The 1,153,433-nt window shown below is 37.3% G+C and overlaps 3 protein-coding genes and 4 pseudogenes across 5 annotated transcripts; 2 read left to right on the top strand and 5 right to left on the bottom strand.

The window, feature by feature from the left end:
* Positions 1-78,296: 78,296 nt before the first annotated feature.
* On the top strand, positions 78,297-105,998 carry IRS2 (insulin receptor substrate 2). 2 transcript variants are annotated; one of them, XM_054574389.1, is made up of 3 exons: positions 78,297-82,824; positions 94,413-94,636; positions 105,256-105,998. In XM_054574389.1, exons 1-2 carry the CDS (start codon positions 78,810-78,812, stop codon positions 94,619-94,621), a joined length of 4,224 nt encoding a protein of 1,407 aa, XP_054430364.1. In that variant the 5' UTR covers positions 78,297-78,809; the 3' UTR covers positions 94,622-94,636; positions 105,256-105,998. The 2 variants fall into 2 exon arrangements, with proteins under 2 accessions (XP_054430364.1, XP_054430365.1); XM_054574390.1 differs by lacking the exon at positions 94,413-94,636.
* A 122,355-nt stretch (positions 105,999-228,353) lies between these two features.
* LOC129071176 (ribosome production factor 1-like) lies at positions 228,354-239,216 on the top strand (annotated as a pseudogene).
* A 50,679-nt stretch (positions 239,217-289,895) lies between these two features.
* On the bottom strand, positions 289,896-296,571 carry LOC129071175 (transcription factor-like 5 protein). The gene is given in 3 exon segments (XM_054574321.1): positions 289,896-290,420; positions 290,423-290,728; positions 296,484-296,571. Coding segments are annotated over 3 exon segments (909 nt in total). The 3' UTR covers positions 289,896-289,905.
* Positions 296,572-540,476: 243,905 nt separating this feature from the next.
* On the bottom strand, positions 540,477-541,730 carry LOC129071163 (eukaryotic peptide chain release factor subunit 1-like; annotated as a pseudogene).
* A 20,014-nt stretch (positions 541,731-561,744) lies between these two features.
* On the bottom strand, positions 561,745-1,152,408 carry MYO16 (myosin XVI). Of its 2 annotated transcripts, none has more exons than XM_054574388.1 (35): positions 1,152,302-1,152,408; positions 994,963-995,226; positions 958,415-958,485; positions 950,172-950,315; positions 919,811-919,919; positions 915,034-915,158; positions 906,967-907,092; positions 898,917-898,992; positions 895,974-896,127; positions 873,236-873,386; positions 862,166-862,276; positions 852,471-852,536; positions 842,367-842,494; positions 839,370-839,475; positions 833,270-833,387; positions 822,663-822,810; positions 781,922-782,033; positions 778,214-778,331; positions 777,355-777,426; positions 774,515-774,656; positions 750,319-750,391; positions 738,384-738,536; positions 734,303-734,503; positions 714,650-714,725; positions 709,067-709,242; positions 706,618-706,698; positions 706,189-706,394; positions 662,862-662,964; positions 646,101-646,197; positions 640,795-641,041; positions 638,646-638,917; positions 626,110-627,252; positions 605,008-605,166; positions 590,680-590,771; positions 561,745-563,069 (listed from the first exon to the last, which is right to left on the bottom strand). In XM_054574388.1, exons 2-35 carry the CDS (start codon positions 995,186-995,188, stop codon positions 562,842-562,844), a joined length of 5,610 nt encoding a protein of 1,869 aa, XP_054430363.1. In that variant the 5' UTR covers positions 995,189-995,226; positions 1,152,302-1,152,408; the 3' UTR covers positions 561,745-562,841. The 2 variants fall into 2 exon arrangements, with proteins under 2 accessions (XP_054430363.1, XP_054430362.1); XM_054574387.1 differs by lacking the exon at positions 1,152,302-1,152,408 and adding an exon at positions 1,026,545-1,026,594.
* On the bottom strand, positions 589,764-589,863 carry LOC129071236 (uncharacterized; annotated as a pseudogene).
* Positions 844,911-848,776, bottom strand: LOC129071165 (COMM domain-containing protein 8-like; annotated as a pseudogene).
* Positions 1,152,409-1,153,433: the final 1,025 nt, after the last annotated feature.

The following is a 1,153,433-nucleotide window of genomic DNA, read 5'->3' as shown; positions in this document are numbered from 1 at the left end:
CAGCATGCCAAGAGGCCACCCTCATGTGCCCCACGCAGTCACACAGCCCCAAAGGCTGCTGCTATCCTTGTTTCTATCACTGTAAACTAGTTTGCTGATTTTGAAACTTGTAAAAATGGAATTGTATACTGTGCAATATTTTGTATCTGGCATTTTTTCTTAATATTACATTATTCAATTAATTTATAGTGTTGGGTATAGCTACACATCATTCATTTTTATTGCTAGTTTTCTATTGTATGAATATATTACAATTTATTTGTTATTTTACTATAGAAGGATATAATGATTGTAATTTGGGACTATTACAAATAATATTGTTAGAAATATTTTAATTAAGTCTTTGATATACATTTGTATGCATGTTGGACGGATATATTCGAAGTAGCAGAATTGCTGAATTGCAGAGTATGCACATGTTGAGTTTTAGAAAATATTACCGGATTTATATTATCTCCAATTACTCTGCATGCTCCCCATCATTCTGAATTGTTTTTTTTTCTTTCTTTCCTTCTTATTTACATGCTTCCTTCTCTTCTGTCTTTGCCTCTCTTTCTTCCCTTCTCTTCTTTCTTTTCTTTAAAAGAAAAGAACTTCACTCTGGTGAATGTGTACTTTTATTTAATTTTATTTTCATTTCCCTGCTAAGTTTGAGCATCTTCTCATGTCTTTATTGGCTATTTGAATAGATTCTCTGTGAAGTACCATTTCAAGTCCAGGCTTTTTTTCCCCTTTAGTTACCTTTTTTTTTTCTCTTATATATATGCAGGAATTCTTCATTTTCTGACACATCTCTTGTTAGATATATGTATTGCAAAATTTTTACTCACTTAGTAATATGCATTTTCAAATTCTTAATAGTGTCTTTACATGGCTAGAAGTTCTTAATTTTAGTGAAGAAAGGTTTATCTTCTTGCCTCTTTTTTTTGGCTAGTACATTTTGCATTCTATTTAAGAAATTTTTGCCTTCTTTAAGGTCAAAGATTCTTCACATTTTATTTTTAGATTTATAATCCATCTGGAATTAATTTTTGTGTACAATGTATGGTAGGAGTCAAAATGTATTTGTAAAACACAGACACATCACTGATTCTGTAGCATTGATTACAAAGATCATCCTTTCCCACTGTATTATTGTGTCACCTCAATTTTTATATTAAACAAATGTATATGAATGGGTATTATTCTTGGTTTTCTTTTAGTCTACTTGTTTATCCTTGTGACAGGTAACACGATATTTTAATAACTGTAACAGCTAATAAGGCTTGATATATTCAAGTACAAGTTTTCTAATTTTGCTATTATTTTTCAAGATTGTTTTGTTTATTCATACTTTCAAGACACCTGGTGGTATTATTTAAATTATATATATAACCACTGATATATAATATATAAAGTTAAGGCTATAAATTTCCTTCTAATTTTAATTCTTACTTCATCTCACAAGTTTTATTGTTATATTTTTATTAGGATTTAGTAAAAAATATTTTCTAATGCCCTTTGATATTTTCTTTAACTCATAGGTTTTCTATAAGTGTATCAGTTAATTCCCAATATTTGGCAGTTTCTAGTTATATATTTTGATTTCTAACTTATTTTCACTATGGTCACATATTGTGAGGTACAAAATAGATAGGGGGAGGTTAAGAATAGTATAGGAAATGGAGAAACCAAAGAACTTATATGTATGACCTGTGGACATGAACTAAGGGGAGGGATACTGTTGGGAACGGGGTGTGCAGCATGGAGGGGAATAAAGGGTAGAAAAACTGGGACAACTGTGATAGCATAATCAATAAAGTATATTTAAAAATTTTAAAAAAGATAGTCTTTATAATTTCATTGTTTTGGAGTTTATTGAGATGCGTTTTATATAACCCAGCACAGTTTTTGTTTATGTAAATCTTTATGTATGCTTACAAAAAAGTCATATTCCTTATTTCTTAGTCGGTGGCTGCTATTTTATTTTGAGGTGCAGTTAAAGAATACTTGTGTCCTGTAATCACTCTGCTGGCTTCCTGGAGAAGGAGAAAAGAGCTTTCAAGTTCTGAAAGTATAGGTAACCATTGGCAAAAAGACACATTCTGTTGATGGGACATGATATCAGTCAAGCAAAATGGCAGCCCAATATGTGAACAACAGAGCTGCTCTTTGTTTGAGGTCTGCATAGCACTGGGATATCTTTGTTCTTCCTGGTACAGGAGTGCAGAAATATTTTAGGATATCATAAAGGTGTGCTTTCCTTCCCGTGGTCCTAAGAACTCCCATTTACACTTTCTCTCTGTCTCTTGTACTTTCACTTTCTTTGATCAGGCTTTCATGGACCTTCTCAGAAAGGACTTCAAAGCTCAATGTCTCTGGTCTCTCACCTTTGCAGGTAAGATTGTGCTTAAAACCCAAGAAGGGCTACAGCACCCACATGTGTAAACTCTTTCAAGTAGCTTCATACAACCCATATAATAAAGTGCACACATACTATCATGGCATTTGAAGCCCCATGACCAAGCCCTACCCTTGTATCCTACCTTAGCATCTCATGTATTATGTATGTGGCCCAGCTCTGCCTGGCCACTGGATGTTTAACACAGCCCCCTCACTATTATGATTTTTTGCTATTCCATCAGTGTGGAATATTTGTCCCTTCTCTTCAAAGCCTGCTTATTTCTTTATGCTTCATCTCCATTTCAACATTCTTTCTGAAAATTTTCCTAACCCCCTTCATCATCTCATATTTTGTCTTTTCTTTGAGATTCTACCCCAGTTTGTCCCTATTGCTCCAGTTTTTTGTTCCATACACAGAATTGTGCATCTTTCTCTATCTGACTCACTCGAGTGCCAGCACCTGACATACAGGCCCCCTTGTTGAAATCATTTTTTGGTATTGGCACCAGTATTTTATTTACTTTTCCTCTCTTTAAAAAAATTTTTTTATTGTTCAAATACATTTGTCTCCATTTTCCTGCCACCACTTTCCCCTGCCCCACCCATCCCTACCTCCCACCCTCAATTCTTCCCCACTTTGGCTTTGTCCATGGGTCCTTTATACACGAAGGGGAAGGGTCAAATCAAGGAACATGTATAATGCACCAGTATTTTAAATGGACCTTTGCAAGCTCACTTAACGAATGAACGTGGAATTGAACTCTCTTGGAGTCTGTTATTACTCATGGTAACTTGTAAATTATATGCATCTCTTAGAAACAGTTTTCAAGCAAAATGAGTCATCTGAAGATCAGCTCATATCAATGTGATATTTTGTAAGTAAGTCTAAAGCAGGAAGCATTAAGAAAGCAGCAGCTCAGAGTTAGGGATAAACAAGATTAAGTAGAAAGGGAAGTATGCGTTGCCTTCCAACTCAGAAGATTAGAGTTTCCACTTTCTGTGTATTAAAAATATATCTATTATCTGAAATCAAAGGATCTGGTCAAGAGGTGTTCCCTCTCCCAGCTCCTTGGAGAGCTTTGTTTTCTGACAGGTAGTGTTTCAGAGCTTGCCTCTAACGGTCCCTAGTTCAAATACATCAGCTGCAACTTGAGATGGAGATAGCAGTTATTGAATTGGCCAAGAAGTTGTTCATGTCCTCATTCCTTTTGAAAAGAACGTAAGAAAACTCTTCGATTGTGTGCCATAATTCAGTGGGCTTCTCATTAACCCAGCTCCCAGGTTAGAAACATTGACTCCAGTTTCGATTCTGCATGTCCCTCATTCTCTTCTTCTTCTGACACAAACTGCTGTTAATTCCTCCCCGCACAGTGACCTCAGATTAATTACTTTCTTTCCATCCTGTCTCCTCTAGTCACCCCTTGCTTACATTGTTTCCTGTTGGTTCTCTTGCTATTATCTCTCCTTTTGAGGCCACTCTGCCTATATCTGCAGTTATCTTCCTTAACCAAGGTTTCATCATGTCATCCTGTTCTGAAGGGCACATAAAGGGTCTGTACTGCCTGTGCTACCGTAATGCATTTCCGCTGCCTAATTGTCAAGTTCATCCACAACTTGGGCCCATTTTATTTATCCAATTCTATTTCCTTCTTCTTTTCAAAATGCAAAATCTAGTTCAGAGGTTGTATGACACAATAGTTAAAAGTATGAATTGGGCTTCGTCACTTACAGGCTGTGATACCTAAAGAAACTCTATGTGCCTCAGTTTCCTTATAGGTAAAGTGGCTGTTACCATATCAACTTGCAAAGTTATGGTGAAAATTAAATGATCTAATATATATATTTTTATATAATATCAAATTTAAATTTGATATTATATAATTTAATATATAATAGCAAATCCTTGATTTTTTATTTAATATCAATATTAATTTTTATATAATATCAAATTTAAATATCAAATATAAATTTATATATATAAATAATATTTTATATATATATATGGCCTAGGATGGTATCATGCCTAGTCAATTTGGTAACTATGAAGACATAATTACTACAGTCAGGTAAGAACTACTTAATTTCATCAGTCCTGAATTTGCTCCTTTCTCTCCTTGTTTACAGAATTATCTAAACTCTGTTGCCTTTCAACTCTGTAACTGCATCCCTCATCACTCACAAAGATTTAGCTCTTCTCTTTGCTACATACTTCCATCTTGTTGTTGGCATTAGCTCTTTGCAGACAAACACATTACCAGATTCTTTTGTGATGGTTCATTTTATGTGTCGACTTGACTGGACGTGGGTTTCCCAGATTAAACATTGTTCCATCTGAGATTAGCATTTGAATCAGTGGACTCAGTAAAGCAGATCCCCTCTACAATGTGTGTGGGCATCCTTCAATCCACTGAGGGCCTGAATAGAACAAAAGTTGGAGGAAGGAGGAATTTGTTCCTTTTTCTTCCTGCCTGGCTGCTTGCACTGGGATACTGGTCTTCTCCTGCCATCAGACTTGGATTTATACCACCTGCTCCTCTGGTTTTCAAGCCCTCAAACTTGGACTGAGTGACACCATTAGCTTTTCTGGGTTTACAGTTTACAGATGGCAGATCATGGGACTTTTCAAACTCTATAATAATGTAAGCCAATTATTATTTTTATCTATCTTTCTATTTCTCTATCTATCCATCCATCCTGTTGGTTCTATTTTTCTGGAGAACTCAGACTAATACATCTTCCAAGGCGGTTATATAGATCTCCCAAATTAAATTTTAATCTTCATTCATTTATTAATCCACTTTCTCAACAAATATTTATTGAGACCATGTACCTGGCTTTAAAACCTCTTTTCAGTAAATGCATCATTGGTTTATTTGTAATCTGTTCAACATAAAATAACATAGCATACCATAACATAACAAGCTACTTTTAAAAATGTATTGTCGTTTTTATTTCAACAAATATTTACAGGCATTAGATATGAAGAGATAAGACAGAGTCCTAGCCTCAAAGAGCTCACAGTCTAATAGAAGATACAAATTTATGAACTTATAATTTTAGTATTATATCATTAGAGCTTACATTTAATTGTGTTCTGAAAATCATTGTATTTGCATTTTTCCCTTTCCATAAAATGTCATTTTATTTCTTTATATATATATTCCATAATTAAAATCCATTAACATATACATTCTCTATATACCAATTGTATATAGTTCAGGCTACTCCAGCTATTTCTATCTGTGAAAAATATTGATTGGTTAATGCTTTGTAGTTTTCACTATGCAAGAAGGGGTTCCTGTTCAAAGGAGTTTTGGAAGTGATGCATATTAGACATCCCTCTTTGAGATTTACAGTGAACATCAATAAGTCAAAGGCTATAAGCAAGATTTCGGTAAAGAAAATAATTATCTTGGTTTAATTCAGCATTTTCCAAACTTACATGACCCTAGATTTTTTCCTGGGAAAATGCAGTGCTAGAGTAATTATGCAGTGCTATCTCTTAACAAGGATTTATTGTGAGATTTTGTAGAACTGAATGTACCCACAATAGATCTGAAAAGATGAAATATTAAATGAATAATGAGGTTACCATGGCAATTACACTATTTGTGTACATCTGTGCACACACAGAAGTTATCTAATTAGGCTTATTATTTAAATTCCTAATATTCTGTTTACTCATTACCTAGCTGATAAAAATTAAAAAACATGAATGCATGTTAAGTTATATTCCTATAATATTCAAGTTTAGCTTTTTTATTTTTTTCCCCCTGAAAATGTTAGGAGCCTATCTAATTTGTCTGTAATTAAATTTGATTGGTTAATAATCCAACCCCAAACTATCCATAATTCCCTTATTTTAGTGATAGTTTTATTTTACTTTGAATTCTTATGGTGTTTTTTCTTTGTTTTTGTTTTTTCTTAACCAATTAAAAGAAGATACAGGCTTTTACCATAGAGTATTAGTACACTAAAATGGCCTTTGAGATGTGTGGAAGTTTAGAAAGAGCAATTTTTTCCTTGGGAAATGTATCTTTTTGTGGTAGACAGAATAATGAACCCCAAAGATGTTTCTGCCTGTCTACAGTACATGTGAATAAACTCATGTTGCAAGGCAGGAGGAATCAAGGTTGTAGATGGAATTAGAGTTGCTAATCAGTTGACCTTGAGATGGGAAGATTATCCTACATTGTCCAGGTGGGCCCCATGTAATCACAGAAGGGTCCAAGGTAATCTCTACAAGCAAAAGGGGGACTCCAAATTCAGAGTCAGTACAACACCATGTGGAAGAGGTTCAACCAGCCATTTCCAGGTGGGGACGGCAGGTGGCCAGAAGCCAAGGAGTGCAGCCCTGACAACATCTTGGTTTTAGCCCAGTGAGACCAATTTTAGACTTCTAACCTGAAGAATAAGATAAACAATGTGTACTTACCACTAGGTTTTTGGTCCTTTGTTATAGCAGCCACAAAAAACTAATATACCCTTAAGTGATTTGTAGGTGGGTAGTTGAGGAATAGAAATTCTCCTGAATGTCAGTGATGGTTCAGGCTATTTAGAGAGAGGGTTTTGAAAACTGGGTGCTTGTTACAGTGAGAAGAAAAAATACTACCATGCACGAGGCCAAGAAGTGGCATTTAGGAGGCACAGTGGTTTATCCAATTCCTTTGCTCTACAAACCCTTTTCTCTCACCTGAGATGCTCAGGAATAATCTATAGATCTTGTTTCCACAGGCTCAGGCCCTAATTCTCATGTCAGTCAGGGAGGTGGGAAAGAACAGTTGTTGGTATAAATTTAAAGGATTTCCCCTAGCCCACCTACTTCTCCTCCTGCTCAGAACATCCTACCAGAGGCTGAGAACTTATTTTTGTGAGCACACCAAATATACAAGGGGGTTCCCCTCAAAAACTGAAATTAATTATGGAGGGCAGGCTCCTTGTAGTACAGGCTTCCCCTACTAGGAGAATGTTCTAGGAACTCATCTGTGTCAGTGTACCAGCTGGCATTGTTGTGAGAGCTGTGTTTGGCTTCAGTGAAAATTTTTTGAAGACTTTTTCAGCGTGTTTGCTCATTTCATCATGGCCAATTTACAAGTGCACCTGCTCACACTGCACAAAGCATTCAGCAGTTTTTGATTAAGAAATTGCATGACCCCTGTGCACTGTCCTCTCTGTTTACCTGATCTCTGCCCAGAAACTATTTTTTGGTTTCCCCAGATGAAAAAGTTCTGAAAAAGAAAGGTTTTGCCAAAGTGGAAGAGGCAAAACAAGAAATGGCAGAAGCACTAAAAGGCATCAAACTTGACAAGGTAAAGAACTGTTCTGAGCAGTGGAAAAAGGTTCCGATAGGTATACTGCATCAAATAGAGAGTACTTTGAAGGTGATTGAAGATTAAACATGTAAGAATAAGGAGAATCAAGATGGCAGAGGAGTGCATGGAAGGCACACTGACCTACTCCCAGGACCAACCTGGAATTACAACCAAACTGTGGAGAAATCACCTGGTACAAACAACTGGACAATAGTGAGAGAGAAGCCTTGTAACCTCAGAAACAGAAGAATTGGCTATAGTGCAATCTAACTGGTAAGGAGTGTGGTACAGACTGGAGAAGCCTGGTGGGGTGCCCACAGGTGTCAGCACCAGAAGGATATTGAAAAGGCCAGTTGGATCCCCCTGAAGAGAGCAGGGTCTAAACCAAAAGCGGGGATCTCTAGCCCACAGCACTAGAGCCCAAAATTGCACGGAAAACAGCCAGCTGCAAAAAGTGGCAGGGTTGCTCTCTGCCAGAGACAGGCAGCTAGAGACGCAAAGAAATGTTTAAAGGGCCAAGCATAAATTTTGATTTTCAGCCACTTACCCTGGAAAGGGGCGGGGGTCTAGCGGGCTATAGACACCTGAGGAGAGACTGCGGAAGGAAGCTTGGGGGAGAGAACTGAGAGAGTGGCTGGCACGATCTCGGTGCTGACTCATCCCCCATGCGGCAGCAGCCATCTTGCTTAGGCAGAGACCACTCCCCTTGAGTGTCAGCAGTATCAGAGGACCCAATCGCCCCACCCTCAGGTGTGATTCCACCCAGGCCTGTGTGTCTAAGCTGCCTGCTGAGTGCAGGGTGGCAGCCAGAGATAGAAGATCCCTGGCTAAAGGGGGTGCAGAGAGGTCTGGAGACACTAGAGAAGAGACTGGTAATGGAGCGTTTGTGGAGAGTAGCCAGTAGGATCCCAATGCTGACTCCCCCCCGCATATGGCAGCATCTGTGAGAAGACCCAATACCCCTCCCTGAGGAGGAACTCTGCCCAACCCTGAGCTGTCTAAGGTGGCCTGCTGAGTGCAGAGTGCATAGGTTAACAGCTGAAGGAGACGGCCACAGACAGCAGATTCTTGAAAGTCTCAAACAGACTGCCTAAGGTCAGACAGGGATGACACATGACATCATCAGAGGCAGATCCAGAAAGTAAAAACAGCAGTCTCCTACCATAGAAGTTCACGCCTCAAAGTCAGGAAATCAAGACAGATCAACTTAAGGAGCAGAAGCAAAAGAGAAGAGTCTCACAAATAATGGGAAGACAAAGAAATACGCGCCACTCGAAGGGAAAGGAGGAATCCCCTCCTGTTTAGCAAGACAAAGAGAACTAAATGAAATGGAGGCAAGTATACTATCAGATACTGAGTTCCAAATAATGGTTCTAAGGAAGCTCAATGAGCTCAGTGGGCTCAGAGAGAATTACAAAAAACTACAGGGAAACTACAAGGAACTTACTGAAAACTATATCATCATGAAAAAGGACATAGAAACTATGAATAAGAGACAAGAGGAAATGAAGGATACCATTTCTGAATTGAAGAACACAGTAGAAGGAATCAAAAGCAGGCTAGAGGAAGCTGAGGACCGAATCAGCGAGCTGGAGGACAAGGTAGAAAAAAGCTCCCAGAAAGAGCAAGAAAATGAAAAAGGACTCAGAAAGAATGAAGAGCATTGAGGGAAATGCAGGACAACCTGAAACGTAATAATATCCGTATAATAGGGATACCAGAAGGAGAAGAGGATGAGGAAGGGATAGAGAACCTATTTGAAAAAGTAATGATGGAAAACTTACCTAATTTGAGGAGAGAAAAAGTCACACAAGTCCAAGAAGCACGGAGGGCCCCATTCAAGAGGAACCCAATGAGGCCCACTGCAACACACATCGTCATTAAAATGGCAAATATCAAAGACAAACAGAGAATCCTAAAGGCAGCCAGGGAGAAAGAGGTAGTAACATGTAAGGGAGCCCTAAAACACCTAGCATCTGACTTCTGAACAGAAACCCTGCAAGCCAGAAGGGAGTGGCAAGAAATAGTCCAAGTCATGAAAAGCAAAGGCCTGCAACCAAGACTGCTCTACCCAGCAAGGCTCTCAATTAAAATGGAAGGCGAAATAAGGAGTTTCCCAGACAAAAGATGGCTAAAAGAATACACCTCCACCAAGCCAGCACTGCCAAATCTGCTAAAGGGACTTCTTTAAGAAAATGAGGAAAAAGAGTCTATGAACACCCAGTTCCTTTCAGAGTTGCCAATACTTGATATTACCCATATTTTTTAATATGTATAATCTGATTGTGACAATGATGTGTTCTTTTAGTTGTTCCTTTACTATTTGTTGAAACTAAGCCTGTTTTTGTATATTTCTTGCCTATTTCTATTATTTTTAAAAAGCTTTAAATGGCTTTGATCATTTATTGATCAAAGATTTGTAGAATTTTTGCCCTAAGAAACAAAAAACAAACAAACCATTAACCCCTTTTTAGTTGTGTTGCCAATACTTTCCTATTCTATTACTCGTCGTTTAACTTTTTTATATGTATATTACTGTACAGTCTTACATGTTTAATATAGTCATATTGTCAATATTTTACTTTATAGCTTCTGGGTTTGAATATTTTACTTCAGGGTACGAAAAATATTAGTTTGTATTTTCTCCTGAAACTCCTTAGATTTTACATATTGACGTTTAACTCACCTGAATATTTCTTGTATAATGTGTGAAATAGGGCTCAATCTTTGTTTTATTTCAAGTAATAGTGGTCGATGCACCTTATTTGTTGAATAAGCCTTATTTTACCCATTGACTTGAAATATCAACTTAATCATACATATATTAATCAGATATATACGGTTGTCTCTAGAATGTTCATTATATTTCATTGATCTACTTGATTATTTCTGTGCTGGTGTCATGTTGGTTTAATTGCTGAGACTTTATAATAGTTTTCAATTTTTTAAGATTTTATCATGGATTTTGACATTTTAAAAAATAAATAGTCAATCTGCATTTAAGAAAGAAAGAAAGAGAGAAAGAAAGAGAGAGATGGAACTTCTATCTTTTGCAACAACATGGATGGAACTGGAGAATATTAAGCTAAGTGAAATAAGCCAGTTGATGAAAGACAAATACCACATGATCTCACCTATAAGGGGCCTCTATTCAACAAAATAAACTAATAAACAAAATAAACCACAGCATGGAAACATGGAGCAAACTGAAAGTGACCAGAGGGGATGAGAAAAGAGGACAATGGTGGAAAGAAGGGGAAGGGACTAGACAAAGAACATGTATGAATGACCCATGGACATGGACAACAGAGTGGGAATCGACTGTGGGAGTGGGGGGTGGAGGTGGGATGGGTGGAGGGGGACAAAGGGCAAAAAATTGAGACAACTATAATAGAACAAACATGATTTATAAATTAAAAACTATAAAAAACACTGGAAAAAAGAATAAATATGCAACTTTCTATAAATAAATTCCTGCTTTTTGGGTCCCCCCCTTACGTATGTTATATATAAAAATATGTGTTTGTATGTGTAAATTTTTTTTTGTATTTTTCTTTATTAAAAATATGCACTATCTCCCTAAAGCTAAGGTTCAAATTCCTAAGAAAGACATTCATAGTCATTCACAATCTATTTAAATCCTATTATTTTTCTTAGCCTCATCCTCTGGCTCTATGTTCTAGATTAGTGATTCTCAACATGGGCTGTACTTTAGAATCAGTGACAGAGATTTAAAACACCAAAGCATCAATGCCCAAGTCCTGCTTTAAATATGAAACTCTGGGAGTGGGGCCCCAGCACTTGTGGTATGAATATCAGAAGAGTAGGCGGGGTCTCTCAAATTCAAGGACATATGACTTCGCATGTCCTTCTAGCAGGTGACATCTTAAATCTCATTTGTGGGAAAAATGAAAGAGCAAGAGAACATTCTTCCATTTGCAAAGGCTGCCTTTCTTGTAATATCCATAATGGATTTCACTTTCATTCCAACTTAGTAAAGATGAAAGAAAATGTAAGAGGTACAGTAAAATATGATCTACCAGGAATTAAGACACGCCAGGGGATGCATTAACTTAATTGGTCTATATTAATAGATGAAGGAAAGTAACATAGTGGGCTTCATGGTGTATCACAAAAGAGTATTTGTTACTTCGGTTTTAAGAGAAATTCATAAAGTGATGTGTGCACGTGTGCACGTGTATGTGTGTGCATGTGTACGTGAGTGTGCCAGTGTGAGTGTGAGTTCCTGTGTGAGTGCATGTGTGCAAGTGTGTACGTGTGTGGTCTTGAGTTCTCTTTTTTAAACTTATGTTGTCTCTGAAGCCTGACTTCATTGATTTTCCAACTTGAAGTTTTTCATATCTTCAGTGCAAATTAGACTTAAATAATATTTTGAATGGTGATGAACACCATTTAAAAAAATCCCAAGTTAAAAGGAAAAAAATATTTTTTCCCCAGTATTCGGCTTATCTTTAATTTACCAAGATACCATATTGAGTTTCCATCATATTTTCTACTTGACTATTGGATTTGGCTCTTTCAAATAGGAAAATATATTACATTCAGTATCATCATTTTGATAGATTACCATCTTCCCAGTAAATCAGCAGCTGGTCAAAAAAGTTGTTCTTAGAGTAGTGGCAGTGCAGTTTGTGAATCATCTTGAATTCCCCCCCACCAATAAAAAAAATTCACAGGACAAGTACGAGAACACAGAAATGAAAGAAATGATGTTTGCAAAAAAACCAAAACCCAAAAGACAAAAACCAAAAACCAAAAACCAAAAAACAAAAACAGGACCCTCAGAATGTCAGAGAGGGACCAAAACAACTGCCATAACATGTGAGTGGCATCACAATCTGGCTGCGCGAAGGCAGATGGAGGCAGTGGGAGAGCTGATGGAGATGAGAGCAGGAGAACCAAGAGCAGCCTAGAATCACTCACCAGAAATCACAGGGGCCAGTCTGAGAACAGCAGTGAATATGGGGCAGGCTTTCCAAACTCAGCTTGTGGGTGAGCGCAAGGGGTTCACTCCCAACCTAGCCAGCCAACCTCCCTTCCAGGACAAAGCCCCAGACAGAAGAGAAGCTGCTGGGGACAGAATCAAAAATGAGCAAATCAGAAACAATCAGAGAAGAGAAAGATGGTGGCTGATGGGGAACACAGCCAGAAGTCTCAGCAAGAACCAGCCACATCCTGATCCCATGATTGTTCATAAAAACAAGAAAAGTGGGAAACTGAAAAAACTCTTTGAATCAATTTCCCTCCTGAAAACTCCAAAAAACTCATCTCAGGTAAAAATGAGCAACAGAAAAGGATCACAGTATAAATCCATACAGTTATTCTAAAAAAAAAAAAAAGGTAGAATAAGGAACAGAATAATGTTCCTACAGATAATGGGACTATGTACCTGAAAGACATGTCCAAAAAACCAGTGAAAAATGAGGCCCATAATATTTCAACTGAACTAAAGACATTAAGAAAATAGTAGAAAATATTAAAAATCAATGTAGCTCAGAATTAGTAAAACTCAGGAATGTGGTAACAGTATTCAGGAATAAATTAGAATTGAGAGAAAAATCATTTTAGAAATGAGAACTAAATGGGGAGAACCACACAGTGCCTTCACAGAAATGAAAAGGAAGATGTTTTAATGTTTTAAAATCAAAAAGAAGGGATTCAAGAAAAAGTGGTAAAAATAAATAATAGGCAAAAATGTTTTAAATCAATGTAATATAATTTCCCAAAGAAAAAAGCAATGAAACAAAGAGTAAAAACTACAATTCAACTAATCTGTCTTGATAAAAGGAGGACAAACTACATATTGAAATGGGGCATTTATGAACATATTAAACAAGCAAGACCATAAAATTAATAGAATTTTTAAAGAGAAGAAAAAATCCTTTGGACATCTAGACAAAGATTATTCAATGTTTTTATTTTATTTGTTTATTATTTTGTATTTGTGTTGTGTTTAAGAACACAATGTGAGATTTACTCTCAAGAGATTTTTTAAGGGTACAATACATTATTGTCATTTGAAGGCACAACGTTGAACAGCAGATCTCTGGACCTTTTTCATCTTGCATAACTAAAATTTTATACCAATTGATTAGCCAACTTATAAAGGAAAGAAAAGCACTGTCTTCAGAGTTTTCAACAGCAACTTTCGGTAAGATTTATATTTATGATACTCATGGAAAAAATATCAAAGATTTTGTATTTCAGCAATTGACTTTTAAATATAAATGTTGCAGTTATAAAATTATAGAAACTTGAGGAATACTGTTCTCATCAGCCCTCCCTGCGGAATGTACTGGACATTGAGCTTTAGACTACCAAATTATACCTCATAATGGGTGGTGAAAACTACCTGCGAAGTCCCCAAGTGAAACAGTGTGGATTTCATGGAAAGAAACATCTTTAATGACCTACCTTCAGTTATTTATTGAATGATTTTTTTTCTAGCCATAAACTTTGGTTGTGAAAGATACTTGTGAAACCAGCCCACAATACACATAGAAGTTTGATGACTACAGTGGGTATAGCTTGAACACCAGTTGGGCTATTGAGATAAATAATCTCCTATAACAGAAGCAGGAAGAACTCTGACCTTTTTTGATAAATTATAATTGGGAAATAATATTTTATTGAGGTTATAATTAGGAACATTATATCTTTCAGGTAGGCATGTGATGCTTTGTTTATACAATACCATTGGAATATTTCCTAACTTCTGTATATGTAAAAATAGTTTATAAGTGGTAATAAAAATTATTCTTTTCTTTCCTGTTTCTTTTGGTTCTTTCTGAAATTTCCCACCCTTAACATTTATTGGTTTTATATGCCTCAAAAGTTATTAAACATTGATAAGTGAAAAAATACTTAAAGTTAACAGATAATCACTTTAAATGAGCCAGTTTATTTGAGCTTTAAATTCTGTCAGTGAAATAGCTAGCTAAGGAAACATAAGAGCTCTAATAAGTCTAATTTAGCCAATGGTGGTATTAGAAATAAGAGATCAGGAGCCCCTTTAAGGAGAATATTGTAAACATTATGATCTCTTTGTTAGACCCAGTCTTTGGTGTGGTTTTTGCATAGGGATATTCACTACAGGTTTTCCTGTCTTCCAAATCATACATTCAAGATGTTCAATGAAAGGAAACTAAAGCTTGGGGAAGTTTATTTCTGCAGCAGATTTAATTGTACCTTGCCTTTTTTTTCTGCAATTAAGTAATGATCTTTGATCAGGAAACTCCTCAGCTTTGGGCAGGTAGTCTCAAATCCTCTGCTGGCAACTCCCTCTCTTATTTCAAAACAGTTCTCCCGTATACCTTCTCATCCACCTCAAAATGCTTTAAAGTTTTACCACTGACAACATTCTTCCCCATTGTCTTTTTGAGGCTAGCTGTGCACCCAGTGGTCATCCTGCCTCATCCGGTGGTCTTGTGGTTCAGTCCTCTCCCTCTTCTGGGGGCATTTCTGATGGTCAGTCACCTTCACAACCACATGTGCCTCCTCTCCTCTCTACTGCATTTTGCCTTCTTGCTCCGTTCGCTTTTACATGTAAAACTAAAAAAAATAAATAAATAAAATGAAACAAAGTCACCCCTGAAACAATTAGCAGCTCAAGTTGCATTTCTCTTGCTTCAAGGTAACTTCCCAACAGCGTCATTCTCACTCATGTCACCCAGCTTTCCCGTTTCTCCCCATGCTCCTCCCCTTAACTCTTTATGCTGTAGGTGTGGGAAACTGCTCTCTCCAAATAGTCAGATGGCTTCCAAATTTCCACACTCTCTTGTGGGATCTCTTGGTGCTCGGCTTCCCAAAGTCCACCCTCTTGTTTCTCCCAGCACCTCACTAAGTTCTCCATCTCTTCCAGTGTCTGAGACCCTTCCCTAACACCTTTCTCAAGCCTTCCAGAGGATATTACATGCATCTCACCTGAGGATATGTTAATTAATTTTAAAGAGAGAGACGAAGGGGGTGGGGAGAGAAAGAGAGAAACATCAATGTGAGAGAGAAACATTGATCGGTTGCTTCCTGTATGTGGCCACACTGATTGAACCTTCAACCTTTTAGTGATGGGACAATACTTCAACCAACTGAGCCACTTTATTTTTTCAACAAAACATGCTTAAATTGTTCTGTATTTTAAACCAGCAACTTTCAACAGGTGTGTCACGGTACATCGGTGTGCTGCAAGAATTTTTAAAACATGCAGTACCTGACTATTTGTCATCAGAGGGCATGGACCTCTTTGCTGTTGGATTGTTAAATAAAAAAGATGACAACAGCCAACACCACAATAGCTGTTTTGTGTGAATGAATAAAAATTATACCTATTTTTTTTGTCAAATCAGTAAAAACTATATTTTTTGGTGTGCCGCAAAACTTCAGTAATTAGTTTATGTGTGCCATGAGATGAAAAAGGTAGAAAGTTGCTGCTTTAAATTAATTCAGGTAGTTTGGTGTGCTCATGTGTAATTACCAGTAAGATAAATTAAAAAAAAATAAAAATGCAAGTGTATGTACTTTCACTATACATACTATTGTGATAGGCAGTCTGAAATTGACATCCAAAGATGATGTATTAATTTCTATTCCCACAAACTCTAGATGCCATTTCTTCATACTTTTTTCAACAGAATGTGTTTTTAAACTTCAATCTTTGTCAGTCTGCTGATTGACTAAGTAATAGTAGAATCATCTTCTGGTTTTAATATTCATTTTTTTCCTAATGTAAATGGTTGAATAACTTTTCATGTTTAAAATCTACCTGTGTTTTTTTAAATGGTGAGTTGCCTATTCATGTTGTTTGCCCTTTTCCTTCTTGGGTAGCAGATCCTTCTCTTATTGTTATAAAATACATTTTTGTATGTTATGGAAAATAAGATTTTGTCTATCAAATATATTGCACCTGTTTTTCTCAGTTTGCTCTTGTCTTTCAACTTTGCATTTGTTATCTTTACCAAGAAAACATAATCAACTTTATCAGCCTTTTTTATAGCTTAAGAGTTTTGTATCTTCCCTATATTGGGAGTTTTCTCCCACATATAGCTGCCTGTAGGACATCTCTAAGTGGCTTTTCTGTTTTTACTTCCAGTTCAAACATAGAAGAATTGAGTCCATCTTTGCCTCTGAACTTGCTCCTATGTGGACTTCTGCATTTTTGCCATCTTCATTGTTCTACTAGACACTCAGTGTTAAAGGCTTTTATGCATAAGGCTACTCTCCCTTCTTTTATTAAAAAAAAAGCCATCTTTGAGTTATAACAAAACTTGCATGGATATATTCTCATCATGTGTGAGCCCCCTTCAGTTTTCACAGTCAGTAAAGCAGCACAGCCTCTCTCCTTGCAATCCTAGACCACTGGGCCAGGGACAACCTCCCTGTACCCAATCCCATCCATGCCTCCATCAGTTTGAAGGCAAGGGGGGTTATCACAAATTTTTATTTAAATGTGTGTTATAGTTCAATATCTTGAATAATTATATGATCTTATATAAAATCTGCTCCATTTTTCACTGTTATAAGTGACATATCAAATGAGTTGGGAGCTAATAGAAGTTTATCCTGCTATATTTGTACTACATAATTGCAGAGTTTATACCAGTACAACAGCAAACATATAATATGATCATAAGATACTGATCTGAGTATTCTTACCTTCAGTGACAGAACTACTGAGTGACAGAACTACTTATTTGAGAAGACAACCAAAATAATTTTATTTCCTCATGTTGTTTTATTGCTGAAACAGTGTCTGCCTCATGCAGCTGTCCTAAGGCTTACAATCAAATAAATAGAACTTTGTAGTGTTTTTCTTTTTGATATATTTCAACTAGAACATATGGGTACATAAAAATGTGCATATATGTGTTCAGTTCAGGTATATGAGAATGTTAGAATTTAACATAAACATGGAAAAGAAACCAGTGAAGAGAATTATTTTAAAACTCTTTGTTTTGAAATGTGGAACCATAACATTACTGTGCTTTCTATGTTTAGGAAAACACATTTTCTTTTTGTAATGAAATTACCCAGACTGTCCATCTAGGAAAATCACTGCAATAAGTGGATATTGCCCACTTGGCACATTCTCACTCAAAGGCATTATCCAAACAAAGATCCATCGGGTGAAGAAACAGACCAGTGCAGTAAGATGAGCTGGCTCCCACGATAGTAAATTAAGGAGTTCTTAGGGCAACCCCAGCTCAGTGGTAAAGCAATACCCCCCTTAATTAAAAGAAAACAAAACTGTGTGGGCTGAAGTGTTTACCTATACTATTGACATTTATTTCCTGTTTGGAAATGTCATAGTATTTAGGGAATTGATAATGTTCACACCTGCTCTCCTTTCCTGTGACAGGTATTTTGATATTCCATTAATGAACAATATCATTTTGTGGTCACAGCTATTTTCACCATGGTACTTGTATACATTCTCTCATCCTTTTAAAATAAGAAACTAGTAGAACAATGAGACCCAATAGGATGCAGAATTGCAAATTTTCTTCAGTTGTGAAAAATAAAGAATGAGGATGTTATTAAAGTATATTCTAGGTATTTTTAAAAATAGCTAAATGGTCTCACACCAAAGCTGGTCCCTTAGCTCTTTCTGTGCGAAACTAAACAATGAATTTATTGGTAGAGAAGCTAGATAGATTTCCTTAAAAACAATCAGAACTGATTGAAAAAAATAATAGTTTCCCATCTTTTGGATCTGAAAATAGAAAAGGCTTAACTATCTTATGCATATTTAGGTGTGGAATTCCCCAAGAAAGAGACTTATCAAAATAAAATGGTTTATTATAGTAAAAATAAAATTGGGAAGAAATAAACAAGGGTTATTTACCCTATTTTTATTCTAAATTTAAAAATTTGTAAATTTACTTTTTTATTTAATTAGTAAACAAACTTTAAAGTCCTATAGGTAACATTCCAGAAAGGGTATTCAAAGTAAGAGAGTTACCAGAGAGGCTATTACAACTAAGCCAAATAATACTTGGTAAAGAGGGTATGTAAGGTATTGCCACACCTTAAAATTTCACAGAATATAAATAGTTTCTTAAATAATAAAATGTACCACACTAAAGTTATATTCTAATTTTACTTTTAAACTTTGTAAGTGCCAAAGTATAGCAATATCTCAGACTTATTTAGCATTTATGGAAATTGAAGAACAATAGGAAATCAAGGAACTATTTTTATGGAAAAGAATACTCGATGCTTCTTCTTTCCTTTCTTCCTTTGTGACCTCATCGCTTCCCATATGGTTTGGGAATTGGAGCTGTACCGGACCCCCTGCTGGTCTTTTCCAAGGCCCGCATTCACGCAGCCCTCCATTTCGGTTTCTGAAGCATGCGTTTACAGCCCAGTCTAAAGCCCTGAGATGACACTTCCACATACCATCATGTCCAAACTGCTCTCCTGGCATGTAAGACCCTCCAACATACAGGCCTAATCTACCGGCCAAGTCGTCATGAGGAGGTAGCTTCCCCAGACCACTGTCAGCCAGGGTGCTCACTGTTCCCACGCCATGCCTTCTAGCCAAGACATTCTTTCCAACAGGAATGCCCAATTCCACCTCAGTAAAGAAAATAAATGCCCATACACCTGGCCTTTATTCTTCTATATGTTTTCTAAACATCTATAAAATATACAAATTTATAATTAAAACATTTAAAAGGAGGCCATTCCTGCCCAATTTTCCCAGCTCTTGCCACTGTGGCCCATCTCTCTGATACCTCCAAATTGTTCAGCTAGAGCTTCTCTCCCCCTCTCCCAACGCTAAGGAAGTTTTTTTATAATCCAGGCTACTATGCCAACTGCCATGTGGTAGGTAGGTACTCGCATTGCGGATGAATCTTTGTTCAGGTGTCTTGAATATCCACATCTGACTCAGGTTTGTATCCATGAGGGTGAATCAGGACATGTGATAGACCTCGAGGCCATTATGCTAAATGAGAAAGTAAGACAGAGAAAGATAAATACTGTATAATCTCATTTACATGTGGAATCTAAAAAAGCCAAACTATACATATATATCTTACAAGGATGAAGATGGCAGAGGAGTGAGTAGAAGTCGCGCTGACCTCCTCCAGGACCAACCTGGAATTACAGCTAAATTGTGGAGAAATCACCTGGAACAATCAACTGAACAATAGTGAGAGAGGAGCCTTGTAACCTCAGAGACAGAAGAATCAGCTTTAGTGCAATCTAACTGGTAAGGAGTGCGGTACAGACCTGAGAAGGTAGGCAGGGCGCCCACAGGCGGCAGCACCAGAAGGATAATGAAATGGCCAGTTGGATCCCCCTGAGAAAAGTGGGGTCTAAACCAAAAGCAGGGATCTTTAGCCCACAGCACTAGAGCCCAAAAAAGTACACAGAAAACAGCCAGCTGCGAAAAGCGGCAGGGTTGCTCTCTGCCAGAGACAGGCGGCTGGAGATGCAAAGAGCCTCCTATAGGGCCAACGCAAAATTTTTGTTTGCAGCCACTTACCCTGGTCTCTGGCAGAGGTGGGGGAGAGTGGGCTAGAGACGCCTGAGGAGAGACTGGGAAGGAGGCTTTGGGGAGAGAACTGAGAAAGTAGCCGGCGGGATCTCGATGCTAACTCATTCCCCATGTGGCAGCAGCCATTTTTCTCAGGAAGAGACCACTCCCCCTGAGTGACACCAGGATCAAAGGACCCAATAGCCTCACCCCCTGGTGGGATTTCACCCCGCCCTGTGCTGTCTAAGCCTCCTGCTGAGTGCAGAGTGGCAGCCACAGAGAGTAGATCTCTGGTTAAAGGGGGCGCAGAGAGGTCTGGAGAAACTTGAGGAGAGACTGGGGACAGAGGCTTTGGGGAGAGAATGGAGACAGTAGCCAGCGGGATCCCAGTGTGGATTCCTCCACCATAAGGCAGAAGCATGAGAGGACCCAATAACCCGCCCCCAGGAGGGACTCCGTCCTGCCTTGAGCTGTCTAAAGTGGCCTGCTGAGTACAGAGTGACTAGATTAATAGCTGAAGGAGACAGCCACAGACAGCAGATTCTTGAAAGTCTCAAACAGACTGCCTAAGGTCAGACAGGGATGACACATGACATCATCAGAGGCAGATCCAGAAAGTAAAAACAGCAGTCTCCTACCATAGAAGTTCACGCCTCAAAGTCAGGAAATCAAGACAGATCAACTTAAGGAGCAGAAGCAAAAGAGAAGAGTCTCACAAATAATGGGAAGACAAAGAAATACGCGCCACTCGAAGGGAAAGGAGGAATCCCCTCCTGTTTAGCAAGACAAAGAGAACTAAATGAAATGGAGGCAAGTATACTATCAGATACTGAGTTCCAAATAATGGTTCTAAGGAAGCTCAATGAGCTCAGTGAGCTCAGAGAGAATTACAAAAAACTACAGGGAAACTACAAGGAACTTACTGAAAACTATATCATCATGAAAAAGGACATAGAAACTATGAATAAGAGACAAGAGGAAATGAAGGATACCATTTCTGAATTGAAGAACACAGTAGAAGGAATCAAAAGCAGGCTAGAGGAAGCTGAGGACCGAATCAGCGAGCTGGAGGACAAGGTAGAAAAAAGCTCCCAGAAAGAGCAAGAAAATGAAAAAGGACTCAGAAAGAATGAAGAGCATTGAGGGAAATGCAGGACAACCTGAAACGTAATAATATCCGTATAATAGGGATACCAGAAGGAGAAGAGGATGAGGAAGGGATAGAGAACCTATTTGAAAAAGTAATGATGGAAAACTTACCTAATTTGAGGAGAGAAAAAGTCACACAAGTCCAAGAAGCACGGAGGGCCCCATTCAAGAGGAACCCAATGAGGCCCACTGCAACACACATCATCATTAAAATGGCAAATATCAAAGACAAACAGAGAATCCTAAAGGCAGCCAGGGAGAAAGAGGTAGTAACATGTAAGGGAGCCCTGAAACACCTAGCATCTGACTTCTGAACAGAAACCCTGCAAGCCAGAAGGGAGTGGCAAGAAATAGTCCAAGTCATGAAAAGCAAAGGCCTGCAACCAAGACTGCTCTACCCAGCAAGGCTCTCAATTAAAATGGAAGGCGAAATAAGGAGTTTCCCAGACAAAAGATGGCTAAAAGAATACACCTCCACCAAGCCAGCACTGCCAAATCTGCTAAAGGGACTTCTTTAAGAAAATGAGGAAAAAGAGTCTATGAACACCCAGTTCCTTTCAGAGTTGCCAATACTTGATATTACCCATATTTTTTAATATGTATAATCTGATTGTGACAATGATGTGTTCTTTTAGTTGTTCCTTTACTATTTGTTGAAACTAAGCCTGTTTTTGTATATTTCTTGCCTATTTCTATTATTTTTAAAAAGCTTTAAATGGCTTTGATCATTTATTGATCAAAGATTTGTAGAATTTTTGCCCTAAGAAACAAAAAACAAACAAACCATTAACCCCTTTTTAGTTGTGTTGCCAATACTTTCCTATTCTATTACTCATCGTTTAACTTTTTTATATGTATATTACTGTACAGTCTTACATGTTTAATATAGTCATATTGTCAATATTTTACTTTATAGCTTCTGGGTTTGAATATTTTACTTCAGGGTACGAAAAATATTAGTTTGTATTTTCTCCTGAAACTCCTTAGATTTTACATATTGACGTTTAACTCACCTGAATATTTCTTGTATAATGTGTGAAATAGGGCTCAATCTTTGTTTTATTTCAAGTAATAGTGGTCGATGCACCTTATTTGTTGAATAAGCCTTATTTTACCCATTGACTTGAAATATCAACTTAATCATACATATATTAATCAGATATATACTGTTGTCTCTAGAATGTTCATTATATTTCATTGATCTACTTGATTATTTCTGTGCTGGTGTCATGTTGGTTTAATTGCTGAGACTTTACAATGGTTTTAAATTTTTGAAAATATTTTATACTTAACTTGGACATTTAAAAAAGTAAATAAAATCAATCTACACTTAAGAAAGAAAAAATAAAAAATAAAAAAGCCAAAATATAAAATCAAAGAGTAGAGTGGTACTTACCAAGAACTGGGGGAATTGGAAAGATGTTATTTAAGGGCAAAAACTTGCAGCTAGTAGATAAATAAGTCTTGAAGATCTAATGCACAGCATAGAGATAATAACTGACAATATGGTATTATAAACTTCCAAGTTGCTAAGAGACCTAATCTTGATTGTTTTCACCACAGACACACAAAAATGATAATTATGTGACGATAGAGGTGTAGCTAATACTAAGGTGGTAATCATATAGCAATATGTAAATGTGTCCAGTCAACACATTTACACCTTAACGTTACACAATGCGGTATGTCAATTATAGCTCAATAAAATGAATAAAGACAGTGAGTGACTTTTGTCCTGGAAGCTACATCCAGGTTCATATGTCTGTTACCTTCCAAGAGAAAAATTAACATTTCAGTAAAAATTGGTGATTTTACTAAAAAATGAGGAGCCAGGACTTTGCATCCAGGACTTTGTTGAAATGAGCTCCTGTTTAGCAAGACTCTACTAATGGAAGCACTGTCTATGTCTGGTTACCATAGTGAGATAGAGTGAAGTGTTACCACTTTGTCTTCTAACTAATTTTAAAGCCTCCAACTACCTTCAGATGCATTCAGTATCAATGGTGATCTACTAGGAGTTTTTGTTTCAATAGCAAAGTAAACCCCTAACTTAAATTAGGGTGTGTCCTCTACCACCTCAGACCCACCAGAAAACAATGTCTTACAAGAGGGTAAGAACAGGTGCTAAGAAATGTGGTCTCAGCTGGCCTGCTGCAGAAGGGATTAGATCATCAAGAATTCTTAGTATTTTATAAAACACTTGTGCAGTTTTAAAATTTTCTTGGTTTCCATCTGCTGCCTAACTTTGCCATCCCTTAGATTCTTTTGTCCTTTCACTGGCTATTCAGAACCAAAAAAAATTGGAGTTCTGGCCTATCATTTTTTAAGAGATTTTTAAAATAAGTTGGAACCACTAAATAATGGGCTTTATCATGAGGCAGAGTTGGGCATTGAAAAGAATAGATTGTGGACTGAGAAACCTGGGTTTAATTGCAACTCTGGCATTTTTAGCTGTGAAATTTTAAGTGGCTTTGTTGACTTTTCTGAGCTGCAACTTCATTTCTGTCAAAATAGGGATTACCACAACCTCCAGCTAATTTGTAGAAGAGAATCAAAAGAGATCAAGAATGCCCAGTGAGAATTCCTGGAGTCTTAGTTTCCTCCTTCTTCTGTTTCTTTCACTCAGCTTTGCCACCTCATTACCATGGATAATTGAAAGTGGGCTGTAGTTTTATATGTGTTTAAAATACTTTAATGTCCCTGTATATATCTCTGGTCAAAAATCAACTGACTCAAAAACCTTGCTTAGGAATGTGCGGCCACAGTACTCAGGATGACATATTTTCATACCTCGTGGTATGCAGGGGTTCGGGAGGGATTGGGGGGGTAGAAGGTCATCGTAGCCTTCACCTCAGACCAGCCAGACCAGCTGACTCAGAGCGAGCAGAGGAGACTGCTCTTCTTCCTCATGCACCCCACAGGGGTTCCTGAACCCGCCACCAGCCAGCCTCAGTCTTCTCCATGGGTTTCCCTTCTTCCACCTGGGGTTTCACATTGGTCAGCTGGGGTGGGCACTCAGGCACCCAGTGGTTTCTTCCATGGCACCACTCGTACTTCATGTTTTCCCAAATATGGGAGAGGCTGAGATTTTTCCAAAGTGCTGATGCTGGCTCACTTATGCTATTATTTGCACATGTTTTGAGGTCTAGTTTGCTTTCCTGTGAGTTAGGTGAATAACAGTCACTGAATGAATTTCATTTAAATGGCTCTTACAGAACAACGTATTGGATATTTTAAAATTAAGGCCTAATATGAAATAGCAAGTGTCTAAGTGCCAATTAGTTAGGTGTAGAAGTGTGATGTTATTCAACAAGCATCTGGACAATTTACCTCCTTCAGAACTCATACTGGACGCCTCGGTGTTTAAGATTTCTTTAGGGACTAAGGTTATGTCTGCCTAACATTAGGGTTAGTGTTATTGGGAAGATGAGTGCTGAATAAAACAGCTCTAATGATTCATATCCTGGAGTATGTTTGCAAAATGAAATGCAGCAATTAGATTTAGTGTTCCAAGCTATTCCTATGTGAGAGCAGTTGGGACCTAGCTTACCACTCTATTTTTAATAAATGAGGTCACAGAGTATTTATATGTGCTCTTGGGGCAGGCCCCAATTGAAACAGGAACCAACAAACTTACACTTTAGTGACCCCACTGCTCACCAACTTCTAGTTTCATTACATTTAGATCACTTTATTATTTTGGCACAAGAAAGTAGAGAAATGAAATAAAAGGGAAAAAATAATGGATAAAGGAAGCATTTTCTCTTTACCTTTCTCCAAAATTGTCATTTTCTTTATTTAAAGATAGAAGACAGATTAACAGACTTGAGTACATTCTTACAATGGAATATTATTTAGTGATAAAAAGGAATGAGCTATTAATTCATAAAAGGACATGGAGGAACTTTAAATGTGTATTGTTATGTGAAAGAAACCAGTCTAAAAGGCCATATACACTGTATGATTCCAAATATGTGACATTTAGAAAAGGCAAAATTATAGAGACAGTAAAAGATCAGTGGTTGTCAGGGATTAGGGAGGAGGAGTGATATATAGGTGGAATACAGAGAATTTTTAAGGCGGTAAAACTATTGTGTATGATACCATATAACGAATACATGCCATTACACATTTGCCCTGGTCCACGGAATATATAGCACCAAGAATAAACCCTAAAATAAACTATGGTTCTTAACTGACTCATCAGTTGTCCAGAGTATACCATATGAATCCAGGATGTTAATAATAGGGGAAACTGGTAAGGGTATGGGGTGGTTAGGGAATACAGTTGTCTCCCCTTATCAACAAGGAATATATTCCAAGATCCCCCCAGTTTGATGCTTGAAATCACAGATAGTATTGAATGAACCCTATGTATACTATGTTTTTTTATACATATGTGCCTACGATGAAATTTAATTTATAAATTAGACATAATAAGAAATTATTGACAATAATTAATAATAAAATAGAACAATTGCAACAATATACAGTAATAAAAGCTATGTGAATATGGTCTCTCTCTCTCAAAACACCTTATTGTACTGGACTCAACTTTCTACCGAAAGGAAGCACTTTATGAATTCTCTTTTGACATATTCAAATTACCAGCATCACTACCTCTTGTACTTTGGGGCCATTATTAAGTAAAATAAGGATTACTTGAACACAAACACTGCATTACCAAGACAGTGTATCTGATAACTGAGATGCCTACTAGGTGACCAGCGGGCAGGAAGCATGTACAACACAGGCCAGCTGCCCAAAGGGATGAGGTGGAAATGGTGTGACATGTCATCATGCTACCCAGAACCATTCACAATTTAAAATTTATGAATATTTTATTTCCGTAATTTTCCCATTAATATTTTTGTACTGTGGTTAAGCATGCATAACTGAAATTGCCACTGTGAAACCACAGATAAGGGAACTACTGTATATAAGAATTTTGTATTTTCCACTAAATTTTTCTATAAACCTAAAATGGCAGTAAAAATTCAATATTTTTTTTTGTAAATGAACACATAACTTGGAATTCTTAGGGTCTTTGCACTGTATTTTAAAGGGAACCTTTAGGACACTTGCTTCTTCTGCTTCATTTGCTCCTGCATTTCCCTGTCTTACTGCCCTAAAGAACCTTTCCCAGGAAGTGAAGTTCGCTGCCAGTTTTGTTCCTGGTCCTCAATGCACCAGGGATCTGAACACTCGGCTAGAGCTCGAGACGACTTTGGAAGCATTAAGCCCTTACTCCACCAGGATTTCTAGTGAAAATGTTTTGTCACCTTTAGGTGACTTCAGTAAAAACCAACACTTTCTGCCACATTCCTGATGTTGAGTGGAGCATGGACTGTTTCTTTACCTTCAAGATGACTCACCCTGGGAGGAGAAGAGGCGGGCAGTGGTCCCTGACACTGCTGAGCGGTGCCTGGATGGTGCCCCTTGGCCAGCACTTCCGTGGACAGAGTCCCTGGCAGACACTGACCCGGCCCTAGGCCTGGGTGTCTACTGTCATCTTCTGAGTGCCAAGCTCTGTACCAGGCAGAGGGTGGACACAGTGGGACACCAGATTTACCTCCAAGAGACTTGGCAGAAAGGGTGAATCCAGTAACAAGGTAAGTGCTATACAGAGAAAGGGGTTCTGTGAGAAGGGGTATTTAGGGACGGACCTGAAGGATCAGTAGGAGCTAGGCAGACCCCAAGGAGGGGACGAAAGGGAAGTTCTCCCTGGCTCCAGATGGTGCCCAGAGGCCCCACAGACACTCTCCCTGCAACTCTCAAAGCGGCAGGCTGCCATCTCCTGTCCCACCTGTTCCCCCAGCTCGGCTCAGCTCGGACATCCCAGCAGCACCTGGGGGTGGGAGGAAGTGCAGAGCAGGCCAGAACCTGGCTTCCTCCTCCAGTGGTACCTACCTTGTTTTAGGGATCTTTCATGGATATTCTTCAAGGGATCATTTCTAAAGTCTTTTAGGGCATTGCATTACTGAGTATGTCCCTAAATCACCATAACATGTCACATAGTATGAAAATCTCCATGCGAACTAAAGCTGAGGAACTGAAGTTCTGAAAGGCTGTCTGGTCAGGGCTTTTCCTACACCTCAGAAATATTCCTCAGGAGCAAAGCAAATAGAACAGAGAAGTCTTATGGACCTATCAGCTCATTGGGGGCACGTCATACTTGAGCAATGGCGTGTTTATGATGTCAAGGTCACAAATCCTCTGCTTTGAGATAAGCCCATAAATTACCATGTATGTATGTGATCTGACCTTTCTCAGCATGCTGCCCGCATTCCCTCATTCCTTGTTCACCTGGGCAAACAGCACAGGTGTGGGAACTTTTAGTGGCATGTGACAGTCCCTGATTCCCCAGAATAGTGATTCCAGCTAAGCTGCCATCACTTCTCCACCATCAGTAAGCACAGGGGTGCTGGCCAGAATTCCCAATGCAGATTCCCAATCATCTAGTGATGGTTAAGAGCAACATCCACTGAAGAAAGCATGTTTATTTTGCCTTGATTTACCTCTTAAGCATTATATGTTGCTTCATGTTTGTTCAATTAGTTTCTAATTTTCTTTGCCATGTGGCCTTAGGTGAAGCAAAACTGAGAAAAAAACAATACCAGCTTTGACATTTTGGGTGAGTGGCATGGTTGCTGACATCTTCAAACACAGGTGTCTGAAGAGCAAAGATCTAAGTGCTTTTTCCAGGCAACATTGCCAACAAAAGAAATTGTAATACTAAAATATAAGCGTTACATTTCTAAACTTTCAAATGAGTTTTATAATTGTGATAAAGAGAAGTTCTATTTTGTGTGATACCAATCTTGATATCACTAATGAAATATTTTGGTCATATGAGGGGGACCGCCCCCCAAAATGGAATTACCTTCTGGAGGGCTGGCTCCTTTTAATACAGGCTTCCCCAGCTAGATGAGTGTTCTAGGAACCCATCTATATCAGTGCACCAGCTGGCATTGTTGTAAGAGGCTGCATTCAGCTTCAGTGAATTTTTTTTGAGGACTATTTCAGCGTGTTTGCCCATTTCATGATGGGCGATTTATGAGTGCACCTGCCCACACTGCACTGAGTGTTCAGCAGTTTTTGACTAGAAACCACATGAACCCTGTTCCCCATCTCCCCTATTCACCTGATCCTGCCCCCAAGGAACTTTCTTTTTGTTTCCAGGATGAAAGACATCCTCAGAGGGAAACATTTTGCCCAGGTGGAGGAGGTGAAACAAAAAATGGCAGAAACACTAAAGGCATCCAAACTGATGAGCTCAAAAACTCTTTTGAGCAGTGGGAAAAAATGTCTTGATAAGAGCATTGCATTAAATAGAGAGTACTTTGAAGGTGACTGAAGTTTAAACGTGTATGAATAAATACACAATTTTTTATAAATAAATTCCAGGTTTTTGGGGGCTCCTCCCTAGTAAACTCCATGGGCTTCTGAAGCTGAAAGTATTTTGTCTGTACAGGTCCTAGTAACATTCAGAAAGAAATCCCACAGTGTAGGGAGAAGTAGGGCCTGAGTGGCTGTGCAGGGCAGGCCCGTGTCTCACACTTCTAATGACTCCTGAGCCACAGACTACCTCAGCCAAGTGCACTTCTCAAGTTACAGCTGTAAAGTGGCTGTAGCGTAAATGTCACCATTGCGTAAAACGTCACCACCCAAAGTAAGCAGGGACTTTTCACAGAATAGAGTGAGATGGACTAAAATAACATGCAGTTGTTCCAAGTGAATCTTAAATGTACACTAGAGAGAGGTGTAGACCAGGTACGCAAACAGGTGTGTGTGCAACAGAAATTGGTCCCTAGCATTAGCTGGCTCCATGAGCCCTTCTCAAATGGTGGCTGTAAACATATTTGAGAAGGAAGCAGGGTCAGGAGGTGCTTAAGCCACTGGGAATGTGGCCTGGAAATCCTGAGGACAAGGCTCAAGGTTTGTACTTGTCTTCCTTTATCTCTGGAACTTAGAGGGCGGGGTGCACGCACCACATATGACCTCTTGACACTTGCTTTAGTTTGACTTTCCAAAACCTGGCCATTCTTCTGCTTGCCCGGCTATACAGCTCCTCATTCTATGATTCAGTTTAGATAACATCTCTAGAAAAACATCCCTTTCCCTAAGACACTCTGTGTGCTATTTCTGTGTGCCCCCGAACCTTCATTCAGGGTGGCGAGTCATTATGTATCTATGTCCTGCTGTCCCACTCTGCATCCCCAGCATAAGCAAGGAGCCTGCTACATTCTAGGTGTTTAACAAACACTCTTCTTTAAGAAGTATTTGAGATGAGCAAGAGCCTGGGATTAGCATTAGCAGGACACAGACACGGACAGCCAACTCATGGTCCCCATGCTTACCCTTGTCCAAGCCCCACATTTGAGCTTCTGATCCCGACACCACAGGAAGTAGGCCCCTCACTTAATAGTGGCTTCATTGTCTCACTCTTAGGCTAATCATTCGTAAACATTCTTCCTGCTTTCTCATAAGTGCCTCTTGTTTTTCTAAGTATATATTTTAAAATGTTTCCTGTGCCTTTGTTCTTTTGATATTGGTTGTATTAATTATAAAAAGAGGCTGCCTTCTTAGATTAAGTTATATATCAGCCTAGGATACCATTTAAGTTATGTAACAGATATCATTTAAAATTGAATACTAATGAAAATGTTGCTTATTATACCCCCCACAATTTGTACCAAGGCCGATTGCTCAGGTTAATTTATCTAATATATTTAATTCATTCAAGACAAGTGCACTAATTTTTATTTTGCTCCCTCATTATTTCAATTAAGTGTCTTTTATTTTAGTATATGCCCTGCCCAAAATGGATACATTATGCTTAGCCACTAAAGAAAGATATTGTACAAGAATACCTAATGTCATTAGATAAAGCTGGCCATATATTATTTATTAAATAGAAAAATGTGTTAGAACCTCTATTACATTATGATCCCAAATATAAAAAGAAAAAATTAGTAATTATCTCAGATTAGTAGGCTTATAAATAATTTTAATGTTCTTCATGTTTCTCTAGATTAGGGAGTTTTCTTTGGTGAAAAGAAATTTCTATGTATCAAGGGGAGGAAAACTATTTTTAAAAGTCTTAGGCATTTGGGTAAGCTTAAACTCTCCTTTTTCTCAAATATCCAGAATGAGGGGGTTCCTGCCGCTCCCCAGGATGGTGGGCGATCCCCTCTTTCACGGGAGGTTTATGGCAAGGGGGATATCATTAGGGTTACAAGGTTGTGAAGCTGGATTTGGGAAAGGTAAGAGTGTTCTATAACTAAATAATTCATCAATGAGCAAGAAAGCCCATACACATGTTCAATCCATGTGCCATGAGGGGGAACTCATTTGTCATTTGGGGAACTCAGGTTAATCTTGAGGACCAGCCCTCCAGAAACTGTTACTGGGTCTTATCATAGAAGATCACCTTCCTCATATGGGTACATACAGTTACCTCATTAGCTATCTTCTCAGCTAAGTATAACACCTCCATAAGGAAGGATCACATCAGATGATGGCACAATGGGCTGACTGGTGCACTCGGATCACTCAAGACTGAAGTAAGGAGGTTGTCCTAGCACATCTGCAGCTCAAGATGCTTTTATATAGAAAGGGGGAAAATAACATTTCTAACTATTTACTCTGTAAACCAGGCATTTTACATACAGCTTTTTGCTTAATGTCTTTATATAGTGTCTTTGTTATACAGAGAAGGAAACTGAGGCCCAGGAAGGTAATATCTCTAGAGCTAGAAAGAGGCAGAGCCATAACTCATACTTGGTCTCAGATTCCATCCAAATTCCATGTTTTATCTCATGCCACATCTACAAAACCATGGGATAGCTGGATGGCCTTTATCAGGTAACTCAATTAAGTGAATTTTGAGGTCCTCTTTCACTCTCACATTTTATTATTCTTTAGCAATTCTCATATACTAACTAGAGTGATGGCTTAATACAAATTTTAATGAATGCTACATTCTTTCTGACATTAACTTTACACAGTCCCATGAGCAAAGCACAGCAAAGCAATGTTTATGCGTTCAGATAGAAGATTCCAGAAAGGACATAATTAGAACTGCTTTTCCAAAGGCTTATGCCTTCCCGCATTGAACAAGGCAAAAATGTTGGGGAAGTTAAAGCATTGCTTGTAGTGTTTGAAAGGGAGTTTCTGAGTAGTACATTTAATTATGCATTATATCATTGTACCTATTCACCTTCTAACTTTTACATGATACGTACAACTTGGTATACACAAATTATTGTCTTGCTTGAATTCTGATTTTCTTGAAGCCTTTGAAATAAAATTTCAAAATGGCAAATGGAATCACTTACACCTTCACTTTGATACTAAACTATGATTGAAATAAAAGTATCAATCTTACCAGCATGAAATAGTTTCAGTATGTTGTAAAGGATAGGAGTTTGTGAGATGGCTACAAACCAAGCCAGTTAACAAAAGTAGCACTTTAGACAATTCACCAGTTAAGCTCCTGTCTGGACTTTTGTTTATGTTATGCATTCTTTGGACTAAAGTTTTTCTTCTTATAATCATTATTAATGTCTGGAAAGAAGAATGTTTGAATGCAAAAATGTCAAAATTTCATTTTTTTAATCCAATGATAGAAATAGGAAATTCAGTCTATAATTTTATACAGTCATACAAATTATTTTAAATAATTCCTGAGAATTGTTGAGAAGTAGAAGTTGGACTTTTTGAATGACAACTATGAAGAAGAATATTTAGACTTCATTTATGTTCAAAAGCATTCAGAAAGTGCCTGGTTGGCTCATGTTTCTGATTGCAGTTGATGATCAGTAGTTTTGGCTTGGGGATCCAGGAAGCCTTGGTTGCTGATCTCGGAAGACAGTGGGGAGAGGTAGTCTAGGGATTATTTGGAATCTAGCTCTGAATTCAAGGAAGTCTGTGCTATTCAGAGGATGGCTGAGGCGCAGCAGTTGTGGGTTGGCATTAGCCACAACGCCATTTCTTTCTTCCTGAGCTTTGCAGATAACATGGCTTTCTGTCTCTCTTTTTAAAAACATCAGTCATTTGATGGGTTCTGCCAAATGCTCATTCTCACCTCAAGAAATTAATAGCACTTTCATTTTCTAATTTTGACTCTTCCTGATCCTTGTGTTTTTAGAAACTTGAGTTAGTAAATGCTTGTCTCCACCTGCCACAGGTCAAAGGTGGTGACTCTGTGCTGGCCTGCACAGTGGACAAGTGCACGATGGACAAACTTAACCAACAGGCAGAAGTTATCAGCCAGAAAGCCTTACTTATGTGGTTAAGGCAGCCTGCATGACCGTGATGAATTCTGAGAAGCGTTTTGACCAGAAGGCCATGCAGCGGAACAGGACATGAAGCAGACAGAACAGAGTAGTATGCTCTCTGATAAGGTAGAGGGCATGGTGGTTCACATGGTCACCCTTTACAAAATTGCAATTTAAACTCTCCCCCCCCCCCCCCGCCAAATTTGGTCACGAGTCTTTCCTGATTGTATGGCTAATCTTTGCTGGATAATATGCAACTCTTTAAGTAATTTTGTCATTTGTAAATCTGAAATAACACAATATAATATCAAAGATACTCTCTATAATTTGGGAGAAAATGATATTTATGATTTTTAAAAATTCTTTAAAGCCTCGAAATGAATCACAGTGCAAAGGCCACCATCCAGAGAACAATCTTGTCATTGGCTTGGAAAGTGGGTGGAAAGAATTTTGGTAAATGTTCTGAAGTCATGCAGTATTAATGAAAAGAGGCCATCTTGCACAATTCTACTCTTACAAGTATTGACTAATCTCCATACAGTCATAAAATGATAAATTCTGGGTTTTAAAAGTTAATCATTTCAGAGCATCCAAAAGATGTTGTCCTTTTATCTACTTCTCACTGAGGACCAGCAAAAGCACAGATGGACAATTTGTTTTTCTGACAGATTATTCCATAATTTTTACTTTCAGTAAAAGATTATGTCAGAATCAAAGGCTTACCCAGTAAAAATAAAGCTATCCTATGAACACTTCCTTAGGATGGGTCCATTACTAATATTCCTGACCTTTAGTATTTCATTGATTTAGTTCATGAGTAAGAATGTTATTTAGAATCAAACCATCACAGAAGCATTTTCATAAGAAATGTAATCATATGATCCATTATCCATGAGTGTGCCAAATTTTTAATCTTATTTAACATTAGAAACATTATTTTTAATGTTAAATATGCCTCAGATTCTGTTAAAAATATAACAGAACAATTGGGATTAAACTGATTTTTGGTGTTTTAACCTCAGGAATTATGGTGTACTTTTGATGACAATGGGAAAAGAGTGGGTTTTAGAGAAAATGGCCCAAAGAGCCTAGTTAAAAAATTCTTTAAATAGTTAGGCATAGGACTTGTTTCCATTGCATCAACTACCAAGGAAATCAAGCTGCCAGAAGAGACACAGTTGTTTCATTCGAGGGTTTTTTTTTTTAAAGAAGAGAAAAATATGATGATGTAACAACGCTGGTGTGTCAAAAGGCCAGATGGCAACAGAATACAGCTCTGTCTTGGAGAATCAGAGGATCAATAGAAAGAGCATTACATCAATTGCTGATTCGTTAATTAACTTTACAGAAAGACAGTTATGTTTCCTTACCTTGATCAACAATGACATTTCCTCATTCTGCTGAGCCGATATAGGGGATTGTTTCAAAAAAGCAAACCTTGGATACTTCCTGACTGTTCATTCATGCTATTCATATTTTGTCTCAATTGATTTGGATCACAGCTACTTATTTATCAATGGATCTCTACTTTCCTGTGAGAGGGAACTGCTCCCTTACCTCAGGGTATGCTGTTCATTGCAAAACTGTAATCTGGGAAGAGGAAGTGGGACTGGGCCACTGTCGTCGCTGAAATCCTATTCCCACCAGAATTCAAGGACAACCTGTGGGAGAAAGGGAGAAAGATGAGCACCTGGAATATCTCTTGGGAACATCTTTAAAAGCCTGGGGAATCTTAATATTCATTCTAGTTGTGGATCCTGCCTTATGGCAAAACTGGAGTCACATGATCATAAAGAGATCACCTGACTTTTTGGTTGTCAAAATTTGTCTTGGCAGCAGTTTCTCTTCTCAAGCAAACTTTTAAGCAGATCTTTAATATTACAAAATAAATAGTAAAGCTAAATAAGGAGCTGCTCTAGTGAAAGCAAGTGTTGAATAACTCACCTAGAAAGGCTCACTCTAGATGGTTCTTGATGATTCTAAATTAGTTCAAGATAAAAACAGCAAACTTGAAGATCAAGGAGAGAGCTAATGTGCTATTTTGCTGTTTGGCAATCTAGCTCATTGGTAACAAAAGAAGTACTAGAATCCAGTTCTTTTTAAAAGCACACTGGGGTGATATTCTTTCACGTACACATTGTGTCAATAAAAACGTGTGCAATTAACTATGGGTTATATTGTTTAAGCAGCTGAGAGATCTACATTTTACTTTAGAAAACTTTCTGTTAAGTGGCCAAATTAATATGTCAGCTGTTAAAGGATTCACCTTTACCTATCTAGACAAGTTATTCTCAAGAGAGGAAAATTTTATTTATATGACACTGGATAACAGGTGGCTTGATACATATATTGATAACAACACAAATATTTTGCTCTTGTTTTTTATGAGTACTCACACCTTTCAGGGCCTGGGGACCTCTGACAACAAAATGCATCATTTTTGTATCCTTCTCACCATGACCATCGTCAGCTCTCCTGGCCATGCCTTGGAATCTTCTCAGAATAGGAATATTGTGTCCCATGTCAACATGTTTCCCACTAGTTTCTCCCAGGATAACACCATCTGTGTGGTCTAAGGAAAAGGCTCAAGAGAGAACCAAGATGGCAGAAGAGTGAGTGGAAGTCACACTGACCTCCTCCCAGGACCAATCTGGAATTACAACTAAATTGTGGAGAAATTACCTGGTACAAACAATTGAACAATAGTGAGAAAGGAGACTTACAACATTGGACAGACAGAAGAATCAGCTTTAGCACAACCTGACTGGTAAAGAGTGGGGTACAGACTTGAGAAGGTAGGCAGGGCACCCACTGGCAGCAGCACCAGAAGCATATTGAAACAGCCAGTCAGATCCCCCTGAGAAGAGCGGGGTCTAAACCATAAGCAGGGATCTCCAGCCTACAGCACCAGAGCCCAAAAAGTACACAGAAAACAGCCAGCAGCAAAAAGTGGCAGGATTACTCTCTACCAGAGATGGGCAGCTGGAGACGCAAAGAGCCTTTTAAAGGGCCAACACATACATTTTTATTTGCAACTGCATACCCTGGTCCTCAGCAAAGGCAGGGGCATAGTGGAATAGAGACACCTGAGGAGAGACTGGCGAAGGAGGCTTTGGGCAGAGAACTGAGAGAGTAGCCGGTGAGATCCTGACGCTGACTCATCCCCCATAGTGCAGCAGCTATTGGGCTAAGACAGACCACTCCCCTGAGCAGCAGCAGCATGAGAGGACCCAATAACCCTGCTCCCAGGAAGGACTTTGCCCCTCCCTGTGATGTCTCTAAACCAGACTGCTGAGTGCAGAGAGACTAGATTAATAGCTGAAGGAGACAGCCACAGACAGTAGATTCCTGGAAGTCTAAATCAGACTGCCTAACATCAGACAACGATGACATCTGACATTATCAGAGGCAGATCCAGAGAGAGGGGAAAAAAAACCAAAACAGCGGTCTCCTGCCATAGGAGTTCAGGCCACAAAGTCAGGAAATCAAGACAGATCAATTTAAAAAGCAGAAGCAAAAGAGAAGAGCCTCACAAATAATAGGAAGACAAAGAAACACCCCCCAGTCAAAGGGAAAGGAAGAACCCCCTGAAAGAGAACTAAATGATATAGAAGAAAGTATACTATCAGATACTGAGTTCCAAACAACAGTTCTAAGGAAGTTCATTGAGTTCAGTGAGCTCAGAGAGAATTACCAAAAACTACAGGGAATCTACGAGGAACTTACTGAAAACTATATTGGCAAGAAAAAGGACATAGAAACTACCAATAAGACACAAGAGGAAATGAAGAATACAATTTCTGAACTGAAGAACACAGTAGAAGTAATCAAAAGCAGGCTAGATGAAGGAGAGGATCAAATCAGCGAGCTGGAGGACAAAGTAGAAAAAAGCTCCCAGAAAAAGCAAGAAAATGAAAAAAGCCTGAAAAAGAATGAAGAGGCATTGAAGGAAATGAAAGACAACCTGAAAGATAATAATATCCATATAATAAGGGTACCAGAAGGAGAAGAAGAGGAGGAAGGGATAGAAACCCTGTTTGAAAAAGTTATGATGGAAAACTTCCCTAACTGGAGGAGAGAAAAAGTCCCACAAGTCCAGGAAGCACAGAGGGACCCATTCAAGAAGAACCCAATGAGGCCCACTCCAAGACACATCATTATTAAAATGGCAAATATCAAAGACAAACAGAGAATCCTAAAGCAAGCAAGGGAGAAAGAGGTAGTAACATATAAGGGAGCCCTGATATGGCTAGCAGGGGACTTCTCCACAGAAACGCTGCAAGCCAGAGGGAATGGCAAGAAATATTCCAAGTCATGAAAAGCAAAGGCCTGCAACCAAGACTGCTTTACCCAGCAATGCTCTCAGTTAAAATGGAAGGTGAAATAGGGAGTTTCCCAGACAAAAGACGGCTAAAAGAATGCACCTCCACCAAACCAGCACTGCAAAATATGCTAAAGAAGATAAAAAAAAGTCTATGAATACCCAGTTCCTTTCACAGTCACCAAGACTTGATATTACCAATATTTTTAATACTTAGTAATCTGATTATGACAATGATGTTATTTTAATTGTTCCTTCATTATATGTTGAAAGTAAACCTGTTTTAGTATGTTTCTTACCTATATCTATTATTTAAAAAAAAAAGCTTTAAATGACTTTTTGTTATTCTTTATCCATTTACTGAGTAAAAGTTTGTAGAATTCTCTTCCCTAAAAAAGAAAAAACTATTAACCCTTTTTTAGATATGTGGCAAATACTTTCCTATTCTATTACTTGTCCTTTAACTTTTTTTTAATAGCTATATTACTATATAGTCTTAAATGTTTAATATAGTCATATTATCAATATTTTACTTTATAGCTTCTGGTTTGAATATGTAGCTTCAGGGTAAGAAAAATATTATTTTGAATTTTCTCCAAAAACTCCTTAGATTTTACATATTGATTTTTAACTCACCTGAATATTTCTTGTATAACATGTGAAATAGGGCTCTATATTTGTTTTATTTCAAGTAATAGTGGTCCATGCACCTTATTTGTTGAATAAGTCTTATTTTACTCATTGATTTGAAATATCAATTTAATCATATATTACATTTTTAGACAGATATATATACATTTGTTTCTAGAATGCTCATTTTATTTCATTGACCTACTTGATTATTTCTGTGCTGGTGTCGTGTTGTTTTAATTGCTGAAACATTATAATAGATTTAAATTTTTTAATATTTTATAATGGATCTTGACATTTAAAAAATAAATAAAATCAATCTGCATTTACAGAAAAGAAAGAAAGACAGATCTCCTATCTTTTGTGACATCATGCATGGAACTGGAGAATATTAAGCTAAGTGAAACAAGCCAGTCAGTGAAAGACAAATACGATATGATCTCACCTATAAGTGGGCTTTATTTAACAAAATAAACTAACAAACAGAATAAACCAGAGGCAAGGAAACATGGGGCAGACTGAAAGTGACCAGAGTGGATGGGGAAGGAGGACAATGGTGGAAAAAAGGAGAAGGGACTAAACAAAGAACATGTCTGAATGACCCATGGACATGGACAACAGAGTAGGAATTAACTGTGGGAGAGGAGGGTGGGGTAGCATGGGTGGGGGAAGGTGAAGGGAGACAAATTGAGACAACTATAATAGAATAAACATGATTTAAAAATAAAAAATAGAGAAAAGGCTCTTCCTTTCATAGTACTGTAGGGGATGTACACAGGACATGGTTAGTCATGGGATCAGGCATTATCAGAAGCAGGATAACTCCACATCAATGTAAGGTTTTATTGTTTTCATGGAGGAAACCAGTTGTAGAGAGCTCTCTGTCTGATTTTTGCAACTTCTTGTTACTTTATAACAATGTGTTAAAAAAGGTAAAACAAAAACCCCTGAAATCTCTTTCCTAGTTAGGACTTGCCCCTTCTCCCACCTTCCCTCTGGTAGCCCAGAAGGTCGGCAACAGTCGGCCAGGCTCCGGGAGAACTACACTTGAGAGCAGCACTGGCATCTGGAGAAGCTCAGGGTCTCCCATATCTTCTCCCCGACCTCCTCTGACTGGCCAGATCCCGGCTTTCCAAGCACATCAACCTTGTGCATGCCCATAATTTGTAATGTAGCTTTTGCTGTTTTGTATTCAGTATCCATGTCCAAGTCTATGTATGACAGACCTCTTGACCTGTTAATTTTTTTTTGATAAAAATAGACTACCATAGAGGAGAAACGCATGGTTTTTTCAACTTAACCACATGGCTTTCTAGGTACTTTTCAGTGTTGCACACAAATCCCTGTTGTGATAACAGATAATCAGAGGGTGCTCTGTGGGCTCACTGTGGGGCTATGGCCAGGAGCCTGGAACTCTTCCTGCATGGTTTGATTGGAGGTGCAGGAAATCTAGGTACTTTTTTTCCACCAACATTAAACTTCTGTGTAAAATGAGTAATATAAGACAACGGGAAAATCCAGTAAGAAATTTTCAAGTATTTTCCCAAATATGAATCCTTTGAAACCACTTGTTTACAGTGGTCACATTTATAAAACCTATGCTTGTGGCACAAAATGTGTCCATGGAGCTTTTCTCTCTGAGGTATGCAAGTTGTAAATCTGAAACAATGAAGCAGAATTCAAATATCTTCAACAGTGAAATGAAGATATTGCATTTCTGACATGTTGGCATTGTCACTTACTTCTAACTGTATCATAATTCTAATGTCTGATTTGCTGTTTGAAAAAGTTTATTTGTAAAAAAAATACTTCGGAAAACAGTATTTTATAATTCTCAAAACCTGACTGCAAATGAAGTGCATTTAAAATTTTCCCAGGGATTTGAGTGAATTATTAAAAAATTGAAAGTAAAGGGAAATAACTAATCTTGGTCTTTAAAGTCCATTTGAAATTTAATTGACCATTAGGCCACCAACTATCTTGGCACACGATCATTTAATAATGAGAAACTCAACCTTACATTAGGAATGAGAGAAGCATAATTCATCAAAAGCTGCACACCATTTACATTGCTTTTGCTTTCCATGGAGATTTCTTGGGGAAAGTGCAGAACACACAGTTTTAGTTAATTTATGAGCTTATTAGTAGTGTTATAACAATTGAGTTCTGGCAATAATGTAAATGTTTGTCAACAACTATGCTTAAATTTTATTTGACTTGGGCCATGATTGTGCCTTGTCTCCTGCCTCAAAAGCTCAGGCTGCAATGAATAAAGTTATTGTCGGGGGAGTTCTGAAAAAATTTAGTAATGCTGATAAACATAAACATCTTAAGTATTTAAACTAGGATACAGGAATACTTTATTTGTAAAATTGCATTGCTATTTTGACAAATCTCATTTGATCTATATGACTCCAATTGTTAAAATATCAATTTAATAATTTTCAGACTTGAAAAAGTATTACTCTCACATTAACCTTATGATATGCTTATCACAAAGAAACATGGCCCTTACCATGTTTTCAAGTTTCTTTCTGAAAATGGACATAACCCTGATCACTGGTGAACCTACATGGTGAGGACACTGAATCAGTCTGCATCAATTTCTCTCTTTTGAGAGGGCCAACAAAATATTGCAAAAAAAGCAGGGGAGGATTCTGCAAGCTGGATTCCGACTTTTCCTCTGATGAATTCTGTGGCCTTGAACTTAGCATTCAATTTCTCTGGACTGAAGATTCCAACCTGTGCTTCTAAAAATATCTCTGTCTGTCTCTGTCCCTATCCCTATCTTTATCTATATATCAATATCATCAGGACTTCTACTAAGTAGATGCATAATGTAGTATACAATAACACCTCAAAATTCTAAGATTACTAGCATATATGTGTGAGAAATGGAATTTATTCAGTCTATAAAATCATCAGAACTGTGACTCATTGAGTACTAATGTGGTAAGCATAGCATTAATTATGCACTTGACATTACAAGTGTACATTATTACTATACTTATTTTACAGATGAAGGAACTGAGGCCTTGAGAGATTAATTAACTTGCTCAAGGTCACAGAGTTAGAAAGATGTGGACATATTGAACCCTTGCAAATTACTGCAGAGTCCTAAACTCCCATGTTCCCAGACCACATGTTGGGTACTGCCTGAAATGACTATTCTAAGCTTCATCATTCCATTATAATGCTAGACTTTATGCAAATCATTCCTCACCAATCACAACATTAAATTAAAATACCATACTCTGTTTTATTCCACAAGCATTTGCCAACATTGTTAGAAACAGTGGTAGTTTCTAAATGTATGCATGATGTAAGTAAATAATTTAACTGTTTGGATGAACCTGTCAATGGTTAATAATGTATTTCTACTTTGATTCCATAAGACTTATAGAAAGCCCCAGATAAGAAATATAGGAGGCAATGTATTTTGGGAGAAGCTGGCTTAAGGTGAATAAAACAAATGATGACCTGAAACTCCTTTTCACAGACACTACTATATTATTTATCTATATTATTAGAGGTGTAAATGTCTCTAATAATATAGAAGCTTTCCAAGGTAAACAGTGACTGGGACTTTCCACTTACACTAATATTCAAGGTGAAATTTTTTTTGCCAGGATTTTAAGATATGGCCATATCGTCCACCAACATTTCTGTGAGGATACTCACGATTACATAATTTAGCAACTCTGAAATAATTTTAAGTGTCTCTACTAGAAGAGTCTTATTTTCTACTGTAAACTTGAACAGGTATAAGACACTACTTTTAAACTTATACCAACTAGAAACCAACTTACTTCTGATAATATTTGTATCATAAGTATAGCTCTATTATCTCTATTTGGATCAGACTCCTTAAGCAACTGTGTACTTGATTAATCCCGCCTGTGACTCAGGGCGACTGTTTTAACTATAGGACTTGAGTGTTGGGAGGGGTTGAGGACACAGTTGGGAGAAGGGGGTGGGGACTGTCCAGAAACTACAGAAAAGTGAATCAAGTACACATATTTCATCTCATTGTTATTTAAGTTTGACATTTTATCTAATCAAGAAATATCTTTCTAACATTGCACATACACATATGCATTGATATGATTTTCTAGACTGAAAACTGTATTCATACACATATTATCATCACTCTGAATAATATTAAATCATGTCAAATTGACATATTTTAGTGTATTGATCTAAATCCTAGTATGAAAGCTACTTGCATATGTAATGTATTTAAAAGAAATTGTCATTCCTAATTATTTTTAACCATGTCTTTTATTTATTGAGTTGAATATTGATTTAAAATAGTCCATAAGAGACACAATTTTCCTACAGAAATCTACTTATTCTGGAAGTATTTTTATGTGGTATAATTTTGCAGATGCCGAGGCTTCCCCTTTTGCCAACTTCTGTTTGGTATTTGAAACTTGACCAGCAAGTATTTACTGACACTTCCTATAATCTAATGAGCTGCAGAATTTTTTTAACAATGCTTTTAATAAATAGGAATATTGTCTCAATGATATTGAGATTGAAAAATAAATAAATGCTTCAAGAAAGTGTTTTGAGATGCATGAATATTTGATGCATACTTAGTAAGTACCAAGAGAATAACATGATATATCAACTTCACTAATTGAAATTACAACAACAAATACCCATCAACATATGTGTTGTTCTTCTAGTTACAAAAAAGGTAATACGTACTTTTTACTATTAATAGCCCCACATTTTTTCTATAAATAACATTAATAGAATATATCAGTTCTTTTACTTTTGACTGAATATATACCAGGCTGGCCTCTCAACTTTTGTTTTATATTAATTGGTTTCATTGAAGATTTTAGTTGTTAAACCTAATTTGTGGTTCATTAATATCATTTTAAAGAAAAACATAAACCAGTAATTTTTTTCAAGGGGGTATGTCCTCCAAAACATTTGACAGATATTTGGAAGGAGTTGTTGCATACACTGATAAATTAAACAGTTACTGAAGATCTACTAGGATACAGATAATCAGTATATTAGTGAAACAACACATATTAAATTCTAACAGTGGGAAATGCATTACAAACAGTGAAAATAATAAATAAACATATTATACTGCAAGTTACAAAGTGACTGCTGTTATGAAAAATAAAGTATAAATGGTAAAGAGAACCAATTAAGTGACATGTGAACAAAACCTGGAAGGAGACAGGAGACAAAAGGATATTCAGGGTACGATCAGCAAGGTCGAGCCATGTTCCCAAGGTGAAGTGTGCACGGGATGCAAAGATACCAACTTCACTGAAATAGTGGGTATAATGGGGGAAGAGAGTTAGAAGACAAAAGGAGAAACAGCTCCAGGACCTTGCAGACCATAGAAGGGCCTTTGAATTTTTCCCCAGAATGAAATAAGGAGCCAAGTGGTCATCTTAGAGAAAGCAAACTATGCAGAGGAAACAAAAAATAACAAGTCTGCTGATAGGGGTTTGAATTGTGTCCCTCAAAAAGATATGTTGAAATCTATTTCTTAGTACCTGCCATTTGGAAATAAACTCTATGATATATGATTAGGTTAAGATGAAGTCATTATGTGGACCCTAGTCCTATATGACTGGTGGCATTACAAGAAGATACAGAGACATTCAGGAAAAACACCACGTGAAGACAGAGGCAGAGACTGGACTATTGCGTCTTCACATCAAAGATCCAAGGCCACTACCAGAAGCTGGAAGAGGCTACAAGGATTTTCCCCTAGAACCTTCAGAGGGAGTATGGCCCTGCCCACACCATCATTCCAGACTTCCAGCCTCTAGAACTGTGAGAGAATAACTTTCTGTTGTTGTAAGCCCCACAAGTTGGTGGCATATAGTCACAGCAGCCCTGAGAAGCTCATACATCAGTAAGAGAGTGGGTGGGGCAGGAGGTGATGGAGGTTTCAGGAGACAGGAGAAGGAGCAGGGGAGTGGAAGGGGCACTGCTACAGAGATGTTAAATGGCTGTCCAGATATCTTGGGCTCACCTGATGTTTGTGTTTATGAATTTCATGGAAGACCAGTCAATGTGGTCTGTGTCTTCTCCTGCTGCCCTCAGCTGTCTGGTGCAGCTGCCCAGTGGTAGAGAATTGCACTTACACACCTGTGCGTTACAGGTGAGCATGGGGAAAGGCAACAGAGGGTATTTCCAAGGGAGTGATATCAGTAAGTTGATCTTGGCAGACAAAGAGATCTTTCTCATTCTTTTTCATTGTTGCACATGATACTCCCTAGTATGGATACATTGCAGTTGATTTAACCACTTCTTTATTGATGGGCATTTAGATTGTTTACAAGCTTCTGCTACTGTGATTTTGTTTTTAAAAATCTTTTTTTTTTTGTGAATGCAAATAAATGAGAGTGGTTGCTTATTTCTTGTTATCTAAAATTTTACAACATGTATACATATTTGATTTATAAAATTTTTTAAGAGAAAGAAAAATAACAGTAGTTTTATGACAATAAAAAATAAGTTTATCTTGGGATTAAAGCTTGGCATAGAGGGAAGAAGTAACGGCTGGGGGGTGAGAAACCATTAATGAATTTTGGATCCCACTAAAGTTAATTTTTTATTTTGCCTTTCCTGGCATAGCACCTCACATGTAACTCTGTCCAATAAGTTGGCTAATTGAAATAATAAAGCTCAAGAGCTGTATTGCTTGCAGAATTAGGTCTCTGGGTTTAAACATTGTAGAAGAATGCAATGTTTTAGAACAGGAAGGAGCCTTAGAAAGCATCTAACCAGATACCCACATATTTGTAGATGATGAAACACTTAGGGTAAATATATTGTCTTGTACATAGCTATTAAATCATAGAAGCAGAAGCAGAATTCAGGTTATTAGTTGCTGCCTATTGTTGCTGCCACATCTATTACTTACTTGACTTAAATGTTCCTCAAGTCACCCATGCTGGCAACAACTTTGAAATGTTCTTTTAATGTGTCTATTCATGGTCATTTAGAACACTTTACTTTACAGAACACACTTTAAGAATCAAGTAATATTAGAATAGAGAGTAACCAAAGTATTTATCTATGTTCTATTTTAACCTATTCGCTTTGGCTACTAAGTTACACCATAAAAGGAAAAAACCCTAAAATTATTTTTGTGTCTTTTAGTTATGTAAGCAAATGCAGAGTTACTAGGTGACTGCAGGGAGAAGGATGGGTATGGTGAGAAGGAACTGTATTCCCATGTAGTCATTTGCATTAAAATGTATACCAAATACTTGATGATAATTTATAGACAATGCCTTCCCTTGCATTCCCTTGGTTGTCACACACTAAAAGAAAAATATTAGTGATATGTGAGAAAATCTGCACTATTGGCCATATCTAATTTTGTGTTCCAATAACTACTTTGGAGCCGTCTGGCATTTCCAGCACTGTTTAGCATGTTTGCTATTAGCCTTCAATACACTGTTCCTTTGAGTAATTTACCTATTTTGAAAGTGTTAACACAGCCTCAGTGCTTTCATTTCCTTCCACTCAGCATCTCACAACTATAGAAACCAAGGAACAAAGATTAGAGAGGAGATGGGGCCGCATTTCTCTTTCATTGAAGATGGCAGCAAAGTGGATGCTAAAATGTAAAAGTACTTTCATCTTTTCTGAAGTTGAATCAAGAGCCTTTTGTGGTCAGCTCTTCCACAGACTGCTTCTGTGGTATGTCTGCTGTTGCCTGATTCTCAAGTTCATTGTCCTAATAATAGACAAATGTTATTTTATTGACCCCACACTTCTCTTTCCACTGGGGAACATTCCCTCACTCATCCCATGTGACTCTGGCTAGATGGTTAAGTCTAGGACCAACTGTCTGCAACCACAGAAAGGGAATAAGGCTGAGTCTCACGAAGCTTGGTATCCCACTTACCCTCTGTAGGGATGGGTTCAAGGGGAAGAGACAACTTCCAAGTAGGACCAGTCAGAGTCCTGTGACCAGTAAGAGAAAAGGGCTAGCTTGCCTTCGACCACGAATTATGAAGCTGGAGGGGGAAGTTGCCAACACTATCTTTCCCACCATGTGGACACAATAGAGCTAACAAGAAAAATGAAACATTTAATAGAATACCACTCGACCATAAAAAAAGAAGAAAAGTTTACCTTTTGTAATATTATGGATGGGTCTGGAGAACAATATGCTAAGCCAAATAAACCAGTCATAGAAAGACAAATCCCATATGATTTCACTTATATGTAGAATCTAATGAACAAACTGAACTAACAAGCAAAACAGAGACAGACTCATAGATGGACAGCAGTTGATAGCTAGTGGTAGGGGAGGTTAGGGTGTGGAGGGATTGAGCAAAAAGGAAAAAGGACTCATAGACATGGACAACTGTGATTTTATCATAGTGTGGTGATTGCTGATGGGATGGGGGTATGAGGGGACTAAATGGTAATGAAAAAAAATACCATAAAGATTAAATTAAAAAATAAAACAGAAATAAGCTGAGGGGGGTGAGGGGAGAAAGAGAATATTACACCATTTAAACTCCAGGTCCAAATGTGCATAAGTCCAGTCAACTGCTGAACTAAGCGCAATAGGTCAGTAAGTCTTTTCCAATTAAGCTAGTGCAAACAGTGGGCACCACTGACTTCAAACACTTTCTACATTCCCCCTCTCCCAACTCTCTGCCTCCTAAGTACACCTTAAACCAGACCCATAACTTTTCTGCTCATTCTTGGTTATTAGAACAGTCACATTCTCAGACAATAAAAATCCCGCTCCAATCTAAACAAAACCTTCCTCTTTCTTCCTGTTCAAACATCTCTGCCTCTGAGCACAGGGATTCCCTGAAATCCCAGGACCAGCAATAAAAAAAAAAAAAGGGCGGGGGCTGGCATGTGTCCTTCCATTCCTGGTGTTCCGGCTCTCCTTTCACTACTCTGGCTCCTCCAGAAGAAAAGGGAGAAAGTCTTACTTAAATGTATTTCACAATCTGGCTGTTGATTCCTTCTGTTTGCAAATGTCAACATGCTGGGTGTTTCTCTCCATGTTCTGGATTCAGGGGCCCCACCCTCAGCTGAGGACTGTTCCCTGGCCGCTTCCTTTTCCAGGCAGCCCTCTTGGGAGAAGTCTTTGAGCTGGGCTCCAGCTCAGTGGACTTTCCTGGTATCCATCTGGTCAACAGGAAAATTTGGCAGCCTTGCCCCTCCCCCCCCCAAATTTGGAAAGAACACATTTCTCCCACTGTTGCTCTGTCTTTTCATCCTCTCACTATGGGCCAGTACAGCCTTCCTGCTACTCCAGGTTAACAGTAAGTTAACAGTCTCTGTTCAAATACGCTCACCAATTCCACAGGGTGCTTTTTAGCTCCCTAGAAGCTCCTGGCTGCATACTTCTTGACCCAGTGCAGGACTTGTGAGATTTTATGTGTTAGGAGGACTTCTCTTCTTGAAAGTATGTCTTTGGTGCTCAAAGATCACAGGCATCCATTAGTCAACTTGGGAATGCAAATGACATAAAATCCAAACTAGACCAACAACTCCCTTAGAAGAAGGAAAGTGAGCTCAATAATTAGTCTCCTTGAATTCTCCTCTTCTTTTACATTGGCTTATGGTAATGGGCAAAGGATCTCAGAAAGGACCTTTTGCAAAGCCTATGGTTTTTCCCATGGATGAGGGCAATCCTGTCCCATTGTCCTGAATCTCTGAGGCCCTAGAGAGGTTCAATGTAATATTCGACTACAGTGACATCAGTTTAAGTTGTGCCAGTTATAGGCAAAGGAGTCTTGACATGTACGCCTCCTGTTTCTCATTCATTTCCGAGGCCTTGGGGTACTGTTTACAGACACTCTCTTCTGCCCTGGAAGGCCCCTATAAATGCCAGGTTTATTACAGCTGTGTTTCAATTCCCTACCATTCACTTGGCATCCCCTAGGAATTCCCCTCTGCTTAAAAAGAGGTCCTGAATATTCTCTTTCCCACTCCTTGGCAACAAGTGCTTGATGGATGCATAAATAGACAAGTCAGCACAGGAATCCACGCACTGCTATCATCCTGATGTACTCAGGCCAGTAATTTTCCATGTGAGAGTTCATGACCAATTTTCACTACTACCAATAGTCAGACCATTTTCCCTATGTGCACAGAAAAATTGCATCTGTCTCAATAAAGACGTACCCTACATGGAGAGGTAATCTCTATTAAATGATCAAAAAGACAATGAAAACTCAATTTGTTACAAGCTTGAAAACAATAAGAAAATGGGAGCATTCTTTTGGACAAGCTCATAAAACACAGATACCATAGTACACTCCAAATGTGGAGCTTAGTGAATCGTTACAAAGCCAATGTGTTTATAACAGCTAACAAGCCAGTAAGTTAAACCATGCCATTCTTCCCAGAAGCCCTGCATTTGTCCTTAACCCAGTCACAAGCTCTCACCCCCTCCAAAGTCACCACTATCCTCACTTTTATACTAGTCATTTCTTTGTATTTTTTATTGTTGTACTTAACTTGATATAGTCTTAAACTTACTCATCCCCTCCATCCTGTTGTTTTCTTTAAAATATTGGCCATTTCTTTTCCTTACAGTCCATTTGTAGAAGAATGTAGGCCATTTATCTTTTTGTGTTTTCCACAGACTAGACTAGCAACTGCTCATTGCTGTTGCATATAGGATTTATCCTGGATCTTATATAAGCAGCTGGATTCAGAGGTTTGATAAGATTCGGGTCTGATTCCTTTAGCAAGAACACTGGTGGCCTTGTGCTTCATCATTAGGAGGCACTTTATGCCTGGTTTTCACTCATTTCCAACAGCAGTAGCCATTAATGCTCAATGCCTCAATCCATAGATCCATTGGAGATCGGAAAATAGTCATTTTCTTAATTCTATCATTTTTTGTTTTCAATTACTAGCTAGCATAAATCTGTAAGAGACACTTACCCTCATCTAATCTTTAGACATATGACATGGGAACTCCCCCAAAGAGGAATTTAATTATTAAAAAATGCGTACTTATTCTTAAATATTTAAACTTCAGTCACCTTCAAAGCACTCTCCATTTAATGCAATACACCTATCAAGATTTGTTTCCACTGCTCAAAACAGTTTTTGAACTCATTGATTTTAATGCCTTTTAGTGCTTTGGCCATTTTTTTTTTTTGGTTCATCTCTTCCACATCAGCAAAACGTTTCTCTTTGAGGACTTCTTTCATTCAGGAAACAAACAAAATAAGTGACTCCAGGGCAAGATCGGGTGAAGAGGGAGGGTGGGGCATGGGGATCATGCTGTTTTTGGTCAAAAACTGCTGATCACTCAGTGCCGTGTAGGGCAGGTATGTTCCTAAATCACCCATCATAAAATGAGTAAACGCATTGAAAGAGTCTTCAAAAAAAATTCACCGAAGCTGAATGTGGCCTCTCACAGTATCACCAGCTGGTACACTGATACAGATAGGTTCCTAGAACACTCACCTGGCAGGGAAGCCTGTACTACAAGGGGCCTGGCTTCCAGAAGGTAATTTGAGTTTTTTTGGGGGGTCCCCCCTCATATATAGTTTGTGTAGGGTAAACATAATAAGTGCTTGAGTCTTTCTTTTTATTTACTGAGGTTTCCAGATAATAAACTCATTTGCATACCTTCCTCAAAAAAGTGACTAATTTGGCTTTTAGAAATATTATAATCACAGGCTTTAAACCTATATGATATATATCAATCTTTGTAATTTATACCCTATTGGAATTCAAATCTTACTCTTTTGGCCAGTAGGAATATGTCAAGCTGGCTCCTTAGTTCTTTAGAAATAAGCTCAGTCGTCTTTTATTGCTTCTTAATAATCTGGCATTTAAAAATGTTTTAGGCTAATTGTTTTAGTTTCCTAGGACTTCTGTAGCTAAGTACCATAAACTGATGGTTTAATGCAACAGAAATTTATTCTTTCAGTTCTGGAGACCAGAAGTCTGAAATCAAGATATTGGTAAGATCATGCTGTTTCACACCTTTTGTTTAGCTTCTGGTGTTGCTGAGGATCCTTGGTATTCCTTGGCATGCAGTCACATCACTCCAACTTTGGTCTCTCTTTGAAATGATTTCTCCTTGTGTGTCTTCACATTGTCTTTCCTCTGTGTGTACCTGTCTCCATGTCTCTTCTTCTCTTCTATAATAACACAAGTCATATTGGATGAGCTCACATAATATACCACATCTAGGTTGTGGTATAAGAGAGACACACATATCCATCTGCTCTCCTATACTAGTGCTTTTGTTTAAATCCTCACCTGAGGATGTACTTATTAATCTTAGAAAGAGAGAAAGGGGGGACAGAGAGAAAGAGAGAGAGAGAGACATAGATTGGTTGCTTCTCGTATGTGCCCTGACCCAGGACTGAACCTGCAACACAGATACATGTCCTAACCAGGAATCAAACCAGCAACCTTTTGGTGTATTGGATGACACTCCATCCAACTGAGCCAACTGGCTAGAGCATCCCTTCCACTGTTTGAGAATTCTGCATGGTATGCTAAGTCCCCCGCACTTCCAGGAACATATGCATGAGTGCTGGGAAGACATTGCCTTGCATCTGCAGTCCCAGAAAAGCCCAGGGAAGATCAAGAAATGAGTCCTTTGCATTCGAGTTGAGGTGCTGTCAGCGTGAGACCAGCCGCAGGCTCACTGAACTGCCAACCATCACTGTGGCTAGAATCTGAGATGAGGTTGGGAGGATTGGAGGTTTGCACAAATGCCTCCAAAACAGGGGCCTTAGATGGGCTCAATATCAACCCAGATGTAGGTGGTGCAGACTTGGAAGAGCAGCTCTGCCATTCTCAACACAAATCTTTCATCTCTGGTCCAAAGTGGTTCCAGAAGGTGCAGAAGCTAGGGAACTCATGCTCCTTCCCCAGAAAGGCCTGTCCTGAAAGTGTTACCCACAACATCCCATCAGCCAGAATGCAACGACTCACATACATTGGGCTTCAAATGAGATTAGAGAGCCCTTAGCACATGCAGCCTAGTGGTTTTGTGCTTTCCCAAAATCATCATCAAAAGGAGGAGAAAGGATTTTGGTGGACGTGGATGTCAGGACCTATAGTGGCAACGAACAAGAGCAACCCAGCAACAGGTAGAGGAGTGCTCTTGGTGTCCTGAGAACGATCAGCGACACTCAGGCTAGGACTGGAAGGATGCCCGGGGGATGCCAAGGTTATAAATCTGATGGAATGCCTTCCTTTCATTAGTTAAATATGATTCCAACGTGAAGGAGCTGGTATTCTCCCTTTTCAATACTCAGCCCAAACTGTGCTGGTTGATGCCTCTTCTTCTTTCTTGGCCAATACTCCTTTTGGGCTTCACCAGGATCTCTCAAAAACTGTCTCCCAGTCCACCAAATAGCCTGAGGCAAAATATATAACAACTGTTCCAAAGATTTATAGACAAAGAACAATAGCTTAAAAACATTTATACTTAGGCCAATTTTTCAAATAAATTTGCAGCCAGGTACTTCCAGGAACCTCTTAGCTGGTCACATTGGCATGCATCACAGTGATCCCAGTGCTTGGTACCAGGGCATATTCAGTGATGTATGTAGGGGTGGTTCAAGTCCACATTTGCAGTCAGACTCCCCAGAGTGCGTCCACCAGGGGCTGATTGGAAGGATCCGGACAAGAACCATCTGTGGATGAAGGTTCTGAGAGGTGGGCTAAATTCTGTGTCCCCTGGGGATTCAGATTGTCACTTGGCTTGTTGAAAAATCTATTCATCATTCTGTGAAACTCAGGGCAGTCTGCAAAACAAACTCAGCTCCTTCAAGAATTTTAGGGGTAAAAGTGGCCTCAGGTTGGCCAGTAACTACGCATTTCCCTCCTCTCTCCTTCCCTCTGATCTTCCTTGCCCAGAGCTGTTCCACTGGGAAGAAGTGGGGAGGCACAAACACAGGACACTAACCTGGGTTCTTGGAATAGAATAAAAACTTAATCAGTGTAGCTATTACTATTTCATCTGTTGCCTATCCAATTTTATTATAAGATCCTTGGGGCAGAATTCATGTGACGTGTTTCATTGTTCGTCCCCTCCCAAACACATAGCACAATGCATTGCACACAGTAGGCCCACTGTGATACTGTTTGCTTAGCCAATCATGAGAAAGTAGAAAGCACATTTTTGGCAATATTTACTGACTATTAGGTCTGCATCTGCCCCTGTGGCTGCGTGTATCACGCAGCTTCAGGAGGATATGACCCATCTGGCCTGCAGAGCTCAACCTCCCGGCCCTGAACCTTCACTCTGCTATTTTAGGGCCAGTGCCTCAGTTTCATCATCTATTAAGTGAGAATAATGATACATATCAAATACTGAGAACAATCCCTGGTATTCCTTCTATTTTCGTTACTCAATTTTGTGTCTTTGAGAGAAGGGGCCCTGTCTCATTTCTTTTGGGGTCCTCAGCAGCCAGGGTTTCTGCATGCAGAAGGTTAACAAGTACTCAGTGAACCAAATGAACCTGCGCTTACCGCGTCAGGTGTCAGTGATGAACTTCACAGCATCTGTTGAAGCTGCAGCACCTTAGGAACACTAACTATTGGGGCTGTGGTAGAGATGGTCATGCTCATTGGCACCTGGTTCTTCTTTCCTTCCAGTACACAGGAGGGTGCACTTCCCACATGCTGAGGCTGTTTGGGCTGTGGGACAAGGTCTAGCCCATTGGCAGTGAGAGCAGGAGGTGTGTGAAGCCAATGTAATTGTAGGTACCAGGCCCTCCACTTTCTTTTCTGTTGTTTGGGAAACAGGAACCTACAATTTTCAAGTGGCAGAACCTCCACAAGCTTGTTCCACAAATTTTATAGAGCTGAGCCTACACCAATCTTCAAGGACATGTACTATGAACTACTGACCTTGTTGTGTTTAGCCATTAGGATTTAGTAGTTACCATGGCATAGCCTAGTCTGATTAACACACCTAGAAAGGAACACACACATACATGCACACACAACTTAGGGATGAGAAAACTGAAATGAAGAAACAAACAATTCTGACTTGCTCAAGGTAAGTAACTGATCTTGTGACAAGAATCTAGGTTCTCTCAATCCCAAACCATTGTGTCCCTCCTTTTCCCAAAGTGGCCTCATAGTAAATGTGTCTCCCCACATTTACTGTACTCTCACTTGTGTTTAGGCTTTGCACATGTTTTTTTCTTCTGCCTAAAATGTAATTTTTTACTTCTTCAGCTTCTGTCAATTCCAGGCTCCCACATATTTGTCCTTCTGATCTCAGCATAGATAGCACTTCCTCTGGGAAGCATATTTAATCCCCTAAATCCTGGTGAGAGGCTTCTCTGCAACCCAATAGTGATCCATTGCCCCCCTCCTAAAAATAGAAAGGCCTGCATTGATGTGTATTTACACATTAACTTCTCTGTAATCTCTGACTAAACTGAAGCTGTGCCAAGTCAGAGGCCACAGTCTTTGCTCCCTGTGGCATCTTCTGGCCCCAACGCTGCATCTGTACACAATGAGCACTCCATGGATGTTGGCTGAATGAAAATAAGAAATAGTGTATTGACCGTTTATTAGGTGCTTATCAAGTGCCAAGTTCCATGCCTGCCTTTTCACATAAAGGACCTCAATTTTTAAAACAATCTTGTAAGGTAGATATTCCCATTCCATATTTAAAGCTCTGGAAAACATCTTTAAATCCAGAAAGACTTAAGATCTAAGATTTAAAAAACATTTTTAAGTCCAGAGAGATTAAAAAACTTACTGAAAGTAACAAAGCCAAGAGATGGTGGGTATGAGATGTGGACATTGGTCTTATTCCACCAGGCTACTCAGCTGCACAGTAGAGAGTACATAGAACAGCCAGCCCATGCTGTGTTGTGAGAGAGAGGCTGAGAAACCTGCATGCCTCGCAATCCACACTGGTTTTTCCAAAATAGTGAAGATGAATTTCAAGAACGTAGGGCTCAAATGTTACTTCACCATGAAGCTTTTCTTGCCCACTATAAAACATATTGCTTCTCCTTCTTTGAACATTCATAACCTATCCTTCTCAGCTCATGATTGTACAATTGACTATTCCTGTCTTAATTCAGTGCACACTCATTTCTAATTGACAGAGAACACATACTCGTGAGTGCTTCCATGGATGAACCTGTGCTTCCCTTTCTTCCACATAACACATCAGGTGCCTGTCGGGGGAAGGTGTGCTGAGTATAGGACAGCCAGATGGAGTCAAGACCAGACAGGGCATAACTCCTAACTTTATCTCTTGTGACAGTCCTAAAATTATGCCTAAATGCTTTCATCCAAAAATATAAATGATTCTGTTTGTCTTCTTCTTCAGACCACAAAGTATGCTTTAGGATCAAGGAAGTGATCCTTCTAAGATACTCCACCAGAAATGAGCTGATGCACTTGGGCTTATCGGCCTGTCAGATAATGAGGAGCTGCTGGCTACAGCAAGAGCCCCTCCCTTTGGCCCTGGCTGGTGTGGCTCAGTTGGTTGGAGCATTGTCTCCTAACTGAAGGGTTGCAGGTTGATTCCTGGTCAGGGCATGTACCTGACTTGCTGGTCCAATCCTCATTCCAGGTGTGTAGGATTCCAGGCCTGGCACATCCAGGAGGCAACCAATCTGGGCATCCTATGATTCTTGGTCTGAGTGCTCCAGGAGGCAGCCGATCAATGTATCTCTCTTATATCCATGTTTCTCTCTCCTTTCTCTCTTTCTCTCTCTAAAGACAAGGAAAAAAGTGTCCTTGGGTGAGGATATAAAAACAACAAAACAAAACAAAAAAATCTACCTCTTCCTTTGGAAAGATAGTTGGTCGGGGCCATCTCAAGACACCTGGACTCTTATAATGAGGAGCCTAAGGCCACTGCCCATGTCAATGAGGGTGCTGGCCCATACCTGCTCATTGTGGCCTCCTGCAGTCCCTGGAAAACCATCTGATGACCATCAGGTGCTATGCAGCTGAAGTCTTACACTGCACTTAGCAACATATTGTCACCGTAAGAGCCCCAGACATGTCTCCCACAGGGGCCGCTGAACAACCCTCTTAGTTCAGTAGAGGGCATTGGAAGTTGGATTTCAAAGATTTTTAACTTTCATGTGTTCCATTCAGCACACATCTACTTCATTCTAACTAGCAAGAGGTACTGCTATTGCATGTGCCTTACCAAGAATTTGATATTTCCACCACTAGCAGCCCTGTGTTAGGTCCTGGGATCTGCTGGTCCTGTAGGCAGGGGTCCCAGCCAGCCCTTTGCACAGTGAAAGCATCCCTGGGGGGTCACAGGGGAGCAGGAGGGGCTCTTCATGCCTGTGAGCTAGCACCTTCTAGCACTTTGTTAGGAGTCCCACATGGGTTCCATTGAGCCCAAACTGCTGGGAAAAGACCAGATAGTAAATATTCTAGGCTTTGTGGACCATATGGTTTTTGACACAGCTATCAACAGATGGGTGGGAGCCAGGATTCTAAGTCAAGTTTGTCTGATCAAAAGCCCCTGAACTTTCCCCTCTGGTTATCCCCAAAACATAGTGATTGCTTTCACTTATATGCCTATATATGCCAGATGTTGTGTTAGCACTTTTCAGAAAATGGCTTATGTGATTTACATATAGCAAGAATGTAACTGATTTGCTTCTGCCTAGGAAGTAAGAATGACCTTTATCTCCATTTTAAAAATGTGCAAACTGAGGCACAGAGAGTGATAGTAGCTTGCTTGGGTCACACAGCTGATTGTGGTAGTGCTGGGATCTGAACCCTGTCAGGCTGCCCAGAGAGTCTGGACTCCTAAACACTGTGCTAAACCACAGGAGAACCAAACATCCATAATAAAAGATGTATAATTTAATGCTAAATTGGCTAATAAAGACTCCAAGTGAGCTTGAGTTTAGAGAAAAGTCATGTGGACAAGAACCAAAAACAGTCCTCCTGAGTGAGGGGTGAAGTGGTGAGAGAGGAGGGAGGGGCTCCAGCCAGGGAGAGCGACTTCTCGCGGCAGCAGGGGACAGTGCTGGGCTCCATGGAACCGAGTTATTTGGTTCTCGTCCAGACACGTTGTATCTATCCATAAGTAAAACTTATCGAGCACTTAAAATGTGCCTTACCTCATTAAGCACTTTCATTGCCCTAAAAGACAAATTAATCTGTTTTACTACATAGATAATCAGAGGATATGAAAACTAAACATGGCTTTAAAAACTGTCTAGAGAGTTCCAGCTGCCCTCCTGAAGGGAAGATGGGCTCAGCACACTGGCATGGACACCTGAAAAACGGCTTTGCGTGCTGCACTGCCATCTTCTGAGAGGCTCATCAGGCAGAGCTTTTCCTTCTGTGGGTGGCAAACCATACACTTCGAACTGGCCTAAAGCAAAATTGTGGTTTATTGTCTGCAGACCACAAGGTCCAGAGCCACTCCCTTAAAGCAAAGTCGGTTGTGTTCATGAAGTGGGGGTGGAAACTGGTGTCCAGAAAGCAAGGTATGTCTGCTGCATTCAGTAGTCCCGGACTGGTGCCTCATCCTTGATTCTCTCCCACACCTTCATCACCTTTACTCCAAATACCTAAAAGGACTGAGATAGTGAATGTAAAATCTTTAAAACTGCGTTGTCATTTTGACCCCACCTGCACATTTTGTGATTCCTACCCTCTCCTCTTTACCTCTGCCACCACCACCAACACTGCAGTAGAGTTTTTTCTGACCAGGCCCAGACATTAGAAGGTCCCTGGGTTAGGAGTCCCAGGGGCTGAGAGGATGTGCCCATGAGAACCTTTATCATCATTCCGCTGCTTTGGAATGTGTTTCAAAGATCCTGGACTTGCCCACCAAACATGGCAAAATGCTAGATAGACATTCTTCTTTGGCAGGTGGAAGAATCTGAAGCAAAATGAAAGGTAGTTACTGTTCCCGTGATGTTATCTTTAACTTCATGTTGCACTGAGCTAAGGCAATGTTATAGGTAGCCAAGAAAGAAAGAGCGAATGGAAAGAATAATGCTACCTAATTCACTATTGAGATTAAAAGAGAGGAGAACAGTAGGAAACTAGGATGAGTAAATTTCTTTTACTGGTGCCCTTGGCTTTAACCAGGTTATTTGTATGACTTTATAATGTGATTTTAAGTTCTCTGTGAAGCTGAATGAGTGGCAAAAATCCAACAGAATTTGTACGAACTTTATAGGTTCTCTCAAAGATGTGCACAGGGGTGATAATAACATTTATATTTCCGTGCACATTATTCTGTTTGTTCGTTGCATCAACTCTACCATCACGATTCTCATTTCATAGCTGCATAACTAAATGCTCAAGAATGTCATCTGCCACAAGACCAGGGCCATCACTCTGCACAAATCCAGGAGCCACCATTCATAGTGCACAATGACCCTGAAGTTATGTGTGCCTTTAAGTGGTAGTCCCAAACAACCAGAAGTAAATGGTAAAAGATGGTGCTTAAAACTAGGTTTTGTCAGCTTATTCCAGGATACATGTTATTTAAATCTGTAAGTAAGGGAATAAAGATTTCTGCCCTATCCTTTGTCTTCTCTCATTACAATATATAATGTATATTGCAAATAAGTTTTCATTCATATATAACTTACTGAGGAAATTAATCCTCCTGTTAGACTCTATGCCTTTAGAATTTTAAGTAAGTTTATTCAAATATATTTTGCTTAATAATGCTATCTATTGGTGTGATATAGTATTCATATCAAATGTTGTTTAAAGAATACGTACAAAATAGCAGTTTTTTCTAAGTATAAAAGCAAAGGTGTCCGGATTGAATCTATATATTTGAAATTCTCTAGTTTTGCCTTTCCAGCTAACTTATAAATTTGATATTCTGAAAACTTCTGCTATAAACACCTGTAAGTTATAAAATATAATACAAATCCATATCTTTTTAAGTTTATATGAACTTGAAAGAATGTAAAAGAAATTCCCAGAGGACAAAACCAAATGGGGCAGGAACCTAGTGGTGGGGCAGTGCTATGAATAAAGGTTTGCTGGAGGTACCTGCCAATTTTCTGAAACTTTGTGCTTTGGGTTTAAAATCCACAAAGCAGCAGAAGAAAATACCTAGGGATCTTGGAAGGAGATTACTGGATCTTCTCTTGCAGGTAGACACTCCAAGAGGCCCTCTCAGTGAGAGGATGAACACACAAATGTTTCTGCCCTTCAAAGAGAGACAAGGTGACCTACACATCTAGGCACAAAGATTGACAGTCAGCAAACAAACAAACAATGATGATTCCGGCACACATACAGACACAAAGTCAGATATGGGACTTAGCATATACAGAGTACTTATTTTAAGGTCTCTTTTCATGGGAATCCAAAGTTAAAAAATGACCAGGGTGGATGTATTCTAGAAATGCAAATGTGATTTAACATTTGAAAATCTATCAATGTAGTCTCCCATACTACTACATTAGACTAGAATATCCTAAGTCCATCTCAGCAGGTGCTGAAAATATTTGATAAATGTTCACATCTCTTCAGCTTAAAATCATCAGCAGAAAAATTGAATCTACCAAAATCTCAGAGCAAACATTGTACCAAATGGTAGAATTTAAAACATTCTTTTTCAAAAAATCATGAAGACAGGCTGTCTTTACACCATGGACTGGTGGCTTGACATTTCAGTAAGATGAGGAATATAATAAATAAGAGTTTGAAAGGAAGATGCTAACACTTTATTGTTTGTATACTATCTATGAAGACATTCCTTTCAAAGATATTTAGAATACTCATAGGAATAACAGGGTTTAACAAAATTGCTAGATATAAGATAAATTACTCATATTTTGCTGAGTATAATGAGCACTTTCCCCCCACATTTTTAAAGGAAAAAAAAGATGCACATTATACATGGGTATAATGATTACATACCATGGGTATAATAATCCCATGTATAATGCACACAAAAACATGGGTGCACATTATACACAGCAAAATATGGTAAAAGTGAAGTTGATTTCTATAACCAAGCAATAAAGAGTAAATATGATGTTTATACAGGTGCTATTTATAATAGCAACAAAATATATAAAGTGCTAAGAATTAATCTAACAAAATATGTTTGAGTTCTCTGTAGGGAAAATGATAAAACTTTATTAAATTATATTTTTTAATCCCCTAGATGAATTGGGAAATGTGACATATTAGTGGGTAGAGGAGCTCAATACTTTAATGATTTTCAATCTTTCCAAACTTATTTTAATAAGGTGGTTTATTAAATTGTCAAGCTGATTCTAAAACTTACAAGAAATATGATTACGAATATTCAAGATGATCCTGAGGAGAAAGGTGAAGGAAATGTTTTTACCAGACAGTGAGATTGGTTTAAAAAAAAAAACAAGACAAACAACAATGAAAAAAACCCCAGTAGTTAACATAGTGTGGTACTGGCATAGGAATAAGCAAGTAGAACAGTAGGAAAAAGAAAGCTGTATTTACTGCTTGAAACATGGAGACTTGCTGTATCAGAGAGTTGCTTATTCAGACCTGTGGAGAAAAGCCAAATATCCAAAATATGCTTCAGAACGCAGAAGGAAAAAATGAAATCAAGCCTTCATTGTACACCATACACAAACATATAGTAAGGTGACTGACAGCCAAGGGGAAAAAAAGAAAAAGAAAAGAAAGGAAGGAAAAAATGTAGGAATTGAACTTTAGGGATTGGGAATTTTTTGAAATAAAACAAACAAAAAAGTACGCAACCCAAATGGAAAGTTTGATAAATTTGAATTCATTAAACTTTAGAATTGCTGTTCACTCAAAAGACAACATGAAGAAAATGAAGAGACAAACCAGGAAAATACATTTTTATAAAGTATCGATATGCATAATATATAAACAATGCCTACAAATCAATGAGAAAAAAACCAAACAACCTAGTAATGAAATGGACAAAAACTTGATCTTCACTTCACAGAAGAACTGTAAATGGGTAATAAGCCCATGAAAAGATGCTCACCCTCTTTCATAACTACAGAAAATAAAAATTAAAACCACAATGAGATGCTATGTTATATACATACAAACAAGAAAATTTAAAAGTTGATGATACCCTTCTGGTGGAATCTTCAGTTTACATACTCATTAAAAAAAATTTAAAAATGATTAAAGTTAAAGATGGGCAGAATTTAGACCAGTTATTCCATTTCCGTGTCGAAAACAATGTGCATAGAAAATATGTTTATGTATGAGTATGTGTTAAATAGTACTTTAATTGTTGAAAAGCTAATTGTTAAACATACATTTTTAACAAGTGAAGTGAAAATTAAAAATAAACTACAAATAACCTAAATTTCCATCAGCAGAAGTGAAAGATTGTTATATATTTGTTACAGTTTAAATGAACAACTGAAGCTACATGAATAGAGACACAAAGTGGATTAATGATCAAGAGGGGCAAGCAGAAGTGAGTTACTAATGAGCACAAGGTTTCTTTTGGGGGTAATAAAAATGTTCCAGATTTAGATAGTCATGATGATTTAACAACTTTGTGAATAACTAAAACCACTGAATTATACCTCTATATGGTGTGTGAATTATATCTCAATAAAAATATATACTGTTTAGTAAATAACACAGGTTGCAAAATCATACTTATAGCATAATACCTATATAATTCTTAAATAGAAGTATAATGCAGAAACATATTATTTTGTTTACATACATACATCATAAAGACAATCAAAGAACAGTAAAACAAAATTTAGGATAGCGGTAAGTCCAGTCAATGGACCTCAAAATATTGGTAATATTCTTCTTTTTTTTGGCATGGAGATGAGTATATTTATTTCAAATAATTATTTATAATTGACATAAGTGTTAAATATAATTATGTTGCATATTACAAAAAAATTAAGGTTAACAAAAAAAAATCCCGTTAAATGTGTGACAGAAATGTTGGAAGAGGAGAAATGATATCTGCCTCTTAAAGTGTGAAATATAGAAGATATAACAAGTCTCTAGCATATTACTTGATCAATAAGGAATTCAAAAATATTACCACATTTTGGATGGATTGGAATTGGGAGTGAGAACAATAGTAAGAATGACTAGTAGGCATTTAGCTTGCATAACTAAATATATGGTGACCTATTTACCAAAATACAGAACACTGCAAAATACAGGGGTGGGCAAAAGTAGATTTACAGTTGTTTGTATGGAAAATAATACAATAATGAATAAATAATAATACAAGAATAAACCCCCTGTTTTGTATACTCCAACTGTAAACCTATGTTTGTTTGCCCCTCTAATGTTTAATCAGTTCGGTTTAATTTTTTTTAATTTAAAAAATGTAATCATTAAGAAATTAGCAACAACAAAAATAAGCAAGTATGAGAGAATGGTTAAATGAATCATGGTACAATTGCATGAAGGAATAGTTGTGTAACCATACAAAATCATGTTTTAGGAAATTGATGGCATTTAAAAATATAAAAACAGTCTACTATCTGTATATACAGTGCAGTTTCCATTTTGCAAAATAATATTTATGCATATAAAGAAATGGCCAAAAAGTCCTTCAGGTGTTAATGATGGTTGTTTCTGGGTGATATAAAATTGTAACTAATTTTTATTTATGTAACTTTAATTTTATAACTGATTTAAAAATTATTACTAATTCTACCTTTCTTCTATTTGCTTTTTCATAGTCTAAAAATTTTCTACAATAAGCAATCATTTCCTCAATGGTCAATGATATATGTGGTATTTTACCTTGCAACTGAAATCATTGGCAGTCTCTTCAAGTGCATGTTAAGACATTTAAGTTGTATGGTGGGTTGCAAAGCCACACATAAAACTGTGCATGTGCTGCAAGATAGTGTGGGAAATAAATTGTAAAGAGAAGTGTATGTTTGTTATGACATAATTACTTAGTTGGGGTTTAAAAGCCTCTTTGGGCAATTAAATTACAGCTTTCAGTCAGACACTTTTACTGCATGATCCTAAGGCCTTCCTTTCAAGAGGATCCCAGGTGATTCACACTGAGCGTTCGGCACAGCATCTTTGTGCACAAAACCACCTTAGGAAAGAGGGCTTGTTAATTTATCAGAAACATTAAAAAAATCTGGTAGGGTTACAGGCACTGCTTCATTTTTCTCTTCTTAATTTTGGAATGTCAGAGCTTTGCATGTTCATTCCAGAATTGTTCATTTTTCTTAATTTTCTCTAACCTTCTTTTCCACTTTCCTTTCCTTTGTTCTTTTTGAAATAAGGACACCTTTTGGAATAAATATTATGTTTTAGTTTGTCTATTCATTATAGTAGGGAAACCACAGTGTTAGCTGGACCCTCTCTGTAGAGATGATGTGCTTTATTCATGGTAGGGATTTTTTTTTAAAGTAAAATACACATAAAATAACTATGTTAAAATATAAAATGCAGTGGCACGTAGTACTTCTTTATGGTAGGGGTTTTGTTTTTTTTTTAGATTTTAAGACTACTTTTTAGAGAAGTTTTACAAAAATAAATTTTAAGACTTTATTTTTTTAAAGCAGTTCACAACAAAAATGGGAGGCAGGTGTAGAGACGTTCCCCTGGCCCCGCACATACATAGCGCCCCCCGTTGTTAAACATTGCTCGCCAGAACGGCACTTTCTTTTTTAAAAACTAGCGATGAACCTACATTGACACATCATAATCAACCAGAGTAACTTAGGATTCACACTTGGCGTTTTCACATTCTATAGGTTTGGACAACTGTGTAATGGCATAGATCCATCATTATAGTATCATAGAGAATTTTCATTGCCCTAAACATTCTCTGTGCTCTGCCTGTTCATCTTTTCTCTCACCCCAGCAACCATTGATTTTTTTTTTATTGTTTCCATAGTTTTGCCTTTTCTATAATGTCATATACTTGGAATCTTACAGTATGTAGCTTTTTCAGACTGGCTTCTTTCACTTAGTGATATGCATTTAAGTTTCTTTCATATATTTTCATGGCTATATATATTAATTTATTTGAGTTTTCCTATAACCACAAAAATGTTTAATTAGAGGAAAAAGTATACAAGTATAATCTAAAAATGAAGAACAGTCTTGACGTGCATATATTGAGCATATCTACTATATGGTAGGTTCTATAGAAACAGTATCAGGTAAGAGTGAATCAACAAATATCCAGGGCAGGTTCAAGGTGCCATCAGGAGAACCTCTTTGTGGATGTGCAATCAAGAAAGGACAGTCTGTAGCAGGGAGGACAGGATGAAGATTGGGAATTAGTTTTCATGTATATTTAAAATGATGTCAATATTTGGTCCCACATGTTTGGTGGCATCTGACAGTCAATGGGCCAATCTCTGGAAATTATTGATGTGAAGGCAAAGGGAATTTCTGAATATAAACAAGTTCCATCCACTCTCAGGTATTATACAAATAAGTTTTAACAGGCTGTCAGCTTGAGAGCCAAGGAAAGGGGGAGTTTGATCCATATTCCAAAAATGGAAAAGCTGGAGAAAGGGCAAGATGATATTTACTTTGGGGGTAAGTCAGTAATGGGAGTCCCCAGCTTTACAAGGAAACCACAATACAGAGAAATGATGGAGACACGCTATGCAGACAGGACAGCTGGGTGCATGGATCCTGGGGTGCTGCCTCCTACAGAACAAACCCAGGCACAGGTGGATCTTTGCTCCTCCCTACCCCACACCAAGACCTCCATGGCTGGAGTCCCTCTACTCACCCATAGCAGCTTTGCTGCATCTATCATGGGTGCCAACATAAGCAACACAGAGAAGGTGGGGCTTGAGTGCCCCCACTAATGCCAGGCCTCACTTCCTGGCAATAGCTTAATTAGCATCTTCACAGGCACTATTTACACTCAACCTGCCAGGCATCCTATTTCTAAGCATAGCAGAAGCCCCTCCAGCCATCCCCCGGCTCCCACGGCTCCCACGGAGTTACCCTAACTGGCCCTTGCCTTTCAACCAGCCTCATTTCTCCTCCTTTATCTCCCAAACCCTTCCAGTAGGTTCTTTCGAGTGTCCATTCCACTATAAACCTGAGTCTTATCTGAAACCTGGTTCCAAATGTTCATTGCTCCCTGAGGATGCTGCTGTTCCCCACCCCAGCTTTCCTCAGGATTCAGTGCCTTTCTTGGTTCCCACTTTTCCTGCCAGTCCAGGACTTTCAACCCATAATAAAAATGCTTCACTCATTAAATGTCATCTCCTGGGAAGGTCTTTCACTCCAACCTTCCCCATCTCCACGAACATCTCACATGAGGAAACTCAGCACCTCAGGATCAACAGCGGCTTCCCCGTTGCTAGCTCCACCCGGCTGAACTACTGAGCATCATTATACATAGCCCACTGATTACTCCACCACGCTCTCCTCTGCTAGCTCCCCTGATTGCTAGTTTTCTCTTGCTTCAAGGACTGCTTCTTCCAGAGTGTTCCTTGTGGGCTCCTCTTCCTTTCCCTGACTTTAAATGTTACAGTGGTCTGGGCACAATCCTGGGTGGTCATCACTAGATCGTTTTTCACACTAAGATGTTTGTTAATCCCACAAACTCAAATGCAGTTGTATGTTCCTGACTCCCAAACTGCTATCTCCAATTCAAACCTCTCCAATAGTCTACCTGACATTTTCTCTTGCAGTGCAACAGTTATGTCAAACATCTGGTGTCTAGAGTCACTCTCTCTTTAAAAAAAAAATTAAATCATGTTTATTCTATTACAGTTGTCTCAATTTTTCCCCCTTAACCCCCTCCACCCATCCCACACTGCCCCCCTCTCCCACAGTCAATTCCTACTCTGTTGTCCAAGTCCATGTCCATGGGTCATTCATACATGTTCTTTGTCTAGTCCCTTCCCTTTCTTTCCACCATTGTCCTCTTTTCCGATCCCCTCTGGTCACTTTCAGTCTGCTCCATGCTTCCATGCCTGTGGTTTATTTTGTTCATTAGTTTATTTTATTGAATAGAGTCCACTTATAGGTGAGATCATATGGTATTTGTCTTTCATCAACTGGCTTATTTCACTTAGCTTAATATTCTCCAGTTCCATCCATGTTGTCACAAAAGGTAGGAGTTCCATCTCTTTCTCTTTTTCTCTTTCTTTCTTAAATGCAGACTGACTTTATTTTTTTAAATGTCAAAATCCATTATAAAATCTTAAAAAATTGAAAACTATTATAAAGTCTCAGCAATTAAACCAACATGACACCAGCACAGAAATAATCAAGTAGATCAATGAAATATAATGAGCATTCCAGAGACAACCGTACATATCTGTCTAACAATGTAATAGATGATTAAGTTGATATTTCAAATCAATGGGTAAAATAAGGCTTATTCAACAAATAAGGTGCATGTAACCAATATTACTTGAAATAAAACAAAGATAGAGCCCTATTGCACACATTATACAAGAAATATTCAGGTGAGTTAAAAATCAATATGTAAAATCTAAGGAGTTTTAGGAGAAAATACAAACTAATATTTTTCTTACCCTGAAGTAAAATATTCAAACCCAGAAGATATAAAGTAAAATATTGATAATATGCCTATATTAAATACTTAAGATTGTACAGTAATATACATATAAAAAAAGGTAAAGGACACGTAATAGAATAGGAAAGAATTTGCAACACATCTAAAAAAGCATTAATGGTTGGTTTTGTTTCGTTTTTTAAAGGGAAAAAATTCTATAAACATTTATTCAAAAAATGGATAAAGAATACCAGTCATTTAAAGCTTTTTAAAAATAATAGAAATAGACAAGAAATATAGTTTAGTTTAGTTAGAAATATAGTTGTAACAGGTTTAGTTTCAACAAATAATAAAGTAACAAAATGACACATCATTATCACAATCAGATTAATATGTATTAAAAAATATCAGTAATATCAAGTATTGGCAACTGTGAAAGGAACTGGGTGTTCATAGACTCTTTTTCTTCATTTTCTTAAAGAAGTCCCTTTAGCATATTTTGCAGTGCTGGTTTGGTGGAGATGTATTCTTTTAGCTGTCTTTTGTCTGGGAAACTCCTTATTTCACCTTCCATTTTAATTGAGAGCTCTGCTGGGTAGAGAAGACTTGGTTGCAGGTCTTTGTTTTTCATGACTTGGAATATTTCTTGCCACTCTCTTCTGGTTTGCACTGTTTCTGTTCAGAAGTTAGCTGCTAGCTGTATTGGGGCTCCCTTACATGTTACTATCTCTTTCTCCCTTGCTGCCTTTAGGGTTCTCTGTTCGTCTTTGATATTTGCCATATTAATGATGATGTGTCTTGGAGTGGGCCTCATTGGGTTCCTCTTGAGTGGGACCCTCTGTGCTTCCTGGACTTGTGTGACTTTTTCTCTCCTCCAATTAGAGAAATTTTCCATCATGACTTTTTCAAACAAGTTCTCTCTTCCTTCCTCATCCTCTTCTCCTTCTGGTTCTCCTATTATATGGATATTTACTCAGGTTGTCCTGCATTTCCCTAAATGCCTTTTCATTCTTTTTGAATCTTTTTTCATTTTCTTGCTCTTTCTGGGAGCTTTTTTCTACATTGTCCTCCAGCTCACTGATTCGATCCTCTGCTTCATCTAGCCTGCTTTGGATTCCTTCTACTGTGTTCTTCAATTCAGAAACTGTAATCTTCATTTCCTCTTGTCTCTTATTGGTAGTTTCTATGTCCTTTTTCATGGTGATATAGTTTTCAGTAAGTTCCTTGTAGTTTCCCTGTAGTTTTTGGTAATTCTCTCTGAACTCACTGAGCTTCCTTAGAACAGTTGTTTTGAACTCAAAATCTGATAGTATACTTGCCTCTAGTTCATTTAGTACTCTTTCTGGGGATTCCTCCTTTCCCTTTGAGTGGGGGCTGTTCCTTTGTCTTCCCATTATTTGTGAAACTCTTCTGCTTCTGCTTCTGCTTCTACTTCTTAAGTTGATCTGTCTTGATTTCCTGACTTTGTGGTGTGAACTTCTATGGTAGGAGACCACTGTTTTTACTTGCTGGATTTGCCTCTGATGATGTCAGATGTCGTCCTTCTCTGACCTTAGGCAGTCTGTTTGAGACTTCCAGGAATCTGCTGTCTGTGGCCGTCTCCTTCAGCTGTTAACCTATGCACTCTGCACTCAGCAGGCTGCTTCGACAGCACAGGACAGGGTGGACTCCCACCTGGGGGTGAGGTGATTGGGTCCTCTGATGTTGCTGTCACTCAGGGGGAGTGGTCTCTGCCTGAGCAAGATGGCTGCTCATGGAAGATGAGTCAGCACCGAGATCATGCCGGCCACTCTCTCAGTTCTCTCCCCAAAGCCTCCTTCCCCAGTCTCTCCTCAGGCGTCTCCAGCCCACTCTGCCCCCACCTTTGCTAGAGACCAGGGTAAGTGGTTGCAAATAAGAATTTATGCATTGGCCCTTTAAACAGTTCTTTGTGTCCCCGGTAGCCCATCTCTGGCAGAGAGCAACCCTGCTGCTTTTTGCAGCTGGCTGTTTTCTGTGCACTCTTTGGGCTCTGGCGCTGTAGGCTGGATATCCCCGCTTATGGTTTAGACCCCGTTCTTCTCAGGGGGATCCAATGGGCCCTTTTAATATCCTTCTGGTGTTGCCAACTGTGGGTGCCCTGCCTGCTTTCTCGAGTCTGTACCGCACTCCTTACCAGTTAAATTGTGCTAAAGCTGATCGTTCTGTCTCCAGGGTTACAAGGCTCCTCTCTTGCTATTTTTCAGTTGTTTGTTTGAAGTGATTTTTTCACAATTTAGTTGTAATTCCACGTTAGTCCTAGGAGGAGGTCAATGTGACTTCCACTCACTCTTCTGCCATCTTGATTCTCCTAGAGTCACTCTCTCAACTCCTCTTCTTGATGTTTCTTCCTTGGCCAGTCTCCCCTATTGCAAGGGAGGGCGCTGGTGGTTGCATAGTTCCTGAGCAAGACATTTCAGGAGTCATTCCGGATTCTTCCCTAGCTCCCTCACACTCAAACTGTCACCAAGGTCTACTGAGCTTTTAACAATTAAAGCAAATCCTTTGTACATTTTGAATAGTTAATAGGTTCTTGCATTACAAAATTCAGAAAATTGAAAATGTAACTTCGTGAAATGTGAGTCCTCCTCCTGTCTCCCAAGTCCTGTCCCACCCAGGTCTGCAACATGGCCAGCTTTGTGAATGTGTTTGCTGAGTGTGTATGCTTGTACACACACATTTCTTTTTTTTATTAAAATGTAGCACTCTACTATATACACTGTTTTGTCATATATTCCCACCTTACACTGTAATCTCAAATATCATGAGTCTGCATAAATAGAGCTGCCCCATTGATAAGAGAGTTGCACAGTGTTCTGGTATAAATATATACATACATTGATAGATAAATAGGTAAGATATATGTAGATATATCTACACACATATATGTGTGTGTATATATCTCTGTGTGTGTATAATTTGACCAGTTCCCATTGTTGGCATTTAACTTGCTTCCAGTTTTTTACTATCCTAGTCAAGACTGTAATGTAGAAACTTCAATGTATATTATTTCACATGAATATGTGTTTTTATTCTAAATGATAATGCAATAAATACCCGTGTAAATAAATCATTTCATATATGCACAAGTAATTCCTAGAAGTTAAATTGTGGGTCAAGGAATGTGAGCATGTGTCACTTTGATAGATATAGTCAAATTGCCTTGCATAGATGCTCTTTATGCTCTTTCAGTCTGTACCACCAGCAACCTTGTATGTGAACCTTTTTGGCAAACACACTGTGTGATCAAACTTCTCAGCCCATGCCAATCTGATAGGTGAATGATTGTAGGCCTGTGGTTTTAATTTGCATTTATCTTATTATGAGAGAGGTTAAGCAAGCTTTCATGTTTAACACTTTCTTGCATTTATTTTCATTATTATGAACTTCCTGTTTAGAACCTTCACCCATTTTTTTATATGTGTTTTTGGTCTCTTTATTAGTCTTATACAGGAGGTAAGGTATTAAAACTCAACCTGCCATATATTACACTTCTTCCCACAGAAGAAGCCACCTTAAGCCATCCATTTGCTCCCACAGGGTTACCCTAACTGAGCCTTGCCTTTCTTTTTTAATGTAAAATTAAATGTTTTTTTTTTTTTTGTTTTCTATTGCAGTTGACATTCAATATTAGTTTCAGGTAAACAACACAGTGATTAGACATTTATATACCTTCCAAAGTGTTAACCCTCAATAGGTCTAGTACCCATCTGACACTATACATAGTTATTGCAATATCATTGACTATATTCCCTATACTGTACTTTATATCCTTGTGACTATTTTCATAACTGCTTATTTATATTTCTTAATCCCTTTCAGTCACCTTTTTCACCCATTCTCGCAATTCCCTTTTACCTGATGACCATCAATTTGTTCTCTGAAGCTATGTTTGTTTCTGATTCCTTTGTTTGTTTATTTTCACTTTGTTTTTTAGATTCCACATATAAGCAACATCATATGTTTCTCTATCTGACAATTTTCAACAACATGGATGGACCTAGAAGGTATTATAGTATTTTCCTCCTTTATCTCCCAAATATTTCAGCAGGTTGTTTCAAGTGTCAATTCCACTGCAAACTTTTTAAATCCATCCATCCATCCATCCATCCATCCATCCATCCATCCATCCATCCATAGTTAGCACTTTATCTGTGATTCTGGCTGCAATTGCTTCCAAGTTTGCTATCTGCACTTTATCTTTGTTTTTACTGTATCTTTTCCTACAGAATTCTATTTCAAAAAGTCACATTTATCAATAGTTCTTTCATTTTCTCCTAAATTTTATGGTTTCATGTTTTAATATTTAAATATTTGATTCATTTGACATTTTAGTGGGAGAAAGGGATACAACCTTAATGTGTCTCTGATATATTTTCCAGTATGCCAACCCCATAATCTATCTTCTCCCCAATGAAATAAAATGTAAAATTTAGATAATACACTTATCTCCCCTAGGTGATTGAACCTATTTCTGAGTTTAGCACATTAGCACTTTGATTTGGCTATGTGCCTCTAGGCTCTCTCTCCCACTAGACTGTGAGCTTCCTGAGGGCACTCTGCAGGATCTGAGATTTCATTTCATTCTTCTTACAAACTGATCCATCAGCCTGCTGCTGTGACATGAATGCTGGCAAAGGACATGAGCTTTTCGGATCAGAGATTTCTGGCACAGAAACTTCCTTCTGTTCCTCTTGCCTCTCCCACACCCCCGAGCACTATGGAGGTGACATGGAGAGGCCCAATGGATGCTACCCAGCAGGGGCGTTGTTACAGCTGACACACCAGGCTTGGGGAATCCATCTCTTTTGTAGCAGGAAATAAACTAGCTGTTTATCCTGGAGGGAGCCATCACTTTATCTCTTAGGGTGACTGGCTGCAAAAGCGATCCCTAGAAATGGCTTAAGTACAAGGAGGCCAGAGACATGCAAATTACATTTGCCTTGCAAAAGGTTTGGAAACAGGAGAAACCCATGGAAGACTTCCCTAGCCGCTGGACAACCTGGGGGGCTGTTGTAGGTTTGCATTTTGGTGCCCACAGGACCGCACACAGTGTTTAACACAAAGCAGATGCTTGAAACAAATTGATAAATTTGACAGAATCAAATATTTCATGGGGTTAGTATGAATTTACCACCAGACAACATAACTGGGAATCATCTAATCACTATTATTCCATACTAAGTAGACAATTCCTTGTACAATAGATCTAGGCAGGATCAGTAGTACAAAACATTAGCTTTTAAAAAATTAACTTAAAAATAGACTAAATAGAATTACTGATGTTTGACTAATTAAAACTAATTTCCATGAAAAGAAATTTAGAGACTTTATTTACAATTTCATTCCCTGTGAAGTATTCAGCTGATAACTTTGAAAGCATGCACTGAGTTTAAGTGCCCTTAATAGCTTTTAAATGAGTGTGTCTTATTTATAAAATGGGCACTTGGTTATTACCATTAAAATGTTGTAATTATGCATTATTATGTTTGAAATTGTAATCTCATCATGACTAGGAATACCACCAAGAAAACAAGCTTGGGGAGGCTAAAAAATTTCCCCCTCCTATGAAATTAGTTAGAATGCAAACATCATTTAGAAGAGAAAGAAGTGAACTTGTTTAAAAAACTTAAAGCGGAGGGCGGGGGAAGAACCAATAGTAAAGAGCAGTGAGACACAACATCAAATAGTTTCATTATATTTAAGGAAGATTTTGAAATGAATGACAAGGACTTCAATATCATTAAAAAATGGAGTTGTTACTCTGAGTATTGAATAATGGAAGAACCACGGTGATGCCTCCAGGGGGCCACTGAAGACTTCAGGCAGCCAGGTGGACGGTCAGAGACCACAGGAAGCAGCAGTACTGAAAAGGGCTCTCAGGATCACTTGCAAATCAATGAAAATGCTGACTGCTCAACACCTAACATCAATAAAATAAAAAGGTATTTAAAGCGAGATTAATTAAAGTTGCCTCACTTTATCTTTTACTTTATCCCCTTTCTTCTAAGTGCAAACAAAATTTTAATTAAAACTTAGTTTTATTTAACCAAAAGGAAGTTCAGTTCTTCTTTTCTTACTACATTTTCATATCACCTTTTCCTAGAATTTTTCTGAATATCTAATCTGATGTGACATAAGATACTTCTTGAAACTTCCTGGGCTCAAAGATGAAAATCATTTTACCTACCATCTATAATTAGTAAGAAGGGGCTAATGTGGCAACCTTAAGAATTAAAATAAAGCATTAAGAACATTAAGAAAAATGCTAGATGATCGTTGTTATAACATATAATAAGTTTTGTTTCCAAATTATATGTGACAATATTGAAATAAAAGGTACAAGAAAAAGAAATTACTCAAACATAAATAATTTAAGGAAAAATAGTGCCTTATTATTTAAATAGAAAATTCAAGGGGCAAAGATCTGTTCTAGATAATTCCTAAAATATGTTTGATACTTAACAAATACTTAACACATGGTTATTAATTCAATGTTTGCTGATTTTTACATTTTGAATTGAGAAAGATATAAATTCACCTGCATGATAAACGATAGACCAGCTTTTTTATTATTCTATAACTGAAAAGTAATGAGGCACAATGACAATCTGCAATATTAATTTCCTTTTAAATGTATACTGTGAGGGTGTTATTTCAAAACTGGAATATACTTTAGTTTGTAGAAGTTTTAAAATGAGGTACACATTTACCAAAATAAAAACAAAAATATCATGGCTCAAAATACTCATGCATTTCATTTGCTGTGTGCTTTTCAATACGATGGAAAAACGTGACTTTTTAATTTCTACAATTTACTATCTAAAAACCCATTCGTAGAGTAGAAAATGTAATTTTAAAAAAATTTTAATGTAATTCTTATTTTTTAATCTCTTTTAGCAAGACAATAAGCTGTCATCTTAATAAAGAATTAGGAAACTTGAAAATGCAGGCTGATGTTTATACTTCCAGCAGTAATTCTTAGAATGTGTTTATCTAAACTGAAATCTCCATTTAACATTTAACAGTCCTCAGGAAATGGTAAAAGGTGGCATCTGCTCTAATTTCACAAGTTGTTGCTTTATTTATTTTCTTGTGAACCTCACTAATCCATATTTCTTCAAGTTAGTTTAGTATCATATTTGTTATTTGTATTCTAAACAAGGCAACAAGTATAATGTATATGCAAAAAGCTAATCATGCTTCTTAAACATTGTATGTGGACTCACAGGACAGGTTAGTAAAGATTACCCAGTAGGGGAATTAAAAGATCTAGGATTTATTTTCAGTTATGTTAGAATCATACATTTATAATACTGGCAATGTGGTAGAATAATATATTTTTCACTTATCCCACAGACTAGTTAGAATCAAATGACCTTAACTTACATAAAACACTGATAAATGTACTCTCGCTATTTATTATTATTGCTATTTTATATATAAGCTTTTTTCCAACCCACATATAAAGGCACCCTAAAGAACATGTTTGATAGCAAATAGTTTTCTGATGCCCTCAGTCTATTTGAACAACTTAACTCTAAATACCATCACCAATTTAAATATCTCTATCATATGCATTGCCTAAAAAGTGAGACTAAATTAAAAAAATGTAATTTATACATTCAGAGTTGATATAAGTACATAAGTTGAAATTATTTTAATAAAAAAGTTACATTAGAAATATAACAGCTCTTTGTTATTTATAATATTAAAATGTTTTTATTTTATATAGTTTTCAAAATATATTTTATTTCCCATCCATAGTTTTTTCAAATTTTGCTTTTCAGTATCTCTCAAGATGGCTTTGACTTTGGCTTATTCTAAAAAAATAAAAATAAAAAAGTGAGACTGATAGGCCAATTTAGTGGAGAAATCTAATAAAAGTTTACCTGTGAGATGAGCAAATATTGATTGCAGCTTTTAGGTTTGCTTTAGTAAACATTCCAAAATAACCTTAGTTTAGATTCTTGTTTATTTTTATTTTGTGGGCTATAGTGTTTTCTAAAATCTTATATGAACATTGATATACATTTTTATACAATAGCTGTCCTTTCTAAGTAAATATGCAAATTGAGATATAAAATGTATTAGAAAATGTGAACGTATTAGCTTGATACTTACCCAATCATAAAAAATAAGTTCTTGAACTAATATATCCATTCCTTATTTGTCATCTTATACTGTCCTTAGTCACTCATTGTTTCTTTGTTTTATTTCAAATTGTTCCTATCCACTTTATTTAAAGATTCGTGCAAAGAAAATGTGTGTTAGGTTGTAACCAGCTTTCTACAAAAGCAGACACCACTCAGGCTGCGACAACTCACAGGAGAGCTGGGTTCTGTCTTGGGAAGAAACATTGCCAGTTGGTGGCAGCATTCACAAGAGTGGGTCACATTTCCTCTGTTATCTTTGGGTTGGATTTCAAAACAACTCTAGAAAACAGACTCAAAGGCAAGCCTGGTAAAAGCACGTGAACTGCAGAAAAGTGGTAGATTTCCGACTATAATTCAGTTCCACAAAACACTGGTGCATCTGGTGAAAAGAGTGGCTTGTTCCCTCTTTACCTCCTGAGCAATTTTAGAAAAACAGAGTGAAATCTTGCTCCTAGAGCAAACAGTGGGATCAATGAATGTGGGCTGATCTTTCCCCTCCCAACATTTGCTCTCTGTTCAAGGACACTGACAGCCATCCTCACCGCTCATCGCCGCCCCCCCCCCCCCCCCGCCCCCCCGCCCCGGCCAACCCCCCCCTGCCGCCCCCCCGCCGAAAATATAGCTGTGTCATTTTTGACTTTTTCTTCTGTCATCTGCTCATTAACTACATATTGGGAAGCAATTTTGTTCTGCTCCCCTAGAAAACAACAACAAACAAACGTTTTCACTCAATAGCTAGAACGCTAACAAGGAGCATTATACAAGACACTAATTTAGTCATGCAAAATGTAATTACTACAGGACCAGCATTCCAAGGAAGAAGGATGTTCTAGAAGGAACTCCTTTTTTATGACTCAGTAAAGTATTATAGTGAAAAATGTAAACTTTTAATTTGTAAATGTAATTTTAATCATGGGAAGTCTTTGGAAATTCTTTTTTTAAATCTAGAAATACATCTTCAAAATTCAAACACAACAAAATCCAGAGGTGAATTAATAAGAACTTTAAGTTACTAACTGCAGTCACCTTGTAATTTGTTATTTATATGTTTAAATTTCTTCAACATAATTATACTTAAAATAAAAATGTTTTGAATATTGGCTTAGCTGTTTTTGTGCTGAGTATTCTTTAAAACAGGATTAATTTCATTTATATTTTACAGAAGTATTCTTATTGTAAAAGTTATAGTAGTTTGCTTTATCATATATGCACATGAAATATTCCTTTATTTTAGAAAATCCTTCTTCCTTAAATGAATATTTAAGAAAGAGTCTATTTGAAATATATCAGTGTTTTTAATGATCAGAATATATACTAAAGGGGAAAGTCATTACAATTTCCAAGGAACTGATACAATCTATTAACAAATCCTGATTCTTTAGACATTTGGAGTGCCATATATAAATACTAAGTGATCTGAACAACAGTTACATTCTCTCATATAAAGCATTCTGTTGCTCAGAATTAGCATGTTACAAAATTCTTGTGAAATTTCAGTTGAAACATATTAGCAAATATATTTGTGAAAAAAAATTAGCTGCTAAAATGTAGGAAGTCCCTTTATGAATCCTAGAAGAGGAAAAGTCTGCCTTTGCATGGTTCATTCATCAGAGAAAGAGAAATTTATTAAATGAGATAAGCTACTTAAGTGCATTATTTATAAAGCAAAATTGATGAAATTATTGCTATTCTTTTAAAAGACAAATATATATTGTGACATAAACCTCTAAAGTTAAAATCTATACCTTCTGAAATACTTTTTAATTTAAAGCTATTTTAACTGGTCGTATAGTATTCCACTTAATGATGTCCCTAGTCAGTTTTTAGGTAGTGTTCATCTACATAGGAAATACTGTCAAATAGCTACAGGGTTATGAATTTAAAAGGAAAGAAAAACCTTAAGCACTGAAATGTTATTTACTTTTCCTACACATGCCTTTCTTATATGAAACAGAAAAGAGTATAAAGGATACTTACTATTATTAGTAGCTGTATGGATTTTGATACATTTTTAATACCTACATTTTAATGAAATGAACTATTTTGTGAAAGATGATTAAATTATTCCAGAAAGGACTTTTTATTTTAATGAGTCATGACATACAATTAACTGCCCCCTGCGCCCCCTCCCAAAAACACTCCTTGCTAAAAGAGTGTTATCTACGAAAGGAAAAAGAACTTCTAATGAAAGATCTTAGACCATGAGAAAAAATTTCATCCAGGCTGTTTGCTGGCAACAGGCCACACGAGCAGTATCCAGCCCTGCATGGAGAGCAGGTTAGCAGATGTTGTTAGCTGACTTGCTGAAAAAGTATGGGAGAGCAGTTGGAAAATCACAAGGTGTCAAACAAGCTTTAAAGAAATAAATAGCTTATCTGGCAATTGAAAGGGAGAAAGACAATGGGTTCCTTTGCTGAAGAGGAGTGGGACATTTCTAATTACAGAGTTTCATGAACTGACTTCTTCATGAGAATGGAAATTGTATTTAGAGGTTCTAAAACTTTAGAATGACAATTAGTTTGCAGTTGTGCTGTAGAAGTGGGATCTACTTGTATGAGAACACCCCTAATACAGGTGACAATTCTTCACCCTTCCCTTTTCTGTCCCTGACTGGTGACTGAGGCAGTACATGTGGAAAGCACAAACTGCCAACTTAGAGCTTCTGACGCCTTCACTGCATCCTGGCATTTCATACTAGAGTAAGTTCCAATGGGGGAAAAACAAACAAACAAACCCAAAATGACACTGTTAACACCTGATGGGCACAGCAAGTAAATATTTAATAAATATGTGAAAATCTAATTTTGCATTAGTTAAATCAAAAGGAAAAGAATGAAGCAATTGCAAAAATACTTTTCAGAAGAAATCATTATTGCATGATGCTGAGAAGAGGCTGTCCCATGATCAGTGTCTGTTAGTGTTACTGAACATATAGGCAGGCCCATTTACATCCCTTATAAAGTGAGATGTAAATCATCACAAAGCCATTCCAACTGAACCGTATTTTCTTCAAGCTCTAATAATCCTTTCATCTGGGTAGGCATATTGCTACACAACATTAGTTAACATAGAAAGAGCAACAGGATCTATAAAGAATTAAAAAAAACAGGGTATAATGTCCATAAAAGTGGTTGTCCCATCACACGCATGATCATACATGTACAGACACACACCTATAGGTGTACATTTATGATATGTGTACACAAATGCATAGACACAAACAGGCACACACACCTGCATACACATGCACACACCTATAAATGCATATGTACACAAATGCATATATACACAGACATACAGGCACGCACTAAAAATGATATTCCTAGAAGTATTTTTAAAGTATTGTTTACAATAGAAGTGCAACTTCAAATATACTTCTTTGAGCAAATTCTATTATACTTACCTCACTCATTATTCTTCCCAAATTGATGGTACTCACAAATGTATACATGATAAAAAATAAAAAACACTATGATTTTTGTGTAAATAGGTTCTCTTGGAACACCATATTAACCAGCAGAATCAAGTCACATTCTTACAAATCCATTAAAATATATCACCCTCTCAAAAATTACAATTTTTAGTTATTTTCCTCATATTTAATATTTCGTTACATTTAATAAAATAAAGACTCTGATATTCTACAGAGGATATTCAAAGGCAAACTTCCAGGGCTTTATAAAAAATAACCAGCATTATTGTTTCAAATTACTTCATGAAGACACATTAAAAAAAAAAAAAGACTAGGATTTATTTTGTTAGCTTAGTTTCTGGAAGACCCTAAGCCTGCTACCATCTCAACCCAGGAACTCCCACCCTCACCAGTAGCCCTCACTTTTGTCATTTACGAGAAGCCTTCGCATGGGTTCCTTATTTGTAATCCACTTTAAAAGTCACAACAGCGGCGCAGATGTAAAAATTCGAAGCACTTATTCAAGGGCATCCTCAATGCAGCAGTTGCTGCCTGGTAAGGACGCACAGGTCTGGAGCCGCCCATCTCCTCCGCCTCGGTGCGGGGTACCCAGGACCTGGTGGGAGGGGGCATCCCTCCCGGGGGACCCGGTTCCTCGCTGGAGCCTGCCCTCTTCCCGGCACTATGGAAACTGCATTTTTTTTTTTTTTTTAAGCTTGCTGTCCTCCTCTTTCTCCTATTACATCCCTAACAGACGATTTCAACTTCTCGAGAACCTGACAAGTGAATAGCGCTGGTGACGCCCGGGCAGAAGCCCACGATCGGGTTGCAGGGGAACGGCCCCCCCCGCCCCCCCGCAGGTGGGACCCCGGGAGCCGCCCACGACCAGAGTAGCAGGGAGTTGGTAGGGCCGCGCCCCCTCCCTCACCCCGGCTCTCCTTCCAGGAAGGGACCTGAAGCTGCTATCGATCCCGAGCTCAGCGGTGACTAATGTGATGCTCGTAAACAAGCCGCCGGCGGGGCACTAGGGAACCACCCAAGCGCAAACCCGCTGCGGAGGGCGGGCGCGCGCCCACCCTGAGCCTGAGTGCGAGATCCGCTCCCCAAGTGTGTGTTGGTGGGAGGAGGTTACGAGAGGGCAGCCAAGTTCATTACCCCTTCTTGTCCCCTGCGTGTGCGGAGGTGGCGGGGAGATGAAGGGCCAGAATAGGGTGCTACCGCCCCATTCTTTGCGCCCAGCCCCCGCGGCCGGTCTCCGGCCTTGCGCCGCCACCGGCCCCAGCTCCCTGCAGTGCCTCCTCCCCCACCTCCGACCCCCTCCGCGGCGGAAGCTCCGAGCCCAATTAATTGAGTCAAAGGCGGGAGGGAAGGGCCCTGAGCTCAGCGTCTGGCCCCCGCCCCTTCTGCGCGCCCCTTTTCCCGCCCTGGGTGGCATCTCCTCCGCCGGCATCCACAACGAGCCTCTGATTAATGAGGCTTGGTCCGCCCCCACCCCGCCCGGACCCGGGCCTCCGCGAGAGAGGGAGGGGACGGCGGGAAACGCAGCCCGCGGAGAAAGGGAGCAAGGCGGGGGTGCGCGGCCCGCCTTACCCCCGCGCCCATTGGTCAATCAAGCCATCCGTCGGGGGGCGTGGCGCCAATGCGGGCAGCGGGGCGGGGCGGCCGCGCAGTGTGTGCCTGCGTAACGCCGAGTCACATGTTGTTTTGCTCTTCTTAGTTCAGTCACTCGGTGCGCGATGTGTTACTCACTGTGCGGCGGGGACGGCGACGAGCCCGGGTCGCCGTTGGCAGCAGCAGCAGCTCCGGCAACGGCACGGACCCCGAGTGCCCAGGCGCACCCCGGCACCCCGGAGCGCCGTGCGGCGGCGGGACTGGTGCGGCCGTGCGAGCCTTAGTCTCGGCCCCTCGACTTGGGGACCCCGACTCTCCACCCAGCCAGCGAGTCCCCAGGCGCCGCCCGAGAGGCAGCAGCCGCGGGCAGCCGGGCCAGGAGGCGGCCACCGCCGGCGCTGGGCATCCTCTGGGGCCCCGGAGCGCGGAGGGCGCTGCGCCACCGCTCGGCGCCGGCCCCCGCGGGCCTCTCCGAACCTTCCCCACCTCCTGGGCCCAAGGGACGCGGGCTCGAGAGGACGAGCAGGGGTGGAGGGAACCACCCCCGCCTGCGCCCCCTCTGCTGCCCCCGAGCCCCTTTACGCCGGGCTGGGCAGCGCGGCCTGAAGTGCCCGCGATGGCGAGCCCGCCGCTACTTGGGCCCCCCGGGCCGGCGGGCGGCGACGGCCCCAACCTCAACAACAACAACAACAACAACAACCACAGCGTGCGCAAGTGCGGCTACCTGCGCAAGCAGAAGCACGGCCACAAGCGCTTCTTCGTGCTGCGCGGGCCCGGCGCAAGCGGAGAAGAGGCGACAGCGGGTGGGGGTCCGGCGCCGCAGCCGCCACGACTCGAGTACTACGAGAGCGAGAAGAAGTGGCGGAGCAAGGCGGGCGCCCCGAAGCGGGTCATCTCGCTCGACTGTTGCCTGAACATCAACAAGCGCGCCGACGCCAAGCACAAGTACCTGATCGCCCTCTACACCAAGGACGAGTACTTCGCCGTGGCAGCCGAGAACGAGCAGGAGCAGGAGGGCTGGTACCGCGCGCTCACCGACCTGGTCAGTGAGGGCCGCGCTGGTGCCGGCGACTTGGCCCCCGCCGCCGTGACCGCTGGGTCCTGCAGTGCCTCTTTGCCCGGCGTCCTGGGCGGCTCGGCCGGTGCCGATGACAGCTACGGGCTGGTGGCGCCTGCCACGGCCGCCTACCGTGAGGTGTGGCAGGTGAACCTGAAGCCCAAGGGTCTGGGCCAGAGCAAGAACCTGACAGGCGTCTACCGCCTGTGCCTGTCTGCGCGCACTATAGGCTTCGTAAAGCTGAACTGCGAGCAGCCGTCGGTGACGCTGCAGCTCATGAACATCCGCCGATGCGGCCACTCGGACAGCTTCTTCTTCATCGAGGTGGGTCGCTCAGCTGTCACCGGCCCCGGCGAGCTGTGGATGCAGGCCGACGACTCGGTGGTAGCCCAGAACATCCACGAGACCATCCTGGAGGCCATGAAAGCGCTCAAGGAGCTCTTCGAGTTCCGGCCTCGCAGCAAGAGCCAGTCGTCGGGCTCCTCGGCCACGCATCCCATCAGCGTCCCCGGCGCTCGCCGGCACCACCACCTGGTCAACCTGCCCCCCAGCCAGACGGGCCTGGTGCGCCGCTCGCGCACCGACAGCCTGGCTGCCACCCCGCCGGCCACCAAATGCAACTCATGCCGGGTACGCACGGCCAGCGAGGGCGATGGCGGCGCGGCGGCGGGGACCGGGGCGGCAGGCGGAAGGCCCGTGTCGGTAGCTGGGAGCCCCCTGAGCCCTGGGCCGGTGCGCGCGCCCCTGAGCCGCTCGCACACCCTAAGCGGCGGCTGCGGCAGCCGCGCGAGCAAGGTGACGTTGCCACCGGCAGGGGGCGCCCTGCAACACAGCCGCTCCATGTCCATGCCCGTGGCGCACTCACCCCCGGCAGCCACCAGCCCAGGCAGCCTGTCGTCCAGCAGCGGGCATGGCTCGGGCTCCTACCCACTGCCGCCGGGCCCGCACACACACCTGCAGCATCCCCTGCACCACCACACGAGCCAGCGGCCCTCCAGTGGCAGCGCCTCAGCCTCTGGCTCCCCCAGCGATCCCGGCTTCATGTCCTTGGATGAGTACGGCTCCAGCCCTGGGGATCTGAGAGCCTTCTGCAGCCACAGGAGCAACACGCCTGAGTCCATCGCCGAGACACCCCCGGCCAGGGAGGGGAGTGGAAGCGAGCTATACGGGTACATGACCATGGACAGGCCCCTGAGCCACTGTGGCCGCCCCTACCGTCGAGTCTCAGGGGACGGAGCTCAGGACTTGGACAGAGGGCTGAGGAAGAGAACTTACTCCCTGACCACACCTGCTCGGCAGCGGCCAGTGCCCCAGCCCTCCTCCGCGTCCCTGGATGAATACACTCTTATGCGGGCCACCTTCTCTGGCAGCTCTGGCCGCCTGTGCCCATCGTGCCCGACATCATCTCCCAAAGTGGCTTACCACCCTTATCCCGAAGACTATGGCGACATTGAGATCGGGTCCCATAGGAGCTCCAGCAGTAACTTGGGCACGGATGATGGTTACATGCCCATGACCCCTGGCGTGGCCCTCATGGGTGGTGGCAGTGGCAGCTGCAAGAGTGACGACTACATGCCCATGAGCCCCACCAGTGTTTCTGCCCCTAAGCAGATCCTGCAGCCACGGGCTGCTGCTGCAGCCTTGCCCCCCACCGGACCTGCAGTGCCGGCACCTGCCAATGTGGTGGGCAGGGCCTTTCCAGAGAACGGGGCCAGCTACAAAGCTAGCTCCCCGGCCGAAAGCTCTCCCGAGGACAGTGGATACATGCGCATGTGGTGTGGCTCCAAGCTGTCCATGGAGAACACCGACAGCAAGCTGCTTTCCAACGGGGACTACCTCAACATGTCCCCCAGCGATGCGGGCACTTCAGAAACTCCACCCGACTTCTTCTCAGCAGCCTTGCACGGCGGTGGAGAGATGCTCAGGGGCGTCCCTGGCTACTGCTACAGCTCTTTGCCGCGCTCCTACAAAGCGCCCTACGCCTGCAATGGGGACAATGACCAGTATGTGCTCATGAGCTCCCCCGTGGGGCGCATCCTGGAAGAGGAGAGGCTGGAGCCTCAGGCCAGCGGCGTGGGGACCACGCAGTCAGCCAGTGTCTTCGTGGCTGGGGTCAGCGGTGGTGGGCACACCCAGCCTCCTCACTCCGTAGTGCCTTCTCCAGGGAGGCTTAGTGGCAGTGGCAGTAGCCGCCCAGAGGGCTTCCTGAACCAGCGCTGCCGGGCAGTGAGGCCCACACGTCTGTCCCTGGAGGGGCTTCAGACCCTGCCCAGCATGCACGAGTACCCTCTACCGCCAGAGCCCAAGAGTCCAGGCGAATATATCAATATTGACTTTGGTGAGGCGGGAGCACGCTTGTCGCCACCTGCCCCTCCACTGCTGGCTTCGGCGGCCTCGTCTTCCTCGCTGCTGTCTGCCAGCAGCCCAGCCTCATCCCTGGGCTCTGGCACCCCAGGCACTAGCAGCGATAGCCGGCAGCGCTCCCCGCTCTCTGACTACATGAACCTCGACTTCAGTTCGCCCAAGTCACCCAAGCCTGTTACCCAGACTGGCGACAGGGTGGGCTCCTTGGATGCCCTCCTGTCTCCTGAGGCCTCCTCCCGGTATCCGCCACTGCCCCCACGCCCTGCTGCCCCCTCTTCCTCGAAGTCACAGCCACCGCCCCCACCTTCCCCAGGAGAGTTGTACCGCCTGCCTCCTGCATCCACATCCCAGGGCCCCAGCGCTGCCTCCTCTTCGTCCTCAGAGACTGGGGACAATGGTGACTACACCGAGATGGCCTTTGGCGTGGCTGCCACCCCGCCACAACCCATTGTGGCCCCCCCGAAGCCAGAAGGTGCCCGCGTGACCAGCCCCACATCTGGCATGAAGAGGCTTAGTCTCATGGATCAGGTGTCTGGAGTTGAGGCCTTTCTGCAGGCTGGCCAGCCCCCAGACCCACACCGGGGGGCCAAGGTCATCCGTGCAGACCCACAAGGGGGTCGCCGCCGCCACAGCTCTGAGACTTTCTCCTCAACCACCACTGTGACTCCCGTGTCTCCATCCTTTGCCCACAACCCAAAGCGGCACAACTCGGCCTCTGTGGAAAATGTCTCTCTCAGGAAAAGTAGCGAAGGGGGTGGCAGCAGTGTCCTCGGTGGGGGCGACGAGCCCCCTCCCTCCCCCCGCCAGTTGCAACCACAGCTCCCCCAGCAGGCGCGGCCGTGGACACCAGGTCAGCCCGGGGGCCTGGTTGGCTGCCCTGGGGGCAGCAGCTCTCCAATGCGCAGGGAGACATCTGCTGGCTTCCAGAATGGCCTCAACTACATCGCCATCGATGTGAGGGACGAGCCAGGGTCCTCGCCATCCCAGCAGCAGCACCCGCAATCACATCCACAGCAGCATCCGCATCCCCAGCCTGGCGACAAGAGCGCCTGGGGCCGGACCCGTAGCCTTGGGGGTCTCATCAGCACTGTGGGGGCTGGCAGTGCTGCTGGGGTGTGTGGGGGGCCAGGCCCTGGAGCCCTGCCCTCCAACACCTACGCCAGCATCGACTTCTTGTCCCATCACCTGAAGGAGGCCACCATTGTGAAAGGTGAGGCCCTTTGAGCTTGTGGCTGGTGAGAGGGAGGGTGGGAAAGTGGCTGAGCATCTGTGGGTTCATTCCTTTTCTCTTTTTTGGTAGCTTGACCTAAATGCCAAAATTTTGGCCCTGGCTTCTTGTTTTGTTTTCTTTCCTTTCGGCGCCTGTGTCCTCCTGTTTCCCCAAAGACCTTGCCAAAAGCAGTCAGGTCACCTTTGAGTTGAATGTGAAGCTTCCTACTCAGGAGGCAACTATTTGTTTCTTTGGCCCAACACGTTTCTTCTTTCCCACAGTCCTCTTCCCATCTGTTAACAGTGGACATGCTCCCCCGGTCACCACCCCTAAGAGGCAGCAAACACAGCCTTCTTGGTTTGAGAGTGGGAAGGTTCTGCTAGGAGGGCCCTGCTTTGCTGACTGCTCCCCGGCTGGTAACCTTCCCTTTTTGTCCTCCTGGAGCCACGCCCCAGCTGATTCTCGCTGAGCCTAAAGTTTTTAAAAACAGGCCCAAAAGTCACTTAGGAAATGAACATCCATTTTTTGTGTCTGCTAAAGGGAACAATTAACCATTTATAGTTTACACACAAACTATAGGGGCTTTTTCTCTCAGAGACTTTTTTTTTTTCCTAAAGAAGCTGAAATAGTAATACTGCTGAAACAGCTTAAAAGAAGTTCTCAAACTTGAAAATATCTGGGAGTCACCTGGAGAGTCTGCCAACACCAGGGTGGCCAAGCTGTGTAAAGCCCCAGAGATTCTGATGCAGTGGGTCTGGGGCGTGGCCCAGAATGTGCATTTCTTAGAAGTCCAGGGGTTGTGCTGATGCTGCTGGTTGGGGGACCATCCTTTGAGAACGCTGCCCCAGGTTAGACTCACCTGAGGAGATGTGAGAAATTACTTATTGGGCCTCACCCAGACATATTGAGGTAAAACATCCAATGGGCAGAGCCCAGGCATGAGCATTTTTCAGTTGCCCAGATGATAATGTGGAGCCAGGATTTAGAATCAGTGCTTTAGAGAAAACAAATGAAGACAGCAACATGGGGCTTTTCCAGAACAATTGGATAGGATGGGGCCCCGTATGTTCTTCACATTCTCATCAAATATCCATGAGGAGAGAGAGACTGCTTGCTTTGCAGCTGGTGGTGCATTCTGACTGTCTCAAACTTTGAATGGTGACGGGGGAGGGAGAGAAATAAAGGGGCTGGGGATGTTCAAGAGAGTTTCTTCTTTAATTTTGTAGCTGGTTCTGTGCAGGGTTGCTAGTAAGATAGAGGCTCTGTGGGAACCACAGAACACATGGTAGAGGATGCCTTCCTAGGTGTTTGCCTGAGGTCAATAGCCTGCATAGGGTTTCAACAAGATGATGATCAAGGTGGCTTGGGGATCCATATGCCTTTTGTTCTTAAAGTAAACAGACCAGTTTAATGCTGTCTAAATGCACATATGTTTGATAATATCCATGGGATTTAAAATTGTAGCTGTAGGGTAAATACCCAGTTATTCTAATGTAATAGAAGAAAAGCTGTTTATGTTTTTATTAAAACCATAGGATAAAAGATGAAAAGAATTGCAGAATTATCAGGAGTGTGGTGCTTCAGCATCTAATTAAGTCACTTGGAAGTTTTCAGAATGTGTCCCATAGATGATGACTCTCAGCTGAAGGTCACTTTACTTGGAGTTACAATAAGCACTACAGGTACCCCTGAAAAATTGTTAGCGTGTCAGGGAGTTAAAGATTAGTTGCCTTTCCAGACATAGACCATACAAACCCACCAGCATAACTAGAATTAACTGGGGCAAAAAATACATACACACACAAATTTATTTGGTATGCCCAAATGGGTATATGCCACAGTGAACATGAAAGTACATTTTGCTGAAATCTGATTCTAATCAGAAAAACAGTCTGAGAACATAACACCTTTTACTGCTTTTGGTGAAGTAGGCGGTTAAAACCTGGACTGGATTCAGGAGGGCCCCAGGAGTGGGTTCTTTCAGTAACAGGAGGAGTGAGCTGGAGTGTGCGTCTGCAGGCCTAAAAGGATTCGAGGCCTTTCTGATAATGTAGACACATTCAGAAATGTGATTCATGTATGATATAATGCCCTTTTCAGACTAGGGAAAATTTTAAACTGCAAGAGATAAGTTTAGTTAGAGACCTGATTTAGCTTGTTTTGTTTAAGGTTTCCCACCAGTATAAAATTCCTTTCAACCTATAGGATTCAGGATTCTGAAATCAAAAAAGCAGTTTGTATGTTTCATGGTGGTTGAACAAAGATGAGAGATCATTTTGGTTGCTGTTTTTCCAAAGTCTGTGTGGGCGTGCTGGTAAACACTCTTTTAAGGAGGAAAAGGGCTCTTTTTAAGCAAAATTGATAAATGCAATTGATACATTGTGCCAAAACCACATTTTAAAAACTGGACCACATGCTAAATGGACTTCTAGTAAACTCATTTGAACACAGAGAATAGTCGAATAGGAAAGAGGAGTGTGTCATCTTAATTAATGTGGAAGCTGAATTGTGGTCTGTGAGGCCAGGGGAATATTTAGAAACTGGGAATGGACATCCACTTTTATCTGACTCATGTATGCCCATGGACATTTGTTTGGGGTGCTCATAAATAAGAAGTTCACAGGACATTAGTGTCCTCTGAGAGAGTGACTGCTAAAAGGAAGACTTGCAAAGGATTTCTTTGAAGATGAAATAAAAAAGAACTTCCTGGGTCATTGCGTGCAGTGCCCTGGCTCTCAGAAGTGGCATATGTTTGTTTCCACATCGAGCTTCTTGGGTTCTGCATGGAAAAACTGCAGAATAATTTAGGGTCACTTGGGTAGTGTTTGGTATTTGCATAAGTGGTGACAAAGATTAAGGTTCCCGCAATGTTTGATAGTTGTTTACAATAGAATTGGGAATGGGGTGGGGTTTCAATGCTAAGGGTAGGTTTATGTAAATAATATAAATATATTAGCCCAGAGAAAATAAACATTTACTCTAAACTGTGCATCTCATTTGGGAGCAGGGGAAGTTTATTTCCCATGCGTTTTGTGTGTGTATATGTAGAAAAATTGCACCAGTCTGTTAGTGTGTTGTTGTTGAAGTAGAAGTACATTACTGATTTGCTATGCTATAAAACTGCTTTTTAAAAATAATTTTTATATATTTTTGTGTTTTGTTTATAGACTGGTGCATATCATAAAATATGCTATTTTAATGTTCCTTTAGTGGGATTTTTATTCTAAAATTGCTTTTTCTGTGTGTACATGGCAGATTAGATAAGAATTGCCACTGAAAGCATCTGTATTTAAATTTTGTTTGATAAAAGGGACTGTTTATTCATATCCTATGGTAGTGGAATAAGAGAAATGTTTTTACAGGAACAATACAGTCATGACTTATGTTTAAAAGCATTGCCTGTTGAAGTCTTAAAGCAAAGAACTTGAACACTTTTAAAACGCCAGTGAGATTGCTTGACAAACCAACACCCTATATTTTTTCTGTTGTGCATGTTTTTCTGTTTTAGCTGGCTAGCTCTTGTCATAATAAGACAATAATGTGCACTGCTCCTACACTATTCCCAGGAACAGACAACTAAGGTGCCAATGACAGAGCTGTCATTTAGAATGGAAGGGCAGATAAAGTGCTTCCCAGATAAGGTCAAGTTAAAGGAGTTCATCATCACCAAGGCTTTATTATATGAAATGCTAAAGGGACTTATCTAAAAAAAAGATCAAAACAATGAATAGTAAAATGACAACAAACTCACAACTACCAACAACTGAACCTAAAAAAACTAGAACAAAAACAAACGAAGCAAACAACTAGAACTGGAATGGAATCACAGAAATGGAGATCACATGGAGGGTTATCAGTGGGTGAGGGAGGAGGGAGAATGGAGGAAAAGGTACAGGGAATAAGAAGCATAATTGGTAGGGACAAAATAGACAGGGGGAGGTTAAGAACAGGATAGTAAATGGAGAAGCCAAAGAACCTATATGTACAACCCATGGACATGAACTAAGCGGGGGGGGGGGGGATGCAGGGCAGAGGGAGATAAAGGGGAGGAAAAAAATGGGACAATGGTAATGGCATAATCAATAAAATATACTTAAGGAAAAAAAACACAGGCTTTTGTGAATGAAAGTCACATGACTTGTTCTATTTTCTTTATTAAAAGAGAAACCTTTACAAAATTAGTACTTTGCAGAAGGAAGCATGCACCGCCTGTGGAACACTAAACCAGAAATCAGGAAACCGGGTTTCTAGTTGCTGATCTTAATGAGCCATTGTGTGACTAGATGGAAACCATTTAATCCCTTTTTCTCACTTTCTCTGCCTGTAAAATGGGATAATTATAAGCCTCTCCCTTCTGTGTCACTGGGTCACTGGAAGGTCCAAGAGATAGTAAACATTAAGAGTGTTTAAGATCCTCCAAGTAAATGTGCTGATATATCCAGTGATGCTATTGATACTTACTACCTTGAAATTATGAGAACATACAGGAAAGACACTTTTGTAAATGGGTGTTTTAATTTTAAAAATGGAGGCAATCAATACCTTCTTAAATGTTTGCCTTTTCTGCTTGATTGCTGGTTCCACCTCAGTCTCCAAGAACCATTGTTTTTTTCCCTTCTTTATTTAACCTGAGATTTTTTTCATAGATAATTATCAATTGTAAGGAAGGAGTGTTTTAAATTACATAGTAAATTAACAAGGAAAATAGCGTGGTAATCCTGAAACTATACTAAGACCATACTTTTGATTACCTTTTTTGATTTGTTTACATATTAAGAGATATTGTCAAGCCTGGAGTTTCATTCTTTGGGTTGATTTAATTAGGGTGGGCACTCTTGCACTGTTTTGATTTGGTTGGTTGTCAAACACAGTAGGAAAACCTCTGGTGTTTGGTTCTTCTGTTCTTCCACAGACCCCCTCCCCCTAAAAGAAATTTTAATAGATAATTAATGTCTTATGTTCTTTTGAACTATTAGTATCAAAATGAAGCTCTTTCTGAAGTGGAGAACTTGAAGTTTTAGTAACAGCTGGGGTATAATGGGTTTTCTGTTAGAATTCCCACTAATGCATTTTCTGTAGAAGCATAGTTCCAAGAGCTAGTTAACTTTTGGTATCAGATTTGGCAAGTGGAGAGGTTTCTTTGTTTTGTTTTTTTGGGTAGCACAGAATCAAGTGTTCCCGTTTCACCTTAGAAACTTAAGGGAAAATGTAACTTTACTCTTTTATCTGCATTGCCAAGTAGAGTGGGGGAAATACTCAGAGGAAAGCAAAGCGCTGTGCCCTGCCCCAAAGCCAGTTCTTCACCGAGGCCACTGTAATGGTGAATTCTCTGCAGACTTTACTACAGACAGGAGCACAGTGTGTATTTCTGTGCAAGTTGGGCAAGGCATTTTCATGCTGGCATTTTAATAAATGAAGAAAATTTCTGAATCTCCGTAAATCAGTTCATGCTCCTTGTCAGTGTCAGGTTTTGTGGAAACAGTGCTATCCAAATTTAGATGGTAACACTCTTTCTTTGTTTTAATTTTGTTCATTTGAATGTGTTCTTTGAGATTGCAGTGGATATTTTGAATCATTCAGGGTAGATTACTGGAGACAGAGTTCAGTGGTAGATTTTTTGTGAACTGGTGAAGGCGTCACTCAAGGTGGAGGAAATGCTCAGGTTGATAACTGCTACTTACTTGATTTTTTTCTAGATAGCTACAGAGACTTATATTAACTGTGCGCTAAAATAAAAGACATAGAACAAAGTTTGACTAGAGGGAGTTAGAGCTTGTGTTGTGTATTGCTTTGTTAGTAGAGAAAATACAAGATACTTTTCTGTATTGTATTAGAACTGAATTCATTGAACTGTGCTGAAATATAATTTGGTAAAACTGATAAACTGCTTGTTTACACATGATAAAATAGTTTAAGGATTCTGATTTCTATTGGGCTAGAAAAATATTAAATTTGTACAGTTACTTACACATGTCCACAGACTTTATGAAACTTGGTCAAGAAGATGTATCTTCAAACTTGGTCCAGTTTTCTTATGCTATATGCAGTATTTATACACAGGGACAAAATTTATAAAATACTTCTTACTTACCATGCTGTTACTGAAATTTGGAATATTTGGTCAAATATTATAATTCATTATATACTTTAAAGATAAATGATCACATGCATAGCGTTTTGTAAACACTGGGTTTTTAATATTGATTTTAAAGAGCATTACATTTTCTAGAAATAAATATTTTAGGGTAGGGTATATGTGTTTCTGTAGTCCTGCTCTAAGAGGTTTGATGTGGAGGTTTTCATAACTGAAACTCAAATACCAAAGAATGATGTGTTCTCTAATTATGATAAAACTTTATAACCTGAAGTGTAATTATCGTCGTATATTTTAATCTATCCATATGGTATTGATATAAATACTTTAGTGAACGATTATGGGGTAGTGTTAAATTTCAATTTTTCAATGTGTAAAAATAGGGATTATAATAGATTTCATTATAGAAGTGATTTGAATGGTTACCTTAAAATCCATGTTTCTATGAAGAATGGCTTATGCTTTTGCATAGTATTAATGGATAACTTATAATACAGGGTGGGACAGAAATAGGTTTACAGTGGTTTGTATGGAAAATAAATAATAGTACAAGAATAAACTCTGTTTCACATACTCACAGCTGTAAACCGACTTTTGCCCCACTCCATATTTGTGAATGTAACACAGTGCTTTATCTTTACAAATTTAAAAGTAATTATTTAAATCAGTTTATCTTTTGCCTCCAAATTATAACTAACAATCCCAGAACTTGGTGGGCAATGAAGGATTTTTGAAAGAATGCTACTGAAATTGGAGGTGATAAAAATATAATCATTATTCTGATCAATATTAAAAGATAAGGAAAAAAGGTAAGTACAAACCCCTCTCCCCTTTGGAGCAAAATAATTATTTAAAGTTCAAGAGGTGTTTTCTTCACTTTGTAGTGTTAGGGCATTTTCATATGTGTAGTGTCATGCAATACTCCAAAAACTGTACGACAGAGGCGGGGCCACTTGGATTGCCATTTTTTTCTTTTTTGAAATAAGGAGCCTGCAGCTTGGAGAGGTCCAGTGACTTCCCCAGGATTCTGGAGCCACAAGGAGTAGCGTTGGGCTTAACTATGCAAAGATGTTCCACCAGCGTTTTCTTCCGGTTCCACCTGGTACCAGCTTCCAATCCCTAGACACATTGTATCTGCTTTGGAAGCTTCTATGCAACAGTTACATTAACATTTTAGTGTAGACTCTACCTTAGGCAACTTTCAAGTTAACATTTTTTTTATTTCACTTGGCTAATAGTTACTTAATTTCTCTTCTTTATGCACTATTCATTCAGAGGAAAATGGGGATTTCTAATTGGAAAGACTGGACATTGAAGGAAAGCCTCCTATTTTTTTAAACCAGTTTTTACACCTGCCAGTTTGAAAAGCTTAGGATTTGATATTACTTTCAAGGCTCATTTTGTCAGTGAATTTTAGGGTTCAGTGAAGTGGTTGGATGGTCATCTGTTCTGGGGGTTTCCTGTCTCACTTCCTGAACTTCTAGTGCTCTGGAACATGGAAAATTGATACTCCTTCTCCTTTTTGTTTCAGTAACGCAACTGTATATCTTACCTGATAAGATACCTCTACCCCCCACCCACCCCCACCAAATACATTGAAACTCTTTCCACACAGTGTGGTGACACTCAGAAAAAAAATATATATACAAGATTATTTTGAGGGGAAAGGGTTGGGAACCATTGGTATAATGTAACTTATTTTAAGGTTGTGAAAACAGAGCCCAAGGGAGGTCGAGTGTCTTTCTCAAGGTCACTGATTTAATTAGTTGGTAGAGATGTTTGTAAATATTATCAAGAAAGAGTAGGGAATTCTCTGTCTCTGTGAGTTTTCTGTGTAGTGATGAATAACTTTCTCCCAGGATGTGGCCTGTGCCCTCTTGAACAATTTAGTATTTGGGGAAGTGTTCTCCATCATTTTACTTTGGAACATTTTCGTAAATGCTTTGACGCATAGACCAGGTGCGCTAGTGAGTGGAAAGAGAGGGCGCGGAGGCCCCTTAACGAGGAGCATGGTGTAAATCAGCGAAACAGGGCTGCTCACAACTGTGTACAAGTAGTGTTACTGATGAGGCAGAAGAATGAAGTTTGGTAAACACTCATGATCGTTTGCGTGCTTGTTAAAAAAAAAAGGAGGAGAGAGAAAATTCTTGGGAGAATTCAATTTGAAAGGCCTCTGTTTGGGAAAATGTAAGCCCTTGCTCTTTGTAGATTGGTTTGCCCTGGGCTGCTGATCTGGTATCGAAGGGGTCAGCTGGTGTCTCTGTGGCTGCTTGAGGTGTCTTTACAACGCATTTATTCTATGAGTAGAATATTGTATACCCCTCATTCTGAACAGTCTTCTAGAAATGTACCGTTACCCTATTTAATGAGTTTATTTGAAAACCAACCCATTTAGGATTTGCCTAAGAAGACATAGTAACTCCTCAGTTATTGCTAGGTGTTCTGAGGAGGGGGTCATCTCACCACTGCCCCTTTTTCTAAAGATTTCTTTTTCTTGAGAAAACCATTTAACTGAATTTTTATAGGAAGAGAAATGGCTTTTCAGAAGGTCTGCCTTTCTACTGATATGACTCTAACCCCATGTTTAAAAGAATAAAGAAGACCTAAGCAAACATAAAAATTCATAAGCTGTCCGTATTTTTCAGAAATGTAATGAGGCATTGATGGCCTTGTGCTCCGGCAGGTGACTCAGGGTTTTGTTTACATTCGCTGTTTTTCTCAGTAGCATCCTCGGAGAGAGTACTTCCTCCCTAGCAGATGGCAGCCTCAGGGCCATGCGCCTGCCATTATAAGCAATGTGCAAGAGTAATGTACCCAGCATCTCTGTTGACAACAGGCATGGGATTAGAGACTGTCTGCCACACAGGACAAACAAAATAAGGGAAGGCCTTTTCCTTCTATCAGGGATTAATGGAGTGATGAAACTACTTTTCAGGTTAAGAGGAAAGGAAAGTTCAGAACCCCCTTATAGTATTGTATCAGTTGATCACTTACCAAGTTAGGTAGAAAAGCTGACAGGGTGAAGGTTCTGATGTGCTCTGTAGGGAATATTCATAAATTAGCCCAGGAGGCTGTCCCCTGGGTGAGGTTTGGAGTCTCCCGGTGAAATCTTGCCTTCCTCTGAGGACCTGGGCATTGAGCGCTGGCTGCCCTGCTCGGTGCTGGTGGTGGGGAGTCACCAAAAATAGGGACTGAAGTAAGTCACCGTGTGATGCCTTTGAATTCCCAGGTCTGTTGTAGGGGCCACCCCCAAACCCATCATGTGAGTTCCTCCACCCGGCTGTGGCCCTGCCAGGGCCAAGTGCACACCCGGCCGGCCTCCCGCTTCCCTCGCCTTGTTCAGGGCCCCCAGAGCCCCTTGGTGGGCGGATGAGTTGGGGAAGCTGTGAGGTTAGGGAGAAGTTTGGAAATAGGCCAGGATGTTCTTACTAAATTTAAAAACGATGCAAATAATACTTTAGGAGTTCTGGACAATAAGCAGGATTGAATAAGGCATGGATTAGAGTGGGATGAGCAGCTTGAATTTGGTAGAAGTTTAGAAGTGCAGGTACTAGCCCTCTGGTATACTGTGGACATTGTGGAGTTTTTGAACTTAGAAGACAACAGAAATGCCTAGAAAGGAAGATACTAGTGGCCAGTTTCTTACACCACAGCCTGGATACATTTAAAAAAACAAATTACTAAAGTGATTTGTGGTAATGTTATGCTCTTGTTTTATTCTTATATGACAGTAGCTTTTTAAAATTGTTTTCCAACATAAAAGTGACCTACAGTCACATTTTTGTATGTAAATAAAATTAAACAAATCCATAAACTTTTTATATGCTTTTCTCATTATATGTATATCAAATAAGTTTGGTGAAACCTCAGCAAAGAACTTTTGTTACTTCATCAAGTAGACTTCAAATAAATGGATAAATTGAAAATATTCAGGTGTGCTTTAGAAAAATACATTATTGCAAAAATGCAAGATCTAATCTTTTTTTTTCTTTATGGTATTATAAATCCAGGAGCGTAAATTTGTTATATAGTTAGTTTCAGAAACCTAACTTGAACTATTTGGGTAAACAAAAACAAATTTAGAACTTTAATAATGAATGGTATGGATATATGAGATAGGAAAGCCTGACAAACTTATAAACATTAATGAATTTTAAAACATTCTTTAGATCTTATTTATTTTGGCAGATTTTTGAAATGAGCATTTTCTTTTAAAGTTTAACATTTACATAGCTTCCAAAAGGCATTTTGGTGTTTGGGTCATATCAAGATATTAAAGGTGCCATAGAACTGAATCACCGTAATTCTGTTTTACTTCTTATCATTATTTGCTGTTTAGCTTATCAGTAATGCTGGTTTATTAGGAGTCTTAGTTCCAAATGAAATAACCACTGCAGTAAAATATCCAAGTTTCCCCAGCATGGAGCATTTAATTAAGTTTCTGGAATAACTCTGGGTGATAAGCATTCATCTTCACAACTCGAGTCTCCGCAGTTCAGCTGGAATCTTCAGGTGTCCTGGGGTCTTCAGCCATTTCCTAAAGCTGGAAGATGGTTGGCATTTACGCCAGTCAATTTATTGAGAAGTCATTGTATAGCAGCACAGGGGTAGGCTTGCTGGGGGGTTACAGGGAAATCGGAAGCAAGCCTCTGGCCACTCAGCACCTCTGTAGTCAACTTGGACAGTACCGCACTTAAGCTGGTTTCTGGGCAGCCGCTGTGAGCCCTTCACGAGGTGCCCGCTCGTCAGGCATCCTTGGCAGAAGACAAAGAGTGGAATGTCCCTGCTGGGGTTGTGGGTGCACTTGCTGGAAAGTTCTGAAGGAACCATTCAAATGTTTAGTCCCCTCCCTACACAGTCTTGGGGCCACTTCGAAGAGGTTGAAATTTATGGATCAGTTTTCTTCTCTGAGAAGCTATAGGTTTGATGTTGCTGGGGTCCCAGCTCCTAGGGGTTGGTCTGCTCTAAGCTCTTGGCAGCCTTGCCTCATAACTATCCCAGTGTTTCTCTTAGTGCCCAGACTTTGTTGGCGATGGTAGTATTCCAGAAACTTCTTAATGATGGGTTATGGGTTCCCTTACCTGTGTATTCCGAGTCTGCTCTGCTTACCCTTAACTGTTGCTTTAGAAAGATAGTTCCTCTTTAATCTGTGTGATATGATATCTTCCTGTCGACATCGCTTCTTCTCTGCATTCAGAGCTGCACATGTAAGAAAGCTCACATTGAAAATGGGTTTAATATGCTGCTTGCACACAACTGTGCCTTTCCACAGAAAGTAAACATTTAGATTTTAATGAATATTTTTCTCATAAGTAATCCACAAACATTTAACGTAATCTTCATTCTTTTTATATTTTATGCTTTAAAATTACTTAATTTTAATCATCCTAATAATTTCCAAATAGGATTATGTTTTCATAAGAAACACATATAATAATGTGCAGGTGGCTCTGAAGCCTTTTTTAAAAAACCGTGTATCCCGTCCTTTTTACAGATATCCATGATCTGCCCAGGAAAGCCCCCTTCTCCTCCTGTGCAGAGGAGGCCTCCTGGCCACCAGCAGCCCCCTCCACTCATAAGGCCGCCTGTTCTGAAAACCTGCCGCTGCTGGACGCTCTGCCCTCCGCCACAGCGGCCCCTGTAGTTGGAGGCGGGCAGTCCCATCTGGCGGGGCAGCTCTGTGTTACCAACCCATCAGGCTGATGGAGTCCGTGTCAGGTGAGTTTCCTGTCGTTCTTGCCTTTTACCACCTTTTATCTGTTCTTTCCAGAAAAAAAGAAATAAGCAAAAAAAAAAACGACAGGAACTTCACTTAAAGCCTGCTTGGGAGAGCCGAAGGGTGGGCTGTGGGGCAGGAGGGATAGGAGCAGAAAGGGCTGGATACGCCTTCACCTTTCAAATTCAACCAAATTGTTAAGTTTTCTTATTTTTCATTACGAAGAGGCTATTTATTGCATCCTAAATACTTTTAAAAAATATTTCACTCATTTGAACTATATTAAAGTACAGGACAGAAGAAAAAGGTTTGGTTTCCAAGCTAAAAAGAGAAAAACAAAGTACTGAGTCTTTAAGTCTACCTTTGAAACCTAGGAAATAAACGTAATTTTGAAATGTGTTCTGCATACGAAGTATTGTAGGTGGCAATAAGTGCTCTAGATAATAAAGTGGGGAAGGAAGAGAAGGAGAAGGTAACAACTTGAATGCAGTGAAGAAGCAAGTCTTGTAGACATTTAGAGGGAGAAACCATATAGGCAAAAGGAATGAGTACCCATGCAAAGCCCCTGGGGCAGAAGATTGCTAGTGTATGTGCCAGGATAAGAAGTAAACCTGTGTAAAGAGTAGCCGTGCAAAGGTCCTGGGGCAGAAGATTGATAGTCTATGTTCCAGGATAAGAAGTAAACCCATGTGGCTGACAAAGAGGGGTATGGATGAGAGTCAAAGTGAAGTGAAGGAAGTAATAAGGGGCCATGTAGAGCCTGGCCGGCCTTCGTAAAGATGTTAGTTTATATTTAACAGTGTAAGAGAACTGTGATCTCTTTGGAACAATATATAGAGCATTTTAAAACTTTTCTCCTGGGGCCATCTCACTCTGTCATAGTGCCTTTTCACTTAGCGAGGTATATGTCTACCCTTCAATGTCTTTTTCAAAAATAATACATAAGATGTGAAAAAACCTAAAAGTTTTCTAGTGGATTGAAGATACTGAGATGTAATTGAAGTAGGGAAGGCAGCCAGAAATTTTCACAAGATAAACAACAAAATCAGAGTGTTAAGTGTTTAGTCATAGAACTGCATACTTGATTACACAAACATACTCCTAAAGCACCTTATAATTTATAAAACATTTTTAAAATGGTATTTAATTCTCAGAACCTTCTTGAAGGGCAGGTTCTTATTATTATTCTTATTCTTTTAAGGAAAAAACCAAGGATAGGGAGGTCTAACCTTGGGTCTGCTGAGGCCATGCTGAGAGGCCTCCTGTTACCTGGTTCTGTGTTTTCTAGGTAACACAGTACCTTTGTGAAAAAAAGGGGAGGAGGAAGGAAGGAAGGGGAGGTGGGAGGGAGGGAAGGAGGGAAGCTGGGAAGCCGGGAAGCCGGGAAGCCGGGAAGCCAGGGCAGGGGCAGGGGCAGAGGAGAGAGAGAGAAAGAGGAATCCTGGGACAAACCGGACAAATCTCTTGAGCAGTGTGCCCTCTCACTCCGAACTCTCCCTTACCCAGGGTATTTGAATATTCTGCCTTCTTGTAAGCAGTGCTAAATTCAGCCTATAGAACAAATTGATTTGATGTTTCAGCTGGTTTGGAAACTAAAATGATTGGTTATTTATTAGTCTATATACGTATTTCATAGAAAGTCCACCTTAAGAAAGGGCTGATAGCTGATAGAGTGAGTTTGGAGCGAAGGGTGTAAAACCTGAAAAAATGCTAGTGTGCTGCTTGTAAAAGACCCTACTCTTCTTTTAGCCTGTCTGTGAGGAAAATGCACATTTCATAAACCGACTCGGGTCAGTTATGTCTTTATCTGCACCAGAAGAGTTTAAATGTCAATATCTATTTTGGTTCATCTTTGTGTATAACCCAGAGAAAACAGAAAGGCAGTGCCCTGTGCCTTGACTAATCAGAGCCCAGCTAGCTGATGGGCCGTCGTACAGGCTGGGCACATGCGACATGAAGAGGAATTTGCGCATTCTCTTTCTGTGCAGCTGCCTGCCCAGGGACACATGCGGCCCCTGTCCGGGCGTTTTGTTCCATCCACAGGGTGTGTAGAAAGCAGCTAGGCAAGGCGCGCTGTGCGGCGTTTGAGAACTATTAGCTTTACATGGCCTAGAGTTACCCCCAGACAAACAATTCTACTTCTGTTCTGCTTCTCTTCCATTAAAACAAGTTTATTCATTTTATTCCGGGAACTATTTGCCATTGTTTTTGTGCATTCATCAGTTGTTTATGTGCTCCTGAATTTGCAATTGTTCGTGATGTCATTCATGGATATAATTTTGAATGAAGAAAAAGCTGTGATGGCAAATGTGCTCAAAGATACCACGGCTGTGGCTCCACAAATTAGCCCAAAGAACAGGGTGGGAGGAGCCAGCTTTCTTTGGCAGCAAAGGGCTCCGCGGGCTTAAGAAGTCTTTGTAGTTCAAAACAAAACATGTGGTTACATGTGTATATCATTTAAAGGTGCACGAAGAAAGCAAAAGGATCCAACCACAAGATGCACGTCATGCCAGTAGCATGTGCTTTGTGGCATATGAAAAAAATATATGTGAATTGTTTATATTATTTATTTACAAATTTTATACATAAAATTTCATTTGGTAGTTTTACAATGACCCAGTGAAAAATTCAGGGCAGAAGGATAATGTCCCCATTTTCATAAGTGAAAACAGGCTGGTGTGGTGGTTCCTGGGCCTCAGGACCCTAAAGCTGATGGGGCCAGTGGGTTTCCACACCCACGTCTTCTTGAGCCATGGAACCAGCATGTGGTTTTAAGGTGTGGGCACGGCTTGCCCTGAGTCATTCCAAAGCTCCTAGGAATGCCTTTGTGGTGGCTCGTTGTGGAATGAGCACTCTGACCTATGCCGGGGCACAGAGTTTGCACTTCCATTCCTGAGTAGGGTTTGACCTTGAGCCTTGACCTTACCGGTACATCTCAAAGGGTGCCCATTTGTGCATGGGCTTTTAAGTTAGATACAGCCTTTCTCCCAAGAGACAAAGCTGACATCCTGTATTACGCAGATTTTACAGACCCTACACCAGGAGGGAATTTACCCACATTTTAGAAGCAGAGGCTGCTCAGGACACTGCATTTGTGCCCAGTGGAAGCTCAGGCTCTAGGAGGAGGATTGGCCCTCTCACTGGCTCAGTGGCGTGGGGAATAGGGGATGGCAGTGGATTACGCAATTTTTCTTTAATCTTTTTCTTTCCTAGAATGAAAGACAAGCACTTCACCTATTTTCAAATTACTGCATTTTTGTTAAAAGTATAAAAATCAGATTATATTTTAGAATCCCAGGGGTATACTTCCTTAAGTATACGCACAAGTATGTTACTTATTCAGTGATATTGTAGAGGGTATTTGAGTTGTATTGGGTATAATTTTAGACTTCAGAAAATACTTATTTCAATTTCAATGGCAAAAAAAGTAAAGGAATTGAATCATAAAACTAAAACAAAGCTATTGCAACTTTTAAATATTTAAACCTTTGAAAGAAAGGTTCATTTGTAATGACATAAAACAACAAGCTACTGGGGATAGATATATTTTGAACAAATTGTTATTCTATGTTACCTTAATTTCATAAAAAATACTTAGGTTTAAAAACTTCAGATATAAGCAACATAAACATTTTTGTAGTGTAAATAAAATACATATTTTTACATCAGTATAAAACCATAAGTATAATGTTGTTAAATCTGGGGAAAAATTATATTGTACATATGATATTTGCAATTTTGAGGCAAGTTATTATCACTTAGCCCAAATATTCTTATTGTTTTGTAGGGCAGACATGTAATGCTTATCTTCACATTTTCAAATGACCTAAGAAAGAGAAAAGATTTGGGCCCTTTTGAATTGCAGATCTAATGTGTATAATTTTTTACCTCTGTTAAAGTTGAGACGGTAGTAGTGTGGGATATATTTAGTAATAATCAGAGTTATTCAGTACTTTTGTGTTATGCATGCATGAGAAGCCACATAGAAGAACCATAAGTAGGGGAAATTAATTCCAAAAGTGTGCCGGCTTCATAAATTGTTTCATGACTTGCTTCCTCATTTTCAGTAGGGTCTGTAACTGGATAGCATGGTTTTTAGTAGATAGTATTGCATTTCTAAAGTACGTAAGCTTGCAGATAATTTTCCAAGGGGGTATCAATTAGTCTCCAGGTGTAACATACAGATGGAAATACACAGTGTTATTTTGACAAATTAGCTGTTCTTTCTTCTCATTGTCTTCCTTTTGTCGTGGGGCATACAGTCTCTGTCACAACCACTCAACTCTGCTATTAAAGTGTGAATGCAGTCATATGCAAATGAATGAACGTGGCTGTGTTCCAGTAAAACTTTATTTGTAGAAACAGGCAATGGGCCAGATTTGGCCGTACTTTGCTGACCTCTGTCTTAGAACACCACTCTCAGGCAAGGTCTTTTCTCTTGGGCCTCAACCAGTTCTAAAGTTTTATTCTCCTTTAGAAGATATTTTTTTTTAGCCTTTTTGCCTATGAGAAATGGCACAGACCACATGGGTTTTTGTTTCAAATTAATTCAACAAAGCTGTATAAGAACCAAACAAACATTGTGCCAGATGCTGGAGATAGGCATGGTCCAGCTCCTTGATTGGCAGAGGAGACAGATCCACAAAGCAGAAATTCATTGTCTGTGCAGTGTTTTGTGTCATTGGGGAGAGTTTTATAAAGAGCTCACAGGACCATGTAAATGTGTAAACTCTGAGCCCCCAGGTGAAAACTGCAGACCGCCTTCCCCCTCCTCCCCGGGCCCCGCCCCCCTCTCCTTGTTTGCAGACAGTGGCAGCGGTGGCCCCAGGTGGAGCGGTGAGAAAGGTTCCCTGTGAACGTGGGGTCTCTCTCATTCCCTGCTGACCTTCTCCAAGGCTTTGGGCAAATGACTGATGCTCCTTCGCCTGGATTTTACCTAGAAAAGGTTAACACTTTATAATTTAAGAAAAGAGCCCACCAGTAATTCAGGGGGCATTTTTGCCTCCTGGGTGTTTTGTGCTGAAAAATAATAGTGTTTCTCCTAAGATGTGGGACACTGCTGCTGCAGGTGTGGTGGAAACCCTTACCAAAGAAGGGTAGCTTTTTAAGAACAAGCATGTAAAAGAAACAAATACTCGTGTTCTGATATAAAGTCCGCTGAAGTTCTATGAACTATAAAATTAATAGAGATAACCATTTGGAGGAAATGTAAAGAGCAGTAGTTAACAGTCCAGGAGGCCTGGTTACTCTAGTCTTTGGTGATTAAGACAAAGTCTTATGTGAAGGAATAAACAGGAGCTAAAGAAGGAGAGATACCTTTTATTAACCCAAGCCTTATATGAAAACTAGATTTTCTCATTGTCTCATCCTGTTTCATGTTGTGTCATTAACGTCAAGTTACAACTTGATGCTAGAAAATTTCTTTAATAACAAGCATTCGGAATGAAATGATTTTAATTGTCAGTGGAAGTGATGAGCTCATATAAAAGAAAGTTTTAAATCTTTCACAAGCAGGGTTGGTAAAGTAATTTACAGCCCCCATTTGTCCTGGGGAACTTGTTTTTCCATATTTTCCTTTTAGGTGATTTTTTTTCCAATTTAAAAGAAAAGTTCCAGTAACTGTTTTTCTTAGAATCTCTGGCTTGTTTGTTATCACACCCAACCTTAACTTTTTTTTTTCTTTTTCCTTGTATATTCTAAGAATGTTTTGCTTTCAGTAAAGTAAGGAGATAGTGAATTATCAGGCTTATTTTTCTAGGAATTTCTCATGTAACTGAAAAGTTTTATTTTTTCCTCATAATGCTATGTTTAACAAAAAAGGTCTAAATAGGCCTGAAGGACATGTTTGGGCTCATGGAAGAGTTTATTTCTTAATCATAGTTGCTACAAAAAAATTTTTTTTTACAGTATTGTTTCATTTTGTCATGCGAATCAGTGTCTGTAGCACTCTTAATTCAGATATGCCTGAAAATGTTCCTGAATGGATTTGCACACTGGTTCAGTGTTGCTTACCAAAGGCCCACGAGGCCCTGTTCCCTTCAGCAGTGCCTTGGAGCCCTCCATGGGACTCTGTCTACGTGGGGCTGCCCGTGAAACTGCATTGAGCTCCAGGGGGCCTGCATGGAGCCTTACATGGGATGCAACATGGGCTCTACCTGATCTCTACATGGAGCCCTACATGGGAATGTATGTGGAGCTCTACCTTCTAGACCTGATGTTTCACTGTATTGTCCATTAATATGATTGGAATCATGGAGCCCAGCACCCAGGTGGTATGGCATGTTAGTGTTTTGACATTTGTGTGTGTGCAGCAAGGGAGCTTTCTCATTTGTTTTAATGACAAAGTTTGTCAGAGTCCTTCCGTCTTCCCTCCCCACCCCCCTTCCTTCCTTCCTTGTAAAGTAGGGTATATAGAAGGCCTGGTCCTTAATGGATCCCGCCTTTACTCGTCATTTGCATTCTGGTTGCTCTTTTAAATGGAGTAGAAGTGGAATTATCACTAGGCCCCCTAGTTATGACAACATTGTGATAACTGATACATGAACATCATTGGTCATATGTGAAAGAGCAGAAAAATAAAATAATGGGGAGTAGCTAGCCTGCATGACCTGCCATATGGAACAACTTTAATCTTTTTAACTGAAAGTTTTGTTTTAAATCAAATAACTCTAGATCAGTGCTTCTGTGAATGGGATTCTTTACAAAGCAATGTCTAAACTACAGAATTACACTGTAATTATATGACAAATTCAATGAGTATCAATAAGTTTATTTTTAGATGTGTTACCTCTAGGAGCAGAATCCATGTAGGTTGTTCTATAATTGCATTCATGAGCAACATGTGCTTCTTGCTATATTTCTTTTTTGTTTTGCTGCGGCACCTAACATATTCAAAGAATGTCTCCCATCTTAATGAATATTCAGTGTGGAGTGATCCTAAAATTAATCATTTGTTCTTTGCTTCTACTAGAATTAATATAGATAATAAAATAAATAAAATTTTGCTGAATCTCATCATTAGGAGGCATAAATATTTAAAGGTTGAATAAGTCAAATCAGTGGTGTTAGAAGACATTTTTTTTCCTAGTCTGGATGAACCAGAACAATTTTCAAGGGGAGGAATAATTTAACTTACTTTAAAAGTAAATAAAAAGGCAAAAGTATGTTCACCTTCCTAGGTTCCAGCTCCTGCCTCTCTCCTCTTTCTCTTGAGGATGGAGGATTGTCATCTGGGGAGGGGTTACCAGTGGCCTCCAGACCTGGGTTTGATGTCGGGATCCCCTGTCTGATGAAAGCGCCTGAGCGACACCACCTGCTAACGCTTTTAGCCCAGGCGTCTTTCCTGAGTAGTTTCTCACCGCCTTTTCCTTTTTCTTTGACTGGTTCCCTTCTTGTGGTGCTAGTTCAGGGTCCTTGATGACATGCACACCAGAGATTTACATCTGGCTCAGATTGGAAAGGATGCTTTAGATCTCCATTGAGGCACATATCTTCTGTCTCCGGCTTTCTTTCCCTAACATTAAAAAATTGTAGTTAGATTTTTGAAACAGACCCCTCTTTTTCTCTGTGCATTCTTAGTGAGTATTAACCTTTCACAGATTTTTGTTGGAATCCTTTTGCTCAGCAAGCCATAGTCTTCTCAGTCTGATATGGGGGTACTCCCAGCCTTTTCCTCGCTTTCTTTCTCTTGCATCTCAGCAAGGCTTGTTTTTGATGGCTAGGTCTTTTTATGTTTGGTGTGGGTGCTTCACCTGGGGGTAAATGTCCTAGGAGTCGGTGCTTAGGTGTTTCAGTGGCAGGCCACTGGGTCGTGTGGCTTGAAGTTCCATGGGCCATGATGAGGCTCACAGGTCTCAGCTTTTTCCCTTTGCAGTGATACTAGGTGTCCATGGAAAGCAGTTGTTTTATAACCTAATAGGAGACAGGTTGCGTCCACACTGGGTTACTCTAGTGCACATCTCTATATTTAAAAATGAGTTGGAAGCACTGCACACTTCATGCTCCAGCAACTGTCTGAGCTGGTGGCCGTCCTCTTTCTGGCTCCCCTGGACCAAGCCTGCCTGCTCCTATCCCAGGTGCCATGAACAGATTCCGCCCCCATGATTCGTACATATGTGTGTATTTATGAGTTTGTGCATGCCCAGTCATCAGAGGCTCTCCCTGGCCAACGTGTCTCTGTCCGTTCCATACCACGGAGACCTGGGGCTGCTTATCCTCCTGGGGAGTTGGGTTCCTTACTGTCCCGACATTAAATTGCATCACTGGGTCCCTGACAGCCCTCACTTCTGTTGCTCCTTTTGGGATAGCTCTCTCCTTTGCTGGTAACCACAGCCTGGCAGTCCTTCACAATCCAGGCGTTTCCGGAGTGCTGCACACATTTCAAAGGGCCGCTTTCACTCCCTCCCGAGAGAAGAGCTGTCACGGGACTCCCACTGGTGGGAATTCTCTCTCACTCATCAATATCCCATGGGCCTCAGTGAGGCCCTGCACCAGAGTAGATTTTTTTTTTTTTAATCTTGAAAGGTTATTGCATGAATAAATGCGTGAATGAATGATTTCTTTGCCTTTATCAGCTCTTTTCTTTCATAATGTTAATGCATAGAAATTAAGGTCTTGATAATTGTACTTCAGAAAATAAAATTATATGTTCAAATTGATGAGTGCTCATGAACATGTAATGATAGGACTTGTTTCATAGCAGTAAAGCATCCTTGAAACTGGAGTAAAAACGGCCGTGGCTCTGTGAGTTTGCAGATGAGAATGGAAAGTAAATTTCCAGCAATAATTAGCCACTCATTTATATGGCTATGTGTTCTAAGTTTGGGGAATTAAAGAACTTAACTTGTTTAGCTGTTTTCAAGATAATGGGGATAGAGTTAACAGGAGATAATTTAGCTAATCCTTAGTGTAAAAATAAAATAAACTGTGACTAGGAATCTTCCTGTATACACATCCACAGGGTCTGAATTACCTCCTCTGGGGGGGGTGGGGTTTGCCTCACAATCAAGACCTGAGTATGCAGTCACTTTAGGGTGAGAGGCAAACCCAAGTGGGTTTTAGCAAATGCTTGCTTTTTAAGGGATATGAACAATGGTCAGATTCTCACTGTAGTGTCTTAGAACTGGAAATGACAATGAATGAAATAGATGGAAAACACATCTTTCCTTCGGAGGACATTTTGGGTCCTGTTTTTTGTTAGGTTTCATTTGCAGAAGAGTTTACCTCTTAAGTCTTTGGAGTGACCTAAGTAAGGTTTTTTAAAAATAATAAGATTTTTTACTTAGCACTGCCTCAGAATGTCACTTTGTAGGGAAATTTTAAAAAGTCATGAAAAGATGCAATATTTCCGTTGTGTATAGACAGCACCCTGTCTTCAAAGGGTTTTGTTTGTTCTGGCCACACACACAGTGCAGTCAGGGCTTATAGTCTGTACCAGGGAACTGCCTGGCGTACAGAGCCCAAGTGGTTGCACATGCTCACTCCCAGTTGTTGGACACACTGGAAATTTCTCTCTTGCTGGGATCTGTCTTCTAAACTCAAGATGAACAGAAAAGAATGAGATTCACAAAGAAGTAAACCAGAGAGTGTGGTGAGCATCTAGAGCAGAATTCTAAATGATCAGAAATACAGGTTATATAAATAAGTGCAACTACAAGGAAGAAAACTTATCTGCTTGTGACAGGGCATGACCAGCTGGGCTCATGTGTAATCTAGTAGCTGCAATTATGAAGAACGGTGAAATGAACAATTCGGTATTTTTGTTAAAAAGCGTAGAAACTTTTTTTTTTTTTTTAAAAAGGTAATGTGCTGTAAAATGTCAAAGTCTGTCCCTTAAAGAAGGACTGTCTCAAGTAAGAATATGATGAAAGTGTTGGAAACTGGACAAAGTTAAAGGAGTTAGTCTTTAGTCTGGAATGGTGGTAGCAATACCATGTCTCCACTGTGCTCAGCATGAGAGTACATATCTTAACCTGGAACATGGGGAAGGTGGGTATATGAAGAAGGCTATATAACCAAGTGTGTCATTGTGGGAGCTTTTGGAAGCTTGGGTTGTTTTAGGAATAAGATAGATTATCTAACTGGAAGGGTTTTTTGAGGGCAGAAATGTGAACTCATAACTTTTCCCACTTTCTTCATATGATACACATTTGCACAGGCAGTATAATTTACAGTATACTGTAACACGTGTTGTGTTTTCTCATCTTCTCAGCAGTTCTCTCGGGAAGGCAGTGGGTTTTTCCCCCTTGAGGAATGAAGATACAGGCACTTAGAGGGGCACTGCTAGGTCGCAGAGTTCCTTTCTTTGAAGGGTAGATTATGCCTCAGTCTCTTGTTCAATGGGATGACTTACAAAAGCACATGTGAATAGTTTTCTTAAATTGAAAATATGAACTTTAGTGGCACTCTTACCCTATTAGTTCTGCCTCCAGGGAAGCTGAACAGGTGTTTACCCATCAAACTTATTTCTGGAAAAGGGAATGAATGAATGCTTGCTTCCCAAAGTGCATCATTTTATGAAAGTCACACAGATCAGAGAAGCAGGTTCAGGAGGATATTTTCTCTTAACTAAAGATTGTTCTGTCCTCGCAGCAGTCACTACAGACTTCTTTTTTTTTTTCAGAGTGAAGATCTGCTCGGCTTTATTACCATGATATCACACTTCAGAGAATCACATTAAAAGAAGAGGCTCAGCATTTTTTTTAATCTGAAGCTGCTCACAATTTTTCTTTTGGATCTGAGCAATTACTTCGTTTTGAAACATCTGTGACTGTATTAGACATGGAACCAACAAGGCAAGAATACCTGCCTTGCTCACTTGTTTCCACAGGGGGCGTTCACCCTTGGGCTGTTTGTGTCGTGTTTTGTTTTGCTCTTTTTTTAATGCAATTGCTAAAGAAGTTATTCTCAAGAAAATTGGATGATTGCATTGGCCTTTTAAATTGTGGCCAGTGTCTTAATTCCTTCTTACTTTCATTTTGGCAAAGCGAATTTGTCCCTCAGCATGCTAGGCGATACTACCAATACCCATTCAAGTGGTAAAATCTGGCATTTACTGGCATACACTCAAAACTACCACAGCGCTACCTCAGTTCCAGGTAAAGCCGGATTTGCATGGTTGGGGGCCCGCAGGACCTCCTGTGTTTCTCTGCTGAATGTGGCACAAGTGCGGTCATCAGCCTTATTAAACTGGTTCCAGTACACAGCTGCTTGTGGGACTCCAATCCAGGTACCTGCGTGTTTACTCACAGACAGAGCCCGGTGTGGGACTGACATTTCTCAATGGGAATGAAATTTGAGATTGGACTTTGAAGATGGATTAATAAATAATAATTATATGTAACTGAAGCAACCTACTTTTGAAAATCATTGACTGTATTGGGTAGTGGGGGTGGGAGGGGAGGGGTGTGGGGAAGGGGTGAATATCTCTTTTTACCTTTAACAGACTTGTTTAATCTTCTCTATGTAGATATTTATGTAGGTACTTCAAATTGCAAAAGCCTTTGATCCTATTTACAAGCTCAAATGTCTCTGCTCTCCTTAATCTTGAGCTTGCATTTCTTTAACCAAAAATTCACTTAGGCATGCTAGCAATTTAAGGGTGGTCACTGGTTTAGCAGATTTTTAAAAAATGTATTTATATCTTGACCATAATGCTATTGTATGGGTCGGCTAGGCTGCCCTGAACAACAACAACAGAAAAAGGCGGGGGGTGGAGGAAAGAAACTGATAAAAGAGGCATTTTGGCCCCTATGTTATTAATAGAAAAAGAAAAAAGAAGAAAAACCATCTCACCGTACATGTCACTTGTTGAAAAATTTCCTGACAAGACCACTCCGGTTTTATGTTTTCAGTGTTCGGAAAGTATCAGTGTTGTGGTGATTATCACAGGTGTCACCTAAAACTGCTGCCCTTGACCAGCAGAATGTCATGTCATCTCGCTGCTCCTTTGACACATGATGGAGGGCTGTAGACCTGTTTTTCCCATAGGTGCATCCCCAGTGCCTGTCTGCTCGGATAGTCCTGTAGAGGTTACACTAGTTCATTGGAGGTGTGAACTTTTTTTTGGAGAAAAAATATATATAAATATTTAGATATATATCACTATAGAATAATGCATTAATAAAAATGCGGCTTTTTTAAAGGAAGACCAAAAAATTCAATGTCTTAAAAATATATTTAATGGCAATGCAAAAGTCTTCCTGCTTCCATGCTGAACTTTTAGAACAGAGGATTGTATTGCAAGACAAAGTTGAATGTAAAGCGATACCCCTGAACATTTTTTAAAGTTTTACTTTTCTAAAATTACACATCACAACAGTGCATAGACCATTAAATGTTAGCTTGAAGGTCAATTTCAGTGTATAATATACATACTTTATAAAAATGTATAAAATGTCCTAGAGTTTTGATTTAGTTTTGGGACTAGGAATTGATGGGCGGTATTTGCTATGTGACTCCCCCCAGGGACAGTAGGACTGAACATGGACCCCACCGAATACAGTGTATGATGCGTATTTACGTAGTTCTCTATGCTTAGAGTAGTCATGCCACTATAAAATGGTTCATGTTCATACTGCAACTTTTAAAACAAGCAAAATAAAAAGTTGATAATATACTAAATTTTCCTCTATCCTGTACATTTCAAAAAAAGGCATATGCAATATTTACATTTTTAATTTAGTTTACAGAATGGAACCAAAATGTATAAATGTTATGTTTGCTAAAACTTCACAATGTATATTGGGTCTTTGTACATTTTGCCTGACTTACCTTAAATTTAAAATATTTTTTGCTATATAAACTTTAACAGTTATTAAACAGTGTTTTCTTTTTGGGTACGTATTATTTCTGGATATCAAGATGTTAAATATATTTCTTGCTATTGTGATATGACAAAAGACCTAATCTTGCTCTGTCTTCCACTGTACACGCTGTATATAAGGGTCAATGTGACGCTGCTGGAGACAAGAATAAATGGAACTAGAATAGTGCATTGTATTTAGTCTGTATTGATCATGGATGCTCTCCTTAATAGCCATATGCAATAAAATAAAATACATTATTTATGAAATGAAGAAAGCCTTGAGGGTATTTTTTTCTATGTGGATTCTGAATTTAACATAAAGCCAGTCTACTCCTGGTGTTTTCGAGTAAATAAGTAAATACTCAGCTCCTAAAGAAACTGATACCTCCCAATTTTAAAATGCTCTGGGAACCAGAAAATAATCCCCAAATCACAAAATTTTTAAAAAAGTAAATGTGTTAACAACAAAAAACACACTTATGTTGCAAAATAGAATACTTGCAAGATGCTGGGTGCTATTTTAAATGCTATAAAAGTATTAAATCCTTTATAGCACACAACCACTTCAGGTGTTAGGAATCACTATTCCCATTTTATAGATGAAGAGACTGAGGCACAAAGAGGTTAAATGACTTGTCCAAGGATGCAGCTCATGGGCGGCAGAACCGGGAAGGCAACCCAGAACTGCAGCCCCAGCATCTCTACTGTGCAGCCTCCCAGAGAAGCACACATAAGGATTAAACCAATGCAGATATCAAGAAGACATAGAGGAAAGACAGAGCCAGGAGGTCAATTTAGGAGGCAGAAAATATAAATGTGGTAAGTTGATTTTTACCAAGGACAACTTTATCTCCTTGTTAGAAATAATTTTGTATACTTTCTTTTTACCCTAAAATTACTATAGTAATGCAATAACATGAGTGTCATCTCTTTTGAACAAACAAAAAGAGGAATCTGGAAGATAATTTTAAAATAATGGCTCTTAATTCACAAGATGAACATGCACTATGTGGTCTGGGGGAGCTTGTATGTCACAGTGTGGCCTGTTTGTGCCTGGATGGATTGTTTCCCTGCAGAAGGGGGCACGGTCTGCAGGGTTGGAGATCCCTGAAACCCAACCATTTTCATGATTGGGTTTCATGATGAAAGGGCAAATGATGGATGCCATTCTGGGAAAGTCTTCAGGCAGGAATTGGTAAATGTATTGACTCAAAAGATACAATTGTAAATGAAAAAGTGAGGAGTTATTTCAAAGAGCTGTGGATCCTCAAAACCGTAAACTTTTAGGAGAAAGCTAAGTGTTGCATAACATAACAAGATGAAAGATAAAAATCGCACTGTACTGATTTTGGAAGTTTGGTCCTGACCCATTGATATTCCCTGTAGTCAGCTTGGAAGATGCAATTGGCTCTATGGTGCTGTCATTAGATTGAAGAGTCCAATAACTTAGAGCTGACCTGCAGGATCATAGTTAGTCCCTCTTGAAGTCATAGACCCAAGTTTAATATCACTTAGCAAGTTTCCAGGTTGCCTTGGGCAGACACTTCATACTTTTGTGCATCTAACCCTGAGATGACTAGGTGTACTAGTATTTGAGTGAAACAGCGTTACCATAGCAACTCTTAGATGCCACCAGTTGAAGAACAAAGGGCATAACTGCTTTTTAAATACGCAGTGTCTTTATCAGTATGTGGCTCTTCCACATTCCTCTGATTTACACAGCTAAGTGAAATATGTTTACAATCCTTGTTTTGGCAGTGATCTCTATATGATAGAACTATGTAGTCTCATGCGGTTGACAGTTTGAAAACTGAACATCCCTTCAGGATCTCCTGTTAAATTTTGACTCTTCCAGCTGCATTTCTGTTCTTGTCTCTTGAGCCCATTTTCACCCCATAGTTCCAAAGGACCCCACATAACAATTTGGTGGTTTCCCTAGCACCTCCTTGATTTCATACTGAAACTACTTTTCTTGAATCCACTTGAGCCCTCAAGTTACAACCTCGGCAACTGCATACAGAAAAAATTCTGTTCCCTTTTGCGCACTGGTTCTCTGACTAGAGCTGTATCTTTTAAGTCTTGCCTGCCCCACACCCCCCATGCTCTTATATGAGGTTTCCTCCTTGTACCTAGGAACTCTAAAAGCTCAAAAATTATACCAAAATTCCTTTCACTAGAAGAACTCCACTTCAGTTCTTGACCAGCCTACCTGGGTGGCCTTAAGCTCTTGTCAAAGAATATACAACTTCCTGTCTCTTCAGACCTTCCCATCCATGATATTGTAAGTGCTTGAACAATTTTCATGTAAAACAAAAATATCAAATTAATTGAGTTTTTCAAAAATACATAAAATACAAATACTTGTATTAATTAGGATATGTTTAGCTACAAATATTAAGGAATATTCAATGGCTTAAACCAGTGAGTGGTTCTCAAATTTTGGGGCTTATCAGAATCTCCTGAAGTGCTTTTCAGACCAGCTTTCTGGGCCCACTCCCAGATTTTCTTGTCAGTTGGTCTGGGTGGGGCCCAAGAATATGGGTTTTTAACAATTTCCCAGGTGATGCTGATGCTGCTGGTCTGGGACCACACTTGGAGAACCACTGAATAGTAAAGGAATTTATTATCTCACATAACAAGAAGTTCAGGGTTGGACAAAGAAGGCAGCTAAATGACATCATCAGGGGCCCAGGATCTTTTCATCTTTCTAATCACTCAGCCATCCTTTTGGATCTTGGCTTTTATCTCTCAGACTTGTCCCCTCATGTTTATAAGATGGTTATAGCAGCTCTAAAGAGCATTTTGTCACATAATAATACCCAATAAAGACAGTTTCTCTTCTTTGGTACCTTTGTGGAGCGATGATGCTAATAGTTCCAAAGCTACGCTTTTCACCCAGCTCTGCCTTGCTTCCATCGGCCAGAACCGGGCCTGCGCTGACACTGCTCCCCAGGGAAGGAGCTTGTGCTGTCGCTGATTTACACTCAAATAGCTTCACACTCTGGGCTGGGACACGCTCAGGTCAGTATCCCATGAAGCACCAGGCTGCTAGATAGCGCACGAAAGTTCTGTGTTGGGAACGCGCACTGAGAAGTGATGGTGTCCCTACGGGAGGCAGCTAGCGGCGTCTGCCACAGCAGCAGAAAATGAACGTGTGATCGAAACCCTTTCCAAATGCAATTATTCCTCAAATGTGTTCTCTCCACTCACAGTGCATGTACTTTCAATCTCCAGTGATTTTGAAAAGAAGGACTTATAATAACGCACAAGTAGAATAAAATAATTTCCCATTATCGAAAAACATAATAGGGATGCTGGCCTGTATATACAGGATTTTTATTTTCAAGACCCTGGACATAATTCCACTACTTTGTTTCTCACATATGTTTTGCTTTTGTTATTGAATCCTGTGCAACATTGAAAGCAATTTTGTAAAAGATCAAGATACAAAGGATGGAAAATTGGACCTTTGAAGGTACATGGAAGAGCAAGGACTATTTAGGTTGTAAAAGAGAAAGTTGTGGCAATTTATCAGCATCCATTATATTAGAGGCTATGCTAAAAAATGACTTATCAGCTGACCTTCTAGGAAATAGATATAACCACAAAAAAGGACAAAAGATAGTGGGGAAAAGTGGTTCTTTTCCTCACAAGAAATAACTTGATAATAATGAGGATTATTAAATACCAATATTTATGTCAAATGAATTTTAGATTACAGTCAAGTCTTTATTCTCAAACGTCTTGGTTCTCAAAACAATTTGGTTCTTGACCACACGTTCACAGAGGTTGTCTAACAAAACTTCGGGTCTCTGTTCTGATCTTGATTCTTTACCCGACAACCCTTTCATGGTGATACCAGTCACGTGTCTCTGGGGCAACAGACAAAGGAGGTTCTGTTTTTTAACAAATCACTTCTTGAACAGTTTTCCAGAACGAGTTAAGTTTGAGACGTTCCACTGTACATTCATTTTTTGGAGACTTTAAAAAAATAGGACTTTGTAGCCATTTTTGTTTGAAGAGATGAGAGAGTGGTGGGTTGGCCATACGAGCTCAACCTGCCCTTCCCAGAGTGGCCTCCACATTCCTCAACTCCAGAAGCAGGGGTTTCGCTCTCTTCTGTGCTCATGTCAGCAGCACCCTGGCCTTGTGCAGGGTGCAGCCTGAAAGCCCATATAGCCTGGTCCTGTTTCTTGTTCTGGCATATCTGAGAATTAGCACACCACTTGGCACTGGAATTAAGCAGGAAAAAGAGAATTATTATAGTGTGTCTTATACCTAGGTTACTTCATGATAAAATTATGTATCAACATGGTATTTAAGAATCTGAAGGAAAGATCTTAAAACTTGAAGAAATGATCAGGATTTTAGATTAATCTTGACTATTGTCTAGCTTTGTATAATCATGCTGATAAAGCATGACTCTAATTCATGCCATTTCAAGGAATTATAAAACACGGTGTAGCCAAATGACAATGATCTTTATAAAAGGCACATGCTAACATGTGTCCATTTGGGTTAAAAATCCTTTGGTCAAATACTGTTGTCCACCCTCCCCCGCTCCCATTATTTTACAGGATAAGCCAAAAATTCCTTAGCCTGGTAGACACAAAGTGCTTTATGATGTGGCTTCTGCCTACCTCTTTTGGCCTATTTTTACGGCTCTCTCCTCAATGTTCTACCCCTACTGTGAACCTATGCCCAAGACTTACTAAATTACATGAATTGCACCCATCTCATTGATGAAAGAAAACAATGAAACTGAAAAAAATTGCTGAACTTGAATTATTTATTTACCAAGAAGTATTTTTTCATAAAAAATCTCTCAAGAAAAGCTAATGCAAAATATTAGAAGGTGGAAGCATTTTTTTTTAAATACACATTTAAATATTACACATCATTTCTTCACTTCTTCCTTTAAAATCTGAGCGCATTTGCATTATTTCCTCTCACTGCCTCTTACTTCTTTCCCTCCTTATATTTTTTAGTTACATTATTATTTTGGCATTGTCAAGGTTAAAAAAATTATATTTGTTCTGTAACATAATCAACATGATTTTAAAATATTCAACCTCAACTTGAAGTGATTCATTTCCTGCCATTTGTCTTGAACATGCTTACTTTTTCATCCATCTATTAATTATCTGGATTTCTTTACTAAAAGCAAACAAACAGAAAACTCAAAACTCTTCAAGAAAACTTTATATATGCTATATTGCCTGAGTTCTCTCATACGTGAGGATATTTTTGCCTGTTGGTTGGGTAGAATATCCTTAGGTCATATGTTTTCTTTTTTTTTTTCAAGAAACACCAATTCGAAAGAACCAATGTTCATAGCAGCACAATTGACAATAGCCAAGTGCTGGAAGCAGCCTAAGTGCCTAAATGGATAAAAAAACTAAGGTACATTTTCACAATGGAATACTACACAGTAGAAAGCAAGAAAGAGCTTCTACCCTTTACGACAGCATGGATGGAAATGGAGAGCATTATGCTAAGTGAAATAAGCCAGGGGGTGAAAGACAAATACCATATGATCTCACACTTAAGTGGAACCTAATCAGGAAAACTAGTAAGCAAGGAAAATATGAACAGCAACATTGAAAGAAAGAAGAAACCAACAGGGACAGGAGGGAGGGAGGGAGGGAGGCGGGTAGCGGTGAGGGGAAGGGAAAAGGTCAGATCAAGGAACAGGTGTAAAGGACACATGGACACAGCCAATGTGGGGAAAGATTGACAGGTGGAGATGGGGATGGGTGAGGCAGGGGAAAGTGGTGGTGGGTAAATGGAGACAAATGTATTTGAACAATTAAATAAGTAAGTAAATAAATAAATAAAGAACTTTATATGTATTTCCCATTGCTTCCCAGCATTAAATATTTGTATAAAGAAATACTAACTAATCTGATGTTTTACTCTCAGTGATTTTTTTCCTTTTTGCTTAGATGCCTGATAAGTTCTGCCTTTACCTTTGAAGTTTGGTAACTTAACCAGGGTATGTCTCAATGTTGAGTGTTTTATTTCAAATACTCTTGACAATACTGTGAACTTTGCATTTGCAGATACAGATCTTTCTGTCACGATAATGTCCTTGTTTTATACCTTTGAATACTTTTTATTTTTAATTTTATTGAGCTCTTTAGGGGCAACGATTATCTTGATGGGCTTTCTCTTCAACACATTTTTATATCCATTTATTTAGCTTCTCCCTAAATGTCTTAATATCTTCTCCTTTTTCATCTGTCTGTATTCACTATGCATTGAAGTTTTCTCTGTGTCAGTAATTCAAGTTTCAGCCATATCTGCCCTGTTCCTTATGTTTATAATTTGTGTATTAGTGCTGTGTCAAGACTGTTTTGGTCCCCAATTCATTGACTTTAGGACTGCATTCTCCATTTTCATCTTATTCTGATTTTTGTTTACTAATTCATCTTTTAGCTCTTAATTTATCAAATCTAGAGGTCCTGCTGAGTGGTTTCTGAGTGTGAATCACTTTGGGTAATGGCCCTGTTAAACATACTGTCCCCTACCTACCTAACTTCAGGTTCAACTTCTGCCTCTCTGCCCCAACCTCCCAGTGTTTGTAGCAGTTGCACTGAACTTGTCACTGAATGTTAGCTCTTTTATAAATCTATAACTTTGCATTAATAATTCCATTTGCCCTAGAGTGTTTAAACCTCCTTCTTTACCTGGAAATGGGTACTCAACTATCATCTGGATCAGTTAGGGTAGGCTAGGTGATACTGCAGTGACAAGCAAACCCCAAATATCAGAAGCTAATTTCTCATTCATGGTATCTCCAGCATGAATGGGTGGAGGGTGGTATGGAGTCCGGCTTATGGTGCTACTAGAGACCTGGGCTTATGAAGGCACTATCATTTGTTTCCACAATCACTGCACAGTTAGTAGGAATCAGGGTAAATTGTTCAATGCCTCTTAAAATTTACACTCAGAAGTGAGACATGTCGCTTCTGCTCATGTTTTCATTGGCCAAAGCTGATTCTATGACCACATTTTCAAAGGAGATGGAAGGCAACCCTACCATGAGTCAGAAGGAGGAAACCCAGGCATATTTGCTGAACAGTTTTAATGAAAACACAACCTATTTTCAAGTTACCTGAGCAGAAGTAGTTACTCACTTCTCTGAATTCAATGACACATCCTGCTCCCTCCTGTGTCAGTGGATCTTCCAGGTTTCACTGTGTCATCTGTTTATGTATGTTTCACCATGAGAGAGCTCCTTGCTGGAAAGAATCACACTGTAGATATAGGAGCGACCCAAACTCTGTTATCATAACTGTGAAGAAATTGTCCTATGACGTTTATCTACATTCCCATTTCATATTAACAAACTCCCTTGGGCTAAGTGTTACTTAGAACACCAAACCTCAGAAAGATTAAATAGCTTGCTCAAGGTCACACAGCTAATAAACAATGAGTCAGAATTCAAAGCTATTATTCTAGGCCCCAGCTTTTCCCCATCGTGTTTGGTAGGCCTAACACAACACATGATGTTTAGCAGGTACTCAACAAATACTTGTTAAATATTTTGAATGAATGCATTTGTCTTATATATTACTAGAATAGTACCAGTCTAAGTTTGTTGTTTTTTAATGATTATAATGTGTACTTGCATTATTTCTTAATATTTACCTTGCTTATTGTTTTTATGAAGACATAGCTTTTTTCAGGGAATTAAAATACATTCTCTGAATTATAGTAAGTGACGGATATTGAATCTCAGTGCTCCCCCAATACCTCACATGTATGGGAATTACATTTAGCTATGTATAATAGTAAGCCAAAACAATGGTGGTTTAAACATATACAGGTTTATTCTTTCAGGTAAAACTAGACTAAATATGGGGATTCCAAGGTGAGTATAATGTTCTCATCAAGTTTCCCAGGACGTCTCTGTCATTTAGCTTTGCCATCCTCAGTGCACATGTTTTGTCTTCAAGTTTGCTTCATGGTCCAAGGTGGCTCCTGCAGCTCCAGGCATCACATTTGCTCTATCAACATAAAAGATGAATGGAAAAAAAAAAACACAGAAAAAAGTGCCCCTTCTGGCTGAGTCAGCTACTTTATAAATGAATCTTCTGCTTAAGTCTTACAGGCTGGACATTAAACACATAAGAGAGCTTCAAGAGATTCTGGGAAACAGACTTTGAACTGGGAACATGGTACTGCAAAACACAGTCTCTTAGTCTAAGAAGAATGGGGGAATGACAATGGGTAGACAAAAACAACCCCTCACATATCATATATGTAGCTTTGACTTCAAAAGGAGCTGCTGCTTTTACATTAACTTGATCATGTGTTTTTGTTAAAAATATATATCTTTTACTAGGTTTCTTTTTCTTTCAAGGATTTTAAAAATAGCATGACTTTGGACTAAGCAAAAGACTTAGTTTGAAGGCAGAGTGCTTGCAGACAAGTGCTGAGAGCCTTGAGCATAGCAGAATAATAGTTGAACTAGCATGCACTTACTTTGACCTAGGAAATATACATATGGATATGTCTATTAAAAATTGCATTACCTTATGTTGTAAGAACACCTCAGCTTTCCCAGGGAAAAGTGTACAAATTTAAATTGACTAAGATTATATGTGAACCTCAATTGTGGTAGGACAGTCTTAGCTCTGTTCCCTTACTCGGCTGCCTAGGGGCAACAGGAGAATTCATTTAACACTAATTCAGGGCAGGAACTGCTAGGCCTTGCAGCAAATTCACTCAGCTTATCCCCTTCCTCAGAAGATGTAGGAAAGCACAACCATTCCTGTCCAACTGCGAAGATAGTTGCTCTCAGGTGATTGAGAATCACCATCACAATATATGCCTGCCTATTTGAAACAGGTATTTGAACACTTCTTATCCATTATAAACTGATCATGCCTTCTCCATTATAAACTAATCACGTCTTCGACAAATGTTTATTGTATTCCTCCTCCATGTCTGCTCTTCTTCTGGGCATAGGATATAGCATAGTGAAGAAACATTAGTCCTTGCATTCACTGAGCTTGCTGCTAGTCATAAACAAATAAATAAATATAAAACATGAGATGAAGACAAGCAAGACAGGAAATAAATGTAGAGAAGGCTAAAGCTGGGGTGAATGGCATGAACACTAATTTTTGCCGGGGTGATCAGACAATGAATCTCAGAGAAAATCACACTTGAGCAGAACCCTGAGGGGTGGGAGGGACCCTTTGTGGAGATATTCTGAAGAAGAGCATCAGAGTCCTAGGGACCAGCATGTGGAAAGGGCTTGGGGTAGGAACATATTTAACCAACTGGAAAAATAAGGGGGAAGCCAAAGGCTTAGTTCCTGCTCCACCATTCCACTCCTCACTGTCCACTATTTAACTCTCGTGTTTAAATGAGATTTAATTATGCAAATAATTATCAAAGTTGTGCCATTTAAATATCACTATTAACTATATCATTATGTAACTAAATATCACTATATAACTATTAACAGCTCTGCTTTACTGACTGATGCAGAGAACGGGTGAACAAGGAGCAAGGACAGCCTTAAACAAACAAACAGAAACTTCCCTTGGTTTTGAGGGGTTATTCATTTGCAGGGCAAATATATTCCATGAGAAAGGAAGGGCAGGACATAGGTAGGCTGGACATTAGTGTAGACAGTGTGTATTCCAGGAGAGGGAAGGTATGATGTCCACATACACCAGAAGGGCCGTAAATGAAGTATCAAGCAACAGTAAAGTGCTCAGAATGAGGTTTCTGCTGGGAGAAACTGCTCTGCTGTTTCAACAAAGTACTTGATTTCCTTAGAGACCCAGAGTTTCCGCAGAAACCACAGCTGACAGTGCAATAATCCTCTTCATGTGGACATGCTGAAGGACAGCGTGTAGGAGCCAAGGTTCTCGGGGCCGGCATGCATGGTCATTGCCTGTGGACATGTGCTGATAATCTGGTGTCTTTGGCACAAGTGTCCTGCCGTGACCAGGATGGTCTCTGCTGCAGGACAACACACATGCCATTTCATCACTGGCTAATTGCATAGAGGCCATGGGTAAAATCTGCAGTTAAAAGGAGCTGGGCCCTATGGTAACAAGATCTTGACTGTGATGTATCCACCACCCTACTTTTAAGAAAATTGTATTAGTCAGTGAAATCTACAATTACTAGGCTCTATATTTTATTTATACACTGAGATAATTATTGATACCTCATATCTTAGTTATTATCACCAGTGACATCTGTTAAAAATGTCCATGCGATTGAAAAGAAAGCAAAATGCACAAAAACCATGGTCCCTGTTCTCACATAATGATGAGTACTGACATGCTGAGGAGGGGGGATTGGAATGTTCTGTTAAATAACCAGATATTAGGTTTTCAAAAAAGTGCCCGTTTTTTGTTGTTGTTCAAATACATTTGTCTCCATTTTCCTGCCACCACTTTCCCCTGCCCCCCCCCAACTCCCACCCTCAATCCTTTCCCACTTTGGCTTTGTCCATGGGTCCTTTATATACGCTCCTTCACTTGACCCTTCCCCTTCTTTTCCCCATTACCCCCCTCCCTCCTTCCCTCTTGTTACTGTCAGTTTCTTTTTTCTTCAATGTTGCTGGTTATATTTTCCTTGCTTGTTTGTTTTGTTGATTAGGTTCCACTTATAGGTGAGATCATATGGTATTTGCCTTTCACACCCTGGCTTATTTCACTTAGCATAATGCTCTGCATTTCCATCATGCTGTTGCAAAGGGTAGTAGCTCTTTTTTCTTTCTGCTGTGTAGTATTCCATTGTGAAAATGTACTATAATTTTTTGATCCACTCATTTATTGATGGGCACTTAGGTTGCTTCCAGTGCTTGGCTATTGTAAATTGTGCTGCTCTGAATATTGGGGTACATCAAAAAAAAAGGTGCCCTCACTCTGAATGTGTTTAAGATTTTATTTATTTTTAGCAAGAGGGTAAGGGAAGGAGAAAGAGAGGGAGAGAAACATCAATTTGTGGTTGCCCCTCATGCACCCTCTACTGGGGACCTGGCCTGCAACCCAGGGCATGTGCCCTGACTGGGAATCAAACCAGCAATCCTTTGGTTCACAGGCCAGCACTCAGTCCCCTGAGCCACACCAGCCAGGGCCCAATGTGTTTTTATATGACACTTCACTGCATCAACCAGCGATGTGCAAGAATGCCCAGGAACTGTCACACCCATAGTAACTTTGTGAGATTAGAGATTTGGTCTGTAACTGTTGTGCTGGCTGTGGGTGTGCAGGTCTCCCCCCAAAAGCAAGAGGATGGAAATTCACAATGGTAATAGACAAAGGACCCCGGAGCATGTCTTTACCAAGCTCCTTTATTCTTGTAGATGTGTTCACAGACTACTTGCTCAGAGGGAGGCAGGCCTTTAGCTAAGACAGAGCCAGGCCCTCTGTAAAGAAACCCGTAGACATTACCTGAGTGGTGACGGAACCTTGGCTATCATGTGAACAAGCTCCCTGGAGAGCCAGGAGCACCTGCGAGCAAGAGCTCAGGGTGATGCTGCCTCTTGAGACGTCTGAACCTGGGTTGGGCTTATCCCCAAACACCAAAACCATTCTGGACTCTTCCTCTGTGCCATGCTCACCCCATGGAGGCATGAGAAGAGCAGGGATGCCCACTGCCAGCCCAGTAACCCTTGTCCCACTGTCCCCTTGCAGCTCTATCGGTGGCCTGAGCTTTCGAGGATCTGTTGGATGTCAGGCTCTCCTTCTGGCAGGCAGCCAAGATTTTGTTTACTGCTCTCAAAGCAAACTCGCACTCCTTCCTCCTGTCCAGTCCATTTTTTGAAAACATTAAACTCTTGGCTCGCAGTCATCACTTCCTGCTTTCATCTGCTTGGCCTGCACCGATGACATCGGGCCAGTGGCCAGAGCCAGCCTTCCCTCCATGGGCAGCTCCTCTGCCCCCACAAATGCACAGAGACCCGTGAGCAGCATGTGGTGATTCAGAGAGCTCTGTGTGTTTCTTTTTCTTATCACCTCCCCTATGGTTACTACAATAAAAGGTAGCTGACTTCTGAACACTCCCTATGAAGGAGAGTGTGTCTAACTTGGGCCATGGTGATATGAAATTAATATAATACTGCAGTCCCCCTCATCCTCAAGGAATACAGTCCAAGACCAATGGGGGGTGCTGAAACAACAAATAGTACCGAACCCTATATACACTATGTTTTTTCCTATATATATGTGCTTATGATAAAGCTTAGTTTATAAATTAGGCATGGCAAGAGATTAACAACAATAACTAATAATAAAATAGAACAATTACAAAAATATACTATAATAGAAGTTATGTGACTGTGGCCTTTCATCCTCTCAGAATATCTTATTGTACTGGACTCACCTTTCCACTTAAAGGAAATTCTGAATTCTTCTCTTTGGCACATCCAAATTGACAGCATCAGAACAATTATTAAGTAATTAAAGGTTACTTGAATACAAGCACTGTGATACTATGACAGTCAATACGATGACCAAGGTGGCTACTAAGTGACGAGGGGGTGGGTAGTGTGGATATGCTGGACAAAGAGATGATTTGTGTTCTGGACAGGACAGAGTAGCAGGGCACAAGTTTTCATCACATTCTCAGAAAGACGCAATTTAAAAAGTATGAATTGTTTATTTCTGGAAATTTCCCTTTAGTACTTTTGGACCGTGATTGAAGAGTGCCGGTAACTGAAACCACAGAAAACAAAACCTTGGATAAGGAGGGGGTGGGGGGACCACTGTCCTTCTGCATCTAGGTTAATCATGTCATCCTGCCTTAGTCTTACACCATGTTTGCAAGATGGCAACCCCCTCTCTACCCCACCGCCCTGGGTTCCTCCAGAGTTCTGTTAAATCCTAGAGTCGCTCTGGTAATGGAGTTCTCTTCTGGCATCCTCTAGAAGCCTAATTGAATACAGCAGGAAGCAGTCACGAGAGCCTTTTAGCATGCCTGCCTCCTTCCAACTGCACATTTTTCAAATAGGAAGCAAAGTTGCTCCATTCTGAAGAGAGTAAGTAACCCCCTCCCTCCCACTTAACTTTCCCCTGCACATACATTTCCACATTCCAATTATTCAAAGCTATGTTGTTTCCACTCCACTAAAAGTTTTCTCCTAACTCCCTGGAGGCATCCAGGTGTGGCTGAAAATATGCTCAACCCCAGGAGTAAATATCTCCACCTCAGGGCAGTGAACAGCAGATCAAGACAACCTATGTAGAGAGCCTAGTGCTTACAGCAACCTGTAGCTATTTACCTGGTGACTCAGGAAAGATGAAGAGGCCAGATGGTTGGCATATTGCAAAGGCTGACGGGCACTTTCATTTGATTGCTTAAGAATAAGTTGAATGGAAAGGAGGTTTCACACGTCCTCATCCTTTCTGTAGTTCCAAAGTTTCATTATTATGCTGTTCTCTCAGCTGTTATCTCGGGGAAGAAATAAAACTTTAATTAATTATGTTTTCTTGGCACTCAAGGTCAGGTAGGAGGGTGAGACTTTTAATTCTTGAACTGCATGAAGGTGCACATGTAAGTAAATTTAAAATATATTGAAATAGTTTTGGCCATTTTCTACAAAATAATTGTGTCTCTGCCAGATTTATTTGTTGAAGTCCTCAGGTGACGGTATTGGGAGGTGGGAATTTTGGAAGGTGATTAGGACCTGTAGGGGATTAATCCCCTTATAAAAGAGGCACGAGAAACCTCTCTTGCCCTTCTACCAGCTGAGGATACAAGGGGAAATCAGCTGTCTGCAACTCAGAAGTGGGCTCTCACCATGCTGGCCCCCCGATCTTGGGCTTCCAGCCTTCAGGAATAGATTTCTGCTGTTTTTAAGACACCAGTTTACAATATTGTGCAGCCCATGGACTAAGACATTTGGAAAGTACCCACTTGTGATTATTATGTGGAAGTGGCTGAACTGAGACATATAAGTAAATGTCAAAACTAGTAGATGGCAAAAATGAGAGTTTGCTTCTCTCGATCTCTGGCATATGGAGATCACCATTAACTACAGTAGCAAAGGGCTTGGGATATAAATCCAGGGCCTGGGCCTGTGTCCTGCACAACATTGGGCTAATGGCCATCATTGCTCAGCTTAATGCTCATCAGCAGATGGTAGAGGGGAGATCTCTGAGACTTCTTCTGGGTCCGCAAAATAGTGAATGTACATAAGGGGACTCTTAAAAGAGTGAGAAAGTGCTGTGCCATGTAGGTAGTAAGGTCACATCAGCCACCAACATGAACATCTGCAATCTGCATTGCTTTGCCTTGCCTCTTTGGTTCACACCTAAAATAGCTCAAGTGAGCCCTTTACTGAAAGGTGAGGAATTTCTGTAGTTTCTAAGTATAGTTGTCATTTAATAATATATAATAGCACTTCTCAAACATTCATGTGCACACAGATAATAAATGCAGATTCTGATTCAGTAGGTCTACGGCAGAGCCTGAGACTCTGCATTTCTGACAGGCCCCCAGGTGATACTGATGCTGCAGGCATGGAGACCACATGTTGGGTAGCAAAGGTGTCTAATGCAAAGCATAAAATTAGTTTTACATGCACACTGGTAAGAGGAGCTGACTTCTAAAAGTTAGTGTCCTCTACCTTATTCCATTCTTCCTCAAAATCTGCCTTCTCCAATTCGCACAATAATAAGGCTAAAGAACCAGAGTGGAATTGGGAGGTCAACACATGACTTGGCACTAGGATAACTGTAACTGGTTATCTGAGGGTCTCTTCTCTAAGACTGAAGTACTGAGGGCCTTTGCCCTCCTGAGAGCTTCTAAGGCAGGGTAGCCTGGATTCTTCTGGCATAAATCATTCAATTGTATCACCAATGACATCATGTAGTGAAAAGGATCTCTACAAAGCTACTCTGAAACAGGGGAAGAGACCCTCACAATTAGTAACTGCTCTTTCCCTGAGCATCTCCTTAGGTCACCCACATGTCACAGAAGTCCATGCAAGAGTTGTTTTCTGGAGTTTGGGGAGAAATGATGATAAGGTGCTCATGATAAGAGCACCTTTCCTCTCCTTGCTGATTCCTGCACTCCCATTCCATTTGGTCACGGTATGACTTTCCTTCTTCTTTTCTGAATATTTATGTGAAAGTACCTTAGGAGTGATTACTAAATCAAACCCCCTTTTCTTATTTTTGTGCTGCTTGGTGGCCAGAATTTCATGCTTTGTATGAAAGGACAGTGACGCTAACCCAGATGTGAGGAACAGCTGCCCTCTTGATTAGAGTTTTTGTGACACAGCTTCTCTTATTAGCGCATTTTCCCCTTCTTGTCTTGTGAATCAGGGTTCTTAACTGACCCATTGTTCCCCTCACTCAATTTCCTTCCTGGATACTCTCATGCATTCTCATTTCTTCACCTCCTAACTCTATATCCTGCCCTTTATCCAGTCCTCATCTCTAAGTTCTATGAGTCTCCACTTAACTCCCAGATGAGCAAGTCATGAGGATGTACCACAGGCACCACAGGCTCAACACAAATCAAAAAAGGAAATCATATTCTTGCCTAGACCTGCTTTTCCTCCTGAATCTCCCATTTAACTATTCTTGCCAAATATTCTCTCTATCCTCCCCATTATCACCTCCCTCCAAAACACAAAGTTCAGATGGTGATCTCACAGAAACATATGGCCCCAAATACCATCCATATGCCAATGACTCAAATCTACTGAACATCCCCACCTGCATGTCTAACACATGCCTTGAAATCAACATGATCAAAAAAGACCTCTTTATTTAACACAGTCCATCCTACCCACCAGTCCTTCCACCTCAGTAAATAGCAACACCATCCATCATATACGGACGCCAAGAAGCTGCCAACCATCTTGGTGTCTTCTCTCCAGCTCATTCCCCACATTTAACCCTTCAGCAAATCATGATGTCTTCACCTTAAAAGTAGGTCCTGCCCTTAATCCCACCTTCTCACCTCCTCCCATCATAGTTTATGCCATCATCATTTCTTGCTTGGGCTACCTCCAAAGTGATCTTCCCTGTTGCACTCTCTGCCCCCTGCACCAATTCCATTCCATTCTCCATGCAGCTGAGTGAGATATAAGCCACATAGATCAGATTATATCACTCTGCAATGGGTCTCCAGCACACGTGAAGAAGAATCCATGCTTCTTTCCATGGTTTATGAATGGCTGACAATTTGTTACACCCATCCATACTAGTATAGGTCTATATAATCAATGCATTAATTTGGGAGGAATTGAAAATGGAAAAGGAGAGAAGGGTGATCTAATTATTATTAGATAATTAATATTTACCCATTCACTTAAATAAAAAATACATACATAGATGCATATCTGAATATTCACACAGACATGAAAGTTTTAAATACAACCAATATATGAATTTATATAATCAACTCATAAGAATAAGATTCATTGTGGGATAAATAGGATCTCATGTTTTCTTTTATAATGGTATGCCTACAAATCACATTTCAGCACCCACAGCTATTACTTGCTGATCACTTCTGCTACTGCTCCAGATGCTTCTAGTCAAATCACCTGTTTACCAGTTACTTCATGTGACACATGCTCATTCTGGAACCTTATCTTTGAGCTACTTCCTCTTTTCTTGACTATCTTCTGCAGCATGTTCTTCTGTGGTTTGGGGCTGGTCTTAGCAAAGGGCCATTATGTAGTTTGTGGATGGAATCCCCACTTGCTTCTTGACAAAGGGAAACACCAAGAAACAGATTAAGACTATAAACACAAGGATACTCTTTTACGAAAGCCTTTCTTGAATAAACATGGTATTAGTTGTCATGGAAAATTCTGTTGCTGAAATAAAAAGGTATGATAAAATAAATGAACAACATTTTTGTATTTGATTTACTAAACCATGTTGTTAAGTAATTGGCATAGAATCTGGTTTCTTATATGATAGGATAATCTAATACCACATAATATATCACATTAGCCACCATACTTCTTGGGGAAGATGGGTTAAACAAAAATTATGTGACTTAATGTTATTGTGACTTCAATCATTTCCTTTTTTCTATTACTTATACAAAACTTATTAATAAAGAGTGAAAAGGAGATGGGAACAACTAGGAAAAGATACTTCTCCTGTGACACTATTGAGCAAATTATCTTACCTTTCTGGGCCTCACTTTTCTTAAAAGTGAGTTATCTCATGGGTCATTAAACTTGACTCATTCAGTAAATATCTATAGTTTTCACTTGTCTTGTTTCAGGCTCAAGCCCTTCATGAAGTTCATTACTTTTATAATATGTCACAAACATTAAAATAAATCATAAGAAATGCTGAAGATTTCTTACCCAATAAACTAAATGACACTCTTAATGACAGATTATAGCATCAACTAGTAACTTCAAGATTTCCTCGTTAGGCTTCACCAGGAATTGAAAGTGATCTATCGCCAAAACTTCAAACTCCAAAGTCTCTTGCCTGACTACTCCCCCAATCTTGTTTTGTTCCCTCCCTCTACTTCAAGCTTCCTGTAGTAAATTGATCGCAAAATGGTCCTACATAATCCCCTTCTAGCTCTGCCCTATGTCCAGCCCCCTGGGATGTGACTTTGAGATTCCTTTCATCAAGAAATAGAGTCTGGCTAGACTGTGACTTGCTGTGGCCAGTAGGATTTGTGGAAGAAGTATCAGGTACAAGTCCCAATCCTAGTCCTCAAGAAACCTCCAACTTTTGCGTGCTTTCCTGGAACATCTTTCTTCACCATGGAACAAGCCCAAGCTAGTTCTGCTGGCTGACAAGAGACCACATGGAGTAGACACCAGTCAGTCCGGTTGTCCCAAACACATAAGAGAGCCCAGTCTAGATGAGAAGTCAACCAACTGACTCACAAACTCAAAGCAAAACCTTCAGAGCAAAGGTAAAGATGTACTGGTGTCTGCCATTGAGATTCTGTGTTCTAGTTTGTAGCATCATGTGACAATAGGTACTCCTCTTGAACTTGTATGCCAGTCAAAGGTTACTGCTGGTCCCTCACTTTTCTCTATTCTCCCAGCCCATCCTCCCTCAGTGGTTTCACATGCCTTTCTATCCACATTCATTCTGAAGCACGGTCAAGAGATCAGCCATGAAAGGCTTGGCAGATTTCAAATTCCTAGTCCTCAGTTAATCCTGTGGTCAGGGGCATTCCTGACCTGGGGTTGCAGGTGATATCCCAAGTCAAATGTATAAATTCTAATCTCAATTTGGGTTTCTTTGATGTTTTGTTATTTCTATCTCTTTATCTCTTTTACTGACACCCAGAACTTAATTTGAACCTGTTATATGACAAGAACACTGTATGGGCTTTCTCATTCCACCTCTTCTGTCCTCACTACCCACAGTGGCCCTGGTTTTGCACAAGTGATCCTTATTTCCGTACGATTGCATTCACCAAATCAGAGCTTCCTTCTCCCTTCTCTTCTTCAAATTCTCCCCCTTCTTCATGCACTCTTTTTTCCTTTCGTCTGCTTCATCCTTAGTTAGCCAGCTGTTCAACAAGCATTTCATTTGAACTGTTACATGACAAGGACATCATTCCTGTTTCAATCACTCTCAGTCTAACCAGTGTGGGCAGGTTGGTGGAAAACAGTATGTAAGAAAATGAATGACTGGATTATATCATTGGATATAATATAGAGAAGAAAGACCTATGGAGACATCAGAGGCTGGAGGCACTAATTCTGGTTTGAAGAGTCAATGAAAACTTCCAAGAGATAGATTGTCAGCTTGGAAGAAAGACAAAAAGACTTTTTCCAGGTCAAGAATGGAAGACAGAAATGTCACTCTATTTTCTCTGTATTCACTCACTCCCTATGCCTTGCAGTCTGGCTTTGGCTATGCCAGCCAGTGAAAATCGTTGTGTTGACAACCTTTTAGTTACCAAAACAATAGCTCATTGCTCTTGAGAAGGTTCCTCTGTTGACTCATCCCTACTTAATGAAGTCACAGCACCTTTTTTTGAGTGCTAGTTGTGGGCCAGACCTCCCACCAAACACCTCTCATCTCATTTCACCTTCACCACAACTCTTATTTAAAATATGATGGGCTGCTGACAGAGAGTTGAGACCAGTTTCCCAGGGTTTTATGACTGCAGAAGAGGAAGACCAGGGCTTGCACCCCAGTCTGATTTCAAACCTGTGCACACAGTTGCCCTGTCCTCTCTCCTTGGTCTCTGGTTGCTGAGCCATCCTCCTTCACCTCTTCTTCCTTCCTCTGCTCTTAAAACTCATCAATGACCTTATCAACCCTTAATTTTCCTTATCTATGACCTCGCTCTTTGGCTTCTACTTCCATCTCTCTTCAGCTGCCTCTCAAATCCCAGAAGCCACAATCTTATATGTACAATTGCCTGCAGGATACCTTAATTTGGTTTTCCTAATGGTATCCTAAATTCAACATGTCCACAATTGGGTCGTTGTCTTTCCTGAAAACCAATTCCATCTCCTGACTGTTTCCTCTGAGTCAGTGAGGCTAAAGCTTAGAGTGGGCGGCTTATTTCTGACAGCCTCCTTTGCCCTCCCCACATCCAATCAATTTCAGTCTTTGACATGTCACTGGACTCCAGCCCATTCCTGCTGATAACGTTGCTTTATATGCCTGGACTTCCTGTTCCAGTTTATCTCACTCCCCTTCAGTACACCTCCGCGTATAGACAGATTAATTGTGCTGATGCTCAGCTTGGATTGTGTCACCGCTCTATGCACAAAACCTTAAGTTTCCCTTTGTTACCAAGTAAAGTCCAAACTCTACATGTTAGTGCTGCAGGCCTTTATAGCTCCACCCTGGCCTGCAGCCTTATCTCCTGTAGCTCATCTGCACAGCCCCTGTGCTACAGCAGCCCAATGGCAGGGAGGAGTCAGGTCTCCTCTCTGTACATTTACACCTTTGTATCATCATGTTCTTCCTTGTCCCCTAACTCTTCCTGGTAAAAGCTTGCCCATTGTTGACGTTCTTTCTCCATTGTTACCTCCTCCATGAAGACTTCTCAGATCCCCTCAAACACATGACTGACCCACAACACTTTTTCTGGCCAATATTGGCTCCTAAATTCGGGTAACTGTTTTATCCTTCTACTAAAGTGTATGTTTCTTGAGGGTAGGAATGAATGACTGTCCCATTTGCCATGACCTTTGACTCTCATGGATGTACTTAGAAAATAGACTCAAAATAATAAGTGATGATTATAAGAGTATGGTGGTAACTATGATTTTATAACTCAGGGATAATCCCTTTAGAAATGTACAAATCCTTCAAAATAGTAAACTGGAGAGGTGTGCCATGTGGTTAATAAAGAACGAAGAGTTTCAGGGGAGCTTCAACTTCATGGGGTGTTGGTCTCTCAGTGATTGAAGTTTTTGCACCAATAGCATTGGATTTGTCAATGAATATGAATGTTTGGATCTCCAAAATCATTTGTTTGTGGGATTGTGGGTTGGTATGAAAAGGCAGTTCTGTAGGAAACTAACTTAGCATTTTGATAAGTGCCTTTTGTTCCCAGTTTGGGTAACTCAGCTATATTCTTCTATATATTTTGGTAGGTCTGTTCTTAAAAGATATGATTATGTATAACTCAGGCAAATATATCATAAGTGTGTATCCTTTTGGGGGGGCTATTGGATTTAATAAATCTATTCATAAAACAAATCCTAGATGTTTCTTTAGAAGATCTAACCAAATAATATTAGCGTTTTGAGAAATGCTCTATCTGAATTCCCTCATTCATTGAAAATTATGTTAAATCCCATAATATGCACATTCACTTTTTTTTTCCTTAACATGTGGAGATGTTACAAGGAATAATATAACAGTTTGAGTCAGGGGCAGCAGAGCCCAGCTTTTCCTCCCCAGGTCAAAGTAACTTAACAGAAAAAACAAATCATCCCCAAACTTATACTTCTTATCCCATCAGTGTGGCAAATATAAAGATTTCCTCAGTCTACTAAGTTGAATGTTTCATATTCTTTATTTAAGAGCAAAAACCCTGATTTGGTGTCAGAAAGGCAAATACACAAGCAAGCAAATAAGAGGAGATTTGTTTTAGTTTACACTTTCTTCTTTTTTTCCCATCTCTTTTATCCCCCCTTCCTCCTACTTCTCCTCTTTCTTTCACCCTCCTCTTCCTCCTCCTTCTTCCTCTCTCTCCTCTTCCCATTCCTCCTCCTCCTCCTCCTCTCTCTCTCTGTCTCTCTCTCTCCAGGTATTTTAGTCATGTATATTTGACCTAATGGCTGCCCCTGACACCAATGACCGCTCTCTTCTTCCAACACTTCTCTGGCTCCCAGCATAGCACACTTGTTCATGTTCCTCCTTTATCTCTGCCTGCTCTCATTTAGTCTGTTGGCTTGTTCCTTTACCGGCCACACCTCGCAACATTACCCTGCCAGCCTTGGGCCACAGACATATTTACTGCCTGTCTGCACCCTTCACCACGTCATGCCATCCAATTCCATGGCTGTAAATATGCAGACCCATCTACATGTCCGTGGCTCTCCACTTTATGTCCCCAGATCCGTATATCTCTAGGCCTCCACAAATTATCCATTTGCAGACTAATAAGCAACTGGAAGTTTAACGTGTCCCAAACCGAGCTCCTTCCCCTCTACCTCACTATTCCTCTTGCTTCTACAGCCCAGTCTATGGCAACTCCATTCTTTCAGTTGCTTAGGCCAAAAGAGGTGGCAAGGTAACCATCTTCCTGCTCTCCAGAGCAGCAGCAAATCCTGGGTGTGGTCTTTTCAGGTGGGTCTGCTGTCCATGGTTGAAGGCTCCTCAGCTCCCATCACTGGCAACTGGCCCAGCTGACTCCCCTGACCTGGGTTTTGGCTTTCTTCCTGACTGGTCGCCCTGCTTTTGCCCTTGCCCCCTTTCAGTTTATTCTTTATCAAGGAGCACTGTGATCCTGTTAAGAAAATAGGTCAGATATGTCCCAACTTCACTGGGAGTAAAAGTCTGTGTCCTGAAAACCTTTCTGGTTTGGTTTGGTTCCCAACTGCTTCTCTAAAAGTTTCTCCTTAAAACTCCTCTTCCCATTGTCTGCTGTGCTTTCCCAGGCACCACTCTGCTGTGTCTCTCCAAGTCACCTAAGCAGAACTTGGGACCCATCTGCATCCTCCATCCTGATGACTACAAAAGGCAGCACCCTGTGTGCCGTGACTTTCCGTCTCTTGCGTCCACGGTCTTTGTCTGAGGGAAACCCTGAGCTGCACCCCATGCTTATTTCACGGTCCTCAGCCACCTTGAGTCCCAGCTGCTCCAGTGCTAACTCTCTCGAGCACACTTTTCTCTGCGCTTTCCTTCCTTGTCCACCTCCCCACCTCCCCACTGGGCTTCTAGGAGCACTAAATTGTCCCTGATGCAAGGAATTGGGTTCAAGACATTTCTTTCCCAACAAGTATAACATTACAGAATCTTGGACTTAGAAGAAGCTTCAGGTGGGGTTGAGTCTTATTTTCTTCTCAGTGCAGGAACCCCTGATGACATTCCTGACAGTAATCAGTCATTTCCCTCTCTTTGGGTCATTCTTGGGATGGGGATTTGCCACAGATCTCAGTCGGTTTCATTAGACAAACATTTCTTAAGAGAACACTAACTTCAGACAGACCATATGCAATGAGGGAGGCTGGTCCCACCAGCAGTTGCTGGGGGACTACTCAGCTACCACTATGCAGTTGAATGATTCAGGGCTGACTACTGTGATGGCCTGTAAGGGAGATTTTCAGTGCTCATGAAAGGGTTTCCTAGCCCATGAAGAAGTCTTCTGGAAGCAGCTCGCTCAGTGGACATAAGTAGGCTCTCAGGGTATCAGCCCAGGATTCTAAGAGGTATGAGTGTGGGGACAAAGATAATGCAAGAGAGAAACCGAGGCTGATGACGCAGCGGACTCCTGGCTCCTCCACATAGGAAGCAGCCCTGCTTCTCAGTGTACAGCATAATAGGAGCCACTAAATTTCCTATTAATTAAACTAGCTTAATTCAGTATTTCTGCCATTCTGCTGGCATATGCACAATATGCAGGAGGGTTTTACCATAGACATGTTTCCAAGGAGTAAGTTAACAGTGATGGAATTTCTGATTTTATCACTATGGTATAGGGGTTACCTTTCCATAGCACCCCTAAACTCTCATCACAATGAATCCTGACCTGCATTACTTTCTCTTGAATTTTACAAATAAATGCTAAGTAGGGAAATATTAAGAGTAACTTTATTTTCTTTCAAAAAAGCAATAATATATACTTGTATGTACTGGGATCTACTCCCATGTGTAATACACCCATTATGTAAATTTTAGAATATTCTACTTTTAGGTATGTAAATTTAACTGCCTTCATTACAGATTACCAATTGTCCCTACATTTTGCTTTTTATAGTGTAAGTCACTTACAGTTGATTTTATAAGGAACAAAAGAGTTATCTACAAATCGCAAAGAAATGTGTTTATTTAACACAATCTAGGAAGTTTATGGATACAGTCCTAATTATAATTCAAAATTGAAAAGACTGTATTGGGCTAAAGGATCCAAAACCTAAGGAAATAACTGTGAGTTAATTTTATTATTTTGAGTGGCAGATATATTAACTATTTGTAGATAGCTAGAAAAATAATGCTGGCATTATTGTGTATCTTAAGCACATTTTTAAAAATGATATTCAAATTTGAAAATGGGGACACAGATTCTGACAATGGAACAAAGTGTTGGAATGGGAACTCTGTTGCACACTTTGGGTGATCTGATCTTTCCTAGCCTTCCAACTTTAAGCCTCCACAATTACCTAAAAATATATAGATTTAAACAAGCCAACTTATTCATAAAACGTTAGCTGTTTACAAAAGTTTTCCAAGCATTGCTGCAAAAAAAAAAAAAAAAAAAAAAAAAAGAGAGAGAGAGAGAAAGAAATGGGCTCATGAGTGAAGTAACCAGAGTTGGAGAAAATAGTTGGCGGCTTTCTCAACAATTTCTTCTACTGCACACTCCCCTAAATTAGCTCTGCACAATCTGTCTTTGGGGAAAAGAAACGATGACTTTTTAAAAACCATATTAAAGTGTGTACTCTCTACAAAGAAACCGGCGAAGGGAGGACTGGGGTCTACAGCAGACTTGGGAAAGTTTTAATCATTGAACTCTGTACAGCCGTGGCTGGGGCACAGCAGCGGGGAATGAACTGCCTTAGCAGAATCCAGCCAGCCTGCAGGCATTCCTGATCTGAGGAAAACACTTTAATTAATATGTAAAACAGCAGTGGGAAGAAAAGCAAGGTTAATTTCCAAACCACATCACTGCGGGCAGCATCCAGGTTATGAAACCCAGGGACACTTACAGCAGTTCCTGTTTAAAGGCACAGAGGTGCTTTTGTGTGTGAGCAGCTTCTTCTTACCTGCCCCCCACAGTGGTATTTCTCTTTTGGTGCTTAAAAACATTTCCTTTGAGTGGCAGGCTGGTGTTTCTAATTTGCCATTCGGCCCTCTGCTTTGTGCAGGGTTCCCAGTGGCTGCAAACAATTGTTTGGGACAAGTCTGAAGTCTTCCTTGTGGGAGTCGGGGTGAGGGGCTTGCTGACTTCCTTTCCCTTTCTTGCTGCTTCCTTTTTTCCTTCGCCAGGTACCTTTGGAATGTGTGAAGCAGGCTGCTTTGCACTGCTCAGGAAACTGTTCTGTACCTGGCCTGGGGTGAGGCTGTAGCTCATATCATGGGCTGAGGTCTCACACCCTGACCTGGCAGAGTATATCATATTCTCATTGTGGATTCTCAAGGCTGAGGATCAGCCTCTGGCTGAGACACAGATCTTCCGAGGTAAAGAAACAGAGCTGACAAATCTTCCCTAGGTTGAACTGAAACTGCTTCATTCAGTGCTTGAACAATTAATGTAATTAAAGAACACGTGCAGCTGCCTAAAGACTTGCCAACGTGTGAATGCATGTGCACCTCCTGACTCCTGCCTTTTCAATGGCTCCCAGACAACTTGAGCAACATATCCCCATATTTGGAGGAGAACCCTGTGGAGAAGGCAGAAGCTTGGAAATGATACTGTATTCCTTCATTATCCAATAAAATATCCAGTCCTATCCACGAGACATGCAAGCATCTCCAAAGTATATGGACAGTTTCTTGGATCACAGACGTTTTAAAAAATTAAAACTCTCAAGCAAATTTGCACACATTTTCATAGTTTTTCACATATCCCCTTCTAACCCAGTTGTCTGCCTAGGCTCTGCCACTCTTTCCAATTTCTTCTGCCATTGCCTCCATTTGGAGGCAATGCCTCCACTCACCACTGGTCTCTTGCCTGGATTGTTACTGTAGCCCTCCAGTCTCTGGCACCAGTTTCCTTCCCATCTACTGAGCTGGCAGAGGTGCCTAAGGGCTCTTAATGGCCTGTAGGAGGAAGCCCAAGCCCTTGTTTGATGTCACAGTCCTATAGAGTTCCTTTGTTACCCTCAGCATGCAGAATGCCTTGCATTTTCCTGAACTTGCTTATTCTTCCCTCCGGCTTCTCCCAGCACATCCCATTGACTCTGTTCTCAGATTGGATAGCTCATATTAGTGTTCTGATGCTCAGGTCATTTTCACTCCCCCCTGGAAACATTCTTTGCTCCTCTGATGGAATTGTATATCCCCCAATGGATATGGAGCACTTTGGGTCTACCTCCCTTAGTATATTCTACACAGTTGGTGTTGTCACTGTTGACTAAATGTCTGCCTTCTTCAGTTGGTTTTGAGCTTCTACAATCTTCTGACTTCTGTGTCCTCATCTCTAAGCCTCCCTGGGTAGATTTCTAAGGAGGACAATGACATGTACGGAGGTAGTGATCCAGGGAGGGCATTTGTTTTGAAGCTGAATTTTATAACAAATACAATGTTCTAACATAGTCTGAATATATTTGGGGTGACTTGAAGGGCTGATGGAGAATATACAGGGTGGGAGCTGAAGCCCCAATCCAACCTGGCAACTACTCCCTTGGGAGTTGTTGCTGTCAGCTACATTGCCTGGAATGTAAGGTGCTCATTAAACGTTTGTTGGATGAATAGATGCATGCCTCTGGAGAGACCTAGTGCAGATCTATGGGTAGAAAGAACAGAACCCAGCAATTGCAAGTTAGTCATTCCAACCTACCTCTGCCTTGAGCCACATGGTATTTCTCTCTCTGTCTCTCTCTCTCTCTCTGTGTCTCTCTCTCTCACACATACACACCCCCCCACATGCATGAGCCTCCCTACTTTTTCAAGGATGTTGGCTCATAGGTTATCCCTTCTCTTCTCACTTTTTCCTTGCTTTGTACTCACTTCTGTCAGCTTATACACATGCAGTAACCTCCCCTTCCTTAGAGCACGCTCTCCTCAGGCTCTACATTAACCGGCTGCCATCCATAGTGTACTTACCACTCCCAGGACAACTTCTCGTAGCATCTAGTAAATCACTTTTCAGGTTAGTTTGGCTCCCATCTCTCCCACCCTGCTGAACAGCTCACCAGCTTTTTGATTGGCAAATCCAAAGGACCGTTCTAAGGCCATAGTCTTTGACCTCTGGAAGGTGTTTTAAGTAATTGCCCACATTCTGCTTCACTGTGAACACTCTATGAAGTTGACCACCATGAAAGTAAGTAGGCACTGTCCCCTCATTCACTGTTCACTTTACTCTGACTTCCTTTGTGGCATCTTTCTGGGCCATACTTTCTCAGCTGAATTAACAAATGTAAAGATGTATTTTATTTCCGTCTCTCAAATCTTTCTTCAAATATTTCATTTTCTTTAATTTTTCTTCTTTGCCAGAGTGTTATGTTGTTTTAATTATGATGTTCTCCAATGGCCAGATCTATAGTTCTAGCCCCACTCCCCTCTTTGTGGCCCAAACTGCTTTCTGGTTAGCTTTCCTATGTCACAGGAACACAGATTCTGTATGTCCAGCAGTCCGTTCCACTGAGTCACACAGCACTTCCATCTGTGTAGCTTCAAATGGCTTCCTTTTTGCAACCATCAAGGGGATGTCTTGTCTCACATATGAACAAACAAAAAAACCCCTAAAAACAACTTCAAAAGAACATATGTATTAAAAATTTTATCATTATAAAATAATTAAATTTGCTGTGATTTACAAAATGACTAAGTTAATTTTTGTGAAAATAGGTCAGAACAGTCTTGGTTTTGTTTCTTTATTGTAATAAAGTCTATGCAAACAAACAAATGAAAAAAAAATCCAGGATTTTATTGGCTCATGAAACTAAAAAGTCCATGAATTGATCAAGTGCAGTGGTTTTCAAATGGCTCATGCACCAAGCTCACCTGGGGGCTTGTGAAAAGATGTCACTGGACTCCAGCCCCAGAGTTTCTAATTCAGTGAAGCTGGGTGGCTGAGAATTTGTATTTCCAACAAGGTTCCAAGTGAGGCTGCTGCTGCTGTTGCTGCTGCTGTTGCTGCTGCTGCTGTTCTGAGGACGCCACTCTGGACCACTGGCCCAGAAATTCTAACACTGCTGGATCCCCGTGTTTCATGATATTCCCAGGAAGCTATATCCCGCTTCAGCTCCTCACATTGTGTTCTTCCATGTTGATGTCCTGACACAGTGAGCTCCTGACAGTCCCAGGCCAACATCCTCTTTAGAGTTAGTAATTTCAGAAAGAGATTTTCCCAACATCCACACAAATGTCCCCAACATGACTCCAGCTCCACGAGACTCACATGCTTACTTCCTGGCCAGTGACTTGGTACCCTGTGGGATAACCCTTATGTGACAACTTCTTTAGCAGCAGCTCTCCTGCCCACCCACATTAGAATCCTATTTAAAGGAAGGAACATCAGGCAAACAAAATGTTATACATATCAACATACGTTAAGCTGGGCAAGGTACTCAATTTCTATGAACCTCATTTCACTTGTCCAGATGACTGATTCAATAATAGCTACATTTTAGGGTCATGTGGGGACTAGAAATTTGACCAGCTTAAAACAGCCAGCATATTGCCTGCCATATAATATATGTGGAATAAAAGGTAGTTAGGTATTAAGGGGAATTTGCTTTGTCTCTGATTCATGCCTTTCCAGGTAAAGGTAGTTCATTAGACGCCTGGCAACAGAATGGGTGGGCCCCATTGAGGATACCTGCCCTATCATTTGTTCTCACCCATCTCCTGCTCCTTGGCCGGTGACTATACCCTCTCTGTCCATTCATGGGAGGGCTGAGGTTCTTCACTGGAAAATGAGGCATATGTTTAAGGAGCATTCAACCATTTAGCACTAATCATGTATCTACTTCCCTTTGGTCAGAGATGCTTGGGGCTCCTTCCTGCTTCTAAGGTTCATTTTTGTGTGGTTCTCACTATTTCTTCTCCAAGACTTCAGCTTTTCACAGGTTTGCAAGGGTGCTGTGAGGTTAAAATTTCCCTCCTGTTTGAGCTGATAATTATGTCTTTTTTAAAAACAGATTTTATTTATTTATTTTTAGAGAGAAGGGGAAGGGAGGGAGAAAGAGAGGGAGATAAACATCTATCACCCACCCCCAACTGGGGACGTGGTCCAAAACCTAGGCAGGTGCCCTGACTTGGAATTGAACTGGCAACGCTTTGGTGTGCCAGACAGAGCCCAACCCACTGAGCCACACCAGTCAGGACGGATACTACATGTCCTTCAATCTTTCCTGCACATCTCTCCTCTGAGATCCAATAGAGAGAACTCCTAATAAAGCTGATATTAGGGTAATGTTAGGATACTCAGTTGTTTGAGAGGAAGGATGGGTCAAAGAACTCCATGTCCTTTGCTTCTCAGTTGTGGACTCCCGTATGCCACAGCAACCGGGAGGATAATGATAATAATAACTATTACTTGCTGAGCACTTATGTGTTGGCATTGAATCCTCACAAAGCCTGTGAGGTAGGTATTCAATTTTACAGATAAGGAAACTAAGCTTTGTGAGATAAATGGCAGACAGAGCTGGAGAGCCAACTTTACTCCAACTTGTCTATGAACGCCGACCTCCTGTTGGGTGCACTGTTCTTTAGCACTCTTCTGACCTGGGCTGGATTTCTCCCATGCAGAACCGGGAACATTAAGTTGTTGATGTTGTTCTAAATTGGATTACATATAAATTCTCTTTCCCTCCAATATTCAGTGAGATTTCTGGCAGTCACTGAAGACCCATTGCCTAATTGTTGCCATGGGTGATTTTCTCAAATCACTGCTCTGGGCCCTGGGCCATCACACCGATTCACCACACTGAAGAGATGCCTTTGTTAGTGCAAAGGCAACCTCAGGTAATACGTGTTTTGATGCACCTCTGATTTTAAGCACCAAATTAATTTCAGGAGTTGCCTAAGGAAAGGTCGACCCTTCTATTTTCTCTGGGTGTGGCAGCCACAGCTCTGCTTTGGGGTGAGCAGCCTCTGCCTTTGTCTCTGCCCTCACCCCACCTCTGCTTTCAATAGACCAGAACTGCATTTGGTGGGTGGAGAGTCTTGATGCCATGCCATTGGCAAGCATTTCACTTAGAATAACCTGAAGATTAAAATACTGGACTTCAAACCCCAAGAAGTCCTATTGTCCTGTCATAATCTATGAGGAAACTGAGCACTCCACTTCCTTTCTTAGCAGATGCATGTACGTACTTGTACATTATAATGCTTTAGAAAGTTAAAAATAGTCACAATTTGAGGGGCTCCTTGTGGTTTTTATACAGTAACTTCCCTGAAATTCTGCTATTATCATATATATGGCCTTGAAGTAAATGAGTGAATGAACGCTCTGAGCCTAATGAAATCAAACACTTGAGAATACAAATAATAATCAATATGCAATCTATTTCCTCTTCGGGGCCAATTGGAACTTCTTAAAATTTTGGGACTAACTGGAAAGCATTCACAATATAGGGAGAAAATAAATCACAATTTTCTGAATATCTGACACTGCAGTGGAAATCACATCTTACCTCTCTGAGAAGATTTAAAATAGCTCACTGCAAACCTAGTGCTGTATCTCTGTGACTGTGGAAGTCAGGACTCTATTTAGATCTGAATAGGTTCAGCAGAATGATGGTCACTTCTGCTGAGGTTTTATTAGACCTCTACAGGGGGAGAACAAAGCAGGTAACTACACTGAACTGTAAAACATCTTGTCTGGCCACATTTCTCACGTGCTTGTTTATTCGCCTTCCTCCCTTCCTCCCTTCCTCCCTTCCTCCCTTCCTCCCTTCCTCCCTTCCTCCCTCCCTTCCTCCCTTCCTCCCTCCCTCCCTCCCTCCCTCCCTTCCTCCCTCCCTTCCTTCCTTCCTTCCTTCCTTCCTTCCTTCCTTCCTTCCTTCCTTCCTTCCTTCCTTCCTTCTTTCCTTCCTTCCTTCCATCTTTTCTCTCTCTCTCTTTCTTTCTTTCTTTCTTTCTTTCTTTCTTTCTTTCTTTCTTTCTTTCTTTCTTTCTTTCTTTCTTTCTTTCTTTCTTTCTGTGTTTCTTCCTTCCTTCCTTCCTTCTTTCTTTCCTTCCTTCCTTTCTTCTTTCCTTCTTTCTTTCCTTCTTATCTGTCTCTGAGGAGAAGTATTTACCAGAGAAGAGAGGAATACCCATCACAATTTGACTGGGTGTTGAATCTAAGGAAGCCTGGAGGTGACAAGAGGAAATCTTACGATTGAACATTGCCTATTAATGAAAGTCCATATAAATCAAGGCTCACATGGCTCTTATATGAATAAAATATTATACCTGAAGGCAGGAGGACATGATATATTTTACTATCTTCATTAATCTGCAAGTTTGCTGTTCAACGCTCAGGCTACTCATCACTGCAGAGAAGAGACAGGCCCTTCTGTATTTCTGGTGTCTCAGGTCAAGAAAATGTTCTTTCTTTAGTGAGACAAATCTCTTTTCTCTGATAAACACATGACGATTTTTTTTTCCAGGATTTTACAAAATTTCTTCGATTTTTTCAGTTTCAGGGGATTGGTTGAGTGCTTGAACCATATCTTAAAGCATTGACTATCCAGCATTCTATGTTTTACAATAATTATGCCTTACTCAGTTATAGTCAGGTCAGGCATGTTATAATTATAAAGTCCATGGTTGGGGCAATAGAGTAACTGAGTGGATCTACAGACATGCTGCCCAGGATGCTTTGGTCACAGGCTCAGCTTTATAAATGAAGGAGTGAAGGGAAGGTTGAAGCTCAAGCCCAGGCCTTCAGTGAGGCAGTTATTGTGAACTTTGGAAAAGTTAATACATTAAATATTTTGGTATGGTCCAATCAGTATTCATGACCTCGTTTGACAGTTATTCAGGATGTGCAATAAGGTGATTTTTTCTTTTAAACTATCTTATCAACCAGCAGAGTCTTCCATGTGGCCAGCTGCTCCTTTTTGCAGCCCTCAGCTATTCTTGGAGCTAAAAAAATAAAATCCTGCTGTGGAAGAAAAAAATCAATGTGCTTCTCTTACAGAGACATAGATTTAATGTGTCACAGGAATAGATGCCATAGAAATACTAAATTGATAACACTGATTCTATCTCCATTTAATTGAGAGATCTTAGGGTAAATAAAAGATGGTTCAGTGTAGGGTTAGTCAGATTACTTAAGTTCTTGTTTTAATAATGAAGTTAGCAATTTTAGAAAGTAGAGTAAGAAACCTATAGCATTTTCACACTGAAAAAGATTTCAGACATATTTCCTGTAGTAACATCTTATTAATATTATTTTCCTGGTGTTTTAAAAATTGTGGTTCTGGGTGTAGTTTCAAAAATAAAAGCTTGGAATTTGGCTCCATTTGGGGTTCAGCAAATCAGTGCAGTTTGTTCTGGTTTGTGTGAGAGGTCTGTCTGGTACAGGCCCAGGAGCCGATGCCATGTTTGTGAACACGGCCCACTTTCATTTGAGAATGTAAATAACAGGAAAAACTAGGTTGGTGGCTTGCCTCCAAAACTACCCCCTCCACACACATTTACATTCATATCCACAGCTCTACACTGTACCTAGAGGTCAGAGCAGGGCTTCCCTAGTCTAGATTTTCAGGGGTGAGCTTAATTAAGCACACCGAGAGTGTCAGTCTGCAGATAAATAAAGACATAAAGATGTCTGACTTCTGCTCCCAGCCTGGCACACCTGCTGAAGGGTCCAGACACACCTGTCAGTGCTGGTGTTTGTCATTGGAACAATGCAGAGGTTTCTAAAAGAGAGGGAGCAGATTAGCCTGCACCCAATGTCTGTCAGGTGCCAGGCAGTGCCCTAAGCCCTCCCATGTGCATGAACTATGCTGTAGGCCATGTTGTCCCAATATTCACATTTGAGAAAAATCAGACTCAGAAAGGATTCATGTTTGAAAATCATATGAAAAAGTAGGGAAGTTTATTCAAATGCCTTTAGGCTACCAAAGCAGTTATGCTTTCTCTCCATAGCCTCCCTAAATACAGGTAGATGGTAGCATATAGATTGTAAACTTTAGCATTTTTATAGACCAAACATCTTTGAAAGCCGTAGTAATAGTATTGTAAAAATCTCATTTAAACAGAATATTTTAATATGGGAAAAACTATGTTATAACAACCATTTTTATCTGAATATAAATAGATGCACTACCGTTGGCCAAGCAGTATTTCTGTCAAACATAATCATAACTAACAAGCCTATTATTTTTTAAAAAAACTCTTTCCCTCATCATTGCTATAAAAATGGCCTTTTCTGGATAAAAAGTAGACTATGGAGAACCACCATATAATTTTTTGTTCACTAGGAGTGGGCAGACCAATGGGACTGGGGAAAGTAATACATTTACAATTGTTTCGTTAAGCCCCTTCGCCTCAACCCAAGGAGGTAGATAAGACACTCATCATTCATTCAATCAGATAAATCCTGAAACTCAACTGATGATTCTGTCACAATCTATGCATAAAATTAAATGTATGTAAATTTATACTTTAATTTGCTCTAAGTTAGTTAAATCAAGCAGGCAACAAGAATATGCTGCCAATGTAGGATATGAATAACAATAATAAATGAAGTTTTTATAGCAGCTGTGATTATTAACTTTAGTGTATAGTAAAATTCTTAGAATATGGTTTGCTGTACAGTTGACTTTCTTTGTTTTACTTTGGCTTTTTCATTTGTTTTTTTTAAAATAAGGAACAATGTTTCTATTTCATTTTCTTTCTTTTTTTTTTTTTGTATTTTGTAATTTATCTTCCTAGGTTTTCCTATTAGTTTTACCTACTTATACTTCTAACTCATCTTCCTTAGCTATGTCTTCATATATCATTACAGTAACACTTTAAGTGAACAAATGGTCCCTTTGAACCATGGAATAGGTGAATGACCTTTTGAAATAAACAGACACTCTGCTGCAATGCAGCCAGGAGAACCAAAAGAACTGACAGCCAAATACAAAGTGATTGGTTCAGTTGAGATACACGTGCCAAACCCACTCCCGGCTGCTAGCCGGGAAATTCTTAAGCATTTTCCTAAGTGACTACTATATAAAATATTGAGGCTGTGTGTATTTGTAAGTAACCATTGCTCTGATTTTAAAGAGCCTTGTTGTTTTATTTCTTGGAGAATCAAGAGTTGAGGGCTCACATATTGAAAATGAGGAACCTAATCAAACAGTGGCTTTTTCTTTAAAGTAAACAGAGCAAAAGCTATCGGTGGCAGATGCAACTAAGAGCTAGCTGTCTCTGTGCAGACAAACAGGAGATTATAAAAAACAAAAATCTCTTCCACTGAAATAATTATCTTTAATTGCAGAACTGCTTTTGATGTTTTTCATTTGCACAGTATTTTAAGGGTAAGTGATGCTGATAAATACTAATGAGAAAATGGGAAAGACTGGGCCGTGGATTTGGAGGCACTCAGAAAGTCCACCCTTCTCCTTTTGCCTACATGGACCCAACCTCCCCTTCAAAGCCCTGATGAGATCTTTTCTTTTTAGCCCCGACCACTCCAATCCTTTCCAAACTCCTCTTCTCTGTATTTCTGAAACCCACAAAGTCCTGCCATCAGCACAACACTGTGTCGTTTGGATTATCTCTTTCTCTTCAGCTGATGTCTTGGAGGATGAAAGCTGGTTCCATCCAGGGTTCTTATTTGAAAAACAAACTGAAAACCAGAATGCTTTTGATGAACTCTTTTCTGTTTTGCATGTCATTTCTGTCACACCATCTGCCCTGAAAGGAGAAGGGATATTTTATGTCTTTCCTCCATAGCCCCCAGTGCCATGCTGAATTGATTGTGAATACCTGATGGGTGGAGCAATGCAGAAATGTGTCCAGGTGACCGTGTTCTGGCTTTAAAAGTTCATTCAGATATGTTGAACAAAATCAGAGATTATCTTTAACAGGTAGTAAAATAGTAAAATTCAGTCTAGCCAACTAGCTGAAGGTGAATAAGCTGTGTGTAAAATTGCTCTAGAGTTATGCCTGCTGCCATCTCATAGAGACCTTGAACCTTACTCTGTGTTTCAGATGCCAGGGATGATCTCTGAAGGCTGTGTTGTTGTTGTTGTTGTGGTTGTTTGGCTTCTCAAGTCTGACTCTGGTTGGAGCAATTCTGTCTCCTGACAAGTTCTGAGGGGATGAGTTAAATATAGTGGATAAGTGTTGTAATGGGAGCTAGATGGTAGATGGTTCCTGATGACATCGCTGGACCCTTCAAAATCCCATGATGGGTCCCTTGTAAAAGTCCTTAAACAGAATATGGTCAAGATGTTAATAACCCTTTGGTAACACAGATACTGCCAATTCACCTGTTTGCCTTAAAAGCAAGTTCTTGTTTTAGATTCCAACATTTCTTACAGGTAGCATGCAAAGTTCTAATTTTCTTCTATAAAAGCAGTAGTCTCTCTTTTTTAGTGTTTTTTAAAAATTAAATTATATTAAGACCTTTGAAACACTCAATTCCTGTTGTGTATAAGAGACCAGCTATTAAGTTTCAGTGTAAAACTAAACTTTAATGTAAATATAAGCAAAATCTTTCAGCTCTTGTTATATACATTGTGTTAATGTATCTCCATTAATGATTACTATATGAAGATGTTATCACAGTATTAAGAAATAGATTAGATAAGTAATTATTATTAATATAGTGTATATATGTGATACCTGGTCTATATGTGGTATATACATATATAAATAATATAGGTAGATGTACTCATTGTATAAGTAAATGTATGTGTATGTGCGTATGTACCGTCAACTCTAAATCAACTTCCAGGAACAATTAATGCTATTTTCCAAAACCAATAGGAGAATTTCACTGCGTTTTTTCCCTCCCCCTGTTTTTTCTGCTTTTTCCAAAGAACTTCTTGTCTAGAATCCTTTTTATTAACCATCAGGGTCCATGTGTAAATATCTGTTAACTTGAATTTTCTGTTGCCCATAAGAATTTCTAAGCACTCCTTAACACAAAAAAGAAAAAAAAGAAAGCAGAAGTAGCCCAAAGGCTACTTACAATCATATTTATAATCAGCACATTGAATTAGGCATTTTGAATTAGATTGTGTGTCTGTCCCATTGATTTTATAAAAGGACATTCTTTTTCCTCATTTTTCAGTTGTGATTCAATCACAACTATTAAGGTACATATTAAGTAATATTATAATTTCTTAGGAAAATGAGTTTGGCCTTTGAAATAAAACAGATTTTCTCTTATATTAAAATCAAACAAAACAAGACCAAAAAGAAATCTCTAAGTATAATCAAATATCCATTGAGTCTCTTCCACTCCCAGGAAGCTTTTGCTTCCCCTTACTATCAACTCGGTAACAATGTAACCTAATTCAAAATAGGACCATTTCCTCTGGGTCACTTCTCAGGAAGGCTTCCTCAGGAGATTCTGAGGAGACTGAGATGGATGGTTGGGCCATCTCTTGCTAGCTGTGGTTTTATACAGCTTTCTCAGTGAAGAGTGCCCCGAGGCCTTCTCTAGCTCTTCCAGCAGTGATCACTAGGCTGCCTATGGCTATCGGAAGGGTAGAGAATAGTGGAAAGTTACATAATTGCAGGAAAGGAAAGAACCCTAACATTTTTTGTGTGCATGTGATATGTAGGCTCTAGCTAGACGTTTTATATATATATTACCCTATTGAATCTTTCAGTTCCAGAGCATTCAGCTTTGGCTGACCCTAAGCTTCAGAGAAGTTAATTAGTTTGCTCAGCCACAGAACTGGTAAGTAGAGGAGGTGGGAAAGGAACTCAGGTCAGCATCAAGCTTGCTTTCTTGCAAATTTCTTCCTGAAACTAATTCCTCTGTGACAGACATCCTTGCTTTGTCCCTCTGTTCCCATGTTCTTAGAACTGTGGGCTCTTACTGGGCTTCCTTGTTTATGTCTGCAATTCATTCCCCCAGTTGCTGGGACTCTGCCACTTACTCCAGCCCTGTTGGATATAAATCCTTAATGATATTAATATCCTACCCACCACTCACCCTTTCATTCATTCATGTATCCAAGGCATCTATTACATTCCAAGCGTTGGATAAGAATTCCCAATTTGCAAGACATGTACTTCCCTGGGATAACTGAACTTTGCTCCAAAAATGACCATAATAATTATAGTAACAATAACAATTACTATTATTATTTATAGCAACATTGTTCTGGGTTGAAGTGTGTCTTCTACACGTTTACATGTTGAAGTCTTAACTTCAGAATGTGACTATTTGGAGATTGGGTCTTTATAGAGAAAGTTAGTAATCTAAAATAAAGTCATTAGTGTGGCCCTAATCCAATCTGACTGGTATCTTTATAAAAAGAAGAAAGTTGGACATAGTACCGTATACAGTGGGATGATGGCATGAAGGAACACAAAAAGAAGATGAATAGCTATGAGTCAAGGAGGGAGGCCTGGACCAGATTGTCTATCATAGCCCTCAGAACAAACCAGCCCTACAGACACTTTGATTTTGGACTTCAGAGCTGTGAGAGAATACATTGTTGTTGTTTAAGCCCTGAGTCTATGGTACTTTGTTATGGCAGCCCTGGAAATGTAATAAAAACAGCAATAACTAAAAATTTTTTTTCTATCCATCTATCATTATGTATTGTATACCTTTAATATATACAAGGTGTGGTTTAAGATGCTTCTAATGCACCATCGCATACAAATCTCCCAATAACAATTCTACCAGTGCCACTGGGACTTAGAGATTATGAAACTTGCCCAAGACCACACAGCTAGTAGGAAGAAAATCCAGGGTTCAAACCGTACCTTTTACTCCAGCATGGTGGCTTATTCTCCTTAGCTTCATGAAGTCCTCCCAGCTGGCTGAATCTGAGCCCTATGTGTCCTCACTGTGAACTGTTCCTGTGTCTCAAATGTCAAAAATGTCATCAAAACAACAATGATTTTTTTTTCAAATCACTATAATGTTCAGGGGTCATTAAATTAAGTAGGGGTTCTCATATTCCCAGTCTCCACATAGCAGAAAAATCTGCTTGAATGAAGAAGGTAATCTCATTAGTAAACCATTACCTCAGAAACGAAGAGCAAGTATGGTTGTTTGTTATTTCTGGCAACAAAGGGTTTTGGTCTTGAACAAAAGAGTGTCTGGTGCAATGTAGTATATATTTTTATGAATAGCCTACTGTTTACAACATACAAACAAATGTTGGTTCAGAAACAGCCTGTCACGTGGATCAGGAAAATGTGGAGAAGGAGGATTTCAAGTTCCCTTCTGCCCCGACACCTTTATGAGGCAACTGAGGAAGGCCTTTTCCTTTTGGCAGACTGAGAAATTGATGTGAGGGCAGAACCAGAGTGAGGTTCTGAAAATCAGACATTATAGATTATATGTAATCTATATTAGCATGTTCATCCATTCTGGGTTGAACTGTGGCCTTTCAAAGTGAGTTTCTCTGGCTTGTTTTTCTCATGCTATTCAACATTTGATGCTTTTCTTTAAGACTTGCTGATATAGGAACATATAGCAAGGACTCATGGACAAAACCAAAGGGGAAGAGCTGAGGGAGGGAAGGTGGGAGGGGACAAGGGAAAGAGGTGGGGGGGAGGCAGAGACAAATGTATTTAAAAAGTAAATAAATTAAAAAAAATAAAAATAAAAAAACAACACACACACACACACACAAAGACTTGCTGATATAGCCCTAACCAGTGTGGCTCAGTTGGTTGGGATTCCTTCCACAAGGCAAAATGTTGCCAGTTTGATTACCAATCAGGGCATATGCCTAGGTTGTGGGTTTCTTCCTGAGTTGGGACACATGCAAGAGGCAACCAATTAATGTTTCTGTCTCATATCAATGTTTCTCTTCCTCTCTTTTTCCCTCTCTCTAAAAAATAAATAAATAAAACCTTAAAAAAAAAGACTTACTGATATCACAGAGATTTTCATAGGAAGATTTTTGAGAAATCAGAATAGATTTGTAACATTTACAGCTAACTAATAGATCTTTCCCCTAAAACTGTTTAAAGTTCAAATCTAATAGTAAGTGATCATCTCTCAGTTTTGGCAGCCTTACTTGAATCAGATCAATTTAATTACTGTTCCTGTCAATTTTGTGAAATTCTGTACTAACAAAGTAAAATACAAGCTGAGTCCAAGGGCTGTGTTGATCTTCATTACATATTTCTCTTATATTATTTTCAGAAGTTAAGATCCTAAACTGACAGCACATGCCTTCTTCAGCAAAAAATATGTGGTAGAAAGACTGGAGGCTACAGAGTCCTGTGGGATAAACCACATACAAGATGGAGGAGGTTTGAATGATATAATGGACATCTGATAAGCGATAGGTGCTTTAGCTAAAAATGCTAGCTTTCCCCCCTGCTCCATTGGACATGACTTTTACTATGGAGTCAGACATTTTGATCAGAAAGGAACCATCCCATTGTGGCCAAATGTCAGATTTTATGGGACAGAAATTTAAGAGAGGCACAATGACTTGTCCAAGGCCACACAAGTAGTAAATAGCAACACTGAGATTATAAGCTAAGTATCCTAACCTGTTCCGTGTTTTTCAGCAGAATTCCAATGTTATTAGTTATTCCATAATTTGGACCCAGTTTGCAAACTGCCACATGATGCTCTCTTGAAAGGCAATGGCTGTTCCTCCTCCCCTTTGATATGGATAAAACGCCCGTTTGGACCACTGGGAGCAGGCTGAGGGTGAGGAACAGGAGGGGTCACTGGGGGAGATCACAAACCACTGGGTGGGACATGAAGAGGCAGCAGGTTAGGGCTGCATTGCTTCTCCACTGTTGTGGTAAGATGGCAGCAGAAGGAAGTTCTGCAGTGAGCACGTGCAAGGCTAGCAAGATAATTGGATAAGAGGGAAAAAGCCTTCCTACCCTCTTCTGGTGCCAGATTAGGGGTAAGACTAGCAGAAGGCAGGCAGACGCACAATAGAAATTAAAATGGTGGCAGGGGGAGATGCCGGACCAATGAGGCTTGTCAGTCTAGCCAGGAGAAAGAAGAAATCGGTTGGGAGGTGGACCTACCCAAAGTGCACAAAAGTTTAAAAAGTTAATTGGTCATTCTGAGAAAGGACCTGGTCCATTCCACACTTGGAACTAATATAAACTCAGGGGAACCAAGAAATCTTTCTCTTACTCATGGCTTGCTGCTCAGGACCTGTACTTGGACAGTGCACGGACCTGTACTTGGACAGTTCACTGACCTGTCCTCCCCATGAGCCATGTAACATTAGCAATCACATGGCCCATGGTTTCCAGGAGAAAGTCTCTCTCTCGCTTGCCAGCCTGATAGAGCATTTGCAGGTGTGTTCATGCTTTGCTGGAGCACAGGATCTTGTGGCTCTAGAAGCTGCGTGGTCAATGGCAGCATGGACACCACATGCGGGTTCCAGGAGGGAAGATGAAGCTGGACAGCAGCTGGGAACTAGCTAAGCTACCTCCATGACCACTTAGTAGCTACCTAGGGCTCTAAAGAAAAGTTCTTTAAAATGTTGAAAATGTAGCAGGAATTCTGAGCAGTGCCTTTTGTTTTGGTCTTGCTGAGGACAGATGGATTTTGTCTGGGTTTTTCCCTCATTCTTCCAGATCATTCACATCCAAATAAAACCCTTTTTCCTTTCTCACCAGCCTCTGCCACTAGAGTTTGCCTTTTGGTGGTAACACACAGCTGAACCCCACTTTAGTCTGGTAACATCTTGCCTTTCCATACCCAGTGCCTGGTGTACAAAAGGATCTCACCTACGAGTGCCAAGTTAAAGCTTAAAGAACAAGCATACTTTCTCTTAAGAATCACTTTCCAATAATTCTAATATCCATTTAATAATTCTAATAGCTTTGACTTCTCCATTGCTTATTAATTTGATCAGATGAAGTTAAAAATAAAGAAAAAGTAAAATACATCTCGATTTGTCACTTTTTATTAGCAATGGTAAAAAGGTTTATGGCAACAGAAAATAAAAATCAATGGGCAATAGAATTGGGGGTTACTTTTGATATTGACTATCACTGCTACATGTTCCTCAGTATCACAAATGGAGTAGAGATAATATATATAAAAAAAGAACTTACAAAGCCCATACTCAGAGACTTTTGGCAGTATTCAAGGCAACTAGGATCTCCCAATACAGTTATAGACCCACAGAGGTCAATTATACTTTGCCAAACTTGTTCAGCTCTATTGCCTCTAGGAGGTTTATAGGAAAAAAATATGAAAAATTCAACAAATTATTTTCTCTATGTAGTATGGTTCCAAGTAAGCATTGTGACAGGCTTCTATCCTAAATTAATCAACATAAGTAGATATTTGAATATCTAAATTCTATATTCAGAGTAGTATGAAAAATTAAAAGTAAACTCCTGGAACATGTGGATGTAATGTGTAGCACAGTGACTATAGTTAATAATACTGTATTGCATATTCGAAAGTTGCTAATAGAGTAAACCTTGAAAGTCTTCATCATGCACAAAAGTTTTTGTAACTATAAGAAAAAGAAAAAAATTCCTGCAACAGAAGAGAAACTTATTTTTCTATTCCTTCAGGAATACAGTTTTTTTGTAGAGTATCTTAGTTACAATACTAGAGGAACCTGATAAGTTTTCAGTATGTCGATTTATCAGTACTTGCTATTTTGTTGTCTGTCTTTTACCGTAAAATGCATTTATAATTTTCTACAAGCCTGATCTCATGTGCACAAACACCTCTCAGGGATGGTTTAAAGGTGTTTGAAGTAAAAAGTCAGTAATTTTCAATTGCATTTAAGGTTTATTTTGTTTATACCACAAGATGATTCAAGTTACTTCCAAAGTAATCTGGAGAATTGTACTGAAATGGCTAGTACAGCGAAGCAGGAGCAATCATTTATCTTTTTGGTGGAATGATAGCATCCAGAGGTTGGAAGCCTAGATTGTGGACTGAAACGCTCTGACTGAGTGAATGTCTGTTTATCGACTAATCAACAGAGGTGTTGACTAGTTAACTTTTCTCTCCCAACCCAACCCTTCCCTCCAGTCCAGGCACTTGTCTAAATCTCATTCTTTCTCTCTCTAGGCTGTCTGCTAATCTCTCTGAAAGCGTTAGCTGATAATTTAAGGTGTGACCACTCCCAGGAGTATTGCATTTCAAAAGAGGCCTCCAGATAGAAAATACTTCAATTAAAGGAGGGGAGATGGGAGGACAGTTGTTATTTTTTAACTCACTTGTAAGTTGAGTTCCAGGCCATTTAACTCAGCCTTCAGCTAGAGCCCCCTCTGAGCTCCCTCCTGCATTTTATTCCCTCCGATTCTGAAAGCCAGTGACTGTGAGCAGCAATTCCTCCCTTTCAAGCATCACATCACTATAATTTCAGCCTAAAGTCTCATTTACTCACCTGTGTTTTAGCTATAGGTTGTGCTCAACAGAAACATCAAAACTATTCAGTTACTAAATGACATCTTAACTCTGAAAGAAAGAATTTGTATTTCCAGGATCCTGGACTTCTACATACATTTATAAACATAGTTATATGTTTTATGCTTTGAGTTCAAAATGCAATTTCATGTTAGGTTCCCTCTTTCTCAGGTGTTTGAACACACTTAAATGTGAAGCATTCAGTGTGCCAGGGTTTATTCACTAAGGTTTTTTCCTGTCCAAGTTTTATGACCAAATAACTACGTATGTTAATATGGACATAGGATGTGTCAATATTTTCAGCTTATTCCCATACAATAAGAGTTATAATAACAATGATTCCTATGTCCAGGAGCAAGTTTTTCTGAAGTTTTTGCTATGGTAGGCCAACACTAAACATTGGATATACAACCAGAAATGTATATATAGAACTTTAGGCTATAGTTTTCTCTTATTACATTTCAATCTTTCTCCATGTTTCTCCTTCAAAAATAGCAAATGATAAAATTAATACACACGACTATGCTTACAATTCTGGGACATAAGTTCAATTTTAGTTTCCTTTAGCTCTTAGGGTCACAATGGTCTACTTTTTATTTAAATTGGTCAAGAACTACAGCCAACAATATGAGAATATGGCTCTTAAGGGGCTTTATCTTTGATATTTTATATTCACGTGCACATGTGTACCATAGACATTCAGATGTAGATGGTTAACTTTATGGACTATAATTGAAGGGAAGGTGTTCACAGCAGTTTGCTGTCCCAACCTGCTCCTGCTAATTGATTGCAGTGATCTGTGTCACGATCTATTCTGGTATATGAGCAAAATTAAAATCAGTAGTCTTGATTTGTTTTCTAGTAATCTAGTTTTCAGATATTTGTATCTCTAAAAATTCTTGGAATCTTTTCTGAATAATATTGTTTTTAAGTTTGGTGTTAAAAATAGCCTTCTCCTTGAAGCAATGCGGCAGCTTCCTGTTTAGCAGACAATTATGCAATAGAATGGAAGGTATTGCACAGACTTCCCCCTTCTGGGTGATAACCTCTCAAATCACCTAGGGCAGTTACCACACTTCATGCTCCTGGACACCTGCATCCTCCTGCTAGGAAGCAATTCTAAAGATGTCAGCCAGTTTTCATATTCATTGTTTTCTTCTGAATGAAGAAAATTGACTCAGCAAGCCAATTTTGAGTAACACATTTATTTATTGATGGATATTATTTTCCACCTTCATTTAAAAACATTTTTAATGAGAAATTTTTAAAAAATTACACAAAAGTAGAGAGCATAGTATAAGGAGTAGCCATATATTAATACTTATCCCCTGGTTTAGAAGGTTATAGCTTTATTAATTTTTCCTTTTAAATGTATTTTAATATGTAACATAGCTTATATATCCTTGAAATATTTGTATCATAAGTATGACTCCTAAAAAGTTTATGCCTACATTTTAATTTTAAATTTAATGACTTAGTGTATTTATTTGTAAGACATTCGATACCATGTGTAAACCAGGAAATACAGTTAACTTTCTGGATATTCATATAGTTATATAGCTATTTTTTGTGGATAAAACATCTAGTTTATGTTTAACAAGGAATGAGGAAACAATGGGTTCTGGTCCGGGACAAACAGAGATCTTAGGGTCTGGCTACTGCAGGGTGACCTTAAGCAGGTCACAAGATCAATTATTCTGGGCTACGCTTTCCTGCTTTTTTCATTTTTAAATTGAATCTGTATTAAGCAGTTGCTGTCTGTCATACACTATGTGAAACACAGGGCCAACTAAATCATCATTCTAGACACAAGGGCTTTCAATCCAGAAGAGTTGGGTGGGGGTGGATATTCTCCAGGGGTGTTCAACCTCTGGCCTGTGGGCCAGGATGGCTATGAAGGCTGCCCAACACAAAATTGTAAATTTACTTAAAACATTATGAGATTTTTTTGTGATTATGTGTTGCAATGTATTTAATGTGTGGCCCAGGACAACTTTTATTTTTCCATTGTGGCCCAGAGATGCCAAAGGGTTGGACACCCCTGCCTAAGGCCATTTCCAACTGTGGTAGTATGTTTTTAATTACTTTATGCTAGTATTCTTTTCCAAACATTCACTATTCCTCATTACTTGCAAGATAACACTTTTAGACTAATATTTGAGAATGACCATACTCTGACCCAAATATGCCTTTCTAACTTACATTTCTACTTCTCCCCTTCTAAAATTATTCTCTCTGTTTACATTGATTTCTATTATTGTTACCCAAACATTGGATCACCAGGGAGTCCCCTCTGCTTTCTGGATCCTTGCTGCTACCCTCTCAGCCTCCAATTTCCACCTGTTCTTTAAGGGCCAGCATAATTTCTACCTCCTTTGAAGAACAGCACCCCATCCCGTATACCATTGTACATCTCCAGTAACTGCAAAATCCCTTCCAATTTAGTACAGAATCATGTCTTCAGATGTCTACCCCTCCCAGAAAGACTCCCTGACCTGGCTAGCTGGCTCTGGGTCCTCATAGTAGCCACTGATTTCATCCTTCTCACCTCTCTTTCCTACCAGGAAGCTTTTGGACAAGACTCTTGTGAACAAAAAATTTGGGGGCAGAAAGTTTGCCCCAATTATCTTTGAATGCCAAATGCCTAACAAACAGAGTGGTCGGCCCAGGGTGCATGTTCAGTAAACGATTGACGGTGGATAAACGGATGTCTCTGTGCTTCCCCCCCCCCCCACCTCCCGTCTCATAATGTTACTGTACCTGAGTGGGCAGGGAAAATTATTGCAAAGCTTTAATTCCTTCATGACACCCAAAGTATGATTTACATCAAAGATCTTTAATTAACAGGATTCTATTTTTAACTTGTGAAACAGTTATATTTTTCTCAAGAGCTACTACTTTTCAAAAATTGCTTAATTAATTGCTAAAGATTTTATAAATCAAGATAAAGATATTCTGTGATAATTGTTAATTACATACAATTCCAAATGGAAACACCTGGGTGTCTTTAGTAGGCATATCAAATTTGTTTTATGATGTTTTCACAATCTTACTGGAGAAAACTTTCTCAAAATGTGTTTTGAATTATTAATTCTGCTTCAACTAAAACAAAGTCTTAAAAGAAAACCCCTAAAGATAGGAATCCTTGGGTTCAGAGCCCCTGAAAGGCATTTGAAGCACTTTCATGCAACCTGTTTTATCTGAGCCTTAAAATAAACAGTGAAGTAGGAGGTTTCCAAGTTTAAGTATTCTTTTGCATTTATTGAAGAGGAAATTCAGTTTAACACCCATCTTTATAGTATGGTCTGAAGAGTAATAAAGAAGACACAGTCTGGTATATTTGGGCTATTAGCCACAGAACCTGAAAACTTGAACACATCTGGAATATTTATAATCTGAACAAGAGAAAGTGAAAAGAAAATTATGACAACTAAGAAAAAAATAGGGATTCTAGAAATTGTTGTTGCTACACAAAATACTACATAACAGAGAACTGGTCCTCAAGTTCCCAAAGCCAAATACCGCTGGCCCTTCATCCTCTGATCTCAGGCATGCTGCCTCATCTCTTGGGCTTTAGCTTCCTCATCTGTGAAATGGGGATTCTGTGAAGATTAATATCTTTCAATATCTGCGAAGCACTTATACCAGTGGCACATGGTTCATATGTGCTTGCCTTTATTGTTATACAAATGAATTTGATAACAAGATAATAATTAAAATCCAGCTTCATGCATTATCTTCTTTGTGTGTATTTTGCTCTTTTTTCAGTTCATTTATTTATCGATAGATGAAGTTTTAGTAACTATTTCTCATTCATGGTATCATACATATTACTTGAGTGCCTGTGGTGTGGAAAGCAGTGTGCTAAGTGCCACATATCTGGAGAACAAGTCTCTCTACCTGGCCTCTGAGGCAGTAGGAGAACCATGTGCATCATTTTTACCAGGCTACCTTCTGCGGGGTTGGGATATAAACTGGGAGTGTGCCCCTAGCCCCCACAAGACACATTCACATAGCTTTCATTCTCTTCACACCGCTCCCCTACTGGCCTCGCCAGCATTCATTGGATGTGACATTCACCACACCATTCTTGCTCCTCAGGAAGTAGGGGAGTGAAGAGAAGACGTTCTCCATCCAGCCCTCATGGCCTCCAGCCTAGAAAGTGGCACCTTCAGCCTGAAAATCTCCTGTGTATCCACTTTCGGAACAAATACGTTTTCATGAGTACTATACTCCAACCTTTCTTCCCACGGCATGTGGAATGTTTACACAGACTTCTGAAATAAGCATTGCCCATTTTACCCAAAGATGTGTCTCATGACCCCCTGCCTGCAATAATACCCACTCTTTTCTTTAATTACTGGATCCTGATTTTTTTCTGGAACCACACTGTGTTTCCGTGAACACTCCCAAGAGGTTCCTTGCTACTGCTCTGCTCCCACTCCCGGATTCTCTGGAGAATTTCTACACCAGCTGCAGACTTACTCCCTCCTCTCTTTAAATTTCTCCTGTGACAAGATACGTATCGCTTTGCATCAGGTTGCATCATATGATGTCAGAAAGCTGAAAGAAAACAAAGTGTTTTCCCTGGGGCACTGGGCACTGGCAACAACAGGAAACTAGTGGGAAGGGGTGATGTGGGCTTTCAATTGCAGAACATTTGCCTTTGGCTTTAAATCATCCTTTTTTCAGATCCACCTTCTATGCTGCATACCTTTCATGGACATCAAAAAGACATCCTTTTTTCTTAGGCTTAAAATTCATTTTGCTTGTATGATAAAGTTCAAGGTTCAGTAAACCACTTGATTTTGTGTTCATCCTAGTTCAAGGGCAGATGATTAAAATATCATCAACAATATGTATAGGAGCACGTTGTGGAAAACTTCACCCCAGAATTAGTATCTTATTAATGAGTTCTCTGATTTGCTAAAAAAAAAAAAAAATCACTTGTGAAAGTCTTTCTAGGCATCAGATGCTTTGAAATAAAAATTTTTATGTATAAAATATGTTCTTTTGTTTAAAATAGAGATAACACTGTGTCTTGAATTTTATTTATTTTTTAAATCATGTTTTCTTCTGCTGGTACTCTCTGATTAAAGTTCAGAAAAGAGACTTTACCTCCTATTGATAATTTTTCTCCAGTGAGATCCTGGTTCACATACCAAGGTAAGACTTTTGCAAGGCAAGGCAGGGCCTGCAGGGAACTGGCTAAGATGCTTTCTTGGAGGCTGAGGTTCAGCTGGGCAGGCCTTTGGTGAGACTCAATGGCAAAGCTTTACTGTGCTCAGCTTCTCTGATGATCAGAAACACACACACTCACTCAAATGTGGGGAAATAACTCACGTACTGACATGATCTCTCTAATTCACAGTTCTAGAAACTATAGAAAACTATAGAAAATAGTTCCTATAGAAACTATACAAAATATAGGCTAAAATTGGTCCATTTTTTTCCTCTACCCATAATTTCTCCATTGATGCCTTCAGAGCTGGGGTCACCTGCATGACTTCCACTCCCCTTCTGTAGCCTCACTGATTTGGAGGGGAATCCTCAAGACAGAAGACCAGGAAAAGACTGAATAAGATTTTATCTTATGCTCCTATCTCCTAAAATAATCTGGAGTTTTCCACTGTGTTTGAAAACAATTTCTCAGCTGCATTTCAGACACAAGCCAACTAATTTCTTTGCTGGTGGGAGTATTACGGAGGGCAAAGAACAATCATTTTGTGTGCATAATGACCCTCGTTTTGCTCACTTTGGTTCTGAGCATCTCTGGGAGAGTTGAATTCCCCACCTGGGAGTGGTGGCTTGTAGGAGAATAGGGTTTAGAACAGGGAGTCCTTGGGCTAGATAACTGCCACATGAACCAGTGTCACAGTGCTTAACTTCTTCAATTTATGGACAATTGGTGAGTCCACTAATAGAACAAACCTTAACAGTTGTCAGATTTTGTAAGTTTATGTGCATTGTGCCAGGGCTGCAGTCAGAGCTTTCTACTGTCTGCCTGGTTCCATCATCCCTCTCCGATTCCCATGGGACCATGGGGACCTGATACCTGCCCTGCTCAGCACTGTGGCTGTCCATTGCCTGACATCTTTCCACTCAGCCTTTTTCCATTTCATATTTAACACCTCTTGTTTTCCCTCTTTATTCTGTAGCCACGTGGAGTTTCTTCCTTTGCTTGAGCACACCAGGCTCCTGTAGCTTCTGGCCTTTTGCAGATGCCATTCCCTTTGCTGGAAACACTCTTTGTTTCCCCTTGGACCAGGAGACCCCCATAGATTCTTCAAAGTTAATGTCAAATATTATCTCCTTAAAGAAATGTATCCATTCCTTTTCAGATAAGGCAGACTCCTCTGTGTTACAACATCTCAGTGCTATGTATTTCTTCAATTGTTACAAAATAGGGTCAATGGTTTTGATACACACTGATGTTATTTTTTGTCTTGTGTCTCCTGGTACATGGCCTTCTCCCTCCTCAGCCTGGGCATCCACGTGTCCTGGGGGTGGGAGGAGAAGGGTGATCAGCAAAAACGAACATAACAAGTTTATTCATACATGTAAGGCTAAGTAGCTTTTGGCATGCTACCTAGGTTATTTGAATACACAAAGACACACAAGGCCTGAAGGCTAAACTTTCTGAAGAGAGAAAAGATTTCCCAAGTTCGGGATCTCCCCTTTTGACATATGCAAAACTAAGCAAAGCAGATCTGTGTAAGGGAAGTGTTGATTAAACACAGAAAAACGGAGTTAGAATGTCTGATCTCAAAAAATTGTGTGGCAGAGGAGGCAAAGCAAAGCAAGCTAAAGGTAGTTGGGTGCTTATCATGGTGCATGTCCACCCCCAAACTGAGGTCTGCTCTTCAAGGTTGACAGGGCATGATGTTGGGCTGAAGGGGTTGGATTCCCATGCAAAGATGCAGAAAGATCTAGAGTACTCTGTCTTGAGTAAAGGATTTTGTCATGCTTCTCATTGAGGATATTGAGAGTAGACGACCTTGTAGTAGCTGTCCATGCTCCAGCACCAGGTGGTCATATCAGATGACAATAACTGCACAGTACAAAGAGGTAGAGTGAATTTCATGTCCCAGTGGCTGGTGGCATGGAAAACATCAAGATATTCCCCTTGGCCTGTGCAAGGAGTGGATGGTAGCTGAGAACTTTGCAAGACTGTCTCTGTGGTGAAGGCTGCCTGGACTTTGAACCCAACAGATATCATAGACAAATCTGGGCACCGGGGAGAGTGATGCCCAGAGAGCAAGGGAATGGCTGGTACTTTCCAGGAGAATTTCTGAAATAAAAGAGACTAGTCATTGACCAGCCACAAACTTCAGCTGTGAACAGGAGAAAGACATTAGAATGGGTCATCTGGGACAGCTAGGATTGAAAGTTTAACAATATGGGAAGGTTATATGAAGTCCAGAGCCTGCTAATATTAGTGGTCAGTACATTCATAGTAATTGGCCCTGCATTCAGATCTGTGTTTGAATCTTGCGTGCACCACATACAAAGTATATAACAATTAGTACATTATTTAAACTCTGCAAGTCTCAGGGTTTTCACTGGTAAAATCTCATTTTGTTGTGCCAATGCAGTGAGTTCAAATAAGTGGAGTGGTGAGAATGGCTCCCATTGCACAGGAAGCACAGTGATGTCACCATTGTTCTGTTAATATATTTTATTAAGATTATTTTGTAGAGCAGTTTTTGGTCCACAGAAAAATTGAGGTAAAGGTATAAGAGTTCCAATATTCCCTCTGACTTCTCAAGCTCACAGATTCCTCCACTGTCAACCTTCACCACCATAGTGGAACATTTGTTACAATTGATGAACCTACATTATCGCCTAGATTCCATGGTTTATGTTAGAGTTTACTCTTGGTGTTGTACATTCTATAGGTTGGAACAAATGCGTAATGACATGGATCCCTCCTTACAGTATCTTATATTTTCACTGCTCTAAGAGTCCTTTGGGTTCTACTTGTTAATATTTTTAGAAGCTAAGCTTCAGGATGGCAAAACCCATCTAAGTCTTATGCACCAACAGATCTTCAGCCATATACAAAGCCATATGTATAACATGGGGTTAACACATATTTGTTAAACAAGTATATACATGAATGAAGGTAAAGTTTTAAGCTAGAACAAGGTGATTTTTAAAAAAATGCCATATATCTATGTAATAGCATGGCAGAATATCAAAAAGAGAAAAAAAGATATTATTAAGATAATCACTCATCACAACATATATTAAATATAAAATGTATTAAACTTCCGTAACAAAAGATAAGATTTACATTAAACTTTATGCAAAAACACATATTCCGAAGAAAATGACACAAAATATAAAAGTAAACTGATGAACAAATGAACAAAGAAAAATGACAGATAAAAAGAACCTAAAATAGTAATATGACAATCAGATGACAAGTAAAAAATAATCAGTAATGGACAAAGTGGGCTACTATAAATTGATTTTTTAAATTTATTATGAGAATATAATAGATAGGAATATTTCTGAGCCCGATAAGATAGTATGAAAATATAGCAAATAAAAGCAGTCAGAAATACAATAAAAAATTGTCAAAACAAAGTTAGAATGTTAATAATTTTTCTGTTCTTAACATGTGTTAAGTAGACAAATGTTAAAGAAAAGAATCAAACAATGTAATTAATACATTTTATTTACTTAATATTTGTAAAAATTATGCTGTTGCCAAATGTCCATTGTATAGTTAAACATTGATCATAACCTGTCTCTCGAAAAAACCTCAATAACTTCTCTGGACCATACTTTCTGATGAGAGCAAGAGAATTTAAGTGATAACAAAAAAATATATAAAAACTTAAGCTGTCTGTAAATTAGAAATACTCCTTAAATAATCTTTGAGGAGCAGAGAAAATTAAGTGATTAGAGTTTGTTTAGGAGATAACAATGAAAATATCACATACTATAATAATCTATTATAGTATACATAACAAATTATTATAAATACTAGTATACTAGTATAATCTAGGAAACAACTTTGTAATTATTAAAGGTTTTTATCTATAAATAAGAAAGGGTGTAAATGAATTATCCAGTCTCCTCCAGAAGCAAAACAACAGGTATAGCAAACTTTAATGGAAACATGAATAAGAAACTAATAAAGGTATAGTAGAAATTAATGAATGAAACCTGAAACCTATAGAATAAATATAGTGTTTCAAAGCCTGATTCTTTTAAATGAAATATTAACAGTGACAAATCCTTGGCAAGGCTAGAAGTAAGAGAGGGAATGTACAAATACTCAGCATTAGAAATAAGAACATGGCAGAGGGGAAGGGCAGTTCAATGGTGAGAACACAGAGCCTCCTGGCTCTGAGCCAGACTGGCTTCCCATTTGTAAAACTACCTAGAATGGGATTTTTAAGAAAATCTATGTGTATTTGTTAAGTAAACAAAAAATATGGACAGGAGATTTCAGAACTAAAACAATATTATGCACAGCCATATGATAATATGTTCTGAAATTTAGCTGAAATGAATGAATTTCTAGGAAAATATGTTTACCAGATGTAACATTAGAAGAGGCAGAAGACTTGAAGTTTGGAAGACAGTAAAAACATTCCAATAGAAATATACTTCTGTTGGTCAAAAAGTTTTTAAAAATGTATTAATCTAACAAATATTGATTAATTATCTACTATGTACCTCTTGCAGCTTTTATTCTAGTAAATGTGAGATAAATTTGTATCTTGTTTTTTAAATTTCAGAAATAAACTATACTTTTTTTAAAAAAAAAGAAGAAGAAGAAGGGGGGGGAGGACAATCAGTTAACTGGTCAAGGTGAAAAGCCAATGGCTTCATCTCTTCTCCCCAGGCCCACCTGTCTGCTGTCTATCTATCTCTATCTGTGTAATTTATATGTGCACATGTGTAATTTAGATTCTATAGGATGATTATCCATTTCTTCTGTAACTTGTTACTTCCAAATTATGGATGTCCCTCCATGTCAGCACATAGTATTTCAATTATGCAAGTACTATTCTCTTCAAAACAAGGTGTGTGATTGAACAGATTGCAAGGAAATGTAATCCCATGTCACTCGCTCCTACTATTTGAAGAAGAGTGATCCAAGGCTAAGCTCTTCTAGATTCTTCTAGTTTCCTTAGTTCCAGTAGCTGCCACTGCTTCATTCCTATCATGTTGTCCTCCTCTATTTTCTATTGTGGAAGCTTTTAGAATTTTCCTTTTATGTTTGGTGTCCTTAAACTTTATCAGGATGTATTTGGGTGTGGACATATTTTTTCTTCATTTTTTTCTGTCCTTGGTGGACAATTATATAAGAAACTTCAGCTCTGGAAAAGACTGTTCAATTATTTCTCTTACTGTTTCTTTCCATGAACATTTTGTTTTCTGTTTTATAAAATCTTTGTTAAACTATTTGACCCTCTGGTATATATCTTGCAATCTTTTAATTTTTTTATTTACTCATATGTTTGCTTATTTTTTCTTTTAGATCTGGGAGATTATTTGACTGTACTTTCTGGCTGTCTGGCTTCCACAGTGACAGAGAACCCTGGGCCAGATAAGCAACTTGGTGTTTCAATCGGATTTTTGTTTTGTTAGTCCTGTTTTAATTACCAGTACCTCCTTCTCCTCTGCGAGTGATATTTTCTTCTTCTTTTCCTTCTGCTCCCCGCTTCTTCTAATTGTAGCCAATTTTAATTTTATGTATGCAATCAAATTGAATTATTATTATTACTATTATTCCTGTTTTCTCTCAGGTGAGCTGTTTTACTTGGTCATCATTGTCATTATCTTCTACTCTAGTATTTTCCTTCTGTTTCAGGTGGCCCTTGGTTTTGCGTATTTTTATGAATGAAGGCCTGGGTTGATGGACATAGGCGGTGACTTTTGGGTTTCCTTTATAGTATGCACATCTGTTTCCTGAGCAGCCCTCTTCCTTGAATGGCTAACTACAGGCCCAATATAAGTGGGTGAGGCATCAACAGCAGGAAGAACAAGGAGCGGACATCCTGGGAACCTCTTCCTTACCCACACCCCTCCTGGGCCAAGCGCCAAAACAGGGCAGTTGTTCCCTGAGAGTTGATAACACAGCACAGAGATTTCCTAGCTATTTTTGGTCCATGGCCCCTTTTTTGTCTCAATGATTTTTTGAAAAAGAGTTGATTTATTTATTTTTAAAGAGAGGGGAAGGGATAGAGGAAGAGAGGGTGAGAAATATTGATGTGAGAAACATCAGCTGGCCACCTCTTGAACACCCCACAACTGCAGACCAAACCCACAACCTTGACTGGGAATCAAACCAGTGACCTTTTGCTTTGTGGAAGGATGCCTAACCAATTGAGCCACACCAGTCAGGGTATTTCAGTGATTTTTCATAGGAGCCCCAAGCATAAGGACTTTCTACCAGTGTTCTTTGTAAGTAGCTAGATCTAAGCAACTTATTTACTATTTATGTACTAACAACTTAGTAGCTAACACATTGAAAACTAGCACATGAAAATTAAAAGAGACTATATTTCTTTTTCATGCTTAAATAAACCCCATTAATTAGTAGTGGGCTGTATGTGGCCTTTGGGAACTAACTCCACAATGCTTCAAACCCTGTGTTCAGATTACAGATCTTTTGCTCATTTTCTGTTTCACCTTCACTTTCTAGTGGCACTTGTTTTTTTTATCATAGCTGCTGAAAATCTTGCTTCTCAAAGATATGATATCATGGAAAGGAATGTAGTACAATCTGAAGCTGAAGCTGTGAACTGTCTAACACAAGCATTTCTCTTTGTGTCTGTTAGCTCTTCAGGATGGCCATGTTTATCCCCCAAATTTAAAGCACTACAGTGACCCTATGCACAGGCCATGGTGTCCTGAGGCCCCTTGGTATATACTTCAGATCACAGTTTTAGTAATTTCCCTTCTGGAGGCCTTGGTGTCTTTTTTTCCTCATGCTCACATGAAGGTCTGGGGCTACTTCCTCTCTGATCTGCTTCTTTTCAGCCTCAAAAACCTCACTGGGATTTTTCTTTTCTTTTTCTTTTTTTTAGAAATAGTGTTTGGGCTTTATCTTTGGGAGGAGAGTTTTACTGACTTTGATTTATGTGTTCTATTTCGAGATGGGTAATAAGAAACCGATTGACACTCACCCCCTTCCCCCAGTTCTAAATCACTCTGATTTCTGGCTCCTGGCAAAGTCTTTATGTTCTTGATTTTGAGCTTGATGCTTTCCCAAGGTTCACTTGGGAAGTTTTCAACATTTCTATTCCACTGCAATTACCACTTTTTTTCTTTTTCAGTGATATTATGTTTTTATTTAAGTATTTATATCTATCCTGTTTAGTGTGCCACATTGAATTCTAATTGGGCTGGGCAGCACTTTTAATTACTAAAATTTTATTTGAATTCATAACAGTAGATATTAAATCATATTGAATCTTTCTGTATTTTATATTTTATTCTGTTTCAGTTATTAACATGACTTGATTTCTAAATAATAAAACATACACCAGATCTGTCCAGAAAAAGTCCAGCCATTGTTAATATAACGAGAACAATTGGCATGACATCAGTGTAACCTGTCAACCAGGGAGACTGGACTGCGATGTGCATGTGTGAACAATGATGACTTCACTGTACTAATCAAAGAGGATGGTAGACACTGTTGAGTGAGCATGTGTACTGTGTGGCCATCACATTAAAAATGACTGAGTGAGTAGAGCAACAAACAGCATCAATTTTGTGTCAGGCTTGAATATTCCTCAGTGGAAACTATTTGGATGATTCAGAAGGCTGCAGCTTTGGGCAATTGGTGATTGGCAGCTTCATCACAACAACATGCCTGTTCATGCATCATGTCTTGTGCAGAGTTGATGTTTTGAAACATCAAATCACCCAAGTGACTCGGTTCCCCTAGAGCCCAGATTTAGCGCTCTGAGACTTCAGGCTTTTTCCAAAGCTAAAATCACCTTTGAAAGGGATGAGATTTCTGATAATTGATGAGATTCGGGAAAATATGACAGGGCAGCTGATGGCGATTCCAGCAAAGGATTTCACAGAGTGTTTTGAACAGTGGAAGAGACACTGGGAAAATTATGTGAAGTCCCAAGGTGCCTACTTTGAAAGGGACTGAGGTGTCATTGTCCTATGTACAATGTTTCTTGTATCTTGTCTCTTCTTCAATAAATGTCTCTTTTTTATATTACATGACTGTTTACTTTCTGGACAGATATTGTGTAACCTCCACAGTTTCTGCATTAAAAAAAAAAAAACCCTCCCGTGAGGATCTGTTTATTGATTCTCGGGAGGGAGAGTAGTAAGAGAGGCAGAAACATCAATGTGAGAGAGAAACACTCATCAGCTGCCTCCCACATGTGCCCTGACCAGGGATGGAACCTTCAACCTAGGCATATGCTCTGAATGGGGATTGAACCGCAGACTTTTAGTGTATGAGACAATGTTCCAACCAACTTAGCCACCTGGCCAGGGCAGGTTCTGCATTTTTTAAAGTAAGATGTTTGGGGTTCAAAGTTAGCCAAGATCACAGTATATCCAGGAGCTAGTGAGAATGGTCAGTGAAAAATTATTCTTTTCTGTTTATAGGGATGACCAAAGCAGACACACACAGGACAGATTTCCTCCAAAATGAACTTAGTGCCCAAAAGAGAGGAGAAAAACAACAGCTCCTTCCCTCCTCTACACACACATGAACAAAACAGCCAGGGTCCCCATGCCATCAGCAGCTGAACCCCACCTTTGTGATAGAAAGCTGCTTGATTCGGTAGTCAAGGACAGATCAGGGTTTGATGACCTGTAGAGATAAACACTTGACATATATTTTGGAAAATGGGCAAGGCATTAAAAAGATATAACAGAAGCTCCTTAAATTATTGCAATAGAAATCAAGTGAAAAAGAGGTCATATAGACACAGAGTGTGGGTTTGCCTGGCAAAATGTTTACAAATTGTTGACAGCTTTATACTTTATTACATATAGTATATGCCTTTCTGAGATAGAACACATTTTACCGTGAGTGTAGTAATTTTCATATTTCCTCATTCTAATATCACAGAAATAAGATATCATGATAGTTTTCATTTTACATGGAGAGGACCTAAAACACTGGAATTTATTTATGAAAATTTGGGTATTTATTCTTACATGTTTAAACTTCAGTCACGTTCAAGGTATTCTCCATTTGATTCAATACATCTATCAAGGTGTTTTTTCCACCATTCAAAATAGTTTTTGAATTCATTGATTTTGATGCCTTTTAGTGCTTCTATTGCCTTTTTTTCACCCCTTCCACATGGGCAAAAGGTTTGCCTTTGAGGACTTTTTTCATGGGGAAAACAAAAAAAGTTGCTTGAGGTGAAATTGGGTGAATAGGGAAGGTCAGGCATGGGCGTCATGCTGTTTTTGGTCAAAAACTGCTGAACACTCAGCACCATGTAGGCAGACTTGCTTGTAAATCACCCATCATGAAATGGGCAAAGGCACTGAGACTTCAAAAAAAATTCACTGAAGCCGAATGCAGCCTCTCACAACAATGCAAGCTGGTACACAGATGCAGATGGGTTCCTAGAACACTAACCTAGCAGGAGAAGCCTGTACTACATGGGGCCTGACTTCCAGAAGATAATTCTGGTTTTTTTGGGGGTTCTGCCCTCATTATGTTGTAGCACTTTGGGATTATATTAAACATGGTGAGAAGTAAAATTACTTGCAAATCTATTTCTGGGAATTTATAATTAGCTGTCAGAAAGTAATGTCTTCTCACCCCATTTACCCCTCCTTTGTGGATGTTGCGTTCCTATTTCACTGCCAAAACATGTTTTGGGGAAGACTCCTTATTCTCTTGGGGGAAGATTTCAAACCTGCGTACTGGGGATTCCTAATAATACGCCTATATCTTGATGTATTTACATTAATAGCTTGATCTGAATTTCCAAAGGCATTCTGAACACACACACAGACACCCCAAACTTACCCTGTCCTAACCAACCAACTGTTCCTCCATAGCTGCTGATGACATTAGTCTATGTGACCATCTAGGCTGGAACGTCAGTGTCTCCTTCCTTGCTTCAGTCCCTCCCACAGAGCCTGACCTGCCTCTAATGCCTTCCTATGATTCTGAGACCTGTCAAGTCTCTCCCTGAAGTATTTCTTAAATCCTTTCCTTTCCTCCCTTCTCTTCGTGCCCTCGCCAACACCATTCTACCTCAGGCCTGTTCTCTTTCATTGGAGTCTGTTGTGACAATCTCCAACAATGTCTCTCCCCAAGACACAGCTGCCAGAACCCCATTCTGAAAGCATAGGCAGAGTGATATTGCTCCTCTAGAGCCTCAAGAACTCTCAGTACGTTTAGAGAAAAATCCAAATTCCTGGTCAAATAACTCAAGGCCTTGCACAAATGTGGCTGCAGCCTACCTGTGTAGTGTCATCTTCCATTTTATTTACCCACTAGGTCCATGCAGCTGAGCTTTCCCAAATGTAACTTGTTTTCACAGCCTATTCTCCTCTCATCCTGAAATGAACTCCCCTTCTGTGCCTCTGGGCTCTCCTCACACCTGCCTGTCCTGATAAAATACCACTTCCGCCAGGAGACGTGTTCACTCATGAGCCTTCCTGCGAGCCGTGATGACAACTTCTGAACCCACTGAGTGTGTACACTGTTCCTATTATATTTTTTTTTGCTTGCTTTGTTGGCTTACCCCTTATTACTTGCCTTTTTCCAAGGAAAAAATTTTGTAGCTTCATCCACATTTAAATGTCTACAGCTTCAGTTCTAGATCAGTTATCCTTTTGCTACATTTTTGAAGGCTTTGTTCTTTCTTCCAAATTTGCTAAGCAAAATATAATCCTCAGACTCATATACTGTAATCGCTCTAGTCCCATCCCCAAAGTGCTTGTTTTCCCCTGACCCTATAGACAATTCATCAAAGGTAACCTCACCCATACTTACAACTTCAACTATCAAATTGTTCCTATTATTAGCTCAAGCCTCTGTCAGTATATCCAACCCCCTGTAGACATCTTTGCTTCAATGCCCCATAAGTGTTTCTAACTCAGTATGTTCAGAGCTGAATTCATTATCCCTTGCCCTTAATTGATCTCTCTTGCAATAGAATACTAAGTAATTTCTTTCTCTTCAATGTAACTCTCTCTAATCTATCTTCCATACTGTCAACAGAATGATCCTTCTAAAACCAAAATCTAATCATCATTCTTTCATGATTAAAAATCTTTAGCTTCCCCATTACAATCAAAATTCATTTAAAACCTCTGTGCAGCTCATCACAGCCCTGTCTTAACCTACTTCTCAAGTCTTTGTTCTCTATCACTTAACCCTTCCAACCATGAAATAAAGTTGACATTTTTCTTTCAGTGTGTGGTTCTATAAAGGGCTATCCCTTTATAGTGACACCCTCCCCCATCCATAGCCTTTGGCAATTACTAATCTATTCTTCAATACTATAAGTCTGTCTTTTCAATAATGTCATACAAATGTATACAGTATATTACCTTTTGAGGTTGGCTTATTTCATTCACCCCCTGCCTTTGTGATTCATCCAAGTTATTGTATCAAATTTTCCCTTCTTATATCTGAGTTTTAGTTTGTTGTACCAAGATACCACAGTTTGTTTATTCATTCATCTGTTGAGAAACCTTTTGGTTGTTTCCAGTTTGGGGCAATTATGATTGCAGCAGTTATTAATATTTTTATATAGTTTTATTTTTTGTGGACACATTTTGATTCTTCTAGGATTAGTACCTATAAGTAGAATTGTTGGCTCATATGATAAGTGTATATTTAACTTTATAAGAACCTACAAAATTATTTTCCAGAGTGGATGCCTATATATCTTTAAAATAGATTCAGAGTTGATTCTGATGTCAGAAACCATGGCCATGTATAATCGTTTACATGTTAGTCTCCCGGATGACCAGTTTGAAGACAAAGACTATGTGTGTTTATTGTTCTTTATTCCCAAAATCTAGCCAAATGCCAGCATATACTTGGTTAGAGGTACATAAATAAGAGAGGCAGTTGTCATCCCTCAGGGTGATAAGAGGGATGCTAATAGGCCTGCTTCCCCACAGTGGCACACCCAGAATATTTGACACACCATAGAGGTAATTTTTCAAACTCCTTTTGTTCATATAGCAAAATTATTTTTCTTGATGATCAGGTAATAATCAGAAATAATGATTGTCTTGATTCAATTCTTAGTTATAGAAAGTAAGCAGTTCAAACATGCATTTCTATTTACATATACTTTTCCAACTTTGGTAAAATATTTTATAAACTAAAAACGGTACTTATTAAACACAATATTCCATCTTGCAGTTCCATCAGTGCCTGACTGTTTTAGATTTTAGCATAAATAAAAGCTCAGAATGGTTAACTTGAAAGATCAAAATAACTCAAGTTGTGTTTCTTTGTCTTCCCAATCGCTGTCCTATTGCTTTTTATTTAGAAATTAAGGTTTAACATGAAAGCGTGTATCATTGCAGGGGTCGAAGACGCCCCTGGAGCAAGGTCCACCTGGTGTGCACCATTAGGCTCCTCCCCACCAAATGAGGCCGGGCAGTTGAACCCTTCGGTTCAGGGGCCCACTGGATAAGCTGGTGTTTCTTGCATTAACATTCATGTGGAATGCAATGCTTATTAAATGACAGGAACCAACAATCCGTTAATTAAAGTGAACATATCTGTAGTGGTTTCCCAGGGCTGCAATAACAGATTGCCACACACTGGGTGCCTTAAAACAACAGGATTTTATTCCCTCAGCTCAGGAGACCCAGCATCTGAAATCAGGTGTCCACAACACCAATTCCTCATGAGGGCTGTGGGGAAGACTATAGTCCAGGCCCCTCTTCCCCCTCCGGGTGGCTGGCAACCCTTGGTGCGGCTAGGCACTGACTCCAATCCCTGCATCCATCTTCACTGACCTCCCCGCTGTGTGTATCTATTTCTCTTTTGTTCTTTTGAAATTAAATTAAATTATTATTTTATTGAACTTACTGGTGTGATGTTGGTTAATAAGATTATGTAGGTTTCAGGTATACAATTCAATAATACATCATCTGTATATTATATTGTGTGTTTACCATCCCAAGTCAAGTAAGTGTTGCTTCCTTCACCATTTATTCCCCTTTACTCTCTTCTACCTCCCGCTACCCACTTCTTTCCCTCTGGTAATTACCATACTGTTGTCTGTGTTTATGAGTTGTTGTTTTTTATTTTGCTTAAACCCTTCACCTTTTTCACCTAGCCCTAACAGCTGTCAGCCTGTTCTCTGTAACTGTTAGTCTGTTTCTATTTTGTTTGTTTATTTTGTTCATTAGATTCCACATATAAAGTGAAATCATATGGTACTTGTTGTCTTCTGATAGGTTTCTTGTAAGAACATCGGTCATATTGGAGTAAGGGCTCACCACACTTCAATATGATCTCATCTTAACTTCATCTGCAAAACTGCTCTTTCCAAATCTAGTCACAGAGATTAATACTTGAATAGAAGTTTGAGGGACGTAGTTCATCACACCCAAAAACTCAACTGTGACGGCAGTAACTGTTTAGAATTTAGATCAACAAATATTTTTATGTGTGTGGAGGAGTATTTTAACACTGTGTTTACAATGATTAGCTTATGGTGATAATAAAAGCAGATCAATTTTAGTTGGTTTCATTATTGTGTTTAAATTCTTTCCTGCCTGTTCCCTGGGCAGCGCCCCCAGCCCAGCCCTTGAGAGCCACTGACTCAAACCTCCTCTGCAGTTTGGTGATGGTGCTTGAAATTCCCCTAATGTTCCTTTTGCCTGAAGGCCACGCTTTCACCAGAGATAGAACACCATTAAGGGAAATAATGGCCTATTGTTGCCACAGTCCTTGAACCACTTTCCTTTCTGGTTCCTGAATTTTACTTGATAGTAAGCAATTTTAATATTAACATAAACACAGTATTAAGTAGGTAGTGAGTTTTGTATATTCTTTAAAAATTACATAAGAGACAATGAAATAAACCATAATCCCAAGCATCTGAAGTTACTTTCCTGTGTATTATTTAAAAAGATACACAAATTAATAAGACATGTTGTATTTCTGACTTCAGCTATTTGCTCTGAATCCTAACCAGCAATAGAAATCATGCCACCTCCTTGTTATCTCAGTAATCGGTTTGTAAACAGTAAACAGTAAAACAGTTTGAACAAACAATATCTTATGGAGAAAGAGCTCCTGAATTCTCAGAGGGATGCTGTTTTCCTAGTGCTCAGAGCAGGGTGGGCAGTGTTTTCCTGCAAAGAGCCAGGTAGTAAATAGTTTAGGTTTTGTGAGTCAGCTCTCTCTGTCCTAACTGCTCAGCTCTGCTATTGTAGCCTGAAAGCATCCATAAACAGCACACAAACAAATGAGTGTGGCTGTGTTCCAATATGATTTATGAAAACAGGCGTGGGCCAGATTTGGCTTATGGGCCACAGTTTGCCAACCTCTGACTTAGAGGAAAAAATAATTGGGAGAACAGAGTAAGCACTGATAGAATGAAGGAGAAGGCACTCAAGTTTTCTTTGTATTAATTTTCTGTCTTGATGAAAAATTTGAGATTTTTCTATACTTTCACAATACAAATAAAACTGTGATTTCGTGTTCATGATTTATGTCATTGAGATCAGCAGCTTTGGTGGTATTTGCTATCCATTCTCTAGGATATTGGGATTTTCATGGAGATGAGGGACTGAGGAATGGGAATGGAAGGAGCAGGAGGAGGGAAAGGACCCGCCTTCCCTCCCCTCACCCTCGCTGTACCCGACCCCTGTGATAACCTAGAGAGCCACTAAACCAGTGGTTTTCAAGCTGCCAGGTCCTGACTATTTGCAGGTCATTAAATCAGTTTAGTGGGCCACGACCTGCATTTAAGACAGATGTGGTTCAACTACATTAGCCTGGCATGGAAAATAACAAGGCTTATCATTTATAGCATGCAGTATTTTGTGACTTTTGGTTGTACACTTGATCATATATGTGTGCTAGGTTGCCAGACTTAATTATAAAGAACTATCAGTAGGAAAAGAAAGTTGTCCTTGTGAAGTTAAAGCTTTGAAAAGAACATAGTCAAATCACCATGTTATATGTTGGTATAGCAATTGTGAAAATAAGGAAGCAAATAAATCTAGCAAGATTTTGCATGTAGATTGCCTCCCAAGGGTTTCTTAACTTCTTTAAAGTCCTAACTAGAATTTGGGAATAGGCACTGTATTATTTATGTAAACAAAAGAAAAAGAAAGGTGCTAAATTCCAATGAGCTAATCCATCTTTAATAGATGCGTTTATTTCTAAACAAATTATTTGCGCATGAGTGTAAAATGTATGGACAGACAATTCTTATAATTGTCTACTTGTGCCAGCTTTTTTTTGAACTGAAAGGCTCACAGTTCCAGTTCCAATCTGCTAAGATATTCATTGTGGTGGATGACAAGTACCCTCTCTTTCTACCTGGGAGCTGAGGTCAAGGTGAGAATGACTTCAGGAGAGGTGAGAAAGAGCAACTGCCAGCCTTTTTTCCCCTCAGTATCTTGGTATGATTGGTTTCGATCTCATCATTCCACTGTCCCTTGCCCCCTGCCAAGACATATGTGTGGCTCTGGGCACAGGCACAGAGGACTTGAAGGACATAAGATAGACCCTACCAAGGCAGCCAGACTGGCCAAACTGCCTCCTTAAGGCTTCCTTCCCACCACAGAGCATCTCCCCTACTAGCTCTTGATGGAGGGTGCACCTGTGTGTAACCTAGGCATTTCCCACCTCTGACCTGGGTAGGGGCTGGGACTCCACAAGCATCAGAAAACCTCATGACACTAACAGGGTTCAGGAGATGCCAGAGGAGTGTTAATCTAAACAGCAGCTGGTGGTGGCTGCTGGTGGTTGCCACAGGTGGTCAGTGCTAAAGGCAGGGAAAAATAAATGTTGAGAGATACGCTGAACTCAAAATCAATTTGTGATGTTGAGGTAAGTGATAATTTGTAAAGAAGACACCATTGGACATAAAAAATTTCTTGCTTCTGCCTAGTTTGATGCATTCTCCTTAGAAAGGTCTCTCTGGGGACAGTTCAAAATAAAACCAGCAGAAAGCAGGAAACACTCTGGTCTTATGCCTAGCACCTATCTCCTGCCTTCATGGCTAAGCCTTGGGGTCTGCAATCTGTCCAGAAACCTCACCTCATCAGCACCAGGTCTTGGAGCTGCTCTTACCTGCTGGGACTGGGGACCATGTTTCCTGGTGGAAAACCCTGCCATTCCAAGTTTGTGTCCACACAACTGGCAGAGCTTAGAACAGGGGGAGAGATGTCTTGTCCCAAGCAGGGAGGCAGGGTGGTATAGCATTAAATGGAAATTTTAATTACATTCTCTGATAACATCATCAGTTAAGGACAAATGACCCCTCAATATGAAGTGGTATATATCCTGCTATTCAGGAACCTTGGGGGAGAGTAGGGAGGGGTCCAAACATTAACTTCAAATGATATAAATGGAAAATATACAGATATACTTAAGCATAAGTTGAAGCTCAAAATATCCAGTGGGGTTTTTATTAGAGTATTTATTATTAAATGTCAATTACTATGTATTATATTCATTATTAAATACATATTTTTATTAAAATAAAAAGTAAATTTGGGGGGGAGTAGAAGGATTGAGCAATAAAGGAATAAAAGAAAAAACTCATGGACCCAGACAACAGTGCAGTGATAAACAAAACAAAATAAGAAAAGATAGACTAGTATAATGAGCGCTCATGCTCTCACCACCCAGGTTTGCTGTCTATTAATTATCAGCATTTTGCTGCATTTGCTTCAGATGTTTTTTAAAGAATTCACTCATTTGATTCTATAGAAGCCCATCTTACTTCTTACCATTCTTCCTAAAAGATTTTAAATGATCATTTTTGTAATGTGGCAACATTAAACAGCTGACAGTGCTGCTTGCCGGTTTCCCTCTGCAGGCGAAACACAGAGGCCACCCTGCATGTGAGCAGGAGCTTTGGAGCACACATTGCGGGGCAGGGGTAAGGGGAAAACTGAATTGCAAACTAACGTTCATGGTGCATCAGCCTCAGTTTTGGTTTGGTGACAGAGGATATATTAACTACTGCAAGCCTACATTCTTCCCCGATGATACATTCTGTGCAGGGGTTGCCAAGAGGCCTGGAATAAAACGAATTGCTAGATGGTCGGGTGGAACAAAGCGAGTCTTGACACATCTCCGTCGCCTATCCTTGTGCAAAGGTTGCCACTACCGCAATTGATTACGGATATACTCTCTGAGTTTCTGTGAAAAGGTAGCTCTCTAGGAATGGCCATTGAGCTACTTCTGACTGCATGGGTGGATGAAGTCACCCATTTTGATGCAGAGGTTTGTGCCCTGCTATTTAGGAAAACTTCTAGCCCTCTGCTCCCATTGTCATATTCACAGAAGCAGAAAAATGGAAACTGGGGCAGGGTGAGCTTTCTCTTTGTAGTTTGTTGTGACAGATGGAACACATTCTTGACAAGTTACTCTTTTTATTTGTATTTTTAAAAGATTTTACTTATTTATTTTAGAGAGGGGAAGGGATGGAGAAAGAAAGGGAGAGAAACATTAATGTGAGACAGAAACATTGCTTGGTTGTGTCTCTTTTGCAGCCCCACCAGGGACTGAACCTGCAGCCCAGGCATGTGGCCTCACCTGGAATTGAACCTGAGATGTTCACTTTGCAGAATGACACCCAGTCGACTGAGCCACACCAGTCAAGGCAATTATTTTTTAAAAAATATTTTAATTTAATTTATTGGGGTTAATTAATATAGTATATAGGTGGAACTACTATGCCAACAGCATAGTGTCAATCTTTTGGGAAACAACGTTCTACAGCATTTGGGTTGGTCTGGTACGGGTTTTGCTGCAAAAGTTGCAGGAAATTTGCCCCAGTGCCATAGATATCCAGGCCTTCTGTGAGAACCACGCTGCCCTGTGGTCTGAGGATGGATGTTCACAAACCAAGTTCAAGTGGAGCCGGACACCCTGCTCCCATTCACTCGCCTGTTTCCCTGGCTGTCATTTTCAAGAAATCTGGGTCAAATGAGGAAGCTCTCTGACAATTTTCAGGAAAACATCGAGATTAGCTTTGGCAGGAACCAGGTGCCCTCTCTCAGCCTTCTGCAGTCGGTGAGTTTTCACAGAGGGTGATTGCCAGAGCTCATCCTTCTTTGTTCCCCACACAGTAAAAGTAAATTAGTGGAAACCATTAAAAGAATGCTTTGAAAACTTTCAGCTGAGGTTGAGAACACAGGTGTGGGGTGGAAGTAATATGGGGATTTTGAAATGACAGAGAAGTTCAATTCTAAGGACTTTGACTTTTGTACTTATCTCATAAAAGAAGTCATTGGGAAGCCATTCAAATGTGCAAAGCTACAAAGGCTTTGGGGACACTTAGGGCCTAGAAGGGTTAAAGAGCAATCCCTGCCCAGAGCCTGACACCTGCCAGCCCTCTTCCTGGAATGCTCTTGCCCCAGGTAGCTGCATGCTTTGCCCTGGATTTTTCTTTTGGTTTCCTGTTTAAATGTCACCTTATCTGTGGGGCCTCCCCTGACCACTCTAAGTAAAACCTCCCTTCCCATCTCCTATATCCTGCTTGATTTTAATCATAGCCCTCACCACCACCTGCCACGCTGTATTACTAAGTGTTATTGAATTGTTTGTCTTCTGTTTACTCCTTCCAGAATGTCAGTTCCATGGAAACAGGTACTGATATATTTTATCTACTGTTTTATTACCAGCCCTGGAATGGTGTCTAGTATAGACAGAACAAGCACCCATGAATTATTTGCTATAAGAATGAAAAATTGAACAAATGACTAATTTAAAACTCTAAACTCTGAAGTTTGTTTTCCAGGGTTGGGGGAGAAGTTGGTGTTTGCTCTTGTGTTATATCTAAATAACTTATTTATATATCTCTTTTTTTCAAAAAGGATGTATATTGTCTCACAAAATGTTCAAGGGATAAGATAAAAAAGATAATGAGATTCGAGTTAAGAGTAAGAGTAGTTTCAATATTACAGGCAAAGAAAACACATATTCTAGAAAATTCATTCTAATATATTGTAAGACAGACATAGGAAGTGAAAGACATCTTAGGCTCTCCAACTATATTCCTGTGGAAAGTGTGTGTTTTGCAGGCTGAAATAAGAATTTTACTATACAGGTGAAACAAGAACCTTCCCACTGCACACACAAGGTTGAGAAAATGGATAGAATTTTCTCAATTTAGTAAGTTCTCCAATAACTTTTTTCTTAAATCTTTGACACATTCTACTGCTTATCTGCCAGGAAGTGCTTAAACTGATAAGAAAAAGAGCGAATAAGCACCAAACCCTTAGGAGAATGCAGCTGGATTTTCATGGAAAGCTAGGCTCACAGTTGTGAATTTGTATCACATGCTGTCAATGTCGACATACTTTCAAACACTTAAAAGAAAAAATCCTGCTTTTGAAAATAGAATTATATATCCATATTTTATTATATTTTATAACTCTGTCGTGTTTCACCGCCCCCCCCCAAATAATTTTAAGAACTCCTGTTTAGACATAATGGCCCCACTGGATAATCAAAAACTTAAATTAAGGCACTTTTCCAAGACAATTTATGCCTAGAAATGTATATTAAAAATAAATAGGGGTCGGTTTTTACTACATTGTGTGTGTGTGTGTGTGTGTGTGTGTGTGTGTGTGTATGTGGAGATTCGCTCTTCCTATCGAGCAAATCACCCCCAAATAATTGTTCAGTTTTTCAGTCGATGTTGGCCATCCTGTCATACCCTAAAATGTCAGCCACAACTTTACCTTTTAAATACAAAAGTCTAGATTTGCCCCAGTGACTTTGGGGCAACATCTTTTATGCAGGGTCCTGCTGAAGTAACTCCAATGTGAGTGTGGTTGGTAAGATAATAATATGGGTTTAATAATTTAATTCTAACAGTTCACCTAAAGTGTCACATGATGTGCATGAGTATGATATTGTTATGTTACAGAATTACATGCTTATGATTTTGTAATAAAAGCTTTTGTAATAAAAAAAGGGACGTTATTTGTGCCAAACCCTGTATTTGTTCTTAAAAGGCTCAGCTTGCTACAAGAGATTTTTAATGAGCTGATTGCAATTATTCAGCAAATGGCGAATTTCTGGATGGTAAACAAATGGATGTAGAAAGCATGATGGTCTCCTTTATAATAACGTATGGATTTGTGCAAATCCTCTCCTCCCTCCCCTCCCCTCCTCCTCCCTCCCTGCTGTCTTGGATGATGAGGTAACCTTACATTTGCGAGTTAGCTCTCAAGTCCTGTGATTCTTCCTTAATTATGGAAGAAACAGCATGTTTTCAGACCCCAATTCCAGTTAAGACTGAAAACTTGAAACATTGGTACCATGAAGGTAATAGTCACTCTGTTCAAGAGACGCTGCCCTGGGTATTCATTCTGAGTGGATTCCAGCAAATTTAACCAACACAGAGGGCACATCCAACCTGTGCTGGACTTCCTCTTAGTGACGGACTTAGGACAGCCCTCCCTAGTGCACCTTCTCGACCCTTCCCTTCGTTTTTGCCTGTTGACACAGATCTGTGCTCCAGATCTTATTAATCTGCTATTTTTTCAGACAGTTGCCTAAGTTTCCCCTTTTGCCTAAAGGTAACTGAGCCGCCTTGGCCAGGGCCGATGGCAGTGACACTGTGTCATTTGCTGCAGTTCCAGCTCTTTTGCTGCTGATTGACCACGTTTCCCGAGCCCTGCAGTAAACATCACCTTTTCCCCAGTCGACCTGCTGGTGTGCTGAAAACACACCCACCCCTTCCTGCTCGTATTACAAACTTAGACTTGACTGTGAGCCAAGTTCCTTTTCACACAGGAGCAATATCTCTGCCTCATACTTGGTTTTCCATGGGCAGTCAAGACTAAGACTGGCTTAGACAATATTTAAATCTTTTTATCCTCTGGGCCTCAGAGAACCACAGAGCATTTATTTAGATTCAGTAAAATTTAGTGTGTGGTGATTGCTGGGGAGGGTGTTATCAAAGGGGGCTAAATGGCAATGGAAAAAGTGCAATAAAGATTAAATTAAAGAAAAAAGAAAGCAACTGCAAGGTCGTATCTCATGTGTCCCATTTGCAAAAATTTGTTGGTTCCCTATCCAACTACATGTCCCTATTTTCAAGCAGATTGTCTGAGGTCTGACTTAAATTTGCTCAACACTTCACTTGATCTGGGGGTGCCCATATATCCTGTGAAAGCTCCACATCTGCGGCTACTGCAGGTTTGTCCTGGAGCAAGCTTTCTTACATAGATGGATTATCCTAGTTCTTGGAAATGTGAGGAAAGTCCAGTGCTAGCAGGTGAGTTAGGCCACAAAACGCATTAGGAAATATATTAGGAAACTCATGTACCATAAAAGCAAATCAAAGAACTAAAGCTCCTGGGTTAGGCTTAAGTGTTCTGGGAATGGGGTTAAATTATCTTACCTATCCACCTGACTTTATGTAGTTTAAACAAAGGAAGCTTCTGTGTTTCCTGAAGCAAAACTTTCAACTGCATTATTCTTGGTGCTGACCTGCTCCCACACAGACATCACTAGACACCAGGCATGGATAAGTTTCTGGAGCTGCCAACCCCTGGTGTGCTTTGCTTGCTTTCACAGGGACCTACTGGCTTATGACCTTCTTCTCAGCAGCAAGCCTGTCTCTCCACCTCTTTTCTTCCCCTGCGCACCTAAGCATGCAGAGTTGTTCCCTGGAAAGTCACACAAATATGGCAAGTGATGTCACTGTGACTGGTGGTGTCAAACAGCTGGGTGTGGATGCCACCATGGGGGGAGGTCCTCTTTCAGCCTCTGGAAGCTGCCTTTCCCATTCTCCTTAGGGGCCATTTTAACCTTTTACAGTTTCCTCTTACTCCTCAGGCTATCCCTTCCCCACCTGCCTCCCACCCACACTGAGAAGTTGACCTTGACTTAGACTTCAAAGAAAATAGAAATCTCCAGGACAAACCCCTCAACTTGCAGATCACTTCTCCAGCAACCTAATTCTGTCTGTTCACACATCTCTTTTAAGCTCATATCAGAAAAAAGGTTATTTTTCTGTTATGGAGTGAATGCTTGTGTCCTCTCAAATTCATATGTTAAAGCCCTAACCCCCAGTGTGTTGGTAATAAGAGTTGGGGCTTATGGGGGGTAGAGTTAGATTAGTATGTGAAGGTATAGCCCCCATGATGAGATTAGTGCCTTTAGAAGAAAAGGAAGAGACACCACAGCTCTCTCTTCACTGCATGAGGGCATAGCAAGAAGGAGGCCCTCTGCCACTCAGGAGAGGGTTCTCACTAGAAACCAGCCATCTCAGATTTTTAGCTTCCATAACTGTGGAAAATAAATGTCCGTTGGTTAAGTTGCCCAGTCTGTGGTGTTTTGTGAGAGTAGCCGAAGCTAAGACATTCTGTTACTCTTCAATGAGACACGCTTGCTGCCTTTTTCTTCATCAATGAATCCATCACCTTCCCGACATCCCATGTCTCTTCAGTCCTTTTTGCCACTACCTTAAAAAGGCAAGAACAAAAATTTATATAACTCCAATGTTTAGAATTCTTGGCAGCCTCCATCTGCTTTCTTTATTTTCTCTGCTCTTCTCTTCTGCTATTTATCACATGTTCTCCCAACATGTTTTTCTTTACTCAGTGCTTCATTATCATCATCATGCTGATGTTTATCATTTCACACTCATTCAAAAAACTTATTGACATGTGCTTTACATCAAAAACTAGGTTGGCCCTTGAAGAATAGAAAAGAGAAAGCTACAGCTGTAGTGTATCCATCATTCCCAGAAATTGTGTTGCTGATTTATGTGATTGCTTATTTCTAAGCATCAAAATTCTAGAACTAGTGCCTTCCCTGCTGTATGCACAGTGACTACCTGGTATGTCACGGGGCTGAATAAATAACTTTTGAATGAATGACTGAGGTTTTCTCCAGGAGGTTACAGTACAAGAGACACAAATAGCAGATCTTAGCACCACTGTGCATATGATGTGGCCTGAAAAATGTCTTCAGGGTGTGCTGTGCCAGAAATTCCTCCCAACTCTGGCTGATGGGGAAATTTTCCTTGATCTGTACCTTGGAGGATGTAAAGAAATGGGTCAGCCGATGGAAGAGACGGGGGCTGGGAACATTGGAGAAATCAAAAGAAAGTTTAATGGTGAAGTGCTAAAAACAAGCTTGATGCATTCAGGGAGATTTTAGAGGAGAGATTTTCAGGGGACAAGCTAGGCCAGGTATGGACTGGAGGGGGAAGACTTTACAAAAGGTGGCTTAAGCTTTGTAGCTTATGACTGTGAGGTGCCATGGAAAGAGGATGTCCCAACTGGCATTTATGAAGATCTTGTTGATTGCAATGCAAATTTATTGGGAAGGGGCAAAATTGGAGCAGGAAGGCCTTTCTAGCAACTTAGGTGATGAATAAGGAAGGCTGACCATTGGAAGGTGGTGGGTTGGAGAGATGACCACAGTTTCATGCCACCTTGAGGTTCGAGAGATCAAGAGCTCACAGGGTGAGGGAGGGGGAGACATCTGTCAAGTTCTCTTTGGTCTTAGAATAGGTTTAACTTTACAAACAATATATTCTATGTTATTTATCACTCTAGCTTCTTAAAAAACCAGCTGCGGTGCTATAGAGTGACAGATGACCAGTTTTCCAAGGCAGTGAGGAGCTTGCGTGAGAGTAGAGAGCAGGAGGAGGAGGAGCGAGGGGCCTCCCTTTTGTCCGGGCTGCCTGTGTTTGGTTTCCAGGCCTCGGTTCACTCTGGCTCTGGGCTGTTTCTCAATTCTATTCTATTGTCCTTTTCCTTAGCTGGCCTCTCTCCCAGATTCCAGCACTGGGTTGATACCAGTCCTGGTTTTCTGTGTTGTGTTTTTATCCTTCTCTGTGTTTTCATAGGTATTCTAGTAGGAAATTGGAAGTGTCTGAGTCAGACACTATTTGAAAGATACCATTTTTATACAGAAGCACCCTCTGCTTGAAATAACTGTGTTGAGGAGAAAAGTAACTTTTTTGGAAGGAAAAAAAAGAGTAACTAAAATGAACTATGTGGGATTCAGAACTTTCCAGGCAGTGTGAGTGTGTGTGTGTGCATGTGTGTAAGAGTGGCTATGTGTAAAAACAATGGAGTGTTCTGAATAAGACACAGAATTTAGAACCATACAATCTGAGCTCTGCCAGCTGTGGGAACTTAATCGCCTTCCAGCCACTCTGGACTTCATTTTCATTACCTGGAAAAGAATAAGATTAATAAACTGCTTGTCCTGGGTTTTTTTTTTTTTTTTGGAATAAGTGAGATAACTTTTACACGGCAAGCGTTTACTTCACTGGATGATGATAATAATATGATATATGATTACAGAAAAAGCTCTTCCTCCCAAAACTCCAAACAAGACAAATACATTGTTACAATATAAATCTGTTTTTCATATCCTATATGGATTTATTACAAAGAAACAATTTTGAATTTTTTTTCCAAATTAAAGGTGTTTTCCTGATTTTGTTGCTCCCATTTTTTGAAAAAAGTTCTGAGCTTTAGATGTATACACAGTAATCAGCCATGATTATTTATAAAAAGAAAAGTAAATGAGTCACTGAAATTCACTTAACAAAAAGATAACAATATAAATCAATACTTTGGAACATAAATTGAATACATATACTTTATTTGTTGCATGTCACATTTTAAAGCAAAACACCTGTTAAGGTTTTGCGTCTCTAGCAGTCCAAAAGAGGATGGTAGTGATGCAGCTGACATCTTTGTCCGGGACCTGTAACTGGTTGCTGGCACTTCCTGAAAGCTTCTGCTCAAGGCTCTGGAGTGTGGCCTGGCCCTGAATACTCTTTCACAGTGTGTCCTGTGGCTCATGATGAAAGACAGGTGACTGGAGAGTATGAACTGATCAACACAAACCCATATCCATTGTTGAAAATACATGGTAATCCGTGTGCTCTGTTGAGATTGGTAGTAGTGGCGGGTCAGAGTCTTCGTAAAGGTTACCAGAAGACACCATGTTGCTCTGGTACTTATGATCTGGAAAGCCAGGTAGATAAACTTGGAAACCTACAGAGAAATAAATTGAAATTGTGAACTACAATGGAACTCAAACGCAATTAGTTACAACAAATATAGTAGTTATAGTGAACATATAACTGCATTATTTTCCATCCTGTATGCCATCATTTTCAAGTGAGACATTTAAGGAGCATTTAGCGTCTCAGGGATATAGACCGCTGTAGGTGTTCCCACCTGTGGTTCTAGATCTGACTGTAGTAGGAGAAGAGCTGATTTAACACTTGAAGACAATTCTCCTGGGAGCAGGTATCTCTGGTGTACTTCCCTCTGTCCTGATCATGACATTCAACATCACTGTTTCCGAGAACTGGTGGCACATGCTCTCCACTCTTTAACCTCTAGCATTATTGTTTGTACATCACAAGTAACGTTACATTATAGATCCCTGTTTTCTAGTTAACCACATACCATCTTAGCTCTTCACTATTATAAGTCTTTCTTTGACCTCCAAACCTTCTTTTGTCTGGGAACACTATTACATCTACCCTTTCCCTTCTCACCTTTACTTCACAAGTCAAGAAAGGCTCTTCATATGGGCCCTGGAACATCAGCTTTCATATTTTTAAACCCAAGGCATCCTCCTGTAGAATGACCATCTCCATGTGCTGAAGTCCCATTCCATCTTCAAATCCCAGTTCCACAGGGACCCCCTCACACAGATGTCAGGTTTCTTTGTTGCAGAATCATGGAGCTTTAGTCTATCTATCTTCTATGGCATTGCCTGCTTTCCAGCTGACAGGGTTGTCATTCATGGATGTGTTTTTGCACTTCTTCTGCATTCATCATGATAGTCTTCCCTCAGTAGATGCTCAATGACTTTGCTAAATGGATGTAAGGTTGACTCCTCTGTTCTCACCTTGGTTCAATTGCTCACACCATATCTATGTCTATGAAATGGTGTCAACAAGAGCAAGAACAAGTCACACACAAATTTTCTTTATCTTTTTAGCCTCGATCCAAAAGGTCTGAAGTGAAAATTAGAGAATTGAATGCTTAAAAGTCATTTTTTCAATAAATAAATATTTATGGTGCATTGACTATGTTCAGGTACATCACTGTATGTCTCCCCCCACTCACACCACCCCACCCCCCAAAAAATCCCTGCTCTCACAAAGCTTATTTTCAGAAGAAGGCATATAATGAATTATATACATAATAAAAATATTACAGTGATAAGTGCTGTAGAAACAAGACAAAAATAAAGCCAGATGAGAGAGTAGGGGAGGTTCCAGCAGGTGATGAGTCTGCAATTTTAAATTGTGTGGTCACAGTGAGACAGTCTAACAATTAAGAGAAAGAAAGAGATAGAGAGAGAGAGAGAGAGGGAGAGAGAATCCAAGTTTGCTGTTACTGTTACAGTTGATCAGGAGTACTATGGAAAGTGATTTTTATTTTGAATGTAATTTATATATAAGGCTTGCTGTGTCTTAAACATATTTTAACTGTATTTTTTCTGTAGTTCTGCATTTTAACTCTCCTAGAGATAATGAAGAAATTAATTGAATAATGTAATAGAGAGTTTATTATAAAGGAGAGATTTATAAAATCTACAATAAAGGGCTTTGAATCTATCTTAATTTTCAAGCAAGGGCCCAACTCTCTAATTTTTATCTAATATGTGTATCTGGATGAATTCTTTATTTAATCATTTTTTTCATCCCGTATCTCATCCATCTGAATGTTGTTTTTCTATTTTAATTTCCCTAATCTTCTCTTTGACTTATCTATCTAACTGCTTATTGTCTTTGTGGTAACTAATCTTCATGTTGGGAAATAACATTTATATTAATTGCATTGTGTGTCACCACAGCTCTTTAGTTAAATATATAAAAAGTTGATTTTCAAAACAAATAAATATATGTAAAGCCATGACTAATGATTGTTATTTTTCGTTGAATTTTTTATTCAGCTAATTGCAGATTCATATGCGATTGAAAAGAAATAATATAAAGAGACCTTTACCTAGATTCCTTTGAGGGTGATGTGTTGCAAAACTATAGCATGATATCACAACCAGAATGTTGGCATTGACACAATCCACCATTTATATTCAGATTTCCTCAGTTTTACTTGTACTTCTCTGTATAGCACACAAGTGTACTATTTTCCAAATATCAATAGTCTCATGACCAATAGACTATAAACTCTATTGACTCATTACTGAATTTATGGGAGCTTTAGTTACATGCTTCCTCAAAGATTTCTTTTCAAACAGAAAGATCCCTTTCCCTCTGTCTCACACACACTGACACACACCACATACTCTCCCACACACACTAACACACACATACTAATCCACACACACTCACAAGTTACCCAGCCCTGGGAAGCAGACTCAGCAGGTCTGGAGAAGGGTGTGATCATATGCATTGCTAACTGCTTCCCAGGTGCTGATGACATTGCTGGTCTGGGGACCGCCCTTTGAGAGACCCTGTAATTTGGGAATCATAGACCTATTTTCTTACCATCTACTCATCTCCACTCCTTGAACAACTGAATTGCTCTCCTGGGTGTCACTAAGGACCACACTGTTGCCTGATTTCATGGCTTTTCCTTAACCCCATTGTCCTCTCCCATCTCTGCCATGTCTGACCCAGCTGACAAACTCTCCTCTCCCAGGAAGCCCCTCACCCACAGACTCCTGCTGCCCTGAGCTCACTGGTATTGTATTTTTCATCCTCTCTTGCTTTCACTGGCTCTTCTCCTCCACCCAACCCTTAGATGTAGCTGTTCTCCAGGGTTCCTTCCATGACCCTCGTCTCTCAATCTGTTCTCCCTTAGACCTGTCACTCCCATTTCTAAGGTTTCAATCTTCGTTTCTAGGCAAGTGATCTGCAAATCTCTGGTCTAATTACTCAGACTGCTGAACCCAAGTCTCTCATTCTCAACTGCAAGCCATCCTTCTCTACCAGAACATCGGCTTTTGCTTTTGACATAAACCATTCAAAATACTTTTTCAAAAGATTGAAAGAGTTCAATCTTGCTTTCAAATTAGCTCCCCTCTTTCCCTTTTTCTTATAAGGACCTGTTACCCTCACTGCCCAGTTTTGTATATGAAGATCACCTGGAAGCCTCTCCATCCTCATCCTTCCACCCCCTCTGGAGAGCTTTTCTCCTCTCTTCTCTCTCTCTACCCATTACTGTCATTAATGCCACTGGCCTTGGGCCTCATTGATTCTCAGATGGATTGTGCCTTTCACTCCCAAACAGTTTTTTTTCTACCCTCAGGTGTTTGTTTCTCCAATCCATAACTGCCAGATCCAATTTTCTGAATCCATCTTGGATCATGATGCTCCCCAGGTAAAACCTTGGCTTCATTCAAGTCCAAATCCCTCACTCTCTTGTTCAAGGCCTCCCACTCCAGATCTGGTAATATTTTATGTGACTTGTGCTCTAGTCAGATAGATGGATGCAACCTGACCTTTCTCCGCTTGCGGCTTTTCTCTTGTTTATCTTTCCTTCAGCCCAAAATTGCAACAAGAATTTGTTAATTTGCAAACATCTTTATGACCCTTTATTATATGCTGGGCACTCTTATAAGCATCTAGCAAGTGCTAATTCATTTACTCTTCACAACACTCCAATATAAGTACCATTATTATCCCCACATTACCAATAAGGGCAATGCAGGGATAATATCAGGCAACAAGCAACCAGAGAACCCTGAGGTAGAGTGGCAAATAACTTGGGTGAAGTCTTCCAGTTTGTAAGTGGCAGAGCTGAGGATAGAAAGAGAGCCATGTTGGTACCCACCATGGTAATGTAGGTTAGGTTTTGTCAGGTACTCTGTTTCATGCATTAAAGGCTCCATATACTTCAATGTGTAAGGAAAAAAACTTTCCCTGAGTTGCTATCCCTGAAAGCTGTTCTGAGATTATTTGGGCAGTGGTTAACTTGTATAAGGGGTGCTAGAACTAGAATACCTGAGTTAAACTCTAGTTCTGAAGCTTGCATGCTTGTTGTACATTTCATCACTGGTCACTTGGGGATGATAACAGAGGCCACCTTGTTAAGAGTGGTAGCAAGGTAATGCTGGTCAAGCAACTATACCAGCACTTGGCATGCATAGGCACTTCTAGTTATTATCACCATAAGGTGTTTAATAACATGAACAAAATCACTCTGCAAAATTTTAAAAAATGACGCCCAAATTTGCTTCTAATTTTACAAGAGCATTTGAAGTTATTATTCCCAGTGTGAACAAAATCTGTTCATCTGGTGTACTTGTAGTGTGTGTTTGTTTGTGTTTTAATATTATAAAGCATTCCCTCCTTTACTTTTAATCGTGTAATAAGGGCCCATAGAATTAGACTGTTAATAGTCTTTATCAAAATATCATGAACCTTCAGGAAATAATCTGGAGGTTTCTAAGATACCCAGGTACAGAATTAGAGCCAGATATTATGTACTCTGATTCTTATTAACTCTACATTTAACTGGAATGGCAAAACAACAACAAAACAAACAAACAAACAAAACCCTGCCTTTACTTTTGCCTTGACAGAAAATCTTAAAACTTTACCAAATATAATGTTATTTTTTTACATGAAATAACTGATAAGGAGGTCTTTCAGATATACTCTTCTTCAAATCATATTGGAAGCTCAGCTCACTGGAGCACTATTCACTGTGTGCCTACTATGTGCCAGACATGCCAATATGAGTAAGACTCAGGCTTTCTTGGAAGAAAGTAGACTCATAAACAGATGATTGCCATGGAGCATGGGAAATGCACATGACTCTTCCAGCAAGAAGAGTTCACCCCATTGTCTTATTGTCTACACTTCAACTTTGCACACCCCCTCTTGGAATCCCTTGTTAGTTTTTGCTTTCACTCATTTGATTGTCTACTTTCATCTGATCCTGTATTTTAGGGACCATCAGCGGCAGCCAGGATTGAAGCCCAAGTCTCCCAACTCCTGGCTATGGGCACAGCATCAGGGTGAAAGCACTTGGATCGGAAATCACAGTTCTTAACATTTAAGGAGCACTGGGGCTCACCCCTTAATTTTATGTGCCTCAAATTTAAGCTATAAAATGCTGTCAACCTTCGTTTGTTTATTCAGCACACATGTGTTACATTTCTGCTGTGTGGCGGACATTTTATTCTAGGCCCCAGAAGCTAGAGAAAGGTAGGGTGAATGAGCCAGAGACCACTGAGATGGGCAACAAGCAACCAATGAAGGAACAGGCAGAACCCTCCATCAATCTTTGGTGCGCTCCTCTTTTCAAGTGTTACCATGTTGGGTAATTTCCGTGATTATGGTCAGCAAGATGTGGAAGGAATTCATTTGCTTAGTTCCTTTGGTGGACAAGAGTGTTGAGGATTAGCCTCTCCAGGAGGCACTTTAAGAGTCAACAGGGCACTGCTTGGGGTGAGTCACAGTCAGCTATGCTGTGCAAAGGTGAGAAAGAGGGGAAGAGAGGTCAGAAGGCCAAGAGGAGCTTATGCATGGATCATAAGGGCAAGAACAGACAGACATTTGTGCAAATAATAAAGTGAAAATTAGGGAACTGGGTGAATTTTAACAGAGTTGTGGCCCTGGGAACTGTTTTTGTCTCTTTTACCTGCCACGGTACAGTGAAGGTCCACGAAAAAGGGCAGGCTCATTGAAATGCCTGAGAACAGGGGAAAAAATGAAGTCTCTGTTTTCCATTCATGTTGTTATTCTCTTTAGGTCTATTTCATGTCTTCAAGATCTGTGGTTATAGGGACACCATGCCATTTCCCCTGTTTGTCTGTCCTTGGTGCCTAAGCAATTAAGAAATATAATTTCTTACTCAACACTTACTGATGTGGAAATTGGGGATCTGAGCCAGGGGGTTCTGTTGCCATCAGGGCACGGGAAATGTGCATAAGAGAACACAAAGTCAGCATACCTAGGTTGAGAAATCAGCTTGCCTATAAATCCATTCAAGTTGGCAAGGAAGCCCTCTCCTATAGATAGCAAAAAGAATGTCCCTTGACACTAGTTAACTGAAAACACATTTTTATTGAGTTGGGGATTTGTTATGAAATATACAAACGTGCGTGGTTTCCAGGCCAAAGTTATTCGAATAACCAAGGTCTTGGCTAAGTTGGCAGTTCCTTCCAGATGTCTCTTAGTTTCCCTGCAGTTCATTAAAACAAAAACTCAAAAGGGACATGTGAGTTAACCAGGAAACTGAGTAAATCAGGTCCCGTAGAAAGTTTCATTGTAACATTGGGTACTCATCCAAATCCCAGTGACCTTTGCCTCAAAAGAGATTATTGCATAAAAGTGGTGCCACGTTAAGGCCTTGTGCGAAGGTATAATGGATAAGGAAAGTAATTTCTGTTTTCATTTGCTATTGCCTCTCATTTATTTTGTTTTATTTCTTTTGAGATATGATTCATATATAAGATCCACCCTTTTAAAGTGTACAAGTTGTCACTATCAGATTACAGAATATTTACAGCACCCTAAAAGGAAGCCCCATATCCATGGATCACTCCCACCTCTCTATCCCCAGCCCCTGGCAACCAGTAATCTATTTTCTTTCTCTATTAAACTGGGCATTCTGGGTATTTCAAATAAATGCAACAATATACTATATGGCCTTTTGTGTTTGGCTTCTTTCATTTAGAATAATGTTTCAAGTTCATCCATGTTGTAGCATGTATTAATACTTTATTCTTCTTTATAATCAAGTAATATTCCATTGTGCAATATACTCCATTTTGTTTCTTCATTTTTATAAGGAGATCTTTTTTTTAATATACTAATGTAACATGTTGTTTTTTAATACGCTTTAATCCTAACACAGTAATGTCTGAGATGTTGCCCCTGTGTTTCTTTAGTGATTTTTTTTTTTACTTCTTCAGTGTTACTATGTTGCCGTTTTTATCCTGCCTGTGTTCTGTCCATTTTGTTGATTTGAAAGTGACTTTGACCATGCCCTTAGAAGAGGTGACTACTGGCAGTCTGCAGTTGTTATTTTCATGTTTTCCCTGAGATGTGCTCTCTGGATGGGAGAAACAGTATTTTCTGAGAAAAACATTTGCTAGGTATAGTACTCAGGCAGCTCATAATTTTCCCTGAGTTGAGAGCCGGCTGCGGTGTGTGTGTGGGTGTGGGAGAATAAAAAGAACCAATCCTTTGTTTCTGATGGTTTTTCAAGACATGGAACAGAGTCCCCAGTAAGAACTTGGCGGTCCTGAAGATTCTGTTTCCTCCTTTCCATTTCCCAGGCCTCACAAGTTCCCAGGCACACGCTGTTCTGAGACCAAGTACCTGGCGAGGCCCATGTGTTTAATAACCCTTGGAGGGGCTCTCATCTTGACATGACTAGGGCCTCAACAGGACTGACTCAATGCAACATCACAGCAATGTGGGTGTTGGGCCCAGTGGGATGAGGGGAGGGGTAATGTTGAGTAAGAAGAGATAGTCGAGCCAAAGCCACTGCGTGTGCTCCAGCTGGCTCCATAGGTCACATCACCCACCAGTGGGAGAATGTGTCATTGCAGACTGTAAGGCAAGGATCCTCCATGGGTTTACAGAGGAGCAAACATTCTCCTACTTTCCCACCTCAGAGCAATGCTACAGCTGGCTACACTGCTCTTGTGGATGCAGCCTGAAGCAGGGAAGGGAAGACAGGGCTCCTTCAGTGTAGTCTTGTGCATTGTTTCACGTTTTGCCTTTCATCCCAGCTCCGCCCACTGTGCAGCATATGTTCAGCAAGAGCTTGCTGAGTCACTTTTGAAGTCTGCCATGAGAGTTTTTTTTGCCTCGGAATGTAACACTCCCTCCTTTTCAGAACTATATATATTGTTTTCCTATAGAAACAGAATTAGTAATTAAGCGTATCTCTGAGGATCTCTGCACAAAGAAATTCAGGAGATGCAACACAAAGTTGTCTTTTTTTTTCAATTGTCTCATATAGAGCAGGGAATACAGAGGCAGGCCCATGGTTGTTATGTGGGTCTAAATAGTTGCTGGACTGAGGTTTATAGAATTGGTTAAGACCTGCTTCAAAACAATATGGAAAGAAAAATTGGCCTTGTTTGGGGACCATGGATGTGAGCTAAGTGGAAGGAAACTCGCTCTGCTGAGTCAATGAAGAAACTACCAATTAGTGTTTGGCCTTGAGTGGTCTTTCAAAGTTTTTCTGTGGTACAGTTTAAGATGTGGACTTGCCCCTCAACTTCTGGATTTATTTTGCGATAATTGGCTCAGGGAATGTCAGCAGAAGTTGAGTCTGACCTGATCCTGACTTTCCAGCCAATGCCAGACGGACCATCTCAGGGCTTGCGTTCGCCCGGACAACTGTTCCCCTTGGGAGAGGGAGGAGGGTGGGAAGTCCAGCCAGGCTATCATTCAATCCTTCAGCAAATCCTAAAATGTAGGAATAGTGCAAACCCCTGCACCCCAGCAGGACTGAACAGGTGGGCCTTGAGCCAAGGTTGGCTCACCTGCTCTATGGGCCTTTACCTGGGTGCTGGGGAAGGATGCCACTGAGCCCATAGAGAACATCTATCTGAGATCTGTCCTTGGGAGAGATTTCTTTCAAATATTTAATTAAAGACAGCACAGCTTGAACAAATAGACACATTAGAGAAGCACTGAAATTCCTGGGACTACCAGGAACAGTAGCCCAGAATGGGCAGGTGCCTGTCTGAATTTCTGAAGTGGAGGCAGCCTGTCTACTTTCACCCCTAAAGACAGCCTGGGACAGCAAAACTCAAGGCTACAGGCGCGAGCAGGTGCTGCCCCAGAGGACAGGGGCCACAAATCTCAAGGAAGGTATGCTCATTCAGTAAGTGTTAATTGAATCCGTCTTACGTGATGATGTGTTGCCCACCCTGTCTTTTGCCTCTTAAAGTGATGCAGTTCCCAGGGACCTAGGAAAGCACATTCCCAGCCAGGTTCTCATCCATTAGGAAGGGGCAGAGAAGAGTGACCCAATCTGCCTTATTTTTTCACCCCTGCTTGTTCCTCCTGCGTTGCAATGCTGAGGGGCATACAGGGGGAGAACACAGGCTCAGTGGACGTGGTGCGTGTGTGTGTGTGTGTGTGTGTGTGGCGGGGCTGCCCAAGGCCTCAGAGAAGTGGAGGAGGGGTCTCTCATAACTCACTGCATATCTTGGGTATAATTAAAATTTGAATTACAACCTTTCATGCAAAACCACTAGAAAACCGGATCCAAATACTTCTTCTCATACCAGCGGGGTCTAATTTTACCTGACAGTTTTAAGCCATTTGGAAAAATATCAAAAGAAGAAAAGGAGGGTTACATTTCCAGCACGGGAAAGGCTCAAGTAACGAAAGTTCTCTGTTAAACGTATACATGTCCTTATAAGGAATGTATCCCACCTTTCTGGTTACCTGTAACTATGTTTTTGAAAAAGTATTTACTTTTTTTTTTTTTAAAGCCACTTGTCCCTGTCCTTTCAAAGTAAATATCTTCAGAGACATTTATCACATCATATCTCTGGTTGGAAACAATTACATTTTTTTATTTGATTGGTTTTTGTTCTGCTGCTAAAAGCTGCTTTTTATTCCCAAATGTAAAATTCTAGCTTCAAAGTAAATACCTAGTCAATCAACACCAAATAAGGGGGTAGGGGGAAAGAAAGAAAGGAAGAAAAAAAAAAAAAAAACCAACCTCACAAAGCAATAGATTGTAGGGACTTCTAATCAGGTTTCAGAAATTCCAATCCAAACAGACATTCCTAACATATTCCAGGCAGCTCTGACCTCCAGGCACTTAGCAACACGCCGTCTTTTGAATTTGCTAAAAACTATTAAGAAGTAATTAAGTAGTTAAAGGGTCTTTTTCAGCCTGGCTGAGGTTTGGGAGGTGGGCTAAATGAAAGAGAACAGCACAATCGCTCAGCCTTGTCTTCCTTTCAGCTGACCTTGCACGCTAATAAATTCATCCTGTATTTTTCTGCTACTGCCAATTTATGGCCTACAGGAAACTAATCTTGTACAATAACTACCTTCCTGTACTTAGTTCCTAAATAGAGCCAAATGGATTTGGTGGCGGAAGAGCTCCTCCGCGGTTCCTGTGAAACAATACTGAGCCCAAGGAGAGCAGAGAGGCCTGGGCGCTCTCACAGACTCCATGGTGTCATCATGCTCTTGTTTTGGCTGTCGTGCACTTAAGAACAGAAAATAAAAAGCAATTCTCCATGCAATGACTCTTTCAATGATCTCAGCTTTAAACTGGAGGGGAAGATGTGTATTTGAAACATGCCAGAAAGACAGAATTTAGGTGAATTTAGGGAGTGAGACACACAGGTTATCTCTACTGCACTGAAGCCTTTGAGAAGAAATACATACCTGCTCTGTGATTTTTTAAAAAATCATCACAAGAGTGAATTTTGCAATGAGTTGTTGAAAGAAATACATTCTTGTTTCAAAGTCAAATGTGTTATTTAGCAAAAGACGGGGCGGGGGGCGGAGAGAGATAGAGATATCAAACTTAGCAATATTAATTCAGTAGTAGTTTACAATCAGGTTGAGATAAGCATGGACTAAACCACGGGAATGTTGCCAAAAGGCAGAATACCCTGCGTGATATCTTGTCAGAGCCACCGATAACTGAGCTGGGAAAACTCAGTTTGTCCTTTAATGAAACCCAAAGCACTTAATCTTTGATAAGCTCAGTGCTCCTCAGTGTTGCTGCTTCTCTACTGATCTGATGACTTCATGTCCACATCGATTGGCGCTGTGTGGACAGAGTCCACTTCCTGCATTAATTTAGAGTGTTGTTCTAGTACTGTAATGAAGCCACTAATGCAAAGGGAAGTAGAGCTTTCTATAAGGCCTGAAAATATCACCCTGACCAAGATGAAAGGCAGACATAAATAATCGCAGCTGGGTCAGAGGATGCTCAGCTGTGGAGTTTTTACAGCCAGAGAGGAGGGACCCCATTTAGACCTATGGGACTGGACCCTCTGGGGCCTGGCCCAGGGTCTGCATTTCCCAAAATTTACACAGGGGGCAAATTGGATTAGCACCAGGGTTGAGAAGGACTGCCCTTGGCCATTTAATATTTCAGATGCAGTAAGTAACCTATGGTCTCTGTTGATGCCATATTCTTTCTTGTGAGGATTAGGGATACTGAATAAAAAGTAATAAACATGCTGGTTATATGTTGGGTGATACCATAAGTGTTTTAAAAATTCTTTGTTATGGTGATTAGCCAGTATTATCATCATTATTGTTATTAATATTAATAGGGGTACTGTTAATGTCAATGGTGCCTTCAAACTGTGGTCATCCTACGTGGGGTTGGATCAGAGGAACTGAAGGTTCCTGAGTGGGTTGGAATGAAAAACACAAGGCTTATTGAAAGTGGCTAATAAGGAGATCAAAGAAGTAACTTTGTTCCTAATTCATTTAATAGTCATTTCACCTCATGCTCCTAAAAGTAACTAGGATAATAATATTTATGCCTTATGTTTTTAACAGCATTTTATAGCTTATATATTTCTTTTATAGCTCTTGTCTACTTTAAACATTTAAACAGGAAGCAGAAAAGAAGTGAATGTGGGAGAACACTCTCCACATTCCAAATTGGCCAGAATGGTTCCAGATTATTATCAAGAAAGAAAAAACACCAAGATTTGGCCTTCCTCCCTCAAGAGGTCCTGACACCACAAAGGAACAGGGAAAAACCTACCAAGAAAAACAGGGCTCATGAAGAGAGAAGTACTCAACTCTGACTCACAGCTAGCTGTGGAGGCTGCATGTTTGAGATCCATCCCTTCTAATTTTAGCCTTTCATTTCCTATCCTAAGACATGTTGAAACCATGTTTTTAGTTGGATTAAAGGGCATCATGTACAGGGACACTCCCTGTAGAGTTCCTCAACATTGGCTCCTTGGGAATATCGGTGTTCCCTCTCTCCTTCCCACTACAGCACATTGCAGGCTCTCCATGCATGTTGGGGGATGAATGGACTAGAGTCTCCATGAAGGGACCCGATGGGGCTGTCCCCAGGACCAGAGCACTCCCCAGGCTCTCCCTTCCTTCAGATTTCAGCTTCCCTCTGCTGTAGGTTGTGGTAGCTCAGACCACACTCAGCTAGACATCAAGGGGACGTCCTTGGTCACAACATCAATACTCCGGTTAAAAAAGAGATGGGCTCACTGGTTAGCAGTTTGGGAGAGGAACCAATTTTCCCCTCAAATTTTTTTCTGGCTGGTCTGATGATCAAATAGACATGAGACAGATTGGCAAGAGAAAATAACCAAATTTAGTACTTATGTAAGTATGGGAATCCTGCATATGTAAGAGAGTCAGAGATCCCACATGTAAGAGAAGTTCATAGACAAAAAGAGAACATAGATACATGACATCCTGAGATAGGGATGAGGTTAGGTGCCCTGGGAGCTTCAAAAGGTTATTGCAGGATGGTAAGAAGAGCAGATGTTTAGTAAATAGAAGTTTCCTCTGACCTATAGATAAGGTAAAAAAGAAGTTATCTCTAATTATCTCTTATGGGCAGTGTGACTTTACTTGCTTTATGAATCAGAGAGAGTTGACTTAAAACACAGAAAGGACATTGGGGAGGTTGGGAAAGAGGAAGATATGCTGTCTCCTTCTAGAAAGAGTAGACAGAATTGAGCAGAAGGCCATTCATTGTCAGCAAGCAGTGGAGGCTGAACCTGTGAACAATGTTCCACTACATCAGGCTGCTTGAAAAATAATTTGTAGTGCCCAGGCCGGGTAGCTCAGTTGGCGAGAGCATGCCTAGGTTGGAGGTTCGATCCCTGGTCAGGGCATATAAAAGAATCAACCAGTGAATAGATAAATAAGTGGAACAACAAATTGATGTCTCTCTCTCTTTAAAATCAATCAATAAAAAAATTAAAAAAAAATAACTTGTATTGAAATGTGCTTATATGGCTCTTGCTATGGAGTTCTATGATGAGAAAGACAGTATCAACTAATGCAAGCCCTTAAAATAAGGTCCTGGAAGTCAAGGGAGTGCAGGGCTCAGAGAGCAAGCAGATCCTGAATGAAAAAGCTACTCACCAACTGTGTGACAACAGGCAAGCCACTAAGTATTTTTTTGTCTCAGGTTCCTCATCTATGGGAGAATATTTATCCCTCTTTATAGGATTACTGTGATGATTAAATAGTTGAGTGACCTTCATCATGCTATTATTTATTATTTATGTATGTATTTATTTATTTATTGCTGTGTAGTTGACATATAACATTATATTAATTTCAGGTGTACAACATAATGATTTGATATGTGTATATATTATGGACTGGTCACCACCTTAAGTCTAGTTAACAACCACTGCCATATGCCAAGTTATTTAACCTTCCTGGACCTCAGGTTTTACATCTCCTGTGGGGATACTAATTATATTCACTTTGCAGGTTGGTTGCGATGGTCACATGAGATAGTGTGAGGACCGGATTTAGCACAGAGCGTAAATGGTCGTTCTGGTTATTTTTAGTGTCACCATTAGCTCCGGTCCTAAGATTCTCTGATCTATTCTCATTGGATGTTCATCTGACTGGCCTCCAAAAACAGACATTTCTTGACCTGCTCTGATAGAGCCAGTCAGCTTTTGCTGATCCTCCTGGGTTGGCAGCTGACAGACATCATCTGTTGGACTCACTGTCCTTTATTTAGGATGCTGGCAAAGGGCAGTGGTTTTCATCACTGTGCACTGCACTGGCATTCTAAAGCATGCCTGTGTCATTACAGCTAGTACTCATGTGACCTGGGAACCACTCCAGGTCACTGCTCGAGAGAGTAGAGACAGGAATACCCAAGGTGGGTACAGAGGCTCTGAGGGGTTAGGCAACTTATTTATTTATTTAAAATGTTTGGTTTTTAAAATTTTTTAATATTTTTCTTTCTTAATTTTTTTGGCTTCTCCATTTCCTATACTATTCTTAACCTCCCCCTGCCTATTTTGTACCTACTGTTTATGCTGTTTATTCCCTGTACCTTTCCCCCGATTCTTCCTCCTCCCCTCTGATCTCCATTTCTATGATTCTGTTCCTGTTCTAGTTGTTTGCTTAGTTTGTTTTGGCTATTTTTTTTAGGTCCTGTTGTTGATAGTTGTGAGTTTCTTGTCATTTTACTGTTTAGAGTTTTTGATCTTCTTCTTTTTCTTAGATAAGTCCCTTTAACATTTCATATAATAAGGGCTTGGTGATGATGAACTCCTTTAACTTTACTTTATCTGGGAAGATCTTTATCTCCCCTTCCATTCTAAATGATAACTTTGCTGGATGAAGTCATCTTGGATGCAGGTCCTTGCCTTTCATGACTTTGAATATTTTTTTCTAGCCCCTTGTCTGCAAGGTTTCTTTTGAGAAATTAGCTGATAGTCTGTGGGAACTCCTCTGTAGATAACTGTCTCCGTTTCTCTTGCTGCTTTTAAGATTGTCTCCTTATCTTTATTCTTGGGTAATGTAAATATGATGTGCCTTGGTATGTGCTTCCTTGGGTCCAACTTCTTTGGAACTCTGAGCTTCCTGGATCTCCTGGAGGTCTATTTCCTTGGCCAGATTGGGGAAGTTCTCCTTCATTATTTTTTCAAATAAGTTTTCAATTTCTTGCTCTTCCCCTTCTCCTTCTGGCACTCCTATGATTCAGATGTTGGAACGTTTAAAGTTGTCCCGGAGGTTCCTAAGCCTCTTCTCATTTTTTTTTTTTTAATTCTTTTTTCTTCATTCTGTTCTGGTTGAATGTTTATCTCTTCCTTCTGCTCCAAATCATTGATTTGAGTCCAAGTTTCCTTCCCTTTGCTGTTGGTTCCCTCTATTTTTTCTTTATTTCACTTTGCATAGCCTTCACTTTTTCCTCTATTTTGTGACCATACTCAAGCAATTCACTGAGCATCCAGATTACCAGTGTTTTGAACTGTGTATCAGCTAGATTGGCTATCTCTTCCTTGCCTAGTTCTATTTTTGGAGCTTTGATCTGTTCTTTCATTTGGGCCATATTTCTTTGTCTCAGTGCTCTTGTTACATTGGAAGGGGCAGAACCTTAGGTTTTCTCCAGGGCGGGGCAACCCAGGTAGCTGTGTTGTGATGTTGTGTGTTGGGGAGGAACCAGAGAGGGAACAGTGCCACTTGCTCAGCTCTCTGCTGGCTTTCAGTCACTTCCCCGCTACCCACAAGCAAACGAACTGGGCCTTTCTGGTGCTGATTCCTAGGTGCGTGGGTTTGTGTATGTTCTAGGATCCCATGGGTCTCTCCAGCAGACTCCTGTGAGGCTGGGAGTTTCTCCTGCAGCTGCAACCCCTACAGGTTTTTACCTCCAGAGGTTTTGAGACTTTTTTCCAACACTGGAATTGTGCTGAGGCCTGTCTTGCTCTCTAGCTTGTCCCTACAGTTTATCCACATGCAAATGTGGGACCGCTCAGTCCTCCAGTTGCCACCTTGCCACATGTCCTCTCTGCCCTCGCTGCCTGTCTCCACCCCTCCTACTGGTCTGGATGAATGTTTCTTCTTTAGCTCTGTGGTTGTCAGACTTCTATACAATTTGATTTCCTGTCAGTTCTGGTTATTTTTTGTTTTTAAATTTGTTGTCCTCATTTGGTTGTGTAAGGAAGTAAAATGTATCTATCTATGCCTCCATCTAGGCTAGATTGACAACTTATTTTATTAGAAATTTTTATCTTCTCTTCATGCATAAAGGGATCACCTATAGAAAGTCGAAAAGAGCTTTTAAACAAATATAAACTACTGAAAGAAAAATTGCAAGTATAACACAAGTAAATTGTTTTTCCTGAACTTTTTGAGAACAATTTGCCCACATGATGTCCTATAACCCCTGAATATTTTAGGGTGTGTTTTTCAAACACAGTAATATTCTCTCATATAACCATAATCGAGCTGAAACTCAAAGAATTAACAAGGATATATTACTACCACCTAAACCTTACACCGCACTCACATTTTCCCTGAAAATATCTTAAAAGAAAAGAATCCACTTCAGAACTACCTGTTGTATTTAGTTGCCATATCTCTATTCCCTCCCATTCTGGAAAAGTTCCTCAACCTTTGACTTTCATCACCTTGGCACTGTGATGATTACACGCTGGGTATCTTGGGGAATATCCCTTAATTTGGGTCTGTTTAGTGTTTTCTCATGACTAGATTTTGGCCATGCATCCAGCATGAAGGACACAAGAATGATTTGTCTCATTACTGATAGTGTTCACTGCCTGCTTAATGGGGGTGGTGTCTGCTGGCTTCTTCACTCCTTTCCCCATTGTAACTAATGCATATTAGGTGGGGAGCTATGTTAACATTATGTAAATATCCTGCTCCTCCAATATTTAATTTACTCATTTCTGCATTTATCTCTATCAGTGTGAACTCAGGGTTTCCACTTCATTCAGTGGATTATTTTCTTATTATCATCACTTATCTTGAAGCTCAAATGTTCTCAGGTTTGGGAGAATCTAAGAATAGAGTCCCTTCAAGCAGGCCTGTGTCATCATTCTTTAAGCACTTCTTCACCATCTAGTGTGACAATAGGTTTCAGACTCATGTTAACCCTCCTCTGCCTCAGACCATAAATCAACCAGTCCTCTGAGGATCACTGGTTCTTCAGAGAGGAGAATGGGATTTAGAAACCAAGATCTGGATGCTAGGTGTGCTGATCTGTCTCAATGGATGGAACTGGTCAGTGTATGTATATGCACACATTTGCATCTATGCTTATACAAAAACCACTAGTTCCCCCCAAATCCCCCAGTTCAAATCCTGCTCCATGGATTAGTCCTAATTTTCCGCCCTGTCTGCATTTGTAACTCCTGTCCCCAACAATCAGCCTCCCCAGTCACTCTCTATCACCATTTTCACTCCTTCCCTCTGCATTGAACTGTCCAGATTCTGGGGGCCTCTTACCAGACAGCACCACCACATGGGCTCTCTCCTCACCCTGTCAGTGCTCTGATATTTCTCTCTGGACTGTAGACCTGTAAGCCCTCCTGGCACTGCCCAGAAATCCTCCTACATGGACTGCCCCCTCCCTACACAGCCTCTGGCACTTCACTTTGGTGGCCAGCCTCTCCAATTCTCCTTCTCACCTTATTGGGATCTTGCCACACCTCAGGGCCACCACCCACTTAATACACGTCCCACATCCTGCTTAGGCTCCCAGTTGCATTGTGCCACTCCCCACCCCATCCCACTGGAATCTGACACCATGGCTCTACCCCACCCCCGTAAATGCCCCTGAGCTTGCTTGGGTTCCAGTGAGCCTCACCAGATGCCCACCCTTATCCACCATGCTCCTCTGTGGCTCCTCCTACTCAGCATGGACCTCTATCTTTCTCAGACACACGTAGTGGTTTTAGGATTGTAAAGTTCCGAAAAGGAAATGTATCAAAGAGAAGAAAAAAAACTTGAGAAAATGTTTCATAATTTCAGCTAATTTTTAGAACAGTGTGAATAAAAATTCACACTAAATACCCATCCTATTATGCCCTAGAGATTAGTAACCATAAAGATTGGTATAGATAAAACATCTTCTCACCCAGATTTGCCACTTGATGAACAGTGCCTTGGGCGGTATAACTGGGGATGGTGGGGGACACCATGAGTGATTGCTTGTCTCAACTTTTGATACAAGCACAGTGGCAGTGATTTAGCCAGGAGTCTGCATTTATGTGCAATTGGATATACTCTGTTGCACTAGGTTATTGAATGGAGGTCCCTGGCTTTTTTTCATACCACTTCTGTTGATCCATTAGGTGTTTCTGGAAATCTCTCTGGGCCGGTAAAGACAGCAAGTCAGGTCCCAGGGTGGCAGATCCCAATGTAATGCTCTTAAGATTCTTCCTGTGACCTTGAGAAACAACATGGATCTAGAGGTTAGACCCACTGTGTTGGGTATGTTTGCACTGACACAGATTTTGCATTTGTGAAACACTTCAAAATGCAGTAACTTGTTTAGTAACTGCAGGTTGGAATTAACATTTACTCAGGAAATGCCAATGAACCAGACAAAGGAATTCTGAGCCCAGTGTCTATTAGCAAAAGGGACATTGTATAACCAGAAGAGGAAGCAACCAGGGAAAAGACATGGCTCACCAGAGAGATTTGCTCTCTTTCTCTCTTCCCTAGTAGTGTAAGGTCTCATCTTTTCCCACCCCATCTCCAGATATTTTCAGTCATTTTAAGGGTATGTTCAGAAAGAACTGCCTTTACATAAAGAATTTATGTGATAAAGTAGTCACTTAATTAACATCAAATGAAAAATGACATTTTAAAAAATAAATAATGCTAGGACGTCACATAATATTTGTAAAATATATAACAAAGCAAAAAACAAACAAAAACCTTTTGATTCTTACTTCAAAGAAAAAACAAACAAAAAATCCAGATGGATTAGAGAGTCAAATACAAAAACACACACAAAAAATATCTAAACTAAAATATAGGTAGAAATATAGCTAACTTTGGAAGAATGTTTTATGAGCATAATTCAGTTGCAAAAACTATGGAAGGAATAGTCATAGACTTGACTTTATAAAGATAAAATATAAAATGTTCTAATGAACAAAAATCAAAAATGGGAACAAAATTAAAAGGCAAATAAGGACAGAGTAGATTTTGTCAACATTTTTGACAAATGATTAATGGCCCTAATTTATGTAGCTCTTTTGCCTATCTGGGGGAAAAAAAAAACGATGATGATCTCAAAAGAGAAAATTTCTAAGGATAAGAACAATAGAAATACAAAAAATAAAATGGCCTAAAGGAATGTTGATCAATTGTGGAACCAGAAAAGGATATTCTGAATTAATATATCAGTCTCGATGCAAGGATAATCTCAATTTGACAAAGATTTTGTGACATATTCTGGTGTTACTTACAAATGAGATTGAGAAAAAGTTTAAACAAAAATTCTTATGTCCTTGCTAGGAGTTTTGGTAAACACTTAGCAGGCAAGGTGTAATAACACAAAACCCCATTAACTAATCCTAATAATATATTGTTTCATGACACAACTTATTCTTTGGGTAAAATAATTTTTTCTAGTTAATTTTCCACCATGGGTGTTTACTCCCTATCAAATAATCCATCTGAGAAAAAGGAAAAGATTAATAAAAATTATATTTGTTAACATCTATATTAACATTGTATTCAATCATCAAAACAAGACTATGAGTTAGGTTTTATTATTATTATAGTCTTCTTTTAATGAGGGAGGAAATTAGGGGTTGATGCCTTGCCCCAGGTGCATGTATCAGCTAGTGTCAAAGAGAATTCAGACCCAAGTCCCAGAATATAATTAGTGGTAGGAAATCTGCACCTTGATATTGATACTCATTGTCATTGTCATCATCATCATGATCATGATCATCATCATTGTCATCAGCATTCCTGCTTCCTAATTCTTTAATTGGCGTTAGTAATGACCACTTCTTTAAAATATCACTTTGGAATGAGTAAACTGGCAACACAATTTCTTTTGCTTTAAAAGGAAATGCGGTAATTCCAGAAAGGAATACTGTACTCCAACTAAAAAACAAAATGTAGAAGCTTCCAAAATGCTTCCCTACTCCCCATTTTTTTCTGGTTTGCTTATTAATAGCATTGGTTCAAGGTAGTCTTTTCTGAAAGCCAGAGGCTTTTTAAGTGGCTGATTTAAGTTTGAATTTTCCTTTTCCATAACCCATACTCACAGTTACCAGTTCTGATGTTTAATTTCAACCTAGATTTTACCAGATTTAAGCCCCATGGAGGCCCAAACCAGGCCTACTTGCTTATAGTTGTGTATCCAGTGCCTCTCCCAGAGCCTCACAAGAGTCGTTGTGCAAGAAGATTTGCTGAATTTTTAGCATACATATTAGTCTGTGAGAATGTATGCATTTATCTTAGAGATAATACTTAATGGGTCGATGTCTAAATATTCAGTACCTCCAAAAGAAGAATCATTGAGATGATCTGATAGTTTCTCCAACTTCCAGAAGTTTTATTAAAATCTTTGCCTTCTTATCTCTAAAAACAGCTGTTCTCACAAAGATCAGCTTGGTAAGTTAAGGGCCTTCAGGGATATCCGCTGGCTACAGAATAAAGGCTGGGTTCCTTAGTTTGTCACTGACTGTGCCCCCATAACCTGGTCTGTCCAGCTTTGTTTCCAACTGACCTTCACCATCCCCTGTGCCCTGCATACCCCAGTACTGCCGTATTCCTATAGTCCATCGACCACACAGGCTGTTTCACATTTGTGGTTGGTACTGCTCCTGTGCCCCTAAAGACTCCCACCCCCTAGTCTTTAACCCCCAACTTTGGCTGTGGAAGGATCTTTTTCTATCAAGAGTCATGTCAAATGTCCTATCTATACAAACCTCTGTAGTTCCACAGTCTTAACACCAGGTGAACCAGTATTTCCCCTTGTAGGCCCTGTATCAGTTACCTAGGGCTGCTTACCAAAGTATCACAAACTGGAGTGGCTTAAAACAACAGCAAAGTATTTCCTCATAGTTCTGGAGGACAGAAGTCTATAATCTAGGTGTTGTCAGGGTTAACTTCTTTTGGAGGACTCAGAGAGTCTGTCCCGTGCCTCTCCCCAGCTTCTGCTGACAGCTCTTAATATGTCTTGTCTTGCAGAGGATTCGCTCCAGGCTCTGCCTCTTTCCTCACATGGTGTTCTTCCTGTGTCTCTGTCTTCTCTTTTTATTAGGACCCCATTCATGGGATTAGGACCTACCCTAATCTATTTTGAGGTTCTGAGTAAACATGAATTTTGGGAGGACTCTATTGAACCCATACAGGTTCCACTCAAACGAGCACATCCATTATACCAGAACATTGTCCTGCCCTGGTTCCAAATACCAATTATTAGACCTGTGTTGTTACATCAGGAAATACTCACTAACCCAATGCAAAATGGAAAAATGATGACTTTTAGATTGATAGAACAATAGAATGACTAATAGGTCAGGGTAGCTTTTCTAACTATCCTCTCTTGCCAAGGACTGACCTTTATTCTGAAATTATGTCCTTCTTATTTCTATTTCACATTAAAAAGTATTTGTTAAAAATGAAATGATGGTAATATTTGGCAGGAAGTGGTACAGGCAATTGTTTTCATTTAAAAATTTGTCTTTAACTAGCAAATGTAAATCTATCTTTTTTTCTCTTTCTTTGTTTATTGCCCACATTCACCTCTCACATCATTTTAGTTCACTGATCTGAGAAACCTCAGTCTGGGAACCACAGCTTTAGGGCAATTATTTATTTGTGCATCTGTCACCCTCTGCTTGATGAGCACTCCTTGAAAGTAGAAATAGAATGGTATTTACTTTTATTTCTTCACCGTTCATCCTCTGTCTAGCCCATAATGTTCACTGAAAAAAGAAATAGATGAATGAGTGGGCACAGGAAGTGGTGAGGACCTTCAGGCCCTGGGCACATGGCTATATTTAAGAGTATGTACACCTTAGAGCAAGACCTGAGGCTAAGTCCCACAGAGGTCTGGTTGTTGAATAAGAGAGAGTGCAATGTGTTGATTTTTATCAAATTTCTCCATAGTTGCAGCCTGAGTCTAGTTAGTCATGACGGGCTTCCTGGTGGGAACATTCGTTTAGTAAAAGGCATTCAGGTAACTAGGGTAAAAGCACCCAAGCATTGCCTGTTTACTCCTCTTCCCAATGAGGGTCATGCCAGGGCACCTACCAAGAGCAAAACCACAATTACTATGTTGGTCATTTGTACAAAAACTATTTTTCCTAAACAACTTGAGTTGGGATTTATTTTGTAAAAATAGGTACATTTTTCTTCAAAGAACTCACTGGTTGGTTGTGCAGTAACTTTTATGTGATCCTGGTAGCTTTTAATATTTTTTATTTTTTAAATTGTGTTTTATTGTTTATGCTATTACAGTTGTCCCTGCTTTTTCCCCTTTGCCCACATCTACCCAACCCCCTTCTCCTCCCTCAGGCGATCCTCTCCTCATTGTTTGTGTCCAAGGGTCATGCATATATGTTCTTTGGCTAATTCCTTCACCTTCTTTCATTCAGTGACCCTGGCAGCTTTTAGAATAACTGTTTCTGTCTTTCCTAAGGAAGAAGGAAGGAAGCTGAATAGGAAGAAGGAAAAGAAAACGGGTGAAGGGCTGGATTAACCTGCCCAAAGCGGTAGGTGTACCAGGGAAGCCAGTGGGTCCAATTGTAAATAGCAGGTTCAGGAGAGCTCAGGTCTGGGGCTGAGGGGTTTTACCTGGAAGAGAAGAAATCCATTTATGTCAGCACTTGTTTCCTGAGAAGTCCTTTCAGAAGAGGAAGATTTTCCTGTTTCTAACGTCGTCAACTTTCACAACTTACACCTGTTTTCAGGGCTCTCCAGGAGATCTCAAGCTACTGTCCCCAGAGCAAGCTGCCTCTTGCTCAGTGTCTACCCTGAAGGCATGCTGCTGCATTCTCTCAAACTCAAGACCTTCTTCATATAAAAAAGTCACTTACATTCAGTACAGATGAAGTGCAAAATACAGATAACCAAAAAGGATTGGAAAGACCCCCCTGTATAACTCCTCTGCCCAGAGATAATCTCAGTTAATATTATTATTGGTAATTATTATTCCAGAAATCTTCTATACATTTTACTTATTTTTGTTAAAAGACAATCATACTTTGCATACTACCTTGTAACTTGGTTTCTTCTCTCCATTCAACACTATTTGAGAAACATCTTTTCTGTCATCAAATAACTATGTCTGACACTATTTTGTTAGTCAAGCAATATTCAATTGTGGAATAAGTCCTCATTTATTAAATAGTTCCCTATGGTTATATAAGATTATTTTAATTAGCTCTGTAAATTATTTTTTTAAATCTTCGGTGAATTCTGAACATTCATATTTGTGATATACATATAAATTTAATTAAAATTAAATTAACTAATTAAAAATTATAGTTTATACCTGCTTGGAGAACAAATACTACAAGATACTGCTGGTTACAGGTATGTAGAAACCATAGAATGCAAACATCATTGCACACACTTCCTATATAGTAACAACTAACTTGGTTCCATACTTGAGATGAATGACTTCTGGGGCAGCTGCTCCTTCTGGTCCTAGAATATACTATATAAACTACAGCCATGACCAGTAGGCTCAAAATTACCATGCTCATTTGGGAACAAATAAAGTTGTTGTTTGATGGATAAAATGAACTGACAGTCTGAAAAAAAAATGTTACATTTATTAGATTTCCCTCCATTTTCTATGGAATTTGATTATTTAAATATGCCCTTACAGAAAAGGTTAAACACTGAGTATGCTTCAGGGATTGATCTCCTGAGACAAGTGAATGATGCTTCTGAGTTGTGGCCATCATTGTTTTAAAGCAGTGATGAGAAGTTACATGATCTAGTCATCAAAAGAAGATATGTTTATCTGTACCAGCATTCATCAAGGACAGATACCAGATCCACTTGTAATTTTTTTTCTACTGTTGGCAAGGAATTACCAAAATAAAAATTGAGCTGGTGTGTTTGGAAAAATGCATGCATGTGTGTGCGTGTGTGTGCGTGTGTGTGTATGTATATATATATTTGTTTTAAAGTGATGTTCTAAAATTATAGCTGAAGTGTATGGGCTTTGGTCCCAGAGCAACGCATTCTCTTCCATGACAGCACTGCTAGAGAGAAATGTATTTACTCCACTAAGATTTGCTTTTAGGATTTTTGAATTTGTAGCTTGCAAGAGCTCATCCGGAAAGATGAACAGTTTTTAATCCAGTCTATACCAGTAAGCAAAAATATATTATGTGTGAGGCATATTGATATCACCAACTTGGACAGATGCACATAAATATAAAAAGAAAAGCTTCTGGTTACATTATTTGATACAGGGTTTAAGATAAGAGAGGATTTTTAAAAATGTGCCAAGTTGTACCCACTTCCTTCTGAATATCCCAAAACTCCTCTGTCAAATTAAATATTTTTAACTTTAGTATAAGTGCATTCATAGGGCTTAATTCTTTTAACAATGCATACCAAAGGTTCACATCACAAATCTGAGATTTAAGACCCTCCAAAAAGGCAGTCTTTGGATTCCATCTGCATGGCAGCCTCAAGCATGGGCTATGGTCCTGTGGATCATTTAACTCTCGGATGATTGGCTCCATGGTCATCTGCTGACACAGTAAGTGACAAATGCTGTGCTTGTTCATTCCAGTTTTCACCAGCAAGAATGGACAACCATTTTCTCTCATATGCATTTCTTACAAAAATAGGAGGGTGGAAAGGAGAGTGGAGAGGCAGAATAATAAAAGTATCAAGTAGGAAATACATAAGGGTAAGAATATTAAGTGATTTGGGCAGGTGAAATCATAACATTGAAGTGGGGGGTTTGCAAGATAAAAGGCAGCTCAACTTACACAAAACTCATTCAGCAATATTCTGGGTTTCCTCAAAATTGTAGGTTATACTTGGGGAAGGTTTTTCAGATCAAAACTAGCCAAGACAGTATCCATTGGCAAAGGAAGTTTTAGCACTTTCGACATCATCATAAACCAACTTCTTCTTTCTGCCATCTGGATTAGCAGAAGTCTTTTTAGATGTTTTAGTCCCTAACAGTTTAAAAGAAAATGCGGAAGAGAAATTTTGAGCATGTGGGAAGCAGCCTTCACATGTTTTTTTCTTTGGGATTTTGGAGAAGTCCAGTGTACTCTGGGTTACTGTGGAGGCACCCATAGTAACCTACCACTTCTTACTTCCTGGGTCTGCTCCTCTTCCCGCCCTCTCCCTCAGAGCATATTTCTACTTGGGCATCCAGTTGGCTCTTCTTCCCAGAAAAGATTTGCAGGGCCTCTAGCTGATCAAACTTCCCAGCCACTTGTTCTTTCTGAGAGGTTCAGATGAAATGCACGGCTGTATAAAGCCACTTGTTAATATTCACAAGTGCTAGGTCCTGCTCTAAGCATTTCATTTCATTTATTATACTTTCCTTACAAAGGCTGCTCTATTTATCCCCCTCTCAGAAAAGAGGAAAGTCCTAAAGGGACAAAAATTTACCCAACTCTTACATAGGAGCCAAGGTGCAAAGCAAGACGTTTAACTTCAGTTTTCCATCTTAACAAAAAGAGCAGCCTTGAACATTTCCTGTGAGTGGTTCTTCTGACTTATTGTGAGGCATTCCCATAAACCAACCCTGATCTCCCCAGAACACTTCTCACATAACCCTAAAGGACCAAGAGGGACAGCTGGCCATCTGTGATAACTTTGATTTTTATGCCCTCTCCGAATACTGTCGAGTGAGCAGGGATCCAGGGGGCTTCTACCCTCTAGCCAGGAAGGAATTCTGCAAGCGGGCCCTTAAAGAGTGTTCCTGGAAGACCCATGTAGCTAGAAGTTGTGATGCGTCAGATTGACCTTGTTTCAGCTCTACACAGACGCTTTGTGACTCGTTCCCACCCATTCTACTCATGATAGGCTTTCTCTTGTCATCCATTGCTGCTTTGGGAAAATCCATTGAGAAATCCCTCACGTGTCATTTAACTGCATGTTATTTTTAAATTCAAAAGGGGGGGAAAGAAAAAAAGGGAAATGAAGACATCCTGGGTTTAGAATTTAACTCTTCCCCTGAAATTGGAAACAAGCATGTCATTTATGTTGAAACTTCAGCCTGGCTTAGCTCACAAAACACCATCTATCAAAATTCCTAGCTTACAGAGTCACTCTGCCAGACTCAATTATGGAGTTAATTCTGCCTTAACTGGAAACAGAGGTTTTGGTTCATTTCCTCTCCAAAATCTCTGGGGATGTCTTTGATACAATTCCAGTGTGTCTAAGTTCAAGCCAGTTCAGTTTGAATCAATGGGCACTTTCTGGCTCATCTATGAATATAGAAACACACATTCAGACCTACTCACACCTACTGACACACACTGCACAATCACACACACATGCATTCACACATGTGTATGTATACTACACACACTCACCCACACATGATCCAAGAGATCCTTCTAGCATTTGGTCAACATATTTTTAAGAAGGTACCTTTTTATTCTTCTTCAACATTTGCAAGCCATATATGTTTAATTCTTTGTGTTTTTCCCCCCAAAATTGATCTTTTAGTTTTCTGCTTTCATTCTCTTCCTCATTGCAAAAGTACATTTAGATGAACAGGAACTGACAAGAAATGAACACTGTGTCTCAAGTGAACTCACCACAGACTGTATTTCAACATTGTCATCATCAGATCGCTTCCTTAGGTTAAAAGAATTCCTGCTAGTTCTGATGTGCAACCAAATTGTGGTTTTAACTCCTTGTGCTTAAAATATTGTGGGCAATCTGATAAAGCATACACCATTATATGTATATCCATTCATATCAGTGTAGGAAAATATATTTGCATAAATATATAACATAACTGTAATACACCAATATTTCTCACTCACTGGCTTCAAGATATTTTCAACTTTTTTCTTCTTTTGCTCAACCAGGTGTATTAGATGAACTGCACAAAATTTTCAATTCCATAGCTGAAAATGATGGAATATCATAAATGTTATGTCTTATTAAATTTAAGCTTCCATGCTTAAAAATTTCAGATATAAGTGTCTGACTTTTGACATTATTGTAAGACCTGTGATGACTAGCTCAAAACAAAGCATAAAACTTTAAAATGTATTAATTAATGAATTAAACTATGGTAATTTTCAAAAGTAAAAATATATAAATACTGGAACTTTCTAAACAAAGACATGTGTGTAATGGCAAGCTGTTGTATGTGGCACAAGTAAGCATGTACTTTAAGAGCAGAATACAAAAGTATAGGGTATGCTCTGGGCAAGTACTCACAATAGCAAAATGGCAGTGTATTTATTTTTTTGGTTCTCAAGATATTAATAAAAATCACAATATGGTCATATAAGACAAAATGTGCTTCTGAATAGGAAAAGCACTTTTTAAAATTATATACAGTATTACCATCAGACTCAGAAAGATAGGTTAAATAAAAATTGCAGAGAGATAACTATAACTTAATGGGAAAACAGTAGTTTTGCCTTTTTTATGTGAAGATGAACCATTTTGATTTTAAATGTAGCTCCATTACCAAATCTCGCATGAGTTCTCCTTATAACTGGGAAGTTTTATAATATATTTTTTAATGCTAGTTTTTGAATTGCCAGTTTCTCATGATGTCAAGTCACCTGAGGAGACACCTAGTGCTCAGACTTGGATCCCCTGAGATGGGTCAGTTGACATAGTCCTTCTAGGACTGTGATGAATAAACCTTAGATCTACTTTAGTCCAAATTTCATTTCTTAGAAGAAAAGTAGCATTGTCATTTAGCTAGGCATTTCTGACACTAATTCTGGACATTCAAATCCCAGGTCTTTGGGCTACAGGTGTGGTGTTAGTGGTCAAGAATGTGGACGTTAGTGTCCAACCTCTTGAGTTTGAGGTTCTTCTTATTGTGTGACCAAGCAAGAGTTATTTAACCTCAAAGTCCATTTCCTCTTATGTAAAGCTGGGGTAACAACAATCTCTGCTTTATAAAATTTTTGCTTTATATAGTTAAATTAGAAAATTCATGTCAAGTGTTTAGCACTGTGCCTGTCACATGTTGAATACTAGGTTAGTGTTTTCTGACTTACTTTTGGTGCTGGAACTTTTAACCCTGTATCTCAGGCCTTTGGCAATAAGGAAACACTTCGTTTCCTGCTTGGTAGTGAAAACTATGACTCCAACTTTATGGCAGGAAATACAATCCAAATAATGCCACAGTTGCCTTAGGTTTTTTGGCTTTAGACTTAAAATTTCCTCCTCAAGAATGCCAGTTGCCTTTGCTGAATCTCAGTTGGCTATTATGATAAGTGGTTTCCAAAAGTTAGGTTCATAAGAGAATCCTGTGCATTTCAGAACATGGAATATATATTTTTTGAATGTCAGAATTATCTTTCCCAAATGATCTGAGTGGGGGCTTTAACTCTCCATTCTGGCACTTTTTCTAAGAGGAGAAATTCCTTATGGGATCAAAGGAAGCATTTGGATGCCAGAACTCAATGGTCATGCCATAGTGTCATAAATCTCAGAATTGAAGGGAACATTCAATATTATTATTCTAATCCCTTCAATTTGTAGGTGATGAAACTGAGACTGAGGAAGGAGAGGGCAGATGTGTGTGGTTATTTCCTTGTAACTTTATATATTACTGTCTAAATATTTAAATATTACGGTCTAAATTTTAAGGAAATAGGATATGGTAATGAGCTTTTCTTAATGGCTCTTCAGGATAACTCTTATCTCCTTAGCCTGTGGGCAGCAGACCTGACTATTGGCCTGACAGGCCCAACTGTGAGTGTGGACATTTATTAGGGAGAGGTTAGGGGAATCTTTCTTCTTTGTGCAATTGATAAAAAATAAAATTCCAAGACTTTGCAGAATCTCCTACTACTTGCCATTTTGTTCATTTCCCCTTGGCCTTTGTCTCACTGGCTGGAGGGTTTGTTGGAGCACCTCTGTTCAGTAAGTTTCCTGTGAATATTTTCATTCCCATTTTAGTCTTTTGAAGTGTCTGTCTTCCATTCATCCAGAACATTTTCTGAATGTAGCATGATCTTTCTGTCGGGTGTATAAACAACTTGTCTCTCATCTGATGTCACAAAGCTTAAACCCAGACTGGTCCTTCAGCCTCTGTAATTTGGATTTACCCTAAGTTAATGCTTTCATGGTGCTCAGATCTGGAAGCCATCCAAAAGAGGAGACATACAATCCATGCAAAGAACAGGCATTCAACATTTTTTTCTTTTACTTCTTTCCTCTCATAAGTATCTAATGAAGTACTCATTTCATACTTCTCTCTTTCTTTTTTAGACCTTTCTCTGGGAAGGTTAAAGTGAAGGACCTAACTATCGCTCAGCCTATGAGTTAGTTGATACTTGCACATTTGGCTCTCCATCTACTTGCTTGTAATGCTCTTGTTACCTTCCATTTTTCTTAATTTATTTTTATATCTTTATAAAGATGTAATATTCCTATGTCAGAAATAATACTGAAATTAGAGAGCAATATAATGTTTATTCATATTATGTATTCTAAATTTATTTATAGATAGTAAATATTTTGGACTTTGTGTCTATATGCTTTCTGTTGTAGTTGCAATTGGTACACAAAAGCAACCACAAATAGTAAGTAAACAATTGGTCTAGGCAGTGTTTCATTAAAACATTATTTGCAAAACATAGTGGGCCATATCTGAGCCTTAGGCAATAGTATGCCAACTTATGATTTCATTGACCTATGATTCAACATTAAACCTGGTGTAACTGTTGCTAAAATCTACCTTCTCTCATTGTTACCCAAACACTTAGGGTCTTTAGGTGTGCTGGAGTCAGCAGGTTTTGTGCTAAAGGCCTCCTCTCCTGTTGTCTAGACTGGAGGTGGCAAATTATCTTGACTGAAGAATTCTTTGTTTACTTTTTTTTATACCCAAGAATCTTCATTCATCATACTAGTAGAATAATCACCAAAGAAATTTAAATTGCCAATTTATTATTGTTATTATTATTATGATGCAATAAGGGTGCGAGTTAATACCTGCTATGGGGAGACACTTTTAAACAACCTGTCTGGTAAATCTAGCCAATCAATTCCACTTAACTGAAATTTGTTTCTGTAAGATTCATTCAACTTTTGTGTGGTTACATTCAAAGGCTACTTCTTTGAGAAGTGTTCTGTTTGTTCTGAGATGTTAATTTTTTTAATATAGATTTTATTTTTTAGAGCAGTTTTAGGTTAACAAAAAAATTGCACAGGAGGTACAGAGAGTTACTTTATAACCCCCTACCTTTCAAAGTGCACAGACTCATGCAATGTGATGTCAACTTGACTGGGCCACAGGGTGCCTAGATATTTGGTTAAACATTATTATGGGCTTTTGTGAGGGTGTTTTTGGATGATATTAACAATTAGAACAGTAAACTGAATAAAGCAAAGCAGATTGCCCTCCATGTGGGTGATCCTTATCCAATCAATTGAAAGCTTGAATAGAACAAAGGCTGACCCTCCCCTGAGTAATTCCTTCAGCTTGACTGCTTTAGCTTTTGCTCAGCCTCAAGTCCACTGGCTTTGGACAGAAACTTCCATCATTTGCTCTCTTGGGTCTCCCATATGTTAACTGAGATCTTGGGATTTGTTAGCTTCCATAGTCATGTGAGTCATTTTCTTAAAATAAATCTCTTTATATACGTACATACTGATTTTGTTTCTCTGGAGAACCTTGACTAATAACATCCGCCATCAACTTCCCTACCAGAATGGTACATGTTTTGTTACATTAAATGAACCTGCATTGACATACCGTAATTATCCAAAGTCTATACTTTACATGAGGATTTACTCTCTGTGTTGTACATTCTATGAGTTTGGACAAGTGTATAATGATCTATGTCCATCATTACAGTGTCAGACAGAATAGTTTCACTGTCCTAAAATTCCTTTCTGTTCTATCTGTTCATCACTCCTTCTCTCGCCCCTTTAACCCCTAGCAACTAATGATCTTGTTATAGTCTGCCAAGTTTTGCTTTCTTCAAGAATGACCAAAAGTAGAATCATATAGTATGTCATTTTTTCAAATTGTCTTCTTTCACTTAGTAGTATGCATTTAAGGTTCCTAATGTCTTTTTGTTATCCTAATAGTGAAATTATTTTTTCAAGCTGAATAATATTCCATTGTCTAGGTGTACCACAGTTTATTTATCCACTCACCCAGTGAAGGACATAATTGTTTTGACAATTATAAATAAAGCTGCTATAAACATCTGTGTGCAGGTTTTTATATGGGCATAAATTTTCAACTCATTTGGGTAAATAACAAATAGTGTGATTGCTGGATCATATGGTAAAAGTATGTTTAGTTTTAAAAACCTGCCAAAATGTCTTCGAAAGTAGCTGTACAATTTTGCATTTCCACCAGCAATGAATCATTGTTTCTGTTACTTCACATCCTCACCAACATTTGGTGTTTTCAGTGTTCTGGATTTCAGCCATTCTAATAGGTCTATAGTTGATATTGCATTGTTATTTTAATTTACAGTTTCCTAATGACATATGATGTTGCATATCTTTTCATATGCTTATTCACCATCTGCAATCTTCTTTGGTAAGTTGTTTGTTCATATCTTTTTCCATTTTTACATGGGTTGTTTGTTTATTTTCTTCTTGTTGCATTTTAACAGTTCTTTGTATATTTTGGTTAATAGTCCTTTGTCAGATGTGTCATTTGCAGGTATTTTTGCACAATCTGCTATGGTTTATCTTCACATTTTCTACACAGTATCTTTTGTAGAAAAATTTTTAATTTCATAAAATTTAGTCTATCTATTATTTCTTTCATGGATCATGCTTTTAACGTTGTTATCTAAAAAAGTCATCACCAAATCCAAAATTGTCTATATTTGCTTCTCTGTTATTTTCTATAAATTTTATAGTTTTGCATTTTACATTTACTTCTATGATCTGTTTTGAGTTAATTTTTGTGAAAGGTGTAAGGTCTGAGTCTAGATTTATTTTTTTGCACTTGGATGTCCATTTGTTTCAGTATCATTTGTTTAAAAAGACTAGCTTTGTTTCATTGATTTTTTTTTCTTTTTTTTTGTCAGATATCATTTGGCTATATTTGTGTGGGTCTATTTCTGAGTCATCTATTTTGTTACACTGATCTATTTTGTCTTTTTGCCAATACCATACCGTCTTAATTACTGTAGCTTCATTTTAAGTCTTCAGGTCAGGTAGTACAAGTCCTCCAACATTTTTTCCTTCAATATTTTGTTGGCTATTCTGGGTCTGGTTATCTTTTAAAATTTTATAAGATTTTGAGAAATAGATTCTTCAATCTTATCTCTTTCTATGACAAATCAAAATACATTTGGTTTTTATTTAAGTTTTTTATATATATATATCTTTCTTGAAAATCTTTGTTTATATTATAGGCCCCGAATCTTCCTCTACTCTGCACCTCCTTGGCAGTCCTGTAGTATTTGGTTTTGTTTTATTTTTCCTCTTGAGGCAATCATGTGCACAACTTTGGTTTCTGTTTCATTAAAAATTTTCTATAAGCTTCTAATGCCCCAGTTACCATCTGTAGAAAGCCACACTTTGGAGTTTCGGGACACTTTTACGTAGCTGAGAAAAATGAATTTCCCAGGGTTACAAGGTGTGGTTTTTGGCATGTTCAGTAAAAAACAAACAATAGTAAAAAGGAATTTCTAAGAACATTCCCCTACCTGTGAGTAATCTTGTTTTATTTCCTGCTTGACCTGTCTAAAAGAAATTGATCCTCCTGGGAATATCCCCTGGTTTCATGAGACCCTGAGGGAATCGTAGTTTATGGGCAGAGCTAAAAAGGTTTGATGAGTGTTGCTGTTATGGAAGAAGGAATTAACAACTTTGCTTTGTGACTAAAGACTGCTTTCTTTCCCCTTCTTCTGTCTTATCTCAGAGGCTTTTTGGGTCTAGAAATGTGACTGAGGAAATCAAGTAGACTAAAATGTCCTTTCTAGGGGGTTTAAAACATGGTTGTCTGGATTAGAGTTTGATGTAGCAACCGGTATAATTGTTATTAGAAAGGAAATTGGAAATGGTCCATTTTAGAATGATGTTTAGTTTTAAACTAGTGATTTTTAGTCTTTTTATTAAACATTTTGAGACTTTGTTGGCAGTTATGAATTGGGCTCCTAGAAAAATAGTTACACAAAATTTTGTTCATAATTTTAAGGGGTTCAAAGACCATGTGCACCTCAAAATGAGAATCCAGGTTTTAAAATTATATTTTAGGACTTACATTTTAAGGGCATATTTCATATATATTATATAAATTCTTCTAAGTTATTTTATGGATGAAAACTCTGTTTACCATGACAGTTTTGTTTCAATACTATAAACTAAAAGTAAGCAGACTGAGTCCCATGAACCTGATATGGACAGCTACCTATTTTTGTAAATAAAGTTTTATTGGAACACAGCCATAGCCATTTGTTTATGTGATATCTGTGTCTGCTTTCATGCTACAAAAGCAAAATGAATAGTTGGGAGACTGTTTGGTCTGCAAAACTGAAAATAAACACTACTAGACCTTCTAAGAAAAAGTTGGCTGGCTCTGGTTATAAACAGTAAAATTTGGGAAGATGAAATGTATGCCTTTATATTCTCCAAATCACATGGCCTGGCTTTGATATTCATGTAGCAGGATCCTCAATGGGAATTGCCCTGTTATCTCACAATTCACAAATTTTTTTCAAGCCTCCAAACTGAAGACAATTATGGCTCACCGCCCACCCACCCCGGGCCAGGTTAAAAACAAGGCCCTCCCTGGCCCTCACCCACCCTGTAGCTTCATCCCTGCTACAATGTAGACCTGCGGTTGCTGTACTCAAACTTGCTTATCGGATTCATCCCTATATTCCTTGTCCCTGTTAAGTAATGAGTGGGTGAAACTCTAAAGGTCACCATTTATTTTATATTAATGGAGCATAATGTATGCTTACCTTCCTCATATGACTGCTATCAGAATCCAATAAGTGTATTATATATGTTAACACTTAACCCCCATTCTTAGCCAATGGTCTTACTTCTACTTGTAAAAGAGGTAGAAACAGTCAATCCTGAACTTACTAAGGGATACCATCAGGTGATTTTGAGAGTTTCATTCAATCATTTCTTCAGCAAGCATTTACTGGGCAGCTTCCACACGCACAGCTCTGCACAATGTTGGAAATAGAGAGCCAAACCACACATTGCTGAAGGCTGTGCAGCTGGTGGCAGAGTTTGCACCCTACTTTCTGCTTGTGAGCTCTCATTCCAGGGCTTTATCTTCTTTCTTCTGGCCACGCATCAGGAAAGAAGCTGCCCTGTAGGCTTGGTTTACTCCAGTCAATGACTGCGGGAAAGTCTCATCTTACGAATATCTTGTATATTGAGATCTGTTCGTCTTTGTCAGAAGCAATTCACAAAAGTGTAGATACATCCAAATGAATGGCCCAAAATAGAAGCAACTCTGCCTTGTTCATGGTGGGAGAAGATCTGAAAACAAAAGCTGTGGAGGTTAGATGGTGCTGTGACGGGCCAGCCCAGATGGGTAGTGGCTGCTGGGCAGCCATGAGGGCCACCAGGTACCCCAGCTGGAAAGCACCTGAGGGAATGCCCACCATGCATGGCCCAAACGTCTGACACTTTGGGGAGCAGTGCTGGTTGCCAAAAAATGGGGAACCCCATCTGCAGCTGGCAGGCTTCTGCTGGGAAGAGTGGTCTGAAGGAGGTGCCATTGAGAGCTGTTTCATCCAGCTGGCTTTGCAGAAATCACAAATCCACAGATGAAGAGCAGTTTTGCTCTGATCCTCACATTGTTAAGCCAGCACTGGGTGTGGGTTTAGATGGCACATTCTCTCATCCCTCACAGGAGGATGAGCTTCAAGAGCCACATCTGCAACCTATAAGAGACGGCCAGTTTTGATTAATGCTCAAAGGCAGTGCACATACCTGTTACTGGACATATGCTTATGGTTATGACCATCTGCTGAACTGGCATGTGGCCCACTCTCAGACGCTGGTGCCAAACACAGTCTGTGGAGGATCAACCAAAGGTAGACTATATATCAGTAGGTAAAATACACTGTGCCTGGGGCTGCCTTCTTCACAGAAACAAACTATGTAGGCACTACTTCTTTCTGCAAAAGGGTGAAAAGGTTTTCATATTGAAGGAGTTACTGAGACAATATAGGTCTTTTGTTTGTGTTAAAATTAATACATATTTTATTCACTACTTTAACACCCAAGATACTTAAATATTTTTATAATATATTAAATAGTGAATTTCTTTTCTTACTCATGATATAAATTGCCTGACAGTACTTGTCACTTGGCATCCATTCAATATCACATTTCCTGTCCTCTCACTTCCCTCACTGAATCCCCAGCCAACATCAAAGGGAAGATGTGATCAGCCAGCATCGTGTTTCAAAACCCTTCAGTAGTCCATGGGAAGATGTTGAGATTTCTATATACAGGGAAACACACACTAATCTCACAAAGTTTTAAGATAAGGAAGATCATTTATGGTGAACCACTCATTTGGAAATAGGAAAAAAAGTTCAAAAGCTGTAGTTGATCTCCATGTACCTTTATTAAAAAATGGGATGGGGAAATCATTGACTATGTAGAGCATACATTCATACAGTACATTTGCAGCAGTATTGTCCTGAGAGGGTGCAGATTGATTTTCGGTGGGCAAAAATCCTTAGAAATTCCAACAGTTTGTGGGCCTTCGAATGACCATAGTACACACAGACATTCAGTATATCTGTGACATTAAAATTTCATGGGCAGCGGTTAGGAAAGAAATGTCGAAAAAAAAAAAGATCCTCAAGGGGAAATAATGAAAAAGTTTCAGGGACAATAGTGTAAAGAAATAACACATGGGGATGACACAAACCTACACTGAAGTCAGAGTGCAAACTGCAGCATTCCCTTTCTTTGTTCCAGAAACAGGTTAGCCAGAAGACAAAGATATTTAATAGTTTACATGTCCATCCCGGGAGATGCTCACCCACTGGCACTGAGCCCAGCTAGGGACATGAGACAAACAGGAGTTTACTTCTAAGGAGATTGCATCCCAGTACAGAAAAGGAGAGACAATTACAAGGCAAATACCAATTTTAAAAAAATATAAGGACCTATTTATTAATGAAAAATCTTTTCCAAGGAAGTGCTACTTAAGTTGAAACCTGAGTGATGAAAAGAAGCCTGCCATGAGGAGTCTTCAGGCCTATCAGGAGGTGGCACGAGCACAGAAGGAAATGAGAGGGGCCCAAGGTACAGAAACAACAGCAAGGAAAGTTCAGATGTGACTCTGAGATTAGGGAGTTGAACCAGTTGGAACAGCACCCCAGAATTCATCTACTCAGAACCTGTGACTATGTCTTTATCTGGAACTATTCTTTGCTGATGTAATCAAGTTAAGATGCAATGAATTAGGGTGAGCCTTAATCCAAGGACTGGCATCCTTATATGAAGAGGAAAATTTGGACACAGACACACAAAAGAAAACCATATGAAGATCAAGGCTGAGACTGGAGTGATCCCGACACAGCAAAGGAACCCCAAGAATTGCCAGCAACCATCAGAAGCTGGAAGAGGCAAAGGCTGATTCTTCCCTACAGGTTTCTGAGGGAGTGCAGGCCTGCCAACACCTTGATTTTCAACTTCTAGCCTCCAGGACTGTGAAAGGATACATGTCTGTTCTCTCAACCACCTTGCTTGTGGTACTTTGCATGGCAGCTCTAGGAAACTAATATAATGACTGAGCAGCAATAGCTTAGTCAGGGCCAAGGGAAATATCTTTAAGTAGTATGGTCACATGATCTGATTTGCACTTTATAAAGCTATTTCACTGGTGGGTGATCAGAAGGCAAAGTGGCAGGCTATTGTGATGTCCAGGTGACAGGAGGCAGAGTCTCTGGGTGGTCGCAGTGGGACAGATGTTCCATAGAGCTTGCAGATAAGCCCAAGTGTACTTGTTATTGGCTGACACATTGTGGGAGGCAAAGTATGGACCAAGGTGGCAGGAAAGAGGCTGTTGGAACCATTTGGAGAGATGGGGGACAGTGGTCGTGGTGGGAGTGGAGAGAAGGGGAAGGTGGTGTTGATGGGCTGGGAGGGGTAAGCAGAGGGCGGACAATTCCTGGGTTTCTGAATAGAAGGAGGTGCCATTGACTAAGATGGGAAAGACTGGGGTGATACCACATTGAAGGAAGAAAAGAAAGTGTTCTGCTCTGGAATTGTTAGTTTTCAGATGTCTGCAAAAGTCTGAGTGGAGATGTTGCTATTTCTGTCCCACTCACCTCTCTGTTTCCAAATACACTAATTTTTTTTTTCAAGGCCGGGGAACATCTTTCTGTTATTCTCAAGCCCTGGGATGATAAATACTTGATCATATTCACAGTGACATAATGTTGGATGCAGAATGATTAGGTTTGGGAGAGATGTAGCCTCTCCATTCAGAAGTTCCCTCTCTAGTAAGTTGACCAACCACTCAGTGAAATGACTCATCTACAGAGGGTAGTGTTGATCATGGGCCTAGAGTGCAGATGGTCCTGGGTCCTCCTGGTGATGGGATAATGAGAGAACATTTCCCTTCCACCTCTGCTAGGGCTGGCCCCATGGCTCCTATAGTCCTTGACTCATGCCGATTGCTGCTTCTGTAGACCGATGGACCCCCTGATGCTTCTCTGTCCCAGATGTATCAGGGTCTTTTTCCACCAGCATCCTAATTCCTTAGTGTCTCTCCAAAAAGGATTGACTGACTGATTCCTTTCCTGACTGAGCCTTTTTAATGTAACATGTAGTTAATTTAATTTAATGTTTTAATTTTGTATAGTTCTCTGTCTCAAAGAGCTTTGGAAAAATTTACCTGAGGCTTATTTGGGGGATATTTATTGGATACCACTTGCTGTACCCCAGCACCTGTTTCCCCAAGACATCAGCCCAGCCATAGTACAAGCCCTCACCTGCAAAAGCTTCCCTGCTCCAGCAGGGTGAGCCTTCAGAGGATGTGAATAAACTGTGTTGCCTTCTGTTTTAAAAGTCTTAACTTCCCCTGATAGACTGTCCGGGCATCAAATATCTTTTTGCCATTTTGTGCTAAAAAACCACTGTGCCAGTGGGCAGTCTAACACCTGGCCACTCTCCTTGTCAAGCCAGGGTTTCAGTGGAGGATCTAATCAACAGGAATGCCCCCAATCTCTACAAATATGTTTCCACTCTTGTCACAATCAATATTTCTCTATGTAGAGGCAAGAAGGGAAATTTGTAGGTTTTAATAAATTGATTTTCTCCAGAAATTAATTACATGAAGTTGAACAAAACACACTACCTTTTATAAGTAATTTAATGTCTGTGTTGAGTCTTCCTTTAAAAAATGGGAACATTTTAGGGCTAAAGCATTCTGCAGGTTGCCAGGCACTAGTTCACATTTTGGTGTGACATAACATAGAAGTTTGACAGGGCAATTGTCCTCTTGAGGACATCATTTTCCATGTAGAGCAAAATGTCTGGAAATGTCAGGTAGTTGGGGGGTTTTCTCATTTTTGGACTTAGACGGGCAGATCCAGATGGAGATCCATGTCTCCATCATTTATGGAGACATGAGCTGGAAATGTCAGGTAGTTGGGGGTTTTCTCATTTTTGGACTTAGACGGGCAGATCCAGATGGAGATCCATGTCTCCATCATTTATGGAGACATGAGCTGGATCAGCTAACCTGTGGAGTACGCGAAGTACTCAGAAGTGTTTAGCCTGCTGGCAATTACATAATCAAAACCACTGAATCAAAATAAACAAATAAAAATAATGTGTTTGGTGTTTGTGAGAACTTATTGCACAATTTTAATCCATTGCAATGACTATGTGATTAGTTGTGAAGGTCCTTGACTTAGAGATACTTGGGTGGGGTGGAGGGAGCATGAATACACCAACAAAAAAATTCTTATTTTTGCATAACCTAATTTGGCCTCATCTCTCCTAAAGAGTTCATGTGCACAAATAATGTCCCCAATGTTCAAAACCTAAGAATCTGCAAAAACAGTGAGCCTAACAAAAATGAAATTATTGGTGGGAAAAGATAGAAAATCCAAATCAATTCAACAATATAAAGAGGTGAGAGCATGAAGAATAATGACATAAAAGGAAAACGTGAGTCCAGCCCTCTCCTCAACTGCGGTCAGACTGTGCACCCTTTTTGAATGTGACATGAGCCCTGGAAATATGAAAATGAAATATGATAAATTGGTACCCTGTGTGTTTTTTCTGCTTCTGAATAACACAGACTTTTTGCTTATGATGGAAATCAGTATATGAAAAGAAATCAATCTGTCAATATGTTCTTGTTTTTCTCCACCAAAATAAGCTCAGCTTATTTTGAAAAGCCAAAAGGAACATGAGTTGCCTCTTATAACTAAGCCCCCCCAGGAAGCTTAGCCTTTGGAAGGCACACTTTCTTCAGGGATAATCAGAGCTACTTTGCTTGTCTGACCTTGCAGTGGTGGAGAAAGAAAGACTGGGTTGATGAGATGCACTTCCTTGGGTGTCTTGGAAGCTGCACTGTTGCCCACTGTGGAGGGTGGGTCAGGCAGGGGAATCCACAGAAGCTCACATGGTTGAGAGAAATGTCAACTTCTGCACAGTAAGAGAGATTTCAGGGATGCAGGCCAACAGAGGTCAGGGCACCTTCTTAAACTCTCTTTCAAGGAGCTCTGTGACTGACATCTGGCATAGCTAGACAAGTACACTCTTCCACAATTAACAAGTCCCTCTAGAGTTTGGGGAGCAGAGACAAAGACAGGGTATTCTAACTCCCATGAAATAGTTTATTAAGAAAAAAAATGAGGCCTTAACCTGTCTTCTATCAACAATTGCCTCTTCCCCTGAGCCTCATTTCACCTTGGCCTTCTTGTTTTATCTCATCTTGATATAAAAGAATTTATATCAAGCAGTAAGGTATTCTTGCCAGATATAGTAGGTTCAATTATTCAAAGCTCTTGGATTGGTGTAAAGAAGCAAACATGAAAAGCAAAGCCCTAAAACCTTGAACATTTGAAATACACAGTAAATGAGTGACAATATTTATCTTTCGGAAAAGATCTTTAAATAAAGACTCAGATGAAAAACAAAAGAAAAATAATCATTTGGTATATTTCCCCAACATATTGGCTTTTTAATTGTCAGTGTATGCATTTTAGCTTCCGCCAAGAAATCTGCATCCTGCTTATTACTAAAGATTGAGCATCACCAGGAACGTCTGTTACTATGGCAAATGCTTTTATCGGAAGAGGAATGCAAATTAGAGTAACTCTGATAAAAACATTCGGCTAAAACATGAACACAGGAAAAAAATAATCTTTCTTGGTGTTTAGCATTTTAAAGGAGATTATGACAATTAAGTCAGAACTACAAATATTTAGCAATTACTTATTAGGTAAACAACCCTATTTTAGGAGCTGTAGGAGAAACAAAGGCAAAAAAGAGATCGGTTTCCTGTTCTCAAGGACCTTCCAATCTAATTGGAGAATGAAGACATAATCTCATGAGAAGTTAAAGATAACCCTGAACACAATGGACAGGTGATGACCTTAATGTAAAACATTCACATTTAACTGAGAAATAAATTATTTATACAATAGCTGTTTTGGGCATTTAGATGAGAGAGATACAATGGGCAATATTTGATCAAGAAAGGCCTTATTAGGAAAGGGGTGGGAACATTGATTTTTAAATGGTGGATAGTGTTGGGATAGGTCAAGGAGAGAGTAAGGATTATGGAAAAGTTATAATATGTATTTGTGGGTTTAGAGGATTGACTAAAATAGGGCTCCTGTTAAGATAAAAGGTGGAATCCCAGATTAAAAAGATAACTTTCCTTTTTGGGGGGAGGGTGGGGTTCCTTTAGAAATGCTAAGGGATTTGGATACTAACCTATAAGTAAAGAATAGATTCAATGTTGTTGTTGTTGTTGTTGTTGTTGGTTTCCTACTTCTTTCTAAATGATGACAACTGTCTAACGATGACAGTTGGGTCAGCCTTGCTCAGCATGGTCTCAGGCAATGGGAATGGAGGTAGTCCTTATTCGGTAGTTCATTTGTTCACCATCCAATCTTGCTCTGCTTCTTGTTTTGACATTGGTGAACACATCCCTGAAGTATATTGTACTTTGTGTTTCTAGGCTACCTCTTCCATAGCTCAGCCTATCCAGAGTTTAGGCTTTCTGCCAACAAGTCCCAATCTGTCCATAAATCAGCTTTTGGTGTCTGCTGAGGTATCTTACTAAAGCTCGCTGCCCACCAGCTTAAACCTGCTGGTTTCCAAGGATACAGATGCAGTCAGTCCCTGCTTCTGCCATGCTGACTCTTATGGATAGTTCTGAGCTTTTCTGTGAATGGCATGCACACTCCACACACACTTAACCTACCTTCAGACAGTCTTCTGATTGCCACTCAACTCTCCAGAATCACATTTCCAAGTACTTATTGCTGGAAAAGTCAGGTCTTGATCACACTTTTAGAGCTACGTGCTTAGATCTAATGAATATTCTGTCTCTATTTGGAATCTTGGCTCAGCTTTTCACACACAATCCATCTCACAGCTAACTAGTCAAGGGCAAGGGCTATAATACATAAACAATGCATTAAGAATATTAAATATGTTATTGTGTAAAATATATTAGAAGAAAGTGGTGGTGGGAAAATGGAGGCAAATGTATTTGAACAGTAACAAGATAAAAAATAATTTATAAAAAGGAATAAAAAAGTGGTAGCAAGGAAACTAGTTAAGAGGGTATAAATATACCATGAAACCGTGAGGTAAAAAAGATCGGGGCTATGGTGGTAATACTGGAATTGAAAAAAGCAATGGATACATCGTATCTGTATCTATCTATATCATCTATATCTATCAATACTTATCTATCTATATCTAGTTATATCTATATCTCTCCATATCTATTTATATGTATATATATCTATATCTATCTATCTATCTATCTATCTATCATCTATCTATCTATTTATCTATATATCTGGATAAAAGGGGAGAAAGAGAGAGAGATTGTATGAAGTCTGGACAAGGGTTGGTGACTTCTTGGCTCTAAGGAACACAAAGAAAGGATTTGAAGCTTCCAGTGTCATAGATAGGGAGGAGGTGGGTGCCATTAATAAAAGTAAAAAGCAATAGGGATATTTAATTAGGAATAAATAGGTTGAATTTAACCTCATAATAAAGTAAAAGTGGAAATTTTTCTTAATGTCTTAGAGACAGATATGTTGCTAGTGGGTGATTTTGCTAGTGAAGAAAATATAGGAAGAAACAAGTCAGAGATAAAAGAATTAACATAGGGAAATACTAATATTTATGAACAAATTAAAGGGAGGAAGAGAAGTTAATAAAAACAGAAAAGTCAAAGAGGTTACAATTGAACCAAGGTAATTTAGGATCAAAGAACTTAATTAAATAGCTCAAAAAATGAATATTTCTGTTATATCAAATGCTGTTGAGAGGTCACTGTGAATACAGGATAAACACAATTTGGGAATGAAAAATTCACTGATGTTTATTGGTACAATTTCTCTTTAGTGGGTGGAGACAGAAGCCAGACTAAGCTAACCAGAAAGTCTATAATTATAAATAATTCTAGAAGTTTGCACCTAATGGGCATGAATAAGTAGTAACCATTGAGAAATCTGGCAAAGAATGAGGACTTTTGCTTTGTATGTGTAGGCAAAGAGAAACAAGTCCCTACAGTGGTAAAGACTGGAGAGCCACAAGACACAGAAAACTAATCAAAAAAACAAATAAGCGAGCAAAATAGAACAATGGACGTAGAAATAAAGAACAACCTGAAGTGACCAGAGAGGAGGGAGGAGGAGAATAATGAGGAAGGGAAGAGGAAGGGTAAGTGAAGGAACTTGTATGAAGGACCTATGGACAAGGAAATGGGGGAGGATCAAATGTAGAGGGGGGTGGTTGGGCAGGGTTGGGGAGAGCAAAGGGGAAAAATGGGGACAGCTGTAATTGAACAAAAATAAAAAAAGGAAAGGAGAAGAGGAAGATGGAGTGCAGTTCTCATGTTTTTTGACCTGTTTTATAAGCAAACTGAAAGTAAAATCATTTATCCAGAAGGGATATAGAAGACTAGAAACTTGAAGGAAAAAATATGGTGGGGGTATTTGTTATAGATTATGTGTTAAGAAAAAAAACAGAAGGCATAAAACATTAAAGAAATCATAGTGGTGCAGCAGTAAGGGCCAATTAAAAATACATACATTTGTAGTAGGTTCAGGCAGCTTTATAAGAACAAGGTTGTGGATCCCGACAGCAGGGTGTAAAGTGAACAAAGAAGATGACCCAAATGTAGACCCTGCCCCAGTAGACATGGCTGAAGTTCAGAGGGTGAAGGAAGCCCATGTTGAACAGTTGAAACAGCTGACCACTCAGTCCAGTCTGGAAAATGTTTGAAGTTCAAAATTATCAACACGGGATTAGAGAGTGATAGGAGGTTGCCAAGAAGTCACAACAGTACAGATCTAGCCAGGAGCAAGAAGTAAGTAGAAGAGTAGATAGTTCAGAGGGAAGATGCACTGCCTTTAGGCTGGTGTGGAGTATTTAGAAATGCTTGTGGAGTATTCATGATCTTTGTGGAATTATGAAGCAAAAAAACAGGCAGCTTGAGGCACTCAATAATCCCATTGAATCCCATTTTAAATATGGGCCTTCTAGAGAGGATTTCTTTCTCAACCTTGGCATTGTGACACTCTGGGCTGGATCATTCTTTGCTGCTCTGTGCATTGTAGGATGCTTAACAATATCCTTGGTCGCTGCCTACTAGAAGTGGTAGTGCCCTCAGTCATAACAATACAAATGCCTTCACACACTGTCCTTTTTGGGGGATGTAAGGTGTGCTAAATAATCCCAGAGTTGAGAATGCTTGAGATGGACAAGAATAGATTTCCAAGAACAAGAATAAAAACAACCTAGTAAATAAACTACCTAAGTAAGAGAAAGCAGTTAACAAATATAAGTGATTTGCTGAATGAGTAAAAAAATGTGGTATATGCATACAATGGAATATCATTCAGCTTTAAAAAAAATGAGGAAATTCTGATACATATTACAACATGCATCAACCTTGAAGACATGCCGAATGAAATAAGCCAGACATAAAAAGCCAAATACTGTGCAATTCCATTCATATGAGGTACCTAGAGTAGTCAAATTCATAGAGACAGAAAGTAAAATGGTGGTTACCATCAGCTGTGGGAAAGGGAGAATAGTAAATTATTGTTTAGTGAGAACTGAATTTCAGTTTAGGATCATGAAAAAGTTTTGGAGGTGGATGATGGTGGTGGTTACAAAATGTTAATGCACTTAGTGCCACAGAATTGTATACTTAAAATAGTTAAAGTAAAAAATGTTATGTTATATATATTTTACCACAATAAAAATTTATTTTTATATATTGGTCAGGGATGATGCTACACTTGTTGTGTTCTCTGATTTAGTGATTACAGAGGAGCAATTAACAACCATAGAGGTGATTTGAACAGAGTGAAACAGAGTGGTTACATATTGGCCTGAGCAGTGAGTGGAAAGTTGGCTTCTGTATTAGTCAGCCTGGGATACCTGACAAAATACCACAGACTGGATAGCTTAAACAACAGAAGTTGATGTTCTCAGAGTTTTGAAGGCTGGAAGTCCAAGATCAAGCTGCAAGCATAGTTAGTTTCCAGTGAGGGACTTTCCCTTGCTTACAGACAGATAGCCATCTTTCTGCTGGTCCTCACATGGCCTTTTCATTGCACACACACACTCCTGGTGTCTTTTTTCTCTTCTTATAAGGATGGCGTCCTATCAGTTTAAGGCCTCACAGTTACAAGCTCATTTACCGTGATTACCTCCTTAAACTCTTTCTCCAAGTACAGTCCCATAGATTATTAAAGCTTCAACATATGAGTTTTAGGAAACACATTTCAGTCCATATTAGCTTTCTTTTCTTCCCATTTAGATTGGTCAATGGGCTGAGGCAAACTTGAGAAGGAATTGATAGTAGTTGCTTCAGTAAGTTCCTGAGTGAGGCACAGGTTTTCCTCTAGGTAGGGAGATAGTAGAGAGTAGTGATGTAGAGGATGGACACAGACAAAAAAAAAAAAAAAAAAAAGCAACAATCATTCAAGGGAACAAAAACAGCAGACTTGGATAGGCATGATAATGAGAACTAATTGTCAATAGTAAAAATGCATGCATGGTTTATTACCTCAGGAATAAATGACAACCAAGGCATTTGTTTACATAGCATAGAACAGCTTAAAAACCATGGATATTTACAACTCTAAGTATATAATTCCTTCAATGGAAGCAAAATAATAACTCTTTTGAACACTATTAAATATTAATAACTAGGAGATGGCCTTCTCTTTAAAAGTACTTGTGGGATTTCTGCATTAAGGGTCAGACTTGAATTAATCCCTGCCCAGTGAGACTGAGAGCATGTAAAATAACAATCTTTACTGGACCAGTGCTTTTTTCCTATTTATTATGAAGGCCTAATCTTTCTATGCTTATATTCTCATGCAGCTGTGTTGAAATAAGTGGCATTTAGCTGTTCAACAGGATGAAATGCTAAATATGGTTTATGCCAGATCTAATTGCCACTACAAATGACATCAAGACTCTGTCTCTTGGCATAAAATTGTACTGCAGCTTGGCTGATCCTGTCATTTTGGCCATTTCTATAACTGATGCAGATCACTGCAAGATTGATTTAAGTAGTATTGATTGTAAATGAGAGCTCAAGTGAACAGTTGCGCTGGACCAAAGTCTAGTTCAGATGTTCAATTGAGATAAAACCATAATCTAAATGCACATTTAAAAATAGAAATTAAAGTGCTGACTGGTGGGGCTCAGTTGGTCAGGCATCATTCTGCAAAGTGAAAGATTGCCAGTTAGGTTCCCGATCAGGGCACATGCCTAGGTTAGAGGTTCAGTCCCTGATCCAGATGTAAAAGGGAGGCAGACGATCGGTGTTTCTCTCTTGCATAGATGTTTCTTTCCCTCTCTTTTCCTCTTTTTAAAAATAAATAAATAAAAACTTCAAAATAAAGAAATTAAAGAGAGAGGAAATGTAAAGGTGGATCAATAAATGCTTGTTCCATGGATGAATGAAGGAAGGAATGAGAATTCTCAGCCATATTTGTCTTGTGAAATTGGAGAAGATAGGAGTGAACTTTGGCAGGCCAAGCAGGAAGCAGCTGCAGTGCCTCAGACAGTGGATAATGATGGCTGGGTCCAGCATGGAACAGTGATGCTGACTACAGAAACATGGCAGACTTGTGTCTCATTGCCATGTGTCCTGATGAGTTTGCATCCATAAATACTCAGCAGTAAGAATCTACCTGGTTGTGTGATATGCTCTGATGACATTCAATATTTTCCCCGTTACTTCTCTCCCTCCTCACTTCTTGTAATTGTTGGTTTGTTTTTTCTTTCAATGTTGCTGGTTATATTTTTATTGCTTGTTTGTTTTGTTGATTAGGTCCCACTCATAGGTATTTATCTTTCACCCCCTGGATTATTTCACTTAGCATAATGCTCTTCAGTTCCATCCATGCTGTTGCGAAGGGCAGTAGCTCTTTCTTTCTTTCTGCTGCATAGTATTCCATTGTGTAAATGTACCATAGCTTTTTGATCCACTCATTTGCTGATGGGCACGTAGGCTGCTTTCAGCACTTGGCTATAGTCAATTGTGCTGCTGTGAACATTGGGGTGCATAAGTTCTTTCAAACTGGTTTTTTTTGGATTCTTAGAGTATAATCCCAACAGTGGAATCACTGGGTCAAAAGGCAGTTTCATTTTTAGCTTTTTGAGGAAATCCCAAACTGTTTTCCACAGTGGCTGCACCAGTCTGCATTCCCACCAACAGTGTTCAAGGGTTCCCTTTTCTCTACAACCTCGCCAGCACTCATTGTTTGTTGATTTATTTATGATATGGCCATTCTGACCTGTGTGAAGTGATATCTCATTGTGGTTTTAATTTGCATTTCTCTGATGGCTAATGAAGGTGAGGCTGAGCATCTTTTCATGTCTCTGGGCCATGTGTATGTTCTCCTTAGAGAAGTGTCTGTTCAAGTCCTCTGCCAATTTTTTAAATGGATTGTTTGTCTTCCTGGAGTGGAGTTGTGTGAGTTCTTTACATATTTTGGAGAACAGACCCTTGTCCGAGGAATCAGTGACAAATATATTTTCCCATACAGTTGGCTCCCTTTTCATTATACTGATGTTTTCTTTAGCCATGCAGAAGCTTCTTATTTTGTTGAAGTCCCTTTTGTTTATTCTGTTCTTTATGTCCCTTGCTCTAGGGGACATATCAGTGAAAATATTGCTGCATGGAATATCTGACAGTTTCTTGCCTACGTTCTCCTCTAGGACATTTATGGTGTCATGACTTATATTTAAGCCTTTTATCCATCTTGAGTTTATTTTGTCCTACCCTCCTCTTCTTCTCCTTCTGGTATCCCTATTATATGGATATTATTACATTTCAGGTTGTCCTGCATTTCCCTAAATGCTTTTTCATTCTTTTTGAGTCATTTTTCATTTTGTCGCTCTTTCTGGGAGCTTTTAAAAAAAATCTTATCCTCCAGCTCACCAATTCCATGCTCTGCTTCATCTAGCCTGCTTTGGATTCCTTCTATCGCCTTCTTCAATTCAGAAATTGTAGTCTTCATTTCCTCTTGTCTCTTATTGATAGTTTTTCTATGTCCTTTTTCATGCTGACATAGTTTGCAGTAAGTTCCTCGTAGTTTCCCTGGAGTTTTTTGTAGTTTTCTCCGAGCTCACTGAGCTCATCGAGCGTCCTTAGAACCATTGTTTTGAACTCAATGTCTGATAGTTTACTTTCCTCTATTTCATTTAGTTCTCTTTCTGGGGATTCCTCCTTTCCCTTCGAATGGGGGCTGTTTCTTTGTCTTTCCATTATTTGTGAGACATGTTTTTCTTTTATTCCTCCTTCTTAAATTGATGTGGCTTGACTTGTTGACTTTGTGGTGTGAACTTCTATGGTAGGAGACCACTGTTTTTTTTTTCTGGGTCTGCCCATGATGATGTCAGATGTTGTCCCTGTCTGACCTTAGGCAGACTGTTTGAGACTTTCAGGACTCTACTGTCTGTGGCTGACTCCTTCAGTTGTTAATCTAGTTACTCTGCACTCCGCAGTTAGCCTTAGGCACCACAGGGTTGATCAGAGTCCCTCCTGGGGGCAGGGTATTGTATCCTCTGGTGCTGCTGCCACTCAGGGGAGTGGTCTGACTGAGGCATATGGCTGTTGCCAAATGGAGGATGAGTCAGCACCAGGATCCTGCTGGTCACTCTCTCTGTTCTTTCCTCAAAGCATCTGTCTCCAGTCTCTCCTCATATGTCTCCAGACCACTCTGCACCCCCTTTGGCCAGGGGTTTACTATCTGTGACTGCCACTCTGTACAGAGTAGTCAGGCTTTAGCACCGCAGGGCCAGGTCAGAGTCCTTCCTGGGGGCAGGGTTATTGTGTCCTCTCATGCTGCTGCTGCCGGGGAGTGATCTGTCTGAGCAAGATGGCTGCTGTCATATGGGGCATGGCTCAGCACCTGGATCTTGTCTGCTATTTCCTCAGTTCTCTTCCCAAAGCCTCCTTCCCCATTTCTTCTCAGGTGTCTTTAGCCCACCTGCCCCCACCTTTGCCAGAGCCCAGGGTAAGTGGCTGTAAGTGAAAATTTATGCATTGGCCCTTTAAACGGCTCTTTGTGTCTCCAGCCACCCATCTCTGGCGGAGAGCAATCCTGCTGCTTTTCACTGCTGACTGTTTTCTGTTAACTTTTTTGACTCTGGTGCTGTAGGCCAGATATCCCTGCTTATGGTTTGATCTCATTCTTCTCAGGGGGATCAAACTGGCCATTTAAATATCCCTCTGGTGCTGCCACCTGTGGGAGCCCAGCCCATCTTCCCAAGTCTCTACTGCACTCCTTACCAGTCAGGTTGTGCCAAAACTGATTCCTCTATCTGTCCGAGATTACAAGGCTCCTCTCTCACTATTGTTCAGTTGTTTGCTCCAGGTGATTTCTCCACAATTTAGTTGTAATTCCAATTGGACCTGGGATGAGGTCAGTGTGACTTCCATTTACTCCTCTGCCATCTTGCCCTTCTCTTCCTTCTCTCATTTTCTACACGAATTTGATGATTGGAAACCAGGGCAAGGACTTTAGGCTATTTTGAAGAGAGTGACTGAAATTATTGACAAAAGACTATAAGCTGGAAAAATGGAAGTGAAGAGGAAGAGAGATATTTGTGAGAGGAGAAGTAAAGGAGTGACTGGACTTGAAGGATTTATAATGTTGAAGTAATTTGTGCTCAAATGTCTAATTTTAGTGGTAGAACAATTTCAGGTGGTAAAAAGTAGAAATGGAAATCATAGGTGAGTGGTCAAATACTGATGATTTATCTGCAGAGACGCTGAATGCTATCGTTGTTGCAAGATTTGGTAGTGAAGACTCTGACCCAGTTAGCAAAACCTGCAGTATAACCCTTCAGGAGGTTAAGAGAATGGCAGGAAGCAAGACTCATGGCTTGGAAATGTTACCATGGCAACTACATGTGAAGCTGTATTCCAGGAGCTTTGGATATACTCAAAAACAAGACATTTTTCCTATGTTCATGGAGCTTCCATTCTTGTGGGTAACGATAAACAATACTTACCATGCAAATAAAGGATATTGAGAGACAACCATTTGGCTGAACTATACGAAAAAGTTGATATTTCTTAGAACTGTTTAGAACTGCTTAGAACTGTTGTCAATATATCTGCTTATATCTTATTGGCCAGACCTTAGTCATATGACCACACTTGCAAAATGTAATCTTACTAATCAGCAACCACTAGTCCAGATACAATTATGAATTCTATTTCTATTAAAGACAAAAAAAATCCTGATATTTCTAGGAAACTTACTTAGAAGATAACTTGTGTATGTCTTTTGTTATTTCTTCATAATTCTTCCTCCATCCTGCTGCCTGGAATGCACTTATGATTTTTTGAGTTCTAGCAACTCTTTTGGAACATGAGAATAAACAAGGTATACACCCTAGAGATTATAGAGCAGTTAGCTAGAAGTCGTGTCAGTCCCTCAGGTGTTGGGTGGCAAAGCTGCCATGTCAGCCCTGGAGAGATAATTTCTATTCTATTAAGCCAATGTTATTTGCAGTGAAACCTACTCCTAACTGATACATAATGAATTTCAATTATTTCCTTATATGCTTGCTTTCTCACTAGAGTGTGAGTTCCTTGAGGGCAGGCATTCTATTTTTATTTTATTTTGTTAGAAAACTATTATATTATTTTATTTTTTAAAATTTATTTTTACTTAGAGATGACATATATTAGTTTCAGATGTACACCATAATAATTCAATGTTTATATACCTTACAAACTTATCACCACAATAAGTTTAATAACCACCTGTCACCATGCAAAGTCATTACAATATTATTGGCTACATTCTCACTATGCTGTACATTACATCCCCATGAACTATTTTATAACTGGAAGTTTTTATTTTTTACTCTCCTTCCCCTTGTGAACCCATTCTCTACCCCAACCCTTCTGGCAAGTATTAGGAAAAAACTCATAGCTAGAGAGAGGTTGTATTTTTAAATATTTGTGCCCTCAAGCATTCAGTAGCAAGCAGTGGGCATGACATATATTCAATAATCTTTGTAGAGTCAAATATTTTGTCTTGAACATAGTGATTCAATAATTAATAAGTTATATGAATGAAAAACTACATTTATATATTATCAAAGATAAAGACAGACTTTCTAAGGATATTAGTAAATTAATAGAAAAATAGATAAAATTATAATTCATAAATATTCACAAGACCATATATATACATATATATCAAAGCATGAAAATACATATTTGATTTTGGTGAGAAAAATTTACCTAAGGCTCTTCACTCTAATTCAAAGAACTGAGCCCAATGAATAGTAAACAAAGGAAATGGTTGATGGACACTTTTAGAGAAAGAAGGGGGAAAACAAAAGATAGTTGGGAATAAAATAATTTACTTGCATGGGACTTAAACCTAAGCAAATCTGCAGACCTATCTCAAAGGAAATCCATGATGTCTGAGTTTAGATAATGCCAGCAACCATCCTTTCCAAACTGAAAAGATTAAAAATCTTAATTCTTCCTTCTGTAGATAATGGTTTTGTGTTACAGCCAAGAAAAATATGATCTCTGCACCTAGCAGACTATGAAATTATTATAAATCAAAAATCAAGCACACAGCTTCTCAATAACCATATGTGATTGGATATTGCAGGCTGCACCCAGTTCAATTCAGTCTGGCAGTCATGGACTTCATAATGAGATTAGAGCAACACTATTTTCACTTCATGTGAAAAGTTTAGCAATACAACTAAAACTATCAAAATAATCAATTTATAAATCTAAACAAACCATTAGAGTGAAGGAGCCATAGTAGATATTAGGGTCAATGTCTAAATCAATAATATTCTATAACTCTAGTGACAAGTCAGATATACAGTAGAGGATCAGTTTTGCTGCTGCAAATGAAATCACTAACAATCAAATTTAATTTAGTATCAAAAAAGACATGTGGTAGGCATAATAGATCTAATTCCCCTTCTCTGATCAAGGAAAAAGAAGGTCAATTATTGTTTCACTCCCTGGAAAACAACTAGCTAAACAGAAGATGTTTTCACTTGTTAACAGATAAATGTGCAAAGGTGACAGTGGCAGTGTAGCATTACAAAAATGGAAATGAATAAGGCAATAAAACTCAAGATTCTAATTTGGTCCATTCTTCTTCCTAGCTGGCCAAACTTGGGTAAGCCATTTGGTTTCTCTTGGGTTCAACATCTTATGTAAAATTAGAAAATAATGGTTTCATAAGAGGGTGAGTTCAATGAGCTGTGAAATGTTTTGGGAGGCAATACAAACTCACCTGGACAATTTGGAATCTGTAGGCAGAGACCACAGTACAAGCAAGTCTGGGAGGTAAAAATAGGCACCTGCTTTTAGAGAACAAGAAGTGAACCAAACTGGCCTAATAACAAGTTTGTCCAGTGCATCAGACCCCTCCTGGGCACCATTGTGAATTTATTGCCTTTTTTCTTATTCCATCAGCAACTTTCTCTGCACAGTCTACAGGCAGAGAACTTACAGTTTCTTATTTGGGGACCACATCATGCCTATCAGTTTCCTGAGGCTTCTGTAACAAATTACTACAAACTGCGCAGCTTAAAACAACAGAAATTTATTGTCTCACACTTTTGGAGGATGAAGGTCCAAAATCAAGGTCTCAGCAGGGCCGTGTGTCTCTGAAGGCACTATTGGAGGATGGGATCCTTGGCTGCCTCATCCTAACTTCTTGTGTCGCCTGGAAATCCTTGGAGGTCCATGCTTATAAAGGCACCAGTCCAGTGTCTGTCTCTTCCTTCATGTCTTCTTCCCTGTGTGTCTCTCTGTGTCCTCTCCTATTCTAATAAGGACATGCAGACTTAGGGCCCACTCTACTCCAATAAGACCTCCTCTTAATTTACCTAATTCCATCTGCAAAGACCCTATTTTCAAATAAGATCAAATTATGAGTTTCTAGGTGACATGAATTTCAGGAGGATGCTATTTAAACCACAACACCATGTATTTCTGATACTGCCAGGTGATTTCCTGAAATCACATGGGGCATCCTCAGAAACCCAGATAGCTGGTTACTTGTGTATAAATCACAAGTGACCTGTGAGATGTTAAACATTTGGAGTTGCTGATTTCTGCTTGTTCCTTTGATTTCTGCTTGATCCTTTGGCCCTGACAGAGCTGACAGATCTTAAAGACTACCAGTATGAAGCAGTGGGTAGAACCAATGCCCTTCCTTCTTTCTGGAATTCAGATGCTCAAGTTCTGGCTGCCTTGGTTGTTCTTGAATGCTTTTACATTGATTTAATTGTTTTGTTTTTGGTGCTTTATTCAGCTTTTATAGTTGTTTTTGGAAGGGTTGGCCTTATGTAAGCACCTTGTCATAGCTGGGAGCAGAAGTCTGCTGTCTTCCTTATCTTTGCAATCTGTCCTGCCTTACTTTTAGTAGGAGATAAAAAAAGTAGCCCACTAAATTTCCATATACTCCATCTCCTCTCAACTACCATAATCTCAGGACTATTTCTAGTCTACTAAATTTGATAAAGTAGCTCTGGTAATTTAAAAAGTTCTTTCATATATACCATTCTTACAACTAACTCTATGAAGTCATTAATGGAGATATTATATCTCAATTTTAATATAAATGAATTATGATGAGGATAGCTAAACGATTATCTCAGGGCCTATAGATAATAAATGAAAGAACAAATTTACATATCCATACTTCATAATTCCAAACTGTGCTGTGGGAAAGGATTTTTAAATTACATTATTAGGTGGCAAAGTAGTAAGGACTAGACATAAGAGAAAACTTTTAATGCCAGTATGTTTCCATTTTACTTAGGAAGAATATAACTAATTAAAAAATATTTGCCCATTTGGTTAACTTTCAGAGGTTGGAACTTCTTTGGGAATAATGATTTATTCCTCTCCATAATTAAATTGACCTTTGAGCACTTTCCTCATTTATGGTCTGGGTAACCCTGTGTTTCCTGGGTTAATGGTTCCATTTTAGGCCTACATTTCTTGTGATATTTGTGAATGTAATCATGGTAAATTGCAAGTTAGTTATTTAACCTTTCTGTCTCAATTATTCAATTTACAAATTTGTGATAATTTAGCCCCTTATTAGAAAAGAAGAAAGAGAGGGAGGGAGGAAAGGAAATAAACAGAATATTCAATTTTACTAGATTATGAGGAAACTGGCATGTTACATGTATTAAACAATGTTTATATATGTATAATCTTACTATGTGAAAACATTGATATGAACTCATACTACATTAAAAATTGTATGTACTCTTTATTTAAAACTGGATTTTAAAAATAGGAAAATAGGTCCTTAATATTTAATGACACTTTTACTGTTGTGATTAGAAATGAAGAATGATATTCAAAACTGTTTAGATGGTCCTGACAGTTTATGAACATTGTGCGTAGGTGTCATCTTATTCAACCTTCCACATGGAAAGAACCCTGAAAAAGGAGAACTGTGAGAGGAAGTGGAAGTTTAATGGTAGAAAACATCAGTTTGTCCCTTTTGATGATTAGTTTGGCCATTCTCTGGTGATTAGTAGAAATTATCCTTGTTTGGAGCATTTCACAGAATGTGACACTCACTGTGTGATTTGCCAAATGACTTTAGGTGCTTTTGGGCTACTGATTATTTATACAGCTGCCTCCTACTGATGGCAAACAATAATGCCATATGACAACATGGCAATGAATGTGGAGACTCAGTTTAAATCAACATTAAGTAAAAAATGAAAACATTTTATTTATTCAGCCTCAGGCTCTTAGAGAAACCTAGTGTCCAGTCATTTTCCAGGGTACAGGTTAGGTGGTCCAAACATTCAGAATAAGTAGAATCATAGATGTACATAATCAGATAACTTAGGAGAAGAAAAACCAAATCACCATCCATTTTGGTTGTAATATTCTTCTGCAGAATGGACTGGGTTCTTATTTACTTATATCTTAATTAATCACTTACTGTGTAAACAACATTGTCATTTTTCCTCTCTAAATTCTTCTTTAGGTCCATGCCTTTGTTGGTCAAGTTTTCTTACAAGTAGACTACTGTTTGTCTGTTACTACTTCTCCCCAAGGCTCCCTATAACCCACATAAAAAGTTGATCATATTTTATTAACATTTTGATTTTTTAAAAAGTATCTGGTTAATTTTGCTGAAACTATAACCAAGTAAATCAGGGCTCAGCACATGGAACCTTGATGCATGACCCAACAATTAGTGTTGAGGGAAACAGGTTTTTATTTACCAGATTCTAACCTCAGGGATGCTGGGAGCACTCCTGCTCAGAGCTCCTTTCTTCCATGAGACCCAGCACTTCTCTTGCTCCCCAAAAGGCTATAAGCCCAATAGTTCCCCATATCCTCATCTGTTCTTAAGCTGGCTGCTCAAAGAGTTCTCCATCTCCTCTGGAAGGTACACTTATGAGTTTTAGAATCACCATCCTCTTGCAGCAGCTCTCTCCTTCAGGATCTGGGGTACATTGTCCTCAGCCTCCAAGTAATAGTCCAGGAAAACATATGTCATGTTGCACTGGATCATGGTTAAGTCCAGGAAGGCACATGTCCCAAGAGAGTGGCTTCTTCTATGTCCCTCAGAAAAGCATGAGTCTACAGTCTTTGGTCACAGTTCAGCATTCCAAGCATCTTCCACTAATCTGTGTTTCATTAGGCAGGTTCCTTTGAAGATTCATCAGCTTTGCCGGATCACCACATAGCTCCATCAACTCTCTCCTTACACCTGTTTTTTTCTGCATGGCTGCTACTTTTCTACAGACTGTATGCCTGCTTCCTTACACCAGGCCACATGGTCAGATCTTCAGAGGAGCAGATGTAGCTCCTCCCTTACTATAGGCAGCATGGCAGAATCTCTCCTGGTTTATGGCTCCTTCCTCCTGGCTACCTCCTCCTTCTCTCTCTTCATGGAGACTTTCATGGCTGCCTTCTGCTATGGCTGGCACAGCTCCTATCTCACTACAGACCTCATGGTGGACCAAACCCCCTTTTGTTTCAGAAGAGTGCCCTTATTTTAAATGCTTACCTGGAACTTCCTATGTGACTTCATATCTGACCCCTTCTACAGTGGGCTACTTTTGCCAGTTTCCCCAAACCTTACCTTTATTGGGCTGCCATCTTTAGTGAAGGCAAGAGAGACTCAGGGATGCAGGGGCCTTCACCTCCCTTGGCTATGTCACAAGTCAGGGTACATTCTGAAAGTCATGTACACCTTTTTCCTGGGGCAGTAGCACAGCTATTATTTTTTCTGTAGTTATGCAAAGTATCTTAAATGCTCTATCATCTCCTTCCCCACAGGGGCTGTAGGGACTGTGGGGGTGCCTCGTTATGCACCCCATTATAAAAGCACACATAATTTTTTTGGTGTGGTTCTCTTTTAAATTTTATTTTTGCTGTTTATTTGCTGAGGTGAAGTACCAAATAATGTGTTGGCATTCTTTTGTATTTTTTCCTTAAGAGAACTGTGTCCTTCCTAATACCCAGTGAGCCAGGATTATGACCTGTTTTATCAATTTTGTATATTAAATTATGGAATGTGCTAATAACTCAGGCATAAAATAAGTGAAAACCCCTACAATATGAAAACAATGAAAAAGTTTGTGCTTTTGATGAATAAACTGGTTTTGGATAACAATGCAAATAATAAAGAGGAAAAATTACAAATTATTATTTAATTAATACCAAATTGTGTGGTGAGATTTCAGGGCTGTAGAGATTGAGGAAAAGTAGGGATCTCTGTGTTTTATTAGATAGTAATGTCTTAGAGAGGAAATGGAATGAAAGTGGCACTTGAAAGCATTTGATTTGATAGTGTAAAGGATGAAAATAAGGATTTAGGTGAAAGAATATGAGCAAAACATGGCTTTGAAAAGGATCACATGTCTAGGTGTAGCAATACTTATTTTAAAGGTCCTTTTTTTAAAAACTGTTAGAGGAAACCTGTTAGAAAAGAGATCTTATCAGATGGGTGTCTGCAGGCCAGGGTGAGGTTAGATTTGCCTGGTTAAAAATAGGGAGTGAAACTCCATTATTATATCAATATTTTCTGATAAGTAATACCTATCTTATTGCAGAGAATTTGGAAAACACATGAAAATACAATGAAGAAAACTGGTCACTTATAATTTTACCACCAGAAGAAAGCACTAAAATCATTTTAGTGTTTATTTGTCCTGGCTTTTCTTTTGAGGAGGGCTGTGTGTAGGTACATATTTTCTTGTATAAAAATGGTATTTTTCACTATAGACTGTTAATGTCCTGATTTTTAAAATTAATATTATCCTATAGTTATTTTCAAGTCATTATTCTTTGAAAAATGTCAGATGATACTAATATGTTCCTTAATACTAAACTATTCTTGTATTCTTGGACTAAATTTTGCTTGATGATGATGTATTATTCATGAAATATGCTGCTGGATTAAATTTGCTAATTAAAAAAATCTCTATTCATAAAGAAAATTGGCTGGTGGTTCCTCCTTATTTGTGAGTACAATAAAAAAAAAATCAGGCTTATATAAGCATTGCCGAATTAATTGAAAAGCTTTTCATATTTTGCCATGCTCTGGAAAAATTTAAATACCAGTTAGACAAACACTGCTGGTATTGGGACTTCTGGTTCCAACAATGTGTTTGGCAAAATTAACATAGAGCATTCCTATTACGATTACCTAGACATGCTAAGTAAAAATACAAGCAGAACAAAAATTAGAGAGAGAACCACGTACCCAAGAGAGAAAGGAATCCCTGAGATTTCCAGAACTAAAGGGAATTTTACACTGAAAAGCTGCAGCAGGAAGTAGCCCTGGTGCCATGGAGTTGATTAACATAGAGAGGGGCAGTTCCAGAAAAGCTGAACCTTGGTCTTAATGTCAATACAGGGATATGAGATTAGGGGAAGTGCCCCTATAGTTGGGAACTGAAATTGTTTGTCCTGTTTACTGCTGGGCCTGGCAGTACCAATGTCCTTGTGAAAAGGGCAGTGTATGAATAACATCCTTTGGATTTCAGGCTCAATTTATATATATCCAAAGGAATGATAGAATATCTTCAATGTTCTGGCCAAAAAAAAAAAAAAAAAAGAAAGAAAAGAAAAGAAAAAAATGCTGCCCGCCTATATTTCTTATCCCACAAAATATCTCAAGATAATAAAGACAAATTTATTTTTAGAAAACAAGTGCTGAAAGATTTTGACTTCAGAGATACTCTAGTTAAGGAAAATTCTAAAATATATACTTTAAGCAGAAAGAAAAGGATTCCAGATGGGACCACTGAGATAAAAGAAAAGATAAAAAGCAGAAAGTGATAAAAGTGTAGGTTAATCTAAATTAATATTAAGTGGAACAACAATTGTGGTTTCTTAAGGGATTAAACATATAGAAATGAATTACATGGTAAAAAATGACATTCCCATTCTGATGAAGAAAAATAGGCTTTAACTATTTTGAAGTCTGTTTATAATCTAAGTTGGTAAATGTTTTGGTTAACTTTAAACTTAAATAAGTGAATATTGCATAATGTAATTTCTAAAATATCAGCAAAAAATAGAGCACATAACTTCAAACAAGCAGAGAAAAAAGTGATAAAATTATTAATTTTTAAAAACAGAAGAAATGTACAAATTTGGAAAGTAGAAAACTTAAAATTAAATAATAAATATAAATCAAAATCAATTTCATTAGCTATAAAGAGATTAAGTGCTTCAGTTAGGCCATGATTACAGAAAAAATGAAAAAATAAATCTAACATATAACAGACAAGCATTTTGAAAGATGGAAAATTATATTTTTGTGAAATTGACAAAAAGAAGATATAGCAATATTAGGATGAGATAAAATAAATTTTAAAGCAAAAAACACTAATAATACAGAGGTTACATTATAGTGATAAGCAGTTTAACACACCAGCAAAAGAAAAAAACACCAAGAATTTGTATGTGCTAAAATTTATAAAGCAAAAATTGACAGAAGAAATAATCACAGTAGCTTTTAACACATGTCTCTCAGTAACTGTGACAGAACAAGCAGACAAATGAAAATATATAGAAGTTTTAGACAATACAATGAAAAAAATAAACTCAGTAGTCATATATAGAACACTGTAACCCTAAGCTGTAGAATACATACAAGACATTGATAAAAAATTGGTCATATGATAAATAATTTAGCCAATTTTAATACAGTTCAGAAGACTGAAATTACACTGGGTTAAGTTCTCTGACCATAATGCTATTAAGCTGGAAACCAGTAGCCAAACAATAACTAGGAAATTCAGTCAAGTTTGGAGCAAACACCATACAGAAGACCAGCAGCAGCAAAAAGAAAGGCCTGAAATGCAAAGGCACTACCGGAGAACCTCAGGGGGCTGCAGTCATTGAGGATGGGGCAACCAAATGTGGGTCCAACATCAGAAATCATCTGCCCTTCCTCCAGCCTTGCGCATTATGGAGATTAAGAACAAATAGCAGCGACACTTAATGTTCCTGTGGTATAAACAACAGCAGTGGAAGGAAGAGCTATCAGCTAAGAAAAAACAAAAAAGAGAGAGAGGGTCTTGGTGACAAGGCTACACCAAAACCTATACCCAACCAGGGTGTCCAACCCTCGGCCCATGGGCTGCATGTGGCCCAGTATGACAATGAATGCCCCCAAACACAAAATCGTAAATTTAGTTAAAACATTATGAGATTTTTTGTTGTGATTACATGTCTCAATGTATTTAATGTGTGGCCCAAGACAACTTTTCTTCTTCCAGTGTGGTAAAGAGATGCAAAAAGGTTGGACACCCCTGTGCCAAGACTATTGACAACCAACAAGTGTATAATGAAACCACAGTGACCCTAGTGTGAAGAATTTTCTTATGATGAAGCTATAGATGAATTTGCTTCTTACTTCAACAAAATTCTCTCAAGATTCTCATTATAACATCAGATAGACCTCATGGGAGACCTGGACCATTCCGTACAGCTCTCCAGTTATGCCAAACACATGTTTATTACAGAAGAAGACTGGCTCTGGAAAAAAATAAATTATTCCGCAGGGCATCTCAAGAGATTTCACAGATCTGATCATTATTAATGACTGTAAAACACCCAATGGGTTAATTCTGAGCCACTTGCCAAATGGACCAGATGCCTATTTTAAAATGAACAGTGTTGGTCTGTGTAAAGAAATTCAGAGAAGAGACAAGGACCACACAGAACACATACCTGAAATCTGAATAATTTTACAACATGGCTGGGCCTTTCTATTTGGATGGATGCCTGCATCTCTTTTTCCACATAATCCTCAGTTTATTGGAAAACAGGTTGCCATATTCCACAGTCAATGAGATTATATCTTCTTCAGATTTTACAGATACATATTCAACAATGAAAAGAAGTGAGTATTCAGGATCTGAGACCATGTTTTACTTTAAAATTAAGATCTTTTCAGAAAGGAGCTTTTGATTCTAAATATGGAGAATATGAATGGGTCCATAAGCCCCAGGGAAGTGGACACAAGTAAAAGAAAATTCCATTTACAAAGTACTGAAGGAATAGTATTGGATTTTGCTGCATAAGCTTATCTTGAATTTGTGACAGAAGACTCTTCCAAAAGGCATTCACTGATTTCATGCACCTTCTTTCGTGTCTGGACAAATTACCAAGTGCCATAAATTACCACTCATTGTTTCTGTAGGAAATACAAATAAAAGTCATTCTGATGAGGAAAAAATTTAGGCAAGTTTGGAAGTTATGGAATATGTTAGCAAAGACCCGTGGGTAAAAGAAAATAGCATAATGGATAATAAAAAAACACACTACTCTGAATTTGATAAAAATATTACATAACAAAACTTGTGGTATACAAGTAAACAACAACTTAGTGGTAAATAAATGTACATTAGGAAAGAAATGATAAAAATTAATGACCTAACATCATCTCAAAAGTTATATAAGGACCACTAAATAATTGTAATGAAATAAGATAAAAATATAAATATAAGAGGAAAAATTAATGAAATATGAACATATAAAAAAGTGTATCAAAATAGTTATGCAGCTGACAAACCACTGGTGAAAAAAATGAAGGAAAATAAAATAAAGTCACAGATACCAGTATCAGTAATGCAACGAGTGATTATAACCACAGTTGCTGCACACAATAGGAAGATGATAAAACAATAAGAGAATACTATGGGCAACTTTATGACAATAAATTTGAACATTTATTTTGAAAGAAAAAAATCTTAAAAATATATTACAAACTAGTCTGACTAAAGAGGAAATAGAAAATCTGAATAGTCTTACGACTATTAAAGAAATTGAAACAGTTATCAAAATTTTTCCAAACAGAAAATTATATCCTAAATGGTTACCTAGAATCTTCTATTGAACATTCAAATGACAGATGGTTCCAGTCTTACACAAACTTCCAGGTAGTAAAACATGAAGATGTTCTCCCTTGTTTTATGAGACTCTCCAGGGGAGTAATCCAGGTTTTGTGGATCTTGAAGCATAGAAAACATTTGAGACTTTTTAAAATGAGAATACAATATAAAATTATGAATATAGCATTAGTCATTTGGCAGAGTTCTATGCAAGTGACAACCCCTAAAGCACAAACTTCATTAGCATCATGGTAAACCTACCTCTGAGGCTCATAAAGCTTGAGACTGATATTTAAAAACTGACAAGGATAGTGTGATTAAAATACGACCTAGTGTAGTTCATGAACACAGATTAAAAATAAAAATTTAGCTGATCATATCCGACAATATCTTAAGTGAGATAATATATCATGATAAAGTTGTATGTACTTCATGATTGTAGGAATTGATGGAATTAGTTAATATCATTTATATTATATAATAAAGTAATTTACATTACAAGATTAGGGAAAGGTGCATGATTATTTCTATAGATGGAGAAAAATATGATAAAATGTTAATATTCATTTGTATTAATATATTGTTAAAAACCATCTCCTAGCCAATTGGACATAAAATGGAACTTCTGTTACTTCATGAAAGACATCAAAAATAGTCTTTAGCAAATATAATGTTTGATGAACTAATTGAAACTACTGTTTCCAGCAAGATGGATGAATTCCACAAATATGACATTGGGATGAGGTAAATTCAGAAATTAATATGTTATAAACTGAATTATGTACCCCCCTCAATTCATATAGTGAAGCCATACCCGCAGTGTGACCACATTTGGAGATGGGGCCTTTAAAGAGGTAACTAACATTAAGTGAGGGCATTAAGGTGGGTTATTAATGAATGAAGAGCCAGGTAGTGCACTATGATTGCATTTCATTTTTTATATAACCTTTTAAATTAGAGATGTATGCACTATTTTTTTCCACTTGCATTGAATCTTCTTGTCCTTGCATGCCTTAAAATGCCATTCATCTTCCCTTGCACTTGGTATTTTGATTTTAGAATTCTAAATTGAATATTATTTCTTCTCCTCAAAGTCTTAAATGCATTGCTCCATTTTCTTTAGTACTCTACTTTGCTGTTGGGAAGCCCTGTGTTTCCTAATTTTTATTTCTTAGCATGTTATGTTTTGTTTAGTTTTATGTTTAGATTTTGTCTGCATAAGCATGTTATAAAGTGTAGCAGGAGGGATCACTGAAGATGCCATTCTTTCATCCACTTAATAAGGTTATCTTCTCACATCCCCTCTCTACTCTGGAATTCTCTGTTGTTTCTACCCATGTTCTACTTAGCATGCATTATATTTCACTGTGAGTCACTATTCAATGAATGCCTCCAGCATGCCAATTAGATTACCCTCATTCAGAGCTCAAAAAGTACACATTATGCTTCTTTATATCGCCAGAGCTTTCTACAAATTTAGTTTTTGCTCAAGAAACTGTGGTTGATAATCTAGGGCCTTAGCAGTTTTTTGCAAAATTTTTGAAATTCCAGATATTCAACAAAGTCAACATGTATGACAATCTTCTGACTTTTGAAACAGATTTTTAAACTCCAAATCACAGGTCATTTTTATTGTTGTTGTTGTTATAGCCAGGGTTAAGTACAGACTAAGGAGACAGTATTATCAGTTCTTATTCATTGACAGTCTCTCTTTTACTTTCTGTTCCAGTGACAGTCCCGATATACACAAATACATTTTGCAAGTGTGATAATGTACAACACTGTATCGAATGTATTAAAATTGTCATTCTAGACATATTGCATCAACTCCATTGCTTTCATCTGTAAATCTTGTAATTCCATCAAAAAAGCAATCAAGTTGTCTATGGAATGATTTGTCACCCACAAACACCTGGTGATTATAGCTTCTGGTTCCATTATCCCATGGATGCCTTCAGGTTTCCACCTTTCCTTCATCCATTATTTACTGGAGATTTGAGATGTTCACAGATAATTCAAATTTGCCATGTATCACTGATCATTTTAGAATGCCATTAAATAGGAAGATAGTGCTGTATTTCACAACTGAAGAAGTTAAAACAAAGGTATGTATGAACTGAAGTGTAATGATCCAACCATAATTTTCCCTACAGCTGAAAGTTCAGCTTCAACAGAACCCAATTTGTTCATCATTTTCTTTGTGGTCTCACAAACCCTTCTCTTTTAGTGAAGTTGTAAGTAACCACCACACTTTATCTGCCTACATAAAACCAAAGCCATATAAGTATGGCTCTTGTCAATACACTTAGTTAATTTGTAGTCACAAATTTTCACACTTTCATCATTTTGCACTGTTTGGGAACACACCTAACTATTGCATGTAATTCACATAATCACTAAACCAGAATGCACTAATGTGCATGGAAAGCATGTAATCATTAGTCCAAACTAAAGAGAATCACACTTTAGTGCAGAGGATAGTTCAATGGTCCCACTCTTCTGCCTCCTCCCTCCATTAATCTCTTTTCCTGACAGATGGTTAGTTGTACTGGAGCTAAGAAAAGAATAACAGGAGAGAAATGGGGGAAGGAAGTGGCCAAAATCTTTTCTGGCTTTGAATAGGAAGTAGTAAGCAGGATGTGCACATAGCAGTTGCTGTTTTCATGATAGAAACTTGGAATGCTTGTTTTCGCTTAAGGACAGTAGAAATTGGCATGGATGGTTAGTGATAGAGGGTTAGGCTGTATTAGTAAATGAGATTTTGAAATAACAAGTTCATATTTAAGTCAGGAAAATTTTAGAAAACTAGTAGCACAATTGTTTTATAATATTGTATTTTATTGAAAGATTAAGGAGAGAGTGAGGTGGCTATTTGGGGATCCTGCACCGATTCTTAAGGTATGGGGGAATGCAGATGCTACTTCTCTCCACTGACAAAGGCAGCTTCATCTCATCAGATAATAGGATCTGAGATAGGGAAGCCTGGACAGCTTGCTTGCTGGGATCAGGTCTTACAAAGAGAACAAGTCTTGTCAGTTTCTGAAGAGAAGACAGAGCATATTCAGGATATACTGTTCATTTGCAAGTAGAAGTGAATAAGGATGTTTTGTCACATTGTTTTTACATTTGGTGACTGTGTGTGGTTGCAAGTCAAACATCTAAGGGAATAACAGAGTAGATTTATAACTAAAATTTGTAGGTATGTATTTGGTCTCATTTGCTTTTCTTCTTGTAGAATGATGTCATTTGATTTATCTTCTGTACATGCTAGTCACCAAACACACATACAACTCATGAATTAAAGACAGAGAAGAAGTTGCAAAACACTGGATTGAGGAGATACCATGAATAAATATTTTGTATATGGATACTATCGTGTTTGTATTGAAACCTCTACTATTTGTGGGGTTTTATTGGGACCATAACGGCAACCAATGGGTTATATAAACATTTCATATATTTATAATACAAATACTCAGGACCAAACATGCAACATTTACTGTAGGGTGAAATATTTCCAGCTGTATTCACTCCACAGTCTGTAGTTTACACATAATTTAAGCCATGTGCTTTTTTTATGTGTATAAAGTTTATTGTTTATTCTCAAAAACAAGTAAGACTTGCTCCTATTTACTACAATTCAGCCAACTACAAATTAAAGATTGTGCAACTGGGTGTTCCAGATTCACCCTTTCCCACCCATGAAAGCAGTGGTCTGGAGCTGTAAGCCATCTTCTTGGGGAGAAACGCTGTGGGGTGAGTACAGGCATCTCCTGTGACTCTGTGCTGACTGGGCAAGCACCTGGGGCTGTCTAAGGCTTGGAAATGGGGTCTCCTGCTCTGAGAATGTAAGCAATGTGTGTCATCGGCAATAGAACTCCTGGTGACTAATGTTATTGAGAATGGATAGGCCGGTTTGTTTTGTTATATGTTGGTCCTCAGGGTATCACAGGTTGTAGTGGATTGTGAAATCCTTGAGGGAGGTCTGAACTGTTACCTTGTTTGCTATACTCCAATTTGTGGAAATTATTCTCTGTGGATTTCCTTGACCCCACTCCTCCATGAATTAACACAGTACAGTGAAAACAATATGACTTCAAAGTTAAAAAGATGTGAGTTTTTTTAATCCCAGCTTTGCCTCCCTGTGATGTTAAACCTCTGTTAATTTGTGTGTATCCTCAGTTTCCTGCAGTGGAAAATGATGATTGTGATAACTGCATTGCAAAATTGTCAAGTGCTCCATCAGTGATGTATATGAAGCAGTTAGCAAAGAGTGGTCATCCTTGAAACTGTAGTAATTGTTTCTTCCTTTATTATAGCAGGTAAGTAAATGAGGAAGCATGTTAGATTTCCTGGATCTTTTTGCTTTGTTTTGACTTTATCTTGAACAGCAAAGAAATGGAAATAGCTTTGCAAAACTAAATAAATTTGTATTTCTTGTAAAACTGCCTAATCAAGAGGCTATTGATTAGCTCTGATGACAGATGACTTTTGACTCCTGAACCAACATGCTCTATATGAAAGAGATCATCTTTTACTCAAGATTTTAATTCTTTAGCCAAGGTCAAGTGTGAAAGGGAGATGATATTTTTATAATGGAAAGTGATGGGGGAAACATTTAAATAAATAAATACTTAAAAAAAAGACAAATAGAAGTTATTCCAAATAAATATAGGGTGACTAGAAATTTCAGAACATAGGAATACAGATTATTAGGTCATTAATCAGTATCAAACCACATGCTACATTTCTCTTCATTTTATTAGTGCTCAGGATGAGAATAACTTAACAACGGATAGATATTTACATTTCATCTAACGCTCACTTTGCAGATCTGTTATGAGTTGTGTACTGCTAATATTGGAGTAGTTGTAGTCTATAGAAATGGGTATGAAAGGAACAGAGAAACATCTGATTCTTGCTTCAGTTCATGTGGGTTTATGATTGGATGTAGAGGGAATCCCATAGCAACCAGCTGCAGGAAGCACAATCTGGGTGTAAAGAAATAAGAGAGTGAGAAACAAGATGATTTTCTATATCCACACAACTACCTTTCTGCAGGCCTTTACAGCTTCTCATCTCCACCCATCAGGGAGCATCTGCTCAGCAATCACTTCAGGCCATGTTTCCTTGCTTCTACCTGGTCTGACCAGAAACTGATGACCCTGGTGTCCAGTTAATAGTCATTTCTAATTATTCACAGCAGTTACCATATGTTCTAGAAAGTCACCACAAAGGCTGAGTTAGTACATATGAAACTTTGCTATTAGGGGAAATAGAAAGTTATATTCCTGTGAGCTTCTGGTTATGACATTTTCATCAACTGATCAATACATAACCTTGTTTTATGTGTGTTTCTGTTTAAATACATCTTATTATATATGTGTATATATATACATATAACTGTATACATACATATAGTTAACTACACAAACATACACACGTACACACACACACACACACACACAAAATTATCTCATTAACATTGACCTCATGGCCATCAACACTGTAACTCATGCCTGTAGGAAGCTCCTGTAACAGCCACGTTTTCTCTGTGAGGCACTTGACAGCCTTCCTGAGCTTAGCAACACCAGACAGCACTTTAGTATGATGCTTGGGGGCCAATTTAAACAGTGAAATCACCAACAAAAGTGCACAAAACATGGCACTAAATAGTCAGAAAAAACACGTATTTGTAGTATGTGAGATGAAATAAGGAAGGGTGACCTTATTGGAACTCACAGGAATGCATAGGTCAGGAGACAAAAATTTGCTGTCCTGCACATGTCTATGAATGACTGCAAAATCACTGCTGGGTCTATTTGGGGTTACACATATATTTCAGTGAGTAGAGAGATTTGCAAATATAGAATCGGTGAATAATGAGTTGGACTGTCTATGATGCCGTAGCGCTCCTGGCCTCAGCCTCTGCATTTTGACACCAGACATGTGGGAAATGGAATCTGATTTGCTCTGCTGGTATCAAGCTCCACCCTTCCCTATCAGGTGCTGGCTGAGAGGGGCCCACCAGCTGGCTGAGGTCCCGGCATGGCAGCAGTGTTCACGATAGAATTATTTTGTCTTCGCACTAACAGCACCCCAGCCCAGAAGAATTCATAAGTAAGGAAAATAACATACTGACCTAGACAACCAATTCAGAAAGATTTTGTAAGTTTTGTTTGTTTAAATCAAATCATGGTCTCACCAAAATCTCAGATAAAATGACAAAGGGCATCAAATAACTCACTTCTGTTAGCTGTTCAAAACATAAACGGTGTCACTAATTATTGTTCCACCATTAGTGATGGAGGCAGTTCTCTAATTCATATGAAATGCATTGTCACATAAATGTGCCTGATGTTTGCCTGTCCAAATGTTGAATGATAGACTAAAATGTCCTAAGTGGTAAGGGGGCCTATTTCAGCTATTGTAATTTCCTTCTCCCAGGCATAGGCAGCTCCAGGGCCACACCACTGGGGTCCCAGATTCCTTGTTCTCTCTACCAAGAGAGTGGCCATCTTTCCCTCTTTTGGGAGACCACTCTGGCACCTATATTTTTCAGGTATTTCTGCTTCCCTCTCAGGTAATGCTCATTAGGATCAAAATGGTGTAACCTCTAAAATTTAAACTTATCTTCCTGAATTATTATGTAACTAAAGTGAGAGGGCAAAAATTTTTTTCTCTCAAAAAGCAAACTCATCCTTGGGCTCAAATAATCCCAATGGGCATCTCTCTGGGCTGCCATCCCATAGCCCATCGCACCTTCGTGTGAGTGAGGACATTCAGCACAGCTGGGTATATGAAGCTTTGTGGTTTGATAAAGCATGGCTTCCCTCATTGGGGGGTCCCCTGGTGTGGGGAGAAAGATGGATATGATTACCAACACCTATCACCTATTCTGAGAGAGGTGATATATTTGGTTATTGATTTACTGAGATAACCTATTAAGGCCAACCCTAGATATGTCTAGATATGGTTAAAAAAGAGAGGGTAAGGGATGCTGATGAGGTTCAGAGAAGCAACCACAAACTTACTATTTGAGACAAGTCACTACCCCAAAGCTCTTGTTACTCTCGTTTCCATTGTCTCAGTCTAACTTCTCCTTCCCAAGCCCACAGAAAAATCACGATCCAGTGAGTAAGAGGTTAACAGGGATTTGGCTGAGGTCTGCATCCTTCTCATTGGTCTGCTTCTGTGGCATACCAGTTAACTATTTTGAATATCACCCTAGTCTGCTGCACAATATTGCGTTGGTGGGAAGAAGTATTTGTTTCATATTGTAGGAAGAGAATTGTTTACAGTCAAATGAAGATAAAGCTGGAAACAAAGGGATGATATTTGGGGACACTCATGGAGATAAGAGCATGACATTACTTTAATTGAGATGCCATCTAAGCTCACTCCCACTCTGATTGTAGGGACTATTACCCCGACAGTGACAGCCGACAATGACAGCTGAATGGAAACAGCGCTGAAGTACCACAAGCACTTGGCAAGGAAAGATGGCACAGGGGGCAGAGCATGATTTATAAATCCTTCTTAGAGCAGAGAGCCATCTTCCTATGAGTTTTATAGCTGACTCCCCCAGTTCTCACAGACAGACCTGTGATATCTGCATTATTACAGCTTCCCTGCATTCATCCCTCGCACTTTTGTAATGTAGAAAAGAGAGAGATTAATTGTATGGTGAAACTCTTCAGCAATTTGCTGAAGCTCTGCATTCCTGACATTAATCTTTCCCCAAGTGCCCTATCATTAACTTGAAAAATCAACCGGGCAAAACCTTAGAGTAGGTTCATGCAAATGGAAACACATAAATAGTGTGCAGGATAGAGAAGGGGCAAAGCTGTCTGGCTGCCTGAGAATCTGTAGCAAGATGATACATTAAGCTTTTTTCCAGAATGCTTCATCTGTGGAGCATGTCATTTATCTATAACCCTGTACTATTTAGTTAGAAGAGTTTATTTTGGGCATGAGCCTGGTAAGAACATGGAAAACATTTTCATTTTCAAGTTGTTTTCAAATTATGCAAATAAAAAAAATCACTTCTATCCCTGGTTTCCAAAAGAAAATCTCTTTTTCCTCCCCATTTGTGGAATTCAGCAACTAGCTGCCTTTACCTAGGCTGTCTTCAGTGTGAAGAGAAAATAAGCAAAAGGCATTGATTTTGAGATTTTTCCATATATTAAATATTCTTAAGATGCCAAATTTGATTAGTCTTATCATATGCAACATTGGCTAGACCTTAAATTGATGCATTAATTTTGGAAGTTTTTGGATCTGTTTTTTTCTGATAAAACACCTCTACGTATGAATTTGTTCCTATATAAATAGAGCTCTCTCTGTGTGCTTGAAAAATCATGATGACAAGACAGATGGAAAAATAGAGAGTTTCTACTGAGGGGAAAATGGCCTTCAAGTAGGATTGGTGTGTATGGCATTCTTTCACCCCAGAGGTTGCTCCAGGGTGACCAATGTAGGCTCTATGTTCTCTATTTTATCAACAAACAGTGATTTAAGTTGCTGTTACAGAATTGAACATTAAATGTTAATAGGTCGAGAATGAAAAGCAAGTATGCCCCATAGTTTAACCAATGACTTTTGAATTCCACCTTTTATGCGTTCACTGAGCTACATCTCCCCCACATGAAGCAAACTCTTCCACATTCGCATTTACCAGTTACCTGAGTGGGTAAAGAGCAGAATAAATAATTTAAATACAACTAATAGATATAATTAGAGATTCTTGGAAAGGGAAGTTTAGGCATATGCTCAAACTATTTTCTAGTTTTAGTTCAAAGTTAAATCTATAAATCATATAAAACCTGTAATGTTTATGATTGAGACAAAAATGGAAGTGGAATTTAAGATTAAAAAATGACTTACCACTAGTTGTGTTTTTTTTCTTGGCAAATGGCAAGTGATTATATGATCAAGAAAGTTAAAGTTAAGGAAAAGCTTGGATTTGAGCAAAAAAGCATGTAGGTGTATTTTCAATTATTCATTCAATTAATCTTTATCAAGAGCCTTTAGGATGAGCATATCAGTACTGAATGAGGCAAACAGTTAAGAAGCTTATAATGTAGGCAGCCTAAGACAAATACTTGTATAGTAGATAATATAATGACACATAAACAGGTAGCATGCGGAGTTTCCCATGCAAATCCTTTCTCTCTGCTAGTGTTTATAGCTGGGAAGAATAAAAAAATAATAAGATGCTTCATGATCAGGGATTTGTTTGGCTTTGATTACTAACTAAATTAATAATTTATTCTTACAAGCTAGATATTCAGTTTAAAGTCAATTGAGTTTGTGTGCAAAGTAAATATGTTCAAATTTTACCACTTTTTTTGGGGAAAGTATCATGACCAGGGAGCCAGATTGGGCTAAAATATGGTGGAAATATCATTTACCTAGACAGATAATTTTCTTTTTCATTTTTTAAACTTTTAAAAATTCTGACCCATGGACATGTTCACTGATTTTAGAGAGCGAGAAAGGAGAGAAAGAAGGAAAGAAATATTACTGTGAGAGAGAAATATCAATCCGTTGTCTCTTGTACACACCCTGACTAGGGACCGAACCCGTTACCTTTTGGTTTACAGGACAATGCCGCAACTGAACCACACTGGCCAGGGCAACATTTCATTTTTTAAAACTGAAAATAAGAATTCATACTTATATAAAACTGATGAAATGCCAAGCACTGTTCTAAAACACATAAATACACACACATATAATTCATTAATTTCTCTAAAGCAACTTTATGAAGGGGTCACCTTTCCACAAAAGGCCTCTCTTTGTTAAACCTGGTATATAGGCACTTATATACTTATAGTATATAAGATATTGCCACTTCTCTGGATCTTCATTTTCCTATAGGGCCTCCCAAGTCCATGTAAAATCTACATGCTTTCACCTGTTAATCTGCTTTATGTCACTTTAATTTTCAGGACCAACTGGATCCCCTAGGATGGTAAAGATAAAGTTTTGCTTTCCCTACACAAACAAGTGTGTGCAAGTCAGTGGAAGTGTTAATAGAGATTCTTTCTTTTGCAAGAGGCTTAGGGGATGATAGTGATCAGCAGCCAAACAATTATTAAATACCAACCATATGACAGACTTTGGAGATACAAAGATGGTCAAGACCTGAGTCTTGCCCCATGGCTTACCTTCTAGGGAGTGACTGACACATGGAGATCAGGGCAGAGGGTGGCAGAGGCACTGTGATGGAGGTCCCTGAGAGTGGAGTGGGACATGCAATTCTCCCTAGAGCTTTCACAGAGCATTTGACACACTGAACTTTTGGGTTGTCTTTTACCAGAAGGTGGCCTGGCCAAGTTAAAGTCATCTCTAAATATTCCCCAAGTTCTAACCCTATACTTGAGGCAATAGGGTGGTTCTAGCTATAATGGTTTGTCTAAGTTACAGTATCTTGAGCAATTAAAAAAGTGCATTGTTAAGTTTGTTACGTCTAATGTAAAGATCTTGGTCAGCACCAGGAGGCAGAGAATGGAGACAATATATGTCAGTTAAAAGTAGAAGAAACTACAGGTTTCTGGAGATATCCTGAAACCTTTTCTCATTTGCTTAATTTTTGTTCATGAGAAAATTCATCAGCCGCAGGCATTGACATTGACTCAATATCCAGAATAATAAGACTATAAAAGGTAACAAGAAAGTGAGATGAATACTTTTGAGAATTTTATAATCTAATAATTTTAGCAACACTTGGAATTATTTAGCAAACATTGTTCAGGGACTAAAACTGCTGGGGCCTGCAAAGCACTTTATGACAGTAGTGTATTAAGAGTAAGAGTGTAAGGATAGTGTCATCCAATAACGTGTATGGGTGCATGTGTATGTGATTTAACAGTCTCAAATAGTAACATGTGATGTAAACATACCAACATAATTTACCAAAGACCCTTTACCTTATCTTATCAAGTCAAACTCACTTTTACATACACATTCATATCTAAAATCATGCATATCCTATAGTTGTTCACTTATGTGATTCCATATTGGGTAAGATTGAACTCTTATCCTGAGCACACTATAAATTTTCACATGATAGCATTTCAATAGAATTTCAAGTATTTGTAGGTCACTAGCAATCTGTGCTAACTTTTAAAAGGTGTGTAAATTGAGCATGCTAGTCAAGTCATGAATTCTTGAAAACTCACTGGCTATCATCCTGGAGCATGCTGTGCATCTTAATTTTGCCTAAGGAATGTGCCTGAGGGAAATGTTTGGCCATTAACACTATAAAAACTTTATCAGATTACTGGGCACTGGGTTCATAAAAGATACATAGTAGTCGTGAAAAAAGTCGAAGTTCCAGTTAGAATGTATAAATAACCTCTGTGAAATGGGAGGCAAATCATGAATTCTTCAGCCTTACAGTCAGTCCTAAAGAACATACATTGTCTGATTTCTCTCAGTTTACCCATTATGTTCTTTGTCTGCATTAGGGAGATCCATGGAAAGCTTCAAAGGCCTGGTCCCTGCTGCACCAGGGAGAGTCTGAGAGAATGTGCCACATGGAGAGTGTGCAATGGCTGCCAGGAATTCCCTTTCAGAAGTCCTAGAATCCTGGCATGCAGGGTGGTACAGGGATTTGAGAAGCCATCAGCATGCAAAAAGGGTGTCATCTCTCACCTCCCCTAAAAAAGATTGTTATAGTGTGCTTTCACCATATTCTTTGAAATGAATTCTGAGAAATAAAGACACATTATTCACATGCAAGTGCAAAATTCCAGTGTTGGTAAGGATGTGGAGAAGTTAGAACTCTCATCCATTGTAGGTGGGAATGTAAAATGATGCAGGCTTTGGAAAACACTTTGGCAGTTTCTGAAAATATTAAGTATAGAATTACCATATGACACAGAAATTTTATCCCTAGGTATATATTCAAAAGAATTGAAAACTTATGTATATGCAAAACCTGCCTGTACACAAATGTTCTTATCTGCATTTTTCATAATAGCCAAATTGGAAATAACCCAAATGTTCATCAACAGATGGATGGATAAACAAAATGTGGTATATTTGCACAATGGAATATTCAATATTTTATAAAAATAATAAAGTTTGAATACATGCTAGAACATGGATGAACCTTGACAGCATTTTGCTAAGTGAAAGAAGCAATAACAAGAGGCCACCTATTGTGTGATTCCATTTATATGAAATGTCTAGAATAGGCAAATACATAGATACAGAAAGTAGGTAGGTGCAAATTATACAATGACAATGGTTTTACAACTCTTTGAATATATTTTCTAAAAATACTGAATTGTACACTTTAAAAGAGTGAATTTTATGGTTTGTGAATTAGATTTCAATAAAGCTTTTGGAGCTGCTTTAGATAGCCCGAGCCATGTCCCTGTAAATTCCTATGTAATCAAGATTTAACTAGTTGCTCACCTTGGCTGGGTAGCTAAGTTGTTAGAGCACCATCTTAATATGCCAAGGTTGTGGGTTTGATACCCAGTGAGGGCACATACAAGGATCAACCAATGAATGTATCAATAAGTGGATGTTTCTCTGTCTCTTTCAAATCAATAAATAAAAAATTTTTTTAAAGTAAAAAAAAATTTAGCTGTTTTGAAATGTAGCCTAAAGATGAAATAAATTTTTTTTAAGATAAGCAAAGACAACAAAGCAATGAGGTTATTCTTTCATATGTTAGAATTTCATGTTTTCAAACATCTGAAGGGAATCACCCATAAAGTGAATGAGGATTATAATAGATGTGTTTTTGTAATGCTTTCACAGATGGTCTTATTCAAATGCATTCATGGTGATGATAAATACAGAAGCTTATAGAGTACTGCGATGAGATTCTGGATTGAGATGAGACCAAAGAGGAAGTTCTTTGAGGGAGCATTTCTTATTTGTCTTTGTATTTTCCAGGGTATGAAGTACCCTGTGTTGAAGAGAGGATTGAATAAGTCATTATTTTATAGTTGTCTCTTTCTGAGGGACATCTTCAACCAGCAAGAAAATAAATATCCTTTTATCTCTGAGATACCATAATTTCAAAGAATAGCCTATTCTGGAATGTGGTAGGCACTTCATAAATGTCCCATGAAAGAATATAGGAAGTAATAAATATGTGAATGAATGAAGATAGACTATGTACAAGTGGATATCAGAGCAGAACCTCCCACCATACTTCTAAAGTTAGTGTCTTCTTTTGCCTCCAGGATAAGCATTGGAATTTTGAAGCATTTTTCAGAAATGAAATGAAATTAGACACTTTGGGTCACTTACCATTTTTGAGAATAATTTTTAGAAAAAAATTAGCAGTCTCATGTTATGATATTGGCATAGTTTATAGGTATTAGATTTTGATATTTGTTAATTTAAAGAATATGAAGGATATCATTGGACTTTCTCTAAAAACAAACAAACAAACAATGAGTTGATTCACACTTGCCACAGCCCCCACCAACATCTATTTATGAGATCAAAGCCTATAACACAGGAGGGCGGAAAAGAAAGGTCAAATTAACTGATTTTTAAACATTTTGAGCATTCCTTACAGATTTATTTATATGGATTTACAGCTTCTGAGATCAGGTAAGAAGTAGGTACATCGGATTTCTCAAGGAGAAATAAAAAAGGGATATGAAAATATTATACAATTTTTCAGTATCAGTGTGTTTTATTACACAGTCTGCTCTCTTACTTCTAGAGTTTAAAGAGTTATTCTAGTTTTCTCTGATAATGTGGCAGTCTCTTCCCAACCTTTGTCAGCTCATCAAAACTCACAATACAATAAGTGACCTATACTACCTCCATTTATAGTCACATCTCAAACTAACCCTGTTCATGAACTCTCCTGTCTAGCCAAACTTTCTAAATTAATTTTTGGCCCTGTAAATTTACCGCCTCACCTTCCTTGTCTTGGCATCTTTTTCCCATCAAAATCTTACTCAACATTCCTTAACACTAAATCTATTTATGCTGTAAAATGGTCTCTGAATAAAAGATTACAAGTATGTAATTTTACTATGAACTCTTACCAATTATTACCAGTATTAGACATGTGACATACACATTTACAAATTTGTTTTGAAGTTAAAGGTAGGCATATTCATGCCCAGAGTGAAATTATAAATCCCTGGAATTCATGGATCACCCTGACTGATTTTTGCAAGGTACTTCACAAATGGCAGACTTGCTATGAATGTTTGTTGACTGTTTGAGTAAAAGAGAAGATATGAAAACTGAGGTAGTTACTCATCTAAGAGGTGTCTAGATGGTGATTGATTAATCAAATGCAGTAGCACATACTGTTCTTCCTTCTGACCTGTGCTGTTTTGTAAGTCAAGATTTTCTGGTCACTAAGTAAGCATACGTATGGATATACTCCCTTGAGGTATACTTGCAAAGGACTTTGATCATCACTTGCAAAGCTAAGATGAGAGCAGATCTTGTTCCAGCCAGCTCTTGTTTTTTCTGAAGAGGCGTACTACATGTAACACCCTGTGTCACAAAATGGTCATCCATTGTTCAAAACAGTGTTTCAAATTTAATTTCAGAATGCTTTCAAGTAACTCAGGATGAATAGATGTATTTTGGGGTGACAATAAATTTGATTTTTTAAAATGAAATTATAATTTTGGTCTCTTATGCAACAGAATGCTATAGCAACAGCGCCACAGGATTTCAGTAAGTACCATGTGCACATTCAACCAGGTGGATTGTTTTCAAAGAGTTCCAACACAGACCACTCGGTACAAAGGGTCAAATGCAGTCCAAACAAATGCTTGACAATAACAGGTACAAAGGGCTGTGTCCTTGGTGAATGATTAATCATAAGCTATCATAAACAAAAGTGTTCTATACATTTGATAAACAGGTTTGTAAAGAGCACAGGAAATACAAAGGACAGTCATATCTTTCAAAATTAAACATCAGTCATAAGACAGCTGGGTGACACTTGGGACATCCATGTATTTGAAGGGGTTTTGTTTAACACTCTGAGACAGGCTAGGGTGACTATGTTTGCACACTGATGTTGGTAACATACATACATAATTAAAATGTGCCCCTTACATTCTTATGTATTCCTTTCTTTCCATTCTCTGTTCAGTAGATTATGTTATACACACTCACTCTCAGAAGCAAATGTAACTGAACACCGCTTTTCTTCTATATTTTCTCATGGGAATTAAAGGAGCAATAGCTATGACAACCACAGAAAGGCTGATAAACCCATTTGCAAAAGTAAAAACAAAACACTTTGTTTCATCTTCAGAGTAGTCTAAGAATAAACGTGGGACTATAAAAAAAAGAGAATAAGTTTTGTTCTTTTTCATGAAAGTTTTGGAATGATATAGCCAAATGCATATGACCATTCCAAGTGGCCTCCTTGGATGATTAACCAAATATTTTTAAATTTTCCAATAATTTTGCTAAATTCAGAACAGCTCTAAAGCTTAACTTTAGAAATCATATTGAACACTACTTTGTAAGTCACATAAAACCCAACTTCCTTCATCAGTAAGAGTCAACTGCGGTACAGGTAGGGTTATTAGTGATCTTCTTGGTACAAAAGAGGTAAACAAAGTCCATTGTGCAGGCAAAGAAAATAATTGCAATAAAGAAATCCATGGGTCAACCAGAAGTTAGGCAGGCCTCAGTGAACACTTTTTCTCTGCTTTTTATCATGGCCCCTCCTATGGGAAAGAGCCCCGGAGTCAATGTGCATGTCCTATGAGGTCCCTTTCCTGCATCAGCCTCCCAATGTGCTCCTGTGTCTAAACTTCTGGCTAGTCATGGCTCTTGCTTCCCTTCTGCCCAGCCTGGAATAGATCTTGAAGTCCAAAGCCCATGGGTTTTGAATGGATTTTATAGATTCTGTGATTTTTTTTTAACCATTTAATGCTAGAATTCTCCTCTCTTATGAGACGTACTCCAATCGCCTGGGAACTCTTTTTCCCTAGAAAGAAATCTCAACCTCCCCAAAGTGATACAAGCATTAAAGGAGAAAGTACAAGTAACTCATATAATACAAGGCTGGGGCATGGCGAGAACTCATTTGATAAATTATTCTTCTTCCAGAAAGCTCAGACAAGAATCATATGATTGGGGTCTTACTGATCTGAAATTTATCCCTTATAACTTCATTAATTCTAGGCATAGTCGTACAACTTCACAAAACCAGGGTGACTTTTGGAGAGTCTTCTGTGTCTCCTTTTCCCCATGTCAACTGCCCCTTGTAGGATGTGATTGTTCTCCTGTCAGGTTCCAGTTTCTTCTTACCTGCCACACAAATATTTAATAATTATCATTTTGATGTAAATGTTAATGTATATGTATATTATTCATTAGGTTGTAAACGTTAAGTATATGTAATTTTTAATTGTCAGTTATAATTCAATATAGCCAGGAAAAATTTCTCTCTCTCTCCCTCTGATAATATATGTATATATATATGTGTAAATATATGTATACATATATAAAATACTGCTATATTATTTTCTGGTTTATTATTAATTATGATTTCTTTTCTAAAATACTCTCAAATCATCCTTAAAACTATTTAAACTAATAATGATGGTAAGGGTGACTATGTGCAATGCCAGGCAGGCGCTTGGGATAATAAAAGGAGCACTGTGTATGGTATATGACTGTCTGACTACTAAGCTCTACAGCCTGAAACTGTTACAAAGTAGTCTTGAATATAAATTGTAATTGAAAAAAAAATTTTAAAATGGTGGGAAGAGTGAATATGTAATGAACTTTTGTTACAGACCACACACTATATCAAATATATTTCATTCACGTCAATCCTCTGAGGTAGGTATGCTTATCAGCAGTATTTTATAGATAAAAACCACAATCAAGCCACAGTGTGTACAGGTTGGAAAGCTACCAACCTCACCTGGCAAGACAAGGACAAAGCCAAGATTTAAACCTAGATATGACCAGTTCCAGAGCCCACACTCTTCTCTGCATTCTGTTGTGACTTTCTGGTTCTCTTTTTTATTTTGAATATGCTAAAATGTCTTTTTTGTCACCCATTAACATTTTATAACTTCTGGTCTTTGGGACTTTAGCCCAGTGACAGTATTTTCAGCAGCTCCTCTTTCTGATTGCATGTTTAACTTAAAATTATATATATAAACTGCAAAAAATCAGAGCCTGTAGATTATCTATCTGATGGATACCAGTCAGCACACCTCATGCTTTCAGTTATGTTCCCTTTCTTCATTTGAATCAGAATTGCCTTTCAAGTTCCATTTCATGGGATCTACTTAGGTCTCCTTAGAAACTATTGATGTGCTTTGCTGATGCCATGGTTACATGTGTGACTTTGGAAAGTTTTATCTCTGCTTCCTAGGGTACCTGCTTCTTGCTTGTTGTCAACAAGTAGGCCATCTCAACGTTTTTTTACTTTCGACTTGCAGGTCAGATAGTCTCTGTCAAAAATGGTCAAATCTGGTGTTGCAGGGCAAAAGTAGCCAGAAGCAATATGTAAAGAGTGGGCAAGCTGTGTTTCAAATAAAACTTCATTTCTAAGAGCATTTGGAGAGCATAATTTGCCTGTGGGCCATATTTTTGCTTTCCCTTGCACTAGACTCTAAAATTTCCTGTGGAAAATCAAAGTTCTTGTGCAACAGCAAACCATTGTGGATTAATGATTAAGTTCAACACAATAAAAACCAAACTCCTTTTATTCTGCTAAAATTAGCTCCTTCCTCATATTTCCCTATTTCTGTCAGTGATAAAAATGTTTTCCAACTCATACACATTTAAAAACGTAGAGTTGAATTTGATTCCTCGTTTCTGCTAACTGCCACCTATCTCACACCTGTGTATTTCCATTTTCATAACTGTCATTATTTTATCACTTCACATATATATTTATATTCTTGGCTTTTGGACTGGCTGATTTGCCTTCAGGATTTTTCCCCAACTCATCCTTAGCATGGCTTTTGGTTTAATCATTCCTAAAATGTTACTTTTATTAATTCTTCACTCTCCAGTCTTTAAAATCTGCCAAATTCTGACCTGAATCTGCCTTTCTCCTATGCTTACCTGCTACATAAGTCCACTAATGCTGTTTTTTTTTTTTATCCACTCTATTGAGGTAAGATTGACACATGAAAAGCTCTACATATTTAATGTATACAAGTCATTGAGCTTGTCATAAACATCCACTAATAAAATTATCATCATGTTCAAGGCCATAGACATATCCATCAGCTCCCAAAATTTCTACCTGTCACCTTTATTATTATTATTATTTGTTAAGAACACTTAATATAAGATCTTCCCTCCAAGCAAATTTTAAGTATACAATGCTGTATGTTAGCTATGGGCATTATGCTGTATGGTGGGACTTCAGAACTTATTTACCTTGCATATATGAAACTTCATACCTTTTGACCTTCATCTCCACGTTTCCTCTTTCCCCTTGTCCCTGGCAATCACCATTATGCTCTTTATTCTATAAGTTTAACTATCTTAGATTCCACATATAAGTGATCTCATATAGTATTTGTCTTTCTCTGTCTGGTTTATTTCACTTAGACAATATCTTCCAGGACCATCCATGTTGTTGCAAATGGCAGGATTTCCTTTTTTTTAAAAAAATGGTTGATACATATCACATTTTCTTTATCTATTCATCCTTCAATGAACATTTAGCTTATTTCCATATCTTGGTTATTGTGAATAATGCTACAATAAATATGGGAATGCAGGTTCTCTTTGATTCCTGATTTCACAATAAAATTAAAAGACTGTCTATGGAATTGGAGAAAATATTTGCAAACCATTTATCTGATAAGGGATTAGGTTCCAAATTATAAAAGGACCACGTATAAGTCAGTGACAAAAGAGCACATGTTTTCCTCTGATAAGGAAATCTGCTTTGCTGTGTTCTACCTTTGTCCTTTCGCTCAAGCATTTCCTCTGTTCAAAACATGATTTTACCTGCAAAACACCTATCTACATTATATCCATTTCAAAAGCAAAGCTCAGTTCTTACCTCCTCTATGAAACTTTCTTTCTCTACTCTGTCCTGTAACAATGTCTCCCACCACCTGTGAACTCTTATAGTACGGGTTGTCTCTAAGACTCATTTTACCTAATCCTGTACCACTTGTATTATTTCCAGATGTTTCAGAAGTGTTAGCCTTATTTCCCTAATTAGAGCAACATTTGTGAAGGTCAGCTTATATCTTACAATGACAGGTGGTGGTGTATTTCATAGAAGTCACTCAACATTTTTGGTGTTAAATATATAAGGGAAAGAATGGTGACATTCTATCTTCCCTCCACAATCTCCCATTCTGTCTCCATATCATCTATTGAATTTCAAGGGGATGTAAAAAAAATAGTTAAATAAATTATCTTTATAGGCAATCCCCAATTTTCAAATTAGTTGTGCTTTAGATGTTCATTTGTAAGTTGAATGCTGAAATTTAGACTACTTTTCCCATGGAGACGCTATTAAAATTGAAATTATAATAGAATCCCAAGTCACTCCATCCAAGCCTATTGTTTCAGTAAGTGGTTTCAAAATCCAGGCAGACTAAATGGCCACACAAAAGAAAACAATGCCTTGCACAGCCCATAATTAAAGCAGAAATAAATTAGAGTGTTTCCCTCTGTATTTTTATGAGGGGGAGAGGAAGTACTTACTTAAGATAAACCAGATTTTATTATAAGAAAATAAAATGATAGGCAATTTTGCAGATTTCTTAAAGAGGATTTTTATGCATTTTTAAAGATACTAGATGTTGATAAAAAGTATGTTTTTTTTTCTAAATGTTCAATTTTTCTTCAAAAGTAATGGCTTTCAGTTTCCTTTAGACATGGGATTATCGTTGCTTTTATATGTATCAGCTTTAATTGAGAATTTTTTTTTCTGTACCAAGAATGGACAGAAAATAGACTACCTAAATGAACCATCACCTGTTTCTTACAGCCTGTAAACTAAGGATAGTTTTTACATTTTTAATGTAAAATATTTTGAAAAAATTAAAAGAATATTTCATATCATGTGAAAATGATATAGAATATAAATATCAGCATCCATAACAAAGTTTTATTAGCACACAGCTCTACCAGGACCATGCATTTACATATTGTGGTTGATTTTGTGCAGCAATGCCAGAACTGAGGTGTCGGGCAGAGATCCACAAAGCTCAGAAAAAGAGAATATTTACTGTCTGGTCATTTACAAAAAAGGTTTTCTGACCCCTGCTATGTGGTGGTAAAATTAGCAAACAACAAAGGGGACTTTCACAAATATAATGTGGAGTGAAAAAAGCTAGATTTGAGAGGATATGCCATATAATCCAAGAAGAATTAGTCTGTGGTAAGATAAGACAGGAGGGTGGTTATCTCCATGTGGGGTGTGTAAGTGTCCTGTGTGAGGGAGGTTCCTGGGTGCTGGTAATGATCTACTTCTTGATCTAAGTTCTAGATACATGGATGTGTTCCCCAAAATTCATTGGGTGTTAAGATTTGTTTTCTTTTCTGTATTCATGTGGTACTTCAATCTTAAGTTTACTTTAAAATAGAAAAGGAGGCTGGGAAGAATAAAAAGTGGCTAGAAAGAGAAATAAAAATAGAGAAAAGAAGATGTATGCTGAAAGAAGATGTATTCTTATAAGAATCAGAAGACAGCAGAGCTATCTGTAGGTTGCAGGCCTGGGTAAGCCCTTTGCAACAATAACTAGTTTAATCATCAGTATCACCATCGGGGGGCAAGGAATACCATCTTTGATAAAAAGGAAACTAAAGCTGAGAAAGATCCAGCACCCTGTCTAATGATTCCCAGTTTATGTGGAAAGAATATATTTTAATCCAAGAGGAAACTATGGCTTGTTTACTTTCTTCGGAAAGAGGAGACAGGTGACGTTGGAAGAAATGACCAATATTCCTTCAATGAACACCAGAGATGGCCAAAATCCTAGAGCGGTTTTGTCGCACCTTGAGGTGGGGAGGCCTGGGGGTCCCTGGGGCATTTTGACAAGAGGTTTGGGAAATAGAGACCCTATCTGCATCTAAATGATTATATTACTTTTGGGTGACCTTAACTCAAGAGGCTCTTACATATATACAGTTTTGCATTTCTTCCACTTCTGGTGCAGGTATTTTTCCAGACTTGAGGTAAGATTTTTTATCCACATGTAATATCCATATGTAAACTATGCAACCATTTTAATATACTATAATGTAAAGATCAGTTTTCAATAAAATAAAATATGCTGAAAGTTGGTGGCTTGCACATATTTTTGAATTATTCTTGACTATAATGAAAAACCAAGACAACGTTTTCTCTCCTGAAATGGCATACAGTTTCCAAGATTTCCGTCCAGAATCACACCTATGTGGGCCTGGATGAAATGTTAATTCTGATTTAGCTTAGAGGAAAATTTAAATGGTTGAATTGCATTTTGTATAATAAAAACAAAATGAACAAGTAGATATCAAACTACATGATTTCAGTGTATGGGTGAGTGTAAAGTGAATATTTGTGTTAATTTCTTGTTCTTTGAACATGTATGGTCTTTTTGGGTATGAAATTTGGATGTGGGCTTGGTACAAATTCCTGGTCAGAATCTGTACATTAAGGAAGTTGGTCCAGAAGGACAATTAGAGAAGCATTTGGACATTCAAGCACTTCTATAAATTATGCATATTCTTACTGCCGAAACTGGCATTGTGTGTGCCAGCCAGCTCCAACCGGATGGAGACCTGCTCAGATGCTGGTTTTAAGTTCCTCAGCTTATTAAAAACACAACAATGACCTCCCTCCCCATAAAAAAAAAAAAATACCCTTGTCCTCTTTCTTCTGTTTATCCCCTTCTAAGCAGTTGAAAATGATGTCCTGTAACTGCACGTTAAGATTCAGAGACATTACATGAGTTATACCTGCCAATTATAATCTAGTTACCTTTTTACCATTGACAAACAAACGCTATGTCTACATTTATTTATTGTAATACTTTCATGAGTCTTCATTCACTTCTCTAAAAATGTGAAAAGAATATAAATTAACTTATTCTGTTTAAGTACAAAACTTTAACTTTTCATCATTTTTCCTATGTGATTGATAAAACCAGAATGTTACTACCTTCCTCTGGAAAAATTTACATAATTATGCATTTATAGAAGGAGACATTTCCAGTCATCTTTCAAGACAGACCCAAGAACTGAGCTTGGAACTGGCATTAGGCTATTAGGACTGGCTCATCTGGATACAGAAAAACTTGTCTGTGCCTCTGAGAGTATTGATGTTTGCCACCTCTTACGTGGGCCAGTTGGAAAAGACTAGTAAAGGTGTGTACTATTATTGTTGAAGGGAGTCCACCTATTGAATGTAAAAGGAAAGACCTTTTCTTTGATCACAAGTAGGTCATTACAACAGTCCAAACTCTGGTGACGAGTGAATGGCAAATTACTGTTTCTAGACATGATTATCCAGGAAATGACTTCTGAAAGGAGCCAGGACCATCCAAAATAAATAAACTGGTGCCAGAAATGCCACACATTTTTATTTATATTTCACATATCTATGATAAAAGTACTATGCTGGTAAGAGAGATCTGTAGATATCACACATTTAGTCATACATGCCAACTTATTCTAACATTGAAAGATGACACTATGAACACCAATTAATTCACGGGTACAGGTGGGGCTGTACCTGTCAGGTGAGGCATCTTAATGGACAGCAGGTGTGTAATGAGTGTCTTCTGGGTAGTGGTTACAGCCAGTATTTGCAGATCTTGGGTTGTCACAGTGACTCTGAATTTTAAATTTTTGACAGCATATTGACTTCCTCCAACTCATCCCACCACAGTTGATTTGGTCATGGAGTGAGGTGTACCATATTAATAACTGATATTCATGAGATTAAATTGAATGCAATGAAATCAAAATGGGTTCTTCAGATGTAGACATAGGGACATAAAGAGAAGAGAAGCCACAGAGTGTTAAACTGATGGCTCATCTCAGTCAGCACTCTGTCTTCTATAGTAAGAGACTATCTGATTTATGATCTATCCCACCCCCACCCCCAAACATCAATCTCCAGTGAGTTGACTGTCAGGTTGTTCTGTTCTTCACTTTTTTTCCTTTTACATGCTTTATTTGTAATCTTACTCCATTTTTTAAACAAGAATATGGTTTTATAAATAAGAGCTGGTTTGTTCATCATATTGAAGACAACCTTTACTTGTTTAGAAGACCTTTTAACTATTTGGGTGTTCATTGGGATCTTTGCCATGATGTCCAATGGGGTCTATCTGAAAAGATGTTCAGACAAAGAATAGGGGAATGAAAGAATATCTTCAAATCTGGGAGGCTCTGATTGTCTCCCCTATACATGAGCTATGAATGGGGAAAAGCCTATCTCAAAACTGCTCTGGAACAACTGACACACTAGATAAGTATGTACAAATAGTCTTTGTGTATATAACTTTAATTTATTATAAAGAATGGAACAAAAAAGAATCAGGGAAAGGCAATCTTTCTTGGGAATCCATCTAACATTCTTTAAGACCTCTACATTCTAATTATGGTATCCTGCTTTTTCTCGTCTCTTATATTGCTGCTTCTTTGATAGGTAGCAGGATAGAACTGGGGACAGAAAGTGAAAAGCTTGTGGTGATGGACAAATGGTGGTATAGAGTATTTAATAAGCAACAAATTATCTCATATAATCATCAAAATGATTCCACAGTTTAGTTTATTATTCCCATTTTAGAAGTAAGTAAATGGACTTGGAAGTGTTACATAATCATGTAAACTGTACCTTCCTTCTACTCTCTTACCTCCTCTATTAGTCAGGGTTTTCTAGAGAAACAGAACCAATAAGATGTTTTGTTTGTTTGTTTGTTTATCATGAGGAATTGGCTCACATGACCACAGAGGCTTAGAAGATCTGAGGTCAGCAAGGTGGATATTCAAGAGAGCCTATGATACAATTTCAATCTGATTCCAAAGGCCTGATAGGAACTTAGAGAACTGATTGTGGAAGTTCCATTCCAAAGCCAGCAGGCTGGAAACCCAGCAAAAGTCTATGTTTCCACCTGAGGCTGAAACCAGAAAAGCCCAATGTTCCAGCTCAACAGTCAGGCAGAAGGAGTCTCCTCTTACTAAGCCTTTTTGTTATGGCCAGGTCTTCAACTGATTGCATGAGGCCCAGTCCCATCAGGAAGACCAATCTGCTCTACTCAGTCTACTGATTCAAATGTTAATCTTATGCAGAAACACTCTCATAGATACACCCAAAATAATGTTTGACTAAATGTCTAGACATCCTGTGGTCCAGTCAAGTTGATACACAAAATTAACCATCACACCTCCCAAATGAAATACCAAGCTCCTACTTTAATAGTTGAAAAAGAAGTTTACATCTCCCTCTCATGCTCCTCTTGCAGTACATGAGGTATATTAGAAAATAGATGATAACTACCGGTAGTCTAGATTGTGAACTGTGGGTAATAGTGTGTGTGTGTGTGTGTGTGTGTGTGTGTGTGGGTGTGTGATTAATGAAATATGTGATATAAACATCAAGTTTACAACAGGCTTTTATGTTTTACATGCTAAACCACAAGTATATCAAATGTAATTTTTTTTCCAAATAAACTGATAACCATAGGTCTCTGTGCCACCTGACTGCACAGATTTTTCTCTGAAGCAGCCCTAGGCACATTCTAAAATCTCAGTGAGCCAAGTGTTGTTAAAATTATTCTTCATACCATTTTTCCATCCAAGGAGTAAATATCAGAGGGTAAGACAGTTTGCATACTGCTTAAATGTCTGTCCAGTTTCATGGGATAAAGCCTCAATGTTCCAAAAGAAAGATGGATCTAGTGTTGGAAAAGTATGTGCTTCAAGTTTCCGTCTGCTGAAAGTCATAGGCCTACATTTAAGAATTATTTTCATGGGGAAACATACACACACATGTAGACACACAGAGCAACTAAAAATGAGAAGGGAAGGGAAAGATTTAAGTTGAAAAGCAATGTACCCCCAGGACTTGTATTTTTCTTAGGCAATTTTCATGCCAATGGGAAAATAGAAAATGTGAATAAGAGCTTGTTTTTTCACACCTGCGGGAAGATTCTATCTTTACCCCCAAATTCCAGTGTGTCCTGTGAGAGCTGTCAATTAGACAGTCTTTTAACTGAGATGCTTAGCTCCCCATTCCTTTAGATGGGGGGATGGATTACTGTCACATACATAAAATAATCTCTCCTCCTCCCACTATATCTTAAATGTTGTAGAAATCTATAGTTTTATTATTTTAAAGTTAGAACTGTTACCAAAAACTCAAACCTTTTTCTTTAGATAAAGTAACTCTTTAGTTCCATTTTGAAAATTTCCTTTCTCATCATTGTAGCTGATTAGAAGTACCCCAAGGGATTGTAATAACTTAAATTAATTCTTTTGTACAGAGATTATATTGGCAGGATTATTCCTTTCTGTTATTTCAATAGTTTCTAAATTTTACTTCTCCCTAAGCCTCCATTGGCCACCAGCCCGATTTGAGGCCATGACTTCTCACCTGTTTCTGTACTGTCCAGACAGCCACCTCAGACCCTCCCCTGTGCTTCTCCAGATGCCCTCATTAAATTGCTTTCATGTACTGGAAATGTGCATTTTGTTATGGTTTGCGATTATTAGCTGAGTACTTTTAAGGGGTCTGTTTCTAAGCATGCCTTTGTTGCTTATTCTTAAAAGTTCTGTTTTAGGTGGGTGGTTCCAGCGGCTGATCTTGACTATTCATTTTGTACAAATGGTTATCTGGGCTCCCTCCAATATTTTAACCACTGTCAATTATAATAAAACAAAATTCTAAAAGAAAGCCTCAGTTTAACAGACATTGGTCAGACTTAAAAACAAATGTGTTAATATCATATTCAACCACAAAATCATTTATGACATGAATTAATTGTTCTCATGATTTATTGACATGATTCCCTTCAGTGTCAGGCAGTGGGCTCCAATGACATCACAACATATATTGTTTTTTGCTTACCATGGCAGATGTGCTCTAGCAATAGTTCTACATGGGGTACAGTGTCCCATTGAGTCCAGGTGTATGAAACTGGGATACTCTGCAAAAAGATACTTCTGGTCTCCGTTCCTTCCTCATTAAGGTCTCAGTAACTTTAGGATTTAACCACTAGGTCTGAGTAAGCCATCACTCTACTTGGTAATAAATTTGTTTCCTTTTTTATTCTTTGCAACCCCAAGCAGATTCTGTGTACATTGTAATCTTGGTAGTAGGGGGGACAGAGGAAGATATTTTATTGTTACTTATTGGAAAAAGAATCAATGTTGTCATTAAATAGAATGATGACAACTACTGTACAGAGTAATAAAGTTTAATTGTTAGTCCCATTAAAAGAGTTGCTTTGGGAAGCTGCAAAATTCTCTCTGAGGATGCTGCTATCACTAAAACATATCTCCATTAACAGACACTTTTCCAGTCATTTCCAAGGCAAATCCCTTTATTTGTAGTTACACTTTCTTTAATGTGATTAACGATATTATTTAGTTTCAGAACTGATCATATTTATTAACTAGGATCAAGATATTTGGTTGTTCTTTGAAGTCAAAACCTCCCTCAATTTTGATAATTTTGTTTTTCATTCAGGATACTCCAAAGAGTGCTGTACCCTCTAAAGAGAATTTTTAAAAGATCGATTTCAAGAATGTTATAGACAAAGGCAGATCAATTGAATTAAAAACACAGTGTAACAGGTGATCACATTGCCAGTGATAAACCAGGTTAAAAGTATGTGAGTTCCTATTTTAGTATTTTAAAAAAACATTTCACTCTGTACAATTGTATACCTTGGTGTGTGAAGACAAACGAATTGGTAGCCAGTACCTACAGATGAGTCATGCATCTGCACCCCATTTTTTAACCTTGAAGAACCTAGTTGTGACTGAATGTGTGGCTTTTTCCAAACTGCCCCAGTCATGAGCTATTACAGAAAAATTCAAGATCTGAATCTGAATTCCTGGATTCTGTGCACTGTCTAAAAATGAAATAAAAAATGAACTGCCCCCAAACCTCGACCCAGGTCCCAGGGAAAATGTCCAGTAGGCGTACCTGCGGCAGCCTACCTCTGGCTGTTACCATAAAGTGAGCACAAGCTTTCTTAGGGTATTAATGAAGTCAGTTTAGCTTAAGTAGGAACAAATGCAGTGAACCTTGAGAAATCACATATCCTCTTCCTCTTTTGCTTTTCCTTTTGGCAGGTTCTCATGGGAATCTGTGTTTATTTGTTGAGGGCTGATCTCTGCATTCGTAGTTAATTGAAAAGGATAAGTAGGAGGAAGAGGTAGTCAAATTGAGCAGGAAAGGTTTCATTGACAAATGTGGGTGTGTCTAAAACAAAGTTTGATATTTTTTAATTTGTGGACTTAATGATCTTTCAAAGTAATTTTTAATCTTGTAGGTTTTTAAAAAATCTAATACTATGATAGTGGTGATGCTACTAATTGTGACTGAAAGTATATTAGAGTAATCGTTTAAAAAGCTGGCTGCTAGTTCATGGCTTTGTATTTCTTGCCTTGCATTTTCAAACTTTTTCACAGTCAGAGGACAGAATCTCATTTTTAAACACAGAGCAATTCTAAGGAGAAGGTAGGTGACCTATCAGTATTCCTCAACTGGAGAATGCAATAGTGGCACAAAATCTCAAGGACTTGCCCAAGATCTCAAGGCTGATGGCATACAACTGCCAGATGGAAACAAGTCATTTCACTCTAAACCACATTTCTGTTCTCTTGAGATAGAGGTTATCTAGCACGCTTTGTCAAGTGGAATTTTCTAAGTGACTCTGGTCTGCACACAAATGCACTATTTCAAGTCAATGACGTGTCTCTCTTTTAAAACAAAATATTATCCCTCCCAGTTGTCCCCTTGTGCGTAGATGGTGGCAAATTATTGTTTGCCAAGCCTTCTATCTCCTCTCTTTCTGTGTTCCATTGAGATCATGGAAATGCAAAGTAAATAACCATGGAGTAAAATGCCTCAGAGTATTTATTTAAGAGTATTGTTCCAGGATATGCACAAAGATAAAGACTCTGTGTAATGAATGAGTGACTCCAGAGGCCAAATACCAAGAAGTTATATTCTGTACCCAGTGTATCCCAGCCAGGGTGAGGTTACTGCAGGCTCTCTCAGGACATGCCCTTAAAAAAGGGTCATCTTGCCAAGGTAAAATACAATCCTTTGAGTCCATAGGGGTAGGCAGAAACTCAAGGAAAGGAGCATAGGAAAAATTCTGGGCCATTGTCAGTTTGTCAAAATGTCAAGGTGGGAAGCATGCAAACTAAAATTGGTTCAAAGTCGGGGGACAGACAGACTGTGGCATAGAGCATGGCCTGCTAGAGGCAACCTGTACGGTGTCACACATCAGAGAAAGGCTGCCCAGGAAGGGCAGGCTTGGGGCAGCTTGGGCAGAGTTGTGGAACTGGAAACACTGGCAGCAGGGAGCTTTCTTTTCAGTTCTTCAAGGGTCAAAGAAGAAATAGCAGCTTTTGCTTTTGGTGTCATGTAAGCTCTATATTAAAAGCAGGAAAACAATTATTATTTGGGAATCCAGTGTAATAGGTTTCAACATCACCCTGTTCCCTATAGATATGGCAAACTAACAAAGAAAAACCACTGATAGTCTAATTTGGAATAAAACACAAAGCAGGAAGCACACAAAAATCTCTGCATATTTAATGATTATTGATTTTTTAAATTGGTTTTAAAATAAAAGCTTTCTGATGAAATACAGATTTGAAAGGATTACTAGAAAGTGCGACTTAAGCATGCCACTTATTTCACATTAATTCTTTGCCTTTATGCATTAAGCTCTACCATTCCCCTAATTTCCCATAAACATATATCTTCAGTAAAAATTGTTTTATCATGAAAAATGCCATTGATGCAATCTAATGGCGTAATGAACAGATTTTTTTATAAACAGACTTTTTTATTCACCAATTGCCTATGAAGTAGGCTGTAAGGTGTTTTTGAAAAAAGAAATAAAACAAAAAACACCACAATTGGACAAGACAGACGCCGTCTCCTTCAGGGAGCTGGGCTTATTGTTTTACATAATAAGAACATAAAGACTTAGGTTTTATTGATATGGGAACACATTTTATTGCTTTCTCTGATTTAACATCTTTACCAAATGCCATGGATTAGACTCCCCATTTCATTAAAGCAAGATTACTGGTCGTATTTCATTATCACTGTTCTGATTCTTGGGGAAAAAATAATCTTCCACGTAGCTTTTTGTTACTTAATTATTACAGTGGGTAGTGATCATAAAATTTATATGGAACTGTCATTGTAGAAATATACAGAAAGCACATTCTTTGAAGAAACTAAAAGATTGTTTCTTTCTTTTTTTTTTTTTATTAGATACCATAGTGGGAGAAACCCTTACAGCTCACATATGATTTTAGAGATTTTTCTATTAATCATACACTATATGATTATTCATATCTGGTGTATACTGACTCTCAGGTGAGTTGGATTTCAAAGAAATACCCACTTCATAGATAGAAATATGGAGTACTTCAATATCAGTGAAACTCCCAGTAAGATAAAATGTGTGAATTGAAAATCTAAGAGAAGAATTTGAGGCCCTCCTAACTTCTTATTAACTCCTCATCCAAAGACAGTTAAGAAATGACATGAGGGCACAACTAAAGTTTTTGCTAATTGATATCAAATGTATCTTTTCAGTTTCTCCTCTCTTGTCATGGACCCAAGAAAACCCTTTGTCTCGCTCCCAAATGTCCTGTCCCACTTGGATGCTCTCCTGCTTCCAACAGATGATCCCTCACCTGCAGTCAGTGGCCCCACAGCTTCTGGCAAACACTGGCTGGTCCGGGCTGCCCACATATCCACAGGCACTGATGCCAGGGAAACTGGGAACCCTCTTACACACCTTGTCCCTCTTTCTGTCTACACGGGGAAAGGGAACACTTACCCAGCAGGCAATAACTGCAGGAGATGCTTGCAAAATGCACAGAATCTACTTCACAGGGGAGCTGAGGATGAAAAAAGGCATCATGTGTACAATGCTAGAACAGTCCCTCCTTCCTGGAGAGGACACAGCTTATGCCAACCATGATTTCCCTTATTTTTAGTAGAATACTGATACTGACACCATTATCTCATTTAATCTCCAATCCATGGGTTCTTCAGAGTGAAGGCTCAATGGAAGCCTCACAAACGCTGAATCCTCGCGTCTTGTCATTCAGCTGGGGTGGGAGACGAGCAACTTTAAAACCTCCCATATGATTGAGATAAGACAGGCAAAGTTGAGAACCTACTGATGATGCTCTAATTTATGGAGGAGATTGAAGAGGCCTAAAGAGATTTAACCATTTGTTTCAAAGTCACACAGCTGAGCGTGGGAGCTATGATTAGAACCTTAGGTTTTCTGAGTCCAAAGTTGATACCATTCAGACAATAGCTCCCAACCCTGGCTGAGTATTCGAATCATCCAGGATGAGTTTACAAGGACTAATGCCAGGACCCCCACCAAGAGCAGGTATTCTTATTTCCAAAGTTTCCAGAAGAATAAATGTGAAAACTGGATTTGAAAACCACTTCATCAATCTGAAAAGGAACCACCTGCACCAAAATCTCCTGGAGTGTGTGTTAACAATATGGATTTCAGGAAACCATCTCAGATTTTCCAGATGGGTTAGGCACCAAGGACCTGAATTGAAAATCTAGATAAAATGTTCCTAGTATTTTTTTCTTACACACAGTATTTTGGGAACCAGCCACCTATATTATGTACACAAGTGTTTACATTCAGGTAGATTTCTTTCTGCCTCTCTCTCCCCTCTCTCCTCTTCCCTACATGGCTTCCCCTCTTACTTTTCTCTTCCGCACTACCTTCTCTTGCAGTTCTTATTGAAATAATACTAATAGTAATTTCTAAATTATATTTCACTTGATCTTTGTGGCCTGCAAGTATTTTTTTAGTCAATAGCTGAACATAGAATGAGATTTGGAACTCACACACGTACACACTTATCTTTTGCAGTTTGCCTGTGGATTAAAAGAAAATGAATCTAGCTTCTTAGGATAAACTTATTTTTAGACACAGTCTTTTTCTTTATTCCTTAGCAAGCAGAATTATGTATATATTTAAAATTTACTTTATTTCTAATTTAGATTAACCTGGTTCTATCCTTGCTTTTCTTGACAGGTAAAATGGTAAGATATTTCTTAAATTAATATTTCCTGAATTCACTGATACAGAGAACAGAGAAAGAGAAAATACAAAATGCAGAAAGAAGAAGAGATGAAACTGCTGAAGATAAAAGGACAAACTGAAGATAATAAAGCAATTACTGGAAGGGACAGAGTGGAGGAGAGTTAAAAAAGAGGGGAGATAGAAGGGGATGGGGAGCTAGAGAAAAATCTAGAAGAAATTGAATAGAAAAGAGGAGAAACTGCATGAAATTTTTTTCAGAGTTTTATCAAGTTTTTGTTTATTTGACCCTCAAACAATCCTGTGAAGGAAGTAGAACATTTGCCAACAAACACATGTAGCCCATGAGAACTTTAAGGTTCAAAGAGGTCAAGGACCTTCCTATGGTATGATGCCAGGTGACGCTGGGAGGTGGTGTCAGGAAGCCATAATCCTGGTTTTCTGATTGTTCTTTCAGTTTTCCTTTTTCTTCAACTAATCTTATAAAAATCTTTTTACACCCTTTCTCCTTACACCCCACCCCTCTGGCAAACATCTCTGTCCCAGGTGGTGGGTGCTGGAGGAAATAGATTGAGGGTGTGGAGGTGGAGCAGAGCCAGGGCCCAGGGCTTCACTTTTAGCTTCTGCTTAATGGTCTACACCTGGCTTGTCACGTGAGGGAAATCCTAACTCAGGGCACAGGTCAAGTATGTTTTTAGTTTTTTAGTTTTCCTTCTCTTACCTAACTCAGGCCAAAACTCAAGTTCCAAGAATATGTGAAGAATTAGTTTCAAGGTGATTGGAATTTCCTTCCTGGGTCATTAGGAGATCCAGGAGGCCAATGACAGTCGGTGCCCTGACCGCCATGGCAGTAACTAGATTTGCATAGTTGTGGGGCGATACCATTCATGCCCAGGATGACAGCTTGAACGGAGGCCACAGGGAGTCAAATGACACAATAGGACATTAATGTAACATACTTTATAACTTGTCAACAATATCTGCTTTTTATTTTTCATGCTTGAAGGAATGGGTGTTTTAAATTGTTTGTCCCTTATTTCTCCTCCACTGCTTAGAAGTACACAGGGAGCTTTCTACTTCCAATTGATTTGTATGGCATTCTCCCTACTGTTGTTTTTTTTTTCCCCTACATTGAGAAATGTAAGAACTTGTTCTTTTGTAATTGAACTTGAAGACATAGTCACCTGCATTCAGAGCTCAGAGTAGGTAGAGGTCTGGGAGATAAGCTGGACATAATTTTTTGTACTGTTATTAATATTTTTTAAATGATTTTAAGAAATGGAAGTAAAGTTGATCTGTAATGTTATATTAGCTTCATGTGTACAACATGGTGCTTTTACAATTATATACCTTACCATGTAATCATCACTACAGGTCTAGTAACCGTCTGTCACTGTACCAAGTGATTATGATATTATTGATTATATTCCTTGTGGTATTCATTAGATCCCCGTGACTTATTTATTTTATAACTGGAAGTTTGTACATCTTATTTCCCTTCACTTTTTACAGCCTTTCTGCTTACTCCCCTCCTCTCTGGCAACCATTAGTTTGCTCTCTCTCTATATGAGGCTCTTTCTGTTTTGTTTTGTTTATTTTTTTAAGATTCCACATATGGCGGAATTTATATGGTATTTGTCATTCTCTGTCTGACTTACTTCACTTAGCATATACCCTCTAGGTCCATCCATGCTGACAAAAATGTCAAGATTTCATTCTTTTTTATGGCTGAATACCATTCCATTGTAAATATATATGCGCCACATCTTCTCCATTCATCTGTCTGTGGACACCTAGGTTGTTTCCATATCCTGGCTGTTGTAAAAAGATGAGTATTAATTTTAATCTGATGGAAAAGAAAGCAAAGATTCCAGGTAGGGAACCAGTGTGGAGTAAGGGATAAAATTAGGTGGAAAGAGTATAAAGCCTATGGCAATTTGGGGAAAATAGGAAAAGTATCTAACTGTCTTGGATAAATTTATCAAAGTTTGATGCATTGTTAGGTCCAGACACCTCAGATACACATGGAAGAAACACCTCTCACCTTCTCCCACTTTATATGATTTAAAAGCTTCCATTAATTTTCACTGGATTATTTTATATGCCTGCACTTTTCCTGTGCTAAGGATGGTGCATCAACGGAAAAAAAACCGTCACACGATTATCGTGTTTTCCTCCACTTATCTCTAATGCATGTTTTATGAGCCAAAGTTGTGTCATCTGAGCAACACAGGAGTAAAAACAGGGGCACAAAGATCCTGCTGTGTGTGCAATTCTTAGAAATCTGTTTTCCTGAGCAAACAAGTTAGTTGAAAGAACAAAGTCTGAAAGTGAATCATAAACTCTTGTTTTGTTAGAACAGAAACTGTTTTTGAAAACACCTCTGTTGGATTTGGGGGCACAGATGGGCAATGGAGGACCAGAAATTAACTATAACTTTCCAAGAAGGAGCTAGACCAGCTGACAAATCTATTCTGTCCTTTCTTTTTTTTCTTTTTCAATAATTCAAAGGCAAGATAACACAAATTTTTCAACACATTGAAAACATTGTACACTGTTTAAAGCTTCAAGTAAACAGGTTTTGTTAACTCTCATGCAAATGAACTTAATAAATGGAAAAATCATCCTTAATATAAAAAGCTTTGTCAGGGCCAAAATGAATTTTAAATTTGGCTGCTCAGGAACTAATGTAAGCAATTGGTGATGGTTTGAAAAAAAATAAATCCTAAGGCATTTGAATTATTTAAAATTATGTAGCTGAAAGAATTCCTCTAAATTGTATTACTTTCACTACTGGAAGTCGGTATTGTTCTTTCGAATAGGAAAGCAAAGCATATTAAATTTAAAAATCCAAATAATCTACATTGAGGCAATTCAATTTTTATTTTTCTCAGAACATTACCAGATCTTTTGGGAAAGCTTTGGATGTCTGAATGAAATGTATATGGTTACATAGACTGTAGACATACTTGTTTAAATTATTCAAACACTATTTGAAATTTCTCTTTAACATTATAATCTGGAGTTTAAGCCTAAAATGTCCAGGTTTTTATTTATATACACATGATGCTTTGGAGGTATTTGTCCATTCATGAAATGTGGTTGACTTTGAAAATGTCCAACAATACTTGATCAAGCAAAAATGATATACCAACTTATGCTTTTTGAAAATTATTTCAAGAGAAAAATCAAAAATATTTTCCTGAGTTATAAAATACGTGAGTTAATAAAAGTTCCCCACTTTTGGATAATACATAAATAACCTAGTAACTTTAGTTGTTTTGGAAATCCCTGAATCAAACTCTGTGTTCAGTTTCATTTGCTTCTGACAGAACTGACCAATGCTTGACAAAATTGAATGACTAGAAATTTACAAAAGAATGAATTTTGTTCTTTGACTATCTGTGATGTTTTTCATTGATTTACAAAATATTTGATAAATGTTGGCTCCCATTTTCATGTCTGGCCATATTTAAATGTCAAGGACTACGTTGATGCACTACATTATAAAAATATAATGTTAGTTCTATACATGCTGAGTTTTCAAAGTTATTTACTAGTTTCTCAGTTTGTCATGACCTATCAGTGTGAGCATTTGCAAGCCATTAGTTTTGCTTCATACTGTGGAATGCCCACGATATTCCAGAGAGTGGCTGGTGGGCACTGCCAGCATCCTGGTGAGCATTCACTGATCACCTGTGCTCTGCACTGCGTGGTACTGGTTCTCGGGCACAAGAGTCCTTTTGAACATTCCGTTTAGGTGTGGCATGAAAGTGATTTTGTTTACAGGGCAATGGTCCTCCTGGTTACACTCTGCCAGGAATTGAGGCTCTTTTCTCAGAAAGAATGCTTTTCCAAAGGGTGAATATCCCTTCCCATTATATGGAGAGTTAATAAGATAACCAGAAACTACAAGCACACACCCAAGGACAGCATTGAGTATGAAACCTTGAAACATGAATCTGTCACACAAGGAAGACTGATGGCATGCTGGGCACCAGACAGATGACGGGGCAGAGCAGCCTACAGACCAGAATGCCAGCCAAGAATGAGCTGCAGAATCAGAAAGAGAAAGAAGGCAGACACTTCCCAGGCACCTATGTTATACACAAGAGAGGATAAGAAGAGTTAAAGAAGAAACTGAGAACAGGATCTATCTATAAGGAGTGGGGGATACGTAAGAAAGCCCTCATGCATACATTTATCAGTTGATATGTTGAGGCATAATGACAGAGACTAGAGAATGTGTAGTTAATAAAATAAGGTCTGTGTCCTGAGAATACAACCTAGAGGAGCCAAATATGCAGAGTCAGCACATGAGGCAAACAATTGTACCTCATTGTAGGTATGAGCTGAGATCTGGGGCAGCACCAAGGAAGGGAATAGCTAACTCTGCTATGGGACTGTGGGGAGTCTCTGCTGAGGAAAACAATTTGAGTTCTGTCATAGGGAGTGAGATATGATTTTCTAGATGTAAATTTAAAAGTTACGTGTATGCTTGGCATAAATCAATGAAAGAAAAATGCCCAAGTGAAGCATCATGAGAATTTCAGGGTGTCTGAAGCAAAGGCCATTATGTGGGGAAAGAATGAGGGATGGGATGGAATAGATGAGATTCACAGGGGAGTTTGGGGCAAGGCTATAAATAATAAAATGAATTCCTTTGACATTTAGATTGGCCTCTGAGGAACATTGGGGGAGGGGTGTGTGTGCGTGTGTGTGTGTTGCTTGCACACATGCTCACATGTAAGTATGTGGTTGTATAGATGCTTATTTCATCAATTGAGGATGAGAATATGTTGGGAAATACCATGTCTGGTTTCAGGAACTATAATCCCGCCGCCAGGTGGGAGGACCCCAAGGCTGGAAATACTCAAGGAGGCCTTAGAGAAAACAGGCTGCTGAGGAAACATAACCTGTCCCTCCTGGCAGGGGCATAACTCCTGCCTCTGCTTTGCCATGTGATGATCAATAATCCTTGATAGGTAAGTTATCTTGGGCTGAAATGATAACCTAAGACAGATATCGATCGAGTCTAGGTAGCAGACAAGAAATTGGGGGGCACAGAGAAAGGGCAAAAAGGCCCCCATCCCTTGGCTCGGCTTGGACATGGCCGGAGTCCTCATTCTATCTGAAAGAAGTCTCCTTGTCTCTTCGTGGCTCCCTCCCCGCCCCACCTGGCTCTGGCTCAAAACAATACTGGAATCAGTCCTAAGCCAGATCAGGTGGTTCCCTGGGAAATCAGGCCTAAAACTAAATTCTTTAAAGTGTGCTTTATTCTTCTCTCAGAAGCTATAGCCAGCTCATGCTGGGAAAGAAATTTACATTATTCACAGACCCTAACCCTATATACCCTTAGGCGCTCTTACGTTTACCACGCTGTCATGTTTAGTAGTCTCTCTTGTTTATTAGTCTCCTCTTGGACCCTTGTAAATCAGTGTATTCCTGCCAATTGTTTTCTTCAAAACATTACCCATTCTCTGTGAACATTAACATATTGATGTAATGAGATAACCTGTGCATTCCTGTTACCTAGCCCCATTGATAACCCTTTCAATACAAGCCTTTGGAAAAAGGGGCTGGGGGATTTCTCGATTAAGAGGAAAGTGCCCCTGACCCCTCTCCTGGCAAACAAAGAAGTATTTGTGACGACTCGTGTTTATTCCCCCCATCCGTGACAACCCCAGGAAGAGCTCTGCGGATTCAAAGCCCTGTTCCCATCTCATCTGGCCCCAGATGGTAACCCCCAGATCCTGGAGCGCCCCACTCCACACAATGCGGTCCGTTCCCCACGGCAGTTGCTGCCCAGACCAGGGAGGAGTAGCGACCCGCAGTGGCACTCCCCCATGCTACAAGAATAGAGATGAAAGGGCAGCTCTCAGGGAAAGATAATGATCTAAATCTTGGTCATTTTCCACTTAAAATGCTATAAGACCTCCATGTAGCGATGACCAGAATGCAGATGGAATTATTGTATAAGGAAATCTTTAAGAAAATAAAATCCAGAGCCCTCCAGGTTGGCAGAGGCAACCTGTATCCACCTCATCACTTCCTAAGGGCCCCGCCTCCCATTACCATCACATTGGGTGTCAGGATTCCAGTGTAAGATTTGGGAGGGACACAAACATTCAGACCATAGTAGTTTGATTTGATCTGTATCTCTGAAGGATTGAGACATGGTATGCAGGCTTGTATGAGGGGTGAGTCTGGATGAATGAGTGCAGTTTTCCACCAGAATTGATATTGGTGTCAGATTTTTTGGTTTGTTCCTAGGGAATTATTGGAGAGGGTTTTTGAAGAATCCATTATCTGTTGAACTTGTCAATGAGGATGAAATTATATTGCTGATAAAACTGCCAGGCCTCCTTTTGACTGTAGTTTCTTGGTTCAGTGGTTATGTGTTTGAGTATAGACGTAAACCAGAATAGAATTAATCTAGACAGTTATAATCCACAAAGAAATAGTGCCAAAGTACTAAGCATCTCATTTTATTTCCCTGTTTTTATAGAAAGAAACCAGGGTGTCAAAGGCAAGGCATGCTGAGTATTTAGACCTTAGAAACTTGACATTGGGAAATAAAAAGGAGAAATAAATTTCCTTCAGAGAGACACTTTCTCAAAACATCAGTCTTATCACAGAACACAGTACCTGTCACATAGTATGTGTTAAATTAACAGAGGAATATAAATACACATGCACACACACATTTGTACTATATACAGATATACACCTACATATATATGTACATATATGTGTATATTTATGTATGTATACACACACATATGTGAAGGTATCCAGCCATGTAATATGAAAAATAGAGAACTTATTGAAAATGATACAAGATACAAGAAACATTGTACATAGAACAATGATGCCTCATTTGCTTTCAAAGTAAGCACATTAAGACCTCACACAGTTCTTTCAATCACCATCAGCTGCCCCATTGTATTTTCTTGAATCTCATCAATGGTATAAAATCTCTTCCCTTTCAAAGGTGATTTCAGTTTTGGGAAAAGATAGAAGTTGCAGGACACCAAATCTGGGATATAGGGTGGCTGAGTCACCTGGGTGATTTGATGTTTCACCGAAAAGCTCTGCATGAGAGTTGATGCATGAATGCTCACATTGTTGTGATGAAGTTGCCAATCACCCATTGCCCATAACTGCAGCCTTCTGAATCATCAGAATAATTTCTGTGGACATTTGTTCAAGCTTAATGCAAAATCTGATGCAGATTCGTTGCTCTACTCGCTCAGTCATTTTGAATGCGAGGGCCACACAGTATACATACTCAGTTAACAACATGTACTGCCCCCACTGACTAGTACAATGAAGTTGTTATTGTTTACTCATGTGCATTGCAGTCCACTCTCCTTGGCTGCCAGGTTACATTCATGTCATGCAAACTGTTCTCATATTAACAATGGCTGGACTTTTTCCAGATAGATCTCCAATGGTGGATGCCACCAAAAAAATAGAATTATCTCCTGGGGCTCAGGCCTCCTATAGTACAGGCTTCCCCTGTTGGGTGAGTATTCTAGGACCCATCTCTATCAGTGTACCTGCTGGTGTTGTGAGAAGCTGCATTCAGTGAATTTTTTGATGACTTTTTCAAGGTGTTTGCTCATTTCATGATGGGTGACTAATGAGCGCACCTGTCTACACTGTGATGAGTGTCAGCAGTTTTTGACCAAAACTGTCATGGCCCCCATATCCCACTCTCTCTATTCACCCAGTCTCACTTTGGATGACTTTTTTGTTTCTCCAGATGTAAAAAGTCCTCAAAGAAAAACATTTTGTTGATGTGGAAGACATGAAACCAAAAATGGCAGAAGCACTAAAAAGTCATCAAAATCAGCAAGTTCAAAAATTGTTATGAACAGTAGAGAAATGTCTCAATAGTTGTATTGCATCAGATGGAGAGTACTTTGAATGTGATGAAAGTTTAAACATGTAAGAATAAATACACAATTTATATAAATAAATTCCAGTTTTTCTTGTATTTTTATGAGTACAAACTCGTGGAATAACTGGAACAACTAAATTTTGAAAAAAAACTAATTTTGAAAAAAACTTGAAATATCGCTTGTTGTTAAAGGTGAAATGAAAACCTATGTACCTAGGGAAATTTGGTAACTCTCAAAGTAGCTATCTGACAAGTGTTTTATTTGGACCAATGTTGAAGAATCCAATATTTTCCTCCTGATAGTTACTGCTACTGAGAGACCACTGAATTCCTAAAATTTGGGAGGAAGTGGGTGATGCATTTTTTTTTCTCTTTTTCCTGCATCTTTTAAGAGTAGCTGTCATCACTACATATGCGGCCACTTTTAAGTACTGCCTTAATTCTATAAGCAGCATCTTCCAAAATTCAAAGGCAAAAAAGAGAGGGATCACTACTATCCAACTTGATCCTCATCACTTTAAAGTAGTGAAAAAATTGCCTAGGTTTTCCAGTGACTAAGATGTTTCTGGATCTCAGGAATGTCCCCTTTCTAGGTTTCAGATAATAACATTTCTGAACCTTGACCTTGAATAACACTGGCCTTGAAAGTTGCATAGTTATTTACAAAAGAAATTTGCTAACTTACAAACCAGAAGTGGACTGGGAAAAGGAGAATTCAAATTTTGGTTTTTAAAAACATCAAAATGGGCATGCGTAGATGACCAAAACTCATTAAAGTTAATGAGGGGTAATGTGTTAAGCTTTAAAAAGACAAATACCAATTGATCACCCTAAGATGGTGGCATAGGTAAACAGGGCTCACCTCCTCACACAACAACATTGAAATTACAACTAAACTATAGAAAAAAGCATCATTCAGAGCCATCAGAAATTGAGCTGAATGGAAGACCTACAACTATAGAATTAATGAAGAAACCACATTGAGACTAGTAGGAGGGGCAGACATGGAACAGGCTGGTTCCACACTCATGTGTGGCAGATGAAAATCAGGAGAGAGAGATCAGGAGTGAGGGGTCCTAACTACATACCAGGTCCTCCAGTCCAGGGTTCCAGTGCCAGATAGATAAGTATTCATAATTTTTGGCTGTGAAAACCATCAGGAATTGAGGCACTGGAAGACAAAAACTGCTGGAACCTCAGGCAGTTTCTCTTAAAGGGCCAATGTACAGACTTACTTGGACTCACTCCTTATGAGCTCCAGCACTGGGGCAGCAGATTAAAAGCCATCAGAGACATAAGGGGAAAGCCGAATTGTCTGGGATCAGAGTGAAACCTGGGGTGCAGCTTTCTGTCAGACAGAAATTCTGGCAGAGGCCACTGTTTCTTTTCTGAGCTCTCCTTCCACAGAGCTACAGAGCCAGCAGGCAGGCACCATATCTGAGACTTCATCAACTTGGCTCACATTGTTTGCTCCACCCTGGTGATTCCCTGAGGCCCTACCCTACCCAACTTTCAGGCCCACCCAAGCTGTTTGCAGTTATTTTTCCATAGGAATAACTTGACTTCACCCATGCTTCAGATTTCCCTAAATTCCCTCCAACAAAACACATCTTGCTTGAGTGAGCCCACTACCTTTTGTTAAATTGCCCCAGGCCTGACACTAGCAGCACTGGCCTTGGCTCACAGCTTGGCTTCTTCTGGGCACTTGCAAGCCCAGCACAAGGAGCAGCTATCTGCAGATTGCTTTGTAGGTTATGCTGCGTGACTCTGGGCAGAACACAGTCAGTAGCTGACCTTGGACATGCCAGCATCAATTAAGACTCAACTACAAGAGGAGAGTGTACACAGCCCACGTGGTGGGCACACTTTGAGTACCCAGCTTGGGTAATAGGGGAGGTTGTGCCACTGGATTCTACAGGACATCTACTACATTAGGCCACTCTACCAAGTCTGGGAGACATAGCAGCTATACTTAATACATAAAAACAAATATAGAGAAGCTGCCAGACTGAGGAAACAAAGAAAAATGGCCGAAATGAAAGAACAAAACAAAACTCCAGGAAAAAAAATAAACAAAATGGAGACAAGCAACCTACTAGATGCAGAGTTCAAAACACTGGTTACAAGGATGCTCAAGGAGCTTAGTGAGGACCTATCAGCATAAAAAAGACCCAGTCAGAAATGAAAGATACACTAATTCAAATAAAGAACAATTTACAAGGAGTCAACAATAAAGTGGATGAAGCCAAGAATCAAATCAGTGATTTGGAACATAAAGAAGCAAAAAATAACCAGTCAGAATAACAAGAAGAAAAAAGAAGAAAAAAGAATGAGGATAGTGTAAGAGGCCTCTGAGACAACTTCAAGTGTCAAATATACCAACATTCTCATAATAGGGATGCTGGAAGGAGAAGAGAAAGAGAAAGAAATTGGAAAACTATTTGGAAAAATAATGACTGATAATTTCCCTAACTTGGTGAGGGAAATAGGCATACAAGTCCAGAAAGCACAGAGAGTCCCAAACAAGGTGAACCCAAAGAGGTCCACATCAAGACACATCATAATGCCAAAGGTTAAATACAAAGAGAGAATCTTAAAAGCAGCGACAGAAAAACAGTTATCTCACAAGGGAGTTCCCATAAGACTGTCAGATGATTTCTCAAAGGGAACTTTGCAGGCTAAAAGGGATTAGCAAGAAATATTCAAAGTGATGAAAAACAATGACCTACAACCAAGATTACTCTACCTAGCAAAGCTATCATTTAGAATTGAAGGACAGATAAAGAACTTCCCAGACCAAAAAAAGGAAAGGAGTTTTTTTCATCATCACTAAAACAATACTTCATAAAATTTTAAAGGGTCTTCTTTAAGAAGAAAAATATAAAAAATATGAACAATTAAATGGCAATAAATACGTATCTATGAACAATCAAATCTAAAAAACAAAACAAACAAGCAAGCAGAACAGAAACAGAATCAGATACAGATAATGTTTTGATGGTTCCCAGATGAGGGGCTTAGTGGGATGGGTGTAAAAAGTGAAGAAATTAAGAAGTACAAGTTGGTATTTACAGCATAATATTGGGGATATAAAGTACAGCATAGGGAATAAAGTAGCCAAAGAACATATATGCATGACCCATGGACATAGATAACAGTGTGGGGATTGCCTGAGGGAGTGAGGGGCTGGGTGGAGGGATACAAAGGGGGAGAATTGGGACAGCTGTAATAGCCCAAATAATAAAGTACAGTTAAAAAACAACTACAATGTAGATATATGTACATATTTGGTCTGTTGAATATATCAAAGAGCTACCATTTTTAAGGTTTTATTTTTTGTATTTATTTCTGATTCATGATTTATTTAGCATTTTTTGAAAGATTTAGAGTAGGCATCTAATTTTATCTTTTCCAAATGATTAGTTATTTCAATAAAATTTATTTAAAGATCCATCTTTTTTTTTTTTTAAAGTGATTCAAGAGGCTTTGGTTATTATAAACTAAATTTCCATACGGACTTGGGTCTACCAGGTGTGTCCAACCTTTTGGCAACTCTGGGCCACACTGGAAGAAGAAGAATTGTCTTGAGCCACACATTATACACAAATACTAGCGATAACAAAACAAAATAAAACAAAATCTCATAATGTATTAAGTAAATTTATAGTTTTGTGTTAGGCCACATTCATAGCCATCCTTGGCCTCAGGATAGACACCTCTGGTTAGGCAATCAGACTAGTGAAACATAATATAGTATCCAGAAATAGATTCAACTGAATATGGAGTGTCAGGATAGTGGTCACCTCCAAGGGAAGGAAGGAGGTTATGCTGACAAGGAAGATGCAGTGGAGAGGCCTTTGGTTGTTTGTATAGCCTGGGTTGTGGTTACATGAGTGTTCATCTTAAAATAATTCATTAAGGAACTTTCATACTGTTTACATAGGACTGTACCAATTTGCATTCCCACTGATAGTACACAAGAGTTCTCCTTTCTCCACTTTCTTGCCAGCACTTATCTTTCATCTTTTTGATGACAGTCATCCTAACAGGTGCAAGGTGATAACATGCTGTGTTTTTGATTTGCATTTCCCTGATGATTAGTGATGTTGAGTATCTTTTCATGTACCTGTTGGCCATCTGAATATCTTCTTTGGACAAATGTCTATTCAGATCCTCTGCCCATTTTAAAGTTGATTTTTTTTTTTGCTATTGAGTTGTAGGAGTTCCTTATATATTTTGGATATTGACCCCTTATCAGCTATGTGATTTGCAAATATTTTCTCTCATTCTATAGGTTGTCTTTTCATTTTGTTGATTGTTTCTTTTGCTGTGCAGTTTTTTGGATAGCCCCACTTCTTTATTTCTCCTTTTGTTGCTTGCACTTTAGGTATCATATCATTTAGTTACCATAAAATCATTGCTAGATCAATGTCAAGTGGATTTACTCCTATGTTTTCTTCTAAGAGTTCTGTGGTTTCAGGTCTTTAATGCACTCAGAGTTAATTTTGTGAGTGATGTAAGGTAGGGGTCCAGCTTCACAATTTTGCATGTTAATTTAGAATTACCATGTGATCCAACAATTCCACTTGTGAAATACCAACGACAGAAATGAAACCACTGTGTCAAAGAAATATATGCACACTCATGTTTATTGCAGCATTATTTATAATAGATAAGACAGAGAAACAACCTAAGTGTCCATCAATGAATGAAGAAAATTTGAGAGACTATATGTGTGTGTGTGTGTGTGTGTGTGTGTGTGTGTGTGTGTATTCCATATATATAATAGATTGATCTAAAGGGCATCCATTGATCTTAAGGGCATTATGTTTAGTGAAATAAATCAGACAAAGACAAGTGTTGTATGATCTCATTTGTATTGGAATATTAAAAAAACAAATAAACTCATAGAAAAAGAGAGAGATTGGTGACTGCCAAAGACAGAGAGGTTGGGTAGTGGTGGGGAGAAGGTGGTCAAAAGGCACAAACTTCCAGTTATAAGATAAACAAGTACTGGGGATATAATCTACAGCATGATGACTATAGTTAACAATATTGTATCATATATTTGAATGTTGTTAAGAGAGTATATTTTAAAAGTTCTCAACACACCAAAAAAATTTAACTATGTTAGGTGATGGGAGTGTTAACTAACCTTATTATAGTAATCATGCTGTAATATATATATACCTAGAAGATCACTATATACCTTATATACTTACACATTGTTATATATCAATTATATTTCCATAAAGATGGAAAAATGTATAAAATTTCTAATTCTCCAATATAACATGTGTAACCAACTCTTTTTCATTTTCTACAGTCTTTTTTATCCATGCGGCAGTGGTAATTGTTCATTCTTTTCCTTACCACAGGGTTTATATATATATATAACATTATATATAACATATATATCTATCTTTGCTTTGACTAATAAATTTCTAAAAAAATAAAAAAGGAGCATCCTGGGACTGTTAACATAATTTTAGCCCAGCATCTTTGAAATAAAAAGCAACACTAGTGTTAGTCAGGGTTCCTTGAATCAGCATCTCTTCTATCTTACCTTGTGCAAATGGGGCATTTCACGACCCTGAAGTCTGTTTTCATTAAAATGGGTTTTTTGTCTCCTTGAAAAGCTGTAGAACAATTTTAACAAGTCAAGAAACAGAGTCATAGTGTGGCATTTCCATGTTATATGAAAAAAAAATGCAAGTAAGAAATTAATAAATAAGATGACTGGAAATCTAAGAGTTCTGTTGTAATTAACAGCGTTCAGATTTTGATGGTTTTTGTGAGCTCAGAGTGGTCTTGCATCTTACTTTGCATGTGGCTCATTTGCTTCTGAATTTTTCCTAGTTTGTTAAAACAAAACTATTATAATGGGTTTAAGGCCATGATGAACATTTACTAATGAGCCTATATACCCAAAAAGTAGATTTAAAATTTTAATCTTAACTGACTTTTAATTTTAATCTAAGCCCAATAGGGGTCTCTATTTTAAAAAGAAATTCTGAGACATTATGTAGCTTTGGCATAGATAGATAAAGTGCTGATTTCATATGCAATTATGAGCTCTCATTCTCCCCTCTTTTGGAAAATTAACATATTATGTAAATTATTTTACAAATATGATGCAGATGTCATTAATAAAACATGAAAGAGAGATCTGTATTTTCAATTAGCATTTTCATTGTCTTTCTAGTCCAGTATCAGTTTATAGCTTTCTCTACCTTGTGAAAAACTCTGTTGACATCATAGAAATCCTCTATATTTATTTGATAGTTACAGCACAAAATGTGTCTGTGCTGAAGGGCTGACTGGGGAGATCTGATGGAGGATGAGGAGGGGGACAGAAGGGAGAAAGTCCCAGGTAATGTTAGCCTCGCCCCAGCCTATGCTGATACCTTGCCTATCCTGGTTCTTACATTCTTCACAAAGCCACGAGTCCATTTCACTTGTTTCCTGGGTGATGACATTAAGGACTTGTTTATGGACACTCACTAAGCAGAAGGTCGAATTTAGATATGGTAGAGTTTACTCTCTTCTAATAGGTTGAGATATTGTTTTGTGGCTGAGTTCAGATTGTCAGCACAGTGTAGTTTGACCTTCAGTCAGGTATTTGTTTTTGAAGGGGAGATACAAGTTTTCTGTTTCAAAGGTGAGGTTTCTGGTAGCCCATTGTAGGACAAGCATTCGTTTATACTATTGTGGACATTTAAAACCAAAGATGCTTACTTCAAAGCAACCCACATCTCTCAGTCAATACACACATACTATTTCCAAAAAAAAAGGTTTCTTTTTAAACACCCGTAGTTTATTAATTGTCATCAGTCTTAACTAGGCCTCACATAGATGAGGCAATGCTGATAAACTGCATGGAAATCATCGGAGGAAAATTATTCTGAAAGTTATGTCCCAAGCACACATTCTAAAATTAATTTCTCAGCATAGTGAAAACAATACTGCTAATAATTAAAAGGCATGTGTTATCAGAGGGCCAAATAAGAGAAGAATTTGTATCTCTGAGTTTAGATCAACTCATATGTAATTATGTAGATTATTCAGCAAGAAAGGGACCCTGCCATTGTTGTCTCAGTTAACCAGATTTAAGGAGGGAATGTGGTGGGGTGACTGAGGGGTGGGGGAGAATGAATAAACCAGGCTGCCATGCTGACCATAGTCAAGAACTTTCAACTCTCCCATTCTCTCCGAGCTGGGTAGGCCCAGCTATAGCAAAAATGTGTAACTTCTTCCATGTTTTGGAATTCCTTTTTTTGTTGTCAATCACAAGTAACCCTTTGTGATGTTGTCAGCAGCTCATAGGTGAGGATGCACCAGTAAAAGCTTCAGCTGCTCAACAGGTAGGATCCAAGCAAAGAAAATACCTGCCCAACTGCCAATAGTGGCTACTCACCACAGCATATGAGATGCTGCCAAAAGGCAGCGACACTGGAGCTTCTCACCCATGTGCCCTCCCTGAGAGACTCGAGCTGCATTTAGTTTTCAAATATTTAACTTTAACCTGTTTAATATTTAGTAAGGCTAAAGGAATAAAAGATGAATTATTGAAGAGATTAATGTTTTTAGAACCAAAAAAAGTCACAGCCATGCAGCTTTGTATCAAAAACTCATTTCACAGGCATTAATTTTTTAATGAAACACTGATTGTGCGATCAACTACAGTGTTTCTAATAAACTCCAATATTCAGTGGGAAGGGCGTTCTTATTTTCTTGGGCTAAATGCAGTGTGAGTTGAATTCTCTTATGTGGGTTCCAGAAACTGCTGGAAAAAACATCGAAAGGAACAGACCCTTCATTTCTCTCTGAATTTGTAACCTGAGTGGATAATTTGAAACCCTATGACATTGAAAACCTCCCTTATGAAGGGGTGGACGTGGCTTTTCAGAACATAACTGAGCAGACAAAGGGATCACCATTAGGAATTGTGTTTTCTGAGGGGCAAAGAGAGAGGGAAGGGAGCCAGGGTGGTGAATTCAAGCAGAATCAATAGGTGGGGCTTTGTTAATCGAGAAATCTAGTGTAGGAGCCAGCACAGATGGTGGGGTGGGGGAGGGGCAGGCAAGCGTCTGGGAGGGGACAGAGAAAGGATGGTGGCTAATTGTCATAGATGTAATTTGCAATATCATCTTGTATTTCTCTTTTATGTCCACAGTTGAGGAAGGTAGGACTCTTTCATCTCCTATAAGAACTCAAGGAAACTCCTCAGTAATGCCTCCCAGGGAGCAACTATTTTCAGTGGTATATGAACATGAAAATGCTAGGGAACACTTCATTGCATAATGTTTAAAATGTAGATAGAGGCATAGAAAATGTAGGTGAACAAGCTGTGATTTGGGGAACATTAACAGGATTGAGACTGAAAACATCATGGAAGAAATTTAAAAGAATATAAAATCAAATTGGAAAAGAGGGAGAGAGAATCTAGGATTCAGAAAAAGGTTAAACTGTTTTAATTGGAAAGGGTTAAAAGAGTCAGTCTTCCTGGCAAGCATTGTGAAATTTACTTTTTGCATAGTGACAGCTTATAGGGATTTATGCCTGCCCCACTGCAGGGATGCATTTGTAACTGCATATTAATAAGTCTTCCTGAAACTCAGAAGCAAAACAATGTGACCTGCTAGGGTTCTGCTTGGGAGGTGACTGATTCCTGGGCCTTGGGCTAAGACAGGCTCCAACTTTCACTGAGGAGAGACTCTGTGCTCTTGGGGGAGACCGAATCCCACACTGCTCTTAAGCATCTTTTAGAAGCTCTAAGAGCCATGTGTGTATGTGCGTGTGCGCGTGTGTGTGTGTGTGTGTGTTTGTGTGTGTTGTTAGTACAAAGACAGAGCGGGGTACAGGTGGTGAACATCGCACTGGTGAGAGAGAGGAAAAAAGATAGGATAGCTCTAAAATAAATGGGAAGTGACTTTCAAGAGATTCTATTTCAACAAGCTGATGCATTCCTTTTGTGTTTATTCTTTTGAGGGAATGGAAATTAGCTCCCAAGGTGAAGGGTAGCTGTAGCTGCAGACAGAAACACACGCTCTGTACTTAGCTTTCACTGGAGAAAATGCAAGACAGTGAAAACTCTTTTCAAAAACATCAATACCTTCTATTTATAGAACTTGTAAAAATGATTTGCAGTCAAAAGCAGTAATAGTCAATGCTTTAAAACTCTACACATGTAAAAAAAAAGTACAAAGATTTTTAAAAACATTAGGTCAAAGGTCAAGAGTATACCTGAATCTACCATCTCAATTTTGTTTTGTAACCATGGAGGTAGGTATGCAATATGATCCCAGAAAGCAGTTTTTATGGCAACTTTTATAATCTGATCTGACGTAACCTACAGGTTTGTTTGAAATAGAAGAATTTGTCTGATGATTTTTTGGAGGTTGAATATTTTATTTTTCCTGAAGTACAACTCACCTATTTTAGAGAAATAAAAATTAAGTATAAGGATTACAGTCATGAGAAATCATTCTTTGCAAATGCGTATGACTGACAAGTTTTAGATTTACATATAGGTTTTCAAAAGCACCATTTTACCTGAAGATTATCAATCAACCCTTTCAATCAAATAAAAACTTTTCCTATTTTTGGGGGGGTGGTAGAAAGATTGGGGTGATTTTTCATACAAAACCTTTGTCACAATACACACAGACACTTTGTTTTTATATAAAAAAAGTTTATTTTACAAGATCTTCAGGAAGTCTTACGATGCATGATTGGGATTGTCTTATCTGGATGTGAATTTGCTTAATACACAGATGGACTCAAGAACCAGTTTTCATCAGGCATAGCCCTGAGTGTCTTCTGATGCAGAGACCACACCAAATGCTTCCTGTTCCTCAGGCTCTCCACCTAAATCCCAATAACTCTCAACAGATGGCCTCCTCTCCAAATTTACTGAGATAAACATATCAGGTTATTTGCTATCCTCTATTCGCTTCCATTGATTTTGTCTTTCTTTCTTGAACCCTCTGCACACATCTTTTCCTGTCCAGCTAGGAACATGCTGATCATCTGTGTCGTATTGTATACGTTGTCCTAATCTTCCTATAAGGCCAAAGCGTGCCTCCATTTCACGATTAGCTCTCAACCTGCAACTGTGTGCAATTTAATTTTTAGTCCCACTGCTTGATTAAACTATTTGTGAAAAGCATTACTAGATTTCAAATCCTTCAATGCAGTTTTTCCTTTCTCCCTTCCCTTCCTCTGTCCTTCCTTCTGGCCTTGGGTTTCACTTCCCAAACCCACTGCTATCCAACTTTCACCCCATCCCTGCAGTGAAACTTTTCAGAGACCCAGGTCCAAAGGACCCTTTTCCTGATGTGGCAGTGAGTGAGTGAGTGTGACCTACCAGTGCAAAAACACTCCCCCCACGCTGAGACATCTCCTCCCTCTGCCTTCATGGCTCCAGATAGGTCTTTTTCCCTGTTCATCTCTGAGACTATCATCTCTTGTTCTGCTTAGTCTTCTCATACTTCCTGAACAATGAGTGCTCTCGAGTGCTCCTGAGAGCTCCCTCTTCATTCTGAGCGAGAATGCCCAGAATGTCGAGAGTTGGGGGCCGGCGGGGGGCCCCAGGCTGCGGGCTTGCGGGACGCCAGGGGGCTGCGCGCTTCCCAGGAACCAGTGTCCCCTCGGGTCACTTAATCGCCACGGTGGGGCTGCTCTGTAGACTCTCCTGTGCGGGGCCTGTCACCAGCGAGTCTGGTCTGGTCTACTTTAGCCTCCTGCTAGTTTTCCCGCAAAACACACTCTCAAATTCCTTCTTCAGAGAATCTCCGTGCCGCTCCTGGATGTACTTCAGGAAGGCGGTGGTCCCCTGCAGGGTCGTGGCCTTGTCCGCCTCGGCGTTGCAGAACGGGACCAGGAGGTTCAACTCGTCACAGCAGATGTGGATTCTGCGCCTTCTGTCCCTCTCCATGCGGTTGTGCCTCTCCCTGCGCTGCGACCTCCCGCCCGGGACGCTCTGGGCCTGCTCCCCGGGGTGGGGCTGTGACGGCTCCGCTGACTGCCAGGGGCCCTGGGCCGCAGGCGCACCGTCCCCCACGTTCTGAATCTCTCCCAGGACTCTTCGCTCCACGCTTGTGTCCAGCTGCCGTATCCGACTCCGATTCCTCTTGTTTATTGCTTGTTTGCACTGCGCTTCTTCTCCCACTTTCATCCAAACCTGCTCAGGCAAAGCTTTGTTTCTACTACCTAAGGTCTGCTTAGTGGATTCAATTTCTTGTGGTAACAGAACGAAAACGCTCTGGGCAGCCCGATGTCCTGATGCTTGGCAGCCTCGAGGACAGAACAGGAGTTGCTAGAACTCTGAGTCGGCGCCAGGGCGGCGCCTGACCCCGAGGAGCAGGCATTGGCGGTGAACAAGGGGTAGGTGAGCTGCAGCGTGGCGGCCGCCCCCGCTATCTTATTTTTCACTAACGCTGTGCATTTGTTTTGTTGCTGATGAAGAGGAACGTTCATTAAGTCGGACGGGTGTCGAATAAGAGTCACCAAATTGTTGAGCACCACGCCGGGCTCAGGGGGCTCAACAATTCCTCATGCTGTGGATTCTCATTCAACCCATCTATTTAGAATCATGTATGGGCACCTACAGGACACTCATGCCTGGTCTTGGAGTTGTTAATATTGGGCATGTTGTGTAGTCCTGCCTCAGTGAGAGATAGCAATAAGAAAACAGTCACTTATGCTATAGCTAGATGAAAATGTCATATTAAGGGGCATACAGAGCACCATGGGACCCCAGAACAAAGTGTTGACAAAAAGAGGAAGGGAGGAGAAATTTCTTATTGCTGACAAAGAGGCAAGAAAGAACACAGTCTTCTAGGATCTGCAGGCAGCTCAGCATGGCTGGAGCTGAATGAAGAGTGGAGTGGGCAAGGCAGGAGATGGCCTGCAGACAGGATTGTGATACATTTCACAAACCTTCTTTAGAGTTGGTACTTTAGCCGGCATCAGTGAAAGGTTTTTAAAGAAAAGAGTAATATGATCATATTTGCATTTTAGAAGCTGGATTCTGACAGCTCTGTCAAAAACCAACTGGAGAGGCCTCAGTGAGAAAGCAGACAAACCAGTTAAGAGGCAATTTGATAACTTGCAGTAATGTAGACAGTAGATTGTCTGAATTAGCATGATGGTGGCTGGGGTGACAAGATAGAGAGCTTACTGGCAAAGAGGAGGCCCACCAATGATTTAAAACTCATTACTAACATTAATATTTGCAAAATTTTATCTGTCTTTACTAGTACCTATAGTAGATGAATCCTATGCCAGGTTCTGATTTGCCCACATTTGGTCCTGTGGCAGGGGTATGGGATGCTTTGGCTGAGCCTGGCTAGGTAACAACATCAGCTGTAATTCCTCCACATGGAAATGTCGCCATTAGAAGAATACTTCTGTTTATAGAAGGGAGAAATAATGCGAGGAAATCTAAAGCAAAGTATGTCTGCAACATATTTTTTTCAATTCAAAGAATTTCTCCTGGGTTTCTGGTTGGCTCTATAAGGAAGTAAATAATAATGAAGGAATCTTCAAAAAAAAAAAAATTGCAACCCACTCAGTGATAGTCTGAAAACAGTCCTTCCACAAAATTTTTGATGCAGACATAAATAATTCAATATACCTATATCATACCACACAGTTCAGTGGTGATGCGCACAGCTGTATCTTCAAACTGGAAAACTTAGATGGCTTTGTTGTTCAGAGAAGAACTTTTCTAACTTCTGAGAGAGCTTTCTAGAAACAAAGGCTCCTTTTGCTTAGGCCCTTTTCCATCTCTAAGAAGTGTGTTATCATCACCAGTACTTATCAATTCTTTTATGTTTTGTGTTTTGCTTTACAAATTCCCAACTTGTACATGAGCAGAAGCAGAAAGAGGAAGTGGGAAGAAGAAATCTTTAATAACAATAGTTGTCTGAGAGTGCTAGCTTATATAATATGGTGGTAGGTGTGAGAAGGTTCAGTTTTTATCTTCATTTCATCAATAATATTTGAGCCCCTGATCTATTCCAGTGCTTTTTAGGGTTAGAGATACAGAAACTAGTCAAAGCTCATCTGCTTTGTGAAATTCACATCTAGGGAGATAAATTAATACAGTCTCAATTATCATCCAATATATCAAGTGCTTCAAAGGAGGGTGAAGAGGACTTCCAGCCAAGATAGAGGCATGGGTAGATACACTTTTCTTCCTTGCACAACCAAAACAAAAGCAACAACAAATTTAAAAAGAAAAAACAATCTGAACCGCCAGAAAATTGAACTGTATGGAAGTCTGACAACCAAGCGGTTAAAGAGGAAACATTCATCCAGACTGGTAGGAGGGGCAGAAATAGGCAGCCAGAGCAGAGAGGATGAATGGCAAGGAGATGGATGGGGCAGGCAAGGCTGCAGCTGGTGGATAGGTGGTCCCACATTCACGTGCAGATAGGCCAGGAGGGACAAATGGGAGTGAGACAGACAACACAACCCAGGGTTCCAGCACGGGAAACTAAAGCCTCAAAACCTCTGGCTGTAAAAACCTGTGGGGATTGCGGCAGTGGGAGAAACTCCCTGCCTCACAGGAGAGTTCTTTAGAGAGATCCAAGGGACGATAGAAAGTACACAAACCCACCAGAAGTGTTCAATTCTTTTGTGGATAGTGGGGGAAGTGACTGAAAGCTGGACTAGAGCTGAACAAGTGGCATTGTTCCCTCTCAGACCATCCCCTACACATACAGCACCACAATGCAGCCAAGTAGGTTGCCTCGCCCTGGTGAACACCTAAGACTCCATCCCTTACACTGTAACAGGTGTGCCAAGACAAAGAAATATGGCCCAAATGAAAGAAGAGGTCAAAACTCCAAAAAAAAAGGAACTAAGCAATGAGGAGATAGCCAGAGGAGAGAGCCAACCTATCAAATGCACAGTTGAAAACACTGGTAGTCAGGATGCTCACAGAAATGATTGACTACAGATGCAAAACAGAGGAAGAAGTGAAGGCTATGCAAAGTGAAATAAAAAATATACAGGGAACCAAGAGTGAAGGGAAGGAAACTGGGACTCAAATAAATGATTTGAAACAAAAGGAAGATATTAACATTCAACAGAAACAGAAGGAAGAAACAAGAATTAAAAAAAAAAAATGAGAGGCTTAGGAACCTCTGGGACAACTTTAAACTTTCCAACATCTGAAGCATAGGGGTGTCAGAAAGAGAAGAGGAAGAGCAAGAAATTGAAAACTTATTTGAAAAAATAATGAAGGAGAACCTCCTCAATCTGGCAAAGGAAATACACTTCCAGGGAGTCCAAGGTCTCAGAGAACCCCAAAGAAGTCCCAAAGGAGGAATACACAAAGATCCATCATAATTACATTGCCCAAGATTAAATATAAAGAGAGATTCTTAAAAGCATCAAGAGAAAAGGAGACACTTACCTACAAAGGAGTTCCCATAAAACTATCTGCTGATTACTCAAAAGAAAACTTGCAGGCAAGAAGGGGCCAGAAAGAAGTATCCAAAGTCATGAAAGGCAAGGACCTACAACCTAGATTACTCTATTCAGAAAAGTTATCATTTAGAATGGAAGGGCAGATAAAGTGCTTCCCAGATAAGGTCAAGTTAAAGGAGTTCATTATTGCCAATCCCTTATTATATGAAATGTTAAAGAGACTTATCTAAGAAAAAGAAGAAGATCAAAAACTATGAACAGTAAAAAGACAACAGACTCACCACTATCAACAATTGAACCTAAAAAACAAAAACAAAGCAAACAACTAGAACTGTAATGGAGTCACAAAAATGGAGATCATATGGAGGGTTATCAATGGAGGGTGAGGGAAGAATGGATGAAAAGTACAGGGAATAAGAAGCATAATTTGTAGGTACAAAATAGGCAGGGGGAAGTAAAGAATAGTATAGGAAATGGAGATGCCAAAGAACTTATATATACGACCCATGGACATGAACTAAGCGGGGCGGGGGGCGGTGTTGGTGGGAAGGGAGGTACAGAGCAGAGTGGAATAAAGGGGAGAAAAAACATGGGACAACTGTAATAGCATAATCAGTAAAATATACTTAAAAAAAGAGGGCCAAGAGAAAAAAGAGTCTATGAAAAATGTTCATAAGTCTCGTCAGAAATTGTTTATTATCATATCACATCATCAATGTTGTGGGAGAAAAATAATAGAAGCTAAACAAAATAAAAATAATTATAATAATAGCTTATGTTCCATGATAGACCAGTTATGTTAATACTGAACTGTCTTATTTGTTTGGTGCATGTGTGAGAAAGGGCAGCTTTGGAACCCAGCATTAGTTTATTTACCTGCTTCCCATATTTCTGATATTGGAGCAGATGTTGGGTTATGGAAAGGTATCAGTCACAACTCCTACCATCAGAGAGCTTGAGGCAGAGAGAGAGAGAGACTCAGCAGTTAAAACATGTGATATGTTACAGATGTCATAATAAAATATGACATGTATGATAACAGACAAATCCATGACAAGGAGAGCACCTGCTTTTCCTTACACTCACAGAGAAGACCATTTAGTGACATTTGACATGGAAAAATCAGTAAGTGCTTATCAAACATGTTGCCTCCTCTCAAGCAGAGAGAATGCAGGACTAGCACCAGAACTCATTTTTAGGGAGACTCACTCGTTGGGAAATTGTCAGGTACAAACGAATTCCTCCAAAAAACATTAGGTGAGAAAGTGTTATTTTCTGATATTTGTAATTTTAAAACTGATCTTCATTTTAACCACATTCATAAGTAGAAGTTTTTAGCAATTTTGGGTGGGCTTTGGAGGAAGAATTCTTCCTTGCTTCTCTTCCCTTAGGAGATCTGTGATGAGGTGGCCATGCTCACAGTCTATAGCTGAAACTGAAACAAAACACTATTTTACAAAGAGCTGGACAAACCCATGATTCTCTCTGATATCTGGTGAATGCTAAATTCAATAATTTGGGTTAATGATTAAGAAGAATTAGGAGATCTATGCAAGGCTTTTTCCTTCCTACTGTTTTTTCCCCCTGAAACAAGACTTTGTGCATCCATTCACCACATAGGGTACTATGGTGAGCTGTCAATAAGAGGTCAGGCTTGGTCTTCCTACTGCAGATCTTGTCATCTGTAAATGCCAAGTGATCAGACCACCTACCAAAAGGACTCCAGTGAACAGAGGAAGTAAGGAGTGGCTGATGAATGACACTGTGTGCTGCTATTAAGGCTGAGTGACACTGTCCACTCACTAATAGAGCCAGGCCCAAGAGTCTGACCCATCGGATAGAGTTTCACCCAACTGGCATGTGATCGGGTGGTTCAGAAGTATATGTGTATGTGTAGGTGTGCATGTGGGTAGGGTAGGTAGAGATATGGAGAGCCCCTGCCTCAAATCACACTATAGTCAAGAATGAAAGGGATGAAGAAGATAATTACGACAACCAGATTTCTTTAAATAGGTTATTCTGCTCTCTGACAGCTTAGATTCTAGATAGAATTGCTCTTGATTAAACAAAACTTTGTATCATAATTTGATCATTAATAATACAAATTAGCCTTTAAGATGAGTTGAAGAGAGCAAGAACACTAAGCTGTTTTTATTGGGGAATATCTTGTAATGGAGGTGGGATTTTAATTAAAATTTGAATGATGAATTCAAATTTTGTTTATGGAAACATAAACAAGAATGACATTTTTGATGGGTGAGCCTAAAGTAATATTAAATGTTCAAGTTTTTTATCTGCTTATTCAATAAATTCTTCAATTTGGCATGACAAAGTTGTGACAAGGACCAGGTAGCTTGATAATTTCACATAAACATTTTATAGGGAATAGAAGTAGTTTTCATAGAGGTGGTCAGAAAATAAGACTTTACCAAATTTCACTCCTCCATTTAATGTTTGTATTTTAGAATCCATGGCAATTATATTAGCTGTTGCACAAATAATGAATAGTTTTCTTTAACCACTTTAATTTCTAAAGTTAAATCTAGAATTAGAAATGTTGAAATACAAACTTCCTAAGCACTGGAGGAATCTACATGGAGGGGAACATGCTTATCACTTGAAGTTGTATCTCCTTGCCTTATTTCCAGATAAGACAGCTGTTTGATGCTTTAGAGTCTGGTGTGTTGTGTCCTATCCTGCAATAATTCAGAGCATTCCTGCAGCCACACCATATGGGGAGAAAGTCTGGTCCATTGTTGGTCCATTGTAAGATTCAAGACATGGCTTTGTCCTAACTTCAGACCAAAGTCACTGTGGGCCTTTCTGTTTTATAAATGAGGAGAAATACAAGGTTTCTTGGAAACTCACCCAGTAAGTATCTGAGTGTGTTCTTTAAATTCCATCTCTTTTCATCTCCAAGTCCATCTTTAGGTGTATAGGTTGGAGGATGTGGCATCCTGAAGCAGAATTAATCACATTTAACTCTTCTTGCCCATTTATGTCCCATAAACTCTCTCTTCTCCATGACTGATGTACATGGACATTTTATGTCAAGATACTTACATCTGTATAGAGCTATGGAAAGAACAATTTTCCAGAATCTAGTTATTAATTAAATAATCTTCCAGAAATCATTAGACCTCTCTCAGCTTCAGTTTCTCTATCTGTACAAGAATGTTAATATTTACCCTGCATAGAATTATGATGATGTGCAGGTAATTTTACTATATGGGTTGTTTAAATTCTCATTTTAAAATGTGTTTCTTATAAATCAAACCCATTTACTGAATGTCTAGTATGGGCCAGAAATAATGACAGCCACATGTAAGAGTAAACATAGCAGATTCTGTTTCTTCTCTAGTGAAGTTTACAATTAAATAGAAGAGGTGCAGATCATACATGTGAATAGACACAGAAACAAGCATTCTGTGAATGGGGTACATTGAGGAAGATTTGCACAAATGTCCAATTTGATTTTCAGTATCAGGCTAGCCTTCTTTGAAAAAGTTATCTCTAAGCTGAGATGAAAGGGTGGTTTGTATTAATCCAATAAAAAGGAGGGAGATGACACATTCCAGAGAGACTGGAGCAGCACGCATGAAAGCAAAGTGATCAGGGGCTGTGGGCATTGTGCATATTCCAAGGCCCACATGGAGAATATGGGTCCTCTTTTAAAAGCAAAGGGAAGTTACTTAATGATCTTGTTATAGCATAACTTGTCTCTCCTACTGGATTGTAAACTCCATGAGGCTAGAAACCAAAATGAACATGTTGCTTCCTCTTTTACAGCGCCAGATATTATGATTTGTTAACCAAATATTTGCTAATTACAATGTCCTAAGTTACAGAGATAGCAAAAGTACTTCATGAGGCATTTTTTTTCAAGCTTGAATGGCCCTCAAACTGCATGAAAAATAGAATGTTAACTTTGTTCCATCAAGCTAAGAATGTTTAAAATTAGAGGCACAGACTTCACCCAATATATGTACACTTCATCCATGTGTATATTTGAGTAATGACGAATAACTCAACATATTACATTTTCTTCCTTTTGAAGTGTTTCTGATTTGTTTTTTTTTGTTCCCCTCGGGTTTTTCAGGATATTACAATGATGCCGGTGAATGTTTCACGTAGCTCTTGGCTGCCGTTTCATAGAAGGAAAAACAAATAGAAAGACCTTAGGGTAATTGTCTCTGTGTTCTGGGCAGAGATCAGTAGCCATTCCATAAACTTGTGCTCCTAGCCTAGCAGACACGGGACCCAGCATTGATGTTTCATTTCATTGCTTAGAATGTGAAAGAACAATTGGAAATAACCTCTTCGTAACAGTCTTGTTACCCTTTCATCCTTACTTCTGCTGCTTTTTATTTCTCTCTTTTTACACCAGAGAATGATCATATGACATCTATTTCCACAAAAAGTTCTGTAAAAACTAGAAAGCTCAAATTTTCATTATGCTTTATATGTGGTTTCTCAGGGTGTTTTTTTGATGAACACATCCTTTTGTAAATTCATTATTATAACAATTATGCATAAACATGGATTTGATACAAAATTCTCTCAATTTTCTCTGTTGAGTCTGTTTTCCTCTATGTTGAGTAAAAAGCACTAAGAGTTTGTTTTATTTTCATTTAAGTTATCACTGCCATGTGAGAAAAGCCTTGTTATAATAATATTTTAAGTGTTATCATTTGGGCAAAAAGAGTAGTTTTGGGGGGCAGTAGAGTGGGGCAGGAGAAAATGGAACTTTTTATATTAGTAGAAATTCTGTTGCTATCTGGAGCTTTTTATGTTAGAGAATGTGTAATGGAAAATGCTCATTTGATAAATATGAATTGAACGAGGAGAACACATCAGTGAACAAAACCCAATCACTTCCTAATGGAGGTCTGCCTCTGCGTGTGGATGCTGGGATGGGTGTGAAGGAATTATGGCCCCTTTGGCTGTTCACACTTGCCAGGTTCTGCAGTTGTAGTGACCAGAAGCAGGATGGACTATGGGTTTCCTCCCCAGTGATGTTACCACCAGTGATAAACAGCATGAAAGCAACTCACAGGCCAAATTCCATCACATGCCCAAACTTTTATTATCAAGTAGGCACAAAAGTAGTGATATGACCTTTTCTGTACATTTGGTGAAGTCCCCACTCTGTTTTTTTTTTTTCCAGGCAGCCCAGTGAGTATTTTTCATGAAAGGAAAATTACAAGAGCATTTTGATGGTAGGATCAGCTAACTTAGTGATCTTCAAACATTTCTGCTCCCATGCCTCCTAAAAATATTTGGAAAAGCTATACTTCTTCATATGTTTAAGCTGAATATGAAAATTGTATTGCAAGTTGCATGGATGAACTATCTACTATCATGTGGACTGTGGTATATTTGTGCTAAGCATAGTTTTGTTAAAACCTTGGAGTTAAATATTTTTCCATTGCAGTCATGTAAAATGATTATTAGCTACTCTAATAGAACCAGCCAATTCTCTAAAACAAACTTGCTTTCTGACAGAAAAAAATCTGACTTGTTTTTTTTTACTTCAACTAAACTCTCAGGTTGATTCTGAGTTCCATCCTAAAGTTGTTTGGTAGGCAGGCACATAGAGTCAAACTTGCTGACTTGCACACACTGGTAGAAGGTGCGGTCATCGATGGCCATTGACTGCTTCTTGCTTTAGCTTGGTTCATTAGCTGTGCTTTTGCCTTGCTTCTCAGTGACAATCTTTTCATTCATTTCAAACTTGCACTCAGGCATGCCATTCAGGTTGTTCTTTATCACCAGCTGGCCTTACACATTGAAACTCAACACCCTCCCCTATGGGCACACGAGGAGGCCTATACTCTCCAGCACATCCAGGAAGAGCTCATTCCTGTGATACTTGAGGCCCTCCCGCCTCCAACCCATCCTGTATGTATATAAGCACTGGACTTTGCTGTAAATGTGTTCATCACCTAATGAAATAAGGTGCTGGCCCTTAATATGTCTTTCCTAAGCTTTCTTTGCTTGTTGTCAGAGGACTCTGATTTTCACATTGTTACTTTGTTTAGTGCCCAAAGTCTCACCTCAGAGCCCAGTCCAGCCAGAATGGGTGTGTATGAATCTCTTTGGTAAAGTGGGAGATGACATGGGCAAATTTGAATAGGTGTTTGGGGGGGTGCCATTTCAGGCTTAAGGAAAAAGAATCTATGCAAAGTAAGGATCTGAAAAACAATTTCATTATAATCATTTCTCTCTATATACTACCTAAAAATCTTGTACAAACAGAATAATTGACCTCCCAGTTAGAAGACTGATTGCCAATGATGGTTCTATTATAGATAATAATAAGGCACCTTGATATATGACAAGATATGGTCAAATGCACTGGAGAGGACAGAAAGCCTAGAAAAGTAATAAAGGATGAGTTTGACTTTTGATGTTAGTTTGATACGTGACTTTTGACTTTTGGGTGAAACTGTTCTTAAGTACTTGGATATCAAGGTTGGCCCTCAGCCCAACTTGATAATCCTTCTTGCTTGCCTTCATGGGTGAAGCACCCACCGGCTCTTCTCTGAGACAATCCTTCCTCATGTATTTAATCCCATTCTCTCCTTTTGACTCAGAAACACATCTCCAGCAGTTTCTACCATTTCCATTATCAATTTCCCCCTCTCTTCTGCATCAGTCCCATCACCACCTAAAGGTGCTTTTATATCTTTCACTTAAAAAAAAACAAACACATAAACCACCCTCTCCTGACTCCATTTCCCCTACAGCTGCCACTCTAGTTATCTGATTCTCTTTGTAGCAAAACTCCTCAGAAGAATTGTCTCTACTCTCTGAGACCAAGTTCTCTTCTCCCATCCTCTCTCAAACACATACAAATCATTCTTTTGTGTCCACTTTTACATAAAACTGCTCTTGTTTAGGCCCCAGTGACCTTCCAGACTCTCAGCACTCAAGTCACTTGACCTGTCAATATTATTTAACATATTTTGTTCTTTCTTTGCTTTGATGATTCCAGGATACCACACACATGCTCATCTTTCACCCTATGTCACTAGATTTACCTTCTCAGCCTCCTTGGGTGGCCTTTTCTCTTCTTCTAGACTTCTTAGTGCTTGACTGTCTAAGGACAGATGTCTTGAACCTCTTCTCTTCTAGGTCACCACTCATTCTCCTGGTAATTCTTACCCAGTCCCAAGGCTTTAAATACTGTCAGTACACTTAAGACTCCTACATGTGTAATTCTGACTGAGACCTCTTTCCAAGCCCAAACCTTGCTCAACCCTCTGACTTTTCAGCATCTCCATGTGCCTGTCTGGTAGCACCTCAAAGTCAGCATATCCAACACTGACTTCTTATCTCTCCCTTGAAAGGGTCCCCTGGAAGCTTCCCTCTATTAAAATTGTGGCAGCAACATTTTTTTTTCTATTCTTCAGGCTACAAAACCACCTGCCAGAAATGTTTTTTTTCCTTCCCTCAGAATAATTTACTTATAAAATATCCAACCACTTCTCACTCTTCCACTGCTGCTCCCTACTCTAAGCCCTGATAAACCATTGTCTGAATCATGTTGGTAGCCTAACTTGTCTGCCTTAGTTTGCTCTTATTCTCAACCTAGTAGCTAAACTGACCTCTTTAAAACATCAGACAGATTAAGCCTTTCAAGAGTTCAAAATTGTCAGAGGCTCACCATTTCAGTTGGAATAAAAGCCAGAGTTCTTATAATGGCCAGAAAATGCTACTAATCTGATCTCGTCTTCAACAATACTCTCCTTCCTTTGACTCTGATCTCCACTGGCTTCCTCCCTGTTCTCCAAACACACCAGAAATTGCTTGCTTCAGTGGCTGTGCACTGCCTGACTCTTCTGCCTAGAATACTCTTCCCCCAGATATCCTTCAAGTTTCTGCCAAAGTCTTATTTTCTCAATGAATTCTATCCAGAGAACCCTGTTTAAAATTATGCCTGGCTGTCATTACTTCTGATCCCTTTTGTTCTGCTCTATAATCATTACCAGTCCAAACTCTGTGTGCCTGATTCTTTGAAAGGCCAAAACTTAAAAGGTTAGAATCTGGAGTAAGGATTTATAGATTGAGAAAGTGCCAACCAAGAAGATGGGAAGTCCTAATTCTCAAATCCAATTTAAGAAAGTACAGAGTTCAGACTTCTTTTGTGTCAAGGGGAGGGAGAGTGATAAGGGATGTTTTCATAAAAACTAAAATCCCAAGCAGAATTGCTCTCATAATTAGCATGTCTAAAGTAGGAACTATTAGCCTGAAGGCCATAGGAACAACACAGGCTTAAACAAGATGGAGTCAGAGAGATTGAGCATTTCACTCTGTTGCATATTTTTTTGATGTTGTATTGCTTAGTACTTTATAACATGATCTATTATTTAATTATCTGTTATGTTTCCTATTTATTATTTGCCTTCCTTTGGATAGAATGTCAACTCCATGAGGGCAGGAAGCTCTGTCTATTTTGTTCAGTAGTGCTTACTTAAAGAACCTAGAATTGTGCCTGGCACATAGTAGTTAAACCAATCATTAGCATGTGAATGAACACTGAAAGTAGGAAATAAAAAAAGAAAATGTAAATACTTAAATTCAAAACAGGACTTTTTAAATTCAAAAGAGGACTTCTGCATACATTAAATGGAAAAAGGGGTAACAGTAATAGACAGTTGAGGAAAACTATTCTCCAATGGTGGTGGATAGTTAAAGTCTTGGAGGGAGTTTCTGGGGTTCAGCAATATCAAGTTTAGAAGAGAAACTGAGGAGTTAAGAACTGAGACTGTACAAGTAACCCTTGGGTGGGAAGAAGGAGCTGTCACTCTTAGAGAGTTTAAGTGAGGAGCCAAATTGGAAGCACAGGCAGGCTCTCTAAAGACTAGCACACATTCTAGAAATCAAAACATTTGGAAATAATACAACCTGGTTATCAGTTTCTAGAAGGAGCGAATTTGTCCTTCCCTACCTCATTTTCCCAATTTGCAAAATGGGAATGATCTTAGTTTCCTACAGTTTCCAGAGGATATCAGGCTTAAAAGAGATTAAAAGAGACCTTTGGGTGTTCCCCCAGATAAAGAACTCTATAAACACAGGGTTGTTATGATGATTCAGCAAGTCTATGGGAAGCACAGCTGGCCATACCTGCATTGCAGGCTTGGTTTCAGTTTGACCTATCAAGAAATGTGTCTGTCAGCAAAACATTCTCCATGGCCCTGCATTTGCTGATTTGCATTTTATATTTACTGCCCCTTTTTAATATGAGACTGCCTAGTGATTAAAAAGGTTAATATGGAAAAATGACTGATGTGGTCAACACCTGGCTTTCATTCAGAATGTTCTTAAGCTTTTATTCAAGAAGAATCTTGGGGATGAAACTGAAAATATTTCCTTCTTACAAGGAAAAAGAAGGTAGATGTTTTTCAAGCTTCTTAGTATTGATGCCTCAGGAATATTTTAAGTTACATAAAATGATACTCTATTGGGAATTACATATTTGCAAATACTGAAATACTGTAACTTTTCAATTTTTGTTTTTTGTTTTATTACTATCTGATTGTTAATAAACACTTACTGAATTTCTATTCTTTACCCTCCAACTGAAGAGGAAAATGCCAGTAGAAAATTCTTCTCAACACTAGAATTTATATATTATTAGAATTAGAGAAATATGGAACTTTTCCTCAACATTTGTCTCTTGTATTAATTCAACAAATTGTTATCAAATTCTTTGTATGAGTTGTTTTTTCAATGCCCTGGGCACTTAAGGAAGTTCAAGGCATTGTTTCTGCCTTGGGGGATTTTAATATGATCACTAAAATAATGTAGAGGAGAAATTATAGGACAGAGAGAGAATAGGCTACTGGACAAATCAAAGAAAGCTTTGTGGATGGGGATAGTAATTGAATAACATATTTAAAAAAACATCTGCCATTTCAAATATGAAGAAACTGAAGCAGAGAAAAAGCTAAGTTTACCCAAAATGGAGGTAGAATAAATACTCAGTATGGATCAGTAGAATAATTTTTGTATTGTTGTTGCTGTTTTTTAATTATACTGGAAACTCTAGTTTGAAAAGAGTATTGAAAGGGACAAAGCAAAGGATGGGAAAGACAATCATCAGCAAACAGTCTGACTTAAGGTATGAAAGACCAAATGGGCAGCTTAGGCACCATTTGCCTCTCTGGTGAGAAGAGGCTGGAGGAAGGTCTAAGAGATCAGAGGCATTTAGATTTGATGTCATAGCCATATGATGACATTGCTTCTTTTAGCAAAGGGAGAGGAAGACATAGTTGACTCATCCTTTTCCTTCATTATTTCTGCCAGTCATCTTATTGCCCTTTGAATTTTCCCTTCACCCCATTACTCATATCCTGTCTGTGATCATTTCACTGTTGTCACCTGAGTCTGGGTTCTTCTCACCCCTTTAGCTCCTGACTATCCCCTGGTTGAAGCCAGACTTCCAGGCTTCCTTGCACAAGTGTTGGCCAACGTTGACATGGTTAGTTGGTTTTATCATTTGCTTTTTCTGAGGACTTTTTACATCCCTGACTTTTCCACATTGACTGACTATTCCTTCTTGTTGATGTCCAGAGTTCTCACCTTTATCAGTTACTATTACCAAACACAGTTTTAATGATGGCATTCTTCATCTCAAAAAAGAAACAAACACACTCAAGAATTACAATGTTAGTGGTAAATTTCAGCCTCCTTTGCTAGCCTTTCAAGAGGCTCTGTAATTTAATCTCAAATTCCATTATCATTTTGTATCAACTTATCTAACTGACTATATGATTTTTACTCAGTACAGTGTGAATAAATGACTCTGCTGACTACCTTAGGCTACCTCCTATTTGTATTTTTTCCCAACCATTTGGCTACCTGGATTACCTTTACTTTTTTCAACTATTTATGTCAAAATTATACCACCCTCTAAACTACAACACAAATACCAACCTCCTCTACAGAATCTCTCTGAATCGCTAGACTTCTTCTGAACCATTATCAATAATACTTGTACATAAGTTAAATGAGACTTATGCTGGGGTATGATCATATAAGAGGAATTTGAGAGTCATTCTGTCCTGTTGTATTGTCACATGTTTAGGTGTATGTTTATTGAGGAGTAAATTTCAGTAATATTGTAATCGATTATAATTTCTTTTCTGGACACTGACTTACAGAATGGAAACTTTTATTTTTCAAATGTATTTCAAAATAAAAACAAAAACCTTTTAACTCATTTTTTTAAGAAAAGCTTTTCTTTTACTTAGCATAATGTTCTCCAGTTCCATCTATGCTGTCAGGAAGGATAGTGGCTCTTTCTTTCTTTCTGCTGCATAGTATTCCATTGTGTAAATGTACCATAGCTTTTTGATCCACTCATTTACTGACAGGCACCTAGGCTGCTTCTAGCACTTGGCTATTGTAAATTGTGCTTCTATGAACATTGGGGTGCATAGGTTCTTTTGAATTGGTGTTTTGGGATTCTTAGGATATGATCCCAGCAGTGAAATTGCTGGGTCAAAAGGCAGTCCCATTTTTAGCTTTTTGAGGAAACTCCAAACTGTTTTCCACAATGGCTGTACCAGTCTGCATTCCCACCAACAGTGCGCTAGGGTTCCCTGTTCTCCACAACCTCACCAGCACCTGTTGTTTGTTGATTTGTTTATGATGGCCATTCTGACTGGTGTGAAGTGATATCTCATTGTAGTTTTAATTTTATCTCTCTGGTGGCTAGTGATGCTGAGCATCCTTCCATGTGTCTCTGGGCCCTGTGTATGTCCTCCTTGGAGAAGTGTCAGTTCAGATCCTTTGTCCTTTTTTCAATTGGATTGTTTGTCTTCCTGGAGTGGAATCGTGTGAGTTCTTGATATATTTTGGAGATCAAACCCCTGTTTGAGGTATCATTGGCAAATATATTTTCGCATACGGTTGACTCCTTTTTCATTTTGCTGATATTTTCTTTAGCCATGAGGAAGCTTCTTATTTTGATGAAGTCTCATTTGTTTATTCTTTCCTTTATGTCCCTTGATCTAGGGGACATATCAATGAATATATTGCTGCATAGGATATCTGAGTTTCCTGCCTAAGTCCTCCTCTAGGAATTTTATGGTGTTGCAACTTATGTTTAAGTCTTTTATTCATCTTGAGTTTATGTGTGTGTATGGTGTAAGCTGGAGGTCGAATTTCATTTTTTTGCATGTATCTGTTCAGTTCTCCCAACACCATTTGTTGAAGAGGCTTTTTTAAAAAATTCCATTTTATGCTTCTGCACCTTTTGTCAAATATTAATTGACCATAAAGACATGGGTTTATCTCTGGGCTCTCTATTCTGTTCCATTGATCTATGTGTCTGTTCTTATGCCAGTACCAGACTGTTTTGATTACAATGGCCTTGTAATATAGTTTGATGTCAGGTATTGTGAACCCTCCTACTTTGTTATTCTTTCTCAAAATTCCTGCAGCTATTTGGGGTCGTTTATGGTTACATATAAATTTTTGAAATGTTTATGTCAAGTGAAATAAGCCAGGGGGTGAAAGAAAAATACCATATGATCTCACCTATAAGTGGACCCTAATCAACAAAACAAACAAGCAAGGAAAATATAACCAGCAACACTGAAAGAAAAAAGAAACTGACAGTAACGGGAAGGAAGGAGGGAGGGGGGTATTGGGGAAAGGAAGAGGAAGGGTCAAGTGAAGGAACATGTATAAAGGACCCATGGACAAAGCCAAAGTGGGGAAGAATTGAGGGTTGGAGGAGGGGGATGGGTGGAGCAGGGGAAAGTTGTGGTGGGAAAATGAAGACAAACTTATTTGAGCACAAAAAATTAATTAATTAATAAAAAGCTTTTCCTTAAAAAAGAAAAAGCTGTGTCAAGAGTTCAAATTACATTATGGAGAAAAAGCATTACAAGAAATATGGTAAACGAAGTTAGCACCCACAAGTTTTAGGGCTACTATTTAAAGCAGATTTCAGCAATTGTTTTTGCTTTTATCACTTGATAACAAATAACACTAGTAAAAAAAAAAAAAGCATCCTGAAAAGAAACCAAATGTTCAGTCACTGGAAATCACTTTTTCCATGAAAAAATAAAATTTCAAAAAGCTTGAGGGTATATTTAGTCCTTATCTCAGAAACTAAAAACCCAGCTTCAAATATATACAGTAGTTTCAAGCTCTACTGAGCCAGAGTTATCTTATTAATTATGGATGACATTATGCTTTAAACAAACACAAATTGTTTTGACCTCACCTTTAGAATCTCTTGAAGCAAATGTTTGATTCCCAGTGATAATCATTTTGCACAGCTCAGGTCTTGAATTATTAGCAAAGATGCAGCACTATTATGCCATCCAAAAATATAATCTTGTTTTTTTGATACCTAACTTCCATTTTACAGTGTTCTGTTATTAAGTGGGAAGGAGCAGAGGAGAGTAAGAACAGAGTTCTCTCTCCAATTACAGAAGATGAGTCAATAGGTAGGATGATGAGGGAAAACTTCATTTAAGTTAGGGCTTGTATACATTCTGACATTTTTCCTTATTCCAGGCTCATGGCTGACATGACTGATGGGAGAAAGCTTTTCCACTCAGCCCAGAGGCAACTTAATTTGTTAAAGCTACTGCTCGGAATTGTCATAGTTACACTGATGATGTTTTGGGAAAAATAAAGACTTTGTTAAGAAATCGTACTTTAGTTAGCCACTAGCAATTTATGGAATAGGCTGACCTGGCAACTCAGGTATAGTTCATTAAAGTCAATAATTCTGTTTTCTGAATTATTATGGAGAAGAATAGGTTGGTCTGGTCTATTTTATTCTCTAAACCCCTAAAGGTTTAAAGAATTTTTTTAAGTTTTTTAAAAAATATTTTATTTATTTTTAAAGAGAGGGGAGGGGAGGGAGAAAGAGATGGAGAGAAACATTGAGTGAGAGAGAAACATCGATAGGACAAGGGTCTGAACCTGCAACTCAGGCATGTGCCTTGACTGGGAATCAAATGACAACCTTTTGCTTTGTTGGATGATGCCCAACCAACTGAGCTGCACTGGTCAGGGCTGTTTAAAGTGCTTTAAAACTTTTTTCAGACCTTCCTTGATGGGCCAGTGTGAGGTGTGTAGATGGTGAGACTCTGATGCCTACACATTCTGCAATGCACTGTCTGTTTTTCCATGTACTAATTGCTCAGTTTTCCTTTCTAAAACCAACCTTCAGGATGCACTCCAGGTGAAGGAAGGAGCTTTCTCTTTGGCAATGTGTTATTCCAGCCATTGTTCACATATTGGGGCCTAGCGTGAGGTCATCTGAAGTGAGTTCTTAGTGTCACACCTTGTTACTCACGTTCAGGTCTTCTCCGCTTGGCTCACAAATCTCTCTTGACCACCTCTAGACTAAGAACATGGTTTAATGAAAAGGGATACTGGATGTGGTATCAGAAGGCCTAGGTACAAATCCAGCATTTTAAATCTATTGAGCCTTTTCCATTCATTATCTCATTTAACTTCACAACATCCCTAGAGCAGATTCACTGATAATTATTTATTTTTACTACTATGGAAATGGAATAGGAGAGGCTAGGCAGAAAATATCACATTGAAAAAATGTAGAAGCTATGATATGAACCTAGTTCTAGCCACCTCTGGAGATAATGCTCTCAATCAAGATACTTAATTGCCCCTGCCAACTTTGTCACCTTGGACAAATTAAGCAGTATTTCAGACCCATGATCTTACTATTTGAGTTTCAATTTTCTAATGTGAAAAAGTAAGTCTGATAATAACCTCAAGGGCATCATCATGTTGGTCAAAAGAGAAGGGAAATTACTGTATGAGCCTTAATGACCTGTAAGAATGTTATTTGTTATTTTTATAAAAGAAAGAGGAGAGCACAGTTTGAAAGTGGGGAAATGGTTAGAAATAATAAAGCAAAGATTTTGTTTTGCCTGTCCTGAGAGTGTCCCCACTTCTGACATATAAGTAGCACCAAGAGTTTAAGTTTTCTCTTCAGCCCTGGGTCTTATGCATATGGGACCATCTGGCAAAGTAGCAATGAGGGTAGCTCAGCTTTAAACTAACATAAAATTGATACTAGAAAAGAGACGTCTATATCACATACAGATGAACACGTAAACCAGAAAGGAGAAAGGAAGGAAGGAAAGAAGGAAGATAAAGAGAGTCTGGTTTCATTAAGTAATAGATTACAACAATAATGGCAATAGGTGTTGTGAGTCTCAAGAAAATTTTATAAGTTCCTTATTGATTACAATGATGGGGAGAAGTCTATTCAGTGACAATCAAGGCTTCAAAAATTCATCTACTTTTAAAAGAAATATTTACAAAAATACTTATAACACAAAAATGATAAAATTAGTACTAAGTTGATCAGAGCAAAGAGAAAAATAAACAGGTAAGGCTAAGATATGAAAATCCATACCATATGGCCTAAAGAGGTGGGAAGTGAGCAGCACATTTTGCTCTGTGCCTCCTAGAAGCTAAGTCAAAGATGAATACATGATTTATAGTGTGATAAAATTAAACGGACAACAGATAAACAGCCAGGCACGTGGAGCACATCTTTTGATATTTATATTCAAGCAGAATTTCTTCTATGGGTGCTCAAAAATGGTATATGTGAAATTATGGGGACTTACACATTAAATAGCTTAAAAGTAAGTGTTAGGAAGGCAGTTCTTTAAAAAAGTCTATTGATGTAGTTCTGTGAAAAATCAGAGCAAAGCAATCAATCTGATGGCGTGACTTGATTCTAGTAGAGAACTAAAGCTATAGATTTCCCAACATCTTAGGGAAGTGAGTATAGGGGCTTATTGCCTATTCCTCTTCACCTGGTAGATGAAAGGTCAGGGGGTGGGTCAGGTGCAGAGATAAGCCCTGACTGCCAAACTCAGAGCCAAGACACTCAGGGTTTGGAGACCCCGACATAAGTCAGAGACTGACTCACAGCTGCCAAGATGATCTACTGAAGTTGTCCTGCTTTGCATTCCACAGGGACTACTTGGAGATGGGGATGGAGACTGACCCCCAGCTGATTTCAGGTACAAAAGAAAGCTGCAGAAAACCACAGATAAAGCTCTGACAACAGAGGCTGCCACTCAGAATTTTCCATAAACTGTTGGCTACTTGAGCTCGCTAGTCAACTAACTATTCATTCAACTAGTCCATAAATGTTTATTGAATCCCCTTTGTCCCAGGAGCCATGCTAAGATTTTGGTTATGAGATTATCCCTAACTTCCTGGAGCTTATCCTGTCTCAAAGAAACTTGACACAATGGGCAGTGATATCAGATCAGGTAGCACAAAATACCAAAGAGCAGAGAGGACTAAAGAAAGTTGCCCAGAGCAAAATCATTTAAGGTGATCCGCAAGATGAATAAGGATTTGCTAAGTGATGGCATTAATGGTAGACTAGGAGAAAGCATGCCAGGCATAAAAGTAGAAAAGAGTACATTTGAGGAAGTGAAAGAATTCCACTATACCTGAGAGATGCAAGGATAGAGAGAATTATGGTTAACCTTAATTATGGTTAATGGAAAAGAAGAAAAAAAAATATAAGAAAGGAAAGAGAAGACATGATAATTTATACAGGATGGGGCAAAAGTAGATCTACAGTTTGAGTACATAAAACACTATTCTTTTATTATTATTTATTAATTATTGTATTATTTTCCATTTTAACAACTATAAACCTGCTTGTGTTCAAATGTTGGTCCTACTTTATAAAAATCAATGGTGGTTTAAAGCATCTTATTAAAAAATAAAAACTCTCAGATTTTACATATACCAAAAAAGTAAACTCCAACCATATGTCACTAAGTTTAAAAATAGGTAAATGGAAAACACATACCTGGGGAAATGCAAAGAGGAAGCCAGGATGGCAGGAAGGGAGGAAGAAAGAGGAAGGAAGAAAAAGAAAATTAATAGGCATAAGTATAATTCAGTCAAAGTATAATTCAAGGCACACATTAAAAAAGAAAACATAGATTTGAAAAATGCAAATATAACATGGGAATAAAATATCACAGATGCTCCAAATATCAGGAACATTGGCTTCTTTCCTTTAGTCCTGCCAGGTGAAGTAAGGCTTGATTCCCAGCAACCAATTTGCTGTTCTGATTGTCTTGAATTGTGGGCCACCACAGCTTGGGATGTTTCTTTGCCACACCAATCTATTCTCATGCAGAGAATATAGTTTTAGGAAGAGATGAGTAAAAGTACTTTTAAGGAGTACAATGAAGTCAAAAAGCTTCTTTATGTTCATTTTTACTACAGGATTTAGAAATGTTTTAGGGACTCAAGTGGAGAGCAATGTAAGTTGATTTGAGGAGCACTATATCTTTCCCTAAGGGACCTTATGGGGAAACTTTGATCACTGTAGATGTATTCAACTAACTGGTAGCCAATGTAACAAACTTGATATCATGTGGACACAGAAAGGAAAATTTATGTCTGAAAGCTTATATTGGTCCTTCCTGCCTCAGGGTTTTGGCGAACTCTATTCCCTCCCACCTGGAATGATTTTACCATCTCCTATACCCCCAAATGTTGTGAACTGTGTCTGCCTTTCAAAATAGCAGAACTTTCTCCAACTGCGGAAGGCCTTCTTTGAGTCATCTGCCCCTGCACTGGATGGTAATGGGTGCCTAGTCAGTTTTATATTATGAAAAAGTGTGCTTGAATCAAGTTGAGATGATTCACACTGGGAGAATAGAGATGACACTGTGGTAAGGGGGAGCATGACAGTGATTCAGTAGTAAAAGGTGAAAAAGTAGGCACAGCATGGGTGGGATTGATTTGTCACCCGCCTTCCAGCCCATGGTGTTCTAGTTGGGCACATTCACATACACAGCCTCAAAACGATGACTCCTAACTCGTCAACAGGGAGCAGAGCTCAAGATGGTCAAGGTATTGTGTTAGTTTTCCTTACATGAAGAGGGTAGTATTGATAGTAAGCATATAGGCTGAGCAATTAAATTAAGGCAGATAGATTTCATTTCACTGGGTCATAAACCTGGTATGCAATATGGCAGTAGAAAGTAAAAGCAGCTAAGATACCTGGACGCTTTGTATCTGCCCCTAGTAGCTATGTGACTCTGATCTCAGTTTTTGTAGGTATCTGTAGATGTGTAATAGATGGACTGGCTTTCATGTCCTGTCCTATTGGTGTTACAGATGCAGAGGAAGGGGTCTACTCTAGTCTTTTTATGAGTAAGGTAGGAAATTATGTTAATGTTATCAAATGTTGTTTTTATACTATTTAAGAATTTCTGGCCTGGAGAAAGGAGAAGAGAGTGCATTTACAGAGGGGTCAGGAAGGAGACACACAATGGTCCCCCTACCTCCATAGAGATGTTGGTCAAAATTTCCCACACAAGAGAAATAACGCTAAAGGGATCCAGAAAGCTGTCTCTTTTCATGCCCCAAATTAAAGCTCTTCCATGGCTTCCCAATTACCTTAAAATTAATGAGGTGAACAAGAAAGGTTTCACATTATCAACTCAAGGACCAGCTTGATAAATCAAGATAACTCTGGGCCTCTGTACTCTGATGGCTGTCCAGGTGTCTCAGAGGGACAGTCATGGATCTACAAGACACTAACAGTTGTCTTGTAAGCTTGAGTATCTTAGTTCCTCCTCTGGTCATCCAGTCGTAGCCACAGGTTTGACAGTCCTCCCTGCCTTGGGGACCTGGCAAACTTTGTTCTCTCCTGTTTGGGTTGACTTCACCATCTCCTATACTCTTTAATTGTTGTGAACTCTATTCACCTTTCAAAGGAGTATAACTGTCTCCAACTTAGGGAGATCTTCCTTGACCTGTCTCCCCCTGGACTGATTGGTAAGCACTCCATCAGTTGTAATAAAATAGTCATATACAAACATGTGTGGTTATTTATTTGTGTCTCCCACTAGGATGAAATCACCTTGAAGCAGGAACTGGTTTTATTTCCAGCTGAGTCCCCAATATCTAATGTAGGCCTGAATGTAACAGGCATGAAAATATGTTATATAAATGAATACATGCATCACTGAACTTTAAAGACTTTATAGTTTTCTACGATGGATTGAAGTATGTCCCCCAAAAAGATGTGTTGAAATTCTAAGCCCCAGTACCTGTGGATGTGACCTTATTTGAAATACATTTCTTGTCAATGTAATCAAGTTGAGATGAGGTCATTAGGGTGGGCCCTAATTCAATATGACTGGTGTTCCTACAGGAAGAGGAAATACTATGTGAAGACAGACCCACAGGGAGAAGGTCATGTGAAGGTGAAGGAAATTGGAGGGGTACAACTGTAATCTAAGGAATGTCGAAAATTGACAGCCACCACTAGAAGCAGGAAGAGGCAAAGAATGATTCTAGCCAGAATCTCAAAGCACAGCCCTAATGGCCATCTTGATTTGGGACTTCTGGCTTCCACAACTGTGAGAAAATAAAATTCATTGTTCTAAACCACCCTGTTTATGGTAGTTAGATATAGTAGCCCTAGGAAGCTAATACACCTGCCATTGGGCAGAAGGAAAAACTTTTGACTTTGAGTCTTATTAAGCATTTCTCGGAATCAAAGAAAAGCAGACCAATGCAGATGTGAACTTAATTTTCTTACAATGTTTGAAAGTGGTCAGAGACTTACTGTGTAAAGAATAAGAAGTCAGTATGCAACTGTTTCAAGTTCCTTCAAAATATTCCTGTTTGTGAGGAGAATAAAAGACATTATCACTGCTTCGACATTTCCAGAAAGTTTTTGTTTCTAAATGCCATCAGCTTTTAAAGTCTTGCAAAGATGAAGGATATTTAAATGTTAATATATGTTATAAAATTGGTCACTTGCTACCAAGAATGCCCTTGGAAAAGTTACACATCTCTGTGCTTACATTTCATCTCATGTAAGTGGAAATAACCCTATTTACAGTGTATTAGCATCAAATGAGATATGTAAGAAATTCTTAGAATACTGTCTTACATATACAAATACACGTTGTTATTTTACCAGCACTTATACTGCTAAGTGTTTTATTCCAGAATCTAGTTTTAAATCCCCCCCTTTTATTTTTTGATGTCTTTATCCTTTGATTTTATTCTCACAAGAATCCTAGCTAGATTCTTGAAGTAACCATTGATACTCCTTTTTCATTCTGTTTAATCAACTTTCACCCTCCACATATGCTTTCTCCTTCAAAAAAACCTGACAATTTACATACATATATATATATATATAACTTATAACTAGGAAAAATTGGAGAAAAAATTTTTCCTGGTTTCTTCTAGACCAGGAAGGAGAACAGTACCCTTGGATGTACATGGGAGAGAGTGCCTGAGACTATTTTGACAAGAAATAGAGACTCAGATGACTGACCCCACTTCCCCAAGTAAAGGAGCCAGAGGAACACTAGTGAGGGGCCGGTCATTCTACTGGATCTGCTTTCTGGAATGACATACCAGTTTCTGAAGACTGAGCATTCATCAGCATGCATCATCCCTTACATCCTTATGGCTCCAGCTCTCTAAGGAATCTGGCATCCCAGCCTAGCTCAGCACATGGGCTGAGTTGCCCATTCCGCCAGTCAGGATCCCAGGCCTCTAGACAAGATTGAGGTACTCTGCTTGCTGGATCAATTTCCTGTAAGCCCTCATGAAGGCTGAAATATGACAAAAGAGGAAAAAGCAAAGGAACTTTGAGTTCAACTGGGGCAGTGTGAAACAATGATTTTTTAAAAATAATTTAATTGACTTTATTGGGTTGACATTGGTTAATAAAACTACAGAGGTTTCAGGTGTTATTTTTCAGTACCACTTGTTCAGTTCTTTCTTGAATATAATAACCCCCTGAATATTCATATGCAACCTTTCTAGTGCTGTATTTAGTGCTTTAGCTTATTCATGCTCTCCGTGTGGGTGCTGGTGACTCACGGTGCCTGTTCTGGGCGACTAATGTTCTTCTTCAAGCCCCTATCCATGCTTACCCTCCCATTAATTCTTCATCAAGGTTTTGTTTGTTGCTTTGTTGTTGTGGTGGTGCTATTTCTTTATGCCTTTGAAAAGACACTCTCCCCTGCCCCAGTGGACTGGGTCATCTGAGCAGTCAGTGCCCTTCCTCCACATCCTTGCTTGTCAGGCTTTGCTGACATTATCTCTAAGGGGAAGAAAGCCACCACTGCTTCCCAGCAGACCTAGTTGTTATTACACCTTCCTGCCTCTGCACTCATGTGTGATAGGCACAATAAAGTCCTCTCCTTCCCCTAAAAAAGCCCATGTCCTCTTCCCGAGAAACCATGAATATGTGACCTTACATGGCAAAAGAGACTTCGCAGGTATGAACAGTCCAGGATTTTAAGACAGAGAGATGATCCTAAATTATCTGGGTGGAGCCAATATAATCACAGGGTCCTCATGGGCAAAAGAGGGAGACAGGAGATTCAGTGTCCCAGTGATATAGTGTGCAAAACACCCAAGTAATCCTTTGAATAAGGAGCAAAGAGCCATGAGACAAGGAACACAGCAGTCTCCAGAGACTGGAAAAAGCAAGGGGATAATTTTTCTCAGAAGGAACCAGCCTTGCAGACAGCTTGATTTTAGCCCAGTGAGACCCATTTCAGATTTCCAAACTTTACAAGTATAAGCTAATTAAATTGTTGTTTTAAGCTACTAAGTCTGGGACTATTTGCTGCAACAAGAACAGGAAACAAAACATCGCTTCACCATCATTAAATGCTGCATTTCCAGTGGTGTTTCCTTTACAGCTTGTAGATTAGATAGTGTGATGATGTAATTAATTTATTGTGCAAACCAGGACACTCTTTTGGGGAATGAAAGAAGGTAGCATTTACAATTATATGGAAGCAATGCGCATGACTGAGAATATCCAGCTCAAACTGTTATGTGCTATTGCCATTTGGTATACATGAGAAAAGCATTCCTGTATATTATTTAACTCAACTTTGCATGTTTGGTTATTTTTTATGTGAAGCATTGTTAAGTGAAAGAAACAACAAGCAGATACCACATTTGTAAGCAACAAATGTGGATGGTCACTTTATCTTTTTTTAAAATCTTCACCTGAGGATATATATTTATTGATTCTAGAGAGGGAGGAAGGGGGAGAGAGAGAAACATTTATGTGAGAAACATCTATTAGTTGCCTCCCGTAGGTGCCCCAACTGGGGATCGAACCTGCAACTTGGTATGTGTTCTGATTGGGGCTTGAACGCGCAACACTTTGGTATATGGGACAGTGCTCTGACCAACAGAGGAACCTGGCCAGGGCAATGGTGGCTTTTCTTATTTCTAAGCTATCTTACTTCAATGCAATGACTGGGACCAGTTTCTCCTTCTAAGATGAAACTTTATCTTTCTTTCCAGTTGTTTACTCAGCCACCCTCTTCCTGATACCTTTGCTCAAATGTTCAAGGTAACAGAACAAACATTGAAGATTTGTCCAGGGAGGAAATTTTAACATTTAAGGGGAAAATATTTTTCAATATTTTGAGCTCTGCACTAATTTATTCCTCATTATCTTCTAGATCCATTATCTTAGATTTTCACATTCCAACTTTCCTCTTCTAATTTTTATCAATATTTTAAACATGAAAATGAAGCATCAATAGACCTCTTAAAAAAAAGGGAGGTTAATAAACTTGGGACCCAGGTTCTGTCTCTGAATTCACCCTAGGCTATAGCACAAAAATGACAGTTGGTAGAACTTTGAAAGTAAAAGTGATGAGAATTCCTTGGGGACTCAAGCTGACTGTGTACCCAGTGGACATGTGTCTACAGAGAAAATTGCAAGGCATTTGACCAATACCACCTAATAAGAAAATGACTACAGACTAACTTTCTGCAGAGAGAGTAGAATTAATGGACAATATAGAATTTAATTTAAAATAATAAAAATTGCTAGAATTTTTTCTTCACATTGTAATTGTAATTTCTCATTTTCGTTTATCCATTTTACACCTCATCCCCACCCCTGCAATCACCACACTGTTGTCCATTGCTGTGAGTTCTTTTTCCTTTTTTTTCATCCCTCTACTGCAAACCCCTCCCCCATTGCTCTCATCCTGCTCTCTATCTATGAACCTTTCTTTATTTCGTGCATTAGTTCAGTTTGCTCATTAGGTTCCACATATGAGTGAAATGATATGGTATTTATCTTTCTCTGACTGGCTTATTTCACTTAACATAATATTTTCCAGGTCCATCCATGCTTTCCCAAAGGTTAAAGTCCTTTCTTCCTTCCTTCCTTCCTTCCTTCCTTCCTTCCTTTCTTTCTTTCTTTCTTTCTTTCTTCCTTCCTTCCTTCCTTTCTTCCTTTCTTTCCTTCTTCCTTTCTTTCTTTCTTCCTTTCTTCCCTTCTTTCCTTCCTTCTCTCTTTCTTTCTTTCTTTCTTTCTTTCTTTCTTTCTTTCTTTCTTTCTTCTTTCTTTCTTCCTTCCTTCCTCCTTCTTCCTTCCTCTCTTCTTTTTCTTCTTCTTTCTTTCTTTCTTTCTTTCTTTCTTTCTTTCTTTCTTTCTTTCTTTCTTTCTTTCTTTCTTTCTTCTTTCTCTCTTTCTCTGTCTTCCTTCCTTCCTTCCTTCCTTCCTTCCTTCCTTCCTTCCTTCCTTCCTTCTTCTTTCTTTCTTTTTCCCCCCACTGAATAGTATTCCATTGTGTAAATATCTCATAGTTGTTTCATCCATTCATCTTCTGATGGATACCCAAGTATCCATCTTCTATATCTTGGTGAATGTAAATAGTGCTTCAATGAACTTAGGAGTGTTTATGTTCTTTCAAATTAGTGTTTTGGGTTCCTTTGGATATATTCCTAGAAGTTTACCACATAAATTCTTTGTTGAAAACATGCTCAGAGGACATGGACCATCAAGGAGAGAAATAAATTTAGGACTGCACTCTGATATATTAGAATGAGAATAAGTAAAGGCATTAAAACATTTTATTATTTTCTCAGTAAGCAGTGACCAAAACTGAAGCAACATCAACAATAGTAGTAACAATAAGAAAGAGAAAAAATCTGAAACTAACTCCCGGTGACAGTATCATGGTGGGGAGTCCAATAGACAGGTAGAGGAACAGCTCAAAGATTATTTGAAAAGATACCATGCATAGTAGGTAAATACTACTTTGCTCCAGGAAGAGATATAGAAATGACAGACTTAATACCTAATAAATTAGTAGGAAAAATAGATTGATAGGTCTTAATAAAGTAATAAGATAAGAGAAGATGAAAAGTAGAATAAATTACTTTTTAACACACTAGGAAAAAAACTTACCTAATTAGATATTACAAGGAGAAAGAGAAATAAAAATAAAGTTTATTAAATAAAACAAAATGGAAGGTATCAACCAAGGACAGGTATTCTCACATTCAGTGGATGAAGAAAAAAAAATAAACAAATCCAGCAATTAGTCGTCATGAAGAGACACACTAAAAACATATGGTGCATTTTTAAAAATAAAAGTATATAGAAAATACATGCTATCCAATGTGAACACATAGTAAACTTAAGATGGTGATTGTCACTAGGTAAAACAAAATAGTTATAAAGAACACAGTGGGACACTTCCAATAATATGACCATTTGACAAAATAGGTAATAGTGATAGTAGGCATACACATAGATAGATAGAATAGATGATAGATAGATAGATAGATAGATAGATAGATAGATAGACAGGCAGATAAATAGATAGAAACTCAATAGCTAGAATGTACACACTGTCAAAGGCACATGAAGCAGTCACTGTAATACTCCCTGATCTAGACTATGAAAACCTCAGTAAATTCTAAACTTGCTCTTGATGTAATTCTTTGTCCATCATCCAATAAAATTGTAACCCAGTAACAAAATAATAGTTTTAAAACCTTACATATGAAGGAAAAGATAAAAATTCATTAAATAACTCATGTTAAAACAGAATTAAGGGTAAGAAATACTTGGAACTAAATAAGAGCACATGTCAAATTTTGTGGGAAACTGCTAACAATCTCACAAAAATTACTGTGCCATATTTATTTAAAAAAGAAAAATATATGAGTAAAACACAAAAATCAGCATTTTATAAAGAACACTAGAAAAATTAATGAACATAAAAAATAAGAAGAGAGAAAATTAAAAGGTGTAAACTAAGTAAATTCAGGAAAAATTGATAATATAAATAACAACAAAATTTCCTTCTCTGAAATGTTAGTAAAAAGACAAGAACTGGAAAAAGAAAATTTAAAAATAATATTGAATGAAAAATGAAAAATAATAGCAGATATTACTGATTTAAAAATAAAAGGTATCAGGAATAATGCATTTTAAAATTAATTGAAAGAGTGAATTTCTGGGGGACAAAACAAAATGCTTAAATGGTCAGAAGAAGTAATAGAAAAATAGACAATTATTAAAAAATTTTAAAATGATAATCAAACACTTGCCCCAGCCAAAAAATGTCCATGCACACAACTGAGTTCTATCAAACTCTCAGGAAAGCTCTATTCTCCAGATGGGAACCTCAGGTGTTTAGAGGGTCAGGAGAACTAACAGCAAGACTGACTCTACCATTAAAGGAGTCCAGGATGTGTCTCACACACATTCCGCTGATCTTGATACCTACCTCCCTGGGTACTTACAGCCCCAAAGTAAGGATATAGCTTTGTAATTGCCAACAAAAGCCATTACACCTTAATCTAAATCTGAGTTTGCTACATTCTGACCACTGCCTCCCATCTTTCCAGGTCTCTCAGCTTGGTTCTCTGACCCTCAGTGATACTGGGTTCCACCTGCAAACATACTCTATTGATCAAATTTTCATTGTTCCTTTACCCACTGAAGTCCTCTTTTTCTTCATTATCTAGTGTAAATTCCATGGCTAATCATAATCGCCATGTCTTTGAATACATTTGAGCTCCCTTGCCCCTCTTTTGCTTCATGATACTCATCTACCATGATATTCATGATAGTCAAAACCACAGGTTAACTAGAAATCGCTGCCTAATCTTTTCCTGTATCAATTTAGCCTATATTTGGCTGCAGAAAACCCAACTACCATACTGGTCTCTTGTTAAATTAATTAAACATCATGAACCTCAAGGGGATCCTTGGTGCTTATGACATATTATATTACTTTTCTCTGGTCCATTTGCTTGTTTACTCATCTGGATGATTGTTTCACACTTTCTTTTCACTCCTGATACCCCAACAAGTGTCCCCTCCTCACTTTTAGCCTTGACTTAATCTAACAAGTATGCGTATATTCCTCCCTTAATTGCTTCTAACCACATTCCAATGTTTTTAAATGAAATACTCTGCTTGCTTTACAGGTAAACTCTTTATACTCTCATTTAAGGCCAAAGTCTCCATATGTGCACCAGATTGCTAAGATATTGTTCCAGCTATTCTCTCCTCCCTCCTATGTTCTCAGTATTTCTCTTTCTTGGACAAATTCTATCATCACATTAATATGCGCTGAGTTCTCCTGTATTAAAAAACAAACAAACAACCCTTCTCTCTCTATCCCCATAGATTTCGATTTAAAAGTGAAAACTCTTCAAAAATGTTGTTTATATTCACTTCCATTTTTACTCAAGTCTAACCTATTTCAATATAGATGCTTGCCACACCTTGCAAATATCCTCCCCCAAGTTACTGATGGTTTCCTTGCTAGTTTCTGCCATCTATTGTTATCAGTCTCTTACCTGGTCTTCCAAATGTATTTGAGAAAGCATATTCCTCCTCCCTCCCTGTTACATTTTGTTCTATTGTCTTCCAGGGTGGCATACTCCACCTTCTTTATCTCATTGGTTGGTCCTACTCAAATGCTTTGCTAATTCCTCTCTTTGTCCCCAACCTCATCTTACTTCTGAAATTCAGTCCTCATGCTAATCCTTTTTATTCCTGTTGATGACAATTCCTGATAAGTTTCAGTTACCCAGAGCTTGTTTAACTCACCTCTTTTATATCCTATATTGATGCTATTAGAAAATCTTGGTATCTACTTTTACAATATATCCATGTTTTTGTTTGTTTGTCATTTTATTTTTAATAACCACTCTTACTGCTACTACTTTGTCCAAACCTGGTTTATTTTCCTTCAACTAGTTCTGAAACACTGAATAGGCATTCCCATTCCTTGTAGAGAGAAGAATCAGATTCATTCACCTTGAAGAGGCTTCTGTGGCATTTATTAAAGACAAGTATGCATATACTCTATGAATCTGTAAAGCTCATGCAGGTTTATATGTTAATGTGTGCAGTGTTTGTAGTGTGAGGAGTTGGAAAAAACCCAGGTGTCCATTACTAGGTGAACAGGCAAGCATATTTGATAAACACATATGGTTGCATTTTATGCCACAGTGAGAAACAAAATTTAACAACTTGGAGATATCTTGAAAACATAGTACTGAGTGAAAAAATAAAGACTTTTTAGCAAAAAATCATTTGTGGGGTTTAAGATCACATTTAGACTGCATGTCTTTCAAAAATACATTTGTATCCAAGGACATTCAGTAAACACATTTGAATTCATGCCTTGGTTTAGAAAGAATTGTGTCTGTGATGAACAATGAGAAGGAAAATAATGAAATAACATAAAGCAAGAGAGTCCATGGATACACCAGTAATTACAGTGTGCTGTGACTCACCAACTCTATTCACTGGGAAAGAGAGAAAAGAAATTAAAAGAAAAAGAAGTTTTAGTAATTATCTGAACCCAATCCCTGCTTTAAACACAAGCATATCGTATCATATTCAGCATAAACTCAGCTTCAGTCATTGTATAGAAGATTAACTACAACCTGTGGAGAATTTAGTTTTACAAGAAGAGTTGAGTTTTGCAAAAAGATATGATGGAAGAGGAGTAAACCACATTTTCTAAAGTGTCCCCATACTAAATAAGTTACAAAAAAAATACCTATTGCTTACCACAAACACATACATACACACATGCACACGCACATGCATATATACACCCCAAAACTGTCCAAGGGCTAGAAAAAAAACATAAATGAAGTGAAACCAAAGTTGAGTAAAATCCATCATAGAAGCCAATGTGCCACAGTTTGGACACAAATGCCAATAATGGCAACCTAATTCTGGAGATTAATGTGGCCACTTAAGAGAATGAAACACTGGGCTTTGAGTATGCTTGCAAAGTCCCATAGCTGAATTCAACCCTCTTACACACAGTCAGGACAATGGAAGGAACTGCAGCCTTAGAAAAATGGTGGGTGAAAAAAACCTGACTGTCTGCAAGGGAAAGTGAAGAACACCTCCAGCAATGTTCTTTTCCAAAAGGGAAAATAATCTCATTTGAGAATATGCAATCACAAGCTTGGTCTTAAATTGATCTGGGTTCTTTTGCACACTGCCTTGCACTCAAGGAACCCCTAGGTTAATGTATCATGTGAAAAATTTACAGGCTGGTGGCATCCAACATATTTTAAGGCAAATCCCTTCTGGAGAAACTTACCTTCAATTGTGGTCCCTAGGAATTTCCACATATTACATTTGGCCTACTATTATCTCACAATAAAAATAAATTACCACGCCATAAGGAAACATATTTCTATAGGGGAAAATAGGCAGAAGCCACAAGTGACTTATTTTAATTCTCAAAGACTCTGTATACAAATATAAGGATTAGGCAGAAAATATAAAATGATCAGGAAAATAGAATATGAAGGAGGGAAAAATAAGAAGAGTTAGAAACTCAGAGCTTTTCAGAAGTGATTGAAATAAGTGAAACCAAAGATACACACAAGAAGACAGTAGCATGATATCTTTAAAGGAATGAAAAAATAAGTGTCAGTCTAGATTTCTGTACACAACAAAAACATCTCTCAAGATCAAGAATGAAATAATACTTTTTAAAAATGAGACATTTATACAATGGAATACTACTTAGTCATAAAAAAAGAAGAAAGTTTTACCTTTGCAGCAGTATGAATGGACCTGGAGAACATTATGCTAGGTGAAATAAACCAGTAAGAGAAAGACAAATACCATGTGGTTTCACTCATATGTGCATTAAATGAACAAACTGAACAAACAAGCAAAACAGAAACAGGCTCATAGATGGAGTGAAGGATGACAGCTACTGAGGGGTCAATGAAAGGGTGGAGGGATTGATCAGAAAGGAAAGAGGACTTATGGACATGGACAACAGTGTGGCAATTAGAGGGTGGGAGGGGAGTCTAAGGGGAATAAATACTAATGGAAAAAAACATACAGTAGAATATGCAAATTAAAAAAGAAATAATATTTTAGTTTTGAAAACAAAAACTGAAAGAATTTACTATCCCAGATCCTTCTTAAAAGAACTTCAGAAAAAATGAAAATTATCTCAGAAGAAAGTGTAGTGAACAAGTGACCTGGAGCATGTGGAAAAGTCTAACCAGTATGGAACAATATTGGCTATGGAACAATAATTGAAATATCTAAGTTATTGGAGTAAAATTAATATTATAAGATGATGTCGACAACATGAGCAGGTAAGCCAGATAGGGAATGATAAAAGAGCATCCTAAGGTCTATGCCTTGTTTGTGAGAAGAGTAGATATATTGAATTAAATTTAGACTTACTATTTTAAGTGAATATATACAAGGGTGAGCAAAAGTAGGTTTACAGTTGTGAGTACACAAAACACAGTCTATTCCTGTATTATTAGGTATGCATTCATTTGTATTTTTCCATACAGACAACTTAAACCTACTTTTGTTCACCCCTATGTATATGTGTGTCATATATATAAATCTATAAAATAAAAATGGAGGAAAAATAAACAAATGATACATAAAACATATCAAGTAAAAAGCAAAAAATAAAGCAGTGAAAATAAATCCAAATATATTAATAATCATAAGAATTTTCTAGGTAAAAGGAATTTCCAGATGGCTTTTAAAAAACTAAATTATATACCTTTTATAAGAGCTTTGTCTTAAAAAATAAGAACATAGAGAAATGTGTGCCAGGAAAATAACTACAACAACAGCAGCAACAAAATCTGACATAGTAATATTAATATCAAGGGGACAAAGGCTAAAAGGCAAAAAGCCATTATTACAGATGAGGAAGGTCATTAAATCTTGATTTAAGTTTAAATTGTCCAGGAGGGGATAAAATTCTAAATATTTATGATCATAATAAAATAGCCACAAACATAAAAACAAAAATTGTTATAAATAAGGGGAGATACAGGCAAATTCATTATCAGGTTTGGAGATATTCATATAACTTGGTTAGAGATTAATAGGTCAGGCAAAAAATATTTAGTAGAGATAAAAATATTCAACAACATAATTAATAAGCAGAATTTAATGGGCATATAATGAAAATTCTACTCAATAATTTGGGAATATAGTTATTTTCCTTACTACAAGGAACATTTACATAAATATCATGCACAGTGCTACAAGAAAAGAAGTCTAAATGAATTTCAAAGGATTAAAATAAAGTTGGCCACATTCCCTGGTTATAATGCAATCAAGTTGTAGATCAGAAAGAGGAAAGTAACTTTTATTATTTTTTAATTTAAACTTTATTGCACTTTTTTCCATTACCAATTAGTCTCCTCACACCCTCATCCTCCCAGCAATCACCACACTGTTGTCCATGAGTTCGTTTTCCTTTTTGCTCAATCTCTCTAGGCCCCAACAGCTGTCACCTTCTCTCCATCTATGAATTTGTATGTGTTTTGCTTGTTAGTTCAGTTTGTTCATTAGATTCCACATATGAGTGAAATCATATGGTATTTGTCTTTCTCTGACTGGCTTATGTCACTGAGCATAATGTTTTCCAGGTCTATCCATACTGTCATAAAGGGTAAAATTTTCTTCTTTTTTATGGCCAAGTAGGCTTCCATTGTGTAACTATCCCATAGTTGTTTTATCCACTCGTCTACTGATGGACACTTGGACTGCTTCCATATCTTGGTGATTGTAAATGCTGCAATGAACATAGGGGTATTTATGTTTTTTCAAATTAGCGTTTTGGGTTCCTTCAGATATATTCCCAGAAGTGGGGTTGCTGGGTCAAAAGGAAGATCCATTTTTAAATTTTTGAGGTATCTCCACACAGCAAAGGAAATCATCAACAAAATAAAAAGAAAACCTCAGAATGGGAGAAAATATTTGCCAATACATCTGATAAAGGGTTAATATCCAAAATTTATAAATAACTTAATAAACTAAACACCAAAAAAGAAACAAACAAACCAATTAAAAAATGGGCAAAGGAACTGAATAGACACTTTTCCAAAGAGGACATACTGATGGCCAATAGACATATTAAAAGATGTTCAACATCACTAATCATCAGAGAAATGCAAATCAAAACCACCATGAAATATCATCTCACACCTGTCAGAATGGCTATCATCAGTAAATCAACAAACAACAGGTGCTATAAGGATGTGGAGAAAAGGGAACACTTTTGCATTGTTGGTGGGAATGCAGACTGATGCAGCCACTGTGGGAAGCAGTGTGGAGATACTTTAAAAAATTAAAAATGGATCTACCTTTTGACCCAGCAACCCCACTTCTGGGAATATATCTGAAGGAACCCAAAACGCTAATTTGAAAAAACATAAATACCCCTATGTTCATTGCAGTGTTATTTATAATCACCAAGATATGGAAGCAGTCCAAGTGTCCATCAGTAGACGAGTGGATAAAACAACTATGGGATAGTTACACAGTGGAAGTCTACTTGGCCATAAAAAAGAAGAAAATTTTACCCTTTATGTAGGTATGGATAGACCTGGAGAACATTATGCTCAGTGACATAAGCCAGTCAGAGAAAGACAAATACCATATGATTTCACTCATATGTGGAATCTAATGAACAAACTGAACTAACAAGCAAAACACAGACAGACTCATAGATGGAGAGGTGGTGACAACTATTGGGGGGTGCGGGTAGAGGGATTGAGCAAAAAGGACTCATGGACATGGACAACAGTGTGGTGATTGCTGGGGGGATAGGGGAATAAGAGGACTAATTGGTAATGGAAAAAATACAATAAAGCTTAAATTATTAAAAAAAAGAATTACTAAGAGTTAACCATTCAAGGAAAGGAAGAGAAGATGGATCTAGTCAGAGGGAACAGTATGTCTATGTGCTCTTACACAGGAGGGGACAGGTTGTCCTGAGAAACTGCAGTCTAGTGAAGGAGAATGTGGCTGAGAAAGGGCAGGGCTGTCAGCCAGATCCAGAGTGGGCTTGAACTTACACATTCAATGGCTTTAAAGGGGGAATGACACAATAAAATCCATCTTTTTCTAAACCTCTTTCTGACTGTAGTGTAAAGAACAGAGTACAGCAAGCAACATGGAGACCTAATTAGGCCACCATTGCATTAGCCCACATGAGAGGTGATTGCAGCTTGGACAAGAGGGTGATAAAGCTGGAGATGCATGGGGGAATGCTGATGAGACTTGGGAGGAAAAAAGACAGAACTTGATTAAATATGAGATGAGAGGAAAACAAAGAAATTGAGGATGGGCTAATGGAAAGATGGAGAGGCCCTTTACTAACAGGAAACAGTAAAAAGGGATCAAGTTTGGGGTGAAATATAAAGAAGGTAAAACTTTTATTCATTTTGGCAAGCTTTTGAGACAGTCAGGTGGAGATTTTGAGTGGAAAATGCAAGTCTGAAACTCAGAGGTGAGCTTTGTGTTAGAAACTGGAATTTAAGTCATCTGTGTCTAGAAGGAAGTTTGAATCCCATCAGCTTTTGGTAATGGCAAGTAGGGAAAGTTGTTAGAGAGCAAAGCAAAGAGGTTAGGATTAAAGAACATTAACACATAATTTGAACAGAAGATTTTAAAAAGAAGCCACAGAGAAGTGAAAGAAAAAGCAGAAGAATGCAGTCATGGAGAACAAAGAGAAGACATTGTTTCATGGAGAAAGTTAAGATAAACAAGGTTGAATGCCACTCTCAAAAAGGTAACTAAAAAAATGAAAAATCTGTGTTGGCCCTGGTATTGTGCTATGGATATTAATGGGGCCATTCGAAAGTCAGGTTCAGGAGGTGCAAGTAAAAGTTGATTATGAGGAATTGGAGACATCCTTTTGCCAATCTTGGCTTCATAATTCCAAATTAGTGCTATTGATAGCACGATGCCTTTGTACTATTTATCAGAGCATTTACCTTTCCATTAGAGAAAGCATTTACCTGGGCAAAGAAGGAGACATTCATTTCCTGCTTCATTATCACATAGCATTTTAAAAGATTTATTTGAGAAGAATATTGAGTAAGAGAAAATATATACTGATGAGTATATAGTGGTCAGCACTGTGATGCAAAAATCCTCTAAGATGTTAGTTAATATGTTGGGGTCTTCCTCACTATGGTTTTAAAAACAAAAAAAGCATTTATACCATCACTATAATACTTGTCACAAAGTATCAAGAATGAGTTCTAAAGTACAGTATTTATATTCCTTATATCTTAGTTTCCTAACACTGTAGTTTCTTATGCTATGGTTAAAATTAGTCACTTGTGCAGTGTGTACCAGAATTTATTAAAATGGAATTTCCCAATTTTTATCCTCCCAATTCTGATTTATTGCTTCTTTGGTGGAACTCTGAAACATCTCTCCAGGCTGTGCTGATGCAGTTGGTTCAGGGATCTCATTTAGGAAAACAATGCTTTGTATGTTGTACTATCAAATGCAATGCTCAGAAGAATTATGGTCCTTGTACAATTATTCATTATCAAATGGAGATTAAATGATAGTCATACATTTTTACTTATTAAGAAATGTTTCACCACAGATTAAAAAAAGAAGATAAATTTTGCTAAGCTTCAGTTGACCAGCAAACAAGTTTGTCTCCACCTCTCAATACTGGATAGCTCATTGTCTCACTGGAGGCTACTTATATGGTGACCAGTGACATACTTGAGAAGCAGTGACATCCTTGTTCCTTCTTTCAGCAGAGGACTCAGCCCAAACCTGTCAGTCTTATCTCCGAGATATTCCTACAAGCACTGCTGTCTGAGTCATCATGACCACTGTTGATAAACCAAGGGGGACCACAACTGAGTTTTTACACTAAAGAGGCAAAGAGGGAAGGGATAAATACTAAGGCACAAACCATTTTGTAATTTAGATTTTTTTCCCCTTTTCTCAAAACTTTGAGGCTTCAGGTCAAGTGATAGCTGAGAAAAATGAAAGGAAAATAATTAGCATGTATGTTCAAAATTCTATATTTAAATTGTTCATAATTTAAATATTTTTGCTACTTCTACCAATCTTCAAAAGAGTAGCTAAATGCAAATGCAAGTGTTTTAAGGCATAGCAAATTATGCAGAAAAATTTGAGTAAAATTCCAAGAATATGTATATATATGCAACATATAAATTACAATTTGAGGGCCTCTCCAAGAACTTTTGCTTAATAAACAGGAACAAAAATGAAAAATTTTGCAATGCTAATCATTACACTACTTTCTCTTTCCAAATCTTACAAGATGCTAGGAGATATGTTATAGGTGCTCATTTGGAAGAGAAATAATCTTTAATATGCATTTCATGAGAAGAATGAAAGGTTAAAGAAAAGCAAAGTGTGTGGTTCAACAAAGGTGTTCCAGAATATTGCAAATATTAATGAGTGTTTGTGTAGTAATGGAAAGAAAACATATTTACTTAAAGGAAACAAAGATCTTCACAACCTCAGTCCAGGAAATGGGTTGGAATTAGTGCATGCATCATTTCATAAATAGAATATGGAGAGGCATGGTTTTGACCAAGATTGCTTAAACTACTCTTTCATTAAGAAAGAGAGTATTATAATAGAAGTCCTTACCTCTAAAGTATTTGCACTAATAGACTAGAAAAGTTCTCAAGTGATATCCTGGCAGAACTGGCCTCGGGTCAGTTTCACAGAATGTAGAGGTCAGGCAGGAATTCAGGAATGCAGAGAGATCACATTTCTTCCACCCTTGGACGATCTGTACAGCCTTCAGTTACTGTCCTGAATCTTTTTTTTTTTTTTTCAATGTAGAGACAGATTTCAGCCAGTTCCACGGTGACTAGTTTAGAAACTTAGAAAACAATCACCAGTGGTTCAGGATGAGTAATAAAAAACAGCCAGCTGAAAAATGCTGGATGTTGCCAAGGCAAGTGAATGAAAGTCACTCTTTGATCCCCAGATCTGTGCCTGTTTGTTGTTGCAATTCTTTCATGCTGGACCCATAGATATGCCCAATAAATTCTGACTCTTTGGAATATGAGTCATGAAAAAAAATCAAAACATGGACATAATGTTGTGGTTTGGCAACTATGCTCTTTGCCCCTAAAATCTTGTGTAGGTAGGTGGTGGAAAGCATTGGTTTCTCCACTCTGACTGTTGGGCAAGGATGTGCCTAGCAACTGAATTACTTATGTGAGCCCACACTGCAAATCAGTTGTCACTCAAGAACAGAGCCCTGGGATCCTGGTTACAGTAGTACAGGGAACATTGCACAAAGCTTGTATAAAATTCAACTCTGTGGAGCAAAGGTATTGTAAACACAAGCAAATCATTACTTCAATCTTGTAGTGTTGTTTTCCCTTCAAAGGTGGTAGACTATGCCAAGCTTTATTAAAAATGGGAACTGAAAAAAAGAGAGATTATCTAGACACATACCCATTTGTCACAACTAAACTGAAGCGCTGTCATTTAGGGCATAGCCGGAAATATATCTAACTTCTGTGGTCAGTTTTTGAGAAAATTTCATGAACTTACAGGTATTTTATTGGGGGAATAAGGAAGTGTGGGCTAAGCTTTATCTTAAATATTTGGGTTGAGGATAAAATTAGTTCAGGCTGTCTAGAAGGTGCTGTGTTTCTTATTGTTTGAAACTCTGAGATATAAACAGTACTTTAAATTGAATAGGGGTATGCATTCTTTGGTGCCATTAAAGTGGCTTAAATTGATATTGAATCAAAAAGTAGCCCATTTAGCCCTCGCTGATGTGGCTCAGTGGATTGAGTGCTGGCCTGCAAACCAAAGGGTTTCCAGTTTGGTTCCCAGTATAGGGCACATGCCTGAGCTGTAGGCCAGGTATCCAGCAGGGGGTCCCTGAAGTGCAACCACACATTGAAGTTTCTCTCCCTCTTTTTCTCCCTCCCTTCACCTCTCTAAAAATAAATAAATTAAATCTTTAAGAAAATACCATATATCTTATTTTAAAGAAGTAGCCCATTTATTTATTTTTAATTTTTTTCTTATGTGTTCCTTTTTCTTCCTTCCCTCCCTTCCTTCCTTCCTTTTCTTCATCTTTTCCTGTTGCTTCTCTCCTTCCCTCACTCCTCCTTGCTTTCCTTTTCCCCATGTTCTTCATGTTCTCTCTCTCTCTCATTCTCTCTTGATGCTGTTATTATCAAATATTGGAAAAGTAGAAAGAGAACAAATTGTTGTCATGTCAACACTCTCCCTAGCAAGGGTTAAAGTGTATTCTGTATTCTACTCACCTCTGCCTCCCATCCTTGGAGCATGTGGGAAAGATTGCAACTCAGGAAACAGAACTGGTTCATTTTACCTGGCAGGTGAGTTTCTAGGATTTCAAGCAACAACACAGACTTCTTTGATTTTGTACTTTTTTATGTTATTGATTTTGATTTCTAAAGGAAACACAATTATTTGCTTGATTATAATTGTATAATAATTGTTTTATAAAATAGTAACAATGTTATTACTAATAATATGATTCTGAAAACAGCTTGTTTTCATGTTTTATTTTGTTTTTGTTTTTAGTTCTTTTTATCCTTGCATTACATGCCACTAAGAAGGCACAGTGAAATTACTATGTTGTATAAGTCATTTGAAATAACTCTTCTGTGTGATTAAGCCACCGGCATGATCTACAGTTAGGTTCATTTATCTCATTTTGTTTTAGTTTTTAGGTACTGATTTGTAAAATTATGTATAATTATATGAAACATTAGCATATTTCCAAAACTGCATCTACAAAATATAGTATAGACAAGGACGCTTAGCTTCAACCTCTTGACCTTATTCTCTTTTCCCTCTTTCCAATTATAGATAGCTCTTTTTAATAGATGTTGGCGTAATTTTCCATTTTTATATATGTATGTGAACACACATATACTTAATACATTTTGTTTGAGTTTTTTTAAAGATTTTATTTATTTATTTTTAGAGAGAGGGGAAGGGAAGGAGGAAGAGAGGGAGAGAGACATCAATATGTGGTTGCCTCTCATGTGCCCCCTACTGGGAACATGGCCTGCAACCCACGCATGTGCCCTGGCTGAGAATCCAACCAGTGACCCTTTTGTTCACAGGCTGGCATTCAGTCCACTGAGCCACACCAGCCAGGGCCATACATTTTGTTTTGGTTATTTGTTGATTTATTTAAAAAACTGCCAGAAAACTAAATTACTTAAAAATAACAACAATCATCTAATCTCTCTCAGTCTTTGTGGTTCATAAATTCTGTGAATCAGCTGAAGGGCTCAGTGGGACAATTTGAGCTAAGGGCCGCTCAGGCTTATAGTCAGATGTCGTTTGAAGCTGGAGCACAAAATGGAGTTATTGGGGGCAGCTGGATATCTCTTGATGTAAGTCTTGGGACTTCACATAGAGTCATAATATGAGTTAGTTTAGGTTTCTGCACAGCATGACAACTATCACAGATAACTGGGAAAGTGTAGAAAAACTCAGGAGTCCACTTGAAGTAATCCCCACTGGCCAATGGACACTCTGAACAATAATAATAATAACTGCATCAAAATAAATAAAATAGATTTAAATCCATTTGTTCTTAATGATATTACTTTTAAAAATATCTTATTGGTCTTCTTGCTTGTTTAGAAGGTGCTAGAGAAACAACTATTTGGAAAACCAACAAATAAAGGGAAAATCTCAAGTATTTATTCTGCCTTTTCTAAATAAACACAGTAATCAGATCTGATTAGGGAAAGTATCATTCTATAAAAGTTTTCTGGGAGAAGAACAAGATGGTGGAGGAGTGAGTGGAAGTCACACTGACTTCCTCCCAGGACCAACCTGGAATTACAACTGAATCGTGGAGAAATCACTTGGAATAAACAATTGAACAAAAGCAAGAGAGGAGCCTTATAACCTCGGAGACAGAGGAATCAGCTTTAGTGCAATCTAGCTGTTAGGGAGTGCACTGGACACTCAAGAAGGTGGATGGGATGCCCACAGATGGCAGTACCAGAAGGATATTGAAAGGGCCAGTTGGATCCCCCTGAGAAGAGTGGGGTATAAACCAAAGCCTCCAGCCTACAGCACCAGAGCCCAAAAAGTACACAGAAAACAGCCAGCTGCAAAAAGCAGCAGGTTTGCTCTCTGCCAGAGACAGGCAGCTGGAGACACAAAGACCCGTTTAAAGGGCCATACATAAATTTTTATTTGCAGCCACTTACACTGGTCTCTGGCAAAAGTGGGGGCAGAGTGGCCTGGAGACTCCTGAGGGGAGACTGGGGAAGGAGTCTTTGGGGACAGAACTGAGAGAGTAGCCAGCAGGATCTTGGTGCTGACTCATCCCCCATGCAACAAAAGCCATCTTGCGTAGGCAGAGACCACTCCTCCAAAGCAGCAGCAGTCTCAGAGGACCCAGTTGCCCCGCCCCCAGGTGGGATTCCGCCCCGCCCTGTGCTGTCTAAGCTGCCTGCTAAGTGCAGAGTGGCAGCCACAGACAGTAGATCCTTGGCTAAAGGAGACACAGAGTGGTCTGGAGACACTTGGGGACAGACTGGGGATGGAGGCTTTGGGGAGAGAATGGAGAGAGTGGCTGGCAGGATCCCAGTGCTGACTTCCCCATATAGGGCAGCAGCCATCTTGCTCAGGCAGAACCACTCCTCCTGAGTGGCAGCAGCATCAGAGGACCCAATAACCCCATCCCCAGGAGAAACTCCACCCTGCCCTGAGCTGTCTAAGCTGGCCTGCTGAGTGCAGAGTTACTAGGTTAAAAGCTGAAGCAGACAGCCACAAACAGGAGATTCCTGGAAGTCTCGAACAGACTGCCTAAGGTCAGACAGGGACAACATCTGACATCATCAGAGACAGATCCATAAAGTAAAAAGAGCAGTCTCCTACCATAGAAGTTCACATCACAAAGTCAGGAAATCAAAACAGATCAGTTTAAGAAGCAGAAGCAAAAAAAAAAAAAAAAAAAGAGTCTCACAAATAACGGGAAGACAAAGAAATACCCCTACTCAAAGGGAAAAGAGGAATCCCCAGAAAGAGAACTAAATGAAATATAGGCAAGTAAACTATCAGATATTGATTTCAAAACAATGGTTCTAGGGAAGCTCAATGAGCTCAGTGAGCTCAGAGAGGATTACAAAAAATTACAGGGAAACTATGAGGACCTTACTGCAAAAAAGTTCCTCATAGTTTCCCTGTAATTTTTTTGTAATTCTCAGCATGAAAAAAGACACAGAAGCTATCAATAAGAAACCAGAGGAAATAAAGACTAGAATTTCTGAATTGAAGAACATGGAAGGAATCGAAAGCAAGCTAGATGAAGCAGAGGATTCAATCAGTGAACTGGAGGAAAAGGTAGAAAAAAGCTCCCAGAAAGAACAATAAAATGAAAAAAGACTAAAAAATAATGAAGAGGCATTTAGGGAAATGCAGCACAACCTGAAAAGTAATATTATCTGTATAATAAGGATACCAGAAGGAGGAGAGGTAGAGGAAGGGATAGAGAACCTGTTTGAAAAAGTAATGATGGAAAACTTCCCTAATTTGAGGACAGAAAAAGTCACACAAGACCAGGAAGCACAGAGGATCCCATTCAAGAGGAACCTAAAGAGGCCTACTCCAAGACACATCGTCATTAAATGGCAAATATCAAAGACGAACAGAGAATCCTAAAGGCAGCAAGGGAGAAACAGGTAGTAACATACAAGGGCGCCCTGATACATCTAGCATCTGATTTCTCAACAGAAACACTGCAAACCAGAAGGGAGTGGCAAGAAATGTCCCAAGTCATGAAAAGCAAAGGCCTGCAACCAAGACTGCTCTACCCAGCAAGGCTCTCAAAATAAGGAGTTTCCCAGACATAAGAAGGCTAAAAGAATACACCTCCACCAAACCTGCACTGCAAGATATGCTAAAGGGAATGCTTTAAGAAGAAGAAAAAAAGTCTATGAATACCCAGTTCCTTTCACAGTCACCAATACTTGATATTACCAGTACTTATAATACTTATTAATCTGATTGGGACGATGATGTGTTATTTTAATTTTTATTTTATTATTTGTTGAAGTTAAACCTGTTTTTGTATATTTCTTTTCTATTTCTATTATTGTTAAAAAAAGCTTTGATTTTTTGGCATTTTTTATCCATTTATTGATAAAAGGTTTGTAGTTACGTTTTTCCCTAAAAAAAGAAAACCCCAACAACTATTAACCTTTTTGTAGATGTGTGGCAAATACATCCCCATTCTATTACTTGTCCTTTAACTTTTTTTATATGCCTGTTACTATGTAGTCTTAAATGTTTAATATAGTCATATTGTCGATATTTTGCTTTATAGCTTCTAGGTTTGAAAATTTTCTTCAGGGTTTGAAAAATATTAGTTTGTATTTTCTCTTAAAACTCCTTAGATTTTACATATTGATTTTTAACTCACCTGAATATTTCTTGTATAATGTGTGAAATAGGGCTCTATATTTGTTTTATTTCAAGTAATAGTGGTCCATGCACCTTATTTGTTGAGTGAGTCTCATTTTACCCATTGATTTGAAATATAAATTTAATCACATATTACATTGTTAGGTAGACATATACATTTGTTTCTAGGATGCTCATTATATTTCATTGATCTATTTGATTATTTCTGTGCTGGTGTCATGTTGGTTTAATTGCTGAGACTTTATAATGGTTTTAAAATTTTTAATATTTTATAATTGACTTTGACATTTAAAAGAATAGATAAAATCAATCTGCATTTAAGCAGAAAGGAAGAAAAAGAAAGAAAGAAAAAAAGAAAGAAACTCTTACCTTTTGTGACATGGATGGAACTGGAGATTATGCAAAGTGAAATAAACCAGTTGGTGAAAGACAAATACCATATGATCTCACCTATAAATGGAATCTATTAAACAAAATAAACTAATGAACAAAATAAACCACAGACATGGAAACATAGAGCAGACTGAAAGTGACCAGAGGAGATGGAGAAAGAGGACAATGGTGGAAAGAAGGGAAAGGGGCTAGACATAGAACATGTATGAATGACCCATGGACACGGACAACAGAGTGGGAATTGACTGTGGGAGTGGGGAGTAGGGGTGGGATGGGTTGAGGGGTAAAGGGGGAAAATTGAGACAACTGTAATAGAATAAACATAATTTAACAAAGTTAAAAAATAAAGTAAATAAATAAATAAATAAATAAGAAAAAAGTTTTCTGGTATTTGAATGAAAAAACAACTAATGAAAAAATTAGAGCATCACCATTTTACCACTCAAAATAGAGTTAAATATTATCATGTTACTTGGCCATTGTACCAGCTCTATCAAATTCTCTCTGCATACCTGGTTTTGGTATCCACTGAGGCACATCCTAGACCCAGCAGCATATGGCCCAAGTGGGTAGTTTAACTGTCTTCAAGTGCTATTATATAAGTGCAGATGGGAGGCTCTGAAGTCTGGGGCCTGGTAGTTTCCCTCTTTACTCCCCAGCATTGCCATATGGGTGCAAACTGCCCACCTGCATAGCGTGGACAGAAAAGAGAGAGAACCTCTGGGATGTAAGGCCTAACCCTTTACTGTTGCTCCTTCCATAGCTGTTGCTGCATCTGCCTCTGAGAACCTACAACTCCAACTCACCAGGTCTCGGGGCCACTATTTTAGGAAATACATGAATCCTAAAACTCCTGCTATACTACATAGACTATTAGAAACTATATGTATTATATAGACTATATAAAACTCCTGATATACTATATGTACTATATATACTATATATCCTGATATACTGTATTTATATATACACTATATTGTAAACTATATATACACTTAGCATAACAGTATACTCCTGATATACTATATGTACTCTATACAGTCTACGTAAAACTCTTGATATACTATATAGACTGTTATAAACTATGTATACTATATAGACTATATAAAACTCTTGATAGACTATATAGACTATAATAGTATTAAAAGTGTAATCTTAGACTGTAAACTCAATAAAGATAAAGATTCTGTCTTTTCCTTCTTTATTATTTCATAACACTTCCTAAATGACTATAACACTGTAGGCATTTAATTAATATTTCTAGAATAATGGCCAAAGTGATCCAAAACTTTTATATCCTTTGCCATTTGCAAGATAACATTCTACTGAAATCAGACAAATCTTGTGGAAATTTTTTTTCACTATTCCAATTTGCTTCCTTTGTCAATGAACTGAGATTAACTGATAACTATGGATACTCAGTGTGCTCCTATAAACCCACAAGACCTCATGGTTTTCCATTTTTAAAAATAAGAGCAAACTGTTATGGCCATTTCCAGGCTTTTATGATCTTTATCTATTACAGTTTCACAGTCAGTCCTCATCATTTACAGATTCCATATTTTCATCATGTCACTTTCACAATGCAAGACATGTAAGATGTGTAGAAAGAAATTTTTGTATTTATCTTTTTCAAAATAAATAGAGAGAGGAAAATTATTGTGCTCACAAAATCAACTTCATGAGCAGGGTACTCCCTATTCTATGTTGGCTCCAATGCAATCACTTAGATAGTACAAATGGCACCAAGGAAAGTGAGCAGATGCGAACACATACTTCTCATGTGCCCACCCCCACAACATGGAGGGACAGGGAGACATTTGGTGAAGCTCTTTGCAAAGGGAGAGTTGTAACCCAAATATTATGCTGTTTGTCTTCTCCTAGCCCTTGCCACTCTGAATTTTCTTCATGTATTTGTTCATTCACTGGCTGCATGGAACAGTGACATCCTGCCCTGCCCTCTGGTAAAATGGAAGCTTCAAGGAGAGCTTGGCTCTTTACATTCCTGCCTCTGCCTAAAGTTTGGCTCATGGCAGATGCCCCATAAGTATACATCAAATGCATGATTATTAAAAATAACAGGTGTCAGGAAACAGTGGTGAAATGACTTGTTTTAGTACATACACTGGAAGAGAAAATAAAGTCCAGTTTGCCCATCCAGTTGCTGTTGAACTGCCATCCATTAATTAATTTCAACCTCAGATGGTCTGGGTGTAAAATAAGTCATTTAATCTTTTAGTCCTATATACCTTGAAAGAGAAGTGTGGAAAAATTTTTAATTGGTCTGGAAAATTACCCGTGAAAGCCTCTGTTCATTTATTGTAACAGCTGATGTGAGGAATTCTGGAAAACTGGTGGATAATTTTAGAACAATTCTCCTATGATTAATTTGAATCCACATTTAGGTATGACTTGTATGAAAAAAGAACAATATCATCGTTTTTTCTTTCATCACCTAATAATCTCATGAGGAAACATGAGGAAAAATTAATTAACTATATATAGTATCTGTAAAATTAGTAGGTAGGATAATGAATGAGAAGCAGTGATTTTTATAGAAGGAAGAACACTCTTCTATTCTGTTCTTTGTTATTGCCATAATTACTCTTAAAATAAATCATATATATTAAATCATTTCATAAGGGCCTGTCATTAAGAGGAGCATTTATTACATTCAAACTTGGTAGTACTTTTTTACTTTGTAATGCATCATACAATATTCATCTCCTATCACCAAACAACACCAGTAGAGGTAAGTGGAAGAACTAAGATAAAATAATGTGTCAGATACTGTACTTTATCCTTCACCCCACAGAACAAATCTAGTTCTTACAATAATATTTCCCCTGTAAGATAATGTGGCTTATTTTTTTTTACAAGGTGAGTAAGCATTGCTAATGTACCAATACCCCTTGGCAATACATTAGTTTGATGCTGGCTTTTAATGTTCGTGGTTAAAATCAAGTTGCTATTTCTTCACAAATACAGCATTTTGTCATCAGCTTTCTGAGGTAACTGATATCAATCAGCAACTGATTAATAGCCAATGATTAAAAATGAATTGTTTCTGAATGGTGTGCCACTTTGATAACATTTAAGATTTGCCCAGAAATCACAGGGGAACCAGTGCCAGTGCCTGTCTGCATTGGTGATGAGGCATCCCTTTCATCACTCTTCCCAGTCTGTAAAGCCTTCTAGAAAATACAATTTCTGTAAAATCTAGGTTGTCAGCATAAAAAGAAAGTTGGCAGAACATAGGGTTCTGTTGCTAAGCGATCCCTGGCAAATATGATACATGTACATTATGGCATTTGATGACACTTTCAGGAGAGGAGGGATTCCAAATTGATGGCAATGAACTAGTTTGGAAAGATAGGTGAAAGCCACAAGCGCTGACAGCTGGGAGTCCATCCTGCCTGCTTGAGAACCTAGGCCTGGGAATTAGGATTAAGTTTTACTCAATATTTAGTTTAAGAACTCTCTGCCTGTCTACTCTTGCCTAACCTTTGTCAAGGAAAGACTGATAGTTCTTCTGTGTTTCCATTTATCACTGTGTCAAAAGGGAAATGTAGTAATAGCCATACGCCAGGTGAATAGCAGCTTCCAGGGCTTCCTGAGTATAATAGAGAAGGAAGAGAAAATTCCTACTACTACATGTGCTATGGGGAAAACATCTGGTAAAATGCCAGGAATCTTGTGCTGTGTAACACTAAGGTCCATTCAATTATACTGAAAGAAGTTCTGAGATCAGCTGGCCCAATCTCTTATTTTACATATCAGGAGAGCCAGGTGCAGAGGGGTTAATGGATGGCCCATAGTCAGGCACATGGAAAGCTGGTGACCCACTGGGACCTGAGTCTAGCATTTAACCCTCCACAGGGCATCCCTGAGCACATGGTCATGTCCCTGTGAATAAACTACTTGATAAAATATAAACACTAATCTTTGAGAATCACAGGATCTTAATTTATTATCACTTTAATTTTAAAGAAAGTTATCCATAGTGATCCAGCCAGCAAAGACAGGAGCAAAACTAGAGAAGCATGAATGAGAGATTTGATTGCAGTATCATAGTTTGCTTAGTGGAATTTCCGAAACCACTCTCATGAGGTCCATTTTTCTCAGTGGGTTGGGTTGTGGATGTTTTCTCTCAATTTTAACTAAATAAATCATATTTCCTGGACCAGGCGTTCTCAGTAATAATTGGCATCTTTTCCAGACATTCTCATTGCCTCAACCTGACAGATATACCCATATAACAATATGGCCTTTCTGTACTTTTTTTTTGTTGTTTTAACATTAGCTATACCTGCTTCCATATAGCTGTTGCACACATATGCCAGGAGATGGTCACCAGGATGATCATCAATCAGGAAACTTGACCAGAGTAATTAGAAATTTGCAACACATTTGGGAGAAAATATTTCAGAACAATATGTAATTCCAAAATGAAGACATTCTCTAGTAAATGAACATGGGCCTGATAGTTAAAAATTGCTTGATTATGTGTACATTCGATGCTCATATCATTTCAATGGGGATGACTTTGCCAGATGTAAAAGTGCAGCATAACTGAAAGCCTCCTATTTTCCTTAATCCTTCACAATTGGCATTAAAAGTTGTGTTGTTAACAAACAGGAAAATCCCCAAAGCAAGGACTTTGGAAGACAGTATCAGAGTTTAATTCAGGGGCTTTGAGGCTTGCAAACTCATCCTTGGGATGTATTTAGGCCTAACTGGGTTGGAAGCCTGGTTGTTATGCACTGGAAAACTGGACACATGACAGTCTCTCCACGTTTCAGTAAAAAATCATCTATAAAATATAGAACATAAAACTGCCTACCTCTTAAGGTTGTTATAAGAGTTAAATGAGTTAATATATATAAAGTTCTTAGTACAATAAATATTTGTTATCATTTCTTCACCTGTAGAATTAGGATAATAAAAATACCTACCTCATATGGCTGTGGTGAGAGCTGAAGTATGTAATGCAGGTCAAGTACCTAGAATATTCTCAATAACTGTTAGCTAAAATGGTGATGATAATAAACCTGTTTCAGTGAATTAACAAGATTATGGAGCTCACATCAATATCATATAAGTCCTCAATCACTGCATCCTCACTATTTAGATTCCTGCTGCATTAGAGTCTCTCTTTTGTAAGAAGTCTTACCCAAGAGAAGATTTCTAGAAAAAAAGTGTGCCTAACTTGAAAATATAGTAGAGCCCAGCTTATGCAGCCTTTTGGTCATTCCTAAGTCCCTGATATCTGTCTCCACATCACTGCTACCTGGCCTAAATCTATGTGACCATGTTATACATGCTACACATTTCATATCAACAAAAAGGTGGGTCATGTCTTAAGAGTATGTTCTTATTTCCATGGGTAGGTCAATAGGAATAAAGGTATTATACAGTTTCCAAGTAAAATAGATTACCATAACAAAAGAAAACTATAATTGGAATCAATTAGTTAACCACTATTTTCAATTTACACATGATATGCTTTATCAAAACCTCTAAAGATTATTTGCTTGTATCCACAATAATCAAATGAAAGAAACCAGGCTCTATTATGACAAAATTCACTGGTTTGGTGCTTTTACAAATAAGAAAACAATCATGGGTTTAAGGGCCAATTAACACTGCTAACTTAAAATTTCACAACCAAAATTTGTAAATCCATCAGATTTTAAAGCAATTAATATTTAGTAAATAATAATGAATAATCTTTGTATTTTGTATAAACACCTCAAAGAATGAGTTCCTCTATTTTAAAGTGTTATTGATCTGGCCCTGGGCAGGTTGCTTTGTTGGTCGGAGCATTGCCCCATGCACTAACATGTTGCGGGTTTGATTCCAAGTCAGGGTACACCTCTAGGTTGCTATCGATTGATGTTTCTTTTGGACATCAATGTTTCTCTCTCTCTCTCTCAAATCAATAAACAATTGTGTAAATATTTACTTACAAGAGGTGAGGAGAAGAGAAGAGAGAGTTAGAGAAAGGGAGATGTGCTAAGGAGAGCTCTTCCTGTTTATCCATTAAGTTCTCTCAAAACTCTGGAGATTCTATTATGGGATAATCTTTATGTATCCCAGATTTTCTCAATAGTTTAATTAACAGAAAAAATAAAGGAATTAGCAAGGTAACATAACTTAAAAGAGACTTAAAAGATAAATTAGTGTATTTTAAATAGGCAAGCCTAATCAATAACAAGTAGAGATTGCACGTGAGTGAAAAAAACATAAAGATTTTCAAGAAGCCATTATTATAAAAGTGAGGTTGTACAGGGGGGTTTTGAGGGAGACAGACAGCATGAAAGTCTTCTTAAAGGTCTATATTGTACCTAAGTGGAGGGTAGTTCACTAAGCTATAACTTTGTTGTGGGTGTTTTTCTAAATATTGTATTCATCTTACAATAAATATTGGATTTATCTACAGTGCAAATATAAAAGTTACTGTAAAATACAATACATACTCATCCCTGAATTTATTCAGGAAATATATAAAGAATACTTCATATGTGCTAGGCACTGGATCTACACTGCATATTGTCCCTGAAAGAATGCCAAAGGGAGCCAGAGGTGAAGAGTGAGATTAAAGCTTGAGAAACTTTAGAAACCTGGGATCACATCCAGTTAAGTGGTTTCTGAATCTTGCTCAGCATTCCAACCAATTTGAAAATACAGGTAAAATACTCAAAGATGTTTACCCCTGAAGCAAAGACCTGAAATTAAGTACCACCATTTGCAGGCATAATGAAACCAGTTCTGAACACATTCACCTGCACAATCCCATGTCCCACAGATTTTTGACTGGTCAAATCACTAATTAAAATGTTGCAGAAGATAAAGAATGGTTAAAATCTCCACCAGAACATTTCGTAACAGCATTGGCAAAAAAGAAAACTTCACAAAAGAGCCTTGAATCTAATATAGATGCCTTAAACTTGTACAGTCTTATGAATTAGAAAACAAAGCATTTGGAGGGACTCTTAACACAGACAACAAAAGTAAAATCTCTGCATGGGTTCCAGTTTGCATCCATGATATGAAACAGAAGATTGTCTTTAATATCTGAGGACAGATATTAAAGGATATGTCACCTTTGACAAAGGATTTGGTTATTGGGAAGATATCTTTATTTATTAACACTTGATCCCTTTGTTTGAAGCTATTTTATGTTACATTTGTGTGTGAAAAAGGAAAGTTTCTAAGCAACCGTATTGTGTGCTGACTGTCTAATCCCAGTAAAATCAGACTTTTTTTTTTTTTAGAAAAAGGCTATGTGTCTATTTCTTATAAACTGAATCTTTTGAGCATACATTGCTTGGTTATCAGAACTGTTTGGAAATTGATAATATTTTTGACATCAAAGTTTCCAGGTGAAAAAAAAGATAAAGTCAAAGGGATAACAGAGCCTAGATTGTTTTCCTCTGTCCACAAATAAAATACCTACAGTTTATTTCCATTTAATCCCTTATCCTTGCCGACACATAGAAAAATCAAATGAGTTCTTTTTCCACCCGAAAAACCCAATGACTGGATGTGATGATAAACTGATGAAGCATCTGATGCCCAGTAAGAACAACTGGTTTGGACTTGTGCAAACAATCTTCCACCAGGAGAGATGTTTTCTCAAAACAAGGCAGTCTGGCCCATTTCTGTCATTTCCCCTACATTTGTTAATGAACAAAGCAATCTTGCTAAGCCTTCCAGTGAAGCCAGATTTATCCTGTGGTTTGGGGAGTTAATTTAGATGATTGCCTTTGCATTTTCATATGCTCTCTTTCTGATAGATAGTATCTAATTGTTTTTGATACAACAGTGTTCAATTCATTATATTCTGCTTACAAGGCAACACTGTAAGGCAATAATTATAGGACCAATAGTAAAGTGGCTCTTTTCTTAGCTCCTTTGAGTTGGGTATTAAATGCTGAGAGGATGTATTTTGTTAGATAAGCACACAGGATGGCAAGATGAACTAGGTTTACATCTTGGACCTGCCACTAACTACCTGTTTTTCTGGAGAAGTTAGACTTTGTGTCTCTTTACTTCTTTACCAAACAGAGCTAATAGTTTCCCTTGTATTGTGATGTAAATGCTCAACAAATGTTACCTATTATGTGAGATTCTATGCTCAGCATTATAATTTCTCTACAAAATAGATATTTGTGTCAAATTAATAGTGTGTTGAATGGTTTTCTTCTAGAATTCCTTTACATATATATGCAAGGGATGGCATATTGGAGCATGTCTGACCTTTATTTGACAAACATCTATAATCTTACTGAAGTGTTCTTTGAAACATCTACTTTAGGAAAAATTTAGAAAATGAAAAAATCCTGGGTCCTGTTTCTGACGTAGGGAGGAGAGATGTGGCTGACTTAATTGTGACCTTTGTGGTCAGTGGTCCTTCCAAATGACTTTGTATTTGGTACAAACAAAAAATATCTCTACTTGCATTTGCACAGGTTGGAAGGAGAAAAGTTTGGTTCCGAGCAAGACAGTGATGTGTCTGTTTGTTTGTCAACATCCTTTCTCTGCTGCCCTCGTTTCATGGCACTTCTCTTTCAGTGGAAACTTCTCCACCAGAAGCAGAGTAACCAAGGAGAGATCAGGATAGAATACTAAATAGTAAATGGCCAAAGGATTCAACCCTGGGTTCACTGCCAGGTCAGCTGGAAGCTGAGAGAGGAAAAAAAGAAGCCAAGAGAATAATGAAGCTGCAAAGTGTGGAACTTGGAACAAGGACAGACCTAAGTGGATATATGCCAGTGAGTAGCTGAGTGTGCACTGCGCATGTGTGTGTCCCTAGGAGGGAAGAGGAAAGAGACTTCAGTATTTGTGCCCTCTTGAGCGTACACACTGTGATCTCTGTGATGCTCCATCTCCATGCCCATCAGTTTTTTGAACTTTAGTTGCACAAGAAGTAGCTTCGGATAGATTAAAGAAACACCCCTTCAAATACCTACTATGCACCCACTAAACGCACATTGAATACATTGCACACCTTCTCCTAGGATGCAGCAGGGCCTGGGCAAGGAGGTGGAGGGAGCGTGCAGGATGCAGACATCCTCTTATCCCAGAAGAGTGGATGGAGAAGATCCTTGGTCTCTACCTATGTAGCAGGTCCTGGGAGAATCATAGACTTACCCAACTTTTGCCTGTGGCAGTGGGGAAGAGCACACAGTAACAAAATCAGTGGCATGTGTGCAAGAGCAGAGTTAAGGTAAGAAAGGGTAAAGGAAGGAGAGAAATTAGGTCTTGCTTGCTCTTCCGTTTCCATGACCTCATCTACCCCTCTGCTCCAATCACTCCATCTTTGGATAATTACACCCTCAAGAGAATGCTTGGCTCCGTGGCTTCAGTTAATGTCTGTAGATTAAAGTGGAGGCCCTTGCAAGAAAGTGAATCTTGGGGTTGAAGACCCCCGGCCACCATTTTCTCTTTGCTGCAGCACTGGAACCTGGAATCCCACATGAATGGCAGCTCCTCTCATTGGCCTGGCCACCCACTTTCCTCTCCATCTGTTCCTTGTATTCCCCTTGCTAACACCTGATGTTTCTGCAACAGAGTCCTCTGCCCTGGGACTCCAAGCCTGCCAAGCCTGCTACCTTGAGGACCAGGGCCCTCCCACCCCAGCTCAGGAGCTCCGCTGGAGAATTCTCAAGGAAGACAGAAAGCTCCAGGAAGGTGGTGTTGGTGTGGGCTGCTAGGCCCTCCTTTGTTTGCCCCGGGTACCCACGTGTGCTTCTCCAACACTGACAGCAAGCATCCCAGTTGGTGGTTGTGGAATAATTTTAGTTGGTTATGATTGTTATGGTTTTAATTAACTAGCATAAAGTAGAAACAAAAGTCAGCATATATTGCATTTAGGAAAGACTAGGGTTACTTAATGAAACTTTTGTTCCTCTCTGTGTGTGCGGATGTGTGCACACATGAGATTTTGCAGTGTGTAAAATACATTTCTTATCATGACATAGTCTAGGAAATCACAGGGTTAGAGTAGAATTCCACAAGGCCAGGACTGATGTGTAGAAGATGTCCACTCTACCTGACACCCACACATACCTGATGTGAACAGAGAGGGGTTGAACCTTTCAGACATTGCAACTGAACTTGGCCCATAATTCTCAAGTGACTAAAAAGTCACTAACAGCTTCAGATGTAGCAAGATAGCATGGCCTATTTTTCAATTCTTACTTTATTTCATTTAATGCTTGATGAACTCCTTATTTCTCATTCTATTTTTTGGTTTCCCTGCTTTGTGTTTTTTCATTTCCTTTGCTCTCTTCTTCCCACCCCATAAAATAACTGTCTGCTGTGGTATGGACCTTAGTGCTGTGTTCATTTTTTAATAGTCATGGCTGGGATTAATGTGATGAAACTAACTTCCTTAGACTTAAGTGTTGAAAATGCTACATTCAATTATATTGTTGTAGTCTCCTCTAATTTAACATGGCTTTCTGCCCATAAACTTAATATAATGGGTGGACACATTATATGTGGCTTTATAGTTTTCATAATTATAAAATTTATAATTTAAAAATTTATTTCTCATATATACATATATAATTAGAGAGAAAAGAGAGACTTTCTGTTATTCTCTTGTGGGAGAATAATGCTTGTAACACCCTCTTTGCACAGTACACATTGTGTGCCAGTGTGCTACTTGTAATGACGTATAACAAGAGCACAATTACAACACCATCTCTAGTCAGGGAAAGCTTTACAGGAAATGACATTTTCTGGAACTGATGGTTGGTCAGCCTGAGACTCTGCCCCGATAACTCGACAGTCTCTGCCAGGGAGTTTTTAGTACATCAGCATGGTTGTCTGCTATGGGCATGCGGCACAGTTAAAACATTTTCATGCTGCATGTTCTGCTCTCAAAATTATTCTCACCATCCAGAATTCTTCTCCGAGTGATCTTTTCTTGTAGTTTTCACTATGTAATTTTCTATGCATCTTGTTGTTCCTAAGTCTATAGCTAAATTGATCTTCAGCACCATACCCAGAAACGGGAAATGAAGCTTTTAAAACTTGCTACCGATTCAGAGAGCCCCTCCCCTGGGTGTTGTCTGTGGTCTCGGCAATTACATCATTTTACCTAAGACAGTTTTATGTGAATAAAATAATCTCAGTTTCTTAAGTGAGACAATTAAACTCCATTTTACCTTGTTTCCCCAGGGCTGTGAGGTCCTTAAACTGAGAGAACATCTTTTTGTTCAAGTCCCTGATAGGAGCACAGCTTTTATTCTCTTTATTGACTGACATCTATGTTCTGAATTTTTCATGACTGCATTACATGCATGAGACAGAGAGAGCTGAGCACTGCCTGGTGGATGTTAACACAGTAACTGAGGTTATGGTCTCTTGTATATATGGTGTTTGGGTCTGTAACTTTTTCCCACCAACCTACTTTCTGATGGGAGCAACAACTTAGCTACTCCAATGCCAATTTCATACGTACTGGCATTCTTCTTCTGCGTTCAGGGCCTCACAATTTGCAGCTCTCCTCTCACCAGGAGACTGTAAGGTTGAGTACTTAAAGTCATGTGTGAAACTGCAGTGATGGGGAAAGAAAACCCTTACTCCCTACATTTTTTCTATTGTTCAAAATATTCATGTTTCTTCCCTGGGGGCATTATACTGCTTTGCCCATCAATACCAGTCTTGGCCATGGAACTGGAAGTGCTTCTTTTACTAGGAAAATTGGGAGGATTGCATGAATCCAGCACTTACCTTGCCGAGTGCCATGTCACTTGTGTGCACAGTGTAATATGAGAAGAAGCGACACTCATTGTCTCTGGGCAGAAGCCTCAAAAAAGCCAGCTCATGGTAGCAGTTGTTTCTCTTTCCTTTCTGTAACAAGTGTGACAATGTTCCCAGATAGTGGTTCCATCAGACTAGGTCCCAGATTGAAGATGACACTGAGCAGAGCCAGAGCTGATGCAAGATAGACATAGGACATGAGCAAGAAAAAACTTGTGCTGTTGTAACCTCCGAGAGGTGAGAGTATTTGTTAATAAGTCGAGCACCCTAGACTATCCTCACTGGTACACTTTTTAATTTGTGAGTATTTCCTATAGAGTTACCATACCCTTTAAAACTGCAGCTACTATATACCATTTTATTTTGCCCCTCAAATTATAGGATTTTAGTTCTATTTCTCCTCCTCTGTAAGTACTCTGATATATACTTTTTAGTTACAAGTGACTTTTAAAAAAAGGTTTCTGGTGCAGGGATGGCAACCCTGGTGATAGAAGAGACATGACTAAGGAGAGTGGCTGAGGTGACTTGGAGAAAGGCCTCTAGGAGCAGTCCAGAGGCACATGACTATGAAGGGATTTGCCTGTTCTGGGTGGAGACTGCCAGAGCTGCAGCTACATGTGCTGGATGAGCTCAGGGCTCTGCTGTAGGTCATGCGGAGTCCTAAACACAAAACTTATAAACAGTTTGCCCCTCTGCATTCCACCACAAGTTTATACCCCATCTAATACTTCAGCCTGCACAAATTTACATTAAGGCTCAAAAGATGGGAAATGGTAAATGAAATCCACCAACACCACTGCGCTGGTATCATATGACCTCCACACATCAGATTCAATAGTTCCAGAGATAGACTGTGAAAAAAAATTGGGCAGGTGAACCTGATCATTTAAAAAACATGTTCCTAACTGAAATACTACCTAAATTCTGTGCACATATGATGTTTGTCTATGTATCTATATAGTGAAATACACTGATTTTGACAAGTGCATTGAGCACAAATGGCTCCGAAAGTACATGGAAAAGAAGAAATTTTTGTTGCTGTCTAAAATGTTAGAGCACTTTGGGAACTAAGATGACAGTTTCCAGATGACAGTCTTCAGAGACGTAGAAAAAAGTGTGCCTGCGTGCAGGGCTGGAGGCAGTAGAATCATGTATGATTCCGCAGTGACAGAGAGCCTTATTTCCTCAGACTGCACTGGCCTTGGAAAAGAGCAAAGGTGTGACTAATAACTATGAAAATACTGAATATCTAACAAAGCCAATAAAATTCCATATTTTCTTTTTCCTTTAAGCTTCTAGTTGATGTTTTTCTGTACTGTTAGATATAGACTCTAAGGTTAAATGACCCAGGTTCAATTCCCATCTCTGATAACTAATAATTTCTTGGGCAATTTAACTAATTTCTCTGTCTTATAGATGGATATATTCTCATCTATAAAATGGGGGTTTTGAAAAGTACCTACTTCAAAAGATTGTTTAGAGTATTAAGTGAAAATTTCATATAAGAACTTCAAATAGAGGCTGGCACTCTGAAAGCCATCAATAAATTGTATCTGTTGTCCTCTGTTATTCTATTTAATTTTGTGATTAGTTGATATAGTTTTTTGATGATTCTCTGCTCCATCTAGTTCCTCCTTACCCTTATCTTTATAAATTTAGAAAAATAGATATTGACTATTTTGATTCTTCTTCTGAGCAAGATGAAGATACAGGATCTCTCTCTTAAATGAAACAACAGAAGAAACAGTCAAAAATAAGAAATGAGGGTTTTCTGACATTGGATATCAGCCAGTATAGGGCAGTGATCCTTAGGGACAGAAAACAAACAAGATATGCCCTATAATTACCACCATTTACTTCCAGGAGAGTGTCTCCAGCTACAGTATAGAAAGATGATTCTCCAGGAGGAAGCTGGCTGCTTCCCTGAATTGAGAAGTTGGAGCTAAGAATCCATAGAGGTCAAATGAATAGAGTACCTCCTTAAAGGACCAGGGAGAAGAGTTGTATCTCTATCTATCTATCTATCTATCTATCTATCTATCTATCTATCTATCTATCTACCTATCTATCTATCATCTATCTATCTATCTCTATTTTTTTCTATCATCTATCTATCATCTATCTCTCTCATCTATCTCTCTCTCTCTATCTACCTATAATTTATCATCTATCTACCTATCATCTATCATCTACCTGCCTATAACACACTAAAGATCTGAAGAGGGGTCTCCTTGAGTCTTCAGCTGAGGGTCATTGCATGCTCACAAGGAAACTACCCTCACATGAGGAAAGAACTATCTTTACCTGAAAGGATCAGGGGTACAGTCCCTGAAGTTTGTGTAAGGGCAGGAATAAAGTATGTTGCCACCAGCTAGAGAGAAAAAAACAGTTTAAGTTCTTGGAGTACCAGTAAGATAATGAGAAAGGTTTTGCCTGAGTAGAGGGCATGCATAACCCTGGACTAAAGGATATTAGTCCCACTGAAAGCAAGACCTGAAAAGACCAAACTGTTTCCAGATAACTTAACTGTTTCCTAGTACAAAGACCAAGGGTATTTATAAGAATGCAGAGGTATTCATTATGCACAAAATACACAATGTCTGTCATTTAATGGAAAATTACCACATGAAAAGAAGCATACAAATAGAAACAGACCCAAAACAAGACTGAAAATAACACAGATGATACAATTATTAATAAAGTCCAATTATTAAATTGGTTGTTATAACTGTATTCTATATGTTCCATAAACTATAGGAAAAATTGAACATGTTTTTGAGCATTGAGCAAAGTTGAGGCAGAGACCCAGGAGATATAAAAATGAGTCTAATCAAATTTATAGTGATGAAAATTACAATGTCTGACAAAAAAATACTAGATGAGAGAAGCAGGCTAGACACTGCAGAGGAAAAGATCAGGGAACTGGAAAACATAGCAAAAGGAACTATCCGAAATGAAACACAGAGAAAAAAAAGACTGACAAAAAATGAACAGAGCATCACTGAATTGTGGGACAATTTTAAGTAGCCTCAAATATGTACAACTGGAATCCCTAAAGAAGAGAAGAGAGGAGAAAAACCAAACTATTTGAAAACTGTTGTCCAAAATTTTTCCAAATTTGGTGACAACTATAAAATTACTGCTCCAGAAAGTTCAGGCAACCTGAGTACAATAAAACGCATGAAGAAAAGGACACCCAGGCACATCCCAATGGCATCGCACAAAGAATTCTCTTAGACAGACTTTCAAAGGCTTGGCATGATGGCAAGTAAATCCTTTAACTTCGCTCCCCAAGGCAGATTGTTGTCTTTTTATCTAAGCCAACTGAGACAAACAAATCCCAGCACTTGATCTGGAGGGTCAGTCACTTGTGCTCTTTAGGATGCACATAAACTTTGACCTCAGATATGTCTCCAGGCACCTCAAGTCTTCTGCTTCATTTGGAGTTTTGGGGCTAAGTTTCTTGATCTCTTTTGGCTTTATTCCCTCTGCCTGGGGCACCTCTGATTTATTCTGTGTTTGGAGGTCCACTAGGAACAGTATTCCTGATGGCCTGTTCTGATATTCCTCCATATTCAAGGCAGACAATGATACACGCCAACCCTTCTTGTCTACCCCGATATACACTTGTTACCTTTGTTATTTTCACTTTACTGTTTCTGGCTGACTTAGCTTTTGATTATTGATAGACAAATGAAAGATCAAAATTAAACCTGTGGTTAGCTTAACTATAATCAATGACCAGCTTTAGAGATCATCATTTTTCTCTTTGGACATGACAGATTTTATTTCACAAGAAGACATCACATTTGCTTTTTCTTTCAGTTCAGTAACATTCTCCCCTGCATTTCACAGGACTGAGATCTTTTCATTCACATCTCAGTTTAAATGGCCTCCCTGTATCAAGTGTATACCATTGTTATTTTCCACCAGAGAACCATTTCTCTTCTTCAAAAACCTTAACACATCTTGTAATAAGGTCAGTTTTGATGGAATGTTCTCTGTCTCTTTCTCTCTGAACCATGGAAAGTCATAGGAAGGGCCGAAGAAATTAGGGGAGGTGACATTTTATGAGGATCTCAGAAAGCTGCATTTTGGTGTGTGAATAGACACCACCAATGGGCGGATTCTGCCCGGTGAGCCCTGGGTGGGAAAGCCAAGAGAACTGCCTTCCTGGCAGCTTCCGAAGCATTAAGTGGCAACCTCCTGTTGATAAACAGATCACTGTCACACCACGATACCATTTTTCACCTCAGACACCAACCCGGTCAATACTGCAGGAGGCGCTCGTTGGCATGCACAGAGATAATGGCTGGGCGGAGGGCTGCTGTGCCACTTGTGCCCTTTGGAGGGTTTCTTCAGTAAATAAAGTTGCTTTAAAAACAAAAGGCAGAGGTGGGGCTTGCCCTTCTTGGAATTTTTCCAGGACATGCTGTATAACAGGATGAATGCATTTATGCATTAAATGGAAGAGCCATGAAATTCTTGGATAAAATGAAGAGTGTTTTGGCTTAAAAGAAGGAAAATACCACTTTTCATGATGTTACACAGGAGTCAAGTTTTGGCATAGCTCAAGAAAATAAAGGGTAGTCTTACAGAGCATACAGAAAAATATGTACTATTAGTAAACTTAAGAAAATACTATTAGTGAAAGAAATTTTCATACAGTCATGATTTTAAAATGCAATAAAGAATGTTTCTTTTATAAGGCATAGGTAATTTGGTAATGATAGAATGTGCTAGGTAGGTTGTTTATTTTGCATTAATTAGAAGTTAGGGATAACAAAATTATTATAAACAAGGTACAACTTTAAAAATAGCTCAGTCATATAATTCATCATTTAACTACAGTTAAAAACAAATTTTATTGCATTTATTTGCTCCTATACACAGACAGCAGATATGGCTATGACTTCATGAATTTTATTGATCAATTCTGTTTCATTATCTTCAACCTACACAAATATATTGAACTACGTTTTTATATCTGTCTTATATTAGACCTTTCCTCATCTGTAAGAAGTATTTAAATATATGTTCTTTCTCTCATTTTCTCTCTCTCTCATCTTGTACCAGTAAATTTGCCCTCCTCTGTAATGAAATAGTGAAAACACTTAGATAATTCCAAAATCCACAAAAACAATATATTTTGAAATTGGGTATGTGAAAGCACAGCCTTCCTTTTGCTAAGGAATTCTTTGAAACAGAAAGGAAAACCCCAAGAGTGAAAAAACATTCATTTTAACAGAACATTTAATCATGAATAAAGATCAGTAGTGTAACAAAAGAAAGATCACTTATTGCTTATAATTTAAAAAACTACAGCAGATGACGCATATTAATAAGACTCCTAATAAAATAATACAGCAAAACTATGAAAGATTTTCAGATCCTTTGAAATCCCTAATTGGCTAATCCCTGAGAGTGCAGAGGCTATTTTTCCAAGTTATATAGATGAGGAAATTGAGGGAGACTATGTCTCAAGGCCATGAAATCAGCAAATAAAAGGGTAAAACTTGTAACCAACAGCACTGTGCTAAGAGCACAGAGACACAGTGTTTCCAGTGTACAGAAAACAAAATGACACAAATCCACTGCTGTTTGTGGAATTACAGGTTCAGCTCACATAGTATTTGCAACAGACAGAATCTGTTTTTGCTCTCTCAACTTTCTCCCACAAAAAACACAGTGCTTGGTACAATAAGCATTTGTTAAAGGAATGAATGAAAAGAACAAACAGGTAAACAAACAAGCTTCTGAGAGAATATTCTGTACGTGTTGTGTTATGTAAACTCAGTTACCAAATGCTCAACCATGATGTTCCCAAAGAGAACCTGATCACATTGGCAAAATCAGAAAAAACAGGAAACGATTTCTTTGACAGAGTAGCACTGTGGCCCCCTCAAATGATCACTTTTGATACTAAACCAGAAGTAGCTGGTGATTCTATTGGAAAGACAGTATGCCTAAGTGAACACGGCATCGAATGGGGACTTCTCAGTATTTTTTAATCTACGTACTAAAAATCATTTCATTTTGTGTTTATGGACTAAGAATGATGCTGTTTAATAGCTAACATTTATTATTTGCTTTTTCTTTTCAACTATTCAAAATGACATTGGGAGCAGTGAGCTCAGTACTCTCCTTCACTTTGATTTATCGGTTTTGTAACCAAAGTTGTGACACATGAAAATTCATGTAAACAGAAAAGGGTTGATTTAATCATTGAATGCGCTGTTCCCCCCTTCCTTTGCTGTGACCTTCGTTCTGAAGTGCGAGGCAGAGACCTATCAGAAACGCCCTCACTGTCTGGGCACAGCGTTTGAGGTGTCTGTCTCTCTTGCTCTCTGGAGCCTAGCGGGCCTGTGCTTTCCTGGGCAATGGCTTGCTGCCTACCATCATCCCATTCTTGTCAGACCTGCTGGCAAATGGTCAGCTCTGTTTCTGACTGTGCTGCTCATGTTAGAGTCATGGGCACAAGTTGAAGACTCTGATAAAGCCACCATCCAACCCGCTCTCCCCTTCCCCCTCCCCTGTCATTGTCTTTTTTGTTTGTTTTTGTACTGTCTTCTCATAGCTTCAGCATGAAGATGGATTCCAGTTTGACCTCCCTCCCTTGGGTTCTTGTGTTAGGGATTTGCTGCCCTCCCCAGGGTCCAGGGGAAGAGATAGGATCCCACTTCCACTCATGATTCCATAGGCTGGTTCTCCCTGTGTCTGGTCTTATCCCTGAGGGAGTTCATAATGGCCGTAATTATGTGGGTTTGGGGCAAAGTCCCCTCAAGTGTTAAAAAACAGCTACTCCCACTGATGGTTGTAATAAATAAACTTGGTAACATATGTAACAAATGCTCCATAACAGTTCTATTTTCCTTCTAAGTACAAAATGGTTAATCTCTAAAACACGTAAATGCCCGATATGACAACTTTTGACTCATAGACACTAGATTATAAAAGATGATAGAAGAGAAGGATGCTTGCCTCAGCCCAAACTGACTTGAAGTTCAAACAGAAAAATATGTTTCCTCTTTTTTATAGAAATACAGAGGATTTCTGGTGCCATGAGCATCAGCCACAATAGCATCAGCTTAGGTGGATTTTAAACACTGAAACATCTTCTAGAAACAACTTGGGTCTCTAAGATACTTTTTAAAACTTTAAAAAATTTATGCACTATTAAAATTCTCCCCCAAAAGACTGAGAGAAATGATAATAAGAGCTCTACCAGGTTTCTCTGGGCTACAGAAATGGAACCTTGGATGGGTATACATGGTAGATCTCATCTGCCAAGTATCCAGAACTCAGACAAAGGAGCAGGGATTTCACTCTGTTTTGTTCAATGCTCTAATATTAAAACCTATTGTGGTAACTGGTATAGTTAATAAACATTGTTGAATGAATGATATGCATTTTATAAGGGCACAAGCAAGACTAGGGAGACAATTTTTAAAATCAGGATTCAGTATTGCCTGCATCTGACCTTTACATTACAGTGCATTTATTACTCAAAAATAATCTCCTTAAATCTCAAAAATGGATATTTTTTCTTTTTATGATTTCTATTTTTATTTTCAAGTTTAGCATTTTATTACAGTATCTGAAAGAAGGGCAAGGTCAGCTGAACCAATAAAGCAGCACAATAATCATTGTTGAAGAAAATGGCAACACTCATATCCATAAAAATAAATTTTAATCCAATAACCAAAAAGAGGGTAAAAATACAATTGGCAATATGGTGGCTGATGGAGAATTCTTATTGCTATTTTTGTTTGTTTGTTTGTTTGTTTTGCTGGAAATAATGCAAGACCTAATCTTTATTTCAAACAAATGAAACGAAATGAGCTGAGATCTACTTATTCCTTGAGAAAAAGAAAGAATACAAATAAGGTTTATTATGAAGCCTTCAGTAACCAGGGATTGAAAGTCAGCTATAGAAATGTGCTCTTTGACAGCATATAGTTAGTCAATGCTGTTAGCAGAAGCCTCAACCTTGTGTCAAGTTTCAGCTTGATCTAAAAGGGTATATTTTTGCTGCAAAGATCTAAATATACTGAACATTGCTTAAGAGTATGTGGAGTTTCAGCTATACGTGGCTTTACCCCATCCTATTCTCATCTGTTTGTAATGCATAACTTCACAAACATCTCTGAGCTAACATTTTGGTTTAATTGGATCAGCTGTTTTGAATAAGGGTAGACACTCCTTTGGGCCAGGCTATATACTTACATAAGCACAGACTTCATCCCAGATCCCATCCATCTTCTTCTAAATGCACAAACATTCTCACAAGGGGTGTGTTCAAGCCTAGACGGTATCAACAAATATTTAAAAAATAAACAAATGAGAAGACATGATTTAAGAATGTCAGACTAATATTCTCATATTTTACTTTTATCTGAAGTCCAGATGGAAAGAGAAACATCTAACTTAGTGTTTACAATTTCTTTTCCCACTTGTCTCCCCTCTGTCCTCACCAGACTAAAACTTTATCTGCCCATAGCTGTGGGCAAACTTTGTGTTAAAGATCAGGTTCCTCATTATGCACCATTGATTAAGATGACCTTCCTGTTTACAAGGAAAACCTCCCCAAATCCATGTGTCATTTAGAAAAATCCCACATTACACTTTTTGCTTTTATACAGAACACCTCCTTTGTTTAAAGGACTTCATGCAGCCTCATGCAAAAAAGTACCATTGAGGTCTGTAAGTGTTCACACACACCATAATACACAGGAAGGGTGTGGCATGTACTCACCTTCTTAGATTCCCTCCCAGGGACTGATATCATTATTCTCCCATCATCCTCATATTTTCACATGCATTTCACACAGCATTTCAGTACTTTGCATGTGCTGTGACACAAATTACAAGAAGCTGGATTAAAATTCATATATAACAATGTATTTCTTAAAGTTATTATATAGCCAAAGAGAATGGAGATAAAATTATTTAAGTCCATACTCTATAGCAAAGGTCAAAATGAGCTTTGACCAAGAGCTTAAAAAATAACCACGAACTTATGACAAAATAAAAAAATTTCTCACAAATTTGGAAAAAGTATGCCAGACAAGAAATGAAATTATGAAGGAAATGGTTAACAGACTCATTACTATAAAAATGTAAATGGTATAAAAGATGAAAAGCAATAGAAATGAATAAAGTAAGAAAACAATGATAGAAAATAACTGTCACTTCCACTTTGCATTAAATAAACTAGACAAAAGATTAATGTCTACGTTAACTAAGTTGTTCACAAACATAATAATGTTAAACAGACCACAATAAATGAAAGAGCTCAGGATATGAGTAAAAAATTGATAATTGAATATAAATAATAAGGAAAATGTCTATCTTTGTAGTTATCAAAAAATGCAAATTAAAACAAGACCTGAAACCATTTTATCCTTGCTGAAAGCAATTGGATAATATTTCAGTGCTCCAATTTTTTCAGTCAATCTTTTATTAATTCAGGAAATACTTGGGTATCTATGATGTGCCAATGATTCTACCATATGTTGAGAATTCAATGACGGACACACTAAACATATTATTTCCATCATATTTCTCACAATATCTCTAGGGAAATAGGTACTAAAAAATAAAACCATACATATTTTCAATAATTGGGTAATTCTGATGAAACACAAGTACAGTATGTAATTAAGGTGGATCATAGGTTGGGGGACCAGATGCCTTAAGTTGGTGAATGAGAGGGGTCACTAAGCAGTAACCAGAGAACTGGTAAAAACCTGTACTGCTCATATAAACCAAGACACATGGTCACCTTTATTACAGAAGATTTAACTTCTCTGGGATCTGGGAATGTTTCCTAAGAAAATAAAGTTCCCGCTGAAGACCTGAAGTCTGAATAGAGCCCAGCAGGAAAAGAGGGAAGGAGGAAAACAAATTCAGAAGTATAGCAGTGAGAGGGAATCACTAAGGTAGAAGGGAGGGGACTGGAAGTCCAGGGGGCTCCTCCATGGTGACCCTGCAGTCACCCCAGGATCAAGGAGGATCTGGGGCTTGCAAGGCCAGTAAGCAATGCTGAGAATTTGCTTCTTTATCCCAAGGACCATGAGAATCCATCTGGAAGGAAGTAGGAGAAATGAGGCATGACTTTAATTTACAAAATATTCATCTGGCTGAAATAAGCATAATATTGGGGGAAAGGAATGGGAAAGTGTATGCCCAGATTCCAGGAAGTATAATGTTGAGAAATTCTAGGTGAGAGCAGATGATGATGAGAAGTTGTCCCTAAACTAAAATATAAATACCTTTGCAGGTACACAAAGATTTTTCATGTATTGGGGGCAAGTGGGTAGCTTTAAAAAAATCAGTTTTAAGATCTTGGAATTCTTTATATAACCCTTTATATAAACCTGACCAGCCTGAAAAACAGGGCTGAAGTTTGTAGAGAACGGAACATCATTCTTCTTTCCTACCACCTCATCAGCGAAGGCCATTTCTCAGGGAAGAACTTGGCTGAAAACACTCTGGAAGCTGGGGAAATGTATATCCTTGCTCTGAAGGGAGGCTTGGGAGGCACTCTACTTCATCCACTGAAGTTCAGTCCTTGCATCTCTTGATCTGTTGTCCGAGACTCATCAGTTCACCCCACTGAGAATAGCCCCAAGATTTGTCTTGGGAATCTATCAAAAGTTAGATTAGTGTTACAAAGTACAGAACACATAGCTTGTCATAGAACTTCCACTGATAAAAGTCACCTCCCTTCTTTCCTACTCATGCTAGGTTTTTAAAGATCTTGTCCATTACCCCTGCTGGTCCATGTAGCTTACCTGTATACCCAACCATCATCCCTAAAGTGTTCCAGACCCTGCTTATCATTATTCTCTCAAGTTATAGTTGCTGCACTTGTTCATTTACCACCAAAATTGGTCAGGGACTTATCAAAATATGATTCAATGGATAACCTGGGTACTAAATATATTTTTTACTTGCCACCATTGGTGATAGGATCCCTGGCTCCTGATGATCATGGCTAATTACCTTTATGAAGATTGAAGTTTTTTCCTTGTCTGCTTGTCTCTTGGCACAAGGATCTTGAAGTGACTGGGTAGGAGATGTAACTGAAAGTTAATGGAACTCTGTCTATGTATCATGATGGAAGTGTCTTACCTCTAAACCTACTTAGCCTACCTAGAGTCTCAGGGACAAGAAGAACAAATTCTCCAAGAAAGTCACTGGGGGAAAGAGAAAATGGGACTACTCCAATTTTTACCTTGTTTTGTAGATCCATGAATTCTACCTACTGGGAATACAATACGTTATAGTGGTATTTGATTTGGGATGCATGATATATAATGGAGAATGATGTACCATTACTACATGATGTCACCTCCAAACTGGCACCTTAGCTTTGCCTTCAAGAAGTTGCTCCACCATACTATCAGGTCAGCAGACTTGTGGATGTTGTGGTACATGTTCACCCCTCTTCAACTTTGCTGTAATATGGCTCCCTTGGTCCAACATGATAATGTGTCAAATGGCTAAACTTCTGCAAGTCCTTGGAAAGTGGCATTGACTGAAGTCCTTTATGGTAAAAAAGTGCAAACAAATAGCCAGAATATATGTCAATGTCAGAAAAGATAAATTACCATCACTTCCAAAGGAATAAACTCACCACCAAGGGCTAGTTGGCCTCCTCAAGGGTTAGTGTCATACTGGGTGAGATGGAGGGGTATCATCATTGGTCTCTGTTTATATAAGGTTAAATATTCTGCAACAGCAGTAATAAATTATATACAGCAGTAATAAACCATAGAAAAGGAAAGATTTTGATTTTGGGCCCAACATAGCCTCAATTCCTTATACCTTGGGACTCCAATCATGTGCTTATAGTGCTAGAGCAAGGGTTTGTAAAGGCTAGACAATGGCTGGCATCACCTGGCCAAGTCTTCCAGTCCACATGGCTTTCAATATTTCTTTCATTGTGGATAGTCTCTGGTGGAAATTAATCCATGGTCATTCTGGTGGGCATTAATGTGCAACATGAAGATTTGCTTGCTTTGTGATCATCCTCATAGATATATCGTCTTGCATCTTCCCTGTACCATCTTATATACAATATTTCATCTTTTCTTTTACCTCTTTGACCAACTAGCCATTTATGAGTCCCCAGAAATTCTTGCCTTTCCTAGGTCTTGTTTTGCACAATGTGGATAACCAGGTGAAACACCTGAAACTCTTCCCATTAGGAGGATTTCCCATGACCACGGGCTTCCAGTGGCATCCCAATGGGACTGTAGTTCATTACTAGGTCATTTTCAACCTGTACCCATGTACTGAGATGATCCATTTTCCTCCCAAATAAATTATGTGAAATATACAAGTTTGCAATGTCTAATTATTAAAGGGATTTTGTTGGCAAATTCTTTATTAGCTTTGCACATTTATTGGACTGTGATAAAGTTTTACTTCTTGAAAATTCTATAATTTGTATGCTCAACATATTTTAGTCTTTATTACTCAACAGAGAATTCACATTCTGTTCAAGTATGGTGCTTTTGGAGAACTTATGGAAGCAAGCTGAGTTTGTTCTGATCTGCCTAGACGCAGACTCCAAGACTGAATTAGATATGTAAGAGATGGATTGGGGTGGGTGTGGGTTATGGTGTGGAGAACATGTAGACCATGATAAATGTCTGACACTTGTGAAAGGAGCGAGACAAGGAAGAGGGACTGGATAGGAAAAGTCTTGGACTACAATGCAGTTCCAAGAGAGGGTTGGTAAGGACAATGGGAAGTAGTGAACTAAGGTTGCCCAGTAGATGAGTCTTGCATAATTATAGGAAAAGCCTCCTGTGTTTATTCATTGTCTGTGAATAGTCTGTGAGAAGTGATTGTGGTGGTACATCCAGTAAGCCAGCAGCTGAGAGCATCAGTGATTTATTCTCTCTACAATTGGAGATCTGAGTGGTGTATTTTCATGGAAACCATATCAACTCTCTTGTGGCAAGACCCCTTTCTCATTGCCCACACCTAGATTGACTCCAGGAGAAACAGCTGTTCTGAAGTCAGGCTTCAAAATCAAACATGCCAAAGTTTTGCAAGTTACGGTAATGTTTTCTTAGTCTTACCAAAAATTAAATGGGGATCATAAAATTTTATTCAATGAACATAAGATATCGGGAAAAATTTTCCCAGAACCATGTGATGCAAAACCCAGGACTGTACTTCCCTGTTGCTAATAGGCAATATTAGCCCAACACATTGAATTTCTGGAATATTCTTAGCTTTCCATTAATTGTGTAAACTCACTTCTACTCTGCATGAATATAAAAATGTTGCTGTATCCCACCCTAGATTCTCTTCCTGAGAGCTGATTAAAGCATCCTATGATTGAAGAAAGTGGATGTCCTGTGTTTTGTTGACTTCAAAAAGATAAGGGTTATACTCTAATCACTGTGGTGTCTGTTAAAGTTTTATTGCAAGTAAACATTCGTGAATGTACTTTGGCATGTAAGTCACTATTTTTAGCCTAAACTGAGTTTCTCACCCCTGTCTTTTAGCAATAAAAATGTTCACTCTGCTACTCACATTTTAAGAGTTGAAAAATCATTTCTCTGATTGATTATTCAGAGAAAAAGCATAATTTTCTCATGGAATTACTTGGGGAGAGGTTGAAGCTTGATATCTTGTTTTAGGGCATTTGTATTGTGTTTATAAAGCTTATTGCTTGGCTCACAATCTTCCAGTTGATGGTAATGGAAAGTTTTCCTATGTTTGAGGTGGATACTAAGTGCTTCCTTTGAATAGATAATCAGCGTGTAGATCAGAAAGAAGAATGCCCACAATAAAACAGTAATATGCCTAAGGAACTATTTGCCATTGCTTTTTCAAGTTGAAATTGCCTTTTTGCATCAAATACCTAGTGGCAGGGATATACCTTTTAAGCTTGAATTAAAAATGATAAAGAACTACAGTTTTTGTAAACTTATTTAGGAAAGTCAGCATAAATTCAAACATAAATCCAAAAATAAACAGAAGAGAAATATAAATAAATAAGCTAGCTACAAACTGAGGTTTCTTTATTTGATGTTCTAGTTTCTAGTTGAAATAGAATATTTAGTGATGCTAAAAAAATTACATGTGGGAAGAAGGTCTTGACACTTTTTTAACTCTTCTTATGAATTGTAACTTATACTTGAAATATTCATCTGGCAGCTGTGCAATCCAAATATAATGTAGAAGATCTTTAAGTTATCTAGAAAGAAAGGTTGGCTCAGTGAGAGGATTAGTTCATCTTATTGCTGAATGACTTAGAATACTCTTCCAGTTGTAATTTCCTTGACTGTGTCATACCTTACACCTCTTGAATTACAAGAAAGGAAGAAACTGTGGGTCACCTTGCTTCCTAGCCATGCCACGAGGTCAGAGAAGAAGGGGTACAGTTGCAATTCTTGGGGTGGCTCTTTTTTAAATTAAGTCATCCCGGGACAGAGTTTGGACAAGGGCATGAGGTCTAATGGTAGCCAATGGTGTTGAAGGACAGAGTTGCTGGGGGGATTTGGGAAATATTTATTTCTACTCTTCAAAAAACACCCTCAAAGAAGTAAGGGATAGTTATAATCATTCTTGTGATGCTTGGCTGTATGGAAGCTACTTTATCACTATGAGAAATATTAGGCTGATATGTTCATGTCCGGATCTCCAGAACTTGTGGACACACTACCTTGATGGTAAAAGAGACTTTGTAAATGTAAGTTAAGAACCATGAGATGGCAGAGTTTTCTAGGCTGTCCAGGTAGGCCTAGTATAATCATAAGCACCCTAGCTAGAGGAAGAAGTAGACAGAAAAGAGTGAGAGGATGATGTGAGGACAAAGTGATAGATGTGAGGTTAGGGTGATATGATTAGAGAAGGACTCACTCCACCACTGCTGGTTTTAACAATGGAGGAAAGAAACCATAGGCCAAGGAAGGTTGGTATCTCTAGAAGCTGGAGACATAAGAAAACATTCTCTCCTAGAACCTCCTACAGAAGCTCGGCCCTGTTGAACCTTGTCAGACTTCTGACTTACAGAATTGTTAATTTGTGTTCTTTTAAGCCATCAAGTTTGGTAGTGATTTGCTATAGCAGACATAGAAAACTAATAAAGTGTTCAATAAATATTTACCGAAATTGAACTAAAGAACTTACAAATATAATATATGATACATTAAATATATATAGGAAAGATTTTTTAAGGCTACAGGTTTCAGTTATTAAGTCTCTTATCTTCACATTTCACAGCATGAGAAAAATGATAGGACTTGATTTCAGACTCAGAAAGGAGAAAATTTCCCAATTATGAAACACTGCAACCAAGTTGAAGAAACATTATGCACCAACTTCTTTGCACTATCTCCTGGAATAGTGCTTGAAAAAACCCCAAAATATTAGATAGGACATAGAAATTACTATATTTCCATTGCTTTCATATCTTTTTTGAACTTGTATTTATGCAGCACATAAGGAAGTTATTTAAAATCCAGTTAGTGGGGTTTTTTTGTAATATATTCCTTAGGAATCCTCATTCCCCTTTTCTGGCTCATGACTCCTCAGACTATGTAAGCCTTTTCTTTCAAGAGCTCTGCATGGGAAATAATGGTTTTCGTTAATAAAACTATGTTGCAAAGTAAAAGGCATATCTGTCTTCCCAATTCATGTGTCTGATGACATAATTGAGAGACATTACATCTTTTTTCCTAAGATAAATTTTATAAATCTAATTCTGATACATGGTCATAGTAACTCAACTTAACACTGAAGTCTATGTTATTCTAAATGCTTCCTTAAATACCCAAGAATAGTACATTACTAAAAATCTTTAACTTTCCGTAATGGTCATATAAATCTACTGTTCTATAACTAGATTTGGAAAAATAGTACAATTCTTTTTGGGAAAAGAAAGGTATTTTCCTTTTTTATCCTTTAGTTTCTAAAAAATAGGCTGGAATTAAATGTCATGTACCTTTGGAATTCATTTTATAAATACACTTGGTAACTAGGAAACTCACATTGTCATTATTTATAATCTAGGAATTCTTTCCATGGTAACTGTTATAAGGTCACAATTATGGAGCTGCCATGGAGGCTAAGAGGCTATTTAAGAATTGACCAAAAAAAGCCTATTCACAGAAGGTGATAATGTCTGATGTCCTGATCAACAAGATTAATGAGGTGAGGGCTTATGGATTTAAGTGAGTGTCCACACCTTCAGTTTAGCTCTGTCTTCTCTGCCATGGATATTCTTTCAGCCAAGAAATGTTGTTGCCAGAAGTACCAATCCTTTCATTTCACAGCTTTTGGAGACTATGCCATTTACAGTGTTTTCTCCTTCTTGTGACATCATGTGTAAGTTAATTATATTGGCACACAATAAGATTGACAAAGCCCAAGATTTCGGGGAGAAGTGGGAGGCAGCCTCCATCTGAGACTTGGTCTGCACAAGTTCAAATACAGTCCTCAGCATGTCCTAAAGTCTTGCTAGGCAGCTCCTGAGCAAGCCCTGAAACAGGCCTCAAGAAACAAGTCCCTTTAGCAGCTTTTACTCAAATCCCACTAGAGGTAGAATTTGTCTCTTTAAGTAGTCACACAAATAACAGCTGCTCCAAGATGCCTTTGTAAGAATAAGGGCCCTGACCTCCTATCATTAAGATGACAATGCTTACAGTGCAGACATCTACCCTAACCCCTCTCAGATGTGGAAAAGAGGTTGAATTAGAGTTGTAGGTGATAACAGAGAGTAGTCAAAGAAGATCCAGGTGTATAAAAATGATCAAAGAGTTATGCTTGTCTTATAACCAGAGTTGTTAAGAAATACTTAACCCCTGTTTTTTTTTAATGTAACAGAGAGATATTGGTGTAATCAAACATTTAAAGAGAAATTACAAGAATTAAGAATTTAGAGAATAAAATTTATTAAAATAAATACCTCATAAATGTAAGAAGAAACATAAAACTCCAGAAACATCTTTTGGGGTAAATCGCATGGTTTATGAGATTTGTTCACATGAATCCATAAAATTAGCAGTAGCTACCTAGCCTAGCTTGCCCTCACTAAATTTGTTATTCAAAAGACATGAACAAGCAGTTTAAATAAACACCAATATGAAGAAAGGGAAATAAGCAGCACCTTAGTCATAATTAAATAATAACAAATAGAAATTAGTTGTTATTTTTTTAACCTATCAGATGGGCAGAGACTAAAAAGTCATATTCACAGTGTACAGAGGACATGGACCAACAGATGGTATCATCTGTTATTGGTGGAAGTGAAAAATTGGTAAAATCTCTTTGGAGAACACTTTGACGTTCCAACAAAATAAAGTGCATATTTATTTTGTCTTACAAATTTCACTTTGAGAACCTACCTTAGAGGCCTGTTTTCATATCTACATGTAGGTCTGCATAAACCTTCTCTTGTAACATTATTTGAAATGCTGAAACTGAAAACACTATAAATGTCCATCAATAGGGAATTGATTAATGAAATTATGATACATCTGGAAAATAGAGCTATTTTCAAAATATGAGGTAGATAAATCTGCACAAATATGGAAATTTATTCAAGATATGTTGTTAATTTTTAAAAAGGTGCACAACGCAAAAATATATTTCCATCTGTATCATAAAACAAATTAAAGAAAAAAAAATACGTGTGTTTATAGACCTAGAAAATTCTGAATGATATATGAGAAACTGTTAATGTTAGTCTCTTCCAAAGATAGTGAATATAGACCCATGAGAAAGATTTCCATATCATTATAGTTCTACTTGGCCCTATGAGAGGAAAAGGGTGTACAATATACATGTTTCTTTTATTGTAAAAATAATTAATTAAAATTTCCTATTTATTAATGAGAGATGCTGGGGTATAGCTAAAAGCAATAGCATAATTAAGGGGAAATTTCATAAGCTATATATTTTGACTCAGTATTATTACTTTCAATAAGTAACCAAAGAAAATTGTTTGGGGTATCTGTACGTAGAGGGCTAATCGTATGTCCACTGGAGGTTTATTTTTAATAGCAGAACAATTTTACAAATAAAGCAAGGCAATTAGTTTGGGCCATGATAAAGTGACTGGAACCAGAATAGCTGCTCCCCACCCCTGGTATAAGTAACTACAAAACCATAGAACATAGGGAAAAAACCAACCTTTTACAGCTATGAGAAAACAGGAAGTATAGGACTGTGTTCAGAGAGAGAAGAGAAATGCACAAGTTTGTGCCAGAACACTCCTGTTTTCAGCTTAGTGGCCCTTGTGGACCAAAGGCAGGGAAGAAGAGCCTGAGCAAGGCAGGTTTGGGGCTGCTGAGTAGTTGGAATTTGTGGACAGGACATGATAGAGAAAGAAGCTGTGCAGCAAAAAAGCTCCAGAAAAATGCTGAGGGTCCTCTCAACTCTTTGGACAAATATAAAGCTGTACTTGTATAGCATGGGACTCCCTGGAGCCTGAAAAAGAAGAGCTGTGGGAAGCAGTGAGCTGCAGGAGATGCTGGTATTGCACCCTCCTGGAGACAGAAATTCCAGCCAGCCAAAGAGAAGATGTTTCACAGACTATCCTGGGCATACAGTCATGACCCATGTCTTATGAGAGGTCTAGTTTCATCCTAACAAATTTTAAACAACCTTGAATGGATCAAGATGGCAAGAAATAACAAAGAGTAGGCTGTATCATACAACGTGCTATTATAAAGTTGTAAATATAATATTGAAAAAGAATATTTAATAATGCAAAAATATATTGTCTTTGTTTGGGACTCCATAACAAAACAAACAAAAGTTCCTTCTCATAGCTCTGGAAGCTGAAACTTTGAAATCAGTGTTCCAGCATGGTCAGGTTCTTGGTGAAAACCTGCTTCCTGATTTTGTCCTCACATGGCCTTCCCTTGGGATCTTCTGTCTCATCCTCTTTATATAAGGGCATCACTGGACCCCACCTTCCTAACTTTGGCTAATCACCTCCTTAAGGTTCAGTCTCTAAATACCATCACATGGGGAGTTGGGGCTTCAACATATGAATTTTGAGAGGAAAAATTTAGTCCATAGTTGGGGGGTGAGATCTAAAAATTTATAAACTGAAGTGCTTATAATGTTTATATCTGTATTTTCCACAAGATCATGTATAATAATTTCCCAAAGACATCGCAGTCTTTTCATGGCTATACAGCTCATTTCCTTCTAGTACTTAAAAATGTTCCATTATCTGGATGTACCACAGTTTATTTATTCATTCATTTACTGAAGGGCATCTTTCTTACCTCCAAATTTTGGCAATTATGAATAAAGCTGTTTTAAAGATCAAAAAAAAAAGACATTGCAGTTCTGCTTTAGAATTTTCACAATTGTTAAATCTTCTCCCTAGAATACTGTGTCTTCATTAGTCATTAGAAAATGCACATTTAAAGCACAATGAGATAGTACCTCACAACCATTATAATAGCTTATTTAAACGTCAGCAGTTAATTGTGAGGATGTTGATTCATTGAAACTCTCATGCATTGCTGGTAAGTAAGAGCATGAAATGGTTGAACCACTGTGGAAAATCACTTGGTAGAAGCAACCTAAGTGCCCATCAGTAAATGAGTGGATCAAAAAACTATGGTACGTTTACACAATGGGATACTACACAGCAGAAAGAAAGAGCTACTACCCTTCACTACAGCATGGATGGAACTGAAGAGCATATTATGCTAAACAAAATAAGCCAGGGGGTGAAAGACAAATGCCATATGATCTCACCTATAAGTGGAACCTAATCGACAAAACGGACAAACAAGGAAAATATAACCAGTAGCATTGAAAGAAAAAAGAAACTGACAGTAGTGAGAGGTAAGGAGGGAGGGGGGTAACAGGGAAAAGAAGGGGAAGGGCCAAATCAAGGAACATGTATGAAGGACCCATGGACAAAACCAAAGTGGGGGAGGATTGAGGATGGGAGGCAGGGGTGGGTGGGGCAGGGGAAAGTGGTAGCGGGAAAATGGAGACAAATATATTTGAATTAAAAAAAAAATTTTTTTAAAAAGGGAGAGGACTCAAATAAAAGAAGAAGTTGAACATACACCTACTTTTTAATCCAGCAATTCCACTCTCAGAATAAAGAAAACAAGTGGTCACAATAATATTTAAACAAAAAAATGTTTGTAGAAGACTCATTCATAATAGTCCAAAGTGGAGACAGTGAATACCCATCAATAGGAGAATTGATAACAAATTGTGTAAAAATAGCAGATAACAAATTGTGGCAGTTATGTGACAGAACATTACTTAGCATTAAATGAAAATAAGCTACTAATATAGACAACGTAGTTGAATCTCAAAATGAAACACGTTAGGTAAAAGAAGCCAGATAAAAAAAGGGTATATATTGTATGTTATCATTTGAAGCTCTAGAACAGACAAAACTTATCTATGGTAAAAGGAACCAGAATATTGGTCTTTCTGAGGTGAGGATGGCTGCTGGGGAACGGTTAGAAATTTTCTGGTCTGGTGGAAATGGTCTGTGTCTTAGTGTAAGGATGAGTTACACAGTGATATACATTTGTAAAACTCAATGAACTGCAATACTTAAGTTCTGGATTTCCCAAAAGACATTTATGTTCTAAATAAAAATATTAAAAGGCAAACAAAGGAGCACCTTAAATATTCAATAATAAAAATTTGGCTAATTAATTATGGTGCCCATTAAAAATAATTGATAAATCTGTATGTGCTGATATAGAAAGACTATCAGTTTAGGTTATTAAAGGGAAAATGAGATATAGATTAATATCTATAATATTACCCCATTTGTGTAAAAAAAAGAATATACACACATATACTCAGACATACATGTTTGAATACACATAAGAAATTTCTGGAGAAACACCTAAAACAGTTAACTGTGATTACCTTCAGGAAAAAGACTCTGGACTTTGGAGATCTGGGGGTGGGTAAGGTGAGGTTAACAGTAAGACTTGTTATTATCCACCTATTTGCACTATTAGAATTGTTTACCATGAACATGCATTTACTTAGAAAGTATTTGAATAAATACAAATTTCCCATAGCATGGTGGAGTAACCAAGGTTCAAAGTAAGGAAAAATCATACAATTTTACACTATATTTCAAAGCCAATTTGGGATTCTCTTTGAATCAGCAAATTTATGTCTAGAAATTTATCTGAAAGAAAACAAGAATGTCCTTCAGAGAGCTATTTATAATAGCAAAAAATTAGGTAATTTAAATATCTTCAAATAAAAGTTTGTTTGTATCAATTTTGTGTATCCACAAAAGAATTACCATGCAGACATCCAGCCACACAAAATAAGTCACCACATAATGTTAAATGAACAGTGTGCACACATGTGTGAGGTCTGGAAGTCATGCCATGAAATGCTAATAATGCCTATGTCTTTATTTTCTGTAAGAACACATCTGAATTTTCCAAAAGACCTCTTTTCTGCCTTAAAGAGCTCTTCTTGGAAAGCTGTTTGTCTGTTCTATGATGATTCATAGGATCGAATTCTCCTCAACCTTCAAGTCCCAGCTTCTGTTACTCTGCAGACAGGCCTATTCTGGAATGGTCTTCAGCCCTGTACTGCCCCCAGCAGTATTTTTAGTCACAGCTCTGTGTTCTTTACTCTCAGACTGCTGCTTCTATTTCCAATTTTAAGATTATTTATTTAGTGTCTGATTCTCCCCCTACTCTCTTTAGACTGAGGGTAGGGATCATATCTATTTTGACCACCACTTGTGTACTTATTATGTAGCTTCATGCCTGGCACATGATAAGTACATAACACATATCTGTCCAGTAAGTGAAGGAAGATACGAGAGAACAAAGTGAGGTCAATGTTATCCAAACTGAAATCCTCATACATCAAAAAAGGGAAAAGTGACTTTTTAAGTATATTTTATTGATTATGCTATTACACCTGTTCAAATTCCCCCCTTTTCCCCTCTCCTCCTGGTACCTCCCCTTCCCTCCAGCAATCCCCACCTTAGGTCATGTCCATGGGTTGTGCATATACGTTCTTTGGTTTTTCTCTTTTCTATACCATTCTTAACCTCCCCCTGTCTATTTTGTACATCCCAATTATATTTCTTAATCCCTGAACCTTTTCCCCTATTCTCCTCCTTCCACCTTCCAGCTGATAACCCTCCAAATGATCTCCATATTTATGATTCTGTTCCTGTTCTGGCTGTTTGTTTAGTTTGGTTTTTTTAGATTCAGTTTTTGATAGTTGTAAATCTGTTGCCTTTTTAATGTTCATAGTTTTTATCTTCTTTTTCTTAAATAAGCCATTTTAACATTTCATGTAATAATGGCTTGGTGATGGTGAACTCTTTAGCTTTACCTTGCCTGGGAAGCACTTTATCTGTCCTTCCATTAGAAATGACAGCTTTGCTGGATAGAGTAATCTAGCTTGTAGTCTTTGTTTTTCATCACTTTGAATACTTCTTGCCAGCCCTTTCTTGTCTGCAAAGTTTCTTTTGAGACATCAGCTGATAGTCATGTGGGAATTCCTTTGTAGGTAGCTCTCTGTTTTTCTCTTGCTGTTTTTCAGATTCTCTCTTTATCTTTGACTTTTGGCATTATAATTATGGTGTGTCTTGGTTTGGTCCTTTTTGGGTCCAATCTGTTTGGGATTCTCTGTTCTTCCTGGACTTGTATGTTTATTTCCTTCACCAAATTAGGAACACTTTCTTTTATTATATTTTTCAAATAAGTTTTCAATTTCTTGCTCTTCCTCTTCTTCTTCTGGCATCCCTATAATTCAGATGTTGGCACATTTGGAGATGTCCCAGAGTCTTCTTATAGTATCATCACTTTTTTGAATTCTTGTTTCTTCTTTCTGTTCTGGTTGAATGTTTATTTCTTCCTTATGTTCCAAATTGATTTGAATCCTGGTTTCCTTTCCTTCACTGTTGGTTCCCTGTAGATTTTCCTTTATTTCACTTAGTGTAACCTTTATTTCTTCATTTATATTGTTGCCGTACTCAATCAGTTCTTTGGGCATCTTGATCATCAGTGTTTTGAACTCTGCATTTTATAGGTTGGCTATCTCTACTTTGTTTAGTTGTTTTACTGGGGTTTTATTCTGTTCTTTCATTTGTCCCATATTGCTTTGTCTCCTCAAGTTGACAGTCTCCCTGTGTGTGTTTCTGTATTTTAGGTACTCTCTGTAAAAGACTCTTATAAATTGTGTGGGGTGGAGCCTTAGGTAATCACCAGGCTGGGGCAACCCACATCACTGCTTTGTGGCTCCGTGTGGGAGGAGAGCTCAAGGAGGGGACTATGCTGCTGCATGGCTTCTGGGGTTTTGCCCAGCACTTGCCCCGTTTCCAGTCAATCCACCCATTCCCCATATATGACTAGTATCCTTCCAGCTGTTGCCCAGGTGTTGAATGGGTGGGTTTGTATATATTTTAAGACCATGTGGGCCTTTTAAGTGGAGTGTCCTGAAAATCCAGTAGTTTCTTCCTCTTCCCAACCCTACTGGTTTTTACAGCTAGAAGTTATGGGGATTTATCTTCCCAGTGCTGGAACACTGGGCTGTGTGATCTGGCCTGGATTTGTGATTGCTCACTCCCAAGGTATCCCTCCCAATTTTTATCCACCATATGTGAATATGGGACAATCTGTGTGCCCATTCTGACACTGCTGGAGCCTCTCCACACACTGCTTCTCTTTGCCTCACTACCCTGTTTCCACTTCACTCTTCTTACCTGTCTGAATGAATGAGGCTTATTTAAATCCTTGGTTGTTGAATTCCATACAGTTCAATTTTTTGACAATTCTGGGTGTTAGCTGTTTTGAGATTTAGTTGTAATTCTTTTTGTGGTTGCATGAGGAGGTGAAGTGTGTCTATCTATGCATCCATCTTGACTGGAAGTCTGTGCCTTTTTTATTTTATCTGTAGCAAATGTCTTTCTCATGAGTTCTTACCATTTTGGATAGAGGGGGGATAGATGTATCTAACAGTGTATAACCTATCAGTCTCTCTGGACACTCACTGCCTCCAGAATAGTGCCTGGCATACCTTTGATGTCCAATCAATATCCATTGAAGAACTGATATTAGCCTGTTTTGAGCAATTGTGAACTTTTCTCATATTTTCTCCTCTTCTTGGATGATGATGGTGGGATGTTTATGTGACCTTCCATGTTTGGTAAGGGGTGGACACTGGTCTTTGCAGTCTCCTGTCCCCCTACCTTCTACAGGGAGTCATTTGTTGCCACAGATGATAAGGGTTCTATTGAAATCTGTGTCTAGTCAAGTTCTGACTTGGCTTCTCATGGCTCTGGGTCCAGGTCTTTGCCTGATGGATTGGTCCCACCTTGACTCTTGCTAGACCTATAGATTCCTTGAGGACTGGCAGTGCCATTTGTGGAGCATAAGCTGGAGATCTGTTGCAAAGCTCCTGGTTGCAGGTTTATTTTACCATAGGGAAGGCTGCTCAGGCTGATCCAATTTTTTCAACATTGACTAGGAGTATGTAGGAACTTCTTCTGATGTCTTCTTTCTTGGGAATGCTAGTCCAGCCTCTGTCTCTGATTAATCAGGAAGCTCCACAAAATCAGTGCATAGTTAACTATCAGGAGAATATTCTCATTGAGCCTTGTGCTGGGCTTATGCAGTGGTCATTTCCTAGTCCTCGAATGTATAATTGGATTGACTTATTCAGTATTTGGTGAAACTGAACATCAGTTCCATTTCTTACAGGATGGCTGTGGTAGTGGGGATAGCACCATGCAAACCTCATAAAGTACATCACTGGCCAACAATATCACCTCCTGAGGTGCGGATGGGTCAAGTCAATGGCACCCTAAGAATCCATTGTACCCCATTTAATTTACCAGGTTGGCTCCCGAAATTTCCACAGGGAGGATGTCAGTAGATTACCACAAACTCAGCTATGTGTTAGCTACAGTTGCAGCTATAATTTCATGCATGACCACTTGATCTGCATATCAAGATGGCTGAGGTATGTGTTCCTCAGGGCCTCAGCCAGCACATATAGTACTTGATCTACCAACAGCAATTTACACACAATATCCTGTTTGACAAGGTCTCCGACATTAAGAAAGGAGGTGTTATAATGGGCCTGTGGCCATGAAACCCACCGTTCATGCCAAATAATGCCCCACTGAGGAGCTTCCAGAAATATGGAGGGTTGGAATGGCCTGCTTAAAGTACAGTTGGAACACTAGGTTGAAAGAAGTACTTTCTGAGAACGGAGGGGCTTCTTCCAAAATACAGTGTATACATTAAACCACAGACTTTTAGATGGTGCTATGTCTCCTGTAGAATGAATATCTGGCTCTGGGAAACAAAGTTTTGAAGTGAAGTGTCTTTAATTGTCATCCTTCTGAATGGTCATCTGAGACAGTGGCTCCTGTTCATCTAATTCTGGGCACAACAGTTTAAGGTCCTGGTCCATAAAGGAGGCTCCCTTTTGTCAGGGTACAAAGAAAAATGCTCTTTTGGACTATAACCTGTGCTTGTTATTGGAGTATCTTGGGTTCTTTGTGTCCAAGGACCAGCAGACGAAAATATAAGTCACCATCCTGGCAGGAGAAATTGCACCTGACCCTTGTGGGGAGGTCAGGACAGGGAAAAAAATATTCATGGCACCCAACCAACCATTGGATGACTGCAGTTGAGTTGCAAAACTCTTGTCTAGTTTTGACAGTCATTGGGAAAGTGAAACTATTCTGAGGAAGGGAATAATGACCAGGGGTTAAGAGCCTTTAGGCATTAGATGTTAGTCATACCCCCATGCTGGGAACCATCCTTGCCTGGTTTCAGGGACTGTAGCCTCACCACTAGGCAAGAGGATTCCAAGGCTGGAGCTGAGCAAGGAGGTCTTGAGAAAACAGGCCATTGGGGAGACAAAACCTGTCCCCCTGGCAGGGACGCAGCCCCTGCCTCCCTGCTTGTCCCTGCTTGTCCCCAGAGGATGGCTGGTTAGTCAATGATGGGTAAGACCCCTTGAGGCCAGGGGCAACCTAAGACAGACACAATTGCATAGGGGCCACCAGGGAAGGACTTGGGGGACATGGAGAAGGGGCAAAAAACTCTCTCCCTTCAGCTTTGTAATAACCAGAGTCATTCTATCTGAAAGAAATCTCCTCATCTGGTTGCTCTGCTTCCCCTGCCTGACTCAGGCTTGAAACAATGCTAGAGGCAGGTATAGCTCTAAACTGGATCAGGTGGTTTTGGGGGACAATTAGGCCTGGAAAAGGAATGCATTGAAACCTGCTTTGCTAAGAATGCCCTCAAGTTAATGAGTACTGGTGTTTGAGGTCTGAGCATAGGTTTATTTTCCTATGTTTTAGAACTAAATGGGCATCACTCTGTCTACCAGACCCTGATTCAGAAAGACTCCTGTAATCCCTTTACTGTCATCCTTAAACCATATCTCCTTCCTTTAATCATTACTATTTAACATTGATTGATGAGCTTTACATGCATGCTATGTATCCCTATACCAGCTAAACTGAATAAAAGCCCAAGGTGAAGGGTGCTCAGGGCTCTTCTCCTCTGAGAGATTAGCCAGCCTTTTCTCCCCAGGCAGATCTTGTGTTGGGAATTTTCATTTCATTTGCAAAGCTGAGGGATATTTCAGGACAGAGTTCCCCCTTCATCCCCAAGCAAGCTGCTGAGACCCACACATATGGTAACTGAGGTTAGGAGGATCTAGAATAGATAGTGAACAAGGAGCATAGAAGTATAGATTGTAGCTTTGTGTGGTAAAGCCTATAGTTCTTCCTTCCAACTTTCTAATCTTCTCCAAAGAAGAGAAGCTCATCAGGATCTTGGTGAGGCTCCCTAATAAATATATGGGACACAAACCTTAGGGACACAGAAATAGGTAGCAGTGGATGTGTAGCTTCATCATCCAGCTCTTTCAAGGAAGAACTTGTTGCAATGCAACTAGCAGAGAGCCTCCAGCTGTCAGATCAAAGCTGCCTCATCCAAGAGCTCACCCTTCCTAAAACAACTAACCTCCATCAATTGATCCAGGCAGGTGACTACCAGCCTAGCTACTTCAGCACAATATGGCAAAGGTTAACATGTCATATACCTTTTAGTTTTCCATGAAGGTGGCTGAGGCTTTGCTGGGGTGTTCTGGAGTTCTCTCTTGCATACTCCTGCTTCTCCCACTTCCCCTTATGATTGTTGATTCTTAATAAATAACTTGCATTCCAAACTCCAGAGAACCAAAGTTATAAATCCTAGCCAGGGAATATAATAAATGACCTGTTTTCAACTACTCTTGTCCTGTCACCCCAAGACAGTGGCTTTAGGGAGGTCAGGAGACACACGTTTCATAATCTCCTTTTCTTACCTATTGACTTCTTTCCCTTTTCAACTCCTGGAAAGCTAGAAAAGTTGGATTCCCTTCTTCTACTTGTCCATGTCACATCTTCCTCCTTTCTGAAGTAGAAGCAGACACTTCTCCCTTCTTTTATGCTATTATGGTATACAGGAAAATAACTTATAAGAAAGAGTTATTTATTAAATATTTTGCGAAGGTAATCCCTGTTGCACAAAAGCTGAGAGGGGATAAGGAAGAACAGCCCTACTAGGAGACAGTTTTCGATGGGTTCTCATATTTCTCTGTATTGTATGAGCAGAATCACTAATAGCTAAGTCCTGAACTCTGTCTTGAAGAATGTCTGTGTAGCAAATAGTCTGAGAAGATAGAAGTAGTACCTTCCTCCAGAGTGAAGTGTTCAGTTTGCTAAAATGTTAAGCTTTGAAAGATGAAGATAATGTCCCTCCAGAGAAAGTGAAAACTTGCTTATTGTCCAGTATAATGATTAGGATTACTCTCCTTTAAAGGCACCTGCTGTGTGTGCACATCTGTGGGACATGGAGGCAAAGAAAACTGATGCAAATAGGTGTATGATCATGCTGCTTGCTGTGTTATGAATGATAGTTTTTTGCCTCTGACTCAGGAGTCTTGTGTGTTTTGTCAACATCCATGAAACTGTTTCCATCTAACTTGATGGCTCAAAAATAAAGTAGAATCCTAGGCTCTTTTTTGTTTTCAACAGCTCAGACAGAGTCCAGAGGACTTGCATTTTTGGATATAGACCCTGACGCATCTGTTTCATCAGGTACGAACATACGCTATTCTTGTCAACTTCTTTTGATACTGAACATCACTTTGTTATGGCTGATCTTGGGTGTAGGTGGCGATGTACAGCTTCTGACTCTGGGTGCTGGTGTCTGTTTCTCTCTGAGCTCAGTAAGTCTTCATATTTGTTAGGGCAGATCCCCGTTGCAGAAACCACCTTGCTTGTGCATGATTCTTACAGGCGGATCCACCTGAGGGCTTCAGCCAAAATGGTAGCAATTTAGAAAGGGATTACACTGAGAGTGGAAATGGCAGCTCTAAATCAGCTCTTTGGTCCAACAATACATAAAACAAGTTTTCAAGATTCTTTGCCAGAGTTGGTCAAAAAGAAGCCATCTCAAAGAGATCTACAGTCTAGGAGAATTTGTCAGAATTTCTAAATAGAAACTGTTCCATAAGAATTAATTGAATTAAGGAATGGACGAAAACCAATTATTGGTCTTTAGACATAAGACAATTATAGTGTCTCATAAACTTTATGGAGGAAAGGTAACCTAAAGGAAAGTTAACCTTTAGTCAGAAAGATAGAATATGAGTTGACGAATGATCAAAAAAATGGCTCGGATAACAATAAAGGGAAAAGGAAACAGCTAATCTGTGGTATCCGAAAGAAGACTAAAAAGTTTAATATAAGTGCTGCATTGGTTTCCATGTCTCCTTCACCATGTTAAAAATTGTATCATTCTTTCTTACACTAATGTTAACTTTCTATAAGTAGTAATTTGACTTCAAAATAACATCCTTTAAATAATCAAGTCAGTCAGAAATAAAGGATTATATGAAAGTGTTTCTGAATATTTTTTCAGTGAGAAGCTTTTGTTAAGTCATGGTATCAGGTTGTCTGGTAATAAACTATGAATAGAAATCAGGCTTTAGAAAAATAAAAATATAGTAAAAGAAGAATGGGAAGAGTTGATGTCTTTTACTTTATAATGAGCTATTATAGTACATAAACTTCCCAACATAAAATTTATTAAATTAATGATGCAGTTGTGACCTAATTATTTCATTCATGACTGTAAACCCACCTTGCTTTACCCAGGCTGTTTCTCTGTGAACATATGCAGTACATGCTACTTCAATGCTTAGATCTCAATGTATAACATGTTAAAGAATAAAGTTCTTACAATGTTCCATATTAAATCTAGAAAGGAGAATAAATGCATTGTAGGTGGAGAAACAGAGTTTAGAACATATTCTTTATTTAGTCCTTAAGTTATGTGTTAAATTTAGATTAGAAATTATATGTGCGACATAAATACCAAAGGTATGAAAGCTATGATAACATCACAGGCAAAGTGTTTATCTTAAGGCTTAATTATATTTGGATAAAATGAATGGAAGGAAAGTTGAGCTGAATTAACAATATTCAATTGTATGTCTGCATGAATGCTGTGGTGTGGTTGATACCTCCCACAGTATGGAACCAGATCAAAGACTTTTTAAGATGCTCACTGGTTAAATCATCCCTCTCTTAAGGCCAAAGATATGAGGGCATACATCTAAAACACCTGAACACAAAATACTAAGCAGCAGGAAATTAAAGTAATTCAACAAGCAAGACACTAGTGCCCCCACCACACATACATACACGTATACACAAAAGGTCTAAAAAAGGTGCTTCAGTATGCATTTTACAAATAAAACCCAATATCTAATAAAATTTAAAGATTTAACTTCTAATAGATAAAACTACTTCAGAAGTTAAAGTAGAAGTGTTGCCATTTGGAGGCGCCTGACTGCTTTATTTAATCAACTTATCTAATGAAACTGAAGAACTTGTGGAATACAGAGGTAATAGATACCCTGGTGGTCAGCCAAGTAAGGAGACCTTCCCATGTGCCCTTGGGCATGAAGCCTAGCTCCCTCTGATACAGTCCAACTGGCCTTATTTCCTGCAGCCACCTCTGCTTGCTGGGATGGATAAGTTAGACAGGGAGGATGTGTGTTCAAGGCCAGAACAAAAATAAAGGATGACAGTGTTTCTTTTGTTTTCTATTCTAGACTTTTCATTGGTAACATTCTCTGTTTGTTTCTCTCTCCCCTCCTCTCTCTTTCTCAATGTGTAGACATGAAAATAAACATATGTACATATATAATACATAAATGTATATGCATACATAAATATATGCATTATATATTATACATAGCTATTGTATATCTATGCTTTAAAATTTCAAAATATCTTTCCCTTCATTAGTTATTTTATATTTTTGCAAACAACTCATTTGGAAGATAATGCAGATATCAGTTTATTTCTAATTTATAATTCACCTAATAATAAAAGCAAAAAAAAAAACCCCACCTAGGATCATGTTACATAGCATAAAAAACTTAGCAATGACTGAAAGGATTAATAACACAGGATGAGAAGAAAATTAAAAATTGTAGCAGATAAAAACAACTGAGGGCATCAAAAAAAGTTGAGGATAAAACTTAAGAGCCAAGAATTTTAAGGTTTTTAAATTCTTACTTCCTAATCAGAGAAAACTGTAGGAAATGTTGGTTTTGTTTTCCAGACAAAAAAAAAGAAATGAGACACAGGGTGATTTAGAGATATTTTAATGTCACATGACCAGAAAGCATGTGACTCTTAGTTCAAACCCGGATCTCTAGGTTGCAATGTTTGTGTCTTTCCACGGAACCCTGTAAGTAAGACAGGCTTAGTCACTACTGAACTACTAGTTACAATTTTAGGTGATTCTACTCCATTTAAAAGAGCCACCAGCTGAGTCCTGAGAATTTTAGCATAGTCATTCTAGTAATTTAGAATGTTTTTTAGCTCAATGACAATTTTTTTAATGTGTTTATTGTAATTTGTAAATACATGCAAAAAGTGTTAGCATGTATACATATACATTGTATACATTATTAGAACCACCAACCAAATTGAAATACAGACTATTAGCAGGGGAATAGGAGTGAAAATGAGGGCAACCCCAGGCAAAATCATCAAAAACTCCCTCTATTCTTAACCTGGGTTCTGTAACTTTCCATGATTGAAAACTCAATCTGTTGTGTGATTTTGACTAATTTTCATGTTTTCCTATTTTTTGAAAACAATTTTACTAAGATATAATTTACATAGTATACAATTCATCCACTTAAAGAATTTTAGTATACAGTTGACCTTTGAGCAACATACATTTGCAATATGTGAATTTTTTTCAATATACAACCAGTCTACCATATCCCCAGGTTTCACATCTGCAGATTCAATAAATGCATTGCAGATTAAAAACCATTTTTGATCCATGGCTGGGAATCTTCAGATGCACAGAGATTATTGCAGTTAAATTTTGGAGAGTCAAAAAGTTGTATCTGGATTTTTGACTGCATGGTGGTTGGTACCTCTAACCCCCAAGTTGTTCAAGGATCAACAGTATTCACAGATCAATGACAATTTTTATACAATTGAGTTGGCCAAAGTTATGGGTATTGATTCTGACAATTGTTCTAAACAGTGATTGGGTTGGAAAAGCCACACTCTCATTCATGGTTGATGAATAGACAGATTACGTATCTGCACTGAGGGAAATTTGTTGTTTTAATAGCAAGAAATGCTTATTCTTTCTGGTACTGCTGATGTCCAGGTGGCTGCTGAAGCTTCATGAGTGGGAAGTCTGCAAACTTCAGCCACCTGTCAAAGAGACAAATGATTGTCTATCTCGTGCATGGCCAAACATGACTTAACCATGCTGTCCCATACGCTCATGGAGAACATCCCCAGTTGGTGCATGGAAGTTCATTGTACAGAAACTGGTATGGATGATTAGAGCCTGGGGTGTGCAACATACCAGGGTGTTCGTTTGGACATGTCTGACATGTTTTGGTTTGGAAAACCAAAGCACAGAAACCTTAATTCACCTGCCCAAAGGGTGAACACTTTCAGACTGGGATGAATCCAACACAAAGGCAGCTTTAGGCTCATTCATGTCTTCTCCGAGCATTCTGCAAACCGCACACTCTTTCCACAGTTGGTGATGGATTTCCACCAGGAATGATTTATCACTGACAACACTTACATTCTCCTGTTGTCAAAGTACTTCCCTAAACTTAGAGCAGGCGAACAACCCTCCTATGAGCACTTCTAACTCAATTGTCTTTCTATGTCTCTCCATATCTTTCAGTTAACTCCAACCGAATTCCTCCCAGAGGATCTGACTTAAACTGAAGTGTGGCAGAGCCATTTTTTTCCTGAAAATACACTTTTATTTCCAGCTCACTAGAAGTCAATTCTTATTTGGTTTGTTATTTTGTTCACCACAGATTAGAAGGAGTCCTTGCATGCATGAAACCAGTTTCCATTGGACATGAAAACCATCCTTTTAAAGAGGAAGCTGCCTTCAGGAGTTTCAGTAACTGTCATCATCATTCTGGAAAAAAATGCAGTTTTGTTTTAAAAATCCTTTTTTTCATCTTTTAATTTTTTTAAATATTTTACCTATTTATTTTTAGAGAAAGGGGAAGGAAAGGAGAATGAGAGGGAGAGAAACATTAATGTGTGGTTGCCTCTCACATGTCCCCTACTGCGTACCTGGCCTGCAACCCAGACATGTGCCCTGAATGGGAATCGAACCAGCGACCATTTGGGTTACTCAATCTTCTGAGCCACACTAGCCAGGGCCCTCCTTTTATCTTTTGAGAATTACATTATTTTTATCATCTACAGAAAGACTTTTATTTACCGTATGTTTCTTTCCTTTATGCCATTTATAGCATTAAAAATCAAATTTTATTCTTCTTTTACCTTACCAGAAATTATAATTTATTTTTGTATTATGTATCAAAATCCTTAAAATGTTTATTTTAATATATTAAGAATTTATTTCAATTATCTATATAATTTTATATAATAGTTTCTATAATTATCTGGGGTTAATTTTATAAAGAAAATTAAAACAAAACTTCATTGTTAAAATATTTATACAAATTTAGCCAGTAATTATTTCTCCAGGTGATATGACACATTGCATATGGCAGGGCACATGAAAAAGGGAGTAAAATGGGATCACAACAATGAAAATAAAATCAGCAAAAATAATCTAGAGAGAAGTAAGCCAAAGTTAGCCTTGGTTATGTCAACTTGCTATACAACTTGTGACTAGTAAGTGATGTCTTTTCTCACTCCTAATTTTTAAGAGAGAGGATATTTTACAGTGAAAGAAAAGTCTCATTTAAAATCATGCTCCATTTGTCACTAATGAGAGCATGTCAGTCGATGCTGGACAGTGTAAAACTGAAAATACATTTTTCAAATGTTTCTTCAATAATATAGTTGTAATTATTCATGCTATTTTTCATTATGGGTCAAATGCTTATGTTCTTTGGTCTCTGTGACCAACATGCCTGTAAGTCGGATGCACCTGCTCAGGAGTCCACTTGACACATTTCCAAATCACCATTGGCTAAAGCGTGCGCACAGGCAGAAAGGAGCACCCTTTCACAGCCTCTCCACCAGACATTTGTTTTCCTTGTCCTGAACTCAAATCTCTCTTCCTGGCTTCATTTTATGTCCATGTGCACATAGAAAGCAAGCACAAACCACTTTCACCTCATAGCGGTTCACATATCTGAAGATAACTCAAGACATTAAAAAAGAAAACATTTTTAATACTCAAGTTCTCCAGTTCTTCTTTTTTGATGTGTGGAATGATTGAAATTTCCCCACTAGGTTTTAGTCTCTAATCTGAACATGCATCTGTGGAAACTTAAATTGAGTGAAATTTCCTTTTCTACTTCTGTCGTAGGTGGATATGGACATGCTGTTTAGTCTCTGTCAACCAGACATGGCTGCCTGGGATTTGACTTGAGAAGCAGATGATGGGAGAAGCAAAAATGGTATACCATACCTAAAGAAACCCAAAACATTGAAAGAATTTATGCACCACTATGTTTATCATAGCATTATTTACAATAGCCAAGATTTGGAAGCAGCCTAAACTTCCATAAGTAAATGAGAAGATAAAAAATCTGTGGTACATTTACACAGTGGAATACCAGGTGGCTAAAAAAAAGAAGGAAATCTTTGCTTTTGTGACAGCATGGATGGAACTGGAGAGCATTATGTTAAATGAAATAAGCCAGTCAGAGAAAGACAAGTACCATATTATTTCACTTACATGTGGAACCTAATGAACAAAATAAACAAACAGAATCGAAACAGCTAACAGACTGACAGTTATTAGAGGGGAGGGGTTTTGGGGGCTAGGTGAAAAAGTAAAGGGATTAAGCAAAGAAAAAACTCATAGACAATAGTATGGTGATTACCAGAAGGAAAGAGGGTAGGGAGAGGTAGAAGAGGGTAGAGGGAGGATAAATGGTGATGGAAGGAGACTTGACTTGGGGTGGTGAACCAACAATATAATGTATACAGATGATGTATTATAGAATTGTACAGCTGAAACCTGTATATTTTTATTAACCAATGACACCCCCAATAAATTCAATTTTTTTAGAGAATGGTAGATCAATCTGTCTTTTAATATTACTCTCTCTTAATATTTGTTTCTTTTTCAATATTTGATTCTGTATTTCAATATTCCTCTTTCTGTCTCTCAATGTCTCTCTCTCGCACACTCACACAGACACACAGAGCACACACAGAAACACGCTCACACTCCAGCAAAAAGAAGCACTGTTGGAACTGCTCTCCTGACCAGTACTGGAAGATATAGTTTTCAGAATTGTTTCTAGAAGCTTCAGCCTCAAGTCAGAGCCTAACATGATTCTGTAAACTCCACAATAGGCTCTTAATAATTTATTTACTTTACTGAATTTAGCAGGAATCATTTTCTATTGTTTACAAATAACAGCTCTAACAAGCAGTTCTCTCTCTAAGGAGGAGCTTCCCAAATTTTCTCTATTCAAGACACTCTCAATGCCTCAGTGTTTTTATCACAGCATGCCTATGCCAAAAGAAATATCTAAAGTATATATTTATTAGATATTTATTTATACTTAATATTTATTAAACAGTTATATTCAAATATCTTAATAAATATTTTTATCCTAACAGTTTAGTTGTCATTTAAAAAATAATACATATATATTAAAAATACTTATTTCACTCAAATAATCACAATTACTAAGGAATGTTTATGCCTGTTGGGCAGGTACAACTTGTCTAATCTTAAACTGGAGTGAATAAAGTACTCTCCTTTTCTGTTCACATTGATGTTCCTGTACAACTTGATTTTCATTACAACAATAGCCAAAAATCCAGCTTTACTAAAATATGATGTCATGAAATGCAGTGTAACTTGACCTAACGTTGAAACTGAATTACTTTGAGCTGGTAGTTCATGAGATATTCAACACATGTGTAATATGGTCATCTTTCCCTCAAATGTGCAAAATATCCTGTGTTTTCTGTGCTCACTGAGGCTTTCTGGGGCACCTTAGCACACTGTTAGATAACCATGGCTCTGGGGTAATATATCATTTCATCAAAAATGCATAATATAAAATAATATACAAAGTAAGATTCATTCATGTATTCAACAAGCATTTATTGAGTGCTGCTCTCTGCTCATGCTGTACTAGCAACCCAGGTGTTACATAGTTCTTGCATTCAAGAATCTCAGGGGCCATTGAGAAAACATCTGCAGAATCTATTCTATAGTTAAATTTTTATTTTTATGGAAGTGTGAAAACTGTATTGTGAAGACAGAAAAAGGGAACTAAATTCTACATAAAAATAAAAAAAGGGATTTTATGAAAAGTCAACATGAGGTGAGACATGAAAGATGAGCAGAACCTTTGTCTGTTGGAAAGATGAAATGAGAGCATTTCAGGCCAAGGAAAAGATGCACAAAAGCCAGAGGTCATAGGAAACTGGTCTGACATGTTCTGGGATCACAACTTGAGTTGGAGGAGGGAGAGGAAGCAGCTGATGCTCAGTGCCAAACACTGACCCAGCAGGACTGGTCCACGACAGGTTTCAGACCACAACCTGTGGACCATGGTGTGATGAGAAACTATGAGTAAGATACTGCTTCTCATTTTCATGATTGAATAATGAATAGAGACATTTTGTCATTTAGGAGTGAGATTTGGGGAAAAAGGGGAGATGGGGAGGTGATACCAAAGCTAAGAGAGTGCTACTGTTATATTAAGGAGGTATAATGTGGATAAATTACCAAAAAGAGACACAAAAAGGGCTTACTTTTTTAATGTGAAGGAGAGGTGAATACTAAAAAAGTGAGGTAAAATATATTAGGTGGTGATAAGTGCTAAGGAGAAAACTAAAAAGATAAATGAGATGGAGATACCAGGTAGGGGGTCCAGTATTGGTGCAGGTTGGATTGCAGTTTTAATAGGATGGCTAGGTGTGGTCTCACCAACACTGTAGTATTTGAACAAAACCTTAGGGGCAAGTGAAGAGAACATGCATGGATCTTGGGGAAAACATTGCACTGGCTCCTAAGTGGGCATGATTTTGCCCCAAGGAGATGTTTGTCTGTGTCTAACATTTCTGATTGTCACATCTAGAAGGTGGTGGTTGCTGATAACCAGTGTATAGATTCTAAGGATGCTGCTAAACATCCTACAATGCACACAAGTCCCTCTGCTTCTCCACAACAAAGAATTATGTACTCCAACTTACCCCAATTCCAGCCCAAATTGTCAAGAGTGCTACGGTCCAGAAACCCTAGATAGAAGGAGAAACTAGGGTCAAGTCCTGAGTCACTCCAAAAATTGAGAGAAGACAAATGTCTGAACTGAAAATATGACAGTGGAGATCAAAAAGCAGTGGTTGTATTAGCAAATGTATTTAAGAGGTAGAATTTACAGAATTAAGAATTGATTAGATGTGAGCTATAGGAATACAGTTGGACTCATGATGGCACTCATGCTTCTGAGATCAGGCCACACGTGATAATGCTGCTCATCACAGCAGGGAGCATGCAGGGAAATGGCCTGGGATGAGGGTCTCAATTAATTTTATCCTTCTGTAATTCCTTGACCTAGGAAAAATTCAAGATCTGTTGAATAACTAAATATTTATTTCATAGGTGTTTGAAAGTCCCAGGTGAAGATATTGAATGGTGGTTCCCTAGAAATCTATCATATCACACTATTCTCTTTTTCTCATATCAGCGATTTAAGGAGATTTTCTTTTTATACATTTGTTCACTTGTTTATCATCTCTCTTCTAGAATATAAGTTCCATGGACTTGTGGCTCTTCTTGGTTACCATGAGCCCAAATCCTAGAACTGTGCTTGTCACTCTTCAGGAGGATGCTTGACATGTAAATGAATGAATGAATGAGTGAATGGATGGATCAATGAATGAATAAATGAATATGTACATACACACTTACATGCATACATAAAAGAAACATGTGTGTGGAAGGTGGCAAAGTTCTAGGATGGAAATAAAAATGCTGGCGTAAGTGCTGCACGTGCTTTGAGTATAGTGATGACAATCTTAGGAAAACATTAGCTCTTACAAGAAAAGAGAAACAAAAATGGAAACTAAACCAAACATGGCAAAACTCAATTTTGAACATTTGAAGTTGGGGGAGAAGAAATCTGGAAAGGAGTTAAAGAAAGAACAACCAGGGAGATAGGGATAAAAATCAAACAAAACAAAACAAGCAAACAAACAAACAAAAAACAACCAGAGAATGAGAAAGGCACCTGGGAAAGAGAATATATCCCAAAGGAAGTACACATACTGTAATGATGTCATGAAACAGTATAGTCAACAAGGAGTGGGAGGTGTCTGCTAAATGGGTCAAGAGGAAACCATTGGCCACTTGAGAAAAGGTTATTTTATGCCTGTGACCCTGTGGTATATGCAGCTCCCTAATCGTGACCATAACCATGACCAGAACCCAAGCCTACAAGACCCTGCTTGACTCTAACCCCATCTAACACTTTTCCCCATTGCAGAGTATTGGCCTCTTTCTCCCCCTTCTCCTCCAGTCCCATTGTGCTATTTTTTACTTCCTTTCTGGGGTATTGTTCCTTTGCCTAGCAGATTCCATCCATCACCTCCAGCAATGCCTTCTCAGAGGTTCCTAACCCTCTATTAAAATTTCTCATACCTCCATAACACTTGGTATACAGTATGCATGCAGTAAGTAATTGTTAAACTAAATTTAGTGGTGCATAGGGAACCCATATCATGATGGGTTAAGGAAGTGAAGAGAAGGTGAGGAATTAGAGAATGTAAAAGCAAACTATTTTTTATGAAAGTGTGTTTTTAAAAGAAAATTTAGTGTGAGAATACTAATTCTGCCAAATATGTCATTGTATAGTCATTTATTCATGTTGCCCTCTGAGGTAAACATCAAGAAATCTTATAAAAATGCTCTACCCAATTCCAGATAATTTTATAAGAGCAGTAATTAGGCTAATATATGATGGGCACCTTCCATGTGCTGGGCAATAAGCTCCATATATCAATGTAATTTAATTCTCACTGCATTCCTGACATAGCAATTTCCTTGTGTTTATAAAAGGAGACCCTGTTGAATTTGTGTGCTGTTGTATTCTTAGCACCTGGTAGAGGGCCTGGTCCATAGTGACGCTCAATAATCACTTGTTGAAAGGAAAAAATAAATAACTTTATGAAGGAACAAACTGTGGTTTTATAGAAATTAAGTGATTTGCCAAAGGGTCTTACAGCTAGTCGGTTGGTATCTACACCCTAACTCTAAGTGCTGCTGGGACAATATCTCTGATTTTCTTACCCACATTGTTTGCTGGTGGTCCAAGATGAAGTATTCTAAACTTCCAGGAATTACTGCTTTCTGTATAAAAACGAACTACACATCTTTTTGAAATCTCTTTAGGATTTCACCTGTAATCTCACCTCCACCCTCCATCTCCTTTTGTTGTATAAGATCCTTGTTCTCTCTGCAGATGACATTCAGACAACTGAACAAGAGCCAAAGGCTCTTATTAAACCTGATGAGTCAGGGGCTGTCATCTTTAGGATAAACTAGATCTACCCTTTTCCCAGGCTGCCTCTTTTGTTCTTTCTCAAGAATCCTGGATCAATAATACAAGGAAGTCATCTCTGATCCATCACTGGTTTTCACCTTCTCGTAGATAAGAGATTATTTCCTGGGACTATTGATTTCAAGATTCTTGAAAAAACAGCAAGTATGGAAGGTGGGGCAGCAGTGCTTGTGAGGGATTGTTCTATGTGTGCAGGGAAGTTACAAGTGTACTTGAAAATATAAGCATTCATATTGCCCTGTTTTTCTTAAATGCCTTGCAAGCACAAACTCCATATTAAAATTCCAGAGTTCAAACTGCTAGGATCAAAGATTCCTAGCTATTTAATCACAGTAAAGTTCCTGTTTACATAGTTAACGAAAGCACATCATCCTATAAGCCTGTTAAAATGATATAGACAGAGTATAGAAAACACTCAGCAGGGAATAGTCTTATGCTGGTCCCTTTAAGGGTGATTGAGATGAACTAATAGTTATCTTTCATGTCTAATTTATATGATTCTAATTATAGAGTCATTTTCATTTCTGTGGTTATTCTCATCTGCCAATATAAATGTGCTATACTTGTTACCCAGCCAGCCCTTCCTCCACTCTGCAACTCTATCTTGGGTTTTTTCTCAAACTTTGATATCAATCCTTTTAGGAAACATTTTACAAATTTCAGACTGTTCCAAAGAAACACTGTACATTGAATAGAGAAGGAAGGAATCCAAGAGATATCTCTTTTTCTGCAATGAGCTATAAAAAGCTTCTTATAAGGAAAGAGAAATTAAAAAGTTTCTTACAGGTAAATAAAGGGATATGATAGAGGACCTCAAGCCAAGGAACATGTTGATTTCTCAATGGAATCTATGATCCTCTTCGCTGTTTGTGACTAGATATGATGTATCACAGAATCACATTAACTATTTATTCAAACAGTATTATTGCAGAAAGAACGGAGTATGTTCTGGATCAAAGACTTCTGGTAGCTTTTTGCCTCTACTTAAATTCAATAGATTTCAAAATGGTCAAGGAAAAGCTCTAGAATATGCCATGCAATTTATGTATTCTCTGGCTTATGCTTAAGTTGGGACAAGCATGTTGGGGGCGTACGTGTAAATTCAGGATGCTCTTAAAACAGATACGCTTAGCACTGGGTAGCATACTCTGAAGAGAACTTCTGAAGTCTGGGTCATTTGCTCTTTTCTTCCCTCTAATCAAACAGTAGAAGAGAAAACCCAGTGGACAGATGGAAGAGCTCAGAGCAGGTCGCAGACCCCTTATACATGGCTTTATTCCAGGCGCTGGATCACTGGGAGTGTGTTTCTCGGTGTCCTGCAGCGCCTTGTGGGAGAGCCATGTGTGCAGAGACAGGGGAAAAGGAACAGACTGAATAATACAGTGGGCATTTCTGCAATAGGTTTTCTCGTCTTTGTCCCATTTTAACTTAGTGGAGTTATTAAATCTATTGCTAAGGTGACCACATGTATATTTTACCTGCATTGTCTTTGTTTTTATTTATCCTTCCATAGTGCTATTTCCTTTTTTTTTTCTCTGCAAAGGCTACACAATGCTTCACTTTGTTTGATTTTCTCAAAAGACTTAAATGGCAGCAATGATGGTGGGCTGGCAGACATAAATATTCAACCTTGAAAATCCACACTAATAAAATAATTTCCCTATGTTGTTTGCATATTTTGGTTAGTAGCAGATGAAATTAACTCACCAGGCAATCTTTACATACATTCTTTCATCACTGGAGAATTAGAAAATAGTGTCCTGCATGATATACATTTTGTTACACAGGGACACCATATCCAGATGGGTATTTTTGTCCAAAGTACACCCTGACCTATTGAAAAAAGGAACAAAACACTCCCACAAAATAGTTTTCAGTGCATTTTTAAGTGTGGCACGGTTCCTTGAGCCCATTAAAGCACTCTGTCTCAGCAACAAAAGATAGAATCAACACAGAACAGGATTGAAATTATGCATGTCATTTATAATGCACCTCATTATACAGGGGGGCCTCATTCTATTATGAAGCACTGCAGTTTACAATCTTATTGCTATTCAGCTTTGAACAATGACAAAGGGGAAAAAAAACCTTACCCCATGTCAGAGCTAATCTTTTTTAATGCTCACAATTTTGTATTGTTTGTATGTTTCCCTAAAGGAGAATTTTCCTGCCATATTCACTACACTCAGCAGCATGTATCCTTCCTTACCCATATTTGGCATCTCACTTTCACTTTTATTAAGAAAAGCTACAAAATTCCATGTACCGTTTTGCTTCTGAGAAGTAATGACACAATGGCCACCTCCACAGTCCAATCTGGCATTAGATTTATAAACAATAAAGTCCATTTACCCTTCCATATAAGCACCTAATTCCATCAGGGGTGTTTATGTGCCTCTCCTTGACAGAATTATAGCTGGGTGCACATTATTTGGCCCAATGCTACGTCATAGCTGTTTGCATGGTTCCTAGGTTTAACAAGACTATTCACCATCAAACCCTTTTCTACTGTACATTTTTATTACTGTACAATAAATACAGAGGGGAGATTCTGTTTGGTACATGCATATTTTGAGGCATTTTGGGGCCATTATTTTTAAGCACCAACTCATAAATTCCAGAATATTGTTTTAAATGCCTGAGCATTTCGTCCTGGTGTGGCTCTCACTTCTAGTATAGCACCCTGGAGACTACACATGCCCACTTGGAATGGTTTTCCTGAGATATTTGTCAACATTAGTTATTTATCTGCGCTGAGAAGAGTGTCATACTAGGGCCTCTGAAGAGAGAGAAAAGAAAGAGAAAAAGAAACCCTTTTTCTAGAAGAAGTACTTTTCTGCTGTATGTTTAAGGAGGTAAAGGAACTACCTGTGAATATCACGCAAGGACATTTAAAAAGCTATGAACAATTAACTGAGGATCAATACAGTGAACTGTGAAACTAGATTTTCCCTTCTATTTTTGTCTCCTGCCCTTTTTTCCTTCCTCCTCACTCCCTTCTATTCTTTCTTAGGTAGAGAATCTATGATATATAAGTTTGTATTCCAACTTCCTTATTTACTGGTTGACTTCAGGCAAGGTATTTAATATTGCTAAGCTTCATTTTCCTCAGCTAAATAAAGGTAATAACTGTTCCTACTTCATATGTATATTGTTAAAATTTTGTTCACATGAGATGTGTATATAAAGCACAGTGTGATGTTCATAATAACCACTTAGTAAATGTTAGCTGTTATTTACCCTACAGCTTTTCTTTACAACTTATATCCATTTTAATGAAATAAATGAAGGCATGAGGAGTTGAAACCCAAGTCTTGTGGTAAGCAGGGCCAAAAGGAAAACAATGTGTTACAGGGTTCTTATTATCTGAATTATCATTGCTAACATTGATCAGAAACAAATTAGAGATCAATCTGGAGGCTAGTCAGCAATAACTGACATTCTGTACCATCCTGAACTACCTCCCTGTTGAAAAATTTAAGTAAACACCAGAGTATATTAGGTCATAAAAAGGAATGGAGTACTAATACATGCCATAACATGGGTGAATCCTGGAAACACTGTGCTGAGTGAAAAGAGCCAGTCACAAAAGGCCACATGGTTCCATTTAAATGAAATGTCCCGAGTATGCAAAATCCATAGACAGAAAGTGAATTAGTTGTTGCTAGGAGCTAAGAGAGGGGGACTGAAGACAGAGTGCTAATGGCTATGGAGTTTCTTTTTACAGTGATGAAAATTAGATAGTTGAGATGGCTGCACAACTTTGTGACTATGCAAAAAACTATAATTATACAGTTAAAAAAGAGTGGATTTTATGTGAGTCCACTCATGTGAATTATATCTCAATAAAGCTGTATAGAAAATGCATATTGGACAGAGCAGGGCAAAGTTCAGAATTCTGAGGCTCTTGCTAGAGATCGTATCATGGTCTGATAACTAAAAAATATTTGATGTTTTTATAGGATTTAACAGAAATAAATCCAAATAGCAAGCAGTGCACACAGAGGCACCCTTGTCCCTCCCAACCCCCACACACAGGAGATGTGAGGTTGCAATATTTCTGAAAATATAGAAAGTATCTCTTAAGCCAAAGATAATATGCCTCTGAATGGAAATGTGAACTGAATCTAAGAAAGGAAGATGATTCTTGCCTTCCCATCTCTCAATACTACTATGACCTTGTTTACTAGGAAAAGTTTCCAATAAAACAAAATATCTAAATAAGGGAAATTAACATAACATCATGAATCATTTTGATATTATTGTGTTTGAATAATAAAAACTAAAAATTTTTTGTAAAGAAGGTTGATAAAGCTTATGAAAATATTTAAAATGAATCACTAGAATTTTTAGCACTATTTATTAGTTAGAAATTATTGAGTATTTTAGACACTAAACATTAAATAAAACTTTAAAAGAGAGTACTGTCAATAGGAGTGTTTCATTGAAAATAAGTTATGAGCTCCGTTATCACAAAACTTGTATCTATTCAAATAAGATAGTAACTTCTTGGAAAAACATAAAAATCAAAGCACTAAATTTCAATCATTATTGATGACATTGGTTTCACATAAAACTGTTTTAATAATTTTATGTGAAATTCAATGAATTTGAACTTAGTTTTCTGGTGATCCTGGGGAACTGCAAGGAATGTGATCTGAAAATAGAATATCAAACCTTATTGTTGGTACAAAGGAAATATTTTAAAGAGGAATATTTACAATAATATTATATTAAATTTTTTGCAGATATTATCAGATGACTCTAAGGATAAAATCTGAGTTTCAGAGAAAATTTAAAAGCATTTGTACACATTAAAATTTGGCCACATCAAAGCCATGATAACTACTTCTAGATGTGCTATAAAAATAAATTAAACATGTCACTTTATCACTTATCAGGATAAACCCTATCTTTGTACTGTGTACCAAATAAACAAGTAAATAAAAATAAATAGCATATCTGAAGAGATAGGGATTCAAATAAAGAAAACTGGAAGACTATTTGGATGTCAATCATGGTATAGCAGTTGCTAGGATTGCAAAAACAGTTTACAAACTATGTCAAAATTTGTACATTCATTTTAGTTGTATTGAATGTGAAAACAATTAAACATTAGAAAATAATTATTTTTAAAATTTGACTTTAATAAAACTCATTAAGAAAAAGATATTACTCTCTTTGGCTTAGCAATAGAGACATTTTCTGTTATTAAGGCTGATCTATTTTTGCAAATCTCTTGGGATTAAAAATGATCTAAATAATAAAATTAGTCAACAAATGGCTAGGACATGACAACAAATGATATTTGTGACTTTGATAGCAGAGACATTTAATATACATAAACATCAGATTATATAGCTGAGACTAGAAAATACTTGGAGTGTAATTGCTGTTTGTGCCAAAAAAAAAAAAAAAGAAAGAAAAGAAAAGAAAATCAGAGAGTATTTGTCAACAGGGCCAATAAGATAAATGATGATACAAATTCTCTGCTTCATCAGTCTACAAGTTATCTAATGACTATCAAGTCAATAGAGTTGTCTTTGAAAGTCTTTGATGCAGTAGTCTATGTCAAATCATGGTATATCATTTATCTGGTGAGAGTAGTGTCAAAAAGATTACAGAGACAATTCCTAAACTATGAATAAATAATTTGGAAAAGGATTTCACATGGTAAGCATTCTTAAAAAATGTGCAGTTTAATTCAATTAGTTAATGGATAAAATGGGATATATTTTTACTTTTTGATTCATATATATGATTTATATGATCATAACAGTTGCTAAAAATTTAATACTGCAGAAACTACCATTTTTCAAAAAGGCTTCACAAATAAAGGCTAAAATTTAGAAAATTGAATGAAATTTTTCTTTCTCTCAAAATTAGTTCATAGTATATGTTTAGTGCAACTCCAATCAGAATCCCCCTGGGAAATTTTTGAAGGTGGAGGTTATTGGAAAAGTGATTCTGAAGTTTTTCAGGAAAATGAACTATGTGGAATTAAAGAGTAAAAATTTCAGAAAGAAGAGTAACAATGGACATTATTGTGTAGGCATGAAGCTTTGGTAGAGAAATCACTTTGTCCCTGGTGAATGGATTAATATTTTTAAAAAATATTTTATTTATTTATTTTTATAGAGGTGGGAAAGGAGAGAGAAAGAGAGGGAGAGAAACATCAGTGTGTGGTTGCCTGTCACATGCCCCTTACTGGGGACCTGGCCCGCAACCCAGGCATTGCCCTGAGTGGGAATCAAACGAGGGACACTTTGGTTTGCAGGTCAGCACCTCAACCCACTGAGACACACCAGCCAGGGGATAAATGGGTTAAACAGATAAAGTACAAATACACTGACATACTGCAAAAACAATAAGTAATAAGAACAGCATCATGAAGTTATGAAAAACAGAAGAGTCACATATTACATTTTTCTGAAACAATGAATTATTCTTTGGAAAAAAAACCAAAAACAAATCAGTGTGTGGAAAATGCAGGAGGAATATTTCTGTTTTCAAGATGCTGAAAAATTTTATAATAACAAAAGTGATGGAAGAGAAAGTGTTGGAAACAATCAATAGAGCCAATGATATTAAAAGCTCCCCTATTTCATAAATCAGCATAAATAATATTAAAAGGCAAACAACAACCTAAGAAGAACTTCAACAAATATGGAAAACAATAAATTAATGTTCTTTATGCATAAAAACAGGATATAAATCAAGAGATAAGGCAATAATACATTTGGGAGAAAAGCTTGCAAAGAATGTGAACAGGCAGTTTCTTAAAGAAAAAGCATATAACTAGTATGTTAACGTATTACCTTTATGTTCAAATTAAACAACTCTTTCGGTCATGTTAATGACATTTGCCCCATTAGGATGCTTATAAAAAATTTTGTGGTTTCTTATGTTTTCCCACTGTAAAGTTACTATTTTTCCATTTCTAATTAATAAGTATCACATAGAGATAATTTGAGATTATGTAAATACCTTATTTCTCACCATATTTTGGGTTCTACTTTTAGCATCCAGTGATGATTTTTGCTTGAAATCATGTTTACTGTGGTGTTTGCCAAATGGGGATTTTCTATGTTCATCATTCTTTCTATATTTATTAATTGTAATTCTACAGAAAGGTCAGATTTCTCCATTGGTGAAGAAACCTGGCAGACACCACCACCTATGGTGTCTACCAAATGGTGGTTTTCTATTTCTATCTTTTTTGCTACAGTTATTAACTGGAATTCTACTGTGAAGATGGATTTATCCATCAGTGGAGAAAACAAGCAGAAGCCACATTAACCAACCAAAAGATCAAAGTTAGTGTCATTGGTAATGGGGCAAATTGACATGTGTTTCTAGGTGCGGTGCACCAAGAACCTAACATTTCTTCTGTCAAGAACACAAAATTGAAATTTAGTTGGGAGGAAATGTTAAATAAACCAAAACAGAGGGGGATTATGTGAAATAACTGGCCAGTAGTCCTCCCAAGTGTCACATACTGAGGAACTATCCCAGTTAAAAGAGATTAACATAACAGGGCAATTAAATGCAAACATGTGATCTTGAATTGTATCTTGGACCAGAAAATGGGCAGTAGTGAAACAATTGGCTGAAATTTGAACAAAATGTGTAAATTAGGTAACAGTAGTGTACCAGTTTTTCTTTTCTAATTTTATATATGTAATGTAACTACCCAAGATGTTATCATGGTGGGGGGCATTGGAGTGAAAGACATACAGAAATTCTTTGTAATAGTTTTGCAACTTTTAAAATCAGAAAGTTATTTTCAAGTGAAGAGTTAAAAATGAAAAAAATTAAGGTAGAAAAGAATATACTGTGGTGTGTTGGGACTCTATAACCATGTGGTCTTTTTGAAAATATTCTCTTATTTATTTCAAGACACTTAAGTGTTTCACTATTCTTCCACTCCTCACTTCTGGATAACTATTCTAAAGAAATAATCAGAGTTACAGGCAAAAAAAATTCTTATAACAACATTTTAATATTCATGTAAATGCAGCATATTTATATAAAGAATCCCATAGAAGCAACAAAAATTGTTTAACTATTATTTGATAGCATGATGTTTGGGAGCTTGGTAGGGGTTTTATACACTGGGAAGTCCTAAACCAGACCAAAAGCCTCAAAAAAACATTTATCCAAAGATAAAAATAAGCTGAAAGTGTTCAGATATATTTCATTGTTGAATAGGTCTACCATTAGGCTGGTTTGTGCAGATGAACCTTGTTATTTTAAAAAATATCACACATGTAGAAAGAGAAAAGGCAGCTGCTCAGATCTCAGGGTGACTATTTGGCACTTTCAGAACTTCTTGGGCATCTTTAAATGTTCTACAGACTAATGTTAAAAACAACAAACAAACAAATAAACAAAATACTCTGTACTCTTAACCTCTAAGCAGAGTAACTTTTGATCATGTCTACGCTGTCCAAGACAATGAACCACTTCACAGCCATTATGCCTAGAAAAGGTTCCTGATACCAATGTAGGTTATAATATATATTATACTTAAATTTTTGTCTAGACATAGAGATAGAAGGATGGATGGAGAGAGAGAGAGGGAGGGATGTGGGAGGAAGAGAGAGAAAGAGAAGGAGGCAGGAATTTAGACTGTGAAATATATTTTTTAAAGTAGCCACACTGCAGTGCAGGTTGGGGATCTAGGAAAGCTTGGGAGTGAAAACTAATTCCAATAGTAGTTTGAGCCCAATTCTTTGACTTTTAACCTAGGTCATGTTGACCGTAGGTTCTCTGAACACAAGTCTCTTCCAAGAAGTTCATTCAGGAAGATGGAGAAGGATATGTCTAGCATTGATCCCCCATTTCCCCATTATGTTGCCTCCTCCCAAGAGTTCTCCTTTTGTAGGGGAAATTAGAACTCAAGTGTCTGCTCTCTCTTGGTTAAGATGTTCCCCAGGAAGCAATGACTTACTCAAATATCAAAAATACAGGAGAGTTTACAGAGTGACTATTTTCAAACATAGGGTTTGAAAAACATTGATTTAGAAAGACTACCAGAGCATGGTAAGTCAGTCTGGAACTAACTGCAGAAAGCCTTTATAGTTCCCTGGATAAACAGGCTAAGAGGTGGGAATGTGTGCAGAGCCTGAGAAGGTAACTCGATGAAGGGTCTGCAGTGGAGGGATGCCCCAAGTCTTTGATTGGAAGGTAGAGCACCCAGGAACAAAGATTCCCACCTCATTCTTCACCCACTCTCTCATATCTCATTGGCTGACTCAGTGGACAAGGAACCACTCTGATACCAGGCAGAGAGTGACAGGGAAAGGTAGAGAAGAGGTGTCCAGCTCAAGTCTACACCTCTTCTAAACATTTTAATTATCCACTCTCTCAGCACCTTGCCAGAAGAAAATAGGGTCCCAGATTTTCTTTCCTAATTATCTGGGGTTCTCTCTGTTGTGAACCTGCACTCTAATTCACCCAGCCTGGCATTTGACATGTCAGAGGAGGAAATGGTGGAATTCAAGTAAATCTTGTCTCAAGGCAAACCAATTATGAACCTAAAAGTGTGAATTACTGACCTCTCTAAGCCCAAGATGAAGAGAAACAAAATCCTTGCCTTTCTCAACAGTGTCTTATCAGCAAGGGTTGTCATTTTGAATGGCAGGAGTTGAATCTTTCTCTGGACATCTCTGGTATAAAATCTTAGTCTCCTCAAGGCAGCTATAGTTATGGGAGACTACAGAGAAAATCTCATAAATGTAAATGAAAGATACCTGATATATTCATATTTATGTTTTTCAAATTATTTTTCCTATTTCTCCTGCATAGGAGGAAAAAAAAAACTGGAAATAAAAAGTGACAAAGTAAATTGGTTCTACTCAAGTAATGGTATTGTGAGAAATTCTTACTTTCTTCTTTTATGCTTCTATTTTCACCCCACAAAGTTCACAATGAATATTATTTACTCTTATAATCAAAGGAAAAATAAAACTTTTCCCCCCCAAAGAAATCAGGGTCATATTGGGTGATAGAGCATTGGAATTAGAAAGGTTATATGGGAGGAGAATGAGGTAAGTTTAAGTAACAGGCACATTGCCCATCATTTCTCTGGGTACTCAAAATTCTTTCCTTTGATAAATTATTATCTTTAGAAGCACACATAATTATATTACATTAACTTTTTGCAGAATCGCATTTTCCAAATTCTGTTATAGCCTTACTTTTTATTTAATGTTGCTATTCTTTGACAATTTATAAGACTTCACATGCATATGTTAAAGGATACCCTATAAAATAAAACTGCTCTTTCCTTTGGAACATCTGTCTCCCGTATGTGGCAGTTATAGGGCAATTTCCTGGAAAATTTATTATTACAACAGGAGAAAGAAAAGAAATCTTAGGATAAACTATGGAAACTATGGTGTGTAAGGCATGATTAAGAGATAATATGCTCTCTAACACTGGAATTCTGGAAAGGCTTTATTTCTTTTTAAATTCTCTTGCTTTAAAGCAAAGAACTTGAGCTCACTTTTTGCCTCAGTTTCTCAGGACCTGAGATTAGTTTGAATACATGTTCTAAAACAGTCAAGTACAGGCTAATATTTGGAAATTTTAAAATATTATACCTGCTTTCTTTCAAAAACTGTCATTTAAATGGATATTTTCTTCAAGGCAAATTAAAAGGCATTTTCTGCAAGAAATGGCTCTATATTCTTGAGCTTTCATTTTATTAAACAGAAATTACTCTGTTTAATAAACAGAATTGTTTAACAATTGACCAAGAATTTACTACTTGGAAGAACTGAGTGGCCTGACCAGAAATTGTTGCTAAATATTCACCTTCCCTCCTTCCTTTTCTTCTCTCTCTCTCTCCCTCTCTTTCTCACACATACACATATCACACAATTTAATGTTGACAAATTGCAAGGCACTTTAAACTTCAAGTCACTATTCAGGATAAGAATTATACTTTTTAACATGCCTCTTATTCAGGTTTGGCAGAAACAAGAATGTATCAGATGTAGGATCTGAACATTAAAGTTAATTTTTTTCCTGTTCTTCCGAACATGCTACATATCTTGAGTACTAGCCATATATCGCTCTGCATTATTATTATTAGTTAGATCAAAGCCAAAAGAAAGACTTTACTTTAGAGTCTGCAAAAATCAAATATTTAATAAAAGTAGACTATTTGATCAAACCTATGGTGACACACTTATCTTTATGAAGGGGACAAAATGAGAAATGAGAAATTTGAAGGGATAATCAAAAAGTACATTCTCTACTAGTGAGAAGCAAGTAAGGGTACTGAAATTTATACACATGGATAACTAGCAAAACCCATCTGAATTTTCAAAATTAATTTTGCAAGTGTAGATAAAGAATTATATATACTAGATTAGATTGTGTCATACTTTTTATACTTTCCTATACTGACATATAGGAGTAGAGTTTGTTCTCTATTTATATCTATATCTAATCTATACCTATCTATCTATTATTTATCTTCTGAGTAAATAAAAAAGTTTTACGTAGCAGGATTTCATTTTCACTTGACTATGACCTATAGTAAAACTTCTTATGCAAAAATCTCTTCAAAATATACCTCTTTGAAAATATTAGCCCATTCTTTGACGTGGAAATTTATGATTAGTAAGAAGTGAACAAACTATAGTTTATTTTTCCTGAGAGATCCTTTAAAAAGTCTGAAAAGCAGAGTTCTGAATTTTTCTCCAAGTACAATGAAACACAAAATAAAACTTCTTTCATTATGTATAGTCAAAAATGCAGGTTATTTGTCCCATGGTATCTGATCTGGAAAATCTGTTAGCCACGGGGCATTTCAATTCTTTGAAGATTTCATTATAGCAAGCAGAATAACACATAATATAAAGAATGCACATCCAATATGGAGAACATGCAGCATATAAACTTTTATTGAGTTAATTCCTTCATTAAATAGAAGTCACTTTGAACTGTTGGGTTAACACCTGCAGAGTAATCAGCTTCACATGGATTATAATATTTCTATTTGATGTTTAATGTTTCTTGGAATCACTGTGCACATCTAAGGTTTTGACTTTTGAGGTTAAAGCTAGTGCATTTACTGGAGGCTTAATTGGGAATTGTGAACTGCTGAGCTGTTTTAAAGCAACTGTTTTAAACCCTGATTCTGTCTTTCTGAACAGTCAGACTCACTTTCCTTCTCAACAAGCAAAATCAGGTTCATCATTTGCAAGCAAACACTCTTTCACAGATAACTGCAGTGGCTGGGAGTGCCTTTGCTTACAGCCAGCAGTTCACTATTGGAGAGGGCCAACTGCTCTGCAGAATTAAGGGACAGATGCAATGCCCTTGAATCAGTTGGACCTTTGCGGTGTTTTTGCAACAAGCACTTGTGGAATTTAAACATTTTTAAAGGAAGCCTCCGAGAAAGGCTATTAGGAGCATGCTTTTGGTGTTGAGAATAACAACCAAAACATATGGTCTCTCCCTGTCTAGACAGAATGGTACTGTCCCAGACAGAAAGGTCTCCACAGGCCAGACAGTGCATGCAACACCGCAGTGCTGAGAGTGCTGCGATGCCCTGGTGTAAGGGAGCAAAGCACAAAAACAATTATAGCATCCAAGGGATAATTAGCAGGACCCAGCTCGGGGGACAGCCTGTGCTATGTGTGCATGTGTATATGAGAGCACAAGTGCACGTGCATATGTGTGTAGTTTTCTGCATGAGGATCCTGTTTTTGTACACAAATTTAGACACAAGCCTGATGTAATAACAGACCACATGGGGTTTTAAATGCTTTAACTACAAAGAGTAAATTATTTTGAGATTGAGATTGCTTACAATGAAAAACAAAATTCTCTTTTGATATTTATTTTATTTAAAAATCAGTTTTCAAACGTAGAATTCAGAAGAAAAATTTACCCTTTGTGACAATATGGATGGACCTGGAGAACATTATGCTAAGTAAAATAAGCCAGTCGGAGAAAGACAAATACCATATGATTTCACTTGTATGTGGAATCTAATGAACAAACTGAACTAACAAGTGAAATACAGACAGATTCATAGATAGAGAGCAGGATGCCAGGTAAGGTCTGGGGAAAGAATAGTGGATGGAGGGACTGAGCGAAAAGGAAGAGACTCATGGACATGGACAATAGTGTGGTGATTGCTGGGGGGAGGGTATAAGAGGACTAAATGGTAATGGGAAAATACAAAAAGAAAACCTGTATTTTATTAGTAACAAATAAATAAATAAATGTGAAAATTATGCAGAGTTCAGTTATGCAAGCAATTTCTAACTTTTGTATAATTTTGTGTTCAAAAGAAAAATAGTTCATAATAAATGTTATTGGAAGGATGTAAATTTCACACATATAAAATTTCTCCGCATTTTTGTACCTCATTCATAGCTATATAAGACAACAATTACCTGCCTTCCCTCTGAGGGCATGTCCTGTCTCTCTTGTGACATGAGGGCACCCACTTGTCATTTCAAGCAGCTGTTTTTAGTAGACCCAAGAAAAAAACTTGTGTAGATTTTCGGTACATTGCTTTACACGAAACATTATGGAATTTTAAAATATAAGAATGTAGCTATTCCTGACACTGTTATTTCAAGGTATAATTTTTAAACTTAAGGGATAGGTAAATTTTCTGAAACATGCCTCATATCCCTATTTTTGTAACTTGTCCTTGTATATGAGCTATTTTGTTGGCAAGAGAAGGTATGACCAGGAGTAAAACAGGAATTGTACCCTCCTGCTTCTCTGTGATTGGCATTCACAGACAGGAGATCAGTTAGAGTCAGTCTTTGGTGGAAAGATTGTCTCTTCCCCACCAGTAGTCCTGATCTCAGTGAATGAATTCATCTCGAGGTAAGCATAAGTTATACAATGCATGACATGTAGTTACTGGAGATTTAGAGTCAAGTGGAATCCCAGATGTCAGCCCACCAGTAAGGCAGATTCTCATAGCTCTGGAGGAAGTGATAGTGAGAAAGGGATTCCACATCACATGCCTAGTGAGCTGCCTCAGCTGTGCCTTACTCCTGAGGAAGTTATTCTCCTCTTGCCCTTCTCTTAGCATCCCTCTACTCTAGCCCCACATATCTGTGGTTTCCTGTGCATTATGGCTGGGAGCCCGCCAGTCAGGTAACATCTGTCCTTTTTCACTTATCCTTAGAGTCCAGCCAAGGAGAAGCTGAGAATTTGCTTGCACACAGCCAAACACATTAAAGGCTTCCCAAGCTGCAGATGGCCACAAACAGCAGAGTTTATTTTAGTCTATTTTGTAGAGTCTGGACATGTGGGCCAGCACTTAATTTTATGGCTAAAATACAATTTAAAATTGTTCTTAAACAATGCCTCAAGATTGGATATCAGAATAGGGAAAAAGGTGAAAACAAAATTATAAAACAATAAAAGACCCCCAATAATAGTTACATTCATTATACAAATCACAAGAAGAAAGTATTGTACTGAAACTGGTCCTCTAGATACTGACCTGAAAGGTGCAGAAAGGTTGTATCTGACTTAGGGAAGCTGAAAAATTGGTTTCTTTGAATTTTTGTCTACAAAATTGTAAACTATATTTGATGTTTATATATTTAAGAATGTTATTTAAAACTATTTTAATAGAAAAACATCCACTGTAAAAATAATTTTCTACAGATAAGAAACAATTCATCTAGCATGAAATTTTGTGGAAAGGTTCACTAATTCTCCATATTTAGCAATTGATATAATAAATTCATTTTCTTAGAAATTAAAAGTATATCTATTATTTATCAAAGTATAGAAGTTAAATGCAAAAAATCCCTAAAGCCCAAATTCCTTCTTAACTTCAATCTTTTTTAGCATTTTTTCTCAAAGGAACACTAGTATATGTGAAATGTCTGATGGAAAGACATGTAGAAAAGGATAAAAGCTGGTTTACTGGCAGGATGGAATTATAGGGAAATTATTATTTTTTATATATGAGGGTTTATATTTTCCAAGTTTTAAACAATAAACTGTTAATTTTAAAATAACAAGAATACTTACTTCAGGTACACAAAGAGAAATTATGTATTGCTAGGCTGGAGAGAAAGCAACACCTCCTTCCTCATGAGTTACTCTTCCCTCCTTGGATCCTCCTTTTCAATTTTCTTTTCAGTCTCCACTCCCTCTGCAGCCCAAGTGTTTAATGTTCACTGGGTCCATAGTTTGGGCTCTTCATTTGATGCCCTTAATTCTAGCATATGGCTCTCACACATGACTTATTATAGTCTTATCATCTCCACAAGTGAGTTTTCATGCTGGCTTCCTATATATCCCAGCCCACTCAGTGGAATATCTAAGGCAGGTGACCAAAATACCTTAAACTCAACTTTTGAAGCTGAATTCATCTGCTTCACCCAACCTTCTTTCTATCCTATATTCTAAGTCTTCAATGGTTGCAGTTGCCATTCAATGGAGGACTTGGTCAAGAAATCTCAACTTTCTTTGAGTGTTCCTCTGCATCTAGTCTCTGTAATATCTTCAGTTTCTGTGATTCCAACCTATCGAATGTATGTATAGCTTTCTTTCCTCACCATTGCCAAAAACCACATGATTGGTTTTCCTAGACTTCATTTTCACCCCATTCCCTACCAATTTATCTTTTCTCAAGGCCTCCAAGGTGATTTTTATTTTTAGAAGACATCTGATCATGTCATTCCTCCCTTTCTGGTATTTTGATGATTTCCATTTTCCCTGGGATAAATTCAAATGTTATAGCCTTGGCAGCAAATATCACAATCTGCAAATTCTTTTCCTGAGATGCAATTGTAGCTTCTGAGCTGTCTATCTTCAAGATTATTTGCTTTTCCTTTAACTAGCTAATTTTTTCAACATTCTTCAAAGATGAACATGCAACCCTTGCTTCACAGAATGGCCAGCTCTCATTACCCACCAGACAAAATTTCAACCTCTTATTTCAAAACTCCAGTCTAGGGGAGGGAGGAGGGGGATAACAGAAAGAAGGGGAAGGGTCGTCAATGAACATGTATAAAGGACCCATGGAAAAAGCCAAAGTGGGTAGGATTGAGAGTGGGTAGGATTGAGAGTGGGAGGTGTGGGTACGTGGGGAGGGGGAAAGAGGTGGCAGGAAAATGAAGACAAAAGTACTTGAACATCAATAAAAAGACATTCTCCACCTCCAGGAATTCATTGTATTTAAAAAAAAGAGAGCGAGAGAGAGGCAAGATGGCAGAGGAGCGATAGAAGTCCCACTGACCTCATCCCAGGAACAATCTGGAATTACAACTAAATCACCTGGAAGAAAAGACTGAAGAATAGTGAGAGAGGAGACTTACAACCTTGGACACACAGAAGAATCAGCTTTAGTACAACCTGACTGATAAGGAGTGCAGTAGAGACTTGAGAAGGCAGACTGGGAACCATGGTGGCTGTGCCAGAGGGATATTTAAATGGCCAGTTGGATCCCTCTGAGAAGAGGGGGGCCTAAACCATAAGTGGGAATCTCCAGCCTACACCACCTGAGCCCCAAAAGTACACAGATAAAAGCCAGCTGTGAAAAGCAGCAGGGTCGCTCTCTGACAGAGACAGGAAGCTGGAGATGCAAAGAGCCTTTTAAAGAGCCAATGTATAAATTTTTATTTGCACCCACTTACTGTGGGCTCTGGCAAAAGTGGGGCAGAGTGGGCTAGAGATGCCTGAGGAGAGACTGAGGAAGGAGGCTATGGGGAGAGAACTTAAGGAATAGCCGGTAGGACTCCAGTGCTGACTCAAAGCAGCAGCTGTCTTGCTCAGACGGACAACTCCACTAAGAGGTAGGAGCATGAGAAGACAATATAGCCCTGCCACCAAGAGAGGCTCTGCCCTGGACTATGGAGACTAAGTCTGACTGCTGAGTGCAGAGTGGCTGCCACAGATAGTAGATCACTGGCTAAAGAGGGCTCAGAGTGGCCTAGAGACACTTGAGAAGAGACTGGAGATGGAAGCTTTGGGGAGAGAACTGAGAGACTAGCTAGCGGGATCCCAGTGCTGCCTCCTCTCCCATACAGCAGCAGTCATCTGGCTCAGTCTGACCACTCCTCTGAGTGGCAGCATGAGAGGACACAATAGCCCTGTCCCCAGGAGGGACTCTGGCCTGCCCTGTGGTGCCTAATCCTGACTGTTGAGTTCAGAGTGAATAGATTAACAATTGTCATTTATTTATTTATTTATTTATTTATTTATTTATTTATTTATTAAATCATGTTTATTGTATTACAGTTGTCTCAACTTTTCCCCCTTTTCTCTCTGCCACAAATCCCACCCCGTCACCCTCTCCCACAGTCAATTCCCTCTGTTGTCCATGTCCATGGGTCATTCATACATGTTCTTTGTTTATTTTCCTCTCCTTTCTACCATTGTCCTCCTCCCATCTCCTCTGGTCATTTTCAGTATGCTCCATGGTTCCATGCCTATAGTTTATATTGTTCATTAGTTTATTTTGTTGAATAGATTCCACTTATAGGTGAGATCATACGATATTTGTCTTTCACCAATTGGCTTATGTCACTTACCATAATATTCTCCAGTTCCATCCATGTTGTCACAAAAGGTAGGAGTTTCTTTCTTTCTTTCTTTCTTTCTTTCTTTCTTTCTTTCTTTCTTTCTTTCTTTCTTTCTTTCTTTCTTTCTTTCTTTCTTTCTTCCTTTCTTCCTTCCTTCCTTCCTTCCTTCCTTCCTTCCTTCCTTCCTTCCTTTCTTTCTTTCTTTCTCTCTTTTTTTCTTTCTAATGCAGATAGGTTTTATTTATTTATTCTTTTAATGTCAAGATCCATTATAAAATATTAAAAAATTTAAATCCTTCATAAAGTCTCAGTAATCATTACAGCTGCACAGAAATAATCAAGTAGATCAATGAAATGAAATGAGCATTGTACAAACAAATATATCTTTCTAACAATGTAATAGATGACTAAATTGATATTGCAATTCAATGGGGAAAATAAAGATTATTTAACATATAAGGTGCCTGGATCAATATTACTTGAAATAAAAGAAATATAGAGCCCCATTTCACATATTATACAACAAATATTCAGGTAAGTTAAAAATCAATATGTGGGAGGAGGGGGGAAGACAGGGACAAATGTATTTGAAAAAATTAATTAATTAAAAAATCAATATGTAAAATCAAAGGAGTTTTAGAAGAAAATACAAAATAATATTTTTCTTACCGTGAAGTAACATATTCAAACCCAGAAGCTAAAAAGTAAAATATTGAAAATATGACTGTATTAAACATTTAAGACTATACAGTAATATTCGTGAAAAAAAAGTTAAAGGACAAGTAATAGAATAGGAATGTATTTGCAAAACATCTATAAAAGGGTTAATAGTTGTTTTGGGTTTTTTTGTTTGTTTCTTTTTAGGGAAAAATTCTACAAATATTTAATTAAAAAATGGATAAAGAATACCAAAAAGTCATCTAAAGCTTTTTAAAAAAATAATAGAAATAGGTAAGAAATATACAGAAACAAGTTTAGTTTCAAAAATAATAAAGTAACAATTAAAATAACACATCATTGTCATAATCAGATTAATAAATATTGAAAACATTAGGAATATTAAGTATTGGTGACTGTGAAATGAACTGGGTATTCATAGGCTCTTTTTATTCACCTTCTTAAAGCAGTTCCTTTAGTATATTTTGCAATGCTGGTTTGGTGGAGGTGTATTCTTTTAGCCTTCTTTTGTCTGGGAAACTCCTTATTTCACCTTCCGTTTTCATTGAGAGCCTTGCTGAGTAGAACAGTCTTGGTTGCATGCCTTTGCTTTTCATGACTTGGTATATTTCTTGCCATTCCCTTCTGGCTTGCAGTGTTTCTGTTGAGAAGTCAGATGCTAGCCGTATTGGGGCTCCCTTATATGTTACTACCTCTTCCTCCCTTGCTTGCTTTAGGATTCTCTGTTTGTCTTTGATATTTGCCATTTTAATGATGACATCTCTTGGAGTGGGCCTCATTGGGTTCCTCTTGAATGGGACCCTTTGTGCTTCCTGGACTTGTGTGGCTTTTTCTCTCCTCCAATTAGGGAAGTTTTCCACCATTACTTTTTCAAACAGGTTCTCTATGCCTTGCTTCTCCTCTTTTCCTTCTGGTCTCTCTATTATACAGACACTATTAAGTTTCTGGTTGTCCTGCATTTCCCTAAATGCCTCTTCATTCTTTTGGAATCTTTTTTTCATTTTCTTGCTCTTTCTGGGAGCTTTTTTCAACCTTGCCTTCCAGCTCGCTGATTCAATCCTCAGCTTCATCTAGCTTGGTTTTGATTCCTTCTACTGTGTTCTTCAATTCAGAAGTGGTATTCTCCATTTCTTCTCCTCTCTTATTGATCGTTTCTATGTCCTTTTTCATGCTGATATAATTTGTAGCAAGTTCCTCATAGTTTCCCTGTAGCTTTTGGTAATTCTCTTTGAGCTCACTGAGCTTGTTGAGCTTCCTTAGAACTGTTGTTTTGGACTCAATATCTGACAGTTTACTTGCCTCTATTTCATTTGGTTCTTTTTCTGGGGATTCCTCCTTTCCCTTCGATGGGGGATGTTTCTTAGAGAAACAACAGAAACTAAAAGAAAAATTCAAAGATGAACGAATCCAGAGCTGGTTCTTTGAAAAGATAAAAAAAAAATAGACAGCTTTTAAGCAGACTCATCAAAAAAAAAAAAAAAAAAAAAAAAAGGGAGAGGACCCAAATAAATAATATCAGAAATGAAAGAGGAGAAATAACAATTGATACAACAGAAATAAAAGGGATTGTAAGAAATTACTATGGGCAATTATATGCCAATAAATTTGAAAACCTGGGTGAAATGGACAAGTTTCTAGAAAAATATAATCCACCCACACTCAATGAAGAAGAAGCAGAAAGCCTGAACAGACTGATAACAGCTAGAGAAATTGAGGCAGTAATCAAAAAACTCCCAGCACACAAAAGCCCTGGCCCAGATGGTTTCACAGGAGAATTTTACAAAATATTTAAGGAAGAGCTAACCCCTGTCTTTCTCAGAATATTCCAAAAATTCCAAGAATAAGGAAGAATCCCAAACTCTTTTCATGAAGCCAGCATGTTCCTAATCCCAAAACCAGATAAAGACATGACAAAGAAAGAAAACTACAGGCCAATATTGCTGATGAACATAGACTCTACTATCCTCAACAAAATATTGACAAACTGCATCCAGAAATACATTAAAAAGATCATCCACCATGATCAAATGGGATTCATCACAAGAATGTAAGGATGGTACAATATTTACAAATCAATAAATGTAATACATCACATAAACAAAAGGAAATATAAAAATCCCATGATCATATCACTAGATACTAGAAAAGCATCTGATAAGATACAACACCCATTTATAATAAAAACAATCAACAAAGTGGGAGTAAAGGGGACACATACCTCAACATAATAAAGGCCATATGTGAAAAACCTACAGCCAACATCATACTCAATGGGCAAAAACTAAAAGCTTTCCTATAAAATCAGGAACGAGACAAGGTTGTCTGCTTTCACCACTTCTATTCAACATAGTATTGGCAGTCCTAGCCACAGTGATAGGACAAGAAAAAGAAATAAAAGCAGTCAAACTGGAAAGGAGGAAGTAAAACTGTCATTGTTTGTAGATGACATGACAGTGTACATAGAAAATTGTATGACTTCACCAGAAAGCTACTTGACCTCATAAGTGAATTTGGCAAAATAGTGGGATACAAAGTCAATATTCAGAAATTGAAGGCATTTTTTTTACACCAACAATGAAAATCAGAAGAATAAATCAGAGAAAAAAATCTCATTTTCTATAGCAAAAAGAAAAATAAATTACCCTGGAATAAACTTAACCAAGGAGGTAAAAGACTTGAACTCAGAATACTGCAAAACACTGAAGAAATTAAGGGAGACACAAATAAATGGAAGCATGTACTGTGTTCATGGATTGGAAGAATTAACATCATCAAAATATTCATACTACCCAAAACAATTTATAGATTCAATGCAATCCCTATTAAAATACCAATGACGTATTTCACAGATATAGAACAAACATTTCAAAAATTTGTGTGGAACCACAAATGACCCCAAATAGCTACACCAATTCTGAGAAAGAAGAACAAAGTAGGAGGGATCATAATACCTGACATCAAACTATATTATAAGGCCACTGTTATCAAAACAGTCTGGTACTGCATAAGAACAGACACATAGATCAATGGAACAGAATAGAGAGCCCAGAAATAAACCCATGTCTCTATGGTCAATTAATAGTTGACAAAGGGGAAAAAGCATAAAATGGAATAAAAATAGCCTCTTCAGTAAATGGTGCTGGGAGAACTGGACAGATACATGCAAAAAATTGAAATTTGACCACCAACTTATACCATACACAAAAATAAGCTCAAGATGGATAAAAAACTTAAATATAAGTTGCAATATCATAAAAGTCCCAGAGGAGAACATAGGCAGGAAACTCTCAGATATTCCATGCAGCAATATTTTCACTGATATGTCCCCTAGAGCAAGGGACATAAAGGGAAGAATAAACAAATGGGACTTCAAAATAAGAAGCTTCTTCACAGCTAAAGAAAACATGAGCAAAATGAAAAGGGAGCCAAACATATGGGAAAATGTATTTGCCAATGATACCTCAAACCGGGATTTGATCTCCAAAATATATAAAGAACTCACAGGACTCTACTCCAGGAAGACAGACAATCCAATCGAAAAACGGGCAAAGGACCTGAACGGACACTTCTCTAAGGAGGACATATACAGGGCCCAGAGACATGGAAGGATGCTCAGCATCACTAGCCACCAGAGAGACCAAATTAAAACTACAATGAGATACCACTTCACACCGGTCAGAATGGCCATCATAAACAGATTAACAAACAACATGTGCTGGTGAGGTTGTGGAAAAAAGGGAACCCTAGTACATTGTTGGTGGGAATGCAGACTGGTAGAGCCACTATGGAAAACAGTTTGGAATTTCCTCAAAAAGCTAAAAATGGGACTGCCTTTTGACCTAGCAATTCCACTGTGGGGATTATACACTAAGAATCCCAAAACACCAATTCAAAAGAACCTATGCACCCCAATGTTCATAGCAGCCCAATATAAAATAGCCAAGTGCTGCAAGCAATCTAAGTGTCCATAAATAAATGAATGGATCTAAAAACTATGGTACATTGACACAACAGAATACTAGGCAGGAAAAAGAAAGAAAGAGCTACTACCCTTTGCGACAGCATGGATGGAACTGGAGAGCATTATGCTAAGTGAAATAAGCCAGGGGGTGAAAGGACAATACCGTATGATCTCACCTATAAATGGAACCTAATCAACAAAACTAACAAGCAATGAAAATATAACCAGCAACATTGAAAGAAAAAACAAACTGACAGTAATGAGATGGAAGGAGGGAGAGGGGTAACGGGAAAAAGAAGGGGAAGGGTGAAATGAAAGAACCTGTATAAAGGACCCATGGACAAAGCGAAAGTGGGAAAGGACTGAGGGTGGGAGGTGGGTGTGGGTGTGGCAAGGGAAAAGTTGGAGTGGGAAAATGGAGACAGATATATTTGAACAATAAAAAGAAATTAAAAAAAACAAACAAACTCCGATATTGTCACTCCTCCTAAAGGACTCCTTTGAATACTGCAAACTATGTTAGGAACCTAACTAAGAGTTTATCAGACTGTACATAATTTTCCTCAGGTATTGCCTTCTACTCTACATTTTGAGTTCTTTAGAGGCAGGTATCTTTTGAGATTTTTTTGAAGATTAGAAGAAGTATTTATATGTCACTTGGGATATTAAAAGGTAACTTTAAAATAGCAAAAGTTTGATAGCAACTTAAATGATGCATAGGAACTGGCTACATACATTGTAGTCTCTCTATACAGTGGCATACTGTGTGCCCAGTAAAAGGAATGGGGAGCATCGTATATAGAGATATGGAAGAGTTCCCAAAATAGGCTCAAGGGAAAAAGCAAAGCATTAAAAAATAAGTGAAAACCCATAAAAATTGACAGCCAAGGAACAAAGATGGGGAAAAATGTATTTTTATACTTGTTTGTATTTTTTAATATGATACTGTGAACATCTATTATTTTTTTATTCACTTTTTAAATTATATTATTTAATTTAAAAATTTTAATTTTTTTAAATTGTAGTTGGCATTCAATATTATTTTGTATTAGTTTCAGATATACATCACAGTAGTTGGATTATCATATACTTTACAAAATGATATGCCCAACATTTCAAGTATACATCTGACACTACACATAGTTATTTTAATACAATACTACTGACTATATTCCCTATGCTATACGTTACATCCCAATGACTATTTTGTAACTACCAATTTGGACTTCTTAATCCCTTCACCTATTTCACCTAGCCCCTAAATCTTCTCCCCTTTGGCAACCACCAACTTGTTTTCTGTGGGTGAGTCTGTTTCTGTTTTGTTTGTTTGTTTATTTTGTTCTTTAGATTTCATGTATAAGTAAAATCATATGATATTTGCCTTTCTCTGACTGACTTATTTCACTTACATCCATCCATACTGTCATGAAGAGTAAAATTTTGTACGTTTTATGGCCAAGTAATATTCCATTGTGTATGTGTGCCACCACTTTTTTATCCATGTATCTATAGACAGGCACTTAGATTGTTTCCCTATCTTGGTTATTGTAAATAATGCTTCAGAGATCATGCAGTGAATATATTATTCCAAATTAGTGTTTTGGGTTTTTTCCAACATATACCCCAAATTGGGATTGCTGGGTTATAAGCCAGTTCCATTTTTAATGTTTAATTTTTTGAGGACCCTCCATACTGTTTTCCATAGTGGCTGCACCAATCTGCATTCTCACCAACAGTGCAAAACATTCCCCACTTCCTCACCAGCACTTGTTGTTTGTTGATTTATTGATGATAACCATTTGACAGGTATGAGATGGTATCTCACTGTGGTTTTAATTTGAATTTCTCTAACGATTAGTGACATTGAACATCTTTCATGTTTATTAGCCAACTGTATGTCTTCTTTGAAGAACTGTCTATTAAGGTCCTCTCCCCATTTTTTAATTGGATTTTTTTGTTTCTTTGATGTTGAGTTATATGGGTTCTTTATAAATTTTAGGTATTAACCTCTTATTGGATGTCATTGGCAAATTTCTTCTTCCATTCAGTAGGTTTTCTTTATGTTTTGTTGATGGTTGCCTTTGCTATGCAAAAACTTTTTAGTCTGATGTAGTCCTGTTTGTTTATATTTTCTTTCATTTCCCTTAGAGGCAGACATGTATTTTATTCATTGAGAAATTTCTAGTGTTCTGCATAGTACCTGACCTATAGCAGAGGCTCAATAAATATTTGTTGAGTGAATGAATGGACAGGGACTCTCTCAATAGATGTTTATGACTATATGTAAATAAATTTTGGGATCATTAAGGTGCTAATTATGATTCATCAATATGAAGTTTAGAATATGCCCCCTCTTTCTTAATATACTGTTTTCTAAGCTGTTGTTTCTTATTTAACACATCTGAGGCATAAGATAATAAATTAATGGAAAAAGCATGCAAATGCACTTTAGATAGAATTGTTGGACAGGGAAACCTCCTCCCATACATTGATAGAGAGCAGGATTACAGCTGAGGTTGGGGAGAGGGTAGAGGGTGAAGGGATTGAGCAAAAAGGAAAAAGGACTCATGGACATGGACAACAGTGAGGTGGGATTTCGGTAGGAAGGGGAATATAGGGTGACTAAATGCTAATGGCAAAAATATAATTAAAAAAAGCAAAATGATATATTAAAAAAATAAGGAAGGAAGGAAGGAAGGAAGGAAGAAAGAAAGGAAGGAAGGAAGGAAGACAAGCATAGGACTGGGCTCACTGACTATATTTCTTATGCTATAGGAGGTTTACATCCCCATGACTATTTTGTAACTACCAATTTAAACTTCTTAATCCCTTCACCTTTTTCATCCAGCAGCCCTGACAAACTAGATGACTTTTAGTGAGATTATTCAACATCTTTGAGTCTCAGTCTCTTCATCTATAAAACATATCTGTAAAGTTTATATATAAAATGCCTACACTATGGGAATACTTTAAAGAAATCAACATCCAATTTTAGCTATGTTCAGCTTAAGAATTTTTAATTCCCAATGAAAATTTCATTGGATCTCAATTCTTTTCTTCGGATTCTCAGATTCACTGAATGTACTTTATCAGGTGTTATTCCTCAAATAGCTAAACATTTTTGTGCCTCTTTTTTTATCTAAATCTGATATAGTTTTAGGTTATTATAATAAGTATTTTATTTTCCTTACTATTATTTATCTGTGATACCTAAATAGACATTTTGAAACTAAATCAATGTTTATAAACCAATAATATTGAACTAATGTATATCTCTCAAAATCTTAAGATTTATTGAAATAGTCACAAACATGTATGAAATGTCTCAATCTACCATTTTAACATTTCTTTTCCTTTGAGTCTGATCTACTATACACTTAATTACTAATAATTGAACACCAGGTATAATATTAGAAGTAAATACCAATAATTAGTAATTGTGTGAGACACTTTAATTTTTTCTTTAGAGAGATTTATTTCTCACTGGTTCTCTAGTGTGTAGCAGTTGAAATGTTAGATAATGGATTTTTATTGATTTTAGCTAAACATTGAAGATGTACAAAATACATTTCCATAACTTTGATGTTCATGAGTTTCAGAGTGTATTGACTGGATTGATGTAATACATTTGTTTAGAATATTAACGTCATGAGAAAAGAAAATGCAGTCCAGCAGATAGATGTGACATGCTGCATTCAAGAATGAAGAGGAAAAATATTTAAGTTTTAATGCAAAGCGTCAGTCTGATTTATGGTGTGTTTCAAAGAACCACTCATCTCATATATTGCTGTATGCTTCCACGTTATAAGGGAGCATCATACAGATGCTGAATAGCCTTAGCTTTCTTCCCTTTTAAATGACTGAGATGTAAAGTAGCAATTGCTTCTTAATGTGTTTGTGGAAAGAAGGCTTAGGAAAACACAGGCTAAAGCTCTGATTTTCACAGTTAGGCAAGTGATGCTTTTTCATCAGGGTCACTTTGAAGGAAATGATTCTTCGAAGTAAGTTGCAAAAGGGATCCCAGAGGCTGAGTTGTGTGTGGGATCTTTTTTTCTTCCTTAGAACATCTGAAAAGTTCATTCAAATGCAAATGGTGTTAGTGACAAAAGCAGAGTTTATCAGAGACAGATGTTTTAGATTAGATAATTCAGTCCTAGAGAATGGTTTTATCTACAATAACTGAACAGCAGCATCAATTCAGTTACTGTAGCCATCTTAGAAAGTAAATCAAATTGAATATAGTCAATCCAATCAGTTGCCCACCTATTGATCCGGAGTGTTGGAAACACAAAATTGATGGTGCACAGCCCATAGGACTGTATCTCATAATCTTGGAAGTAGGTTTTAAACTAACTCCTAGTAAATAATTGTTACCTGTTTTCTCTACTTTGTGCAATAGCAAAAATATAAAGGTTCTGGAGTCAGATACAATATGAGTGTAAATCCTGCCTTTCCTATTTATTAAATATATGACAGTGGACAGTTGGTTTATTTCTCTTATCATCATCTATCAAATAGGAATAAAAAAGACCTTGTTAACAGGTTTGCTCTAAAGAACAAGTGTACTAAGTGTATATGATGACTTTTCAAGCCTTACCAACAGGTAAGGCTTTCACTTACTTCTTCCTTAATTGGATTTTTTTCCTCAGCTTACTGTTGTTTTGCCAGAATCATTGTCTTTGGGAAAGGGGAAAGGTGCTGTATAGATTTTAAAAGTTATTTTTAGGTAATTAATTAGGGGATCTTAAAAAGCTACCAAACAAACTTTGACCCCCTACCTTCCATTATATGTAAAAGTCAATTTCTGGTGGATGATATATCTAAAGTGAAAGGTAAAATAATACACATTTTTCAAATAAGGAGAATCAAGATGGTGGAGCAGTGAGTAGAAGTCACACTGACCTCCTCCCAGGACCAACTTGGAATTACACTAAATTGTGGAGAAATCTCCTGGAACAAACAACTGAACAATAGCGAGAGAGGAGCCTTGTAACCTCAGAGACAGAAGAATCGTCTTTAGCGCAATCTACCTGCTAAGGAGTGCGGTACAGACCTGAGAAGGCGGGCGGGGTGCCCACAGGCGGCAGCACCAGAAAGGTATTGAAACGGCCAGTTGGATCCCCCTGAGAAGAGCAGGGTATAAACCAAAGGCAAGGATCTCTAGCCTATAGCACGACAGACCAAAAAGTACACAGAAAACAGCCAGCTGCGAAAAGCGGCAGGGTTGCTCTCTGCCAGAGAAAATGACTGGAGATGCAAAGAATGGTTTAAAGGGGCAACACATAAATTTTTATTTGCAGCCACTTTCCATGGTCTCCGGCAAAGGTGGGGGCAGAATGGGTTAGAGACACCTGAGGAGAGACTGGGAAGGAGGCTTTGGGGAGAGAACTGAGGTAGCAACTGGTAAGATCTTGGTGCTGATTCATCCCCCACATGGCAGCAGCCATTTTTCTCAGGCTGAGACCACTCCACCTGAGCAGCTCCAGAGCAGAGGACCCAATTGCCCCGCCCCCAGGTGGGATTCCACCCCTCCCTGTACTGTCTAAGCCTCCTGCTGAGTGCAGAGTGGCAGCCACAGACAGTAGATTCCTGGCTAAAGGGGGCTCAGAGAGGTCTGGAGACACTTGAGGAGAGACTGGGGATGGAGGTTTTGGGGAAAGAATGGAGAGAGTAGAAGACAGGATCCTAGTACAGACTCCTCCCCCATATGGGAGCAGCATGAAAGGACCCAATAACCCCACCCCCAGAAGGGACTCCGCCCCATCCTGAGCTGTCTAATGTGGCCTGCTGAGTACAGAGTGACTAGATTAACAGCTGAAGCAGACAACCACAAACTAGAGATTCCTGGAAGTCTCAAACAGACTGCCTAAGGTCAGACAGGGACAACATCTGACATCATCAGAGACAGATCCAGAAAGAAAAAAACCCCAGCAGTCTCCTACCATAGATGTTTACACCACAAAGTCAGAAAATCAAGACAGATCAATTTAAGAAGCTTAAGCAAAAGAGAAGAATCTCACAAATAATGGGAAGACAAAGAAATATGTCCCACTCTAAGGGAAAGGAGCAATCCCTAGAACGAGAACTAAATGAAATAGAGGCAAGTAAACTGTCAGATATTGAGTCCAAAACAACAGTTCTAAGGAAGCTCAACAAGCTCAGTGAGCTCAAAGAGAATTACCAAAAGCTACAGGGAAACTATGAGGAACTTGCTACAAATTATATCAGCATGAAAAAGGACATAGAAACGATCAATAAGAGAGGAGAAGAAATGGAGAATACCACTTCTGAATTGAAGAACACAGTAGAAGGAATCAAAACCAAGCTAGATGAAGCTGAGGATTGAATCAGCGAGCTGGAAGGCAAGGTTGAAAAAAGCTCCCAGAAAGAGCAAGAAAATGAAAAAAAGATTCCAAAAGAATGAAGAGGCATTTAGGGAAATGCAGGACAACCAGAAACTTAATAGTGTCTGTATAATAGAGAGACCAGAAGGAAAAGAGGAGAAGCAAGGCATAGAGAACCTGTTTGAAAAAGTAATGGTGGAAAACTTCCCTAATTGGAGGAGAGAAAAAGCCACACAAGTCCAGGAAGCACAAAGGGTCCCATTCAAGAGGAACCCAATGAGGCCCACTCCAAGAGATGTCATCATTAAAATGGCAAATATCAAAGACAAACAGAGAATCCTAAAGCAAGCAAGGGAGGAAGAGGTAGTAACATATAAGGGAGCCCCAATACGGCTAGCATCTGACTTCTCAACAGAAACACTGCAAGCCAGAAGGGAATGGCAAGAAATATACCAAGTCATGAAAAGCAAAGGCCTGCAACCAAGACTGTTCTACTCAGCAAGGCTCTCAATGAAAACGGAAGGTGAAATAAGGAGTTTCCCAGACAAAAGAAGGCTAAAAGAATACACCTCCACCAAACCAGCATTGCAAAATATACTAAAGGAACTGCTTTAAGAAGGTGAATAAAAAGAGTCTATGAATACCTAGTTCCTTTCACAGTTCCCAATACTTGGTATTACCAATATTTTTAATACTCATTAATCTGATTGTGACAATGACATAATTTTAATTGTTCCTTTACTATTTGTTGAAACTAAACCTGTTTTTGTATATTTCTTACCTATTTGTATTATTTTTAAAGAGCTTTAACTGACTTTTTGGCATTCTTTATTCATTTATTGATTAAAGGTTTGTAGAATATTTTTCCCTTAAAAAAAAGAAAAAAAAGAAAAACCTATTAACCATGTTTTAAATGTGTTGCAAATACTTTCCTATTCTAAACCTTGTCCTTTAACTTTTTTTATATGAATATTACTATATAGTCTTAAGTGTTTAATTTAGTCATATTGTCAATATTTACTTTATAGCTTCTGGGTTTGAATATTTTACTTCAAGTCATGAAAAATATTAGTTCTATTTTCTTCTAAAACTCCTTAGATTCTACATATTGAGTTTTAACTCACTTGAATATTTCTTGTATAATATGTGAAATAGGGCTCTGTATTTGTTTTATTTCAAGTAATAGTGGTCAATGCACCTTATTTGTTGAAAAAGCCTTATTTTCGCCATTGATTTGAAATACCAACTTACTCATTTTGTTAGACAGAAATATACATTTGTCTCTAGAATGCTCATTATTTTTACTGATATACTTGATTATTTCTGTGCTGATGTCATGTTGGTTTAATTGCTGAGATTTTATAATGGTTTTAAATTTTTTAATATTTTATAATTAACTTTGACATTTAAAAAAATAAATAAAATCAGTGTGTGCTTAAGAAAGAAAGAAAAAAAGAAAGAAAAAGAAAGAAAGAAAGAAAGAAAAGAAAGAAAGAGAGAGATGAAATTCCTACCTTTTGTGACAACATGGATGGAACTGGAGAATATTAAGCTACGTGAAATAAGCCAGTTGATGAAAGACAAATACGATATGATCTCACCTATAAGTGGACTCTATTCAACAAAATAAACTAATAAACAAAACGAAACACAGGCATGGAAACATGGAGCAGACTGAAAGTGACCAGAGGGAATGGGGAAAGAGGACAATGGTGGAAAGAAGGGGAAGGGAATAGGTAAAGAACATGTATGAGTGACCCATGGACATGGACAACAGAGTGGGTATTGATTGTGGGAGCAGGGGTGGTGGGTAGACATGGGATGGGTAGAGGGGGGTAAAGGGGTAAAAATTGAGACAACTCTAATAGAATAAACATGATTTATAAATTTAAAATAAAATAAAAAAACAAATAAAACATAAGAGCATATCTTTATGGCTTTGACTAGGAAAATACTTTTTATTTTTTAATTTTTGTGTGATTCTATTTTATTTTCTGTTGTATTTTTTATTAAATATTTTTTCCATTACCATTTACCCCCTTCTACCCCCTCCCCATAATCACCATACTGATATCCGTGTCCATGATCCTTTCCCTTTTTTGCTCAGTCCCTCCACCCCCTACATTCCCCACCCCCACTCCCACCTTAACTGTCATTCTGCTTTCTATTTATGAGTCTGTCTCTGTTTTGCTTGTTAGTTCAGTTTGTTCATTAGATTCCACATATGAGTGAAATCATATAGTATTTGTCTAAGGAAAGACTTTTTAAACAGAATCCCCCAAACACTGATCAGTTTTTAAAAATGATAAATTGTACCACATTAAAATTAATAAATTCTGTTCAAAAAAGAAACTATGAAGAAAGTAAAAATGTCAGTTACAGAAAAGCAAAAAATATTTGCAATTACATATATTACAGAAAAGATTTGTACCTGGAAGATGTAAACAATTCCAATAAATCAATAAGACAGAGACAAATAATCCAAAAGAAAGATTAGTTTAAAAAGTTCAGAGTCACATCACCAAAGAGGCTATCCAAATGGCTGTCAAACATAAGAAAATGTGCACAACTTCATGACTTATGAGGGAAATGGAAACTGAAGCCATAGTGCAATATTATTACATATCCACCAGAATGACCAAGTGTCAGTGAGTGTGAGAAGTAACCAGACATGCATATATGGTTAATAAGAGTGTAAAGGACACTATCACTTAGAAAGACTCTTTGAAGTGCCTACCATGGTAGACAATGAATATCAACTATGGCCCAGCAATTCCACTCCTAGAGAAGCACTCAAAGAAATATAGATATAAAACTTTATCAAAACTGTATACCAGAATGTTCACAGCAACACTGTTTTTATTAGCTCCAAAGTGGAAACAATCCCAATATAACATTCATGCAATGGACATGATATAGCAAAGAAATTAAAAAGTCATTGTTATATGAAAGAACATTGATAAATTCTCATAAGCATAATGTTGATATAAATAAGCCACACACAGGGGTATGTAGTTCATTCCACTCCACTTATTAGGAAAAAAACAAAACAAAACAAAACCAAAAACAACTAGTATATGGTGCTAGAATTTATCTTTGAAGATAAGTAATGATGGGAGACAGCATGAAAGAGACCTCAGGGAACGTTGGTAATGTTTTCTTTCTCGATTCATGGACTGGCTACCTAGAGGTATCTACTTGGGGAATTTACTCAGTGGCACATTTATAGTTTGCACACTTTTATTAGTTTATGCTGTAATTAAAAGCTGTCTTTTTGTAAGTTACTAGAAATAGTGACAACTTCTTAGAAAAAAATTCCTGAACATAAACATGTGTTCATTATTAAGAATATTGAATATACTGAAGATGTTAAGATCATCTATAAATCTTCTACTCTGTTTGTATACACTGTTTGTATTTTGACATATTTTCTTCCAGTGTTCTTTCTATTCATACATTGTATGTAAAACATAATATCTAATATACAGCATAACATTTTTTAGCCTGCTCTTTTTTCTTAACAATATGTCCAGAGCACTCTGTTCTGATGTTAAATAGTCTTCAGGACACTCCAAAAGCTCCAGACATGGCCCACTGCTGCAGTTAGCCCATGGCTTTGACCATATGTACTTTCATCTCAGCATTGCTTAAACTACACATCTGCTAGAGCCTGGAGCTAAAAGTGGGTTGTTAAAAACAAATCAATTTAGACCTAACTGGATCTTACCAAGAGTCTTTGACAGTGGGTGGCCTTGAAGCCAATATTACCTAATATTGTCATTGTTGACCTGAGTTAGGAAGCCCTTGCAGCACCACACCAGTAAGGGGCAGCACTGATTCCATGCAGGTTATGTCCCATATACCAGGTCCAGTTATTTGCTCCTAAGAAGCTGGCAAGATTGTGCAACAGGAAAGATCCTGGGTCTGGGAGACTTAGTTTGGGGCACCAAGGGACCAGCTCTGCAACTACCAGCAAAGTGACTCTCAGCAAGTGACCTGAGAGTCAGAAACCCACTTTTTTTAGCACGAAAATGAGGATAGTAACTCCAAACTTGTAGTACAATGTATGTATTTACAGCAAGAGGTATAGACAAATAGTAAATTACAGAAACATTTAAATAAGCAATGATCTAATCACATTGGCCTACAAACCTTAGAGTCAGTGCCTTAGCACGGCAGTGAGATCTTTGTGCTTGCATGTTCAGCCCCTTCTTCTCTCAATAGCCTATAATATCAAGATATGTGCCCCAATCACTCAGGGTGATCTGTAGCTTTTTGAGCACAAAATGTTTGCACATTTTTTTTTCTACTTGGAAGCTACTTTTGCCTCACTCTCTGACTCCCTGCCACCAGTTCTCATTTATTTACTTACTTATACTCACCTGTATATTTTTACGGAGATTTGCTCTCTTATCCTAGAAATGCTCTCTGAAGTCTCCCACCCTCAAGCATGATTAGGGGCTCATCCCATGAGTTCCTATGACCCCATGGACTTGACCCATCACAGAAATTATCACATTGTACCGAAGCAGCTTATTTAGTGTACTGGGTCTCTTTCAGTTGGCAGACTACTCCATGGTAAGGTCCAGTTTGCTCCATGTTACATCTCCAAGGCCCGGCACAGGGCCTGGCACAGGTCCTGGCAAACAGCTGCTGCACACAAAATCTGTGCCCATCAAACGACTTTTTATTGCATTTTTATTTCAATGAAAAATAACTTCAGAATGTCAAGGGTTTGTTGTGTGTGTGTGTGTGTGTGTGTGTGTGTGTGTGTGTGTGTTGTTGTTGTTGTTTTTTAAGATACCGGACTCTTTGAGAGACACAATCATCAAGGTGTTTTCTCCCCTGGGGCCCAACCTGAGAAACCGAATCACATCAGATGGAGGCTGGAAGACCTGAAAAATTAGCAGAAGCTAACAGACTAATTCTTCTTATGTACCCATCCCACTGCAGAGATAGAACAGTTTTCATTATATCCTTTTCTGATATTTTTTGTTAGTGTATTGAAACACAACTATTCTGAGTTGATTTTATATCCTGCAACTTTACTTAATTCATTGATGAGTTCCAACAGTTTTGAGTCTTTAAAATTTTCAATATATAATGTCACATTATCTGCAAATAACAATTCTACTTACTACTTTCCCATTTAGATACCTCTTATTTCTTTGTCTTGCCCAGTTGTTCTAGCTAAGACTTCAAGTATTATATTGAATAAGAGAAGTGAGAGTGGGCACCCTTGTTTTATTTTTCATCTTAGAGGAAAAGTTTTCAACCTTTCACCAGTTGAGTATGATGTTAGCTATGGGTTTGTCTTATATGGCTTTTATAATGTTGAGATATGTTCCTTTTTTATCCAGTTTGTTGAGGACTTTTATCATGGAAGGTTGATGAATTTTGTTATATGTGTTTCTCCATCTATTGAGATGATCATATCATTTTTATATTCTGTTCTATTGATGTGACCCATCTATGATTGACTTGCATATGTTGAACCATCCTTACAACCCAGAAATAGATACCACTTGATCATGGTGTATCATCCTTTGAATTTGGTTTGTTAATATTTTGTTAATAAATTTTGCATCTATGTTCATCAGGAATTTTGGTCTCTAGTTTTCTTTTCTTATAGTGTCCTTACCTATCTTTGGTATTAGAGTAATATTGGCCTCATAAAATGACTTTGGAGTGTTCTCTCCTCTTCAATTTTTTGGAAAAGTTTGAGAAGGATTGGCATTAACTTTTCTTTAATTGAGATGATTTTGTTCATGGGAAAGAGAATGCTTTGAAATATTTGAATAAAGCCCTGATTCCATAAATGGAAGATACACAATGTCTACCTATACTTTATTATAATTTTCTCTGTGTGTTCATAGACCCATCTCTCCCCAGCCATCCCCTTGACAATGGTCTTATTCACTTATGCAAATATTTCCACTACATTAAAGCTAAGTTTTGGGGGCATGAGAACTGGTACTTTTTTAAGTTGATATTCTATCTCTACTCTTAATGGGATTATTTCATAGCTGGACTCTTTAAAATAAATCTTAATCTTTAATGTCCAAGTTATTGAGAATGTGCCTTTCTATAAGACACCTACTATAGACTATAGCTTATCATTGATTTTATAATATAAATTGTATTATAGAATATAGATATAAATTACAACATATTATATTTATAATATGAATGATATGATATTGTTATCATATATGATATAGAACTTGCAATCTGATTAGCGTCTGAACACAAGAGTAATAATAATAAAAAACATTAGTAGTAATTTATCACAAGAAACAATCTTGAAGTAAAGAATAATTATAATGGTGCTTGTCACAATGTTAAATATTTTAGTAAAAATATAGAAATAATCAAAACTTGAATTTTTAAATTATAATGAAGTCTTTTGTTGCTGTTAAAATTATACTTTCAAAGATACTTAATAACATTTCTAAAGATAATTCATTTAGAGGAGAAAAGTGAAGAGCACAAATTCAAAATAGAAGGTCATTATCTGCTATTACTGTGGAATAAAAATGATATAGATGTTGAAAAGATGTGGTTAAGTCAGCAAAGTTATATTTTAAAGAGTTAATCACAGATCTCTTTTAATTTTATTTACCACCCTTATTAAGGTTGATCTTTATCTTTAACACTGGTGAGATTTTTCCTAGTCTCTTATTTCTAATTCTGGGTTCTCTGGCAAAATCAAGAATTTGGAATCCATTCAGAGAAGGGCCAGCATGGTGGGTAAGAGATAAGACTGTTGATGTCCATTTTCTACAGGTCTTGAAAAGATAACTTTATATTTGGTTTCTCTCCTGGTCTTAATTTTGATCTTGTGTTGGTATATGAAGATTCCAGGCTCATGTATTGTCCATTTATGAAACTTCTAGGAAAAAGTACTTTCCTTATAACTTTCAGAATGTACTAAGCAATAATGGGTTATAGTTCTGCAAACACACTTGATAGATGGGGCAACCCATCTTTTTATGGATGAGGAAACCGAGGTAAAGAGAATTTATAGGGACATGCTTTGTAGTTGATGGCAGAACTATTTACCCTAAGTGTCACTTTTTTATTTGCCTCTACTTACAGTATCTTCTCTTGTATTTGTTAGATAACCATACAGCGTTATTTTGAATAAAGCCATGGCATTTTCCACCTTGTTGAAGAACAGTGCTGGGAGACTCCAGAGGAAGCAAAAGCTGGTGAGGGAGGAAGGATGATGTGCAATGGTGTTGAGCAAGGCAGGCCTTCCCAGAGCAAATCTTCCTGGTCAAAGATTTAGGAAGCAATGCAGAAAACTTTATGGAATGTGTATGTGATCCTTAAAGCATTGGGTTTAGCTGACATGCCTATATTTTGATGACATATTTTATTTTCTCAGAATTATATTTACTAGCTTGAATGCCTTTAGTAAATAATGACAAAATTTACTTAGAAACAAAAAGTGACCCAATATTATCTTGTTTTAATCATTTCAGATGAACATTTCCAAGAAATTGAGTTCAGAATTAAATTTGGGAAATAAAAATAGTACTCTACACATTTTTGGTTGACCAAGGAGTATAACATGATTGTTAAGACACTTCTTCTGAAGAAAAACTACCTCTGCTTTGCATTAAATACCTCACACTTGATATTTTTCCTTAAGCTTCTCTAAATCATAGTGCATGTCATAAAACAGGCATAATATTACTCTTGCACATTTCCTGTATTTTTTGTCACCATTAATGAAATAAAACACACAGCTAATTCTTTGACTTTTAACGAGCAGGTGTAAATATTGGGTGAAACTGAATGTCTTATTATTTGTGGGAGATTTTGTCAAAGAAAACTTGGGAACTGGCTCTGCCACGTGCTTACCTGACCTGGCTGATTGCAACAAAAGTACAGGAGGTTACACCGCACTTCCCCTGTGTTAGGCTGCACAGGGGACCCTTCATCAGACTCACTGTTGCACACTTCCTTTTCTTTCTCTGGAAAACTGATTTTTGAGTTCAAATGACAGCTATTTCCCAAAGCACAAAGAGAGCAATGCAGGTATAACTTTACCTTTGTTACTGCATTAAAGGGCCACATGCTCACCTGTACATCAAGTAGAATGGCCCTAATGGATTTAGCGCAAATCAAAGATTTAAGAAAAAAAAAAGTTTGTTGCAGTTCTTCCCTTTGTTTTTCTTTGGTTTTCACATATAAGGAGTTGAAAAATCAATAGAGCTGAGGGCAGCAAGATGGAATTATAACTCATCCACCCTCCTTGGCCATATGCAGGATGTAATATGGCCCCCATATCTGCTCTACCATTTCCTATTATTAATCATTGATTCCTTGTTCATGCACTTCCTCCCTCCCATCTGACTGTGGTCCACATCTTTGTAAGTTGTCTGTTGCCTTATATCTGAGTTCATTTAAGTGAATAATTAGAAAACAAATTGATGACTAATATTGTTTCAAGATGAATTGAGGATTGTCAGGATGGAAGGGTCCGTGGTGAGGCTGGGATATCCTCTACCTTGTTGCTTGTGCGAGTGTGAGAGTCCTTCATGCTGAGATGGTGCTCAGTATTGTTTGAATGAATTACTCTAAACCTTTTATTCTTTCTACAACGAAGACACTTGCAATTTTTTGTTTGTTTTTCTGCTCTATGGTTACAGCAGTGGCCTATTTACAGAGATGTTTACTGTTCCACATGCTGACCCTTTCCTTGGTTTTGTTTATGTTTTTACTCCATCTTTTTCAATGTGTTTTAGTCTGTTACATACTAGTGTGTTTGTCCACTAGCTGTTTATTTGTAACATTATTTCAAGATGTGTCACTATATCCTTGTCTTTCTTTTCTTTGCTCATATTGTTTCTAGTTTCCTTACCAGAACTTTCCCCGGGTATCTAAGACAGTCCCATTTTCCTCCTGTTTTCGTAGTGTTATTACCAATTGTTTCCCTTTTCATGATGAAAACTGGAGGCATTGAAATGAAAATTATAGTGATCTCTTTACCTATAAAGTCATTACTTCTCTCATATTTTATGTCTACAGCATGAGAATCTTTATTCCAGAGAAAGATTGATTTGTTAGGTACTTAATTTAGATCCACCTTCTCTTGCCATTTAGAAAATCATGTATTACAGCCAGACCATGAACCTAACACCAAGCAATAGGAAGGTCTTAATGGGATGAGTTTAAATGATAGACAGGGGGCAGGGGAAACATCGAATAGTCCACAAAACCCCTTTGGTTATTGCTGTTTACTCAGAAGCTGAGTATGATGCTGTGCTTGTCATCAATGATTACTATAGTCCTTATTTTCTTCTTTTCCCCAATGCATAATCACTATGTTTGCACATAATGTATGCCAAGCACTGTTCTAAGCTAATGGCTGTATCAGTGACTATGTCAGATAAACTCCCTACTGTCACGGTGCTATTTCAAAGGGTGAAAGTAAAGTCACAAAATGAAAAGTTAAGTAACTAAACCAAAAATTCAGATAATGTAAATGTTGTTTATAAAAATAAACAGTGAGATAATAAAAAACAAAATTGTTACCGAGAGCAGCTTAGAATGGGAGACCCACAGAATATCCTCAAAGGAGGGAGCATTAACAAGAGAACCAAATGCTAAGTCAGTGTCAGTCATAGGAGGATGTATAGAAAACACATTTCAGATCAAGGAAACTATGAAAGCTGATGTCCTAAGGATGAGGGAGCTTTGGGACATTTGAGGGAAAGAAAGAAGACCAGCCATACTGGACATCAAGAAAAATAGGAAGAATGTAAGGAGTAAGGCCAGAAAGAGATGGGAACCAGGCCATTTGGAGGTAGGCTATGGCAAAATGGGCATTTAGGTAGGTATGTTTTGCATGGTATTTACAAGCTACAATGTACATTAAAAATTTTGTAGCTGGGATGTGCAAAACAGATTAAAAAATGAAATTAATAATTAAGTGAGATCAGTTGGATATCTCCAATGATCTACAAGGGTAAAGTAACAAAGACTTTGGCTGCGGTGGATGCAACAGAGAGTAGGAGAAGGGAACTTACTTGATATGCTTTTGGGATGTAGAGTTATTATGACTTGCTAAACAAGTGGATGGAAGAAGTGAGAGTATATGATAAATTGAGTGCATTGTAAAAACTGATTGGAAGAAAATTAGGAATTTTGTATTTTCATGTTAAGTTTTGAAGCCCATTAGATTTCTAAGTAGAGATGTCAAATGGAAAATTGTCTGTTTAGTCCATAATCTTGGAGTTCAAAGCAGAAGTCAAAGCTAGAGATATAAATTTGAGAGTTATTGCAACATAGATTGTGTTTAAAGTTATAGGAAAGGATCTGATAATCTAGGAAAAAAGTATAATGAAAAAATACCATTTACATTCAACATTTAGAGGTTGAGCAAGAAGGACTAAACTATAGAAAAATGTAAGAGTGGGTGTCATGGAAGCTGAGAGGTAAAGCATATTCATATATGCTGACTATTGCTGAGGAGCCAGGAGAGAAGAAATGGGAGATGAGACCTCTGGTCTGGCAGCACCACCAGAGTTTACCAGGCAAAGAGTGACTTCTGGGAAGAGGCCAGAAGCCTTGATGGGAGAGGTTTCAGAGCAGAATGAGACATGGGGAAGTAGAGAGAGGGACTCCATATTCTTTCAGGAAGGTTTATGGTCTAGGGGAGCCAATGAATGGGGCTTTTATTGGATGAAAATAGGAAATTAAAAAGGGTTTTTAAAAATGTAAGACCAAAACATATTTTTATGCAGATAAAAATAATACAATAAAGAGGAAGCGATGCTGTAAAAGAGAGAGGTGGTAACTGTATTAGCAGGGGAGGTGAAGGAGTACAGCAGAAATGGATGGTTGGTCTTTGATAGAAAAAAAAAATTACACTTTATCCTTTGAAACCAGAACAATGAGAAAAAACAGAGATGGGAAAATTCCAAGGGGTGAAGCTGGTAGACTTGGCAAATAAATGAGGGATTTCCTCTCCATTCCTGTCTATTTTCTTAATGAAGTATGAAGCAAGATTGACAGTTGCAACATTTAGCACACTGTGGTACAGCAGAAGTTCAATGTAGACTATTTTGATCTGACTGTGACTTGTATATCTCAAGATGTCTTCATGCCTGTACTCCAGGACTGGTTGGATAAGGTGCCTTCTGTGCTATGCTTATACCATGAGAGTCCCCAACAGTCACTGAGCTTAGTGGTGCTTTGCTTCAATGTTTGCACGCTCACTAAACAGTGCTTTATCATCTTGGCCCCGACTACATTTCCAATATTTTCTCACATTTCTCCACTTCACCTTATCTTTCTTACTATCCTCCATTCTTCTCTTGAGCCTTACTCTTCCTGGGCCCTTGTTCCCATTAATTTCCTAGTTGGAATACTGATATGCTACTTCTGCAAGGGAAATGGGCCTATTTTTTTCATTCATTTAAAGTCACATCTTCCAGACAATACCACCCTGATAACTCACTTATTTCCCTCCAATTTGAAATTAATGAGTTCTATCTGTGAGTTCCCATAGAACTTTCATTCATTCATTTACGCATTCACTCATTCAGCGAGATGTATGAGTCATCAATAATGTATTGGAAGTATGCCAGTAGGGTCCAGGAATACAGTGGTGAGAAAATATAGATGGTCCTTGTTGTCATGCAGTGAAAAATCTAGAAAAGGGCTACAGCAAAGAAAGTACTCTTTAAAGAAGGTAACTTTATCCCCTTCATCCCCTTATTTTTGGCTAGGCAATGACCATTCCATGTCAACTACATTTTTCAGACTTCCTTGCAGCTAGGTGTAACATGTGAATAAGTTCTAGCCCATTATTTGCAAATTGAAGGGTCATGTACAATTTATGAGATATAGTCTTAAAGTGAGGAGCATGTCTCTTTTTTTCCTTCTATTCCTTTGTTCTGCTTCTAGGATGAATGTAGTTTTGACTCCTGGAAACTTGATTAGGCATCATGGACAACATGGTTAAGTTAGATTAGAGGAAGATTCTAAAAGGACCCTGTCTCCCTGACACCTTCAGAATTCCATTTGGTTCTGTTCAGCTCTGCACTTTTTAAATAAGGTAATATATACCTTGTTTTGAGCCATAAAAATTTCAAGTTTTCTGACACAGTTGTATCCACATAAAATAAGGGCTAACACCCCATCCCCACCAAATGCACGACATTCTGAGAATGTAAAATATAACCCAGCCTGATAACTTAGAGAAGTTTTCATAGGATAGTAGACTTGGTATTGTGATTGAGGAAGATTTATAGTTTAATATAGCCATGGAAGGACAGAAATGCATATGTGGGTGGGTAGAGGAGAGCATTATGAAGACTCTAAAACAAGTAAGAGTTTGTTTCTGTAAGGATCCGGAGACTATGGCTTTGGTAGAATAAACAAGAAAATTAGTGACTCAGCATGAGCCTGGAGAGGTAGGCAGAGGCCAGATTACCCATGACATTGTAGGCCATGATGAAAATTTTGGTCTTTATTCTAAAAAGAAATGAGAAGTGATGTGAGTTTTCCACAAATATTTCAATGATCAGATACGGGTTTTCAAAATATCATGCTTATTTATGTTAAGACAATAGGTCCAGTAGACAGAACCTACTGGAGATGAACAAGAATAGGCATAGAAAAACCACCTAGGAGGTTAGCATGGTGCTATTTGCTTCATAGAAGAGGAATAAATGACCATAAATAGTGCAGATGTTGAATAGAATATGGAAGGTCAGGGAGAGGGTGGGGTTTCTGGTTTCATCTGGATTTCCATTAGATGGGAATAACTTCTGTATTTTTTTGAATCTGCAAACATAATTTACCTCCTCTTCTACTTAACAGACTCTTATTCATCTTCATGTCTTCTCTCCCACCCAGCATAGTGCCTGCTCACAGTAGGTTCTCAATACATATTTATTGATTTAGTTAACGAATGGATGAATAAACAATGGTTGTATAATTCTTCCCTCAAAAATTCAATGATACTAGCAGAACTTGCTAGAAAACTCCCTTGAGACTTGTTTATGTGCTGACTTTGTTGATATTTGCTGCTAAGGCAGCATAATCTGGATGGGTAGATCTGATTTTGCAAATTCATTTGCCTACGAAAACAGCCCATCTTATGGCGCTATGAGTGTGAGCAACCAGAATGGTGCAATCTATGTTCTCTGGCAAATACAGTTTCTAAAGGAAAATAATACAACTTTAACCCACTTGCTCTTTTGCAATCATGTAGCAATAACTGTAGGAGGCTAATGGCTTTTTCTCCTTTGCAATAATATAGTTTGAGTTACAAGTTTTGAGTAACAAATGATTTCACTACATCTTGTTAATTGTTATGGGTGGTTTATCAATAGCTTTAATGCTCTTTACAACCATCAGGAAATGAATAGAGAAACAGAAAACCAACTCCATCCCATATTCTGGGAATTGATAGTGACTAAGAGAATCAAATGTTCTGTGCTTAGCGATATCATTCCTGAGTAGTGCTCTCATTTCAGAACGACACATTCCACGGTGGTTAGGAAGCCCAGGGCAAGACAGGGCCACATTCAGAAAGGTACCAGCTCCAATGTCAGTAAGACTGTGACTGTATGACAAATGGGAACAAGAATGCTCACAGACCACCATACAATGGGGCTGCTGAAAACAATGCTCTTTAAAAGAATTCAGAGTTCACTCCTAAGTTTAAGAGCCTGTTCAGCATTTTGAATAAGGGTGTTCTCACCACTGTGTTTGTAAAGGAGTGAGAGAAATCAATGAACCCATTAAATGTCCCCCCTAACCACAGAAAAGTGCACAAGTTACAAAACTTCAAGATATAGAGTTAAAGCCTAGGATGTATTTAAAGATATGCCAGATGGCCTCCTGAGCTTGTATGGAGGGATAGTGACTCTTTCAGCAGGTCCCCAATGTGCTTCTCTTATACATAATTGTTGATTGCCCATCACAAACAAATTTGTTTTTAAAAACTTCCTAGAATATGTTAAAATACACAGTTTGAAAAGAAAATGCATGAATATATGCTTACTTTTCATTTCTCTAACATGCTTCACACACACACATATACACACACACACACACTCACACACACTCACACACACTCACACTCCCAATAAATTGTGGAAAGTCACAGCTCCCTTAACTATTAGGCTCTCAGTTATTAATCAGCAAATTTGAATAACTCAAAATTTTATTATCAAATAATTAAGTCATCCAATAAAACTAGTAATAACTACTTTTGAAAAAATAGATTTAGACCAATTTGGAGGCTAGATTATGAGTTTTTTCTCTGAAATGAGTGCTCACCTCTTCATCTCATTTTGTGAATGTGAAAATTCACTCATTGCCATTTCATAAAGAATTGGTAACTGTGTACATGAAGTTTCCCTCCCTTCTGTAAATGATTTCATTTTAACTATGAATGCATTATACACTCACTGCAGAAAATTTAGAAAATTCATAAGGATATAAAGAATAAAATTACCTGAAATTCTATGTTGCAGACTTTGTCCCATTTTCTGAATTTTTTCAAATACCCAGATGTATGTTAGTTGAGATGATAGTAAGCATTGATTACATACCATATGCCAGGCACTGTGGGACATACTGTTCTGGCATCAACTGATTTATTTATTCAATTCTGCATCAATTTTGCATTTTCTATTTTGACTTTTTAACATTCTACTGTATGTTTGTTTTTTCCATATCATTAAAATACCTTAGTAAACATGATTTTTAATGCCTGTGCATTTTATACTGTGAATGTACCATAGCAGGTTTTCATAACTCAATTAAATGTTTCTAATTTTTATTAATGTAAGGAATATAAATATTTCACTTACTGTCATTGTATTACAAATATTATTATGACAATGAAGTTATACCAGTTACATCTTTGATATAATTCCTCATATGTGTTTCTGATTTTGAAGCTTAGATAGGTCTCCAGAAGTAAAGTGTTAAGTGGAAGACTTGGAACATTTTATATAAAGTAATATTTTTAAGGGGAATTTTCATAGTAAAAGATATTTTACTTTGGTTATCTTTGCCTTGTTGACATGTAAGTTAAGGGCTGAAAATCAGTTAATTGATCATACATCTCCCAAAATAGACAAGTTGAGTGAATGAAGTTCTTCATCAATTAAGAACTGGCCTCTAATCTTGTTTTACTTTTATTCAAATTCCTTATGGAAAGTGAGAAAGATCACAAATAGTGCTGACCTTCTGACTACCTTGAATGACTGAGGTATATGAATACTGTGAGCCAAGTCTTTCTGCTCAGTAGCAGTTTGGATGGTGCCAGTGGAAGAAGGAGGTTAGTCAGGAGGTCCCTGCAGAGAGGGAGCCACCCACCAGGCAGGAGCCCAGGATGGGATGTCTGTGAGCCAAAACTGGGCGTGTCTTCTGCCTCATAATGCACTGCTTTCACTCACGATTCAAAAGGACAATTTTTCCAGGTCCTTTTCGGTCAGAGAAAATGAATGCCTGTAACATCATTTGGTCAGTACCCAGAGAGTATCTCTCTGACTCACCTGCTCTTTGAAATCTCATGAGTGCCTTCCACATAGAGAGAGCCAATTTGGGAGCTGCATGTAAAGCCTTGGCTTAGTAACTTACTGAGGACATCATCTTTCTCTTTCTTTCTTTCTTGAAAGTATGGAAACAGTGCTTAATGTAAGAATGAGTAAACTTAGTATAGAAACAGCAATACTGAGTAAGACTCAATTTGGGAAACCAAAAGGCAGAAAATTAGATAGGTCTTCATAGGGAAAAAGAATTTTATTCTACCTCATACTTATAAAAAGGACCTGCTATAGTCAAGTAACATTGAGAATATATTCCTAAAACATGAATTAAGTATGTGTAATAACAATGAAGAAGAAAATGGTTGAGTGATCTATAAAGAATGATAGGGTATAAGTATTGGAATATTTCCTCTGATCTGATAATTAAGTGATAGCAGTAATGTTGGCAGAATTTTAGATTTGGTCAAATATTTTGCATATTTGGTGAAATATTCAGAATGCATAGCAAAACCCAACTTGTATAAGAAAAAAATTGGATTTAATTTTAACAGCTTTATTGAAGTATGATTAATAATAAAAATGCACATATTTAAAGTGTACAACTTGTTAAGATTTGGCATATGAACATGCCTGTAACCCATCAGCACAGTTAAAGTAATGCATACATGCATCCATCATCCCCAAAGTTTTCTCATGGTCTTTTATAATCTCCTCCTACTCTGTCCCCCCTCAACCCTCTCCCCAAGCAACTGCTTATTCAGCTTTGTGTCACTATTGATTAGTTTGTTGAAATGCTTTAAGAGTAATGCCATAAGCAGTATTTCTTTAAATAGAAACAGTGAAGATATTGATAAATTTATCATCTTGACTGAGGAGGGGAAAAACTCATAGTTACATAGATGGTACTTTTTTTCATTTTCATCTTCTTGTTTCTGTGTTTCCTATCTTGTTGGGCCGGGAAAAATGTGTAACGCAATGCGGATGAGATGTTCATATGCTCTCACTGCAGGCAATGCAGGTGCAAATCCTCTGGCCAGAGTAAATATTAGCAGCAGTAGCAACTTCAAAGATAGAACAATGTTTATGTCTAGAAAATGGTGTAGTAATAAGACTAGACAATTATTAAATACTATGTATCTGGTAGTATACTGTATACTTAAAGTGCAATAGCTTACTTTTTTCACTTGATTTTACCCAAAACTCTCTACATAATTTTTCTTTCACATTGTGGTTATTTCCCTTCCTATTATACTTAATAACATTATAGGCATTTTCAGTGTCTTTAATACTTTCAGTAAACATCTAAGAAACTATATTTATAGGGACAACACATATCTAGAAAAATAACAAATTAATAACATTTTCTTTTTTATAAAGTCCTTGTAACTTTATTATGGCTTGAATTAAAGTTAAATAAAAAACAGAAAAATTTGGGGGTGGGGTGGGAATATGCCTCAGACAACATGAGTTAAGGAGAAGACAGTGGGCCAAGTAAATAAGATCAGAATGTGGGTGACAGTTTAGGAATAGGACAAGAAGGAATCTGTTAATGGGCAGGGGGAGAAATTAGAATATGCACAGGAGTGTAGAGCTAACCATTCTGGGCCTTGACCAATGGGCTGTGTGCCAATCTGCACATATACAACATCTATTAGGTCAAAAGATTGTACAGGGGAGGTAGGCCACCTTAATAGCATGCATGGTTCTGTGGGAACATAGGAATTCCACCAGTTTGTAGAAGTGAAACCATAGAAAACTCACCCTGAAAAAGGGTTGTATAGAACATGTCCAGGGTCCTGAGTAATTTAGACTGGATTTGGGGTCTCTGGATACCTCCATCAGGAAAATTATCCAATCCTCCTATATTTCCATCATCAAACACTCTCAGGAGCTGAAAAATGTTAGTTATTTGAATGACCTGTTACATGTAGGGAGTTTAAGAATTACTGTAAGCCCACAACAAAATTTTTTGGAAAAGTTGATTTTGTGAGGAGATGGACAAGAAATGACTTTTCATTCTGCATTTGAGAACACGCATGGTGTTAGTGCCACGAAAACATCACAGATAAATAATCACATGACTCAATTAAAAAGGTGGATGTGTAGAAATGGACCAGGAGAAGGCAGTGTGTTTAAGAGGAAACACAAGTCAGGCATGGACCTTGGTAAGAAGTGAACTAAAAACTCTCAGGTTTACTCTATGCAAATATCAGCTTCAAGAAAGTATTACTCAGCATTATCACATGCTTAGAGTGTCCTTACCTTTTCCTTGCTAATTATTCAAACTACTTATCTTAAACTCTGAGTCATGAATTCACCAATTCTGAGAACACACATTTCTATAGTTAGAGACCTGAGCGTGTCCTGAGGTTCCTGTAGTTGTGCTTGTTTGTCTTTGTGTTATCTCCAGCTGAATGTCTCTGCCCGAGTTTCTGCACATTGGTCTCAATTTTATACCTCGGAGGTGTATAGAACTTCATATCTTATTATTAGGATAACTCTTCTGATCTGTGTTTTTGATAGATCACTTCTAACTTGTCACAGTTTTGTTTCCCTTCACTGTACTAGTCATTTTCCGCTTCCATTTCCTCCAGTTTCTAATGTCCTCTTCAGAATGTGATGTCTCGCACACACCACTGCAGCCTGTCCTGGGCCTCCTCACCTTCAGTGACTGTCCAGGTTAGAGACAGAGCAGTTCAGAGGGTGCACTTGGTGCTATTAGCCGATATGGCATCTTATTGCCAAGCCATATCCTCTCTCTGATAGGTGCCAAACACTGATCCAGGTCTTCTTAGTCTGGACTTGGACTCCACACTCATTCTTAGTAAATGGAAGCTTGTTGCATAAGGCCCAATGCTGCAGTGTGTTTAGAACTTTTTTTGGATTTTGACTCTACCATTAATTGTATTTGCTGTTCCTTGTACCATGGGGACCTGGAGATTCGAAGAAATGTTTTCCATCTTTGCATGAAATCATTGATAAATAATGCCAAATAGAGCACAAACTAAAGACTTCACACTTCCCTCCATACCAGCACTAATTCATTAATCAGTGACCTTTGCATATGGTTATTTATCATGTGCCATTCTCTTCTCTTAGCCAAAGCTGCAGTCATCATGGGGTGGGAGACACATCTTTCTTTCTTCCTTTTTTTCTTTGACCCCTAGTACTAAACAGAGTGCCAAACACATGCTTACAAATAGATATTGATTGGATAAGATGCTTGTCAAAATATTTTACTTTAAAATTGTATGTAGTGTGCAAGGATATTACAAGAGACCCTGTTATAGCTAACTGAAGTTGATAAAAACATTTCTAGGAAATCCGAGTCTAGTAATCCTACCAAGAGAAGAAATGATGTTTTTATGGCTTTTCTGGATCCTTACTAGGTTTTAGTTACCATTAGTTTCTCTTTAAGTATTCTCAGACTGTTATGTTAATAACCTGTTCTGGATCCTTTTTAGGAATCTACTTTCAATTCACCAATCTACAGTTTACTTTACGTGAATTTTTTTTATTGTGGTTACTAAGTCACTTGTTTTTTTGCACTCTTTCCTTCTGCTCTGTGTTTTTGATAGATCACAAAGCTGTTTCATTGATCGTGTTTATAAGAGTTCTGTTGCCCTTATGATTGAGTTGAGGCTGTCTACTTGCTTTACCCACGTTGGGTTTCTAGTCTCCCAACATTTATCCTAAGCTGGTCTCCCATTTTTATCACCACATCATTATTTTCAAGATTATCCTCATGTGAGAGAGAGGAAATTAGAGAGAGGGGGAGAGAGAGGGGAAGGAGGAGGAGGGAGGGAAGGAAATAAATAAAAAAGAGAAGGAAGGAGGGGAGGAAGGAAAGAAGGAAAGAAAGAAGAAAGGAAAAAATAAAGAAAAAAGAAGAAGAGAGAAAGAAAGAAAAGAAGGAAGGGAGAATGGAGGGAGGGAGAAGGGAAACCCTTTTGTCTCAGCATTATCTTGTCCCTGAAAAATAAAATTTTGGATTGGACTTTGCTCAAAGGGCAGGGGGCTTCAGGGACTTAGGAGTGGAGTCAGGTGTTATGAGCATTTGGGTACAGAAGAAAGGATATTATGTCACTAGTGCTGAGCTCCTTTTCCAAGGGATAGGGAATAGGTTTCAATTTACAGAGGGAAACATTTAACAAAGGCTGCATTCTTCTTGTGGCATCAGCATTCTTTAAAACCCACATGTATTTCTTACCACAGCCACCCAAGCATCTGGGATCCCACACAAACGTGCAGTGCCTTCTGGAGAGGAAGTTTGTATGAATATTTTAAAAACAACAACAACAAAAACAAAGCTGACTGCCAGAGTCTGAATCTCAAAAATCTCAAAATTCTTATGCATTTTTTCATATCTTCTAAAACAATATGAACATTCTCCTTGGTAAGTCAATAAGAAAACTCACTCTTAGGAACAATAATGTTCTATTTTTCTCAAATTGTGAAACTGAAATAATGGAGAAAGTCTCTGCTCTTAATTTATCTATCGAGATGAAATCTAAAAAGCATGTGGCCAGAGTCATCACTGGATAAACATAACCAGGACTGTGGAACACACATGACCCTCCAATTTGCTGGGCACTCACACATTTTCCCTCATTCCCTGAAGAATTGCTAAAACCAGCAATTAAGAACAGTAAACACCAATACTTTGCCTTGAGGGGAGTTGGGGGTACAAGCTAAAATATCTAAGAGAGTTGAAATCTGTAATTAAACACAGCCTTGGTCTTAAATGTCCATAATCCTCTCTCTGTCATCAACTTTCTGCAGTGGCTTCTTTCCGAATGGCTTTACCTCAGTTTACTAATTTAGCTTTCTTATGTAATAATCTCCATAAATAATTACCTGAACAACTGATCTTCATCTCTTATTGTTTTTCCAGTTATCTTAATTGGAATAAATAAACTTATGACTTGAGTTTAATCTATTTTTCCTTGTGTTGAAAACAAAGGGTATAATGTTTTTTGTGTATGTATGCACTTGTTTATTTTCAATCCCTAGGAGCTCACCAATGTGAACTGAGTGGTTAAGCAAAATGAGAAAACAAATTATTCTCACCCTTTGCTGTACCTTAAGTCCATGGTACAACAGAATTAAAAATGGAGTCATGATATTTTGGATAACATTGTCTTTACTGGATAATTAATTATGGTTGTATTTTGGACCAAAGGGAGTTTGATAAAACCATTCTGTTGAAAAGTTTTTGTAGTATAGTTGATTCTCATTATTAGCAGTAGTCATATTCTAAAAAGTCCTCAGGAATACAGAATTATCAGACACTGAACCTTACTTCCAGGAGAAATAGAAGGTTGGGTTCCTGTGAGCCTGTGGTTATACTTTTATCAATCCATACTTTTATCAATCAATTGATTCATGCCTTTTTTTAAAAAAATATGTGCTTCTGTTTAAAGACCATTTATTTAACATATGTTGTTGATTCATTAACATTGAACTCACGGCCAACAGCACTGTTGTTCTTTCCTGGCTAAAGCTTATCTAACCAGTATTTTCTCCGTAAGGCACACTACATTCTTCTTGCGTTTGGCAACGCTAGCCAGCACTGCAATACTGCACTTGGGAGCCATTTTAAACAGCAAAATCACCAACAAAACATCTCAAACACATGAAAAACATGGCACTAAATACCTCAAAAAAACCCTTGTTTACTATGTGAGAACTGAAACAGGAAGGCAGAGTGTCACCTTGTTGGACCTCAGTTGGGAATATGCACATTGGGCAATTCAAATTTTTTACCACTCTACGCATGTCTGTGAAGGACCAAGAAAGCACAAGTATTGATTTGGGGATTACAAATAAATTTTAACGAGTAGGTGAATTTGTAAATCCAGAATCTGTGAATAATGGGGATCAACTGTACTTCTAAAAGAATTATTTAAAGCATTTGTATTCTGTACTAGTATATAATTTTGCCAATACTGACACTGCCACATCTGAATCTTCCCAGCTTAACATTCTCTTCTAGAAAATCCTTTGGAATTAAAAAAAAAAAATTCTCCTTGGTTATTACTCTCTATACCCACTCTCTAATTTACTAAGGATTACCTTTTTTGTTGTTTGTTATTAACATGTAAATTCAATGATGGGAAAGGAAGCTGTAGAAATGCTGTGTCTCCTCCCACATCCCCTCAGCTTACCCCAAATACAACTTGCAAAGATGCTCATGTCTTTCTTTGCCTTCTTGCCTGAGGACATTCTCTGTCCAAGGGAACATGCAGAACCACAGAGGACAAACTAGATATTAGGCATGAAACACCTTAAGAACACAGAATTTAAGAAAAATTCTAGGGTAGCCTCTACATTATCTCTCAGAGGGTCTCAGCAGAATTGTGCCCTGTTGCCAACACTCACCTGAGCTATCAACTCTTCCACTTTTCCTGTCTCAACACTCAACTCTGGTTTGCCTCACACATTAACTACTTCTATTCAAATCTTTGACTCAAATTCTGCTTTTATGGTAACTCACACTAAGGTAGAAATATTTTTTTCTGGGAACCCTGGGTAGAATAATTTGCATTTCTGCAGAATTGTTTGAGCATAGAGACATACTTAGGCCTACTCTAATGGAGTTCTGTAGGATACCGGCTGGGTTCTGCCTAATTCCCTGGTTCCTTGTGAGTGTCCCAGAGCTTCTGTAACAGATTGTTGAAAACTAGGTCACTTAAAATAACAGAAATGGTGTTTTTCACTGTTTGGAAGACCATAAATCTGAAATCCAAGGGTCAGCAAGGCCATGTTCCCTCTAAAGGATCTAAGGGAAAACCTGTTCCAGGCCTTTCTCTTAGCCTCCAGTGTTGCCTGCAGTGTCTGCCATTCCTTGGCTTGTAGGTGCATCGCTCCAATCTTTGTCTCCACTATTAGGTTTGTGTGTATTCCTATGTATTTATTTTCCTTTTCTTATAAGGATACAGATCACTGGCTTGTAAGGCCTACCCTACTACCTCATGTTAACTGCACTGTATCTACAAAAGTCTCATTTCTAAATAAGGTTACTTAGACGGGGATTAGTGTATTATTAGGAGTACACAGTTCAACCCACAACAGTGCCAGACATCTCTTGGCTACAAAATACAAGCAGCTCATGAAGAAGATTATCTTTGAGGTCTCTTTTAGCTCTATGCTTCTATAATTTAGACTTCAAAGATGAGTGTAACTTTTGTTTCTATTGTTCTTTTTCTCTTTACTTTCTTATCTTGCCATTACCACCATTGTATAAATACACAATATAAATGATTCATCTAGAAAGAAACATGCATATCATCACATATTAAAATATAGAGAATATAAAGCATAATTCAGATTTATGTCTTTTAATTATATTCTCAACCTTAATCATTTCACTTTCTAATTGAACCTAAGATATTCATTTAACATTTGCAAAATATTTTGAAATCACTGGCTGAAAGGAACCATTATTAATGATATGAATTTCTTCAAGGACCATTGTGTTGCTAAAGATATGTTGCTCAGGTACAACCAAATAAAAATTTAATGCCAGGATTTTACCTGCCCAGGACTAGATATGAGATTGCAAAATCAGGGTACCTTTCAAACTGATTGACTTCTCCTTCCAGTGTACATATACAAATAGGGTTGAGAGTTTTTTATTTTTCTTTAAGCTATAAGGTATTCTGTACAACTATAGTACTGTTGGTTGGAAATGAAAACAACAGGTATAAGTCATATCATTAACTCTGAGGAGCAAAACTTTAGAAAGGCTGCTCTCCTTGAAGGTTGTTTTCCTTCTGATTGCTTATTTTGTAAAATTTTTACTTTTTTTTTGAATGTTCTGTTTATGCTACAGCAGCCAATGGAAATGAAAGCAAATTACCCTTGGAAGGAGGTACACAAGTTGTTTACAGCACTGTGCAACTGAGCTCCAGGCATATCCGCTGAAAGGCAAGACGAGGCCTGGCTGCCAAGGTGCTGATGGGAGCAGAGCTGGACCCGCTGAGCCCAGCCCCAGCAAAGTCTGTTGGGCTTTAGTGACAGGAAGTCACATGTGGTGTCATTTTCAGCTGCTGAGAGAGACAGATGCACCCAGATCAATATCGCTGTCCAGTATCAAAGACTTATTGTTATCTCAACGGGCATTTTTAACCAAGGAAAACAACACAACTCTTTTATTCCATTGAAAGCAGCAGGAGCCTCCAGGGTCTTTCCCCTTCTCCTGGTTAAAGGGGTGCATAAAGACTTAGCAGGTGATGGGAATTCTTATTTTTTAGAAACCTCCTTCAGCTAAAATATATTACTCATTTTTATCTAATTATATTGTTTGTTGGTGTCAGTGTAGAGTCTATAATTGAACTAATGATGGCAATAACCCTTCTGACCTTTCTTGATTTTAAAGGAGAATAAAGTGGGGTTTTTTTTATCTGTTTTATGTACTATTGAATCCCACCTGTAGCATTCATGTGCAGTTTCAAAACGTTCGTGAACTTTTTTCTCAAGATGGACCATTAAATATTACTACTCTGCATGTCGGGAAGAAGAATGAAAAATAATGCCCCTTTCTTTCAGAAGTTACCCAAAACAAAGCCAGGTAGAGAACTGAGGTGGTATACTCTGAAATAAAAAGAGAGATTGGTTCTTTTTGCATCAACAAGATAACTGGCCTTATTTTCCTCTTCACACTGCCAATGAACATGCAGTTAGATGATTCTGACAGGATACTTTTCCACAGCTCTTGCATTTTTCACCAGGTGCATCTACCATCAGACCATATGGTATTTAGTTGGCACATGCAACAGGAATAGAACGTTATTAGAGATTTTCATGATCCCGACAATGTCATTTGATCCCGCAATGTCAATACCATCTACAGGTATTTCCATAGGTAGTATGGAAAGAGGTTAGATTGCCACATCCCTAGAAAGTGGGAAAGTAGCAACAAAGTTTATGTGCATGTTAAAGTCTGGAGATTACATGACACCAAGGCAGAAACAGTGGTAGGGCATTTGCTAAGGCCTGAATCATTGTTTCTTCTACTGCCCATACTGTGAACTGAAAAGCTGTGGCCATAATGCAGCTAGATTCATAGAGTAGACAGCTAGTTGGCACCCAAATAAAAAACAAACATGCTTTTTTTATACAATTGGAAACTTTTCAGTCACTCACATTATGTTCCTTAATATGTATCTTTTCATTACTTACCAACACTGTTGTTTTGGTGAGAACAAATTCAGAAGGGTGAAATTCTGCAGGAAACATTATGAGAGTGAGACCCTGTGTGCTTTGATCATGGTTCTTACTGCCTTTCTCCTGGTATCATCACAGAGCACGGAGTGCTCATTATCATAATGTTTCCATTTTCTTACAGGAAGGATTTTTGGTAAGAGAAAACAGGCCAACAGTTTAATAAGTAATAAAAATACATTCTTTGGGACTGACTTTGAGTAGTTCAAGTCTTCCAACCTGAACTGGAAACGGGCTGATTTCCAGCACTTGCTACTAATGTCCCACAAGCCTAAGGCTCCAGTGAACAGATATACCCCAGACACAAGTTTGGGTGCCCATTAAAATATTTTAAATTCCCCAAATCTGAAGTTTAATCATTTACATATTCTTGTGTCACATTGTCTGCCCAGTGATTTCTCCTTCAGAGAGCCTTTAAATGTTAATTGATTAGACAATGTGTTCTTGCTGTACCTTTAAGTCTAATTCACAGTTGCATCTGGCATATGGTGCCAAAGGAATCTGTCCCAAGACACAACTAAAATGCACAGAGCAGTGTGGAAGAGACCTTCCTGCGTGGCCCTGTACTCCGCAGTGAATTAGTCCAAGCACAGAGGGAGCCCTGTCTAGAAAGGAAAGATGCCAAACGGGCCTCGAAGCGCAGGAGAGACTTTACAAAAAGAGAAAACATGTTTTTCATCTTTCATAATTAGCCTTTGTAAATACGTACGGAGTTGTTTTATTTTACTTGAAAAAAAAACCCCACATGCTGTTAATAGGTTTATTCACTTATTCATGAAAGAAACATAAATTGAGTTGGATGCGGGCCCGAGATCGCACTGGGGGTTGAGAGCCCGAGGTGAGGAAGCACACCCCCTGCCACACTCAGAGGCTCTGAGAAAGAGAGCTGAAGAGTCACCTGAATAGTTTTATTTTGACAGAGCTGATATAATTCGATGTACAGGTGATGGATGTCCAGATCACCCCTGCAGAATAAGGGACTCATTTCTCTGGAGTCGCTCAGCTGGAGGGACTGCTTTGCCTAGATTTTAGCTTTTTCCCATGTAGCCTCTTGTCTTACTCTATTCTGGCTGCTATAACAAAAATATGATAGGATGTTTAAGTAAGAAACTTTTATTCCTTATACTTCTGGAGACTGAAAGTCTGAGATCAGGGTGCCAAGAAGGTAGGGTTCTGGTAGGGACCCTCTTCTTGGTTTCAGACTGCTGCCTTCTTGCTCTGTCCTCACGCAGCAGAAACAGAATGAGGGAGGACTCCACCCTTATGACTAAAGCCCCAGCCCCCAATACCATCACACTGAAGGTTAGGGTTTCAACATATGGATTTGGGGGCACAAACATTCAGCCTGTTGTATCTGTGTGACGGGCCAATGCAAACATATAAAATCTCAGCCCCTTGTTCTTAATTTCCAATAACTATCAAGAACCATTCCAGTTCCAAACTGTCCCGTAAGATCATGAACTGTTGGTTGCAACTGTGTCGCAGTTCAACTTCTGCACAATCCTGCTTCCTGACTCCCTAGTGGGTGCTATTCCCAACTAGTCTCCCCAGTATACTTTATGGACATAAATATGTGTCTGAGTGTCAGCTTCTTAGGGCTTGACCTGTAAGAGTCAGAGCCAAGGGCAGCCCAAGAAAGCTGTGGGACAGCTGCTAGATGCATCACTCACAGTACTCAGAGCATAGAGAGCCTCTGGGCATGCAGTAGGGCTGCACTTGTGAAAATCTCCACAGCAGGTAGTCTAGCCTGGGGTTGTGAACAGGCATTCATAAGCAGATGCACTGTCTTAGGTATTTTAGAAACTCCAGGGACTAGTAATTCTAAGAACTGTGGAACCCTTTGTTTCTTGTTGAGGTCTATTGATATATTAGACTAATAGTTCCCACTAAGGTTGTATTTTGTTTCCATCAAGGGTGTATTTTGCTCCCAAGAGGGTATTTGACAATATAAGGAAACTTTTTGGTTGTCACAGCTGAAGGGGGAGAGTTGCTACTGACTGACATTTGGTGGGTAGAGTCTAGGTATGTTGCTAAACACCCTACAGCACAGAGGACAGTCTCCCAAAACAAAGAATAATCAGACCTCAAATGTCAATTGTGCCAAAATTGAGAAACCCTGCATTAGAGAAAGACAATTAAAGGCTAAGAGTGATTAATTTAAAGCAAATATGGGAGTCAGAGGACCTCTGTTAAGGACTGAATATTTGTGGTCCCATCTTCCCTGCCTCCCCCCAAATTAGGTGAGTCCATGAGAGTGGATCCAGATGGGATTAATGCCTTTATGAGAAAAGAAAGAGATACCAGAGTTCTCTTTCTGCCATATGGGGACATAGGAAGAAGGTGACCATCTATAAGTCAGGAAGAGGGTTCGCACCAGGAACTGAATCTACCAGCACCTTGCTCTTTGACTTCTAACCTCCAAACCTATGAGAAATAAATGCTTGTTGTTTAAACCACCTGGTCTATGGTATTTTGTTGTAGCAGCCTGAGCTCACTAAGCCTTTCTGGCAAAATATAAAGAGATTACCTTTAGCTGGAGGGTAAAAGAAGCTGAGATGGAGAATCTGACAGCATTTTGTTGTATTCAGGGTTGTGGGCCTCTGAGAAGTGTGAATTTTCAACTCCAATAAATCTGCTGTACCATGCTTAGGACTCTGATTTCAAAACAATAGGATCCTGAAAATTAGGTCAGTGAGCTTGAAAATCTCGAATCCCTAGACGCCCATTAAGCTTTCTGTGCTTGCAGAAAAGACTGATGCATCCCTGTTAAAGGCTGACCTTCTTGTCTTGCTTGAGGATTGTCCAGTGTTCTCTGCCTTGCAGACATGCCCACCAAGTATACTCAGAATCTGCCCTTACTTTTCCTCCAAATCATAGCACAGTCCAACTTAGGAAGGGCAGCATCTGCTAAGGGAGGGACCTGCATGGTCTGGCCAATATTTTCAACAGAAACCAGGAGATGATATATGCATATGGATTTTAAGGGTGATACGTCATGGTGGGAACAGCACGCTCAACAGGGGAAGAGAAAATCTATTGATCTGTAGGTGTCTATAGTACAAGATTTAACACCCTATCGAGAACTATTGGAAAAATTGCTAAGTCTTTCAGTACCCATGGGCACTTGGAGAGTGATGGGTGGCACTAAGTCAACTTAAAATGGTAGAAGTTCCATGGTAGATGAAGGGAGTAGGATCAGAGAATTGGCAATACTGTTTGGGAACCAAGTGTCAGAAATAGTGGTGACTAGCTTACCACTGTCCCCAGTGACTCCCTGGAAGTTGTGTTCTGTGCCTTCAAGATCTCTCCATGAGTCTGAACACCCTGGACCTGTGAGGGGGTGTTTTCACTTGAAGAGAGTCTCATCCAGTTTTAACCCATGACTGCTGCCCAGTCCTGTCCAGCGGGTCCCCATGCCAGGATGCCAGGACACAAGAATTGCTGTCCTGGTGTGGGTAACTGGCCCTGGTTTTCAGTTACAAATGCAGTAGAGATTTATATAGTGTATGTAGGAGCACAGAGAAGAGTGGGGTTACTCCAGCCTGGGCACTCTGTGACCATACAGATGAGGCAACACAAGTGCAAATTCATTGAGTCATTTAAAAAAGTCATTGAGTCTTTAATTTTTTCTTAAATGCTCCAGTCAGACCTGGGATGGGGATGAAGTCACTGATTGCAGTAGTCCCCCCTTATCCATGGTTTCACTTTCTACTGTTTCAGTTACCAGTGGTAAACCCAAGTCCAAAAATATTAAATGGAAAATTCCAGAAATAAACAATTCATAAGTTTTCAATTATGTGCTGTGCTGAGTCGCGTGATGAAATCTCACGCCGTCTCGGTATGCCCTGGGATGTGAATGGTTCCTCTGTCCTGCATCTCCACACTGTATACACACCCTGCCCTTTAGTCACTCAGCAGCCCTCTAGGTTATCAAATCAACGGCCGAGGTATCACAGTACTTGTGTTCAAGTAACCATCATTTTACTAAATAACAACCCCAAAGCGAAAGAGTGATGATGCTGGCAATTAGAATACGCCAAAGAGCAGCTGTAAAATGCATCCTTTAAGTGAAAAGGTGTGTATATATAGGAAAAAAGTGTATGTAGGGTTCAGTATTACCCATGGCTTCAGGCATCCACTGGGGGTCTAGGAATGTATCCCCCATAGATAAGAGGGGACTACTGAATATAAAAAGTGAAAAATACTACAGATAACCAAACATCTGAGAAGATATTTAAATTTATGTGTTGAATAAATAAAAATAAACAATGAAGGACGATTTCTTTTTATGACTTGCGAAGTGGCAAAATTTTTAAAATTATAGTATTCAAAACAGATAAGAGCTCTGTGAAGTAGGCTTTTCATCCACAGTTGGGAGTATGATTGGTACACATTTTGAAGAGTAATTCTGTAAATTTATTCTTTTTTATTCAATAATTACTTTTCTGGGAATGCATCCTAAGGTATTACATCTAATTATGAAAGAAAAAAGTTTGATGAAGAAATGGTTTAACAGAGTGTTTTATTAGATGAAAAAGGAAAATAGTATAGAAAGTAATAAAATCATATTCATTTATCTACTGAATAGAATGCTGAGTTGGCTGCTTAATGATTATGGAAACTTTATAATTATCTGGAAGTATAGGTAGACTATTATTGACATAATATGGTAAATGCTTTAAATGTAATACCAAATCTAAAAAGCAATACAATATACAGAAAATAGTTAAAAATATATCAAATATTTGCTAAAAATGGGAGCATATCAAAATAGACACTTTTTTTTCTGTTACGTTAGTATGTTGGAAATATTTTGTATGCAGACAGTTTAATATTGTCCTGCACACAAATGACCCAATAAAACACTGTTTCTGAAATATATTTCTGATAAAGTGAATATAAATAATAAGTATGCTATCCCTTGCCATATGTATAATTTACATAGCTATGTGCCCTGCACAAAGGTGGTACTTGGGAGGTTGATATATAGCCCAAAGTTGGTGTCTGATTCTATTTCCACCCAACCAGTGAGGGTTGGGGATTTTCTAGAGGGCTTTGCAAAAGAACTCCACAGACAATGTGATTTGACCCTTAGACGATTTTAGAGTCAGACAGATCAGCTTCTCCTGAACGTAGAGTTTCAGTAATTTACTTTCTGTAAAAGGGGGATGTGTGAGTGAATTTGCTTATGGCAGAGGCTAGCATTTCCAGGTGGTTTTCTCTCTGTCTTTTTCTTCCCCAGCTGTCTAGTAAAGACACTGCTTTCCTGGAACAGCTCTTGTGAAGGAGCCACAGAGTACAAACCCTGGGGGCAGGTGCTGGGAAACTGGTGGTGTGGACGTCACAGGTGCTGTGACTCATGAAAGCAGGGAGACAGGAAGATGAAATTGGGGGAAAAAAGATGCTATGATGTGGACACTATGTATCTGCTGCCTGCCCTGGAGCAAGAGTAATGAAGATAATTACATTTAGCAAGCACAGACTACTCTGAAAAACCTTTGAGGACATAGTAACAGTACATTGAGTCATGGTGATAGATGCCTGGCACAGAGTAGGTGTTCCACATGTATAACATTCCTTTTCCATTCCCTTTCCTCTGAGATGGAAAGGGAACATGGGTGGGCTATCACGAGTGGGGAGATTGAGAGCCATTGTGAATTGATGCAGTTTCACTTGCCTGCTTCTTATTGTGCTGAGAGGTAATTAGGGGGGGAAGGTAATGGGAGTAATGGTGGGGTGAGGACCCCAAAAAGCGATGGCTTGGTAAGGTGGCACGGCCAGTCGCCTGCTCAGATCCTCTGGGTGAGTTTACACAATAAACAAACCACAGAAATAACAAATGAGAGCTCATCAGGAGGACTGCAAAGCTGGAACCAGCAGAGGTGGCCCTGCCTCCCCCAGGCATTGTGGGGAGAAGGCCATCGGCTTTGCCTGAATCCCTCCCTCAGCCGACTCCAATTTGGGAATTCTGAGACTGGTGACCCACATGCTATGAATGGATTTTTCTATTTTTATCACTGCCTCTGCTCCCACTGACAGTTTCTAGCATTCTCTACTCTTTTTACATCTCTTGCTGCTTCGATGAAGACAAAAAGCATAATACACCAGGCCCCGGCTGTTCAAAATCAGGGCGCCAGAGGAATCAGAACAAGAAAGAAACAACATATTTCTGTGGTGTGTTATCTTTTCTCTGCCAGCCTATGGCATTTTGGTATGTCACAGGTGGGAGGGTACTGATTTACTGTAAGTTAGCATTCTGGTGACTTATTTCAGCACTCTTTAAAAAATCAGCCTACCTCTTGCTCTGAAGCATCATGTGTAGAGGTTTTGGATGCAGGACAAGTATACAAGGACACACAGGCACATGCATACACTCCATGGAAACTTTTCTCTCATAACAAAAACTTTGAAAATGCACTATAAGTTGATTTAAAGAAGCATATTAACAGTTTACAACAAAGCTTAGTGTAGGTGGAGGAAATAGAGAACTGAGACATTCTCTGATAAATTTAATCAAGGTGGATAATGAGTCAAGATAATTTTTCAGTAGGATTAGTGTTTGTTTGACTGGACTATCCAAAGCATTACGTCAGGGCTCCACTTCCTTCAGCTGATGCAGCAGCCCCTGGGTTAGAGCAGCCAGGGCCAGAGGGAATCAAACATCTTTTCAGTGGCCCAAGGGAGCTCCTTTGCATGAGAAATCATCTAGAAATTAAATGATAAAGAGACAAAACTAGAGCCAGAAGTTCTCTACCTACAATTTGTCAATTCTTTCCCTGCCCTCAATACCTAGCGTGATATCTGGTCAAAAATACTTGCTGAAAATATGTTTCTCCAGTGAGTGAATAAGTAAATAAACACATTTCTTTGTATGTTATCTTTTTCTTCTTGTTTAGTCCCGTTTGTGTGTTATAGATGCAAATATCTGCACAAAGTTTTCTTTTTTTCAATTCCTCTTTATGTCACTTAGGGCATGGCTAGAATTACCTTACTATGGTTATTTATCTCTTCATTTGGGGTTCTCTTAACATGAAATGTTGTTATTTAATATGTACAGAATTTAAGATGTTAAAGCTGTGTATGATTACACAAGTGAGTAGGTGTTGAAGAGGACCCATTTGGAGGCCAGCTCCTGGGTGATTTACTCCTCTCAGTTCGGGCAATGAAACCACATAATGAGATGGAGGTCCACACCAGGGTTCTATAGATGGAGTTTGTAAGGTTTGAACAGGGGAAGGACCAGTCAGAGTGTTAAAGAGATTGTCCCAAAATTCCAGAGCTTTGGTACTGGCTAATAAGTAGAGGTACCATGTTAGTTTCCTGGGGCTGCTATAACAAAGTCCCACAGACTAAGTGTCTTAAACAAGAGCAAATGATTGCCTCCCAGTTCAAGATTGATGGCCAGAAGTCAGAGATCAAGGTGTCTCATGGTTGGTGCCTTTCGAGGCTGAGAGGGAGATTCCCTTCCCCTCAGCATCTGGTGGTTTAGGGGAGATCTTGGGCATCCCTTGGTTTACACATGCATCCCTCTCATCTCCACCTCCATTCTCACATGGTGATCTCCCTGTGTATGTGTCTGCAACCTAATTTCCCCCTTTTATGACACTGTCATATTGGATTAGGGCCCACCCTAATGTCTTCATCTTATTATTTCTGTAAAGACTATCTCCAAATGTAATCTCTTTCTGAGGTTTTGGGAGTTATGACTTCAACATGTCTTTTTTTGGGATGATGATTTTACCCATAATAGGTACCAATAAAAACTTCTCTGACATTTATACTTTGCCCTAGTGACGTGTTCTGTGTAACTTGGTTATTGTGAAGGGGCTCGTAAGGCTCCTGGGTAAAGCTTACTGTATAACCAAACAGAGTTTAAAAAAGCATTAAAATTAAATATTTATCCTGATCCCTCATAACCCTACTCTCAGAAGGGGCAGTCATTATCATGCTAACTAGTTTTACCAGCATATAGTTTTTGGCAATAAAAGGTTTTATACATAATTAGTTTGTGTGGGGAAAAAAAAACCCTGGCAAATATTAAATATTTAACAACTCAAAATAACTATCTATCATACTTGACCATAGAATATACAATCAATTCTGAATTCAGAATGTACCAGTGGTATAAAGATTCATAAAGCATAAGTGTCTGTCTCTTTAAATACTACCTGGAGCAAGTGACTTTTGGTCCTTTGCAGGTCAGTGGCACTGAACATTCTGGTCTCCCTAAGCAAATCTTCCATAATAGCTGCCCCAGAGCCTGCTACTTGCAGCCTGTCCACGCAAATGATGAAATGAGAAACAGAACTAGTGCTCTTTCAACCAGATGGCAGGTGTGCGTGCTGTGTAGAAACCTTATCATGATTTTCAGTTTCACTCAGGGCTCTTGAGATTGAGGCAATGTGTTCTGCCAAAAGTTCAATTTCTTAGAAATAATCTTAAGAAAGTACTTTGTGCGCTTTCAACTATGACATAAATGGAACTATTGTGCTATTATTATTGCCATTATCATTATTATTACTTTTTCAACACTACTAGTGTTGCCTCCTGTGTTCATGTGTAACCCTGTCCCCGGGCCTAGACTGGCAGACAGCTGTGTAGGTAACATTCTCATTATGAGTCCCAGTGACGCTTGCCCCCTGAATTCATGCTCTCGGTAGTCCCTCCCCAGAATGTAGCTGGACTTTGTCATATTCCCTAATGAATAGTATGTACAGCAGGGGTTCTGCATGCCAATTCTGAGGTCAGGTAAAGGGGTAACTCTCTTGTTGTCTTTCTCTCTCTCTCTCTCGCTCTCTCTCTCTCTCTCTGTTTCTCTTCTCAAGTGTTTGCTCTGATGGTTAGAAAGACCCACAGGACAAGGGGCAAGGGCAGTCTCCAGTCAACTGCCAATAAGGAACTAAGGCCCTTATTCCCACAACCAGGAAAATGAACTTATCATGTGAGTAAGCCTAAAAAAGAACCTTCTCGGTAGAGTTTATTAGTACAGATCTGGATGACATCCTGATTGCAGCCTGAGAGAGAGCCTGAGCCAGATGACCCAACTAAGGCAAGCCCAGTTTCCTGATTCATAGGAACCATGTGTATTAAATGTTGTTCAGTTGTGTTAGGGACTGAATTGTGCTACCCCATAATTCATATATTGCATATATTGAAGCCCTGAGACCCAATGTGGATATATTTGAAGACAGGGCCTTTATGAAGATAATTGAGGTAAAAAATGAGGTCATAAGGGTGGCACCCTAATCTCATAGGACCAGTGTGCTTATGAGAAGAGTCACAGCAAATGCGCACACAGAGAAATACCACATAAGAAAACAGTGAGAAGGTGGCCATATACAAGCCAAGGAGAGAGACCTCAAGAGAAAGCAAACCTGACAACACCTTGATCTTGAATTTCTTGTCTCCAAAACTGGGAGATAATATACCCTGTTGTTCAAGCACCCAGTCTTTGGTAATTTGTTATGGTGACCCCCAACAAACTAATATAAGCCTCTAAGTTTGGGAGTAATTTGTTATGCAGGAATAAATAACTAACACAATAGTTAATAGACTTTGGATTCCAAGTCCCTCTGGACTGAGAACAATATAGAACAAGACAAAATCTCTGGCCCTAAAGAATCTCACAGTCTTCAAAGGAAGACCAACAAGAAAGATAAAGTAAAACAGCTCATAAACAACAAAACAATAATTTTACTTAAACAATGGCAAAGTGTAATTGAAGATTTGGGTAGTGGGCACTTCACTCTGCTATGGAGGATGGGTGGGAGGAAATAAATTTCACCTCTCTAAAGAACGGTGGCTGGAGAGGCACATAAAGGTGAGTAGAAGTTCTACAAGGTAACCAGGGCAGAGAATACAGTTTATGAAGAAGGAACTGCTTTGTGAGGACATGGACACAAGGCGATATCATACCTCTTCCCTGTTTTCTCTATGATTTTTAATTCCCTCAGTAGTACACAGGCTTTACCTTCTTTTATTCTCAGAGTGGCCTACTAAAGTTGGTTCTGTAATTATCTCCAATTTGTAATTGAAAACATGGAGGGCGAAAGACGTTTCATCAGTTGCCTGAGATCATATGTGTCATTATATAGTTGCCAAGATCCACACACAGGTCTCCAAGGTGAGAAGAGAACTCCTTGTACGATACCAATTTCTAAGAGGATAAAGAAAAAACGTAGAAGAGAATTGGAAAAAAGAAATATATGTAATAAGATAAAAATTCATCCAAAGGAAGAGTTTTTCTAGTTTGGAATAGTGTTTGCTGCCAAAGGCAGTAAGTAGAACAAGCATGTAAATTATTGGCTTTGCGAAAGTCTTCAGTGACAAGTTTCAGTGGTTTAATAAGAACAGAAACAAGATTTTTGTTCAATGAGTGAGGAGTGGCAAGCTGGAAACCATGACTCCTCCTTCAAGAAATTTGATTGTAAAGTAAAGGGGAAAATAGGGAAAAGGTTATATTATTTCATGGACAATTCTGGTGCACAGACTTTTCCTTACTTTATTCCTTCTCCATCAAATGCTGGAAATTTCTTAAGTCAGTTTTGAATGTCTTATATCTATATACTGCTCTCTTTGAACATTTTCTCCTCTTTAATTTGTTCAGAATATTTTCATTAAGCATGCCATTAGTATTTAACTGGCCTCTATGTGAGAAAAGTGCTAAAGTTCTACATGAGACAAGAAGGAATCTAAATAGTCTATTTGTCCACAGAAAAGATATCTCAGAGTGAAAGCTCCCTGCAGCAAGGACCTCCCATTTCCACTCAGTCCATGAGTGTGAAGCAGTTGAATACTTGTGAACTCTGGTGCCAAAGACAGGGTTGAGTTGGGGAGAATAGACTTCAGAATTTCTTGAGATTTTTATTTTTGTAAAATCCTGTGAAGACTCTGAGTCAACCTTGGCCCACCATGTTACCAATTTCCATATCGTGGAGCACCTAGGAAGCCAATAAACTATCCTAGAATTATTCAAGCTACTATTACCTTTGTTTTTAGTTTGCCTTGCCTTGATATCCCAGAGGGGTCATGTGTATAAGCGACAATGAATTCTGGAAAGTTGCAGATGCATATGCACACAAATGCAGGGTTTTTTTTGGGGGGGGTGTTGTGGGCTATTGAATCTGTGGGTGGAGTGATCACTAAAGCAAGGTCTTAGAAGACATGAAGAAACTTAGGGAATAGAGCAGGAGGCATGATTAGGCTTGGATAGGAAGCAGGAGACCAAAGAGATCATGAAAGGAGCAACAAAGGAGATAGACATGTCTGTAGTAAGAGCAGACCATAGTTGGGGTCCTGCTTCATCTCATTCTAAACAAAGATACAAAAATTTAAGTGATATTGGATTTAGTAGTTAACTTTCAATCACATAATGTGGAATTCAGCGAGGATTCTGGAACAGATTCCTCACTTTCTGCAACAGAATGCAGCATGGTAAGACTGTGTTGACAATGCCAATGCAGTACAACCTTGGGAAGACATTGTTGTCTGTGAAAATGGGAACCCACCACAATATAATGTTGAAGTGTTAATGGGAATTTTGTAACTATCAGAACAGCCAGAAAAGACATAAGATCTTCTATTTGTAAATTGTGACAGTGAAAAACTAGCAAATTGCTCTGAGAAAGTTGAGCAGAGTTTGTGTGTACCATCTGATGAAGAGACCTGCAATGACCCCAAGGTAGCTAGGCCAAGACTGCCCACACGGAAGGCCTCTAGGTTTGCCGCATCACATAAGACTGTTATTTTTCTACATAGTGCTTATCATGAACCAACACTTCTCTCTTAATTCATACTTGTATTTATTGTTTGATAGATTGACTATCTATTTTGTTGGTCTTTATCTCCAAGAAAATATAATCTATTATAAATAACAGTAAGGCCATTGTGCCTCTCATTTACTGTTGTTTCTCCCATTCCAACAACACTGCCGGAATTGTTTGGCAGTTGTCTGAAGTAAAATGTGTAAATGTGTTCCTCATCCCTTCCTCCCTTCCTATGCCCAAATAGCTTTTCTGCTCTTCTGGAAGAAGTGAAGAGATAATAAGGTAAGAGATCAAACTTCTAATCACAATTATGCTGTGAATTAGCTTGCTAATTTTAGGTAAATTTTGTGGGTTGAATTATGCACCCCCACCCACAAAAAAAACAGGTTGAAGTCCTAACCCCCAGTACTTCTGAGTGTAACCTTAGTTGGAAATAGGGTCATTACAGATATAATTAGGTAGGATGAGGTCATACTAATTCAATGTGACTGATATCTTTATTAGAAGATGGCCATATGAAGACAAAAACAGAGATGAAGGTAGAGATTGGAGTGGGGTAGCTATAAGTCAAGGAATGTCTGGGGCTTCTAGGAGCTGGAAGAGGCAAAGGATTCTCCCACATTTTTCAGTGGAAGCCGTGTCCTGCTGACACCTTGATTTTGGACTTCTAGCCTCCAGACATGTGAGAAAATAAATTTCTGCTGTTTAAGTCAGTAGGTTTGTGGGACTTTGTTGCAGCAACCCTACAACACATAAGCAAATCTTGTATCTTTTCTAAACCTTAAATTCCTCATCTCAAAAGTGAGAATAACTGTATTTTTTAAAGAAGATAATAAAGATTAAAATAAAACCATTAAATTAAGGCATATACTGTACTTGTTTCACCTTTAAAGTTCAGGCAATTTGCCTCAATGGATTGATCCTCACAACAATTTTGCCACTAAGTTGTGCCCAGCTTTCTTCTGCAAAACTAGTGCTGGCCACTGACTTTACTCATCTCCATTCACTCACACAAAAACACAACAACTCTTACACATTTTACTTATTTTTGATTGATATCCCATCTACTTCCACCATGGAATTGAGGCAGTTTACTACTGAAACATGGATACCAGTGTTATGCATTGCAAGTATGGTAATACTGTAAAGACAAGACAGTAAAATACATGATAATATATGGTTATGTGGTATGCTATGTGCTGAAAGGGTGATAAATTCTTGTGACTCATGGATGAAGATGTATCTTTCTAATATTGTGAGATTCAGGTTATTTCATTTATTTATTTCATCAATTTTATTCTTTTGTTTTCCTAGTGATTTCTAAGAATGACAAACTGATCATGGTTTAATACAAACTGTGAATCTTGTAGTCCCCTGTGTGTGACTTATAGGGTAATGAATGGCAGGGGCGGGGTGCATTTTGAAGACACTCTCAGTTTTCTCTGTCTTCAGGCAGTATTCGGTTTGATTGATCAGTTTCAGGTCACACATCAATTTCTGTTTGGTAACACAAGCGTCATGCACAGTTCTGTGTCCATGGGTCTACTCTCCTAGCATGACTCTGTTAAGCAAGGCAGGAGAAGGGTGATGATTGAGAGCTCTGGCTTGAAAGGTAAGGACATCCCCCACCATATTTCCTCTTTTCCTACTAACTCCTTCAAGGCCAAGTTCAAATCAATTGTCACTTATCATTTCACATTTTTTTTTGTCTTTACTGTTCAACTAATTAACCAAATGCTACTTTATAGTGGCATAATACCTTATAGTTAATACCTTACTTTAATTTTAAAGAAATCATCTGTGTGTGTGTGTGTGTGTGTGTGTGTGTGTATGGTTGATGATTTCAACAAGGAGACAACTGACTTTTCCCATATCACTCTTTCAGGAAGTGGAAAACCTGACCCTGAAGGCTTACATCTTACTTTGTGTACTCTTTCTATGATACTAGGACCTGCAGACAGATGTTCTGTATTTTCCTTAGGACCTACCATAATGTGCAATGCAGCAGACACTTACTCCATATGCCTTTTGCCCTACTGATCAGGCTTGGAAATGGTTTGGAGTAAGAATGCAAAGCAGAGATATCTTATATGCTCATTACCTTCAGAAGACAACCCCATTGAGTGTTAAGTGGAAAATTCACCTCAATGAATCATTTTTTCATCAATAGGTTTCTTAGAAAGGTCAAATATTTTCAGGTTAAGGCGAGAAGATAGAAGGAAATCCCAGGAAGCAGCGTGTTTTCCTGTTACGAAGAAAGAATTCTGAGTTACGGACTTAAGTGACAAAAATGAGAATGATAAATTTTCTCTGAGGATAGAAGAGCAAGACACTATGGGTGGTGGTAGAGTTCTTCCCATAGCTAAAACTTGCAAGACATGTGATTGGATTATTCCTACTTTTTTCTCCAAAATCAAGAGATTTTGTAGCCTGTTAACAATTGACTACTAAAGGAAATGCAAAGATTAAAAATAAAAAGGCAGGAGATAATGTTATTTGCCTTCATGTGGAATTGTCTTTGATTTCTGCTTTCTACCTTGTACTCCTTTACGTTCTTTCCAGTGTTAATCTTAATGGATCATCTCAAGTATGTCTTTCTTTAGTCTCTTGAGGAAAGTACTAGACATGTTTTACCATTTTAGACTGTGAGAGGGATTCATTAACCTTGCTGCTGCAGTCCTTGTATACAGTGTTCTTGGGATAAGCTTGGGTGTCAGCCCATCCCTGTAGCATCAGTCCTATCTTTACTCTACCCTTGACACTTTGTGTCAAATGTAGATTTGATGGATCTGAGCAGAAATATGAGAAAAGGACCAGGTGAACTAAATATTAAAATGGGAATTAAGGACAAGGCCAGAGGAGAATTAGACTTAATAAATATCTGACAGTACAGGGGATATTTTATGGAGAATGTGAAACTTCAATTACTTTTGTCATTACAAAATGTCAGAACTGTTTTCTCTTCTGTGAATGTGTCTATATGTCATGTGGTAAGGATGAACAATGGAAGAACTAAATATCAATTCTCATGTTTACTCTTCATATGTACATTCAATTAGTTCATTTCAACTGGATAAGTACCAAACACCTGAGATATGAAAATATGAATAGTGTAGAATCTGTACCCTAAGTAATATATTGTCTGTTGGACATGACATTAGTTATTTATTTCAGTAGTTTGGGTTAGACTTGTGTATAAAGAAAAATAATTCTGACGGATCTGGGTCATGTTTATTATGTAGAAAGCAAGATCTAGAATTCTACTAGAAGTATACTAAAATTTTGTGGCCAGGCAAGTAGTTTAGGTTGGAGTAAATCCCAAGACAACCTATAATGAAAAATGAATTTTAAAAAAGTGACCTTTTTTAATGCTGAAGAATTATGTAAAGTAGAAATGTAAGAAGGATTATGGAAGTAATTGAATTTCTCTTTTTAGTTTTCTTGACACCTCTGTGTTATATGGTCATTGCAGTGTTCTTCATTTATCTACCTCTGAGTAGGCAGAGGGATCTGGACATACCTAAATATGGTAGTGATATAGATGTATTAACAACCTATCCATTGCCAGCTAGTGAGAGAGTCATATTTCATGACTCTAATGCAATCAGAGGCTACAAAATTTAATCAAGGGCTACCATATTTCATGTTTGTGAGGCCATTACTTTGAAATATTGTTTTTTTTTAAGCACAAGTAAAGACCAATACTTACATAGAATTTTAAACCAATACTGTTGAAATACTTTAAAGAACTCAGATGAATCTTCTATTTAGCTCACATAATTGGAAATCTTAATATTAAAACTGAAAAAAAAAGGAATTTCCAAATGACAAATGAAGAACAAAGTTGTCAATTGTGTATTATTTCTACTTCTTCAAATAGAAGATGACTAGTGGATGGCAAATGCATGGTGCTAAGTCAAAAGAAAGATAAATATTTCAGTTATAATTATTGCCTTAATACATTTTTTACAAATTGTTTTTAAAGCCAGATACCAAAGAATGATACTAGACTTAGTGTAAGGTACGAAAGCTTGTTAAAATTGTCCAACACTCTGTATTGTGTTTATTTTGCAGTAGAATTTTCCAATTTAGGACCTACAGACCTAGCCTTTAAAAGGGAAAATATGGAAAAGAGTTCTTTAATTGGGTGATTTGGGGACATATTACATATCATGTCTTATTTGTCTTTTGGAAAGTCACTAGATATATTTGCAAGTTAAGGACTGGTAATTCCTATAGTAAAGAGACCTTAAAAATGGAATCATGGGAATTAGGCAACCATCATACAAAAGCAAAGACATCTACATATATCTCTGTTCCAAATCTTGAACTGGTACACAGATTACTGATTGTCATTGTAAAAGAAAACAATCTTACACATTTCCAGAAAATGATACCTATGTTAGCATCTAAAGTAAAACTATTTAATTTATATGTATTGAAGGAAACTTCATCAGCATATGTCATATAGAAGACCTAAAACTGCTTTTAAAACAATCTCTTTGGTTTGTAATAAAATCCAGAATTTCTAGGTATCATGTCCCATGGTACATGACTTGGCACTGTTCAAAATTGAATTAATTTTCCCTGTTGTGATATTACTTCAGATGAAAAAACAATGAACATAGAACATAGAAACAGAGAACATAGGACTGCATGGTGGTGCACTTGTCTTTTCTCACTACCTTATCGGAGACCCCCGGGATCACAGGGAGAAAGTAGGTTGGTTACATCTGGTGCTTCAAGTTAGGCTGATGGCTCATCTACACTCATGACTCTTTAAATGAGAGTGAAAAAGAAAGGAAGTATAGGAGAAGATATAAAACACTCACATTTTGTTCCTTGATTTCATGAATAGTATTGAATAACAGTGTTTTGTATTGGACTGTGGTCCCTTAAAAGACATGTTCAAATCCTAACAGTTAGTACCTATGAATGTGGCCTTATTTGGAAATCAAGTTAGAGTAGGTCATTAGAATGAACCTTAATCCAATGATTGCTGTCCTTACAGAAGAAGACAATGCCATGTGTAGAGAGGCACATGCAGGGAGAAAACCACATGACATTGGAGGCAGAAACTGAAGTGAGGCAGCTGTAAGTCAAACAACACCAAAGAGTTCTGGCAAGAAACAGAAGGTAGGAAAGAAAGCAGGGCCCTGCAGACACCTTGATCTTGAATTCCAGAACTGTAAGGGAATAAATTTCTGTTGTTTCAAGCCACTGAGTTTGCTGTACTTTGTTGCAGCAGCTCCTGGAAGCAAACACAGATACCTAGTAGGTAGTTATTTATTTATTTATTTACTTACTTATTTTAAGCATGGTGCTACGTATGCCATTTGTATACTTTATTCCTTACAATTGCTTGAGTAGTGTACAGAAAACAGAATGTCTTGATTGTCTTGGAGCAACAGTATTTGCATCAACTAGGAAACTGCCATAAACTGAAGTTATTAGGCCCACCCCAGACCTAGTAAATCATAAACTCTGGGGGTGGGCCTAGCTATTTGAACCTAACAAGATCTCTAGAAAATGCTGATGCATAGTCAAGTGTGAGCACTGATGATCTCAGTGTCTCAGTGGGGTTGGAGGAGAGATTTGGATGCAATTCTCTTTTGGTCAAAAGCCCATGCTTCACTTCACAAAGTAGGTGCACACACACACACAACCACATCCTCACATACTCATATGCAACCTCATACATACTCACACATAAACACATTTGAACATGCACTTTAAAAAAAGAAATGATAGGAAACACTTGGAGAAATTAACAGGCAGCCTTGAAGGGACTATTCCTCGTATCCAAAACAGCAGAAAGCCCTGTTGGAACTCCTTAATTTCTATTATGTCTTGGAAGGAGGAAGGGTCAGGCACACTTATGTTGCTTCAAAAGAGTATGTAATGATAACTACCATTTGTGTTCTTATATATGTCAAGGTCAAAGGCTAAATGGCAAAAGCCAAACAGTCGCTTCATCCAGGGAGAAGAATGAATGAATTCATTTAAAATAATTTGTTTGCCTTGCTGTTCTTTCTTTACGGATCTTTATTTTTTTAACATATTGATTTCATTTTGCTGAATACAAACTTTTATTCAAAATATTTTCCCCCGCAACCATATGAAATATTTAGTGATCTTGATTTCAACAAAGCATTTGTGAGACAAACAGGTCTCGTTTTCTAAAAACTTATCACCAAGACCAAACAGGCTATTTCAGTTGTAACCTGGGAATAGACTTGTAGACAGTTTGTGGCTCAAGCTCTTTTTCCTTCTGTCATGGGCTTTAACCAGCAGTCTGAAGTTGATATATTAGATTTTGATATAATATTGATAATATAATAATTATATCAGAAAAGCCAATTCTCTTCCTTGTGAAAAGAACTGAGTGTAACTGCTCATGTGTTTTCCACTCATACATATGGGAACTCGCAGGGACCTAAGGCAACCTCGAGTTTATGTGATGTACAAGTCACCTCTGCTTAGATGTCTCTGTAGTTCAGAAGTGAGCATTTAAATACTCCTTAACTGGATGCTTTGTAAGGTTTCTTCTAGTCCTTAATGCTTTATAATTATGTACCCTTAATCAGGGGACTTTGAGAAACTGGCAGTTCTGTTTTCTTAGCTTTTGGCTTTGCTAATGTCTTCCCCAGCCAACCTCCATTTAAAAATCATTTAGTGTTAGGAAGGATTTAGGTGGAAGTATTACAACAAAGATATGTTTTTGTAGAGCTTGTCTTTGACAATGCATTCACCCAAAGCATAAAAAATTCATTTGACCCTGAAGTTGAATCAAAACTGGGCCTCCTTCCCTTCCACCTCAGGACTGTGTTCAGACTTCGATATGCTTTCCAGGAGTGAGTCCTTGGAAGTGCAAAGAATAACTGTCTTTAAATAGCTGCTGATCTTTGTATCATTAATTTCCTGCTCTGAAAACTGAAATGCCTTGTAATTATCCAGCTGTAGGAACACAGAAGACGATACTAAATTTTGCTTAAGTACAGCCCATTGTGAAAACGGAAGCCAAAATATATAATTAGGTTGGCATTAGCATTCGATAGCTGTGCAATCTGGGAGTGGCACAATGGCTGGCCCACTTGTGAAGGGCAGGCTGTCTGGGTAATGTAGCAGAAACACTTATCTAAATAGCATGCCCCCTCGTGCCCCTGTCACACTGCCAGCATATTAGTCCTATTCCCAGTCTGAGAACACAGTAGAATTTCACTTTGCAGCCCCTGCCAAAAGAAACAGCCTCCTCTGTCTTACGAGGGAAGTCTGAACACATAAGTGAAAGTGAAAAGTAATTAGATTATAGTGTTTCAGGCTGAACCTGCTGCAGGAAAATAGTCCATCTTGCCCATTTACATGAATAAACATCCCACTATTCTTCCTAGACGATGTTCTCAGGGCAAGGGTCATGATTTTCCATAATGAATTTCAAGAGAACTGTTTAGACAAGGAAAGAAAAGTGGCTGCTCTGACCTGTCACCTGCCTATAATTGTGATTAAAAGTCACTGGTGATTTTGTGACAAGTATATTGTTTCCATTTCCAGTCATGATTTTTAAAAATCTGCCATGTGGTTATGTCAGGACAATTTAGACACTCTGGAAAGAGGAAAATAAAGATTTTGGCTTAGAAGTTGCTTAAAGCTTAGCACATATATTTAAGAAACAAAATGTATTTATCTGTCAGAGGTTTATCTAGTATTTAAGCTCTTTTGACCTATAAAAGGGAGGGTATGAGCCATAGTAACTTGTGGGAAAAAATCCTAATTACTATTAATGATATTCATTATAATATAGAGTCTCCCAGCAATGAATTTTAAATGTCCCTAGTCAGTTTTTCTATCAACATGGCACAGAAAAAAACACCTGCCCTAGGGTGCATATAGAGTTGTATTCTTCTGAGGTGATATGGATAATCTATTTATTTTTGTACTTGTCATGTTGGTAGATGAAGGATCAATCCTTCGCCCAAGTCAATTTTCCACCAAAAGCTAAAAGCTGAGGTGTTTGTGTGGTATGTTTTAAAAATCATATATTAAAAGTAATTGAAAGAAATTAAACTCCAATTGCTTTCTTCTTTTCTTACTTTTTCTTGTTTGGACTAACACAAATTACCCTCATTGTTCCCTGTTATCAGATGGTGGGGACCTTACGCTAGTACACTGCAGAAAGATCGAGTCTTTTGTGAAAAACATAATTCTAACTTCTAATTGGAGGCTTAATACAATCTTCCTAGAAGTAACTACCTAAAAAAGTGTTGTCCAACAGAAATACAATGTGAGCCACGTGTGCAACATTAAATTTTCTAGTAGCCACATTGTAAAAATTAAAAGAAATATGTGAAATTAGCTTTAATAATATGTTTTATTTAATTTAACACATCTGAAATATTAATGTCAACATATAATAAGCAAAACAATTACAAATGACCTATTTTACAATACTTACCCTTTTTGTATTCTGCAGTTTAATTTGCTATTTTAAATTGTTTAATTTCCACATTTAATATAAATAAATGGTAAGAAATCTTTTGTCTCTATAGGTGGAAAATTTAAATTGCTTTACACCTACTGAAACCTTTGGCCAGATTAAATATTTTCAAAGAGCTGAAACCATTTTGATTAGTGAAAATCATCCTTAATTCATTTACTTAAGTCTGACCCTTTGAAGAAAATGTTTGTATTTTAGCAATGATACGTCATCCAAACTTTAGAAAAGTAAGATTTAATTAAAAGCTGTAAGATGTTTATCCTATTCTAAAGAAGCATAATTGCAAACAACATTTTATTTAGAGAAGTATAATTGCAAAAATTTTTTTAAAAATCATTGCCTTCTAGTTTCCCAACTGAGAATCAGATGAAAGTATTTCCTCAGGACCAATGTTGTTCGTTGTGGAAGCTACTAGCCACATCAGTCTGTCAAGCTCTTGAAATGTGGGTAGTGAAACCCGGTAAATGCACTTCCAAGGACAGAGACCCATATGTGTTGGACTAAGATTCCCAATAGTTAACAACTTCAATTGTGCTAGTCTACGTCAGTGGATCAACTTGTGAGAACATAAGCTAACAAAAAAAAAATATTAGTTCAGTTCATAAAACCAAAATTTCAGACTTGGATCATACATCTCCACCACCCACTGCTTTCCACAGCCCCACACAGACTCTCTCGATCCTAGTCTGTTACTCTTGAATTAGACACAGATGTCCAATGTCCTGCAGGCCAAGGGTAGTGCCTCCTCTCAAACTTTTAGGGCTGAGCCTACTACTTTCTTTCTTATTCATTTTCCAAATTAAGTATTTCATAGAAATGTGTTTAATTTTCTTATGCCAGCTCTTATATGCTTTAATTATGGAGGTACTAGGGAAAATCAGGAATCTCTTGGAATTTTTCAAGCATGTGAGACATTATCCAGGGTCCCTGATTGTAAAGAAGAGCACCTATCCAGCCCCTTTAATTTGATAGTCTAGAAGGAACCCAGCCAAAATTTGATCCCAGTCTTCTAATTTTTGGTCAAGAGCACTTTCTGTGTCATCGTATTCTTTGACAGTGATCTAGTAGTAACTGTGAATGAACAAATCTGTACTGACTTTTATGTGTAGTGCATTTTTTAAAACTTGTCATAACTATTCCTTTATAGGCCTTTAGACATCCTCTGGTTTGATGTGAAACACCTCATGTTAACAAATGGCAGAACTATCCAGACTTGCCAATATTTGAGTGGTTACTCTTGTTTGCAAAGGTCTTTAGAGAAGCAATAATTATATGCTTAGCATTTAAGCAATTTTGAAAAGTTTACAGTCATTATTATTTGTTTCCAGAGAGGATCTTATGACCTTGAGAGAATGTCTGATTGTGTCCAGGTATCAGTGGCAGGGTCAGGACAGAATTTAGGTCATAGCCTAAGAGAAAGCTATTTGCCGCACAGTTCCTTCTCATTGTGGATGCAATGTTTACTCATTCAAAGTTTAATGCATATTTGTAAATACATGTAGTTACTGGTTTCAGGTTATTCTTTTCTTCCTTGGAATTTCTGCTCATTATTGAGGGAAGGCCTAATGGGTCACATAGTCTTGAATGAAATAACATTCTCTACCAAATACGATGCATTCTTCTCTTTCCTGGGTAAATTCCAAGTTCAATTCTTGTGGCATATTATTTCCAGACTCTCTCTACTCCATCAATTCCAAATGGTTGCACTTTGCAGAATAGCCTGAACTATTGCTGCGTCTGACCTTTGCATCTGCTGTTCTCACTGCCTAAGAGACATTCTTCAGACCCCTTGTCCATGTACATTTTGATCATTCCTCCAGACAAAGCTCAACATAATTTCTTCATCTCCTCTTCTCTGAAAGCTTCACTCTGACCCAAGGGACTGTTATACACCCTTTTCTGTACTACACCAACATGATAGATATTAATGGGTTTTTTGTTGTTGTTGTTAGGTAATGTCCCTTAAATTTTGTTTTTGTCTTAGTTATTCTGACTGGGGAGAGATATTTGTTTGAAAAAATTGTCAATACACACACAGCAGAAGTGGCAAACAGAGTGACATCTAACATGTTCGGTTTAGTTCTAGAAGTATGTGCTGTAACATCTCTTGGGTAAATTAAAAAGATAGCTTTTGTCACATATACTTCTGTAGTATGACATTTTCATGTAGTTCTGAATACTTTATCTTTTTCACTTTCTTGGTTTTTTTCTTGTTTCATTTTCACATTATAAATCCTAGGATGTACTCTAATTCTTTCATTCACAGGACACTTTGTAGTCACATAGATTATTAATTTAACAAGAATTTATCTAATAACTTGCTATGCTCTAGACACTCTACCCTTATACCTAGTAGGGAATTGGATATTATTAATAATGGTTCTAAAGTATTTTTTCAAGTCAGTTAAATTACTTCAGCAATGAAAAATTTAAAACAATTAAGAACAGTGATTATACCTCAAACATGTTTATTTTAAAAATCTTTAGGAGTTAGAATATGATACCATATATTTATTGTTCAATTCCATTCAGTTATTTGGAAGTGAAACATTTCATGTATTTATATATCTATCTCTATGTAGCTATTTATCCATCCATGTTTGTTTGAATCAAAACGTCAGTTATGATACTTTGAGGTATTCAGAATTTTCACTGTGTTACAAGTGGTAATTTATCTGTGTATTTAATAACTTTTTTGGAAAACATCCTAACTGATTTTTCTTATATATAGTGGATTTGATTCAAATGACAGTTAACATTTTTAAAACATTAATGGCAGAATTAGTAAGTACCTATGACTGATAGTTTATTTAGTATTTTCCTTCCCACATGTGTTTCAGTGTCCATTTGAGGTCCCGCCTTTGCTGCTCCAAGGGCATACCAGCATTGCTCTATTAAAGATTTCAAGCTATAACGGCAGAAAGAAATGCCAGTCACAGATGTTCAGGCAAAAAAGTACTCAGAAATTAAGGCAACTTCAGGAAACATTAATAGGTAACAAATCTATCTTTTCTACAAGTATATAATAATTACTGATTAGGCTCACTGCCTTTCAAAGTTATAAATTTACTTGAGAACACATACTTAAAGCTTTTAGAAGGGTAGACTTGTCAGTTTTCTTATTTTTTTGTATATTTAATGTTATGTGAGACAAATACTATCATGGTATGTTTGATCACAATATTTGCTGATTTTTAAGTTGGTGTTTCCATTGTGTGATTATTGATTTGGTAGAGGGTTTAATACATTAAAGAATTTTTAACAAGCTGATATCATTATCAAATTAATGTTTTAAAATACCCGTCTGGCAACAGAGGGCAGATCTGGTATTAGGGAAACTGGCACAAAACATGTTGAACTAACAAAAAGGAGAAATGGCAGGAAATAAGATAACAGCAGGAGAAATGAAGGGAAGGAGGTAGAGTCAATAAATACATAGAGGTAAAATTAGCAGAACTTGGTAGATCTGTTGGATACACAGAAGAAGGAAAAGGAAAGAGAAAACAGAGGGTGGCTTGTTAAGCCCTGTGCCAGTTCAGGCCATAAAGGAGTTCTAAGAAGGGCAAGTTTGGCAAAGACCAGAAGAAGAGAAAGAAAATGATGAGGCAGATATAACTCATGGTCAGAGACTCTAAGAGAAGCAACCATTAGGACAGATAAGTAGTTTTTTAAAATCCAGTGAACTTGGTAAGAAAGAAAATTTGGAAGGTTCATAATAAAATATCTCTAAAGAGTTCAGATTTTAAATTCAGTTATAAAAAATAAAAGAAAGGACACATAATCAAAAAATATCTTAGAAATGTGGTGACCAGCTCTTACTATCAGGGGTGGAAACTAATTTCAGTGAGCTCGCTCATTAAAATGTCATGATGACAACAATGAGATAGTTAATATTGATTCTGCACTTAAGGGGTGCCAGACACTGTTCTAAGTCTGTGAAATATATGATCTCTATTCTTGAAGAGGCCTATCAGGTAGTACTGTGGTATCCTTATTTTAAAAGGATAAACTTGAGCTACAAGAGAGGAAACAATTTGCCAAAGAACTCACAAGCCAGAAGAACTTTGTAAGAATGTTCAGAACAAGATGTGTTATCAAGAACTACAAAATTCCACAGTTTGGGTTCAGTGTTAATAGATGTCAGAAGACAAAACCACTTCTCTGCTATTTTTCCTCCCCACCTTCTCAGTTAGCAGGGCTGATCTTTCTTTCAAGCTAAGCAGGTAGAACAAACTAGGAGCAATTTGAGGTGGAGTCCCAGACAGCTGAGGAGGTAAGAGAGCAATTAGGTCCTTGATACGGATTGTGTCTCCAGGGCCAGATGTTTATCCCAAGACATGCATAACTTAAATGTGTGATTACAAAATGAATTTCAACTATTTTTGAAGAATCGCAGAGAAAGTGAAAAGGCAAAGCCACAAGTGATGGAAACTTCAAATAGACATACTTGATAACATTTCCATGTAAAATTGTAGAGTGGAATTATTAGACAATAGTTTTATAAGCCCTTTAGAAAAAGAGGGAATGATTTCTAGGGTCAGCATGGGTTCATGCCAAGTCATACCTCATTTGCTTTCTGATGTTTTTACTAGACTGGCCGTTCAGGGGATGCCATGGACACAGTGTATCTGGGTATCATCAAAGTTATATGACAGAACCTTTACTAATGTTAATTGAAACACAACAGGATGACATGAACTGACTGACAGAAAAATTGGATGAAATGTAAAGATGAGAATAACTGTAAAAAAAAAAGTGGTGATTAATGTACTGATATCAACCTGGAAGGAAGTTATTAGCAGCAAGCCAAAAGGTTCTGATATGATTAAGTCCAGTGAAACACTTTTATCATTCATTTACTTGAAGGGATAGAAAACATGCTTCTCAAATTAGCAAGTGATCTAACAATATGGAGGGACATTTTACTACAGCAGATAACTGCATTGAGATCTAAGTAATCCAGATGTGCTGGTGGAGGCTGCAATGATATCAAAACTTCTTCCATAGAAATCCTTCAAAGCAAGGGAGAGACCAATCCATTCAAAGTTGGTAAGGATTTCTGCTTTTACCATGATGAAGTGAGAGGCACTGTTCCTCCTCCTCCCTGAAGAAATAACTCCAAATAAGAAAAAAACCAGAAATAAGTAAACCTCACCTTTGATAAAACAAAAGAGGAGGAGGAAAATAATAAGAAGAAGGTGGAGGAGGAGGAGAAAAAGAAGAAGGAGAAGAAGGAGGAGGAAGAGGAGGGGGAGGAGGAGAGGGAAAGGAAGTGGAGGGAAAGAGGAGATAAAAAAGAAAGAAATAGGAGGATATTTTGTCAAAAGCATTTGATGTCAAACATGAAAAATATGGACTGCGGATTCTGTGGTCTCAGATTCCAGAAAAGGTTAACAAAGTCCACTTTTGAAAAGTAAATGGCAACTCAGAGGGCTAGGCCCAACCTCACACTCATAAGATGGAAATAAGTTGCCTGGGCTGACCCTAGGAGATACCCCAGAATGCATGTGGCTCTGAGGAAAAATAGCTGAGAGAAGGACCACACAAACACAACTTGGTAAATTGGATATAATTAATAAATAACAGAGACACTAAAACCATAATGAGATTCTGTTTTGGACAAAGTTCAAATTGGCAAAGTTCACTACATTTTGTAACATACTTTGTTAGCAAGGGTGTCATGGAACAGTTGTTTTCATACTTTATTCAAAGAATATAAATGTGAATAGCATTTAAGGAGGGTGAAGGGATCATTTATCAAAATTTAAGATGTGCATAATCTTTGATTCAAGAATTTTACTTCTAGAAATTTATAATGTATTGTATGTTGGCAAATGATGTAGAAAACATAATAGATAAACTATTATTAGATTATAACCCAAATATAAAATAAATTTTCATTAATCCATATTCATAAAAATGAAGTATTACATAAATAAGAGAAAAAAGATAAATCTTTCATGCAGAAAAATTCAAATAATTTATATAGATTCTTCACCCTCAACAAGAGGAACATTACTCCCCAGTGTACAGCAAGGAAATGTGACTGACTTCCTGACTCAGGTGACCAAGGTCAACATCAACAGTGATGTCTTGTTGCTAGTATGTACCTGGGATACAATGTGATAAAAATAATACTTTATCTATGGGATAGACCTCATAAAAACCCATAATCCCTGTCAAACCATGAGAAAAACTTCAGATAAATTCCATGCAGAAGCATTCCACAAAATGCCCTACCTGTAGCCATCAAATACATATAAAGGAAGTCTGAGAAACTATCACAGTCAAGGGGAGTCGAAGGAGAAATGGCAAATAAATGTAATGTGAGACCCTGAATGGAATTCCAGACTGCAAGAAGTATTAGGTAAAACTAAGGAAATCTAAATAAATCCTAGGCTTAGTTAATAATAACCATTATTGGTTCATTAATAAAGTGTTATTATCATAGATATTAATAACAAGGGAAACTGGTGTATTGGTATAAGGCAACGCTCTATCATATCTTCTTAATTTATCTATATTTCTAAAAGTGTTATAAATATAAAATTTACTGAAATCAAGAAGATAGGAAAACATGAAAATTACAACATACCAAAACCTGTGAGATGCTGCTAAAGCAGTACTTAGAAGGAAATTTTTAGCTTTAAATGTCATATAAGAAAGGATCAAAATCGCTGGTCTAAATTTCTACCTTAAGATGATAGAAAGAAGATCAATCAAAACCAAATAATAGAGTTAAGAAAAAAAGAAGAATGGATATCAATAAAATACAAAAAGAACAAACAATATAGAAAATCATCATTGAAAACAAAAGCTGGATTTTGAAATTGATAATCAACAAATTTCTAAATAGGTTTAAAAAGAGGGAGAAAGAAAGATGAAACTGTTTATTTTTTTCATATTTATCATATTTTGCCATTGTCTCTCAATTTGTAAGATATTTTTACATATTAGGGATATGAACTCTTTGTCTGAGTTATTTATTTAGAGCATTTCCTCCTAGTTTTCAATTGTCTTTGCTAATGGTGAGTTTTTGACATATAATTTTTTTGTATATTTTACATAATCAAATTTATCAATCTTTTATCTTGAGCATAGTAGGAGATATGAATATATTTTTATCTTTTTCTTAATTGCTACTCCAGACCTATTTATTAATAAATCCATCTTTTTTCCCAGTAACTTGGGAAGCCATCTTTGTTATATACTAAATTTCCAGATGTTCTTGGGTCTGATTCTATACTTTACATATATTTTCCACTGATCTATTTGCCTATTGCCATGCCAGCACTACATTGTTTTAACTATAAGAGATATATGTTTTAATATATGGTAGAGCAAGCCCCACTCCCCTTAGGTTTTTTCAATGTTTTCATAGGTATATTTGTATGTTACCTTTTCCATATAAATTTTATCAAGTTGTCTAATACTATAAAATAGCTTATTAGCATTTTCATTGATATTACATTGGTTTTATAAATCAACTTAGAAAGAGCATACATTTTCAAAATGTTAAGTCCTTTAGCCAAAAAGAGAACTGACTTTCTATGTGGTCAAGTCTATTTTTGCAATTTCCATGAACAATTTGAAACTGTCCTCAGTATGCTTTACTATATATAGTCTTTGCTATTTTCTTATTACATTTATTTCTAAGTATTAAAATTTATATTGCATTTGTAAATGGAACTTTAACTGTTTATTATTTGTATATATGAAAGCTATTGATATTTGTGTGTTAATTTTATATCCTACTACATCACTGGATTGTTTTATTGTTTGAGTAAGTTTTATCACTGGTTCTCTGAGGCCTCACAAGTATACTATTATATCTTGTGTAAACAGAAAAAGTATTACACATTTTTCACCTATTCTCCTACCTTGAATTGATTTATCTTGCATAATTGCCTTGGCTAATAGCTCTCCTACAATTTTCAGCAGTAGTGGATACAGTGGACATCCTTGCTTGCTTTGTTCCTTATTCTAGGGGAAAAGCCTCTAATATCTCTAGAATGCCTAGAAATCTCCCCATTAAATAGCATGGGAGATTTGAGACTGTACCTACATCTATGTATCTATCTATGTATATGTACTTGTGTGTGTGCATGTATATGAAACATTTGTTCTTATTTAAAAACATCCTTCTATTTTCTTGAGTATTTTTAATCATAAAGGGGTGTTGAATTTTGATAATGGTTTTTTTTTTACCATCTATGGAGACTGAGAAGAAATGTAAGTTTATATTGAACTAATTTTTTAACTAAAGGCATCTTAAATATTTTAATTGATAAAGAATCACTGTTAGTATTAGAGTGAGAATGGATGCCTGTACCTCAGAGTCCTTATTCTCCTTGCAGCCTATCTCTCCAAGCCATTTTCAGGAATTTTTTTATTAGATTTCAACAGAACTCTCACAATGCAAGCCCAACTAATTGGTTTGGCTATCTTCAAAATCAAACTATTTAGAGAATGCAGCATGTTATTGTGTATCAATAGCTACTGAACATGAGTAAGGGATCACATGAAAGAAAGACTTTCAGCAGTAGAGATTACTGACATCTTAAGAAATTAGTTGCCTGTGTTTTCTTCATTCCTTGCGAATGACCAAGGTTTATTCAAGTTAGAATATATGAATCTTTCTAGTGGTGAAAGAGTCAGTTCAGAGGATAAAAATTCCATGTTCAAGAGTATGACTTTTTATGAATTAAATTCTAAGAATAGAATCACTGCAACAGATATTGGAAAAGAGAGAGACAGAAAGACAATGAGTGCACATTAAGCAAGCGACTCACATCAATATCTTTACTTGGGCTTTTAGCCCAATGAGTTGGCTTATTTTCAGAGCCAACTTCATGTAACCTTAAATTCAACAGGTGTGTTAAAGCTGCAAGGACCATGATTTTCTTTTTACTGGGAGGATATGATTACATTGTCCTTACTCTCCCAATAGGCATATACATTTTTACTGTCAAAACTAAAAACCCAGTTTTCCTTATCTGGAAATATACCCCAGCTTTTGTCAGTTGTCTCTGGAAATGCCACTAAAAAGTTCCAGGCAAGGTATGTAACAAAGGACAATTTGAAATAAAGGCAAAGACCCCAAAATGTGACGTTTTTGCTCTTTGCCATGTGTTATTATTTCCTTTTCATGCAAACCTTTCATTTTCATGCAAACAAAAATAAATGAAGTCCAAATTTGATCTTCATATATTCCTAATAGCTACAGAATTTTAACAAAAACTATAAACCAGTTTGCACAAGGGGCATACTTTACAGATGTATAAAACACATTTATCTTGCTAAAGCACAAAGTTTGTCACTTTATATTGTGGGCTTGGTTACCTTTTTATTTTGTAGCAAATTAAGCATTTTGTTAAGTGTTCACCTCTGGTCTTCAAGATTTGCTCCTTATCACCCTTTCTCTGAATGAAGACCTTCTTGTGGTCATAGAATATTTTTTAATTTAACTCAAGATCCCAAAGTTTTCCCCTGAAGATGTGGGCCTTGGGCTCCAAAGCAGTCTGCAGTGGTGACCTGATTTTCTGTCGAATACCTTTGGGCTATGTATGTGTACCCTGTGTGTTGGCAGATTTATTCTGAACCTTTACTCTTAAATAAATGCATATTCTCAGGAAAAGTTGGTCATAATGTTGCATTAATGAAGCTTATTCATTTATGTTATGCAGGATTATTTTCTTCCATTGATGTGCATACTTAGTTCCTATTAATAGTGAATTATGTGGACATATTGATGTAAGAATAGATCCCTTGGGCTCTATGAATAGAGCACATTTGTTAATTGGGAAGTACTGAAAAAAAACCCCAAATATCCCACAAATCAGAAAAAAAATTTTTTTTTTTGGAAAGAAAGTAAAGTAAATCTTTTGCTGACTTAGATAGTATCTGGTTTGAGAGGATGCCAAACTATAGTTTTCAAGTATTATGGAATATTTTTCCCAGTATGAGACATCTAGAAAAGAATTGAACCATTAGTTGTCCCAGCCTCCTGATATATCTCTCAGTTCCTTCTTGCCATAGTGTTCTTAGGTAAAAACCATTTTCTTTGTAGCTGTGCTGCTTCTGATGGAAAAGAAGGCATCCCCTTGACCCACCGTAGTGCCCCTTTGCAGACAAAAGTGTACGCCAATAGTGTACTTAACTCAATAGGGCCTCCCCTCAGAGGGAAGCTGTGGCCTTTCTCTTACGGCCTTTAATCGCCTTCAGTGACTGTTCCATGGATCTTGGCTAATTTAAGATCTCTTCCCTGGTATTTTCTAAAGGTTTTTTTAAAGTATATTTTATTGATTATGCTATTACAGTTGTCCCATTTTTTTCTCTCCTTTATCCTCCCTCCACCTGGTATCCGCATTCCCTCCAGCATTTCCCCCACCCTCAGTTCATGTCCATGGGCTGTACATATAAGTTCTTTGGCTTCTCCATTTCCTATACTATTCTTAACCTCCCTCTGTCTATTTTGTAAGCAATTATGCTTGTTAATCCCTGTACCTTTTCCTCCATTCTCTCCCTGCTCCATCCACTGATAACCCCACATGTGTTCTTCATTTCTGTGATTCTGTTCCTGTTCTAGTTGTTTGCTTAGTTTGTTTTTCTTGTTGTCTCTGCTTTTTTAGGTTCATTTGTTGATAGTTGTGAGTTTGTTTTCATTTTACTGTTCATGGTTTTGATTCTTCTTCTTTTTCTTAGATAAGTCCCCTTAACATTTCAAATAATAAGGACTTCATGATGGTAAACTCCTTTAGCTTTACCTTACCTGGGAAGCACTTAATCTGCCCTTCCATTCTAAATGATAGCTTTGCTGGATAGAGTAATCTTGAATGGAGGTCCTTGCTTTTCACGACTATGAATACGTCTTTCCAGCCTCTTGTTGCCTGCAAGGTTTCTTTTGAGAAATCAGCAGATACTTTTATGGAAACTCCTTTGTAGGTAACTGTCTCCTTTTCTCTTGCTGCTTTTAAGATTCTCTCCTTATCTTCAATCTTGAATAATAGAATTATAATGTGTGTTGATGTGTTCCTCTTTCAGTTCAACTTCTTTGGAACTCTCTTGGTTTCCTGGACTTGCATGTCTATTTCCTTGGCCAGATTGGGGAAGTGTTCCTTCATTATTTTTTCAAATAAGTTTTCAATTTCTTGCTCTTCTTCTTTTCTTTCTGGCACTCCTATGATTTGGGTGTTAGAATGTTTAAAGTTGTCCCAGAAGTTCCTAAGCCTCTCTTCATTTTTTTGAATTATTGTTTCTTCATTCTGTTCCAGTGGAATGTTTATTTCTTTTTGTTCCAAATCATTGATTTGCATCTTGATTTCCTTCCCTTCATTGTTGGTTCCTGAATATTTTTCTTTATTTCATTTAGTATAGCTTTTACTTAACTTCCTTTATTTTTTGGCTATATGCAATCATTTCTGTGACCATTCTGATTACCAGTTTTTCGAACTGTGCATCTGATAGGTTGGCTATCTCCTCATTGCTTAGTTCTTTTTCTGGGGTTTTGACCTGTTCTTTCATTTGGGCCATATTTCTTTTGTCTCAGCATACCTGCTACATTGCAAGGGGTAGAGCCTTAGGTATTCACTAAGGCAAGACAACCCACTTCACTGCAGTGTGGTGCTGTGTGTGGGGCAGGGGTCAAAGAGGGAACAATCTCACCTGCTAGGCTCTTGCCCTGCTTTCAGTCACTTTTCCTGCTACCCACAAGTGAATCGCACCCTTCTGATGCTGCTTTTCCGGTGGGTGGTTTTGTGTACATTCTAGGACTCTGTGAGTCCAACGGACTCTCCTCTGAGACTGAGTTTTTCCTGCTGCTACCCTGACAGGTTTTTAAAGCCATAGGTTTTGAGGCTTTATTTCCCTTTGCTGGAATTCTGTGTTGTGTGGTCCGTATTGCTCCCTAGTTATTCCTCCCAATGTATCTGCATGTGAATGCGGGATCACACTATCTCACAGCTACCACTTTGTTGTACGTCCTCTCTGTTCCAGCTGCCTGTCTCTGCCTGTCCTATCAATCTGGATGAATGCTTCTTCTTTAGCTCCTTGGTTGTTGGACTTCCATGCAGTTTGATTTTCTGGCAGTTATGGTTGTTTTTCACTTTTAAATTGGTTGTTACCCATCTTTTGTTTGTGTGAGGGAGTGAAGCATATCTACTTATGCCTCCACCTTGGCCGGAAACTAATGACTAAATGTTATTTTTTTTTAACTTTACACTTTTCTTCTTTTATTACATAAACATTTAAAGCTATAAATATTCTCTTAAGGACTGCCTTACCTGCATCTCACAAATTCTGAGGAGCTATTTTCTCTTTTTCTCCTTCAATCACTTTTTTTTAAATTTTTTCAAATACATTTGACTCTGCCTACCCCCCACCACTTTCCCTTGCCCCCTCCTTCCTTCCCTCCCTCAGCTCTTCCCCTTTGGTTTTGTCCATGAGTCCTTGCTATATTTTCCTTGACTTTCCCCTTCCCTTCCTTTTCCCCCGCCCCCCCTCCCTCCCTCCCTCTTGTCTCTGCTGATTTCTTTTCCTTTCAGTGTTGCTGGTCTTGTTTTCTTCGCATCTTTCTATTGTTGGTTAGTTTCCACTTATAAGTGAGACCATATGGTATTTGTCTTTCGCTCCCTGGCTTATTTCACTTAGCATAATGCTCTCCAGTTACATACATGCTGTCGCAAAGTTTAGTAGTTCTTTTTTTCATTCTGCTGCGTAGTATTCCATTGTGTATATGTACCATTACTTTTTGATCCAATCATCTACTGATGGGCATCTAGGTTGCTTCCAACACTTGGCTATTGTAAATTGTGCTGCTATGAACATTGGGGTGCATAGGTTCTTTTGATTTGGCGTTTTGGTATTCTTAGTGTATAGTCCCAGCAAGGGAATCACTGGATCAAAAGGCAGTTCCATTTTCAGCTTTTTGAGGAAATTCCACACTGTTTTCCACAATGGCTGCACCAGTCCTCATTCTCACCAACAGTGTACTAGGGTTCCCTTTGCTCCACAGCCTCGCCAGCACCTGTTGTTTGTTGATCTGTTTATGATGGCCATTCTGACCAGTGTGAGTTGGTACCTCATGGTGGTTTTGATCTGCATTTCTCCGATGGCTAGTGATGCTAAGCATCCTTTCAAATGTCTCTGGGCCCTCTGTATCTCCTCCTTGGAAAAGTGTCTGCCCAGGTCCTTTGCCCATTTTTGGATCGGATCGTTTGTCTTATTGGAGTGGAGTCGAGTGAGTTCTTTATATATCTTGGAGATCAAACCTCTATCTGATGTATCATTAGCGAATCTATTTTCCCATACGGTTGGCTCCCTTTTCATTTTGCTGGTGTTTTCTTTTGCCATGCAGAAGCTTCTTATTTTGATGAGGTCCCACTTGTTTATTCTTTCCTTTATGTCCCTTGCTTTAGGAGACATATCAGTGAAAAAATTGCTGAGTGGGCTATCTGAGAGTTTCCTGCCAATGTTCTCCTCTAGGACTTTGATGGTGTTGTGACTTATATTTAAGTCTTTTATCCATCCTGAGTTTATTTTTGTGTATGGTATCAGCTGATGATCCAATTTCAATTTTTTGCATGTAGCCGTCCAGCTCTCTCAACACCATTTGTTGAAGAGCCTATTATTGCTCCATTTTATGCTTCTGCCCCCTTGGTCAAATATTAGATGCCCATAGAGACCTGGGCTTATTTCTGGGCTTTCTATTCTGTTCCACTGGTCTATGGATCTGTTCTTGTGCCAGTACCAGATTGTTTTGAGTATTGTGGCTTTGTAGTAAAGTTTGATATCTGGTATTGTGATCCCTCCCACTTTGTTTTTCTTTCTCAAAATTGCTGCGGCTATTCGGGGTCATTTATGGTTCCATATAAATTTTTGAAATGTCTTTTCTATTTCTGTGGAATATGTCATTGGTATCTTAATAGGGATTGTGTTGAAAGTATAAATTACTTTGGATAGGATGTACATTTTGATGATATTAATTCTTCCTATCCATGAGCACGGTACATGCTTCCATTTATTTGTGTCTTCCTTAATTTCTTTCTTCAATGTTGTATAGTTTTCTGCACACAAGTCTTTTACCTCTTTGGTTAAATTTATTCCTAGGTACTTTATTTTTCTTCTTTCTGTATGGAATGGTATTTTTTTTCTGATTTCTTCTTCTTCTATTTCATTGCTGGTGTAAAAAATGCCTTTGATTTCTGAATATAGACTTTGTATCCTGCTGTTTTGCCAAATTCACATATTAGGTTGAGGAGATTTTTGATAGAGACAATAGGGTTTTCTATGTACACTATCCCATACGGTTGAAAACAATGATAGCTTTACTTCCTCCTTTCCTATTTGGATGCCTTTTATGTCTTTTTCTTGTCTGACATAAAGTCCATGCTTTGGCTAGGACTTCCAATACGATGTTGAAAAGAAGCTGTTAAAGTGGACATCCTTGTTGTGTTCCCGATCTTAGTGGGAAAGTTTTTAGTTTTTGCCCATTGAGTATGATGTTGGCTGTGGGTTTTTCATATATGGCCTTTATTACATTGAGGAATGCCCCATTTATTCCCATTTTGCTGAGTGTTTTGATCATAAATGGGTGCTGTACCTTGTTGAATGCTTTTTCTGCATCTATCAAGATGATCATGTGGTTTCTGTCTTTTATTTATGTGATGTATTACAAACGTTTATTGACTTGCGTATATTGAACCATCCCTGCATCCCTGGGATGAATCCCACTTGATCGTGGTGGATAATCTTTTTAATGTGTTGCTGGATGCGGTTTGCCAATATTTTGTTGAGGATTTTAGCATCTATGTTCATCAGTGAAATTGGCCTGTCGTTTTCTTTCTTTGTAGGATCTTTATCTGGTTTTGGGATTAGGGTGATGCTGCCGTCATAGAAAGAGTGTGGGAGTCTTCTGTCCTCTTGGATTTTTTGGAATAGTCTGAGAAGGACAGGGGTTAGCTCTTCCTTAAATGTTTTGTAAAATTCTCCTGTGAAACCGTCCGGCTCTGGGCTTTTGTGTGCCGGGAGTTTCTTGATGACTGCTTCAATTTCCCCAGCTGTTATCGGTCTGTTCAAGCTTTCTGTTTCTTCCTCTTTCAGGGTTGGGAGATGATACTTTTCTAAAAATTTGTCCATTTCATCAAGATTTTCAAATTTCTTGGCATATAATTGTTCGTAGTAGTTTCTGACGATCCTTTGTATTTCTGTGGTATCAGTTGTTATTTCTCCTCTTTCATTTCTGATATCATTAATTTGGGTCCTCTCCCTTTTTTTCTTGATGAGGCTGCTTAAAGGCTTGTCAATTTTATTTATCTTTTCAAAGAACCAGCTCCTGGATTGGTTGATCCTTTGAATTGTTCTTTTCGTCTCTATGTCATTCAGTTCTGCTCTAATCTGGACTATTTCCTTCCTTCTACTTGCTCTGGGATTTATTTGTTGTTGTTTCTCCAGTTCTTGAAGTTGTAGTGTTAGGTCTTTTATTTGAAATGTTTCTATCTTTTTTAGGAAGGCCTGTATTGCTATGAACTCCCCTCTCAGGACCGCCTTTGCTGTGTCCCATAGGTTTTGGACTGTTGTCTGTTCATTTTCATTTGTTTCCAGAAATTTTTTGATTTCTTCTCTTATCTCATTATTAACCCATTCATTGTTTAGTGGTCTACTGTTCGGTCTCCATGAGTTGGCAAGTTTTTGAAGTTTCTCTTTGAGGTTGATCTCCAGGTTCAAGGCCTTGTGGTCTGAGAAAAAGTTTGGTCTTATTTCAATTTTCCTGAATTTGCTGAGGTTTGCTTTGTGTCCTATCATGTGGTCTCTCTTTGAAAAACTGCCATGAGCATTTGAAAAGAATGTGTATTTTTCTTCTTTGGGATGTAAGGTTCTATATATGTCAGTTAAGTCTCTTTGATTCAGTGTGTCATTCAGCGCCACAATATCCTTGTTTATGTTTTGTTTGGAAGATCTGTCCATTTTTGACAGTGGGCTGTTGAAATCCCCTCCTATCAGCGTGTTGCTGTCTGTATCTTTTTTGAAGTCGTCCAACAATTTCCTTATAAACTTGGGGGCTCCTATATTGGGAGCATATAAGTTTACAATGTTGATGTCTTCTTCATAGATTCTTCCTTTAAGTATTATAAAGTGCCGCTCTGGGTCTCTTTTTATGGCCTTTGTTTTGAAATGGACTTTGTCTGATACAAGTATGGCAACCCCGGCCTATATCTCTTGCCCATTTGCTTGGAATATTTTTTTCCATCCCTTTACTTTCAATCTGTGTAGGTCTCTTGCTCTGAGGTGGGTCTCTTGTAGGCAGCATATGTGTGGGTCATGTTTTCTTATCCATTCAGCTCCCCTGTGTCTTTTGATTGGGGCATTTAGTCCATTCACATTGAGAGATATTACTGATAGAAACTTACTCATCTTTTCTCTTTGTACCTGTGTTCCTCTCTCTCTCATTCTTTTCCTTCATCTGCGTAAACCAGTCCCCTTAGCATATCTTGGAGTGCTGGTTTGGTAGAGATGTATTCTTTTAGCTTTCTTTTGTCTGGGAAACTCCTTATTTCCCCTTCTATTTGAATGGAGAGCCTAGCTGGGTAGAGCAGCCTTGCCTGTAGGCCCTTGTTTTTCATGACTTGGAATATTTGTTGCCATTCCCTTCTGGCTTCGAGTGTTTCTGTTGAGAAGTCAGCTCCTAGCCGTGTCAAGACCCCCTTGTATGTTCCTTTCTCCTTCTCCCTTGCTGCCTTGAGGATTCTCTCTTTGTCTTTGATAGTTGCCACTTTAATGATGGTGTGTCCTGGCTTGGACCTCCTTGGGTCCCTCTTGAGTGGGGTCCTCTGTGCCTCCTGGATCCATGAGATCCTTTCTCCCCTCAAATTGGGGAAATTTTCCATCATTACTTTTTCGAGGAGGTTATCTATCCCTTGCTCTTCTTCTCCTTCTGGTATCCCTTCTAAACGGATATTATTGAGTTTCAGGTTGTCCTGCATTTCCGTCAATGCCTCTTCATTCTTTTTGAGTCTTTTTTCCATTTCTTGTTCTGTCTGGGAGCTTTTTCCTACCTTATCCTCCATCTCACTGATTTGATCCTCGGCTTCATCCAGCCTGCTTTGGATTCCTTCTACTGTGTTCTTCAAGTCAGAAATGGTATTCTTCATATCCTCTTGTGTCTTCTTGATAGTTTCTATGTCCTTTTCAAGGTTATATAGTTTGTTGTAAGATCCTGATAGTTTCTCTGCAGTTTCTCATAGTTCCCTTTGAGCTGGCTGAGCTCATTGAGCTTCCTTAGAGCCATTGTTTTGAATTCAATATCTGATAGTTCCCTTGCCTCTATTTCATTTAGTTCTCTCTGTGGGGTGTCACCTTTTCCACTCATTTGGGGGGAACTTCTTTTTCTTCCTATTTTTGTGAGAGTCTGTTATGTAATATACTTATTTATTTATTTATTTTTGCTTCTGCTTCAGTTGGGCCGTGTAGATTTCCTGACTTTGTGCATTAGACTTCTATGGTAGTAGGTGGGTCTTTTTATTTATTTATTTGTTTATTTTCCCTTTACTTTTCTTTCTGGGCCTGCCTCTGATGATGTCAGTTGTTGACCCTATATCACCTTGGGTTGTTTGTTAGAGCTTTCTAGGAGTCTACTGTCTGTGTCTGACTCCTGCTTGGGGCAGCTCTGTGACCCCTTCAGTCAGGAATGGTCTATTTCTTTGGATCGCTCTGCACTCTCACACTGGTGCTGCAGGATCCCCTGCCCTCCTGGGCTTGAGCGTACTTGCCTCAGACCAGGGGCTTATTGGTGACCTTGCATACTTGTCTGGCCCCCATGGCCAGCGGGCACCCCGGCACTGGTCAGTTTTGGTCTTCTATTGTGTGTTTTCCCGGCTTTTGGCTCTTTGGGTGCGTTGCTTGCCCTCGCCAAATGGAGACTACAGAAATGGGAGGAAGTCAGCTCCAGGACTCTCCGGTTAATCCTGTCTTCATCTCTCTTCTAGGGACTCTGGGCAGCTCTGTGACCCCTTTGGCCCGGGATCTACTAATTCTGTGAGCTGCTCCGCAATTGCGGGCCACGCTGGTGAATTTACGCCTGCCCTCACCTCTCTGGGCACTCCCTCTCAGGCCATATCGGTGCCAATCTGTGGGAGGCCTTGCCAGCCTGAGCAAGCCCTGGCCAGCCCACGCGGGTCCACACACAAGCTCACCAACCCTTGCCGGCCACTCGGCGCTAGTGTGCGCACCTGCACTGGGTGGTTTTGGGGTGTCTATGTGTGCTTTTTGGCTTTTGGCTCTTTGGGGGTGTGGCCTCTTCCCACACAATGGAGACTACAGAAAGGAGAAGGAGTCGGGACTCCCCGATTCCTCCTCCTGTTCTTTCCCCAACGCCTCTGTCTCCAGTCTCTCCTCAAGGCTCTCCCAGCCAGTCTGCACTCAGCCCCCCAGCTCACAGGCACACAAGCTGTGTGGGGAGCACACAAAAGGCAGGTTAATTGATTCCCTTTTGTCTGAGCAAGATGGTAGCTGCAGAGTGGGAGGTGCGTTATCACCAGGGCTCCACTCGCCACCTTTTCAATTCTCTTCACAAAAGTTTTCCTCACCAGTCTTTTCCCAGGCACCAGCCCACTCTGCTGCTGCCTCTACCTAGAGATCAAGGAGGGTGGCTGCCACTGCAATTTTTGCGTTGGCCCTTTAAATGTCTCTTTGCATCCCCAGCCACCTGTCTCTGGCAGAGAGCGCCCCTAAGCTTTTCGGGGTTGTGTTTTGTCTGTATTTTCTTGGTTTTAGCTGCTGTAGTTTAGGGGTCCCTGTTTATGATTCAGACCCTGTTCTTCTCGGGGGGAGCTAACTGGCTGTTTCAATGTCCCTCTGGTACTGGTGCCCGTAGGCACCCAGCCCACCCTCTAGAGCCTCCGCCACACTTCTCACCCATTGGGATGTGTGAGAGTCGAATCCACTGTCTGCCTGCAGCTCCAGGGCTCCTCTCCCACTATCGTTCTATTGGTTTCCAGGTGATTACTCCACTATTTAGTCGCAATTCCAGTTTGGTCTTGGGAGGAGGAGGTCAGCATGACTCCCGTTCACTCCTCTGCCATCTTTTTTCTCCCATTTTCTAAAGTTTTGCTGGTTCTCAGTAAATGTCTAAGCCTTAAGACTTCTTTTGGATAGCTTGTTTCCCTGCCCCTGTGCTGTCTCATGATTATTATTGTGAACTTGAACATATCAGTGATAATTTTATACACACTGTACACATAATACAGAATAAGTTTTATGCATCATCATGTTCCTTGTATGGCATGTTATGTTGCATTGCAGTTTACTTGCATTTCATAGACTTTTTAGTTTAGTGAAAATACATGAATAATTTCCACCATAAGGTGCAAAAGATGAAGGTCTGCTCACAAAATGTGTTCTGCCTTGCTGAGGCTTCCTCAGGATTAGATAACCTGAACTAGTGTGACAATCTACACAGATGGTGTTGGCAGCTGTGGGAACCAGGTGCAGATTTGGACCAGCTTCATGAGGTTGACTGTATTGCTACCACTATATGCACATTCTCCAGAGAGGGATATGGAATAAAAGAGGAGTGGGCAGGAGTGCCAGCTGTATCTTTGGTCTGCCTAGGTTGGCATACCTCTGATGTGACCTTCTCATCACCTGTATAAAAACCTGGTTCTTTCACTGTGTCTCCCAACCCAGAGATGTCATACGGTCCACAGTGGGGATAGAGGCAGAAAGTTAAATACCCATCAGAAGCATAGGAACTAGTAAACAAATACTCCTCTCTTCCCATCCCTGTCCTAGTCTCAATTAGAGATGTAAATATATTCAAATGCTCTGCCTGATACACCCTTGGGTGGTGCTGGGAATTTGCAGCCTTAGGCAAGATGGGGACAAACCCAAGTACCCCTTCACAGCTTACAGACCCTCCTATAATAGAGTCACTAAAACATTTCACTGCCCTAGGCAACCACCTGCTCTTCCTATAAAATCCATCCCCAGCACAACTTAATTTATCTCTGCCCAGTGGATTCATATCACACATAGACAATTTAAGGTCAGGGCAGAAAAACAATTCAAAGGCATTTTCATATAAACTGGAACATTACCCCCCCACACACACCAAACTAAACTGCCTTTCTGTTCTGGTAAAACCATGGATATTTTCTTCTTTGCATCACTGTCATGTTTTCTGTGAAATTACAAATTCTAGGTGACTTTGCAAGAAGAGGAAGGATGCTTGAATAAGATTTTTACCAGAAACAAATTTTAGTTCTTTCTCCTCCCTTCTGATCTCTTTTCTAATTTTTTATTATTGTGTGCATTACATATCTGTTCCAATGTTGCAAGGTCAATCATTATATAATTTTTAAAAATTCCCCTTGAAAAAGTACAAAAATAAATAAATCAAAACAATTGCTGCATAGAATAGTATCTTGGTGTTAATAGACATGCAGTGAACCTCTGTGATGCATATACTGTGAGTGAATTCTGCCACTGATATGTGGGGCCAACTCAACAATGCAAATAGAGCCTTCACACCATTTGCATTACTATTATAAAGTTATAAATCAAGTCAGAAAGCAGTTAATAAGACCATTCAGTCTGCCTACCTTGCCACAATACAGATATAATGACCTAAAAGGCCAGGTTTGAGTTTAGAATTTCTGAGCTAGAACCAATAAGGACAGGAATTAATGACCTGGCACCCTTGCCTCCCTTTACACACTTGGCCTTGGGTGTGTGCTGCTGGACACCCAGCTGCAAGTCCAGTTTCCATTCACTCTCCACAAAAAGCCTCCTGCGTTGACTACCTGAGGCTGAGGGGACCCCTTAGGAAGAAGGAGGGAAATGTGTTCACAGGTCTGGATATGAACTCAAGGCTATTTCTTCAGGATTTCCAGGCTTTCAGGCATGCAGCACGTGGACTAGAAAAGAAAAATATCTCCAAGGCCTAGCACTGTTGGCCTGTGAAGAATCTTTTGCACTTAAAAGGGAAAGGTCAGTGGAGGACCAGAGGGGAAACTGTAAAAGTTAAGGTCCACCACAAGGTCCCCCCTTGTCCAGGCCTAAGAGTGACATCCAAGTGACCAATTGTTTTGCATTATTTTGTAAGGTTGACTCTAAGAACAACACTGTCCAAGAGCCCATATTCTGGCCACATACTTCCTATTCGTTACTGCATCTAACCCTTACAATCCCTGCTAAGTGGGTGTCATTCAAAGCAAGGAAAGGGACCTTGGAAGAACTAAGGTATCCTGTTCATATAACTAGTAAGTGCAGAGCAAGGACTCCCCTAACTGCCCCTGAGAAGGCCTTGCCTCCCTGCTCTCTATCACACCAAATTAATTAACATTAGGAAACATAAACAAAGATTAAAAGGGCATAACTAGAAACAACTGATTTTGATAATAGCCTAGAAAGGAAGAAAAAGTGTGGAAGAATTAGGAACAAAAGAAAAAGGACAGATGGGGGCTTATAAATGAAGACAGAAGAAGAAAAGATCAGCTATGGGCATCCCCTTGGAACAGTGAAGCTGCTTGGCCAGAGTGAAGTGGATACCCAGGACTTCTTTTGGACCTATGAACAGCCCTGTCACACCCTCAAATTGTCCCCAGCGGAGCCCTTGAATTAGCATGAGAACAATTTCGCTTCACTTATCCTCTCTATTTTCTGTTCCCAAACTCCTCTAGCCTGTGCTTTCAAGGGGTTTTAAAAGCTGAAGTCAGACACCTGTTTTTTACAAATTATGAATGCTACAGTAAGTGGTTTTTATGACTTTTGTAATAAGCCGATGTATACAGGAGGCCTCTAAGTCCTATCTGGAAACTTAACACTCCTGAACCTCCATGCCTTTCTGAAACTCCGATGCCTTGTATTCTGATATGTCAGTTTAGAGTCATGTTCCAAACCCTGAAAGTCAGGGGTTGAAATGACAACATTTCTCAGTCCACAAGCTTCCTTCATCACATTGGTTTGGGTAGCGTTGCTATAGTAACCTCTAACCTGTTTTATGATACACTGGTAGTTACAGGGCACATGACAATGGAGAAAAGATCAGGTTGCAAGGCAGCCGCCTCTGTCAAACATCCTGTGTGATGAACACCTAATTTCCCAGCACAGAGTGGTTTCCTCTGCTGGGGAAGGAAGAGAGTACACAACATCCGAATACAACACAGGTTTGCAAATATTGATTGCAAACATCATCAAACAATCATGTTTGAACTGTACTTTTGTCTTCTGAAGCGTTGTGTCGGTTCCTTATTCTTCACAACTATTGTCCTAAACTGTAAGTGTTGAAAAAAAGAAATGCCATCTGTGAAATTATTCTTTTGTGTTTAGATGGAAAAATAGACGCAGTGATTGAAAAACACCGCCTTCATTTTCCATCTGCCTTTTTGCATAGCAGCCTGTGTGCAGTGGGAAGCAGCTAAACTAGCACCAGTTGGTCAATTGCCAGGAGAAGGCTGGGAACTCCAGGGAGGTGGGGAGCAGGAAAAGTGAGGAGCACTTAGAGGTGCTGAGTGATGCAGTGGCCTCCATGTAGTGTTTTAAAGGCCACAACTGATATTTGGATCAAAGAAATAGTTAGGCAGTACTTGGTGTAAAATTAAATTGACTCAGAAAAATTAAGAACATTACACGTTAGGTTGAGCCATCTGGTTCAGAAACAGATCCATTCTTTTATTTTAAAAGATCACAAATACTCTGTACTTGAAACATAATATTTATGACCTTATTATTGACATGTACAACAGAAGCAGGAAAGAAACTTGATTAAATTTAATGTGAAAATGATGACCTGTTTGTCTGTTGCTTACATCATTATTACGTCAACAGCTTGTCATCTTGCAGGATGAACAATTTGGTATATTAAAAGAAATCTAGGATCATTGCAAAAGCAAAGTGATTGTTAATTGAGGTTTGAAGCAATAACAGAGATGCATGCTTATGACTCATCTAGGTCAAAAACAGATCATGAATCTTGAAACTCCACATTGATAATACAGCACACATTGTTTCCTAAATGCTACATAGTTGGTTCACTATCTTGCATAAGAGCTAACTAGCTGTGGGCTCTGGGCTGCTCAGCCTCTCAGGGCCCTCCTCTTACATATCAGTAAAATGACAGATTGGGCATTGGTGATTTTCAACCTCCACTGTATTTAGAATCAGCTGGGAACTATTTTTTAAAAGATGATGTTGGAGTCCTGTCCCAGAAAAATTGAATTAAAATCTCTGGACGTGAGACCCAGGCATACATATTTTTCTATAAGCCCTCCAGATATTTCCATTTGCACCCAGGATTTAAAACTACTATACTGAATAAACTCAAAATCTCTATTAATACTAAAATAATGTGTTCTAGGGCACTGGTTCTCACATTGAGTGTGTATCAGAATCCTCTGGAAAGCTTGTAAACCACACATTGCTTAGCCCACCCTTCCAAGTCTCTAATTCAATAGGCGTGGGTTGGGACCCCATAATTTGCTTTTCTAACAAGTTCTTCAGCCATAGTGATACTCTTCTTTAGGGACCAGACTTTGAGAATCTCAGCACTAGGGTATAGTTACACAAAAATACACATCTTAATGCATAACACAAAACAGTTTTACAATTTAGTGATATACATGTAAGTTTTGTGGTGTCATTTTGCAGTCTAATAATTTTCCATTTCAGAACTCCCAAATCAAATGGTTGCATTTCTGTGGCTGGTTAATGGTGGCACAGCCAAGCTGGTATGAAGGTGTGGAGTTTCCTGAGAATATACTTTCATGAGGGGTCTGGTAGACCGTCCTTAAGCTTCTTGCCTTCAATTTCTGATCAAGTCTGGACTATGCCCAGTGAGTAAGATATTTGAAATAGTTAGAGCCACACTGAGTTGATTTGTAGGCTCTAAGTAAACCATTATTTAGCAGTGTTTTGTTATTATAACATCTGTCTAGGATTGATATGTCTCTAGTACATCCAAGGCACTGAGATCATTTTTGTTCTCCTAATGCTGCTTACTGAGCACCATCTCCAGAAAGAAGCAACCATCCATCTGCAATTGTAGAACATGTGAATCTTTAAACCTACAATGCCCATGACCTGTCCATACACTGAGGCTTTGGATTTTCATTGTTCAAGTCTTAACCAAAACTGGCAGACATTTGGTTTTCCTGCCACGATCTCTGTTTTTGCTCCTATTTCACTCATTGGCTTACAGTCTTGGCTTTAAGGCTAACATAAACATAATAAAGAAAAATAATGCAGTGTCCTTTGTGTTGTTTGCCATTCCTTCTTAGTCTCCCACATACGAATACCTGGAAACATCACTCTGTCTGGAGTTTGGGCTACATCAGGTGAATTATGAGCTATGTGCCCTTGTCCTTGTCAGGCTCAGCGTTTGGTCACTGTTATGAAACACCCTAAAGGATGTACCTTTTTTCTATCACCTTCATTAACAGTATTTCTTCTTTCAGGGCTTCAGTAGCAGAATGAGGATTATACAGTATGAGAAGACAGCCCTCAGATGGTAAACAATGGGCAATAAGGCTGAGAAATAAACTCTGCTGTTGTGAAGCTTCAGAGACTTCCAGGTTGACCATTACTGCAGCAGAATGGAGCGTATCCTGACATAGGCTCTACGATGTCATATTGCCTTTTCATGTGTTCATGCCAGCAGTGAACTATCCCGGTCCTGTGAAAGTCTAGTGCCCTATTAATATCTCTGATCTAATCCCTTCTTTTGGTATAAATTTCTGTCTTTTTTGACCAGGATTTAGACATTTGCTACTCTAAAAAATCTGAATATAAATTGGAGCTCTTTTAACGTTGAGAAGAGAATGCACAGCTCAAGCCCTGGTTTCTTAGCTTTCACAGTTAATTATTTTGCAGGGTAGTGTCACATGATAACAGATTCAGAAGAGACCTTAAGAAGATTGGTGGCCTCTGATTTCAAAGGTCTGTAATAGTTTCAGAGCAGATTGTCAGATACTAAATTGGCCCATGCCTCTGACTATACACATTTCATGTTTTCTGGTATGTTCTGGGGGGAGGCACACCTTTCCTGTTGATTTACTTGGTGTCCTCTGCCCTGCAGCTTCTTTCTATAAGGCTGGTTCACTACTACAGCTGGTTCTTTGAAGAACTAGTTTGGAGAAGAAGTGTACGTTTTTATTCCAACACATCAGGATAAAACTTGTACATTTAATATGGAGGTTCAAACAGATGTGCTGATGTCAAAATAAGATTCCCAAGTGTCTCCTATATGTTAGGCACTCAATTAAGAGCTATTGAACCTTCACAATATACTGTGAGATAGGTGTAAGTATTGATCCCCATTTTACAAATGAGGAAACTGAGCCTCAGAAAGAAAACATGTCTCCCAAAGTTATACAACTGGTAAACAACTAGGGTAAGACTGGAATCCAGGTTCTTTTGAACACAGTAAGTTATTCTTCTAAGGACCTGTCTGGTGACCTAATACTTTGTAGATGTGGGGAACAGAGCACCATCTGGAGACCTAACCATTGGGGCAGTTTCTGCAGTTATCCAACCCTAAATAGTAGGGCTTCTCTTTAGGAAATTTAATTCAGAGATAGTGGTCAGGGAGGACATGACTGGGTGGGAAGAAGAAAAGTTTACTCAAATGTTTTTATATCCAAAATGGTTTATTATAGAAAATGGGAAGAGGAATGTGCCAAATTGATCAACTACTCTAATACTGAACCAAAATCTATATTCTCTCCCTCTATTTCTGAATTTGAAAGTGTACCCATATGACTAACATTCAAGCAACAGTTTTATTTTTTTTCTTTCACCAAGAATTTTGGGTTTTTCCCATAAATTTGCAAATAAATGAATAATTCTTAATAAATTATAAACTCTGATTTTTGCAAGAGATTTCAAAAGTGCAAAATGTAGTCCTGAGTATGGGAATTTATTGTTTTCTCCCAAAGGCTGGAGTGAGTGTAGACTCCTCCCAACCAGTTCTCAAAAACAGTAGCTCATATGACTATTCTTGTTAGTGACTATCGGTGGAAGATTATTTTCTCTTAAGTCATTCTGTCTAATTCACTTTAGGTATCTGTAATGGGCACTTTCAAACTGTAGCCCAAATGGAGGTGATGATCCACTCAGCTATGCCATAGTGGGAGCAAGACACAGCAGCCTGGAAAAGTACAATTATCTTAATACACCCTCCATTCAAGTCTAATTTGCAGGGGCATGTGTCTTTTTTCATTTTCTACCCAGATAATCCAATAAGACAAAGCTTCTACAATAGAGAAAATCCTACAGTGGAGGATGAAGGGGCCAAGCTGTGCACTGAGGATTCACCTGTGGAGTAGAAGGCCCCATGTCCGGGCTCTGCTCACCTGAGCTTCAAATGCCATGAGAAAGAGAATGCAGCCCAACTGCCAGCTAGCTCCCTCTCAAAGTAGAAGACGTCTAGCTAATTAGCGGCTTCCATTTGACTAATTCATTAGAGAAACAAAAGTAATGCTTATGAAATTTGGGAGGCAGCTTTGTTACTCTCTAAAAAGAGTTGCTCATCAAAACTTAATTTCTGCAAAGTAGAAATAAACACAGATAAATTGAAGACCCTCAAAAAACGATTGGGAGAGGAAAAAGGAGAAGAAATCAATCCTTTGCACTGAACCAAAGTGGAGAATAAAAATCGTTTTCAATTTTTATCTCTGAATAGTTGGGATTACCCAGAGTTTGGGTTTATTTGGACAAGGAAATTACTTTTCAAGGTTCTGCTACATTTTGGAAGTGAAGAAAACAACTGAAAGTGAGGCAACGACATTCATTTGTGTGAATGATAACAATTGGCATTCAATTCTCTGAAAAAGAGAAAAATAATCTCTCTACTGAGTCTCTCATTAACTAATCAGAGGTGAGATTGAGAATATATCATATTTTTCTTGCTAAAACATGTTACAATTTAAAATTATGTTTAGTGATGCAGAAGTACAACCCAAATGAGTATGAGCCACGCAGCTTATGGGAGGGAACATTAAGGCCATAGCCATTTCTAGAGGTTATTCTGAAGATTGACAAACTGCACTATGTCTGTCAAATACTATATTTTTTTTGACTGACTTCTTTATGCAAGTAGATCAGCAGAAGCTGAGCACATCTTGCACCAAGCTCAATGGGGGTTTGACATTTATGGAATGATAATTTTGGTCACTTCAGCTCTTTATATAGCCCAGAACTAGCTTCTATTATATAAAAAGATAATAGCCTCAAATGTATAAGCAGTTAACTACCTTCTACTAACAGAATATTCAGTGCAGATATACCCCAATTTTAGCCACATACACACACTGAGAAATTAGGGGATGGTTAAGTGTATTATAATTTCCTTTAGATTTTCAAATATTTCCAGCTCATTATTTTTTTCTCTATTTCAACATAACAAAAGGATAAAGCACTCATCGATCATTAACAACTTTTAATTATTGCCTTGCCCCTCACTGAACTCATATACAATGATTTACAAGATGGTATCCAAATCTGGATAAGGAATACAGAATAGTGTTTGAAAAGTTTTTAGATGATTCTGATATTTCTCTCACTTCAGCCATAGGTAAAATTCTGCAGGTTTTGTAAGAATTATTGTGCTAAGTGAATATCTCATATGTTGAAATAGAACCTGATGAACTGATGAATATAATGACTATTCCCCACTTCCTCCTGCCCCTCTTCCTTCTTTTCCCCCTCCTCCTCCTGCCTATTTCCTTCCTCTTTCTAGTAATGAATGAAGCATTACTGGCTACAAAGCAATGCACCAAGCTAATTCTGCATGACAGCAGATACATTTTTGGCACTCCTATTGAGACAAACCGTGGTGCTTTGTTATGGAGTGCATTTGTGCCCTTTATTTTCCACCTGAAATTGTACCTTACTTTCAGAACATTACCTTTTTACCAAATAGAATAGTTTTCTTTCATTCTTTTTTAATAGTTATTAGTGGAAAGTTACACAGGATGGGGTATTTTTATTTTAATTGCCTCTGTCTAGTCATCCCAGATACCTTCCACAATGATAGGTATGGAGAACACCTAAAGATGCTAGTTTGACTATAATAGCTAGAAAAAAAGAAAAAAAAACACAACATAAAAAATTTCTTCACTAGGATGGCCTCTTGATTTTACATGACTCTGAATAACTGACTTGATCCATAGATTTCTTCCCAAATTAGCCAGAAGTTTGTGCATTCCACAGAGACTACTTATTCACTGTATTACCAAAGAATTAATATCTATCAATATTAATTGGTATTCAAGAAGCACCCCAAATGCTATTATTTATTGTGAACTTAAAAATAACAAAATAGTCATTTCATTTACTTAGGGAAAGTTGGGAGAGAGATTTATTTTAAAGAATTAGTTCACAGAATTGTGGAAGAGCATGTCCCGAATCCACATGGTAGACTAGCAGGGTAGAGACTCAAGGAAAAGTTGCATGTATGATTATTTCCAACTCTAGCATGATCAGTATTATCACCTCCTAATATGAAGCTCAGATCACAAACACACCTTTCATGACTCCCCCAGAAAAATCCTGAGCAGATGCTGAGGGTCCTCAGGGAGAAATAGAGGGGCCACACCAGAAAAGCTCCCAAGACCCAAGGACCTAGTTGCGTTAGTATCCAAAGCCTGATTTCCAGTGTACATTTCTCAGCAAGAACCATGATTCATCTGGTTGAGTGAAATGAACATTCATTCCTACAGGGTCTGGGACATAGCAGTCTTACTGTATTGGATTCTTATAATTTTGCATAAACTTTCACCACAAGACAAGGGAGAATGACGAGATATTCTAGACATGCTCTCCCTTATTTTACTGTGTAGAAGCAACCCGATTTACCCTTAATAATCAGGACTGATCAGGCCAGCCTGTACATTAACACCCTTCTTCGATTATTGGTTCACTGGTATGAGAAGAAAAGGTGGCCAAGAGGCAGCCTCACCCTTCAGTTAATGAAACCACTGTGGGCCCTAGTCGAGGCATTCCTCCCTTGGGAACTAAGATCTATAAGCCATCAGTCCAAAACTGCAAAGACAAGAAGGTATACTTTTATAAGCAGGGTATTAGAAAGGAAGGGAATAAATTTCACTTTGATTCCCAGACCTGATCCTGGCTAACAGTGAAACTTCACCATATCTTGATTGCCAACTCAGAGAGCATGTATCACATCCTGTAAGACATGAGCCCAGCACCATACTATGTGGCCACCCAGTTGCACCATAACTAACTCTTCAACATGCTACTAATCTGTCTTATCAGGTCAGCTGCTTCAAAGTGGTGGGGTATATGATAAGTGAGTTACATGAGCAAGGGAAAATTGCTGCACTTTGTTTGTGGTAATATGAGTTTCCTAATCAGAAGCCATGCTCAGATATTAACTAGGACTCTACTGACCAGTATATAATGTAATCCTGAGACATGAAAGGTAGGTAGATTGCTGACCCTGCCAGTTGAAAGCAAACAATTTCTGGTGATTCTTATCTACAGATCTAGAGAAGAAAAAAAATGCATCTGTCATGTTAGTAACTATATACTAGGTGCCCAGGGTATGAAATACATTTGAAACAACAGTTGCAGTTGGAGTCACCATTTGACAAAGTTCATGATGTCCTGCTGTCATATTCTAAGATATGCACAGGCAAAAGAAGTGAGTTGAATAAGGATCTGGTAGGAATCAACACCCTCTGCATCCTTCAAGTCCTTGATCATGTCACTACTCTCTGCAACTGTGGCAGAAATGTGGTATTTCATTGTTTTCCTATTTTATTTAGTAGAGAAAGAGAGACCTTAGTCACCATATTGAAATTAATATTCCAGGGTTTAAATATAGCCATTTAAAGGATATGTCCATTTTTAGAAACATTTACTTTCTTTATAAAATATATCTTCCTTGACACTTTTCAGTTTTTTAATATGATGGTTTATTTTTCTTCAAGTCTGCAGTCTTTTTCTATTACAATTCTTTCAAATATTCCCTTTCCCCCATATTCCCTAAATCTCCATTTGTAGTTTATAGTGGACTTTTAAAATCTATCCTCTATGATTTCAACAAAGTAATCCATGCTATGTTCTGGGTGAAATTTTCAATTCTGGTATCCCTTTTACCAATTCTCTTTTTCAGCAGGGTCTACTTTATTTACCTCCTCTACTGGAATTTTCATATCAATGACTATATTTCATCTCCAAGATTTCCATTCAGTTGTTTTTTATGTACCTGTTTTTATTTAAAGACTTCCTAGTTTTGTTTTAACAATTGTATTCCCTCCCATGTCTCTAATAGCATTTTATACATTTATTTTGTATATATTTTTTAGGTTGATTATCTATTTCTATTTTCTTTGATGTGAATTATCCTAGTTCATTGGATATGATGACTGACATTCATAGCAGTGGGATTCCATGTGCTCTTTGTAAATTTTGTTTGAGAGTTCTTTTTACACAGCAGATTTTCATGTTCATGTTTTTTTCTCAGCCTGTCCCCTCCTCCCTCACCCCCTGCATTGTACACACTGAACTATATCTTCTTTTAGGAATTTTCAACCAGACTGTAGGTTTCTACACCTATCTGCTGTGCTACCTAATTTCCATCCTTGGAAAGCTGTCTCTTATTTGTCCATGAGACATAGACAATATCAGGTTTCTATCTGCAATATCAGATAGAAAGGCAGAGCCATTTCAGCCTCAATTACTCTAATGTGGGTTATTTCCCACCCCTTGGCTTCACACAGGGAGCTTGTTTCTACTGCTTAACAATGCTTATCACCAATTTTTGCATGTCATTGAGGCCCCAGCCACCAGTGTTCATATTTAGGCCTTGCTTCCATAAATAACATGATTTCAGATCTTATTCACTTCTCTCTATTCCTGATCCATGGGGATTTTGCTTTTGTTTTGGAGCAAAGATAGGTGTAATTGTTTATTTTGTTTACTATTATTTTTATATTTGGAAAGGAAATGGGAAAATCTACCCCCAAAGTCATTTTCTATTCAGTTTTCATTTATTTTGAATTAAGGAAACATTGAACTAACTAAAGTGAGTGATATAGGTGGCTGACTCTAGGAGATAAATTAAGTTAATTAATTAATTTATTTATATGGCATATTTTTTAGCATCTATAACGTGTCAGACACTTATTAGTCCTTGGGTAGTGAAGATTAGACAGATTGTAATTGATAATCACAACCCAAACTGAATTAAGCAAAAAAGAAAAATATTTCATTTATGTCACTGATAAGTTTTCAAGAATAGCTGGATCCAGAAGCTCAATCTAAGTCCTCAAGTTTCTGTTTTGCATGTTGGCTTTATTCTTTCATGCTTGACTTTCTCAGGCAAACTAAAAAATATGTCCCAGAAATTCCAGGGTTACATGGATTTACTGTTCAGAAAGAGAGAACAATACTCTTTCTCTCAAAGCAATCAGAGGTGTACAGTACTCAGCTAGCCTGCTTACAGGAACAGCTGGGGGGGAAATTAGTGCTTTCATAAAAAATAGAACTTTTGATATGTTTTTTAATTGCAACAACTCTTCATTTATTTTACTCCCTCAATCTCATATTCTTCTTTGTTCTACTGAAAAAATACCTTTTCTTTGAAAATGCATTTCTACATTTCCTTTCAGACATATAACTTACCCAGTTTATTGTATTATGCTTATTTTCAAAATGTATATATGAATTCTTTTGAAATATAGATTTTATTTTGTTTATAGTTTTTTTTCCTGTGTTTCAACCTGGGTATTGCAATCACTAGTTAAATGAATATTACCAGTCTTTATTTTTGAGTATAAAAGTCTTCCTGCTCTATGATCCCATAGTAATTCCGATAAAGATAATGGCTGGGAGTGGGCGGTGAGGTCTTAGGCTGTATCAAGGCATAAAGAAATATTGAAAACGCAATGAGTTAAGAATTGGGGAGCAAAGGTGTGAGAATCCTCTATTTGTGCTCAGTGTCAGTCCTTCTCATGTCTTCCAGCATGCAGCTAAGTAAACAAAAAAAGCCATAATTCCAAATTTCTGAGCCTGTAGTCTTATTTTCACAACAATGGGGCCATGTGGTATATAAATCTATTTAGCATGTAAGGGACAATTCTAGAAAGAGAATCTCTAAGCAGTCTTGAGAAATAGCATTTAACCCTAAAAAGGCACGGTCACTTGTGACCTCAAGTTTCAACTACAAGTCATTGCAGTTCAGAGAGGAAATGCAGTGACAGACATGTTCATAGTGCTAGGAAGGTGAGAAAGGCCATAGAAGGTGCCAGAACTGAGTGAGAAACTCCAGCTCCAGCAGTGTCAGGCCAGGCTTCTTAGAAGAGGGGGCACTTGTCCTCTTGGGGATTCCGCGTTTGTGACTGTTATGAAATAAAAGTAAAATGTAAGACACTTGTACAGAACAGCCCTGGTACCTCCTAAATCCTCCATTCATGATTGTAGGTATTAATTAAGCATTCTTTAAAACACTGGGAATATTTTTGGTGCTGCTGTGGGAGAACTTCCCACACTTTATCTTGAAGATGATCCAGAACTTTTTTCTAATATAGGATCTGGTCTCATTTCTACTTGTTTTGTTTTCAACAGGCCTTTGTTGTGGGAAAGGGGAGGTTTGGTTAATTAGAGAGATGTGTGCAATTTGGGCTGGTGGTTAAACATGCGTGACAGTGGAGCTCGCTCCAAAGTTAACAATTATCTTATTTACCGTATTGGGGGAATTGTGCTGTTTGCTTGTTCCTTCAGTGAGATCTTCTATTGAACCCAACTCAAAACAGTCAAGACAAATGTTAGCTCTTTAGAGAGCAGTGCTATGGAGCTGGGAAATGATAGGAATCAACTTTGTCTCTTGTGATATTCAGATCTTCATAATGATGTCATTTCACCGCTGCACTTCCGGTGCATGTGTAATTGATTGTTTCGAGTGTGTTGTGTCTACACCTACATCTTTCCCTTCTAGACTGTGTCAGGCAACGTGGTAAAGCCCTGATCATTTTCTTCTGCTAAGAACAAGTGAAATTTTCTGAAAACATTACCAAGAGGTGACTGTATTATTTTTATTAATTATATTATCCAAGTCTTTGTCCATCCTCCACTTAACTTAGTGCAATGTAAACACAGATCTAAATGTGGGCACATGGAAAATCATAATCGAGGTCAGTTTCAAGGTACCAAAGAGAGTGAGACTGGTAAAGTCATCGCCACAGCTGTGTATTAAATATTGCCCCTATAAGCAGGGTTTTATATCTATTATACAAAAGCAGCTAGGACCTCTGACTTTTCACCTAATTTCTGAATGATTTTAAGGTGGAGGGGGCCAAGAATAAAATTGCTGTCCTCTTTTTCTAAAAGGCTGAGATGCCTTATTTAACTATGGTATGCTGATTACAGACTTGAGTGGTGACTGGAAAGTCCTCCATAGATCTACAACCGGTCAGCCCCCAAACTGACCCACAGAAGAAAGAGCTTTTCCCTTTTAAGTGAGGACCCCACTATGAAAGATACAAAAAAAATACTTCTCTGAAATAACTTAAAATCTGGATGAGAAGATTTATGATCAAGAAGTAATTAGGGAATAATACAATTTAGTAGATAGTGAAGCACTTAACAGACTATAAATATGACCAGATTTATGAGATGAGGTGTTTAATGAATGCTGAATAAGAGAATAGCCTTTTTGAAAGAAGGCAAATATTGAGTTCGATTTGACATACTTTAATTACATGTATATAATCTTTGCCAATATTATTTATGCACAAAATGCAACAATATAACACACACAACACTGCCATATGAGGTACACACATATGCATACAACTCCAACAACACTGAACTATTTTAGAACTCAAAAACATGGCATGTTTCTTCAGAGTTTTATTATACTAATCCTCAATCTTGACCACACAGATAAATCACTGGGGAGTCTTAAAAATTACCACTGTCTGAAATAAAGGAGTTCCCTCTTATCTGAAGGAGAAGCCTCAGTGGATGCCTGAACCCTGTGTCCACTACCTTTTTTCCTATACATAAATACCTATAATAAAGTGTAATTCATAAATTAGGCACAGTAAGGGATTAACAACAATAACTAAAATAAAAATAGAATATACTATAGTCAAAGTTATATGAATGTAGTCTCTCTCAAAATATCTTATTATAGTGTACTCACACTTCTTGTTATGATGTGAGATGATACAATGATGACGTGATGAGGTGAAGTGAAGGGAATACACTGGACAAAGCAATGATTCACCTTTTGGGCAGAGCAGGGCAGGATACTGCAAAATTCCATCAGGCTCTCAGAATGGCACACAATTTAAAAGTTATCGATTGTTTGTTTCTGGAATTTTCCATTTAATATTTTTAGACTATGGTTGTCCTCTGGTACTGGAATCCATAGAAAACATAATCTTGAATGAAGATGGACTGCTGTAATCAAATCCCAGAGTTTGTTGATGGGGTACAGAACCTGCATTTTTAGGGCTTCCTGGGTGATTCTAGTGGAGCAGCCAGAGTTTAAATACATTGCTGTGGACAAGCACACAGACTATGCTCTCTCAAATTCCCTCTCTGTAAAGAGAGGCACCATTTCCCTTCCATTTTTTCTTGCATTTTCTTTCATTGGCCTCTTACCCCACCACTCCACTGAAACCATGCTTGATGCATACTGATGGCTCAGCAGTGTTTGACACACTTCATTACTGAGTCTGTGTTAAAAGACACTCTGGTTTCTCTCCTACCTCTTAGTCTTTGCTAGCTTTCCTAACTTCTAAACATTGGAATGTCCCAGGATTCTGTTCCTGGTTCTTTTCTCCTTTTTACACTAATTGGCGACATCACCCAGGTTCATGCTTTTAAATCTACGCACAACCTGCGGACTTCCCAATGTTTATCAGTCCAGACCTCTTTGGTAAACTGCAGCAGTCGATGCCTAAGAGGCGCGTTGAATCTAATGCTCCGAAACAACAGAACCACTGCCTTCCACATACATGCACACATACACATGTTTCCCATCCCAGAACACCATTATTCTAGTTTCTTAATCTTTGACCTATTCTTTTTCCACACCAATTCATAGTGAAGCCTATTTGTCTCTTCCTTCAAAAATACATCTAGAATCTGACTTCTTCATTTCTCTTGTAACTGCCCCAGTCTAAGCTGCCATCATTGCTACAGGAAGATTAGAGGTTGCCTCCAAAATGGGCTTCCAGTGTCCATTATCACCCTCCTACAGTACATTCTCAACTCAGTGATAAACATATTAGTAATTCCATTGCTCACAACTTTGCAATGGTCTCCATTTCTCTCAGAAACCAAACTGTCCACAGTGGTCAACAAAGCCATCCACAATCTGGCTGCTACATATTTCTCTTATCTTAACTATCTCACACACTTCAAACCTTACCAGGTTCCTTGCATTCTTCAAATCCAGCAGTAAACTCCCTCCCAGAGCTTTTGCACTTGATTCTCTCTGCTCAGAGCTCCTCCCAAATATCACCCTTTAGTGATATTTTCCATGCTATTAAAGTTGCAATCCTTTCCCCCTTGGGACTGTCACCATCATTCTCCCTGTTTCATTTTATTCCCAGGCATTTATTACCATCTGACAAATTGTATAAAAGTTCCCTTCACTTCTTAGTTCTATTTAATTCCTGAGATGGGGTGCTGAATTTGAAACGCAGGAGATAATGTATTATCTTAATTTACCTGGAGCTTGAATTTCAGGTGGCAGGTAACAAATTTTTGAATAAGAGATTTATCCCAATATTTACCTATATATGTGCAGTTCCCAAGTCTGGATAGTCAGGGATATTTATTAAGTTTATTTATTTATTTTTTATTTCTTTCCCCAAATGCAAATATAAATGCATGGATTTTGCCTGTTCATTGCAGTGTCCTGTAGAACAAAACCTTACACTGAAAGCAGACATTCAGTAAATATTTGTGGAAGGAGGGAAGGAAGGAAGGAAGGAAGGGAGGGAGGGAGGGAGGGAGGAGGGAGGGAGGAGGGAGGGAGGGTAGAAAGAGGAAGTGAACATAGATGGAAGTGGGAGTTGGGGTGTTGAGAATGTATATTCAGAATAGATGCATCTGTTCTAAACCTAATATACTAGTATTCAATGTTTCTAACCCAATTGTTTTTGAAATCTAATGACAATCCTGGTCTCAAAATCATAAATGTTATCTGTGGCCACAAGTCAGCCCTTCACAACTCCATTCATTTCCATGGATTTTTCATACCATGAGTCTTATCTTCTGGCAGTAGACATTTTCCTTCTGCAGTCACCCTTGAAGCTGTGGTGCCTTTGTATGTCATGGATCCTCCCCATATTATCCACCTGTCTAAGACCTTGATTGCCAAGCTTGCAAAGGAAGTGAAAGGCCCTTGCACAGCCCTCCTTTCTCTGGGTGATAATAGAGACTGGATCCCTGGCACCACACACTCTTGGCACTGATGGCAATAGCAAAAATGAAGTGTCTGCATCAGACCATTTCTGTCATGTGCTTTACAGCACTATGGAAAGCTTAGTGTCATCCTCTTAAAGCAGCCCTTAAGACAATATTTTGAGACACCTAATATACTTGAATATATTATCTTTCTTTCTTTTTTTCCTTTCTTTCTTTCTTTCTTTCTTTCTTTCTTTCTTTCTTTCTTTCTTTCTTTCTTTCTTCCTTCCTTCCTTCCTTCCTTTCTTCCTTCCTTTCTTTCTTTCTTTCTTTCTTTCTTTCTTTCTTTCTTTCTTTCTTTCTTTCTTTCTTTCTTTCATCTTTCCTCCTTTTTTTTTCTTTGCAGGTTAGTACGAGATCTTGGATAAGTTTTAGTTTCTGTGATATTTCCTATTTTCTCTGTGGAAAAGAAGAGAAAATAAAGTTCCTGGTATTTAAGGCTTTTAATTCAGCTTTGAAACTTTCAAGGTTGAAATGCTTGAATTCCTTTATAAATTATTTAATTGCAAAACAGGTAATCTAGGCCAAGGTTCTCAACCTCAGCACTATTGGCATCTTAGGCTGGATCATTCTCTGTCATGGAGATGTCCAGTGAAGGAGAGAATGTCTCCCAGCACTCCTGGTTTCTGTCAATGAGAAGACATTAGCACCCTTCTTCCATCTGTGACAACCAAAAATGTCTCTAGACTTTGCCCAATGTCCTCCCAGGTGCAATATTGCCCCCAGTTGAGATCCACTAATCTAGAGGCAGTTGACTGTGCCTTACTGTGTATTCCTTGTCATGTCAGGAATGCAGAGTAAAGAGACCAAACCAAGTACTTCGCTCCTTAGATGTGAAATTTATAAATAGTTTTAGCCCAATACATTCTTTTTTGTTGTATTAAAGATAAAACAAGATACTTGCTATGAATAATAAATATACTAAATTGTCTTATTGCTCAAGTATGTGTGACTTAGTCAACTTTTTGTTGTAAGAAGTGCTGCACTTCAATATAATACATAATTTTTTGAAATGACTTAGCAAGCTGTGTAGAGCTACAATATTAGTGATGCCTTTTGGGAAGTATATACCTGTAGTTAAATGGTTATATTTTATGTTTTTTCCTCAAAATCAACCTTTGTGTTTTGTCAATCTATTCTTACCTAGAATATGAAGCTCTGTTATTTTTATGTTTACACTGTGCTTTGTAATATGGGTCATTTTACATTTTACATTTTGCTAGAAGTTTTATTAAAACCATTTACTTGTAATAATAAAGTGAATGAGATATATATATAGAACTGTTAATTTTGAAAATACTATAAAAGCTTATTTCAAATCTAATAGACCAAAACTAGAATTTTGATTAATGAAAAATCTATCGTTAACACAACAGAATTACTAATCTTCCAGTGTAGCTGCTGAGACTGCTATGGCCACCAGGAAATTTTAAAGATAAAAAAAATGAAGAAAACTACTCTTAATATTACAAATAACTGATTAACATTCATTATAAATAATCACCTTTAAGCAATTATCACAGTTAAGAGATTGCTTTGGGACTATTTCTTAATTACTATTAAACAGCAAAGTACATATGGCATACAAAATTCATTGTTTATTATTATTTTTACAAGCACAGATGGCTTAGTACAATCAGGAAGACAAATGGAGAGTAAACTTTTTTAATGCAATCATGACATGAATATACCAAATGATTTTTTGTTTTGCTAACATTATAATGTTATTTTAATTAAGATGCTAAGAACAGTAAATTTTCCCACCTAACTAGACCAAAAGAATAGGGAAAATATGCTGTATATATTTTTAAAGCTTTATTATAAAAATTATATTTCATACATATCAATTATATTGGCATATTTAAACCTTGCTTTTATTTTTTCTGAAAAATTTTGCATTTAAAAAATCTTATAACTCAATGACAGTATATCATAAAACTCTAATGGTCTGTATCAAAATAATACAACATATATTATGGATGTGTGTATAGTTTTGGTAAGAATGGTGCTGAGAAGGAAAAACGTAAAGTGTAATGATTGCCAGGACAGAAGATAATTCAGATTTCTGCATGTCTTCTTTGGATCAATATGGCTATTCAGAAAGATAACATGATTCCACATCATGTTTGTGTATATGGAACTGATAATACAGATACATAGTTGTAGAATGGCTGAATGACTTTTTTTATAAAGGATTTCTGCACCACTCATATCTCCTTTCCAGAGACTCTGAAACCCACCTTGCATTCTCCATGGTTAAGCCCAACATGAGCTTTGTCCATATTCAAACAAAACCAAATGTGGGCAGAAAATAAGCCCATGCACGTGTAGGGACTTGGGGTTGTTGAAAGGATCAGGGTTTCCCAGGAGGTCTTATTCACAGAAAAATCTCTTCATGATGCCTAGGGGACTTAGAGATTTAGCCAGTTTTCCGTGCTGTGCTATCTTTGCCATATCATCTTTGGCAAAATCTAGCAAGTAATCAACTGACTTCCTATAGGTTGTAGGAGGATTCATTTCGTCAAAACTGAATAGCTGTCTAGAAGTCTGAATCTTGTGTCTGGTCAGAATTATTGTTTTGGAACACAGATGGTTGCAAGATGGTGGCACATATGGTTATTTCCAACTCTAGCACCATCAGTATTGTCATCTCCTAATATGAGGCTCAGATCACAAACAGGCTTGCATGACTCCTCAGACAGTTCATGAACAGATGCTGAGGGTTCTCCCTGAGGATGCACACATGGTTGATCTCAGCTACGCAGGGAGGGGCTGCTCACAAGGAGCTCTTAAGTCCCAGGACCCAGCTGTGTTGGGATCCAAAGCCTGATTTCCAGTGTAGAGCTGCAACCTTGTTCAGATTTTGGGAAAATTTTCTCTCCAAGTGGACATATCACATTGCTCTACTAAGGTAATGAAATGCCCAATGGCCAAAAACACATGCTCTCTGAAGGAACATCACCTTTCCACTCGGAGACAAAGCATATATCTTACTTTCAAGAAATAAGAACACTCAGGGCCATGTGGCCCCAGTGGCCTATCCTCAGTGTGTTGCCATTCTGATCAATTCACCACCAGGTTCCTCAGGCTAGCTATTAGCCCACCACTACTCAAGTGTTCAAGATGAAGGATACCAGCCCTCACCAAGAATCACCTCTCTCTCACCTGAACTGATACTGATAAAGTCCAGCTTCTGGGACAAATTGGTGCTTGTGTCTTTTCCTCATTTATAGCTTTCTATGCTCAAGGCTTCACTTAAGATCTCCCACAATTTCAGTTCAGGCCTTTGTCAATAACTACAGGCAAACTTTATTTGCAAATAGGCATGGCTGGATTTCACCCACAGATTATAGTTTGCTGACCTCTGCTAACAATTATTTAGTGTTGTTTTTTTAATATTGTTTATTTAATATAAAACTGATCATATGTTTTGCAAAGTAACATCTAAAAATCTTGCATGACAACTTCAACCTGAAAATTCTCTGTCATCAAAATGACAGTGAAGTATTTTTGTATTATTTCTTTGTCACTTACATTATTAGAATAAAAGTATTTTATTCTCCAGCACCATTACCTTGCAATCTCTTTAGTGGTAAATACCCCAGAGGCCAGGCTGAAAGTCACATCCACTCATAAGGGTAATCATGTCTAATAGGAGCTCTGATTCATTTCCCAGATGCAAGCTCACTAACGGAATTTTTGCTTCATCCAGATATAAGACACATAGCTGGAATATATTTTGCCACTGAGAAGAATAAATAATGTTTGGGCTTTAGAAATGTAGAAACCACGGATGACTTTAAAGTTGATTGGAAACTAATAGAAAGCAAAATATAGGATATGGGAAGAAATCAGGAGCCTGTTTCTAAGTGTGGTTTGTTCATGTTGTTGGAGTAGACCCTGAACTGATGGAAGCTAAGTTCAGGTTTCAAAAGTAAATTTGTTTGTTATCCTGAAAAATTTTGTTTTCACCTTGCTGAAATCTACTGGAATTCATCCACACTTGTAAGTACCTTGTGGATGTTGTCTACACCTGTGAATCATAAACTCCCAGGAACTGTAGAATTTCAGCAGGAAGGATCTCAGTCATGAAAACCAGACTTCTCCAAGTCTACTCTTCTGCCAGCTCATTGCTCATCTGGAACCATCATTTGTGACCTCAAGCTTAAACACCCTTGGTCGGAGAGAGGAGGTTAATTAGTGAGTGGACCTGGCCATTGATGAACAAAGAAGGAAGAATGGCAGGGAAGGGCAGCCGCCTCAGATTCTGTGTTAAGGATCTGTGGAGTCCTTGACAAATGGCTCATGTATGTCCTGTAGGGGCCACTGGGACACAGCACCTGCCAATTGTTGCCTTGAGGAAATGCCCTGGGGTATTAAGTCTGATTTTTGAGAATTGGTATGAAAATTTCTGATTTGCAAATAACAGTAACTTTTTTTTTTCTTGACAAGGAAATGGCCAAACTCCCTATGTATGCCAGCTGCATCTGACCTGATGGTCATCTGCTTATGAGCTCTGCTTTAGTTCTTTAACAACTTTCCCTCCATTACAAAGAAAATAATCTTGGTGGAGGGACAATAAAGTCATCATCAACAGCTTTTTAAGGTCTAACAAATCACTAATGACCACCCCGTTCTTACCTCTTCCAAGACACACCTTTGCCCTTCTTCAATGATCAGGTAAGACCTCCCTCCATCCTTCCCCCTAATTCCCCTAGGTCTATGCATGATCCCCTTGTCTACTTGCCCTGTACACCCACCTCTGTAAAACCCCAGACCCTTTCCTTTTGTTTGAGATATTACTGATCAATGACTGTCCACCCTATTGCAATAGGCTGAATTAAATAGTCTCTTGAATGGCTTGGTGCATTTTGTCTCTCACACATATGTTTCCATAGACTTAAAAAAATACTACTACTACAATTACTACTAATTTCCTCTTAAGAGATCGTTGTGAGATTTAAATGCACTTAGCATTTAAGTGCTTAGCAAGATACTTATACACATTACATGCTTAATAATTATTAGTTATTTTTACCAGTAGTAATATCTTTTCATAGTAATTTATGCTTTACAAAACAATGTCAAAGATTGCTTTTACTTAATCATTGCAGCAATTAGTCTCAAGACAAATATCATTTATTCCCATTCTACAGACTAGGAAACTGAGAAAGATCCTGCTGCTCACTCACATAACTGACTTAAAGGGCAAAGCGGGAAATTGAAACCCAAAGCATTTTCAACTGTAATGTAGCTTAGAGATAGAGCTGAGCTGTCAAAGCTAACTTTGAGAAAAAGGTAGGAATATTGGTTTCCAATCTTCCCTCTTTCAAGGCATTTTAATATGTGCTTGTTACCCCAGCAGGGTGATATATGGGAAGATCACTCCACCTCTGACATGCTAATCTTAACATGGCTAAACAACAGAGTAGTGGCATCCTCTCTCTGGGCCACAGAAACTAGCCCTGCAAATGTCTCCATAACTGATTTGCCTGCAGTTCATCTGTTTTGAACAGGAAGGATATCTGCCTCCTACAAAAATCTGCCTTCCTCTAGTGTGCTGACAGCCACTGCATTGGCCTTAGAAACATGCCTGGAGTTTAGAAGATTTAGTGACAAAAATAATTAACTATCAGAATGGATTTGAAAAATTCCTCTTTATAAAACCAATTCATTCAAAGTACTTATTTATGAACATGTCTACACTAGCATTCTTTTTTTACTATAATATCAATTTTAATCTATTGTTAATCCAATGAGCACTAAAAAACATACTCAATTCAACAGACATTTATTGATTACTTTGCTCCCTGCCAGGCCCACTTCTAGGTGCTGCATAGAATGGTACGATGTATTCAAACAGCAACCAGCTGAGAGTGGGAGGTGTAATTGGGTAAGTGCACAAATTCCTTTTTTCCTCCCTCTCTCCCTTTCTTCTTCCTTCCTTTCTTCCTCACTCCCACTATTTGTTTAGTATCTACTGTGAGGCAAACACTAAGTATATATTGGTGAATCTATTAGACATACACTTTTGTTTTATAGAGTATACAATCTGATGGAAGAGAGAAATAATAAATAAATAAACAAAATTTTAAGTGGCCTTTTAGGCTACTATACACAAGGAGAATATTGAACGCCTGAAGAATGGCACTGTGTTCTGCATGGCAGATGCTAATGGCACAGGAGCTGAAAATCATGTTGTGTCCCCTTCACCTTTGTTAGGATGGCCTCAGATCCCTCTTATGCTAAAGCATGGCTAATAACAATGGCTTATTGGCAGAGCTTAGTTGGCCTTTTCTCGTTTACATTCTGTTGCTTCAAACAGAAGCACCACTATCTCCCACATGCTTTTCAGAGAGAAGGTTGTTTTTTTCCATCTGACCCTCCAAAGCATTCTATTCTGTGCAGATGTTGGTGGCAGGATGTTAGAGAGTTCCCCTGCAAAATAACAAGTCTGTCTTTCTAACAAAAATAAACAGCCAAATGTGTAAGAGAGGCAAGATTGAAAATAGCTTGAGATATTAGGTTATCTAGCTTTTACTAGAAACCTAGACTCCTCTCAGGGTGGAGTTGTTAGTATTACATGTTGAAATATGGTTAGATGATGGGTTCTTCTCATTCAGCTGAACAGTTTTCTCTGAGACCCAGGGGCCCTATGTGACCAATTAGCAGTGTGAGTCTGAAACAGGCAGAATATGAAAAAAAATCCTATATATTAGCTCATACAAGGATTTTCTAAATATACTTTTTTTTTTTCTCTCAGTGATAACATCAGAAGCCACACAAATACCAAAACCAATATGGAATAAATTTTGAAAACAGTATGAAAAAGTCTACCAGATATCCATCACTCCCTTCCACTTAAATATGATAGAGTAACTGTCCGACCATATTGAAGTGGCAATAACGAATGTGACCTTAAATTTTGCTCAGGATGACCCAGGCCTTAACTTATGTGAATTGAGAGAATCATCTATCTATCACCTCTAATCACAGGAAAAAACAACCATAATCTCTGGCATTTACCAACCATAGTTTTTCAGTGTTTTCATATAGAAATTTCATATATGCTTTGATGTTAATTTGTACATGTACCGTTGATGACGCATATCAGCAGTTTGAATTCAAAGTAATATAAAATCTGGGCTGAATCTTAACAGAAAATAGGTTTCTTGCCTGTGCATTTTTTCTTCCTTCTTTTCCTTTATTCTCTGCATCTTTCTTTCCCCTTCCTTCTCTTTTCAATGATAACACCATCTCCTTCCTTTAGGACAAACCAGTACCAAAGAGTGGGATGACCAAGGTGGAGGGAAGACACTAGTGAACTGCTGCTTTGGAACCTGAGGCTCACATTGTCTCTTCAGACCACAGAAAACTGGAAGGAATACTTAAGAGCAGAGAATACATGGTGAGGCTAGAACCTAAGTTTTCCAAGAGTAAAAGACCTTATTTTAAAACAAAAGTTAACAAAAATAAAAAATAAATTTAAAAAAGTAAAAACTTAACCATAGCAGAGAGAGAGAGAGAGAGAGAGAGAGAGAGAGAAAATACTATAAATTATAAACAAGGAAGTATCACTAGTAAATCTCTTAGGAAAAATGGCTGCTAATTTTTGATGTTTGCTTCCAGAATTTTCTCCATGTTTACATGTTAGTGTGTTTACTTTAAAAAAGGTTTTAAAGTTTTTAGAAATCTGCCTTTTAAATGTTTTAAATGTTTTTCATACCAATAAATAATGTGAAAATATGCTTCATTATTCTTAACTATTGTATATATCTACAATAATTTATTTTAAAATGCTCATATTAATGGTCTATTGCTTTTTTGATATCTCTTATTTAAAAGTAATGCTGTGTTTATTTTAAAGTAATAAGTAATGTATACTCATTTAATGTTTAAGTAATGTTAATAAAATAATTAAGTAATGTTAAAGTAATAATATTTACTTATTTAAAAGTAATGTTTAAAGTAATAAGTAATGTTTACTTATTTAAAAGTAAATAATTATTTAAAAGTAATGTTGTTCTCACACAGATATTTGTTCATTTTTCCTCTTATTTGTTTGGATCAATTTCTGCCGGTGAAGTTGCTGGATCAAAAGATGCTAACATTATGGTATTTGTCTTTTGCGCCCTGGCTTATTTTGCTTAGCATAATGCTCTCTATTTCTATCTATGCTGTTGCAAAGAGTAGTAGTTCTTTTTTTCTTTCTGCTGCATAATATTCCATTGTGTAAATGTACCATAATTTTTGATCCACTCATCTACTGATAGGCATTTCAGCTGCTTCTAACACTTGGCTATTGTAAATTGTGCTACTATGAACATTGGGGTGCATAAGTTCTTTTGAATTGGCGTTTTGGGATTCTTAGGAACCTAACCAACAAAACAAAGATGTAAGGAAAATAAGACCAGCAACACTGAAAAAAGAAAAGAAAAGAAAAGAAACCAACAGAGACAAGAGGGAAGGAAGGAGGGGTGGGCGGGGAAAAGGAAGGGACGGGGCAAGTCAAGGAACATACAGCAAAGACTCATGGACAAACCCACCGTAGGGAAGGATAGAGGGAGGGAGAGTGGGCAGGGGAAAGCTGTGGGGGGTAGGCAGAGACAAGTGTATTTGAAAAAAATAAATTAATTAAAAAATAAAATTAAATTAAAAAAGATATTTGGGGATGATTGGTAAAATTTATATATGATATCTAAATAAAATTAAGTTTTAGGTATATAAAAAAAAGATGCTAACATTAGAATTCTGATTCCTATGATCAGATGGCCATCAAAAAGATTGACCAATCTATACTCTTGCAAGAAGAACATGCCCTATGCTGATTCCAGACAGATGGAAAGAGAGAGACTTAAAATGAAAGATGAGCAGCAGTGTGGATCTCCCAAGTGCCCTTCTGACTCGTGGTCTTCTTCTGCACTCTCAAAAATGTCTAAAAACCAGCTTCATCTAGAGTTGCCACAGAAAGAAGTCCACTCTATTCTCCCTGACTTTCTACAGATTTCATAATTATTGTGAACAGGCTACCAAGAAATGAAGAGGAGGTAAAAAGGGGTAAATGACTTTCAAGTGTTAAATGTACGAGCCAAGAGAAGGGGAGAGGGGGCCATGGGAACATGGGGATAAAACAGGAAGATCTGAGGAGGAAAGTCAGGACAGGGATTGCGGATCACAATTTTGCCACAGGGTTGGTGGGATTTGGTCCTATTTTTGTGTATGAAATTGCTCATTTCATCTCAAGTGACTTCTCAATCACTATTTTATTTTTTTAATTTTTTAATTTTTTTAATTGTTCAAGTACATTTGTCTCCATTTTCCTGCTACCACTTTTCCCTGCTTCCTTCCCCCACCCTTCCTCAATCCTTTCCCACTTTGGCTTTGTCCATGGGTCCTTTATACATGTTCCTTGACTTGACCCCTCCCTTTCCTTTGCCTGCCCCCACCTCCTTCCCTCTTGATTCTATTGGTTTCTTTTTTCTTTCAATATTGCTGGTTATATTTTCTTTGCTTGTTTGTTTTGTTGATTACTTTCCACTTATAGGTGAGATCATATGGTATTTGTCTTTTGCCCCCTGGCTTATTTCACTTAGCATAATGCTCTCCAGTTCCATCCATGCTAGAGAGGACTGGTCTTCAGTCAAGAGTAAACGAGTAGCTGCACTCCCCTGCTAGAACCTCAAAATAAGCTCTCAAACAATCATCATTTTATTCAGCTCACACTGTTTGCATTGAAAAAGAGTCTGGAAAGATCCACACTAAACTTAATGGTTTTCTTCTACAGGGTGGAATTGGAGGAACAAGGTGATCTTTTTTACATTTTCAAAAGTGCTATTAGAAGTATTTTAAATTTTAGTTTGAATTTTACAATTTTTATATATTAAACTAAATATTTGTTGATTGAAGAGATGGAGTTTTAGAAGGTAGAGTTCTTCTAGGTCTACTATAGGGAAACCTTGTGTTGAAAACAAGAAGAATACTGACAAAAAGAATCTCTTGCTGAAAAGATCAGGAACAAATATAAGTCACATAGACAGGTATGAGCATTCTATAGTCATTATTTCCTTTATACATTCCACATTAAACTATTATATAATGAATACCAGATAGGCCAGGTATTATGCTGAGAACTGGGGACACAGGGAAACAAACAGATATATAGTTCTTACATGGTCAATTCAAGAAGGTAAGATATTGTTCAATTTACTGCATATCCCTGGGTATTACAAAAGGGAGTGATTATGACTAACATTTATTGAGCAATGACAATGTTCCAGAAAACACTGTTTTAGATGCTTTATGTGTATTATCTTTTTATCACAAGCATCCATCCTAGGTTTGTATATTACCACACTGTACAGATAAAAGAACTTAGGCAGTAAAGGGTTAAGTAATTTCCCCAAGGTCACACAGTATTGTTAATAAAATCTAGGACATTATCAATTGTAAGATATATCATAATTTTATATAATATTAAAAAAGTGCAGCCTATTAATAATATAAAATACCATGGATTGAAAAACTGATTTCAAAGGTATTAACATGTACATCTCATGTTAAATGAAATACAGGAGTTTAAATGTGTTTAGAGGTGTAATTTGAACATTAAGTCTTCCCTCCCCCCAAAATATACACTTCTGAAACTATGCCATTCGATTATTGACTACTGCTCAACTGTGAGCAAACAATTCTTGCTGCTGTAGAAGTGCTAAATAATATTGTACAGAAGCATCAACTGAAGGGTGAGGCTGGGAGTGAGGGTAGGGTGAGTTAAGAAAGTACTATTAGAGGGATTCATCATCAATCTAAAACCTAAAGATCAAATATAAATTAGCCAACAAGAAAAATTAACAATGCTCTCTTTATAGACATGAACATTGTGCCTTAGAAGAAAGAAAAGTAATCCAGAGAGGTGAAAGCTGAGATGTGGAGTCGGGGGAGGTGTGAGTTTGAAAATGGGAGGTTGGGGAAAAAGTCATAGGGGATTCTGGAGAAGGCTCTAAAGAGGAAATTAGGGGACCGAGTCTGCAAAGATCAGTACATCAAGGTTGGGATTACAGTCATGTCCTGAGATAATGAGGAGGTTTCTAAAAACTTGAAGTGGTATAATCAGATTTGTATTTGAAAAGAATAGTCATTTGCATTGAGTGATAGAGAAGAAATTCGAGGGGCTGGAATGGATAGGAGCAGACCAGTGCTAAAGCTATCATGTCCTTCGAACTGTGAAGATAAGGTCTCATCTTCACACAGGCACAGTGAGTCTGTGTCTTCACAAATGGCACAGTGAGTCTGTGATCAGAACTGAGGAAAATGCTTTGCTGAGTGGTGGAGATAGGATCAAAAAGGATCGAAAAAATGAAGACAAATATGGAGGATTTAAAAATCCAGCCCAAGGAATTTGACATTGTTCATTCACTCCATAGCAACAAGAGTCATCCTGAAACTGTCAAGGGAAGGCCTAGAAAACTAAAGATATCTTGCCCCATATCACTCTGAATCTCCATGCCAGTGTCATTAACTGCCTTCTAAACTTCTTCTCTTTTTGGTGAAACTATTGAAGTCATGCTACTGTAGCATGAACCCTCCAAGCTGCTCTGCCAAACTGGATGGAAGCTAGTGCCATTCACAGAGAACAGGAACTTAGGAAAATGTAGCAGAGTGTTCTGGTACAGGAGAACGAGTATGCAGGAGACGCAGAGGAGAAACAGCCAGAGAAACAGAAGAGATCCCAGAAGAGTGTTGTGTCATGCAGGCCATGGAAAAAGACTACTTTCAGAAGGTGGGAAAAGGTAAACTGCTTCCTGGGCTTCTAAGAAGTGAGATGGCATTGGATTTTATTAGTTTTTGATGAGGAGAGGATCCTGATAATGGCATAAAATATGCCTATCCAATATTTATTCTCACCCTCTTTCCTGACAGAACCTAATTTTTTTTGAGCAGGCATTATATCCTCCTTGCTGCAGGGGGTGGCCTCTGTGGTCTAGAAGACAGAGAGAAGGCCATTGGGGTGATTGGGATAAAATAGGAAACTATGAGGAGAGAAGTCTCGATTAGGACTGTGGGGGGCAGAAACTGGGCAATTTTGACATTGGCCAGGTGGAATTTAGTCCTATTTTGGCATATGAAATTGCTCATTTCAACTCAAGCAACTTCTTAAACAATCACTATTTTATTCAGTTAACACTATTTGTATTGCAGAAAAAAATCTGAAAAGATCCACATTAAACTTAATGATTTCCTTCTAAAGGGATAAAATAGAAGGGAAAAGGATGAATTTATTTACATTTTTAAAAGTGCTATTAGAATTATTTTAAAATGTACCAGGCCATGTGATGAGGTCTAGTGACAGAATTTCCTTGGCTGCAATTTTCAAGATGATATAAGACCATACTCCACTCTGTGCTTGTTGCTACCTAGAAGCCAGATGCATGGCTGACAGTGGAACAACCATCTTGCAACCATCAGATAATCATGACGATTAAAGCAACATGCTAAGGATAGCATTGAAGGAAGAGAGAGTCACCTAGGTCCCTGAGGGGACCACATTATAAATAAATAAATCCAAAAAACAAACTATTTATTTGTATTAGTATTTAGTTTGGTTTTCTGCTTTTCTCAGCCCTGCACTATCCTCAGTGATGCAGTCACCATAGTGAGAACTGTTTTGTTGGGATGAGGCAGAGACTGACTCATATATTAAAGAGTGAGTCAAGAGAGTACATGTTCATGTGATGTGTGGTCGGAAAGAATAGCTAGGGAAACTGAGGGGAACAGAGGAGTGTTACAATTTTTTTAAGAGATGTATTTATTTTTTAAATAGTTCATTTTTTATTGTTTTTTTCATTACTATTTATCCCCCTTATATTTTTGTTTTTAATGAGAAAGACTTGGACATATTTCAATGAAGATGCAAATAACCCAGGAGAGAAAGAAGATGAATACAGAAAATAGAACTGGTGATTATACTAAATCAGTGAGACGAAATGAGATCTAAACCACAGGGGAAAGAAGTGGCTTTAAATTCAGCAAAACAGTTCTGTGTAACAAAGGAGAAGGAGAGCGGATACACTGATTACAACAGTCTTTATGAATGAAAAATAAGTTATGAATATCTTTGATGGAAGGGGTGGCATAAACATCACCTATAGCATTCTGTGGGGTTCCCAACACCTGGGCCATGGTTCAGTACTGGTCCGTGGTCTGTTAGGAAGTGGGCTGCACAGCAGAAAATGAGAGGCCAGCAAGTTAGTGAAGCTTCATTCGCATTACTACCTGAGCTCTGCCTCCTGTCCCCACAACCCCACGAAATCTGTCCCTGGTGTCAGAAAGGTTGGGGACCATGGCCAGGGTATAAAGAAGGAGAATTGGAGTTTTGGTAATTGGCTAGGAGGCCATAAAATTACTGCAAGCAGCAGGTGATAAAAGCCTGAACCAAGGTGATCATTAGGCAACAAGAGAGAAAGAAGAATGGAATTTCAAGGAAATTCCTAGTTTTTTCAGATCCTTTTCATTGCCCACTAAAAATCAGCCAAAAGACAATATTCATTGCTTTCCACTTCCACTCCGACTTTTGAGCACCAGGCCTAACTCTATTGTATGGGTTCTGAGTTATCCAAGTCTCAGCTCACATGCTGTCTGGCTACCCTCTCTGGGCCACTTGGAGATGAGCATGTTCTACTCCAAGACCTCTCATCTTATCAGTAAGATTCTATTTTGTGTTACCTCTCTTGTGTCTCTATCATGTCTTATCTTGAATTTTAGTGATCTATGTTCCAGTTTCATCTCCTCCACGAGATTATAAAGCCCTTACCTGCTGTTTTCTTTGGTTTTCCATTCTTGGTTACCCTCTCCCCATCATAGCACAATGTGGTACTTCTAGGCTAGTACTTGTTCAACCAATAAGACCCATGCATTTCGAAAGACACATTGAGTGTCTAGATTGGGATGTGAGAGAAAGAAGGAAAGATATTATCAAATATGATTCTTAGGTTTTGAAACTAGGAGAGTAGAAGGCAGATGGCCTTCACTAACAAGAAGGGGAGAATTCAGTGACAGTTTATGGAGGGGAGCTAATGAATGTCTTTTTGGCTTGGTTGAGTTTGGGAAGACTTCAATGCTGAGCAGGGAACTGAATTTCTGAAACTGCTTTGGATGACCACAGGCATGGAGACCCACATTCAGGCAGACAGATACCTGGTACCCAGGTAGTTTACCTGAAAATCCAAGTAGGGCCAGGCTAATGTCTCAACTTCTCCCAGTCTGATCTTCCTCATCCTTTCCATGGGGATAAAGGGAATGGTAAGGAAACAGTTAGTCTATCTCAAAGACAATGATGAAAAGTAAAAAAATGAGTTCTGTGAAAACATTTTTTAAAGCTTTATAGAACTTTATTTATGTCAGTTATTATTGTGAAATGTTCAAAAAATTTATTTCCTGTAAGAAATAACATGAGCAATGAAACTAAATGCCATCTTTAGTAATTACTTCATAGGGGTGTTATTAGGGTTAAATAAATTAACAGATGTAAATTCCTTATGACAGTATGTAGCACATAATGGATATCAATAAATAAGAATAAAACATTTTCTATCATACTCATTGTTATTCTTATTTAGATCTGCAAATGAGATGAGAATAGAATGAGGAGCACATTGTAGAAAGGCTTACTGATTAAATAAGATAAGAAATAAGATCTGACTGGGGAAATTTCCTCATGTGGATTATTTGGAAAGAAGCAGATCTCACCCACATGGCATGTTTTCTTAAAAGCCAGTTTAATTACTGTTCAAAATCACCCATTTCTCTCATATGGCTCAGGGAAATGTGGTCCTGTTGTATCTTTTGGGAAGATAAGGAAATGTTTTTCTCAATCTATAAAAAAGGCAAATAAAACAAAACTGGAGTTGTGGCAAAAGAACCCCATGCTAAGTATTCACATGCCGACGTGTGAAAGAGCTTTACGTTTTCACTTCTGATTCTATTCTCTTGAGTTTATTTATTTTAAAAGAGGCAGATTCCTAGGAAACCATTCAGGGAATGAGAGCCAAATGGGTGTAGGTGGAAGATCAGAGAGGAAGATAAAAGAAACTAAACGACCGGGATTCATAACCAGTCAGGCCCTCCTCATTCTCCCACCCCAAAGTAACATGTCACCTGTAAAAAGGTTCTCCTATGCACACTTAGAGTCTCCTCAGATTTCGAATCTTCATAATAATAACAATTTAGATGCTTTAACATGAAATCTCTTGTAGTGAAATAGTAAAGGCAGATCAGCTTGGAGTTAAGCTGCCCTTGTGAGCTCTCACCTTCAAACAAGAGAGCTGGCTGAGAGCTGTTCTGGCAGATTTAGCCTTTGAATGTGATGCCAACCAGTTCCTATGTGGCCAAATGAGTAAGGCTTGGCTATAATGACTTGTTTTGTCTGTAGTGATCTGAAGAGACTTCGCATTTCAATTGGTTTCAGAAAGGTCTGCCATTTCAAATTCATTATTTCTCTCACAGACATTCTGTTGTGAGCAAGAGAGGAAATAAATAGTAACCTTTGCTTGTTTTCATTCAAGGATCAATGTTGTTTTTTAAAAAAGGAAAAAATAGAGCAAAACAAAAATCTATCTAGGCCACCATTTCTTTGAAAGAAGACTTCTCTGTTAGCAATATATATTACCAGAACATTTTTGATTGTTGCAATATAAATGTTTGCCGTTTTGCTTTATGACTGTATAAACACTTTTGGCATGAGATTCCCACGAATATGTTGTTAATTGCTTCAGATTCACCAGATTTTCAAATACAATGCTTCACCTAGCTGCTTCCCCTAATGTGATGCAGTAGTCTCCCTTCTATATGGGAGATACATTTCAAGATCCCCAGTGGATGACTGAAGCCATGGATAAGACCAAATCCTATATATGCTGTGTTTTTTTCCAAATTCATACATATCTTTTTACTTAAAGGAAGCACTTCACAGGTTCTCTTTAGCATATCTGAATTACTAGCAGTGCTACTCTTGCACTTTGGGGCTAAGTAAAACAAGAGGTATTGGGTTGACCAAAAAGTTCTTTCAGTTTTTTTTTCCTGTAAGATGGCTCTAGTGGTGCTTAGTTGTCTTTAACTTTATCCAAAACACTTTTGTTAGATTGTATTGTAACAGCTGTCATATTAGTGTGCATTTTAAAAACATTAAAGTTGGTAAATTTTTGTGTAACCATTTTAATATTAAAAATGGAAGAAAACATGCAACATTTTCAGGATATTATACTTTATTATTTCAATAAAGGTAAAAAGCAACTAAAACACCAAAAAAAAACCAACTATGTAGTGTATGGAGAAGGGGCTGTGACTGATCAAATGTATCGAGTGGTCTGCAAAGCTTCGTGCCAAAGATTTCTTGCTAGATGATGCTCTATGGTTGGGTTGATCAGTTGAAGTTGATAGTGATCAAATCAAGAAATGACAATCAATGTTACACCACTTGGGATATAGGCAACATACTCAAAATATCCAAGTCAAACATTGAAAATCATTTGCACCAGCTTGCTTATGTTAATCGCTTTGATGTTTGCATTCCACTTAAGCAAAACAAAAACAAAAAACAGAAAAAAATCTTTTTTTATTTTTAATTATTTATTTTTTCAAAAATAAATAATTTTTTTCATTTTTCTCTGCCTACCGCCCACCACTTTCCCTTGCCCCCTCCCTCCCTCCCTCAACTCTTCCCCTTTGGTTTTGTCCATGAGTCCTTGCTATATGTTCCTTGACTTTCCCATTCCCTTCCTTTTCCCCCGTCCCCCCTCCTTCCCTCTTGTCTCTGTTGGTTTCTTTTCCTTTCAGTGTTGCAGGTCTTATTTTCCTTGCATCTTTGTATTGTTGGTTAGGTTCCACGGATAGGTGAGATCATATGGTATTTGTCTTTTGCCTCCTGGCTTATTTCACTTAGCATAATGCTCTTGAGTTCCATCTATGCTGTCGCAAAGCTCAGTAGTTCTTTTTTCCTTTCTGCTACGTAGTATTCCATTGTGTAAATGTACCATAATTTTTTGATCCAGTCATCTACTGATGGGCATTTAGGTTGCTTCCAACACTTGGCTATTATAAATTGTACTGCTATGAACATTGGGGTGCATAGTTCTTTTGAATTGGTGTTTTGGAATTCTTAGGTATAGTCCCAGCAGGGGAATCACTGGATCAAAAGGCAGTTCCATTTTCAGCTTTTTGAGGAAATTCCACACTGTTTTCCACAATGGCTGCACCAGTCCTCATTCTCACCAACAGTGTACTAGGGTTCCCTTTGCTCCACAGCCTCGCCAGCACCTGTTGTTTGTTGATCTGTTTATGATGGCCATTCTGACCAGTGTGAGTTGGTACCTCATGGTGTTTTGATCTGCATTTCTCTGATGGCTAGTGATGCTAAGCATCCTTTCAAATGTCTCTGGGCCCTCTGTATCTCCTCCTTGGAAAAGCGTCTGCCCAGGTCCTTTGCCCATTTTTTGATTGGATCATTTGTCTTCTTGGAGTGGAGTCGAGTGAGTTCTTAATATATCTTGGAGATCAAACCTCTATCTGATGTATCATTAGCGAATCTATTTTCCCATACGGTTGGCTCCCTTTTCATTTTGCTGGTGTTTTCTTTTGCCATGCAGAAGCTTCTTATTTTGATGAGGTCCCACTTGTTTATTCTTTCCTTTATGTCCCTTGCTTTAGGAGACATATCAGTGAAAAAATTGCTACGTGGGCTATCTGAGAGTTTCCTGCCAATGTTCTCCTCTAGGACTTTGATGGTGTTGTGACTTATATTTAAGTCTTTTATCCATCCTGAGTTTATTTTTGTGTATGGTATCAGCTGATGATCCAATTTCAATTTTTTGCATGTAGCCGTCCAGCTCTCCCAGCACCATTTGTTGAAGAGGCTATTATTGCTCCATTTTAGCTTCTGCCCCCTTTGTCAAATATTAGATGCCCATAGAGACCTGGGCTTATTTCTGGGCTTTCTATTCTGTTCCACTGGTCTATGGATCTGTTCTTGTGCCAGTACCAGATTGTTTTGAGTATTGTGGCTTTGTAGTAAAGTTTGATATCTGGTATTGTGATCCCTCCCACTTTGTTTTTCTTTCTCAAAATTGCTGCGGCTATTCGGGGTCATTTATGGTTCCATATAAATTTTTGAAATGTCTTTTCTATTTCTGTGGAATATGTCATTGGTATCTTAATAGGGATTGTGTTGAAAGTATAAATTACTTTGGATAGGATGTACATTTTGATGATATTAATTCTTCCTATCCATGAGCACGGTACATGCTTCCATTTATTTGTGTCTTCCTTAATTTCTTTCTTCAATGTTGTATAGTTTTCTGCGTACAGGTCTTTTTACCTGTTTGGTTAAATTTATTCCTAGGTACTTTATTTTTCTTCTTAATATATTGAATGGTATTTTTTTCTGATTTCTTCTTCTATGTCATTGCTGGTGTACAAAATACCTTTGATTTCTGAATGTTGACTTTATATCCTGCTGTTTTGCCAAATTCACTTATTAGGTTGAGGAGTTTTTTGGTAGAGTCTACAGGGTTCTCTATGTACATTATCATGTCATCTGCAAACGATGATAGCTTTACTTCCTCCTTTCCTATTTGGATGCCTTTTATGTCTTTTTCTTGTCTGACATAAAGTCCATGCTTTGGCTAGGACTTCCAATACGATGTTGAAAAGAAGCTGTTAAAGTGGACATCCTTGTTGTGTTCCCGATCTTAGTGGGAAAGTTTTTAGTTTTTGCCCATTGAGTATGATGTTGGCTGTGGGTTTTTCATATATGGCCTTTATTACATTGAGGAATGCCCCATTTATTCCCATTTTGCTGAGTGTTTTGATCATAAATGGGTGCTGTACCTTATTGAATGCTTTTCTGCGTCTATCGAGATGATCATGTGGTTTCTGTCTTTTCTTTTATTTATGTGATGTATTACAAACGTTTATTGACTTGCGTATATTGAACCATCCCTACATCCCTGGGATGAATCCCACTTAATCGTGGTGGATAATCTTTTTAATGTGTTGCTGGATGCGGTTTGCCAATATTTTGTTGAGGATTTTAGCATCTATGTTCATCAGTGAAATTGGCCTGTCGTTTTCTTTCTTTGTAGGATCTTTATCTGGTTTTGGGATTAGGGTGATGCTGCCGTCATAGAAAGAGTGTGGGAGTCTTCTGTCCTCTTGGATTTTTTGGAATAGTCTGAGAAGGACAGGGGTTAGCTCTTCCTTAAATGTTTTGTAAAATTCTCCTGTGAAACCGTCCGGCTCTGGGCTTTTGTGTGCCGGGAGTTTCTTGATGACTGCTTCAATTTCCCCAGCTGTTATCGGTCTGTTCAAGCTTTCTGTTTCTTCCTCCTTCAGGGTTGGGAGATGATACTTTTCTAAAAATTTGTCCATTTCATCAAGATTTTCAAATTTCTTGGCACATAATTGTTTGTAGTAGTTTCTGACGATCCTTTGTATTTCTGTGGTATCAGTTGTTATTTCTCCTCTTTCATTTCTGATATCATTAATTTGGGTCCTCTCCCTTTTTTTCTTGATGAGGCTGCTTAAAGGCTTGTCAATTTTATTTATCTTTTCAAAGAACCAGCTTCTGGATTGGTTGATCCTCTGAATTGTTCTTTTTGTCTCTATGTCATTCAGTTCTGCTCTAATCTGGACTATTTCCTTCCTTCTACTTGCTCTGGGATTTATTTGTTGTTGTTTCTCCAGTTCTTGAAGTTGTAGTGTTAGGTCTTTTATCTGAAATGTTTCTATCTTTTTTAGGAAGGCCTGTATTGCTATGAACTCCCCTCTCAGGACCGCCTTTGCTGTGTCCCATAGGTTTTGGACTGTTGTCTGTTCATTTTCATTTGTTTCCAGAAATTTTTTGATTTCTTCTCTTATCTCATTATTAACCCTTTCATTGTTTAGTAGTCTACTGTTCGGTCTCCATGAGTTGGCAAGTTTTTGAAGTTTCTCTTTGAGGTTGATTTCCAGGTTCAACGCCTTGTGGTCTGAGAAAAAGTTTGGTCTTATTTCAATTTTCCTGAATTTGCTGAGGTTTGCTTTGTGTCCTATCATGTGGTCTCTCTTTGAAAAACTGCCATGAGCATTTGAAAAGAATGTGTATTTTTCTTCTTTGGGATGTAAGGTTCTATATATGTCAGTTAAGTCTCTTTGATTCAGTGTGTCATTCAGCGCCACAATATCCTTGTTTATGTTTTGTTTGGAACATCTGTCCATTTTTGACAGTGGGCTGTTGAAATCCCCTCCTATCAGCGTGTTGCTGTCTGTATCTTTTTTGAAGTCGTCCAACAATTTCCTTATAAACTTGGGGGCTCCTATATTGGGAGCATATAAGTTTACAATGTTGATGTCTTCTTCATAGATTCTTCCTTTAAGTATTATAAAGTGCCGCTCTGGGTCTCTTTTTATGGCCTTTGTTTTGAAATGGACTTTGTCTGATACAAGTATGGCAACCCCGGCCTATATCTCTTGCCCATTTGCTTGGAATATTTTTTTCCATCCCTTTACTTTCAATCTGTGTAGGTCTCTTGCTCTGAGGTGGGTCTCTTGTAGGCAGCATATGTGTGGGTCATGTTTTCTTATCCATTCAGCTCCCCTGTGTCTTTTGATTGGGGCATTTAGTCCATTCACATTGAGAGATATTACTGATAGAAACTTACTCATCTTTTCTCTTTGTACCTGTGTTCCTCTCTCTCTCATTCTTTTCCTTCATCTGTGTAAACCAGTCCCCTTAGCATATCTTGGAGTGCTGGTTTGGTAGAGATGTATTCTTTTAGCTTTCTTTTGTCTGGGAAACTCCTTATTTCCCCTTCTATTTGAATGGAGAGCCTAGCTGGGTAGAGCAGCCTTGCCTGTAGGCCCTTGTTTTTCATGACTTGGAATATTTGTTGCCATTCCCTTCTGGCTTCGAGTGTTTCTGTTGAGAAGTCAGCTCCTAGCCGTGTCAAGACCCCCTTGTATGTTCCTTTCTCCTTCTCCCTTGCTGCCTTGAGGATTCTCTCTTTGTCTTTGATAGTTGCCACTTTAATGATGGTGTGTCCTGGCTTGGACCTCCTTGGGTCCCTCTTGAGTGGGGTCCTCTGTGCCTCCTGGATCCATGAGATCCTTTCTCTCCTCAAATTGGGGAAATTTTCCATCATTACTTTTTCGAGGAGGTTATCTATCCCTTGCTCTTCTTCTTCTCCTTCTGGTATCCCTTCTAAACGGATATTATTGAGTTTCAGGTTGTCCTGCATTTCCGTCAATGCCTCTTCATTCTTTTTGAGTCTTTTTTCCATTTCTTGTTCTGTCTGGGAGCTTTTTCCTACCTTATCCTCCATCTCACTGATTTGATCCTCGGCTTCATCCAGCCTGCTTTGGATTCCTTCTACTGTGTTCTTCAATTCAGAAATGGTATTCTTCATATCCTCTTGTGTCTTCTTGATAGTTTCTATGTCCTTTTCAAGGTTATATAGTTTGTTGTAAGATCCTGATAGTTTCTCTGCAGTTTCTCATAGTTCCCTTTGAGCTGGCTGAGCTCATTGAGCTTCCTTAGAGCCATTGTTTTGAATTCAATATCTGATAGTTCCCTTGCCTCTATTTCATTTAGTTCTCTCTGTGGGGTGTCACCTTTTCCACTCATTTGGGGGGAACTTCTTTTTTTTTCCCATTTTTGTGAAAGTCTGTTAAGTAATTTACTTATTTATTTTTGCTTCTGCTTCAATTGGGCCATCTAGATTTCCTGACTTTGTGGATTAAACTTCTATGGTAGTAAGTGGGTCTGTTTATTGATTCATTCATTCATGCATTCATTCATTCATTCATTTATTTATTTCCTTTACTTTTCTTTCTAGACCTGCCTCTGATGATGTCAGTTGTTGATCCTATATAACCTTGGGTCATTTGTTTGAGCCTTCCAGTAGTCTACTGTCTGTGTCTGACTCTTGCTTTGGGCAGCTATGTGACCCCTTTGGCCAGGGATCCACTATTTCTGCAGACCACTCTGCACTTGCGGCCCCCGCGAGTCAATTTACACCTGCCCTTGCCGATCTGCGCACTCCCTCGCAGGCCTCATCAGTGCCAACTTGTGGAAGGCCTTGCCAGCCCATGTGATCCCTCGCCAGCCCATGCGGGTCCACACAGGCTCGCCAACGCTCGCTCGCCACTCCGCGCAAGTGTGCACACCTGCACTGGGTGGTTTTGGGCTGTCTATTGTGTGCTTTTCAGCTTTTGGCTCTTTGGCCTCTTCCCACAGAATGGAGACTCCGGAAAGGAGAAGGAGTCGGGACTCCCCGGTTCCTCCTCCCGTTCTTTCCCCAACGCCTCCGTTTCCAGTCTCTCCTCAGGGGTCTCTGGGCAGTTCTGTGACCCCTGCGGCCAAGGATCCACTCTTCGTGTGGACTGCGTTTCAATCGTGGGCTGTCTGGTTTGTGCCGGCCCCGCTTCTGCCTCTTTGGGTGCGGGCCCTGCCTGCCCAAAATGGAGACTATGGAATGGGGAGGGAGTTGGGACTCCCTGGTTCCTCCTCCTGTTCTTTCCCCAACGCCTCCATCTCCAGTCTCTCCTCAAGGCTCTCAATGCAGCTGTGTGACCCCTTTGGCCAGGGATCCTCTATTTTTTCCAGCCAGTCTGCACTTAGCCTCCCAGCTCACACGTGCACAAGCTATGGGCGGAGTGCACAAAAGGCAGGTTAATTGATTCCCTTGTGTCTGAGCAAGATGGTAGCTGCAGAGTAGGGGGTGCATTATCACCAGGGCTCCACCGGCCTCCATGTCAGTTCTCTTCACAAAGTTTTCCTCACCAGTCTTTTCCCAGGCACCAGCCCACCCTGCTGCCGACTCTACCCAGAGATCAAGGAGGGTGGCTGCCACTGCAATTTTTGTGTTGGCCCTTTAAATGTCTCTTTGCATCCCCAGCCACCTGTCTCTGGCAGAGAGTGCCCTTAAGCTTTTCGGAGTTGCGTTTTGTCTGTATTTTCCTGGTTTTAGCTGCTGCAGTCTAGAGGTCCCTGTTTATGATTCAGACCCCGTTCTTCTCGGGGGGAGCTAACTGGCTGTTTCAATGTCCCTCTGGTGCTGGTGCCCGTGGGCACCCAGCCCACCCTCTAGAGCCTCCGCCACACTTCTCACCCGTTGGGATGTGTGAGAGTCGAATCCACTGTCTGCCTGCGGCTCCAGGGCTCCTCTCCCACTATCGTTCTATTGTTTTCCAGGTGATTACTCCACTATTTAGTCGCAATTCCAGTTTGGTCTTGGGAGGAGGAGGTCAACGTGACTCCCATTCACTCCTCCGCCATCTTCCTTCAAAAACACCTTGACTGTATTTCCACATGAAGTTCTCTACTTAAACATACAGAAAACATTCTTTTTTAAAAAAAATTGTGACAGTTGATGAAAAATGGATACTTTATAATAATGTGGAGCAGAAGATATCACGGGGCAAGCGAAATGAACCCCCACCAACCACAAAATAGGCAGGTTTTTATCCAAAGAAGGTTATGTTGTGTATATGGTGGGATTGGAAGGGAGTCTTTTATTCCGGAATTAGTCAACAGAAAATGCATAATCTTCCATCAGGATAATGCAAGACTACATATTTCTTTGATGACCAGGCAAACACAGTTTGGCTTAGGAGTTCTGATTTATCTACCATGTTCACCAGACATTGCACCATCAGATTTATTTTGGTCTTTACAAAATTCCCTTAATTAAAAAAAAAATCTATTCTCTGGAAGATTGCAAAAGGCACCTGGAACAGTTCTTTGGTGAAAAAGATAAAAAGTTTTGGGAAGATAGAATTATAAAGTTACCTGAAAGATGGCAAAAGGCAGTGGAACAAAACAGTGAATATGTTATTCAATAAAGTTATTGGTAAAAATGAAAACTGTGTCTTTTATTTTTACTTTAAAACCAAAAAAAATTTTGGCCAACCTAATACTTGAACACTATCACTGCCATAGATTGACAGTTGATCTGACAGTCGAGATAGGTAGTAAGTGACTAATGTGCAGGTAAAGTATGTGGTGTGTGTGTGATATGCTGCAAAAAGGGATCATTCATGTCTTCTGTGGGATGGAGTGTGTGAGCTTGAGATTTCATCACACTACTCAGAATGGCATATGATTTAAAACTTATAAATTGTTTATTTCTGGAATTTTCCTTTTAATATTTTTGGACCTTAGTTGACTGCAGGTAACTGGAACTATGAAAAGTGAAACCATCGACTAAGGTGGAGGGACTGATGTAATTAATGTTATGTTAAGTTAGCTATGCTACAGTGCCCAGGTCCTTGGTCAAACATTATTATAGATGTTTTGGTGAAGGTATTTTCCAGAAGAGATTAATATTTCAATCAATAAACTTTGAGTAAAGCAGATTAACCTCCATAATGTTTGTGGACCTCTTTGAATCAGTTGAAGGCCTTAATAGAAAAAAGATTGATTTCTCCAGAAGAGGAAGGAATGTTACCTTTGAATTCATTTTGCAAATTCATGCTGCATGTTCCAAATTCAAATTGCAACATCATCAACAATTTCCTGGTCTCCGACCTGACAGTCCACCCTGCAGATTTTGGTTATATATCCTATTAGTTCTTTAAGGAAGGTAAGACTCGGGGTGAGCAAGAGGCAAGCAGCTTGCATTCACAGTACAAGCCAGAAGGACATTGCTCCATGATCCCCAAGCTTCTAATTTTGAGAGAAATATGGAACCTGCTGAGATCAGAGGAAGTGACATACACAAGTCATATTTCATATGACCATGGCAAATGTAGGAAAAGGAAATGTTTTCCTTATCCTTCTTAAGGTCCCTAGCTATGTATGAAAATTAAACTGACAAACACAGAAGAACAGGAGAAAAACATACAAATATATTTAATGTAAGTTTTACTTGACATGGAATCTTCATAAGGAAATGAAGACATAAACAAAAAGATCTAATTTTATTTTTTTAGTCCTTACTCAAGGCTATGTTTACTGATTTTAGAAAGAGAAGAAGAGGGGGAGGGAGAGAGAGAGGGAGAAATATTGATCGGTTGCCTCCCATAGTCACCACAATCAGGGATTGAACCTGCAATCTACATAAGTGCCCTGACTGGGAATTGAACCTGCAAACTTTTGGTGTACAGGATGATGCTTCAACCAACTGAGCAAACTGGCCAGGGATAGACCTAAATATTTTAATGATAAGTTTGATGAAGAGTAGGCAGTCATGAAGGAAAATAACAGGAATGTTAAGTAGTATATACAGCAAACCAAGGCAGGGAGAAGGAGGGAGCGTGTCTCACCCACTGAATCAGCAGTCCTGAGCCTGGTCTGGTAATATTGCCAGGTGTTCCAACATCACAGGAAATACCATGCTAACATGGGACGAAGGCAGTCTTTGAAATTCTATGAATCTTCCCCACTATCTGGAAAAGAAAGACTTTGAATTGTGCTTTCATCCCAAGGCCAGAAAGGGGCCAGAAAGGACCCATAATGCCCAAAAGAAAAGCCCATTAACATCTTTGTGTATTCCGGCCAACCTGCCACCTAAAGCTGGCACCACATTTACCTGTCAATCAATATGTAACTTCTTCAGCACTATCCTTCCAACTAAATAAGACCTCAGAACCAAGGACTCTCTTCGTTGGGCCCTCTTTGCTCTCTGCCTGGCCTCTGGCCATGCATGTGCTTGCCGCTCCAGTTCGCACCATCTCTGCGCTTGCCACCAGGGCCTTTGGCCGCCCTTACTTTTGCTGCCCTTAACCTGCTTTGCCCTGAACCTATGCCTTTCACCCTCCCAACTCCCACCTTTACTAGGTCCATTCTCTTCCATGAGAAGAGATCACCAATAAACCCTGCTTACAGCTAATAGACTCGCTGCTCTGTAACTCTTCACTACATTGGCAAGGAGAACTGAGTTTCTGGGAGTTTCTCCCATAATAGGAATATGAAAGAGTATGAGGAATGTGATAGTGCTGTGAGAAATATGAGAGAAGCATAAGCTGTTTGGTAGGATTCCTTTTGGCATCCCTTTGACTTCCCAGCCTAAGGATTCTCTTTCCTCAGCAATAAGGAGGGCACTTCTCATATGAGGGTCTTATGACCTGCCTCATGGATGGGAAGAGGTCAGAGTGATTTTCCTGTTTCTGCTGTTTCTCAAACTGCTTCAGCTTAAAATATTCAATATGCCAAGGTGCCATCTTTGGGGGTAACATGTCATGCACCTTATCTAAGGCTTGATATTTTCTTAAATGTTTGGAGAATTTCTGTTTTCCTTTTTCATTGTTGTTGATCAGCAAAATGACAGTGACAAATGAGAGCATAGAGACTAGAAGAAGTGGAAGATAAGTGAGCAGGGAAATGAAGAAGAGAGAAGAGGGAAAGAATATAGAAAGGGGCTCAGTGGAGGATAAGGAGAGAGAACAAGAGTCTATTCATCACAGAGACACTATGAGAACCTAAACAGTTTACAGGATAGAAGACTGTCGTGTTTACATTTGTATCATTGACACTCTCCCATTTACCTTCCTCTTCCCTTCCTCAGAGATATTTTTAAAACTACATTTTTAATTTCTGGTCCCTCTGAACTAGAAGGAGAGAGGAAGCATTTTGATGTGATTTCCTATTCTCCCATGGAAAGTAGAGTCCCTCAGCAATTTCTCCCCAGGGAGCTTCCTGTCCAGAGACACAAGAGGCTCCTCCAAAGCTGTTTAGGGTGAATGGGCAAGGCCTCATCACCTTAAACAGGCAGATGTCCCCTGCCTTGAGAGTCAGTCAGCTCAAGACATGGAAATTCCAAGACCAGAGAGAAAACAAAATAAACCTCAGTTCTGTGTGTCTCCTGTCAGTGGTAGTAATTCTGAGAAATGAGTTTTCTCTCCAGAAAGTCTTTGTGTAGATTCAGAATGTTCCTTCCTACGAACAGCATCAGACCCAGGGTCTGCCTTCCCAGAAACTGCTCCATCAAGAGATCACTGCATGTCTTCTGACTGTGAGGATGATGTGGAATAATGCACATTCTAGAAGCATTAGAACTGAACACTGTGATAGGTATTCAAATACTTTGTCATGAGCTATAAAATTGTTATAGAAGCCAGTGAAAAAGATAAGAAATGTAGTGCTTTTATTCTCCTGGAAGGGGTTTCTTCCTTCTTCATTTCTTAGTCTTGCCTTTTTTTTTTTTTTTTTGCCGGTTTTTTCCTTCCTTTTTCTCACTTTCTGTTTTCCTTTCTTTTCTGAAAAGATTCTCCAGTTAAGCTAGTCTTTGAAACACAACAGTCTTTTAAAGTGTGCAAAGTCTCCACAATACTGCTTTCATTTCGATCATCTGTGTTGAGTTCTATTCAAACAGTCCAGTTGGAACTGGTCAGAAGAATGTGGATTTTCAGCATCTGATCAAACGTACTCTTTGGGTTCCACCAAGGGATGGACGTGGGAGCTAGTCCAGGAACACTACTTTCGATCTTTATCAATACTCCTTTCTTCCTTTTCTATCCCTCACAAAATTTGCCTTCGAAAGATACCTACCTTTCATAAAAAGACAAACATTCAATTTCTGTTTATAACTTTCCTGACTGGTTTGTGTTCATCTGAGCTTTTCCTCCAAAGATTAGCTGTGCTTTGAAAATTTTGCCCTGTGTACTTGCACATTTGTTCCTTCTGCAGTAGGCTGAGGACTCTTCTGGGATCCTCCCCATAATGGATTGTTGCTAGACTTCTTATTTGGCTGTGTGCATTGTGCATATTCACACAGCATCCATGATAAGGGTACCGGATGGGACTCTTCCATCAAAAGTTTACTGAAGGACTAATTAACTTGTTCTTTTTTAATATTTTTAAAAAGAACTTTTGCTTCTGAGGTAGTAAGAAGAATTAGATTTCATTTTTTTACCAAAAGAAAGTTCAACTCCAAACTACCTGCATCAGGTTTCTAAAAGAAAATGGAAAAGACAGGAAGCACCCTCAAGTTAGGGTCCAGGCCCCCTTCAGAAAAAAGGAGCCCTCAATTTACAAGTCTATAGGCCTATTTTAGCAAGTTCAATCTTTCCATTAACCCCTGGCAGCCCTAATGGCTTCCTAATACCAGTTAATTAACAAATACTGGTGTGTCACCAAATGGCTTCCCGGGAATGTCTCTGGTGTGGTCCCAGGTCTGCTAAGAGGAAGTGAGATCCCCTCCTTTGTTCTCCCCATCACTTTTCTTGTGGGCTCAGAGCACTTTGAATCTCAAATGAGCTGCCTAATTAATCTCTGTAACTCTCCTGTGGGATGGGAAAGGCCTGCCCATTATCTTCACTTTGCAGATAGTAACAGTTTATAGGGCTTGGCTGAGGTCACAGGAGAATTAGCATCTGAACCAGAATGAAAATTCCCGTTCCTAAACCCCTCTCCCCTCACCCTGTTCCCTAGACAACATCATTTCATCCTCTTGCTATAAAGTTAATAAATGCAGTGGGATGTTATTGTGTTGAAATGAACTACTATTTGGTATATGCAGCCTAACAGCTATGGGGGCTTTTAAAAATGCATAGTCTAAAAACAGTACTAAAGCATGTTTATTTTTGGAAAATATCTAACAGAATGGCTTCTAAACGCATGTGCAAATCCATCTCCACAAATCCATCTCCATGAAAGCAGTCATTTATTTACACAAGCCAGGGAACGTCTCCTCTGCCCCCACCTCTTCTTCCCAGGATCAGATATTTCTGTGCCAGGTCCAAGATAACATGTTGTCCCTCAGGTGTTTCTTGCTAATAAAGTATGAGTGAAATGTTTTGAACTCACTGTGTGCTGTGATGATTGCAAATGAGATTACCTGGGAGTGTGTTCTTTTCTGTTGCTTTGTTTGATCTCTTTCTCAGTGTGGTTAATTGTTATGTTATGGCAAGAGACATCATTTCCCACATCACAGTAGGAAATATCTTAATAGCATTGCATGGGTGAAATACAGTTCTCCACGTTTTAAAACTAGATATCTGATAGGAAAGGATATAAATTCATGTTGTATTCATTCAACTCAACAAGCATTCATTAAGCACCATCTAATGACAAACCAGTGCCGGAGGCTATAAATGGCATCATAGGCAGGCAAATTTCCCAGAGTGACTTTCTGACAACCTTTCCCATGTGCTCATTTGTGAAATCAGAAAGGAGATGATGATCTCTTGATTCCCTCCAGCTCAGATGTTCAGGGACACTGTGATCACTTCAGACATGTTTATCTTATTTGTGGTGTTCAATTGACACTGTGATCACATCAGACATGTTTATTTTATTTTTGATGTTCAATTGACAGAGGCTCCTAAGGCTTGGCTCCCCACCCTCTCTGTTAACAAGTAAACAAGTTCTTAAGCAGATTATGGTAACTAACTAATGAGTAATTAGATGAGCTCTGTAAAGTCACTGGAATGGAATCCCAGGGTGGACCCTTTGGGAAAGGGAGAGTTCTTTGATAATACAAACACATTCTTTGGATTCCAGGTTCCAGCTGGGTTTCTGGGTGGCAGATTGAGGAGCTAGCTTTGGAGCTGTGGGGCTGATGGTAGGAGGACATATCTGTCCCCATTAGCTGTTATCAATTAAGAATATCTGGTAGAGTTACTGGAAGCACTAAGATAGTTCTGATTTTTGTTGTATCTGCTTGAAGAACGAAAGCAATTTGATACCGAGATTATACAATTCTTTATTTCCAGGCTTATTATCAACCTGTAACACTGAAAAACTTTGAATTTGTTAATGCATTTGAGGTGATTACCAAAGAAATAGGCATTCTTTACATTTAGAAAATTGCAACCAGTAAGAGGCATTCCATTTATTATGCATTTAACTTCTCAGACATAATAAATAGTTCTCCTGATAATTATCAAAGCTGGATGTTTATGGAAGAAACACCCTCTGTATAAATCTAAAAAATTGCAGTCCTTACAAGTGAGTCACATCTCAAAATTGGGAAATCATTATAAATATTTATTGACAACTTAAAGCTGACAAATGGTAAACAGAAATGTCAATATTTTATTAGTACTAAAAAACACCCTCATCCCCCCTCCAAAGTTTGTTCTTCCATTTGATGAATTGGTCGATTATTTCAAACAATATTGTTGCACAAATAGACAGTAACATGAATGATGACAGTGTGTCACTTCTGTGGAATTGCATTGAGGAGGTACGTGTATGACAGCTCACATGTAATCTTCAGGTCTGTATTTATGCAACAAGAAAATAGTCTTTCTTCAATGAATCACTTCATCACAGGTGGCTTACCTACCTGAAAGATATCTTCCTGTCAGAATTGGCAGACTTTCTCATGCATAACTAACCCATACCTCATGGGAAATGAGGGGCATGATTAATAAGTTGGGAACAGTTAATTTATTTAGTTTGTCAAGTACAAGCCCTAGAGTTAAAGTATTACAGAAGATGGCACCTTTTTGACATTTAAAAGAAAAACAAGAAAAGATTTTTAAAAGAAAGAGAGAAAAGAAAGTCAATGATATTTTCAATGAAGAGACTCAAACTGAAATTTCTGAGAGCATCAAGGTTAATTCATTACTTTACATGAGGAAAATGAAACCCAGAGGTGATACTGTTTGTCAAGTTTACAGAGCAAAAATTATACCTAACAGACCCTTTATACTACTTGTTGGTGCTGGAGAAGGTTTTAGTGTGTGAGGATGTCACCCAGACTTCCCAGCTGTCACCAGAAGATGGCATTACCTAGATACAGTCACCATGGCCAGTGTTTTGCCCTTTGGTTTGAACTTCTGGCAAATCAAATATGTCAATATTCCCATAATTACTTGGATTCAGGGGAACTTAAGTAAATGCCAAAATATTAATTAATAAAGGGAAATATTGTGATTTTTCATGTCTTCTACACAGAGTACTCCCATTCTTATATCATCCTTATGACAGGAGGCATCCCTATAACCCCTCAGATGTGAAGTGAATCAGAAGTTGTTGGGTGAGTGAAGAAAGTAGGAAGGAAGAGACTGGTGTCAAAGGCATGACACCTAGTCACTTCAATTTTATCTCTGAGGGCACTTATTTCATAATGAGTTAAAGACTGATCACATCATTCTCTCTTTTCTCTGAATAATTATGGCAAAATTCTGATTCTCTGGACTCCTTTTATCAATAATTCAGGCTGTTTTTTTCTTTTACATAATTTCCAGATAAGGCTCAATAAAATAGATTTGGTTTTACTTGGTTATATTTTATTTACATTTATATTCTCCCCCTTGAATAAATCACCTTGGTTGGAGTTCTGGTGTCACCTTCATAAGAGTTCTTATGAGACATTGTCTCTTCTTTCTGTCCGGCCACTTCCCAAAGAAAAGGGTCTGAGGGCCCACCTTCCTCAAAGTCCTGAGGCATCACACCTGCCCCCAGCAGATGCTACTGCGGTCATACCTGTTTGGAACAAATGAGAAGAGACTCACCCAGGATCCATGGTTGCCAGGTAATGTCAACATCTTTCTCTGTTGTTGGCATGTGCTGTGCCCTGTGGGAATAGGAGGAGGTCTCCGTCTCTGCACTTCTCTTGGCTAAGGATGATTTCTTTTCCTTTCCTATAGGGTTGCTGGACAACAAGAAGCAGACTGAAAACTTGCTTACATTTTTATTCAAACTCAGTGTTTCACTCCCTAGAGATATAATCAGTCATCAGACCTAGAAATATAATCAGTCATCAGAATTCCACAAGTATGTGTCAAACATTTCAGTTGCTTATTAGCAGATAATTTCTTGGTTTATTATCAAATATAATAAATCATATTCACCATGTCTTCTTTTGGTTATTTTTATTCAGCAGGCAGCCTTAGGCCAATTCCTTGGGTGACAGGGATTGAAGAACACCTGACCACTTCTCCTGAGTGGGTCCAAATGAATCTAGTGGCACTGGGAATGGAAAGGAAGAGAGGGTGGAAGAGTATGTGAGTAGAATCCCAAGGGTAACTAATTGGATATAGGGGACAAGGTGGAAGGTGACACAAACATGTTCTGGAAACAATGATTACTAGAAGGGTTTTATTATTTAAAAAAGCTCTGGGAAGTGAGACAGTTGTTAAGTGCTCATAACTATTTGCCAAATTAGACAGCAATTTTTCTGTTAGCAGGGAACTTGTCTTTTAAGCCATACAAAGGAAGGTCAAGGAGGTAGTTGGCCATGATGACAATTTATAAGGAATGCCAAAATGTCCTTGGGAGATAGTTTGGAGGAGAAATGTTATCTCCCGGGACTTCTGTTTGAAAGATTCCTGTACATGATTAAAAATAAAATTTCCATAAAGCTTTTTTGGTTGGTTAAGGAAGTGATTCCTTCAAGAGAAGTGCTCAAGTAATAATATTTAATAGTTAAATGAAACATTTAATAGTTAAATACTCTTAAAACTTCAGGGCTGCTTTTGTACTGTTAAGTGGGCTTTCACGTATGAAGAGTTCAAGCACTTCGGACAATAAAGATGACCTGAGCGCTATCTTGGTGGTACTTTCTTCTTTTGTTTCTGTTCTTCCCTGTTCAGTACTCAATCTCTCTTACTACAGGCTTAACAAATCTTTTTAGCCTTGGAGAGAAAATTGTTAACCAAATATGGTATTCAGACATTTCCATGGACTTTCCCCTCCTTTTATCTGTCCTACCACGTCTTTCAATTCAATATCCATAATCAATATGGATTTATAGTAAATATCAATAATAAAAATATATCAAATAAATATGCAGAATATGGCATTTAAGAATGCAGGCTGCCAGGCTAGGAATCTTGACCCTACCATTTTCTAGTGATATCAGTTATGTAACATAGAGCGATTTAATTCAACTGTCATTGTTTCAGTTTTCTCATCTTTAGAAAGGAGATGTTCATACTTCATAGGGTTGTTTAAGGATTAAATGAGTTAATGCACATAAAGAATTTCTACTAATTCCCACCACATAGTATTGCTCAATAATGTGCTCATGAAATAACAACTGGATAATTATTGTCCTTCTTTCATCTATCCCCAAAGTGGTGCACACATTATTTTAGAATTCCTATAACTGTGTTCCTTATTATAATAATCTTAAGAAATAGGCAAGGGATCATGATTCTTTTTAAACTATACATCAAACTGATGATTAAAAAAAAAGTGTAAATGACTTGCCCAAGGTAATGTGACCTGGTCTTCTAAAATTGAGCAAGGTGATATTTTACCCATTATATTTTTAAAATAACAGGTCATTAATCTATGTGAATATGTAATTCATACAACTTTAGAAAACATAACAAAATAGAGTGAGAAATTCAAGGCTAAACACTGTATGTCAGTATTTAAACCCAGGTCAGTGAAATTAAAAATCTTCTATTCTTAAAAGTCTCTGCAAAACTTGTAAAGATGCCATCACAAGTGAATCTGCTAAGTCTTAGGGACTCTTTTCATAAATTAGAAAAAGGCACCCTTCCAAGACATTCTGTGATTTTATTTGAAGATGACACTGTTGCCCTACACTGGGAATTGTGGTAATGAAAATGCCAATCTATAGTGTTTATGATGTAAACCTTGTCCCACAGATTTTTGCTCAGTGGTGTGCTGCCCAGCACACAGCATACTAGAGGCAATGGCCCTGAGCCCATTGCCATCTAAAAACAGGAGCTGCCTACCCCAAAGACATAATCCCATATGAAAATGGACCTACCAATTCTTAGTTGTGGTGAAACAATTGCAAAGAGTTTATTAAAAGTTGTTCAATGAATTATTCTGCCTTCCACATATAATTTCTTGGTTATATCGTATAAAAAAAGTAAGTGTAATGCTTTAAAATTGACCTTAAATTATAATAATTTTGGATGACCTAGATGTATTATTTTCATGGCTTTTTAAAGCTGTATACAAACACTGAGATTTCTGTATCGATTGTGGTTCTTCTTTGTTTCTGCCCAGAATTTAGAGAATATTAGCTTTTGATTATCTTTTTACTATCAAGAAATCTATTATATTTTTACAGATCTTGAAACTTCTTTCATTTAAACTAATACCTATGATGAGGCACTTTGAAAGACATTAAAATTGTTATGAAATTTTAAACCTATAAGAAGTACAGAGAGAAAATAATACAATAATTTTATGTGCCAGTCACCCAGCTTTAAAAATTAACTCAAGAACAGTCTTATTTCATCTATAATTCTACTTTGCACCCCTCCTCCTTATTTTTTGAAGCAAATCTCATACATGATATCATTTCTTCATAAATATTTCAATATGTGTATCTGAAAGTAAGGATTCTTTCAGAATGTAACCTCAATATCATTATTACACTCAAAAATTAACAATAATTCCTAACTATTATTAAATATCTAGCCAGTATTAAATTTTCCTCATTCTCTTATAGTTTGTTTGACTCGGGATTCCCATAAATGTCCAATTACAATTGGTTGACTTATCTCTTTTAATAAATTTATAACCCCTTCTTTTTTCCCTGCATTTTATTTGTTAAAGGAATGGAGTGGTTTGCTGTATACCTGTTGTGTAATTCCTCTGAGTCATGTGCTTTCTGTAAATTGGTAGTTAGAGCTAGATTTTTGATGAAATTCAGATATTTTTGTTTTATTTTTAAGCATAAACTCCTCATAGTCAATATTATATATTTCTATCAGGAAATACATGATGACTAGCCATATTTCATTTTGTAAAGATAGCTGCCATTAATAATATGTCTAGAATAGATGAAAAATAATTTAGGAGGTGCGAAATAGTGATAACTTGATCATTTTTTATTGTCTGTAATGTGTGTGTGAAGAATATCATTCACCCTGACTGGGTTGCTCAGTTGGTTGGAGTATTCTCCCATATACCAAAAGGTTGTGGGTGCCATCCCTGGTCAGGGCAAATACCCAGTTTTCAGGTTTTATCCCCAGTTGGGGCACATATGGGAGACAACCAAACCATGTTTCTCACATTGATGTTTCTCTTTCTCTCTTTCTCTCTCCCTAAAATCAATAAACATATCCTTGGGTGAGGAAGAAAACAACAACAACAAAAAAACACCCTTCCCTTATATATCATTGAATTACCCTGAGGTAGAATATTTATTGAAAAGGCAGTGTAAGTGCTTGAGTATGTCTTAGTTACTAGTTTTCAAAACAATGAGTTGTTTTCCTAGTATCTTATAAACATAACCAATGAGATATAGGTAATTTATAAATACATGAATTAACATTTTTGATATACTTCAGTTTATCACATTCATTAATCTTAAATTTATGTTCAAATTTACCCATTGTTGGTAAGAAAAGCCTCTTGAAAATGGCTCCTTAATTTTTTGGTCATGAGTACAGTAATCTTTGCTAGGTTCTTCATTTCTTGTGCTGGCTTGATCCTGTAACTGTAAACAGCTAGGAAAACTACAAAATATATGTCAGATATAAGACCAAAGGTAGCATGGGAATATATATAATCCATGACAGAAAACATGCTAATGAGGTAATTCCTGATGTCTTGGCTTTCTGCCTAAATGATTTTTCTGGATCATGGCCCAGGAGGCAGGAGCCCAAGAAGAGCATAGGGCCTCTCTGAGATAAAGTGATAGAGATCAAAGTTGAGGGAGCCTGAAATTCCTGGTTGAAAGGCAGTTTCATATTTTGTAAGTAATGCACATTTGGAATTTGTGAGGCAGGATACTAGAGAGCAAGGAACTATAGAGAAAGAGCTCCAGAATTGATGTTAAATTTCCCTTGACTCTTTGTCTGAATGTTAGTCTTAAGTAATAGGAAGGTAAAGAACAACTTAAGAAAAAATAACTACCAGGGAACTACAAACTGAAAAAAACTACTGAGATTCACCTACAACTAGAATATCTTGAGTGGAAAGACCTTGTTGAACAACCAGATTTATTCAGTAGAGGCTCTAGGAAGGCCATACCATAAGAGCAAGGATAAACTAACATTCAAAAAAGCTACTCTAAATCTACTCTACCAACACATAAAATACACTAAATTGCTTTCCAGAACAAAGCTCTTGAAAGAAAAGCAGAAATCCAGACACTGAGCAATAGGGGTGATGCCAAGCATCACATTAAAATTACTAGATACTTGGAGAAACAGAACCTGTTACCCACAAGCAGGAGAAAAAACAGTTAAGAGAAAAGAGCTATGACTAATTTTCAAACCTAAAGATCTCAGTCAAGGGATCTTCCTGTTTACCCTTGTGTTGCATGATGCCTGTGACCACTTTCTGTCCTTGGCTTACATAACACCAGGCATGCTGAGTTATCCATCTCTTCTTATTCTCTTTGGCAGATTTTTGGGTTAGCCTTATTCCTAAGTCTTAGTCTTCCTCATGGATTTTAATGCTTTTACCTTTTTCTAATTTATACTACAAATTCTCTAGGGCAGTGTCATTTATTCCAATGTCTTCAACTAAAAACTTGTCTTTCAAAAACTTCTGTTTTATAATAAAACATTTTAGTAATTATAATTATTTTAATGTCTATATGTGTTAGACTTCATAAAACATTGTTTTATATTGTACACTATTTCTTTTGATATTCACATTGCTCTTGTGTGGTAGAAAACTCAGATACTTCATAACAAAGGAGGAATAAAAGCTCAGTGAGATTAAGATATTGCTCAAGGTCACATGTTTGAGAAGTAGTTTGACACAATCTAGAATCAAGGATTTCTGTCTCTTTATATCACATTCTTTCCAAATCTATACTTTCCTAGAGTTTATCCTTCATAATCCACAAGAGCTGAACACATAGTGAATTAACACATATTCAAAAGTCATCACACCTGATGCTAAGAAATTGGCTGAAAATTTCATTTAATTCTGAAAGAGAAAAGTCTCTTTTGGGGGCAAAAATGTACAGACAATTTCTTTGAGTGATTTCTTTAAATGGTCTAAGGCAAAGCCGTATCATCACATTCCGATTCATGCATCACATTGACATTCCAAAGAATTGGATTGCACAATGTGCTTTTGACTTTCTCCCTCTGAGCAATTTGAACTATTTGTGCTCACATGTCCTATCATGGAGGTATGTGCCAATGTAGATGTCCAGTGTCATTAAAGACCAGATATTTTAGCTGTGGAAACAGGCAGGACAGTCCAGGGTAACTCCAGTATCAGGCCATGGGTTGCTTACATTTTGAATTCATTGGTACTCATTTTCTTTATAGGGATTCCAGTACCTTACATAACAAGCATTTGTCAAGGGTGATGATAGCTTCCTTATATAGCTCATGCCCCATCACAGTAGTTAGGAATGTTACACACTTTTTTTCCCCCTGCCTTTAACTCAGGAATCTCTAATATAATCTTTGATGTAATCCCATAATTTTTGTTCAGATAGCTGATCTAGAAAGTCAAATGAGTGGATGCCTTTTGACTTTTCTCAGTTTGCCTTAGTACATTCAAATATGGCTCAAACTCACTGGTCCTCAGGAAACAAGTATGCCTCCTCCCAACTTCTACACATGGCACATATACAGTATCAACAACAAAAACAGAAACACAAACTCACCAATAAACAAAAAAACACCCAGAGGAAACTAAATTTTCATTGAAGCTCTTTTCTGTCCAGATCTGTTTTTTCATTCACACCTTAGAAGTATTAAGGGAAACTTATTTTAAAGTAACCTAATAGCAGTATTTTAAATTGCTATCTCTGGTATACGTGTGAATCTAACACACATCTTTTATATTCTTCAGGATAGCACATGTGTGCTTGCCTAAATTTTGTATAATAACAAAATTAAACTTGTAAAGTTCTCAAAAGAGAAATAAATTTTATATTTATAAATATTAGCATTTTAAAAATACTGTAAAATTTATGTATAAATGACCTATTTTAGTGGGGATGAAATAATATTTGGTAACTTCGTATTTTTCTTTCTGTATAACAAAGATATATGCTTGTCACCAGAAAGTGAAAGAAAGGATTAAATGAGGAAGTATCAAAAAATGAGTAAATTTGTAGTGTCATTTCTGAATTCCGTTTGCCATTGTGCTTATATCATACAGATTTATCACTACAGTGAAAGTGCTATTGTTTGTATTGTTTTGTGAGTTCTGGATTACGTTTGTCTCACACTTCATTATACCAGGGGGTATATTCAATGCTATATAACTTTAAATGTTTCTGTTTTCCTAAAGTATAACCACATACCATATCAATAGAATGTGCTGGGTGACAGGCTGTATTTCCTTCGGTAAATAGCCTGAACAAGTAAACTTCTATACATTTCTTGCCACCTTGAAGCAATTAGGTTTAAATGGAGTCATAGAGCTGGTTACAGTAATTGAAAGCAAGATAGGGTTTTGTTGACTTATGTTTCCAGAAAATACACAGTGTTGATTTCACTAGAAAAAGTATTTACATCAGTGGTTTATTAAATAGATTTCTGAGTGTTTGTTTGCCAGGATGCTCAGAATTCAAAGTTAAAACAGGTAATACAATAGCACTGAGTCTCAAATTTTTGTGTGTGAAAATTTGTTAAATACATTAAACTGAGCTGGAAAATGTCCAGTACAAAATGAGTGATACCCAAAAGAATTAATTCAGGCAATATCATCACTGAAAGTAGTAGAAATTTTAAGTCAATGAATCTTTCTCAGCATCTTTCAATTCTCAATAATACTTTTCTTCTAACTTCTTTATATTTGTCCAGACTTGATGCTATCAAATATTTTAACCTCCAGAGAGCACAGAGACATGCTAATAACAAAATCTCAGTTATATCTTCAAGATATTTTCTCCAGTTCTTAAACTGAGATTCTCTAAGACCTTTGGCTGCACCAGCACACAAGGAAACTTTTCCTTCTGTGCAACACAGTAAGGACTATACTGTTTTGTAGTGTTTCTTAGGACTCAAATCTTGATGCCTGTCTCAGTAATTTCATAGGAGTATTATTATCCCTGTTTTATACATGAGGAAACTGAGGTTCATATAATGTAAGTAATTTATCTAAAGTTAGAAAGCAGTAGAGATGATATTTGGAAAAAAATCTTCAAAACCTATTTTCTTTCTGTTTTAATAATCTGCCTCTCATTACCTTATTCTACATTATTTTAAAGGTGATTTCTCAGGTTCATTAGTGACAAGAATGGTGATTCTAAGTTCCATGTGTAATAAAAGAATTAGGTAACATAATCTCTATGATCTTTTATTGCTAAAGATCTGTGACTCCATATTGTATCATTTGGCTAAAATGCATGTTCTCTTTCTGTACCTACTGCCTGTCTATCTCGCAATCAATGTGATAGAATAAAAACAGGTTTTGGTTGGTAACATAGGATGGTCTTTGAGGATTGACTCCTGGTGAGCATAAGAATTGACTTTTAAATGGTGGCTCCAGAGAGAACTTCACTTGTCCCAAGGAATCCCTCAGGAATGGCAGATGTCCCTGGGTCATATGGGTGTTTCTTCACTGCCACTGTTCTTTCTGATTTTTGGAAGATACTGAAAAATTGGTTTTAGCTATCTATTTTAAAGTAATATGGCTGAGAATTCTCTTTAATGCTGAAAATAATTGTATTCAAATCAAACACTTAGCTAAAACACTTTCTTCTATAATTCTCCGGTGTCAACCAACGTAGCAGTGGCCTTATTTCTAGTACACATTTTATTCCCTTTTAATATATTGATGTCAAATATATATGTATAAAGTAAATGTGATGAAAATATTTAAGTGTTTTATTGTTTTCTAAAAATACAGATGTATAACTATAGCCTACATGGACTGTTTAATTCCAAAACCTGTTTTGATTCATATATTTAAATAGAAATAGAGAGTCTCACTGAAATATGTGATTTTGTATTTTTCTCAGTCATACTGCAAAGATGTATTTACATTTTACACTCCCAGTCTAGTATCAGTTAAGGTAGATGAGGCTAGCCTATATAATGGTAAAAAACCCAAACCCTCACTAGGTATAACACAGAGTTTCATATCTTACTCATGTTTTGGTCTGATGTAGTTCAGGCAGCTGTCTCCCAAGTGTGTATTAGGGATCCAGTATTCTGCCATCTGAACCTTGGAAAGGAGAAAATAGAGAAATGAACAGAGATATTTATAGTCAGGCTAGGAAGTAGCTTCTGCACACCTCCCATTGGTCAAGATCTGGTCACATGGCATCACACTATAAGAAAGACTAGATAATGTAGTATTTTTTGTGCTAGAGAGGAAAGGTGAAATGGGATTTGGTGAAAACACATCATTATGTCTGTTATAATTTGTTATTCAAATTTAACATGATATTCCTTGGCAATAAATCCTTATGTGAAACAAATATTTATTTTTCATGGGCCACAAAATCAAAGACAACCAAAGGAATTAAAATTATCTAACAAGATGGCAAGAATACTATAAAAAATATTTGTTCAATGATGATGAAAATTTCTCTTAGTGGACTCAAAGTAAGCCCTACTGGCTCCTAAATTTTAACAGAGGGCACTGACATTGAGTCTTCTTTGGGTGAACTACTTTAAAACAAAGTCATGCTTCAGACTGGGGAATACTTCAGACTTGGTTTCATATATATATATATATATATATATATATATATATATATATATAGTCAAACCATTATGCTGTATACCTTAAAATTATGCAGTGATGTCTGTAAATTTTATCTCAGAACTGGAAAAAATATCTGTTTTATTCTACTTTGTTTATGTTGCTACTTCCCAAAATAAAAATTAAAACAAACCCTCAAAACATAGTATTTCATTATCAGAGAGATTACTATTTTTCTCTCTGATTCATTGCTTTGTTTTTTACATGTATATTTCTCTTTCTTCTTATTTGCTTTTTAAAAAATGGTTTCAATCTATTCACATCAATTATAGTTTTACCAGGCTTATCTTTAAATTTTGGTAGAGAACAAAGATGTTTCAAAGTGAGTGTATGCAGCAGAGCACCACAAAAGTTGTACCGACGTTGAAGTTACCCAATGGAAAGAATCCATAATGATGTCCCCAGCATTGTAGGGTGTGAAAGTGATGCCTTTATTGATTGTCAAGATAGACTCAGTAGAAGTGGCTAATTAAAGAATCATTCCTTCCTTCCTCACTTCCTGAAAGTGTCTTTGGTATTTTTATGATTGCTTGAAAAAAGATTAAGTTCCTTAATAACACAAGGTTATTTTCTTGAAAGAGGACTAAACTATTTAGCTTAGCAAAGTTGAGAGGACCCCCATACAAAAAAAAAAAAAAAAGGAAGGAAGGAAGGAAGAGAGAAAAGAAGGAAGAAAATAACTTTTATTTCTGACTTGGCAAATTGTGTCAATTCAGTTACAACCAGAAATATTTTCCTCGAGGTATTTTGGGTCTTTTGCTTCCAGTCTTAAAGCTCTTGATAGTTAGTCACTGAGTATCACTAAGAACATACAAAGTACAGAATTCAGCAACCTCCTCAAGAGTAAACTCTGCAGTCCCAATTAGAACCAACTATTGACTTTCTAAAGAAGTCAGTCAGTGCTTTGTGTGTGTGTGAGTCTAGCACTCCCTATCCAAGGAATAAAGCTCTATTTTGGTGTGGAGAAAGAATATTTATAAAATTACGGTTCATAGTATAAGTCAGACCAAATGCTACCTACTTCCCTTTCCAAGCTGAATTTCTCTTTCTATCTCTTAAGTTTGATCTGATTCCTAATGAATAACTCCTAATCATTGTATTGTATTCCAACTTTTTAAAAAAAGATTTTATTTATTTATTTTTAGAGAGAGGTGAAGGGAGGGCTAGAGAGAGAGAAACACTGATGTGCGATTCGTTGCCTATTGCACACCCCCAGCTGGGGACCTGGTCCACAACCCAGGCATATACCCTGACTGGGAATTGAACCAGTGACCCACACCAGCCAGACGAATCCACTGAGCCACACCAGTCAGGACTCAGCTTTTTTAATTGAACGAGAAATTATACTTTGAAGATGAGGAAAACTATTCTGAAGACATTTCAATACAGACACTCTGTCTTTTCAATATTCTGTGATCCTTTCCCATTGTATTTCTATTCTTTCTTCAATATGATTTTTTTTTTTTTTTTTTTGGCAAAGAAGAAATTTCTCCACTCTCTAATCATTCTTATTGTCTAGTCCAGGCTTTTCTTGTCATACCCTTCCATTCAGTTAAATGACTTCTACTGTGTTATACTTATTCTTTGACTTGTAAACTTAGAAGACGCCCCTGTTTGTGAACTATTAAGAATTTCACTTGGAAAATAATGCCTTAACTTAATGCCTTAAGTTTTAATAACTTAAAACTTGGAAAAACCAATTAGTTTCCTCAGATCAATGATTCAGATATGCAGGGGATTCTTGATAATAAATACTTAGCAATGCTTACTTAGGAAATTCCCAATACTACTTTGAACAAATCTCATTGGCTCCATAGAGAGGAAAGTGAAACTTAAATTCTGGCAACTGCTCAAATGACAATAAGAATGGAGGCTGTTCCATACACCTACTACACTCTTCAGAACCTTTAGCTAACTGGTCAGATAAAAAGTGTTTGCTAACTTTTCACTTTTTAAATAAATATAGGAAACAAAAAGACATGGCTCTGGCCCCACAGAATTATTACTACATAGCATATAAAATTCAAAAATCGTATGATATTGTTCCTGGATCCTAATGTGTAAGAGTATTCAGAGTTAAATGTTGGGAGAATTGAAAATAATGGGTGACGAGGAAAGCAGTGAAATAAAATATCCATGATAGATGTAACAAAATAGATATTTTGATGGATGAAACCATTTTTAAAAACTTTGCAAGTGAAACCCAGGGGAATATGTGGTTAAGACCACAATCATCACCTTTCTTTTTTTTCTGTATGATAAAGGAGTCAGTTTCTCCTGAAGGACACCTCCATCTTAAAGGTGGAGGATCAGAGGCAGTGAGAAACTGAAAGATTCCCATCCGTCCTTATAGGGGTTCAATTTTCCTTGGCTGATTCCAGTTGGCCCCGTTTACCCCACTCCACTCCTTTCTCCTTTTCTGACTGCTGTGCTGACTGCAAGCTGCAGCATCAGGACTTTGGAAAGCGGTCTCCCATCAAATGTTTCACCAGCTCCCATCAGTCGCCTGAGGTTAAATATTTAAAACAAATCCTTTGTTATGTATCGCGGTTTATTATAGCCTAGTGATTGTGCCTCTTTGCTCAAACCCTGACTCATTCAATCTCCAGCTCTCTCTTCTAAAACCATTCATTTACTTTCTACCTGGCATTGTCTCATGACCTTGGATACCACTCAGAGACTAAGCATTGATTTCTTGGGTCAATCAGTCAGAAGAATTAATTGAGCAATTGACTTGTGACAGTCACTCTGCCAGACACAGGGATACGAAGACGAATCTTTAAGGAGTTCTGGTGAGAGAGACAGAATCATAAGGAGAAATATTTACTCTGAAGCTGCTAATGCTGAATTTTATACCACTTCACCTGAAAGAGCCCCTTCCAAAACCTTGTAGTAATTGGTAGTTCTCCTTTCTTTTGAAAATAGGTTTATTTAGCCCTAGCTGGGTGGCTCAGGTGGTTGGAGAGTCATCAGTCACACCAAACAGTTGCAGGTTTGAATCTTGGTTGGGGCACATACCTAGGTTGCAGGTTGGATCCCTGCTCAGGGCGTGTATGGGAGACAACCGATCAATGTTTCCATCTCACATTGAAAATTCTCCTTTTCTCTCTTCCTCTTCCTGTCTCTCTAAAATCAGTGTACATATCTTCGGGCAAAGATTTAAAAAAAACAGGCTTATACTGATATAATTGACATGTGATAAATTGCATATATTACAGCATACACTTTGATAAGTTTTGACATGCACATATGCCTGTGAAACTATCAAAACAATCAAAATAACAAGCACATCTATCAGTTTTCAAAAGTGCCACATGTTCCATTGTCCTCAGGAAACCACTGATCTACTTTTTGCCACTACAGTTTGAATTTGCTAAAAATGTATATAAGTCGAAAAATACATTTTGTACTCCTTTTTGTTTACCTTCCTTCAGAAGAATTACTGTGACTAAGTCATGTGGTAGTGTGTATCCGTTCACTCCTTTTTATTGCTGAATAGCACTCCCTCAAATTAATATATTGTCATTCGTTTAACCCATTAATCTGTTGACAAACATTTGGATTTTTCCAGTTTGGGGCTGTTACAAATAAAGCTACTATGAGCATTCATGTACAAGTCTCTATGAACATTTGTTTTTATTTCTCTTCAGTAAATATAGAGGAGTGGAATGGTTGGATAATATAATAGGCATATGTTCATATTTTTAAGAAACTTTCAAATTATTTTTCAAAGTGATTATAACATTTTGCATTGCCAACAGTAATGTGCAAATCCAAATTCCTCTATATCCCCAATACTTGATGTTATCTATCTTTGTAATTTTAGCCATAAAATGAGTGAGTAGTGGCATCATATTGTGGTTTTAATTTCTCTTTTTCTTACTAACTAATGATGTTGAACATCTTTTCATGTGCTTATTTGTCATTTACATATCTTACTTGGTGAAGTGTTTTTATTTTTTTCCAACATTTCACCACATATATTTCCTTTGTATGCAGTCTAAGCTGAGAATGGCATGTAAATGGGTAACTGTGAAATGTAGCAATTTAATTGTTTTCCAATCAAAATAAGAAACAAACCAGATAATCTCATTTCTATTAACTTTTGAAGGTTTACAACAGTTAAGGTGTTTTTGCTTCTATGTGTAAAGGTTAAAAAAATCTTTTTTTTCAATAAAATACAAGAGTAACCAATTTCACCATCAAGTAAAAGTAACAGCTGGGATTCTTGTTTAAATTAGTCTAAAGTGGCTTTTAGGAACTTAGTTGTAGGCTGCTGTGCTGACACCATGACAAACCAAAGTGTAGGGTTGCATCTGGTTTTGTTTTGATATTCATTTCAATATCCAATGCTAATGGATTGAGTTCTAGAAATGTTCTGATTGTAAAGCAGGGATCTGTTTGGATTCCACCATAAGTATGTTCCTTGGGTTGGATGCTGGAGGATGAGGCACACTTTGATGGACCCATGTCAACTACTTAGTAGTCATCAAGGTAAAAAAATTGATCATCTCCTCCTTGGTATTTTATTCCTTGCAAATACACTTGGTATCACAAGATACCTCCAATTCCACCAAATCCTGTCACAAATTGAGATCCTTCTTGTGATTTATCTGTGGCAATTTCCAATGTAGCTCCAAAGTTTTTATAGTTGTTAACCATTCCAGCAAGGGCATGCTCTCAATTAGTTGATGTTCTTGTCCTGTTTCTTTGTCTGTGAAATGAGATTCGCCCTTCTCTTTTTCTGGAGCTAGATAGAGAATTTACTCCTCTTCTGTGCCTTGGCAATGAAGGACAATTCTCATTATATCCAGATTTTCATAGACTACTAGAATTTCTACAGCTCCCATCTCAAAAGCCTTTAGTGTAGCTTCAACTCCAATGCAGTACTTTCCCCGTGTCCTGGCTGATTTCATCAAAGTGTCATCCTATTAATATCTTCTCTTGAATAAATTTCATATTGGAAAGGACTTCAGTAGATAAGTCAGTAGCTTGGTTGAATCCACTTTCACCACCGTAGGATATATCAACTAATTTTAAAACTTTTGATTGCAACCTCTGATCAAACATACCAAATTAGCCGATCCAGCTAACTCTCACCTTATCCCCAGAAATGAACAGCTGCACAGCGGTCTCAGCTACTTTACGAACACAGTTGTCACTTTTCCTTTGTTACACACTCAAAACATAAGGCTGACTGACCCCCTCTACCATGTTCCTTTGGGGGATCCACAGTGACTTTGTGCAGGACCTCTCTCATGTTTCTTTGGAGTGTGCTGAAATGCACGCCACTATCATCTATTACACTGAAGCCAAACCTACTGTCATCTGAAAGTAGTGCTATAAGAGCCTCTGCATGGAATTTGTTGTCACACAAACACAATGATGTATTAGTTGGTTTGAAAGGTTTAAAGTCAATGTTGACTTTCTTTTCCTTTCCTTCTTCCGTTAAAATTGTACCACACTAAATAACCACACCATTTGGAGGGACTTTGTTAATAAGGTCTGTATCCATTGTGCAGATGTAATGGTTCCCAGGACTGAAAGGCAGTCTACTCGTGACTTAAAGGTTAGATGCAGTTCCAAACTCATCTGCCAACATTTTTGCCACTCGAGAAATCTGGTCTTTGGGAGGAATGATCAATGATATCATGCTTGTCCATTGCGGCGGGCCGCCTCCAGGTCCTTAATCAGCTTCCTGATCTTCTAGATCTCCATGTTTCTGACCGCTGCACTGGGCCATCTCCTGGCCTCCTCCTCCCTGAGCCATGGCTTTGACTTAGGACACCGGCTTCTTCTCTATGGGCAGGGCAGCTGCGTGAGTTGCAATCCTCTCACAGTGTGTTTAAATCCTCTCCCCCAATTGGCTTATTGGTTTTTGATGAGTGAATGAGTTTGAGAGTTTTTTTGTATTTTGAATACCTGTTCTTTATCAATATGTGATTTACAATGCTTTTGTATTTATAATCTCTATAGTTACATGCATAATTTTATATTTAAAGATTTTATTTATTTATTTTTAGAGAGGGAAAGAGAGGGAGAGAAACATCAATGTGCGGTTGCATTTCGCATTCCCACTGCTTGGGATCTCGCCTGCAACCCAGGCATGTGCCCTACATTGGGAATTGAACCAGCAACTCTTTGGTTCACAGGCCAGTGCTCAATCCACTTGAGCCACACCAGCCAGGGCAGAAGTGAGCCTTTAAAGAAATGGCTTTCTTTATCCTAAATATTCTTTGTTCTTAAATCTATTTGTCTAATATTAATACAGTTACTCTAGTTTTATTTTTTTTAGTGTTTGCATAATGTATTTTCTATGCTTTTAGTTTGTGTGTATCTATACTTAAGGTATATTTCTTTTATACAGGATAGGGTTTTTGGGGGGTTTTTTTTGATCTAATTTGATAATTTTTACCTTTTAATTGTGCTATTTAGATAATCTATGTGTATGTGATACTGGCATAATTAGATTTAAGCTAAAATTTCTGTGTATTTTTTATTTGTCTCGTTTTTTTTCATTTTCTTTATTTTCTTATTTTGGATTTTTTAAAAATTCTACTTCATCTTTTATGTTAGCTTATCAGATATAACATTTATAGTCAATTTATTATTTTAGTGGTTTCTTCAAGGAATATAGTATGCATTTTAACCTTATCACAGTAAAATGTTCATGATACTATGCCACTTCGCACAAATTACAAAAATGTCACAATAATATGCTTCCATTTTTCCTCTTACAAAATTTGTGCTGTTGTTGACCTATGTTATACTTATATAAATGTTATAAACTCTACAATCCATCATTTAACTTTTTGCTTAAATTTTTAAAAAACATTCACTTTTTAAAAGACTTTAAAAATAATATTAAATATCTTCTATGTTTATCCATGTAATTATCATTTCAAACCCTCTTTGTTTCCTAATGTCAATCCACATGTCAATTCGATATCATTTTTCTTCTGCCTGAGGACTTTATTCAACATTTAGCCTCATTTTTGGTAAATATTTTGCTAGTTATTAAAACCTAGATTGGTGCTTTTTTCTTTCAGTACTTCAAAGATGTCACCCAGTCATTTTGTCATTGACTTTGTTTCTGATAATAAATCTACTATTATTCTTACCTTTGCTCCTTTCTGTATAATGTCTTTTTTCTTTGGTCACTATTATCTTTTTTTTTAAATTACTGCTTTTGTAGAATTTGGTTATGGTATGTCTTGGTACAGTTTCCACCATGTTTCTTGTACTTTGAGTATGTTAAGTTTCTTGTATCTGCAGATTTCTTATTTTCATAAAATTTGGAGAATTTTCAGTCATTTTATCTTCTCTCCTTCAGGGAGTTTAATATTTTAGACTGCTTGAAGTTTTCTAACAGCTCAGAGATACTTATATATTTTTAATACTTTTTTAATGTTTCGTTTGAATAGTTCCTATTTCTGGATCTTAAAATTCACTAACCTGTCTTCAATTTAAATGTCTAAGCAGTCATTTATTCCATCCAGTGTATTTTTCATTTTACACATTGTAGTTTTTATCTCTAAAATTTAGATTTTGTTCTTTTTTATATTTTACATATGTCTACATACTTTTCTGAATACATGCAATATGCATATAATAATTGCATTAATTTTTTTCAGCTAATTCTTATATCTGTGTTATTTGAGTCAGTTTCAGTTAGCTGATTTTTTTCCTCTTTATGGATTGTATTTTCCTTCCTGATAATTTTTTATTAAATGCCACCTATTGTGAATGTTATCTTTTGGGATGCAATAAATTTGTGTGTTTATATAAATATTTTTCCAACTTGGTTCTGGGATACAGTTAAATTATCTAAGAAACCATTTGATCCTTCTTTCTTATGATTTGTTAGACACGATGGCAGAAGCCTTTACTTTATCCAAATTATTTCCCTCTACTCAGGAAAAACCCTCCTATGTACCCTACTTAATGTCCTGAGATTCAGGGGATTTCAGGTCTAGCTTATGCGAACAGGTATTACTCCCGGTCCATTTCAAGTGCCAGATAACGTTACCTATAATTTGGGGGTAATTTTTTTCCCCTAGCCTTAGGTAGTTTTTCACGTGCATGTGCATTATCATTAATCAGCTGAATCATTGATTGAGGTAGGCCCTCTGCAAGTCCCCAAATTTCTCTCTCTTTGCAAACTTCTGTCACTCTATCCTGTGAACTGTGGTCACTTTGGTCTCCCAACTCCTCCTTCTCAATGTCCAGCTAGATCCACCGCAGTTCCTCATATCTGAACTGGGCTTGGAAACTCTCTCAAAGCAGTAAGCTAGGGCAAATTTCGAGCTTATCTCAGAGAAAACTGTCCTTCACTGCTTCATATCTTGTGCCTTAAAAACCATTGTATTATATATATTGTCTTTTTAAAAATTATTTTAGGTAAATCCAGACCTTGCCACTTTACCTCAGGCAGAAGGAGAAGTTCTGTCAGGTATCTAATGTTGCATTAATAACTTTGTTTTAATTTTGTAAAGTCCCCCAACATCTTAATGTATCAGTATTTATTTCCACAACCATCCGAAAGAAAAGCTCCCAAATCTACTAAACCAATGAGTAGATTGTAATCTACATACGAAGTGCAATAATGGGTGCATATTTTGGTGGCATCTCACGTGGTCCAGAAGTTGGTTATGAGGCCATGTTGTTGGAAAACTCCCTAGAGAAGTTGATGCTTGAGTTGTTTCTTAAGAGTAAATAAGAGCAAAGATGGATGAGGAAAAGGGAGTAAGGGGCAGATGGGAAAGCTAAAGAAAACCTCATACTGCCCTCCAAATGGCTTATTTTCTACCAGGCAGACAGACTTTATTGAAAAAAGAAGGTAAGAAAATAAACATAGTCATATATGGTCTGGCATCTTTGTCAGGGAGAAAGAAGGGTAGGGGGAGAGAGTAAATTTTGATTCAAAATGACCTTTCAAGTTCTTGAAATTGGAAAGATTATTCTGAATTAATGTTATGTGAGAAATTATGGCCAGTTAACTTCTATTTCATATCATACAAAGAAGAAAGAGGAGAAGGAAAAGGGAGAGAAGAAATAGGAGAAAGATGTATAAGAGAAAGAGGGGGAGGTTACAACTGCAGCCAATTAGAGCGCACTGATGAAACTGTTCTTTAATATGAAGGTGATCTTGAAAATGATCTATAAGAACCAACTTTGCCATAGACTTTTCTCCAAGTAGTAAAAAGACATTGAGTTTGCCTCCCTTAGCCTTGCCTGTCTATAGGCTTGGGTCCAAAATACCACCTGGGTTACTGTCAGGTAGTGTTACCTATTCTCTCCATCATGCTTCTGCTTCACCAGGACTTTGCTCAGAGTCCCTTAGCTCAGAGTTGGATGCTCTGAAACAAAGTGAGTTCCCTTTTACTGCCAACATCCTGCTCCTTACTCACTTTGCTTTAGCCGCACTGTAGCTGTAACAGATTTTCTCTTTATTCTTGACAGATGAATTTTATTTGCTTTTCTGATGTTGGTTTCTGCGATGGTTGCCTTGTGCATACTCCTTTTATAGAAGCAGGAACAGACGGGAGAGGGGGGACAAGTTGTAGGAAAGAAACCCCCAAGAGAATATAATCACCTGTCCCTCTTTCATGCTGTCCCTTTTTTAATGCTCTGGGCCTCCTGGTATCTAAGGCTCAGAGGAAAATATAGACACATGATGCTCAGCCTTGCTTACTTCAGAAAAAAAAATCCCAGAGAATCATAGTGCAATAATAGGACTTATTATTCCTTAACATTTAATAAAGCCCATAGTGATAGATGCTAAACATAAGCTAGTGTAGTATCTGCCTTTTGAAAGCTGAAACTCAAAAGACAGAGCAGAGCAGGGAAATCATGCAGATGGACAAAGGAATGAAGAAAATGGGGAAGCAGCAAGACAGATGGCCAACTCCACGGATCTTTTCTTTTTTTCCTCCAAATTTGTTCTTCTGGGTTAGGACCCCAGGACATTCTGAAGGGGATTTCTTTTTTTTTTGTTCCATTTGCTTGTTTGTATTTAATCAAGGTTTGCTATAAACAGTAAAGCCAAGCTTCTCTTAATCATGCTTGCCATTAGGGGGTTTAAATACAAAACTCCTACTTAAAATTACAGCTATACTTTGATGAAAAACCTTCTCAACCCACTTCATTTTATATTTTTCTCATTGGTTTTTTAAAATAGGACTGGAGAGTGCTAATGGAGTGTTTTGGAACTTAGAGTTCTTTGTGGTTTTCTAAGTCTCAAAAAAAAAAAAAGCAGTCCTACTTACTGCCTTATCACCACTAATCAGGGCTTATGTGTGACTGGAAAATTAGAACCTTCACACGTGGCAAGCAGGAGACTTAGGGGCATGGGCTCAGAAAGAAAACATCTAAATATTGATGTGATTACTAAGGACAGAATATTCCCCTGTACCCACGTAATTCTGGAAGTCATCCAAGTTATTAATAGCTATGGTGACAGGACTGTACATTATATTGTTTCCTCATCGACGAGAACGGAATGTTAGGCTGTGAGGATTGTGACATGGAAACTATGTGGTTGGCTCTGCTGTGTTTTATTTTCTCCTTTTGAGGGCTTTCTGTCCTTTGTACTTTTTAACCACTGCTTGTGGGCAAACATCTTCGTGGCGGATGAACAAGAAATGACCTCACGGAAACAGTCTGGTGGGGACCCACAACTGATTTAAAATAAATAAATACATTGATCACCCTCCAAGGTATACAGAGGGATATGAAGTGACTTGGTTCTCCTAGTGATGGTTTGATCCACTTAAGATAGTAAATCTGTACCTCTTTACTCTGAATCATTGGGTTGAAATGCCTGTCCCATGCTAGACTGGCCTCTGATTTCCATCTTGTCAAAAGAGAGCATTTTTGTTGCTACCGAGGTTGGGATTAACTCAAAGAAGGGAACACAGGTCTGGATGGTCCCAAACCCCACTCAGCACCTCAGGCAAAAAAGCCAGCTCTTGTTACAGAATAACAGTACTCTGAACAGAGGAAAATGAAGAGATGAATTAAACCCACCAAAGGTAACATTTAAAAAAAAAATCCACAATGGCATTAAATCATTCATTTCTTCATAAGTTGTTAATGCATTTCTTCAAGTGTTTATTCCAAAGGACTTTTGCTTTTAGCATACACAATTTAGGTATTTTTGCAGACATTTTACAAGACTCTTTACATTAAGCTATCTCATCAGTCTTCATTTGTTTTTGATTCTTCCAAGTTTTGAATGGCATATATTAATAGGAAGGCACTCATTTTCTTCCTTATGTTTTAGAATTAATTTATAATGATCTTCAAACAACTTGTTTTTATAGTGGCCAGAGTTGATGCTTTAAACATTATTGCTACTTTTTTTACTCTGGATATTTTGTTATTTTGTAAACCCTGGGACATTGTAAAGTTACCACTTAGTAAATGCTCAAAAAAATATCAATCGGCTAATTGCTTCAAGGAGCTAAGGTATTCCCTTTAGAATTATTACTGTCTGTCTAGTTTAATTTATGTTTTAATAATAGTCTATGTGTGTAAAATGTACAATGGAATGGCGGCTTAGGGCCTTTGCAATTATTTTGATTTCAGGATCCTCCTAGATTTTATGGAGACTCAGACACTAATTTTTAAAATTTTCACTACGCAGTTTAGATTTTAAAGCATCCTTTAACACTATCAGAGCTGTGGCCCCATCCTGAAAGAACTATGCATTTCAGAGCCTTTGTATTTCCTCCTAATTTCCCCTCTTGGTCAAATTAAATGTTCTTTTCAATTAAGTCATCTTTTAAACCTTACTCGCCATCTTTAGAACATACCGTTTTGACTTTGATAAGCTCTGGCACTCTGAGTTCCTTGAGTTTCTTTGCCTCTTTCCTTGGGCTTGCCCAGGGCAAGGTCTAACACTGTCAAATCATTTGGGGGAGGGCTTTATCTCCAATTTTCAATCATTTTCATTTTCATCAGTCAAAAAGAAACGCCATGTCTTGGGGATAAGTGTCAGCACATACTTTGAAGATGATGGGCTCATGTTTCTAGCATAGTTAATCCTTGAAGTTACTTTTTAAAAAAATTTATGTATATAGTCTTAAAAATTAACTATGCTACCTAGAATGAGTTTCAGTCTTCTCTCTGATTAGAGATATGCTTTCTCTTATGGCTTCTACCATCACTTTTTTACTTTTCGGTTGAGACAAAATAACCTTTTGGTTATTTTATCTGGTTTTTTTAAAAAAAGTCAATTTTTATATTATGATAAGACTCATTAAATTTTAGGAATTTATTATACATCTTCTCATCTCCCTGTCCCCAGCAATTACACATACACATAGTCACACACACAGGCACACTCACAGGCATGCTAACCACTAGAGTCTGGATTACTATAGTTCCAGTCCAGCACTCCTTATGAATGAATTGATGTCAGACTCCACTCTGCACCTTGCAGTGGCTGGCCTATCAACTTTTATTTTATCTTTCCTAAGGTAAAAATAGAATAACAAATGGGACACATATTTATTATTTGTCTTTCTTTACCTCAAGGCTGTCTGAAATCATTTAAGAAAAGAAAAAGTTAAGTATTCTTTTGCCATTTAAAGATCCACAGATAAATAATGAAGCAGTAACTCCATATAAAATAGTGATAAGCTATGTTCAAGAACTACTTTCACATGTAAAATCTCATGTAATACTCACTTTGTACATAGTACATGTAAATGTTACCCTTCTTTTATTGTTGAGCATATTAGGGATCATGACAGTTGAAGGAATTTTTAATGCTCAAACACATAAGAAAGTAATATAACCTGACACTGAATTCTATTATCAGCTAACTGAACTTCTTTTTTATTTTCTCTTTCCTTCTTTACTTTCCTCTTTGTCAGTATACTTTTAATTTCACTATTTTTTCATAAATGAATATAACCAATTCACATTTACTGTGGTTTCATATGTATCTGGAAATATTCTGGTATTTTTAATTTGTGCTTTTAATCTAACATTTGTCCTATTTGTTTATTGATGTTTTATTTCCTGCCTCTTTGTTATTTAGTTGGATTAGGGTTTTTTTTTTAGGTTTAAAATTTTTTCTTTATTTGTTAGAAATGTAAATAGTCTGTATCATGTTTTTCTACTGTTTCTCTTAAAATTTTAATATGAAGAACCCCACATTTGGTTAGTAGGAGTCCTTTCAAGCCAGCTTCTGTTTTGTGCTGACATGATGACTTCCTTGAATTCTGATCCCACATGTTTCCAGGCTCACCTCATATTTTCTCCACTACAGAGGCGGAATTTGCCACTTACAAACCTCGGTCTCCATGCTAACTGTACCCACTGCTAACAGGGTTTATTTCAGTGGATTAGGCTGGGATTTTTAAAGATGTTTTATTCTCTAACCTCCAAATCAAACCAGAAACTGCAGAACTTTTTCTCATCTTTCCTCATTTCATATTTAGATCTCTCTTTTCTTATGGTTTTCAATGACATTGTTAACTCATTTGAACAAATGAGTTAACATTTGAATCCTACAATCAAAACAAAATATTTCAGAATTATTAATAATACCATGCTATCAATGGTTACCAAGTAAATGTCAATAGTTTTCTGAAGATCTTTTTGCCTTTGGACTATACTCTAGTAAAGATGTACAGTTAAAATCTTGTTCAAAAATAACCTGAATTAATTCCTCTATTGTAGTATTTGATTAATATTTAAATATGCATCTTGGTTAATTTGTATCTATTTGTATTTAAATGTTAGGGTTTACTATTTATTGTTTGGATTAAATTTTACTTTTCAATAAGCAAAGAATTTAGATGTGTCAAAATTACATTAAAAAATGCTCAGATTTATTATTCTTAATTCTATCTAGTCAAGCCCATCTCCACCAATCCTCTATAAAATTTTATTAGGTTTGAATTTAACATATTCTTATTTCCTTTTTTCTGACATAAAATATAGCATACCACATATTTTCTTTGTTCCTTAAAAGGTAGATCTTTGAAATCACTTCATACTAGTTTGTAGAGATCTTTCTTATTCTTTTTTTAACAAATACATTTTAATAACTTTTTAATAATTTTTGAATTTTTGCAAATCTTATAAGTGAGAAATTGTACTCTTTTTCATTGTTAAACTTTAAACAGCAGTAATAACAACAGCATATTCCTTCTTATAGTGACCGGTTTCCTCTCTCTCCACAAAGTGGAGTCAACCTTTCATGAGTCTTAGATACACCTCCACATGATTTTTGTTCTTTTTCTAGTTCAGTCACAATATGATTCAATATTCTATACCCCCTTAAGCAAATTTTAAATTATTACCATCGGTATACTCTATATAACCAGTAATAAAAAGAAGATGAAAAATTGGAAACTCTAATGTTCTTCATTTTTATCTATCATCTATCTATTGATCTATTATCTTCCTATATTTTCCTATAGCTGTTTTACTGCTTATATACATAGATACATACATAGTAAATCAAGCAAGATACATGGATAGCAAATTCAGTCTTCATTCTGAGCTAATTTGATATTTCTAACTGATGTTTATAACTTTTTCCATGGCCTCTTCCATGTTCTTTTTGCCCTCAGCCAATCCTATGATAAGTAGTCAGAATTCTTTCCTAGCGGAGTACCCCAGCTCTTAATTTTTGAAGGGTCTTGAAATCCTACATGTGTAGAGTTGCTGTATTGAATCATCTGTTTTACACCACTGAAAATTCTTACGTGATCTATAGAAATCTTTTAATTCAAAATATTCTTATTCTTACCCACTTGTATTTTCCTATGAAAATGATGAATGCTTCTACTTGCATAGAATCTGCTGTTGGTCTAGTGGTATCAGAAATCCACCACAGTCATGTGACAGGTGCATCACTGGAAAGATTTCTTCCTTGCATCTAAGACCACTAAATTTAGGGAGCTCAATGTGACATCACAAGAATTTTGTGAATGTGTTATTCAGTGTAAGAGTGAGTTGCAATTTCAATTTCCTATCTGTGGATCCCTTTCCTGTATGTTCTGACTATGGTAGGATTGGCACCATATGTTGGTCTCTGTTTCAGAAATTAAACTGCATTTTATAAGACAACACTCTTTCCTTCTATGGTGCTGAATACTAGCCCATGTCATGACCCAGTCTTTAGTAGAACACCTCACCATTCTTCCAGACCAGGCTGCTTCTGGGTCACGAAAACTAATAAATCCTACTTGCATCAGTTTGTTACCTTAATTATTTTTCTGTAAAATGAGATTTTGGGTCAGAAATATTTTAGTTGACACTATGATAGCTATAAGGCATTCTATAATATCATGGCTGCTATTGCTGGGAGTAGATTGATGAAAAGAAATGACAAATTCAAAACCAGAATGTGTCAATTCCAGGGATTATAAATCACCTCCTCCATGATAGAAAAGGTTCATTTTAACTGACCTTCCACAGATAAATAGCTGGCGCTTAGAGATTCGGGGTCATTCTGGTATTCAGTGTTTGTCTCACCTTCTGGCAGACTGGGCCTTCAGAAGTGCCAATAACCAGATAAGACCTGGTGAGGAGAAGTCCATATATCAGGCCCAAACTTAGCTGTTATCATTATTACTGTGACCATTTTTCTCAGAAGGCCTTAGAAGAAGTCCTTGGGGTGGCTGAGAAATGAGGTTGACTGACATTAATAGGGTTGTCTCAGTTTGTGTTATACCCTCCAAAGTGAGTGATTTTTGATAAATATTCACAAGTGACTCAATTCTGAAAGTTGAAACCTCATAATTCTTTCACAAACTTCCTTGTCACCAGTCTCTTAATTTTGTGTTTCCATGTCCCAGACTATGTAGCTAAAACATTAGCCATGTGTATGAATTCATGTAGATTCCTACCTCTGTCTATCTTACCTTCTAGGAAATGAACAAAATGTGTCTGTCCACTAGGATGATTTCACTATTCTCTTTTATATTCCTGTAGGAAAATGTAGAAGATAAATTAAATAAAGAAGCACAATAAAATATATTATGTAGAAAAATAATGCATAGCAGATGAATGGAGAATGTAGAGAGATTGCAGTTATGATTAAGTTGGTCAGAGAAGGATACCAGAGAACGTAGAAGGAAATAAGAATTGATAGAGGAGGGTATAAGATCAATTGGGATAATATCTTTGTAGCAGTGGTTCTCAAATTTGGCTGTACCTTGTAATTATCTGGAGAGCTATGTAAATTTTGATATCTGGATTCTACCTTCAGGGATTCTGACTTGGTTGGTCTGAGGTGTAGTGTGGGTATTAGGACTTTTTAAAGATCCCAGGTGATCTTACTAAGATGCCAAGGCTAAGAAATTCTGCATTATTAGGAAAGTCCCTAGGCCGAGTTTATGCTATGGTCTTTAAGTAAGGCAGAAATAGTCTCATGGGAAAGGGAAAGAATACCTTTTGGTAGTGGGATAGAGGTGGGATTCAAGTGTTTGGTGGTCTTTGGGTATTCAAAATAATTAATTTTCCATTAATCCCTGTTGTAGTTCTTTGAGTCTTACACTTTAGCAACCAATGGTTTATTCTTGAGTCCTGTGAGTCTGCAAAGTCTAGACATAGGATCAGATACTGAATTTTGTTTTTTTACTACATCTGCCTCACAGCTAACAGAGACAAATTATTCCAGAAGACACAGAAACTCCCTGGTCTCCTGACTATGAGATAAAAATGAAAAGCTCTGAGCTTTTTGTTTTCTAACTTTGTGATCTCTAACACAGATGAAAATAACAAAACACAATCCATGATCATTGTGTCATTCCATGCTTGTCTGTGGCTTCAGCTCTGTAGACCACCACACCGTTTCCTTCACTGGGCACTTTATTTGCCACAATTTTGGGAGATAATTTCAGTAGTTCCATCATCATTGGATACCATGCATAACCAGTGTCCCATCCTTTAATGCTAGCAGAATCTCTGCTACCTTCAAACCAAACCAGGTCAAATAACACATTTCAGATTCTCATTTCCTTGAGAGTCAGTTGGCTGTGGCTAGTTCTGATACCAATTACTGTACTGAAGAAAGTTCAGGCAAAGAAACAGCCAACTCTAACTAGTTGTCTCCTGATTTTTCACAGGATATTATATGGTTTACAGAAACTTTGGGAAAGCTAAAGAATAGTCTCTAGATCAAGCTTTGAAGATTTCTGTACTCCTAAACTAGGCTGTTGAGGCAGATGCTGAATTTGAGAAAATCAGGAAGATGCTTACAAAATCAGAAACTTGCAAAGCTGGCAAGCCATCCCCAAAATTGCCTACTACATACTTATGTCAACATCTTTCTGATTGCTCCAGTGACTATTTTCTGGGGCATAATTTCTTTCTCTTGTTGAAGTTATTGTCTTATCTTTTCTCCAACATTTTGTGACTCATGATTTTCCCTTCATCCTTTACCCTGAGGCAGTTAGATGTTCTGCTGTATTTGTTTGTGGTACCACCTTAGAGAAGGGTGAAATATGCAGCTGTGGTTCCCACTTGCGATTATTTTTATGGGTAGCTGGGAGGACTGGATGTACTACCAGGTGATGTTCCTTCTTGACTAGTCTGGGCGGCCCCAGGATCCCTGATACCTGGGGCACTGTCTTTCTCCTGAATGGGCTTTTACATGCGCTGATCCAATGAATTCTATTTGGCTGAATTCATCCATTACTAAGTAGTAGACTGTTGCATTCTATAGGCCAAAGGCTATTATAGAGTCTTAAGAATACCAAGACCTCTTAGGTCTTCACAGTTATTAGGAATGATAGAAATTATGATACCAGTTGACAGGTGCTATAATGAAGGTATATGCTGAAGACTTTGAGCACTTGGAAAGGCAGAGTAATTTAGAAGAGTACAGTACATCTGAGTTTCTTTCTTCTCAGGGATTTCTACACTCTTAATGACAATATACTGTTCTCCTATGCCTGCCACTTATGTCTCAGTGTAAATACTATTTAAAAAAAATAGTTCCATTGCTCCTTTAAGTAATTTTTCTTCAGATTTTCCTGCATTTCACCTTCATAGCACTTGACAACATTGCTTTTCAAGTAGTTGTATATGGGATTAATTGTCTAACTTCTTTTCTCCCCACTAACTTGTAACGTCCTAGGAGCAGGAATTGTATCTGTTTGAACAAGACCACACATTCAATGTCAAATATGAAGAGGAGAAGATGTAGAAATACAAGGTGGGGCAAAAGTAGGTTTATAGTTGTTTATATGGAAAATAATACAATAATAAATAATAATGCATGAATAAACTCAGTGTTTCACATACTAACAACATACTTTTATCCCACCCTATATATGCTAATTTCAAATAAGTGAACCTACTTTAGGTGTTTCATAATAAAGCATCTTCACAGAGAAAATTCCAGTGGGCTTCTCTATGAATTTGGGACCAAAATATAAGTTGTATTTCCCAGTTGAAAAATACAAGTAAAATGCATCTATTAACTCAGTCTCATTCTCATGCCCAAAACACATTCAAGATGAGAGCACAATTTTACCTCTTTTCCACTCTTCTCCTTCCTCTCCAGGCTGAAGTGAGGCACAGGAGCCTCAGACCTTTGTCAGCTCTACCAACTCCAGGCAGTTCTGTGGACAGCCATGCAGGAGAGGGGAGGAGAACATTACCCATCGCATATGCCTGTCAGTGCCCAGTACTTTTCATCAAATGAGTTATCCACTACAGAGCTTTGAGTGAGCAAATATTTATGGACCTGTACTCTTGTAAAGGCTATAAAGAGGAGAGGATGTAAAGAGGACATAGATAGAGGTAAAATTTTTAAAAAACCAATGGAAACAAAAAAATATTCAGGAAGTAAACATCGGTCTGATATTTGGAAGGGTAGTTTTAAAGGTTGGAATACTTGTCACCTTGATTTATTTTCTGATGGTGTGCCCCCAGGTAAAAGAGTCCCTTATGTTTTCTTATTTAGAGGTGATATTGAAAGCATAGACCACATGTCGATTAAATTAATTGAGAGAAAATTTGTTTTCATTTTATTTTACCTGGTTTTAGTGGCCTGGAAGGAGTTATAGGAAGGTTTATTTTTTATTAAGAAATGGAACTTTGAATCAAGTCAGTGTTAAGTATAATTTAAAAACTTAAGAACAAATTTTAGACATAGCCTTTGAACCAGGAATAGTTATAAATGAGAATGTCAGTATGACTTGAAACTAGCATAGAGCAATTTAAATCTAAATACTGAGTTGTGTTTACCACCAAAAACTAGTTACATCTAAAAAAGCCTATAACCTGTAAGAGTGTCACAACCCCAAAAATCAGACTGAAAATGCAAGCACAGTGAGCTAGAAACAGCTCTAGAGGTTCATCTGAGGAAAACAAGCCACTTTGAATGAGTTTTCTCATTATTGACCTCTGAAGCCAGACTTAGAGTGCCCATAGATAGAAATGAAAAGTTGGGGTGAATACTTTGCCTAAAAAGATGTTTGGAACGAAGAACTGGGTGCTTCCTGTGGGAGCAGGGAAAGTGAGTTACGGGTTTCCTTGTCTAATGCAGATTACAGCTCTCAGCACTCAGTTTTACTAAGGGGAAAACCTGGTGACATCATTCTGCCAAGTGAGCATAGAAGATGGTTCGAAAGGTGTGCGTGATGGTATCTTTAGTTGCAGAATGACTAAAACGGAGAAACCCTTTGCGGGGGCGGGCGAGGGGCGCTGCAAATACACTGCAATTAACGCAGTCTCCCATAGGCGGTGTATTGGGGTAAGACTTCTTTCAATTAGCGGAGACCTGTGGGTGATTTGAAGATACATGTTGTAATGTTATGTAACAAATATAATGTAATATACTTGTTATGGAGTTTTAAATTGCAACTTTTTCTGACTCAATTTCCACTAAGTCCCCACAATGACAGTGACTGGGCCAGTACAGTTAGTGTAAGACACTCTATAACATACGCAGACTTTACAAGGGGAAGGAAAGACAACGTACTTCCTGTCTCCTGGGCCCCTCAGCAAAATTAGAGATATTAAAAAGGGTCAGAGAGAAGATCTAGAAAGATTGATGAAATGTTTCTTTGGCCACAATGCCAGTCCCCATCCCCGTGTGTGCTGGGGAGAATCCCTAGGGAGCATGGGGAAAAGCGATCCTGCAGCGAGGGGACACAAAAAGTCAATACCTTGCCTAAGCCTAATGGGACTCAGGCTCGGCGTGTGACTTCCTGGAGATGGGCCCAACGAGTGCTCCTGCACCGCGCTCAGCCCACCTGCTCAGATCAATGCTGTATGGAGGTTTCCCCCCAAACCAGTGTGGGCCAGATGGAAGAAGTCAGCATGAGCATGTCCTGAACGGTGTTGCTCAAATATTCACACACATGTGAATCACCTGCAGGTCTTCTTAAAATGCAGACTCTGATTCAGCAGGTCTGGAAATAGGACTCCTAGGTGATGTCACTGATGCTGGTCACTAGACCATATTTTAAAGGGCCAAGAGCACTGTTTGATGGAGTCTCCTGTAGGGATAGGAAGACGATGAGAAAGAGAGGCATGATGTCCATAGGCTCAGAAGAGATCACTACCAGAAATGGGAGTAGAGTTGTGTCCATCTGCCCAGGGCTTGGGGATAAAGACGACCCATAAGGAATCCATGAAAATTCTCTACATCACCCCCAAGAGAATGGCATATTTTTCTACTGCTAGGCTCTGAGTGGGGACCATAAGACAAGTGAAAACTCTCCCATCTTTCCTCTCTTCTCCCATTCATCTTCACTCCATGAACTTCCTGGGCCAGCCAAGGAAGACTTATGATGAAACATTGGGGAAAGATGAGTAAGGTAGCTTATGGAGGTCCTGCATCTTATGGTTGATGGAAGGTGAGTGTCCCCAAGCAACTTGTATTGCAGAAGAAAATAGAAAGTAGATATTAGATATTTATATTAGAAGTCCTCTATCTCACACAGTGTGACAGATACTGGTTATTTGTTCACCAAATGATTTTCCTTCCCTCCTGGTCACAGAGCAGGTCCATTTCCCAGCTTGTCTTCCAATGAGTCCATTACATACTTACAGTTCTGGCCAATGGAATGTGAGCAGAGGTGACATGAGTCTCTTGCAGACAGCACATGACTCCCCATTGTACACTCTCTGTGCTCCAATCCCTTTATATTGACTAAATGAGGAGCACTTTGAAGAACAAAAGGAGTTTGGAGCCAGGAGATGGTAGAATCCCTGGTCTCTGTATAACTCCTTGGGAGCAGCATGTGTAGGACTATGACTTAGGGAGAAAACTAAAATTCAAGTACAGGTTTATTGTGTTAAACCATAGATTCTGTGGTCATTAAAACAGCCTATTTGAGTAATAAACATAGGTAAGGTTGGAGACTAAATAAGACAGTTGTTCACTATGCCAAATCCAATTGTCAGAGGAAAATTGGCAGATATAACAACTTGTACCTTTTATGAAGTTTTTTCCTCTGAGTCAACGTGGGCAAAGTTTTGACTTCTGAGTGCTCTAGGAACCAAGTTTTCCATTTTTGTAGGGTTTGCCTTTTCATTTGGGGCTGAAAGATAATTGTTCAAGTGATCAGTAATGAGACTATGTCGTCTCAAATTATCTATTTCCCTACATTTACTATATGAATTTCATGCAGCCTCTTCTCTTCTGTAAGGGAACTTTTCTGCTTTTAAAAATATGAAATGTTATCCTTTCATAATAGCTTCTAAGCCCATTACAAAATTTTATGGAGAACTATTTTCCTTATAATACACAAGTATGCACAACCTATTTAAATAGAAAAGTATTCCAAAGTTATTTTTGTAGTTTAAAAATTATTTTATTTAACATTGTCAGTGAACAATAATAGAAACTTTATTAGGTTGACCTGGTCTTTCTATTACAACACAAAGCCCAGTTTGATTGAATTTAGTTTAATAGATCCCCAAAAATAGGTTCAGAGAGAAAACCTCTCTTCAGAATGTGACAGAATTTATATACTTTTCAACCAATTGTTTTAGATCATGGACCTCCAGCCTCTTTGTTTGCTGAAATCTTAAAAGATCAAAACCTCAGATTGAATTTGGTTTTATTCCATTTTTCTTTAAAGCTTTGATCTCACCCTTGGAATTTATCAATAGTTTCATTCTCTTTCATTTTCTTTAGACTTTAGAAACTAAGTGGTGACATCAGGAAAATGTCATCTGGGTAAGCTCGCAGCCTTCCTTTGAAGCAGCACATGTTCCCTGGGGCTATAGGAAAAGGCAAGCTAGCAGATATGCCAAAATGTCTGTGGATGACTAATTCAAAGGAAATAAAAGACACATTCAATGCATTTCTGTTATAAAACAACAATTGAAATAAATGCATATATTTATTCACCTTTAATATTTTCTTATAAGAAGACATCAAGATTTTCTACTGTCATTGTAATATGTTACATTAATTAAATCCCATGTTATATTGTGTTGATGTCAAGGCAAGTAAAAATGATATTTTAGGTTTAGATTTTTTTTTTAAATCTGAAAGGTGATCTGAGAAATAAGAACAGGTGATAGAGATATATTATAGGCATTTAATAAGGTCCTTTGAAAAAGTCATCTTTAAAGTTTTACAAAGCACCCTGGATTTTACAGAAACTTACTGAAACCATAATAATGGAACATCCCAGGGGTCTGCAATACTTAGGTGAAGTGAAAAACTACAAAGGTAATCCTTTCTAGTCTGTAACTCAGCATGTTACAACCCTTTGCTATACACGTATCTTTATCACTTACATGGGTAGAACACTGTAGTGAAATTTGTTTGATTAAAGTCATTGTTTATGAATAAGATGTAAAAGAAGTAGTATGGGGGTGGAGAATATAGTTTTAATTTTTAAAAAAACAGTGATGTTTTGGTAAAATATGAGTATTGTAGAGAATCAACCATCACACAATCAATAGAAATATAACTGCTTTCTTCTTCATTACATGGATTTTTATGTGTAGCTAACTACAACTTGGAAAAATGTAATGAAATTACACCAAAATTTTATTAGGAACAGTTGGGGTAGTTTTTTTCCCAGCTAATTTAAGAATGTTTTTGTTGAAAATTTCCTAATGAAAATTAAAATAAATCCTATTAACTTCTAACTAAAGGTATACATATTGAAGTTAGAAAATAAATTAGCAGTGCAGACTAATAGCCAGTGGATGAAATATATCCCATTCCCAAATAACTTCATGACCTTTATTGTGGTATGAGTTGAGTTTGTTGTCTGGCTGGAAATTGACAGCACTAGAATTTTGATAGAAATTTATCCATTCTTCTAGACCACGGAATTCATAATATACTTTTTGTCCATGTTGTTTAATATTTATATGTGAAGTTCATTTGCAAATCTAAGATTTTAATTGGTTGTTGTTTTTATTGGGTAGATTTATGTAAGCATAATTCTACTAAATTAGATACCACTATTTAAGAAGAGTAATGGTATATTTTTTCCACCCTAGAAAATACATTTTAAATCATTTTAACCCACTATAAACATTTTGATAGTTTTTAGAGATCTCCTCATAAAGCATTTTTTTACAAAAGCAATTGGGCAGGGTTTGAACATAGGGTAATAATTCATACCAATTATATTGCTAAACACAACACCCAATAATACACCATAATTCATACCGTATGGTCTGATAGCAATTAAATGCCATCATTAAATATGTTGCAAATATACATAATTGTTGAGATCTTGCTTATATGAAATAATATTCAATGCTTTATTATCCAGAAATAGTACCTTTGCTTATTTTGTGACAATGTTGTAATCATTAGAGAACCATTCAGGGTGTACCTTTAATATACACAGACCTGGATTTTTTCTCATGTTATGATTATTAATAGTTACTACTATCATTAATGCTTTTGAGTCTCTGCTGATTTTTCTATCATGTAATTAGAACAAGTACAATCAGATGGTTCTAAAGCAGTGATTAATAGATACCTAAAATTTCACTCCACTGTAGAGAAAACAAACAACTAAACCCAAAAGGCCTTATTGACTGAGGAGATTGTGTTTTAGAAAATCTTCAAGGGGTTTTCCCTCTAGCTCTAGAAGATCAACAAATGTTAAAGGAGACAAGTGATTACTAAACAGATTAAATATTTACTAGTTCATGATGCCTATGGAACCTCTAGTAGGTAATTGTCAAGTTCAGCTTCTGGCCATATTAATAAAAATAGAAATGGGTGTTCTTTGGATCCCCAAGTGCTTTGAACTGCTTACTTCAAGTAAGCTCTCCCTGTAGTAAACTTCTGTCGGTTTCACACAATGATGTAACCCTCGAAACATCATTTAATTTGATGTTTTTTAAAGACATATTTCTATATAATAAGTAGAAATCTTCTGTACATCAAGTTAAAATGTCATGGACTTTGGAACCATAATGACTAAGGTTTACATTCTGATAGCCTACTTAAAGCTCTGAGCTTCAATTTCAGGATGATAATTCACAGATGATAATAATTACCATGGGGTCCTATGTCAGCATTAGAAATTATACTGCAAAGCACAAAGAACAGTCACAGTAAGGATTCAGTGCACATTTTCACAAGGTGTAATGCCTCAGCAGTTCACTGTTCATTCTAGTCTAAAGGTAATGCATGTGTATTGGAGGAGGGGCATGCAATTCAAACTTTTTAGTCAGCCAAGGTTGTTAAGTGCCTACAATATGCAAGGCATGGCCAAGGAAGCTGTGTATATTAAGGAAAGGTGGCTGCTTCTGTTGTTTAGTGGCTGAAGTTAAGAAGTCAGATGTCAGGGAGATAGAAGAGGAAGGGGCACAGTGTGGGGCTTGGCTGTTGGCTAGAGGTTGGGCAGAATAGCTCTCTGTGAATGTCGATGGTAATTTTCTAGTTATCCCTATACTGTGTCTTTCATTTTCTGTATTCTTAATTTTTTAAATGATTTATTGTTTGTGCTATTATAGTTGTGTCAATTCTCCCCCTTTGCCTTCCTCTGCCCAGCCTGCCCCTCACTTCTATAGTCAATCTTCACACCATTGTCCATGTCCATGGGTCTTTCATACATGTTTTTGACTGATTCTGTAATCTGATGCCTTGCTGACTTCTAAGTCTCACTGATCATTCAGGAACTTTCCCTCCCAGGGCTAGTCGTGGAGAGAGTAAACAACTCCAACCAATCAATTCAGTGCCCACACCCCAACCACACCTTGTACTGGTCTCTCCCACTTCAGGCCACACTCCTGCTCAGGGCCAGGTACCAGATAACCAGGTTCAGTCTCTGCACCCCAGGGCCTGCTGAAATTATTCAAACTCATCCGTTCCATATCTGCATATACTGCCTCTCCCATCCCTCCCCATGAAACCACAAGAAAAGCTTCAACCCACTAGCTCCCTCACTCTCTCTTCCTCCTGACCAATCCAGGTACTTCTTCACATAACCTCCCCCTGGCATGGTGTAATTCATGAGTATCAACAAACTGTCATCTCCTGATTTGTTTGTTTATTATTACTCCTAAATAATGCACATATTAGTCCTAAAACAGGCACATGCCTGCATAATAATTATATATAAATAATCATAAAGCTTTATTTTAAAACAAACCACTAGAGCCTAAAGCTTCAAAAATGTTGGCAGAAACATACATGAAAGGAGTCTGAATAAATGAGATTGCTTAAATGCCCCTACAGCTCTGACCAGGAAGCGGAAGCATTTGTGGAAGATAACAACAACAAATAAATAAGACCACAGAAGAACATAGTTGTACCCTTTTATTGGCATAGTCATTTTTCAAAGGCTGGTATGAATAAAAAGTTCTGAGTAGTTAGATATGGTGGTCTGATGGCACCACTCAGAATTTCCCGACAGCCCACAGAAGCACATCAACAAACCAGGCGGTTGCATTACAAGAGAGTTGAGGATATATAACAGGTGAGCCATGCAGCAGAGCTCGGAGAGGACAATTGTCTTGTGGTGTGGCATTACTGCTTGAACCAGGAAATCTCAGCGTGCTTATTTGTACGGTGCAGACCTTTAAATGAATATGACCCTTTGATCCCAACAGCTATGAATTTGAAGCCACAAGTACTGAATGACATAAAATTTCCTGTAACTTATACTGAAGTTCAGCAGATGAGATTTAACTAAAAAGCTCACAACCCACGTATCCAGAAATACAGGTCATAGGAAGGAACTGCCTTCTAATCAATGAATGAAATATAAAACGTGGGACTTGTTCCATATATAGATGTAGGGCAAAGCTAAAACAACAACATAGTCCCGAGATTCTTAGGTATTTTAGGTTAAAAAGTGGCATGTGGAAAAAGAAATTCTAGAAACAATTTTTAAAAGTATGTATTTTGAAGAAAGGGAGCACCACCAATTGCATAAAGTTATAAAATACAGTAAAAATCATGTAAATAATTTTCAGGTTTGTAATTCCAATAAAACACAAACACCTACAAAGAAATAAAACACATGTCCTGCAGAGTACGTTATAGTAAAATGATTGGAGTTCAAGAAACATGTGGTCAGACTGTATAAAAACAAATGTATAGTGGGCATGGATCCCTCCTCTCCTCTACCACTCTTCCCTCTCCCACCTCATCCACATGTTTTCTAGACTTTTTCTTGCTACATAGAGGTAGCATGGCCCTATAACCATGAAGCCTGAAAATCAGAGTGTATCCACACAGAATGGGTAAGAAAACACACACATATTCACACACACATCCAGGGAATCTCGGGTATTTAACATCTCTGTGCTGTGCTTTTCTGTGTAAATGTGTGGAGAGAGCACCCAGTGTGTATCAGAGGCAGCCTTCTGTCGATGCAGCCTGGAATCACTAGGCAGTTTTATTCTGAGTCTGTAGTTCAGACTACATCAGATGGTAGTGTCCCAGAACTCAGAAGGCAGCCTGCTGCAGGAGGCCCCTTCTGGCTTCTTCAGGAGAGTGGGCTTTTTGCAAGGAGGTGGGGGAGGTGCTCTGGGCTCTGAGTGCTGCAGGATTTGCTGCCAGTCTTCTCTTTCCTCACAGAGCTTTCGTCTCCAGTCTAGGAGTTCTTGGAGGGCCACGCTTTCATTCTCTGAGAGCCTCAGCTGATGGATTACCTGTGAGAGGAAAGAGGGGAGAAAGAGAGTAACCCCAAATATATATTGTGAATGAGCAACATACCATGTATAATAACAACACCTGGATGGCAAGGGGCTGGACTGGGGTCAAGAGAGACATCATTTGTTCCCAGTAAGGCCTCCAGGCACTCGGCAACTGGCATTCAAGTGGGCTGGCTGTGATGCTATGTTAAGATGAGTGGAACAAAAAACAAATTGGTGGAACATTTAGGGTAGGTACACTGGTTAACATGTGATATACCCCCAGGAGATACAAGAAAGACTTAAATATCTATTTGCTCTTTGCCCTCTATTATTATGTGCATTCTTATAATATCTTTTACTTTCTCTTCATTTAACTTGCTACAGCTGTAATTCTGTCTGATGTTTTTGGATTTCTCAAGGTTCTCCCCATTCTGGGATCCACTTCCTCTCTGCAGTTACTCGTCATTATCTTTGGAGGTAATGTGACACTACTCTGACCACCAGCATTGGCCCAAGGATGGACCCCTTCCTCAAGAGGGTCCACTTATAGTCAGTGTTAAGAGAGGACCACACTAATATAGAAACTGTTTTCAAGAGTTAGGTGTGACAAGAGACAGCCACTAAAATATCAAATGTGCTCAGTGGGGGCAGGTAGCTGTGCTTGAGAACACCTGCAAGCCCAATGGTGTGTCATTGCACGCACTACTTCGTGGCAATGAATCAAACTTGTGATCTAAACTAGCAGCTGTGTGGGCTCTCAGACCTTGAGACGACAGAGCTGAGAATTTTAGGAGCCTTTGCAGGAGAGCATCAAAACATGCAATTGTATCAGCCACTTCCTCTCATTTCCTTAGGGCACCTGATGAGAGACACCCTGGAGACTGCACTTGCCCCGTGAGTGTAGCTGGGGCACTTGAGGACAACCAAGCTACACTCACGGCTGTGGGCTCCCCCTTCTGCCTGCAGCCAGTAATCTGTAACAGCTGGATAGTGTAGAAACTAATTGTTTTGTCAACTCTAAAGTGACTATGCTGGTTTAAAAAAACGAGATTCTAGACATGGACAGTAAAAGAGGATGGGAACATCGGGGGAATTCAGAGAAAATGAGATGGCTCACTCCACCTCCAGAGCACCTGCTACTTTGGGCCAGTGCTGCTTCCATCCTCTTCATCAAGACAAAAGAGAATAAAACAAAGCAGGACACAAGGTGTTTCCGCTTCTGTGACAACAGGGACTTGAAAGAAGCACGGGTAATCGGTGTTCAGGACAATGCTAAAATGAACTTGTTCACCTGGACACCCAAGCCTACTTGTCTGCCTAAAGAAAAAGAATTTAAAGCCTAGAATCTAGTTGACAGACAGAATGTTGAAACATGGTATTAAAACACAGAAGCCAAGAGGTCAAACCCATACCAAGCATAAGTTGAGTTCTGGAGCTGGTTTTTAGCAAAAGGAGTTTTCCCAAATTGAATGTACAAACAACCAGGAAAAAAATTAAAAACCTAAGTGTGGAAAACAGGACTGTGATTGTCCAATTCCTGAAGCAACCTGCAGGCATCAGTAGAAAGTGAGCTGACAAAGCAGCATGCCCCTCTTACACGGATATTTTTCTCTAGCACCCAGGACTGCCCCAGAATGGCCTGGAAATGAGACATTCTCCTGCTAGGAAGACTCTACTGTCAAGGAAGTGAGCCAAGAAAGTGGGGTAGAGGTTATGCATAAAAATAATTTATTCAATAAACACTTTAGAGTGCCCAGTAGGTACCAGGTACTTTTCTAAGTACCTTACAACTGTTAAATCATGCAGTCCTTCTATGAATTCTGTAAAGTAGTACTAGCATTTTGTGATGAGGGAATTGAGGCATAGAGAGGTTAAGCAATTTTTCCAATGTCACATAGAAAATGGTGGAATCAGGCAGGCGGACTCTGGAGTCTGCCGTCCTTGTTATTGCTTTATAGCACGTATCATTTACTTAGCAATTGTCCAGGATGCTAAAGATCAGAGTCTATATCACCTTCCTTTTCCCTTCTTTTTCTAAATGAAGTTTGAGTTAAATCTGAATGTTTCCTCCATTAATGTACTTTAGCTTCTCTATTTTCTCCACTAGTGTATTATTTTTTATTACATTTAGCTTTAGTTTCATTTACTCTATGAATATTAAATATCTGTATATATTTTCCTTAGCACACATTCAGTATATAACAATCTCTGAAAAATGCTGTCACTGGATTTATTTTTATGAGTGAATATTTAATTGACAGAAGGATACCTGTACCATCTCAGCTGATTACTGTCCCAAAACTTCCTTGAAATATCATCTTTCTTAAGTAACAGAACCTCACATTGATCTATTTAGGAAAAAAAATAAACAAAGAACTACTTCTGCATAAGATATTGTAGGCCATAGCCGATTACTGATCCCCCATTGTAAAATAAGAAAGGAATACATTACAAAAATCATATTTTTAAAACACCATAAAGCTCTGGAAAAACTGAGAACTAGAGAAACTAAAATTTTGGATGGAGATAAGATTTCTGAGCAAATGAATAATTACCAGCTGCCTTTTTGGGGGGGGATCCCAAAAAGAATGACCAATTATGTACTTCTGTAGGTCTAGAGAGCCCATTCTAGAAGTAAATATAACTATACAATATTTTGCAGGTGCATGGGACTTGAGACAAAAAATTGGAAACTTGAGGATCCTCAAATACATGGCCATTTTCCCCAAGAGACATTGGTTAGGTTATTCAACTGTATGAGTAAGTAGTGCCTTAAAAACTTATAAAGCTTATAAAAAGTAGAGTGAAATGTCCTACAATGACAGAGATGCTTTCAGAAGTAATATTTTACCAGGAAAGATGATAGCCTCAAACACCTAACTAGTCTCATCTTAAAGATATGCAGGCTTTAAAACTGAATGGGCACACGGCAGGAGTGTGGACTCTCAAATAGAGAGCTGGAGCTCCTGTGATATTTCAGTGCTAAGGGACCTGATAGGTTCTCAATCAAAGCATGGGAAGGTACAGCCTGAGGATTAGAGGGGAACCAGAGGTAGACTGGTTCTCCAGTACAGCTCAAGTTGTGATTGGATTGATGTGATCATCCCTTGCCTTTGCTTCTTAAAAAAAGATTGTGATAACTTTTTATGTAGAAAACATCATCAATAGCATCTGTATTTTGTTCACACACAATGCTTTCCATGAAATCAGAAATTACTATACATGTGAAGAGAAAAGGAAACTTACCAAAATTCAAAAGATAAAACAGATTCACAGATGATCCAGATATAGAGTTAGAATGTAAAGACTAACATACCTATGATTAACATTTAAAAGAACAGAGAAAAATATGGACAAATTAAGAAATAGCAGAAGGGACATAAACATAAAAGGAGTATCTGAAGTAGAAGAGATACAAAGAATGTGGCAAAGCAATTGTCAAACAGATGTTTCCAACACTCGTGAATAGCGTCAATACACACATTTACTCAGCTCAGCAAATACACAGAAAATAAACACACACGTCATTATCAACAATAAGAAAACACAAGGCATGTCATATTAAAAATTCCAGAGACAGAAGACAAAAAGTAGTACTTTAAAAATCCAGAAAGAAAGACACATTACCTTCAAAGAAATGACAAGAGAGTGAAAACTGGCTTCTAAACAGTGTCATTGGAAACCAAGAAACAACAGATCACAGATTAAAGTACTGAAAGAAAGGAATTGAACCTAGAATTCTGTATTAAAAAAATCCCTTAAAAATGAAAGTGAAATAGAAATGCTTCCAGGAAAACAAACATGAAGTAATTTACCATCAAAAGTTTTGTGTAAATGTGTGTTTTTTTAAGGTGAAAGAAAATATCAGATAGAAAAATGGAAATTTAAGAGAAAAGAATAATGGAATTAAATTTGTGAGTAAATATAAATTATATACTTGTAATGCCTTATAGACTTAAAATTAAATGTAAAACAATAATGGATGCCACCAATAACTACAAAAGCCAGGAGGGTTTCCATGGAGTTTAGAGGTTCTGAAGTTCTAGCAGTATTGGGAAAATGGAAAAAGTAATAAAATCTGTTATTATGAAATAAGAAAGGTACATATTTTATTCTCTAGGGAAACTACCAGAACAGTGAATGCATAATAAATGAGGTAATATATGGGAAATGTGTAATAAATATTTGATTAATCTAAAAGAAAGCAAGAAAGGTACATAAAGAATATAAAAGTCAACTCCTAACAAAACAGAGTAAAGCCTAACCTAGACAAACAGAGTCCAGATCTCCACCCAGCAGTTGGCCTTGCTCTTCCATGGCCTGACGGTGTGTGCCGGATTTATCTTCATGCAGATGTGAACATATATTGCCCTCATACCAATTGCAAAATACGTCCATTTTATATTTCTTTTCAATACTGAACTCTTTCAGTAGCTTTGCATAATGACCAAAAATGCACTATGTGTGACCCTCTGCTAAGTCCTTCTTAATAGGAAGAGATTTACACATTCAGTCACTCCACAGAAGCTGTAACAATCTACAAGAGTTACTTTCAGTAGCTGCTAATCTGAATGAGGCTCGTGGGAAGTGATTATGACAGAGGATGTCACAAATCCCCTAAGTCATCGCTTCATTGGGGAAAAAATGCTCTCTACCCTTTCAAAGCTTCTCTATGTTTATTAAAAAAATCTGAATTCCCAACTACATTATAAAAGGTGAAACTTATACATACAAACCATTAGAAAGCACTTCCTTAATGAGAGTATTGATGTCTTGAATAATGTAGTGAGTACAGAAGAATGCCATCTTTGAGTCAACAACTAATAGCTCTCTATGCTTCCTTGATAAGCAAAAATTTGACTGATGCTTGCAATAATCAACTAATGCTCAGAATAAACCCTTTCATTGAGAGATCCCATGAAACTTTATTTTCTATTATGGAGATTAATAGGTATTGAGTAAAATTTAATAGGTATATAAAGATAGTTGCCAGAATGGCATAAATGAGATGCTAAAATATTAACATTATTGTTCTTCATTTAAAAAACAAAAACAGAATCTTCACAGGTTATATCTTAAATAAAGGTTAAAATTCTGTGTAAGGATACATGATAGGTCACTACTTTCAACACAATGAAGTTCAGAGGGCATTTTAAAATTATGACCTGTGAGACAATCAACAGATCAGATGTGCTCTGACCAATGTTTAATCTGCTTTAGATTTATTAAATTTATTAGATTGTGAGGCATAAGAGGCATAGTTGTAATAGTCAAAATCTTTAATATTTTAGAATATCAAGAAAATGCAACTATGAATATTATTTAATGGTGGTCAAGTAACATATAAGCAACAAAAAATAATTACGATATAATTCAAAAAAATTAAAATCCAAATCAGTGTTTCTCTATTCATTAAATTTCATAACCTATTGCTAATAACAGAAAACCTCATAGCTTCCCTTACCACTATTTGATATTTCACAAAAAAATTATCATTAACAAGGCAATAATGATTTTTTTAACAAGAATTTTAGTGTTGATATTGAAAAGGAAGCATTTCTTTTCAGAAAGAGAAGAAATGGCCCTGGAGATTAGGGATGCTGCTGGCAATGTGGGCTTGGAGTCAGCTGATTTCCCATCAGGTCTCATTTATCTGGGTTTGTTTGTAGGGTAAGGATACCATATTGGTGTATGCTGTGTTTTAACTTAAATCTTCGTTTCCACTACCCCATGTCACCACTTCAGATAGTCACTTATTTATTTTCTTTTCTGGCATGTTTTAAATAATAGTGTTTGCACACAAAATCATCTTTCAGGACCAGAATTCAAGTGTTATAACTGGGAAAGTAAAAAGTGTTACCCACATGTGAAACTTTGGGTATCAGATGCCCTGCTTTTAAAGGAACTTTTATATTTATCACTCACACAGTGTCTTAATGTGTTGCCCATGGCATAGAGATGGAGTGAATCAAAAAGGGAGAGTCTTCTTTTTAATCTTTTTTTTTTCCTTTTTATAGTTTATCTGGGAAAGAAAACTCTATGGAGGAGGGTTTTTAGAGACTTCAGAGGATGGTAACTTTTTATCTAAATTTTTAACAAATATTTTATTTGTTTATTTTTAGAGAGAGAAAAAGGGAGGGAGAGTGTGGGAGAGAAACAACCACGCGTGGTTGCCTCTTGTGCCAGCCCCTCCCCCAACCAGGGACCTGGCCTGCCACCCAGGCTTATGTCCTCACTGGGAATTGAACCAGCAACCCTTTGGTTCACAGGCCAGCACTCAATCCACTGAGCCACACCAGTCAGAGCTTATCTAAGTTTTGAAAAGTGAGGTGGAAAGAAGCAGGAAGAGATGTTTCTATAGAACTTAACATAGACATTGAACTTCATTCTTTCTTTAACTTGGAATCACAAACATAAAAACGTTGAGGTTGGTTGAGCAGAGATAGTATGTATGAACTCCTGAGTCAGAGTTCCTGGAATGGAATCCTAAACTTGTCACCTAATGGTTGAGTAACATTGAATAAATCTATTGGCTTCCACGTCTTTAAATTAGGATCACAATAATAATCTACCTCAAAAGGATAGATAAGTATTATACAAGTAACACATGTGAGCTACTTAAAAGTGAGTGCTCTACAAGTGTGAGCTATTATGATTTTGTCATTATTAGCTGTTTGACTTGAGAGAATCTCTAAACATTCTGAATATAGTTATCCTAATGATTCAATCAGAAAATGTTAAATGTAATGACTTCTCATAAAATGGTCCTATATAAGTATAACATAATCTCTTCCTTCCTGATTAACATGAAGCTCTCAGAATACTGAGCAACACACTGGATTTATAACATAACTATGATTTATACAATACTTTAAATTAAAGAAAGTCATACAGGAAGAAAATGATAAAAAGGCAGCGGTTCCTTGAATTTTAGGAGTAAGGTAAAAAGAGTACACACAGATTTTAGTGAGCAATTTAAACAACGGTTAAATGTTTCTGAAATAGGGATTTGTATATGTGTTTTCAGTGGTCCTTAAGTTCTTGGGACAATCTAAAATTTTTGCATTTTTATTTTTATAATATTTTTAAAAAAGTAATATAATTGTGCTTTTGATCATTTTAATACCTAATTTTTAAGCTAGCATTCAGTGAAGTTTTATTTTCTGACTTTGTATTTTATTTAAAAGCAGTTTGACACAAGTAATATTGTTTATATTCTTGCAGATTAAGAAAAGAATAGGTATACTGAATATGCAAGTAGGCATTCTCCTCCAAGAAAAAGCTAAATGATGTGACAGTGTAGGTTGTCCAGCAGTTCAAATAGAAAAGAAAAAAATGACAAAGCCCTGACTGGTATGGCTCAGCTGGTTTGAGTGACGTCCTGTACAGCGAAAGGTTGTGGGTTTGATTCCCAGTCAGTGCACATGCCTGGACTGTAGTTTGGTCCCTGGTCAGGGCACATGCAGGAGACAATCAATTGATATTTCTCTCTTACACTGATGCTTCTCTCCCTCTCTTTCTCCCTCCCTTCTGATCTCTCTAAAATTAATTTTTAAAAAAGGGACAGAGACTTGGGTAAAAACAATGGCACAGGGTGGTAGAAATGTACTGAAGTTTATGGAATCTGAGTCAGTACCATATTCATATTTTCAATAGTAACTTCATGTCACCTAAACAAAATCATACCTAATATAAAATGTTAATTTTAAGTTTGTTGCTTTTGTAGGTTTTTGTTGTACTTGAACTTATAAATTTGCTTTGGTTTTACAGCTGTAATAAGAGCTAAAAAAATAAAAAGATTTTATGTAACAATTTAATATTATAATAATTTAAGAAATGTTAAGAGTCAAAGAGAAATTTTTTCATTTAAAAAAGGTCATACATATTATCAAAGTAAGAAAAAGGCTGATCAATGTGCATAGAATTCCCTGTGGGTAGAATTACTTACTGCTTGACAGGACTATGTATATCCTTTAGAGTTCAAAATGAGTAAATTAATCTTTATCTAGCACAATGCATCTAATTCACTTTTACATGGAGAGTTTAAATGAAGTTAATGTATGAATGCCTGAACACATGTTGAGAGAAGGAACAGATGTTACCACAATACAGGAATATCTCATTTTACTGTCCACCATAGATATTGTATTTTTTACAAATTGAACATTTGTGACAACCCTGCATCAAGCAAGTCTATAGGCATCATTTTTCCTTAGGCTCAAATTATGGTTAGTATTTTTCAGCAAGAAAGTATTTCTTAATTTAGGTATGTCCACTGTTTTTTAGAGATGATGTTATTGCACTCTTAATAGGCTATAGTATGGTATAAACGTAACTTTTATACGCACTGGGAAACCAAAAAATTTGTGTGACTTACTTTATTGCCTTATTGCAATATTTGCATTGTCGTCACAGTCTGAAAACAAACTGACTGTATCTCTGAGATATGCCTGTATGTTAGACTTGTGGTTTCACCTTTTTTTTTCTTTTTTTTTTTTTTTACAAAATTGGGGTAATTGGGCACCTCACCTCCATCAAGACCAAAGAGAGAAAGGAACAGAGTGCCTTGAAGTAATGCCAGACTGATACTGGACAAATGTCATACTTGAGATAAACTATATCTCACAGATCCAGATAAGGCCCTTTCAAGCACTTCAAAGCTTTAGGAACTTCTAAAAATGCTCTGGTGCTCTGAAATCTCATAGTGTGGGTCGTTTCAGACCCATCAGTTACTCTGGATCCAGCCTAGATGGGTTTGAATGGCTAGTGAGTGGAGTCACTGAAGAGAGTGGAACTGAAGTCAGCATGGACTTTAGGGTAGTCAAAGAATGCAATGCCTTAAGCAATAACATAAGCTTATCATATGCTATGGTCTGAATGTTTGCATACCCCCAAGTTCTCATATTGGAATCCCAAAGCCCAATGTGACAGTATTTGGAACTGGGGCCTCAGAGAGGTGATTAGGGCATGAGGGTGGAGCCCTCATGAGTAGGATTAGTGCTCTTAGGAAACCAATGGAACAGAGCTCCCTTGCCTCTTCTGTCATGTAAGGACAGAGGGACAAGTCTACTATCTGGAAAATAGCCCCATGCTGGCATCCTGATCTCAGACTTCAAGCCTCCAGAACTGTCAGAAAAAAATTTTTATTTTTTAATAGCCTCCTGGTTACAGCAAGCTACACATACCAACATCTTATGTCCCAAATTATTATTTTTTCAATAGCATTGGGGAAAAAGTGGTACTATTCTATAACGGGTACAAAACCTAGGATTCTAGAAAGGTCACAGGCTGTCAGCTTAAAAGTCTTTGAAAACAAGCTCTTTTGATGGAGCATATAATAATAAATTGTAAATTATTCTGTGATTTTTATTTTTAAATTTGATATTTGAAAGGGATCTGAAAGCTCCAGAGTTTAAGGGCCACTTGTTCAGAATGAGAAAGCACTGAATCACAGTTTATTGGGAGCTGGGGCTACCTGACCCCTCAAAGGAACTGACAAAGGGATCCGCTCCACCAGCACCCGGGGGGGGAGGGGGGGCAGGCATATTACTCAAGCTGCCCCTATGTGGGTTATACATAAGAAGGTGGGGGAAGGGGCGGTCAATATTTTAAATTTATAGCCCTGTCAGTTTAGACCACCTAAAATGGAGCCTTTGTTGCTCTTATAACTCCATATTTTTGCTCCTCTTTTTTTTTTTGATCACCATTTATCCCCCATGTACCCTCTTCTACTTTCATCCACCCCCTCCCTCCCCACCCCCACCAGACTATTGTCCCTGTCCAAGAGTTCTCTCTTTTCTTTTTCTCTTTCTCTTTCTTTCTTTCTCTTTTTCTTTCTTGCTTGCTTGCTTGCTTGCTTGTTTCTCAAGCTCAATTCCTTTATCACCCTACCCCCACCCACCTGCCCTGGGGCTATGAGCCTGCTCTCTGTCTATGAGTTTGTTCATTAGATTCCACACAGGAGTGAAATCATACGGTACTTGTCATTCTCTGACTGGCTTATTTCACTTAGCATAATGTTCTTCAGGTCCATCCATGCTGTTACAAACAGTAAAATTTTTTTCTTTTTGTTTTTCTTTAAGCTGAGTAGTGTTCCAATGTGTAAACTGTACCATCGCTGTTCTAGCCACTCATCTATGGATGGGCACTTGGGCTGCTTCCAAATCTTGGCTATTGTAAATAACCCTGCAGTGAATATAGGGATGCATATATTCTTTCAAATTAGTGTTTAGGGTTTCTTTGGATAAATTTCCAGAAGTGAAATCACTAGGTCATAAGGTTTAAGGAAGGATTACAGAAGGGAGCTAGGCCATCTATAGGCCTTCAATAAATAGGTATTCCTCAACACCCCATTTCAAGCTCCCAGTACATGTGAGCAGATAGAGAAATAACCCAGTCCAAACACATTTCTCTATGGCCAAGGATATTCATCCTTGAACATAATCTTTGACTTAAAAGTAGGTTTTTATCAAAAATATTCCTTCACTGAAGCAGTAATCTTTGGAAATTGTGCTGCTTAAGACACTGGTGATTACAACATCCTCAACTCAGTATGGGGATTAAAACAATGCTATTATTTTGTTATTGAAAAGATCTTGCTGATTTGATGTTTAGCAGTTCAAGATGTGAATCTAGTTTCCATTTTTCCACCTGGATTTGTAAGATATTTGTATTTTCTAATGTCCAGGAGATATTAACTAGGTATGAAGAGTTTGATAAAGGGATGTGAAGACTGAGTTCATACAATTTTTATATATAAAGTGGGATGTTTATAATTAGTTCACTTACTTTCAGGAGTTAAAAACCACTAAATCACTCACAACCTAAAGGAAAATACAGTATAATATAAAGGCTTAATGAGGTTTATTAATTATATGTCTATTTACTAATGGCATTCTATTGTTATTGATAAATTTTAAGAGATGAACTAATTAAAAATAGGATAAATTTGTTCACTTCTTGTGGATATGCATTTCTGGAATAATATTAATAAATGAAAATTAATAATTTACTGCTGATTTTTACCTTAAGTCTTTCCCTTCTAGGATAAAAATAGCTTTTGTTAAATAATTCATATGTAAAATCATGTTGCTGTTCATTTGTCCTAGAATTGATTTTTCTATTGACTATTCACCCAAAGGTGAAAAGAGGCATTTACTGACATTTATGGAAATTAAAAGAAGGAAGTGTCTCAACTGAATAGTGAGTATTAGTGTTTCAAATGCAAATCCTATTTCTATTCCATGCTAACAAGATGATGGAGAAAAAAACATTGAAAATGAAATTCAAAAATCACAGTTTGTAAAACCAAAGTTTATCTAAATACATCCTAAAATATGGCATAAAATAAAATATGAATAGAAAAAATCTTTAATTAAAGGGTTGTATATTTCTATACTTCTAAAAAATCAAGAAAATGATATGAAAATGAAAGCAGCATTTCTGGTTTAGACAAAAAAGAATCAAGCCTTCCTAATTGAGAGATAAGCATTTATAGAGCAGTGTAATTAAGCTCATTCTTGCTTTTTTGTTTCTTTTTTGACTAAAGGTTAACTAAAGGGGAAATATCCCTTATAAAGCATGTTACACATTCTATTGGAAACAAGAGTAGTTATATCTGGACAACCAGCAGTGAGGGAGGGAAGACAGGATTTTAATCTTTTACCTTATCTGTACACTTTCTTTTAAAAATTAACCACTGTCCTTTACTTTTATAAGAAGTAATAATATATTGAACAGATTTAGTACAATTTAAATGGACATTTATTTACAGTTTGCAGCTGATTTTAAGTTTATAGCTATGAATAAAAATAGGCATGTTTCTATTAATGGAAAGTTATAAAATAGAAATTTTAAATTGTACTGTACATCATGTGATATAATTAATTTGTGACATTTTAGGATATGGATTTTGTATGAGCTCTGGACTCTAACCTCAATTCATTTAAAAAAATGACAGTATAAGTGACTAGTAGATTGTAGCAAAATTGATAATATATATTTGGTGTATGTTATAGTAATGACGTAGTATAGTAATGGGGTTCAAGTCCAGGAACTATATGGAAGAACATAAATCTATTATATTGGAAATAGAAGTAAGAGTATTACAATTCCATTTGAAATAGTTTTCTTGGGATTATGTGGGAGACTCTCTGCAAATACCAGGAGGTATTACTGAGGAACTGAGGAAAATTAATCTACTGAATTTTATCTTTCCAAAGAATAAATCCGCTCACATGGTTAGTTTATTCAAAAATCTTGAATGCCGCTGTTTTGCACTAACTCAAACAATCAAGTCCACAAAACTTATCAAGTTACATAAAGTCCTATATTTCTGGCCACACTAGTTATTTCAGCTTCATCATCATCTGTTATCACACCGACTATATGTCACCCCAATCACATGTACCCAAACATACCCTATAATTCTATTTATCTTCTCTACAACAGTCCCATTTTGAATGCCTAAATATAGAATCTCCTGAAGTTTCCAAGGCCCAGCTCTGAAAGTTATCTTCATGATACTGTGTTATATTTTTGAAGCATTTTCACATGATATTATTCTAATAGATTCTTATAACCGGTGAAGTATTTTTGGCCTCATTTCATAGATGCTTAAATTCATCTTTCAAGCCCAGCTCACTTGGCTAGTGGTAGAGTTAGATGCAAATTCAAATACACTGAGTATAGTCTAACCTTCTTAGGTACTAATTACATTGTCTTTCAAGAACCTTTCCTTGTCTATTAATCAATGAACACATGAACTTTAAATGATTATAAAGTAGAATGTGTTGTGATGAGTTCAACAGGGCTTATAATCACAAAATATGACCTGCTCCAGCGAGAAGCATTCATTCTAACTGAGCAGCGAGACAAATACATAGAGTTAAATAAATAAATGCTTAAACAGAACATGAAAACAAAAATGTCACAAGGCAGCACAGCATTAATTGATTAATAAATTAGTATTAATTGATTAATATATATAACTTTTGGTGGAATACAGAGGTGGAAATGACATGACTCATTTCAAAGCAATATAGTCAATAAATTCATATTGGGCTGTGGAGTTTTTTGGATTAAAAGAATGAATAGGACACAAAAAGAAGAAAGGGTATTAGTGTTGAATGGTATAAGGAATTGTGTTCATATTTTCATTCATGTTTGCATTTACAACTGCAAATTACACAAAACAGAGAAAAACACCCAGCAATGTGGTGTGAGACTTGAGGGTTGACTTTGAACTAGCAATGGAGTTGAGAATAAGTCTTTCCTCTACTTGTTTGACTAGCTAATATCTTAATTTGCATTGTTTTGTAGCAGTTCACCAATTAAGTTATTAATTTCTCAAGATACCTTTTCTGGAAAAAAACACAATCTGTATGTTATAGTGTTAATTATAATTAAATAAAATGAAGACAATGATTTTATAAAATTTGATTTAAAAAACTATTAACCCAATCCAAATAGGTTTTCAAAAATAGCTATAACCAGGAAAGGGGTATAGTTTAGCAACTTCATTGGCCATAGAATTTAATGCATGAGGGAAAGCCTCTTCTCTGTCATCTCCTTGATGCTTCCTCCAAAATTTAGTTACCAGTTAGTCACCCACTTGAGAACTAGAGGTAAGAGAAGCCATCCTTTATAATCACTAAAGGCACAAAAAAGTTTCTAAAAGTATTAAAATATTTCTCAGGTGCCCAACTTGTTATAGGGGATTAACTTTGTCCTTGAGGGAAATTAAGTCCCCAGATTATGAGAAATTTCTGAGAGAACAGTTATTAAGAGTTACAAGCTTTGGTTTTATATACATATAAACTTGGTGGGAGCACCATTGATCATTATTTTGTATAAAAAATGTGTGATAAGCAATATTCTAACAACTCTATCATCAGGAGATATAAATGTGCACAATTTTTGCTATAGTAAGGAATAAAGATTGCTATTAATGGAGGCTAAATTTAGTAAGTGTTATAAATAATGATGCTCAATAGCAACATGTAAAATATTAAGCCCAATAAATGATGAAGGGTGATAGTGTTCCCAAGATGCTATAACAGGCACAGATACCAGTGGCTGACACCAAAAAGAAGTATACTACTCACATTAAGGCCAAAATTATTGTTTCTGATCAGTGAGTGACCTTCCATGTTGTCATGAGTATACTTTGCATCTTCTTGGGTCTTGGGGTATTCTATATCCAGCTTTTGGATGAGAAAGGGCATGGAATATTCCTAGGCAAATGGAGGTTTGTATGGGAAAAGCTACACATTGGCTTACATCACTATGCGTCCCATTCCATTGGCTAGATCTCAGTCACATGATTATTCCTAACCACAAGGGAGGCTGGGAAATGTAGTCTAACTATGTATTTATAGAGACATGAACTTGATGGTCACAGTGTCTGCCATTGTGACCCTAGAGTCAATTACAGTATTGTTAAGACACAGTCATGGTAAATTATGCATATATAAATATTAGACAAAATAAGGAAAGGAAAACAGATTTCAGAAAGGATTAGGAATGAAAAGATTTTGCCCAAGTACGCAACATTTTGGAGTAAACCTTTTAAATCAAGACTTAATGCTAAAAAAATAGATAGTAAAAATCACCTGCAAGTGTATAAAATTAATGTCAGTTTACTTGGGTTTCAGATCTGAGGCTTTTAATATCATTGACTTCATGACACCTCTTTGCAATGTCACAGGTCATCCTTTTTAGAACCTGTTCTGACAGAGTCAGAGTACAAAATGACTTTCAACATAAGTATGTTATTTCAAATAATAACATAATCATAGAAATCAGAAAAGAGTCAGGGCTACAAGGTCTACTAAAAATAAATAAATAAATTACTTCACCAATGTTAGCTGATCATGTTTCAATATGATGGAACAAGACACTGTACTTAACTAGTCAGAAAATCTGGGCCCCAGGTTCCCAGGTGTCTCTCTTCCAATTCTCTGTTATCTTGAGCAGTAATTGAGGTATTTGTCTCATATCTTCCACTTATACAAAAGGCAAATATTTACCCCTTTCTTAAGCAGACTAAAATTTTCAAAACTGAAGAAAGACAATACAATATAACCATAAATGATATTTATATTTAGCCTTTTGCTGTAGTTTATAATGTAAAATGTATCCCTTTTCTAGAATTAATATTTTATTATTAATGGTAATTTCAACTTCTCTTCAGTTAAACACCCAGTAGGGTTACTCCACTCCAAATACACTGGCATTCTTGCAATTCAGACAAGCTTCTGTGTCAAGGCCATTGCTGTTCTTCTGCATGAAATGTTCTTCCCTCACATCAGCTCCCTCCCTGAACTCCTTACTTTATTTTTGCTCAGTGAGGCTTTTGTTGACAACCTGATTTAAAAGTACAACTCAACCCAATCTTCTTCCTTATCATTCTTGTGACTTCTAGCTCCGCTTATCCAGTTTTTCTTTTTAAATAAGAGTTTAACAGTAGTTCCCCCATTATCTGTGGGGAATACATTCCAAGACCTCTAGTGGATGCCTGAAACTGAAGACAGTGCTCCATCCTATACTTATATACTTTTTGATAATGTTTAATTTATAAATTAAGTACAGTAAGAGATTAACAATTGGTACTAATAAAATAGAACAATTATAGCAATATACTGTAATAAAAGCCATGTGAATGTGGCCTCTTTCAAAATATTGTACTGTACTCACCTTTCTTCTTGTGATGATGTGATAAAATGACTACATGAGGAGATGAAGTGAGGTGAATAATGTAGGCATTGTGACATAGTGTTAGGCTACTACCGACCTTCTGACAATATGTAACAAATACTTTATGGCTTCTATTTGATGTGTCTGAATTGCCAGCATCAGTTATCTTGCACTTGGAAGCCATTATTAAGCAAAATAAAGGTTACATAAGTACTGTGATACCACAACAGTTCATCTGATGACTGGGATGGCTATTAAGTGACTAATGGGTGGGTAGAGTGGTATAGTGCATAACATGGAGATGCTGGACAAAGGGGTGAATCATGTGCCAGCTTGGATGGAGTGGTACAGCTCAAGATTTCATCAAATTATTCATAAAAGCATGGAATTTAAAAATTTTGAATTTTTTATTTCTGGAATTTTCTATTTAATATTTTCAGACTGTGGTTGACCACAAGTAACTGAAATCACAAATAAGAAGGGATAACTGTATTGTCTTTAAGCATATTATACATGTTGTTTATTGTTTGATTTCCCATGCTAGAATTTAACTTCCATGAAGGCAAGGATGCTTATTTTGTACACTAAGGTGTCCTAAATGCCTAGATCTGTGCCTGGCACAAGTGGATCCTCAGTAAGTGTAGGTTTAATGACTGATAAATGGACCTCCGAAAATTCAATTTTATGCAATCCACTTTCTTAGAATTCAAATTACATATATTATTATGTGCTTTATTTTGTCTTAGACACTATGCATATATATATTGACAGAGTTATATACACTAATGCCATGTATATCATTCTTTATGGGGAATACAAGGGATCTCCCAGAGTCAGTCGTTTTTATTGTGATTCTCACATTACATGCCAATTTTAGAACCTAATTACCATATAAAATGTGACATTAATATCCTCTAATCAATGATGCGATAGCCTGTGATCCTATTTACCAAGTCCACTGGTACATTTTTAACATGGAGTGAATTACAATACTTGATAAATGTAGGAATATGCTATCAGTCTGCTTTCCCTCAATTCTTCTGAGGCTGCTACTGGTTGACAATTACATAGAGCTGGCAATTTATGCTTTGTGTTCAGATTACAAAAATGATTCAGATGCATTCAATATGTTCTCTATATGTTTGGTAGTCTATCAGGGTCTACATACACACACAGGATTATAATAGAACAAAATAAATTGTATAAAAAATTGCATTATAGAGTTAAAGGAACCAATTTACAGATAACTAACTAGGTTGCTTGGAAGGTGTGCTCAAGGAATGCCATCAAGAGGAAAGCAATATTAAAGAAGCATGTGGAAGGTCAGTGATAAGTGTGTAGAACGGTTCAATTCTGGCAATGTACTCAGCATTAGGAGGAAGTTGGCAGCACGGTCCTATGTGATATAAGGAGTGGAAGATTGTTATCAGCACAGAAAATTGTAAAATTACATTGTTAATTTACAGTATTATCAAAAAACAAATTCTAAGTAGTTTAAAATTCTAACTGTAAAAAACAAACCTATACTTTAACATATATATTTATATATATATCTTTATATATATCTATATACACATATATGTATATATACACATATATGTATCAAGTCCTGTCTGGAAAAATCCAGCCATTGTTTATATAATGAGAATGGTTTGTGCAACATCAATGTAGCCTGGCAGCCAAAGAGAGTGGACTGGAATGTGTATGTGTGAACAATGGTAACTTCACTGTACTAGTTAGTGGGGGTGGTAGACACAATAGAGTGATCATGTGTACTGTGTGACTGTGGCATCCAAAATGACTGAGTGAGCCAAGCAATTGAATCTGCATCATATTTTGTGTTAAGCTTGAACATTCCCTCATGGAAACTATTTGGATGATTCAGAAGACCACAGCTCTGGGCAACTAGTGATTGGCTGCTTCACCGTGACAATGCAGCCATTCGTGCATTACATTTCATGCAGAGTTTTTGGTGAAACATTAAATCACCCAGGTGACTCAGCCCCCCTACAGCCCAGAATTGGTGCCCCACAACTTCTGCCTTTTCCCAAAACTAAAATCACCTTTGAAAGGGAAGAGATTTCAGACCTTTAATGAGATTCAGGAAAATACAACAGCGCAGCTGATGGTGAATGGGAAAACTGTGTGATGTCATTGTCCTATCGTCTGGATACCTTCTGTACAGACTATGGTCAGGTAAGGTATGGCAGCAAGGTAAGAGGGATTTCTCTCTTTTTTTTTAATAAGAAAGATATTCTTGAGCAGAGAAAAGCACAACCCATAAAGATAAAGACCAATTTTATTTAACAGAATTATAAATTTATGTGTGATAACTACATAAGCTTGGCCAGAATGAAGCAAGCCCATTATAGCCTATTTCTCTCACTAATTATAACTAAAACTTTAGATAAAATACATAAATGTCAATCTGAGGACTCAAAAACATAAGCAAAAACAAGTGAATTATGGAGGGAATCAAAACTTAGAGTATGAAAGCAGAATAAAGACATGCTCAGATTAAAGACAATAAAGAGAATTCCCTAGACCTGTTACAAATAAAACGTTAAAGGAGGTTCTTCAGGGTAAAGTGAATGACAGCAGAATGGGGTTTAAAACTCCAGGAATGAAGAGGAGCCACAGACATGGTAAGTTATGGGACAACAGAAAGATGACTTTTCTCCATTAAAGTTGTCTAAAACATGCATGATGGTTGAAAGCAGGGTCATAACATTGCTTGAGAGAATATATTCAGTGTATTTAGATGTAACATATGTGACAACTATAAGTATAAAGATGTAGTATATATGACAACTATAAAGGTCAATATTGGAGATTTAACAAAACAATTACGTTTCACATTTTGTAGGAGTTTGAAGATTATAACACCAAGGACTCAAGCACATGGTTTTGATGCACACACTTCAGCAGAAGTCAGTAATAAACAACAGCTTAATTTCCTTCTTATTCTTTTTTTTCCCTGCTTTACCTTGAAAACCCTATGATGAGAGAGTCCAAAATAAAATATAAGACAGTGCTGAAAGATGAAACTCTCAGGTCAGACAGCACTCAAACAGTTACTTGGAAAGAGCAGACAAGTGTGAATAGTATGGTTGCTGATGACACAACTAGACCAAAGCCAGAAGAATGTCTAATGGCTGCTGTGCACAAAGGCAAAAGGAAAAGACGATGCTGCACCACATATACAATTGGAACATGGAACACAAGAAGCATGAACCAAGGTAAAGTGGAAATGTCAGGCAAGAAATGGAACATCTAAACATTGCAGTGCTTGATCATAATGAACTAAAAGTGACTAAAGTGGGACATTTCCAGTGAAGCAATTATAAAGTCTTCTAATCTGGAAATGGCAAACTCAGAAGAAACAAAATTGCTTTACTACTGAGGCAAGATGTAGCACAAGCAGCTAGGTGTCACAACACAAGGTATGACTGAGTTAATATCAATCAGACTTCTAGAAAAACATATTAACATAATTGTGACTCAAGTCTGCTCCAGCTGCAATGGTTGAAGAAGACAAAATGAGGGCTTTTATATAAATATTCAAGAAGAAATTGATTATACAGCAAAACAAGACATGTTGATAATTATAGGTGATTGGAATGCAAAAACAGGAAATAAAGCAGAGCCAAATGTCCTTGGAAAATTTTGCCTAGGGGTTAGGGATGAAGCAGAAGCCTGGATCATGAATTTCTGTGAAGCCAACAACTGGTCCATCACAAAATGTATGCTTCTAACCACCAAACGGATGACTGTATACATGGATGGGCATCACCAAATGGCCCATATAGAAGAAATCAAATAGGCTATTTATTTAAAACTAGGAGATGGTAGAGCTATATTCTCTGCCAAAACAGGATGAGAAGCAGATAGTGTTACTGATCATGAACTATTAATATCAAACATGAGAGTAAAACAGAAGAAGAGCACTGCAATAATCATTGTGCCAAAACAATGTAAATAACACTCCTGATGAATTTAGGGTTCACATAAAAAATAGATTTGTATTGATAAACTTAAGTGACCAAAACTAGAAGAACTGTGGACCGAAACTAAAAATATTATTAGGAAAGAATGCAAAAAGTAAATTCCAGAAGTATAAAGAAAAGAAAAATCAAGAGAGATGACAGAAGAAATGCTAAATACGAGTAGGGGAACCAAAAACACAGGAATTATCTTCTGGAGGGTGAGGACCTTGTTGTACAGGCTTTCCCCACTAGCTGAGTGTTCTAGGAACCCATCTGCATCAATGTACTAGGTGGCATTGTTGTGAGAGGATACATTTGACCTCAGTGAATTTTTTTGAAGACTCTTTCAACACATTTGCCCTTTTCATGATGGGTGATTTATGAGTGCACCTGCCCACACCATCCTGAGTGTTCAGCAGTTTTTGACCAAAAATGGCATGACCCCCATGCTCCACTTTCCCTATTCATCTGATCTTGCCCTGAGCAATTTTTTTTTTTCCCTTGGATGAAAAAATCCTCAAAGGGAAACGTTTTGCTGATGTGGAAGAGGTAAAACAAGAAATGGCAAAAGTACTAAAAGGCTTTAAAATCGATGAGTTCAAAAACAGTTTTGAGATCAGAAGGTGGAGACAAATATATTTGAACAAAAAAACAAAAAAAAATTGTTTTGAGCAGTTGAAAAAACGTCTCAGTAGGTGTATTGCATCAAATGGAAAGTACCTTGAAGATAACTTAAGTTTAAACATGTAGGAATAAATACACATTTTTTATAAATAAATTATGGATTTTTGGGGGACCCTCTGATATTGTCAAGGACAGGTAAAAGGCAAAAGTAGAAGATGAAACAAGCAGGATATGAATCCTGAACACAGCTTTTCAATGACTATCATATACAGATAAAAAAGAACTATCAGCCTGCTCTCTATGAGTCTGTTTCTATTTTGCTTGTTTGTTAAGTTTGTTCATTAGATTCCACATATGAGTAAAATCATATGGTTTTGTCTTTCTCTGACTGGCTTATTTCACTTAGCATAACGTTCTCCAGGGCCATTCATGCTGTCACAAAGGCTGATAGCTCTGGGAGGATGGTGAGAGGGTGGAGGGGTCAAGCAAAAAAGAAAATGCATTCATGGACATGGACATGGACATTTTTATTTATATGGCAATGGGAAATATGCAATAAAAATAAATAAAAATTTTAAAAATTAAAAAGTGCCTATTACATAGTCAACACAAGGAGACCAAAAAGAACAACAACAACAACAACAATAACAGAGAGCTCTTTATCAGAAGATTCAGGAAAATAAAAGGGAAATTCAAACTTAGAGTAGAAATGCCATAAAACCAACAAAGAAGCACATTATCTAATCAGGAGAAAATAAAAGGAAGGTAGAAACTGAATCCTGAAGATCTATACAGAAGGAGACAAAAGGATAATACACCTTTGAAGAAGCTTACTAAGAGGAAGAACTTGAAATTCTAGAAAGTGAAGTGAAAGCTATCTTGAAAGTATTAGAAGAAGTAAATCACCCGGGGTAGATGGGATACTGATAAAATTATTTCACAGCACAGAGATCAAATCTGTCAAAATACTAACAAGAATATGTCAATAAATATGGAAACAAAACAATGGACTACAGACTGGATGCACTTCAATGTATATTCAAATTTTTAAGAAATAAGATGCCAAGGAGTGAAGTAACTGTAAGACCATTGTTCTCATATCTCCCGCAAATAAAATAAATGTTTAAGCTGGATTCTAATTGTGAATGTTCATTGGCTACTGGAGTGCTCCAAAGAGTTTCAGAGGTTAGTCTATGTTATATGGACTACCGTAAAGCCTTTGATTTCATGAATCATGCAAAGCTTGAGTTGCTCTGAAAGGAATGGGCGTGCCTCGGTACTCAACTGTCCTGATGAATAACCTGTATCGTGGGCAGGAAGCCACTGTCAGGACAGAGTAGGAAAAGACTGAATGGTTTCCTATAGGCAAAGGTGCCAGACAAGGATGCATTTATCTCCCTATATGTTCAATCTGCATGTTGAACATATTATATGAAAAATGACTAGAGTCAGAGGAAAGAGTGAAAATTGTTGAAAGAAATATCAATGACTTAAAATATGCAGATAACACTATCTTATTGGCAGAAAGTAATGATTTGAAATGACTTTTGATGAAAGTAAAAAAGAAAGTGTTAAAGCAAGACTATATTTAAACATCAAGATGTCAAAAATCATAACTCCAGAAGAAATATACAACTTTAATAAGAGACACTGATACTGAAATTGTTAAAGATTTTGCTGACTTTTGTTCAGTCATCAAATCAAATGGTGACTGTAAACAAAATACTAAGGACTGAGACTCAGAAGAACAGCAATGGGAGAGTTGGGAAAGATCACCAAGAGTTAAATGTGTCATTAGAGACCAAGGTTAAGGTCATTCACACTCTCATGTTAGCAATTACTATGTATGGATGTAAAAGTTGGACAGTGAATAAAGAATGGATTCATTTAAAATACGGTGTTGGAGGAGAGCTCTAGCAATACGCTGAACCATCAGAAAGACAAACAAGTGGGTCCTAGAGCAAATTAAGCCTGAAACATCACAGGAGGCAAAAATGACAAGCTTTAGAAGTGTAATGGATGGCCATTCACTACAGTGAGGCTGCGATTCCCTCAGTGTGGCAGGCAGGGATGAGGTCACACCTGGCATGTGTTTTTCTCTAAAAATAAGCTGCCAGAGCAAATATGGCAAAATGATAAAGTTTACTGAAGTTGGGTGTTTTACTAATCGCTGTTGTATTTTTCTAAGTTTATAATATTCCATAAAAAATATTTTTGAAAATCACATCCATGATATACATACTTTATCAAAATCCCAGATAAATGTTGAGTCCTGCTGATTAAATCTAATCTCCTCCATTTAGATAGCATCTTTCTCTTAGAGTCAGAATTGATGTTCAGGACATTGACTTTGAAAAAAAAGAAATACTATAATAATAATACCAAGCACTTTTTCATCACTTACTATATTGTAGGCAGCATGCCTACCATGTTACATACATTCTCTCTAATCAATCTGAAAAATAATTGCTACTTTCTATACCCAAATGTAAAATAATAGATACAGGATTTATAACTAGATCTTTTGTTTTTTTATTTTTAAAAATTAAGTTGAATTAACATTAAAATTCTTAAGTTAACTAGAATATACTTAACAGCATTTTCTCAGTTGCACTGTTATTCCCTCCCTCATGCAATGGTTTGGCTAATTGCAACTTTCCTGTCTGGAAGGTAAGCATGAAGAGTTATCAAAGACCTTTCTCCTCTTTGAAAACATATAAAAATTCTGATTTCTCATTCTTTTCATATTTCTTAAAATTGAATTCTCTTCATTGATAACAGTCAATCTTTTCACTAGGAAAACATAATGCATCAGAATACATTTAGGATATATGTATGGTAAAATTTTATGAAGAAAAAATACAAAATATAGGATTTGGTTTTGTTGGTTATGTTCTTTCTATGTAACGATATAGGATATGTCCATTTACTGTTGAAAATGCTGCCATTTAACTCATACCATCAAATTAATTCACTGCTTTCATTTCTTGCACATAATGTGGAAGTCATAAGTGGTGCATACTGATTCCCAGAAATTACAGCTGCATGAAAGAGCTTCTATGTTAGATCTCCGTCTGTTTGTAGTTTCCGAATGAAATACATGTACATTTCCTTTTGAAGTGGTTACCTAATTTTTATTTCCTACCCCATGTTTTAGAATTATCTCCTAATGATTAAACTAAAAGTCTAGATTTAGTTATTTTATCTAACACACTTTCTTATCACAATATATTTTGAAGCAGTCTTTGTAACACATAAATTGAATATAGAAAGAAGGCATAGGATTTATTTAGTGCCCTGCAACTCTTCATTTTGTTGATATGTGACATTACAAAAAGGTTTATTTGATTGTTCAGTAAAACAAACCACATAACAATTTGTTTCTTGATGTGGATCAATTGCATATTGATTATGTTATGGCTTTCATTGGCAGCTCCAGTTTGTGGAGTCAGCTAGATATATATTAAGCTCTCGGATGCTGGAATGCCACTATTTTATCAGACATCATCAATGATTTCTTACAATGAACATTGGAATCTGACAGATAGTAATGAAAATTTTTATGCTTTTGTAAAAACAAAAGAACATAAAAAAGGTTTGGCAAGAAATATGATAAATGCCCATAATGAAAATCAAAGATCATAAACCACACCACAGTACTGTGAAGAACAGACAGCTGAGAGGAGTAAAATGGCATGAAGGGAAAGTTGGTGAAGTTAAAATGAGATGTAAATACAAATAAACTATGCTCACATGGAAAAAGAAAACATCTCATTTTTCAATGTCAAGTGCAGATCCCTAACCAGGTGAGCAACTAGCAATTGTAGGCCAAGGGCAAGCACTCAAAATTCATTTTATCCAAGCTGGTCTGGTACCCGCCAGCCTTCAGGACACCCCTCCTGCACAGTTCATGATTTTGCTCTATTTACCATCCATAGGTTCCTTGTGTCAGGTTACCTGGCACCCCCTGAGTCAGCAGAGAACTGCAATCACAGCAAAACACACTGGGAAGTCATTCTGGGTTGGAAGGTGTTTTCACTATTACGTTCACTGCTGAGTCTTCTTCCACCACCAAGTTATTGCTAAGAAACCGTGTCATGCCAAATGGCACCAATTTTTTTTAAGTTATTTTACATTGCATAAAATGTTGTAAATGCTGTCAAATTCTAAAACCAACCCAAAGTGGCTTCTATAACCTATGAAATTCCAGATTTGAGTACTTGGATGTGCCACAAAGCCCCATTTCAGGGCCAGTATGTGGAAATCCATGATGTCATACATTCACTGCTGGTTTTATTCATGCTGACTACTTTGGAAGGTCATGAATACATTGTCTTGGTTCACAGCATGGAATTACCAAATCTTCTATATAAGGAGCATAAATGAACTCAGCCACGTTTCCAATACACCCAATGTCTCAGTTTTCACTATTTTCAAATATTTTAAGTAAAATGAATTTTACTACATTTCTGTAACACTATATCTCACAAATTAATAAAATTAATAAAAATAATGATGGAACTGAATATAAATTACATTTTTTATATTCTTACCATGAGGAAAGAACCACTACTTATCAAATTAACATCAGTCAAAAATTCTTATTTGCAAGCAATGAAAACTAACTCTGGGCATCTTAACAATTAGAAGCTTTACTGGAAGGCAAACGAGTGACATAAATCTAGAAGGAAAGATCTGGCAAACGGGGCAAACCAAGGTGGATGCAGTGGCTGGCAGTAGGCATTTGCTGACCAATATCTGCTGAGGCTTCAGGGAGTGACCACTGCTGGATATGACCCCCATGGTGACATCTATTCTGTGCTCTCCATTATCTGTCCCTCACTCCATGATCCATGGTTGGTGGACTGACGGAGCCCATCTCACATGCATTTGTCTAGCTATCAAAGGAGAGAGAAAAAGGGAGTCTCTCTTTAAAATTTCACTGTGATAGGTGAAACTTTTAAATATGTGACTGGAAGCTAAAAAAAGATAGAAATGTCTCCTATGGCTTTTTAGATTTGTCTTGAACCAGAAATTCTTCAAATTTTGTGAAAAAGTTGAATGATTCCTGCATTCCTTTTAATGGGTTATGGTAAATTCATTCTCAGAAACAAGATATAAAATGCTGACATCCATTCAAACTGTGGACTCTGAACCTTCAGTATAATCTTGGGCAAATTACTAAATCTATTTCCTGCTTTCTTTATCTACAATAATGCCCATACATCTTATCTTACTTAAAGAGGTTTTATTGAAATCACGATGTTAATTAAAATATAGACGTTCTCAGAAAGGGACTTTTTAATATTTTAGTTAACATTTAATTTTACTGCTGTATGTCCAGTCAGTCCAACTGATTTTGTAGAATTCCTATTTCAATTACATTAGTAGAAAATCTAAAATGCAATATGCCTGTTTGTGTCCATACTTCCTCTATAAATGTCACACAAGAGGCATTTATACTGAAAGATGTATGGCTGTTAAATGCATAGTTTCATACAACTTGTATAGCTTTTCAACAGTGAGGAACGTGTCCTACCATGAGAATGCATGCCCCACCTTTGCATGGAATAAAATAAGCCCAGTTTTTCATTTCCTTGAAAAAAAAAATGCATTGGGAGATAACTGAATGCAGAGAGGTTTGCATTTGAAAACAAACCTCTGTTGAAAACTGGGAATGGAAAATTATTTCTGATGACCTTTCCCATTTCTCTCTGCTTCTTGGTCAAGTCAATGAAAGATCAGGGGAAAAATTACAGGGATGTCTCTTCTATGTACCTTCTTTCAATATTTACCCTTTTCTCCATGAACCACATTGTAGTGAGGGTCCTGAGAAGGATATCAGATGGCCTATCACTGTGCTCTAATGTACAGAAGTCAACCATGTAATAAAAATCAAGCCAAGTTCATTACAAGTAGGATCCCCTGTGAATTATCTTAGATAAAGCATCTGTATTGCTTACAAGGTAAAGTAAATGCTTCTCTAAGGAATAGAGAGGAGATTAGGACAATCTATTATTGCTACCAATCAGCATTTCCTTTCTATTTCAGTGCCTATATATCAGTGTAAATGATTTCAGCAGATTACCTGCTGTAAGATTTATTTTTAAGATTAAAATTATTGATTTTCCTCACTACCTCATCAGGGTCGTTTAGAAATATCATCTGATAATAAGGCCATGTCTACATAATGCCAAATATTGAGATGCAAGCCAAACATTAACAGGATGGTGGATTTCATAAAGATATCTGGATAATTTACTGAGATTTTAAAATATGTTTATGCAGATATTTGACATAATAAACGTTGTATGGTGACTTTATACAAAAGAGGAATCTTGTTGCTATACTTTAAATATATTGTTAATAAAGCCTGATATATTGTTGCTTGTATACCTTGAATGCAAAGTCTTAAATTTTTTAAGATAATTATTGAAAACAACATTTTAAACTGATAAGAACAGATACTACATTTGATCTTAGCCAAAAGGCTGAGAAGAATAAATGGTGATGGAGGGAGATTAGACTTGGGGTAGTGAACGCACAATACAGTGTACAGTTGATGTGTTGTAGAATTGTGCACCTGAACCCTGTATAATTTTATTAACCAGTGTCTCCTCAATAAATTCAGTAAAAAGGAAAAAGTATTTTGAAATTCAACATAGCATAGTCTTTTTTTTTCCTAAAACCGCTAGTGGATTTTCTTGATGTGATAATCTTTATTTTGGCAGACTTTTTAAGGCCAAACACATTAAGGATATATGTGAAATCACTGAAACACACTGAAATACAGTTTTGTGCACTGTCATCTCATTTTGATTTAATTGGGCTCTGATTACACGTTGTATTTTAAATGAATTTGGATTACATGGAATTTGGAAGTAGTAACTGAGATATAATGGCATGCCATAAAACCACAGGTGCTTCCAGCATTTTATTCTCATGTGTTGTCACTTAGAGTTCCCCAATTTTAGCTGAGGTCAAATGTGGAAAACATATTAACATCGTTCAGTAAATTTAATATCATCTTCCCCTGACAATAATTTTTTAAAATTCTACAACACAAATTATGTCTACAATATTTTTTATTTTTATGTGTATGGGACAAATTATAATTTTTTAAACCAGCAGAAAACTGGAGTCAGCTGAGATAAGAGGAGAGAGAAGAATGTTGAGTTGGAGAAACTTAGGGCAGAGATGAGAGTAACTCCCTTCTCTAGCCTGGTAAAAACATATGTTCTTGGCCATACCTTAATGAATCTCTCATCATAACTTAATTTCAGTTATTATGGCATATGTGAATATGTAGGGGTCATTACCTGAGTGGTATGACTCTCTCTATGTCTCTGAAATGTTGAGGTCACTGTCCCACTCACGGACAACCTGGAGAATCCTTCTTCTTCAGATAAACCTATTGAGATCAATACAAAATAGTTAAATTGTATATCTTTCCCCTGAATAAAATAAGTTTTATACTTACTGTAATAAACTAAAATTGTTATATTTTATACATTGAAATGATCATAAGTTAAACATAAGTTAAATGATCATAAATTAAAGTTAATTTAATAAAGATTTTCCAAGAAAATATGGGAAAATAAAGTAGTGCTACAGTTATGTTTAATAAAATAATATACCGGAAAAAGAGGAAAAAATGATAATGAAGAAATATGTCATCATAGCACAAAAGTGAGCCAAGTTCAGCAGATAAGTATCGGAGGGGGGAAGGGAAACATTTTTAGAAACTAAAACTTGTTTGATGAAATATTAATGGGAAAAAGAGAAGTATATGAACAACAGAAAGTAAATGGTTTCTTGAGTTGCTCCAGAAGATAAACATTTATAGTTAATTTGTGGGATAGCAGGGAAGCAAAGAAGGGATTAGAAGATGTATAAGACACAATCAAGTGTCAGATGGATTCTATAGACTATAGTTTATTTTACATACAAACTGAGGGAAGAGATCAGGTGGAATTTCATGAGGAAAAGGTCAGGGTAGCTGCCCATCCACCACAGACCAATTCATAACCAGCTATACAGAATGAAGAGCGGATTTGAGGAAATTTACAACCCCCTCCGCAAGTAATAGAGAAGTGCCTATGAGGCACCAAAGGATTTTATTAATTATCCCTTATTACAGAAGCAGAACTCCTTTGGGCTTCATAATTCTTTGACACTTTGGGCTACATAATTCTCTGCTGTGGGTGCTGTCCTGTGCATCATGCAATTTTAGCAGCACCCCTGGTTTCTACCCTAGTTGCTAGTAGCATCTCCCCAGTGTAACAACCAAAAATGTCCCCAGAAATTGCCAAACATCCCCTGGGAAGCAAAATAATCCTGGCTGACAAGTACTGTGAAAGAGGAATCAATATAATCACAAGTGACTTAATAAATAAATAAATAAATAAATACTACCCAAAGGAATGAGTTCTACCCAGAGAACTTCAAATTCTGAAGTGATTGCCACTCTCATCTGAAACCATAATTAGCCAGTATAGTGTAAATGATTAAACATATACATGATTCCTAAATTAAAATCTTAGAAAATCACAGCATACATTTTCCCATTACATCAGAGACTTGTTCAGGGAAGTCCACAAAATCCTATCATCATATAACAAGGCTTCCTAATTGATCTTCCTGTTATGTGTACAAATACTTTGTATGGAAAAGTTAGCTTCATTAAGACTAGGCAGACTATGGCCAGCTCCTGAAAACATGTACACTATGTATGGGGTTGGGAGGGTGAGTCATGTGCTAGAGAATGGGTCCCAGCCATAAGCAATAGCAATGTCTTCAGCTGGCTAGGAAAATACCGTATTAGAGACTGTGGTAGCAGGAGTGGGAAAGCAGTTAGTGTTTGAGTGATCTGAAATCTAAACAGGTGGAAGGGAGCAAGAAAATCTAAGACTGGGCACAAGTTGGAGTTCCAGGTAACTAGATCAGCAGATAGTCGGCAATAAAATATTTGTCCAGGGAGCAGGACACAGCAAAGGGTTTGAGGTTCACGTGAAGGAAGGGTGTCAAAGGTAGGGGGGGTACAAAGGGCAGACTAACAAGCAAAACAAATATCTACTTCTAGAGAATCTGGTTCACTGGATGCCTTACTGAAACCAGGAATCTGAGGCAGGAGAAGAAAATTGTAATGTACTTTTCAAAACTGAATTATAAGTTAGAAATTCACTCACTGAATCAAAGTGGAAACTCTATTCAGTGAGGATACACACTCAGAGCCAAATCAAGAGCATAACATGCTTTATATACTGTCAATTAAATGAAGTTAAGAAATATTTATGGTCAGCCTCTAAATAAAGTACTAGGAAATGCAATAAAGAATAAATAAAAGTCCTTGCTCTTTAGAAGCTCAAATTTAATAGAAATGACCCTTAACCAGGACATACAATAGGATGATTTAAGCGGAAGTAGAATTACAGGCAACATTTAGAGGAATCTTGGAGAAAGCAGGGATTATTTCTAACAGAAGGGATTAGAGGAGATATGGAAACAATGGAGCTGCCAAAGGAACTGGGCCTTCTAGGATGAGAATGATTTTGAAAGGTGAAGAGGATTGAGAAGAAAAAAATGAGCTAAGGCAATAAGAGGTGAGGAGACTGTTCCACATCTGGGGTAATGGCCTGTAAGAAGTACAGTATTTAATGCCAACCGTAGTAATATGGTATTAAATGTCAACTGTAATTGGAAAAGAGAGAGATTGACCAGAGGAGAGAACCTGGAGGATGTGTTGGAAGGTAGAATGGGTCAGATATTAAAAATTTTATGTTTCACAGAAATTTGACAATATTTTGTAGGTAATGGGTAGAACTGTAGATTTCTGAGAGGGGATGTGAGGCCATTTTACCTAAGTGGAAAATTAAAAGGCATTTCTTACCTGTTGACTAAAGAAATCACTGACCTCAATACCAGTATACCAGTATCTGTGGCAGGGTCAACAGGACAGGGACAAATGGCTTCAGTTTGGGAAAGATGAATATGTAGGAATGGAGAGGGAAAGTGAGGTAGAAGAGAGGGTGCCAGAGAAACTCTGTGTGAACCATTTCCTCCTGACCAAGGAGGAGGTGAGAAGAGTATCTGGAATGAGAAGTACAAAGTACCAAAATACGGGGTTGTAGCAAATAGGTGCGAGAACCTCATCATGGCTTAATATGCTAAGCAAGTGTGAACTAGATAAAGTAATAGCTGGGAAACACCAAGGTGCAAAGGAGGTCTGAGGGCAGGAATTTTTTTTTAAACCAACAATATTTTGCTGCAGTACTTTTTAAGGCAAATGATCTAAAAATGACACCAAGGGCACAAACCATAAAAGAAAAAAAGAAGGATAAATGCCTTCATTCAGACATTAAAAATAAATGTTAAAAATATCATAAAATAAAATGCAAATTAAAAAGAACAGTATAGAGCATTTCAATATACTAAATAAAAAACTTTATTTTTCTTAAAGGATCCTACAAGTCAAATAAAGGTCCTACCCTCAGATTTTAAAATTTGGGCAAAAAATATGTATAGATAATTTAAGTGAATATAAATGATCACTATATGATAAATATGTTCATTTTTATTAAGTATTCAAAGAAATGCATATAAGACTACAATAGCTTACCCATTTTACTTTTCAAGATAGGAATATTTCAAAACCTTTTATAATATAAATTTGATACACATATGGAAGTAAAGAGAATATGTAGTAAATTTCCATGTGTTCATCATCAAGCTTTGGGGATTTTCATTATTTTAATCTTGTTTCATCTACTCATTACTTTTTAAAAAATTTCCAAAATTAATTCATGCATAAATTCTTGAGCACACATTTCTAACTGATAAGGATATATATATTTTTTAACATAACAAGTGTTTCCTCATGCAGCTAAGGAGAACACAGTTACGCATAGGCTCAGGAAACCCTAAAGTCTTGGGGGTAGAAAATTCAACTGTGTGTTCTCACAGGGTTGAAGATTCCATTGTTGGGGGACATTTAAGGTTAACCTGGAGCCACTTATTTGTTGACTTCCATTGGAAGGCAGGTTTCCATCACAGAATGATTGCTTGCACATATTTATGAACTTGCTCTAGTTGTCCTATGACCACAGCCTTCTCCACAAACCAGAATCTGAGACAATAATTTTTCCAATTTTAACAGGCCCCTCTTCAACATACCCTTTAAGCAGCAGCAATGATGTGCCTCAAAGCGCTAAATGAAGGTTTTATATTGAACAGATATAAAACCTTTCAATATAAAACCTCCATTTTAAAAAGCCATACTTACCCAACTTATAGCAAGGGCTAACGTCCTCTGAATTCCTGCCCTCTCCAGATACACAGCTCTCCTGCGCCAAGAAAGCATGCTGAGGCTGGGGAGAAGGCTCACACTGACCTGAACCTGTGATAGACACCAACACTCCGTAGAACGTGCCACCCTTCCCTGGAGCTGGGCAAAGTGCACTCAGGAAGTCATTTGCCTTGATCCAGGGTCCAGGCAGGGGGTTCGGGATCTGCACTCCCTCTCCTTTTGCAGTGGATGCTGTTCAGAGCTTTGTAAATTAAGCCTTCCCCAGGTCACTCAGGGACGATGCCTTTTAGGACCTTTACATCAGTTATCATATGGATTCAGCCCCTTCAGATTTGTAAAGTGATTTTGAAAAAACCTGAGACACTGAGGTCATGAAGTCTGCACATGGAGCCCAATGAGTTCATTTAAAGTCTTCTACCAACAGAAAAATGGATAGACTTTAAAGTGTGGTAGTAACATTGCATTTTATAAGCTTACCACTTAGAGTCTTCTAGTCAAATTCCCTGTCATTTTATAGGAACCCACACTAGTTTTTTCAACAGCAATGAGGTTCGGATTCTCTTTTTATGTCTTCCCTGATCTTTAACTCCATTCCTCTCTTGGTTTCTATGAAACTGAACATTCGTGCCCTCCTATCTCTTTGGCCACCTATTCTGTGTCTCCACATCTGCCTTAATCAAGGCATATTTCTCAAAGTTTGGCACTCTGCATGGTTTTGTGTTCAGATTTTTTTTTTTCATTTCTCTTCATACTTTTTCCTTAGATTCTATAAACCATTCCCATTTCTCAGGCTTCCTTCAAAATTTGCCTTTCCTATCTTTTCATCTTGGAATCCTCATCTAAATTCCAACACTATAATTATCATTTCTCTAGCAATCATCTATAGCCAAAAGTCTTTCTTAGTTCTTGAACTCCAAAGCCTACTCACAGAATTAAAATCTTCATAGAACTTCCTTTTTTCTCTGTAAAAGAGTGGACTATTCTCCATTTTTAGTCTCAAGTTCTTGGAGTTATCCTTCACTCCCTTTTCCTTTTCTCTTAGACCAATACATTCTCTAAAACTCTTGCAGAGTGTACAGTTTTTGAAGGCTTGAGTGGAGGAACACAAAATTGGTACTCCAGACTTAAAATTTTTGTCCCATTGTTTATCCTGAATAATACTATCAGGTAAATTTCTCCAAAATAGCAGACAGTGTCCCCTCCAAACAAGAACAACCTTCAGGGACACTCTTTGAACTGGTGTTCCATGCCCTGTACACAATTAACACTTTCTTTCCTATCTTATTTACTTTCCTTACCTATTCTATCAAAGCAACCTATTCACATCCCAGCCAAAAGCCATCATGCAGTAAATTTTCTTAAATGAAAGGTATTCCCTTCTTTCTTGTCTGAATCTTTCTTGTTTTGAGAATCACAGCCTTCACCATGAAGTCACTGCCTGCCTTATTTTGTGATCTCTTTTGATATGCATTGTCAACATTTTATAAATTTTCTCTCATTTTATGCATGTGCTTACAAGAGCACATCTTGAGTTGCTTAGATTTCCTCTTACTTCCCATGCATAGCACAATGCCTGCGTGCAATGGGTACTTAATAAATGTTTTGAATGATTGATGTGTGGCTGGCTTTACTAGGCTTACTCCTGCCATTCTGTTCTTTAGGATTTCAATCCAGCCATTTTGAATTCTTACTTCTAAGCTGAAGTGGAAGAAAGTTAATAAAATAAAACCCAAATTAGAAAATTTTTAACATCACTTCAAAGTATTTTTAACTAGAAGGAAGAGTGGGGCAGGGCTTTCTTAATGCCCGAAAAGCTTGCTTTCTTTGCAAAGTTACTTTCTGTTGCTCAAAATAAGTAACTGTGCAATATTCCAGATTGTCAAGTGAAGGCTTGCTTCCTCTGGCAGTTAGCCTTTGAGTCAGACAACAGATGAATTCCAAAGAATCTATAAATTTCTATAAACAAATTGGTGTTTTAAAATGTATATATGAATATATTTCATAGGTTCCAACCAGAGGCTCCTTCGTCCCTTGTCTGGATCAACCTTGAGGCACCGCAAATGGAAGCCATACTTGATATTCCCAGAGTCAGTGTGGCCTGGCACTTACAATGGCACTGCTTTCAATATGGCGCTGAAGTCTATGCAAAGAATGCAGGGCTCCTGGTTCTGCAAACAGACTCACCTGGGCCTTCCCCATAGAAAGCCCTTTGTCACCACAGATAATTCTTGCTATGCACTGAGAATAAACATAATGCAACTACAAAGAGATAATTGTCCAAGAATTATAAATGTAAAAATAAAATATAACTGTATTCTTTAATTGCCATTTTTCCTGATGTCCAACAATAAAATGTACATTCAATGAGTGGCAAGAAAGAAAATCATAACAAGCATAATATGTCTTATTTGGAGTTTTTCATATCTGTATTTCCCCCACAATATACACATCTTTATGTTCACAGTACCTTTTTTTTTGATATAACTAAAACGTTCTAACTCTATACACTGTTTTCTAATCTAATGATAAATAACCACAAGTCCAGGGAATAATTAAGTATACAAAAAAGATCTAAGTCTGTGTTCACATCAGTAAAAGCATGGCAATTAAAGTAAGTGATAGCTATAATTACCCACACATAACTATATTTCAACAAATGAACAAACAGATAATTATTTCTGGGAAGCAGAGGTAGCATGCAGATACTGGCATTCAAGAGAGAAATTGTTTCCTAGAAAAATAGCAGTACTTCTCACTCAATTAGAACTTCAAGTTATTTTAAACATTTATTTCCATCTTGTGCCTTTATTTAGAAAGCATGCTGACTGTACATTGTGAATTGTGAATCAATATTAATAACAGCTTTAAGAACTATAATGATCATGAATATATCATGTGTTGCACATGTGTAATATTTGTTTAATTTTTAGCATACTATCAAAGAAAAATTTTATGACTGTCCCCTGCATGGGACTTACTGGGTCATATGTAATATGCAATATTGTTTTAATCAGTAAATGTTTACTGAGTGCCTAAGTAACCAGGGTACTGTGCCAGGTATTTTAATAATCATAGGAAGGCTTTAAGAACCCAGGAGTTCATGGTATTCACAAAGTAGATCAACTTAAACATGTCAAGTGGCTTTAAAAATTAAAAATCCATTGCAGTAATTTTCCTGTGTATATATAACTTGAGATTTTCAAGTGGTCTTCTAGATTAATTTTAAAATCTTAATCCTATATGCATCCTATGTTGAGGTTTAGACAGCTGATATTTCTGGAGACATAATTTTATTTTAATACATAGTATGTGTTCCATAAAAATTTCCATTTTGGTCTAGAGCAGTTTTTGTTTTTCCATTGACTTTTGGTTTTATTTTGATTTTTAGAGTAAGAATCACAAGGGTTTTGTTTGTTTGTTTTTTGTACTTAGTTTTCTAGTACCATTTCCCAAGCCATTCATTTTCCCTTTTGAATGAAAAAAAAAGGGAAATCATATATTTTGGTGAAAGGAGGTTTCTATTTTCTCTTTCTTTATGATAAGCTATGCATCATCTAAAGTGAGACATGGAGAATGGCATGATGTGAAATTTTAGCAAAAGTAATGGATATTCAGTCATCTTTGTAAAATATTTGTTTATTCATTTTGATCACTCTATTATAAATTTCTCTTGTTTAATAGCTATCCTTAAAAAACCCAAAATTGCAAGTAAAAAGTTATTACACTCTTACCGTATATATATATACAACTTTTGTGAAATATTCTATCACACACTTGATGCCTATTGCTGTTATTCATTTTCAAATTTTATTATTTTTAATAATACTCAATTTGAATATAAGGGCACACAATGTTGTTGCTATACTTAGCAGTTTACTAAGGATTATCATCAGAGATTTCAGAAAGTATTTTTTTTTAAAAAGATTGTATCTTAATATTTTTATCTAAACACACATAAATCTGAACATCCTACATTAACATGGAGAGTTTTACAAAATGCCTATTTTAATCATGTTGGAGTAATACATCATAAACACTCAATGTTATTTTAAGAGTGGAATATTGGGAAATAACTTTAATATCCAACAAATAGGGCTTTGTTTTTTTAAATCATTATAGTCCTACATGATGGAATGCTATGCATCAAGTACCATTAATGGCTAGCTGTAAATAATGCAGATCTCTATTTGCTGACATAAAGATAAATTACATGATATTCTTAAGGGGAAAAAAGCAGATTATTAAAACTATATGTATGGTATAACTCAAACTTTATAAAAACAAAACGAAATATATTATGTAGACATGAACATATATTAATATGAAAAAATAAAATTTGGCACAATGGAATACTAGACATTATTTAAAGTATTTCTGAGTAATAGAATTGATGGTAGTTTTTATTCCTTATTATTTCTGGTATTTTCCAAACTGTCACATAGAGCATGTGTAATTTTTATAACCTGCATAAAATTATAAATGCCATTTGAATAATAATGTATTTTTTAAAGAAAGCTGCTAAACTCAGTGAAGAGAAAACATTAAGAAAGGCCAATACATTGGCATCCTCTGAACCTATAATAAATTTTTGGTAACTGCAGTTCTTTTTCCTAGATGTCTTTATTACTGGTCTAAAAATCCTTTCTGTATCTTACCAGTGTCACCCCCTGCCCATTCCCCACATTGCACCAAAAGCCTTCTTATTGTGAGCCAAACACTTAAAATTATTATATGCAATCCCTTTGCGGTTCTTCTCTCTCTCTCCCCCTCTCTCTCTGTGTGTGATTAAAACCATCTTTTCTTTTTTCTTGACCAACAGAACATTCCCACACTCCTCCAGAGACCTTAATGCTAAGCTTGAACAAATCTGCCCCAACCAACTACCCACCCCCAGACTACTCCCACAGTGTGACTGAAATTAAAATGGCCTTGGCTAATTTTTATCCTATATCCATTCTCCCCTTCCTCCTTAGTAAATCAGCAATGGACATCTTTGGGTCTGCTCAGCTGAAAAACTATACTCGCAGCACTGGCCTTGGGGGCAGCAAGAGACAGAATGGCAAAGCATGAATATCTGAGGACCGTGAAGTTCCACAGTCCTGAGTATTTACTATCCATTCTGAAATCTCTCTTTCTCTCTCATTCTCTTTCTCTCTCCAAATAGTTTTAAATTGTGGAATTGTAACTACCACACAAGTCAAAGATAGAACATCGTTAGCTACTCAGAAAACCCCCATTATTCTCTTACCAAATCACTATAGGCTCTTTTCCCTGCAAAAGAAATAAATCACTGTCCTGCTGCTGCGGCAATCCCTTCGCTCCTCATCCTTGGCAGTTAGTTCTGTAATTCTATAGGGTATGTAGCAATATCATGGTATCGTTTTAATTTGCATTTCTCTAATGACTAGTGAGGCTTGGCCCTATTAAAAATGTTTATTTAAGTGCTTGTTCACATACCCTGTCCGATTATCTAATGCTATCTTTTTTTGTTTTTAAGTAAACTAGAATAAGAACCTATATATAATATATATTTAGATTTTTTTTCTTTAAGGTTAGCACTTTCGTGTGTTCTATTTATGACTTTCTTTCTTCTATGACCTCTGAGATAAAAATGATATTTTCCCACATTTTCTTCTATAAATTTTATTTTATATTTGACATTTAGATCTATAATCTAACAGGAATTATTTTGTGTAAATAGCATGGAGTAGGGGTCAAATTTCATTTTTTTCCTCTTGGAGATAGTAGTTGATTATGATTCCCCCAGCGTCCAACAATGTCAAGTTTGCCATAAATTAAGTGGCTATTTGCGCAAGCTGAGAGATTTGTTCCCCACCCCCACCCTTCTTTATTCCTAGTCTCTGGAAGAGTTTGTGTAACACTGGCATTATTTCATCCTTAGAATTTTGAGAGAACTTACCAGAAAAGCTATTTGGGCCTACCATTTTTCTTGTAGAAAATTATTCAGTTACAAATTAAATTAATTTAATATGTATATTATTATTTAGCTTTCCTATTTCTTTTTTCCACTTTGGTTACTTGCATTTTTTAAAATAAATATATCTGTTCATCTAAATTTACAAATTGATTTTGGCAGAAATCTGTTTATAATATACTCTCCTTATTTTTTAATTTCCATAAGATCTGTGGTAGGTCCCTCTTTTCATCCCTACCATAGGCTATTTGTATCCACTTTCCTTATTTCTCTATTGCCCTTGTAAGAGAATTATCAATTTATTAATGCTTCACACAAATTTTTTTCCAAAGAACCAACTTTTGGCTTTGTTGCTTGTTTTATATTTGAATAACTTATGTTCTTATCTTTATTACACTTTACTTTCATTTTCTTGATATTTAATCTGTTGTTTTTTCCTAACTTGTTGACATTTTTAACACTGATTTTCAGCCTTTGTTCTTTTGCAATAACATGCCTAAAGCTATAAACTCCTATTGATTAAGAGGTTAGCAGCACCCCACAAATTCTGTTACATTTTTATTGTTAAAAAAATTCTATTAGTTAAAATTATGTGCCCCGGTGTGTAACAGAAATGTAATTTTTATTTTCCAAGTAGATGAGGGTTGTTGTTTTAAAATATTTGCACGGGAAATCTTTTCCTTTTCTATTTCTTTACATTCAAACTTTAAGTATCCTCATGTTTTACATATTCTTTAGAAATCTTAGGCTTTAAAATATATTAATCACTTTATTTTTATGTGAACTTACACAATATGAGGGACTTTTAAAGTTTAATGGGATTCAATTAAGTTTAACTATTTTCAACAGTACTTTTTTTTAATCTACCATCTAAGACTTTCTTATTTGTCTTATCTTTCAGATATTCCTATTTTACTCCCTCTTTTCTTCCCCACCTTTTAGGTTGACTGACTTTATAATTCTATTTTACTCTTCAAATTAGTTTGGGAATTATATACCCCACTAGTATTCTTTCAGTGGTTACCTTTGAAATTATAACCTGCTAGCTTGATTTATCAGTGTATAATATTAAATATTGTTCTTTTACCCTCTTCTGACCTCACTAAATTGTTCTTTATTCCTCTTTGAAACTCTGAGCATTTTGAACCTGCCCATGTTTCATTCTTTCAGTTAGGATATTTTTCCCTACAAATATCCTAACTCCCCTTCATTCTTACAGGGGTTTTTTATTGTTTATAAAATTCTAGATTGACAGTTATTTTATTTGAGCATGTTAAATATGTTCTTTCATTGTGTTTGTACTTTAATTGCTGCTCCCTTGAGAGTAATTTGTCTTTTTCATTTCTGGCTTCCTTTAAAACTCAGGTGTGGTCTTTCTTTTACCACTGATATGCCTAGGAGTAGTTTTCCTTTATTTATTCTTCTCAGGTTTTGCATATTTTCATCAAAGTCACATTTACAGACAGAAAGATTCACCCTTCTTAGATGCACACATCTATGAATTTATAGAAACACAGGCGTTCCAGTTTGTCAATAGCACTGCATGCCCCTTTGCTGTTTACTGTGGTCTGAATGTTTGTATCCCCCCTCTCCCACGTTGAAATCCTAACCCCCAAGGTGATGGTATGGGGCCTTTAGGAGGTGGGGCCTTTAGGAGGACATCAGGCCATGAGGGCAGAGCTCTCATGAATGGGATTAGTGCCCTTGTCAAAGGGTCCCCATAGAGCTCCCAGGCCCCTTCTGCCATGTGAGGGCACAGAAGTGAGCAGTCAGCAGTCTACAGCCTGGAAGAAGGCTCCGCCAGGAACCTGACCATGCTGGCACACTGCTCTTGGACTTCTATTCGCCAGAAATGGGAGCAATAATTTCTGATGTTTACCAGTCACCCAGTCTACGGCATTTTGTTACAGCAGCCTGAAGTGACTAAGACAGCAGTCCATCCTCTGCCCCCTACACTATACCTAGCCCCTGGCAAGCACTCATATGTTTTCTGTCCTAGAGTTTTGCCTTTTCCAAAATATCTTAGAAATGGGATCATACTTAAAGTCTTTTGATTCTACGTATTTTCACTCAGTGAAGTGCATTTGAGAGTCATCCATTTCACCATGTGTAATAGTAGTTCATGGCTTTTTACTGCAGAGTTTTTCCATGTGCTGCTGGTCAGCCTGAAAAGTGGCCTTAAATGGGCCCACCTCTAGGCACTGACACCTCATGTAATTGTCTTCCATCTAGTGGACTGAATATATAACTTGCTTCTAACAAATGGAATGTGGTAGAAGTGCTAGATGTCCCCTCCAAGAATAGGCTCTATAAAGACAGTGGCTTCCACAGGTGTTTTTTCGGGCTGTCTTGTGGACTGCTTGTTCTGGGGCAAGCCAGCTGCCCTGCTGTGAGGCCACCTTTATGGAAAAACCCATGTGAGTGAGCTGGGAAGTGGATCTTCTGAGGTCTGCCAGGAGCCATGTGAGTGATCTTGAAAATGGAACATCTATTAAGCATCAAGATGGCCATAATTTTGGCTGAGAATTTATGGCTGCCTCACAAGAGACTTTGTACCAAAGGCACTCAACTCAGCCACATCCAGATTACTGACCCAAAGAAACTGCAAAATAATAGCTGTTTGTTGCATTTTGCCTCTAAGTTCAGGTTTGAGGGTATATTTTTACATAGCAATAGCCAGCTGATACATTGCAGTCACCAGTTGAAAAACACTTTATTTCTAGTGTTAGGTGATTATGAATAAAGGCATCATAAGCATTTGCATACAGGTGCTTGTGCTGACATTGTTCTTATTTCTCTTGGGTAAATATCCAGGAATGGAATTGTTGGTCATAATAAAAGTGTATGTTGAACTTTATAGGAAACTGTCAGCTCAAATCAGTTCCCTGATGCTTTCATCAGTATCGGAAATTCTCTCACATTTCACACTAAATCTTTTCTCTTGCCCATATAACTTCTCTTCTTTCCCTAGGATTCCAATACTCCTTCTCCCTGACTGTATTCTTTATGCCGCTAAGCCATTTTCAGGAATTTTCATTCTTTTATTTCTTTGTGTCTCATTCTGGATATTTTCTGATTTATCTTTCATTTCCCCAGGTTTTTATTTTTAAATGACTGTGTTTAATTAACTTTAAGCTTATCCTCCACTGTACTTAATTTTATGATTGTATTTTTTAATTTCAGAATTTCCATTTGACATGTTTTGATGGTTTTCCATTTCTACTGAGATTCTCAATCTTTTATGTCCTTGGGCATAATAAACATACTTTAATTCTAAAGTATGTGCTTTTGAACTCTGATCTTTGGAGCACACATGGATATACTGCAGTTGACTGCTATTTCTGCTTATAATTTTTCAGCTTATTTTGTGCCTGCTTCTTTTTGACTATGTATTGAATTGAAGTGTAGGATGTTATAACTGGGAGACACACACACACACACACACACACACACACACACACTCACACATATCTATTTATTTATTTGTTTGTTTATTTATTTTTCTCCCAGGTACCTGTGAGTCATGTCAGTCCCTGAAGCTGGATTGAGATGATTCACAGATGAGCTGTGTTTCCTGATTCTGATTCATATGCCCTTTAGGACGAACACTTCAAGGCCCCACCCCATGGCACTGGCAGGCCCTAGACTCAGTCTGGTCCCACAATCCAAGGGTGCAGAGAGAAGTGCAGCCTAGTATTTTCTGCCCTAGGTGAATGCACAGATATCCCATGGAGAAAAGCCTGGAATACATGGGGGTCTTTGCTTGGCCTCCGTTATATTTCATACCCATTTTTTCAGTCCCTTCCCAGTGTTTCACTGTCTTAGTAGTTGTCTAGTGCTTTGAATCACATAAAACAAATAAAAAAGAGTTTTGTCCCGGTCTTTTGGATGTTCTCAGAAAAGCATTGGTCTAAATCTTCCCATCGGACATTGCTAGGAGCCCTGGGCTTCTTGCGTGGGAAAAGTAAGTTATTTGTTTAAGCTGCTATTAGACAATTTTGGATACACATGGTCAAGTCAATTTCTATTAAATATTATATTTAAAGCCAGTTTGACATTGACCATGTCCTCAATATCATTTTCCTTCCCATTTTTTAGGTGTGAGAAGAAAAAGATCAGCACCCACCCTCTCCTTCTGCTCAGTATGAGTCTCATTTTATACTGGTTCTTATAGACCAAATGTTCCACAAATATCTCTGAAAAGTCATTTAGTAGTGACTACAATTTTAATTCTTTAAGTTAACCTATAACGTGTTGACAATATACCCGACAGTGAAGTTTCATAGTTTATATTCTGTTTTCCAGTTTATTAGCCTACTTCATTTTTATATTTTATATTCATTCTCCCTAGAAAGTTGCTACACATTAAAACTTATTTATTTACTTATGAGTTTAAAAAGTGCTTACCATTTGAGACAGAATTTCCATTTTCAGTAGTGACAGCACTGGAGAGTGAATTAGATAATTGAATTCCATGGTTATTTGCATTTCTGTCTTGAGTCTCTGATGCAATCTCTGATGTACCAGAAGCATCTCGGCTACTTAGATTCATGTTAGTTTCAAAACCTAAAATAAATTTTGGAAAAAATTATTCTTTTTTGCTAAAATATGCTGAATATGTTGAATAATGTATTGAAAGGGAATAACACAATTTATCAAATCAAATATTAATTACATTAAAAAATGATAACTTAGTAACAATACTTAATCAAATTATGGCCTATACAATGTTCAACTGTTAAACATAATAGCCTACAAAATATTCAACAAACATTGTTAAACTAAGTACTGAAAATAAATTTGATAATTTATTTTCAAACATACGTATACAGAACTTTTGATGTCATAGATCAAATAACTTATCATTATAGCACTGTCTTCTTGAGAATGCTATTTCCCAATAGTATGGCAATAGTTATGTTTCAGGAGTTTCCTGAATTACTAAACTAAGTAGAGCTGAAATAATCTTGTAATTTGGAAATAAAATGAGAATATATTTGATATTATTATAAAATGTGTTATTATCCATTAAGAACTACTATCCTTCAAATCCCTACCTTTGCTTTCTATACCCAAGCAAAATTACGTAAATGTTTAATGCATGTCCCAAGTGAGTGCTCTGAGTTGTGCAAACACAGAAATCATTGTCCAAATTAGGCTGAAGAGTCAAATAAAGATTATTTTAAAATGATGTATTAATAATAAATTAAACATATAACATATGCTAAGGCTGGCAACAATATCTAGCTGAGGTAGATTTTACATAATAATAGTAATATCTTTAGGCAAGACCGAAGAGTAAGAGTGTGCAAATCAAGAAAAATTGTCATCATGGTATCCGACTAGCTCCTCGCTTCCTCCCAAGTCAGGTTCACTCTCTCAGACTCCAGACATATGTGGGATTGGCTTCTCCAGGGACCTTAGAAAAGCTCCAACTTACTGTGAGATTTTTGTTCAATATCAAAGATATGAATGCTGATGAGAGGTAGGTACACAGTAAGTTCTGGCTGTCTTTAGATAGGCCAGTCTGAAATTTTAGGCTAACAAATTATTCAAAAGGGATAATAAGCATAATTTGCTTCTTATACTTTACAGGGGAGGAACAGTTTATATGCCATGATTCCTATAACCAGGATCTCATTAGGTAGAGGAGTTATCCCCATATTGCTGTAAAGGGAATTAAGCTCATCCAGGGTCTGGTAGCTAGAAAGAGGTAGAATAGAACTTTAACCTTTGTATTCTGATTATAGTTCAGTTTTTATTTTTCACTAAAAGGCAAATTAGATTATGTCATTTCATGTAATTTCAATGAATTGCTGTTTAATTTCTAAGAAAGGAAGAAGGAAGATAAGGGGGGAGGGGGAGGAAGGAAGGAAGGAAGGGAGGAAGGAAGGAAGGGAGGAAGGAAGGAAGGAAGGAAGGAAGGAAGGAAGGAAGGAAGGAAGGAAGGAAGGAAGGAAGGAAAGAAGCCAGTCAGGCAGATCTCTAGGGTTTGTCTCCCAAAGCTGGTCTTTACCCAGTCCTTTATAACGCTCCCTCCTGGACATTCTCTCCCCTAGCTCTTTAGACATTCAAATAATACTACAGGCCATGGACATTTTCCCAGATGCTCCATATTGGCTCGTGTTTCAGTCTTTGGTCTATGCATTCCCTCTGTCTGCAATGTGCTTTTCACTCACCAACCCTGCTTCTTCCTACCCACCAGAGAGGATCATATTCAGATCACTCACAGCGCAGTGACCACTCATTTACAAGTAAGTAATGTGCAGCACAAAGAGGGGCCAGTCTGACAAACAGGAAGGTATGCTAAGATTTAGAGTAGGGAATGCTAAACAGTTACAATGAAAGCAAAATGAACAGGGCTTTGAAAATCAAGCAGAAGAATTTATATTTCAATGATTCAAGTGAACCATTCTAGTTCCTGACTCTTTGCACTTAAAAAACAAGGAAAATGCTTTGATTAAGTCAACATGCATAAGAACACTGATGACTATGAGGTTGGGTGATCTTAGCTCTTGACAATGAGCAGTTACCAAATAGGCTATAACTGAAAGAATATCTGTTCAATTTAGTCAACTCTATCCCTCCTCACACTCCTTTTTTTGTCTTGTTTTGTTTTGTCTTTGGAAAGTTAGTAAATCAGGTTTTGTTTTAAAGCTCTCTCAAGACACAAGTATTTACCACCTTTTATTTCTCTTTAAGCTATTTTTTTTAATTCTTTAATTCAGATGTTTATTATTGAGTGCCTACTATGTGCCTGACACCCTCCAGGTGCTAGAGATACAATAGTGAATATCACAGACAGGCAGCTTGAAGCTTACTGACTAGTTTGACAACTCATAAACAAGCAAATAAACAAACAGATAATTAAAAGTGGTGGACTCCCAGCTGCGTATAAAACTTAATGGAAAGTGGGGATGGGTAGCCAACACTTTCAGACAGCATGGGTCAGGAAAACGTCTCTAGGAGATCACAGTTAGGCTCATAGCCAAAGGAGGGAAAGAAGTGCTCATGTGAACAGACAACCTCACACATGCATGAACCCCCCAAGCAGGAAAGATCTCACCTTTTTCAGGGAACCAGGTAATAGGGTCCTATTGAGCTGGGCACCTGGAAGCAAAAGGCAGGATAGGCACATCACCCAGGGGTGGGGAGGCCACTGCAGGCAGAAGTTTAGCTTTTGTTCTCAGTGTGATGAGAGGTTATGACAAAAGCTTGTGAAGCAGGGAGAGCCTCCCTGGGCAAATGGTGACAGTCCTCTTATGTTTGGTTGTACAAGATTCGGTCCTCTGAGACACTGTATCTTGGTATGAATATTTGATCCTAGTTTTTTTCACATGTTCTGTCTCATAAACAATCAATAGATTTAAATCATAGTCAAAACCTCTATTTCTGTTACTAAAGTTTAAAAAACATTTTCATATTTCTGATCAGGAGGTAAAATTGTAGACAAAAACTGTTTTTAAATTTTTCACAATAGGCTGTGACCTTTACATTATCTACTAAGATTTTCTTTCTATTTTTATATTAAAAACATATGTCTACTTGAGGATGGCTCTGGATTGGAATAAGGGAATAAGTCTTTCTTAATGTAAGACAAGAATCAATGGCCAACTTAATGATTATTATTCACATTGGTTTTACAATAATTACCATGCTAGACGTGATATTTGACATAGCTCTTGTTTTCCTAACAATTCTGAAGAGTTGTTACTATCATGCCTATTTTCAAGATAAGGTCACTGAAGCTTGGGGAGGTTAATCTACAGGTAGACATTTCACAATTAGTTAGTTGTTGCAAATGGATTCAGACTAAGGCACACAGAGCTCCACCATCCACCCACACTAATTCCTGTGCTTGGCCCCTTATGAAAAATCTTCCCTTCTTATTTCCTTTGCTGGTATAAAAGAATAAGGCAGCTTCTTTTTTGTGGCTTTACCACCCATGCCTCAGTGGTACTGAACCAGGAACTGTTGGTTGAAAAATTGTACTTAAGCTACTGAAATAGAGTTGCAAAATCAATATAGGAGTCCTAACTTTGGGATTATCCTTATTTATTAATATTGACTGGGAGCATTCTTAGCATATGTTATGTCAACCTTTGTTCACAAACACTTTACTCCAAGTTAGATCTAAACACATAAAAGTGTCTGTGCCCAAGCTTGATAATATCTTGATTCAGACACAAGTAGGGCCAAATACAGAAATTCTCAATAATTTGATTTTTTTTGTCAAGTGTCAGTGTAGTGCATGATAGTGACAAAGTTCCTTGTCAAAAGTGCACCCATTACCCTGTACTTAGGCATCTGAAAAATTACAGCAATGACAATTCAAGAGGACATTGGCATGAAGTCTGAAGAAGCCCTAGTTATAAAAGTGTGCATACAAAATGCATGTTTGTGGTGAATTTTCAAGGAAATAATACAGAGCAAACAAAGTCTTCAAGTTTGCTCATGCCTCCAAGCAGTAGCCATGAGTTTTGAGGGTGAAGAAAAGGCAGTCACTCCAAAAAGAAATATTTGAGATTCTCAAGGAATCTAAGCAAACAAGTAGAGAAGTGAGAACTGTAAAATCCTGCATAATAATTTAAGGTATGCTTGAGTCATCTTTCCATCTTTGCATCTTGTGAAATCAGTGGTTTGGGTAGTTCAGTGGCATCTTTTGGTCGAGTGCATTGTAACACTGGCTGATTCAAATACTCACAGTCATTTCTTTTAACCTATAAGTAGGATTTCTCTGTGACTCTGCCTGGTGCTGTTTTTACAGGTATGGGGGAAATGAATCACACTGGGACCTGACTCCAAAAAAAAAAAAAAGTCTTGGCCTTACATTAGGATATGATTATTAATTACAAGTATGCAAAGAAGGCACATGTAAGTTGAATTTTAATCTAATGAGAGAGTTCTAGCAAATCTCTAAATGTAAATACAAAAAAAAATGAGTTGCCCTGTGTCCTTTGTTCATTTTTATATAACTAACAAAATAGTCATATAGTTTTTATATAACTATATGAAAAATGAGTTGTCCTGTGTTAGTTTTTATATAACTAAAATACCATGCTGGGTGGGTGAAACTGTGGTTTTCTATAGGAGGTGATATTGCCACCCTACCCTCCCCCACCCTCCCACCCCTGAGCAACATTTGGCAATGTCTGGAGATGTTTTTGGTTGTCACACTGGGGGAAGGAGATGTTACTGGTACCTAGTGGGTAGACCACAGGGATGCTACGAAACACCCTACAATGTACAGAACAGCCCCCCCACAATGAAGAAGTATCAGCTCAGAATGTCAATAGTGCAGAGGTTGAGAAAGCCTGTTATAAAACCTAAGTCAGACCATGACATTTCCCCACTCAAGTCCCTCTGCTGGCTTCTTATTTTCTTTGGATGAAGATTCAAAGGTTTTCTGAAGCTGAGACACTCCCCGTAACCTGATTCCTTGTTCCCAAATACCCTCCTTGGCACACACCACCCCTGCATCCTTCACTCAGCCTCTTTCTCTCCAAGGAAGCCTGAGAGTTCTGCTCAAATCTCCCCAGAGCAGAAGGGCCTTCCAGACCACCTGCTAGCAAATAGTACCTCTCTCTCTGCACCAGGTCAACTTCTGTTCCTACTCCTTGCTTAAGATTTTCTACATATTCCTTCTCACTGCATGATGTATTAAATTTCAATTGTTTGTTTCCTGTATCCTTGTCCTGGAATATTGTTACCATGAGCTCAAGAAAAAAAGGCACAGATGACAACTGTACTTCTATCTTGGGGATTTAGGAAAGAATAATCTGCAATGATCACTGCAGAATTCTTGTCCTACTCAGCTGAGTTAATGTCTGTTGCTCTGTGTGTGAGTGAGTGTGTGTCTGTCTGTTAAAGCCTTTGACACATAATAGGTCAACATGTGTGGGAGGGACATCCAAGGTACATTCTAGTAGGTGCCTTTTCTCAGGCTTCTGGGTTAAAAAAAAAAGTGACTGCCTTCATGGTGCTTGATACGCAAATGCTAAGGCAGCAGAAGGCCAGGGACTGAAATGAAAGCTGTGCAAAATGTCCCAGGAACCCATGGTGGGGAAGGGATCTAAGAGCCGGATGAGCCTTTGCTGTGCGGGCAGAAGGTGAAAAAACTGGATTTTGAAGCATGGACAGAATGTGGAGAGGAGGAGGGTGAGGAAGCAAAAAATGTAAAGCAAGAGAGTCAGACTGAGTTCACTCAGGAGAGAGAGGAGCCTGGCTCTGCCCCAGCTCTGCCCTGGGAGTTGGGAGCCTATGCAGTATCACACGGATGGGCTCCAGTAGTATTTGGAGTAAGGCGTAACATGAAAAAGACTATTTTTTTATCCTTACCCAAGGATATATTTTCATTGTTTTTAGAGAGGAAGGGAGGATGGAAGGGAGGAAGAGGAAGGGAGAAAGAGAGAAATATCAGAGTGAAAGAGAAACATCGATTGGTTGCCTCCCATACCCCTTACTCGCCCAGCATGGGATCAAACCTGAAACCTAGAGACGTAGTGCCTTGAATGGGGATCAAAGTTGCAACATTTTGGTGTTGGGCATGACGCGCCCACCACCTGTGCCACTCAGCCATGGCAAACACTATTGTGCAAATGTTATTAATCTAGCAAAAAAAGTGTATATAGCTGGATTAGCTTCAAGGAGAGATTAGAAACAGAAAGAGAGTGAGAATTTAGACAGGGGTAGCCGCAGAAGGAGAGGGAAGTCAGGGAGAGGGTCACGTTAAAGATGCTTTTGAGCTAAGGGACAGGGAATAAGTCAGGACCAGCTGGGTGCCCAGAGATGAGGATAAGCTTGGGGCTGTGCATGTAGACTTCGAAATGACAGACACATACCCAAAGGTTAAACTTTGTGGCAGTTATGTAAACAAGGGCATTTACTAGGACAGAAGAGAAAATGTCTAGGAGAGACTTAAGAATCTCAGTAAGGAGGATTTCTTCCAGGAAGAGTGATATTCCTATGAGTGAGGAGGCAGAAGGTGATGCACAAGTGATAGTGGATATAAACAGGCAGGTGCAGGCTTGGAGAAGGGTGGAGGGGGGTGGAAGAGGGGGGATGGCAGAAGCGAAGGCCTTTGCAAAGCCAAGGGAGGTGGACAGTAGCAAATGCCACAGAAAGGTCAAGGACAATGAGGAAAGAATGAGCAATGTAGTGTTTCTTTAAGAAGAATGCTTAAAAACATTTCTCTCAGTTACCTTAACTTGAGATAATTTTAGAATGTATTTTGGAAACAGAGAAGATAGGATCCAGGTTTCAGAAATGCAGGAGAAAAACAAACTATAGCTGTTTGACTGATTTAAAATACTGAGAGTGCAATGGGAGGCATAAAAATTGTGAAAATACATTTTAAACTCATTACTCATGCTGGCTATAATTCATTCTGCAACTCTATAGGAAAATTCCTCTTCGGAAAGGCTATTGCATGAAGAGAATGTGCTTGTTTTTTCCTATTTGCCATTAAGGAAAAACACAGACACATAGAGAGAGGCCTGACATGGCCCTGCTACTTCTCAAGTTCTCATTTTTAAAAATTAGGAGTCACAGCTAGACTGTGTTCACCGATACACATAGAAGGTGTGTAATTAAATTTGGATAGGATCACTTAGACCCCCAAATTGGCATTGCTTGTGTTAAACCAAGCCTTGTTTTTGATACAATGAACAATCAATGTTTTTTAAATCTGATTTTTCTAAAATTTTTTTGTCATTGTACGTGAGTAAGAAACACAAATAAGGAATATAGCATTCCACTATAACAAGCTTCTAGAAAGTGAATTAAACCCCAAATATCTGGCATATTTCCTCAGAGAAAGATAAATATCAAGTGTAAGAATTCACAAAGGCACAGGGCTGATCCTAAAGTCAAATAAGAAGAGATTTCACATGTGGAGTTGTGTAAAAAGATATAAGATGTTAATAGAGGGGTGTATTATTAAGGAAGAGATGTGTACACTTACAAAAGGTGCACAATGATTTTGTGTATATTTTGTCCAGCACAAGTCTAACGGACCTGGTAAATCTGACTTTATCATCCCTTTGCAAATACCTGTTGAAATGTATCACCAGAGGGCTTCAGTGTCTGAGAGCAATGCAGAACTGGGAACAGAGCAAACGTTTTCATGTGTTCACTCTTGTGACACAGCAGTGTCCCACAATCCAGTTATATTTCTATAAGAACTTTATCAGTTAAGAAACAAAAAAATGTAACACTATAATAATTAGAAAGGATGGAGAAAACAATTGCCCTAGGTGCTACTGACCTTAAAACACTAGAGCTGGCTCCCAGCATCCCTTCCTACTTTTTAACAACCCCTTATGAAATCTCCACTCTTTTGTAGATCAGAATTCCTGTTGAACTTGTGTTTTAAGCATTCTTCTGTGGCAGAAAGTGCCACAGACACTTATCCCCTGGGTTAAGTAGGGTAGAATGGAAATGCTTCCTTGTCCCCTCCTCTTAGCTCCTGCCACCCACTCCCCTGCCAAGTCTAAGGAGAGGGTTTGCACTAGAAAACACCAACTGAAGCAGGAAATAGAGTGATATCTTCAACAACATATGCGCTGAGCTGGGGAAGAATGTATTGATAGTAAAGCTAAAAAATGACTGTCAGTATAAATAAGGTTTTCAAGGCCCAAAAATGCACAGAAAGTTATGTTGTGCCAATTTTCTTTCAAATTTAACTAACTGGATCCTTTTGTGCCTGTCTATTCTGTCCCTGCTATAATGGAGGGGAAAAAAAACATCAATTCTTTTCCTTTCCCTGTAGTTGGGGAGCTTGCCTTTCCTATAATTAGCTGAATATGTAACACCTAAACACCAAGCTGGCCTTGCCCAGAGACCCATTCCTCATGTATAATTTCATAGGTCATGCAGTTATTTATATTCCTGTTATTTTTGCATTTCCTAAATGCCAGGTGGTAACGTAAATCCAGGAGCCCGAAAACGCAGCTCCTGCAGAGCAGCACTGTCGGTGTCGGCAGCATATGCTTTAGGTACACGGTTCCCCTTTACTTCCTCCAGAAAGCTAAGGTGGAGAAAATAATATGCCTGGCCTTTTATCGGAGCATTGAGTGACTGTGATGCTGGCATGCTGTCACATGGATGGTAAGCTAGTGACACCTATCATCTGAAAATACCAACACAGGGGAGCCCCCATGAACACTTCTTACCAGCTCACACATCCTTTCTTAGGCAGACAGCCAATGTTCCCTTTATAACAAAAGAGTATTTATGTATTTATTTATTTTCATGAGAATTGTATTAACTCTACTTTCTCTGTTGGTATTTAACCACCTGCATATAGAGCTGCAAATAGAGGTGCTCTTGGATTTTTCACACATACATTGCTTTAAGAATAACCACTGCAGTCCTTAAGAAAAATATAATCTACAGTTGCTCCATTTCAGGGACATTAGCTTGTGCTCCAGTTGTAATACACCATTCTAGTGCCTTCTGGCCCTCCCCTACCTCCATCACATAAAATCACTTAACACATCATACAAGACAGTAACTCTCTAATTGTCTAGATGAATTTCACAGATACGGTTGCAGCAGGTCAGAGAGAACCAGTAAAATCAGAAAGTTAAAAAACAAAAAGCAGTAGTGTATGTTGAATCATTTCAAAATCTTGCCAGAACTAATTATAAAATTTACCCACCTAAAATATTTAATAACCAAAGAGCACAGACCAGGACCCACTGGAGCAGGTGGGAGCCATACACCTTAAACCTCTTGCCAAGTCAACATTTAACTGAGAAGAAACTGGGCAGGTCTGGGGTCAGTACCCTCAAGGTGATGGAGTGGGTGAAGGGAACTTTGCAGGGCTCAGAACATCAAGCATTTCCAACTGACACAAAGATATTTCAATATTCTATCAATAGTATGATGGTAACCCTGCACATTTGTAGAACAACCCCACCTGCCCACACTGGCTGACTGCCAGCCAGCTGCTCTGAGACCTTACATAATAAAATAAATATATCTATGAAGACTTACATTTTTGTAAAAATTCTCAAGTCGCCTGTACTGTTTCTTTGATAGCTCCTAGGAGTGTGCCCTTTTCTAGTGGTAGACTGGTTGGTGTTACTAAATCATTGTGCCTCCAAATATGCACATTTAACTGAGTTGCCCTTGAGCTACTGCAGTGACATATCACAGAGTACATGTCAGTTGCTCGGGAAGGCTGAGCAACAGGGACAGGGCAGGCAAGGCTAACCCTGTCTCCGATGGACTCTCAGTTCACTGCAGAAAGAAACCACCAAGGGGCCAGGTCAGCAGTGGGGCTCCCCTTCTCATATGCCCCACAACGGGTCATTTCTCATTAATCACTTCTAAAGTAAAGGTGTGAATAAATACAGAAAAACCCTTTCCACATTCCCTGATGCGGTTATTCTGAAACATAACTTGATTACGTCATCATACCCTTGAATTAATCATAGTGCAGGATGGAGCACACACTAGCCTCTAGAATGAGGGAGGGGTCCTCATATTCTGGTGTTTTCTCTCCTGTCGCCTTAGGCTCTCTCCTCCCATCCCTCCATATAAATCCTACCTTCTAGACCAATGTTTCAAATAGCATATTTATAGTGTGGGAAATCAATTTAGTTGGTCACCATAGCATTTAATACCGAAAGAGAGTAGAAAGAATTGAATAAAAACACAGCATTTCATAAGCATCAAGGGTAAGTACCGTTTTGTGAATCCAGAATAGTAGCTTCACATATAAACCATTTCTCATTGCCTAGATACATTGGATTTCTTGTGTTTCCCTGCTGTGAGCTGCTTATGAGCAGACCCCACATTTTATTTTTAAAGTCCCTACAACTTTGTATAATTCCAGGCACATGATAGATCTTCACTGCATTTTTGAATAAATGAGTAAATAAATAAAGCTTGCTCTTCTTATTTAATGATTTTTCCAAACCCCTTTGAAAACTTGAGGCAAATAGAAAACAGCAATACAAAATATTCTTGCTAGTTCATCATTTTGCCTGAGGTTAACCTCTGAGACTTTAAACCCTGAAAAAAACTGCATGTCTTCGGGCCATGTCATAGAGTGATTTTATTATCTAAAAAATGGAATATTTTTTCTAAAATCATTACAGAGGGTTCCTAGGAGGTACTCAATCCCCACAGCAATGAAAGTGCTCTCTGATGAGCAGCTGGACCGTATCACTGGGTTTCCTAATGATCATCAGATTAAAAAGACATTTTTATGATTCCCTCATCACCATACATAAAGCACAGTGCCTCTGTCCTGTGTCACTATCCAAGCCTCCGTAAATTAGACATGATTTCAAGTCTCAGTAAGTGAATGAAGGAGAGCCCCCCACATAGCTGCAACTATGCCAATGGAATTAATGCTCACAATTAGAGCTTTACTGTCTCGTGTGACACATAAGTGATTCAACTAAATCTCTTGTTGTGCTTGGGTTTATGTGATGGGGATAGAGGAGGACCTGAAGGCATTAGAACAGCCTACTACAACTAGAGCACAAGCTCATATCCCTGAGATAGAGCAATGTAGATTATACTTTTCTTAAGGACTGTGGTGGTCATTCTTAAAGCAATTTATCTATTAAAAATCCATCAAGAACTCTGTCATTAGCTGTATATAAAAATGGTTAAATACCAAGAAATAAAATAGAGCTAATAAAATTCTCCTAAAAATAAAATTAATAAGAACACTTTTGTCTCTAAGATCTGCCGCTGGGTATTGGTTCTTTTCCTAAGAAAGAATGTGTGAACTGGTAGAAGTATTATGGGGACTACCCTACTTTAAATTAGTCGTTTGTTCTCCTCTATGGCCATTCCATCCTCCTGTTAAAGCCAGCCTGAACCCAGCCAGCGGGCGATCTCAGTTGAGAACTGGAATTAAGCAAATGTAACTCCAACAAATGAATGTGACTTCAGGAAGTAATTTAACAGCTGAGAGCTTTGGTTTGTTTTTTGGTGACATGGAAATACCTGCACAATGACATTTTTCACTCATTGTTTTGCTCCAGTCTTCTCTCTCTCACTTACATCTTTGTAGATCAGCCATCTCTCCACATCAAAGGAGAATAATAAAACCAAAATCCAAAACATGGGTATTTGCTTGGAATACCCTGATGTACCCATTGTGTATCTGTCACTTCTTTCTCTAAAATGGGCATTTCTTTTGGAAAAGTATGTTTTGATTATGAGTCAGAATTTGGGATATGAAGAAGCTCTTTTGTAGGATTTCAAGGACTTTAGGTAATACGTAAATTCTAAGGTATCATGGTGCAGTGACTGTTCCACTGTAAATCTGTATAATCTCACATCTAGTTCATGCCTGCCATTGCTTGAGCCCTGCATATTTTAGGGCCTAGTCATCTCTGTGGGGAGCAAAATGAATGAAACTGTTTATTGCCTTGCTACAATTAACATGTATCATTAAGTTGCAACTGGCCAATAATTGAAAATGTACAGTGTCTAAGTATGAACATTGATAATTTAATGAAAAACTAGAAAAGGAAAGAAGTAAAAACCAGAGTAGAAGACCTGAGAAGCTTCGCACACAGTGATGCTAGGTGATTGTTGCTCACACATGGAACGGAATCCTGGGTAAAATAATGGTGAATACAGCTAGCTCTCAGGTGGTATGAAGGTTTTCTAGGCTAATCTGAGGATTAATCATAAAAAAAAAGATTTGTGGTGGCATAAGCCACCTAACCACCAGTAGGTAATTAAGAAATAGGTTTTTCTTTTCAATACTCTAAGGAGGGAGAGAACACAGCACCAATCCAGTCCATCTTTAGGAAAACATTCCACACACCAGGTCACTTTTCAGCATTTCTTCATAAAAGGAACAAAATGCCAAGACATTGTGTTATGTGGTAATAATAAGATGCAGATTGCCAGGAAGGTCCTTATTAAGTTGCCTAAAAAGAGCTGCTGAGGGGCTTAGAGGATAAAGTGCTGGGCTTCTCTTTGGAGTCCCCAGTGGGAGTTTAATTCACAACCCAGTATAGAGACCCATAACACACAATAACTGCTTGCTCTCATGGGTTGGTAGCATGAAAAATATTTACTGGTTATGAAAGATAATCCATTTCTGAAAAGACTGTCTTTTTTTTTTCAGAATTCTAGATACAATAGATTTTTCTCCTGCTGACAGTGTATTATAGAACATGCCAATTGCGATGGCTTCTTTGCAGCATTTGGCTCATCTCAAAAATGATGAACTATTTATGCAAGATACATATCTCTGGTATGATGGCATGCTAGAGACTGCAGATTCACAGCCAATATGTTAAGGTAATTTCCCATGATAATTCACCCTATTCAAAGGATAACTTTTTTATTAGGTTGATCTAAATTCTTAATTGTCACAACTCTGCTTGGTTTTGCTCATGGGTTTTAAAGAATAATGAAGTAGCATGGCCCAGTGGAAATACCATGGTCATGAGTGAGACCTATGAGTTTAATATTCTCCCAACAAATATGTGAAGGGCCCTGAGTATAGGCCTGACACTAGGTTTTAACCCAGCCACGTTTCTCACCATGGCATTATCTGAATCTCTGTTTTCATATTCAAATAATTTTAAAAATAATCCATGTCTGCCTTTATTTTTTGGAAGTTGCCGTAGAGACAGATGAGAGGGTTTTCTGAGTGTCCTGATCATGGTGGCTGTTGAAAATCACTGCTGACTCTCTGTGAGGTTCTAAGCATGGTCACCACATCTTTCCTTTCTGGCTGAACAGGCCTCTGATGTCTCACTAATAAGGTTGAAGCTTACATCCTGAACAGGTAAATGCTTCCTTAAGAAAAGGTGAGCACTTTGTACATGCTCACACAAAGTAAGTGTGTGTTTATCAGTAATTAGGAACTCAATTTCCAAGCAAAACCTTATAAAGACAAAACAAAACAAAACAAAACAGAAAACAACCCCAAAACAAAAGAATAGTTTTGAATGTGGGGAATTATGCTGGCCCAATCTGTGTGCTGTGGGTCCTTGGCATTAGAAAGGAAACTTCATGGGACAACTGAGTAGAAGGTTTTGTGAAGAACTGAGGACAAGACGAGGAATAGGTGGAGAGGCCCAAAGGAAATAACCTTCTAGCTAAAAACTATGTGTGGATGTCCCTCAGGAACATTTACAACAGGGGAAAAATTAGTTTTATCCCATACTTTCTCCTGGTAATGAGTTATGTTTAACTTCAGAAAGAAATTACTTTCTGAGACAGAGACTTGGTATCGTTTGAAAAATTTTAATTGTGCTTGAAGAATGAGAATGACTCAATAGAAAGAATCCAGGGATTGGAAGAAAGGAGACATGGTTGATTCTTGACTCTGGGACCCATCAGTTTCTGTGATTATGGGCAAATCACTTAATCCCTTCAAGTCTCAGATTGCTCATTAGTAAAAGGGATGCTAACACCTGCTTCACTTGCCTCACAGAGAGAAAAGGATCTGGGAAGGAAAGATGTCAGCATGCTTGGCCAACAGGAAAGAGCCACTTACAAATACTAGCTATTAATATTATGAACAGAATACCATTGACAAATAAATGTTCCATAGCATTTCTGAGTACATATGGGATCACACGTTCATACTTACAATCCCTACTATCATTTTGTTTCGTTTTTCTCCTCTGGCTCTTTACACTCTTTCAGCACAAATCCTATAAATTAACACTGAATTCCCATGTAAGGAAGAGAAATTAAAGGAGATAATTCAGGGCCTCATCATGGAGCTTCCAGGTAGAAAGCTTACCTGCTTTGATTCCATACAAGGCAAGCAGTGCCTTCTCTTCTTTTTTTTCTCAATTTTCACAGCTGCATACTATAAAGACCATGTACCCTGAGCTTGCATGTTTCACCTTGCATTGGGTCTTCTGGCTTCCACTTCTATTCTACTTCTGCATCCATCCACTTGTTATCCATTACTCTCCCTGCTCACCTGTCAGCTTAGCATGAGGCTCTCCTACACTCTCATGGGCAGTAACTCACTTCTTTTCTTGGCCACTAAGGATATGCGTCCATGTGTATGCATCTGATGGGGTTCATGGGCCACTTGGAGCTAGTTCTGGACCCACTAATAGTCTCTGGACTAAAGCCACTCTCTTCCACAAGAGTTTCATTCACGGAAATCAGGTGGACACATTTGCCTCCTACGTTGTCTGGGAAAGGGTCAGATTTTTTCCTTCATTTTTTGGAGTCCCAGGAGCAAGCCCTGTGTTTACATTAAGTGAATGCTTATCGGATGACTATAGAGAATTAGCTCTGCAAGTTAACACAAGCCTGGTTTACAGGCCCCTGGTTGCACAATTTCCCTGTGTGAATTCTTGGGTATTTATAGAGAGAAGGTGCTGTAAATTATGAGAAAAAATATCACAAGCATTCAAGACATTCACAAACATTCAAAATCAAATACTCTTTTTAGAAACATCCAATTAATATAGAAGACAAAGACTTTGTGCTCTTCACATAAGTAAATTTGGCTGCTTATCAATTTATTAAAATTAAAAGCTCATTTCTAAGCGGAGATGAATGAAATATTACTTCTATTGGATATTTGGGGAGTTAGAACCACTTCAATGTATAGGTGCAAGTTCCAAACATAGATACTCCTTGTTACTGCACAGTTTTGATGAAAACACAATTTTCTTACACACAGATATACATTCTCCTCGTGTAAGAGGCTGGGTTCATTGGCATGGCAGGAAAAGAAACTTTAGAAAGCTCATCTTTGCCCAATTCACTCAGACATAAATGGAGAACTTGCTTCTCTGGGAAGGTTAAGCTTGTCTTTCCAAAGGACTTACTCATTTGGAAAATGAGGGGAATTAGTGTTGATTCAAAATGATTCCAGAATGCAGAGGAATGCCTTACTTTCACAGGAGGGAGACTTTATGTGAGGCAGGAATGTAGACAGCAACGCATCAGTAAACTATGTGCTTGTTCTGTCCACGCCCTTTATAATTTTCTGAAGCCTCAGGCCACCACCCCCCACAAATAAATCACCATGGAGAAAAACCTTGCAGGGAGTGACTGAGAAAGATTAACAGCTCTGAACAGGATAAAATGCTAAGAGAGCCTGTATATAGGCAAGAAGCCTATAGGATGTCAAGCTCTGCATCCCATTTTGGGTTGGTGAGATTTGCATAAGGCAGACTAGTTTCTTAGTCTGAAATCTCATTAGAATGTATCAGAGATTAGATGAAGATAGTATGGAAACTTCTGTCTTGAACACAGGAGCAGAGAATGGCAATTTACAGACACTTTCCTTGAACAAGTCACAGATTACTACCAGTAATTCCTTGATATTTCAATGATTCTTCTTGTTACTAAACAACTTACAAACAACTGTTCTTAATTCAGCAGAAAAGCATCTAAACCTCATAGAGAGTTGATTTAAGACTCAATTATGTTTTTTTGAACATCAACCCTCCATACTTGTCTGCTTAGATGCAATATTTAGAACTCCACACTTTTTTGGGGGGTATAATAGAAGGGGTTGTCTGTGCTAGCTGCCCATGTCAGGAGCTGTATCCAAGCCAGCGTATGTGGGGCATCTTGTAGACCAGTGTTGTTTAGGGGGAAAGCTGACTCCTGGGAATTATTTTATGTCATGAAAAGTGATGCCATGACTTCTAGAGGCAGGCTTTTGTCATGAGCAACAGCAGCATACATTTTTGTTTTTGTTTTTGATAGAAGAAAACATAGGTTCTGGGGAAGGAATGTCAGTTCATAGTGTGGGAAGGCGTTAGACAAAGGGTAGTGAATTAACTTAGCCCTTCCTGAGTATGACATGTGTGTGGGTCATTCATGTCAAGATGAACAGAAGGAAGGGAAATAAATGATCTAGAGTTTAAGGTAGAGGGTAGGGCCAGAAATGTGGATTTGGCCATTTTTTAGGGGAACTGAAGTTAGGGAAGTGGCTGAGATATGAGGGGCTCACCAAAGATCTCTCTGTACTCATTAATGTGACTTAATAATATATCTTTGATTGTTTTCTAAATGACTTCTATGAAAATATTCATGAATATTTAATAATAAATTGATTTGACATCGGGATGTACTTCAAAATAAGCCAATGGTAGACAAGGGAACTGGGTCGGAGAAGAGATGAAATAGGCTTGAGAAAGTTTGTTAATCTATTCTCTCTATCTTTGTAGATGTTTAAAATTTTCTATAGGGCCAACTTTAAAAAGAATTCCTTTTTAAACAAATGGACTTACAGAATAAAAGTATCATAATATGTAAAAATTTGTTTAAATAATACTCTGACTTAAAACCTCCATTCTTATTTAAAATGCTTATGCAATAAAGTAAAATATTTGAAATTAACAGTAATTTGCACTTTATGTGATCCTTATTAAGTAAAAATGCCAGAACAACTAAATCTATCAAATACATTTATATGTTAAAGTACTTTTTTTAGCTAGGTTTTTCATTAACTATGTAACAAAGAAACATTATACAATATTTTGTTGACATCATTCTAACTACGTATCTATATCTTATAAACTAAGGATGCACAGTATCAGAAAGTAATGAGACTATACACACACACACATATACATACACACACATATATACATATACATACACACACACACACACACATATATATATATATATATATATATATATATATATATATTTATATTCTGCAAACCAGATTTTTCCTTAATTCAGCCTGGCTTGCCTCCTCTTCTCCAGATATCTGAGGTTTACCACCTTTTTGTCAATGTCTTATCTTGATCTTTTTCAATGAGTGGAAAATAACATGCTTGTTTTATTGCATGTTCTAGATAAACATAACCAGACATTGTGATGTCATTTGGAGCAATGGAGCACCCTAGTGGTCTAAGGAAGACAATGAATCTCCCCTTTCACTGGAATTGGGTCTCATAATTTTTCAAACTAGACAACTAGAAATAATTAGCATAATAATATTAGCCATGTTATAGATGGAAAAGGTATTGTCAGTGAATGGGATAATCACACCTAGAAAGACATAGATAATTCAATATTTAGTCATTCTTAATCTTAAGGGCCAAGTGGTTTCCATATGGTATTCTAAAATTATATATATATACACCCATGAGCTCTAAAGTACATGTTTGGCATTTCTGAGTTAGTGGAACAGTTTTCTCCATCCAAACTATATGAGTCTTAACTAACTGTTCCTTAGGTGAGCAAATATTAATTTTAAAACCTGATCTTCTGTTTTTCCCCTGCAGTCTAGCTCTAAGCACCGTGGGTATGTAGCTAAGAGAACAGCAACTGGTGACAGAATTACTGTGTGCCAGTCATCCTCTGACTTTCATGAGCAGGGTGACTTGGAGAGAATGGATTTGTCTTTCTGTGACTTAGTTTTCCCATCTGTAAGTGGAGGTATAGCGGTAGACACCTTTAATCTTGTGAGGATTAAACAGATTATTAAAACAATGCCCTGAACATAGTAAGCGCTGCAGTTCCTTGCTGCTAATATTATTCCTCTCAGTCTGCAGTCCTACCTTTCATCTGCACAATCACAGTTTGCCTGTATGTGTGTCCTGGACTCTTAGAATTAGTGTGACTTCGTATGGCTCAAATGGAATATCCAAGAGTCTATTGAAAATAAACTGTTTTGAGGAATAAAATATTTATGAACTCTTACATTTACATTTATGGAGTACTGATGGAACAGAATTATACACTGAAGGACCTCATTTCTTATATACAACCCTCCGTACTTTTATTTTAACTGGAAATATCTATAGCAGGATAATAATGAGCAGTTTAATGTCATCAAGGTCACTTTCCGAAGACATGATGGGAATATTTTGAACACTTCTTCAAAATTTACAAAAAAATTTCCCCATATCACAACTGTATAAGAAATGAGCTGTAATTAATTTAGGTGCCTTGAGGGTGAATTAGCCACCCACTGGGTGATTTGGTAAGAAAGCTATTTCAAGTGAAAATAAGAATATCTTTAAATATAAAGCAGGTAAAGTAGAAGATTTAAACCCTTAAAGGGAAGAAGTCCCAAGATTATAATATGTCATTAATAACAGCCATTCAATTCATTCTTAGGAAAATGGATTACTGACTTTAGGATCCAATTGTGTAAACATTAATAATCATATAAGCAGCTCCAATGATTAGTGAAAACATTGACTTTTTTCCTTCTTCATCTTATATTTTTCTCTCTTTATATTTTTAAAATAAAACAAAGAAAAGCCCTGTAAACTTATTTCCCATATCACGGACCATCATGAATAAAGAATCACACAGTAGTAAACTGTATTTTTGGGATTCCCATGACCTGGTGTGTGAGGATGACCTAAGTCTCATATTGTTAAGCTTTCTGTTATTATAGCTATGGTGCTGGGACAACAGTTGCCAATTCATATATTTATGAGAAAGTTGTAAGTGGCTCAAACCAATATTTTCAAATTAAAAAGTGTTGTGAAGGCCCACAGTAGAAAAATAGATGTTTTATAATTTTAGAGTTGAACTAACAATGTTGTACCTGAGGTTTTGATATGTGTTCTCAAACACTGGTGAGGGGCCACCAGAGGGAAAGACAATGAGCCAACTCATGCACCATGCCCGGAGGCCTCACTGCAGTTCTCACTGGGCTCTAACTCTTAGACTTAGAGGTTTCCAAATGATGAGGCCTGTCTAGGAATCACTACCTTCTCTTTCTTCAATAGAGCCAAGAAGAATTCACCCAATTTTCATCTAGAGTAAAATGAGGTTTATGAGGTTTTAATAAATGTTTAGTTCTAAAAGCACATGATAATTTCTATATTTAATGCTTTTTCTCTTAGATTCCAATTTGTTCCTTGGAATGAAACATACAACTTGTGAAATTCAAACATTCTCCTACTTACAAGGACAATTTCATTTATTAATGGCCTATAATTAAGAAGAAATTGTTAGCTAAACAAACAATTAGCTTGTCTAAAGAATAAATAGGAAGTAGGTTATTCATTTATTTGCTAAGTGTTCTTAGCCTTGACCTACTTTTCACTTATTCAGATTGCTTCCTATATTTTCTAGAGTTTTTGTACCTAAAGTAATTTTCTTAATCAAATAATAAAGGGTAATATATTTTTGTATTTTCTTTAGGAGAAAGAACAGGTTAATGCGTACATGGAATGTTATCCTAAAAACAAAATTTTACTTCAAATTCTACCACCTGGCCCTAAGGAAGGCATTTAACCTCTTCATCTTAGAGTTTTCCATCTCTGTAAAGTGAGGATGTTAATAGTTGCCATCTATCTCAGGTTAATAGCATCACAACTCAAGGGACCTGTTACAATTTTTTTAAAGAAAAATATGCTTTATATTAGTGCAATTCTTCCACAGAATACAGATGATTGGGAAATATTTTGGATTAGAATAAAAGTCTTAAAATTTTTTGGAAGATGACTACATTCTTTGTAATTATCTTTAAAGATTTTATTTATTTTTAGAGAGAGGGGAATGGAAGAAGAAAGGGAGAAAAATATCGATGCAAAAGAGAAACATCAATATCTATTGGTTGCCTCTCGCAGGCTCCCAGCTGAGGACCTGGCCTGCAACCCAGGCATGTGCCCTGACCAGGAATTATAGGTACCTTTCAGTTTGTGGGACAATGCCCAACCCACTGAGCCACACCAGTCAGGGCATTCTTTATAATTAATAAGAGAACCTGCCAAAATGACACCTTTGGTAGGTAAAGGCAATCTCATCTGAATGAAGTAGCATGTGGTTAGCTGCTTAAAAGAGATTCACATTTTTCTTAGCTACATTCTTTTATATGGACACAAAATAAATACTATATATAGTAAATATTATATATGTATAAAATATATACACATATATCACAACATATATATGCATATATATCTCAACACCGTGGCACTGAGCTCACATGAGTGGACTACCAGCTGCAAACAAAACGTGCCTTAGGCTGAGAAGACACAGATTTAACAGAACTGAGTCAAATTTTCCTCAGGTGGAATATGAGCAGAAGAAAGTCATTTATACAAAATGTAAATGTGAGCTGTGTCACATGCAAGATTAGTAGCTGAATAATCATCCCAGAAACCAGGACTGGAAGTGAAACAACAAAACAGGGGACAGATGAGAGTTAATAGCAAAGTGTAAGTCAAATGGGAATCAACAATATATAATGTTATAAAAAAAGCCATTTCCATGTTCTAAGGAAGTATTACTAGGGAGAAAAAGAATCGGTAGCTAAAAGTGAACCTTGCTCCATCTGACACTTATCAACTCATAAGAATTTATTGAATCCCGTTTTAGTGTTACATATTTTTACATCATGAGCCTTCGTCTGCAAAATGGAAATATTTATTTTTACCTACTTGGCCATATTGGTTGCATATGATTTTCTGTGAATACTACGATCACCACAAATATTATTTAAATTACATATATGTATATGTGTGTACATGTACACCTGCATCCACCCAATATCTATCCATCCACCCATCCATCTCAACGAGCAAAATGTAGATATGCGTCTATTCTGCTCACCTTCAGGTTCCCTGATTTTTCTTCCTGCTGCAGACTTCCGAAGCACGCTCCTTCCGGAGTTAAAGAGGCTAGTTAGCTCGTCCAGAGGGCTGCCGAGAGGTCTGGAGCTCGGAGGGCTGTAGGGGACCGCAAAGGAGGAGTTGGAGCTGGTCTTCCTGTGGTCGACTCTAGCTGCTGCCTTCCCTGGGGAGTAAGGAACCTTGGAGAAAGAGCTGCACGGACCCACTGCTGGAGCAGAGTTTGGCATTTGCTGCACTTTGGGCAGGTCTGGGTTTGTGAGTGCTTTTACCGCGTGCGCCACACCAGCCTCGGGTGGGAAGGTGAAGTGCCGGTGGGCAGCTGCAGGAGGTGCTGGAGGAGGCGGTGGCGTGAGAGGCGGAGAGACTTTGTGAGACCCGTTAAATACTGGTAGGCCGGGGGACGGGGGTCTGTCACCATCCCCTTTTTGGTTTTTGGAATACTGGGGAGACAGAGGACTTGAGCCTTCGGACTGCACTGGGTACTTGAGGTTGGTTTCCAGGACGGGCAGTTTTTTCACCTCCAGGGGCGTCAAAGGCGATTCGTCTGAAGCGGGGGAGCAGGTGACGGGAGTTGGGGGAAAAACCAGAAGTGGGGGGCGGTGAGGGAGCAGGTTGGGGAAGGGGGCTGGAATGTCACACGTGTCTTTGCAGGGCGCCGGTGTCTGGCAGCTCGTGTCTTCATCCTCCAAGGTGATGGGGCTCTGACCCTCAGATGGTAACGGGGTCGACAAGAAGGCCCAGGCGCCCACTCCCCGACTGCCTCCGTCCTCGGGGGGTGCGAAGTACTTCATCTCTTCGTAGACTGCCTCCGCCTGGTCGGGGCTACCAGCGCGGCCCACCATCTCGATGTAGATGGGCTCTGACTCAGTCTCCGTCTCCGGCTCAGGCTCAGAGTGCGCTGGGGCCGCAGGAGGCGCGGGGACCCCCAGCACGGCCCCTGGGGCACACGGCAGACCCGCCGCTCTGCTCCGTGTGCTGGGGGTGCCCACCGCCCCAGGCTTGGCACCACAAATCTCCTCGGAGGACCCGCTGAGCTTGGTGTTGGGGCTTCGCTTTGGCTTCCGAGGAGGAATCTTCTTCATGGTGCTGTAGTCATCGCTGTGTGGTCTGGGCCTAGTGAGAACTGAATGGGAGGGAACACAAAGAAGTGATAGGAGGTGTTAGCAAGATTCCAGAGCCAAACCACCAGGGACGGGGGCTGGCTGGGGCTACCCTTGCTCCCACGGCTTCTGCGAGTCCCCACTGTTGGAGAGACACAGGCCGGCACCCCTCGGTATCCGGGATCCCGCCTCAACCTACACGTCTCAAGACTGTCAACGATAAAGGGAATTTTGACCTCAGAGCTGGAGGACAACTTCCACCCGTGAAGGAAGACATTAAGTGGACCATAGGTGGCCCAGGATTATCAGCCACCTGCAAAGCGGAAGAGCCTGTTGATGCAGCTAAGCGTCAGGGGAGCACATTGCAGATCAGGTGTTAGAACCTCCTTACACCTGTATTCTTAGGGTATGATATAGATGTGAAGTATAGGCTGAACTGGTCCTCAGGGTTTTAAAGATGAGAAAATAGAAAAGAAAACTAGCTAATCAGTGGCATATGGATGCTTCTTGTAGGTAATGAGTAAGCTTAATTAAATAGTATAAAATGAACAAAACACCAACAAAACATCTACATGCATAGAGAGATTATTATTTTTGTTACAGAACTTTGTTATTAAAATGAGGCCAAGGGTGAGTTTTACAATTAATCAGTAGATATGAATCCTTAAGAGAAACACAGGTTTAACAGGAAAGTCAAGTCTAAAAATATCTAAAGTGGACATTTCTTAAGTTGAAACGAGGGGAAATATTTAGAAAAACAAATCAGCTTAATATTATTAGTAAGAACTAAATTTAAAAGAGGCAGAACAACTATTTAGATGTGACTTTAAAATATTTACTGAAATTTGTTTAAAATACTCCAGAAGACTTATTTTCTAATATAGTGTATTATACATTGTAATAGATATTTATGAAATATACATAATGTCTCTGAAAACTGATGTATTAATTTTAGAAAATTACAAGTTTTAATGAAATATCAAAACTTCTCAAAAACTTTTAAATATTTTTCCAATTTGGTATTTTACTGCAGGAATCGTTGATATAAGCATATCTAATTTTTCTGAATTCCTGAGTTGTTTAAGACAGTCAGGTTTTTTCTCACTATGACTGCACATATGACAGCAGTCTCTGTCCCAGTCTGGAAGAGACAATAAAGTATAATTGTTAAGATTGCAGGCTTTATTATGGCTAAGTAGTATTCCATTGTGTAAATGTACCACAACATTTTTATCTACTCATCTACGGATGGGCACTTGGGCGGCTTCCAAATCTTGCCTATTTTTAATAATGCTACAATGAACATAGAGGTGCTGATATTTTTTCAAATTAGTGTTTTGGGTTTCTTCTAATATGTTCCCAAAAGTGGATCGCTTGGTCATAAGACACTCTCATTTTTAATTTTTTGAAGTAACTCCATACTGTCTTCCACAGTGGCTGCACCAATCTGCATTCCCACCAACACGGCACAAGAAATTCTGACAGGTGGTGAGGTGATATCTCATTGTGGTTTTAATTTGCACTTCTCTGATGATTAGTGATATTGAGCATCTTTTCATATGTCTATTGGCCATCTGTATGCCTTCTTTGGAGAAGTCCCTATTCAGGTCCTTGGCTCAAGTTTTTAATTGGATTGTTGGTTTTTCTAGTTTTGAGTTTTATAAGTTCTGTATCAATTTGGGATATTAACCCCTGTGGAAAGCCACGTGGAGTTACCTCAAAAAATTAAAAATGAACCTGCCTTATGACCCAGTGATTCCAATTCTGGAAATACATCTGAAGAAACCTGAAACACTAATTTGAAAACATATAGGCACCCTTATGTTCACTGTAGCATTATTTAGAATAGATAAGATTTGGAAACAGCCCAAGTATCCATCAGTTGATGAGTAGATAAACTAGCTGTGGTCTGGTTACAAAATGGGATACTACTTGGCCATAAAAAAGAAGGAAATTTTATCTTTGGCAACAGCATGGATAGACCTGTAGAGTATTTCAGATGAGTGAAATAAGTCAGTCAGAAAAAGATACTTACCATGCGGTTTCACTTATATGTGGAATCTAATGAACAAAATAAACTAACAAACAAAACAGAAACAGGCTCATAGATACAGAGACCAGACTGATAGCTGTCAGAGAGGAGGGGGGTTAGAGGACTGGGTGAAAAAGCTGAGGGGATTAAGCAAACAAACAAACAAACAAGCAAACAACACAAAACAAAAAAACCCTCATAGACGCAGACAACAGTCTGATGATTACTAGAGGAAAGAGTGGGTGGAGGGAGATAATAGAGAGTAAAGGGGGGTAAAGGTGATGGAAGAGACTTGACTTGGGGTGGTGAACCAACAATGCAATATATAGATAATGTGTTATAGAATTATACACCTGAAAGCTATATATTTTTATTAATCAATATCACCCCCAATAAATTTGATTAAGAAAAGAAAAAAACAACAACAACGATAAGGCAAAACCCCATAATTTAAGGAAAAAAATTAAAGGCTTTCAAGTTAGATCTGGATTCAGATCTTGGCAGGACCATTCATTCATGCCATCATTCATTTAGTTATGCATTTAACCAGAATTTACAGAGACACATTAGTGAATACAAGAAAAATTTCCTTGCCTTCCTGTGCCCTAGCGGGAGGTGTCAGACAATAAAAAAATGTAAATTAAACAAGTGAATAAATTCTGTTAGAACATGGTGTGTCCTGTGAGAATGAGAAACAACAGACTAAGAAAGAGGTTACAGAATTGTGTGTGTGTGTTTGTGCGGATGGCAGTAGGGCAAATGACAATTTTAAAAGAGGTCTTGGGCAAGTCTCTCTAAACTTCAGTATAGTATTGCATAAAATGATAGCAGTAATAATCTCAGAGGCATACAACAGATATTGTATGTAAAGTATTAGCTCAGTTGCTGGCACATTATAAACACAAAACAAATGGGAGACATCCAAATGAGAATGGAAAAGAACAGTTAATTTTCTAACTCAATGGATATCTTCATAAGCTAGTATTTTACAGGGCTCCCCCAAATCAGCCAACTTTTAAGCACAGAAAATACCAAAAATGCACAATTCTGTAATTAATCAGCATTATTCTAAAGGCTTTCACCGGGCTAAACCATAAGCTTCTCCTGGAAAGATAATGAACCAAACACAATTTTTGCATTAACATTATAGAGTTGTTCTGGAGATTTGAATAATTTTAAGGTATTGTGGCAGGTTGTAGTTTTCAAAACTGGCATCAACAATGTTTTCACGTGCTCTTTCTGAGCCTTGAAACTGGGAGGACCTCTGTGATTGCCCCTGACAAATAAACATGGGGAAGGGGACGCCGCCTGCCTTCTGTGGCTGCATCACCCATAGTACAGCCTCTGCCTGGGTCCTGCTGTCTTGGGACACAGGTCTTGGTGGCCCTGGTCTCTGTATGAGAAGACTATTTATGCTGAAGCACGCATGCTCTAGAGAACATGTAGAGAGGTCACATAGAGGTGAGAGACGCAGAGGACCCCATTTGGGTTCCCCCAGTCCAGACAGCAGAACTCTAGTAACTGAATGTTCGGATGATTCCAGCCCCAGACTCTCACTACAGCTGTGAAAGAGCCAGTATGAAAATTGTTTAGCTGAACCCAAACAATTACTAAAATTGTAAGAGAGAAAAAAAGGATACAATTAATCATTATTTTAAGCCACCACATTTTGGAGTGCTTTGTTACATAGCAATCGACAACCAACAGATATTGGTACCTGGAAATGGAGTGCTACTATAAATAAAAACTTTAAAAGGTCATAGTAGCTTTGGGAAATTGGAGGAGTCTTAAAGACAGTGTTAGCAGAAGCATGGTGATCCTCAGTAAAGCTCTTAGTGAGACTTAAAAGAAGATGAGGAAGATGCTGAAAGCTGGAGGAAGCATGACATTTCTTATGCCATTGTGGAAAGTTTAGCAACACTGTCACCTGCAGTAATGTGGAAAGTAAAAAACACTAAGGAACTGAATGATGTAGCTAAGGAGATTTTCAGGCAGAGTTTAAAATCCATCTCCTGGATTCTTCTAGCTGCCTATAGTAAAATGTGAGAATAAAGAGATAAGCTAAAGAAAGACTTATTAACTGTAAAGGATCCTGGACTTTCTATGTTTGACAATAAACATTTGTCACTGTCAGACGGTCCTGACGGCAAATAATTCTGAAGTTAAGAAATGACTTTTAAGCAGAGATGAAATCTGGAGCATTTTCAGGACATACTCTAAAGACGAAGCTAAAATCATGATTATGAACTCTTTATTAAGACCTCAGAAAGTTTTACAGTGATCCTTCATGCGTCTGTTCAAAGGAGCAAAACCAAGGGACTTATAAGAATAATAAACATATGGCAGCACAGAAATCTTGCAGAGAGCCCAAAGCAGGTAACATTATCTCAAAGGGATCTGTGGATGTGGCTTCCTAATAATGAAGTAGATTATAAATACACAGGAAATCTCATAAAGCCTTTAAGGGATTGGATCAGCTTTCACTGAAAGAAGGCGACAATACAGAGTGATCTGGTACCTCAACATTTTATAAGCAGAAAACAGGCTGAGAAAACTACCAGCTCCAAACATGTCACCTCTTGTGGTTTAAGAATTATAATTTACAGGTGAGCCAAGAGACTTAGGCATGGACCTAAGAGCCATGGAACATCATTTCTAGGCAGTAGGCCAAAAACATAATGAAGGCACAGGCAACATGTGCCCAAGTATTGTACAGAACTGCTCTGTGCACGTGCCTGCTACATGCCTCCTGGCTTTCCCTTTTTTTAATAGGAATATCATCCTGCACCTGTCCCTCCAGTGCATGTTAGCTGTGTGGAAAATACTAGAGGAGATGTCCACCTAATAAGGCTTACCAGAGCAGCCTTACCCAGGTCTGATTTATCAACAGACGATGAGATCTGGACCTTGAACTTGAACTTGGTGTGATGATGAAATGAGGTTTTGGGGAAATTGTGAGGAAAAGGGAGTGTATCTTGTATGTGGAAGGGATGTGAATTGTCTTATCACTAGGGTAGAATAAGGCAATTTGTATTTGCCAAAAATTGGCCACCAGAGTGTTTCCAGTCCTATGAAGAGTGGTAATCTATTTCTCCTCCCTGAATCTGAATAGGCCTATAGAACTGCCTGAGACATGGACTGTGGTGGAGGTGATGCTGCATGACTTCCAAGGCTGGCTCATAGAAGGAGTTCTTTTTCCTGGAGCATGTGCCCTTGAGCTTTGATTCTTCATGAAGGAAGTCCAGCTACACTGAAGCTGCCATGCTGCACAATATACAAGGAAAGACCACCTAGAGATATAGATGCCCTAGAAGCCCCAGTCCTCAGGTATCTGAGGTACCAGACATGGGAGCTCCCAGATTTCAGATGATTCCAGGTACCATGTGCAGCTTTAATGAAGGACCTTCATTAAGAACCACCTAGATGAGACCAGTTGACAACCAGACCTGGAATACAGTACTAAAATGATCATGTTTTATTTAAATCACCAAGTTTTGGATGAGTAGTTAAGCAACGACAGATAACTGATATGATATTTCCTCAAGGTTTGCTTTAGATGCAGAAAACAGCTGTTTTGGTATTAAACTATCATAAATAAAAGTAATATAGCTCGTTAGGAAGAAGTCAAGAGCTTGATCCCTAGAATCTGACTGCTTTGGATGAGTGACATGGAACAGGTCACACTACTGCACCCTGACTCAGTGTCCGCATCTGTAGAGGGTTCACAGTGATATCCCCCTCCACCGAGTAGTTCTAAAGACTAAAGATACTCAGCATAATGCCAGGTACATAATAAACACTGAATGTCAACTGCTATCATCATTATCTTATCATTACACAACCAGAAATTAATCATGAAGGATAGAACAGGGTTCCTTTGAGTGGGGTTTGGAGTTCAGCAATATCAGGTCATCTGAGGTCCTTTATTGAGAATGTAGATAGCACAGTTCCTGTCATATTTCATAACCACTAAATTATAATCTCTGGGGGTGGGAACGGGAAAGCTTCATCCTTCATGAACTAAAATTAGAATACCACAGTTACCAAGTGAGATAATAATTTGGTTTTATGGCTTGTGTGTGTGTGTCCACACAACTGCTTACTAATAGTTCATTTGCAAGTATAAATTTAACGGTTACTAAAAATGAATTTGCATTAAGAATTTCCTTTACAAATGGTCTAGCCTTAAGATTTGTGAGTAAAAACCCTTGCAAATACTTGACAATGTCAGTGAGATGGGGTCAGGTGAACATTCTGTGGTCACAGATCATCTTTAGGGAAAGTCTTCATGTTCTAATGGTAATTTAAGGGTCAAATGTCACATTCTAAGCTGTCTCACCATTTTATAAACTTGACTCTCATCTGAGCTACTGTGCAATGACCTAGGGACTTGTGTTATTTTAAGTTCTGTTAGGAGATGAAAATTTTCTTGACAAAATATTTTCCCTTTGACGTTGTTGCTAAGGCATGTTGGGTGACTTTTAATTCACCATTTAGACCAGGACACAGATTATTTGGCCCCATTTTCATAGAGAACAAGATACCTGCATAATTAATCTATGAGAAAAAAAGAAATGAGGAGCTTGTTCAATCAGAAAACATTTGTATTTTTGTGTGTACATATACATTGTATTCCATTTCTTCCAGTGTGATTTTGCCTAGTTTCAGAGCAAACTGTGCCTGTCACAGGTCATAAAGGATGCCTAAATAAAGGCCGGATAGCTGGCTGGTGGCCGGCTCCATACATGAGTGAATGTAGTATCAATTTACAACCAGCTACGAATTGGACAATAAGAGCTTCTACTGAACTGATATACTGCAACCTTATTTGATGGGTGTGTGTGTGCGTGTGTGCGTGTGTGTGTGTGTGTGTGTGTGTGTGTGTGGTGGGAGAGAAGCCCATCCCATCTTTACTCACTGGACAGCATTCGACTGGTATAATGCCACTTAAATGTCCTTCCAGACCCTTCTCCATTCCCAGTCAGTGTTAGCCCCTCTGCTCTGTTCTATACCTGTTCTCTTGGCTATTACTCTGCTTATCTCATAATTTATTTGCTAATTTATCTCCCCCACTGGCCTCTTCAGGGAAGAGCCAAAAACATGAAATGCACTTAGTTAATACATGCTAAATGTGCAAATGCATCATAAATTGTGAAACATGCAGTCATGTTCTCCTGTTACATCCAGGAACATATTCTCAGGGCAGTGTTCACAAAAGACCTAATTTCTATCAAACTTCAGGTAATAGAAAATCTTATAAAGGGAGTTCTGCTAAAAAAAACATGTGTCAAACCAAATCTGACAAATCTCAAGGGGACATCATGAACCTTGCCAAAATGTACTCCTTTTGATTTATTGATAGGAAGCTAATTCTGTTTTAAGGAAAGCAGCATGAATAAATATATTTCTAGAACATGTATTCATTTTTTCAATAAGTATTTACTGAGTGCCTACTATGTGACAAGTGCTGTCTAGAATAAAGATATAAATAAGACAGTAAAAAAGAAAAGAAACAAATGTCATTTCCAAGTTAAGCTCTACAGCTGAACTATTCTTGTATCTATACATACAAACTGGATTTTGTTGAGAATGGAGCTGTATGGCAATGAAAAAAAAAATGAGCCCTGAGATGTTCTATGTAAGAAATGGGCTGCTGGAGTCCGAAGGGAGGGTGGCTGCGGAGGTCACATCACAGAGTAAAATGATAAAGGATACAGTTGTCCCAGAAAAACCTGTCTTTTGCCATTTCACCATCCAGTTATCACCTTGTTTGGGAGAAAACCTGCACGTTCGATTTAGAGAATCAACTCTTCTCTCCAGAAAGGGACTTGGTACTGGGAACTTTCTAGTAATGAGAAAGTGAAGCCAGGCCCCTATGCTTCCTTTTCTAGTCACTATTTGCAAAGAACAACCCCAGACTTTCAAAAAATAGTGCTTTCAAACAGTTGGCTCTAGCTTGTTAATAGTTTGCAAACAAGCATTAAAATTTACTGGCCCATAAAAGTGTTTCAAGATTTTCAGGTACAAAGGTAGTAAAAAAAAAATAAGCCCTTTCTCTTGCCTCTCTTTATGACCATATGTTTATTGTATTAAAACCTATGGGAAAGGCATGTGTTAATAAGAACAGGACTGGCTGCAAAGATTAAGATTTTAATCTAATTATTAAGACTGTGATCTAATTATTGGTTTCTCTACGATTCTGGGCCTTCATTCTCCAATCAGATCCCTTTTCACTCTGTTACCTTCTGAACTGATTAGTGGCTTCATTTGTAAAAGGAAAGAACTTGAACTTATTTTTAATAGGCCAAAAGGAATGGCTTAGATAATAAATTGACCTCAGTTGTCATCTTCATTCTTATGAAAAATGGGTTCACAGGGCATTTTAAGCTGTGATCAAATTTTCTTCTTCACTTTTGCAGAAGAAAAATAAATTTGTGACCTCTTACTAGGTGCAAAATACTCAGTACAGCGGGTCCTTGAATAATGTTTCCTGAAGCGTGGTTTTTTTAGTTGATGAGATACCATGGGAATTTAACTCTTGTTTACATCAACTGGCCTATGGTAAAATCGATTGCATTACACCTTGTTTCACTTAATGTCAGAGAATCTATGGGTGACATTAAGTGAGGACCTACTGGTAAAAAAATGAAGCTGTAAGGATCAGGGCTGTCTGACAGAACTTTGTGCGATAATGGGAAATTCCACATCTGTGGCTGCTGAGTACTTAGAATGTGACTAAAGACTGAAGAACTGAAGTTTAAATTTTACTTAGTTTAATTACCTCAAATTTAAATAGCCAGAAGTTACTAGAAGCTACTGCACAGGACACCTTCAACTGCTGTCACAATGGCATAAAGGGGACCAGAGCCACTGCCGATGGCTGGTTTGTCACAAACAGTGTTGCCACCTTTGTGATTATGGATTAAAAATCCAGAGCAGTGACGGCTTGAGTGACTGAGAGCCACTATTGGCCCCTGAATCCTAATGCTACAAAAACCAACTAGCACACCAGCCTGATCTGACCATGCAGATTAATTTTTTTATTCTTAGATATATACTTGGAGCACATTCCAAAATGCAGGAACTCATCTGCAGCCACTGGAGATAGGGCGGTGATGGTAAAGTCATCAGGACTGGAAATCATGAAATGTAAAAAGGAGTAAGTAATGTAGACAGGAAAAAAGAAACGTATTTATGGATTGGCTCTTTTACAGGCCTCCAAAGTATGAGTTCACTGGGGTGTGATCTGTTGGGGAAGACACCTACAGGCACCTTGCTCAAATGTGAGCTGAAATTCGTTTCCACTTAAATTTTACATAAAAACCTTGCAAGTCTAACAAATCATCATGTCATGTACTTTATAGAGAAAATCTTGAGACACTTGGGATTCCTCACAATAGTAAGGAGATTCAGAATTTTACAACTGTGGTCTTGCATTTTCTTCATTCATCTTTTTTCCTATCATTTTATTTTATCTACATTTTTATCTCCTATGATTTCTGAATAATTTTTTCTTAATTGACACTTGTTTGCTGCTCTTGTGAGAGACCTCCACTTAATCCTCAATATTTTGTTTCTCTCTTTTCAAAACAGTATGACTACTTGGCACCTGGTTCCTCCAAAATCTCAGCTTCAGTGCAATTGGTCTCTTATATGCACATAAAGGGAAGAAATTTTAGACTTTACAGGCTATCCTGAGGCCTACTTATTCAAATTCGTAGAGCTTGTTTGCAGTGTTCAAATTTGGATGGACTCTGTCTTAGATACACTGCAATTTTCGATCTTGTTTGGTATTGTTTTTTCACTTTCTGATGCTATTTTGAGTCATCATACCTCCCCATCTCATTAGTCTTAGACTGTTAAATATTATTCTTCCTCTTCCCATACACTAAAAAAAATATTTCCTTCATATTTCAGTCACAACTTTTTGAAATTTGGACCACAAATCCAGTGCAGAGGTCTAAAAGTAATTATGGTGGAAATGTGATTTATTCTAATTTCTCAGAAAATGTCCTTATGGTTTCTTTAGAGTAAAAGCCTCTTCTAGTTTGTATACATTTGGAGAATGCCTTGTTTCTATGGAGGTCTTGTAATCACCTGAAGAGTCTCCTCTAGATGATTTCCCTAATGTCATTTTTTACCTTCTGTTGTCCTTATTACCATGACACTAAAGATACACACTTGGACTCTTCTCCCCAAAGTTATAAATTTTGCCTACATCTTTATGTATTATTGTAGTATGACTCATACATTATGACAGCAACATTTTTTTAAACTAAAAACTCTCCTAAAAATCTATTTCTAAAAGCAACTGACAAAAAGCATCTTTGACAATAACCAGGGCATACTCATTGCTCCAGGATCCCAGGCTATGAACTTTTCCACCATCTTCCTTGGAGTCAGCCATCTACTCCCAAAGATGAGCTTATGGCTTTCCTGTGCTTTTTAAGTTCATTTACTTATTGAAGGAATTGTATTCTATCTTATGTTAAGATAATATTTTTCTAGTGAAACCTACACAGCCATTTTATTTAGAATTTCAACTACCCTACCCTGCACTACTACCTCTTACCATATTTATTTTTCTCTGCAGCAACATCTTCCAAGATACTTAATGTATTTGCTTGTTTACTATGTTTACCATTTGTCTTCCCCTACTAGAACATAAACTCCACAAGGGAAGGTAATTTTGTCTGTTTCATTGATTGCACATCCCCCTGGCCTAGAATAAGGCCTAACTTTCAGGAGGTGATAAATAAAATACGTAAAATTAGCAAATGGTCTGCAGAGAAGTGCTTCTGCTATTTTTTCCCCATTCTAAAAATTAATAATTAAGCAATAATACTCACATGAGCTCATTTACGAGACATCTGATTAAGGTGTGATTTTCCCATTGTGCATACATAATTCTAGACCACCAATCTTTTATTATCTAGTCCCAAAAATTTCTCTAACTGAATCCTGCCATATCATGACTCATCTGAGTGAATCATTTCACTTAGTACTTAATAAAGCAAGCTTAATTTTTAATTAGACTGTGATAATAGGGAAGCCAGATAACTTGTTTTAGGTTTTTAATAGTAAAAGTTTACATGGACCGGTGACCAACTTTCTGAATTGCTCTGGTTTGAGGCTCCTCATTCAATGTGGAAGTGGGAACAGGAGTTAAGGAAATGATATATAAGTAGCTTTTTCCTAAGAGGCTTAGAGATTTGAATACATATTATTTATATTTAATGATTAAAGACCCACTGGCAAGCAAACAATTGGATTTATTCCTATTAAAAATATATTAAGGTAGCAATTCTGCCACGGGGCACTCAAAACCAAAAGTCTGTGCATCAATAACCCAACAAGCCGGTTTCCTCCTTCCCTGTGGCTAACCTTCAGTCGATGACTCCTTGGCTGCAGCCCATAGGCAGGCGCTCACAGCCTCATAGGAGGCACTCAGCCGTGTGGTGGGGTCCCTCTTTGGCTTGGGTGGAGGCTGTTTCCGTGGTGATGGGAGGCCACTGCTGTCATCCAGGCTGAACACAGAGTGCAGAGAAGGAGACCGGGTGGATGGGCCAGCGAGGGACTGTACCAGGCTGTCCACAGCCATGGGGACCGGGACAGAGCTGCAGTGGAAATGCCGGGGTCCACCCTTGTCTTCAGTTCTTCAGGGGAACAAAACACAAACAGCACCCCACCAGAGAGGCCCAGATGCATAATTCAGAGGTAAACAATGAACCTGCTCAACCAGATATCATCAAGGCTTTTTGGTAAACAACTTTCCCCACTGAAGCTGAAGGATGCGCAGCACTCTGGTAACCAGCACATCCAGAGAAAGCTGCCCCATCCTTCTGGCCCCTGCTTTATAATAAATGAGCACGTTGGAGATTCATCATTATTACTTAAAAAAAAAACACCTCACACAAATGCAACACTTCTTAAGGAGTGCTACATTTTCTATCAGGCATTCACTGAATGAATTTTTCACACTCTGATTATTAAGCAAATCAAAAAACCAGAATTTCAATCTGAATGATAATTTCTGGAGACTCCATCTTTATAGAGAGTTACTGATGCATCAAATGCAAGGAGTTCATCACCACTTCCCCTTGCAAAAGAGTATGTATTTAAAACTACCAAAGATTTACATTTTTTCTCTCTTTTTTCTCCTTAGCATTTAAACCCCATTGGCAATTATTTAATTATGTGCAGAATTATTATTTTTCTCCTGTTCCTCCATCTGGTTGTCCAATGCCAAGTGAACTGCTGGTATTCAGTAAATAAATAGACAAATACTTCTTCACTTAATTTTATATCAGGCAAATAAACACATAATCAAATTGAGAAATTGGGGTGGCTGTTTAGCTCCAGCAGAGAAAATAACAAACATTATTCTGGAAGTTGTATAAAATTAATAGTTATCTGGTTTATAAAAATTCCTTCTGGCTTCACATGTCAATGTAATCATGTACTACTGAGATGCCAATGCATTCATTTCACAAGGAGTCTCCGAGCATTTGTTTTTATAATTATATCTTTCTGTGGCACAGCACCAACAGGGCTGGGATCTACTGCAAGGCAGAGCCAGACGCCCATGTAGAAAATGAACTAGCTGAAGATGAAAGCATGGCACTCAGTGGGTAATTTGTTTTCCCTGTAATGTTTAATTACAGTTTTCCATACAGAGGGATTTTTTTTTGGTATTTAATCACTAAGATATTTGAAGCTAATTAGTGAGAGACACATCACCATTTCCACTTTAATAAAGACCCATTTGACATAGGCAGTCAAGGCCAAGAGCAATCATTTTTCAGTGAGGAACAACTAGGTGTTACCAAGTTCCTATGAAAAAACAAGCATCTCCTTGACACTGAATTAGGATCTAAGGGACCCCTGTCCTCACTCTTCCAGGGAGAGTTATTGTGAATGACAGGTATCCTCATCATTCATGGAAAGGAAGAGGAATAAAATGGAGAAGGATGAGGTTATCCCTACATTTCTATTTCAAGTTCAGCCCCTAAAGTGAACTTTAAAATAAGAGGCTCTCCCCAAATGGGGCCCTTATTAGCAAAGAAAATGAGACAGTTTACTAAGGAAAATATCTATACCATTTATTGACTTCACTACTTTTATGTTTTGACAGTGGCTTCTCCATTTTTTTGGTCATATTTCCAAAGTTAGTATGAGTCAGCCTTATATACATGGCACTTGTCTAAAGATGTTGGCAACACAGTTAAGACAGAAATACTTGATGCCTTAAAATCTTGTGCCTGAGATGAGAAGCAATGTAAGCATTGTAAGTGAAGCAATAATTATTTCATATGACTAAACTAACACATATAACATTTATTTCATGAAAAGAAAGCAGAGGAAAAGCATCCTCTTAGATTGTTATGAGGTTTCAAATAAACCATGCATGCATACATGCCAGTTCCCATAATTACTGTCATATATGATTGAACTTTACATTAAGGCCTATCAAAACTTTGATTCACTAGGTCGATTGCATAGATAATTAAAGTTGTATACTATCTGCCTTTACCTTTTGACTCCTTCCTCTTGTTTGCTCCTTGTTTCCAACTTCTCTTTGTGGTAAGTAGTATTCATTTCATTCCGGACCCGGTCATTTTCACGGGCAATGTCTGAAGCATTTTGAATGACCAGGGCATCATAGGTCTTTAGTCCCATATCCTCTGTAATCTGCAGGAAGCTGTTGATGGACGTGACCTCTTGCTGTCTGATACTTCTTTTATGAAGCAAGTGCTGGCGTGCCAGAAATCCTCTTATAACTTTCACATAAAAGAACACAATCAGGGGTCAAGGAGAGAATAAAAGCAGAAAAACCCAGATGCATACAAACAGAAGTCACAATATATTTATGTCTGAGCAGCTACAGAATAAGATATTTAACTCAGAATAAGAATTTATTAAAACATTCTAATCTCACATTAAAAAGGATTTCTAAATTCAGTCATGATAACACTAAAGATGCAAATCCTTAAATGAGATTGTGCAGGTAATATTTCAATAAGGTTTCCACACGTTTTTGGTTTGAGAGGATGGGCATTGATCGATTGGACTAAACTCAATGAAAAAAACTAGGTCCAAACCCCAGAAATTTGGGTGTGTGGCTCTAACCAGATCATTTTGGGACACACTCATTATCTTTCATTATATAAGATTATAACAGAAATGCTGAGGCTCCTGGAATTGGTTATCTTTGAAAATATCATGCACATATTATTAATAGGACTGTGGGTTAACTCCTAGAAAAACTAACACTGCATTTAAGACTCTTGGAAGAGATTGTGTAGAAATATAGGGCATCCTTTCTGCTCTCTAGGGAAGCAGGGTTAGAAAATGTGTAAAAATTGGAGGAAACAAGGGAGTAAACACATTTTGAAATTGCTAATATGTCAGCACATATGTAAGACTTGAAAATAAAAGCAGTGAGCATGATTTAAAGGCACTTTCATATGTTAGGAACACTATTCCATCATGTAGCGCCCCAACTCAAGGATAATTAATATACCATAATCTCCATTTTGTAGACAAAGAAAGAGAAGCTAAATGAGGTCTTATAACAGTGTGTAAGCCTTATTATAAGATATATGTTCATGGTGTCATTCAGGTTAAGGATTTTTGTCTTTAGGGTAATCATCACTGAATTTAGACATCCCTATTTAATATATTAGATTAGAATGTTTTAGTAAATTCTTTTTCTGGGTTAAATGTACCTTCCTCCATATAAACACAACCAATGAATAGAAGAGCCAGGATTCAAATCTCTAATCATCAGGTCAAGCTCATTCCCTTAGCTTCCAACAAAATGGACGTTATCTGTAGCTCTGCCGAGCGCTGATCGCCAACAGGGCCATCAGAGGTAGCATGTTTGCACTCAGTCTAAGGAAGAACTTTGTCACACTGAGCATAGGGTCTAAAGGGATCAGGCTGTTTTCTCAGAATGGGACTCTGTTCCTAGCTCCTGAGCATGTTCATGAGAGAAAATTGGGCCTGCTCGTGGGTGCTGTGCACAAGGTGCAGGGAGAGGAATTACCATTTGTGCCTTTTGATTCTGGGATGCCACCCCTTCCAATTCTAAGTCTCTAAGATTGGATGGAATTGTTCAGATTATAAAATGATCTATACTTTCAATGAAAACCAATGTATGTAGCAAACACTTTATTTTCGTCTATGGGGGAGGGAAAAAAAGGGGCTGTGAAATATTGAGTGCTTTAAAAATAATCCGTGGCTATAGAATAACAATATGTGCATTATCTGTGATACTCATCTGATGCCTTTTCTTGATTACAAGGTGGAAAGCTGAGCACAGCTTTCCAGAGTTATGGCTTCAGAGGCAAGTAATATATGCAGATATCTAAAATGCTTAAGGCTTTTCTTCAGATGGCAATACTAAGTGTTCAGTTACTTTAGAATGCAGTGGTATTGAATTAACTGTAAAACAGTCATGCTGAACTAATCTAAAGGGGGAAAAATTTAAACAACAAAAGGTACAATCAGACTTCCAGGAAGACAAAATATGGAATAAATGCAGAAGTGTTAACCATGTGACAGGCACATTGAGAGAGAGAAGCAGAATTCAAATTGACTAGTTCCCTTGCTAATTCTGTCACATTTAAAAAAAACAACAACAACAACAACAACAAAAAACAACCCAGACATTGACTTTTAGAAGGGTGAAGGTGAAAGTATATTCAAATGTTTAATCTCTTGGAATAAAAAGAAGATTAATGTGGATATGCCAGACTTCTTGTGACCTCTGACTACAGCAGAGCTATTCACTGGATTCACATTCACCCGGGAATCTATTGTCCCACATTCAGAGGACTTCATTTTCTCACATTTCATACTAGAACCTTTTCAAATTTTTTTTTAATTAATTTATTTACTTTTTAAATACATTTGTCTCTGCCTTCCCCCCACCTCTTTCCCTTGCCCCCTCCCACCTTCCCTCCCTCAGCTCTTCCCCTTTGGTTTTGTCCATGAGTCCTTGCTATATGTTCCTTGACTTTCCCCTTCCCTTCCCTTCAAATTCTTTAAAAATGTTATACCAGTTGCTAAAAGTCAGTACTTTTAATAAGGGACAACTAATAAAAATAAATTTGCTACAAACATATAGATACTTATTCTCTTTCTGACAAATTTAAAAGACCGCTTTTATAATATCTACAATTTTCAGATTTTAAGTTTCATCCAAGACAAAATGAACACATATAATCAGAGAGCAATATTTGTTCAGAATAATTTGAAATTAAAATGATTAAATTTAAGATGAAGAGTTAGAGCTTTCTTCCTCCAACAAAGAAAAAAATGAGAACTCTTGAAAAACTATAAATGACACAAGATTATAGAAATTTTGAGTAAATTTTATAGTAGTAAAAAGTACTGAAGGAAGTATTCCAAGAGATATAAAAATAGAAATCAATAATTAATACTTTGCATTTAAGAGCCTATACTTTTAAAAATGCTTTTATATCCTTTATTTAATTTATACAATATGAAAGTATGGTTTTTCATCTTGATGCCATATTTTGGACCATTCTCAATTTTTATCTTTTGAGGTGAAGAGAAAACTAGAGTTCTCCTCATCTCTTCTGTTTCAGATCAGGAGGGCACAGCAACTTAATATTTGGAATTGTGTAGAAGAGAACTATCTAGTGAGCAGCCCAGATGGAAGACAGGGTACACATTCCTCTAATTATATTTAAGGAAAATTTCCAGGAGAATTTGATACCCCATTCTATGTAGATATAACATGATATTAAATGGATTCTCAGTTGACTCTACAGTTCGGTGATTTTAAGACTGGTCTTGTAAATGGGATTCTTCCTATTCCAATTTCAGCTGAGGCTGTAAATGCAGATTCTGATTCAGGAGATCTGGGCTGGTGCCTGAGATTCTGCATTTTTAACCATGCCTAGGTGGTGCTGGGGCTGCAGGCGATCAGATCACATGGTCGATTGTCAGGGCTGACCACGTAAGCAAGGAACTGCACAGGCGTGGTCCAGAACAGACCTGTGGCCCCAGCCTTTCTCCACTCTGATGAAGGACGAAATCAAAGAGATCAGATTATCATCACCCTCAGAGAGGCCATGGTTGCTGAGAGTCTCTGTGTCTTCTCCCATCATCCCTGACCTCCAGGCTAGTGAAAATGGCTTCAGGGGACCTCCTAGAGAAACTCACTGTGTGACTCTGAAGTTTGGGCGTTTAGAAGACACGGTGGACCATCAGCCCTGAGAAGCCCTGATGCGTCAGTGGTTGATGTCAGGCACTAAATTCTGGGCGGCTGCGCTGAGAGAAGTTGCACCTGTCAGGGTTACAGAGTGTGGTTCTCTAGTGCCAAACTGGGTTTTTAAGACACAGACATGTGCTTCGAGTCATTTAAAGAGATTTCTTGGAGGGCATCGAGGTCTGGGCTGGGCAGGGAGGATAAGTGACTGTCTAAAGGAGGGGTCTTGCCAGTTCTCAGGTAGATAGTGCAGATAAGTGCTTAAATGTGCCCACATAGTCAAACAGCTACTGAATATCTGTTTGCCCCACCAGAGGAACCCAAGGCCAGATCATACTCATTATGGTCAGACAGAAGAGCTGCTCTGTGTTGTCACTTCTCCCCCGCCCTTCGTCAGCTCTGGAGGGTCAGAGGGCATGCAGGTACCTGAGTAGGCAGGAGTGAGAACCATGTCCACTGCCCACCTATGGGGCCTGGGAGGTCCAAGAGGGATGGTTTTACTTAGAATGAGGTATTAGAACTTTGAGCATTATTTGAACTAAACTTGCTAAATTTTGAATGAGATTGTATCATCAGAAAATGATGAGACATTGGAGATTTACTGAGGGACATGCCTGAGTGAGGCCACAGGGGTTCATGTGGATGGAGGTTCGAACAGAATAAAACTGATTTCTGCATCCTATGAGTTGTCTTGGCTTCTTTTGAACAGTTTCAAATATATCAGAGAGCTAAGCTCATTACAAAAAGTTCCACCAAACACTAACATACAGAGTAATTTCCCTTTTAATTTTCTTTGAAATTATATTTATAATATACAAATATAATTAAATTATTAAGAAAATTAGAAATTAAAAATCTATTAAGTATATTTGTTTTATGTGAGGCACAGTCATGATTTTTAATATATACCCATTTTTTATGGTCACTTGGGTTTTGATACAAAAAAATTTTAACCAGAACCTCTCTCAAAGTTAACATGAAAAAAAAATGTTATCTGCTATCAAAGATAACACTCCAGATACTATCATTGCTTCACAAAAGAAAAATGAAGTCAAGGACTTTTCTACAGCATATGCGGAATCACATAAAACATTATCTGGCTAATTGGCCTTTTCGGTCCTCCAAACTTGAACATACCAATGGTACTGTCTGAACTGGCCTAGGAATCCGGCTCCATGGCTGGGCCTAAGTGCCCTCTTTGGGGGGGGTTCCCACTGTGGGTTCAAAGGCACACTCTTCTTGTCCGTATCAATGATGGTGAATATTTTTGAGGTAGAGGGTGCATAAATCATAGGATATGAATATCCCTGCTTCCAAATAGTGATTTGGATGAAAATTTGCTATAAAATATCAGATGAAATGACTACCAAATAAAGTATGAGCAGTATAATGACTGTATACACTGAAAACAGGTAAAGAACAAACTGAGCCATAGTATCCTAAATCCCTGAAAACTGTTTGCCCAAAAATCACATCACAGAATAGATGGAGTAGTCCACTCTAATGCAGATCCCACTGACATTTAACTTGGGAGTGAACTAAATTATTTTGTATTCCATAACTCAAAAAGGTACAGATATGTTAGTGTATACGGTTACCTTTCTGACAGATGATAATTTTTCTCTGCAGCTGTAGGCACAAATCATTCAGCTGGTTGGCATGCCAGTATTTTAGAAACACTTTTCGAACTCCCATCTAAAACATAAATAGCGGGGAAACATTTAACAGCATGAAGATGCCAAAATAATGATGAGTAAACCATCAGGCAAGAGATTTTTCCAGAAGACAATTAGAAGAAACAAAGCTAACAAAATTAATTCCAGTATATCTTTCTTATTATTTTTAACACTATTACATTTAATTGCAATCCCAAAGGCTTTGTTCTGATAAGCATCTTTGCTGTGTGTACCCATTGTCACCAATGTTTCCAAATACCCACACACTACAGTTGCAGTTGTACCATGTAGTGAAAATACTGACTGGCTTTGACTTCTCATCAAAAGATAATAGCATATCCATGAATGAATTCTCACACTCTAGAGCCAGACAGCTATCACTCCTTCGCGATCCTTTTCTTTCCTCACGCACAGCAGGGAGGTTAAGTTTAAAGGAAAATAAACAAACAAAAACCAGAACAAAACATACAGTGGACACACAAAATTGTTTCATGTCAATTAATTTTCTACTACATTGTATATTATTATAAATTGAACATATACAACTGCACTTATAGAACTGTAACTTCAAAGTAAAAAGTTATGTATGAGCAATAATCTTCTAGAAGTTTGTATAAACAATAGTATACAATGAACATTCTTCTCTAGACTTCTTAAATTTCATCATGTCACCAAATTAGTTTCTACAAAAGCATTAGTGGTATACAAGATAGTCTGAACATGCTGCTATCAATGAAGAGAGCTACCGAAGAAAATTCTTAAAAACACGTAACAATAAGCTATGCTCCTACATTTAAAAATTTTTTTCTTATATGTTGTTCTTATTTTCTAAATTCACAGAGCTGTGGTAGGTGTGAGGAATGCCTTTATGACGTAAGTGCTCACAATCTCTTAGGGGAAGCAGACGCAAGCAGTTGCAGAAAAGCCTGGTAAATACTAACATGAAGTGCCATGGGAGCTCTGAGGTGATATTCTGTTAGATAAAGAAGAAATATTGCTTAGGCAAACCTTATAATATGTTCATAATCATATTCTCAGCACTTGAGACAAACACTGTTAAAATGAGAGGAATACTAACACGTGTGCTCCCAAGCATGAACTGGTGACATTAAAATGATAACACCACAGAGCCTACGACATACATCACAATGACACCGAAGCTTGCATGTATACACACACCATTAGGTATTGGAAAGGTTTATAGGTCAGACTTATCTTCAGAGTGCTTGGCCAGAGGCAGTTTATGAACCTTTTCATATGGAAACTGAGTTTACTACAAACATATTTTGTCACTTCCCATCTTTCCTTCTAACTCTCCCCTCAGCCATGTTATCTTAATGAAACACAGTTTTGCAAGGGATTGGGGCCTGAATCCTGCACTGTGGCAGGCAGGCTAGTTAGATCAACATCAACAGGAAAAGCTCTTGACTTCTGTCCAGTTCAAGGCCTCTGGTTGACTGGATGTTCTTCTTCATTTAGTTTTTGTTAGTTGGTTGAAATTTGAGACATTTGCCTGGGTGGGTGGCTACAGAGAGTTGTTACTTCTTTCCCCATTGTATTGCTATTCTCTCTCCCTAGTTATTTTCCATAATTCACAGTCTTTTTTCCCCCTTCCAGACTGTTGACTTATTTTGGCAATCAACAGGAAGAACAGTTGGTACTGTCTGTGAGTACTGCAGAACAAATCTGTGAGACAGGCATCGGGAAGGAGGGAGCATGTCATCTTTCTGCTCATCTCTGACTGTGGTATGTTACTCATTGTGGGAAACTAAATCCCAAAAGCAAAATTCAAAATGATTTTCAAAATGAAACTCTAAAACAGTGATAGCCAGCAATACTTCACAATGGGTGGTGGGTTCAATAGTGATCATTAGGGGAACTAATATATGGAAGAACACAGGGGGAAAAGACCTAGGGAATGTAAACAGGAGAATCGGATTCTAGTTCCACCGCTGGTCAGTAAGAGAGAAGACAGATGACTGAGATCTCTTGCAGTGACATTTCTAACAGCCACTCAAAAAAAAAAAAAAACAAATTATTTTATCTTGAGAATTCTGCTAGATTTTAGAGATACAAAGGAGGTCCCTCTCTTCAAGGAGCTCATAGTTTACTCAGGAAAAATCAGCACTGAGCAAATCCAGCAACAACTCATGCCCAGTGTGATGATAAGAGTTGTGTTGATCAAGACACATCAAGAGTTGTGTGATGATAAGGACCATCAGAGGAGGAGGTGATCAAGTTGAAATCAGGTAGGATTCACTAAGAAGCATGTTAATTGAAGCAATGTAGTCTTGAAGGATATGCAGGAAATTTCCCAGGTTCTCTAGAAATGGAGGAAAAAGATGAATGCGTGGCAGAAAAACCAGCATATGAAAGGCAAAGAGCAGAAAATGACAATCAATCTCGGGGTACAGCTGTGTGAAGAATGATGATAGAAGAGGCTGCACATGTAGCTGGTGGCCAAATTGTGAAGAGTATTCCAGAAAAACATGGACATCTTTCTATATGCAATGTGGTTAAAGTGAAAGTATGAAAGGGGATAAGATCTAAATTTTATAAAAATAATTTTTGAAACTGTATTTGAAATCTATATGGTTCTTTGTTAAAACTGTCTAGAGAATGGATTGTTGGGCTTGCCTGTGGGAAGTAGTTGGTTAGTGAGGTGGGACAATATAATGCTATCAACAATTTGGGTATGAAAAGTTATACGACCATGGTTTGTCTGTTGGCCAACCCTTATTTTGTAACTTAAACCAAACAGCATCATCATTATTAGATTTTTTATACTTATTTCTCGACTTCCAGTATGGCTATGATCACTTTCTATTTGTGTTCTCAGAGCATGCCATGAATGACTCTATTTCTCTTATTATATTACATTGCTTGTTTGCCATTTTTTATACATGTACATATATAAGCATATATATGTGTACATATATACATATATATCCACATCTACTTAAGAGTATGAAGGTATATTCTTGATCTTATAAGTGGTAGGCATGTGGGAAAGATGGACTCATATTAGAAAACCAGATGAGGAACTGTGAAGTCCTGTTATAAGATGAGTCATAGAAATAGTGATAATGTCTTCAAGGAAGGAATGATGAACAATGAAAATAGAAGTCATTCAGCAGTCTGGGAATAAGTCATGAACATCAGTCAGTAATAGAATAAATGATAGTGAAAATAAAAGTAAAAAGAATAGTGGAGTGAAAATGGTCCACAAAGTGTAGACATACAACAAGGTTGGGGAGCAATGATTCAGCTGACCCCTCTCCTCTACTGAGACAAAGGAAGTGAGGAAAAGTGAAACCTTATAACAGAGTATTGTCAGGAACTATCCAGCTTTCATTTCATATATGGAGGCTAAATTAGAAGGGGAGTAAATATGGAAGATGTAGTGGATTTCTCTCAGGATGTATTAGAGATTCTACAGGACCTGATTGCAGATAGTTGAGAAGTAGTTTGAGTGTTTCACAGGGCAGTTCCTGCTAAAAGCCATGGAATGGAATAATGGCAAGTGAGGAATAGGGTGAGAAAATGAGGCCCAGGGCATGTGTGTGGAAAGGTGGAATGTTAGGCATACACATGTAATGTTGGAAACCAGAAGGATAGGCCAGTTCTCAGAGCTCCTGGTGCGTTGTGTGTGTGTGTGTGTGTGTGTGTGTGTGTGTGTGTGTGTGTGTGTAGTTATGCCCATACAAATTCTCCCTGCAGAGGCAGAACCAAGGGCTTTGAAAGTAAGGAGTTTTCTGGCCATCTGATTCAGTGGGAGAGGCAGAGAATTAAAGTCCCATATTAAGAGTATCCTGTTAAGACACAGCTAAAGACTTCATGGAAATGGCTAGGCATTGTGCTGCCATCACATTCAGACAATTTTAAAAGTTCTTCATTTGGCTATTTGGTACACTTTACAGTTATTCAGTGGACTGATTCATTATTTCATACTCATTCATTCATTCACATTTTTTTATCATATAATTTATTTTCAGATTGGCAAGAGTTAGAAATACTCATTGAAAATGTTAACATTTGTTTGAATTTGCTGGTCTTCTGGGGTTTTCATGTTTGTAGTAAATGTTTCAGCTCTCTTGAAAGAATAAAATTAGCCTTTTAGTAGCATTTTGGATTTCTTCCTCAGAAACTATTCTGAATAATGCATTTCAGTGCTGAAGTCCTCTGGTATCACTGATGTTAAGGATTAGTGGGATATAAATCTAGAAATCTTTATCAGTAAAATCCAGACAGGATCACATGAATTCTAAATTTGCAGGAATTTTACATTATCTGTTGATCAGGTGAATAGGAGAAAAATGTTGGCCATTTCAGTTTTTCTATGAAATAAGTTTTCATGTAAAGTTATTCTGCAATTAGTGCTTTAGTCTTCTGTATCAAATCCAACAAATTAGGATTCATCCAAAGGAGACCAAATGTTTGGATCACCTACATTCTTGATGTTGGTTTTATTCTCTTATAAGAAGACATTTCTCTCTCACAAACATAGAAAAGTAGAAATTAAAACATTTTCCTACTGAGCCCTCTCCCAGTACTCTCCCTAGAAGCAGAGTGTTCTGATCTGAGATTAAAATGTTAATGTCATTCTGACTCCTGTAAAAGTAAACCATCTGTGAATTATAGTCATCGCTATTTTTATTAGAATACCATTAGGTTTTTTTTTTGAAGTGACAGATTTTAAAAGATTAAACAAAATTGTCATTGATGACTTCAAACACTTCAATTACTGATACAGTTTTCAGGGATTTTTTTTAGAGGCGCAGTCTGTGGGAGCACAGACAACAGCTGGAACGTCGGTTGTGATGGAGTGTAGGTGGTCTGGAGGCTGTACTAGAGAGAGATATTAAGAGAACCTGTAAAGATCCTCTCTTCCCTCTCCCTCCTCCTCATCACTAATTGCTGCTTCCAATCACAGAGGTACAAGGAACAGGGTTTGCTCTCCTATGGACTGCTGGAGAGACCTACACTTTCTGTTTCCATGGCAACCCCTAACCGCCCCCCCCACAGGAGATGCACATTACAGGCCTCCCTTTTTAGGGCTGTCCCCATTTGACCACCCCTCACTTTCTGGGTATGAATTAACTAACTTCAGAGTGATCTTTCTAAACTTTGATCTCATTACATTACTGTTGTGCTTAAAATTATTTAATTGTAGGTTATGACTTTCAGGATAATGTTCAAACTCTTCTGAAATGTTTATTAGGCTTTTTGTAGTATGGTTCTTTTATTTACCTATTCTCAAACCATATCATATTGTTTTTGGTTTCAAAATGGGAACTTATTTTTCTCCTCTGGCTTAACATAATCTATTTATTTTTTCCTCAATACCTTTATCTAAATTATCTCCTGAATAAGCTCCTATTCATCATTTAAAACAGATGGTTCAGTGAGAACTCTAAGTTTAGCATTTACCATGTAATAATGAATTCATTAAAATAGCATATTTATGTCATTAATGTATCTTGTACATATCTCTATAAAATGACTGATTTCCTGATTTTTGTCATTATTTGTGTATACCTACCTGAATATTCAACTTGACTGTGAAATATTTTTGTGGGCTAGGATAATGTTGGAAAAATGTAAAAGTCATAAGTTGTATATATTGAGGTAAAGGAAATAAAAGTAAATGGGATAATAAAATGAAGAAAGAAAATCAAAGGAAGTGATTTTAATGGACACTAGTTATAACATGAACTCAGGGATTTATAAAAATTCATTTAAAATAATGAAATCAAAAATTAAATTTGTTCAAACTATCTGAATTCATTCATTTTGTTAAAATGCATCTAATGTAGTTCAGGAAATAAAGACTTTTAGTATAAGACTGTTGCAAACCCAAATCTAGAATATATCTCATCCTCTAATCCTCTATCTGCTCTTCAATTTCCTGGCGAACTGCCTCTAATTTATTAATCTCCCCAAAACTGTCAATTATTCCATATCACCTGTAAGCTAAAATGTATACTTCCAGGCTTAGCATTCAAAGTCCTCCCTAATATGACCTTTATTCATTTCTCAAGGGCTAACACTTTTTATTTCTCTAAAAAGAGGTGCTATTTACTGTTATTTCAACTTCACACATGCTCCTGAGAACAGAAAATCAATGTGAAACTTCTGTAGACACTATCAAGGCTTTACAGCATTCTATACACAGAGTTCTTATTGAATGATGTTACTATTATTCTCAGTGTTATTTTAGATATATTCCTTCATATCTATATCTACAATTATTGGGGTATTTTTTTAATAATTACCATAGATTTTATTTTGAGAAATCTTTTATTGTAAGTGCTTCTTTTTTTGCTGCAAAAATGTTTAATTTCCATTATTACTAATAAAAAGTTAATCTTTAAAAATTTTAATCTTTATTGCTCTAAAACATTAGCATTATCATGATAAATATTTCCCATTTAAAGACAAGATATATAAGATCGTATTTGCATTAAAAGTAGTTACCTTCTTTCATTACAATATTAGCATTCTAATAAAAATGCCCTGGTATCTCTTAAAGTGCCTTACCATGTAAATCTGTTGCCAGTTTTATAAATAGCTTTATTGATATGATATGAATATACTGTTTCCTTTGTGTGAGTTGATGTCTTCATCACTCTCTCATCAGACTTGTTTTCTTTTCTGTTGATCTGAGAATGTCATTGTGCTCCTTTAAAATACTGTTCATTCTACTTTTACCATGGAAAACATTTTCTCTTCCTGTTATGTAATCTCTTCAAGATAGAACCAGCTCTTAAAACCCCACCATTTCCATACGCACGCTATGAAAGGTCCTTCATTCATTCCTGGTTCTATATCATTTTCACATAGCTCTTAGGTACCCTGTATCTTGTATCTTTCCTGATTTTCCTTGTCTCACATTTATTCATCCATTGATGCTATCATGTGTTTGTCTTATCCACCTATTTCTTCATCATCCCTCCATCATCCATCCATAAAGCAAATATTTCCCAGGGGCCTTCCTGATCCCAGGCCCTGTGCCAGGCTCCAGGACCACAAAGATAAACAGGATACCATCTATCCTTGAAGAAGTTTTAGTAAAACAAGCATTTAACTAAAAATTCATATTCTCCAGGCTGAATTCACATATTTCCCACATTTGCTTCTTTGATTCATTAAGTTTCTAAGGATGACCATTATTTTGAATGTGTATAGTATGTAATTAATATTTTAATATTTTGTTTTATTTTCATGGTAGCTTTGAAAAATTACTAAATAAAAATATTCTAACTTTCAGCCTGGCTCTGAATGTACTTTTATACATTCTCAAAGGATACATTTATACTAAAATACAAGTTCTCTTTGTTATAAATAGACTATTCTTGAAATTTAACTTCAACATAGAAAAGATAATTATAGCCATACACATCTAATAGAGTACTGTATCTTCTGCTATTTGAAGAAGGTGGTTTGGCTTGAATTACATATAATTGCAGGTTAAGAAGAATTAATTACTCTCACCTAGAATAGTATGACCCATACAGTAAGCAGCAATGAATAAAAACTACTATTTTGAGCTTCCTAGTGAATTGCTCACTATGTGATCCTATATATTATTTCATTATGGAAATCGCACCAGTATGGTCAAGAGTGCTTTAAAAAAACAAATCTCTTTGCCCCCCTCCAGAAAAAATGACACATTGTAAAAAGCAATCCCAAGCCAAACCCAAACAAGACTGATTAGTTTCAAAATCCAGAGGAAAGTATATTGGATAAGTTAATGTATTCACTTAGGGAGCACCTTTAGTCTTTCTTCTTAACAAAATGGTCTCCATAATGTCAATAATAATTACATGCCCCATGGAATGTGTATGTTATAAATGATTAACAGCAGCATAATCGCAGCCCACTGTACTCACTGGGGCGTGCAGAGATGTAGGTTGGGAGCCCTTCTACCACCAGCAACGGCTAAGTCACTGCCATCTATGTATTTCGATGTTTGCTTTAATCTTAAAAATATGAATACTCATGGCACTCCATCCTGGGCATCTGATCTTACGTTGTTCATTCTTAAGAGTATTTTTAGATATTAAAATATACTCACATAGCTTTCCTAATTTTCCACAAATTCATTCTGTGATATGTTCATGTTTGCTTTGAGACTCATTTACATTTATTTTTGTGAATTGTCTTCTGCTTTCAACTTTTAAAGGGCCAGGTTTTTTCCATCATTTAGAGCTCCACATATTTTGTGCAGGAAATTCACACTTGTTAATAAGAGTTTGATTATATTCCTGACTGAAGTTAATATTTTGGTTTTAAAGGAGATTCCACTCTTCAACTCAACACAATTTAATAGGTCTATTTATTTAAGGCTCCTGGGAGGATATCTCTTGACGCTTCTCTGACTCACCCACCCTCTTTGTCCTGTGAAGCAGCACCTGATCTTGTATAGGCTAGTATATTAGTGTGTTAACTGGTTTCCTAGCTCTATTCTCTAACAATACATTCTTTTCATGTTTAAAGCATAAATCAGATCATGTTACCACACTCTTTAAAGCTTATTGATGGCTTCATGTTGAATTGAAAATAGAATATAGTGCTTTGACTCATATAAGGTTCCACTGGCTCTGGCCCCTGCTTGCCTCCAGGCATCTACTCTCAAGATGGTGATTCTGCCCCCAGAGGGTAAAAGTGGTTCTCAATTGGAAAAAAACCAGAACCTTAGCTATTACAAGATTTGTGGCATACAATAGGTGCTTAACAAATGCTTATTGAAGGACTAAATAAATGCGGAATTGGGGAAAAGTAAGTAAGAAATGAAATTGGATATGGTTTAGACAGAACCACCATTTTTTGGTAGTTGCTAAATGACATATATTGATGAGGAAAATTGATTGTTAAAAGGCCACAAATCTTCATAATAGGTAAGATTCCTGCCCCCCTCCCCTGATCCAGCACTAAATTCTTCGGTAATTTTCTCATTAATTTTTGTTTTTAGTGGGGCAATAATGAAAAAAATAAACGTTGAGAAACACTGCTATAGAGCATTGTGTCTCTTCATCTCACCAGTTCCCAGTGCCCCAGCCATTCTTCTCTTTCAGGGTCTTGGCACACACTGGTCCTGCCCCCAGACCCCGCTGTCCTGCCCTGTCCATTCACAGGATCCTTCTTAGCCTTCAGATCTCAGTCTACATAGGTTTCTCTTGGAAATGCCATTCCTGACTACTGCCATGCATAAACAGTGACAACTTTGATTTGCTTTCACAGTGTTCTTACTGGTTTCATTCCAGCATAAATCCTAACTTGTAATTATTTATTAATTTACTGTTCATGGTTCTACCCCCACCGCACTTGACTGTAAGCCCTGTGGAAAAAGGACATGTCACTCTTACCATTGTATTACATTGCCTTGTGGAACATCAGGGATATAAATGGTACTTGATAAATGCTTGTTGATTCAAACAATCATTCAACCTGGAGTTAGAGAAAATTAGACTGATTTCTAAGAGACAAAAGTTGGATTAGGAATAGGCACAGCCAGTTTTACTTGGTGATTATTAAGTGCCAGGCATATGAAGCCTTTTGTGTAATGAAATTGAGAAGAAAAGTATAAAATTACTGTAAAGGAGAAACTATCACACATGTCAGCAAAGCTTGATGTGAATACCTATATTTCGAAAGAGAAAATGTGATAATAATTAGGAGGCTCATTCATTTATTCACTCAACAAATATTGGCTGAGTGTCTATTCTGTGCCTGACCATGAGAGGGATATAATAGTAAAATGCACACACACACACACACACACAGTGTAAAAGTATATAAGAAAAAAGGAGCTGTGCTACTTGTCCACATAAAGTTCAGACTGAAAAAGGAAAGAGACACACTGACCAAGAATCAATCATCTGTTATATTATTTTAAAATCTGACAATACCCACAAAACATTAGGTGCAATCATCTCTATATAGATCAATTCTCAACTATGATCTGTATTTTCTTCTTTAATTTTTTTGTTTTCCAAGTTTTTTATAAAAAATGAACACTTATAACAAAATGTGTTCATATATATGTGTAAGTAAGTGTTTATTACAAGAGAAAAAAAGAAAATAAATGTGTGTGCATATATAGGGATTCCCAGTTATAATGTATATGGTACCAAGGGATACTCTTAGATCCCTAAAGTCTATTATTTGCAACATTAATAATTCCAGAGAAAGAGAAGGAATATGAGAGAATAATTTTATAGGCTATTTTCTATCTTGTACTTACAGTTGATTTATGAAGTGCTCCTTGAGTAATAAAACAAAGGTTATAAACCATTAATTTATTGTACTAATAAGAGCCAGGGGCCCTAATACAATTGTCTTGTCTTAGAATATGTAAAAAAAAGTGGAGGGCGCTTAAAACTTTAACAGCTTCTTGCTCTTACTTTTATTATCTTTTCTCTACTGTATTATTTTAGATTAATGAAATAATAAATCTTTCATCCAACTGATTTTATTTAATGGTATGGGAAAATGTTAATCTTGCAGTTCTCAGATCTACAAGAATGAATCCTTCAAAGACCCTTTATTTTACAGAGACACAATGAAATCTAGGCTCTTCCTTGAAAATTACATTAGAATAATAAATTAATTATTATAATTTGAAAATATTTTATTTATTTATTTTTAGAGGCAGTGGAAGTGAGGGGGAAAGAAAAAGAGAGAAACATTGATGTGAGAGAGAAACATCGATCAGTTGCCTCTTGCATGCACCCCAGTCAGGGACCGAATCCACAACTCAGTCACGTGCCCTGACCAGAAATCAAACTGATGACCTTTCACTTTGAAGGATGACACCCAACCAACTGAGCCACAATGATCAGAGGTAATTGTTGTAATTTTTTGTTAGCGGACAAATACAAGTAGATAAAAATAGATTTCACTAAAAATTGGGGCTTGTTTTTTGAGAGCACCTTTTGTTATTTCTTTCAGTCTGTGTCTCTCTCACAGACACACACACACACACATGAAAGTATCATTGTCATGATAGTGATAGTTAGTTGAAATGAAGATGAAGTTCTAATTTAGCTTCTCATTATCTGAGAGTGCATAATCTTGAACGAGTTACCAAAATCTTCCTATGTCCGACTCCTCATCCTTAAAATGTTAGAGGATATGTAAGATTCTCTAAGGTTATAGTCTAAATTTCTCCACCCACAATTCCTGTAGCAGATATCATGAGCACCTGCTTCATAGTGACCACACAAGATACTCTTCTTTGTCTACAAAGCATCCCCACTCCGAAGTTTTAGAAATCTGTTTGAAACGACAATGGCATGCATGGCTGTGAAGGCTCTCCTAAACTGGGGAGCCAGCCTGTTCCCCAATCCTGACTTTCCCTGAGCTCTGCAAGTGTCTGTGTTCTGAAGCAGCACCCCTGGCATTGCGTGAACTGACTCTGACAGATTTGTTTCCCCATTCGTCATCCCTCCAGATGGCTTTAAAATGAATATAGCATTCAAATAACTACACAGAAGAAATCATCCTATAACCAGTTGATTCATATAAAATGTGTGAAAATCAGATTATACCATTTATTTTTCTACTTAGAATTAGTTTCAAAAGTTTTCACTTTACATAAATGATATAACATGGCAAAACAAGCATGTTCCACATGGCCCTAAGTGCCTGCCAGTCACTTTTCTATGGCTTGAAGAAATCAAGGCAGTGTTTGATTAAATGTACATAGTTCTGGATGCTGGCACTGTTTTCAGTTATCCTAAAGACTGAAGTAATATATATATTAAGATAAATAAAATACCTGAATAATTTTTTAAAAAACAGCAGAAAGTTCATAACTAATGGCTTAATTTTACTTGTTTTCAAACAATGACTTAATTCTATTTAAAAACTATTTAAATTCTAGTTAAAACTATTTAAAAACTTTTCCCACAAATGAAGTAATCCACTGATTCTTTGTTTCATAAAGAAAAATATAACTGGTGAGACAGACAACAATACTGGAAGTTAGTCATGTAGAGTCAACTCAGTTTATTTCAAGAACCTTCCATTCCTTTTTTAACAATTTAAATTTTGTCTTGAAATAAGGACAAAGCTCTGCCTAGTGCACCATATTTTTAAAAAAATAAGTTTTTTCATAAACATGAACAAGAAAACACCACCAAGTAGGACTCTTTCCAGCCACCAATACATCCTGACTTTCCTTCACTTTTCTTCAAAATAGAATCACCTTACGTTAAAGCAGCAATGTTGAGTTTGTTATTGTAATAGTAACATCAGCAACTTTGTCAAAATTTGTGGTTATCAGTCAAATTGTGTAAAGATGCCTAAAGATTCTTTTGAGAAGTAAGAGCTAATGCTGTACAATATACAAAAGGTAACTACTATTTGAAAGTAAAATGCTTTAGAGCAAAACACAGTCAGTGTGATTTATAGTTTCTCACAAATACTGAAAAAATTAATGAGCCTATACAATATTCTACTAAATTATATTTAAGTAACAGTTACAAATTTTAAAAATACTTTTTAATTACAGAAGAAATACATGAATACATGTATTTACTAAACATGAATATAAGCCAAAATCCATTTAACTATCATCTCAAAATGATTTCCTAAATATTGCCAATATTAGGTTTTTGTTGTGAATTAGTATAGATTTAAAAAAATTCCAGTATGTGTACATATCCATGTGAAACTTATAGTATGGTTTAGTAAAATTTTTTATTAACAAAGACTCATTTATTGGCCCAGCACATATGCACAGATATCTACTCTATATCATTCTCTGTCCTCTATGTTGGACATACAGCAGTAAATCTAGATAAAAATCCTTTCTGATGCACCATTCATGCTAGTACTAGAGACAATCAACAATTTTGTAGAAGGTGTGCAATCTAAGGAACAAGAATAGAGCAAAGAAGAGAGAGCAAATGCTGAAGGGAGTTGGGGGAAGGTGGAAATTAAAATATGGTAGTAAGCAAAGCCTAGCATACTACAAAATAGATGGATTTACCAAAACAGTTTAATTAAGACTGTTCTCAAACTGTCTTTGCTCAAGCAGTGATTTGTAACAGCATTATCTTGACTCACCTGTCAACCAGCACCGCCAGAGAATCTTCCCTCAACCGTGGAATTTCCTGTGGGCGGCCTGAAGAGCACCTAAGTCTCAACTCTCAGGACTAGAATTGATATTAAACACTTTATAAAATCAAACACTTCATTTGGTTCTAGTTATTCTCCTCTTTCTCCATCTTCTCTTCCTTTTCTTTCTCTCCTTTTTTCTTTCCAAGATACAGTTAGAAACTAGAGTCTAAGAGTGCTGTGCTATTTAGGGGTCATTTGGCTAACAGTTTGGTTAAGAACGATTCTGATCAGAACTGGCCTGCAACAGGAAGCAGCCAGCTTTTTTCCCCTTCATCTATCAAGTGAATTATAAACATTAAAAAAAAAAAGACACTAACTACAAGAAACAATCCGCTTAGACTGATACAGGAATATGTAAGGGCCTTTGATCAAAGCTCAAATTGTGATGCATGGTCTATGTCTTTCAAGATCTGTAACCTGAATAAAAGGACTTTAGATGGTTACATTTAAAGATATAGATCGAGTTAAATGCAGTGGAAAGAACAGAATATGGCAAGGCCTAGATGCCGGTGTCAGCAAAGTGGCCTTTCCACTGAAACTAAATATTAACTACACTTAATATTTTGATCAGTATGCTGATTTCTAAGATTCTAGTCCCTCATATTTAAAATGAGGGCATTACTGCTCACGCTACCTACTTTCCTTTTTTCTACATAAAGATGTTATTAGGCTTAAATTAAATAAAGGGGAAAAAAAACTCTGAATAGTGTCTTTTGTAGAAGAAAGAAATCATTATTTATGAAATACTTCAAAAGTCCCATTAACTCACATACTGGCTCTAAAGCCACAACTATGCAAAGAATAAATGGCACACATAATGGGTAAACAAACACAATAGCACTGAAAGTAAAATGTCTCTATCTTCACCTGACACAAGGAAATGCTGGTGTCCACCACCACTTATGCAATTGCTACAACGTACAAAAGTGTGAGAACTATGGATTTAGAATCCTATACCAATGCCACAGGGGTGTCCAACCTGTGGCCCAACACAAAATCATAAATTTACTTAAAACCTTTTTTTGCTCATCAGTTTTCCTTAGTGTTTATGTATTTAATGTGTGGCCCAAGATAACTCTTCTTCCAGTGTGGCCTAGAGACGCCAAAAGTTTGGACACCCCGGATTCAGAGACTTTACTGAACAGAGTCTGATTAATGTCAAGGAGAAATGAAGAAATCACTTAAGATCATCAAGAACAATAATACAAGAATCACAGTTTTAGTAAAGAGAATAGAATTTCTGGCTAATATCCTGTATAGGTTCACACAACAAAAGATAACTGTGATCTCTTCTATCTTCTGCCATTGCTTTTAAATATATGGAAAAGAATAACAACTTATGCTAGCCATTCAGAGCCAAAGGATGAACACTGCCTGCTTTATAGAAACATACACTGTAACTCTTAGCAATTTGGGAATAATGCCACAGATACAATAACCATCCATTAGGATCTAAGAGTTGCTTCAAACAGCTCCTATTTATCCTTGTCTGGATTAACCACCCAGGAGAGAGTGATAGTAACTCTCCCTGCAACTATCAATACATTTCAACAAATGCTTTGTTTTTCAAACTGAGAAATCTGACTTTCTAGGTCAAAAATAAATTTTAAAAAAATTCTTAGCCCTTGCCTGTTGGCTTAGTGGGTTGAAACATCATACTGTACACAAAAAGGTTGGGGGTTCAATTTCCAGTCAAGGCATATACCGAGGTTATTGTGTTCCATATCCAGTTGGGGCACATGTTTTTCACATCAATGTTTCTCTCTCTCTCTCTCCCTCCCTCTCTCCTCAGAGAGCTGATGGCTAGTCAGGTATTTTGATCACTTTCTTAGTGGAAAAATTATGCTAGACTCTTTCACCTTTTCCCTACAACTCAACCTTCTTTCCCAATATTATTTTTTCAAATTATTCTCATCTGTGAGAATCCTTTAAAGTAAAATACACAAGGATATCTTAGTCTTATTTATTCATGAACCACTACTATCCAAATACTTAAAATTTCCAGCAATGATTCAGTTGAAATGACTTGTTAACCTATAAGCTTGAGAAATAATTCTATACGTGGCTCTCAGTGACTGTAGAATGACTAATTACTCTATAGTCTCACTGGCTATAGAGTTACATTATTCTGTTAGTAATTTTTCCTTCCTCTTCCTTTCTTAGTCTAACTTTTTGATGGGATGTGCATCCGTGACAACTACAGACCGTGTAAGGCTCCTATTTCAGACTGTTACTTAAAGTTCAACTCCATTATTAGTTTTTTAAAAAGAAAGAAATTTGGGGGGAAAAAGATAGCAAAGAAAGAAATTTGGGTGGCACAAACCAATTAAATCATTACTCATCAGTGCTACAATTCTAGGTTCTTAGTTCTTTGTCATAGAGGAATGAGTATGCTGGTGTCAAGTCAGAAGCCTCTAGCTGTTTGCCTACATTGGGCCACTTTCAGACACACTCAGCAATTCTGAGCCTCCTGTTCATGTCATTTCTGAAGTGAAGGGCTTGTTTGGGGCCTCATTGATTACCATGTATTTTCACTTGTGGAAACTCTCCCTATCATTTTTTTTAATTCATCATCCACTTACTATTTAAAAGAAAAATGCTCAATATAGTAGAAATGGCCAGGAGTTTCCTTCTCTACCTATCATTTTTAAAAATGAGATTTATATCTGCTTCCTACTAATTGTTACATTTTGCCAAAGCTATTAACCAGCATGTACTCTGCCACTGAAGCACTTACATTGTTTTATAGCTAGAAACGCCCAATAATTCCTGGCACCTTGAACTTTGTTTCCCATTCTTGTTTTTATAGTACCTTCTTAACTCTTGCAAATCTCCTCTTCTTCACCCTAGTAATGTGGCATATTCACATCGTTTAAGGTAATAAATAAAATCCACAGTGTCCTACTGTCTCTGGGGAGTATTTCCTGTGTTATTCTGTTTCATGTTACTTCCTCCTTCTGAGAGTCCAGCTATTCCTACAACAGGTCCCTGGGTTCTGCCAACCAAAAGGACCACAGGGCTTAATTAAATGTTTCCAATTATGAAGATTTTGCCATTAAATGAGGTTGAAAGACAGTGACATTTTCAGTGTGTGGTAGGTGAGAAACAGGAAAAAAAAAAAAGCCTACACATGACTTGAGGAGCCAAGGGAAGCTGGGTCTAAAGAACACTGCACGGTCCCAGCTGAAAGCCAACGAAATCAATGCTCTCTCCTCACATTTTGCTTCCTCTGGCTTCTGCTGCCTTTCAGATCCTTCCCAAAGCTTTGCTGACATTTAAATCTGCAATGTGGACACACTGAGTGGGGCTTCACAAACTCCTTCTCAGCGCAGTGCAGGGGTCTGCTGGCTCCCACCCTGTGTGTCTGCCGCGTGCCGCGGAACGCGGGAAGCAGAAAGACTGATGTGCTTCCAGGGAATACATTTAGTGTCTCGCCTGGCCAAACACATCAAAGCAATTTGTTTTTGCCAGTGAGACTCCAGTGGCTCCCCACAATGACTCAGCTCACTTATTTAAAATCATAACTGGTATGTTAGTAGCCTGTAGGTCACTGACCTGCCAGCCTTGTAATTTACACTGCTGGAGAACAAGTCGGCATTTTTCCTCAGCAGACAGTTTCTTCTTCTCACAGGGGAGTGTCTCCGCCAATGGCTTATACCTGTGAAAAGCAGCAGGGACATGAAGGCAGTGACTGAAGTCATCAAGCCAATGATTATAGGCAACAGAGTTGTCTTTGTTACACTATTTCTTACATTTTTCCCTGTTACACTTGATTCCACGTGTCCCCACATACTCCATCCATTATGCCTTTAACAGGCAACTGTGAAACAACACATCTTTTGCATGGAAAATGATTTTTAAATGAATCAAACATAGTTTTAATCCCTTAATCTATGTTTAACACTATCATAGAGTGATGCAAACCATGTAGCAAAAGAAACTTTGAAGAGAAAGAAAATTAATGTGTTAGCTTTCACTTAAATATTTAGAATGACCTTTAAAATATACACCTTTAAGAAACTTCAGCATTTTTTATTCCTGTTTGAGAGTATATCTCAACATAATTAGAATCTATAATAAAAGAATATCAAAACACTAAGAATTATTAGTTAAGTGAGAATCAGACTAGCTTTCCCCCCATATATTAGATAACTGAATGTTTTAAATCTTCCAGAAGGACATTTTATTTTGTCTTGGAAAGTACCTTTAAATTATTATCTTTCATTCCCTGGCCAAAATAGTTTTCTATGCATTTATTTAAAAATTCCTTTCAAAATTACATCAACCAATTAAAAAATCTATGTAAAATATTTCTTTGCACTTATGGTATTGAACCTGACATATAAGTAAAAGTACATTAGAAGAAGGAGGAGGAAGAGAAACAGGGAGGGGAAGAGGAGGAGAAGGAAGAGGGGAGAAGGAAAAGAAAGAGGTAGAAAAGGAGAAGGAGAGAGAAGAGGAGAAAGAAAAGGAGGAGGAAGAGGAGGAAATAAGGAAGAGAAGGAGGAAGTGGAGGAGAAGGAGGACAGACAGAAGAAACAAGTAAAGATCTGTATAATTGCAACCAGTTTAACTGTGCTTATGATTCTCATGTTGGCCTGCTAAGGGAACTCACTGCTAAAAGTGAAATCACCTAGTTTTGCGTTATGTTCTGTAGAATATCTTAGCATTTCATCTAAAGTTTGCTGCAGTAATTTTGGCATCTTCTAAAATAAGTTTTTTTGTGTCCTTAGGGCAATGAAGGAAGGGAGTACATTGCCTACACATCTTTTTTAACACTCTCCCTCTGACCAAGCACTGAGAGCATTGGACATATCCCACTGACAGCCACAGCGGGTTTACACACATTTCTTTATTTCTGCAAATGTGCTGTAGGTACACGAGGTACACCGGATGGGAGCCAGTGCTGCAGTCCTGTGGGTCTGGCTATTATACACACTGCGAAAATATACCTATTTTATTTTTTAGTAGGAGACATTTATTTCCTTTCTTATATCCTACGTTGTCTTATATTCAGCGTTGTCACTGAAAACTCAGCACAGATGTTCTTCCACTTACAATGAGGTTATATTCCAATAAACCCATCATAAATGGAAAATAGGTGAAGTTGAAAATGTATTTAATACACCTAACCTAGCAAACATCATAGCTTACACCAGCCTACCTGAAATGTGCTCAGAACATGGACAAAAGAGTGGGGATTGACAGTGGGGGAAAGGGGAGAGCAATGGAGGAAAATTGGGACAACTAATAAAACAAAATAAAAATAAAAAGGAAGTTGTGGGACTAAATAAAAAAGAAAACTTACCCAGCCTACAGTTGGGCAAATCATCTAACACAATGAATACATTGTAGAGTATGGGTTGTTTACCCTTGTGATCATGTGGCTGACTGGGAACTGAGGCTTATTGCCACTGCCCAGCATCACGAGAGAGTAGTGGGCATACCGAAAGCCAGGGAAAAGATCAAATTCAAAATCTGATGTTTGGTTTCTACTGAATGTGCATTGCTGTGGCACCATCCTAAAGTCGGGAATTTTAAGTCAAAGCATAATAAATCAGTGACTGTCTATATATTATGTGCCTTGGATTGAGAATTGTCATAATCTCCCTAACCTTGACTCAGACAAAATAAGTATATCAATATCAGCAACAACCTTTCCTTCTTATGTATAGATTTTTGCTTGTCTGTCAAATTCAGGGTACAGGAGGGAGTAAAAACAGCAAGTAACAGAGACTGAACATGAAATTGTAGTGCCAGCGGCAAGGATATAAAAATCCAGCTCATCATTTAGATCACACTGAATGGACTGAAATGATCTGTGGATGACAGAAGTATTCAGTAATTTTTTAAAAATTAATAGGCAAGAATGTGATTTCCTACCCAGCAGACACTGAAGTTGGTAGATTTTATATATATATATATCTCCATATTGTGATTGCTGTAAAAGAGAAAGATGTATTTCAAGGGCAGAAGAGTCAGAGCAAATGGTTCTAATGGAATATTGTGTGTGTGTGGAGGGTTTGGACACAGGAGCAAATTGGGCAGAGGGCAGTAGGATCCTAAAAGTTTATGGGTGTCCCCAAAAGATGCCAGTGTATGACATCAGTTTATTAGTGAACAAACATGGATTTTGTTTCACAGTGTTTGAATGGTTCAAGGATGACAAACAATATAATTGTACAATGTGTTAGAATAGGAAAGAAATCGGGTTGGGGATCTGAATATAGCTTCAAGTTCCAACTGTGTAGCAAATTTGCTATGAGGCCTTCAGCAAACCACTTAGCAAGTAATTCTCCCCTCTCTCAATGCTGCATGTGTGTGTACACGTGCTTCTCAGGATGCGACACAAATTCTACATTGTATTACAAACATTAGTTTAATTCCTGTCTGTCCCCAAAGTGTGTGACCTTCCCTAGGGCGTGTGGTCATCTTTGTGACTCCCATGGTGTCTGCTAGATTGCTTTTATATGGAGCAAGTACAAATAAATGATGGAAGGCCAAGAAATTGAGCTGGGGGTTTGGGGGATGGGAAGTAACACTTCTTGAGCGTTGAAGGGAATACAAGGGGCTTTTCATATGTTATTTCACACACTCCTCATAGCTGTAGGAGGTATGCATATTAATCTTCCTCAGATAGATCACAGAAATTAAGTTATTTGCTCAAGTTCACATAGATGGTGTATGGGCTGAATTGTGTCCCCACCCACAGATAAGTGAATGTGACCTTACTTGGAATTTGGGTTTTTGCAGATGTAATCCAGTTAAGTTGAGGTCATTAAGGGTGGATCCTTACCCAATATGATTATGTACTTATGAGAAGAGGAAAATGATGTGTGAAGATAGAAGCAGAGTTTGGAGTTATGCAGCTGCAGGGCAAGGATATCAAGGATTTCAGGCCACAACGAGAAGCTACAAGAGATGAAGAAGGATTCGTCCCAGAGTCTCAAAGGGGCATTGGCCTGCTGTCACACTGAATTTGGACTTCCAGCCGTTAGTATTATGAGAGAATAAGATTCTATCTTTTTAAGCTATTTCGTTTGTGGTAGTTTGTTAGGGCAGCCCTAGAACACTTACATGGATTGTAAAAGTGTCTGAGCTGAAATTTGAACCCAGGGCAATCTAACTCCAGATACAATCTCTCCAACACCATTGCTACAGTCTAGGTAGAAACTAACAAGTCCCCAGTACCAGATGGTTCTAGAAAGGAAAAAGGAGAGACTGAGCATGAAAAACTCAAAAGGTAGAGCCCAACAGTAACCATTAGTACATAAAACATGCAGAGACAATTTGTTGCTCTCTGACCTTTGAGTGACGGGCCTCTTCTATAACAGTAAACTAGAATTCATGATGAAATACAGACTCATTCAAGCACTCAGGAAAATCAATGCATTTCTACCATTTAGCCAGAGTTACACAATGAAATGAAATCACTCAAATTATCTTTTTATTCTCCTCTAATTGTCTTATTCTGGAACTTTGTTAATTATCACCAAGAATTGAATTTGCATAATTCAAGTATCTGAATAGAGTATTAAAGAGTCAGAACAAAATTCATATTCTTGGTACCTTTTTCTTCTCATTTTATATTGTTCTTTTGACACCTAAAATGGTATAACTCTAACATTTCAACTAAAAAGACAAAAACGTCATCTTAGACAGGGTAAGGTACTGTATTTTAGTATAATTAAAATCACCTTGTCTTTTGGAATATGAGTGTCATCTATAGGTGGTGTCACTGGTCTCTCACCAGGCTAAAACACGATCTCACAGAAAATTCAATCTTAAGGCCAGATGGTAATAATGATCCTGGAGCACTACATAGGTCCTAAGCACAGGTGTGCTCACAGGAAGGAATGTCTCCGCTCTCATTCCTCACACCCTCCAAGCCTCCTTTGTCTGAGATGAAGGTACCACAATCCACTGAAAACCTCTGTGTTCAGGCTGACATCTGCCCTGTGTCTAAAATAAATCAACTGACTAAGAAATAAATGTTAACTCTTCTAGAAAACCCACTCTTGTCTCATCCTGGCTTGAGATGAGGGATATCTAGTTCCTTGTGCAGAAGAGGGGTCCTGTGGCTCATTGGGGCTCATTCAGCCAACACTCCAGAACCAGATTTAATCCCTTCCTGGTTGACAGTTACTCAACTGGGACAGTTTCTTCCCTGTCATGACCTTCTGCCTGACTGACTAGTATGGTATTGACCATTTAGAAAACTGAGTCTACTTTCATTATGGTGCTGAATACTTGGTTCTCCCTTGGGGTTGAAACTGAAAGCTGTGTTAGATGCACTAATTGTCTCACTTCTCTTGTGAATGTGTCTCTGAGGACTTCCAACTTCTTGTCATTCTACATCCTAAATTTCCAATATGGACACAAGGGGGATTCATGACAAGTCCTATCACAGTTACTGAAAAATTCTTTAACATGTACGCTATTCATGAAGTACTTTCTCTACATCAAGGATTCAAGTATGAAAATTTTCTTTAATAAATTCACAGTATTGGGAGTATGATGACATTAAAATAACAGACATCAGGATACTTTATAAAATTATAAGTGAAAAGACCGCATCATAGGTTGTATTTATTTTCAGGTTGTTGAGAGGGATAGATTGCAGTTGAAGCACAGAAAAGCTAATAACAATTGAGAACTGTCAAGCAGAATGTGAAGAAAAAGATGAATTAATATTTCTCTTTTCAAAAGTGATTGTTTCCTTTAGTTTTAAGAAGACATCCTATCCTTCGTGGACCTAGAGATAAAAACAAGAGCTTAGGCAGCCATCATAGAAATCCACTGAAACATGTTAGTGACTCAACTCACTACTTTAAAAAAACTGCCATGAAATAGTAGAAATATTTCCTTAAAAAATGCAAGCTATGTATATCAAGCTAATGCTTCAAAACTCAGATGCAGTTTCTTTGAAATAGTTTATTTGCTGAGTATTGACTTCATCTCTTCACTCACAAAGAAAATTCTATTGTGGAAGTTTCAGTCCTAGAACCTCTAAAATTTAATTCTATTCAAGAAATATTTATTGAGCATCTATTAAAAGAAAGAATCTCTGCCATGCAATGCATAAGTTGCCAAGATGTGTTCTAATTTCACCGCATACGCTCAAATATAAAGCATGACATTTTGGGGTCAAAATTATATCTCAGAAAAGATGTGGTTTTCTTATTTCAAGACCTATTGGCATTTTCTTATCATGTGCATATTTTAGTTACCTCATTTGAAGGAACAACAAAATAATGTTTGTGGAGAACCATTAACCTCCTCATCCTTCATGATGGACAGGGTAATCCACACAAAGAGGAAAATGAAATGTTGCAGGAGCTCCATATTAGAGGACTAGTAGAGAAAGTCATCCCATAGGGCAGAGTAAGGAGGAATGGGTCAGGAAGGCAGGACTGGGGCTGCACAATTTCAGGGTGGCCCAGGGAAGGCAGAGTTTGGAACGTGGTCAGCAGCACTACATGTTGCAGAGAGCTAAAGCGTGTCCACACTGAGAAGGAGCTGCTGGATTTGGTGACTGGGGAATCAAGACAATGCCAGAGACACAGAATAAACCAGATTCCTATGGCATCAAGACATTAGCAGATGGTGGAGAAGCACAAGTGCTGGGCTCTGGTGGTTCATGACATAAACAAAAATAAAGGTCAACAGCTTGAGGGTGAAGTAGAAATTAATCAAAGCTTTTTAAATGTGTGTTTTTCAGAGGTGAGGAAGAACTGACAATGCTTATAGGCAACATTTGTAGAAACATACAAATTCTACATTCAATTCATGTTTATTTTTGTATATTTTCATTTTACTCCAAATTATTTTGCTCATTAATTTTTAGCTCTAATGAGATAGGGATGCAGTTTCATCTAACCATTTTCTTGATCATTTCCCACAGGGCTCAATGGGATTTCTCTACATGCCATGTATGCCACGAACATAGAGGTGTGGCTACGCTTAAATAAGGGTGCATTTCCCTGGCTCTACAAACTTGCCTGGGTTGTTTATTTCACTCCTCATATTCATACTCTCATGGTAAACACAGTGCAGGTGATTTTCTCACTATTTGGGGCTAATTTCCAGCATTCAGAATACTGAGTGGTAGGTTGAGCGTAACAGCTGCCTAGCAACGGGACTGACATCCATCATGAAAACAGAAGTATGAAGAGAAAGGAGCACAAGTGGGCTTGAGAGAGAAATAAAAAACTATTTCAACATGCAACGGAAGGAGGATAAGAAGAAGTGAGATACAGAGAGAGAGAGAGCTTGCAGAATTTCTTGTCAATGAAGGAGAAGCACATTTCCCACTTTTTAAAGCAAAGGATGTGGGAGAGATAAATTTGTCAAAAATTGTTTAGTTCATCCAAAAACCTTCTGTGTTCTCTAAGTATGCACATTCTTTTCCTTGTTCTCATGACTGTCAGGGTTTAAAAATCCACCTATGATTTCAGGCTTTGGCCCCCTGACCTGTCTGTCCTGAAGTTGGTTAGCTCTGCAATCACACAACCTCCCCTGTCCACACAAGATAATGAAGCCCATACTGCTCTACATACCATATGGAGCCTTTATAATGTGAACCTGCCCATCTTTCTCTCCAGTTGTCTACCAGTTTCCCAGAGTTCCTCTGCACCAAGCTAATAAAACCATTTTAGAATTTCCCATATTCTTTGCATCAGTTGTGCCCTCCCCCTAGAGCTCATCAGCCTGACCCACTGCCCAGTGCACTTACCTATCTCCATTCTTCATTACCCATGACTTCTTCCTCTATATTCACAAGGACAGACATGGACATTAGATGCACTTTGCAATGGCTTTTGCACCTTCTGAATCATACAGGCCTGGAATTTGTTCTACAGTTTATTTGTACACCTACTGGGACCAAGAGTAAGCTTATCATTGCTCATCAGGATCAACATGTAACTCTACTGAGGGAAAAAAAATAAGTCTTTACATTATGACTCTGACAATCCTAGACCTATTGCTTATGCATCTGATTAAAACTGATTTCCCTTCTCTTTCCAAATTATGGTGATTAGGCTTCTGTTATCTTTAGAAACATGGATATACCATTCAAAGACAGTGACATTTCACATTCCCAAGTTCTTCCTGGATCAAGAGCCCTCAAGGAGTGGAGTCTTGGGAATAGAAGGAGGTGCACGGAAGAAGAGCTTTCCCATTGATATCACTCCATGACCCCACACTGGTTAAGTTGAGGGCCCAGTGGCTGGCAAGGTTAGAGACATCCCTACCATCTACCTGCCATTCTCTAGAGATGAGATTGGAGTAGGCAGGACAAAAAGAAGGGAGGGAGAGACAGAGGAAAGAAAGGAGAAAAGAATAGAGAAAGAAAGGAAAATTAACAAAGATTTACAAAGTACTTATAAATTTCAGGTCTGAAAATCTGAAAATGCCCAGCATGAAATATATACTGGGTTTCATTTCCTGAGCAGCCTTTGCAGCATGAAACATTTATTTTATCCAGGTTTGTACTTGGTTTTAACATAGCCCTAGAATATTTTTCTACACAGAAACCCCATCCATGCATGCATAACACTCCAGAGCCATCTACCATAGGGAACATTTAAAACTGTGCCCCTCTTGGGGGACTGAATACATCATGGAGCTGAAATAATGATAGGCTACTCCATATCATCACTGAATTCTCACAACAACCCCAGAATGATATTTAAAGAAGTTAAATAATTTCAAAGATTTAGTTTCTAGTTTTTAGTTTCTAGGATCTTAATCCAGGCTATTGAATTTTGAGTCTAATATGTCTTCAACTAAGTTAATTTGGCAGAAAAATAAAAACACACTTTTACCTTCTATTTTTGTGCTTGAAAAGATAAAGGCAATCATCATACAGAATAATGTATAAATATTAATGAGAGGAAATGGAAAAACCTGAAATTCCAAGTTTTCCAAATCAAGATTATATTCTCTCTCTCTCTCCCCCTCCCATCCCATCCCTCTCCCTATTTCTCTCTCATTGCAGTGGGTGGTTGTTCTTGTTTATTCACTACTATTTTAATAACATTATTATATTTTTATTTTGATGCCATCAGAAACATTAACTTTTAAGACTCTAAAACACAAAACCCAAAATTGAGACTCAGTGTCTGACTTTTACATCATTACTTGTAGAGGGCAAGGAGAAGAGAGAGGAGCTAATGTGTAGGAGAAAGGGGAAATGATTAATCATTGAACCAGCTGAGAGGGCTTGGTAGCTACTGTTACCTTTAATCTGAAAATTCCTAGGATGATCTTACAGCTCTCATTTTGTGTGGGTCCTAACTAGCCAAAATGTGTGAATGAAGGTGGTGGATATGAATGACCACAACCGAAATCTGTCCACTTCCATCAAAGCCATATCCTTGAAAGTGTCACCTTCCAAAGTTCATGGCAAAGCAGATCACCTGGAGAAGTGGCCTAAATCCTAAAATATTCTTCCCTTCCTCCCTCCCTCCCTCACTCCCTCCTTCCTTCCTTCCTTCCTTCCCTCCTTCCCTCCCTCTTTCTTTCTCTCCCTCCCTCCTTCCCTCCTTCCTTCCTTCCTTCCCTCCTTCCTTCCTTCCTTTCTTCCTTCCCTCCTTCCTTCCTTCCTTTCTTCCTTCCTTCCTTCCCTCCTTCCTTCCTTCCTTTCTTCCTTCCCTCCTTCCTTCCTTCCTTTCTTCCTTCCTTCCTTCCTTCTTTCCTTCCTTCCTTCCTTCCTTCCTTCCTTCCTTCCTCCCCTCTTTCCTTCTCTCCCTCCCTCCTTCCCTCCTTCCTTCCTTTCTTCCTTCCTTCCTATACTTCATGTAATTAAGCCAGGAGGCTCTCCTCCCAGACAGTATGGAAGTTAAAGAATAAAAAAGACTGCTAAATTATATCTCAGCTCCTGGGATTAGCCAGTACCACAATACAGAAAAAAAAATTGAATTCATAGCATCTGCTAAGAATTTACATGACAATGCTTTCAAATTCTCTTACTTAAAAAAAGCCAGTTCCACCATTTCATTTTAATTGTGCAATGTAACAACATTCTAGCTATTCAATAAATGGATGAAAATGAAACACTAAATTAGAAATGTCCCAGCATGAAATATATACTGGGTTTCATTTCCTGAGCAGCCTTTGCAGCATGAAACATTTATTTTAGCCAGGTTTGTACTTGGTTTTAATATAGCCCTAGAATATTTTTCTACACAGAAACCCCATCCATGCATGCATAACACTCCAGAGCCATCTACCATAGGGAACATTTAAAACTGTGCCCCTCTTGGGGGACTGAATACATCATGGAGCTGAAATAATGGTTGCAGGCAAAGGAACTAATCCTGCTGTTTTCTGATCTCTTTCTACACACCCAGGAGGATGCTGAGCACTCAGTGCATACATTCAAACCTATGTGCTTTCATCCTCCACATTTTGCAGAATTCACTGGTTGAGCCATACCCTGTATTTATCAGGTACAAGAACAGCTTGTTTAGTTACACTGAAAAGAACAGATGTTCATTTGTTGTTGAAGCCTAAATAAAAGATCTCTTTAAGCTCTATGGTTTAAATAAAATTATCCCATTCCTAAAGCTATTGGCTCCTTAACCAAATATTCACCAGGGTCAGTCTGACCGCCTGTGTTTAAGTACACACAGGAAACCAAGACAGGCCAATTTATTTGTTGGAAATATTTGTTATCCAAGTGCTCTCTCTCCCTACTACACAGAGTAGGCAATTCTCCTGGGAAATGGCTAAAAAGTTTCATGGAGATTTGTGGCTAATGCAGTTATCTTATTAATCCAAAAGTTTATCCCTGTTTCGGATATTGAAATGAGTTACTTTGTATTATATAAATCTGTTTTTCAGAATATCACTGTCATTACAGTTGGTTAGCAAATCATGAAGAAGTTATGAATGATGTATGTTCTCCAAAGAAACAGTCTAGCACTGAAACTAGACACACTCTTTCAATAGTAGTGAAAGTCTTTTGTATATTAACTTTTGAAAGTATGTGACAATGGTGGAAGTAAGGCAGGGTTTGGTATCTAAACTTAATCAGGTTTGTACACCTTGGAAATTAGTAATTTTTTAAGACTACTTTATTGCGGTATGATTGACAAACAGAAAGCTATACATGGTTAATGTATTCAACTGGATGATTTGGAAATAAATATACATCTGTAAAACCATCACCACAGGCAACACCACAAATATATCTAACACCTCCAAATTTCCTCCTGCATATTTTATTTTTATTTATTCCTTTTTTAAACTTAAGATCTATCCTTTCGGCAAAAATTTAAGATTACAATAGGGTATTCTTAATTCTAGGCACTATGATGTACAGTAGATCCCTAGGACTTACTCATCTTGTAGAACTGAAACTTTGTACCCTTTGACTGATGCTTCCCCTTTCCTCCCTCCCCTCAGTCCCTGGTAACATCATTGAATTTTCTGCTTCTAAGAGTTTGACTACTTTAGATTCCATATTATAAGTGGAATCAAAAGTATTTGTCTTTGTGTGTTTGGCTTATTCTATTTAGCACAGTGTCCTTCAGGTCCATTTACATTGTTGCAAATGGAAGATTTTCTTCATTTTTTAGGCTTAATATATTGTATATATTATATACCACATGGAAAATATTAGTTTTAAAATATAATCAACTGATACTTGTAGCTGAAATAAACATTCATATGGTAAGTTATTAAACATTAGTAGTAGTTAATTCTAACTTTAGTTGACTGAGTTATATCATCTTGAGTGGAGAAACATAAGAAATATGCATATTTTTAAGAACATGATCAAAATAATAAATTTATTATAAAGAATAAAATTTCTATTTCTCTTCAATGAGATACTAAGTGCAGATATGATGCTACTGTTGAACACTGTTACGGCAATGTTTGATAATAGTGAGGGAACTTTAAGAATTAGGATTAACTACATTTATATTTTGCATGAAAATAACATATGAATATGCACCTAAGTCACGTTAAATATTTGTTTAAGTATTTTTTCACTATTTGAAAACATTAGCTAAATAGGTCCAAATGATAAAAGATGCATGATATTTAAGTTATCTTGGGAATTTAAGTATATTCACTCCCTGCTAGGTACTAATATCTCTAATGAAAGCTTTAACTCAAAAAAAGTATGATTAAAATTAGCATTATCTAGAACCCTAAAGGAATGGGTAACATGCAAAATTCTCTGTCCATTAATATACAACACACTTTTGTCATAGCACCACTTAAATGTTCCGGTTCCTATCATTTATACTTCTCACATTACTTTGATAGTTATTCATTAAGATTAACACATGTACAACACTTTGTTTGTTACAGGAAACAGTCGACAAACAAATAGTCTTGCATTTGAGTATCCTATCAATAGCATGCTGGGCATTTCCCAATGGGCCCTTGGGAATTACCTAATTCTATAGAGGTATGATCTTTGATTGTTTTTGACTAAGCTATTTTGCAGCTCTGTAGGGATAAAACTTGAGCTGCAGAAAACTGATAACAATGCAAACAATTCCTGTCCAAAGCAATGCAAATGACCTTTGTCTTGGCTGCACAAACTAAATTTTGTCAATAGAGAACCCAAGTCTTTATAAATCAAATTTTCATTTGAACTGTTCCAATATTCATTTCTTTACATAAAAAGCTGAACAAAATCTTTGATATGTATTCAACATATATTTGTATGACCATCAGGCTTTTCCCTTTTTAAGAGTTATACTTACCACAGTATAGTGTAGTAATTGAGAATTAGCAAGAATGGGTTAGCATTCGAGTAATAATCAATTCACTTCTTCATTCCAATAAAGTCTCCAAACTCTGCAATCCAGTTTTTATTTTTGTGCACACCACTTTATTGAAACATCATAGTCACAACAGTTAACAATTTATATGTCAAACCCAATAACTTTATTGCAGGGATTTTTCCTCCTACCACACTTTTCTGTTTCACATAACTTGATCTTTCCTGTAGCACATGAAACCATTGACTCATCCTTTCTCGAATTAGTCATTTCCCTGGCTGCCCTCCCACTCTTTATGTTATCCTTGTCACCTGTCTCACGATTTCTTTATAAACATAATTTCCTCCATCCTTCCACTAAATGTAAATGCTTTTTCAGCATTTGCTCCTTGGCTCCCCAGGAAAATCTTTTTGAGCAACTTTAAATATCTCAAGTCTATAACTATCATTTATAAAGTAATGATTTTTAAATTTTTTGTGTGTAAAGCACAATAATTACTTTTTTTCACTCCGTACAATATGCTGATTTGCCTCCTGGACAGCACAATTTGGATATACCAGGCACACCTCAAGACCAACATATTCCACTCCGACCTCATACACAGTCTCCCATTTGGTCCTACTCCATGGGATCTACCATTTATCCACATGCCTACCTGGAATACATGGAGTCTGTCTAAACTGGTTCATCAACATGCCTTGATCATTTTATATCCTAACATCTCTAAAGTTTTGTCCTTTTATTCATCTCAACCAACTTATCTCCATAAAACCACATCAATTTTTGTGATCAATAGTCTTTTAAATATACCTGTCTAGTCAATTTTTCACACTGTTTTGCTCAACAGGGACTCCCAATCTTCAGCATATAGTTTCAGTTTTTCACAGATTAGGGGTTCTTTCATGATTCTTTGTCTTTTCTTATTTAAACACCTCCCAGCTATTAAGATGCACCCCTGCCATGCTGAAATGTACTGAACTCACCGTTATCCCTCATTGTTGTGCTTCTGTAGACAACCATTATTTGATTTCTTTCTGGATGACTCTAAATGGTCATCAGACCTTAGCTCAATGTCATCTACTCCAAGAAATCTTATGAGCCTCTTCCTTGGAAACCTATAGTGGTCTAGATATTGCCTGCATCTGTTTCTTATCACTCCATGTTGTCATTTCCTATTTTTCCTTGGTTCTAAGGCAGAGAATATTCTATGCATTCCACATTTTTATCCCTTAAGTACCCTGTAGTATCTGGCATATAGAAAAGAAAACATTCAACAGCTCTTGTTGAGTGAATAGGTAATGAAAGGCAAATACCATATGATCTCACCTATAACTGGAACCTAATCAACAAAACAAACAAACAAGCAAAATATAATCAGAGACATTGAAATAAAGAAAAAACTGCCAGTAACCAGAGGGGAGAGAGGAATAATAGGGGAAGGGTCATCAAGGAACATGTATAAAGGACACATGGATAAAGCCAAAGTGGGTAGGATCAAGGGTGGGAGGTGGGGATGGGTGGGTCAGGGGGGTGGTGGTGGGGAAATGGAGACAACAATTAAAAAAAAAAGAAAGGAAGGGAAAAAAGGAGGAATGAGAGGAGGTGGAAGAAAACAAAAACTGAAGAACTATTTAAATATTATTTTATATTTTAACATAATTCAATCTAATATTTACATACATTTATTTATAAATCAAAGATAATGAATTAATATTATTTAATATTTAATATTATGTTAATAGTAACTCAGGGATATTGTTTTGTTGGTGATATCCCTTTATACAATATATAAATACTAATGATTGTACCATAACATAGCATACTAGCTGTCCAGTAAAAGAACACAATTTCATAGCCATTCAATTCATACTTTTATTTCTAACATTTATTAAGGTATATGGACCATTTTTGTCAAACTAGCACCTAGTCACTATCTCTGAGGTCAAAGTAACTGTAGGGTTACTCACAGATCCTCTCCATAGCAGTGAAGAGGCATTTGTATAGGGTTAGAACCATCGGTCCCCAGAGAAGGGTGCAGACGTGGTCACTAGGAGGAATTGGCAGTGCTGTGTTTCCTTCTCCAGACCATGGTGCCCTGCCAAATTCTACCTAATAGCACTTCCCCTTATTCATCTGGATTGTTTAAAAAGATTTTTCTTCAGCTATGTTTTTTATACTTTCAGACTGGGTGATATTAAAAGAAGGCTGTGGCCGATTTATTTAAAATCATTTTAAACCATCTAAAAACAGGACTGCTGAGTGAATCAGCTTCAGTGAAAGTAACAAAATGGATCAACTTTAAACCTACATGTATATGTAATGCATAATATATGTGTTGCTATATTAAGGTGTACTTGCATATGACCATAGATCTATATTATGAAGGGAGAAAGAGATGCAAGCCATGACTTCTCAACAGTTTAATCCCCAGACACTCTGTCTCTTTTACAGACTATTGCAAATGGTTGGTGTGATGCTGGTGCCCTTGAAAACCCTGTCATACTGTCATAATTGCCACTTAACAAGTGTGATATCTGTACAACACTCTGGAGATTTACAAGGAACCTTATAAAACATTTAAGCAAAGTGTCTTGCTCACTTACACTACTTTTGAAAATGTTTCTGGCCAGCATTAAGTGATGGCTCTCCTTACAGTATTCTTTGGAGGCCATGGAGTTTGACCTTTGATTTTTTTTTCTCTTTTTGTCTTCCTCTCTTATCCTTCAAAAGTTCTTGCCTATCCTTCATGCCTCATTCTACTAAATTTCCCACCACCCTCAGTGGGTCATTCCCTAATTTAGAAATACAGTAACACTTTGTATCTTCATTTATGGTTTCCTCTACCATAAAAACTCTTTTAACCACAGTTTCCACAGGGTTTATATTCTCTTGGCTTTTCTGACACTGCACTCAATTGGCTTTCATCTACAACTGTGGTTTTCAATACTAGTCATAATCTAGCGACGTTCCGATATACATCTTCCAGACTTTTCTCATACTCAATAGCTTATGAGCCTTCTTACCCTAGCATATCATAGATACCCAAGCCTACCACAATCAAAACTAAACTCATTCTCCTTCCTTTTATACCTGCTTTTCCATCACTGTTATTTCTCAGTTAATGTTACTTAACACTGACCTAAGACACTATACTGAAACCCAGGCTAGGTTTCTAGAAGTCATCTCTAACTTTCATGTCTGAATTCCCATGTTTATAAACAGTAAATAATGTAATTTTTACATTCAAAATATCTTTTTTAACATCTATCCTTTTAGTCCATCTAACTTTCCACTGTGTTCACTTTAACTATGATTAGTTTCATTTAAAACAAATTCTACTTAGCTGCTAGCAGTAGTCCCTAACCAGGGGTGATTTTGCCCTCTTAGGGGACCATTTAGCAATGCCTGGAGACATTTTTGGTTATCATAATGAGGAAGGTTGAGGGCTCCTGGAATCTAGTGGGTAGAACCTAGGTATGCTGCCAAACACTCTACAATGCATAGGTTGGACCACCACAACAAAGAATTAGCTGATCCAAACTGGGAAGTGTCAAGGTTGAGAAACTCTGTGCTAGAGAGATCTAGCTCAGGGGTCAGCAAGCCTTCTTTGTAAAGGTCCAGATAGTAAATATTTTGGGCTTTGTGGACCAGAGAGAATTTGTTACAACTTCTCAACTTGTCTCTAGTAACATAAAATGGAGCACAGACAATACGCAAACAAATGGGTGTGTTATGTGCTAATGAAATATTATTTAACATAATAAGCCTACTGCTGACTGGATTTGGCAAATGGATTATAGGATGCTGACCCCTGACCTACCATAAAGGAATATAAAGCCACATTTTTACAATGTTTTAAATGTCTAATGACTATTAGCTACAGGATAAATTCCAAGTTTTGTACCCCAAAATACACAGGTTTTGCCTTTCTCTCTGCTCCCATTTTCTTTGCTTGTTCTTATGATACTGCAGTAAGAATGTCTTTCTCTGAACTTTTTCATGCTTCTCACCTTCTTCCCTTTATGCATATTACTTGTAACCTCACCCTTGGTCCCCGTTCTAAGTCCGGGGTCTCTTCCATCACCTCCTTCAATGAGCTTATTACTCCTCTAGGTATTCCTTGGGAGCACCTCCATCTAGTGTACATTTGGCTTTGCTTACAGGATCTACTGACACACTGCAGAACTCTCTTATGTATCTATTCCTCCCACTTAACTAGAAGATACTTCAGACTTGGGCAAGACCTATTCATCTTCCTATCCTCAACACTTCAAGTGACCTCAGATAGTTTGCAGGAACTTCATATTAATTCCGGTGAATAACTTTTATAGAGGTATCTTTGAGCTTTCAAGCTTTTAGTTCTTTAGAGAATACAGATAAGGTTTAGCACAAGAAAACATTTAGAGAGAAATAAAGTACAGGCATAATATAACATTTTACTTGGTTAGATTTTATTTATGATTACTACTTTTCTTATTTTTAAGTACTGGAATCAATGATGCTTAAAAAGTATATTTGCAGCTTCACATAAAGATTTGATATTTCTAATCAAGTGAATAAATACCATATGAGAATCTGAAGAGAGAATGTATGGGGTGTCCAACCCACAGCCTGCAGGCCACATACAGCTCAGGATGACTCTGAATGTGGCCTAACACAAAATTGTAAATTAAGACCTTTTTTTTTGCTCATCAGTTTTTATTAGTATTTGTGTATTTAATGTGTGGCTCAAGACAACTCCTCTTCTTCCAGTGTGGCCCAGAGATGCCAAAAAATTTGTTTCTTTGAAAAATGATTATTACATAATTATATATATATCCTGACCACTGAAACTACTAAAATTGAATGGCAATAGTACATAGTAAAGGCCAAAGGTATTTGCTAAATCTTAATTTTTAAGCCTTATTTCTGACTTGATAAATGTTTGATAAGAGGCTACAGCAATATTTGCAGGTAATGGATATTGTAAAGATTTCTGAGATAACATATGATAAATGTAAGTGAAAAGTACTTTTTTAAAAAGCATATCTTTTTGTCCTCATTACTTTTTAAATTCTGAAACAACTTAAGATTTTATCCCCCTGAATTCCCCTAAGCTAAAGCACTGGTAGAGCATCAATTAGAGAATGAAAGATTTCTTTCTAACTCTTAATATTCTACTGTGGGTCAAGCAAGTGGTGCTTTTTTTCTTGAGCCAAAGCATTTGTGTGAGGGGAGGGCGGAGGTGGAGGAAGGCAGAAAGTTCACAAGTCTGTTCAGAACCTTGCACATAAATATGCATTTTTGACCATTATGGTCATAGAATCTTCCAACTCATAAATTCTCTAAGAATAAGAATGAAAGTCATCAGCTTCCTGGACAATTTCTAACATGCTTAATTTTAGCTTAATTAAAATCCCATGCACATTCAAATATAGTATTCGCCTCCACTTCCTATCACAAACTCTTGTCTAGCATCATCATTTTATAAAATACCAGCTGCTCTATGTTAATTTTTATACAGAGATACTAGTCTGTTTAGGAAAAGTTGGTATACATAATATGGATAACCAAACAAAAGAGTGTACCATTATATAAACTTTCAAAAATTATCTTTAAAAATACAGGGTTTCAAATGATACCACCATTTTTAGAAAGTTCTCTGCTATCATAATAAATTATAGGTACTCACAAGAATAATTTAATAGATAAAGTACCCATCTAGTACTAGATACATGCATATATATAATATCTATATATATAGATATAATATATATAGATATATAGCACTAGATAAAGTACCCAGGCAAAATGGAGGAACAGCTACTAGTTTTATGCTCCACCTACAAACAACTTAAGGCAGGGCAACATATGTGAAACAATGGACATCAGACAATGAAGGTCAGTGATCCTTGAGAGGTAGGAAATAAATAAGACCTAAGACTGCCCAGCTTCAAAGGGGGAGGTTGTAGGCTGTGGCCCAAAGAGGGGATCCTAAATGAAGTCTGAGGATTTCCCTGACTTGAGTAAATGGCACTGGGGATGAGGGGTGCCAGCACAGTTTGAGTTTACAGAGCAGAAAATCAAGGAATAGAGAGCTGCACTAGGAGAAGATAGCAGAGATCTTGAGAGCTTCCTCCCCAAGGCTCCAGCAGAATGCTGAGCAGTACCTGTGTGCAAATAAATTACCTAAGTCCCAGAAAAGAACCGCCCAAATGGATGAGAGGGAACTAACCCCACAGCAAAGATAGGAAGGAAGTTTGGCTGTTATCATCTCAGCCAGAGTGAAAAACTCCATAATTCATGGGACACTGGATAGAGAACTCAACTGTCTGCATCAGTAGTTTGAAATAATTAGTCCTAGACTACATATTAGTCTGGTTCCCTAACAAAGCTTAAAAGCAAAATGTCAAAACAACAAATTATTTTTGAGTGACTTACTTCCTAGACCAAATTCAGGAATACTTATAGAAATACACAAATATGTACCACCTGAAAAAGTAAAATTCATAATATCTAGTATCCATTAAAAAACACCAGGCATGAAAAAAGTGGAAGAATACAATCTAAAATAAAGTAAAAATCAATCAATTGACATTGACCCCAAAATTGCAGGTAATGTGATTAATATACTGATAGATACTAAAAGAAAGAAAAAAATGTGATAAAGACATGAAAGATTTTTAAAAGATCTAAATTAAACTTCTAGAGATGAGAACTACAGTAACTAAAGAATTAAGTGTAGATTAGATATTGTAGGAGAAAAGATTAGAGAACCTAAAGACATAACAATAGAAATGATAAAAAATGAAAAAGACTGTAAAGATGTATATCAGTTATCTGCACAAATCAGTGGTAGGCAATAGTTATCTGTAGGACAACTTCAAGTATCTAACATACACTGAACTGTAGTTTCTACATAAGAGACAGAAGGGAGATAAAAAAATACCTGATAAAATTATAGATATATTTTTTCCCAATTTGATGAAAGCTATAAAGTCATAGGTCCAAGAAACTCATAGATTCAAGAAGCTGGATTAACCCTTAGCACAAGAAACATGGAGGAAAAAAAAAAAAAAACTACACCAAGGCACCAAGGTGCATCTCTCTCAGATTACTCAAAACCAGTGAAAAATAAAAAATGCTACAAGCACACAGGCACAAAAATTGTATATAGAAGAATAAAGCTATAAATGATAGTCTATTTGTTCTTGGAAAAAGTGCAAGACTGAGGAGTAACACATTTGAAACACTAAAAGAAAAATACAGTAGCCTAAAATACTTATCTCAAAAAATATCTTTAAAATATTTTTAATAAAATATAAATAAAAGTAGGAATATACAACACCAAGAGTGAATCTTAGTGTAAACTATGGACTTTGGGTGATGATGATGTGTCAATGCAGGTTCATCAGTGATGACAAATGAGCCACTCTGGTGAGGGATGTTGATAATAGAGGGCTGTGCATCTGTGACAGTAGAGAGTATTTGCTCTTTAACTTCCAGTCAATTTTCCTGTGAACGTGCTCTAAAAATTTTCTATAAAAATAAACTAACTAAACAGGAAAACAATGAAGGTAAAATAAGTATAAGATCCACACCTGCAGAGCTTGGAGGTGAGCCATTGCTTCATAAAAAACTCTATTTTGTTACTTTCCATACCTCCTCCTAATTCTCAGTCTCACCAGAAGTTCCTTCTTTCCTGGGTCTCACTTTCCTGTCCTCTCATCTGAAGTCTGGGGCTTTATTACCTCTCTCACCATGGACCTCCCTAATGCATCTGCCTCTGGGGCAAGCTGTCCTCTGACAGAAAAGTGAAAAAAATAATAGGAGTTTATCTCATCCTCTTGGGACCACTATTGTTCTGATCATGGTGGAAGATTCTCCTCCCTCATATTATTAGGTCCCTGTGGGCCTTCTGTCACAGGACTGCTTGGGGCAAGACAGGGGAGAATGGAGGAAATAAACCACAGTGTATTTCTATGTGCTTTGAGATTTATGAGTTTCATGCGGTGTTCCTTGAACAAGAAGTACAGCACTTCTAAAAGTATTTGTTTGCACCAATACACACTCTGGGTTTAGAATTGCTTGGATTCCAGGACAGGGTACAACTGAAAATATAATGGTAAACTTACCATCAGCATGATGGTGTTGTTTAAACAAATAAAAGAAAGTTTATATTAAATGCTTATATTAGAAAAGAAAAGGTGTCATATTTCTAAACTAAACTTCCACCTTAATACTAAAAAAAAAAAAGGAGAGCTAAATAAACCTAAAGGAAGCAGAAGAAAATAATAAAGATGACTAGATTCAATAAAATTGACTTGAACAATCCATTAATCCATTATTCCAGACTCCACTTATAATACCAAAACTTAAAATATTTAGATGTAAACTTAATAAGAAATGTTTAAAATTTATAAGAGGTTCATTTTCTAAGTTCCTGAAATGAAAATATGTACACTTGAGTAAATTGATGAATACACTATGTTCTTGGGCAGAAAAATTCAACATTGTAAAAATGTCAATCTCCATAATTTAAAGAAAAAAAAACAATAGAGATAATCAAAATCAAAAGCTAGTTCTTTCTCTGAGTAAATAAACAAAATTGATAAAAGTTGGCAAAACTGGTAAGGAAAAAAAAGATAGAAGACACAGTTGTCAGTATCAATAACAAAAGAGAGTGTATTAAGATAGCAATAGCCTGGCCAGACCACAGAGAACAGGTAGAGCAGCAGGAGGAGATCACAACCATGAGAGGCAGTGGGCAAGGCCAAGCTGTCTGGGTAATTAAGCTGGCGCCTTGTGAATGCTCCAGCCCGGTGAGGAATGTCCTGCTCCCAGCAACAGATTCCCCATCTCTGGGCAAGATGGCAGCAGGAGGAAACATTGCAGTAAGCACACACAAGGCTAGTATAATTGGATAGGGGGAAAATCCCTCCCACTCCCTTCTGGTACCTGATTGGGGGTGGGACCAGGGGAAGGCAGACATATGCACCATAGAGGTCAGAATGGCAGCAGGAGAAGGTGTAGAACTGGAGAAACCTGTCAGTCTAGTCTGGGGAAAAGAAGGGATCGTTTGGGAGATCCATCCTCCTGGAGCACCTAGAAGTTTGGGCTGGGAAAGCCCCTGGTCAGTCCTACACAGGAAACTAATATAAATCGAGGGGGGTGGATTCTCTGATCCACCTAGGGAATGTACTGGGTGGTGCATTCATGGGACCTTCTGGCCCTGGAAGCTTCATGACCAATGGCAGTACCAGCCCCACACATGTGGGCTCCAGGGTGGGAGCCTGAAGCTGGACAATGGCTGGGATTAAAACTGAACCACCTGGATGGCCACTTGGCATCTGCATGTGGTTCCAAAAGGATGGTACTTCAAATGGGAGATGGAACTCAAGTTGTTATCTTTGGTTTTGGTCTGGCAGAAGACAGATAGGTTTTCCTCTGGGCTTCCTGGAGAGAATGAACTTTGAGACAAGAGTCTGCCATTCTCCAAGATCATGCAGAATCGGAATAAAAAACCTCTTCCTTTTCTCACTAGCCTCTGTCTCTATAATTTGCCTATGGGTAACAGCAGGTAGCTGAACCCCATTTTGGTTTGGTAACATTATCACAGGCATTACAAGTAATAAAAGGATAATAAAGGAATTCTACAAACAACTCTACATTAATATATTTGTCAACTTAGATGGAATAGAGTGACTTCCCAAAAACCACAAATTACTAAAATCCAGCCAAAATGAAATAGGTAACATGACTGTCCCTAGAACTATTAAAGACATTGAATTCATACTTAAAATCTCTCCAAATAAGAAATATGCATACCCAAATGGTGTCACTAGCAAATTCCACCAAACCCTTAAAGAAGAATTAACATAATTCTGCACAATGTAGAAGGAAGTACACGGTTTTGGAGAAAATGCTTGTCAATCAAATATCTTATGCATATGTGTCTTCAAAATCCATAATAACTCTAAAAATCAAACAACCCAATGAAAATTTAGGCAAGATGCTTGAACAGAAAATCTACCAAAGAAGACATATGAATAGCAAATAAGCTCATAGAAAGATGCTCAATATCATTAGGCAGGGGAATGGAAAGTAAAATCACAATGAGATATTAGCACACATCCATTGGAATCTCAAAAATGTAAAAGACTGATCAAACCAAACTGGAGATGATGTAAATGGAACTCCCATACCTTGTTAATGGGAATACAGATTAGTATGATCACTTTGGAAAACAGTTTTGGAATTTTTAAATAATTCAAAATATTTTAACCATATGCCTCAATCATTCCACTCTTATTTTTATACACCCACCCAGAATATGAAACCATGTCTACACAAAGACCTATATACTCAGTGTTCATGGTGGTTCTACCTATAATAACCAAAAGCTGGGAACAACCTAAATACCTATCAACAGGTAAGTAAACATTCAACAAGAATAACACTCAATAAAATATTCTTACACACAACTGTATGGGCAATATCAAAATTAGCATGCTGAGTGAGAAAAGTGAGACAGAAATGAATCTACTTTATGATTCCATTATAGAATGTTTTAGAAAATAAAGCTAACTTATAGTAAACAAAAGCATATCAATGCTTGTTTGGGAATAAAGAATTAGAGATAGGTAAAAAGGGACAGATGCCACAAAAAGTCATGAAAAGTCTTTTGGGGGTGATTGATATGGTCACCATCTTGATTTGTGGAATGGTTTCTAGGATTTAGGTTTATGTTACAACTTGTCATTTTTTGAAACCATAAAACAGGTGCAGTTTATGCATGCCAATTATATTTTATTAAAACTGTTAAAAATTTTAGAAATAAATTTACATACATAAAAAGTTCAAAGAAACTCAAGAAAAAAGATCTGTCCTGCATGCTTATATTAGAAACAAAAATTCTCGCTTCTTCTGATATTCAGTTTGAATATTAAGTAAACACCAGAGCAGTAACTACTCTTGGTCTATAAAGCTAGGAAGATGGAATCAGATGAACTGAGCTTGAGATTTTGATGGGAATCACATGTAAGCCACATAACCATAAGAAAATAAGAGTGCATAATGCATGTTTCAACAGTGTCTGGACCACAGAAAATCTATCAAATATTAGTCATTTGTATTTGATGTATTGCATTTTTATTTTTTATTTTTATATGATAAGTTAAATGTATTTGGTGACTATGGCTGATATAGGTTATATAGGTTTTGAGTGTACAATTCTGATACATCACCTGCATATTGCATTGTGTGCCCACTACCTAAAATAAAATATTTCATCACCATGTATTTGATCCTCTTTACCCTTTTCCTACCCACCCACCTCCTTCCCTCTGGTAACCACCACATTTTTAATGAATATGTTTAATGGATATATTAAATATATTCAGTTACAGTTATGAGTATATTTAGTGGATAAGAAATATTCTCAATAGTTTATACTGAAGGGTAGAAAAATAAAAATTTTTATTATTTGGTCAATGTGCTTGTAGCCTTTTCAGTGAAATTTGATCATTCTACATAGCTTAGTCAATGTCCTAATGGTTGATTCACATCCTAAGTGGCCATGTTCCTATATATGCATGTAGTTGTATATTGGTTAAAAGTATATGGACATATGTATCTGAATCTAAAAATATGTATTTCTATATTTTCCAGGCTTAAGTAGATACACTTTATCTTTCAATAATGGGACAGAGATTAAAATGTACATGAAATGAAAGAATTTTTTTCTTAGTATTTTTGAGTAATTTGAGTACAGATTATCAAATTCAGACTCCATATTATGATATAACCATATTTCATTCTTTTACCCAATACTCTTACTCAACATTTGGTGATCATTAATATAAAAATAGAAAATGGGAACATATAAAATAATGGGTTTGAATACCCTGGTCTGAAAGAATTACAAAACCACTCAACTAGCTAGTGTAGCTAAGAATTGCTTATAAATAGTAGATAATCTATAAACTTTTGTGGAACAAAGAAAGAAAAGAAGATGAGAGTAAAAGAAGGAAGGAAAGGGAAGAGAAGAGAAGAGAAGAGAAGAGAAGAGAAGAGAAGAGAAGAGAAGAGAAGAGAAGAGAAGAGAAGAGAAGAGATGTTTACTATTGTAATCCAGGACATGTTATGGTGTCTTTGAGAAGTAATCATATTTCTCAATCCTCAAATTTGTTGTTTATCTAAAATTTAAATTTAAGTGGGTATCTTATATCTTAGCTTGCATCTTACCTGGTAACCTTACTACAACTCAGGACTCAATCCAGCCATCTATATTTAAAAAAAAAAGTATTGAAATCCCCTGAGGTGCCATGTTCAAAAGGCACTGATCATTCTGAAGAATGCTTGTGTGTGTGTATATGTGTTAAATGACACAGAATTTATGAATCTTAGGAGAGGCATAGGAGAAAAGCATTCTCTGGACAATGCCCAGTAATAATCTGAATTCTTAATTATTTCAAGAGCAACAATATAGTTATTGGGCACCAACCTTTTCCCAGGCCCTATATTAGGTGTTATAAGCACAATCTATAGGAGATTGCTTATATATTAGTGAAGTTACATCTAGATAAGATTGTGAGAAGATATTCTGGTATAATGGGAAGAGCAAAATCTTTATACCAATAAAGATTTTTTCTGTATCAATAATAAAGAGATGGAATGGGGAAAATATGCCTCTAACATTGCATTTCTAAGGCACACTATGGCATGGTATGTAATAACTAACCATTCTTAGTGATGATGAACCATGAGAGTATTTACCAAGAGGATACAAGCTGTCTTGTGAAGCTACTGAACCTGTGAAAGAAGAAACATGACTAGAACACAGATCCTTCTGTGAGATGAGATTTTCAATCAATTTTCCATAAATAAGGACACTGGGATAGGTAGGTGTTAGGGAAAATACATGTCCTACTATCAGAATCTGTAGGTTTATTTGGAATAATAATCAAAACACAATAAAGAATTAGAAGACAACATATAAAAATATCTAATTAAACAGCACTCAGTTGTTTAACTGAATTGTGAGAAGATAATTATGACATTGATATTGATCTTGCCAATAGGGTGTACTGGGTACAGAAAATGAATTAACCTGTATATATACCAGCTCCAAATATACCTTTTCCTGGGAGTGTTAACAGTAGATTTTTTTAAGCAGCCAATGTAATGACTCTTCTTAAAAACTCTCTTCTTGATAATTCTATAAAATTTCAACCTTGAAATGGTGTAGGTCATCTTTAATGGAAAAGATATAGCTATAACTTCTTGTTTTACTATGCCGTTAAATAACCATTGCTTTACTTATTGTAATGTATAAATAATTACTTCCATTTCTTAATCCAGAAAATACCTAATGGACATTTCTTAGAAGAAGGAAGGACACAATTTTGGTAAATGTCATATTTGGTATTCTAGTTCTTGAATGGGACTCTGAGTTTTAGGGTAATGATGATCAGAGCTAGAAAAACGTCACATTGCCCCTACCTCTAACCATCTATCTCTCAGTTGTTGAGTTTGCTCAAATAATTCATATTAAAGTATTTGCCTCTTGAGTTCCTCACTAAGTGCATTGTTAATTTTCAGGTCACTGTGTATTATTCACCTTTCACAAATTTTATTGTTCTGCATTTTAGAAGTTTTTTCTAATATAAGTTATTCCATTTTTTATAGCTGTGGAGAAAGTAGTTGAGATCCTGTGGAGAAATTTGTTGAAAGTTTTTGTAATAAATAGAGAGATATTTTTAAGAATATTAACTTAAAGTTTAAAAATAATATTTTAAAATATGGATTTTTTTTAAAAAAACTATAGATTTCCTAACAATAAGACAAATTTTATTTTACTCCAAAATTGAATTTTGTTATGCATAGACATCTTTATTTTATATAATAGAAATATTTACATATTAGATTACTACAGAAGTAAGTTTTCAAGTTAAAGTAATAGGGTCCTCACAATTATGTAGCTGTGGCAAAGGATTGGAGTGAGTATATTGTGAAAATACTATAAAGTGTCACAGCTTTAATTGTGAATTACCCTTAGTGAAAAATAGCTTCTACCCTAAATAGATCATCAATATAGTATCTATTGTGATTTCATGTTTTTATTCATAAAAATATTTCTAGTGCATAAATTGATTCTCCACCTTTACAATATCACAGAGGGTGTTTTTAGTTAAAGCATGTCAAATAGCAAAGATATAGTAAGATGCCATATTTAATTAATATTGGAGTATTAATCCATGCACTGTTGTATACTTATCATATGGCTAGAAATTTCAGAGAATAACTCACAGTACTTTTGGGGGAATGAGGGGATATTTTACACTGTGACAAAGGTAAGACAGGAATCATTATCTTACACTAAAGTCTAAATGGTAAAAAATAAATAAATAAAGTCTAAATGGCTATCCTAAATGGGAATATTTAGGCATAATGAAAGCAAAAATTTTAAGTTGGCGAGGAAAGGACAACACTTTTGGCCGCCCACTAATGCACCCCATGTAAGATATCAATGAATGCTATATCCTGAACACAAAATTTAGAGCTAAGCTATAAAATTATGCAGAAAACTAAAACATTATTCATTCATATCTGAGTTTATTAGACAAATATTTGTTGGTCATCTATTATGTGCCTACAGATGTTCTTCCTTAACAGAGCTTTGAGTCTACTGGCTCAAAGAGATCAAAGAATCCTGGTAATCAACTGTGATGATACCCACAAAAAGATACATGCAGAGTAAAGATAGTTGGGGTGACCAATGTCCTGGCTTCCCAGGGACTGTCCCAATTTATACCTGTATTCCTTTCAAAATTATTAATAATGCCCCATTTAACTATAAAACGTGACCTGGTTTGGTCAATATACTGTATGGTTACTCTTGTCTTTGGCAACATAAACTGTTAGATTACAAAATAATTCTGCCCATAGTATACTGCTCTGGAGGACAGAGATATATTCTTAAGTTTAGTGTGTATAACATTAATGCCTGAATAACCTTATGTCTCCTATTAACTCATTGGACTCTCAATGTGAAGATGATGAGAGAACTGACAGAGTTAACACAGCATGTGAGGTCTGAATTAGCCATATCCATTAATATGACTTTATGGGCTGAATGTTTGTGTCTCCACAAAATTTGCATGTTAAAGTTTTAATCCTCAATATGGCTGCATTTGGAAATAGAGCCCTTAAAAAGAGGTGATTAAGGCTAAATGAGATCATGAGGGTAGGGACCTAATTCAATAGGGCTAGTGTCCTTTTAGAAGAGGCACCAGGGATTACTCTCTCTGTCTCTGTCTCTGTCTCTGTCTCTGTCTCTCTCATTCTTGTTCTCACTCTCTCTGCATGCATGCACCAAGAAAAGGTTATGAGAGCACACAGTGCCATCTGCAACCCAAGGTGAGAGCTCTCACCAGCCATCAACCCTGATGGCACCTTAATCTTGGACTTCAAGTATCTAGAACTGTGAATAAATAAATATTTGTCATTTAAGCCCACAAGTCTATGGCAGTGTGTTATAAACCAAACAGCCAGATATGACTGCTCAGACTGTTACACTGAAGGGTACAGCTGAACCAAGATGTCTGGATTCTTTTCAGCTAAGAATGAACAAAGTAAGAAAATGAAAAGTATGATTCAGGGGCAATGATTTAACTTCTGCATATGGAATTTTGTGCATTTAACTCAGAAAGACAAGATAATCAGATTTGGGATTTGAATTCCTTTGGAATTGAATATCTCTGGGCTTTAATTTATAATATGCATTAATCTTTGAACTTTCATTTCTCACTGGGAACTTAATAATGGAAGAAGATTTATAGTCAAATTTGGGGAATATCTAGGCTACTGCAATTTTACTTGAATTGTTCTTTTGTTTTATTTTAGTATTTTCATTTATTCTGGTTACAGAATACCTAATAATGCATTTACAACCTTGAACACAGAGTGGCCTTGAGATCAATTAAAGTAACTCATTGTTGACACACTTCAGAATCTTTGGGTGCAAAATCTGTATTGCTTATCTGTGGTCTGATGAATACACAGAGAAGCAGTGAGGTAGGTGCTCATGAGGATGAGAGAGATCTGAACGACTATACATACACTTCGGGGGAATAACCATATCCCTAGTGATTTATATAGGCTTATTGGATGAGTCCAATGGTGCCAGGATTTCCTTTTTTTCCTTATGTTTCCTTAGAGATGGAAACAGGGTGACATTCTGAGGCACTCTAATCTGCTACACTTCATAAGAGAAGGTGAAGTGATTGACTGTTCTCACTGGTAGTTCTGGTAAGAAAAAACCCAGAACATTCTCATCTGCTTGTGAACAAATTGCTTGCAAAGAATATGTTTTCCTTGGGTTCTCTAAGTCTTACCTGAACAGCTTCCTTCATGGGCGAAGTCTGCCTAATTCTGGGGTTCTAATAGCAGGCACTTCTACCTCTTATATCAAGCAATGTCCTTCAACCCAGGCTTTATGTGCAAGAAAGGTGACATTTTGATCTCCCTTTTGCTTTTTTTCTTTAGTCTTCTCATTTTGGTAAAAAATTGGATAAATAACACATAACATTGTCCTCTCACAGATCTCAATGATGACATGAGATTCTTTGTAGACTCCTAAATTACTAAGGTCCTTCAGATATAGTGAATGAAAACTATCACATCCTAATAGTCACATTAAATAACATTATTGTTTTATTAAAAGAAGCAAATGGTTTATAAGTAATAAAACAAGCAATTAAAGGTAATTATTTAAAACTAGTTTGGTCTTGAAAGCAAGGTCACTTTGTAATTATGTTTTGCCTGACATAACTTACAATTAAAAACACTGAGATACACCACTGGAGGGGAGTGGGGGAGCCTAGATAGATCAAATGAAAAATAAGATTCAGGATTCTGGGGTTGAACTTTTCATTTACTCACAAAATTGTATTAAAAACAAAATACTACTGATTTAATATTGCATTTTTACTGAAAACAGCTTCTTGTCTATTTTTCCAGAATAGCAATAATCACTCTGATTCCATTTGTTTCATATTGAATGCTCGCCCAGGTAGAATTATACATTGATTCAAAATCATTAGACTGGTCAGTTTGGGGTATTGTTTCTAAGGTTGGAAAGTTATCTAAAACTTTTTGTTTTCATTTGTTACATTATTTTCAATAAAAACATGGAGTTCTCCATTTTTAAGGATCACCTTTCTTACTCCAAGCTAATTTTTCAAAAATCATGACTGATTCATTGACATTCCATCATCCAGCTGCATGTCACCATTGAATTTGCAAGATGGCTGGCTGGTGAGTATGGAATAACTTGTAGGCCATGAAATCCTACAAAAATAAATGGATTTTTTTTAACAAACAGAGCAAAGATAATCCAGAGTGAAGGACCCAACACTGAATTTTACAAATCTCTAGGGATTTCTTTTCCCAATTGATGTCCTAGTGCTATTCTGGCATTCCTATCCTATTGCCTTTGGATGCTAATGATAATCAAGAACACAGAGACAGTACATCACAATGGAAAAAGTAAAAAGAGCAAATACTTTGGAGTGGGGCCAATATTAGTTTAAATCTTGTATTGTGGAGAGGTTTAAACACCCTCAGGGATTAGGCGTAAGACTATAGAACCTGTACCTAACTCCTTGGGACCTCAGTCTTCTCAACTATAACACAGCAATGCTACTAATAATTCAACTCATGGGAGTGTTATGAAGATTAAATGAGTTTAGAGCAGTGCCCAGTACCTAGTCAGTACTGATATACATTATTTAACACAAATTTAAATCAAAGCTCTAGCACTTACTAATTAAATAATAACTAATATCTTTATGATGAGAGTAGTTCCCTTCAAAGGTTATTATGAGAAATAGAATAGTAAGTCTAACGTGCAGATTTAAGAGTTTGACCCACAGTGGGTACATAATAATACTTAATGATAATACCCGGGATGCACTGCTGGTGACAGTGAACTTCCAGGTCAAAATGAAATATTTATTCTTTAGAATTCTTGTATAAAATAAGAGTGAATTAATAAATAAGGAATTAATAAATGAATAAATGAATGGATGTTGTTACAAGAGATACTATAACTCATTAGAGTAGAAACGAGGATCCAAACGATTATAAAAGTACAAAGCAAATATCAAAGTCACCTTTCATTATTTTTCCTTTTTTCTATGGAACTTTTTTTCCTTACTCTATCAGAATAGGGGTAAATGAGACTAGAGAAGGGGTTAGCTGCCCTTCGATTAAGATTGTCCACTTTCTGTGTCAATAAATTTACTGGGACACTGACTGGTTCAGCCATTCATTTAGATACTGTCTATGGCTGTTTTCTGCCACAAGGCAGAGTTGAGTAGTTGTATTGAGATCTTATGGACTGCAAATCAAGAATAATTACTATTTGGTCTTTTATTGGAAAAGTTTGCAGATCCCCAGAGTAGAAGTTGGGGGGAATTTATCATTCATAATCTACTGGTCAGTGTAACAAATTCCTTATAAAGGTATACTTCATTATATTTAAGTTGAAATGACTTCTGGAATCTATTCCTTATACCTCTCCTATTTTACATTCCATTAAAGAGTAGTAAGTCCTTTTTCCTCCCAAACATCATTAAAATCTTAAACGATCAGCCAATCCTGCAGAAGAGTTTTAACAGAAAGTTGGATTTGGCAAAATTATCCTGAAGAAAATTTATCCTTTGCCAATTAAAGCCTTTAGAATATTTAGAAGCTCCTGAGCTTATTAATTCACATTTCTGTTAAATCTGTATTGGTAGTAACTGGCATCACTTCCATGTAACAAGAAAAATGTTTAGAAGATTCCAACCCATATCTGTAACTGACGATTCTGCTTCATTGGGCAGCTGCTGCCCATTAGTTTAATCCAATAAGCTGAAGTGTGTCTTCTTTCATCCCTCTCCCCACACCCAATTTAATCATGGCTGTGCTCTTTCACAGCTTGACCTTTCAGCAACAACTGTGTCATTTAAACAAGCTAAATGATTCAGACTATTTCTAACAGGGATCTCATCCAGTAACAATCTCAAAATACAGATCATGCTCCCTCACCATGCCAAGCATAATAGCAATCCTTGTGGTGCTTTTACTGGACGAGTCCTTCTGTCTTTTCCAAATAAGGTCACCTCATTAAAGGGTCAACCTCTCTCTGTAGTGCTGCTGTCCTCCTCTCCCCTGCAAACCATAAATAAGCCCATAGATGAATGATGGGCATGATCCCTAGAAACCTGCCACACAGGAGAGGATGAAAATTCAGAGGGTTAGCACCCTGAGAAACGTAGAGATACATAAGGCTAAAATCTGGCACAGATCCTCACTGTAAAGCTATGTTAAGTATAATGTCACAAGAATACAGGCTATTAAAGAAAGTTTTGGAAAGGAATGGTATCATACCTTTAAGAACTTCTAAAAACCATTTCTTCAGCATGCACTCATGAGCCTTTCCCACAAGTCTATAATTTGTGGGGAAAATTATGGTATTATATTATATGCCAAACTCATATAACTTACTGGGGAGATACAAAAATAATAGCAACTCATGTGTATAGGCATGGTTGTGGAATATTTTTATTATTCCCAATTACTTGCATGTTCTCCCTTTAAAAGGATATGGTGGGCTTGTCTCAAAGCTGACCACTGTCAATCACTTCCTCTCCATTGAAAGGATCTGGGCTGGTCTGCAACTGCTTTGACCAATAGATCACAGGGCTAGGGATGCTGTACTAGTCCCAGGCCCAGATTTTAAGAGAAATACAAGTTTCCATTCTTACCCCCGTGGAACTGTGAGCCATGAGGTAAGAAGTCCAGAATATTCTGCTGAACAGAGAAGCGAGGAGGAGGAACACGGAGGAACCAGACATGTGAGTGAAAAAGCCATCTTGTACATCGAGCCCAGGTGAGCCTTCAACACTTACCTCTTCTGCTACATGGCTACAATGGTTCGAAAGATTGCAGGCAAGAATTACCGAACTAAGCACAGTTCACCCACAGAACTGGGAGAAATAACAAATTACTATTGTATGGCACTAAATGTTGGAGTGGTCTGACACACAGCAACAGATGTGTGAGCTAGAAGTGTACACATTCCCACTCTTTTTTATGTTTTTTGTAGTACTTCTTGTAAATACAACACTTTCCTATCCTCTTGATGTTGGGTTTGGCCAAGTTACTGCCTTTAACCATTAGGATATAAGGAGTATCACATGCTGCAACTCAGTAGAAGTTAGGTCAGGAACTTCTTTTCATTATCTAATTTAACATAAATTACCTCCTTATTCACTCCATCTTTTAATACAGTCACATTGGGGATTAGAGCTTCAACATGTGAATGGGGGGCACAATTCAGTCCATAGCAATAGGTAGTTTTATTATGTATTATGAATTTTACATAATAATTCAGTGCCGTTGTTCCTATGTTTTTTCCTCATATATCCAAACTTGAGAGGTCTTCTGTTATCAGAGACAGAACCTTACATCTTTATTGTCCTACCAGGAAACTATTGACACTATTAGGAAAAAATTAAACAAGCATACTTCTACACTTAATCAAAATGGGATCTTCTTAACTAACACAACTCTCTAGCAAATTTGTAATGTAATCATGTTCACCTACAGATTCCACTAGAATATCTGTTATCTGCATTGATTAATATGTTGGATTTCAGAAATAATAAATGCTGTTCAAATAAGTAGGCATTTGCTTAAATATTGGACATCATTTTTCATTTTTTGACCAGTTTCTTTTTTTTGGTAACCATATTTCTTTTTGTTTACTAAACAAAGTCATTTGTTCTGACAGAATTTTATTCTCTTAACAGTAATACAAGGTGCTATGCATAAAAAAATTTATATTTTACATGGAAAAATGCATTCTGTTGTCTGCTATTTTGTCAACCAAAAATTTCAATTAAATTGCACCTCTATGCCTTTTAAAAATATAATGATGCTTGATTGTCTCAGGGGTTTCAAAGTTCTGATAAGCTTTACAAATAAATATTAAATTATGTTATTTCTTGATGTTACAGTATGTGCATTTACTGTGTTTTATTCAAGTTTTATAGAAACTGATAATCTATCGATGGCTTGCCAATTATTTGTGATAATATTCTAGACTGGTATCCTTCAGTTCAGATAAATGATGACAAATTTCCATTGAATTAAATTAATAATTTGATTTCTACTGATATGCCATGCAAATAAAAATGATAAATAGACATCACACTTCCTGGTTAACGAAATGCAAAGATTTACCAAAAAGTATCATTTCCCATCCCCCCTACACTTTTAAACAGAGTGTGGCTATGGTCTCTATTATGCAGATACATTACTTCAAATTAGACAACCATTAAGTTCCCAAACATCAGGTTCATTCTGAACATTGTTTAAACACTTACAATATACAGGAATTGTAACTGCAAAAGAGGTGATCCCTGCCTAGAAGTCATTATATGGCAAGAAATGTCCACATATAAAATATTAAGACTAATTTTAAATGATACTGAGTGCACATGCTATTTTAATAGAAATTAATCCTGTTAGAGTATATATGTCAAACTAAATTTTGAAAAAAGTAAAGGTAAACCTAATTTTGAAATCATTATTATGTATAATATTGTACACACACATAAACACAAACACACACATCCATATTCTGCATCCTTTTGGGAGGAATGGGGCAATTCAAATAACTGCTTGCTGGAATAGTAGTCAAAAAGATTTATACAGCTACCAAAGATAATAATAGAGGAATGTTAAAGGCCCTTTGATACACAGCTTCTTTGATTCCATGACCCTAGGACACTTTAGCAAAATAAATACAAAATGCATTAAATATACTTTAAAAAATTATTCATAATATCACACAGCAGAAGGAAAGAAGGAATTCCTACCCTTTTCAACAGCATGGATGGAATTGGAAAGAATTATGCTAAGTGAAATAAGCCAGACAATAAAAACAAATACCATATGATCTCACCTATAAGTGGAACCTAACAAAACAAACAAGAGAGCAAAATAGAACTAGAAACATGGAAAAAAGAATGAACTGACAGTGACCAGAGGGGAAGGGGGAGGGGGATAATGGGGGAAAGAAGGGGAAGGGTCAAGTCAAGGAACATGTATAAAGACCCATGGACAAAGACAGTGGGGGGTGGGGGGAGGATTCAGTGTGGGAGCTGGGAGGGTGGGTAGGGCAGGGGAGAGTAAAGGGGAGAAAATGAAGATAATGGTAATTGAATGACAATAAAAAAATTAAATCTAAAAAAAATTATTCACAGAGATTAATCCTATTTCATAACCAATACAGAAATCTGGAATTTCAAGATGGCAAAGGAATGAATGAAAGTCACACTGACCTCCTCTATGGCCAATCTGGAATTACAACTAAATTATGGAGAAATCACCCAGAACAAACAAATGAACAATAGTGAGAGAAGAGTCATAACTCCAGACAGACAGAAGAATCAGCTCTACCACAACCTGACTGGTAGGGAGTGCAGTGGCAACTTGAGAAGGCTGGCTGGGCACCCATGGATGGCAATGCCAGAGGGATATTTAAATGGCCAGATGACCCCCCCCCTCAGAATAGTGGAGTCTAAACCATAAGCAGGGACCCCCAGCCTACAGCACTAGAGCCCAAAAAGTACAGAGATAAGAGCCAGTTGCAAAAAGCAGCAAGGTTGCTTTCTGCCAGAGATGAGGAGCTTGAGGCTCAAAGAGCTCTTTAAAGGGCCAATGCAGAAATTTTTATGTGCAGCCACTTACCCTGGGCTCTGGCAAAGGCAGGGGTGGAGTGGGCTAGAGACACCTGAGGAAAGACTAAGGAAGGAGGCTTTGGGGAAAGAACTAAAAGAGTAGCCAGCAGGATCTAGGTGCTGAATTATCCATCATATGGCAGCAGCCATCTTGCTCAGGCAGACCACTCCCCTGAGTAACAGCAGCATGAGAGGAAACAATAGCCCCACCCTAAGGAAGGACTCTGTCCTAGCCCTGTGGTGCTTAAGCTGGACTGCTGAATGCAGCATTACTAGATTAACAACTGAACGAGATAGCCACAGACAGAAGATTCCTGGAAGTCTTGAACAGGTTGTGTAATATCAGACAGGGTCAACAACTGACATTATCAGAGGCAGATCCAGAAAGAAAAAATGGCGGTAAATACTAGAGGCTACTGAGATGAAATCCACTGTGGCCTTCTCCATGATTTGCAATATTTTCTTTACTACATAGCTTTTTATTGTCCATTTGAAATCCATCAAGTTTGTTCATATTAAATAATTAGATTTTATACTAATAGTTGATGTCTCTCCTTACAGTCTTAATTTCTTTAAACCCTTATTAATACTGGTTCATTTGCTGTTGATAGTGGGATTGCAGGGTAGAGTTATTTTTGCAGATGTGAATTTGTTTCCTGGGCTTTGTGGTTTTGTTCTGGCAGCACCTGCACAAAAGCACACGAGATATAGCAGGCAGAGTGACCCTCAGTCAACTAGCTGGAAGGTATGACCCACTAAAGTACAACCAAACAACAATCAAAACCCAATTACATCCAGAGAGTCAACATAAATGGCATAAAAGACATCCAAAGAGCAGCAATTTCAGATGAAGGAGACTGCACCACTGAATCTCACAGTTCTCTTACCATAGAAGTTAACACCCTAAAGTCAGGAAGTCAAGGCAGATCAAGTTAAGAAGCAGAAGCAAAAAAGAATAGTCTCACAAATAATAGGAAAACAAAGAAACTCCCCTCAGTAGAACGGAAAGGAGGAATCCCCAGGAAAAGAACTAAATGAAATAGAGGCAAATAAACTATCAGATATTGAGTTCAATATAATGGTTCTAAGGAAGCTCAATGAGCTCAGTGAGCTCAGAGAGAATTACCAAAAACTGCAGGGGAACTCTGTGGCACTTACTGCAAACTATATCAGCATAAAAAAGGACATAGAAACTATCACTAAGAGGTAAGAGGAAATTAAGAACACAATTTCTAAGTTGAAGAATACAGTAGAAGTAACCAAAAGCAGGCAAGATGAAGCAGGAGATCAAATCACTGAGCTGGAGGACAAGTTAGAAAAAAGCTCCCAGAAAGAGCAAGAAAATGAAAAAAGACTCAAAAAGAATAAAAAGGTGCTGTGGGAAATGCAGGACAACCTGAAACATAATAATATATAATAGGGATACCAGAAAGAGAAGATGAGCAAGACATAGAGAACCTGTTTGAAAAAATAATAATGGAAAACTTCCCTAATTTGAGGGGAGAAAAAGTCACACAAGTCCAGAAGGCACAGAGGGTACCATTCAAGAGGAACCCCATGAGGCCCACTCCAACACACATCATAATTAAAATGGCAAATATGAAAGACAAAGAGAGAATCTTAAAGGCAGAAAGGGCGACAGGTAGTAACATATAAGGGAGCCCCACTATGACTAGCAGCTGACTTCTCAACAGAAACACTACAAGCCAGAAGGGAATGGCAAGTAATATTCAAAGTCATGAATAGCGAAGGCCTGCAACCAAGACTGCCCTACCCAGCAAGGCTCTCAATTAAAATAGAAGGTGAAATAAGGAGTTTCCCATACAAAAGAAGGCTGAAAGAAAACACCTCCACCAAACCAGCAATGCAAGATATGCTAAAGAGACTGCGTTAAGAGGATGAAGAAAAAGAGTGAGAAAGAGAGAAACACAGGGACAAAGGGAAAAAATGAATGAGTACCAATCAATAATTACTTTAAATGTAAATGGATTAAATGCTTCAACCAAGAGATATAGGGTGGCTGAGTGGATTAGAAAATGTGACCTGCACATATGCTGCCTACAAGAGACCCACCTCAAAACAAAGGACCTACACAGACTGACAGTAAAGGGATGGAAAAAATATTCCAAGCAAATGGACAGAAAAAAAATTCAGGGGTAGCAATACTTATATCAGACAAAATAGGTTTCAAAACAAAGGCCACAAAAAGAGACCCTGAAGGGCACTTCATAATACTCAAAGGAAGAATCCATCAAGAAGACATAAACATTGTGAACATATAGGCACCCAACATAGAAGCACCCAAATATATAAGGAAAATCTTGGAGGACTTCAAAAAAGATATAGAGAGCAAAGCACTGATAGTAGGGGATTTTAACACCCCATTGTCAACAATGGATAGATCTTTCACACAAAATATCAACAAGGATATTGTGTAACTGAACAATGCATTAGATCAAATGGACTTAATGGACATTTATAGAACTTTTTATCCCAAAGAAGTAAAATACACATTCTTTTCAAATGTACATGGAACATTTTTAAAGACAGACCACATCATAGGATACAAAACAAGCCTCAACAAATTCAAGAAAATTGAAATCATAACAAGCATTTTCTCGGTCCACAAGGGCTTGAGACTAGAAACCAACTCAAGGAAATACCTCAAAAACATTCAAACTCATGGAGATTGAATAGCATGCTATTAAGTAATGAATGGGTCAAAATGATGTCAAAGAAGAAATCAGAATGTTTCTGGAAACAAATGAAAATGAACACACAACAGTCCAAAACCTATGGGACACAGCAAAGGCAGTCCTGAGAGGGAAGTACATGGCAATACAGGCCTAACTAAAAAAGATAGAAACATTCCAAATAAACAAACTAACCCTTCATCTTCAAGAACTGGAGGAACAACAACAAACAAAGCCCAGCACCCCTAGAGGGAAAGAAATAATCAAGATCAGAGCAGAACTGAATGATATAGAGACTGAAAAAACAATTTCAAGGATCAACCAATCCAGGAGCTGGTTCTTTGAAAATATAAATAAAATTGACAAGCTTTTAAGCAGATTTATCAAGAAAAAAAGGAAGAGGACCCAAATAAATAATATCAGAAATAAAAGAGGAGAAATTGTAACTGATACCACAGTAATACAAAGGATTGTAAGATATTACTATGAACAGTTATATGCCAAGAAATTTGAAAACCTCAATGAAATGGACAAATTTCTAGAAAAATATAACCTTCAAACACTGAATGAGGAAGAAGCAGAAAGCCTGAACAGACCAATAACAGCTGGGGAAATTGAAGCTGTAATCAAAAAACTCCGGGCACACAAAAGCCTTGGACCAGACAATTTCACAGGAGAATTATACAAAATATTTAAGGAAGAGCTAACCCTTGTGCTTCTCAGGCTATTCCAAACAATGCAAGAAGAAGGAATCCTCCCAAACTCTTCTTATGAGGCCAGCATCATTCTAATCCCAAAACCGGATAAAGACACAACAGAGAAAGAAAACTACAGGCCACTATCAATGATGATCACAGACTCTAAAATCCGTAACAAAATATTGGCAAGCCACATCCAGAAATACATTTAAAAAATCATCCACCATGATCAAATGAGATTCATCACAGGAATGCAAGGATGGTACAATATTTACAAATTAATAAATGTAATACATGACATAAATAAACAAAAGGAAATACAAAAATCACATGATCATATCACTAGATGCTAGAGAATCATCTGATAAGATACAGCACCCATTTATGATACAAACACTCAGCAACGTGGGAGTAAAGGAGGAATAATTCAACATAATAAAAGCCATATATGAAAAACCTATGGCCAACATCATACTCAAAGGGCAAAAACTAAAAGCTTTCACTAAGATTAGGAACAAGACAAGGTTGTCCACTTTCACCACTTCTATTCAACATAGTATTGGAAGTCCTGGCCACAGCAATCAGTCAAGAAAAAGAAATAAAAGGCATCCCAACTGGAAAGGAGGAAGTAAAACTGTCATTGTTTGCAGACGACAGGATAGTGTACATAGAAAACCCTAAAGACTCCACCAAAGAAACTATTTGACCTAATAAGTGAATTTGGCAAAACAGCAGGATACAAAGTCAATAATCAGAAATCAAAGGCAATTTTGTGCACTAACAATGAAATATCAGAATCAGGGGGAAAATCTCATTTTCTATAGCAACAAGAAAAATAGAGTTCCTAGGAATAAATTTAACCAAGGAGGTAAAATACCTGTATGCAGAAAACTATACAACACTGAAGAAAGAAATTAAGGAAGACATAAATAAATGGAAGCATATACTATGTTCATGGATTGGAAGAATTAACATCATCAAAATGTCCATAATACCCAAAGCAATTTATAGATTCAATGCAATCTATATTAAAATACCAATGACATATTTCACAGATATAAAACAAATATTTCAAAAATTTATATAGAACCATAAGTGACCCCAAATAGCTGCAGCAATTTTGAGAAAGAAGAATACAGTAGGAGGGATCACCAGACCTCAAACTATATTACAAGGCCACTGTAATCAAAACAGTCTGGTACTGGCATAAGAATAGACACATAGATCAATGTAGAATAGAGAGTCCAGAAATAAACCCATGGTCAATTAATATTCAACAAAGGGGGCAGAAGAATAAAATGGAATAAAAATAGCCTCTTTAACAAATGGTATTGGGAGATCTGAAAAGCTACATGCAAAAAAAAATTAAATTCAACCACCAATTTATACCATATTCAAAAATAAACTGAAGATGGATAAAAGACTTAAATGTAAGTCACAACACCATAAATGCCCTAGAGGAGATCATAGGCAGGAAACTCTCAGATATTCCATGCAGCAATATTTTTACTGACAGATCCCCTAGAGCAAGGGATATAAAGGAAAGAATAAACAAATGGGACTTCATCAAAATAAGCAGCTTCTGTACAGCTAAAGAAAAAATCAGCAAAATGAAAAGGGAACCAACTGTATGGGAAAATATATTTGCCAATGATACCTTGGACAAGAGTTTGATCTCCAAAATACACAAAGAACTCACATGACTCCAGGAAGACAGACAACCCAATTAAAAAATGGGCAAAGGACCTGAACAGACATTTCTCCAAGGAGGACATACAGAGGGCCCAAAGACATATGAAAGGATGTTGAACATCACTAGCCATCAGAGAAATGCAAGTTAAAGCCACAATGAGATACCTCTTTACACCAGTCAGAATGGCCATCATAAATCAGCAAACAACAAGTGTTAGCAACATCGTGGAAAAAAGGAAACCCTAGTGCACTATTGGTGGGAATATGGACTGGTACAGTCACTGTGGAAGACAGTTTGGAATTTCCTCAAAAAACTAAAAATGGAACTGCCTTTCAATCCAGTGATTACACTGTTGGGATTATACCCTAAGAATCCCAAAACACCAGTTCAAAGAACCTATGCAGCCCAATGATCATAGCTGCATAATTTAAAATAACCAAGAGATGGAAGCAATTTAGGTGCCCATCAGTAAATGACTGGATCAAAAAACTATGGTACATTTACACAATGGAATACTATGCAGCAGAAAGAAAGAGCTACTACCCTTCGCGACAGTATGGATGGAACTGGAGAGCATTATACTAAGCGAAATAAGCTAGGGGGTGAAAGACAAATATCATATGATCTCACCTATCATATGGAACCTAATCAACAAAACAAGCAAGGAAAATATAACCAACACACTTGAAAGAAAAAAGTAACGGACAGTAAAGAAAGGGAAGGAGGGCAGGGGATAACAGGGAAAAGAAGGGGAAGGGTCAGATCAAGAAACATGTATAAGGACCCATGGACAAAGCCCAAGTGTGGAAGGAGTGAGGGTGGGAGGTGGGGGTGGGTGGGGCAGGAGAAAGTGGTGGCGGGAAAATGGAGACAAATGTATTTGGACAGTAAACATTTTTTTAAAAGATTAATTTAAAAAAAAGAAATCCATCAACAGTGTTTCTCAAACTCCAGGTGCGTATAGATCACTTGGGTATCTTGACAATTTTTCAGATTTCAATTCAATAATTCAATAAGTAATTGAGATTATGTATTCTAAACAAGTTCACTTTAATATCAGGGCATTCAGACACTTTCCACTCTTGACTGGAAGAAAACAAAACAAAACATATGTGCCCAGTGGCTAGGTATTCTAGATCAGTAGTTTTTCAGGAGTTGTCTACATACCAACAATGTCAACATCACTATTAGAAATTTAATTTCACTTGCCTCACCTAACCCTACTGAGTGGGAAATTCTGGGGGTGCTGCCCTGGAATCTATTTTAACAAGCCTACAGTGATTCTAATGGAAAATAATGTTGGGGAACTACTGTTCACAGCAATGCTTGGGAAGGGAGTTACTACTGCTGCTCAAAGTGCAATTAATCAAATTATCGATGCTCTGATAATATATGCTATTAGCACATAGTATCATCTTACCCTCACGACTAGACAATGGTGGAGTGTCCTTGGATCTTACTCAGTATTGATTGCCATTCAGAAGGTCTGGGGTGAATTTGGGAATCTATCATTTTAAACTTGTATAGGGGCAGATTTTAAACTCATTAATCCAAAGACTACTTGCACTTAAACACTGGGAGGGATGACTTCAAATAGCCCAAACTACTACGTGTGGGAAATATACTGCAGGTCTTCCCTGTAGAGGAAAGAGTATATTAGCTCATTTGTAAGAATATTTTAAGTTTTAGAACCATAGATATCTTGTGGACCTGAAATACATAGTTTGCACTTTAAACATATTCACTTCTTAAATAATTTATCATGACATATGGCCAATTTTTTCTTATAAAGATATTCTATCATTCTTTTCTAAATGGATAGCACATGAAAACTCATATGATATTTATTTGCTTCTTTTGGTTTTTATGAAAATCATCAAAACACACAATGAAGAAATGCTACTTCTTTCTTCTGGAAAGACAAATGTTAAAAAAAAATCAACACAGGATTCTAGTCATAAACATATGTCCTTAGTTCTGAACTAAATATTTCCAACTTGATTTAAGTTTAGCAACTTCTTCAGACTTCTGATCAGCAAAAGTCTTAAAATTTCTTTTCTTAAATGAAAGGTCTGTCAAAAATATTTTTACATACTATATTGTACAGTTAGTTTTTAACCATTCATGCTAGGTTTTAGTCTTATAATATCGATGTTGCTATTTTATGTCAAAATTATTTTAAAATTTCATCTTTTTATATAGAATTAACAAGTACAAGGGGGGACCCCCAGAAATCCAGAATTTTCTTCTGGAGGGTGGGCCCCTTGTAGTACAGGCTTCCCCTTCTGAGTGTTCTAGGAACCTTCTGTATCAGTGTACCAGCTGGTGTTTTTGTGAGAGGCTGTGTTCAGTTTCAGTGAATATTTTTGGAAGACTTTCTAAATGTTTGCCCATTTCATGATGGATGAATGACGAGGACACCTGCCCACAATGTAATGAGTGTTCAGCAGTTTCTGACCAAAAACAGCATGACCTCCATGCCCCAACTTCCCTATTCACCTAATCTTGCCCTAGTGATTTTTTTGTTTGTTTGTTTCCCAGGTGAAAAAGTCATCAAAGGGAAACTTTTGCCCATGTGGATGAGGTGAAACAAAAAATGGCAAATGCACTAAAAAGTATCAAAATTGAGGAGTTCAAAACTGTTTTGAACGGTGGAAAATATGTCTCAATACATGTATTGCATCGAATGGAAAGTACTTTGGAGGTGCTTGAAATTTAAACATTTCAGAATAAATACACTATGTTTTATGAATAAATTCCATTTTTGGGTCCCCCCTCATACTTTCTGATTTTCATTTTGTCCACCCCCTTAAAAACAGATATTCTCATTATTTTCACAATAAAATTCTAATAAAACTTTATTTACAAAAATAGGTAATGGTCTGAATTTTGCCAATAAATGATTTGTCAATCCCTTATCAAAGGGATATCATTGTTTATAGATATAAAAATAATCATATATATGTTCTTCCTTTAATTAATAACTTTTATGTAAACATTATATGCAACAATCTTATACATCTTTAAATCCAAGGAAATCTACAAATTTAAGAGAACATGAGAATGCTTTCCAAGGTATCTAAGTTTAGTGATTTTTTTATGTGAGCTTTGTCAGTGCATTTCATTGTTTCCCAGAGTATTTTGTTTGTTCAAGATAGAAGAAAATAAACAATAAAAGCAATGCCATAATAAGGGAAAAAATCAGAAGATCCTTGTTGCAATATTGTCAGCATGTTGTACTTAACAGTGAACACAATGTTTCAAGAACAAAATTTACCTTGACAGACAATCTGAGAAGGAAAGGCGAACAGGGTATCCATATCGGATGATCTTCACCATCTCCAGGACCCCAATATACTGTAGCTGAGCAGACACATAAAAATTATCAAAAGTATCTGGCAGCTGTGAGTTATTGGGCTTGATGCAATGAATAAAGTGCAGAGTGCACTTCTGAAGTTTTCCAATAATATCCATTAGAGAGTTCTAAGGAGAGAAGTAAAACCAAATTGATTCTCCAAAGAAGACGCTGACTAAAAATATAATGCAGTTTGTAAATAAAAATGTCTTCAATAATAACTTTTAAAATTATGCATTCATTCACCCTGTGTGTTCACTTTTTCTGAAGGTAGTCAAGTGGTCAAAAAATGGGGAAAATTCTGTAAATATAATCCAAATTTAAGTTTTAGAACCAAAATATATAACTAACCCTGAGTTGCGATGCAATGGTAACTGGACCTCTTCGTTCCAATCTTTGAAGAAATGTAGATGTTCCTTTCTTTTTTAATAACTGTAAAGAAAAGAAAAAGGAAGGGTGAGCACATTTATTTTACTCAATTCCACTTCGAAGAAAAAAAGTTAAGCCTCTCATGCATGTAAATTCCCTTACAGGCAGATACAGATTTTAAACAGGCTGTAAAAATCAGTACCAGATGATTTTCTGTAATGCTACTATAAAGTTGGAGAAATAGGCAACTACATGTAAAATAACAACTATTACTGCCACCCTCTCAAGTACATGGCTGTCACCAGCCTGCATCCTTTAATTTGAAAATAAATATAGATCCATACTTGCTTGGTGGTATAGTAAACATACCCTGGTATTTTTACTGGTTGAATTACTAACTGTCCACATTTACCATTCAAATGTAGCTGACTCTAAGGCGAAAGAATACTATTTTATATTACAAAGATTTGATGTTTTTGATAAACATTGTCTTTTCCCCATTGACTATGATTAGTTTCTTACCCATTTTTTTCCTATTCTTCCTTTTCTTCTTTATTTTAAAACTACTGGAAGGGGTTAGTAAATTACCTGGCTGTGAAAAATGATAATAGACTGTTTTCTTTGATAAGTAATTAGATATTCCTCTTAAAAGAAAAAAAATATGTGTAGCAAAGATTAAATGATAATGGAGATAAAAGAAATCAGTTAAAATGAAGCCAGTAGAAATGAAGAAATAAAGGGCAGAGAAGGTACTTAATTAAAGTCCACCAGGGATTAAAAGAAATCTCAGCCACTAATGTACCTTTACATTTCACAAAATCACACAGACTTAGACCAACATATCTACTAATCCAAAATCATTTATCTTAAAATAGAAAGATCTTTATAGAAGAAAAAATTCTGATAAAACATTCTTGTCAGTTTGGTGCTATTGCTTCCATGGCAATAGTTTTCTTTCCTTCCATTAAGACGCACTGTCAAACAGAAATGATTAATTATAACTGACAAAGGACTGTAAAATGAAGCAACTGGTTCAGGAGCAACCTTTTCCTACAAACAGAAAGCAAGTGTGACGCTCAGTTACAGAGCGGGTAGACTCTTACCCTGCCAGTCATAGCGGTGGACATGCAGGAATGAGGGCAGTCTGAAGAGAAGTGAGAAATGGAACACTTAAGGAATAATCATAATAAATAAATCTCCATCTCTCAAAATTGAACACTAAATTTCCTTTTCTGGGTGGAGGAGCTACTGTAAATTATCTCTCTTCTGCAGTCCTTCAGGGAAAAGACTAATGGCATCTATGCCTGGTAATGTTTAATAATTAAGGTTAAAAATTACAGTTTAGAGTTGTGTAGTGATTTCTTGTTCTTGATTTTCAGGATGATTGAAAAAGAAAGGGCCAGAAGGTTCAGTGAAAACCTCAAGAATAAAGATCTTTCTCATAAAGAGTAACCCTTTGTCTGTTTTATGTAAAAGAGACCGTTTTGTATTCAGCGAGCTGGAGCCCTGTGATTATATAGTGTTACAACAGCTATATCAAAGGATTCCTAAATCAAGGACCTATGAACTAAACGTGTGCGCGTGCGTGCACATGCACACACACACGCGCACGCACACACAGAGTTATTTCTAATATGTTATACACATTTCTACCACTCTTCTAAAATAGAGCTGATTTTAATTATGCTTTCATTTTAATTGGTACGCTAAAATGCATTTCAGCAAGCTACAACTGAGTGTCTAAAAATGGTTGCCCTGGACACCTTCCCAATCATATTTCTCATCTTTCATGGTTTTGGTGGAGGCAAGCAAAACAAACTGGGCTACAATGAATTTTAAACTTCCAACATTTCAGTTTGAAAAAACTCTTCACTGAATTTTTACTTCTATTGCATAAATAGTGAGAACCGTTAGGTTGTAAGTGTGACTGCACTTGTGTGGGACAAATACACAGTAAAGGGAGTATAATAAAGAATAAGTTAAACATCAGCAAAATATGCACTAAACATTCTAGCACCTAAAAAATCTGTAAGAAACTACTATTTATTGTTTAGAGACCTAAAACCTCTGAAGTAATTAATGTCAATAGAATAAGGTAGCTAAGTTAATTCCCTCTAATCCTACTATCCTTTAAGTTACTTCGCATTCATCACAAAGACAGTCATAGAGATGAAACACAAATAGGATGTTGCAGACAACCAACACAATTACTAATACTGTATTTGCTATTGAATTTTTGTGTATAGTACTTTCCTATACTGTTTTCTCTTTCTGATAGTTATACTTCAGGTAGGCATCCTTCCCTTTAAAGTTGTAAAATTAAAATATCAATTTCTTGCCATTAGTATTGATAACTGTGTTTTTTAAAAAAGGAAGCAAATGTTCTAAGCAAACTGGAAAACAACCAAACAAGAATCACAAAAATTCCTACCTTACTAAGTTCTAAATACTTCCTGTTTTCTCCGATAATTGAAGAAGCTGTCGATTTCTTACTGAGCAGGGCAGATTTATGTCCTCTGAATTTAAAAGAAGGATAGGAAGATAGAAGTGATCCTGTTTGTGATAGTTTCGATTGGAACAAATGATTGATCACGACATTTTCACTAGCTAGAAAATAAATAAATGAATATTGTAAGTGACATTAAAATTGTTATTTACATTACATTTACTCCTCATCCAAGTACTTCAACCACTAAAACTTTCAGAGTGGAAGATGTAATTGAAGAGTCTATTGTTCCCTTTGGCTCCATGTTATTTTCCTCACTATTAATTATACCATTTGACGAATTTTGACCATCCTCGCCCTTGGCCACAAATCCTGACCCTATGTTTCCTGATCCTTCACCTGAGCACTTGACCCTTCACTTCCTAATTGCCACTTACTACTCTCCTAGCTATCTTCACAGAATCTTACCTGATTAACCCTAAGGAGCTTCAGTGCACTTGACCAAGTAATGAAGATATGGATTCTGTCAGCAACTCCCCATGTCAGGAAAATAACTGCCCAGAAACATGTTTCTCAAGGATCTAACCTGTCTCTGTAAGTACCTATGAGACTATTTTGTACCTACCAATTTGTACTTCTTAATCTCTTCACCTTTTTCACTGAGTCCCCTAAACTCCCTCTTCTCTGCCAACCACCAGCCTGTTCTCTGTGTAGGTGAGTCTGTTTCACTTTTGTTCGTTCATTTATTTTGACCTTTTGATTCATATAGAAATAGGGAATACAGTCGATAAAATTGTAAGAAGTATGAATGGTGGCTGGTGGGTACTGGAAATATCGGAGAGACACTTTGTAAAGTATATGATTATTTAAACACTATGTTGTACACCTAAAACTAATACAAAATAATATTGAATGTAAACTGTAATTGAAAAATAAAATTAAGAAATACCTATGAGAAACCCTGTCCCATTTGGTTACATCAGTTGTTACGTAAAAAGAAATGCCTCTTTTTCTAATCCTGTTAAGCTGCAAAGGTAAAAAGCAAGCTGAAGTATATTAGATGTTATGCTATATAAATTCTAATAATTCTGGACCCATATTCCTTTCTTGACACCTCAGGTAAAAAAATGAGCAATGATGAATAAGTTTTTGGTTATGTATTTAAATAGCACAGTGAAAACTGTATATGGTGTTTAAGGATCTAGAAGGAATTCTTTTTTGTGATATCTATATCTATATGTAGACAGGTATTTAAGCTTTAGTTTCCTTTTCTTTAAAATGACCATGACCATACCTACTTTAAAGATCATTACAAGATTAAAAAGTGAAATAATGTGCATACATCATTTAGGATCATGCTCAGCCCATCAGACAGTTAACGATGTTTAGTCGCAAAGCATTTTTACCTTTCCTATGCCCAAATTATTTCACTTGTCCAGGATAACATTTATTAGCAATATACTCAATGTAATTTCACTGTATGAATAAACAAACAGGAAACTAGGGAGAAATGTCAGAGAAGAAAGACACAATTATGTAATGCAAGAAGGCTAAAAGGAGCCCTATGGTGTTGGACTGAAATTAGAGATAACAGCATAAATTCATGGCTTTTAATATATAGCTACATATCTGTATATTTTCTATATCTATATATGTTCCGTATTTATATCTTAAATTCTGTAGTTCTGAAAGAGTCAAAAGCCACGACACTGCAGCAGAAATGAGCTCGCCAAGTCCCCAGCCCTTTGTGTTTAATAATGCTAGTCTGTTCCAAAATAAATCAAGGCTTCTTGGACACAGGTTTGATTCTGATATGAGGCAAGGGAAATAATCATGGGACATCTTGGAAGGTCAGAATGCAAGGGAGGAGGAGTGCTAAAAAAGATAATGAGAACCTGTCAAGAGGACATAGGAGCTAGCTTAAAGGGGTTCTCAAAGGCCACGTCATGGGTAATTTCAGCATTGAATTAACAGTAGTAATGCGTTATGATTCATTGAGTAAAATAAGAAATTAGACTCTTGATAGTGGGCACACAATAGAGTGTACAAATACCGAATTACAATGTTGTATACCTGAAAGTTACATGTTATCAACCAATATTACATTATTAAATTTTTAAAAGAGACAGGTAAGAAAACAAAAAGAATTTATGAGTCCATACTGATAATTAATTAATTAATTAGAAAGGGAGTTATTATAGTAGAATTCATTGTTGATGGAAAACTGGGGTTAGAAAATTGTGATTTTGCAACAATAAAGAAATCATTAATTTAGGTAAGAATCATTCATTTAATGCAAAATTAATGTATGAAAGTTTGATTAGGATGAAAATATTTACATTGTCTTAAAGTACTTCCTAACAAATTACTTAACAAAGAAAAAATAGTGACTTTTGATTAAAAAACTTGAATGATGCCACCTAAAAAGTGACTAAGGTTAACTGGTAAAGTTTTATAGGGACTCCCAATTAGACATTATTATTATTGAATCAATGTTACATATTCTGATAATTTATTGATGTTATATAAGTTAATGTCCTTGATCTTAATATGAAAACCAAAGTGTTTAAGCATAAAGATGAATGCAACTTATTCTCAAATGGATCAAAAATATATGTACATATGCACACAGGGAAGGAAGAAAGGAAAGAAGGGGAAAGGAAAAGAAGAATGGTAGGAAGAGAAAAATAGAGTAAAAGAAAGAAAAGGAAAAAATAAATCTGGGATAAGGACATATGGGAGTTCTTTGTACTAATTTTGTAACTTTCTTTAAGTGTAAAATATATCAAAATAAAGTTACTATACATATATATATATACACATATATATATATATATGGCCATAGTCCATTTAAAAAATTATATGTATTTATGGTAAGTCTTTGTACAGATGGAACCACAGTGAAAAAGTGCAATATGTTATTCCCAAATTGGGGAAAAAGACTGTAATAATTTATAAACACTCACATAAACATGGACAAAAACCTGTAACCAGTTTCTGTCCTCTGAATCATATTGTTAGGCTGCATGAAGATACAGTACACTAGTGTTGTCCTACTGACACAGGAAGATGCCATTGTGCAATGGGACCCTAACATTAGAGCCCTACCACAAACTGACCAAACAGCAGGTGAGAGCAGATGCCTTGGGATATAATATGAGAAAATACGCCATCCTTTTGCCTCTCAGAGCCTGTAAGAAACGCCCTGGTGAAGAGTTTTAGCCTTTCCTATCACATGGGGTCACTCAGTGCAGGCCATTTTCTTCATGTAACTCTATATATTATACATTGAAATGGGAAGATTCCCCCTTGGGGTTTTTAACATGACATCAGGTGCCTTTTTTTAAATAAAATGGAATAAGCCAAGTGTCCATAGATCGTAAGCAGGTATGCAGAGATGCTCAGAGACAAAGATTCCATAATAAACTACAACATGGACAGTAAATCTCAAATTTCCCTCTTCTTATAAGCAGACTTAATAAACTGGATTTAGACTCTTTCTGCCTCTTACTGAGTTAAGTAGAATTTATTCCTAGCCTCAGGCACAGATGAGAGGACTTGCTGCATGTCTGCGAGAGCTATACCTCCAAGTTATCTGCCTGCACTTGGTCGGGCATCTCATAAACACAACCATATTTGAATAAATACCACAACAGACACTACAACCTTCCTCAACTGGGAGTTCTTTGATGATGTGAGGACTGGATTAGATTCTGTATGCAAAGTACTTAACAAAGTACCTGGAAATAGAAATTGCTATTAATAAATTATACTTTTTAATAAAAATTTACCACATCAAAACATTCCAGATTAATAAAATGCTATAATAAACATACATCTTTTGCTCATACGATAGAATGGGTGTGCAACTATGACTCACGAGCCAAGTCTGGCCCAGTTCTTGGTTTGGTCTGTAAAGTTTTATTGGAACACAGCCATGCCCGTTTGTGCTGTCGAGGACTGCTTTATACTTATAACAGCAAAGTGCAGTAGTTGCGAGAGAGGCCTGATGACTTGCAAAGCCTGAAGTATTTATTCTCTGGCCATTCAAAGACAATGTTTGCCATGTTCTGCATAAACATATTAGGGCACACTGTAAATTCTGCCTTCTTCCTCAGTGTGCCTACAGCCTAAAGTGTTTAGAATAAAAAAAAAAGGATTCACTTGTTTTAATCTTAGAACTTGTTATCAAGTTTGCATAAAAGAGTGACCTTAAAATATAGGAACTCTATTAAAATAAGAATTGTAAAATCTCTAGCCATCATATTCTCACTCTAAATAGATATTCTGATACTCTAAAATACAAAAATAAAGAAAAAGTCATTGCACTAACTAGAAAACATTAGTTCTTTATAAAATGTATGGGTTAAATAAAAGTATGTTATATATAAAAGTTCAAATAATTAAAAACTAGAAGACATTTCCAATGATGACCAATAGGATCAATTACTTTTCTTTTATGCAATATCATTCCAAGTCCACATTTTTATCATTAGTCTCAGCCTTGAAGAGAACTCACAGAGATCCTAAGTTCTAAGAGGCAAGCAGAGTAATTCCCCATGAAAAACAATGTATTGCACTTGGGATGGTGAATACACAATATATAGATGATGCATTATAAAATTGTGCACAGGAAACTGATATAATTTTATCAACCAATGTCACCTCCAATTAATTCAATAAAAATTTAAAAACTAACAATAACAATGCATTGCAACTGTGATGTTTAAGGTAAATATGTTCCTCAAATTTGAAGTGATATGATGTCTTACTTCCAGCTCAAAAGCTTCCACCTGTTTCATGAAAGACTATCATATGCATCCTTCCCCAGGAAAGATAAATGACTCTACCTCATTTAGAACAACTTAAAGCACAAAAGATGATATGTCTTAATTCATTGGAAACATTATTAGGAAAATGTGAATCACTGCAGAACTGTTATTAAGAAAATAATTACTAGAAGAGACAATTATATATATTGATATATATATAATTATACTATATATAAGCATAGCAGATAGTATTACATATTGTATAGAATTATAGATATATAAAGTACTAAGGTTCACAAAGTAGATGAAACCTACAAGCTTATGTTACTATATACATATATGAATGTATATGTGTATATATAAATTTGTACACTCATTCTATTGTCTTTGTGAGCATTAGTTCTTTATGTGAAATACATAAGAATAAACTACCCATTAGGTGTGTTCCAGAGTCATCTTAAGTAATGGAATTCACCCTGCTGTGGCCTAAATAACTTTGGGAGCCATATTCATCTTCATTAGTCATCACAGAAAAGCTTTTTTATATTCATAAACTAGAGTGTTAAAGGTGCTTTAAATTTCTATCTGCTAAAAGCTTAGTTAAATTATGGTTTCTACTAGACTCCAAATTAAATTGTAACCAATGTATAGTGTGAAAAGATCCACTCTTTATTATTCTGGGCATTAGAATGTAAAAGAATTCCAATTATCCTTTAGCTAGTGGCATATTTTATAGGACAACGTTCAGAGAAATAAGAAATGTGTGGTATTTTAACCATAGGAGTGAGAAACTTACTTTTCATCACAAATAGAAGATTTTGTGAAAGGGAATCTTTATTTTTTTCTATTGCTCCAACAATTTCATACATTACCTATGATAAAAGAAAATAACATAATTACTAATGATGAAACATGGCCCCAAAAATAATTTCGTTTACAGCAGGGGTTGCCAACCTCCAGGCTGCAGGCCGGTACCGGTCCAGGCTTGTTAGGAACTGAACTGCACAGCAGGTGAGCTTGAATAAAACACATTAGCATCATCGCAAAACCATCACCCACCTCCCAGGTCCCTGAAAAAACTGTCTTCCACAAAACTGGTCCCTGGTGCCAACAAGTTTGGGGAATGCTGCTTTAAAGAATAATGACACAGGGGAAGTTGTAAATTATTCATAAAAGAAGCACCTTTAAGTCTTAAAGCTTGTGCCACATGCAGGTTCAAAGTGCTCACCCATGTGCTGTCTTCTGCACATTAAATGAGGGGTTCCTCTCCCATTTTAATTTGCAAAGCCCTCCTCTGATTGTGATTTTAAGAGAAAATGGTCGTGACTCACATTCATGTAGTCCCCTTTATTATTAAGGACTCCAACCTATGCAGAAAACTCATTAAACCAAATAGAAAGACTCTGTGACACTTTGAAAGGAAATGTGATTTCAGTTTAATAAATTCAATGATCTTTTTATTAAAAGATCCTTTTATATCATTTAAATCATTAATCTGAAGTCTTTAAAATGAAGAAAACATGTGAAACAATAAATTCTGGATTATTTAAGGACAATTTACTTATGAATATGCTTAAATGACTTCATTGTCTGCTTTTATTGATGATCCAGTCTGGCCTGGGAGACTTGGTCTTTGAAAAGAGACATAGCAGCGTTATTTACAATAGCCAAGTGCTGGAAATAGCCTAAGTGCCCATCAGTAAATGAGTGGATCAAAAAACTGTGGTACATTTATGCAATGGAATACTACGCAGCAGAAAGAAGGAAGGAACTCCTACCCTTCGCAACAGCATGGATGGAACTGGAGAGCATTATACTGAGTGAAATTAGCCAGGTGGTGAAGGGCAAATAGCATATGATCTCACTTATAAGTGGGACCTAATCAACAAAATAAATAAATGAGCAAAACAGAACCATAGACTTGGAAATAAAGAACAAACTGGCAGTGACCAGGGGACAGGAGGGAGGAAGGGGGAGGAAAAAGAGGGAAAGAAAGGGAAGGGGCAATCAAAGGAACAGGAATAGAGGACTCATGGGCACAGAAAAGTGAGGGGGATGGGGCAGGGATGAGCAATGGGGGCAAAGGCAGGACAACTGCAACTGAACAACAATAAAAACATGGTTTTATTGCCTCTCCCAATCTCAACTTTAAGTGTGAACTCCCATTTTGTCTCAAGAAGTCAGATCAGCGATAAGGCTTACCCGTTTCAGCAGCTGCTTCTGCTTCTTGTGAAAACATGTTGAAGGATGGCACTATGGTTGGGTGTCATGGGCTGTCTTTTGTCCTGGGTGGGTTAGGGCTGAACAAAGGGAGGCAGCCTCCCAAGAAATGGCCCCTCTTCATGCACCCATTAGGGAATATGAGTGGTTAGATCAATAAAGGCAATAATCATCCCAGTTTTTTTGGAATTTTAACTAGACAGCCCCAAGAGGACTGTTTTTTTGGCAGCAATAGAGGACTAAACAGAGAAACAATCCATGAGAAAGAGGCTATGTGTCTAATGAAAGGAATGTAGAAAAAGGCCAAATAACCCCTAATGAGTCTTGTTTCATAAATGGCTTTCAAATTCTAGTGCCTGACCATGCCATCCTTACAAAAAAAAAGCCTTACTGAGTTTTTATTTTTTGTTGTCACAGGAAACTAAATGGCAGAGAAATCCCCAAGATGTTCTGAAGTTTCTCAGATTTTTCCAGTATGAATTTGGACCACAAGACTGGTAGAGCTGAGGCAATGCCAAAAAAAGCTAAACAACTTTCAGATACTCTTAAATCACTACCTAATTATCCAGTTTGTTCTTGGCTTACCAGTATTAAAGTGTGAACCATGTATTATGTTACATATCATACATTGTTGAATATGAACCATTTTTATACAATCTAGAGTAGTGCTTCTCAGCCAGGGGTGATGGTGACTTCAAGGGACACTTGTGCTTGAAAACATCTGTGTTTGTCACAACTGAAGGAGTTGGTGGATAAAAACGCTACTGCATTCTACATCCCACAGTGGACTACACAGCTCCACAATGAGGAATTATCTGCCCTAAATGTTCATAGTTTTAGGGTTGAGAAACCTTAATCTAGAGATCTGGCTTCTCTATGCCCTTCTACCTTAGGAGAGAAGTGCCCAGTGAAACCACGAAAGAGGTCAGAACACATTCTTCCAAGACACTTTGAACCTATATGGACTTGGGCAAGTCATTTAATGTCCCTCAGCTGATCCTGTAGTGAAGTGTTCTCCTCTATATGGCTCATTCTAGCCTCATTTTTTTATGGGAACCCAATGATTCTGAATTAAACAGATACATACACATGCAAACACACATATGCAATTGGACTACCTAATTGATTTTCTCTAAATAACATTCCTTAATTGCCTTTGCTTCTGTTCTGTCCCTGCTTTGCGATGGCCATTCCTAGCTCCTGCAGCAAACTCTGACTATACTTTAAGGGTAGTGACAATGGTGTGTTCAACTCTGGGAACAGAAAACCAAAAATATAATTCAATGGTTGCTCATGTCAAACTTCTGATAAATCCTCACTATCTAGGAAAGATGTCCACTTTACCTAATAAAATCCTTTGATATATGGCATATTTCCAGGTGCTTCCCATCGTACTTTTTTCTTCATTTTCTGCCACTCTGCTCCAAAATTCCTCTCTTAACATCATTCCTGCCTTTCCATTTAGTAAATTCCCTTCCAGCGTTTCCAGCTGCAAATGCCAAGTCTTTTTTCCAAGGCTCAACTCTCTAGGAGGCATGAAGCTGCAGTGGAAGGAGCACCAGCCTTGCGTGGCAGCCCACCCCTCCAGCAAGTCCCAGTGCATGGCAGGTAACCTGGGTCAAGATACTGAGACTTTATGATTTCTCATCTACGGAATATGGAAGGTAGTGTAGACCTCTTTGTCTCTCTCTCTCTGTCTCCCTCTCCTTCTCAAGGTGAAAGATAAGATTTTAAAGATAAATGAAAAAGCTTGTCAGTACCTAGCTTTGCATAATGTCTATTGTTTTCTAATAATATCCCTCATACCTGCTCCTAGTGTTCTCCCATACTGTCTTCTCAGGACTTCTCAGAGTATTTTTACATTATGGACTTGAGAAAGATTCATGGAGTCATCTATGTCATCTATTTTGAAGCAGCTAAATGGGCTGCTTATCCAAAAAAGTGACTCATCTTGTACCTGTAATTTTATCAGTCAAAATTCATTAATTACTTCATGAAGAAATTTTTTCCAATAAGCAAGCCTCCCTAAAAGACTAAGCACATGGCATTCATCAGTCTCAGCATCTGGATCTCACTGAGACCAGTGGCTTTTAGGAGGCAGAAGAGGAGATAACTACATAGAAAAGAAACCATGGAAGCTGCAAAACAGTGGGACAAGGCCACCAGGCTCCTGGGCACTTCAAAGGGTGGTGAACCTCAAAGCCTAGCTGAATGGACAGAGACATTTCTATGAAAGGGAAACCACCAAGGAGGAAATCAATGTATCCTAAAAATGCCCTATATCTTGGTGAGTCTGCGAAGTCATGAGAATAGATAAAGGTCTGTCCTCTCAGCAGTTCTTCTGGGGTGTGGGGGACAGAACAGAAGTTGCTGGGCTCGTGGGAAGCAGGTTTTATGCAGAGGCCTTTCTAGGTCATTCAGCACAACTGCTCTGCCTACAGCCCTACCCTTCCTTTTCTTGCTGTTTTGTTATTTGAGGGATGAAAGTCACAAATGAGAGAGACCAGGTTAAATTCTTTCCTTTTCCCCTCTGTCTTCATGTTCTTTTTTTTTTCCATCTTAAGGATTGGAAGATAGGATTCATGCTATACGTGACAGCGTCCCTCATGCATGTAATAGAGAAATTTATATGCATGCAGCCTAATACAAGTCTTTAAGGAAATTGTCATGTATTCAAAAATTTCCTTTGGAAAGATTCTGTTCAATAAAATGACTCCAAAGGAAATTTAGCATTTTGCTTATGTTTCAGCAGTGAGCAATACTCATCTAAATGCTTCAGTGTGGATGCCAAATGAGGAGTGCAATATAAACTAGGGAACCTGGCAGTATTCTGCTTTTTTGGAAGTACTTGCTGTAACACTTTGGTACAGCAATAAATATAATTAAAAGATAAATTATGTTAGCTATACATGAAAAAGGGAGTATAAAACTTTCGCCATGGTTGTGAATTACAATTCAGCAAAACACCTTTTTTCATGGGTACACAAAGAAAAGTTATGAAATGCCAAATCACATGCATTTTCTTTCTCCACGAAGGCTGTCAGGCTCGTGCTTGGCTAATCACCAAGGAAGCTGAAACCCTAAGGTGAGAGAGCTCCACAGCAACAGCTTCAGCCACCACCACCGATGTTAATTCTGCAAGTTGCAGGCAAGAGCAGGTGGCTTGTTCGACCTTGATAAAGATGGTGCTGTGGTGCCAGAGCTGGGGCTTAGTGTGTTCCTTATGTCTGCAGCCTCAGCCCCAGTCCCCCTGCCTGCTACACACCAGGAGGGCAATGAGAGATTTCAGCTTGTGTACTAAACTGAGCACCTACTCTGTGGCTAGTTACACCTTCAGCATTTCTGAAAATGTACTTCATAGATTACCTATAAAAAGACATTCTCTAGTACTTAATAAACATGCACATACTCTAAACCTCACCCACACCCCTTTAATCATCATTTATAAGACTGGAGCTCAGGAACTTGCATTTTTAACTCGTTCCCCAGTTGATTCTGGTGCACATTCATGTTTGAGAATCACGGCTCCAGGTACCAGTGATTTATGATGCTCTGTGAACTCTGTCTTCCTCCGTGATGCTGGCAGAGGATAAGGGAGCTGAGGGACAGGGTTTGCAGAGGATAAATATTTTCTGAGTATTTGAGATATGGAACCATTATTAGAGCAGATATTGGCATGTTTTTCAATGGCTAAGTTTAAAATGGGGCTACAGTATAATTATACTTAGGGTACACATTTTTTTCTTATGATAGTTAGCATTTTGTAAAAAGCTATGGAGAAAGATTTTTCAAATGACTTTTATCTAAGAGCTCAGCAATAGAGGCCAGCATTTTTAACAAACTTGTTATCGTGGTACCCTGTGTATGTCATATACGGTGCTGGAAGTTTGAGGAAAATAAAATGAGTAAGAGTGTATTTAAGTAGAAGGAACAGTGAACCAAGGATTATGAAGAGGGTTTTGTAGTCTAGTTTCCACCTATCAGCCTTAAAAAAAAAAAAGAAAGAAAGAAAAAAAGACGTATGGGACACGGGCTGCAATAATTAACTAGAGAAGCATGTACTCATGCTTCTCTGAACTTCAGTTTCTTGTTTATTCAATTTCATATTGAACTGGGGCTAATGATTTTATTATCATAGCCCATCAATAAGAGAAACTATTTTGAGGGGATTAAAACAGACTATGAACATAGTGAAGGGGCAGAAGTGGATACCATCTATGTAGATTTTCAAATTGCCTTTGATGTGGTTAATAGCAAAAGTTAATAAATATACTCTTCACTGAATCAGGGTTGAAAGATTGCATTTGAAAAATATCAAGGAAAATGGCTAACATTGACCTTTTAAAAACATTTCATAGAATATAATGCATGTGCAGTTATAAAATTTGGGCAATACTAAAAATAATGAAATAAAATTTACTTCTAACTCCTTTTCCCAAAGATAGCCTCTTTTTTCTTTTTTTTCCTATTCTCCCTCCCTCCCAGCCTACCTACATATCTAGCCTATTTCTGTCTAAGTATGCACTTTCAAAAGAATTGGATTCTATCACACATTGTGATTGGTAATGCCTTTCTCTTCCACATATACCATTTGCTCTCTGATAAATCCCTGTCCTTATCTGTTCTGTGGTCTCTAACCTCACCTTGCAGCCAGGGCTGCCCCTGGGACCCTAGCAGGGGACTGAAGGGCAGGACTATGGTAAAAACTTTCATGATTTCCTTCTTCCCCAACAAACGCTGGTTCCAACCTCATCCTACACCCCAGCCTTCATGGCCCAGTTTTTCTGGGGCTGGCTACCATGATTCTGGCTCCCACCAGCTGTCTTTAGCTGCCTGACTGGTAGTCACTTTCCTTCCTCTCTCCAACCTCACAGGAAGTGGCTGCTTCCCTTGGGGACACATTTCTGGGTCACCTCACTGTCTCCTATTGACCCAACTTTTCCTATATAGCCTAGTCTCTGTAAACATTTTCTTATTGAAAATTTGGCACAGTTTCTTTTTTCAGGCTAGTTCCTGACCAACCTCCACCACCCCTGAAATTTCTTCTTTTGTCTAGTCCCGTCTTGGTGCTGACAGTTCAGGTGCTTCTGCCTGCTCCATGGCTCATGAAAGGACAGGGATAGATACCATGTTTATCACTGTTCAAAACCCCCAAAGAAAGATAACAAAGCTCTTGTAAGTATAAAATAAGGCAAAGAGAATGACACAGGGAATGGAAGGCCCAATGGATGAAGACAGACAAAGTGACAAGAACTATTTATTCTAGAAAGACTGAGTGTGAAAGGAGATATCATCTAAGCCTATTTGACCTCAGCATATTTGAGAGGATGCACAGCCTTATGGTTTAGAGAAAGGAGAAATGGAAACAATAGAGCACTTGCACTCCTGGCTGGAAGCATAAATATTACAATTCTTCAATTCTCCATTCAGGCCAGAATCCGGAAGCAAGCACAAAAGTGCTTGAGTGGCAAAACCACAGTGTTATAGTGTTAGGAGGGCCTTTTGTGGCATCACTTAGATTTACTACTTAGGCTTCATGTGCCTTAATTTTCCTTCTCTCATCCTCTCACCTAGCTAAGACATTATCCATAGTTTCCAGATAAAACAAATCAGAATGAGAGAGTTTTCTACAGCACACACACTCTACCTTGTAAGGCAATGTGTTAGGGACAAACTAAATTGCTAATTCTATGATCACCTACTCAATGTATTTGTGGTATAGAAATTTATATTTCCATGTGGTTGAAGTACCAAAAGTTAATTTCCCTGATAAAATGCCCCTGAGTGATGATTTAGGCATTTCAGGACATCTTACACTACAGCATGGGTACTTACATGTGTTTTCAGTAGTACCGGTATTTGATTTATATGTGTGTATCTACCCATATTTATCTATCCATCTATCATCTACCTACCATATTTGATTTCTCTGTCTATGTCTCCATCTGTTGGTCTATTGATCTATTGCTCTCACACAAATTTCAGTATACAATAGTGACTGCTTTATGTAGTATGCAAGTATAGCCGTAAGTACTTTTACACAATTTCTTTCCTCGTTTCCTACGCCAAAAAGGGATGAGGCTCCATGGGATCCTTCTTACCCTTTGACATTGTCACACTAGTTAGGAAGATATTGCAAACTGGTGTTTGACTCCACTAAGAAGTACAAATGTTAAGGATAGGCAGGACAATGAGGGGTTAAGAAACAGCATCTTTTTCACCCAGCTCCAAAACCCCCACCCCTCTGAGAGCTGTCAGCCTGTTCTCTGAGTCTGTTTCTACTTTGTTAGTTTATTTTGTCCATTAGATTTCACATATGAGTGAAATTATATAGTACTTGTCTTTTTCTGACTTGCTTATTTCACGTAGCATAATGCAGTCCAGGTGAAAAAGGTAATACGATTAAGGAAAAAAACCCTCATAGAAACAAACAACACTAGGTGATTTTCAGGGGGAAGGGGGGTTGGGGTGGGTGTGCGGGGGGAGGTAGAAGAGGGTAAAGGAGGGATAAATTGTAATGGAAGGAGACTTGACTTGGGGTGGTGAGCACACAATATACAGATGATGTGTTATAGAATTTTACAACTGAAATTCTATGTAATTTTGTTAACCAATATCACTCCAATAAACTCAATTAAAAAAGACATACATCAGAAATAAAATACATAATAATAGATACAAAAAGAAACATCCTGTGCTGCAGTGGGATGAGCTGTGGCAGCTCTTGAAAGTGGAGAGCACAGAACTTATTATAATTTTGATGAACTACAGAGGACATGGTTACGCTTTTTGGTCCATGTTACATCCTGCCTAAGAAGACAGGCTGGGACTGAGAATAAAGGAGCCCAGGGAAGAGAGCTGGTGTGAAATGAGCATGAGACGCCAAGGCTGTAAGGGGAGCTGTCAGGAGACTCGGCATCACCTAGGTCATAGGAAAGGCATCGAAGGTTTCCGGGGGAGGAGGGTTCCAGGACACGTGAAAGCACCCAGGAAAGATTTATCCCTAAATATCAAAAGGCGTAATGTGTGTGAAACTATATTGTAACAGTACAAGACCAGTCAGCACAAAAGAAAGAACTCAGAATGCCCTGGGCCACTGTAAGTGCCTCCTCGGGAGTTGACACACAAGCTTAACTTTTGGTTATATTTGTAGTTCTGATTATCATATAGGACAAGAAGTCCTTAGTTACTGAATTGAGTCTGTGAGTGCCTATAAATGCAAATAAAGAACTATTACTAGGAAGGTATCACTGAAGCTGCCTGAGTTTTTATCTGTTACAAGAAAAGGACTGTCCCTGCTGAATATATTTTAAAAAGTGGTGTGAGCCAAAAATAAAATGGAATCTTGATTACATCCCCCGAATTGTGCTTGTTCAACTACCAGGTACATGAAGAACAAGAGTGTTAAAATTATCTGCAAGATCTGATTTTTTTTAAAGGGGAAAGCAAAGTCGATTCTCTAGGAGGGATAAGCTAAAAGGTAAAAATGTTTGAAAGAAGGGTTAATGAACGAACAGCTGATTAAGAAAGCAGCCATCACTGCCACTACTTTAGGTCTATTATTAACAAAATTAATCAGAATACTCACATTAAATTTTAAACAGTTATCAGAGAAGCAAGACAATAAGTGAAATAAAGGGAGTTAGTATGCTTTTAAGTAAAAATGTCCCTTCATTCCTTCACTGATAACTACCATTTATGTTATACTAACACAGTTAGTGTTAGGAAGCTATTAAAGTGCCCTGAGAGAGTAGGGAGAGCAATGTATACCAGGTTAGTGGCGTGGGAAGGAATATTTTTAGATTCAAGAAATATTTAGGGGGGAGTAGCTTATAATTGATAATTAACTGGATTTCTGATTTTACTATGAGTTATAAAGTGGGACACATATGGAAAATCAGTTTTATTTATTTACTTTTGAAGTGGGTCTAGAGGGAGAGAGTTTGGGAGGTGGCTAGGGAGTATAGTTCAGTTAGCTTCTGGATCTGTTGCATTTCAGATGCTACCCAAGTAGAGATATTAAAAAGTAGATAAGCAGGTATAGAGTCCACAGGAAAAATAGTTACACTGGAGATTTGGGAGTCATTTCATAGACAAAACTAATCATGACAGTAAATAAACTCCTAACTTAAGACATAAAATACTATCATGAGAAACATCAATACTTATCAAATGGAAGCATATTCACATCAATTTTATAATCCCTCACTCCACCATGTTATTCACATGATGCCAAATATAATCCTGAGAAAAGAAACAGTTGGGATTAACAACAGACAAAAATGCAAAACTTTGAGATCCACTCTAGAATACAATGTATCACATCAGAATGTATGTAAAGATTGAATTTCAGCACAAGGAATAAAAAATCATTTTCAGGGAATACAAATGGGTCTGACAATTTCTCATGCCTGGTTTCACCTCTCTATCTGAGGTTTGCTGAAAAAAGTCTCAATTTCATGTGAAGAAGCAAATTGATCTCTTTATAGCATCAATATTTATAAGCAGAGGCTTCTATTTTTTACTTTTCCATTGAGTGATTCTATCTAATAGTTTCATTTGCTTTCTTTCTGACTCACTTTAAGTTGATAAATATTAATTTAAAAAAAAAGTTTTTAGGTCCCTGGCCAGTGTGGCTTAGTTGGTTGGGCATTGTCCTGCAAACTGAAAGGTCACAGGTTTGATTCCCAGTCAGGGTACATGCCAGGGTTGTGGGTTTGGTCCCAGTCGGGATGCATGCAACAGGAAACCCATCGATGCCTTTTTTCCTCACAACAATATTTCTCTCCCTCTCTTTCTCTGTCTCTTCCCACTCTCTAGAATCAATATAAGGGAAAAAAAAGAGTTTGGTCTCATAAAAAGATTTTTAGGAACACATAGGATTATTGCTAATCCTATTATTTGCTAATATTGCTAATAATATGATAAGTAATAATCATATTATTGCTAATATGAACATTGCCTTGAAATTGACACATCTGAAATTTATAAATATACCTCATAGGTTCCTTTTAAAGATTAAAAAACTATCAACTAACAATAAGATATCAATATTCTAGGAAATCTAATGTTTCTTATTTATAACTTTCTGGCAGCCAATGAAGATAACAGAAGCTATTAAATCTTTGAAGAAACAGCCAGAGTCCGTAAATGGGAGCCTGCATTTTCTCTTCCTAACCAAACCCCAGGTTAGGAAATATTTATCAGGTCTGCTACAAAACATTATGCCGAAGGTGAAATTGATATAAGCAACACAACACCAGGATGCTGGTTGAATTAATTTTTATTTTTCTAAAAGTCTGCAGAAGAGGTGAACACATACAGATGTAAATTAAGCTCTTTCTGTGTGAATCAAAATATGTTTGTCAAATAATCTTTACTAATATCAGTTTGGCTTAGGCCAGACAGATTTTATTGTTATGTCTGGGGATCCTGCCTGGAGAAAACAAAGAGAAATAAATGGAAGCCTCCCTGTTGATTAGTCCAGCTCCTTTTCCTTTTGATTTAAACTTTCATGTTCAGAGTTCTCTTGGGCACACGGTGTCTCCTAAAAAATCTCTGGAGGGTAAAGGCCAGGTGACAAGCTATGGGTGTTCCTGACACAGGTAGAACTGGAAAAATAAACAGGCCAAGGTGTCCTTTGCCTGCGTGTTATATAAATATGCCTAAAAACAAAGAGGGTGGCCTTTGCCAGTGTATCGCTTAGAATCTACTGCAGTAGCAATGAGATAAAGATTTCTACTTCACAGGGATCTGGGTAACAGCATAAATCTTCACAATAAGAGTAGATTCTTTTCAGGGAGAAGGAAAAAAATCAGGTATTTTATAGACTGGCCACAAATCAGTAACACCATTCTTTTCTCCATATTACTTGTATTGGTAATATGGTTCCCAGAAAGGCATGTAATGATGTGACATGAACAATAATCATCAGGGATTACAACTCTATTGCAGAAATGTACTTTAGGGAGATAGATAAGAAATCCTGATGGATACAATCAAGAGTCACTCACAGAAAGACACATCTACAAGCACATTATATAAAGAGGCTATTCTGTCATAAAATTACCTCTCTGAATATGTATATAAGTTGCAGACAATTCTTTAATATTCTTAAGGCAAATAATATTGAAAGGGTCTTCTAAAATCTGCACTAAAGCTTCACATACCTGTATGCTCAATTAAAATATTAGCTATATAGCTAAATGGTAAAGAGCATAATTTTTTAAAAGAATCTCTTTAATCAAGGTAAAACTTCTCTTCACAAAAATAACCTGTATATTCATTGAAAAACAGTGTCACATTTCCATAACCTAAAATATTTATCTAAATGTTTTCCTGTTTAACATTATAGCTTCCACGGACAGAGGAAAATCTCAATTTTTTGTTCTTACCTATCACTGAAGTTTTTCAGGTGTAACAGGAAGAACAAGAAAATATAACTGTGGTGGTTACATATTCCCTATCACTTGCTGAAATGATATTAATAACATTGTGATAAATAAAAATAAATATTCTAACACAGCTTATAAAACATTGCTTCATGTAATGTGAGCACAATTGTAAGATATAAAAATTAACAAATATATTTTTTAACTAATTAAGGACATTTTACCACTAACTTAATTTGAGTAAGTTAATTGGGTCACTAATATTATGGTGTGAGAACATAGCCAGTTGATTAGATTCCCAAAATATTTTTGGGTCTTCAATATCTATGACTGATGAGTTCAAATGTCTGCTAAATATGATGATATTCCTGCATCAAAAGCTATAGTTAGGGAAATACAACTCATGTATTCCATGCAACATCTCAAAATAATCATGCTTGCATTTATTGCTTACTCATCATTTGACCTCCAGAACAAGTTTATGATATTCATATCTATATTTTCCTTAATTCCAAACTTCATGGGTATGTCATTGAAGGTCAGTGTCCTACTCAAAGTCACTGCAATGGAGCTCCAGTGTGCCCCAGTGCATCTTATCTTTCCACCATACCACACGGATTCTATGACTATAGACAATAAGCACTTTAAAAATTTCACCACACACCATAATGGAGAGAGAAAAACATAAGAGACTTGAGAAAATTAGACACAGTATTGTGACACACTAGGCTGTCATGGGTTGAATAGGGTACCTCAAAACTCATGTCCATCCAGAGCCACAGAACATAAGCTTATTTGTAAATAAGATATTTTCAGACATAACCAGTCAAGATGAGATTATACTGGATAGAGTCGACCCTAAATATAATGACTGGTATCCTTCAAAAAAGAGGACCTACCGAGATACACATAAGGAAAAGGTCATGTGAAGATGGAGGATGTTATGTCTACGTCGAAAAAAATGCTGATTGCTGGAAACTACTAGAAGCTAAGGGGGTGACTTGAAACAGATTTCTCTCAGAGCTTGAAGAAAAAGACAAATCTGATGACAATTGCTTTTTAACTCTGGCCTCCAGAATTTTGAGAGAATAAATTTCTGCTGTTTTAAGCCACCCACTTGTGAGACTGTTACGGAGCTTTCAGGAGACTCATACTTATCTGTTTAAGCTTTGGTGAATCATTGACTTTCACCAAGACTTACTTAACTGGAAAACTGACATAGTTACATTTATACACATGGTAAAAATATCTCAGAAACACTTTGTAAGTTGGAAAATGCTATGAAAGCATTAGGCACCATTATTGATCACGGAAGGCAGAGATCAATGAAATTTGGATTAGGCCAAACACTTGACACTTGGAAAGATGAATGAAATTTGGAAAGAAGGAGGACATTCCAAGTGAGAAAAAAAACAAATGAGCAAAAATAGAGGGGAAATGTAGGGGTCACTTTCAGATGCATCAAATGTGACAAAGAAATTCTACAATGTTTTAAGTTAAAACTACTCCTCTTTTAATTTGTAAAAGCTGAACCAGTGAACACTGTATCAGTTTCCTCGGTTGCTGCAACAAACGCTCAGAAACTGCGTGGTTCAAAACAACGAAAATTTTTTATCCCCCAGTTGTGGAGGCCAGAACTTTGAAATCTGGCATCCCTGCTCTCCTAGACACTTAGGGGGCACTCCTTCCTTGTTCCTTCAAGCTTCTGGTGGCTCCCAGTGTTCTTCGCCTGTGGCTACATCACTCCAGTCTCTGCCACAGTGGTCACATGGCTTCCTTTTCTCTCTCAAATCTCTCTTTGCCTTACTCTTACAAGGATATTTGTCATTGGATTTAGAGCTCACCCAGATAATCCAGGATGATCTCCTCATCTCAGGATACTTAACTTAATTACATATGCGAAGACCTTTTTTCTAAATGAGATCCCTTTGCCAAGTTTTAGGGATGAGCATGCGGATGTATTTTTGGGTGGCCACCATTCCACTCACTACAATAAATAGGTGTTTGGGGAAAGAAGGAAGCCAAAACACAGACACACCATCGTAGGTAAGCACAATATCAGCAATTTGATTTATGTAAACTATCAAAGCGGGCCATAGAATGGGATTTTTATATGAGATCCCAAAGTAATCACTTCATGCTAAAAAAAAAAAAAAACAACTAAAATCACAGTAAACAACTTTCAGACAAAGACCTTATGAGCAGAAAACAAAAAGGGATAGGTATGTGTCGTATATTTTATAATTTTTAATTTTGACCTATATTTTCATTAATTTAATTCTTATTAGTTCAGTTTGCTTTACTATCTCTTAATCTATTCCCTTTTCTCACATTAAAATTTAGGAACTTCAAAATACTATTTCCCATTAGAGTTGGTTCAGAATCACCTTAATGGAAATTAAACTTTCCTAAGAGCCCATGTCTTTTGCCAAATAATTATTCTTCTTTCCTTTGAGATTCTTAATTTTAAAAGCCAATAAAATTAGACATACCCCTGGATTTAATGCTTATCCATCATTTAAATTGCCAGTAGAATTTCAAGAGCAACTCCTAAAACAGATAATTCCTTATATGATTTAAAATTTACTAAAACAAATAACAACAAAACACAACTCAGAGCCTTTTTAAATTCACATTCATGCTCATTAATGAGGCCCTGTTAATATTTCATGTACAGCCTCTTCCCATTTACTTTAAAATATTTCTGTAATGGAGATTAGAAAATACACCATGCTCCTATGAGTAATGAAAAATTCAAATGCATTTAGGAAAGATCTTCCACTATAATGCAAATAACATTGCTTAAACCTTCCTGAAAGAGTCTCCGAGCCCCTGCTCCAAACAATATTCAGAAGCATGGGAGGATCCCACAGTCAGCACAGGACAGGCCACTCGACCCTGGTGGGGCTGGACGTCAACGTCATCACCAACAGTAATGGTCATCCTTCCTATGAGATATAGTGAGCTTTCACTAACAAACCCAGGTAAACCAATCAAAGAGGAGCAAGTGGTTATGGGACTCTCTAGTTCATCTATCTTGCCACAGAAACCAAACCAAGGACCCCAGAGCCACTGAGCTCTCCTTTGGGTTCAACTTTATCATCAAAGAGCTATTGAGAAATGTTTATCCTACTGTCTGAAATAGACTCTGTGTGCTAATTTTAAACAAGTTAGCTCTTTGCTACATCTCTTGATATATAAAATGCAGAATGTGTTGCTTTTCTTGAAAATGCAATAGCTAAAATTGTAAGTACATGTAGGTACATCTGATGATTAGAATGGCATATGGCTTGCCATATTGTCACAAATTACATATAATCTATACTGTTACATGTGAATGAGTCCCTAGGGACTCCTTGGGCTAAAACTCATTAGTACATCTCAATAAAATAGAACATTTTTTGGTAAAGCCACAAAACTGACTTCAATTATGAAAAATCCTGCTTAAAGTGTAAAGATGATTTTACAGGAAAATTCAAGATTTCATGGGGTTTTGGCTTTATGGCTACTAACCAGATATCTCCCTACTATGCTTTACTGCTATTAGAATTCAGTAAAATAAATATATTCATTAAAACTATTTAGTTTTTCCCCAAATTTACTTAAAACAATTAAAATTAAAATTTCATTAAGAGCTTTTAGAATAATTTGTAAAAGGAAACAAAACAACTAAATAAAATATTATTCCAGAGCTGGGTCCCATTCAATGTAACACAATTAGCCTTTATCAAACACCACTACAAGATATAACACAAACAGACTTACAAGGCAGGTCAGGTAAATACTGATTTAAGATAGATCCCATTAAACTTATAGAAAAATAATTTTTCAAAATCATTAGTTATACCTTATTATAATTTTTCAACTAAATCCTATAAATTCAATAAATATTTCCTATAAATAAAACATTTATTTATTTTAAGTACATATTCACATAAAGTACATTTCGTGTTAAAGAACAAATGTGAAAACTGGACAGCAGAGAAGGCTGATAGGAATCAGCATGACTCACAGTGTTGGAGGAGAGCTCTGCAGACACCCTGGAAAGGGAATTGAATAAGTGGGTCCTCAAACTAATTAACCCTAAAACATCACTGGACCCCAAAATGACAAAATTGAAGTTGTCCTACTCTAGGCACATCATGAGGAGGTAGGGCTTTTTGGAAAAGACAATAATGATAAGAAAAATATAAGGCAGAATAAAAAGAGAAAGACCAAATAAAAAATAGATTGAGTCTATAAAAGAAGCCATAGGCATGAGTCCATAGAAACTGAGCATGGTTTTTCAGGACAGGACATTGGGGACATCACTCATTCATAGAATCACCAGGAGCTGAAGACTATAGCATGTAAAACACACACACACACACACACACACACACACACACACACATCTCTCAAAATTAAAGAAGTAACTCTGAAAACGTTCTTAACTGTTACACATAAAATTTCCCAATGACTTCTTCTCCACATCCATTAACTACTCAGGCCATCACTGTACTGTAACTTCTCACAAAAGTGCACTTTGGCCTAACTGTCCCATCTGGGTGCACTTCCTGCTGACTTCTCCTCCTCTCTTTCTTTAGGTTACTTTGATCCTTCCCTTTTCTACTATCATCTTTTCTCCACTCTCTCCATGTTGCTTCTGGGTAAAATGATCAAGATACACATTTCCAAAAATATGACTGCATTTCTAAAAACAACAAACCTCTTTCATCCAAGCATCAAGTATTTTCAGCATCCTACTGGGATTTCCATTAAAACCTCAAATCCAAACATCTAAAACTAAAATCTTTCCTTTTAAACTGCCTCATTCTTCAGGGTTTCTTCTCTCTGTTGGCATAATATAACCACCCAAGGGGTGAGAAACCTCAGTGTTATTTCAAGCCATATCTCCTCCCTTGCTCCGCATATCCCATCAGTCTCTGTCCCAGCTCCTTCCTTATGAATGCCTCCTCTGCAGGCCATGGCCAGTGCTCACATGCAGTCCTTGCCTGAGTGTTTCCACAGCCTCCTTTCCTTTTTTTCTCAATCCATCTTATATCATGTTTTTCTTACTTCATCCCCCACCCTGTCTGAAAATGTTTGATGAATTAACACTGTCAAAAGGACAAAGTTCTGAATAGTATGAGGGGGAACCCCCGCAAAAACCTGGATTTATCTTCTGGAGGGCAGGTCCCTTGTAGCACAGGCTTCCCCTGGTAGGTGAATGTTCTAGGACCCCCTCTATATCAGTGAATCAGCTGGCATTGTTGTGAGAGAATGCATTCAGCTTTAGTGAATTTGTTTGAAGACTGTCAATACATTTGCCCATTCCATGATGAGTGATTTATGAGCACACCTGCCCACAAGATGCTCAGTGTTTAGCAGTTTTTGACCAAAAACGAACACGACCCCTGTGTTACCCTCCCTATTCACCCAATCTCACCCTGAGTGACTTTTGTTTTGTTTCCCCAGATCAAAAAAGTCCTCAAAGGGAAACATGTTGCTGATGTGGAAGAGGTGAACAAAAAATAATAGAAGCACTAAAAGCCATCAAAATCAAAAAATTCAAAAACTGTGTTGAGCAGTGGAAAAAACTTCTCAATAGGTGGATGGTATCAAATGGAGAAGGTGACTGAAGTTTAAATATGTAACACATTTTTATAAATAAATTCTGGTTTTTTGGGTTCCCCCTCATATATGCATATTTATTACTGACTTGGCCAAAATAGTCTTTTCAGACTTTTCTCTTACCATGCTTGACCGACAACTGAATTTCTTGTACCATTTGCCAACTACAGTGTGGGTAGATATGGCAAAATGGTACACAGCCTTTATCCTAGTTGTTTTCCTGTACTGCAGATGTCAAAAAGCAGGAAGGTTGCCGTGACTGGTGTGGCTCACTGGGTTGGCCATCATCCTGCCAATTGAAAGGCTGCTAGTTCTATCCCTGGGTGGGGCACATGCCTGCATTGCAGGCCAGGTCCCTCACTGGGGATGTCTGAGAGGCAGCCGATTGATGTTTCTCTGGCACATCAATGTTGCTCTCCCTCTCCTTCTCCCTCCCTTCCCCTCTCTCAAAAAATAAATGAAATATTTAAAAAAAAACAACAGAAAACAGAAAGTTACCCTTCTCAGACTGATTTGTAGCTAGAATCTGATTGTTCTGTAGCTCCCACCAGTCCAGCACTGTGCTGTGGCACATGACTTAGAAGGTAGAAGTGATGATGGAGGCTGCACATGGCAACTGTGCCATGAAGTTTTGTTTCTCTCTGCCAGGGGGCGGGGGGGGGCTCTCCGGGCCCAGTCGCTGACCTCATCCATGTTGAGTGCCGGACTATGGGTATTTTCCTGGTATCGCCGGCAGCACTAAATAAGAGTCAGTACCTGCAGAAGCAGCTTCTCCATATGGGTGGAGGCTTCCTGATTAAAATTGAGGCCATAATAATGTTGGTGGCCTTGTCATGTGGTATGGTTTTAATTAAGGTCACTTCTGAAAGTTCAATTGAGAGTCTCCTAATAATTATTTTCTTATACTAAAGTTATATCTTGTTTGAACAACAAGAATGGAATCTGTCCTATACAATTGAATCCTGAGGGTTACACATGTCATTCCTTTGTAGAAGTCCATACCTTTACTGCACTGTTCCTCCCTTTAATTCTTTGTAAGTTCTAGCTTACCCTTGAAGGCCTTGGTCACATTTCACCTCCTCTAGAAAATATTTCTTCACTTTTTTTTGAAGCCAAATAATTGTTTCCTTCCCTGTGGTACTGGAGAACTTTGTTAATATTACTAATATTATAAATAAATTGTATCATAATTATTTGATAATTTACTTTTTCTGTATCTTACCATGAGATATTTACAGGCAAGGAATATGTTTTACTTACCTTTGATTCTCTAATGCTCTGGGTTTTGTGTATAGCAGAGATTCAGTTAACACTGGTTGAAATAAACTGTAATAAACTGAGTATGAGAGCATGAGTAGAGATTTCACCCTCTAATAAACAATTTGTACAAGTGCCAAAAGGGGGAAAATATCTGAGGACTACAGATGTAAAAGTAGAAGACATTAACTATAGATGGGAGCTGGACTGAAACTAAGTAAGATAGGGTTTTAAGTATTAAAAGACGGATACAATTTGACCTTACATAGAAGAAGGCTGTTTGAAGCTTGTGTGTGAGGGAGTTTAAGGGGTAGGGGTAGGGAATGAAAAAAACAGCAGGTGCATTTAAAAAAAAACAAACCTGGACAGAGGTTTTGTATTGGGCAGTTGTAACAGATAAGTCATGAAAAAAAATAGGGATCAGCTTGGAGTAATCTGATAGAAGCTTGCCTAAAGAGTGTGAATTTTTTTTTAAGATAAGTTAGAGTGATTCCTTGAAGGTTTTAAAGAGGGAAGCATGTTTTACAAATCTGGCGAGGGAATTGAGAGATCTGGGAGTTGCTTTCTTTCTTAGGTTGACATTCTTTTTAAGAAAAATAATACTAAAAACTCTTTTAAGGGTAAGCAAACTCAGATGTCCAATGTTTGTTTGGATTATAAAAATATCCCAAAGTTCACAGCATAGCTCTTTGTATTAAATCCAGGTCTCTTTTGCTCACATTAAGTTATAATTCTCAAAACATTATGAGAAGAATCATACTGCATGCTTCATCACCCACATTCTAAAGATGCTAAGTCTTTATCAGGCTAAAAGCAATAGCTTAGAAAAGGAAAATTTTGTGAGTTTTCACCCAAATTTCATTTATCAAAATAACAAACTCTAAAATATCAAACACTTTAAAGCTTGTCCTTAAAACCTTTGGTCCATTAGTGCGTATGATAAATTACATAGTTAACTTTGAACTTACCCGCCCTGCGTAGTGCATAATAGTGAATGCCGTGCCTTGATCTTTGAGGGCGACATTCCCATTTCCATCCTTCATGGGGGAGTATACTGCATTTGTATTTGAGGATTCAAGGAGGCTTTGTAGCTTTTTGGGAAGATTTGTTTCCATTGACCAAATCATTTGACTTTCTTCATCCAATAAAGAGAGAAATCCAGATGGCTTCTGAAAGTTAAGAATTTTTTTTCTTCTATTATTCAATTTGCTATTTTTGTTATTCATGAATGCTTATTTATATTTTAATTATTTCATATAAGACACTCAGAAAATGAATGCATTTACTTTTCTACACATCTATTTTAGCTCACTGTGGGGGTCAAAACTCTGATGTAATATAGGCCCTCAATAGTATTTATTGATTAGAAGAATGAATAAAAAAATGAAAGAGTATATTTTAATGTCATTAAAACATTAGAGATATTAAAAAGTATAGTCTAATCTCAAAAAGAAAATAAAATTTCCAACTACAGGAAAGTTGTAATTATTCTTGACCTATAACCCATATCAAACAGTTCACACTTATAGTGGACAAGTTACTTCTCAAAGACTAAAACCTACAAGATGTTAAGTCATGAAAATTATGACAAAATCCCACTCAGCAAGAAGTAGAAGTGACTCTATGATATTCTAATATCTAGACTTAGGAGAAAGTTTGAAGCTATAACTTACAAAATTCCAATTAGATGTCTGATAGTTTATTTATGCCAAATGAGGAAAATAAAGTCATAAAGTAGGCAACAATATAAAATTAATCTTACATGAAGGAAAATGCTGCTTAAAAAAATTCCCAACCTCTGATACTGCATTCTCCCAGCCACAAAACACCATTTTGCCCAAGTGATTTATCCATCAGTTAAACAGCTATTTACTCAGTGCTGTGCTGCTTATCTTTTCTTTCCTAGGAAAATTTGCCATTGACATGTTTTAAAATAAAATACACTATATTATTTACTTACATTATTCTGTCATATATTGTATCTTAAGTCTTCTCATACACTTGGTTTGCTTTTTAAAGTGTGAATACCATAAAAAAAATAATTCTTCTCAGAAAGGGAAGAGATCTGTATTGACCCCAATAGCAATTTCAGTTTGTATTTTAACTTGAGGTAATCAAATCATACCACCACCAGCCTTTCATAATGTAATTTATTTGGACAATAGAAAGTCATTTCTATGTGTCATAAATACGGAGTTGTTTTGTGCCTTTCAGAGTCTCCTGCTCATACCAAAGAAAATCCAAACCTATATATAGTTGTCTGAGGGCTGCAGAGTTGAGGTCATTCTGGTGCCACCCGTTGGGAACAAAGGTTCAAAGTGCCAGACATGGGAAGGACCTCCATCTGGTGGAGGCACATACACCAGAGGGTGTCCTTTTGGAGCTACCTGGCAGCTAGGAGGGCCATCTCTAAAATGAGCAGCTGATAGCTTCCCCAGGAAGGAGCGAGAGGAAGAACTAATGGGGTGGAAATAGCACTGTGAAGGAATTGGAAATGCCTGCAAAAAGCAATTTCACCCACCTTGGGAAATTACCTAGCACGCCTAGAGTGGCATTTCTTACCAACAGAGGATTGCCTTTCAACAAGGAAATTTGAAGAAGGAAGTTCATTACAAGGAGTGTTATCCTAGCAAGCATGATACATCACAAGAATCTCAGTGTCGCCAGGGACCCCATAAAGAGTCCCCATGAAGAGCCCATAGGTGAAAAAAAGTTTAAAAATATATAAGTATACAAATGAATGGGGAAAGGCCTTAAAAGAAAACAGCCAATGTAAAAAGTTTGTTGAGGACTGGTCCTCTCTGGGATGTTTTAAAAATTAAAAATTCTTTTTTGTTTTGTTTTTTTATTTTTTAATTTAATTTTAATTTATTTTTTCAAATACATTTGTCTCTGCCTCCCCCCCACCACTTTCCCTTGTCCCCTCCCTCCTTCCCTCCCTCAGCTCTTCCCCTTTGGTTTTGTCCATGAGTCCTTGCTATATGTTCCTTGTCTTTATTTCAATTAATAGCGACTTCTTTGCTGAAAAGTAAAATGGTGATATTATAATACCTGAGGCCATTCCTTCATCTGTTGATTTGAGCACTTATACACACCCATAGGCAGACATACACACAAGCACATACAGATATGCAGTAGAAGAATAAATAGGCTATTTAAAGATTATATAATAGTGTGTCCATGTTTCGAAGGCAGTGAAGTGACAGGCCTCTGCTTTGGAAGTGAGAATTTCCATTCGTTTGATAAAGCCTTAAATGGATGTTTAGGTAAATCAAAGACAAAGCCCCAATTAGTTTAAGGGAAGCAATTGATGTAAAAATTGCTAAAGCACTATGCTCCAAGAGCAAGATGATATTTTGCAAGGATGAGGGGGTTGGTTACAAACAAGACATATTTTTAAAGCATTATAATTTGTATTGTCTCCCAGCACTTTAAAATTCGTATGCATTGTATTTCTGAACACTTGATATAAAGCCATGAAGGAATGGCGATAATCAAACTTACTGATTTGGAAAAGTTGCTGAATTTTCTGAAGAAAACAGAACATGGAGAAATAAGTCATAAAAAGGGATTAATGGTCTTTCAATTCCTTCAGAAGTTTTAGAGGAGATTGGATTGTTCTACTGTATGTGAAAGGTTATCATATGCAATTTCACTCTAACAACAAAAAGAAGCAATACTGAGAGTGTGACAAGCTGTACTAGATACTTGAAGACTTTGGCAAGAACATGGATCGACCCTTCCCCTCAGGGACATAAGACAAATATGTGTTTGTTGAAATATAAATGCAACCTATGCAAAAATTAAAATGTGTGTGAGGAGTGGAGGATTAGGAATTGCTAGAAAGGTAATAATAAGCTTGTTTAGTGTGATAGGGTAGAGGCTTGCCTGGTAGTCAGACTTATGTATTTCACCCTATAGTGGTGTGCATTTTCATACCATTTTTTATGGGTATCAAAGAGAAGCACCAGCCAGAAATGTCCAATCTCATTTTCAGCTCATACTGGTAAGGGCTCTCCTAGGGACGTCATCATTCCAAAGATGAAACCTCAGGTATGAAAACCAAAGAGATAGAAGAAATGCCATCCTGCTGAACAGTGTATGGTAGTCAAGGAGATAGCAGCAAACAAGAATGAGGGCGGTGGTACCTGAAGCTTTCATATACAGTTACACATATATTGCTGTCAGTGTGAAGATATTTTTAAAATCTCAAATAAATTAATTATATACTATATGTGTCATAATGAGGGAGGGCTTTCTGTAGGAAGAGGACTGCTTATGTAATTTAAAAATTATTGACAAGTTGGTAGCAGAACAAGAGTGTTTTACAATAGGAAATGCATAAAATATAATTTATAAGTCTACCCTTTTACTTATGGAAATAAATGTATAGGAAGTTAAATACTTTGCTCTTCAATAACTGAATGTTATCAGTTTTAAACAATGTTCACATGTTTTAGAAATATTATGGGTAAAGCTACATAATGTCCTATATCAGTACATAAGGATTTCTGTTTATATGGTAGATTTTTGCTTATGTAATACAAATACTGATGCAGAGGTTCTTGCATTGTAATGTAGAAACAAAGATAATATAAACCCCTATAGGTATTCTAAGATTATATGTATGTGCATATATTTTTCTGTCAGTTTTTTATATTTAAATTATAAATTGAAGATAAAATATTCTGTTCATTTATTTTATGAGCTTGTTAGTCTATGATATTATCTTACAAAATATTAACTGTGATCATTGGGCATTTGTAAGTATGCCAAAAGGAGAGTTTAATAACATAACAAATGTTAAATACTTTTATAACAGGATGATTTAATATATTTTGTCCTTTCAATTAATTGGTAACCCTGCAAATTCCCCTTCAGAAAAGGTAACTTGTGCTCCTCTGTTGGCTTTGAAAGATTATAAATACACAGGAGAGTCTCACATGGAAAGATATATCAAAAATAAGACCCTTTGAAAGAAAATTATTTGTCCCCAGCATATTTAAATGCACATATTCTGTAAAGTCACTAATTATATTACATGAATACCTGGAAAAAAAAATCCAAAACTCCAGTCTGGTTACTAGGAGAATAAGCTGTTTCCATGGTAACTCCCTCTTGTAAACACTCTGTTTGCTCCTGTAGAAAAAGCACTTCATTGACATAGTGGTGCATCTTCTCATTGGTCATGTTGACACAAAGCTATTGTGGAGAAAAAGAAAATAATTCACAAGATAATACGGTCATGCAGATCCACTCTATGAAATATTTACTCAAGAATGATCAACACCAATTAGTCTATTGAGATAAAGCATTACAGTATTGCCTGAGAAGCCAAAGCAAGCAGTTTCACTTGATATTGTTGACTTCATATGGTCTGATTACTCAATTTAAAGTATGTTAAAAATAACAACATGTATAATTATAACATTAACTTACAAATCTGGAGTTTAAAATACATTTGAGGATTTAAAAATACTGCTGAAAGAAAATATTTGGTGTTTAGTCAACAAGTGAAGATAAAAGCTGGATTGACCATGAGACCCCAAAAGAGAAGCATATCTTGCCTTCTCATTTCTGTTGCAAGATAACATGGTCAAGAGAACATGGGTTTCTTTCAGAAAGAATAACCAGTCGAAGAATGCTATTGCAGAAACTGTGTCCTTTATCTGAAAAATTTTTTACATTCTTCCAACTGTTATTTTTCTCTATTTCCATCAGGAAACAAATATATTATTTTTTAATCTTGAAGTTTTAATTTCTTGATCTTAAAAATTATCTTAAAATATTTTAAAAAATAAAATAACACAAATCTAATCAGAATAAAATCTTACTTCTCTCTAGGCTACTCTCCTACTTTTTTCCTTTCTCTTATAACAAAAAACCTCAAAAGAGCTGTCTTTTCTTATAATCTCAATTTCTGCTCCTCCCCAATATTGAAACTACTGTAATACAATTTTTGCCCCTATGGTATCACCGAAATTGCTTTTGTAGAAGTCACTAGTGATATGTGCAATTCTAAATTCAATGTTCAATTCTCAGTGTTCATTTTTCTTGACCTCCCTGTGATATGCGACAGTCATTCCTCTACTTCTGTGAGCGCTGCCTCACCTGTCTTCCAGGACATCACTCTCTCACTGGCCACTAGCCACTCCTACTCTATCCCCTTCTCTGACTCCATCTTGGTGTTCCAGGGTCGGGCCTAGAGCTTGTGTCTTCTTGGTCTACACCCATTTTATTTAATGAGCTCATTCAGTCTCACAGACTACCATGTTCTGCCATCTGCACCTTAACCATTGTTATACTAGGTAAAATTTAAAAATCACTAAGAAACATTTAGAATTTGTTACCCCACTGAAAATAATTAGAAGTTAATAATTTATATAAATTAAAATTACTAATAAAACATTTTAACAAGGAAACCAGATATTTGCAAAATGAATAATATCTAGGATTATATTTAATGCAAAATGTGTTGTACTTATAAATAAAATGCCAAAGCTTTTGTAAATCACACAAGACTAGACCCCTGTGGGTTCCTCTTTTCCATGTGCCCAAAGTCCTCTCCAAGTCTGCTGCCTTCATAACCCTGTTACATCGAAGTAGAGGCTCATCCTACACACTCTTGTCCATTGACTGAGAGCTCATGGCTTCTCCCTAGGACATATAAGAACCTCCCTTATGCTTTAGCTTCTAGTCAGTGAGCCAAGTCACCTTCTCAAATGACCAGGGCCAGATAGGCTTTAATCCTCCATGTGGCATCTGTGCCTGCTCATAAGGGTTTGGCTTATGAATTAAGAATGAATTGAGGATAACGTGTACATACAAAAAAGAGGCATGTTTTCCTCAGAGATCCAGTTATTTGGGAGGGTAGGAATTTATAGGTCTCTAGGGACACAAAGAAGTCACTGCTGGAAATTTTCTCAGGGAAGATACAAACACAGTAGAGTGTAGGGCACTGGTCAGAAAACTAAGGAGTTTGTGCTGAGACAGGGGTGGTGTGCTGTGAATGCAGGTCTTTTCTTCTGGCCACGGCCAGAATTTTGTGAGTCGTATCAAAAGCTCAACTGTCTTCAGAAATGGGGTGACTGGAGAAGGGTAGGACTGCAGGCACTGGGGCTAACTTGGCAAGAGCTAGAGAGCTGAAGCTCAGAGGCTTTGTGACCTAATCTAGTCAAGGTATTTCCATGATGAATGTACATCAATATTTCATCATTAATATAACAACTGGAGAATAATCAATAAAGTAGAAATTCACTAAATAAAAATTTTTAATAATAACTATTAAAAATAAGACATAAATTGCATATCTTGAAACCCAAAGAGTAACAGAAATAATTCTTATCTCTAGGTTAGAAAATGACTTTTGCATCTCTGCTTCACAGTGAAAAAATGGTTTTTATAACTTTGGTGATAAATGAATGTCTGTAGATTGAATAAGCTTCCCTATTGCATTCTATTACAAAATGAAATCTAAGTTAAAAGTAAAATATGAATATGTCTCATTGTTTCTGTCTTGGAAGTCATTTTAAAACCTAAAAAAATTTTAGAGAATTTCCTTAAAATTTATAATCACCTTGCATCATCTTCTTCCTACTTGAATTTTCTTCCTTCTAACTGATTTGGCCAGTAGTTATAGAACTTTTCCTTTCTTCCCTGTGACAAGTAGATTTTATGAGTTATACACAAACCTAGAAGTTCTTTATATTTAAAGATAAATGCTTCTTAAACTCATATTTCCAGTGATCAATTCTCTGAATATAAAAAGTATTAAGACTATAGTCACTTCAGTTGAAAACATACCATATAGAAAATTTAAGTTTACATGCTTGGTTGTTAAGACAAAAACAACTGACTATAAATATAGACTATGAAATTCTGTGCATTATAGCTAGCAAAGGAATGGGTAGAATTCAGTATTTAAATATCATATGATACACATTTACTTCATTGTAACTGATACAGTCTAACACATTCATTCTCTTGTGATGTTTTATCAAAACTAAGTGATATCAATAGATCAATAACTGTGTTTTTCTCTAGGAATGACTCCGGAAAGACAAATCATTTTCTATAAAACTGCGTAGCATCTGTCCACAGTAGCATCCCTATTGTGAAAGGAAAACATTTAGTTGTTGCTCTCATTTTAATAAAAAAATCAAAAACAAAACGTTCTGAAAATTGTTAGAGAAAAAATGGAAAGTTTAAAAATTAGTTCACTTTCATTAAAAAATAAAATTTTGGGGCGTTCCTCCGATATAATATTATGTTAAAGGCTTTTAATGTTGAAGTAATTTTGTTACTTAAGATTAATAAAGATTGTTAAAATGCGGGGTAAAATATTTACAGAAGATAAAAGACTCCATTATGTAATAATATACAGAAAATGAGTGACTCCATTACAGATTAAAATCATTGGAACAGATTCCCTTTGATTATATAGTAAACACAATTGTAATTATTTTAACTTTTGATTTTAAAAAGCAAATTTAATCACTTAAAACAACAAAAATAGATCCTATATCTCAGCAGTCTGATTTAAAAGTAGTTATAGAAGGTGAACCAAAATATAATATATTTTAGGAAATAGAGTGCTCCAGAAATAAATGTTGAAGCCATGAAAAATAAGGTGATGTATGTTACTGCATGAAACAATAAAAAGACATCTAATAAAGGATTCCAAAATAAGATCATCAGTGAATGATTCTCTATTGTACCAAAAAAACCCCAAATTATATGACATTTACCTTTCTCCTCATTTTGAGATTCTCTAATTGAAAATTCTTAGATAAATGTAAATACCTTAAATATATTCAATAGAATTCTCTTATCATTTTGCATTCAGAATAGACTGTAGCTCTGTAGCTACAAAAATTACCTTTGATGACAACCTGAATAAATCCTCTGTTCTTTTTTTTATTGAACTTATTGGGGTGACCTTGGTTAATAAAATTACATAGGTTTCAAATGTTCATCTCTATAACACATCATCTGCATGCTGTACTGTGTGTTCACCAAACCAAGTCAAGTCTCCTCCCATCACCATTCATCCCCCTTTTACCCTCTTCTACCTGCACCCACCACACTTTTGCTTTGGTAATCACCATTCTGTTGTCTGTGCCTATGAATCTTTTTTCTTTGCTTAATCCCTTTGCCTTTTTTTACGCAGCCCTCCAACCTCCTCCCCACTGACAGCTGTCAGTTTGGTTTCTATAAGTCTGTTTCTCTTTTGTTTATTACCTTATTTTGTTCATTAGATTCCACATATAAGTGACGTCATATGGTACTTGACTTTCTCTGACTGGCTTATTTCACTTAGCTTAATACTCTCCAGGTCCATCCATGCTGTCATAAAGGGTAAGATTTCCTTCTTTTTTTACGGCCCAGTAGTATTCCATTGTGTAAATATACCACTGCTTTTTTATGCACTCATCACCTGATGGGCACGTGGGCTGGTTCCAGATCTTGGTTATGTAAATAATGCTGCAATGAGCATAGGGGTGCATATGTTTCTTTTGAGACAATGTTTTCGGTTTCTTTGCATATATTCCCAGAAGTAGACTCACTGGGTCATAAGGTAGTTCTACTTTTAAGTTTTTGAGGTAACTCCCTACTGCTTTTCACAGGGATTAATATCTAAATTTTATAAAGAATTTATAAAACTCCACACCAAAAAAATAAAAAACCAAACAGTGCATTTAAAAAATGGGCAAAGAACCTGAATAGACGCTTCTCCAAAGAGGATGTACAGATGGCCAAAAGAAATATGAAAAGATGCTCATCAGAGAAATGCAAATTAAAATCACAATGAGATATCACCTGACACCTGTCAGAATGGCCATCATCACTAAATCCACAAACAAGTGTTGGCAAGAAAGGGAGAAAGGGAAGCGCTCCCCCCTGTGAACTGCTGGTGGGAGTCCGCTGGTTCTGGGCTGCCTTTCTGCTGACCATTTCCATATGTATACCTTGAAGTAGGGTTTTGACTGACTGGAGCATTTTAATAATAAAAGAGACATTTAATTGTTTTTAATTATGAATATTTTATTGAACTGAATTTTGGCTTTACATAATTGATCCACTGTTTCAGTCAAATGGTGATACCAAGTGTGCAATATGGACAAAGCCACGTTAAATTAGAAAGAGCTGGAAGGAGTCAAAACATCAGTTTTCTTCCCCCACCCCCCAGGGATGACTAAAGCATTGCCCATATCCGCCTGTGATTTTGAATAAAGCAACTCAACTTGTTTCTCTCCTGGCCAAAATGATTATTAAAATGTATGGCTTCTAAAAATTTTCAAGCTGCAGCACTGGATGCTACTTTGTGACAGGGGGTGATCCTTATAATATATCTAAACATTTTATTGTACAGCATGTTCTTTTTATTCTGGAGGAGAAAAAAGGTAATTTATCAAAATCCCATAGGGAAAATTCCAGCTTGCTGTGTAAAACTGAGTAGCCTGTGGAGTGGTTTTTGTTTTGTATCTTTAATTACAACGGTGCTTTCCAAAAGGGAATGTGTATTTGTATTGCTGGCCCAGGAGAGCAGTGATGGGTGGTAAAGGAGATCACTGGGAGCACATGCAGTTCCTAATAGAATGTTTTTCAAACTCACTTTCAAATAATGTGTACATTAATTGTTTTTTACCAAAAGTTTGCCTTTCCCTATTCTAAATTGTTGAAAGCACTCAGTGTTTGAACCAGAGTTAAAATATAAAAGAAGTACTGTAACATGAACTTTAAAACTGCCAGTAAATGTAGCTAGGGGAGCAATACAAACATATCATCCTATGTCAGATACCAAGTTGAAAATTAAAAAAATGTATCCCACTATCCACATGGTAGCCAAAATCATTATGGCAAGAGTCTGCTTAATTTTCACTTATTTTCACTGAACTGTATTGTATAAGCATATGTGGTTGTGTGTTAAATACCATCCAAGAAAGACACAGTGAAAGATTTTTTTATAGGCAAATTAGTTTATGTATCTAGAAGCATAAATCTCCATCAATAATTGAGAATATCATGGATTTCAATGCAAAAAGAATCATCATTTTTACTTTTCAACTCTATCCATCAGAATTGTGTTTGGTTTCATTATATTTCCAGGTATTACTCAGAGTAGCCTTGAATGCGGGTAAAAGGTGAGGATTCATGGATGATAATGAACAATTATTAAATGCTGTTTAATTAGCATGCACTTTGTACATAAAGTGCTGTTGCTAACTGGTTTAATAATAAAAATTACACACCCTTGGAAAACACGTTTTAGTAACAGAACATTATTGCTTATCCAGATGGCCTATCATTTGTATTAATGACAAACTTAATTTCTTGAGTAAATTTTCACCAACTGTTCTCCCTTTATTACTCAGTGAAATATATCTGAGGCAAAAATATAATGGAGCATGACATATACATCACAGAATTAAAGTAGGAGATTAATTAAAGCTGACTCCAGTTAAAGGCAGAGCCCCAGGCGTTAGACAGTGATTTGCAACCCTACTGCACACTGGAATTAACTGGTAGCTTTTTCACAAAGGCTAATGTCTGGGCCTGACCCCAAACCAATTAAATCAGAGTGGTGCCCAGGCATTGATATATTTTAAAAGCTTTCCAGGTGATCCTAATATGTAGACATGGTTGAATGCACTCAGATAGATGATGAAAAAGAGCACACACAATCCATTAACTGATTTGCTTGTCAATTAACATATTACATATATATGCCATATATTTACATACATGAGAGAGAAGGATGAGGTTCGTTTTCAGATATTCGGTATTTTTCAAATATGTTCAGCAAAACATTAATTGTATAAGGTGTCAATTACTATTGTGTAAAAAAGGACAAAGCAGAAACCTACTGGAGAAACACTGAGCTAAGCTAATGGGCTTCTCTGCAGGACTTTTCAGGACCTTACCTGTGCCAAGTGTGCTGTGAATCTCCAACTTCCTTTTTAGAATTCGTTGTGGTTTATGAGGCTACTATATATTCTTTCCCCAACAAATCAATTATTCTCAGTTTTGGCTCATTATCTATAAAATGGCAGGCATGGGGTATTGGTGAGGGACAGTATTTCTTTTGATCTGTTTCAGTGTTAAGATTCTATAATTTATTTTGCCTTCTTTGAATTTCCTATTACTGTAGAGCTTTTCTTTTTGCCACCCTTGTTTGAGGAAGGTCATTTATTTACAATAATATATTATGGAGATTTTTGAACATATTCAATAGTGAAGAGAATAATGTGATGAATCTCTATCTACCATCAGCCAACTTCAACAATTATAAACAATTACCAACTCATGCCAATTTTGCTTTATCCATTTCTATAATACCTGCAAAATTAGCCTCCTTTGAAGTAATTCTCAGACATTGTGTCATTTAACTGGTAAATATTTTGATATAATTCTCTAAGATATAAGGAAATACATCCATATTACCTTTATCACACACAATTTCTATCAACTATAATTTCTTAATTTCTCAAATATCTAGATTTCATATTACATTCATTAACTCATAATTTTTTTATACTTAAACAAATTAGGATCCACATAATGTCCAAATATTTAACTAAATTATGTATCTCTTACACCTCTTTCAATCTATAGCTCATCCTCCTGCTTTGACATTTTTACCCTTCCATTTTATATGTTGAAGAAATCAGGTCATTTATCCGGCAGTTTCCCACATTCTGGGTTTTGCAGAGTGCACATCCATTTTATTTTATTTTAAACCATTCCTCTGGCCTCTGTTCCTATTAATTAGTAGTTAGCTCACAAAACTTCATTATAGCCAGGTTTTTTCCTTTGCTTCCTCCCCCACTTTCTCCCTCCCTCCCACTCTTCCTTCCTTTTTCCCTCTTTCCCTCCCTTTCTTCTCTTTTTTTCTTGACACAAACACTTGATACACATCGTATACATGTGTCACTCTTTCGTTAATGTTAGCAATGATTGATACTCATTGCCTAGATTCATTACTTCTTAGGAGCTGCAGAATTCAGTTGCTCTGATTCTGTCATCTATTCTTCATTTATTTGCAGTGGGACTGCACCAAGTTATATTTATAAATTAACTTAGAGAGAATCAGCATCTTTATAATATTAAGCCTTTCTCTCTAAAAGTGCAGGGTGTCTCTCCATTTGGTTAAGTGTAATTATATGACTTTCAGGAACATTTTACAGATTCCCTCATTTAAGCTATTTACTTATTTTTGACAATGTAGTCTTCATTTCCATTCTGCCTTCCAAAAAGATATTTTAAAATATATATAAAAGTAATTGGTTTTACATGCTGATTTAACAACTTGTTACTTTATCAAGTTCTCTCATTGTAGTAATGTTTTCATTCATTCTTTTCAGTTGTCTAATATATGATCATCTCTGTAAGTAGAAGTATTTGTAGCTCTCCTTTCTACTCTTTGCCTTGAATTGCTTTCTCTTTTCTAACACAACTGACATTACAATGCATAAGAAGGTACCGTGTGTGGCTTATCATCTTCCTACGTACCAAGCATTACAAACTGGGACTTCACTGACTGTATAATGCTAACGAGGCAACTAGAGGGGCTTTCCTTCCAATGACTTAGGAGATATTTTTACAATGCTAGAAATCAATTTCACATGATAAAAGAGCATTTATAAAGTTTAGGTGTTATCTGATAGAGAGCTGATAATAATGTAATCATTTAATTAATCAAGGTTGTAGATTCAGAGACTCTCAATATGTACTTTGGGACTCAAATTTTAGAGTGCCCCTCTCCACTGAATCATCAAACTATAGTTGAGTATATATACACACACACACATATTTTTTACTCTAAATATGGTATTTGTTATATGAAATAGCTTGAAAGAGAAATTATTAATGAAAAGTCAAAGAAAATGGGATTAGCATTTCCTATGAACTGAAACAAATATTTATCTAAAGGATCACAACCATCCACATAATCTTTTAAGCCACTTGCGGATACCAAGGTTGGAGATGCTGATGTTGCAGTGTGCCTCTGAATATCTCCTCCAATTTGTCCCTTTTCTAAACTATCAAGATTCCTATGGAGGAACAATTGTCAAGAACTACATACATTTATTCTTCAGCAAGTAGAACCACCAGGAAATACACTGTGAAGATTTTTTTTTATGAGTTTATTCTTAAAATTTCAATGTAAAACTCATTTGTGAAGCTTCTGTTATGTGTAAAATGCTGCACGAAATACAACTTCAACCCTGTAGAAGATGACATTCAGTGAACAGCTAATAGATATGGGCCCAAAAGCTCAAAACTAAGTAAAATAAAAACTTATAAAGGCAATAATATTCTTCTGGGTTTGAGTCTGAATATAATATTGGTTTGTTAAATGTTTCTTTGAAAGTTTCCAGTGGAATAAAAAGTGAGGAAGTTCACATTCTATTAGCAACTCAAGAGTCTAGAATGTATCATTCAAATCAATGCCCTTTAAAGAGTTCCCATGCAAGTTTAGGAATTTGCTAAGTCCATTATAAAATGAGTTTTGAATTCATCACAAAGAAAATAATTTTATTCTTCTAAATGTCTTCTAGTTACTCTTATGCACAATAGCCAAGCAAAACTGCTAAGAAAAAGTTTTATATATATATATATATATATATATATATATATTTAAAATACTATTTTTTCATAATTTGTCTAAGAATTAGTCTTGAGATTTTACCTATAAATGTTTAAAACTAGTTTTTGTTTTTAATAGAGATTCATTCTTAGGATTTAAAAAACAAAACCCATTTCTTATTATATAAAAGTCTCAGGCTGTGAATATATACTAGAATATATAATTAGAATATTTAGCAGAAAGAAAGAATAATAAGGGTTATACATAATGGTAGTGAAAAATGTTTAATAAAAAATAGCATGTTTTGTACACATCAGCTGTCAGCACAGACTTGATAGATAATTGTGCTGAGGTGTGGAGCAGGGGTTGAAAGCACAGCCCCTAGTAGAGGCCTTGACATCATTCCATCTGTGGTTTCCGCATGTTACCTAGCAGGTGATGGAGAAGCCAGTGGGTCTCACTACAGACATGAATGCATGCATGTTTTCTAAGATAAAGGTGTAAGGAATCGATATAGCTGCCAGATACCAGTCAAACATCTACACTGAGAAATACATCGCAAAAGGCAGCCTGCAGATCGGCGCACACTGTACATACTACTGGTCACTCTTTTCACTTCTCTCTTCCTCATGTTCATCACTATTTTTCTTATAATAAGCAATAAATAAGTAAAACCATAAGGAAGCCCTCCTTAATTAATCCCTGGATACAAAAGTATGAAAAGAGAAAAATGTCTATGGTCTTCTTGATCTCATTTAATACTAGACTTTTGGCAATGTTTTCTAAAAAACATGATGTATGATGATTCACCCTGGATTAGCTGAGTCAGCATGATTTAGGATGTACTTGCAGGATGCTGTATCACCTTTAAATTATTTTTTATATTTTAATTGAGTTTATTGGGTGACACTGGTTCTCAATAGCATACAGGTTTCAAATGCACAACTCAAAAATCATCATCTACACACCGCATTGTGTACCCACTGGCCCAAACAGTCTCTTTCTGTCCCCATCCCCACCTTTGCTCACCTCCACCTACCCACCACACCCCTTTTACTTCTGGCTATCACCACCTTATTGTCTGTATCTTTGGTGGGGGGGGTGTGTGTGTATATATGTGTACACATTTTTTTGTATAATCCCTTTACTTTCTTTCATCCAGTCCCCCAAACTCCCTGCCCTTTGACAGCTGTTCTTCTGTTCCATGTATCCACGCCTCTGTTTCTATTTTGTTCCTCAGTTTGTTTGTTCATTAGATTCCACATATAACTGAGGCTGTATGGTACGGAAATGGTGTATTGCCACTGTTCTTGGTGTAAATGGGAACACCTGAAAAACTTTTTAAATTCAGCTACCTTTTCAGAAGAAAAAATATAACTGAATTTAAAAAGTTTTTCAGGTGTTTCCATTTACACCTGAAATAGTGTCTATCCACCATTTCTTGAACAGGTATAGTGAGCTAGAAAACAACAGAACCTCTGTAATAGTAACTTTGTTTAAACTCACAACTGTGTAAATCTATTATAATCCTGATATTATGAAGAGGAAACCAAGGCTTACTATAGACCCTTCATCTTGGCCAAGACAGCTCTGGTAATAAAAGTCACAGAACTTGGATTCAAATTCATTTTATTTAATTCCTTATCCAGTGTCCCTTACCACCATATTAACACCTCTCCCCAAACAGTGTGGAATTGTAATTCTTCATGTGCAGCTTGGTTTTCTACCTTTCCACCTACATCTTTTTCCAGGTTTGTTTCTCCTTCTCCACCCAGTAAGGCAAATTCTATTTCTACTCTTTTCTTTAACACTTAATTTTTAGATATACTTAATTTAATTAAGCTATTCATCCGGTATTATTAAGATACATGAAGAATTTAGTGTCTTTCAAGTTGTCCTAAATTGTAAATGGATTCAAAAATAATCAATGCCTCTTTAATCTACTTTTATGCATTTCCCATAGTCAAATGAATGCATGTCACATAAAGACAAATCTACAAATGACAGCATTTAGCATAGGAAAGTATTTCCATTCTGATTTTTGGCCAAGGTTTCTGAAGATCTTTGCCCTGATTTCAAATACAGACGTCCTCCATCTGTCTGTCTGACCTAGTTGAAATAGCACAAGCACAACTCAGCTCTGCATCTAGCATTGTCTTTCAAAACAAGTGCTTCTGTTTAAAAAAAAAGATTATGTCAGTTGTTTACCAGGCCAATACAAATGATGAATATCAACAAAGCAGAGATATTAATTTCAAAACAGGATGACAAAGCACTTCTTTTAATTCTGTACTTGAAAGTAATTATACAAATAGTGTATTGAATTAAAAACAGATAACTCTTTAGTGGGGAAAAACATTAAAGTGTATAAAAGTTCAGAAAAATCCTACTTACTTGTTCAAATTCATTCTTTTGAAATTCTTCAAAACCAAAGATGTCCAATATTCCAATATCCAATGTCTGCATGCTGAAATGAAACAATTAAACAGTGACTAGGCATACTTCCAGCTTTCACATGACCTCCTACTCCTTTGCTCCTTCAGGTCAGAGATATCTGGCCACTTAGCATACCTCTGTTAATTTGAAGTATCAGCATGTGAATAATTATCTTACAGTTTGATGAAAAACTCTGAAAATTAGAGGGAAGAGTGTTCTTTTAAATGCTTTGATTCAAACAGAGAATATTAACAAAGATACAGTGATTTCTAAGTCTAAAATATAACAATACATGGGTGGTTTAATATTTGCTTTTCTGATATAGTCCTTCGACTAGACTTGCTTTCTCTAAAGGAATTTGTGCCCACCTGTTAAGCGGCTCTCACCAGCTAATACTTGTATCTTGTTAGGCTACACAAGCAGGAACAAACAATTTCTTCATCACACATTAAGTGCAATATGGGGTAAATGACAAATAAAGCCATACACATATTCTTTGATAGATCAAATTCAGCCTCTTCAAAAATTATATTATGATCTTCCTAAAGGAATTCTTATGAATAAAGAAGAAAGAACATGCAACTTGGTTGTAAAATTGAAAGAAGTCAATCGAGGTACCTTGTGATATTTTTATTTCCCTCATGTAAACTACCACTGGGAATTTGCTACAGCCTTGGATGGTTCAAGCCACAGAAGTCGAAATCCTCGCGGTGAGTGCGGGAAGAAGGAAGGATGCCCGGCTGGCGGCAGCAGCCCTGACAGCCTGGTTTCTGCGAGGGTGGTGGCGGCAGCGCGCTGGAGTGTGCCCGGGGTCACTTCTTGTAAAGGAGGCCACCGATGATGACTCTGCAATGCTGGTGACCAGGAGGGCACACGCCCCACCCCCTCCACATCGCTGGTCCAGAGCGTGCGGAGGACAGCTGCTGTCCTCACCTCCTGCCGGTGGGATGACAGAATCCCGTCATCCTGGTGGTGCTTTTTGCCTCAGTGCCACTACTCTTGCTCACGCAGATATTTTAGCTGTTGTTTCCTCTCCACTTGATTTGCCCAAACTACAGAACCACATTGTAAAGGACTCTTTTTGTAACTGTATTTTATTTTCACGAAGACTACGTAATTGTGATCGTTAGGGTCTTCGATATATTCCTTAAATGACCATTTTTCCTTGGAAAAAAGGTAGATAATTGAGTCTGTGGTATACTGCCTCTAAGATTATTTGTTGTGGTTGGTACAAATAAACTTCAGAAGCAGGAAGGAGAACATTTTAAAAGCCTTTAATATAAACTTCACATGACAAAGAATATAAAGCAGTGAGTGAAGGAAGAATCATTCATTGGATGTCTCTAGGTAATGGATTTAGAATAAAAACATAAAGCTACCTTTATACCTCGTCTCATCCTATGTGCCCAAGTAAACTGTACATGTATTAGATAATGAAATGTTAGAACAAAAAAAAAATGAGACTTTTTTTTCAGTTCTGGAAAAAAACAAAAGAAAACATTTAAAAGTATGATTACACATATACTAAAATATTTTGCAGGATAAATATATAAATAAAATGAAATTCTGTTAGAGGTAAGTATTATTTCAAAGCACATTGTCTCGTTCATTTTGTGCATTTTTTCTCAATTTACTAGCACGAGTGCCAAGTCGTATATTTTCTCCCAGCCACCCATGCTTATTCCATCTGACCCTCTTTACAATGTGCACAAAGATGTGTGGGGAGGGTTTTCACTCGGCGGTAACAATAACGCTCAGGTTTAGGATGATTTGTTGCTTTGTTTTGTGTGTGTGTGTGTGTGTGTGTGCATGTTTTACATTATGAGCTATAGTATTTCTCTAGCAGAAGCTTAGTGATGAAACTCATCAGGCTATGGAATTGTTTTGTTTTGGATAAGAATCCTAGTTCAAACACTTTTTAGTTAGATAACTTTGGACAAGTCACTTAGAATTTCAGAGCTGCAGTTTTATCATCATAACACTAAGATACAATAATATGTGTCCACCTAAGTCAATGCTACAATTAGGGGTGTTGCAAATAAATATCTAATAGTTCCTATATAGTGTATTTCCTATCACTGAAAGTTGCTTTTAAAAAATAGTTGTTTAAACTTGGTATAGGAATGAAGAGAATGGTTATTAAAAAAATAACTAATGGGCATATTAAAAATGTCAATCTCATTAAAATTGCAAAAGAAATAATATTTTAAAATTTAGGATGAGAAAGTCCCATATACTTTTGTTAGGAGTCGCAAGTAGAACCTTCTTAAAAAAAATATTTAGTTATGTGGTGTAAAGCTTTGAAACATTCATGTCATTTGACCCAGTACTTTCATATATAGGAGCCTATACTAACACAATTACCAGAAATGCAATTAAAGAATATGAATAAGAATGTTCATTGTTATCTTAATTACAGTAGCTAAACAAAAAGGAATAATAAATACCCTACACTAAAGATACAATTAATTAAATGGCATGCATCCTATGATGAATTAATATAGTAAAACTCTCAAATTAATAGGAAGCAGCATATAAGTTCTGTATAAAGAATAACCCCAATTACATATCCAGAACACTTAGAAAGAAGTACAGTCAACCTAAGAAAAGGAAATAGAGATAGCTTTGTTTACTTCTTTTTATTATCCTGAATTTTCCAAGGTTTCTATAGTGAAACAATATTATTTCTATAATCAGTAAATATTCAATTGATCTCTTAAAGACACTGTAAAAGCATAGTAAATGTTCCTGAACAACAATAAACTAAAACCTATGGCTGGGAAAAAAAAAGTATACCTTTTGTGTATTTATAGGAAAGTATAGTATGATTTCAACAATATTAAAAATAAATCAATGGCACAGAAAAAAGTTAACATTAGATGTTTTTAAACAGTAGACCTAGAGGTGATTTCTTAATTTTTTAAGTGTCTTATACTGGGTATTATAATACTCTTTATCATTAACCTTTATTTTAAAAATATATGATTAAATACATGTAGGTATTTTCTGAATTGGTGAAGGGACAACAGTACCCTTCAGGAGAGAGAGAGAAAACTCTAGCCGCCAGCCCTAAGCTCGTCCAGAGACGAGAGGTGCGACCGGGAGCTAGGAGTCAGGAGAGAAAGCACAGGGTGCTTCCGGAGGGTCCCAGGCTGGTTGCAAGCACGTTGCTTCCAGCAAACTTCTATCAAGATCTCATGTGACTTCCCTGACTGACTCCCAGCTGTCCTTGGCAGCAGTGGCCCTGTAATTACAGCACACAATACTGACAGGCATTAGGAAAAAGGCAAGAGCTACCAGTGACACAATGTCATTGCATATGCCCTTCTCATAAGGATGGGGACTTTGTGTTGACCAGCAGAGGCTACACAGGCAGGTGAGCGAGAAAAATGTATTAAAAGTTTCTGGTTCATATTGGGGAAAGTACATTATTAGTAATATAGAGCAGCATAAATTTGGTTTAAAGAGCATTCCTTTTAAATGATTTTTTATGATTTCATAGATACTGCATTCCAAATTATATTTAGTTACGAAATTAAAATGCTATTTAAAAAAGATGGTAAGGAAGGAAAAATCATTTTCAGGGGAAAAATTAAATGCAAGCTTAATACATTTAAGGATTACTTTTGCAACTACTGACAGACATAATGTGTTCATTTTTTTTCAAAAATCTATTTCATCATTTATGATTGAATGAAATATGTGTCTGTTTTTGCAATCGCAACCTTGGCAGGAGGGTTACAAGAATTTGCAGCCAGCAAAGTGCCTATACTATGTAGCAGTCAGCATTACTGTCATTTCTCTTATTGATATCTTGCCTCATATTACACAGGCATTTAACTCAACATCCAATTTCTAGCAAAGAGGAACAGACAGAGGTCATCTGAGCAACTAGGATTCAATCCTATAGGCAAAATTAACATATTAATGAGATGGTCTGTTTTAGTTCGAATTCCTCCTTAGAATTCTCCTGAGGACATTCCTGATGGTTAACAAAACTGTAACTTGCAATCAGTTATTAATAAAATACAATGCCTTTAATATCAGACAAAAATATTAAGTGCCAAGGCATCTTTGTGGTTTTGATTTTGTTTTCCATGTGTGAATAGAGGTAAGGGTCTGAATTTAAAAGAATGTCTACCTTAGAACATGGATGAACCAATTTTATTTGGGCGGAGAAGTCTGGTGGCATGTACAAGTCAGAATTTGTCCTCAATAATCCCTAGGCAAGGAATTAACTAGAGAGTTACCTAAGTATGTAGTCATTTTAGGAAAGAACTAAATCCTGCTTGGCATAAAAAACCCTTAGACAGATCTCAAGTTGAATCAGCCTCTTCAGCTGATCATTGACCTGTAAGACCCCTGATGGGGTCAGAATGAAATATGAAAGCATTCCAGGTTGGGCAATTTGGCTGTCCAGACACACTACCCTTGGGATCAGAGAACTTACACAGAGGTTAGCAGTGCAAAGTCCCTGAGGATGCTGGGCGATGCCATGGCATTCGCTAACTCTGCCACCGATATGCTGAAGAATTTAGTTAATAAGTTTCGTTTTGAAATGGCAACATACACTCATGGGGGAGGCTCACTGTGCCCGTTCCACAGCCCACCTCCCAGGGTCTGCTCTTGTCTGCGCAAGAGGCCTGGGGCGGACAGCTGTGACTCCAGGACTGCGTCCTTTCGGGAGCTCCTCCCTTTTATTCTTTGACTGAAGCAAGTACCCGAGGTTTATCATTTTCTGAAAACATGTCAGAAATTAAGGAAAGAGTTTGCACTCGCAAACAAGTTGAGCTAGAAGCTGGGTGATGGTGGGAGTGTGTTTACCAAAGCGCCGTCTGCCTCCTTCCATCCTGTGCGGAGCTGTGCAAACCAACATCGTTCCTAAACACAGTCCTCCTTTGTACTTCTTCCCCACTAGCAAAGGAATTTAGGAAGCAAAGTTATTTGGAGACCCCTTGAGATGGAGACTGCAGTTAATTAGCCTGGATATATGAGAAAATCCAGGGATAGGGATGAACGCTAGAGCTAACATGTATACCAAGCACTGTTATGAGCATTTAAAGTACCTTACCTCATTTAGCCTTAACAACTACCCTAGAAGGTAAGTACGGTAATCACCCCATTTTATGGAGGAGAATACTGAGATGGGAATAGTGAAGTTTTAAGTTGTCCAATGTGTTTTAATGCTAACACATTAGCATTAAAGAGAGCCAGGATTCAAACTCAGCCTGTCTAACACTAGCCCCTGTGATGGTAAGCCTTATGAAGAAGTTCACAGATCCACTTCCAACTGCCGGTCCTATAGACAAGTCTGATTCTGACCTACAACAAAGAAACCAGGTAGGGAACTCTCCCCGGGAGTAAGAAGAGTACAAAGAATAAAAGATGAGTGAAATCTACAAGTCACAACTGAACATTCTTTTTTTAATAAACACATGCCCTTATTTATTATACTGCATTTATAAGTGGTATATATGTTATATATACATTTTTGTTATCAAAGTATCTTTAGAAACAGGAATCAAGCTACCATACAATTTACTTTTTTAAAACCATAAATAATATTAGGTTTCTATGAACTCTTGCATTCATAGTCTAAAACAACTCTCATTTCAGAACAATAGCAGACTACATAAGTCAATTATGACATAACTCTTCCATCAAGTATTCTTCAGTTATAAAAATGGTGGTTATGAAGAATAGATGGAAATGTGGGTAGTTATCACAATGAAAAAGCCAGATATGAACTGTATGTATGGGATGTGGAATAATTGGAACACTCATACATTGCTGGTGGTAGCTGAAATTTGAAGTTTGGAACATAGTTTGAATTCATCTACAAAAGCTAAAGCACTGAATGGCCCAGAAATCCCCTCCTGGGCATGGATCCAGGGGAATGAGTGTGTGTGTTCACTAAAAGGCATGGACAAGAATATCCGTGGCTGCTTTATTTATATATTCAAAAGCTGGAGACAACCCAAGTGTCTATCAACAGTAGAATAAATAACTAGTGGTATGTCCATACATGTTTTTACAAAGCGATACTATTCGAGAATATAATAAGAATGAACTACTGCTGCACTCAACATTATAGATGCATTTCACACACATAACACAGAACAAAAGAAGCCAAACATAAAAACAGTGCATGAAGCCTCCTGGAGTGCTGGACAGATTCTACATCTCAGTCTGCATGGAGGTTACATGTCATGTTGCATATGTAAAATCCACTGAAATGTGTACACAATATGTGCACTTTAGCTATGCCTCAATAAGAGAGTAAAAAAAGTATATGCTCACTAGGATTATGACTATGCATAGGGATAGCGAGATGAATAGTTAAACATTTGTTAAATAAGAAGCACTCAGATGGATGTTCACTTTGGTACTACTGAATCTAACATGATGTTAGAATATTGACCTTTCTTACAATTGACCTTGGCTACAATCAGTGCTCAAGTCCCATTTATTAGTATAAAGACATCAGTAGGGAAGGCAATTACAAACAAGATGTTAGACTGGCCCAGAGGGCAAGGGAGAGATGGAAAAACATTCTTCAAGCAGTTGAATATAATTACAGCAGTATTTATCCCATTACCATTTTCATTCATGTTGGAGATTTATATCTACCCTCCTCCTATGTCTGCTGACTCTTTTGGCAACTTCCTACTGCTCTTTGAAAGCAGAGCTGCATCTCTTGGGAATGCCTTCAGACCAGTGACTTTAGTCTCTCCAACAAAAATAAAGAGAAGTAATTTCTTATGTTCAACTAATTATTGGGATAACTGAGTTAAAGAGAAACTAAAGGGAGGTTCCCCATGGTTGATGTCTATTAGTATAAGGAGGGGTGATGGATTTCCTTCAGAGCACATACCATGCCTGAGAGCTTTCCGAAAAAAGCAAAACAAAACAACAATGACAGCATTAAATAAACATGGCTGTGCATTATTTGTGGTTTATTCTTGTTGTTGCAAAGTCAGTGACCAACTGTATTACTCTATATGCCATACAATGACAAGTAGTGTTATAGCTATATGCCTCTTAACTTAGGATTCTGTATCATTGCATTTGGACTATCTTTAATAAATTGGCAACTGTCAAAATAAAAACCTACATGAAGATGTGGGAATTCTGTAGCTTATATCTTTTCAAGGAAGTGGTTAGTTTAGGCTTATGTCCAGAAGATACCTCTCCTCTCCTTTTTGTCTGTGTCAGTGGTACATGACTGCAAGACAAAGCACAGCAGCAGGTCACAGGATTTGGATCAGGTTGACCCAGTGTGTTGGAGAGATCCATGCTCTGAAAGGATCTGCACACACCATAAAGAGGCTAGGATTTAAAGGAGAGGGAACACTAAAGGTATATTTGTAGCTCATGTTTTGTTCTGTGACAACAAGCTTGAGGTTCATAGGGGAGACTGAGTTAGGGAATATGGCCAAGGTCAGTCAGGGAATGCGCAGGACAAAATGTATGGAAACTCAAAAGCTATGAGTCTGGTGTGTCTGGTTTGGAAGGCAGAGTAAAGCCAGGATCCCTATATAGGTGGCTAAATCAGATAGGTTGGGTGAGAGTAGTTCTCAGGATGCCATCGAAGCACTGCATGTACACTTTTCTGTGATCTACAAAGAAGAGCTATGATTACTGCTCATGGAAAGCAAGTTCCCCTATGTGTGAATGCCCCATGTGAATGGGTGGACAAGTGCTAGCAGGTAGACACTGCCCTCAAAGAAAGCTGGCTGTGGCAAATGCTTATGGGCAGTATCGCATCACAGACAGAAGTCTAGACTTCCAGTGGAGTCTGGCATTTCGCTGCAGCTTGTACTTGTTAGGGCAGAACGAAAGAAAGCAGTGAGCTAACCTAGGTCATGATTATGAGGATTTACAGGTGTGATTTGATCTGACACCTTTAAAATTCACCTATTAATAGTGGTACTACTAGTTATAAGACTTAAGGATCCATTTAATTTGATACACTCTAGCATAACTTAGGTCAGGAGGACCAACTAAGAGTTCGCCCATTCTGGCATAAAGTCATGAGGCTGGGTTTATAAAGGAAGCATTTCTGTGATAATGTGTGGTGAAAACATCATGGGGCTGTGGGCTGAGAATTAAGAATCGGTCACTTAACTCAGTGGACATTTAGGAGAATTCCTAGAACGCTAGCTCTTCCTGGCAGTGAAAACTTGCCCGGGCTGATTAATCTTAATTTGTCTTTTCTTGATGTTAGACTAGTGCAGTATGAACACTGTAGGCAGTTGGGTCAACTTCTGGCAATCAGAGGTGAGGAAGAACTCAAAATAATTGCTTTGCAAATTGAAAGACAACATAGTTCATTATTTCAACCTGTCAGTTAAAAAGTATAATGAAGCCTTACTACTATACTTCATTACCCAAAAGCTTGGGAGTTTACTCCCAGAAGATAATGCAGCAAATATTTGGAAACAGTGAGAAGGGGGAATCATCTCAGGATCCTTCCAAACACCTGTAAATTGGAACGCTCTCTTCTAACACCTTCAAATGTATGTACTCACAATTTATGGCTCAAAGCAGGAGCTATGAAAATTAAATTAAATATGTGGTGACTTGCAGCATGTAGATGTTGCTGGATAATCAACCACCCGAAAACTCAGTGGCTAAAAACAGTAAGTATTTATTATGGTTTGCAAGTCCTTTTGTCATCTTGGGTGGCCTGGCTGAGGGTGGCAGGTGTAGGATGACCTCACCCAAATGCCTTGAGTTGGCTGGCTGGCTATTGGCTGACTAACAAAGTGCCTCTGATCTTCCGCAGGCAAGCCTGGGCTTAAGCACATGGCAATGACAGGGATCTGAGAAGACAGATTAGTGCAAGGGCTTGGAATTGGCACAGCGTCATGTTTGCTGTATTCTCTGAGCTAGAACGAGTCACAAGGACATCTCAAATGGAGAGAAATTACATTTAATCCTTGATAAGAGAAGTGTCAAATTATATTATACAGGGCCTGGATCCAGAGAAGAATAAATAATTGGGAACAATTTTGTGATCTATAAAGGCCTCTTCTCTTGAGAATGGCTTTTAACTAATCATTTATTAGCTCATTCACCTTTTCAATGAATCTACACTGAACTACTAGATTTGCTAAGCACTCTGCAAGATGCTGGAGACCCGTACCAGGAAGAGAGAACATTCTTGCCCTGTGGGACATGTCTATACAGAGCTATTTTGAACTTTAAATAGTAATTTTATTGAAAATTAAGAAATCATCTGTAGTTCAAAAGGTCAATTTTTTTCAATTAAGTTTTAAACTATGATTTTTTCTATCACTCTCTGACAGTCTTCATTGTGGGAGAGTTTTGGGGAAAAACTCAAGTAATAAGTATGACATTCTGAGGTTCACATGTCAAGTCCATCACTTTGTGGCCATGTGGCTTGAGCCACTTTCTCAACCTCTCTGAAATCCAGTCCTTATCTGAAAAAGGGAGACAATAATACCTACGGCATGGCTAATATCAATATGAATTGCGATGATTCCCAACTCAAAGAATAACTCACTTCTAGGTGGTATCCAATAAATGATAACCACAAAAATTGTACCATCACCTCCTATCACATCTCACACATTAAGAAGCCAGGCTGGGAAAATGTATTTCCAATAAAACAGTACGTAGAGAGAGAAAAGTTAAAATCAGAGAGCTGACAAAAACTAAAAATGTCCTTTAGCTGAAAAGTATTTCCTCCTCATTTAGAAAATTATTTTAGAAAAAGGCAAACTATTTAAATTGTGGTACTGACATTTCCTTCCTGGTGTTTTCTTCAGGGAATGGCAGGGTCACCAAGAGCCAGAATGGGACATTCTGCTCTCATTTCTGAACGGCACTGCAGCATTATTTATTTTGGCAGAACTGCCACTGTGCTCAAATGACAGGCACAGAGGAGCATAATAAATACAGATTTGGTTAACTCTATTGAGCAGGATGGGTTATCAGGGGGTTGAAAAGAGGCCAAATGCATTTCCCCAGTTAGAAATGAAACAAGAAAGCAGACATGGCTAGCAATGCAATGAATTATTTGCTTTGTATAAAATATACAGGCACTCTTGGCTCAAAAAAAGAACTAGAAAAGTAGAATGCTAAAAGTTTTTTATTAGACTTATAAATCACTGACTTTCTTACACATTTTCTTGAATTTATTTGGCTCACAAATGTTTGCAAATCGCATAATAGCCATTATCAAAAAGAAAAAACAACTACTGTTTGATACTTAAAATGTCATATTCTTACGGATATGACAAAGCCTCCTTTTTCTCCCATCTCCTGAAAATAAGTACTTCAGGGAAAAACATATATATCTTTATTGGTTCAATAAGCTATACTATTCTTGAAACAATTTATCATATTATCATAATCAATATTTAAACTTAACCATTATTGTGTCCACAGTATATCGTAATTTTTATAATAAGGGTGGTAAATTTTTAACCATTATTTTGTATTTAATATGTGATAATTTAAAATTATTATTGAGAATTATACAGGATGCTTTGGTAAATCTCTGATATTGTTTATTACTCTGAATCCTTCTATCTGAAAAAAATGAATTGCACAAAATAATGAGAAACAAATATATGATTACAGAAAAAAGATTCTTAGCTCTTTAGGAAATCATTATACATATGGGTGTTTTGGTAAGGAAATGAAGCAGAAGGAGGATTATTTAGAAAGCAGGTTTTGTCTCAGCTATTTTGCTAAATTGTGTAGTTTTGGTTGTCATGGCAATGAGAACCATGATTTAAATAAGTCTGTGCAGAAATAGAAGTCACTCATACTATATTCATAAGAATCAAAGAAATCTCATTATTTAATGGGAAAAAATCCCCCACTTTGGATGAGGGAAGGAAAAACATGGTGTTTCAAATTCATTTTTTTGACAAACTGCTTGTTATTTTATCTTAGAAACAACATAAAACAAAATATTTAGAACTAAACAACAAAGGAAGCACTACATGGAAAATGTCTGGAATGCACTAAGAAGTAAGTACTTAGGAGATGCTGGCACTTTATAGACTCAGGGTCAACAAACTCTTCAGAAAATCTGAAACAAACATTATACTCAGCAAGTCAGAAAAAAACAAAAGAGCAAAATTCAATGAAAGTCAAAATAGGGATATAATAAAACTGCAGAAATTAGTAAAAACAACATAAAAATGAGAAATGACAATAAACATGATTTTTGAAAATAAATAATTCTTATAGGCAAGTTTCAAACAAAACATATCTATGACAATAGAGCAAAGATAAAAATAAACAATATCAGGAATGCAAAAAGGGACAAACTATAACTACAAGAGAGACTGAAGGATTATAAAATGAAACTATGACTTATTTGATGAAAAACTTAAAATATTAAAGTGGACAATTTTTGAGAAAATATAAATGACTCAAAAAAAAGAAGAAAATAACTTGATTGATTTATAAACTTTAAAATAATTAGTATTCAAAAGTCAATCCTCCCTTCACCTCCCAAAAGACTTTAGGGAAAATTTCACTGGACATTCAAGGGACATATCATCTTCATTTAGTGCAAACAATTTTAGAGAAATCTACCTAATTTACTCTTTAATATAAACCTGACAGCAAAGGACTACACTAAAAAAAAGGACTCATTTCACTAATGAAAATAGATGCAAAATTCCTTAACAAAAACTAGAAAATTGAATCTACTACATCATGACCAAATAGGGTTGACACTAAAATGAATTATTCAACATCAAATTTTATATATACATATATAAATATGAAAACACACACATACACGATTTGTCACCTGAGCAAAGAAAAGGAAAGAATAACTCAATAACCTTAATAGATAAATGAAAAACTTTAGATAAAAATTTACATCCATGATTGAAAACACTTAAGAAAAATTATCAACTATAACTCTAAGTAAACAGGTTATTTAATGGCATATATTTAGAAGTATTACATCAAGTTGGAAAAAAGACAAGAATATCCACTATCACCATAAATTTTCGACATTGTACTGGCAGAGGTAGCCAATGCAATAAAATAAGAAGAACAAATGAGAGATGAGAAAATGAAGAGAAAAAGATAATTATGATCATAAAATAGTAAGATATTACACAAGAAATTTCTTAGAACTAATAAGAAAAGTCAGCAGGGTTTCTAGATATAAGATCAACATATGAAACAATATTGAATATCCCAATAAACAAATTAAAATGTAATAAAAAATAGCACCCATCAAAGCAGCAAAAAGTACAAAGTACACAGTGAAAATAAAATAAAAATGTGTAAAAAATGATAAAAATGCAAACATTCAAGAATAAAGAACACATAAATAAACAGAAATATAGATATTTGTGGGTGGGAGAACAACAGACTACAATGGCCAACTCTCCCCATGTTAATCTATAAACATATTTCTTGTCAAAATCCCCAAAGACTTTTTATGGGCTGAGTCAAAGTGGTTATAAAATTCACATGCAAAAATAAAAAAGACCTAGGGATAACCAAAACAAATAATAAAAATAAAAACTTATGAAAATTTACTTATTAAAGCAATAAATTATTGATATAGTTTCAGTCAAATAGATTAAAAATCAGGAGGGGGTGAAAGAGGATTTCTAATAAATGTGGTAGGGATAATTGAATATCTGACTAGAATATAAAATCATGTCGATTCCTCACATAAAAAAAGTATCTGCTATACTAAACATCTAAAGGTTTTTAGGAAAAAAATGTAAGATGATCCAGAAAGAGGAAGAGAATGTCTGTGATAAGGCTCTAAAGTCAGACCTCAATATCTAATTGAACAAATCTCACTGTGCATCTGTAGGCATGTCATCATGGGCCAGTGCATGATCTGCATTGTCATGTTCAACAGCACTCACAATCAGGGAAATGCAAATTAATGTTCTCCCTGAAATTCTGCCACTTAATATATACCCCAGAGAAAATTTTAAACATGTATGTCTGGAGACATGTATGATGATGCAACACTGTTCATAATTGAGAAAAAGTGAAAAGAGACTGAAGTGTCCATCATGAGAGAAATAGATGAGAATATTCTGGTTTCTTCACCCAGGGGAATTAGTGCAGCAGTTAGAAAAAATAAATTAGCTCTTTAAGTATCAATATAATTAAATTTCTAAAAACATGTGAAGTTAAAAAGGAAAGAACAACATAAAATGTACTGTATGATAGCATATTTTTAAATTTTTAATTACTCACAATGTTATATAGCTGTTATGAAAAAAACAATATCTAGACAAAAAACTAAATTGTAGAAAGTTCATACAGAATGATGATATTATTTTCTCTGGGAAGGGAAGAGAGGAATGAACCTATGTTGGTAAAAGGAACTTCAGCTTTAAGCTGCAAGTCTATTTCTTTTATGTTAATAAAATTCTGAAGCAAAGGTGGCAAAAATTAATAGCCCAAATTCTAGATAGTGGTAAGTGACTTGCCTATATGCCTTTGTATTCTTCTTGATTATTAAATCTACTATCCCCCCAAAATTAAAATATTTAAGAAAAAAGATATGTTAAATCGTAAAAAGAAAGAAACACATAAGTCTGCTTTCATTTTCTCACAAAGGCACAGCAGGTGTATTAACATTTCTGTAAGTTATCTGGGCATTATTCACATACCATAAATTAATTTATTAAGAAATAAGTACCTTACATATAATTAACAGGGTTACATACAAAATATCTTTTTACCAATTCTTAATTACTTATGTGCTGATTGTCTAGATTTTTAAATTGTCATCCTTCTTGCAGGAATATTTTTATTTCTAATTTCCATGAAAGAGCTTAAGTCTTCATAATCATTTCATTAAAGTGCTGAGGGAGACCATTAAAATTAATAAGTAAATACTTTATTTTTAATCTGATTCATTTACAAATTCAGACCCTGCTTCAGAAGCAAACCTCACATTGTTTCCAGTTTTGTGTCTGTTACGTAATCTTTACCACTGTTTTTGAACTATTAACAGCAATTTATTACACATACAGAGAGAGAGAGAGAATGAAATTTTACTTAGAATTCTCAAGTGATGTTAAATATATCATATGGTCAGATGTTTTCCTGGTAAAATTAATCTTCAATTTTATTATCAAAATAACAATGGAAAAAAATTTAATTTCTATGTTTTCTTCTTCCTCCACTTTTCTATAGTTTATCATTTAGATTAAGTCGCTTAACTTACTTTCGCTTTGAAAAACCTGATGAGCATTGCAAACTCTCTCACACTGTGATTCCTTGAGTGTTATGGGAAAGATGTATGTGGTTTGGAAAACATATTAATATCCCTCTGCTTTGCAGTGGTCACTGTGCCCTGTCCCATCACAGATAGTTTAGAATTACTCCAGATCATCAGGTCAATGATGTGGATAGTCCCAAAGAGCACAAAGCTCTTAGATCTAGAGTTAGGTGATAACTGTACAAGTTCCATCCTGTACTGGGCTTGGGTGGGGGAAGAAGGAAACAAGCATTCTAGAAAATCATGTTGCTTCTTTCCAGTAAAATTCTCCTAACCATCTGACTCACAAAGGAGCAGAATACAGCCTACTTTAAGTCTTCCTGTTGGAGGAAATGATAACAAACCCTTATGAAAAGAGAAAGTAACCTGTCTGTAAGGAAGCATAGCAGTGAGTAACTAAATCTTCTGAGATTATTGAATCCCAGTAAGGGACAAATCTCATCACCTGGAATGCTCCCAGGGACTACCATACTTAGAGGAGATTAATCTTCAAACTTTTAAATAAGAGTTAACCTGCCCAAATTGACCTTGTTTCTCTATAATGTTATAAAAAAATATACTTTTATAAGGGCCACTTATAATTATTTATGGCTACATTGAAGTCCTTTTAAAAAGTCATACATTGCATCTGACATTTTTAAAAAATATATCTTCGTGAAATAATTTAAGAAGAAAATAATCACACACACTCACATACACCCCTACTTTGCATTTTAGGCTTATGCATCTTGTAAAACATCAGGAGATAGTGCAGAAGTAATGGCAAACCCCGACCTACGAAGCAAAAAACAACCCATAGATGGAATTTGAATAGTGTCATAAGATTAGGTAAAGTATTTGTAGGTGATCCGTGCAAATAGTGTAGGTATAATTGGTAACCCAGTAGATATTTTTAATGGCTTGCCTGCAGTACACCAAAAGATGCTCCCCCCTTAGCACCATCTTCAAGCTCCCCAGAGCAGTCATTGTAAACTAAGTTACTGACTCTTGCTAATGGACAGGATCCTTGAGGAAAACATGGTAATAGCTGAAAAATATAATCTACTAAAAATAATTTTAAAAAATAGGTTAACGTGCTTATTGCCATAGTAGTGTTCTTAAAATTATGTTACTTATGTAGTAAGAGCTATCACAGTGTAAGGTTTTAAAAATACAGATTTGATCTAAAATTTAAAAATATACTTCTTTTTTTAATTTAAAAAAGTTCAACATTATGCTAAGTGAAATAAGCCAGGGGGTGAAAGAAAAATACCGAATGATCTCACCTATAAGTGGAACCTAATCAACAAAACAAACAAGCAAGAAAAATATAACCAGCAACATCAAAAGAAAAAAAACTGACAGTAATGAGAGGGGTGGAAGGAGGGGTAACAGGGAAAAGGGGGTGTCAAGTCAAGGAACATGTGTATGGGACCCATGGACAAAGCCAAAGTGAGGAAGGATTGAGGGAGGGAGGTCGGGGTGGGTGGGGCAGAGGAAAGTGGTGGCAGGAAAATGGAGACAAATGTATTTGAACAATAAAAAAATTAAAAATTAAAATAAAAAATAAGCTAAGTACCTGAACATATAGATGGCCAACAGACATATTAAAAGATGCTCAATGTCACTAATCATCAGAGAAATGTAAATTAAAAACACAATGAGATATCACCTGACACCTGTCAGAATGGCTATTATTAATAAATCAATAAACAAGAAGTGTTGGAGAGGATGTGAAGAAAAGGGAATCCTTATTCACTGCTGGTGGGTATGCAGACTGGTGCCGCTACTATGGAAAGCAGTATGGAGTTACCTCAAAAAATTAAAAATGGAACTGCCTTATAACCCAGTGATTCCACATCTGGGAATTTATCTGAAGAAACCCAAAACACTAATTTGAAAGAATATATGGAGCCCTATGTTCATCACAGAATTATTTACAATAGTCAAGATTTGGAAGCAGCCCAAATGTCCATCAGTAGGTGAATGAATAAAAAAGCTATGGTACATTTACACAATGGAATATTACTCAGCCATAAAAAGAAGGAAATCTTATCTTTTGTGACAGTATGGATGGACCTGGAGAGCATTATGCTAAGTGAAATAAGACAGTCAGAGAAAGACATGTACGATATTCTTTCACTCATATGCAGAATCTAGTGAACAAAATGAACTAACAAGTAAAATAGAGACAGAATCCTAGACAGAGAGGAGGTTGACAGCTGTAGAGGGGTGCAGGGAGCTGGGTGGTGAGGTGAAGTGTTTGAACAAAAAATAAGAAAAAGAAAAGACTCATGGACATGCACAACCGTGTGGTGATTGCTAGGGATGGGGGCAGTTGGGAGTGGAGAAGGGTATGGGGGGGTAAATGATGATGGGCAGTCTTGACTTGGGGTGGTGAGCACACCAAACAGTGCGAAGATAATGCATTGTAGAATTGTACACTCAAAACCTGTATAATTTCGTTAAGCAGGGTCACCCAAAAAAATCCAATGAAAAGGAAAAAATAAATAAATAAATAAATAAATAAAGTCAACAACAAAATCATTACAAAAAATACTTTGACTTAAAAATCTTCAAAAACTACCAGGAGACCATGAACCATCTTAAAGGTATTAATTCAGAAGGCATTTATTAAGTTTTAATCAACAAGTTAAAAATGATTATGGCCCAAGTACATAAATTTTTTATTGGGGGAGGAGTTATTAATCTCCAGAAATTATGTAAAAAACTGTGTATGTATGTGTTTATGCTATTCACTGAATTCTCAAATTGGACTTTGACTTAAAAATGGTTACAATAAACTCTAACATTTCATAAGTATATTATGTGCTATGCATATGATTGCATCAATGAGAAACAGAAATATAGAAGTAATAAGAAATCTGGCTATCACTCCAATATAAATAACAAAAAATAGTCTCTTCTCTTTAAAATCCTTGAAAATTCAGCAAACATGTGCATTCACACCACCAAATACTCAAAATTAATTATATATATACTGAATCTGGTAGAACAAAACTAAGGACAATTTCCAAATTAAAACTCAAACCATATATAGACTTAACTCAGTCAATTCACTCTCCCTTCATTTAGAGCATCAAGGTAAATATCAGCCTCTCTGCCATTTGGTAAGACTCTTCAGACCAACACAGATTACCCCAAATGCTGACATGCGGTTGCTTTTTAAAACCAGTCGGGCCACAGAATTCTTCAAGGATATAATTATGTTTCCCTACATGAAATATTTGTTCCCTCTAATTAAGAAAGAACAGCAAGTATCACCTAAAGGAGTGTGATTTTTCTGATGATTAATATTACATTGCTTGTTACGATCTTATTAGCGCAGATTGAACATTGTCAGAGTGGAGTGGAATGTGCTCACCTGATAGACTTTGGGAGGTTAAACCCCATGGTTAGTGTCACCATCCTTTACAATGACCTTACCCAGACTGCTGGGGACACATGGACCAGTTTTGAATATGCTGATGGAAATCCTTCTGGACATCTAGGATATTCATTATTGACTAACAAGACGATTTTCCTTATAATCAAAATATGTGATGAGTTGCAAAAAAATTCTACTGATGACTTCAGGAATTAAATCATTGAACTGATATGTACATTTTTAAAAACTTTTAAAGAATATAATTTCAACTTCTCTCTTAAACAGCCCAGCTTTGTTAGTGGTATATGTTTAATGTTTCCTTCCACTATTTAAGCCCATATTAAAGTTGCATTGGGTTGCAGTGAAAAGATTTAATAGTTTGAGCAATTCTGAAAGTGATATATTTTTTCAAAAGCCTTCTTTTCTCTCTCCATAATCAATCTCAATCTATGAATCAAAGGACAAAGACTCTGGACAGCTCCTGAGATGATGGCCCCTGGCTCCCAGTGAAAGAAAGGATCCCTTTCATATTTAAAGCCTGGTGACTTCATTCTAATTTGACCTCATTCTCCCACCTGTTCTCAGACACCCAGAGGGTCCCTATCTCTGCAAATCACCAGTTCCCTGTTCATCTATTGTGTCCTCCACCTTGTAGCCAGTTCCTTAGCCCAAGCACCACTTTCCTGTCCATGTTAGGAACTGGTATCTCTTCACGTGACATTTACCTCAAAGAATCCCTACTGATTGGGAAATATGGTTTCTAATACATGTGGAACTGATTTTTGCAATAATCAAAGACTACAAACTATACTCTGGACCCTAGTCAGGCATTCTGCAAACATGTCATAGGTGTGTCAGAAGAGAAAGAGAATGAGGTAGTGTGGAAACTGAGCAATGCAAGTCCATTATCATTGCTGACTACAAAGCAAAACTGAGAAAACATAAAAATCACCCCTCCTGTTCCAGTAGAGTATGTGAATAGCATTATTCTAGTTTCTAAAGAACAGCATATTTCTTCTATTTGCTAGTCTTCAAAACAAACAAGATTACTGAATTAAAATTAAAAGGAAGAGACTACACTACATCTACAGTTCCCAACATGTTGTCCATCTGCAGTTTTTCACAACCCTCCTTTCTCCACAGACTACCATAAGCTAGGGCACCTTCTTTCCTGCCACAACCACCATGATTTTACCGTAACAACCACTCCCGCTGCGTCAGGCGCTGTGCTGAAAACTTGGTGTGCATCACTGCATCATCCTCAGCTAACACTGGAACCAAGTTCTTGCAACCAGGTGTCAAAGACACAGGCTTGGATACATGAGAACTCATGACAAAAATGAGTTACAATAAACTGTAGGTTTTGATATCAGAGGGTATTTAGAGAATACTCCCAAAGTCTCTATAGCTCATCAAAGCTGAATGTAATCACAAAGTTTTTAAATGTTTATGTTTAGCTCAACTAAAATATTAAAGAATGTAATATACTATAAGATTTAAGAAACTGATGGCTCAAGTGACAAACCAAAAACATCTCAATATGTATGTTTGAAACTCAATTTATTTGCTGTATTTTATCTGTATGCAAAATTGTGTTGCCCAAAAAATGTGGATTTCAGAACATATAGACATAAACAAATGAATGAGTGAATACATACATACATACATACATACAGAATTAAAGTAACATTCTATCCCCTTCTATTGGGTTATCTCTTAAACTTCACCTATTAACCTTCTATAATTTTTAGTCTATTTATTATTAGGGTGTTTCTAATGGTAAAAAGGAAAATGTTCCACAGGTTATATTTCTCATGTGTTCCCATAAACATAAACCATTGTATTTAGAAGTCATGAGAAGAAATAAGTTGATTAAACTGTAGGTTTTGGTGTCTGCTTTTATAAAACTCTCTCAAAGTTTCCAGAACCCTCTCTGCCTGACCAAGGCTTTAGTAGAGTTTGCACTAAAACTCTGATGAAGATGTCAATTTAGGGGAAAAAATTCATATTGATAATTCATTTCTGGGGATATGTATTGTATTATGAAACAGGTTCAATTTTAGAACCCATAATAATAATTATTTTTTTTAAATTTAAGGCCTTATTTACTACACTTTAGTAAGACTCTCCAACCATTTATCTCATTTCAGAATCCTAGGGATTATATCCTTTATAAGAGCCAAATGCAGTTTAGTGCACATCTTTGGTTTAGCCATTATAAAAAGTGAGTCCCTGAAATATCCACAGCTCCTCAAGGGGCTGTCCCATTACCAGTTCCCTCTGCATCCAGAGAAATCCTGACCAAGAGGCACACCTGGGAAGGTGTGGGCACTCAACCTCTGTGCGCTTATGTCTACTGGACTTCCCTTCATGTATGGGAGACAGAGGGAGCAAATAACGTAGGAATGAATGCGCGTCTCATTTCTTGAGGACCATAGGAGAAGAGGTCCTGCAGTGGGAATCTAAGAGGAAGCCAAGAGAAGGGGTAAGGGATAACTATCTTTCTCACCAGAAAATCCTTAAGATTTCTGGAAACCACGACATCCCTCACATCCTTGTTCCTGTCTCCCATTTCCTGGGAGAGCTGGGGTACAGAAGCTTACCTCACTTCCTTCCTGGGAAGTGGTCAGCGGCCACCGTAGGCCTTAACTGTGGGAGGGAGAGGAGACTGCTAACCTCTGGATGTTGTTAAGTTCTGTTCAAATACTGGATATTTGGGGACTTAAAGGATTCATAGAACTGTGATTTATTTAAAAGTGAGCAGAAAAGTCTTGGGATGTACTTATGTTTTCTCCCAGGGTCAGAAAAATATTATCCTCATTGAGTTTATTTAAAAAGAAGGTGAAGCATAAAAAGAACATGTGTTTTATGATAGTGCAAATAACACTTGTTTAACATAGTGGTTATATCAAAATAAGTAATAATACAACTACATGCTTGAAAAATTGAGAAAAATTCTACTTATAATGTTGACACAACAATAAAACACTCTTCTTGTGGCCCACATAATATTGTCCATAATGCTGCCTTTTCAAATCAAAGATAAATTTAATGTGTTTCCTTAACTATCTTTTACAAAAGGTTTGTAATTTTATTAAGAGAAGAACAGGATGACAGCTAAGTAGGAAAGAAGATGGGTTGGGGGGACTGCATATAAAGGCAAAAGGACTCATGGGCATGGACAACAGTGTGGCGGCTGTGCTGGGGGGCAGAGGAGCACAAGGGGACTAAAAGGTAACGGGAAAATACACTAAAAAACCCAAAGAAAGAAAGAGCAACAAATGCTTAAAAGCAAGACTTTTTAGTTTGAATGTTACATTAAAAACACCAACCAAAATTACTAAATGGAAAAGAATTTTTATAATAATGAAGCAAATAAACCATGGAAGAATTAGAATATTAAAAACAATTATTCAGATTCCTCTCTATGCCACAAAGTTTGTTTTTAAGGTGCTCTTCTAAGACACTGAGATTAGAGCCTAGAAAGAACCTCCTGAGAGCCAGCTATAGGAAGGTGCTTTCACAGAAAAAAAGGGAGTTGACAGTCTGCAGTTTCTACATTACATCTGCTGTGTCAGGACAGACCAGTAACTGAGCTCACTCGGGAAGCAGGGGAATCATAAAGCTGCAGGATATTGTTTCCTGATCAATTAAGCTAACCTAATGAGGAAAAGAGACCCTGGCTGTCATCTTAAAGATTCCCGAGAAGGAGGTGACCACAGAACTAGACTGACTACAATGAACGAAATGTCTGAAGGAAGACCTATCCTTGGGGAGAAGAGCTACATCCTTGGGCTGGGACTGGACAGCAAACATGTCACATTCACTGAAGAAAGACTGGCCAGCGAAGAATGGAATAGAAGGTCAGTGTCTCTGGTGTCCTTAGTGGTCGCCAACTTTCTACATATGAAGATGTAGGAATATATATATGGATCTCCATGTGGTTTGAACATGTAATTCATTTATACTTACACTGGTCATTGTGTGTCAGTTGACAATTCACAGAGGAGTGGAGGCCAAATAACACTAGAAAAGTCACATCAAACTTAACCACTTTATTAGTTTTCTTTAGAAATTATTTGATATTCTTTAAAATCATGCTTTAATAAATAAAGTTTTAAACAAATAGAAGTCATTGTACTATTATTGTTGTTATTGTTATTTTATTGTTATTATTATTAACATCATTCCCTTTTATCTGCTTTGGTAATCATTTTCAAGTAAGCTTAATAAATAACATTTCAGCATGTTTCTATTTTGAAGTGCCCTGACCACTAAGCGTGGCCCTGGATTAAGGGCACCCAGCCCGGCTGGTGTCCAGCCTGCAGCAGTCAGCGCATGCAGCCTGCAGCGGCCGGCCCACACCCTCCCGTTAATCTCACTAACTGGATTTTGGCCAGGCAAACACGGGGAACGCTTCTGCTCATCTTGAATTAACTAATTGCCAGCTTCTGCATTATACCTCATGATTTTCATTTAGAAGCAACCCTATTTGAAATCTAGGTAGAGAAAGTATTCTTTTTAAATATATAATATTATTAATATTGTACCTATTTTGCCTTAATCCAGGAAATGAATCCAGCATTCCAAAACCAAACATTTCATCTGCTTTAATTTCACTTCTTTTTCCTTTATTACTTTATTCCCTTTATAGCTTATTTCTATTTATTTTCTCTTGAAAAATTTATAAAAATATATAGTATAAAAAATACTTTCCTTCAACATCAAGGGCACTCACCAACTTTAACCATAAGGATATATATTTACTTATGTTATATCACCTTTCTTGACATTACAAAAATTTCTACAAAACTGGAGATTCATAAATAATAAAAGCCTATTCTAAGTTTACCCAAATTTTGAGACCTTTCTGTGACTTTGGAAATGGGTCTGTAAATCTGCAAAACCTTAAACTTTCCATGAATTTCAATGAGTTACAAATACTGCAAACATAACCTTTCTTTGCATTACTTCAGGATTTAAATTTAGGTTGGGGTGACCCATGGGAAAAATAGGGAAGAAAAAATGGGAGTTACGAGTTCAAATGAGAATACTGTATCTTAGAAGTTAAACTTATAACACATTAATTCATCTATAACTTCTCACTAATCCTTGTCCTCATTCATTTACTTGGTAAAGAATTTTAAAAGATAAAACTAACATAATAAAATTACATATTGACACAGTGATGATAATCCCACTAAAAGAGAAATAATGTGTTTTCCAAGGTTTATGATTATAGGGGTTTTTTTTTCTGTGCATGTGTGCATGCGTATATAATCAAAAACCTAGATTATGTATGTTTTCAATTATATAAATTTGACTCTTTAAGACTTATGTGTCAAAAGGAAATTTTCTAAAAGTTTCTACATGCAGCTGGATTTATATATTAATCTTTTCAATGTCAACTTCAGCAGAGCTGCTAATAATGTTATGCAAGAGTCATTAGGTACACTTAGCATATTAGTATCATTAGTAATTAGTAAGTTAGTGAATTATCTTCATTTTTAAAGGAAAATAAAGAATTAACTGATAATGAGCAATAATACCAAAATAAAAAACCCTCACTATACCAAATACTAAGGTATATCTGCTAAAATATAACTGCTATGTCTACCTTTACATCACACACTGTATATTGAATATGTTGATCAATGCACAGTGGGGTTTTATATGTGTACATTCTAATGAGAATTTTAGTCTCCCTTTGTCCTTGGAATTTTCTGAGATGTCTATATTTATTTAGGAACTTTCCCATTAATACATGTTAGTTATAGTGTTTTCCAGGAAACCTCTAAAGGCAGCAATTTTGAGGAATTTGGTGAAGGAGTCTATATGAACAACTAAGAATTTCTCAAAAGGTTTCATTCAAAGACAAGAATGTATAAAGTCTTCTGGAAGCAATTTTGCTTTCAATAACCTGCTCAAGGTCGTTAGTAGTGACCAGAATATTAACAAAGTTTTCCACTGACAAGATGCCATGGAGATCTACAATTTTTAGATGATCAAATAGTCCTGAAAGCTTCTGCTTATAGATTATTAAGACTATGAATGAAATGATTACCATAGAGATCCTTTGTCAAGTAATCCACAAAATATATGAAGAAAACAGGAAGAACTGCTGATCTAAAACACATCAGCAAATGGGCTCTGAGATAGACACGGGCTGCTCAACAACCCTAAGCACTTTAGATATTCTTGAACTGTCTTCTCCCTAGATTTATACATATTTTTATACTTTTAATGCTCAAAAGACCATATCTGCCTTCAGTCCAGAGTGAGTGTGTTTGTATCTCTATGCATGAGAGATGGTTTGATTAATCCATCAGTGTGCCAGGGGGAGGGGGAGCTTAAATCTTTTAAAAATAGTCAAAAAGTCTTCCAAGTAAAATCACTTGTTAAAATGAAACATGTTAATAATAATTTAATTTATGGGCCACACTGGATGGCAAAGCTCTTTAAGAGGTGAGACTTTTTAGGTTGCCTGTGACAGGACAACACTGGCAAACAGCATCCATCCATCTTACCTGCTGGGCTCCTCTTGACTGTGGAGGCAACAATTCATGCTATTCACCAAAAAGCTAAACAAGCGGCTGTACAAGGATTTGGCCAGGAGATCCCGGTAAAATTCAGCCATCTCTATAGTATGTCGTCGTGTGATCACATCTCCTGGAATAGTAGAAAGGTCAGGAGGCATAAGAACAAGGGTTTCTCTCATTTAAAAGCAAATACCACCTATAAGCGGAACCTAACCAACAATGCAAAGATGCAAGGAAAATATGACCAGCAACACTGAAAGGAAAAGAAATCCACAGAGACAAGTGGGGGGGGGGCAGGGAAAGGGAAGGGAAGGGGAAAGTCAAGGAACATAATAGCAAGGAGTCATGGACAAAACTAAAGGGGAAGAGCTGAGGGAGGGAAGGAGGGAGGGGGCAAGGGAAAGAGGTGGGGGGGAGGCAGAGACAAATGTATTTAAAAAGTAAATAAATTTAAAAAAAAAACCTCAACAGTTCTTTAAAAACAAAAACAAAAATAAAAAATAAAAGCAAATAAAACTATGTGTTTCCTTATTCATCCCTCACATATCTCCATACATCAAAATATGTTAAATATACTATGGTCTAAAAAATAAGGTCTCTGCCAATTATTACCTAAAATGTTTTCCTAACATGAGCGTCATATACATCACAATCTTATTTGTTATAATAGTTGACCACAGCTTTTGACCTTCTGCAGACTGTAATTTCCTTTCAGTTAGCAACCCACCTCTTTGAAGGGCCCCTCTTAACAAGTTTCCTGCTAACAGTTCACTGGTTTGGATACTGAATCATCCCTAAGGCATTTGGAAACCTGGCCATCTGGAAAATAAGTCATATTTTAAATATTTTCAAAGAAATGATCCAACTAACCAAAATGTGGGTCTGGAATGTGGGAACAAGGTTGGGTCTTAAAGTAGAAATTTCTGTGTCATTCTCAAAAAGGTGGTCATTGAAATCTCAAAAAAACAAGATTTTTAGAATAGACTAGAGAAGAAAGCAAAAAAAATGAGTATGATTTGGAAACTGAGTCTATGACAGCATTAATGCTAGACAGTGGAGAGGGAATGGGAATGTAATATTCATACTCTGCAGTGCTGACCAACCTAACTAACCACTGCAACTCAGGATGAGCAGGGCATTAAGTAATAGGATGAAGACCAGGTGAAATGAGGGTAAGTGGTTATGAAATGACGATTAAGTTGTTAATCATAGAAATACACATAAAGGAGCAAAACTGCTTATGAAACAAACAAACAAACAAAACAGCGGGTAATCAGGTGTCAGGAAGCTATGAGTTCAAGGCCATGGGGATGGAACAACACATGACGGCAGTGAAAACAGTGTGCCGTTTATGATGTTACAGAATTGAGGTCTCTAGAGTCAACCCGATTAAGGGTTCTAATGAGTCCCCAGCACGGCAGGGGTGTAAGGAGAGGGGAGCAAGTGCAAGCAGAGAAACCTGCATATATTAAATTATAGATATTAATGGAGAGTTCAGTTTTTCTTTAAAAGGTCATGAGAGAAAAATAATGCATTTGGATAACTTTAAGAAACTTAGTGTGGCTGGATGGAAGGAAATCAGTGGGAAAATGACTGAAAACTAAGCATAAAAGTTAGGTATGGCCCAAATAATAAAGGACCTCCTGTGTTGTCCCACAGTGACAAGCTTAACTACAAAGGCATTGGAAAATCTTTCAAAGACTGTTACTCCTGGATGAAAATCGTATTTGTATTTCAGGAAGATTATACCTGAAAGCAGTGTGAAAAGAAGTAAAATGAGATAAGGCCAGGCAAAAGATTAAGGACAATGTTCCTGCCATAATCTAGGGAGGGATAAATTAAGGAAATGGTGATAGAAAGGAAGGGAAGGCAGTGAGAATGAAAGCTGTTTATGGGGTGGGCCCGATCGACTCAATGGAGAAGGAGGTGGGCGAGGGATGAGAATGACTTTTGGGCAACTGAGTGTATCACGGGGAGATTCAGAGACTTCAGGCACATGGTCCAGAACTCCAGATATGAGGCAGGAATTATAAGTCACATACCCAGGTACCTGCAAGTAGGTTCCATAGAAACAGAGGTAAGAAAAAGGCAGATTTAGAGAAAAAAGATCAGGAGCTTGGTGAGTCTTCAAAATTACTCTACAGAGGCAGCCTGGTAAGGCAATGGAATGACTCACGGTGAAGAACTGAAGAACTTGGAGGAAAACTGCTCCTCCTGCCCATTGAGTAGAGGTGCACACGGCACAGAGGCTTTTCTTGGGAATCAGATAACATTAGATTCTAATTTCAAACATACCATTTACTAATGATTCCAAAGTTATTTAACCTCTTCGAATCTTAGTTATGGAAATATCAATGTGCACCTCATAGCAACTGGTAAAAATTTTAAAAATCCTACATTCATAGTACTTGGCACAATTCTTGACATAAACACCCAATAAATGCCAGCTACTGTTATAACTGGCGGTGGAAAGGAAAAAGGATGCCCTCCATTGAGCAGGGCAGCAGCGCACCACATACACAGATGGATCCGATGTTTTAATTAAACAACTCCTCTCAGACCGATGACTGTAGTTGTCTAAAATGACTGATTAGCTAGAAAAGGTGATCAATTAATCAACATGGTATCTCAAAAGAATATAGAGTTTACAATATGCAACTATAGTCAGATAAAGTGACCAAATGGGTTCATAAGATTTTTCTCATTTGGCATTCAATTCATAGAAACAGTTTTGCTAAGTAGGAAAAGGTATGTTTGTATTTACTTTTTGTATTTCAAAGAAGACCGTGACTGCACAAAGGTGACAGCCAGAGAATAGAAAAACTTACCTTTAAAATATTGGACATCAGTTGTTAAAGCAGACACTAGTTCATCTGATGAGACCTGTAACATTCCAGCCACTAAAAGTTAAAGCAACATTGAAAACTAAAGTTAGTATTTTTTTTGACAGAGAGAACATTGTATTTCATGGTTATGATATATAAACTTTATATACATCCATTAGAAAATGTGTGTATTAAAGAAAACTGAATTACCAACTTAATTGTCAAATTCAACTAAAGAAATAGCCTATAAGTAATCCAAACCTTAATGAGTTCCTGGGGCTCCTGCATTAAATCACAACAGGTTTTTCCCCCTTTCTTTCACAAATAGACCTGAATGTTTTCTCCCAGTTCCTGATTAAAGTACTTTGATATGAGGTAAAGATATGCTGTTCACTGACAATCGGTGGTTTTAAGGTATTTTGAAAAAAAAACCCCAAAACTCTGGGATTGACTAGCAGGCAACTTCAAAGGAAAGAGAGATTTTTGGCAAGATCTTTTCAGGGAAGTAATTAAATTTGATTTAAATCTTTAGCTAATAACATGCTCCCAAAATATACTGGAAGGCAGGGATGGGGGTGGAGAACCCTTAGAATATAAATAAACCCAAGTATGCGCAGAAGAATCAAGCCGCTAATGTGGTGGGCAGCAGGAGGACATAAACGTGTATCCTGTTATTCATTCCCATAACCATTTATAAAAGAGAACAAAGTTACAAATTATCCCCCCCCACCCCATTCTCACTGAATTCTGCTCCAGAAGAAAGGTTATATTCCACCTGGCTTTTCTGTAGTGTGTCTCCCTCTACTGGCAGGACTGCAAAACTGCATATCTACGAGGTGAATGTTAGCTCTGTTCCACTGACCTTGTTCTAGAAGCTGGAGGTCAGAAACAAATGCAGAGTCTGCTTCGGTCAGAGCAGTGAACCGAATGTCTCCAATGTGTAATATTGCTGCTAGAATCACCAAAAGATTCTCCACCTCCTGTGCATTTTACAAATAGAGAAAATGAACAAGATTACTTAGAAGAAAATAGATTTGGTCAAACCATTTAAAAACCTAAAAGTTTAAAATCTAAAATGTTTAAAAGGTGATGTTAATATGGCTAACTTCTCCTATTCTAGATAAGGAATAAGGCTGCTGTATAATGTAATGCATTTCAGTATTTTCACGACAACTAATAAAAAAAAATCTAATGACAATTAATATTTCTCTATTTAAAAAAATAATGATGCCTGTCTTAAAGTTAAAAATACATTTCAAAATTTTTTTTCAAATAAGATGTGAATCCTTTAGTGTGATTTTTCAGATCTTGAATGTTTGCCTGTCTAGCTCAAAATTAAAATCTCATAGTTCAATGCACATTTCCTGTAAATTAATGTTTCTGTTCCTTAAACAAAAGAGAGTAAGGAAGTGATGTTCTGATAAACATTAACAGTTTCCATGTAAATACCAAAATGAAAAATGAATCATTGTGTAATGATGGTCTGACTGGCTGGATGTCACTGGGGAGGTCAGACTCCACACGTCCTTCCCGAGCTGACAGAACTGCACACAGAGGCTGACAGACGTCACGGCGCTGGGCTGCTCCACCAGAGGGTGTAGGCAGTGGTGTCTACCTTTTGGTCACCTCTCTTAGGAGATACATTGGTACTATGATTATTGAATTTTTCACTTTTAGTATCATAAAAATTGGAAAATTAAGGGAGCCATGATGAAAACAACTCTGCCTAGATAAAATGTTAATTGTTTTTTAAGGCATTTCAAGGAAAACTCAGGGGAAAAAAAAAAGGATTTTGGCAAGAGCTGTCTTTGAGCAGAAGGTAACAGGAAGTTAAAGAATATTTTGGTGAGCCCTGGCTACTGTGGCTCAGTGGATTGAACACCGGCCTGTGAACTGAATGGTCATCAGTTCGATTCCCAATCAGGACACATGCCGGGGGTTGTAGGCTGGGTCCCCGGGTGGGGCAGCGGGGGCGGGGGGTATGCAAGAGTTAACTGATCAATGTATCTCCTGCACATTGCTGTTTCTCTCTTGCTCTTTTTCCCTCCTTCGACTCTCTCTAAAAGTAAATAAATAAAATCTTAAAAAATAAATAAACACTAAAAAAATGAAACAAGAATGTCTGCTGAAACGTAACATCTGAAAATCTGAAACTCTGCATAAAACCTTAAATATGGTTTTAGACACTCATTTTTTGTAAAGAATGAAAAGTAAAGAAGAAGGTACAAATTAAAATATACTTTTCTAGAATAATATATATTTAGTGTGATGGTATCAATAGTAAAATTGGTTAAGTTCCATATAGATCAGGTGTCATAGCCTTTCAAATTTGTATTTATTTTCCTAATCTGCAATTTGGAAATAAAAAGCTCCTGCTTGTGGCCATTTTACTGAGAACTACTATATTTTCTTTATAAATATACAGTTGAAACAATATACTCCATGGGACCACATGCATTTCCTCCAGAACTTCTACTTTTCATCATAAGGTATAATTTTATCATCTTTAAAAGGGCGGCATTGACAAGGATGGTCTCTCAGGCAATTTCAGTCCAGTGCTCTATGATTTTGGTATTACCTAAAAATGTTTTTGACAACTCCCAAATCACAAATGAGTGTTTCAAATTTAATTCACTTATGCTTGTTTAAATAACATTTTCTCTCTTATACCACCTGACAACTCTTTCCCCCTTTTAATAAATCCAATAGCTCATTAAATTTTCTAGTCCCTTGTGAGACAGGAACTTCTGGATACACAGACAAGAAGCCTTTGTTCTGCTCTCAAGGATCTTAGAGTTAAGTGCTGGAGACAGAGCTGTGAAAACTAGCCGTAACGTGAATTAAAATGTGGTAAATACTATGACAAAGGTAAAAACAAACTGCTCTGTGAGCAGCAGCTACCTGCCCTCTTGCCGGCTGGCTGGAATGGTGGTAATGGAGAGAGGAGGTGGAGGTAGCGTTATGAACGGACCTCTCAGGACCACAATCACAAAGTCTTGATTCAAGGCCCTCTCCCACCTAGAAGTACCTTCCTTCCAATCTTATTGGACATGATCTATTCTTACTAAGTGGACTAAATTGTCGCCATCCCAGTCATCCCAAAGGATCAAGATACAGGGATTGTCTTTTGTTAAAAGGCTCATATTTCTTTTACTAAGAAGGTTCTTCAATGCTCTGTTTGCTGTCTTAAATGTAGGTATATTTTGCTTGTCCTGACTTTGAGGATTTTTAAAGCTCTGTTTCCAAGCAACTGGTACTTTGGTAGAATGCTTCCTTACCCATCCCTATATCCCAGTTTCCTATAAGAAAACAGACATTTCATGCATGGAGCAAGGGAGGAAATAGCAAAAACTACAACAGAAGCAAGTGTAAAGATAGGAAAGAGCAAGTGGATAGGAGTTAGTAAAAGACAAATACAGAGACTGGATAATCAGAAAAAATATATACTATATGATTGCCGTTCCTAGAATTCCAATCTCTGAATGGGGTGAGGGTGGAGTGAAGCAAAGTGTCTAAAGCTAATTCATTTAGGGTGAGTCCCCACCTCTGTCCCCTCCCTTTTCGTCACCTTCCTACCCCTTCCCACCTATTCGCTGCCCCATTAGCCCTATCTATATGGGCAAGAGAAAAACAAACACCCAGAGCAATTAAGTTAATGGTTTAAGAAAAAAAAAAAAACACTTAAATCCATGACTAAAACTGGGTTCCTGGACTACTGGCATACCAAAGTTAGCCACACAATCTTATATTAATTGCTAATGAGGAATTGGTCATAATATGAAAGTACATAATATTAAGTAAGAGGAAACAGAGATTGTGGGAATTCTGAGAAGTCTCAAGGCTTAGATTATTTCACCTCTTATTCACTAGGCCTGTGCTATACAATTCAGTAGCAGTAAACACACAATACCATTTTGATTTAAATTAATTAAAACAAAGAAAAATTAAAAATCCATTTTCTCATCCTCACTGGCCACATTTCAAGGGTCCAGGACCTGCAGGTGACTAGTGGCTACCGTACCATACAACACAGACCCAGAACATTTACATAATCCTACACATTTTCATTGCACAGCCATAGTTTATACATTTTAAATTAAAATTTTAAGGTTCATAATGCTTATAGGCATTTGGTAATTCTTTAAAAATAAAAAAGTTTTATATTGTTCAGGAAGATATTATAATAAAGTGATTCTTGGCAGTAAACAGTTCCTTCAGATCTGCCAATTTTCTCGAGTTGGTCAAATCTCTTTGGCTCGCATGGTTCATTTGGGAAAAGGTCGCCTTGGCCTCCATCTTAAAAGTAGCAGCCCCTCCTCTAGTCACTCTTTATTAGTCTTCATATTACCTATGAACCTGAATGAATCTGAACACCTCATTTATGTCTGTCTCCCCCACTAGAATGTAAACTCCAAGGGGCAGATAGTGGGGCTTATTTCTCTGCTGACTCACGAGTGTTTGCAGCCACATCCAGAATATAACAGGGATTCAGTAAAAGGTTTTGAAAGATTAACTTTGATAAATTAGTACAAGGTTGGTTTCTCAGAGAAATATTTGTGATATAACTCACCAAGTTACTAAAGCCAACTACATTCAGAGCTTGTTTCAAAACAGCAAATCTCTCCCTGTTCAGAGAATGCTCTGCTATTGATACATTGTCTCGTAGTGTCTGGTTCAAATACCTGTTGGGATAAAAAGCACATAGCATTATGGCTTGGCTTCTAGTCAAGCTGCAGTGGTTAAAAGTCACTTCGGCCATATTTGGTGTCCAGAATAATGGAAATCACCTGGACATTGTGGACTGTGTTTATAAGGCTTTGATACATAATAGCACATGATGTTTCAGGAAGGGGAAAAAGGTTCTTGTTGTACCAGAACATATTTACACTGTTTTACTTGGTTCTCACCTTAGCTGCACTCTTCCAACTGACAAGGTCACAATTTTCTATGTATTTCATACAGAAATTTGGTAGGTCCTGTCATATGCTTTGTAATTAACATTTTTATTAAAGAGTTTTAATTTAAAGTAATTTATTATTTCTTCTTGTCAATATCTTTTAATTATGAGGTGATTGATTGGTTCATTGATTTATTTCTTTCATTGAAAAAACAAACATGTCGGAATCACCTACCAAATCCACAATATGAGCTGAGGATATAAAGACAAAGGGCTCATTCCTGGAAGCTCAACAGCAACAGCAAAAATAATGTATCCATAGCAAAGACAAGAGAAGACATGTAGACATGTAGCTACAATACAATATGAAAGTGGTAGAACAACAGAGATGAATGTGAGGGATTTGTGAGTGGCCCAAGAAGGGGACCAAACCCAGAAGTGGGTGATGAGGAAAGATTGTGGGAGAGAAAAAAGCTTTGGTTCCAAGAATTGACACTTCAGTAAGAATCTGCCCAGCAAATTTCTAAGGGTGTCCCTTAAAATTAGCAACACATACAAAGAAACACAGGCATAAGCATGGGGAACTCGGGTAGATGAGCAAAACTGGGGTCTATGGTGAGACAGCAGAGATTAATGAGGTTGGAGAAGTAGCCAGAGTTTTGTATGTCTTGCACAAGGGTTTCAACTATGTCTTAGAAGTAATGGGCAGTCCCAATGGTCTTTAAACAAGGAAATGGCACAATCAGATTGGTGTTTCAGAAAGAACATTCTGGTAGCCCAGTGAAAGACTACCAGGAAAGAAACGAGGCAACTAAGGGTGCTACGTGATCTAGTGAGAGACCAGCAGTTGTGAAGAAACGAGTAAGATACACAGGGGCATCAAGGAAGCAGAACAGGCAGGATGAGGGGACAAACTGGATAGAGGCGGCAGAAAGGAGAGAGGCACCGATGATGCTTTTCATGTTTCTGTCTGAGGGAAGGCAGGGATGGTAGGCTCACCAGCCACAGAGTGAGCCAGCAGGAAAGGTAAGTTTTTGACAGAGAAATTCTTATATTTTATATTAGTTCTGCTGACTTTGAACTTCTTGTTAAAGTTCAACTTTAGTTTAAAGAAACTATTGACTAGATAGGGACCTGAAACTCAGAAAAGATTAGAAAATAAGATCTGGAAGTCATCAACATGCCAAAAAAAAAAAAAATGTGAGTGGATGAACTCACACAAAAAGAGATGCTAAAATTTGAGGGGTGAAGAAAGATTTGAGTGTTCAGGAAAGGACTAGGGAAATTAAAAGATCAGTCATCAAAACAAAGGGATAATGTATTTTTAAGATTGATTGATATTGATAGAAAAGAAACCATAGAAACAAGAAAACAGATGGTGTGGGGAGGACACAGGCTGCTGTCTGCGGGATGGAAGTGGGGTCTGTGGGGACTTCTGTTTTCTCAATCTTGGCTGTGAAGGACAGAAATAAAATAGTCTAGTCTCTGGGGTGTGGAGTAGGAGAGACTTCAGAGTATTTATATGCTGAGACAGAAATACATAAAGACTTGATAAAAAATGGAGAGAAAGGGAGTTGTTGGGGTGAAAAGAAAAAAGTTGCTGAGAAAGGAATAGGAGTTTGAATCAGGACCACAGTGGAGGGTGTTTCTCCCACTGAGAAAGGTGATGAAATATGAGTCCAAAGGCAGAAGCATCTCAGTGGGACAGAGGAGCTGCTGCTTCATGGCTTCAATTTTTCTAGGAGAGAAAAACACTGACTTTAGATGAGGAGGCAAAGTTGGCTCTAGGAATGCCTTAAGAATCTAAGGTATTCACTGTGGATGACAGAAATGATTGTCATGCAGGGAGACATGGGAAGTTTAGCTCGAGCTGTGGAAGGCCCAGGTGAAGCTGAAGACCAGCTCACGTGGTGGTGTCACTTTCTCCAAAGGTTTCCTGCTGCCTGACGTGGGATGGGCGAGCTGTGTTTGGGGCAGTAGAAAAAAGGGAAAGGTCAAAAATATTGGGAAGAGATTGGGTTATGATGGTGAGAGGATCATTGTGCCTAAATTTTACAAAATTTTAGTGACTAAAAAGTCTTCTTGATAAGAAATTGTAACCGCTCTTCAATTCTTATTCTTACAACAGTTTTTACTTCAGGTAAATTCTGGATAGAAGAAGGAATGCGAAACTAATGTTGGTAGCTGTAGACAGGGCTGTTAATTATGGAATAGTCCAGGAGAAATTCAATCAAAATAGAGAATTTTAGAGGGCAGTTTGCCCAATGGCAGGAATGATGCTTTAAAATTGCTTGTGTTTTCCTCTGCAACCAGAACATTTGTTGGCATGAAAATGATCAGAATATATAGAATACAGTATTTATACAAATTTAAAATTTCTCCCACTATTCAATAGTGTCTGGTATTATTTCACTAGAAATATAGTTTGTAGTTATCAGCAAAGCTGTCTTAAAATGAGGTTAGTATAAAAATTAAAAGTTTATGTTTTAGAAATTAAATGTACTCACTTCCCTTTGACATCATTTAATAATAAAATGCACATGAGGAAAGAGAAGTATTTGAAAAATATGCTATTAAAATATTACAACTGAGAATATGAGGACTCACAATTGAGTCTTTTTTTTGCCCCTTTCTGATGACATTTTAAACCTGTATTTTATTATTTGTAAAATGGAAAGAAAAGAGATTAAAAATAAAACTTTAAAATTCTCCATTTTCAGTTCACGATAATTTTATGAGAATGAAATAAGGTATTGTGTGTGGTATGCTTTTTCCACTCAGCTTACAATATACGTGTAGAATATGAGTATTTCTTGGAAAGAAAATATCTTGCATATGTGGGGAGTTTTTAGTAAAAATGCTCTGTCATTAAAGAAGCTCTTAATCACACAAATAACTCAGCCAGATAAAGGGACATTTTGAGAAGAAATAACAAATGCTCTTAACAATGGAGAATATTTTAATCTATAAAATACGCTTTTCTGTTCTTCTCAGAAAGAAAACAGTAATAAATAGATACAATAAAAAGATCATAGTTCTCACTTCTTCACTATTTTTTCTCAATATGAATCACTCAAAAGTTCAAGATCACATGTGCAACATGATCATGGCCTTTCCAGGTGTCTTCAACACTTGGAAATAGGTGAGGATGAGCGTGGTCACGAGTTGTAGACTTTCCTGCTGTTTTCTCACTAATCTGAACACACTAGTTGAAAACCACCCTAAATAAATCTGTGCAAGTGTTTTCATCTGAGAATTCCAACTTTGTCTCCTATTAATTAATGGTCCCACAATTCCCAGTATTCAAATCTTAGCACTCAGTGTTCAATATCTTTTAAATTACCTTTTTTTATGACTCAAAATCGTATACTTACTGCTCAATCTGTTTTTTTTTTTTAATCACCTCATTTTAGCTCATAACTTGGAACGTACTATGTTTGGCAACATATAGATATCTCAATGTCCAGAGTCAGAAACATCAGAGACTGTATCATTTGTTGAATCAAGAATCATTGTAGTTTTGTTTCTAAGACTGGCAGATCAAGGGAATGATCTAGATGTTGTTTCTGCCTCAGAGTACAAGACTGTACATGTGGGCTATATAATATTAAAAATTATAGATGGATTAATACTGTTCAGCCAATTCTGATCAAAGGGAAAGGCAGTGGGAACTAATATGTGTCAAATGATTGACTGGCTGTTTCAGAAGCATTTCTTCAGTTAATCTCCACATGGATCATGAAAAGAAGAGCTATTATTGTGCCCATTTGAAGCATAAGGAAGTTAAGGCTTATTTGATGTAACCAGTTCAGTAATTCTTCAACAAACACACACTATATCCTAACTCCTCAGTCCTTCTCAAGCTCAAATATAAATGCCCTGCAGGGGAGATGGAAGGAACAAAGGATTGAACAGCCTCACTAGGCATCTTCCTCTAGCTAAATTTTTGCTTGAAAAAGTGGGAGGAGAAAATTAAGCAGTGAAATTATTATTAAACATAGATATACAGTGGAAACTTGGTTTTCAAAGTTAATTTGCTCCTGAAGGCTGTTCAAGAAGCGATTTGTTCGGAAACCAAATCATTTTTTTCCTCATTAAAAATACAGTATCAGCATGAAAGAGTTTTGGGTCAAGAACCAAAGTTTTGTTTGGCAACCAAGACATTTTTTTCTGTGAACAACTTGGTCGAGAACCAAATTAGTCGAGATGGGAGATGTTCAAGAACCAAAGTTTGACTGTTTTAATTAGAATGCAAAACCTCTTGAAGTTTGAGGATTTAAGATATCTCACTATTTATTTACTCTTTTCTGACCCAACCTTGTACTTGCATTACTGGCATGAACTGGAGTTGCTCACAGCTCAGAGGAAGCCTCCGAAAGCTGCTGCAGAGCCCACGCTTGCTCTCTGGGTGGGGGTGTCTGTCGTCAGGGGGCCTCCAGTGGGATGGGGGCCCCTGCATGGCAGAAGCATCGTTGACATAAGAATGGAATTCAGTGATGGCTGGTTCAGTCTTGCTCCAATGACTTGATTACCTCATCTCTTGGTTCTAAAAAATTTTCTTGGTAGTTTCCTTGGGGTTTCCATTTACAGGAAACAAAATAGCAAACCAAATAAATATGTATTAAAACTGGGCAGCGCAAAATTCTACTTGGGCTTTGGATAAGAAAAGGTTTTCATTGCAAGTTAAATTTATTTAAAATAAGTCGGCTGCAACAACTGTTGACAATGTCTTATTTCTAATCAACTATTTCATTGTTCCAATTTGTTGACTGTCATGGCAAGTACTAGGTTGGCCAAAAAGTCCATTTAGTTTTTTCTGTAATATAAAAGGCACATTTTTCATCTTCACCAATAACTTTATTGGTTTGGATATTTTGGGTATGTCAGCTGTCTCCCTCTGTTGGCTTCTACTGGGTGGAGGGTAGGGGTGCTCCCAAACAAACATCTTCTAGTGAACAGAGCCCCACACCAAAGAATTATTTGGCCAAAATGTCAACAGTACCAAGAAACTTTGCAAAACCACTTTTGACACCTTTGATCAGTCATACCACCTTCTCCAAAATCTGCACCAATCTTTTTTTGCATTTCAATTATGTTTTTATCTTTCTTGAAATAATAAAGTATAATATGCTGAAAATGTTGCTGATTTTTCTCCATCTTCAGTATTAAAATGGCTACACAAAAAATTCACCAATTTTTACAAGTTTTTTTTAATGTACACTGATATGACAGCTGTCACAATACAATCTAACCAAATTGTTTCAAATGATGTTAAAAACAACTAAGCATTACTGGAGCCATTGTATGGAAAAAAACTAAAGGAAATTGTTGACCGACCCAAAAGCATTCCAGTAATATATCTTCCAAGGTAAGTCAAATTTATAGTCAAAATCATGTGTGTAGTAAGTGCATACAAATCTGTGTGTGTATGTATGAATGTGTACATGTGTGTGCATGCACTGATACTTATGCTTTGTGGGGAAAAAAACAGCCAGTTCTGGACTTTTGGACTAAGTTTTTTAGGCTATCTGAGAGCATATGGATAAATTCAAGTCATACACTAAATCACAGGAGAATTTTCCTTTGTTAACAAGAGTCCACAATGGAAAACTCTTTCAGAGTGTGCTACTTAGAAGAACAAATTAAAAAATGCTACCCCCTAGTCTATGGCATCATTCTGACAGGAAAATTGAGAATTCAAGATAGCATGATCTGAATGTCAAATACAAACAATGGCCAGTTGCAAAAACTCCACCTTGGGATGTCAAGGCCCCGTGTCCCTTTCTGGTGCCTGCACCTCCTGTCTCAGTGGCGCTGGGCACATTATCACTGCAAAACTGCAACTAGCAGGTGAATAAGTCCTGGAGCTCTAATCAACAACACAGTGATTTAAGTCAACAATACTGTACTATAAACTTCAAAGTTGCTAAGTAACCAGATCATAATTATTCTTACCACAAAAAGGAAATGATAATTATGTGACAGGAATACTACAATGGTAATCGTATTGCAATATATAAATGTATCAAACCAACATATTGCACACCTTAAACCTGCACAATGTTATATGTCAACTATAAATAAATAACCGACTAAAGGAACAAAGAAGAGCTGCCCTGCCCACGTTCACCAGGCACCACCACTCAGCAGGCACAGAAGGACTGCTGTGTACCTGCATGTGTGTCCAAGATACACTGGGAATGAAGACTCACATGCAAAGAAAAGATAATACAATGTATTCAAAAGCACATGTGTGGCCTAAATCAGAGGCTCATAGACTACGAACAGGATATTTTGCTCAGTGTTTAATCTGCAGCATAAATACAAAAGAACAATGTCTTCTCTATTGTGGGCAAAGCTGCCTTCTACTCGGAGACGTTTAGTATGTAAACAGAAACCAGGTAAGGCAAAAATCAAACAGTTAGCATCAATAAAGAAAGCACTGTTTACAGTTTACTAATGAAGATGGTAAACTGCTGCTTCTTGCCCAACCACCCAACCTGGCTCCTAAAAAGGAAATTCTGTTCTTTATTGTTTTTAAACTATCTGGAAAGTATTAACAACATTTAAATCCCCCCAAACAGAATATGAATAAGATTATTAACATAGTTTCAGATACATAAATCTCCACCAAAGAAAATATTAATATGTTAGCTGCAAACTGTTTTGTTTGGAAAGAAGAAATATTGCCAGTGGTCTTTAGGAAAAGAACAGAATCATTTAATAAATTCAGGAAAAGAACAGAACCCATTTAATAAATTACGCATTCAGAGAGCCTTTGGGTCTTGTGACATTCCCGGAATAGTTTGTCCATATTTTTCTAATCAGTCAGAATATTTCTTCAAAACATCTGGTGAAACAAATTAAACTCTTACCATCTTTTAAATAATGAATGCTTATGGTTAACTAACTTGTTTCATGAAAACGTCTAACTGAGAGAGCTAGGGGTGGAGACAAAAGAACTGAGTGTCTGTGTCCTGCACAAACAGCCTGGGACAAGTGTTTGAGGGCCCAAACCCCTGTCTACATCCAGTCCTCAAGCCTGTGTGGGGCTTGGGACCCTTCTGTCACAGGAAGAAGGATCCTTCCGTCTCACAGAGAACTCTTTAAATGAGTGAATGAGTGAAATGGAGGACGTTTTTGCTCAGAATGTGTGGCCTGGTCAGGCTTTCATGAACCTGTTTCTAACAAGCCAAGGCCTGGGGGCTGCATCTGCGAGGGGGCAGTGGAGGAGGAGATTTCTGTAATTAGCCCGAAGTCATTGCCAAGCTTGCTCGTGTTCTATCTGTACATGGGGAGGGGCTCTGTGTGTGTGTGTGTGTGTGTGTGTGTGTGTGTTTATATTTCAGCAAAGCTAGAACAGTTGCTAAAATCCACCTCAGGGGAAATCGTTATGAAAAAGCATTGTGTAAGGTCTTGTGTAAGGTCAAGTCCGTAACACATAACCACGTGTCTTACATACTGACTTAGGTAAGCACCTGCATGGAAACTCCTGTAGTATGTAAATATTACAGAATATGCCTTTGAGACACATGACCATTTACTATGTTACTACCAATAAATGCATTGTTTCCTGTGCTCTTCTGGGACCCACCTGTGAACTTGCATCAAATGATTATGCACTGCTATCTCTGTGAAAAATACTGACTGTAACCCACAAATATATCAAGCAACTTCTTTCAGTTTGGAAGGCCTAAAAGGGAATTTTAATATCCTCTCATCTTCCCTATTTTTCTCTCCTTTCAGTTTCACTACTGAGATATTCATAATTTCCCAATGTACTTCTCCTCCAATACCATGTGGAAAAGCCTAAGGGGGTTGATTCTTCACTCACAGTGAATTTAAGAGGTGTGACTTTTTCTTCATATTCCCCACCTCCAGTGCTGAGAGATAGGCTCACCTCTCTCACCTTGCGCCCTGGGGTTGGCTGCACCATTCTCTATTTCGAACCTCGTAAATCACCCCAGTACTGGAGAAGCCTCTGTCTCCAGGGATACAGTCCTGCTTACCTCTAATCTATCTTCCTCATCGCGGTCCAAGTTCCCTTTTTAGAACGTCAATTTAGTGAGCTCACTTCCCAAATCAAAACCCTGCTCCTAAAGTCCAAACTGCCCGGCACGGCTTGCCAGGGCCCATATCATCACATCAGGAGACTCTTTCTCCAGCTTCTGGTCTCCTCCTCTTACTCCCTCTGACAAAGCCACTCCTCTTACTCCCTCTGAGCTCTTGCCACACAGAACTTCCTTCATCCTTCAAACAGCCCCATTCTCACCCACCGCTGTGCCCTCACTCACTATCCCCTCCACTGGCAGCAGAATCCATATCCAACCCTCACTGAACGTTCCGGGTAAGTCCCATTGTTCTTCACAGCCTCTTTCCCTGGGAAGTCTTAGGCTGAATGTCCTTCCTACAAGCTCTCTCAAACTCTGCAGTCCCTCCCCTATTGCACTTTCCCAGACTCTATTACATTTTCCTGGACAGGTACATCCACCAAAAAGGCGAGAAGAGTCTGTAAATTTCACCCATTTGGGAAATACCACCTAGTTGTCAATATGGATTGAAGACACTGGGTGAATGCATGAGCCTTCTGTTAAACGTATCTTCCCAAATGTTATTGCCATCATGTCCACTCTCTCATTACTCATAAACATTTCACTTAAATAATAAACTTTCTTACACATTTTCCAAGATTCCCCATAACTCAGCTCCACCCCATCAAACTATTCTGATTTAGTGGTACTTTCCATGTTGCATCCTCCTCATCATGGTAGCTGGACACCATGTGACTGAACACTGACCTACTCACTGTTCTTTGCCACTTCCCCAGGATTCTCTGCCTGGTCATCCAGACCCAGGCACCTAGGCCATGCCAAGCACACCTCCAAAATGAATGAAACCTTCTCTGTTTTAGCCAAACTCTCTGAGATGGTTCACTTTATATGGCAACTTGGCTGGGCCACAGGGTGCCCAGATACTTGTCAAACATAATTCTGGATATGTCTGTGAGGGGGTTTCTGGATGAAATTAACATCTGAACAGGTGAAATTAGTAAAGCAGATTGTCCTCCCTGATTTGGTGGGCCTCGTCTAGTCAACTGAAAATCTGAATAGAACAAAAACGCCGACCTTCCCGTCTGTAAGAGGGAACTCCTCCTATTTGGCTGCTCTGAGCCAGGACATTATTTTTTCTTGCCCTCAGACTCAGACTGAAACATCAGCTCTTCCTGGATCTTGAGTCTGCTGGCTCTTGGACTGTAACCTACACCATTGGTTCTACTGAGTGTCCAGCTTGCTGACTGCAGTTCTTGGGATGTCTCAGCCTCCACAATTGTGTAATAAATAACAACACAATAAATTTCATATATATGATAAATATGCACACATGCACATGCATGTATATAAAAATACATAATCTTCTATTCTTTTTCTCTAGGGAATCCTAACTAATACACTTTCTTTTCTCCACTTATTCACACATTTAAACATTTAATAGTTTTTATTTAACATAAAAATTAAATGTCACTGATTTTATTCTTTGTGGATAGAGATCATGTCTTAAAGTTACTGGTTGATTCTTGTAAAATGAATTAGTATTGGATGTATGGTAGGTTTCATAGACATGTGAAAGTCTCCATATATATCGCAAAGTTTCCATATGTACCTGATCAGTTCTGTTTAAACCTGGTAGGTTCCCACTATGAGTGCGAGGAGCTATATGCAGGTGGTTGATAAATAAGTCTTAAATGCAAGCTCTACTCTTTTGCTTTGGCCAAAGGTTGGATAAAATAAATGAAAAATCAATGCCATAAGAGCCAATCATTCTTTTTTCCAAAATAAAATAAAAAGAAACAAAATCCCACAAATATTATAATGAGAATTTATTTGGAAAATCATCTAGTAAAGAAATTTTAGAACGAGAAACAAACATGCAAATAGATGATCAAACGTGATAAATCTGCTTTAAATCCTTTGGGGAATAACAGGAGGGAAATATGACAAAAGAAAAAAAGCAGAGTGAGGATATAATAAAACAGTTTTAAATAGAAAAATAAATATTTCACTAAATTAGTTTGGTGGCCTTTCCTAGTAAAATAAGTAGACAAACAATAAACTTAACCTGTACCCCCCCAAAAATATTGCATGCCCACGCACCTGCACAAAGACACATCCTACTTACAACCCCAAATTATGCTAAAATGTTTATGACATGTTAATAGGAAACATTAGCACCTCCATTTTAACAAATTGGGATTTTTATAAAAACCTTAAAATTGGCAAAATTAAAAAAACTGTATCAACAATTTTTACAAATTTTTAAAAATAAAATTCAGGAAAACCTTCTGAACCATAAAACCTTATTAAAATGCAGATCATAGCTGGCAAGGTAATCTTGCCCACAACTAAGCGTGCAACTAGATGTCATCAGAAATGGGATATTAGAGCTGGTTACTTCAGGATAGATTCATAAATTAAATACGCTAATTTTTGTTTTAGCTAAACATCAGTTCCTATTTAAAAGTTGATTAAAAATGTAATGTTAGCACATATGTAAATACTCCTCTACTCATAATTAACCCTAATAAAAATCAAGAAAAAAAGCAATGGAAAATGTGGGTTTTACTCCAAGATCTACTCTTCTATTGCACCTCTTTTTACTTCTATTTTTGAACAATTTCTAGAAAAGTTTGTCTGTTGGACCTGTCACTGTGCTTTTAAGTATGCTACACATTTTCAACAAAAGTACATATCATATAAAAATGTAATTCACTTATAATATTATGACATAGAATTTTTAAAAACAGAGCCAAGATAATCTAAAAGAAAAATGATTGGAAGTAAGTCATTAGCATTCAGAGTAAGCTCTTTATTTATTCTCAGGTTATTTCGAAACTTCTTTTCACTACTACAATATTTCTACCTGCATGCTAAAGTCAAACTACTTATTAATAACAAAACATTATTCATGAAATAATACATGGAGCTTAAATAGTAAGCTAATACTCCAAGTAAGTGGTCCCTGACCATGTTGTATTGTGTTTTAGGTCTAAATCTTTCTACATAAAAAGGCATTTGCAGGAAAGACCCAAGCAAATTGCCTAATATCATTATATTCTTACATTTAAAAATTAACTCAAAGTAAAAAATTCTGTAGACATTATTATTAATGGCCAGAATGACATGCATTAGCTCCAGATGTGATATTCTCATTTTGAGAAATTAATATTAGATATCCAAGTAAGTTACACAAGAATACAAAAGAGCAGTCAGTTACACAGAATGGTGCTGAATCGATAAAAAACATTTAAGATGCGTTTTTCCCAAAGTCGTAGCCTGGAATCTTTAAGACTAGGAGGTAGGGCTACTCTGGGCTTACTATGTCTATCGACCCACAGACATTAACATTGTTTTTACTTTTCCCTCATATACTAAAGGAATGAAACAATATTCTGACCTAGCAGAAATTGGGTCAACTTTTAGTATTCTTGCTATTATTATGCCAATATTATTCTTTACAGAAGTAACTTTATGGTGTTCTAAACCAATTCCACTTATTATCAATGTTAATAAAAATATAAGGAGAAATATGATGAAGCTCAGATGTATCTTCATTGTCAAATTTATCTTCAGTTTTCAAATGTACAAAACTTAGAAATAAATTTAAATAAATTTGGTTCCGTGAATTTTTAAACAATTACACAAATCCCTTTAGTAGCTCTTTTTTTTTTTAGCTCAATCTGCTGCTTCTAATTACTTCAGTATTTAAGGTATTACATACTTCAAACAGTTAACTCTGCATCTTTAATGAAAATAAAATCTAAAATTATGAAGAATGGAACCAAAAATAGATATTTACTTTTAATTTATTAGAGAATCTAAAACTTAAAGTTGGGGAAGAAAGAATTAAATTACATAAGTGAACTAATGAAGTCAAAAACCACAGTCATCATCAAAAAAAGAAAGAGTGTTCATGTCCTATTTCCTTTTTCCTTTCTGGATAAAAAGATGATTTTCTTAGGAAAGCCTTATTTAAAGATAAGGTGGGCTGGCCTCTTATCTTCTTTTTTCTTTTTAAGTTCCTCTCACAGAATAATGTGTCTATCACAAGCAGTACTGAAAGCAGAAACTCCATATGTGGTAACAGAGGAGAAAGAAGAAATCCAGAGGAGGTAGAGTACAAAGAAGAAAAACATCTAGTATTAAATTGCATCATGTGTTGTGCTTTGTTTTCATTACTTTGGCTTAGAACCTCAATCAGCTGATTTGCTAACACCAGCTATTCTAAATATCCTCACTTCCCACTAATCTCCATTTTTAGATAGGAAAATTTCTTCCTTCTGAAATTGAAAATCTCCACTACATGGAATCAATCACACATTTTAGCCAAAGAAAAAACAAAATACATTTTAAAACATCAGAGAATGTAGGACACTTAAATTGTTGATGATATTACATTTAAACAACTCTGCTAGATCTATATAATGGTCTTGATCAGGAAATTGCTGTAGGATTTAATGATATGTTACTAATTTATTTTGCTTTTCAGCAACCTCAATATATTATGATGTGATCCTAATAAATATTTTTGTGGTTAAAGCAAAAATTTAAAGGCAACATTTTATCAACCATGATTTAATTTGCCCAGTGTAGCATACTAAAAATGCAGTGTTTATACTCATAAGAACATTTTCATACTTTTCTTATTTTCAGCCAGAGAACTCATTTTTCAATTAGACGAACATTCTTATCACAGCAAATAAGACAGTTTCGTTCATTAATCTAGGCACTCTATTTCTAAATGCTTAATTTAAGACCAATCATAGGGCCATAGGTCTGAATAAAGCAGGGTTTTTAAGCTCTCATTACTCATTCACTAATAGCTAAGATTTTAAATGAAAATTTAGACCATTAAAATTGCTCAAATAGAGGTAACCATGCTATAGCAGATCTATGCTGCTCTGACGGAAGAACAACTTGTGCAACTTGAACAAATTGTACGTTGCTGAGAGACAATGTTTCATGTTTTTGTTATTATAAATTGATAATTTAAGAAAACAAAGTTGAAGTCCAGTAAAAAAAAATACTGACTTTTTACATGTGCCAATAATTGTGATTACTGGGTATTCAAAGACAAATGAGACACAGTGTTTATCCAGAAATAGTGGGGGAGGCAGAAATGTCAAGACAAAATGACAGCAATATATACATATATACACTACATTACATATTGTGTAGAATGCTAATATATAATATCAGTGATCATTTAATTGTTAAATTCAAGAAGGTAAACCAGTATTTAAAAAGGTGAATGTTTCAGATTTCTTTTAAAAACCAAAATGCTAGTGCATGTTTCAATCAACAATTGGCTTGATCCAAAACTCTAAATGTGCATTTCAATTAGTAATGTAGTAAAATTCTAACAATTTGGAAAATGCACTTACTCTCATTAGTGTATTGTCTAAGAGGCTTTATAATATTGGGGATCCTTCAAGTATTATAAAAATTCCTTATCTAAGGGTAGAGAATGTAGAAGTAATGCAGATATTTAGAGGAAATGTGCTCATAAGAATAATGATATTGCATTATACAAAACAAAGAAATATAGTCAAATAATAGAGTTACAATTTGAAACAATATATGAAAGATTTAAAAAAACAATCTCTAATCAAAGAAGAGGCAAAACATAACTATCCAAGAAATGCAGACCTGTTGGCCTCTCTGGTATTTTTTGGGAGTGAGTAATTGAGTATACGACACACTCCCAACATAGTATATTTTGGCCAATTAATCCACAAAATAGATTATTGAATGTATGCATAATTAAACCAACTTCTAGTTAGTATCTAAGAGAATTCAAAGTTAATTAAACAAAATTAATTTGCTTGAAACAAGGAAGAAAATGTGTTTGTAGTACCCAAATCAGTAAAACATAACATGCTAATTTTGAATTAATTTGAACTTTCATTGCTGCAGTGAGCTTTTCATGTCAATATCAAAAAGAAACAGCTAAAGAAGGATAGGATGGAGGGTGGGAGGTGGGGGTGGGTGGGGCAGGGGAAAGTGGTGGCAGGAAAATGGAGACAACTGTACTTGAACAACAATAAAAAAAGAAAAAAAGAAAGCGTTTCTTTCAATTAAATCAATGCTTAAGGAACACTCTTTACAAAAGGGCGAATGGACATATATGTCCACTTTCTGGTTCCTTCATACAGTTTTGCAGCTCACTCTCCATGGTGGTTCCCTCAGGGTCCCTCCCTCCTCAGCATGCTTCCTGGAGACAGAGGGAGCAGGGAGCAGGGACTTAGGTGGAGGGTAGAGTCTCCCTGTCAGTCCATCCTCAGGTCTTGCACTAACTCCCAGGGACCTCCCCTTCTGGCTTATTCTTACTTGAGTTCACTCCTTCAGATTTCACTGGAACCATTCGTTGAGCACCAATAGCTGGCCTTGTCCAGAGCCTGTTCTCTGGAAGCTGTGCGCACTGAGGGTTTCCAGCCCAAGGCTCCCACTTCCCACTGAACATCCAGCGCAGTTCTCCATCACAGGACATATCAAACTAATTTTTTTTTGTACTAGAAGTGGTTTACTGTGCAACAGAGGCTCAAATAGCTGAGTTTTATTTTATTCTTAAGGGAGTCACTATGATATACTCTCAATGTGATATCAGAATCTTGTTACTTTAATTCCTGACTTCTAAGTATCCTCTGTTGTTTTTAGTGCGTATGGTTTCTTGTATAATTAATTATTTTGCAAAGGTTATCAGCAAGCAGCAACTTTATGGTGAGGGTTTACAGGTACAACATGTAGATTATTTTACCAAGTGAATGCATTTGATGTAAGAGACAACTAAGAAATAAAATCAGTCATCATTGCAGGATGTTCTGTTTACCATGAAATATTTAAACAGGTGAGATATTGCAGCATGCCTAAAACAAACTGTTCTGTACCTTTATATCACAGACACATGTACACACATTATATTATACATTACCCAATAAGTCATCAACGTCACTATGTGTAATGCTACCCAGCACCTTCTGCTGATATTGATGTTTTGAGTATTTTACTTCAGAAAAAGAAAGTGTTAGATTAACCAATCTGAAAGCTAAAGGTCTAAATTAGCTATTTCTAACAATAATCCCAAAATAAGCATATACGTATGTAGGATTTGTCTAAATATCTAGCTATAATAAAATTCAGTAGCAGCCATTTCCTGGGTGGATATGAAGAGGCTTACAATCATACACAGCAGTATGATGATCTATTCTACATATACAGACAACTCATATACCTTAAAGCAACCTAAAGTCATTATTTACCCTGTAATTACAGTGAAGAAAAACAGAGTCCCCTCTTTTCTTCAAACAGAAAATATATCATTAGCAGAGTACACCTTGCTTAGTACACTTCTGGGACCATGTGAACCAGAAAAACTGAGAACATGCTTTCAAAGGGAGAGCTGGCATCTCACTGGGAAAGGAGAAAGTCCCTGGGCCACTCAGAGGGACTGTAACCTGAGTCTCAGGGTTCATAGGAACTTTGGCTTATTCCATTAACCAAAGTGCTCCCCATAGGAAAGGAGAACATGTTGTTGGCCCTAGAAATTATTGCACATAAAGCCAATCAAAAGGCTACTGCTTCAGTGGGAGGGATACCCTAACGTATCTGCCCACATATACGTATAGACAAGCAGCAAAGAAACTTTCTTGGATAGATTCTGCATAGACAACTGTCTCCTCTGAGAGAAATCATAACTGCAGCCAGTCCTCTCCTAGTTTTAGGAGTTTAAACATAAAACATAGGCTACACATGTCTGTAGCACATTTTCACTAACAAAGTATCATAAAAGTAGTCCCCCGCTGGTAAAACTCCTGGAGCATTTGATCAGAGCAAAAGGACAACCTCCCAACTCTGACCCCACAGGATTCTTCCAGATAGCAAGTCACTCCCTGAATGACAGACATTGGAGAAAGAATCCCGTTTGTCAGCAGATGTAATAAACAGCAATAGTGGAAGCTTGAGAACTTCAGATAATATGGGTTATAAATCAGTTATAGATGGTATAACAAATGTGGTTGAGACAAAGAAAATAACTGCATATATTACATAAAACAAGAATCAACATTTAGAAAAAGCAAATTTGAAAAGAAACAAAGAGGAACTCTTAGGAATTAAAAGCCAATGAAATTAAATTTCAATATATGTGTTAAACATCATATCAATCACTGCTGAAAAATGGATCTGTAAACTGCAAGGAAGCACTGAAGAAACTACCCAGAATGAAGCACAGAATGATACAGAGATGGAAAATATAAATGAGAAGTTAGGGGAGGAAAAATAGAATGAGAGAGAATAGTATCCATGTAAAAAACATTCCAGAAGAAGAGAAAAGGAAAAACAAGGGAGAGAGAACATTCACAGAGATAATGGCCAATAATTTTTCAAATTTGGTAAAATAAATGTATCTGATGATTTGCAAATTGAAGTCTGCAACTGAATAAATAAGCAAAATTCCAATCTTGAATCACTGTGGTAAATCTAGAAATCTATACACACAAGAACATATACCCATCTAACAATGTTGTTTATTCATCCATTTTATTGCTCACCTCCTATGGGACAATAATGGCACCAGGCTCTACATGCATTAAGTTGATTCAGTCATGGTCTCGGGTCTTAGGACACTGGCTTTTAGAAGAAAGCAAGCAATGTAATCAAAACATACAACCCATGAATAATTCCACAGTAGAGATATGTACAGTTAAGCTGGCATTGAAAAGATGAAGGGGATTACCTGTGACTACAAAGGAAAGAAAAGGGAGTTAGGAAAAACTTCAAAGGACAGAGATACTCAAGATGAATTTTTAGAATAAAAACGTTTTCTAAGTGAAAAAAGAGAATCCATACAAAGGAGTGTGAAGGCATTCATTCATTCACTCATTCATTCACGCACTGAAAATGTTTGACCACAAACATGTGATGTGCTGCTCCCAGAGGGCAGAGGACTTGGTGGGAATTGGGAGGAAATCAGCTTGGACAGAAAAGACAGAGACGGATAAATAATTTTTAAGCAGACTAGAATGACTCAGAGCCATGGTTTTAATTTTTTTCCATCATTAAAACTTTGAATTTGAATGTTAAGAAATTCCAATCTATAAAACAGGCAAAAGAGAACTGCACAGATAGAAGAGGAGGTGTGTGTGTGCGTGTTTCACAGCTGGCTCTTAATGAGTCAAAAATTCCTGCTCTCACTTTATTTGTGAATCTCTTTATTAGGTCATATTCATTCACAGATTATTTTATACTTCAGCAACATCATTAAAAGTATTTCCATTGTCTTTTTTTTTTAAAAAATTAGGTTATGCTACCAACAAATTAGTCTTATTTTATATATATTTTTGATAGAAATGAATGTGATTTTATTTTTACTGTATTTTTTCCATTACCATTTATCCTCCTTATACCCCCGCCCCCTACAATTACCACAGTGTTGTCCGTGTTCATGAGTCCTCTTTCCTTTTTGTTCAATCCCTCCACCCCTAACACCCCCCTCCCAGAGTTGTCAGCCCGCTCTCTCTGAGTCCCTCTGTATTTTGCTTGTTAGTTCAGTTTGTTCATTAGGTCCCACATATGAATGAAGCCATATGGTATTTGTCTTTCTCTTACTGGCTTATTTCACTTAGCATAATGTTCTCTAGGTCTATCTATGAAGTTGCAAATGGTAAAAATTTGTTCTTACTTGTGGCAGAATAGTATTTCATTGTGTAAATGTCCCATACTTATTTTATTCACTCATCTACTGTTGGACATTTGAGCTGCTTCTGTATCTTGGCGATTGTAAATAACACTGCAATGAACATAGGGGTGCCTTTTGGATTAGTGTTTTATGTTTCTTTGGATGAAGTCCCAGAAGTGGAATTGCTGGGTAATAAGGCAGTTCTATTTTTAATTTTTTTTGAGGTATCTCCATAATGCTTTATTCAGTGGCTGCACCAGTCTGCATTCCCACCAACAGTGCAAAAGAGTTCCCCTTCCTCCACATCCTCTTCTGCACTTGTTAATTTACTGATGATAGCCACTCTGACAGGTGTGAGGTGATATCTCCTTATGGTTTTAATTTACATTTCTCTGATGATTAGTGACTGTGACAGTTGAGCATCTTTTCATTATGTCTATTGGCCATCTGTATGTCCTATCTGGAGAAGGCTCTATTCAGGTCCCTTGCCCATTTTTTTCATTGAATTGTTTGTTTTTGGTGTTGAGTTTTATATGTTCTTTATAAATTTTGGATATTGACCCCTTATCAGATGTATTGGCGAATATGTTCCACCATTCAGTGGATTGTCTTCTTATTTTGTGGATGATTTCCTTTGCTCTGCAAAACCTTTTTAGTTTTATGGAGTCCCACTTGTTTATTTTTTTCTTTTGTTTCCTTTGCCTGAGGAGACATATCAGAAAAAAAAAATATTCCTACAAGCAAGGTCCGAGATTTTATTGCCTATGTTCTCTTCTAGGATTTTTATGGTTTTGTGTCTAAGATTTAAGACTTTAGTCCATTTTGAACTTAGTCTTACGTGTGGCATAAAATAAAAGTGGTCTAGTTTCATCTTTGTGCCCACTCTGTCCAATTTTCCAAACACTCTATCTTTAGCCCATTTTATGTGCTTGCTCCCACTGTTGAATATTCATCGACTATAAAGCTGTGGGTTTATTTCTGGGACTTCTATTCAGTTATGTGTCTGTTTTTATGCCAGTACCATGCTGTTTTGATTAATATGGCCTTATAGTATAGTTTAATTTTAGGTAATGTGATTCCTCCAACTTTGTTCTTCTTTCTCAGGATCACTCTTGCTATTCAGAGCATTTTGTAGTTCCATATACATTTTTGAAATATTTGGTCTAGTTCTGTGAAATACGCCATTGATATCTTGGTACGGCATTGAATCTATAGATTGCTTTTGGGTAATGGACATTTTAATAATGTTAATTTTTCCTATCTGTGAATATGGTATGTGCTTCCACTTACTTGTAATATAAAAATGCAACTGATTTCTGAACATTAATGTTGTATCCTGCTAATTTGCAAATTCATTTATCAGCTCTAGCAGTTTCTTGGTGGAATCTTTAGGGTTCTCTATGTACAGTATTATGTCGCCTGTAAATAAAGACAGTTTTACTTCTTCCTTTCCCATTTGAATGCTTTTTATTTCTTCTTATTTTCTGAGTGCCATGTCTAGGACTTTCAATATCACGTTGAATATGAGAGGTAAAAGTGGACATCCCTTTCTTGTTCCTGATCTAAGGGAAATATTTATAGTTATTACTCACTGAGTATGATGTTGGCAGTGAATTTGTCATATATGCCCTTTATTATGTTCAGGTATGTTCCCTCTAATCACACTTTGCTAAGAGTTTTTATCATAAATGGGTGCTAGATTTTACCAAATGTTTTTACTGCAACTATTAATATAATTATGTGGTTTTATCCTTCATTTTATTCATTTGGTGTATCACATTTATTGATTTATGAATATTGTACCAAGCTTGCATTCCCAGAATAAATCCCACTTGATCCTGGTGTATAATCTTTCTGATATATTGTTGTATTTGATATGCTAAAGTTGAGGATTTTAGCAGCTATGTTCTTCATGTTGTTACACTTCATGTTGTCCCAAAAGTTTCTTAAGCTTTCCTAATTTTTTAAAAATTCTTTTTTTTCTTTTTGCTGCTTTTCTTGAGCATTCTTCTACCTTATTTTCCAAATTGCTGATTCAATCTTCCACTTCATCTAACCTACTATTTATTCCTTCCAGTGCATTATTTTTTTCAGACACTGTATTCTTTATATCTAACTAGTTCTTTTTTATGGTTTTTGTGTCTTATTTTATGCTGTTGAGTATCTTTATAATCATTACTCTCAACTCTTTTTCTGATACATTGCTTACCACCATTTCATTTAGTTCTTCTTCTGGAGAATTCTCTTGTTCTTTCATTTGGAGCCTGTTTCTCTGTCTTCCCATTTTGGTTGGCTCTTTGTGTTTGTTTCTATGTATTATGTATATCTGCACAGACTTTGGTGCAGTTCTAAGTCAGATGCTGCCTGTGACTGGCCTTGGGCAACCTGTTTAGAACTATCAGTGATCTGCAGCTTGTGGCTCCCTCTGCTGGGCCTAGGTTTGTGCAGAAGAACCAAGCTGCACACCAAAGCCAGCTTTTACCAGCACCAGGTTTGGTGAAGGGTCAGCGAAAGTCTCAGAGCTCTCAGAGATCCACCTTGGACTGCAGGCTTTCTGTTAGGCTTTGTCTCTGAAGTAGCCTCCAACTGTACTCCTCAGCAACTCGGCTTAAGGTCCACAGGATATAGGCACAGGGATTCCTTCAGGTGGGGCTATTGCTTCCCCTCAGACTGATGCCACATGGAGAGTATGCTCTGCGAAAGAGAGGTGACTTCTGCAGCATGGGAAATGACTCAGCACTGGCATGCTGTAGGCTGACACTTCAGCTCTTGCTCCAGCCTCTAGCTGTACTCCTCAGCAGCCTGGCTTAAAGTTCCACATAGTGGGGCAAGAGGGATTCTTGTGGGTGGGGCTATTGATTCTCCTCAAGCTGATGCCACGTGGAGGGGAGTGCTTTTATATAAGTGGTTATGACTGCTCTATATATGTGATTTTTTTATTTTTGCATATGTCTGTTTTGAACTCAATATTTTACTCAAATATATTATTAGAGAAAATACTTTGCATTAATTTATTGAATTTCCTATGTGGACAATCGTATTATTTATAAAGAATGATAATTTTATCTTACCCTTTTTGACAAGATTATTGCTTTATAAAAATTTTATTTTAATTTATTGGGGTGACAGTGGTTAAGAAAATTATGTATGTTTCAGGTGTATAATTCTATAATATATCATCTATATATGGTATTGTGTATTCACCACCCATTTTAAAGTCTCCTTTGTCAACATTTACCTCTTCTATTCACTTTAAATATTTTTTTAATTTTAAAGTTTTAAAAAAATTTTATCATGTTTATTCTATTACAGTTGTCTCAATTTTTCCCCCTTTACCCACCTCTACCCATCCCACCCCCATCCCCTGCTGCCACAGTCAATTCCCACTCTGTTGTCCATGTCCATGGGTCATTCATACATGCTCTTTGTCTAGTCCCTTCCCCTTCTTTCCACCATTGTCCTCTTTCCACATTCCCTCTGGTCACTTTCAGTCTGCTCTATGTTTCCATGCCTGTGGTTTATTTTGTTCCTTAGTTTATTATGTTGAATAGATTCCACTTATAGGTGAGATCATATGGTATTTGTCTTTCACCAGCTGGCTTATATCACTTCACATAATATTCTCCAGTTCCATCCATGTTGTCGCAAAAGGTAGGAGTTCCATTTTTCTTTTCTTTTCTTTTCTTTTCTTTCTTTTTCTTTCTTAAATTAATTTTGATTTTACTTTTTTAAATGTCAAAGTTAATTATAAAAAATTAAAAAATTTAAAACCATTATAAAGTCTCAGCAATTAAAACATGACACCAGCACAGAAATAATCAAGTAGATCAATGAAAAAAATGAGCATTCTAGAAAAAAACATATATATCTACCTAACAATATATGATTAAATTTATATTTCAAGTCAATGGAGAAAATAAGGCTAATTCAACAAATAAGGTGCATGGACCACTATTACTTGAAATAAAACAAATATAGAGCCCTCTTTCACACATTATACAAGCAATATTCAGGTGAGTTAAAAATGAGTATGTAGAATCTAGGGAGTTTTAGGAGAAAATACAAACTAATATTTTTCTTACCCTGAAGTAAAATATTTTCAAACCCAGAAGCTATAAAGTAAAGTATTGACAATATGATTATATGAAACATTTAAGGCTATACAGTAATGAACATATAAAAAAAGTTAAAGGACAAGTAATAGAATAGGAAAGTATTTGCCACACATCTAAATAAGGGTTAATAGTTGTTTTTTTATTTTTTTAGGGAAAAGAATGCTACAAACTTTTAATCAGTAAATGGATAAAGAATGCCAAAAAGTCATTTAAAGCTTTATAAAAGTGATAGAAATAGGCAAGAAATATACAAATACAGGTTTAGTTTCAACAAATATTAAAGTAACAATTAAAATCACACATCATTGTCCCAATCAGATTAATAAGTACTAAAAATATTGGTAATATCAAGTATTGGTGACTGTGAAAGAAACTGGGTATTCATAGATTCTTTTTCTTCATCTTAAAGCAGTCCCTTTAGCATATTTTGCAATGCTGGTTTGATGGAGGTGTATTCTTTTAGCCGTCTTTTGTCTGGAAAACTCCTTATTTTGCCTTCCATTTTAATTGAGAACCATGCTCGGTAGAGCAGTTATGGTTGCAGACCTTTGCTTTAAATGACTTGGAATATTCCTTGCCATTCCTTTCTGGCTTGTAGTTTCTGTTGAGAAGTCAGCTGCTAGCTGTATCAGGGCTCCCTTATATGTTACTACTTCTTTCTCCCTTGCTGCCTTTAGGATTCTCTGTTTGTCTTTGATATTTGCCATTTTAATGATGATGTCTCTTGGAGTGGGCCTCATTGGGTTCCTCTTGAATGGGACCCTCTGTGCTTCCTGGACTTGTGTGACTTTTTTTCTCCTCAAATTAGGGAAGTTTTCTGTCATTACTTTTTCAAGCATGTTCTCTACCCCTTCCTCATCCTCTCCTCCTTCTGGTATCCCTGTTATAAGTATATTATTATGTTTCACTTTGTTCTGGATTTTCCTAAATGCCTCTTCATTCATTTTGAGTCTTTTTTCATTTTCTTGCTCTTTCTGGGAGCTTTTTTCTACCTTGTCCTCCAGCTTGCTGGTTCTATCCTCTGCTTCATCTAGCCTACTTTTGATTCCTTCTATGTTCTTCAATTCAGAAATTGCATTCTTAATTTCCTCTTGTCTCTTATTTATAGTTTCTATGTCCTTTTTCATGCTGATATAGTTTGCAGTAAGTTCCTCATAGTTTCCCTATAGTTTTTTGTAATTCTCTCTGAGCTCACTGAGCTCATTGAGCTTCTTTAGAACCATTGTTTGGAACTCAATATCTGATAGTTTACTTGCTTCTATTTCATTTAGTTCTCCTTCTGGGGATTCCTCCTTTCCTTTCGAGTGCAGATATTTTTTTGTCTTCCCATCATTTGTGAGACTCCTCTTTTGCTTCTGCTTCTTAAGTTGATCTGTCTTGATTTCCTGACTTTGTGGTGTGAACTTCTATGGTCAGAGACCGCTGTTTTTACTTTCTATATCCGCCTTTCATGATGTCAGACGTCGTCCCTGCCTGACCTTAGGCAGTCTTTTCGAGACTTCCAGGAATCCACTGTCTGTGGCTGCCTCCTTCAGCTGTTAATCTAGTCACTCTGCACTCAGCAAGACAGGTTAGACAGCTCAAGGTTGGGTGGCGTCCCTCCTGGGGGTGGGGTTATTGGGTCCTCTGATGCTGCTGCTGCTCAGGGGAGTGGTCTCTACCTGAGCAAGATAGCTGCTGCCATATGGGAGAGGAGTCAGCGCTGGGTTTCCACTGGCTACTCTTTCAGTTCTCTCCCTAAAGCCTCCTTCCCCAGTCTCTCCTCAAGTGTCTTCAGACCTCTCTGTGCCCACTTTAGCCAGCGATCTACTATCTGTGGATGCCACTCTGCACTCAGCAGGAGGCTTAGACAGGGCGAAAACCCACCTGGGAGTGGAGCTATTGGGTCTCTGAAGCTGGTTCCGCTCAGTGGGAGAGGTCTCTACCTGAGCAAGATGGCTGTTGCCGCCTGGGGGATGAGTCAGCACTGAGATCCCACCTGCTACTCCCTCAGTTCTCTCCTCAGGCCTCTCCAGCCCACTGTGCCCCAACCTTTGCTGGATACCTGGGTAAGTGGCTGCAAAATAAAATTTATGCATTGGCCCTTTAAACGGCTCTTTGTATCTTCAACTGCCTGTCTCTGGCAAAGAGTAACCCTGCTGCTTTTTGCAGTTGGCTGTTTTCTGTGTACTTTTTGGGCTCTGGTGCTGTGGGCTAAAGATCCCTGCTTTTGGTTTAGACCCCGCTCTTCTCAGGGGGATCCCACTGGCCATTTCAATATCCTCCTGGCACTGCTGCCCGTGGGTGCCCCGCCTGCCTTCTTGAGTCTCTACCGCACTCCTTACCAGGTAGGTTGCACTAAACCTGATTCTTCTGTCTCTAAGGTTATAGGGCTCCTCTCTTGCTATTGTTCAATTGTTTGTTCCAGGTGATTTCTCCACAGTTTAGTTGTTATTCCAGGTTTTTCCTGGGAGGAGGTCAGTGTGACTTCCACTCACTCTTCCGCCATCTTGATTCTCCTCTATATCCTTTTCTTATCACAAAGATTACAACTTTAGGATCAAGACTAAAAAGAGCCTGGATCTACTTCACAACTAAATATGATGTCTACTTAGGATTTAACATAAAAATTTTTTTCTTGTGAAAGACTCCAAAAGCTCCTAATTTTAAAATAAGACTTGGGAGTTAACTGTTCTATCTTTTGGCACCTTTTGAAATGGTCAATTGATTTTTCTGCTTTTACTTATTGATGTGATGTATACTAATATTTAAATTTCCTAGTATTGATCATTGAGTATCTTTTAATGGACTGCTAGTTTCTGTTTGCTAATGTTTTATTTATGCCTCTATATTTACAAGTCTGACAATTGTCTCTTTTTTATTTCATTAGTATACCTTTTGATGTGTTGATAGCACAGACATGCTGAATTTTTAATTTAAAATAATTTTTTGACAATCAGAAAAGTTTTAAGTTTTAAAAGAGGTACACAGGGACAGCCAATGTATCACTTTCCAACAATATGAAAATAGCAACATTTTGACACATTACCTCCTATCTTTATTGTTTACAAAGAAATTTCACAGATAAAATTATGTCTCCATCTATATTCTTTTCCTTTCTTATCAGATGAAATAAGTATGATTAATATTGTGTCTTTTTAAAGATATTTAAAGAAAATTAAATTATGTATATAAGTACCTGAAAAGTACATACAGTTATTATGTGTATTTGAAATTATATATTATTTATATTGTATGCATTATTCAGCAAATTATTTTGTTAACTTCAGCTTAATAAAATCTATTCTTAACAGGTATAGTTTCAGTTCTTTTATTTAAATTTTTTAAAAATACCATCACTGTCATTTATTTTCTTTCCACTCATTTGCATGTTTAAGAAATATGTCATTGAAAACCATGTACATATTTATTTTTGCACATGCGTGGATTTTTCTACACCAGAATTTCTCGACATCATTACTGCTGATAGTTGGGGTCAAACGATTGTTTGCTGTGGGGCCATCCTGTGGAATTTGCAATATTTGGCAGCACCTCGCCTCTGCTGATGAGATGTATGTAATACTCTCTTCCTCATGTTGTGACTGCCAAAAATGTGTTCAGATACTGCGAAGAGCCCCCTGTGAGTAATATCAACCTATGATGATATATGTATGTGTGTCCACCTTTAACAAATATTACCAAATTGTTATTCAAATTGCTTGTACTAATTTAAACTCCCATCAGGAGTGTATAAGAGTGCCTAGCTCTCCCTATTATCTGATTTTTGTTATTGTTGCACATGGTCATTGTGAAATGGTATCTGATTGTTTTTTAATTTGTATTTCCTGGACTACTTGTAAGAATATGTATCTTTTCATATGCTTATTGGCACTCTGGGGTTTTTCTTCTGTAAATGCTACCTTTCCAAAAGAAACAAAGGATTTTCTTCATGCTTTAATTTTTGCAGTGGTTTAAACAGTTCTCTGTTCTTTGAAGTTTTCAAAATATATGCTTAGGAATTTCCTGGGCATGGCTCATTTTGTGGATGAAGGCAGTCTGGTTTCCCTCTAAAAATTCATCTATTGATTTCTTATTTCTTTTAGAGTCAATTTCAGATTGGTACAAAAGAGATTTATTTAGTGTCACTACATATGGGGTTATACTTGTTCCTGCTGTTAATGATATTCAGTTTTCTAGTGTTTTTATTTGTTTGCCTTCAATTCTATATTAACTTTATAATTTTTAAAGATTTTTAAATGTATTTTTAGAGAGAAAGCAAGGAAGGGTGAAAGAGAGGGAGAGAAACATCAATGTGAAAAAGAAACATCAATCAGTTCCCTCTCATAACACACCCGCGCCAGGGGCCAGATCTGTAGCCCAGGTGTGTGTCCTGACTGGGAATCAAATCAGCGACCTTTTGCTTTGCAGGATGACACACAATCAACTGATCCACACCAGTCAGGGCTCAAGTTTATAATTTTATTGCATTGTGAAGAAAATATACATTGTACAATTTCTGAATTTGGGAATTTATAAAACTTTACTCTATGGCCTAAGATGTACAGCTCAATTTTTAAGGAAGTATATATCGTAAGTGTCTAAAATAATGATATTGATATGAAGAACTGTGTTTGCCAATATATCTTTGTTTATTATTTTACTTTAGGCAATTTAAGTTCAAATGTAAATACAGCTATGGCCCATTCCTCTTCTATAAATTTTTATTTTACAGTGCTGCTATTTGTGTGGTCTCTCACATAATTTTTAAATCTAATCCATTTGCCCACATTCACTCCTTTTACCTAAGAAACTTCTCCATTCTTCCTTTCAATTATTCATATGTTTAGTTGTTTATATGCTTCATAAGACATCCTTATATGTTAACATGAATTCAACATGATCTATTAAATGTGAAAATATCCACACTTCTATATAAGTTACACATTGCTGATCAGATATAGGACACACAAAACTACATATATTAATAATCATATTATGATATAGGTTGACATTTTATAGGTAATAATATTATGTTTTATATACTATTTATATAGAAAATGATATGTAATATACTTGATATAATGATATACGTTATTGATAACTACATTAAGGCATTTAATGATGTAACATATGGTGAAATGTCTGACACTTGCCTAGGTCTTTCTACCCTTCCTCCTCTGATCCTTTCTCACTACCAGACTGGTCCCCTGCTCTCCTCATTCTTTCCTGAAGGCCTCAGGAATTCATCCCAGTTTTCTCATTTTTCAAGCTTCTCCCATCCCTCTACCTTTTGGGAGAGAAGAAAGCCCTGAAGGCAAGCTCCCAGATTCCTCTTTAAAAGAGGTGCTTCCAAAAACTGAACTGAGCAAATATTGGCTGGAGGACTGCAGCAGGGACTTCAAAACTGAAAGGCTTGGAAAGGCAGAAAGCTCTAGTGCTCCCACCGAGACGGTTCGATCAGAGCCCTTCCCGAGCAGTTCCGGGAGGCTTTACTGGAAGTGTGTCTGGCAGAAAACACACAGCAGCGAGGGTGCAGCACTGAGAGACTGTGACCTCGGGCGCTGGGTGAAGCTGATGGCTTGGCTTTGGACATCCCAGAGCTTACGTTTCTCTGTATTTTCTGTATTTCCTTATCAGTTGAGATGGCAGAAAAGGCCTGCCTTGTAAGGTTGTTGTGAGAACTGAATTTTCGTTTGAATTTCTTTAATGTGCTCCACACTTTCCTGCCATGCCAATGTTATATCTGCTGTTTAGGTTTGTTTTCACGCAGCAGAATATTTGCCCTGCCTGACTACCTTTCTCAAAAGACAAACTATGAATTTTCGAAAATCTGGTAAAATACAAACATGTTTCCAGGTCAGAAGGTCTTATTAGACAATCAATTCAATAAGATAATTTTTTTATTTAGGCTCACAGAGAAGCTCTGGAAGAGTAGCACCTGCAGAATCACAGCTCCCCATTTGCCCGAGACAGTAGCTGTCATTAGAGTGCTCTGGAGTCCCACGGGGCGAGTCTCAATGCGCAGGCTGCGCCCTCCACCACTTAATATCGGCACCTCTGGGAAGTGGCAGGCATCGATAGGTTTAACCCTCCGCAAGGGAAGTTGGATATCACTAATTTAGAATGATCACTCTTGTTCTTGTGTGGAGGAAGACATAAGGGAGAAGAGATGCTAAAGTGTGACTATAATTCACTATTTACTACCTGCTCACATAGGAAAATTGCTGGTATTTGGGCACAACATGATCATTTTCTCTAAGTGTCCTTTTGTTGGGTTATATCCCTGTGTGGGACATTTACTTCATTGGGTGAAGGCGTACTCCTCTGTCCAAGACATGTTTCCTGCTGTCCAAGACATGTTTCCTGGCTGAGGTCCATAGGTGGTTCTCCTTTGTCATATCATACTCTAATGTCTATTTATGGGTCTTTCTCTGGAAATTCAGGCACTAGTTATTTTACATCTTGGTGTTCTTAGCGCCCAGTGCATGCCTGTAACCTAAAAAGAACTACAATCTGAAATGTTATTTCTGTAGTATGTTATATTCTTATATTATTTAGCACCAGCATACTTTGAGCAACTTCAGAGCAGTGACTATGTCTTATTTTTGCATTCCCAAAAAAAGACCACTGTGCCTGTAGATACAGTAGGTAATACCTACTTCTAAATTGGTGAGAGAAACATTAATGAAGATGTGTGTGTCCTTGGACTGGCTTCCCACAGCCTCTATGATGGCTGGTCTTCCTGCCTCCTTCTTTCTCTGCTCAGTATGCTGTCAAAATCCCTCAGTTCCCTCATTTTGCAAGAGCTCTGTGAGCATGCAATGCTTAAGTTGAGGCCAGAGCAATAAGAAGACGGGCTGAGGGGTGAGCAAGTGGCTTGAGAGGTGGGTTTCAGAGCAAGGCTGCTACAGGAGCAGCCCAATGGCAGTGAAAGAGAATGGACCAGGAGCCCACGAACAAAGTCAAGAGATTGAAACCTGTTCTGCTATCCAGGGGAAAACTTTGGAGACTTTAAAGGGGATAAGCAGCGATGCAAACTGACTTCTACTATAGGAAGAGCTCCTTTACTACAAAACGAGGTATGGATTTTAGTGGCAGGCAGTCAGTGTTAGGAATCCCAAAAGAGAAGCTTGAAGAAGTAGAGGTAAATGATAATGGTAGCCAAGCCCAGGACTGTAGCAGGGAGATGGGGAGAGATGGCCAGGCCTGTTGTGCATGTAAGAGGTATTGCTAACAGGACTTGCCAATGGTCGGGTGAGAGGGAAGGAGAGTTGAGAATAACACTTCAGGTATTGGTGTGAGTCGAGATGGATTTATTGAGGCAAGGAAGAGTTGGTGAGTCAAACATCTTAAAAGATGTCACAGGAAAGCTGGTACTAACAAGAGTGATGCCATGTGAGGATCAAAGGCACCTCATGCATCATTTGCCAAATGTCCTTAAACTCTGGGATGCCTGTAGTTGATGCTCATCCAAAGTGCAAAACGATGCTGTTTACTTAATTCTGAACAACACAATGGCTGGAGAACACAGGAACCAATAAACACAAACCCCTTTGATGTAAAGACAAGTAAAGACCTTTCATGGGCTCAAAACGAGTTTTGTTAGGCCCTATGAAATAGTCAAGAAAAGAGATGTCACATTCAGAGCAACAAAATCTAGAAATCACTTATTGGCTGATACGAATTAACATGAAAAAGTTAAGCCAAATACCTGAGGATGTGACAGATATTAAAATAGGTGTGAGGTACTGAACAAAACCCACTAGGCCTCATGTACAGCAGAAGGCGTGAAATCAGTAGAATGCTGTCATGCCCTGGCATGTTGCTGAAGAAAGCCTACGGACACACACAGGTACCATTACACAGGCTGCGTATGTGTAACAAGGATATAACCTAGTTCTGCAATGCAGACCTCTACTGCAATGAAAAGTGCAGCACTTATAAATCAGTAAGTGACGAAAGTGTGGGAATATCACTTTCTAACTCTTATTCCAGGTGATTCTGATAAGATTACAACGGACTTGAATAATGAGAATTTCTTTCTATTGAAGTTCAAACATCACCGACCCTTCTGACCACAGGGGGTGAGAGTGACTCTTTGAAACACTTTATTAGTAATGATCACTCAGCAGTTTGTACTTGCCAAGAGGAAGGTATTTGTGGAGTAGAGGGTGGAAGCACAATTAATAACTTTTCTGATGACTCAGAAACCTGTGGGTTGGGCTCTGCAGTGTTTTTGGAGTTCTGTTTAGATTCGTGTGACTGGAAGGAGGCACGCAATGGAGAGAACTCCACTAGCTTGCAGCGTCTCAGACACAATTTGCATAGCTACGAGCCCTCAAGACAGTTCACACATCTTATCTGGGGTGTCCAGCGTGCAGCTTAATGGAGCCAAGCATCCCATCTGAATGAATTTTTAATAATATATAAACGCAGAGATTACTGGGTATATTTTAACATATAGTTTTGATCCCATGGCCCTAAACTGATGGTGGAAGACAGCTGAAGCCCTTTCTGCCTCCAGGGTTCTGTAAGGAAGCTTCACACAGCTGCAAGTTCATTAACAAAAGAGATGTCAGTGTCAGAACAGAATAAACCGACAAAAACCCTCGGGAGTAGTGCCAGAAAGCCCCAGGTTAGGGTAAATAATAACCCAGACATGAAAAGTCATGACATTGTTTCTTTTTAACATTATCTTAAGCAAAAGCAATATTTGGGGGGAATAAGAATATGACATTCTCAATTTTAGTTAAATTGATGCTTTCATATATTCCACGGTCAACACATATATACTCAGAACCTGTTCTGTACTAAGAGCTATTCCAGTCCCTTTCAATTCATCAGTGATTCAGACAAATACCCATGCCCTCATGGAGCTTACAGTCCCATAGCATGGGTAGACAAGACACAGAAGATTTCATAAAAACCTCCATTATAGAGCACGTTAAGGTGCTGAGTGCTGTTTAAAAAAAGCAAGTAGAGAGTGTTACGAGGGCCTGGCACCGCCAGGTTTGGGGTTCAGGTGGTAGTTCTATCAGGAGCTGAGAAGAGATGTCAGCAAAGTCTTGAAGACATAAGGAAGTTAGCCAATCTGGAATCTGGAGGAAGAATCTTCCAGGAAGGGAGACAAAATTAGAACAAACTTAGGGTGGGAATGTGCCTGGGGCATTCACGGCATGATACGGAGGCCATGGTGGCCAGGTGGGGAGCCTCGGAGGGACTAGAAGGAAGGTATTGACTGAGAGGGACCAGATCACACAGAACCTTGGAAGCTTCTGGTGGGTCAGAGCCCTCAGAGAAATAAGGAAAGACTGCAGCGTCAGCAGAAAAACAGTTGAAAGAATTGCTCTGTTGACTGTTGCCCTGAGGATTGGTTCCTTATGGGGGATGAGGGTGGCCTGTGAAAATGAATGCCATTATCCTAGCAAGGCACATGGGCGAGTCACCATGGGATGGTGGCAGTGGACAGAGTGGGAAGTAGAACCAGCTTCATGAGTAGACTGTGGTTATGAAAAGAAAGGTGCCAATGATAATCCAGGGAATTCTGTCTGGGCCACTGTGCCCTGCAGTTGCCAGCCGAGGGTGGAGCAGGTTTGGGTAGGGATGGGTAGGATGGGCTTATCAGGAGTTCAGACTGGGCCGTGTTCAGTCAGAGATTTCTGTTAGATGTCCAAGTGCTTATGGGGCCATAAGTATATCTTCATAGAAGAATTTGCTTTATGTATTAGCTCCATCACTCAAATATTTTACTAAGCTAATTGTTCTTGGGGCAACTAAAGTCATAAACTGATGGTGGAAAATGGGAGAATGTTTTGCTTCCTCTGAGATTGTGAGGAAGCTTCATAGAGCTGAAGTTCAATAATAAAAGAGATGCTTGTGTAAGAACAGATGAAGTCATCAAATGAAGTGTAACAGCTTACGTATCAATGCCCAGACCCAGGTTCTGAAATCACAGTATACAAATATGGCTGGGTAGGGAAGATTTGCCAGAGATTCACGTAAAATGTAAAATAAGTGCATGTTCATTAAGCATAAGGTTAACAGGAAGTTTCGGTGTGGCAGAATCCCACAAACAAGCAAAAAATGAAGGACGCCAAAGTGCTCAGCCTGAATTCTAAAAATTCTAAACCTTTAAGAAAGGGTGAGAATTCAGATGGCAGGAGGAGAAGGAATGTTTGTGGGAAGAAGACTAACATATTTGGGGAAGTTAAAGTGATGAGGCTGAGGGACCAGGTGAGGTGGGTCTGGTCAGAGTGGCTGGAGGTCAAGTTTCTCCTTCCTCTGCATTCTCCATGTCCAGGCAGTGTCATTCTGGAATGAGACACTGTAACCCTCAGCAATGCCCCTAATCAAGCGCCCTCCCTGCCTCAAACCTGCATTAGCTGCAATAGACCCCTTCCACTGAAGTAATTCTAGAGGCAGAGACTGTGAGCAACAGTAACCACGAAGTCACACTGTCTTCACTGGATTACCTGTTTCTGTACCTCTTCACTCTTCCCATATCTGAATTTCCCAGTGTTCTGTGGTCAACCAGCATTCTCCCTGCCTGGTACCCAGTATCAGAACACAAGGTCGGCAGCTATAATCTGTGCCCTCAGGGGCTCCAGTCTCTTGGGGTGTGGCTGTCCTTGTGCGGCTCCTTTTTAAATATTTTCATAAAATCTTTCACCTGTTATTTAGACATCAGTTTGCGAGCAAAACTGCAATGTGTTTCAGAAAGCTCTGGATGAGGCCGCGGCTCCTGCACTCCTGGCACGTGACTGCGGGCGATCCGCTCACCCTCGCCTTGTGTCAGGCTAGGCTGTGGGAAAAGTGAGGTGATGTATGTCACATTCTTAGCTCAGTTCCCTTCATTAACCAAGTTCTGAGGAAATGCTGGTTATTATGATTTTAATTATAATGTCCATATGTGTTCAGATTTGGCTGTGGATTTACAAGAACAAACAGAATGAGCTTCAAAGTGCTCATTCTTATCACTGCGGAAAATGTAATTTTAGAGTTGTGTGCACACATATAAACACACACATTTTATCATAGGATTCTATATAAATATCCACATCATGTTGTCAGTTTGAAACTCATCCTGAAAAATACACAATGCATGTCTGGTTTGAATCTAACAGAATCCACTTGAAGAGACGGATGATCGGTGACAAATAATGCATTGCAAAATCTTATCAATGTCTTCATGGCTTGTGATTAAATAAGTGCAGGTTTTTAGACTTACGGAAAATCTGTATTTTCTTTCTACTCTGGCTGGTACAAAAAGACAGAGCACTGGAACAATCTGAATTGATTTTTTTTTCTTTTTTTTTTTTTGCCTTAGGGAACATGTGAATAGGAAGTTTTCCAGAAATGTTCAAGTCCTGCCTTAGGTTGCCCTTTTCTTTGAATCTCAGTGACCGTACCCGTTCCCATGATGTAAGAGGAGGAGCAGAGATGCCAAGTCCAGGGGCCAAAGAGAAACCGTCTGAGGCTCCTCAGGACGTCCGCCTCCCCTGCGGCCCCCCGCCCAGGCCTCTGTCCTTCCCACACCTACTCTCCGTCACTCTCACTTCATCAAAAAGGCTACCCTGATTTTTGCCAAAAAATCTAACTAAATTTGAGTAACTGAAATAAGTAATTCATCACGGCAGCATGAGAATTGAATTCCAGACTCCATATGCAACAGATGTTCAGGAATGGCCCAGGACAGGGCTGCACCGAGGTGGAAGCATAAACTGGGAAAAAGGCTGCCCAACCGTCTGACTCTTCTGTGTGAACTGAAGTTGTACTGTGACCTCATGATCTCTGCATTGACGATTATTACTTCAGCTCCTTTCACGTGGCTTCAGTGGGAAAGGGCCTTCTGTGGTAACAGCCAACAATGCTAGCTGGTCTTTCTGCCAAGCTCACTAGGGCTGGTGCTTCTCTAAGGGCTCGTGTGGCAGCCCACAGGGTCCTCACTCACCACAATGCTCTGCGGCTGGCCCTGCTTCACCGATGCGCAAAGGGAGGCGCAGGGAGCTTGCAGAATTTTCCCAAATTACCAAGCCAGCAGGAGAAATGTCCCAATTTAAACTCTGTGCTTTCAGCTAAGAAGTGTACTGCTTTTAGCAGTTCACAAGTATTTATCATTGAATTTTCATGAAATTCAAAAGTCACCCCATACTGAGGACACAATCCTCCCAAATGCCATCCAGTGTAGCACTTGACTTTATAAGCTACACAGGCACCTTTTTTGCTAACAGTGATTCATGTATATGGATTTTGGCAATGTGGTTATACCTATAGGACAAAGAACAACATCATATCATTCCCTGTGCCATATCTACCCTATACTTCCTGTCACATACAAAGGACACTTTGGGGACCACTGGAAAAGTGCACATGGAGAGCACTGATAAGAGATATCCAGGAAAGATGAGGAATGGCCATGGCATCACTAAGACAAACTCAGGCGGGAATAGACGTGAGCTGGGACCGTGAGTGATGGTTCACCTAGGCTCCAAGGGTTACAGAAATGATAGAACTGTCGCAGGGACATGGTCACCCCATTCTTGATCCAGAGGAAGGCTCTGTGAACACAATAGTGTAGGGGTACCATGTATAAGGGGAGGAAGAGGCTGGCAAGTGGGGCTGGAAGAGAAAAGGAAATGTCACCAATGGTCTTGGCTGGACATACATGGGTATATTTGACTGGTAGAGGATCACACCCAAGTGTGGAGTATTGTTTGCTGTAGTCACAGGAGACAAATTCTCACACACACACACACACATACACAGAACTGTGATCAAGCCCCTACAAAATGGTGGTGGCATCATCAAACACTTGAGAAGACTGTGGCCCTTCTCAACAAGCTTCATTATTCTCCAAGAGCCATGCCTCCATTTACAAACGACATTGCTACCACTGACAGAGTGAGAGGATCACTCTAAATCCATGCCTGGTTAGTGTCTCAACAGTTATTCATAATTTACAATATAATAAAATAACATCTATAAAGAGAAACAATTTCAAAGGGAACAAGACAAAGAGATAATAGCAACAGAGATGAAGAGATATTAAAAGGGAGGGCAAGGCAAAAAGTGTGCAGGAGTGGAGGGGTCCTGCGGAGAAGCAGGAGCAGATGTGGAGGTCATTTTCAATGAGCATTTGCCTTGTGGTCCTGGGGTGGGATGTGCTTCACTTTGATGAGAAACATAATTACTGACATATTTTCTGACCTATAACATTATGCAAACCACATCCTTTATCCTAGACTTTTGGGGACAAATATATTTTGTTATTCAGAACTTTGAAGGGTGCTAGTGTCCAGTAGGGCTGGAGAATATCCCCTATTCAAATATTTTAATTCTGTGAAAAAACATATCGATATTCTCAATAAGTGAGATACACAGAGATTTAAAATACTCATCAACTCAGGTTTACACTTTGCTTCAAATGAGTTCAGGTTATGTTACATTTTTTTTTAATCAGCATGTGAGTTTAAATGCATGCTTGTTTTTCAGAAGATTTTGAATTTGAACTATAAATAATCAACTGAAGATCTATACTAAAGTGCTTTGAATTCATAATGAGTCACTCGTAATAACCCTAAAAATGCGTTATCATATCTAATTTATTGACCGAGAAAGCAAGACTCAGAGGACCTTACTCTCTCCTGATACAGGGATGACTTTCTATTTTCCTAACTGAAAGATAAACATACTCTTTGACCATCTAGTTTCAAGTGAGTTGATTTTCTTCACTCAGCAAAGAGCAAAGTTTTTACTTGACTGATACCCAACTCCACTCCTAAATGCTGAGACAACAACACAGAGAATTTCAATGAACATGTTAGCAATGCTTTCCTCTAAATTCCTTTAGGCCTCGTCTGCTTTGTTGCCTTCATCTTCTAGGAGACTCCATTTGATATGACAGAAAAACAATGTTTCTGAAAGATTTCCAAGCTAGGGGGGGTTTCACAGTAAGTTGGTATTTACCAAATGTTGATCCACCCTGAATGTAATTGGTGGGACTGAAGAGGCACTTCCAGAGGAAGCTGTTGCAGTGAGGCTGCGGGTAGAATGAGCCTGGTCAGGGAAAGGAAGTGACATCAAAATGGTCAGCACTTGGTGTTGCATTTAAGGAACAAAGATATGAGAACATTTGGGGATTATGGTATCTTCTTGCATCCATTGCTGGGAAAATGGATATAATCAAATTGGAATTTCAAGACCAGAAACAGAACTCTAAAATGAGTGTACTGACCTAGGTATGCTAAAAAAAAAAAAAAAAAGGTATGTTTTATTCTGTTTTTTCCCACATTGTGACTGTGCAGACAAGAGCATTAAAGTTTATATGTAGAACAGAGTATAAATGTCTAAACTACAAGGCTATGCAGATGCTGCGGCCTCTGCCTAGTTACAGGCGAGGATGCAGCCAGTCAAGGGAGACGAGCAGCAGGGCAGGGTCCGGCTTATGCTATGTGCTCCATAAACTGGATGTGCTGCGACTGTGATTGTCATTTAGATAATTTATAATAGTCAGTTAGACATAGATTAGAATACCCCCTGTCTAGAACCTTTGTCTTGGGAGCACCTTCAAGCTTTGCTTGCCTAAAATGTGGACAATTTAATATTTATTATATCATTAGATCATGATGAATCACCCTCAAATAAAGTTTAAGTTTACTTTTACCTTTTATAAAAAATCATGTGAGACTTCCTCGGGTTAAATTCAATGTGAATAATAAACACTTCGCAAAATAATGAACTTTCCCTGAGAGTTCATTGCTGCAGCCTACTGTGACAGGTGTACTCCCGGGCAGCAATCACATGTTCAAATACTTCGTGAGTCAGAGTTTCCTTTCACTAACACGCAAGGTTAGAAACAGGTCACACGCTCTGAGTCAAACGATTGCTAGCTTTCAGCTTATAATTCAAAATCTGACCTTTGCTGAAAATGTTATTATGCAACACCACAATCATTTCCATCATTCATCAATATGAAGGGAGATTAGTAATAACTTCTTTGGATTCTGAAACCCAACTGTTCTGGGACTAAACCCATAAAAGCTGTTTAAGGGAGGCTCAAGATAAGCAATTAATTACTATTTCTAACTTTCATTAAAGCTTAATTCCCACAAACATAAACTATATTTATTCCCCATATGTAATGCTAGCATTTCATACAAAAAGTTGAAATAGAATTTGAAAAACAAATAGCCATTAAAAACAAAAGTAAATCACCAAAAGAACCATAAATAAAACAGAAACCTTCAGAGATGAGCTTTTATTTTTCTTTGCTTATCTGACTTTGTGGAGAGTGCACCATCTAGTGGAAATTCTCAATAAACTCAATCTTATTGCCACTGCTCAAAATGTTAGAGACCTAGAGACTGCTTTTTCCTCTTGTTGTTTTAACAATCTGTATAGGAAGAGTCCATGCAAAGTGTTATAAATATTGTTCATACAATTAAGCTATAGGAACTGCATCATTTATATTCTAGAGTTGAGCAAGAGTACTTTTCTGCCTGTTCTAGATATTGTCCCTATTTTACAAACAGAATAGTATTTTTAGGTGCAATAGTGCTGAAGTAAACCCCCATAAATTGTCATATCATACTTTGAAAGACTTTCAGTTCTAAAAACAGACTCAAAGTTACAAAACGCTATTCCAGCTTTAATTGTAAAGCATTAATTACAACCATGCTTTCTTCTCTCTGGAGTTCTAATCACATAAGAACACGTGATAAATATTGAGTATCTTCAGTTCACAGTTATTGCTAAATGTTTGTTTCATGTAGGTAATAAATTGATTTTAATAAAGAAGGGAACGATGCATCTAAAGAAAGGAGGCTTTCAATTTTTGTAGTGTTTAAGACTCAACATATATTAACAAAATTTCATGACAAGCTGCACTATGGAAAGAGTCCTGAAGAAGCGAAGGGATATTCACGTGGTAATGTAGGTGTTGGTTGGTTCTATTTAACATATATGTCAACATCTCTTTTTAAAAATCAGATAATTAGATGTGACAATAATGGCACTCATAACAGTGTTTATATACATATATTTATACACACACATAGGTTTCTAGGCATATGTATGTATATATGTATATACATACAGTGATATCCTTTACCTGTGTATGCTGATTTTTAAGGAGAAGACTCAGAGGAATCATCAATTTGTGAAAGATTAGAAAGATAGGAAGTTCAAATTTATGCTGCTGATTGTAAACAAGCCAAATAATTTCCAAAATTTTGGTGTTTCATATACATAATCACTAACAAAAGAATTAAACCTCAAACTCCTCGAACCTTAGCAATACTGAAATGTGAGAAGATCCACCAATACTAACTGTGAGAAGACCCACATAACAAATCACAAAAAAAATGTTGTGATACTAATGTATTATAATTTGAAAAAAACAGCTTGTTTTATTATAAAGAATATTTTGTCTGTGGAATTTTCATTGTACAAATGTTCCAAGTGATACTTTTATGAATCCAGAGGGACAGTGTATATTTTTTACTGAGGAATGTTATTTTGTGCCCATTAGACATTTATAAAACATTTTAATAAAATAACTTCTTTGTTCAAGGGAATTGAATTATTCATTATTTTGCTGAGTTCTTTCCTGTTGGAGCTACTCACAAAGCAACCCCTGGCTGTTTGACTTTCTAAATAGCCTAAAGTGGTTCCAAACCCTCTTTTACAAAGAGAAATGGATGTTAGAATGAGAGCTCAATAAAGAAATACTTATTTCCTCCCACACATTCACGCACTTCAAAAAACTGGTCCAAACCACAGACCGAGTTAAATTGTTTCTTCGAATTCATATTAGATTACTGACTGTTTTTCGTCATTGCTATATGTCCATACTGCCAAGCACGCCCCATGTACATGCACGCACATAAACACGCAGTCGAGCCCTCCAAATAAGTGGGCTGCCATGAACTTTGAGATTTTGATTGCAAGGAAGATTAGGAACACAGTAATCTAAGACTTTTTTTCTTCACAGCCTACCCTAAAGAGCCAACCCATGGTTCCCAATCTGATGCTTTCCTCCTAGGGACGTGTCTTGTTACAGACAGTGTAGAAATACAAAAAGTTGATTCCAGGTAATGTTTTTTTGGTTTTTTTGGGTTTTTTTTTTTTCCACTACTGCTGTTGTATAATCTATTCAATACAAGCCTCTCTGTGGCTTGAGTTTGACTTCCTCTTTTGTGAAAAGAGGGAATTGAAACAAGGCATTTTTAATGCCTTAGGACCTTAGAATCTCTGTTTTTAAGGTCACTAAAGCATTTTCTTTTTCTTCTGAATTTCTGTTGTTTGGGAGACAGTACACCCCAAGAGAGTCTTTCACTTTAAACAAAACACAATTTTGACAAGGCCTTAACTTCTAACTACTTTTCCTCTATTCAAAATGACAAACTATATGTATACCGCTGGATGTAATATTTTCAGAGAAAGTGAATGAGCGTGATTAATGATGTCATGGTAAATTAGGGTACAGCCAATTCATCCCCTTCCCCTGGCCCTGTGTCCCACCATTATTCAGCCTCACAGCAGTGACCATGACAGATGTTGTCCTGTAGCTTTTTCATCCAGTTCTAGGAGCTCAGCCCCCTTTGACCTCCATGGCCCTGAAAGAGCCCTCTCCCTCTGGCTTGCCCTTGCCATCTCTGCTTTCCTGTCTAGTCTACTCCTCTACCTTCCAATCTCAAAACCAGTAGGACAGGACCTCAGGCCCTGAGCCTCCTCCTTAAACATTCTTAAAGTTTTCTCACAAAACTTTGAATAAAATTATGAAAACTCAGACCATTTTTCTTGAACCCCAAAACAAATGTCCAATACATTATAAATCAGGCGTAAAGAGACATCTGAAATTAATCCTCATCTCTTTCTGAGTGTAGCTCTTCTGAGCCCTCGTATCAATTCACTAGTGAGTTTGGACCAGAACATCCAGTCCCCTCTTTCTCCGTGCTGAAAGGGGTGTACTCTCCTGATCATGTTGTTCTCATCTCGATTCAGATCTGGACCAGTCCTTCTAGGGAGACACACTGGATCATGCAGTGGTGGAAATGCACACATTACAAGACATTCCTCAGCTTTCTGTCTTTACAACCACCTCAGCTCCATCACCATCCTATGACCAAAGCATCCTCATTTTAACAAATGCTTTCTGCCTCCAGGGCAGAAAATTGGCCTCCAAATTTATATGTTGTTCATCTTAAGCCATTATGTAACCTCGTCTGTTATTAATGAATAATAATTGCCCATACAATATTCCCCATTTTTCAAAAGACTACCAAAAATTAGGAATGCATAACTGTTATATTCAAAATAGCAAAAAGAAATGTAAAAGTTATATATTACACTTTTTAAAATTCTTATCACACTTTACACTAGAAACATAAGTTAATACATATACCCAAAACTTCACCTAAATATACAATAAACAATTATATCCTGTTATACAGATGGTTCTAACCTAACAGTATCCAATTAATCTTTTTTAGTCACATTTATTCTCTGAAAAACAAAAAGAAAATTAAAGATTGCTAAGATGCAATCAAAGTTTGAAAGCAGAAGAAGATAGAAAATACATAGTCACTTACCGATGTGCAGATAAATTATTAAGGTGAAGTCCATATTTCTCCTCAGCAGATAACCCATCCATCAACAAGTAGAAAATGAGAAAATTGCTCTGGCCAAGAGGTTGTGAAACAAGTCTGGATTTCTCTAGCATATATGTATAAATTCTTGCTGGTTAAGAAAATAAAAGTGATTCTGTTAAATGGCATTATTAGTTTCATATCCATAAATTTACATATATAATTGTAGAGATAATAATGTGGCTTCTTTTCAAACACAGACCTTTTCTAAACAATATGAATAGACTTTGTTTTTAGAGCAATTTTTAGGGCCAGAAAATTTAAGCACAAAATAATGAGAGTTCCAATATACCCTTTCTCTTACCTCTTCAACATACTGTTTCCCCTATTATTAACATCTTACACTAGTGTGGAACATATACTAATATAGATAAACCAACACTGACACATTATTATTAACTAAAGTGTATAATTTACACTGGTGTTCACTCTTTCTGCTGTATAGTACTATGGGTTTTGAGGAATTCATAGTCATGTATACACGATTACATATCATACAGAATAGGTTCTTTGCACTAAAAATCTCTAGTGTTCCACCTATTTATCCCTCCTTCTCCCCTAGCCTCTGGCAAGAACTGATCTGTTTACTGCTTCCATAGTTATACCTTTTCCAAAGTGTCACACAGTTGGAATCATACAGTCTGTATCGCTCCACCTATTCATGCCTCCCTCTCCCCTAATCTCTGGCAACCACTGTTCTGTTTACCGCTTCCATAGTTATACCATCTCCAAAATGTCACATAGTTGGAATCATACAGTATATATCCTTTTCAGACTGGCTTCTTTCACTTGCCAGTGTTTGATGTTGTCAGGGTTTTAGATTTTAGCCATTCTAATAGGTGTGCAGTGGTATTTCACTGTTGTTTTAATTAGCATTTCCTAGATGACATACAACATGGAGCATCTTTTCATATGTTTAATTTCCATCTGTATCCCGTCTTTGGTGAGGCATCTGTGAAGACATTTTGTCCATATTTTAAATTGGGCTGCTTGTTTTCTTACTGCTGAGCATTCTTTGTACATTTTTGAGAACAGTCCTTTTTTATCAGGTATGTCTTTTACAAATATTTCCTTCAAGCCTGTGGCTTACTGTTTCATTCTCTTAACACTGTCTTTCACAGAAAAGAAGTTTTCAATTTTAATGAAGTCCAGCTTATCAATTATTTCTTTCATGGGTTGTGCTTTTAGTGTTGTGTTTCAAAAGTTATTGCCAAACCCAAGGTTACCAAGCATATCTCCTTTATTATCTTTTTAAAGTTTTATAGTTTTGTTTTTACATTTACACTTATGATATATATTAATTTATTTTTTGTGACATTTTGATGTCTACATTCATTTTTTTGCATATGAATGCCCTGTTGTTGTGGCATCATTTGTTGAAAAGACTATACTTTCTTCACTGAACTGCCTTTCTCCTTGGTCAAAGGTAAGTTAACTATGTTTATGTGGGTCTATTTCTGTGCTCTCCATTCTATTTCATTGATTTATTTGTGTGTCCTTTCAACAATACCACCCTGTCTTGATTACAGTAGCTGAATAGTAAGTCTTTATGTTGGGTAGCACCAGTGCTCCAACTTTGTTCTTCTTTTTCAATGTTGTATTGGCTATTCTGGGTCTTTTAACTCTCCATATAAACTTTATGTCAATATGACATAGTAATTTGCTGGTATTTTGGGGGGATTGTGTTGGATATATTGATCAAGTTAGGGAGAACTGTGAGCTTAACAATATTGAGCCTGTCTATACATGAACATTGAATATCTATTTATTTTATATCTTCTTTGATTTTCTTTCATCAAAGTTCTGTAGTTTTCCTCAGAAAGATCTTGTTATATATGTTGTTAGATTTATACCTAATTATTTCTTTTTTTTTGGTGTGTTTTAATTCAAATTGTTCATTGTTGATATTTTTACATATTAACTTCATATCCTGAAACCTTGCTATAATCACTTATTAGTTCTAGGAGATTTTCTGTGTGTTTGTTTCCATTTTTTTGGATTTTCTACAGAGACAATCATATTAAAAAAGACAGCTTGATTTCTTTCTTTCCGATCTGCATACCTTTTATTTGTTTTATTTTTCTTATTGCATTAGCTAGGACTTCCATTAAAATGTTGAAAAAGACTGGTAAGAGAGAACATTCTTACCTTGTTCTTGACCCACACAGGAATTACGTGCACAAATATAATCTACAACAAGACATGTCCTTGCTTCTAACAAAGGTAGCAAGAGAAATTATAGAATTTTCTTGATTTATTCTCACAATTTGAAAGTACCAGTAATATTGCTATGATATATATCAATAGATAATGATTATAAAGAGCTTCATAGACACTAGCAGTTATTACTATCAAACAGATCAGAACATAATATGGCCTTGTGATTATTAAGGACCAGGGATGTTGACAACACTTTATCACTACTGGAAGCACTGTGGGTGGGAACTGCAACAAAAGCTAGTATGACTTGAATTTATGCAGATACAATTTAGTAGATAGGATGCATGCTAGAACACTTTCAAGTCCTATACTGAAATAATAAAAAGGAGTTAAATCATGACTTAGAGTATAATGACAAATAATGAAACAGATACTTCAACAATAAAGTTTATATCCCAGTTAGGGAGCGAGATCAGTAATATGTTCATAAAGTAATGTATGCCCAGTGTGAATAGTGGCCATTCATCTTTTTGATTTACTGTGGTCTCATGGGTCCAGTAGTAGGACTAATATCTAATATTCATTATTTTGGTCCTCTGCCTTTAAATATTATAAAAACAAACAAGAAACCCATCTCGTAAATATGTGTGGTTGAAATTTATCTCATATTAGCTGAAAAATGACAAAAATATGCTATACAGGGATCACAACCCTGATTTCACCCCAGAGATAGGACTGGCAATTCATAAGTAAGTGTTATCAGAATTTACAGCTATGAGTTTGGAATGCAGAAAATCTTAACTGCTTCCTGAGCATTCTTTTCATTTAAATTTAGGTTCATTCTGGTCATTGTGAATGGTCAGTAAATTGTGTATTTGAATTTTAAATCAGCTGTGAATTACTGTAGCTTTTCATTTTGATGCAAGAATTAATGGTCAATAATTCTTTTTTCTTTTTATCAAAAGGTAGCAGTTCTTAGGAAGGCAAATGAATTTAATTATTCCCTACATCTGAACTATAAACAACACTTCATGTAATGAGTCTGCTAATGATTATTCTAGAGTTCAGCCTCTAAAAACAAAAATGTTAGGTCTGTCAACTTGGTTTTATACAGCAAATCTACTTGAATAAATGAAACCACTATTATAGTTCAGGGCCCATTATTAATATTGTACATGGTCAATTTAGCCACATAGTATGATCATCAGTGTTTTTTAAAAATCTCAAAATTAATACATTATTAAGAAAATATTAGACAATTTTTAGAAAGATTTGTCATAAGTGTATTAAAAGACACTTTCAAAATACCCTTTTAATGCCTTCATGGCATTACAGCCTAAAGGTGAGTTTAAAATTGAGACGAAGTAGTGTAGTTTCTTTTCCGTCTCTCCATGTGTACTTAGTCAGGTGGTGGGTAATTTCAAGTTGAGGTGTCTTTTTTTTAAGTAAATATTATTGATTATGATATTATAGCTGTCCCATTTTTTTCTTCCCTTTATTCCTCTCTGCCCTGCACCCTCCCCTCCTGCCAGCATCCCCCCCACTAGTTCATGTCCATGGGTCATACATATAAATTCTTTGGTTTCTGCATTTCCTATACTATTCTTAACCTCCCCCTACCTATTTTGTACCTGCCATTTATGTTTCTTATTCTTTGTACCTTTTCCCCCATTCTCCACCCAACCCCTCCTCACTGATCACCCTCCATGTGATTGCCATTTCTGTGATTCTGTTCCTGTTCTAGTAGTTTGCTTAGTTTTTGTTTCTGTTTTTAGGTTCAATTGTTGATAGTTGTGAGTTTGCTGTCATTTCACTGTTTATAGTTTTGATCTTTCTCTTAGATTGGTCCCTTTAACATTTCATATAAGAGCTTGCTGATGATGAACTCCTTTAACTTGACCTTATCTGGGAAGCACTTTATCTGCCCTTCCATTCTAAATGATAGTTTTGCTAAATAGAGGAATCTTGGATGTAAGTCCTTGTGTTTCATGATTTTGAATACTTCTTTCCAGCCCCTTCTTGTCTGCAAGGTTTCTTTTGAGAAATCAGCTGATAGTCTTAAGGGAACTCCTTTGTAGGTAACTGTCTCCTTTTCTCTTGCTGCTTTTAGGATTCTTTCCTTATCTTTAATCTTGGGTAATGTAATTATGATGTGCCTTGGTGTGTGCTTCCTTGAGTCCAACCTCTTTGGGATTTTCTCAGCTTCCTGGATCTCCTGGAAGTCTATTTCCTTGGCCAGATTGGGGAAGTTCTCCATTATTTTTTCAAATACATTTTCAATATCTTGCTCTTCTTCTTCTACTTCTGGCACCCCTAATATTTGGATGTTGGAATGTTTAAAGTTGTTCCAGAGGTTCCTAATCCTCTCCTCTTATTTTTGAATTCTTGTTTCTTCATTCTGTTCCAGCTGAATATTTATTTCTTCCTTCTGCTCCATATCATCAATTTGAATCCTAATTTCCTTCCCTTCACTGTTGGTTCCCTGTATTTTTTTTTCTCTATTTCACTTTGCATAGCCTTCACTTTTTCCTCTATTTTGTGACCATACTCAACCATTTCTGTGAGTATCCTGATTACCAGTGTTTTGAACTCTGCATCTGATAGGCTGGCTATCTCTTCATCACTTAGTTGTATTTTTTCTGGAGTTTTGATCTGTTCTTTCATTTGGGCCATATTTTTTTTGTCTTGGCACACCTGTTACTTCTAAGGGGAAGAGCCTTAGGTATTCTGCAGGGCAAGGCAACCTGCTTCACTGTGTTGTGACGTTGTACGTGGGGAAGGAGTCAGAGAGGGAATAATGCCACTTGCTCAGCTCTTGCCCCACTTTCAGTCACTTCCCCCAGTATCCATAAGCAAATTAGGCCCTTCTGGTGCTGCTTCCCAGATGGGTGCTTTTGTGTACATTCTGGTACCCTGTGGGTCTCTTAATGACTCTCCTGTGAGACTGGGGGTTTATTCTGCCGCTGAAACCCCCACAGGTTTCCACAACCAGAAGTTTTGAGGCTTTCTTTTCCCACACTGGAACCTTGGATTGCGCTGCAGTCTGTCTCACTCCCCAGTTGTTTTTCCTGGTTTATTGGCACACAAATGTGGGACCATCTGGTCTGCCAGCCACTGCCTTGCCTCATGACCTTTCCGCCCCGGCTGCCCGTCTCCACTCCTCCACCAGTTTGGATGAATATTTCTTCTTTAATTCCTTGGTCATCGGGCTTTGATAAAGTTTGATTTTCTGGCAATTCTGGTTGTTTTTGTTTTTAAATTTGTTGTCCTTCTTTTGGTTGTGTGAGGAGGCAAAGTATGTCTACCTATGCCTCCATCTTGGCTGGAAGTCTCTCAAGTTAAGGTCTTAGTTATTAAATTTTCTTTCCTTTTTTGTCTTCCTAAGCAAATAATTTGCTGAAAAAAATTCCATTTAATTGTAATAATATTAACCATGAAGTAACTAACCGATCAAGAGACTACTTTAAAAAATCTATACACATAGGAAATAAACTACCATAGTTGTTCCTTTCTGTTATTATCTAGTCATCAGCTAAAGTAATATCAGCTGAGAATGGAGGGCTGTGCAGTGATCTTCTGACCATCATGCTTCTATGATCAGAGAAATGGTTATTTTATATGCCCTTGTCCCAGCCAACATGTAAGCTTAAATTTAAGGCAGCATTCAAACCTAATCTAATTCCACACCAAAAAGAGACTTCAATACCTTTCATCTAAATTCAAAAACAGTGTAATTATTAATCATCCTAATTAGTGCATCTCCAACAGTGAATAAAATTGCTGTGTATTATCAGAATTCTGATCAGTAGGATTTTGAAAAATATGTACCTTGACATAGTTTTAGATGGAACAAAACAACCAAAAATTCAAATTTCCATTTGAAATCTTTTATGTCAAAAATAATCTTGACTAAATGTATACTTGTGCCCTGCATCTTTTCAGTGATCTTTGTAAGAATACATGTTTCTCAAAAAGTTTTGGTAATGTAAAATATATGTTTGCAGATTATGTATAACATAATATGTAGGAAAAGTACTTTACAGAGCTCCAATTTTTATTCACTATTAAATAGAGTATATAAACTTTGCTTCACCTTCAAGGAAAGTGAATGCTTGCCTTCCTTGTCTTTTTGACTTCCAGAAATTTACAGGCCCAACTCTCACCCTTCCCTACTCACATGATTATAAATTGTAACCTGCTCCCAGAAAGTCCCATCATGCCTTCTATTAGCAATCACCAAAAGCATATTATTGATTAATATAGCCAAATATTCTTTTTCATACTTATGCATTTCTTTTGACTTCATTATTAATGAACATTAATGCTAGGGGTGGAGTAAGTGAAATGTCCCTCAACTAGGAGTCCAAAGTATGGGAACTAGTCCTGCATCTGACATTGTCAATCTCCATGTCCCTTGTAACTTCTCGTTGCTTATCAGTAAATGAGGATTAAAATATACAAAGGTCCCAGGCTTCCCATGTACTCCAAAGGAATGAACCACCATTTAAATCCCTATTGTATAGCAGGCAATATGCTAGGTGCTTTTCAAACACTGTCTTCTTTAAATTCTGTTGCAAGCCTTTTTTACATTTAAACCCAAGAGACTTATCTCCAAAGCCCAGGCTGTTTGCACTAAAAGATGCTGTTCTTCAAAGGAGATAAGATCAATTAAAGCTCTCTGAAACTTTTAAAAAATAGTCCAATTGAGAGTACAATACTAAGGATAATTGATGATGATAATAATGAAGGCAAAGGCTGTCTTCTGGTTTGTTTTTAAAATCAAGATGTGAAAAAATACAAGGTAAAAGCCTTAATATATTATCCATCTCATTTGTGTTAACTCTAAGGTTTAAGTTTCCCAAGCAGATAGCATAGCCTTGGCATATTTATTGGAAGACATTTCCAATTGTTTGTAAATTTCAATTTCCATTTAAATATGTCTTCAGGGCACAGAAAAGATAAGAAGCCAACTATTCTTCATATTTTACATGTAGACTCTGGGCCTTATTCCCTTTGTAGACCTGTCAGCATGTTTTTCTGCTTTGCCCATTCCAACATGATAAAGTATTCTAGGTAAATTTTTTTTAAAGTCCTATTCTTAGTATACACAAATTCTAATTATGAAGAAAATGCAGCTTTGACTTAGAAAATAATCCAGAGTTAATTATTGATAACCTTCCTTATCTATTTCACACTCTCAGTAATATATGTCCTTCACTGGCATGAATGAGCTCGTGATGGTTTTTCGCAATTTCCTCCTTGAACTGAATAATGGCAGCTTCGCTTTATTGTTCCCTTTGCAATGCCATTGCTTAGATTCATTAACTCAATAGACACTTAATGTATGCCGACTATAAACCAGGGCAGACAAGATCTCTGCCATTAATGGACTTACATCCTAAAAGCTCTTGAACAGTAATACACTATATCACATTCTCATATTGACTATGTTTATTCTATGCTGATACCAGGGGACAATAAAAGCTATCAAGTCACTTCACTAGAATATCAGAACATCTGATTAACAGCTAACAGAGTCCTTTGTATTTGAACTTAGAGAATGTGGAGCAGTAGGCAGCATCTTTAGAACAATCTAGTCCAGGTGTCCTATCTCAGGTCAGACTACTGGTAGCATGGTAGGTGTCAGCTCTTTCATCGTGCTTGAAGGCATCCAGCACCAGGGTAAGAGAGTACTTTGCAATCATGAGAAAGTAAGGTGGAGAGCTCTTATGATTAAGTGAAGATACTCCTTCTCTGAAACCTTTACCAACTTTCGATAATATCCATAATAAATCTTTGTGCTTGTGAGCCTTTCTACAGTAGAAGATATTTGAAGCCACTTGTCCTATTTCCTCTGAGTCTATTCCTTTTCAGGGTAAACATCGTTAGTTGCTCCAAAGCTCACTCCAAACATGTGGCATGTCAATTTTCACTCTCCTGATAAACACTCTCTGAATACATTATTTATTTTTCTTCTTAAACAGAGGAAACAAAGAACTGAACTCCCGGTCTGACCTCTTCAGACTTCCCCTACCACTGGGCATTCTGCTTTCTATTAATATAGTCTCAGCACTGGCTTTTATTTGTTTGTTAGTTTTTTTACTTGTTAGTAGTTATTTGATTCTTAAAATTTCAAAAACTGTGAAAACCACCACAAAATCATTTTGCCAGAATTTTAAAAGAAAAGAGGAAGAAACGACCCAACAAAGGTAGGTGATAGGAACTAAATTAAGGGGTCTAATTGGGAGAACAGAAGGAGCAGAAAAACAATGTGGAAAGTGGAGAAATGTGGAGAGTACCTGAGTTGCTGTTTTCCTAAGAGGAGGGTAAATTCAATTATGCACAATGCATATACTGAATTTATGCTCATTGCTCTTTAATGATTCTGAGGGCATTTCAGAATCTTGAAGTGCCTCAAGTTCACCTTTATGAATATTTATTATCACTGTGTCACAGTGCGCTGCCTGCAGAAGCCGTGTGAGAGGTATTTGTAGATTTGATTATGCCAAAGCCGCATGGGATTGAGTGCTAATAGACATTGCTGATTAACAGAACTGCTCACTTCAGTGTTTTCTAGTTCTTTTTTGATATGTGCTTGCAATTATTTTCTTAAGTAACATTCCTGAATAAGAGGACATGTTAAATTCTATCCAGAAAAAGTGGTAATGGATAAGATCTCCAGAGCCAGTCATTGTATCTTGACCTTGGTAAAGGGAGTACCAAATGGAAAGAAGAGAAAAAGTCATGTAAATGGTGCTCCAGACAAGCAATTTTTCCTCTGCACCAATTGTGCATACACTCAAGTGGCCGGACTTTCCTTGGGAACAGTGCCTCTAAACTTTAGTGGTTCACACAAATCACTGGGGATTCTTATTGAAACATAGTCCCAATGAGCAGGTCTGCAGTTGGGCCTAAGAGGCTACGTTCTAACAAGCTCCGATTATGCCCATAGAGCTTGTCTTTGGGTTATACCTGGAGTGACAGGGGGTTGAAACATGCAGCTTTTGGAACTTCCTACCCCCTTAATTGTCATGCCTCTAACCACTGGTCACTGAAAGCTCAGTGGAAAATTATGGTCACAAAGTTTTCAGGCTGTGCCTTTCACTTGGAGGGACAATCTCACTGGGGTGTCATGAAACCAAGACAGAAAGACATTTGTGCCTCAGGGCATTTCTCTCTGAGGTCTTCCTAAAACAGTAGATCTTATCCATGGATGAAAACCAAAACCAAAACCGAACTGAACAAAACAACAAAAAACTTTCCTACTGTAGAATTTAAGCATCTAATCTCAATATATAAAATTACCTCTTTTGCCTTTTTATGAATTATTTTACCAAATTTCACTTAGTAAACATTTGATTTTGACATGTTGTTACTATAAAATGCAGTTTTTTGTTTCTAAATTATCATCAAAACTAACTTTTATTTCCTGAAGGGAAGATAGAATAACTTGAAAACATCAAATAAAATTATCTTTCAAAAATCATTGAAATTAGCAAATTTTTGTGTGCTAACAGATATTATAAAAGTTTTTAGCCTTGGCTGCTGTGGTTCAGTAGATTGAGCACTGGCCTGTAAACCAAAAGGTTGCCGGTTCGATACCTGGTCAGTGCACATGCCTGGGTTTCAGGCCAGGTCCCAATTGGGGGCATGTGGGAGGCAACCAATCAACATTTCTCTTACACAATGATATTTTGATTCCCCTCTTTCTCCTGACCTTCACCTCTCTATAAAATAAATAAAATCTTTTAAAAATTAAAAAAAAATGAAGTTTTCAAAATAGTTGATTCTTCTAAATAGATTAGGCAATCCACCTACAATTGCATTATTTTTAATTTGCATGGGTAATCTGTTTTTATTAGAAAGATGTAAAATTCTAGGTGGATCCTAAATTAGTTGAACTTAAGATAGACGATTTTCACAAAGTACACATTAAATATTTAAACGAAATAAGAAGAAGGTCTCTTTGGGTTTAGTTGCATGATTATGATTATTTTGGTGTTTTGATTTGTTTTAATTCAATCACTTTAAAAGTATAAATTCTGTTTTGTTTAAAGTAGTTTTAGTGTCATATAAAAAAACTATATACTCAACTTATAATTTTAATTATTTGAGTTCATATCTATGTGCAGCATATATTATTCATTTCAGCTCTTTTTGGTTCAGCTCCTTATTACATAGTTTATACATTAATCATCTTAAAAAGTTCACCTTGCATTTCAAAATATTTTCATTCAAAATAATTTTAGCATTCATAACCTGATATCTCAGATACGCTTGCGTGCACACACACACAGAGGTACGCACAATGCTCACTACTACCATGCTTGGTATTTCTCTGACCTCTTCTGGTAGCAAGTGAGATCTCCCTTTGCAAATTTTAAACTTACCTCCAGTTAAATGTGTTTTCCTCTCACAGAAATGTAGTTCGAAATACTTTATATAGCAACTGGACAGATCATTAAGAGTTGTCTTTGCATGTCCAAAGGCTTCTAAAATGCACATGACCTATAGTAAAACAGAACCATTTATTGAACTGCTCAGTTATTTTTACGTAAAATTAGAGAATAGTAGCAAACATACGGGAAATAGTCCATTATCTAAGAGGTTTTCTATTCATATAATACCATGTTGGATTTTTAAGGTCATTCTCCCCAACTGCAAACTCCAGCAGGGCCCTTCTCTGTGGTTTCGCCACCATTTCAGTAACCTGCAGACAACCGTGGTTCAAAACTATTAAATGAAAGAGTCCAGAAATAAGCAATTCATGAGTTTCAAATTGCACACCATTCTGAGTAACATGATGCAAGCTTGCGTCATCTTGCTCCATTCCACCCAGAAAGTGGATCATCCCTTTGCCAGCATATCCAAGCTCTACCTGCCACATGCCTCTTAGTCATGCAGCAGCCATTTGATTGTCAAATCTACTGTAGAGGCACCAAAGTGCTTGTGTCAACTAACCCTTTTTTTACTTAATAATTCCACATTTACATAGCTCTTATTATAATTTGTCGTTATGATGGTTTTATCTTTTTTAATCTCTTACTGTGTGTAATTTGTAAATTTAACTTCATCATAGCTATGTATGTATAAAAAATGTACACACAGATAAAATATCTAAATAGAAAATCATACATATGTACACTGTGGTAGCTTTGGAGGGTAGAAATTAAGGTTAATATAAGTGATAGAATATCTTTTAAAAATAATAAAGTCACTTAAACACTGGGTTCTAACCTTTTAACTCTTACTTACTTTACACACTCCTTTCAACACTGAGTCACTATGTTACCTTCCCTTTACCTTGTTTTTGCTCCCTTCCAACCATTCTCTCCCCCAGAAACAAGAATAAGTAGTCCAGATGATGCTGCATGTCCAGTGTTCCTTATCCCCATGTCGTCTCTTTCAGAAGTGAGGAGTCTGGGGCTTTAAAATACTTTTCATAAAGCTCCTCAGATCAACCTGGCATCAGAAACTTTCTTGATGTGTTTCTTTAAATACTGATTATAGAACAAAAGCCAATTATCCTCATAATTTATTGTGCCTGTAATAATGATTATAACCAAGTTATTCTCCAAGCTGCCTGAAAGTCTGGAAAGTCGAAGCGGTTTTTCTATCTTTTAAGATATAATGTTAAATACAGTTCCTCCATCAGCCACAAGAGGGAGCAAAACAATAATACTCACACCTTAATGACACCGGGTGGTGGCTCCTTAAAATAATTCTGGTGACAATTATTTTATTTATTAATTCTGGTGACAAATGTTTTTGAGAATTTTGATCTAAATTAAAAAAACAAACTTTGATCATATTTTTAAATTGTATGGACACTGCTCAATAAAGGTATTCAATTCTCCTGGAAGTAATTTGTACTTTGAAAGATGATATGAAACAGCATTTTTATGTTAATCAAGTATTAATAGTAGCGGTAATAGTGAAATATATTAAAACATCCATTTTGAAAGTTTGGTCTTCTGGACAGAAACGTACACTAAATCTTTACAAAAACTCTATGATTCAAGTCTCCTTATAATACATTAATTTTAAAGATCAGTAAGTTACAGTAGTTGTGACAGAAATGTTTTCTGAAAAATAATTATAAATAGTACTTATGGAGGCCCAATCTGCTTAATTTACAATAATACATTAAATAAATATATAGTGAAATTAACAATGTAATTATATCACATTTTAAACATATTATATTAAACAACTATTTTAAAATTAATTAAAAATTGGTATAAATTTTTAAAAATATTTGGATTTCTTGTTTTTTGGTGTTGTATCTGATAATAAACTGAATTTTTATTATAATAGAAAAAGCACACAAAAGAGAATTAATGACAAGTGCCCAAATAGGAAGTATAGGGTAATGGTTCAATGTATTTGCTTTGGAGTGAGAAGTAGCTGCCCTCATATTCCAGTTCTGCTAATGACAACTTATATCACATTGAGAAAGTGTCTTGAATTTACTGAACCTCATTTTCCTTTATTCTAATGCAGGAATAACTCCTTCAGTGGTTTTAAATGTCAGGTGTATAAAGCCCTCAGACTGGTGTCTGGCACATACTAAGCATTCAACAAATAACAAAGATTAATCTTATTTTTGTAAATAATAATAAAAATTGATATATAACAGTATATACACAAATATAGTGAATTTATATATATAAAGTTATATATGTATATATGTAAAGTCATTTGTATAAACATGTGTATACATGTATATGTAGACATGTGTATGTGTGGGCATATATTTCTTTTAATCTTCACAACTAGTCTGTTTATTTTACAGAGAAGAAAATTGAGAAATTAAGTAAGTTTCCCAAAGCTCAGAGTTTGTAAATAGTGGAGCTGGGATCCCAACCCAAATAATCTCTCTGTGGAATTAATGTGTTTAATCACTGCATCATAGGGCTATTGCTGCTAGAATAACAATAAATAATCTATATTAAAGCATGAAACTAAAAACCATTAAACAAAAGATAAGTACTCACGTTACATTTTCTCATTATGCAATTCAGATCCACAATTCAAGTTTAACTTGAAATAACCAGTGGTTTTTAATCTTTGGTTAGCAAATTGACCAATAGGTGGCACCAAACAAACATGTTAAGAGAAATACTGAGAAAATGAAAATAAAAGATAGTTCACCATTCAACTTGACTTTGAAACAAAATAATGAGAGTGTTGTACAGTAATAAAACTTTAAATTAAAAAATGTTGGCAAAGGGAAGTAAGTATGTATTTCCTCAGTACTTACTGATTCAGATTTTATTGGCATCAATTTTTCTATTTACATTGTATGGTTTTTTTTTCCTAGAAGATGTTAGTAATTACTCCACTAAAAGTTATGCACTATTATCATGGTAGCAGTTAACCTGTTGTATTTTCTAGAAGTAAAAGCTTGTGGCCCTCTTTCTGCAAAATAACAGCTTAATCAGCTTGACCATATCAGTCTGCCCTGTGAAAGCAGTTGCTCAGTAAATGTTTCACTAATATGAGCAAAACTAAATGTTTCTTAAAGTTGAAACTGAATTATTCCAGAATTACTAAAAAGTCTCAGGCAGTCTCCCACCAAAAACAAGCATGACTTTTATGTTCCAATAAACCTACTGCCATGGAAAATCCCCTGCTTCCACAGTTTGAAATTCAAATACAGGGATTATAAACAACAGCCTTCTAAATTCAGAAATATCACAGCTGTGGATCCCTAAAGTATATGTGTATTACCTACATAAAATTACTAAAGTCATCTTTGGAGCTCAGGGCTCTCCCTCACCTTCCGGATACCAACTACATCTCTTCTCCTCCCTCCTCTCTGCACCCTCTTCCTGGAGAGCACTGTTTCCCATGACTGCACGGAACATAAATGGCCAACTTCTTCCCACACCCCTTCATTTTCTCTTTGCCCTCACACTCCATATTATAAGCTTTATTTATACATCTTTAATCATGCCTTTGATGGAAACCACAAGGAAAATATTCTCTACTTCTCAGCCTCCACACGATTCTCAACTGAAGGCCTTTGTAATGTGGCCTTCCTTATATGTCCCTGCCACTCCTTCACTATTTATTCTTTGGTAACTGCTAATAAGAACAATCTTCCAAGTTTTTGCCTCACACTATACGAAGATCCAGGGCAAAACTGTTTGGGATAGACTGACCCGTTGCTCCCCAGCGGAAGGTACTGAGTGTGTGTTAGTTGCGCACATGGCCCCTTGAGACGGCATCATGCACCAAGTCTGCTACGTGGCACCTTGGAGAGATGTCTCACCATCTCGTTTGGCTGGACTAGCTGTCTAATTCAGCCCACTCACTTCTCTCCTTTCAGGGCCACCGAACAAAGATTCCTTCGGTCTCATTCTGCACTGAACATCAAGCCTTCTGCTAAATAGATCCATATTTCCGGGATGTTCTTTTCTACTCATCTCCTTAATCTGATTTTTCTTTCATGTAGCTTATCTCATAAATGTTCATGATTTCAGTGGACTACTGTGAGGTTATAAAGACTTATAGTTGATTCATAAATTTAGCCAATTCTTGTATGTAATTCCTACACATACACTTGGACACTACGCAAAAACTATGGCAGGATAACTTTCAAAAACGTTTTAGACACTGAATGATACCCATGCAGATAATAACTTAAAGAAGAACCAAAAAAAGCATAAAGACATGAAGTTCTAAGCCATACTCAAACCTGAGAAATATTGTTTCATGAGACTAGAAACACTTATTTATGATATCCTTAACCTACTATGAGGAATGTATAAAATAAAACAATGAATTAGAAATAGTTTTACTTAAAATTTGCATTGATAGTATAATATTGATTCCAAGATTCTAATTAATTTTGGTAGAGTTAGATCTATCTTATCCAAGGAAATGCAACTTAGAATGTATTCACTTACTAAAATGCAAAGCCAATTTATATAAAGTAATCTAGAATGCACTTTAGAAATTACATAGCCTGCTCTTTCCCAAAGGATTATTTTAATAAATGATTGTTTTAGTCTATAATTTACAGTGGAGTCTATTGTTGCTTGTCATTATAATTAAACCAATATATCCTGTTATTTTATTAGTTAACCTGAGTCTATTTTATAACTGTGTTGTTTTATAAATTCTGTAATCCTTAACTGTCAAGAGTCCGCATATTACAATATCTGAACAAAGGAGATCATTTATACTATTCTTTCCAAGTCAACCTAGAATGTTCAATTATTTTGAGCTGTGCTGTAGAATTAATGCAGGTGCTCAATTTATAGGTTGAGCTTAATAAATGGCTATGAAGTAAAGTCATTAATGAATACATATGATACCATGGATACACTGCAGGATGATTTATTATATATTCTTCATAAAGAAACCTCCGGAATCAGGCACATTCTTGGAAATCCATAAAAGCAAATTTAATTTTTTAAGGACTTATTCAAAAGTAGAAGATATAAGGAAATAACATTAATCTACCAATTAAATATCAGTTCCTCTCATTTCTAAGTGAGGAATCCAGTACTAAATTTGCAGCATATTCCCATGTAAACACTTCCATGACAGAAATAATTCTGACCTGCAGGCGCAAGTGAAACAAAACCAAACACAAACAGCACAATACCCACTGTGCAATACATTTCTAGATTCTTAATGTGTACGAGCCTTTAGACAGCATTGTTTTAAGGAATGATCTCAGATAGTAGCAACTGTTTTTATTCAAATATAATCAGACACTATGCAATTGCTGAATGAAACTCAGGTCTTATCCTGCAAAGGTGTGTGCGTGCAGTGAGGCCTGTGCTGGAGGAGGAAGCTGTGTAAACTGAAGACTGTCATTACGTTTGCCATACCTCACTTAGAAATATGCACCAAGAAAGTGTGTGCTGCTGCAACATGGCCTATGATGTGAAATGTGTTTTTATTGATCAAGAAAATGATATAGCCTATAGGGATACCATTCTCTTGCATGTCATACAGTGCATGTTGATTTTTTAACAAAACATATTCTTCCTACATCTGTGAGACACTGGATGTAATTTTTGACATATAAGGTTAATGTTTTTTTGGTCTGGACTTGAAGATTTACTTCCTGCTCATGAATGTTCTTAAGGTTTCTTGTTGCCAATTCCTATACATACACTGAAACTTTATTATCGGCCTTCAATAATCCCCACCCAAGATTGCTGATTGGGTCAGCCTTGCCAAAGGCATCTACACACCAAAGCGACATTTTATACGTTAACAACTTCTAACTAAATTACATATTTTTAATCCAACTGGCCTACAAATATGAAGAGAGTATGTTCAAAATATTTTTAAATATATACAAGAAAAGTTCACTTGAACAATATTTATACTAAGGCTCAATCTTTTTTATTTTCACAAATTTTGACCAACTTAAGGTCAAATGTATGGTATATTATGATGCCATTCTATTTTTAAATGACACGTTGCTTGGTTCAACATATTTTCCAAGCCAAATAAGAAACTTACGTGTTTAAATTTGGAATCAAATATAGGCCCACTGGTTCCAGATCTACAGGTTAGGTGCCTCATTATTTGTTTGCTGGCTTCAGTCTTTCCAGATCCTCTTTCTCCACTAAAAACAAAACAAAACAAAAAACAAAAAAAAAACAAAGAGAAAAAACATAAGTTTACTATTTGGGAACACGCAGTAAAAAATTAATAACCACAGATAATTCTCAGATACAATGATGGTAGGGAACAACATAACTTTGTATGAGTTCATGGTATCGTTTAACTCTTCAATGTGATCTATTCATTCAAAGTATTTAGCATATGTGTACTATGTCAGGTATCCTATGGGGTTTAGATACTGAAACTACCAATGAATATGATGCAAACACTGCCATCTGATATTTTACAGTGTAGAACCATGTACAGTACGTGAATTACTGCTAAAAGGTGTTAGGTGGAAAAGAAAGACACTGTTAACTTGTCCTCAGATTTGTGAATGAAAGTAAGTGAGGTAGAGCCAAGGTGACAGCCCTGTGCGCTACAGGTGCATGTGTCCTTGAGCCACCTGGTTTGGCCTTGTTAAACATTCCTGCACCTTCCAGAAAAGACACTATATCTTCCCTGGAAAAGTCATTATATCTTTCTGAGTCTTCCTTCTCTTTTCTTCTGAATGAACACAGAATGTACAGCTACTAAAACCAAGTTGGTGAGATGGTCAGATGTGAGTAAGCGAACGAAGTGCTGAGACCCAGCAGACCCTAACATGGCTGTTTCCTCTTGAAATTGCTTCCGTTCTGCCAGTCCACATTTCCCATTTTCCTTTGACCTAGGAGCAAGCACTAACCACACTTGTTATTTTTAATGAAAATACTTTTGGTATTTCCAAGGCATATATATATATATATAGAAACTATATTATACTCCTGAAATTAGACAATATAGAGTTAACATAAAATTCCAATACAATAGTTACTATACCAAAGTGGTCTGATATAAAATAAAGTTTTTACTGTATCCAGATAGAATACTTATAAAAGGTCTTTTTTCTATTAGTCAAAAAGTAAATATATATAAAGCTCTTTACCATTATTTGGTAAAGAAGACAGAGAATGACTGTAATAAGAAGTTCTTGTGATCACAGATTTGTTCTTCAATTCTGGATACTGGAATTAGGTGATACTCTATTCAAACTTAATAAAGAAATCTTTTTTCAGAATAAGTGGTTGATACATGATGTCTTAGCCTTTAAAAATGTCTCAAAGGGATGCTGGTTCTGCAGAATATTAATAATTCCTAACTGGAAAAAAAATTCCATGAGCAAAACATGTAGAAATCGTTGGGGTGCAAGTACCTTTACTGAAAATTTGTTAAACATCGTGAACTCTATAATAAGCAGACTTCCAAAGGATATGAAACCATTAGTTCCTCAAAGCTTCACTAAAAACCAATATCTTTTCACAGAATTAAGTAGATTAAACAAAAACTTAGGTAAACCTATGGATTTGTGGCCACAGTTTTAGGGGAGATCGGGGTGGGCCACTGAAAGCCTTGTTAGGAGAGCAGAGGGGGCTCGCCATGCACTGGTGTCTGGCTATGAGGACGGTTAAGCTTTGCTCAGGCACAGAAGCCAGACTCTTAAGTCCATATCCTAGATACTGAACCCTAGATCATAATAAATTAATCATCATTTATTAATTCACACTATTGGGTTCACATCCCCAATTCACTATTTACTAATTATAAGACCCTGGACTAATAAGTTAACCCTTGTCATATTCAGTCACTTAATAAAAATAATAATACCTATCTCATAAGGTTGCTAAAGCAATGAACAAGATAATACACAGAAATCATCCAGTAAAGGTCTAGCATGTAGTAAGTTCTTAATAATTACTTGTTATTATTGTTGACACTACCATATACTCATGATCTCATAATTTTTAAGAAGTGTCCCATTTTTGTCATAGCAAGTCCAGAAAATACAATAGATACAGCAAATAAAAATAAAGTTCTTAGATTCAAAATGGGTGGGGTCACTCTCCAGTGCCTCCCTTATCCTGGGAACACTTCAGAACAAGTGTGAAAACAACTACTTACTCGCATGCTATTTTGGAAATAAGAATGCTAAAGTTTGCAACCAATCAACTTGACCCTCCATTACATTATTTGATCAAATCAAAAATGTAAAAGTATATAAATAATGCTTATTTAAATATTTACATGTCTCTGGGTTCTCTCCAAATTTCCTTCTTTACACTCCTTCATTTCACTTTGACTGGAGTTGTGCAATGGTTCATTTACACTGTCAGTTTTCAACCAACACTAAGGGTCAGAACTCAGACAAAGTTAGGATTATTTATAGAAGTCCCCTCTTTCAGAGGTTTCTCCTAGTGTAAAACATAATTCTCAGTGAAGTTTTTATTTTAATACCTAAATGTACCTTTAATCTTCTATCAATGCATAATCACATTTCACCTCTAATTCTGTGGATTTTTTTTGTTGTTGTGAAGAATTTTTGCTCCAATATAAATCATCCTCCTTCATATTTATGTTAATGTTACCATTACATTTCAATAAAAAAAATTTTGTGGTATATAATTTCAGTGAAATATGAGCAAAGGTAAACACCTAGAAGCAGATGGGAAAACCCACATTGGCAAGTAATAATTTTTATTTTGTTTTCTGGGTAGTACCACATTTTGGAGAACTGTGGTATAGGTTCACTAATATTGGGAGCCTTTCTTTCCCCTTTTGCTCTCAGGTTTGAAAGCAAAAACATTCTGGTTCTGAGTGTAAATCTTCCAAATGAACTGAGTTTCAGGGTAAGTTTGTTGATATTGATTCAGCCACATTGGAGCTATTTTCAACAACAAAGATGTTTCTCCTTTGTAAGGAGTCTAATGTACTTATTGCAAAGATATACTGGTCTGCAAACTGCTGAGAAAGTAAAACATAAGAAATGAGGACAACTCTACAGCTAAGCACTCAGGATGCCCTGTAGAGTGGGTTTACCTGAGAATGAAGCACTGGGGTCGCTGCTCCTGAAACAGCTGGTGAAACGCCTTCTCCGCACAGGAGAAAATGTGAGGCGGCAGAGAAGAACAGGGCTGCCCAGTGCTGCTCAGGTAAAGCTGGGAGACCTGGAACAGTGCGCACAAAGACAGACATCTCTGTGAAAAGGCTTCAGGATACTTTACTGCATGGCTCAGCTGACTTATTTCCAAAACACAAAAGTGAATTTATCTCAAATTTTGGACCTCACTTGTAACTAAAAAGCATTTGTAAAATTATGCTTTTCTCAGCACATTTTAAGCATGCTTAGTGATAAAATGGAGGCTTATATTTGATCCTTCATTACCAGGTTCACAGACTTTAAATTATTCTGCTGTCTTTAAGAAAAGCAACTCACAAAAATCCAGTTTAATAGATAACTATGAAGTGAATAGAAACCGATAATTTACATCAAATACAATTTCTCAAATTTAATTACAATCCCATAAGATAGAATTTTTTATTTGAATAGAAGGCAGTTGTCACTAAAACACATATGAATTTATAAATTTCTCAGAAAAACAGAAATTTAATTAACTTAATTTCAGTGACAGTGATTTATATGATTGCCATGGTGATTAAGTGCCAGTATTTTCAGTCCTTTTGATTTTCTAATGAAGTCATTTACATTTGAATAAACAAAATGATAGGAAGACTTCTGACTCAGGAAGAAATATCAGGCAAACAATTTTTATTTTACAAAATAACTGGCCTGTTTCTTCAAATGTGTCAAGATTGGGAAGTTCAAGAGAAGACTGAAGAACTGCTCCAGGTGGAAGATTAAAGGACCTTGTGGTTCGGTGCACCCTGCATGATGGCCTGGATCTTTGGTTATCAGGGCATCATGGGGACAATGGGAAACACTTGAACAAGGCCTCTGTATCAGAGGATAGCAGTGCGTCAGTAACAACTATTTTCTGATGGTTGTATGGAAGTTAGATAGGAGAATGTCTTTGTTGGCAGGAAATGCATGGTACATGTCTTCAATGTTAGTAGGACAACATGCCAGCAAATTATTTGAAAATGGTTGAAGGAACAAGTTGTTTGTATTATTTGCCTGCAAATTTTCCATATGATTGAGGTTACTTAAAAGTATAGGGGAAAAGAATGTTTAAAAGTAGAATAAATGATCTACAGTTATAAGACATAATTAGATAAATCTCACAAACATAATGTTGAGTGGAATCTATCAGATACATAAGAGAACATACTATATGATCCATTTACATAAAATATAAAAACAGGAAAAACTAATCTACACTGTTAGACATCACGTCAGTGGTACCTCGGGCAAGGTGTGTAGTGATTGGAGAGGGGCAAGAATGGTGCTTCTGGAAGTGCTGGGAATGTATTGCACCTGAGAGCTCATGAGCACATAATAGTTGGTATACTGAGAAAAGAGCCTTTTTCATATGCATTACATCTCTATAAAAATGTCAAGAAGCCAAAGTCATTAAACACTGTAGTTCTGGTGCAGATACAAGAAAAAGAGGTCCCTAGAATACACTGCATAGCTAACTCAACACACGCATGGGAGGGGATTTGGTGCATGACAGGATTCTGCATCACTTATCAGTATAGCGAAGGGTGGTGTTCAGAAAACTAACCATGTATTTGTAAAGGAAACAAACATTGAATTCTACCTCATGCCATATGTAAAAATAAATTCCAGAAGAATCTAAGTCCTAAATATGAACAGCAAAGCTTAAATAATTTAGACAAGTACATGGAATATAATTATCATAATTTGAGTAAGGAAATGAGGGTCACAAACAAATTATAATGGTATAGATGGGTCAATCTCATAGTACATTGAACAACTCCTGTGCAACCACAAACACTAAAATAATAAAATAAAAAGTCAAAGCAAAGACAGAGAGAATAAGCTGTGTATATAATCAATAAATTGCAAATATTTTATAAATGACTCTTAGAAATCAATGAGAAAAATTGGAAATAAAACTTAAAAAATGGACAAAGAATATAAATGGAAAAGAATGGCCAATAAATATGAGAAAAGATACAGAAAACTCTAGTAACAAGGGAAGTGCCATGTCAAACAATAAAGGAATATATCACACATAAAACATTGATAACTTTATCAAAGATAGTTTAATAATAATAATAATGGCTTCCACCTTCCATGTTCTTGCTGCTGTTCTCAGCACTTTATGTTCACTAACTCATCTAATCCTCCTGGAGTCCTATGACTTATGTATGAGAATCATCTTCCTTTTTATAGGTAAAGAAATTGATGCAAAGAAGTTAGTGACTGGTCGTAAGTCACATGGCTAATTAGAAGTAGAGCTTGATTTCCTGTCAACTACATAATTTCCTGTTCTTAAAGTAGTTGGATACATTTTTATCTTTGTAATCTCAACTTGGCTGCATTCTCAGCTCAGCATTATCGTGTACTGCAGGTTTTCTGAACACACAGTATTTATTTACTCTGTCATATCAGTTGTAGCAGTGCAATCTCACAATGTTTGTATTCATCACTTCCAGTTATTCCAAAGAATGTACTAGAGTCTGCAGCTCTTCTTTACTCATTTCAACAAAATATCCTTTGACTTCACTACTTTCTTTTACCTGTAGATGAAGGTTTAAAAGTTGGGTTTGTAATGCAGAAATTTTGTCAGGAGAAAGTGTAAGCTTCAACTATCAATCAGAATCCTTAGCTGTGCAGAGGAAATATCAACTTCTTCTAACAGAGCCTGATTAATTTAATCTTTCCTAATTTTTCCAGCATTTCATGATCACTTCCTGATGAAATGAATTCAACTGCTGAGATATCTCTTCGTCAGATAATTTTTACCAAATACAGCTTTGAAAAATTTTGGTAATATCTTTTAGAACATGTATCCATTCTGTGGAGTCCTAAGCATTCTGATAATCCTGATAGAGAGGATAAATTCAGCCACAAATGCCATCAATTATTTTGTGAAGAAGCTGTGGGCCCAGTTCGACTGGAAGCTTCTGCAGCTGCCACCAATAGAACTGTATTTTAATGCCATAAAATACTATAGGGGATTTAGAATAAATTAACTAGACCCAAACCTTTTAACATAAAAAAATATTTGAAAGCGCTATGGTTAATAATTTTTTTAAAAGAGGATATGTTCTTTAAGTGAATTAAAATAGAAAATAATGGTATATGCATATATATGGTAAATATACAAAAGATTAGATGAGAGTGTAATAATGACAGGATAGTGGTCATGATTGCTTATAGAAGGAATAAGCTGCGGTGGAACTTACTCTGTGTTCCTGGCACACTACGTCATGTAATTTAAGACACCATATCATTAAGGCATACCTTTATTTTCTGTACTACCCAGAAAATAAATGTTACAACTAAACTAGAAAACAACGGCTTCTTGTTAAATCTTTAAAGTTGCATCTTGATCACAAGAGTATATGTAAAACAATGGATTTTTATTTAAAATATTTTTTTAAAATATGAGACCCATATGGTGGTGTGTATACAATTGCCAATTGTATTAGACTTGGACTTTTTTGTATTTTGAATTATTCCCCAATTTAAAGTGAATATTAAAACTTTTTTGAGAATAGTTATGTATACATTATAATTCAGAAACCCACTAGGACATTTAGCCCAGCTTTATTTTCATTTAGGACAAATTTCTGTCCTTTTTGAACACTTGGACTAACACCCTTTCACTTCTCCCCAAGTCTAACAATTTAATTTTGACAAAATACTTTTTAAACTAACCTGTTTTGTAAAGTCCTGCTGGTGATTTCATTAGATGCTATAAACAAAGGGAGACATCAGAGACCTAGGAGCATATATGAAGGAAACCACTTGCACACAGAGTACATTCACATTCCTATTCTGTTTCTTCACACAAATTTGGGATTACCTATTCTCTTTAGGCTAAGTTTCACTAGAGATTCAATATAGTAATGGATTTTGAGTGTCTAAATAAAGTTTTTTCATGATTACCAAACTAGTAACTTTTCTCACTTCCCAACCCTTGCAAATCTCCTTTTCATGCGATTTTACAGTTTGTATTATAAAATAATCCACTGCTACCATCTGATAATTCTTTGCTTGATGCTAATTCTATGCTGTGTAATATAAATATAAAATAATAACTTTAATATGATACCATTTTCAATTTAATTACTTCTATCAAAACTTGAAGATTTTCACTTACATAAGTTCTAACTTTCTATTGGTTATCACTATCATTATCAATATTACTGCTCATTCTCATTCAGTCCAGCAAATATAATCAGGGTAAGAAAGTTCCTGCCCTACAGGCTACCTCTCTCCATTTCACCTTACTCTCTCCCCATCTGTATCATTTCGGAACAAGAGGATTCTGGTCAGTGGGAATTTTGTGTGCTATTTCTTTTTATTTTTATGGATGAGATGACATTACATCATCTTCATTTGTGGTTATTGATAGTCTGTGCTAGACTCTCAGTTTCCAATGAATAAAGGCCCTTCTTTATGGATCAGTCCCCTCCTATTTTCCACTGTTCAATGATGCCTCTTAATAAACTGCCAGGAGATTGCAGGTCTTGCCATATTCTGATTGCTGAAGCCAACCATGCAGTTCCATAGCTTATGAGTGAGTCATTCACAGGTCCACAGTGTCGGGATCCTGGTAACCTGGGGAACCCCCCAATGCCAATGGATTGAGTTAGCATGGGCTGTTGTGTTAGTTCTACAATATAGCATGAACATGTCACCTGAATGGATTTCCTCTTCATTAGTTATATACCTATATATAGATGACTTTGGAAAAAAATGTTTTGTTCAAAGGACCACACACAATTAAACACACATGCCTCTGGGCTCAGCACCTTGTTGCTGAGAGTAGTTTGTCATGCATTTGCTATAGGATCCGGATTTAAAGTCTGTCTCTGCCACTCACAGGAAAATGTTGGAAAACTTATTTAATCTCTTTAAGTCTCGGTTTATCTATCTGCAAATTAGAAATAATTATTCTTACACTGATTGTGTTGCTTTTTGAGATTAAATATGATAATACATGTAAAGCTTTTTGCAGCAGGTCTGCCATGTAATAACAAACCCTAAACATGTTAGCATTGCTTTCCAGCCCTGTTCCTCCATTTACAAAAACCCTGCTCAGACACTCTAGCTGCCTGTCAAACCCAACATGCCTGGCAACGGGAATATCAGGAGACCAACAGCAAACAGAATCTAAAATTAAGCCGCGCCCTAACCTGGCATCCCACACGAGATGCCATGTTACATATTGGGACAGCTTAATCTCACTGACAAGTAAAGGATGAAAAATGATTGGGTGCTGCTCTGTTTTGTATTATGCATATTCAAAAATATAATCTTGAAAAATTATCCCCGGGTATTTTATCCTGAATGGTGTCAGCATTTTGTGCATTGAGTTTCAAGAGGATACATGTGTGGGTTGTGAACTCCATAGTAACAGTGACAATGAGAAACATCCAAGAAAGTCCTCAGATTGCTATGTGAGGGGTCAGTGAATATTCACTGCTCAAGCATTTGTCCTCATGACATTCTCTTGTTCATTGGTTTTCTGATTACTAAATTTGCCACTGCATTTGACCTGGTTCTTTAGTTGCCACCATAGTGGCTGTCATTGTTGTCATCTTTCTTCTTCATTTTCTATTATTTTTCTACTTCATTTTTGAACATGGTATGAATCCTAGAAATCTTACAAAGTGAAATGCCTATGGGAATTATTCTTAATTGTGCATGAGGTATAGAATCTCAACATTACTTCAAATTAACCTCCATAAACTTCATATATTTTATTTACCTGAACCTGGTTTTTCTCATGAATTTTTTCCTTTTCTTTCATTTTCTTTGTTATCAATACCCTTTCTCTCCCAGACTCACACTTTTAAAACCTGTGCCATCAGTTGATCCTCTCTTCTATTTATTCCTCAAATAAAATTACTCCTTGAATAGTACTTACTGTCTTTACACAAACTCACTCAATGTATTCTATTTTTTCCCATTACTAGAGTTCCCATATTAGGCCCTGATAAATTTACTCTTGGATTATTTCAGTATTTACAAATTAGTCTTCTTGCCTAAATATCTCCTCTCCTTAAACTGATATTAACAAACAGACTAAACACTCTAATTGTATCTTACTTCTTTTTTCCTAATCATTCTTATTTTCTAAAAAAATAAAACCCGAACTCTCTAATCTACCTTTATAATCTAGGCCTAAAAACTAAAATTTTAATTATTCACCTTTTTGACCTTCTTAATTTGTCAAATTGTTCTGTGCATTTCTCTAAACGGCCTTATATTTTTTTCATCTCCAAAATGCGGCTCTAGGCAATTCTGCAAAATATACTCCCTTTCTTCTTATCAGAATCTTACCCATTCTTTAAAATTTTTCCCATGTAATGCCTTTCTAAACCTAAGATTTCCTTCCATTCTAACCTTTTGACATGTGAATTAATAGCATGTACCCCTAAGACAGATTTTTTCCTATCTCACCTACAAGTGGAATCTGATTGTTTTTTATGATATTTTTGCATTTTGCTTCTAGAATGTCAATGCAATACTTAAGGACAAAGAGATTCAGGATTCCTAAATATCTAACACAACATATTACATTTAATAAAGGAATGTTTGTTGGTCTTATAAAGCAGTCTTGTCCCTAGTTATGATTGCTTTTTTTATACATGCTATTCAGAAAAATCTGGCTACTTTTCTATTTTCTCCTTCTCCTCTATCTCTTACATGTTTAAAATGAGTAATGATATTTGTCTTCAGCATAAATAGGCAGCATAATAATGAATCTTTCCCTGATGGTTATACTTCATTTAAAACTATCTTCCTACTGGCCCCTCAGTGCCACTTCTCCCCAGCGACCTTTAGCGTCAGAGCAACATTGCTCACGGCAGCAAACCATCTAATGAACAGAGCTGCTTGCTGTCATGTGTTTATATTAGTATCAAAACAAAGTTTGCCACAAAGGGTATTCTACATCCATGATTAATGACCTTCTACATAAGGAATATTATGCAATGGCTTAATATAACACAGTTAATGGTATTGGTAATGACAAAATAAAGCACAGATGGTGGTTGTGGACTTTATTTTTTTCAACATGAAACACAGAAGTCATTTTCCTGGTTTGTATAATCTTTATAGACATGATCATACTCAATGTATTTTCTTCTTTCATTAAACTAATCAACATGGGAGAAAACAAAACTATTTAAACAAAATTTATTATTTAAAATAATAAACATACACGTAATTATAATCAATAGATACATAAAAAGAAATGGAACTTTCTCTTGTATGTCCATATGACAATGAGATCATTTAAATGCGGTTCAGTACACAAATAGCTAATTTAAAATTACAAGGTACTAACATTGCTACAGACAATGTCCACTAATTCACCCTAAAAATTAAATCCTCACTTCTATCTAATATCTATAATTTTATGGGTTGTTACTTATATACCAGGTGGATACAAACTATTTGATACTCCATAGTATATGTGAATTCCAAAGTACTAGATGCTGTAAAGTTTCATTATAGCCTGTTAAAAGTAAGTTTACTGTGAGCTATATATCAGTGCATATTTTACCAAAATATATTTATTTTCCTCTATATTCTACATCAGAGTTGGTTGGAAATGATGTATATAAAGTCTGATATCTATAAATTATAGACTGCATTTGCCATTTTAAGCTTTAATGAAGTGTTCTGGCAAAAGTCTCAATGCATTACAATCATTCCTGCATTAATAAAGAAATATGTCTCTTAATGTTTCTCTTCTTTTATCTACTAGCATGTATTTCTGAAATTCAAATATACCATATTATTTGAAACCATGAAACTGCCATAATGCAGACACCCTAAAAATAAACCACAAAATACAAGTTTATTCCATTACAAGATACAATATAATAAGGCAGATAATACCATATGATAACAAATATGTTGTATTTTCCCTAATACTTAGAGTTTGACCTCCTGCATTTAAATAATATTTATATAGGTATATATATATATTTCATTCAATTATTCAAAACTCACTTTTGTCTTGCCATAAGATTTATGTTCACCCTACAGTCAAAGGTCACACTATAAGCCAGGAACAATACATTAATAGTTAACTTTTTTTTTGCAATTAAAAAATTTCTTTTTAATGTTCAAATACACTTGTCTCCATTTTCCCTCCACCACTTTCCCTTGCCCTACCTGCCCCCACCTTCCACCCTCAAGCCTTCCCCACTTTGGCTTTGCCCATTGGTCCTTTATGCATGTTCCTTGATTTGACCCTTCACTCAATAAATAACTTTAAATAGCATCTCTCTCTTTCTTGGAAAAATATATGCAGAATTAAAAAATCATGGAATTTCAACCAAGCTTAGATATTTGAAGGCAAATGATATTCTGATACCAATGCAATAAAAATAGGAATAGGCTGTTTTATTATAGCTCTAATAAAGTAGCTGGAAACAGACTAATGATCTCACCATGAACCTCTACAAAAGCTGGACAAAATACAAATTAAACACCTATTTGAGGCCTCTGAAAATCACCAAAGCAGCTAGAACTTAAGGGATCAAGATCTTGGAGAATATCAAAATGCACCAAGCCAAACAGGATGTTCTGCACAACTTTTTCTGATCATACATCGCCATTTTGCTTCAAGGTCCCATAGAAAGAAAACATAATTGTGTAGAGAATTAAGCAGATACAATATTCCAGCAGTTTAACACTGCTGGGAAGATACAATATCAAGTTCAGGTATCAGTAACAAAGTAAAGCCAAGATGGACATTACCCCATCTTCTCAATGGAGACCTTTAAGGGGGGCCACCTTATGCATAAGGGCAAACACAAAGTAAAGGAACGTTACTAGAGTCAAGATCATCTGCCTATAATGTATTTATCTATCAGAAAAAAAATAAAAACTTCTTTGAAAAAAGATAATACCATCCCAGCCTCTATAAACATTTATATAAAAGGTTCAGTATTCAATCAACATGTTCCAGGAATGTCAGTGAATAACATCCATGTAATGGAAACCAAGTGACACATAAACTAGAAACAGACCCAGATACCATTAGATATGATAATTACATTAGATTAGAATTATTAGAATTATTAACTAGAATTAGAGTTACTAGAATAAGTTGTTATCATTAGAGTTATCACGTACATATTTTAAATTAAATTATTAACATGTTCAAGAAAATAGGTGGTGAAGTAAAGAATTTTATCAGAGAATTAGAATCTCCAAGTACAAAATAAAAATTTTAATATTAGAAAAAAACAGCTGATATCAACAAGTTCATAGATGGTTTTATCTATATATTCAAAACAATAGAAGAGACAATTAGTAACCTAATAAGTGAAGTAACCTAGTCAATCTACTGACCAGACTGTAGACTAAATTAAAGCAAATGTAAAAAATAGAAAAAAATACATTTATAGAATTCATACAACAAAAATCATAATACAAAACATCTTTAACTGAAGAATAATAAAATTGTGAAATATCAAAGATATAGAATTTAGTAAAGCTGCATTTAAAGCAAAATAAAAAGCCTCAAATATTTATTTAGGAAGGGCAAAATATCAGTGAATTAACTATAAAACTTAAATGTCTATCAAATTCAACTCAAAGGAAGTAAAAGAAAAAGATAAAGATAAAAAACAAAAATCAATTGTATAGAGAATAAAGACAATAGAAAATGTTTAAAAGTTACGAGTTTTCTTTGAAAAGATGTAAACAAAAAATCCCTAGCAAATTGATTTTTAAAAGTCAGAGAAGACTCAAATTAACAACATACAAAATGGAAAGAAAGAACTCAAAATTCTAAAAATATTTAAAAACAGTATTATGAATAACTATACACCAAAATCTTTAAAGATTTACTATAATGAAGAGAATCATTATGTAACTACTCAATTTAGAATTTTCTGAAAAGTTTGTTCTTATGTATTGTTAGGGTTTTTCTTCTTGATTGGTCATTTGATACATATAGCTGTATCTGGTGAGTATTATTCTACATTATTAAGTGGTACATTAAATTTTATACTCACCGTGGTGGAGTAAATTGGAAGCTCTTTGAATGGGTTAACAAGCAAGAGGATGTCCCCAATAAAAGTCTGTTAAAAGAAAAAGAAAAAAAATACTTCTTGAACCATATAAATAGCACCTTTAAAATTAAAATCACTGTGCAATATAAAGAATAAGTAAAAATTACACTTTAACATTTTGTGAATCGTTTTAAGTTTGTAAATAAAGAAATAGAAAAGTCAAATTCATATAAAATAAAGCCAATAGGTTTGCTCTACTGAACACATAAAAAGTGAAATGATTAGGTTTTCTGAGAACCAGACTGGATTTTAAAAAAATGTAAAATTAAAACACATAGCAAAATATAGTCGATGAAGTAAATGGGGTAATGAGTTCTATGTTGCTACAGAATAATAATACATAAAATGCATAACTGAAAAGTTGATAAGCACAGAAATCAAATAAAGATACTTTTCAATAAAAAAGGACAAGTACTGACATATAAAGGCACATAGAACAGATGAATCAAATAGATATCAAATAATAAATCACAGGTGTAAACACAAATACATCAGTAATTACATCAAATGTAAAGCTACCAAATATTCTCATTAAAAGGTAAGGATTTGTGGGGGGGAGGGGTGAAGGGAGATGGAGCAGGGTATATGGGGGGGTAAATGGTGATGAACTGAATCTTCCCCTGAGTGGTGAACACACAATGCAGTATACAGATGATGTGCTGTAGAATTGTGCACCTGAAACCTGTATAATTTGGTTAACCAGTGTCACCCCAAAAATTCAATAAAAAGAGCAAAAAAAGAAAAAAAATATTATCAACTGGATTAAAATACTATGTGCTACTCCAAAAGAAAGCACTTTAAATATAAAGGATAATAAAATTTCAAAGTCAAAGGATGAAGCAAGATACACATAAAAACAATAACAACAAAAAAGGTGGTTTAGCAATACTCAATTCATAGAAAATATCTGTATACTTTAAAGTAAGAAACAGTACCAATGATAAAAAATGACGTTTTATAATGACAAGATAATAAATCAATCCAGAAGATGCAACAGTTTCTACATTTTTATGAGATCAAAATCTGAGATAAAATATGTCAAACAACAACAGCTTTAAGAAGACAAACACGAATTCACAATGATACTGGGGAATTTTAACAGTTTTTTCTTAGCAACTCACTGAATAAGGAGACAAAATTTTAAAATAAATTAGAAATTTAACCAATAGACATATTCAAAACATTGTTACCAAAAACTGTAGAATATATGTATAATCCCCTAAACTGAACACAGACCAGTTTCATTACATTTAAACGATTTGAGCCACTCAGAGTGTATTCTCTGGTCATGATAAAAATTAAGGTAGAAATTAATAATGGATACCTAGAAAATCATCAAATGTCTGTAAAAGAAATTGAATCTATGCCTAAAAACCTTTCTATAAAGAAAACTTAGACTTCTCTGGTGAATTCTTCCCAATGTTGATGTGTAAAATAAACAAATGTTATACAGATTATTCCAGAAAACAATAGGAGATTATTATTTTATTTTTGGAGGCCCTCATGAACTTTATATTTAAGATGTAACTAGTAGATTAAAAGGAATACAGACTGTTCTCTCTCATCAAAACACATGCAAACATTCTGAGCTAAATATTGACAAACTAAATTGCAATAATGCATTCAACAAATAATAGATCTCAACCAAATAAACTTTATTCTAGTAATGTAATGTTGGCTTCATATTAGAAGATTAACTTTTAAAATACTAAGAAGTGAAGAAGAAAAGTCATATTATGGTCACAGTAAATGCTGAAAAACATTTAATACCATTTAATGCCTACTCTTGATTTAAAACAATAACTTTGAAAACAATTAATACATTAGTCCTTCCTGAATCTAATAAAAAGTTACTACAATGGCATAGCTACTGCAAACTTGCTGGATGGTAAAACATTGAAAGCTTTTTTTCTGGATACCAAAATGAGACAGGGGTGTTTATTATTGCAACTTCCAGTTATCTTTTTATTGAAAGTCCTATCCCATGAAATAATGTAAGAAAAGAGAGTAAAGAAGCAATCAATTTTAAAAGAGAAAACAATTAAAGTCATTATTTGCAGAGTACCTGGAAATGTATGCAGAATATCCAAAAGAATCTCCATATAAATTAATATACACATATTAATTTGGCAAGTTTGATGGATAAAGGGCAAATGTAAAAATAAAATATTGTATCTCTATTAGCCACAAATTATTAGAAAATGAAATTTTCTTGTTATTTTCTATAAGAAAATAATATTAATTATAGCACCAAAACTAGAAAAATAGGCAAGTTTTCTATACCAAAAATTTTAAAATGTTCCAGAGAAACTAAAGATGGCCTAAAGAAGTATAAGATAGGCCATCAAATTTAAAAAAATATTGTCATAATCTCATTTATTCCCAATACTCAGTGCAATACTGATAAAAATACAATTAAAATTGATATATTGACTTTAAGCTGTATATGTATGTCTAAGAGTCATGATTAGCCAAGATATTTTTGAAGAACAATGTCAGAGTACTTGCTATGTATCAAGATGTATTATGAGCTATAATGATTAAGATATCTTGGTATTGGTTTATAGACAGAAAAACAGGTCCATACACCAACCGCCCCCCCCCCAGATTTTAGAGATAGACCCACTCCCCATGGTCACCTGATTTATGACAAAGATGCCACTGCAATGAAGTGGGTGAAATCACATGGGATAAACATTAATCCTGACCTTCCTCTTTAACCCTGTGAAGTCATTTCCATGCTGGTAATACACTATAAATGTTGAAGTTAAAACAAATCAACTTCAAGAAGAAAACAGAGAAAAATACTGTCATGACCAAAGCCAAATTTTCTTAAATGGGAAACTAAAAGCACTAACCCTAAAGAACTTTATAGGAATTAAAAACTTCTCCTCATCTAAAGATGCTACTAGAACTAAAATGTGAGCCACAAATTGGGAGAAAATGCTTGCAATATGTGTATCTGACAAAGAAGAGCCTGAAAAAAATATATACAGTGTTTAAATATATATGTATTTTATTTTTATATATATAAAAATATATATAAATACAGTTTCTGTTACCAAAAACTGTAGAATATATGTATATTCCATATCAAGGAGAAAAAATGGGTAAAAACAACCTATTTTTAAAGGGCAATATAATTAAATAGGCAATTCACAAAGTAAGAGAATCAAATGGGCAAGAAACATATTAGTCAACATCATTAGTTATCAAAGAAATTTAAGTTAAAACCATAAAGAAGTGCCATTGTGAAACTAGAAGAATGAATAGAATTTGAAAAAGTCAACAAAACAAATAATACCGATAATGCTAAGTGTTGGTGATGATGTATAGACCTAAATGTCTATGTTGGGAGTATAGCCACTTTGAAAAATCACTTGGCAGTATCTGTTAAAGCTGAATAAACTTTATGATGCTGGCATTACAGTTCCAGGTAAATGCTCCACAGGAATACTTATCTATGTGTGCCTCCAAAAAGATGTAAGATAGTTTATAACAGTATTTATAATAACCAAAAAGTGAGATCAACTCAAAGGTCCCTTAATTGTAGAGTCAATTAATAAATTAGGATATAGTCACAAAGTAATTTATTGCACAGGAGTAAAAATGGATAAGTAGTGCTGCAAGTAATAATATAGCCAAATATCAGAAACACCTGATGATAAAAGATGAAAGACACAACAGAGAATATACTTCATTATTCCTTTTATATAAAATAAAAACAGACAAAATTATTAGATAGACCTATATGTCAGAAACTTTGTAATGATTAGGGTGAATTAGGGAAGGAGTTTCTTATATTTTATTTCTTTATTAAGCTGCTGGTTATACATGTGTATACATCAAGTAAAAAATCATATAGCCATTCACTAATAATTTTGCATTATTCCCTTCATATGTTGTAATTCATTACAGCATTTACTTAAGAGAAGGATTGGCAAGAATTTTATAGCCACGTAAAGAAGAAAAGAATAACAGTGAAATAATTGAACTGAAAAGAGACCTTATTTGTTAGTATCTCAAAATTACTCTTAAATTCCAGAGAATAAAAATTAAACTAGAGAGCAGACTGAGGAATAATGGAGAAATATGCCCATTAAAGAAAATGATTTTTTTCCATTTTTAAGTATATTTTATTGATTATGCTATTATAGTTGTCCCATTTTTTTTCTCCCCTTTATTCTCCTCTGCCCTGCATTCCCCCTCCTTAGTTTATGTCCATGGATCATACATATAAGTTCTTTGGCTTCTCCATTTTCTATACTATTCTTAACCCCTCCCTGTCTATTTTGTGCCTGCCTACCAATTATACTCATTCCCTGTACCTTTTTCCCCCATTCTTCCCACTCCCTCTCCCTACTGAAAACCCTCCATCTAACCTCCATTTCTATGATTCTGTTCCTGTTCTAGTTGTTTGTTTAGTTTGTTTTTGTATTTTAGGTTCAGTTGTTGATAGTTGTGAGTTTGTTGTCATTTTATTGTTCACAGTTTTGATTTTCTTTTTCTTAGATAAGTCGCTTTAGCATTTCATATAATAAGGACCTGGTGATGATAAACTCCTTTAACTTGACCTTGTCTGAGAAGCACTTTATCTGCCCTTCCATTCTAAATAATAGCTTTGCTGGATAGACTAATCTTGGTGTGTTTCTCCTTGAATCCAACTTCATTTGGACTCTCAGTTCCTGGACTTGCAAGTCTAGTTCTTTCACCACAATGGGGAAGTTTTCCTTCATTAATTTTTCAAATAAGTTTTCTTCTCCTTCTTGCACCCCTATGATTCGGATGTTGGAATGTTTAAAATTGTCCCAGAGGTTCCTAAGCCTCTCCTTATTTTTTGAATTCTTGTTTCTTCATTCTGTACCAATTGAATGTTAATTTCTTCCTTCTGTTCCAAATCTTTGATTTGAGTCCAGGTTTCCTTTTGTCACTGTTAGTTCCCTGTATATTTTCCTGTATTTTACTTTGTATAGCTTTCACTTCTTCCTTTATTTTGTGACCTTAATCATTTCTGTAAGCATCCTGATTACCAGTGTTTTGAACTCTGCATCTGATAGGCTGGCTATCTCTTCATCACTTAGTTCTTTTCCTGGAGTTTTGATCTGTTTTCTCATTTGGACCATCTTTTTTTGTCTCAGTGCACCTAATATGTTGTAAGTGGCAGAGCCTTAGGTATTCACCAGGGTGGGGCAACCTACTTCACTGCATTGTGATACTGTGTGTGGGGGAGGGGTCAGAGAGAGAACAATGCTGCTTGCTCAGCTCTCATCCCACTTTTTGTCACTTCCCTCACTTCCCATAAGCAGATTGTGCCCTTTCAGGTACTGATTCCCAGGTGGGTGGACCCCTTGAATGGACTCTCCTGTGAGCCTGGGAGTTTCTCCCGCTGCTGCAAACTCCACAGGTTTTTACAGCCAGAAGTTTTGAGGCTTTCTTTTCCCGCACTTGAACCCTTGGTTGCGTGGTCTGTCTTGTTCCCCAATTGTCCCTCTAGACTTATCCGCATGTGATTGTGGGATATCTCGGGCTGCCAGCCACTTCTCTACCCACCCAGGTCTGCCTGCTGCAGCCTTGTCTCATATCCTTGCCACCCAGCTTCCTGTCTCTGCCCTTTCTACCAGTCTGGATGAATGCTCCTTTAACTCCTTGTTTGTAAGACTTTCATTCAGTTTGGTTTTCTGGCAGTTCTAGTTGTTTTCTGTTTTTAAATTGGTTGTTATCCTTCTCTTGGTTGTGTGAGGAAGAGAAACACATCTACCTATGCGTCCCTCTTGGCCGGAAGGCCCCCAAATTTTAAGATAAAATCAAAATACAGCAACTCTAAATTGCATCTTCCTATTAAGGTATAATTTTTTCTATTGGTCTAATTATTAAAGGAAATTAATACTGTCTTTGATAATATATTTTGTAATAAAAAATCTGTAAAAATGTGATCTGAATGTTAATGACAGTCATAAAGAATGACTTTATATAGGTTTATAACCTTTTATGAAGAGTTCATTTTGATAAAATGGAAAATTTTAAATGTACTGTAGAGAAAGAATTTTTAAAATTGTAGAAATGTAAAGATTTCTACACCTTTTTCTTTTAAATTACTTTTTAAAGTAACTTACATGTCAAGTGTTCAAAAGGGTCTTTTAGTAGAATGGAATGACATGTAACTATATGGTAGGTACTGTGCACAGCATAGCATATTGTAGGTGAAACTTCAGATGACTAGGCTAGCAGGTGGTATTATCTTGGAGAAAGTGTGTCTATCCACATAATTTCAAATAACCTGGAAGTGAGAGAGACTTCAACTTCTGACACCAGCTTGTGCCTCCTCAGATGCTCGTATAAAGAAGGCCTGCTGTATCCAGCTGGGTCACCTTGAGGGGAACAGCAAGTTATTAAGGGGCGGAGATGAGCCAGGCTCCATACTTAGCTAATGAGACGTTACATAATTTATTTTTATTTTGTGAAGTTTCTATTTTTTTATGAGTCTCAAGTTCCACTAGTGTTTTTATAGAGAGAATAGTGCCTATATGCTTATTGGCCATCCGTGAAGAGATTTGATTGCATCTCCTATTCTATGCTACTGTTGACAATAATTGTTCAGGAAATGCAATGCCTTTATTCTGTGCATTTCCTAGCAACCAAACGTCTTATCACCTGCAACTCATTTTTTGTTTGATGGTTTGGGAACTTCCTCCTGCTATAGACTGTATGGAAACTTCCCAAATCAATAGCTCAGTGAAAGGCTGTACACTTAGTTAAAAGAGCAATATATAGATTATTTTGAAAGAGCATCTTACATAGCAAATCAGACTATAGTAAAAAAGAAAATGAAAATCCTTGTTGAACAATAAATTCAAATTAAATATTTTATCTTGGCTCTGATGGGCTGGTGGGAGCACTAGAAGTCATGTACTATGCATGTGTGCAGTAAGATCACATGTGAGATATGGAAGAAAAACAAGATTTAATACTTTTGCCAGGCATTCTGGTTTAAAAGCTGGAAGGAAAAGTATGCCATTAATTGCAAGGTGAGAGGCTACAGAAGGGACATGTTGAGAGGGTAGGTGTTGAGATCAAACTATCAAATTTGAAAATTTTAATCTTGAGACATCTACTAAACTAGTACCTTTGTATTTGTGGGGAAGAAACACTTGCTTTTATTTCCAGTATCATGGACTCATGATACTTTTTAAGAACATAATAAAGATGAAGTCCTGGAAATATGAAATTGAAAAAGACAAAGACACATAAAATATAAACCTTGATTTTTATTAGATTTAACAGATGAAAATTAAACCATCAAAGAAAGAAGGTGAAGGGATTAACCAAAGAAAATATATGCATAATCCATAGACATAGACAACAGTCTGGTGACGGCCAGAGGGAAGGGGGGACAGGGGCTGGGTGGAGGTGGGGAAAAGTAGGGAAAATGGGGACGTATGCAGTTGTGTCAAGAGTAAAAATAAAGTTAAAAATTGCAATGAGTTTCAAAACTCTCACTCTCATCGCAGACTGCTTATAAAAGGTTCACATATCCAGTGGTTCATATGATACACTTTAACAACCACTTACTACTATTCAATAAATAACATTTAAATTGCTTGTCTATTTATGAGAGGTGAATTCAAATACTATAACATAGAACACTTATGACAAAATTGATGCTAGATGACTTAACTCTTCAATATTTCACATGTGGAGAAAAGGAAAACCGTGCCTTGCACAGTGGAACATTTATATTTGATGCAAACTTTAGGAAAGGAGGGAATATTAATTATGATTATCCAGACTGCAGAGAGCATCTAGGAAGATGGTCCACTGTGTGGAGCAGTTGGAGCCATGACTTAGATAAACAGGTAAAAAATATTCAAGGTTAGAAAGTGCTTGGCCAGGCCTCATGGTGAGAAAAACAACTTGGTTCCTATTCTTACTGAGCTCATAGTCTAGTATGACAGCTAGCCAGATGTTAATCAAACCACCAATGAGATATATAATCACAAGTAGTTGTAAATGCTCTACAGAAAGATCCTCTACAATGACTTAATCTGGAAGATTAACATAGAGACCGAAGAACTTTTGAGTGGGAGTTTATAAAGCCAAGTGTTTTATGAAAGTAGAAATAGAACTTTATGGAAAGAAAAATAAGAAAATTCCCTGATGCAGGAAGGAGGGCAATGCTCAGTGGCTAAAACTCACCAACCAATAGTGTTCAGACCCTGATGAGACTCGTAGGAGATTCTAGACTCTGGAATAAGGATTGTGGTCATCCTCCTATGCAAAATGATAAGCTAGGGACAAGGCTTAAGACTGGGAGTTTTACAACTGTATTTGCTCTTTACAAAAGTTACTCCAGTTCATTGTGAGATCAGAGAGAAAGGGAAGGAAATTTGCTCTAGAAAATTAGGAGATTGTTGGAGAAAAAAATTGACAGTGGCTTTGAAGAAAATGGTGTCCATCAAGATGAAGGGGAGTAAATTAAGTGGATATTAGGGAGACAACGCCACTTGAAAAGCATGAAGTAAATGAAGAAATTCAAAACAATTCAAGCAGTGGTCTGCTGATAATACAATTAAGAAGTTCAAAACAAGAATCAACACAATGATGGATAAGGAGAAAAAAATAGAATTAAAAAAACAAGTAATGGGGCAATAACAGATCAAAATAATCAGGTTTCACCACTTTATGCCAATGACTCAATTCCATTACTTTTGAGCAAAATATTTAATATTAAGTGTATTTACAGTGCAGGCAATTTATCCAAGCATTCTGATGCTGTATTGAATTTACATAGGGTAATTAGCACCTGACAATTTATTACTTGTAAAGGAACCTCAGACTTCACATTTCCATGAAAATTACTTACTCAATTTCTTAGTAAACTAGAAAAAAAGGGCATTAACAAAAAGGGAGAGCAGACATGTGTATAATCAGATTTCTTCATAGACATTCTGACTGAATTGCTCTGAGTTGAATATAACAAAATCAAGGAGAGGGAGAAGAATGAGAGAGGAGAGATATTGAGAATAGAGATAACATGATGTCTAAACTGTTATTAGTATTGGTAGAAATAACGCATATTAATCAGGATAGAACCACAGCAAAAATTTTTCCATGTTGTTTGTCATCCGAGTCATTTACTTGATAACAGGTTATCAAAAATCCCTGTATAAATTATTTACTTTACAGATGAAGACATTTCCTGATCATTTAGAGGAACAATAGTTTATCTTTTCATGCAAATAGGGAGGCAGTTCTCCATGCATAATCAATGTTTCCTCTTTAGCTTCCTTTTCCAGATCTAGAAGGCTATGTGAAACATAGTAGGTAAAATAAACAGCACTTTTAAAAGTGATTAACAGATCCCCATGGTTCTAGCAAGATCTTCCACAGCAAACATTACAAGGAAGTTGTCTACCCTTACGATACCAACTTACACTTAACAACTCTGAAATTTGCACTTTGTTGAATCTGCCTTAAAACTGCACCAGAAGAATCAACCTGGGCTCTGAGAAATCTACCTTTAGCTATCAGCATGACCAGAAGCAACAATAAACCCATTATCTGTAATATATGCAGCACTGAAGGGTAAAAATATGCAGCAAGAAAAATGCAGTGCAAAAGGCAATTTCAAGGGCACTTACGTATATCTGATTGTTCCCAAAGCGCTTTTGAATTTCATAAAGCAGGCTGCCATCGTTGAGCTCACTGAGTGTTGCTAGGTCATCATTTGGAGCAGGAGGCATTAGCTTGACCTGGGGGAAAAATTAAGTAAGATCAATTCTAATTGCTTTGCAATCAACTTTCTTCACAATTGGATGTTCCATTTCAATTACATGTCAAAAGTTTAAAAACCACATGACTTTGAAAATGTTATTAAAAGATGAAATGGTTCTCCTATAAGAAACAAAAAATTTCAACAGCCATAGAAAATTATATTCAGATGAGAATTTCTGTTCTATACCCACGAGTGTGCACACACACTCACACATCAGATGTTCACTTACATCCCTCAAAGTCATTAAGTCTATCAAAATCATTTCAGCACATTGATTCTTCCTAGTCCCTATGTACAATTTAGACAGCTCTAAACTGTGCTGAGTCCTTTGTAAGACAAGCAGCTGAAAAAAGCTCATGTGTTTGCAGTGTTTCCAAAGCTAAAGCAAAACTTCTCTCTCAAATTACTGTGGTTGGCATGGAAGCAATGTGCCTGGAATTTAGTTTCTGCATACATCTAGGGGAAGGCCAGATTTTTAAAGTGAACTCTAGAATTTTGGCTTGCGATTTTTATTCTGCTCTACAGTACTCTTAAGATTAAAGTAGCTGGGAGATTAGAGTAATTCTGTCCAGAAGAAAAAAAATGCTTTCCTGTTCAATTTAATATAGAGTTTAAAAACTAGGCAATATTAAAAGAAAAAAAGATATGTTTGGATTATTTAATTTGATAAAAATCTACCCTTTAGAAGTTTGAAATGGTCAGTGTTTAATTTTATATACACAAGATATGTTCTGAAAAGCAGAAATTTGGTGTAATGTGACAACTTTGGTTTTCTCATATGAAACACCAGGTAACAAAAGAAAAAGACTCTTCTTATTAATGCTCCCATGAGTTCAGTGGTGCCCATAGTGAACATCTAATAACAGTAAATTTATTTGTATTATTAGCATTCATGTTTGTATTCTGTATTTGCATTTTATTTTTTTAATTTTATTTTAATTTATTTTTTCAAATACATTTGTCTCTGCCTCCCCCCACCACTTTCCCTTGCCCCCTCCCTCCTTCCCTCCCTCAGCTCTTCCCCTTTGGTTTTGTCCATGAGTCCTTGCTATATGTTCCTTGACTTTTCCCTTCCCTTTGTATTTGCATTTTATATTTGTATTATAAATATACATTAAACTATTGGATGTACCATCACTAAGTAAGTTGAACTTTATTACTGTTCATCAGCTAAATATTTATAGGGGAAATGATATTACTTGTTTTTTTTTTAAAACTAAATTGAGGACTCTTTCTCTGAAATGAGTGACTATTTCCCAAAATGCAATCTTTCCTATGAGTTCATAAATTCAGGTCACTGTTATCTCAGACTGTTTCTAATTTCAATGCATTATGGTAATAATAGAAACTTAAATTCTTTACTGGGACTTTCAAATACTCAGAAGAGTAGTTTGTTAAATCTTCTATTTGTAAGGGTGTCACGACAGTGGGTTCTGTGCCACTAGAAATATAACCACTTGTAGAAGTGGGAAACACAATATTCCAGTAACAGCATGTTTATTTATTAAAAATTAAATTATAAAATATTCCAGACTCAGAAATGTCAGGAACAAGCTTCTCCCTTTTCCACAACATGCACACACTCAACCAATGCCTTGAGTTTATTTTCTGGTTTTTGTAGCATTTATATAAAAAATATGTCTCTAAATATCTTTCAGAATTATCCTATACAGAATGTATAACATAGTATTATTAAAACTAGTCATTTAACTTTGGGTTACAGACACAGCTTTAGAGGTTTGATGTCAAAAATACTTACTTGCATTGTTCAAGAACACAGTATCCAAAAACTGGTACTCGTTGCTTAATATAAGTTTTAATGTCCCAGGTCACCTAATATTTTGGGGTTGGAAAAATCAATTTTGGGATCGTGTGATATGTTTTTTAACTTTATATATTTAGTTCCACTTTGAAGAGTCAGAGGCCTAAGGTGCCACCAAGACCGACAGTTCTCAAGGATGCATAAAAATTAAACAGCACGAATCACTCTGCCTAAGCCCTAGGTGAAAAGAGCCTAGTAGTCTTCTGTCTTCAAGACCCAGGCACTGTTTCATTTTGCTTTTTCATAAGTCATGCTAATTCAGGTAATATCTTACACACTGACCTGAGTACTGGAATACAGGAAAATTCATCTAATTCTAAGACAGCCATCATTTGTATTCATCTAGGTGAATGGTGTTTAAATCAAAGTGTAAATCTCGCTGTCTGTGAGGTCTTTTTTTAACTTTTAAAAAAAATTTTGTTACATTTTACATTCAATATTATTTTGTATTCGTTTCAGATGTACAGCACAGTGGTTAGACAATCATACTTTATATAGTGTTCCTCCTGATATTTTCAGTACACAGTTGGCACTGATATTTTCAGTACCCAATTGGCATTATTAAATATGCTAGGCGAAATAAGCCAGGGGGCGAAAGACAAATACCATATGATCTCACCTATAAGTGGAACCTAACCAACAATACAAAGATGCAAGGAAAATAAGACCAGCAACACTGAAAGGAAAAGAAATCAACAGAGACAAGAGGGAAGGGGGGGGCGGGGAAAAGGAAGGGAAGGGGAAAGTCAAGGAACATATGGCAAGGACTCATGGACAAAACCAAAGGGGAAGAGCTGAGGGAGGGACGGAGGGAGGGGGCAAGGGAAAGTGGTGGGGGGGAGGAAGAGACAAATGTATTTGAAAAAATAAATTAAAATAAAAAAATATTATTGACTATATTTCCTATGTGGTACTTTACACCTCTATGATTATTTTGTATCAACCAATCTGTACTTCTTGTTCCCTGTACCTTTTTTATACAGCCTCTCAACCTACCTTCCCTCTGCCACCCATCAGCCTGTTCTCTTTATAAATGAATCTGTTTCTGTTTTGTTTGTTCCTTTATATTGTTCTTTAGATTCCACATATAAATGAAATCATATGGTATTTCTCTTTCTCTAACTGACTTATTTCTCTTAGCATAATACCCTTTAGGCCTAACCCTGCTATTGCAAGGGGTTCATTCATTTTTTTTGGAGGCCATTTATTATTCATATTTTTTTACCTTTTTTTTCCTTCTTCTTAAAGAAGACCCTTTAGCTTTTCTTGTACTACTTGTTTGGTAGTGGTGAACTCCTTTTACTCTTTCTTGTCTGGGAAGTTCTTTCCAGTCTCATAAAATACGATAAATAATGGTATGTCCCTCACAGGTGGCTGTGAGAATTAAATTTATGCGGAGGGCTGCTGCAGTGCCTACTCTGCAGATAAATGTGTCACAATGGGATGCACTGTTATGCGGTTAGTAAAACATCTAGAAAGGGCCATGGAGACTAATGATAAACTTTCTGCCGACTTCTCTGAGGCCTGTCTTTGGGGGAGGGAGGAGGCTAGCAGTTGTAGAGGGCCCTGGGCCTGATTCTACTGCTCTCAGCGAAGATCCTCAGCTTTCATCTGCTTTAGGAATCAGACTTCTCAGTCATATATTTCTTTTGGGGGACAGATCTGCTGCTAAATAATAATTTTTAAAACTTTTAATTCATTGACATAGTCCAACATCCTTAACTGACAGATATAGAACTTGAAGCCCAGAGAGGCCAAGTGATTTCCTTAGGGTTAGCACAGGTGGCAAATCAGAAGTAGAAGCTGCAATTATAACTATGACGTAACTGTGGAGAAATTCTAACAGGTAATGAGTAAATCTGATAACATACATTCAATAATTTGCCCTTTTCTTGCTCATCTACTTTTTGCCAGGCATTGTTCTAGAGTTTTAGCACAAAGAGGGGAAAAAAAGGATAAAGTCCTTTAACTCAAGAGTGTTTATAATCTACTGGGTGAGACATAAAAACATAAATAAGAAATTACAAATATGAAAAGTACTATAAAGGCAAAATACAGGATGCTCTTGAAAAAAAATTGTACTGTTTGATTGAATGGTCTAAGAAGCCCTCTTCAAGCAGTTACAGTTGAAATTGGAAAGAAATTTAAAAGGTCATCCTTTGAAATGGGGGAAGCCAATTCAGGGAAAGAGAAGAAAATGGCAAAGGACCCAGGGTCAAAAAGAGACTGGTGTGCGGAGGCTCTGGACATTAGCTCATGAAAGTGGAGAGTGAGAGGAAACAGCAGCAGATGCTGGCGGGGGAACAAGTGGAGCGTGTAGGTCATGGGGAGGTGCTACTTAAATCCAAGGGCTACGGAATATCACTGAATGGTTGAGGCAGGGTCTGACAAGTGTGGTTTCCCTTTGTTAACATACTACTCCAGCAGCTTGAATAGTGAAAGGTGGCAGTGGCGAGACCAGTTAGCAAGCTCCAAATAATGGTAGCCCAGAAAAGGGTCTGTGAAGGGGAGAGAGGTTTGGAAGCAGATTTACTTAGGAGGAAGAGGAGCTACCATCCTCAACTGTGTGCTACTGAATTGTATCTGATGTATTACTTAGGATTAGTTTAGACAAGATCAAAATTTTATTTATATTGATGGACAACATTACTGTATTTTAGAATCACAGACTGGAATGTATGCCCTACAATATAACAGGGATTTAGAAAATAAGTGAAAATGGGTATGTATTTTCCAGAAATGACAAGGCTACTGGCAAAAGCCTTTATAGAGAGAGATACATAAAATGAACTTTCATCAACAATTTAGGGATGAATGTAAATATCTATTATTTCTAATGTCTTTGCAAGAATTTCCCAAAGTACAAAGACATACACATTCATACATACACACAGATATATACCCTAGAAAACTAATATGTATGTTTTACACATATATACACATAAAAATATACACATATATACATATCTATGTATATACATGAGATAAGCCAATAATATGGTTGCATTAACTTTGAACAATTCAATGGTAAGAGACAAAAGTCTCCCACAAGTTAGATAACATATTTAACTCCTAAACAAATTATAAAAAGAATGAAAATCAAGAGCATGATGTTTTTTCTTCACAAGTAATGATTTACACTAAGATAATAAAATTCCTCTTATAACCACAATTTTAATGAGCTCAATGCAAATTTCTGCATGCATATTTAGAAAAAACATGAATAGCACTAACAGAAGTTCCACATTTGTTCCGACGAGCCTGAAAGAACTATTGCAGACATCTCCTTGGTATTCTTGAGGATTTTCATCTACAGTGGCTCAGCTGTTACATGGGTTAGAGAAAATACTAAACTGACAATAAAAATGTGAAGACTTCCTGTTGGTTTGTGGTAATGAATTGTGACAAATGGAGTATTAGAGTAGATCAAAGGAAGAATTTCTTCTATTTATCATACCAAGATTCCAAAATTATTAGGAAGGAAGCTTTGATAGTGAATCTTAAGCAAGGTTACCAAAAGGACACATTTTACACATTTTTTTATATTTCTTATTGTTTATTCTATTATAGTTGTCCCAATTTTTTCCCTTTTGCCCCCTTTACCCAGCTCACCCATCTGGCCCACAGTCAATCTCCTCTCTGTTGTCTGCACTTTTACAAAGATTTTAAAAGAATTATGACAGCTCATTACAAGTAGAAAGAAAAAGAAAAACACGTCTGTGAATACTTTATGCTATAGTTGTAGATTCAGTGTATACTACCTATGTCTGCCAAACAATTATTGCCTTAGTCAAAAAAAAGATGGGATAAATATGTAAAAAAAAAAATAACATCCCGTCTAGAATTCACCATCTTGGTTATTCTGAAGACATGTGAATAACCATTAAATATATCTCCATATGTATTTCCAAAAGTAGGGATTTAGAACATAAAGCAGACATCAATCAGGATACACTTTCAGAAATGTTTTGAGAACTAAAAGGATTTGAAATTTTGAAAATATGCTGAATTCACTGATTCCCTGTCTCCACTTGTCAACACTACTTTGAGGCTATGAACTTTGCTGTTTTGTATGGTTGCTTGTGATATTTCTCTCCAGGAATTTAACAGTAGATTCACAGGAACTAGAAGTTTAATGGGCAGAGAGATGGTCTGACAAATGGGATAAGGGCAACAAGATCTTGGGAAAGGCAGATTAGGAGGAAAGAACTGAGTGTGCATGAATGAAGAGAAAAGACGGAATAAGAAAGAAAAGGACGGTATTGTCACTTCAGGAAAAGGGGCATTAATCTAACTAACTACGTTATACTAAGCTTCCCAAAGCTGAAGCCCATTACCATTCATGAATAGCATTTTAATTTTTTTCCCCTTGCTTTTGTCATTCTGTTAGATGTATTAGGTCTTTTCATTCACTATGCCTTTGCTTGGCTCAAGATTTATGTTTTGTGTATGTAGATGTTGGTGTATCTGTGGACTATAGAAAGAGAATTCCCTCTAATCTTCGAGACCCATACACTGCACATACAAACTTTCTCTTCTATTCACACAACTGTCAGAAGTAAGCATAGATCCAGAATAGGAACCAGGAGTGTGTGTCCTTAAAGGACCACTGGATACAAAGTAAAAGAAACACTTGTGATTGTAGGCCATTTTATTAAGCTTCTTGAGTTTACATTTGGTCAGTTTAAACTCAGTTTGAAATGAGTATAAGTTAAGTGCAGAGGACTTCCAGCCAAGACGGTGGCATAGGCAGACATGGCTCACCTCTTTGCACAACAACATCAAAATTACAACTAAAATCTAGAACATCTATCACTCAGAACTGTCAACAATTGAGTTGAATGGAAGTCTGACAACTACAGCATTAAAGAAACCACACCCATCCAGATTGGCAGTAGAGGCGCAGACATGGAACAGGCTGGTCCCTCACCCGTGTGTGGTGGATAAAAATTCAGGAGGGATATCTTGCGAGCAAGAAGACCCAGCCCCACACCAGGTTCCTCAGCCCAGGGTTCCGGTGCCAGGAAGATAAGTTCCCGCAACTTCTGGCTGCAAAAACCAGTGAGGATTGAATCGATGGAAGAAACTTTTTGAGCCCCAAGAAGTTTCTCTTAAAGAACCCACACACAGACTCACCTACTCAGACTCACTCCCTCTGAGTTCTAACATTGGGGTGGCAGTTTAAAGGGCACTGGTGGCATACTGGGAGAGGCTGAAGTGTCTGGCATTGGGGCTAGCAGAGGCCATTGTCCTTTTTGTAAGCCCTTTCCCTGCAGAGCCAAAACCCAGCAGGCTGGTGCCATATCTGAGACTCCATTAACCTGGCTAATATTGTTTGACCCAACTGGGAGATCCCCGGAGACTCTGCCCCAACTAACTTAGGAGCCACGGAAGCTGCTTTTCTATATGAGAGGCTGGTCTTGGCTCATGCTTCAAAACTTCCTAAATCCTCCCAACAAACAACAGCTGGCTTCAGTGAGCCCATGCCTGGCACTAGCAGCAGCCAGCCTAGATTCACAGCTAGGTTTCGCCTGGGAATCTCCAAGCTCAGCACAAGTAGCAGCCATCTCAGACTGCTTTATAGCTCAGGCAAGATAGCCCCAGGCAAAACACAGGTAGGGGCTGAACATGGCCTGAATCACCCGGGAAACCCCAGAACCAGCCTATACAGTGGAGAGTTACAGACCACCTTGGACAACCACCACCCTGCCCCTGCACAGCTGATCCTCCACGAAGGGTGGAGGTTGGTGGTAAATGTTCACAGCCAATCCTTGCAGCTGACTGGCCTGGATGAATCCCTACCATTGATCTGCCAACAGCAACCAAGGCTCAGCTACAAGAGAAGGGTGTACTCAGTTCACACAAAGGGCACACCTTGAGTACCTAACCTAGGTGATAGGGGACGCTGTGTCACTGGACCCTACAGGACACCTACTGCTTTAGCAGCTCTACCTAATACACACAAGCAAACACAAGGAGGCTGCCAAAACTTGAAGACAAAGAAACATGGCCCAAATGAAAGAACAGATCAAAACTCCAGAAAAAGGCTAAACAAAATGGAGATAAACAATCAGATACAGAGTTCAAAATACTGGTTATGAGGATGCTCAAGGAACTTAGTGAGGACCTCAACAGCATAAAAAAGATCCAGTCAGAAACAAAGGATACACCAGTGAAATAGAGAACAATTTACAGGGAGACAACAGTAGGGTGAATGAAATAAAGAATCAAATGAGTGATGTGAAACATAAGGAAGCAAAAAACAACCGATCAGAACAAGAAGAAAAAGGAATCCCAAGAAACAAGGATGGTGTAAGCAGCAATATGTTGTTGTTGATAGGCTGACTGTATTTAAGAACAGATTAAATTAGTGAACAGAGGATTCAACCACCCTGGCAAAACCTAATATATAGTCTATACAATAGTAATAATAAAATAAGGAATACATCTTACTGAGTTTTTATTCTGTTCTTGGCAACATGCTGTCACCTTATAGCCTTAATCTTTTGTCATCTTCGTAACAACCATATTATGTCAGCGCTATGTACCCATTTCACAGATGGACTTAGTGAGGTTAAAGAACTAACTGCTGAAGTCAGGCAGCCCCCGTAGCAGCCGTGAACCAGAGCAAATCTGCATGACTCCATCCTCCTTTCTCTTTACTCCCAGGATAACATGCCTTCACTAAATGGAATAAAAACTTGACTTGAATTTTAAGCTTGAGTTACATTTAAATAAGTATATTCTCAAAGGAAAGCAGAGAGGGAAGACAGTGGTAGGAAGGTAGGAAGCTGGAAACAGAATCAAAGAGAGCAGGGCAGGGGAGAGGAGTAGTGGGAGGGGAAAAGAAGCAAGAATGTGTTACATATTTTTGAGCAACTGAAAACAAATTCTATATTCTACAGATATTATTATAGCAATTGTTAATTTTGATGATTATCAGAACCATAAAAAGTTTAAATCAAGACTTGAATATTCATTCACACAGTTACCATTTGATAAGACCTACATCTTATAAAAACCTCGAAGGAGAGATGTTGTGGCTTTTGTTTCAATTAAAAATTTTTTCCACGGACATATTTGTCCTTAAAATGTATATCAGAACATTGTTGTTTTGACAAGCCTTTTCTAAAACCCTCCCATGGAATGTAAATGGATAATCCAGTCAGGAATCTTTCTCTGTCCTTCCTAAAGAGAATCACCTGTGCATCTTATGGCCAAGAACATACGACAGTGTAATGCACACAGTGGAAGTTGTGGGTGAATATTATATAGATAACATATGCACATATAACCCAAGCAAGCCATTCCCTCTTTAAGACCTAATAAACAGAATATGATTACAACTGTTTTTAATGTTTCAGATACAATTGCAAAGAGCTGACATTAAAAAGTCATTCTACTTTTAAATATAAAAAGATTTTAAATATAAAAGTATTATAATTGATGTTAAGTTGTAAATATCCCTTTTAAGATTTTAGGTTTTAGTGCAGTTTTAGATTCACTGCAAAATTGAGAGGAAAGTACAGAGATTTCCCTGGCCCAATACACATAGCCAGCCCTGTTGTCAATGTTCCCCACCCTAGTGGTATATTTGCTACTATTGATGAACCCAACTCGACATTATCACCCAATGTCCATAGCTTACATCAGAGTTCATTTTTGGTGGTGTACATTCTCTGGGTTTTCAAAATGTATAATGACATGTGTCCATAATTACAGTATCATACACAGTAGTTTTACTGCCCTAAAAATTCTCTGTGCTCCCCCTATTCTTTCCTCTCTCAACAACTCCTTGGCAACCTCTGATATTTTTACTGTCTCCACAGTTTTTTCTTTTCCAGAATGTCAGATAGTGAAATCCTAGTTTATATAGTTTTTTTCAAATTATGCTTTCACTTAGTAATATGCACTTAGGATCACAGGAAGTTCATTGGATCCTTAAGAAAGTTAAGAAGAAAAAAATTGCCTTAAATTTACCTAACATTCAATGTGCCTACTGCTATGAGCAGAATTGCATCCCTCATAATTCATATACTTGAGGCTCTAACTGCCAATGTGACTGTATTTGGAGATAGGCATTTTAAGAGATAATAAAAATTAAATAAGGTCATGGCGTGGGTGGGACTCCAATCCCATAGGGTTGGTGTCCCTAAAAAAGATACCAGAGAGTTTGTTTTTGTTCTTTCTGTATCTCCACCATATGAGGACACAGTGGCAAAGCAGCCATCTGCAAGCCAGGAAGAGGGCCTTCAGGAAAAACATTCAAGATTCAGCCAGCATTGTGAATTGGAATTTCCATTCTCTGAAACTGTGAGAAATAAATTTCTGTTGTTTAAGCCACCTAGTTTGTGGTATTTTGTTATGGTAGCCTGAGCAAATGAATACACCTAATAAAATTAAAAAGTATTTCAAATGTTTTGCTGTTTTAGTTATTTTAAAATGAAAATTGATGAAATAAAAAAATTCAAAAAGGCTGTAGAAAACCTAGTTAAAATATCTTTAAGTTATTCAAAATTAAATACACCAAAACAAGAAATTTCAAGGATTACTCTAATATTTATAAAATACCATTTCTAAAACACAACACATAAAATAATTTATTTCTATGGAAATTACATAACATACATTACATTTTGTTACTTTAGGCTTACCAAAATGATCTTCCATAACTTGGGCACTGGAATGTGCACATACACACACAAGCACATACACAATACATCACAGCTACTTTCAAGAATGAATGGCATGATTGCTTTGCCTTTCTTCTTGTTGTGGAAAACATCTGAATATTTGAGGGAAATTAAAAAACAGAATCTACATAATAACTAAAATAATGGCCAAAGACAGAATTGGAAATATTCAGGAATTAACACATTGGCTGATCTTACAAACCTGATAAACAAGTCAAGACTATAAATTCAAATCTTTGTAAAACACAAAAGCGGTTATGTTTGTTAATGGTCAGTAAAACACAATAATATTTTGTAAATGGGAATTTTAAACAAAATACTAATCTATGCTTTCATTAAAATTTCTTTGAGTGGAAACTTGTGGTATTTGTGGACATCATAGGACACAATGCCAGCAAACATGCAGTAAAGGTGTAATTACCTGCTCAGGCTTGGTGGGGCCATTCACAGTGGCATTTTCAGGAGCGCTGTCCTGAGCTTGTTTCTTGCATAGACCTTTTGCTGCATCTTTGAACATAATGTCTTTTTCCAATAGACTGTCTTGCTTGGCAATTGGCAACACCAGGGGGCTGCTACAGGAAATAATCAATACTCTAATTAGTCTTTTTCTAACATGGCTACATCAATCATAAATTACCACAACAGGACATCTCAATCATACAGTTTTTTTAATCCAGGAAAGAAAGAGTTTCTCAGCACTGTAGGGGGAAAAAAAAAGAGAAATCGGCAAGGCTTCTGATCAGTTCCAAATTTCATTCAATTTCACATTTAAAAGAAAAATATACTCAACTTAAAGAGAATGTTTACAATGTATATATGACTGTAATAGATAAACCAATAAGCAATTTAAAACCTAAGGCTGACACATATGACTAAACTAAGGAATATATTTAAATGTGAAACTTAATCACAAGCCAGTGAAGGCAAAACTATACAGTTATTTTAAATACTGCATATATGGGATTTAAAATGCTATAGCATCATGGGCAATATTTACAGTTTGTAACTAAGTAACAATAGGATACTAAGAAAAATGATGGGCATAAGGGTTACAGCATTACAAAAAGAATAAACTTTATTATTTCTATACAGCTCAGTATAACCCAAAAAATTAAAAATACTATCTCATGTTTTTCCTATACACTGCATTGTCAAAATAGTTATTTTGTAATTTGCATAAAAATAAACACAACCTAAACACTGAATTTTCATTATAACATTTTTAAATTAAGATTTTAAAATATATCTTCCAAAATGTTACCATACAAGCAGAAACACATACATATTTAATAAGGTGCAAATATGTAAATGTAATTATTTCATGTAGTCTATAATAGTAGTTTGATTGTAACTGAAGCTCGATGCACTTATTTTCATATTTTAAAAATTCAAGTTTATTGAGCTATATTTACGTTTACAATTTAGTGAGTTTTGAATAATGTATATATATTTTAGTGGTGTAACCAACATATTGGCAATAAATAGAACTTTTATCACTCCTGTGTGTCTCCTTGTGTCCACCCTTTGCAGTCCATTACCGCCCTTGGCCTTCTTGCCCTTGCAAACACTAACAATTACTTATTTTACCACAGTTTTCCCTTTTCCACATTGTCATATGAAAGGGGTCAGGGAGTACATAGCCTTTTGTGTATGTCTTCATTTATTTAACATAACGTTTTTGAGATTTGGGATTTCTGCATATAGCAACATATATATAGCATACATATAGGAATAGTTGGGGGGTTTGTTCATTTGTTTGTTTGTTTTATGGCTGAGTAGCATTCTACTGCAGGATGTACTACACTTTGACTATCCATTCACCAAAGATTTAGGTTGTGTCCACTTTTTGTCAATTGTGAATGGAGAATCTATATACATCCATGTACAGGTGTTTGTGCAGACATATTACTTCATTCACCTTGGTTAAATATCAAGGAGAAACACAAAACTGTTTCCAAAGTGGTTGTGCTATTTGGTGCTCCCCTGAGCAAAGCGTTGGAGTTCCACTTGCTTTACATCCTTGCCAATACTTTTTAAATCCATTCCAGTAAAGTGTGTTTGTGGTTTCTCCCTGTGGTTTTAATTTTCATTTCAACGTGTATATCTGACCGAAGTATGACTGCTTTGGTAAAGTACAAGTTCAAACCTTGTGACTACTTTTTACTGGGTCTTCGTTGTCAGATTATCAAGTTTACATATTTGGATTCAAGTCTTTTATCATATACACACTTGGCAAATACTTTCTTGCAGACTATGTCTTGTCTTTGTTTTTGTTTTTGTTTTTGCTTTTTAATTATTTTTTGTTCAAATACATTTGTCTCCACCTTCTTGCCACCACTTTCCCCTGTCCCCCTCCCCCACCTCCCTCCCTCAATCCTTCCCAACTTTGACTTTGTCCACGAGTCCTTTATACATGTTTTTTGACTTGATCTTTCCCTTCCTTTTCCCTGCCCACCCCACCCCGCTCCTTCCCTTTTGACTCTACTGGTTTCTTTTCTCTTTCAGTGTTGCTGGTTATATTTTCCTTGCTTGTTTATTTTGTTGGTTAGGTTCCACTTATAGGTGAGATCACATGGTATTTGTCTTTCGCCCCCTGGCTTATTTCACTTAGCATAAATGCTCTCTAGTTCCATCCATGCTGTTGCGAATGGTAGTAGTTCTTTTTTTCTTTCTGCTATGTAGTATTCCATTGTGTAAATGTACCATAGTTTTTTTATCCACTAATTTACTGATAGACATTAAGGTTGCTTCCAACACTTGGGTATTGTAAATTGTGCTGCTAGGAACATTGGGGTGGATAGGTTCTTTTGAAATGGCATTTTGGGATTCCTATGGTATAATCCCAGCAGTGGAATCACTGGGTCAAAAGACAGTTTCATTTTTAGCTTTCTGAGGAAATTCCAAACTGTTTTTCACAGTGGCTGCACCAGTTTGCATTCCCACCAACAGTGGTTCCCTTTTCTCCACAGCCTCGCCAAAACCTGTTTGGTGATCTGTTTATGATGGCCATGCTGACTGGTGTGAAGTAGTATCTCACTGTGCTTTTAATTTGCATTTCTCTGATGGCTAGTGATGCTGAGCATCCATTCATATGTCTCTGGGCCCTCTGTATCTCTTCGTTGGAGAAATGTCTGCCCAGGTCCTTTGCCATATGCGTTCTTTATATATTTTGGAGATCAAACCTCTATCTGATGTATCATTGGCAAAATATTTTCCCATATGGTTGGCTCCCTTTTCATTTTGCTGATGTTTTCTTTAGCCGTGCAGAAGCTTCTTATTTTGATGAGGTCCCACTCGTTCTTTCCTTTATGTCCCTTGCTTTAGGGGACATGGCGGTGAAAATATTGCTGCGTGGGATATCTGATTTTCCTGCCTATGTTCTCCTGTAGGACTTTTATGGTGTTGCAACTTATATTTAAGTCTTTTATCCATCTTGAGTTTATTTTTGTATATGGTGTCAGTTGGTGATCAAATTTCAATTTTTTGCATGTAGCAGTCCAGCTCTCCCAACACCATTTGTTGAAGAGGCTATTTTTACTCCAATTTATGCTTCTCCCCACTTTGTCAAATATTAATTGACCACAGAGACATGGGTTTATTTCTGGGCTTTCTATTCTGTTCCACTAATCTATGTGTCTGTTCTTGTGCCAGTACCAGACTGCTTTGATTACAGTGGCCACGTAATATAGTTTAATGTCCGGTATTGCGATTCCTCCTACTTTGTTTTTCTTTCTCAAAATTGCTGTGGCTATTTGGGGTCGTTTATGGTTCTGTATAAATTTTTGAAATGTCTGTTCTATATCTTTGAAATACGTCGTTGGTATTTTAATAGGGCTTGAGTTGAATCTATAAATTGCTTTGGGTAGTATGGGCATTTTGATGATGTTAATTCTTCCAATCCATGAACACGGTATATCCTTCCATTTATTTGTGTTTTCCTTAATTTCTTTCTTCAGTGTTGTATAGTTTTCTGTATCTTAATGCAGTTCCTTTAGCATATCTTGTAGTGCTGGTTTGGTGGAGATGTATTCTTTTAGCCTCCTTTTATCTGGGAAACTATTTCACCTTCCATTTTAATTGAGAGTCTTTCTGAATAGAGCAGTCATGGTTGTCGGCCTTTGCTTTTCATGGCTTGGAATATTTCTTGCCATTCCCTTCTGGCTTGCAATGTTTCTGTTGAGAAGTCAGCTGCTAGCCTTATCGGGGCTCCCTTGTATGTTACTACCGTTGCTTGCTTTAGGATTCTCTCTTTGCCTTTGATATTTTCCAAAGATATTTTAATGATGATGTGTCCTGGACTGGGCCTCATTGGGTTCCTCATGAATGGGGCCTTCTGTGCTTCTTGGATTTGTGAGACTTTTTCTCTCCTCCAATTAGGGAAGTTTTCCATCATTACTTTTTCTAACAGGTTCTCTATTCCTTGCTCCTCTTCTTCTTCTGGTATTCCTATTATGCGGATATTACTATGTTTCAGCTTGTCCTGCATTTCCCTAAATGCCTCTTCATTCTTTCTGAGTCTTTTTTCCATTTCTTGCTCTTTCTGGCAGCTTTTTTCTACCTTATTCTTCAGCTCGCTGATTAGATCCTCTGCTTCATCTAGCTTGCTTTTGATTCCTTCTGCTGTGTTCTTCAATTCAGAAGTGGTATTCTTCATATCCTCTTGTGTATTATTGATAGCTTCTACATCTTTTTTCATGTTGATATAGTTTGCACTAAGTTCCTGATAGTTTCCCTGTAGTTTCTCATAGTTCTCTTTGAGCTCACTGAGCTCATTGAGCTTCATTAGAACCATTGTTTGGAATTCAATATCGAATAGTTTACTTGCCTCTATTTCATTTCGTTCTCTCTTTGGGGATTCCTCCTTTCCTGTCATTGGGGGGTGTTTTTTTTCCTTCTCATTATTTGTGAGAATCTTCTTTTTTTTTTGCTTCTTCTTCTTAAATTAATTAGTATTGATTTCCTGACTTTGTGGATTCAACTTCTAAGGTAGTAGGCCAGTCTTTTTTTTTTTTTCTTTTCTTTCTGGGTCTGCCTCTGATGTTGTCAGTTGTTGACCCTGTCTGACCTTAGGCAGTCTGTTTGAGACTTCTAGGAATCTACTGTCTGTATTTGTCTCTTGCAATTGTTAATCTAGTCCCTCTGCTCTCAGCTGTCAGGCTTAGGCACCTCAGGATGGGGCAGTGCCTCCTGAGGTCAGGGCTATCGTGTCCTTACAGTCTGCTGCCACTCAGGGGAGTAGTCTGCCTGAGCAGGATGGGGTCCGTGGAATAGGGAAGGAGTCAGCGCCGGATCCCCCTGCTACTTCCTTAGTTCTCTCCCCAGTGCCTCTGACTCCAGTCTCTCCCCCTGAGTCTCTAGGCTGCTCTGTGTCCCCCTTAGCCAGGGATCTACTATCTCTGCCAGCCGCACTTCACTCAGCACCTAGGCCTGCACGCTACTCCTGGGCGGAGTGTCCTGAGGGCAAAGGTATTGTTTGCTTTTTGCCTCAGCGTGATGGAAGCTGCAGAGTGGGAGGTGAGTCATCACCGGGGCCCCGCTGGCCACTGTCTCTGTTCTCTCCCCAAAGCTTTCCTCACCAATCTTTCCTCAGGCTCCAGTCCACTCTGCTTCTGACTCAGCCCAGAGACCAAGGAAGGCAGCTGTTACTGCAAATTTTTGCATTGGTCCTTTAAACATCTCTTTGGATCTCCAGCAGCCTGTCTTTGGCAGAGAGCACCACTAAGCTTTTTGCAGTTGTCTTTTGTCTGTGTGCTTTTTTGGGTTCAGATGTTGTAGTCTAGAGGTTCCTGCTTATGATTCAGACCCTGTTCTTCTTAGTGGGATTCAACTGGCCATTTCAATATCCCTGTGGCGCTGGTGCCCGTGGTCACCCAGCCCACCCTCGCGAGCCTCTACTGTACTTCTCACCCATTAAGATGTGCGAAAGTTTATTCCACTGTCTGTCTGAAGCTCAGACTCTGTCAAAGGCTCTTGTCTTTGTTTTTTTAAGACTGTGTTTCAAAGAACATTTTTTTTTCTCTTATAGTTTGTGCTTCTTATGTCTTTATCTAAGAATTCTGTTCTGAACCCAAGATGAACATGGTTTTCTCCTAGGTTTTGTTACAGAAATTTTAGAGTTGTATGCTTTACATTTAGATCTATTATCCATTGTGAGTGGATTTTGGTAAATGGTGCTATATATGAGTCATGGTCCATTTTTTTTATATGGTTGTCCAAATGTTCCAGTATCATTTCTGAAAAGAACACTTTTCCCAACCAACTACCTGGAGAGCTATGTTAAACATCAACTGACCATATATGTGTTGGTCAATTTTAGGACACTCCACTGCATTCCATTGATATCATAGTCTATTCTTATACCAATATTATACTGTCTAATGAACCTTAATAGTAATGTTTTTAAATCAGGTAATGTCCCTCATCCAACTTTGTTTTTTTTAAATTGTTTTAGATATTTGTGGTTATTAGCATTTTTACATAAATTTTAGAATTTATTTTATATAAAATGTAGAATCTACTTACATAAATTTCTAATCCATTTTTATAAACACTCTTGTTGTAATTTTGATTAGCATTGTATTCATTTGATAAACCAAATGGGGAGAATTTACATATTAACAATATTAAATTCTGTCATCCATAAGCACATTGTATTTCTCCACTTATTTCGATCTTCATTAATGTCTATCATCAGTATTTTATAGTTTGGGCATTAAAACTTACAAATAACTTGTTTTATTTATTCTCATATATTCCATATTTTTATGCTATTATAAATGGTTTTTTAATTTCAATTTACAGTTGCTGATTTTTAGCATATAGAAATATAAACAATTTTGCACTTTAACCTTGGTAGGGGGGAAAAGAGTAATTTGTAGGGCTTCTCTCAGTAACCATAGGTCTCATTGTTTTGCAGCACATCTCTATGCCCCGTCTTCCAATTCTACTCTAGTGTAGGAAAGTAAGACAGATTAGTAAATGGCTACATTTGGGCCAGGCCTAAAGGAAAAGCAGAGATAGCAAAAGAACATATTTAGAGAAATGTGAGGTCAGTTTTATTTCCTCTGAACTCTGGATGATGATGTTTTAATGCATTTTAGTCAGTGAAGATATTGTCAGGTAGGTAGGGGGGGACATATATTTTAAAAAGGAACATGGTATAGTACAGCTGCAACATGCACACATTTTCGAGTCAGAAATACCAGTGAGTTTGATGCCTGGCCCTGCCACCTTGGGCCAGTTATAAAACCATTATGAAACCAGTGTGTAAACCAATCTGTAAAAAAGGCTTGTAGAGAGGGATTACTAACATAATGCACATAAAGGGCTTAGCACAATGACTATGGCAATAACAGGCAATAAAATTAGCTGTTGTATGTATGCTTGCAGAACTGCAAAGTTTCTGGTATTTTACTTACAAGCTCTAACAGGTTAGCTAGTTACCCTTTCATGGATGGGTGCAGGAGACAAAAGATTCCTGGATCAGAGACAGAGGACTTTACCACTCATTGCAAACACAGTATCCAGAGCTTTATGTTTGCACAAGTTCTCCTTGCCCCTTCCCACGGAGGGTAGGAGTGAGCAACACAGGTGGAACTAAATGGATGCTTACATGTGCAGTGTGTTGTGTTATAGGAGAAAAACCTAGCCAAACGTCAAGTACTTTTTGAGCAAGCAGCACACATTGTACCAAGCAGCAGATAACCCTCCTTTACGAATGAGTGCTTTGGTCTCTGTGAACTACTTAGTCACCAGTATGACTAACTGCATGGGCCTTGCAGTCTGACAAACTGGGCAAAAATGTGGAGGGTGCTCAGGGCACAGATCTCTCCCAATAGTAAGCTTATTAACTTTACAAATTTACTATAAATGGTGAATGTTATAAAGTTAATAAAATTTTATATCTAGATCTCCTTGAATCTAGTGATAAGATATCCATAACTCCCAAAGAAGCCTTATTTCTTCCATGAGAAATTTGGAACAATGCCTGTCTGCTTGAAGTTGTATTCATCATTCTTAAAGCTCCCAACAGTGTTCCCTGACCTTTGACATGAGCCTTTCAGATATTTGAAGATAGTTGGGGTTTCCCTATAACTTCTATCATTTAAGTGAGTCACTTGCAAAACATTTAAATAATTATATGGCATTTAATGTGACAATCTCTGTGCTAAGGACCCTCTGCATATTAACTCTTTATTTGACATTATAAGGCAGGCGCTATTTTTATACATACTCTACAGATGAGTAAACTGAGCGCCACAGAGAAGACCTTGATCTGGACACATGGCAAATAGTAGTGCAGCTGAGGTTTGAGCTCCAGAGCCTGTGTTCTTAACCCCGTGTCAGATGGCCTACATCTAAAAATCCACCTTCACATGTATCAAAATATTTCCTTACTCATCTCAACTAATATCAATCATCTTCTTCATCTGGAGAAAAAAATTATAGAGGTTTTCATATACTTCTGAGTAAACAACTATTAATAAAGTAATGGTTTGGTTGGTCAGGAAGAAACTAGAATGATAGTTGATGAAATACATAAAATCATGAATATAAAAGATTTACGAAATGAAACAATACTGAGTTTACTAAAATAGCAGGCTCCTTGAGAGCTACAGTTGAAAAGATAGGTCCTGGAATGGAGCGACCTCATTCTAAGTCAGTTTTCACATCAAGTTGGCCTGACCTTCTAAGGCAGTGATTTCCAACCATTTTGGCACCAGGGACTGGTTTTGTGGAAGACAATTTTTCCACAGACTGGGGCAGAGGGGATGGTTTCCAAATAACTCAAGTACATTACGTTTATGGTGCATTTTATTTCTGTGATTATTACATTGTAATATATAATGAAATAATTATACAACTTACTATAATGCAGAACCAGTGGAAGCACTGAGCTTGTTTTCCTGTAACTAGACCATCCCCTCTGGGGGTAAAAGGAGACAGTGACACCCGAAGTGTGTTCTTATGTCCAGTCTACGCCGTAATCCCGTTTTGGTTGCTGTCACTGCAGAAAACCCCTTCACAAAGATAGGATGTTGAAAATGGAAGCAGGCTTTTCAGTGCTTTTGGGGCAATCTTGGGATATTCTGCCTTGACTTTAATCCAGAATGTATAGCGATTTGAAGTTGTTTCAGACACACTTTTAAGGCCACTGTCATTTGTGGTCTTAAGCAGTCGAGCCTCTTCTAGCACGGGCAAAGTGGATTCACCTGACTTATTCACAAATGGGTCATAGATCCATTCCTTCCTAGGTTGGGGTCTTTTGTGGTTGGGAAGCAATGCTCAAACTCTTTTGAAAGCTGAAATGGGTGATCATGCACCAGCTGGGGGAAAGAAGGCCCTGGCTCAGTCTCTTTCAAAATCTCTGCTAATGTTTGAAACATATCAAAAATCCCAATGTTCACTTGTAGCCTCCATAATTCCAGTTTGGCTTTGAATGCAGCCACTTTACCTGCCAATTTGAAGACAGTTGTTGTTCCCCCCTGAAGTGAGAGATTGAGTTCATTGAGCAGGTTGAATATGAGACACAAATAAGCAAGATTGGTGACCCATTCTGTGTCACTGAAATGTGTTAGCGATGGTGACTCTTTTTTCTAAAAGAAATCCCTGGAGCAGCTCTTGTAACTCACAAACTCTGGCCAGTGAGCTACCTTTGGAAAGCCTTCTCACTTCTGTGTATAAGAGAAAACGTGTGTGCTCTGCATCCATCTCCTCACAGAGGTGCACAAACAGACGTGAGTTAAGGGCATTTGCTTTAATGTGGCTGCTAATTGTAATCACCACCTGCAAAATGTTGTTAAGTTCAGGTGACATTTTTCGGCTAGCCAGTGAATGACCCAGTGTGTAGACTCATATTCAGGAGCTACCTCTTTGAACTGGGTAGTGAAACCAGAAAGCCATTAAGTCATGGCAGCCACTCCATCCATGCATATACCTACACAAAATTACCAATTCATATTTCCTGATATGTATGTAATCATTCAAAGACTTGAATAGTTCTGCAGCTGTGGTATTGATTGGTGAAAAAGCACACATAATACATCCTCTTGCACATCCTCCTGAAAAATGTATCACACAAAAACAAGCACTGTTACATTTGTAGAAGCGTCAACCTGGATTGCATACCATAGTGACTCACAAATCCTCTCTAACAATTGTGCCTCAACATCCTCTGTTATTTCATCTAGTTACGGTGCTAGCTGAAAGAGGAATATGTGCCACCTTTTGAACTGTAGCCTCTCCTAAAAGTTCACAACAAATATCCTTAGCAGCAGACAGAATCAACTCTTCACCAATAGTAAAGGTCTTCCTAGCCTTAGCAATGTGGTCAGCCACTAAGAATGATGCTCTCAGTGCAGACACATTTGATGAAGTTGTGGCCTTCTATAACTGCTTCTGTTCTTTGTGTTTGCATTTTTTCTTTTGAAAAATGCCAAAGGCTTGTCTTTTAATGCAGGGTGCTTGATCCCCATGTGGCAAACCAGTTTTGAAGGTTTCGTAACTTCATGGGATAGCCAGCCATCACATATCATAAAAAGTGGCTTTGGAGAATGTGAATCACATGTTGCAATGAACCCATAATTTAAGGAATACTCCTGGTATTTTCTTTTAAATGCAGCTTTCCTTTTGCTCTCAGTCTTAGAGCCTTCTGCTGTCTCACCATTGGGTCTTTCCTCTTTCCAAACAAGTTCTCCAGTGATGTTTGTTTATTACTCATTTTGGAAAGGGTTAGCATGTGGGTTTACCAAAACTGTGACTGAAACAAGTGTGATGTGTGGAGGCTGTAGGGAAGTGAAGACTCAGGTGAAAGTAGTAAATAAAATAATGGGCAGGCCATGTGCAGACTAAAATAAGTGTCAGATTCTGACTCAAAGCCTGCAACCAGATGCAGCTGTACAATCGAAGTACATCAACTCACTTGCCACTATAAAGCCTGCCACCAGATAAAGCTTAATTGCCACTTGCCACTCACTGAGAGGGTTTTGAAATGGGTCCACAAGCAACTGATGTAATATGGGCTCTGTGCAGTCAAACCTCTCTGCTAATGATAATCTGTATTTGCAGCAGCTCCCCATTGCTAGCAGCACTGCCTCAGCTTCACCTCAGACCATCAGGCACCAGGTTCTCATTAGGAGTGTGTAACCTCACATGTGTAGTTCACAGTAGGGTTTGTACTCCTATGAAAATCTAATGCCACTGCTACCTGACAGGAGTTGGAGCTCAGGCGGTAATGTGAGCAATGGGGGGCAGCTGTAAATACAGACAAAGCTTAGCTTACTCACTTGCCACCCACCTCCTGCTATGTGGCCCAGTTCCTAACAGGCCACAGGCTGGTGCTGGTCTGTGGCCCACGGATTGGGGACCCCAGTTCTAAAGCCATCACAGCCTCTGGGCCTTAGCTTCATCTATGTCAAATGCAGAAATTAGACTACGTAATAGCTAAGTGTATTTCAAGCCCTATGATGGTAATACATAATCTCTCTTCATACTGTTTCATCTGCATTTTTAGAGAATTATGTACACATTCAATAATATCATAGAAATTATATAGTCTAGGATCTATTACTAACAATAATTGCAAATAGCTGGTTACAAATAATCTCTTATTTATGTAAGAAAAATGATTCTAAATAATACAATTGAATTAAATGACAATTAATCACTAATGAAGATATTTTCCACAAGAAAATGCAAAAGATGTACCTAGGCTGATGGCATATTATAATGTTTTAAACATCTATGGAACAATTTTTCTTTAGGTTTCTATTCCACTTCTTAAATGAAACACTTATCCATAATCATTGTGCTTAACAATAGTATGTATGTTAACTTTTAGATATCTAAATTTTCACTGATTATCCATTTTTGGAATATAAACATGTAAAATGTTATTTTTCTTAAAAAAGGAATAATTTTAAGTTATCACTGGTATTTAATACTCATTAAATTTTTTAATCATGCAAAATATTTCTATGATTAATTTTTAAAAAAATAAGAAGTTGCATTTATAGAACAAGTGTTAAAGTTAAAAATGAAGAAGAAACATATGAAGGATAGGAAGAAATAATTAATAGTAGTTTCATCAGAGTGGACTAATGATGAAGGACAGAACATTCTGTTCATCTCAGCTAAACTTGAGAGGCTTCTTCCCAACTCTCCACCACTGACCTCCAGTTTCTTTGAGCAATTATTTTAGAGAGCTTTCCAGTGTAAATTCTTTGTCTTCCCCTTTTAGATGTAAATCTTCTACAACCCAGCAATGTCTTTCTCAAGGACTGGAAAGTCATTCCTTTAAAATGCAAACATGAAAGATACAGCCCCTGTATCCTAGGCTCCATGGCAGAAGGAGCCTAACTTCCACACCTGCCAATGGGCAAACAAGAGTGAACTAAGCATATTGACCAACCTCCTGCACTTTTCCACTAGCTCATCCCAAGCTAAAAAGCCCTCTGGACTTTTGTTTCATGTAGTTGAGCTACTCTCTGTCTCTTATTGCAATATTCTTGAATAAAGTCTTTCTTGCATTTTTAATTTCTCTGGTACAATTTTTCTCTGACACTAATAAGTATTTTTTTTGTGATGCTTCTGGGTGCACTTTCCAAATTGTCTTCAATAACAAAGTATTATTTTGATTATAAAAAAGAATTAATTGGAACAGAAATTTATCTGCAGAAATAGAAAAAATAGAATTGAAGTAGTGTATTTTCTAAAAGAAAGTTTTTGTATGATAGAGTGCATAAGCATGAAGAAAATGAAATAGCTACCATCTAAAGGTACGTTAGATTAATGCAGAAGAGATAGCTTTAATCTGACTGTGGGCAAATCAGATGAGACTATAGCAGCAGACAACCAATTTTTAAACTTTACTGGATTTATTCAAGGCTTACTTATTTCTATAAACATAAAATGTGTTTCATGTAGAGTAAATGTATCTATAGGAACTGAGATTTTTATTTCTGAAAACAGAAACAGTAACATAATAAAATAAAACTAACGAAGGCAATGATGATTGCCCATTATATCTAATGCAATTTTAGAAAACTATAGAGAACAAATAAAATTGACTATATTGAGACATATTAGGCTAATGAAGAACAAAATCTAAAATGTGAAGAAATGGCATATGTGGTTCAGTTATTTTGTTGGTTAAAGTAATGGACTGAATACTTTTTAACATTAGTAACTGGAACATAGATACATAAATTATTATAGGGAATTTGGGATTTTCTGCAACTATAAAATAAGATAATGAATCAAAGATTAGTGTTGTGTTGGGAACCATTCCAGTTTCAGAAACTATAGCCTTGCTGACAGGCGAGAGAGCTCCAAGGCTGGAGCTAATCAAGGAGGCCTGGGAAAACAGGCTACTGAGGAGACAAAACCTGTCCCTCACATCACCTTGCTTGGCCCTGGAGGATGGCATGTTAGTCAATGATGGGTAAGACCGCTCAGTGGCAGGGGCAACCTAAGACAGGCACAGCTGCATGGGCATCAGGGAAGAACTTGGGGGACATGGAGAAAGGGCAAAAGACCCTCACCCCTCGGCTTTGATATGGCTGGAGTCCTCATTCTATCTGAAAGAAGTCTCCATATCTCTGGGCGGCTCTGCTCCCCCTGCCTGGCTCAGGCTTGAAACAACACTGGAGACAGCCCTAAACTGGATTGGGTGATTCCTGGGGGAAATCAGGCCCAGAAGTAAATTCCTTGAACCATGCTCTGTTTTTCCCTCAATAGTTATGATAACCAGTTCCTACTGGGAAGGAAAGTTACATTATTCACAGACCCTGATCCTAAACCATTTGGTGCTTTTATGTTTGCTCTTATGTTTACTCATCTTGTCTTGGACCCATGTACATCAGTGTGTTCCTGCCATTTATTTTCTTCAAAACATCATCTATTCTCTGTACATTAACATACTGATGTAATGAGGTCACCTGTACATTCCTACTACGTAGCCCCATTGATAACGCTTTCAATAAAAGCCACTGGACACAGGGGCTTGGGGCATTCCCCACTAGAGCGAATTGCCACTCCTTTCCCTGGCAGACCAAGAAAAGTGTCTGGGATGACTTATTTTATTTACCCATGTATGACGACCTGAGCAAAATCTGCAGGACAGAGTCCCCCTTCTACCTCAGCTGGTGCCCAGACCTCCAGAGTCCACCTCAGTGTTGGATGAAATATTTCCTGGAGAGTTTTAAATTAATTGATTTCTTTGGTCCCAATAAAATGACTTTAGTTTTTTTAAGGAAAAAAATGTACAATTAAAAAAAAATTTAGTAAAATATGACGTGTCTAAAACACAAAAATTTCAATGGGTGGCATGTGGTTGGATTCAAAATTATATTGTTTTTACAACATCAAATATTCATCTTGTAGTTCTCTGCAAAGAAAAATTTTTTTAAATTTCTAAATTAAAATAAGTTGAATCCAGCAGCTCTATGCATGTATGAAGGGAGTCTCTGAATATGGAAAGTGCTACACTTGCTAAAAGTAACTCTCTAGCATGTATTTATTTTGTTGAATAAGTATTTAATATATGATATTTATATGAAACATTATCATGCATTATGATGTTTAGAGCCAATCACCAAAATCTGAGGTGTAACCAAAATTGCTTTCTTTACATGAATCTTGCATTAGGAGATTTTACTCCAAATACCTGCTCAAAAGGGGAAGTCTCTAAATAAGACAGTTTCCTATTTCAATAAATGCCAATGTTTTGAAATGGATGTACATAGAATTACTTTCATGAATGAAAGTAATATGAATGAAGAATGTTTCTGATCACTGGAAACATATTAAACAGTACTAATAAAGTTCAATATACAAACACAAAGGTTCTAGTGGAAGTACATTGTATGTCATTAATTCCTTTGGATGACTGTTCACTGCCAGCCACAGCTTCCCTGACATCTATGACAATAGTACAAGGCCTTCTGAAGGGTACCTGGATGCGGTCTGGCTCCCTCACCTAGATGCATGGGTAACCGGAGGGAGCAGCTCCTCACAACCTTGAAGGAGTCTGATAAAGCAGTGTTCCCACAGCCTTGAGCCTGGGTCTCACGGCCTTGAGCCCCGGGTGAGATAAACTGCCCGGTAGCCTTGAGTAGGATCACATGCACAGCTCATGATAGACAACTTCACCTTTCTAGTCTGTTGCCTGCTTTGTTTGGGTCTAGTACTTAAGGGATAGGAGCTTTGGACGGGGTGGGGAGTCAGGGCACCAACTTGGACATGGGCTTTGTGGCCTGTGTGACTCCTTCCACACGGGCTTGTGGCCTGTGTGCAGTGCAGACACAGGCTTTGTGACCTGTGTGCTTGCCTTGGACCGGGCTTGTGCCTGTGTGACTCTCCTGAATAAAGGCATGTCAAGCATCCCCAAGGCTCCACACATCTTCTGTCTACCCGAGCCCCAAGAAGACCTGTCCAGCCTAGAGAGGCTGCAACACACCTTCCAAATGAAATGAAGACTCTATAGAATCTAGAACTGGCTGTCTGGTTGAACTTTATCTAGGAGACACTATTTTACTGCACAATTGTCACTGAAGCTGATTTTGAAAATGCTTAGGTCACTCAGCATCAGTACGTTATAGGTACAAGCAGAGATGTGATGTTCACCCAGCAGAAGTGAGGAAATTAATGTCTGTAGTGCAACTGTACCTAAGGGTCTTAGAATAAAGTGTACTTTTTAGTGCTTATCCTGGTCTAAATTACAAGGAGGCATTTGCACAATGAATATCTCCCTATGCAATGGTTAGACGTGGGACAAAAGCTATCTCTCTCTTACGGGTAAAATGTTTAGATTTGTATTGCAAGGTTGTGCCTACGATGAGGTTTTGGAGATGTTTAGACCATCTTCCTGAGCTTGCTCCTGTTTTATGCTGGAGAACATGAATAAAAAAATCCAAAAACTCAAATCCTAATTGGAGTTGCTACTAAGCCATAAGTCTGTCAGATCTCTGGGCTTCTGTTTCTCTGTAAATAAAATATGAGTAATTATGTCTACCCATCCTAAGTCACAGAGTTTAAATGAAGATCAATGGAAATGGTTATTAAAATTGCTTTGATATGCAAACCATATTTACTTTTAACTGAGCAACAAAGGCAACAGAAAAAAATTATTGTGTAGCCGCAAGTTGCCTTGTTTTTGAATGAATACAATAAGTTGAGCCTGTTTCATAAAATGTGGCACCTTCAAGGCTTTCTACAAAATCTACTTAAGCCTATTGCATGTCTCAGATTTTACTGTGGTCAAGAAGGACATATTACATAACTCCCACTGTACTACTCAAAAATTCCCACAGGGTATTTTTGTTCGATGATGGCCACTTGTCTGAAGGCACCTCGGGGTTTTTCCCTGACTCCTCCAGTCCCTTTTCCTGTAGCTCTCAGCCCTGCTCAGTTCTGCCCTCTCTTAGACTTTTCTTAGTCCCATGCAGAGCAGCAGCATCTCTCCATCCCAAGTTCCAGATGATTCAGAAGCTCTGGAGACCCAGATCAAAAGCAACCTAATCAAAAGATGCTCCCAACCAAAGTTGGTTCTCTCCAAAATGGATTTTCTTTCCAGCTGCCTAGAAAATAAGATTTGCTGCATATGGTCATAATCAGTTTAAAAGTACCAAGCTGAAGGCACTAATTCTATTGTCTTCTAGCCTATAGCCTAAAGGCCTCTATTCTTTAGATGATTTGCTGACAGTTCACAGATGAATAAAGAACATTCTCTTTTTTTCCTTTTTCTCATTTTTCAAGTATTTATGTGTATTACAATGAGCCAGTTACTGCCCTAAGTACTTTTACAAATATTAACTCAGTTATTCATCAAGAACAACCCCATGAGACAGGCATCATCAATCAACATCGTTATCCATCAGTGGCATACTGCAGGTTGCCATTCTAAGGCTGACCACCTAGAGTTAGCATGGGCTCCACGGGTTAGGGGCCTCGTTTCCAACAAGGCTGCCCCAATTCAGACACCAGCCATGTATTTGGGAGTCTCCATTCCACCCATGCTTGGACCAACAAGCTACAAATTCTGGGCATATCCATAAACCCCCTCAGGTTAGATAATTCACTAGAATTCAGAGAACTCATACTTGCTATCATTACAGCTTTATTACATAGAGGATATAAATCAGGACCAAGGTGAGTTCTGGGAAGGTCCTGAATGTAGAGCTTCTGTGTCTTGTCTCCCTGGAGTTAAGGCACATCCCAGAATATGGATCTGTATACCAACCAAGGGGCCCTATCAAGATTGTTGTCAAGAGTTTTTATTAGGGCTTTGCTAGGTTGGCATGATTGACTCAATCATTGGCCACATGTTTGAACTCAGTCTCCAGTCTTTCTCCCCTCCTGGTGGTCAACCAGGCTAAAAACCCCAGTCTTTTAGTCACATCATTGTCTTTCTGGGACCTGGCCCCACCCTGAATCACCTTGTTAGCATAAACTTAAGTATGACCCAAGGAGCTTTTGAATAACAAAGACACTTGTGAACTCTAAGATCTTGGAATCTCCTCTCTCAGGAGGCAGGAATAAAGGCCTGGCCAAATTCTTTATTATACAACTCCCGTATTTCACAAATGCAGGAAAATGTAACAGAAAGTTTCATTAAATTACCCAAGTCAACAGGGCCAGCAAATGCAGAACCCAGCAAGAAAAATCTTGTAACAGTGAGGAATTATAACCCTTACCATCATTCTTTTGACATTGTTTCTGTAAGTGCTGACACTCACTAAATATGTAGCTTGTATAAGAATCCTAGGAACTAACTTCCGAAGATACTGACTCTGACCTTTGGTCATTTCAGGTCTGGTAGATTTGCTGAACTCCAACCGTAAAAACCAGGATGACGTAAATCAGAATGATGAAACCCAGGATAAGGCACATCAGACCACTGCTTGACCAGCTTCGGAATGGACTGTGCTGGTCTCCATGCAGGAAACTTTTCAACCCACTCCCTTTTATCACTCTGCTTTCCCTCTCCCTCATTATAAAAACATCTGCTTGCACTGGGACGCTAACATGGTTTTTGAGTCATGAGCCTGCCATGTTTTCAGGTTGCCAGCACCTGAAATAAAAACACTTTCTTTCTCACCAGCACCTGCCTCACAAGTTTGGCATTCATGGTGGCAGACAGGTGGGCCTGCATTTGATTACAGTCTCTCCCAGACTACAGACTGTCTTCTGAGGTTGTCATATTAAAACTCATCCTCAATTGACAATGTGTCACATTTAAAACTGAGTGATCATAGCAGTGAACCTCAAATCAACAATTTCCTGTTTAAAGCCAAACTAGAAGTTTTAGAATCAAAAATAAAAATGACCTTCACACTGAAACAACATAAGATGGGATATATTTGTATATTAGGAGTTAAGTTACTGAAGTCTGAGTATCAGACAGGGATGTAAAAATAAGGGTAGCGATAGAAAGTACTTTTAGGTGTTATTCTGAGGATAAAGTGACATTATCCATGTAAGCCACTTTGCACAAATCCTGACTTGTAATTGCACAACAACTTTTATTGTTGTTATTGTAAGGTATCATTACTACTGTTATTTAAAAATGAAAACCCGCAATTGTTTAGTAAACTACTCTGTTTAGGTAGAAAATTGTGCAGGATTTTAGTGGCTCCCAACTCAAGGGTTCCATGAAATAAAATATCAGAAACAAAACTATGCACATACCAAAATTTTCCAGAGATTAAAAACTCTAGGAGAGCATTTTTATGTTCAAACACCAATGAGTATATGCAAGTCCCTGATTCCTTAGAAGCAGTAACGGTAAATGAGCCCACTAAAGCATATAAGGACAGAAAAGACAGCACAGAGAGTAGGCACCAGTCAAAAGGATAAAAAAGAATGCAGCAGGGAACAGCAGTCAAGTATGAGAATAGTTGTAGTAAATTTAAAGCAGAGAGCAAAAAACTAAAATCTTTACAGATAGAGACCAGATAGAGAATATTATACTTGGAAGGACCTTTGAAGTTAAATCTAGCCTGCTCATTTCAGACATGAACTTGAAAGTCAGGCAACAAATAAAGACCTTAACATTCACTGGATAGAAACTATCCTAGAAAAAAATGAAATAGGGACTAATCTAATAATGCAGTAATATCCTATTGATTATATATTGAAACAAAGAAAGGCATTTACTATAAACAGTGGGACACAGTGGAGATGATGTTCTTATCCTGGCTAAATCATGACATGTTGCACAAAATGCTCACCAAAAAATGAATGTCAGTTGACAGTGGAAAGAAAGCTTGACCTTTATGCTGAAATATTAAAAAGAGTAAAACACACAATTCTTTCTTAATATTTTAGCAAAATATATTCTGGAAAAGTTTGGGTTAAAATTGATGAAGAAAGATGGGCAGCCATAATTCAGACAAGGTGATACATGGTAAGCCTTCAGTATGAGGGCTAGGCATAAAAGGTGGGAAAGGAACTATTTATTGAAAAAAATAGATGACATAGAGAAGACAAGAAAGCTTTCTAAGTTCTTTCTAGCTCTTTACTTCTTATACCAATGAATATGCACTATTCTTTTTTAGGCAGCAAAATGAAATTAAAGGAGCAATGGGGTACAGTGGAAGGCTTGCTCCTCCCTGGAGCAGAGGGAGACTAGCCAACATTTCAATCCCTACTTGCATTATTCCTTTCTTCCTAGAATTTTTTGTTCTATTTTAATTTCTATTTTGCTCCCTTAATTTGAGGGACTTCTGAAAACAGCTGAACACCAGGCTTCATATTTAAAATTCAGGAATAAACCATTCAAGAAGTTGATTGATGTAAATGAATGAAACTTGTATTTTCATGGAAAAACAGCACCTGAAAACACTGAAAGAAAATCTGCAGAAAACTGCAGCGGTGTCTAGAAGAGGAGAGAGACCGAAAATCCAAACTTTCTCCAAACTCCTTGTCTAAATTGTAGACTCTCAAACAACTGCTATGTGAAAAATGCTGCTTAATAAATGATGTATGAGAGATTTTTAAAAGAAATTGATTTATATCTCCTGTTAATTATGTAAATTACCTGATACACTTCATTAAACAGGGTGGAGCAAAAGTAGCTTTACAGTTTTTTGTATAAAAATAATACTATAATTAATACAAAATAACACAAGAAGAAACTCTATGTTTCATGTACTGACAAACTGTAAGTTTGCCCCACCCTGTATGTTCTCTGTCAGAAGAATGGCATGTTGAAAATGTTCCAACACATTTCAGTAAATTTGTTGTCCAAATCTATCACTATGGTGATATAAAAATATAATGAAATCAACAAATTTATTTTTTCTTGATAATACACATAGTTAATCAGCTTTAGAGAATGTTTTGCCCTCTATAACGTTTGTGAGCTCGTTGACGGAGGCAGTTTCAACTGCCCATATTTGTCCTTCTAATGGTAAAAAATGACCTAAAAGAGTAGATTATAGAAAGTAAAGTTTCCTGCATTAAAATATAGTAATACCTAGTTGTTATTTTATCATGTCTATTTGTTCCTGGTTCATATTTATAACATTTTAAAGACAATGAGAAAAATGTAAATTCTATCCCACCCAAGACATCCAGTTCCATGGATAGAAGAAATGAAATCAAGTTTACATATGTGATAAAAATTTAGAAGTTGTACATAAAAAATAAATAAAGATAATAAAATCAAGATAAAATGTTTCAAAATAATGAATTACAGAAGAAAATGTACAAATCTACTTAGTTATCTTTGAAGTAGCCAATTTTTTTTCAGTTAAAAAAAGTACAATTATCATTATTAATTTCTTTTATTTAATTTTCAATTCTATCTCTGAGGATAAATAGCAATAGACTACAATAAAAAAGCAAGTTAAAATTAAATGTAAAACTATTTTAAAAGTTTCAAAGCTTTGCTATGAGTCAATAAAAGAAAAATGTAATTAAAACAATTATAATTGTGTAGAACAAAGAAGTCATTGATTATTCTCTTTAAAATCTGATGCTCAACAAATAAAACATATGAAGGAAATTTATTGTTTGTATTCTTCTGTTTTTAAATAAAGCCAAATTATAAATAAAACTATAGATACCTAGATAAGTTAATATTTATCCAAAATAACTTACTATGAAAGAATTTGGTTTTAACTCAAACTTTAATTCTGTTTACATGTTCACTTCTCTTCACTTGGAGGATCATAACACAATCCTAAAAGTAAAGTCAAACATATTAGGTATTGATTTTAATATCAATACCTGGAAAGTAAAATTCTTCCATTGCAAATACTTGTATTGCTCCTCTCATACAGTGATATTGGTAACGTAATAATGTAAAGAGCAAGGTCAAATATTCTAACCATTCATTTTAGGTAACTTGAAATTTTCTTATCAATTAACTATTTTCTGACTTGACTCCAACTTTTCTTTCTATGACTTCTTTGCTTTTGCTCCTACATAAATGTGATACTTTTTTTTTTTTTACTTGTGAAAATAGAAGACTGATAATGCAGAATAGATAAGAATGATGTGGGATCCTACTGCTGGTCTACAAACATTAATCTGTTATTTCCCAGCTCTATTGATCTTAGGAAAATAGAAGAAACTTCACAGGGCTTTGAAGATAGAGGATATCCCAGGAAGGCTCTCAGCATAGTGTCTCACATAAAAATCAAGCTCCTTTACAATAGAGTTAAAAAATCCCATTTAATAATGAATATATCTTAGTGTTAAGCAGAGGTGACTGAATTTATGCATGGCTTTAGCCTCTGAATTATCTAGATAAGTTTTAAGTTAAAAGTGTTTTTGAATGCCGGTGATAGCACAGGCTCTGAAATCAGATCTTTCCCCTTTGAGTTGACTTATTCAGCACAACGGCCTCGGGGCATGTCCTTCAATTTCCCAGGATATCAAGCCATGTTAATTCTGGGCCTCCCTCTGAATTTGGGGAGTGGAATAGATTGCCTGATGGATGAATCTAGGAAGAGTGTCTCCCAGCCCTTCTCCTTCTTGGAGCAAGCCTTCTTACAGACAGCACAGTTTTCCCTCTTACTACATATTGTAACCTTGTCTGGGAGCCCTGTCCTTTGGGAGACCTGATTCGGTTTCTAGGTGCCCAGCTGGTAAAGCTGCTGATAATGGGACATTATCAGTTACATCCTTCAATGTATCCCTTATCACTGATCAACTGTAATTTAGACTCTATCTTTTCTCTTTATTTCTCAGATTGTCCAGAAACCACATAGTGCTATTTATTCAAGGGACCCTAAAATATTCCAGTATTAGACATAATGTCCATTGTCAGAAAAAGAAACATGTTTATAAAAGGAGTTAACTTCCTCAAGGTCTCACTGGTTGTACATAGCGAACTTTGTTTACAACCTGAAATATATTTTATCTTCTTTTCTTTATGTGTTTATTTCTTTTATTGAGATATAATTCACACAGCACAAAATCTACACTTTTAAAATATACAATTCTGTGCTTTTTAGCATATTTACAGATTTGTGTAACAGTCTACTTTCAGAACATTTTCATCACTTCCAAAGACCCACATCCATTAAGAGATACTCCTCATTTCCCCTTCTCCCCACTCCTGGGAAACACTAAATACACTGTTTCCATGGATTTGACAATTCTGGACATTTCATATAAATAGTACCATATCATATGTGGACTTTTGTTTCTTGCTTTGTTTACTTAGCATAATGTTTTTAAGGTGTGTCCTTCTTTTAGCATATGTTAATATATAGGAATTATTTTGAACAACAAGAAATCATTAATTTTATACTTTAGAGAAAAAAATGAATATTTGCATTTCCTACTTTACGAAATTTATCCATCAAGATATTTATTGGAAACCTTACATACTAGTTAAGCTAACAACACAGAGTGTATTTAAAATAGTATCTTTGATCTTCTGGTGACAAATATATCTAATTACTGAAGAAGCAATGCTTTAAAAAAACAGAGGGTTTCATAAAAGTATACGAAACTCATTATAGTCAACAAGTATTGTTTTGGATAAATATATGGACATGTAGCTTCAATTTTCTAACTTTTAGTTGAGAGATAGATTTAGTATTGATTGTAAAACGACTGGTGATAGAGAAGAAGACAAATGAAAATAATGAACTCAGCTGAGAATCAGGTCTATTACTTAATCATTATAGAAAGAAGGCACTTACAGCTTACTGGAAAGGGCTGGGAGGTCAGGAATGATCTCTTCATATGGCTCCTCTTGTGCTAGGGTAGGCACAGATACAGGCTCTTTCATTTTTTCTTCCCAGGCCATTTCAGCTTTTAGCAGCATTTCCTCAATAAACTCAGATGCAGCGACATCTAAACAAAACATAAAATCAGAAAAAGTGGGTGATGAAATCAAAGTTAACAATTTACTTTCAATAAATCTGAAAGTATTAAAATTTATCATCATGTGACTAAACACATTAAAAATTTTTTGTAGAAATAAAATTATTGTACTGTCATTTAAAAAGATTATCATTTTCACATTAGTAACACTGAATTACAAATGAAATAAAAAATATATAAAAATAATTTTCACTAAATGGTGATGAGTAAAATGTAAATCCCTGAGAAGCTAGGCTTGAGAGAACTTAATGTCATTTCATTTTCAGTGAAACTCTTCATTCATCTTGAATATGAAACAAATGATAAAAATAGTTATACTTTCAGAATGACTGTGCTATTATAAAACATGTAGTAAGCATTCTAAAACAATTTACTAAAAATGTAGGTGTACAAATAGATTAAAATGGTGTGTCTAACCTCTCAATCTGAAATATGAGTTATTATACAGTAATTACTTATAAATTACATGTTAACAGTGACGTCTGAACATATTTGGACAGCAATATAGATGGACATTTATCAGACTTACACTTATTAACAAATGATACTGGAAATCAATAAATCCTGAAGAAAAATTCACATTAATAACAATTAGGAACCTAATGGAGGCAGCCGTTCCTTTTCAACCCTCATAACTAAACTGCATGACTACTTTTGTCTATAAAGTTGACTTATGTAGTTTTATTGGCTGGATGTGGTCATCTTCAGGTACCACAAGAAGGTATTTATGCCAGGATTTTATCATTTGCTTTAGGTTAAACCATAACCACATAATGGGTAGGAGACAGCTCAGCTTCCTTGCCTGGGGAGATAATTTCTGCCCCACCTAACAGCTATATCCCAAGTGACTTTAATTCCACAGATAATTTTTATATGTCCATGTCAAATTTAAGAAACATAAAATAAAATAGTAAGAATATAATATAGTACTGTGATAATTTTCATTTACGGAGTCATAATAGAGGTGGCAAGTTCATTGTTTTCTGCGCTATTATCTGATTCATTCTTCTTGTTATTGGATAGGAGGTCGAGATATCCTGCATTTACTTGAAACTTCTCACTGCATTATACGTCTTTGTCCCTTGTGTGTGAGAGAAGTATTTTCATTCACACAACAAATATTTACTCAGGGTCTACCATAGTAACATCGCTGTGTCTCTCATGACCATTATTGATGGTAGACATGGCATGACTAATACGGGAAAAATTGTCTGAGGCATCATACACTAGACCTGAGGTGACCAACTTTTAGTCATTTCCTGGGGCTCTAGGACTGTCAGTTACCTTGGATGTCCATTTTGGCACAGTTGACACTAGACCTAAAAGGTGAAAGAGTGACAGATGGGAGTCTATGCAGTCCAGGGTCAATCATATTTTCCCTTCTCTGGGCAAGAAGTCAGGGATATGAACTTGAAAAATATGATCTGTTAGAACTAGAATAGAGTTAACAGAGGGTGTGGCTTATAGTTCACAATAAATACATTCATTATAAAAATAGAAAAAAAAAACTATTGATTTATATTTGTTCCTTTAACATTTATCATTAAACGTGCTTTTGTTATTCATGTTAAAATTACTACACTATCATTAATATTAGTCTGTTCTAAAGTTTGAGACTATCAAGCTATCATAGTTCTATTTGTTAAATCATCAGTTTATTGAAGCAGAGATTAAAAAACACCCAAAAATGATACCTAATTCCAATAGAGTAAGCAACACAGCAAATCCCTCATCCTGTCTTAAACTAGAGGTTTATTAGGTAATCACACTCCCTTCCATAAGTATACAAAATAAAAAATCTCAGGCCCTGGCTGCTGTGGCTCAGTAGATTGAGCACCAGTTTGCGAAACACAAGGCCACTGGTTCGATTCCCACTCTGGGCACATGCCTGGGTTGCGAGCCAGGTCCCCAGTAGGGGGTGCATGAGAGGCAACCACATGTTGATGTTTCTCTTCCTCTCTCCCCATCTTCCCCTCTCTCTAGAAATAAATAAATTAATAAATAAACTCTTTAAAAAAATCTCAGGTTAGTAGTTAAAGCAACAAGTCAAACAAGATCACATAAATTATTCAGATCAATTACTACCTTCAAAATATTATATTATTTTCTTACTTATGCTAGAGTTTCCTCTTAGAATTCTTTTAATATACCAAAATAATTTATGAGTAGTAACATCATGGTTAAATTTTCTAAAACCAAAAAAAATAATGTGGCATCTGTTTTTAAAATACATATCAATATATAAAAAGAACACTGATAAAAAGAACTCTAGAAATGTTCAAAATATATTTATTAAAAGTAAATAATATTAAATTATTATTTTCAAACTTTTAAGTTATCTTTAGAATATTAGTCTATTTCTTACAGTATGAATATCTGTGCAGAAAAAATACTATTATTGTTTAAAAATACCCTAATGAACAAGCATGTACTAAGTATGATGAGAAACTACTTAAAATAAAAGCAGGAAAATATTTTAAATAATGACACTGCAGGAATCACTGGAAGTTTAAAGCCTGAATAGCAACTTGCAATGAAGTACACAGTAACCGATAAACTTAGCTGCTCTCTAACACCCTCTTGTCCTGGAACAATGCATCTGATTTTGTGAATCATGCTTGAAGTAGGGTGGTTTTCTCACAGCTTCTCAGGAGAGACTGAGTCCCATTTCCTAGCTATGCTCATGATCGATGAACAACTTAGACATGACAGGAAGGAAACAGTGACTACTCAATGGTCCCAGAACACTAATAACCTACCTGAGGCCTTCTCTTCATTGCAATTTAGAAGGTTTGGATTTGCTTGATGGATCAAAAGCATTTTCACCAGGTTTGTCTGAAACATTAGAGATAATTGAAATAAGAAATATCATGCTGGATACTGAAGATTCATCAGTAAATAACATACAGTCATGACTTCAACAGGCAGTTAAGTTTGGAGAAATGAGAATGCATTAGCATAACCTACTATGCTAAATATTTCTTATATTCTGTTTCCTGTCCCTTTTTAAAAATGACAGACATACAAACAATTTGAACAATCAATGTACTCAAACCAAACACTACTTATCAAATGAGGGATAAATCACTGAGGATTTGAAAAAACACATTTAACACTTCTCAGGCTTACTGCAAGGCATGCCTTCTGGGAGGAATCATGTGTTACAGTATATTTTACTTTTTTAATTCAGCAATTCATTAAAGTCTCACTTACTGGTTCTGTCCACCCATTACAGCATTGTGGATAATAGGAACCTAAAGTCATACTGTAGAATTAGAAAAAATCTCAAGTTATAAGAATTAAGCAACTTGAGTTATTAAATAAGATTTTTTTAAAATTATTATAATACACCAGGCATACAAAGTGTGCATATAATGTGTATGTACCACTGAAAGAGCAATAATGAAATTCCAGTGCACCCAAATGTTAAATGCCATGAATGGTATCTTTGTGTAGTCTTCCTAAAAAATTATCCCTCTTTTTATTTCCCAGAGTTGACCACAATCATGAATTTTGGATTAACTATTACTATGTTTTCTTTATATGCTTAGACCTCACACACGGAAGTATCCCTAAACAATAAGTTGCTTAATTTCATCTGCTTGTGACATTTATAGAAGTAAATCCTGGTGTACAAGGTCTGTCCAGAAAACATCCAGCCATTGTTATTATAAAAAGAATGGTTTGCACAACATCAATGTAACCTGGAAGCCAAGGAGAGTGGACTGGAATGCACATGAGTGAACAATGATGACTTCACTATACTAGTCATTGGGGACAGCAGATGCCTTTGAGTGAGCATGTGTACTGTGTGGCTGTTGCATTCAAAATGACTCAGTAGAGTAAAGAATCTGCATCAAATTTTGTGTTAAGCTTGAACATTCCTCTGCAGAAGCTATTCAGATGATTCAGAAGGCCATAGGTATGGACAAGTGGTGATTGGTAGCTTCATCCTGACAGTGCTCCCACTCATGCGTCATATCTCGTACAGAGCTCTTTTGCAAAATATCATATCCCCCAGGTGACTTGGCCCCCCTAACAGTTGATTTTGTGCCCTGTGACTTCTGGCTTTTCCCAAAACTAAAATCACCTTTGAAAGGGAAGAGGTTTCAAACAATCAGTGAGATTTCAGGAAAATACAAAGGGGCAGCTGATGGCAGTTGGGAGAACTGTGTGAGGTCCCAAGGTGCCTGCTTTGAAGGGGACTGAGGCATCACTGTCCTGTGCACAATGTTTCTTGTATCTCCTATCTTCTTCAATATGTCTCTATTTTTCATATTACATGGCTAGATATCTTCTGGAGAGACCTTGTATATATTTTTCTGTGGTTGACCATGGGTAAAGCAAACTACTATAATCACCAAAACTATCAAAGGTTAAGGTGACTAGCAGTGTGTGTGTGTGTGTGTGTGTGTGTGTAAGAAAATACTACATGGCTAGGAGAAAATGTGTTTAAGCTAAAATTTGAAATCACACAAATTACTGAATATAGACTCTTAATCATTCTGTGGATAGCTGCATTTCAGTTTGAATAAAATTTAGCAAAATTAACCCTTAATATTTACTTAAATTACCTCTTTAAAAAGATTGAAAAATAGCAATGAGTTTGGAGATGATCAAATTCCTATTTCAGAGGCTAAATGAGATAGTTCCATTTAATTTAATAAAGAGAAATTTTGATGTTAAAGGTCTTGAGGGGAGTCAGAATTCGTATATCCTATACTCTTTGGTACACGTTCAACATTGTAATGAGTAAATGCCTCTAACTCAGAACCATCTAAAAAACTTCAGATCTAAAATATAAAAATGCCAAATAAATTCTTATTATTAACTTTAATCCAACTATGATTTCTTATTAAGCAATAGTTCTGCCTTCGTCCTTCAAAACGCATGCTTTCTAATACCACAAATCCTCTGCACAATTGTCCTATGTTTCCTTCTAGAAGCATTCCTCCTCTACTTTCATGCACCAGTTTCATTCTCCCACATCCATTCCACTTCAGACTCCTCTGATAAACCTTTTTATAATATAGTTATATACCGTCCATTCTGTTTAGCTCAAGGTTGAACTCTCTTTCCATTTTGTAAGATTTCTTTGAGTAATCTATAACAAATCTCTATTTCCAGACCTAGCCAATCAATGCCTTATACATGTCCAAGTATCTGCTGGACATCTGTGAAAGGATTTCTCCCATTGACCAATCAGTCTCATGTTGAGTGCTCACTTGCCACTCTTTATACATTTATTCAATTATCCATCACTGAGAAAGACAAGCATCTGCTAAACTAGGACACTCATTCATTGTTTCATTAAAAAATGGGAACTGAGTACAGCATCTGGCTCTGTGCTAATGAAGAAATGGATGCTGTGCCTGTACTTAGTTCTCACAAACTAGGGGGTGATAGGAAAAAAATGAGACAACCAACACACTGTGATAAGTGATGTGATATCAAATATACAAGGTTCTATACAGGGTGCCTGAGGATAGCCATGTCCCTGGAATTTAGGAAATTAGACAGGACAGCTAGTAAAGTAACAACTCAGTGTAGTCCAGCAAGGTTAAGTAAGATTTGATCCCCTAACACTTTCAGAAAGAGCAAAGAACATGAGAAGTATGTACATGATGGCATATCCCAGATATTCGAAGAGGCTATGCAAGGCTACATCTTCTGACCTGATGTGAGGAGACAGGGGAACTAGAGCTGGAGACTTAAGCAGAAACCCAGGCACATGGGGTTCATAACCTAGGTTATGGAGTGGGCACCTCATATCAATGGCAATGGAGAGAATGTTGTGTTGAAATAGTTTGATTATTTTTGCATTTAAAATGGAGTAGGGGGGGCTTCAATAAAAGTTTGGTGGGTCAATTCTGATGTAGACATGCTAAAGCACTGGAAGACGCACAGATTAAGTAGTCATGATTATAGCTCTAATAGCTCAAGTCCATTTACTACGTAGAAGTTTTGGTGCCTAGTGGTTCATTAGATATGGGTGAGGAGAAGAGAGGTAGAAAAAGAATAATGCCTAGGAAATGATAAAACAGAGAATGGGCAACAGATTGGAAATGGGAAAAAGATCATAATTCTCTTTTTAGACAAGCGGAGTTTGAAGGTAGGTTGGTAGGGATTACCCCCGTCAGTAGTCCTGTTGGGTTTGGAACTTGGGAGAGAAATGAGAGGAGAGATGGATTTGGGAGCCAGGAGCATGCAGAGTATTTGAAGCTGTAGGAGAGGAGACTCCTAAAGACATGTAAATATTAAAAAGAGGGAGACCCTAGCATAGAGTACTGAGTTTATCAATATGGTATGCTCAGAGGGGTAGGAGGAAAACCAGACAGTGTTTTTATTTGTTTCCAAAGCAAAGAAAAAAATCTGAAAAAAGAACTTTAATATATTTAATTTGTTATGTACAAAATGTATAAATGACTTGTTTGAACATTAAGATATACAGATTATTTGATACAAAATACTTTTGAAGAGAAGGATATTTAAATCTCAGCATGCGTACAACTATTTTCTTCTTTTTTATTGCAGTATTACCAATTCTATTATAAACACTAAAATATGTACAAGGCTAGAATCAAATTTTATCTTATGTATAACTCATAAAAGAATTGTTGCTCACATAACTTATTTAGTTCTCAGTTTTAGAGGAGAACTGACATTTCTTTTTTCTCAATGGCAAAGTAAATGTATTTATAAAAGGAAGTTTTAAAATATATATGCCATCCCAGTATAAATGTCAGTAATAAATACTATAAATACTGTTATAAATTATAAACTACCTTCTCCATAAAGGTATTTATATTTGTAAAATATTTATAAGAAAGTAAAATTGCTGTGAATGTCTCTAAAAATGCCATTAATCTTTCTAAAATGTTAGCATTTATCAAGTTTTTTCTGAACTGAGATACATTTATTTATAGTAAATGTCTTTAGAGAGTTATAAATCTCCCAGGCATATAAATTGATGCCCAAATAAAACCTGTTTCTAAACTATCATTTCCAAAATGAATATCAAGTGGTATTTTATGGTAAACAAATTCTAGACATCATATGGTATATTCTTGACAAAATAATCAGATACAATTTACTCAAAAGTCTTCTATTAACATAAATCTTTTAGTTAATTTTGTAGTTTGAATTGAGAATATTTTGGTTCTGGTGTCATATATTTAACAGAAAATCATCACTCTACCTCCCAGCATTTGAGCTTTGCTTCTAGTTCCTGGTTGATTGATCTGTCCATTCAATTTCTTCATTCACTCTGCTGGACACAGGGGTGGCACAGGGGGCCACACAAATAATGTCTCTGCTGTTTTAAAGCTTAAATTTTGGTGAAGACCCAATTCGAGTAGGTTTAATGGAGCAAAATGGAAAAGACATATATAACCTTCAGATCCTACCCTTCATAATAAAATATATAAGGATTTAGAAAATACTGAATTAATGGCTAGTCATTTTCTAGAGAAGCAGAGGATAAAGGTGAAATTATTTTTAAAACCTGCCTCATTTGCACACTGTAAATGGCCATTTCTGGAAAACATTATGTTGGACATCTGTCTGTAGAAATCTAGTAACTGGATCAGTTGACTAGGACACATGCTCTTTGATGCTTCAGTGATGCATTTGCCTTCGTTATTCTCAACAGTCTCCTGAGCTATGTAAAAATTCCCCTCTGAACAGATGTGTTGATGGTTCTCATTACTGGAAGTCCCTGGGTCTAGGCTTTAAGAAAGAAGAAGTATCAAAGCTTATTAAGTTCACACGGCCAGTGAGTGATAGCTGGTACTCAGAGCTAGTGAGGAGGCCAAGAAGTTCTCAAGATAGAGCTGGCTTAGTCATTTCTTTCATTAGAATAAAATACAGGTGTATTTGTGTGATGGCCGTGTCTTGGAAATAAAAGAAATTGGAAATCTAAAAAGAGAGAGATAATAGTTTCTAAAAGTTGGGGTCAAATATTTTGCAGCTGGGTTTGAAAAAAAGCAACTGGAAAGTTGCTTAATTCACTTAACATTAATAAATGATTAGTGTTGGAAATGTAGCTGGCACACTAGAGATGCAGTAATAAAAACATCAATTTTAATTACTCTGCATCTTGCAAAGCCAATGTACTTTTTGAACCATATTTCCCACGTAAGTTCATGACTATGTTTCATGGCTATGTTTCTGTAGGCTGAAAATGCAAATTTAGAAAACCCAAAGTTGGGCAAAATCTTACCATTTGTGACAGCATAGATATACCTAGAGGGTATTATCTTAGTGAAATCAGTCAATCAGAGAAAGAAATACCATATGATTTCACATCTGTGCAAAATCTAAAGAACAATATAAATGAACAAACAAAACAGAAACAGACTTGTAGATACAGAGAACAGGCTGATGATTGCCAGAAGGGATGGGGGTTGAGAGACTTGGTGAGAAAGATTGGTAGTTATGAAATAGTTGTGGGGATATAAAGCACAGCATAGCAAATATAGTCAATAACATTGTAAAAATTATGTATGGTTGCCAGCTGGGTATTGGAAATATCAGGGGGAATACTTTATAAAGTATAATTGTCTAACCACTATGCTGACACTTGAAATGAATACAAAATAATATCGAACGTAAAATGTAATTGAGGGGAAAAAAAACAAAGTTAGGGAAGTTTTTGGAATGTGACAGGTAAATGGGGTGAGAGTACCACTCATATCCATCTGTTCCCTCTGCCTTCCTAATCACTAATTCTGCTGTCTCATGACTTTTGTGTGACAGGAAATTTCAGGAAGCTTTAATAAGGAAGTAGTAATTGGAATGATCTCATGTTCTTGATATCACTGTGAGGCATGGCTGATATCAGGTTTGGCCTCCTGTGGGTTAACCATTAAATAATTTGTTGTTAAAAGAAACAGTGTAAAGTAACATTTTTAAAAAATCTGCTTTTATCACTAAAACCAGTTGAAAGTATTTTTACTACATAGCTGACTGATTTTATTAGGTTAATATATTCCTTAATCTTTTGTCATCATTATATAAAACGTCTCTCTCTAAGACACAGATTTTGTCTGACTCTGATTTTGTCTTTTAACATTTGCCATATAATAAAGTTCTATTATGGGTCCTTTAAAAATGTATTTTTTTAGATAAAAGTTTCTGCTTTTGCAGAGTAGAGTTTCTCACTAACCCCTGAAAGGACTATGCCTTGTTTTCACAGAGGACTCTAGACCTGTGAAAGTGTAGGTATACTTGACATATTTCTGAATTTCTGGGAAAACCATTGCTAGCTTCATCTGATTACCTGAGGGGTAAAATTTCTGATAGTCACTACTTTTTTCTTTCTTAATCAATACAGCATCTAAGATGTGGAATGGAAAGATTTAAATGTGAATCAGGAAAAATTAGTCACATTTAGGCATGCCCCAACATACACAACAAAAAAATAGCAATAATAAAACAATTTTGTAAATGCATATTAGTTTCTACTCTGCCTCCACAGGTGGGTTTCATGTTAAAAATAACCATAGTTAATTTCCTTTCATCACATTTGATCAAACTTTACAAGGATTTCAGAAATAAGGATTTTTCAAAAGAAAAACGGTTGTTTTTAAAACACACACACTTAAACTGGTTACCTCTTGGTCCTCTCTGTCAATTATACCGATAAACCCAGTAAATAATACACAACCAAGGAAGAGCTCTGTAAACTAGAAGTGGCTAAGGACCCCAAGAAGAGAGGGATCACAGAGAGGCAGGGAAACCTATGTCCTCACACCCAGTAGGAGGCATCTCCAGATCCAGTGTTTCCCCCTGCCAACCTAGCAACAAAACGGTCCCCAGATAGATGCATCTCTACTCCCTACAAACCATGTCCCTCTGCCAATATCAGGTGAGTCCAACACCATGATTCCACTACCACTACATGCCAAAACAGGCAATTTCCATCCACTGAGCTTAAGATTCCCCTCTACCACAAGAGATGAGAGTCGCTTGGGAGGGTCACTCGGAAGGAGCAATTCTTTCAACAATTGCACTACTTAAATTTTATGATAGATATTTTGGATACCAGTTAGTTCTAACCTACAAAACTCAATTTGTGTGCTTGCTACCCTAACTAATGTTTGGGAATCAGCAAGTGTAGCTTAAATCTCCATGTACATGTAAAACTAAGTTATTTTCCATATTATTACTACTAAAACTTTCTCTAACAAAATGTACTTATTTTTATAAGTTGATTTTAAAATTAATAAATTATCATAAATACTATCACATTCATCTATGTAAATCATTTAAAAGTTAGAATGCATTCCTTCTCCATAATGTAATGGTATCTAGTGAAAATTAATTTGTAAAATAGTAACTCAAGATGCAATAGCTATTTCCAAAAATCAATTCAGAGGAAAAATCCCTGCTATCCATCCTTCATTCATTAAAATGAAATATAAATTATAGAAAAATAAAATGTAATTTTACTTTATATCTACTAACTGTAGAAAACAGAATTATTACACTCATGAAATAGTAAGCTTACCAGGACTATATAATATCCAAAAATTTGCATTAAGTCCATTTTATAAAGAATATTTATAAGTTTTGATTATTTCTCCAATGATTTTTGAGTACAATACACAGTATGCAGAGTCCTAAGGACTGTATGCTAATATGTCTCCTAAAAGTAAGTTCTCTTTCAATCATAAAACTGTTTAGTAAGATGATGTCATTAAAAGTCAAATTACATAATGATTAGTACATGATTTGAAATAAAATAATAATATAAAATGATACACTAATTATAAAACAATTTAAAAAATAATTCAGGAAATTACGTACCTGGCCATACTTTGCTGCCAAATGAAGTGGGGTCCAGTACTGATTATCCACTACATTGAGGTCCCCACCATGTTCCAGGAGCAGAGATACCACCTCCTTGTAGCCACTTGCACATGCCATATGTAACTGCAACAAAGAGATATTTTCTTATTTACCTTTTAAAAGCAGCAATATCAATACAGTTTATTCTATGCCTTAAAGAGTTACTTAATAAAGTGTTGAACCTAAAATACAGAGACCTTAATAAAAGAAACAGATATATAATTCTATTTATTTGCCATGAGTGGATGTCATCATTCTTTGAAAGGTCTATGGGTTAATTATAGATTATTTTCCTTCTGACTCTGACAATGTGCACTTTTTCATGTAATCCCTATTTCCCCCTCTAATGCCCCCTTCTATTATAATATTAACACTTTTAAATACAAAATATAATAATTCAATATTTTACCACTACTTACCCAAAAGTCAAACATGGACTGACTAGCTCTAAAATTCCAGCACTGCATTTGGTATTACAGGAGAGGGATTCAAAGATACAAATGATAACAGAAAACAGTGTGGAATTTCCTCAAAAAGCTGATAATGGAACTGCCGTTTGATCCAGTGATTCCCCTGCTGGGACTATACCCTAAGAATCCCAAAAGGCCAATTCAAAAGAACCTATGCACCCCAATGTTCATAGCAGCACAATTTACAATAGCCAAGTGCTGGAAGCAACCTAAATGCCCATCAGTAGATGATTGGATCAAAAAACTATGGTACATATACACAATGGAATGCTATGCAGCAGAAAGTAAAAAAGAACTACTAAACTTCGCGACAGCATGGATGGAACTCGAGAGCATTATGCTAAGTGAAATAAGCCAGGGGGTGAATGACAAATACCATATGATCTCACCTATAAGCGGAACCTAACCAACAATACAAAGATGCAAGGAAAATAAGATCAGCAACACTGAAAGGAAAAGAAACCAACAGAGACAAGAGGGAAGGAGGGAGCGGGGGCAGGGAAAAGGAAGGGAAGGAAAATCAAGGAACATATAGCAAGGACTCATGGACAAAACCAAAGGGGAAGAGTTGAGGGAGGAAGGGAGAGAGGGAGGGAGCAAGGGAAAGTGGTGGGGGGTAGGCAGAGACAAATGTATTTGAAAAAATAAATTAATTAATTTAAAAGAAAGAAAATGTCATCATTGTGATGCTTATATACTCATAAAAGGGACAGAACACTGGAAAGGACGACTTAATCCTGACAAGTTTTAAAATGATTGTGCAGCTATTTTTTTAACATTCCTCCAGTTTAGTTTCTTAATCTGACCTGAATTTTAGAAATAAGGCCTCAGGAACTACAATGATGAGATCAGGGTTTGGAGAATCTTTTGCATTTTTCAGATGAAGTAACTCCTGATTCTAAGGCAGCAGCTTTTATTTGTAAGTAAACTATCATCAAACCTGATCTACATTAGCTTATTAAGTAACAACACAACTGATTTTATAATTATAACAATTAAAAAAGAAAACTATAAGAAAAAGAAAAAACTAATTTAAAAGAGTAAAAACAATGACTTCTGGATTTTGTAGCATGGAAATTTTTATCTGCCTTTCCATTTTTGTTATAAAAATAAAATTAGAGTAAAGTCCAAAGGTCACCTTTTCATATGTCTATTGGCCATCTGTATGCCCTCATTGAAGAAGCACCTATTTAGGTCATATGCTCATTTTTTAATTGAATTGTTTGGTTTTTTGGTGTTGAGTTTTTATAAGTTCTTTATACATTTTGGATCTTTATCCCTTACCAGATGTATTGGCAAATATGTTCTCCCATTCTGTGGGCTGTCTTTTTATTTTGCTGATGGTTTCCTTTGCTGTGCAAAAACTTTTTAGTTTGATGGAGTCCCATTTGTTTATTTTTACTTTTGTTTCCCTTGCCTGAAGAGATATATCAGATAAAATATTGCTACAAGCAATGTTCAAGATTTTACTACCTATGATTTCTTCTAGGATTTTTATGGTTTTGGGTCTAATATTTAAGTCTTTAATTGATTTTGAACTTATTATTCAGAGAAATGCAAATTAAAACCACAATGAGATACCATCTCACACCTGTCAGAATGACCATCATAAACAAATCAACAAACAGCAAGTACTGGTGAGAATGTGGAGAAAGGGTAACGCTTTTGCACTGCTGGTGGGAATGCAGACTGGTTCAGCCACGGTGGAAAACAGTGTGAAGATACCTCAAAAAATTAAAAATGTATCTGCCTTTTCACCTAGCAGTCCCACTTCTGGAAATTAATCCAAAGAAATCCAAACACTAATTCAAAAGAACATAAGCACCCCAATGTTCATTGCAGTGTTATTTATAATCACCAAGATATTGAAGCAGCCATCAGTAGGTAAGTGGATAAAATAACTATGGGACATTTACACAATGGAATTCAACTTGTTTATAAAAAAGAGGAAAATTTTACCCTTTGCTACAGCATGGATGGACCTGAAGAATATCATCTTAAGTGAAATAAGCCAGTCAGAGAAGGAGAAATGTCATATGATTTCACTCATCTGTGGAATCTAATGAACAAACTGAACTAACAAGCAAAATAGAGACAGACTCGTAGACAGAGAGCAGGCTGACAGCTCTTGGGGGCTGAGGGGAGGTTAGAGGATGTAGGATTTGAGCAAAAAGGAAAAAGGACTCCTGGACATGGACAACAGTGTGGTAACTATGAGGGGAGAGGGGATAGAGGGGATAAATGGTAATGGAAAAACTACAATAAAATAAATATATATATTTTGATGAAATTCAGCAAAATCATTTGCTTGTCTGCCTTTGGAGTTAGTAATACTTTTCAATCTATAGTGATATTTATATGTTTATTTCTTGCACTTTCAAGTACATTATAGCAAAACATAAATTCATCTAATTGAAGACATAAACATTAAGAGGTTAAGTTTTATATCAACTTTCCCTTGCTGTTATATATACAATTCATCTCATTATATTCTAGCAAATAGTCCCAAGAATAATAAATCCACAGGTATTTTGATGAAATATAATTTTATACTTGTCCTCATAGAGAACTAATCTTTCACCTGCTTCTAAATTTTTTCTATATTATTTGAATCAATTACTTGAGTCAGTGATTGGCAGGTTACTCTGCACTACATGCCCTAACCTATGTATCTCAGCAGATTTTCCTTTTTAAAGAATTAAACTACATCAAGAATATTCCATTAGTTGGTTAGCACCTGATACAAAGGATGTCAAGTTCATAGAATCAATCCCTTTATGAATAGATTTGCTTTCTGTTCATAAAAATCAGGTTAGACTATCTAGAACTTAGCCTGCCTCTCAGCCAGTCATCTCATGCACTGCTCACAAGGAAAATACCAGAAAGAAAATAAGTAGTCATGGTTCACTTAGTAGAAAAGCTATCCAAAGCAAGAGCTACCAGTGACATCTATGGAGGCAGCAAATTTAATCATAGGCAATCTCAAAACAAAAAAAAGAAAACAAAAAATCCTAACTTTGAGTACATTTTTTCAAATAACCCTAATAAAATATTAGGGCATTAGAGTCTTTATCTTAATTCTATGAGCAATCAACTTGTGAATTCATAAGCAAGTCCACAGACCCCATGGGGGATATTTTCTCAATACTAAAGTTAGACCTACAGTTAAAAATATAAAATTAAAAAATGTCTCTTTTCTGAAGTATAATTTATAGTCCTACCTTGTCCAAACTATGGCAGGAAGATACCAGGTGCCAAAACATGAAAGTGTTTATCACTAAGGTGTACTTGAATGTTCTTCTTCTGCTATTTAATGGGGTATTACAAGGAACACAGAGGTGGATATTGTTTCTGTAGAGAACTAGCAACAGCTATTTAGAAGCACAGTTCTCATAGAAAATTATTCCAAGATGGAAATCACCTATCTAGATACAATGCAGGACAAGATGTTAGAGTCATTTCACAAACACTAGGCATAAACATTATAAATTAGTTCTTCTGTTCTATACAACTTGTGATACAGTTATCATCCTAATTTTGAAGCTGGAGAAGTTGTGGATTAGACCATTTAGGTAACTGGTCCAGGGAAGCATGGCCACTGTAGTCTGAAACCAGTTTCTTCTGCACTTTCCAGCACTGATATTATGAAACAGTAAAGGGGAGTGGACATCCAAGTTGGCCAGGTTATAAGGATAACACTGCAATATTAAAGCTCCTAACAAATCTTGCATTTGTCCCATAGTTTATTTGTTTTAATATATAATTTGTCTTTTTCCTGTATCCCACCCCTCTCCCACATACTAAACCTGTATTAAAATGTTTGTCTCTAGAAGATACACACTATTTACATACTTGCTTCAGTTTTCCCTCGGTATATCACCCATGTTGGCACAGCCTTGTTTTTTAAGCTTCTGGGATTTTTGCATACTTTGCAAAACCATCACCAGATCTCCGCATTTTTCAGATATGAAAACAGAGGAGAGTCTCAGACTCTAGTGAGAAGTGAAATCTGCCTAGATGGGATCTTCTCTAATGCCTTAATACTACCTCCCTCTCACACAGGAGTGCAACAGGCCCAGGTGAAGCCAGGGAACAAGGACATGAGTATATCTTATTTGTTATCCCATTTAATGATCTTATTTTTACTGCATTAGGTCAAAGCTTTTTTCTAACTCCTAAATTTTTAGCCAATTTTTCAATGATAAATATAGGCACCATAGCCACGATATTATTATCAGAAGAAATTATATTTTCATATCATATTACTTTCATAGCAGATATCTCAAAATATCACCCATGTAGAACTCTACTATAAAGTCATGGTAATTATCAGATCTGCTACTTAGTGAATGAATTAATAAAGATGCACAAGTATTACATATCACAATTTCAGTATTATGATTATACTGTACTGAAACACAACTGGCTTTCTTTGCAATTCTATGTACCATTTTTTATTACATAAAAACATTATACTGACAAAGGACCCATGGGCTACACATGAGGTTAAAGAGGGTATGGCATTAAAAAGATCAATAAGCCTGGGCTTAATGAAAGTTGGGAGTTTTCCTTATTACATGGGTCCAAACATTCTAATCTCTAATTTGAGGCTGTTTTGTGACATAAAGTAATGATAAAATCGGTATCCCCTATAAATGACCAGAAAACTTATGGCACTGGCTATGTCTTCATCCCAAAGAAAGAGATGAACCAGCACTCCCGAAATAACAAAGAGAAACAAAAATAAGATTGCTTGATATTTACATCTCATGAATAATTATTTTCCAAAAACCCATATATCTCAAGGCCAGATGTGATAGATCAAATTCTGCGATAAAACAGTAAGAACCAGCATCCTTGTGACATATATGCTAATTAATGCAATAGTATTTTCCAAGAACATGTATACACTCAAACTCAGGAACTAACTGTCATATTCTCTATAGTATGGCTGTTTTTGCATTTTATCCTTTTCTAAGGCTTCTGTGTTCTTTTCAGGAGAATATTAATGTAAACTAAGAGAATTTTTAAAGGAACTATATTTGGTTATTTCATTGTATATTCTAAAAAAAGAAGGAAAAGACACCAGAAATACCATCTTACTAGAAATTTATTCCCATGGAAGCTTCTGTCAATAATTTCATTTCTTTTGCACAGCAATTTAACCATGTGGGAAATTATGCCTAATTTTGAACCACAACTGACATTCCAACTCTGAATACAGAAATTGGTCTAAGAACAAAAGTGTCCTTTGTTATCACCAACAATTGACAGGAATGCACAATATACACATGCCTTACAGAAAGGCAACTCCAGTGATGCAGTCATTAACATAATAGACTAACCAATTTAGACCTAAGAATCAAACTAAACTGTCACTTGCTAAATACTCTGCTCTCCAAGGGATAACTTTCTAGCTCTCCATTCATTGCTAGTCTCCCTGTAAAAAGCTCAAAGATGAGCACCACAAGACTGTGATTACAGAACAATTATTAACAGCATTTATGCCCTGTATTCAATAAAGAAAGTCACAAAGAATGTCAAAATTGAAGATGGTTTAAAATGAGAGCAATCTATTACCCCAATAGATTATTTCAATAGCTTTCCTTTTGTTCAACAGTGACTGAAGCATACACATTAATGTTATTTAACAGTGATTTAAAAAAAAAGTTGTAATATTTTTTTGCTAAACAAAGAAAAAAGCCTCGATTGGATTTCTACTATGTGTCAAGCATTAGTGGAATACATGTGTTAAATGCGCTATTAATCAAATAGTCCAATTTAAGCTGGATTTTGACCCCAGTACTACACTGAAACTACCCTAGGTGAGAAGACCAATGACTTCCATGTTATAAAGTCCAACAGCCAATTTGCCGTCTCCATTTACTCAACCCCTTTCAGCAGTATTAAATAGTCTCTCTTATCCTCCTTGTCATATTGTCTTCACTTGGGCCCCAGGACATCTCACTCTCTTTGTTTTCCTCCTACTTTGGGAGTTGTTCCTTTTCAACTCATTTCTGGATCTCCCTCTTTTTTCTTAAGCTCCAAGGTGCAGTCCCAAATCCTCTTTCCTTTGGTATCAAATTGATGATTTCATCCAGAGTCAGGGGTTTTCTAGATCACATATACACTAATGTTCCCAGAATTGTTTTCTCAGTCCAGATATTTCCTGAATTTCAGACTGCAATGTTCAACCACAAACTCAGCATCTCCATGAAAATGGCTAAGAGGCACTTTCTAACTTCATATTTCCAGAACGGATTGTAATCTTTCCTGCTCTAAGCCTTCTCTATCTCATTTGATGCCAATTCAATCACTCCAGTTGTTCAAGCTAAAAATACTTAGAGTGATTTCAAAGTCTTTTCTTTCTCTCATTCCACATTTCAATCAGAAAATTCCAATGGACTTTCCTTTATTTTAGCATGAAATTAGCTACTTCTCACCACCTCAACTTCTACCATCTTTGGCTGAGCCACACCATTACTTTTCTAAATTACTGGGAAAGCCTCCTAATTGAACTCTTAGCTTCACCTTTTCCCTTTTAGAGTCCATCCTTAACACAGCAGTCAGAGTTAGTGATCATTTTAGAGCTGAAGTAAAATCATGCTCTGCCTCTCTTCAGAGCTCTCCTATGTATTCCCATCCCACTCAGAGTAACGGCCACTGTCCTCCCATCAGCCCTCAATGTGTGTGATCTGATCCTGGTTTCCTCTCTGTTCTCCTTTACTCTGCTAAGCCAAACCTACCTCCTTGTTGTGCCTCAATCACATGACCTTGGCTCTGCCTCAGGTCCACTGCACTTACCCCTGCTCAGCCTGAAATCTACTATGTTCAACCTCACGCCATATTTTTTCCAGGGTAAAAACTGAATCTCTGGATCCAACCCCTTCTGTACAGCCCATGCTTCAGAGATTCATGCTCTCTTCTGCTGCCCTAGTTTACTTTTTTTTTTTTTGAGCCTTCATATATGCATTTCCATTATAATTAATTTTAACTCCTGCATGTCCAGTCCAGGCAAATTTTATGGGTCAATAGGGCCAAATGTTCATATTTTGATGATTGAAATTATGCCCATATAAACATTAATCCAAATTTAATTGTTCTGTTTTTAACTTACTGCAGCTATGCCTGAAACTGATTTTAAAAAGTTATAACAGGAGTTTCCTTGAATTTAAAAATTCATTCACCAGACTAACCGTGGTTTGTTTTGCTTAAAATTAAAATAAAAATATTCTCCTATAAGTTTCACCTCCAAAAATCACGTTAACAAAGATTTGCAAAAAAGTCTTCTAAATTTGTAGGGAAAACATGCATAAGAAAAAAGACAAGGAAAACATAACAACATGTTAACATTGGTTTTCTCTGGGTGGTGGCATAAGTGATTTGCATTTTTCTCTGCATTTGTATATGCTTTCTAGAATTTCTATAATGAATATATATTACTTTTATGATCAAAAAGTTATTTAAAAGTTAATTATATCCATTTCTGTGTTTTAGAATTAAACTTAAAATTCTCCATTTAAGCAATATTTCTGAGTCAAGTATATTAGCTTACCAGTGTTACTCCTTCATCGTTTTTCTCATTAACATTTCCTCCACATGATAAGAAGTGCTTGACATCCGTTAACATACTCATGGGTCTCTGAAGCTTCATCTGGTGCAATGAGGTCAGATCCACTCCTAGGGCAAAAAGAGCCTTTCAAACAGAACGCAGAGATGCTTCTCAGCTTCTGGAGTGAAAACTCAGTTTCATCTTATATTTGTTCAATGTGTTCAACTTTGAAGCTCCTCTTCCACTTTGAATTCTCACTCAAAGCACTATAATTATTTCTCTTTGAAGCATTCTATTTCCAGCTAGAGTGTAGTCTTGAATAATTTTCCTCTTTTTATATCCTAAATTTGTGATACAATACCTTACAAATGGCAGGTTCTCAATGGATATCTGCTTTAGTAGAATTCAACACCCACTACCTAATGTATTTTAAAGTTATAAAGATATAGCTTTCATTCTTTATGATTTTCTGGCCAAAATGGTTACTGATAAAATGATGTAGGATCATGGAAAACAAAAGATTTTTGTGAAAAAACTGAAAGACTCTGAAAAAGGTCTGTAGTTCAACTAACATGCTACATTAACACATCAAGTCAATCTGAACCCTTCCTTTACTTTCCTTAACTGTCCCTCATAAGATAACATTGTTTTTGTAACAATTCAACATTTTCTTTACTCCATTATCCATGCAGTATTGGGGGTAACCTACCCTGCTATTATAGAAAATTTTATCATTATGCTGACTATGAAATGACCCATCCAATGATTTTAGCACAAGATTCTGTAATAAGCTCTTAAAAGTGCATCTAATAGCAATTTTTGTCTCTATAGTAAGCTTCCTAAGAGACCCAAGACTTGTAGGCAGTAAAAGAGTTGAGCAGGCAAATAAAAAATAAAGAGAAATAAACATGTTTAAGCCAAAAGGGTGTTGTAACTCTCTATACAACCCCTTCCCTCCAACCCTGACCACCAGCTTAATGTGGGACTCTCCTAGGCAAACAAGATGCACTGTCTCCCTAACACTCAGTGACTCTAATAAGATTGGTAAAAGGATAGCATTTTGAATGAACCTTATTAAGTAGAAGAAATATACAAGGTCATTTGTGGACTGATTTATCTGGGAGTCCTCTGAAGAATAAACATCAAGGACTAAAGGTGACGAGACCAGTTTCTGAGGCTGTTCCAATAAAGAAAGACCAGAGTTTTAACTAAAGTAGTAATAACATAATTGGTGAGGGATATGGACATATTAGTGAGGTGTCAAGAAGGCAGACTCTGTCAGATATGGTGACCAGTAGATGTGAGAGATTTAGGAGAAGAAAAGTAATGTTCAGATAGTTGAGTTCCTGGCTGTACAAGTAAAACAGAACATATATACAGTGTATGAAAGGACAACAATAAGTTTCATATTAGACATGTTATTTCAAATTATCTGATATCCAAGTCAAGATACTTAAAATTGCACACAAGAGCCTGCAGTTCTTTAAAAATATCTAAGTTACAGGAATATTCTTGGGAACAGGCAGGTGGTAACAAAGCAAGGAAGAGGGAAAGAGATAAGCCAAAATAGTTTGTAGTGATAAAAGAAGATACTTAAAGCAAAGCCCTGGGAACCACCAACATTTTGGTGTTTGGATGTACAAGTGGCACATCCACATAAAACTAAGTAGAAGCTCGAAGAGAAGGGGAAAGTTCTGAAAACATCATTGCAGGTGGGAGAGTTTTCCATAACAGAGTGTGAACAAAGTCATCCATTGTCACAGAAAGATCAGGTAATAGAGGAGAACAGAAAAGTGATCCCTGAATAGAGAACTAAGGGGGGCAACACAATGATGGCAGGGACCTCTTCAGCGGATCAGTGGGGACAGTGAGCTGAGTAGAAAAGATTAGGAACTCAGGAGAATGAATGTGAGCTACTTTTCCTGAGAGAATAGATTTGAAATGAAGTAGAAAGAGAAGTGTATAATGATATATGTTGAGCACAGATTTTTAAAATTTGTATTTCAGGGACTTGAATATAATTCCCCCGCCTCCACCCATGGTGAGCACCTATCTGTCCTGGACCACCTTGAGCTCTCCCTGCACTGCTTTCACTCCAGGCTGGTTCATTTTATAATCAATTGATTTCCTTGAACACCAGCTGGTTTGCCTTGCGCTGGAGATCTAATATGCATCAAATGCTCAATCAGCCCTCTGTGGCTGTCTCATTTTCCAGCCTGGCTAGCTCAGGCGGTGAGCCGAGGTTAATTGCTGTGCCCAGGTGTACAGTGATGTCGGTGGTGACAGTACAATTAGAACTTGTGACCAGTGATTTTCCATGTAATCAACTTGCTCACAACCTCGACTGCCTCCTGCCACATGTGTCCTGATGTGACAGCATGATAAGTACTCTGACTTGAAACTGTATGATACAGGGTAAAAATTTAAGGATTGCAGCTGCCTTATTATAAGAATGTTGTGCTGAAACACTGGGTGCTAAATAATGATAAAAATCTCATGTTGTAATATTAGAAATTTCTAAGGACATCGGGGCCCACCCTGTCACAGCAGATAATTCTAAAAGTGCACCAGCAAGGGGAGAATACATCGACTTAGACAGTATTTATTGGATTTGTGGCCACCGATACAGGTAAGTATGAGGGACACTGTCAGACATGGAACCAGGTTGTAAATGAGGTGAAAGAGGGGCAGATGGTTGGGAGGGCAGAGGCCAGCGCAACAGCAGTGACGAATGGAAATCAGAATTAAAAATTTAAGAGATATTATATTAAATTTGTTCCAGCGAACCTGTATTCTACAAACTGGCTGTGACAGCCATCACCAGGACATATTTTCTTCTAAATATTCAGAGTCAGTACCTTCTTGCCATTTTTTTCCTTAATCATTTTATAAAGCTACCTCTCAAAGGAAACACACTTATTTTTATTAATATAGGATAGATAATACTGCTTTTTCAAATACTGAAATTTCTTACCAAACAAAATCCTTTAATGAGTTGGAAAGGTTTATAAGTAATGTTAATTCTTTTGTAAATAAAGATAGTTAATTTTAGTTTCTGGAGAGAAACATTTATTACAATGGCTATTAGAAAATCAAAACAGTAAGAAAAGCAAGTAAACATCAAATAGAACTGACACAGCTAAATAAAAGACAGTCAAGTTCATGCCAATTCAGAATCATGTGATTATAGGTCAAGTTTTGCAGGTGTACAAATAATAAACTTCCCAGCAGTGGAATATGCATAATGTTCAGCTCATTCCCTTTCGAAGCATTCAGTGTCCAAGTCAGAGTTGATGAGATGTGAAGAATGCAGGTCATCCCGCAGGTGAGAGTGCGTACATGAACTGAGGGAACGACTGACTACACCACACAGCCTGCACCCCAGTTCGCTTCTATCACCCAAGCCATGACTCAGTGGTCTTCAACAGCACGGCGCGGCTCACATTTGCTCTAACGAAAATAATAGTAATACCTTGCTCTCAGAATTAATGAGACTGTTTTTTAAGAACTCATGGCTGCTGAGTACTAATTATTATTATTATTCTAAGCCATCCTCAGAATAAACCTATTGATTCAAGCCATCTGGAGGAGGGTTAGGGAACAGGGAACAAAGAGGCAGATGTGCAGGCTTTTCTTAGAGGCAAGAAGAATAGAGTCACAAGCATGATGAGGTTCTTAAAATTTTTAAACTTTTTCTCTGCCAAAAGATATTTGAAGGGCTATAAATTTCATTATTGTTCTTTATAACTAAATATAAAAAAGGAAAAAAAGGCACACTTCTTTATTTTAATACCATATTGAGCTCAAGAATAACTGCGGGTTGGGGGTGAGCTGGGCAGAGGAGGGCAAAGGAGGAAAATTTGAGACAACTGTAATAGAGTAAGTAAAACACACAAAACCAAAACATAACAAAACAAAATACCCCAGGCATTGCAATCCACATTGCATGAATGTAAAAGGTCAAAGTGCAGGGTGGATGGGGTGCTGGGTGTATTTGAAAGGATCATCTAAGGGGGGTTGCTGTTATTTTTATCTCTAGCTGATTGTATCCTGAAAAAATCCATGATCTTCAAAAACATCAAGGGACTCAAGAAGTACAGTTTATGTTAAATCACTTAAAAAAAAAAGATTCCAAACACCTCTCATTTTGTCAATATTGAACTTACTCATGAAATTATACACTGGGACTAGGCAATTAAATGTTCTTTGTCACTGAATACATCTGGAGCCTCAGCCTCCTCTTTTCAGGCCAGCACCATGATTGTGGGGCATTTCTCTGACAATGTTTCTGTTCCCAAGCGTCACCAAGGGTGGAGGCTGGGGTGCCAGTGCTAACTGCCCTGACTTAAGCCCTCACTTACCAGTATATTATAATTCTTAAGAGGACCATGACTCCTAAGAGAACACACTTCAGATGACCTCGCTCTCATTAACTTGAAATTCAATTGTGCTGCTTCACTTCCCTCCTCCCAGCGGAGAACAGATCATAATTACAATCCCAGTTCCACTAATTATGGACTTTAGATGCTTGTTAAAATGTTCCTTCATTGTTGGCCTCTAGAATTTTGCTGGCATGCAAAAGTGCATTGACTAAATCAACAATGCACTGCAGTAGGAGGGTGAAATGTAGTGTAGAAACATAACTCATTTTACATAATTTAGGGAAACTACATCAATAGGAAATCATGTAAGCAGACTTAAAAAATAAATACACTTAAAAGTCTAAAAGTCTACCAACCTATCCATCTATCTTTCTACAGTTTTTCAAAGCTCAGCCTACCATTTTCATCCAGATAAGCCAATAGGATAGAGCTTGATTCCGTTCCTTCTACAGCGTAATCCAACGGGATATTTCCATTAACATCCTGGAGAAGCACGTTGGCTCCTGCCTGTAAGTGAAAAAGAACAAATATAACATATGTATAAGTTAACAGAGAAAGCAGATCAATCCTTTCATTTCTATCTTAGAAAACAGATCCACAAAAAGTTTATATTAGCTACAATCCTACAGAGAACTGGAATTATTTTTAAGACAAATATATTGAATACTTTGTGAAAAACTTTGACAGACTAAAAAAATTCACCTGACCCTTGCAAGATCTCATCCCTCCAGCCAAACCCCAGAAGTCCAACCCATGGCTACTGAACCACTCACGCCAGCAGTGCGCTGGCTGCACCTACACAGCCTGTCTTGTTTTTCACACAACAAAAGTGCCCCATGCCTTCAAAGATTCCAAATGGCAAACTCTTTCATGAACTTTGACTGATCTTTCCCAAACCATCCTAAAACATCCTTAAGCTCCTTGCTCTCCACAGAAACTCATCTGAGAGCTGTTCTCACATCATGATGTTTTAATAATGCTTGGTTGGTTTTTGTTTTTCCAGAAACTTTTCTAAGGAAAAGCATAATGTGTGGACATTAACAAGTGGAAATTATGAAGTGTGGCTATCACACAGCTTTGAGTTTGAAAGGGCCTCTATCAAGTGCCCCTGGGAACACCTTCTCCACCCTTTGCCCATCTCAACTTAAATATGACAGAGGTGCTTTTGCCCTAAAAAAACCTGATCACGTAAAATTATCACCATTGCTCTACATTCTTTAATCAGCTCCAGAAAATTTATCAGTCAGGGTTTACATCTCTTCTCCAAGGGCATGACATGAACATGTCCCCAGTGTCCAAGATTCCCCATATACCTACCAATAACATGCCATTAAACTCAGGACAAATGAAAGCTTCCTCTTACTCTTTTTACTGATAGGTGTCTGTATTGCAATGTAAATATAGTTCATATAGTTCATATAATATCCAAATTCATAACATTACATAAAAGGTATGTCTCATTCATCATATATTAAATGTGGGAGTTGCCACTTGTGTGTGTGTATATGTATATATATGTGTCTGTGTGTATATAAATACCCTTAGGTTTTCCAAGGGTTGCTCTAAATATATTGTAAAAACAAAATAAAAAAGTCAAAGTGGTACAATGGTCCGTATATTAACATTTTTCCTCCAGATAAGCTGTTTTGCTTACTTCACCATCTAAAACAGTGGTCCCCAAACTTTTTGACACCAGGGCCTGGTTTCATGGAAGACAATTTTTCCATGGATAGGGTACTGAGGAGGATGGTTTTGGGATGATTCAAGTGCATTATACTCAAGCTCACCTCCTGCTGTGCGGCCTAGTTCGGAAGAGGCCGGGACCAGTACAGGTCTGCGGCCTGGAGGGTGGGGACTCCTGATCTAGAGTTTACCACATTACGTTTTCTATACTCATATAAAGATACTCCTTTACTTGAACAGAGCAAGCTATATATTTCAGATTTTCGTTTACCTAAGGAAAGCAAGCAATTTTAAGATACTAAAGACCTTGCTAAAAATTCCTTTTCTTTAGTCTCTAACCATGAAAATAAGATTTTGCAAACCTATCCAAGTATCAATTACTAAAAATCAATTAAGACACAGACCTATAGGGTGTTGATACCAATTTCAATACTAATAGGTAGGAGATAATGGAATTATTCTTTTTCCCAACACAGACATGTTTCAGATAGAATCTTATCTATGCCAAACATCTGGGCACAAAGCAGCAGTGAATATAATTAAGAGTCATGTATTTCAATCACAACAAAAATAAATAGGAGAGCTCATTCAGTGCACTTGGAGAGAACGTTTCTATTCTTTCAGAAGTAATGAGACTCTTTCAAAGCAAGTCTGAAAGTGAAACATGGTGCTGAATATTTCTGCTGGGCTCATTCATTGAAATTTCACCCCATTAATCACTCACTGGACTGTGCTGCTAAAATACCAGGTATTATTCCATATATAGATATGTCAGAATTTCCTAATCACAGATCATGTCTTATTCCTCTGTATATTCCCAACACTTATTACAGCATTTGGGACATATTCAGTACTAAGAGAGTTATTAAAATAAATTGAAAATAAGGAAACAAGCATTGAATTATATTAAGTATTAAAAATTGAAGCAAGGAATTATAATTTTCATAATAATTTGTAACTAAATTTTGTAACCTTTATTTTCAAGGGTATATAGCTAATATTACAAAATCACTACATGCACTCTTACGTTCCCTGCCTTCAGTCTTTCCATATGGATAATGAAGGGAAGCAGAGGTTGCCAGCCCAAAATACTCCTTTGGAGATATGATTCTTAAGATGGCTATGAAGAAATGAAAGACTCAGGAAAAACCTTTCATATTTCCCCCTAACCACCCAAAGAAACTTAGATACAGGACCTACTCCAAAAAGGAAGACAGCCTCACAGATAACTACAGTTTAGTATAAACTAGTGTGTGATAGGCAGAGAAGAACCTAACAAAACCCATTTGTAGAAAGTTCTCCCTGGATCCCATTGTTAAAGAGGGCCCAGCAAACATTTATTTACCAAAAATTTGTTTTCTCATCTCCCTGTGAATTGCCTTCCTGCCCTTTGAAGTCCCAAACCACAAGCCCCACTTTCTTCTTATCTTCAGAATGGCATATAAGGAGGCGTGCCCAGAAAAATTCCAGCCATTGTTAATATAATGTGAATGATTTGTGTGACATCAGATGCAACCTGGCAGCCAAGAAGAGTGTACTAGAATGTGCATGCATGAACAATGATGACTTCACTGTACTAGACAATGGAGGCAGTGGACATCGTTGAGTGAGCATGTGTACTATGTGGCTCATTCAAAATGACTGAGTAGAGCAATGAATCTGCATCAAATTTTGCATTAAGCTTAGCATTCTTCTATGGAAATTATTCAGATGATTTAGGAGGCTGCAGCTATGAGCAACTGGTGATTGGCAGCTTCACTATGACAATGCACATGCTCATACATCATGTTTTGTGCAGAGTTTTTTGGCAGAACATCAAATCACCAGGTGGCTCAGTGCCGGTACAGCTCACATTTGGTGCCCTGTGACTTCTGGCTTTTCCCAAAACTAAAATCACCTATGAAAGGGAAGAGATTTTAGACCATCAATAAGATTCAGGAAAATACAACAGGGCAGCTGATGGCAATTGGGAGAACTATGTGAGGTCCCAAGGTGCCTATTTTGAAGGGGACCGTGACATCATTGTCCTACGTACAATGTTTCTTGAATCTTCTTCAACAAATATCTCTATTTTTCATATTACATGTCTGAGTACTTTCTGAACAGATCTTGTACACCTCAACTTTCCAATACTTCTTTGGGTCTCTATTCTTATGCCCTGCCCCCAAATCTACAATCATATAATAAACTTTGGGCATTTTCTCCTGTTAATCTGTCTCTGTTAGTTTGATTATTAGCCAAGCTACAAGAACTTACAAGGTAGAAGAAAAATTATATTTTAGCCCCCACAATGACATTTACAAAAGACTGAGTCCTTCCCTCACTCTCCTCTCCCTCCCTCCCTAACTTCCTTCATTTTTGTTTCCTTTGTGGGCTAGAGTGCCCCACCTGCGGTGGTCCTGGTGTTCTGCCCCCCCCACCTATCCCATTTTGTATTGCTAGATGTCCATAGACTGGCTGAGCCATATGCAATAACAACACAGGTCCTAAAACAGGGTGGCCCAAGAGCTGCATGTGGCTCATGATGGCTATGAATGCGGCCCAACATAAAATTGTAAAACATAGTAAATTTACTTAAAATATTATGAGATTTTTTGTGATTACATGTTGCAATGTATTTAATTTGTGGACCAAGACAATTCTTCTTCCAGTGTGGCCCATAGATGCCAAAAGGTTGAGCACCCCTGTAAGGATCCCTGAGGAAGCTGTATTTCCTGAATTAGAATTCTGAAATTGCATCTATTTAAAAATATACCATTGATAAGATTCAAGGCTGATTATTATTCTTAGTCTGACTGACTTAGTAGTTAACGTGCAATTATAGTTGTTAATAGATCCCACTGGAAATAAGGCACTGATGACTTTCAAAGCAGGACGTTTTCTCAAAATGTCAGAAGACTTCTCTTAATATGATTAGGATGGTCTCATTCCTAGCATATAGCAAGAGAAATGGCCCAAGGGGTTGGGAATTAGTAGCTTATAAGGCATTATTTTAGTACTTATTTTTTAAAAAAGACACTTTAAACTGTTCAGGAACATAAAATGAATTTTCTTAATTTTGCAAATTGAGAGCTAACAAATAATTCAATTCAATAAAAATATTACTCTTGACATTGTCCATTTTTAATGTGAGAATTTGAAATCTGTTCTAAATTACTATTTTTCTCTTCCAAGACACGATAATCTTAAATATCTTTTAAAAAAGGTTATTTTAACATTTCAAATTGTATTCCATATGTAAGTGTCCACTGTATGATTTCTCAGCTATGAATATAAAAGCCAGAGAAAAGTGCCCCTAAACTGGTTCACATGTTAATTATATTTTTTCTTTGGAGACATGGCCCAGAATGAGGATGCCAACAGTAAACTAACTTTAATCTCCTCATGGACTGGTTCGTACATTTGATTGTGCTCATACTTGTGTTATTTCAGGGGATGAGAAACAGGACAAGTTGAGAATTTTAGACTAGATTTTCAAATATAGAACAAAGATTATCCAAGGCTGCAGTTATTTTATGGAACAATAACTTCAGCAATCACTATACATATTCTCAATCTTAAGTAATATTTTAAAATTGCAGGATGCTATCCTTTTACACAAACATGAATTAGGAATTAGTAAAAAGATATTGAGAGTGAGCAGATGCGAGATACTTTTTCCATGATTCAAGAGGCTCATTTATACTTGATGCCCTAAGCCCTAAGCGGGTGTGTGTGTGTGTGATGTCTTCCTGGTTTAACATTCTTACACTTAATCACCAGATGTCAAATTCCTTATACTGACAATAGTGATTATACTTTGTCTAAATAAAAGAAGAAATTCCAAATTGAGTAAAATTGGCATTAGCAAGAACAGCTCAACCAGAAAAAAAGATGTCTTTGTACAATAGAGACTCTGAGGTAAGTTCTTCAGTTTGGTTTCAGGAAAATCGATCAATCACATAGTGATTAGTTTTCATTAGGGAAATGAAAGTAATCAATGTTATATATGCAAAATGAATAGAAACTTTTCAAATACTTTCTGTAATTGAGGACTGTTTAGTTCTTACTGGTGAGTCCTAATCACATTTTCCCTCTAATTACTCAAATTGGGAGGCCACCCAATTTCCAATTTGTCCTAAGCTATGTTCCTAGAGCACTGAAAATGGAATTCAAATATATCATTTCCCCCAAACAGGAATCTATTGTACTGCCTATCAGGTGACACATGAGCAAATAAATATTATTTTACTTTATATAACAATTTAGTGTCAATGAATATACTTACCAATTCTTTGATTTAGTAATAATGCTCTAACACATCAAATTTTCATTAGAGGTACCTAATAGCATTTTAATAAATAAATAGCACTTTTTATATGCTAATACTTTTCAGTAACTTTTTTATTTTGATATAATTTCAGGTTTATTCAAATTTGCAGGGGTAGTACAAAGAACTCCTGTATACATGTTATGGGCTGAACTGCATCCCACAGAAGGAAATGTTGAAGTCCTAATCCCTAGTACCTGTGAGTGTGACCTTGCTTGGAAACAAGATCAGTGTAGATATAACCAGTTAAGAGGAAGCCATGTTGAAGTAACCTTTTGACTGTGCTCAATATATTACTTTTTTCTCTTTCAAGATCTGATATTCTTAAATACGCTTCTTTTAAAAAAATGTCCTTTGTACATTTCAATCTCCATTCTACTGATGTAAGCATCCACTACATAATTTTTCAGATACAGACAGAAGATGGGCATGTGGAGGTGGCTACAGATCGGAGTGATGCTGTCACAAACCAAGAATAGTCTGGAGCTACCGAGAGCTGGAAGAGAGGAAGAAGGGTCCTCTCTTTAAAGTTTCTAAAGGAGTAGGCTTACTGACACCTTGATTTTGGATTTCTGAGTCCAAAATTGTGAGACAACAAATTTCTGTTGTTTTAAGCCATTCAGTTTGTGGTACCTTATTATGGCAACCCTATAAAACTAATATTCTTAATACTCTACCCTTTATACTTTTCCTTCACTCTTCCTCCCTCCTTTTCTTTCTTTTATTTCTCCTGAATCACTTGGATTGAAATAGAATAGATACCCTGTTCCATGCCGCTAAGTATTTTAGTATGTAATTCATAAGAACAAGGATATTCTGCCACACAAAAATAATGAACATCAGAAAAAAATTAACATTAATAAATGCTATTATCTAAATCACAGCTCATATTCAAATGTCATTAATTTTTCCAATTATATCCTTGATAGCTATTTTCCCCTGACTCAGAATGTAACCCAAGGTCGCCCAGTGCAAGCAGTTGCCCTTTCGTTTTTAAACTCCTACAATTTGGAATAGTTCCTTGTCTTGTTTAAAGACCTTCTCTGAGGTGTCCTTACAATAACATTTTTGGTAGGAAAAGCACAGAGGGGATGGCATGTTCTTCGCACTCTCATATAGGAAGACACAGGCTGTCCCTTGGTCCCATAACTTTCATCACCTGGTTAAGGTGATTTTTTTGTTTGTTTGTTTTGCAATGTAAATCTGCAGCTAAGAATCCATAAGAATTCATGTTGATATCAATAAACAAATGAAAACTTGAGTATAAGGGAGAAGAAAAAGCTTTTCCTTACAATATAACAGCGGCCAACAAATGTGGAAAATTATAACATTAGAAGTTACCATGCATTATAGTAATAATTGATTCAAATGAGAGTCATCAAAGGATGCTAAAACTGAGGAATAAAATATTTACATAGTCTTCGAATATTTTGTCACAAAATATTCCATTTAAATATAAAATGCTGACAAAATAGAACCATGGAAATGGTTCCATGGAATAGAACCATGTCTCAATAGAGACATGGAAATAAAGAACAAACTGAGAGTGACCAGAGGGGAATAATGGGGGGAAAAAGAGGAAGAGTCAAGTCAAGGAACATGTATAAAAGACCTGTGGACAGACAATGGGCGTGGGTAGGGAGGAATGAGAGTGGAAGGTGAGGGGTGGGTGGGGAAGGGGAGAAAAGTGGGGGGAGGAATAAGGACAACTGACATTGAACAACAATAAAAAATAAAATAAACTAAAAAGAAAAAATAATAAATATACCACCTAAAAAAATGCTGGCATCTAACATGTTAGGAAAAATAGAAAAATAAAGCAAATGGATGTTTTGTGAATTGTAAATGGTTTCTCACCTTTTGTAAGTTTTGGATTCATGCACTATGAGGAATAGTGAAAGTTATCCCAAACTAAAATATAACATACAAGCAAGTATTTCAGGTGAGAAAGCATGTGATTGGCATTTTGCAAACTTTTATCTTAAGGACACAAGGAACTGTATGGTGAAACCAGAGGTTGCCTTGGCTCTTTTTTTTTTAAAGATTATTTTAACATCTTTACACTTATTAAACATGTTCAGCATAAAATAAGCAACACAATATATGAGAGTTTTATAGAGTAAGTATAATCATTAGAGTGACATTCTAGTTTTGATGCCCTGCAGTAGGGTGTTCCAGAAATGGAACACCAATTTAAATTTGAATGATGATTGTAATCTCTTTTATAAATGTAAAGCCTGAATTCAAATGCTCTACTTCTCTTTTCTCCCCACACTACATCAGGCTCCGTGCCTACCGTACGTTTCCTATTCCTGCTGTAACAAATTACCAAGAATTTACTGCTTAAAACTATGCTAATTTGTTGCCTTATAATTTTTGAAGTCAGAAATCCAAAATGGGTCTCTCTGGGCTAATATCAAAGTGCTAGGAAGGCAGCATTTACTCTGGAGGCCCCCGAGGAGCAATTTTTCAACCAGTGTGCTGCAAGAACTTTTTTAAAATTTTACTGTTGTTCTATTACAGTTATCCAAATTCTCCCACATTGCTCTCCCCTGCGCTGTCCGCCCCCATACCCCCTCCCACAGTGAATCCCTATCCTGTTGTCCATGTCCATGGGTCATTTATACACGTTACTTGACTAGACCTTTCCTCTTCTTTTCCCCTTCTCCACTCCCCCTTCTGGTCACTGTCAGTTTGTGCTTTATTTCCATGTCTCCAGTTCTATTTTATTTGTTTGTTTGTTTTGTTGATTAGGTGAGATTATATGCTATTTGACTTTCGCCCCCTGGATTATTTCACTTAGCATAATGCTCTCCATTTCCATCCATGCTGTTGCAAAGGGTAGCCGTTCCTTCTTTCTTTCTGCTGTGTAGTATTCCATTGTGTAAATGTACCACAGTTTTTTGACCCACTCATTTACTGATGGGCACCTTGGCTGTTTCTAGCACTTGGCTATTGTATATAATGCTGCTATGAACATCAAGTGTATAGGTCTTTTGAATTGGTATTTCAAGATTCTTAGGGTATAATCCCAGCAGTGGAATTGCTGGATCAAAAGACAGTTTCATTTTTAGTTTTTTAAGGAAATTCCATACTGTTTTCCACAGTGGCTGCACCAGTCCGCATTCCCACCAACAGTGCAATAGGGTTCCCTTTTCTCCACATCCTTGCCAGCCCTTGTTTCTCGAGTCTCCCCCACATCATCTGCACCGCTGCTCCCCCACACCACCCATCACCACTGCTGGACTCTCCCCACACAGACCTTCTTAATGCCCTTACGCATGTCTAGTTCCCAACTGCTTGGAGTGTTACCCTCCGGAGCATCTTGAAATGGCTATTTCTTTACAGCTTTCTCCCTAGGATCATTTAGCTAAAAGTTTTCATTCCCCGAAATTCATCACTTTACGCTACCTTACTCTGTTCTAATTTTCTTACAGTTTTAACTATGACCCACTGTCTTAAAAACACATTTATTAACAGTATCCCACACTAGATTTTATACTCTATGAGAGAAACTACTTTGATATTGCTACATCTCTAATCTATTACACTTTCTAGTACTTTATATTGCTCAGAAAAAATAACTATAAGTGAATAAGTGAATAATTATTAAGAACATTAAAAGTCTTTACTCAAACATATCACTTGTTTTTATCTTATTTTATTTTAGATACTAACAAATATCTCCCAAAATAATACATTTTATTAACTCTACATGTAACAACATTTAATTGTTGCATACTGAGAAGAGTTTGTATTTATGGATTATATTCTCGGCTGAAAGCCTTTCCAAAATCCTGACTGGTTCAAGTTAAACTGAAGCGTATTCAAACACTGCTCTATAGCTTTCATAGAATGAAAAGCAGGCTGAGCATGAGGAGCACACTCTTCTAGACTAATTTTCCTTGTAGACTTAAGCAACATCCCGAATTCAAATGATTCAGTACAGTGCACTTGCATTTCTTAGAATACATTTCTTTCTATGAAAGAATACATTGCTGAATACAGTAGACAAAAGGCTTCTTTTAAAAAAAAGTCATTATTCGTACTGCCTCTTACAGTTATATAGTTGTAATACACATGGATTCTAAATATCTCTTTAGAGAACTGTTCATTACTTACGTGTTCTCCTCGAAAAACAGAGTAAAAAAAATTACTAAATTAGATAATTTATATATTTTATCACCAATAATTTTATATCTCAGAACTCATTTTGGTTTTTTTGTTGTAAACTTTCATATGAACACTGAAATTTGAATTTCATATAATTCTCACAAATCATAACATTTTGTTCTTGTTTTGATATTTTTGACCCTTTTAAAAAAGAATATTTTAGTTTATGGGTCATACAAAAATAGGCAGTGGGCCAGATTTGGTCCATGGGGCAGAGTTTTCTAACTCTTGGAATAAAATAAAATACAGAATGTCAAATACAGATGAGTACAATCTCTCAAAGCCTTGTTTGAAAATTGAGCTCCATTATTTTAACTCATTTTTCCTTTTTCAGCTCTATTGAGATATAAAAATACACCACAGTGTAAGTTTAAGGTATTCAACATGATGCCTTAACACACAGGATCAGACTTTTTTTTTAATTAACAGTTTTAATAATAGAAAAAGCTATCTATTTCTTAACATATTTGTGGCTATTTGTATTCCTTTTCTACATTATCTTTTCAAGAGCTTTGGCTATTTAAAAATTGAAGTTGTGTTTTGTGTTAACATTAAAAAATACTTATAACTTTTTAGCATAAACTCTTTCCAGGAGAGAACAAAAATTGTAAAAACAAATCTATTTGAAATGCTGTGTTCCGGTATGATAAATCATAAATGAATAATATAACTTAACTTGATTTTCATTATGTTCCCCTCAAATATATACATCAAATAGATTACATAAATTATTTTATTTATATTTCTTTGAGAAACAATATTGAAAAACATTTTATACTATATCCATATCTTATAAAGTTTTAGGGGTACATTAGCATATTAATGCATCTTCAAAGTCCTACACTAAAGAAGCCAATTGAAAATTGTCTTCAAATTTTTCGGATTCATTTCACCGAAACTACCCTATATTTGGGATATGTAATAATACTCATTGCTGAACTATTCATGAAGTCTCCTGTTAAAGGATAAATCTGCTATCCTACAAGAAATACACATTCAAAAGAACAAAAGAGATTTAGATAAAAAGGAAATCTAAATAGGGTTTCTTACACGGAAGTCCACAAAATTGTAATGATGTATTTTCCACTATCTTGCATTCATTAAGGTAGTGAGTTTGGTGAAACTTTTAGAAACTTTTAGAAACTTTTAGAAATTTTTAGAAAATGGAAAATGAAATATTACAACTCAGAGAACTGCAAAATAGGAACATAAAAAGATAAGGTGGAGTTTGAGTTAGAGGTGGTAGGAAGCAGAAGAGAAAGAGGAAGGGACCTCCCTTTGAGAGTGTGGAAAGAAAGAAGGCTTGGGGTGAGAAGAGCCTGGCTCTGCGTGCTGGGTTACTGCTCACTGGTTTTGTGTCCAAGGTTAAACCACCTAATTCTGCCATTTAGTTTGCACAGTGGAGCTAACTATTAGTGCTTACATATATTCCAGTTATTCCATAAGCCTATTCATACCCAACCAAGTGCTCGATATACAGAAGACATTCAATAACTTGTTATTAAATACTATACTTGTGAGTATAGTATCTATACTAACAAAAGTAGCTGGAAGATTTAGAGTATCATATAAAATGAATTATTTGCAAAGACAACAATGAATTATAGCATATTAAATCACCCATCCTTCTCTGTCAGCAAAATTTTTAGCAAAGTTTAAGAATTCAAATCCTTAAAAGAATGGTACAGAATGAAAGTGTAGGAAAAAGAAAAGGGAAATTCAGCCCAGAATTCCTTGAAATATTGAAGATGGTAGAATGGTTTAACTACTTCCCTTCTCCCCCTCACTCTTACCATACAATATGTTTGACAAAACCAACAATGAAGAGATAAAATAGTTTTAGACAAAGGCAAAACAATTTTAATATGTTATTCCCAGAATACACAGGCACAATGTTAAAATTTTTGAGTGCAGTATTTGTAACAGGCAAAAAAAAGTGTCCTCTATTATTACTGGTGTTGAAAAAAATGCAACATGTCCTGAGACATATAAGAGAACCCTCTGAAAATCTGTTTCTTAAAAACAAACCACATGTAACAAAATAAATTTACAAGAGATTAAGTGGAAACATGCACATACCTCTGAAAGAGATCTCAAAATAATGTGTCCAATTCATTTATTTCCAAGTAATTTACTACTTAGTTTTTTTAAAGTCTACCCCACCCAGTGACTTAGGAAAGCACTGCAGAACTTTCTCTATGGCTCACAACCTACTATATGAGAGTAAAAAGAAAAATTTCTCACAATTCTGACTTTGTCTTCAAGGACAAATTCCAGAGAACTGCTAAAGCTTCAAACAAATCAAAACAAAGACACCAAACTCTTCTCACAGAATGATAAGCAAATTGATAAGAATCCCCCCACTCCCCAAAATGAAGTGAAATCACCACAGAAAAAGGATACTAGATACTGACCCCAAAAGGCAACCAAAAACAGTCTGGAATAACAGATGCATGTGTTCTTATAAAGTACTGACTCTCTCCATCTTGCCTCATTTTATATTCTTTATTATTGTTGAATTGGGCACTTAGCAGGAATGCTATTTTATAAGGATTATTCAGAATGCAATCCTGCTCATTCTGAAATATTTATGCCATCAAAAGGAAATGGTGAAGAAACTCTTAAATCTCCCTACCGCTAGCCATTGAGTCATACCCTTTTCCCCAAACTCAGCTAAAACATCAATCAGGGAGAGAGGCTGTCAGGTAGAGTGTGCACCAGTAGAACATGAGAGTGAACTAATCCCTGATAACCATTAGTGAGCAGGGCTGAGAAAGGACCCACAGTCGTGGCATTATGTCCTTATTGTACTTGAGTCTGATCAACCAGAGGACTGTTGAGCTTCTACCTACCCACAATCATGAAAATGGAGAACTGGGGGAGAAGACTCATGAGTCTCTGTTCTTAAGCATAGACGTTCCCACAGATTTCTGCTGTTTAAGCAGAGAAAGAAAATCAGAGGGGTATGACTTTCCTTCAGGTTCTAGATTCCCTTCAGGTTCTAGCAAGTAACAGAGGAAGCCACGCAATTGGGGAATCTGTTCATTCATTCAAGCTCTTATTATGATAACAGTGTACTTTGAGGTTTTAATGACTGCAAATGTTTATGGTAACAAACAATTTTAAACCTATTGTATTATAACAACTTAAATTGTTATACCAGTTGAAATTATACTGGAACACATTTTTACAGATCTGCCTGTTAGCATACGCAGTAATTGCTACTGTGGAATACCTAAGTATTTGAGCACCATTGTTGCCATGCTAAATGATAAACCATGGCAAGTACACAAAATATATAAGAAAGAAAAGGTAATCATAGAGTTCCAAGTGGCTAAGGTGTAAATAGAATACACAGTCATACCAAAGAAATCTCCACATATTGCCGTGACAAAGTTTGAGGTGACAATAAGGGGAGGTTGGGAATGTGGGAAGAGTGTATGCATCTAATGAGAATCAGGAGTGTGTGGACAGAGAGCTGAATTTTCATCTTCTAGACTGAAGATGAAAAATCAAGGGGTAGCAATGTAACCCTAGTTATTTAGCATGAAACAGATATAAAAACCAGAAGAATCATCTAAAAGAGTTGAAAGTGGTTGTACCTGAGAAGAAAACTTTGAAGGGTTGAAAGGAAGGAAATGACTAAGTTTTATAGGACTTCCAACAAACCTTTTAAAACTGACTTTTTAAAATGTGGGTACGTATGATAGATAAAAATCTAAAGTGAAAAGAAATAATGGCACAAATAAAAATATTTATGTCATAACATTTATTTTCATAGACATAAAATGATGTAGAGTACCATTAAATAGAAAAAAATGAAAATGTATGTAAAATGTCTAAAATAAAAAATAACTAATTAATAATAATTTTATGGTGCAACTGCTTATTGTTAGAAACCATGTTGTGGAAGAAAAATTTAAGGCCTGAAGAAGTGCCAAAAATATAGGATACCAAGATGTAAATATAGTATCAGTTATATTCTGTATAGATATTTCATGTTTGGGGAAGAAGGAGAGGTAAGAGGGGTTAAGAAATACTTCAAGGAATTTACCCATTTCCTCCAGGTTGTCCAGTTTGTCTGCATATAGTTGTTCATAATATTTTCTTACAATGTCTTTTATTTCTGTGGTGTCAGCTGTTACTTCTCTTTCATTTCTGATTTTATTTATTTACATCCCCTCTCTTTTTTTCTTGATGAATCTGGTTAAAAGCTTTGTCAATTTTATCTCTTCAAAAACAAGAGTTTGATCTTTTGTATCATTTTATAGACTCTATTTCTGTTCTGATCTTTATTATTTCCTTCCTTCTATTCACTATGGGGTTTGTTTTTTATTCTTTTTTAAATTCCTTTAAGTATAAAGTTAGATTGTTTATTTGAGCTTTTTCTTGTCTTTTGAGATAGGCCTCTAATGCTATGAATTTCCTTCTTAGGATTGCTTTTCGTGTGTCCCACAGATTTTGGATTGTTGTGTTCTCATTTTCATTTGTTTCAAGGTACCTTTTGATTTCTTCCTTGATCTTGTTGTTGACCCATTCATTGCTTTAATAACATGTTATTTAGCTTCCATGTCTTTGTGTGTTTTTCAATGTTCTTGTGATAGATTTCTAGCCTCATAGCATTGTAGTCAGAGAAAATGCTTGATATGATTTCAATCTTCTTAAATTTATTGAGATTTGTTTTGTGTCCTAACATGTGTCCTATCCCAGAATATGTTCCATATGCACTTGAAAAGAATGTATATTCTGCTTTGATGTGAAATGCTCTGAAGATATCAATTAAATTCATTTGATCTAGTATGTCATTTAAGGCTGATGTCTTCTTGTATTTCTGTCTGGAAAAAATATCAATTGAAGTCAATGAGGTATTAAAATCCCTGACTATGACTGTATTTCTGTGGATCTCTCCCTTTACATTCATCAAGATTTGCTCTACACATTTCGGGGTTCCTTCGCTGGGTACGTAAATGTTTACTAGAGTTATCCTCTTATTGGATTGTTCCCTTTATCGTTATGTAGTGTTGCCTTTGTCTCTTACTATAGCCATGGTTTTAAAGTCTATTATATCAGATAGAAGTATTGCTACTCTCACTTTTTTCTTTCCTTTCCATTTTAATGAAATATTTTTTTCCATACCTTTACTTTTAGTCTGTGTGTATCTTTCAATCTGAGATGAGTCTCTTGGAGGCAGCACATACATGGGTCTTATTTCCTTATCCATTCAATTACCCCATGTCTTTTGGTTGGAGCACTTAAGCCATTTACATTTAAGGTGATTACTGATAGATAAATATTTAGTGCCATTTTATTGTTAGACTATTTTACTGGTTTCTTTTTTTTCTTTCTCTTTTTCTTCCTCTTCTTCCTAAAGCAAACCCTTTAATATTTGTTGCAGGAATGGTTTGGTGTTAACAACTCCTTTAGCTTTTTTTTTTTTTTTTTTTTTTTTTTTTTTTGCCTGGGAAGCCCCTTATTTCTCCTTTGATTTTAAATAATAACCTTGTTAGGCAAAGTAGCCTTGATTGCAGGTCCTTGTTTTCAATCACCTTGAACATTTCATGTCACTCCCTTCTGGCCTGAAATATGTCTGTTGAAAAATCAGATGACTTTCTAATCGGTACTCCCTTGTATGTAGCTACCTACTTTTCTCTTGTGGCTTTTACGATTCTCTCTTTGTCTTTAAGTTTTGCCAATTTAATTATGACATGTCTTAGTACAGGCAGGGCTCTTTGAGTCCAACTTGTTTGAGACTCTCCAAGCTCTGGGCTATGTGTCTTTTTCCTTCACCAGATTATGGAAAATTGGTCATTATTTCTTCAAATAGGTTCTCTATCCCTTGCTTACTCCCTTCTCCTTCTTGTGTTCCCATGATGCAGATGTTATTATACTTCATGTTGTCCCAAAGGTTTCTTAAGTTCTCTTCATTTTTTACAATTCTTTTCTTTTCTGCTGCTCTGCTAGGGTGTTTTTTTCTACCTTGTCTTCCAAATCACTGAATCGATCCTCAGCTTCATCTACCTACTTTTTATTCTTTTCTGTGTATTATTTATTTCAGATATTGCATTCTTTATTCCTGATTGGTTCTTTTTTATGGGTTTTATGTTTTTTTTTCATGCTGTTGAGTGTCTTTATAATCATTGCTTTAAACTATCTCTCTGAAAAATTGTTTGTCTCCATTTCATCCAGTTCTTCTTCTGGAGAATTCTCTTGTTCTTTCATTTGTAGTCTTTCTTTGTCTCCCAATTTTGGCTTCCTGTTTGTGTTTGTTTCTATGTATTAGGTAGAAATGCAAAGACTCTGGTGCAGTCATTTGTCAGCTGCTGCTTGTGACTGGACTTGGGTGTGTGCAAAAAGGACAAAGCTGCTCACTAAGGCTGACTTTTACCTGCACTGGGCCCAAGAGACGGTCAGCAAAAGTCTCAGACCTCTCAGAGATCCTGCCTTAGTTGTTAAACTTAATCAATGATATAGCCTCAAGCTGTACTCAGTAGTCTGGTTTAAGCTCCACAGTATAGGGCAGAGCTGCCCCTGAAGGCAGGGCTTTGCTTCCCGTCAAGGCGGTGATATTCAGAGAGGAGTGTTCTGCCAGAGAAAGATGGCCTCTGCAGTAGGGAATGACTCAGCACAAGAACATACAATCTTCTAAAACTAAATCAGGAAGAATCAGAGAATCTGAATATACAGATTGCATCAAGTAAAATTGAAGCAGTAATTAAATAAACTCCCAAGAAACAAAAGCACTGGATGAGATGGCTTCACAGGTGAATTCAACCAAATGTTCTGAGCAGAACTAACACATCTCCATCTCAAACTATTTCAAAACTTTCAAGAGAAGGGAAGACTCCCAAACTCATTTTACAAAGCCAGCATTATCCTAATTCCAAAACCAAAGCTACAAAGGAAGAAAATGATAGGCCAATATCACTGATGAACATACATGTTAAAATCCTCAACAAAATATTAGCAAACCAAATACAGTAATGCATCAAAGAGATCATACACCATGATCAAGTGGGATTTATTCTGAGAATGCAAGGTTGATATGACATTCACAAATCAATAAATGTGATTCACCACATAAACAAAATGAAGGATAAAAACCACATGATCATATTAATAGATGGAGCATTTGATAAAATCTAACACCTGTTTATGATAAAAAAAGTTCTCAGCAAAGTGGGAATAGAGGGGACATACTTAAACATAATACAGGCCATATATGAAAACTCACTGCCAACGTCATACTCAGTGGGCAAAAATTACAAGTGTTTCCCTTAAGACTGGGATCAAGACAGAGCTGTCCACTTTCACCTCTCTTATTCAACATAGACCTGGAGGTCCTAGCCATAGAAATCAGCCAAGAAGAAATAAAAGACATCCAAATTGTAAAGGATGAAGCAAAATTGTCTTTATTTTCAGATGACATGAAACTGTAGATAGAACATCCCAAAGATACCACCTGGAAATTACTAGAACTAATAAATGAGTTCATCAAAATAGCAGGATACATAATTAACATCCAGAAATCGATCACATTTTTATATGCAAATAATGAGCTAACAGGGAAATTAAGGAAACAATTCCATTCACAATTGCTTCAGAAAGAATAAAATACCTAGGAATAAGCCTAACCAAGGATGTAAGAGAGACCTGGACTCAGAAAATTATGACATTGAAGAAAACTGAGTAAGTACAAGCACATACCATGTTTGCAGATAGGAAAAATTAACATCATTAAAATGTCTAACCTACCCAAAGCAATCTATAGATTCAATGCAATTCCTATAAAGATTCCAATGATATATTTCACAGAACTGAAACAAGTCTTTCAAACATTTATATGGAATCACAAAATGACCCACATAGCAACAACGATCCTGAGAAAGATGAACAAAGTTGGAGGAATCATATTACCTATCATGAAACTATACTATAAGGTCATAGTGATAAAAACAGCCTGGTACTGGCATAAAAACAGACACATAGATCAGTGGGACAGATTAGAAAGCTCAGAAATAAACCCACACCTTTATAGTCAATTAATATTCAACAGAGGAAGCAAGAACATACAATGGGCTAAAGATAATTTATTCAATAAGTGGTGTTGGGAAAATCAGACAGATCCATGCAGAGAAATGAAACTAGACTATGTTCTTACACCACTTACACCACACACAAGGATAAATTCAAAATGGATTAATGACTTAATGTTAGACCTAGAACCATAAAAATCCTAGAAGAAAACATTGGCAGCAAAATCTCTGACATTTCTTGTAGCAGTATTTTATCAGATATATCTCCCAAGGCAAGGGAAACAAAAGAAAAAATAAATAAATAGGACTATATCAAACTAAATTTTGTTTACAGAGCAAAGGGAAACATCAACAAAATAAAAAGACCCACAGAATGGGAGACCATATTCCCTGATACATCTGATAAGGGGTTAATAGCCAAAATTTATAAAGAACTTACAAAACTCATCACCAAACACCCCAGTTAAAAATTGGGCAAATACCTGAATAGACACTTCTCCAAAGAGGGCATAAAGATGGCCAGTACACATATAAAAAGATGCACAACTTCACTAACCATCAGAGAAATACAAATTAAAACCACAATGAGATATCACCTCACACCACTCAGAATGTCTATCCTCAATAAATCAGCAAACAACAAGTACTGACAAGGATGTGGAAAAAGTGGAACCCTTTTGCACTGTTGGTGGGAATGCAGACTGGTGCGGCCACTGCAGAATGCCATGTGGAGATACCTCAAAAAATTAAAAATGGATCTGCTTTTTGACCCAGCAATCCCACTTCTGGGAATATTTCTGAAGGAACCCAAAACACTAATTTGAAAGAATGTAAGCACCCTATGTTCATTGCAGCATTATATACAATCTCTAAGATACAGAAGCAGCCCAAAGGTCCATCAGTAGATGAGTGGATAAGACAACTATGGGACATTTACACAATGGAATACTACTCAGCCATAAAAGAGGAGAAAATATTACTCTTTGCAACAGTATAAAAGGATGTGGAAAGCATGCTAAGTGAAATAAGCCAGTAAAGAAAAACAAACACCATATGATTTAAATCACATGTGGAATCTAATGAACAAACTGAACTAACAAGGAAAACTGAGACAGACTCATAGATAGTGAGCAGGATGAGAGCTGAAGTGCGGGGTGGGGGGGTGTATGTAGGGGGTGGAGGGATTGAGCAAAAAGGAAAAAGGACTCATATACATGGACAACAGTCTGGTGATTGCAGGGGGGAGAGGGGTATCAGGGGAGTAAACAGTAATGGGAAAAAATACAATAAAAAAAGAAAGAAGCTCTAGCTGGTAGGCTTCAGTAGATTGAGTGCCCACCTGTGAACAAAGGATCGCTGGTTCAATTCCCAGTCAGAGCACATGACTGGGATGTGGGCCAGGCACCCAGTAAGGGGCACTTGAGAGGCAACCACATATTCATGTTCTCTCCCTCTTTTTGTCCCTCCTTACCCTCTCTCTAAAGATAAATAAATAAAATATTTAAGCAAGAAAGAAATACATTTATATCAAGACAGTGATAATCTCTATTGATGGAATACTTGTGATTTGAAATATTCATTATATTGGTGGTATCTTTCAATTTTACAATAAACGTGTAATATTTATCTCAAAAAATATTTTTCAAAATAAACAATGAGCAAAACTACAAAACAAGATGAAAACACCTGACCATTCACTTGTGTCCATGGCAATTTTCGAATCTTACATTCAAAGGTGAGGAGTGAAACTTCAGACAAGTTAACAATTATTTATCTGGTGAGCTAGATGAAAGATTAAAAGACACAGTTTTGTAAGCATGCCTCTTGAGTGTTTCTGAGAAAACGTTACAGAAAGAAATGATGGCTCTAGCTTAGTGGAGTCCCATATGATTAGGGTAAATTCAACATAATTTCAAGTCACTATATTCTTTACTAAGTCACTCATTTCCCTAGTATAATGCTTTTGTGTTAAGCGTACCATGTACTTAGTAAATATTTATTGACTAAAAACCTTGCACGAGAGAGGCATTGCTCTCCTACCTTATTATCATTCATTTCATTATTCTCCAACACCAGTCTGTTTGCTCTGATTCTTATAGAGAGATATTTTGCTAATCCAAATACTCCATGTATGCTCTGAGAAAATACAGCCTTTTAGGTCATTTACCAACAAACTGAAAATATAAGCAGTTGCTACTTTCTGTCCCTTAGTAACTTGTGCTAATGACCTTTATGTGCAATTTATCTCTAGTGTCTTATGATACTAGTGCTTTTTTTTCCTAGTCTAGAATGTTCTATTAGATTTTTAATGTTCCACACTGTAATATTTATATACAGGGGTGTGCAAAACTAGGTTTACAGTTGTGAGTATGAAAAATAGAGCTTATTCTTGCATTATTTACTAATTATCGTATTATTTATTTGTAAATCTACTTTTGCCCAGCCCTGTACATAAGAAGTAGGAACTGCAATAGTTTAATATACCCTTACATTTGAGCTAGGGCTGCAGTTTGCAACGTTCTTAGAGTTTTCTTTCCCATGTTGAAATAACTAGCTGCTCCTGTTAATTATAGCTCTGCCACTGCCACAGGAAAATTCTCCAAGAATTTTCCCCCCTGACTTTCATAGCAACGCAAGCCTCAGGCTTTCCTTCTAAATAAGGCTTATCTTTTCCAGTCTTCACTGCAGCCTCCTGTTTCTCTACCAATCCTTTAATTGATTTTCTTGGCACCCTCTTTCAAGTGCCCTTTCTTTTTTTCAGACTTCACATTCTCATGTGTTGATTTGATTTACTCAAGGGCTTCTGTTACCATGTGTATGCAAATACAACTTTTCTCTCTTTTCTGAGTCCTAGGCCCAGCTGCCTCCTTCTCCAGGTGGAAGCCTTCTTGGGATCCTTACTTTACTATATTCAAAAAGAAATGCATGGCCCTCTCACAAAAGATTTCTCCACTGATGTTTGTTTCCTTGGGAAACTGCACCATCCTTCCCAATTTCCTCAAAACAGAAAGCTAGGAGTCATTTTTAAATTCCCTCCCCTTTTTTATCTCCTTCATCAAAAACATAAGCATTACTGTTAATTTCACCTTCAAAATATATCATAAATATGTGCTTCATTCCCATCACTGCCATGCTAAACCCACAATACCTTACCGGGTTTTATACAACGTTTTCCCAAAGGCGGCACCTCAGTTAGGTGTCCCTTCAGCCTTACTCTACTGCTGCCCAGTGCCTCTTAGGTGAGGTTAGGCTCTCCTTCCTTTGATCTTCCAGTGTACTGCCGACTTACCCCATTAGAGCCCTCACTGAAAGATAAAAATGATGTATGGTATGAATTGGGATTTATGCTCATATTTTACTCTCTACTGCATAGGAGTATTAATTTTTAAGACAAGAGACCCCGTTTCTCTTGTTGCTCATGTATTTTCAGGAGCAAGCACAGGACCTGGCACATAGAACACCTAATAATAATGGTAACTCTGTAAGGATATTGATGTGTTATTTAACCTGATTGTAGTAATCATTTCACAAAGTATACTTAAATCATGTTATACACTTAAAAAATATATACAATATTGTCAATTATACTTGAATAAAACCAAAAAAAAAAAAGGAACTGAAGAGTTCTTTCTTATATGTTCAATGGCCACCAACAGAGCTTAGGAGCCAGAGCAGCTTCCTTCAAATTTTTACTCTCATTAGCCCCCCAAAATATAACCTTGGGTAAAAACTGGACATTTGCCCAATTTTCTTCTTTGACCAATTTTCCTCTATATCAAGTGAAATACATGACATAGAATAAACAATGAAATGTGCCTTCTGACTTGATCACAAAGATGTATTAATATATCAAAAAGGTTCTTGGCTAGGGCCATTTTGAGGGGCTTGAGGACAGAAACCAGATTGCCTGGATGGAGGAGCGACCAGGAGGTGATACACTGAGATCAGCAAGAGCATACTGTTCTTCAGAGAAGCATGGCAATGAAAAACAAAGAAAATAAATTAGAGAAAAAAAAATCATCTTTGTTCTTTTTTTAATTAATCAATGATACCAGGATATAACTATAAATTTAAGAGAAAAGGCTAATGAAATTTCTATAAACATAAGAGATAAACAAATAACGAAAGAGAAATACTTAGAGACTGGCAATTAGTAGGATCTAAGAGGATGTGGGAGGATTTAGCTTTTAAGGGAGAATGAACACCTCCTTAAGAATAAAAAAAAGATTGAATTAATAGAAAAAAGTCAATAGTTTTTCAGTGGGAAACTGAAGGTAGTAGGCCTGAAGACTTAGATTTTCTCAGTGAAGTTGAAGTCAAGATCAACTACTGAGAAAGAGAATAAATATTGTGTGTGGTCATGTATATAAAAAGTTGATAATAAGGCTTTAAGCTCAGTTCTTCTGCCATAGCTCTTGTCGGAAAATCAAGTTTACTTTGAACCATTTGGATTTATAGCTCATTTTCTACGGAGGAAGATAACCTCCTGAAATATGGCAGGGTAACCTTTCTCCTAATACTTAACAAATCAAAGTGATGGAATGTGTTATTTAAGCTAAACAGCATAGTTCTTACAGTATCATGTAATCCAGGAACACTCTAAGCAACTACTGAGTGAAGTCTGAAAATGGTTTAATTTTTATCTATAAATTTAAACCACCTACACTAACTAATACATGTTTGAAATATCATTTCCCATTCCAGTTTTGACAAAATTGTTGGGCTGCAGCACTTGCCTGCAGGACCCATTAAAGTGATCTAGTTCCACACTGCCCATTAGACATAGTCCATGACACACTTCATCCAACAGGCGATGAAATTACTAACATCAGATGTTCAAACACAAAAAAGGCCAGGCATTGAGAAATTATTCGCTGCAATTTCCAGCAACATTTCCATTGTTACTGATGTAAAACAATGATAAAGACATTATTGATGTCTTTCCATTTGCTATGGCTATCCATTTGCTAACATTTCCTCCTAAACCTTCTGATTACAAGGAGAGAAAATATTTTAAAAGGTCTCCTCATAATATGTGATAGTAATAATTCAGCAATCCACTATTTTCTGTCACCCCTTTATAAAATACAACTAAAGGGACACTTTATCTGTCATTTCTCATTACTCATTTCTTGAAATTATGTTTAATAGTGAAATTTATTAAATGACTCCAGGATATGTATCAAATCATATCCACCCCAAATTTTCAATTAGAGAAAAAAAGAGTCTAAGATGATTGGTAAGGAACATAAATAATCATTTTCTCAATAAAAATATCATATAGTGTTTTACTCAATTAAGTTCATTTTCATTCAAAATAATTAACACCAAAAGAAAAAATTTGTTTCTTATGGTTCAAATTGCAATGAACTGTTAAAATTGCACCTTTGTCACAGCTTTAAAACTGCTACCAGATCAGGGTAACTTAGCAACTGTGGGCACATTGCAAAATTAAATGTGAAAATTCAGATCTAGCATGTTGCAGATATATGAAAACCTTTAAATTCAAAAGCATATCAGAAAAGAAGTGATAACTGAGCGAGGTTATACAGAGACCTATCCCTATAAGATCACATTGTACAGAAGAGCAAAGAAGAATCTATTGTTCCTTTCTAATGCAAGCTAGTGATGGAGTTCAGAAGATATTTTAAAAGCATTTATTCAAGGCACAGATGCATTGATACAACATACTAGAAATATATATATATATATATGAACATATTAAAATAAATATAACATTAAGGTTTTCAAGAGAATAACTCTTAACATGCTTTGAGTTAATCACTTTTCAGTCTTAATTATTTATTCTTCAATAACCAAAAAGCTTCTTAAAATCTGGGAAATAGAAAATTATGGCAAACTATTTTTTTAAAAAAACAAGAAAATAATTTAAGTTATAGAGCATTAACATTTGAATATGGCATAAATTAGAAAATATTTTTAAAATTGGATAATGCAGATCGTAAAATAAAAAATGTAAAGATGGAGGCATAGGTAAACACGGTTTACCTCCTTGCATAGCTACATCAAAATTACAACTAAAATATAGAACAACCATCACTCAGAATTGTCAGAAATTGAGTTGAATGGAAATCCAACAACTAAGAAGTTAAAGAAACCACATCCCTCTAGACTGATAGGAGGGGCGGAGACACAGAACAAGCTCAGCTTACATCCATGTGTGGTGGATAAAAATTCAGGAGGCATATCTCTGGAGCAAGGGGTCCCAATCCCACACTAGGCCCCCCAGACCAGTGTTCCATTGCCAGGAAGATAAGTCCCCACAACTTCTGGCTGCAAAAACCAGCAGGGACTGAGTCAGTGGAAGAAACTTCTGGAGTACCAAGCAGTTTCTCTAAAGGAACCCACACACAGACTCACTCCCTCTGGGCTCCAGCACCAGGAGAGCAGCTTGAAAGGCACCAGTGGCTCACAGGAAGGAGCTGAAGTATCCAGCATCAAGGCAAGAAGAGCTGGGGGACAACTTTTTCCTAGGCAGAAAGGAGGGCAGAAGCCATTGTCCCTTTTCTGAACCTTCCAACCACAGAGCCACAGAGCCGGGAGACCAATGCCATATCTGAAATTCCATCAACCTGGCCAATCCTGTTTCTTCTGCCCTGGAGATCCCCTGAGACTCCATCCCACCCAATTTAGGGGCCTAACCAAGCTATTAAGAGTGACTTTTCCATAAGAATGGCTGGTCTTGGCTCATGCTTCAAAACTTCCTAATTCTCTCAGACAAGCCACCACTGGCCTCAAACAAGCCACCGCTGGCCTCAGTGAACCACCAGCCCCCATAATTGTTGTTAAGTGGCCTCAGACCAGGAACTAATAGTTGCTGCCACCTAGGGTTCACAGCTTTGTTTCATCTAGGAACCTCCAAGCCCAGCACAAATAGCAGCCATCTCAGATATAGCTCAAGCAGGGTGGCCCCAAGCAGAAAACAGGTGGGGGCTGACCTTGGCCTGCCCCACCCAGCAAACTCCATGGTCCATGTACCCAGTGTACAGCTACAGGCCATATTGGAGCACTATCACCCTGCCCCTGCACAGCTGATCCTCCACTGATGGCAGAGATTGATGGACAGTGATCACAGCCAGTCTTTGCAGCTGACTGGCCTGGGTAAATCCCTTCCATTAATCTGCCAACAGCAATCAACGCCTCAACTACAAGAGGAGAGTGTTCTCGGCTCACACAAGGAGCACTCCTCAAGTACCTAGCCTGGGTGATAGGGAAGGCTGTGCCTCTGTACCCTACAGGACACCTAATACATTAGGCCACACTACTAAGACACAGAGTCATAGCAGCTCTACCTAATACACACAAGGAAACACAGGGAGGCTGTCAAAATGAGGAGACAATGAAACATGGCGCAAATAAAAAAACACAGCAAAATTCCAGAAAAAAAAGCTAAACAAAATGGAGATAAGCAATCAGATGCAGAGTTCGAAACACTGGTTATGAGGATGCTCAAGGAACTTAGTGAGGACCTCGACAGCATAAAAAAGATCCAGTCAGAAATGAAGGATACACTACTTGAAATAAAGAACAATTTACAGGAGTAGGGTGGATAGAGCTGAGAATCAAATCAATGATTTGGAACATAAAGAAGCAAAAATCAACCAATCAGAACAACAGAAGAAAAAAGAAAAAGAAAAAAAAAACAAAAACAAGGATAACATAAGCAGACTCTAGGACAACTTCAAGAGGTCCAATGTTTGCATCATAGGGGTACCAGAAGGATAAGGGAAGAGCAAGATATTGGATATCTATTTGAAAAAATAATGAAAGAAAACACCCCTAATTTGGTGAAGGAATTGACATACAGGTCCAGGAAACACGGAGAGTCCCAAATAAGATGGAGCAAAGAGACCCACTCCAAGATGCTTCATAATTAAAATGTCAAAGGTTAAAGATAAAGAGAGACTCTAAAAGTCAGCAAGAAAAAAATCAGTTACCTACAGGGGTATCTCCATAAGACTGTCAGCTGATTTCTCAAAAGAAACTTGGCAGGCTAGAAGCAATTGGCAAGAAATATTCAAAGTCATGAAAAACAGGGACCTACAGCCAAAATTGCTCTACCCAGCAAAGATATCATTTAGAATCAAAGGGAAGATATAGAGCTTCTCAGACAAGAGAAAAGTAAAGGAGTTCATCATCATCAAACCATTATTATATGCACAATGTTAAAGGGACTTATTTAAGAAAGAGAAGAACATCAAAACTATGAACAATAAAATGGCAATACATACATATCTATTAACAGTTGAACCTGAAAAACAAACTAAGCAAACAAGAAGAACAGAGACAGAATCATGTACATAGAGAGCATTTAAATGGTTGCCAGCTGGGAGGGATTGTAGGGGAATGGGTGAAAAGGTGATGGGATTAAGAAGTATAAGTTGGTAGTTACAGAATAGCCACAGGATGTACAGTACAGTATATGAAACGGAGTAGCCAGAGAACTTATATGTATGACCCATGGACATAAACAATGATGCACGGATTGCCTAAGGGTGTGGGCAGTGCTGGGTGGAGGAGGATATAGGGGGAAAAGTTTGGACAACTGTAATAGCATAATCAATATAATATAATTAAAAAATATATGTGAGATGCTCAAATAACCAATAAAATTTGGATTTTAAGTGAAAGAAAATTCTGAGTTAATAAACATTGCATAATTATAATTCATAATATATAATTACATATTAAATATAAAATTATAATGCATTAAAACAGTATTTTATTGAGAGCCAAAACACTTATATTTGAAATTTTATTTTACTGAAGCCTCTCTGATACTACACTTCTTTATATAAAATATTATATATTAAGTGTATTGCTTACATCAAGGAAATGCTGTCCATTTGTAAAATTTCTAGGAAACTGCAATACCATATTCAATTATATGATGGAAATGGTAAAAATAATAATGAAACACTTTTGTCTAAATTTTGAAAACATATCATAGAAATACATCATTTTTTTTGCCTCACCTCAATTCCCAAAACATACCAAATTTAGATGATTTTTATTCACACTTAAAATTCTAAAATGTATCCTCTTTTTTTGCTTACTAATAAATATAGTTGATCCTCATTATTCACGGATTTCACATCTGAGAATCTGCCTACTTGCTAAAATTTATTGGTAATACCAAAATGGTTACTCATGGCATTTTCATGGTCATTCCTGTACCTGTGCAGGGTGATAAAAAAGTTTAGTGACCCAATGTGCAGGTTTACAGTAAAGGCCCAACAAGGCAACACTGACTTCTCATTTCTGCTCTCACAGTGTAAACAAAGGTCCTTACTGCAGTCAATTTAGTCCCACATTTTTTCCTCAACTTTGAGCTTTTTGCCAGTGATTTCACAGTTTAAAATGGTTTCTAAGCATTATGTTAAGGTGCTTCCTAAAAACCTAAATGTAAGATGGCTATGAAGAACATTAATAGAAAGTATATGTGTTGGATAAACTTTGTTTGAGCATGAGTTATGGTGTTATTGGCCATGAGTTTAATGTTTATGAATCAACAATATATTAAATAAGGTGCCTTTAAAAGAAACACACATAAAATAAGGTTTGTACAGATCTATTGAAGAATGCATTGTGACCAGTGGCTTATAGGAACCCATTTTATTTCCCCTAGGAACAATGACTCAGGATTTACTAATTCAGTGTTTCTGGTGACTTTATAGCATACAAGGTGGTGCAAAAGTAAGTTTACAGTTTTGAGTACACAAAACACAAAGTTTATTATTGTACAATTATTTCTTAATCATTGCGTTATTTTTATGTGAACTATAAACCTACTTTTGTACCATCCTGTATAACTACCAAAAATAATTACAATCAATTCTGTGTATAATATGTCTTAACTTTCCCTACAATTCTAAATAATTCAGTTAAAAAGCTTTTGTTAAGGGAAATGTACAATATCAAAATAAAATCATGATTAGTCCATTCTGAAGACTTTGAGTCCTCCATGAATTCTATAAGCAGTGTAGCAGCAGATCACAGTGTTTGGAAGTTCAAGTTATGAAGCTGGCTTCTATGAGATCAAATCTTCTCTCTGTTATTACTATCTGGCTTTTCAGCCTGTGTGTGTGCATATGTGTTATATACATAACACATATATGTATGATGGCAACATACACACACATCTTTACTTAACAAAAACTCACAATAAATCATTATCTTGCAGTTTAATGAATTTTTATAGATAATTATTTCCTGAAGAATTTGAAAAACATGATTAAAATATATTTGTCATTTATTTTTAGGCCCAACCCTATGCCCTTCACTCTAACATTCTTCTGTATTTCAGCAAGCTCAAATTTCAACCCTCCAGTTCTCAGGCCACAAAAGATAGGAGTCATCCTTGACTCCTGTTATATCTCTTAAGTCCTAAATTCAATCCCACACCAAATAATGAACACTTAATCTTCAAAATGTCCACCCATCAGCCACCTCTCACCATCTCTCCTATCTAGTCTGGATAATGGCAATAGCTTCCTGTAAGTGTTCCATGTACTTCTCTTTCCCTTCCCTCAGTCTGTATCCAACAGAGCAGCCAGAATTATCTTTTTAAATGGAGATCAGATCATGTCACTTCTCCACTCAAAACCCTCCAACTGTTCCCTTAATTACTTGCAGTAAAAGTAGGTCTAACATCCTTGCAACAGGTTTGAGTAGCTCCAGTGCCCCTCTGACTTCATGACTTGCCCTGACCTCATCTACTCTTGAGCTGCACTGGTCTCCTGATGTTCCCCAAGAACAAGATGCTCCAACACAGCTTTGCTCTTTCCAGTCCCTCTGCCCAGTATAGTTGCATACACATTTCCACAAGGTGCATGGCTCAGATGCCACCTTCTCCATCACGCTATTCTTTAATACTCTATACTTCATTCTTCCTGTGTCTTCCAACAATTCTCTTTAGTCTCATATCTCATTCTATATATCTCATTCATTTATGTTTTTTCTTCCTGTTTATCCCCAGTGGAATGTAAGCTCCAAGAGGCAGAGAACTATGCTTTCTTTGTTCCCTGCTGACCCCCTTACTATAGAATAGAAGGTATTCAAATATTTATTGAATAAGTGAATGTGCACAGACTCTCTTACTCATCAGTGAGCTTTGGAAAATGAAAAGAATATTGAGCATGAAAGACTAATGCACAATGGCATTTAATTAAAGTAAATCTCAATTTTGAGGTTGTTAGCAAGAACATATTTCTATATTAATTACAATTTTTATGTCAATGTATTTCATCAAAAGTTATTTGAAAGTAAATTATTTCTGTGGATGCATGGTGAGCTGGCTCTAACATAGTGGTAATGAGCCTACGCAGACTTGCTTAATTCATTAATCAAATTTCTTGGTGATATACTTACAATGCTTGCTTTTGTTTGTTTTTGCCATCAATCTATAATATACAATGTCTTTTTTGTTCACTATGTAGCACCTAGAACATAGTAGTCATTCAATCATTATTTGTTAAATGAATAAACTGTAACTTACTTGAGAGAATAAATTATGTTAAAATAGTTGGTGATCAATAAATATTAGTTAAATAAGTAAAGATAGTGATCAGCATATGAAGTTCATTGAATAACAGTAACTAGCAAATATATAACTTTGCATATTAGGTTGGATTATTTCAAGATGTGAGAAATGGTATTACAGTGCCATAAAAATGTAAATAGTTTGACAATTATAGATTTCAACCCTTGTTTATATGTGAAATAAAACCAGTTTCTTCCTGGTAAAGAAGAGCAACATCATCGGACACTGAGACTACTTACGGGCTGAAGGAGCACTTCTAAATATAAGTTCAAAGTGAGTAGAATGAGGAATTCTAGAACACATGAAAAGATGAATGTGGTTCTGAGACAGTTTATTAGATATGAGTTGACAATGGCAATATTAAATTCAGGCTGACTTCAAAAGTTGGTCCGCAATTCTTTCACTTACCTGTTTAATTTTGTATCAACAAGTATACACTGAGTGTCCATAAAATGCTGACATAGATTTTCAAGAAAAGGATGTTTTATGAGGATCATTATCAGGATCTAAGCTATAGTTGAAAGCAACAAATAACTCCAATATTTTTATACTTAAAATTTTTATTTTCATACAAATAAATGTAGCCACTTCTTTACTAGATGTAAACAAAAGAACAGCATTCAATACAAGACAAATCTCCTTATTATTGTATACTGAGTTGACTAAAAGTTAGGAGAATTAATTGAAAAAAATACAACAATTATCACACCCTTTTAGTTAGGAATGACTTGGGAAATAGTAAGGTATATAATAACAAAGAAAGGGCAAAAGGAATAGAGCCTGGCATATCTACACAATTTGTTTTATAAATTATGTAACCCACTTTAGTCTCTAATTATCTTGTAATTGAAGGTGAATGTCATGACATATACACACAGTTTATTTCCCTACTGAACTATTATATATTATGAACTATTACCAGATAAATATGTACCCTTTTATATGCTATCTAATCTTCAAATAGTTCCTTCAATTATAAAATTAATTGCTTTACTTACTAACACAAGGAGCAGGACAATATCAGGATTATCACATGCACAGGCAATGTGCATTGGTGTCCAAAAGTCTTCATCCTGGTGGTTGACATTGACCCCTTTGTCAATAAGGATCTCTGCAATGAAGGCATTATCATACCGAGCACACTAAAAAAAAAAAAAAGGAGAGAGAAAAGAAAATTAATATTTTACAAACTATGATAAAGTTTATTCCAAATTTTCAGGCATAGAAAACATCAATGCCAATTTTGGAAGTTTAGAGGTGGATCTATCCTTGGAAAGAATGTATTCATGTTTTCTAACTAACCTATAAGAAAAGGGCATTATATAAGACTTAAGGGGAAATTGAGTCTATGAACAGTGCAAAGAAAAATGAAAAAGAAGGGGCATATATTATAAAGAGAAAAAATATCTCACTACTTGGGTCCTCTTCATTTACAGATAATGTTATTAGAAAATCTTGGACCATTTACCAGAATTATCTTTCTAAAATTCAGATTTAATCATATGATCCTTTTAAAACATGTGTGGTCTCTCACTGCCAAAACACTAAAATTTTACCATTTTATTTCATCCAGGACAGATAAGACTCTTCGCAGTCTTTCCATATTCATCTATCAACATTCTCATGTACAGCCTTTACACTAGTTACATAAGACAACTAGGAATTACACAACATACCATCTTGTAAACATTAACTGGTGTATATAAAGGAATTTCTAATATGTTTTAATAATTGCATATTATATTTTATAGCTATTCCATAATATACTAAACCAAAACCTTCAGGAACTTATTTTGTTATTTTTATTTATTATTTATAGTGAAACTCATATTAATATTACATGTATAAGTCACAGCTGTCTTCATGGATGTATGATCCATGGAGTTGTGTTTAGCACTTGGTTTAGAGCCCTGCTCTTGCCATCTTGAATTTTTAATAACTTTTGTAGAGTTCCACATATTTAATTTTGCACCTGGCCCTGAAAATTATTCATCACTTGTATTGAATATAAGACTTTCATATTTGTAGCCCTGGTCAGGTAGCTCAGTTGATTAGAGAGTCATCCCAATACATCAAGGTTTCAGATTTGATCCTCAGTCAGGGCACATGCAAAAATCAACTAATGAGTCATAGATAAGTGGAACAACAAATTGATGATTCTCTCTCTTTATATCTCTCTCATCAATACAAAATTTAAAAAGACTTTTTCACATTTGTAAAATTATTTTAAAAAATACCTATTAATTGATCAAATACTTATCAGTAAAATTTCTGGTTTGTAAGATAACACATTTTTATAGAATTTGAATGCATAAAACAGGTTCCAAAATGTGTACAAAAATGCTCCTGCCAGAAAGTACTGTCATATCAATGTATCATTCTATTCACTGAATATTAAAATTGAAATTAATTCATTGGAGGACTTTCACTTATAAATAACAGGGACTATATTTACCTTCTTACATCAATCTACTAAATAAAAACAGATAACCTATGATCTCTAAGAGCTGGGAAATAAAGAAGGCAGCCCTACCATTGCTACTGTTCCAGTTTACAGCCTTGAGGGAATTCCTTTGCTACAGAAAAAAGAGGAAAATCCCAGTTGACCAGGATCAGTCATGAGGAACCTGAATGGAAGGTCCAGAGAGACCAAGATGGCTAGAGAGCACAGAGCAGGGAGTAGAGAGGGTAGAGCTGCACAGAGAAAGAGTATGTCAAAGAAGCCCCCTTCAAGTACTCAGTTGAGTCATGGTCAATACATACATTCTACGAAACTACCCAAGGTCAGAGAAAGAACCCCCTGCAAAGAAGGACTGAGAACTCATATGATGCCAGAAGTAGTGCCTGTTTCTACCAGGAAGACTGTAAACTTCATAATTTATGGGGCATTGGGTAGAGCATCAGATGTGTCTTATATCCAGGGTGGGGAAATATTATCTGTAAACTAAGCACTGCTCTGTTCCCACCTGAAAAATATTAACTTCAATGTTTGAAAGGATCATACTGTTTCCAAGTAACTTAACCGTCCCCAAAACAAAGCTCAAGATTATTAGCAGAAGAGAAAAAAAAAGATACTCAGGACCCAACAAGGCAGAACTGACTATAATTTGCATCCAAGAAAAAAATTACTATATACACACACAAAAAGTAAGAAAATGGGGAACACAATGAGAAGAAAAAGTTATCAATAGAAACCAACTCAAAAGTGATATGCCTCTTAGAATTAGCAAATCTAAGTGTTAAAACTATTATTATAACTATATCCCATATGTTTAAAAAGCTAGGGGAACTATTAAACATGGTAAGTAGATACATAGAAGATATTAAAAAGGCTCAAATTTTATTCCTAGAGAAATATGATGACTGAAATGAAAAATATAGCACTAGATGGACTTAACAACAGACTAGGTATTGCCAAAATGAGATCAGTGAATTTAAACACAGTAATATTAATTATACATAATGAAACATGGGGAGAAAAATGACTAAATAAATTAACAGAGTTCATCAGTGAGCTATGGGACAACTGCAAACAAATTGACACTGCACAGATTAATAGCATGGAAATGGGAACTACATAGATACATTTATGTTTTATTATTATTTAATATCTTAAAAACTTGGAATTAGACGACAACACAACTTTTAAAAATTAGGCAAAAGATTTAAACTGATACTTTACCAAAAAAATGTAGGAATTGTTATTCACAATCATAATATAGTCATTAAAGAATATTCATATCTTTCTCCATTACCTGATAGTCTCTAGAAGATGCACTGAGTAAAATGCAAAATTACGGTGTACGTTCCATATGGAGGAAGATATGAGCATGCATCAGTACTGGGATGCATGAAAGCACCTGGGGCAATGTCAAACACATAAAGTTGGAGAAATTCGTTTTAGTTTTGAACAAAGATCTTTAGCTATCAGATGTTCCACATATGTGACAATAGCAAAGGGTCACTACTATCAGGCCCTGATGGAAGGAACCAAGACCCCATCCACAGTAGCTGCAGACTTGGGTACAATTACTGATACAGTGAGGACAAGAATAAGAAAACCCAATAAATTGTTTTGGAATTTGGGCCTAAATCCAATTTCTTTTAGGAAACTCGTGTGAAAGTAATTTCTGTTCTACTTTTTATCTTTTTGATAGCTCACTGAATAATCAATAAAAATGTGACCTTCTCCTTTTGTGCCTGTCAACTAATCATCAACCTGCACCTCAGGAATCCACATTTACAATTCAAAGATACCCACAGTTTGGCTTTTCAGTGTCTTTTACCAGAAAAGAGTTAATTAGATACAGTGTTGAAAGTGATATCAGCCCCTCTCAAGTAATGTCATTTTCAGATTCACATTTCAGAGGATTATGAATAATAATTTGGCAGCAATAAATACCCCCTAATCACACTTGTCTGAAAGATTCTGATGACTGAACATTCCTGTGACAATATTCTTACAATATTATTGTTAGATAGTAAAACTAATTCTCCCTACAAAAAATTTCTTCAAGCTAACATATCTTCATCCCAATTTTGGTTGTTCTTTAACACTTCAACCAATTTCTGGTGGCACTTTATAGCATCAAGTATATGGCTAAACAGCCATTCTGTCACCCTCAGCAGAACTCTGACGCTGCCAGTCAGCCTTACCTGCAGCCTGGATCTGTATCTCCCAGCTCCTCCTGTCACTCTCCTCCACCTCTTGAAGTGCCAAGCCAGGGCTACCTACACAGTTTGTGGGGCTAGTACAAAATGAAAATGTGGGGCCCCTTATGCAAAACTTATTAAGCATTTCGAATTGGTGACAGCAGAACACGAAACTAAGTATAAGCCCTTCTAAGCACAAAGCCCTTTGTGACCATATGGACCACCTGTCCAGGAAGCCAGCCCTGAACTGACAGCCTCTTAATCAACCTGCCCCGCAGGTTCCCTCAAATCCATATATGAGTCTTTCTCTCTCATTAGCATCATCCCTTTGCTTCCCTTTCTCTCTTTTATTTGCCTCTCTGCTTCCTGTTGCACTGTCCCACATGGATGTCCCCTCTACTACATCCACCAAGAAATTCCCCAGGACCAGCCACTATAGAGGGTGTATTTTCCTCCATTATAATTAATTTTGTCACTTCTATTTACCTTTGTAGCTTTTACCCATTCTTTTCTGGGAAAGTAAAGGAGGGTGGAGTTACATGGTTCATGCCCAGGTACTCTGGTGGGGGTGAGCAGGGCAAAGTGTGGACAACTTCCACGGAGTGACTTGTTAACACCTAAACTGTTTTTATAATGATCTTTATTTAGACATTTTTTGTAGAGTCCTAGTATTATGCCTTTCTTCAAAATATAATATTTACTCCTCGATTTTAAAGATACTATGCTGCTGAACCGCCTCTACTGTAGTTAAGCTACATATTATCTCTGCTTCTTACAAGTCCAGAACTTTAGAGAATACAGAATGAAGCCCAAGATCAGCTCTATTAAGAGCACCAGACTTTCTTATAAGAGTAGAAAAGTGATTAAAACATTTAGAATCTAAGTTTCCAGTACAGAGTCTTAACTATTTTTGTATTAATTTTTATTATATGAAACACAAATCAAATATATGAAAATATTCAAGCATTATGTAAAAGGAAAGAGTGAAAATGAAGAACCTTATCACCTTCCCCAACCTGAGTCACTGTTAAAAATTATTGTCCAGAGTTTAATATTTTCTCCACTGATGAAAAAGACTATCTATACAGCTCCCTCTCTCTCTCACTCTCCATATATATATATAGCCTGTCTGGGAAAAGTCCATCCATTGTTAATATAATGAGAACAGTTTGCACAACATCAGTGTGACCTTGGTAGCCAAGGAGAGTAGACTGGAATGCGCATGCGTGAACAATAATGCCTTCACAGTACTGGTCAGTGGTGGCGGTAGACACCATTGAGTGAGCATGTGTACTGTGTGGCTGTCACATTCAAAATGACTGAGCAAGTACAGCAAAAAAACTGCATCAAATTTTGCGTTAAGCTTGAACAGTCCGCCATGGAAACTACTTGGAAAATTCAGAAGGTCGCAGCTGTGGGCAACTGGTGATTGGCAACTTCATCACAACACACCCTCTCGTGCATCACGTGTTGTGTAGAATTTTTTGGCAAAACATCAAATCACCCTGGTGATTCAGCCACCCTACAGCCCATACTTGGCACCCTATAACTTCTGGCTTTTTCCAAAACTAAAATCACCTTTGAAAGGGAAGAGATTTCAGCCTGTCAGTGAGATTTGAGAAAATATGACAGGGCAACTGATGGTGATTGGGAGAACTATGTGAGGTCCCAAGGTGCCTTCTTTGAAGGGGACTGAGGCAGCACTATCCTATGTACAATGTTTCTTGTATCTTGTATTTTCTTCAATGAATGTCTTTATTTTTCATATTACATGGCTGGACAGCTTCCGGACAGACTATATATCCCATTCCTCCCTCATCTATTGATCTTATCATACTATATGTAGTAATCCCTAACCTGCATGTATAGTTGGGATACAACATTGATTAGTTTCCATTGTACAACACAGTGACTTGACATTTATATACCTTATAATGTGATTACCACATTAAGTCTACTAACCATCTGTCACTGTGCAAAGTTATAACAATATTATTGTCATATTCCCTATGCTGTGCTCTATATCCTGTAACTTATTTTATAACTGGAGTGTGCCCCATTTTTTCAACCATCCCCCAACCCTCTCCCCTCTAGCAACTATTAGTTTATTATCTGTATCTATGGGGTCTGTTTCTGTTTTGTTGTTTATTTTGTTTTTTATAGGTTCCACAGATATGAAAAATCATATGGTAGTTGTCTTCCTCTAACTTATTTCTCCTAGCATAATACCTTCTGGGTCCATCCATGTTTTCACAAATGGCAAAATTTTATTCTTTTTTTATACCTGAGCAATATTCCATCGTATATATACCACATCCTTTCAATAGATTTCATTCATTGATGGAAACCTATGTTGCTTCTATATCTTGACTATTGTAAATAATGGTGTAATAAACATATGGTTGCATATATCTTTTCAAATTAGTGTTTTTGCTTTCTTCAGATAAATACCCTGAGCTGGTAAATGCTGACTTGTATGGCAGTTCTAATTTTAATTTTTTGAGGAATCTCTGTCCTGTTTTACATAGTGTCTTATTAACTTATTAAGTTAATAATAATAACTTATTAACTTATAGTGTCTGTTTCAATTTACAAACTCACTAACAGTGCATTGGAGCTCTGTTTTCTCCACATCCTTCCCAACACTTTTAATTTATGGACTCTTTTATGATAGATATTCTGAAAGGTATGAGATTTTATTTCATTGTGGCTCCAAATTTGCATTTCCCTGATGATGAGTAATGTTGAACATCTTTTCATGTCTACTGTCCATCTGCATGTTTTTGGAGAAGTGTCTATATAGATCCTGTGTACATTTTTAAATGTGTTTTTTGATATTAAGTTCTGAGTTCCTTATTTTTTTTATATTAAGTTGTTCTCAGATACACCATGTGTGAATAATTCTCCTATTCGGAAGGCTGTCCTTTCATTTTGTTAATGGTTTCCTTCACGGTGCAGAAACTATTTAGTTTGATGTAGTCCCACTTATTTATTTTTGCTTTTGTTGCCCATATCCAAATGTAGCTTAATATTTTTAATAGCTACATGAAATTCCACTGCTTAAATCACAGTCTTTATGTTAAAATTAGAATTTACCAGGTAAAAGAAAGAATATTTCCTATCTCTAATGTATTCCACTTAAGCTTCACTGTGGCCTGCTGTTGTCAAAAGACCAAATGAAAAGAATTTGCCTTCACACCCCAATCAAGAAGGTATTGTTACCATCAGGAACCCCTCAATAGCTCATTTATTAAAGGCAATAACATAAAACCCCAGATAGCATTTTAGCAAAACTTATGTGATTCTGTTTTCAACTCCATAAATATCATACTATTTTAAAGAGCTGAATCTGAGTTTCCATCTCTGTTGTCCTCATGCGACTAAATTCCTGATTGCTGATAGCATTACTTGTTGACATGTACCTGACACCTGCCTTCGGTTTGATACATGAATTATTTAATAAAGGGTAAACAGACAAATTTAGATATATTTGTTAAAAGTGTAGATATAACTATAACTTTTATATGCCAAAAATATTAAAACCTGTTTCTCAAATACTTATCTGTAATGCATACAGTGGGAATTAGTACTCTCCAACATAAAAATTCTTGTGGCCCTTCTAAGAGAAATCTACTTTTAGAATCGGGTGCTTAATGAATAATAATTAAGTTAAATAAACAAAACTCTGGGAAATCCCATCAGTTTCCACAGCTAATCCTTGATAACCCCCACAAACACATGCTGCCTTTTTCTCAGAAACGTTCTAAGAATATATAATTAGTGATTTGGTGCTGATAAAGCATGAGGCTTCACAATGTGGAATGTCTAAAAGGTAGGGCAAACTGCAGAGCAACTTACACTTGACATTTTAGATGGCTAAATTGCCTTTTTCAGTATTTAAGTCATTTTGAAACCCTGTTATTTTGTCTCTCTGGCAACCTGCAATTTTTCATTTGTTTTTATTTAGTCAGTAATCCCCCAAAAAGGAGACTTGGCACTGAGCCCACGATCCTTCAGCCATCACCAGGTTTTCCTATACGTATCTCAGGTCCATCTCCCCACTTCATCTTAGACTCACAACTTATGTCTAACAGAATAAAAATGCAATATATTTGCATTGGATCAAGAATTAATAAGGTATTCCCCATCTACCTTATCACTTTAATATTCTCGTTTTGTTTCCAAAGGAATATAGGCAAGTTTTATTTACATTTATATGATCTGGGCCATAAGCAGAGTATAATAAAGTTTATTGGAGCAATAAAGACAACTTATAGATGTAGAAGAATGATTACCTAATATTCTATAATTGATACAAATTCTCTTACTTATTTGTTGAATAGTATTCTTTTACAAGTATATCTTCTTTAGGGCAGAGACTCTAATTCCATTTGCCAAAGATTACTTATGGTAAACTATAATGCAAGTAATTAATAAATATCAATTCATTATCCAAAACTGTTAATTTGAAACATCATTTTTCTGATCATCTGTCAGATATACAATTTGCTACTGAGCTCTGACTCCATAATTGAGTCTCCTTGTCCTTGGGGTCACCCATGCTTGTATTGGTCATCACAGTTCTTACCAGATGAAGCAGGGACCCTCCTGAGGAAACGGGAGTGTGGGGGTCCACCCCCTCCTTCAACAGACGAAGCGCTGAAAGAATGAAAGAGGAGAAAGAAGTTACACTACATCTTTCTTCCACACTCTGAACTAGAAATCACAGGATCAACTGTAACCTGACGTCATATGTTGCATCCACTTGCTGACTTGGGTATCTTCCTTCTCTGCCCTTAGAAAAGTCCAGGAAAGCAATGCCCTTGGAAGGTAAGGCCTTGGAAGAAATGGGGATAACTTATGGTATGTTGTAGATGCCACCTTACTGGAAGAATATAGCAATGATTTGAAACAATTTCTGAATAAAATGAAAGAAGAAAGTGCCAAGCAGGACTGCATCTGAACATCAAGAAGACAAAAAACATAAACAATACAAAACTTTAACACAGACATTGAAGAGATTGAAAGTGTTAAAGATTTCGTTCAACTTGTTTCAATCATCAATTCAAATGAAGATTATAGCCAAGAATCAAGAGAAAGTTGAGACTTGGAAGGGCAGCAATAGAAGAATTGGGAAATATCACCAAGAGCAAAGATATGTCATTAGCAACCAAGGTTAAGGTTGTCCACAGTCTCATGTTGGGAATTATTATGTATGGATGTGAAAGTTGGACAGTTAACAAGTCTGACAGGGAAATAAATGGATCCATTTGAAATTGTTTTGAAGGAGAGCTCTATGATTTCCCTAGGCCACCAGAAGGATGATTAAGTGGGTCCGAGAGCAAACTAAGCCTAAGTATCACTGGAGGTAAAAAGTTGACCTTTGTCAGGCACATCATGCAAAGGCAGAGTTCTTTGGAAAAGGCAATAATGCTATGAAAAATAGAAGTCAGCAGGAAGAGGAAGACCAAATATGACATGAATTGACTTCATAAAAGAAGCCATAAGCTTGAGTCTACAAGAGCTAAGCAAGACCATTGAGGACAGGATATTGTGAAGTCACTTATTCATTGGGTCACCAGGAGTCTCCAGGAGTCAGAGCTGACTCAGTGGCTTGCAAAACACATCGCAAGACCTTTACCTTTCTTTTCTTTGCAGTTTCTGAGAATCACCCTGTTGTGTGGTTTGTAGATGCTCTTTCTCACACCCTTTAATAAATTAATGCACTTCTTCTTCCATCACATATTTTTCACCTTTAATTTTTAAAAGTCCATTCCAGAAAATAGAATGTTCATTAAATACATTTGCCAATGGTTTCCTCAGAAGATATAGCACTCTTACCCTAACATATTTTAGCAAATAAAATTATTCGTCTTGAATTAATATCAACACAGTGCTTTATAGCTAAGCACTTGCACAGTGTGATTTCACTACAAATATAGTGTAAGGCAGATTATATTGTAACAGTTAAGTCCAGTGGATCCCAATCTTTGTTGGCACCAGGGACTGGTCTCATGGAAGACAATTTTTCCACAGATGGGGGTGGGTACAGGAAGCAGAGCCCAGGTGGTAATGCAAGCAAAGCTTTGCTCACTCTCCTGTCACTCACCTCCTGCTGTATGGTCTGGTTCCCTACAGGCCACAGATCAGTATCTGTCCATGGCCAGGGGGTGGGGGACCCCTGAGTTAAACAGTAAAAGGCCATCAGATTTTTACATACCATCTACTATGCACACGTGTAGTGAATTACACATAACATGAATCAGTAATACTCTGACCTTGGATTAAAAAGATTTAAATATGAGGCCTGGCTACTGAACTTCTCTATGCCTCAGTTTTCTGCCAGTAAAATAATGGACAACTGATGGACTCATGTTATAGGGGTACTATGAGAATTAAACCAGGCAACATATATTGCATGCTTATCATGCCTCCTAGCACTTGGTAATATCACTAAATCATTTCTATTAGTATAATTACTATAAATCATAAAACCCCATAATAAAGTATCATGAAATCCATACCTTAAGTTTATTCTAAATTTTTGCAGAACTCTTTGATTATTAAATGTTGAATTTACATATAGGATAGGAGCCGTGCAAACTTAGCAAAATTCACTTGAAGGATGAGTGTGCAATGTATCAAGCTAGAAAAGGGAGTGAAGAGTACAATGTACAAAGCAATGGAAAAATGATGAGCCTAGGGAAGTGAACAATCCCTTAGGAGTGGAAAATCATGAATGACTTGGAGGAATGCATAGTGGAGGATATTGTACATCACACTACAGGATTTGGAAGTCATTTTGTGGCCACCCAGGAGGATTACAGGATTTTAAGCAAAGGAGTAAAAGATTCATTAGATAAGTGCTATAGACTGAATGTGTCTCCCCCCAAAATTCATATGTTGAAACCTAATCCCCAATATGAAGGATTCAGGAAGAGCATCTTTTGAGAGGTAATTAGGTGGTAACAAGGGAGGTCATGAGAGTGAAGCTGCCTAGATAGGGTTAGTACCCTTATAAGGAGATGAAGAGTCCAGAGCTCCCCCTCCGGGACACATGAGGAGAGAATAAGACAACAGCCATCTGGAAATCAGGAAGCTGTCCTCACCAGGGGCCAAATCTGCTGGAGCCTTGATCTCAGTCAGACTTCTCAGCCTCCAAAACTCTGAGAAATAAATGTTTGTTGTGTTAGCCCCCCAGTCTACAGTACGGCTGTTACAGCAGTCTGAGATGACAATGAGAGGACCCCACAATGGCGATGGAAGGAGATTTGACTTGAGGTGGTGCACACACAATACAATATACAGGTCATGTATTGTAGAATTGTATACCTGAAACCTTTATAATTTTAGTAAGTAATGTTACCCTAATAAGTTAAAGAAATTTCTTTTAAGAAAAAAAGAGAGGGGGCACCACAAAGGCTAGAGAGGATCTCTTGCTCTCACTTCCTGTTTAAATTCTGAATGGAGATTCAGGCTCAGTCCAGAGGGGTGGTTGCAGGGAGAGCATATCACTGTTGCTGAGGATAAAGAATGGACTTACCAGCCTGTGGCTTAATGGGAATTGGAGCTGCACTGCAGAGAGAGGGGTCTAAGGCAAGACTAACAGGTATGGTGGGGCTGACCCATTATGTCCAGAGAACCCAGTTTATAAAGTGCAGAATGTTGATGGTAATCTCCACAAAAACAGGGTGGGTCACAGGGGTCTGTTGAGAATGTTCAACAACAGAGGGAGCTGAAGATCTATATGTCTAGATGTGTAGGTGGGTGGACAGATGGATGGAAGAACCAATGGAGCAATAGATAGATGTATAGAAAAATATATATTTATAAATTTATTATACATGTTACTGATATAAAGGCTGTGTAGCCTACATTTATAAATATTAATTAAATACAGAATACTCATTACTATAAACTCCACATCGCCAATTGATTCTCACAGAATGCTTCTGATAATTTTTACTGAACTCTTGGATCAACAGGCAATCTATGGCTATAATTAATGAATGTGACCTTGATGTTTGGTTGATATTTTTATTGACATTGATGGGCAAGAGCCAGGGGTCACAAACTATGGGCATAGGCAGCAGGCCAAATCCAGCCTGTTTTGATACAACTTTGAACAAAGACTGACTTTTACCTTTTTAAAGGGTGCATAAGAAATAAAACAGCAGGAAAAACAAAACAAAAAATTCAAGAATGTGCAACACAGACTTTACATGGCCCCTGAAGTTTAAAATATTTACTATTGAACCTTTTACAGAAGAAGTTTGCTGAGTCCTAAGATGAAAGTGAATCAATGAAGTATGTCAGAACATTACTCATTTATCAATGACCTGAGCAACATCTTTGCTGAATCAGACAACAGTTTTTGATTAATATAATAATATTTCATCATATTTTTGTGCTGTTCAAACCATCATGGCTACTGACACATTTTCAAATATAGCCTGAATTATTAATATTTATTCCATCATTTTATCAATTCTAAACAATCAGTAAGGCAATAAATCAGCCCTGATTTGTAGTAGTTTTCAGTTTCTGTGGTATAATTCTCTCACCATTGATTTTAAGCTACCAATGTGATGTTGCTAAACCCATAGTTAGGGAAAGATGTGACATACCTCACAATTATGTGACATTTCCACCACGTAAACACAAGACACATAGATAACTTCAAGAGCATAAATGAGAAAAAAATGTGGTGAACTAATTAGGAAGGGATAAGTCTGGAGTATTTATTATTTTTGTTTTTAATAAAGTCCACTTAGTTGTAAGTTTATATACTTAGATTTTAATGCAGGATTATTTTAGCTATTTCACAACCAACTCACAAATTTCTGAAATTTTAATAATTGACTTCAGGGAATGTACGGTAAGCTAAGCTCCGGGACACTACAGGAAGTAGGCCCAAGATGGAGGAGGGACATTGTCCAAAAATGTTCAGGAATGAGGACACTACACTCGAGAACTCCATAATGTCTGTCTTGCACAGTGATAGAAATGACTATGCCCAGACCTTCCTTCATCTGGCCAGATATTAGCCTACAGAGAAAAATTTGAGCAATTTCTTTTTCTTAGAAAGATTTTTCTGAAAGAGTTGTTTACATTATCAAGCAGAACCATTGAGGAACGGAATATTGACTGGCTTGACCCTGGATACCTCAAGAGGGAACCTAACAGTGTGGTGATTTGGGGGGAAGGGGGTGGACAGAGGTAGAATAGGGTATAGGGAGGATAAATGGTAATGCAAAAATACAATAGACAATAAAAATGAAAATAAAAATTTAAAAAAGATAAAATCAACTATTAAAATAAAAAAACAACATAGAGTGAGCTAAATTCTATGCCTTTGGTTGAAGGGTTAAAAACTGGACATCAAAAGGTACCTAGATATAAAGATATAATGAAGAAAATGCAGCTTGTATAGTAATTCATTTAAAAAAATTTTGAAAAAGAAGGGGGCACATCTTTATAAAACTAACACACACAGCACTTTTATGCACACTTGGAGTCTGACACTGCTCTAACACTTTAAATATAATAAGTACTTTAATTTTCTCAACTCACAGTGTAGATACCATAATTGTCACTGCTTTACTAATAAGGAAACTAGTGCTGTGAAAGATTATGTGAATGTCCCATGGCAGAGGGTAGCACGGTAGATCTAGAACCCAAGTGTAGGCAGTATGACTCCAAAGATTGTGTTCTTCACCAAGAAAAGCAGTAGGCCATTTTACCTCTCACATCACATGACATTTGAAGGTGACTCTTACACTTTGAAACAAAACACAAATCTAGATCCATTTTAATGAGCTCATAATTACTAACTTTGTGGGATTAGGTTAAAATACTTCCTCCAAAAAGTTATGGGTTCATTGTAACCTTGTAATCACATGATTCAAATCACCAGTCAACTGAAGTGGCACCTCCACTCTTAGTTTTCCATTGCAATAAAATCTGCAAGAAAACAGCCTAAAGAAGAACAGCCATCTGGGGACCAAACAGAACAATGAAGTTTAGGATTCCTTTTACAGTGTAACTGCTGGGAACTGATTCAGCATTTATTGTGCATTTGTGGCTTCATCATCAAGCTGCCACAGAACTTCACTGAGATTATTTGATATTTAAAAAGAAACATTCAGTCTATAAATGTTAGCTATTGGGATAAAAAAAATTAGGATTGAAATACATCATAAAATTTTTGCTAAGGAGCTTTAATGAAACAGGCAGCTGTCACTACTGAATGTTCTCACCATCACCAACAATAAACAAACTTCATAATCTGCCTGGTAATCACTATTTATTTGCAGTCCAGTTTTCTGTGTTGATATACAGCACAGTGACGATACTAACTTGATAACTTCATGAAAGGAAGTGCTCTGGCAAACATGTGAACTGATGTGGGCATTTGATTGTATAACAATCCACTGCTCTCACATAATTCTCATGATGATAGTGGGTCTGTATACACATATATTTCATATTTAACATCGAGAGTGTAAAGGAACAGTAAAACAAAGCATAACCATGGGTTCTAAGTTTTGTACTATTTATAAGCCCTTCAAAAGGCATTTTCCAGAGAGAAGGAAAGAGAATTATATATAGTGAAAGGTTAGCAACTGGTAAACCTGGTTGAAAGGTAGATATGTCAGAGTTCTTTGTATTGTTTTCCCAACTTTTCTGTAAGTTTCATTTTATTTCTCGATAAAATGTTACAATGAATAACAAAAAAATCAAGCCAGTATCATTTTTTCCCTTAAGTAATAATAGAAACATCAGTGTGAAGACTTCTAAAAAAATGCAGATGTGAAAATTTCCATAACAATTGACAGTCCTCTAAGAAATGCTTTAAAAGATGTATCTTAATTCACCTATATGTCAATAAAGAAGGGGAGCAGAAAGCAGTCTTATAGAAAATGTTATCAACACCACAAAAATGTCCATTTGCACAGTAATGCTGCTTAACATACAAATGTCCTACTCTAGGTAGATCTCAATTTTAGGATGTCTAAGAATGACTTGAGGATTTTTTAAAAATAGACTTCCCTAGTTCTGTGCTTCTCAATCTATTTTTCATTATTTTCCACCCCTCTGCCTACAACCTCTGCCATGAAACTGTAATCCCACAGACATTCTAAATGTCTTCTTATGGACAGTGACCCTATGAAGGACAAAAAACGATGTTAAAACTAAAATGTGTTTCTCCTTCAAGAACCAAGTTTTCCATGTTTGGGGGCTATTTTTGCCTTTTTTAGAATTACACCCTATTCCAACTTTTCCTTACTCAGATTCATTAGTCTGGGGGATGGGATGTAAAACTATGCATTTTTTTTAAAACCTTTTTTTATTGTTGTTCAAGTGCAGTTTTGTCCGTTTCCCTCCATCACTCCCCCTGCTCCTCCCATCCCCACCGTCCACTCTGGATCCTACCCTCTTTTGGCTTTGTCCCTGTGTCCTTTATACATGTTCCTTGAAACACTCCAGGAGATTCTGATGCAAATATCCACTGAAGTCATTTTGAGTGTAAAAAACTGCCAGGATTTTACAATCTCAGAAAATTACCTCTGAATGCCTCTCTTGGAGCAAAAGAATGAGCAGTGGCAGTTAGCAATTCACTGTAGATCAGTTTCCATTAATTTACCACTGAGCCCATAACCTCTAGGTCCATCCATACTTTACAATCGAGAATCTGGCCTCTACAGCTGCATGCATCCCTCAGGACACACAGTGTTTAATTAAATACATATTAGGCCAAATTTACCGAACCTGAATCTTGGTTTAGTGGAGTAATCTGAGAGGAGAGGGTTTAAATCTTTGTAGATGGGAAGGCTTCAGGTCAGAACACTTCCTAAGCCTGGGGCAATGATTCTCAATCCTTACTATGCTTTAGAACAGCTAGTAGAACTTAAAAAAAATACAAATGATCAAGTTCTGTCACCATATTTTTAAATTGAGTCAGTTCTTGATGTGCCATCTATCCATATGTTTTTAAGATCAAGGCACCTCACTGATTAAAATATTGAGAAGGGTGGGCAGTAGTGGAAACCAATACCCAAGGGGTTATTTAGCTAGTTTCCATCCAAGCCTGGCAATGATCAGAGTGCATCTAATAAGTTTTATTTGTTTCTTTGTTTAATCATCACCTAAGGACATTTTTTTCATTGCTTTTAGAGAGAGAAGAAGGGAGAGAGAGAAACATCTGTGTGAGAGGGAAGCAGGGATCAGTTGCCTCTTGTGCATGTTGGAACCAGGGATCACACGTGCCTGGAACTGGTATAAAACCTGCAACCTTTCGGTTAGGGATGATGCTCCAACCAACTGAGCCACACTAACCAGGGTTCTAATAAGTTGTAAAGCTCATGGTGAGCATTTGCCTGAAATCTACATTCAGGTGAATTGCTTAATCACACCATAAATGGTTACTTGTGATTTGGAACAGGTCCACAAGCATCAGTAGGACACTCGGGATGACAAGAGCCACTCTCCTGGAAAAGAAGACCTATGAGGAGGGGGTATAGGAACAGAGCTGTAATTGGGTTCCAGATTTAGCAAAAGAACTACAAACTAATTAGGTAGGTGCACTGGAGAATCAAGTGGGCTGATGTCCATCTCCGCCACACTGCCCTGCCAGGCTTCAGGCAATTAAGACAAATTTCATATTACTTTGCAATGGGTTTAAGATTCCTGCTTTGCTACCCAACTTGGAAAAAACTGGGTCTGACTAGTCTGGAGGTTCTAAGCCGGAGGGCCAAGATTCCCACTGCCAGGCTGACTCAAAATCCCAATGAAGTTGTGCACATATGACTAATGCAACAAAAATCCAGTGAATGTTTTTCTATTTGTTTATTTGTTTTATTTTATTTTATTTTTTATGTGCTAAGCACTATCTTAGAAGTTGGAGTTGTGACAGAGAAAAAAAATTTTTTTAATCTTGCCTTCATAGAGTTTATAATGAAGTAGATTGGGGGTGGAGAAGACAAAAGACAAATGAGAAATAATTATACAGTACAGTAATGCTCAAATCAGTGGCATAATATCCTAAATCTGTTTTTGAAAATTATTTGCCATTTTTCTCTTCAAATGTTGCTTGTAACTCATTTCCCCCCTTTTTCCTTCAAGGAACTCACTGATATGTAGCTGAAAAGGTATTCCCAAAAAGGCTATTATCAAACTCACCTGTTCTCCAGAATTACTCAAACACATTACTATGGTATACATGCCTATTGGGAATCAAGAATGGCCTCTGAGCCTAAACCAATTCTGAATCATTAACTCTCTAAATATTCCCAAACAGACCCAAAGTGACAGTTTTATGACAACACAACTTTAACTGCATCATATTTCTCTAGACCTTGATGCAGAAACAGTAAATCTAGAAGGCATACAGTATAAATATGTACTTCATTTTTTATTTTCTCTCTATATAATCCATGTCAATTTATGCTACATAACTTTAAAGTGCTCTTTTTTATATGCCACTGCACTGCACTAACATCTCTGTAGGAAATTAGATGAGTGCACATGTACAGGTTTCATTCTGAACTCTTATTTTATTCTTTCATCTTCTTGTTTATTCTTTGATAAATCAGAAGTGTGGATTTTTTGCAATTTTATTTTGTTTTACTTCATACTAAAAGATTATATTAAAATTTTGTCTTTTTAAATTGTTAAAAAACTGTTAAAATAATGAGTACTAACATTTCAAAATACTGGTTATTAAGTAGTAACTATTCTTTGGTAAATTAACCTATTACAGTAAATATCAGTGAGAACAAACACACCTACCAAAGGGAGAAAAGGGGCCATGAGGTGACAAACTGCTCCTTCATTTCCCAGTATTTTTATCAACAAAGCCATAATACATCTCTGTCAAAACCCCAATGACTTTTTTCTTCTTTTTTTCTCTTCTTTTGCAGAAAAAAGAGAACATGATTCTAAAATTCATATGGAATTATAGGGTACTTTAAATAGCCAAAACAATCTTTAAAAAGGAAGAAAAATAAAATTGGGTGACTCAGACTTTCTGATTTCAAAACTTACTGCAAAGCTGTGGTAATCAAAAGAGTGTGGTACTGACATAAGATAGACATATGGACCAATTAAGTGAAATTGAGAATTCAGAACCCATAAACCCACATATCCATGTTCAACAAATTTTCAACAATAGTTCCAGGTCCTTCAGTGGGAGAAAGAATAGTCCCTTCAACAATTCAGTTTTCTGGGATAACTGGATGGCTCTAATGAATTTTTAAAAATAAAGAAAAATAACAAGCATTGGTAAGGATGTATTGGAACTGAAACTCTCATAAATTGTTGATGGAAATGTAAAACAGTTAAATGACTATGGAAAATAGTGTAACGGTTCTTCAAGATGTTAAATACAGATGAGCTAGCAATTTCACCCCTAGATATAAACCCAAAAGAATTGAAAACAAGAACTCAAACAACTGCTTGTTCATGAATGTTCATAGCAACACTATTCACAGTAGCCAAAAATAACCCAAATGTCCATCAACTGTTGGATAAACAAAGTGTTATATCTATGTAATGGGATATTTTTCATCCATAAAAAAAGAAAAGCAGTACATGCTACAATATGAACACATTAAATAATATTATCCTACATGAAAGAAGTCAGACACAGTAAACTACATATTGTGTGATTTTCTGTATGTGAAATATCAAGAAAAGGTAAATTCATGGAGATGAAAAATAGGTTTGTGGTTGTCAGGGGCTGGGGGCAAGAGGAAATGAAGAGTGCCTGCTTAATGGGTATGCAGTTTCCATTTGGGGTGATGAAAATATCTTTGAACTAGATAGTGGTGTGGATGCACAACACTGTGGATGTGGCAAATGCCACCGACTAGTACACTTTAAAATAGTTAAAATGGGAATTTTTGTTAGGTGTATTTTATCACAATAAGAAGTCATAAGCCCCCTACCCCTACTGTGGTGTTCTTAAATGTTGTAACCTTCTTAAACCATGTATATTTCACTATAATTATGTTTTATAAAACCATATTTGCAGAAAAACTGTCAAATATTTTTTAACGTACAAATCCTATTTGTGTTTTTCAATAGCTCTGAGGTAGGAAGGGAACAACTCTGGGGGATAATTAAGCCTTCTTATCTGTATAACAGTAATTAGGATTTTTATCCAATGTGCTAAAATTATGTATAGTTTGTGCCAAGAATGACCAGTGAGAATAGTTTTGAAGCCATAGGTATAATTTCAGGTCACATAGGACGTCTCAACAGACATGTCCTGTCAACACCATCGACATCAGTTCTTTTAGTTTTCAACTCAGCCTCAAATAAACAACATGCTTAGTTTTAGGTGACCCTGCTATTCCCCAAGTTTTATTTCAACCACTATTTTTTTTATTTCATTTTTTTAAATTTACTTACTTTTTAAATACATTTGTCTCTGCCTCCCCCCCCACCTCTTTCCCTTGCCCACTCCCCCCTTCCCTCCCTCAGCTCTTCCCCTTTGGTTTTGTCCATGAGACCTTGCTATATGTTCCTTGACTTCCCCTTCCCTTCCCTTTCCCTGCCCCCCCCCCCATTCCCTCTTGTCTCTGTTGATTTCTTTTCCTTTCAGTGTTGCTGGTCATATTTTCCTTGCATCTTTGCATTGTTGGTTAGGTTCCGCTTATAGGTGAGATCATATGGTATTTGTCTTTCGTCCCCTGGCTTATTTCGCTTAGCATGATGCTCTCCAATTCCATCCATGCTGTTGCAAAGTTTAGTAGTTATTTTTTTCTTTCTGCTGCGTAGTATTCCATTGTGTATATGTACCATGATTTTTTGATCCAATCATCTACTGATGGGCATTTAGGTTGCTTCCAACACTTGGCTGTTGTAAATTGTGCTGCTATGAACATTGGGGTGCATAGGTTCTTTTGTATTGGCGTTTTGGTGTTCTCAGGGTATAGCCCCAGCAGGGGAATCGCTGGATCGAAAGGCAGTTCCATTTTCAGCTTTCTGAGGAAATTCCACACTGCTTTCCACAGTGGCTACACCAGTCTGCATTCCCACCAACAGTGTACTAGGGTTCCCTTTTCTCCACAGCCTCGCCAGCACCTGTTGTTTGTGGATCTGTTTATGATGGCCATTCTGACTGGTGTGAGGTGGTACCTCATGTCAACCACTATTTTTTTAAGTCTCATTAAATCTGTGCATTTTTCTTTTCTAGACTCAGACATATGTCCCGTTAAGCATTTATAACTGTTATCCCCAGAGAAGCTGATGTAGAAAAATATGTACTTTGTAACACATTAAGGAAAATAGATAAATGCTGCCTTTCAGGAAATTATCAATTCCAATTTCAATACTTGCCAGAGACTTCTGCATTCAACAAAACCAAGGGAGCCCTCCCCATCCCGGGCTGCTCATGACCATATGAGCTGCCAGAAAAATTCATCAGTATTAGGTCTTCAAAGAAAACTGTCCTACAAATACAAAATCAACAGTATTTAATATTCTTGCACGATGAATACTTTAAACAAATTTCTATTTATTAAACGTCTTTAAAAATCCAATATTATGCACACCAACTGAGTTTTGCTGATGAACACCAAATAACTCAGTCAGTCTCAGAGGTGCTGAGGACATTTCTGTTTCATGAAATACCAAGAAAATTAAGGCATGCATGATAGATATCATTCTCATTTTAAAATTTTCATTGTTATTCTATTACAGTTGTCCCATTTTCCCCCTTTGTCCTCCTCTGCCCAGCCAACCCCCCAGAGCATGTGTGAATGAGCCATGGACAAGGACAACAGTGTGGGAAGTGACAGTGGGCCATCATTTTTTAAAGAGTATAGACAGAAATCTCCTAGTGCCCAAGTCTGATTTAGCTTAAATCTATACTAGCTTTTACATTTGATTCATTATGCTGTTTGTTTAAAAATTCATGATTAAATGTGAAGAGGTCAAAAAAGTCAAAGGCAAAGGTAAAATGACTCAAGTCTCAGGGGTTTTTCAATATATTGTTATTCCAAGTGGTGCCATTCAAGCTAGTTAGAAACACTAAAAATAAATCTGCATTTGTCCTAAAAGGGATACTTCCAGTGTTGTCAACTACCTTGTCAATTTATAAACCAAGATCTTGTCCCATGTGAAGTACACTTTCCTAAAAGTTCAGAAATGTTACAGTGGTAATAGCCTCAGCTCCTTTTCTAGCCTATTTCTATTCATCAAATATGGAACCAAACACTGTATTTGGTTCCAAATACTACATTTTGTGGACTGCAAAAATCACATTGCTTCAGGCAAACAAACAAAAGATAGGTTTGACTAGAAGCTGTAATGATTAAGCAAGTGACAGGAATTACTATGTAAATACGTCCTCCATATCTTTGGACTGAATGAAGTAGATGCTTATTTTAAAAACCCAAAAACCCCAATGACCAAATGGTTTGTGCTAGGTATCTCTCCCCCTGCCCCTCCCACTCCTGCTCTATTTTCTATACTACTCAGACCAGGCCATGCTGGTTTTCTGGTTTTCCTTGTTATTTAAAACAAAATAACCTAATAGGCAAAAAAAAAAAAAAAAAAAAAATGACCAACTAAATACAAAATAAAACTTTTCTAAAAGGATTAAATAACAGTCAAAACACTTTCCTGAGTCTCACACTTACTTATATTACCTAAGCACCTATTCTGCTCAACAGTTACCTGAAAATATATAGAAAGCAGAATGTCAATATTTTGCACTAGATTTATAAACATTAAAGATTGACTCTAATTTAGATGTGTATAAAAGCAAATTTAAAAGTCTGTATAAATAATAATTTGTTACTATCATGCCATGTTAAACTAATAAAATCTACAATTATAAAAAGAATTATAATTTTACAAGCAAATGAGAATGGTGAATCAGGACATAAAAATGCTTGGTCACATTATAGAGTAGTAGTGACTAGGGCTTTGATCATTAGCAATGTGAAGAACTAATACGAGGAGGGACCCCCCCCCAAAAACAGAATTTATTCATGAAAGATTGTGTATTTACTCAATTAAAAGATGGGCAAATGATGTGAATAGACACTTCCACAAGGAGGACATACAGATGGACCACAGACAAATGAAAAAATGTTCAACATCACTAGCCACCAGAGAGGTACAAATTAAAGCCACAATGCGATATCACCTCATACCAGTCAGAATGGCTATCATTAATAAGTCAATCAATAAACAAGTGCTGATGAGGATGTGGAGAAAAGAGAACCCAAATATACCAGTGGTGAGAATGCAGACTGGTGCAGCCACTGTGTAAAATGGTATGGAATTTCCTCAAAAAATTGAAAATGGAATTTTCTTATGACTCAGCAATTCCACTGCAGGGAATATACCCTAAGAATCCTGAAATACCAATTCAAAAGAACTTACACACCCTCATGTTCATAACAGCAGTATTTACAATAGTTAAATGTTGTAAACAGCCAAAGTATCCATCAGTAAATGAGTGGATCAAAAAACTGTGGTACTTTTATATGACAAAATACTATGAAGCAGAAAGAAAGAAGGACATTCTACATTTTGTAATAGCATGCATAGAACTGGAAAATATTATGGTAAATGAAATAAGCCAGTTGGCTAAAGACAAATACCATATGACCTCACTTATAACTGGAATCCAATGAATAAAATAGTGAAAAAAATAAAACCAGAGACATGGAAACATGGAATAGACTGATAGCTGCAGGAGGGGAGAAGGGAGAAGTGAATGGTGGAAGGAAGGGAAAGGGATTAACCAAAGAACATGTATGAATGACTGAGGAACATGGAGAATGGACAGGAGATTGACTGTGGGAGAGGAGTGAGCTGGGCGAAGAGGGGCAAAAGGGGAGAAAATTGGGAGAGCTGTAGTAGAATAAACAACAAAAAATAAAGTAGAAAAATGAGTATTTATTCTTGTATGTTTAAACTTCAGTCACCTTCAAAGTACTCTCCATTTGCTGCAATACACCTATCAAGACCTTTTTCCATTGCTCAGGACAGTTTTTACCTGTCCTTTGTGATGCCTTTTATTGCTTCTGCCATTTTTTGTTTCGCCTCTTCCACATTGGCAAAACATTTCCCTTTGAGGACTTTTTCATCCAGGGAAACAAACACACAAACACGCTTGGGCAAGATGGAGTGAATAGGGAGGGTAGGGCAGGGGGTCATGCTATTTTTGGTCAAAAACTGCTGAACAATCAGTGCCGTCAGTCAGTGTGTGCAGATGTCCTCCTAAATCACCCATCATAAAATGCACAAGTGCACTGCAAGAGTCTTCAAAATAAATCCACTGAAGCCAAACACAGCCTCTCACAACACCACCAGCTCGTACGCTGATACAGGTGAACACTCACCTAGCGGGGGAAGCCTGCACTATAAGGGGCCCACTCTCTAGAAGAAAATTCTTTTGTGTCTGTCCCCCATCATATACCTTAACTGAAACACCTTGTCACCCCACATTCTTATAATTTCAGAATGTGTCCTTGGGCGTTATGGTTTATCTGTTAAATATATACTGTTTCCTTTCTTAAAAAAAGAATTTCAAGAAAATTTTTACATCTTTTCAGAAGCGTTGTATATTATGAATACTAATTTATTATTAACACAGAAGTGGAATAAGTTGACATTTGGTCTCATTGATGTGTTACCCAAAATAGTACGGGAGGTAAAGTGTTACATAAATCTATAAATCTAAGATTCATTGCCTACTTTAAGATAGGAACTTAAATAAAGTTATTTAATATCATTTATTCTGTTTTAGAACTTTGACCTTATAGAGTCAGTTAAACACTAAACTATATTTAAATGTATTTTTTACACTAAACTTATTAATCCAGCTGCCACTTGATTAAGTCAATGGCATGACAAAACTCCCTGTGACTTCTAAAGCCCTTCCTGCCCCACAGAACTTTCATCAGTTTGGTGGTTATGCAGCAGCACATTGGGACTACACCATCCAGAGGAACTCACAAAAATCCATAGGTGGAGGGAATGTGTACTTTGAATAAGATCTGTAAGAAAATCTGATATAACTGGCTTCCCCTTCCTTACCTTAAGTCACCCAAAAAACATTACTACAAATTGATTTATTTTCTCCAAATTAACCCATTAGCAATCTCATTTGTTAAATAATCCTATCTCATTTTTCTTGGATTATAAATTCTCTATCATATATCATTGCTTCAATTATATTTCTGCTGTATTTAATCCTTAGCTCCTAAGGTTATGAGAATTTTCATTTTTTGTACTAAAGTATAACCTTGTAATTAAAGTCATCAAAAACTTTTAGATTGTTATCACATACATAATGTTATAAAAAAGGTTTTTAATAAGATTTCTCTAGGGATTCTATATGTGTAATAAAAACAATTTAAGTCCTAAACTAAGAAAAAGATAATATTTTTATTTGTATTGGATCAAAAAGATTTAGCAACTTTGAAACATTTAGTACATCAGAAACTATAGTCCAGAATACAGCTAACAGTGAAGATAAGCAGCAGGCAAGAAGATTAAGGGATTAAAGAGTTAAAGGGAAACAGACAAATGACATCCCTATGGATTAAGGGACTGAGATGACAGCAGGGAAGCAATGAGATACAGTGACAGAGGAAATGTAAATGGTACAGCAGTTGGGCCAAGTGATAGAACTGCCAGATTACAGCAGAGAGAAGATGGAGAAATGGATATTCCATCAGCAAATCCAACTAGAAATTACAAGAGACAAAAATGGAAGACGGCTTTAAGATAAAGCCTCTCCACATAGAAGCTGAAACACACATGATATTTTACAGAATGATTACAGGAGTGTATGTGAGTGTGACAGATCAATCCAGTATTTTGTGCCAATATGATTATCTGAAGTCACTGATTACAGTCACCGCGGATTATCAGAGCAATCAGTGCATGTAGTTTAATTTACAAATTGGTGTAGTTTTATACAACAAGGCTTATAGAATTTATGTAGGAAAAAGTTATGTAGAACAAAAGGTGATTGTCTTCTATTATACAGATGAAATAATTGGCTCAACATATTTCACCTGTTAAGGTGATCGTTGGCATACCTGCACAATATTCAGTTTAACCTAACTCTACTCTAAAAAAATTTTAAATTTTTCTTTATCCTCCCACAGGAGTTTTTGTTTAATCTTCTAACTTAATGAAAGAAAGAATATCTTCCAGTTGTTATTTTTCAAGGTAGGATCTTTAAACATATAATTAAGGTTAAATGTGATCATTAGGGTGGGCTCCAATTCAATCAGACTCCTGTTCTTCTAAGAAGAACGGATTATGATACAAACTCACATGGACCATGTGAGAACACAGAAAGGTGACCAGCTGCAAGACGGAAGAGAGGCCTCAGAAGAAACGAAACATGCTGACATCTTGATCTTGAATTTCTAGCTTTCAGAACTGTGAGAAAATAAATCTCTACTAAACCACCCAGCCTGTGGTGCTTTGCCAAGGCAGCCCTAGCAAACTAAGTCAGCTTAGGTCACACTAGCCTTGCGTTCTGAAGGCTCTCCCGGGCTCCTTTGGGTCTTCCTCTTTACTCCTGGCAGGCATTATCCACCAAATCAAACTTCTTGCACATCTAACCTTATTTTGGTATCTGCTTTGCTGTGGACCCAAACTAACACAGGCTCCTTGAAATGAGAAATCAGCCAAAATACACCCATTATGGACTGGACTGCATCCTCCCAAAATTCATGTTAGAGCCCTTACCCACCATGTGATGGTATTTGGAGATAGGACCTTTGTAGGAGGTGATAAAGGTTAAATGAGGTCATATGGGTGAGACCCAATCCAACTGCATTAGTGCCGTTATAAGAAGAGACATCAGAGAGCTCCCTTATAGAGTACAGGAGAGGTGGTGGCTGTCTACAAGACAGAAAGAGGCCTCACTGCAAACCAATTTTGTTGAAACCTTGATGTGGCACTTCTGATTTCCAAAACAGTGAGAAAATATTTCTGCTACTTAAGCTATTCAGTATGTATAATTTTGTTATGTCAGCCCAAGCAGAATAATGCAATCTCTCTCCTGATTAAGACAATCCCACAACGTGAAAAAAGAAAAAAAAAATCCTCCACAAATTGCACCTTGTTGTCATCCAGTTCACATACACTTTCTGTGTTTTGGAAGAATGCAACCTTATTAACTTCCCCAGAGTTTCCAAATACATAAGGCATGTTACTCCTTATCATTTTTCCAACTTGAAAAGGAAATTCAGAGTGTAAACACAAAGGCCCTGTTATCAGTTTAACTTCAAGCCTTGTCTTTCTAAAATTCAAATTAAACATAAAATTGTGTTTGTGATCTTCATTTTATTAGAACAAGAAGGTAATCTTGTTTTCTTATAGAATTGGTTTCAAATGAGAAGGAAATCAAGGTAATTGTCAAACTTATGTTGCCCCAGGGTATTGAAAAATGGCTTCTAGAACCACTCAGCTGGAGTGAGCTGGAATTACAGCTTCTATATCATGCACCAATTCTGCATGAAGCAGCTCATTTATCAGACACACTTCTTGCCTGTAGATGTTCCCTGTGAGAGTTTTGTCATGGATTATAATATACTGGTATTTCCTTTTTCTCATATTTGCATCTGTAGTGCTGTGTTTCTTACGTTCAGGGTCTGCTACAGTACAAGGAAGAAGGACGGAAAAGGAAGTTTCTACTCTGAGCCTACCACAAATCACCAACTCTGCTTGGGAGAGAAAGTAATTGAAGACATAATCCTGTCCTGACTCAGGTAAAGTAGGAAACATAAGACATTTATATTAAGGATTACATTAGAAGACAGCCATTAATGAGAGAATTCTAGGTCCACGAATAAAATGCCAATTAGATACAGAGAAGCATTATTTTTTAGCTTAGGAAATGAGGGAAGATTCCTAAAGAATGATCCATTTAATTCAGGCCTTGGAAGATGAATAGAACATAGACATTTTGAGATGAAGATAAGAAACAGAGTGAGGAAACCAGGAAGCCAGCTTTTATATTTAAGGCATGGCAACATTTCTGTAAGACCTGATTCATCATGTTCTCCATAGGAACAACTGGAACATTTGAGACAGGGCAATGTGTTTAGCATCTGTGTCTTCTGGACAGAGAATTTCAATGGAACTGAAGAGTAAGTGTGACAAACATGACCAGCTGAGAACCATGTACATGAGCAGTTCTAACTAAAACTCCAGCGTGCTTCAGAATCACCTGGAGAGAATGTTCAAGCCCAGGTTTCTGGGACCACTCCCAGAGTTTCTGATTCAGCAGGTCTGGGGTGTGGCCCAGGAATCTGCATTTCTAATCAGCTCCCAGATGAAAGCAATACTGTCCTCCTGGGAGCATTATCTATGATGCACAAAATTGAGACAGAAAATAACCTTGGAATAATAAAATTATGGAGGGCCATCAATGACATCTAGGTTAAAGAAAGAGTCTCTGAAGACAAATGCCTAACTACATTCCTACTATTCCATTCAAAGCCAAAGAGAAATTAAAAGCAGCTACATGGCTTTAGAAATCTCTTATGACCCTCATGCAAAAGGGTCAGAGAATTCCCCTCTAATTTTGTGACACTGGAGCACAAAGAATAAATGATCTCTGCAGAATCCAGATTAAAATACCAAAATAGCTATGAGGCAGGAGAAAGTGAAGAATTTTTTGAGAAAAGGTATGAAAGCCAGAGCAACTCAGGAACAACATGTGAGAGGGACCATGGGACAAGATGAGATAAGAAAATTGGCAGAAGTGGGGCAGGACAGGGAGCAGATATCATAGGGTCTTACTGTCCATGACAAGGGCTTCTGATGTCATTCCTAGTGAGTCTAGAAGCCACTGAAATTTGTAATCAGAGAGGGGCACTAAAAATTATTTAAGTGTGAGAAGGCTAATGGAAAATTGATTGTAGGGGATAAGGTTAGAAGCTGGGTGATGCTGTAGGAGACTATTGCAATTCATCAGGCAAGACATGGTGATGGCTTAGAGAAGAGCTCCACGGCAGTGATAAGAGGTGGTCATGTCATGAGTGCTATAAGAGTTAGAGACAGCAAAGTGTGTTCATGGATCAGACAAGGGGGCGAGAGAGAAATAAAGGAATCAAGAAGGACTCCAAGATGTTTGACATGAACAACTGGCAGAATGGAGTCATTCATTGAGCTGGCAAGATGGAGAAGTCTTGTCAGGGAAAATCAAGAGTATGACAGTGAGCAGGTCTGTACATGATGCCACAAGGACATGAGTAGAAAATTCTAACACACAGGAAAGAGGTCTTGGCTGGGAATAAAAATTGGGGTTTACATTACATGCGTCACGGGAAGTGATTTCTGGGAAGGGAGGGTAAATAGCGAAGAGCTCTAAAGTCTTGAGCTACTATGGTGTTCAAAGTTTGAGAAGTTGAGGAGTATCTTGCAAAGAGGACTATGAAGGAGGGACCAGAGGGGTAGATATGTCAAGTGAAGAAAGTCAACTGAGAAGGGCAACATGATCAAAGATATCACATGCTGCTTCTAGTTGCCTGCGATGGGGACAACGAAATATCCTGAGAACCTGGCAACAAGGAGACCACGGATAAGAAGTGGTGGCAGGTTGGGTGAAATCAATGGGAGAAAGCCTAGTAGGAATGTTTTCAAAGAAACAAGGGAGAGAATTAAGACATGGCAAGTACAGACAACCTGTGAGGAGTTTTTTAATGAAATGACAGGGAGGTGGTTTAGGTTAAGGAAACTCTGGAAGATATTACAGCATTTTCCTTCCTTAGAAACAATCCTGTGCTATGGATAATCAAGGGGGAAGCTAGAAGAATGATAACCTTAAGAAGACCAGATGGAGTGGGTTTACTGTGCAAATCTGAACCTTGTTGCCAATATCCTGCTTTACAAACTAGTATTTGTAAAATTCTCTTTCCCAGAAATTTTCTGCATATCAAAAAACCTCAGGAAAAAACTCAGATAATATATTCTGTTCTGTCCACTCTTGCATGTACTAAATGACTTCTCAGAGCTTATAAATGGCAAATCTACATTTTCCTCTGTAAAAACTTTTTACTTTGGCATGTATTACAGTCATACTGTCAAAAGCAAATATGATCTGCAGACTGTTTTGCTGCTATCCTGATGCACTAAGCAGCAATCTGGGCCCCTGACAGATTGTGCCTTTTTCCTATAAAAATTACGCATCGTTTTTTTTTCTTTTTCATAGACTGTTCTGAGCACAATGAATAAGAAAAGTCTTGGTTTACACCAGCAGCAATACTGTCTAAAATTTGATGGATTGGAGCTCTTAGCTGCAGTGAATTAATTCAGTGAACAAAAATATTTGTTTTCTTCTCTTTCAATTTAATCAAAACTTGAAAGTACGTGTAGTAGAAATTACGGATTTTATGTTGTGCTATTCTTATTGGACATTCACCTCAGTCAAAAGAGAGCAGGCCTAAGAAGTAACATCATAGGGAGCAAGAAATTGACGTAGAGGAGTGAAGCTGTATAATCATGCATTCCTCTTCCCTAAAATATGAAAACTACTGGTTAAAAGAAAAAAAAATGTGCTTTTTAATGCAATGTTTCTCTTCTACACATTTTCTTATATTTATGTAAGTAGGGTGATAAAAATGTATGCAATGACACCTGCAAGATCAGTTTATAATTTCGTGCTCTTGCTACCATGTTTCCATTCCTTTGGATAACCAGAAAAAGCTTTAAATCATTATCAGTGGGGAGGAAAGAGGTAGCAGCATCCTCACTGGGAATCTGGAGATTCACAACACCTAAAAGAGCTCATCTATAATTGAACATATTTGGGTAAAAATATATCCCTTTTCTCTTATACTCCAACTCCAAAGTTCTCTACACAGAGCTCCAGATCTCTGCAGAAGGATGCCAACCTCCCTGATGCCAATCATATCTAATTACCTGCAGTGCTGAAATACCTGTTGCAGAAATTCAGGTCTTTGACCAACTGTAGCTTTAGCTTAGTTTCCTGACAGAATAGCCAAGAGATGTCATTTTCTTTGTCCCCTTCACCTCCTGCTCCACTCCAACCCCACTGCCCTGACCACCCATTTACCTTCTCCTCCAGATATTAAACCCTGATGGCCTTTCCTGGCTGGGCTGCCTCCCCTTCTACCAGGTTGCAGATACCAGGCTCTACTTCTCATGATATCCCCCATACCTTGGCCCACTGTTGGGCATACTCGAAAGAGTGAGTCCTCAGTTTTGAATGAATGAATGAATGAAATGTGTTGAATGTCAATATGCTATGGCACCACTCACTAGGTACCACTACAATTTATTTGTAAAATCTAAGTATTGGGTTGGCCAAAAAGTTCATTTGGTTTTTCCCGTAAGATAGTTCTAGTAGTGCTTAATTGTCTTTAATGTCATTCAAAACAATTTGGTTAGACTGTATTGTGACAGCTGTCATATCAGTTGCATTTTTTAAAAAAACATCAAAATTGGTGAGTTTTTGTGTAGCCATTTTAATATTGAAGAAATATGAAAATGCATAATATTTTTGGCATATTATGTTTTATTATTTCAAGAAAGCTAAAAATGCAACTGAAACACATACACAAATAAAAATTTCTTCAGTGTATGGAGGTGCTGTGACTGATCAAACATACCAAAAGTGGTTTATGAAGTTTTGTGTTGGAGATTTTCTCACTGGAAAATTCTCTCTATGGTCAGGTAGACCAGTTGAAGTTGATAGTGATCATTGCGACATTAATGGAAAAGAATCGATGTTCTACCATGTGGAAGATAGCCAATATAACCAAAAGAGCCAAATCAATGTTATTGGTGAAAATGAAAAATGTGTCTTTTATTTTACAGGAAAAAAATAAATGGACTTTTTGGCCAACCCTATAGAATAACATGAAGAGGCCAAAGTAAATAATTTAAAAAATGTCCTGACTTTTCATGTATAAAATCATCATAAAAAATAATTGACCCTTCAGTCAACTATTAATTCCAAACCCTTGCACTGACCTCCAGGGTAGTTTGGATTTAAGAGCACACCATTAATGTGTTGACTGTTGCCCAATACTTAACTACTGATTTGGCTTGACCAAATTCTACTCAGCCTTCTCTCTTCCCTGCAGGTCCCTGGACTCAGGCTCATCCTCATGTTTAAGTTCTATGGTGCTAAAAATCTTCCCTTAATAGCTCATTTCAAAAATAATCCAGCCACAGACAGAAAAATGTCCCAGTAGCCCACCAGTCATGCTGTCTGCTCACCCCGCCTACTAGTCCACCTCCCTGAAAGTTCATGCTAGCCCTCATTACCTCTTCCTGCAAAAGAAAAGCTCTTTTCTGTTTGATTTTGAGATGCTCAGGGGTACTGAGATCAGTGTTTCCCCTAAGGCAATATATATTTTTTAATAGTCCTCTTACTCAAACTTCCAGATTTGTTTTTTATTTTCCAAGAGGCTCTGAAGCTAGATTGCCTGGGGTTTTAATCCCAGTCTGCCATAACTGCCTGTGAATTATGGGCAAGTTGTTTGATGTACCTGTACATGAAAAAGAGTCCACATACTAAACCTGATGAGCTCAGAGGAGACCTGCATGGCAGCCTTACACACTCAGAGACCTAAAGTAACCACACAGATTGGTCTGAAATAAATGGGACAATAATAAACAATAAATATAACTCATTAGTATCCTGTGAAAGAACAGTCTGAATGGTCTGAAACTTCCTAACTAAGTTATGGTGGGTAGTCATGTGGAAGGCGATTATCTTCCTTGATAGAGGTCAATCTTTACCTTAACTGAGCCTGTCTCTTTGTCTTTTTGCATCTAAGATAACATACCTTTGGAATGTCAGAGTAATCCACTTTTTATCAGACCCCTTGGGGCACAATCTCCACCAGAACACTGAGACAACATAACCCCTCATTATTATCTTGTTCTCCCTCATATCATCACTATGTGCTGTAAATGTTCATTGTTAAATAACTTATACCTACCAATGCGAAAGAAGTATGTGTCTCTCCTCTTTACTTTTTACCCAGTTTCAGAGATTGCACCTCTTTGCTTTCTCCCACTTCCTAATCATCCAGCAATGAATTTCATGTAATCTTCTTTATTCCTCATCCTTTAATTCTAATGTATAAAAATAAGGTGCAAACTGCCATTTTCCAGAGCATTTTCTCAATTCATTCAGATTTTGCTTCCTGGCAATTCTCGCCAGTTTAGCTCAAATAAACTAATAAAAATTCGTACAGGTTTGGATGTTTCTTATGTTAACAAATTTAAGCCTGTTCTGAGGTTGTTATAGGGCTATAATGAGAATGACAGGAGTTAATACATTTAAAAAACATAGGACAGTGCCTAAACAATAATAAACAATAAATATAACTCATTAGTATCCCGTGAAAGTCTGTGATGGTTAGTTTTATATGTTGGCATGTCTACGCTCTGATATCCAATTGTTAGGTCAAACATCAGTGTATATGTTGCTGTAAAGGTACTTTTTTTAGATGTATTAACTTTGTAATCAATTGACTTTGATTACAGCAGATTATCTTCCACAATGTGTGTGGGTCTCATCCTAGTTGATGACCTTAAGAGCAAAAACTGAGATTTTCAGAAGAAGGAAGTTTGCCTCAAGACTGCAATACAGAGGCCCTCCTTGGGTCACCTGCCTGCCTCCAGATTTTGGACTCAAGACCGCAGTATCAACTCTTACCTGAATCTCCAGCCTGCCCCACTGATTTCAAACTTGTCACCACTATAATCGTGTGAACCAATTTCCTTCTTTCTTCTTTTTCTCCTCTCTCTTCTCTTCTCCTTCTCCTCCTCCTCCTCCTTCTTTCCTCTCTCCCCATTCCAACACACAGATACAACTCTGTGCGGGTCTGTGTGTGCGTGTGCGCGTGTGTGTACCCTATTCATTCTATTTCTCTTCAGAACCTGGACTAATACACAGTCTCTGAGTGTTAGGAACAGAGATAGAAATTTTATAAAGTTCAAAGAAGGAGAAAAAGAAAATCTTTCATCTGTGCCTTTGCTACAGTTTTTCTTTTTGCCCAGAATACCTTCTCTTTCTGTGTATTTATTTCCAGGCTTGGTATCGTGCATGGAAGATGGAGATTTAATAAATGTTTGCTAAATGAATAAATAAATATTAAACAAGTAATGATTCTTTTCTTGCATAGCACACATTCCAGTAGAAGGTAACATGTAAACAGGTGATTATATAACCTCAAGGAATTAGCACTGACAACACAGCGGAAGAAGGAATTAATTTTGCATAAGATGTCAGGGAGGGTTCTACTGGGTGAGGAGAGGTTTATTTGGAAGAGAAAGGCAGGAGAATGCTCCAAGTAGAGGTAAAGCTTAAGAAGAGACCCTGATGACAAAGCAGTAAGAAAGTGTGGTTCTTGTCTTTTACATTGCAGACAATGAATGAACGAGCGTCCAGATACATTGTTACCAATTCACACTCTCTCCCGTGTACCTCCAGAGATCAATGGAACATAGTTGGCCTGAGGTGGATTTGAGCTGCAATCACTGAGTTAATGAGGAAAATGACTATTTCCCCCAGAGAGGAAATCACCAGAGGAAAAGTGGCTTAGGAATAAGTAAAGGAGAAATTGATTCTCCTAGAAGCACTTTAGAAAAGGTTCTAGAAGAGAGGTCCCGAACTCAGAATTTTGGAATAGATTCATTCCCAGTGTCTTAACAGCATGATCCCACCCTCTGCTTCATTAAAACCATCGTTCCAAGAATACATTTCTTATCTCAGAAGGCCTAGATATTATGTCTGCAGTGTTGCACAAGAAGTCAAGGAGGGGCTTGCTGGCAGGGCTGTAGGGAAGGGAGCTAAGGTGGGGCAAAGGAAGGCCGGAGGGAAAGAGGGGCCACGGACGAAGTGAAAGGTGGAGGGAGCAGGGACTTCCGCACTTCATATGCAGTGGGCCTGAGGAATGCTAAAAGCAGACAGGGCTCCACTTGAAGGCAGAAGTGAGCCTCATGGAGACGGAGTGCTGGCCCAGGGCCCCTCTGCTCCACCATATGCCCGCACTGTGGGTTGGAGTGCCATTTGCACCATTGATAATGGTGATGGAGGGATCAGATGTGCAGATGTCCTCAGAAACATTTATGTACCAGACCAAAATCTGAGCACCAACATACCCCCACCAAGAATGGGGCAATCAGATGGAGGGAAAGGATACTGGGTTACCTGTGATTTTTTTTCCCATTGCTCACAGCCTGATCTCTGCTAACCCCAACCTTGTTCTCATGCTGCCCTCTGAATGGCCTCCTTTCTATGACAGTTACAGTCAGCATAGAGTGACTGGCTTGAACATTTCAGAGTCACAGAATGTTATAGATGGGAGAGGAATTAAAGTTCTCCTCATTTATACACAGGAACATCTGACCAGTTCAGAATCACTTTTAGAGTTAGAAAGATGTGAAAAATTAGGCAAAAGAATGCAGTAGTTACCACCTTGAGCCCTTAAGTTTAGACAGATGCGGGTTTGATCCTTGTTAGCACTTTTTTCTTATTTGACTTCTTTAAACACTAGTATCCTAATCTGTAAAATTGGGGCAGTATTTGTATGTACATGTATTAGTTGTCACAAAGTTTCATAAACTGTGAGGCTTAAAACAACAAAAATGGACTCTCTCACTGTTTTGGAAGACAGATGTCTGAAACCAAGGTGTGAGCCACACCATACTTAGGCTGCATGCTCTGAGAGGGGAGCCTTTCCATGCCTCGCTCCAGCCTCTTAGCGCTGCTGGCAATCAATCCATGGACTTCCTTGGATTGCAGCAGCTTCACTCCAATCTCTGTCTTCATAATCACATGGCGATCTTCCCTCTGTGTGTTTCTGTGTCCAAATTCCCTCATTTTTATAAGGGCACTTATCTATGGATTAAGACCAACCCTAATCTAGTATGGCATCTTGTTAACTTGACCACATCTACAAAGACTATTTCCAAATAAGGTCATATTTGTAGGTTTTGGTGACCAGTAATTTTGGGAGAACACTATTTAATTCAGTAAATAGTTTATAGGATTACTTTGGAGATTAAATTTCAAAATGCATATAAAATGTTTAGAGAGGTGACTGGCACATGTTATTATATGTATATATTATATTATATGTATAACTATATGTGCATGTGTTCACGTATATATTAGTCCCCACTTACACACAGGAGATACATCCCCAAATCTCCCAGTAGATGCCTGAAACTGTGAACAATACTAAATTATATGTATATTATGTTTTTTGCTATACCCATTCACCTAAAATAAAGCTTAGTTTATAAATTAGGCACAGTAAGAGATCCACAACAATAACTAGTAATAAAATAGAACAATTACAACAAGGTACTGTAATAAAAGTTATGTGAGTGGGGTCACTTGCTGAATGGTCTTCATAAAGAGGCTCAATGTTTTCTGGTGCAACGTGTGCTCTGTTCATGTCTTCTACCCACAAATTTGATCTTTTCCATCTTAACTAAGCTCTTGTCATGCACTGTGGCCATAACTTTTGCAGTTTGAGGTGTGACAGCAAAACTAACATAAATTTCTTTCTCTTTCTTCACAATTTCACAGAAAGAAGATCTATTCTTACCACAGATCTTAGCAATCTCAGAATACAATTTTTTCTTTCGTTATTAATTACAGAACCTTCACCTTTTCACTTCCAGGAAGCATTGAAAGCTTCTCTTTGGCATATCCAAATTGCCAGCATCACTCCTGTTGGCTTGGTGCCATTATTGAGTAAAATAATGGTTACCTGAACACAAGCACTGCAGTACTAGACAGTTAATCTGAAAAGCAAGATGGCTACTAAGTGACTAATGGGTGGGGAGCATGTACAGTGTAGAGACTCTGAACAAAGGGATGATTCACATCACAGGGGAGATGGAATGGGACTGTGAAAATTTCATCATGCTGCTCAGGATGGCATGCAATTTAAGGCTTATGAACTGTTTATTTCTGAAATTTTCCATGTAATATTTTCAGGCCATGGTTGACCACAGTAGCTGTACCATGGGAAGTAAAACCATGGATAAAGGGGATATAATGGATATATCTATATATCTATATCTATTAGATATAGATATATAGATATATACACACACGCTTATATTCTCCAGAACAGAGAATCCCACTCAGTAAATTATATATATATATAAATGATACTCACTGTCCTAGCAGAAAAGATCAAATTTTTTAAATGCTTTGAATTTTTTATATCAAAAATGTGAATTTTTCCTTTTCAATCTATTTTCAAAGGTACTGTCCAATTTCTGTTTCTCATTATCTCATGTTTATATTGCCCTGAACTTACATGTCTATCTTCAGTCTTTTCCTTCTCTATTTCATTACAATTTATAATACAATTGCCCCAAACATCTCAAAAGTTATGCTTGTATTCCTATATATAAAAAAATAAACTCACTGTGATTTTTGTTTTTTTGTAACAGTACACATATTTAATTTAAAAATTAAACACTAAATACAGTTTAATTGCAACTTGAATGCTTGCTCTTTCCACCCAAAACTAGCCACTGTTTTGATTTTTTATAAGTGGTTTCATACTTTTTTCCCTTATGAAAATTTCTTTTTTACTCCACCTCACATTACATTTTTAAGGCTTATCTCTGGTGTTAAATGTACCCATAGTTCATTATTTAAATCTCTGTCAGGGTTCCATTTTAGGTACATATTTCTATTCCCTCTTGATGGATATTTGGCTTTCCATTTCTTTCTCTTAAGAACACTCTCAGGATATATTTTTTTTTATTGTTCAAGTACAGTTGTCTCAGGATATTTTTGTTCATGTCTCCTTGTGTGGGAGTTAGAGTCATAGGGTTGTGTGACGTGAGCACCTTTAACACCAGTGCACACTGCCACGTTATGGAACCACAATGTTCAGTGAACCAAACATTCTGTAATGGTGGGGCCCACAAAGCATTTGATTTTCTCCTTGCTCTAACACACAACATTATCAGGCTTTTAAAATTTTGTAAATATGATAGATATAAAAGTGGTTTCCATTGTTTTAATTTGCATTTCTCTTTTTTATATTTTATTGTTATTAAAGTTGCCTCATTTTTCCCCCCTTTATTCCCCCCAGCCTTGCACCCCTCTTCCACCAGCGTTGTCCACCCTTAGTTCATGTCCATGGGTTGTACATATAAGTTCCTTGGCTTCTCCATTTCCTATACTATTCTTAATCTCCCCCAGTCTACTTTGTACCTACCAATGATGCTTCTTATTCCCTGTACCTTTTTACCCTTTCTCTCCCCCTCTCCTTCCCCTCTGATCTCCATTTCTCTGATTCTGTTCCTGTTATAGTTGTTTGCTTTGTTTTTGTTTTAGGTTCAGTTGTTGATAGTTATAAGTTTGTTGTCATTTTACTGTTCATAGTTTTTGATCTTCTTTTTCTTAAAAAGTCCCTTTAACATATCATATAATAAGCGCTTGGTGACGATGAACTCCTTTAACTTGGCCTTATCTGGGAAGCACTTTATCTGCCCTTCCATTCTAAATGATAGCTTTGCTGGAGAGAGTAATCTTGGCTGCAGGTCATTGCTTTTCATGACTTTGAATACTTCTTTCCAGTCCCTTCTTGCCTGCAAGGTTTCTTCTGAGAAATCAACTGAGAGTCTTACGGGAATGCCTTTATAGGTAACTGTCTCCTTTTCTCTTGCTGCTTTTAGGATTCTTTCCTTATCTTTAATCTTGGGTAATGTAATTATGATGTGCCTTGGTATGGGCTTCCTTGGGCCTGACTTCTTTGGGACTCTCTGAGCTTCCTGGATCTCCTGGAAGCCTATTTCCTTGTGCAGATTGGGAAAGTTCTCCATTATTTTTTTAAATAAGTTTTCAATTTCTTCCTCTTCCTCTTCTTCTGGCACCCTTAGGATTTGGATGTTGGATCCTTTAAAGTTGTTACAGAGGTTCCTAAGCCTCTCCTCATTTTTTTGAATTCTTATTTCTTCATTCTGTTCTAGCTGAATATTTATCTCTTCCTCCTGCTCCAAATTCTTGATTTGAGTCCTGGTTTCCTTCCCTTTACTGCTGGTTCCCTGTATATTTTTCTTTATTTCACTTTTCATAGCCTTCACTTTTTCCTCCATTTTGCGACCCTACTCAACAATTTCTGTGAGCATCCTGACTACCAGTGTTTTGAACTGTGCATCTGATAGGTTGACTATCTCTTCATTGCTTAGTTCTATTTTTGGAGCTTTGATTTGTTCTTTAATTTGAGCCATATTTCTTCATTTCAGTGCACCTGTTTTGTTGGAAGGGGCAGAGCCTTAGGTATTCACCAGGGCAGGACAACCCAGGTCACTGCATTGTGATGTGTGGAGGGGAGGGGTCCAAGAGGGAGCAATGCCGCTTGCTTGATTCTCAGCCAGCTTTCAGTCACTTCCTCTGCTACCCACAAGCAAACTGGATCCTTCTGGTGCTGACTCCCAGGTGGGTGAGTTTGTGTACATCCTAGGGCCCTGCAGCCCTCTTCAATGAACTCTCCTGTGAGTCTGGGAGTTTCTCCTGCTGCTGCAACCCACACAGTTTTTTACAGCCAGAGGTTTTGAGGCTTTCTTTTCCTGCACTGGAACCCTGGGTTACACGCAGTCTCTCTTGCTCCCCAGCTGTTCCTCCTTGTTTATCTGCACACAAATGTGGGACCACCTGGTCCACCAGCCTCCACCTTGCATGCATCCTCTCCGTCCTGGCTGCCCAACTCCGCCCCTCCTACCAGTCTGGATGAATGTTTCTTCTTTGGCTCCTTGTTTGTCAGACTTCCATACAGTTTGATTTTCTGGCAGTTCTGTTATTTTTTGTTTTTAAATTTGTTGTTGTCCTTCTTTTGGTTGTGCAAAGAGGCAAAATGTATCTTAACTACACCTCCATCTTCTCACTGTGACTATTTTTGAATCACATGTCAGTCACAGTCATTAGTTAGCCACTCTTTACTGTTTTAGTAGTATCTCCTAATTCCATTTAAAATCATAATAGTAGCTAACATTTATCATATATGTAGTAATACACAACAAATGTCATTTGAAATTGCTTGCATGTATTATCTAAATAATCCTCAGAGCCATTTATGAGAGGTTTGCCTCTGCCCTTTTAACCTTATATGCAGGATAAGAGGGTGAAGAAAAAAGAGGGCTGTGGCCAGGGACACAGCTCATAAGTGTTAACGCAGGGATGGAACTCATCACCCCACCTCACTTGGAACCCTAGATCTTGACTTGCGACAATGCTTCTACTGCGATGCTCTCCTATCAGAAACGTGCTTTTCTCTGCCTCTATTCCTGCTCTCAAGCTGTTTTTAACAGACGAAAAGTCCCTTGCTCTTCTTCCAAACTCAAACATTTTCCATAGGGTAGAGTTTCTGATTCATCTCATCTTCACCTCGCCCAATGAATATCCACTGCAATTCCTTTAAAAGAGATCAATTTCTAGTTTGTTTTTTCATAAAACAGTGTGTCTTTCCATTGAGGTTATAAATGCTGTTGAATCACATTTTTTTTTCTCTATTTTTTTCAGTTACTCTCACAGACGCTGGTAAAGTTGTAATCACATAGCAGTCAGTTAAAGTAATTAATGCTTCTCAGGAATATGAATTTGGTATTGGTAAACTATTAAGCCTCTCATTAAATTCATACAGAATCCCTCAGAATTTAAATACAGTTAATTTCCAGTTCTTTATGATTCCATAACTTGTTTTGAAATGGGAACATTTAATTACCTAGCAGCTGTTACTTATTAATTGAAAGTATCATGGTCCAGTGAACCTAGCTCTGTGAAATTCAAAACTGCCTGGGGTTGCTGGATTCGGCCTGCACATGAGCTGCACACACAGATGTCCAGAAAGATCTCTGATGTCGATGTTACTTGTATTGAAGAGTTCACCCTTTTCTCTAAAAATCTAGAAGTAGTCCTTTTGTTTCTGTGTCTGCCCTCTTTAAACATCTTATCTGAACTACATCTTTCCACATCCTCTCCCTCTTCTGCCAAGTTATAGGACCGGATTAATTCCCAGCTTAGCTTCAAGGATTGCTGTTGGTATATTATTGAGAAGTTGACAAGATAGAGTGGTTCTGATAAACCTCTCCTTTCCCTCACTCCACTCAGACTTGGTACTGCTCTAGAATGTGGAAGATGCAGAAAACAGCATCCTCTGCATTTTCAGCATATTCTTAGAAGGCTCTGGATAATATACAAATACCTGATACTTCCTATAAATCATTCTGAGGAGGTACAATCATCAACACTTTACAAATGTGCACTTAAAGCAAAATGGCATCAAGATATCTGGGCTCTAAGGCCAGGAAAGTGATTAGCTGAAATAGAGAATAGAAGTGACAATTCTGATTCAGAAGGAGATGAAAGTAGATATTCAATTATGAACAAGATAAGTTAGAAATGTAACACCATCACAAAGGCAGAGAGCCTAGAATTCAGGATAAAGGTCTGAACACAATTTGGGAATCACTGCAGTGGATAGAGGTGGATGCAAGGGGAAAAGGTGAGGCTTTTCAGAGGGGATAGGTATGAAAAGAGAAGAGAGCTAGGGTAAGAGCCTTAGACTGTGGACCTTAGTTAGACCTTAGCCCTCCAAGGAAACTGGGACCAGGGGTCGGAGAAGTAGAAGAAGGAAAATCTCACATTGTTGTAATCTGATGTTTTCTTTTTTCCTAAGAGACTATTTAGAATTTTAGGTTAGAATGTATAAATAACTCTGACTGGTGTGGCTAAGTTGGTTGGGTGTCGTTCAGCAAAGCAAAAGGTCACTGGTTCAATTTCCAGTCAGGGTATGTGCCTGGGTTGCAGATTCAATCCCCAGTAGGAGCACATGGGAAAGGTAACTGATCAATGTTTCTCTCTCACATCAATGTCTCTCTCCCTTGGATTGTCCTCCCTTCCTCTCTCTCTAAAAATAAGTAAATAAAATTTTTTAAAAATGAAGACATACAAATATCACATCTATAATTACACTCACAAGTTTTTTTGTGTGGCTGGAACAGGCCCTCAGTAAATATCTGGCATAAATATTAACAAGTAAATTGTAAAAAAAAAATAAAAAGGGGGGGTGGCTGATGAAGGAAAAATGAGGGAAAACACTAGAGCATAAAGAATATCAGTCCCTGCTTTTGGCAATTCCCTGACAGTGGGCAAAGAGCTCAACTAGATAAGAGGAAGAAATAATGCCAAATGGCCATGGAAGCAAATCAATGTGTGAAATAGATAATTCAGTTCATTTATCATCAGAGATCAGCTTGAAAGGCAACATGTTAAGTGCTGTTACCACAGAAGAAAAATAATTTAACTTTAAAAAATTAAGTGGCCAGATGGAAACTTTTGGTGGTGATAGGTAAGTTATGGGCTTGATTCTGGTGATGGTTTCACAGGTGTTTGCTTATCTCCAAACTCATCAATTTGTACATGGTAAATATGTACAGCTGTTTGTATGTCAATCATAACTCAATAAAGTTGTTAAAAAAAAGAAATCAAAGTAAAAGATGGTATGATGTTATGGACAAAAACATGGTTTCCAAATTCAGGTGGACTGAAGAGTACCTGTAATTAGTTCTTCTAAGGTTCAATATCCTCAATCTTATAATGGGGAGAATATTTTACCTACTGCATATGGTTATCAGAAGAATAAGTGACTAAAGTAATGTAAAGTACAGAGAGGGTTGAGTATGCCTGAAAAGTGTTAGATAATAAAAGAATAATGAAGTCACTTCATTGTAATTTATATTACTTTTCATAAAAACATATATTGTATATTGATTAATTGGAAAAAAATTAATGATATTTGGGAGTAGCACTCTTAGAAAAGGAAATTGCATTCCCATTTAATTTTTCTCTCTACATGTAGACACCCGCTTCTGTCTCTTCAACTCTCCCAGCCTACCTCCCGCTCTCCCTCCCCTCTCTTTCTCTCTTCCCCCTTCCTCTTCTCTCCTCTCCTTTATTTTGTATGTTGTAATTCAAAGAGAGTTGAATCAAAAGCTAAAGAAATTTTAGAACAAGTTTCCTGTAAGATGTAAAAGAATTATTGAACATATTTTAGATTTATGCAGTATATTAAAATGACACATTACACACTAAAATGTCACATCTCCCAGAAACAATAAAGCATCAAAAATACCAAATTTATACTTACAAAAATGCAACATTTATAAAAATAAATAAATATTCTGAACTGATTCTAAATGACATGCTATGAACCTTAGCATACTGTCCTCTGAAACACTTATACTCAGTTAAGCTAGTGAAAGCACTTGGAACTAAGATTTTTTAAAAACAAATACACAATCTGAAAAGTTTTAAAAAATTACTCAAATGAAAAGGGTTTGTTCTTGTGACAGTATTATTTAACTGTCTCAATTGTATAAACATGTATCTTGGACTCTTTGAGTAGCTTAAAGATAAATGAAAATATGACTACCATAATTAAATGTAAACTTTTTCATGGATATAGTTCTAGGAGAAGTAAAACATATGCTAGAGAGGTTATGTCTCTAAGGAGATTTCATACATTTCTAATGCAATTTAATTTTTTTCAATCCACAAGAAATTAATCTTTTCCCTCTGACACAAAAATGTATATTGGTATTTATGTGGAGTTTCCAAAGTTGATGAGAGACTCAAAAGAAAAAGACAAGATACGGCCATTATCTCATACATGGGTCAGGTTTGAATAACTATACCATCTGGTATAAATTTGTCCTTCACAAAAATTCATATATTGAACCTTTAATGATATGAGGAGTGGGGCTTTGGGGGATAACTAGGGCTAGATAAAATGGTGAGGGTGCAACCTTCATGGTAACATTAGTACCCTTCTAAGAAGTGGAAAAGAGACCAGAGCTTCCTCTCTCCACTATATAAAGATACAGTTAATGAAAAGGTGGTCATCTTCAAGTTAGGAAAAGTGCTCTTAAGAACCAAATATTGTAGCATGCTGATTTTGAAATGTCCAACCTCCAGAACTGTGAGAAATAAATGTCTGTTGTGTAAGCCACTCAGTCCATAGTATTTTCTTATGGTAGCCAAGAGCTAAGATCCCTCTGTGGACAAATATTTTAATTTACATTGCAATAATATACTTAACTTTTGATAATTGATTAGAAATTCAAACTCTTATTGAGACCCCAAAGTCAATAAACTATTTCATCATTGATGCTAATGTCGTCCTTAGTTATTGAGCACAATCTTTGCTTCCATTAGTAAGAAAACTATTTCCTGGGAATAATAAAGTTATACAACTTGTCTTTCTGAGGACATTCTCTTCTACGAATCTTCAGAATTTTTGGTGTCACTTTTGTCTCAAAAAATAAATAAGATAGTGTGTAAGAAGAATTAGTACAGTGATTAGCAGGAATACAAAAAATATTGTGTTTTTTGTCTGCTTCCTATTGTCACTACCATTTTGAATACTTTATGTTGGTCATTTCATCAAACAAAATGTGAACCATTACTGTTCCATTCTTTCCCTTCTTTGCAATTCAAAAAACAAACACACAAAAAAGCAATTTCTTCAATAAAACCCAGCTTAAACTTAATCATGACTTCAATGTTTTCCCTCCAATTGGGAAACATCATATTATTATTTATATGTAATAGTTTCTTCTTGGTCTCCAGAATTCTTATTTTAGTATTTTAATATATTTTCAGCCTTAACTTAGGTGTTATTTCATCCTGTAAATACTTTACACAAGAGATTTTATAACTTTGCAAATAATTTTTTGTTGTTTCATTACTTTTAAATCAATATAAGGTTTAAATCTGCCTGCATTCTAATTTAGATTTTCTCTGACAACTACTACCTCATGAACTTAGACAAACCTCTTCACTCTTTCTCTCAGCGCTGCTGGAAGGTACTGGGATGAGCAAGAGGATGCAGTGACAGTGTCCCTGTCCTTCCATGTGCTTAGCACTTCACAGAGAAGATGGCCATTAAATGAAATGCTACATGAGAAGAGAATAATAAAATGAGAGATAAGAGTGCTCTGGGACAGTTCCTTCATGTGCAAAGTGAGATTATTGGACTAGATGATCTGTAGGTACTTCCCCATTCAGAAATTCTCCACCACTGTCATTGCATTAAAAAGGATACAAAATCTCAGAACTCAAGAGTATTCTAGTTTGATTAACAAGCCCACACAAAACCATGAAAAGAACTACCTTAGTTTTATTATTATAGCTATCATTGTATATAATGTGCTGTCAGTTTTCTCAGATACAGAACCATGATAGCTCTTTGAAAGCTTTGGGACCATGTATGTTACTAAATTGATTATTTTTCCAGATTGAACAGGTTAAAAACTATAAATAGCTCAGGAAGAGTTTTTCTACTAAATAAATTACAAAAAATGATTTTCAGAGATTGACTTTGAAATGTAGTTAATGGACTGAATGTCTATACTCTTTGCATGCCTGTTTTGGATTAATTCAACGACTGGTCTTAGAGCCAGTCAAGATAAATTAATTTATATTTGTTTTCTTGAAGTGTTCCATGTTTATACCTATAGCTAGACAGTTTCTTTCTCATTAGAACTTTGGAAATAATATTCTAAAAACAGAAAAAAATAAAAATTAATACACAAAAATACATGAAAGATTAAAAGCTTAATAGTTATGTAAAAACAACTGAAACTTGGATTGAGTATTCTTAATAAAATTTTATATTACAAGCCAGTCAATTTTAAGGGAGAAACCAATTGACTCTGGTATCCTGAGAGTTTGAGGGGAACTGACTATTTGAATATATCTATTATAATTAATTTTGCAACATAGCTTCATCTTCAAAGGAAACAATTTCACTTTAAAAAGTTTCATTAACAATTGGAATTAACAATTTCCAAGGAAATTATTTGCTTTTCAGGTAGGTAATTCTAAAAAAAATACATACAACAATTGCATAAAATATTTGCATTTTTTATCTTTACTAAGAACTGGACTTTTAATATATTCTTTGAAAATACCATTTTTTTCCTTGAAAATTTGTTTCACAAACAGGCCCTATGATTTCAAATAAATTCTACCCTTCATTTCCCCACCAAAACAAACAAACAAACAAACAAACAAACAAATAACAGGAAAAATCACATAGGAAAACTTTTTTTCTTTATGTCATATACCTTCTTTGTCATCATGGTGGATAATTGCATCCTGCATCATGTCAGCAAGGTTAAAGTGGACTTTCTGATTCTTTCCATGCTTCAGTTTTTTCAGGAGTCCTTCCTGCTTCTGAAAAGCCTTCTCTCTTTCATAGTAGGCTTTGATTTGTTCACAGCGCATGCGTTTCACCAGCCGCTGCCTTTGGCCAAGGGGAAGGGTCTCCAGCAAGCACTGGTCAATTTCCATTTCATGGGATCTGAAAATATTACATAGCTGAAAGCAACCTGAAAGAAACGTAATGAGGAAGTCACTAGACCCATTATTACAACAAATAAAATAGCATTATAGAACCTACTTGATTTCTTATTACCCATCACACAAGTCAGAAATTTGTTCATTCCTCTTTCTGCTTGACATACAAATGCCAAGCCCTACTTACATATTGGGAGCAAAACAGAGTTTATATCTTACTTAAGATCTCATGGTAAGAAAACAAATAACTGAATTAGATATAGATACATGGTTTTGTTTAACATCTAACAATCCATGTTTTCTTATTTCTTTCAAGCCACACCAAAGCCCTAAAACTATTACCACTGTGTTAAGATCCTTCATCTAACTGAATAATACTGACTAAACTTTATATGATAGATTTTGACAGAAAACCATTCTAAGTTTTTCCACACATCCTAATAAAATTGGTTTTACATATCCTGATGACTTTGCTAGTCTAATGTAATAAAATATACGTAAGCTATAAATTGTTTATATAGGACATAGGTAGGCTATCAATTGTTTATAAGACACAATGATCCTTTTTCACCAATTTATTGCTAAACACATTTCCTAGTCATTGGTAACATTCATTTCTAAAGTATCTAACCATGGTTAACAATAAAGATTGATCAATGAAATGGAGGCTTTACTCTCAGCAATCCAAAATCCTGGGCAGAATTGTTGCTGTTGTATCCTTTGTCTTATTCATATAGTGATTATCAGACTGAGTCCTCTGTCCTGAAAATGAAAATAGTCACTTTCTTTCAAGATGCCATTTCATAGTAACACCACCCAAATCACCTGTAATGGAGTTGTACTAACTCATACATTTACCATTTGGTTAAAATTTTTCAATTAGCAGAAAATTAATGTTAAAGTACTGAAAATTCTAGAATCTGGCTTACAAATACAGGTTCAGATAAGTGTTTATATGATCTTCTCTTACAATATTTATGATGTAAGTCTTAAGGAAGTAAAAGTAACTTTGCATGTACAAAAATGTAGACCATGATATGCCATATCTGGAAATATCATGCAGTAAGGGTACTGCTACTTCATCTTTGGAAAGGTGCCCTATTCCTCTGAAAGAAGAGCAAGTTGTGACAATGCTATTTCCATTTCTTTCTCACTTGATGCTTTGCAAAATGTTATTCTCACAGCCACCAGGCATGGCATTCCTTATGCTGCAAGTAAGGAAAACTAAGAGAGACTATGACTTGTCCAAGACCCAAAGATATGATTTTTTGACAGTCATAAATATTCCATAAAGGCTAAAAAAATAAGAGACGGTGATTTTCTACAGACAGGTATTTAAAATATATGGGGAGAAGCAGTGTTAAAGGATTTTGTTTTGGTTGGTTGTTAGCATTTTACAACATTTTAGAATCTCTGTTTTTATAAAATTTTTAATAAGTATTTGTTAGAGTGGTGTTAGGAGTATGAAATAATCACACATAAAATACACCTTTCCAATGCCCTAAACACAAAGAGACAATAGCAGTTCTGAGATAAAAACAAATTTTTCCATGTATGTTTGATAAAAGCCATGATCACTGTCACAAACATTCTGTGAGAGTCCATTAATGGTGGACAGAAAATATCTTCTAATTTCAAATCTGTTTAGAAAACTGCACCAAGTTTGATTCATTGACTCGGATTCTCAAGACATTTTGACTTCCATGACTTTCCTGGATTGCCAGCAGGTGCCCAGGGAATCTTTGGAATCTCTGAAAAACCTAAAGAAGCAAAACGAATGGCATCACAGTGTCATATACTGAGTAGCACACAGTTGAATGTGGAGGATAATCTAATAAACACAACCTTCTTCCAGTTTTCACATCTTGAAGGGGGTCTTAAATAAAGTTTAAAGAGTGTGTGGTGACAGCTCATGATTCACTGAACAACCCTCTCAAGCTCTCAAAAAGGAGCTCTGAGAATAGTTTGTAAATTAATCCCCTTACGATTTGGAAAATCGGAGACTAAGGCTGTTAAATTTCAAATCCATACATGTATAAAAGATTGAGCTTTCTACAGATGATGTATTGTAGAATAGAGTACCTGAAACCTATGTAATTTTATTAATGAATGTCACCCTAATAAATTCAATTAAAAAAAGGAAAAAAAGAAAAAATTGATCTTAAATAGATTGTCTTGTTAAATAATTCCCCATTCTTTTATTTCAAATGGTCTAAACTTTGATTTATTCCATATTCTGGAAATATACTCAGCACTGAAACTTTTTTTTGTCTAATTTTGAGTGAATCAGCTACCTTTGTATATGTGCTGCTATCAATCTATAAGACAGTTGCTAAATAAAACAAAATTATAGGAAATTCAGTTTGGAGGCAGTCTACTCAAGACTTACTGAACTTTATCACTGGAGCAACTTAGATGAAAATCATCCCAAGTAAACTATCAGATATTGAGGTCAAAACAACGGTTCTAAGGCAGCTAAATGAACTCAGCAGCTCAAAGAGAATTACAAAAAGCTACAGGAAAACTATGAGGAACTTACTGTGCAAACTATATCAACATGAAAAAGGACATAGAAACTATCAATAAGATGCTAGAGGAAATGAAGAATACAATTTCTGAATTGAAGAACACAGTAGAAGGAATCAAAAGCAGGCTAGATGAAGTAGAGGATCTAATCAGCAAACTGAAGTAGAGGATCTAATCAGCAAACTGGAGGACAAGATAGAAAAAAGCTCCCAGGAAAAGCAAGAAATAGAAAAAGACTTAAAAAGAATGAAGAGGTGTTTAGGGAAATGCAGGACAACCTGAAACATAGTAATATCTGCATAATAAGGATACCAGAAGGAGAAGAGGAGCAAGGGATAGAGAACCTGTTTGAAAAAGTAATGATGGAAAACTTCCCTAATTGGAGGAGAGAAAAAGTCACACAAGTCCAGGAAGCACAGAGGGTCCCATTCAAGAGGAACCCAATGAGGCCCACTCCAAGACACATCATCATTAAAATTGCAAATATCAAAGACCAACAGAGAATCTTAAAGGAAGCAAACGAGAAAGAGGTAGTAACATATAAGGGAGCCCCGATATGGCTAGCAGCTGATCTCTCAACAGAAACACTGTAAGCCAGAAGGGAATGGCAAGAAATATTCCAAGTCATGAAAATGAAAGGCCTGGAACAAAGACTGCTCTACCCAGCAAGGTTCTCAATTAAAATGGAAGGTGAAACAAGGGAGTTCCTCAGACAAAGGAAGGCTAAAAGAATACATCTCCACCAAACCAGCACTGGAAGATATGCTAAAGGGACAGTTTAAGAAGATGAAGAAAAAGATTGAGAAAGACAAGAACACAGGTACAAAGAGAAAAAATGAATAAGTACCTATCAATAATAACTTTAAATGTAAAGGGATTAAGTGCCCCAATCAAAAGACACAAGATAACTAAAGGATAAAAAAACATGATCCACACATATGCTGCCTACAAAAGACCCACCTCAGAGCAAAGGACCTACACAGACTGAAAGTAAAAGGTTGGAAAAAAATGTTCCAAGCAAATGGATCGGGAAAAAAAACAGGGGTAGCAATACTTATATCAGACAAAATAGATTTCAAACAAAGGCCATAAAAGGAGACCCAGAAGGGCACTGCATAATACTCAAAGGAAGAATACATCAAGAAGACATAAACATTGTAAACATATACGCACCCAACATAGGAGCACCCAAATATATAAGAAAAATCTTGCAGGACTTCAAGAAAGATATAGAGAGCAACACACTGATAGTAGGAAATTTTAACAATCCACTGCAAAAATGGATATATCTTCCAAAAAAAACATCAACATGGATATTGTGAAGCTGAATGATGCATTAGACCAAATGGGCTTAACTGACATATATAGAACTTTTCATCCCAAAGAAGCAAAATACACATTCTTTTCAAATGCACACAGAACATTTTCAAAGATAGACCACATGATAGGACACAAAACAAGCCTCAACAAATTCAGGGAAATTGAAATAATAACAAGCATTTTCTCAAACCACAAGGACTTGAAACTGGAAATCAACCCAGGAAAAAACTCAAACTCTTTCAAACTCATGGAGACTGAATAGCACACTATTAAACAATGAATGGATCAATAATGACATCAAAGAATAAATCAAAAAGTTTCTGGAAACAAATAAAAATGAACAGACAACTGTTCAAAACTGATGGGCCACAGCAAAGGCAGTCCTGAGAGGGAAGTTCATAGCAACACAGGCCTACCTGAAAAAGATAAAAACATTTCAAATAAATGACCTAACCCTATCACTTCAAGAACTAGAGAAACAACAACAAACAAATCCCAGAGCAAGTAGAGGGAAGGAAATAATCAAGATCAGAGCAGAAGTGAATGATATAGAGACTAAAAGAACAATTTGAAGGATCAACCAATCCAAGAGCTGGTTCTTTGAAAAGATAAACAAAATTGACAAGTCTTTAAGCAGACTCTCCAAGAAAAAAAAGGGGAGAGGACCCAAATAAACAATACCAGAAATGAAAGAGGCAAAGTGACAACTGATACCACAGAAATACAAAGGATTGTAAGAAACTACTATGAGCCAAGAAATTTGAAAACCTTGAGGAAATGGACAAATTTCTAGAAAAGTATAACCTTCCAACACTGAAAGAAGAAGAAGCAGAAAGCCTGAACAGACTGATAACAGCTGGGGAAATTGAAGCAGTAATCAAAAAACTCCTGGCACACAAAAGTCCTGGACTGGATGGTTTCACAGAAGAATTTTACAGAACATTTAAAGAAGAGCTAACCTCTGTCATTTTCTGATTATTTCAAAAATCCAAGAAGAAGGAAGACTCCCAAACTCTTTTTATGAGGACAGCATCATTCTAATCCCAAAACGAGATAAAGATACAACAAAGAAAGAAAACTACAGGCCAATATCCCTGATGAACACAGACACTAAAATCCTCAACAAAATATTGGCAAACCACATCCAGCAATACATTAAAAAGATCATCCGCCATGATCAAGTGGGACTCATCCCAGGGATGCAAGGATGGTTCAATATTCACAAATCAATAAACATAATACAGCACATAAATAAAAGGAAAGACAAAAACCACATGATCATCTCCATAGATGTGGAAAAAGCATTTGATAAGGAACAGCACTCATTTATGATAAAAAACACTCAGCAAAATAGGAATAAAGGGGCATACTTTAACATAATAAAGGCCATATATGAACAACCTACAGCCAACATCATACTCAATCGGCAAAAACTAAAACTTTCCCACTAGGATTGGGTACAAGATAAAGTTTTCTGCTTTCACCACTTCTATTCAACATGGTATTGGAAGTCCTAGCCACAGCAGTCAAACAATAAAAAGAAATAATAGGCATCCAATTGGAAAGGAGGAAGTAAAACTATCATTGTTTGCAGATGATGACAGTGTACATAGAAAACCTTATAGACTCCACCAAATAACTTCTTGACCTAGTAAGTAAATTTGACAAAACAGCAGGATAGAAAGATGCCGCATCCTCTTCCAGCCATGTTGTCTGACAAGGTCTGGATATGGGGAGAGAAGCTTCAAGGAAAGCGTCCTCCGGGAAGAGGACGCAGCATAGGGACAATTGGTAGTACCGGAATTATATAATTAGGAGTCATAATTTTCATTGTATATCTGATCAACCTGGGAAAGATAAATAAGACACATGAGAATGAAACTGATAGGCAAGCCTCAGATGTAATTCTAGTTTCCACAGACCTAGACACAGTCACCACCACTCCTGAATCATCTGTAACTGCGTGTCCAGATTGTACTAACAATTTACTAGTTAAGTTAGTAAGGAAATTCCCCACGAATATCCCTGAGAAACAGTTTATAGATGAACTACAACAGGTGGAGCTCATGGAACCAGCTTATTCTCCTGTGCCTCCGCCTCTGGCAGCTAAGGTCATTAAAGAAAATAAAAAGAAATTATACAGACCCCTTCCCATGGCTCAGGTGTTGCCTTTTGTAGCCTACTGGATAAAAGGAAAATTGTGGTATCCCCTTCAAGGAGTTAACAGCATGTAAAGAATCCCTGACCCACCATTGCCCTATACAGGAGTTTACCAGAAAGGCATAAGAATAGTCAATAAAGATTGAGTACATATTCCCTATGCTAGCTTGCCTTTCATGAAACGCTTGGCACGAACAGGACCCCCCTAGTGCTTACGTACAAACGAATAAAGGAATAGCTTGAGGAAGCAATTACGGACATATTATAAAAAGTGTTGTCCCTACTTATTCAGGAAAAAAGAAGGTAGGGAGGATTGGCTAGCTGATGAACCATAGAATTATGAGAACCAGGAAAAGCACAAAGTTAGGTACAAAGTCTGCTCTTAGTAATTGCTTCTGCTCAGTCAACCCACAGCAATATGTAACCGCAAATGTCTGATGCTTGCCAAAAATAAAAATATATAAGATATATGAGATTTGCAATAAAGCGGAATAGCTTTGCACTGCCTCTGAGTTGTGTAGTTGTCTGTCTCCCATCGCCGATGCCTTACCCACCTTTGGGACCCCCTGGATCCTGCTCAGCTGGACTGCGGCAGAAAGTCAATATTCAGAAACCAAAGGCATTTTTGTACGCAAACAATGAAATATCAGAATCAGAAATCAGGGAAAAAAATACCATTTGCTATAGCAACAAGAAAACTAACATATCCAGGAATAGACCTAACCAAGGAGATAAAGACCTGTACTCAGAAAACTACACAGCACTGAAGAAATTAAGGAAAATACAAATAAATGGAAGCATATACCATGTTCATGGATTGGAAGAATTAACATCATTAAAATGTCTATATTACCCAAAGCAATTTATAGATTCATCACAATCCCTATTTAAATACCAATAACATATTTCACAAACATAGAACAGACATTTCAAAAATTTATATGGAACTATAAATGACCCTGAATTGCTGTAGCAATTTTGAGAAAGAAAAACAAAGAAGGAGGGATCACAATACTTGACATAAAACTATATCACAAGGTCACTGTAATCAAAACAGTCTGGTACTGGCACAAGAACAGACACACAGATCAGCAGAAACTAATAGAAATCCCAGAAATAAACCCATGTCTCTATGGTCAATTAATATTTGACAAAGGGGTAAAAATAACCTCTTCAACAAACGGTGTTGAGCTGGACAGCTACATGCAAAAAAATTGAAATTTGATCAGCAACTGACACCATACACAAAAATAAACTCAAGATGGATAAAAGACTTAAATATAAGTCACGACACTATAAAAGTCCTAGAGGAGAACATAGGCAGGGAACTCTCAGATATCCTGTGCAGCAATATTTTCACCGATATGTTCCCTAAAGCAGGGGACATAAAGGAAAGAATAAACAAGTGGGACCTCATCAAAATAAGAAGCTTCTGCATGGCTAAAGAAAACATCAGCAAAATGAAAAGGAAACCAAGTATATGGGGAAATATATTTGCCAATGATATATCAGATAAGGGTTTGATCTCCAAAATATAGGAAGAACTCACATGATTCCACTCCAAGAAGACAAACAATCCAATTAAAAAATGGGCAAAGGACCTAGACAGACACTTCCCCAAGGAGGACATACATAGGGACCAGAGACATATGAAAGGATGCCCAGCATCACTAGCCATCAGAGACATGTAAATTAAAACCACAATGAGATTCCACTTCATACCAGTCAGAATGGTCATCATAAACAGATCAACAAACAACAGGTGCTGGTGAGGCAGTGGAGAAAAGGGAACCCTAATACGCTGTGGTTGGAAATGCAGACTGGTGCAGCCATTGTGGAAAACAATTTGGAATTTCCTCAGAAAGCTAAAAATGGAACTGTCTTTTGACCCAGCAATTCCACTGCTGGTATTATACCCTAAGAATCCCGATACACCAATTCCAAAGAACCTATGCACCCTAATGTTCATAGCAGCACAATTGACAATAGCCAAGTGTTGGAAGCAACCTAAGTGCCCATCATTAAATGAGTGGATCAGAAATCTCTAGTACATTTACACAATGGAATACTATGCAGGAGAAAGAAAGAAAGAGCTACTATGCTTATTGACAGCATGGATGGAACTGGAGAGCATTGTGCTAAGTGAAATAATCCAGGTGGTGAAAGACAAATACCATATGATCTCACCTATGAGTGGAACCTAATCAACAGAACAAACAAGCAAGGAAAATATAACCAGCAACATTGAAAGAAAAAACAAACCAACAATAACAAGAGGTAAGGAAGGAGGTGGGTGGGTAATGGGGAAAAGAAGGGGAAGGGTCCAGTCAAGGAACATGTATAAAGTACCCAGGGACAAAGCCAAAGTGGGAAAGGATTAAGGGACGGAGAAGGGGGAAGGGGGCAGGGGAAAGTGGTGGCAGGAAGGTCGAGAGAAACGTATTTGAACAATAAAATAATAAAAATAAAATAAAATAAAAGGATAAAAAGAAAAGCTAAAGACTGAGGGAAGTGTCCACTGGCTGGTGTAACTCAGTGGATTGAGTGCTGGCCTGCAGATCCAAGGGTCGTCAGTTCGATTCCCAGTCAGGGCACATGCCTGGGTGCCGGCCAGATCCTCAGCAGGGGGCATGCAAGAGGAGACCACTCACTGATGTTTCTCTCCTTCTCTTTCTCCTTCCCCTCCCCTCTCTCTAAAAATAAATAAATAAATCTTTAAAAAAAAAAAAGACAGGGAAATCTTGGAAACCACATATCTAACAAAAGACTCGCATCCAGAATATACTCAAAACTCAAGTAAAAAAACAAAAAATCTAATTAGAAAATGTGAAAAGACATGAAGAGACATTTCACTGCCATATATGGATGACAAATAAGTACATGGGAAGATGTTCAACCTCACTAACCATTGGAGAAATGCAAGTTAAAACATGATGATGTATCACTACATGTGTTAGAAGAGCTAAGATCAAAATAAAATGCATCCCAGCCAGGTGGCTAAGTTGGTTAGAGCAACATCTAATACACCAAAAGTCTGTGGGTTCAATTCCTGGTCAGGGCACAGGCAGAGGTTATAGGTTTGATCCCCAGTTGAGGATGTGAAGAAGCTGGATTTCTCTCCATTGATAGTGGGAATGTAAAATAGTACAGTTACTCAAGAAAATAGTTTGCCAGTTTCTTTAAATACTTCATTATGCATTAATCTTTCCAGGTTACTTGGCTCAAAAAACTATAAAATTCATAGATGAAAACATACAAGTTTCATGATACTGGACTTAGCAATGATTTCTTGGATAAGACACCAAAAGCACAGGCAACAGAGGCAAAAATAGGCAAACTGACTAACTTAAAAACTTTTATGCATTAAAGGACATAGTCAACAGGGCAAAAAGGCAACCTATCAAATGGGAGAAAATATTTGTATAGCATATATACATGTAAGGGGTTAATATTCAAATATATAAAGAACTCTTATAACAGCAATAAAAACATCAAATAACCAAATTTAAAAATAGACAAAGGATTTGAATAAGTGTTTCTCTAAAGATGATATGCAAATACACAAGTATATTAAAAAGATGCTCAAAATCACTAATCATCAGTGAACTGCAAATCAAAACCACAATCAGCCATCACCTCACACCCATTAGATTGGCTATTACAAAACAAACAAACAAACAAATGAGAAAGCGGAAAATAAAAAGTGTTGAAAACTCTTGCACTGTTGGTGGGATTGTAAAATGGTGCAACCACTATATAAAACAGCATAGAGTTTCCTCAAAAAATTAAAAATTGAACTACCATAAAATCCAGCAATCCCACTTTTGGGTATATACCCAAAAGATTTGAAAACAGGGTCCCAAATTGATGTTTGCCCACCCGTGAACACAGTGCAGCACAGTTCACAGTGGCCAAGAGGTGGAAGCAATGCAAATGTCACCAACGGATGACTGGTTGAACAAAAGGATATATATACACACAATGGAATATTATTCTGTCTTAAAAAACAAGGAAATCCTACAACATGACATATCATGGATGAATACTAAGGACATGCTAAATGAAATAAACCAGTAACAAAAAGACAAATACTGTATGATTCCACTTATATGAGGTGTCCAATGTAGACAAATTCATAGAAACAATTTAGAATGGTGGTTGCCAGGGGGTGGAGAGAGAGGGAGAAAGAGCGTTGTTGTTTAATGAGCATAGGTATATCCGATTTTAAAGATAAAAACATTCTGGAGATTTGTGTCACAACAATGTGAATATGCTTAAGACTATTGAACTGTATATTTAATGAATGACCCACTGACAGGGACACCAGGGTGGGGACTGACTGTGGGAGTGGGGGGGGGGCTGGCGGAGGAAGACAATGGGGGAAATTGGGACAACTGCAATAGAACAATAAAATATTTAATAAAAAAATAAAAAACATACAATGGTTAATCTAGCAAATGTTATGTATTTTCCCAGAATGAAGAAGTGGAGGTAAAAGAGAGTAAGACAAAGAGCTGCATTGCAGGGTTTTTAAAAAGACAGATACATAGTTCATGCATTTAAATGAAAAATATATTTGCAAACATATGGTTTATCCTACTTTATAAAAATGTTTGCTATGAACTCTTGAAGGGCTAGAAGTAGCTGTGCAGGAAGGGAATTAGAATACTTACATGCAGGTTTTGCGTACAAACACACTTACATCTACACCCCCAACAACTCTCCTAGCAGAAGTTTTATTCTCAGAAATCACTTGCTATAACACGCTTCCTGGGATATTTTTTTACTGCATATACAATGACAATGAAACAAAGGAAGAGCGAGGATTTTCAAAGACAAGGGTATAATCAATTTCAACATACTCCCACAGAAGCTTATAAAAAACCTTCTTAAGCACTGAAGTCTTTAAAAATTGCTAGATTTCAACATCCTTGTAATCAAGGTACAGGTCCATGTCCTTCTTTACAGAGCAAAAAATAGTACAAAGTAATTACATTTGGAGAAAATATAGATGTTATGCCCTAAAATATCTCACGATTTAAGTCCACAATGCCTGTCTCATACAATTCCACACTGAAACACTTTCTTGAAAGATAGACAAATAAACAATTTAAATTCTCAGCAAAATCAACAATATTTTTTATTTCACTACTTTGTTGTCTTTAGTTTTTTACTTTATGTATCCTATGACCATTCTTGGGTTTCCATCCAAATATTAGGGCATGTTTTCTAATGAAAAAATGTGAAAAGTGTTTTATTTTTTTTAATTAAAATGGAAATAAACACACAAGACACAAAATTACTACATACTCTGAGCAGGGGTGTCCAAGTAGCAGGATGACCCAGGATGGTTGTGAATGCAGCTCAACACAAAATTGTAAATTTACTCAAGACAGTTCTTCCAGTGTGGCACAGAAATGTCAAATGGTTTCACACCCTTGGAAAATGTATTTATTTTGTATATATCAACCTATAACGTTCCATATTTAATATTTCCCTTACAATATTTATTTAATAACAAGAGTCTAATTATGATAAATAGCTTTTCAGTGGATATAAATTAACAGTCATAATTCTTTCCAGGATTTGTTTTAGAGTAACAATAAAACTGAAGATCGTTACCCTGAGGTGATGTTCCTGATTCTATATCAAAGTGGACCCAGATGCCTACAGAAATCTATGGTTGATGGAGGGTACCATGTCATGTGGTACCCTCCATCAACCTGTGTCCAAGGTGTTTCCAAAATCATGCCCATGTGCTAATGCCCAACACAATGATTTACCTTGATACAACGAGGACTGACCAGGCTCCTTTCCACAGACAACCCAACTACATTCAAGATCTGCAGAGCCTGGTGATTTAGAGCCCCATCTCTGAGTATCAGCGAGCTGCTATCATTTACACACTCAACCAAGAACTTCTCTGAGGAAGTCCAGCCCCTTTACAATTTGAACAGCCTCCTGATAGCTTTTCTCAGATGCTTCAGATCGGATGCCATATTGGTGAAATCAAACCTGTCTTTTCATGATTATCCCTGCCTTTTCAAATACTATGCTCCCACTACTGGGTCTTTCCAAGTTCTGGAACCTCAATTGCAGTCCTGTCCCTTCCAATAAAGGGCAATATTAGGAAATTAAAATGGTTTTTGACAAGCTTTAATTCCTGCATGGCTCAAGAGAGAAGCTCTCTTTTTGTTCATACTCAATAAAATAGAGTTAGATCTCTACCCCGGGTATACATTTGGGGGTACTCAAACTTTAAATAATCTTCTTCCCTGAGTCCACATCTACACGTCAACAGTTTCAATTCTGGTAGAAGGGGTCTCAGCTCACTCTATTCCTTCCAGACAATTTTTTTAAATAGAAAAATTCTCTGGTGTTCAGATTGTCTGAGAATGGAATACTTGACAGTTTCAACACACTGGTTCCCTACTAAGGAGACAGAAGCCCTGACTACATTCATAACCCTCCTGTCAGTCAAGCAGCCTCCTGTATTATTACTTTAGTCTGAGTCATGCAGCAACACTGTAAAACAAACATGGTATATTTCAAGTACAAAACCAATGAGCACATGTTTTACCTTAACAACTCCTCCTTACATTTCTTTTTAATTATAATTCAAAAGCTTATATGTGTGTGTCCATGCAAGTCTAATTTCATGGGTGTAAAGAATTTTTTTAAAATTTCATAATTTGCCTGGGTTACATTTATATACAGTTTGTTATTTGACATTATTTTGATATAAAATATATTCAGTCCTAAAATGGGTTGAGACAAAATTGAATTTTACATTTAATACTTAATTTTGCTTTAAAATCTCTGGTTGTTTTTCTCTTTTTCTCTGTAAAGTTAAAAATTTATAGAAAAATCAGATCATAAAATTTCTATTATTTTTCCTAGGTTAAAAAACATTCTAGGCTATAGTTTGTGTTTTTAAATTATTTCCATTGCTCTTTATATCAACTTTTAAGACACAATTTCAGATGAAGGAAACTCTTTAAGGTGAATATAAAACACAGTATCAAAACAAAGAGTATAACTCACAGAAAAACAATGTCAATTTTTAAAGAAATAAAAATATCATTAGATTTTCAGAAATTACAGAAGGCCCCAATGAGCCAAAGCAATCCTGAGAAAAATAGAATAAGGCCAGAGGTCTCATATTACCTGTTATCAATTTATACTGTTGTCAGTGAAAATTGGGCTCTTCCATGGTGCCACAAGGAAAGCATTCCAAGAACCCACACATGGAAGATTGTGGTGTGGCTTGGCTCATTCGGGCGGAAATCTGCCCCTGGGTATCAATGTACCATCTCCCTCCATCCCACTATGGAAAAAGTCCAAGTTTTCTTCAGCAAGGCCAAAACAAAAGCCCGTGTCCAGAGTTTCTGATACATATTAAATCTCAGTTCTTCAGTCATGACACGGGCCCCAGTATTTGCTAGACCCACATGGTCATGTGCTTCAGGGAGAGCTAGCACAAGAACAAATTGGGTGAGTGTGTTACCAAGAGGCGGGGAGGGGGGCGGGAGGAGGGAGAGAGAGACACAGAGAGAGAGAGAGACAGGTATTCTTTGTTCCCCTGGGATTATATTAGCTTGGGTTTCGGCCAGACAAGGTGTTTTTCAAAATGAGCAAAATGACCAACTTCCCAAGCTTTTGTGGGCTTTTTGATGGTTCCAGTCCCTAGTTAGTCTGATAGGCCTATTTGATCAAGCACTTCCCATTGTGCCCACCTCCACCAATCTGGTACCAGAGTGGCAGGGTGAGGGGGAAGGGAGGCATGTTAATCCCTTAGGTGGACAAATGCTCTAATCCCATGCAGTGTGAAGCAGTAGCTTCCTGGTGAAGCAAACAAGCTCATGCTCCCCAGTTTATTAAACTCAATGTCTAATTCCCTCTACTCCCCTTTCTTATTAATAATTAGCTAGCTACTTACAATAAGTTTCCTCCCTGAAGATCTTGAACCTTGTAATCATACAAAGGGACATGGATGAAGGCCTCATCTTCTATAGCTGCTTTTTGCTGTCAATGGACATATTCCTGCCTATCCCCAGACCCAGAGGGTCTTCCTATCTGCTAAAGGAACAAAGGAGCAAAAAGGAGGGGTAGCCTTCAGTACTACAGAGCTATGATAATCAAGACAGCGTGGTTTGGCAGAAAAATAGACACACAGACCAACGAAATGGAATTGAGAGTCCAGAAATAAAATTACATGTACCTGGACAAATAATTTTTGACAAAGGACCCAAAAATACACAATGGATTTAAAAAAGCCTCTTCAAAAATTGGTGCTGGGAAAATATGTGAGGAAACATGAAAAAGGCACAAAAATACCTGAAACTATACCCACATCAACACTTAGGAACTTCAAAATACAAAGAAAACTGACTTTAAATAATGCCAATAATGCCATTTGTATTACTCTGTATAGTCTTGAACTAAAATTGCTACTACTAATACTATTAAAATTATTAATCAAACATTCTGAATGCATTTTTGCAGCACTGGACTCCAAATTAGATTTTTAAACTGGCATGTTCTAGAATTTCTAGAATTCCCATGTGTCTGAGTTTCACATTAAGATTTCTTTTCTGTAATATAATGGAAACCTATTATTAAGATGTACTTATAAAATTTCAATTAGGCTTAAATAAAGAGAGAATTAAAACAAGGTTAAAAAAATGAAATAAAGGTGTTAAAAATAAAGGTGTTAAATGTGATATACTTTAGAAGATGTCTATAAATGGAAACTTGAGTTTCATTAAGAATTCCTTTTTTATAAAGCCATTTGAATTGTAAACAGATTATGAGTCTTCCATTAAAAATCACCATCCCTACTAATTGTTTAAAGAGAAAAGACTTTCACTGTGCTAATAAGACAAGAATAAATTTTATTTTTGCAGCATACAGTTTACCATTAGAAAGATGGTAGATGACAGATAAATAGATAGATAGCTGGCTGGGTAGACAGATGGATATAATAAATGTTCTAATCATTTGAAACCAGGTATCTGAAAAAGAGTAAGCAGAGAAAGCACAGGAACCCTGGAGATGAGAAACAGGAGAAAAGTCAAACATGAACACTGTAGAAGCATTCCTGAGCTATACCTGCTGAACCACTCACACATGGAAGCCAGAAGCCTGTTTTGTTAGCAGAATGGGTTCAGGATTTGCTCTCGAGTGAGAGCTGAGAACACAAAACTCAAGGCTGGACCCTGATTAATAGACTTTGTGTATATATAGGGCTCAGAGCAGCAAGTGTGGAGTCCAACAATAACCCTCTGACTAAAGTTGCCTAATTGAGATTTTAAAAAATAAAATCATCTATTGAGTGTTTCCATATCCTATGGTTTAATAAATAAAGCACAGTGTTTTGATTATCACATTTCTATGACTTCTGCTTGCTAGTCAAATTCCCATAACAGGTCAGGAAGTTCAGTGTTTCAAGATGAAAAAAAAAAAAAACCCTGGAAACAGTCAAAATACTTGAACTAGCAAATGGATAAACACACTGTCATATTTCCACACAATAGGATACCACTCAACAACAAAAAAGAACAAACCTGATGCATCCAACAACATGGATGAAATCTCAGATGGATTACACTAAAGGACAGAAGCCAGTTTCTTCAAATTACTAAGCACACATTTATAATGCTATATATACCAAGCAATTGCATTCCTGACATTTATCTAAAAAAAATGAGCATATTATCACACAAAAATCAGTAGAGAATTGTTCGTAGAAAATTTATTTCTAGACAAAAAGTATAAACAACAAACTGTCTCCCAATAGGTGAAGAGATAAATAAACCATGGTACATCCACTCCATGGAATACTACCCAGTAATGCAAAGGAAGAAACGATTGATATACAAAATAACTTGGGTGGATCTCAAGGTCATTATACTGAGTAAGAGAAGCCAATCTCTGAAAATCACATCTGTATGATTCCATTGATATGACATTCTGAAAAAAAAGCAAAGCTAGAGGGACAGAAATGAGATCTGTGGTTGCGCAGGGCTGGTAGTTAGGAAGAAGATTGTGAATGGCACAAGGAAACTTTCTGGAGCAAGGAAAATGTTCTAAATCAGATTGTGGAGCAGTTGCATGATAATATGCATTTGTCAAAACGTAACAAACTCTGTTCATTTCTTTTCCTTTCAGTGTTGTTGGTCTTATTTTCCTTGCATCTTTGTATTGTTGGTTAGGGTCTGCTTACAGGTGAGATCATATGGAATTTGTCTTTTGCCCCCTGGCTTACTTCGCTTAGCATAATACTCTCGAGTTCCATCCATGCTGTTGTGAAGGTTAGTAGTTCTTTTTTTCTTTCTGCTGCATAGTATTCCATTATGTAAATGTACCATAGTTTTTTGATCCAGTCATCTACTGATGGGCATTTAGGTTGCTTCCAATACTTGGCTATTGTCAATTGTGCTGCTATGAACATTGGGGTGCGTAGGTTCTTTTGAATTGGCATTCAGAGACGAGGGATGGAGGGTGGGGACAGGGGAAAAGGAAGGGAATGGGAGGGTCAGGGAACATGTAGCAAGGTCTCATGGACAAAGCCAAAGGAGAAGGATTGAGGGAGGGAGGGGGTAGGGGGCAGTGGAAGGTGGTAGGGGGAAGGCAAAGACAAATGTATTTGAAAAGATAAAGAAAATAAATTAAAATAATAATAATAATAAAAAAATTATACAAAAAAATGTAACAAACTATACACTTAAAAAAAGTTCTAAGTGTAAATTGTACCTCAATAAACTTGATTTAACAAAATAATACTTAAGTCTAGAACCAATTTTTCAAAGTTCTGTAAGACTGTTAAAATAGATGTTCCAAAATACTGAGGCATATCAGTTACATGCTGCTACAATAAACATTTTTAATAAGAGAAAAATACTTTCTGGTATGAATTTTTAAACAAAATAAAATAAATCACTTTCAAAGGATGAAGTAAGTCTTATAACAAATGCCAGCCCTTGTCATTTGTTGTAAATCAGAGGACTAGGAGAAAAAGAATACTCAGTGTCACCAAGTGTGTGGTTAAAGTGAAAACAAACAGAGTAACTCCCCTCTTGCCCTAAAGTCTCAATCTACATCAGACAGCACAGATTTCTAAGAGTTTGCTTATGTCATCACTGGACTTCAGATTTTAGTATGCTGGCAACAAATACGTCATTTTCACAGCTATATGCTCAGTACCAAGGACAGCACCTGCACCCACTGTATCCTGCAGTGGCTCAGTAAGTCTTGACTACAGAATGTATAACGGATAAAGAGAAGGAGGGAAGGGGGAATTTTTGAGTTGGCCAAAAAGTTCATTTGTTTTTTGTCCCTTAAAATGGCTTTAGTAGTGCTTAGCTGTCTTTAACTCCATTTGAAACAATTTTGTTAGATTATATTGTAACAGCTGCCATATCAGTGTGTATTAAAAAAAAATCAAAATTGGTAAATTTTTGTGCAGCCATTTTAATGTTGAAGACAGAGGAAAATAAGCAACATTTTTGGCATATTATGCTTTATTATTTCAAGAAAGGTAAAATGCAACTGACACACAAAAAAGGATTTGTGTGGCATATGGAGAAGGTACTGTGACTGATCAAATGTGTCAAAAGTGATTCGCAAAGTTTTGTGCTGGAGAGTTCTCATTGGACAATGTTCCACAGGGCGGGGGTGAGGGGTAGACCAGTTGAAGTTAATAGCGACCAAACCGATACATTAATTGAGAACAGTCAGCATTTTACCATAAGAGAGATAGCTGGCATAATCAAAGTATCTAAATCAATAAAGTTATTGGTGAAAATGATAGATGTCTTTAATTTTATGGAAAAAAACACATGAACTTTTTGGCCAACACAATATTAATGGACTGACTGACTTTCACAGACACAAATTAAAGGATGATATTATCAGCTACATTTTTCAAATGAGGAAATCAAGTACCAAGCCCTAGAGATGTTAGTTGATGCACTAAAGATTTAAAAAACAAACAAACAAACAAAAAACTAGAAAGTAGCTGAGATACCCTAGGCTAGCCTGACGGTTCCCAGAGGTAAAAGCCAAGTCTCCCCAAATGACTGGGGAGGCTATGCGTGGCCTCCTTCACCAAAACTGCCTACATTTATAATTAGAGTTCACACTGGCAGAGGAAACAACCCCATATTTTGTTGGGTATATCTTAGACTCATTTTTGCTGGTATATGAGAGGTGATGTTTTTTATGGCTCACTGGTGAGATGAAAGGGAAAGATGAAGACTTGTCTAGGATCTCATGAGAATAGAAAAGGTGAAGCAACATGTGGCCCTGCACTGATCTATGCATGAGTATCCTGCTGAAAGAATGTAAATTCAGTCCCCTAAAGCTAACTTAATAGGTACAATTGTTCAGAGTATAGAATAATGAACTAGAAATTTATAAAACAATTCAACCTTTGAACAATTTTCTTCTTTCAATGATACTCCACAGAATTGACTTTTATGTACTTAAAATATGAGGCACTAAGAGGTGTATTCTTCCATTGATCTCATATTTATTGTCAGCCCATTTGAATGAGTAACTTCCTCCTTTTCTACTAACAGCCAAAATGAAGAACGGTCAATTGATTTCAACAAAACCATTCATTAATTTGAATCTGTCTCTCCTGTCACTCCTCACTTTTAGATAATAAGTAATTCAAGCCTCTTTCAACTTTTCATATTCAGAAGTCCTGAAGCTCTGCTTTTTATTTATCCTTCCCTCAACTAGTTCCTATGAGCCAAGGAGTTTTAAGCTCAACTAAACAAAACTAGGGGCAATACTTAGAATGCACCAATAATTCATGCAAAGTCACAATTTCCATTTTATGTTATATTGTCTTACTTTAAAGTATAGATAAACTTCCAATAACTTTTTTTTAACCATGACTATCAGTGGAGCTGCCATATTTACTGTACTGCACACAATGACCGGTAAATAGTTTTCTGAAGCTATAAGTAAATTTAAAACCCAACAGTTCAAGAATAATTTAAATAGGCTTTGCAGCTGTATGATGTGTTCTCCCTAGAAAGAAAAACATACTTCATCTGTGGTTTGGAATAGTTTTCAAAGCATGGTACAAAAGGGTACCACTTAACAATAATTCTTAAAACATGATTTTATAGGTACTATTCTAGCATGAATTTATTTATGAAAGTTCTTAAATGTCAATGTTTCTTTTCTTTCAAGAATTTCTAAAAGTGCATTTTCATCATTAGTATCACTGTTGTCATTTTAATTTCTCAAAAAACTGAAAATGCCGAAGATTTTTTAAAAAGTCCCAATACATAGCCTTTAATGATCATGGGTGCAAAGGGACACATGGACTTGAATTTTCAAAGTTGAGGAAGTGGATACAGCAAATTAAAAACTATGTGAGTATTTACTATATTTTTAAAAAAAAACTGTTTTCAAGACTACGTCTATGTCCACCAACTGGTCTCTATCTCCTTTTCCTTTTAGAAGCCAAAGCTTGTAAGTGCTCTGTACCTGATTCCCCTCCAACAATGAGCTCAAGTCTGCGGTTTGAAAGCCACTCCCGCCTCTTCACTGACACTGCTTGGTAACCACATCAATAAAGGACTCCTTGTCCATTGTTTCAGTAGGTCCTTCTCAAACACGTACCTTAATCTTGTGACATAATGCAGGCTGTTTAGCAGACCCTGCCGCTTAACACTGTGATGCTTATATTTTTGACTGAAGACTTTAATCCCATTGTGAACTCCTCATCCCCTATCTGTTTTTCAGAAGTTTCTGATCTGAGGAATCTATTTTTTTGCTGTCTATTTGTTCCTGTACCATGGCTTAAATAAAACCAAGGTGCTAGTGGCTCCATTATTTATTTTAAATAAACATCTTTCACCTAAGCTTCAAACCTATATATACAACTACACAGTGCACTGCTTTCCTTGGACAATGTAAAACTCAGTATATCCAAGCCTGCCCTTGCTCCTCTTGATCACATCTGAAGCTTAATGGTAATGCCATACACATAGTTCCTCAAGCAAAAATCTAAGTGCCAATCTTGAATTATCCTTTCTTTCATCCTTCCCAACTCCTAAATTCATCCTAAAACCTAAGGTTCCTGGTACTCAAGTCTCCTTTATATTGGTCCACTTTTATCTACTCTCAAGTAACTCACCAGGATGAACTCCCCTCCACCTGGGTGTGAACTGTTACACAAGACACCTAGCTGGCTTACCACATTCCTCACTGCTCCCCTCCACTTGTTTTCCATACTCTAACTCAGTAATGCAAGCCTTTGCTGTTCAATCTTATAGTTAAAAGGGTTTAATGGAGTCCAATTGCTCTCAGGAAAAGTCTAAACATGGTGACATAGCATATAGCTCCTTCACAACCTGGACATTCATGCTTAGGAAGAAAGAGCATAGATTCAGTTTGGAAATTCCACATTGGAAGTGCTGATAGGACGTAGTGGTCCATTTGGATTTGAAAGTATGTACCTACAGATCCTGACAAAAGCACAGCCAGATGTATTTTCCTGGAATCTATCTGCGATGATGTTGAAGATGAAAAAATTAACTTAAATAGGACATGTATAAAGAAAAAGCAAAACAAAGCACATCTTTTTCACTGACCAGACAATAAGTTCTGTTAATTCCATTTGATAAATGCCTCTCAAATCAGACCATGCCTCCTTATCCCTATTGCAGCCATCCTGATTTAAGCTGTTAGCTGGCCTACTGCCTTGACCACTCCCTTTTCAATCTCTCCTTTTATCCATCCTCTACATTGCTATGGGAATGACAATTCTAAAACACAAATCTGATCATTTCCCTCACTCTTTAAAATCACTCAATTCCCTCACATGATAAATAACGTTAAAAAAAATCATCATACTTGTTCAAATATTACATGTTGTTCTCCTTTCTCTACCATATAGAGCTCCTTTTGATTGTCCTTTGAATGTGCCACACACTCACAACACTGTGTTTTATGCACATCTCTTCTTCTCACCAACTGATCATGAGTAAATACCTCATCCTTGAAAGCCTTCTCACTCACTCTGAGAAGACTGGCCCAGCTCCTTGCACACCTTCCCCACTATAGAACTAGGTGCCCTACTCCTGCCTTTACTCTTAACAGTGACTTAGAGAAATGCTTCTAAAGTGTTTATTTACTTTCCAATATCCCCTCTAGAGTGTGAATTTCTTGAAGAAAAGAAATACCATATTTTTTTTTACATATAAACTGAGTGCATAGTGTAATGTCTGGCATGAGGGAATGATTGAAATATTTTTAAATAATGGGTGTAAAAAAGACTAGGCCAGGAACCTAGAAGAGAAGAATAAGTCAAAGAGTTATAAGGACACATTTTTCAGGAAAGCTAAATGAAGATGAGGGGATGACATAGCAAGTTACAGTGAGTCACTGTGTTAAACTATGCAAATACAGAGGTGGGCAAAAGTGGGTTTACAATTATTCCTATGGAAAAGAAAATGGTAATCAATAAGTAATAATAAAAGAACAAACTGTGTTTTGTGCACTCATGGCTATAAACCTACTTTTGCCTACCCCCATATTTTCAGATAAATGGGGAACAAAATAGAGTTTGATATTCCAATACAATAATAGAGTGGGAGCTAAATTGTAGTCATTGGATAGTAACTGGCATTTAAGGGACATACATATAACTTTTGAAAGAAGTTTGGAAGTAAAAGTAAGTGAAGCTGTAGAATACAAGTTTGGGTAAGAAGAACATTGAAGTAAAAAGTCAAGGAACATATAGCAAGGACTCATGGACAAAACCAAAGGGGAAGAGCTGAGTGAGGGAAGGAGGGAGGGGGCAAGGGAAAGTGGTGGGGGTAGGCAGAGACAAATGTATTTGAAAAAATAAATTAAAATAAAATTTTTTAAAAAGTAGTATTTAATATGAATTTGGAAATATTAATAAGATGCTTTTAAAAGTTAACTTCTGAGAGCCTAGATTCTTTAAGTGAATAATATGAAACATGATCATCCCTGTCTCAGGGCCTTTGGACTTCTTCCCTCTGCTTGGCACATTCTTCCCACAGACCTTCACATCTTGGCTCCCTCACTACAATCTCAGAGGTCACTTCTTAAGAGAAGTCATCATGTTAAAACTTATTTAGGTACTATCAGAGACTTCTGGCCAAGATGGAGGAGTGGGTAAACATGCTTTGCCTCCACACACAAATACAGCAAAAATTACAACTAGACTACCAACCAAATTTCACCCTGATTCATCAGAAAATAAAACTGTGTGGAAGTCCAATAACCAAGGATTTGAAGAAGCCACATTGATCCAGACAGGCAGGAGGGGCAGAGGCGTGGAGATGCAGAGAGGTGCAGAGAGGCAGTGGAATGGGCGGTCCCACATTCATATGTGCTGGATAAAAATCAGGAGAGACACCTCAGGAACAAGCAACCCCAGCCTCAGTCCATATTGCCCAGCCCAGGGTTCCAGTGCCAGGAATAAAAGACCCCATAACTTCTGGCTACAAAAAAACAGTGAGGGTTGGGATGGCGGAAGAAACTGCAAAATTCTCAAGACATTTATCTGACAGGACCCCTAACAGACTTAAGACTCATGCAGACCCATCACCTCTGAGACTCAGAATGAGGACAACAGCTGGAAGGGCACAAGTGGCATAGTGGGAGAAGGGGAGAAAACAAAGTGGCCGGCAAGGGGGCTAGTGCCAGGGAGACAGCTTCCTCTCAGGCAAAATCCAGAGCCCAGGGAGTGGCACTGGCTCCTCTCTGAGCCATCCACCACAGAGAGCCACAGAGCAGTGAAACAGGTTGCCACACCCTGCCCTGGTGACTATGTAAAGCTCTGCCCCACACAATTTACAGGTGCCTTTTCTGCAATAGGCAATGCTATTAAAACAGGGAGTCAAAATAGATCTACGTAATACACAGAAACACAAGGAGGCTGCCAAATTGAGGAGAGAAACAAATATGACCCAAATGAAAGAATAGCTCAAAACTCCAGGAAAAGAACTAAATAAAATGGAGATAAGCAACCTATCAGGTGCAGAGTTCAAAACACTTGCTATCTGGATGTTCAAAGAAATCACTGGGTACTGTATCAGCATAAAAGACCCAGTCAGAAATGAAGGTTGCATTAAAATCTACAGGGAATCAACAGTGGAGGGGATGAAGCCAAGATTCAAATAAATGACTTGGAACATAAGGGAAAAAAAGCATTCAATCAGAACAGCGGGAAGAAAAAAAATTTTTTTTAAGAGAATAGAATAAGGAGACTCTGGGACATCTCCAAACATAACAACAGCTTAATCATAGGGGTGTCAGAAGGAGAAGAGGAAGAGCAAGAAATTGAAAATTTATTTAAAAAATAGTGAAAGAAAACTTCCCTAATTTGGTGAAGGAAATTGACACCCAAGTCTAGGAAGCACAGAGAGTCCCAAACAAGTTGGACCCAAAGAGGACCACACCAAGACTCATCATAATTAAAATGCCAAAGGTGAAAGATTAAGAGAGAACCTTAAAAGCAGCAAGAGAAAGGTGGAGAGTTACCTATAAAGGAATTCCCATAAGACTATCAGTGGATTTCTGAAAAGAAACTTTGCAGGCAAGAAGGGGCTTGGAAGAAGTAGTCAAAGTGATGAAAAGCAAGGACCTACAACCTAGATTATTCTTTCCAGCAATGCTATCATTTAGAATCAAAGGGCAGATAAAGTGCTTCCCAGACAAGATAAATCTAAAGGAGTTCATCACTACCAAGCCATTATTATATGAAATTTTAAAGGGAAATATATAAGAAAAAGATCAAAGCAGTGAACATTATAAAAAGGGCAACAAATGCACAACTATCAATAACTGAGTATAAAAACCAAACTAAGCAACCAAGCAGAACAGCAACAGAATCACAGATATGGATATAATATGGAGGGTTATCAGTGGGGAGGGAAAAGGCTGAGAATTGGAGAAAAGGTGTAGGGATTAAGGAGTATAAATTGGTAGGTACAAAATTGACAGGAGGGATGTTAAGAACAGTACAGGAATTGGAATAGCCAAATAACTTATATGCATGACCCATGGACATGAACTAAGGATAGGGATTGTTGGAAGGAATGGGTGTACCAGGCAGAGGGGGGCAAAGGAGGAAAAATTAGGACAACTGTAATAGCATAATCAATGAAATATATTTTGAAACATCCTCTTTAAAATTGCCCCAACCCTGTTTTGCTCTCTGGTGACTCATTAGATTTTTAAACACTTATTTTCTTCACATCAGCAACTACTATCAAGTTTTTTTTTCATCTACATCAGCTTGTTGACTTACTTACTTTCTGTCTCTCCATTGGCATGGGAATTTTGGGGTGAGAGGGATGTTAGTTTATTTGACTAAAGATAAGATAATCCTCTTATCTTTAGCCCTTGGACCAGTGCTTGGGAAAGAATGCAAGCTCAATAATATTTCTTGAACTAATCAATAAGTATATGAATTAATGAATAAATGAGGCAGAAGGAAAATGAAATCAATTTAATCCATCCAGCTCAGTTAAGGTATCATGGCATCTTTGTGTCCCTGAAGTGACACTAAATGTAAGCCAATTATGGAAAGCATAAAGAGCCCCTTTCATTCACCAAAAACCTACAGAAAGAGAGGGTATCACATTAGAATAACAGCTGTCAAGTAAGAGCATGGGTATGGAACCCTCCAGATACAATGACAAGCCTTTAATAATGCAATGTCAACACTGTAGCAATACACAAAGATATATCCTTGGATCGACCATCAAGACAAAAGTAGCCATGACATTCCTAAGAGTCTGTACAAAAGTGAACTATAAGAACAATTTAGTCAAATATTGAACAATAGACATAAACTACAATAATTTTATCATTTTATACATATTCTTCAATTCTGTTCCTTTGCTTCACAACTGTTAACACAGGAAGAATAGATACAGCTGTAACAGAAAGACAGAAAGCAAGCCTTACTGTTGTGGCTCAGTGATTGAGCCACCAGCCTGTTAACCAAAAGCTTGAGGATTCAATTCCTGGTCAGGACATATGCCTGGGTTGTGCTCCAGCATGCAAAAGGCAATCAGTCGATGTTTCTCTTGCACAAAGACGTTTTTCTCCCTCTCTTTCTCCCTCCATTCCCCTCTTTCTAAAAATAAATAAATAAAATATTTAGAAAAAAGAAGGTAGTCTATACTACTCATTAGCACATTTAATGATTTGTATTTTTTTCTTAATTGTGCTGGGTTTACGAGTCCTAGATTTATAACTAGTATGTGAGCTTTACTTATTTTCTCTTTTATTCTAATAATATTCAATAGAAGTTTTAATAAAATATTAAAATATTCTTATAATTCTTATAAATATAAACTATTCATCTAATTATCAATTCTGTTATAGAGATAAGTATCAGTTTGAAGCAGTTGTGCTATGTATTGAAACTAATTTAGTTAGTAGAATTATAGGTACTATTGATCTACTAATCTTATTCTAATATATTATCAAATTTAAATCTCTGGGTATACTTTTTAAAATCTGATTAAAATTTTTTTTCATTTAATACTAGTTAATTTTAGTTTTCGGTGGAAACACAAGTATCTAAGAAAAGTAGTAATCAGAAGGGACTTGCCTTATCATATATTGAATTTACTATAAAGAAACAGACACCAAAACAGGATGGCCATAAACTAGACAAACAGATCACTGTAATGTAACAGAAACCAGAAATAGAAGCAAGTAAATTTTAGAATTTAAAGTGTGACAAATATGGAATTTCCATTTGGTGTATATGATTGGTACTTATAGAAATAAAAAGGAGGGGAAAAAAAGCCCTCATTTCACGTCATATATAGATCTTAATTTTCCAAGGATTAGAATGTAAAATATAAAAATAAAAGTTTACAATAAGGACTCATCATTTCGCTTTAGGAATAATAGACAACCCAGAGCAATAATAAAACTAAAATCCATAAATGAAAAAAGAAATATCATTTCTATACAATTATTAGAAAATTAGGTGCCAAAATTACTCAAAACAAGGCAAAAGAAAAATGTGGAAGCTATCTTCAGCACATATCCAGAGAAGCATTATACTTCCTAATATAAAAGAGTAAATAAAATTGATTTAAAGGACAAACAATTCATTATAAAAATGAGGACAGATCTCACTTATACATGGAACCTAATGAACAAAATAAACTGACAAAACAGAACCAGAGCCATGGATACATGGAACAGACTGACAGATCTCAGAGGGGCGGGGGTGGGGGTGACTGGATGAAGAGATTAGCCAAAGAACAGGCACACAAGGCCCAGAGACGCAGACAATAGTATGGTGAAGGCCAGGGGAGGGCGCGTGTGGGCTGGTGGAGGCGGGCAAAGGGGGTAAGGGAACGGTGGACATCTGCAATAGTGTCAACAATAAAAAATAGTAAGCAAAAAAATGAGGACAGATATAAATAGGAATAATAAAAATGGGGAATCCCCTTAGTTATTAGTAAAATAAAATTAAACCCTTGTGAGAAAGTATACTTCAACCATTCAGCTGACATTTGAAGAAGGACTGCATCCCAGCCTGGCAAAGACGCAGGGATAGGCATTCTCTGCTGATGGTGGGAATCTGAAGTGCTACAGCTTATTGGAAAAAAATCTGGCAGTTGCTGCAATACTTAAAACTACACATACCATTTGATTCAGCAATACTGCTTTTTGTGAATCAATACTCTAGTAAAATAAGCCAAATATAATGTTTTAATGCCTATTAAAAAGGAAAGAATTTATAAATAAAATGGCTTAAAAAAGCTACATTATATTACTTAGCTATCAAAATAAGAATAATTTTATGTATCTTTATTGGCCACAAAAGATGCCCATGTTGTTACAGGAGAGCGGGGGACATCTGAGTTAAAGATACTTATTAGGGAAATACAGATGATGTTTAAAGCCACAGAAATAAATGAGGTCAACTAGGAATTTTGTGAAGTATCAGGGCGATGCTCTAAGAAAGAAAGCTGACAATGAGGCATACAATAAGTTGCCAGTAAAATAGGAGAAAAATCCCAAGAATTGTAAAAGAGAAAGTAGTGGTCAAGGGAGAAATTAACATGAGGAAGGCCTCATGTCTATTGGATTTTGCCACATAAAGGTGGTTTATACTTAAGTGTATTCAGTGGAATGGCGAATGGGGCAGCATTTTGAAGAGTAAGTAAGGAAATGAGGATCAGAGACCATTTGTACATCTAGGCAATTTTCCAAGGTGAGATCATGAAAACAAGGAAATAGGGTGATGGCCAGAGAGAACTATGAGGTCAAGGGAGACTGATTATGTGAAGATGGATATATTAGGCTACGTATTTATGTTGATGGAAATGGTGCAATAGAGAAGAGAATGATGGTGCAGGATAAAAAAGGGAGAACCGAAGGTGTGAGGCAACAGGGGATAGAGTGCAGAATACACTGGCTTTGAATATGAGGAACTATTCGTGATTACTGAATGGAAGTGGGCAGAGGTGTTCATACATTGGCAACTGTGTAGATTTAACCATGGGAAGATACAGGAGTTATTATCTGATGATTTCTATTTTCTCAGGGTGGGAGGTTTAAGGGTTCTCTAGGCATGAAGGATCAAGTCTTCTAGGCAAACATTATAAGAGTGAGGGAGAGTGTTGTCTATCTAAAATTAAAGTGAAATTAGTTTGCTTTTGCTCTGAACCCTTCTTTAATGATCATTCCACTGCTTTGGTATAAGGGCAGACAAGCTGGAAAGTTGGGTTCAACCTGAAGTAGGCATTTGCCCCTTGAATGCAACAGAGGGAGATGAGGACAAGGGAGTGGAATGGCTTCAATGAGGGACCATGCATCTGGGCAAAGAGTTTGGGCAAAGAGTGGGTTAAGGGACAGTGCAGCAATCATGGGACCAACGTGTTGGTGTTTCATTGAGCTGGTAGGCTTGCTGTAGTGGAGGTCTTAAACAAGTCGACAGCGTGTATAATCTGTGAAAGATCAATGAAGACATTTTAGTAGAAGTAGTATTTATGAGCATGAGTAATAAAAAAAATACGGTGACCTTCGTATTGTAAAATTTGTTTAATATGCAAAATAGTGGCCTTTCTGGTACAATTCATCTTTAGTTAGCTGTGAAAGAATGAGCAGTTCTGGAATACATTCACTTTAAATAACTTTAACCTTCTTCCTACTATACACTGTGCTATCCTAACCCCAGATAATCAGAGAAAAATAAAACAGGAAGAGACATAGGCCAGGTATAGTTGTTGCAACTCTGATTCCCAACACACAAAAGAGAATTTAACAGGGAGCCCTCAAGTTTCTACTCCAGTTTGGTAAGAGTAAACCAGAAATAGAAGACCAAGTTTTCACATGGCACTAAAACTTTGTGAACCCATTACTCCCTTGAATTCCATTTCTCTTTTCCTGCTTGCACCTCACCTGAGGCCTCAGGCCAAATTCACATGTCACTCTTGCCAGGCACAACTCAGAGATACAATCTTACTACAGATCCACCTAAAGATATCTCTTGGCCTGAGATACGAGATACATTGGCATTTTTTGTAGCGGTGTTCCTAAACTTCCTGCTACATCTTGCTTCCACAATAAATTTTTATACTCCAGTTTTTTAACAGATCTGTATAAGATATATAAAACATGCAGAAATAGGCCAGTTTTCAGAGTCAGAAAGGAATGTGGATGGTAATACAAATCTAAGCCATTTCTATATCTGAATATTCTCTTACACTTTCAGTTTTTTTTCTGATTATAAAAGTAAAACATGCCTATTGTAAACAATTTTGAAAATACAGGAGAGTTTATAAAAGTAACTGATAATTCCACAATTATAATTAATTATAGAAATAATTATATTAAGTGTTTAATCATAACTAATATATGAATACTTCTACTTTCCATATATAATTAAGTTAATATAATTGTGTTACATGTCATTATAATAACTAATATTCCATAAGGTACAATTAACTAATATTGGAATTTGAGTTTAGATCTTTCGGTATATACATACTTTAAAAGTAAATAATGAGTACTTCCCTAGATCACTAGAAGTTCCTTGTAAACATTCTTTATTGGCCTCCCAACATTCTGCCATAAGGCTCCCTCCCTAGGATTCTGTTGCACATTTCCAGCTTGTGCTCCTGCTCTGGAATCTGACTACTTCCTGCATCACTGCCCGGCTTGGAATTGGAAGTGGTGCAGTGATAAATTAGGGTCATAATGAAAAGACAGGCATGTGGAAGAAAGAAAGCACATGCGAGTGAGGACCGGATGCAAAGAATGTAGGCCATTGACCTTGCCAACAGAACAACACAATATGAGGGGCACAGGAATACACTATGGGAACATCTTATGCATCAGGAACTATGATTAAACTGTGGATTATGATCCTTAACAGTAAATCCTCCTGATTCTGGAAATGCCCTCACTTTTCCTTCTATAGTCTACTCACTCTTCACTATTCAGCTCAAGACCAGGAAATGTCCCTTGACTAGTGACTCACAATGCACGATAATTTCTGACTTCTTTAGCACATTGTACCATTCTGCCAGAGAAGTTACCATTCAACAATATTCATGCTTCTTTTCCACTTTATACATACTTCCAAACACAGAGCTTAGAACCTAGATTTTTAGCAAGTAGTTGTTAACTACTTTGATAAATTCATCAGGAATATATTTTACAGGTATTTGGAACATTTCATTATTCATTAATTTTTGATTTCATCTGGATTTCAGGTGTTATCTCAAACGCTTCCATTGACCAGACACCGACATTTCCTTTAATTTTCTGAAATTCTGAACTCAAATAATTCAGCTGAAACAAAAATAATTTAAGGCAGAAAAGGTCAGCCTTGTGTATATTTGATGACCAAATATGTACTGACTCTCCCAAGTTCAAGTCATCTTGTCCTTGTGCTTTTGCCCATGTTCCATGGCTGCCTTCTACCAGATGTGTTCATTCTGTATGATGAGTACCCCGGTTCCCTGTGGAAATGGTGCAGAGGGTTTCAGGAATCTCCTCTGCAGAGGCACAGAAAGGAGAAATAATGACATTCTGCTTGTGCAGTAAAACATGAGGGGCAATGCAAAACCAGCCAAGAATGCTGTCTTATGCATATTTTACCAAGATATAACCCCAAGATTTCAGGGGTTAAAACAAGACTATTCTTACAATTCCTAAATATGCTGCATGTGACCACTTTTTCTTAATTAAAGAGCTATTTTTCAAACTTACAAGCTGATCAGTGAATTCTTTCTAGTTAAAATTGTTCTGCAAGCCAAAAACATGCTTCTTTGGTGTATGCTGAAGAGTAAGTCATTTTTATTTTCATTAATCAGAGTTTTAATTCTTATATACATCCCTCAAAAAAGGAAGATAAATATTTTCCTCCTCAATTATCATTATTTTTTCAGTCTCCTTTAGTAAAACTCAAGATCCTTTCAAAACATGTGTTCCCTTAATGTTGTTACTTAAATGTAACATTGTAATGTTCTTTTACAACAAAACCCTCAACCTAAGAAGAAACCATTTCCTACAAATGTCATGTGTAACTTTAAGACAATGACACAAATGCACAGAAGTTTTCAGAAGTGCTAATGGAGAAAAATGTATAACTAGAAAGCCATTTTTGCTGTAAATATGTCTCCCTCTTCATTATTACTATCCAGAGAAGGCTTAGATGCTGCTTCTATCTTGCTCAGAAAATCCTGTTAGAATTCAGGCATTGAAGAAACCCTTGATGGACCCATTGAAAAAGCCAGTAACAAACTCTTTTTCACTGCACTAGCATCAATGTAAAACCTTTGGTAGAGTACAGATGTCATTCGAGCCCCGGCGCACTGCAAGGTGAATGATGCAAGGACAAAAGTTTATAGTCAAGGATAATCCTAAAGATCAAGCTTACAAGTTGAGCATTGGATGTAGGCATAAGCAGTAAAACTTGAGAGTAAAATAATAATTGAATGGCCTCAGCCATGCATAAATAAACTAAGTTTTTATGCAAATACTTTATTAATATATGCTGATACCCAAAAATATTCTTACAAAATTCCTTTTTATGGATTGCTTTCTTAAAGAAGCAATGTATGCATCTTTCAAAGCTAAAGTTTTAAAGATTTCTATACTATTGGCATTTGGCTTACAATGGCATGATTATAGAACCTGAAATTAAGAGAACACACATTTAGCATGTAAAACATCTTTCAAAGTCACTGCCCTATGTCATTCACCTGGATGCGGCATACCAGAAGACCTGCCTTAATTTTGGCATCTGCATAAAATAATATTTAAAAAAAACCATATCAGCAAAATATCAGGCTTACTTACAGCACTTGATAAAATGATAGTGAGACATCTTTCCATCTCAGAGAAAAATCTTGCTACAGGTTCCAGCATTCTCTTCTGTTACAACTGTCGATCCCAGGAAATGCATTATTTAGAGCCCTTACTCAGGTAACAGTTTACCTCAGGATGCATTATTGAACTAAGGCTCTGTTCCATGGTCATGCAAAAAGCTTGAAACTCATTCTCATTCAGCAGCTGGAGTTAAGATAAAGCCTCTCCGTGGGTCTGGAGCCACCACTGCTGCACGTGCTATTGTAGTGCCCTTGATTGACAGGACTCCTAGTGCCACAATCCCGGGAATAGTCAGTTCTAATTGGTGCTCACATGCAGGCACATTCTGCCGGCACCGAGGTGTGCTGCAGTGCGGCTCTCCCAGTCCTGCCTGTTAATGGCTTTTCAATAGCTTTCAAATGGCAGCAAACTGGATGATGAGTGGGCTGGAGGGAAGCAACTACGAAGGATCCTAAATCTTATTTGTGCACATTGTCCATGAGCCAAATGTGACCAGATTCTTAGCTGGTGGCAGAGCTGATTATTTTTAGTTGCCACCAGTTGCTGTGTGTGAAGAGGAAATTGATAGCAGGATCTCAAAATAACCACCTCTTAGAATCAGGGATCTTTTGATCTGAAGAAATTATATTTCACAACACATCTTTTTGGTATTCTGTGCAGAATGTAAAACTTAAATTATCCACAAAAAGCTTTTGGTTTGCATAGCTTTACAAATTTAGGATTCTGCTACCTCTGCAGACTGCAATGAATTTCACTGTATAACACTGTGAAGTGAATCTGACTGAACTGCAATCAGAAAGAAAGAAATACATGGTCCTCCAGGGTTATTGCAATAAAAATAAGTATCATACTCATAATGCAAGAACAATGTTAACCAAAGAAAAAGTCATATTTAAGTTACTTGCAAATGCAAATTCATTTTTTCCCACAAATTGATACATTTTGATCTCTGAAAGTGAACTGACATAGTCTAAAATTTGTATTTTGGATTCTGAAGGCAGTGCAAAGGCATATATGAACTGCATGTTAAACATGCACATTGTACTATGGTAGAAGCCTAGGTCTTAGATTACCTTACTAAGCAAAACTCGGAGTGTGCCTTTATTAAACATAATGATTTTAAATTTCAAATCTATGCAACAAATAAAGGGTCATGACAAATTTTCACTAAGGAATCATTCTAACCACATTAGTAGTATGATGTATACAAGTTCATGGTTTGGATCAGGATGGCTTGAATTCGAACTCAGATTCTACCACTTTTGGACAAGATATTTTAACCTTTTAGAGTCTCAGTTTCTTCATCTACACATGGGAAGTACAATTCCAAACCTTTATTCTGAATGTTGGAAAGATACACATAAAAACTCTAGCTTATATTATTGGTGTTCAATAAAAAGTCCCTATTAACATCAACAAGGAAAAAATATTCAGCTATACATCAAATGACTGCAATGGACATTCCAACTTGTTTTCCAAGAAATAGAATGAGGTTTTTTTCAGCCTTCATAGGTAATGTATATTATTCATTTATTCATTCACTCCACAATTAATTATTGAGAGTCAGTATTATGCAAGTCACTGTTTTAAGTGCCTTTCAGGAATGAAATTATGTCAAAAACATAGCCTTTTTATATAGGATACACAGGCTATTATTTAAGTTTTTGTATGTTTTAAAATGCTCCCTAATAAACTATAAGAAACAACTATGTATGCCTGTTATCCAGAAAGCAAGGCTCTCTCCTTTTACCTCAATGCCAATTCTTCATATATGCATACAGTAATTTTGAGTTTTTGTGAATGTTGTCCAGTGTCTCTTTGAGGAAATCAATCTAGGTATGGGTCCTCTTAATACACAGGTATTAATAGGAAAAAAGCCACTTTCTCAGGCCTTCTTTCCCAGAGCTGGCTATACCTGCAAGCGTGACTGACCCTAACTGCTTTATGAGCCTTTATCCTCAGGACTTGAAAATTACTGGAAGCGCCCTAAAGGCACAGAAGCTCTGGGAACCCATGAAACCCAGTCCACAACCAGAACCCTGCACCCAAAGGTAACAGCGAAACAAGTTGCAGCCCAACTGAAACATCCTGCCCTACAACCAGCCCATTACCCAATAAAAACTCAAAGCCTCCCCACCTCTCAGTGCTGGTGCTGATGCTGGTGCTGGTGCATACCTCAGCACCTAGCCCTTTCCCTCCGTTGGGAAAATAAAAATAAAACCTTCACTCTCTGCACTTTCTTCTCTTTGTGAGTTCTTTCACAGCCACATCACCAACCAGCCTAACAGGTATGTTGTTTACATACCTTTCTTAAATACATGATTTTCTTAGTTTTCTGCAAATTAAATGCTTTCATATAGTTATCTCAATAAACATTTTAATACAAATGAGTTATATGACACCATCTATATACTCTGTGAATGAAAGAAAGAAATTATATGAGACACAGAGAAGCATGGTATGTGTTTGGAAAAAAAAAAAGAAGTTATTGACAATATAGGAGAAAAGGGAACCCTAGTACATTGTTGGTGGAAATGCAGACTGGTGTAGCCACTGTGGAAAGCAGTGTGGAATTTCCTCAAAAAGCTGAAAATGGAACTGCCTTTTGATCCAGTGATTCCCCTGCTGGGACCATACCCTAAGAACACCAAAACGCCAATACAAAAGAACCTATGCACCCCAATGTTCATAGCAGCACAATTTACAATAGCCAAGTGTTGGAAGCAACCTAAATGCCCATCAGTAGATGATTGGATCAAAAAATCATGGTACATATACACAATGGAATACTATGCAGCAGAAAGAAATAAAGAACTACTAAACTTCGCAACAGCATGGATGGAACTGGAGAGCATCATGCTAAGCGAAATAAGCCAGCGGGGGAAAGACAAGTACCATATGATCTCACCTATAAGTGGAACCTAACCAACAATACAAAGATGCAAGGAAAATAAGACCAGCAACACTGAAAGGAAAAGAAATCAACAGAGACAAGGGGGAAGGAGGGAGAGGGGGCAGGGAAAAGGAAGGAAAGGGGAAAGTCAAGGAACATATAGCAAGGACTCATGGGCAAAACCAAAGGGGAAGAGCTGAGGGAGGGACGGAGGGAGGGGGCAAGGGAAAGTGGTGGGGGGTAGGCACAGACAAATGTATTTGAAAAAATAAAAATAAAATTTAAAAAAATATATAATTGATTTGCACCCTAAAAATGTTATTATATAATTAAACCCCGCTCTTGTAAGAACTCTGGCCAACTCTTCTGTGAGCAGTAATATCTATCCCTACACTCCAGGGGCTCATTACCAAATGTATTTATTATTCATTTACTCATTTATTCCATATGTAGTTGACAAGTCATTATTTTTGTTATCTGACATACATTGAGAAGGATGACTTCATTCCTGCCTTCAAATTGCTTACAGTCTGGTGAAATATATACAATTAATGAAGCTAGCACATTTAAGTGTGCTAGAAATTACAAAACAGGAAACACAGAATTCTAAAACAACTGATGGTAGCTAAAGGAAGCTATCCAAAAAAAAAAAATTATTCTTAGCAACATGAAAGTACTTAGAATCTGCTTCACATATATGAACTGTATATACATATAATTCCCCAGATTAAAAGTACTCTCATCTTTTTGTCTCTGGAAACCACATATTCATGCTCAAACCACTGGTGAAACTATGTTTAACCACATAGAAATACATCTTTATATTTTTATCATTATCAAAAAAAATTCTTTTAAAATTCAGGCATTAATACAAGTGGAAAATAATTTTGGCTCTATTAACTTCACTGTCTTTATAAAATATAAAAATCATGTTAACTTAAAATTAATTAAAATTTCTTGATCTCTGCCCATCCCAACAAAACTCAACTCAGTGTTAGGACATTACATGATCATTCCAACGTTCTTTGAAATGTTACCTATAACATCAGAGACATTAATGATGGTAGCAATGAAAGACCTAGAGTGCATTATATACTATTAATAATTTATGTATTTTGCATAACATGATCACGTACAAAATAAAATCAAGCAGTTGAAAGAAGGGGTTGTTTTTAATTGCTACAAAACTTACACATCAATAAAGCACAAGTATTTTATTTTCTTTCAGAATTATTACAATAAAAAAATTATTCTCACCAAGTGCAATTTGTAACAATAAGGAAATTCCTTTATTTCTTTTATATGTCAAATAGTATTTCTAATAAAAAACAAGTAATTATTCTTCTTTTAAATGTTGGCATCATGAAACACCAGATTTCTTCAAATAAGGCTTAATTATTTTGCATCCAAAAAAAAAAAAACTAAAATGAATCTAGTGACAATCATTTAAAAGTTATACAACTGCTTAAGTGGGATATGTGTAATACATGGCTTCAAATAGTTTTTCTAGTGAAAAATCACAGGTTAGATACAACTCCATTTAGACTGTTATTTGGAGGAATCTACTATTTATGTCAAGTTTTTCATAATAACTAAATCTAATCTGCATTTTTCATACTTTATTAAATGATGAAATTAAAATTCAAGCTTACTGGCCAAGATGGAAGTGTAGGTAGATATACTTTGTCTCCTCACACAACCAAAAGGACAACAAGAAATTTAAAAACAAAAAATAACCAGAACTGCCAAAAAAACAAACTGTATGGAAGTCCAACAAGCAAGGAGTTAAAGAAGAAACATTTTTCCAGACTGGTAGGAGGGCCTGAGATGGGCGGAAGGGGTGGAAAGGAAGAATGGCAAGGTGGAAGGTGAAGGACCAGCAGTCCCACATTTGCATGTGGATAAACCAGGAGGAACAACCAGAGAGGAAGACAGACAGCAAAATCCAGCGTGGTTCCAGTGCAAGAAAAGAAAGCCTTTTCAAAGCCTGTGGCTGTAAAACCTGTGGGGGTTGAAGCAGTGGGAGAAACTCCCAGCCTCACATGAGAGTCCACTGGAGAGACCCACAGAGTTCTAGAACATACACAAACCCACTCACCCAGAAATCAGCAACAAAAGGGGCCAATTTGCTTGTGGGTAGTGGGGGAAGTGGCTGAAAGAGGGGGGAGATGCCAGCAAGCAGCACTGTTCCCTCTCAGACCCCTCTCCTTCATACAGTGCTGTAATGCAGCATGGGTTGCCCCATCCTGGTGAATACTTAAGATTCTGCCCCTTACAATGTATAACAGGAGTGCTGAAACAAAGAAATATGGCCCAAGTGGAAGAACAGATCAAAGCTCCAAAAATAGAATGAAGCAATGAAGAGATAGCCAACCTATCAGATGCACAGTTCAAAACACTGGTAATCAGGATGCTCACAGAAATGGTAGAGTATGATTGAAAAGAGAGGACAAAGTAAAGGCTATGAAAAGAGAAATAAAGAAAAATATGCAAGGGACCAACAGTAAAAAGAAGGAACCCGGGATTCAAATCAACAATTTGGAGCAGAAGGAAAAAATAAACATTCAACAAGAACAGAATGAAGAAACAAGAATTCAAAAAAATGAGGAGAAGCTTAGGAACCTGTGGGACAACTTTAAAGGATCCAACATCCGAGTCATAGGAGTGCCAGAAGGAGAAGAGGAAGAACAAGAAATTGAAAACTTATTTGAAAAAATAATGGAGAACTTCCCCAATCTGGTAAAGGAACAGACTTCCAGGAAGTCCTGGAAGCTGAGAGAGTCCCAAAGAAGTTGGACTCAAGGAAGCACACATCAAGGCACATCATAATTACATTACCCAAGATTAAAGATAAAGAAAGAATCCTAAAAGCAGCAAGAGAAAAGGAGACAGTTACCTACAAAGGAGTTCCCATAAGACTATCAGCTGGTTTCTCAAAAGAGACCTTACAGGCAAAAAGGGACTGGAAAAAAGTATTCAAAGTCATGAAAGACAAGGACCTACATCCAAGATTCCTCTGTCCAGCAAAGCTATCATTTAGAATGGAAGGGCAGATAAAGTGCTTCTCAGATAAGGTAAAGTTAAAGGAGTTCATCATCACCAAGCTTTTATTATATGAAATGTTAAAGGGACTTATATAAGAAAAGATGATCAAACATATGAACTGTAAAATGAGAACAAACTCACAACTATCAACAACTGAACCTAAAAAAAAAAAACAAAAATAAAAACAAACTAAGCAAACAACTAGAATAGGAACAGAATTGCAGAAATGGAGATCACATGGAGGGTTATCCCCAGGAAGGGGGATGGGGGAAAATGGGGGAAAAGGTACAGGGAATAAGAAACATAAATGGTAGGTACAAAGCAGGTGGGGGGAGGTTAAAAATAGTATAGGTAATGGAGAAGCCAAAGAACTTACATGTATGACCCATGGACATGAACTGAGGAGGAAGGGAGAATGCTGGTGGGAGGAGGCACTGCAGGGCAGAAGGGAATAAACAAGATAAAAAAATGGGACAACTGTAATAGCATAATAAAATATATTTTAAAAAGGAAAAAGTAAAAAAGAATAAAATGTAAAAAATAAATAAAATTCAAGTTTACAAATACTAGTCTGGATAGGGTATATACACATAAGTTACTTATATAAAAATTCCAATGAGGCAATAAATCACATGCACAAATTGTTTATAATGCAAATTCAAGCTCTGTTTCACAAGCACCTTTGCCTCTGCTCTGGGAATAGGTTGGGGCTTATAAATATTACACTTTGATCAAGCAAATCACACACAAGTTGGGGACTTTGACACACAGGTGACCCACACAAAATGTGAATTAAATCCATGATATAACTTGTCACAAATGTTGATTGCTTCTGGGTAAATGAAGTCAAGCCCTTCCCTCCTGGGAACAAGTCTCTGGTTTAATAACTTAAGGCCCTATAAGGCGTATGGGGTCTTTTTCTGAAGGCTGCAAAGAGGGAAAGATGTAAGCTGTCAACAAGAAAAGAGCATAAATAAATCCAGTTCTTGCTAGAAAATCAGTCTTACTGTCATCCCCAGGTGCCTCAGGACCAGGATCTAGCCTGCCTTGCCTGATTGATCAGATCCCTCCCTTTCCGATCATGGCTTCTTCCACAGTTTGCCAATTGTTGGGACTGATCATTTCAGCCAGCCTATTAAACCACTGATGATCAGATTCAGGACTCCTAACCTTCAAGCAACCTCACAAGTCTCCTGCCAGAACAAGTAGACATTTAATTTAGTTGCAGGCAATTGTGGGGTGAACAGAAAAGAAAACTGTAATGTAGATCTGCATTGCTGAATAGAAAAATGAATTGATCTCTCTGTGTCAGCAGAGCAGTGAGGATGCTAACTCGGCTCAGCATGGCTTCAGTGCCTAAGTGTAAATATATACTGTAAGGGCTGGAAATTACTTATCAGCATTTATACTGATATTTTTATACAACAGTAATGTAAAGTTAAAGAAGAACACAATTTTAAAATTACTCCAAAAAAGACTGAAAATTTCTCTTTATATAATGCAGTATAGTGTAATATAATAACATATATATGTGCACTGACATGGATATATATCTATACACACAATAAGAAATGCCCTAATTGTCATCTGGTTAACCACATTCCTTTTGTGATTCTTTTCTCCCTAATCAAAATGAAATGCCCTGAATTCTAATGAGTATCAATTAAATTAAGTATCTAGGAAAGAAAATTTGTAAAACATTTTCAAATTTATTCACTTGAATATTAATACCATTTTGAAATATCTCCAGCATATGTGTTAAAACTTTCTAGGATGACACTTGTCCATTTGTAGATATTGGTTTACCTCACCAAAGTTTGAGCTCAAACAAGAGGTTGGATATCTTTGGTGTAAATAAAAATGGACAGTATTAGTTTATGTTTTTATGACTGTACTTAGGTTTATGTGCATGTGTGTAATATGATGCATGTATGCAAACCATAAATTAAGTATGGTCTGCCTTGTTCTTCAATCCATTTGAGGGAGTTAACAGATTTATGTAACCAGGGAGATAATCAAATGAATGAACTTTTACGGATGATGAAGATTACTATAGAGATCAGTGATGACCTAAGAGAGAGAGTTGAGAAATAAGGCTCAAATTCTTGGGCAGATCTATATACAACTGTCACCCAGAAGGCAGTATCTGAAGTATCTTAATGGCCTACCCTAAAAGATAATCTTGATATTTTTAAAAAGGATGAAAGGAATTCTGAAATAGTTAAATTGGAGCTACTCCTTCAACTTTCACAATTAATATGGTCCTTTAAAATATGACCTTTTAGTTGAATCATGTACTTATCTACAATTTAAGCACCCATGCACTTATTTTAGATATATATTTTTATATATATATGTTACTTATTCAATTTCCATGTATTTTTTTATATTCATCTGGAACCCATTTAACCTATAAACTCTTCTCAACTTAGAGACAGTGATATAGCTCTAGAGAGACTCAGAGAATTTCCACCCAAGGCTCATTTGTTTATATTTCAAAGTGATGAAGCTGGCAACTTCCTCTTCTTCTCTATGAAGAGGATTTGTTTACATTCATTCTCTCTTTCAAAAAATAGAAAGATGTGCCAAAAAGCATATAAGGGCTTAGTTTTCTAATTCTGTGATTCCTCTCCTGTGCCACAGCCCATAGCACATATAGGGTAAGATCAGGCTGTGTCACTGCATCGTACTGTGAGGGTTGGGGCTCAGGAATCCCAGTGCTGGGATGCTCTGTGAGTAGAAAACAATCTGTTTCTGATCTATGAGCCATTACCTCATGTTTCCTACCAGAAGCTTTCTCTCCTTTACTCTTCAGTCCTCTTCTCCCCTCTTTTCTTCCTATATCTACCTTTACCTTTCCTTTTCCTTAACACTCATGTGGGTGATTGGAGGGATTTCTCAGAATGAAGCAGATCAATAATCACAAGTACATTCTGCCTATATTAGGGGAGGCTAATGAAACCCTAGAAGAATGGCACAACATTTCCATCACCAAGGCCCCTCCAGTGGGTCACAATTCTTTATGTTCACATCAGTGAACATGCTTGGATAGTAATTGCACCCCTGGCACTCCTGAAGGACAGGCTACCTGTTTGAGGTTGAAATTCCTCAGATAAAAAATGGAGACAGTAACACCTACTGCACAGGATTCTTTTCACAGACTAGGTACTCAACAAGTGTATTTCCAACCATTATTATCAAAACATTTTATGCACTCATAATGCTTTATTGAACTAATGCTATCATTATATTAGTAAGAACAATTATGTGACTTTCCCTAACACATCACCAACCTTTGGTAGAGCTTTGCCTGTATCAATGAATTACAAAACCCATTCACAGTAAATATTTACTCCATGTACTATGGGCCAGGAATTAAAAACATAACTCCAGAGAATTCTATTAATCCTGGAAATAGTTGTGCTTTGCGCATTGAACAGCTATGAGTCAGACTATACACTGCCATATGGAGTCAATAAAGATTATAGACCAGGTAATATCAACTATTGAAAAACTAGGCATGGTATTATATGCATGGTATTATGGGGCAGACAACCAAAGCTTAATGATTTGGAGCATGTTCCTGAAGAAGTGATACCTAAGCAGACAACTGCATGTGAATAGAAAGAAATCAAGTAAAGAAAATGGTCAGAGGGGATGTGGGGATGTTTATGACATGCTCAGATTTCTTTTTTAAAGTTCCATATAGCTAAAGGAGAAGTATATGTAATGGCCAGGTGAGAGGTGAATCTAGAGAAGTCATCAGAGGCTAGAGTGGGGGCAAGGAGGGAGGTGGTTTTATTTCTTCTCATGAATCATAAAGAGATGGGAAATTTGAATGCCAGACAGGGAGATGATTTGAAACTCATGAATGCTTGTTTGATTGCAGGAAGTGATCAGAGCAGAAAGCAGTAAGAATGTCAGTGTGGTTGGGAAGCCATGGGAAAATCCAGAGCAGAATGAATTGCTCTGGTGGCCAGAACAAAGACAATAATAAGTAAGAAAAGCAGAGAGCATGTCCTTCTCCAAGCAAAATATAAGTTCCTCCAATGCCTATGTGAAAACCCCCTCCCTGTATTTCTGTTCCCTTCTTTACATGCTTCTCTCTTCAGACTCTTCAGCAGCCCTTTCCCCAGTGTCCTCACAAGGAGAGACTTGATATGATCTAAGGTGCTGTTTCTTTCATTTATCTCATGTCGCCAATCATAGATGTATCTCTTCTCTGGAAGCCCAAATTCCAAAAGCTTTGGACACAGTACTGGCATCAGAAAAAAATAAGTTACGATACCAGACAAAGTCACTTGAAATAATCTTCCTTAGGATTGGTTTAGTTTTAACCAAACAATAGTTCTACAATGGCTTCATTCAAAACAATTTTATTAGATTGTATTGTGACAGCTGTCATATCAGTGTGCATTTTAAAAAACTTATCAAAATTGGTAAATTTTTGTGCATTTTAGTATTGATGAAGGAAGAAAATATGCAACATTTTTGGCATATTATGCTTTATTATTTCAAGAAAGGTAAAAATACAACTGAAATGCAAAGAAAAAAAAAGGTGTGTGTAATGGGCAATGTATGGAGAAGGTGCTGTGACTTATTGAATATGTCAAAAGTCATTTGTGAAGTTTGTTGGTACTACTGACATTGTGGCCAAATAATTCTTCTCTGTGAGGACTGTCTTATACATCGGAAGATTTTAGCAGCACCCCTGGCCTCTACCCACTAGAAAGCCAATAGTGGGAGACAGCCAACACACTCAAAATATTCAAAGCAATAAAGTTATTGGTGAAAATGAAAAATGTGTTTTTTATTTTACAGAAAAAGCTAAACAGACCTTTTGGCCACCCAATATATTTTGGCACTCCTTCCTCTTTTCTTTGGTATGGCCTCAGTCTCAAACATTGAAATAGTCCTAAAATACAGGTAGTCAAAAAATAAATATATGTATTGTTGTTCTCTTTAGCACTTCCAGAATATCTACATTAGTTGAAAAAAAATTTAAATTAAAAATAAACTTCTACATGAACAATTATAAGAAGTGACTTTAAATTTTTCTTAAGGCTTGATTTTATATAGCAAACAATTAAAAAGTGCTTATTATGTGCCCAGCATAATTCTAATTACTTAGAGGTATCAAGTCATTTAATTTTCATAGTAAACGTATGTAGTAGGTAAGGGGGGTCCCTGTTTGGGCACTAGATCATGCGGGGGGGCCCATGTTGGGTGCCAGATAAGCGGGGTACCACGTCCCACGCAGAGTCTCCCTCGGTCGCTGTGGATGGCAAAAATAAAATAAGTCACTCCAGACACTTCTCAGTCTGCCAGGAAAAGGGGGTGGCAATTCCATCCATGGAGAATGCTCTGAGCCCTTCTCTTGAAGTGGCGCAGGGGTATACAGCCTACACACAAAGCTCATCAATCAATGTGAAAGACTATGTTTACAGAAAACAGAGATCATAGATAACATTTGAAGGAACACAGAGATTTGCCTCAGGTCAGGGTCTGGTAGACAGGGTGGCGTGCATTCAGCCCTGAAATCTGGGAAACTGATCACATTCTATGCTCAACCCCAAACAATCAGTACTCATTAACTCAAGGGCATTCTCAGCAAAGTAAGTTTCATAGGATTTAATGCATTTCTTTTCCAGGCCTAATTGTCCCCAGGAACCGTCTGATCCACTTTAGGGCTATACCTGCCTTTAGTATTGTTTCAAGCCTGAGCCAGGTAGGCAGAGTAGAGCAGTTCAGAGATAAGGAGACTTCAGGTAGAATGAGGACTCTGGCCATGACAAAGCTGAAGGGTGAGGGTCTTTTGCCCCTTCTCTGTGTCCCTCAAGTCCTTCCCTGATGGCCCTTATGCGACTGTGCCTGCCTTAGGCTGCCCCTGCCGTCAAGAGGTCCTACCTGTCATTGACTAACCAGCAATCTTCTGGGACCAAGCAGGGTAATGTGAGGGAGGCAGAGGCTGCACCCCTGCCAGGGCCACAGGTTTTGTCTCCTCAGTGGCCTATTTTCCCAAGGCCTCCTTGCTCAGCTTCAGCTTTGGGGCCCTCTTGCCTTTTAGTGAAGCTACAGTCCTTGAAACCAGGCAGGACAATTCCCAAAAAGTTTATTATTTTTTTAACAAATACATAAACTGCGGCACAAAGACTGATCAAGACGTCCCAGGTCACACAGCCATAAAAGCACATGACTCACCAAGACTTTGAAGCCATAGCATCCACCATACCCTTAATCACTGGCATATCACCTCCTACTCCACGGTCATGCCTTTTTTTTTTTTTAATTTTTGATTCTTGACCATGCCAGGGACCCTCAATCTTTAGCACTACTTCTTCTGTCTGGCATATTCTTTACTGCTTTTCTCAACCCCCAAACTCCTTTGTCTGATAAGCTCCACTCTACATATTACATAAATATAGAGGAAGAGGAGAGAGAAAAGGAAGGTATGCATAGAAAGACTTCTAAGGAAAAAGAGGTGCACAAGATAAGAAGGTGGGTAAAATGAGGCAGGAAATAAGCACTCAAGAAACAAAAGTGGGTAAACTGCCTCCCCTCTGTGTCCTCCACCCCTTGGTTCTTTGTTTAGGTGAGCTGCACTGACTTATTGCTTCAATGCCTGCTGCATCCATTATTTATGTCCTTTGTGGGCTTCCTCTCAAAATGCTAATATGATGCTAATACACTGATGTTTTACTCTTACACCCTAGATCATATATCATGGCAGAGGATGCAATGTGCGAGATTTGTCAACCAATCACGTAAAGAGAAGGGAAATCTTAACAAAATATTTGCAGATAGGAAAGAGGACTTCATAGAGAGAAGAGAGATATATTTTTATATATGGGATTTAAGGGAGGTAGAGAAGAATGGAATTCTAGATTCTCATGAAATAAATTACTAAGCTACAGCAACTATAATAGACTTTTTAAAATTTAAAATATTTTAGCTACTAGCAATTACATGTAAGTTGATAATAATATAGGATCATTTATTGAGCACAGAGAATGTTGATACACATCTCTAGATCCCAATATAGAGGTATTAAATAAGTGGTTTAAAGTTGGTATAACTGGGTGTGAAGAAATATTGCTGAAATAAAAGTCTCACATGAACCTGATGGGGGATATTTTAAGGGTGTCAAATATATGCTTTCATTTACATGAAATTCAAGAGCAGGGAAAACTAATTTATGATACAGAAGTTTTAAAATGAGAGCACAAGTGTGAACTTTCTAGAATAGCAGAAATGTTCCATCTTTTGATCTGGATGGTGGATACACAAATATAGGCAGACATAAAGATTTAATGAGTGTAAGATTTGTATATTTTACCTTATCCAAATTATATATAAGATTAACTGTTGCAAAAAGTGATACAGTTCTTAAGACAGCAGCAAGAAGTATGGCAAAAGAAAGATATCTGAGGCACATAAAATAAAGGTTGCTCATCCTACATTCATTCCTCAACCACTGACTGAGAGACTACATATTTTATGCCAATGTATACATACAAATACAGTATTCTCGGTGCCTTCAGAGTGATTTGCCAGCATGGTAAAAAGGCAATTCTAATACAGCACACTCAATGCAAAACTAAACTACAAACAATACACCATGGAAGCATAGAAGAGGTGAGAAAAGATGGCTCCCAGGAGGGGGCGCCTCCAGCAAAGGCATGGTGCATTGAGACTGCTATCAGCCAGTTGATATTCTGGAACATTTGCATTGAAGATATGAAGTGCTTAGAGTTGAACCTATAGAGATTGACAGGGCAAATCACAAGACACATTGTATATGGTATAAAAAGCTTCATCATCTCTGCCAGGTTTATTTACTTTGGAATCCAATAAAGTCCCACGGATTCTCAGGAAAGGGTCCATAACTTTTCAAAGGGGTCCCTGACCACCCGCCCCCCTGCAAATGAAGACCTCTGTTGAAGCTAATGGAGAGTGGCTAGCAGATTTTAAACAGATGAGTCAAATCACAAAACCTGTCTGTGAAGGACAGGTTTGAGGAAGGTGAGACAGACAGCAAGAAAGTAAATTATAAGCTCTTAGAACAGTCCAAGCCAGCGATAATAAAGGCTTGAAACAGTACTGGCAGAGAGGGCAGGACAAATTGGATAAGTTCTCTGGAAGCAACAACTTTGAGATTGCCAGGATGGGAAGAGAGATTCAGCTCAAGAGAACAGGGGAAACTGACTGGCTGCCAGGTGTCTAAGTGCCCGCGTGTCTGGCGAGGTCATCAACAGGATCAGAGAGACGGAGGAAGCAGCAGAGTGGAGGATAGTGAAGTGACTTGGAGGAAAAACTAAGTCTTTCTTTGGGGATGATAAGTCTAGGTAATGTCTACAATAGAATTTTTTAAAGTATATATAGGAGGTGTTTAAAATGTCTTGACCTCCTGTCCCCATAAAACCATCATTCATTAATTAAACAGATATTGATAATGCTCCTGCTGTTCACAGGACTTCTGTTGGTGCTGGAGAAAACACAGGGTGGAGCAGACATGGATTATGGTCTCCAATTACTTCTTTTTTTATTTTTCTCTTAATTCATTTATCATTTTATGGGGTCTACACTATGAGGAACATGTTCATCAAATCAAAAGCTCTCTGAACTCCATCTTTTTGAATCTTTTATGGAGATCCTGGCAATGCATTCAACCCTCCATCCACTCTCTCCTCCCTGAGATCAAGAGGGTAGGACTGAAAGTTCCAACCTTCCCGTCACCTGGTTGGCTCCTCTGGCAACCAGCCCCCATCCTTAGGTGCTTTCTAAAAGTCCCCTCAATAACATAGCAAGAGAAGGCTTTATGGTTTCATCACCTAGGAAGTTCCAAGGATTTTAGGAGCTCTGTGCCAGAAATGGGAACAAAGACCAAGTACATATTTCTTATAAATCATAATATCAGAGTTATGAAAGCCATTGTTGTGTATGAGAGCACCATGAAACATGTATTAATTAGAGAAAAAAATGTCCTGGAGTCAAATCTTAGAAGTGGAGATACCACAGGTATAAAAATAAAAGGAAAATAATATATACCAAAAAAGATAGAAGGAGGAATATGTTTCCCCATGCCCAATTAGTTATACTACATCATACATACTCATTTGGTACAACAGAAGTTTTAGATTTCTTCATTTTCCTCCACTAAACTATGAACACAGACTTAGCCTTACTTATCTTTGGATCCTCTCTGACTGACATATGGTTGTTTAATCAGTTCATTAATAAAATAACATAGCCTTGGCCAGTATGGGTCAGTTGGTTGGAGCACTGTCCATTAACCAAAAGATTGTAGGTTCAACCCCTGGTCTGGGCACGTGCAATCCCGGGTCCAGGAGTGTACAGGAGGCAACTGATCGATGCTTCTCTCTGGCATCAACATTTCTCTCTCTCCCCCTTTCCTTCCATTTTCTCTTCTCCTCTCTCTAAAAGCAACGAAAAAAAAAAATGTCCTAGGGTGAGGATAAAAAATTTTTTTAAAAACATATATGGTATACAATTAAGATACAATAGGGGTAGTGTTTTATTAATAATAAGTTCACTTAAGCAATACTTTAGCTCTCCTCTGACATTTTCCTATATTTACACATCGAATTAAAATATAAGGAGATAATGTATTAGGTTCTAATACTATTTTTCCTTCTACATCTTCAGGGACAGAGAGAAGAATCTCCAGCTTAAATCATCCAAAAACTGGTTTACACGAGAACCAGGGAAGAAGTACAGCTGCTTGCAACTGGATTCCCAAGTCATTATTATCATCTAATCCATTACCAAATGGTAAGATTAAGCTAAAAGAGAAAAACAGAAAACATGCTATTCACTAAATGTTTTCTCAACTATCAAAAGCATATACTATAACAGTGAAGAAATTAGAATCCCCAGGAAAATTCGTGGTTTCAGTTAGTTTGAAACATTTCATTTTAGTTTGAATGCCTACTAACTGATTCTACTCCTCAGACATAAAATACAGAGAAGGTGAGTAGGTCTTTTTCTTAAGGTCCAGTGTATATTCAATTTTAATTTTAGCATGTCACTCTTCAAATATTCGATTTAATAAATAGTTACTTAAAGGCTATTATGTGAAAATTCTTTTCCCAAAAGGCAAACTTGGATAAGATGACTAGAGAAAATGCACAGGTCCCTTTCTCAAGTAATTTATGTACCTTAGAGGAAGGAGGGAAGACATGAAAATCTTAACTAAATTTCACACAATTGTTTATGCCAAATCAAAGGGGTCTTATGCAGTGCTATGAAAACATTGAAGAGAGAATAGCTCATTCTGATTAGGGATATAAGGGACTCATCTGAGCTGAGCAAGAAAAAGAGATAGGAAGTCCAGATTATAGAATAGTATAACCACATCAGGAAAGAGAGAGGGGCATGCTTTATTTTTATAGAAACAAAATGTCTAGCATGGAGACATGTAAATATCAATTAGGTCATTTGGAAAATAAACACAGAATAATCTGAATGATTCTGGCCACTAATCTAATTTATATCTCTTTGGATTTTCCAATTCTAGACATTTTATAAAGAAAATCATACCATATGTGGCCTTTGTGTCTGGCTTCTTTTACTTAGCGTAATATTTTTAAGGTTCATACATGTTGTTGCATAGACCAATACTTTCTTTTTCTGGTAGAATAATATTCCATTGTATGGATATAACATATTTTATTTGTATATTTCAATTGATGTGTATTTGGGTTCTCCACTTTTTTGCTATTATAAATAGTGCTTCTATGAATAGTTACACAAGTTTTTGTGTGGACATATGTTTTAAATTCTCTTGGATATCAATTTTTAAATTCTCTAGGAATGGATTTTTCTGGGCCATATGATGATTGCATATTTACAATTTTACTACTAAACTGTTTTCCAAGGTGGGTGCACCCTTTTATAGTGCTATCCACAGCATATTAGAGTTCCAATTTCATCACATCCCCACCAAAGCTTAATACTGACTGTGTGACTTTTTTATTTTAGCCACCTTAGTAGGTGTAAGGGTATCTCATTATAGTTTTGATTTGCATTTCATTAATTATTAATGATGTGGAGGATTTTTTTGTGTGTTTAATTAGCCATTTGTATATCTTCTTTGGAGAAATGTCTCTTCAAGTTTTTTGCCCATTTTAAATTGGGTTATTTCTTTTTCTATTCTTGAGTCATAAGAGTATGTTATATATTCTGCAGAAAAATCCTTCATTAGATACACAATTTTCAAATATTTTCTCCCATTTTTGTATGCTGTATTTTCATTATCTTAATGGTATCCTTTCTATCACATAGTTATTAATTTTGATGTAGTTTATGAGTTTTTTCACTTGTGATTTTGTTGTCATAGCTAAGAAATCATTACCAATCCAAGGACACAAAGACTTACTCCTATGTTTCCTGCTACAAATTTTATAGTTTCAGCTTATTTTGGGTCTATTATCTATTTTGAGTTAATTTTTGTATATGTTGTGAAGTATGAGTTCAACCTCATTTTACACGTGGATATTCACTTATTTCAGCACTATTTGCTGGAAAGCCTGATTCATCATTAGATGGTCCTGACAAATTGATTGATCATAAATATAAGGGTTTATTTCTGGGCTCTTTATCCTAGTCTATTGATGTATATATCTAGTCTTATGCCAACACTACACTATCTGGGTAACAGTAACTTTGTCATAATTTGGAAATTGAGAAGCATAAATCCTATAATCTGGTTCTTTTGACTAGAGTGGATTCTTTTCATTTACATATTAATTTTAAGGACAGATTGCTAATACATGCAAAAGACCACCTGTAATTTCAACAGAGATTGCTTTGCATCTGTAGACCAATTTGGGGAACACCACCATCTTTCCAACATTATCTTTTAATCCATAAACACAGAATGCATTTCCATTTATTTAGGATTTATTGAATTTCTCTCAACAATAGTTTGAGTTTGTACAAATCTTGCATTTCATTTATAAATTAATCCCAAATATTTTATTCTTTTTGATACTATTTATAAATGGAATTATTTTCTCAAAAAAAGATTTCATTTATTTCTTTTTAGAGAGGGGGAAGGGAGGAAGAAAGAGAGGAAGAGAAACATCAATGTGTGGTTGCCTCTCATGTGCCCTCCACTAGGGACCTGGCCGGTAACCCAGGCATGTGCCCTGACTGGAAATTGAACCAGTGACCCTTTGGTTCACAGGCCGGCACTCAATCCATTGAGCCACACCAGCCAGGGTTGGATTATTTTCTTAAATGCATTTGTGTTTGATTATTGCTAGATTATAGAAACCTAGTTGAACTTTGTTTACTGATCTTGTAGCCTGTAAACTTGCAAAGCTCATTTATTAGTTATATTTGTATGTGAGGAAGATGGATTCCTTAGGGTTTTCCATACCTAAGATCATGTTAGCTGAAAATAGACCATTTTACTTATTCCTTTGTAATCTCAATCCTTTTTATTTCATTTTTTTGCCTACATGCCCTGGCTATTACCTCCAGTACATACTTGAATTTAGTAATGGGGATAGACATCCTCTCTTGTTCCTGATCTTAGGGAAAAATCTTTCAGTCTTTCATCAATATATATCATTGTAGCAGTAGGTTTTTCAAAGGTACACTGGACCAAGTTGAGGAAAGTTGCTTCATTCCTCATTCGTTGAGTGTTTTTATCATGAAAATTTTGTCAAATGTTTTTTCCTGAGTCTACTGAAATAATCATGTGGTCTTTGTCCTCTGTTCCATTAATATGATACACTTGTTATACTAATTGATTTTTCACATATTAAACCAACCTTGCATTCCTGGAATAAATCCTAGTTGGTACTCTTGTACAACACTTTTTATGTGTCTCTGGATTTGGTTTGTTAGTATTATATTGACTCCTTTTCTTTTATATTCATAATGGACATTCGTGTACCATTTCCTTAGAATTTCTCTGTCTGCTTTTAGTATTGGGGCAATCCTGGATGCAGAAAATGAGTTGGAAGTATTCCTTCCTCTTCTATCATGACACTATTTTGAGGGTGGTTTATAACATGTCAAACACTAACTTACATGAGGATCAGCAGGGATGTAAACTAATTGGGTGCCAAAAATTCAAGATAGAAAGTAAAGATGAATTTTAGGAATTCAAGCATATCCAGAAATGAGGGCATATTTGGATACAATCACTGATTTACATATTTCCAAAGTTTTTACAGAACAGAGATATTTTATATATTTTCCCAGACATGTAAATATATTTTTAAAAAGCTGAAAATAAATGTTTTCACAATGTCATCAAATTTAATTAAACTTTACCTCTCTTCAATGTATCCAATTTGTTTTTTTGACATTTAAGCATGTCCTTAATCAATGCCACCTCTCCAAGGTGTAAACATTATTTTATCACTTCCACCAAGTTTACTTGTCCCTTTGACCATAGCTCTACTACCTAAATACTACAGTGCGGGGCAAAAGTAGGTTTACAATTGTGAATATGCAAATCACAACATTTATTCTTGTATTATTATTTATTAACTATTGTATTATTTTCCATACAAACAACTGTAAACCTACTTTTGCCCCACCCTGTATACCATCTTCAAACATTCAGTGTTATTAACTTGCTTCAGAATCTGTCTAGAAATAAACCCATCTCCTCATCCTAGCTATCTCTCCACAAGCTGTACCCTAGCTTAATTTCAAGACCTAAGTCAAATAAAAACTAACTTTCATTGGTATCTTTAGTATCTTTTCTCATTCAGGAAGAGAGGCAAGGTCTACTAATGGGAGCAAGACCATGAAACAGGTATCTTGTCTGATTACCTTCTTCACATTTCCCACAGTTTGAAAGGAGGAGGTAAGAATGTAACTAAAAAATTTGACACAGCTCATCTCATACTCATTTTCTTCTCCCAATCAAGCTCACAACCTTACACCTGATAGATGGGGCTCTTTCCTCTGCGCTCCCCTGTATATGGTATAGGGGCAATTTTAGCATCTATCACTTGATATTCATTTATTCATTTGCCTGGGAATCTTCTGTGAACTCCAAGTGGGAAAGGACCATGTCTTACTTGACATTTTAACTCAGTCACAGTATTTGGCACATACTAAAGATTACATCAGTAAATAGTAAATTAGTATTCTTCTGTCAAGATTGAGCAGAGAGTAATTAAAGGTATCTCATTTGTGTCTACCACTCAAATATGCCATCTTGAGGAGAATCTTACATTGTATCATAATAATCAGTTTCAGTAAAATCTTGATTAAAGCATATTAATATTTCTTTTTCTGGAATCAGCACCTTATCCTTTTTTTTTTTTTTTTTTTTTTTTTTTACTTCTTGAGAATTCCTTCTTTGGTGTTCACTTACTCATTGAAAAGACAACGTGCAAGATGTGGGACTGTAAGATGAGAAAGTTACAGTCTGTATCTGTGGAGCTTCAGAACAATCAACAAAATAGACCATTAAAACATTATAACATTCATACATTTTCCAAAAACTAAAGCTTACAATTGATTAAAATCTCTATGCAGGTGCACACGCATACGTGTATATGTAAAAAGTAAAGCATACACTTTGTCAGCACATGTCGCCTACCTGCTATCTAGCTCAGCTTAATATATAACTAGAACATGAAAATGTATCAGACAGATAATTTCTGTTTCATACCTTTTGCCTATTTTGTTTAATAAGTGTTTTGCCCTAAAACCAACAGTTTATAGAATTGTGGGTTTTGATTCCAGCTCTGAGCAATTGTCAGGTGAGATGAGTGTGGCCCAGTTGCTTGCCTTCTCTGAGCCTCCATTTGCTCATCTGTCACATGGAATAGAAAACTCTTTGCTGAACTTCTATGTGGTTTTGCAGAGGACAGAAGTTCAACTGGAATACATGAGTCCCTAAATCACAGATGCAGTTTATCTTTTCAATAATCACTAACTCAATCTTGGACACGTACCAACATTATTTATTCTGGTTTTATGTTCTTTAAGTGGCCTTTAAAAAAGCTGTCCCCATATAGGAATCTCTAAGGACTGGAGTATTCAAATTTTACAAGGCTCCTGGAGAGGCAGATGGTAAAACATTAAAGTTGTTCCGATTTTAAATTGAACTGAATCCAATACTGGCTATATGTCATTTTTCTAGTAGTTCCAAATTAATTTCTTTCTCATTTGTTTCAGTGTGACTTCCAACTTAGAATTTTTCAAATGACTAATTTGATTCACTGAATAGGTGCTTTTTAAAGATCCTCTTTTTTTTTTTTTGGTCTTTTTACTATAGTTTAATGTAAGTATAAACAATGGACAAGGTCCACCACCCAGGTGTTTGAAACTAGAAGGCTATAAGATGTTATTATACCCAGTGTCTCTTTATGTTTTGCACACTTACTCTTCCTTATGGATAGCTAAATTAAATAGAATTTTAGATCACTGAAATGATACTTTTAAATTTAGACAGAAGATATAGCATTATTTTCAAAATGATATATGTGATACCTAATGAATATCTTTAATTTTTAAAGTTGATGTACAAATTCATCATTCCAAACATTATAGCTTTTAGGCCACTGAGGACTTTTCAGTCATTTTATTTTTAGAAAGAGTCAACTTAATTTTTTAATGAAGCATCTGGAAAGGAACTTCCAGCAGACATTTATTTATCTGGAGGAAAACAAAATACCCTAATGCATTCAAGGTGAAAGAAAAGGTGAACATCCCTCCCCCCCTTTTTTTTTAACTATTCTCCAATTCTGTCTACTCAGTCCTCTCACTTTTCTCCTCCCTCTGCCTCAAGGTCATCTGTTCCCTGTGAGGGAGCATTGCTCAGCCACTTACTTATCAAAGTCTCTGCCAGATCCAAAATTATAGAAGCCAAGAGGGAAGCAAATTTTTTTAAAAAAGAGGATTTACTATGAACTGCACTGTGAATGCAGCTGAAAGTTAAATGCTAACACAATTTCCACATACGGAACTTCCATTAGCTTCTTCCCATTCACATTTGAAATCTGCCTTAGAGCACTGTGCTGCTCTGTAAGCTCTTTCATAAACCACCACTAGGCCTTCTCTCTCTATCCCACCAGATGAACCAGCGTGCAGCAGGGTTACAGAAGTAATAACAAAGTACTCTTCCCCACAAAACAGTCAAGCCCCTAACATTTTGAGGAACTGTCCAAAATAAAAAAATTCTAGCACAGCATTATCATTAAAAGGGAATCTAAGGAGAGGTAATGGCTGAGGCAGGCAAATGTTAGTAAATTGGGTATATAAACATAAAGCTCTCAATCTAATATCACCCAAGAGTTAGCAAGTGCATTAAATTCTTACTACACAGGGGCCAAAACCTGTGTTAAGAACTTCCTCTGCATTTGCTCCCCTAATCCTCACCAAATCTCTCTGAACAGCATGCTATTATTACCTCCATTTTACAGATGAAGAAACAATACCTAGAGAGTTTATTGGTCAAGGTCACAGAGTAAGACCTGGATACCTGTTCCCGACATAGCAGTCTGTCCCTGAGCTTCACATGAACTCAGTTCTGCTTATATTAAGTAATTTCCTATTTTTACATAGTTTATGAATTATACTAATGACGATTTGTGAGAACATATAAGTTCTTTCATTGAATATACACAATTTGGGCATGCTATGCAATTTCTTTTCAAGCACAATATTTTTCAGTCTAGCATTCTTTCATATGCCCATCAGTTATCATTTCAGATTATGATTAGTGGAATTAATTCTAGACCATCTGTTTCTCAAACAGTGCAATTTCCTGAGACTTCTACTCAAATGAGTATCTATCTCCTTAAAATATCTATCGTCATTCCTACATTTTTTCCTACAGATTGCAGGGGCCACCATGGCCTGCAATAAAAACAGAGAAAGCATTTGTATCGGATTCAGTTCAGATTTCACACCATTTTTGAAAACTTTTAGGACAAAGAGGGAGGAATAAAATTACCACCCTAGCAAACACAGCTGAATCTTGTGTTACAATCATTCTGTTAGTCCTTCTCTGATCTCCCTCTAGTGTTTTTAGTTTAGTACTGCATTTACTCATCAGTTTTCAGGACCCTTCAAAATTGCTCCTTCATATGTTCATTCAACTGATACCACTGAGCATCTACTGTGGACCCTGCACCAGACTGGGAGATGTGCCAGTGAACCAAACAGAAGTGGCCACGGCCCTCACGGGGCCGGCAGCCTCACACCCCCACAGACATACTGGTCCTCAAACATTCCTGGCATCTTTCCTTGCTCTGAACACTGTCATTGCACCCACTTTTAATGCTTTCTCCCCATAAAAATGGCCGGTCCTTGCGTTTACAAAGCCCCTGTTGGAGGACATGTAAGAAAGTGGGGAAGTCCTGAGTGTCTGGCTCCACAGCACTTTGCTGAGGAAATTCCAGGAGGCAGAGCAAAAAAAGAAACACACTGAGCCTGAGAAGCAGAGTTAGTCCAAATGGTCAAGACCTCCAAGATCAGAGACACAGCTCATGGGCTGGGTTTGTCGTGTCTGGCGAGTAAGAGGTACTGATGCTGCTTCCTGGGAAAATCAGAAAAAAATAAGGCAGTAAGGACAAGGTATGGCGAGAAGGGTGCCAGAAGTTGTAAATTGGATCCTTTCAACATCATTCAATAAATAAAGATAAACAATTCCTTACACTGAGTACATTTCTCACATTGATTTGGGGTATGAAGGTATAATTTTTTAAATGACATTGTTTGCATACAGTAGGAAAATGGCTCAAGTTTATTCGAGTAATACACAGATATGTATGTATGTATATATATATTAAATATGTGTAAAATATATACAAGTCAGGAATAAGATAATAGGAAATTATAAAAAAAACAAACACAAAAAGTATGGTTTCACTGGAGGAGAGGGGGATTTCAGCCAATTTTGAATGAGAAGTGGATTTAAGATGAGATGTGCACAAAGAATAGGCGTTAGTTAGGGCTAGAACTCCCAAGCAATGTGTGAGGCTTGGGCTGCCCTTGTCCATGAGAATAGGAAACATAATGGCAAATTATTAACAGATGAGCCAAAAGAATGCCCATCTGGTGCAGTGGGAGAGGAAGTGGGAGTAGGGTGGGTTAGAGGCCAATCACACAGGAACTGCAAATACTTGATAAGCATCTAATGTATTACAGTAAATACAAGGCCACATTTAAACACTGCCTTAGGCTTCCTTACATGAGAAAAAATGTTCATGTAAACCTTCTAGACCAGTAATAGAAACTAACATCAGAGAATCCAGAAATCTGCAAAACTGAAAGCGATAATTACCAGTCGTTAGAATTATGAAGTGCTGTGGGAAAGCGATCCTGACTAGCTAAGAAAATCAAGGGAAGCTTAATGATGTTTACACTGCCTATTTCAAAAATGGGCCATTTTTGACATTCTGAGATGGAGATGAGGAAGAGCTCTAAAGTTCTGGGAACTGAGGAGAAAGGCAGAGGAGAAAAGTGGCGAACCATACAAGTTTTGCAGGAGCATGGGAAATATGATGGATTGAAGGGGGTAACAAGGTATGTGATACCTTTGCATTATTGACCAGCACTGGACAACACGTGAACATGTTGAGTTCAGTCCAAAAAAGTTCCATGAGCAACAGTGAAGACATGGAGGTTTCTTTCTTTCCACACCAACATCACCTGTTTAGGAGTCTGGGGACCAATCCTTCCCATCTGAGAGATCCTAGAATGTTGTGGGGTATTAGAACACTGTAGGGTATTAGAACATTAGAAGGGATTTGTTTCCTTTACATAGAGTTAAGTCAGATGTGCAATATTCCTTTTAGATAAACAAAGGAAACATTCTTAGATATGTCACTAAGGCAGGCTTTGTAGAAACAGAGCTAACTATGTTCTTGGCACTCATAGCTATAATTTTCACAGGAGTTTATATTAGGTCAAGGAGTCAGTCTTTAAGAAATGATATTAACATGTAACTATGATACAGGACTATGATAAAAGGCACAAGGGCTTTGCCAGAACCAGAGATGATTTCATTCCTACAGATACGTCCAGTTGTCTGCTGGAAAAGTGGAAGTGTTTACACATGGATTGCATGTTTCAAAAGTGCACTGTCCTGCTGAGATATTCCAAATCCCCTCATCCACCTAGACAGCAGCCAGCCCATCTCTAAATGTTACCTTCATTTCCTCGGCTTTGTTACTATATGCTTCTTCCAAATATTACAGTTCAAATTTTAATTGCTCCCTGTCCTCCCAGAAAGAGAGTCTTAGGGTTAGTGCTTTAGTACAGGGATGTTTTCCACCACAGTATTTCTAGAATCTCTTAAAAGGCTACATACAGTATAGGTAGGTACTCAATGCATTTACTGAATGTAGTTGTTCTATCACTCAAAAATCACTAGTAATTAAGGGGAAAACGACTTAGAAAAGAGCAATCCTTTAAAGGCTTGGCTTAAAGACAAGAAAGTAGCATAAGAACATATGGTAAATTTAGTCAGAGGGTCAACTAACTGCTTTTGTCACTTTAATCTGGTAAAATTATAGCCAATGAACTGCTAAGTATAGCCAGTACTGTGAAAAATAACCCATTTAAATGAATTTACAGTGAGAAAAAATTAACAAATTAATGTGAAGAGGTTAATAGCATGATTTAAAACCAAAGAATAATAAGTAGCTTCCTCTTAAATTTAATATTAGGTGTTAAAGACATTGACCAATCCAAACATTAACGGAAGATACTGTCGATAATTCTAATATTTTAAATAAAAAATTCAACACCTAAAATCAGAGAAAAACCCAAAAGTTGTATATTAAATAACAGTAATATTTTAAGGTAAGCCCATAGGTTTTTGCTACCCTTGGCTCAGTTTAGAAATAAAATATAACTAATCCTAGAACAGAAACAAGATATAATTAAGCCTAAAGACAATTAGTAGTAAGAACATATGCACTGTATCTATTAGGAAAAGCTGTACCCTGAATGCTTCACAGATTGATTACAGCACGTTAGGATTGGGTAAGTATGCTCAGGCTTTTCGGTAATTATCAAAACTGGCCATTTGTCCCACTCCTCCACCCCCAATACCATCATGACATCCTCCAAATCTCTCGGCTAGTTTTTAAGCAAGATGTTTCATGATATTGTAGAATATTCTTTTAGAGTATATCCTCTGAAATAGGGATAAATCCTTTGTAAGATATTTTAGATTCTGAGTCTAAATTATCATTTACAGATGCTTTTTTTTTCCTTTCAATTTCAAAGCAGGTTTGAATTAATCAGGGCTTTCCTTGCTGTTTGAATACATAAAAAAATGAATGTTGGAGATTCTTGCAGCCTCTTTCTCTTGCAGGATTCCCTCAATTAAGGGTATGATTTTTTTTCCCCAACTATGGTACATTCTTTCGAGGTTTTCCTATAAATTTGGCAGAAAGTTTTCAGTCAACCATGGAAAGCTGCAGAATAGAGGGAAAATGGGTTCCATTAGTGGTGGTTTAAAAATAAAATTCTCCTAAAAATGCTTCATTATTTCTTGCTCCTCAGAAAATATTCCTCATTATCCTCCAGAACATAGGACCAAACAATCCATTTATACTGTGGCCTCCATTTAATACTGCAAAGTCAAGACAGATTGATTTCTCAAATTCTAAACTCTAGCCCTAAGTTACAATCTAACATGTATTTTTTTTTCCACATATGGTGATATTTTAGTGCTTCAGCTTATCAGTGGCATGTTCCATGACTATTTTGGTTTTTGAAAAATACTCTTGATTGTGGGAAATTAAATTGTTGCCAATACCTGGCCAGGTAGCTCACTTGGTTCGAGTGTCATCCTGACATGCCAAGGGTGCAAGTTTGATCCCCGTTCAAGTCACATTTAAGAATCACCAATTCAAAACAATCTATGCACCCCAAAGTTCATAGCAGTGTTATTTACAATAGCCACATGCTGGAAACAGCCTAAGTGCCCATAAGTAAATGAGTGGAACAAACAACTGGTACATTTACACAATGGAATACTATGCGGCAGAAAGAAAGAACTCCTACCCTTCATGACAGCATGGATGGGCCTGGAGAGTATTATGCTACATAAAGTAAGCCAGGTGGTAAAAGACAAATACCATGTGATCTCACCTATAAGTGGAACCTAATCATTAAAACAAACAAATGAGCAAAAAAGAATAAACTGACAATGACCAGGGAGAAGAGAGGAAGGGATAACTGGGGAAAGAAGGGAAAGGGGCAAGTCAAGGAATGTGAATAGAGGATTTACGGGCACAGACAATGAGGGAGGGATAGATTGTGGGAATGGGCGGGGGCGGAGCAGGGGAGAGCAACAGGGAGGAAGGCAGGACAACTGTAACTGAACAATTAAAAAGTAAATAAAAAAGATAAAAGCAGAGTTGGTGTTACAAATAAGAATCAGCAAATGAATGGACAAATAAGTGGGACAACAAATCAATGTTTCTCTCTCCCTCTCTCTCTCTCGTTAAATAAAAGTTTTAAAAAATTCTTAACAAAATCCCTACTAATATAATCTAAACATGGTGTTTCAAGATTACAATTATATATACAATGACAACCAAAAAGTATATCAGGGAGGGGAGAGTTAATGAAAGTACAAATAGACTGGAAAGAGGCAGACATCCTAAAGACACTGATAAAATGTTGTATGCCTCTGTAGATAGAGGATCAAGATCACCCCTTAAAAAAGGTCACACTCTCCAAAATGTGAGTGGTCTGAGAAAAGGTAGACTACTAAAGCTCATGGTAAAGTACTTCAAAATGACTTAAAGGGCCAAGTAACCAAACACAAATCAGTGTTAACCTGGTCCTCACTGGTATTATTCTAAATGGTGTGGGCAATACAAAGGAAACAGCTCAGAGAGAGGAGTGGAGTACAGGAGAATGCACTCCAGGCTTGTGGTCCTGGGGGTTGCCTCTTAATTTCTAAGGCACACAATCCCCCAACATACACAATGCAGAAGAGCTTAGAATCATCTCAGAACTTGAAAAAATTATCATATTACTAACATGTAAATAAGACTAGTCCCCAAACAGAGTTTTGGATGACCATATGATATAGTTATGATTAGGGAAATATCACTTTTCTCCCCTTTATCTCTTATAGATGTAACAAAAAATGGTGTCTCTTCTCATTAAAAAAAAAAAAAAGTCTGTTGTGATGGAACCTGTTGAAAATTCAAGTGATTTCTTATGATGAGGTGTAGCTACAATAAACAGCAGAAAGTTCTCTAACTAGAGTTTTCAGAAACTTTCTAATTTTCTATTTTTTCTCAACACAGTCCAAAATCCATCAAATACTAGTTTCAAAAGCTTTTAATTCCACTGCAGTGCTCCATGGGTTACAAAGCTCCAAAGGAAAAAGGTGTGTTGAATGGAAACATACATTCGCAATTACCTCTGACCTTCCTCTCAAAAAAGTGGGTTTTTTGATAAGGTTTTTATATGGGTCAAAAACACCCTATACACTGAGTTCAAAGTTGTCTAAAAATCACTTACTTTAAAAAGGACCCTGTATTCCATTTTTTCCCCTCTCCATATTTCTTTTTGTAAAGCAGAAAAAGAAATCCTCATGGTGAAAAATGTGTCACGGCATCCCAGTGGTAAAATATATATATATATATTTTAATAAGACCTGGAAAAATAAAGTTGAGAAAGCTGATTTACTTACAAAAACCGTAGTAAAAATGACTAAACTGTCAGTATTTAAGGCAAGACCGATTTCACCGTCAGAGATGTCACAGCATACATGGGACAAATGCCCCAAAGCAACTGTTTAAAAAAAAAGTGCTGCAGTTGAAACAGTGGTTGTTAAGTTTCAAAGTATTTTAACTTCAATATACTAGCATTTCTAACAGAGAGTCAAAGTTCTAGTCATGACAGAAAGTCTAATATACCACTTTTTCTCTACCATTCACAAGTAGTTGTTTTTTTTTTTTAGCTTAGCTAGATTCCCTGCTAGCAAACTATTTTTAAATGTACTAAATTTCACAGTAGCAAACATTTCTAAAGATGAGTGATGGAGCTTAAAAAAACACAGTCTAATAAGTGTAAAAGAGTCAACATGAGTAACATAAATACCACAGTGTTAACAAAAGAATGTTATTAACTGCCTATGAGTTGCTGGACACTGATCTATGAACACTTAATGCTATGACCTTACAGCATTAAGCTCACAACACTATGAAGTAGGTAAAAATGTTGTAATTGCCAACATTTCATAGGAGGAGGCTGAGGCTTAGAGAAGTTCAGCAAATATCAACTTTCAGTAAATATCAGAGCCAAAATACAGACCCAGTTCTGTCTGACATCATCACAAACTCTTGAGCAACTTTTGTTCATCAACCCTCCACCCCACACTCTCAGGGAAGTACTGCCAAAAATTTTGCATGTGAATCAGAGCTCAAGAAAATGTAGTCCTAAAAAGTCAAGAATTAGAATAAATAGGAGTAATTAGAGCAGTGTTGACTTTGTTCACTTGAACAATTTTGTTTGTAAAAATAGGTTCCTGGGAGTGCATCTAGACAGAGGAGAGTATGCAAATAGATAGCCAAATCACTACACATAAAAAGTGAGAAAATTTCCCCAAATTTTCTATAAAGTTTGCTGCAATCACAAATGGCTTTTCTTTTGTTGACTTTCCATTATGTACAGGGGTATTACAAGTCAAGAAAAGAACATCATTTCATTTCTAGACTGTCCCTATACAAACCTGGGAAAGTATGGCTGGTTTTGTGAAACAATTAAAAATTTTACTAATTGATGGTATAGGAAGAGGTCTTGAGCCAAAATGAACCATAGACATTTTAGCAACCCCAGGAATTGACAGAAAATTTGAGGTAGGCCTTTGATTTTTTTATGTTGAGTGAGTTTTCAGTTAATTTTATTCATTCACTGATCCAGGCATATTTTTGAGCATTGACTATGTGTCAGATGCTCCTCTATGTGAGATATTGCTAAGATATAAGTGGAATCTGAACTATGACTGACAAAATTAATGATCTAAAGGAGCAGAACCCTTGTTGTCTTTCCTAAGGTATCTGTGAAGAGAAATGCCTACATGAGAAGCAAATAAACCACAGGTAAGCTTGCTCAGTATTCCTGTTGTTCATAAACTGTTTTTGCTCTCAAGGCAGTGTGCAAGTCAGACCAGCATATTATTTTAGATTCCAGTGAGTAAAAGGTAGTGTAAATGAAGATCATAAGTGTCTCTTCAAATCACATAAGGAATCAACACATACATGTTCGTTCCTTTCTAAATTTCCATCAAAGCCATTTTGTCTATGAAATACCATGTTCAGCAACAAAAAAATGGATGTTTTATACTCATATAAGATGGGAACAATTAAAAATTTTAAAAGCCTCAAACTATCATTTTAACAAAAGCCTTATAAAACATTTTTCAACCATGAAAAGACTAAACTTTGGTTTGTTCTATAAACTTGAAATTTAATTTAAAAACTATGCAAACAAAATCTTTCCAGACCAATGGACACAAATGAGAATTTTACATCCCAGTTAGTTAGACATAAGAGAAATACTACTAGAATAAAACAAAGTTATTTGTATTTTATCAGTATTCAGTAAAAAAAAAATGACAAAAAAGCCACAACTTACAAAATAATCTAAACATGCTCTAATCTCAGGAAATATGGGCAGAAGCTTAGCCTTGGTTTGTAAACACACACATAGTCAGTAACTCTAATATGTATTTTGTAGAGTAACACAAAACACTAACACTATAGTATCAGCTCCTTGAAGTCATGGGTCTGTGTCTGATTTATTTTTTGTCCTATCCCACAATATCTGGCACATGTTAGGTGTTCAATAAATATTTGCAGAATAAATGAATGAAAGTAACATTGATATTGACCCCTGCCCACATTTCCATTTATCTCACTAACATAGCTATCTCCAAAATGCTAATGACTGGCCTTGCCAGTACTAAAAGCAGCATTGAATGAGTACATGGTATTTTCAGGGGTGGAGCATCTGTGCCTCTGGATAAGAGAAGTAGTGGACTGCGTAAAAGGAGACTCCATTCCAAAGTAAAGAATGTAAAGGGCTCATAAAGAAGAAAGAGCTCACCTTTTTCATTGTGTTCCTGTTTCTGAATACATTTATGTAGTCATAATGTTGGCGTAGGTAGCAAAATATTAATAAAGGAAGCAAAGGGAATCAGATATCAAGCCAAATATACTAGAGAGCTGAACTGAACAATAAGCCAGCTTTGCTAGGAAACTACAGCTTCAGACACCCCATGGGATCACAGCATTGCCCGACCAAGGGAATTAGCTTCCCTCTGCCCCCATGTAGAAAAGAAGGACCAAATTCCCAATCTCCCCAGGGAACAACTTGCCTTTGTCCCGGATTACTGAGGGAAAGATAAAACGATAGAGGGAAGAATCCTCTGCTGGGCACATGCCCAGTAGAGTCCAAGATGGCTCAGGGGTGGGTGCTACCACTTTGAGGTATGCATAGTAGGAGCTAAGAAGGTGACCACACGGGGCAGAGCCTAGCCTGGGAAAAGGAATGGATTGGATAAAGGACACAGAACCCCAGAGGATAAAGGAAATGAATTGGTTAGGTGGAGGATCCAATGCAAGCCCAGGAAGGAAAGAGATATTGATTGGTTATTTTGGAACAGCACCTAGTCCTTCCCAAACCCAAGATAATAGAATCCGAGCTTAACAAAGCTTTCTCTCTCTCTCTCTCCCTCTCCCTCCCTCTCTCTCTCTCTCTCTCTCATATTTGATAACACCCACTCACCCTGTTTGTTTGTATGTTCTCCATAGCAGCCATGCAGCCCCAGCAGCCAGATAGACTCCAAATACAGGCTTTAAGCATGAGCCTGCATATAGCAATACAGTGCCATTTGGTTCTAGCCTCTCAGCAGCCAGGAACAGAAGCTAAGGATGGGGAGAGAGGCTATATTAGACTAAACCTTCGCATGGCATGGAACCTCTGGACAGTGGCCTTTGTTTGAGCTGGATGAATACAAGGCTGCACTTCTCCCACAGTGGGATGGATGGAGGTGAGACTTTGGGAACCTAGGGGCAGTGATTTATTTCAACCCCAGTAAATCTTACCCCCAAAACTCATCCTCATATGTGTGAGTCCCTGGGAGTGCTTTTCTCATGACTCCATTAAAGAATCCAATTTCCACTGACAACAATTAAAATATAAATAATAACTGATTTTCCATTTAAAACATCCCATGGCTATGGAAGCCAACCGTGGTTATGAAAAGCAATGTAATTTTATCCACCTTCACCATAACCATATGACACTGCTGTTTTTGTAGGTTAAAAGCAATCACATATCAGCAATTCCATATGCCTCAAACTGATAAAATCAATTTATAGCTGATAGAGACTGAAAAGTGGCAGGGAGAATAACAGTGCAGAAAAGGGTGGGAGAAATAACAACTGTATTTTATAAAATGAGGACTTAAGAAATACTGTCTTGGTAAATAGAACAATAAATACAGATTTAGGTATGTTTTTTGCGGTTACAAAGGTGACTTAAAAGGAAAAAAACTAAAAATAACAATATATGTATATTCAACTAAGGGGGTGAAAGGGACTTACAGGATGGCATAAATGAAGATGCAGGATAAATTTAATCCTTATCCATCATAGCAAGATATCAATAAACATCTAAATAAAATAATTGCCGCATTGGTATATTGTTAGGAATCTGGAGGTAATTCCCTAAAGAACTGATAACAAAAATAAACATGCTTGCCTCTGTGTAGAAAACCCAGATGAACATGCTTTGGGTCAGGAGATAATGGATTTCTACTATGAGCGTTTCAGAATTGTTTGGTTTATTTTAACAACGGTATGTACCTCTTAGATATCAATACATTTTTAAGGGAGTAACAAAAATGCCTAACTTATGAGTTTGTTGTAAGTATGTAATTAGATGATGAATATAAAAGTCTGACAGTGCCTGGCATATAGGAAGCATTAATAAATGGTAGCTATTACTTTTTTAAAAGTCATCGTCAAGGTTGAAAAATTCAATCTAGATATAATGATCCTACAAAAAATATACTGTTTTGTGAAAACAAAGAAAAATGTATGTAGTTGTAAGTTGTATTATATATATTACAGATGCATTTAAAATGCATGTTTATGTGCACTTGAGTAAGAAAAGTAACCACTTTCTACTACAAGCTTCGATATTAGGTTACACGTAAGAATTTACTAAAGCATTGTATAACTGAGAAAAATCACACCTTCTTTCCTCCTTTGTCTTTTAGAACTTTTCCCAAATTTCCTTTTTTTTAAACATACGATTTCCTCAAGAAGACTTTAGAATTTAGATTTATTTATATTCCAATTAGAGCTAAGATTTTAAAGAGAATGATTGCATTAAATAGAGTTGAATCTAAAGATCAAAAGGCAAAAGCAAAATGAAAACAAACCAAAAAAACTTTTTAAAAAGCTTGTAGTAGGATATACACGTTCTAAAGTTAAAATAAGGGATTTAAAATTCATTTGTGGAAAATGCAGGGTTAATTCTGCATGGATTTTCTCTCTTCTCCTGAAAGGGAGAGGAGTGAACTACAGCTGACCCACTTACCACAGTGTGGATGAGAGGCTAGGACCAGAAGGAAAACACAACCTTTGAAATCTCTCCTCTGTTTGACTCTAAGTCTCTGCATGCAGATCCCATCCGCACTCAAAGTCAGAGACGTCCCTCTCCCCCCACCCACCTCCTCCCAGGCAGCTGATGGGGCCAATTCCAGTAAGTCAAAGCCTGACTTTTTTAAAAAGTCATTCTGGAAAACAAAGGAGCTCAGGTTGACCTAAAGGCAGCCCCAAAATCAGCTCCACAGCAGTTGGCCACTGTTCTTTTATGACTATAGTGCAGCACTTTAATTAACAAGAAGGGAAATCTTAAGTTTACTCAAAGTAAGAAAAAAAATTAAGAATGAGTTTGTAAAGAACTCTGACTTGTGCACTACTTTTTTTTATCTTTAGAAACACTCCAAGTAGCCAGTAGGATGAACATCAAAATCAATACAATATATAAAGTTAAAGATTTACCAGTAAGACTTGTCACATGGAAAGAAATGGAGGGTCATTGGGGGGAAGAAGAGGAGATGTGACAATCAGCAGCTTTATTTATTAGAGGGATCAGAGGCTGTTTAGGGCTAAATCCTTGTTTTGTGTGAATACACTCCCCCGCAGGTGGAGAGGGGCTTTGACAGCATAGTGATTAGAGCCCAAAGGCTGGCAGAGTGTCTATCGGGGAGAAGCTGGCTGAGGTTCTTAGAGACTGGATTAGCTTTCCACTAACAGAATGGCACCACCTTAACTGCAGTGGTTGTTTTAATCACATGAAAATGTAACCTTCTATAACATTCAAAACTGTTTCTGAGAAAACTATAAAAAAAAATCCTCAAGAGAAGCTTTGAGTCAAGTCCCTTATAATACATATTAAATTCAGACTTTTTACTAGTCATGTGGGGATGGGGAAATTTGACCTGATTCCATTAATTCATTCAATTTTGTAGAATGAATTAAACAAGCCCAAAACTCCTATGACAAGCTGGAGTAAAGCTAATAAAGACAATGTGAATGCTGATTTTCTGATCTCACAGTCCAGGCTTCTGTAACTGGTCACGGAAAAATAAATATCTCCATGTGAAAACAATTAGAGCTCATTAAAAAGGAGAGATGAAATGTACAGGAAGAAGAAATTCTCAAGAGAATTCAAGATTTTGACATTTTTATTTTAAAAGTTTTTAAGCAGTCAAAATACCCATAAAATATATAGACAATATATTTAAAAGAGTTCAAAGTCTAGAAAGGAATAAATTATTTTTGATATACATAATTCAAAAGTCAGCATGGCTTACCTTTCACCAAAAGTAACCTGTAACAGATCATAAAGAAGCAAGAAGATACTCCTCTTCCTCAACTTCTGTGAGTGTAAAATCACAGAAATTTTTATTTAAAAGCTCACAAAATATGGATCCAACCTCCTTTCCAACACAAGGATCTCATCCAACATATGACTGAACACTCCTAGGAAGCTCAAACTGTCACATATCAGACAGGCAATGGTACAGGACCTATCATTTGCTCACCAACATAGGGCTAATCCATGTTGAAGGAATGTGAAGGGATTAGCCAAAACACATGTATGCAGAAAAATCAAGATGGTGGAGGAGTGAATGGAAGTCACACTGACCTCCTCCCAGGAACAACCTGGAATTAAAACTAAATTGTGCAGAAATCACCTGGAACAAACAACTGAACAATAGCAAGAGAGGGGCCTTGTAACCTTGGACAGACAGAAGAATCAGCTTTAGCACAACCTAACTGGTAAGGAGACGGTAGAGACTCCTGAAGGCAGGTGGGGCACCCATGGGTCGCAGCACCAGAAGGATAGTGAAATGGCCAGTTGGATCCCCCTGAGAAGAGCAGGGTCAAAATCATGAGCAGGGATCTCCAGCCTACAGCACCAGAGCCCAAAAAGTAGACAAATAACAGTCAGCTGCGAAAAGTGGCAGGGTTACTCTCTGCCAGAGACAGGCAGCTGGAGATGCAAAGAACTGTTTAAGGGGCCAACTTATAAATTTTTATTTGCAGCCACTTACCCTGGGCTCTGGCAAAGTCGGGGCAGAGTGGGCTAGAGATGCCAGAGGAGAGACTGGGGAAGAGAGAAATGAGGGAGTAACCAGCGCGATCCCAGTGCTGACTCACCCTCCATTATGACAGCAACCATATTGCTCAGGCAGACCACTCCCCTGAGCAGCAACAGCATGAGAGGACCGAATAGCCCCACCCCCAGAAGGGCCTTAGCCCTGGCCCAGTAGTGCTAAAGCCTGACTAATGAGTACAGAGTGACAGCCACAGATAATAGATCCCTGGTTAAAGGGGGTACAGAGTGGTCTAGGGACACTTGAGGAGAGACTGGAGATGGAGGCTTTGGGGAGAAAATGGGGAAAGTAGCTGGCAGAATCCTGGTGCTGACTCCTCCCCCATACAGCAGCAGCCATCTTGCTCAGGGAGACCACTCCCCTGAGCAGCAACAACGTGAGAGGACCCAATAACGCTGCTCCCAGGAAAGACTCTGCCTTGCCCTGAGGTGCCTAAGCCTGATTGCTGAGTGTGGAGTGACTAGATTAACAGCTAAAGGAGACAGCACACACAGTAGATTCTTGGAAGTCTCAAACAGACTGCCTAAGGTCAGACAGGGTCAATATCTGACATCATCAGAGGCTGATCCAGAAAGAAAAAACAGCAGACTCCTACCATACAAGTTCACATCACAAAGTCAGGAAATGAAGACAGATCAATTTAAGAAGCAGAAGCAAAAAGAAAAAGTCTCACAAATAATGGGGAAAGAAATATCCCTTACTCAAAGGGAAAGGAGGAATCCCCAAAAAGAGAATTATATGAAATAGAAGCAAGTAAACTATCAGATATTGAGGTCAAAACAACAGTTCTAAGGCAGCTAAATGAGCTCAGTGAGCTCAAAGAGAATTACAAAAAACTACAGAGAAACTATGAGGAACTTACTGCAAATGATATCAGCATGAGAAAGGACATAGAAACTATCAATAAGACAAAAAGGAAATGAAGAATACAATTTCTGATTGAAGAACACAGTAGAAGGAATCAAAAGCAGGCTAGGTGAAACAGAGGACCAAATCAGCAAGCTGGAAGATAAGGTAGAAAAGAGCTCCCGGAAAGAGCAAGAAAATGAAAAAAGACTCAAAAAGAATGAAGAGACATTGAGGGCAATGCAGGACAACCTGAAACATAATAATGTCCTTGTAATAGGGATACCAGAAGGAGAAGAAGAGTAGCAAGGGATAAAGAACCTGTTTGAAAAAGTAATGATGGAAAACTTCCCTAAATGGAGGACAGAAAAAGTCACACAAGTCCAGGAAACACAGAGGACCCCATTCAAGAGAAACCCAATGAGTCCCACTCCAAGACACATCATAACTAAAATGGCAACTATCAAAGACAAACAGAGAATCCTAAGGGCAGCAAGGGAGAAACAGGTAGTAACATATAAGGGCGCCCCGATATGGCTAACAGCTAACTTCTCAACAGAAACACTACAAGATGGAAGGGAATGGCAAGAAATATCCCAAGCCATGAAAAACAAAGGCATGAAATCAAAACTGCTCTACCCAGCAAGGCTCTCAATTAAAATAGAGGGCAAAATATGGCGTTTCCCAGACAAAATAAGGCAAAAAGAATACACCTCCACCAAACCAGCATTGCAAAATATGCTAAAGGGACTGCTTTAAGAAGATGAAGAAAAAGAGTCTATGAATACCCAGTTCCTTTCACAGTCACCAAGACTTTATATTACCAATGTTTTTAATACTTATTAATCTGATTGTGACAATGATGTGCTATTTTAATTGTTGCTTTATTATTTGTTGAAACTAAACCTGTTTTTGTATATTTCTTGCCTATTTCTATTATTTTTTAAAAGCTTTAAATGACTTTTTTGGTATTCTTTATTTTTTGATTAAATGTTTGTAGAATTTTTTTCTCTAAAAAGTAAAACTACTAACCCTTTTATACATGTGTTGCAAATACTTTCCTATTCTATTCTTTGTCCTTTAACTTTTTTAAATATGTATAATGCTGTATAGTCTTAAGTGTTTAATATAGTCATATTGTCAATATTTTACTTTATAGTTTATGGGTTTGAAAATTTTACTTCAGAGTAGGAAAAATATTATTTTGTATTTTCTCCTAAAACTCCTTAGGTTTTTACATATTGACTTTTAACTCACCTGAATATTTGTTGTATAATGTATGAAATAGGGCTCTATATTTGTTTTATTTCAAGTAATAATGGTCATGCACCTTATTTGTTGAATAAGCCTTATTTTCCCCATTGATTTGAAATATCAATTTAAACATATATTACATTGTTATGCAGATATATACATTTGTTTCTAGAATGCTCATTTTATTTCATTGACTTACTTGATTATTTCTGTGCTGGTTTCGTGTTGTTTTAATTGCTGAGAACTTACAATGGATTTAAACTTTTTAATATTTTATAATTGATCTTGAAATTTAAATAAATAAATAAATAAATAAAATCTGCATTTAAAAAAAAAGAAAAAAGGAGCTCCTACCTTTTTCAACAGCATGGATGGAATTGGAGAATATTATATTAAGTGAAATAAGTCAGTTGGTGAAAGACAAATACCATATGATCTCACCTGAATGTTGAATAAATGGAATCTATTCAACAAAATATATTAATGTACAAAATAAACTACAGGTAGGGAAACATGGAGAAGACTGAAAGTGACCAGAGGGTTAGGGAAGGAAGACAATAGTGGAAAGAAGGAGAAAGGACTAAACAAAGAATATGTATGAATGACCCATGAACATGGACAATAGAGTGGGAATTGACTGTGGGAGCAGGGAGTGGGGTGGGATGTGTAGAGGAGAGCAAGGGGGAAAAATTGAGATGACTGCAATAGAATAAGCATAATTTAAAAATTAAAAAAAAAGAATTTTCCTCCCTGCCACAGAACAAGATCTCTGTCTTTGCAACTTTGCTAATATAATATGGCATATTATTTTTTAAAAACTAACTGGAAAGAATTACTGTAAGCTTTTTTTCATAAAAAATTACTCCTTTGAGAATGAAAAAAAAAAAGAACATGTATGCTAACCCATAGACACAGACAACAGTGTGGTGATGCCCAGAGGGAAGAGGAGGTGAGGCCAGGGAGAAGAGAGGTGGACAAAGGGAGGGGGATAAATGGGGACATCTGTAATAGTGTAAACAATATAAATAAAGAAAAAATAGAGAGAGAGAGGACTAATCCAGCTGCAGGCACAGCACCAAAGTATGCAACAAGGAGGTGTCTGCACACCAAGTTCCAGAGCTGTGTGCAAGTATTCAATTTCCAAGTATCCCATCATGCACAGGTAATGGGGAATTCTAGTACAGGTAAACTGGAGCCAATCCTCCAGTACGCAGATTCCAATGTATTTGTTAAAAGATAGCAGGGTACCAATTACCTGGCCAGGGAGGAGTGTAACTAGGAAGAGTAGAATAAATCAGCTGGAATTCCAGAGGTGGCTTAATTTAGTCTGAGGACCAGAGAAACAAGCATGCATGATGGTGGGAAAAGAACGTCAAAGCCCTTGAGCCAAGACCCCCCAGAAATGCTCCTGAAGTTGAACAAGTTTCGGTATCACTCATGGCAGTGGGAGAGAACGCACACCCAGGGGAATTGTAAACATCTCAGTAACGGGAACTTATTACAGGACATAGGCCTGCCTTAGGTAGTTTTGGAGAGGGTTCCAGGACCCAGGATCCTTCTCTGGATCAGGCAACATCAGAACATTGGGTTAATTCTATGACTGGGCATCAATAAGTCTATCTCTTAGTAGGGAAGACTAGTGCAAGGCTAAAGCTGTAATTGGTCAAGAAACAGCATCACTCATAATGGCAAACATGGGGGATGTCTGGTCATTTCTTTGGCTTGAATAATGTTCATCTTTTTGTTTGTATTCTGTATTCACACAATATAATAGAGAGATCTCATTTTTGTATTGATTCACCATAGGCATAAAACTTCTAATGCTGGTGTTTGGCAAAATTGTTTGTGTTCAGCTGAAAAATAGCACAGGTTAGCTATGCATTCCAAGCATCTCCTAGATAGTGGGGCCTACTCTCCTTAGAGACCAAGTTGGGTGAGGTACTTCTACAGGACAAGAGGCCCGAGTTGTTGTCCAGTACTTGGGAGCCACATGGGAGAACAGCAGACATCTCAATGCAGAAACATTCTGTGTGATTTTTATTTCAAGTGTTTGAGGAGTAGTGACCCCTGACCTTGGCTGGATGGGCATATGGGATTCATAGGTAGGGCCTGAGAAAGGCAGGGCCTAGGGCTGGAGTTATCAAATCTTGTCCACTGTTCTAGGTAATAATTTCCCGGTGTCACAACTCAAAATATGCTACTATAGCAAGCATAGCCTGTATTCTTTACAGTCATAATGACATCTTGGATGTGCGCAGATCAAGGAAATTCTGTATTCTCAACAGTAGCTCATGCCTATTCCTAGAACTCTGCCCCCAGGTAATTTATTCCCAAAATCCTTTACCAGGATTCCTGCAGTGTCGGATTAACACTACTCCAGCCTTCCTTTTGCACATGCTATACAGTTTAAACCATACTTGCATTGAGTCTTATGTTTTGATATTAAGTTCCTCTAGAACAATTTCTTGAATATTTTAGTTTATTTTAGTCTCTCTCTATGTTGTATTGATACTAAGTAATGCTAAAATTATTCCTCCATCATGAAGAGTTGTTAGTTAATATTATAAGCATTATATTCACCCCGAAATAATCATTCTTCATTTAGTCAGAGGTTTCAAGGGAAAATATATTACCCTAATAGATAGCATTGGAATAACAGTGTGTGAATATCCTTATAAGAGGAAAGATATTTTATTCTATCCATGTTCACTAGAACTAACAGAAGTTTCATCAAACTGGTTCAGTTTAAGCATAATGCTATAGAGAGGGTATTTTATTTTGGAGGAATTATAGTTATTATTTCTGTGGAAGAGTACAAACTTAAAAGTTCAAATAAATAATTATACAAAAGTCTTCTATTTCAAAAGTAGCATACTTTGTTTCTTAATTAAAAGCTAGTGGCAGGGAGTTAGGGGGTGAATGAGCAAAAATGGAAAAGGACTCATGGTCATGGACAACAGTGAGGTGAATTGCTGGAGGGGAGGAGGGTATATGGGGACTAAATGGTAATGGAAAAAATATAATAAAGATTATATTTTTAAAAAAACAACATTTTGCCATCAAATCCTATTGAGAAGGACTATATTTTTACCAATGATGGTAACAAAACACTGAAGATAGAATGAATCCTGTGTAGCAAAAGGGGTATGTGTGTACGTGTGTGTGTGTGTGTGTGTGTGAGATATTTTATATATATATGTAGGAATTCAGATCATGCCATATCTAAAACATGCCACTTTGCTATGTTGATTGTTTTGAGCTGTAGGTACTTGCAAAACAGCTGAACTCCTCTTTATCTGTCTAAAGACAGGTCCTCCAAAAGAAACTCAATTGTTATAAATAACCAGATAATCCCCCAGTCATGGAATTGCATCAACTACAGAAGATTGACTCATGTCATAGGAAAGAAAACTGGAAGTGAACACGACATCCAGACAAACTTCGTCACAAACTACATTTGTTTTGGATTTGTCTGTCCTCTGCTAAAACCCCTTCATGGTCAGCTCCTTGCTCTGCTAGAGCCAGCAGTGTTCCCCATGCATGTGGACTAAAAATGTTGGGTAAGATCAACTGGAACATCAGGGACATCAGAGTTTAGCTATCTTCAAGGCATTTATTCCTATTCTTCCAAGGAATCTTGCTCATTCATCTTCCCTAAAAATCTCTTACTCTCTCCTGAGAGGCCTATATCCTCCCTAATTTAAGATGGTATTTAATCCTGAATTCTAAGTCACCATTTTTGGGGTTACTAATTTTACCCTGGTATGCACATGAGATATACATGTCAATAGACTTCCTTTTTTCTCCCACTGTCTGTCTTTCTTACAGGGGTCTCAGCTAAGAACTCGGGGCAGGGGGCAGAGGAAAAATTATTTTTCTTCCCCCACAGTAGCTAACTAACAACATACCCGTATAAACACGTGCGTGAAATGCTCCCTTAATGATTTGTTAGCCTATGTCTCAAAAAGTAAGCAAACATCTTTTATTTCTTATTTTTTATTTTTTCCAAATCAAATGCTTCTATTCATAGAGTGCAAATATTGGCAGGTCGTTGCTTTCTCTCAGAGCTAGAAAAGTCCTTGTGAGTGTACCAGACAGGAAAAGCTCTTTCTTTTCTTCTCTACACTCGGCCATGTTATACTCAAAGTCAGGACCTTTTCCAAATTTGCTAGAAAAAGACAGAATCGAGAGCCAAATAAAAGCCTATTTAACTTGTTTTTTTATTTGAAACTTCAAAGTAGGTCATTTACACAGTGAAAAGAACAAGGAAGAAGAAAGAGAAAGCAGTTAACATACAAACGAAGCTCCTCAACAGTAAAACCCAAACCCAAATACGTTTTTCTCTAAAGCACATTGTCCAGTACTGTCAGGAAAAATGAGTCATGAAATTGGTTTTGTTATGTTTCCTTCCAATCATTATGAAAAGCCATTGACTGTAAGCTAAAGATGAAAAAAGAAAAAAAGCCCAGCACTCAAAATAAAAGGACAGAGACATTAACTATTTATGAACCCGAGCACCAGATTTCTTTTTTCTTTTAAAAAGTAAGTGAATCAGTATTTTCTGTTGATCTCAATTTACAACTATATTTTCAAATACGGAATGTTCCTCCTTTATGTTTAGGAAAAACTACTGTTCTTATCAACTAACTACATTTCCTGGAAGACTAACTGATGGTCTCACTCATCTTAAGAACTGTTTTAAAAAAAAAACAAAATCCTCTACACACACACACACACACACACACACACACACACACACACACACACGAACTGTTTTCTTGGCAACAACAACCAAGCCCTGCTTTGGGTGCCTTGTTATCCCAAGGCAAGGCTTCTCAAACTGCAAGGTGCACAGGAATCACTATAGGGGACTTGTTCTAGTGCATATTCCATTCCAACAAGCCCCCAGGGTATGTCAACACTGCTGCCCACAGACTTCAAGAAAAGAGAATAATTAAAAAATTCTGCAACCCATGACCCACCGCCAGAGATTCAGTTTAAGAACTCATACATTAGGGACTGTCTCTACTTTTAATAAATTCAACAAATGACCAAGATGCTCAGCATCGGTTTCTTCGGGCTGCCATGACTAAGTACCACAACCGAGTGGCTTACTACACTAGATCATTCTCAGGATACTGAAGACTAGAAATCTAAAATCAAGGTGCTGGCAGGGTCATGCTGCCTCTGAAGGCTCTGGGGGATAACGCTTCCTTGCTTCTTCTAGTTTCTGGTGCAGTTGACTATCCTTGGTGTTCCCTGGGTGGTAGATGCATCCTCTAATCTCCACTTCCACCTCAGTTTAGCAGTCTCCCTTCTGTGTCTCCTCTTTTTCTGTGTTGTCCACCAGACATTTTCCTCTGTCTCTGTGTCTAAATTTTCCTCTTCTTATAAGGACACCAGTTATTTGAGTCAGGCCCACCCTCATGTCAACTAATTGCATTTGCAAAAACCCTATTCCAAATAAGATTCAGGAGTACTAGAGGTTATGATTTCAACATAGTTCCTTGGGGGACACAACTATATACACACCAAAAACTGTGACCCACTAAAACTATGTTTCTCTATGCTGATTATTCATTAGAATAATCTCGGGAACTTTCAAAGTTACACTAATGCTGGGCTCCAACCAGTTAAATCTGGCCTTCTAACAGTGACATCAGGCATTAGCATTCTTTAAAAACTTCTCAGGTAATTCTAATGTATAGCAAGGGCTGAGAGCAACAATGTAAGACTCAGATTTTAAGTACTTTGTGAAAATGTGGAATTTGGAGTCAGGGGAGGGAATGTACCAAATTACTTCGTTTGAAGGAATGGTACACATGAAAGAATGTAAGTGGATGATTTGGTACAACTTACAGAAAAGGAAAAGGTGCTTTCAACATGCACATCATACTTTGGTGACCAGAAAAGTCATCCCCATGGCTGTAGGAAGCCAGCTTAAGGTTTAGCTCTCTTCATTTCTCCCAGGGTATGCTTGTCAAAGAGATACTCTGCCATGCCAATGCACATGTTGGTTATGTGGTCACCCAGTTCTTTGATGGATTTTGTTTGCACATTCAGGTACCAAGTCTCCATGAAGTCACACAAAGGGAGGTCATTGTTTCAGTGGCCAGTTTGTGCAATTCCAGTAGTGACTGATTATCACTTATTTCCAAGTGTAACACACATTCCAGAAACTGTGGACTATTTTTAAATAAAATATTTACATTTTTTTCTTAATATGCATTGGAAAAAACATACTGGTAAGTTTAGTCTGTGCTAAAAAATGCTATTTGGAAAACAGAGGCATTTGTTTTTCAACTACAAATTCAACTACAAAAAATTTTCAACTACAAAAAATAGTTTATATTCAATATGATTTTGTACTAGTCTCAGATATACAGGATAAAAGTTAGAGAATCATAACCTTTACAAAATTTTCTTCTGCCGCCCTGATATTTCTAGTATGTACCTGGTACCCTACATAGTTACTGCAACATTATTGACTTTATTTCCTATGTTGTACTTTACATCCCCCATGAGTATATTTTAACTACCAATAAAAACAGAGGCATTTTGATAATTGTCTTTGAGAACTCAAAAGTTTCTCGTCAATATGGTTGCAGGTATTTGACCATTTTTAAAGGGAATAAGATGGATTATAAAATATGTACTCTGTAATTATGAAATGAGAATTTCATTACACTAAGAAGTAAAGATAAAGAATTAAGGAAGAAAGCATAGATGAGAGAATTAAACTGAAAAAAATTGAGCTTGGGAACGTAAACTAAGTTTAAGATATCTTAACACCATTTTCAAGTCTTGCCCATGGTGTTATCACTCTAATTTTACTGCAAAGGGACTATAATTTAGGACTGTATTAGGATTAGTCTTTCCAAATTGCCCTCAATTTTCCAGAATTGTGATTCCAGAAAATGTTTGGTAATGGCTTCTAAATGTTTTAAAATAGGAAGATGCAATTTCTGTGTAAAACATAAAAACAAGAAAATAAAAGAAAGAATGAGGTTTTCAATATATATAGTCAGACCTGGAAACCTAAAAAATATGTTGAAAAGCTTAAATAACTAATATTGGGTATCATTTTCTTTGGGGGGTTGAAAACAATTCTATATTGCTATTTGTTATTATAGTAATCACTGGCTAAAATAATAAAAATTTCATGAAACAATAAATTTTACTGTGTTTCCTAATGTACAAAAATTTCATGAAATAATGAATTCCACTGTTTCCTATTGTACAAGAAGCTAAGGAAATAATGATATAATCCAGAGGAGAACAAATAGCATATTAATGAAAATAATAGGAACAGTAATTGAGAGATACAGCATCATAAAATGTGAGAAGGAAAATGTTAATATGGAAGTAAACCAAAATATGTTAATCAGGTTAATAATAGTAAAAAAATAATCAAACACCCTACTCAATAGGAAAAGCTAAGGATAAAGAAGTCAACATGCTGTTCTGTAGAACTACCATCATAATTCATCACCTATACCAGGATCCTTAGGAGGGAAAGAAGTTACTATTAATAATTACTCAAGGGAAACAACTGCAATCACTAACTGACCCAAAAACCTTAGTATAGTTTTAATCCATTCTACCAGTATTCTTGGCTTCACTTTAAGAGTACCGCTACTCTAGCTTTTAAAACACCTTTTTAATGTCTTCTCCATGATCAAATATCTATTTCAAAGTGTTGTACAAAAAAATCCATAAACACAATATTATCAGTAAGAATTGACCAAATCATACTGTGGTGAAATGAACCCTAAATCTCAGTGGCTGAAAACAACCAAAGCTTCTTTGTCTTTCATGTCACATGCCAGTCGGAAGTGGGCAGGGGGTTTCTGTTCAGCTTAGGCAAGACCATCACCTGCCAGTCACTGTGCTATAGGACAAAGAGTGTCACAGCCTCACACCACGAGTGAGTAGCATGTCCTGGAAAAGACACAGAAGGCTTTCTCCTCTGATTTGCCCAAACTCACCACATGGTGCCTCCCATCCATGAAAGGCCTAGAAAATGAGATTTTACCTTGCGCCTGGAAGAGGTGAAATGAAACTATTTCCAAATACAACTTGTAACTACCATAAAAATATTTTTGTAACTATCTTCTTGAACTTTGTTACTGTTATAAAGACCTGTTTTGGGGTGTAGGGAGGGTGCTGGTGTTGTTTTGAAAGTGAGGCAATCTACCCTCTTTCTCTCTTCTGTATGTTTTTCTTTCTGATTTCTGTCTTCCTTTGTAATGTTTTTGTAACTTCTAATAAACATATTTAAGTCTGCTCCTGCTACAGAAATGCTGTAGAACAAACCATATTTCACATATGCCACTTTTTTGTACTAACTCTTCTACTTAGCACTTAGCAAGCAATGAGGCATGCCTGCACAATCTCTGTGATCAGTACAGCCTGGAAAATAGCCACATTTTTCAAAGTACGAATTAGAAAAACTTCTCTTTCCCAAACAGGCAAAGTGATGATTGCAATATACAGGTAGTATTCCCTTCAAGGCACAAAAATCTGAGCAGATTGCATTTAATACTCTGGGTTGTAGAGCACACACAAAATTCCACATACAGGATGACCCTACCATGTAAACAATATTAATATGTGTGTGTAATACATAAATTCTGCAAAGGGACTTTAAAGGTTGCTATTCCTGTGTGATGGCATTACAGGCCATTTTTAACTGGATAAGAGAAGGTGAAGGGATTAGCCAAAGAAAATCTATTCATAACTCATAGGCACAGACAACAGCATAGTGGTGGCCAGAAGGAAATGAGGTGGGGGCTGGGTGGAGGTGGGCAGCAGTGGGAAAAATGGGGACATCGGTAATAGTGTCAACAATAACAATAAAAGATTACATTTTCTTCTTTTGATCTTTTCTTTGTTTTCCAGATACCCTACAGTACATTTGTAATTATTTACATTGTTATATAAGAAAAAAAAATGTATGCTTCAGGTCCTGGTTATATTAAGATGTATTTGTCTTTCTCTGAGACAAGGACTGGATGTTAATCTCTGCCTACAGGTATATTGTGGCTTCGGCGGCTTTTGGAACACCATTTGATTGTGTGGTTATAATAACCTGGTGATCTGGCAACAGATTTAGGTGCTTTCCCACTTTCAAGGAGAATTTTAATGTGAAAAATTGGTTATATATGTATGGAGTTGCACAGTGGACAAAAATTACATATTAACCATTATTCACAATGGCACCAAAAATTAGCAACAATTTACCACTTTTTAGTCTCCCTCACAGACACCTTTAAAATCTTAATTCAAATCCCATTCCTAGTCTACAGAATAAATTATCTAAATATGCTGCTAAGACTTGCTATTCAATTCAAAATGTATAAAACTTTGAAACACACATAACCCTTCTAAGCATAACACTGTTTGCTAATTTAAGGTGGTGAAATATCACTACCTTTATAACCGAAAGCCTTAAACAGGATTCTAATTCATTAGCTATATAATTGCTATTACCTAAAAAAGAGCAGGTGTTTTATTAAAAAGAACACTTAGCCCTGGCTGGTGTGGCTCAGTGGATTGAGTGCCAGCCTGAGAACTAAAGGGCTGCTGGTTTGACTCCTAGTCAGGGCACATGCCTGGGTTGCGGGCCAGGCCCCCAGTACGAGGGGTGCAAGAGGCAACTACACATTGATGTTTCTCTTTCTCCTTCCCTTACCCCCTCTCTAAAAATAAATAAAATCTTTTTTTTAAGAAGAAAAAAATAACATTTGCAATTTTATATTCATTTCTAGGAAGAGTGTAAAGAATCAAACCACATAGATCCAAATCTCTACTTGCTGTGTTTTTGGGATATATTATTTAATCTCTCTGAACTTGTAAAATTGAATTTTAATAGTACCCAGTTTATTTTCACATATATCTATATTTATATATAATTTAAAATGCTAAAAAGATAAAATTTTAAAATATTTAAAATATTAAGAATATTTTAATATTTTATATTAAAATAAAATAAAATTATTTCTTTGTAGAAAATATTTTTATAATAGCTAAGTAAAATTTTATTTTTAAAGTTTATTTCTTCACTTACAGCGTTATATGATCATTTAAAATTCTTTTTGTTACTTTTAATTTATTCTTTAAGTATTAAAACAAATTTTAATGTTGAGACTATTACAGATGTCCCAGTCGCCCCTTTGCCTTCTCCAACCAGCTTTGCCCTCGTTTTCACAGGCCATCGCCACACTGTTTTCTTTGTCTATGGGTTATGCATATATGTTCTTTGGCCAATTCCTTCACCTTTCATCCAGTTCTCCCTCCCTTTAAACCTATGTATTGTTCTTTATTCATTTACTATGTTAGTATGTTTTCTAATAATCTCTTCCTATATCTGGGATATGTGTTTGCATGTGCTATGTATGCATCACATATATGTATATAACATTATATTTCTTAAATGTAATATAATTTAAAATAGAGCTAATTGAGTACTTACTTTGTGCCAGGATCAATCCTAACAACATTTCTATGTTAATTTATTGAATTCTCCAAAAATTCATCCATTTGTTTATAGGTTGAGCCTTGGGTAATTTAAAATAATTTACTGAATATTAAGCATTATTATAAAGAACAATGAATTATTGCTCCATTCTTCAACTTATAATAATTTTGAGAAAATAATTTAGATTTTTATCTAAATATAGATCTATGCCCAAATATATCTGATTAATGATAAACCTTATAATATCTTTCTAGGGGTTCACTATTACTTTCAGTTCAAAATCATCTATAAGAGGAAATTAATGTCTCATAACTAAATAACAAATTTGTTATATGATTAAGGAGGGGAAATCCATTGACTCTCAAACTTCACATTAAATATATTGATAAATTATAACTACTGGACAAACTTTAATATGAGAAATCAATTTATTATTACTATGTAAAAAATATAACTTTTCAAACATTAACTTAGGTCATGAATAATAATTATTATAGCTATAAGTAACAGAATTTTGTCTAAAGTTGCTCTCATAAGCATATACATGACTTTGAATAATATTTGATTAAAAATCATAGATAATGCAAAAATTTTATCTAATTATGTATATTTAAACTGGTTTAAATCATGAGAAATGATTTCATTAGGAAATAAATCTCACAGAATCACTTCTTTCTTTGGTTCTTTGGGTCCTTAATTTTTAATCTTTTGGTGAGGTCTTCTCAATAGGATTTTAAAGTATTGTTAACATATCAAACAATGGTACAATAAATGCTGTGAAAAAGCAAGTTATCAAAAAGCATGATTTTATTTTTATATAATGTGCATCTTATATGGAAAATATCTTTTTTTTTTTTTTTTTGTAAAAAGAATGGCTGGATAGGTACCAAAAAATTAGCAGTTACTCCAGTTACTGTTTTCTGCCTGGTGATATTGAGTGGTTTTAATTCCTTCATTTTTCTTATCTTTGTTTTCCAAATTTACTACATTGTGTCAAAATCAGCTTTGTAATTTAGAAAAATTACAGAGCTATACAAAATCCAGAAATAAGTAAATTATTATCATTCATCATTCTAACACTTTGTCAATGGGTCTATTTTCTTTTCATTAAATCTTCTTCCATATTTATCCATATAAATGCAATAATACATGCCATAATTTCATTTAAATTAATTATAAAATTAGCCTCTATGAAAAAGTAACAAAAAGAAGATATACCACCTTTCTATATATAACAAAATATTGATGTATCACCAGGTTATAATATTTCAAGTCCATTATGCTTATTTGTGATATTCATACTGAAATACAAGGTTCAGATCTGCAATGTACTAACTTTTACATTTAGCAACCCCCAAAAATATTATAATCATGTACAGAAAGCTTTTCTAAGAAAGTCTCTTCTAGAACCTTTTGCATCTGAATACAGGAATTTTCAGTGAATAATGCCTTCAGCCCTGTCAACTTGATATATGGGGTCCTTCTCCCATCCCCAGGCTGATTTATGGATGCGTTCCAAAAAGTAGCTCTCATGTTACATCCTGAGTACCTTCTTTGATCAAAAAATTAAGAACAGTAAATGTGTACAAAAGAAAAATTATGTATATAATATATATAAAATTTGTATACATTATATATATAAAAGCAGAAATGCCCCTGACCAATGTGGCTCAGCTGGTTGGGCATTATCCCACGAAGCTTAAGGTCACAGATGTGATTCCCAGTCAGGGCACGTGCCTGAGTATGGGCTTGGTCTGCGCTCAGGGCGTGTATGAGAAGTAACTGATCAATGTTTCTCTCTCACATGAATGTTTCTCTCTTTCTCCTTCCCTTCTCCTCTCTCTAAAAACAAATAAAATCTTTTTAAAATTTAGAAATGAAAACAAAACCATCACTCTTGCTCCTTTCATTTTGTTTAAAATAGAATAGCCAGACTTCTGGTGAAGACTGAGGCATAGGCAGACATACCTGGCCTCATTGCACAACCATAAGAAGGAATACAACTAACTTAAAAATGAAAAACACTCAGAACTTTACGGAAGTCAGACAACCAAGGATTCAAAGAAGCTATATTCATCCAGGTGGTAGGAGGGCCCCAGACGGGGAGTCAGAGCAAAGAGGGCTGGGTGTGACAGTGGTGAGCTGGCGCGGAGAGGTGGCAAGGCAGGCAGGCAGCCGCAGCGGGAGGAACAAGCAGCCCCACAATGACATGCAGTGGAAAAGAATCAGGGGGACACCCTGTGAGCAAGTGAACTCAGCCCCAGGCCAGACCGCGCAGCCCAGGGCTCCAGCACAGGGAAAGAAAGCCTCCTAATGTCTGGCTGTAAACCCAGAGCGGGTTGGGGCGATGGAAGAAACTGCCAGTTTCTCTGGAAAGACAGAAAGTAGGCAAATCCACCCACTTTGGGAACTACAACCAGGACAGCAGATGGAGGGGCACCAGTTGTATATGGGAAGTGGGAGAAGTGGCTGAAAATGGAGCCAGGGCCAGGCAAACCCCCAAAAGTCAGCCAGCAGCAGCGCTGTCCCCTTTTCGACCCCTCCCCGCCCAACACACGGAGCCACAAAGCCGTGAAGCTGGCTGCCTGCCCTGGCAATCCCCAAGGCTCCGCCCCATACAACTTCAAATGTGCACTAAAATTGAATCAAAGTGGCTCTACCTAGTACACAGATACAGGGAGGCTGACAAAGAAATAAGGTTCAAATGAAGGAACAAAACAGAACCCCAGAAAAAGAACTAAGTGATGAGGAGATAGCTAATCTATTAGATGCAGGGTTCAAAACACTGGTGGTCAGAATGTTCAAAGCAAAAGCATAAGGGAAGACATGAAGGCTCAACTAAGAAAAATAAAGAAAAATCTACAGGAAACCAACAGTGAAGGAAAGGAAGCCAGGATTCAACTCAATAATTTGGAACATAAGGAAAAAAATAAACATTCAACCAGAAAAAAATTAAGAAATAGGAATTCAAAGAAATGAGGAGAGTTAGGAAGACTCTGGGACATCTCCAAAAGTGCCAACATCTGAATCATAGGGATGCCAGAAGTAGAAGAGAAAGAGCAAGAAATTAAAAACTTATTTGAAAAAAACCGTGAAAGAAAACTTCCCTAAATTGGCAAAGGAAATAGACATACACAGGTAGCACAGAGAGTTTCAAACAAGTTGTATCCAAAGAGGTCCACACCAAGACATGTCATAATTAAAATACCAAAGCTTAGGGACAAGGAGAGTATCTTAAAAGCAGCAAGAGAAAGGCAGAGAATTACCTACAAAGGAGTTCCCATAAAACTATCAGCTGATTTCTCAAAATAAACCTTGCAGACTAGAAGGTGAGTTTTGGCAAGAAAAACTCACAGCAATGACAAGCAAAGACCTACAACCAAGATTAGTCTATCCAGCAAAGCTATCAATTAGAATTGAAGGACAGATAAAGTGCTTCACAGACAAGGTAAAGCTAAAGGAGTTCATCATCACCAGGCCCTTACTATATGAAATGGTAAAGGGACTTATTTAGGAAAAAGAAGGAGATCAAAACTATGAACAGTAAAATGACAACAAGCTCACAACTGTCAACAACCAAATCTAAAATCAAAAACAAATTAAGCAAACAACTAGAACAGAAATATAATCATTGATATGGAGATCATTTGGAAGGTTATCAGCTGGGATGTTGGAGGGGAAGAATGGGGGAAGAGGTAAAGGGATTTAGAAGCAAAATTGGGTAGGTGCAGAGTAGACAGGGGGTGTTAAGAACAGTATAGGAAATGGATAAGCCAAAGGCTTTATATGTATAACCCATGGACATGAACTAAGGGGGGGATCGCAGGAGGAAGGGGGGAACTGGGTGGAGAGGGGCAAAGGAGAGAAAATTGGGACAACCATAAAAGCATAATCAATAAAATATACAAAAAATATAATAGCCAAAACATATACCATACAATTGTACATATCTTCAAATATTATTTCTCTTTGAATATTTTCTTTAATATTCTAATATTGACTCATAAATTTGATCTTTATCATCTTCTGAATCTGCAATATCAGTGTTAAAGCTATATATTTATAGTAATATTGCAATTTAGTGCTTTTTTAAATTATTTTCAACATATTAGGGCGGATGACTCTATAATCCTAGAGGACTGGCAAAAAAGCCCCTTCACTTGGCCAATCACCTTGCATCCCACAAGAGTCAACTCTGTGTTCACATGACATTGAAGCCATCTCTAAAACAGCCTACAAGGACGCTTAATAATTGTCCCTGCCATCTGTCCCCATAGCACTGTTTCCTGATATTTACACTATGAATTAAAAGATTCTGATTAAATATTTTGTTCTCTTGGCTGGGTTTGAGTGTATGAGGGCCATGTCAGCTGCTTCTCCTAACTGAAACATCCCTCTCCTTCAAAAAAGCTCAAGTTTAGAAATTGTGTCTATTTCATTTTGTGTTTCCAGTATCTGTGCATATGCCGCATGTAAAATAAGTTTAACACATAATTGTGGGACTGGATGTAATAGAAACAAATTGAGATCAAGGTCAAATGTAAGGAAAAAACGACTAATGAGTTTTAATCACTGAGTTCAACATATTTTTACCACCATCCATTATCTCTTTGAAACTGAAATAGTCACAAATCATCAAAAAAAGATCCCAAAAATCAAACAAGCATGATTAAAAGCACTAGGAAATATGAACTAATTAACATACAACTATTTTAAAATTAGGAAAAACTTTAAGTCTTCACTGAACCCTAAAACAGTCAGTACACATAAAATAAATTATTGAATGTGTCTAAATAATTTATAGTCTCTCAAATGAAAAAAAAAAAAAAAGACAACACATTAGTTCAATAAATTCATTGGGAATGCCAGAAGAATCTAAACAACTTCACTTGATTCTAACAATGCTGACAGACTTCACCTACTTTGTCACATTGCCTAGGGCTACCCTGTGAGAAAGAGTAGAAAGAGAGTAAATCCTAGTGGGAACATGATAAGAAATATATATATTACATACAAAAATAGGCAAGAAGAAGGGTGGAGGTTTATAAGTAAAAAAAAAAAGATACCTCAATTGCTAGAAAACATCTGAACAAAAATTAGATAGTAGTTGAATTTGAATATTTTCTTCAATTTAGCTTGCATATTATATGTGTATGTCATCTGTATATGATTTAGGAATCTGATAGTCCAAAAGAATTTCAACCAACATCTCTAATGATATTCGCATTACTATGATGTGATTCTATATTTAGAAATTTGTGTTAGTTTACTATACTATATCCTTTTTGACATACAATTTCAGTAAATCATAAATAATCTCAGTAAATTCTTGCATCCCTTTTCACTCATCTAAAATAGATAGTTCAAAAATGATGTCCTAAATTATTACACATTTTATACTAATTATATGCATCCACATGGGATGAATTACATATTTATCCTATGTAAAGTTAATTAAAATAACACTCTCAGCTTCTGCCACACCCACCCAGAAATTGAAATTTTAGAAAGAAAATGTGTGTTAGTCTTTAAAACAATTTATATACATTAAATTTCTTCACTATTCTTAAACTGTCCTTACAGTATAAATGTTAACTATGTTCATATATTATTTTCTGGATTACTCAAATGTGCAAAACAAGTGCCTACTGAAAGAGAAATTTTAATACTGATTTCCCTCTTCTGGATGCCGTACACTCCCTCTGTTACACATCCTGACTGATGTTAGTGACAGTCTGGGTACACACTGCCACTAGTCTGGTCTCTAGTCAGCCCAGAGAATTCTATGCCCACCAGTAGAAATGTGAGCTTACCAAGGCTGCGTGCTTTATTTTCAGCCCAAATATGGATATGCCATTTGTACTTGTTATGGTTCTATAACTTAACTAAATTAACAGATGAACTAAGTACAAAAGGATGGAATTATTACTATGAAAACTATGCTTAATACTTTGTAAACACAAAGTTGCTCAAAAGAATACTGTCCAATTAGTTGGAGGATGAACAACTTTAAATGTGTGAGGGGAAAGTCATAAAACCTAGAAAGACTGTACTCAAATTGCTATACACACTTGTTTTAGTTCTAGTTCAACCTGAAGAATTTTAAACCTATAAATCACAGGGTATGTAATTTGGGTGTGATTCAGTGAAGGAAGAGAACTGTGGACAAGTCAGTCTGTGGACTTGTGCTCAGGAAAGCCCTGCATCAGTATGTTCATGTGTACATATACATTTAACTATTTTAGAATGTACAAAATACAGCATTAACTGAAACTCCTTTATTGATTTTATTTTAAAATTTTCTGATGTGAGTGAATTTTTCCAACTAGATAAAAGCCATTCCAGGTAAGAAATGGCACATGTAGCTGCCATTGTTAGATGTGTAGAAACTAGCAGGTGATATGCCAAGATTGGCTTGATGTGAGCCTACGGTATGTGGTAGGAAACAGGAGAGGTCAGTGGGAGAGGCACGAAATAGAACAGTAGAGTTGTAGGTGGCAGCTTATAAAATTTAACTTTTAAATTAAAGTCTTTCCTTTTTTTACTTATAAGTTTATAAATTATTTCCAATATTTAAACATTTTTTTTCTGAAGTATACACTAAGTTATTCTTTCTCAGTGGAAAATTAAAAATAACATTGCACCACCTATTTATTAGAGTTTCCTGTGCCATTCTTTAAAAATACTCATTGTTTTATTTCAAATAATTAGAAATACCTATATAAATATAATATTTTCTACGATGAATTGTCTCAGCCCCTCCCTCCCTCCCTCTACTACTCTCATAAAAATTCGGATAGAAAAGAGGAAAGAACACTTGCTTATAAATTATTATATAATTAGATATTTCACAATAAATATCTAAGACAAGTTATTACTGTATATTCATTCCAAATACTTCTATACTTTTTTTTTAAGTAACACTGCATGAAAGTTCTGTTGGCATGGCTGACACCTTTGCATTGAGCCAGAATTCACAGAATTCCAGCATTACACGTGCCCTTGGTCACTCTAGTCACTTCTCCAAGTGCCAGTGAGCAGCTGGCTATGGGGACAAATGTCTCAAAAAACTATTTTATTTTCTATATTATTATTGCTATAATTGTTACACCAACATTAACATAATTCAATAACATTAGTTGTTAATATGTATTTTTTAAGCTTGTCTTTTAAAAAGAACACATGTTTATACAGAACAGTACTTTTTCAGGTTCACTCATTTACCTCAAAAAATTAACAACCAGGAACTATATGGAGGACTAGGAATAGAACAAAATATAAAATATTAACCCTGTCCTTACAGAGATTATCATCTAAATAAAGATATAGAGAAATAGATATGGGCTTGGATTATAAAAAGAAACTTCAGGAAACTAATAGAGTTATGAAAATTCATGAATTTACAGTTTTCTATTTATCTGCATGAACAGGTTATTCAACTTCTTTTTATTACCTCTGTTTTTTTAAGAGTCAAGCACTGACATTATGTATTTAACCTATATGACTTTCCACTCAAAATATGTAAAATTTGTCAATTTAATATGTATTCCTGTACCTGTAAGTTATCATGAATCTCAAACCACTTGATCACAAACCATGATAACCCCATGGATAGCAGTCACTGCAAGTACTGGTTTGAAATATTTGTTAGAAGTCATCAGATATGACTATTAAAATGTTCAAATAATGGTTATGTCTCTTAATTCCTGGATGGAATTCTCTTCTTTTGATGATACCCTCCAAAACCTGCCTTTAGCATTTATAGAAATCAAATTAACAAAATTAATCTTTGATCTCTGGCTCCTATTTCAGGTTCCAAACAAATTCCCTTTGGGATTATCCTGGTAGATATTAATTCTTTTTCCTTTTTTGAATTTTTTTCAGTTACAGTTTACATTCAATATTATTTTGTACTGGTTTCAGGTATACACCATAGTAGTTAGACAATCATATACTTTACAAAGTGTTTCCTGCCAGTATTTCCAATACCCAACTGGCACCATACATTGACTTTATTTCCTGTGCAGTACTTTATGTCCCCATAACTATTTGGTAAATACCAAAATGTACTTCTCAATCCTTTCTCATTTTCATCCATTTTCCCAATCCCTCTCTCCTCTGTCAGTATCAGTCTGTTCTCTGTATCTACGAGTCTGTTTCTGTTTTGTTTGTTTGCTTATGTTATTCTTTAGATTCCCCATACAAGTGAAGTAATATGGTATTTGTCCCTTGCTGACTGACTTATTTCACTAAGCATAATACCCTCTATGTCCATACATGCTATCTGGGTGTATATCCAAAGAAACCCAAAACACTATTTAAAGAATATGTGCACCCTTATGTTCATTGCAGAATTATTTACAATAGCCTAGCTATGGAAGCAAGCCACGTACCCATCAATAGATGAGTGGATAAAAAAGCTGTGGTACATACATAAAATGGAACACTACTCAGCCAAAAAAAGAAAAAAAATCTTACCACTTGCAACAGCATGGATGGATCTATAGGGTATTATGCTAAGTGAAATGAGTCAGTCAGAGAAAGATACCATATTTTTAATTTTTTCTAATTTTAGTTATTTAGTTTGTCCCAAATGCAATGGTGATTGGTGTAAAGATTCCAAAGGACACAAACAAAAGATGCAAGAGACATCCACATCCATGACGATACACAATCTTAATTACAAATAAAGAACTTCACGGGATGTTGACCACCACTGTGTTCCCAGATCCCACAATGTCCAGCAGTCTATGAGGATCCCATCAAATCTTCCTCCCCTTACCTCTCTAATGGGTAGTATTATATCCATGTGTGTTTTCCCTAGTCTTATCCAACTCACTACTGACTTTTCTAGGCATCATGATTCTGTATTCTCTGCTTCCCAAATACAATTCACCAGGGAATAATAGCCCTCAGCTCATTCCCAAATATTCCCTAATATTTCAGAAAAATCCATCCTCAATTTCCTAGGTGTTGCAACTCTTTACACATTCAGGCATAAGGTTTCTAAAGTGCATTCCAGCATTCAACAATATCTGACTCAAACTGTTTGCTTTGATGACTTTCTTGGACATGATTCACTTTACTCATTAGCACATTTCCTCAGATATGAACCAGCTACTAACCTCCAGTCCTGGTGAAAGATTCTAACCTTTCCCCTCCCCACCCCAGCTCCACAGAGCATAGTAGGGTAAGAGGATTTGCCATGAAGCATCTCCACATCCCCATAGCATAAATGGAGGGGACAAGAGAGGATGGGTCTGTAAGTCCACGCCTATCAGGAGATAGAGCCACACATGTTGGTGTCTCAAAGGATTCAGATGTAAAGAACTGATAATTCAACATCCCAAAACTGAAAAGATAAAAAGGGAAATACTAAGGTATCAAAAAGAGATAGTTTCAGCAAGATGTAACTATGACCCCCTAGAAGTTTGGTAGAGGGTGATAGAGCTGAAATCAAGGTCTCTAAAGAGAAAATACTGCCCTGTTGATGTTAGCATGTTGAAAGGAATGAGAAAAAAAAACCTGAAATAATATAACATGCCAGCAAGAAAATGCCAGGGCCAACACTTCTATTTCAAAATCAACCACATAATTTTAAAAATAATATTAGTATTTATACTACAGAACATTCACCTACATAAAGGAAATGACTTTGTTTTCAAATATATAACACCACTCGGTTCATTATTTAGTTTTGTTTGGAAATACACATAAACCCATGGACATATAGGTGCAAGGTTACAAACCCGCAATGGTACCTGCAATGCTACACCTTCTCTATTCTACCATTTCCTGCACATTTAAATTGTATTAATTATTTTTTACTCTCAATATGTAACTAATGACAACGTTAAATTATAATTTCCTACATGTCTGAAATTAGACTTTTATTATTTAAAATTTTTTTCAAATCAATTTATCATGATGTGAATTTATGAATTCTTCCTTGATTTGACACCACTTGTTTTATTTTTCTAATCTCAACAGCTCACTGACCTTGCAGTTTTGTCTTTTCTTCCTCCCGGGGATAATCCTCAGCTGTGAGCCATCCTCTGATCCCCTTGCTTTCATCTTCATTGGATCCTCTTATGCTTAACCAGTGAGCCAAATCCTAGACTTCTACAGTTCACAGAGATACAGTCATCAAAGAAATATTTTCTTATAGCCTGAAGAAAAAATAGTGGGACATGCAGCACAAACTACTTGCCTTTTTATATCTTTCTCCCTTTTGCTTCAGTAATATTAAACCTAAAATAATCAGATCTGTATTTAATCATATTTATTCATACCACCAAAATTATATTAATGTGTCAGTGTTTCCTTACACCTCCTTAGTATGAGAATGCTTTGTCCTTAATGCTAACTTTGAGTAAGTGCCTAAAAGACCCAAGATATGTGTTAATTCAAACAGAATAACAGCCATCTCAAAGGAGAGCTCTAATCTCAGTAGAGAATCACTGAAGAGCATAGCTGGAAAACAGAATAGTAGATCTATAGACCAGCAAAGAGGCAAGCTCGTAGCTACAACCACCCATTTATAACCATAAACAGATTTGATCATTCTCAATGTATTCTTAAAATTTTCAAGAACTCCTGAATTTAAAAAGCCTTCTCTATATTATCTCAGGTATATACATGGACTTGCTGGAACTCCTACAAAGTATTTCAGACTCTTGTGCCCAGAGTAGACAAACGGTAAGAAAAAATGTCTTAAATGTTAACTTCCTAGGTCCATTTGGCTTCATTGGGAGTTAGAGCAAACATTTATGAAACAATTAAGACAAATTTATCACCAACAGTTTCAAACAATGGAAGAAGAGGTAATGGTTCTCAATTTGTATGAGACTAGTATTACCAATACCAAAAAGACATTTTTTAAAAAAGCACCTATAAACAGGTGTTTTCTGACTACAGATGTTTTCACACAAAATATCCTCAACAAAATATAAGCATATTAAATACATAAACATATAGAAAGGTTCTATACCATGACCAAGCAGAATTTATCCCAGAAATGCAAAGTTGATTTAACACGTGAAAAGCAATTAATGCAATGCACCACACTAACAGTATAAAAAAACAACAAACGCACATTGGTACAGCCACTGTGTAGAACTGTAGGAAATTTCCTCAGAAAACCAAAAATGGAACTGTATTTTGACCCAGCAATTCCACCGCTGGAATTATACGCTAAGAACCCTGCAACACCAATTCAAAACAACCTAGGCACCCCAATGTTCATAGCAGCATTATTTATAATAACCAAATGCTGGAAACAGCCTAAGTGCCCATCAGTAAATGAGAGGATCAAAAAACTGGTGCATTTATACAATGGAATACTACACAGCAGAGAGAAAGACAGAAATTTTCCCCTTTGCGATGGCATGGATGGAACAGGAGAGTATTATGATGAGTGAAATAAACCAGGATGCAAAAGACAAATACTATATGATCTCACCTATAGGTGGAACCTAATGAACAGGACAAACAACTGAGCAAACTAGAACCAGAGGCATGAAAACAAGGAACTGACTGACAGGGACCAGAAGGGAATGGGGATATGGATAAGGGAGGAGAGAAGGGGAAGGGCCTAGTTAAAGAACAAGTATAAATGACCTACGGGCATGGACGACAGGGTGGGGATTGACTGTGGGAGTGGGGAAGGGACGGGGAGAGCAAAGGGGGAAAATTGGGACAACTGTAATAAAACAACAATAAAAGGTTTTTAAAATGTGACCATTTTAATAGGCAAAGAAAAACATTTGACAACACCAGGAAGATAAACAACCCAATTAATGGAAAAAGGACCTGAACAGGCACTCCTCCAAAGAGGACATACAAATGATCAACAGGCACATGAAAAAATGCTCAATATCACTAATCATCAGAGAGATACAAATTAAAACTACAATGAGATATCACCTCACACCTGTCAGAATGGGCTATCACCAATAAGTCAACAAACAACAAGTGCTGGTGAGGATGTGAAGAAAAGGGAGCCTTTGTGCACTGCTTGTGGGAATGCAAACTGGTGCAGCCACTGTGGAAAACAATATGGAGTTTCCTCAAAAAATATAAAGTGGAACTGCCTTTTGATCCAGGGATCCCACTTCTGGGAATGTATCCTATGAATTCTGAAACACTAGTTCAAAGGACAACACATGTACACTATGTTCACAGCAGCATTATTTACAATAGCCAAGATCTGGAAAAAGTTCAAGTGCCAATCAGTAGATGAATGGGTAAAAAAAGCTGTGGTACATTCACACAATAGAATACTACCCAGCCGTTAAAAAATAAAAAATAAAAAAATAAAAGGAAATCTTACCTCTTGCAACAGCATGGATGGACCTGGATATTATTATGCTAAGCAAAATAAGCCAGTAAGAGAAAAACAAACACCTTAAGATCTCACTTATATGTGGAATCTAATGAAAAAAAATGAACTGACTAACAAAATAGAAATAGAACCATGGGTACATGGGACAGACTGACAGTTGTCACAAGGGAGGTAGCTTTGGGGACTGGGTGAAAGAAGGTAAAGGGGTTAGCAAAAAAAAATATTTATACACACACACACACACACACACACACACACACAGACAACAACCGGATGAGAACAAGAGGGAAAGTGGAGTGGGCGGTAGGTGGAGGTGGGCAAATGGGTGGAAGTAGGGATGGAAAGAACCTTTGCCTGGGGTGATGAGTGCACAATACAGAGTACAGATGATGATATTGAGTTGTACACTTGAAACCTGTATAGTTTTCAAACCAATATCACCCCAATAAATTCAATTAAAAAAAAAAGTTTGACAAAATCTAACAGCATTCCTTTGTTAACAGTTAAACTGTGAAGGGAACTTTCTCAGCTTGATAAAGGGATTCTACAAAAAACCCTTAGCTAACATCATACTCAATGATTAAAACCTGAAAGTTTTCCCTTGAAGATCAGTAGACAAGGATGTCTGCTCTCACCACCTCTATTCAACACTGTAATGAAGGGTCTAGCCAGCACAATTAGACAGTAAAAATAAGTAAGTAAATAAATAAAAAGCATCAAAATTGGAAAGGAAGATAAAAAACTATTTCTATTAACAAAAGAAACAATCATATATACAGAATATCCTAAGGAATCCTCATACAAAAAAAAATTGCTAGAACTAATAACTGCATTCAGCAAGTATGTAAGATATGATACACATTTAAAAAATCAATCAGAAGATGGAGGTGTAGGTAGATACACTTTGCTTCCTCACATAACCAAAAGAAGGTCAAAAACAATTTTAAAAACAAAAAAACACAAGAACTGTCAGAAAATCAAACCGTATGGAAGTCTGATAGCCAAGGAGTTAAAGAAGAAACATTCATCGAGACTGGGCAGAGGTGTGGAGACCTGGCAGCTGGGGTGGAGAAGACATGAGGCAAGGCAGTGGCTGGTGGTCCCACATTTGCATGTGGATATACCGGGAGGGACAACTGGGAAACCAGACAGACCACGCAACCCAGGGTTCCAGTGCAAGAAAAGAAAGCCTCAAAACCTCCAGCTGTAAAAACCTGTGGGTGTTGCAGGAGCAGGGGAAACTCCCAGCCTTGCATGAGGGTTCATTGGAGAGACCCACAGGGTCCTAGTATGTACACAAGCCTAGCCACCAGGAAATCAGCACCAAAAGGGCTCAATTTGCTTGTGAGTCGAGGAGAAAGTGAAGGAAAGAAGGATGAGAGCTGAGCAAGTGGCATTGTTCCCTCTCTAACACCTCCCCCACATACAGTGCCACAACACAAGAATGACATGGGCTGCTCTGCCCTGGTGAATACCTAAGGCTCTGCCCTTTGCAATGTAACAGGTGCACCAAGAATTATGGCCTAAATGAAAGAATAGATCAAAACTCCAGAAAAAGAACTAAGTGACGAAGAGATAGCCAACCTATTAGATGCAGAGTTCAAGACACTGGTAACCAGGATATTTACAGAAATGATTAAGGTTGCAAAATAAAGGAAAAAGTGAAAGCTATACAAAGTAAAATACAGAAAAATATACAGGGAACTAACAGTGACAAAAGGACACTGGAACTCAAATAAAAGATTTGGAACAAAAGGAAGAAATTAACATTCAATCAGTACAGAATGAAGAAATAAGAATTCAAAAAATAAAGAGAGGCTTAGGAACCTCTGGACAATTGCAAATGTCCCAAAGTCCGAAGCATATGGGTGCCAGAAGGAGAAGAGGAAGAGCAATAAATTGAAAACTTATTTGAAAAAATAATGAAGAAATAATGAAGGAAAACTTTCCCAATCTAGCAAAGAAACTAGACTTGCAGGTCCAGGAAACTCAGAGAGTCCCAATGAAATTAGATTCAAGGAAAAACACACCAAGGCACATCATAATTAAACTACCCAAGATTAAAGATAAGAAGAGAATCTTAAAGGCAGCAAGAGAAAAGGAGACAGTTACCTACAAAGGAGTAACCCATAAGACTAAGCTGATTTCTCAATAGAAACATTACAGGCAAAAAGGGGCTGGAAAAAATGATTCAAAGTCATAAAAAGCAAGGACTTACATCCAAGATTACTCTATCCAGCAAAGCTGTCATTTAGAATGGAAGGGCAGATACAGTCCTTCCCAGATAAGGTCAAGTTAAAGGAGTTCATCATCACCAAGCACTTATTATATGAAATGTTAAAGGGACTTATCTAAGAAAACGAAGATCAAAAACTATGAACAGTAAAACAGAGGTGGGGGGGCAAGAATCGGGGAAAAGGTACAGGGAATAAGAAGCATAAATGGTAGGTACAAAATAGACAGGGGGAGGTTAAGAACAGTATAAGAAATGGAGAAGCCAAAGAGCTTGTATGTACAACCCATGGACATGAACTTCAGTGGGGGGGGAATGCTAGTGGAAGAGGGGTGTGCAGGGCAGAGGGGAATAAACTGGAGAAAAAAAATGGAACAACTTTAATGGCATAATCAATAAAATATACTTAAATATCAATCATATCTATTTGCTGCAGGGAGCGACATGTTGCAGGGAGCGCGGGGCTCCTGGATCTGAGGGTCACTGTCCAAAGCCAGCTGAGGAGGGAGTGGGGCTCTGAATCCTGCAGAGCCCGTCCTGGGGTTGTCACAGATGGAGGGAATAAACACAAGTTGTCACAAACACTTCTCTGTTTACCAGGAGAGAGGACATGGCTCTTCCTTCTAGTGGAGAAGGCGCTGAACACCTTTGTCCAAAGGATTTTATTGAAAGGGTTATCAGTGGGGCTAGGTAATAGGAATGTGCAGGTTATCTCACTACATCAGTATGTTAATATTTACAGAGAATAGATAATGTTTTGAAGAAAACAAATGGCAAGAACACACCGATTTACATGGATCCAAGAGGAGACTAATAAATATGAGAGTGCCAAAGGGTTTAGGGTTAGGGTCTGTTAATAATGTAAATTTCCTTCCCAGAACGAACTGGCTATCAAAGCTTTTGAGGGAGAAATAAAGCATGATTTAAAGAATTTACTTCTAGGCCTGATTTCCCCTGGGAACAGCCAGATCCAGTTTAGGACTATTTCTAGTATTGTTTCAAGCCTGAGCCAGGCACAGGGAGGGAGCCACCAAGAAACAAGGAGACTTCTTTCAGATAGAATGAGGACTCTGGCCATAACCAAGCCGAGCTGCGGGTTACAGGCCTTTTTGCCCTTTCTCCGTGTTCCCCAAGTCCTTGTCTGCTGCCCATACTAACCGAGTCTGTCTTAGGCTGTCCCTCCTCCTGAGATCTCACCCGTCTTTGATGAACCGACCATCACAGGGCCAAGCACAGTGATGAGAGGGAGGCAGGGGTGCAGGGACAACCAGAACTATCAGAAAATTTGTCTCCTCAGTGGCCTGTTTTCCGAAGGCCTCCTTGATTATTTCCAACCTTGGGGCCCTCTCGCCTGTTGGAGGGGCTACCATTCCTGAAATCAGACAGGGTATTTCCCAACATCCATTACTGACATGAGCACATCAAAATAAAATTAAGACGGTTCTCTTTATAATAGAATTAACAAAAGTTTAATATTTGTACACCAAAATCTGCAAAACACCATTGAAAGGAATTAATGACTGAAATAAATTAAAAGACATTCCATGTTCATGGACTGAAAGACTTAATATGTAGAGATGGCAATATTCCCCTAGAATTATCTACAGATTCAATATAAACCCTATCAAATTCCATCTGACTTTTGTAAAGAAATTAATTGGCAAGCTAGTCATAAAATTTACATGAAAAGGTAAGGACCAAGACTAGCCTAAACGACCTTGAAATCATGAACGATGTTGGAGGGCCAACATTTGCCAAGTTTAAAACTTACTGAAAAGCAACAGTCATTAAGACAGTGTGGTACTAGCATAAGGGCTGGCATATAGATCAACAGAATAGAATTGAGAGTCCAGAAATAAATCCTTACATTTATAGTCAATTGAATTTTGACAATTGTGCAAAGAGAGTAAGAAGAGTTTTCCAGCAAGGGATTCTGGGACAACTGGATATTGCCATTCAAAATAATCAAGTTGGACCTCTTCCTTACACATGCAAAAAAAAATTCTCAAACAGTAGATTATAGACATTAATGTAAGAGATAAAATGATAAAACTCTTAGAAGAAAACATAGGGGTTAATTTTTGTTTCCTTGGATTGAACAATGCTTTTTAAGAACTAGTGGCAAAAAAGGAAGGATAAATTGGATTATAAAAAAAACTTAAAACTTTTCTTGTGCCATCAATAAAGTGATAAAGACAATGAGAGAAAAGATTTGAAAAACATGTTATAAGGGACTTGCATCCAGAGTATATAAAAGGACCTTTACAATTCAACAATAAACAATAAAATGATAACCCAAGTAAACAATGGGCAAAGGATTTGTGCAGACATTTTTCTAAAGAAGATACACAAATGGCTAATAAGCACATGAAAATAGAAATGCAAATGATACCCACACAGTGGAATACTACTCAGTGTTAAAAAAAGGAAGGACATTCTGATAACATGCTATCATACCACAGATATGATCCCTGAAAACATTACAGCATTACACTAAGTGATTGGAGCTGGTCATAAAAGCTCACACACATGTTTTATTTTTTTTGAAATGTTTAGCATAGGCAAGAAATCTATAAAAACACAAAAGTGTTTTAGTGTTTGCCTAGATCTGGAGAATAGGGATGTTGGATTTGGGACTAATGGGTATGGGGAGGGGAAGTGATGAAAATCTTTTACAATTCATTGTGGTAATGGTCGCATATCTGAAAATACTAAAAACTATTGAATTTTATACTTTAAAGGGGTGAATGTACAGTTTGTGTATATCTTAATAAAGATATTAAAGCAAGAATTGACTTAACCATGTCTTTCCCTGTTTTAATATGCTCCATTGTATAATTTCAGAATATTGTTTCATTCACTAAGTTCTCTTCCTTAATTACATAAAGCTTGTAGAGGCCATAAGTACCCTCCTCTGTGGTTCTCTTAGTATTTTTTAAGTAATCACATTTCTTTATACTCTTTTCCATATCCATATGTTATTTTCATGTTTTCAAATGTCAATTGGCCATTTTTACCATCAGTTTTTGCTGTATGTCACTGCAGCTAACAAATCTATCTTGTTACCTTGGCCGACAAAGCTACTATCCTTTATCAACCCCAATGATCAGTCAAGAAATCTTTTTTCTAGGGGTCCTGGCTCAAAATTCTGAAATTGGTATCTATCTTTCCCTCAACTGTCATCAAGTTTTATCAATTGTTTTCGTTTTTCTCTTAACTGCCCTTTCCTTTCTACCCCTACTCTGTCATCCTGATTCTTTATCTCATTGCCTCAAGGCTAGCCTACTTTATATCCTCCGTATGTTATGTTCTGCCTCCTCAGCCCATATTAAATTATATTAAAAATAAATTCCTAAAAATCTCTCTCTCTCTGTGGAAATTTTTGGCCCAAGAATACTCAATATTTCATGACCAATAAATTTAAGTTCAATTTTTTGACACTTACAGTCCCACCTTTTTCCACGTTCGGTTCCAATATGCCATGTTCACTAGCTTTCTACCCTAGTCACACCGCTCCAATTACCACCCTAAACACACTGATGGCCTCCAATGCCTCTGAAATTTTGTCAGCACTTTGAAATTTCTCCTTCCTTGTCTCCACCTACCTATTGTATCTCAAGTAAAACGTCCACTCAAATATTTCCTTCTCATCAGCTTATAGATGAGAGTCTAAGATTTAGAAAAATGCTTAAATCCAAGATCTACCACTTGTGTTAAGGTTCAGACAAGCAACAAAACCAAATTTCCTAATATCTAAAAGTGGAGTAATATCACCTATTTTCAGGTGTATTTTAAGAATTAAGTAATATAAGTGAAGAACCCTGCAAGCTACCCAAAATGAATGTATACTCCGTAAGTGGTAGTATTTTGTTCTTGTTCATCATAAGAATTAGAATTATGTCCTTTTCTAAGTAAAAGTATTCTTGATTAAATGTGTTACAGTTCATATCTATAAAATATGACATTTACCCTTTTGAAAGAAATAAATCCTTAGTCTACACCCTTATACCAATGCTTCTTAAACTATCTGTGTGAATGACCTTTTTCAAAAAAAAATAAATTATGGATAAATATGTGGTCCTGAAGTTGAAATCAGTATATTAAAGTGGTGCCTGGACCCCCTTTTTCATCACAGCATTATTCAATATAGTCAACTTATGAAAACAACCTAAATGTCCATCGGCAGGTGAATGGATAAGGAAGATACAACAGAATATTATTCACCCTTTAAAAAACAGGAAATTCTGCCATTTGCAACAACATGGATGGATGGACCTACAGACATTATCCTAAGTGAAATAAACCAGACAAAGAAAAAATACTACTATATGATCTCACTTACATGTAGAATATAACAGTCACACTCAGACGCAGATAGCAGAATGAATGTCGGTTACTAGAGGAGGGAAGTGAAGGTAAAGGATACAAAGTTTCAGTTGTGCTAGATAAATAAGTTTTAGAGACATGCTATACAGCATAGTGCCAACAGCTAACAATACTGTATTATATACTTAGAATATGCTAACAGGATAGATCTTATCTTGAGGGCTCTTATCTCACACATACACACACACACAGAGCAATATAACTATAGTGATAATAAAGGGGGCAGGAGGATAGTTTGGGAGAAAATGGATATGTCTATGGTCTAGATTTTGGTGATGATTTCACAGATGCATACTTATCCCCAAACTCATCAAGTACACTGTACACTGTATCAAGTTGTGTACATTAAATATCTACAGTTTTTCTTACATGTTAATCCTACCACAATAAAGTGGTAAAAAAAAAATGCATGGCCCTTGGCCAGTTTGCTCAGTTGGTTAGAGTATCATCCTGTGCACCAAAAGTTTGCAGGTTCAATTCCTGATCAGGGCACATACCTGGGTTGTAGGTGTGATCCCCAGTTGGGGTTTGTACAGGAGGCAACCAATCATGTTTGTCTCTTACATCCATGTTTCTCTTTCTCTCTCTCATCAATAAACATATCCTTTGGTCAGGATTAAGAAAAAAATGCATGGTACTGCTAAAGTGTACAGTTCATACCACTTGTAACACACCACACAACTTCAACAATACCCTGTATGTCCATACCAATGAAATGAATCCTCTGATCAGGTAACTGGATGTCACATCATCAGTGCCAGTTGTTCTAAATATTTCTAAGCACATCCTGTTAATGCCTGTACTTACTACAGACTGGTAAAAACAAAAAAAGAATCCATGGACCAGCGCTGGTCCATATATCAAAATAGTATCACAATTGTCTATTAAGCTATTTTTAAATGCAAGTACACTAAGCAGTTTGTGTAAGTTTCCTTATTATCATCAATAAATTGCCACAACCTTAAAATCTGCATCTAATGTGCCTCTGGGCATTGTGGAAGTGATTTTAAAATGAATAATCCCTTTTCTACTCTTCCTACTTTTTCTTATAGCCTCTGACAGTTGGATACCTTCTATGGAACAATTTACTTGGTGAGTAAAACTAAACTAAGTCTAGTATAATACAGAGTCCAGGTTCACAAATGCCATAAATACATTAATGGAGTGAGGCTGTACTTAGAAATAGTTTCCTGTTTCCTGAGATTCCATTTTCAAGAGGCTTACTACCTACATATACCAAAAAATATACCATTATTCTAACAGTGCTTTGTACTAGAGAATATATTTGATTTTCTTGCTTGAAAAGCATGTCTTATTTAATATTTTGAATATGCATTTTTCCTTAAGTATGGGTATTCACAGCTCTATAAGGGTTTACACACAGAAAATAGGCAATAGCACTTACACAGGAATGAATACATGTTGACTCAGTACAAAGTGCAATTTTATCTATAACATTGTGTTAGTGCCTCCAAAGTCAGCTGTATGATCACAGTTTTTGGTCATGAAACACAAAACAGAACACATTTTGTAATATATAACCACTGTTTTAGTTAAAATATTTGTATCTTTCCACAACAAAAATCAATGAAAAGTCATAAAAAAAATACTCAGGCAGCATTGCTTTAGTTTAGAGAGTCCCATTTTATCTCCCAAGAAATGCATCGTCAGCAAGGATTTTGCCAGGATCTGGCAAACACTGCCCTTGGAGTCTATGCCATGAGAATAAAAGAGAGCAAATATTGGTTTCTGTTATGTAAACAAGTCATGCTCTTCTGTTCTACAAGTCAAACAAATGGAAAAGTAGACAACTCTTAGTACCCAAGGGTCCCCTGAGAATAGATATCTCCTAATTTCAAATTGATTATTCTCAATAGATAGATTCTGTTATTATAAACTGCACTAAATATTAGAGGCATTTCAATAATTACCAGATCACTAGATCTTTCTCTGTCCTGTAGTGTTTTCAGCAACCTTAATGAAATATACAAAGCCTAGTATATATATTAAAAGAAAAGAAACCAAGCAAATTACATCAACTTTATCAGATTATTCAAAATAAAGCATTTATCCTAAAGGATGACATTGACCAAGCTCAAGACATACTTTGAACCTAGAGTAACACTGTATAATAATTGTATGCTAAAAATGATTTCTAAACACAAATAATATGTCACATGAACAAATTATTTTTAGAGAGCTTGGCCACAGGCTTCTTAAGTATTAAAATATGAAAATATGTTTAATTTTTGACTGATTTGTACTACTTATATTTTACACTATTCAATGTAAAATGCAATTTACAAATGTTATTTAAAAATAAAACATATACATAACAACTTTCATTTATGTTTCCCTAAAAAGTAATTTCTCTAAACATGTTCATCTAAAATTAGCAAACAAAAGCAAATTAACATCAAGAGTACATAACAAAATATTCATCTCAAATGTAAAATTCTGTTTTAAATATCAAATTTAAACTAATGGAAAGAAAATCAGTGTTACCTGAAGTTCCGAGCAAACATAAAAAGCGTAAAATTTCCATAATTCACTTAATTTTTACATCCTGTTTTACTAGAATATCCAAAGTAAATACTTAGTAGCATATTTATCATGTCTATGTAATTAAAAATGCAGTTTCTTACCAGAAATTTTATCCTGACAAGTTTGGCTTGAGCATATTAGTGTGTACATCTGAATCAATTTCACACTTACCTCCCTGTCTCTGGGAGGTGGTCCATCCATTGGTTTGATATCACCATAGCAACTCTGCAACACTGCAATATGCCAGCCAAGCTCTGCTGTTCAAGTCCTGTATATGGTGAACTGCCTCATGTAAATAAAAACAGTTTCTTTATAGAAGGGCCTTTTCAATTTATTCCTAGCTCAATACCGTAACACTGATATTTTAATTCCAGTTAAAGATAATTCAAGAAAAACAAATCTAAGGTTAAGTGCTTCTGCTACAGAGTACATTTTGGTGCATATCTAAAATTTTCTGAAAGCCTTAAAAAAAGAATAGGCACTAATATGCATTACTATTGTTAAGGGTGTTAGAGGGTCTGTAGTTTACCTGAACAATGTTTAAGGGACTAATTTTAAGGCTCAACATCTAGTTACAATATACTTTCAAATAAAACGCAATTCTCTAAAATTAGAGCTTTTAATTGACAAAGTACCCCAAACCAGGTGGTCTAAATCAACAGAAGACTATTCTCTCATGGTTCTGAACAGTAAAGGTCCAGAATCCAGGTGTCATCAGGGCCACGGTCTAGGGGAGAACCTGCTCCATGTCTTCCTCAGTCTCTGGTGCTTGCCACGGATCTTTGGTGTTCCTTGGTTTGCATTACTCCAGTCCCTGCCTGTCTTCACATGGGGCTGTCTTTCCTCTGTGTCTGTGTCTTTTATAAGGACACTGGCCATGTTTAATTAGGGCTGCTCTGAGGACTCACCTTAATCAATTACATCTGCAAAGTCCCTGTTTCCAAAACAAGGTCACATTCAGAGGTACTGGGGGATAGGACTTTCAACACAGCTTTGTGGGTGACACAATTCAACTCACAACAGTGCTACTGAGGAAGCGTGTACACAAAGTGAAGAAAAATCAAACATCTCATCAGTCCACTGTTTTCATTCATCTGTGAGGGCAGGCAGCCACAGGTACTAAACTACTCATCGATAATATATGAACAAGTGAGAAAAGCAGCGGGTTAGTATACTGCGTGGGAGGAGATATGACACCAGCCTTGGAGTTGGCACTGTTCTCTCACAGATCACTTCCCTCAAGGGCAGTACCCTGGGTCTCTGTGGCAGGTCCCCACCCAGTGGAAGCTCTAGCAGGCAGCAGGAACAAAGTGGAGAGACAGCTCTGCCAGCCATGCCCGGAAAGCTCCCTGAGGGCACGTGCATTTATAAACCATTGCTGAAGCTGGAGTGGGTGGGTGGCTTTAGCTGCTCACAGTGAGTGCCTCCCACTCCACTTCCCAGCAGACACACACTATCTGCCAACACATTATGGAGCCCTCCACCCTGCACTTCTCTCCATAGCTGCAGTTCTTCAGTGAGAAGACCCTATTAAGGGGCCCTCCCTCAGGACAGTCAGCAGCTTTGTCCTTTGATTCAAAGTGGAGCTAAGGAAGCATGACAAAGGATGTTTGTGCTCATCCTAAGCCCCCTCCCAAATGTGAGAGGGCAGAAGAGCTGGAGACTTTTCCTAGGGCAAAACTCAATAGGAGTCAGGGAGCCAGCAGGGATCACCAAAGCCAATTTGACTTCAAAGTAAACCAGGCAAACTTGGCACCTTGAATAGGAAAAGAGAGAAAACAGGCATCCAAAATCCTGGCATCATTATCTTTGCTAGGAGAATAATTCAAGCTCTCTTTGAGGAAAACTGAAATCACTTTTTTTCATTTTACTGAAAAACTCTATTTGGCATGATTCTTTAAGAAAATTGGAAATAAGATTTTAATTAAAGATTACCTCAATTATTCCCAAGGGATGTTTGGTGTTGGTTGCTTGACGCAATCCAGCTATCATATTGTCCCACTATGTAATAGCGTATGTATATAGCTGTCATCTATCTATTTGTATATGTATATATAATTTTATATATGTTTTTTCTCACTACAGAACAATAATTTAAATGAGAGAAAATGCAGGTGCAGTACTCAAGTTTTTCTTTGCATAACCTTTTTGTCTTTATAAGAAATAGTGCTGTATATAAATTTCAGTTATTTCTTTTTAATATTTGCCTGTTTTCACCCATCCTATTTACATAATTGAAAACTTTTTCTCTTCTACATTTTTCATGTAAACATACCATTTCTCAGTTTGAGGATAGAAATCAATTGTACTTGTCCCCAACTTCAAGTAAGCCACAACAATGTTGTACAAACTGTGGTTCATGAAATCAGTTTAGTAGGTAGCAACCAGCATTGTTTCTAGCCTTCAAATAGAAACCATCATCTCCTATTTTAAGTAGTGTTTTGTGAAACTTTTGCTTCAGTTTTAAGTTATACTTATGATTCAGTTATAAGTGTGTATATGTGTGTGGTTTATAAATATGTTTGTTTCAGTGATAAATGTTATCATTTAATGTGCATAATGATAAAGAAAATATCTGCCCCTCCGGGACCTTTCCATTCTGCCTGCCCTCTGGCAGACATCATCTGTGTTCAACTCACCTGTGTACCTGGGACTCTACAGGACTTCTAAATGAGTCTTAGTTCACAATGGTACTTGATAAAAGCTTGTTCAATGACTGGGAAAAAATGGTAAAAATTGGTTTAAGGAATGTACTCAGGTCCAAATACATAACAATCCTTTTTTGAAACTAGCCAAATCAATTGCTGGGAATGTACCTTAAGAATCCTGAAACACCCATTCTAAAGAACTTATGCACCCCTATGTTCATTGCAGTGCTATTTACAGTACCCAAGTGCTGGAAACAGCTTAGGTGCCCATCAGTAAATGGGTGGACCAAAAAACTGGCACATTTACACAATGGAATACTATGCAGCAGAAAGAAAGAAGGAACTCCTGCCTTTTGTGACAGCATGGAGAGAACTGGAGAGGATTATGCTAAGTGAAATAAGGCAGGTTGTGAAAGACAAATACCATATGATCTTACTTATAAGGGAGTCTAATGAACTAATAAACTAATGAGCAAAACGGTACCAAAGACATGGAAACATGGAGCAGACTGACAGCTGCCAGAGGGGCAGAGGGAGAGGGATAATGATGGAAAGAAGGAGAAGGAATGAGTCAGAGAACATGTGTGAATGGCCACAGCCATGGACAAAAGTGTGGTAAATGACTGTGGGACCGGGAGGAGGCTGGTAGAGGAGGGCAAAGGGGGAAAAACTGAGTCAACTCTAATAGAATAAACAAGAATAATTAAAAAAGGAAATAATAAAAATAATCAAAAAAATTTTTAAGTGACAAGACATCCCAAAAATAGGCAGGATAGTCAACACTAGCAAATAAAATAGAATTAATACACAAATTAGATTTCTCTATAGTCTGAGAACTTCGCACTTGTTCAATAACATCCAGATCTCTTCAATGTTTCTGAGAGACCATCACCAAAAGATGAGTGAAGCCATTTCATTTTCAATATAAGATGATAAATGTATATTGGAGAAGCTAGTGGAAGCTTTAATATATGACCCCCCACCACAAAAAAAGTAGACAATAATAAGACAATAAGAACATGACTAGTACTTGAAAGAGATGGTTAAATTGATAATTTAGAATAGGGGGCCAACATCAAAAAGGGAGCAACTCAAGGCAAAAAAATGAACTCTGGGATAGGTGCTTACAGAAAAAGTTGGGAGACAAGCCCTGGCCTCACAAAGACAAACAAGCCTCCTGCCCTGCCCACTAAAAAAGGTCAGAGTAAAATTACAGAGCAGAATCACAAAGGCTGCACTGAACATTTTTCATGAAGGAAAAGTGTTACCATAGTACACAAGTTCTGTATTTTGTTGGCAAGTTAAGAGCACTCAATTGTATTCATGAAGAGAGTTTAAAATATAGAGAATATGTGCCCCAAAATGTAGAGACTTCCCTCTAAAGGGTTTTATATGGCTCATCAAGGAAAACCAATGCCACAGCAGCTTTGAGAGAACACAGTGTCTTTGTGACATTGGAGTATATCAGGGAGAGTGCACCTCAGCTTCAGAACTAGCACCTTCAGCATAGGGGTGGTTTCAAACTGCATTTCCTCTCATTTCTCAGGGCGCTAGAGTTGTGAGCAGCAGATGACATGAGGGACTGAAGGAAGAACAGAAGTGTCACAACAGCACGCTCCACAGGGTAGCTAAAAAGACTATGCAATAAACACAAATGAGATACTTCTGGGGATTTCTTATATAATTAAGGGAGGCACAGTCTTGAAGTGAGACGATAATATTTGCAACTGGGGGTAGATGCAAAACTATAGAAATACTGTTTATTATCAACACCATAATCTCATACATTCACTGTAGAATAACTTAGCCTGGGATAACTCAGAAATCCAATAGATAAAAGATTGATTTTCTGCCCAAAGCTGTTCCCATTGTAATGTGAGAGAATGAAACAGTGTGAAACTACAATAAACTATGATTAAATGCTATGACAGATAAAGACAAACTAAGCATCATATTTAGGGCTTCTGATCCAGACCAGTAGGCTCACAGAAGATTCCTAGGGAGCAGAGGCAAGAACTGGGCCTTGAAGGGTGAATGAAGATTAGCTTAGCAAATGGAAGGCAGGCAGATACGACAGGAGGGCAGAGCTAGGTCACAGGGCATATCATGATGCAGGGCTGTAATGCACGCAGGTAGTGGAAGATGTGCATTTGAGAGTGTGTTTGAGAATATTTAATTTTGATATAAGGAAAAGATGAACATGTTGGGGGACCTCATAAAAAGGGTTAAATGTAAAAGGCAGGTGAGCCGGTAGCTTGTGAGATAAAGGCAACATGCACAAGATATGTTAGTTATAGATAACGTGTGAAAAGGAAACTTGTGCAAGGCAGGCAGAACTGAGAAGAGTGTTAGTGAGCTGTAAGACAGGCCAAAGATAGAGGAAATGAATACAAATAAAATACATTTCAACAAACAAGAGTAATGTGTACAGATAGCAAAAATAGCAGAACTAAACCATTATGTTGTCACTTCTGGGCAGAGAGCTGATACCCAAATTTAACTACCTACTGGTGACACCCTGTATGTTCGCATTCTGGCTCCACATGTATCCAACCCAAGAAAAGCACAGAAAGCCCCTATCTGTTCAACAGGCTAATGATCAAGTGACGGCTATAGCCAAATAAAGTGGCTCTCTGATATATTTAGTAAGCACATGGCATTGGCCCAAGGAATCTTCTATGCATGGGCTCTTGGCTCAAACCTCATTTTAGGTCCTCATATAATCATCATCATCATTATCAACCCAAGACTCAACTAATATGGTCCTCTGCCTGCATGTTCCCTATCCTCTACACAGGAATTCATTCATCTCTTTCTCTTGCTTTTGTTACATGTTTTAAATTAAGTTAGTGTACAGAATGATTTAGACATTTTAATTTGATGTGTTAGCTCTTCTGTTCTGCAGCCTCTGGGATAGCCTTGCTAGTAGTGTATTTGGAAGCTACCCATGTACCAAGATCATTCCTCAAACAAGATTAATCATGAGCAAAACATAGGAAATTCAGATTATATATGAGTATAGAATGATAATAAGATGAGAAAAAGACAGTGTTCAAATCACAGAAAAGCTCTTCCTACAAAGCTTAAGGGTTAAGAATTTATCCTCTAGGCAATGCAGAATCATGGAAAAATTTTACAGAGAAAAACTATGAGGATGTGTAGAATAGTTCTTGAATAACAATGGATAATGAATTAGAAGGTACCCAAACTAGAGGCAGAAATCTGGACAGTTAGGATGGTAATGCACAATTCCAGTAGAAAAAGAAAGAAAACTAAATAAGAGTCTTAACTGTAGGATTGATGGAAACACATTTAAGAGACAGCAAGTGGACAAGACCAGGTGATGATAACATTAAGAATTGAAGCATCAGAGTTATAACTAGGCAGGGCAAGTTTTTCATATGTGGAATAGAGCAGGAGTTCCATTCTCAGATCTTGACAGCTACCCACTGGAAGAGGCCCACTAGACTGTTGGGTAAATGAATCTGAAACTTACAAATAACACATGGGCTGATATGTAGATAAGGAAGTTACAAGGTACAGTGCAAGATGAACCCAAGAGGGGGGTTGTAATGTACAAAAATAGATGAAGATGGAACAGAGGGATTCTTTAGAACTCCAATAGTTAAGTAAAGTAGAGAGGAAAACAAGTGTGTGAAGGTAGGCAAGTAGCTGCTCTGTCAAAGGTGACAATGTTCTTTTGGTTACAAAAGACAAGGAAGTTTTCATAAAAAGGCATAGACACAGTGCCAGTGCTACAAAGCATGGACTTCCTGACACTGGTATTTATCAAATGCATAAAATATTAGGTGCATTTTTAATCATGCCTGTGGTTACAGTATTTCTCTTTGAGATGCATTCTCAAAAAGCAATTGCTAACATTTCTAGCAAAGAAGAAAAGAGAAAAATAATGGAATGCTTTTCTCCCATGTGCAGTAATTTATTTTCAAAGCATTAGCAGAGACTCAATAACTGTTTTTTAATTGAAAAAGCAAATTTAGAAGAGAGGAATAGCTTTGGTAAGTATAATAAAATAAAGACAAATGATAATCATTATTTTCCTCTTTCAATTTACTTTATTTCTATTACAGATACACAAACATTATAACTTAAATAATCTCTAAGTGCTTTAAATGATTCAATATTATTTGCCTTAGTTAAAAGTCATGACAATGCAAACGGCAGATCTAACATCACCAGCTTGCTTTCTATTTTAAATTTTGTTTGTACTCTAGCAGGTGAGATGAAAACTATTTTTATACTCTCTTTAAAGAATAAAAGACTCCATTTTCAGGTCCCAGGTGTTAAGTATTAGTGTCAACATCATTTGAAGGATAATATTCTGACATTACCTGAGCATACATGCTCTGTGTCTTTACCCATGAGTGATAACATGTACCCATGAGTTAAAAGTTCAAGGGTACAGTGAGGCCAGACTACCAGGAAACTGAAAAGATTTTTGTGCTTTCCAAGATCATATGCACATTTCCCAAAGGGCTGACATGACTGGAAATAGCACCCCTAACAGCTCTGTCAAACAGCAGATGGAGAGGAATGGTGTGGCCAGTGACTAAATTGTTCCTGAGGCCTCCTGTCTCTCCTCATTGCTCATATGCCCCACTCCTTGCCCATCAGCAATTGAGGTCATGGACACACAAAGACAGTGAGACGGCGTGCCAGCCAACTGGCCCCATCGGCACCAAGGGTATAAAATAGAGCTGGATTCAGCACAGGAACCATCAAAGACAGAAATCCAGAGTATCTTGACCGGGGTGGGGGCCAGAGAATCTGCACCAAAGTACACTGCAGGGAATTTGGTCTCATGGTTATCCCTTCTACTTTGCATTATTATAAAAATTAGCTTCTATTTTAAGTCAAATTTGTTGTTTTTTTTAATTAAGAATTATTTTTTGGAGCAGTTTTAGGTTCATGGTAAAATTTTAGGTTCACGGAAGGAAGAAATAAGAGATTTCCTAGATATGCCTTGCCCCCACAATACATAGCCCTCCCCCATTATTACCATCCCCCACCAGAGTGGTGCATTTGTTACAACTGGTGGGCTTACACTGACACATCATCATGACCCAAATGTCCATAGTTTATATTAGGGTTTACTGTTGGCATTGTGCATTCTATTGGTTATTCTATAATAACATATACCCATCATTATAGTATCATGCAGAGTATTTTCACTGCCCTAAAAATCCTTTTCATTTCTCCCCAGTTCCATCTCTTAACAACCACTGATATTTTTACTGTCTCCATAATTCTGCCTTTTGCAGAATATCATATATTTGGAATCATATAGTATGTTGCCTTTTCAGAGTGGCTTGTTTCACAAAATAATATGTATTTTAGTTTCCTCTATATCTTTGCATGACGTAATAGCTCATTTTCTGATGTACCACTTTTTATTTATCTATTCACCTACTAAAGAACATCTTAGTTGCTTTCAAGTTTTGGCAATTATGAATAAAGGTACTATAAACATCTACATGCAGGTTTTTGTCTCGACTAAAGAGCAAAAAGTGCCACGGCTGTATCATAGGTTAAGAGTCTGTTTGGTTTCATAAGAAACCTCCAAACTGCATTCCAAAGTGACCATGGCATTTGGCATTCCCACTAGCAAAGAATGAGAGTTCCACATCCTATGATTTCTTTTAACCTTTAATCACTTTCTAATGTCTCCTAGTATAATAGGAGTTGGGGGGGATTTTTCCATTTTTATATTATTTATATTATTTCAACAATCTGAAAGTTTTCGGTCTCCGACATTACAAGCATCAGTCCTCTTTCCTCTCTCCCCATTCCCATAACCCTATCAATATAATTTTTGTCTATCCCCTAGGACTCTTCCCCTCATACCTTCAGTATGAAATGTAATATGCTCCATCATATGCTCCATTCTATCTTTCATTTACTTATACATCAAATATTTCCTAACTCTCTCTTCTACATATCTTGTATTGATTTCCCATTGGCACTATAACAAATTATTATAAACTTCATGGAAAACCACACAAATTAATTATTTTATATTTCTCAAGTTCAGGAATCAAAGATGGGTTTTACTGGAGGAAAAAAAAACCCTAAGTGTCAGTAGTATTATGTTCATCTTGAAGCATCCAGAGGAAAATCTTTTCCCTTGTCCTTTCCCAGCTTCTAGAGGTTGCCTGCATTTCTTGATTTCTGACCCCTTCCTCCATCTTCAAAGCCAGCAGTATAATATCTTCTAAACTCTCTCTCATTCTGACATTCCTACCCTCCTCGTCTAAGAACTTTTAGATTATATTGAGACCACCCAGAATCCAAGATAACCTTCTCATCTCAAAATCTCTAATGTAATCACATCTGCAAAGTCCCTCTTGCCATGTAAGGTAGCACATTCACAGGGTCTGGGGATTAGGATATGATCCTCTTGGGGGGATTCTCCGGCCAGCCACATGCGGGAATCTAACAATCAGTAAGACATTCCTCAAATTCTTGTCCTCAAGGGTAGTGCAGTTCAGTTGGAAGATATTGTTGGAATACATATATATTTTTCATTCTAATATATATATATATTCATTCTAAAATATATTCATACACACACACACATTCATTCTAATAAAATTAGAATTTTTCAAAAGCATGAAAGTGAAGCCCATAATTCATAATTCAAGTTAGAAAGAGGGTGGCAGGGTAGTCAGATCTTTCTGGATTATGGGATAAATAAACTGATTTTCAATGGATGAACAATATTTAATTGTATAAAGAGTAAGGATAAGGAATGAGCTGAGCATTAAGTAGTTTTTGGGGGAAAAATAAAAACTGTCCATCTCTGATGATATAGAAAATATGAGAAGGGGAGAAGCCAATAGAAAGTTGGGCAGTGGCTAAATGTTACCTCTCTTCATTGCAGAGCAAAGAAGTTGAAATTTAATTTTTAGGAAATAGTGAGTTGTTGAAGTCTTTAAGCAGGAGAATGATCTCTCTTTAAAGTAGATAAATATGACACCTTAGCAGTGGACAAACTCGAAGCTAGAGACAGAAAAACTAATTGGGGAGCAGTAGCTATGCCTAAGTACAAGAAGAAGATTTGACATAGAAGCTAGAAAGTGGGAATAAAGTGAATAAACACATGTAAGCATATTTTTGCCATAAATTGCTAGTGTTAAGCAAGAGTATACATGAGGAGAAGTTGACTTGAGGTAGAAGCTGCTGATGAGTGGCATGTGAATAACTTGTGGAAGGCTGCATTAATTACGTCAGTGTGAAGTCCAACAGCATGAGGACAGCACTGGTAAAGACACTGATCATTAATTTAAAAGGCTTTCATCGAAGTTTCTGATTCACTGCCTTCTGTTCAGAAGGGCTAACCTAACCACATGGACCTCAGCGAAGCCTCTGCTCTCAGTTCCCTAGTTCCATTCATACAGTATATGATCCAGTCCACTCCAAGTCCTTTTCCTGGGTACCAAGGTAAGACTCTAGTTTCATGGAAACTTTACCAGATTCATTTGTTTGAGTTTAAATTCAAATTGACTTAGTCTCTCCATGTGTTCCCACCTAGGCTATTGCTGCATCTTCTTTATGTTCAGACAACTCTTCTTGGAAAAAAAAAAGTTTATATAATGGACAAAATAACCAATGATGTGACCAACATATTTATCATAATTTATTGCCTTTTCAGAATTAAAATATTTCACATATCTGCTTCTTTTATCATGGAATGAGCACCAACAACTCTTTATTGAGTTCATATAGTGCAGTGAGAATTACATTGGGCATTGAGAATGTAAATAAACATAAGAAAGGTTTTTGAGTAAATTAATAAAACTTGAGGATTAATTTGCAAGGTTTTCAGAGATTAAAAACCCACTAATTTTATAAGTAATGAAATTATTGCCTTCAGTTAAAGTATTAACCTGCAGCTATGACCATGCATAAGGAAGTGTTATGGAAATATGTCCTAGAAACAGAGCTGGGTTTTGTTTTGTTGTGCTTTGTTGTTTAATCTGATATATAGAGACAAGGCCGGCCCTATTGAGCTATTGTGAGAGGTAAATAAGATAACATTAAGAGAACTGTCTGAGCCCTAGTAGACTCTCAAAATATGACAGTTTTTATCTTGTGCAAACAGCTCACTCACTGGATTCAGACAGAAAATGCAAATTCCTTCAAAGGCCAGGAGGGATAAATGATTAGTAAAAGAATCCAGGTGAAGGGTCATAGGAAAGTAGGGACTGTGTCTGTGGTGAGCTCACAGAGGCCTGGCCTTCAGCAGGGACCATCGGGGTGCACCTGGCCGGTGGTAGTGCACATGGGACAGTGGGGGCCTGGGCCCACCTGCTCTGCCAGTCTGTCCCAGGGGGTCAGGTAAAATCACAGAGCTCATGGGTATCAGTTACCTAAAAAGAAGTTTAGTAAACTTTATTCAGAGAAGAATAAAGATGTCTGCTAAATTCAGCATAAATTGCCAGTTTGCAATTTCTGCTCTAAAATATATTTGTTCAATGTTAATTTTTACAAACTTTACTTAAATATAAGAAATTATGAAAATAACTAAAACCTTGTCTAAAAGTAGAGAGTGGATGGGAGTGAAATGTTTAGGGAGAGGGAAGATGCTAGGTATATCTGGTTTTATTTATTCAACAAGCATATTTTCAGTATTCATTATGTGCCATGCACTGTGAATAGCATTGGGGATCCAACCATAAACAAAATGAACAGATTTTCTCCTCAGAATATAAATTTTTATGGAGGAAAAAAAGATAAAAATGCACTATGCTTCAATGTTACAGAAAAAAATTGTTTCACAAAGGTGGCAATGGTGGGTATGCATACATATTCATACACATCTTTAATATACAAATATATATATAATTATATAAAAATATAACAATATATTTACAAAACCTATATAAGGAAAATTGCAACACACTCTTGAGAAACAGATAAGTAAACTAAAATTAATGGAAATGCATACCATGTTCTGAGAATTTTAGTATTTTAAATTCTCTGAGTATTTTTAAAAGGAAAAATTATAGGGCTTACATATATACTATAAATTATATAAGATAAAATGCTATTATATTAAAATCATATAAAATATAATTCACCGTAAGTTATTTTCTACCTCACAAAAATAACGCAACTTTTCAAAGCTGAGATCTTTATGTTAAGAGAAATGTTTTTGTCTATGCTAAATGTTTTTAGATAAGCTAAAATTATAATTAGAATATATAGTATTTATTTTCCCTTTAATAGCTATAGAATCCCTGGTTGATATGACCCCAGAAACAAAGAATTTTTAACCATATACTTGTAGCAATATTAGTTTCCCACAAGAGCTTTGACTTCACCAGCAAGCCTGAACATCTGCGTGAGGAGAATATAAAATCTGACCAAACAAAAACCAGTTGACAGCAAATAAATTGGAACCAATAAGTAATCATCATACCTTATCATTTAATCTTTGTAAGAAAAAAAGGATATTCTGGGCCATTCCTAGCCCACAAAAACAACCATTTAAAACCCTGATTTCTATTATAGAGTGTGCTTGGCATTGGGATGTATTGTCACAGTGTAACAATTTCTCTGATGGATTGCTTCCTTTACCATTTTCTCCTAAATAAAATGAATCATTGTTGATAAAGTGTACGTATGTGAGGATGTGCGCATGCACACACATCACATTCACACATGGCCAACCAAACCTGACATCACTTGTGGAAATAACAATAATACAGTTCAGTCTTTTAAAAGTTCCTAATGGGAAAAAAATGTAGTTTTTCAAAATTGTAGTTATATTTTTACATGAGATTGTGATAGGGAATGAATATGAAGCATAATTATTGCATCAACTATAAAACAAAGTTCTCATCTGGTAAGAAGGGGATGCTGCGACACTTTACAGACATATGCTGACTACAAATGTTAAATACCATTCTTCTGCACCTTGGTCTCTCAGGTGGGTTCTGCTTATTTAACATTTCACATGGCAGGCATTAAACCACATTAGAAATGTAGGAACAGGATCTACATAAATAATAGGTAACTTTTCTCTCCTGCAAACTGTATTTTTCTAACAGAATCTCTTTTCAGATAATTACCTTTCCTTTCCTTTTGACATTATAAAATTATTTTAACATACCAAGGACAGCCAAGAAGAAAGTGGAGGATAGTAAGTTGGTAAATCTCCAAATTCTATATGACATAACTCTGCACTTGGCCTGGTGATATCAGAGCTTCCTCCCAAAAATGGAGAATAGGAGCTCAGTAACTGTCCACAAGGAGGAATGCATGTGTTGGGGTCCCTCATTTATTTTATTTTACTAATCCATACTAGTGCAACTACTTACAATAATTAATAAATTCCCAAGAAACTGTATTTGCTAAATTTTAACCTAAAACACCAAGGTGGGGAGCTGAAGTGAGAGAATTTACTAAGATCCCCATCATCATCATCCCCACTGCTGTCTTCATTCTAAAAACCACTGTACCATCACCATCATCATCATGGCTACCTTTATCAGCATCATCGCCATCCACACCACCGTCCCCGTCAGCATTGTGATCACACCACCACGGCTGCCTTCATTGTTAGCATCACCGCACCATCACTCTCATCATAATCACCATCTTATCATCCACACCATCATCTGTATCATCATCCCCACCAACATCAACATCGACCTCATCAGCATCCTCCTCCCCCTCCCCCTCCTCCTCACCATCATTCTCATCAGACTCGCTGTCACATGCAGTGGCATTACAGCACAGTACACTTGTAAACTGATTTTTATCATTTGAATACACTGTTTTTCCTCAAAGCTTGTAAGATAGACCACAATTTTAATAAAGGACTACCTCATATATTAATAAAATGTGGGCTCAGGTAAGTGAGGATATTTAGGAACCCACCCAACACCTTCTCTTTGAGGGTAAGAAATCAGCTCTCTAAACTAGACCATTTGATGACTCAGCACTCTCTCCTCAAAACTCTGCTGTCTCTTGGAACATTTAAGTGGCATCTGAACTAGAAGGGATGGTGACAGATTCAAAATAATAATCCAAATTAAAAAAGGAGGATAGGATCTGCCCTCATGAATCAGTCTGCACCCTGAAGAGTTCCACTTAAATTCCACCAATTAGTCAAAGCACTGCTCATCCAGCCTTAAGTGACTTTACTCACCTTGGCATTTCTATGGCAACTATTAGACAACCAATGTCTAACTGTATCATGATGCACTCCTTCAAGCATCTCATTTACCACTTTTATTTTTAAGCTCTTGCAGGACAGACACTGTATATCCTACTTCTCTATAACTGCTGTAGTACATTGTGCTGCTCTTGGAAATGACCTAATAAATATCCTGTAAATGACTAACTGAATATCCAAAAAGGTTTGCTTAGTGGCTGTGAAGAGTGGTGAGCAACAGCCATCTTTCACAGGCATATAAGAGTCAATGGTGTGCATCGCTTTCCACCTCTGTGTGTAGTGACATCACATCAGTAGTGTGAAACCAGCCACAGTGGGAAGGGAAAGCCGATTGTTCAATATTAGAGACACAACTGCTTGTAGACACAGGTAAACTGACCATGGACTTATCTGGGGCTCAGAGTGTGCACGTGGGCGGGGGGAGAGGGAGAGAGAGTTCTCTGAGATCAATCTATTCTCCAGAGCTATTACACTGCCACATTACGCAATGGGTATTATTTTTTATTTCACATTCACAATAAGCAGAGATTATTGTAATTAAACTTTATTACTATATGTTACTTAAATTTTTTATTTTTCATTTATAGTTAGCATAAAATATACTAGTTTCAAGTACACAGCATAGTGATTAGACAATTACATATTTAACTTACAAAGTGATCCCCCTGATAAATCAAGTACTCACCTGACACCATATGCATTCTTCCTTTTATTGGATTTATTGGAGTGACACTTGTTAACAAAATTATACAGGTTTCAAGTGCGCAATTCCACAACATGTCACCTGTAAACTGCACTGTGTGTTCATCACCCCAAATCAAATCTTCTGCCATTACCATTTATCCCCCCATATCCTTCTCCACCTCTACCTCCCTTCTTCCCCCTGCACAAACATCAATATAAAGATGTATAATAAATAAACATAAACACCTTACATCTTTAAAGTCACTTGTAGGAAATGTGAAGATTTTTACTTCAGTTTCCCAATTCTGATTTGAATAATATCATGGCACACAACCAATGATAAGGGGTCATCCAAGGAAATTGAGGAATTTTGAGTAACAAGCATTCAATAATGCTCACTATCCTTTGGAAATCATGTGGTCTTATTAGCAAATAAAGTTTCAGGCCATGTCAAGTGAGAACAACATCCATTTTATCTCGATATTTATCTTACCTAAAATTTTCCCTAACTTTCAGATTTCCATTTATCATGTGTATGTTGAGTAATACAATTAATCTTTATAATTTTTAATCTGTGAAAAATTAAAATTTATGACTTCATAAGATAGAAACGTTTCTTTCTTGGCTAAATGATTTTGAGACTACATTCTTGGAATAGTACTGCTTCTGGAAAAACACAAAACTTTACACTTCTGATACAACTAAGCCATTTCCCTTTACTTTCTAAAAGCAACTCTTCAGAAATAGATACTCTATAACATTCCTGCTACCATAAATATGAAAACAGGTAAAGAAACAGGAATAGTATATGCCTCAATGAAGTTATACTGCATATATGTATGTGTGTATAAAATCTATAATATATTTTATATATACATAAAATCTTTTCTGTGCATGGCAAAAAAAAAAACCCTCTAGTTTTCTAGCTTTTAACAGAATTGAGCATTTGAACCTGTCTACAAACAACTTCTAAATAACTTCTTTCTTGTGGAGAGAAACTGTCAATTATATGATATACTAAGGTCCTTCAATGAGTTCCTTAGTCATGCCAGGCTCATTACTTTTGGATGACATTTTCAAGTGCAACTGTCAGCAAAAAGAGGCTTTTTCCAAATGGGCAAAAGAAAAATTTTCCAATACCGTATTTTACATAGGAGCTATTGTAATTTAATTGTTCTACAAAGGACTGGCTTTGCCACAAAGTAAAATGCATAAAAATACAGCATTAAAAATTCATTTGGCAAACACCATGATATTTCTATCATTATGTTGACCACTGCAAGCCTCTGCATATTGAATGATATCAAATATTTCTCACTCTTGTCAGTTCAGTCTAGTTTATATAGAACCTTATTCAAGAATTCTGTCAAAGAAGGGATGAAACTAGTCATATAGTTACAGAAAACAAGCTAATCATTATCTCTAAAATCTAAAATCTTTTTCTTAAGAAGCTTCTGTCAATGATGTTCACTTCCAATTACAGATCTATTCATTTTAATTTTAGTGATGAATAGTGTTTGCACAATTCTGGCATATAACTCATCTTGCAATGACACAAATGATCTCATACTCTTTTTCTAGCTTTGCACCCCCTTCAAAACTATGCAAATGTAAGACCAAACAAAAAGCAAGGAGAACACGTGTATATTTCCTCCTACCAGATTACCAGCGATAAAAGGCAAAATAAAATATTGACTTACTCTTTTAACTGAACTTTCTGAGAATTACAACCATCTTCCTCTTAGCTATGAATGAAGTAAAATCAAAAATTGATTATCTCTCACTTCTAGATCTGAGCTTCATGGATCTTCAAAGGCTGACTAGTTAATTAAATACGGTAACAGAATCCCAGATTAGACCTTTCTTCATAAGCATGCCATTAATAAAAGCATGCCATTTTTTAAAGGTGAGAAACATCTGCACATAACCATCATAATATTCCTTCTTAACCATAGCATTTCATTCATTATATGACAGATCATAAGATATCTGACCCACTGGGAGGCAGATCATCAATTTACAGTTCCTTTGTCTTGGTTTCCTGGACAAACCATGAAGTTTAATATATGTTTTAAAGTCATTCATCATTCATTTGCTCAAAGGATAAAATGCCAGCTCTCTAAGAACTGAAAAATAAAAGAGAAAAGGTCCATGAAGACTGCTATTTGGCAAATACCAGTGAAATGTGGGCCTGTTCTGTCTCACAGTGTGCATTGGTGAGGACTTAAACTCCTCAAACTGCTTGCTCTTCTACAAAACAGACACTAAACATCACTTGTCTGTGTATCATATAATTTATTGATATTAAGATGGTGTTTTCTTAGAAAGGTAGAATCTTTGGCAAACACTGATCAAATCCATTTCTCTTAACTCAAGTACAGACAGACAACACTGGAAAGCAGTTTTTCTGATAAATGACAACTCAACTTAGTATCTTTTAAGCTGTTGTCATAGCAAGAAAGCTGCAGGCAATACATGTAGGCTGGGGAAAAGACCAAGGTGAAAGCACAGTGGCATGGGGTGTAGGCAGCAGCAGAGGTAGGAACTGGTGGTGTGCCTTTTTCAGTTGAGAGAGTTTAAAAAGTAAAAATGTAAAACTTACACCCGGCACATGGAATGTTTTCTAGAATAGACCACATATTAGGATACAAAACAAGTCTCAGTAAATTTAAGAAGATGGAAATCATGTCAAGCATCCTCTCTAACCACAATGCTATTAAACTAGAAATCAATCATGAGAATAACACTGGAAAAAAACACACAAAGACATGGAGGCTAAATAACATGTTATTAAACAATGAATGGATCAAAAATGAGATCAAGGAGAAAGTCAAAAGATACCTTGAAACAAATGAAAACGAAGATACAACAATCCAAAAATCTCTGGGATACTGTAAAAGCAATCCTAAGAGGAAGATTTATAGCATTACATGTCTATCTCAAAAAACAAGAAAAAGCTCAAATGAACAATCTAACTTTATACTTAACGGGATTCGAAAAACAGCAACAAAGCCCAAAAGTAGGTAGAAGGAAAGAGATAATAAAGATCAGAGCAGAAATAAATGAAATAGTCTTAAAAAATGACACAAAAGATAAATGAATCCAAGAGCTGCTTCTCTGAAAAGATAAACAGGATTGACAAACCTTTAACCAGATTGATCAAGAAAAAAAGAGAAAGGACCCAAATAAATAAATCAGAAATGAAACTGGAGAAATAACTGGCACCAGAGAAACATAAAGGGTTGTAAGAACATGTTATGAACAACTATATGCCAACAAACTGGACATTCTGGATGAAATGGATAAATTCCTAGAAATATGTAATCTTCCAAAACTAAATCAGGAAGAATGAAATATCTGAAAAGACAGATTACACCTAGTGAAATTGGCAAACACTGATCAAATCCATTTGATCAAACGACTCTCAAGAAACAAAAGCCCTAGAGCAGATGGCTTCACAGGGAAATTTTACCAAACATTCTGAGAAGAACTAACACCTCCCCTTCTCAAACTATTTCATAAAATTCTAGAGGAAGGCAGGCTCACAAACTCATTTTATGGGGCCAGCATTATCTTAATTCCCAAAGCAGACAGAGACACTACAAAGAAAGAAAATTGTAGGTCAATATCTCTAATGAACACGGATGCTAAAATCCTCAAAAAATATAAACAAAACAAATGCAGCAATGCAACAAAAAAATGACATACACCATGATCAAGTGCAATTTATTCCAGGAATGCAAAGTAGGTACAACATTCACAAATCCATAAATAAACGTGATTCACTACATAAACAAAATGAAGGATAAAAACCACATGATCATATCAATAGGTGCAGAAAAGCATTTGATAAAATCCAGCACCCATTTATGATAAAAACTCTCAGCAAAGTGGAAACAGAGTGAACATACCTGAACATAATAAAGGCTGTATATGACAAACCCACTGCCAGCATCATATTCAACAGGCAAAAGCTACAAGTGTTCCCCTTAAGATCAGGAACAAGACAGGGATGTCCACTTTCACCTCTCTTATTCAACATACTACTGGAAGTCCTAGCCATAGCAATCAGACAAGAAAAATAAATAAAAGGCATCCAAATTGGAAAGAAACTAGTAAAACTGTCCTTATTCCCAGATGACATGATATAGAGAACACCAAAGATTCCACCAAGAAACTACTAGAAATGATAAATGAATTCAGCATATACAAAATTAATATCCAGAAATCAGTTGCATTTTTATATGTCAATAACAAACTAACAGAAAGGGAAATTAAGAAAACAATCCCATTATATTCACAACTGCTTAAAAAAGAATAAAACACCTAGGAATAAACCTAACCAAAGATGTAAAAGACCTGTACTCAGAAATTTATAAGACACTAAGAAAGAAATTGAAGAAGATACAACTAAGTAGAAGAACAAACTATATGGATAGGAAGAATTAACATCATTACAATTTCCATACTACCCAAAGCAATCTATAGATTCAATGCAATTCCTATGAAGATTCCAATGACATATTTCACAGAACTGAAACAATTATTCCAAAAATTTATATGGGACCACAAATAGCCCCACATAGCAACAGTGGTTCTGAGAAAGAAGAATAAAGTAGGAGGAATCATGCTACCTAACATCAAACTATACTACAAGGCCATGGAATCAAAAGAGCATGGTACTGGCATAAAAACAGACACATAGATCAATGGAACAGAATAGAGAGCCCAGAAATAATCCGATACCTTTATAGTCAGTCAATATTCACTAGAGGAAGCAAGCACATACGATGAGCTAAAAGACAGTTTATTAAAGAAATGGTGTTAGGAAAATTGAACAGATTGTGCAGAAAAATGAAACTAGACCATCTTCTTACACTGCACACAAGAATAAATTTGAAATGGATCAAAGACTTAAATATTTGACCTGAAACCACAAAACTCCTAGAAGAAAACATAGGCAGCAAAATCTCGGACACTGCTCATTGCAGTATTTTATTGGATATATCTCTCCAGGCAAGGGAAACAAAAGAAAATATAAACAAATGGGACTACATCAAATTAAAAAGTTTTTGCACTGCAAAGGAAAACATCAACAAAATAAAAAGAAAACCCAGAGAATGAAAGAACATATTCATTGATACATCTGACAAGGAGTTAATATTCAAAATTTATAAAGTACTGAAAAACTCAACACCAAAAAAACCCCAAATAACCCATTGAAAAAATGGGCAAAGGACCTGAATAGACACTTCTCCAAAGAGGGCACACAGATGGTCAACAGACATATGAAAAGATGCTCAACATCACTAACCATTAGAGAACTGCAAATAAAAACCATACTGGATACCACATCACACCTGTCAGAATGGTTATCATGAATAAATTGCACAACAGGTGCTGGCGAGGATGTGGAGAAAGGGGAACACTTTTGCACTGTTCGTGGGAATATAGATTGGTGCAGCCACTGCGGAAAGCAGTGTGGAGATAGCTCAAGAAGTTAAAATTGGATCTGCCTCTTAACCTAACAATCTGACTTCAGGGGATATATCCAAAGGAACCCAAAATACTAATTTGAAAGAAGCATCCCTATGTTCATTGCAGTGTTGTTTATAATCTCCAAGAGGTGGAAGCAGCCCAAATGTCCATCAGTAGGTAAGTGGAGAAAACAACTATGGGACATGTACACAATGGAATAGTACTTGGTTGTAAAAAAGAAGAAAATTTTACCATTTGCGACAGTATGGATGGACCTGAAGAACATTATGCTAAGTGAAGTAAGCCAGTCAGAGAAAAGACAAATATACGATTTCACTCATACGTGGAATTTAATGAACAAACTGAACTAACAGGAAAATAGGGAAAGACTCATAGACGGAGAACAGGATGAGAGCTAGTGGTGGGGGAGTTTAGGGAGTGGAGAGATTGAGCAAAAAGGAGAAAGGACCCATGGACATGGACAACAGCATGGTGATTGCTGGGTGGGGGGACAGATATAAGGGGACTAATGAGTAATGGGAAAAATACAATAAAGATTAGGTAAAATACACAAAAAAGAAAAATTAAAAATAACACATCTATTCTTTTTGAAATTTTGTTTGACACCAGGGACCAGATCCAAGTTTGGGACTGGTGCCTGGGATAGGATTAAAACCAGCTTTACACTGGAGTACCATAAAAGTCTTTTTCTGTTCATTCCACAAATACATTTTGAGTTTTCTAGCCACTGCGCTAAGGACTAAGGACAAAGAGATAAACAAAAAGGGGCATCAGTCCTTCAAGACCTTAGGCTGAAGCTAGACAGAGGCAAGGATACCAATAGGGATCAATCTTAATGGGGCCTCTTAAATTCTTAGATCCTGAATGATAGGTTTCTTAGAAAATATCACCCTTACTGTCCTCCAGCTCCTGACATCTTTTTCCATTCATAGCTAAGCTTTCATGAGGAATAATCACTCTTTATTGTCTCTACTTCATTGCCCAGTGTTCACTCTTCTACCCACTGCATTGTGGCTTTGACTGCCTCCGTCCCACACACACATACCACCAGTGGAATCCCCACGCCAAAATCACCAATAACCAATTAACTGTCAAAATAAAGGATCTTGCTCACTTCTCACCAAGAATGATTTGCCAATTTTAACAATGATTTTCTTTTCACAACACTATACTTTCCTGGTCCTTTTTCTAAGTTTTTTTATTACTTATCATCTCCCTTACCGTTTTTCTACTCTCCCACCCTTTAAATATTGGTATTTCTTCTGATCCAAATTTGGCCTTTTTCTCTAAAATACTTTCTACATTAATCTATCTACCTTCATGAGTTAAATTATCTCAACAATATTGTGAGCTGTTAGAAAGAGAAAAGAGCATTTGATTTCACATCAGAAACCCCAGGTTTTAGTTCTAGGAATGTCAACAATGCCATTAATGGACTTGGGGGTGAATTTATTTTGGATCCTGTTCCATTAAACCTCTCTCAAATTCTTCATCAGTAAAATTTTAAAAAATTCTTACTTCCTTAAGTTTTTATAATCCTTAGCTGATATTTAATTATTGAGAATATAACATAAAAGTGAATAAGTGAATAATAAGAAAGTTACAAAATCTAGTTTATATTTCAAATTTTAGATTCCCTTAACTCTTCTTCAAAATTATTGCTAAGTACTTAAGTTAACTGATTTACACCCCAGATTTGAATTACTGTGAGGCATGGGATTAGCTTTCTCCATACATGGATGAGAAAATTAAGATATAGAGCAGTTATACAAATTGCCCAAAGTTGCATCACTTGTTACTGCCATTATTGAGATTCAGACCTTACTCTGACTCTAGAATTTGGCTTCAAGAAACCAAAGGATTTAATGCATTTTATATTGTAAACTATTTTCAATCTACTGGAATGCTATTTTTAAGATGTGTCTCCTCCTCAACTTCAACAGTTTATTAAACTGCTCCTGTTGTGAAAGTCCTTTGTGGTGGTTACAAAATGAAACCTCTGTGCTGCAACAAGTTAGTTGTAATCTTTCCATTACTGATCCCAAAGAGGTTAAATTAAGACTGAAATTGTTTCTGTCTTCTGTGAGTGAGCCAGTTGAGACAAAGCTAAAGAAGATCACTAGGGATTTAATAACTAATTACTCTCCCTTGACCTACACCATATATTAAGGCCATTGTTTCCTGTAAATTGCTGAACCTAGCAATGTTCTTGTACTCAAAACAGTACACACAAACACACACACAATAAACATGATGTGTTTCACAAAAGTGGTTTTCTTGTATCAGCAGGACATCTCTAAAAATATTTCTATTCCAAATGTTCAGGAAGGAGGGTGTCAAGGAAAATCAAACCATCAATACAGCATTAAGTAAAACCCTTGCATGAGCTTAGTATTTTGTTAGAAGCAACTGGATATGTAGGGGAAAGAATAAGGTATGGTTCTAGCCTTCAAAAACTGAAACTCCAATGAAGCAATACACTTCTTGAAAAGTGGCTTCACACATGGCCACCTAGAATAAAGACAATATTCCCCAGAATCTCTTGTAGCTAGGTGATGCATTTGATAAAATTCTACCCTTTGGAATGTAACAGAAAATGATGAATACAGTTTGAAGGAAGTCCCCTGAAAGGGAAGGTGTGCACACTTCTCTTCTTTCCTTGTTTGATACCTGTAATTCTAGATTCACCACTAGAGCTAGAGCTACCAACTGAGACCATGGGTATCCACCAGATAAGAATCCTAGTCCATGGTGATCATGGGGCCATCATGCCAGCCTCAGGTTGTACATGCCACTGGATCAGAGAGAAGGATAAATATCTGTATCATTTAGGCCACTGTCATTTTGGATGTTTTTGCCTCTTTAGCTGAGAATATATTTAAGCAATATAAATTAAGAAAACGGAGATTTGCTGGTGCTTAGAGCACTTTTCCCACTCCTCCCATTCCCTCTTTGCTAAAGAAATAAGGAAAAGTCAAGAATTGTCCAGTGTTATTACATCTAGAGATTTGTCAACTGCAGTTTATGAAACCGTGAGGGTAATATCTTCTCCTTCCAGCTATCTTACCCAGAAACCGAGTGAGTAGAGATTCCACTTTTCCCACCTTCAGTCTTCATGAGTGAAATCGGAAAAATGACTGTGATTCTTATACAAATGGTCAGGTACCTCATACACGGACATTCAAGGAAAATACAGGCATCACTGCTCTGACAAAAGAGTAACCCACTTTTTCTTGTCGTGTTGTGTAGCCATGATAATCATTACCAGACACTAACCCTCTCTGAGAACAATCAGGTGAATATGGGATATTCTCAGCACTGGGCTTCTTCTGAGGTTGATGAATATTGTGTTGACAATGTAGACCTCTTTCTCCAGAAGCAATAGGATAGTCAAGATGAAACAAACTGTTCTCTTTTAATAACATCATGTAGCAATGAGGACCCATGGGAAATAAATGGCTTCTGATTGCCACACTAAAAAGTAACAGTAACATAGCATTCTTGTCTGATGATTCTCCCTTGAATTTCCCATTAATGTAGCTGAAACAGTAAGTTATTATTAGATACAAATAAAGTATATGAATACATGAAACATAAAGCTAGAACTGAAATGAAATAAAGGAAGCTCTTATAATCACAACAAGCAACATTTCAATTATTGCACAATGATTATAGTAATAATTTTGAGTTCTACCACTTGCAGAAACATACAGCCTACTTACACAAACATAAGTAAAATATGCTTTCACAACTACCCAAAAATCAGGGAGTGGGGGAGAGCCATGCAAAATCTCCAGAAAAGAAAAAAGTCCCAGAACTAAAGTCAGAGAATCATTGCAGAGTGCCATGTACCCTCAACTGAATATATGCAGTTGACATCACTACCCCCCCCCCAAAAAAAAAATCTGCATTTTTTATTCAAGGCAATTTTTACCTCAAGAAAATATGGCTTCATTTCTATGAAAAATTTCCTCTAACTCTTCTGCCCTACAATTCCTCTGTCAGTCTTATATCTCAGTGTAAAAGTTCATTCAAATCTAGAACTATCCTTTCTTCTCAGTCTTTTATGACCCTGTTGGCTCATTCACCCTGTCAGCCCATATTAATTAATTGTCAGCCACCGACTCATATTTTACTCCCATGCCAGGCCCCTTTTATGAGCCTTACAAAGTATGAACAGGTCCCAAACGGAGCAGCTCTTCTTGCGTTCCCCATTCCGATAAGCAGTGCCTCCACCCACCAGTGCCTCCAGCCACCAGCTCAGACCAGAAATTTGGTCATCTTCCTTTCATCTTTCTATTCCTCCAAACCCCACTTTAAATCTGTCCCCAAGTGCTGTCTATTCTCCCTCTAAAATAGATCTCTGAAATGCACCCACTCTGCCCCCTGAGCCACAGAGGTCTCATTTTTACATAGACTCCTGAGAACTCCTCTGTTGCACATTCTACTTGCTTTCCTGTCCTCTTTGAATGTTGTGCACATTGCCACCAGAGTGATCTTTAAATTGGCTATATTACTCTCTTAACCCCTCAATGGCTGCATATTTCCCTCAGGTAAAAAAAGGCACCAATCCCTAATATAGCCTCGAAGTCCTGCTTACTCTGGTCTCTGCCCATCCTCATTCCATTGTAACCCACCCTCTCTCTTACTCAGTTTCAGTCTCATTGCCTTTCCTTTACTTCCTTCAAACCTCTTCACCTGGTCACCTCCAGGACCATACAAATGCTTCCCTCTTCCAAAAAGGCTGATTTTTACATGGCCAAATACATTCAAAGCCTGAAGCAGTGAAAGAGATCACTAAAGAAATGATCAATGACTATGATGGTAATCAAATTAAAATATCTCCATTTCAAAAAGACACCATAAACAAAAGTAAAACAATCTAGAAAATATTGACAGTCACAAAAAAACTTAATAGCACCACATAAATAAAAAATTAAAACCCAAATGATAAATAGGTAAATTTTCCAAAAAGGAAGTACAATGATTAAGTCATTAAAAACATCAAACATTGTTAGTAATTAGAATATAGTACAACAAATATGGGATAAAAAATTTTATTACAACTTGAAGATAAACACTAAACCTTAAGTTCTTACCATGAGGTAGGTACTTAGTTAATTTAAGAATATGGCAGTAGTCAAAGAGATACATTCTCCACTTCCAGGGAGCCTAAACTCTAGCAAAGTGGAGACTTACTAGTCAACTAATCACATATAATTAATGTGTTCAGAACATAATTAAAGTAAAAATCTATTTTTGAAAATCAGGGTCCCAGTATTAAATTAAGTAACATAGCTGGATGTTTGAGCTATTCAAAATTAATTTCTCTATAAGAAACAGTGCTAGAATTAAAGATCTAGTCCTATAATCCTATCACACCATGTAATTAAATAATCAATTTCCTGTTGTCTACAGCTTTTAGAATTATCCCGCTTCCCTTTTAATCCCTTACTTTTTTTCATCTCATTTCCTATTTTTCTTTTCTTTCCTGGCTATTTCTCCTCCTGCTGACACCCTGGATGTGGTTATTTCTGAAGTGTGGGCTCTCATCCTCTGGGCTCTTCTCCCTCTAGGATCGACTGAGGAAGCTGTGGAAGCTGGAAGTGACTTGGAAGCAACAGGGACAGAAGCACTTGCTGCAGTAACTGTGGGCCTTGCAGCAGGCAACGCAGACCTTCCTCAGCACGGAGCCCACTCTGGGAGCAAAAAGGAACTGGGAAAATGAACCCACAGGGTCAGCTGCGCAGTTTACTGTGGGAATGGCAAAAACTGTTGGGAGAGGTTTGGAGTGTGAGAAAGCCCTGGTGAGAGAAGGCAAAGGAATACTTTGCAATAAAGTTACTACACCATCACTGTGCTTTAATTGAGTGGATCTAGGCTACACCTTAAGTGAGTTATGAAAATGCAAACTTAGCTAAAATCATCATAAGTTTGGTCCTGTTCAACCAAGAAACATTGTAAGAGGTGCCTGGTATTCCTACTGAGTTATAACCCTGGTGTGTAAGCAAATCAGCATTAATTAAAATAACATTATTAGAGATGAGGCTGTTGTTTTTTTTTTTGTCCAGAATCAATTGTAATTTACTCTGCCAATTCAGTAAACTACAACACAAGTATCACATTCAAGAAAAAAATACCTTGAAGATAATAAAACCGGGATCCACACTCTGTCCCTGATGTCCCTGATGTTCCAGTTGATCTTACCCAACATTTTTAGTCCATGTGCATGAGGAACACTGCTGGCTCTAGCAGAGCAAGGAGCTGACCATGAAGGGGTTTTAGCAGAGGACAGACAAATCCAAAATAAATGTAGAAATTGTTTTCCTTTCCAACTGGAATATTCTTGAGCTTTCAAAAGAGGGTACTTTATTTGGTTATAAAAATAGATTTAATGTTGAAATATATAAGATTTCCAGATAGACAATTCAACAAATAAAGAAGTAAAGTATTAAATAAAGAACATGTTCTCTTTAAGGATCATGGTAGGTGTTGGAGTGATAAAAGAATACATGAAACGTTCTGCCCTAAATACCCTAGTAATCCTAATGATCTAGGGGAAGTGATGAGAATCAAAGACCATAAGAAAATAAATAAGAAAATATTGATAACAATGAAATAAATAAAATAGAATACATAATTAATTGACAAACTGCAGGCATCATTAGTGTCTGGTATTAGGGTTTGGAAGTAGAAAGATTATTTCAAATTGGAGTAAATTAGTAGAAAAGGCTTTCTGAAGGAAATACTACTTATGTTTTAATGGGAAGGTAGAGGGAAAGGTAGAGGGAAAACTATGAGATTTTTAATACAATATGGTGGGCTCCTAGGTGACAAAAAAAAATAATAATTTGCGTGAAGTGAATCCAACCCTTTGTGCTTTTTTAAATTAAGGGACCATAGAGTGAGACTGGTTAAGTGCATTTCTTACACAGCTAGCAAGTACACACCTGGCATTAATGCCTGCCTTCTAGACTGAGGTTTTATCTATTCTACCATGGTGCCCCAAAGAGCTAGCCCAGCCAGTATCTAAAATGCTGCATTGTTAATCTCTCTAATTCATTGTTGTTCTCTAATTCTGCACTATTAATCTCCTTTCTGACCTCAGACTTTTCTTGGACTTCAGACATTGCTTTTGAACCATCTCTTCTGACCTGGCACCCTAGCCTGGATTAAACCCTTGACTTGTCTTCTTTCCTATTTACCTTCCCTTGTCCTCCTTTGATGAAAGTATTATCCTTTTTTTTTAATCCCATGTCATCTAAGAAGAAAGTCAAAAGGTGAAAGAACAAAAGGAAAAAAAGAATGACAGAAAAGAGCAAAAAAAAGAAGGGAGAGAGGGAAAAAAGGAAAAAAGGGAAGGAGGAATATGGAAGAGAAAATGAGATAAAATGAAAAAAATAAAGAAATGAAAGAAAGAAAGGGAGGGAGGGAAGAAGGGAGAGAGGAAGAAAAATGAAAGAGTCTGTACTGTTTACTAAATCTATCTTCTTTCTTATCCAGTTCCTACCCTCAGTCCTTACTCTTCCCAGCCATGAAATATAATTTAAAGAACTAATATTTCCCAGTTAACACAAGAATTTGAACTTTAAATCTTGCTGTGTTTATTCAAGCAGGATAAATCCATGTTTCCTCATTATGTTAGTTTCTTGTTTTATTCTTGGCCTTGAACTTAATGTTTCTTGTCCCAATTTCTATCCTCAGATCTTGATAAACAGCCTCAAGTTGTGCCATCTGGCCAAAAGGTTAACTATTTGTACAGTCTGTCTCTTTATGGGATTTTGCCCTTCACCTCATTCACAATGCTTTCACTTAAAATAAAATAGCATATTTTAAAATCTATCAGATATGGTAAATATATGCTAATTTGGTTCCATGAAGCATTAGTAACATGTAATCGCATAAAGCTCCACATCTGTAAATGTTTATCACTCTTCTACTCCTCTTGTTTACTGTAATCTTACTTCCTCATGACTCAATAGATGCTTGGCTATCCCACGGTTACCAGCTTTCCATGAGTCAGGTCATAAGGAGCAGACTGTCGCTGCAGTGAGGCACTTACTCCAGAGAGGCATGGAATATAAAGGAATCATAAAACAAGAAGCATATTTTGGGAGTCTGTGAATAAGTAGAAAAACTAACACAGTTTCGAAGAATCCTTTCCTTGGTATACCTGTTAACACAGAGATGCTTCAAGGACTGATTGAAAAGAAAATTTTTAATAAAGTAGGCAAAACAAACAGAATTATGCCTTATCTAATACTTCTATATTAATAATCTTTACAAATAAAATGAATAAATTATGACACCACCCTCTCACGTCCAAAGAATCCTTTTTTGGTGTATACGATTACCACAGAGATGTCAAAACAGCCACTCTACACTGATTGATGACTCATATACCATATAATTCAAATTGCTGAACAATTCTGAGCACCTGTTGGAGTCTGTATTAATGATTTCTTTAATGAGTGGGTATGAAAACAAAAACTTATCAGCCCCAAATTCTTTGATTCAGCCTTTACTCAAAACTTTAACTGAAGCCAGAGCCTGCAAGTCTTAATGGATAGTTTAATAAAGAAGCATGAAAAGAACTGAGTATTGATATAGAGAATGCGATGAAATAAAACATGCATTTATCTATTATATCATATTAAAAAAAAATAAGAAAAGGGTGTTTAAATTTACTTACTATTTCCCATCAAACTCAGTTGACTCTACACTTAATCTGTAACTTGCCCTGGTAAGCTTGAATGTCTACAGCAACTCAGTTGGTTTGATTTGGGAAAACCTGTTTCCTTATAAATACTAAAAAATATGTTTAAATAATTTAAAAGTTCCGAGGGCTGTATTTATGAATATCTGTTGTAGTATGTTACATTTGTCAGAAATGTATCTTCAAAAGCTATGCTTGTTCACTTAAAGTTATGAGCTATTTTCTCATAATAGGTTGATTTTATCCACCAACCTCACCATAATTAACTTGCCATCTGTGATCTCAGAGTATTTTGTAACTCCATCCAAATTTAATTACTTGACCTTAACTGTCAGTGAAAGAACAAAATGGCATCTTGTAATGGCTTTTTCCAAAATCAAACTCTTGCAGAACAAAGATTCGAACTTAGGCAGTTTGACAGTAAGTTTGTACTTCTAACCCTGACACTACACTACTTCTTCATAAAAGAAGTGACATACTAGAGAGAAATATTAACAGTTGAATCAGAAGCATAATGTCTAGGAAAGAAAAGCAAAAATAAATAGAATATTCACAGGAATACCCAACAGCCTAGTTAGTAAAAAAACTTTTACCTAAATTCAAATTTCGTGGACTGAGGAGTAAATGGGAAGTGAAAAATTAAAAACTATATGTAGATTGTATTTTTGAGACTATTAAGGTCCTTCCTTTCAACTATGCAACTTAAATTAACATGATTTAACTTATAAGATTTATTAATTCAGTAATGATTTAGCTGTTTTATCCACCTACCTTTTTTTGAAAGGCTCTATAACAATGCAATTAAACCATTAATTTCTCAGAGTTTTAGGAAATATCTATCCAAAAATCACTATCATGAACACAGCACATCTTAAGAGTCACTTAAATATTGAGACCATTCTTTTTCAAATTCAATATAAATAGAAAGATCATTCTTTGTCTATTTAAAAGTTTTCTACTTTTAAGAAACATATGTTTTAATTCTAAGTCAGTATTTTTGGAAACATTTATACATTTGTATTTAACTGAAATTCAAGTACTACCCAAAAGTCAGTGAATTAATAAATGTTATACCGTATTTCTGAGGCAATGACACATATAGTCTAAAATTTTCATCAGATGTGGCATCTGTAACAAAGCTTCCAGTGTCCAAATCCCCAAAAATTACAACATACACTTCCAAGAAAAAGAATAAAGTATCTGTCCAGTTACTGGTAATCTTAAAAGGGCAGGAACAGCTGCCAAAATCATTAGAGGTTGGTCATCCATGTGTGTCATTTTTTTAGGGAAACAATCTGTAATTAATTCTGCATTCACCAGCTGGTGTCACCTCAGCCTTCCTCCCTATCCCCCAAAAGAAATAAATCAAACATAGGAAGATGAAGAAGAGCATCTGTTGCCAAACTTAAAAAACAGAAGAAAGGCATCATTTGCTCAAGCAATACACACACGGAAATGTGTAAAAATGAGTTACAAGTAATTAATTCTACATTGTTTAAATTATGTGTAATACACACAGAAGGAATCATGAACGTACGGGATTTGGATTCAGGACTCCTGTTAAAGCCCCCGTAGTAAGATAATAAGCCTACATGGCATGTTAAGCAATCACACAGTGATACATTGAGTAGGTGTTCTCCACAAAGCATTTGGCACTCAATATAATGAAAAATAAGATAATGGAGTTGGTGTTAATATCTAGATCAGTGCTTTTCAACTGGAAATAATTTTTGCTCCCTATACCTTTTGGCAAAGTCTGGAGACATTTTTACATGTTAAGACAGGGGAGGTGAGGGACGCTTCTAGCACCAAGGTGGAGGTCAGGGATGCTGCTAAACATTCTATAAGGCACACGACAGACCCCAAAACAAAGAATGATCTGGACCAAAATGTCAGCAAGTGTTGAGACTGAGAAACCCTAATCTAGATATCGAGATGCTCATGAATATACCACTTCATGTTTTACTACTGATGCTTCTAAACAGTCGGAAAACATCCGCTGGACCAGGATGTGCCTAAAGGTCACACAGCTGGCCACCCTGACGGCCAGGCCAGTGTCGTCAGCCAGGAGGCCAGATTTCTTTCTCATTCAGTTCCACCTCTTCAGAACTGAAGATGGAAAATACAAACTGTAAAATGCTACTGTGAACCAGAGACAAAAATGCCACTCAAATGTGCATGCAAATGAAATTATTAACAAGGTGAATTACCCCCACCCATGTTCCAAAAACTGAAAACAGAGCAAAACCATCACATTTGGTAAATGGTATTCATTATTTCATTAATTTAATTATATCCATTATAGACAAAAAAAATGCCTAACACCTGGTAATTACTTCAAAGTTGGCCGATCCAAATAATTATTACTTTGCTTCCTAACATACAGGGCCCAGCAGAAGGAGCACCTGCTTGAATGTGGCTGGTAGGGTAATAATATGGGTGTAATAATTTATAGTTTTAATTTAAACATCTCACCTAAAATCTCATATAGCTATTGTTATACTGCTACATAGATATTGTTGTGTTATAGAATTACATGCTTATGATTTTGTAATAAAAGATTTTGTAATAAAAAAGGGGTGTTGTTTGTGCCAGACCCTATATATATTAAGCAACATTATTTTTGAGGCAATAATTCTCCACTAAGGAACATGTTCATGAGAAAGTGAATGGAGAAGGGTAGCGTAACCAGCAGCACCATCTGCACTCATTCATATTTTATCTAATGGCATCCTAAGGTGATTTTGATTGCTATTCTCAGTGGGACCCAGAGGTGGTGTCTGTGTGCCTGTTATGTGTGTGCTTTCGGTCTCCACATTGAGCCCTTCCTCTCTGTTATATTACTACCAAATACAGATTAATCATATCACAGTAGTTTGATTTTTTTAAAGTGGTTAAAATACAAACTATAAGACAATCATTTTAACTTGAAATCAGCAATGATATTACTCAAGTTGACTTTTTAAGTTTTTATATTTTCAAAAATAAATTTTATGTAAACAAAATTTTAACAAAAACCTTTACCTCCAAATTCCACGTACATTTTTTCTCCTATATTCTATCACCATCTCAATCTTTATTTCATCATTTTGCTCCCATTTGTCATTTATCCCATCACCACAACACAAACCTCGGTTTAGTCATTATAATCTAAGTGCCACAGTCATTTTTCATAGCAGTGTTTGCATCTGAGCCAAGTCTTAAATGATGGGATGAACATGGGCAAAGGTGTAGATGTCTCAAAAAAGGTAACATAACATTGGCATAAACAATGTAGAAGTGAGATGCACACATGCCTGCTTGAAATGGTCATGAACCTAAGTGAGCTCCGTCACAGGCAAAGTTCCCAGAACTAGGGACAGGAGTAAGACATGGCCACTTTGCTGACATGTGAAGGATTCATGCATGTGATAGAGGGATAAAGCAGACAACTTCTAAAGCGCATTCCCATGCTGAGATTCGTGAATCCTTCTGAATGTTGACTGGAGAACTGTAGCCTGGCATCAGGCTGTGAAAAGATTTGACTGTTGAGATGAATAACCTGAATAAGATTGGTAGGTAATGTGAAGATACTGAAGGTTTTGACCCTTCAGAGTGGTGACCAAATTGGTATGAAAGACATGAATCAGGTAGTGACGTACAGGATGGATGATGCAGGGATGGTGATAAATTTACTGGTATTGCTGGCATTCCAGAAGTAAGACCTCAAGCTGGCAAGTAGCCATGAAAATGGAATGGAGGGAAAAAAACACAGTGATGTTGTGAGGAGCGGAGTGTCCTTTTAGATAAGTTAAATTTGAGATTTGTGTTCCCTGGATGAATTCTGACATATTCTTCAACTCTCAAATATATCTCTGCTGTTAAAATCTCCCTGACTTTCCTCAACCAGACATAAGGGCTTTGTCATCATTACTACCACTACATCTGAGACCTCTTTCCATTCTAATATTCATCTTACTAATTTTCTGTATCATCTCACATTTTAAATTTAGTCTTACCCTCTGTCTCGGTAATTCTTACATAGAAAAGACTGGGGTCTTTCTTTGACACTCCTTGTAATTGGCTGAATTGTGTCCCCAGCCAAAAAATTTTATACACACACATACACACACACACATTCATGCACATATATATACATATATACACAGAGATACACATATTTACATACATACACACATATACATATATACGTACACACACATGTTGAAGTATTAATGCCCAGTAGCTCACAATTTGACCTTATTTAGAAACTGGGTCAGCACAGATGTAATTTGTTAAGATAAAGTTATTAGGGCACACCCTCAACCAGTACAACTGATGTCCTTATAAAAAAAATGTGGACACTGAGACAGACATGCACACAGGAAGAATGTCATTTGAAGATTAGGACAGAGATCCAGAAACCAGCAACTGGGAGAGGAGTGTGGAACAGATTCTCCCCACCCCCACCCCCAGCCTCAGAAGGAACTCACCCTGCAGACAGCTTGATCTTCAACTTCTAGCTCCAGAACTATGAGACAATAAGTTTCTGTGCTGAACTCACCCAGTCTGTGGTACTTTGTTACATCAGCTTTAGCAGAGTAATACATTGATGAAAAATTATATACCGACATGTTTTTAGAATTTATGGGATTATAGAACTAGACTCTCCTGAAATACACTTTTAAATCCATGAGGAAAAGAAGTAACAGATATCAAATGTAATTTTTTATATATTCATTTGTTCATTCATTCAGTAAACAAATAGGAATATATTTGCTAGAAGTCTGCTTGCTGGCTCACTGTTTGGATCACATAATTCATAGATGTCATTGCTTTATTAATGGGGAAGAATTTAAGCATCTCCAAAATTCTGGTCCAGTTATGGGCTCCAACAGAGCATATTAAAAAGATTATTCTTTATATATATAGGTATATATATATATATATATAGAAAGAATATATATATATTCATTCAGTAGCTGTGCAAAATAGTCTTCGTACTTAGGTTTGTTTTCTTCTTCCCTTCATGACTTTGATTTTGCTTTTATATTTAGAAAATAAGTAATAACTATTTAGCATCCTTTGCACACAACTCTGTATGTATTCTTTTGAGAAGAAAGGTTGGGAAAATTATAAAAAAATCCCATAACTCTAAAAAAAATCATAATATTTATGTTGTTTGAGATTAATAACTATAAAGTTATGTTTAATATAAATCTAAAATAAAGTCAAAAATAACAGTAACATTTTCTGAAATGTTTGATATTAATAATAATGAAGGTATGTTTAATGTAAATCTACAACAAAGTACAAAATAATAGTAACATGTTTTTAAATGTATAATGCTCACCTTTCTTGTCTTCATTTCTTTCCACATTCAGATTCAGCTGACTATCCACAGAAGGAAAAAAAAAAAACTACTGTATTTATAAAACAGATTATTAAATATAATTACACTTACAAGCAAAACAACTTCAGGTCCTAACTACCATGCTCAGAGGCAGATTATCTGACATAAAGAGGAGGCTCACACTTTGAACAGTGCTCTTTCCCAGGCAGCCGCCCTTGGTGGCGGGAGTATGCAGCATGCAGACACCTAAGACATTTATACAACAGTAATTATATTGGAGATAGAAGGAACCAGAAACAAGATATTCTTCCTCTAACAGATATCTGTGTTTGAAATAAACATGATAGAGAAATAAAATAAGTTGGAACCCATTTTAAAAGTTTTAGTTGTTTGCCCTATTTGCTACCCAACACTGAATTTCAAAAAAAAAAAAAAAATGGCTAATACACGACAAAACCTTATCACATAAACCTTTATTATTCATACAACTTAACTGTATCTGTCCTTGAGGCATTTAAGATTCAGAGCATTTCATGGCATTTCTCCTCCCTATCTCAGTGCCACTAATCTGCCCCTTTCCTGAACTGCCTAGCACTCACTCCCTACTCTCTTGCTGGGACACATAGCACACATTGGCTTGTCCTCTGCCTTACCTTTTTCCTAGGCTTACTTCCCTTCTCTTGAGTTGATGGTAAATTCCAGAAAGTTAGAGAATAAGTCATATGCTGTTTCCATCTCATACTAGCTCAGCAGGAACACAGACACTTTAGGTAAAACAGAAATGGAAAGGAAGAGAGAAAAAGGAGGGTAGGATTGAAGAAGAGGAAAAGGAGGGAAGAAAAGGAAGGAATGAAAGACAGAAGGGAGAGGTGGAATGAGGGATGAAGGAGAGAGGGAGAGAACATATGCAAGATGGGAATTACCCATTACACAGAGTAATTTGAGTCCACTGGCCCAAATCCTAACAAATGCCAGTCCTATGCCGACTGGAAGAAGACTGTCAGAGCATCTGCTGCTAGTTAACATTGGGAGAGACTACTCCCAGTAGCCACTGTAGTATCTTTACTTCTGATAACATACACTTTTATTCTGTTGACTTATCTGTCTTCTATGGTTTTAAATTGAATGTCCATATCACAGAGTGTGTTTTAAGTTTATTGACTTAAACGTATCTGAAATTGAGGAGAATTTCTATATATATTATAATTTAGTAAAATTGTAAAAATATAACAGATGGTCAATAGATTTTTACCAGCCAATTTTCTCCTTGAAAAATACCAGTTTTGTTCAATGGGCCTGCCATACTTTATTAATTCAATGTTTCAAGATTATTAATTCTCCCAAATAAGTACTTATTGTCAAGGTTCCAAAAAATAAGACTTTCAAATTTACAATGCAGATATAAAAAATTATTCCATAGCTAGGAAGGAGGGAAGGAAGGAGAGGAGAGGAGAGGAGAGGAGAGGAGAGGAGAGGAGAGGAGAGGAGAGGAGAAGGGAGGGGAGGAGAGGAGAAGGGAGGGGAGGGGAGGGGAGGAGAGGAGGAGGGAGGGAGGGACAGGGGGAGAGAGGAAGGGAAAAAAGAAGGAAAGAGATAAGCAGAGTTCTATCCTGCAGAAAAAGTCAGCAGCCTGTTTTATTTTTGTAAAGGAGGTTGCATTCCAAAGAGAGAGCTGGCTTCCTTACATTATCATTGGTGTGTTACAAATTGTTATTGGCCACTGACCTGGGGCCATCTGCTATGCAAGATTAAACTATTCTGTGCTAACCTGTGTGAAAATCTGGACTTCTTGCCTCTGGTAAGATGGCCCTGATGCAGATTTAAGAAATTCATTATGCTACTGATCTCTTGAGATTATGAAAATATCTAAGCAATAGGATTTTTTTCTATTTTCCTCAACACTTGTAAAGCAACACGTGTTACAAGGTGCTTAGGGATACTGTTGCACCTTTTTAAGTGTGTCAATTTCAGGACACATCACTATATTGATGTCCATCTTTTGGCTTGATATTTTTAATTTTATTAAACTGTCTAAGGAAATTAAAATAATCATTGAATCTGTAAAGTTTGTAAAGCATCTTGAATTCTGATATTCTTTTTTTCTCAATAAGAATGGTCTCCACTGAAATCCCTGCTTCTATAAATTAATAAGACTGTTCTGGGCTAGATAAGTTAGAGCTCTAAAGAAGGCCACATAAATCACTATGGCATGTGATTTTGTACTATTTTTTTCTTTTACATATTAGAAGTTACTTTTTCTTTTGTTTTGACTTTAACCCTTTTTAAAGTAGTGATTGTTTTTTATGGAAAATAGATGGAATTCTCTAAGTTATATTACACATGGTGAATGGAAGCTATAATTTATGACTAAGAAATATCTCTCTGTTCAAGAAGTAGAGAAATTTGAGCAGGACATTTAAGGTTCCCAGGATTTCTTCATTTGTGGCTGTGAATTTTTCCTGCCTCTCTTGAAAGAGATATACTAGAAGACTCTAAAAAGTGATCATGTATATTGAGCACATCTAGACATCTCCTGTTTGCATTTGAAACTTCTTTGACGGTGAGCTCCCTATGTCTTAAGACTTTCTTTTCCTTTCCTTTTCCTTTCTATCTGGAAAAAGTCCAGCCATTGTTAATATAATAAAAACAGTTTGTGCAACATCAATGTAACCAGGCAGCCAAGGAGAGTGGATAGGAATGTACATGTGTGAACAATGATGACTTCACTGTACTAGTCAGTGGTTGATGCCCTTGAGTGAGTACCAGGTGGCTGTTGCATTCAAAATAACTGAGCATGATCCAAATTTTATGTTAAGTTTAACATTCCTCCACTGAAACTATATGGATGATTCAGAAGGCAGAAGCTATGGGCAACTCGTGATTGACAGCTTCATTACAACAATATGACCACTCATGCATCACATCTTGTGCAGAGTTTCTGGGGAAACATCAAATAACCCAGGCGACTCAGCCCCCCTACAGTTCAGATTTGGTGTCCTGTGATTTCTGGCTTTTTCTAAAACTATAATAACCTTTAAAAAGCAAGAGATTTCAGACTGTCAATGAGATTTAGGAAAATATGACAAGGCAGCTGATGGCATTTGGGAGAACTGTGTCAGATGCCAAGGTGCGTACTTTGAAGGGGACTGAGGTGTCGTTGTTCATATACAATGTTTCTTGTATTTTGTATCTTCAATAAATGTCTCTGATTTTTATATAATATAGCTGGATACCTTCTAAACAGCTATATTTATTTATATTTATATATTTAACTATATGAGTATAAATATACTCATATATTTAACTATTAAACAACATAAAACACGCCTTAATACAGTCTTGTCCCATCCCCTCCACTGCTCCAAGGTTGACTAGATAGAGATAACAAAATAGATATTAATAGTTTTTCTACATGAAATTTACAACATTCTTTCTGCCTTTTTGCTGGATAAATCTTTCCCAGGATAAACTTTTCACATTGCTCTTTATGAGACTTAACCCTTCTACTTTATTACTCTGTATATAGTCTAGTTTGTCAAATCTTTAATTATATATGAGTCCCCCAAATGAATACATTATTCTAAATGTGAACTCATCTACTTAGGATATTGGATATTAGGTTTCAGTTTCAATAGCATAAATGCATTTATTATGGTGACACTGGGATTATTATGTTGAGCATTAGTCAAACTAACACCCATATAATTTTTCCAAATGTTCTATTAAGACGTGTCTTGGACATTCTGAACCCTGCCATTTATATTTTGTATCTACCAACAAGGCTTAAATTCTCCCTAATAAATTCTCCCTTCTTATTCTTGGACTAAAATATCAACCTATTATGAACTTCTAAGTGTTTATCTAAATCATCTAAAGTGTTCAAGACCCAGCCCTCCCTTCCTAGATATACACCATACACACATATATGCATACATATACCCAGAAGGCTTGCTAGAACTTGACAGAGTATCATTATTCATAATATACTCAAACTTAAAATTAAAAACCCAAAGCTCAGTAATGGTAGATGTATAAATATGTTCTGGTATACTCATAAGAAGAAATATATCCAACAATGAAACTGAGCTCTAACTCATACAACAATTATTGATAATTCCATTCCCATAAAGTTCACAATCAGACTGAACAAAACTACAATGTTAGGGATGTATATATGATAAACCTATACAGAAAAGCATAAGAAACAAATACCATAAAAGTATGAATAGTGGGTAGTGGAGTTGCTTATAATAGTTTTTTCTCGATACACATGCTTACTTTACTATAGTTTAAGTGTGCACTTACATGCTTTCTTCTCTGTGTTATAGTTCCCAATTTTTTAAGATTAAAATTAAATTTAAAGAATTCATTAGAATCATTGTCCTTTTATAATCCATAAGCATTCTAAGTCAAAGGTAGTGACAGAAGGGATATTTTTGGTGCTATTTGATTGTGATGTTTATAAATAAGCTAGTTTCTGTCATGACAGCACCATGGCAACAGTAGGACAGTGTGAAAGACAGACAGACAGACAGAGATTGATTCTCAGTAATGGAAGAAAAGTCCTGAACCACACTCAGTTGGATCACATTTTAACACTGAAAAATCATCAGAGCAAGTAAAATACCATTTGTTGATTAACCTAAGCCATGATACAATCATGGTCCACTTATGAAATCTGATTTGGGTCTATTTCACCCAAATCATGTGGTTATTATGCAATGGGGAAAACAGTGAAATAGATGGTGATTTATACATACTTATATACAAACACACATATATATATAATTATACACAACCTTATATTCAGACACTGTTATGCAGGGATAAAATGTAAAGAGTATATTTCCATACAATAGTGAGAATGTGAATATTTTTCTTTTAGTTTATATGTACTTTGCAATGTTTTTATAACAATAACATACCTTGTTTCTAGTTTCTGAATGAGTGTGACTTCTACTCATGAACCACTTTTGTATATGTATCCTACTGGTCTTGATTTTTAAGTCTCCTGTTATTTAATAATATGATCTTGATCAATTGCTAAGATCAATTCTGCTGCCTTTTCTAAGTGGATATAACTCAGACACCCAGCCTCCCTGAGTAGTTACCACCATTTCTAGATGTATGGAGAGAACCATAAGGAGGTTAACAAATTGCAATAATTCTAGAACTTAGATTCAGAACATGGAGACTCTATTACAGTATTATTTTATTTGAAATAAAATAATTTACTGTCTTTTAATAAATGCTAAGTTTTTCAGTATTTTTTTATAAATATATCTTTATATAATTATCAGATTTTTCCGCCTGTTCTTTCAACTATGTCTCATAAAAGATTGTCTTTGTCTAAAGTGGACACTAGTTATTAAATATTTTGCTCTAAAGTCAACATGGCTCAGCTCAACCTGTCTCACCTTAACCAGCTGTCCTGTCCACAGATATCGGTCACAACTGATCAGGGCCATGATGCTTTCTTTCAAATCCAAGACAGTCTGCATATGCCTTGTTAAATCAAACTAAACTCCAATATTTAGTGACATAAAAAAGATGGTGAAATAAGGAGCCCCAGCCTTTGTTCTCCCAGTGACACTAACTTTACAAAAATATATGGGCCCAAAACCATATGGGTTGGCCTTATGTAAATGCCCAAAACCAGTTTACGTAGTTGTAGTAGCACAGTGGAGCAAAAAGCTGAGGATAGCTGCATTTACGTAAGAAAAACCTTTGTGTTCTACCCATGACCGCTTTGCCCCCTAGTTGACCTAGCTCAGTATGATTGGAAGAAAACTCCCAACTAATGCCTTCTCCCTCAAAAGGAAAACAAGAAACATGCATGCAGTGTTCCAGCTTTTGGTGGCTATGCCAGGGACTGGTTTCTGTCTATCGTGACTTGGAATGCTAATAGAAACAGCATAGTCTGGATGTCTCAGGTCCACTGGACAAAAAAGTTGGCAACTTCCTGCAGTACCAGAGACCATGCAGCACCACAAATAGACACTAGAGAGAGCAAGAGATTACGAGCTCCTAAAAAAACAAAAAGGCAACCCTGTCTAATTGGAAAATTACACAATTAAACTCAGAGAAGGTGCATTCCCAGAAAGGTTTGAGAGGCTCCTAACTTCTCTAGCTAATCTGATTAGTGAAGGTTTCCCCCTCTTCAAAACTGGCCCATAAAGACTGGGAAGAGTGGCTGTTTTATTAAACACCCAAGTCTCTACAAAAAAATAAAATAAATAGCAAGGCATATAGAGAAACAGAGAAACACGATACAATAAAAATAACAAAATAAATCTTCAGAAACTGATCTTAAAGAAATGGAGATCTATGAAATATCTAACAAAGGATTCAAATAAAGCACATTAAAGAGGCTCAATGAGCTTAAGAGATCAATAGAAGACAACTAAACAAAGTTAGCAGAATTGTGAATGAACAAAATGAAAAAAATCAACATAAAGATAGAAACTAAAAAACAACTAAACACAAATTCTGGAGCTGAATAATACAATATCTGAATTGAAAAACTCACTAGAGAAATTCAACATCAAACCTAATCAACAGAAGAAAGAATCAGCAAATTCAAAGGTGGATCATTTGAAATTATTGAGTTCAAGGAAAAGAAAGGAAAAGAAAAATTGAAAAGTGAAGAAAGTTTAAGAAATATATGGAATACTATTGAAAATATATACTCATTGTGGGAGTCCCAAGAGGAAGAGAAACAAAAAGAAGAGACAAAGAGCTTATTTGAAGAAATAATGGTTAAAAAATTTCCCATATGTAAGGAAGAAAATGGACATCCAAATTCAAGAAGCTCCATGGATTCCAATTAGGGTGACTCCAAATTGCCAAAAGTCAAAAGCAAAGTGATTTGTTATGTAAAAGGGTACTCTCATGATATTACCAGCAGATTTCTCAGCAAAAATTTTATAGGCCTAAAGGGAGCAGGATGATATATTCAAAGTATTAAAAGAAAAACGCTGCCAAACAAGAATTATTATAGCCAACAAAACCGTTCTCCAAATATGAAGATGAAAAAGACTTTCTCATACAAACAAAGACTGAGGGAGTTCATTACCACTAGAACTTCCTTATGCTAAAATTAGTCCTTCAAATTGAAATCTAAAATGCTGACAGAAAAAAAGAAGGCATATGAAAATATAAAGCTCTTTGGTAAAGGTAACTATATACTTACACAGAATCCTATAATACTTTAATGGTGGTATATAAATCATTTTTAATTCTAGTACAGAATTCAAAAGATGAAAACATAAAATAACTATGAAATAATGTTAATGAATACACAGTATAAGTGTAATTTGTAACATCAAAAACATAAAGTAGGAATGGGAAAAATGTAAAGTAGTAGAGTACAATCATATTTTGTATATAATTGAAGTTATTATCAGCTCAAAATAGATTGTTATAACTATTAGATGTTTTATAATCCCCATGGAAACCACAAAGAAAATCATACAGAAGATATGGAAAAGAAAATAAGAAAGAAATCTAAATATGGCACTACAAAACACTAATAAAACAAAAAATGAGACAGCAGCAAAGAAAAAAGACAAAACAATTACACAGATACAGAAATAACAAATTGTCAAGAGTAAGTCATTCCCTACCAGTAATTACTTTATATGTAAATAAATAAAACTCTCCAATTAAAATAAAGTGGTTAAATGATTAAAAATAAAAACATGATATAATTATATGTTGTCTATGAGACACTCACTTTAGATGTAAAGACACACATTGGTTAAAAGTGAAAAGATGGAAAAAGATATTCCATCCAAACAGCAACTAAAAGAGAGCAAGAGAGTTCATATGTATATTGGATAAAATAGATTTTAAGGCAAACATTGTCAAAATAGATAAAGAAGGAGATTACATAATAATAAAAGGATAAATTCACCTGCAATATGTAACAATTATACATTTATATGCACCAAACATATGAGCACCCAAATATATGAAGCAAACATTGATAGAATTCAGGGGAGAAACAGAACACAAAAGTAGCAGATTTCAGTATTTCCTGTGATAGTTAATTTTATGTATCAACTTGAGTGGACCATGGGATTCCCAGGCTAAACATTGCTTCTGGGTGTGAAGGTATTTCTGGATAAGATTATATTTGAATCATGTACTCAGTTAAACAGATTACCCTCCCTAATGTGGTAGGTCATTATCCAATCCATTAAAGTCCTTAATAGAACAAAAGGCAAAAAGAGGACAAATTTGTCCCTCTATTTCTTGTCTCACTGTTTAGCTGGGACACCTCATCTCATCTTCTCCAGCCCGTGAACTGGGATTTACGTTATCAGCTCCCCTGGTCTTCACGCTTTCAAACTCAGACAGAATTACATCACCTGGCTTTCCTGAGACTTCTCAGCCTCCATAAACATGTGAGCTAATTCCTGATTTCAAAAATCTCCTTTTCTACCCTATTGGCTCTGTTTCTTTCAATAACTGTAACTAATATACTCCACTGTCAATAACGAATAGAATAACCAGACAAAAGATCAATGATAAATCAGAGGACACAAAAAACACTATAGACAAATTAATCACAGATATATACAGAACATTTCATGAAACAATAGCAGAATACACATTTTTCTCAAGTGTACATGGAATATTCTCCAGTATAGATAATATATTAGGAGATGTTAAACCAGAAAACAAGTGTTATACATGCTTAAGAAAATTGTAATTGTACCAAGTATTTTTTCTGAGCACAAATAAATTAAACTAGAAACCAATTGCAGAAGAATAACTAGAATATTCACAAGTATGTGGAAATTTAAAAAAAAACACATTCCTGAATAACCAATAGGTCAAAGAAGACATCATAAAGAAAATTAGAAAATTAACATGTACAAATGAAATTGAACACACAACATAACAAAATGTATGGATACAGTAAAATAATACTCAGAGGGAAGTTTGCAGCAGTAAACACCTACCTTCAAAAAGGAAGATTTAAAATCAACAACCTAACTTTACACGTTAAGGAACTAAAAAAAATAAGCCAAAAATTAGCAGAAGGAAAGAAATTATAAAGATTAGAGCAAAAATACTGAGTAAATGAAATAGAGATTATAAAAAATAAAAAGAATCAAGAAAACCAAGAGTTGGTTTGAAAAGGTTCACAAAACTGTCAAGTCTTTAGCTCGACTAAGAGGAAAAAAAGAGTCAAATAAATCAGAAATTAAACAGGAGTTATTACAATGATGCCATTGAACTAAAAAAAAAAAAAGATTATAAGAGACAACATAAACAATTATATGCTAACAAAGTGGAATACCTAGAAGAAATGGATAAATTCCTAAACTATACAACATGATTATGCTAAATCATGGAAAAAAATAAAAACTCTTGAAATATCCATGTTGGAACTTCCCATCAAGATGGAGGTGTATATAGACACACTTTGCCTTGTGGGGCAACCATAGAAAGAATTACAACCAGATATCAAAACTGTCAGAAAATCGAGCTGTATGGAAGTCCGACAACCAAGAATTTAAAGAAGACATTCATTCAGACAGGTACAAGGGGCGGAGTCACAGGAACAGGCATAGAGGTAGTGGGGCTTGGAAAGGCAGCAGCAGAATGGACAGGAGGGATACCTTGAACTGAGCAATCCAAGCCCTAGGCCAAACTGCACAGATCAAGAATCCAGCACTAGGAAGATAGATCCCCATTACTTCTGGTTGTAAAAACCAGTGGGAATTGGTGCAGCACAAGAGACTGCTAGATTTTTGTCACTTAAAAGGCCTGCACAGTCTTAGAATGTACACAAACCCACTCACTCTGGAATTCACAACTGGGGCAGTAGCTGGAAGGGTGCCCGTCACACACGAGAAGTGAGTGAAGTGACTAGAAACAGGGAGAGTGCTGGGCAAACTACCAGAAGTCGGGCAGTGGCATTGTTCCCTGTTGGAGCCCTCCCCACACAGCCACAAAGCAATGAAGTAGGTGCCCTGCCCTGACAATTACTTAAGGCTCTGCCCACACAATTTACAGGTGTCTTTTCTACATAGGCCATGCTACTAAGACTGAGAAATAAAAACGGCTCTTTGAAAACATAGAAACAAATACAGGGAGGCTACTAAATTGAGAAAACAAAGAAAAATGGCCCAAATAAAAGAACAGAACAAAACCCTAGAAAAAGAACTCAGCAAAATGGAGATACCCCACCTAACAGATGCAAAGGTCAAAACACTGATTATCAGGATGCTCAGAGAACTCCTTCGGTATGCAAAAATAAATAAATAAATAAGTAAAAATAAAAAAATAAAGGAAGAAATGAAGGTCACAGTAAGTGAAATAAAGAATAATCCACAGCAGTCCTGGCTTGTGTGGCTCAGTGGATTGAGTGCCAGCTTGTGAACCAAAGGGTCCCTACTCTGATTCCCAGTCAGGGCACATGCCTTGGTTGCAGGCCAGGTCCCCAGTAGGGGGCGCATGAGAAGCAACCATACATTGATGTTTCTCTCCCCCTCTTTCTCCCTCCCTTCCCCTCTCTAAAAATAAATAAATAAAATCTTAAAAAAAAATAATCCACAGGAAACCAACAGAGAAAGGAAGGAAACTGAGATTCAAACCAACAGTTTGGAACATAAGGAAGAGTTAAACATCCAACCAGAACAAAAAGAAGAAACAAGAATTCAAAAAACCAAGGATAGGCTGAGGAACCTCTGGGACATCTCCAAACATGCCAACATCTAAATCATAAATGGCAGATGGAAAAGAGGAAGAGCAAGAAATTGAAAACTTACTTGAAAAAAAATAATGAAAGAAAACTTCCCTAATTTGGTGAAGGAAATAGACATACATGTCCACGAAGCACAGAGAGTGTTAAACAAGTTGGACCAAAAGAGGACCAAGGACTACACCAAGACACATGATAATTAAAATGCCAAAGTTTGAAGATAAAGAAACTGAAAAGCAGCAAGAGAAAAGCATAGAGTTATCTACAAAGGAGTCCCCATAAGACCATCAGTGGATTTCTCAAAAGAAACTTTGCAGGCAAGAAGGGGCTGGAAAGAAGTATTCAAAATGATGAAAAGCAAGGAACTACAACCTAGATTACTCTATAAAGTGCTTCCCAGATAATGTAAAGCTAAAGGAGTTCATCATCACCAAGCCATTATTATATGAGATGTTAAAGGGACTTATTTAAGAAAAAGAAGATCAAAACCATGAACACTAAAAAGGCAACAAAGTCACAAGAATCAACAACTGAATCTTAAAAAACAAAACAAAACAAAAAAAAACCATTATTAAGCAAACCACCAGAACAGGAACAGAATTGTAGATATGGTGATTATTTGGAAGGTTATCAGCTGGGAGGGAGAAAGGGGAAAGTGGGGAAATGGTGCAGGGATTAAGAAGCATAATTAGTAGGAACAAAATAGACAGAGAGAAATTAAGAATAGCATAGGAAATGGAAAAGCCAAAGAACTTACATACACACATGACTCATGGACATGAACTAAGGGGGAAAGGGATTGCTGGAGGGAAGGAGGGTGCTAGGCAGAGGGGGATAAAGGGGGAAAAATTGGGACAACTGTAATAGCAGAATCAATAAAATATACCTAAAAATAATAAATAAAAATAAAAACTCATCAGATTTATACCTAGTAAGAAGATTGAATTAGCAATCAAAAAATTCCAACAAAAAAATGCCCAGGACCAGATGGCTTCAACTGTTGAATTTTATCAAACATTTTAAGAAGAACTAATGCTAATCCTTTCCAAATTCTCCCAAAGAGCTAAAGAAGAGGGAACACTTCCAATCTCATTTTATACCATTATTACTCTGATATCAAGCCAAAATACTACAAGAAAACTTGTGGTGACACATATTGATTATTCAAAAATCCTTAACAAAATACTAACAAACTTAATTCAACAGCACATTAAAAGCATTATACGCCATGATCAAGTGGGATTTACACCTGGGATGAAAGGATATTTCAATATGTGAAAATCAATTAATTTATACACCACACTAACAGAACAAAAACTAACACATGACTATGTCAATTGACACAGAAAAAGCATACGACAAAATTTAACACCCTTTTGTGATAAAAAACATTTGAGAAACTAGAAATAAAAGAAAATTACCTTAACATAATAAAGGCCATATTGAAGGCCACAGCTAACATCATGCTCAATGGTGAGAAACAGAAAACTTTTCCTCTAAGATCAGGAATAAATCAAGGATGTCCATTCTTACTATGTCTATCAACATAGTTCTGAAAGTCCTAGCCAGAGCAACTAAGCAAGAAAAAAAAAATCAAAGTCATCCAAATTGGAAAGGAAGAAGAAAAATAATCTCTTTTATATGTAGAAAACCCAAAATATCCCACAAAGACCTGTTAGAATAATTGTGTTTAGTATACACTATGAATGATAATCTTAAAATGAAATTAGGAAAATAATCTGATTTATAATAGCATCAAAAAGAATAAAGTACTTAGGAACAAACATAACTAAGGAAGCAAAATACCTGTATACTAACAACTACAAAATATTGATGACAGAAATTAAAGAAGACTCAAATAAATGGAAATGTCCTGTGTTGATGGATTGAGACAATTTTATTAAATACCCATATTACCCAAAGCAATCTACAAATTCAATGCAATCTCTATTAAAATCAAAATGGCCTTTTTTTTTTTTTTCAAAAAATAGAGACTAACCTGAATTCACTTAAAGGAACTAAATTTTTGTTTTAATTTCCTCACCTATGTTAAGCTTTAATCCAAGATTCTGCTTTGTTTTTTCCTTTTTTAAACTCATTCTCTTTGATGAAGAGGGTGGGGTCCAAAATCATTATCAATACATCCACGTTCATATCATCCTTACTTTTAATACATCACTCTAAGGAGTTGACCACTGCCTTGCTCTTCTTACTATAAACATAACAAAAATAATCCAGTTGGTTGTTTTTAGCAGTTTTTCATACCTGCACTCATGATAAGATTTAGTTATGACATTCTTCTTATGGGTTTGCATTATTCTCTTTTTACTTAGCTTGGACACTTGGCCAAATCTCCACCTTTTATGCATGTCCTGACTAAATGTCACCTCACAGGTGACCCTGGGGAGTGACATGACATTTCTGTGTGACCTCCTCTTAATAATATGTGCCTGCAAAGTCATTATTTTGCTTTTAAAGTCTCCCATTCCATTTATGTCATATCTGATTTTACAATTTCTGTCCATTGGGATATAATTATACTTCTTCCTACCATTTCAAAATCTCTCATATGAGCTACTCAGTCATGGTAACCACAGCTCGCGTTTACAGAGCTTCAGCTCAGTGATAAGCACATAGAGACATTTGCATCTCATTTAATCCCACATTAAGCCTACAAGGCAGGCGCTGTGCTCACCCCATTTCACAGATGAATCCTACGAAGGTTTTTTCATGTGTTCATGGTCCCAGAGAAGTAAGCAGAACTGGAATACCAACCAATGCTTGTCCATCTCAAGCTCATCCTCTCATTGACCACTTATGCTACATTGCAATTTCCCACACCAATGCTACTTTTATCCATCTACATTAGGAAAATTCGGTTTATTTTCTTTTCTTTTTTTTAATTCTTATGTATCTGTAGCTTTAGCAAACTCCTTCATGAGAAATAATGTGTCTTAATGTTACTCCAAAAAACTATTGTTTCTTTACACTGAAAATGCAAATAGCAAGCTAAAACCTACATGTGCATATTTTCTCAGCATTCTGTTCTATTAAACTTCCTTATTTCCTGTGCCAAAGTTCTTTTGTCTTGCTCCCGCATTTAGTTTTAAATCACTGAAATAAATGTAAAGTTAATGACTTGCTGTTCCAAATCATAAAGATAAAAGGCATATTAATAGACTTTTTGAAAGAAGATTTAGGAGTTCATGAAGCAATTTCTACCCAGGGACTACCAACCACATATTATTGAACTGCTTATAACCAAGAATCTAAATTAGAAAGAAAATGAGTAAGCCTGAATAAGACTTTATCATTCTTAAAGGAATTATTTAATATTTTAAATGTGTTCATTAAAGGCATACAGTTCCACATGCTAGAGGCTTTAACCTCCCAAGTTTATTTTTTGAAATACCAACTAATTCCAGTAATAAAAATGAAAAAGAATGCATTCAATGTTTACTCATAAAAAAATAACATAGTCAAATGCCTATTTTTATATAAATTCAGTTCAGCTTGTGAGAAATTGGACATCAAACTTACTCTTATCCATATCTTTAATCACATTTTTAACCGAAAGAGTCCATAGTGATTTTATAAAGATTTACCTGATTTTACTTACATTACTTAATACTAATACTAATAATGCCCATTATGGTAATTATTTGTGGATAAATGAGAAGCATCAAAGCTTAAATAAATATAAAATATCAACCATTTGAATGAAGTATGGGTTCTACCTTCGTTTTTTCTTCTTAAAATTTAGTAAATCTACAACTTAGTTTATGTTCAGTTTATGTGCCAAAGTCGGTTTCCACATAAATTGCACTGAACTTTCCATATAAATTGCACTGAAGGTGAAGTTCAATAACAGTTCCCATTATTTCTCAGCATCAGGCTCAGCAAATACTTTCTGCAAAGGGCAAAATAGTAAACATGTTAAGCAACCAGGACCATGGGGTCTAGGTAGGTCACACATTCTCTGCTTTGTTTTTGTTTTTTAGTATCCTTTTAAAATGTAAACATTGTGGCCCTGATTGGCATGACTCAGTGGGTTCAGCATCACCCTGCAATGGAAAGGTTGCTGGTTCAATTACCAGTCAGGGCACATGCCTGGGTTGTTTCCCAGGTCCCCGGCTAGATGCGTGCAAGAGGCAACCGATGGCTGTCTCTCTCACATAAATGTTTCTCTCCCTTTCTTTCTCCCTTCCTTCTTCTCTCTCTAAAAATAAATAAATGAAATCTTTTTTAAAAATGTAAAAATGTAAACCACATGTTCAGCTTACAGGCAGTACACAGTCTACAGGTTTTATTTGGCCCTTGGGTTATGATTTGCTGCCCCAGGCTATAATGTTTTTCTATATGTCACTTGTTAAAGAAACACATTTTTTCTATTAAAAGGAGAATCTGGCATTTTGCTTAGTGATAAGAGAGGGCACATTATTAATAATCAGACCTGTATGCAAATCCTGATCTATCCTAAGCTAGTAGTGTAACACTGAATAAATTATTCAGTCCCTCTGGGTTTTCTTTTCTTTATCTGTAAATTGAGCAGAGGATTTTCACGGGAGGGAAAAGCAGATAGTCAGAGGAATCAACAGAGTAGAATCTGAGATGATGGGAGAGAGAAAAGATTTAATTAAAAAATGTGGACCTAGAGAAGAAAGATTCATTTGATGCTGTGGATGCTGAGAACAAGAAGGGCTCCTGGTAGCTCACTGGGCTCAAATTTAAAAACAGCAACTGCACTTTGGGGAGAAGCCTTCAGTGAACTCCCTTCATGCACTGTGTTCCTGCCATCTGAGCCGACCCTTATGAAAGAATTCCTGGAATTGTATTTCAACCAAAAGGACTGAAGTCCATTGAAGCTGCACAGCTATATCCCCATTAGCATCGTCACGGACCAATCAGAGTGACTCCATTCTGACCAATCAGACAGGACAGTACCTTTTGGAGCAATCAAGCTTGGAGGATTTGGAGTCCTCATTTGCATGACGAGGGACCAATCAGAGACCAAGAGTGGGGATATCTCCCTATATAAGTCAGCTCCCTCTGGCTCAGGGAGCACATTTTCCTTTTCCACCAAAGACTGTAGACTGGGTTTCCCCAGCTGCAGATGAAACACCAGAGACGAAACCCCAAAGACCTCTTGGTGGACCAGAGTGGAGAAGAGGAGATAAAAAAGAGAAGGGCAAAGCACAGCAGACTCATGCAGAGCAGAGCTGTCTAGCCAGAGAGGTTCCTCCTCGCCTCAGGGCCACCTCATAGGCTTGCTGTTCCACAGCTCTGCTGCTTCATAATTGAGCTGTAACATGGTTGAGCTCCTCCACAGGTAGTGTTCTCACAGCCAGGCTGTATCACAGTTGAGAAGTTTACACTGAGTAAAGTTTCCTTCTTCACTGCACCCCAACTTGGGAATTCCTAACAGTGTTAAACTGGCACCAACCATCAGTTGAAAATGTGAACCCTGAGAAAGAATTTATTTGCTGAGATGGATTCCTCATGGTCAAACGAGGGCCCAAATTTATGAATGATAAGAGTCTAGTGGCCACTTGCTGACAGGAGCGCCTTGTGTACTCTGTGTACCCGGAAGAACCTCAGACTAAATTCTGGACTTCCTTCACTGTACCTCAGTTGTTTCCACAGTCTGAGTAAACCACTGTAGGGAAGCCCATGTTTTGCCTTTCTACCAATGGACTTGGACCTGCCCTGTCTAATCAGAACTGTATGAATTGCATCCTTGTTTGCATCTATACTGACAAATCAGAACTGCATAATTCAGCAACTTCATTCACATAAAATTGGGAACTTGGGCAGGAACTTTCTCTGTAAAAAATAGTCTCCCCCTTGTCTCAATGGAATTCAACTTGAGTTGCTACCTGATTCTGTGTCTCCGAGACAGCATCTCCTTTTGCTCAAGTCAGTGCTTTTTATTCTTTATCACACTCTAAAACTACTTTTGGTATACAAAAGTGAGATGAAGATTCCATGTGGTCACAGCGTAAGGATATATGGAGTAAGGCTCTCCAAAGAACATTTTTCAGGCCTCTAAGGCAGCTTGCCTTTTGACTGTGAAATGCTTATATCCATTCATATAACATCTAACCAGTCTAGACATTTACTTACACAGAGATGAACAAGGAAGTAGTAATTACAGCACAGGAGGAAGTCAGATACTCAAACACAGCAGAGAACACTAAGAATTAAGCACACGAAGTTTGTGCAGTAAGGAGAGACCCGAAGAGGGACATTTAGGGGGCATGGGTGTTTGGGGAGAAATGATCTGCATTTGGCTCCAGCTGAGCAAAGTAAGAAGAAGCACGTTCCCACCCCATAGAAGCATGAATACAGGCTCCAGTTTAAGAAATGCTATGTTCCACTGGAGAACTCCAAGCAACTCAGTGCTGTCCAAGGCAGAAGATGTAGGTCAGAATAACTGAGAGGAAGCTGGAGGGTGGGGTCAAGAAGGACAATGTAGGACACACAGAGAAGCATGCACTGCAACAGGAAATCATTTAAGTTTTGGCCACAAGAGGTCTCAGGGCCATATTTGCATTTAAGATAAATCACTCTGACAACTATAAGACTGCATGTGAGGGGAAGACTAGAGCAGGAAGATGAATTAGAATCTGATCCCTTATCCCTGGCAGGGGGTGATGAAGAGATGACCAAGGGCAGTCATAAAAGGTCAGAATAGAGAGGACTAATCTCAGCAATATTTATAAGATAAATGTAAAGACCTGATGGAAAAGTCGGGGAGGGAAAAGGAAGAGCAAATAAAGGAAAAGACTGTGGATGGTTCTCCCACTACTGGGGCATGGAAAAAAAAACCCCACAGGAATAACAGAGGCAGGCCTGGAGACAGGAAGAGATTATGGATTCCAATTTGGATATATGAAATCAGACTTGGTATGAAACACACAGGTAACGTGTCCTGCAGCCAGATATGGGACTAAAACCAAAAGAAGTGAGGACTGGAGGTGCAAGTCTGGAGCTGAGCTGCAGGCAAGCAGAGAACAAAGCAGAAACTGAGTGCAATATGGAAAGCAGGAGAAGCAGAGGCCAAAGGAGAGAGCACGGAAGAACCAATTTGAGGAGATGGACAAAAACAGCAAAGCCAGAGAAGGAGATATAAAGGAAGCAGGGGAAGCTAAGGGATGACATCGGCTGTCAAACACTGTTCAATGGAAGGACAGAAGAGTGAGAAAAGAGTTCAGCAGCATCCTCTAAAGAGAGCTGGATTATAAAGCCTGAGAAAAGAACTTGAATGGAGTAGAGTGCTTACTCCATTGCTTGAATGGAGTAGAGTTACATGGAGTAAGCACTCTACTCCCAGCTCCTTTCTTATCTTCAGAAATAAACGCAATACAGAAAATATAAAACCAGATTATTTAAAATAATTCCTTTAATACAATTACATACAAAGTATTGTAATCCTGCCTGAGATAATGAAATAAATCAGTTGATATAATTCTGCTACTTAAAGTTTATAATCTATCTAAAAATAACACTATTTTGTCTGTGTATACTTTTAGTTACAGTTAGATAACATGAATCTAAACTTCCTTAGAAGCAATAACCTGGTTTATTGTCAAGTCTCTCTAGTTATCATAATCGAACATGAGAATAACCAAGTAAGAAAATCTTTGCCGATTCCTAGATAAGGTAGAAAAGAGGCGATTCTCTCAAGGCGGAGAAGACTAAACATAAACTCTTGAATGATCATCACACTGTTGTTTTCAAATGTAGTAATTATGAAAATCACTTAGGACTAGTTAAGAGAGACTCCTGTGTCCCACTTTAGACTCTGATTCTGGAGGTCTGGGGTAGGCTGAGGAAATCCATTCTTCGGGGCACCTCTGCGAGATCGAGAGTTGGCAGCCCAGGGAGCACATGCCCTAGTCCTCACAGGCGCGCAATCTTCTTTTCAAAGTCAAGTTATTGTGAACTTGAATGATTACTCATTCTCAGAAAATATCATGACAGAACTGTTAATAAATTTTTATCATCTTATCATCTAAAAATTATTGGCACATTTACTTAAAAAAGAACCATGCATAAAAGAGGTCAGTTGAACATAAATGCTTGCTTTAAATTAACTCATCAGTCCAATGTATGCTAAAAGCACTGACTAAATCCTTACTGAGGGCCACATTCTGAGCAGGTGATTGGGATATGAAGGTGATAAAAGACTTGGGGTGATAAACATACAATGTGCTAATCACCCATGTTTAGGGAAGCGTCAGAAAACCATCTAATTTTGCCTGGGGGCTTCAAAACAAGGGAAAAGAAACATTTCAGTGACCTGAAATGGGGAATGTGGAATTAATGACCATGCCCACCTGCTTCCTTCCAGGGACAGTTGTGAATGTTAAGGGAGATCTTAGGTGGAAAAGCAACTAATTAAATGGTCAGGTGTGGTTACTATGAGCTTCTCAGTTTCTAAGGGTAAAGACACTTTACTTCCTATAACTGCTTCCTCACCTGAGTGCACTTCCAGCAAAATCATCTTTTTTTATGCCTGAATATTTTTTAAACCTACATGGGTAAATTGTGCATTTTTAATCTTTCCTGTTCTCTCGATAAACTCACTTTTTGCTCTCCAGAACTCCTACAGAAGAATGTATTATTCTTAGTATAGAGAAGAACAAAAGAAAGGAGTGGCCAGGAGAAGTGCTGGTGGGGGAAGAACCCCAAGGGAAAAGAATGAGGAGAGGTGAGAGAAGATCACTGATATAAAAACTTAGCATCCACAGAAGGATTCACCTGTGTGCCTTTCCCTGGGGGAAATAACCAAACCTCCTATCTTCTCACACATCAGACACTCCTGTTCACGGCAAAGAGCTATGAATTTGGGAGAAAAAAAAAAAAAAGCCAAAGTCCTCTGGGCCTCATTTTCATCACTTATAATACTGGGAACTGGAGCAGATCACTCCACAAGTTCCTTTTCACCCTGATGTTTTCTCATTCTATGAACATGTGCTGTCATTGGCCTTGATTTGCCCTGGCAATAAGGTCCCCAAAAGGCAGATATATGGAGCTGAACATATGAAGTGCTCAGCTAACCTCCCCCAGTCTCATGTTTAAAGAAGTATCATTTTCAAATATCTCAGTTCCAACGCAATGTCTTTTCTCACTTATGCAAATGTCTAAACACATTTAATGATCTGCAAGTTACAGATACAGAAAGATACACACAAATACTATGTACATTACATGTATTATGCTTTTACTCAACAGATTTTCTGATTTCTTAAGAAGTAGAAAATGTTTTTATTTTTATTTAATCTCCTTCAAGAAAATCCATATTCAGCAGTAGGCTCATATTTAGTGTGCATTCTCCTTTATCTGCAGGACTACTGGCTTACCCACAGATCACATTAACAGACACCCTGCCACAGTATCTATTGGAGCTGGTATCTTCAAGCATTCTCAGATCAAAGGGGAAAAATTCTTCAAAGTATTAATTGCACAAGTAAAATAAAATACTTCAGCTATTTTAGTGTATGCTGAACAAATCATTTCATTCCCCCAGTTCCTATAGGACAAAGGTAGACTCATGACTTCTAGATGAAATTTTATTAAATAACCTTATTTTTCCTTTAGTAAATAAACATCACATTTTGGATGATTTTATACCAACTAATACATCCCAAAGTCATATTAATACTGTAGTCTGAGCAATGCCACATATTCTGGTTTCCAAAAAGTCCATCAAATATAAGCCTCATATGTTCATGTGGTTGATCACATGTGAGAAGGAACCATGGCTGTTAAGTATGTCACATATGTTTGTATAATTTTAATAAACTAAACAACTTCACACAGGCAAATAAATACTTTTTGGACCCTTAACCCACAAGAACAAATTACCTTGAAAGCCTTTAAGAAACAGGTGAAAAATTTATTTTGGCAGCTATCCCATAAAGAAGAGCTTGCAGGTCCAGGTAGATAGCTGCCCCCTCTTCAGTCGTTTGGCTTTGATTTCAGGAGTTCACACATAACTTTAGGGTCTCCTGTTCTTCCTCTTGATTCTAAGTGAAAATCACTAAGAGATGTGTGGATAGACGGCAGGGGCTTCATAAATATCCCCCAGCCCACGGCAAACAGATGCAAGACATTTAACCTTCACCTGAGCCAAGATTCCAGACATTTCATGAGATCCTCAAAGAAAGCCACGACCCAAAGAGGATGAGAGCTTTCGGGGCTTCTGCACTTGGGAGGATAAAGACCGCCTTTCGAACCTGCTTTTTCTGCTCACTGACTGCTCTGGCCAGTTCACAGCCGCTAAGTTTTACCTGACCCTGTTTAGCAAAACACAGTCCCTCCTCCTCCAAAGGCTAAATAATTCGTCCAAGTGGCAAACGGTTAATACACAATTTAAATGTATTTGGCTCACTCTCCCAAAACAGAGATCTGAGGCACGAGTCGGTAACAGCAGCTTTTCAATAAATCATAGAAATGCTAAGAGAACTTGATGAAAATCATCTCCATTACCTTTCAGGGGCGTTAAGGAAACCAATTAAACCTATCATTTTCAGCGACCTAGTTGGTTTTACCCAGCAAGGGAAGATGGGGTGGGGGCCGGGGGGAGTAAGAGCCGTGAATGAAGAGCCGCGGGTGGGCACCAAGCCGCTGACTTGGCCCAACACGTAGTCGCCTGGCTCCAAGACAATGGAGCTGACATTGTCCGGCGGGGGTCGCGGTCAGGGGTCAGTAGATCTGTAGAAAGGCAACAGCCAGGGAGCCCTCCTCCACCCCTACATCTTTGTTCTCTGAAGTAGTCGCTCCTTTTCATGCCCGGAGAAAAAGGAAAAGAAGACGATGCCCCCCTGTCGCCCCCACAGTGGTCGTATAGGTGACCACCCCGCTTCTCTCATCTCCCTTAGCAACGTGGGGCTTCCACGTCCCTCCAAACTGCCAGTTTCCTCTCCTCAGCTGGGCTAGGTCCAGAGTTCAGACGGTTTCTGCTCTCAGCTCGCGTTCACACACCTCCCCGCGTCCCTTTCCGGGAAAGGGACCGCCAGCCTCCTCTCCACGCCCTACTCCACGCTGAGACTCGGGCTGGGCACCCAGCGACGCAGGTGCGAGCACCCCTCACCCTCCCGGAGTCGTCAGCGCCGCGGGGTAGGGGAGCATTGCGCCCCGCCGTTCACAGACCCGGAGGCGAGACTACTCCGCCAACTGCCCCGCGCTGGCGAAGGCTCACTGCGCCCCGCTTGGCCCCTACCTGCTGGAGAACGGTTCGCGGGAGCCGAGAGCAGCGGGCCGCGCGTTCGTGGGGATCCGTTCCGGGTGCGTCCGGTGAGCGATTGCTACTAAGCCGGTGCGCTGTGGGACAGGTCCTCTGCGCCTCGAACGGCGGATCGCTTGGAGCGGCGCGGCGAGCGCAGCCCGGTCCGCGGGGGGCTGATGATGACTGCCTCTCGCCACCCGGTGGGCTGTGCTGCTCGTCGGTCGGAGCGCGTCCTCCGCGGACACACTCGCCCCTCCCCGCGCGCCCCGCCGGCCACGGGGCTGAACTGCTCCAGCTCCCAGGGGCGCCTGTGGTCGCTCTGCGTCTCACTCTCCTTCCTTTACCAGGATCTTCCTTCGCTCCCGCCAGGGTGGCCCCTCCAGGTCCTCTGCCTCCCTCCTTCCCACGCTTTCACGCGTCGTCTGAAACCGCGCCTCTCTTTCCAATACCAGCTTCTTCGATCCTCCCTTTTCGGGTTCTCCGGGCTCTTACTTTGCTACGATTCAAAGAATGGGGCTCACTCTTCAAACTTTTTCGTCCCTACTTCTGAAAGAAGCGAGGGAGTAGGATGGGAAGAGGGTGGCCCAGACATGGATCCTCTGCCCAGCGGCCGGGGAACCGTGACCTGGACCGGCATCCCCCTTGGACACCCATCCCTAGAAGAACAAAGGCAATCGCAGAGACTATAGCAGATGAGTGACCCTTTTTAAAGATAGAAGCCATAACAGTCCTTCCCCCTCTGGTGTTTGAAAGCCTCTGAGATTGTTCTGAAATCTGCCCCAAAATATGAACTTCAGCTTGGGACAAGACGAATATGGGCAAAGACAAACTTCTCTAGCCTAGGGAACTGCTCTCTGTTGCAATTTCCATAACAAAAGAGTAGGCTTTCACCCTCAGGCCCTCCTACTGCCATGCACACAAATTTTGTTCTTGGTTGGCTCTATAAATGTGTTTTACTGCCCACTTTTGCCATGAGGGCTATATGCTCTATTAATTCTGGGGTTAATATGATACACATAATAGTATATAATAGTAGAAGGCCTTCTATATAAAACATACTCAGTAACTGTTCACATTAGTTTATAATCATATTAATTATTGAATATATCTGAATATATCATATGAT

This window comes from Pteronotus mesoamericanus, unplaced genomic scaffold, assembly GCF_021234165.1.
Source record: "Pteronotus mesoamericanus isolate MK-2021 breed Mesoamerican mustached bat unplaced genomic scaffold, CSHL_Meso_final contig_26, whole genome shotgun sequence".
Classification (NCBI taxonomy): domain Eukaryota; kingdom Metazoa; phylum Chordata; class Mammalia; order Chiroptera; family Mormoopidae; genus Pteronotus; species Pteronotus mesoamericanus.
Note: the sequence above shows the minus strand (reverse complement) of the source record. Positions and strands in the feature narration are given on the sequence as shown.

Excerpts from the sequence above, each read along its gene's own strand:
- IRS2 (XM_054574389.1), top strand. The coding sequence starts at position 78,810 with ATGGCGAGCCCGCCGCTACTTGGGCCCCCCGGGCCGGCGGGCGGCGAC. Across the intron at positions 82,825-94,412 it reads GGAGGCCACCATTGTGAAAG|ATATCCATGATCTGCCCAGG; the intron begins GTGAGGCCCTTT and ends TCCTTTTTACAG.
- MYO16 (XM_054574387.1), bottom strand. The coding sequence starts at position 1,026,572 with ATGTCTCACTATCATTTTATCAAGTGCT. Across the intron at positions 709,243-714,649 it reads TCTTCTATTTGTGATGAAAA|CTAGTGAAAATGTCGTGATC; the intron begins GTAAGTTTCTCA and ends TTTATTTTCTAG. Across the intron at positions 605,167-626,109 it reads AAAAATCAGGGAACCTGAAG|GTTTTGAAACTAACATGAAT; the intron begins GTGAGCAGAATA and ends AATTTATTTTAG.